We start from the raw sequence: 1,153,433 nt of genomic DNA on the forward strand, positions 1-1,153,433 counted from the left end.
GATGATATCCTTCTATATCTCACCTCCCCGCGTAAATCACTGATCGTCCTAGTTGATGTCTTGCGCTCATTCGGTCGCAATTCAGGCCTCGTCATCAACTGGGCGAAATCCTGTGTATATGTGCTTGCCGGGGAGGCTCCGGTCCTACCACGGGACTGTCCGATCCAGATCGCCTCCCAGGGGTTTCGGTACCTGGGTATATATATTACTCTGGACCCGGAGGCCCGCTATGAGCGGAATTTGCTGCCCCCCCTCCAGCGCTTGAAGGAGGACGTGGTGCGTTGGCGGCGTCTGCCGCTTTCACAGCTTGGCCGAGCGGCCTTGTTTAAGATGATGTCGTTGCCGCGCTTTCTGTACGCTCTCCAGAACACCATGGACTTGGTCCCGGCGCGCTACTTCCGAGAGGTGGAGAGTTTGCAGCGTCGCCTGTTCTGGGACGGGAGGCCACGTATCGCCTTGGCTAAATTGACGCTCCCGTGGTACGATGGGGGGGTTGCCCTCCCGGATATTAAACGGTATTACTGGGCCTCCCAGCTAGCTGCGATTAACCATGGCCTTTACGGGCCTGCCCTGAACCCGGCATTTGAAATGGACAAGATGCTCCTGCCCGGTGGCGACTACAATCGGGCGCTCTACTCTGGCGCGCCGGACCCTCGCCTGACGGGACCGACGCGTGTCATGGTACGTGTATGGCACGCGGCTAACGCAGCTATGGGGTGGAAGGACCGTTTGACCCGGGCGTCACCGCTATATGCATCGGCGAGGTTGGGCTCCTTGTGGACCTCGAAGGGCTTCGAGAAATGGGACACGATCGGCATCAGCACAGTGGGAGATCTCTGGACGAGGGGGGGATTCAAAACCTTCGAGATGCTGCAGACGGAGTTTCAGTTGCAAGGCAGTGAGTACTTCCGGTACTTACAAGTCCGCCACGCGCTGGGCTCCGTCTTCCCGGATGTCGCGTCCATTCCGGAGTCTTCCCCCCTGGAGGACAGAGTGCTGGATGGCCATGTCCCAGACAGCACGATCTCCCTTATATATAAAAAACTGATTAACGACCGATCGGGCCTGCTGACTGGCCTCCGCGAGGCCTGGGTTGCTGATGGGCTGGAGTTGGACGACGAGGACTGGATGTCCGCGGTGGCCTCTCCGAAGGAGGTGGCCATCCCGGCTCGCCTTCGCTTCGTCCAGCTTAAGATCCTCCACCGGGTTTACGTGACGGGGCCAAGGCTTCTACGTATGGGCTTAGCTGAGGATGGACTGTGTAAGCGTGGCTGTGGTGCTTTGGCAACTTTCTTGCATATTCTGTGGGAATGCCCAAAGGTGGAGCGATTCTGGCGTGGTGTGCATGACGTCCTGCGAGTGGTTACGCGTGTCGTGCTGTTGCCTGAAGCGAGGAGATGCTTGCTGAATGTGTGGGAGCCAACTGACTACTCGGTTCCGCAGACGCGGTGGGTGACTCTGGGATACATGATCGCTAAGCGTGACATTGCTCAATTGTGGGGATCCCAGAGGCCTCCGGCGGTGTCGGCCTGGAAAGAACACATGGATTGGTGTATGTTTCGCGAAAAGGTGGTGTATGTTGCGAGGGGTAAGCCTGGGGCGTGGGTGAAAATCTGGGGCCCCTGGAACGCCTATCGCGGGGGTATTTGCGAGCCGCCGCTGCTGCCGGCTGCTTCACCAGCTCCGTCCCCCTAGCCGACCCCCTCCCCCAGCCATGGGCATGTGGTTCCCCAGTCCCTGATCTGTTCTCATTCCCCTCTTCAGAGTTTGGCGATTGGTTGGGGTCCCCCACTTAAGGAGCGCGTGCTGTCACTTGGGATTGCGGGTTGCCTTGCGGGTGTGGTTGTTTTTGTGTTGTTGTGTCTTGACAAAAGGAAACCGTATTGTTGGTTTGGAGTTATGTGGCCTGCACTACTGATATCTCCTGATTTACCCTTGTTGCACTGCCATGAGACTTTTCTGTATGTATGTCATATGCTATTGCTACTCTAGCGGCCGGCCAGACGGTTGTAGGCCCATACTTGTAACTATCTGAGATTGTAATAAACGGTTTCAAAAAAAAAAAAAAAACGGGGTGATATGCTAAAAGCCCTAACTATAATGGATAGGTGTACTTAGCATATGGTCAACTAGTTTCGAGCTTCCCCAGCTCTTCTTCAGGACTACACTGTGACCAGCCCAGTGCAAAAACCACTCCTAGTAGACCTAATTACGGTGAAACAAGTGAAAACGCTGCGACTAATAAGCATGCGTTACAAATAATATATACGGAAGTATACGTCTGGCAATGTCTGTAGGGTATAAAAACACATATATTAAAGGAACAAAAAGATAATATGCAATGTAAATAGAATCAATAGTGATCACACTAAACACCAGTGTTGGTACACTCTTTTTTCTATTGTGCCGCTATGTGGTTATCCAAGAGAATACATTCTTCATGCAGGCACTGTGCTACAAGGTGAGTAAAAAAGTCTATGAATGCACACAATGCACATAAAACAAACATGCGTCTGACACAACATAAAACACATATGAGACTGACATATGTATGAAATTACATACATCTTAGGAAGCAACACTGTGCCTCATGGTCAACGGAGGGGGTGTGGAGATCTCGTACACCTAAAGAGATGGTACAAGTAGTCGTTAATAGAGTGGAGCTCCGTATTCTTAGCAGACCTTAAGTGGGAAAGAAAACGGAAAAAAGTATGATCTCCGTGGTTAAGGAGGACGTGCTGGACTTCCCGAGGGGGCTACCCACTTACTTGTACGTTGAAAACCACACTCTGGTACACCTACTAGAGCCCAAGCCTCACGGACCGCATACTGTGTGGTTCCGGGCGAGGTGCTTGTTATCTACGAGCATTTCCACATGGAAAGCAAGAAAGGACTTCCCGGTGGAGGTCCTTTCCGTGGTGGCCATGTTGGGAAAGGGAAAAATTATGAGTTGGTAAAGTAACTAAATGTTCATTTGAACATTGATAGTTATAACGAATCGTTAATAGTTAAATAGATAACGGGAGGGCTGATGATAAAGAATAAAGTATAAAAGTTTGCCAAACATACTGGATGACAACATGTTGACTCAAAGAATGTGGCCATGATGGAAAGGACTGATGTTCCTGCTTACACTGGGAGTGTAAAATATCTAGGGAGATAATCATGAAATACGCCTCTCGTGTAGAAGTTGATAGGGAAAAAAAGAGTTAATGTATATACCATGATATTATTACAGGCCGGTTTGGTAAAATATTCCAGGGAGATGGACAAACAACCGAGAAAAAACCTTTCAATAAAGTTACATGATTCAGGGAATGAAAAAAAAGGCGGTGGCTGCAAAAAATGGTATACATTAAAATTTTGTATATATCAGCCCTAGTTTGAAGTAAAATGTCCCCATGGTATGTCATCGTTGAGACCATTGATGTCAGACCGTAGTTTGAAAACCCAATGTTGCTCTTTTTCATGCAGTTTTGTTTCAATGTTGGGGTGGTTGTCAACATGTTCAAGAATGACCCAGCTGAAGTCATTGGGTGTGTGTTGTTGTTCCAGGAAGTGCGTGGTCATTTTTGTGTTATTACGTTTACACCTAAAATTGCTTCGGTGTTCTGTCATTCTTGTGTTCACCTTTCTTGTGGTCATCCCCACATAATGGAGGTTGCACACGCAGGTGATAAGGTATATCACCCCTGTCGTATTGCAATTGGTGAACGATCGAAGGTTCCATGTTATGCCATTGTTATAGGTGACAGTTTTGGTTGCACTTGTTAGGTGACACACGCTACAGTTACCGCATGGGTAATGGCCTTCAGGTAATGGGTGTAGCAAGCGTACAGGTCCTACAGTCTTCGTAGGGTTAGGCCTGGTGTGTACCAGATAGTTTCTCAAGTTTTTTGCTTTTCTGTGACTGAACATAGGTTTTTGTAAATCCAGACCTCCACTATTCAGGATACGCCAATGTTTTTTTATTATTTTTGTTACTTGGTCTGATGCAATGTTGAAGGTAGTGATACAGATTTGTCTTTTCTGATTCTTTTCTGTATCCTCAGGTTTGTGTTCTCAGAGGGCTTCTCGGTTATTGTTGGAAGCTCTTTTTTGTGCCTTCGACACTAGATGTTGAGGGTATTGTCGTCGCACAAGTTTCTCTGATAGATCCTTTGCTTGGATGTTGTAATCATGTCGTGTGGTACAATTGCGTCTTAGGCGCAAAAATTGTCCGAAGGGGAGATTGTCTTTCAGACTTCTTGGATGGAAACTGTCATATACTAAGAGGCAGTTTCTTGCCGTAGGTTTGAAGTGTGTAGTGGTAATCAGATGACCTTCATGCGCTGTTATGTTGAGGTCAAGAAAAACCAGATTTGACCTACTCATGGTGAAGGTAAATTTCAAAAATGGGTCTTGTTGATTGAGCCAAAGTAGGAAAAACTCAAAACCAGCCTCGTCACCTTCCTAAATCAAAAACACATCATCGATGTATCTTTTCCATAATTTGATCTTGTCGATGTGCGGATTGTTATTGTGGAGGATCTTGTGTCGTTCTAGGTGATGTACATAGAGCCCAGCTACGCTCGGCGCAAAGGTGCTTCCCATGCTGGTACCGTGCGTTTGTTTATACAGAGAGTCGTTGAATTGGAAGAAATTTTCGGTCAGAGCTAGGCGACAGCATTCAAGGACCACATGTCTGGGCGTGAGGTATGCCCAATCGTTTTGAAAGAGTACTTCCTCCAAAATATCCAGCGTGTCCTTGTGTGGTAAACTCGTGTATAGGCTCTCCACAAACAGACTGATCAATATGCTGGTTGTGGGGTTGAATTCGAGATTCTGAATCAAACACAGAACAGCTTTAGTATCCTGTAAGTACGTGTCGGTGGCTTGGACCAATGGTCGTAAGAATGCGTCTGCGAATTTGGACAAAGGTTCCAAAATTGAACCTATCCCTGATACTATAGGTCTGCCGGGAGGCGTAACCATAGATTTATGTATTTTAGGGATGGTATCAAAATAAGGGATTAAGGGTTTCTTCTTTTCCAGAAAATCCGCTTCTTTCTTACTTATCCAATCATTAGTAAGAGATTCTTCAACCAGGCTTGCGATCTCTATCCGTAGACGTTCAGTGGGGTCATTTGGTATAGCCAAATAGTTTCTTGCATCAGCCAACATCCGAAGACACTCTGTCTGGTAATCAGGTGTGTTTTGTAAGACTATTGCTCCACCTTTATCAGCTGGTTTTATAGTGAGATTTTTATCACTTGAGAGTTGATGGATAGCCTCTTGTTCAATTTTACTTGTGTTATGAAATACCTTTATAGATTTTGGGTCCATTTCAGTGATTTCCTTCATTACTGCTTTTTCAAAAGCTAGTAATTCAATGGGAAGGGTATTAGGTGGAGGTGTAAAGTTGGATTTTTTGTGTAATCCAGTGTCCGTCTTGGTGGTAGTGTTTGGTTCTTTGTCTCTGAAATAGACTTCCAACTTGATCCTGCGAATAAACTCTTTCAATTCGCAGATCAATTTAAATTTGTCCAACGTTGCTGTTGGAACAAAACCTAGTCCTTTTTCCAATACACTTTTTTGGATAGGTGTCAGAGTGAGATTGGATAAATTGACTACAAGGCTTGGTTGCTGCTCGTTGAGGGCATGTTCGGTGGACCCATACTCCGTGTGTGGCTCCTCACTGTTTCCAGGGGCTGGGCCCATTGTACCTGTTGACCTCGTCTGTTTTTTCCTCTTAGGGGGGTCTTTCCTCTCCCTAAAAAAGACTGACTCTGTTCTTGGTTCTGAGACTCTTCCCAGTAAGGGTAGGGTTGTGGTGGGTATGGTAGATGGAATGGTGGTGGTCCATAGAAAAACTGTGGGGGAGGGACGTATGGTGGAATGTTTTGATATGGGGACCAGCCAAATCTTGATCCGCCCCTGTTTCTTGGACGTCCTCCTCTTGGTCGTCTGTTCCTGGTAGTAAGGTTGTAATTTCTACCTGGATCTGAAAAATCTGAGCCTGTGTCAGAGCCATCGCTATCCGTGTTATAGCCCGGATTGCGATTTGATGGGATATAATCCTCCCTGGTGTAAGGGTACATTTTTTCTTGTGAGAAATTTTTCTGATCTTTTTTTAGTTTTATGTATTTGGCGTCTTTTAAGCCAATCTCAAATTCAGCCATGGTTCTATTGAGTTCTTCCAGTCATTTTTTTAGCTCTGCTGTACTTTGGTAGGTTTTTAAACAAATTTCTAGATCATGGATGCCAATTTTCATTTCCTCTGATAGACGTGTAGCTGTTTTTATAATTAGCACCAACCAATCTCTGGTACAGTGCCAGGATATTAGTGACCAATCCTTCTTAAAAAGTTTATCATGTTGGAATATAAAGGGTTCATTTCTGACTATCAGACCACGTGGCTCTTACATACTCGGTCATCATAATTCCGTGTATCAATGTTTTTATTTGTTCACGTTTCAGTTCTGTTAATTCATCCCAGCATTGACTGGCTTCGTTGGTATCCCTGGTGCTGGTCCCAGCTAGGGGAAGCATGGATGCTATGATTCTATCTACCTCATCTTGTGAGTAGGTGAGACCTGTTACTTCAGTCATTGTTGTAATAGTGATGTCTAAAAAAATGTGTGGTGTGAAATGTCAGACGGAGATTATACAGTTAGGTTTCCCACAGCTGCGCGCTGTAAATAATGGTTGTCATAAAAAGGGGGGAAATAGAGGTTTAGAAGTTAGGTTCACCCTCCATCTTGTACATAGATCATAAACAACCTGAACGTTCAGGTAAAAAGAACCTAACCTGGGGGTGTCAGAAAAACAATTGGATTCCGAAATCACCCAAAACAAGGAAGAAAGGGGCAAAACTTTTCCTTTCTTGAGTCCCCTCACTCACCAGGGTTTCCCCACGGTGACATGCTTCATCATTGGGGTCCTCTCAGTCCTCTACGGGCTGAGGCGTGCTGCAACTTGCGGATTACGTAGGAGCACTCAAAACAAATTCTGTGTAGTGCAAGTGTAGTGATATGGAGTGGGACAAGATCAATTAAAATAATCAACTAGTGGGCCAAATATATTTTATTCTTGCTCTTAGCTAATTGGTTAAAAACGGGGTGATTTGCTAAAAGCCCTAACTATAATGGATAGGTGTACTTAGCATATGGTCAACTAGTTGCGAGCTTCCCCTGCTCTTCTTCAGGACTACACTGGGACCAGCCCAGTGCAAAAACCACTCCTAGTAGACCTAATTACGTTGAAACAAGTGAAAACGCTGCGACTAATAAGCATGCGTTACAAATAATACATACGTAAGTATACGTCTGGCAATGTCTGTAGGGTATAAAAACACATATATTAAAGGAACAAAAAGATAATATGCAATGTAAATAGCATCAATAGTGATCACACTATACACCAGTGTTGGTACACTCTTTTTTTTTTTTTCTTTTTTCTATTGTGCCGCTATGTGGTTATCCAAGAGAATACATTCTACATGCAAGCGCTGTGCTACAAGGTGAGTAAAAAAGTCTATGAATGCACACAATGCACATAAAACAAACATGCGTCTGACACAACATAAAACACATATGAGACTGACATATGTATGACATTACATACATCTTAGGAAGCAACACTGTGCCTCATGGTCAACGGAGGGGGTGTGGAGATCTCGTACACCTAAAGAGATGGTACAAGTAGTCGTTAACAGCCGCGGTGCGTCCATTGGGGCGTAGGGGCGTAGCCCCACCAGCCCTGCTGGACCCGCGGCTGCCAAAATAATTAAAATAAATCATGTCAAAATAAAAATAAATGTACGCCAAAATATGCGATATTTATCCGGGCATCACCCGACTGATTCGGGACTCGGGAGTGCGCAGGGGGGCGGTAGTTGTTTTCCTTCCCGGTTCCCGCATGTATGCTTCGGGCAGCAACTTGCCCGAGCATGCGCAATAAAGTCCCCAGGTCATAGCTAGTAGGGGGGGGGTGGTTATGCTGGCGGCACCCCGGCCTGGCAGCAAAAGGGCGACAGGGCGAGCAGTCGGTGTACCCTACAAGCCAATCCCGGCGCTGCATGCAGCGCCAGGATTGGCCGGTCACCGCGCAGCACAGCAGGGGCAATCCATATTGGATGCCGAGCGTGGGTGGTTCAGCCGCCCTGCACAATGGCCAATCACTGTCTCTGACTTAATGTAGTCATGCAGTGATTGGCCATTTGCGGCGCGCGGCGCTGTTAGGATCCGGTTCTGCCTGGTTACAGCCTGGTAACGGTCGGGTTCACTCCTCGCCTGAGTCGCCTCGTGGATTGAAGTCCTTCGATTCTGCCAGCAAGCGAAGGTAAGTAAGTCACTGCTGCGGTCGGTCTGTTTATGGGATGACGACGTGCCTGTCCGTTTCCAGAGTGGGGCGGGTGGGAGAGGAGTTTGAGAATACATATAAACTTGCAGGGTTGCGGGTCACCTCGAATTTATCAAACTGCCCCCTGCCTCGCACCACCAGTTCCCACTCTTTTACCGTTCTTTACTCATGGGCAATATTACGTCACCGTGGGGTAATATTGTGCAGAGCCAAAAGAATCCGCCAGCTAACGTACAACTCGTGTGCACGCCTTTTATTTGTAAATCGAGCAATTTGTAAGTATGGGTTAAACTTAGGCACATAAATGGTGATGTAAATGACGAATGAGGCCCCTTTGCTTCATGTTCTATGTTATAGATTTGGAAAAGAACGCGCTTCTTACGCGCACGGATTAGAATTCCTCGCGCCAGAGACTTTGCTAAAGTTACTTGGCCCCCTATGAGAGTGGACCGCTGTCATCGGGCATTTACAGGTGTGCCACAGGTGACAGAGCGCGTGGACATCCCCATTCGATGGACTGGCGGGAAGAGGGCTTTTGTCTGCAGTAGGAAACTAGAACTTTAAATACTTACATGTGATTGAAACAGGGTAGAAAAGATGGTTCCTCCCTTGCCATGGCATTGTTTTCAGTATTCCTGCAAATGCACGTTCACCTCTCAGGGACTGGTTCACGCACGCCGTTATACCAACAGTGCACACCGGCTCTAGCAGAATCAACGACTTTGTAAGATTCGAGACTGTAGTCCAGAAGTGTTCCCTAGTGAGGTACATACTTCATGTGTGTGAAACTTGCAATACTGTTTACGGGGCTGTTAAATGAGGTGTTTAAGGGCCTTATGTGGTGCGAACACGAGGAGAACCTGAAAATGGCAGAATACATGAAGCACACCTTCTATTACAAAAATGTGCACATATAGGGTTTCATAATGTTAATTTCAACATTCTTTGTTATATTATACAGTCCGTTTTACTCTCTGGGGTATAAAAAGCAGTGGTAATAAAGTGGCATGCCTGCATTTCCTTGCAAGATAAAGTATTCATCGCTGGTGACTAAGATTTTGTGAATGTGTATAGTTTCCTTTTTTAAGAAAACCGTGTCGTTTTACAGCAGTGTTCACTTTTCTATTAGTGCGTTAAATGTTACATTTCCAAATACCTAGACAATAATACAACAAAATGTGTTCCATGATGTGCCTTTAGTCGCATAATATGCCTCGTAGTTTCCTTCCTTTATAATATATTTTGTCACCCCTACCGTATGAGTTGGTATTTCGCTCTTGCAGGTTTCCCGCGGCCCTGCTTCTAACCATTGCCAGACACGGTGAGTTTTGATATAATGTGTGTTAAAGAGGTCGTCTATATCGAAGTGCACCCCGCGGACCGTTCAGCATCTAAAATGCACGTGTTCTTTAGACGTAAACCCCACGGGTCGTTGTTTTCTTCCTGACCCGACTCAAACACTGCACCTGAGACACCCACCATTTCCTGTGGGGACATACGTTAACTTCCAAAGAAATGATAACCCCCGATATTTTGAAAATACAACTACAAAATGGGCCATTTCGATTCTGCCAGCAAGCGAAGGTAAGTAAGTCACTGCTGCGGTCGGTCTGTTTAAGATGCGGTTTTGATATTTCTGGAAGCTCCCTGTAATCATGCTGCATTAGACTCGATTTATCTGCCGCCGTTCATTGTTGCTATTGATTGATTTTTAAATTAGATTAATGCAATCAGTAAATACCACCCAATCACGGCCTACAAACATACCGGAGATGAGACCATTTAGGGTAATCATTGATCCCTCATGATTTAAGGACGGTTTTGTTCATTTTCTCCGCGCTTTTCTCTCTTTATTTCGCCCGCTGCCTCTGTCCACGGGGTTTCATGGTCCAGGGGTCAGTTTTGGCTGTTGGCATATCAGTACTGCCCCTCCACTGTCCCCAGTTCACATTAATGTTCTTTTAGTGATGTAAAATATGTATCGAAGTGGGGGTTCCTCGCCTGTTTCTGACTTCAGCGAGGCCACCCATGTTCGACATTAGCTGCTGCCCCCTTAAATAGTAACCCCATCATGGGTGCAAGCATGAGAGCCAGCAGGGTGCTGGGGCCTGAGCCTTCCCCTAGCCACCAACGAGGGACATGCTGTGAAGTGCCCTGGGTGAGCACTGGTGCACCCCACTTTAAAGTGTAAAGTTTTTTAAAGAAAATACTGCTGCCTCCTGCAGGAACAGGGAACTGTCATGGCTGTGGGGGCCCCGGGGCTCCCCCCTCTGCCCTCCAAAAAGATCAGTGGTGTGGGGTGCTGCGCAAATTAAATAAAAATGCCAGCTCCTGCACTGCCCCAAAAGGTCATTGGCAGGGAGCTGATGGGGCCGCTGGGGCACTGGGTCTTCCCCTGTGGCTTCCTGTAAAACAATTATTATATGGCTTGAGTTATAGCTCCTTGAGATAACTATAGCTGTTGAAATTCAGTGGTTTTGAATGTTTAAAATTGCATTTTATAACTGACATTTCCAACTAACTATTACTTCACTTTAACCTTTGCTTTTTTCAGTGAATATATGTAGGTATTTATATTATGAATTATTTGTTTAGAAAACTTGAGGCTGCAAGGGGCAAAACTGTATTTAGGTGAAACCTTAAAACAAAACCTTTACTCAAGACCTCCATGTGAGTTACAGAAGAACTGGAGGGATAGTTTCAGGGTCAAATTAAAGTGAACTCTTGTCATCACCAGCAAACAGGATAAGGACATTTCTCCAAGGAGCTGATTGACTGCTGGCTTCGAATCCCACCCATGTTCGACATTAGCTGCTGCCCCCTTAAATAGTAACCCCAGAGCAAAGCCACGCAGCTGTGGGGGGCACAACCTCTCCACAAACAGGTGACATTTCCATGTATACCGCATTATGTTATTACCTGCCTCTGTATAGTAACACACCTGTAGAAAACCATTGGTACCCTTGAAGCATGGATGGACTAATACTTACGGAGCGCTTCCAGCGCTTTGATTTCAATTTGTAAGTGTCCAGCTTGAAGGAGATCACCGTTTGCCCAGGATCATAGAGGGTAAAGCGGGAGAGTAAGGTTCGAAATTGGGGTCTCCCTCTTTTACAACTGACCATTATATTTCCAAGTACATCCTTTCTATAGAGCACATTTTTTAATCTGCTTTATGGAAGCCTCCGTTCTCTAGGCTGAAAACATTTCCCATTAAAAAGTGAAGTCTTTGGGTGTTTTGGTGAGTACTCATTTTTAAAGATCATAAGTGGACAGTTGGACACTGTATGAACTTCTCTTTGTGAATATATGTTTCACCACCAGTGCAAGGGTATTCCGAGCCCCCCAAAAATAACCGTTTAGCATGCAGCACTCGCCTTCCACTTTCAGATCATTGATTGCATTCGTTTCTGTGGTGCTTTCGAACTGGCATTGCGAGGCCATGACGAATCAGAAACTTCCTCAAAACCTGGGATCTTCCGAGGCCTAGTGGATTTAATGTCAACCATAGACCAGGATTTGGAAAGACATTTAGCACATGCTACAGTCTTTAAGGGCACCTCTAATACAATACAAAATGAACTCCTTGACTGTATGCTTGAAATTATAAGAAGCCATATTGTGCAAGAGTTGCGAAACACAGACTTTGTGGCTATTCAGGCTGATCACACCACTGATGTGTCCACTCAAACACAGTCCGTGTTAGTGTTTCGGTACCTTGACAGTGACAGAAACATTGTGGAAAGATTTTATGGCTTCACGCATTTAAGTGACTCTAGTGCAGCAACCATCACTGAAGCAATACTGTGTCAACTGGACTTAATTTTCCCGGACCTGCCTCAAAAACAAAAGCTTATCGCACAAAGCTATGACGGTGCATCCGTAATGAGTGGGAGCCTTAGTGGAGTTCAGAAGAGAATTCGAGATGTGTACCCTAATGCTCATTTTGTGCACTGTTACGCCCACCAACTCAATCTTATTATGCAACAGGCGGTATCAAAGATCAGAGAGACACGAGTTTTCTTTCAGGATATCGGAGGCATAGCAGCATTCTTCACACGTTCCCCCAAAAGAACAGAAGCCCTTCATGAGATTGTGGACAAAAGCGTACCAAGGGGATCCTCAACTCGTTGGAACTTTCACATTCGTACAGTCAACTTAATCTTTGAACAGAGGGAGGGCCTTAAGAAATGTTTTGTCGCCATAGCATCCAGAGCAGACTTTGATCACACAAGTCAGAATGAAGCCCATGGCTTTATTAGAACACTACAAGACAAAGAGTTTCAGTTCTTACTGTTTTTATTTCATGACATAATGATTCCTGTTGATGTGTTATACGATCAGTTGCAAAGAAAAGACCTAGATACTGTCTCTGTGAAAGCCAATACATCTGCATTTGTACAACAGATTATGAAAGTGAGAGATGGGGTTGAAGATTTAGAGAGCAAACTGCCGCAGCATTCTATTTTTGCAAACCGCAGACAAAACATCACCTCTCTGGTTCGAATTGGAAAGGAGATATGTGACATTGTAATTGTGCAGGCGAAAGAACGTTTTTCGTTCACAAAACATTTGGTGAGTGCGACTTTATTGCAAAGTAAAGAGTTTGCACAATATGATGAATCCTTCCCTGAGCGTGCTCTGAATCAGGCTGTGGAAGCATATCCTATGCTCAAAAAAGAGCAGCTGAGAACTGAGTTAACTGTACTCTACGGAATGCCTGTGTACCGGAAGGTCACAAGCGCCTTGACTTTGCTGAGTTTAATTCATAAACTGCATATGGAAAACTCACTTACAGAGACAGTGACTTTACTAAAAATTGTGATTACGACTCCAATGACAACAGTAGAAGCTGAACGATGTTTTTCAGCCTTAAAGCGCATAAACACATTCCTCAAGAACACCATGCTAGAGGAAAGACTAAATGCTTTGGCGATGCTATCTGTAGAGAGCAAGCTAGTCCAAAAGATACCGGACTTCAACATGAAAGTAATTGACAAGTTTGCTACACTGAAAGACAGACGTGCGGATTTCATCTACAAAAAGTGAATGCTGCTACTTGTTTGAATACAAAAAATTCTGATTGAGGTAAGAAATGCATTGTTATCTCTGTTTTTAAAAGTTTTGTAGTGTTTGTTCTATTTGGAGACTACACAGATTTGCTCACCTTTGTTCACTGGCCGGACCTGTCTCCCGCAGGGTGAACGATTCGTTGCTTGTGTTGCCTATCAAACCTTTCCCCTTGGCAAATTGCGAAAACCTTTATACCATTTATATTTGGGGTACTTGCGTGGACCTATGTGAAGTGTGTGTACAAAGTTCAGCTCAACCAGAATCACGGTAACAGCGCATTGCGCTGCCTCTTTTATATTCAGTATATTGTAAGACTGTTTTTCTTCCCCCGCCTTTCCTTGTTTTGTTTCCCTGTTTTCCCCTTGCTTGCCATTCGTTACTCTAGAGTCTAATATTCAGTATGTTGTAAGACTGTTTTTCTTCCCCCGCCTTTCCTTGTTTTGTTTCCCTCTTTTCCCCTTGCTTGCCATTCGTTACTCTAGAGTCTAATATTCAGTATGTTGTAAGACTGTTTTTCTTCCCCCGCCTTTCCTTGTTTTGTTTCCCTGTTTTCCCCTTGCGTGCCATTCGTTACTCTAGAGTCTAATAGAGTCGGAAGGCCGTAGGGGAAGACTGTGGACTTTTCTTCAAGTTCCTGACCCTCCTGCGGAACGAGCCTGGCAACCATTACACTGCTGTGCAACTTCTTCTACTCTTAGAGCTGAGATTTCCATGAGTCTTATAGTCTGAATTCAGCACCTGAGCATACTAGGACAGAATGTATGAAGCTCTGTGGTAATACTGAATAAGCAGCTACCTATGTTATGCCATCTATTAATGTAATAACTGCACTTTCACAATTGCTTTATTAACCTTCCTGCTTTCTCAAATTTGCTTGAAAATGCACGATTTTTCTTCTTTTTTTTCAAAATTTTCTTGGGGGGGGTAACCCCCCCAAACCCCCGTTTTGGGGTTCGGGCTCACTCGCTGCGCTCGCTCGCTACGGTGCTGTATGCTAATTCGTTTGCGCCCCACCACTTTAAAATCTCACCCACCGCCCCTGGTCGTTAATAGAGTGGAGCTCCGTATTCTTAGCAGACCTTAAGCGGGAAAGAAAACGGAAAAAAAGTACGATCTACGTGGTTAAGGAGGACATGATGGACTTCCCCGAGGGGGCTACCCACTTACTTGTACGTTGAAAACCACACTCTGGTACACCTACTAGAGCCCAAGCCTCACGGACCGCATACTGTGTGGTTCCGGGCGAGGTGCTTGTTATCTACGAGCATTTCTGCATGGAAAGCAAGAAAGGACTTCCCGGTGGAGGTCCTTTCCGTGGTGGCCATGTTGGGAAAGGGAAAAATTATGAGTTGGTAAAGTAACTAAATGTTCATTTGAACATTGATAGTTATAACGAATCGTTAATAGTTAAATAGATAACGGGAGGGCTGATGATAAAGAATAAAGTATAAAAGTTTGCCAAACATACTGGATGACAACACGTTGACTCGAAGAATGTGGCCATGATGGAAAGGACTGATGTTCCTGCTTACACTGAGAGTGTAAAATATCTAGGGAGATAATCATGAAATACGCCTCTCGTGTAGAAGTTGATAGGGAAAAAAAGAGTTAATGTATATAACCATGATATTATTACAGGCCGGTTTGGTAAAATATTCCAGGGAGATGGACAAACAACCGAGAAAAAACCTTTCAATAAAGTTACATGATTCAGGGAATGAAAAAAAAGGCGGTGGCTGCAAAAAATGGTATACATTAAAATTTTGTATATATCAGCCCTAGTTTGAAGTAAAATGTCCCCATGGTATGTCATTGTTGAGACCATTGATGTCAGACCGTAGCTTGAAAACCCAACGTTGCTCTTTTTCATGCAGTTTTGTTTCAATGTTGGGGTGGTTGTCAACATGTTCAAGAATGACCCAGCTGAAGTCATTGGGTGTGTGTTGTTGTTCCAGGAAGTGCGTGGTCATTTTTGTGTTATAACGTTTACACCTAAAATTGCTTCGGTGTTCTGTCATTCTTGTGTTCACCTTTCTTGTGGTCATCTCCACATAATGGAGGTTGCACACGCAGGTGATAAGGTATATCACCCCTGTCGTATTGCAATTGGTGAACGATCGAAGGTTCCATGTTATGCCATTGTTATAGGTGACAGTTTTGGTTGCACTTGTTAGGTGACACACGCTACAGTTACCGCATGGCTAATGGCCTTCAGGTAATGGGTGTAGCAAGCGTACAGGTCCTACAGTCTTCGTAGGGTTAGGCCTGGTGTGTACCAGATAGTTTCTCAAGTTTTTTACTTTTCTGTGACTGAACATAGGTTTTTGTAAATCCAGACCTCCACTATTCAGGATACGCCAATGTTTTTTTATTATTTTTGTTACTTGGTCTGATGCAATGTTGAAGGTAGTGATACAGATTTGTCTTTTCTGATTCTTTTCCGTATCCTCAGGTTTGTGTTCTAAGAGGGCTTCTCGGTTATTGTTGGAAGCTCTTTTTTTTGCCTTAGACACTAGATGTTGAGGGTATTGTCGTCGCACAAGTTTCTCTGATAGATCCTTTGCTTGGATGTTGTAATCATGTCGTGTGGTACAATTGCGTCTTAGGCGCAAAAATTGTCCGAAGGGGAGATTGTCTTTCAGACTTCTTGGATGGAAACTGTCATATACTAAGAGGCAATTTCTTGCCGTAGGTTTGAAGTGTGTAGTGGTAATCAGATGACCTTCGTGCGCTGTTATGTTGAGGTCAAGAAAAACCAGATTTGACCTACTCATGGTGAAGGTAAATTTCAACAAGCATTTACAATGCAATGGTCTCGGCATTGGTAAAGTTAGAGCTATTGGCATTGCTCGTGACATTATTTTTGTTTTATGTTTTTGTTTTTAAAACATTTAAAGAAACGACATTGTGATGAGCAATGCCAATAGCTCTAACTTTAACAATGCCGAGACCGGAGGAGGAGCCTAGCGCGCGACCAAGATGGCCGCGTAGGTGCGAGGCTCCCGGGGACCTCCGCGACCTCCTACGACTATCCTGAATTAATCCTGTCTCGGATGAGGGGAATGTGATGGTGAGCCTGAGCTGAGGTGGCACCCGTTTCCCGTTGTCAAATCGGACCTCGGACACCGGAGTAAACACCGTTTGAAGTCTGCGGCCTTCTCCTCGCCAGACCCCGGATTTGCGCTGAGGGGGGACCCAGTGACAAAGTGATCAACAGCGGCGGGCCGGGCCTGGCGAGTCGCGTACCCCGCACTTTCGCTTTCGCACCCCCTTGCCGTCTCTGCAGGGTTGGGTCGCGGGGCTCTTTGTGCTGGTGTGGTCTCGCTGGGAGACTCGGCCTGCCTGCTGGCTGTGACCCATCCCGCTGATTTGGGGTGCCCCTCCCCGGAGCTTGTGGCCCTGATTGCTTGCCCTTCACGACGTGGCTGGTGCGACCGGGGGACTGGTGGCCATGGCCACGAAACAAGATGGAGATCGGGCGAAGACCAAATCGACCCGGCGTGGCACCACCCTTCAGGCCAATAGTATGGACCGCTACACCCTCCAGAAGGGATCTCCCGGCGGACCGCACAAATCCCCTGAGGGCCCTCCTGATGCCCCGGACCTCCCCACAGATCTGACTCTGCGGGATGTCATGGGCGCCATCGCCGAGATGAAGGCCTCGGTGGGCCAGCGGTTCGACACACTGGCACAGAAGATTGACTCGGTCCTCGTGGATGTTGGCCTGGTGAGGGCCGATCTTTCCAAGACCAATGACCGAGTTGATTCTTTGGCCCACACCGCATCGGGCCTTACCACTGAGGTGGCGGTACTACAGGCAGAGGTGCGCCGGCTTGGTCAGGCGACCGCGCTTATGGATCGGCGCCTGGAGGACTCCGAGAGTCGGGCCCGGAGGAACAACATCCGCATCATTGGGGTGCTTGAGGGACGGGAGGAAGCGGCGGCGGACCTGTTTGTGGAGGACCTGATCGCTACCCATCTCCAGCCACGGGGGCTGAGCAAATTCTTCGCTGTGGAGCAGGCCCACAGGGTTCCCGGGGGAAGGCCGAAGGTCGGAGCCCCTCCGCGGCCTCTCATTGCCCGGATCTTCAACTTTCGGGACAGAGACGCTATCCTGCAAGCATCCAGACTGCATGGGCCGGTTAAGCTGGACAATATGGAGGTGAATTTTTACCCCGATTTCACCCCAGCGGTCCAGAAGCAGAGACTGAGCTTCCAAGGCGTCAAGCGCCGTCTTCTGGACCTGAACCTTAAATACGCTATGCTCTGCCCGGCCAAGCTGCGAGTGGAGGTAGAGGGTCGCACGCACTTTTTTGACCGTCCCGAAGCGGCCGGAGACTGGCTGGACACGCTGTCTGGGGATCGTGATCCGGGGGGCGGGGGGGGGGTGGCGGGGGGAGACGGCACTCTGGATCGGGATTGAGGGGGTAATATTGGACTTCGCTCTGGACAAAACTGATGCCACTCTTGATTAAGCGTCTGTTTGTATAATTTCCCCTCCTATGGAGGTTGTGTGGGGTCTACTGGGGGTTCTCCTTCCTCCTCTAAGGGGTTTAGCTAGTCTTTACTATATATATGGGGCGACAGGCACACTGCACGTTGGGGGGGCTGTTCGGGCTTATGCAGGGGTGCAGGGAGGGGGGAGTTTTGTTGGGATGGGTGGGCAGGGATGGGGGGGTGTTGTTCGTTTTTACCACAAGGCAAAATTATCATTGTACTAGCTCAATAGTGCTCTCGGGGGGACAAATTGTGGCTTCTGTTTATGATGGGGGGTAGGGAATTCACTCTGTTGTCCTGGAACGTGAATGGACTGGGGGACAGGATAAAACGAGGGGTAGTCCTGCAGTTCTTGAAGCGAATTTCGCCCGATGTAGTTTTCCTGCAGGAGACACACCTCATTGGCAATTCCTTCTGCGCCATGAATCGGCGTGGCTATCGCTTGGTAGCCCATTCGGGCTTCACGTCTGGCTCAAGGGGTGTGGGCATCATGGTTAAGAACTCGCTCCCTTTGGAGATTGATGAGGTGCTCCATGACGACAGGGGACGTTACGCGGTCTTGGTGGGAAGGATGGAGGGCAAAGTGGTTGTATTTGTGTCAGTGTACGTCCCGCCGGGGCTGCAGTCGACTACCTTTGCGGACCTGGGGCGCCTCCTCCTTGGCCTTCCGGGGGGGATTCTGGTGGTGGGGGGGGATTTTAATGCGGTGGTTTCCGGGACTGTGGATCGTCACCCCCCTAGGGACCTCCCCCGGGCCCAAGCGTGGCTTCCTGGTCTATTGGACACTTTGGGGTTGGTGGACTGCTGGCGTTTAAAACATCCCACGCAACTACAGTATACCTTCCATTCGGGGGCCCATGGTAGTCTCTCACGACTAGATTATGTCCTGGTCCCGGCGGCCTATGTTGGGAGGGTGGGAGAGGTGCGCCATTTGGCACGGGGTATCTCGGACCATTCCCCGCTCCTGTTACACCTGGATCTTTTTCCGAGGGGTGAGGGTAGGGTGGTCCCGATCAACCCCTGGTACCTGCGCGACCCCACCATTCGCGCTGAATTGATTAAATCCCTCCAGCGCTATTTTGACGAGAATGTGGGGTCCGTGCCCTCGGCTGTCTCACTGTGGGAGGCATTCAAGACAGTACTACGAGGAGAGGCCCTGTCCCTTATTTCCCACACCCGGGGGCGCGAGCGGGAGGAGGTGACCCGGGTGGAAGCTGAGATAGCCGAGTTGGAGGGTAATCTAGAATGTGGGGTGACGGATGCCGTATTACATGTTCTCCAACTCAAGCAAGCGGCCTATAGGGCCCTCGTCACGGAGGCGGCCAGGGGCCTCAGTAGAGAGCAACAGGGGAGACTGTATGATGTGGGTGATAAGGCTGGTAAATTGATTGCGTGGCTGGACAAAAAGGAGAGAGCGAGTCGTGTAGTCCCGCTAATTGAGACGACGGACGGTGTGTGTGTGACTGAGCCGGAAGAAATTGTCTCCTGCTTCGCGGATTATTTCCGTGGGGTCTATTCCCCGGTGTCTTCCCGCTCTGAAGAGGACTCCCGTGCCTTGCTCAGGGATATCGCGCTGCCTTCCCTTTCGGAGGAGGACAGAGTGTCGTTGGACGCCCCTCCAACCTCCGACGAAATCGCCCTCGCCATACGCTCGGTCGCTTCCGGCAAGGCCATGGGTCCTAATGGTCTCCCCATCGAGTTGTACAAGTTGCGACCGGATACGCTAGCACCACATCTCCGATCGATGTTCCTGGAAGCTCACTCGGTGGGCTCCCTCCCGCTGGACCAGCGTCTGGCTACAATCGTGGTTATCCACAAGGAAGGGAGACCTCGGGACCGGGTTACATCCTATCGGCCCATTTCGCTACTGAACGCGGAGCCCAAAATTCTCGCCAAGGTCCTGGCCAATCGGCTGGTCGGCGTGGTGGGCGAACTGGTTCACCAGGATCAGTCCGGCTTTATTCCCCAGCGTAACACGGCCCTTAACTTGCGGCGTTTGCATGGGGTACTCGCACGTGTTCAGCACATACGTGAGCCGGCCATTTTGGCGTCCTTGGACGCCACTATGGCGTTTGACACGCTTGAGTGGCCATACATCTGGGCGATGCTTGCGAAGTTTGGCTTTGACGCAGGGTTCATCAGTTGGGTCAAATTGCTGTATTCGGGCCCATTGGCGCAGGTGGTGGTGAACGGTAGAGTATCGGCTCCGTTTGAGTTGGGCCGGGGCACACGACAGGGCTGCCCCTTATCGCCGCTCCTTTTTGCGCTTGCCTTGGAGCCCCTGGCGGAGTGGCTGCGGTGGGAGCCTTCCATCCGTGGTCTCCGTTGGACCCCCGAGTATGAGGACCGCGTATCCCTATACGCTGATGACATCCTTCTGTACCTAGCTTCCCCACGTAAATCACTGATAGTACTGGTTGATGTTTTACATTCATTTGGTCGTAACTCCGGTCTCGTCATCAACTGGGCTAAATCGTGCGTGTATGTTCTCTCTGGGGAGGCTCCTATTCTCCCGCGGGGCTGTCCGATCCAGATCGCCCCACAGGGATTTCGGTACCTGGGTGTCTTCATTACTCTGGACCCGGAGGCCCGGTATGAACGGAACTTGCTTCCCCCCCTCCAGCGCCTGAAGGTAGACGTCGCACGCTGGCGGCGCCTGCCGCTTTCGCCGCTCGGCCGGGCGGCATTGTTTAAGATGATGTCTCTGCCGCGTTTCCTGTACGCTTTGCAGAACACCATGGACCTCGTCCCAGCGCGCTACTTCCGTGAGGTGGAGAGTTTGCAGCGCCGCCTGTTCTGGGACGGGAGGCCGCGTATCGCCCTGGCAAAGCTGACGCTCCCATGGTATGACGGAGGGATCGCCCTCCCGGATATCAAACGGTACTATTGGGCCTCCCAGCTGGCTGCGATTAATCACGGCCTGTACGGACCCGCCTTAAACCCGGCATATGAAATGGACAAGATGCTACTCCCGGGTGGGGACTATAATCGAGCGCTCTACTCCGACGCGCGGCTGACCGGCCCCACGCGTGTCATGGTGCGTGTGTGGCACGCGGCCAATGCGGCGATGGGGTGGAAGGACCGTCTGACCCGGGCAACACCACTATACGCGTCCGAGCGGTTGGGCTCCCTGTGGACCTCGAAGGGCTTCGAGAAGTGGGACATGATAGGCATCAGTAAAGTGGGGGATCTCTGGACGAGGGGAGGATTCAAAACGTTCGAGACGCTGCAGACGGAATTCCAGTTGCATGATAGGGAGTACTTTCGGTATTTGCAGATCCGTCATGCACTGGGCTCCGTCTTCCCGGACGTTGCATCCATCCCGGAGTATTCCCCCCTGGAGGATAGAGTGCTGGATGGACATGTTCCGGACAGCACGATCTCACTGATCTACAAAAAACTGATCAATGACCGCTCAGGATTGCTGACTGCCCTTCGCGAGGCTTGGGTTGCCGATGGACTGGAGCTGGACGACGAGGACTGGACCTCTGCGGTGGCCTCCCCGAAAGAGGTGGCCATACCGGCCCGCCTTCGCTTCGTCCAGCTCAAGATACTCCACAGAGTCTACATGACGGGGCCAAGGCTCCTGCGTATGGGCTATGCTGTGGACGGGTTGTGTAAGCGTGGGTGTGGTGCTTTGGGGACCTTTCTGCATATACTGTGGGAATGCCCGGAGGTGGAGCGATTCTGGCGTGGTGTGCATGAGGTCCTGCGTGTGGTTACGCATGTGGTGCTGCTACCCGAAGCGAGGAGATGCCTGTTGAATGTGTGGGAACCTGCTGACTACTCGGCGCCACAGACGTGGTGGGTGACTCTGGGATATATGGTGGCCAAGCGTGATATTGCTCAACTGTGGGGATCCCAGAGGTCCCCGACTGTCTCGGCCTGGAAGGAACATATGGACTGGTGCATGTTTCGGGAAAAGGTGGTGTATGTGGCGAGAGGTAAGCCTGGGACATGGGTGAAAGTATGGGGCCCCTGGAACGCCTACCGCGGGGGGATTTGTGCTCCGCCGTTATTGCCCGATCCGTCGCCTGCCCCATCCCCTTAGCCGACCCATCTTCTTTGTTCCGGACATTGAGTTTACCCAGCCCTAGTCCTGATCTCTTCCCCTTCTTGATACTCCTATGGACTGGTAGGGTCCGCCTCTCAGGGGAGCACATGCTGCTATTTCGGATTGTGGATTGCCTTGTGGGTTTGATTTTCTGGTTGTTTTTTGAGTTTAAAATGAAACCGTACAGTGGGGTCCGGATGGGGTGGCTATCAACGCTGCTAACTCCTGTGCATCTTCCTCAGCCGCAACGCACGCTCTACAATGTGTATCATATGCTCCTTTTGTTTACTAGCGGCCGGCCGGAAGGTTGTAGGCCCATCTTTGTATATTTTTTGAGTTTTGTAATAAACGGTTTCAAAAAAAAAAAAAAAAAAAAAACAATGCCGAGACCGTTGCATTGTAAATGCTTGTTTTTAGAAAGGCAATGAGATGGTGAAAGTCTAATATGAGACGGAGGCCCCTCTCCATTGTTGGCACCAAGAGGTAGTGGTAGTAACAACCACAACAGACTTCTGGCACCAGGGCCCTGTTTAAGGCCTCTTTGGACAAATAAAATTGTACTTTCTGCTGTAAGAGGCACAGATGGTATTCCCTCAGCTGGCCTGACAATGGGGGACGGTGCAGCAGAGGTTTGAGAAATGGTAAGGCGTAACCTTGCTGACCAATTTGTGGGACTCACTTGCCCGAAGTTATCACCTATCACCCTGGCAGAAAATGTAAGTCTCAAAATAAAAGAGAGGGGTCCCGCTACTCCAAGAGACCGGATTCCAGGTACAATTTAATTGTCAACGATAAAAAATCGCTTGGAGGAATCATTTAATTCTATCCTAACTTTAGACCTCAACTGACCATAGCGTAGGGTCTTGCAATGCTTTGCCACAAAGAGCTTAGCTTCCCGGTCTCAAATTGCCTTGGGGTGCATCAAGGCAAAATCACTGCAGGCCTTAGAATAATTTAATATTTGCTCATTCCTAGGGTGACCAGACGGTCCCGGTTTTTCAACAGCTGCCCCGGCAGATTTCAGGACATTTGGCTCCTGTCCAGTTTTTAGAGAGGGTCGACTGAAAAGGGCACGAGGTGCTTTTTAATGTTTTACAAAGCAGAGATAGTTATCAGTTGTTTCAAGAAAACAATGTAATTAACAGGCAAGCTACTGGGTTTAAAAAATTGCTTTTTATGTATGTTCGAAACTGCCTGTTCTGTAATTCTCTGCTGAGGATCGCTGCCATTCTGTGCGCTCGCGTGAAGTTAAATTGTAGTCCTTCTTTTATTTCCTTGAAATGTCCCGGTTTTTGGCTTTAAAATTCTGGTCACCCTACTCATTCCGCATGCATCTTCATCATGGACCCAGAATCCTGGAGCCTGATTTTAAAGTCTCTCCTAGCCTGGGAAGAGCAAATCGGAGTGGCTACAAGGTTACACTTCAAGTCACTAGGTGACACGACGGATAGTTCTTGAGGTGAAAGCAAAGGTTCCCCTTAATCTTTTGGGGAAAGTCAGACTCCTGAGCAAGAAGTGTAAGGCTAGCCTGGAGACGTCTTGTGCCGGAGTAATGATGTACACAAATATAGCAAATACATTGATGCAAAGTAAGCGAAAGTGATCGATATCCGAACGCTTTGCTTTCTCGGTATGCGGCTCAGCAGATTAACTCCACTTTCTACCCAGATCGCGCACAGGTAACACTAATTTGTCGTAAAATAAACTCGCAACAATTCATCTTCCTGTCAAAAAACGTATGGTTGCGCACATTCATTATCGTCGAATGCATCGTTATTGATAACTTCTTAAATTGGCCCCAGGGGGCTAGCGGTAGGAACGCTGCGCCCGGGTTAGCTGGTTAATGACGGCCATAGGTGAGGAAGACATCCTATCAAGCTGCTGCTTACAAGGGCTGCAGCTGTGACGCGGCGCTGCATTGTCTGCGCACGTCCCTTCCCAGTGGGGTTGCACCCGCAGAGCGCCACTTCAGTCACGGCAATCTCGTGGGCAGCGCTGGGTGGCTGCACCGTTCGTTATCTTGGTTCCCCGCCTGGAGACAGTTTGATCTCAATAGCTCGCAATTGCAGTCGCTGAGACGCAGGAAGCAGGTCAGCTCGCCCTGCTGCAACGTCTCATAATAAACGTCCAGGTTCTGAGAGCCTATAAGATCTGTGCGCCGCTTCCTCACTGTTGTGATGAACTCGTTAAAATTGGACTCTCGCTCTTGCGACTGTCTTTTTCCATCTTTTGTAGACTTTGGCTAAAAATAAACCTGCGAGAAAACGTGCATTGTCTATTTAAATTAAATTAAATGAATTCCCCTCCTCCATCAAAATGCTCCAACGGAATAAAAAACGAGGTGAGGGCCAGGAACACCACAGCCTTTCTCCGAGGCAAAACAGAAATGCCTCGGAGAAAGGCAGCGTCGTTTTCGGATTCGGGGGCGTGTTTTGCTGTTATCTCCTCCTTGAGACTTCTTGCAAAAAACACGCCCCCCGATCCGAAAAGGACGGGGCCTAATCTGAATGACTGACCTCTTCTCCAATGGCTGGCCAGCATTCAAGAGGCCAGCCAATGGAGAACAGGGGAGGAGAGGGGCGGGTTCAAGCCCCTCATCTCCAAGTCATTAAATCTCGGAGCTAGACTGCGCAAGCGCAGCCTTCGCAGCCGAGACCTAAACATGGGTCTTGTTGATTGAGCCAAAGTAGGAAAAACTCAAAACCAGCCTCGTCACCTTCCCAAATCAAAAACACATCATTGATGTATCTTTTAAATAATTTGATCTTGTCGATGTGCGGATTGTTATTGTGGAGGATCTTGTGTCGTTCTAGGTGATGTACATAGAGCCCAGCTACGCTCGGCGCAAAGGTGCTTCCCATGCTGGTACCGTGCGTTTGTTTATACAGAGAGTCGTTGAATTGGAAGAAATTTTCGGTCAGAGCTAGGCGACAGCATTCAAGGACCACATGTCTGGGCGTGTGGTATGCCCAATCGTTTTGAAAGAGTACTTCCTCCAAAATATCCAGCGTGTCCTTGTGTGGTAAACTCGTGTATAGGCTCTCCACATCCAGACTGATCAATATGCTGGTTGTGGGGTTGAATTCGAGATTCTGAATCAAACACAGAACAGCTTTAGTATCCTGTAAGTACGTGTCGGTGGCTTGGACCAATGGTCGTAAGAATGCGTCTGCGAATTTGGACAAAGGTTCCAAAGTTGAACCTATCCCTGATACTATAGGTCTGCCGGGAGGCGTAACCATAGATTTATGTATTTTAGGGATGGTATAAAAATAAGGGATTACGGGTTTCTTGTTTTCCAGAAAATCCGCTTCTTTCTTACTTATCCAATCATTAGTAAGAGATTCTTCAACCAGGCTTGCGATCTCTATCTGTAGACGTTCAGTGGGGTCATTTGGTATAGCCAAATAGTTTCTTGCATCAGCCAACAGCCGAAGACACTCTGTCTGGTAATCAGGTGTGTTTTTAAAGACTATTGCTCCACCTTTATCAGCTGGTTTTATAGTGAGATTTTTATCACTTGAGAGTTGATGGATAGCCTCTTGTTCAATTTTACTTGTGTTATGAAATACCCTTATAGATTTTGGGTCCATTTCAGTGATTTCCTTCATTACTGCTTTTTCAAAAGCTAGTAATTCAATGGGAAGGGTATTAGGTGGAGGTGTAAAGTTGGATTTTTTGTGTAATCCAGTGTCCGTCTTGGTGGTAGTGTTTGGTTCTTTGTCTCTGAAATAGACTTCCAACTTGATCCTGCGAATAAACTCTTTCAATTCGCAGATCAAATTTGTCCAACGTTGCTGTTGGAACAAAACCTAGTCCTTTTTCCAATACACTTTTTTGAATAGGTGTCAGAGTGAGATTGGATAAATTGACTACAAGGCTTGGTTGCTGCTCGTTGAGGGCATGTTCGGTGGACCCATACTCCGTGTGTGGCTCCTCACTGTTTCCGTGGGGGCTGGGCCCATTGTACCTGTTGACCTTGTCTGTTTTTTCCTCTTAGGGGGGTCTTTCCTCTCCCTAAAAAAGACTGACTCTGTCCTTGGTTCTGAGACTCTTCCCAGTAAGGGTAGGGTTGTGGTGGGTATGGTTGATGTGTTGTAAATTGAAACCACGATGTGATTAAGCATTTACTAAAGACATGAATTCTCCTTCCTCAGAACATGTCTCTTTCGTTATGTTGACTAAAGTCTGGACTCCATTTTGTATTGTCATGTCTCCACGTGCTCAACACGAGAAGAGTCCTATCTTCGTGTTAGTTGCTCTTGTAATCTGCCTAGTAACAGTCTATAAATAGTTCCTCTGTCCGCCTGGCGCATGCCCAGGCTTGACCACATCTGTTATCAGTTAGTCCTTGCTTGACCATGTTTTCGCGGGCTCAAGGAGTATGTCAGCTCCGCCCACATATTGATCTTGTATCGAAAACGTCCATAAAAGGTAACATTCCTTGCCTCATGTTGTATCCACCCACTTATGAGCCCCTCTGTTGTGTATAAAAGGGGACCGTGTACGCAAGTTCTTTGTGCTACTCTATGCAATACTGAAGGGTGTTGTATGGATTGTAGGACCACCCTTAAGGGTTAATAAACTTTGTCTTTGTACTTTGCAGTTTCCGTGCCAACTTCCTTATAGATTCCATTGCAGGAGAGCGAACCCTTGTGTCCTGCGGGCCTAGCTGGGGCCTGTATTCATCAATTGGCGCCCGTCACGTGGGGCTCATCGGCGACTCGGATGCTCGAAGGATTGGTCGCGACGAAGGTGAGGAATTTGTCCGGGGATGTGATCACTGCCAGAGGCACTTTAGTCCTGGCATCCCGAGGTTCTTCTTCCTTCCCTTCCGACCTGACCATCTGGGTGGCGCCGGTCCTCGACTGAGACCTCTTCTGTCGGTTCTGCCGTGACAGCCGTTTGGGCGAATTTTGGAGCTTGGCAGTTGGAATCTGGACTCTTGATTGGTAAGAACCGTTGTACGGTACTTGCTCCGAGTTTTTGAAGCCTGGTTTGGCTATTTGAGTTTGATTTGTGATGACCGGTCATATCTTGTATTGATTATTGTGAGAATATATGCATTGCAACACATATAGGCAGGTAATGTGGAGATATTTCTCCGGAACTGTGTAACTTTGAACGGCACAACGTTTAAGTGCCATTTTTGATAATACTGCATATTTTGCATTATTTTTGAGCATGCCTGCTTTTAGCGCACTCCGTAAGTGGTGCTGCTGCTTTGGAAACCGGTTAAACCTCGAGGAATCTGCTCCAGCTCCCCCAGAGGGGACTCCTAATAGGGATATGTATGTGAAGCATGGTCTTTCTTCCATAATGTACAGCACAGTATGGAGGAAATATACCAGAAAGGATCCTGAGTTACGGTGGCCGTTGTATGGGTCGTTTGATATGCGTAAGATTGAGTATGTGGAACAGTGTATGTGTAAACGGCGTGCTCGTCAAGACATGTTTGAATGTGTGCGATTATGGGTGAAGGAAGTGCGTGAGCGAGAGAAACGTGAGAAAGCGCTGTTTGATAAAGAGCAACGAAAGAATGATCATGTGAGAGCGCAGGAAGCAAAGCGTCGGGAGGAAAGAGAACAGACGGAGAGGCAAGAGAAAGAGCGTAGGTTGCAAGTCTCGGGTCAATATGCTGTTCGTCAGTCACTCTATCCTGTCCTTAATAATCATGACGATGATTTCTATTTATTAGATCGTTCTCCGCCTCCTTATGTCGGCGCGTCTGCCCCGAGGCCACAAGATTCTGGATCGGGTTCGGGTAAGGTAGACACGCGGTCCATGTTATCGGCTGAGCGAATGGGTGAGCTTCGGCAAGTTTCCTATCGTGCACTTAAGGGCAAGTTATCCCTTGCTGAGTTGTTGGATTCTTGGGAGTTGTGGCAGGATACAGAAAGGTTGTATTTTCTGGGCCACTTTTCTGAGGAAGTGATTGCTGCTTTCCGGAAATATTCCAGTGTCTTTGAGCCTGACGATGTGGTATCAGATGCTAAAGCATTGCGTAATGGTGTTTTCTCTCCCTCTAAGGCGCCTGATGCGGTTCGGCGGCTGTTTGCGTTACGGGACGCGGTGAGGGACCTTAAAGAGAAAGCACGCCAACAAGCTGAGGAGGAGAAGCAGTCGGATTCGCGTACCGGAGATGGCCATTCATCCACCTCTCAGTCAGATAAGAGCGACCTAGTGCATGCTAAACCAATGCGAGAGGCGGCGCCTTTGTATGTTCCTCCTAAAGGAGCGGGGACTAGCTTGGATATTACCTCCGCCGATGCTAAGGGATATTTTGTGTATAATTGGGTTTATACTCCCTGGCACAGGGCTGACGTCATGGCGTTAAAGAATGCGTTGCCTGATCCCCGCAAGAATCCAGCGGCCTTTTACGAAGAAGTCGAGGGGGCCTTGAATTCTTGTACTATGACCTTAGCAGATATAGATTTGTTCTTTGGGCTTATTTTACCACCAGATATGTGGCGATCTGTGCGGAAGGTGGACGATGTTGCCGCTTTTAAGGCTCGGTGGTCTGAGCTTGAGGATGAGGATAGGGAGAGGAAGCCCGCGCAGAAACCACCTCAGCTTATCTTAGATCTCCCTGCTGCTATTCTGACTAAGTTGAAGACAATCATTCCCCCTAAAAAGATTGACTGGAATATGCTAGCCTCGTGTAAGCAGAAAGTTGATGAATCAGTTGCAGATTTCTTTACGCGCTTTGAGGAGACGTTTCATGATTTTAGTGGTCAGTCACTTACGGATGATACGGATCGACACCTCTTTGCTGATAAATATGTGGCGAATTTATTACCGGCGATCGCAGCCCGCCTAAAAGCGAGTGAAAGTTCTTGGTCCAGTGCGACCCCGACAGCCCTCCTGACTATAGCTCAGTACTATGAGCGCCAGGAGCAAGAAGCGAAGGGGCAGGAGGAGAAGAAATCGAAGGATTTAAAAACGAAGGTGATGTTAGCGCAAGTATATGGTCCGCCCCGCCGGGGTGTCAATAGAGGCAGGGGAGGATTTTATGGTCCTCCCTCGGGCCGATCTGATTTGAATAGGAATCAATGTGCGTATTGTAAGCAATCGGGACACTGGGCCAGAGATTGCCCGGCGTTGCATGCTTCACGTCAGGGACACAATCAGGGTGGCCCGAGAGGTAGAGGGGTTTTCTCGAATTTTAGAGGGAATTCTAACGATCACGCTCGTTTTGACCCTGCCGGGCAGCAACGAGATAGGCCTAATGTTTTCGATCGACAAAACCAGTATCAAGTGTCGGGGATTGACCGTTCTGGGTACCATGATTCTCAGCATGCATAGGAATGCGTTGGATGGGGGTTAGAATCAGTTGAGGTGCCGGTTGATCAGAAGGGTCCTTACGTATCAGCTGAGGTTTTGGGTTCTACTGATCAGTTCCTAGTGGATACAGGAGCGACTCGTAGTGCGCTGTCTAAACAATTGGTTCCGAGGGCTCCCCCATCTGGCTTAATGGTTACATCGGTAGGGTTTGATGGTACACTCTCCCGAAGCCCTCTTTCGCGGCCCCTCACATTTCAGGTTGATTCTTTTTCTGCACCCTGTCCGTTTCTGCTTGCCCCGAACACGCCGGACAACATTATGGGCCTTGATATGTTAAAGTACTTCAGAGCTACGATCCGCTGCTCCCCTGCTGGAGTGCGGGTGATATTAAATGATAATTACCCCCGGTCTGAACGGATGTGTGTGGTTGCAGAAGATGCTGTGTTAGCTACCCTCCCTTGTGCTTTGTGGGCCACTTCGGATACTGATGTGGGACAGATGGTGATTCCGCCTGTTCACATTAGTGTCCAGGAGGGGGCGGTGTTACCACGCCTTCCACAGTATCGCATTTCGCAGGAGGGGGAAGAGGCTCTTATACAGATTGTGCAGGATTTGATTAAGGTGGGAGTAGTGGAAGAAGTTCCCTATAACGTCTGTAATAGCCCGATTCTACCCATTTTGAAAAAGGATACGGATGCTAAAGTCTATCGGTTTATAATTGACTTGAGAGAAGTGAACAAGATCGTGATACCTCAGTACCCAGTGGTTTCTGATATCACGACGTTGCTTACTTTGGTCCCGCCTACGGCGACTACGTTTTCAGTTATTGATTTGAAAAATGCCTTCTTTTCAATTCTTATTCATCCTGATAGTCGATACCTTTTTGGTTTTACTCTAAATAATAGGTCTTACCGATTTTGTAGAATCCCTCAGGGCTACACGGAAAGCCCTAGCATTTACAGTCAAGCTTTGAAAAGACAATTGGACTCCTTTGTTCTGCCCGAGGGTGTCGCCCTCATTCAATATGTCGATGACATCTTGCTGGCGGCTGACACTCCGGAGTTGTGTGAAACGAGTACGTTGTCTTTGCTTGCCTTTTTGGCATCCCACAATCACAAAGTATCTCGGAAAAAGTTACAGTTCTGTAGACCAAAGGTGACTTATCTGGGTCACCTTTTGTCTAAGGAGGGGCGTGCACTCACACCAGATCGTGTCCAAGTAATTCTGGACACGCCGACGCCGTCCACGCAGAAGGACGTGCGTGCATTTTTGGGTCTTGTTTCGTTTTGTAGGCAATGGATACTAGGGTTTTCACACATAGCTAAGCCATTGTTAGCCCTTTTGACAAAAGACACACCTATTCCGCTTCCTTGGACGAATGAGTGTGACACTGCCTTCCAGAAATTGCGACAGGCCCTCTGTTCAGCACCAGTGTTAGGGACTCCTGATTATACTAAACCTTTTTCGCTGTATGTGCATGAGAAAGATGGATGTGCATTATCAGTTTTAGTGCAGATGCACGGCGACAAGCAGCGCCCTTGTGCATATTTTTCGGCTGTACTTGATCCTGTTGCCCGAGCATTGCCTGGTTGTTTTCGCTCGGTTGCGGCGACAGCTGTGTCAATACGCCAAAGCGAGGGAATTGTGTTATCTCATAAGCTGTTGGTATTAGTCCCCCATGCTGTTGATGCCCTGCTTAATCAGACAAAGACGCAGCATTTGACCAGTGCCCGTTTAACGGGATATGAGTTGACGCTTTTGGCTCCTCATATTACGTTAAAGAGGTGCGTGACGTTAAATCCGGCCACATTGTTGCCATACCCCGAGACTCAGTCTGAAGCACGGAAAGCACATGATTGTATTCTTGTGACTGAGGAACAAACAAAGGGTCGTATTGATCTCCAGGATACGCCCTTTCCAGATGTAGATGGAGAACTGTGGGTGGACGGGTCATGCCTGAAGCTACCAGATGGTACGACTTCAGCAGCGTATGCAATTACCACATTGCAAACAATAGTGGAGACAGCACGCATACCACAGAAATCAGCTCAAGCAGCGGAACTGATAGCATTAACACGAGCATGTGAGCTCAGTACAGGATTGTGTGTGAATGTTTATACAGATAGCCGGTATGCCTTCGGAGTAGCGCACGATTTTGGCCTGCTCTGGAAGGAGAGAGGGTTTTTTTTTTTTTTTTTTTTTTTTGAAAACCTTTATTGACAGTTCAATCAAGAACAGGTATGGGCCTACAACCCCCCGGGGCCGGCCGCTAAGCAATCAGAGCAAAAACAGGCAAATGTAAACACAGGCAGCACTTCGGGGAGGAGAATCGTAATGCTAATACTGTGAACAGCGAAGGTAGGGCACCAGGAGAAAAAGGTTTTCATTTTATAATAAAACAAGGCAGAAGGATCAGGTGCCAGACAATTTTCAAACAGCAATTACAGATATGCAGAGTAATAGACAGAAACGATTTACAACAATCTGTTAGGTCAATGGCGCAAACACAAGAACATCAGGATGGGGAAGAATATCGTAAGCAGTGGCGCCTGCAGTCCCCCGCCAGAACTCCCGGAGAGCACCCCGGATATTGTGGTACACATGGAGAGGCAGCGAGTCATAGCAAAAGAAGTGTAACACTCTGATCCCAGAAAAAGAAAAACAAAAAGAAACAGAGAAGAAAAAGGAGGCCATGGAAAAAGAGAGAAAAGACTAAAGAATCCCCTCCCCCAACCCCCCACCCTGCACCTCTGCAGATGAGTACGGCCCCCCCCCCAGCAGTGTGCCTGTCGCCCTGGAACCAGACCCGAAATATAGGAGAATAGGGAAAAAGAAGTAGGAAAAGAACCCCACCAGACGGGGGGGTAGAGAGAGTATTAATAAACTGGAGGAGGGCCTTCAAAACATACCCCCGGCTTCTCCCTCCCGCACGGTAAGTTTCCCCCAAGGTGAACAATAAACAGCACAAAATCGATCTTCTCAAAGAAAGATGGGGAGCATTATGCACCTATTATTCTGTTAGCTATGCCAGGAGAGCACGCAACCCCTGAGCCCGCCCGTCCACTAGATGACCACCCCTGAAGGATCAGCCTTATCCCTGACCACTCTTCGGAATTCTGCCCATGCCTACCCCTCGACCCAGCACCATATCCGATGTTCCAAGGTAGAGGATTGTCCAAAAACGTCCGAGAAGCGACGCATACAGGTGGAATGGAAGTCTCTGAGCATCAACACAGTCCGCAGCGTGGAGAAACAGGCTTCCCAGTGCTGCCCCAGGATATGCACTGCACTCAAGGTCCAGGAAGGCAGAAGCAGCCAAAGCAGACGAGAGAGGGTTTTTAACGTCACATGGAGTACAAATAATGCATGGGGAGTTAGTTCATAATCTTTTAACTGCATTGACATATCCGAAGAAAATTGCCATCGTTAAATGTAGCGCCCATAAGAAAGTAGTCGATAAAGTTGGAGAAGGGAATGCGTTAGCAGACCGGGTGGCACGGGAGACTGCGATGCAGCCCGGTGCTACTGCCATGTATGTAGTGAAGTCGCAAGTAGAAAGATGGCATGATGCGAAGGAAGAAGTGCGAGAAATACAGAGGACCGCTTCTGATAAAGAACGGGAGCAATGGTCCAGTGAGGGAGAATTGGATGATGAGGGTTGCTGGAGAAATAAGCAGATGGATAGATGGAAATTACCCACGGCTTTTGTACAACCTATGGTTCAGATGGCACATGGGCTAGCACATGTTGGAGCTTCCGCAATTGTAAAATTGCTTACCCAAGTCTGGGAGCATCCAGAGATTGCTAGCACGGCAAAGAGGGTGGTGCAGACCTGTATGATCTGCCTGAGGTACAACCCAGGAAAGGGTACTCGAACTCCAGCAGGAGGATTTGTAACACCTACTGCACCCTTTGAGGTTTTGCAGATGGATTACATCCAGCTTGAGCGCTGTAACAATTTGAAGTATGTTCTAGTAGTGGTTTGTGCCTTTAGCAAATGGGTTGAGGCATACCCTACGAAAGACAATACTGCAATGACTACCGCCAAGATGCTGTTGAAGGAGTTCTTCCCTCGATATGGCGTTTGTAGACTTCTGTGGAGTGATAACGGACCCCACTTTATAGCGGATGTTATAAAGTATGTTTTGAAGGGTCTGGGCATCACCCAGAAGTTCCACGCAGTGTTTCACCCTCAATCTGCAGGACTAGTCGAGAAGTATAATGGTACACTGAAGCTCAAGATCGCTAAAATCCAAGCTTCGACATCTTTGACTTGGCCAGATGCTTTACCGCTGGCGTTATTGTCAATCAGATCGGTACCGCACTCTCGAACCGGTCTTACACCGTACGAGATTGTTTTTGGACGCCCAATGAATATTTGGGGTCCACCAAAACCTAAGACTGTGTGTAATGTACCTTGTGTAATGATGAATGATTATCTGGCGCAGTTAACGGATAACTTGGTTTCTATTCATCAACAGGTCCGGGAGGCGCTCCCTGATCGGTCCATCGGTGAAGGACATAGTCTCCGGCCTGGCGACTATGTCATGATAAAAATCTTTGACAGGACGAACAGCTTGGAGCCGAGATGGGTGGGTCCTGAGCAGGTCCTACTTGCAACGAGGACGGCTGTGCGAGTTTCCAACAGAAAGAATTGGATCCATTCCCTGCACTGCCGCAAAGTACCGCCTGGATTGGTGGAGTCTGCTGTATTGACCGATCAACGAGAAATTCTGGCTGCAGAAAAAGGCAGTGCTGGGGAACCGAACGACACTGAGGAGCTCTTTCCGGACCACGCGACTCCGGGAGGAAAGCGATATCATCTCAGGCCAAGGAAGTGAATCCTTCAGTATCGGGACATGTTGTCAGAACGGCCCTTGGGTTAGTGAAACGGAGAGCCAATGGGGCAAGGGGGGGGGATCAGCCCTGCATTAGTGTAGCGACACCCGTCTTGGCCCGTTGGTGAAGAAATCGACCGCTGCCTAAGGGGAAGAGTTCTGACAAACCTTTTAGTTTCAGGAAGATATTGATTCTTTATTCTGACATGGAGAAAAAGAAGATCCTTTGTGCAACAGGTTTTATGCTCACAGTAGCTATTGTTGGGATAACCACATGGTTTGTGGAGGATGTGACTCCTGCTCGAGAGTTACTTGTGTTGACCACTCCAGTGCCTGAGGAGCACTACTTCTATACCCTTCCGTATCAAGAATTGAAGCATCGTCAGTCTTATTTGAATAACACTTTCATCCAGATGTTGCATCATACCCACGTTGCCACGAATGCTACGAACTGTTGGATATGTGGTATGATGCCAGCTCATCAGAAGAAAGGGGGAACGCCATTCATACCTCTTCCTTTCTCTCATAATGGCTCTTGTAGAGCATGGTACACTTTGCTTTTTGCCACCCGGAAACCCACAGTGGGACGATTACTCTTCAGACTCAATAAAGAATGTCATCAGGATAAAGATGGATATCCGCAAGCGAATGGGACAATTTGGGAATGGGAAGAGTATCGACCAGACAATTAATTGATTCCTTATATTTTCACGAACACCAGAGACACTGTGGGAAAAAACAGATTTGTGATTCAAGTGGCACAAGCTCAAGCGGACCTGTGTGTCCAGAGTGTGGGTTATATTCCTGTTGGTGTTAGTGATTGCATTACCATATTAAACATCGACGGGTTGAATAACAGTACTTTCTTAGCATCCCATAATACATACTTCGTATGCGGAAATAAAGGTTATTACCGTTTGCCAGCCGGTTGGTCTGGAGTATGTTATGTAGCATTTCTATTGCCTCCTGTATTTTTGGCACCCGCATCCTATCATAAGGATTTGAAGTTGTTAAATAATGTGACTGTAAATAGGTATAAGCGTACTCTATCAATTGATGATGTGGATCAGACTGATACCAGTCTGCAGCAGTATATTGATTTTAATTTAGGATTGTTTTTCTTCGTTGGAGCTGCCCTAAATAGTAGGAAAGTTCGAAGGTTAACAAGAGTGGTAGAGGCTGTGACAAACCAAACCGCTGCTGCTCTTGGGAATCTTACGGAAGAATTGCAGATTACTAGAATTGTTGCATTGCAGAATCGTATGGTGTTAGATGTTATGTTGGCTGACCGAGGTGGAGCTTGTAAAATTATCGGAAGTAGTTGCTGTGTGTTTATCCCTGACCACACGCCGTCAGTCTATAATGCTATCAACAGGTTGCATAAAATTGCAGCTGAAATCCATACAGAAAATGGCACTTGGTCCTTTTCTGGATGGTTTTGGGCATTGATCACTGCTTGGGGTTGGAAGGTTTTAACTGGTCTCTGTATAATTGTAGCAGTTCTGTTTTCTTGTTGCATCTGTGTCCAATGTGGTCCCTTGCTCTGTTCCTTATGTGTATCATTCTGTATTCCCGATAAGAAAGCTATTGCCAATGTCACTTATCAGAAACGTTTAGCTAAAGAAGTAGAAGAAATGATGACAATTGACATATACGATGATTATCCTAACAAACCGGATGTCTTCAGTAAATGCTGAAAGGGTCGTCTGTTGTAAATTGAAACCACGATGTGATTAAGCATTTACTAAAGACATGAATTCTCCTTCCTCAGAACATGTCTCTTTCGTTATGTTGACTAAAGTCTGGACTCCATTTTGTATTGTCATGTCTCCACGTGCTCAACACGAGAAGAGTCCTATCTTCGTGTTAGTTGCTCTTGTAATCTGCCTAGTAACAGTCTATAAATAGTTCCTCTGTCCGCCTGGCGCATGCCCAGGCTTGACCACATCTGTTATCAGTTAGTCCTTGCTTGACCATGTTTTCGCGGGCTCAAGGAGTATGTCAGCTCCGCCCACATATTGATCTTGTATCGAAAATGTCCATAAAAGGTAACATTCCTTGCCTCATGTTGTATCCACCCACTTATGAGCCCCTCTGTTGTGTATAAAAGGGGACCGTGTACGCAAGTTCTTTGTGCTACTCTATGCAATACTGAAGGGTGTTGTATGGATTGTAGGACCACCCTTAAGGGTTAATAAACTTTGTCTTTGTACTTTGCAGTTTCCGTGCCAACTTCCTTATAGATTCCATTGCAGGAGAGCGAACCCTTGTGTCCTGCGGGCCTAGCTGGGGCCTGTATTCATCAGATGGAATGGTGGTGGTCCATAGAAAAACTGTGGGGGAGGGACGTATGGTGGAATGTTTTGATATGGGGACCAGCCAAATCTTGATCCGCCCCTGTTTCTTGGACGTCCTCCTCTTGGTCATCTGTTCCTGGTAGTAAGGTTGTAATTTCTACCTGGATCTGAAAAATCTGAGCCTGTGTCAGAGCCATCGCTGTCCGTGTTATAGCCCGGATTGAGATTTGATGGGATATAATCCTCCCTGGTGTAAGGGTACATTTTTTTTGTGAGAAATTTTTCGGATCTTTTTTTAGTTTTATGTATTTGGCGTCTTTTAAGCCAATCTCAAATTCAGCCATGGTTTTATTGAGATCTTCCAGTCGTTTTTTTAGCTCTGCTGTACTTTGGTAGGTTTTTAAACGAATTTCTAGATCATGGATGCCAATTTTCATTTCCTCTGATAGAAGTGTAGCTGTTTTTATAATTAGCACCAACCAATCTCTGGTACAGTGCCAGGATATTAGTGACCAATCCTTCTTAAAAAGTTTATCATGTTGGAATATAAAGGGTTCATTTCTGACTATCAGACCACGTGGCGCGATGTTGGCTCTTACATACTCGGTCATCATAATTCCGTTTATCAATGTTTTTATTTGTTCACGTTTCAATTCTGTTAATTCATCCCAGCATTGACTGGCTTTGTTGGTATCCCTGGTGCTGGTCCCAGCTAGGGGAAGCATGGATGCTATGATTTTTTCCCTATCAACTTCTACACGAGAGGCGTATTTCATGATTATCTCCCTAGATATTTTACACTCCCAGTGTAAGCAGGAACATCAGTCCTTTCCATCATGGCCACATTCTTCGAGTCAACGTGTTGTCATCCAGTATGTTTGGCAAACTTTTATACTTTATTCTTTATCATCAGCCCTCCCGTTATCTATTTAACTATTAATGATTCGTTATAACTATTAATGTTCAAATGAACATTTAGTTACTTTACCAACTCATAATTTTGCCCTTTCCCAACATGGCCACCACGGAAAGGACCTCCACCGGGAAGTCCTTTCTTGCTTTCCATGCGGAAATGCTCGTAGATACAAGCACCTCGCCCGGAACCACACAGTATGCGGTCCGTGAGGCTTGGGCTCTAGTAGGTGTACCAGAGTGTAGTTTTCAACGTACAAGTAAGTGCGTAGCCCCCTCGGGGAAGTCCAGCACGTCCTCCTTAACCACGGAGATCGTACTTTTTTATGTTTTCTTTCCCGCTTAAGGTCTGCTAAGAATCCACTCTATTAACGACTACTTGTACCATCTCTTTAGGTGTACGAGATCTCCACACCCCCTCCGTTGATCATGAGGCACAGTGTTGCTTCCTAAGATGTATGTAATGTCATACATATGTCAGTCTCATATGTGTTTTATGTTGTGTCAGACGCATGTTTGTTTTATGTGCATTGTGTGCATTCATAGACTTTTTTACTCACCTTGTAGCACAGTGCCTGCATGAAGAATGTATTCTCTTGGATAACCACATAGCGGCACAATAGAAAAAAGAAAAAAAAAGAGTGTACCAACACTGGTGTATAGTGTGATCACTATTGATTCTATTTACATTGCATATTATCTTTTTGTTCCTTTAATATGTGTGTTTTTATACCCTACAGACATTGCCAGACGTATACTTACGTATGTATTATTTGTAACGCATGCTTATTAGTCGCAGCGTTTTCACTTGTTTCACCGTAATTAGGTCTACTAGGAGTGGTTTTTGCACTGGGCTGGTCCCAGTGTAGTCCTGAAGAAGAGCTGGGGAAGCTCGAAACTAGTTGACCATATGCTAAGTACACCTATCCATTATAGTTAGGGTTTTTAGCATATCACCCCGTTTTTAACCAATTAGCTAGGAGCAAGAATAAAATATATTTGGCCCACTAGTTGATTATTTTAATTTATCTTGTCCCACTCCATATCACTACACTTGCACTACACATAATTTGTTTTGAGTGCTCCTACGTAATCCGCAAGTTGCAGCACGCCTCAGCCCGTAGAGGACCCCAATGATGAAACATGTCACCGTGGGGAAACCCTGGTGAGTGAGGGGTCTCAAGAAAGGAAAAGTTTTGCCCCTTTCTTCCTTGTTTTGGGTGATTTCGGAATCCAATTGTTTTTCTGACACCCCCAGGTTAGGTTCTTTTTACCTGAACGTTCAGGTTGTTTATGATCTATGTACAAGATGGAGGGTGAACCTAACTTCTAAACCTCTATTTCCCCCCTTTTTTTGACAACCAGTTTTATGTAAACTCAGCAGCCATTTCTGATTGGGAAGCTTTGCTGTAAATAAAACTCGGAACTGAAAGCAAACATCAACAACCGTGAATATAAACAACATTACAAAGCTATTAATTTACATTTCGATTCATAGTACTTATAATTGAGCAACATTAGAACTTTGGAGAGCCCAAATGTTTGTAAAAGTACTGCTTAAAAATGTGGTAATTGATTACGTATGCTCTACTTTTTTTGCAAAAACGTTTTATTACATGTTGAAACATTTTTTGCTGCATAAAGGGAACGTATAACTATCGGAGACTGCTGTTGGAATTATATATGTTTTTTAGGTCTCGCCTGCGTGGGCTGCGCACATGTGCAGTCTCGCTGGCGAGATTTTATGATTTAGAGGGAATTCCGTAAAGGGCTTCAAGCCCCGTCCTTCTTTCCCATAAAGATAGGAAACCTTTTACTTCAGAAGGAAATCAGGCGAGGCCGTCCAATTGGGATTTGATTTGATTTGATTTGAATTGTTATTTGTAAAGCGCGCGAATGCCGTGGCGTCTTGGCGCTAGAATTGTGAAATCTAAGTAAATGCCATGTGAAGTGTGTCTTAGTTTTGCCCAAAAAGCCATGTTTTTAGATCCTTCCTAAATCGCATCCGGTTTGGTTGACAGCGCAGAAGGTTTGGCATCTGGTTCCATAGTTTTGCTGCACAGAAGGATAGAGTACGTCCTCCCCATCTAGCCTTCCGTGTTTTTGGAACACTGACAAATCCTTCTGAGGACGATCTAAGCAGTCTCGCGGGGAGATATCTTGTGAAGAGTTTCCTAAAATCCCTGGATATACCACCATAGAGGGCTTTATGTACCAAGCATAGAGCCTTGAAATTGGCCCTTTGACGGACTGGAAGCCAGTGAAGGGTTTTGACAGCCTCTGAGGTAGGATGACCCTTAGGAATATTCATAAGCAGTCTAGCTGCCATATTCTGCAGTGATTGAAGCTTCCTTTCCTGTGCTTTATCAATCCCTACAAAAAGAGCGTTGCAATAATCTAATTTTGATATAAATAGTGTGACTACTATTGTTTTTTGGAGTTCAATTGCTAGAAATGGGAATATTTTCCTCAGAGTTTTTAAGAGGAAAAAGCAGGAGGACGTTAGTTGATTAATATGGGCGGATAGTTTTAAGATGGCAGAAAAAGAGAAAAGAGAAAAGTCTACGTCATGTTTAACCTTCTCCGTTCGTATCCTACACATCAAGTCCCCTTTCAGCGATCGATTCGCTTCTAGGAGTTCAGTCGCCATTACATCCACCTCTTTGCATCTGAGGTATTCATTCAGCATTCGCAATATCGGATCCAGTCACCCTTCCACATGCTGCTTCGTATCAAAGGATCCAGTCCCCTTTTACTTGCTCCTTCGCATCATAGGATCCAGTCCGCCTGACACCTCATGCATCACATCATAGGATCCGGCCCCATTACACCTGCTCCATCGCATCATAGGATTCAGCCCCCCCTTACACCTTGTGCATCACATCATAGGATCCAGTCACCCTCCCACCTGCTGCTTTGCATCGTAAGATCCAGTCCCCCTTCCTTACATCTTCTTTGCATCGTCGCAATTCCCGTTTTATGCTTTCTGTCCCACTTACACTGGCCGCATCATATAATCCAGTCAGTGGAGTAACGAAACTTGAGGCCCCTCCCCTCTGCAAAGTACACAGAGGGGCCCACCACGCTCGGAACCCAGTGAGGAACTCTCAGTCCAGGGGCCCGCCGTCGGTGCACAGTGCAGGAGGGGGGACCCTGGAGCTCGCGCCCCACTCCGCCTCACCGCGGGGGCTGCAGAGGCTAATTTTAGACTGCTGAATGCAGTTCCTAATCTACCTCCATCACATTCTAGGTATTCAGTCTTCCTTGTACCGGAAGCCTCGCATCACATGATGCAGTCCCCTAGACACATTAGTGAGTCACAGTCTATGCATTCAGTCTTCCTTGTACCGGAAGCCTCGCATCATACGATTCCGTCCCTTCTAGACATTAGTGCATCACATCCTATGCATTCTGTCCCCCTTGTACTGGAAGCCTCGCATCACACGATTTAGTCCCCTTGAAACATGAGTGCGTCACATCCTCGGTATTCTGTCCCCCTTGCACTGCTGCTACGCATTACAGGATCCAGTCCCCCTGACACACTGGTGCATCATATCCTAGGTATTCAGTCCTCATAGAAGTACCACTAGGCTACCTAGAATTTCAGTCTTCATTCCTCCCACTGCTTCACATCCTAAGCACACTGCCTGCTTCACATGACAGGATCTAGTCTCTCTTACACCCCCTGCATCACATCCTAAGCACGCTCTTCCTTTTATACCCACTGAATTACATCCTATGCATTCTCTTCCTCTTACACCCGCTGCAACATATCCTATGCAATCGCTTCCTTTAACTTTCAGCACAGCGCCTGCTTTTAGATTAACAACACATGCGCCGTGCTTAATATATTAGCAGGCGTACGCTTTTATTATTCGCCACCCACACCAAACATGTCCAACCCATGTCTTACTGCCTTTTCGCTACAGCCTGTAGTTGTTTGCGCACCTCGTTCCTGACCTCACGGCTGGTGCTCTGCCAAAGCTGAGGGTGGGGGCAGAGTAGCTGTAACAGCAGCAGCTCCCCGGAGTCCCGAGCCTCGGCCGCGCGCAGCACCATAGCGGCCCATGTATCAGTCCTTGCTGCGCTCCAGTATATCATTCCCTTCAACATCTGCACACATCTTTTACCCCAACTGCAGAATGTTGGCTTCCCACACTTTCAATACCACAAATCGCTCCATTTTCAAGTTATGATTCTGCTCAGTTTATCTTCAGCATTTCTACACATCTAAACAGGGCTTTAGGTGGGATGAAATAACTGGGGGGGGTTTCTCAACGGGGCATGGCCAATGTAATTAAGGGCGTGGCTTACAAACAGGTACGCTAAAAATCTGTGTTTAGCATATGGTGGCGTCCAACTGGTATTTCGCTGTTTTGTCTTTGCACCCAAGCATTTGCAATGGAATAGGTCTCGCATTTTCGAAACTTTGACCTATTGGCATTATAAATGACAATGCTTTTTATTTACTTATAGTCGTTGCTTGCAGGTTTTCAAAACACATAAATAGATAGCATTGTCGTTTACAATGCCAATAGCAAAAAAAATCGCAAATGCGAGACCTATTGCATTGCAAATGCTTGTCTTCTCTTGCCCGTACCATTTCTCTCATGAGATGTCACTCTCAAGCGTGTTTCCGTTTTACGCATGCGGATTATGAAAAGTGTCTCTATTGCGCGCATGCTCATTTGCTTCCGATCTTCAGGTTGCTTCAAGGGATTTTGTGTTCTGTGCGCATGTTTGTGCGGGATAATGGCGGTGAGCCGAGTTTCTTCGTTTACCCAGTGTTAGTGATGGGACAGATCCAGGTTTAAAGCGGTGCGACCGCGATGGCAGCAGCAGTTGTGTGAGGATCTGTTGGTTAGTCTGGGCAACACAGCTTTTACTGCCAGAAACAGCACAGGAAAGACTACTAAAATCAGCGCAGAGCGGCCTGGCCTCCTAATTCACGAAACAGGGGGCTTGGACATCCCTAGGCAGGTCACACGGACCCCCATACATACGGCCTAGCCTCAAGAGTCAGCCCGGCTCCTTGAGTTTTATAAGGGGTGTTCTGTGTGCTCCTCTGCCCCCCACTCTCAAATTGGAATGGAGCATTAACCTCTACATAGCAATCGACCAGCACTGTACACTGATCAATGGTGCCGTCATCTTTGAATATCGCAAGGAGTCTTTTCTTGTTCCTAAAAAGGAACACTGGCTTTTAATTTAGAATCCGGTGTTTACTCACTTCTGTTTGTCAATCCTATTGCATTCTTTTGCCCTTTAGGCTAAAATGCATCCATTTAGGGCCCGGTGACCGTTTTACGTGACGTCTTGAGCATTTCATCATCATTTTGTGTTTCTTCTATATTCGTGTATCAAAACTTCTTACTTTGTATTGAAACTGGAGATATCTGTCCCTTGTTTCTGGACAATTCGCCTGTTTTATCTCTTCAGAAAACTGGGTATATAGCATATTGCACAGTGAACTGAACCCTTTGGAGGTTCTTTTCAACTAATCTCATCAACAGATTCGGAAATATAATCGAAGAGAAGAAAATGGCACAGCAGAATTCTGACAAGGTGAGTATGTGCTGGATGTCCACTATCGGACATTTGAATAACTAGATGTTAGTTATCGTTTTCCAAGTAAAGAGCAAGTCGTTGGTTTAGATGGGTTTTCAAAAACTGTATAGAAAGTTAAACACTTTATACCCCCTACCGATTGAGTCGCAAATATAATATTGGGAGTTTGCATAATGAAACAATAAAATCATTTTTTCAGCGACCTTGGAAATAAAATCATGCTTTAAAAATTTTTTTTCATTTCTTTGCACCGAAATTGATATAGAAATGTATTGAACCCAATTGTGCTTAATATATTTTTAGGCAAATTGACAAATTCCAGAATGCTCTTGCAAAAAGTTGCAAAAAGTATAATTCACATTGATTTAAAAAAAACATTTTTTTGTTGCATTTGCCTTCAGAAAAAAAGTATATTGTCTTTGAATAAATGTATTGTACATTAATCTTTTAAAACTATTGGAGTAATTGAGAAGTTGTCTTAAATATTAAACCTGAAGAATACTTGAACCGAAATGCATCCTTACTGCTAAGAATATTAAAAATACACATTTACACTTGTTTGTTAGTGTACATGAGAACAAGTTTAACTCATAAGCTCTATGCACTTACAAATAACTTTTAAGATAATTATCTCACATTTGTTTTAAAGGAATAATTCCCTGAAAGACCATCCGTTTTGAACAGTGATCTAAAATGTTTAAACCTAGTTGTATGTTCTGCTTAAAGACTGTAGTAAAAGCACATAAAAGTGCATTTCTTTTGCACGTGGTCTATAAGAGTAACGCTATTTATCTCATTAGTATAAAGGACTTAATGTGCTTTATAGTTTAAAAAGTGTCCATTGAAAATCATGCGGCTTTTTAAAAAGGAACACGTCCTGATATATACCCTTGAAAAATGAAAATATTTTACGGAAGTGAATCAAGTGCAGGATATTTCAAGATCTTCTCTTAGGTAGATATATAGGTTTTAAAAGCAAAAAAAAGCCATAAATGTAAAGCATCTGAGTAATAATACAGTTTGCACATATTTTACAAATGAAGTTTTGCTTTTACGGTAAAAGTTGCAAAATATGTTGTATGCTTTCTTTAAAGTAATCAAAGTGTTTTTTCCCCTTCTGTTTAAAAAAAAAAAAGGTATTGCTTTAATTGAATCTGTCTTTTTAATTTGAAAAGAAAATTGCAGGTGATCTCTAGTTGTTGAATAGTACCCTTAAGATGAAAACTTACTTGAATTAACATCTCATTGAAAACACTATTACCAATGCATACATGATATTATAGCTGAGATATTGAATATTGTTATGTTAAATACGTTGTGGCTTGTGATGTATTTCATGCAATTTGTGCCATAACAGTTTTTATACGTTTTTGTCCTGTTAATCTTTTACGTTTGCTGCTTCCAATTCTTTAGTGATTGCCACCATTCAGAAAACATATGTCTGGTTCATAAACTAAATATTGAATAATACACAGATTATTTTGAAATGTTGCTGTGTGAGTTTCCTCTTGATGGAGTGCTTTCTTCCAGCTGTCCTAGTAGCCTGTCTGTTTAAATATTATTCTTGGACTTGATGCCATACTTTTTGAATGGTGTTATTGGTATTATTTTCCCCCTTTTTTTTTGTCTTATATCTGTCATCTTTACTATGGTACTTTATTTTTGGTAGTTTGGGCTAAATGCGAATGAGACCACAGAACGTTGGAGCACCTCACATTTAAACATTTCTAATACAGTATGAACAGTAGATGCATATGATAGAAATGTTGCCACAATTGAGATATGTGAACCACTGAGTCAGTTTGTAGTGTCATTACATCAACAACTTCAGCTTTCTTCAAGAGGAGGACATGTAAGACAAAGTTGCAGTTTTATAAAAGCAGGTCATTAGTCTAACAGTATTTTCTTGGTGACTGCTATGGAGGAAGAAAACAGAAAATTCATAACATGATTAAAGATTTCAAGTATTAGGCGATTTCTAAAGAAAGTAAGATTTCAGGGAGAGCTTACACAGTCAGATCAATACTGATAATGTATCCCTTGTCTTTGGAGCATGGCCAAAGAAGGAACTGGTGGTTGAATGTTTTGTAAAGCATCTAGAGGTCAAGGCAGTGCTGGTTCTGACCACGCGAGACCCTCCAGAGATGGTGAGTTTACGGAAGAGATATTTGGGTGTTTTCAAGTAAGCACCTGGCAGATTAAAGGGGCTGTTTTGTAAATACATCTTGCTTTAATAGGGAACTGTAAGAGATGGTCATATTTGCGAAAATACGAAATAACCCAGGACGTCCTTTGGGGGGGGGGGACCATAGAGTAGAGCAATTTCATAGTCCAGCTGGAAAAGTACAAGGAATTGCACAGTAGTTTTAAGTCATTTGGCGGGAGGAAAGATTTGCACATATGGTTAAGGTTGAGTTGGAAAAAGAGCCCCTTTAGGCAGACTCTTGACATGGTCTGCAACTTGACCGTTCCTGTTAAATCATTTCAGATTAGAAGTCTGCAGATAGAATTGCATTTATCCAACTGTTGTTAAGCAGGAAGCCAGATTTTGAAGAGAATAGTAGAAATACCCTTAAAAAAAAATATTATTGAATTAATTTTGTTTTAGGGGATGACCATTTAGTCCTTTTTGAATACTTGATAGGAAGGAAAATAACTGTGTGAACTGCATGGGCAAAGATTTAAGGTGTAAATTGGTATCATCCGCTTACAGTTAAATATGGATCCTAGTTTGGTTAGTGGTGATTCAGCTGGTTCAGTATATATATATATATATTCAAAAGTAAGTGTGCTAGTACTGACCCCTGGGGTATGCCATAATGTCAGATTGGAGAAGGAAACCCTAGTGTTGTGTTCCAATGTAGAATTCAAACCAATCCAGTCTGAAGACATTTATACCAAACCTTTCTCTGAAAGTATAGAAAAGATGTATTTTATCAGAAGCTGAGTACCGGTCTAAAAGTACCAGAAAGCAACAGTCAGTCATTGGCCCTGAAAGTTTAGTCTATTGTCGGTCAGACTCACCCTTGATTGGATTTTGCAGTACTATGCCTGGTGCTGAAACTTAAATGGGCATTGCCAATAAGATTGTTTACCTTCAGGTTTCTCTTTAGCTGAGACACAACACAATTAATCTTTTCTGAGAAATTTTAGTCTTGTGATGGTGTGAGAATTTTCAAGAAAAGTAGACTTCATTTTTAAACAGAAGGTTATCACAACCAGTTTTTGTGTGTCAGCCACACAGGCATATAATAATGATGAATTTATAATTATCTTGTAAAGAACTTGCCAAACTGATTACATTTCTTCAACATGTTCTAATTTCGTTTTTAACATTATTAGTGTATTAGGTTGCAGATTTTTTTTCGCCTTGTTATTTTTCAGGGTAAGCGATTGCACCTTGTCAATCGAGGATGATGTCAGTTTTAGAGGCAGCAATTTTAAGCTGTTTTCTAATCATTGCTTTTAGGATGCGAGAGCTAAATCCTTGCAGATCTCTGACCCAGGTCAACTTTCTATTGGATTGGGATGAAAATTGACTGTACATATTTTAAAGCATGAAATGAATTGGAAGGTGATCTAACCAATTAACCATTAGACTATCACTGTGGGTCAGAGAGCCGGGTTTGGCAGTGAGAAGCTCAAGGGCACCTACTTTTATTATAGGATGATTTACTGTCATTCTGAGAACCCCAAACAAGGTTGAATCTCCGATAAGTCATAAACAATTTTTAGCCGGTCTTTGCTCTGTAATTTATTTCAGGTTTTTTTCATGAAATTTAATATATCACAAAATAATTTGCAGCCAAATATACTATAAAACAGTTACAACCGAGATCCAATAAATAGTTTTAAAAATGCGCTGTAAGAGTATTGTTCATGCATATAAACATAAAAAAATCCACAAATTCAAATCGCATGTAAAGTCACTCAGCCAGACAGTTTATTAAAACTTTACTTTAAAATGTGGGAACAATCAATAAAACAAAGTGGGTTAAGATATTGTTTGATTGCATATCTTAGCTGTTCTACACAAGCAATATATAGAATTTAATTCCTAAAATACAGGTTTCCAATTAGTTCCATAACTCATGTTTTTTTTTAAAAACAGACTTTATTCAGTTCTCCCTCCCCCCAAAAAAAATGACACTGTCCCCCCACCACCCTCCCCCCGTCAGACCGGAATACACACTCAAATTAATTACATATTTACATAAAGTATCAAACCCTGATTAAGTCTATTGTAGATCAGCAAAACAGTTACAATATCATCCTCTTAACAAATAATTCTATACATCCCTGCTTCCCTGGGGAAGATAATCTCCTTCAATCTACTCGCTACTTTGATATTTACTCCATTCAAGCAGGGGAGTCCATATCTTCGCCCCTCTTCTACGTAGTTTGCTGCCCTTTCGTCTACATATAGCCATTTCTAAATTGAAAATTGCCAACATCCTGGCTAGCCATTGCTGAAAGGTTGTGGCATTAGGGTCCAGCCAGGCGGAAGCGATATACATTCTTAATACAGCCATGGCAATAAAAATCAATTCATGTCCTGTTTTTGCATCATTAGGATCTGCAGCCCCTAATAAAATGGCATGATTAGTCAAAGTTATTTCTGTTTGCATCACTTCAGTAAAAAATTTCCCAAAATCTTTCACTTTTATTAACTCATCACAAGCAGCAAAAATATGGACACTATCTGCTTTAGACAGCGTGCATCTCGGGCAGAATGTTCGCTTACCCATTTAGCAATTTTATCAGGGGTGTAATACAGAAAACAAGCATTTGCAATGCAATAGGTCTCGCATTCGTGAGAGTTAGAGCTATTGATGTTCTAAATGGCAGTCTTTTACCTATTTTTTTTATTTGTTTGGAGTGGATGTATGTGGTGAGGAGTGGGATTATGTGGGTTGGATTGGGTTGACACCTCTTTAGGGATGGATGCACACAAACAGGTCCCAAGAAGGGTGGACACACCAGAGTCATAGTGGTTCTGCAACACACCAGAGCACCCTAGTTTTAATCGGAGAAGAGGCCCAGGTGAAAGAGCGCTACTTTATATGAAAAGGGAAGAAGCAACACTAAGGTGGGGGAAAATGAGTGACACCAGCAAACGAGAAGTGTTGAAAGTTCATAGCAGAAAGGGGATGTGGAAAACATTAGAAAGAAGCAGCACAAAAGAGACTTGATAAAAGCGTGCAGAGTAGGGGAACCGAAAGGCAAGAACTAACCCACCTTGTGAAACTAGACTGCAGGTCTGGGAAGGCGAGTTGTTCCACACCTGCAGCTGCGCGCCGAAAGGATATCATTAAATGTAAATGAAGTGCCAAAAGATGCTGAACAATTTGATTTGCTCCTATCTGGTCAAACGACCATTTAAAGAGGGCAAACGGAAGGGTTTAACGTCAAGGTAAACAACCAAATCCGCACAAACATCTCTGCAATTATTTAAAGCATATTTTATCTTCCCTTGCTACCCTGATTTTTAACATGCGGATCAGGCAGATCTTTCCAAAACCTTTACAATGCTCTCAGATTTCTTGGATGTGATGCTTTAAACAACGTTTGTCAACAACTTCGTTATCAAAGACAGAACATTTAAAAACTGAACGTCCGAATACAGAGGTCTACAGGGTGGGACCAAAAGAATAGGGTTTGCTAGTCACTTCCTCAGTTGGCTCTACTGCACTGTAACAAATGCTATTTTGCCGGTCTCTGCAAAGAAAAAATATATTCAAGGCAATATACATAGATCGGAAACCCCAAAAAGCTATAACGATCACAAGATACTGGTCAGTAGATGCATTCTTAGTAAAAAGCATTTTTCAAACTATTGTTTCTATGTTTGCAAAAGAAAGTCAGACCGTCCTTGCCTTGCATTCTTAGATATTTTACTTATTTAACAATTGAGTGTGCTTAATTAACAACGTGTACTTACTAAGTGAAGGCGTATTCGTGCCATGGCTGGGCTCCGAGGGAGGAGTCCGGGCAGAGCAGCAAATGCAGTGGAGAAGTGAGTATTGAAGAGGCGGTGTCACCTCATTAAGAGAAAGGTTGCGTTTGTGCAGAGTGGGGGGAGGGCTCTTAATCCGAAACGGGAAAGGGAAAGCAAATAGAGCTTTAAGGAGCACGCCACGGCGTGCAAAACTAAAGAAAGGCTGCGCCCCTTTTATGCCCAGGTAATACCGCCAAGCATAAGTCACACTCAAGAGCCATCTTTTTCACGGGCTTTGTTCCAATATGGAGAGAGGCACCGGAGGAAGGACGAAGGAAGTTGGGCTAGATACCGAAAGAGAAAAAAAAGCACCGCCGTTCTTGTTAATTAGGAGGCGGCTACAGTGTTTTATAAAAGCAGGCACCTTAAGACAGCGTCTGCTTCGCAGGCATTCATGCAGTGGGGGAGGGAGGGTGGAAGGAGCGTATTTACAAGTTATAGAGCGACGCCCATTAAGCAGGCGCACAAAAGTGAAAGCGCACCTTGTGCACGCTGTGACGAAAAGAGACGACTGCGGGACTGGGGAAAATGCAATGTCATTAAAGTGGAAGCGATGCGCGCATATCTCCTGTCCTCCGTTCGCGTGCACATCTCCTGTCCCCCTTCGCAATCAAAATCGACAACAGTAGATCTCGCCAAGCGCGCAGCGCATGTGCTGCACCGCTAGGCGAGACCTAAAAACATGTTTTAAAAAACTGTACTTGTAATTTCGAAGACAATAAAATAGTTTGTGACATCACATATGCATATTTAAATTCCTAATTTTGAAATACCTAGTTTCTCCTGCCACTTCTGTGAAAATGTATCCATATCATCTGGTAGTACAGCATTAATAAGTGCATATATTTCCCAGATAGTGCTTATTTTATCCTGAAGTAATTTCTCCACAATTCCGACTTTCTCAAATTGAACCTTCCCCCCCCACCCTCCGTGACAAAAAATCTCTAATTTGAAGATACTTAAAAAAAAATCCCACCAGTCTAAATGAAAAGGTTTTTTTAGTTCTTCAAAAGATTGTATCCCTGTGGGGGTGAACTGACAAACACAACAAGTAGAGTCTGCGGGTCTTAACCATTCTCTTATAAGAAAAGAAGCGACATGTCAGCACGTTCAAACGAACAAAGAAAGAAGTCCTCATAAAGAGGGCCAAGTCCCATCACCCACCGAAGTGGCATGCTTCATCATCTGGGACCTCCCATAACTACACCTGGTGTAGTTATAGAGCTACAACTCCTTCGATTACTGTAATAAGGAGGAGCTCAGGGATGTTTTAGTTCCTATGATTGGGAGGACGGATTATCTCAGCATGAGGAAGACTGTCCTAAGTGTGGAGAATCTAGATGCAGTGTGTGAAATAAGAAAGTGATTTAAAATTGATCATCATTGGAAAATAAATTTTATTCTGTATCCAATGACACCAAACTAAAAACAGCAGAAATTATGATGTAACTTAATCACCCGCAAAAAGTCAGGGATGCACCTACACTCCTGGTTACAACTCAGGGCGTGAGGCAACGCTCTGTCCGTCGTTACCCCGGACCTTCTACCTAGTTGTACCGAGCGTGCAACTAGGTTTTTGCGGGTGATTAAGTTACATCACTACGGTGCCACATATCCACGGATAAGTAGGTACTCTGTTAGGTTGTATCGTTCCTTTTTATCTTACTTACCACTTATTCACATTTTTTGCAGTAGTGTTACCTTTTGGTCCTGACGAAAGCCACAGTCATTGGGTAGACACAGGTTGGCTGAAACATGTTGACCCACGAGGGCGCGGCCCTATAACGTTTGTGGACGCGCTCCCCTCATAATTTCTGCTGTTTTTAGTTTGGTGTCATTGGATACAGAATAAAATTTATTTTCCAATGATGATCAATTTTAAATCACTTTCTTATTTCACACACTGCATCTAGATTCTCCACACTTAGGACAGTCTTCCTCATGCTGAGATAATCCGTCCCCCCAATCATAGGAACTAAAACATCCCTGAGCTCCTCCTTATTACAGTAATCGAAGGAGTTGTAGCTCTATAACTACACCAGGTGTAGTTATGGGAGGTCCCAGATGATGAAGCATGCCACTTCGGTGGGTGATGGGACTTGGCCCTCTTTATGAGGACTTCTTTCTTTGTTCGTTTGAACGTGCTGACATGTCGCTTCTTTTCTTATAAGAGAATGGTTCAGACCCGCAGACTCTACTTGTTGTGTTTGTTCAAGTGATTTGGGGATTTGTCTGCGCAGGTCTTTAAATTCCCTTAGACCCTGTGACCAGTTGTTTTGTATTGATAGGGGGTGAACTGACAGCCTAATTGGACAATTCCCGCGTTCTTCCATTTTTGTATACTAGCTCCTCTAAAAATCTCTGGAAGAATTTGGTTATCGGTTAAAGGGGTATAGAAAGAAATTCTGCTGATCCCAAGCATTCTTCTTGTTGCACTCCATGCCTTAAACCCACTATACAGAGTTTTGAGCCTTACTTTTTTATGATAACTATAATGCAGTTGACACCAAAGATAGCCTCTACTCCCACTGCCTAGCACAAGTTAAAAAATAAATGGTATGGCATCCAGCTGTGCATCCTCCCTTACATTCTGTAATAATTCCCTACTATAAAGCAATACAGAGGCTCAGTAAAAAGCTTTTAAATTCTGGAGTGCCAGCCCGCCCCTGCCTCTAGGTAGGGCAAGAAGTTTACAAGCACGCCGTGGTTGCGAATAAGTCCAAATTAATCTAGAAAACATTAGGTCAATTGTTTTAAACCACTGTGTCATAAATTCTAGACATATTGCCCTAAACAAGTATAAAACTTAGGAAAAAGCACCATCTTAATAACATTGGCTCTGCCTAAAATAGACAGATGCAAATTATCAAGGCGTTGAAGATCTTTTTGCATTGTATCCATTATTGGTTCTATTTTTCACTTAATGGGTATTCCCATTTCTAGTGAAATCTAGGAGAAGGTAATTTGCATGAAATGTTGGGTGTAACGCAATGTGAAGTCTTCAGCTTTTTCAATGAGTACATTAAGCTGTAATTACTGAAAAAGGGGGCACATGAATATTTAAGCATTTCAGAAAAGATTCGGTTATTGAGGTGACTCCACCACCATTTTCAACACTCTCAATCCTTATGAGCTCTCATCCTGCAGGCTATATCCACATGTGGTTCAGGTGAACTACTGCACCATGGTTTATAAATTAGCATACGGCCAACTGTGCTTTCTTTAATATAGTTAGCTATTTGGTGTTTTAGACAATAGCAGAGCTACAGTTATGGAGGGATCGTTGTAAATTTACTTGATCGTCCTTAGTTGTGTACCAATTGTGAGGCTTGTATTTGAAATATATTAGGAGTTTTTTTTTTTTCTGTTCCAGGGTTAAGGCTGTTTTGCATGGGTTATGGAGCAATTATGGGACTAATCATGACTAGTATAGTGTAACCTATCACAAATCCCATATCTAAGGTTTTACAGTGCTTGGTATACTAGATAGTGGGAGTGTTCAACTGCTGGTCACGGAACCAACGTTTAATGCAGTTTTAATGGTCATTTGCCCCAAATTGACAAGCAACACTGAGATAGACTATCAGTCATACCAGAGGTGGCTAACAAGCACCCTAAACATGATAGCCCCCCTAAAGCAGAAAACAGTAGTGCAGAAAAGGGAGGCCTGTTGCCGGTTTAACCAGATGCTTTGAGCCCTTAATTGAAGATGTCATCAATTAGAGATAGAATGATGCAACACATTTTATGGGACAAATAAAATAAGATCTCGTCATGCTATTAAATTGCATCATAAAGAGATTGTTAGCTAAAACCTTCTTTTATGCAAGAAATGTAGATGCCACAAAGCATTCTTCTAAATAATTGTTCTACCTATATAAATAAAGAACCCATCCTGTTTTCCTTGATCGGCAATGCTGATTCACTGGTTCCTTCGAACTTTAGGCCCATTTCCTTGCTACCAGCTCCTATAAAAATGCATATTAACCAACAATTTTCGGCTTACTTGTAGGCGAACAAGTTATTTGCCCAATATCAATTTGGCTTTCATGCTTCACATAGTGCTTCACATAGAATACTCAATTCTTTTATTAGCATCTGAGCATCTCTAGCTATCACCTGACAGAGGTGATACAGTGGTTCTTATTTTATTAGCTCTGCGGCCTTCCACATCATTTGACATTCCATCCTCATTTAGAGACTGCGGGAGATAGATTTCGCTGGTCTCGCATTAATTTGGATTACTGATTTTCTGGCTGACGGCTCAGACAGGAGTGGAGAGGTGTGGTGCAGCGGCCAGGGCAGCTGACTTTGGAGCACAGGGCTACCGGTTCGATCCTCAGCTCCGGTGGCAGCTCAGCTCAGCACCATGTGACTCTGGGCAATAGCTCACTTAATTTCCCCAGGGGCCCCCAGCGCCTTGAGACCCGTGAGGGTGAGTAGTTACAAATACGGATTTACATTTTACTGTGCGCCTTCCTCTGTCTTTTTTTTTTTATACTTCTCCATTAGATTGTGGGGTACCTCTAGGGATCTTCTGAGTCCTGCTCTTTTTAATATATATATGTCCTCTCTGGTTTCCCTGATCGCAGGTTTGGATATCAGGTACTATAGAATGCAGTGATCCCCAATTAGTTGTGTCATTATCGAGAAAGCAGTCTTCTGGGCAAGAAAGGTTTTGGCAATGTCTTTCTATTAGTTGCAACATGGATGAACAGAAACAATTTTAAACCTAATAATGACAAAACTGACATGCTGATGGAGAAAGAAAATATGGAATGACCCCCCTCCCTCGCCCAGCTAAGGTTGTAAAGAATCTAGATGTAAAATTTGACAGACTTCTTTCTTTTAAACAACAGATTTTGTCAGTTTCTCCTACCTGTTTCCGACTAGTCAAAGTCCTTCATGTTAGGTTTTCTTCCTCTCAAAGCCAGAAAGACTGTGAACCGTGCTCTAATAACATCTCGGCTGTATTAGTCTAATGCTTTATGTCTGGGCTGTACCATACAACATATATAATTCAGCAGGTACAAATTCAGGATCAAGGCTACTCTTTCCCCTTCCCAGATGGTATTTGATGTCTTCCATACTAAAATATGAGAAGTTGTTTAAATTCTGTTCTTCATAGATCTTGTATATCTTCTACTGCATTCTTAATCCTTCCCCCTAGATACCACTCTTAGCAACTGGGTGCAGGCTCCTCAACTGTTGCTGGAGCTAAACTGTGGAATTCACTTCCTGTACCTCTTTGTTCCCAATTAACAGAGCCAGGTTCACTAAGAACCTGAAAACATGGCTCTATTCCGAAAACTGATCCCTGTTATTCGCTTCATCCTAGTATTGAGTCCTTTTTTTGGCTTTCTCACAATTTCAGCGCCTTGAAGCTCTGGCTTGGGCATAATGCACTGTACAAATCATGTTTCAAATTCAAACTGCAGCGTAGGTGTAGATATTTGAAAAAACAAATGCATCAGACCAAGCCGTAAGATTTTATGACTTCAGCGAGTGGTGTCATATAAATGTTGAACAGTGAGGGATTATCCTTGAGGGACTGTGCAGATCAAGTCCTTGGGCTTTAATGTGTTGGGAGGGAATCAGACTTGCTGTGTTCTCCTGCGAGAAAGGAGCATTCCAGGGCTGAACCTTGAATAACTTTTTTTGTGTAGTCTTTTGATGAGCCTGGAGTCTGACACGGTTTCAAATGTAGCTGAGAAGTCCAGCAGTATGAGGGCGGCAGTTTTTCCTTAGTCCATTGGGGTGCGGATCTCCTCTGTTGTGGTGGGGAGTGCTGTCTCCGTACTGTGGTTGCTTAGTAAGCCAGATTGGGAGTGTTTGAGAAGATTGTGGAGTTTCAGGTGTTTGGTGAGTTGTTGGTTGATTATGATTATTATATATTGCTTACTGTCTAAGGTGTATCAGCTCATATCTCTTACTTGAGAAACAAGACTGTTCAATAAATCCTTTTATTGAAACGCCCGTCTTTCTATTTCTGTGTAACTCTGGAGAAACTAAGCATGCACGATTGACTGAGTGAAACTGTTGTCTATTGTTTCCACGACTCTGATTCGCGTTGCGATTCTAAGGGAAACAAAGTTGTCATATTCATGCGGTTGTCAGAAACGAATCCCTTCTTGTTCATTCGAGAAGTTTCTAGTGACCTCTGAGTTGAGTTAGCTGGCACACACAAGTAATTAAGTTTAATGTACTCGATAGGAGCATACTGACTTTAGTCCTATGCAAAAACTATAGTGTATATTATTCCAATGCGCAGAGCCTATAAGGGAAATGGGAACTACACTACAGGAGGAGGAAGTCTTTGGAGTCGATGGTAAGGGTGGTCGATGAAGTCTGAGATGAGGATGGCCACAGCAATGTCGGGAGATGAGATAGGATACATCCAGGTTTCTATTAGGAAGAGGAGGTCTGGTATGCTTCTGCTGAGGAGGTCCCACATTTTTAAAGTGTTTTTTTTGAGCGAGTGGGTGTTGAGGAGCATGATTGTGAGAGTTTGCTGATGGTCTGGCGAGGGTGTTTTTGAGAGGGTGATGTAGGTGACGTGGGAATGGGAGTATGGGGAGCATTTGATGGTGTTGCTGCAAGTAATGTGACAGTGGAATCAAGAGAAAAGCCCTACCATGTTGGGAGGCACAGTGAGGAGCCAGTGGGTGGATGGTCGTCCTGGGTCGAGTGACTGGAGGGTCGCTGCGGAGGTGCAGTGGAAGGTGATCCGATCAGTGGTTGTGCTACTGGGCATGATCCAGGCACTGTCTGGCACAGGTAGGCTTGCCATAAGTATGTCCCTACGGAGGCTCACAGGGAGGCGGTGGGCGGGGCAATGGAAAGGCTGGAAGAAGCAGAAGACACGATAGAGCAGGTAAGGAGCGGGGGAAGAGGACAAGCTTGGGGGTGAGGGAGCTATGGGGCAAAGATAGTAAAAGTCATTTAAGTATGAAAAGGTATGAAAAAGCATGAGTAAAAAGGCACAAAAGTAATGGCAAAGAGGCAAAAAAGTATTGGAGAATGAGAAAGGAGGCACAGAAGTATAAGAAAAAGAATGACCGAAAGGCACAAAGTGTGAGAAAAAGCCTGAGCAGTATGAGAAAAGAGAGGCACAAAAGTGCAAGAGTGCGTGAGTGTGATACAGTGAGCAAGAGAGTACGCAAGAGAGTAAGAGGAGGAGAGAGGCGGCTGCAGGGAGAGCAAAGCGGGCCTCTTGGCGTAAGGCTGGGTCTGAGAGTGCCTTAAACTGGTTGCAGGACCAGTTCCAAGTAAGTGCGGTGGGGAGCTGTTTAAGATGTTAATAGAAATACAGTGTTGTTGTTTAAATTGTTTTGGAATGTTGATTATGGTTTATTTACTTACAGGTTTTAGAGCACTGTTTGTCTCATTTCGGTACCAGTGTTGAAAAAACAGAAAGTACATTATGTGGGATTGTTAGTCTTATTAGTAAGGCAGTGTTACGTAATTTGTTTTGGCTCTCAAATTTAGGCCAGGTTGTTCCATATGATAGCTTGACTCCCATGAATCTTCCTCTGTGTGTTTTTTTTTTAAAAAAAGCAACTTTATTTTTCCTTTTGTATGCATCTAAGCAGTTCCGTAGCCATTTACATCAGTTTGACATTTTCCAACAGGAGTAAGCATCATAACATTAAAAAAAAAGCATACACAGCCACATTGAACAGCTTGGAAAGACACATTAGTAAAGTGCATTCAACAATTGCAGTTTGCTGTGCTAGGTAGGGCAGTTTAATTACCAGTGACTTGATAGATTCAATGCGGTACCTGTCTGCTCTATTCTATATGTTAATATTATTCTGTGTGTTGTTTCCTATATCCTGAGTGTCAATGAATTACGACCCTATCTAACCAATCCCCCCCCCCCGTTCTGGTGTGCTGCTCCGTTCCCTCTTCGTCTTCAGCTCTTCGGGTAAGATATACCTGGTATGGTCCCCAAATGTTCCTTGGTCTACAGTGTGCCGGCATAAGTGGGTTGTAATTATCTGATTGTGTGTTGCAATAGGACAGGCCAGTGCACCATTCTGAAAAAGTAGTTGAGGGGCCCTTCAAACCAGCACATAGCTATCTCCTTTTTGCCAGTAATATACCAAGCGCTATCAATCTGCCGGTTCTCTTGGGTAAGTCTTTGACGTATCCCAGGAGGGCTACTAATGGTGCGTCAGGCACGGGTGTCCCAGCCATGTCCTGCAGTGCCGTGAACTCCGCAGCCCAGTACCTGCGGATTCCAGGACATTCCCAAGCAAGATATGTGACGTTTGCCTCCGCAGCCCCTCATCTCGTACATTTATCATCTTCTCGCAGCCTGTATTTATACAATCGTGCCGGAGTATTATACACTCTGTGTAGGTATTTGAAGTATATTAGCCTGTGCCTTCCGTTCTGCAAGATAGATGTCATACCTGAGCAGCAATATGACCATTGCTCCTCAGTTATGTCTATACCTAGTTTGTCACACCACTCCTGTAATGCCTTTGTATGTGTAGAGTTTATTTCTGTCCTTGTGAGTGTATATAGTATTGAAATTGCGTGCTGTGAGGACTGGGCTTGCAGTAGGTATGTTAGTGATGTGTATTCTTGCGGTTCTATGATGCTGTCCCCTAGCACAGCACCCAGTGACTGTTTTTCTTCGTGACAATGATACCTTATGAACAGTGGTGTCTCTGGTGTTTGTGTCTGCAACTGATCTCGGGTTTTGACAACCCCCCCCCCCATGAAGTAGTCCTCCATGTTTCTTATATTTAGTGCGTGCATTTAATGCATAAACGCCTTCTCCTTTTGAAGCGCAAACCAATCGCACCACTCAACATGTAGTTTCAGGACGTAAAGGAATGTGATCTTTTGCAGGTCTGCCGCCTTTTGTAATTGATATATTGTATTCCCTATAGGGAGCGGGATATCGTCTCTGCGGCTTGCTCACAAGATATTGCGGTAGGGGTGGAAGCCTCAGTTTGTCTGTCTCTCTCTATGTTCAAGTGTGGTGTCTTGTGGGGACTGTGCAGCCAATGATATGCATGCGTTTGCTGTGTTGCACAGTAATATATTTTGAGGTCTGGAGCGTTGAGCCCGCATGCTGAATACGGGTTTGTCCATGTCTACTATTGTACATGCGGCTGCTTCCCAGGCCAGGCAAGTCTGATCATTAGAGAGCCAAGAGTGCGAAAGTGTGTTTTCGGTATTTGGATTGGTATATTCACAAAGTAGAATAGGAAGCGTGGGAGAACTATCATTTACATGAGTGCAATACGACTTAAAAGTGACAGTAGTAGACGGATACATTTCTCAATGGTTTCTGAGATTCTCTGTACTGCACTGCCATAGTTTTCCTGGATAACCACTTCAGGATCATATGTATTTGGACCCCTAGATAATGTGTTGGATCCATGATCAACGTTATAGGATAATCCATTTGATGAGGGGTGGTGTTAGCGGTGAGTGGAAATATGAGCGACTTACTCCAATTTATATGGAGTCCTGAGTGGTGACCTAACCTTTCCACCTTTTGTAACGTTGGTGTTAGATTCTGCGTTGGGTTGCGTATGTATAGTAGAGTATCGTCTGCATAACCACTCAAAAGGGGGACCCCTGGTGTATAATAGTGGCAGGTAGAGCAGGGGAAATAAGAAAAACCAATAAGGAAAACTACCTGCCCAAATAATTCAAGAAGGCCCTGTAAAGGGTCCGGGGATGGGTAACCACACACCGAGGCAGACCAGGACAAACTTCAAATAAACACTAATGTCTTTGAATCACACTCAACTTTATTGATTTTTTAGTGTGATCAAAATTATTTAATTTAATTAACAAAAATAACATTTCAAGATTCACGAGAGTATAATAACTCAGTCCCACACATCTCATTCGCAAACCACAATCGTACTGACATACATTCCACATTGACATCATAATTTTAACGACAACATATAATATACAAGTTTGGTTCACATAAATAAAAACACATTAGGATCGTAGGGCTGCCATAGGATGATTAAATAGCAATTTGGTAGTTGACATCCACAAGATGTGGGTAGTGACGTTTCAGCTACCCAGTGATCTAAAAAACGCCAACGCGCGTTTCGGTGTCAAGCCCCAGCCGGGGCTACACCTTCATCAGGGCGAAGATAAGCAGGTAGTGTGGGACAAACACACCTGTGATCAAAGACAAAAAAGGAGGATCAACATTTTTAGGGCACAAGGAGGATTTAAAGCAAAAAGAGCAATACGCTCCTCAAGGAAAGTTAACATCTTTTTGTATCATCATATTTTTGTCTATACATATACACATTTTCTTTAAAAATAGGAAAGTTAGTCACTTCAGGTGTGCCACGGTGGTGAAGCTCAATTAGGTGATAAAGATTTAAAATTTGGAATACAGTGCAAGGACAAGATGGGAACAAGAAAAAAGGGGTAAAGGAAATTAAACAGTACGGATATTATCCGTGTGTAAGAGATAAGGAATAGATGGTGCATAGATCCACGGACCAAAAAGACTCCTCAGAATAAACTGCGTCACCAAAGAATAAAAGGACTGAAAAAATATTAATCAAAAATAATGAAGAAAGATAAACCGATAAATAGTAAAAAAATAAAAATGAATAAAGAAATCGTACTGGATACCCAATGAAAGTGTTTAGAAAAAAAGGATTAGATCAGAGAGATATATGTGGCAACCTTATAGCCCGTGAAGGCGAGATATGTTAAAGGGACTTCTTCGAGGAAGTGCCGCAGGGTACCCAAGAGTCGTGTTCTTTTCAGAAGATCAAACTACAGCGGTTCCACAGTATATGTAGTATTCTTCAAGGACGGTCAAAGAGCCTGCAATATATCTGTCCAAGATAGTGATAAAAGAAAATAGAAAATATCATTGATAATCTATAGTGGGAGATCTGCTGGGGGGTAAAATTAACACAAATGAACAAAAAGTAGTAAAGGTAACCTACCAATATAAACTTAAGGAGGGGATAATCAATTTCCAGAATAAGGACTGCGTATATGAGTTCTCATCAGGAGATATGGTAAATGATAAACAATTTTTTCCCCCCGCCAATACACCGCAGTAGTCAGGATTGGTGCCTAAGAAAGCCCTAGGAAAATATAGAATCATTAGGGCAAGGCGAGTAAACTACATGACCAAAGCAAAAAGAGATAAGAGCAATACCTAAATAACGTAAAAATAAACTGAGAACGAAGAAGGAATGCCTCCTAGCTAGTAAAAAGAGTACAGTTAGCCAGCCTCTATTATAAAGGGAATGGCTATTCCAGTCATCGAATAGTTTCTAATAGGGAAGAAGTGCAACATATCATGTTATGGGGGGAAAGGGAGAGACATCCAGCCAAAAAGGAGGATTTTAAGAAACAAGGATACTAAAAATAAATACTTAGAGGAACCTCGCTACGATAACTAGGATGGGTCCATATTTGCAAAAACCAAAGTTCACCGGGTTATATAAGGCGGTAGTCATGGAACTCCATCTAATATGGAATCTCACAGAGACAAAAGACTAATCTGCAGACATGAAACAGGAGGATCAAAAAACAATTTTGCAGGTCAGATATTGACAGAAATGGGGAGATAGTATCCCATCGAATTTCCAAAGGGCGCTTACCGTGATGGTCAAAAGGATCGGCATTCAGCAAGAAATTTGTCTCGGGGTTAACGCGTAAATGAACTTCCTCCAATGGCAGGTAATGCGAGGAGGGACGTGAGGACGTAATAAGCCGTTTCCAATGATAGACTAGCCAATTGGCAGCTAGGATTCATCACGGGGATAAGAATAGAAAGAGGACTACGGGAAACACAGAAAAAAGCAAGGTGCCCATTTTGTAAAGGTAAATAAACTAAATTAAAAGAGACAAACAAGTAGTCTTATCAAAGGACAAGATCAAACGAAAAATAATAACAAAAAAATATTCAAAATGAATAAGAAAGAGAATGAATGAAAAACGGTCAAGGTAACTGAAAAATATCGCAATTTTCCAGGCTATTCACAGAATAGAGGATACAACGCATGTCGTGCCAGGAGAGGAGATAAGAATGTAAATATTTAAGACACGATATGTGTATATCCCCATGGTGTGTCACAGAAGTAGCCAGGGAGGAATCTGAAAAACAGAACACAAGAGATCAAAAAGTGGCTCAAGGATCAAAAATAGGCTTTGTGAAAATCCGGGAGTCAAAAACATAAAGAAACAAGGAGGGCTGAAGAGATAAAGAAGTAGGCCTGATAAACAGTAGGCGAAAAACCAAATCAAAAGGTTCAGCAAAAAAGGGGGGGGGGGAGATTAAAACAGGTCAAAGGGATCCTGTCGAACCCATCAAGTAAGGAGAAAGAAGTCTATACACCAAATGGTTATATTATCGCATTCTCCCAGGGGCAGTGTTCATTGAGGCCCTTGCTCACCGCATTAAGGAGGTAGATCCAAAACACCTCTCTTTTTTTGCGGATCAGAGTAGGGTCATTGCCAGGATAGGCCACGATTTTCTCCAAAATCGACCACTTAAGGTCTAGTTCGGAGTGGTTCTTCTCCAGCCAATGTGGAACTAAGGGAGTAGACAATTTCTTTGTCCGAATGTTAGATTTGTGTTCCCCAATTCTGATCCTGCACTCGCGTCCAGTTTCACCAACATAGATTAGATAACGTGGGCATATGATGACATAGATGACGATAGAGGTACGACTGTTCGTCATCCTTGATAGCTTGACCGAGCGTTCAGGGGTATCAATGGTGTCACCAATAAGAGCATTGGGGCAAGCATGACAATTGCCGCACCGGTGGTTGCCTGAAATAGGTCCAGAGCCAGTTATAGTTTTTTGGCGTTGGGCAGATGCCTCCTGCATTTTGCCTTTGACTAGATAGTTTTAAAGATTTTTATTTCTCTTGAACGCAAAAATCGGTTTGGGGAGTATGTCATCTTCATTGCCCATGTTTAGGAGATACCAACATGAATTGATTGTCTGTCTCAATTTATGATCAATGTTGGAGTGTTTCGTTACACAGACCAGTTTGTCCATCGTTTGGTTTTTCTTAGGTAGGAACATAGTGTCTCGGTTAAAGTATCTCGCCCTTTTGAAGGATTCTTTTATCAATTTGGGGGGATAACCTCGATGGATGAATTTCTCTTTAAGGACATCAGCTTGCTGAAGAAAATCCTTAATGTCTGAACAGTTTCTTCGAACTCGGAGAAACTGGCTGAACGGGATACTGTCCCTTTGGCAGCGAGGGTGGTAGCTACCATACTGCTGTAGCGTGTTTCTAGCAGTGGGCTTGGTAAATAACGATACATAGAGTACGTTTAGGTTATGCTTAATCCAGACATCAAGGAACTCCAGTTGGAGGTTGCTGGAGTGAGCCGTGAATTTAAGATTCCTATCGGCAGCGTTAATCCACAAAATGAAATCTTCGAAAGTAGTGTGGTCACCCTTCCAGATAAAGATGTCATCAATGAATCGGGCCCATGCTCGAACATTCTCATAAAAAGGGGCCATTTCGTTGTGTATGCTTTTATGTTCAAAGTGTCCCATATATAGACAAGCAATGCTAGGGGCACATGAAGCCCCCATACTGACTCCTTGTATTTGTTGGAAAAAACTGATTAAATTCAAAATAGTTTTCATAGAGAACTATCTTTAGACATTGAATGATAAAGGGAGCGTTGGTGATATCCGGTTCAACAGACAAGATCTCTTGCATGACCGTAAGGGCTCCTTCCTGGGGGATATTAGTATATAGGGACTCAAGGTCCAAAGTTACCAAGAGTTCCCTATCAGGATAGTAGGGGGTTCCCTCAATTTTGGAAATTAAGTGACCAGTGTCCTTAACAAAGGATTCCAATTTATTGACCAAAGGTTGTAAAAAGCGGTCAATATATTTGGAGAGGGGTTCCGTGGCTGATCCAATCGTGGATACAATAGGCCTCAGTGGAGGGTCAAGGACATTTTTGTGGGTCTTAGGGACCCCATAGATGATAGGCATACGAGTATGACTAGGGGTCTAAAATTCCGCTTCCTTGGGGCATATGTCTCCCCTGTCAACTGCATCCTTGACCATCAATAGAATACGTTGTTTCAGGGCGGGCTCAGGATTCTTTCCAATTTGTTTTTAGTGCCTATCGGCAGCCAGGAGGGTGTTCATTTTCTCAACATATGAGGGAGTATCGAAGATCACGATACCTCCACCCTTATCACAGGGCTTGATGGTAAGATTTTGATTCGTTTTTAAGGATAGAAGCGTATTATTTTCTACCCATGAGAGATTACATGGAGATTTGGGAACATATTTGATGATTTTATTGATCTTATTGGTCACAGCCTTCTCAAAAATCCCGATCTCCGGTCCAACTAAATCCAAGGTAGGGGTGAAGCTGGACAGAGGTTTCAAACCAGACACATTGTCATCAGTTCCAGGGGAGGATCTATTGATAAAAAACTTTTTAAATCTGATTTTACGAAAAAATAGATGCAAGTCTTTCAAAAATTCTAATTTATTGAAGCTACTCGTGGGGACAAAGGACAGGCCCCTGGATAAAAGATTCAAAGCTTCAGGATCAACATAGGTGGTGGAAGACAGGAATGCTTTTTACGTTTTCCAGTATTGTTGATGTCATGTCTGGATGTACATTTGCGGCTGGACCTGACCCTGATGGTAGTTCCTCTGTTGTTGGTTCCGAGTTCTGGGGCGGAAATTCCCCCTGCGGTTGCCTAAAAAATGATTTGGCATTGCCTGTCTTTCAAAGGCATCCTGTCTAGGCTGGTAATTGGGGTCATAATTGCTAGGGCCCTCGCCTTCGGAGTCAGTCGTGTCCGAAAAAGTGGTAACCCGTCTGTTGCCCCATCTGGGGGTGCCACTCCCGGACGCATGGTCTTCTGGGATGCTATAGAAATTAGTAGTCGGGTATGGATATGCGCGTTCTTGGGAGAATAGGCGGATATCCTTCCTGAGTTTGTCTGTTTTTCTCTTTAGGAGATAATCTGTAAAAGAATCCAGTTCTAAACAGATTTCCTCTAGTTTTTTCTTTCCCATTTCGAATGAGTTGTTTTTTTTTCAATTTCTCCTCCAGTTCCTCTATTTCTTTATTAAGGATAGCTATGGCTTCTCTTGCGGTCTCAACAATCAACATCATCCAATCTCTGGAACACCTGTTGTATATTAAAGCCCATTTTTCAAGAAATTGTCTGATCTCTATAAAGAGACCAGGTATGTTTCTGACCCTTAAACCAATAGGGATCGTTCCAGCTTTTAGGTATACCAGCATAAAGTTAGCATGGAATTCAGTACGCTTCGATTTTCTTTTCTTTAAAATCAGCTGTTTGGTCCACTCCTCCTCCAAACCTTTACTGAGGGAAAATTGTTTGTCGCTACCTGCCGATAAGCCAATCATTCTAGCAAAGTCTTCATCTGAAAACCCGAAGGTTTTAATGCTCTCCATGATGTGAGAATATTAGAGACCCAAATGAAGAAAAAGGTCCCAAGAGAGAAAATAATCAAGAATAATACTAAAAAAAGGGAAAAAAAGAGAGGAAAGATCAAGAAAAGAACATAGGTTGCACAGGTATTCCAAAAAGAACAGCAAAACAAAGCCCCCATAGCACTACGGCCGTGACTTAACAACCACTCGAAAGGGGGACCCCTGGTATATAATAGTGGCAGGTAGAGCAGGGGAAATAAGAAAAACCAATAAGGAAAACTACCTGCCCAAATAATTCAAGAAGGCCCTGTAAAGGGTCCGGGGATGGTTAACCACACACCGAGGCAGACCAGGACAAACTTCAAATAAACAGCAATGTCTTTGAATCACACTCAACTTTATTGATTTTTTAGTGTGATCAAAATTATTTAATTGAATTAATAAAATAACTTTTCAAGATTCACGAGAGTATAATAACTCAGTCCCACACATCTCATTCGCAAACCACAATCATACTGACATACATTCCACATTGACATCATCATTTTAACTACAACATATAATATACAAGTTTGGTTCACATAAATAAAAACACATTAGGAGCGTAGGGCTGCCATAGGATGATTAAATAGCAATTTGGTAGTTGACATCCACAAGATGTGGGTAGTGATGTTTTAGCTACCCAGTGATCTAAAAAATGCCAACGCGCGTTTCGGTGTCAAGCCCCAGCCGGGGCTACACCTTCATCAGGGCGAAGATAAGCAGGTAGTGTGGGACAAACACACCTGTGATCAAAGACAAAAAAGGAGGATCAACAATTTCAGGGCACAAGGAGGATTTAAATCAAAAAGAGCAATACGCTCCTCAAGGAAAGTTAACAACTTTTTGTATCATCATATTTTGGCTATACATATACACATTTTCTGTAAAAATAGGAAAGTTAGTCACTTCAGGTGTGCCGCGGTGGTAAAGCTCAATTAGGTGATAACAATTTAAAATTTGGAATAGAGTGCAAGGACAAGATGAGAACAAGAAACAAGCATTTACAATGCAATGGTCTCGGCATTGTTAAAGTTAGAGCTATTGGCATTGCCCATAACCCCCACCACAAATCTTCAACACAACACTCAACCAGCACTCTTAACCCCCTTTATTCTCCTGATGTAGGCAGCAGTAGAACGAAAACACCAGCTGGCAGAGTTATATATTTATATGGCGCGAACTCGCCCGGAAGTTATTGGAGCGCTTTACATAACCCCGTATTTACATTACACATTCAGGCACGGGGAGATTTGGAGCGCCCCGCTTGAGTGCCGGCTACGTTACACATTCAAGCACGGGGAAGGATGTGGACGCGACCCCGAGGGACGAACTCTGGCTTCCAGCACAAAAGTCGGCAGTCTAGCCGACGGGCAAAGTAATGATATAGCGTGAACTCGCCCAGAAGGTATTTGAGCGCTTTACATGGCCCCGTATTTACATTACACATTCAGGCACTGAGAGATTTGGAGCGCCTTACATGAGTGCCGGTTACGTTACACATTCGGGGAAGGATGTGGACGCGACCCTCAACACAACACTTAACCAGCACTCTTAACCCCCTTTATTCTCCCGATGTAGGCAGCAGTAGAACGAAAGCACCAGCTGGCAGAGTTATATATTTATATGGCGCGAACTCGCCCGGAAGGTATTGGAGCGCTTTACATAGCACCGTATTTACCTTACACATTTCGGCACGGGGAGATTTGTAGCGCTTTACATGAGCGCCGGTCACGTTATACATTCAGGCACGGGGAAGGATGTGGACGCTACCCCGAGGGACGAACTCCGGTCTCCAGCACAAAAGTCGGCAGTCTAGCCGACGGACAAAGCAATGATATAGCGTGAACTCGACCGGAAGGTGTTGGAGCGCGCCACATAGCACCGTTTTTTCACTACACATCTCGGCACGTGGAGATTAGTAGCGCCTTACATGAGCGCCGGTTACGTCACCCATTCAGGCACGGGGAAGGATGTGGACGCGACCCCGAGGGACGAACTCTGGATTCCAGCACATGGCGAGGCAGAAAACAGGCACACAGGCAGCATCTGAATACAGAGAGGCTTACTCCCAGAAGAAAACAAGCACACCACTGCCTTTCTCCGAGGTGAAAGCAGAAATGCCTCAGAGAAAGGCAGCGGCGTTTTCGGATTCGGGGGCGTGTTTTTCTCGAACAACACGCCCAGAGAAATATCGACAAAAAACACGCCCCCGACGGGGCTTGTTTGGAGAGACAAGCCTCTTCTCCAATGGCTGACCAGCATTTAAGAGGCCAGCCAATGGAGAAGAGGAGAGAAGAGGGGCGGGTTCAAGCCCCTCTTCTCCAAGTCATTAACTCTCGCAAGCGAGATTGCGCTAGCCGAGACCTAAAAAGGGGTAAAGGAAATTAAACAGTACGGATATTATCCGCGTGCAAGAGATAAGGAATAGATGGTGCATAGATCCACGGACCAAAAAGACTCCTCAGAATAAACTACGTCACCAAAGAATAAAAGGACTGAAAAAATATTAATAAAAAATCAAAAATAATGAAGTAACATTATTTTATTTTTATTTTTTTTGAAAATTTTTATTGAGCAGTAAAAAGGATACAAGCACGGGCCTACAACCGCCTGGGCCGGCCGCTAGAATCAAAAAAGGATCACACAGTGCTAAAGTCAATGACTGGCCCGTGGGGGCTCCGCACATTACAGAAGCTCCGACTGCACATAAGGGAATCAGGATACACACATTTAACATAAATAACAACTAAAAACAAAAGGCGAGGCGAGACGACATGAAATGGGCGTCGGACCACAGCAGGGGGACTCCACATCCGACCACCCGATAGCGGTCAAGAAGAAGGAGGACTAAGAGGTCAGGGGGGGGGTTCACGGGAGAGCCAGGTCTATACTCGGATATTCCAGATAGGCAAGGAACCTTCAAGGATCAGGGGGACAAGGCAACCTCAGACGTATCCTCCAGGGGGGGAGCACAGATATTCCCACGATACTCATTCCACTGCCCCCAGATTCTACTCCATGCCCCCGGTTTACCACGAGCCACATACACAGTCTTCTCCCTGAACATGCACCAGTCCATGTTCTCCTTCCATACAGACACGGTGGGAGGCCGCTGGGAACCCCAAAGCTGCGCTATATCTCTCTTTGCGATCATGTTCCCCAGGGCCGCCCACCGAGTCTGGGCCGCATTATAGTCATTGGGCTCCCACACATTCAGAACACAGCGACGCACCTCCGGCAACAGAGCAACCCCGGTGACTTGTCCCATAACCTCATGCACCCGGCGCCAATATTCCGCCACCTCGCAGCACTCCCATAGGATGTGGAGAAAGGTGGCACTAAGCCCACAGCCCCGCTTACAGAGCCCGTCCTCAGAAAACCCCATCGAGACCAAACGGGGACCCGTCACGTAAACACGGTGGAGAATCTTAAGCTGGACCAGACGGAGACCGGCCGGGATGGCCACCTCCTTAGGGGATGACAGTGCGGACTGCCAGTCCTCATCGTCCAACTCCACCCCATCTCCCGTCCATGCCTCCCGAAGACGCACCAAGAGGTCAGCCCTATTATTGATCAGTTTTTTATAAATCAGAGAGATAGTACTGTCGGGAACGTGACCATCAAGTATGCGGTCCTCGAGGGGCGAAGAAACCGGGACCTTGGTCCCTTCCCCAAAGACCGAGAGCAGGGCATGCCGAACCTGGGCATAACGGAAGAACTCCCTTTCAGTAAGCTCGTATTCGCTCTGGAGCGCCGCGAAGGTTTTAACCGCGCCCTTAACCCATAAGTCTCCCACTCTGCTAATACCGATCGTGTCCCAGTGCTCAAAGCCTTTCGTTGTCCAGAGGCTTCCCAAGCGGTCTGAGGCGAATAAAGGAGTAGCACACGTTAAACGCTCACTCCAGCCCATGGCTACATTCGCCGCCTTCCAGATCCTTACCGCAATCCTAGTAGGGCCCGTGAGGGTCCTTCCAGCCGATCGGGAGTAAAGCGCCCTGTTATAGTTACCGCCGGGAAGCAGGATTTTATCCATCTCATATGCCGGATTCAAGCCAGGCGCATACGTGGCATGGTTAATGGCCGATAGCTGGGAGGCCCAATAGTACCGTCTGATGTCAGGAAGCGCGATGCCCCCGTCGTACCAGGGGAGAGTAAGCTTTGCCAAAGCGATACGCGCCCGCCCGTCCCACACCAGTCTCCTCTGCAGGCTCTCCACCTCCCGAAAGTAGGCCACCGGAATGACGTCGAAGGAGTTCTGAAGTGCATAAAGAAATCTGGGAAGGGACATCATTTTAAACAGCGCTGCGCGACCAAGCGGGGACAAGGGCAGCTTACACCACCGAGCCGTATCCACCCTCAAACGCCGAAGTGGAAGCAGGAGGTTCTGCTCATAGCGAACCGCCGGATCCAACGAAACGTACACCCCCAGGTATTTAAAGCCGGACCGAGATATTTGGATCGGAAGCCGAGGCGGCAAGAGAGGAGGGCCACCAGAGATAGGATACACGCAAGATTTAGACCAGTTAATCGTCAGACCCGAATTTCTCCCAAAGGAAGTAAGGACATCAAAGAGAACATTAAGCGACTGCCGCGGCGAGGTGAGGTACAAGAGAATATCATCCGCGTACAACGAGACCCGGTCCTCGAAGCCCAGGGCCCACCGGATCCCTCTGATCGAGGGCTCCCAGCGGAGCCAGGCAGCGAGCGGTTCCAAGGCGAGAGCAAAGAGCAGAGGGGACAACGGGCACCCCTGCCTAGTACCCCTTCCGAGAGCGAAAGGCTGAGAAACCCACCCATTGACAACCACCTGAGCCATTGGTCCAGCATAAAGAAGCTTCACCCAGCCAAGAAATCCCTCCCCAAAGCCAAATTTAGCCAAGACAGCCCAGAGGAATGGCCACTCGATAGTATCAAAGGCCATCGTGGCATCTAAAGAAACCAATACGGCTGGTTCGGAGAGGTACTCCGCCCTAGCGAGGACGCCGTGGAGACGCCACAGGTTAAGAGCGGTATTACGATGAGAGATGAAGCCGCATTGATCCGGATGTATCAGATCACAGATAACGCTCAGCAAGCGAGTGGCGAGGACTTTAGCCAGTATCTTGGGCTCGGCGTTTAATAGGGAAATAGGCCTGTAGGAGGCACAGCGGTCTCGTGGCTTACCATCCTTGGGGATCACGACTATAGTAGCCAGACGCTGGTCGGCGGGAAGGGAACCCTTCTCGAGCGACTCCTGAAACATACGACGGAGGAAAGGCGCGATTTTATCCGGGCGTAATTTATACAGTTCAATAGGCAGGCCGTTGGGGCCCATAGCCTTGCCAGAGCGAAGGGAGCGAATCGCAGTGGCAATCTCTTCAACAGACAAGGGGGCGTCCATCTGCTCACGGTCCTCGACGGACAAGCCGGGCAGAGCAATATCCCGCAGCAGAAGGCGAGAGTCATCCTCATCCCTATCAGTCACCGGGGAGTACACCGCCCGGAGGTGATCAGCAAAACACTCCACAATCTCACCAGGCTCAGTCACACACGCTCCATCCGAAACCCGAAGCTCCGGGACCACACGATTCACTCTCTCCTTCTTATCCAGCCAAGCAATCAGTTTACCCGCCTTGTCCCCGGCATCATACAACCTACCCTGCTGCTCCCTATACATAGTCTTGGCAGCGTCAGTAACAAGAGACTTGTATTCAAACTGCTTCAAGCTGAGGGCATGGAGCCCATCCGGAGTGACACCCGCCTCCAAGGCCGCCTCCAGCCCCGATATGTCAGTCTCCAGCTTCACCACCGCCTCATTCTTAATCTTCTTAGCCACCACTATCTGGGAGAGGGCATGTCCGCGGAGTACTGTCTTAAAAGCTTCCCACAGGGACATTGAGGACGACACCGACCCCTCATTCTCAAGGAAATATTGGTCAATCGACTTGACCAGGCTATCGCGAGTCGTGGGGTCTCGCAGGTACCAAGGGTTAATAGGAGCGATCCGCCCTGCAGACCGCGTCCCGGTGTCAAAGAGCAGCCACAGTGGGGAATGATCAGAGATACCCCGAGCCAGGTGCTTAACCTCTCGAATCCGGGCAGTCTGGGCCGCGGGCATAAGAAAATAGTCCAATCTGGAAAGACTCCCATGTGCCCCAGAGTGAAAGGTGTACTGACATTGTGTCGGATGCATTAACCTCCAACAATCTACCAGACCAAAGGTCTCCAAGAGTCCGCCGAGCCATGCCTGGGCAGCGGGGAGGGCCCTGGGCGGGTGACGATCCCGGTCGCCCTAAACCACCAAATTGAAGTCCCCGCCCATAAGCAAAAGACTGTCCGGAAGCTCAAGCAGCATGCGACCCAAGTCTGAGAAGGTGGAGTTCTGGAGGCCCGGGGGAACATAAACAGAGACCAAGGAAAGGGACTGCCCCTCCCAGTCAAAGCCACATAGCGCCCTCTATCATCCGGGACTACCCTGGTGATCTCTAACGGAAGTGAAGATCGCAGGAGAATGCCCACCCCTCTAGAACCAGTGGTGAAACCAGAATGGGCCACGAGGCGGTATCCCCCCCCTGTTCATGGCATGACAAACATTACCAACCAGATGCGTCTCCTGTAAGAACACCACATCAGGAGTCAGACGACGCAAATACTGCAGCACAACACCCCGTTTGATACGGTCCCCCAATCCATTGACGTTCCATGACATCAATCTCAACCCTTCCCCCCCCCATCCCCTCCAGTAGATCAAAGGTCCCCCAGCAGATAGCGCAACACCCGAAACTGGACCAGAATCAGTACCTCGCCTTGAAAACAAAAAACACACATCAAAACAACCCCTCCCACCCCCCAACCCCCCCCCCCCCCCCAAATCCAACTCCCCCCACCCTGCACCCCTGCGGTCCAAAAAACCACCCCAACTTGCAGTGTGCCTGCCGTTCTACAAACCCCATTCTACGAAAAGACCCCGGAGGAGGAAAGGGACCCGTCCCCGCCCGCCCCCCGCACAGGTCATAGTGAAACAAAATGAACAAAAGAAGTAAAACCCAGCCGAACAGTACAAAGTGGCAAAGTCAAGGACCAAAAGTCACTCCGAAGGGGACCCGCCACCCTCGGTACCGGCAGACGGCCCAGGCCGGTCACCCCGGTCCGGCAGCGAGTCCAGCCAGTCACTCACAGTCGCGGGAGAGTCAAAAAAGGTAGTCCGATCCTCGTGTTCCACTCGGAGCTTTGCGGGAAAAAGCATAGAGTACTTAAGGCCCAGGTCACGGAGACGACGCTTCACCCCCTGGAAACCCATCCTCTGTTTCTGGACAAGTTGGGTGAAGTCCGGAAAAAAGTTAATAGACGAGTTCTCATGATGAACCGGGCCGTGGACCCGTGAGGCCTGCAGAATCGCATCTCGGTCTCTGTAGTGGAAAAGTTTGGCTACAAGAAGGTCTCGGGGGGGGGCCCCCGGTCGCGGCCGACCGCCCGGAACTCGATGGGCCCGCTCCACGGCAAAGAACTTACTCAGGCCAGCGGGGGCAAGCTGTTTGAGGATGAGCTCCTCGACCAGGATGTCAACCGGGCGGTTGTCGGAGGACTCCGGAACGCCTATGACACGGATGTTATTGCGTCGGGCCCGTCCCTCAAAGTCCTCCAGCCGCCGGGCCATCTGATCGTTGGCCAGCTTGAGGTCGCCAAGAGTGGTCCGCAGGTCCGACACATCCGCACCAAGGGTGGACGTCCGCACATCAAGCGCTTGAACCCTCTCGTTAGTTTTAGAGAGATCCGCCCGAATTAGTGTGACATCAATAGCCACCGTGTCGATTTTACGGGCCAAGGCCTCGTACTGCGTAGCGATGGTCTCCTTGATGCCGTTAATGGCGCCCATGATGTCCTGCAGGGACAGCTCCGGGGAGACGGATGTGCTACCACCGGCATCGTCTGGGGGGGCACCGGCCGCTCCAGGGGACCCTCTGCCATGAGTGTATCGGTCCATGTTGTTCGTCTGGACCGGTCCCCCACGGAGGGATGTCTTAGTCTTACGCCCCTCGGGGCCCCCCTTGCCTCCCATGAGGACCACGCTCGCCGAAGGGGACCGCCGATCAAGTGTCGAAGGGGCACCGGCACCGCAGACAGGCGCCGCACCAGAGTCCGCAATGTGGCGGTGCGAGGGGACCAAAGTCAATGGGCACACTTGTAGCAGGCGGAGACAAAGGCCTCAAGCAGAGGCCAAGTAAACACCCAGCCGCACCAAGCAATTCCGCCGTCCAGCCCCTCAGAAGTCCAAAAGTTAAACCGAAAGTGATGGAGCGGCCACTGGCACAGCGCTGCTGCCGCTGTTGTTCAATTACGCCCCGGCTCCACAGTTCACCCTCGCACCGGGCACAGTCATCGGTTGGGCCTCAAAAGTTCAAACCACCATAAATCAGGATTCCCAGGTCCGATTTGATTTCTGAAAGGAGGTCAGTGTTCAGCCAGCCGTCATCTTCCAGATTCCGTAAACCAAGTCAGGATAAAATCAGGATAAGTTCCGAGGAGCAGCGAGGGTCCGGGGAGCCCTGTGCTCACGTGACCATCTTGGATGCGCGCTAGGCTCCTCCCTCGTTACATTATTTTTTATTAATATTTGTGGTACTGCAACAAACCGGGCGCGGTGGGGTAGTGGGGCCTTTGTCAAGAGTCCCTGCGTCTCTGGACATGGCTGAAAGTCAGGGTAGATCCCTGGAGGTTCAACACCTGGCGGGTCATGTGAACGACTGGATGCACTAACTCAGTGGAAGATACCTTCGGATCACAAATGGCACCTCCACCCGGATTTGGTACAAGGTCTCCTTCCGAAGTGGGGAGATTTGTTCGCCACCACAGAGAATGCCGAATGTCGGCAGTTCTGCACGCTGGAGTTTTCAAGGCGTCTCTCTCTTGGAGATGCTCTTCGTCTCAAGTGGAGCATGGGGCATTTCCACCTATACCACACTTGCCCAGGATTCGTAGGAAGATCAGGGACAACCGGGCCCAAGTCATCCTTGTGGCTCCGGACTGGGCTCGTAGAGTTTGATATTCCGAGCTGTTGATCATGGCCAACAGTCCTCTGATCAGGCTGCTCCTTCTGCAGGATTTTGTGCCACAGCAGCAGGCGAGGGTTCCCACCTGGCTCTGCCTTCATGCGTGGAGATTAAGCGGTAATAGTGAACAGTTTTCAACCTTCTACCCAAAGTCTGCAATGTTATTTTGGCAGCCAGACATCCCTCCACCAAGACGTTATACGCCTGCTGCTGGCACAAGTTTGTGGCATGGTGTACCCTCCTTGCTGCTTCCCTTTCTCGGGTCCTTCGATTTATTCTTTCCTGGCAAGACTGTGCTTTGGACACTCTAAAGGGCTATCTTTCTGCCATCTCGGCCTTTCTGCAATTGCCATCCCTGTTCAAATCCCCTCTTGTAAATAGGTTTTTGAACGGTCTCCAACATGTTTCTACCTTTATCATATATCATGCCTCAATGAGACCTGAAACTCCACAACTATCCTCTTGATTCCTTACCATCAAGTAGGCCTATCTAGTGGCAATGACATCTTCCAGAGGGACAGTGAGCTCAAGGATTTGTCATCTAAGCCGCCATATCTAACCATCTTTCCAGACAAGCTGGTTCTTAGCACTAAAGCTTCCTTTCTGTCAAAAGTTGTCACTCCCTTTCATGTAGGTTAGTCCATCACCCTGCCTACCTTTAATGCTCCGCCGCATCCCTCTAAAGAAGATGAGCTACTCCATCCACAGGACCCAAAAAGTGCATTGAAGTTCTACCGTGAATGCACAAAAGAGTTCCTGGTGGCCAAACAACTCTTTGTGGGGTATATTGGAGCCCAGAATGGGAAGGCTGTGCAGAAATAGACCATCTCCTAACGGAGCAAGCTCTGCATTAAAATCTGCTACGTACTGCCTAAGAAGCAACCCCCTGAGAGTTTGCATGATCATTTCACCAGTGCTAAAGCTGCGACCACTGCGTTAGCACGTGGAGTCCTGATCGTGGACATCTGCCATGAAGTAACATTGGCTTCTCTACTCACGTTGACCAAGCCCTACTAACTGAGCAGTCTGGTCCATCGGGACGGGTAGTTTGCTTGTTTGGGCCTGCAGGAATTCTGCGGTTGCAGTAAAGAATCTGCGGCTAGAAGTCTTTATCAGATGAACAAGTTACTTACCTTCGGTAACATCTTCTATGGTAGAGATTCTGTCTAGCTGCAGATTCTTTACCAACCCACCTTTCCTCCCTGTTTTTCGAATGGATTTCTAGGGACAGGGTTTTTCTCATTTCATGGCCCTAGTTTTCCACACCAGTGATCAGTGTTTTTCATGGCTGCGCACTTCTGGTGTGGAAAGCATGAAAAGAAACTGACATCAGTTCACTGAGGTGGCGCCAAGATAGGCACTGCGCATTTTTACTACCAGCACGGGCAGCACTGATGGCGCCACATAGAGCCGAACGACACCTCTTACAGGCGAGTAGGGGTACTCAACTATGTGAAATCCTTGTGTCTAAGCTGAAAGTGATAAGAAAGAAAATGTATAGCAAAAATCACTGTTATGGAGTGTCTAATCAAATCAATACAGAACCATTGGCTAGTGCCCACAAATTTAATAGTGGGCAGATAGAGTAGGGGTACTCCTCACGAAAACTTTCCAGATCCAGTCCGGCACCTTGGGATAATTCTAAGGTAAGGAATCTGCGGCTAGAGTCTCTTCAAGTTAACTTGTTATCGAAGGTAAATAACTTATTCTTTAGGTTCAAACCTAAAATAGGATACTCTAGATCAAGGGTACTCATAGTACGGCCCGCGGGCCGCCAGCGGCCCGGCAAGCCTTTCTTGGTGGCCGGCGGACCTTGCAGACATCGTACCCAGACATGCCAACCCTCCCCATTCAGGCGGGAGACTACCGATTTCAAGGCTAGTCTCCCGCCTGCCGATTCCTGCAAGCAAAAACCCGATTCCTCGGGGGGTTTCAGGTGACAGGGCTTGTATTGTGTAGAGTGCTAATTCTTCCAGCAATAATCAGAGTGGCGATGCAGGGGCTTTAGAAAGGGTGAAAAAGCAAAACAAAGCCTCATCAACAAGCGAATGGTCTTTTAAAGTCCTGTGAAGTACTCGGGGGCGGCTGTGTGTGTACCTGGAAGCTGTTTCAGCCCGCCGGGCTGCCACACCGGGGGGGGGGGGGGGGGGTTGTATGCACTGCCAGCAACCTACCAGGCCAGTGCACAACACTTGCATCACCCTCTCTCTGCCTGCCACTGCGCTCAATGCTTCTGAAAGGTAAGGAAGAAAAACTTGCATTTTGCGTTTCAAATGTCGGATTCTGCAGCAGCACACCTCCAACGCCCATACATGACAGTAACCCGATTCAAGGCCCATTCTTCCGATTTTTTTTCAGAGAGGGAGGGAGAGAGAGGGAGGGGGGGAGAGAGAGAGGGAGGGGGGGAGAGAGAGAGGGAGGGAGGGAGAGAGAGAGGGAGGGAGGGAGGACGGAGGGAGAGGGAGGACGGAGGGAGAGGGAGGACGGAGGGAGAGGGAGGACGGAGGGAGAGGGAGGACGGAGGGAGAGGGAGAGGGAGGACGGAGGGAGAGGGAGAGGGAGGACGGAGGGAGAGGGAGAGGGAGGACGGAGGGAGAGGGAGGACGGAGGGAGAGGGAGGACGGAGGGAGAGGGAGAGGGAGGACGGAGGGAGAGGGAGGAGGGAGAGGGAGGACGGAGGGAGAGGGAGGACGGAGGGAGAGGGAGGACGGAGGGAGAGGGAGGACGGAGGGAGGACGGAGGGAGAGGGAGGACGGAGGGAGAGGACGGAGGGAGAGGGAGGACGGAGGGAGAGGGAGGACGGAGGGAGAGGGAGGACGGAGGGAGAGGGAGGACGGAGGGAGAGGGAGAGGAAGGACGGAGGGAGAGGGAGGGCGGAGGGAGAGGGAGGACAGAGGGAGAGGGAGGACAGAGGGAGAGGGAGGACGGAGGGAGAGGGAGGACGGAGGGAGAGGGAGGACAGAGGGAGAGGGAGGACAGAGGGAGAGGGAGGACAGAGGGAGAGGGAGGACAGAGGGAGAGGGAGGACAGAGGGAGAGGGAGGACGGAGGGAGAGGGAGGACGGAGGGAGAGGGAGGACGGAGGGAGAGGGAGGACGGAGGGAGAGGGAGGACGGAGGGAGAGGGAGGACGGAGGGAGAGGGAGGACGGAGGGAGAGGGAGGACGGAGGGAGAGGGAGAGGGAGGACAGAGGGAGAGGGAGGACAGAGGGAGAGGGAGGACAGAGGGAGAGGGAGGACAGAGGGAGAGGGAGACGGAGGAGGGAGGGAGACGGAGGAGGGAGGGAGACGGAGGAGGGAGGGAGACGGAGGAGGGAGGGAGACGGAGAGAGACGGAGGAGGGAGGGAGACGGAGAGAGACGGAGGACGGAGGGAGACGGAGAGAGACGGAGGACGAGGGAGACGGAGAGAGACGGAGGACGGAGGGAGACGGAGGGAGACGGAGGACGGAGGGAGACGGAGAGAGACGGAGGATGGAGGGAGACGGAGGAGGGAGGGAGACGGAGGAGGGAGGGAGACGGAGGAGGGAGGGAGACGGAAGAGGGAGGGAGACGGAAGAGGGAGGGAGACGGAAGAGGGAGGGAGACGGAAGAGGGAGGGAGACGGAAGAGGGAGGGAGACGGAAGAGGGAGGGAGACGGAGGAGGGAGGGAGACGGAAGAGGGAGGGAGACGGAGGAGGGAGGGAGACGGAGGAGGGAGGGAGACGGAGAGAGACGGAGGAGGGAGGGAGATGGAGAGAGACTGGGAGGGAGGGAGATGGAGAGAGACTGGGAGGGAGAGAGAGAGGGAGGGAGACGGAGGAGGGAGGGAGGGAGATGGAGGAGGGAGGGAGACGGAGGGAGACGGAGGACAGAGGGAGAGGGAGGGAGACGGAGAGAGTCGGAGAGGGAGAGAGGGAGGGAGAGAGGGGGAGGGAGGGCGAGAGGGAGGGAGACAGAGAGAGAGGGAGACAGATGTTTTGAAAGGTTTTTTTTTTAATTCTAGCTCCGCCCCCACTGATCCCGCCCCCACTGACTCCACCCCTACCAGTGCGGCCCTCTGTCACTAACCACACTGTAATTTTGGCCCCCAACAGAAAGTTTGTGAGTACCCCTGCTCTAGATCCATGGTTTCAGAAGTTTTCCGGAATGATAAATGGTCCTGAGTCAGTCGAATGTGTGTCGGTATCTATCCAGTTATAGCTTTACCTGCACGATATAAAAGCATGGATGTGCTGTGAGGCCCTTGACCTAAAAGCATATTTCTGGGAATAAACATTGCAGTCTAGTTTGTCTTCATTGTAACCATTGGTTGTAACGTATGCTGGGTCAGTGCAGTGCCTTTTTATATTGCATTTGTGTTCATCTTTCAAAATCGCACTGTGACATTGCGTGAATAACTGTTTTTTAAATACAACATTCCTCTGCTATCGTGTAGCAGCAGCTTTAACAAAAGCTGTTACCACTGTTGGCTCTCATAAATTAATTCACAGCTCCTCTGGCTAGGCTCTGTCAGATAAGCGCATGAGAGTCTGTCCAAACAGTGGTGGAAAGAGAGAACCACAGTTTCACGACTAGAGGCAAGAGAAGGCACAGAAAATAGTAGGGGTGGGTGGCAGGATGCTAGGTTTTTATTGGTTTGTTTACATTTAGCACAGGGAGGAAAGGATACTATGTGCAGCTCCCCCATTACCTTTCTGCCCCTATGCAGCAGGTAAAACCCGCAAAGGTATATTATTTTGGGGGGACACCGCAGGTTCTAAGTGACAACCTCGATAACTTGAGCTTCGCTCTCATTGTGCAATTGATGTCATTCAGAACCCCTCGGTGAAAATCATCCTCTTAATTTATTATTGCCCATACCCTTGGAACTTCTATATATTGCTTACTGCATAAGGTTGTTCAGTATAATGTGCATAGGCTCAGTTTTTTTGCTGAGTGCATCTAGGCTCCAATATTTTTGGGCAAAAGTGTACTTATCTTTGTCACACATCTGGAAACACAAACTACAGAGACAGCGGACATAAATGTAATGTTTTGTATCTTGTTATGAATTTAAACACCTAGGCAGTCTAAATACAAAACACTATAATATTCAATCAAAAGACATTAATATTGTTGAAGGAGACACAACATACATGATATTAAAAAAATATATATGAAATTTATTATATCCAAATTGCACAATGATGAAAGTAAATTGATAATGAAAGAATTTACAATTTAAGAATATGGTTCAGAAAAATGTCACTAAAATAGACAGTACATTACACAGCATGAAACAAATCACATATATAATCCATCAAATAACAAAATGCAAATACGAAAAAATGTAAAGAGGAGTGGCTAAGGCCGAGATGTTCTCAACGCGCGTTTCGACGCTAGTAAAGCGTCTTCATCAGGAGAGCCACAGTGTCTTTAATCCTATAAATATACAAAATATACAATGTAAAGCACAAAAAAAATTTTTAACAAAATATTTTTTCTTTTTGTTTTTCTTCTAAATACTTTTTTCTTAAAAACATAGTGCTCCTTCACCAAATGTTGTACTGATAACAAAAAAGTGCTGCCAAAAAACCAATCCATAGTGAGAATGCCAGATAAAGGAGAAAAATAAATCCAAATAATATATGTAGATGTGTGAAAAGAAAAGAAAAATAACAGAGGGAGACAGTGCTGTGATGAATATAGTTAAACCAGTGATAAGGAAAGTATAAAATAGACACAGACGTCGAAGTGTTTTGTATCTTGGCCATTTCATATTTTCCAAGCTGCTTTTTTTATGTGAAAGTTAACTTTCTTCATTCTATGCTTTGACAGGAACGTTGGATTTAAAATAGTTATTGACATTTATATGGCGTTTCTGTCATACCTATAGCTTCTCATCAAAACGTGGTTTAGCGAGGATGCCTCCCTGTTGCCAAAATAGCGTTGCTGAAAACTTCCGCTCACACCCAAGAAACCCAATAATAGACTCATAAAACAATTGTGAAGAATTTTCTGTTTATCTTTTAGTTAAATAGTTTTTTCGTTTTGTAAGAAGGCAATAATATTGAGAAGTATAGAATCCAACAGAAGGAGGTAATTTAAGTTGAGTGCTTGTGTTTTGCACCTGGGCTGTTTAAACTTGCTCTGCTTTCTGGAGGCCAGTACTATGCTATCCTCTTCACTGGTATCGCATCCTTGGCTACCAGTGGCGCATAGTTAACAAATGTGCATTGTTTTAGTGCCCATCTGCAGGTACCAAAGGAGCACTTAGACTGTCATATAATTACAGGTGTTGTGAATTGCAGTGGTCTTTGTTTTCAAAAAGTGTTTTTAATTCTGGCAGCTGATGCTTAGGTATTTAATTGAAATATACCTATTATGGTCTTACTTGGGCTTACGACCCATACATTGCTTACCATTGATTGGCTTTATTGTCACTAATTTGCTTGCTTTTTATTTAATGGCTGTTAGAAATTGGCTTCCTGGTTGACAGGTATAATCCCTGCTCAAGCGGTAAGCACATTCCTTGTCGGGTTAAGGTAAAAACAAACCCTAAACTAACCTGTGCTCCCCTATAGTATCTAGGAACAGAGCAGTCAGGCCTAACTTTATAGACAATGTGCAAAGTATTTGTGCAACAATTCAAACATAAAATATTGAAAACACCACACTAAGAGATTCCTCCCAGGCTTGAAAAATCGAGCTTAATCCAATAAATAAAACAAGACCAAAAACAACAAAATTCCAATAACTGGAACTTGAGTATTGAATTTTCAAAGAATAAACTGTAAAATAGTGCTTAGAAACAAGAAACGTCAACTGAAGGTATCTGGTCACGCTGTACCATGACAAAGTCAAAAGTTCAGGTCGACTGCGATGGAGTGTGGGCTCATTATAGGAAGTCAGTTAGGCATGCTGAACAAAAGTGCATTAATCCTAGTTGAGGTGCATAAGAGTGGATCCATATCGAAGATGCGTTGTGCAGCAGAGGCAACGTGTCGGTTTCGAGATGCACTGAAACTGTGGTGCGAGGTCCTGATGGGTCAATGTCGAGGATCCTTTTGATGGGGCCTGCGATGCAAAGACCGGTGTCTAGAATGTGAGGCGCAGATGAGACAATGCTTTGGTTCCAATGAGTGGTGAAGTTGTCATGTGCTGAGACAAGCGGTGCGCAGTGGCGGTTCCGAAGATGATGCGTCGGTCCCAAGATGCTCAAAGCTGTGCTCCTCAGCCGAGGAGTTGCGTTGGTTCTGCTCGGCGATGCATTGCTCAGCAGAGAATGCATCTGTTCTGCTGGAGGAATACCTTAGGTCCACTTCCAACGGTCCAGGAATGGAGTGGCACCGCTTGGCAGGACAGACACACAGATGGCAGAGTCTAGGTGCAGAAGAAGGTTGGTTGGAAGTCTTTTATGTTCCTGAGACTTCAGATTAGCAGGCCCGCCAGCTAGCCCTTGGGTGACTCTGAGTTCAAGTGATGCAGGTCCAGTCCCCTCACCTAGGCAAGATGACAGCAAGACAGCACAGTAACGCAGGAGTTCAGCAAAACAGCAGTCCAGATGAGTGGCAGTCCTTTCAGCAACAGAGCAGTCCTTCTTCCTGAAAAAGTCTTCACAGGTCCAGAAGTGTACTGAAGTGGTGGTGTTAGATTGTCCAGTACTTATACACAGTTTGGCCTTTGAAGTGGGGAGACTTCAACGACAGGCCTTTGAAATGTGCACCGAGGTTCTGCCCTTCATGCTCTGGCTCCAGACTCGCTACAGGGGGGGTATGCAGCCCTTTTTGTGGGGACAGAACTCAGCCTATTCAGGTGTAAGTGAGGCTGGGTCTAGTTTCCCCCTCCCATCCTACCATGATGGCCCATCTAGAGGGTAATACACAAAGCTTAGCTGCCACCCACCCTAGACGTGGTCAGAGACAGACCGCAGACACCAAATGGCTAAAGTAAGAAAATGCCAGCTTTCTAAATGTGCAAAAAGAACAATTGATGGACGGAGTGCTGAATAATTTCAAATATTCACCGCCCCAGTACAGAGATCTGGGCCTTAATCCATTGTTTTTTTGCACACCATGCAGTTTCACTTTAGACCCAGCCATATGCAAATCAGTCTTGACCCTGTGCCTCATGGGAACAGTCCAGCCTGAACTGCCAGGCCAGGGCCTCCATGGTCCGGAAACAAGCATCCTGTGACTGGTTTCGGGGTATCACTCCTCATCAGCAAGGCTAGCTTGACTCCAGTGGCATGTTGCACACTGGCCCCCCAAGCAAAAGAGACACAAATGATGACCAGAATGCAGTACAAATCAAACATTCCCCCCCCAGTCAAGAGATCTGGGTTAAATCCACCGTTCATCAATCCGGGTAGCATTCCAAAGTATTTTTTTTCTTTTGTCCATCTTAACACCTCAGGTTGGACCCAGCCATATGAAAATCTGTCTGGACCTGCCTCAACAGTAACAATCGAGCTGAACTTCTGGGCAAGGTCCGCCTTCTACTGGAACTCAAGCAACCCAAGTCCAGTTTTGCCTCGATTGAATATCTTCAGTTGTGAGCAGCTTCTTTCCAGTGCCACGGTGAGCATGAGACCCATGTTTGGCATACCCTTTGCCACTCAGGGCCTTACATCAAGCATACAGACGGTGATGGGAGGCGTTCTTGCGTTATGTCTAACCACTAGAAAATGCTCAGGGTAACATCCCACCCCATTGTTCATTTGACCCAGCCATACACAAATCAGTCTAGACTCTGCTTCAAGAGAAACGTCCAGCCTGAACTGCCAGGCCAGGTCCCCCCTGAACCCGAACACAAGCAACCCAAGTTTAGTTTTGCCCTGATTGAGGCTCTTCAGCTGGGTGTGGCTCGGTTCCAGTGGCAGGGTGAGCACTGCACCACAGTCCATGCATACACTTGGCAATTGAGAACATTGACACAGCTTGTGTAGGTGAGACCTATTCGCTTTTCAAATGCTTGTCCAGCAATCAGCTGGTGAAGTGTCTTTTGGTGGAACGTGCTCTGTCCAAGAGAACCTGAGCACTGGGAGAATACAGCTACAGGCAACACAAGTTATGGCTGTTCCACACTGGACTATTTAAGGCGGTCAGCATGCGCTGAGTACTGCTCTCTATTTATTACATTTCATTCCTCCTAGTTTGTATAATACCGTTCCCATGCATGTTTCAGTATTTTAGTTTTTCTATATTCTCATAGTTTTTGGTGTTTCATTGCAGAGGATTGAGAATATTGAAAGGTTTAGTAAGATTCTAGAAATTATCTTTGACCAAGGGCGGGCTGGGCCTGCTCTCTTGGTCCTGTAACTTGGGCTACTTGCAAGCGGTCTTGTTGTGTTATCCTTCATCTAGATCACAGAGAACCACATAAGGTAACGTTATTGTAAAAGCTCTTCAATGCCAGCTATTTAAAGGCGTTGGTCCAATACAACATGGGGAAGCGAAAGCCCACTCCGGCTCAGAAAACAACACATACCACTTTTGACGGCTTCCTGCAAAAGGCAGTGGGAGCTATTAATAAGGAGACGGAGCGCGCGGAATGTAGACTTTCCCTGGCGCCACCATCTCAACTTCTGCCTGTTAACCACCCATTATTACCAAACAACGACCCCCATACTGGTACAGTAGAAAGTATCTCGGAGGACAGGTCTCAAGTCCCTATTGTTCCCACTGTAATTGTTTTATCACAGGGTGAGACACGAGGGCCACGGGATGTTAAAGAAAGCCCTTGCATAACATCGACTGAGCCTGGCAAATTGTCCGCGATAGGAGGAAAGAGGAAGCTAACAGAGAGCGGGGACTGCCCACAAGATGAACAATCAGTCACCCAAAACGAAAAGATCCAAACAAACTCACACTGCAGGAAAAGTTGTTAAGTCCTCTACTGGAGGGATAACTAACGGTGGGCGGGACTTGATATTTTAACTGGAAAACTGAGCAACTTAGTCCAGGAGGCTCTGGCACCAATTTTGGCGAGACTAACCAACACTGATGAGCAGCTAACTATTGTTTGTAAAGCCTTAGTACCAGGAGAAGTAACTTCACCACATATCTCAACTGAGAGAGGCTTATCCGCAAGGGGTATAGCCGAAGAGTATGGAGGCAACCGGTCAGAGGTTATATCTGACGGGGTGGCCCCTAGGAGGCACCACTTATCCTTGTGTTATCCCCTCACAACGTGGCCGTATACAAGAGACCACAAACACTAGCACATTGGTAGAGCTAGCAGAAAATCCTGTTCCCCATACAAACTCCCTCCCGCAGAGCAAACACCCGGGTCAGGGGTCTTGTCCCCCAAAACTTCCAATGTAAGGGTTGGGGGACAAGACCCCTGACCCAGGTGTTGGCTCTGCCGGAGGGAGTTTGTATGGGGAACAGGATTTTCTGCTAGCTCTACCAATGTGCTAGTGTTTGTGGTCTCTTGTATACGGCCACGTTGTGAGGGGATAACACTAAGGATAAGTGGTGGCTTTATGTCTCTCTTTAGAGACATAAAGTCTCACAGTTGCTTACATGGTACCCCAGGCGGGAGTGGGATTGTAGACCGGTTACACCTGCCCCCAGAAAGTACCCCCATACCTTGATTTTAACGGGGGTTCCGAGGTTATCTCCCAATCAAAAACCCACCTCATTTTAATTGGTTTCTGTACATTATTATGGCTAGGCGTTTGTGCTAGATTGGTGGCACTAAGAAAAGCATTGGAAGGGACTGTGTCATGCTTAATTTTGCAACGAAAGTGTGTCTATGATACCCTAAACCAGTTGAAAGACTCACCTACTGGACAGATAAAGGCTCGACCTTTGGGTTTCTTTTACCCTCCTAGTCAGGTTTTGCCCCCCAGCATGCGGCCAACTCTGCCTAGACACATCATTGATGCCCCTATGCGCCCCTCTTCCTTTATACCTAATAGGTATGAGGTACTCTCAGACCTAACCGAGATTGACTAACTAGACAATCTGGTGTGTACATAGATAATGATATAAAAGGCCTCCTATATGGTGATGTAGGGGGAGCTGGGACCAAGGAGGAAAATGGCAACACAAAGCCCTACAAAGACCATATTATAAATTCTGCTGGTCCCTCGGGAAAGGAGAACATGTATAACTTGACTTGTTGCACAGCGGCTGTAAATATAACCCCTGAAAATAGGTGTCTGGGGTAGGGGTACCTACAGACACCAGTGGCCAGTCCACTGGTCTCTCAGTAGTCATATCACCGGCCACGGATCTGGCCCACTCTATACCCCCAGTTAAGCTAATCTCCTAGAATATTGCAGGTAATCGCTCGAAATTAACAGATGAGGTTTGGTTGGAATACATCAGGGGTTTAGATGTCATCTGTCTACAGGAGACAGGAGACGTGGGCTAAAGAAAGTATAGAGATGGATGGTTTTCAGGCCTTTGATGTGCCTGCCACAGCATCATCGTCGGGGAGGGCAAAAGGAGGGTTGGTAACCTTATTCTCAGTTAGATTTGGTTCCATAAAAGTTTTTTGTGTAGGATCCTCTCAGTGGTTTCAATTGATTATGATTGTTATCATGCTCCAGGTGAGAGTCCTTCTTGTAATCTGGTACTATAATATTGTTGACCCAAAGAACTGTTATGTTATAGAAGCCTTGCAAATGAAAATGGTTAATGTTTCTGGGAAATGGCAACCTGTATGTGTTTTATGGGTGGGGGATTTTAATTGCACATCCTGTGAATACAGTAGTGAAAGAGTTTGTGGTCTCTTGGACACAGATGATCAGCCTTTGGCACATTTTATTTACACCCTGCAGGGAGAGGCACTGAATACCATTATCTTTGAGAGCAATTTGGACAGTCTGACTAATAGTTTTTCAGTCCAGTGCCCTACTTTTGTTGGCCGTGGTAGGGCAAGTTCTATTGATTTTATTTTTAGTTCTGGGGAGTGCCTCTCACTGGTGTGCGTTTTTCACGTGGATCTGGAAATAGCGAATGACCACAACCCACTAATTGTTTCACTTAAAGTAATAGCCAGAACCACAGGGGGGATGGTCGCTTGACTGATTCTATGCGCAATAAAGGTGTAAGAGTAAACTGGGGGAAAATAAATCCAACACTTTTTGAGGAGGAAATAGTTAGATCTAACTTCGACCTGATCATGGATTGTTTGCAGCAGGACTCTTCCTCATCCACGATTGTACAGAACTTCGAACGGCTATGCGTTAATGTAGCCAATTGATTAACATGCCCAACAAGACCCAAGCAGCACCGCGAGAGCCGCTGGTTTAATGCAGAATGCTCTAGAGCCCACAAGATCTTAAAAAACTGCCCTCCAGACACCCCACGTAACCGAGAACAAATAAAATGTGCGAGACGCTTATATAAAACCACCATAGCTTGGGATGATCTGGAGAGAGCTAGTGATCTCAGAGATAGTAAAAGCTTTTGTGGCATCATCAATCGACCCCAATTCACAGTGGAAGCGGGAAAAATGGAGTCCTTGATTTTGGGTGATACCTGGGAACTACATTTTGCGCCTATCTTTAATCCAAATGGTAGGAAGCTGTCAATTCTTAATGAGGAGCTCCCGGCCGAAATGGCACAGGCAGTAGAGCTTAGTGCCTCACTTATGGTGTCTGAGGTGGAGGATGCACTCGCAAAGGGTATTAATAGGAAAGATCCAGTCCCGGATGGAGTTCCACTAGATCTTTTTAAGTTCAATAAAAATCTTTGGGCACCCCTGCTAACTCAAGTTTTTGAATCGACGGTGACTGGTTCAATTCCAGTATCCTGGAGAGCAGCCATAGTTGTACCCGTGTTTAAAAAAGGGAATATAAATGATCCTGCCTGTTATAGGCCTATTTCCCTTATTGACTCTACTGCTAAAGTACTGGGTAGGGTAATCCTTGCCCGACTAGAGACCTGGGCAATTAGTAAGGGGATTTTCTCAAAAACGCTGTATAGCTTCTGGAGGGGAATGGGAACAACCGAGCAGTGCCTACATTTGTCTCTGATCATGAGCAAGTACAGGAAGGCAAAGAATGGCTCTTTCCACCTTGCCTTCGTGGACTTGTCCTGCGCATTTGATACTGTGAACAGGGGGAAATTGTGGGCACTAATGACAGAAATGGGCTTTGAAAGTGCACTAATCCTGCTCCTAAAAATGCTACATAGTAACACATATGTTTTCATAAGATTCGGTGTTTGGGGGGTTGGAGTAGCACTCCTTTATCACAAATTAAGCCTGTAATGAAAAATGGTGCTACAGCTCTCCACTTGCTGTCAATCCATGTGTGAGCAAATCAAAAGACTGTTACAAGTTCATCAACTTGATAGTGCCATGCACTGTTCACTAGGTACTAATACCCAAGTCTCATATGAGACAAATAATCAAAACATTAAACACATTAAGCCATTATTTTAACTCTGCTTCCAATTTATATGTCCATCATTATTTCATGATAAAACATCACAATCCAACATGCGATATGTAAATTTTACAACAGATGTGTGTGAATATATACACCATTGTAGACTTGATCGTATGACTGTACATATTTACGTACATTAACACAAAGTAAACATTTGTTCATGTAAGCCCGATGCATTTCGGGAAGAAGTCGTCCCTTCGTCAGGGGCCAATCTATAACAAAAAACATACTGTTACTCATGTCAACATTGCTGTGCTATATACCTTTTTACATTTTATACATCGAAAGCGACATTACCCAACTCGCCTCAATATTGTAGTGCATATTGGCCTCATGCAGATTGTAAATACCCTGTATAAGTTCGAGTGCAACTGCACGAATTTGTTGTCTGTTAAATTTGTCCAACCAAGTGTCCCAAGAGAAACGAAAAAACACAAAAGATAGAAAGTGCATGTACACCATTGTCAGTGCATAAATGATAAAACGGTGAATGGAATGAAGAAAAATTGTTGTAATACCACCCATAGTATGACTCCTAATGAGTGCTATACTCCGTAAACCATGCTCCCACAGATGGTGATATGGCAATGTGGTGAGAAAACCAAAATAGTGATATTTTATACATTGCCACTACGTGACTATAAGTGATCCTCTCTCACCTAGAAAGAGTTTGTGTGAACCAACTCGGTGAGAACTGCTGCAATATGAGAGAATATCAAAAAGATAAGTATCATGAATGCCCTGACCCTAAATGGTGGTTACTACGAAACATTGGAGTGGCTTGCCCCGATCGTTACAATAGATTATTAATAATGATGCGTAGCCGGACGCTGCCGGTCCTGTTAAAATAAAAATATGTCAAATGACTAGAAACTGATGAAACATTATCAAATGGGACCGTCCTGGTGAACGACTCCTGTGAGACGAAAGCTAAGTGAAAACGAAAATATGTGAGGAAAAAGAACGTGCATTGAGTAAATCCCTTCACCATTTTTGAACACCTTAATCCCCCTTCCCTTTGTGTTGTATGCATGTCAATAAACAGTTCATTGGTTAGTGCTTGACTGGCCTGTAAGTTCTGCCCATATTGGTGTATGTCGATGGTGAGTGAGTTATAAGAAGCAATTCATGTCCAGACGGTCATTGAGACCTGATGGTATCATCGTTTCTAGACTCTTGATCCAGAATACTTCTCTGCAAAGTAACTTTTAAGTAATATCCATTCCTTGGCGTGGTGTTACCCTTTCCACAATTTGGAATCTAAGCTGGGATATATTGTGCTTGGTCTCATCCCAATGTAGAGCTAAACTGGGTGTTGTACTTTTTGTTTGTTTTTTGCTCTTATGTTCAGTTATGCGGACTTTTAGTTTACGTTCATTCTTGCCAATGTAAGCTTTGCCACATGGTCATTTGATACAGTAGATCGTATTATTGGCGCTGCAGTCGCTGGTATGATACAACTGTATTTTCTTGCCTGTTAATGGATGGGTCATTATGTTGCCAGTAATTACATTGCTACAATGGATGCAGTTATTACACTTGATAGTTCCCCGAAAAATAGACTAATTCGTTTGAGATTTGGGGGATGCCATTATGGTTCTTACATTTTTACCCCTGGTGTAAGCAAACATGGGTTTGTGTTTGAAGATGTTGTTGAAGTCTTTCTCCTGTTCCAATAATTCCCATCGTTGATTGATAATCTTTTTAACCAATGTTGATATCGTTGAATATTTCGAAATGAATACTACTCTGTTTTGCTGAGGTTTGGCTGATGGCATTAGTAACTCCTCACGTTTATGTGCTTGGGCTCGATTGAGACAATCTTGTAAAGCATCTTCTGGATACCCTCGGTTATGATATCTCTCCTTCTACTCCAACAATTTTTGGTTGCTCACATCAGTGTTTGAAAATATGCATCTGATCCTGATGAATTGTGAGTATGGCAAATTTCTAATGAGATTCGGACCACACTGGGAAAGGACGAAGACTATTGCCTCAACCGAAGGAGTTCGACAGGGTTGCATTTTAGCTCATTTTTTTAATCTATACGAATGGCCTGGAAGCATTTTTATTAGGCAAGAAAATCGATTTCCCTCGCATTAAAGGTCAGCCAGTTCCGCTGCTTTCGTATGCGGACGATACTGTATTTATGGCCTTGACGGCCAATAGCCTCCAAACCTCCCTGGATGCCTTTACAAATTTTATGGCTTCATTAGACTTGAGGGTTATTTTCTCAAAGTCTTACACAATGGTATGCGGCCTAAAAAAGGTTAAAACCAGAAGTATGTAAGGGGTAAGTCCATTGAAAGGGTGGATCAGTTTACATACCTGGAGAACGTGTTTAGCAAGGATATGAAATGGGATACCCTGATCATGGCTAGGGCACAGCAGACAAGTAGAGTAGAGGAGGGGCTCTTTAGGTTTTCCTGTAAGTTAGGCCACAAGCCAGTGCCCAAGCTTGTGACCTTATACAATGCAAAATGCATGTCGGTTGCATCGTATGGGGTGGACGTATGGGGCTATCAAAGAAGTCGCTCGCTACAAGTAGTGGAGAATATGTTTATAAAATGTCTGCTGATGATTCCAAGCAGCACTGCCACCTCATTTTCTCATCGAGAAGTGCAGATGGAATACATAGAAGATCGCATCAGCGTTGCCTCCTTGCTCCTGTGGGCCAAAATTTGGGTCTCAGAAGAGTTAGTTTTCCAGGGAGATCATTAAAGACTGTATGAATTTGGATAAGTCTGTGAAGATCCCCTGGCTTTGGTTTGTGAGGGGTAGGTTATCCGAGATTGGGTTGGGTGAGTACTTAGACATTCCTTTGAGTAGTCCCACAAAGGTGGAGGGTATAATTAACGAGGAGTATAGTGTCTGGGCAAATTTGCATCATTCACGACAGGAGGTACCCGGCCCTAGCTGCCCTTTCATGCCCAAACAGCAATATTACCTATCCTTTACAACAAACAGCCAGATGCATTTTCTTTTAACAAGATCCCGCCTCAGCACTTTGCACTTTTTGGTAGCGTTCCCCAAACAATCTGGGTGGGTGGACAACCTTATTTCTTGCCCAATGTGACAATAGAACTCCCCAGAGCACCTTGCACTTTACTCTTTTTTGTGCACTTTATAAAGTACCAAGGAGTAGATTTTGGTATCCTTACTAATGAATATTGGCCCATGTACATATCTTGAGGGGTACAGATATTTGCAATCAGTGATCAATCCTGTTATTTGCATTGCTGTGTTAAATTTTATTAAAACAGCAATGGCCATTAGGAAACACTATGAAGTGCAATAATTGGGTGGGGAGATTAAATGATTTGTATTCTTTTTTTTTTTTTTAATTTATTTTTGTCAAATTGGTTCGAAATTCTATGGCCATTATTACACCTATGTAGAAGTATGATTTTAGCTTGCAAAGGTACTTTTATCTTTTTTAATGTGTTTTAGAAAACAATTTATTTTAAATTTGTATTGCTCGTTTATCGAAACTTTTGTGGCCGTGTGCCGAATAAAGTTAATTTGACTGACTGACCTACATTTTCTAATAAGAATATCTGACGCCAATGTTGACAATGGTCGCCCCAGTGTAACGAAAGAAATGGTGAAGTTGTTTGGAGCACACACCTCTATTCTATTCCATATAGGTACCCCAATATAGGCCCGGGTAACACACAACCTTTCACCTATATTGGTCCCGACGTTACATACACAACCGGCTGCTAGGACTTACCCTTTGCCTAGTTACAGTACTGCTTACAAAACGTTGGGCTTTCCCTGAACAATAGCCTCATACATTATGCATGAGGATCCTTTGATTTTTGGAAACTCAGCAGGACTACCATCTCCTGCATTCTAACTATGGACAAGGTTAATTCCTGACGTCATCTTAAGTCTGAAAATGGAACAGCAAGGTAGAACCTCTGGGGATACCTTTGGGTATATAAACATCAGATCTTGCTGAGATAGAGGAGATCACGACTTCCATGCCAACACACTGACTCGAATGCTGAGGTTCCTGCATGCAGATACCCCAGCTCGCAGTGGTCTGACATCCCTTGCAGGGTGTCCGGCTTGAGACCAAGACTGGGTCCCACACACACTCACTTCAGGTAATGGGGTTTACTTTATCCTAGAGGGATTCTTGGCTTAACACATACACACATGCTAGGTACATTTAGGTACATCTAGTTAGGGTAGCATCGTAGCAGTACACATTTTATTGTCCTATATTTTATATACTTGCCTTTATTCATGGGTATAGCAACATGGTAGAAAACTACCATCCTTTTACCTTTTTAGTGCTGTTTCTGTCTAGTGGTTGTTTCAACACACCTATTTTACACTAGAATAAAGAATGTTCAATAATTTACTTATGTTCAATAATTTACTTATTGAAAAACATCCATATAGTTTATTCTGTGCATCTCTCTGAGACTATATGAGCACGAGTGACTGAGCGAAAATTATTGCACTGTTTCCACGGTTCTGAGGGGTCAGGGTTGTCATGTTTGATAGTTGCCAAGAACTATTCTCTTCTTGGTAAGAGGAGTTTCTAGTGGCACTGTGAGCTAGCTAGTATACAGACTGGAATCAGTCCGGACACCAAGCCCACAGTGTATTTTGTCCAAAGTCGCAGCTCCTGTATAAGTTTTATATAAACTACACGACATGGCGCTTAACATGGGGTTTTCAATTGCGCTGTTTATAGCCATAAACAACGTCCCCACTTTGCACTCCGGAGGGTTGACAAACCCTTTCACTTATTCTTTCAAATCAACTTTAGAATTTTTCTTTAAGAGTCCACTTTTTATTGTATTCGGTATCACAGTGTTGCATTACACTTGTAAATTATGTTCAATCATTCCTCTTCAAGAGGGTCTTTTTTCATCTGTCACTTTTCATATAAACATGCTCAATTAATTTGAAATACATTACCGATGCATTTCGGGACAAAGCCCTTCTTCAGGGTTAACATTATTTCTTTGGGGATAAATCAGTTTTTATTGTTTTGCAGAGTTTACATCTTGTAGACAGGCAACAGTCATCAATAAACATCGACCATACCGTAAAGTATTAGGCAATAACGGATGAGCATGACCGTGGACCAGGAACCCCCCCCCCCCCCCCCCCAACATACTTCAGGGTAATCATTATGTAGCAATAGCAAAGATCATGCTCAGTGATTCAAGTGGTCTCAGTCCTCTTTTAGAGTTAAAAAGGATTGCTAGTCTATAACCAATATTATTGAGTGCTCTACGAAGAACACAAGCTAGAAACCTAAAAGTGAAGAGTGCATAGTAATTATTTTATCTGTGATTCCGTGCCGCTAAATAAATTGTGCTCTGCGTCTCATAAAGTTAATTCATGGAGCATTCCTAGTTTGTGAAGTCTAGGAATTCTTGCTGAGTGGAAGTGAAAGGCGTGCGTCCAAATTATAACATGCTATTGTGATCGGTCCCCCTTAAATCATCCTCATAAATAGTGCAAAAAACGTACTGAAGTAACAAGAATGGCATACTCCGGTATCGATAAACATGGAATCTTTTTTCACCATTATGCAAGTCTGCGTGAAGTAAAACCAAAAAGAATCAGTGCGTCTGTCTGCTTAATCGTTAGTCCGCGGACTGTGCCCGCTCAAGTGCGTGTATCTTACCTTTCGCAGTCAGTGTGGTTAGTACGATGATATTCCCATTGTCTTTGTAGTTACATGTAAAGAGACCCAGCGTGTCCAGAAGTGGTAAAGAAACCGGCAAGTCCGGAAGTTTAAAAAGAAATTAAAACTGGTCGCCATCTTAAAGCAAGCAAGAAGCTCAAGGTGCAAACGGTGGCCATCTTAAAATATGTACACGTGTAAAGTGCACTCACTACATGCAATAGAAAAAACATCAACGTTGTTCAAGTGTAGTCTTACTCTGCAATCTATCTAACTTCATAAAGGTTGTTACTGTGTGTGTAAAAATTAAATTTGTAAAAAAAAATGCACAAAATGAAGTAAAGTCCAAAACGTTAACCCCTGATGACGATTCTCGATCATGTCCCAGTAATAAAAGTACTCCAGCGTTCAATTGTCTAGTTTTTCTAACTCCTGATCAGACAATGTCATTGTGATGATTAACATCAACTGTAATACTGCACAATGAAATGATTTAACGTTTAGCAGATTCAATAACTGTGTCCTGTGTTACACTTGATCTATGGAATATAGATCTAATATCACCTTCTATTACATATAAGTATTCAAAGGGAGGAACTGTGCTCAATCCGTTCAGTCAGTACCTTTGGGTGGTATGCATCCAGTTTTTTTATCCAAAAAAAGCTTATGTTGCAAAAACCTCTTGTTGTCTATTCCTTCAAGTAAAGGAACCACTTCTAATGCCAAAAATCCTAATAGACTAACATTGTGTTTGTTGATGGTAAAATGCATCTCTACAGGTGATTTCTCAAGGTGATGTCTTATATTACTTTTGTTATGTTAGTCGAACTTTAATTTTATGTTCAGTTTTGCCCACATATGAGTCCACACGGGCACTTCAAGAGGTATACCAAGTTCGTAGAATCACATGTAGCTGTGGTGTATAGTCTGATGGGTGTGCCTTTTGTTGGATGTGTCATACTGTTTCCTTTGATTATATTACTGCAATGTCCACAGTTTAAGCACAGGGTAGTTAGTTCCTTTGTGAATGGTGACCGTGTGTTGAGGTGATTTGTACAGCCATTCTTTCAAATTCTTAGTGCGTTGGTAGGCAAAAATTGGAAGATGGTCAAATATTCCTTTAAAGTCTGTCTCCTTTCGTATCATAGGCCAGTATTTTAACATGATCTTTTTTATTTGAAAAACTCCTTGTCGAGTATTTAGATACGAACACTGATCTATTGCTTGTATTATCACTTTTCTGACTTACCAAGAGTTGGTCTCTGTCAAATTTCTCAGCTCTTTCGATTGCGTTTTTAATTACGTTTAATGGATATTTCCTTTATTTAAATTTGTTAATCATCTTGCTTTTGTTAGTTTCATAGTCCTCAGTTCTCGGCGAGATTCTTTTAATTCATTATAACTGTGAATAAGGTAAGTGTTTTTTAAGAGCAATTTGGTGGCAGCTATTGAAATAAAGTGTATTATTCCCTTTATATGCTTTTGGTAAAAACATCCTTTTCGAACCTGCTTCCGGGTCTTATGATTGATACATCCAAAAATGTAACTTTTTTTCTGTGCTCATGGTGTGGGTGAATTTGATATGGTCATCAATGTTGTTCAATTCGTTCAAAACCAATAGTAAGTCAGATGTTTGACCTTTCTATATCAAAAATATATCGCCATTGTACCGCCAGTACACTAGTAAATTGCGAGACCAATTGGGATTCGATAAGGTGTTGTCAATTTCAAATCTGTGCATAAAAAGGTTTGCGTAGCATGGTGCTTTGCAATTGCCCATTGATGTTCCCGACAGTTGCATATAGTATTCATCATTCCAGCGGAAATAGCTGTGGAGGAGAGTAAAATGAAGTAATTCCAATAGAAATACTTTTAAATCCTCGTCAGCCGTGTGATTAATGAGAAACGATTCAACCGCATCAATTCTCTCGTTGTGTGGGATGGAAGTATAGAGAGAACATACATCAATAGTACATAACGTTAGTACACTGTCTTCCTCAAATTCAATGATGTTGTTTTTATTTAAATCTGTGGTATCCCGTAAATATGTAGACATACTCTGCACTATTGTTTGTAAATGTCTATTGAGGTATCTTCCTGTTGGTTCATGGATAGAATTGTTGGTAGACACGATAGGTCAAAATGGAGGTTTCTGTAAATTCTTGTGCACCTTGGGTAGCATATAGAGGTGTGGACTTTTAGGGTGATCTTGTATAAGATATTTTCTGTCATTTTCAGTGATGGTACCCATGTTGCATGCTTTCTCTATAATAATCTTCAAAATTTTAAGTAACTTCCGTTGTTATTTTTGCAATTTCATATGTGTTGTTTCATCATATACATTTTCATTAACGCTTTGTTTGTAGAAGGTAAGTATCAAGATTAACCTGCGCCCTTGTCTGCCTTACAACATGTAATGTCAGAATTGTTGGCTACTTGAATGATTGCTTGTCTCTCTTTTGTGGTTAAGTTAGAAACTTTGGGATTGGGTTTCTTGTAAACTTCTTTTAGTTCTTTGAGTACTACAGCCTCATTAGAGTCAAGAACTTTGTGACTGATAGGTTTAAAGTTAAAAAGCACGTTTATAGCACCTATCTGAGTTCCTTCTTCCTTAGGTGATTGAGTGTTAACCACATTGTTGAAAAAATGTTTCAGATGTAAATTTCTCATAAATTTAAACACCCAGATTACAGTTTCCAGTTGATTAGAATGGTGTGTGGGTACAAAAGATGTTTCTTAACGTGGGGTTCCATGTCAGCCAACATTGGTTGGATACTTATTAAATGGTCAAATCTGAGTAGTTCAGTCGTACTATTCTCAGAGACCCCTGCTTCCATATCCCCAAACACGTCTGGAGCGGGAGGGAACAAAAATCCGCCGCAGCTGAGTAGGCAATAAACCTATTTATTGGCTGTTGGTTTAATCAAGCTTGAAGAACACATTGTTCCTATTGTACATAACACCTTATCTCAGTTCCCTTGAAAACCTTTCCTACTAAAATCAATGACTGAGCAGGGATACATTGTGCTTGAACTGCATTTAACAGAGGAAGAAGAAGATACAGATGCAATACATCTTTCAGAAAACGTTCTAAATGCCATCACCCTAAAACTAGCATCATATGGTTTAACAGCTAGGGGTGGGTCAGTAATATCCATGATTGAGGCACACGAATCATACAGAGCAAAACATTTCATTACTATGTCGAAGATGACCTACCGAATGAATATTGTCCGTATGAGGACATTGAAGTGCCGCTCACTTACCAAGAGCACGAATACTGGTTTAAAGCACCCTCCCCGTACAAGAAATGAAGTAAGACTCGGTCCGCTCGGAAGAGATGGAGCAACATGGCTTGTACTTGCGGCCTACACACCACACCCTGACATTGAAACTATGCCAGCAGGAGACTTACTTACACTTCACAAAGAGCTAATAAGACTTTACAGAAACATGACACAGTTAGTGATGAGAACACTCACACTCCAGCCAACCACAAATATACCAACAGGTTCGATTCAAGGATCAACAACCAAAATTACACCGCAAACATTACACACAGTGATGGGTAGAATGCCCACCAAACGTGAACAAATGCCATTTTGGATCGCTCAAAAAAAAGCACAGCCGGAGGCAGTATTTCCACACACTGTTCCACATGAAAAGCATAGAATGCTAGCAATATCCTTGCCAATGGGGATAGCTCCCCTGATAAAGGATTATACTTCTTGGGGTACAGTCTTTGCTGCAATATGTACCAGCACTCATGGTATCTCTTCATAAGCAGTATTACCAGATGTATTGAGACAAATACAGAACAAGTATGGATCAGAACCTGGGCTCAACTTGGGGATGAAGTTACTAAATAACTTTGCCCAGGTATCAGCTATAATATTAGCAAACATTAAAAGGGAAGCACCATCGGTGGCAATACGCCAACGCCTGAGGGATTTCACTCCTTTACAACAGGAGACAGAATTACCAAAAAGTATTGAAACTGCTTATGCAGAATTAGGTAGAGATAGTTTGAGAGCTAGACCAGTAAAACCTCAACTAATGGGAAGTCCAGAAAAAGAACAGGCAAAGCCAACACCAGTTTCTTCAAAGAAGAAATGGGATAATAAAGAACAAAAGAATAGATCTCAATCCAGAGGAAGGTCTCCTCAGCAGGAGCCCTCCGAAAGGAGTTATAACCTTAGGAAAAGAGATAATATAAAAAAACCAGACCGGTATCAGGACACTGATAAACGTTCCTCTTGTTCCTTTCAGGGTTTATCAAAAAACTCAGAGGTGAAAGGACTGTCAGAACACAGACAAGAACAGCATACAAAGTCCAGAGAGACACAACGCACTTTGGACTACGCTTCCAAAGAAGAAGAAAAGCCAAAAGCAAAACCTAATTTCGAAAAGAAGAAAGTAGCAGGTCTCAAAGTTAGACATGCCCAGAATTCTGAGGACTCAACTACTGAACAGGGAATGGGCTCTGACGATGCTAGACAGCGCAGCAGAAGTAACAATAGCTCGCCAGAAACTGATGGAATTTCTCCAGCGACTATCACGCTGGAAACGCATGATTACTAGGGTGAGCGTCCCACATAGGTTACATGAAATAATACTCCAAATGGAAGAGGACAAGCCCAGAAAAATGAAAGGTCCTTTTGCGAGAACCTGACCTTTGGCTACGACATTCTTTTAGCTGAAAGAGATTGGCCGTCTACTATTGTTATGGATTGCCCAAAGGGAGGAACGGTAATTATGTCAGCCTTTTCCCACCTCGTTCCCAAATACCTCAAACACACATACGCGTGGGAGTGGGCGGTAGCCGTTGCTCCTGCACTATATCACAACTATGTTGGGTGGGAGGAAGAGTCAGCTCACCACGTGATACCACTAAAATCTACTGCAACCCCACAGAGACAGTATCCAATAAAACCGGAAGTGAAAAAACAGGTCAAGGAGATCTAGGATCAACTTGAATACCAAGGCGTGATTGAAACTTGTATCTCTTCAATGAATAATCCTTTGTTTCCAGTTATGAAACCCGACAATTCATATCGTCTAGTTCTAGATTACAGACATCTGAACTCTTGCACAAAAACATTTGCAGTACAAAATGCACATAGAACCGCATTAATGAATAACATTGTGCGGAAAAAAATACAAAACAACTCTAGATATCTTGAATAAATGTTTCTGCCAAAATAGAGTGCCCCAGAGGTATAAGAACAGCCCAGGGTTATTTTCCGCCAGCGTAACTGAGTTTCTTCAGAATCTGGAGGAGGAGGCATTGCCCTACATAGATGATATTTATCTGACGGATGATGGCCTGGAGGAACACTTGATCAGGGCGATGAAGAACCAGAACCTTTTGGGCCTGGCGGCGCAGGGTACGCCTTAATCTCCTGGGTTCTCCTGCTCAGCTACACAGAGACACGGGACACTCTGTTAGGCGTTAGAAGATCAGATGTATTAGCTGCAGCTAGTACAGTTATCCCAGAAGTACACAAGGTAGGTTCTCAGGAGACTGCCACTTCACTCCGTGGCGCACAATCTTTTATACCACATAGGTGACATATACATTAACCAAATACACACCCAGAACATATAAGAAAGAGCCAATAAGAAAAGTTGGAAAACAGGACAGAACCAATAGAAAAGGTTTGAAAACAAAGTGTCAGATGACTCGAAGAAACCTCTCCTCCAACCGTGTTTGTCACCCCTCCCTCAAACTAATTCATTAACAGATTTATAACTAACTTGCAGGTGGCGAGGTACGTTTGTGTGTGTTGGAGGACAGTTGTGAAACGAGAGAATGCTTGCAGAGGACAGTGAAGGCCAGACGATAAGATAAAGTCAGACAAGAATAGTGTGAACCAACAGATAGTTGAGACAGGGATTAGAAAAACCAGACAGGGATTAGTGTACTCGGCCAGTCCTAACACCAGCTTTGCAAATAGAGGCGGAAGGGTTATTTCGACACGAAGCTGCAGAAAAAGCAGAATAGACTTTGTTCGCCGTGCTGCCTGAGTGAGGGCAACATAAAATGGCGGCGGAGCACAAAATGGCGGGTCGATTCGATCACGATCGGAAATAGAGTTCTCTCAGACCCTCCTTTTGCCAGAACTCAGGCAAGATAGACTCATGTTAATCTGAGTCTACGTCGATGGCCAGGAGGTCATCGAGCTGTTGCTGTAACATCATTCTTATGTTCTCTGCTCTTTGTGATTTGGGTTTAGGGAATGCACATAGTAGCACAAAGGTCACGGATGGCGGGACCACAGTGCATACAAAGGCAACAAGAGAAAATAATGGTCAAAACTATTCCAAGGAATGTCAATGCTTTCCAACCCCATTTGGACAGTAGTCCCCAAAACCACTCTGAAAATGACCAATCTCCTTCGTCCTGATGAATCGACTCAGAGATTATATGCAACTTAGAGATAGCTTGGTATACTGTCGTCGGAGCGTCATTAGGTATGAAAATACAGCAACTTGACCCGATCAATTTACATACTCCACCACGATCTGCAAGAACAAAATCTAAGGCAACTCGATTTTGTAAGGTCATAAGACGGTCCGCCTGTAGTTCTGCCGTGATATTACTTAAGGCTCCTACAGTGATGTCTATTGTGGTTTCTACGACACGAACCAGTTGTCTTATATTTCTGCTGTTGGTCATTGGACCCCAAAATGGAAGAAATCCTTTGAGGAAATCTCCTCCCTCTTGTCCTGCTGTGGCTTTTGAATCAATAATCCCTCTGCCATATCTGTTTCGATGATAGTTTGCAGAAGCGGTGTATGTAGGGGGAAGAAGGAAAGCTATATAGCAGGTACCAGAAAAACCAGTTGGTAACCACGTGTAAGCCCTATTGTGGCAGATAAAATACGTGCCCTGAGATGGCACTAGAGGAGGCGAGTTCTGAGAGGAGTAGACGTATGTGTGGGAACAGTTGTTTCTTTGTATGGTGTTAGAAGACCGATCATTTATTTGCAGACAGAAATTTCCCTGATGAGGAATAGTCCAAATTGGTGGAGATCTTCTTTGTATGACCTTATCACTAAGGCTAGTGACATAATGGTTGACGTTCCAGTTTGTATACGCTTTCCTTTCGTCAATGGAAATCTTACTATTTTCCATGATTTTAGCCATAGCTACCATTCCCTTGATCAATGAGCTATGACTAAAATCTGGACCACCAATATATGAATTAACGGGTCGTTTGAATTTGCTTTGGTAGGCATTGGAGAAGATGACAAAATAAGCCCAAGCAGAACCCTCATAAGAAAACGGGAGAACTAAATATGGCATTCCTTTTTCTGTGGTATGTGGCATAAGTCCACACACCCAACAGTCAGTTGTATTGACCACTAACTGGTGTTGATGTAATAACTGGATAAAGGAATTGTTATAATATTCAGTTCTTCTAATGAGTTCATGTTGAGGAAGGGTATGAAATAGATGTGGAGAGACAGTAGAAGAAGACGAAGAGGAAGACGAAGACGAAGAGACAACTTTTTGCTGCAGAGCATAAATAATCCAACTTATAAACGCCAAAAGAATACACAATAATATAATAATACGTAAGGTTATATTGAAACGACTATACATTAATTTACAGGATTCTTTCTTCATTGCATCCTTTCTCTCTCTTTTGCCTAGTGTAGTTTCCATCTTTCTAATGGATGCTCACGGCAATCTTCCTCGATCACTCGATTATGATTATCTGCCGTCCTATGACACTGCAAGTCCTGCAGGCTATTGCCACTACTCAGGTCACAATCAAGACTCCTACCGTGACCCTGCAACCGGGATAGAATACTACACAGAAGAGAGAAAAATCTTAAGTGTTCTTTGGTCTAGGTCTCAAATTATAATGTTCTTTATCAGGTATCGTCTGGTCTCGGAACAATGTTCGTGGATTTGTCGTATCCAAGCGACAACGTGGTGTTATCGCTTCCTGCAGAATGTCGTCGTCCTCTTTCTCAGACAGTGTTCCATTCAGGCGTGCATCGCTAAAGGGTACAAATCGTGGAACCTTCTCACTCTCAGAGTCACCAATGCCCCTACGCACCCATTGATCGAAATGTAAAGGCCAAGGCACTTTCTTACAATGCACGCCGTGAATCCAATTTTTCTTTCCTTCGACTGCTGTTCTCGTTGTCAAAAGCACTAAACGATGCTCCTTCCACCTGGGCTCCAAATTTTTTGTTCTTTGGAAATTCTTCGTATAGACCCAGTCACCTGGTCGGATGGAATGACTTGGATCTGTGGAAGCCTCCGGTAAAGCACTCTGAACCTGTTGATGGAGAACACGCAATTTAGTTGTAAGTTCATGCAAGTAGTCAATCAACATTGGATATGGCAAGTCTGAGTATTTCCTAGGGCGAGGGACTCCCCATACATTAGCTGGACGCCCAAAGACCACTTCGTAAGGGCTAAGTCCCAAACTAGAGTGCACAGCAGTTCTGGTGGACAGGAGAGCCAGTGGTAAAGCATCGGGCCAATTAAGTCCTGTACTAGCCTGTACTTTTGCCAGTTTAAGCTTCAAAGTTCCGTTATAACATTCTACTAAACCTGCTGACTGTGGATGGTTTGCCGCATGGAACTTTTGCTTGATACTAATACCCGCACAAACTTTTTGCATTACTTGGCCAACAAATTCGCTCCCATTGTCACTCCAGACAATGCGCGGCAAACCAAACCTAGGGAAAAATTCTTTCAGTAGAATTTTGGCTGTGGATAAGGCTGTATTGTCTTTTAGAGGGTATGCTTCTATCCACCTAGAGAAGGCGCATACTACCACCAGAACATATTTGAGATTTGTTGCATCGTTCCATGTGTATGTAATCGATCTGCAACACCTCAAATGGATATGTCGGAGGAGCAAAGTGACCCCCTGGAGTTGGGGTTCCCTTTCCCGGATTGTACATTAAACAAACCATACAATGTTTCACTACATTGTCTGCGCATTTTGGGATTCCTTCATTTTGCCACACTGGAGCCAAAAGCTTGCATATACCTTTCGCACTTAAGTGGGCTGGACCATGTGCCATAGTAACCACTGGGAGTACATAGGCATCTGGTAACAGCCAACGTTGGTGTTCAGATAATTCCACCCAACAACCCATCTCATCTAACATTCCCGTACTTTCTTTCCACTTACTTAATTCCTTCTCTGTTGCCTCTTTCTGAATCGATTTTACACTTTCTACTGTATTCTCATACATTCCTCTCTCTCTGACCCAATTCACAGGACCCGCCACTTACATTCGACTTGTAGCGTCTCTTGCTGTCTTTTTCGCTACTTCATCTCCAAACGCATTTCCTCGGCCAACATCATCTGTAATCTTTTTGTGCGCACTACACTTCACGATTGCTATTTGGGTGGGTAAGGCAAGTGACTCAAGAAGATCAGTCACCAACTGACCATGTTGTATTTTAGTGCCATGTGAAGTGAGGAATCCCCTTTCCTTCCAAAGACGCCCAAAATTGAACGCTACACCAAAGGTGTATTGACTGTCGGTGTACACGTTCACTCTTTTCCCTTTTGACAACACACATGCTCTTGTTAATGCTATCAGTTCTGCTGCTTGAGCTGAATTGTATCCGATATGTGCTGTTTCCACAATTGTATGTAGAGTAGTTACAGCATAGGCTGAAACTTTGTCTCCATTAGGCATTTTAAAACAAGAACCATCTACCCATAGAGTTCCATCCGGATTCTCTAGCGGCGTGTCTTTCAAGTCCATTCTTCCTTTTGTCTCTTCTTCAGTACGGAAGAAACAATCATGTTGTTCCTCAACACATTTCTCAACTGGAAGGGGCAACAGAGTAGCTGGATTTAGGGTATTACATCGTTTGATATGTACGTGACTAGCCAAAAGCGTCAGCTCGTATCCAGTTAGACGAGCACTCGTAAGGTGCTGCGTTTTCGTTCTGTTTAGTAAGGTATCCACTGCATGTGGTACCATGACAATGAGAGTGTTATCCAACACCACTCCAGCAGACTGTTGAATAGAAACTGCTGCTACTGCTTTGAGACAACTAGGCAATGCTTTAGCTACGGGAGCTAGTGTAGCCGAAAAATAGGCACATGGCCGCTGTTTGTCTCCAAATTGCTGTGTTAAAACGGACAACGCACAACCCTCTTTCTCATGAACATAGAGCGTAAAAGGCTTACTGTAATCAGGAGTACCTAGTACAGGAGCAGAACACAGAGCAGTACGTAAGTCAGTAAAACTCCTTTGGCACTCATCAGTCCAAGGAAGGGGCTGAGGCGTATCTTTCAAAGTGAGTGCCAACAAAGGCTTGGCCAACAGAGAGAAGTTAGGGATCCACTGCCTACAGTAGGAAGTAATACCTAGAAAGGCACGTACCTCCCTTTGTGTGGATGGCACAGACATTTGCGTAATCGCCTGAATTCGTTCTGGTGTTAATCGTCGTCCCTCCTTTGATAGGAGATGACCCAAATAGGTAACCTCTCGACAGACATATTGCAGTTTGGAAGGTGAAACCTTATGATTCAGACTAAACAAATGGCGTAACAATGCAACAGTCACTTTTTTGCAAATATCTTTTGAATCAGCAGCGATCAACAAATCATCCATGTACTGTATAAGAGCAGCACCAGACGGCAAATAAGAAGTATCAAGATGACATTTTAAAGCTTGGCTGTAAATGGAGGGACTTTCACAATAGCCCTGAGGTGCGCGCTTAAACCGGAAGCTTCGGCCTCCAAGAGAGAAGCCAAAAATGTCCCTACTCTCTTCTGCAATGGGAATACTAAAGAAGGCATTCTTTAGATCGATAACAGAAAACCAAGTCGCTGTGGAAGGTATCATTGTCAACAGAGCAGTGATACCTGGAACGACAGGAAATTGTGGTACAACAATTTTGTTTACTTCCCGAAGATCAATTACGAAACGATATACAGGTGGCTGAGAAGGATCAGTGCGTTTAGGAACAGGAAGAATAGGACTGTTACATGTGTTTCCTCTCGTTTCTTCAACCACATCCTTCTGAATCAAATCATGAATGATTTCCAAAAGCGCTTTTTCACCTTCAGTGGAAATTCTATACTGCGGAATACGCGGCAATTCAACATTATGCTTGAGAGTGACAACGTAAGGCGGAATTTCAAGACAACCCACATCGTTCGGACCCGTGGCCCAAAGCGTTGCCGGAAGAGAAAGCAATTCAGGTGGAAACTGATCTTTGGACAAGTACATTGGAGAAATCAGTTCCTGTCCTAAAGTAAGATGTACACCAGAAGAAGAACAATATATCGTAGCATGCATTCTTTTCATTAGGTCCAAACCCAACAGATTCTCACCGCAACCATTCGTCAACAGAAGTGGAGCTTCCAAATCATAAGGGCCAATTGAGATAGGCAGAGGGCAAGAAACCGGATTGCGAACAGGGGCGCCAGAAAATCCTACAGATACGTTCGTTAAGCCAGACAAAGGTGCCCCAGGGAGTTTAGAATGAATGATAGAACTTCTCATCGCCCCAGTATCTAGAAGAAATGGCTCTAAAACACCCATTGTAGTGACGTTAACATAAGGTCCATTCTGATCTACTGGAACCGACACAACTCCCTTACTTTGTCCATGGCTGTCCTAGTTAGCATGAAGTCTTTCATTCTCGCTTTCAATATAATGGTCTTCATTGTAGTACTGTGTAGACCTAACATTTTGCTGATCAAAGTAGTTCATGGAATTGGGAGAAGGAAGGGCACGCTGTTCTTGAGTCAACACACCTCGACCTCTACCTCTGTTTGCCGACAGGAGGCCAGCACGACCTCGTGGAGCAGACAATGCTCCATTGCGCTGTAATAAAACTGGACAACTATTCTTAAAATGACCTTCTTCTCTACAATAGGCACATTGATTAGGTCCTAGCAAAGGTCGCGGAATGTATGGCTCAGGTTTTTGATACAACCTCTGAAACTGCGGAGGCTGTTGAAACTGAGGCTGAGCATGACGAGGAGGATCAGCTTGTTGCAAGAGAACCTTCGTTTTTAATTCTTTCGTCTTTTTCTCTTGCATTTCTTTTTCTTCTTTATCTCTGTTTTCATAATATTGTGCAGTAGCCAATATCTGGGCAGAAGAAGAGACAGCCCATGAACTTTCAGAATCTTTCAATTTGTGTGACAGCTCAGGAAGCAAATTAAATACAAATTTGTCCACAAATAATCGCTGTCCACCCTCTGTAGCCATATCTTGACCACTGTGATCAATAAATGTCTCCTTGAAACGAGTAAAGAAATCAGAGACACTTTCATCTTTCTTTTGTTTGCATGCCGCTAATTTATCCCAATTAACTCTTAATGCAGGCATCATCGTTTTCATTAATGTAATAATCCTACCAGGGAGCTCTGAAATCAAAGCATCAGGCTTCGCACCACCCACTTGGTTTCTATCTGTGGCAGTTATAACATCCCAATTGGCACCTAATTCCTGTTCGTGATTCTCCTTACGAATCCTAGCCCATATTGTCTGTGGGACTACATTTCCCATCAAGATATCGATATCAGCTAGGTTCATGATGCAAGCGTCAACCGTCTGTGATAATTCTTTATAATAACCCGCAGGGTTTTTACGAGGATCCGGTAGAGTCTGTGTAAGGGCCAAAACTTCAGATCTCTTCCAGGGGACATGTACCCATATACGCTGAAAATGAGCGGGAATAGCTGGATTAGCACCTACTGCTGCAACCTCTTCCTTCCATACTGGAGGAACCTCTCTCATGGGATAATTTTTCAGTGTCAGTTTAACCGACGGATCAGAATCAAGGAAAGTCTGAGAGGATAATAAGTTTCTAAAGGAAATAAGTGTCCTTACAGCGTTCTCAACTTTGGAACCCACAATAAGTCCTTTATCAAAGTTAGCCTGAACATCTAATAGACCCTGTGGAACCGAATTTAAATTCATATCCTCCCATTCTTTAATGAGAGTATCACACATTACATCGAAAACATATCTTTGCGTGGGTGCATTCCATTGTGAGAAGGTAGGCATGATATCGAGTACACTGTATTGGGGACCCTTTTTGATCCATCTATGTGCGAGAGATTCCAATCTCTCTCGTTCTTCAGAATCTGGGAACTGACTACAAGATTGTCTTCGAGCAAAAGCCGGAGACACATTTAAAGCTTCAAAGAAAGGAGATAGAATACCAGTGACAGTGTCCGTGAGTCGCTTACGCGTAGACGGAGAATTGGACATGAGAATAGGAGACAAAGTATTAGGCGAGCTAACGGAAGGAGAACCGATAATTTCAGGAGGTGCAGAAGGCAAAGGAGACCGAAGATCAGGAGGTGAGGGCAAAGAAGTCGAAGTTAATGGTAAAACTGGCAGAGGCGGTAATACTGGAGGAGGCAAATGCGGAAGAGCCGGAACAGGCGGAGGTACCGCTGGCGGCTGAACAGGCTGTAACAACTGGGGTGCATTGGCACCTTGTGCATAGGGCGGAGGCAATCTCAATAAGTGAGACATTAGGGGATCTTCTTCTAAATCTCTCTTGTTTACGCAAGGGGAAACAGGCAACACCGGATAGCATTTATCTATCGCCATACGATGCTGTCTCTCTGAGATTTCCGTCGCATTATCAATTTCATCGTCTTTAAATCATTGGGCAGCCTGTATAATTGTCATACCCTGTGCTTTTCTATCTCGTTTTGCTTGCTTAATTTCTTTCTGTTTGGCTTCCTTACGCCAAAGGCGGAAAGAGTCAAACATTGCCGGCCGGGCGTTCCTTTTGAATAAGACTGCTTCTAAATTGTCTAACACATCAGGCTCAAAGCTACCATTTTCTGGCCATTTTAGAACACCATCTTTCTTTGTGTATCGGGTCCATGCCTCGTTAAAGGCAATGGGGCCAATACCATGTTTTGAATAGAGCTCATATGTGGGAGTTCCAACCGAAGGAATCGGACAAGAGTCCTCAAGCCGGGAATCCCTATTACAACCAAAGCAACAAAGTTTTCCAAACTTAGTCAGACTAGGCATCTCGTGATTTCACCGGACTGGTCACAAACTTCAAGGGGGTAAAACTCAGTTTACGCAGCACAAATGCACTTACCCCTCGGCTTCGGCTATTGCAATAGTCGAATCTAAGAATCAACGGATCAAAGCAACCAAGAAACAAAATTGTGGGAGCGACCCACCAAATACTTAACTAAGGACGTCTTCTCACGCCAACAGAGGCCCGTCTATCGTCTCGCCTTACCATACATCACCAAAGGAAGGGCCAAGGCAGGGCGGCCGTCAGGGCAGCAGTAGTCAGTAGCCGTCAGGAAGGAGTAACCACGCTGCAAAAGACCTTCGGACCACTTTCGACATACAGGGGTCGCCTGACGTGGCTCGCGAATCCTCCGGAATTTTCTTGCGGGGTTCCTCACGACCTTCAGGCAGAACCGGTACCACTGAAGCCGCCCCACGTTGGGCGCCAGTTGAAGAACCAGAACCTTTTGGGCCTGGCGGCGCAGGGTACGCCTTAATCTCCTGGGTTCTCCTGCTCAGCTACACAGAGACACGGGACACTCTGTTAGGCGTTAGAAGATCAGATGTATTAGCTGCAGCTAGTACAGTTATCCCAGAAGTACACAAGGTAGGTTCTCAGGAGACTGCCACTTCACTCCGTGGCGCACAATCTTTTATACCACATAGGTGACATATACATTAACCAAATACACACCCAGAACATATAAGAAAGAGCCAATAAGAAAAGTTGGAAAACAGGACAGAACCAATAGAAAAGGTTTGAAAACAAAGTGTCAGATGACTCGAAGAAACCTCTCCTCCAACCGTGTTTGTCACCCCTCCCTCAAACTAATTCATTAACAGATTTGTAACTAACTTGCAGGTGGCGAGATACGTTTGTGTGTGTTGGAGGACAGTTGTGAAACGAGAGAATGCTGGCAGAGGACAGTGAAGGCCAGACGATAAGATAAAGTCAGAAAAGAATAGTGTGAACCAACAGATAGTTGAGACGGGGATTAGAAAAACCAGACAGGGATTAGTGTACTCGTTCAGTCCTAACACCAGCTTTGCAAATAGAGGCAGAAGGGTTATTTCGACACGAAGCTGCAGAAAAAGCAGAATAGACGTTGTTCGCCGTGCTGCCTGAGTGAGGGCAACATAAAATGGCGGCGGAGCACAAAATGGCGGGTCGATTCGATCACGATCGGAAATCGAGTTTTCTCAGCGAGCACCATCATTTTGGGATTTGCCTCTGAGTGCTACAAGTTTAACTTTAAAAAAATCAAAAATAGCCCACCTCAATGTCCTATTCTTGTGATATGAGCTTTCAAGTGAAGGGAAAAGCTTGGCAGCTAAGGTTTTTGAAAAATTTGCGCTGCTCCTACCTCCAAAATCATTGAAAAATTTGCAATCCATCCTGGGATTACTGAATTTCGGCAGAACATACATTTTGGACTGTGCAGAAGGGATTAAACCTTTCTACGACTTGATTTTTCAGTTAGGCAGTGAACACAGAAACACACAGATCTCCTTTGTTCCCCACAAGCAGACGTGATAGCATCCAAACACTTACAGATGAGCGTGAATGTCCGCAATCAAGTAATTCTTATAGATGCGGGTGAATCTGGGTACACCTACTTAACATACAATGAAGGTGAAACAGTACCAATAGCATACAAATCACACCTGTACACAAACGTTGAGATGCGTTTTGCATTTACGGAAAAGATTCTGACAGCCGTACAGACTGCTGTATGGAGAGAAAGAGCACTAGCTCAGGGGAAACGCATTATTGTAGTGACTCCGGTACCGGCCTTAGAGGCTGCTACAAAGACAAGCGCTCCAAATGCTAAATCCTTGCATCCGAGATGGATACAATGGGCTAATTCTCTCACTGCATCGCATGTAGAATACAGATACGACCCAAGTCTGTAAACACAAGCATTCCTGCAGTACGAACAAGAATTTCCTCTCGTCAATGAAATAATGCCTCTAGATCAGTAATAATGCATAATTTACACTGACGGATCTGGTCAGCTGGCCATTGGAAGTAAACAACAATACAGCGCCGCGTGTGCGATTGTAAAATGTCGTATGCTAGATGGTAAGTTCCATCCAAGCTGCACAAAAACTCAGTCTCTAGGAGACTGTATAGCTTAGCTAGCAGAACTAAAAGCTCTTTTCATGGCACTGATAATACGGATCGAGAATTCCCCACACTAATTGTGTGCAATTCCTTTTACTGTGTCCACTCATACAATAAATATCTTCACTACTAGGGACAAAATGGGTTCAAAGACTCAAAAGGTGGCACAATTAAGCACAAAATGCTATGGAAACAGGTAGCGGAGTTGAAAAACAAACTACCAAGAGCTCATGTGATACACACGCTGAGCCATCAACATGATGGCGTTCACGTTGAAGGGAATTAATTGGCTGATGAAGCAGTGAAGGGGGCAGTACGAACTGCATCCGTAGCTGCATTCACTCGTTCAAAAACGAAAATAGACGGACAGATAATGGTAGCTGACATTGCATCACGCAAAGACAATAAGGCATTGCCAAAAGGTTTTCTACTCAAATAATCCTACAAGTTAGATGCAAACAATGTTCCATTTGCTCAGATCCCAGGAGTGCGTGATAAAATAATACCAAACATGGATCGGTGGTTAGGCTTCATTTTAGCTGGACACGAGTGTCTTGGATCTGCACACGCAGGAGTTAAAGTGACGGTTTCTTTACAGGAAGACTATGTCTGAAAGTGTGACATCTGTCAACAGATGAAGGGCTCAACCATAACACGTCCAGCGCAGACACCATTATTGATATCAGGCGGACCTCTCGTGTGGGTCTATTTGGACCACTACGGCCCCTTACAATTAGATGGGACTTACAAAGTACATAATGGTTGAGGTGGATTCCTGCTCGAGATACCTATGTGTATGGCCTCAGCGCTCAACTGACGCTTGAACTGTTATCAAAGATTTGCGAGTCTTTATAGGGACATACGCAGCTGGCACATTTCATTCTGACCGTGGCCCCTACGTTTAGCTCTAGGGCTTACAAAGAAGCCATAGGAAGTTTGTGTATAGCACTGCAGTCCTCCTCTCCGTACCATCCCGAGGGAAATTCGGTTGTGGAGAGGAAAAACCGGGACTTAAATCAATCAACAGCAAGAGTATTAGGCGCGGTTGGTAGTTGGGTCAATCACTTATATGGGGCTACAGAAGGCCTTAAACAACAGGCCAAGAAGTTCTCTAGGGGGTGTCACTCCTTATGAGGTCCTATTTGGGACGAGAATGTGGGTACCTGATCTTGATTGTGAATTCACAGTGGCGGATGAAAAACCTTTTGACATCAATACACGTTTGGCTGTTTTACAGGATCTGAATGAATCCAGAGCACTACAGAGCAATGTTCAAGTAAAAAGGTCCATCAATGGGGAAGTCAAGTCAGTCACGGCAAGACCTGTCTGGATTCCTAAAGTCGAGGTTCTGGTCAGAGAAAAGATAATAGACAAAAAAGAATTTGGACCATCATACTGAAAACCTGTACTTGTCCTGGCAGTTAAAGGAACAAGAACTGTACTTCTACCGCCTCTTGCCGGAGAAAGGAGAAAAGATTAGTCTCCATTGATCTGATAAAACCACACTATGTGGCTGATACTGAATAGTAGGTCTTGTGGGCTCCTGCGTAGCCAACGTGATTCCTCTCGCTACCATACAGGGAGTTCATACGGAAAGGCTCATCACGTTTCAAGAGTCTCCTATACGGAATGATGGACTATGCAACAATGCCATGGAGCTAGTTACTCTTGAAACAGGATTTCAAAATCCGAATGAAAGACAAATTTCAATTCGACCAAACACTGATGTCTACATAAACATGTCTCAACAAGAGCCATCTACAAGTTCAACAAATCCTGCTTAGCTACCAAAAATAGATCAAACTGCATCTGGATATTTCATCAGCTTTGATACCTTTTCTTTGGCTCCAAGTGAACCTGAAACCAAGCCAGCCCCAAAAAGACTTCTTCATCTTTCTTAAAAAGACTTACCTAGTGACACCTTGGATAGAACTTTGGATAATCACTAGGATACTTTTCTTTCTTTTCTGGATAGGCTTAGTAACGGTCTTCTGCTTCCTTGTTAATGGAACTTATCTTTTTTCCGAAGCTCTGCATCAAAAGTGAACTTGCTCCTGAAACCTCATGTTTCATCACATCGTGAACAAAGACTTCACATCAGTGAACATTACAGCAGTTCCTATAGCTGATGGTATAATATGGGATAAGGTTAATTACGATATATTTGGCCCGACCGAACTTTTAAAAATACCATATTTATTAACAATTTCCTTAAATGATATCATTACCTCCAGTACATTTTCCGATGATTGAGATTTTGAAACTGTAAACAATATGTTTTCTGACTTAGAACAATCTGCCGCATTTTCTAGCAATGAAATGATGATGGACACATCAGATTTTAACACTATGTATTGTTATCAACATTATGGTCAAAATTTGCTGCAAAAATCCAGTAACCCTCTCAATATTTTCACATATCAATGGGAACATTGTCCTACACGACTGAAAAGTAGTTTGAAAACTTTTGAACAGAAACTTTCGTATTTTTCAGGGTTTAACATTTCAGACTGGACCTCATTCTATTATAAGGTTGCCCCTACATACGCACAGAAAAATATACTGACTAATACCAAACAGATTTACTCTGCTTCCTTTATTGCCCAACTGTATGAACAGGGTTCGACTTATGGAAAGACACTATAGACTTCAAATCAGTCTGGGGTTCTAGAGACTGGCAAGTCCAGGGAGCATGCCTCATTCCTCAGCAAATGATATTTCTAAATGACACTGTGCAACAGACTTCTGTCTTGGGACAGCCAAAAACAAGGACTTGAGCACACCTCAGATTACAACACCATCACATACAGAGGAACATTTTATATCAGAAGAAGGGTCTACAAGAGATGACATTCTACAATACAATAGACCAGACCCCAATTGGAAGGGATGGTTGGTTTGGCCCACAGACACTAACAGATGTCAGGAAAGTTTCAGGGGCACCACCGAAGGGTTCAGTATCCATAGGCCAGACCCACGCTATGTACAAAGAGAACATCTGGGAGTGGTGACAGCATACAGTGTTGGGAAATTATGCCTCGACTGGCTAACTACCTCAACAATACCACAGGTGAAACAACACTTATCCTTACTTTACAGAGGATGTGGACCTCCTGTATTTTTTATTGGGTCCCAGAAGGCTACGTCAGGAAAGTTTTTTTTTTATGCTCTCTATAATGAAATCTGGAAAATCTCCCGACAAGAAGCAGCAGAGAGACTACGAGAAATAGATACGATTAACTTAGAAAAGGCGTTAGCTGTTGTTGACAATGGTATGACTACGTAAACATCCAGGATTCATTTCACTGTACAACATTGTATCTTCTGCTATTGATGTACTAGTACAAGACTTGTCCATACTACAGCACGGGCAATCACAATTACGTTCTATTATGTTATCAAGCTGGACGCTGCAATCATGGCCGGCAGGTTAAGTGGCTTGGTGTTTTATCAGCTGTACGTCTCTGGTTTCTGCATACAATCTAACTGAAAAACAGATGAAAATGGCACAGAGGGGAGCAAAATATACAATGCTGCGTATTGAAAAACTGGACAGATTACCTTTAACTGTGTCAGAATCACCATCCACAGAGTGGTTAACCCACGGCCATATAACTTTACCGGTCACAACTTTCCAGTTTCAGTATTGCCTAGAACAACAGGCAGGCAGGCAGGTATGAAGAGATGGGTAGGGAATTCATCAAGGAATCTTGGAAAATACTGTATAGATTTTGATGCAGGAGTGGCGATCTAGAAGTGTTTCTAAGAGGTACAAACTGTGAGAACACTTTAAGTGGATCTCTCGTATGCCAGGATATTATGCTGCACGGGGCCTGCAATGGTTCAATAGCTAACCTATCTGGTCACTTGAGGGGTATCCCGGCAGCCGTGATTACCCCAGTTTTGAAGCTACTTTCAAATGGGAGTTCCTTGATGCTGAACGATAAAGGTTGTTGTAGGATGCTTCCGGGCATTGCATATCTAGTCACCGTGAGCTCCAGGTTTACTTGCTGTATGCAAGTATTGTTTCCACCGACCCATACAGTCAAGTAGGCGCCGCTATGGGCTTCATTGAATGTTTCATTTATACGGTTTGATACTTTAAGCAGAATGAGAGCCATGTTTCTACAGAAAACCGTGCCCTTCAACTCCTTCCGAGAGACTTTTGATCTCCAAATAGCAAGGTCCTCGGCAGAGATAAAGGCACTCATACTTACGAACTGCCCCTTCCATTTTGCAGAAATGGTAAATTGTATCTTTAACATGTGTAATACGACGGGTATGGTACACCTATTTAAGACCATAGGTTTGGGACTGTTAAGCACCTTTCAGACGGTCCTCTGATTTATACCAAACTTTATACACTCCGTATTTGGAAACATTTTTGGAGGACTTCCACTGATCTTGTTTTCTAATAGCAGGTATCCTGATTGTAATTTTTAGGCTATGCAATGGACGTCCGAATCTCCAAGGAGATGGAAAAAGCACTCCTGGAGCACACATACCGTGATCGCATGGTACAACATCTGTGCACACCTCACCTATGGGGACTAAGTACATCTTGGTTCCTGTCATTTAGACCAGTCTGGATGGACTGCATCTTACCTGTTCTCCAATGCCTGTTCTGTGGAGAAGAATGCATGTTGGATCTCTGCCTGACACTTCCATCAGTTGCGCAACTGGACGTTGATGCATTACTGGACCCAATAATGGCCCATGTCCTGCAGTGTCCCCAGCGTATTCCTATGTTGATGGCGGCATTCTTAGAGTCACCACAGGAGGTCTTTGCTCCTGTTCGAATGGACATCAGCTCCTACACTAACACCCAGGCTTTGGATGGCGCACAGCATCTGCTGCAGGCAGTACAGAAGACCATCTGTGTTCAACTGAAGCAACCTGCGAGGTGTTACAGGGATCGTCGTATGCGAAGGCTGGCAACAGCGATGTAGCTTATACCAGCCAGGACAGATTACATTTGGCTTGTCGTGTGAATTTTTTTAAAACCAACTCAAAATTGGAACTCCAAAACAATTGACACTTTTTATGACCTGCATAGATGCATGGCTCTCCAATGCTTGTAGTCGTTCGAACTAGATAACGGCCGAGAATTTTGATAGTACAGTCATTCTAGGCGTTAAAATCTCCTTTAGAACCTCTTGCATTCTTCTAACATAACATATACGGACATATTAGAGCTATTCTTATGTTTTAGCACTTTTAGAGTCTTTTGACATATTTGTTTTGCAGAACTATGGTTTTTACTACATATGTTTGCGTAGCAGTACCTGGACAGGTAGTACGTTAGAATTAGATTATGTCGTCCAGTCGGATGAGGAGTGGGTGTTATATTCCATATAGGTACCCCAATATAGGCCCGGCTAACATCGCAACCTTTCACCTATATTCGTCCCTACATTACATACATAACGGCCTGCTAGGACTGACCCTTTACCTAGTTACAGTAGTGCTTACAGAAAGTGGGGCTTTCCCTGAACAATAGCCTCATACATTATGCATGAGGATCCTTGGATTCTTGGAAACTTAGCAGGGCTACCATTTCCTGCATAATAACTATGCACAAGGTTAATTCCCGACATCATCCTGTGGCCAACAATGGCACAGCAAGGTAGAACCCCTGGGGATACCTTTGGGTATATAAACATCACATCTTGTTTAGATAGAGAGAGAGAAGATCACGACTTCCATGCCGACACACTGACGCGAGATGCTGAGGTCCCTGCATGCAGATACTCCAGCTCGCAGTGGTCTGACATCCTTTGCGGGGTGTCCAGCTAGAGACCAAGACGGGGTCCCTCACTTCAGGTAATGGGGTTAACTTTATGCTAGAGAGATTATTGACTTAACCCTACACATATGCGAGGTACATTTAGGTGCATCTAGTTAAGGTAGCATCGTAGGAGTACACATTTTATTGTCATATATTTTATATACTTGCCTGTATTCATGGTTATAGTAAAATTTGTATAAACCTACCATCCTTTTAGCTTTTTAGTGCTTCTAATCATTTATCTTTTTCTGCCTATTAGTTTTTTCAGCACACCTTTTTTACACTAGAATGACGAATGTCCAATAAATACTGATTGAAAAACGTCCATTTTGTTTATGCTATGTATCTCTCTGAGGCTTAATAATCATGAATGACTGAGCGAAAAGTATTGCACCATTTCCACGATTCTGAGGGATCAAGGTTGTCATGTTTGATAGTTGCCAAGAACTATTCTCTCCTTGGTAAGAGGAGTTTCTAGTGGCACTGTGAGCTAGCTGGTGTACAGGCCAACATATCCGGTGGGGGTGTCTGGAATCGGTCCGGACACCAAGCCTGTAGTGTATGTTGTCCAAAAGTGCAGATCCTGTATACTTTTATAGGAACTACACGACACCTCCATGGACATATTGGACATCATACACCTATGGCATTATCCAATATATACCCTATACCGGCCCCTAGCCAGTACAAAGAATTAAAAATTGGTACTTCTGATGCACTTTGATATAATTGAACTCAAGAGATACAGTCTACTTAGACTCCTGTCAACGAGAATTCCAGATAGATAAAAGTTGTCATACTTTGAAAGTGCTATGGAAGCATTCAAATAGTCAAAGGGGGTTATATACAATAATGGTAGAATAACATGACCTACTTATCTAGATCCTGAACAACCTTGAATATGTGAGTGATACCATGGTTCTCATATCAAAATTAATGGGAACAAAGTTAAAGAAAGTATTTCAAAACATTCAGCTTAGCTTTTGAGGCATTTATCTTAACCCAGTGTTAAATGGGGTGTGGCTTTAACAAGTTTCCAGTGCACCGCAGACATGATTTAACATAGTATGGCTGCCTGCTTGAGTTCCTATCCTCACAAATAGTTGGGTTTCTAGAAAATGGGTGTAGTAAACAAAGTCAAAGAATGAACCTGAGCAGTGAAAGAGAAATTACGAGCCTGAGGAATGCAACATGTTATGGAGGGATGGTATGAGGCGAAGTGTACTTGTTTTGCCTCTTTCCATTAGCATGATTACATTTGTTTCCCAAGTTCTTCGATTACATTCATTACTGGCATACTAGGGTATTAATTTGAACTATAAAATATATTGTCTTAACCTTGATATTGTCCAATACTGTCTGTACTGGCCATTCTGTATTCAATGTAAATAATGGAGCAACAGTGTGTAAGTAATTATGAAGCCTTTTATAACTCCACTTTAATGTAGCACTTGCTCTGTGTGGATTGTAGGGCATTTTAACCCAATTCCGTACCTGTAAATTTAACATATTTGGTGTTCATTTGGGCCCCTTAGCAATTCAGTTCATTTAACTTTATTCGATTTGTTTGATAAAATCATAAAAGTGTACATGCATCTCATTTAGCAGCAGCAATATATCATAAAATGGTAGATCTCATTGGGCAGCAGCAATATATCACAATAACATACCTTAGTTAAAAAAATACATTAAGTAAAATGTAAAGAAAAACTTAAATGTACATTAAAACAATTGATTAAAAATAAATACTGAAGTTGCCATCAATATCCTATAAGAGCTAGATCCTAAAATTCCAGTAATAATACCTTACAGATTGGACACCAGGAAGAAAACTAGAAACAAAAAAAACTGTTTGGGTGTCGCGAGCAGCTATAAAAAGAGATATGAGGGTCTAAGTTGTCTAAAAAGTTCAGGAATCCGAAGAGTCCTGTGAAACCTGTGTCGAAGATTAGAAAATTTCAGACACACAAGTACTACATGCATAGTGTCACAAATCAAAATGTTGTCACAACTATAAACAGGTAAGTTGGATGGTTTGTTCCAAACCCCCTTCGGAAACAAAAGCTGGTGAAAAATGTCCAACTCCAACGGTGTCAAATTGTGACTTTGCCTAATGGACATGTTCAGAAGAAGATCGGGCTCTATCCCACTAACAGATTTGACCAGGACATACCTGCACATGGTCTGCTGTCTCCCATTCCGTATCAACCCTTTGGGAGAAAGCTTGTTCAAGATCGCTTTTTACTATATCCCTGGGGTTGGTAAATAAGCTTGGTCGCCCTAGTTCCTGTAAATATTTTTTGATACATCGTAGCCGTGGAATTTGGGCTGCAATATCTAGAAGCAAACAATCCTGGAGTATGAGCCTATTAAAGTGTAAATTATTGTTACGCCATACAGAGCACCACAATAAAAGCGGGTGAACACTAATAAAATCTGCAATATGACATGCCCAATTCTTTATGAATAATTTCGGTGGGAGTTCCCTGACAAACAGCCAGTAGGTTTCTCAAGAACTTGTTTTCTATCACCAGGACACACTCAATATTGGCATCCCCCCAGATTTCACAACCAAAGGTTGCCATTGGGACACGTTTGACCTTGTATACATCTAATAAACGTTTAGAGGGCCTGTGCCCAATGCCCCTGGCAAAATCGTATAACCCCGAGATGGCTCTTAGTAGGATTCTTTTGTTTTTTAAAGTAGAGGTTTCCAACTAAGCCTGAATTGAGTAACAAACCCAGACAAAATTAATTTTCCACTCTGGATGAAACCTGACCATGTACCAGGAAATGGCAACATTGTGTTCTTGGGGCCTACCACAATGAAATGTGAATTCTTAAAATTTGTCCAAACTATTCATAAAACCAATTAATACATTTAAAAGTTGCTGGAGGTTCCTTCCTGTGTGAGCAAATAAAACCACATCATCTGCATATAATAGTCCTGAAATAGCTCTTCTGCCAACTTTGAGGACATCAGACCCAATGTCGAGGAGCACATTCTTTAACCGATTTATGTACATGATGGAAAAAGAGGCAAGAATACTGCCCTTGGGGACTCCTCTTTTAAGTTCAAAGGGCTTGGAGCATTTCCCATTGGGTCTATATCTAACCACCCATGTTAGGCCTCTGTGTAAGTCTCTCATAAAGAAAACACATGCCTGGTGCTCCCCCAAGGACCCCAGCTTAGTCAAGACCTTATCACTATTAACATAGTCAAAGGCTGAGCTGAGGTCCATAAAAGCCAGCTGGACGGAACCCCCCTTGGCCCTTGTGTATTTGTGGCTCAAGAGGTGCAAATTTAAGTTTGCATGACTATGCCTTGCCCGGATCTGAACCCATATTGCCGGTCAGAGAGGATCCCCTTCTGATTAGCCCAGGTGAGGTAAGTCTGTCCAAAATCACTTTCCCTAAGATCTTCACTTCAAGATCGATTAGGGACACTTCATAACAAGCACTAGGATTCTTTGCCACTTTTGAGCTCAACTTTTCTGAGCTTTGAATCCCTTAATAATGACCCGCTTACACTTCTATTAAAAGCATGATCATTTTAAACTAAAAATGTGAAGAAAGGAGTCCCCTTCAAAATCCTCACCCACGCCTACATATGCCTACACAACAACGGACTCAAATACCTCAACGACAGAGTCAACTTCCACGTGCCCAAAAGAAACCTCTGATCCTCCAACCTTGCACTGGCTGAAATCTCATGCATCCACAGAGCCAGAGCAGGCAGAAGATCCTTTTCTCACATTGCAGCCAAGACCTGGAACGAGCTACCGGCAGACATCAGGCGCGCCCCCTCCCTGCACACCTTCAGGAGGGGACCCTCGGGGCGGAGCTTGGCTCGCGACAAGAATGGCTGCCTGAGCCTGGGGCTCCGACTCGCAGCCCGACAATCCTCTCATTATCCTGCCCTTTGCCGCCTGCATCCAAAGCCCCTTGAATGATTTGAGCGTCGGAACGCTGGCGCGATCTCATGCAGTGGTTCCGGGCCCGAGGGGTGCTGCTGCGGCGGAGAAATCGCGGGGTGAAAGCTCCGAAACGCTGGGCCTTGGATCCCCGGCGGTCACATTGGCTGCGGCCGGCCCTACATCAGTATACGTGCGGCTTGCGGCGGTAGGAAGAGCTGGCCTTGCGGGCCGCTGTTGCGACTCGGGCAGCGGCGTGAGTGGGGAGAGAGTCCTTCTGCTTCGGTGGTAGCGGCGTGACTGCAGCGGCACAGACGTCTCCCTCGGGGACGGCCTTAATTTGAGCCCGGAGGGGCTGCGGAGAGCGGCACCGACGCTGGTCCCGCTGAGGGAAGAGCTACGGGCGCTGCCAGTAGGATTGAGCGCCTGAAGCAATGCGAGGCGGCCCTGGGGGACCACAACGAGCTCGGCACTAGCAACCCGGACAGCGGGCGGAAGAGCGCCAGAGTGAGTAGGACGGCGGCGACTGACAAGGCGAGTGGGTGCGGAGTGCTGGGGTCCGCGGCCTGGCGGCGCCGCGAGGTGGGCCCGGAAAGTACGGTGCTTCATGACTGGATTGGCCGAGTCCGGCCGGCGGCAGAGTGAGAGCAGTGGCAGCGAGGCACAAGGTGCGGGACTGGATGCCCCATAGCCCGCGGATAGTGGTGTTGAGCTCAGCGGACGGTGCAGGCCTGAGGAGACGTGCAGGCACTGGCTGGCGCAGGCTTGCAGGGCTGGCGCCGGACCGGCCCTGAGGTTAGACCCTTGGAGCGGGTGTGCAGGAGCCGCAAAGGGCGCAGCACCGACACTTTGGGCGGCTGATGGTGACCGGGGACTGTTGAGACGAGTGCTGCGGAGTGCGTGCATCGCCCCGGGCTCCCTGGGGGCGCCGTTGGTCCCGAGCTGCACTGCAGGCAGGAAAACAGCACATGGGCGTCCGCCATCATGGGCAAGACAGATAAGTCCCAGCCGAAGCTGTCGTACGAGCAGAAACATGCCAAGTCTCAGGCGCCGGCGACGGACGAGGCGAGCGGGGCTTCGGCCCCGCCAACGGAGGAACAGGACTTGCGTGGGCTACTGCTATCCATGGAGAGGGGATTGCAGACGGGCATTACTTCACTGGGCGCCAAGATTGATGCGCTATCCTATAGAATGGACTGCATGGGGGAACGGCTAGATAAACATGCGGAGAGACTGGACCAGTCGGAACAGCGCCTGGTGGAGGTTGAAGAGGCGCAATCCTCACTTGACTCGGAACATAAGCAACTTGGCCGTCTCATGCAGGTGCTGCAGGACAAGACAGAGGATTTGGAGGCGCGCGCACACGGCGCTCCAATCTGCGCATAACGGGCCTTCCGGAGTCGACCGCAACGGGACGGATAGAGTGTTTTATCGAGACATTGCTGATTGCGCTTCTTGGCCGTGAGGTGTTCTCTGGAATGTTTGTGGTAGAGAGAGCACACAGGTCGCTTGGGCCGAGGCCCCCTCCGGGCGCACCGCCGCGGCCAATTATAGCAAAATTATTGAACAACCGCGACAGAGATGCGGCCCTGCGGCTGGCGCGCGAAAAAAAGACACTCGTGTACGAAGGGTCGAACATCTCGCTCTACCCGGACTTTACTGCTAAGGTGCAAGAGGCGAGACGACAGTTTGTCCCTGCTAAAAAACAGCTCCGTGAACTGGGCCTGGACTACGCGATGCTGTACCCATCTAAGCTTCGAGTTAACCGACAGGGGAAATCACATATAGTCATGGACCCCAAAGCACTGCACAGAGCGTTGAAGGACTGGCAGAGGGAAGGCCGAGGCAGTCCGGAGGAGCAACGGCGGAGTGAGGAGCCGGAGAGCACGCTGGAGCTGCAGGACTTAAGTTGAAGTGCTCGCCTACATTACATCTGATTGTTCGGCCCTGCGGCAGGACTGTATAGTGGGCCCTATGGGAAGGTACTAGGGGTGCTGAGGAGGCTCAGCGGAACCGGGAGGACAGATTGAGGTAATAATGTGGTATGATCAATGCAGGGGTCTCCTAGCTCCAGCCTGTTGGGTAGCTGAGTGCGCTGGGGTGTCCAGGCGACTCTTGCTATGGGTGTTCTCTTCTTTTTCACCTTGTTGTCTGTATGGAAGAGGGGAGTGACTGTCATGCGGGCTGCAGTGAGTTCCGGGCGGCACCGAACGGAAAGTTGCGAATGGGGATATATGGGGCGGTAGGGCTAAGATGGGTTGCTGCGAGGGGACGCCGAGCGGGCGGTTATAGCAATAGTCGATATATATTACGAACTGAGCGATCTCCGCTTGGAGTGCATTCCACCTTTTGCCTGGGGTTTAGTTGTTTGGAGATTGGGGGATGGTAAGCCTATGATTGGGCGCGGCAAGGCCAAGTTGGTGGGGGGGTCTGCTATGGGAGGAGGGGGGAGATGGGGTTGCATTTTGGTATTCTTTTGCTCCAGGAGTTGAACTGTCGGCTTGCTTGGCACGGGTCACATCCACATGACAGTCACATGCTGCTCACATTTGCAGACGACGATTCCCGAGACGGGAATAGACAGGGCTAGTAACGCTACGGGGAACACGCCTCTCTGAGATTGGTGACCTGGAATGTTAGGGGTCTTAATGACCACCGGAAGCTGCGCAAGGTGTTGCATTACCTCACTCGCCATAAAGTAGACCTTGCTCTCCTCCAGGAGTCGCATCTCCCCTGTCGTAGTCAGATGCTGCGTGCGAAAGGGCTGCTGGGTAACTCGCATGCGGCCGGCTTTACGACCCATGCCAGAGGGGTGTTAACTTGGTTTAACCCTAAGCTGGGAGGCAAGGCTCAACTGATTTCTGTGGATGGTGGGGGTCGGTTTGTACTGTCGTGATTTCAGGGGAAGGGACTTGATTTATTGCTGGTTATTGTGTACGGCCCCAACTATGACTGTCCGGACTTTTACTCGGAACTTGCAAATAGAGCCAAAGACTTTGGTTCAACCTCCATGCTGTGTGGAGGGGATTTTAACATGGTTATGAATCCCGGTCTGGATAGATCAGGTGGCCCGACTAGACCGCAGACGGCTGCCGCTAAGACAATTAGGCGGGAGATGCTTTGCATGGACCTCTCAGACGTATGGAGGACAATAAACCCCGTAGAGGGGGGTTTCACGCACTATTCTGCTTTTCATAATCTACATACCCGTATAGATTACTGGCTGGCGTCTTCCAGACTCATGGCGCAGGTCCGCGCGTGCCAAGTGCTACCGCGCACCCTCTCAGATCACTCTCCACTGTTGCTCACGCTGGCTACGCCTAGTAAGACCATGCCACCTTTTGGGTGGCGGTTTCCCCAGTACTCCCTACTTGATCCCTTGTTTTAAGAGGAGCTAGCAGAGGAGATCACAACATTCTTTGATAATAATCTAGGTTCCGTGGACAGCTTCCAAACGGTGTGGGAAACATTTAAAGTTTATATCAGAGGGGTGGCAATTGCTAAGCATTCTGGAGTGCTGCGTTCTATTCGGCAGAGGCTAGCATCGTTGGAAAGCAGGCTACAGGACGCGGAGGCGGCGCAGCGGTCCGAGGCATCGGACGAAATTACGGAGCAGCTGAAGACGCTGCTTGCAGAATACCATGAAGCTGCCGATACGTTAGTACTGCATTTAGGGAAGTACGCCACTGCGAGAGTATATGGGGAAGGTGAGAGGCCTAGCTCAGTGCTGGCCAATATATTAAAAGCGCGCAGATGCAAGGCGGCGGTCACTAAAATCAGATCTGAAGGGGGGTGTTACTGACTGAGGAGGCGGATATTGCTGCGCGTTTTCAGTCTTATTACACTAACCTATATGCAGCTAAACAGGACAATATGGATGACAGCATACAGGACTATTTGGATCATATCCAGATGCCCTTCCTTTCTAATGAGCACAGGGAGTTTTTGGCCCTACCTATTGAGAAGGACGAAATTCTTGAGGCACTGGCTGGTATGAAGGCTAATAGTGCCCCGGGCGCGGACGGCCTGACGGTGGCCTTCTACCGCTCCGTTATTGATCTACTGCTCCCGCACCCCCCTACGCTTTGACGACCTGTGCGTAACCGGCCGCATGCCTCCCTCTATGAGGGAAGCAATTCTGGTAGCCATCCCCAAGCCCGGTAAAGATCCGGAGGAGTGCAGTTCGTATCGACCACTATCGCTGCTGAACGTCGATACTAAACTATTTGCGAAGGTGTTAGCCACGCGGCTTGCGCTACTCACGGCAGAGTTGGTAGCCCCGGAGCAGGCTGGGTTTGTGCAGGGCAGAAACCTCACGTACAATCTGCGGACGGTGTTTGGCGTAATGCAGCACGTTGGACGCGACTCGAAGGCTCTTGCAGTTTTCCTTGATATGGAGAAAGCCTTCGACTCGGTGGAGTGGCCCTCTATGCGACTGGTCCTGACCAAAATGGGATTGGGCCCGGTCTTTCTGCAAATGATTTGAGTGCTATATACGGGCCCCTCCGCGCGGATTAGGTTGGGAGATCTGGTTACGGAAGTTATACCGATTTCCAGAGGGACGCGCCAAGGATGCCCCCTTTCCCCCTTACTTTACGCCACTGGCGCGGGCCCTGCGGGAGTATCACAGCCTGAGAGGCGTTAGCTTTCCAACGTATCGTATAGTGGTCTCCACGTATGCCGATGACACTCTGCTCTATATCAGGGAGCCGGAGAGTAACTTGGCGCCGGTGTTGCGGGAGGTGGTGCAGTTCGGGGCGCTGTCCGGGTTGAAAGTCAACTGGAACAAGTCCATAGCATTCCCGTTGACGTCGTACACCTCCCCGTTTGAAATGGAGTATCCACTGCAGTGGTCGGACGACTCCGTCAGATACCTTGGGATACAACTGCACAGGGACTCAGAAGTGGTCTTCACTGAGAACTATGGGAGGGCCATTAATAAACTGGAGGAAGATGTGGAGACATGGATTGGCCTACCCTCTCGCTTGTGGGTCGCATCTCCATCGCCAAAATGGTGGTGCTGCCTCGTTTTTTATTTTTGTTTTCCAACATCCCAATAGTTCTCCCACGTACCTTCTTTGCCCTCCCACGTACCTTCTTTGCCAGGTTGAATTGGTCTCTGTTGCGGTTAGTATGGGCAGGGAAGCACGCCCGGGTGAGCTGGAGCGTCCTAACGTTACCATACCACATGGGGGGCCTTGGGGCGCCTGACATGGAATTATACTACAGGATTGCACAAGGAGCACAAGCGCATGCCTGGGTACATGGCGATGACACGATCCCATACCTAAAGTTTGAGCGATTGTTCGCGGCGCCTCTTCCGTTGCCCACGGTCATGTTTGAATCGGCCGACCGCAGAACTGGCTTCTTAGATTCACTGAACGCTACTCGGCATGCTTGGAATTGGCTGCTTCGGCAAACAGCGGGGGCATTGTTATACTCCCCGGCCATGCCCCTCGAATGGGCGGTGTGGCTGCCCCCGTGCAGAGACGGAAGTGTAGTGAGGTCCATGCGGGGATTAGGTATATACTTGATGGGAGACTTGTTTAAGGACAGAGTCGCCAAACTATGGGACGATGTAGCGTCACCATCGGGGGAACTATACCCTGCTACAACGATTCCAATTTCACAGGGTCAGAGGCGCATGGCGTCAGCACCTAGGCAAGGATATGGCTGAACCTCCTGAGGTTCTGGAATTATCGTATGTACTTAAGCATAAAAGCCCTCGTGGACTGATGTCTAGGCTATATAGCATAGCCATGTCGCAGAGATCCCAGAGCTATATTAAAGCTCGTTTGGCCTGGCAACGGGACCTGGACAAGGTGATAGATGATGCCATGTGGTCGTACTGCTGTGCCGGTATACGTCTGATATCATTGCATGGCAAGCATAGACTTGTACACTTTAAATTCATAAATAGAACGTACTATACGCCATAAAGGCTGCATCGCTATGGCCTGCGTGAGGGGTCGACATGTGAGAGGTGTGCGCACCCAGCAGCAGACTTCATACACTTGGCATGGTACTGCCCAGGCGTGGGCAAATTTTGGGAGGCGTTATTTCATCAGATCGGAGCGATAGCTAGCTTGGAACTAACCCTGGACCCTGCAGTGGCATTGTTGGGACACTCGAGGGGGCTCCTTGCGCAGGGTAGCTATATGCTGGATGCGGGCCCCTTGCCTACGCTGGCGCAGTGGAAAAGGGACGTACTCTATTGCTGTATGCAGTCGGAGACGTACAGTGAACTGCTGCCTCTGAGAAGCAGACCAAAGAATTTTTGGGGATTGTATGTTGAATACCTCAGGAGGGATGGTGCGGGGGAGAAATCTGGGGCTGGGGAGGAAGAAAGGCCGCCCCTGAGAGCAGATGGCGATGGTGCGAACTGAGTCGCGCACTAGCGCAGCTAGAGTGCGCAGCCCAATTGCGGTATAGGTGGGTGGGGCGCTCCAAGGAACAACTGGAGAACTTGTGCACATAAGAGCCCATCCGGCAAAATTCAACTGTGAGCGTACTGGGTGGGCGCAGTGGGTTGGTCAGAGAGCTGGACATGTATTGGCATTGACTGTGTGGGTGGGACATTGGGAGCGGATGACGTGACTATTTGACAGGAAAGATTGAGGGGGGGGCTTCTGTTTCCTTTTTCTTTCTTTTGGGGTTTTTTCTATTATTATGGTTGTTTAGTTGTTCTTCATGCTTTAATCAGAAACCTTTGCAGTTTCTAAATGGGACCAGAATATAAAGGTCTGGCGAGATGGGCTACACTGCTTGATAGAGCTGCCAACTTACTTCAGGTTACGACAGTGATGCCCAGCCCCCGGGATGTAGGATAAGCTGCGTTGTGAAGTGCTTATTGGAAATGAAACAGCCGGCCTCCGGGTTGTAGGCGAGCAATGGTGTATGCCTGTGTTTTCTCTTTTTCATCTAAAATAAATAAATAAAAACTATATAAAAAAGGAGGGGACCCTCAAAACCTGGCTTTTCGGCTAAACAGACCTGCGGACCCCCCCCCCCCCCTCCAGCACTTTGAGACCCTCACAGGTGAGTAGCGCGCTTATAATTCCCCTGATTGATTGATTGATTGATTGAAAAAGAGGAATGGCCCCAAATTAGGTTCACTTGACAGCTATGCAATTCTTCTGATTAGTTCTTTTTTAATACGCTCCTGTAAAATCTCTGGAGCTTGATGGAGAAGGCGATGTAGAGAGGTGCCCAGGTACGTTCCAGCATTGACCTACAGTGGTGATTTTGCAACGTTTTAGAGGCCCTGTGAAGTTAGATGGCAGCTTAGCTCAAGACACCATGGCCATATACCGTTAAGCCGGTTTATTTTCTTTGAGACATCCATTCTGGCTGGAACACTCACTTTATGAGTTGAGACTTTATCTTGAGCTGAAAACAATGGCCTGTCACAAAAGAACATTTGAGGACCTGATCGGAAGCTGCATGTTTAAACTTGCTATAACGAGCTATGCAAGAAGGCGTTCTCTGATGAGGAGTAACGTAGGATGTGTGATATGAAATGAAATTTGTCATTCTTTACTGGGACCTTGGAGACCTCTAAGCAGAATTTGTACCTCAGGGGTTGAAGGTTTACTGCAAAATTGTGAGAAAGGCAGTGTGCAGATGATAAATCGTTTTTTCAGCAGCGAATGTTTGACTGGAGCACTCACCACATTCAAATTGTGTGGTGATAAGAAAGAACTGCTGAAGCTAATCCTGAAATGCTGAAGTAAACCCTTGCATGCTGGGCATCTATGATAAATCTTAGGTCAGTGCTACTGTGTAAAGTGGTTTAATTAGAACACGCATGTGGAAGTTGAATTTTAATGTCCGTATTTGAGTAATGACTTCTCATTCATGATACAGGAAATCCGGCTCAAGTCACCACTAATGCATATATCCGAATGTTGCTGCAGGGATGACGTAGAACCCACCAGCCTTCTTCCTTGTCGACAGTTCTCCAACCAAGACTGTGCTGGACACTGACAGTGAGGAGGGAAAAGTAGCAAAAGCATATGAAAGAAGCGACACAAGGGACATAGTCCGTTTTTATTCACTCAGCGCATCTTGCCTAATTGAGTTCCCTTGGATTAGTCTCACACGAGACATTGTTTTTTTTTTTATATCTGAAACCAAACATGAGAATACTATTACTCTAATTGTACATCAACTTGAATTTCACACATTTTTCAGTTTTTTTCTAACCTTTTATTTACATTTTTTGGAGCATTGCAATCAAAAAGCAGCAAACAGTATTGCACATGATGAGAGAAATAGCGAATAGAACTCTAAATGACATTACGACACACTATGCTGCACACACTGGGCAAGCAACCTCTCCAAGGGAACAACCGTATACACCCTATATGTATGCCAAATACAGATTCCCCAGCTTAACGAAAATGGGATCCCTGACAACGTGTCACACCCATCTTCGTCCGTTCTGTCACTATCCATTGCCACTTCCGAATTTGAATCTAAGAGAGTGCCACACAGGGTCCTCCCGTCAGATAAGTCATCATTTACTTTATTGTGTCGTTGGTTGACTTTCATGTGGGTCTCATCCGCCAGTGTCCATTCCAACACATCTTTGTGCCAGTGTGTAAACTTGGGTGCCCTTTGTCCCATCCATGTGATATCCACCCTACGTCTTGCTTAGACCAATACCAACTGTGAACATTTATAGGGCATCTTTTGACCCTTTGGCTGCTTAATGTTACCTAGGAGACAACAGTGAGGAGAAAGGACCATGTTCAAATGTGTGTTCCTTGTTCTGTCTACGAGCATGTCCCTCCAGAATTCCTATACCACTAGAGTGCCGTAGAGGATTTGCCTATGCCTCCTACATTTACCGTGTCTATGCCGGGTGGCTTCCGACAGTTTCCAGGCCTACGGGTATGTTCTTCATCTCATGGAGCCGTTTCTGCCCCGGGCCCCTCACCAGCCTCCAAGGGGGGAGTCTCTTGCAGCGTCAGCCTGTCCTCCCTCGTTCCCTCTTTCCCGCCTGAGATGAGAGTCTCAGGGCACAGGGATATAGAGGCTTGGGACAAGGAGGCAGGGAGCGCTAGCCATTACTGCCGTCTGGACTCGCCTGGAGCAGGGGCTTCTGAGGTAGAAGAAGTAAGGCGGTGCGGGTTAAAAGGATACAGGGGGTAGAAGCCAGAGGGGGGTCACTGCCACCTCCTCAGCCAGCTAGTTTTTAGCCCTAGCTTAAGCCATAGCTATTGCCCCAGCCTATAGCCCTAGCTCCTTCTGCTTAAGCCATCCGCTCTTCTTTTCCCTGGTAGAGAAGAAATGGCCATATTCAGCTAAAATGGGATCCTGTGAGTGCAGCAGCAGCCGCTACTCAGCGGCTGTAGAGAGTAGCACCAGGAGGGCGGTGAAGGTGGCTCGATACTAGTTCAACTGTAGCCTGCGGTACACCTGGAGGCTCCACTCACTATTGCCCCTTCTACAGCTTGATTCCTTGCTTGTTACATGCAATCTAAATGTTCACCTGAGGAGCCTATATTTAGAAAGGGTATGCAGTTCCTTAAGAGGATGATTTGTTAGTGGGGTCAATTCTCAAATCCGTCAATATTGATTGGACTCAAGGAACCTATAGGTAGGGAAGGGGAGTTCCCATATTCAGAACTAATGCCCTCACACACCCAGCAAGCTAGGTGTCATGCTTCATCATCTGGGCCTACTGCTCGTCGGGCCGGCGGTGCAATGCCTGACGGGCACCCGTGAAGGGGCTCTTTAGCGGAGATCTTTTGTTCCTTGCCGTTGAGTGCGTGGGTGTGAGGGGCCTGAAGGAGTGTACATGAGTAGAGTGAGTTAAAAAAGGTTGGATAGTCTGTTGAATGTGTTCATTTAGGACAGCTGTCCACCTCATTAAAAAGTTAGAGAAAGATGGACAGTTAGTGTGACTTGTATTTGTCTCTAACTGTCTCCTACTCTAGTGGTCGACATGTTTCATGCCCTCATTGCATTTCGTCAGGACCTGTGTGTGTTTCTATCTACAGTGTACAGAGGGTGATACTATCACTATCCGGGTCTGGCACCACTAAGGTGTGCCAATCGTCGCAGTGGAGCAACCTGCGGAGAAGGGAATATCAAAATTCACATCAAAATCACATTTGCTTATGTTCAAGGTTGCAACCGTGCATACCTCAAGCCAACCAAACCATCGTGAGGCATATGACATCAGTCTAGTGCTGTGCCCGTTATTGTTTGTCAGAGTGCAGGTGAACACCTGAGTGGGTGATCAAGACTAGGGGTGGTGATAGTCATTCATTAGACCCTTAAGTGGTAGACATCTCATAACCAATTTAATTAATCGCATAGGAGAATAAGTAGCAAATGATTTTGTTAAGGTGAAACTCACCTAGAGCGACAGGTATTAGTGCTTCAATCAGGTCTTGGCGGTATCACAGGCTAGCCCATTAGCTGTCTGTGAAGTGAAATAAACATAAATCCACGTGTTAAATGGCAAAGGATTTGGCTATTCAGGTATAGGATGCTGTTCCTAACATGGAATATCTTGTAGTGTGAGGTTGTGTATGGAACAAGGAGTACTAGGCATCCAAACGTTCTCTTAGTAAAGAAGAAATTAAAAAGCGGTTGTTATAGCTTTAAGATGCCTTGTCTGAGCTATACTACGGTACAGTGGTTGCATGTCCCAAGGTAGCCTGATTGGTAATGCCAAGTGTTATAGTCATGTATTAGGGTATCGCCAAGTATTGTGGCCATTGCTAGTGGCTGAGCGGAGGCACAACTAGCGTGAATTAGCACATAGCGAGTAAAACAGACCGCTTAAGAATCTTGTTACATTGGATAATCGGGAGCCCTATTTTATCGAGTCCTTATTTAGACCTCATTTGGAAATCTGGAGTACGTCCGTGTGTCAGCAATTCGATAAACTTATTGTGAAAACACCTCTCTCTAGAATCATTATTCAACCCCACAGAAATATATGTTAGATAAATCTAGTGTTAGATGGTCTCTAGTACCATTAATTAACCCATAAACATATATGAATCTAATGTTAGATTGTTATATTCAGTATCGCAGCGTCGTCGCTTGCAGCCAATTGATACTCAGTTTCATGTCGCCTGAGGTGGTTCGTAACCTACCCGTCACCGCCAGTGCTGGAAACAACCCGAGTGTCTTTCAACTTCCTTTATGTAGTAAAGGACTCTGATCCGGATTGGTCTGGAATTCATGACCATGTGATCGGGTTAGAACTCCAAGTTGTCAATTACGGTGGGCGCCATTTTGTAGTGGGTTTTCTTAAGTACGAATGACTATCTATGTCAGGTGTTGGAGTCTTATGATGGTGATAATGTGGGATATATATCAGCGTTTATAGTTGTATTATGAACAAATTAGGTAGGGAGTTGAAAAAGGGTCAGTGGGTGTATATCGACCACTGTTGCCAGGGATACTCATGGACTATGTAAGTCCGGTTAGAACCCCAAATTGTCAGTTACGGTGGGCGCCATTTTGTAGTGGGTTTACTTAAGTACGAATGACTATCTATGTCAGGTGTTGGAGTCTTATGATGGTGATAATGTGGGATATATATCAGCGTTTATAGTTGTATTATGAACAAATTAGGTAGGGAGTTGAAAAAGGGTCAGTGGGTGTATATCGACCACTGTTGCCAAGGATACTCATGGACTATGTAAGACCCCTTAAAAATTCATAAGTTGCTTCTGAGTGTATGGGGGTCCAAATATCTTAAGGTATTCGTGTGAAATTTACCTTAAGCTCACCCACGGGATGTCATCATTAAGCCCAAGGGAGTCAGAGGACAGACGGTGTATCCATCTCTGTTCAATTCTGAACAGGGCTCGTTGTGTGATGTTAGGGTGAGTTTCAAGGACCAACCACCTCAATGATTCTGGGGTGTGTTCCTTATAGTGTGTATACAGCCTGGTTGTCGTTTTCATGCACCGTATGTTACTTTTGTGCTCTGTTATTCGTATCCTGACTGCCCTCTGAGTCATACCTACGTATTCAAGGCCACAAGGGCATGTCACAAGGTAGATGCAATTTGTGGTGTTGCAGTTTGTGTGTCGTCTAAGTTCCCAGGTGAAATTGTCTCTCAAGGTCACTTCTTTGGTATTTGTTGTCTGTCCACAAGTGGTACAATTACCACAAGGGAAGTGGCCTTTGACTGGTGGGAGGCCCCATAATGTACTTTGTGTTACCCTGGCCTCCTTCACTAGTCTGGTGTGTATCAGTATGTCTTTTAGATTCTGAGTTCTTTTAAATGCAAATCTAGGCCTAGGTATGGTTAAATCTCCGGTATTTAATATACCCCAGTATTTGTTGATCACTTTCTTAAGGGAAGATGATGGTGGTTTGTATGAAGTAACACACGTCAGAGTGTCTGTCTGTTCTTTAGTCACTACCTGGAGTAGTGTTTCCCGAGGATTATTCCTAGCCCTCTTAATTGACTTTTTGATCTCTTTTGAGGGGTAACCACTTGTTCTAGGTTATCAGCCAATGTGTGCGCCTCTTTTTTGAAGACTTCCAGTGTACTACAATTTCTCCTGATCCTCAGGAATTGACCTACTGGTAAGTTGTTCTTTAGGGTGCCAGGATGATGGCTACTGTACAGGAGCAAGCTGTTCCTATCCGTAGGTTTCCTAAACAGTGTCGTGCTCAGCTCCGAGTTGTCCAGTCTTACCATCAGATCTAAAAATGGTAATTCAGTCGCTGACACTGTATGTGTAAATTTCAGATATGGGATCTTGGTGTTAATCCATGAGCAAAATGCTTCACATAAGGATCTCTCTCCCTTCCAGAGGATGAAAATGTCATCGATTAACCTCCTCCATAGTATGAGGTGTTCTCTGAAGGGGTTTTCTGGGCTCATGATGACCTCTGACTCAAAAGAGGCCATGGAGAGGCAGGCCACACTCGGAGCGAAGGTACTTCCCATGGAAGTACCCTGGGATTGATGGTATAGTTTCTTCTGGTACTCAAAGTAATTTTCAGTGAGTGCGAGAGATGCGTATTCCATGATAAAGGACACTGGTGTTGGTGATGTTCACTCCTCTCTTAACAGGGCCGTCTCCATGACTGTTAGGGTCGCTTGTTGAGGTATATTTGTATATAAAGCCTCCACATCTAGAGTGACCAAGAGGTTTATCTCTTCGGTGGTTTCTGTCTCATCTAAAATGCGGAGGATGTCAGTCGTATCTCTAACATATGAGGGTATTTGTTTAACTAAGGGTTGTAAAAAGTGATCACAAAACCTCGAAAGTGGCTCAAGGATTGAGCCGATCCCGGATACGATGGGCCTACCCGGGGTTGGTGTAGTTCCATTGTGAATTTTGGGCAGCGTATAAAAGTATGGTGTCCTTGGATTTTTTGTGGACAGGAACTCTGCCTCATTCCTTGTGATCCAGCCGTTGTTCTCGGCCTCGACCACCATAGTGGTGATGGTGGTCCTTAGTCTGTCAGTAGGGTCCAATGTGATCGGGGTGTAATATCTCCGGTCAGCCAATTGTCTCTGACATTCCTTGTCATAGTCCACAGTGGATTGTATAACAGTTGCACCTCCCTTATCTGCCTGTTTAATAGTTATACTATTGTCTGTCACAAGGGCCCTTGCTGCAGATCATACTCCCATTGAGAGGGAGGACTCTGGGTTACGCAATCCATCTACCTTCACTCCAACGAATAACATGGTCCCCCCAGAAGTATTGACTTTTGAAAAGGCAGTCCAGAAAGAAATGGTTACAATACGTCCCACTGACACATTGCATAACCTCTCCAATGCTGAGAAGTCTGCAGCAAGGGCCCTTGCGACAGACAATAGTATAACTATTAAACAGACAGATAAGGGAGGTGCAACTGTCATACAATCCACTGTGGACTATGACAAGGAATGTCAGAGACAATTGGCTGACCGGAGATATTACACCCCGATCACATTGGACCCTACTGACAGACTAAGGACCACCATCACCACTATGGTGGTCGAAGCCGAGAACAACGGCTGGATCACAAGGAATGAGGCAGAGTTCCTGTCCACAAAAAATCCAAGGACACCGTACTTTTATACGCTGCCCAAAATTCACAAAGGAACTACACCAACCCCGGGTAGGCCCATCGTATCCGGGATCGGCTCAATCCTTGAGCGACTTTCGAGGTTTTGTGATCACTTTTTACAACCCTTAGTGAAACAAATACCCTCATATGTTAGAGATACGACTGACATCCTCCGCATTTTAGAAGAGACAGAAATCACCGAAGAGATAAACCTCTTGGTCACTCTAGATGTGGAGACTTTATATACAAATATACCTCAACAAGCGACCCTAACAGTCATGGAGACAGCCCTGTTAAGAGAGGAGTGGACATCACCAACACCAGTGTCCTTTATCATGGAATGCGCATCTCTCGCACTCACTGAAAATTACATTGAGTACCAGAAGAAACTATACCATCAATCCCAGGGTACTTCCATGGGAAATACCTTCGCTCCGAGTGTGGCCTGCCTCTACATGGCCTCATTTGAGTCAGAGGTCATCATGAGCCCAGAAAACCCCTTCAGAGAACACCTCATACTATGGAGGAGGTTCATCGATGACATTTTCATCCTCTGGAAGGGAGAGAGATCCTTATGCATTTTGCTCATGGATTAACACCAAGAACCCATATCTGAAATTTACACATACAGTGTCAGCGACTGAATTACCATTTTTAGATCTGATGGTAAGACTGGACAACTCGGAGCTGAGCACGACACTGTTTAGGAAACCTACGGATAGGAACAGCTTGCTCCTGTACAGTAGCCATCACCCTGGCACCCTAAAGAACAACTTACCAGTAGGTCAATTACTGAGGATCAGGAGAAATTGTAGTACACTGGAAGACTTAAAAAAAGAGGCGCAAACATTGGCTGATAACCTAGAACAACGTGGTTACCCCTCAAAAGAGATCAAAAAGTCAATGAAGAGGACTAGGAATAATCCTCTGGAAACACTACTCCAGGTAGTGACTAAAGAACAGACAGACACTCCGACGTGTGTTACTTCATACACACCAACATCATCTTCCCTTAAGAAAGTGATCAACAAACACTGGGGTATATTAAATACAGGAGATTTAACCATACCTGGGCCTAGATTTGCATTTAAAAGAACTCCGAATCTAAAAGACAAACTTATACACACCAGACCAGTGAAGGAGGCCTGGGTAACACAAAGTACATTATGGGGCCTCCCACCAGTCAAAGGTCACTTCCCTTGTGGTAATAGTACCACTTGTGGACAGACAACAAATACCAAAGAAGTGACCTTGAGGGACAATTTCACCTGGGAACTTAGACGACACACAAACTGCAACACCACAAATTGCATCTACCTTGTGACATGCCCTTGTGGCCTTGAATACGTAGGTATGACTCAGAGGGCAGTCAGGATACGAATAACAGAGCACAAAAGTAACATACGGTGCATGAAAACGACAACCAGGCTGTATACACACTATATGGAACACAAACACACCCCAGAATCATTGAGGTGGTTGGTCCTTGAAACTCACCCTAACATCACACAACGAACCCTGTTCAGAATTGAACAGAGATGGATACACCGTCTGTCCTCTGACTCCCTTGGGCTTAATGATGACATCCCGTGGGTGAGCTTAAGGTAAATTTTACACGAATACCTTAAGATATTTGGACCCCCATACACACAGGAGCAACTTATGAATTTTTAAGGGGTCTTACATAGTCCATGAGTATCCCTGGCAACGGTCAATATACACTTACTGACCCTTTCTCAACCCCCTACCTAATTTGTTCATAATACAACTATTAACGTTGATATATATCCCACATTATCACCTTCATAAGACTTCAACACCTGACATAGATAGTCATTCTTACTTAAGTAAACCCACTACAAAATGGCACCCACCGTAACTCTGACAACTTGGAGTTCTAACCGGACTTGCGTAGTCCATGAGTATCCCTGGCAACAGTGGTCGATATACACCCACTGACCCTTTTTCAACCCCCTACCTAATTTCTTCATAATACAACTATAAACGTTGATATATATCCCACATTATCACCATCATAAGACTCCAACACCTGACATAGAAAGTCATTCTTACTTAAGAAAACCCACTACAAAATGGCGCCCACCGTAACTCTGACAACTTGGAGTTCTAACCCGATCACATGGTCATGAATTCCAGACCAATCCGGATCAGAGTCCTTTACTACATAAAGGAAGTTGAAAGACACTCGGGTTGTTTCCAGCACTGGCGGTGACGGGTAGGTTACGAACCACCTCAGGCAACATGAAACTGAGTATCAATTGGCTGCAAGCGACGACGCTGCAATACTGAATATAACAATCTAACATTAGATTCATATATGTTTATGGGTTAATTAATGGTACTAGAGACCATCTAACACTAGATTTATCTAACATATTTCTGTGGGGTTGAATAATGATTCTAGAGAGAGGTGTTTTCACAATAAGTTTATCGAATTGCTGACACACGAACGTACCCAGATTTCCAAATGAGGTATACATAAGGACTCGATAAAATAGAGCTCCCGATTATCCAATGTAACAAGATTCTTAAGCGGTCTGTTTGACTCGCTATGTGCTAATGCGCGCTAGTTGTGCCTCCGCTCAGCCACTAGCAATGGCCACAATACTTGGCGATACCTTAATACATGATTATAACACTTGGCATTACCAATCAGGCTACCTTAGGACATGCAACCACTGCACCGTAGTATAGCTCAGACACTGCATCTTAAAGCTATAACAACCGCTTTTTAATTTCTTCTTTACTAACTAAGAGAGCGTTTGGATGCCTAGTACTCCTTGTTCCATCCACAACCTCCCACTACAACAAGATATTCCATGTTAGGAACAACATCCTATACCTGAATAGCCAAATCCTTTGCCATTTAACACGTGGATTTACGTTTATTTCACTTCACAGATAGCTAATGGGCTAGCCTGTGATACCGCCAAGAGCTGATTGAAGCACTAATACCTGTCGCTCTAGGTGAGTTTCACCTTAACAAAATCATTTGCTACTTATTCTCCTATGCGATGAATTAAATTGGTTATGCGATGTCTACCACTTAAGGGTCTAATGAATGACTATCACCACCCCTAGTCTTGATCACCCACTCAGGTGTTCACCTGCACTCTGACATAAACAATAACGGGCACAGCACTAGACTGATGTCATATGCCTCACGATGGTTTGGTTGGCTTGAGGTATGCACGGTTGCAGCCTTGAACATAAGCAAATATGATTCTGATGTGAATTTTGATATTCCCTTCTCCGCAGGTTGCTCCACTGCGACGATTGGCACATCTTAGTGGTGCCAGACCCGGATAGTGATAGTATCACCCTCTGTACACTGTAGATAGAAACACACACAGGTCCTGACGAAATGCCATGAGGGCATGAAACATGTCGACCACTAGAGTAGGAGACAGTTAGAGACAAATACAAGTCACACTAACTGTCCATCTTTCTCTAACTTTTTAATGAGGTGGACAGCTGTCCTAAATAAACACATTCAACAGACTATCCAACCTTTTTTAAACTCACTCTACTCATCTACACTCCTTCAGGCCCCTCGCACCCACGCACTCAACGGCAAGAAACAAAGATCTCCGCTAAAGAGCCCCTTCACGGGTGCCCGTCGGGCATTGCACCGCCGGCCCGACGAGGAGCAGGCCCAGATGATGTAGCATGACACCTTGCTTGCTGGGTGTGTGAGGGCATTAGTTCCGAATATGGGAACTCCCCTTCCCTACCTATAGGTTCCTTGAGTCCAATCAATATCGACGGATTTGAGAATTGACCCCACTAACAAATCATCCTCTTAAGGAACTGCATACCCTTTCTAAATATAGTCTATCCGGGGCATGTATGCTGGACCTCATGTAAAAGCCCTTCTGTCCTCCCCTTCTGTTAATAGACACCTGAGGAGCCTGCCAGCCCTGTCAGCCGCCTGGGTGAGTGCAACCATCAATAGCAGGCAGTTGCGGAGAGTGTGCCACCGGGTGCTTGCGGAAGCAGCCCAGCTTGGTTTGAGTGCGGCTTTCGAGCTTGCCTGGAAGGCACCACTCACCTGGGGATCCAGTTGGAAACGGCTGGGGACTGGGGGTGCCAAGGATTCGTGGCCTAGTCTAAAGACTGCAAATTCTGCAGTTTAAACCATGAGATCAAGGAAGATCAGGGTTGAATTAGCACCGTCAGTAAAAAGAAGTCGTCAGCCACCGAAAGAAAAGCTACGGGCACTCAGGCGAAGGGTAAGGAAGTCAAAGTCACAAAACATCAAGGAAAATCAAACCCCGCAACCTAATGAAGAACCATTAATTGATCTTTCAAAGCAAGTGGACACAACCAGAAGGCAGGGATCAAAGGGACATTTTTCGTACTCTAGGCATGCAACTTGCTTGAATCAACCTAAAATCCACACAAAATTTGCTTTCCTAAAAGATGCGGGAGCAGTGGTGTTCTCAACTAGTAACAAACTCATGGGCCTACAAACACCACTACTGTCCACTACTCCAACCAAGCGTGAAAAGTATCCTTTTACATTGGTCTCATCCTCAAATTCTCTTACAAAGGGGGATAGAGCCTCAGCAACCAGGCCGTGCGGACTTAAACGAGGGCATCTCCTGCTCCCAGGCAAGTAGCGGTATGCAGGGCATCTTTTCACAAAATAAACAGTCTGTGAAAAGTTCCATAACCTCCAGCAGCATAGGGATTCCTATTAGCACGCCAAAATCCAGCCACCAGCAAAAGAACACTTTGCCATCAGTCTCTTCAAAGATCCAAGAAGAAAAAGATAGCGAGCCACTCTCGTATTTAAAAACCCCGGAATGGGACGAGCGGTAATTGAGAATTTGACAGGAGGGTAACAAATCCAACTGAAGCAAAAGAAACGCCCACCTTTCTTGCTTGGCAATCCCTCCTGAGTATGGTCCAGCTATCAGCCGACGCATTACAACTGCAGTCTAACAAGATAGATATCCAACTCTCGGTTATTGAACACTATGGCAGTGTACGTAGCAGGGATTGATGGCCAGCTTGGAGAGCTAAATTCCCTTATAATAAGGGTGCAGGATAATACCTCTTTCACTCAAATTGAGTGCTCTTGCTCTAAAATCGTCGACAAACTGGCATTGGTCCCTTCAATGTTAAATGATCTATTAACAGAGGTGAAACAAAGCACACAACCTGGGAAACCTGCCAATCGTATAACAAAATTAGAAGGCTCTTCTATTCTCAACCTCATGGTGGATGACTCCATTTGTTCTAGAGATCAAATGGCCAACTTTAGCATGCAACCAGTATCCAACACAAACCTCCCAAAGGAACTCGACACCAAAAAAGGGCAGCCAACTTCTGGATCCCCCCAACGTGGGGGAAGGTGGACCAGAATCAAAAAAAGGAAACGCTAATAACAGACGCGCGCAAAAAAGAAAGGGACAGAATAAAAAAGCTACCGGACAGGTGCAACTCTATCCTCTATTTGAGTCCTTACCACGCCCGGACATCAAAGTGACGCAAAAAGTAACTGAGACCAAATGGGTGGACGAGGAAAAAGGAGCAGCGTACCATTTAGATCCGACTTGTGCAAGGCCAGGTAAACAACCTACTGTGACCACTCAAATTCTAACAGTAGCAAGTATCCCTAAGGAACCCCACAATATACTACCAGTACAGCAAGCAACCACCTCAAAGTTTACGACCAGTCAAACAGAGGTATCAGTCAACCAAAAAATGCTACCCCAAACAGCCTTGTCTTAAGGGATAGAAATAACTTTCAGAATGAGCTACCTGTCGTGAAAATCGGGAACAACGTCTCTACGCAGACTAAAAAATTATCAATTACAAAGCTGATTGTGGACCCAGTTTCGACATCTTCCATCAGCGTTCAACCCATTACATCCCTCGCAGGACTCTGCGAACGTTACAGTGCTGAGCTTTAGCCCGCACGATAACATTCCCAAGGTACTAGACCATGCTAAAACAAGTTCCAACTTGGAAAGCCTTTGGACTGAAGCAAAAACTGATCCAATTAACACCTCAGTTTTCATCCTGATCCTGAAATATGTATCTAGAGGCAGATATGGTGTCCTAAACAGGGGAATTATTCTTAGACTGTTGGCAACTATTCCAAATCTATGCTATATTACAACAAAAGACCTGGCCGCAATACAATTTGAGAACTCGGAGGCAGCACCTGGAGGTGAAGTAACTAGGGCCACGTGTTATTCAAGTGATATTGCAGAAAGAATCTTTGCAGAAGGTCCTGCATTTCAAAAAATGGTGAATAACGGTTATCCCCGTTCACACGATAGGATACCCCCTGCCCCTGCTACCACAAAGACAAAAAGGGCTAACAGATATGCGGAAGGATGAAACCACCACGGTACTAAAGGGAGCAAAGAGCTACACAGGCACAGTGTGTTCTCAAGTAAATTCCACTAAGTCTTAGAACAGGCTGCCCGTGAAAAACCACAAAAAGTCATTAAAGATATAGTAATACTTACTCCAATTTCACCATGACAAAATCCAGCTCGAATGAACCAAAAAGGGCCGAACACCAGAACGCTGCGTATGTGCTCTTGGAACATAAATGGCCTAAACTCCAAATTAGCTGATCCAGAGTTGCATACCTATTTAGCGTCCTTGGATATAATTTTCCTCCAGGAAACGTGGCAAGTGGAACCTGTCTATATACAAGGATACATAGGCTTCTTCACACCAGCTATAAAACAAGCAAAGCATGGGGATCCGTCAGGTGGGCTGGCAACATCTATTTCGTAGGCTTGTGGAGCCTCAGGAACAGCTCTAGACTTCAAAGCCACAGGAATGAATGCTACCATATGTACTATAAACATCAAAGATGTTGAGACAGAAGTTATTTTGATCAATACTTACATTCACCCCAAAAACAGACTTAGTGGTAGTAAAAAGTTAGTGCACAAACTAACGAGATTGTTGGAGACTGAGTGTACGACCCACTTTATAATATCTGGGTATTTCAATCTATACTTGATGGGCTCTTCGGCGAGTGATCTATTAACCTCCCAATCTGCACTTTGGGAAATACCGGACCAGTGCAGCAGCAACACTAGGGAAATGGACGAAAACTGGTTGCCAACTCCTGGATGATCTTGAACATCTATCTCCTTAGGGCCTTAAATGGTAGGTTTCAAACAGATAACCCACCTAATGCTATATTTCATTCAAATAATACTAGTTCGTGTTTGAACTATGCATTTGTCTCCCTGACTATATTTCAGCACATTTGCTCATTTCAAATTAAGGATAGATCCGGCAGTGACCATTTTCCACAAGAAGTTAAATTTTCTCCATATATTGCCCGTTCAATTCACATAAGGGAGATAACAGATAAAACCGATCTAATAAATTGTATTATTAAGAGCACTACGGTTGGGCTTGCCCAATTGCACGAAGCTGTAATGGATACGCTCCAGGAAATTTCAAGCAGTGAAAGTACAGCAGTAAACATGTGGGAAAGACTCTGGAATACATCATTAAAAGCATTCTAAACCAATAAAATCCAAAGGTGACAGCAAAATATATAAAGAAGCCTCCACTGTAAAACATGATATCAGATTTTGGGAATATAAACTTGAATTAACAATGCACTTACGACACTTAGGAGAAAGCTGGTAGACTAAATAGCCTTTGCAGCACTGAAGTCAAACAAAAAACTAACCAAAAAGAAAGCTAAAATGGAGAATTTAAGGAGACAAAGACATGATCTATGGGCCAAACTATACTGCAATATAAAATGTAAAGATGGCACTAGATTCTGGACCCCAGTAAACCAACTCCTGAACCCAGACAATAGAGGAGTAAATATACATATCAGAGGCTTCGTGGGTCCGCTACTAAATAACCTACTTTAATGAACCATCAGAAGAATATTCAGAGACGAACCTTCAGGTAATTCCATCAAACAGGCGGTATAAGGGCTTGTCTAACTCAAATACAGAAACCAATAACAAACAGATAATGAAAGGACGGAAAAAGGGAGCTCTGGGCCCAAATTGTGTACCCCCTGCAGTCTTCAAATATAAGCTAGACTTTTCGGCCGAAACTCTGGCACCAGTATTCACTGAAGTTAGGAGCACACAAATTATTCCTGCGTCCTGGAAGAGGGCGATCATATCTCCCATATTTAAAGGAGGGAATAGATCCGCCCGTCAAACTATCGGCTTATAACATTTGGCAGTATTTGGCATCAACATGGATGTTGATGCCAAATACTTCGCTGGAACTGTCTTTGGAGAGTTGACATCATGGTCTTCTAATAATAACATAATTCCATACAACCAGACAGAGTTCATAAAATCCACTGGCACAATCACAAACATCTTGGCAATTTCTTTACTTATGGACTCTGCCCAGGCATCCAAATCTCTAATATACTTCTGTTATACTGACTTTAAATCAGCCTTCGACTGTGTAGACCAAGGGAAACTGTGGCAGAAGTTAGCAAGTTGTGGGTGTATCACAGAATCTCTTACACATGTTAATAATGCTACATATTCAACAAATGGGTTCATATCAAAATAGGAGCAGGCTCACATCTTTCTTGGAAAATTCAAACCACCCGAGGCCTAAAACAAGGCTGTGTTTTGGCATCAACCCTATTTAATCTTTTCTTGGCGCACATGCCGGAAGCATTGCAATCATGCAACCCTCATGCCCCAAAATTAGGGGCATAACTGATTTCAATCTTCTTGTATGCCGATGACGTAGTATTGGTGAGCCGCACTCTGGTGGGTCTCCAACGACGCCTTGACACAATGACGACTTATTCGCAAACCAACGGTTTGCAGATCCACTTTGGCTAAACTAAAACCATGTGCTATGACGTCAAGAAAACACAAACACAGGCTTGGTTCATGGGTAATGAGCAGCTGAAAATGCAGTTGAATACAAATACCATGAAGTAATTATTGACAATAAATTGAATTTTATTGCGCAGAAGGAGGCAATCAAAAAGAAAGGCTTGGTTCTAGTTGCAGCATTTAAAAACTTGAAGAAAAATGTAGCTGGACCTGTTTTGACCCCACTACTGGAAGTTGTAAGAGCAAAACTCCTCCCAACAATTTCATATGGAAGTGAGGCTTTAAGAGGGCAGGTTGCAATTACTCTGGTTAATGACGTCTGCCAAGCTTATATAATTATATTCTCCTTGCCAAGTTGCATCTCCCCGGCTCAGATAAGCCTAGAATTTGGACAGGTCAAGCAATCACTAGCCAGACGCTGCACATGCATAATATGCTTGAACAAAATCAGGAAAGCTGAATCATATCCATTGAATCATATGTTGTGGGACAAACTACAGCATCGTCCTAAATCACCAGGTAGAGTCTTATAGGTTTTTGACCAGCTTTGGGAAATGTCAATTGACCTACAGGCCTTTAAGCGTTTGGTAAAGAAGTCTCTTAAAATGTATTCAGCTACAGAAGATAAAGCCTCATTTGCACAGAGGGCACATGGGTGGATGACATTAAACAATTACAAGTCTATCGCACCACAAGTTACCCAGTTTTTATTGAGCAGCAGTTTTTAAGATACCGGCTGGGGTTATTTGCAATCAACTAACACATGGCACCTTGGCTGCGCGGTAATCTACCTGTCACTTGTCGCCTTTATGGGAGTTGCAAGGAGGACATTTTCCATTTGGTTTGCTCCTGTAATACTGTAACGGCAGAAAGGAAACAACCGTTAACTAAGGCTTTTAACCAAAGAGGAATACGAACAAGAAGACAGGCAATCTTAGCCTGTTTTGACCCAGGGGACCTGCAGTTAAATTGTCGTTTTGTCACATTTCTGCTAAAAGTGGAGCAAAGACTAAAGAACACGTAAATTGTTAAGCACAGTTGATATAAGAAACAATTCAATGGTTATATCCTCTAGGAACAATAAAGAGTTCCTCAATACACTATTAGGGGCAGACCCATTGACTTTTACTGAATAACCCTAAGGCTGATTAATGAACGGAAGTACTTTCCTTGAGTGTTCTCTTAACCTTAAAATTTTGACCTCCACTTGCCTCTTACTATTAGAAATATTTTATATTGACACTAAAGATTTTACCATTTGAATTTAACTGTGTTTCACCATGAATTTGTTTTATCATGCAAATGTAGAAGTTACTATCGAATGGTTATATTAACTTTTAGGCAGTTGGGGGTGGATTGGTTGTTCGTTGGCAAACATGCAAATTGAAATGTTCTTGTGCACTAGCATCCCTAACTTTAAAGTTGCGACTATCTGATTTCTTTTTAGCTGTTAAATTTAAAAAAATTGAATTGAAAGATTTGATCAATTAATTTTTTTAACTTACTATGTAAACATGTATTAACTTGTATATTTATTGCAATGGTTTTAAGTAACCACGCAATTGTCTAAATAAACTTAAACGTAAACTGTACAAGACGGCACTCCCAAGCTGAATGTAGAAAGTTAGCCCCACTGGCGATACAGCGAGGGTAATAATCTAGATGAGTAAAGGGTCATGGTATGCATGTCTCTGGGAGTAAGCGAAGTCCTGTGGAGGAAGTTGTAGTGCACAGCTTAAAGCGGGCACTACAAGAGATTGTGTGGGTTAGTTAGTTAACTCTTGTCCAGTCCCCATCATCCAACAGGATGTCCAAGTCCAGGTCCCAGGCTGTGGGCACCAGTTAGTGTCGCCGCCGCGTTCACTTGCATAGGCCTGTACAACAGTGCAATCATGTGACCCGAGCCACAGGTAATTTGGATCCCAAGCGTAGGCGAAGGACTTGGTACTGCAGGGTAAGTTGGCCACGCCCTTCTGGTTATATCGCCTAGGCCGGCATGATGTAAAAAACTACTAGGTCCGAGCGCGAACTCTTGGCTAGCCTCCTCGATGGAGATGTAGGTCTCCCTATTGTATAAGTCACCAAGATAGACACACCCTCTGTCCTGCCACGTCTGAAAGGACAAATTTCCATTATCTTTCTAGCTGATTTCACTGTCCAGACCAGGAGTTCTCTGTGGAATGGGACCTATTTCAGAACAACCTCACAAAACGATGTCACATTAGGGCCGTTTGTCAGGCTATGTATGGGAGGTCCTTAGAGACCCCCTCTGCCCTCCATCAGCAGTTCTCGTAGACGCTTCACCCCTACTCTATCAACCAGGAGGCGTTTCTCCCAGGTCTTGGACAGTTCAAGCAAACAAGCTGTCAATTAAGGAGAGCAGTACTGTATTCCAAAAGGCCACCGATGACCTCAGTGCTTTCAGCACCCTGTCCACATTGAGGCGTAATTATAGTGTTCGGAAGTGCGCAACTAGAATACCTAGATATCTAAATTGTGTTAATTCCCATCTTATGCCCAGAACCGGTAACCGGTTCACGGCCGTGCCAACTAGTGAGGCCAGCGGGAATAGCAGGGACTTGTTGAGATTAAGCTGGAGGCCAGACAGGTTACCAAAGTCATTCAGCAGCTATAACAGTCTTGGCAAAGCAGCACAGCTGAGGAGAGGTAAAATAAGGCATCATTAGCGTAAAGCGAGATGACATGTCTGACAACCCCAAGGTTTATGCCCCAGTCCTTCATCTCTCTGTATGAATATATTGTCTAGGGCAAGGGCAAACGAGAGCGGTGACAACAGATATCCCTACCGCGTACCTAGACCCAGCATGCATGCCTGCCTCCGAACATCTCTGCCCTACCCACTCACTTGCACTTGGTTCTGCATAGAGGAGACGGATCCACTCACAGAACCGCAGGCCAATGCCCATAAAACCCAACACCTGGATCAAGTAGCCCCAGTCCACTGTGTTGAACGCTTTTTCCAGAATTACTGCAACCCGCGCCATCTTCTCATAGTGTTGTACCTAGTGAAGAATATGAGACAGTCGCCAAAGATTTATGCCAGCACTTCTTCCCGGAAAGAAATTACATTGGCCTTTGTGGACTAGGTGCGCCATATGGGGCATCAGTCAGTTGGTCAGTAACTTGCAAAGGACCTTCACGTCCGAATTTGTCATCGTGAGGGGCATGTACACTGCGAGGTTGTCTACCTCCCCTCCTGGTTTAAGGAGCATGCATATCTCGCCTTCCCACATAGGGCCTGAAATTAGTGCAATTTCACAGCATCCTGTATGCCAGCCACAAGTGTGGCCCATGTCTCCTGCAACCAGGTACACTGCTGCGGTGTGCCTTAGATTGGGTTCCACCGAGATGCTCACTAGGCAGGATCGGCCAGAGGCCGTAAGAGACAGACGAGGCTCGCAGCGCTGGAGGCCCAAGTAACCCTGCAGGCCAACACTGAGCCGAGTTTTGATGGCAAGCAGCAAAGCCCTAACCGGAAGGTTGGTCCCTGCTGCAGGTTAGCCAGCACTGTGGGCTGTTTACCCCCTGGGACTGCAGGCGGGTCGTGCCATCAAGAGGATAATTGCTCACACACCACTGCGACAAAGTGGGGCTGTATGAGCGGGCTCTCTGATGTTGGGCCTGGCGGTCTAGGGCTTCTTCTTCGGGCTCTATGCTCTGCATAAGCTGGGGGGGGGGGGGTGTCCCTCCTCCCCACTGATCCTGCCGTCCTCACCTGCTACCCATGTAATGCCAAAGGTGCCTCTCTAGCAGCAACAAACACAAGAAAAATTGTCGGTCTGAAAATATGATGATTAACTCTAACAAGTGGTTAAACTGAGTAGATTAGGGGAATCCTTGTAAAAAGGATAGAATCCCATCACCCACCAAAGTGACATGCGTCATCATTTGGGATTCCACTGGGTTACAAACCCTAGTGCATCTGAACGTTGCAACCTTCTCAAAAATTTAAGGGAGCTAACAGATGTTGAAGGGAGTCGCATGAGATGGAAACTGCAATAGTCCCTAGATGAGTTGCCTCAAATTCTTGTTTTGGGGTGATGATTGCAGTGCATGTGTATAAAAAAAAAGTGTTTTTAAAATTGGCTACCAAGATACTCAAAAATTTTAATAGGCGCTATCCTAGTGTCAAACCTAAAAACAGTGCGTATACAGTTTTAAACAAATAACTGTAAAAAAGTCCACAAGGATGGCAGGCCTACATGTTTCAGCCTGAGGATACTATGATCCTGGCTTTCATCAGGACCTTTAGAAGGAAATCGCTACTGCAAATGGTGTGCTATGTGTACAAAATAAGTAAGATCACAAACATCAAACGATTGTTTCAATACCACCTGTACCCTCCTGTGCGTGTAAAGTAGTGTTGACTGTCACAGGAGTTTAGGACGCAATCCTGAAAGAGAAGATATTAAAACCTCCTAAAAAAACGTTCAATATACTATTGTTAGAGAAACTCAGTGTAGGTGATGCCTTACTGGTGTCTCATACTACTTTAATGTATCATTTTCCCATTGGTGTAAATTATCAACCACATTTCTAAAACAAGTTATTGCACTTACACAGCTTTATGCGGGTGTGCTCCTCACCTGGCATCTGCTCCGGAAGTGAGGCACCGCTCTGTGTTAAGGTGCAAACATAAAAACCATATTAAAAGTCAAAAATTACTCTGAAAACTGGCTACCTTATTACATTAAAAAATTCTTGCCATACAATATGAGAGCCAGAGCCAAAGCCAAATCACAGGGAGCACCTTGGTGCAATGTCAAATCTTTTGGATCCCAATATGGGGCTCCGAAAATACCGTTCTTAATTTACACTAAGAGATGCATGAGAACGTCTTCGTGCTGCCCGGGATGTGTTTTTAGATAAAAGATATACACCCGGTATCCTCTCAACAGGTGCATTTAACTGTCATGGTTAATCTCCTAAAACCATTTGTTGTAATAATGCATTCATTTCTTTTTAGTTTTAAAGTTTTTTAGCCAAACAGATGCACTCAGCCGAGTGTATATGGTCATGTAAAAGCCAAACTCCTATGTTTTCATGCATATAACCGGAGTATGCCTCGATATACATTTTAACCCTCATTCAAGAGATCAACAAATAGAGTTCCAACCGACTCCTACTTATGAAAGTTATGAATGCACCGAAGTCTACAAACTCAGGCGCTAACGCTCTGATAAATAATGAAAGAAAAGGAAAGAAAGGAGCTCGGCTCAGCAATACTTAAAAAGAGTCTGCTCTTGAAATCAGATGCCATACCTGTCCGTCGGTACCCCTGGCGTGACTAGAGCTTGAAGAGGAGGTGCCCGACGGACGGTCTTTGCGATTTAAATAAGGACGGCCTCTCACCATTTTCGTTGTTTACCATCACGTAGCTACATGCACACCTCTTCTGCGTGTGCGTGCAGCGCCGACACAGCGTGTAATCAAGCTTGCCATCGCGCACGAATGACTGATGGGAATTGTAGTACTTTTTAGTCCCCGATGACGTTAACAAACCCGTACCGGCTGTTCATGGCCGATAGTGTATATTATTCCTGTTATTGTGAATTCCCGCAATAATGTAATGTATTTAAACCCGTGAGTCTAGCAACCTCCTAGTGTTGCTGCTGATGTACTTGGTTGTGAAAAAAACGCGAGAGACGGTGGACTATGACATAAGTGAACAGCAGAACTATTCTGTAAAGCGTATACATGAATAATAACATATATAAATAATAAATAATTCATTAGGGTAGTAATGTAATGTCATGATGTTTACAGCAACAAAAATGTTGACATTTAGAGATAAAGGTAAAACATCATTGTCTCATTTTAGATGATCAGTCAGTCAGTCAGTCAAAGGCTTTATTTCGATAAAATTTATCATAAAAGCATTACAATTAAAAAAAGAATTTGATTACAATTTCCCCTAAAAACATACTTTTTCAGTAAAAAATTATACATCATAAATATTTAAGAAACAGATTAAACATTTCCTTTTAGCCTTTTGCTTCTAATGGACCAAGCCCATGATAAAAAAATTTGAGAGAACACAGGCATACAAAGGTCGAGAATCAGACATTAAAATACGTAGCGCTTCAGTGTGGTGCCTGGTTCCCAGCGAGCGACACAATTGCTTTAGCCATCTACTTCTTGGGTGAGCATACTCCTTGCATTCAAACAAAAAGTGTGCTACAGACTCTTCTCTAAGTGTGCAAAAAGGACAAAATTCTGAAGTCTGTACTTGAGTTTTCCACCGAGAAGTAAAAGCACGAAGTGGAAGAGACCCGGTTCTGAATTTAAAATAGAGGGTCCTGTCGAAAGGTCTTTCAATAATATCCAAATAAGGTTCCCGGAGTGGCAAGTCCTTGAATTTCAAGAAGTCCTCCGTAAGTCTGCCCAAGGCACAGTTGGAATTCCGTTGGGTCGCGATCCAATTCCAGTATAAGTTCTTGAGTGTTGCTTTAGGAGGGGAAGACCTATTTTCCCAGGCTTCGCTTAGACCCAGATTACATAGGAGGGCTTTCATATCACTCAGCCATTTTATCTTGTACCACCCGGGAAGTGACATTACTTCGGAGAGACCCTTGGCATAATTTGCTAGCTCCGGCACTCTCCACAACCTAGCCCATAAGAGAAGGGGGCGAAGCTTTGCTAGGTCACTGATGGGGCGACAGCCTAAGTCCAGCAATAGTGGGATCATTGGAGTACCTTGGGGGAGTGACATGATCGCTCTATAGAACTTCCTCTCAGATCTTGTTAGGTCACTTTTGTTGTATGAGCCCCACAGTTCGGCCCCATAAAGAGCAGAACTGACTCCCCTGGCAGCATAGATTTCAATAACAGGGGCAATAGGTCTAAATGCACAGGAGCGCTGCTCCTTCAAAAGGGCCCCTGTTACCCTCTTGTGGGCTAACAGCATTTTGCTTAGATGGGGAGCCCACTGCATATTATGTGACAGACGGATGCCTAAATAGTCGAATGCGTCCACCCTCCCCAGGGGTGCGGCATTCAACTTTAGGGAGCGCACAGATTTTTTTGGGGGGGTTCATCACAAGGTACTTGGTTTTCTCGGTGTTAATTACCAGGCCCCTTTCTGCACAAAAGTGCTGGAAGTTGTTGAGCAGTTTTTGGAGGCCCATCGGGGATTTGGACAATAAGAGCGTATCATCCGCAAAGAGGAGGGTGGGAATACGCTCCCCCGCCAGGGATGGTTCATCTGAAGGATCTTTCAGCAGATGCTTTGATAGAGATCAGGGTGTGTATAATATTCCCACTACCACGGATAGAGTAATCTCACAGTTACACGCACATGCATACATCATACGCTAGGGCCCATTTCACTACACTAACATACGCTCAAATACTCTACCAGCAATAAACCTGTGGAAAGAAAACTCCTAATCACCCTGCATCTATATCGAGGTCGATAAGACCTGGTTTTTGTGACTGTCCTTAAACATAATCTATACAACATATACAGCAATGATCAAAAATGTAAACCCAATAATTGACAAAGAATATCCAACACCATGTTTAAAATTATATTGCTTTATCTAAATTAGTCAAAGGAAATCAATCAGAGTAAATCATTTTCTCATAGTTACCTATTCTAGCTAAATGTCAGAACGAGTCAGGACAAGTCTCTCGGTAAATGTCTCTCAAGACGAAGTCCCTTCAGCATCGATCCTCAGCAACGCAGATTCGGTAAGCGGCAAAGGCAAATGGCAAGTGGCAAAAAACCCTCTCTAGGCTAACATTTCTTATAGTGTCTAAAACAATGGAAAGATACATTGGAAACATAGAAAAAGTTGTAATGTCCGCCGGACCTGCTGAGCAGAGCGAGAAGGAAAGGATGTAACATCGCTACATTTGAAAATCTCCGCTCAGGAAAAGTTCACAAAATAAAGACTACGGAACAGGAACCAAGAAATAAAATGTATCTGGTTAGTTCTACTTCTCCTCAGCAATCGAGCCACAGTTCACAGTCTTCCTCTAAGGCTCCTTTGTTTCCCAAGGCTGCCAAGGACATTTTCATTTCACTTGGAGATCTCCCAAAACTGCTGCTGTCCTCATGGAAAGTTTTCAAACAAGCAAGCAAGGACCATGGTCAGTTAGCTTCAGGACCATTTCCAGCAGGGGTCTCCCTCGTCACAGTTTTCATATTATAAATCACAGCCAGGCTTACAAATCGGCCATCTTTTCTAGGCCACCATAGGCCTCAATAGACCATCTTAATTAAAGAGACAAAAACAATCGTTACTACAGCATAGTGATTAAACAGTGTTAACCCCACTAATACCCTTATGTGTATGTATTTATCTAGCTCTTGCAACATAGAAAAGCATTAATTCGGAAAGCGTTTTGTGCTCAAAAATAAACAGCACATAGCAACGTTTAAACACGAAAACACGCACATTATAATTAATCAGCACGTTTATGCGTACCCTCGTGTAACTCTCTCTCTTGTTAAGACAAATGGATTGATTTATATAAACACACTTGCACAAGACAAATAATTAATTATTAATTATTAATAAATTAGTACAACGAATAGACATGCCAGAGCTTCAAAAGACACTGAATTTTCAAACTGAAAACTCCGCTCCAGCAATCCCCCCTTTGGTGATTTTATCACCAAATAAACCCAAAAAAAAAATTAGTGAAAATTTAGTCCCATTTTAGGAGAAATCGGAAATGTCTTTTTCTCCTTGTACAACATTACACACCAGTCACTCTTTCATCATCCCTCTTTGTCTCTAAATAAACACTCTCCCTCAATTCCTCCAATTCAATTTCTTGCGGCTCTTTTCAACCTCTTGTTTTTCTTTTCTTTATTCAACTTCTTTTCCCCTCCCCTGTTTTTACAACACACACACACCAATCTCAATATCAATAAAGCAACAATCATACAAGTTAAAGGAAACAATATTCTACCTATAATAGTACTACCTATTTTTGCAATAAAATCCTTAACAGCTATCATTTTATTAGCTATTTTAGTCCATAAACTCTCAGCTTCAAGTGGTACTAATTCTTCATGCAAATCAGTAATATTTTTGATATAGACCTTCAGGTCTTTACTTTCGTCTGGAATGTAAGTGCAACAATGTTGAACTTTCAGCATTCCACAGACTCCACCCTCCTTGGCCAATAGAATATCAAGGGCAAGTCGATTTTGCATAGACATGGCACGTACGGCACTTAATTCTGTATTCACCAAAAGAAACCCTCCTGCGGTATTTGTCGATAAGCGATCAACCACTGTGGACAGTTTCCGAATTCCATAAGCATTTAAAGAAATTCCCACTGCTGGAATCAAAACCCCAAAAATGTCACCTACAATTTCAGACCAAGTTTCTCTCTTAAAACGCATTAGTAAGTTAATATCTTCTACCTTTCTTATCTTATCTATATGAACAATTTTCGGAAAAACCAGGCCCACATAACACGTGCCATACCAATGGTCAGGCAACTTGTAATAAGCCTTGTTCCCACAAACATAGTACACTCCTGGAAAAATTGTATCTTCTCCACCTCTGAAACCCCAACCTGTTGCAATGAAGTATGTATCATGGCACTCCCTAGTCCCAACAAAATATGTATCATATTGGGATTTCCTTCTCGTAATGCAAAGTTTACCCTTCTGCGATGCATCTAGAGCTAAAGTTGGACTAGCCCCATTTTTCAACTCTTCTCCCATCTCAATGTCCCAAATTGTCTCACTCACTTTATATTTTCCCGCTTTCTCATGCATGTTCAATCTCCTTTCCTCTACCATATCCAGGAAAGCTTTCTCTTCTCCTTTCAGACTGCAAGTTAAATTATTCTTAAAAATGTAATCTAATGTTAATCCTTTTTTCTTCAATAAAAATCTCACCAAAAGTGTTAGCTTCTTTAGCTGGATTCAGCTCTTTGTTCATTGGCAAATGTCCAAAAATACTATCTCTGTTAGACATCTTATAATCTACTTTCCCTAACAAATAAAAAACACTACTTAAAATACTACAAGAAATACCATATGTAGCTGGTAAATGGTGATAAGTAACACCCTCTGAAACGGATGCAGGTAATTGCATACAAACGTAGCAATCCCTCACTTCCATTGTTTTCACATATTCATATAACAATTTTGAAAAAACATTACTAGAAAAATTATTAATTGACCTATCTTTGTGTATGTAAGTATTACTTATTCTAATCAGAACTACTTTTTGTGAATTCTTCTCTATATTTGTCGCATTTTCTGTATGCATCTCAAATTCAACTTTAAAAGTAACTAACAACATTAAAACACCCCATAGAAGCATTAATAATCCAGTACAGCAGCAGCACATCCTACACCACCTCTTAAAGAAGGCACATCTATTCTGATTATTCTCTATGTTAGCCATTTTACTATTTTGCTTTAACCTCTACTACTCCACTACTGAAATTGGAACTTTCAAATTCTTCAACGATTGTTTCAAACTTTTCTTCTCCAGTTTCTCCAAAAGATCTTTTCGTTCACTCAATCCAAGTGAATCCTTCTTTTATTCAGTTTGGATACTTGTCATTCTTTACTTCAATTTCTTCAACATCAAATTGTATTAGATCTCCAACATCAAAATCCTCAGTATCTGACTCTTCTCCAATGTCAGTCAAGAGTACTTTCAGGATTTCACCAGTATCTTCCTCAACCACTTCTCTCAAGATCTCTTCCGGATTATCTCGAGTCACTGTTTCTTCTTTTCCTTCTTCAGACAGTGCCACATAAGACCATTCCGGTGATCTGTACTTTTGGTTGGGTCTTCTTACTCTTTTTATTTCTACTGGTTCTTTTGATTCCTTTGATTCTTCTCCTTCAGCTTTTGAACTTTGACTCGATACTTTATTCACTTGTTCAGCTTTCGATGTGTTTGCTCTTATTATTCTGTATCTCAGCCTCTTAACTCTGTTGTTAGGCCATCGATCTCCTTTCACAACCTTTTTCGGCTTTACTTCTTTATCACTCCTTTCTCCAATCCAAGTTCTCTTTCTCAGAACTCGACCCTCTGTTTGTTCATTCTCATCATCCAATTCTGTTTCAAGTGCCTTCTGTTTTCGTTTTATAGCAGTTTTCTTTTTCTCCACAGATTTTTTCACCACTATTTGAGACTTCCCTACTCCTGTCCCTCCTCGGGTCTCCGACACGCAATCTTCTTGCTGTCTACTTGTCCCTTCACCTAGCTCGTCATGAATGTTCCCTACACCTCCTCGGGGGTCTTCCGCAATCTGTCCCTCTCTATCTTCTCCTGACCCTGCTTCTTCAAGTATAATCTCAAGTGGTTCTTCAATCTCCTCCTCTTCTGATTCAGGAGTAGTCTCTGTGTGATTTCTCTTTTCTTTTCTTTTTCCTTCACTGCTGTTTGAAACTTCAGGCTCTCTTACAGAATCTGATCTTCTCTCTGATACTCGCAGTGGTTCACTTGAAGCTCTTTCTACTTCTTTTCTCACTGATTCTGTATCTTCATCATCACTGGAATCTGACTCTTCAAAATACTCTTTACCAGTCCCTTCTTTTGGGTTTGGAACTCTCAGAGTATGACTTGCATGTACCCAGTGCTTCACTCCAGCACACTTTACTGCAGTCGTCGTAGTCAGAATAACTTGTCTCGGCCTTCCCCACCTTGGAATCAAGCAATTTCTTCTTCTGTGTACCTTAATCCTCACCCAGTCTCCTGGACTCAGATCATGGGCTTGCTTCTTCTCAAGTGTGGTAGCTTCTTCTCCAACCTGGTGAAACACAGAATGAACTGCGTCAGCCAGGCCTTTACAGTAATCCAAAATCATGTCATCAGTTATTGTCACCAATTTATTGACAGGCACGAATGCATGGCGCATTGCACGTCCCATGATTATTTCGTGCGGACTCAAACCAGTAGTTCTATCTGGAGTAGATCTCATAGTCATCAGAACTAGAGGTAAAACGTCTGGCCATTTCATGCCAGTGGCTAAGCACATTTTTCCAATCCTATTCTTGATTGTGCCATTAATCTGCTCAACCACACCAGAAGCCTCTGGTCGGTATGCACAATGTAGCTTCTGCTGTATTTTCAATGCTTCACAAATTAAACCCATAAGCTCATTTTGAAAGTGTCCACCTCTATCAGACTCAACTGTTACTGGAAACCCGTACCTAGGAATCAACTCCCTTAACAGTAACTTTGCCACTGTTAATCCATCATTGCTTCTAGTCGGGTAAGCTTCCACCCACCTTGAAAACAAACAGACTACCACCAAAACATACCTCAGTCTGTTTACTTGGGGCATTTCAATGAAATCAATTTGCATTCTTGTAAAAGGACCTCCTTCTCTGCCTATTGTCCCCAGACTCACCACTGTCTTTTTTCCAGTGTTAAATTGCTGACAAACTAAACACCTTTGACAGATGCTTTCTGCAATTGTCCTGAACTTTGCATTGTACCAGGTCTGCTTGAACGACCTAACCATCGCATCCCTCCCCAAATGTCCCTGGCCATGATACATCCTTGCCATTGACGACAAGATGGAGTTGGGCATTACTGGTCTGCCATCTCTGTAGACCCAAACATTGTCTGTTTCTCTTGGAGCACATCCTGCCTTAATCCAATCTTTTTTCTCTTCCTCTCCTGCCTCATCTTGCAACTGTTTCACTTCATCCCATGTCTCTAAGACATTAGTAAACATCACAGAGAGTAAAGACATTTCCCCCTCTCGGTCCCGATTGATGGACTGATTTGTCTTGGCACAGTATTGAGCAACATCGTTGGCATAACGGTTTCCGACCGTTATAAAATCCTCTCCTTGTCCATGGGCAGCACATTTTACAACTGCTAACTCCTTAGGCAGCTGTATCGCCTCAAGCAATTTACCAATCATTTCAGCATTCTTTATCGGAGTTCAACCCGATGTCAAGAAACCTCTTTGTAGCCAAAGCTGGCCAAAGTCATGCACCACTCCAAATCCATACTGACTATCAGTCATTACAGTTGTCCTCAAATCTTTCCCAATTTCGCAAGCTTTTGTCAATGCCACCAATTCAGCAACTTGCGCAGATTTCACTCCTTTCAATGGTGAGGCTTCCATGACCTCTGAAACTTTGCATACCGCATATGCTGCACATAGCACACCATTATCATTTCTCAGGCATGATCCATCCACAAACAACACATGATCACTCTCATCCAAGGGTAGATCCTTTATGTCTGGTCTCGGTTTTGTACAGTAATCCAACACATCCAAACAATCATGATCATCTTCCATCTTCACACCTACATTTTCAATATCTGGCAAAAGTGTCGCTGGATTCACATTTACACATCTCTCAAGAGTCACATTTGATGCTCCCAGAATCACTTTTTCATATTTAGTCAACCGACTATGTGACATGTACTGAGTTCTGCTTCTTGTCAAAAGAATTGCCACATTGTGAGGTACGAATACCCTTACAGGATATCCCATTATGATTCCCTCACTCTGTTCCAGGCTTCTGCATGTTGCTGCCACAGATTTCAGACAACCTGGTAAACCCACAGCTACAGGGTCAAGTGTCGATGAGAAGTACGCAATAGGCCTTCTCAGTAATCCATGCTTCTGAATTAACACTGAAAGTGCACATCCATTCCTCTCACTGCAGTACAACTCAAATTCTTTCTCATAGTCAGGCATACCCAAAGCTGGAGCCTCACACATTCTATTTTTGAGCTCTTCAAATGCTGCCATTTGTTCTGCATCTAGATTCAATGGATCTGTCATTTCACTTTTTGTCAGTTTAATCAATGGCTTTGCTATCAGCGAAAAATTAACTATCCACTGACGACAATAACCCACCATACCCAGGAACATTCTCACTTCTCTCTGGGTTTTTGGAGCTTTCATTTCTCTGATTATTCTGATCCTGTCATCAGTCACTTTTCTCAGACCCTTTTCAATATTGTGTCCAAGATAATGCACCTCTTTCCTGCAAAATTGCAATTTGGCTGGAGATACCTTTAACCCTCCATCTGCCAGATGATTCAGTAAAGCTATGGTATCTACTTCACAAGCTTCACGTGTCTTTGATGCCACTAGTAGGTCATCAATATACTGCACTAGCACTGAACTCTCGGGCATGATCAAACTTTCCAACGATTTCTTCAATAACTGATTGAATATCGAAGGACTCTCCGTATACCCCTGTGGGATACGACACCATGCTAAAATACGCTGGCCAAACCTAAATGCAAAAATCGGCTGGCTATCATGATGCAATGGAATTGAAAAAAACGCATGACACAAATCAATCACTGTATACCACTCAGCATCATGTGGAATTTGATACAGGATCACTGATGGATTTGGCACAATAGGACAACATGCCACCACAATTTGATTAACTTTTCTCAAATCCTGTACGATCCTAAATTTCCCATTAGGCTTTTTTAGTCCCATTATCGGTGAATTACACGGACTACTCAGTAGTTCTCTCAGGACTCCTTGCTGAATCATTTTCTCAATTATAGGAGTTATTCCTTCAATTATTTCTGGTGTCATTTTGTACTGAGGAATGTTAGGATATGTGATTCCCTCTTTCACTGCAATTTTCACTGGATCTACATTATTCATCAATCCCACATCCTCTCCAGTAAAATCCCAAACTGCCCTTTTCACTGTGTCTCTTAGTTCTCGAGGCAAATCCTCCGGATCAAACACAGCAAATGCACCAATTAACTCACTTTCTCTATTCTCTAGAGTCACTCGGTACAAAACATCCTCATCTGGTGTCTCAAAAGCTATTCCATCCGGTGTACAAAAAATTGTACAGTTCATTTTGCATAACAAGTCCCTACCTAACAAGTTCACTGGACTCGTGTCACAGACAATAAATCTGTGCATGTCTGAAAATTTCCCTATCTGTACACTCACTGGTTCAGTAAGACGTGTTCTGATTTGTGTATTGGCTACACCAACTACTTGGATTGCTTCATCCGAGAGAGGAAGATTTCTAACATCTGTTGACCTGACAGTTGATCTTGTCGCACCTGTGTCTACCAAAAAAGTAACACTCTCCTCATTTATTTTCCCATCCACAAATGGTCCTGCCTGGTCTATTTCTAGAGTTGCACCAAGTATGCACTCTTCCTCCTCTCTTCGGCACCGTCAATAATCACCCTCAGACTCACTCCCTTCACTCTTTAACAAGTACTGTTGTACTTTGTTAGAACGTCTTGGTTTGTTTACCTGCTCATCATTGTAGAATCCTGAATCCTGATTATACTTTTGTAACCCTCTATTCTGCGGCAAGGGCGGTTTTGGCTCTTGACTCTGCTGTCTCACAACTTTCTGTTGTTGCTGCTGTTGATTATTTCCTTCGTTCTGCACCTGTTGATTTAAGGGTTTATTTTCATTACTTGCTAATGGTGGATTAGGACATTCCGATCTCCAATGCCCCAATTGGCCACAGTTGTGACAAGGAAACTTTTTTTTCGCTTCCTCAAGACTTCCCTTTCCTTTCCCTGCATATCTAGGTCTATTCCCTGCATTGTTTCCTGGATTATTCGCTTGTTCCACTAACTGTGCTTCCTGTCTTTCCGCAACTTTCACTTGTGCCCACATTGCTTTCTCTTTCAGCTTTCTTTGTTTTGCTTCAATTTCATCACTGAAGTATTTTGCATGCCTCAGGATCTCATCTACTTTCTTACTCTGCCAATCCACTGTGTGCTCACGAATTCTCTCACCAATTTCAGGTCTAAGGCCATATACAAATCTGTATACAAAATGACTCAAATCTTTGTCACCCAGGTGTTCATCTCCACTGAATTGTTTAAATGCCAGTATCAGCCTCTCGTAAAAAGCATGAACTGATTCTTTCGCTTCCTGTTGTGTTCGATCTATTTTAACCCAGTCTGTCTCTTTTGCAGGTACTTTACTCTTCAGGTATACCATCACCTGATCATATTTTCTCATTACCTCTGGATCTGGTGCCCCTGTTCTTGGATCTCTTGGATATTCCTCAGTAGGCCAACTCACAACTATTTTACACTCAGTCCACAAGTCTGCTGGAACAATTATATCAAACAGACTATTCAGGTCAACCCACAGCACTTTTGACAATTTCACAAACCTATCTACCTGCCTATACCACTCGACGGGCTTTTCTCTCAATCGAGGGAAATCATTCGTAAATGATAAAATATCCTGTCTAGTCCATGGAACATGCACATATCCTCCTCCAGGTATTTCTCTCATAGGATAATTATCCACTTGTTTCTCTTTTTCTCTCACTGGAAATTCTGAATAAGTTGTTCTATCTTCAGATTCCTCTCTTTTCTTATACCACCTATCCTTCCACTTTTCTACATCACCCCATCTTCGCAATAATGCTACCATTTCCTTAATCTGTCCTGTTCTACCAGTAGCATTCAAATTTTCTATATCCTTCTCCGTAAAATCCATCCTGTAGGTTTTTTGTAAAGCCTTCACTTTATCAATGTCAACTCCCTGTTCATTTGCTATCGCTCTTAGCCTGTCATGTGTATTCCTTGCTCTCCAGGTAATGTTTTTACACATGAACATTAGCTCACCATCATGATGACTCTTCAGAATTTCTGTTGGAACTGTTCCTGTAACAAGCTCTTCTAATTCTACCCGTAACTTAACCACATCAATTGCTTGTGAATCTTTATCCTTTTTCTGAAGAACCTTCATCCAATCATTCAAATCATCAACTGTTATTTCAGCAGTTTTCCTCACTGGAACCACTCTCTTTTGCGGTTCTAAAATCGGCATCCCTGAACAACTAGGTTCACTAGCATCTAGTATTTCACTACATATGTCATGTCTGGATCGTCTCAGGTCACTTCTTTCTGTTCTTTTACTTGAATCTCCTGAAGGACCAACTGAATTTGTCAAATTATTCCCAACATATGGAACCACCAGTCCATTTTCACCTGTCCTCTGCTTATCAAACACAGGAATAACCGGACCTATAGTTACAGGCACTGTAACAGCTTCCAGATTCTTCGTTAACTCCCTAATTTTCTCAGTCAGCTCTGTTGTGGTTCTGGCTAATTGTCTGGTATTTTCATCACTACCTCGATTCTCTCTCTCCCTGAAAGAATTACTACCTCTAGATTCAGGTGTCACTTTTTCTGTCTCAATAATACAAACTGTATCTCTTATCGGAGAAACAACTGGTGTACTCTCATCTGGTTCTGGTCTATATGGAGGTGGTCTCTTGTAAATCATGTCATTCAAGACCTCATCCTCATATTCTCCATATCTTCTCATTTCTGACTCAGGAACTCTTTCTGCTCCTCCTTCAACTGTCCTCATCGGATATAATCCCTCTGACATACTAGCATCTCGCCACCTTTTCATTCGATCATGATGAGTCTCACGATCATGTCTCCTCCCAAACATATACCTATAGTACCCTCCAGACCTCTGTTTTTCTCGCTCATGAACTTCTTCTTCCCATTCCACTAAAGCCTCAAACTGTGTAGGTCTTGGTTTCGGGTCTAGACATAACATCTTTTCCCGTAAATGGCCAGATTAAATGAACCATGTTCTGGAAATGCTAGAACACCATCTTCTTTAGTGTACCTAACCCAATTCTCCAACCATATACAGGTATGAAACCCATATCTTGCAGCCATGAAGGATGCAGGTGTTTTCGTTGGAGGTAGCAACTCACCCTCTCTTGTCTTAACATCTTTATCCTCGTTAAACCACTTTTTAATTTTTCCAAAGAACGTTTTCTTCTTTTTCTCTTCTTGGTAATACATTTTAGCGCTTACCAAAACTCTCTACTCTTTCTCGTATTATAAATATACAATACGAATTTTCAACCAATAACAGCGCGACTCACACTAACGCACCAATCCTGGAGCGTCTACGTCACTAAATAGCTCTTCCAATCCTTGCGCGACTCACACTAACGCACCAATCCTAGCGCGAACCCTATTCTGATCCACTATCCAATCAGAGCGCGGTCTTTCTGACGTCAACAGTCGCTGCAGTCGCTTGTCTCCTGTCTTCTGTCACTCGTCTACCCCTCCTTTACAAAATCTCTCAGTAGACTTCGTGTCAAAATTTCTACAAAATCTATTAGTTACAACATAAAAACATCTCCATTGTCTGCTTCGCTAACCACAGAACAGTAAAGAGTGTCTATTTCTCAAGAGTCAACAAACTTTCATACATCTCCTAACTGTTTCCTCTAGGACTTGTCCAAAGAGTCTGACAGTCAATAGAATAATGTATATACATCCACGCACATTCATACAAGAAAAATATAGTACATGCACACAGAATCCTGCTTCCCGAGAACAGCGCACAATCTGTCCCACTACAGAATTATAACATACATCAACTAAGCAAGCTTTCTTTGCCCAGTTCTTCAAACAAGCTCCGAGAATACCTATTACTCCTCCCGCGATAAGCTTTAACGGAAATCCTTACGGATCCCTAGGACTTAAGACCAGAGTTTCACAGATAACCTTCACTATCATACACACTCCTTATATACCAGAAATATATTCTAATAGTAACATACGACAATGTCACTGATTCCGAACCCAGACAATGTGACGCGCAACTTCAATTGTCACACGTTATTCCTCACAATTCCGTCTTTCCCGAGAGCAGCATATACTTCCCTCTGCCCTACTACGAAACTGCTACCAGCTTCCAAGTTCCAGAAGCACTACATATAACTCAACATTACGACTCCAACATATAGTATTAGTACATATACCAACATCAACCAATAATCAATAATCAATAAGCTAATGTACAAGCAATCTTATCAGATCAAGACAATCATCAAAAACCATCCTCTGCTACCAGGAAATTGATAGAGATCAGGGTGTGTATAATATTCCCACTACCACGGATAGAGTAATCTCACAGTTACACGCACATGCATACATCATACGCTAGGGCCCATTTCACTACACTAACATACGCTCAAATACTCTACCAGCAATAAACCTGTGGAAAGAAAACTCCTAATCACCCTGCATCTATATCGAGGTCGATAAGACCTGGTTTTTGTGACTGTCCTTAAACATAATCTATACAACATATACAGCAATGATCAAAAATGTAAACCCAATAATTGACAAGAAAGAATATCCAACACCATGTTTAAAATTATATTGCTTTATCTAAATTAGTCAAAGGAAATCAATCAGAGTAAATCATTTTCTCATAGTTACCTATTCTAGCTAAATGTCAGAACGAGTCAGGACAAGTCTCTCGGTAAATGTCTCTCAAGACGAAGTCCCTTCAGCATCGGTCCTCAGCAACGCAGATTCGGTACGCGGCAAAGGCAAATGGCAAGTGGCAAAAAACCCTCTCTAGGCTAACATTTCTTATAGTGTCTAAAACAATGGAAGGATACATTGGAAACATAGAAAAAGTTGTAATGTCCGCCGGACCTGCTGAGCAGAGCGAGAAGGAAAGGATGTAACATCGCTACATTTGAAAATCTCCGCTCAGGAAAAGTTCACAAAATAAAGACTACGGAACAGGAACCAAGAAATAAAATGCATCTGGTTAGTTCTACTTCTCCTCGGCAATCGAGCCACAGTTCACAGTCTTCCTCTAAGGCTCCTTTGTTTCCCAAGGCTGCCAAGGACATTTTCATTTCACTTGGAGATCTCCCAAAACTGCTGCTGTCCTCATGGAAAGTTTTCAAACAAGCAAGCAAGGACCATGGTCAGTTAGCTTCAGGACCATTTCCAGCAGGGGTCTCCCTCGTCACAGTTTTCATATTATAAATCACAGCCAGGCTTACAAATCGGCCATCTTTTCTAGGCCACCATAGGCCTCAATAGACCATCATAATTAAAGAGACAAAAACAATCGTTACTACAGCATAGTGATTAAACAGTGTTAACCCCACTAATACCCTTATGTGTATGTATTTATCTAGCTCTTGCAACATAGAAAAGCATTAATTCGGAAAGCGTTTTGTGCTCAAAAATAAACAGCACATAGCAACGTTTAAACATGAAAACACGCACATTATAATTAATCAGCACGTTTATGCGTACCCTCGTGTAACTCTCTCTCTTGTTAAGACAAATGGATTGATTTATATAAACACACTTGCACAAGACAAATAATTAATTATTAATTATTAATAAATTAGTACAACGAATAGACATGCCAGAGCTTCAAAAGCCACTGAATTTTCAAACTGAAAACTCCGCTCCAGCAGCTTAACCACACCGTTGATATATAATGAAAAGAGGGTGGGAGCTAGAACACATCCCTGGCGGACCCCTCTTTCAACCGGGATTCTGCTGGTCTTCTCGCCATCTGTACCCCATCTAATCTGAGCAAAGGTGTTTTCGTGGAGCCTCACAATTAGCAGCAAAATGTAATGGGGTAACCCCATATCAGCAAGAACTCTCCAAAGGGTATCCCTGGGAACAAGGTCAAAGGCAGTCTTTAGATCAATAAACGCAAGGTAAAGACTGCCTTTGCCTATGATCACCACCTTCCAGTATACTAGCAATAGTCTGAAGACTTGCTCTATTGTGCCAGTGCCTGCTCTGAACCCTGCCTGGTAGTCGGAAAGGATGTTGTTATCGCTAATCCATTGTGATATTCTGACCAACAACACCTTACCGACCACCTTTTGGGTTATATCCAGCAGGCTTATAGGTCTGTAGTTTGCTGGGTCGTCCCTAGCCCCTTTTTTAAAGATGGGTACAACCTCCGCCCCTTTCCAAGATGAAGGAATCGGAGCACCCCTACAGATTGCAACAAGCAAACAATGGATAAGTTTAGCCCATTTCGGTATATCAGAGCGTAACAAGTCCCCGGGGATGCCATCTGGGCCAGCCGCCTTTTGGGGCGTAGTGGTACTGGTGGCATACTCTATTTCTATTCCAGAGAAGTCGGGATCTGCTAAATTAACCTCCCAGTCCTTTTTTTAGCACAATAGTAGCAGTTGTGCCAGTATCGTGCTCTACACTTCTCATAGTGAGGTCGTGGTTTGCTGGGATCGCCTCCCTTTCCTGTTCGTCCATGGGGATATCAGTAGTGGTATTACCAGACGGGCGAGTGTACAATTTAGCAAAATGGTTAACCCACACTTGACTGGTGATGTTGCAAGTTATAAGGTCGCTATCTGGTCTTTTTTTGGCTCTAATTGTGTCCCAGAAGCGCCTTGAGTCTTTCCCATGGCTTGCCTCTTTTAAGGAACGCCAAAAGTCCTCTTCCCATTCCTTTCTTGCGTTTGACAGTGAATGTTTATAGTTATTCCTGGCTCCCTGTATGGCTACTTGGGATTTACTTTTTATAACCCCGATCAGGAGGGTTTTTGCATGCCTGCAAGCCGATGTATACCATTCGTTTTTGCCCCTTGGTTTCCGAGTTACCATATTCTTTCCTGTGCACTCCTTTTTCAGAAATACATTCCCAATTGCCATGAGTGTTCCTTCAAAGATAGATGTAACCTTTCCAGAAGTCGACAGAACCAAGTCAATACTATCCAACTTCATCTGTGAGGCTGTAAGGACAGCATTGATAGTATTAAGTTTAGTTTCATCGACTGAGACTATACTCCACTTCAAGCGCCTCCCACATGAGGAGACGGAAATGTTTTGGGTTAGCTTGGAGGGAGCTTTAATCGATTTATTATTCCAAGGATTATTGAGGGATAGGGAAAGCGAATTATGGTCACTTTCGACAGTAGGTAAAACAACCATATCCTGTACCAGACCCCAAAGTGTGAGATCTAGCAAAATATAGTCGATCCTTGAAGTGTGATTGGCTCTGTTAAATTTAACGGCACCCATGGAGTCTGAGCTTGTACGGCCATTTGTGGCTCTTAGGCCAAACTCCAACGAAAGAGCATTGAGCTGGATCGCACATTGGGACCATTTTTTAATCGGGGGTATAGTTAAGGCTGGGATCTCCCATCTGGCATCTTCCTCGCCCAGATCTGAGATGTCGTCAGTCAATAGCGGCTCATAGGTGCAATTAAAGTCACCCGCAACCAGGACTTGGGCACCAGCTAAATTTTCTCTAAGCTCTGTTTCTAGAATTGACACTATCGGAGACATAGACCCATATTTAGTGCCTCTAACATATATGTTGTACAAGTCAAGGATTAAACCTCTGCAAGGACCTCTTAAAGAGATTCCTAGAATGTCAGGGCTATTAATTTGCTTAAGTTTTATATTGCAATTTAACTCAATGCTTACCGAAATGAGAAGGCCTCCCGAAGGACGACCCTTCCTATTTCTGGGGGGTACTGCTGGAACAAAATGTGTAGCATACCCAACTCGATGTATGGGTTCCAGACTCCAAGTCTCTTGGAACAAACAGATCTTGTGCATCTCCACTAAGGCATTCCACTCTGGTATGCACAGCTTCCTGTGGATACCTGCTAGATTCCAACTTAAGATCTTCAAGGTGCCCGCAGGATCAAAGGCAATACTATTATGAGGACCCGAGTAATCAGTAGAGGGCGGGAGTGCAACAGGAGGAATAAGGTCGGTGGAAGGGATAGGCTGGGCAACAATAAGCCCTGGTTCGAAAGTAGGGCGAGGGCATGAAGCTATGGTTTGTAGAGTTTCTTGGTAGATTGTCTCCAAAACCGGAGATATATAGCAAGTATCAGTATTTTATTTGGTCATTGGGCTAGCAAGGGCTTGGGAGAATTTGGGATTGTAATATTCAATGCCCTCAGGTCCATAACCTGATCGCAATGGAAGTCAATCCACTGCTTCCAAGCAACTGAACCTGTTAGCAACTGGTACGCCTCTCCAGCCTACAGAGGGAGCTATATCTCTAACTTCGTGGACAGACCAATCATCCCACTCCCTTCTTCTGCCGCGGGTTCTTATTTGTGACCAACTACTAACCGGATTGTCAATGTATCGATTTGTGGGGGGGTAGAAGAAAGAAAGCCTTTTCGTTTCTATTCCATCAATCCTATCCCACATGCCCCTGCGGCAGATATAATCAGCAGTACGGGGATCGTCAAAATTTACTATGACACAATCCCCCCGAGTCGATTTCCTCTCGTTGCCTAGCCAGGGCACCCTACGCACCATTAGAATCTTACTACCACAATGAACTGGGAGCGGTCTGTTGGTAGCAAGCCAATGTAGTACCTTATTTTTTAGGAACCATGTCGGTTCCTCTGTATTCGGATTTAACACGGGAACCCCGGTCATAACTACAACATATGGGCCTGCTTCCGGTGGTAGATGAATAGTGTGCCCGCTCGCACCCGTATTCTTGTCATTGGGAGGCAGTGAGCCTACTAGTTTAGGTAGCGCAGCTTCCATATTGTGAAAGGGAACAGGGGATTCAGGTAGCTCTATACCCTTCTTCAGTGCGGCTGGGGGTGGCATTATACTTGTGTTTGGGCCATTCGAAGCTGCATTTGTCGCTTCCAGCGCCCCCATTGGGTTTGAGTTGTTTGTTTTAGACTGCCATGATTTGGCCAACCCAGGACCCGACTGGATCTTAAGAGATGCATTCAAAGAAACTATCTGTTTTTCAGTGACGGAAAGAGATAATTCTAAGGGCTGCAAATGAATTTTGATAAGTTCTCCCAGTCTATGTAGTAGTTCGTTATGTGCCTCACAAACTTTGCAGCCTTCACCTAGACTATCAGACCCACTAGGATAAGTTGGGCTCAAAGAAGGAGGTATCGTAACCGCTACTGAATTGGTAGAGGCGCTCTGAGGGAGTGCACTCTTACTTGGCATCTGGATAATGAGGGTTTTTTTAGGATATTTACATTTATTTGCTGCCTTGGGCTTCTTCCGTTTAGGGACAGCACCCTCCCTCTTCCCCCTTGGATGCTCGATAATGTGGGCCTCCTGTCTCGGCTCCCAACGAGTTGCGGAGTCTTCACGGGCATCTCGCTTAATTGCGTGTCCGAAAGTGCCAAAGATACTGAAAGATCGACCATGTTTGGCACGGCGTGTAATTCCACTGGAACTTCAATTAGGGGTCTAATCTCCCCTTGGTTAGTAGGTGTCTTAGCTAATGCCAAGGGGCCAATAGAAGATCGCCTAGCTAAGGCTAAATCCTGGGACACCCTACGTTCCAAAAGAGAGATGCCTTGATTTATCGCCTCATTGGCCCTGGTGATGAATTGATCGATTGGGCCAGTTGCATGCACAACCCCTTGAGCAGTTTTACTCTTGCTGCCTCTAGTCATCATACCATTACTAATCTAATGAAATCTACCGGACAATGAATTACAGTTGTATCAATTAAACAGCACTAGCACAATGTAGGTCATAGAGTAACACGGCAGTCCATAAAGCAAAATCAAGAGGGGGAGCCCAGTCCAGTCTTACCCGGTCTTTAACGGGCTTAAACGGGCCCGCCCTTGGCCCGGGCTTAGCCCGGCGCCGCCTGCGCGCGTCCCGCGACGCGGAGGAAGCTTCAGCGTTTTAAGCGCCTCCGGGCGCGAATGCGGCAGGAAGTTGGCCGCTAAGCAGCCTGGGAGCTGTAGTCTCCCCCGTCACAACCGCGATGCCAGGAAGCGGCATCGGGGGAGACCCGCAGCGTCAGGGACCCAGGAGCGGCAAGAGCACCAACAAAGAAGCCAGTGGGACCGCAGGTAAGTGCAAACTCCTCAATCCTCAAGGTTCACCCGCTCCTCCGAGGGAGCTTCAGCGTTTTAAGCGCCTCCGGGCGCGAATGCGGCAGGAAGTTGGCCGCTATGCAGCCTGGGAGCTGTAGTCTCCCCCCGTCACAACCGCGATGCCAGGAAGCGGCGTCGGGGGAGACCCGCAGCGTCAGGGACCCAGGAGCGGCAAGAGCACCAACAAAGAAGCCAGCGGGACCGCAGGTAAGTGCAAACTCCTCAATCCTCAAGGTACACCCGCTCCTCCGAGGGAGCTTCAGCGTTTTAAGCGCCTCCGGGCGCGAATGCGGCAGGAAGTTGGCCGCTATGCAGCCTGGGAGCTATAGTCTCCCCCCCCGTCACAACCGCGATGCCAGGAAGCAGCGTCGGGGGAGACCCGCAGCGTCAGGGACCCAGGAGCGGCAAGAGCACCAACAAAGAAGCCAGCGGGACCGCAGGTAAGTGCAAACTCCTCAATCCTCAAGGTTTAGATGATCATGATGTCAGAAGCATCGAAATTATCTCTCTCCCATAATGTTCTCTATCGCACTTTATAGAGTCACCCATGGTATTTCATCGTTCAACCCCTGGCTGTCGCTCTTAAGTTTAAAAATACATTTTTGTTCCTTAACAAATAGAAACCTGGTGATGTCACTCACATCCATCTCAAGTCCTCTGCCTTGTGTTTTTGTGTCAGGAAATGATTTGTTAGTCTTGTAGCCTGCTTGTTACACCTTATGGTATGTGCAGTTTGACCTTGCGTGTCGTCATTCCTACATACTGAAGCGAGCACGGGCACGTGATCAAATAAATGACTCTTTCTGAGTTGCAATTAGTGTGCTTTTTTAGAACCCAAGGTCTTCTGGTCTCAATATTAATAGTTTTAGTTTGTTGTGTTTGAGGGCAGGCAGTACAGGAACCACAAGGAAAATGCCCTTGCACTGCGGGCATGTCCCATAGGGTGCTCATAGGCATAAAGATGTATGTCTAGGCCTTGTGTGGACTAAGCTATCCCGGAGACTGGGTCCTCTCTTGAATGAAAAAAGTGGAGCTGGAATCCTTTCATTCCCTACATTGAGGAGCCGCCAGTGTCTGTGTACACTTCTTTGTACTCTATTTGAGAGAGTACTAAACGTATTGACGAAAGTAAGTCTCTCTAGCAGCACCTGACCACACCCTGGGATGGTCCAAAGCTCCCCGGTTGTTCCTAGTAGGAGGCACTAGGCTGGACGGGACTCGGGCACAGTAGGGCCTCCCAGGCAGGATGCATAGGTCTGCCGTCGCTCCAGGCAAGCACCTCCCCAGCAGCTCTCCTCTCAGGGCACCGGACTCCCGTACCACGGGCACTCCTTCAAACTATACCACGTCCTATCCACTGGGGTCTTTTCTGCGGGACCGGGAAGTCAGGGCGCCATAGTCCTCCTGTGCTGCAGCGCTTCACTCAGTGCCTTATGCTTTGGGCGTGTGCACCCCTAGAGTGAGGCTGCAGCAGCCACACGGGTCACTTCCCAACTGCATCTCAGGGCGTCTGAGTCTGGATTGGCTATGTGTGTTGGGCCGCCGCAGGCTGCTGCACCTGCACAGCACTCTTAGGAGACTGCGCTGCAGCGGTAAAGCTCCAACCACCTTGAGCCTGCAGTAGTCAGCAACCCTGGGAATGGGGTCGATTCAGACAGGATCCGCCACGCCCTTACGATTCGGTAGCCTCCAGTGCTGTGGGCCGTTTATGTCCGACTGAGTGGCCCACAACAGGCCGATGTATGCATTAGGCCCAGTCTGGTCGGCTGTGACTCTGCACCCTCAGCTCCAACTTCCCCAACCTGGAGAGGCTGCAATTTTTGTTCCATGGTACCAGGCCACGCCCATCCACATTTTTTCTGTTACATGAATTTCGCATGAACAGCAAGATTCTACAGGAAATGAGACCTACATAAAATGTACTTGCGTAACTGATCCACTATGGTTTACATTTAACATATCCATTTCACAAAACCTTCATCTTGTTAGAGCCAAAAGAATCCTCATGAGTCTGGTCTTGCTCCGATGTCCTTTACAAGTTGTTAATGCTTCATAACTTGAGACACCGATCGGAAACCAAGGTTCACACAGGATCTGCATGTACCACCGTGGAGGACCAAGAGACAGTTGTTACAGTACAAAATTGGGGATATGACAGAATCCCAGGACAAAGATGCAGGGACAAAGTACAGAAGCTCAGAAATAATCCCACAACCCAAGTAAGTTAACATCTAGCAATCCCTAGCCTTATGCCTCTAAATAATTCAGTGGAAAAGGTTGAATAATTCCAAGGGTGCAAGGAAAGACTTTGAGATGAAGCTGCAGAAGGAATTTTAGGAAGCAAGGCAAATCGAACACTCCTGAGAAGATGTTATTGACATCTGGCTTGAAGATAATCTCACCTCAAGAGTCCCATGCACAGTTAAAGAGCTGAGCCCAAGTAGAGTACGCAGGTGAAGAGAAGACCACAAGCAGATGGTTTTTAACATCAACAGAAAGGAAAGACTAGCACTGGCTGCACTCTTGGTGTGTGGTTTTTGTTGATAGCTGGATTCTCGAGTCCTGCAGTATATCTATGAATCCTGCAGTTGTCCATCAGTCAAATGTGGCATTTGGTCATGGCATTTGGGGTGCATGCATGGGCACATGATTGGCTGTGCTGGTGATGGCGATGGGCGGGGGGTTACAGGAAAGATACAACTCAGCTGTACACGTGACAGTCCGAGTCCCAGACATTATGAATCCTGTCACGTGGTGTGGGTGATATCCTTAGTGGTAATGTCCTAAGCAAAGGGTCAGAATTGGTTGCTAATAACACCTAGCACCAAATATGTATGGGATTGGAAGTGAGCACCATTGCGGACTGCCATATAACCTACTTGGCATACATATGATCAAAGGCTAATGTTTTCTTTGATTTAATAACACAGTCATGATATTTCTTGATTAAAATGAAGTGAAATAGTGTGTCGGCAACTATAAACGCTTTTAGTAAGGAAACTCTGTCCCTTTCTTAATGCAATACGATCTGCTGTTACTCATCACTAAAGAGTAATTAGGCCCTTGGACACTACTAGACATAGCAATAAGAAAGATATTCAACACATCAATAGAAGAACAAAACTAGAGCCCCAGATCCAGACTCTCCCATGAAATAGAAATCTGAATCTCAAACAAATTTGGGCATGATTAAGAAACGTTCCTCTTAACAAGACCTAACACAAAGTATGAAGACAAACACTGGTACTATGCATGAAGATCTCAAAGGGCATCAGGCAGCACTTGAAAAAAGTGGTTGGTCTAGTTGAGCAAGTAGAAGATAAAAGAAAAAGTACACTGGAAGATAAGGATGTTCTAATGCCTAAATCTTCAGCATCTACACCAGTAAGAATTTTGGAGCTGCAAACGGATTTTATAGACTTAGAAGACTACATTAGGAAGGGCAGTCTAAGAATTGTTGGTTTTTTGAAGAAAGCAGAGCAAGAGCAAACATCTGCGCAGCATTCCGGGAAGCCTAGATACCCAAACTATTCTTTACCAAAGAATTCAAGTTTCAACGTTGCGAAGAATCCCATTTTACCTACTTACAAATTTAAAATTTCACAGAACAATAATTTTCAGATCCCTGAAGTACCAAATACAGAACATGTGGAGCATCATTACTATTTTCAATGATCAGTGTTTTGAAACGCAGCATAGTCACAGTCACTGTACAGGTATATTAACCGCTTGTCGTTGTGTAATAGAGAGTACGGTGTTTCACATCACGGTGACATAGCTTTTGAAGAGCATGCTGCATGCGTCCCTACCGCATTTATACTGGTATCAGCCTTCGAGAGACATGATTCGCCGTCTACTCTACTGCAGCATTTTCACATTTCGACCTCACTCTGCATGTATTGGAGACATTTCCGTTCTTATTTTTACTTGTTTTTTTTCGGTTGCATTGAGCTTTCTCTTGTTCGTAATTACACGTGCACTTAGTTGCATGAATGTTACTTCACGCTTGATACAGAGTATCTGTACCAATATCGCCTCATTCTCTGAATATAGAGCTTTTTCATACAGTGTGGGTAACCCAGCCCCTTTCGTGCTTCATCCACACAGATATTAAACATTCCCCTGATGAAGAACCCCTAGAGCCCAAAATGCATTGGGACTGATTAATTGGAACACTGACATTTTTGCCATCCTATGATAATTCTCCCTCCGTGAAATTAACATGGTTTGTTTACAACAAACTCAAACAAGCATTGGCATAGCCAATAGGTCTCACTTGTGGGACCTTTATAAGTGTTTAGCCATGCAACAGTTGCATAACTAAATACTTATAAGGTGCCAAAAGCGAGACCTATTGGCTATGCCAATGCTTGTTTCTGTTTAGTACTGCTCTGTAGTAATGGCGGCCGCACGGGTGCCACCATTACTACATAGAAGTAATAAACAGGAAAAAAACCACTGGCTCAAAGTGATAGCGATCAAACATCAAAGCGGCCGTGCACATGCCTGTAGCTCTAGGCTACAGTGGTAGCACTTTTTTGAGCCCTCACAAAAAGTCTCGCCAGACCAGCGCATGCGCTGAGTCAGGCAAGACCTAAAAAGGAATTTATGAGGAATAACGAATTCAGTTGATGAAATCCACACTTTTGAAAGCGTTTTTATTGGAATCCCTCCACTAATCCAGAGATATTGCTTGGGGACGCGTTTCGAGAATACATTTTTCCACAGAATTTAATCTGTGCGTGTTGCTATTGTTAGGTCTCGGCTGTCGAAAGCAGCTCTTACTGGGTTTGCACTGGTTTTCACCTCTGTTTAAACATTATGCAATATGGCGGCTGCCCTGTTTGGTCAGTTTCGATGTAGGAGTGCACGCCCACTTCTTAATGAACCCTGGCGCAGGGGCTGTGCCTCCTTAGAGCTCACAGTTTACAATAGTTCAGAAACATCTGCGGATCTGGCACACAGATTCCAGACACAAATCTCAAACGTGAAGAAACTCCCATGAGGCAAACAAACACAAATGAAATGCTAGTCACACAGATGCATAACGTGTTCAAACGATTTTATACCAATGCTTCCTTGACAGATTCTTTTTTAAATTTTACTCAAACAGTATTTTTAGAGGAAACGACTGGCCGTCAGTCCTAATAAGCCTGCTCGCTTCTCGCTGTTCCCAAGTCTCGAGCGCAACTGAAAAGGGCAGTTATCCTGAAAAAAAACGAATACATTTACAGTTTTGTATACTTAGTTCAATTGTAAAAGTCTGGTTCAATAAAGTTTAAAATGCCACTATAGAGCAATAACACAGACGGCATAAACCCAGTCCAGGGAAAGCTCCTCAGTAAGAAATTGTTCCCCTTCCTGCAAGAGCAATAAAGTTTTATAGGTTTGAACTGATAGTAAAAAGGTTTGAATGTTGCCAGCTGGGGAATGATTTGTCTTCTCTATCGTTATTATCATATTCCCCACAAGACCCCTTGGTCTATGTCAATCCTTCTTGTATATGACACCTTTATACTGTCAGCGAATCCAGAATGCGGCCTTTTTTCCATTTCATCTATAGGCTAGGCCTGGGCAAAGCACTACGCTAGCGTAGTTTGCGAAGTTCGCGCTACTTAGCACTACGCGAATTGCACGTAGCACAGTGCAAACACGCGTAGCGTAGTGTTGCGTAGTGCTGCGGTCGTGTTTTGCTTGCCCGCGGTCCTCAACGTCAAGTTGGCGACCGCGAGCAAGCAAAATGACATCCCGGCGAGACTTTTTCCTTGTTCACGATCAGCAACATCAAGTTGGCGATCGCGAGCATGGAAAATAAACCTCCCGGCGAGATTCCCAACGAGAGGAGGTCAGGTTTCTCATTGCGAGTGGTCGCGTATGCTCGCGACCACTCGCGATGAGAAACTACCAGTTCGCGTTGAGAAAGCTGCCGCTCGAGTAAAAATCTACTCGAGCAGCAGAAAACTACAGCTCGCACTGTGCAAGATGATGTTTTCAATGATTGCACAGTGCCGGTTGCTTGTCCGCACTGTGCAATCATTGAAAACGACATCTTGCACAGTGCGAACAAGGTTCTACTTCGCGAACTACGCCCAGGGTTACTATAGGCTTGTATCTGTTTTCCTTCAGATTACAAGAAAGGAGAATAAATTACTTGTGACAATCATTGAGAGCAGCATTTTACCATATAAAGCCTGCTCCAGGACTCCTTATGCCGGAAACCATTTGTTCATGTCGTGGATTCAGATCCAATCCAGTGAGGGGATAAAAAACACTGTCAAATAAAAAAATAAAAAAAGGCACAGAATTAGGTTGCCAGAGAGAGATAGCAGAGCAGAACTTGTAGTTTCAGAGTGCACACATGTCCCACATCACCACAACAGCCACCAAGCACATGCACAGAGATTTTGTAATGAATTCATTTGGGGGAGAATAGGCCATCTATATGTCAAGATGAATTTTGATTGTGGTTGGAGCTGCATTCTGGTCGGTAACACCAACAGAAGACTACAAAGTTTTTAAATCTTTGATCTAATTTCAGACAGAATTACTGTAAGATGTGTTTCTAAATTTCTGTGATGAGCTTTTCATCGAGGTGCTGTTGTGGTCAGGTGGAAAAACCTTTAACGCGCAAAATAACAGCCTGGCTGCCTGCTGCTTCTTGGGGCGTGAGCTCTACGCTGAAAGCGTAAATATTAATAACACCCCAGCAGCATGCTGCTTTTTGAGACAGGAGTTCTGCGCGGAAAGCGGAAATAATATTAACGACCCGACTGTCGCATGAGCTCTACGTTAACAGCGTCAATAACTAGCATTGAAAATGCAATACATCTCGCCTTTCATTAAGTTAAAGCCATTTGCTTTGCTATACAATACCATTAGCAAAGCAAATGGCTTTAACTTAATCAAAGGCGAGACCTATTGCATTTTCAAAGCTTGTTTTTTTTAGTCTCTGCTATCTGCCTCGGAGACAAGGTGTCTACTATCAGCAATGTGGTGAAGCATGAAATGTCCTCACTATGTTTTATTGAACAAGGTGTACAATTTAAAGGAGCACCTTTTTAAAATGAAGTAATTTCCCTGTGACCTAAAACCAACATACCATTTTAAAGATTTTGATGTAGCTAACCCCTTAGAGGAAAATCTGATCACCCCTTTGATGGTCCTAGACAACCTTAAATAGCTTTCTAAGTGGTAGCTGTGGAGAGCAGCCTTCAGGCTTAGTCCAGAAGGAGTGTAAAGCAGCTTGTTTTACCAGAATGTAATCTTATTGGTATAGATAAAGTGATAAAGAACAGCACAGTGGATTTATAAAAATATATATTTCTTATAAGACACTCACTAATTAATACAAAGATCTCCTATCCGGAGATATACACAATGCACACAATACTTTGCAAATGAAACGGGTAAGTAGCACGAATGCACAGTGGTCGCCAGGGGGAGACCAAACCATATATAAAACAAGCATTGGCATAGCCAATAGGTCTCGCCTTTGGGACCTTATAAGTGTTTAGCCATGCAACAGTTGATGTTGTTGCACCAAGTATATTATGTTGGATAACTAAACACTTATAAGGTCCCAAAGGCGGGACCTATTGGCTATGCCTATGCTTGTTTCATGTTTCACAGTCTTGTATTTGGCTATGTTCAGAAATCAAAATTGTATTTTATCAAATTAAAGCATTTTCTATAAATATATTTTTTTTAAAGAAATTTGCACACAAAGATTTTAGGATAATGCTTGAAGGGTAAGGTTAATAAAAATTAAAAAAATAGCTTTAATAACAAGGCTGTAGCGCAGTCATGAGAGTTTTGCATTCTTAAAGTGCTAGTGAAAGCTTGCTTGAGTTAATTTTGTTTTTACTCTTTTCTTTTAAAATGGAAATATGTATTTAATGAATGTGTTCTTTCAGTGTGTATTGCTTTTTAATGCCCATTTTGAAATGGTTGTGTTAATAAAACTGTACATTGTGTCGACGTGCGAAGCATGACCTGCAGAGTCAGCCATCATTCGATGTAAAGTTCACCTGCAGGTTAGAGCACGCAGCCTACTGAGCCGTCTTGGCAGCCAGTTTAAGATAAGATGGTATCAAAGGCAGCCTATTAATCTAGAACAAGGAATGCTCTTTACTCTAAACAGAAAAATTATTATAAAGGAACGGAAATCCACTAACCACACGTTCAACATGTTTTTCAAGCTCCTGACCTTGTCTAAATGAGGGTGTCTGTGTTTATCTATACAATGGATCCAAAAACCATCTCCTCTGGCAAAACTACAGGGAATTCTGTCCACACCAGTTGTGTTCAATAGGAGGGAAAAAACACTAATTGTGTCAAAAGGGAGAAAAAAGAAACAAACATTTTTAAGTGTTTCTTATTCGACCGGACCTGCTAAGTTCTCCAGTTCAAAATATCTGTTGTTTAACTCAACAAGATATCTTGCCTCTTTTATCAGTGATTTCCTGTAATATCTCCTCACACTGCTGTACCCAATGTCAGAGAAAAACAAGCTAATGATATTGCATAAGGTATGTGGAATTGAGGATTTCTGGCTGACATCCTAGTAGGTCATTCAAGATACACAAATGGTTGTAGCTCACATATTAACTTCCATAAAACAAGTGACCTCCTCTAATCATGCCCATGGCGTGAATCTACAGTAAGATTCATGCCATGGAGTCTAACCTAGATGCTGGTCTGTGCTACCTGAAGGTCAGCGAAGTGCACCAGCACTTCAAGGAGGCCTTAAGTGAACCTTTATTTGTGAACATCATACTAGGGGTGCAGCCTCAGCTGATCTAAAGTGCCTTACCCCTCTAGGCTCTATCTATGCGTGGTCTGCTTGAAACTTCTTCACAATCGCGATAAGGGGACAGTGAGAGAGGTGAGGAAAGAGGGAGCCAAATGAAAGAGGGGGTTCAGTGAGATTGATATAGAAGGATACACCCGGTCCTCTATGCCCTTTAAGAGCATGATGTGAATGCCCCCCGAGGTGCCTGTGTACCTGCACTGCTGGGGCAGCATCTTCACATTTAGAAGACATAGATAGCCCTGTCCCCTGGGGTAAGCCCCCCATACAGCAGGGCAGAGCGGTGGGATTGTAAGGAGAAGATGCCAGATCTAGGGTGAACTGAATAGAGCTTGAATTAGTGCAAAAGTCGGTGGCTGTGCATGCAAGGGAGCGCTTGCATCGGAGAGCTCCCTCCTGAACACATGGTGAACCTTCCCTCGAGTTATCTACAGGGGAACTTTGCTTTTGGACTAAATAACTGAAGCAACAACAGGACAAAGAGGTCATCTGCATGAAAGCACCCTACTCACCACAGAGAAACTCTCCAGTCCATTCACAGACGCTGTGAGCTTGTTCGAAGGATGTGAGAAGTCACAGCAGTCATGCACATCAGTCATGCTTCCAGACATGCAGACCCATGACCCGGGTGTGCATGGGTGCCCTGCCTACGCACTGCCCTCCTCCGCATGGGCACCCTGCCGCGCATCACCCTCCTGTGCATGCACTCGGTGTAGCGTCCGTTGAGTGATGCATGAAGACTCCTAGAGTCTAGAGTGTGCTGCTATGGAACTGTTCACCAGAAGCTAAACCACAGGGTGCCTGACCCATGCCAGGATCTCATAATGGGAATATCCACAAACTGATGCCATGCTGTCACCAGCCGCCTTGCCAATGCCCCTTTTATCCCAGCATGCCACGTGCAGGTCACTCCAGCACATCCTCTATGTCCAAATAAAACAAATTATGGTCATGGAAGCGGGAAAAAGACACAGAGATGAAGATGGAGTAGAGAGCTGGAGAAAGCGAAATAAATAAATAGTGGTAGAGCGAAAGAAAAAAAAAATGAAGACGGAAGAGAGGGATGGAGAGAGAGAGAGAGCGGGAGAGAGATGATGGCAGGAGAAGTAGGCGGGAGAGAGCGCAGTAGACGGAGTTAGGTGAATACGGAAAGAAGGAAGACAGAGTCGGGGTGAGAAACAGAACGGCAAAAAGGCATGAGCGAGAGGCGTGTGGGGAGAGACCGAGGAAGAGGGTGGACAGTAAGAGTAAGAGCTTCGGAGGGCAGATTTAGAGAGAGAGGCCAAGAGGTGATGGGGTCAGAAATGGAGAGGGGAAGTGAAACTATGGGAAGAGAACAAGTTTTGTTTGAGAGGAGAGAGAACGTGGAGACAGGGCCTGAGGGATGGGACAATTGCGTTAATGGAGAGGCAAAAAGGAGACGGAGAGGGCGGAGCGAGCGAGTGCTCGAGGAGAGAGGCACATGCATGTGTTTGCTGGCCCGGGAGTGGTGCGTCTGTGTGTGTGTGTGTGTGTGTGTGTGTGTGTGTGTGTGTGTGTGTGTGTGTGTGTGTGTGTGTGTGTGTGTGTGTGTGTGTGTGTGCGCGCGCACACGCAGTCTGGTCTTTTTCGAAGCACATACTTGTGCTTGTGGCACGTCCCTGCGCGCTCCCGCAAGGTGTACGCCGCCACAAGCACGAGTATGTGCTTAGAAAAAGAGCTGAACGACTGCTAAAGATATATGCAGCGCATGCGTGCTGCGTAGGCGAGACCTAAATAGTGGGATGCGAACCACGACTTAAGACAATACTATATCCAGTAGATGTAGAAGTGATGAGGACCCAAGGAACCAACCAAGCTAAGTAGTTAGGAGCCCCACGGAGGCCATGTGCAGTGTGGGAACACGACCACGTGCTCCGTTCAAGTCAGTGGGGGAGAGGAGTTGGCCGAACGGCTAGGCGGTCGACCTCAAATCTGGGGAACCGGGTTTGAGTCTCTGCAAGGACGCGCAACATCCTGGGCAAATCACTTAATCTCCCCGTGCCTAACAAAAATGAATGTGTTCTCTTGTAACGCAACTGGTGCTCGTGTAAAGTGCTCTGATAGCCGATACCTTGGGGTCAAGTTTGCGCTATATAAAACTCTGTAATTTTTTTTTTTTTTAGATAGTCGCAGTTGCAATTTTAAAGAAGGACCCTTCCCAGTGGACGCTGAAGAAACCCCGTGGAAGACAGAAGGTTGGAGAGGTACCCCACCCGTGAATACTCCAGGAACCAGGATATGTACACCAGGATATCTACACCAGGGAAGCCATGTGCATAGGTGCTTAGTGGCGTTGGAAACCGCCGTAGAACCCAATGGAGGACTTCAGGAAGATGCCGCTGGCGAAGAAGGTGAAAGTGTGTGGTGGAACCCAAAGGTGGATTCAAGATGAGAAGTACCTGCAAACAGAGGGAACAGAGTCTATGTCACTCAGAAGTGACCAGGAGGCACGGAAGACGAATGCCCACCAATGTCCGGTGTTGCAGGAGAGTTGATGGTGACCTTGGAGCATCAGCTGTGTGAACGAGGCGAGGCTGTGGATGACCAGGAGCTGTTCACAAGCTGTCCCACGTCTGATGTCTAGAGATGAGGGGTTGGTGTCCATATGATGCACCAACAATCCTTGGCAACGGCAAACAACATGGCAAGCAAACAAAATGCAGTGTCTTGACCAGCAAGGTCCAAGTGACTCGCCACACGTAGGGGAGTCAGATTAGGCCCCGAGCAATCAAGGGAGTTCACTGGAATAAAAGAAGACCCTTTTAAGGAACCCACAGGCTGGAGGCACTGGGGTCGCAAGAGGACCTCAAGCAACTCACCAAAGATGCAGGTCCAGGGTGCAAGAGATGTGGTGAGGACGAAGATCTTCATCACAGGAGATGCTTGAGGTGGGGGCTACTTGGAGCCCAAAAATCTCTAAGGAAGAGAGTCAACAAGCCTTTGCAACAACAAGTCGATGCGGTGCACAGGGGTTAAGTTCCTGTGGTTCCGACAAGGGATACTGGCCTCAAACTGAGCAAGAAGACAGTGCCAGCCTCAAGGGAGTTGAAGAACCACCACCTGTGTTGTGGAGACCTTCGGAGTCCGTGGGAGCCCTGGATCAGATGACCGGTCAGCTTTGTTGCGGTGCTGGCAGGGAAGTGACTCTTTCACTTCAAGGGAGATTTCTTCTGGTCTTCACTTCAAGGGAGATTCCTTCTGGTGTCTTGGGTGTCCACAGGCCTTGGAAGGATCCTGTATGGAGCACAGGCACAGACGATACAGCAGATTTGCAGGAATGTGAGACCAGGAGCAGCAGGAGTCTTCCCAGTTGAAGTCTCTGTGCCCAGAGCATAGTCCAGCGAAATCCAGAGTGCCTAGATGGTCGAAGATGAAGTGGTGTTTTGATATGAATATTGTCCCAAAACGAATCTAGGGACCCACCCACATCTAAGCCCTCAAGGGGTGGGACGATTCAGGGGTACCTCCCAAGGGAGAGGTCGGACGGTGGCGAGGATACTCCCATGTCCTTTGTCCATTTTCGTGCCAGAGCAGAAGCCAACGGCTATGCAAGGTGTGCACCAAATGTGCCCTTCAAGCAGACTGAGTGGTGCTGGCAAGAACCCCCACCCTGTCCTAATACACTATGTCCTGTCTGGGAGGTGGTCACACCTCCCTGTGACAAGATACCTATTGTCCTGCCTTCCTCTGCTGAAGCTTGGCTCAGAGCGGCAGGAGGTCAGAATCATGCTTCTGGTCTGCAGTAGCCATAGTTTTCTGTCTGAGCCTAGAAGACTGCTACAGAGAGCACAAAGTGCCTCTCGTAGGAGCTTTACAGTGCATGGAATCATACCTCTCACACAGTTTGTGGTGTGGGGGTATGATTCCAACATGTTTGATACCAAACACAACAGGATTCCTTCTAGCCAGTTTAGAGATGGTCATCGCATAATGACACATGACCACTTTATACTTTGCAATGACTGATGCACTTACAACCCGGAAGAATGGACTCCGAAGGTAGTAGGGGTGTCCTGCTCATGCGGGGCACCCTCAAACTTAGGATCGAGCACTCTGCCTTCAGGATTGAAAGGTCTGTCTTAGGGGTGACACAGGTTTTAAGTGCAGTGACCTCAGATATACGGAAACCTATATCTGTCGTAAGTGAGGATAGCACCAGCTTACACAGGCTGCAGTGGCAGGCCTGTAGGCACAGTTTGAGTGGTCCCACATGGGTGTCATAATACATGCTTCGGCCCATGGGGGACCCCTGGTGTACCTATACACTGGGTATCTCAGTACCATATACTAGGGACTTATAAAGGTACACCAGTAGCAAATCTGGAATGTACCCAAGTACTGACTATAATCAATTTTGGAGAGAAAATACAGAGACTCTGGTCCTGATTACCAGGATTCCAGTCAAACTAGTCAGAAACAGCATAAAAAGTGGGGGTAACCATAAAAGCAGATCCTACTTTCCTACACACCAGTACTGTGGATGCAGGGGATGCTGTGAGCCTGACTTCACCTGTCGCTTCCACACAGGACTAACAGGAAGCCCTTAGCACAGAGATGTGTCTAGCCTAGCAAAAAAGACCAGACAGTAGTTATAGCAGAGGCCCTTTGCCTTTGACAATGTGAGTGGGTCTATTTTGACCCACAACTTCAGATACTAACAATTTGAAGAGTAACACTAGGTAACTTGGGGCTTTGAAATAAACAGCGTGGCAGCAAATGAGGGGGCACATGTATTTTTCAACTTATTCTCGGTGGGTGACTCTCACGCATTTTTAATTTTGTTTGTCTTCAACTCTATTGACTAACAAAGCAAAGCTTAACACCAGAAATCCAGGTCTTCAAAATCAATAGCAATGGCATTGAAAGTTTTTTTACAATAAAATTCAAAGCAAGAAACAGACCGTTATAATCCAATTAATTTTTAACCCATTTGACTACAGGAAAGTGCCTACCCCTCTGAACCGGTAAAATAAGATGTATATGCTTGAGTTGTGCAAGTTAGATAACTCGCACGATTGTAACCACTTGCTATACAATATGTTGTGAAATTTGTGTATGCATGGTGGTGTATGTGTAATTCTACAGTGTGCAGGGTAAACAAGGCAGTATTGCTGTAGAAGTCTCATTAAAGCGTTCTTGTAAATGTGCCTATTTGCAGTGATCACTAATGGGTGAGCGACCGTGTAATTGAATAAATCAATAATTTCATAATATAGCCTATCTCCTTCGCAGGTGTATTTAAACAATTTGACTGGTTTGAGAGCCATATGCCCCTACTTCCATTTGCATGCCTGACCCGGTTAACTATCCCCTGATTGAGGCAAAGGAATTACTGGCAGCTCAAGTTGGAAAATTAAGTTGTTTTGATTATAAGGAATATTTGGCTAGTGCTCATGCTGAACGTGATAATGCAGGATCCCTTTTGAAATGGCATATTAATCCCCAAAACATAGAAATCTTTGATTCTAGAACTTGACTTTGCTGCAGGTGTAGGATTATATAATCAATGCTCATTTCTGTGAATATTGATCTTATCTATATACTCCAGTGCCTAGAACACCACCTCTGGCATTGAGGATTTTTTTTTATCAATAAGCCGACTGCGGGTCCTCTTGCGTGAGGATGCAGATGATTTGGGAGGGGAGATCTAATTATGCAAGAAATTGGAACTGCCATAAAAAATATGGTGCATGGTAAGCTTCCTGGAGAAGATGGTTTAACTATAGAATTCTTAGCTGCACACAAGAATAAATTGGCTCCTAGATTGGTGGAAATTTATTCTACATCTTGGAAAACTGGACACCTGCTGATGTGAGGCGCTGTTCATTCCTCTTTTGAAACCTGGTTGCTCTTAAATGGAAGTTAGATCCTATTGTCTATGCTCAATGTAGATTATAAAATTCTAAGTCGTGTTCTGGCGAGCAGACTGTTAGCACATATGCCCTTTTTAATTCATACTCATCAAGCTGGCTTTATTCTTGGGCATAATACGGCATATAATATTCAGGGGTTTGTGTCTCTCTTGAATGATTTTGTGGATAAGGAGAGACCAGCTGTCATGGCGATAGACATTGAGAAGGCCTTTGACAGTTTAAGATGGGAGTTCTTATTTTCTGTGATGGCCCTCGAATGGGTTTGGGTGCAAGATTTATTAGCTGGATGAAACTTCTCTATGCAGGTCTTAAGGCGCGGGTGCTTACTGGTGGTATATCTGAAACCTATGAATGTGGGATGCGGGACTAGACAAGGGTGTCCAATGTCCCTCCTATTATTTGCTATTGCAATGTAGCCTCTGATCAGTTGTGCCACCACCGGGAATTTTAATCCTGGGTTGGAGGTCCGTGGGCAAACCCATTTTGCAGCATTATATTCTGATGTTATGCTGCTGTTTCTCTGAGAAGTTGGGATGGATTTGCCTGGTTGTATAGACTTATTAAACTGCTTTGGTATGGTATCTGGGCTACATATTAATTGGCAAAAATCTCACTTGTTTTCACTCTGCCGAGATGCCGCTCAGCCCCTGAATTCACATGGGTTCAATTAGAGCTCTACCTTCATTAAATATTTAGGTGTGAAAATATATCATAGCCAGCAAGATTTATTAGATGGGAATATTGGAGCAGCTGTTGGAACACTTAGAACTAGTATTCGTTTTTTTACAGGCTTACGACTATCTGTGGCTGACAGAATTGCGGTAGCTAAGATGGTTGCGCTAGCAGGGTTGCTCTATTTGTTTAACATGTTGCCATTGGTGGTGACTCGTCCATTTAGGGAATTGGAATCGCTACTTCTGGAATTGTTTTGGGAAACAGGTAGGCGTAGAGTAGCAGTAACAAAACTACAACGCCCTGTAACAGAGGGAGGGTTGGCTGCTCCTGGTCTTGAATTTTATTATCTGGCGGCTCAACTGCAATGTTTAAATACGTGGGTTTACTGTCAAATGAACCATGTGGAGGGTGTTATCGCTCACTGTTTGATTTGTAGGACTTATTGAAAGTCCCCTTGCTTCCTCGGCGGAGACTGCATGCAATTTCCCAAGACCTGCTAGAGATACAGCAGTGCTGGCGACATTTCCTACAGCAAACCCGAGTCCAGGTAGCCTATTCGCCTGATATGCCATTGAAATGGTTGAAAATAGTGGCCCAGGTAGGAGCGTTGGCAGGGATTGAAAGAGGGACTATCTTTGGGGTTAACTGTGTTGGGGACCTATATAGGGATGGAGTATTGCTTAGGTTTTAAGACTTAGCTGAGGAATTAAATGTACCTCGAGGACCAATTTTAGCACATCGGGCATTGGTTGTAACAATAAGCAATTTTGGGAGAAATTGATAAGCTGAACCTGCTGTGTGTTAACAGTTCTGTACAATAACAGGATGTATAAGAGCGGTCTTGTATCTATATTGTGCAATTCATGCAAATATTATCTCTCTCACGGAGTTGAAAATAAAATGGGAGAGAGACTTAGAGTGCAAAATTAATGATATGGACTGGGATAGGATTGTAGGGCATATACCAGCTGTTTCGAGAAATACTAAGTTTAAATTAATTAATTTCTATATCCTGCATCGAGCTTATCTTACACATGGCAGGGTCAACAAGTTCTGTGTGACTGCTGCTACAAAATTCCCTAGATGTGGGGAGTTGGGGGCAGAAATGTTCCACATGATATGGTCCTGCCCTTCATTAGCAGGGTTCTGGAAGGAAGTAATAGAATATATTAATAGAATTACCTTGAAGGATATCCCTTGTACACCCTTGGTCTGCCTCCTAGGGAGATAACCTCATCCTAAAAATAAGAAAACTACTACTTGATTTAATGACTTGGAGTTGATTTTTGCAAAGCGAGAATTGCCTGTGTACTGGAAATCGGAGCATGGTCCTCAAATTACTAGATGGCATAAAGAAATGGTTAAATGGGCAAGTTTGGAGAGTCCTGTGTTTCATGAGATAAAGAGGATGGGGTAATATTGAAAGGGTTAAAGCATGGGAAAACGTGGTGGATAATTTGTTGGTCCCGGAAGCAGACACAGATTTGTCGAATAGCTCCCCGAGTCCTTGTGGATGAAAGAATGGAAATCTAGTTTAATACTGATGAATTGGGTGATAATGGGTACTGCTGTGATATACTTATCCATTAGGAATATTTTGCCACTTTATTTATGACTGCTTTTCTTGATTAGGGGTAACGTTTTTTTTGGGGGGGGTGATGATTTTATAGTTTTATTGTACTCCTTTTAGTGGACCTAAGATATGTATGAAATGTACAATAGTTGGATTATGCTTGAATGCTTTTGAATGCATGTCATATGAGATTATATTATAGTAATCAGGATATTTCCCCTTTTTATTCTACATTTTAATCAATTCTAATTATCTGTGTACCTTTTTAGAGCAAATTACTGCATATTTAGTACACAGAATTTATGATCTGTATTATATGCCTGTCACTATTGCACCAAGGTCTATTTAATGAAATGAATAAAAATGATTTGAACTCTGACAACGGCAGGTAATATAGAAAGCCCTGAAAAATGCCAGAGACCGCTTTGTAACTTGACAGAAATGTAATCGAGAATTATTGGTGAATGGGATGCATGCACCGTTAAGTGTTGTAACACATCCTCACAAGATATTTTAACCATGGCTTGGGCACCCCGGAAATAAAGAGAGCTCTTTAAACTGGATTTTTGCTTTTTTCCAGATCTGACAATTTATATAGAACGCTCAAACCATGGTTGGAAGAACATACATTTTCACCCTAGACATGTAGATTAAGGTTTACATAGTAGGAGTACGCTAAATTATTATACTGCTACATATGCTTGCATATATACATTGTCGCAGCTAGCTGGTGGAACTCGTCTTCGTGTTTAACGTTTTGACACATATTATAACTTTCGTCTGTTTCTGTTTATTGATCATTGCAGCACATGTTTGCTATACAATAATCACTTTGGTTCAATAAAATTGAAATCGTCCCTTTGTATATTTTTTGTATATCACTCTGAGCAAACGAGTGTCTTAGCAAAGGGTTCTAGGTCTGTCACCAAGGTTCTGTTGGAACAGTGTTGTCATGTTCAGTGGTTGCCAGAACTGTTCGCTCCTGGTCTAGGTTTGGAGGGTTTATGGTGGCACAGTAAACTAGCTAGTCTAAGAGACAACAAATCCTGCAGGGGTAAGTGGAATCAGTCTGGTACCATTTTAAGTTTGTTGTCCACAAATGCACATTTTCTACTAATTAGTGGAAACCACACGACATGGCGCCAACCACATTGGTTAGTTTCTTATTTTGTATGGATCAACTGAGTAGTTCAGTCATTCCTTCTCAGAGTTTACTTACACACCTTTTTACCGGAGACATCAGAGTCGGTAGGGAATATCCTCCTCAGCTGAGTAGGTATATATTATGTATTGATTGTTGGTGATTTCCAGCTCTAAAGGATCTAAATCCCACTGTGTTAGCAGAACTCACCCCTGTCTCCTCTCTTGCCTTGGGTATCGTGGACTTCTACACAGACTAAGGAGCCACGAAGGGTGTTCCATCACGCCATCCACTGTCCCGCTCGCACCACCCTTCCTGGCAATCTCCCCCGGTTCCCTCCTGGAACTGGCTAGTGTATTTAGTCCTTCCAGTAACAGAAGGGTTCAGGTAGGGGTTGCTCCTGTCGTCCCTGTGGGATCCCTCCACAAACACGAGGTAAGAATTGTGGGGGTCTGACAGAATCCGAAGCCCAAGTTTATCATCCTACCCGGACAACATGGAGGGCCCCGACGTTACGTTACAGGACATAGCAGCAATGTTAACGAACATCCAGGCTGAGAATCGGAGCTTACGAAACGATGTCACTGCATTACAAGGACAGTTGGGTGCAGGACATACAGGAGCCTGGGGCGCACCCCAGGGACAACAAACCCGACCAGCCGGAATAGTGAGACCTCCTTTGTTTAACCCATGGGGTCAGGCACCTACCGTCTCGTCAAATCCTCCCCCTGTTCAGGTATTAGCCCAACCCATGGCACAATTGGCCGCACCAGAACGTTATTACGGCGATAGTACAAAGTACAGCATATTCCTCAACCAGTGCCACCTGCACTTCATGGCCAGAACAACTGCCTTTCCGGATGATGCCTCGAAGGTCGCCTTTGTTCTATCCTATTTAGGGGGTGACGCCGCTCAGTGGTCCATTCCCCTGGTAGAGCACGACGAACCTCTACTATATAACTTTCCAGTTTTCAAGGAGACCATGAGACGCATGTTTGCCCGCCATACATTCGTCCAAGCCGCGGACAACGAATTGCTCAAATTAAAACAGGGCAACACTGACTTGTTGCACTACATCACAACGTTCAAACGATTGGTGGTGGAGGCTCACTGGCCAGAAGATAAACAAGTATCAGTGTTCTACAGAGGTCTTCGGGAAGAATTGAAGGATCTCATCTCACAGCTGACGGAACCTCCTGAGGACATAAACCAGTTTATTGATATGGTAGTGAAGCAAAACTATCGCCTGCAAGAGCGGAGAACCGAAAGGTTCAAAGGAAGTGAGACCAGACTCCCGGTGTACAGGGAAACTCCAAAACCCCGTGAAACACCCGAGCCTATGCAGATCGGAGGCGTCCGGGCTCCCTTGACGAAAGAAGAAAAAGAAAAGAGGCGGAAACAGAACCTATGCCTGTACTGTGGCAAAAATGGGCATTTCGTGCGGGATTGCCCTGCAAAGCCACGCCAGCCCAAGGAGAGGAACCCTTCGGCTCTATCGATCACCAGAGAAGAAAGGACGGGAAACGAGACCTCCCAGTAGATAATGGGGTCTGTCTACTGGGACTACACACCGAGAAGACGCCGACCTCGAACACCTGCGCCTGCCACCACCATATGGGTATACCCGTACTCCTTCAGTCGTCTACAGGGTCCTCCTGGCGTGTCATAGCCTTAATCGACTCTGGAGCAACCGGGAATTACATCGATGCACAGTACATGAGGGGGTTGGGCATGCTGACACAAGCCAAGAAGACACCCGAGATAGTCAAGGCCGTCGACGGTACGGACCTAACCTCAGGATTGGTCAGATACCAAACAGAAGATCTGCGAATGGTGTTGGAAAATCAGCATACCGAGACCATCGCCTTCGATGTCATTGATGCCCCTCAGTTCAGGCTGATATTAGGCCTTCCCTGGCTGGTCCAGCACAACCCCTTGATCGATTGGGTTACTGGCAAAACAACAGTGGACTGTTTATTGCGCCCAATCCTGCTACCCCTCCGCGGGGAAAAAGGCGACCCGAGAGGTCCTAGCCTGTATCCTACCTAGAGACGGCATGGGCTTGGTCACACAGGAGTCTATACCCCAGGAATACAGGGATCTGGCCCGAGTGTTTGACGAACAAGGAGCTAATACTCTGCCTCCACATCGACACTTTGACTGTAGAATCGATCTGATTCCGGGATCCACGCTCCCTTGTATTCGAGTTTACTCCCTCACAGAAAAAGAAAACAACCATCTCCGCAACTACCTCACTCAATACCTTCAAAACGGGTTCATCCGTCACTCCAAATCTCCGGTCTCCTCCCCTCTCTTCTTTGTGGCAAAGAAGGCGGGGGATCTACGCACGTGCATTGACTTTCGGGCAATGAATGCCATAACCGTTAAGAACAGGTATCCTCTCCCCTTAATTCCTGACTTACTGGACCAAGTGAAAGATGCGGCCATATATACAAAGTTGGACTTGCGTGGGGCCTACCATCTAGTCAGAGTCCGAGAGGGTGATGAATGGAAAACCGCCTTCCGGACGCGGTACGGGTTATTCGAGTACCGCGTCATGCCCTTCGGACTCTGCAATGCCCCGGCCGCATTTCAGTACTTCATCCACGAGGTTTTACGGGAGTTCCTTGACCGTTTCTGCATAGTATATATCGATAATATACTGATCTACTCTGCGAACACGGAGGAACATCGCCAACACGTACGAGCCGTTCTCCAACAATTGCAACAGCACGGGCTGTACGTGAAATTGGAAAAAAGTGTGTTTCATACCACAACCGTGGAATTCCTGGGACACGTTCTGACACCAGGAGGTGTTCAGATGGATTCCAAAAAAGTCGATGCCATTTTGAGGTGGCCAGCCCCGTCCTCCGTGAAACAAGTCCAGAGATTCCTAGGGTTTGCGAATTACTATCGCCGCTTCATTGATGGTTTTTCCCGGATTGTCGCCCCCATTACCGGTCTTCTGCGCAAAGGGGTGCTGTTCGCATGGAAAGCCAAAGCAGAACAGGCATTCCGCGACTTGAAAGACCAATTCACCTCGGCTCCAATCCTGAAACATCCTGACCCTACACGCCCCTTTATCGTGGAGGCCGATGCCTCGCAAAAAGCCCTCGGGGGAGAATTATCACAGAAAGACGACAAGACGAACATGCTTCACCCAGTAGCATACTACTCCAGAAAGTTGCAGCCCGCTGAATGCAATTACTCCATTGGGGATAAGGAACTCCTGGCCATCAAAGCAGCGTTTGAGGAATGGCGACACTACCTCAAGGACGCCAAACATACGGTGACCATCTTCACCGACCATAGGAATCTACTGTTCCTCCGTTCAGCCAGAGCATTAACGGCAAGACAGCTACGCTGGACCCTCTTTTTTAACGAATTTGATTTCCAAATCACTTACAGACCCGGAAGGGAGAACGCCAAAGCCGACGCCTTGTCACGAATCGAGGAAAACGGAGACCAGAAACCCTCCACAGAACCAGTACCCGTTATTCCCCTCCGCTGCTTTCAGGGTGCAGTTACGTCTTCCAACTTCTTGACACAACTCCACCAAGAGTTACAACAGAAAACCAGGGACGACTGGGCCGGAGACGTCCAAGGGCTCACAGAAAACAACGGATTCCTGTTCAAAGACGGGCGATACTATTTACCGTTGCTCACTCAACAACAAGCAATGGTCCTGTGCCACAACCACCCCCTAGCTGACCATCCAGGGTATCAAAAAACCAAGGAATTACTGCAGAGACACTTCTGGTGGCCAACCCTTAACCGCGACACACAAGCCTATATCGCCCGCTGTGCCATCTGTACTCAAGGAAAAACGCTCTCACAACCCACAGTAGGGTTGTTACACCCCATTCCGGTTCCGCACACTGTCTCGATGGACTTTGTGGTAGAGCTCCCTAAGACCTCCACAGGACACACTACCATTCTTACAATTGTTGACCACTTGACAAAAATGGCGCATTTCATACCTCTAACGCATCTACCTTCAGCGGCAGAACTGGCAGTCCTGTTCATGCAGAACGTGGTACGGTTACATGGCATCCCATTGGTTTTGATAACGGACAGAGGTACTCAATTCGTATCCAGATTCTGGACAGAAGTCTGTTCGCTTTTACAAATGGAAGCCTGTTTATCGTCCTCCTACCATCCCCAAACTGATGGCCAGGCCGAGCGAACAAATCGCACTATGGAACAATACCTCCGTTGCCTGCTATTGTCCATGGAAACCGAATGGTCCAAAGTTGTGTGGATCGTAGAGTACGCCTAAAATAACAGCAAACATGTGGCAAAAGGGGTTCTCCGTTCTATTGTCTACAGGGATATCATCCCAGAACGACTCCCTGGGTGGAGGCTCAGACGTGTGGAGTACCTACTGTTCAGGAACACCATGCTTCCCTCCGCACCATATGGCAACAAGCTCGTTTTGAACTCGCAAAGGCCAAAGAATACTACAAACACAACGCCAATAAACACCGACAACCCGAACCAGCCTATGTAGTGGGAGACAAGGTGTGGTTATCCATCCAGAACCTCAACACGCATGGACCCAAGAAACTGTTGCCCCGATACGTAGGTCCCTATCCCATAACCCAGATCATCAACCCAGTGTCCATGAAACTTTCACTACCGTCTCACATGAAAATACACCGTGTCTTTCATGTTTCCCTCTTACGCCCTGCACATCCAGACAGCTCATTGGCTGAACCCCCTCCTCCTGTTCCCGTGGAAGACCACGTGGAATACGAGGTTCGGGCCATTCTTGATTCCCGCAGAACTAGGGGAAAACTGTTTTACCTAGTGGACTGGAAAGGTTACGGCCCGGAAGAACGCTCCTGGGAACCCCTGTCACACGTCCGTAATGCTCCTTCCTTAGTCAGAGCCTTTCATGCCCGACATCCCCAGAAACCTCGCCCTGTTACCCCTCTTTGACCGGATGGGTTGGTCTGTTTTCAGGGTGGGTGCTGTCATGTTCCCTTGCGCCCCTCACCAGCGAACCGGAAGCAGGGCACTCATTACTCGACACTGGACTCCTCCCCCTGGTTGTTCCCGGCAGGTTGCTGTCTAGTCTTTCGGCGTCGCGTAGTGGACGCCGCCGGCCGGCCGTCACTTCCGGTCACCTGGGCATATCACAACTGAAAACGGCAGGCTCGGCGCTTCGGATTCCTTCACTGAGCTTCGTATGCACGCAGGAGCGTAGCGAAGGCTCTTCCAGCAACCGGACAGTCGGTCCGGACCGCGCAAGGGCGCCCAAAGATCCCGCCTATTTTCACTCGTACTTGGCACGGAGCCGCCATATTCCTTGTTACCTCCCCAGAGCGCAGTGGCGCTTTCCTTTGCTGAGACGACTCATGCGACGGCACGAAGTCGCCATAACTGCTTTGTTCACCCCAGAGCGCAGGGGCGCTTTTCCTTTGCCGAGACGACTCGTGCGACAGCACGAAGTCGCCATAACTGCCTTGTTCACCCCAGAGCGCAGTGGCGCTTTTCCTTTGTTGAGACGACTCGTGCGACGGCACGAAGTCGCCATAACTGCCTATTTTCTCCCCCAGAGCGCAGTGGCGCTTTCCTTTGCTTTGACGACTCGTGCGACGGCACGAAGTCGCCACAACTGTCGTTTCTCCCTCTAGCGCAGTGGCGCTTTCCTGGATCTTTTCTACTAGCGCAGGAGCGCTCGTACCCTGGCCTACCTTCTGGGTCTTTTCCTTTGGTGATCTTCACAATCCGCAAGGACCTCGTTGATGTCATCGCCTGTACTTCCTCAGCGTAAGAACACCTCGCTCACAGGTAACCAAGAAGAGAGTCCTGCTCCACATAGTATTGTGTCTCCCCCAAACGCTCGGGGGATGTGCATGTTCTGGCTAACCCCAGCGCTGTAGTCACCCCTGTCTCCTCTCTTGCCTTAGGTATCGTGGACTTCTACACAGACTAAGGAGCCACGAAGGGTGTCCCATCACGCCATCCACTGTCCCGCTCGCACCACCCTTCCTGGCAATCTCCCCCGGTTCCCTCCTGGAACTGGCTAGTGTATTTAGTCCTTCCAGTAACAGAAGGGTTCAGGTAGGGGTTGCTCCTGTCGTCCCTGTGGAATCCCTCCACAAACACGAGGTAAGAATTGTGGGGGTCTGACACAAACATTGAATGCAGTCGTGGGTAATGTTCCCTCTAAGAGGGAAGACATTCAGTTTTGGATTACACAAAAAACAAACCAGCTTGAAGCACCATTTCCCCATACGGGTTCGCAGGAAAAACACAGGATACTAACCATTTACTTGCCAATGGGGCTGGCTCCCCCGGTAGAGGACTGTGCCACTTTGGGTGCAGTCTTCGCTGCAATATATGTAAATGTAAATGTATATACCAGAACACATGGTACCTCTTCTTTGGCAGTTGTATCTGAAGTATTAAAACGGGTCCAGAATGAGCACGGGGCAGCCACTGCCTGAAATTAGGGATGAAATTGATGGGCAATTTTGTCTCAGTATCAGCAATAATGTTGATCAGCATTACAATGGAAGCAGCAGCGTTAGCAATACGCCAGTGCCTAAGTGAGTTGCCTCCTGGGCAGCAGGAGCGTAAATTACCTAAAATTATTGAAAAAACCTTTGCTATGTTGGGTAGGGATAATTTGGGAGCCAGACCAGGGAAACCACAATTAAAAAGTAATTCTGAAAAGGATCACTCTAAGCAAGTACCTGACTCTTCAACGAAAAAAAAGTGGGATAATTAGAAAAACAAGGCGAAAACAAGATCACAGGGTGGGTCTCTTACACAGGAATCTAAAATTGTAAAAAAAAATTGTAAATTGATACTTGTGTAGCGCACTACTCACCCACAAGGGTCTCAAGGCACTTGTACGAATACCCCTGTGGAACCCATCCTGGCTTTCCCTGTGAGGCGTCCACTCCTGGGCACCCCCAAGGTGGAGGCCAGGCATCCTTAGCGTTGTGGGGGCCGTTGTGGAGATTAAGCAAGCTATTGCCCAGAGTTGCAGAGTGGGACTCCATGATTGGAATAGGCACCGAGGCGAGAATTATCAGGTCCGTGGAATTTTTGAGGCCAAGACCCGCCGAGGCGGGGAATTGAACCCTGGTCCTGGGCTAGACCTCTGCATCAGGGTCTGCCGCTCTAATCATTGAGCCACACTTCTCCACTGGAAATGTTACAACTTACGCAACCGTGAAAATGTTAAGCCGCCTGATAGGTGTCAGGATACTGATGCACGTACCCCTCGTTCCTTCCAGGATTTATCCGGTAATCGTTTGGAGAGAGGAAGACAATCAGAGCGCAGATTAGAAGAGCACGTGAAATAAAGGAAGGACTCTCAACACTTGTCTGACTATATTATAAAACCGGAAGACTAAACTTAAAACATCTAAACCTCAATTTAAAAAGAAGCTTGCCAGACTTGAGATCAGGCACGCCCCGGATATTAAGGACTATGCTTCTGAATGGGGAATGGGCATTGAACATGGGCGGTCTTTAAAGAAGACTGCTTTAGAATGTTCATGAAGGTCGGATTCTAATTGTAACAAGGAACAGGTGCAGATAATTATCTTGATGAGGCTGCCTTCTAAAAGGTGCTTTAGAATGTTCACAAATGTCACGTTCTAATTGCTTATTGCAAGGAACAGGTGCAGGGGATTAATTTGATGAGGGCTGTGTTCCGGAAGGTTCACATTGAGGTTATTTATGCCAGTTGCTTGATGCTTATTCTGGTGCACTTTCTGGATGTTCCCGTAGCACCTGAAACCTGCCTTTGCATATGCAAGGTAAAACATTTGTAAAAGCTATTAAGTGTTTCAAAAACCAGGTTGTACCAGCTGTAGCTAGCTATTAACAACAGCATATAATATGGTCAAAAGTCAGGGTTCAAGACGTTTGTTCATTCAAAAGTGTTGGGTGCAATGATGAGAGTCATGCAGATATATTGTGATAGTCGCGAGAAGTGAGCTTTGGCAGGAATCCTAACACTGGCTACCTGATTTCGTAATACATTGCCTAAAGGTGGAAACAGTTATTTTACCTGCCTTTTCCAACCTCGTTCCAGAATCAATTAAACACTCATACTCCAGGGAGTGGGCCTTTAGTACTAGCTTTTGTATTTTACCGCAACCATGTGGAATGGAATGACGGTTCACCTTTTGACATTCCATTGAGGGTAACCCCACCACCTCAAAGACAATATCCAATAAAAAACAAAGCAAAACCACAAGTTAGGGAAATTCTACAGCAACTTGAATACCAAGGTGTAATAGAAAGTTGCAACTTCTCAATGAATAATCCTCTGTTTCTTGTAATGAAACCAAATCAATCATATCGTCTAGTATTGGATTACAGACATTTAAACTCTGCTACTTGCACATTTATAGTATAAAACGCATAAAGTGCTGCACTAATGAATAACATTGTGCGCAAAAAATATTAAACACTAGATATTTCAAATTGATTTTTCTGCTAAAATTAGCACCTGTAAGCAGATATTTGACAGCCTTCACCGAGCTAGGTTCTGAAAAGCAATTTTGCCGTTTACCACAGGGGTATAAGAATAGCCCTGGGCCGTTTTCAGCCAAAGTTAGAGAATTTCCTGAAAATGTTGATGATCATGCATTATCATATGTAAGGGTGGGCGTAGTTCGCGAAGTAGCACTTCGCGAAGCTACGCAAAGTGAAGTTCGCACTACGCGAGCTACGCGTAGCACTTCGCGAACTGCGAAGTAACATGTTCGCACTGTGCAAGATGTTGTTTTCAATGATTGCACAGTGCGGACAAGCAACCGGCACTGTGCAATCATTGAAAATGGCATCTTGCACAGTGCGAGCTGTAGTTTTCTGCTGCTCGAGTAGATTTTTACTCGAGCTGCAGCTTTCTCAACGCGAACTGGTAGTTTCTCATCGCGAGCGGTCGCGAGCATACGCGACCCCTCGCAATGAGAAACCTGACCTCCTCGCGTTGGGAATCTCGCCGGGAGGTTTATTTTCCATGCTCGCGATCGCGAACAAGGAAAAAGTCTCGCCAGGATGTCATTTTGCTTGCTCGCGGTCGCCAACTTGACGTTGAGGACCGCGAGCAAGCAAAAAATGACCGCAGCACTACGCAACACTACGCTACGCGTGTTCGCACTGTGCTACGTGCAGTTCGCGTAGTGCGAAGTAGCGCGAACTTCGCAAACTACGCGAGCGTAGCGTAGTGCTTCGCCCAGGCCTAATCATATGTTGAGGACATATAGTTAACGGACTATGACCTGATGGAACACTTGACTGCAGTTGACAGCTTAGTCTTGGGTTTTGCTCACACTAGCTATAGATTTAATTTAAAAAACTCGAAGATCGCTCACCTCAGTATCCTATTTTTGGGATACAAGTTGTCAAGTGAAAGCAAAAGCCTGGCAACACATTTTTTTTTAGAAAAATCTGTGTTGCTCCAACCTCCATTGACTCTGAAAATACTACAATCCATATTTGGGGTCCTAAATTTCAGCAAAACATATATTCCAGATGACGCAGCATGGGTGAAACTGTTCTGCGACTTAATCCTTCTAGACTTTTAAAGCGCAGACATTGGACACAAGAACACACAGAAACTTTTACATGATAGCTTTCAGACACTTATACACACTTGAAAACACAACAAACTTGTTGATCCGTGTAATTGCGGGTACATAAGGCTACACATACGTCACATTCAATGGAGGTGACACTGTACCAATTGCTTATAAATCGCACTTATATACTAATGTTGAAATGCATTTTGCACCTACTGGAAAAAATCCTGACAGCATTACAGACAGCTGTAGGGAGAAACTGTGCCCTGGCTCAAGGGAAACAAATTATTGTCGTGACCCAAGTGCCAACCTTTGAGGTGGTTACCAGAACAAGCTTTCCGAATGCTAAGGCTCCACATCCACGATGGCTACAATGGTCAAACTCCCTCCCTGCAACAGATGTAGACTACAGATTTGATCCTACATTACAAAACAAGCATTTTTGAAGTATGAACAAGAATATCGTATGCCTAAATAAATTATGCCTCTAAATTGCTAGGACTACATCATTTAAACTGATGGTTCTGCTCAGCCTTCTGTAGGGACCAAACACAAATATTCAGCCGCATGCGCAGTTGTTAAAGGGCGTATGCAAGATGGAGTTTTCCATCCTGAAAAAACGTACACACAGTCACAAGGCGATTGCACGGCTGGTAGAACTAAAGGCTCTAGTACTAGCACTACAGAACACGAAGCTGGATTCCCCACACTTATTGTGTGTGTTGTATTATTGTGTACAATCATATAATGAGTACCTTCATTATTGGAGCCAGACTGGATTCAGGGACTTGAAAGGCTGCACAGTCAAGCACAAGTTGCTTTGTAGCAGGAGGTACAGCTAAAAGAATGCTTGCCATGGGCTCATGTCATTCATACATTGAGTCATCCACGTGTTTGTGTTCTCCTTGCATTCAATTCACTGGCTGATGAAGCTGCAAAGGCAACAGTTCGAATCGCTCACACTACATTTATAATATACATGTACCATACATCAGACCAGTGTTGTTAATAATGTATTGATTTTTTAATATAAACATTTTCCTTTTTTTGGGTTTTCATTTTTTTTGGTTGAAAAAACATATATAATTATAATAGCTAACAATGATAAACACATGAACAATCTGTGAGCTCCACATGTACAAAAGATCACAAATGAACCAAATCGTCACAGTGAAAACAATGACAACAGTAAGTTTACTACATCACAAGTTTAGACAAGACAATCCCATACATTCATATTGAGAAACCGTATATATATATCAAGACATGAAATACACATACATAATGGAATCTTTGAAGATAAAAAAATATATATATATGGCGACATGGTGGTGAGCTAATAAACATCACTATCGACGAATCTGGGTCTGCTCTTGCTTTCCGGCAACACGAAGGAGTTAAGGCAAGGATCATTGATATATATTTAGTTCTGTGGCAGTTGCCATCCAATCTGCACTCATTGAGAAAGCATGTATATGGGGCTCGTGTAGTATAGGGCCAAAGTGAAAAAAGAAAAAAGAAAAAACGAAAAACAAGCTGTGACCAGCGCTTTGAATTGTGCATACTAGAATCCCTCTTCACTGTTTACCAACGAAGTGTATTTAAACTCCAAGTCACTTGTTCCCCACAGCTGCATATGATTAAGACACCATTGTGTTGAAACGCGTTATGCTTTTACTTTCACGCTGCCTGCTCAATAAAATCTATTTGACTGACCTCTCGACTGGATGGGCTTGTATTTCATGCTGGATGGTAGCGTGATTTTTCATGTGGAATATTTGGGCGGTGACGACGCCAGCAAGCCCCGACCCGCTAGGAAGGGCGTCCAATTCGTCAAAGCTTCATGTGGAGATATATATATATATATATATATATATATATATTTAGTTCTGTGGCAGTTGCCATCCAATCTGCACTCATTGAGAAAGCATGTATATGGGGCTCGTGTAGTATAGGGATAGTTTGCGGAAGACATTGTGACGTGAAGGGTTAATTAGATTGAACAGTGTAGATGAGCGGTAATTCATGCAGAGAACCTGAACACTACAGAAGATTCACGCTGTTGCGTCTAAGCTTATTTTTCAGCATTCCACAGACGTGACTGTATGCAGCTGGTATGCTATTTACAGTTCACTAAGAACCTGCGGGAATTGTGGCAGAGTTGCAGGTGAAGGTTAATTTGACCCTGAGAAAGAGTTCAGGTTAAAGCGAAGAGCGTCAGGGCAGCCAAAGGATATGTTCTGATAAAGCTAGATATTGCGAGAAAGGGACAGAATATGAAACAAGCCAAGCTTCAGGATATTTAAAGACAGAGGCACGTGTAGGAGACTGAAGCTCGCAGATGGAGTTGTGTAAACTCCTATCACCCATGTAGCTGCCTCCTTGGCCATGCTATTCCTTGGCTGTGATGCTCGAAAGAGAAAGGGACTCTAGAGAAAGGAGAGGGCTTCCCAGCACTGTGAATGAGTTAAGTTCCACCTAGGAATGAAGGGCCTTTATTTCACTGCTTTATTCTATTGATTAAAGTGTCAGTGTCGTGTCTGTGATCAAATGTATTATGCTTGATTCTGACTCTTATACTTACGGGATTGCTTTGGATATTCCAAGGTAATGCAGTAGCTATTGTGCATTTCATAGCCAGCCAATTAATGTTGTTTTGCAAATCAAGAGCAATGGAACGCTAATTCAATTGTTGCATAGTTGTCATTTGGGTATTAGTAGGCTTTGCTGTTTTCTGTTTCTATTTCTGGTAAATTTCGGTGTTTTTTTTTTCAGTGTTTTCAAGTGATTTCAATACCTTAAAAAAACAGTCGTTATCAGTGGTTTCACATTTTCGCGCCACTTAAAACAACAGGAAAAGTGTTTTTTTCTGTTTTTATGGAATGTTTTGCTTTTAATATTGCTTGATTTCTGCACTGATGGAACATGGTATATAGACGGTGCACGTTTAGTGTACATGAGGTCCAAATAGATTTTTGCAAATTAAACTTATTGTAGTACACCATACAATACTTCTTCAGTGAGTCTTTGGTCATGTGTGCTCGCTCATTCCTTCCCATTTAACCTTCTGTGAAAAGGCCCTTTGAACATTGGCACTTGAGAAGGGCAATGCCAAAACAGCCAGTACACAATTTGGTAACTATGGCGACTGACATAGCTCTCCATGCCAATACTGGTGAACTTGAAGATTGCTATTCGCAAGGCAGGTTCTACAACATTTGCATTGAGCTGGGCGCTTATGCATTCAGAGTTATTGAAGCAGTCAAAAATGAAGCAGCACTTTTGAAACTACGGAGGAAATTCCCCTTTACTGAAGGGATCTAGAACTTGCACAGAGTACCACAGTGAGGTTTCATTGACTATGAATGCCATTGGTGGTGAAGGGACATTTCTATGCATCATTGCAAGCCATTTCTCATACATTGTAAAATAAATGTTCCTGAATTGCTCAACATTGCTTTGCTTGCCAAGTGGCAAGCACTCTAAAATGCAACATGTTGCAGTGCCAAAGTCACTAAAGGTGTCACCCAGCCTACTCTCAAGGAGATGTTTCACATCTACTCCAATTATGCTGAACACTTGGCAGATAAGGGTTTTTTCAGACTCTAGTTTTTTTATGATGTCCACTACAGCAGTTATGTTTTCCTGTAAAAATCTAATAATGCAATAGAGTGAAATCTTTTCACATCACTATCAATATGCCACCAAAGATCCTCACATTTCTTGCCTTTGGCATCATCACTTGCCAAAAATTCTGCAAACGGTTGCCACATGGATATTATAGCATTCCTAGCCCCTTCGACTGAGAACCATCAGCTAAAGGACACAGTTGGGGTGACTCTTTCTTTGATGCCACACAAAGCACGAAATGATAAATATTTGCGTTTTAGTTCCTGCACATAAGAAAACAGTGCACCAGAATAGATTAAAAAGTCAATAGCGTCCCCCATTAACTCTGAAGATTATAAAGATGCTTTCAGCATACCATCTAACAAGTGGCAAGGATCTCCTTCAGGGAATCACTTCAGCGCGGGGCTCAATTTTGACAGGTCATCCCACTCCTTTTTCATATACATAGCTGAATCACTGCAAAATACAAACAATATCACTCCAATCTTTGTTGAACTCGGAAAGAACCTTTTTTGCAGAGCATTCCAAGTGACACTGCGTTCCAAATTTTCCAAAAGTCTGGTGTCATGTTTTCACCACTATCCCAGATGCTTGGTGATAGCTCTCTTTATACATATACTTGTCACTATACCTTGCATTGAATGTTTAAAGCCTGAGGTGTTGGAAATTCACCTACTATCAATACTGACCCACTAGAAACTGTGGGCTGATGTATTAAGGGTTTTTACATATTCACTGTGGGTAAATGTGATGACACATATTAGGAAAGATTCTTATGAAACCAGCCATTTTATCAGTAAAAGAATCAAACGCAGTCAAAATATCAAATATGATTTTGATATTTCCTGATTCTATAAGTTAATGAAATAATTAAACAAGACCTAAACATGCTTCTGAACCCTGCATCTTTGGACCAAAGACCACAAAAATGAAATAAGCAAAAGGAAGAAGAAACAATATTTTAGTGGCATCCCTAAACAACAAAACTCAAGCAGAATAATGTTAGCCGAGTCTTATTTACTGCTAGCTTGTATAACAAAGTTGCATTGTATTGGCCCCTTCTGGAAAAAGAAAAATGACTCTTTCACTCTATTTTTCCTTTCTTTGAATGGCATTTAGTTTGGGGTTGTGCAGGGTTTTTTCAATGTTTATATGTTTTCACTGGTGAGGGCTATTTCTCTTTCAGTGGGGTTTTATCAGTTATTATAGGTTTAAAACTAAAACCCCACAGCCTAGATATTAGTTACTGAGCAGCCGAGCTTTTTAAATGCTATTTTAGTGAACTTCATACTTGTGTATACAATCGTAGTATATTTAGTGAATCTGATCTTTTGATTATTTTAATTCATTATAACATGATGTGCGTAATTTCCATGTTTTTGTGCTAATACATATATTTACTTACTGTTTCATTAAAGCTGATTTGTGCACACTATTTGTGTATTGCTCCTCATTGAGTGTCCTTAGTGACTTATATCAGATTGTTTGGATTTGGTGTCAGCTGCCTGTCCACTTCAGGGCTCACAACATTCTTCAGTTACTGGTAAAGGGCCCACGAATCAGCAGAACGTCAGTTTGACTGACTTTCTGCTGATTCGTGGGTCCTATATCAAAAGTGCCCATCTATGTCTGGCTCTGTATTTGGATCCCCTTCAGCCCAGACATCCTGTTATTGTGGATTTCCTCTTTTACACAAGAGAGTGAGAGAGAAGCAGGTCAGTTTCAAACTCCCAAATACAGTCTTAGCCCCGATCTTTTCACGTTTTTATTCATACCCCAGGTACCCTCTGAATAAAACATATTGTTTGGGTATACCTGGAGGTATTTTTACCATCACTCATCTGGTTCCCTGCATAACCAGCACTTGCTTTATACTACGTCCCTGCCCTATTCCACAGTGTGTCATTCGCAGCTATCATATGATTGGATCTTCATAGCTACTATGTTAAGTGTGTTACCATTATCACTCGTGACCCTCGTGGGCATGTGAACTGTTAAAAAAGAAACCAAACCCTTCCCACGCCATGCCGTACCCAACTAGGCATATGTGGCCTGCTTCCCTCCCACTAGCAATTACTAGAACATATAGAAGGAAAACAACAGTTGTGCAATAATGAGCACTAATTAACTTGTGATAAGTAAGCGTGAACGCATTGGGGCGGATGTTGCTTGCCAACACTTCTGTGTGCCACTGTGCCGCACCGCCACTAGCTAATCGCAACGAGACTACCACTGAAGGGAAAAGATCTCCTGGGGAGCCTCACAAACAGTTCCTGAAACATAGTGTCTCTCGCACTAGAAGGCACCGATGACTATCACCACGGGTCCCGCTTATGCAGATAAGAACCAGCAGATTAGTTCATCTTTTCACGGATTGGCGGTAGGAACAGATATTTATGATCCACAGTAGTGGAGACCCCATTGGAGATCCAAGTTCGAAACCCCTCAGACCCCTTCAGATTGTCGTCACGTGAGGGAGTTCTCTTGTCTTCCTCAGCGGCGCCTCCCTGTCTCTATAGTTCAGCAGCTTCGCTATGACAGGCCTTGGAGGGGCACCCGGGGAGGCTTAGGCCCCAGCGTTCGGTGCGCGCGCTCCACGACGAACATGGGGGAAAAGGTGGCGGCACCCAGCAGAGTAGTTAGCAGTTTTTCTGTGAAGACCTCCATGTTACCTATTGCAGTGGACTCAGGCAGGCCTATAATGCACAGGTTACTGCGCCTCGATCTGGCCTCCAAATCCTCAGCTCTGTCCTGCAAAGTGACCAGAATCTTCTCCATCTGTTTCTGTGCACTATTAGAGTCAATTTCAGCCTCCTCCGTTTCGGTCATCCTTCATTCGGCCATATCGAGACGTTCCGTATGCTCGTCCACCCTCTCGGACATGCGATCCATTCTATAGGACAGGGTGTCTATTTTCGCATCAATCGCCGACAGACCCTTTTTGATGTCACCAGTGGGGTCTTCTGTTACTGCGTCAGATTCCGGCGTGGCAGATTTCGTGGCATCTTCTCTATGCCTTGTCTTTCGCTTCTCAAAGCTCAGCTTAGGCTGTGTCTTCTCCAGTTTTCCCATTCTGGCACCGTTCAGTATCGGTGCAGGTTGAGTGAAGTCTTAGTTTTCTACAACTTCAGCTACTTTGTCAACAAGAGTGAGCTCCCACTTATGCTGGTCGCGGGTCTCGCAAATTAAGTCAGAGAGGGCCTACCAGCGTGTAGTACAGCAACTCACTCCGGGGGCAGGTGTCTAGCTTAACTGTCACCACTATTGAGGTGACCCCCTTATTTCTCTCATCTAGGGAGCCAGCACTGTCACACGCGCAGCTCTTAGGTGTCCAGGGCCCAGTGCAGGAGCAGAGCAGCGCCGAGGATGGGGCCTCACTCACCCAGCAATTAGTGTGGCAGCGTCAAGCTCGCTTAAGGTCCAGACAATCCTGCACGCCCCCACAGTCATATAAATGGGCTCCGCACACGCAGCGCCTTACCAACCAGGCCCGCACCGAAATGCAGCTCGCCAGGCTGCACACAAGGGTTCCTCGCTGTGCCTCAGCACAGGCCACCACAGCGTCACAGCCCCCACCACCTTCAGAGGTGACAGCAAGTCGTCAGCTGTCACCTCCAGGAGGAGCACCGCCGTTCAGGAAGTCCACTCACCTCTTCAGGCCGAAACACGGGAAGGCCGGGTGATGGTGTAGTTGCGACCCAGCGGAAAGCACCGCCCTTGTCCGCCACGGCATCGCTCAGCACGGGAGAGTGGCGTTCAGTCCGATATCTGCGGACTGGCTGGGTCAATCGTCTCCGTTCCTTCAGCATTTAGGGCACCGTCTGTAAGGCTTTGTGTGCTCAGACCCTCGAGTGAGATGCACAATCAATATCAGCCGATACTTGACGGATAGATGTGGCGGCTTGCAGAGCTCACTTAATTAGCGGCCATCTTTAGTCCAGGCAAGCTCCTCCCCCCAACAAAAGGTAATTAATATGTTTTGATCAAGGGCAGAATACAAGTGGATGTAAAAGAACTGGGACAAACTGACAGTCCGCATTTATTGTTTGAGCCCGCCGTTGATAGAGGGAGGGTACTTTTATTTAGTAGATTTCACCAGTGCACCACACAAATCTATATTATTAAGATTCTGTATGAACATGATACCGCTGATGTTAGGTTATCCAGAAAAAACATATAACCACTCAGATTTGATTTTGTAACCCTGTGGCAAACTCTCCCCACAAACTAAGTTACACCTAGTAATGTTTTACGGGCTCTATGAGAAAGAAAGGGTTGACTACCTCGTCCCGATTTTAAAGCCTCAAAATTTTACACAATGTCGGGTTGCACTTTATTTTTTTAAATCACTGTCTGACCCTTTATGCTGTTTCTCGGTAGTTAAGTTTTTATGGGCTTGCAAGAAAAAGAGGAAGGGGGGGGGGTGCAAATAGTACAGGGTTCATTATGTGGCACATTTGCACAACACATATTGGCGTCACTTAGAAAAAAATATTCCTATAACATTCGAAAGGTAAATTGGAATTTTATATTATTTTATCTGATTTTTATCTGTGCTTTTGTGATCTTATCTTTGGATCGAATAAAGAATTATTGATTGATTGCACTTCCTTCAAAAACTTCCTAGAACAGATGTTACTCTCGAGACCATAATTACCCATCAATAGTACTTCAGAAAATGAAATAACTTAACATCCTTTCCCTAGTCTTCACACACATGAACTCTCCACTGCATGAGCCTTTAAGCCCTCCAATTTTCTACAAAATAACTTCCACCTACAGATCAAGAATATAGCCTTAGACCCCACCGTAGCGGACTCTACCAGCCATTAAAGGCCCGCTCTAGCATTAAATATTTAACAAGGGAGCGGGCCTTTAATGGCCAGTTTAGCCCGCTACGGAGGGCTCTAAGACTATTAGGGGATTTCGCTCCTAGAGGGCAGAATGTTCTAATTTATGAAACATAGTCCTCATGGAGCCCAAGGGGTTTGAAATCCCCACTCACGGTCTCCAACTGGTCAATAGCGAGCTACCGGTAGCTCGCCGACCCTCTGGGAGTAGCTCGCGCTGCTTTCCAATTATAGAGACGTCATTTAAGCATTTTATTTTTTATCCCTTCATTGTCTTTGTCAGCTATCAGCCCTTGCCCGCCCTCACACAAACCAGCTGCTCTGATTAGCTGAAGTGAGCTTAGCTGGTGCGGGTCGGTCCAAAGAACGTGATGTTCTTCCTGAAGTCAAGCTCCACCTGCCTTTTCCAGGCAGGCACGCACTTCATAATTGCCGACTCATCATCCTGGGAAGGACTGGTAAGTATGCCCCTGGAATAATAATTTTTAATCCTCCTCTTTTATCTTTAGATTTCTTCCTTTACGGGGAATCAGCGGAGGCCCAGCCCCGTTTCTGACCCTGGTACAAGTAATTTTGAGCACGGCTCCGCCTAGGCTGTCTTTGGACGACTTTAGGATCTAACTACAGAGGATTGATCTCTCTGTGGCAGAGTAAGTTTTTTGCCAATCAGGTGTACTGGATTGATCTCTCAGTTTTGGGAGACTGTTATTTAATGATTACCCTAATTTCTTTAGGTGGCCATCACTCTCTCCGACCCGTACCGTGAGGAGGCCTTACCCCTTTATCTCTGACGATATTCTGAGTCTCAGAACCCTGCCCTTCGGCAGATACGGTAATCTTTGGGATTTTAAGATTTAACTTTCTTCCCCCGATAACATGCGAATAATCAGCCTTGCACTCGCTTTATTTGGTTTTTTTTTTAGGTGCCCTCTTTCTTTCCAAACGCACCCCAGTCCTGAGGAAGACCCCACTTTGTAAGGTCTTATTGAACACCTACACTAACCAAGGGGTCGAAACGTCGACATAACATTATTGCCAGTATTATCACTAGTACATGATGCACTGTGATCCTCTTTATACATGGCTTTTTTCTAAATTGTATTGCACTTTATGATTGGATCTATGCATAACGTGTTGGCAGCAATGTATCAATGCCGATCAATTTGATTGTTGTATAGTGGATTTACCTATGTGTTCACTTTTCCCTAAATTCCACACTCAATCACTGAACCCCCTCCCTCCCCTTTTCCCTCTACCCGGGGCACTTTTATTATTCATTGTAAAGATTTTGCCTATTTAGCTTAATTTAGTATATGCTTACTTTAGTTCAGTGTGATTAAGCAACACTTGAACCCTTTTCAGTTGTTTTTGTCTAAATGTTTATTGATGTTCATTTTGATTTGTAATTTGTGCTGGGACCAGTTTATCTATACTGTTCTATACCAGGTCCCAGTGATTTTGGGTTTACCCTTTCTCTAACTCCTGGATTAATAGTAGCATAGTTCTTAAAACCGGCTAAGTGTATTGTAAGGCCTTTGATTTTAACATCAGCTGCCACCGCGCTTTACATCTGCCTTCAGTAACAAAGCGCAGTGGCAGCCGATATTAAAATCCAAGGTCTTTGCAGGCATTGAGCTGCTACCACGGTCGCAGCCGATGTAAAAATCCAAAGTCCTTGCCTGTACGAACTGCTTTCACTGACTACAGCACCTTTAAATTTGCCTTTGCGTTGTAGTCAATGAAAGCTGCTCAGTGAATGCAAGGCCCTTTGATCTTAACGTCGGCTGCCTCCGCGCTTTACATCTGCCTTCAATAATACAGTCCGGTGGCAGCCGACCTTAAAATCCAAGGTCCTTGCAGGCACTGAGATGCTACCACGGTGGAGGCCAATGTTAAAATCAAAAGTCCTTTCCTTCCCTGAACTGCTTTCACTGACATCAACACGCTTTAAATTTTCCTTCGTCTTGAAGTCAGTGTAAGCGGCTTAGTGCATGCAAGGCCCTTTGAGTTTAACATTGGCTGCCACCGTGCTTTATATCGGACTTCAGGAACATAGCTCGGTGGCATCCGATGTTAAGATCCAAAGTCCTTGCAAGGCACTGGGCAGCAACTGCGGTGGCAGGCAATGTTAAAATCCAAGATTCTTGCCTGCACGAACTGCATTCACTTACTACTACAGCAGGCTTTAAATTTGCCTTTGCATGGTAGTCAGTGAAAGCTGCTCAGTGCATGCAAGGCCCTTTGATTTTAACATCGGCTGCCACCGTGCTTTATATTTGCCTTCGGTAATAAAGTGCGGTGGCAGCCGACCTTAAAATCCAAGGTCCTTGCAGGCACTGAGCAGCTACCGCGTGACAGGCAATGTTAAAGTCAAAGATTCTTGCCTGCACTAAACTGCTTTCACTGACTACAGCACGCTTTAAATTTGCCTTCGTGTTGTAATCAGTGAAAGCAGCTCCGTGCATGCAAGGCCCTCTGATTTTACCATCGGCTGCCACTGTGCTTTATTATATCTTCTTTCAGTTTTAAAGCGCAGTGGCAGCTGATGTTGGAATCAAAGCGCTTTACATGTACTGACCCGATCCTCCCAAAACAGGCCCATTGCTTCTCTGTCCTGTCACTCCCAGTCTCTCGGTCTCCCACACTCTTCCTTTGTGCCAAGGCAGCTCTGCTTGTGTGACACGGAGCTGTGTTTTGCTGCACCACAGCTACGCCAAACAAATTGATTTGTTAAGTACTTTTACTGGTATGTGTTTAATACAGGCAGTTTACAATTTTAGTGGCTGAGATGATGCAATTTCTTTTTGCATGAGATTTTTCTGTACAAGGTTCAGTAGTCCTTACCTGATTTTACCCATGCACTTTGATCCCATTGATTTTCTGTCTATATATAGATTGGTCCTATGCAGGAGGAAAGCAGGCTGGTGAGTGCAGTAGTGATCTGGAGTGTGTGCGTGCACGAGGTGTGATCGGATTTGACATTTTGTTTTTAAGGAACAAATTCATGGTTACTTGTTTGGAGCGTTTTCAGTATTTCATGATGTGTAAGAGTTTGAATAAATTAAATCTGTATATTACATTTGTTAATGTATAAGTATACTTTATTTCTATTATTTCAATAATATGCAAGTTAAAACGAGGGGCCTTATGCTTCAATAATGACATTTTCAATTAAAGCAAATAGGAGCTATGATGCAGCCCTCTTTATGCATAGTCAGAAATGTCTGTGAAATATCAGTTTACCCTACGGTCTGGCCGGGAGAAGAGAGCCCATTTGAAATACCATGAGAATATAGCGTTCTACCAGGGTGCTATTTATTTTTCATAATTATTTCAAGGAAGTTATGTTTTATATAAAAATAATCCATCTATCTGTTTTTGCTTGTGTTAGACTAGATGAATGTATTGTATTCCTTTTTTAATGGATTACAAAGGGACGTTCCTGGCTAGAACCTGTTATTGATCTGACTATGGAGATTTCTGTTTATTGAGGAATGCGCTGAGGGACATTGCCCAATGTTTCATGCTACTATATTATTACTGGAAGTAGGAGAGGACTGTGCATCGAGTGCAAGGCTTAGCAGACAGTCTGTTGCTGAACATTGCAGAACTATGCATTTTCTGAAAATGGACTTTGTATAGTTAAAGCATGTGTTAGAGAAGTGAGTGAAGCGCTTTATAATTAAATTAAGGTTGCCACCTTTGCAAATATTGGCCATTTGTTCCAATATTCTGCAAAGGCCCGGACATGAAAGAAAATCATATGTATTCATTTGTAACATAAGTTTTCTCCCTTTGTTTTACTTTTTTTGATAATGAAGAAAGGGGAAGCCTTCTGTTACAGCATTTTTATAGCGCTTACCAATGTGTGGCACTGAAGCACTTACCTACATGGCTAGCAAGCAATGGAATGTGTAGGATGGGTAGTTCGAAGTGTTTTCTTTGTTTTTTGATCCTATGTGGGAAGTGTTTCCTTCTCTTGCCTGATGAACTCCAAGGTGCAGTTATCGTTATCATGTTATGGGATGCAGCACGTAGCTGTGTGGTGAATCAGGTGTGAGACAGATATACAGTTTATTATGTTATGATTTTCAGTCTGCTGACAGCTTTGAACAGCTCTATAGGTCTATCTATGGGTATTTTGTTCAAACCACAGTATGGGCCACTAACAAATTAGGCTTAGAGACCATGAAGGAGGACGTGGGAGGTGTCTCCGAAAAATGCGCCAGTCGCTTGGCCTTTAGTAACTCACGACGATTTTCACTGATCAGAAGTAACTCTCACTACAGAAAAGGTTGGAGACGCATAGATCATCCAAACAAATATCAAAGGCCTTACCTTCTTGGTAGATTAATTTCTTTAAAAAAACACTGGGTTCAACCATAGACCACCTTAATGAATAACCATTTATACGTAACAGTTCTGTGCTTTCTACAGACATAGTGGAGTGACTAACCCCTTGTTTTGTTAAACAGCCAAAGTGCAGCATAAAACTCTGAGGGAGATGGTCACTCATTACTGAGTCGTGAACTTTAAAATCAGTAACTAATACCGAATAGCGGTGGGAGAACAGGATAAAATCAATGACACTTTTACCCATAACACCATCGTAGGTACATGGTACCATAACGGGTCTAATCCCAATTTTATTACTAAAACCCAGATCATATTTAAAGATGAGTTCATTAAGTTTATCACTGTATTCTGAGTGTAAAAATTGCGCAAGGTCCTCATTTGTTGGAGCGGTAAGGCCACAAACTTTGATCGATAGCAGTGTACACAATTTGATGTTAAAGTCCCCCACCCACATCAACATTTTGTCCCCATTCCCCTTGTTGAGTAGAGCTTCAAGATCTGCATTAAGTTGTTCCAGGGTTATCAATATGTCGGAGTCACTGGCATTATTGTAAAAGCTGATTAGAGTCAGAGGTATAGAGCCTGGAAGTTCAATAGAAACAATTTGATAGAAATTGTTAGGATGTTTTCCAATGACAGTAGAGGAAATTAGGTAATTTGACACATAAATGCATATACCCCCCTTAGCTCTGCCATGTCGCGATGGAACTGCAATTAAATTAAATGTTTTGTATCCATTTATGTGGATTGGTTCCTTGACCCAAGTTTCCTGTATGCAAAAATATTAAAACTAGTTCTAGCCATTCGGGTAAATTAATCTTATTTCAAAGCCCTGCAACATTCCAGCTTAGGACACTAATCATATTTGAGAACGGAGTTACACAGATCAAATTACTCTCGCCACACCGCATAGACTGCACCGTAGATCGTTGAACCTCCAATAAATCCCCCTCTATCGGTGAGCTGTTAACAGGCATTAGGGAATAAGGAACAACCTTGGATACAGATTCACCTATTGCCACTTCGGTCTGTAGTCTGTCTACCCCAGTGAGCCTAGAGAGACAGTCGTATCTAGTGGATGTTGGAATGGAATAAAACCACTGAGATGGATTATTGGAATTCAAGCTTAATGGTTGAAGGCCTGGTTGTTGTAAGGATGTTTGCTGCCTCTCAAAAGGTAGCTGGTTAGACAAATGTAGAGGAGGCCTATTCAAAATCCAAGTGGTAAGACTGAAATCTGGTTTGAAGGTGTAAACTTTGTGTTTGTATTTTCCAATATCACTCTAACTTATGCTGGTGACTTAAAGGAAAGCACAACACAATCGCCGTGGAACACCTTAGGCCCCTGCCAACCCACTGTACCAATTTCACCATCTTAATTTCGTCAGAGGGCTCCCCCAATCCTGACCCTGGAATTTAACCAATTAAGAGACTTGTTTCTCAATGAATCCCACGCTTCAATACGAGGGGTGCCTAAGATCGGAACATTAACAAGTATAATTACATACGGGGTAGCGACAGGGGGAAGATCTAATCTATCATTCGCATATCCGGGATTATTATAATGGATAGGGTGGGCAGTGGAATGCCCCTTCAAGGGGATGCTGGGCAAGGGAGTTATTAATGCCTCTTCATTTTTATGTATATCTACATCATTCCCTTGCACTATATAGGGCTGCCGAGGCATATTTAACATTTGTCGAGTAAGAGGCTCAGAGTGCTTTATAGCAGATTGTTGTAGCGGGAAAGTTGTGTGGAGTTTAGCGGTGCTACCCGTAGTATTATCCCTGGCAGAATCAGTTGGACAAATATGGGTATTTGATACACCTATTCGCTCGATGCAAGATAGCATAGCACATTCAATAGCTTTCAATCTGTGTGTAAGACCATAGTCCGCGGTTTTAATAATGTCAGTCAAGACTTGGACAGATGTCACCAGTGAAGAGCAGTCCTGTGGTGCAGCGGATATTAGTCTTTTAGCGGCTCTCGGGGGTTTTGAGATCTCCACCATCTTCTGCACTAGAATCCTCTTCTTAGCTTTAGTTGACCCACCGGATAGAGCCACTGTGAGATCTTTTAACGTTTGGAAGAGGGGTGGTTATTCGAAATGTTAGAAGTACCCAGTGAGGATGGGTTGAGTACAAGCTCATCGGTAACTTTGGATGGAGTACCGAGACCCCCAGTCAAAGATTCAGGCGCATGCCCTATAGTGATGGTGGTAAAACAGGGATTTGCTGGTTCGGGGACATTCTTGGAACAGCGAGTTATAGTTTCCTCTACACTTAGGATTTGCTTTTCTATTGCCCCTGTTATATAGTTCAGGATAGACTGTCTTGACTTAGGCAGAACTCGGATGTTTTCTTTTCCCCATTTCGGGATTATATTTATGCCTCGGGATCAAACCAGGTTAGATCGTTAAACAGAAAGTCATAAAAGCATTGATATGTATAAAGACACTTGGTAAGCAAGGGGTTTTCTATACCATGGATTCGTTCCTCATTAGAGACAGGGTGGCTGGTCGGTGCGTTGATCTTCCTGGAGTGCAGAACCAAGAGGGTGGGCCCAGCCCAGCCTCTTCCTGGATATGACGGCATGAAATGCACCTCCTGGCGCTTTGATGGTGTCACAGCCATGGGCTGATCCACAGTGCCCGATGGGGTATGGAGTCCCCCCTCTACTCGGCTCCAATAAAGTGCAGCGTGCAAATAGACAAGATTTGGTCTCCCACGCTGTGGAAGAGACTGCGGCCTGAAATGCGCCTCCTGGCACGTTGATGGCGTCACAGCCGTGTTCGGATTCGATGGGGTATGGAGTCCCCCTCTACTCAGTTCCAGTAAATCGCGGCATGCAAACAGGCAAGATTCGGTCTCCCTTTTTCAGACGATTTGAAGAAATTCGACAAAGTAAGAAAATGAGAATTACAAAGTGGCAGCGAAAAAGATTAAGGAGGTAAATGGGCAAGGGTAATGAAAAGTAGAAGAGAGAGAGACTCTTAGGAGTCAAACGTAAAAGGTGTATTTGGGGATGAAAGTACTAGGGTATAAGTATTTGCAGAAATGTTAGAATATAGACTGAAGCCCTCCGGTATAGATTGGGGAAGAACTACTAGGTTATATGTAAGGGTGCAGGTTTTATGTCGGAGTTTATTTACTCAGGTATAGGGGCCAGGATATAGCTAGATTTAAGGATATTACAATCTAATCAAAATTGAGGTACGAGGTATTAGTTATTGGGTATACATAAACTAGAGTATGTATAGGGAAGGGGTTAGAAACTAGTGAATAAACAGTGGTTGAGGTGGTAAGGTATTGCAAGGGAAAGAGTTGCACAAGTGTAAGTTAGGGTTAACATGTAAGGGGTTAGTAGTGATAGATTGAAGTTAGAGGTAAGGGTATTTGGGATATAGGCAGGGGTAGAAGTGCTAGTGTTTTGATTGGGTTTTAGGCCCAAAAATAAGTAGCGATTCTAGTTTATAGAAAGTGATGGCGATAAAAGGATATAGTTAAGGGGTTTAATACTATGGAATAAGTAAGGTTAGACATGCAAAGATATAGGTATTGGTAGAGACAATATGGTATAGGCAGGAGTAGAAGACGGATAAAGAAAAAAAGCATCTGCAATACAGTAGGTATTGCATTTTTTAGAGTTAGAGCTATTGGCGTTGTAAATGACAATATCTTCTACCTATGTATTTTGGTTTGGGGTGCAGTGGATGCATGAACAGAAAAGCAGCATCGTCTAGAGGACTTAGAATCTAGAATTACCACTGGGACCAGAGAAGCAGCTGTAGCACTGCCTAGAGGACTAAGAATGGAGGGTTAGCACTGGGTACAGACGGCACTGTCTAGATGACTTAGAATGAGGAATTACTGATTGGACCAGAGAAGTGCCTGCAACACTGTTTAGAGGACTAGGAATGAGGCATTACCACCGGGAAGAGAGACTCAGCTGCAGCACTGCCTAGAGGACTTGGAATGAGGAATTACAGATAGGACCAGAGAAGCAGCTGTAAGTATACATATAATCTAGAAGTATTTAGCCGTGCAGCACTTTTTTTTCTTCAAATTAAGCACCTTTACACTTGATATAAAACCAAAATGTCTCCAGCGCGAGTCCCACTGTGCCCGTTAAAAGTCAATGATCCAAACATAACACAATAGGCAATAAGGGAAGCCAACCACAAGGGAGCGCAACACCCTGATCTGGCCAATGAGCACATGAAGTAAGGAATTCACTTAATTTTAATACGGGGTCCTGTACTACCTGGAAAGGGCTGTCCGATGAGAGAACAGACTGATCGAAGAGCATAGAGGGGTTGTTTCAGTCTTGTCTTAATTACCTCTGCTGGTCTGTGTCCTGTCTCCTCAATTGATTTGTCCCTATTGGATCCTTTAACAGTCAGTCATGTTATAGCTGGTAATCGGTGGCAATCGAGGAGGGGCTTCTGAGATCAGAGAGAGAAAGTGAATAAATCCATTGCAGACTGCATGTTTATTTAAATGTGTTTGTTATTTCACTGTTTGCTTTGCGCCAGTGTTTTAAATTGGCTGATACTCACCGGTACTGAGTACCGGCACTTCTACGTTTTCGGCGCTTAAGTACCGGAACTTCTCTTTGTCCTAAGAGAGTACCGGTATTCATGGGGATATGAGCCAAGCTCAGTGTAATTGGCAATTTCAAAAAGAAGTGCAACACAGCTGACAAGGAGTGGATCTGTTTACATGAAACACTCTTATCGAGTGCTAATCCCGCTTTACAATGTGCTAATGTCGCTGCCTTCAGAAGGCATTCATTCAGAGCTGGCAGGAAGTTTGGGAGGGGGCCGACTCACACTGTATCAGATGCGCACCTAGAGCCAAATCTGGGGGGGGGGAGCGGGGGTCGGCTAAGTCTCCCAGCAATAGTCAGAGTGGAGATGCAGGGGCTCTGAGAAGGGGTTAAAAAGAACAAAGCCTCATTAGCAAGCAAATGGTCTTCTAAAGACATGTGAAGTACTCCGGTGCGGCTGTGTGTGTGCCCAGGAGCTGTCTCAGTCCGGGCTCGAAAACTAGAACTTTCTGAGTCTGCATGTTTTTTGGTGAATGAAGTAAAGGGATGAAGTCTGGGGGAAGAAAAGCAATGAATACCTTAGCGCCTACCGCCGCTGACGTGTTTCATTGTGCTGTAAACAGGAGATCGCCAGGGACTGAAAGCTGTGCACACACGAGCAGCGGGCGCTTAACTCGTTGAGCTGCTGTCACAGTGAGCCAGTCCTCAGGTAGAGGACGGAAGCGGTGAGCGGATTGAGGGAGAGGGCAGGGAATAGCAGGTGGAGAGAGAGGGAGAGACGGGTGAGCGCGAGGAGGAGCCGCCAGGCTTGCATTCATCAGGGATACACAGTGCTTAATTTGTAAAGCAATACATGCCAGGGCCCTGTTCAGGAGGCTACTGCAGCATGCCCTACCCATTGCCCCTGCATGTGCTGCCAAGGACAGCACCAACACAACTAACCATCACACTCCTACAAGTGTGACATTTCAGACTATTCCAGGTCTCGAAACCTACAAGAATGGCTTTGGTGGCAGGCAAGAGTAATTTTCTATGTATTTTGAATTAATAAACAACTGTAGTTGTGCTCATCTCTAAATCAGAAAAACAGTGCCAACCTGTGGCAGACTCCCATAAGACCTGGTGCTGACAGTTAAGTGCTGGTGCCAAGCACTGGAAACCACCAACACAAATTAAGCACTGGGGATACATGGCATGCTCTGTCTAGCCGGTGAATGACAGATCTACAGTTTTTAATTCATTCTGCCTGAGGGTGTGCCCGGGAAGCTGTCTTAGCCCGGGCTGCCACACACGAGGGGGGTTTGGGGGGCTGAAGCCCTTTGAGCTCAATGAGCGTTGGACGCCTGCACAGTGTCCACTAAGGCTCTGTGGAGTGCATAGAACTGTATGTGTGTGAGCAGGGCCTGCTAACAGACATACTTAGTTACTCTGGGGAAATCGAAGAGAAGGCTTCCAACTGACATAGCAGAGTACAGCAGCACTTGTTTGCAACCAGACAGAGGAGGAAGGTGGCGATAGTAATGCTGTAGCAGAGAAGGTGGGAATCAAGGTTTATTAATGTGGGCAGCAGCGAATGTAAGCGTTTCTAAAATACATGTACTGAATGCCCGGTCTGCGTGCATCTATGCTTAAATGGGCCCTTGGCCGGATCCCTTTGTGCTGCCCATAGCTCCGCCCCCTGGCCCCACCTCAAGCCCCGCCCCCTAGTCCACATCTCGTTTTGGAGAGTACCTGCACTTATTTTTTTTCCATTTAAAGCACTGCTTTGCGCTTTAAATCAGCGGTAAGGCTGTTTTGGCAGTTTTGTGAACTGAGGCTCAAGCGACTGCTCAGTATTGTATAATGTGTTCAAGTGGAGAAGCAGGGAATGCCGCCTACAGTCCTGCATCCATACTGTAAAAATGTAGCCACCAGAAAATATCTTGCTGTTGCTGAGAGATAATTGCGCTCCGTATAGGCAGATCTGGAGTACTTCCAGCATTTGTTGAAGATTTCATGTTGTGCACTCATGTCCTGTTAGGTTTCTTATCCCAGGTTGCATCAGTCAGCGTAAAAATGAAGGCAAGCTACCAGACTTACTCCTTTACATTCTGGTTATGTTTGTGCTCTCTACTTCTCTTTTAAAGTTCATACAAAGTGCAATCTTTGTTATCTTCTACCTTAACTCTGCAATTCGGATTGAAAATACTAAACAATAAACTAGGCTCTTACAAAACAGTAACTCTCTTAAGCCTGGGAGCCCTGCGACCGATGTTGTTATCCAGGCCCGGGGCTACTTTTACTGACCTCATAAAGAAGAATCTTTTTTCTAGCTGGCGATTTGATATCGTCGCACTATTTGCCCCATGACTCCAGGTCATAGGGCGCTCAATTGAGTGGGGGGGGGGGGGGAGAGAAAGGGTAGGCAGCTATGGTGTAGAGATGCATTTACACTGAGAACAAAGAATCAACTGCGGACTCCAATTGCCGCACTTTCCTCAGTGTGATCCCCGAATAATAGGTTATTTATATTATGGTAATCGGTGTGTACACTCCGCTCCTGCACCCACCGTTGAGGGATGCCACCTGCCAGGCAGGAATACAGAAATATGAGAACAATGGAGCGGTGCACTCCCAAGTCCATATTGCGTCACTAAGGAAGCTTGATCAGTGTCTTCGTTGCGAAGACACTGATCAAGCTTCCTTAGTGACGTAATATTGACTTGGGAGTGCACCGCTCCATTGTTCTCATATTTATGCATTTACACTGGACTAAATGCCATGCAAAGTTTTAACAGTCCGGTCGGCATCAGGTCTATAATATGGGTCTTTCTCTTGATCACAAGTACAACTAACATGCAGTTTAATAATAAAGACCTCACTTTAGAGGTGTGATCATAGATGGACTCACTACTCCTCCATGAAAGGGAAGGATTCAGAGGGCTGTGAGAACATTGCAAGGGATGCAATATAGCCGTACTGGGTTCATTGACCAGGTAGATTTACAAGACTGTAGGAGAGTGGAATCTGACTAATGGTTGCCCCCAACTTTTTGCCTGGTATTTAAGTGGTTTTTGACTAGTCTGGCTGGGATCCTGCTATCCAGGACCCCAGCCTATCTGCTTTCTCCCTAAAACTGTTCTGAGTACTCTAGGTACAAACATAATTGGATGCTGGGCATGCCCTACCAGTCCCTTGTAGATGGTACCCTAGGTACCCAGGGCATGGGTCCCCCAGTAGGCCTACCAGGGTTGCAGCACTTATTGTGCCACCCTGGGACAGCCACCCAAACTGACACCACCAGGCCACTACTGTAGCCTGAGTAAGGTGGTGCTAGCACCCCTTACAGGGATGTAGGTACCCTATGTCCCATACCATACAACACATATACTCTCATAGGTACCCCTATGGCAGGCCCTGGTAATCCTACAGGGCTGGGTGCTGAGGTATGTGTGAGGGGGGACCCCTACGTGAGTAGGACCTCTCTGCAACCTTCGTAAAATCGTTACTGGGTTGTTTGTAGTGTAGCCATACCATATACTCTTAACCGCATTATAAGTTATTGCGTCATCGCTGTAACTTAGGAATGGCTACACAGAACCATATCGTGTTTGGTGTCAAACATGAAGGAATCATACCCCCAGTCCAGCCATGGGCATGGGGGCACGATTCCCCCTTGCTAGGAGGGTGATATGGGAAAAGCGGTAGAATTTGGACACCAATTTAAAAGTGCACATGTACCACAAAATGGCTACTGTTCGCCACCTACACGACTCTGGCTGGCTGTTGCTGGGGAAAACCCCAGCCTCGCCATCTGGACAATAGGGCTCCTGTGGCAGGGAGGTGCCAGCACCTCCCCAGACAGGATATGTGGATTGGAACAGGGTGGGTGCACCAAATGTCCTTTCAGAGTTGCACGTAGGCAGCTGCAGAGCCCCAATTCTGCATACACCGCCTGGAACCGGTTCAGGGGCGTCCTGCCCCTCGCCCAGGCGGGAAACACACAAAGGGGAGTGGGTGTAGCCACCCTTTCCCGCCTCTACTCTGATTGGTAGGCTCTCTTTTGGACCATCCCCTAATCTTGGGGATATATGGGAATAACTTTGCCCTAGAGCCTTAGATTCGTACAGGACTTCACAGAACTGACCTTCGACGAGCTGCTGCCCAGCTGACTGAAGAAATCTCCCTTGGGATAAAGGAGTTATCCCCCTGCTTGGCAGGCACCTAAAAGACTACAAGATACCCGGTTGGAACTTCGTTGCTCTCACGACCTTCGACGCCTTCCAGCAACCTCGAGGTGGGTCTCCAGTGCATCCCAGCGTCCTGTGAGCGTGCCCAGCAAGTCTGAGCACCCTGGACCACGTGGGTGTCGAGATCCCCGCATACCCCGAGACACCGGCCACCTCTTGTCCAGCACACGACCCCGACCAGTGGGGAAGTTGTGCTTTGGCCCATTCTTGAGCCAACCATCAAGCAGCATTTGTGCCGACTCTCAGCTCCCTGGCCCGCTCCGGTGGCCCGTGGGAGCCCTTTTACGCACTCCATTTTGCTGCCTTCCGTGGTCCCTTGTCTCTCGACTTGTGGGCCCTGACGGAGGACAATCTTCTTTTCCAAGAGTTCCCCTGGTTGCTCCAGGCCTGCTCTACGCTCCCTGCAAAGGAGAGCACCCTCAGACCTCGTGGGTCTGCACCAGCAGCTGCTTTGTTCATCTTGCGTGGGTTGCGGTTGCCAATGCTTAGTGGATCCAATCGGGACACTAACACCGCAGCGACCCTCAGCCGACGTGGGACAGTCGCCCTCCAGAAGCTGGCCTTCCTTGAAGCCTCCCGGAGCCCGTGACTGCAGAGCCCAGCTGTACCTTCCACACCTGAAGCACCCGACATCCACGAGTTCCTTCCTGTGAGCTCCCTGGTCACTGTGCTGTGACCCAGACTCTGTCCCCTCTGCTTTCAGGTTCATCTTTGTCTTCTCTTCAACTTTAATCTTCACGACTTCAACGACACTTTCAGCTAGCAGCAGTTTGGACTCCTTTTCCATAGAAAATCAGCCCGCGACCCGACACCAGAATCGACCTATGCACCCGGCTTCCCTGGGGCAGGTAACAGTGGTACTTCGGTACTTCCGTGGTGGTGGGCTCTCCAAAGCCTTAAGTCTCAAGTCTTAACTTTGTACTGTTGTTAGAAGTGTCCTTAAACCTTAATTATTCAACCGCGACATTCTCCATAGGCTAACATTGCGATCCCGATAGCAACTTCTCGCACTGCACACGCCTCCCGTGGGTCCCCTTCTTCTTAACTGTGGGTGGATTCTAAAGGGGCCAGCGATCCTGAATGCCCTAGGCATTGCCTGTAGAATTGTCGTGGTTCTTATACCACTATTTTAGTATATGGTTTGGTCCCCCCCTGGGGCCCATTGATTTCTGTGCTATTTATTGTGTTTATAAATGCTTGTTTGAATTGTAACTTTGCCACTAGCCACATAAAGTGACTGTGGGATTCTGTCTAGAATAAATACATATATTTTATATATATACCTGTGTGGGCTACTCTTTCATTTGGTTATTCAAGAGGTTATTATGGTAAAACAATAAGCTTAACACTCCTTCAAGACTTAGCCTGAAGGCTGCTCTCCACAGCTACCACTAGGATAGCTTTCTTTAAAGGTTGTCTTAAACCTATCATCAATAGGAGTCGAATTGGACTGGTGCAAGGTGTCCCTATAACTAGGAACAGCATATGCCAGGCCAACTTCTCACAAAGACCATCCTCCATCTGAAAAAATAATGATTTCGGATTCCTTTGAAATCTAAGGACAAGGATAATGAGACCCCTGATCAATGTACATGCACTGAGCGTTCCTCTGAAGAAGAATCACATTGACACGAAGGGTAACCTCTAACTGAGCGCTGACTCCCTGGCACTGAGCGCCCTGTTATGGGACGGCGCACTGTGTAATTGGTTTCATGTTAGGTGCAGTTGCGCAAATGCATGCGTGCGCGTTATGCATTTGCAAGCAGAGAGGTTATGTGAAATACCCACAGTCACACAGTTTCTTGATAAAGTCACAAAGCAGCTAGAATTTGGGGACATTATTCCGAATCTCCCAGTCTGAAAGTCCACAACCCGCACTAGATGAAAAGCGTTGAATACTCCCTAGAAAAAGCAGCGAAGATCGCTCTAATGTTAATACATTAAGTTCTAAAACTTGTATTATTATAATTTTGTATACTGCAGGAGTACCAGCACTTTTCAAGAGTGAAGTGATACTTTTAATTGGAGAGTACCAGCACTTCTCTAAAACAAACAGGTACTCTGGTAAAGAGTACCTGCACTTGTATTTTTCCATTTCAACCACTGCATATTGTTCTTAATCGCTTTCAGATGTCTAAAAGCAAAAGAATAAATGAAGGGCATGGAGATTCAAGGAATTTACGGCAGAGCCGGAGGGCTGTGAGCGCGAGCCCCCTTTCTTCGCCTCAGGTTGTGGCATCTGGGGACCCGGCTGCGCAGTCTCCAGGCCTGCTTTATCGACGAGCGGCCATGTCTGACCCTCTCCCCATTTGTCTTTATCTGACTGAAAAAACAGGACACAGTCAAATGACTCAACGCCGCTGAGTCAGCCTGTGAAGATCTGTGCTTTAAAATGGCACTGTTGCATAGTTACTCTAGAAACACAGGGGTTCTATATAACTGCGAAATATAGTTTCGGAGGTCGATGTCATAAAGAGATGTTAGTTTTGGCTGTGAATTCAGACAGTGGTGTAGTTGGCAATGTTTGTATTGAGGGCAGGGCACGCGGTACGCCTACTGTAGCTGGAAGTGGATGAAAAATATTTTATTTTAACTAAATTAACAGCACAAAGTATTTGATTAAAACAAAATTCCAACTTCCTCCTCACACCATTAACTGAGGAGGAGGCAGCTGCAGCCCATGAGAGGGAGTGAAGAGCAGCTGCGAGGGATGGGAGGTGTTGTTCTAGGAGACACAGGAGATTAAGTGAACTAGGACCAGCAGCAAGGACAGAGGGAAAGACAACGTAGTGCACTGAAGGAAAACACATGGCTTGTAGTGAAGGATTCATGTAGCAGGGCCAGTCTACAGGCGGGACAACAGGAGAGACTTCTAAGAGTATTCACCAATAAAAAGCCAGCATTTCTAAAGGACAGTAAGAAGAGCCAATGAAAAAGTTGGGCATTTGTTATAAGCTCATATCTATACTGCATGTCTCTTCTAGGCGGCGCATATGTTGCTAGGCGCAACCTAAAAACTAATGGAAGGAAAGGGGCCGGCAGGGGCATAGAACGAGTGATGACCAAAGAGAGAGGAGACAAGAAGTGGTAGATAATGCATCTCCGCTCTCCCTCAAGAGAAACTGGGGAAACTACTGGTGTCTTTATTCCACAATTCAGTGCGTTCACCAGAATAGATAGCATTTGGCGTTTGCATCAGTTTTTTAGGTCTCCCCTGAGCCAGCGCTTTAGCGCTGCTCTGGCGAGAGCTATAGAAAGTGGGATTTGGAAGTGCAACCTAGTGCTTTTCAGGCCTCCAGCTACAGTGCATGTGCGCCGGGCGCGCGCACCATTTGGCAACCTGCTGATCACTTTCGTGGCCGCTTTGATGTTCTCAGTGAGCCGCGCGGCCACTGAGAACATCAAAGCGGCCGCGAAAGTGATCACCATATGCCAGCCTTCCCTGTGTTGCTTTAGCACTCACCCCCCCACCCTTCCATGTTACCCGTGTGACTCACTTTCTCTTTCATGGCCGCACGGCGTTAATTTCACGGCCGCACGGCCAATGCTTGTTGAAGTAGATATCTGAGTAAAGCCCTGCTCTTCGAGGTCACTCGCCCTGCGTGCTCTGCTCTCTTAATCCGCTCCGAAAGGATGCCCAGCGCCTCTCTGCCTAGTGCGCCTTTTCACCTGCCTGCGGCCCAAACGCAATAACACAATTCGGATTTACAACTGTAATTACGACATCGAGAAGGTGATATTTGCGCCAGTACCGGCTGGTGGCAACCTTTTGTTGCTCCTTGCCGGGGAGACGTTTACAGCATATTTTAATCCACGGAATCAGGTTAACTCTAAATGCGAGGTTTAATATTCAAATGTCCAGTTCCTAAAGTGACCCTGTGTTCAGGAGTCAGCTGCTCGCGAGCCTGTCCTCGTGCCAAGAACTCACGCATCCAGCGTATGCAGAGCGGGGGATTTACTTCCCTCTACCGATTACGCGAAGAGTTACCCAATCTGGCCCTCAAATTAGGTGTTATGCATCGAAGAACTGCCCCCCAACCCCCAGCCCCACCTCCGCACCTCAAGCAGGGCTCAGTTATCACATCCTCAGCGTTTAAGCTTCCTACTTTTTGCAAAATATAAATTTTTTTTGTTTAAATCTATACCGCGACTTCTCTCTCCAAAAAATGATTTTCCGGTAATGATGCCCAAAGCGGCTGGTGAAGAGTTCCAGATTTTTCATCGAAAAAAACATTTCTCAGAAATCTGCATATCGCGTCGAAAACAAACCGAGGGAACCTGCCAAGTGGGTCGGCCATGTATGTCTTTTGTTGTATGATTTCCATGGAGCGGATGTCTTACTGGTAAACATCTCTCCCTTCGCCAGGCCTGCCCCCTCCTCAAAACCCACTCTTACGTCTGGTCTCCAGGGAGATTTTTCTAGCCCAGGGAGGTTTAGAAGCCGATGTAAAGCGCTCATAAAAGCCATAGTTAATGCTTTTAATGCGGAATGCATTTTTAGCTCACGGCCGCGTAGTCTGTGCGCCAGTAGCGATGCCCTTCAAGCCACGAACCCCATTTTAAGGGGACGCGGAGGCACCTGGGTACATGGGTTTCGGAGGGGCGAGCCTTGAATTGACTTTGTATCCGGGGGTAGTAACACGGGCTGGGCCCACGGGACCAATCCTCGACCACACTCAAAATTTCCAGATTGTATTTTGGTTCCATGGGCTTCGGAGAAGAAGACGGGCAAAGGGTAGTGATTACGCTGGCATAAAAACGGTGCCAAAGCAGCAGACTGGGGGATGGAGGGAAGAGCGCTATGGTGGCAAAGCAGGCGGTAGAGCAGGAAAGGGAGTGTTGAAACGCTGCAACTCTCCGCGGCCTCTTATCCATGGTGCTGTGTTCGAAGAGGAACCTAATGTGGCCTAACGGCCAGAGCTGCCGGCTTGGGAGCAGGGAAACCGGGTTCAAGTCACGTAGTCTGCTCAACATCCTGTGATTCTGGGCAAATCATGTAATTTCCCCGTGCCTACCAAAAACAAGCATTGGCATAGCCAATAGGTCTCGCCTTTGGGACCTTGTAAGTGTTTACCCATGCAACAGTTGTTGTTGCACCAAAGAAATTGTGCTGCATAAATAAATACTTATAAGGTCCCAAAAGCGAGACCTATTGGCTATGCCAATGCTTGTTTAAATCTCCGAGCAAGCTGTTTGGAAAGAAAGTTTCTTCTGAACAAGTTTCCTTAAATACATTTTCTCCAGATATAAAAACATGACAAATGCTTGTTAATAAAGCATATTAACACTTTGTGCCTTATCTGTACTGACTTTTCAGCTGCACGTTTTACAATTTAATTCAGTGACTTATGAGAGCAGAGGTGGTTGGTCAGAAGAGGTAGAATCAACCTTGGGTTACCGCATGTATCATAAACTTGAACCTTGTTAATGAGGCTGTCAACACACCAGAGAATGAAAGGTCTGCACCACTAGCTCTTAATATTCTGTCTGATATGCTGTGTAAGCCAGTCCAACTAGGTTGCACTTTTCACTACACTCTTTTAGCAGATTTTGCAATATGGTGAGGAGGGACACTTTGTGAACCATTGAAAAGAAGCCGCAGCCTTGGCTGTGCAGATTAAAATGGGTGAGCTATGGGATGTTTCTAACCATGCCCTTGTGTGATAATCCACACAGACAGACTTGTGTGAGAACTATATTTTGGACTAGATCCGAAAAAAGTTAAGGTTAAACATTACTGTAGCATTCACAACATTCTGAATCAACGTTTTTCATTAGATAATTGATTGTATTAGTTACATGGAGCAAGGAACCACTCAAAACCGCATGTAGCTAAACTCCACGGAAGTTCTCTTTGCTGCAAAACCATATTCATTCATGGCTTTTTTGGCTTTACTTTATACTGCCACCATGCTCTTCGTCCCTTCGTTATATAAAGAGAATAGTTGGGTGGAAGTAAGTCATTAAGTATCCTCCTTAACTCCTTATGGCTGAATCATTGTAATACTATCACAACCTCCTATAACAAACCAAATTTGCATCTCTTCCATTAAATCACAACTTATGATAATAATTATCCAAAGTCTCCCATCCTCTCTCATTGTTAAGCGGCATCTTTCGTTATACAAGCCTGGTTCTTTCTTTTTACCATCTTCACGTCTACGCCCCGTTAACCCCATTGAAAAAACACATCCAGATTTGCCAAATTACTTTAATGCATAATTATCAAGACTGGTCTTTTTTTCGGTTCTCAAAATCTTGGGGAAGAAGCAAAGGACTGGGGGCTCTTACTAGGGCCAGATTTTAGCCGCCTTTTGCCCATATATAGGGGTTTTAGGCTATTTAGTGATTTGTTTTCCAGGTTCAAGTTGTTCCAGACACGCATGTGTTGTGTTAAAAGGGCATATTTTCTCTGCCTTGATAAATGTGGAAGCAAAAGAGACACAATTGATGGACGGAATTCAGAACAAGTCCAATCATTCACCCCCAATCAAGAGATCTGGGTTAAATCCATCATTCTTTTGCTCACAATGCAACCCCAGTTTAGACCTGGCCATATGCAAATCAGTCTTGACCCTGTGCCTAATGGGAACAGTCCAGCCCGAACTGCCAAGCCAGGTCCTTCCTGTACCGGAAACAAGCATCCTAGGGCCGGTTTCTGGGTTTCACCCCATATTAGCCATGATAACTTGAATCCAGTGGCACAGTGAGCCCGGGACCCACGTCAAGGCATACCCTGCGCACTTAGGGCAAGAAAGCAAAATACACACAATTGATGGATGGAATGCAGAACAAATCAAAACATTAACCCCCAGTCAAGAGATCTGGGTTAAATCCATCATTCTTATTCTCACCATGCCACCCCAGTTTAGACCTGGCCATATGCAAATCAGTCTTGACCCTTTGCCTCATGGGAACAGTCCAGCACGAACTGCCAAGCCAGGTCCTCCCTGGACCGGAAACAAGCATCCTAGGATTGGTTTCAGGGTTTCACCCCTCATCAGCCAGGATAGCTTGAATCCAGTGGCACAGTGAGCTCAGGACCCACGTCTGGGCATAACCGGCACACTTGCATGGTTAAGGTCCTTCCTGACAGACTGTTCCTTCCAGGTCTTTTCAGATAAGTGTCCAGGTCCACCCTGGAGCGGAAACAAGCATCCTAGGACCGGCCTGGCAGTTACCATGGATCCCAGGATGCTTGTTTCTGGTCCAGGGAGGACCTGGCCTGGCAGTTCAGTCTGGACTGTTTCCATGGGGCACAGGGTCAAGACTGATTTGCATATGACTGGGTCCAAACTGGGGTGGCGTAGTGGACAAAAGAACGATGGATTTAACCCAGATCTTTTGACTGGGGGAGAATGTTTTCATTGTCAGCATTCCGTCCATCATTTGTTTGCTGTAACACATTGATAAATGTGAAGGCAGGCATGTTCTCATGGAAAACAGTGGACAAGGAATGAACCTTATTCAGTCCTGTGTGGCTTTGACCCGAAGGTAAACCATCAATGTGCCATGTATCAGCCGCCCTTGGGCAGTGCTCGAAATATACATGACTGCCCTAGATATTTTGAGACTTTGCCTTTCTGCATATGCTCAAACTGCAATAGTAAACCAGTCGAAAGAACATGACCTAGCTCTGAGGCAGCAAAGGCACTTTGAATGGGTATGGCAATACTTGAGTGGCACAGCTGTGGCTCTGTGATTTTGTGTGTGTGTTTGAGGGTGGTTGGGAGGAGCCCTTCTGCTGTGTGTTTTACCATGTAGTTCGTTACATAAAAGCCACTAATCTCCTTTTACATTGCTGTATCCCTTCAGGGCCCAGTCACTTTCAGTGATGTTGCTGCCTATTTCTCGGAGGCAGAGTGGAAACTTCTAGATAAATGCCAGAAGGAGTTTTATCAAAATGTGATGAAGGAGATCCACCAAGCTTTGATTTTACTGGGTAAGAGGACTTTTTTCTGACTATTTATTTCTCTAGTTCGAAGGCAGATTTTCAAACACAGTGGACCTGACATCCCCTGACTGTGCCTAACTGTCAACTAACCAATCTAGCAAAATCAAGTAAACTATAAATTGACAATACTGAGTAATTCTTTGGAGATGAAGGTTACACACTGAATCACACCAGAGACCCTCCTACTACCCAAGGGACTCCACATAGTAATTGTGTTATATTCGGTTTGAAGTATACTCTTCTTTCATGGCACATAGCATTTGGGGGCTATGAAAATTATTATAGTGAGTGGTGCAGAGATCTTGACTCCGAAAAGCTGAAGTGGGATGAGGGATGCAGGAGAACATATAAATTCTGTAAGGAGCAGTAGTTTGTGTACTACTTACTAACCAGCTGCAGAAGCAAACAGAGCTGCCACAAATTAATGGTCAATAGAGGACTCTAACATAGCACCCCCTGCAGGTCCCAAATAGTCACATATTCTGAGCACTGACATAATGACAACAAGCATTTGCAATGCAATAGGTCTCACATTTACGCGACTTTAAGCTATTGCCTTTGTAAATGACGATGTCTTTTATTTATGTTTTAAAAACAAAAATCAAAATACAAGGCATAGCCATTTACAATGCCAATAGCTCAAACTCGCGTAACTGCGAGACCTATTGCATTATAAATGCTTGTTCTTATTGGCATCCATTTGGGAAAAAGGGGGTGGTGATGGACAGAGTTTCTGAATGATGCAGAATACTCTTACCAAGTCAAGAGATCATGGTTTAAATCCATCACCGTTTTTTAGCTCACTGCACCATCCCAGCTCAGAACCTGGCTACATGCAAATTAGTCTGTACCTGTCCCAGTGCATGATGGGAACAGGGCAAACCAAACTACCAAGCCAATTCTTATACTGGAAAGGAAACAAGCTTCCGGGGACCGGTTTCTGGCATCACAGCCTTCGTCGGCCCGGCTTGCCTGAGTCCTGATGGTGCAATGAGCAAGGGACTCACGTCTGAGCATACCCTCCCACACTGAGTGTGGATAAAATCGATTTGGGAAAAAGGGGGTGGTGATGGACAGAGTTTCTGAATGATGCAGAATACTCTTACCAAGTCAAGAGATCATGGTTTAAATCCATCACCATTTTTTAGCTCACTGCACCATCCCAGCTCAGAACCTGGCTACATGCAAATTAGTCTGTACCTGTCCCAGTGCATGATGGGAACAGGGCAAACCAAACTACCAAGCCAATTCTTATACTGGGAAGGAAACAAGCTTCCGGGGACCGGTTTCTGGCATCACAGCCTTCGTCGGCCCGGCTTGCCTGAGTCCTGATGGTGCAATGAGCAAGGGACTCACGTCTGAGCATACCCTCCCACACTGAGTGTGGATAAAATCGATTTGGGAAAAAGGGGGTGGTGATGGACAGAGTTTCTGAATGATGCAGAATACTCTTACCAAGTCAAGAGATCATGGTTTAAATCCATCACCGTTTTTTAGCTCACTGCACCATCCCAGCTCAGAACCTGGCTACATGCAAATTAGTCTGTACCTGTCCCAGTGCATGATGGGAACAGGGCAAACCAAACTACCAAGCCAATTCTTATACTGGGAAGGAAACAAGCTTCCGGGGACCGGTTTCTGGCATCACAGCCTTCGTCGGCCCGGCTTGCCTGAGTCCTGATGGTGCAATGAGCAAGGGACTCACGTCTGAGCATACCCTCCCACACTGAGTGTGGATAAAATCGATTTGGGAAAAAGGGGGTGGTGATGGACAGAGTTTCTGAATGATGCAGAATACTCTTACCAAGTCAAGAGATCATGGTTTAAATCCATCACCGTTTTTTAGCTTATTGGCATCCATTACAGCCTCATGGTTCAATGCTTTGATAACATTTTTCCTTAGTTTCAGAGAATTCTTAAAATGGGCCCTAAAGCTCTTTAATCTCGTCATGTCCTGTCCCTGGGATTAGCCCACAGTGCTAATCTTAGATTGCAATTAGCCAAATAACAAGCTGAATCAGACCACCATTTTGGGGAGTGGAAGGCAATCAATGAAAGCCCTATAAGTTTCCTTTATTGCTTTTTCTAAGAAGCTGCCTGGGTGTGATCATTTCCAGACCAGGCACAGGTTACTATTCTTGGTTCCTAATTGCAAGTTAGTGTTCGTGTCGGAGACACAAAGAGTAACCAGGAGATCGAGGGACACAGTAAGGGAGTTATGATCTCCAATTCACAAATCAACATTCTCACAGTTCTTAACACGACTTACTAGGGAATGGCAAAAAATATATAATCTATAACACAGCTGCGTCTACGGCCAAAATAAAGTAGGGACAACCGGCTTTTGTGGATTATATAGATCTTGGGAACATATTAAGTCCATCTCACAAATAAGGTTGCTGAGCTTGGTGCGCAAGGTGGAATTGTCCTGTTCTAGTGTATAGACAGTTAGAATTGCATTTAAACTAAAATCTCCACTGACTATTGCATTTACACAATTCAGGCCTTCACTGTGTTGCTTGATGTGGCCTTATCCATTACTGAAAACAGATTTTTTAAATGATCCATGTTTGAATATGAAAAATGATTATTATAAAAGTTAAATACACACTATTAAAAATTGCTATTGCATTTAATAATTAAAGGTTGAATACTCTTATTTTCCACAGGGACAGCTGTGGTGACACAATTCTGAGAAAGCTTAGTCTGTATTGAACACCCCCTTAAACTCTTTCTAATCTGGATGGTTGGGCAGCTTTAGAATAGCTGTTGTATCCATCATGGTGGATCTCCAGCTTTTCTCAAGTCTCTTGTTGCAATACAATAAATCCTCAAATAAAAGTATACCAAAACTACAATCTGCCTTCGTGGCATATCCAGCAATATTCTTGCTTACTGCCTTTATTATGCCAGTGCTACCCATGTATGGAGCTCCACAAATAAAATAATCTACCCTGAGATTCGTTCCAATTGCAGCGGGGGGGGGGGGGTCTCAATCATTAATCAATATCTGTAGCATCCTGGTGTGGCATAAAGCGGTTCTGTCATGAGACATTAAAGCCTGGCACTGAAGGTAATAAGTGACTAAACTTTTGAGACCTAGTAGTGGTGGGAAAAACAGGTTTATAATAAAAACCAAACGTGAGAGTCAAAATGTCACTAGAGATGCTAAAGAGATTACAAACTCGAGAAAGCAAGTGCTTCACAATGTGTGGATCCTTAAAATTGATGACAACGGGGGGCGTGGCTTGGTGAGCCAAGATGGCGGACGCGCCTTAAGCCGGCTTCTGCCCGCCCGTATCAATTATCCGCCGTAAATATCCTTGCCCCCGGGGCTGAGGTGCCCTGCCAGTGGGCAGTCACGGACGACGAGTAGCGGCGGCGCTTGGAGCGCTCCCGACGGCCTGGGCCCTCCGTGAGCCGCGGGGTGGCCGAGTGGCGGTTGCGGCCTGGAGCGGCGCTGGAAGCCGCGGCCTCGCGTGTGCGAAGAGGCGGGGCTAGATCTGCCCGAAAGAGGCTGCGGCGGAGAGGCGCCCTGTATAGGTGGCGGCCAGACGGCGACTCTGTGGGGCTGGAGGTGGAGCGGCGCCTTGGGGACGACGACTTGGCCCAGATTGAAGAGGTCCGGTGGAGGCATCCTGGGGCGTTCCGGCCTGGAGGGGCCCACGCGATAGCGAGGTGTGGTGAGTGTCCCGGCCCTGAGGTGGGGTGGCGCCCCGGTCCCCGGTGTGCTGTGACTGCTTCCCCCCCCCCCCCCCCCCCCTCTCCCCCCCGGATGAGCCAGTGATTGTTGGGGGTGCGGCGGCCGGTTCGGGTCGCGGTGGGGCGAGGTGTCTGGTGGGGAGCGACGGAGGCTGCCGGGCGGCCGCCCGGCCCAGTTGGTGAGGGCTGCGGCCTGTTGGATCCTGGAGACGACGGGACACAATTGATTTGGCCGGCTGGGTTGTGGTGGACGTCGCGTTTGCCCCGGGACATTATTGGAGCGGCAGCGCCTGGCCCCCCCTTTTTTGGCAGAGACTGGGCCTGGTCTGACGCGGGCTGAGTGCCAGAGGACCGGCTGGGCCTTGACCCCTGTGGTTTCCCATGATGACTGGGGCGGAGGACTGGTGACAGGGGCACTATCCTGGAGGTAGCCACGCAAGGGGGGGAGAAGATCCACAGTCGGGCCCGGGGGATTTTGCACGGCCGTGGCCTTGGAGCATCGGTCTGCGACAATGACCAGAGACAAACCTGGTGGAGGGGAGGCGAAGCAGGGGCCCATCGATAAATACACGGGCCCGGGCCTGGCGGGGATGGTGGCCGGGGGCCCTTCGGTGGTAGCGCCGGACCATGCAGCCCTCCTAGCAGCCATAACGCAATCCCGGGACATGCTGGATGCCAAGATTGGGGCAGTTGGTTCGGACGTGATGCTTCTGCGTCAAGATCTGCGAAACGCGGTGGCCCGCATTACAGAGACTGAAACCAGGGTGTCGAGCGTGGAGGATGAGGTTGCGACACTGAGGAAGCAGGTTGCGGCCCTGTAGTCGACCCAGCGGGGCCTGGCGGGCAGGGTCGAGGATGCCGAAGGGCGGGCCCGCAGGAATAACTTGCGCTTTGTGGGTTTTCCGGAGGGCTGCGAGGGGAACAACATGGAGCGCTTCCTCTCCCAGTGGCTAGAGGGCTGGCTCCCGGCTGAATCGCTGTCCCGCTGCTTCGTGGTGGAGCGGGCGCATCGGGTGCTGGTCCAGAGGCCGCCAGTGGGGGCCCGTCCTCGCCCGATCATCGCCAAACTCCTGAACTATCACGACAGGGATGTCATCCTCCGCCAGGCCAGGAAGAGGGAGCCTCTGCAGTTCGAAAATTCCTGCATACTTATATTCCCAGACTATACACGTATGGTCCAACAGCAGCGGCAGTCTTTCCTAGCGGCCAAGGCCAGGTTGCGAGAGCTTCATTTATCCCATGCTCTTCTCTATCCAGCGCGCCTGAGGGTCGTATATGAGTCCCGAACATTGTTCTTCGAGTCTCCAGAGGACGTATTTAAATGGACAGATGAGACAGTAAAGCTGCGTCCTCATACACCCCCCGGTAGAGAATCCGACTCATCCCAGATTGAGGCGGCGGGGACTACCTCTAAGAGGCAGCGGCGTTCCAGATCCCGTCGTCGTCAAAAGTCCGGGGGGGCCCGGCGTGGGGCTGGCCCGGAGGCAGGCCATCTGCCGGCTGGATCCTGAGGGCCCGGGAGTTCCTTGGGAGCAGGTCTTCTGGGTCTCCACGTCATGGACATGCCGCCGGCTGCTTCATTCTCCTTAATGCAGGGGGTTGCCTTGGCCCGGGGGACTGATGTGAAGGGCGACCACCGTAGCAAGTTGCGGGTGGGGTCTTTGGGACTTGGTTGCGGAGGGCACGTTGGGGATCCATTGGTTGAGAACTACTGAGGTTCATGGTTTGGGCCTGGGGAAGTTTCTCACCGCAAGAGGTACTTCCATGTTTGTGAGGTATGGGGTGGGGGGAGCGGGGTTGGGGGGACTGTTGGGTAGTTGGGGTTTTAGATTAGGGGTTGACCGCACCTTAGTACAGAGCTGGGCGTGGACGGGGCGGACGCCGGAGTCCCTGAGTGGCCATTATGTCTTGGGTATGTTTCCTATGGCGGCAGATTCCCGGGGGATTACTGGGCGATTAGCCACAATCAAAGTGCTGAGCTGGAATGTTCGGGGTGCCCTAGATAAGATCAAGAGGGGGGCGATCCTGCAGTACGCAAAGAGGGCCTCGGCGGACGTGTTAATCCTACAGGAGACACACCTGTTTGGGACGAGGGTGCTCTGCCTTCAACGCTACGGCTACACACAAGTGTTTCATGCGGGGTTTGTTTAGGGTTCCAGGGGTGTGGGTATCTTGGTTCACAAGCGGGTCTCTTTTGTGCATTCTCAGACATGGGCAGACACATATGGGAGGTACGTTTTTGTTCTGGGCCGGATTGGATCGGAGCGGGTGGTGTTCGGTAGTGTGTACGCCCCCCCCCCCCCTTGTCCTGGACATTCGCGGAACAACTCATGGCGCGCTGGGCAGACATCCCAGAGGTCCCGGGGATCATAGGAGGGGACTGGAATGATGTGATGGATCTTTCTAGGGACCGACTGTCAGGGGGCCGGGGGAGAGGGGGGGGTGGACAGACGAAACTTCACGCGCTGGTGGGTGGCCTGGCGTGGGTGGATGTCTGGAGGCGGTGCCATTGTACTGCTTGTGCTTACACATATTTGTCGGCGGTGCACGGCTCCTTCTCCCGGCTAGACTACATTTTCCTATCGGGGCTGCGGAGTCCCGGTTGGATGCGGCGGAGATCCTACCGCGAGGGCTCTCGGACCACTCCCCGGTGTCTGCGGTCCTGCGGCACCTGCAACAAAACGACTATAGGGTGCATATGACGGAGGCGGTAGATCGGTATCTGTCACGGAATGTGGGCTCCGTGTCCGGGGCGGACATGTTGTGGAAGGCGCTGAAGCCGACACTCCGCGGAGCGGATATCTCCTTCTGTGCGGCGGCCCGCCGTGAGCGCCGAGCGGGGCTAGTTTGGGCGGAGGCTGAGGTTCTGGAGTTGGAGCGTAGGGGCCGGGGGGATGGGAGTGAGGCGTATTGTCGGCAGTTACTTTATGCGCAGCAGACATATGGCTCCCTGCTGCTTGACGAGGCACGTCAGGTGTGGCTAGCCACTAGGAGTCGAGTGTACCAATGGGGAGACAAGTCGGGTGCAATGCTGCACAGGCTGTGCCTTGGGATGTATCATGCTCAGGACCTCCCAGGGATAGTGGACCCCGGGGGCATTCCCATAGTGGACCCGGGGGCGCTAGCCAATAGCTTTGCTACCTACTATGCAGGTCTATATAGTCCCTGTGAAAGCCTCACAGCAACGGCCGTGGAGCGATTCCTGAGTGATCAACCTGTCACGGCGTTATCAGAAACGGCACGGACGTCATTGGATCTTCCGCTAACAGTGGAAGAATTGGGGGAGGCGCTGGGTGGCCTGAACCCGGGCAAGGCCCCGGGCCCGAATGGGTTCCCGAGTGAGTTTTTTAAGAAGTATTTTCTCCAATTAGGTCCACATTATACGGCGGTGGTGGAGGAGGCCCGAGAGTGTGGGTTGTTGCCCCGGGACTGGAGGCATGCTGAGATTGTAGTGTTCCATAAGCCGGGCAGGCCCCCGGAGGAGCACGCCTCTTATCGTCCGATCTCCCTCCTCAATGTGGAGGCTAAAATTCTGGCGAAAGCCTTGGCCAATCGACTCCTGCCATACATTGCCTCGCTGGTCCATCCGGACCAGGCGGGGTTCATGCCCTCCCGTGCCACGCGACATAACATCCGGCGGGCTCATGTGGCGATCGCTGAAGTGCAGCGGCTGGGGATCCCGGCAGCCCTATTGTTGGCGGATATGGATAGGGCGTTTGATTCCCTTAGCTGGCGTTATTAGTTCCTGCTGCTGCAGCGTTTGTACTTCGGGCCACGGTTCCTGTCCTATGTGGGGCTTCTCTATACGGAGATTACGGCTTCGGTCAGGGTGGCGGGGGTGTCCTCATTGCCGTTCCCCGTACGGCGTGGAACACGCCAGGGGTGCCCCCTGTCCCCGTATCTGTTTGCCCTGGCCATGGAACCGTTGGCGGTGTGGGTGCGAATGGACGCGCAGATCTCCGGATTGGAGTGGTAAACTGGCCTGGCCGATCGTATAGCCCTCTACGCGGACGATGTCCTTTTTTTCCTGACGGACCTCGACCGAACGGGGCCCAGGCTGCTCCGTATCATGCAGATATTTGGTGAAACGTCGGGTCTTTTCATGAATTCCCAGAAGTCCACATTATGTGTTCTGGGGGGTTCGACTCCGCTGCAGGAGTGGGCGTCCTCGGTGCGGATGGCGGAGGGGGGGCTTCAGTATTTAGGGGTATTCTTATCACCTACTCCTGCGATTTCTTGGGGGCGAAACGTGGTGCCCGTGTGGGAGCGGGTTTGCCGGGACATTAAATTGTGGACTCGCATGCCGCTCACTATCTTTGGCCGGTCTGCGATTTTCAAAATGGTGGCTCTTCCTCGCCTTCTGTACCAGCTGCAGAATCACCCTTATGTGATCCCACCGGAATGGTTCCGTCGGGTGAACTCGACCCTGGGTCAGTTTCTGTGGGAGGGTGGGGTGGCGCGAGTGGCCCTACAGACGTGCTTCCTCTCAACATATGCTGGGGGTCTGGCAACGTCGGATCTGCTCTCATATTATCATGCCTCCCACCTGCTGGTTCTGAACGAGTGGTGGTATGGGAAGGGGGGGACCCGGCGTACGCTGTGGAGCGGCGGCTCATGGCCCCACACACACTTCATACCCTGCTTTACTCCGCCGTGCATCGGGCGCGTTTGCCACCGGTGACGCAGGTAGTTTTTCAAATTTGGCGCCAGGCGCTGACGCGCATTGGGTGGTGGGGCGTGCTCACGCGGGAGACCCCTTTGTGGCACAATGGGAGACTACCACAGATGACGGCTCTGTCAGGGTTTGAGGGGTGGGATCGGATAGGAATCTCCACCATAGGTGATGTGGTGCGGGGGTGCGTTCTGAAGTCCTTCCAGGAACTTCAACAGGAATTCAGCATGCCACGGACGCAGTTCCATAGATATCTACAGTTTCGCCACGCACTCTCCCCCAGCCTGGCGGGGTTAGACTCCATAGCTGACTTTAGCCCAGTGGAAGCGAAGCTTTTTATGGGAGACCTTCAAGAAAAGAAATCTCCAAGATATATCGAACGCTCGTTATCCTCAGCGCCCCTTCGCTCCAGCAGCTCAAAGGGAAATGGGAGGACGATGTTGGGCCCCTCGACGAGACGGACTGGACAGATGCACTGGCCTCGCCTCGGGGGGCGGCCATAGCTATCCAACTCCGTCTTATACAATTTAAATATCTGCATAGGGCTTATTTTACCCGGCGGAGGCTGTGGCGGGCGGGCCTGATTGTCTCTCCGGAGTGTCTCCGCTGTGGACCGGAGGAGGGCTCCTTCTTCCACACGGTGTGGCTTTGTGGGTCATTGTCTCGGTTTTGGAGAGGGGTGTTGGCTTGCTTATCTGAGGTACTGGGCTGGGATCTTCCTGCAGTCCCCAAGCTGACACTCCTGCACATTATGGAGGATATTGGTGGCAACATATACAAGAGACACTTATTGCTGCTGGGTCTCACGCTGGCCAAGAGGGATATCGCCCGGGCATGGAAGGCTCCGGCTGTCCCCTCGCTGAATGTGTGGAAGAGGGGTTTGGACTTTAATATGGGCCTGGAGCTCCCCATTTTTGCAGCTAGGGGGTGCCCCCATAAACATTACAAGATATGGAAGCGGTGGGCAGACTATAGGGGTCTCCCCCTGGAGCCAGTTCCAGAGGAGCGGGAGGAGGGGTCCATCTAGTTCCCCCCGGGAGGGGGGGGGGCGCACGCAGGGACTGGGGTTGGATCTGTCCGGCTTATGCTCATTCAAGCTGTCGTTTGTTGGATACAGTACGATGCGGTCGGGGGGAGGGATCCGGGAGGCGGGAGGGGGGAGAGTTGGGGGGTTGGTTTTCATCTGAAATGCATTCCAAGTATCCTATTATGATAAAAATGTCAATGTCATGATCAGTGCGCTGCTTGGGCCGATACCTCTGGGGTTTCAGGGGCCGGCAATATATGTGTTTATTGACGAATAAAAACTATTTAAAAAAAAAAAAAATTGATGACAACTGTATCTCCATCAGCTGTTCCTTTAGGTGACCCAATCCCAAAAATATGCCTTGCAAATACAATTTGGACTGAAAGTGCTGGACTATAATCAAGATATTTTGCGAGAGAATGCACAACCTTAATCTTTAGTTGTAAATGATATTCTGAGGCCTCTTCTTTCAGAGGAAGTATGTTGGCTAAAGTAAGGACATATGGGCAAGCATCTTGGGGGAGATTAATTACATAATATAGCCTTATAGCCCGCCGTAGTGGGCTATACCGGCTATTACAGGCCCGCTGCATCGTCAGCGAGGGACTTTAACAAAGCAGCGGGACTTTATAGCCGGTATAGCCCAGCTACGAAGGGCTATAAGGCTATTAGAACATTCTGCCACTAGATGGCAGAATGTTCTAACAAATAAAAGAAAAGCTTCAGGGAGCTGAGGGGATTGAAATCCCCTCAGGCCCCCGAAGCCTTTGTTCAGCCAGAGCTGTGAACAAAGAAGCATTGGAATGTTGGAGCTCTCGGCTTATACCAGCCATTATAAGCCCGGAGCACTCCATTGTTTTCAATGGAGCTTCCAGCATTCCAATGTTCTAATTCAGTTTACAAAGTAAATCTCTACCCAACAGGTTCACAGGGCTTGTTTCCCTAACCATAAATTCAAGCTCCTTTGTAACTGAACCTGTTGTCACTGGAAGAGAAGCTGAAATTTGATGAACCACTTATTTATTTGAAAAGGTTAGAGCTTAGACTTCTTTTCCTTAGAGGGATAGGTTAGGAACCTACACCACTTTAAATGTGGATTTTGAGTAGACCATTAACTATGCCTTCAGTGTCTACATCCAGATCTGCACCAAGAATGCATCCTCGCTTTTTTTTCCCCTCTGTGTCCCTGAGCAGCTGCTTGTGTATCCATCCCTTGCTGACCCTCAACATGTACACCTGCGCCAAGTTTGTGTCCGACCCCTCCTTGGTGAAAAAAGGCTCCAGGCTGCTTTGTCGACCACTCTCTGCATCCATGCTGAACTGTTCTGAAGCCAGCACAGAGCAGAGTCTCTCCGTGCTGCCAGTCCAGAATGTATTGACCCAAGTCGCTTGCAGAGGGTTTCAGACCAGTGCTGTTTCCAGAGATAGCAACACTGCAGCCAAGTTCATCTGCGCTGGTGCTGCCACCGTAGAGTGGCTGGATCTGGTGCCGGCATTGGTACAGTGTTTGGGAGTCTCATCATTGGCTATGCCAGAAACCCATCCCTAAAACAACAGCTTTTTACTTATGCCATTCTGGGCTTTGCTCTCGCCGAAGCCATGGGTCTCTTCTGTTTGATGGTCGCCTTTCTCATCTTGTTTGCTATGTGAGGGGTGTTGACAGCCCTGGCTTATTTTTACATTTATGTTCAGGTATCTGTGACTTCAATCGTTCCTTCCATTACCCCGTGGGCACTTGTAATTCCGGACTATTTGCTCTCCATTTCAGCTGCTGTGTTCAGGGCCTTGGCTGGCCCCCTATTACTCCGAGGGAAGGTGAATAAAAACTGTAGTTATCGAAAATAAAAATGCAGTCCTCCTCCCCCCCCCCCCCCCCCCCCCTCCCGCCTCTCAGGCACAGTCCTTGTGTCTCACTAGTTCCTTGTAGCTAGGATAGCTGCAAATTGTGGAAGTTGATTACTAATCTGATTGTCTTGCAAACTGTGTGCCAAATTCACTTGTACCTGTGTATTCTGTCGAACTTGTACTTCATTTTGTAGCTGTAGCAGTAAACATTGTCAAGAAGTCATATCTCTGTAGAGCTGTTGTGTGTTCTGCACGTGTCTGTTGGGCCAAGATCTGTGAGACCATCACCTCATTCTGTGAAATGAATTCTTACAGGTACCATCTGGGTCTCATTGACATATTCGATCTGTATCCTCTATGCTAAAGACCCTCTTTTCAAAATCTGTCACACTCCAGGCTTCCTTTTCCCATTGTTACCATTATAATTGAAGATGTTACCTCTACCTTGACTCTTGCCTCCACCTTGCTTTCCAGCATTTCACACTGTTGAAGTTGTGTTCTCAGCTGTAGTTCCATTCCCAGCACAAAAGCAGACGTGAAATTCGACACACCTTCTTTAGTAGGAGCCTCCATCCCACTCTATGTTGGTACACCTGCATCAGTCTCAAATAATAGTCACGTATTGACTCTTCTGTGTCCTTAAATTTGTATTCATAACATTTCTGCATTCTTTCATTATCTACTTTCACATCAATGTCATTAGCTAGTTTCTCAAATGCAAGACACACTCATTTACCTGCTTCTAGAATCGGAAACCGCAACTAATTGAATGGTAATGTCAGAAGTGTATTACTTAAATAGCATGAGTGCAAAAATGTTGCAGATTCAACTTACATGCTGAACCTCTGCTTTCACAAGAACTCGCTTCAGCGATTTCACAATCACTGAAAAGGCAGATCTTTCTGCAATCTATGCTTTCCGTCCTCATTTTAGGGTGAACGTCTTGCACCCAACAGCTCATCAACCTCTTTATTTTCCTGATCTGAATCATTCTGATTTGATTCTTTAGATTTTTCCTTCAACTGATCTCTGGCCAGCCAAACCACTTACAGAAGCAAATACTTCCACAGTGTCTAACACTTCTATACGCCGGTTTTCACTGCAGTCTAAAATCCATCCAAACCTTAATAACTTTGCCAACCCTAGCCCCTTTTATGTGTCTCTGATTTGCTTTTTCACTTGCTCGTTTTTCTCACTTGTTTAATGCTTCAAGATACACAGACGTTGGCTGAGGTTTCATATCCTACAAACATCGCCTCCGAAAAGATTATTTTTTTCTAAATCAGATGTACTGTTCTCAGTAACTAACTTTGTGTCACTCTCTGTGACCGTGTTCCATTGTTTCAATAACAGACGTATGCATTAAACCTTAATAAGCATTTCATGGGCTAGGCTTCCCAGCTGCGGAGACAGTTATGCCTCTTCCAGCAATTTTTCAGGCTTAACCATACTTTGTACCCATTGTTAAAATCACAAATTGAAACAAAATTCAAATGAATGCAAAACAAATGCACACTAAATGAATGCAAAACCGAGTGTTACAAATACAATATACACTGAAACAAATGAAACAAAATCAATTGGCAACTGTATATGTGATCACCAGGAAGCAGGAAAGGAATTCATACTAACCACAAGTACACTATCAAGTAGAAGCACTATGCAATCACACCAAAAACTAAGCCTCGATCAACGACACCGTCCTCGAAATAGTTTTACCTTTTTCACAAATAAAGTAGTACCACTGCTTCATTCCAAATTAGTACACACAAACACCTTGGCTATTGAAAAAAACATAAATCCGAAGCCTGAGAAACTGGCATGCCACACTTGAATCCTCCATCAACACTATACTTGAATCGTAAGTCCACCAAAAGTCAACACTTTGAATACATTAAGTGTCAACACACAATCAACAATAGTGGCATCAATAAAAAACACCAACACTGCCCTAAATTCACACTTCTTCCTTCCGCATCAAAAGTGCCTTCTACTTACCAGTGAAAAACCGAATCACCTCTCCCCGGGACAGTCCTCCTGTCTGAGAATTCTCAAATTGGAGGTTAAAATTAATTTAATGCCCACCACAATTCTCAGTCAAAAACGGTTAATGCTTCTGTTCTACTAAGAAGGGTCTATATTGCAGGGTTATTGTGAAGCAAACTAGATTCTGAACCACGCCAAGACGAATTTCACCAAAGACACTCATTCTTTTCAAAGTATTAGATGTATTCAGTAAATATACTTAGCATTACACTAGCAATATGAGTATCAAATGCAGCACCATTATCAGTAAAACAGCATGCTCACAGGACATGGATTGGAAAAAAATATGCATGCCAAATTGAACGAGCATAATCAAATACACCAATCATTAGACTGTACAACAGAGTGGTCTGCACAAGAATACCAACCTGAGCTCAAATGTGCTCATAAAGTTGCTTGTAGAATGAGCTTGTGAAATGAGCTACTTGCCCAATACATTTGTGTGACTTAAAAGGTTTTGAACAAAACAAACCATTCATGTATCTAAAACTAAAACTAATTTGTGACACCTTTAATACAGAACATTTTGTCAGGGATAGGAACCAAAATGTTACATGATAAAAGAAATGTGCTCTTGCTTTACGTCCAGACACTTGTATCTTTAAAATGCAAATACATTATGATTTTCTGTGCAGGCGTTCATTACATTTATGTACATTCCGCCAGATGGGAAAAAAAACAACTTCAGAATATATTTCATTAAATCATTTCTTTGCACAACATGTCTTGCATGTACTTCATGGTGGATGGAAGAACCATAAAATATAACAGTATGAGAACATTTGCTGTTCTGCCAAAACGCACCTCAGTCCGCGCGACCTTGTAATGTTACATCAGTTAGTCGTGGAAAGATACCACAGACCAGCAACCCATGAAGTTAAACAAATGCTTAGTATTTTTCTATATTGTAGAGAAAGAAATGTATGCACATTTATTTGTTCTGCACGTTTAAGGCCTACTTTGTTTATTAGTAATGTATATGACAGAATTATTTAGTTGTTAATTAGCTTTCTCAATGGCTCCCTCTGGTAATTGAAGATTATCACGTCATCACAACCTCACAACTTCATTGTCATCATATCTGATCCTTTAGACTCGAAGAATTTCAGAGTTTTCAATGTATCATATTCTTTAACTTCTTTTTTGTTCATTAATTTCCTTTTCTTTCAGCCTTTGGACTTGGTTTGTTAATTAGCCTTCTCAGCAGTAGCAAATGCCTAGAGGTCATGTCTGCTGGTAAAGGCTGTTAATTAGCCTTCTCAGCAGTAGCAAATGCCTAGAGGTCATGTCTGCTGGTAAAGAATTATGGGCTATATTTAGAATTTAACAAGGCGGTCCATTCGCTAAAAAGTGGGAGATGTTTAATCCTGCATAATTAGATTGTTTTTAACATCAATGCACTCTTGGTAAGATGGGCGGCGGGCCTGCTAGTTTTGACGGGTGTCATGGGATCTGCCCAACTTTATATAATGCCTGATGACTCTATGTAGTAGTGCATGTTTGTGACTTTTTGCAGAATTCACCTCATTTCAAAACTAAAGCAGATTTTCATTATTTCCTGAAAGGCTATAAAATTGTGAATCGGGACATTCTGCTGAGGGTGTCAAATGGAGAGGAAGTGCAGCTGCGGGGGCATATTAATCGAGAGAAAAATGAAGGCATTACAGACCCTCCTGTAGGTGAGTGCTACTGGTGTACCAACGGGAAGGACCTACTTGCATACCTACTTTTGTATACAACATGCAAAAGAAACCCTTGAAACCTGCACTTTTTTTAAGCTGCCCATCACCTGAGCAGCCCTGTTGACAGTAGTCGTCAGGTTTTTGGTTCAAATTGTGCATCATGGGTGTGAAATTTGTATGGCGATTTGATCTGCTTTGTGAAAAGTTTTCTGAAAATGTTTTGGGTGGGGTAATATCTTTTTAGGTCTCGCCTGAGACAGCGCATACTGTCTCTTCAAGACATTTAGTAAGTGGCTTTTAAAAGTGCCACCATAGGCTTTTGGTGGCCTAAAGCTTGAGTGCATGTGAGCCTGCACCCCCGCAGCCGTCATCTGCCTTTCTGTCATGGCTCATTAAGCCTCCTCCCCCCCCTTGCTGTCTGCTCTCACTACCCCCCTCCCTTCTCCCCCTCCCTCCTCGTTAGCTTGTTATTCTCAACTTCGCAACCCTGCCGTCATAGTGCTTTCCCCATAACTTTTAGCTGTGTTGCATGGCTGAAAGGTATGATGAAATAGCGCTGAGGTGCATTTGAGCGCTATGAAAATAGCGCTATAACATGTTAGTTGGAATGAATGGAGCCACAACAAACACATCTTTGGCTGCACCAGGCTGGGCCTGAGCACAGAGCTCATTAGTGCTATAAGGTATGTTTTCAGTATATCAAGCACAAGATACTCCAGATTGTAGCCCAGCTGAGGAGCCTTAGAAAACATTTCTTGGTTTCAATGTATCAATAGTAGTACACTATACTGCTAGGTGAAATGATCCGCATTCACGGATGACTGTTTGTGGAGGGGGTTGGTCTGAAAGGGAATAGATGATGATTTATGGACCGGACTGCCGGTGCGGCAGTCCGGTCCGAACTTGGAAGCGGGAGAGCCCTGGTAAGAGGAGATCTTGACCTCTACCTCTCTGTTGGCTACCTTTAATGTATTGAGCTGTTTCTCCCCCTCTCCATGTGCCACAACTCACTGCCGACCATAGGTTGAAAGGTTGGGTGAGACCCCTCACTTGGGACTCACCGTTGGCACATTTACGCACCCCCCCCAACTCGGGAGGTGGAGCTCATTCGACGTATTTCAATCTGATTCGTCACACTTAGGTCCTGAAGAAGTGTCGCTCGATTTGGGAGCCCTTATGACACGAAACATGTCGACCTGATACCAAGTAGCCACCAAGGTACCTTAAGCCCGACAGGTGGTTCCACTGCTTTTATTAAGACCCAGATCAAAGAGTGAATAAAGAAACTACGATAGACCTGGAGCCTTTTTTAATAATCACTTTTTCACATTACAAAACACATAGCACTGACTGCCCACATACATACCTCACATACGGCGTCTCTACAGATCAAAAGAACTCCGCCAAAGTTGCCACCAGGCCCGTCGGCCATTGCAGCGCCGGTCCGACGAGGAGCGCCCTATGATGAAGCATGACACCCCTAAAAAGGTGTGTGAGGGCAACATGATCTGAAATTCAGATCCCCCAGTGACTTGAATCCCGTGGCACGCAGTGACAGTGTCCTTGCCCTTGCCACATATGCTATATAAAAGGAACTGATTACCCTTTACTTGTATTGCACATCCATCCATTCACCCATCCTTTCTTTCTTCCATTCTCAACTCATCCAGCCACCCAACTCCCTTCCATGCACTCTTCCATCTTTCCACCCTTCCATTCATCCTTTTGTTCCAGCAGTCTTCCAGTCCTTTTTTCATTCATCTATCCTTTCACTCGTCCTTTCATCTTTCCAAACCTCCTTTCACCCTTCTTTGTTTTGCTCTTTTCCTCCCACCCCCTTTCCTTCTGTCCCTATTTTAATTCTAACTTCAACACTTCCTTCTTTGTACCCTTCTTTTGTTTCAAACTTCCTTCCACTCTTCCCTTCACATTTCTTTGTTTTAACCTTCCATTCATACTTGTATCCTTCCTCGTTCCTTCCTTTTTTCCCTTCCTCATTTCACCATTTATATTTAGCAATCTATTTCTTTTCTTCCCTCTTTGATTTTTTTTACTTTATTATCTTTCTATGTACCTCTATCTGTTTGATGCCTCTACTTTTCTGGTTTTCCACATTTTATTCATTCAATCCTCTGTCTCCTTCACGCACTTGGCTCAGTTGTCAGCCGTAGGCCTACACACCTCAGCTCTTTCTGTTCTGCAAACCTGAAGACAGACGAAGCCCTCAAAGAGTCAACATTTTAGTGCCTTCTCAGCCAAGTGGCTCATGTCAACACCCACCACACCTCTAGCTGCTATAGTAGAGGGTTTAGGCATAGCCAGTAGGTCTCGCCTTTGGAACCTTAAGTGTTTAGTTATCCAGCACAATATCTTTGGTGCAACAACATAAACTGTTGCATGGCTAAACACTTATAAGGTCCCAAAGGCGAGATCTATTGGCTGTGCCAATGCTTGTTTAGTATGGGATAATATCCTTAACTCTGCAACCACGTGAGGGAGTCCTAAATGGAAATTTTGTAAAATCCTCAAGATTTGTTTAAGCACTATTAATTTTGAGAAAAAAGCCTCATTTTGGTTTGTAAAGAAGATACAGACATTTTATTCTCCATTATACAGGGGAGCCTTTCTGTAGGTGGCTTTTGACCCATCACCTGGTTCACCCACAGTTTTATGATGCAGTATCTGCTGCCAGTGGTTTTTGACTAGCCCTTGATTTTTTTTTTGTAGCCATCCAGCCTGATATTTTATTGAGGATCAAACAGGAAGTTCAAGAGCCAGGTGATTGGGATCCGATTAGCTCAGAGGATACAGATGATACAGATGTTGATATGCCTGGGGCAGGTGAGTCTGCTGTTCTCTTTACAGTTTTGGATGTTTCAGAGCTGTGTTACTCTGGGCGAATGTACTGATTTCAGTGCATACCTTTTAGTTCTATTCTCAAGAGACTTTATGGGAAGTACCCGGACTACTAAAGGTTTCTGAGGTAGATGTCAACACAGAATTCTAATCATGTTGCAGGCGGTTTCTGTTGTGGTAATAGGCTTTCCAGCATGTATATTGGATCTCTGCATTATACTGAATGTCTTAAGAAATTGCCAGCATGCATCTGTCATCTGAGAGATTCAAAGTATTCATTATGGAGCAACAGGTCTCTGAGGAGTCCTTGGCTCGCATTATATAGATTATTTTCGCGGATGCAGGTGAGTAATCATTAGAATGGAAAGTATTGCATCATTTACAATGTCAGTAGCATGGAGCTTCATGTCTGAGCTGTTTGAAAGGGGCTTGTAATTACCACAACATTGATCTAGCCTGAGTGATTGGATTAGGAAAAGAGATCTCTAGAGTTGATGAGTTCTTGTGCATAGAGCAGTACTTGTCTATGAGAGTTATTAAAATCCTCCGTGTTATTCAGCATCTTTCAAGTGCAAGTCAATTTTTCAGCATTGAATCTAAATGTCTTAAATGAATTGGAAAATCTTTTTCACAGAAACGTTGATCTTAGATGCCATGGAAGCCTTCTGTGTGTATTCTTGAGGCCGGTCCTTCCTGGGATTTTCATAATTTATAACAGCACAGATAATTTTATAAACCGTTTTAAAAATATTTGTAGGTAAATGTTTTGAAATTGAAAAAATAAAATAATTTTCTCCTTTTTTTATTTTTTTTAAAGAAGACAGTGATGTGATTAAAATTGGATGCTTCCTTTCAGTAGCCATAATGTTCTTCACCAGCTTCATTGTGCTCTATCTGCTGGATAGAGAAATGTCCCATACCATTTCAGGATTTTGTTGGGACTTGCCTTGGCTACATGTTTTTTCACTCAGGAGTTTTCTGCAGTTCATCTTAATCTTTTTTAAAGGGGCCATCTCCTTTTGCGTCTGTTTAAAAAGTGAAGCCTTTGTGGTTGAAAAGCCAGGAGAAATCGATACACCAGATAGATTTCTTCTCTCACTGAAAGAAAACAGTGATGCATCCAGTTGTGAGCATTACAAGGAGATACATTTGTAGATTAATAAAATCATTTAATTAACATTGACCTCATTAGGGCTGGCCATGAAGTGTTGTCAGACTTCTGTTCAGCTTAAGCTTTAACCCTAAGTTAGCAAAGTCAGTGTCTATCCCTGATGGAAATAGTCTATGCTGCTGTACCTTTTCTACTCCTAATTATGTTCCTAGTTGGCTTCCTCACAAATAGCAGTTGCAAAAGTGTTGGGCAACCAAGTCTTCATTAAGACCATCAACCATACCATACCGGACCTTGTTATCCAAATCAAATCCTGACTGCCTCGAATTCCACAGCTGCAGTCAATCAGTCAATATTCTTTTTATTCGATTATTAGAAATAACCATAAAAGAACAGACAAGTATCCCATGAAATATGCTATCAAATTACAATAAGTAGGTTAAAACTGAGGCATAAGTAAATAACTCATTAAAAAATCCACAGTTACGCCAACATATTGCGTTTTTAAGAAAAGCTCCCGCCGCAAGACAAACTGTATCATTTGCTGCCATGCGAAGAAAATATAAGGCTGGCCTGCACTGTAGAAACCCCTGCCTTTTTAAAATAGGTAACATAAATCTTCGCCTAAAGGGTTCATAACATTTACAGGACAATTTAAAATGCATCAGTGTCTGAGGGGAGATATCATCAAAAAGGCACACAGAAATACATTTTGGATAGCATTGCCCCAACGGAAAACACAGATCACACCTAATGGAGCCCATATGAAATCTAGTTATGAATGACCTCCCTGTGTTTATTAATCTGTGAAAGGTAGGGCTTAATCCATGGCATGTCTTAACGATAACAAAGTCGCTCACAGACAGTTTTCCTAGTTCCTTTTGATTCCCTAGCAAACACAGCCAATTTCTGGAATAACTTGGTCGACCCAGACTAATGGCAATGTTTCTGATATAATTCAGCTAGGAAATGTTCCGGCCTAGATCACAAGACAGACATTTAGAGATATTTTACCTATTGAGGACTGCATGCTTGTTCCCCCCATATCAAAATCCAGAGAAGCAGGGGGGCAAACTTTATACTACATAATCTAAGCTCAGTTCCTCATGTTGTGCAAAACATGGGGTGTTGGGCCCAACTCCAAGCAGATGCCTACAAAACAGATTCAATTCTTGCTACATAGTGTGGCTGTTCTGATACCCCTCAATGGGAGTCCCAAAGGTTAAAACTGGTAGGCATTTTAGTTTGTACTCCTCCAACAGAGGCAAAATGAGCTTATTGCCAACTTTATATGAATGTTCAAAAACAGCTTCCACTGGGACGTTAAACGAGCGCACCACTTAGTAATGCATGGTAACTAATTTCACCTGGCATCAAAGGTTACTCCCAGATAGAAGAACTCATGAACATAACAAATTATGTGTCCTTTAATAACCACTGGTCCTGGTTTGCTCTGGGGGTTTACTACACACCATATAATGGGTTTTAGATATATTAACCTCTAAGTCCAGGTCATCCATATATCTGACAAAGGCGTCAACAGCTCCCAGTAAGCCATTCACAGTTTAAAAAAGTAAAATTATATCCTCAGCATACAGCAGAGCTTGCATGCCTTGGCCAGTTACAACTGGAATGTCTTTACACTGGTAGACTAAAAAGGAGTGCAGACCATTAATATATAAAAGAAACAAAATGGGACCTAAAACACATCCCTGACGAACACCCCTAAAAAGACTAAAAGATTCAGTGCACTCTCCCTCTGTGGCTAACCTGACTGAAGCTCTAACTCCGTCATGGGGCACCTGTAAAAATTCCACAATCAATCAATAAAAAACTTTATTTCGTTTTTTTACAACCATAAAAGTATACACTAAGCAGCATATAAGACAATAAAGTAAGCAATTAGAACCATAAAATACACAATACATTTCTTAAACTTATAGTTAACATATCCTTAAAATAAGAGATAAATATCTTTAAAAATTATTTTTTAAAACAAGCTGTCCTTTCTTGGGTCTCATCGACATTCAAGTATGTCTTACACCATACGTCTAAACATATATACCTCATACTCCCTATCACTTAAAAGATCTATATTTCATCAATACTCTTTACCTTTAAGGAACTCTTTAAAATTATTTAGATATTTACCAATGGCACAGGCTATATCTAAATTCATCATTCCCACTAAAAGATTTACAGCTTGCATACTATTTTTAATATCATATTTTAAAAAAATCGGACCTAAAATCTCTTTGTATATCTAACGTCCTCCAGCAATCTACCAATATGTGTAATATATCACACGTAGTACCTAAAGAGCAAGTGCATTTTCCATTGCTGTTTATCATACGTTTTTTTACCCCTTTGTTCATGTAACAAGGGTTTATCCCAATTCTCAATCGTAGCACTTCACGCCTTAGCTGGCAACTAGGTAGCCTGTCGATATAAGGATAATGTAGATAATTTTTCCATGCTGAGGCCATATGGGAAACTGAACTTTTCTGTGATGGGTGCTCTTGATCAAGGATTCGAGACGCTTCTAATCCCAGATTCCTAAGATCTTTCTTATCTAACTTCAGTTCAAGGGATTGAGGGCCCCACTTTAGGTTTAAAACACCATACGCTTCATTAATTGAGGCGCTCGTCTCTTTTGCCCATGTCAGTTCACTGTTGGCAATTTCATTTTTGCACCACTGTGAGATTTTTTGGTCCTCACCCGAACCTAGCCGCTGCCAGAAACGTAATAAAGACATGCAGGCTATGATGCTCCATGCAGTGGTTCCCAATTCTAATCTTACCGCTTGTACCATAGACTAACTTGGCAGCGCAAACAAACGTTTGAGGATATTTCCCTCCTCTTTATCCCATCTATTTTTGCCACTTAAATAGAGTACCTCTGCGCCATACAAAAATTGTGGAGGGACCATTGCTTGATAGGCCTTTAACATCGGACTATCAGACCTTTCACCGTATACACTATTAAATCTTTTTAATCCCTTCACTGAAGTAGAAGCCCTCATTTTTAATGCATCCAGATGGGTACACTCTACTACTCACTCTACTACTCACTCTCTACTACTCACTCTCTACTACTCCCTCTCTACTACTCACTCTACTACTCACTCTCTACTACTCACTCTCTACTACTCACTCTCTACTCACTCTCTACTCACTCTCTACTCACTCTCTTCTCACTCTGTTCTCACTCTCTACTCTCTGTACTACTCTCTGTACTACTCTCTGTACTACTCTCTGTACTACTCTCTGTACTACTCTCTGTACTACTCTCTACTACTCACTCTCTACTACTTTCTCTCTACTACTTTCTCTCTACTACTCACTCTCTACTACTCTTCACTACTCACTCTCTACTACTCAACTACTCTCTACTACTCAAGTACTCTCTACTACACTCTACTACTCACTCTACTACTCTCTCTACTACTCACTCTCTACTACTCACTCTCTACTACTCACTCTCTACTACTCACTCTCTACTACTCACTCTACTACTCACTCTACTACTCACTCTACTACTCACTCTACTACTCTCTACTCACTCTCTTCTCACTCTCTTCTCACTCTCTGTACTACTCTCTGTACTACTCTCTGTACTACTCTCTGTACTACTCACTCTGTATTACTCTCTCTCTACTACTCTCTACTACTCACTCTCTACTACTCTCTACTACTCTCTACTACTCACTCTCTACAACTCTCTACTACTCACTCTACTACTCACTACTCACTCTCTACTACTCAACTACTCTCTACTACTCAACTACTCTCTACTACACTCTACTACTCACTCTACTACTCTCTCTACTACTCACTCTCTACTACTCTCTACTACTCACTCTCTACTACTCTCTCTACTACTCACTCTCTTCTCACTCTCTTCTCACTCTCTGTACTACTCTCTGTACTACTCTCTGTACTACGCTCTGTACTACTCTCTGTACTACTCACTCTGTACTACTCTCTCTCTACTACTCTCTACTACTCACTCTCTACTACTCTCTACTACTCTCTGCTACTCTCTACTACTCTACTACTCACTCTCTACTACTCTCTACTACTCACTCTACTACTCACTACTCACTCTCTACTACTCACTCTACTACTCTCTCTACTACTCACTCTCTACTACTCTCTACTACTCACTCTCTACTCACTCTCTTCTCACTCTCTGTACTACTCTCTGTACTACTCTCTGTACTACTCTCTGTACTACTCACTCTGTACTACTCTCTCTCTACTACTCTCTACTACTCACTCTCTACTACTCTCTACTACTCTCTACTACTCACTCTCTACTACTCTCTACTACTCACTCTACTACTCACTACTCACTCTACTACTCACTCTCTGCTACTCTCTACTACTCACTCTCTACTCTCTATTACTCATTCTCTAACTCTCTCTACCTCTCTCTCTATTACTCTCTACCTCTCTCTCTACCTCCCTCCACCTCTCTACACACACACACACATATGCACATATATATATGCATATGCATTTATATATGTATGTGTGTATATATATATATATATATATCTGCATATCTATATAAATATAAATGCATGCATACATATACATATACATATATTCATACATATGCATGTTATGTACATGAAAGTTTGAAAAACACTAATACAACCAAAGCTAAAAAGCCACCTAATTACAAACAGAATTGCTTTAACTTTAACGAGGGCGAGACCTATTGCATTTTCAATGCTTGTTTACTTTTTTACTTTGGTTCCATCAAGAAGGCATTCAGATGTGTCACACATTTGCCATAAATTCTGAATGGTAGCACTCTAGTTGCTCATTAGATCACTGTAGTAAAGCTACTGCTCACCAGGGAAGTCTGCTGCTGGTATTCAAAGTGCATGTTTCAGTTTGCATGTCAGAATTTTTTAATGAAATAGAAGAGGATTTGAGAAGTCAAAATGTGCCCTAATTTTTCTTTCTGCAGCACTAATCATAATTTTTATAACAAAATGAACCCCCTCATTTTGTTCCTTTGCAAATTAAATGTTTTAAGTGTTACCACTTTATTCCAATCAAGATGGCTTCAGGTGTTCCATACTTTTGTAATAAGTAAGACTATTAACGCTCTAGTTGTTCTTTAGAACACTCTGGGACATTCTGTCATTGGGCTATACTTGGGCTACATCTGGGTGATATTTGTGCTACATTTGGGCTCTTTTGTCTCTGGTGGCCATCTTGGGAGACTTATTTGTTATGAAGTTTCCTCATTTACTACAGTCTCCTCAGTAGGAATACTTTCAGTTTTTTACTTTGATTCCATCAAGAAGGCATTCAGATGTGTCACACATTTGCCATACATTCAGAATGTTAGCTCTCTAGTTGCTCATTAGATCACTGTAGTAAAGCTACTGCTCACCAGGGAAGTCTGCTGCTGGTATTGAAAGTGCATGTTTCAGTCTGCATGTCAGAATTTTTTTAATGAAATAGAAGAGGATTTGAGAAGTCACTCAAAATGTGCCCTAATTTTTCTTTCTGCAGCACTAATCATACATTCTATGGCAAAATGAACCAGCTCATTTGGTTCCTTTGCAAATTAAATGTTTTAAGTGTTACCTCTTTATTCCAATCAAGATGGCTTCAGGTGTGCCATACATTTATCATAAGGAGAACTGTTAGCGCTCTAGTTGTTCTTTGGAGCACTCTGGGCAGCTGCAGTAGAACACAAAGGAATCAACTGACAGTCTCTGCCCTTGTTGGTTGTACATGTTTTACTGAGAATGTCAGACTTCATTCTCACATGACTGAGAAAGATAATGTGAATTTACAGAAAATATGCTCTCAGTTTAGCTTATAGATCACCTTCCCAACCTCTGTGGGAAAAGCATGAGGAAATAGTTTTCTCTCAAACATGATTCATGATATCCCAGTAGAAGGCTTTTTCACATGGTAAAATCACCTTAGAACATACTACAATTCCTAAAATGAGTATAGTACCTTCAACAAATGATTTATAATGTAACTAAAGTCTTAAAACCTTCTATTAACTGCAATGCTTTTTAATGAGATGCTATCATGTATATTGGGCCCAAGATGGCTGCCAACACTTCTTGGATGAATTGCTGACAGCCAATCAGATCTCACAATAAGATGTGTGGTTAGGCTCCGCCCAGATATATATGTGATTTTACTTTTGATTTTCTCAGGAACTACTGAACGGATTTACACCATTTAAGCAAAAGACACGACTCTGAACCAAGGTCTACCTTTCTGCCAAATTTGGTGTAATTCCGTTCAGCAGTTCGGGCTGTAGCTGCGACTAAAGGTCCCTATGGAAAATTGCATGAGATAAACACGTTTTGGGACCCCCTTTTTTCCCGGGCCCCCGCTTGACGAATCACCCCAAGACTTTCAGGATAGGAGCGGACCGGAGCGGGCCACGAGTTTTGAAAATTTCGCTAAGATTCGTCAACTGACGCCAAAGTTATTCTAAATAGAATGTTGCAGATTTCCTATGGATAATAGGTCCTAACTATAACTACCTACTGGCGACCGCCAGTAGGTAATATGTGTATATATATATATATATATATATATATGTGTATGTATATATTTATTTAATGGATAAAGGTATTAGCGTAACAGTGTTTTAGGAATAACTTAACATGAAAGAACTGTAAAAAGACAAAAGTCTAAGCCAAAGTTTGTCTTAAGTGATAGAGGGTATACTTATCTTGGTGGAAGCAGCTAATAAAAGAGGTAGATGACTATGTTCACCAGATACTTGTACACTGTTAGGAACATTCTTATCTTTATGATGTGTTAAATGTTCTTTAAATGGGCTGCAGTTGGAAGCGGCAATAAAAGCCTTTGCATAATGGTAGCCTTCGGTCTTGTAATGAAATTATGGCATTTTGCATCGCTGTAGTGCCTCATGTAAGACTGAACATGTGCCCTCTACAAGAATGTTGAGCACAACAGTGAAGTCAGTCACAGGGTCGACTGGATGATCTAGTGTTGATAGACAGCTGCACCTATCACTCTTTGCAGTGGTGGAACACAAAAACCTGTTATAAGGGCAGCCGTTCATCGACCCTGTTCCATAGATGCATCCCTCACAGGGTGGGCTGCTCACTTCCAAAATCTAACAGTTCAGGGTGCCTGAGACACCAAACACCACATTCTCCATATTAACTGCTTCAAGCTTGAAGATGTTCACCTACCTCTCAAAGCTTTTCTACTTCACCTCATAGACAAGGTTGTACTTATCCGGGCCGACAATGTGGCAGCCATGTACTATGCTCCAAAAAAAGCGGGGGGGGGGGGGACACGCATGCTCGCTACAGCTATCACGCCTCTCTCCGACCATTTGACATTGGGCAATACATAAGAAAATCCATCTGTTAGCGGAACATTTTCCGGGCACGGATAGCAATTTTGCCGACCTCCTCAGCAGGATGCGGCAACAAGTCTGTGAGTGGGAACTCTACCCCCAAGTACTTCTTCCATAGATGAGGGTTTCCTCAAATAGACCTCTTTGCAAACTCACAGAACACAAAAAGCCGAAACTTTTCCTCTGGTTTCCCACACCCCTTATCCAAAGGCAATGCACTATGGATAAGTTGGTCAGGCACATTTGCCTAGGCTTTTCCACGGTTGTATGTTGGAACGAGTTCCACTACCACAACTTCCCTATCAACGAGGTCGTAACCACGACCTCTGCTTAACCACGACTTTTTTTACCACGCATTCCTTTACCACGTTTTTTCGTGGTTAAGGAATGCTGGTAAAAAAAAAAATGATTTCCATCTAGTACCCCGATCCCCCCCACCCCTTAAAAACGAATTACACCCACCCTAAAAATACCACAGATATTAAAATACATACATCATGATAAATCGTATGCCCTGTTGGGCATTGTACCCTGTGTACAGTGACCGCGTAATGGAGAGATGAAAATAAAACCAGTCCGATCTGAGGTCACACCTGTCGCCTCCAGATTACTTGACACAAAACCTCCATGTCTGGTCCCCAAACGGTGCTACCTTTTCTATTTTTAAATAACAGCAGCGTCAAGTGCATTTCACAACCTTTCACGCGAACCCCCCACTTTGTCAGTCTAAACCTTATAACTTTCAACCTCTCACCCCGCCCTCACCACCAGAATCTGAAGTCATGCAATGTCCATGCACTGTCCATCTAATTTGATAGAATCAGGAAAAAAAAACGGGTTCACATAATTAGTGCACAGATCCACTTGCACACAAAAAAACACAGCTAGTCAAAGCAGGGGATGAATGCTTTTATGCGTGTGACACATTACCATTATGGTGATTTAAAGAATAATAAACCCTTAATGGAATATATCTTAAGGTTTTCAAAAGTCACCTCTGGGTTCTGTGCCTAGATCGAGCATCTCCCAGTGTCTGATGCTGTCAAACAGCACCCCAGAGATGCGTAAACAATCATGTAATAGAGGTTTAGGGATACCCTTGTTTTTTGGCAGTTTTTCGTTATATAGTGCGAACTCGACCCGAAGATATTAGAGCGCTTTTACATGAACACCATTTACATTACACGAGGACACATTCATTTTTAGTAGGCACAAGGAGATTAAGTGATTTGTCCAGAATCGCAGGATGTTGAACCGACGCTGAGACTGGAACCTTACGCTGCACCCCCCCCCCCTTCCCCTTCTCTCCATATATTATACTAAAATATTAGTATCCCGGGGACCAGTATTAGGTAAAAAGTAACATGTTAATGAAAACAATAGAAATTTCAGCATTAACAGCAATTACCATATGGAACAAGGTGTAGAGGTAAACGTGTTTCTGTTGCTATCACACCTATCTGGTTGAGAACAAAAACAAATTATTACTAATATTACTACTGATTCTACAAACACAACAGTCTTCGCCTTGCTGCACTTTGCATCGATGTCGTGGCCTTCAACTTATTTTCAAAATGTATTCAATAAAAAACACTAATGCCGTACTCTAGAAATGTTTTTTAAATACAATTACATTAACGCAGGAGACCATGTTTTATGTCGGGGTCTTACTTCAAATCACTCAGCTTTAACCACGCACATGCGTGGTTAAGGCTGAGTCGTTGTTCGGGCAAGTCGTTGCTCGGCTTTCGTGACTCCGGAACTCATTGTTCAGGAGTCCTTGTTCAGGATGTTTGCCCTTTTCTGCCGCTCCCTCTAATTCTGTTTCTGATTTGGAGGCTCAGGCAAACGTCTCTCAACCTCATTCTTGCAGTTGCCACTTGGGCTCATCAGCCTTGGTTCACCACACTACTCAAACTCCCCGTAGTTCCACACGAGAAGCTTCACCTTAACCCAGATCTTCACTCTCCGAACAATCGCGAAATTAGTCATTCAAACCCAAAGGAGCTAAACCTTGCGATTTGGCTCCTGAAGTCATAGAACGTATGATTATTCTTAAGGAAGTGTGTAAACCTACCACTAGAGCTTGTTATGCAGCCAAGTGGAAAAGATTTGTTTTTTACAGCCGTAACCAAAATATTGACGCATTAAATGCTTCTGTAACAAAACATTATTTGTTACCTTCTGCATTCAGGGGGCTCTGGCTTTGTCTATACTTCCATATGTTTACATCTTTCAGCAGTGGCTGCCTGTCTACAAAAAAGGCATCACTTATACTTCTTCAAAGTGCCAGTTATTAAGGCTTTCATGGAAGACCATAAAAGAGTAATTCCAACCCGAGTCCCTCCTGCTCCTGCATCAGTCGGTCCACCCATTGAACCATTACACAATTGCTCCCTCCAATTTCTATCTTAGAAGGTAGCTTTCTTAATTGCCATCACTTCACTAAGGCTTGTCGGTGAGCTTCAGGCACTAACTTTAAGAGGACCTTTTTTCAAACTTCATAGGGATAGGGTGACTCTCCATACCAATTACAAAAGTCCTTCCAAAGAAAGCGTCTTCTTTCTACCTTAACCAATCGCTTAATGTATTATATTCACAGAAGCAAAGACTTTTGCAGAACTAAACAACTCTTTGTTGCTTTTACACCCACTCATAAAGGAAAGCCCATTTCTAAATCGGGTAGTTCTAGATGGATCATTAAATGTATTCAGACATGCTATGTCATAGCTAAACAAACATTGTCTGTACCCCTAGAGCACACTCTACTTGCAAAATAGGGCATCTGTGGATTTCTTGGGAAACATCCCTATAGCTGACATTTGTAAAGCAGCTACATGGTTTACAACACACTTTCACTTAGCACTATTGTCTTGATGTTCTAGCATGCTCACAAGCTAATGTAAGACAGGGGGTGCTACATACACTTTTTCAAACAACTGCTATGCCCACTGTTTAGCCACCTCTATTGGGGGTGCTGTGCTTAGCAATAACCTACGATTTAAAAACACCTGCAGCAGAGTTCCTTGTGAGTTCAGTTTTCAGACCACATTAAAAATGTCAAGATAACTCTTGTGATTTATGTTCCTTCTAGAGAGAGATATCTGTCTAGTTGCAGTTTTGACTCCCCATAAAGTTGCTCAGACAGTTAACATGCCTGCTGCAAAGAACATGCACAGTGCAGATTACAGATCTGTATTTTATGTGAATAGCTGAGTGGATTACTGCTTCTGTCAAAGTGATTCTTTTGTTACTGCAGTTCATATGATACAACCCTAATATAGAACAGTGACTGTTACAAACTGTCCTCAAAGAGCTGCATGCAAACTGCATAAAATAGGTTAGGATGTTCTGTTTTTCCCCCCTAGTCTTTCATCATCTACTCCTAATGTTGCTGAAAATGGTTTGTTTGTTAAATATACCGTATTATTAGTAAAGCCAGCCTTTACCAATGTTTTAAAACAAATAAAATGAATGTGAGAGAGGAGCTATGGAGAGATAATGGGCACTTTTACCTGTGGTCGTGAGGGAATTTGAGGAGGTGGTCATGGGGGCGGGGAGGGGCGGGGCAGCGGTGATTGGCGCCAACAGTTCTAAGGCTGATCCTGCTCCCACCCGCCTCCCCGGACACCTATGGTCGTTGCAGTTCTTATCTATACTTTCACATGCATGGACATCTCTTCACTTATACTTAACTTACAGTCCATTCTTACACGCCTGCGGGAAAACAATCTTTAACTGTGGAGTTGTTGCCTAGGTGCATTATCACCAAGAGGAGGAGTCCCCTTACCTCGTGACTCGAAATACTTCTTCGAAGAAAAACAGCTTTCACACATCCGGACCCAACATTAGATGGCAGGAGTATGCAAAGCATGTGAATCTTCAGCACTACATGCCAAGAACAGATGCTTCAAGGGTAAGCGACATAATCCATACATGGTAAATATATATCTAAAATTCGACCAGGGACTACGGAAAATAGTGAGTTGGTAACCAATAAAGTCACCCATTGAATTAGGCATGTGAGACAGTGGCGTTCAATTATTACATCTGATATTGCCGCAGTGAAACAACGCCACTATGATGATGAATTGGGTTATATCACCCTTGAACTAGCCAATGTAGACCTTGGAGTCAGTCTAGTGAACTTGAACCAATGTACCTTACCCCCCACTGGATCCAAGATGCAGTTCAAGTTTAATCTTCTACCAGGGAGGGATAAGCATAACATTAGGAGCAATAGGCTTATGTGCAGCCAAGCCGAAAATGCCCAAGGAAGTTCCACAAAGCAGAATTCCAGTGGGGAGGCAGTAGGGCATGACAGGGTGGGGGTGGTCTTCCCTGATTCGAAAAGTCTAGCATGGTGGATGTATGTCCTATATATGTGAATCAGAAGGGGTGGAACTGTAGACTAATCTTAGTAAATATATTGATGAGGGGGGCAGTCCCTAGCTCCCATGCTGCAAAAAACCCCAGTGACCATTAAAAATGTGAAGATATTGTCTTGGATTAAAGCAGGCCTGAAGTTCAAACTTAATCTCGAGGAATGGGGGAATTTCATTGATCATTTTGATATACGTCTCCTTCAGGAGACCTGGTCCACTGAGGGAGGACGTCTTGAATTTTAGTATTGAATCATCTCCCTCACAATCAGGCCACACAGCAGGCGGTCTCATCATTTGGGCCAAAACACAACTAAGTTGTTCTATTAAACAACTGAACATTAGATCCAAAGATTTATTGGCTCTGAGATTTAAAATTACCAAGGGGGACTGGTCTATTCTCCTGGTAAACATTTACAATAGATTGACATCATAGAATCTGGTTTCTCCCACTTTTATAGTCCTTGATGATTTTATGGAATGGGTCGAGTTCAATAGCTAATTGTTAATCGCATGGCACCTGAACACTACCTATGAACCCTTAGAGGTAATGTCAAATCTCACTGAGGAGGAAGATGTGGAAAGGGGGATTCCTAAACTGAAGCAAAAAGAACAATTGATGGACAGAATGCAGAACAATGTCATACATTCACCCCAGTACAGAGATCTGTGCCTAAATCCATTGTGTTTTTGCTCAAATCAGTCTTGGCCCTGCGCCCAATGGGAACAGTCCAGCCCGAACTGCCAGGCTAGGTCCTCCCTGGACTGGAAACAAGCCCAAGTTTTCATGAGGCACAGGGTCAAGACTGATTTGCATATAGCTGGTTCTGAACTGAGGTGGCGAAGTGAGCTAAAGAACTATGATGGCTTCAACCCAGATCTGTGACTGGGAGCGAGTGTTTGAAAAGTTTCAGCACTCCGTCCATTATCTCTTTGTGTTTGATTTGTTCGCCCTATGTTGGCAGGGTATGCCCAGACGTGGGTGCCTTGCTCACTTTGCCACTGGATTCACGCTAGCCTGGCTGAAGAGGGGTGTTACCCGAAACCGGTCCCAGGATGCTTGTTTCTGGTTCAGGGAAGACCTGGTTAGGCAGTTCGGGCTGGACTGTTCCCATGAGGCACAGGGTCAAGACTGGTTTGCATATTGCTCGGTCTGAACTGAGGTGGCGAAATGAGCTAAAGAACGATGATGGCTTCAACCCAGATCTGTGACTGGGGGTGAGTGTTTGAAATGTTTTAGCACTCCGCCTATTATCTCTTTGTGTTTGCTTTGGATTCCTAAACTGAGCCACATTGAATATGTCAAAACCATAAAAGTAGCATTCCTAGTACAGCCTTCAAACGTATTGTGGGCGTGCAATTTCTGACAAACCCACTAGACACATCTTCCAAAGGGATAATTGTAGAACCATTACAGAATATTTTTTTTATTGGCTATGCTACTTTGGCACCATCTGATTGATATGAGGGTAACCGAAAGGTTTGACAGCAATAAGAATGCCCTCATATTAGAATTGGAGATGGCAGCAGTCACCTCAAAAATCACCATCAAGATCGGTTTGAAATAGGGGTGTGTCTTAACCCCGAGTTTGTCCAATTTATATCTAGCCGATCTAAATAGCCACATGACACAAGTAGACAGCCATCCACCAATTTTGGCAAACGAGAAAATTGTATGTTTGCAGTATGCAGACGACATTGTCGTTTAGAGTCAAACACCGGTTGGCTTGCAAAGATCTATCAATGCCCTAGTACATTACATTGAACAACAAGGGCTAGAACTGAATTTGCGCAAAACCAAAGTCATGGTTATCCTAGTGGATACCAATTATAAGTCTTACAAGTGGTACAGCAAAGGAGAGTAGGAGGAGTCAGCTCGCCCATATAAGTATTTGGGCTTTAATCTGGGGTGCCAAATGTCTTCCAACCAACACATTGCAGCAGTTCAAGCTAAAGCGCAGTCTTTAATTTTTGCTTTTAAACTATTGAAAAGGAAGCGGAGTTGCCCTTACCACAGCCATCTCTTGGCTGTAATGGCAGCACAATTCATACCTTCATTGACATATGGTCTGAAAATTTTGTGTGGTAAGGAGATAGATGTTCTAAACCAATTACAAACAAATACCTATCAAGTGGTGTTTAACCTGCCGAAAACAACCTCTCCATCTCAGGTACCTCTGGAATTTGGCCTTACAAATTAGACAGTTCAAAGCATGAACACCTTCGTGAAACTGTGCTCGAGACTTGGTACCTCAGAGAGCGGATCCCTGAACAACTTATACTGGCTTGAGATCGAGACGCAGATTGGGGAAAAAACAAGTAAACTCATGGGTAGATTACCTAGGGGAAGGATTAGCACAATTAGACATACAGGAAGCATGGGAAAGCAGGATGGAACAAAAAGCTTTTTGCTGGACAACCAACTTATCATCAAAAAAGTTGTCTTGTTTGCATGATAAAAATACTTTTGCAAGGCAGCGGCATGCTTAGGCAGTGATAAATTCTTACTATAACCTCAGGCCATATGCATGCGTCGCGATACATTTCCTCCTTGATTTAAAACGAAGTTTCATGCGTTATCTTTTTTGGCACTTTCCTTCCAAATACTTGCTATCGACATGGAAGGCCAGGCCGCCACCCTCAAATTGTCGTTTATACAGTTACAAACTGAAGTCCATATGTCATCTTGTGTACGTGCCCTACAGTTATGGTCCAAAGGAAGATATTGCTCAAACCAATTTTTTTTAAACTGAATATCCGCACTCACAGGCAAGCACTAATCTGCTGGTTGGGTGGTGCCTCGATTCCTTTGTCAAACCAAGGAGTAACATTTTCAAATCCGGGTAACAAACAACTCTGAAGCGTTGATAAAGAAATCAGTTAGGGATTTATAGCCATTTCTCCCTTTAAGGAACTAGTTTGTGAAAATTGACCTGCATGTAATGTACAGGTTATTTTAAAACAAGGACAGACCGGTCGTGGGCACTGAAGAAAACCTAGGATCTGCGGAGCTGCACTACGTTTTTGGAGTACCAGAAAGTCGGTTTACCCTCTTAAACTCTCACTGCACTTTCAAAGGAGGGTGGAGAGTCCCAGGACCTTAGGAACTGTCCTATGGGTAGGCATTTTAGAATGTGCAATTGACTCATGAGTTTGGTAGAGTAACCTCAAACTAAATATTATCACGAGTCATATGCTGCTATTTTGTGTTAAGCTGAATTGTTTTAACAAATTTTGTGATTTAATAACTGTGATTTTATAAATGTATACTGTGTTTTAATGAATCATTTTATTCGAGTCATGTACTTTATGGTTAGGACTAACCAAATAAAGTCTTTCTTCCTCCAGATATAAGAATTGGATCCTTTGACCTTCTCCTGCCAGGCCCATCATGAGGGAAGGTTATCAAACCGAATTGTACTTAGTAACAATAGAAGAAGAGTTAAGTGGCCCTCGATCGAGAGGAACGAATAGATCCTAGCACAGATGTACCCTGTTATTTTGCAGTCGCTACATTACTTTAATAAGTATGAAGACACAACACTATTAACTTTAGAGGTATTCAGGAGAGTACTTGGGAAACTTAAACGTTTTCCACAAAGAGGGCAAGTGCTCGATGATATGTAACAAAGTAGAATGGTTTGATGAGCGCTGTAGGGTGACAAGGGAAGAACTGATAGAGGCCATTAAAACTGGCGGTAGGAGCACTGTGGCAAAAAAAACCCCAAAAAATATATAAAGCGCTCCAAAACCAGGCCAAAAGGAAATGGGAAGAGGGGCTTTGGAGAGACCTACCTATGGTGGCAAAATCTAAGGACAGTAAGCCGTTTTGGCACATAATTAGCGAAAGAGACGAAGAGTCAAATCAAAGAAGAAGATTATTACATTCAGCCACAGGCTTGGGTAACCCGTTTTAGCTCACTATTTGAGAAGCTAGCGGATACTGGGATGGGATACTGGGATGGAGACAATGGAGACATTGATACAAGTAGATAGTTGCAGGACGCAGACCTGACTGTCTTTAGTTTTGAGGAAACCGGGACAGCCCTTACCTCATTACAAAAGGACAAAGTACTGGGCCTTGATAAAATCCCAGGCAACCTCTTTCTCTCAGAACCAGCAGTATCGATTGTTATTCTGAATCAAAGTTTTCAACTGCTGACCCTCTAGTCAAGAGTTTGAGGACCTCCTCCACCGGCAGGCTCCCGCCTGCATCTCATCCCTGGTGGTCTAATGGTAGAATGTTACTGCTGCTGGGCTGCCCTTATGTCTCTTGTTTTCTGCTTTTTCTGCCTCTTTTTACCTTTTTTCAGTTTTTTGCCTTTTTTAATGCTCTTTGCCTGTCCCTTTTTGCACTTTCATTTGCTTTGCCGCTCTTGCTGCTGCGATCCCCAGCAGCTCCACCCCCTTCCAGTTACTCTTTCCCGCCCCCTACGCTTCCCACCTCCCAGCTGTCCAGCCCCCCTCGCACACTACATAATGGTGCCCGCTGCACGCGTGCCTAAGGCAAGCCCATCTGTGCCCGCCTGAACCTGGACTGCGCCCAGCAGCACGGACCCTACTCATCCTCAACACAGGATGCCACGCTGCCTGCCACCTCGTGTCACAGAAGGGCACCTAAGGAACTTTCTCCTGCCGAAACTGCAGCGACGCCCTCTCTCAGCTCCACATGCCAGCTTCTCTCACTGCCCAGCCAACCAACAGCTCACCCGACCGGCTCAGCTGCATCCTCCTCAGCACGCGCTCCCTCCACAAACACGCCACAGAAATCTAGAAATCTGGCTCCTCCTCAAAGCTGCCTCACTCGACATCTACTTCCTCACGGAAACCTGGACTAGTCCCAGCTCTGGCCAGGACATCACTACCTCCATCTCCGACTGCTACAAAATCACCCTCAAGGACCGTGCCGACCGATGAGATAGCATTAGGGTGTACCCCCAGAAGATAATTGGCTCCCTCGGTATGATCTCTAGCTTTTGCTGAAAATAATGGAACTTGGTGCGGTGTGGTGTGAGCTTATGCTTTGACTGGAAAGCGCTGAACACCCTAAAGGGTGATTCAGCTCGATTGCTGATTATAATGGGTTTCCAACAATGAGGCAAAGAGGTCTTGGACATAACTCTTCGGTTTAGAGTCCGGTATCCTTTCTGAAATTCCCCTAATCCCAAAATTATTTCTCCTGGGCCGATTTTGTCCATCCTCCACTTTATCTGTTAACGATTGACATTACTGCATCAGTTCAGCCACCCTCATGTCAATCATAACTCTTTCATGTGCGCCCTCTGCCGTCGCCACCTCCAGCAGATCGACCTGAATATCTAGTCTTTGCACAACATAACCCATATCGCTCATCGAGTTAAAACAGTTCTGTCTCAGGAGGCTAATTTCCTTCGTAAAGGCCGCCATCATCGTTTGAATATCATCACGGGTGGCTGGAGAGTCCATGTTCCACTCCATATCGCCATGAAGTGGTACATCACCAGATGGCGGTGGCAGGGACTTTGTGGCCTGTCAGGCACCCCCTAGGAGATCCTTAATTGAGCATCCTTTCTGCTCTTTAGCACTAGCACCTGCCATTGCTGGTCCGGGTCAAAGCACATGGACAACATGTACGAGAATCGAGCTAGGTATTACTAGTGCTGTCTGGGTCCCACACAAAGCCCTGAGTGCGATGTTTAGCCAGACCACCATTGCTAATGCAAAAACAATGATGGACAGAATGCAGAACAATGTCATACATTCACCCCAGTAAAGAGATCTGGGCCTAAATCCATTGTTTTTTTGCTCACCATGCCATTCCAGTTTGAACCCATCCATATGCAAATCAGTCTTGACCCTGTGCCTCATGGGAACAGTCCAGCCCGAACTGCCAAGCCAGGTCCTCACTGGACTGGAAACGAGCACCCTAGGACCGGTTTAGGGGTTTCACCCCTCTTCAGCCAGGATAGCTTGATTACAGTGGCATGGAGAGCACGGGACCCACGTCTGGGCATACCCGTCCCACTCGGGGTGACAAATGCAAAAATAACAGTTGATGGACAGAATGCAGAACAATGTGATACATTCACCCCCGTACAGAGATCTGGGCCTAAAGCGATCGTTTTTTGCTCACCATGCCATTCCAGTTTGAACCCAGCCATATGTAAATCATTCTTGACCCTGTGCCTCATGGGAACAGTCCAGCCCGAACTGCCAAGCCAGGACCTCACTGGTCGCTGGTTCTGTGCCGTCCCTTTCCCTCAGAGGGTCTCCTTCAGGCTCCCAGGGGGTATTGCCACTGCGATGATCTCCTTAGGCCTCCTGTCATCGAGGCAGTTGCTGCTATAACTCTCCACTCCCACCTCCCCACCCAAGCGAAGAAGCTTTGGATGAATACTGGGGAAGGGCGCCCTCCCACATCGGAATGAACCCGTTGTCCAATTTCAGCAGCCCCTTATGTGAGCAGTTAACTGCATGCACGGCTCTCAACTCTTCTCTGTGGCCTATTAGCATGCAGGGATCGTGGTGCACCGGCAAGCCACACTCGCAATCTTTGTCTGGGTGAGTGCGCCCATCGGGCCACCTCTAGTTGTCACCACCGCATTAGCTGGGGGTGCCACCCCAAACTTAGCAAGCAGCCATCAGCGCCAGGTTCCAGGGCTGGAAACCCCACCTGCTCGTGTCTTGTCAATCCAACTGCGCGACGCATCTTGGACATGGATTCCCGCAACGCTCCGCAACCAGGATTTAAGGTAATCTGTTCAGGAGGCCAAACTGCACGCCTTCCATCACGGTCGGGCTGAACTTGTGACTTTGTCACGGTCCAGCGCGACCAGATGTCCCCAATAGCACTGTGCTTTTTGGTGCTATTTCCACTATAAACTTAAAAATTCCATATCTCCGGTTCTACGATTGGATTTTTGTTGTTTTGGTTTACCTTTATTTATTAAATTCAGATCTCTTTTTCTGACCTAGTATGGGATCTTTTTGTGTAGTGTTTTCACTGTTTAAAGTGTTACACAAATACTTCACACATTGCCCCTAAGTTAAGCCTGACTGCTCTGTGTCAAACTACTAGAGTGCGAGCACAGGTTTGCTTAAGACTTATCCTGACTAGGACTGTGGTTGCTGCTTGACCAGGGATCACACCCCAGTCAATCAGTACTCCAATTTTTAACAATATCCATCTCGAATTTTTAATGCACAATGACTAAACATGAAACAGTTAAGACATCCAGGCTGGACTAAACACCATGGCCATAGGCAATTACTTTTCTTCACTCTGCATCTTCTTCTGTGATCATCACATTGCGGACCACCTTGAAATAATTCAGTTTGGAATGCACCCTGTACGAAAATCTGTCATCTGTGGTTTCATTGACCATAATGTTGCTCAGTTTATAAAAATTAGCTCCTAAACTGGAGAAACAAGTGACATGACTTGCCTCTTCAGTCATTAAAAAAAATTAAAAAATTGTAACTGCAGAAAGCGTGTGATTCACTAGTCTAATAAAGGCCAATCAGTGCAGTGATCTTATCTAAGGTGCTAAATTGAAACAATCCAAAATACACTTTCCTAAAGTAAACGTTTGTACCTCAGCTATATAAAACAAGCATTTGTAATGCAATCGGTCTCGCCTTTGGGACCTTATATGTATTTAGCCATACAGCACATTATCCTGGGTTCTAAAACATCTACTGTTCTTTAACATGGAATGTATGTAAGCACCAAACTGCATGACAAGCCAGGTATGGGAACACATGGAGAGACATATTGCCTTTCAGAGGGAAATGGAATAGTCCAAAGCTCTGTTTTTAATATGAAATCAGGGCCTTAGTGGTAATATCACTGAAAATACAAGATTTGAAAAAAATATTGTCTACGGGTGCTCGTGGAAGACAATTTCTATGGGCTGGAATTTAGAGTATGTAAAGTGATTCTGGTGTTTTGCTGACCTCTGCTGGCCGTTTTCTATCAAGAAAGTTGAATAGAGGCAGTTGCCAGAAAAATTAGAAAGAGAAAGTTCCTCAGCAGAAAGCAATTCTGGTATTTTACTGACCTCTACTGGTCGTTTTCTATCAAGACCGTTAAATAGAGGCAGTAGAACAGAAATAAGTCCCTATGCGGAAGCAGATAAGTCCTAGGGCTTATCTCCAGAGCCCACAAAGTACATACACATATAAGTATATACGAAAGTATATGCAAGAGGTCATGAATGCTCAACCTAAAAAAGGGGAGGGGGGCAGTCAGCAACACTTGCAACAGGGCAGGAATTCCAGGTTAGCTACAGCTGTTCTCTTCAGCCTCCATGTTGCTGCTTTTCCAGACCGGATGTAACACAGATGGGGCAGCGGAGAATTATGGAGCTCGACTGTCACAGCCTCACCACCGCTACCCTATTGGTGCTGGTAGCAGAGCAGGAGATGCCGTTAGTGTTAGGCTCATGGTTTGCGGTCTTAAAGCCTATGCAATCTACCTTCCCACATGAATCAGGGACTGTTTAACAAGATTTGATGTGAGATACCTATACTCCAGGGGAAGAGGCATGGCCCCACAGGGGCAATATCCGAGCACCAAAGCCTGTTGATGAAAAAGAGAAGCAGGGTCCATTTCTCATCCCTCCTGTTCCTAATCCTGTGTTAAGGGCACACCAGTAAAACATTTTTAGATTACACACACACAATTTTAATATGGGTTTGACAGTTTAGCAAAGGGAGAATATAAATGTTGACATAAGGGACATAATCTCCCAAACTAGGGAACCCACAACTATAAGACTGTAACACTAGTGTACAGTAGTATCTCTTGAATGCTTCCCACTGCAAGATATGGAATTCACTGATGAAGCATACCACACTAGGTAGATGATAGTTCATCGACCTATATGAGTACCGAGTCCTGTATGAATGTACCGCCGATACTGCTATTATTACTTTGTGCAAAACTCTGAAGGCTGTTGTTAGGGGAGAGCTAATAGCAATCTCTGCTGCAGAAAATAAGCCACGCAAGACCCTACAGGAACACCTGTCCCAACAGGTTATAGAACTGGAGCGTAACCATAAGTGAAGGGGCACACTCTAGATATGGCGACAGCTCGAAGCTACCCGTACCCAACTGGTGGGCATTGATCTAGACCAAGCCTAGTAAACAGAGCTCTGTCTTCACCATATTTATTATATTGGGGCTGACCGGTGTGCACGTCTTTTAGCTAATAGATTACTGGTATTACGTCAGAAGAGAGGGTTTTAGACAGTGTTTGACTTTCACAGGCAGGTTGAGACTTTCTGAGATTTTTACAAAGACCTTTACACGACTCAACAACTCTCTGCAAACGCACCTATCACATACCTGCAAGGTGCCCATACTCCAAAATTATCAGCAGACCAAGCCACTGATCTTGGCCATCCTATTCGTATTGAGGAGGTCAACTTGATCATAGTTCGCTAAAAAATACTTAAATCCCCAGGCCCAGATAGCTTCTCTGCACTTTTGTACCAAAGTGCACCAAATGCATCTATATTAACAGATGCACAGGTCATGTGGATGAACATGTGGAACCTACACTGGCACCCCCCCTTTGCACCACAGATGCAGGAAATCCATAGAACTGGCACACAAGTGATGGGTTTGAGGCAAACACCCCGTGCTACTCACGGAGTGGCTGCTATTCACCATTGAGCCTCTAATGGGGATGTCCCACACTATGTCAACCCGGTGCATCCCGTATGTTTCCGAGGGCTGTGTTACACACATTGATGCCTTCATCCCAATCCACAATCACATTACAGATGACTGTCACCAAGTGTGACTATCAATTCAGGTGAATACAGCTCCATGTCATGTGCCCCATGGTGATTCTACATGTATGCAAAGTAACCAAACATGAACAGGAGCAGTGCACCCACATTCCAAACAAATAGCACACCCAAAAAGGCGTGCTGCATCCCTTACCCTACGGAGAATTTTCGACATGTCCGTGCATGTTACGCTGATTCAGCACACGTTGCTGTATTCATGAGGAATAGCAGGATCACAACAATGCCACCAGCAGACAGCATGCGCAAATACCTGGGGATGAGAGACACACAAGAAGTGAGCCAAAAGAAGCACATCCGCATGCATGGGCATGTACTCGACACGTATAAGGTTGTCAACATGCTAGGTGAAAATAGTGTCTCAGGAAAGATATTATTTTATTACACCATCACTCGAGTGACACATCCAAACACACCTCTGACTCACTTGCCATACATGCAGATGGACCCACACATTTCAACACATGCCACACAAGGCTCAATGCGTGCAGACACTGCAACTCACCACTAAGCAAGAAGTTGCGTATGAGCCGACTCCAGATGTCATCTTCCTCCTCCTCCTCAACATCACTTGCCTCGTCACCAAGCCCCTCATCCTCCACGGGTGGATGTTCCTGCTCATCCGGATCCAGGATGAGTGGCACAGCTTTCTCCACTGCCATGTTGTGCAGCATGCAGCACACGAGGAAGATTTTGCAGACCTTCACCGGTGCATGTGGGAGTGCGCCGCCGGTCTTGTGGAGGCACCGGAATCGGCTCTTCAGGAGGCCAAAGGTCTTCTCTATCACTCGCCTGGTCTGCCAATGGGCGTTGTTGTACCGGTGATCGCCAGCCGTTCTGGGGTTGCGGAGAGGCGTGATCAGCCATGGCATGTTGGGATAGCCAGAGTCCCCTACATGGAAACATCATGGACAGAAGTGGGTCAGGAGAAGCAGTAAGACAGAAAGATGACGCTAAATACAGGAGTAACAGAGTATACCCACCAACAAGACATGCTTGTTCGTTGCGCAGCTGCAGCATCATTTCAGGCACCCTGCTACGCCTCATGATGTAGGCATCCTGTGCTGATCCTGGAAAACGAGCACAGACATGGGAAATCACCATGTTAGCAAGACACACCACAAGGGCATTGATGGAGTGGTAGTGTTTACGGTTGCGAAAGGCTACCTCCTGTGCCTGTGGTGGTACCAAAGCCACATGTGTCCCATCAATAGACCCAATGACATGGGGCATCCCTCCCAGGGCATAGAAGTCACCCTTGACACCTGTCAACTGCTCAGGAGTTGGGAAATGAATAAACTCATCCAGGTGAACCAACATGGCCTCTAAAAAATCATGCAGGACACGGCTGAACATGGTCTGGGACATGCCACCAACATGAGCTATGGTATCCTGAAACGTACCCGTGGCAAAGAAATGTAGGGCTGCCATAACCTTCATCATGGGTGTCAGTGCAGTAGGATACCTGTGTAGCGGTTGGAGGTGTGGTGCTAGCCTTGCTGTCAAGTTCACAATCAACCGTTGGGTGAAGCGGTAGTGGCGTATACAGTCCCGTTCCCTCAGGGCAGCCAAGTCTGGCATTGGTCGGGGGAGAGGCGGAGCCCTGCAGTAATTTGGAAGGGACAACGAAGAGTGAGTACAGTACAACAACAATGTCAATGTACTGAGCACATGTTAAACAGCCAATACACATATGCTACATGCAGAGTCAGGTCTGTGCAATATATCCTGGACACGTATGCCAGGCAGGTGACACTCCTACCAAGAGCCAGCTACAAACGTGGATTCACAAGCTCAACATGACATGGCATGAAACTAGCTGTGGGCCAGTGTAAGTGAACAGGCAGACGCATTACAGGAGTGACAGACATCCACATGTGTGCAGAAGAAGGATGTTTATCATACAGACAGGTTGCGGAACACTAGAGGCACAGGTCACATGTCCCTGAAAAAAGGACAGACCACGCACCTTGCCATGAAGGGGTACATGTCAAGACTGATCACACATACATTGATACTACGCAGATATGTCCTTGTCTCGCAAGTCCATGTTCGATGCCTACGTACACACGTTACGTCTGATTCCACATGTGTCCTGGTGTGCATAATAGTGTGCCATGCCCATCCACACACATGCACATGGTGGATGCAGCAACTGCAGATGCATTTGACGGAACACCAACAGCAAGCTTATGGGAACACATGACACACACATGACATACTCACATCGTGCAACGCCGGTAGTCACATGTCAGGTGTAATTATTTGTGTACCTGGCATCAGGGGACAGTTGCGGGTGTTGGCGACTGTGCCATGCCAGTGACGCATTGCTCAACAAGTCTGTACTACATGCACACATGGAAAAGGTGTGAAGGGGAATGTGTGGCACATAGTGCACCATCACACATGACATGTGTACACAGCTCATCACGCATCTATTGGGTTCAAACATGAGGAGATTTGTGCCACATCACAGCCTGACACACCTAGGCCCGAGACATGTAGGACTGCACTGACAATGACTTGATGTCCAGCCTTGGCCAAGTATGACAGCTCAATTCCTTTGTGTGTGCCGCCTGTCACCAGTGTAAGGTGTGAAACGCACCGTACACACGCTCTGAGGGCGTGTGTAGGGTCCGTGTGACTATGGCAGTGTAGCCGTACGTGTACGCCACCGTGATACGGTCCGTATCACTATGGTAGTGTAGCCATACGTGTAAGCCACCGTGTACGGACCGTACACGCGTGTGTAGGGTCCATATCACTATGGTTGTGTTGCCGTAGGCGTACGCCATAGGGATACGGTCCGTACACGCGTGTGTAGGGTCCGTATCACTATGGTTGTGTTGCCGTAGGCGTACGTCATAGGGATACGGTCCGTACACGCGTGTGTAGGGTCCTTATCACTATGGTTGTGTTGCCGTAGGCGTACGCCATAGGGATACGGACCCTACACAAGCGTGTGTAGGGTCCGTATCACTATAGTTGTGTTGCTGTAGGCGTACGCCATAGGGATACAGACCCTACACACGCGTGTACGGTCCATATCCCTATGGCGTATGCCTACGACAACACAACCATAGTGATACGGACCCTACACATGCGTGTACGGACTGTATCACTGGAGTAGTGGTGCCCTAGGGGCGTGGAACGCACCGTACCTGTGTGTGTGTATAGTGAAATTACATATGGGACACATGAGGGACAATTATAAGGGCCTAAATGCATGCTGGTTGTCATGGAGACCGAGTTTCAAGTTCAAATATTTTCATCAGGTGGCCAGCAAGAGTCGGTTGGAGACAATATACTATGTTGCAAAGTGGTTGTTGACTTGACATCGTGCTCAATTTTTAAACCATGCAAATCCCCTCACTGGGGTAGGTTTAAAGGGATTGGAGGAAACGTAGGATGCAAATGAGATTGACCAATCACTCTGTACTCCTGTAAATGAAACAGGCCAGCAAGGCAAATATAAGGCAGCCAGGCCCCATGAGAGAGCACTTGCCTGCACAACCTTTCATTCCACACCACTGCTGCTGCTTGTGATTCCTCTGGCACCATGTCCAGGTCTGTGGAGAGGGCCCAGCCATTCACCCTGGAGGAGAATGTGGCATTGCTGGATGTCATCCTCCCACAGTACCCCAGCCTGTATGGGAGACCAGGGGAGCAGGTGAGTGCTGACTCCACTAGCTTAGACTGTGCCCCTTTTATGTGACTGTCACTTCTGGCATTGTGTCCAGGTGTGACAGACATGCAATGTTGTTTAGAGTGGGTCCCAGGGGGGGGGGAATGCCTCATGTTTCCCATGCAGAGCATGCTGTAGTGCATGTCTGCACTCCTCACTTGCATAGTGCTTACTGTGACAATCACTGCATGGTGCATGCCACATTCAGCCTGGCTAATCCTCTTGGGAATGTTGTTTCTACAGCCCTGATGTGATTCTGTGTTCCCCCCAGTGTGACAGGTGACTGTACCCACAGATGTGTGTGAGTTGAGTGTACCTGTGGTGAGAGTGTCAAAATGATGTGTTCGTCCCCTGGACATTGGTGTGTGTGTAAGTCCCCTGTCATGTGGGTGAGTGTCTATGTGGAGTGTTGCAGCCCAGATGCATGAGGGATGCATATACCCTACCCATCTGATGTGAGCAGGGAGCAGTGCTGTGTGTCTGACGTGCTGGGCTAGCCCAACACCTGTGACACCCCCCAGTCTAGTGGACCATGTGCAGAGTGAGGTTTGTACCCGCAGTTGCCATTGGCAGGTGATTGTCCTGTGCCTGTGTGTGTCTGTGTACTCTGCTGAGGTTTCGTCAGTGGCCGGGGGCATGTGACTGCTGTGAGGTGCTGTACATGATCCTGGTGTAGCTTGTGATGCACAGTGTGAGCCATGATCATTGATTGTGTCGCACCCCTCATTCCACCGGTGTACTTTCAATGCCACGTAGTGCATTTTGCCTTCCCCAGAGGATAATGGCCCTATGACAAAGGTGCAATGAGTTGGCTGCATACTATGCCCTGTTCACACCAGCAAAATTGTTAAAATGTGTGTCTCTGTGACATGTAGCAGGTGTATTGATGTTGTCTCACTTTGTCATCCTCACAGGTAGGCGCCTATGCCAAGTGGGAGATCTGGCAGGAGGCCGTCCGGGCCGTGAGGTCGGTGGAGGGTCGGAAGCGGCGCCTGGCCCAGGTGAGGAAACGCTGGCAGGATATCCGGTGCTGGACCAGGAGGATCGCCCGGGTCCTGCTGGGGGACTCACCAGAAGGGAAGAAGAACCGTGGGCGCCGGCGCCTGACCCACATAATGAAGCGTGTGCTGGCGGTGGTCTTCCCTGACTTGGATAGGCGCTTACTGGAGAAGCAGCAGCAGGAAAGGGGGTAGGTACATGTGTGTTTGTTGTGTGTCACCAGCTTTTGGAAGTGCGCAGTCGCATGGATACACTGCCAGGGTTTATATGTGCAGTGCATATCCTGTTCCACAAAGTCAACCCGTGCTGTTCTTCCTCCCTTCCCCTCCTTGACATGTGTTCCCGGGTCAGTGGGTAGTCACTCTTGCACAAGGTTATCTAAGCTGGCAGTTAATCCAAGTGCCCAATGCTTGCAACATCATGTGTGGGGGTGGCGTGTTACATGTGTTGTGAGCTTGCCTGTGCCCTGGCCAGTTCAGTCATTGTGGGGTCCATGTTAGTTGGCACTGTAGGAGTGTGTCTTAAAAGTGTACTGCCTTACAGCATGCATGACCAATGTTGTGCCCTCAGACATGATGTGCATCAGTGTGAGATATGCATAGTGCAGGGACGGTTGCTTCAGTGGCAGTCATATCCATACAGGACCATGGAGGAGTGTGGCCACTACAGTCCCTTGGGGCACCTTTTCCTAGGTATCATGTGTGTCATCCAACAATGTGGACATTCTTTGTGTCTTCAGCATAGGTTGGGCTCTGTGGCATTGTACCCTGGCCTACTTTGTAATTACGTAAAGTGTGCTACATGTGTCCACTGTACAGGGTGACCCAATTTGGCTTGTGCATACTCACAGTGGCCAGTGCCTGTGTGTCTTGGTACAACTATCTGATGATGGTTGTTTGTCAATTATATGTGTGGACAGGCGCACAAGGGGTACTTTGTGTACACTCAGGATTTATTGAAGGGCATGTTTGTAATCCCCGAGTAGGAGGTGTAAGTACTTCCTCTGTCTCAATCACATTGTCTCAGGTGTGGGGGGGGGGGTTTGTGCAGGAAAGGCCTACATGTCCAAACCTTATGTCTCCTTGCCTGGTCTGGCCTGTGTGTGATGATTGTCTGAACATACACTCAACATGCTGTGACCCAGTCATTTTGGGCATGGTTTAATGTATTTGCTAAGCAGCATGTGCCAAAAGTTAGGAGACATGGTTCCTGCTCATCCCTTTTTTGGCAACGGTGTGTGGTCCAGATGCTGTGCTCGACTGTCCCCAGAGACTGGCTCCTCTGTCTAATTTGATATCAAGTTATTTGCTGTTGTGTCATGCTCTCCATTGTTTCCCAGTGGCATGGTGGGTCAACCAACTGTGTGGTGCAGGGCCTACATATGTGCGTAGTATTGTAGATGTTACTCATGTTGTTTTTCATGCTATGCACTGTGACCTATGTAGTTTTGAATCATGTGTCATATGTATACAGGTGTCTGATTATTCCTGTCTCTTCACCTTGCCCACAGCATCGTCGGGGAAACCGAGGGAGACACTGGCACGGACCTTGAGGAGGGATCCAGCACCGGTGCCACCAGTGCTGGCGAGTCTGGCGCAGCGAGTGGCACGGAGGCCGAGGGGAGTGAGGCGGAGGACCTGTCCAGTCCCACCACCGACTATGAAGCTGACGGGTCCGAGGCTGAGCTCAAAGAGGGGGCGGAGGCTGCTCCCAGAGCTGAAAGCAGCACTCCATCTCTCGCCGCCCCCTCCATTCCCATCACCGGCCTCCCACTTGCTCGGGTCCCTTCCGTTCGTGCTAGGCGCCAACATGTCTCCTTCCTGCCAGGCACCGCACCCCCTGCCCCTGTCTCCCCTGCTGCCGTCAATGCCGAGTCTGTGGACATTCTGCGGCAGTTGCAGGTTGGTCAGACATCGCAGCTTAATGTCCTCCATGGCCACACCAGACTGCTGACACAGATGGTGTCGTACATGGAGGGCATGTCAGCAGCGATGTCTGACCAATGGAGTTTGCTGAGGTCCATAGACTCGTCACTGACTGCAGCAGTGGGTCTCCTGCAGTGCTTCGTCCCCCCCCTACCCCTGCACCATCCACACTTCCCACTCCCATGCCTGTCCCAAGCACACCCAGACGTCCCCATGCACGCACCCCACCAGACACAGGCAGCACACCACCAGGGAAGGGCAAGTGCACACCTCCTGTCACGCGCACACACGGGTAAGTAGGCAAACCCACTGGGTCGGGGGGCAAACGGCAGACACGCAGCCACAGTGGGAGTCCGCAGTCCTCACGACCCACTTCCTCCAAAACCACTCCCCTTAGCTCTCCTGCCCAACAGTCGGACAAAGAGTCATTGACTGCCAGTGTGTCCCTCAGCCCCAGTGTGGCACCACCCCGCAAGCGGTGGAGGCAGTGCCCGGCCAGGGTAGTTGAGTCCCCCCCCCCCCTGTCCACATCCTCCCCCAGTAGCGCTGCAACCCATCCCTCCGACCCCCCCCCCCCCCCCCCTCCTTGGGGCCTGTGGTTCATTCGGGTGCAGGGGAGACGCTGGAAGAGCTTGCAACCGTGTGCAGCGCCCTGCTAACCACCACCTTTGGCGCTGCCCCACCCCCTGTGGTGGAGTCGTCCGTCCCTGCACCCACAACACCTACCCTTGCCCCTCCTGTCCCTGCGGTGCCTGGTCCTTCCCCCCCACATGATGCCCCCCCTTCTGTGGATGATATGGAAGAGTGCACTGTGCAGGCAAGCTTGGGGAGACGCGTCCCAAAGTGTCCCCCACCAGGACTTTGCACATGGCCTGGCCTATGGGCCCTGTATATAGTGGACATTTCTTTTGATATAATTTTTTATGCTGAATAAAGCATTTTGGTTTTCATTTGCACATGAATGCTTTTCTGGTCTTGCTATTGGTGGTGCTGCTCCATGATTTGGGGTGGTGATAATGTGTTCGGTGTCTGGGAAATGTTGTAGTGTGCTGCTCATGGGGTGGACCCTGGTATCTGTGTGCCATCACAAGGTATCTGCAAATAATCTTTGGTCATGTAAGCTCTTACTGTATGGTGACATTGTCCCAAGGTGTGTTCCTTCCTCTGTGGACCCTGACATCTTCCCTGCAGGGTGTTTCCCAATTGTTGTGCTGAGCTCTGTCTATATTTCCTGGGTGTGTGACGGATCCCTTCAACTTTGGCCATGCATGCTTAGCAATGTCTCCACCTGCATCATTTGTGGCATCCTTGGTGGTCACTGTACTTGTGTATGGAGTATATTGACATGACTTCATGTGGACGTGTTCCCTTTTCCGCACTATGCATGTGTGTACTCCCAGCCTCGCACACATGTGTTACGTGTTCTGCAGGGTCTTTGGGCACCTGTCTGACAATTGTGGGCATTGTATCTGTGTGTACTCCACCCTTTTCCTTCCATGGGAGGCACCAACTTGTTGGCTGCCCCAGCACCTGTACATTCCTATCAGTCCTGGAATGTGCGTGACAGTGTATGTTCCCTTTGGGTCTCTTAGTTTAGTAGGGTGGCACATGAATATACAGTCTTGTTGCATGCTCTCAGTGTGTGTATTGTGCTGCCAGCGCCAGGGGTGGGTAAGCATGTGTCATTTGTCATCACACCCACATGTGGTGTGTCATTCAGTGGGGGATGGACATCCACCCTCATGGGAGTAGGACACTGCTGTCAGTGATGTGTTGGCATGCCACTCTCAATATAGTCGCACTTTGTGTATGCCTTCATGCACCCATGGAGTTTTGCTACTTGTAGGATGGTGTACACACCACCATGTCTCTGTCCACTGCTGGGAGGACTCAGCACCCACCCCTCCTGTGTCTGGGCACTGCTGGGAGTGATAGGCACCCACCCCTCCTATGTCTGGGCACTGCTGGGAGGACTCTGCACCCACCCCTCCTGTGTCTGGGCACTGCTGGGAGGACTCTGCACCCACCCCTCCTATGTCTGGGCACTGCTGGGAGGACTCTGCACCCACCCCTCCTATGTCTGGGCACTGCTGGGAGGACTCTGCACCCACCCCTCCTGTGTCTGGGCACTGCTGGGAGGACTCTGCACCCACCCCTCCTGTGTCTGGGCACTTCTGGGAGTGAGAGGCACCCACCCCTCCTATGTCTGGGCACTGCTGGGAGGACTCTGCACCCACCCCTCCTGTGTCTGGGCACTGCTGGGAGGACAATGCACCCACCCCTCCTGTGTCTGGGCACTGCTGGGAGTGATAGGCACCCACCCCTCCTATGTCTGAGCACTGCTGGGAGGACTCTGCACCCACCCCTCCTGTGTCTGGGCACTGCTGGGAGGACTCTGCACCCACCCCTCCTATGTCAGGGCACTGCTGGGAGGACTCTGCACCCACCCCTCATATGTCTGGGCACTGCTGGGGCTGATGGCCACACACCCCTATGTGTCTGTCCACTGGCGTGGTACGACCCGTACCCACGCTCTTAAGGCGTGGGTACGGGCCGTACCCCTACGGCACCCCAACAATGGCGGTACGGCCCGTACCCACGTCCCACAGGCATGGGTACGGGCCGTACCGCCATTGTTGGGGTGACGTAGGGGTGGGCGTGGTACGACCCGTACCCATGCCTTTGGGACGTGGGTACGGGCCGTACCGCCATTGTTGGGGTGACGTAGGGGTGGGCGTGGTACGACCCGTACCCACGCTCTTAAGGCGTGGGTACGGTGCATACCACAATTGTTGTGTTGCCGGTTCGCGTCCATGTCGAATTCCGTTGTGGCGGACGCAGGCCTTGGTGGAGACGCCCCTGCCCCCCGAAGTGACCATGCCCTGGGGGTCAGGTATGTACAGGGCATGTATGATTTTTAACTTGGGTGGGGGTTATGTTTCCTGCCCCTGTCCCCCCCTTTGCCCCTGGGTGTTGTTCTGACCTTCTGCGGCGTCTGCGTCGGTTCCTGTACACCAGGTGGACTGCTATGAGGGCCGGGATGACACGTAGGTTGGGGTCCATGGCTGTCCGATGTGTTCAGGTGCTCCTTCTGCGCGTCGTCCTGATTTCCCGGCAGTTTTTGGCTGCCGTAAAATATAATCCGTGCGGAATGACGTGGGCACGGATCGTACTTGCTGGTTCATGAAACGCTGCCTGACTCCGTCCGGACGTCACGTCCGCGGTGTCCCGGATCCGATTTGTATGGTTTTTTTTGCCGGTCGGTGTTTTTTACGATTCGTACGGAAATGGTGTTTCTGTACGAATCGTACTTGTGGGTTTGTAAGGTGTTTTTCCCGGGTACGGGTCGGACGGAGAAAACGCTCCGTCCGACGATTAGTACCCGGTTTTTCCAGGATCGGAATAGACACCTTAATTGAATAAAATGGAACTATCTGCACTTGTGAGTGCAACTCTTATGTCACATGCAGTAACATTGTTCAGGTGAATTATAACTGTGTGGTCTCACCATTTCAGTCGCACCCCCTGCTCAAAGGAGTGCCCAAACCACCCAGCACTTTGTGCACCACATTGGTGACTCCGTTTTGGGTGAGCCTCGTCTCTTGAATATCAGGGCTAGCTACCCTAGTCCAGGAAGCAGTCTTTCTTCCATTGTGTATCCTAGTAGTAACAACATTTCCCATCAAGCGTAAGAACAATATCTAAAGTGTACTCTGTTAGAACTCAATTTGACTCGCTACATTATTGTGAGATTAGAGGGGGATCGTCAATATTTTCTTCTAAATGAGCACTAAGAGTCTTAGTTGGCTTTAAAAGTAACAGAAATAAAAACCCTGCCAAGTAGTGGTGGAATGCTTACTAATATCAATACCTATGGAACCGAAGACTGATTTGCACCTGCTACTATTTTGCTGACTGAGGCAGTATCTTTATTTTGAATTCTTTCTTGTAGCACCTTTCATATATTTTACTCACCTTCCTTTTTTCTTTCTGTGATTTTTGTCTTTTATAGACAACATGTTTATCTATGACTGTTTCTCTGCCTTGGTTATTTTTTAAAACAAGTGAAGATCAACCTTAGCCGATCTGCAAGATTTATCAATGCAAGTCCTAAGTTAGAAGATTCTAACTGGTTCGGCATGGTACGTGTAAAACTGCCAATATCTCACTGAGTGGCTCGAAAACTGCTATCCTAGTTATTAACAAGGTGGAGAAGCAAATCATATTTTGTTCTAGTGATGAATTCTCAATGAAAGTAGTGCAGGGTTCCAGTTCAGTGTCCTTAGATTGACAGTTTTCTTGATTGTCAGTTGGGAAATCCATCACATGAACTGAGTGGAACATTGGTTGATCTGACTTTTGCCTTCTTGAATTTTTCAGTCTCTGAACTGAATCTCATTTGGATCACAGTCTCCACCTTCCTAAGACACTGCATATCGAACAGATGAAATGTCCTATGGCAAAACTGCATTTGTATGAGCCTTAAAACTCATAAATTGATAATGCTTTAAAAATATTGAATAGAATAGGTTCCTAACAACTGAGTTTTCTCTCGGTTGTATTCAAGCCTGAGTTCCCAAGAACGACATACTGAGGCAAAAACAGGAAACAAACTGGGGAGGACTCAAAGAAGACTAAATAAAATATTGCTGTTTTCTGATTAGGTTTGGTATTGCGGAGTTAGATTTCTCCAAGTGCCTGTCACAGGATAAACTTGAGGGTGTTTGAGTGTTAGCTATGAACTAAAGGCAGTACTGTGTTAATTGGGTCTTTCTTGAGCATATGCAAACCTATATTTGATCATCACATTGAAGGCTTTTGTTGCCCTATTCCATCTTGTAGAATCCAACATCTAGTTGCTGTGGTTGCTGATTTATTCATTTTAAACCGGGACGCATTTTGGGAATGCACTGTGGATGGGGCATATGGTAGGGCATATGGGCCTCCAGGGCCAGCTGTAAGCAAATGGTTAAAAAAAGCCATTTTTGTTATCTTTTCCAGAATTGCCACTGGTCAGTCCTGACATTCTGTCGAGGATGGATCCAGAATCCGAAGTCTGCTCCATTGATGCTGAAGGCTCAGAAATAGGCGAGAGCTGCAAAAGCCCCTCCACGGGTAAAATGAACATGATTTGGAGTAAAATTGTAAAGATTAACATACCTCCAAAGAAGAGACTGGTAGGGTGGTCGATCAGTTGCCTTCTTTAGATTTTCCTCCTTTTTACTTCTCATAGGTTTGCTTGGGGTTTGTTTACTACAGTTGTACTGAGCCTTCTGCTTAGGCCATGACTATTGATGCAGAGAGCCTTCTCCTGATTTCACAAATCTATCAGCATGAAACCTCTGATCTACGTTTGTTCCTTAATTTGTTTTTCAGTAAATTAGATGACATACTACAATGCTGTCTTTTCTTAAATTTCTCTACTGGGCAACATTTCTTGAACTCTAGCTGTACAGAGATGACAATATTCCCACTCAACTGTTCAATAATACTTCTCTAAAGCATCCAAATCTAGAGACACCTATCTTTCCCCAGAGCTGGTCTCCACTGATTGTGCGTAGCCACTCACCCTGCAAGGAACCGTATTTCAACTGCCCTCTTAGTTGCACAGTCTTCTCCAGTACCTTTTATTTCTAGCTGCAGTGTCTTCTCCCCTGCTTATGAAGAGAACAGTTAATCTGCTCAAGCTGCAAAGCCTTAAAAGCCCCCCCACCCTCCTGCAGCAAAAAGCGTTCTTTTGGGGCCACTCTAAGTTTTCTAGGTTCTCTGGCACCTGTTAAAACCACTTTTAATTTGTTTAGCCCTTGAGGCATGCTTCCTGTTTTGTTTTCTACTTTTTGTTGGTGGACAAGATAAAGACACATTCTTGAGCTGTAAAGTAGATGTGAATTTAAACCTTCCGTAACATGTGGATGGTCTTCCAGGAACAGAATGGATGCTGGGAACTTCTCAAGCTTCACTGTGTATTAAAGAGGAGGAAGAGTTTGTTCCTATCGATCAGCGAGATTCAGAGGAGAGGAAGATCTTGAATAGCCTTGCTGGTGAGTACACAGGATATCCTTCCTATCTTAATAATGCCTTTGTTTGAAATATGAAATAAGGTTGGCGTTATATACCAACCTCTTGTAAGAATACACAATACTTGCACCTGTGTCCGGTGTCCCTATTTCTAGCCTTCTGTACTGCAGACCAGAAACTGTATGAGAATGTTTGTTTTCACTATAAATACTTTTTTAATTGCAGCTACTCCGCCAACCCTGCACCAAGCACCTGATTGCTTCCCTACCTTTCCCTTTTTTTTATAGTAGATTGAAATGAGGTCTCCGATCAGTAGCCATGTGCCGTCACACACTTGTGCGCCTTCATGATTTCACTGAAATGGATTGTCTGTCTTTTTCAAATATCAAATATTCTTTATTCGATGAAAATTCATCATAAAAGAGCAATTAACAACACAATACAATGTAAAATTTCCAAACAGACGGTTAATAAAACACAATTAAGCACTAGACCACTTAAGGGTAAGCACAGTCACATATCAACATGATGAAAATCCTAGCCAACTACTCTTGACTAATAAGTGGGTCAGAATGGGTTTTACAGCGCCTCATGCGGGATCGCCAAGCATTGCCCAAAAATTTTGCGACTCCACAGACCATGGCAATCGAAGAGGTATCCGTGCTAAGTATCCGCAAGGCCGATACGTGGCATCTAACGCCCAAATTCTTACATAACGGCTTTAACCAGATCCTCCTAGCAACCCTGTAAGCTGGGCAAGCAAAAAAGAAGTGTGCCACTGACTCTGTAGGGGCTGCACAGCCTGGGCATGATCTCATTTTGCCGACATTCTTTTTCCACCCCGAGATATAATCGTTTACTGGGAGGATCCCAAGCCTAACCTTCAAGTAAAGAGATCTATCTAAAGGCTGCTCAATGTAATCCAAAAAAGGTTCAAAGCTCCTTGACCACTTAAAGGACAAGAAGCGCTCAGTAAGTGAGCCCACAGAACTACTAGAAAGTGTCTCCTGCTGTACTAGGTTCCAGTAGAGCTTTTTAATTACCATCTTGGGCGGAGGTGATTGGTTTGCCCATGAGTCGCTCAAACCCAAGAGCACCACCAACCGCTTCAAGTTGCTCAGCCACTTAATCCTATTATTGGTATTTAGCTGGATTAATTCATCTAGGGCAGCAGCGTAATCCTGGAGCTCCCTTGTCCTGCGCAGACGAACCCAGAAGAGTAACGGGCGTAAGCGCACTAAATCCTTAAGGGGGCGCCTGCCCATATCAGCCCTTAAAGGGAATAGGGGAGTGGAGACTGGGAGGGCTACTGCATCTCTCAAAAACTTGTTTTCAGCTCTGTCCAGCTCTGCAGTATTTTCAAACCCCCATAATTCTGAGCCATATAGAGCGGACGGGAGAACTTGGCCTTCGTAAATAGTTAGGAGCGGTGAAAGGGGCTTGCTTTTAGATTTACGATATTCACTCATAACCGCCCCAGAAGTTCTTTTATAATTTAACATCATTTTAGCCAAGTGATCCTTCCAGCTCATGCGACTATTGACCCTAATGCCCAAATAGTCATAAGAGTCTACCAGCTCCAAGGGCTCTCCATTAAGTAAAAGATTATTTCTAAATCTGGGTGAAGGTGCTAGAACCATGAGCTTAGTTTTTAGAGTGTTGATAGTGAGACCTCTATCAGAGCAAAATGCACTAAATCGGTTCAAAAGCTTTTGTAAGCCAGACGGCGACTTAGAAATTAAAATAGTGTCGTCGGCGAAGAGGAGTGTGGGGATTTTAACACCTGCCAGGGATGGAGCATCAGCTGATTCTTCTCTTAAGTAATCCACCACTCCATTCACAAAAAGAGAGAACAGCGTAGGAGCCATGACACATCCCTGGCGTACACCCCTCTTCACGGGGATCTTTTCAGTTAGTTCCCCTTGGGTGCCCCACCTGATCCTGGCATAATTCCCCTCATGGAGGTGCACGATTAAACTCAAGAGGGGACCAGGAAACCCCATATTCTCCAAAACCTCCCACAGTCTCTCACGTGGTACCAGGTCAAAAGCCATCCTAAGATCTATGAAAGCCAAGTATGAGCTACCTTTGTTGATAGTAACCGACTTCCAGTAGATCGCGGAAAAGCGGAAGACCTGGTCCATCGTGCCCACCTTTTGTCGGAACCCAGCTTGGAGATGAGACAACACATGCATTTCTTCCATCCAGGTGCCGACCCTAGATATGATTACCCTGCCAACCACCTTCTGTAACACATCAATCAAACTGATTGGTCTATAGTTGGCAGGGTCGTCTCTGGCACCCTTCTTAAAGACAGTGATTACCTCCGCACCCTTCCACGAAACTGGGACAGGGTAACCATGGGAGATGAGATTCATTATTTTTGCAATGAGATTGGCCCATAACTCTGGGGCCTCCATAAGGAGATCTCCAGGTATCCCATCTGGGCCTGCTGCTTTCTTAGGAGTAAGATGACTAATAGCTAGCAGCACCTCAGATGGCAAAAATGGTTCACTGACTGGGAGCGTGGGGTGGGCGCTGGAGGCATAAACAGAAGGGGCAAGGGGAGTTTCTGACCCACCATAAATTGATGAAAAATGGGAATGCCATTGCTGACCTGTTATGTGGCTATCTAAAGGGCGAGAGCTATTCAACCTGGCTTTGTTGATCAGATCCCAAAACAGCGAAGAATTCTTTCCTTTGGAAGCTGTCTTGAGATCTTGCCAGCGTTGTTCTTCCCATACACGTTTTGCTTGCTCCAAGGCCCTAGCGTATTCTTTCCTGGCTACACTAACCCGGAATTGGTTCTTTTGACGCAAGGTAATTCTAATCTCATTTCTTGTAGCTTTACAATGCGCCGTGTACCAGGGACTGTTCGATATAGCTTTGTTGTTAACCCTGCCACCACTCTTGACCTTATTATTACCTTTTAAGAGGAAAAATTCCCCAACTTTCTCTGTTAAACTATTGTACGCCTGGACAAAAAGCGTGCCCTGTAGAGGCGCTAGGTCCGGATCAAACACCCCCATTTCTGTACTCAGGTCTTCAACATACGCCCTGATTTTTGTCAAATTGTGGGCCTGCGACTGGACCTTCTCCCATTTCAGTCTTCGATTTCCCTGAAAAGGTATCACCTCCTTAGTAGATCTCGGGTGCGATCTCCTCTCAGTGGTGTTCCGCCTTCCCCATCTTATCGACATGCCTAAGGGATTGTGGTCACTGTCCTGTGAAGGAGTCGCCACCATATCTATTAAATCGCACCATAGTTTCACGTCTAATAAGATGTAATCAATTCTTGACGGGCTGCTTAACCTATTAAAGGTCATAGCCCCATCAAGGTCAGAAGGAGTCCTACCATTGAGAGCCCTGAGGTTATGTTCTACGGTAAGGGAATTGATCTGTATAACCCTAAGAGACCATTTCTTGATTGTGGGCAAAGACGGGGTCGGGATACCCCATCTAGAGTCCACTTCCTCTATACCCAAGGGATCGTCACCTTCTAGTGGTTCAAAGGTACAATTAAAATCCCCTCCCACTATAATTTTAGAGGAGGGGGGGCAAGTAGCCAATACCTGGTCTAAAATAGATATGGTACTTGAATTTAAGTCCCCTGTGGTACCTCTTGCATAGACATTAAATAGGTCAATCCTACTAATTCCCCCCTCAAAAGAGATGTGTTGGATGTCACAACATCCGGAGTCGTAAGTAGTTACTTTAAGATTAAGGGCGATCTTGATCCATACATGCAGACCCCCAGCTGGTCTACCCCTGCCCTTACTCAGGGCTGGTATGAAAAAAGTGGTGTATCCCGATTTATATAATGGAGAAACACTCCATGTTTCCTGAAATATACATACATCGAATTGATCGATGAAGACGTTCCATTCAGGCAAGACCAACTTTCTTTGCAGACCCGCCACATTCCAAGAAACTAGATGTAAGGCTTCATTATCTCTCAAATGCAAATCTGAGGGGGTAACTGCAGGCCTGTCCAAGTCCAACATGGTTTGAATACCTATAGGTTCTGGTTGGACTGGGTGGTCTATCGTCCAGGGGATTACAACACTATTATCCGAGGGGGTAGAAAGAGGGGTGGATACATTCCCGCCACTAGCAGATCCACTTATAGTTGGTAGTCCTGTGATAGCCGGAGCAGCTCCGTGTGCTTCCATACTCCTCTCACAACCGGTGTTCTTGGGGCTAAATAAACCTGTTGGCCCCCCACAGCCCCGATGGGACTTTAACCTTCAATCGCAATCAGCCAGGCTAGAAAGGGCTTCAAACCTGTTCGTTAACACTAAAGGATTAGAAGGCTTCACATTAACACCTCCTCTATTAAAAATCCTATTAAAACTGGGAGTGATATAATGCCACCTCAAAGGGTCCATAACTTGTCGGGTGTGTGTGGGGCCCGAAAAGTAATTCGGCCTATATGTGCCTGATGGAGTGGGCAATAGGGAGGCTTGCTTAGATAGATCAGAAAGGGGAAACACCGATGATCTAGGGTAAAAATAGGTTAGCGCACGGGGAACAATGCCATTACTACCTATTTCGGGAGGCCACTCCAAAATGTACTTAACTACACGTGGGTCTCTAAAATTTACTACCACGATGTCTCCCGCAATGTTTTTCGTCGTACCACCCATCCAAGGGAGACGTCTCACATGTAAAATCTCACCATTACATTTCTCCTCGATAGGTCTATAACTATTGAGCCAGAACATGGTTTTGTTTTTTAACTCGCTAAACCCTTCTCTTTTATCAACTGGTAAAGGCGGAACCCCCGTCAAAACAACCACCAAGGGTACAGCTTCGGGGGGCAGATCAACTTGTGGCACGTACTTAGATGCAAGCAGACCATTACTAGGGATTTCCCTATTTTCCCGCAAAGTAGTTGGGACAAGGTTAAACCCCCCACCCTCTTTATCGTCTCGTATGTACACACTCTGAGAACCCCCACTTGACGACGTCACAGGCACACACTGAGACACCGCCAACAAATTAGACGGCTCTCCCGTATCCTGAGGAAGAGTGGAGAGGTGAGGGTGGCAAATAGGTACCACCGCTGTAACATCGGTACCACTACCAACACCCGCCTTCCCCTGCCCTGTTATTGGATTGGTTTTCTTACTTATTATGGCTTCCAGGTCCGCGAGTTTTTTTTCCACTCTTAATAAGCCTTCAATTAGTGGTGAGATAAGGGACTTAATCACCTGGCCCAGGGCATCCTGGCAAACAACCGAAGGGGAAGGAGATGACAAAGGGGCGACAGGGGTAAAGCCTGATGTTACGGAGGGCAATTCAGGTTCCAAAGCAACAGATGTCAATGGAGGAGCAGGGTTAGGAGTGTTTGTTGGTTCGACTCCTGACCCTTTAGATAAATTTAAACCTTTCAGATCGTGCTTCCCAAACTCAGAATAATTATGCTTAGGTTTAACTATAACTCCCCCTTTCTTGCATCTTCTTTTAATGGGGGGTGGCCCATATGTCTTAGTCGCTTTGATTGGCTTAGTGAACTTCTTAACCTGTTTACCAAGTACTTGCACACTTCTAGTTATATCTATAGGAGGGTCAGGATGAACGCTAACAAGTATCTCTTGAATGGGCAGCTCTGAGGGTAAGGGAGTTAAGATAAGAGCAGATTCCCTTTGCAAGCGGGGATCACACAGTGGTACAAGAGGGTCAACTACGGCGCCACCACTATCGACTGGCCGGGGAGCAACCTGTGAAATCAAGTTGTCAGAAGACCTAAGCTTCAAGCTTTCTATTGAGCGACGACGCTCAGATCTCCTTTTGTCCATACTATTATCCGTTTCATCCACTCTTAGCGCCTTTTTAAAATAAATGTCCAGAGGGCCAGCTGACATAACTTTCGTCTTCTCCTCTACGATGCTAATGGGGGTATTAGCCATATTAGCCATTTAGGTTATTACACATTAAGCGCACACAAATACAAGCGCTACCACAACCAACTGATCAATAGCCGAGCCCAGCCCGGCCTCACTCGGCCTCTGAGGGCCTAGGAGGGCTCACCCTTTGCCCAGGCTTAGCCCCGGGCTATGTCCCGCGCGCGTCCCGCTTGCGCGTGGAACGGGTTGGCAGCTTTATGGGCGGAGAATGTTAAGGTGGAGGGGCCGGGAAGAGGAGACAGCTGATGACGCCGCCAAGCAGCCTGGTCCTCGCAGTCCCGGGCTGGAAAGTGCACAGATTAAAATTGCGCCCCACTCAGCACAGCGTCCACAATGTCCGTGATGTCCTCGGTGATTCACAGCAGAGCCCAGGTAGGATGAAGTTAGTGGCGAGCCTACGAGCGGCTCCCGCGAAGCGGGGGCCGCGAGGCGTTATGTACCTGCGGGGGGAGGGGCCAGGAAGAGGAGACAGCTGATGACGCCGCCAAGCAGCCTGGTCCTCGCAGTCCCGGGCTGGAAAGTGCACAGATTAAAATTGCGCCCCACTCAGCACAGCGTCCACAATGTCAGTGATGTCCTCGGTGATTCACAGCAGAGCCCAGGTAGGATGAAGTTAGTGGCGAGCCTACGAGCGGCTCCCGCGAAGCGGGGGCCGCGAGGCGTTATGTACCTGCGGGGGGAGGGGCCGGGAAGAGGAGACAGCTGATGACGCCGCCAAGCAGCCTGGTCCTCGCAGTCCCGGGCTGGAAAGTGCACAGATTAAAATTGCGCCCCACTCAGCACAGCGTCCACAATGTCCGTGATGTCCTCGGTGATTCACAGCAGAGCCCAGGTAGGATGAAGTTAGTGGCGAGCCTACGAGCGGCTCCCGCGAAGCGGGGGCCGCGAGGCGTTATGTACCTGCGGGGGGAGGGGCCGGGAAGAGGAGACAGCTGATGACGCCGCCAAGCAGCCTGGTCCTCGCAGTCCCGGGCTGGAAAGTGCACAGATTAAAATTGCGCCACACTCAGCACAGCGTCCACAATGTCCGTGATGTCCTCGGTGATTCACAGCAGAGCCCAGGTAGGATGAAGTTACTGTCTTTTTACTAGCCTTTCACTGCAACCTGTGTGGTTAATAAGGCATACATGCTATTATTTGGAAACTTTAAAGAGGGAGATTTCGAAACAAAAAATGTTGTGAATTTATTTTTACGTTACCTTTTTAACTTAAAAATGCGATTGTTTCCCAAATTAATCAGGTGCATTGACATGTTTGTTATGGGCTTGTATTGTTGAAGTACTGTGACTCTCCAGGCATCTCCAGTGGTGTTCTTCCACCCAAAATTAATGTTTGTGTGTGGCAATGGTGCTTAAGACGTGAATAATCCATCTTCCTTTTATACCAGTTGTAATAATACCAGTTAACAGTTAGAGAGGCAATGATGCGGGTCTAGTTTTTACTTCAAGTGTTCCCATAAGACCCTCTTCACACTGTGTGCTCACTCTTCAAAGCTGTGTAAACTTTGAACCGGAAAAACATGGTCGCCCCTTCTTTTCGCAAGTTTTCAGTCAGTCATTGGTCTGCTGATTGACACCTCCGGAATTGGTGGAGGCCTCCAGTGCTCCTCTGCAAGGGTCTCTCAGCCCCAGATGTGCATGCGGAGCGGCGTTTGAGGACTGATCTGCTGTCACCAAAAAGAAAGAGGTGAAAGACAGCTGACTAAAACAACATTCAACATTGAGAGGAGCATTGAGGGGGTACAGATATTACTTAGGAAGTGTAACTTGGAGGCCTTTGTGGTCCCCAATATCTGCTTTGCTCTCTTGTTTTGAAAGTGCTGAATGGAGCAAAAAGGGGACAGCAGCCATTGATTGTTTACTTATACAATGGATAAACTAAAGGAGGACTACAGACTGGTGACCTTGGGAGAGGGAGTTATCTACATGAGTATGCATCTACAGCAGTGAAGAAGGACCAATCACCCTGTTGGACTCTATGGCTTGTTGTTGAAGCTACCAAACCCAAGCAGGAAAGCCCAGAGACAGAAGGAGAAAGCCAATTTCTTAAAGCAGAACAGCCATTTTGACCAGAGAGAGGTGATGGTAAAACTAAGAATTGTGGTTATCCCTGTTGATGAACTGGTAGACCACTCAAAGCGGTTCTCAGCAGCATGAGTCTTTGAAAATCTTGAGGTCAATAGAATTTGCAGGTGCTTTAGGCTGAAACCACTGGAGCTTGTCTATTTGAAGGGGGCAGCAGGCTAATTAATAACACTACACCGAAAAACAGAGGAGATGAAAAATGCGATATTTGAAGTAGCGCAAAAAAGTTGTCAAAAACAACTTCTTCTTTTTCTCTGACTCCTTGGCCCTACATAAAAGACTGGAACCACTGAGAAGTTGGTTAGCATTGAGAAGGCAAAACTGGAAATTCAGCTGAGGCAAGGTGCATGTATTATGAAGCCAAGAATTCGCTTAAAGGCCATTGAATTCTTTGAATTATAGGGGGAACTAGGATAACCAACTTTGAGAGCTTGCCTTATATTGAGACACCTCTAGTACACAACTCCAGACAAGTATAAGTGGCGTGGGCAATGAGGTTTATCAATCAATCAAGGAAGTCTGTCACTCACTCACATGCTAATTCTTCTACCTGCTGGCCCCTTTCTTCTTCCCACACAACCTTTCCCGCCATCCAAATAGTCTATATCTCTCCGCCACATGCAGGTACACAACCCGCATTCCACCCCACCCCCCGCGCTTCCATAGTCACTGCTATCTGTGGGCCTTATTGATTTTCTCACCCTCTTCTTCGATCCTACTTAGCTAAGTATCCTACTACTCAGTGGACAGGACCCTAGTAGCATGCTGTCATAGAGCAGCAGAAGCCATTCATTTTTTGAGTGGCGCGGAGACCCCGGTGTTAAGTTAACTGGAATTGAACCAGACTCCATCCGTTGCTAGTAGATTCTATTGACTCTGACCTGCTGAAAAGAATAGAAACTGGTGACTGTTCTTTTAAACCCCATATTTTATAAACGAACCCAAATTGAGGAAAGTTATCTTCCATGGAGGCCTTTTGCTCACTGAACCAAGCCCCCCCAAAAACTACTAAGCGCCCTTTGTGGTAACTGGTAACATGTCCCTCAACAAGTAATACGGTTGTCCACTCACTCGAAGGGTTCTGATTGAGAACCAGCTAAAATGATGAGATCTAATGTACATAATAATCACCATCAGAATCTGACCCAAACCACCTTAGGTTCACCCACTCATACCCATGGTTGCACCCGGTCACATGGTGAGCCTCGAGGATCTAATGGCACTGCGAACACTCACCTTCCTTCATTTCATCCCTTAGGTTTACTCCCCCCAGCTCTCCCGGCAACTGATATTCTCTGTGCCCAACCCTCTACAAACTCTGCTCTTTTAGAGGGTGGAGCTCTAGCTCCTTGTTCTGAAAGGGGGATTTCTCAGCACTTAACAGAGGCTGTGAATCCTAAAGGAAGGTTAGATCTCCCACCAGCAGCCTGCCCGTATGTCATAGTCCTAGCAAATGTACAAGAACCGAAAGTGAATCAACTAGAGTCTATGGAGCAGTTAATCCATTAAGCTCAGCATTGGCTTTCTAAGTGCACAGGGGATAATTTTATATAAACATATTATTATGGCTAGGAGGGTTAACTGGGTAGGAAGAGCTCCCAAAACTATCAAAGGTGATTTGTATTAATTTAAATTTTGACAACCATCACATACTGGGCGACCTCTTAACTATGCTACCAAGCACCCCATCATTTTATTCTGAAATCTGTGCACTTCCTCTGGGTTTCTTTTATAAACCTGATACCTTACATCAGACCCCATTTTAACTCCCGGGAGCCATTTCGTCTTCCACCTAACCAGTCTCTTCTCCCCTCTGTTTTACCCTTAGCTCTCAGTAATAGATTTGCTGTACTGGAAGGCATACCTGTATGTGATTGACTGGATGAGCAGAGCCTAACAGCTAACTGTGCTGATGATATAGTAATGCAAAATGGGTCTTCTATGGTCTCTGTTCCCTCTGTAATTTCTCAACCACAACAAAGTACGCAGATAGGCAGTCCGAATTTGCCCCAGACATTGACACATCTAGTGAATATCTCAGGATCTTTTGCAGTAATTTCTTGGAATATGGCTGGGTACAATATATAAAAAAGTCTAATGTGGAATGGTTGTCTTTGTTAACAACTAAAGACATAATGTGCTTACAAGAGACATGGACCTGATATACCTGAATGGGTATTGTTCATTTCATACTCCTGCTGAACTCTCATCAGCTGGTCATGCAAAGCGTGGTTTATTGACCCTACTTTCCAATACTGTCCCTTTAAAAGTGAAGTCCTTTTTAAATACATCACCATATTATCATATTATTGTTTGAGTATTGTATTGACCAATACTGGTTGCTTGTTAATTTTACAATAACAGTTTTGGTAGCAATCATGCAGCGGTGTTGGCTCCTTTGGAAAGAGATATTGTTAACTTGGAGAAAGCATGTACTAAATCCTGTGATATAGTCTGGCTTGGAGATTTTAATGCTCACCCTTGTGATAAGACTAATATATCAGTCTGTGGACTGGTGGACGACGATGGGGAGTGTGTCCCCCATTTTAGCCACACTGATTATGGTAACGGCCTGAATGGACTATTAATTATAAATAATCTTGTGTTTCTAAATACCTCTGAAATTTTAACTGGTCACCTAGGAATCACTTTTTTTAGTCATTCCTTCTCTTCTACGCTTGATTATGTCCTGGTCTCTGATCCCATAAGGAAGCTTTTTTCCCAATTTGAGATGAATTTTCTTATCCCCTCTTTAATGAAAAGGGAATCCTCTCTTAAACTTCATATCAATCCAGTAATTGCAATGGAGAATGGGATTGTTTTGAAGTGGGAGGAAATTGATGCTGGGAAGTTTCTGGGCAACATAGTTTCGAATCGAGTAGCAGAGATAATGGTATGCCTAGACCGTTTAATTGACGATGGCATGGTCACAGCATTCGAGCTTGTTTTACTGGAAGTTAAAAACAACTTAATTTGTTTTGTACGCCATGGGCATCGTAAGAAATCGAACTGGTTTGATGATGATTGTGAAAAATCACTTAAATCTACACATGGCCTTAAAGTCTAAACCTCGCAACTTACCTTTGGTCAAGTCATTGTGACAGGCTTATAAAAAAGCAAGGATATCAAGGCTGAAAGCCCTAAAAGAAGATTGGTGGGAAAATCAGCAAAAGGCTGCATTATTTAAGAAGCTAACAGGAATTTTGGTCTGTGATTAATGTACCTTTCCTAAGGGATGAGCAGTGCATGTCTATAGATACCCATGTTGAACAGGATGAATGGGATACACATTTTGAAGGTCTATTTGGATCTAATGAGAAGGCAATTACTCAGTCTACCTCCACAAGTCTAGTTTGGTGTAGGAGGTCGTGCCCGGTTCACACTGGAAGAAATAAAATATGCTTTGCATCTGTGTAAACGTGCGAAGGTCCCGGGACCTGATGGTGTCCCAATTGATCTTTTTTTTAGATAATAAAGATCTCTGGGCCCTGCTTTTAACAAATATTTTTAATAAAATTACCCAAATAGGTGTTCCTCCTTTGTGGAGGACGACTGTAATTGTCCCTATCTATAAAAAGGGGGATAGGACAATTCCGAAACATTATAGGCCTATATCTTTGATAGACTCCACCGCAAAATTAAGGGGCCAGTTGTTTTTAAATAGACTTGAGGAATGGGCTCTGGAGAAGAATATTATAATCCCATGTCAGCTTGGTTTTAGAAAAGGAAAAGGCACTGTGGATCAGTGTCTGAACCTGAACCTAATAATTGCAGAATATACGGCAGCTAAAAATGGCCACTTATATCTTGCCTTCATGCATCTGTCGGCAGCCTTTGACTGCGTGGCACAGCCTAGGCTGTGGCAGATCATGGAGGCAATGGGGATCGACATACTGATTATTACCATAATTTGTGACTTGTATTCAGAAGCCTCAGTTTGTGTTCGCTTTGGAAAGGGAGGTGAGTGTACCAGGCACTTTAAAATCGCTAGAGGTGTGAGGCAGGGGTGCGTCCTCATGCCCTTTCTATTTGCACTTCACACCAATGACGTTGAATCTGCTTTGATGGGATCTACTCCAGATGTTCCTTATATCAAGTCTTTAAAAAGTACCGATACTCCTATACGCCGACGACGTTGTGATTTTAGCCCGTACTAGCAATGCGCTGCGCCTACTAGTAATGGAGTATACAAAATTTATGAACAAGCTGGACATGAAAATTAACTATTCAAAGTCTTTTGTTTTATTGGCAGCTTCAAAGCAGCGGAAACAACCACAAATTCATATTGACGGGAGTAAGCTCGGAGTTTTGGATTCTTTTAATTATTTTGGGATTTTGTTTGATTGACAGAATAACTGGCAAAGTATGGTCATAAATAGGGGGCTGCAGATGGAAAAGAACATTAGGGCTCTCTTTAAATTTATTTGAAAAGTTGGTTCTAAACCCTTTGAAGCAATAAAGAAAGTTTATGAAGCCAAAATGCTATCTGCTGCCACTTATGGAGCAGCTGTTTGGAGCACCATTGATTGCTCAAAACTGCACCGTATAGAAGACATCTTTCCGAAAAATCTAGTTTCTTTGCCAAAGTCATGCTCTAACTTCAATTGTAATTTGGAGCTGAGAGTTCCTTATATTACTGACAACATTTGTATGGCGCCCATAATGTGCCACTCGGTCTGGCGGAGGGAAACTCTCTCACTGACGAGGGATATCATAAAGGACGTTTTGAAGTTAGATGGTGTGAGTGATATCAGCTGGTTACACTATGTTGAATCCACCCTTAAAGCAGCGGGGTTGCATCATCTTTTTGTAGATCCTACAACCTGTTGGTCTATTTCCAAGAAAGATTTGAAAAATCATTTATTATCTAGATTACAGGCAAGGAGGGAGGATTCTAACCTCATGCTGTCGACAGTTAGAGCATTCCTGACGTTCCCAAGCATAATGCAAATGGATGTGAACTCAACTTATCTATCGTTCATCACTAATTTACAACATAGATATATTTTAGTGAGATTTAGCCTAAACTATATCCCCTTGATGTTGGGTCTTCCTCGTAATATCTATGTAATTTCTTAACTGCCATTATGCACATGTGATGACCGATCCATTCAGAATGATTTGCACTTCTTGTGTTTTTTTTAATTTTATTGTGAAGAAAGGAAAGGGTTTATTATCCCCCCCCCCCCATTCGTTAAATGAATTTTAGACAGTGTTGTGTGGCTCTTTATTACCTGTAGTTATTACCTGCACCTTTTACATGTCTTTCAATGGCGTCCTTCTTTTTATCTGCTCTAAAAAAGAGTAGATCAATTCGCCAATCCGATATATAACTGGGGAACTAAATTACTGAATTTTGTAAATAACTGTGTGTATATATTATTTTTTCTTTTGTACTTCTATAATAGGAATAATGTTTTTAACGTGTTTTTATTCCTTGGTAATTTTTTTTAACCTTTGTAATTCAAGTCTATTGTAATAATGACATTTTTTGTACTTTTTATGCCATCATTGTGTTGGCGAAATAAAGTTATTCCTGAACCGAACTGGACTTGTCTGTTTTTAGTGGTTTAAGAAATACATGTTCACATTCAGTTTTGCTGTTTTTATCCATTTGTTTATGCCTCAATGTCATTAATGGAAGGGTAACCACGTCAGGTTTGACTTAAACATACTGAAAGTAGTAAAGGAAGTTTATTAATGAAAGAAAATATCTAAGTACTGGTGAAAATAAAGCCACTAAGTCAGAAACTTTCTCTAGGAAAGTAAATTAAGACGTTCACATAGCACACCAACATTCAAGTTCAGCACTTTCCTAAATGTTCTAACACAATTAAAATACGAATATTGTAAGTTATTTCCAGACAGGGTGCAGTTTTAGATTAACCACGGTACCACTAAACCGTTTTCCTACTGAAATGGGGATACTCAAAAGAAACCACATCAAAAAGAAACTATGGAAGATTCTAATTAAGGACTTTGATATAGTGAAACTTTGAAAAGCTTTTATGCAAACATTTACACACGCTTAAAAGAACCTTGCTCCCGAAGAGATTCAAAAGTTCCTAGAAAAATGTATCTATTAAAACCAGACAAAAAAAGTCAAAACAATCAAAGCAAGCAATTTTTAAAAATGATTAAAAAAAGCCATTAAAAATCTACAACTATAGAAAGCCCGGCAGCTAGAATGATTTCCATTTGCGGCACCAAATGCAAAATTTGTGGAAATGTTTTCTGCAATAGACTCTTTCACCATTCCAAATTACTGAATAAACCCTTGTCAGATGGAGTTTATGAAGGGAAGGCTGTCCAATGACAATATCAGACTCTTGTCTGACATAATTTTGTCTGAAAACGCCCAAAAAGCAGAAAACCTTTTTATAAGGAGTCATGGACATTCATGAAGGCTGTGATGCATGAACGGAAGTTAGAACCATTCTTGAGCAATATTGACGGTGCTTATCCTCTGCGATTGCCCGACATGTTCTTCAAAGACACTCACCTCACTCCAGCAAATTCACGTGCAACAAATACTAGATTACTATGTAAAAATAAAAGTTGGGAAGAGCAAAGGCTAGCTAATTAATAAATCCACAAACCCCCATCACTGGCCAATTGTTGTATGTAAATGTAAATGTAGTGCATTTATATAGCGCTCCGCACACCCCCGAAGGGGTCTCTCAGGCGCTGTGCACATACCGCTGTGGAACCCTTCCTGGCCTTTCCCTGTGAAGTGCCCACTCCTGGGCACCCCCAAGGTGAAGCCAGGCATCCTAACGCTGTTGGGGCCGTTGTGGAGATTAAGCAAGCTATTGCCCAGAGTTGCAGAGTGGGACCCATGATTAGAATAGGCACCTGAGGCTAGAATTATCAAGTCCGGGGAAATTGAGCCCAAGACCCGCCGAGGCGGGAATTGAACACTGGTCCGGGCCAGACCTCTGCATCAGGGTCTGCCGCTCTAACCATTGAGCCACACTTCTCCACTGTTTTTAGTATTAGTATTAATTTAGTATTAATTTGTTACCAAAACAAAATTTGAAAGTGGCTTCCTTTTGCTGCTATTGATTCTTTGGGGGTGCTTTTAAATATGTTTTAAATATATTTGGAACGTCATATTTAATTTTTTTGGGGGTGGAACTGTGTTTAATGTGCTACATTTGCACGCTTTTCTTGCACTAAATCTGGTCACCTGTGTGGCATGATGTGGAGTCTTGTCAGAGCTCGCGCTGCTTCATTTTTAGGTCGAGCTAGACAGCACAGCTGTCTCTTCGAGACATGTTGTAATCGGTCTGTGGGCCTCAAGTGCACCCCCTTTCTAGACATTGCTTTTCATTTGTATGTGTCCTTCACAAATCCTGCTTGCTAGTGGTCAGTCCTGCCTCTTTGTCCCTCCTTTCTCTTTTCTGTTCCTCCCACAGAGCAGGGACTTTGTACTGTCTCATTCCACTATGGTTCTTTATCTGTTCTTTGAGGGACTCTTTTTTTTTTTTGCTTGGATTCCTGCTCAGTTACTGTCTGTGTTCACCTTCAGCTCCTTCTCTGCTTACGTTTAAATATAGTGTTCTTACTCCCATCCCCTCATAATGCCACATTTACGTTAGTGCTGCCTCTCCTGCTGTGTTGCTTGTATTTTATTTAGGTTTATTTACGTGTTTTGCACTTTTAGATGTTCGTCCACGTGGTAGGATAGTTTAGTTTGGGCTTCATTTTAAGGTGGGATTGGGCTTGGTTTATTTTTCCTGCCTGTCTCTGCTCACTTCTCATTTGCCTGTCCACTTAATTATTCCTTAGCTGTTCACCCGACCCCTCCCACTAGAGTGCTTGTGTGGGACCCTACCACCCCTCCAGTATCGATTGATGCCTTTTATTTTTTGTGTGCATTTTAGGGCAATCATTCACAGGATGTTTAACTGACACCGAGGCTCGAACACGGATCCCCAGCTCCAAAGTCCGCAGCTCTGACTGCTGAGCCAGGTTCTCACGCTCTGGGGATCCCTGCTGGAGTCACTCTTTGTTACCCTCAAGCCACGCATAAGCAGCAGCTTGGGCTCGGGCTTTTTGTTCCATTTTCGTTGTGCTTTCCACAAGCACCAGTTACATTACACAATTAGTTTACTATTTTTTGTAGACAGAGACTAATGGGCAGCTCAGGACATTACTTAAATGTCTTTAACAGAGCTCCCAATTAATCTCCCCATGGCTAAAAAAAATAAATATAAATGTCATTATGTAATGTTACTGGTGCTTGTGTAAAGCGCTTGCCCGTCACCATTTCAAACAGGCAGCATCAGTCAGTAACAGCAAAGCCTTCACTTTCTTAGTGCTTTCTATGAGCACCAGTTACATTACACAATTACGGTTTAATATTTTCTGTAGACATTCGGAGATTATTCGGCAGCTCAGGACATTACTTAAATGTATTTAACATAACTGCCGATTAATCTCCCTGTGTCTGCAAAAAATACGAATGTCATTGTGTGGCACAATACAACACAACCATCGAATTTCCGCACTAGCAATAACAAAAGGTTTAAACATACGTTTCTACTTTAATTTGCGGGAAGTAGTGGTTTAGGTTTTCTAGAAGGGATACAGCCCGGGGCATGTACTTTATGAATCTGGTAGACATTTGAGGGGTGGTCTCCTTTGAGGTAGAAAATTTCTAATTTAATTTCTAATTTAAAACATTTATAAAGCGCAACGTGCACCGAACGGTTTCTTGGCGCTAGTGGAGGGTATTGGCTACAGAGGCAAAGGTGAGAACCGGTGGTAGAGCCGGGAAGGGAGGATTACACAGGGAATGCCTGTTTAAAAAGAAACGTTTTTAGTTCCTTGCGGAAGGATACATAATGGGTGGCCGCACGTAGATGGTCCGGGAGGGAGTTCCAGAACGTAGGGGCCAGGGTGGAAAAATTGGACCCACCCCACTTTTTACGCCTGAAACGTGGAATTTGAAGGAGGGATTTGGTGGAGGAACGGAGTGCTCTGGAGGGAACGTATTCATTTATTAATGAGGAAATGAAGGCGGGGGCGGTGCCTTGACGAGCCTGGAAAACCATGCAGGCGGTTTTGAACAGAGAGCGTTCCTTAACGGGGAGCCAATGGAGCTCCCTGAGGAGTGGTGTGGAGTGATGATAGCGTGGGAGCCCAAAAACCAGCCGGGCAGCTTGGTTTTGGACCAATTGTAGCCTCCTTAGACTGTATGCTGGTATGCCATTGTAGAGAGCATTGGCATAATCCAGTCGTGATATCACTAGAGCGGCCATAATCATTTTGAGTGCCTGGGGGGAGAAGAAACGAGCGACAGTGCGGATAGTTCGGAGGGTGAGGAAGCAGGAGGAAACCACCGAGCTGATTTGAGAGTGAAGGGTGAGCTGGTTATTCATTTTAACCCCCAGTGTTTTGACTGTGATAGAAGGAGTGGGGGCGGGACCAAGAGTAGGGGGCCAGAAGAGAGAGTTCCAGGGACTGGAAGAACCTCCGGTAAGAACCAACTCGGTTTTGTCCGGGTTTAACTTGAGATGGTTGTGATTCATCCAGTCCCTGATGAATGTAATGGTGTGGTGGAAGCTGGAGACAGAAAGAGGAGAGGAGGATAGATCAAATATGAGCTGGAGGTCATCTGCGTAATTATACACGGTGACCTCCAGCTGCTGGAGAGCGAAGATGAGGGGAAAGATATAAAGATTAAATAGTAGGGGGGGACAAAGAAGAACCCTGGGGGACACCACAGGTGACGGGGAGTGGGATGGTTGTGAAATCTCCTAGCCGGACCGCCTGGGTGCGGTCCCTCAGGAAGGAGGAAAGCCACACCAGGGCTGATCCCTCAATTCCGGCCGCCTTGACACGGGACAGTAAGTTACAGAATGGACAAGTACGTGTTAAAATGAAGTATTGTGGAATCAAGCAATGATGCCTAAATTAAGATTAATATGTCAGTGCCACCATTAAGTGGCGCCATATTACAAGTAAAGGGCCGAAGACTACCTTTTTATTAGTGCTGTAGCGAGCACCAGCTTAATTATTATGCTTGGCCTGAACGCTGAACGTCCTGGCATCCGATTCGGTGGAGAAGTGGTTTCCCCGATCCGGAGGTGTTTACTTGCCCGTTTCGAAAATAATTTAATTCAAATTCCTTGCTTGGCGTATAAAATCCGACTGGGCCTTTGTGGTGATGTGACTCAATCAAGAGAACTGATAACATTCTGTGATGTCATTTGGAACATTATGGTAAGATTCTTTGAATGTGAAGAAGTGACAGTTATCATCTATGCCTTGGAGGTGCCTGGCACGGCTCGCTTCATCTCCCAATAAATCCTCCTGTTAATCTCCTCTACAATCGTGTCTGTGCCCTATTACTTCACTGGCGACAGAAGACGGGATGCGAGTGTACACGGAGCCTAAAACCTTCTATGAGGCGAGACTTTGTATTTCTATTGATTTTCTCTCGCCTCTTGCCATTTGTGTTCAGAATAGAAGCCTCCTCGAGTCTGTGTTCTTCAGACTATACGTGAGTAACCTTCATGTTTTATTTCTAAGGCATATCCTTATACTTTGGGCTAGACGAGAGAGCCGTGCCCGCGCCCGTGGTTCCTTCAGAGAGACTGTTTTTTTCTCATTGTCGGAGCAACTGTGTAATTTATAGCGGTGAACTTTAGAAAAATAATAACAAGTCGCATTTGAATTTGGACAGCGTGCGCTCCTCACCGAGACTCAGCGCGAGGGAATCTCTTACCTCATCAGCTCTGCATTCCATTTCTCGAGAGTCCGCTGAACCGCAACGCTTTGCACGCTGCGCTGACGTGCACAGCATTCGTGCGTCACTACATTCTTCTAAATCTACTCAGTCCCCTGAAACTTAACATATTACGCACTGTGCTGACACGCACTGCATTTGCGCGTCACGTCGAGATTGCTTTGGTGGTTGTCATAACAACATAGCAAACAGACTACGGCGAAGCAAGGTTCGGGTTTCGCGTTGACATACACAGCTGCCGTGTGTCAGTCAAACAAATAACGCACCGATCTTTCTCTACGCTGATACACACAGCCATTGTGTGTCAGTCAGAAAATCATAAAATGTAACTCTCTTTTTCCTGACTTACACTGATACACACAGCCGATCAAATCTTATTGAAATCATTTTATTTTTTTTTAAACGCAGTAAATGCAAAGGTGCACAATCTTCAATCCAACCGACATATCCAGCTCTGCGTATAAATCTCACATAAATATCAGCACTATTTATTCAATAATTCATTTTTTTTCTCTCTCATTTTGGTTTTATACTTTGAAATCAAACACATATGTGCACAACTTCAAGCAATTCAAAGCAACACTGCCATCTTGTGGATTATTCATTGTGGTTTCTTCATTAACTTTCATCAGTTATCCACAGCTTGTTTGTTTCTTTTTGTTTTGCCTATCCTCATTTCTTCAGTACTGCTCACCTATATTTTTAAACATGCAGAGTGTCACACCACCAGCACCTTTTCTACAAGAACCTGGGGAACCACAACTTGAATGGAAGTTATGGATCAGGTCATTCAAAGCATATTTAGGTGCATTTGACGGTCAAAGATATAGACCAGAAAGAAAGAAAAATCTGATGTATTATCTGGGAGTAGAAGGACAAAATGTTTTTGATCATCTTCCTCCTTTTGAGCCACCCGATGGTCAAGATCCCGATGAATTTGAAACAGCTGTGTTTCAATTAGATAAGTACTTCACTAAAACTAAAAACATTGTGGTACCTAGGTACAATTTTTTTACAAGGACACAAAAAGCCAACGAAAGTATAAACACGTTCATCACTGCGTTAAAGGTTCTCGCTGCAAAATGCGAATTTGAGAACTTTACATCTCAACTTGTTAGGGATCAACTTGTTGCACGATGTTATTGCAAAAAGTACAACAAAGATTACATACCTGTAAAGATCCAACTTTAGATGAAGCTGTTGAAATCGCAAAAAGTATCGAAGGTTCAATGGACGATGCTAAACAACTTGAGTCTGCTCTATCTAATACTACCATTTCTGGTGCGGTTTCTACTTAAACCCTTTCTTTCTACTCCCTCTCTCCCTAACTTTACTAGAGGATTTTCTACTACACCGAGGGGGGGAAGAAATTTCAGAACTTACAGAGGTGGAAAAACATTCACACCTAATAGACAGTACAACCAAAGAGTAAATTGTTACAGATGTGAATCTAACATGCATGTGTCCGCTTTCAAAAACTATCCAACTTTGAATCAACAATGTGGTCACTGTGGCAAGATTGGCCATTTTGCAAAGGTTTGCATGAGTGGAAATAGAAAGAATGTGAGTTGTGTTCTCGATGATCATGTTGATCAATCTGTAGAGCGAAATACTGACGAGGTCACCAACCAGGAGTATGTGGTTGTAGTTAGAAGTGGTTCGGAGAAAACAATACTACATATTCTCGACCCTGAAGTTGATGTAACCATTGATAGCAACCATATACAACTGCTTGTCGACACTGGAGCACGTATCACGATTGTCGCTCATGATAAGTACATGAAATTCTGGTCTACCAAAAAGTTACTTCCACCTGACATACTCACTGTAGCTTTTGAAGGCAGTAAGATAGATTTACTTGGATATTTCTGGGCTAACATAAGTGTGTTTGGGAAAGACATTAATGGAAAAGTATATGTAGCCAGACGTGGGATTAACGTTCTTGGTCTTGTACACCAAGCTGAGTTTGGACTCACTATTAAACCTGGTTTATCCAATCCAGTTTTCATTGATCAGCAATTTAACATCAATTATCCTAGCTCCAATAACAGTATTAATTCCCTATCAGCAGAATCTCAGCACATTTCTCACTGGGAACAAAAATACAGTAAAATCTTTGAAGACCGTCTTGGGAAAATTACAAACGTCCAACATTTTATTAAAATAAAGGAAAACGTTACTCCCATTAAACATAAGCTAAGGAATGTTCCTTTGTCCATTAGAGGTGATCTTTCCAAACATCTGGAATCATTATGTAACCAAGGCATAATTGAGAAACTTGAGTCCACTCTTTGGCTTTCTCCCATTGTTTTAGCCAAGAAGAGGTCTGGGGACTTGAGGATGTGTGTGGACTTGAGGAGTCTTAACAAAGCCATATGGGTTGACGGGTTTCCCCTACCGCGCATTGAAGACCTTATTGCCAAAGTGGGTGCCTCTTCATGGTACACCAAACTTGACCTTAAAGCAGCTTATCACCAAGTCGAACTTCACCCTCAGTCCCGACACCTCACAGCTTTTGTCACTTCTGATGGAGTATTTCAATGTTGTCGTCTATCTTTCGGTCTTGCCTCCGCTGCTGCCATATTTCAAAGACTAATGACCGAAATGTTCCACCACAATCCCAATGTCATTGTTTTTCAGGACGATATTTTAATCTTTACTCGTAGCGAGGCTGAGCATGATCTTGTTCTTGATTAAGTATTTAATGTCCTAGCAAATAGAGGAGTAGCCTTGCAAAAAAACAAGTGCACTTTTAAAGTCAAAGAAATTGAATATCTTGGTCATGTAATCTCTGAGAATGGTATCAGACCCAGACCAGGCCTTATAAAGAGCATAATTGACGCCCCTCCTCCACTAAACAAAGAACAGCTAATGTCCTTTCTTGGGCTATGCGAATTCTATTCTAAATTCATGAAGGACTTCACAAAGACAACAGAGTGCTTCAGGGCGGTATTAAAGAAAGGTTCAACCTTTGTATGGTCTCAGGAATGCAAAAAAGGATTCCAATCCATCAAGGATCATATAATTCAAGCTCCTGCGTTACAAACTTTTGTTGAAGGAAAGCAAACCATTGTCATTGTAGATGCTTCCGAGTACGGTTTGGGTGCTGTTCTTTCACAATGCTCAAATGGAAAAGAAAATACTGTTGGATTTGCATCCTGGACGCTCCGTCCTGTTGAAAGGAAATATTCCGTAATCGAAAAAGAACTCCTAGCTTGCATTTGGAGTATTGAAAAATTTAAACAATATGTCTGGAGTAGATCTTTCATCCTCAAAACGGATCATCGGCCCTTGGTGGACATCCTTTCAGGAAAAAAAATCAAGCGCGCCACAGCCCGCATAGCACGCCTATCTACAAAACTATTGGAATATAGCTTCAATGTAGAATATATTCCAGGTGGAAAGAACTGCAGAGCAGATTGTCTATCTAGACTTCCCATTCCGGACACAGATGAACAAGATTTGGAAAGTGAAGTAGAGGAATGTTTTATTGCTGTCATTAATCAAGAGAATTTATCGTTTTCAGAACATGACTGGATCACACAGAGTGACAAAGATCCTATTCTCAAAGAGGTATCTTCTTTGATTAAGAAAGGTTGTCCAAGGGAGAAATGCCTTTCACATGATCTTCAGATGTACTGGAAGGTTAACGATGAGCTTTCAGTAGAAGACGGAAAGGTTTTCAGAGGCGACAAACTCATTCCTCCATCTTATCGTGAGAAGATCATTCTTGCTGCACATTCAGGCCATCTTGGTGCAACCATTACAAAGAGGAAGGTCAGGAATGACTTTTGGTGGCCCAGAATGGACACACAAGTTGATGAATTTGTAAAGCAATGCTCACGATGTAACACCAGTGACAAAGTCCTTACACTTGAAGGTACAGTTGATTCTCCTATACCTTCTCCTAACAGAGCCTGGCAAAAACTTGGCATGGACTTTCTTGGACCTTTTCATGTTCTCCCTTCTAATTCGAAGTGTTTCTTAGTTATCATTGACCATTTATCCAGGTGGGTAGAGGTTGAACCTATTTCAACACCCGATTCGAAGAGTGTCATCAGTTGTTTAGATGCTATTTTCCGTAGAGAAGGCTATCCAAAGGAAATCCTCACCGACAACGGTGTTCAATTAGTTTCTCATGAAATGACTTCATTTTTGGATTCTTGCAATATCAAACATACAAGGACTCCACTCTATCATCCACAAAGTAATGGAAAAGCAGAAAGATTTAACAGGGTAGTCGTAGAATGTGTGCAAGCAGCTTTTAGATCTAGGTCCTGTGTTTTTCAAGCTGTAAAAGATCTTGTGTGGTCATATCGCACTTCACCTCATGTGGCTAACAACTTTTCACCCTTTGAAATGATGAGAGGTAGAAAAGCTCCATCTCAAGTCTATCCCTTTTGAATGGTCAATTCATTTCATATCGGTTGTGACATGAGGTGTATGTGGGAATCTGCTAAGAAAACCTCGAATGAAGCTTCCTCGATGTCTCAAAAATTTTCCAGTACGAAAGGCACACATAAACTCTGTATAGGAGACTGGGTCAGAATCAAAAATCCAGTTCAAGTCAAAAAGGGCTTTTAAAAGTTTCTCGATCCACAACAGATCATTGACATGCGTAAAAATGCTGTTAAATTGTCCAATGGGAATTGGTGGAGCACCTCTCGTGTTGCAAAAGATCCCTTTCCTCCTCCCATTTTGCATGAAGCTATCAAAATCAATCCGAAAACTTCAAGGGAGGATGGTGTTAGGAAAAGTACTAGAATTTGTGCTAGACCACATAGATTACGAGATTATATCTGAGTTTATTGTGCTTATGTCTGAGTTTATTATGTTTACGTTTTCGTAAAATTCTCTTTCTATCTTTTCTCTACTCTCTCTCTTTTCTTTCTTTACTATTTCATCTTTTTCTTGATTTGACTTTATCTTATTTTATCAAAAGGGGAAGGTGTGGTGATGTGACTCAATCAAGAGAACTGTTAACATTCTGTGATGTCATTTGGAACATTATGTTAACCCCTTCAGTGCCCGCCCCTTTCCCCGCCCTGTGCCGGCCGTTGTATTAGTGGGCGGGGTTTATGACGAGCTGGTCTCGTCATGGGCACAGCGCAACCGCGGCCCATGACGAGACCAGCTCGTCATGGGCATTGAAGAGGTTAAGATTCTTTGAATGTGAAGAAGTGACAGTTATCATCTATGCCTTGGAGGTGCCTGGCACGGCTCTCTTCATCTCCCAATAAATCCTCCTGTTAATCTACTCTACAATCGCGTCTGTGCCCTATTACTTCAGCCTTAGTCCGAAAATCCATAAGAGCATGCTTTTTAACCATTCCCAATTTCTACTTAGACTGGATGAAACCATGCAGAGTCTAGAGAGGAAGTTGTCCTTCAAGACAGTGCAGCTGTCGGGTTTTCTGTCATTTTGGGGGCATTCGGAAAGCATCCCTGGGAATGCATTCTTCCCGTTGCTTATCATTGGCTTTTAGTTTGTAACTCGCGTTTGCTTGGTTTATATATTTGCTGGCTTTGTTTGATTTCGGCTGTCCAGCTTCGTTCGCACCTCTCATACAGCATTGTTAGGTCGAGCCTGGGCATGTGAGAAAGGAAGGTTGTAATCTTACCATGTCAAATATCGAGGGATGAGAATACAATTAAAGAACGGAACCTTTGTTTACATGTACATTCGTGTAAGATTGACGACATATATATCTTTCCTGTTGCAACCTACAAATGTTTCTAGAAAATTCAGTTGATATTCTCGCACATACTGTTGTGTGAATTGGTGTTCTACTTCGTCTTTTTCTTTAAATAAATAACCTACAACCTTATTTCAGTGAGTTTCACTTCAGCAACGAAAACATAATTTAATTCATAGAAGAATAATGAATAAAAGAGTACAGAGCGCATATCTCACAGCATTCGAAATCTGCATGCTTTGGTGGTTGTGTGCTCCGGGGCTCGTGCATCTCTGTGCCGTGTTTTGTACAGGAATGCTAATGCTACATGCTTTTGTGGTAGTGTGTTTGGAAGATGGTGCATCTCTCAGCCACCTCAGTACAGGATACTATTTCTGCATTCTTTGGTGGTATGTGTTCTGGGGCCTGTGCAGCTCTTTTCCCTGATCTATACAGGTGTGTTGATGAGTATGCACCTCTGTCCCATGTTATGTACAGTATGCCACATAAGTATGTTTTGGTGGCTTTGTGTTCATTGTGTTGTGATACTAGGTCACAGGCGCGCAACACCCATTGGGCTCACCGGGCTTCAGCGAATCCATATCATCCCCCCCTATGTGTGTCAGCCCAGGCTGAGGCAGCTTTGCGGGCTGGCGACCGTCTAATTGCAGCCGCACCCGAGTACTTCACAGGTCTTTAAAAGACCATTAACTTGTTAATGAGGCTTTTGTTGTGTTTTCACCCCTTCTTAGAGCCACTCTGTCTATGGCTGGAAGAATTAGCCCCCCTTCCCCCCCGAAATCTTTTTCAGCCCCCGCTCCGAAATTTGGCTCTAGTTGCCCGCCTGCTAGGTCCTGCTGTGCACAGAATGCTAATGCTGCATGTTATGGTGGGCATGTTGAGGGGCGGACACGTCTGTGTCATGCTATCTACAAGTTGGTAACTCTACATGTTTTGTTTGTGGGGGGATGAGAGGGCGTGGTGAGATAAAGGGTGAGTGTACCTCGATGCCATGCTCTGCACTGGAGTCTACTGATGTGTGTTTTGGAATTGGTGTTGCCTAGGTGCTGAAAACCACTGTGTCACGCCCCAATAGTATTCTAATGGGTGTGACCATCTGTGTCATGCGTGCTACAGTATGCTAAGGACCCTGTTTTGGAGGTGAGTTTTTAGGCCGCCCATCTGTGTAAGATGATGTTATTGCGTGCTGTGTGGGGTGCTTGTGTGTTCTGGGGGCTTTGCAGCTTTTATGTCATGCTCTGAAAAGGATGCTAATGCTATACATATTGATGGTATGTTCTGGGCAGCTCTGGTCCATGCTCTACACATTACACTAATGGTGCAGTTTTGGTGTCTGCGTGTTAATCTGGGGTCTGTGCAGCTCTTTGCCTGATGCCAGTGATGTGACTTTTTGGTATGGGTGTGATGTGGGTGTTGTGCAGCTTTCCATTATGCAGTGTTCCACAGTACTTGATTTGTGTCTGTGGTTGCAGATGGTGTGTACCAACACTATTTTTTTGGGACTGGGACTTAGTTTTCATCGTTAGGCTTTGACCCAGAACAACATAGGAAAAGGCAGAACAAAATGGAAAGGGAGAGGAGGAGAAAGACCCAAATCCGTGACAAAGAGGAATGGCAAGGGCCACAAAGAACCTGAAACCGAGATAAAGAGGCAGGGAGTGCGAGGAGGTGGAAGTAAGACATGAGAAGGAATCAAGACTACACATTCTCGCATTATAATTATTATTACTACAAATTAGGCGCTGCTGTACGGAACGACATTGAGGTGTGTTGGTTCGTTATTTGAGGTCGTGCAGCTGTGTGCCGTGTTCTGATGAAAACACAACAATGGGGGAGGGTCCAAGGGAGAAAAGTTTATAGACCTGCAAGATAGTAATACCCCAATCAAGTTTACTACAAAACACAAAGAACTATCTTGGGTCTAAGAGTGAACAATGATCACAAGTGACAGAGGTTAGTTACGGTAAACGCCCACTAGGAAAAATCCCTTTATAGGACTGGAACCCTCACTCACCCTAGGTGACATGCTTCATCATTGAGTTCTTTCTCCCGATGGAAAAACCTAGTTCCACCGAGGGCTACAACCCCCTCACTGTGAGGGAGGAGTCCAGGGATGTTATATGTAACGATGAGGCTGTATACAAAGGAGATCTTTTTTAGTCCCTTATACGGTGAATGGAGTGAGAAAACAGCGCAAACAATAAGCTAATTTAGGAAAAAGTGTGGTGAAGTTAAAACTGAGTGGTGAGAACCAAAATATTTTTATTTTGTAGGTTTCACCATCGGGGTTAAAAAGCAGTGCAGATAGAGCAGTATAGAGCTTTAAACTGCTCGATGTAAAAGGTCAACATGTTTCAGCCCTATTGATCTGTAGAGAAGTATCCGGGCTTTCTTCAGGACCGCTGCTGCTATTTGGTGCTCAAACAAACAGTACATTTTGATACTACACCAGTAATCAGTTAATATATCTTCGGTATTACTGGGTATATCTAAAAGAATAACGTAAACAAAATCTCTGTCATGAAAATGTCAAAAGTTCATACAACACTATTGTAGTATATATTTACTACTAATAAACCAATTAAAAGTAATTGGAAGCCCGTGCTGTGGGCAAGGCACTTACCCAAATAGTTGGATATCCACCCTCACCTCAACCTGGTAACAACTCAGGGAAGGGGGGCCCCGCTCTAAGAAGAATAAAAAATCCCTCTGTCAGACCGTGGAGAAACCTACTTGCTGACAAATTGGTATATTCCTCAAAATATTCTTAAGTGTCACAGAGAGACACATCAGCAAACAAACCAACTTTAAGACTATGTATGAATATTAGGTAGACTGACCTTCAGTCAAAAAAGGAATAAATGATGGAGTTTAAGTAAGGTTGTCTGGTGACATAAAACTATTGAGCAAAAAAAGGGGGTTTGGGAATGCCAATCAGACAGTATGTGAAAATATATCTGATGGAGCTCATTCTCCCAACACACTCTCTTTGTAATGCTAGTTTCAAAATCAAAGAGAATCAGAGGGTAACAAAATAACAGCGAAAAAGAGTAGGGGACATAATCTAAACAGTTTCTGAACCAAAGTTCCTATTCTACTCATGTAAGCCCTTACCTCTCCGTCGGTACCCCGGACGGCCGTTGAGCTGGAACCGGAGGTACCGACTGGAGGCTAACCCACTCTGTTAAATAGTGCCTGTGATCAAGGTTGACTGCCGGCAGCTGTGGTGGACCCAGAAGATGCCTCCGAGTGTGCCTGATTGGAAAAACGGTAGTTCCACGTACTGAGCATGTTCAAAGAGGCAGCTACTAACCTAATGCAGTGTCCCATGAACCGAGCATGCCCAGTAGAGAGACGGTGGTTCTACATACTGAGCATGCTCAAAGGGGCATTCGCTAACATAATGTAGTGTCCGATCAATCGAGCATGCGCAATTGAAAGGGAACACATACAAAGAATTTATTGGAATATTCCACAGTGTTTAACCCCTTGAGTGCCCCGCCCTTTCCACGCCCTGTGCCGGGCGTTTCATTAGCGGGCGGGGCTCATGACGAGATAGTCTCGTCATGGGCACAGCGCAACCGCGGCCCATGACGAGACCATCTCGTCATGGGCACTCAAGGGGTTAAATGAAACTCTATGTACGAAATGTTGATTTAAATGAATGTTTTTAACAAAAGAATGAATACGGTAGGTTATTTGTAAACTTGATGAACTGTTTAAGCATAACACCCAATATTAGAGAAGCAAAATATTATCCGTGTTTATGACACACGTGCAGGAAGTGCAACATGTAAAAGGTTCATCAAATTTATTTAACAAAGTAAACACCCAAATAGTACCATCAAGAGTCCTAGCTGGTGACTAGGTCAAGAAGGATGCCAGTACCGATGGTATTTACCTAACTAAGAAAGCTTATGAGAAACTCGCATTAAAGGAAGCAATACATGATGAGAAGGGCCATTAATGTGAACAGGGCAATATGTCACAATCATGACTACTGATCTTTACTCATGGCTAGTTCTAAAGCGATAGCCATGGTATATCATCGTTTAACCCCATGGTGTCAGTATGCAATTTGTGCACCCAACGCTGTTCTCGAATGAAGAGAAACTTCTGAATATCTGTCACATGTGGGGGAATAAAGGGTTGCTCCAACACTACCCATTTAATATCCCGCCCTGTATGATCATAATTAATGAAATGGTTAGTCATTTTAGTAGAACTCTTTTTACACCTGACAGTGCTTTTGTTTTCAAAGATTCGTGTCTTTATTTTCCTTGTAGTCATCCCAACATATCGCATATTGCAGGGGCACGTGATCATATAGATCAGTTTCTCACTATTCCAGTTAGTGTGTTTAGAGAGACACCATGGTCTATCCGTGCCTATATCAATCTCAGTAGTGTACAGACCGCACACGAGCTGCACGGAAAGTGTCCCTTAACGGGGGGGGCAAACCCCAAAGGGATACTTGGTTGAGTAGTTTTTAGGTCTCGCTGAGCCCCAGCGCTTGCGCTGGCTCGAAGAGACATTTTGTAAGTGGGATTTTCAAAGTGCTGCTGGCTGGCCTAACGCTTGCGTTCACGCGATCGTGCACGCGCGCAGCCGGCCGCCAGCAGCACTTTGAAAACTCGTGTGCGTCATCGCGATCACTTTCGCTTTCACAGCGATCGCGATGACGCACGCGCACACACAACTCCCGCTTCTCCCCCCTCCCCCCTCCCCCACCACATTTTGCATCTCCAGCCGCTCGCGCGCGGCCTACGCTTGTTCCTTCTTGCTTTCAATTGGCAAACGTCATCAAGGTTTCATCATCGATATATGTTAGCTTAGCTGTAATGGATTATTTTGTTTGGAGCAATGTTTCAGGTGCAGCGTTTTCAGTGCGAGATATACTGGCTCGAACCTCAGGGTTGCTGTATTTTGAAAGTAATAATCCTTATTGCTTCTGACACCCATTACTGAAATTTTTTTTCCAATTAGCTCAGTCTAACCCTACTCTTGAATCACTCCAAGGATGCGTATGTTCTATTTCAGCCATACCATAAGGTGCACTTACGTATGTCAAAATGTTTTTAAGTGCACTGCATATCCACGGATGTCTTTTTAATTGTCTAATGTCTTTGTTGGTTTTAGAAGCCGCACTCACTGCCCTGGCATTTTAAAAGCTTCCCACCACTACAAGATGAAAAGGCTTACCGTGCCCAGGATACTAATTCACTCCATAGATTTTATGAAGGACATACATTTCATACAAGTTTATATTCGCTGTTCATTCTAGCGTATCCAGACAGCAGAGACGATGCTGATGGAAACATTTTGTCCTGGCATTTATTGCAGTGAACGACTCTTTCAATTCCATTTTACAGTGTACCAGCAGCAAAAAAGATTGTGCATTTTTTAAAGCAACACTTTTTGTAAATATCCTCTGTCTAGGTTATTTGAGTTAAAGAAGTGAAGGATACTTTGGTGCCACCTCGTACCACAGTTAATACCGAAAACAATAAAGGACCTCATGGAGGGTTTAGTTGTACAAGAGAAGCGCCACATATCGGCACTGGGGTTAACTGCACCATCAAACGTGCAGTTTATTTAGAGTTGACAGTGGAGCCTTAGCAAGGCATGTAGCCTCAGTCACAGATAAAACAAGAATTGGCATAGGCAATAGGTCTCGCCTTTGGGACCTTATAAGTATTTAGTTATGGAGCATAATATCCTTGGTGCGACAACATCAGCTGTTGCATGGCTAAACACTTATACGGTCCCAAAGGCGAGACCTATTGGCTGTGCCAATGCTTGTTTGGAGTGAGGGCGAGTGTGCACCAACATGTCTTTTATATTGCTGTTACGCTTAAAAGCAAACGGGAGATGGTAGAGATGTGGCTCTAACATTGAGAATACACCAATGTTTCAGAATGGTATTCTTGATTTTATTAGAATAACCAGTGAACGTGTTAACACAGGTAAGTCTCTTTAATGCTTCTTTGGCTGATGCTTTTTCAATGAGGGCTTCACAATAGTTATTTGAAGCCCTCTTTCTGCACCTACGAATGATGTTAACAGGATATCGCTTTTCTTTAAGCTGTACAGAAAGGGATCTAGCATGTTCTGTATATTTCTCCATACTGGAACAGTTCCGACGGAGACGTAGAAATTGCCCAAATGGAAGATTGTCCCGCAGGGCTTTTGGGTGGAAGCTATTGAAGGATAACAACGAATTGCGTGCCATCGGCTTGCGATAGAGTTCAGTTGCAAGCAAACCGTTCTCCGGATAGATCCTGACATCAAGAAAAGGAAGGCTGGATTGAGAGAGTTAATCTGTGAATCGTAGGTACTCATTTCTTGTGTTGAGCTAGCTGTGGAAGGCTCTGACTGATGCCGGTGTCCCTTTCCAGATCACAAAGATGTCATCTATGTACCTCTTCCAGGTCAGTATGTTATGTCTGAAGGGATTGGATTGCTGGAGAACCTCAGTCTGTTTAAAAGTATGCACGTAGAGATTTGCCAGGCTGGGGGCAAAAACACTGCCCATGGAAGTCCCCGATGTCTGTAGGAAGAGTTCTTCCTCAAACTTGAAAAAGTTTTCTTTCATCGCCAAGGTGGCACAGGCCATGATGAAACTCAAAGGAGTGATAGAGTCAAGGTCTTCTTCCTCCAACTGAGATTGAATAGTGACGAGAGTCTTGTCCTGAGGGATACATGTGTATAGTGACTCTACGTCGAACAAGACAAAGAGGTCTTCTTCTTGGTCAAAAGTTAAGTCTTGTAACAGACGTAACAGGTCTTTAATATCCTGTATATATGTTGGCATCTTTGCTACAATGGGTTTCAAGAAAAAATCCAAAAAGGTCGACAGGGGCTCGAGCAGGGACCCTATCCCCGAAATGATGGGTCTGCCCGGAGGTGGTATCTTTCCTTTGTGGATCTTCGGTAACACGCAGAAGTATGGTGTTACAGGATGTTGGGATCTTCGTGGGGTCCATTTTCAGGGATCGGTAGTATCTCCTGTCTTCCAGTTGACGTCTACATTCAGTTCTGTAAACTTCTGTATCAAGGATGACAGTGGCACCCCCCTTGTCTGCTGGCTTTATGACGATGGATTCATCCTTCGCCAAAAGTTGTAAAGCCAGTCGTTCGGCTTTCGGAAGATTCTGATATTGATTGGTATCCGTGTTGATGATGATTTCCACATCGTAGAGAACCGCTTTTTCAAAGGCGAGATTGTCGCCTTTGAAAAAGCGGTTCTCTACGATACTACCGATCCCTGAAAATGGACCCCACGAAGAGGTTAACCAATACCATCAAAGACCTTGTGGATGAGGCCAAAAGTGAAGGATGGATAACTGACAATGAGGTGAATTTCTTGACCACCCAACATCCTTTAACACCATACTTCTACGTGTTACCGAAGATCCACAAAGGAAAGATACCACCTCCGGGCAGACCCATCATTTCGGGGATAGGGTCCCTGCTCGAGCCCCTGTCGACCTTTGTGGATTTCTTCTTGAAACCCATTGTAGCGAAGATGCCAACATATATACAGGATACTAAAGACCTGTTACGCCTGTTACAAGACTTAACTTTTGACCAAGAAGAAGACTTCTTGGTCTCGTTCGACGTAGAGTCACTATACACATGTATCCCTCAGGACGAGACTCTCGTCACTATTCAATCTCTGTTGGAGGAATAAGACCTTGACTCTATCACTCCTTTGAGTTTCATCATGGCCTGTGCCACCTTGGCGATGAAAGAAAACTTTTTCAAGTTTGAGGAAGAACTCTTCCTACAGACATCGGGGACTTCCATGGGCAGTGTTTTTGCCCCCAGCCTGGCAAATCTCTACGTGCATACTTTTGAACAGACTGAGGTTCTCCAGCAATCCAATCCCTTCAGACATCACATACTGACCTGGAAGAGGTACATAGATGACATCTTTGTATCTGGAAAGGGACACCGGCATAAGTCATAGCCTTCCACAGCTGGCTCAACACAAGAAATGAGTACCTACGATTCACATATGAACTCTCTCAATCCAGCCTTCCTTTTCTTGATGTCAGGATCTATCCGGAGAACGGTTTGCTTGCAGCTGAACTCGATCGCAAGCCGATGGCACGCAATTCGTTGTTATCCTACAATGGCTTCCAGCCAAAAGCCCTGCGGGACAATCTTCCATTTGGGCAATTTCTACGTCTCCGTCGGAACTGTTCCAGTATGGAGAAATACACAGAACATGCTAGATCCCTTTCTGTACAGCTTAAAGAAAGGCGATATCCTGTTAACATCATTCGTAGGTGCAGAAAGAGGGCTTCAAATAACCATCGTGAAGCCCTCATTGAAAAAGCATTAGCCAAAGAAGCATTAAAGAGACTCACCTGTGTTAACACGTTCTGTGGTTATTCTAATAAAATCAAGAATACCATTCCGAAACATTGGCGTATTCTCAATGTTGGAGCCACATCTCTATCATCTCCCCTGTTTGCTTTTAAGCGTAGCAGCAATATAAAAGACATTTTGGTGCACACTCGCCCTCACTCCAAAAAACCACTCAACCAAGTATCCCTTTGGGGTTTGCCCCCCGTTAAGGGACACTTTCCGTGCGGCTCGTGTGCGGTCTGTCCAGAAACTACACACACTACTGAGATTGATATAGGCACGGATAGACCATGGTGTCTCTCTAAACACACTAACTGCAATAGTGAGAAACTGATCTATATGATCACGTGCCCCTGCAATATGCGATATGTTGGGATGACTACAAGGAAAATAAAGACACGAATCCTTGAACACAAAAGCACTGTCAGGTGTAAAAAGAGTTCCACTAAAATGACTAACCATTTAATTAATTATGATCATACAGAGCGGGATATTAAATGGGTAGTGTTGGAGCAACCCTTTATTCCCCCACACGTGACAGATATTCAGAAGTGTCTCTTCATTCGAGAACAGCGTTGGGTGCACAAATTGCATACTGACACCATGGGGTTAAACAACGATATACCATGGCTATCGCTTTAGAACTAGCCATGAGTAAAGATCAGTAGTCTGCTTTCCTGATACAAGTTCATGATTGTGACATATTGCCCTGTTCACATTAATGGCCCTTCTCATCATGTATTGCATCCTTTAATGCAAGTTTCTCATAAGCTTTCTTAGTTAGGTAAATACCATCGGTACTGGCATCCTTCTTGACCTAGTCACCAGCTAGGACTCTTGATGGTACTATTTGGGTGTGTACTTTGTTAAACAAATTTGATGAACCTTTTACATGTTGCACTTCCTGCGCATGTGTCATAAACACGGATAATATTTTGCTTCTCTAATATTGGGTGTTATGCTTAAACAGTTCATCAAGTTTACAAATAACCTACCGTATTCATTCTTTTGTTTAAAAACATTCTTTTAATCAACATTTCGTACATAGAGTTTCATTTAAACACTGTGGAATATTCTAATAAATTCTTTGTATTTGTTCCCTTTCAATTGCGCATGCTCGATTGATGGGACACTACATTATGTTAGCGGCTTCCCCTTTGAGCATGCTTAGTATGTAGAACCACCGTCTCTCTACTGGGCATGCTCGGTTCATGAGACACTGCATTAGGTTAGTAGCTGCCTCTTTGAACATGCTCAGTACGTGGAACTACTGTTTTTTCAATCAGGCACACTCGGAGGCACCTTCTGGGTCCACCACAGCTGCCGGCAGTCAACCTTGATCACAGGCACTATTTAACAGAGTGGGTTAGCCTCCAGTCGGTACCTCTGGTTCCAGCTCAACGACCGTCCGGGGTACCGACGGAGAGGTAAGGGCTTGCATGAGTAGAATAGAAACTTTGGTTCAGAAACTGTTTAGATTATGTCCCCTACTCTTTTTCGCTGTAATTTTGTTACCCTCTGATTCTCTTTGATTTTGAAACTAGCATTACAAAGAGAGTGTATTGGGAGAATGAGCTCCATCAGATATATTTTCACATACTGTCTGATTGGCATTCCCAAACCCCCTTTTTTTGCTCAATAGTTGTATTTCACCAGACATCCTTACTTAAACTCCATCATTTATTCCTTTTTTGACTGAAGGTCAGTCTACCTAATATTCATACATAGTCTTAAAGTTGGTTTGTTTGCTGATGTGTCTCTCTGTGACACTTAAGTATATTTTGAGGAATATACCAATTTGTCAGCAAGTAGGTTTCTCCACGGTCTGACAGAGGGATTTTTTATTCTTCTTAGAGCGGGCACCCCTTCCCTGAGTTGTTAGCAGGTTGAGGTGAGGGTGGATATCCAACTATTTGGGTAAGTGCCTTGCCCACAGCACGGGCTTCCAATTACTTCTAATTGGTTTATTAGTAGTAAATATATACTACAATAGTGTTGTATGAACTTTTGACACTTTCCTGACAGAGATTTTGTTTACGTAATTCTTTTAGATATACCCAGTAATACCAAAGACATATTAACTGATTACTGGTGTAGTATCAAAATTTACTGTTTGTTTGAGCACCAAATAGCAGCAGCTTATTGTTTACACACGGTCCTGAAGAAAGCCCGGATACTTCTCTACAGATCAATAGGGCTGAAACATGTTGACCTTTTACATCGAGCAGTTTAAAGCTCTATACTGCTCTATCTGCACTGCTTTTTAACCCTGATGGTGAAACCTACAAAATAAAAATATTTTGGTTCTCACCACTCAGTTTTAACTTCACCACACTCTTTTTCCTAAATTAGCTTATTGTTTGTGCTGCTGTTTTCTCACTCCACTCACCGTATAAGGGACTAAAAAGGATCTCTTTTGTATACAGCCTCATCGTTACATGTAACATCCCTGGACTCCTCCCTCACAGTGAGGGGGGTTGTAGCCCTCGGTGGAACTAGGTTTTTCCATCGGGAGAAAGAATTCAATGATGAAGCATGTCACCTAGGGTGAGTGAGGGTTCCAGTCCTATAAAGGGATTTTTCCTAGTGGGCGTTTACAGTAACTAACCTCTGCCACTTGTGATCATTGTTCACTCTTAGACCCAAGATAGTTCTTTGCCGTGTTCTGATGCCAGTTGTGGGTTTTGTGGTAGTCTTGTGTTCTGGGTGTTGTGCAGCTGAGCGCTATGCTATGAACAGGTTGGTAATATATAATGTTGGTGTGTTTCGAGTCCTGTACAGCATAGTGCTGTGCTCTCTAAAGGATGATATGCAGTATATTTTGTCAGGCTTACTTTGTTGGTAGAGGGGGTGTCTCAGTGAATGGACTAAGCAGGTGAAGGATGCAGAAGATTGCACGTCTGCTTGCCCATGCTGTATGCTTTCTGGTAGGTGTGCCCCCTCTTTGGCCATGATCATTACTGACACTTGTGTGGTGAGGTGTGCCCCCCCTGTGCGCACTAACCCCGATTCCTACTGACAATGGTGTGGTGACGAATGCACTCTGTGTCCATGCTCTATACACACGCTGGTGTGTTTAGGTGTGACCCTCTGCGCCTCGATGGCACTGGCCCTTAAATATCGTGCAGTGTCCTGGTTCAGGGGGTCTCAGCAAGCGTGGACACCACCGGAAAACAAGCTGCGCCGTCCTACCACTGGATAGAAAAAACGGGCTATGGCATGCAAAGAACAGCATAAGTCTTCTGTGCGCTGGTTCTTTGTTTATTTTTGTGGTGCAATTCAAGGGAGATAATGCCACATTAGATTGCAAATACTAGTTCCGGTTCAGGGGGCTGAACACGGATGAGTTAAGAACATAAACAAGCATTTGCAATGCAGTAGGTCTCGCATTTGCGAGAGTTTGAGTTATTGGCATTGTAAAGACCAATGCCTTTTATTTGTGTTTTGAAAACCTGCAAGTGGTGCGTAAATATGCACTTTAAACTTATCTTCCTTGCTTATGAGTAAAAGAGGGGCAGTTACTGCCAGCCTTGCTTCTCTTAAGCAGCGTCTATAAGTAAAAAGTGCATGTTTATACACCGCTTGCAGGTTTTCAAAACACATAAATAAAAGGCATTGTCATTTACAATGCCAATAGTTCAAATTCTCGCAAATGCGAGACCTATTGCATTGCAAATGGTGGTTTCCTCTTGTGGTGGTGGATCGTGTGAATACCTCCCCTGACGGCCATATTAGGAATGTTGCGGTAAGGAGCAAGTCAGCGTTCTAGTGCAGACCTGCTAATGTGCCCTATTGCCTCTAAAAATAGGGCTGATTGCAGATGCTCTGGCTGTAGGCATCGCATTCCTGGGAGTGCTTGAAACTCTTCTTTTTTGTGCCGCACTTTAATTTTAAAGTGGCTTTATTTTTGCTATTGATTCTTGGAGGGGCTTTTACAAATGTTTTAAACATATTTGGAATGTTTTTTAAAGATGTTTAAAGTGGGATTGTGCTTAATTTTGTGCATTTTGTACGCTTTTCTGGCACTTTATCTGGCCACCCATGGATCATGACGTGGAGCATGCTAGAGCTTGCGCTGCTTCATTTTTTCCTCTTGTGGTGGGGGATCGTGTGATTGACACCTCTGACGGCCATATTTGGATGATCATGGTGACGAGCAAGTCAGTGTTCTAGTGCTGACCTGATAATGTGCACTATTGCCTACAAAAATAGGGCCGATGCATGGACGTGCCAAAGGCAAGCCAGTCTGCGCTGGTCCGCACCTGGATGGTGTCCGGGACCAGGATTGCTACTCATTTGGACATTTCTTGTAAGGAGGTAAGTGCATTTGTTATTGACGCTCTGACTTATTGAACTGGGGTTGTGGAATTAGAAGGGAGGGCTGTGCTACTCTTAATCTTGCCAAAAAGGAACTATTGATGGACAGAATGCAGAACAGTGTCATACATTCACCCCAGTACAGAGATCTGGGCCAAAATCCATCGTTTTTTTGCTCACCATGCCATTCCAGTTTGGACCCAGCCATATGCAAATCAGTCTTGACCCTGTGCCCAATGGGAACAGTACAGCCAGAACTGCCAGGCCAGGTCTTCCTAGGGCCAGAAACAAGCATCCTGGGACCGGTTTCAGGTTATGTCACCCTTCTTCAGCCAGGCTAGCTTGAATCCAGTGGCGCAGTGAGCAAGGGACCCACGTCTGGGCATACCCATCCCTCTTAGGGCGAAAAGTGTTACAGCAAACAAATGATGGACGGAATGCTGATAATGCAAACATTCTCCCCCAGTCAGTTCGGGCTGGACTGTTCCCATGAGGCACAGGGTCAAGACTGATTTGCACATGGCTGGGTTCAAACTGGAATGGCATGGTGAGCAAAACACAGATTTAGGCCCAGATCTCTGTACTGGGGTGAATGTATGACATTGTTCTGCATTCTGTCCATCAACTGTTGTTTTTGCATTTGCCACTCCCAAAGGAGGCATTGTCTAGTCTTTCCCATACTTCTCAGGGCAGAGAAGAGCTTAAGAGCGGATATGTTCTATTACTTACAATTCCATTGTTTGGCAAGCAAAAATGCCAGTTAAGAAGTTCAACTTTATGGTGTAACTAAGTAGATGTTTACCCTTTCGAAGATTGTTGGACAGTCACCTAAATGTATCTTTAGGTTAATATAAGACTGAATTATTCTTTACTGGTAATATGCATATGTGCAGCACTGAGTGGCAATTCTCTACACACTGTCTTAGAGTATGCATGGACATTGTAATAAACTGTTCTCAAGCCTGTATGTGTATTGCAGAAGTGGGCAAGCAAGCTTGAGAGTGACAGTGTCAATGCAGAACAACCCTGCACTTGTATTATATACACACATAAGAGAATCTCATAAGCTGTTTTTAATGCACATTTGAGAAAACGGTTCCTCAGAGCATCCCTCTTTCGTGTAGTCTAAGATTTTTCAAAGGGAACGGTGGGGTGCAGGTCGAATTGGCCACCACATCAAACTTAAGGTTATCCTTAGTTATGGATTTTTTCCATCTACTCAGTGGAGTGACAGTATTAACTTGCCCAACAGCAATTCACACACTGTGCAAGAGAGAGCTGTCTTTGGGAGTGGAGGGAGGAACACCAGAGGAAAATTGTCCGCTAATACTCTTTTATTATCACCACCTTTACACGGAACAGCCAAGTGTGGTAACCATCCCTATATGGGGAGTTAAAATAAGTTGCTACACAGAAGTCAAAAGCATCTGTACCGTAAGGTAATCCATCTACCTCTTAGGCAACTGAGGAGGGGCCCATCGTTCTTCTCTGCATGCATCAGATCATAGAAAACCTGAGCTCATCCATCTTCATGCAGTGTGCACTCTGTAATTTCTGTTCTTAGGCAGTGTCTGTTGTTGCATATGCTGTCATCAATTATTTAATTGTAATAAAAACCTCTACATAAAGCCTCATCCCCTTAGTCCTCAAAGCAGCCTTTCCTGTTATATAGTATCAAATCAAATACATCTTTATTCGGATTAAAAATATCCATAAAAGAGTCACACAGATAAAATGTACAAGGAACTTGATAAAAACATTCATACTAAAATTCATAGAATATGGGCTCATGACATGAACAAGTTTAATAAACTCAAAACACCAAGATACAAAGCAGGGCATCAACTTAATAGCCAACGGGTTAAAAACCTTATTAGAAGCATAAGCTACAGAATAATTAATTGACATATTAGCACTGTTAAGGGTATGGTATCCTTAGCTATTCATTTTCATAACTTAAAGTGTCTAGCTTTAGCAGCTGTTTCCTTTGTTAAATGGCATATGAAACATAGAGTGAAACTCGATAAAATAAATTCACATCAAGGTTACAGATAAAGTTAAAAGCATCTTTATAATAAATCATTTTTCCTTTTAAAAACAATTGCCGCAATATTTGTTTCCTCAGATCCGTATAAAAGTTACAAAAGAGTAAAAAATGCAGTGTGGACTGTTTGAACTTACAGTCACATGGGCATTAGCGCCAAGAAACCATACGGTGTACGTGCGCTCAATAAATATTTTTAATATAACATTTAAGTAGCTCTTGTGAACAAAAGTCCATCTCGGGAAAAGCAACTAAAAAGTGATGATCATTTTTATATACTTGTCCCCCATGTACATGGTGAAACCATCAATCAAGAGTTGGAGGCCACTACCAGATCTAGAAATCAAGACAGTGTCATCTATTTGTAGGAGTACTGGTGCTGGACGTTGGCTGACTTTTGGGCCATATGCTTTAATTTTTTGCATAAACTCATCAACCCCATTTATTTATATAACAAAAATAAGAAGGGGGCAATGACACAGCCTTGCTGAATTACTCAAGTAATTTTAAAACATGGTGTGACTTCTCCCCTTAACTGTTCTTATAGGTGTGGCAAAAAGTTAACAATCTCAGTGGGGGCTCCAATCTTAACCAGTGACTGCCACAGCTTGGCGTGATTAACCAGATCACAAACACCCTGCTCGAATCAGCAAAACATAAATGTTTGTGACCCTTTTTCACCAGGATTTAATTGCTGATGAACAGGTGAAGATCGATATATTTTTCCGAAGTGCCCACATACCTTTTAAAACCATATTGGGCATCTGTTGGGATCTGATTATCTGTCACCCAGGATTCCAACCTTCCTAGTAGGACTCTTCCCATTAGATTTGCAGAGGTATACAGGAGGGATGTTGGGCAGTAACACCTTGCATTCCCCTGTCCCCCTTTTTTAAAAATCAGGATTATAATATTTTCTGTTCAAGATGAGAGCAGATATCCTTTGCTTTCTGCGTTGCATACCTGCATCAGTATAGGACCCATCTATTAATGCGTGATTTAAGTGTCAATTGGTACCCCATGAGGGCTGGGTTGCACTCGCAGCAGCAAACATTTGGAAGGTGGTAGTAACCTCTTCTAAACTAATGGGTTTTAGATATAATGGTCCTACATAGCATATTGCTCCAGGGGTAACGTCCAAGCCATGATTTTCTGGGTTTGAAATTACTCCATGGTGGCTCAGCCAGTCGTCATGTTGGAATAGAGTCTCAACCCGGGGAGCTGCTGGATCTGGTTTATTGTTTTCCAGAAAAAAGTAACAACCCTTGTTTCAGTTGTCTGTTGCAAATTTGCCCACGCTTCCTCCTGTAGGTCCGTCCTTCTTTTCCTTATTGCTTGCTTATAAGCGAGTCTCGGGGTTAAAATGTCATACCTATTTATTTCTGGGGTAGGTTTGGAGGGCTTTCTTTAGGTTTCGGTTTGCACTCGCCCTAAGTGGGAAGGTTATTCCCAGACGTGGGTCCTGTGCTCACTGTGCCACTTGATTGAACTAGCCTGGCTGATGAAGGGTGTTGCTCCGAAACCGGTCCCAGGATGCTTATTTCTGGTCGAGGGAGGACCTGGCTTTGCAGTTCGGGCTGGACTGTTGCCTCAGAGGACCAGGGTCAAAACTAATTTCCATATGGCTGGGTCCAAACTGGGGTGGTGTGGTGGGAAAAAAAAGGATTAAATCCAGATCTTTGTGACTGGGGGTGAATGTTTGTATTGTTCAGCATTCCACCCATCATTTGTTCCTTTTGCTTCTAGTTTGCACTCGAGCAGTCCCGATTAAGCCACCAAATAGATTTATTATCAGACATTTTTATACTAGATCTCAAGTTACCCGCAATAGCTGTTAATATTTTGCTGAAATAATCCATAATTTGGTGGGGCAAAGAATTTTACTTACTGTAGGTGGAAAATTCACTGGGGTAGTCCTTAAACACTCTAGTAGGGCAGCTCCATTGACATTTGTTCATTTGAGGCTAATGCCATTTGTGCCATGTTCCACCAGTTGTGGTCCCTTAGTCCACTGTGTTTCCATAGTGAGCGATATCTTTTTGTTTGAAGATGAATATAGTACCTTTATAGACTCGCGCCGGGATACTCCTGAGTAACTGTGCGCGTAATAAATGCATATAACATAACATAACATCAGCAATGGGTGATGATCACTAATATTGCTTGGAACGATTTTGAAAGAGTCCACCCATCCAAGTCTGGCTGCAGAGACTAGGATGTGGTCAATAGTGGAACCAGAACAGTTCCCCTGGAAGGAGGATATCAATTTGCTCACTCTTCGGTGTATAATCCATGAACTCCAAATTACTTCTGTAGATCAGTTCATTAAGGTCTTCACCATATGGGTTGTGTGGAAAATGTGTTTGGTTAGCCCCATGGATGTTTGTGTATCCACACATCTTGCTAGAGGGCTTATTGCAGATTTCAGTATTGAAATCCCCAATCCATATGTAAATGCAGTTATCAAACACGTGTCTCAAAAGATTCCAGTTCTCTCCCCAGGTAATTAATAACCCTATTTCTCATGTTGTCAAAAACATTATAGTAAAAAACTAATCAGAATAAAGTTGGCTTTCTCAATGGTCTGGAGATAAAATATCTGGAAAAGAGTGAATTGAAGAGACCCTTTTTTACTGTTGTTGGGGCGGTAGTGGAAATGAATAAAGCTAAGCCCCTCTTTGGCTGAAGGGCATGTCTGGGGTGCTAAATGTATTCTACCCATCTAGATGGAAGTCCCCCGTATGACAGGTTTCCTGTAAGCAGATCAATTGGGATGACCAAATTCTTGTTCTCTAATTTGTTTTAAAAACCTGAAATATTCCAAGTCCTGGTTTCTACTTTGATACCCACACTATACAGATTTGGTGGTCCCTACCCAACCACATTCGTTGGTTTAGTCAAAGTCCCTCCGGTTATAGCCAGACCGACGGTGGTGGTGGTGTTATAGTTAGACGGCTCCCCAAAAAATTCAGAAGCGGCCATCTGGACTTTGGGATGTTTAGGATCTTTCCTGATTGGTTCAAGGTAAACACCCTGGTACTGTGCTTTTGAAACAATTGTGTTCCTTCCCCTTTCCCTTTTTAGATCATCCCAACCTTTCAGTCAATAACACTAATCTAGGAAAGTCAGAGGGGCATACCTATTAAAGAGGTCCAAATCCCTCTGGCCGAGACTGGGTGCCTAGGTTAATGCCAATGACTTAGTTGGGGGACCTGTACCATAGGGAGAACTCTGTAAAAGAAGCCTAGCGGTGGAGCCCGAATGGAGTGGGGAGATTGGTTAACATCTGGGTGCCTATGTAAATCAAGGATTCTTTCACCACTGATGCCCTATTACAATTTATAATATCAGAATCTCTATCCAGGGATTGGGCTTCTCTGCCTATCCAGTTTACTCTTTGTACCATATTAATTCAACCTTCAAATTGAACACCCATTATAGAATTAGAATCTAACCATTGCATAGCTTTGGTTTTCAGTTGGCTAAAACTTTCAATAGTGCCAGCCTTTAGATGAGGGACATTTCCCATCGCCATAACATAAGGGGTAGCTTCCGGTGGCAGGTTAGGTATCATAGTGTTTGACAAATGAAAACTTGCCGCCCGCCTAACAAGCAAAATGGTTTGGGCCTCTTCGAATGAAACTCTCCGGGTGATGTATGACTGACTTATCATCCCCCCCCACTGCTCACTCCTACCCTGTTTAAGATGCCCTGTGGTTGGTGTCGCTCCTGAGTCATGTATGACCCTCTCATTAGGGGGTTATTAGGAACCTTTCGCGTGTGGGGTATACTTGGCGAATTGTTGACTGTTCTCATGGTATCTAAATAGATCTCCCCTCTAACTGATTGCAAACAACCTGTGAGGTATTGTGTTTAGGGGGTGTAGTGGGGTTGGACTTGACCCTTGTATACCTGTGGTGGCAGCCAACTCATTATGGCTTGTTAGTGCTAACTCTATTGCAACGTAAAAAGTGCAATTTGGTTCCAATTTATCATCTAAAACACCCATAAATCTAGCAAACAATGAGTCCATTGAAGTCTCTAAACTGTCCTTTTCCCTAGGCATGATACCGCTGGGTGATGTGGCAGCTGCGAGATGAGTGGTATTTATCCTGGTATTTGCCTTGGTCCGTTTGGGTTTCTATTGGTGCCCATCACTAGTCTCTTCCTTTTTCCTGCTTACCCTTGGTCCTTAATTGTACCCACAATTACTTTCGGCGTCAGGGAGATGGGCACCTTCGGGGGCCTGGGCGGAGAGAGGTTCCTCCATGGATGCGACATGTAGAGAGGATGAATGTCCCTCCATGCCCTCTACTGTTAAGGGGAGTGACACCTCCCTAGACCCCCGGGACTGGGTGGTAAAAGTCCCCAACTGCCGCAAAATGGAAGATGAGAGGGATAAGCGACGTTCAGCCAAGTCAATCTCCTTGTTGATGACACCCACGGCACATTGCAGCAATGCGTTTATAGTGGTGTTGGCATGGGATGCAGGAGCACCAGCCTGTAACTTATTTTTCCCCATTGCTGTCTTTTCCATATAATATGAGAGGCCAATTAGAGAGTGCTATAGGACGTAGAACCATGAAATAGGGCTATGGTGGAATCCATTTTCAATACCTCCCCTCCCAAAAACAGAAAGTATTGGTAGAGGTACTAGTACTGGAAGTTGTGTAATAGTGTATGATGATGGGAGATCCTCCCTCCAACGTCTGACCTATCCTGTCCTGAAACACGAAGGATCTAATGCGCTGGTGCTTCAAAAGGACAATGGCCGAGGTAGTCACATAGTAGCAACAGTAAAGCCAATCTATAGGCTGAAAAGGGGATTAAGCCATATAGCCCGTATAGTGCAGCAGATAGCAAACAGCAGTCCAAGGAATCCACTTACCACCTCCCCCTCCCCCCCCCCCCCCCCCCCCCCAGTCTTGTGGGCAGCTGCCTCCACACACCCAGGCTTGTGTCTACTAAACAACCTGCTGCCTCCTGCTGTGTCTGCTTCAGGCTCAGGAGCTTTGAGTTTGAAACTGGGGTTGAGGGGAGGGGCAGCGGAGTGAGGCTGAGGACTACTCAGCTCTACTGTCAGCAGATGCTCCAGCACCCCTATCCCCCTACAGACAGGGCTCCCCCAGCAATAAACACATAGGAAGCTGTGGTGAGCTCAAGAAGCTTGACGCTTCTATCTCACCCTTAAGCACTAAGATATCCACCTTTCCAAACTACCCAATTCCCCTGCAAGCACTCTCTTCTTCAAACTCCAGAGGCACACACAATCTGTCATCTGTAGACATCGCTAACTTACTGGCTAGTTACAAGTCTTCTAACGTCATCCCCCTTCCACTCTCCTCTCCAAGTAAGTCTACACTGTGCACTATTCCAACTATCTCTTCTGCCAGAACTAAACATCAGCCTTATTCTACCCTGGCACCCTCATACAAGAACATTATCCCGATCTCTCCTAAAAGCCCAAAACGCCCCCTTCACCAAAACAATTTCGTCAGAGTTGCGCTGTTTGCTCCACAACTGCAGATCTGCAATTAAACACAAACTGGAAATTTCTGACATCATCATTCTCTACAATCTTGACATTCTTTTCCTCACTAAGACCCGGTTCAGCGACACCTCTCATACTATTTTTGATCTTCTGTTACCCATTGACTATTCCATCTTTAGAAATGACAGAAGAGATCAAGTAGCTGGAGGTTTTGCAATCATCTTCAGAAACTCCCTTCAGTTCAAGGCTTTTCCTAACCGCTCCTTCCATACATTTGAATGCCTGTCTCTGGAACTTCAAGTACAACACTGCTCCCCCTTCAGATTTCATGCCATTTATCACCCACCTGGTGGCTGCTCCTCTTTCTTGGAGGAACTCACCAACTTCGTCTGCGACCAATACTCTCAAAGTGACACACAGATTCTCCTGGAAGACTTTAATCTTCACTGGGGCTCTTTGGAAGACTCAGCTGCCAATAGGCTTACCACTTTTCTCTCAGTAAATGATCTTATCCAACACTGCACGGAACCAACACACTTTAAGGGCTCAATTCTTGATATTGTTATATCCAAAGCAGATATGCTAACTATTGCTCTCCCTATTCAAGTAGACTGGTTCAACCACTTCCTCATCCCCTTCTCTCTTCGCCCATCTCACTCTATAACTCTTGGCCAACCCAAAATTATTACTACCTGGTTCCGTAACACCAGAAACTTAGATCTTGACATTCTTTGTGATTCTGCTATGCTATCACTTCCAATTTTAGACCCTAATTTGGATGTCAACGATCTTACCTCCCAACGCCTCTCAGTCAAAATTGATAATGTTGCTCCACTTCAAAGCAAAAGGCCTATTCTTTCAGCACCATGGTTCAATAAATCCCTTTAAAAAGAAAGGAAGAACCTGAAATTCCTGGAGAAACAATGGAGAAAATCTCCATCCACCACTAATCTTTCTATTCTACGTTCAGCAAGATCAATATACCACAAACGGATCTTCCATGAAAAAGCGTCACACTTCAGAACCCTCCTTGACTCAGCCAAAATCAGACCCAAAAACCTATTTGACCTCATCAAAAATCCAAACTTCTCTCCCTCAACCATTAAGCCTGCCGATCCTCCAAAGAAAGCAGCAGAATTCGCTATATTCTTTGATGAAAAAATTAAGTCACTGGTGGATCAGATAATTCACCCTGCCCCCCCTCCCCCAACCCCCCCCCCCCCCCCACAGAAGAGCACAAATCCTTGGTCATTTGCCAGGACTTTGACATCATCTCTGAAGTTGCCCACCTCAAATGCATCCTCGAATCAAAACCCTCTACCCACTCTTTCGACCCCATCCCGAGTGAGATTGCCATAGACTTCTACACCCATACTCTTTTCTACTGGACCAGTCTGGTTAACCTCTTCCTCAGCCAAGGCTCCCTTCCTGTTGCCCTTAAAACAGGACAGTTTACCCCACTTCTTAAAAAGCCCTCTGCTGATGCGAATGACCTCAACAACTTCCGCCCCATCACCAACCTCCCTTTTCTTGCGAAAATCACAGAAAGATGTGTAGCAAAACAACTTTCCCTACATATTAAGGATAATAATCTTCTTGAGGAAATCCAGTCTGGTTTCTTGCAAGACTGCAGCCCTGCTGCAAGTGATCAATGCGCTGCGTGCACTTGATTTGATTTGGGGGAGTCTTTTCTTCTGATTCTTCTAGAACTTTCTGCAGCTGTTAATCACAACACTCTCCTAAACACTTTACAACAGAGAATGGGCTGGAAGGCACAGTGCTTAATTGGTTTGCCTCATTCCTCTTGGACAGATCTTATGTGATTAAAATAGCGAACAGCCTTTCGTCTTCAATGGCGGTTGGTCAAGGCGTCCCTCAAGGATCGATCCTCGCACCCACTTTGTTCAATCTTTATTTGGAACCATTGGGAAATCTCCTAAGTAAATCTGGGATCCTTCATCTTCTCTATGCAGATGACACCCAAATCTGCCTTAAGGTGTCTTCCGCACACGACATCTCAATCCTCAACACTACTCTCAACTCTATTCAAAACTGGATGTTGGCTCATGAACTCACTCTGAATCCTACCAAAACTGAATTCCTCCTCCTCTCTACCTCACGCTCTCCTCCTCCTGTTCAATCTTGGATGGATAAGCTGAATTTACTCAACAATAAACCTATTGTTGTCGACAGTGCTAAATCCCTTGGTGGCATACTCGGCAAAAGGCTCAATGTACTCTCCCATATCATTTCCATTGCAAAGAATGCACGTTACCCACTGCGCCTTATCTGGGGAATTCGACGTTTCTTCCAGGAACAAGACCTAAAACCCTTGGTCCAATCTCTGGTTCTCTCTAGATTGAACTACTGCAATTCTCTTCTTGCTGGCCTCCCCAAATCCCTCCTTTCCCCCTTCAATCCGTTCTTCATTCAGCGGCTCGTTTTGTCTTTGGGGCCAAAATACGTGACCACATCACACCCATTTTGTCTTCTCTTCGCTGGCTTCCCATCGAAACAAGGTCAATCTACAAGACTGCCTGGATCACCCACAAAGCCTTGCACACTTCCTCCCCTCGATACCAAGCGAATAAACTTAAAATCTCTGGAGGCTCTAGACCTTCTCGTAATGCGGAAAATTTACTGCATGAGCCCCCCACCATCAAAAGGGAAAGATCGATGGCTCAATCCTTCTCAGGCAATGCTGTTAGAATCTGGAACTCGCTTCCTCCACTACTCCGTACCACCACCTCTACCCGGACCTTCAAAACTGACCTCAAATCTCTTCTCTTCCAAAGACACTACCAGAATGAATAATCCCTTTTCATGTCCCTCAAGGAAGTTCTTACATTGTTGCACATATGTAATCTCTGCCTGTACGATCCTCATCCTAATGCATTTGTTTTTTGTGTGACAGCCACCTATTGTTTTATTTTACTATTTCTTCTATCTCATCTGTATCTGTATCTGTAATGTGTCAATATGAAAAATGTATCCTCATGTAACGTACTTGACACCTTTGGGTAAAGTCCACGCTATATAAAAATGCATTAAATAAATAAAATACATAAGAGTACTGGGCACCACACCACAACACACTCGGACACCATGCTACCGCTACCACACCGCTGACCCCTAGACCCACCCTGCAGTACACCCGTGCCTGTCCGCCTCAGCGTACTGTGATGGCAGTGAGGGTAAAAGCAATGGCGGCGTTACCAGCATTACCATATGGTGGTCCCACTCACGGCTATGGCCTTAGAACCCAGTTCAGGGAGTTCACGTGTAAGCCGAAGCCAGAAACATGCCCCTCGCAGCGAACCACCGACCTGTCTCCGTACAACAGTGTGTGGCGGGCACGGACACGACGTCGGAGCTTGCAGTTTCAGGGAGCGTCACATATCAAAGTAAAGCAGGAGACTCTTCTTCTTGGTCCATATTCAGGCAGATGAAAATCTTCCCACCTACCTATGCAAGATCACCTTCTATCTCATTAAAGTCCGGTCTGTTCCATGCCTACATAAAGCTTTACAATAGCTTTTAAAGTTTGAACTCTGCTGTGATTTATGAAATTTCCTAAACTAATCTACCTATTTTTTCCATGTATTTACCTCTGTCCTTTATTAAACTAGTGTGCTTGTTCTTCGGGATTGTGGTCGGGCTGCCGTGGGCAGGGGAGTTAATCTTTGTTGCCTGCAAGCACAGGGCAGCGGGTCTCCGTGGATCGGGATCAATGTATCACCATTGTTTCGTCCTGATGTCGACCTCTACAACCAGAACTCCTTCATGGAAATTAATTAATTTGAATTTTTGTATAATGATGTTGTCAATGCGATGTAATTTTTAATGTCACAAACACCCCGCACTTCACGCACTTTCACTGTATGTGTGAGCACAAGAACTATTATTAAAAATTATACTATGATAATCCATATATGGTGTTAATAAATGCGATGTCATACCATACCTCGTGTCCCAGCATACATTGCATAACTGATCCCATCTGGACTACATTACATTTGCTCCTCCTGACTAAAAGGCTGTTTAAAATAGTACAGTAGTCTAGGCTACATGAGGACCCAAGAGGCCTCCCTCTGACCATTGTTTTTCTATACATATCTCTACCCCTGGTCGTACTACTGGGGTTCCCTTGTTTTTCAAAATATATACCTTTCACACACACAGCATTGCCATGAACATCTCGCACCCTTTATGGACCAGACCATTTCGAGTCACCCCTCCTGACTCAAAATCTAATTTGCACTCTAACCGAATCGCCCTTTTAAACTTCTTACTTTTCAACCTTATGTTATGTCTATGAAAATATTTATCTCGACATTGTCCCACCCTATCTTTCACAACTTATTTTTCCAGGTTAACCATGTTCGCTCTATTTATCCATGCTGACACTTCCACCATGCACGAAACTCTTCCTTTCAACAAATAACAAGCATTGGCATAGCGAATCGGTCTCGCCTTTGGGACCTTATAAGTGTTTAGTTATCCAGCACAATATCCTTGATGCAACAACATCAAGTGTTGCATGGCTAAACACTTATAAGGTCCCAAAGGCGCGAGACCTATTGGCTATGCCAGTGCTTGTTTTGAGTGAATGGCTCGTGCAGGTATGCCACTGTGTGAGGTAGAGAAGCTGCGAGTGCTTTTACAGGAGCCCCTGTGACATTGCGCTTCTTAAAAATGTATCTTGGGTCTGGTGTAATACTTCTAGCCCCTATTCCCATCTTCTCACACCCAATGCATCCTTAAATGTCCTATGTACAGCCGTGGTTGACACTCCTATTACCTCTGCCCTCCAGTGACACTTTACCTGTCACGGGTGGTGGTGGTGGATGTGGTGGTGGTGGTGGTGGTGGTGGTGGTGGTGCTGGTGGTGCACATGGTGCTGGTGGTGGATGTGGTGCTGGTGGTGGACGTGGTGCTGGTGGTGGACGTGGTGCTGGTGGTGGACGTGGTGCTGGTGGTGGATGTGGTGGTGGTGGATGTGGTGGTGGTGGACATGGTGGTGGTGGACATGGTGGTGGTGTACATGGTGGTGGTGGTGGACGGGGTTGTGGTGGATGTGGTGGACGTGGTTGTGGTGGACGTGGTGGACGTGGTTGTGGTGGACGTGGTTGTGGTGGACATGGTTGTGGTGGACGTGGTGGTGACGTGGTTGTGGTGGACATGGTTGTGGTGGACGTGGTGGTGGTGGTGTAAATAGTGGTGGTGGACGTGGACATAGTGGTGGTGGTGGTGGTGGTGGACGACATAGTGGTGGTGATGGACCTGATGGTGGTGGACATGGTGGTGGTGGTGGACGTGGTGGTGGTGGACGTGGTGGTGGTGGTGGACGTGGTGGTGGACGTGGTGGTGGACGTGGTGGTGGTGGATGTGGTGGTGGTGGTGGTGGTGGTGGTGGTGGTGGACGTGGACGTGTTGATGGTGGACGTGGTGGTGGTGGATGACGCGTTGATGGTGGACGTGGTGGTGGTGGTGGTGGACGTGGTGGTGGTGGTGGACGTGGTGGTAGTGGACGACGTCGTGGTGGACGTCGTGGTGGACGTGGTGTGGTGGTGGTGGACGTGATGGTGGTGGACATGGTGGACGTGGTGGTTGTGGACGTGTTGGTGGTGGATGTAGGGGTGGTGGATATGGTAACGTGGTGGTGGTGCTGGTGGTTGATGTGCTGGTGGATGTGGTGACGGTGGAGGTGGTCGTGTTGGTGGTGTGGTGGACGTGTTGGTGGTGGACGTGTTGGTGGTGGTGGACGTGGTGGTGGTGGTGGACGTGGACGAGCCCTGGTAATTTCTCTGGTTGGCTCTATGGTATCTTTCCTCCATAAATTGAAGCAAATGTTGATTATTTTGAAATCATAGCAGATAAAGTACTGCCACTGCTTGAGTTATTCAAGCATTTTAGGCCCCGCAGCTGGTAGTAGGAAAATGACATGCAAACATAATGCAATGCAGAAAAATGGAATGTGATGGGACACTGGAGAGAGAGACGTGCACAAGGGAAAACTTATAATGTGATATTTTATGGCTCAGTAGTGTCTGCTTTATATTGAGGCTATTGTTAATTGTCGTTACAAAGAACATTGTAAGACGAATTGCTGTCTCTGTGCGACCTGCGACAATGTGACCCGATGTTTGATACCACTATTTCTGGACATCCATCTCTCTTAAAAAGGTCCTAACAAAATGCTATGATATAGTGAGAATTGATGTCCTTGGCAAATGCTACCTTCGGTCATTTCGAGTAATAGTCTTCTAGAACTACTGCAAACATGCTCGCGGGTCCCAAACACTCAAAGGATTCACAAATGCTAAACACAACTCTTTCCTTGGTCTCTCAGGAGACATTCACCTCCGTAATGGATGTTCCCAACACCTTGCAAATTTTTTCGGTGCCTACACATGGTTCACTGTTTTGCACACTCCCTCCATGTACCCTTGGCGCAACCACTTCCTTCATGACTCTGACATTCTACTTTCTTAGAACCCCCTCAACCTCTGGGGAAATTTAAAATGGTTCATGGTGTACGATCTTCCGTTTTCCTACCATCAGTTGTGTAGTCCGCAATAACTGACTTGGATTGTTGGGATCCAGTACAATTCCCAAAGCCTGCTATTATCTCCATCCCAATCATCTGGTCCCTAATTATTTCTTCTTGCAAGTCTTTGACTGTGCAAGAAATAGACGTCCTTAACACCGTCACACAGTTGTTTCACTTGGTTGTTGAGCACGTGAAAAAAATCATGTTCCACTACTCTGCTCAACTTTTTCACATAATGTTCCTCTAATGCCCTCATGCCCATTGTATGTACATCTTTGGGACCTTCCTCTGCATCTGACCCATCACCATTATCATGCTCCTCACCTTGCGGTATAGGTAAAGTTTTAAGAACTTTTCTTCCCTCAACACCTAGCCACATACACATCCCCACTTATTTCCTCTAAATATGTCTCAAATGCCTCCTTCCAATCCTCCAACGCCATTACAGGGGACCTTCCTGCAATAACTTGTCAGGGTCTTTTACTGAATACGCTGCCATGTTGGAGAACTATCAACTTCACGTATAAACAATGCTACCATTTTAAAATTGTGTGTATTGTGTATATATATATATATATATATGTATATATATATATATATATATATATATATATATATATATATATATATATATATATATATATATTCACTTAAAAAACCATAGGTTTCACACATGTTATAGTTAGCTGGACATTTCACTCGTAAAAAAACAATGAAATTCCCCCGTTATAGTTAGTGCAGGCAACTATAAATCACGCGACCGCAATCCTCTGCTGATGACGTCCGATATTACATCACTGTATTTAGACACTTATTTACCCTGTCTTCTTCCATTAATCTTCAGCTATACATATATTACAAATATTTATCTTTCAGAAAGACACATATGTCATCAGTGATGTAATATCGGACGTCATCAGCAGAGGATTGCGGTCGCGTGAATTATAGTTGCCTGCACTAACTATAACGGGGGAATTTCATTGGTTTTTTACGAGTGAAATGTCCAGCTAACTATAACATGTGTGAAACCTATGGTTTTTTAAGTGAATTTGCAAGGTTTTTTTAATGTTAATTCGTAACTATAACGTGTGCGAAACCTATGGTTTTTTCAGTGAATTTCAAAGGTTTTTTAAATGCTAATTTATGTATGTATTTTTTATTTTTTTTAATGGGATTTTTAGCGTGCGTGCACGGTGCGCGAATCTCGCTTAATTTTCCGTTAAAAATTTTGTAAATTTTTTTTACGTGTGTTTTTTCAGCGTGCGCGCACAGTGCGCGCACTCCGCGATTTTTCGAAAAAAAATAATTCTTTTTGTTGCCCTTGGGGGTCCTTCTGGGACCCCCTGACAAAGGCTAGGGGGTCAGGAACTGTCCACCCTGCCCCCTTTTCACGTTCTCCACCTTTGTTTTTCACCCCCTCAGACTGCGAGAGACAAAATGGCGGCCGACACTTCCTGGTTTCTACCGATTCGAATGTTTACCGACATCTAACAACCAATCAGAATTGCGCTCGCGCACGGCAGGGTGCGCGCACGGTGCGCGCGTATAGATATTTATATGCTTTTAAATGCTATTTTCTCAGGAAATACTGAACAGATTTACACGAGACCTTCAAAAGGCACTTCCTTGACCTTATGGCTACCTCTCTGCCAAATTTCACGTAATTCTGTTCAGCCGTTCGGGCTGTACCTTCGACTAAAGGTCCTATGGAAAAATGCATGGGGAAAACGCATTTTGGGACCCCCCCTTTTTCTCGGCCCCCGCTTGACGAATCACCCCGAGACTTTCAGGGTAGGAGCTGAACGGAGCGCCCCATTTGTTTTGCAAATTTCGCGAGAATTCGTCAACCGGCGCCAAAGTTATTCAAAATAGAATTTTGAGACTTCCTATGGAAACTAGGTTGTAACTATAACTATCTACTGGCGACCGCTAGTAGATAATATATATTTATATATGTGTATATATATATATATATATATATATTACCTACTGGCGGTCGCCAGTAGGTAGTTATAGTTAGGACCACGTTTCCATAGGAAATCCGCAACATTCTATTTTGGATAACTTTGGCGCCGGTCGACGAATCCTCGCGTATTTTTCAAAATAGGTGGGGCGCTACGCTCCGCTCCTACCCTGAAAGTCTCGGGTGGATTCGTCAAGCGGGGGCTGAGATAAAAGGGGGGTCCCAAAACGCGTTTTTCCCATGCATTTTTCCATAGGACCTTTAGACAGGGCTACAGCCCGAACGGCTGAACAGAATTACTTGAAATTTGGCAGAGAGGTAGTCCCTAGGTCAAGGAAGTGCCTTTTGTAGGTTTGGTGTAAATCTGTTCAGTAGAATCTGAGAAAATAGCCTTTTAATCAATATATATATCTGTGGCAGCTTACCGTGCGCTTACGGTGCGCTTACCGTACGCGTACGGTGGCGTGCGCGAGCACGATTCTGGTTGGCTGTTAGATCTTAGTAAACATTCGAATCGGTCGAAACCAGGAAGCGGCGGCCGCTATTTCGTGTGTTTCACTCAGAAAAAAAAGAGTGATATCTTGAAAAGGGGGCAAGGTGGAGAGTTACAGACCCCCTAACATTTGTAAGGGGGTCAAAGAAGGACAGAAAAGTTCAAAGAAAACATTTATTATTTTTTTTAAAAAATCGCGGGGTACGCGTACGGTAAGCTTACGGTAAGCTTACCGTACGCGTACGGTAGAAAAAAAAAAAAAAATAGAAATAAAATTCAGATTTAAGTGTTTAGATATTAGGGGGCTCTAAAAAGAGCCGTTGTGTTTATGAAGTGATTTTTTAGTGGTACCTACAAGTAAGTACCGATGCAGAGTCTAAGGTTCAAGAGGAAGACTCTGTTCCCTTCATCATTGAAGTGCACACCATCTCCTCTATAAATGTCTTGCATGTCGTAACGCAAGTTGTTGTGGTAAATGGAACCCATACCATAGTCACAGAGGAAAGCAGAAACCGATTTGTTGACGTGCTTTCTTGCTTTGTCAATCTGCGGACAGAAATGATTGGACCAGTTCCATTTTTGCCTTTGGCATATGTTAGAAAACACAAAGGCAGTTTTAGGGAAAAGTGAAAACAGTTGTGCAAAGGTGTCCTTCATAAGCATTTCCAGACCTACCCCAGTCAAAGTGCCTAGGTCATTGCCACCACAGTGCACTATTATGAGGTCAGGGTGTTGGATTTGCATGAAGGATTTCACCAATGGCATCAATTGGTGCCACTTTAACCCTCTCTGACCAATCCATTTAATGTCTACATTTGGCAAAGCAAGGTCTCTCACCATACCTGTTTTCTCTGCAAACTTTTCACTCCAGAAAACATAGCTGTGCCCTACAATCCACACTGTGAACATCTTCCAAGGAGATCTGGATGCACTCAGGAGGTGTAATTCAGTAGAATGGGAAAATGAAATGAAAGACAGTTTGGAAATGGAGGAATACATATTTTTTTCATAAAAAAAAGAACTGATTGGCTGTTTCATACCATTCTAGAATAAAAACTAGGCTGCATGTGTAAATTAATAGAAGCATGTTTTGTATTGGTACAGAAAAATGTGTTACCAAAGAACAGTACTTTGGATTTGCTGTTAGGTTTGAAAAGTCAAGCACTCTTGCTCTGTGGAATTGAAACATTGTTTGGCGAACTTCTGACCTAACTCCACACAGCAGTGTTCCATGAGCTGTTGCTATGGTAGCAGGCAGAAGTCAAGTTGGGGGAAGGGTACAGGGCAGAAGTCAAGTTGGGGGAAGGGTACTTTTGGAAAAGGGTTGGTTTTCAACCAATAGAAAGAGAATAGGAGAGAGGTGTAAAGAAAAGAGATCCTGGCTCTGATAATCTGCTGTTTGAGTGCCACATTTCTTTCACAGCTAACTAATTTTAAAGGTGAGTTTAGAGTTTGAGAGGGGATGTATATGGTAAATTAAGAAATGAATAATAGAAATGGAATTCCTTTTGTTGAAGTTGTGTTTATCATTTTCTGTTTTGGGAGAAATTTAAATGTGAGGAACATGTAAAATAATATGGACTATGTTTTCACGATAAATTAAGGTGTACTGGTATAAAAAAAGAATAGTTTAAGGGTTTGAGGTTGGACTCAGTAATGCAAATACATTCAGCATCACTAAGGCTGGTTGCCCTTGCTGGAATGTAGGCAGTCACCCAGGTTACACATGGTGGTGGTCTGAAAAAGCAGTTTGGACATGTGCTTTTAAAAAAATCTGAAAAGTGGATTCATAATGTGTCAGTCTGTAAAAGTGATTATCACTTGTCAAAAAAAAGAGCAGTAAGTGTGCTTTCAAATTGGCAAAGAAATTTCGTTTTGTGACTAATGTGAAAACATGACTCTGTGTGCAAAGAGGAATTATAGGCAGAGATTTATTGCGTGTTGCTCTGGTGATTTCACAGTTGCATTAGATGGAAAGGGGGAGCCATTTTTTGGTGCAGAAGCAGACTCTTAGCACACACCCAGCTGCTTACCATGTGGAATCATGCACAGTATTTACAAGCGAGTGGGGTTTGAGGTTTCAGTCAGTAATGCAAATACATTCAGCATCACTAAGGCTGGTTGCCCTTGCTGGAATGTAGGCAGTCACCCAGGTTACACATGGTGGTGGTCTGAAAAAGCAGTTTGGACATGTGCTTTTAAAAAAATCTGAAAAGTGGATTCATAATGTGTCAGTCTGTAAAAGTGATTATCACTTGTCAAAAAAAAGAGCAGTAAGTGTGCTTTCAAATTGGCAAAGAAATTTCGTTTTGTGACTAATGTGAAAACATGACTCTGTGTGCAAAGAGGAATTATAGGCAGAGATTTATTGCGTATTGCTCTGGTGATTTCACAGTTGCATTAGATGGAAAGGGGGAGCCATTTTTTGGTGCAGAAGCAGACTCTTAGCACACACCCAGCTGCTTACCATGTGGAATCATGCACAGTATTTACAAGCGAGTGGGGTTTGAGGTTTCAGTCAGTAATGCAAATACATTCAGCATCACTAAGGCTGGTTGCCCTTGCTGGAATGTAGGCAGTCACCCAGGTTACACATGGTGGTGGTCTGAAAAAGCAGTTTGGACATGTGCTTTTAAAAAAATCTGAAAAGTGGATTCATAATGTTTCAGTCTGTAAAAGTGATACAATTACATTTTAATTATAAATTAAATTGTTGGGTGGGACAGGTAAGTGAGAAATTAGAAGGTCTCTTTCTTCCACTTTATCTCAAAAAGATTTTTAAAAATTAGTTATTAATTTCTCAAGGATCTTGAGATGTGGTAATTGATTTTTAGTGTTTTTTAAAAAAAAAAAAATAATAATACGCTTACCGTGCGCGTATGGTAAAAAAAAAAAAAAAAAAGTTTCAAAGAAAAAATAAAAAAAAGTTGAGAGGTAAGGTTGGCTCTTATAAGAGCCGTTGGGTTCATACAGGGATGGAGGAAAGAAAGAATGGGAGTATTATGAGCGTCTACAAACATGCTGGTCTATCTTATCGTTAATAAGGGTAAGACTGATCTCCCCAAAAACAATAAGACCACCACATCTTGTACACCTCATTTCAACCCTCCCAAATCGAGGGTTGATGTCCACAGGAAAAGAAGAAGGTGATGCTCCAACATCAGGAAGGGCTCAGCTGAGCTGCCGATGATGTACTCGGCTGAGCATCTGAGGCTGGGCTCTGGTGACTTACTGAAGAGTTTTCTCCAGTATGTCGAGCAAAGGTCCTTGGGTGTCTGTCCTGGAGGTGTCTCTTCATAGAGTGATTTCCAAAGGAATATTTCTTCCTTGGAATTCCTCTTGATAAAACACGACCACAAAGTATGCAAGTGACCAATTGAGCATTCACCTTTTTCTCCCCCTCTGGAAAAGTGAAATACTCCCATACAAAAGAAGTCTTTTGTTTCCTCCTTCTCTGGATCATGGTGGTGCTGCTAGCCTCACTCTCAGAAGAGGTCTGCTGTTCTGCCATTGTATCCCAATGTCAATCCAGCTCCTGCTCCTAGAGAATCACAAGCAGAAATGAGGGGAATGGGTGTGGTGTGGGAAGAATCTGGAACTGAAAGTAGTTTCAACCAATGAAAAGTGTTCTTTCAAGCAGTAATGAGGGGAATGGGTGTGGTGTGGGAAGTTTCTGGAAGTGAAAGTAATTTCAACCAATAAAAACTGTTCTTTGTAAGTCACATGACCTGCCGTGCGCGCACGTGACGCTTACGGTGCGCTTACGAAGCGCGTACGTCACACTCGCGCATGCGCATTACACGCCCCTTGCGTAACCGCGACGTTGCTTCCGGGTGTACGCGTACGTCACGCACGTATTGCGTATCGCGCATGCGCATTACACGCCCCTGCGTAACCGCGACGTTGCTTCCGGGTGTACGCGTACGTCACGCACGTATTGCGTATCGCGCATGCGCATTACACGCCCCTGCGTACCCGCGACGTTGCTTCCGGGTGTACGCGTACGTCACGCACGTATCACGTACGCGCACCGTACTTCTGACGTACGAAGCGCGTACCGTCAGCTTACCGTACGCGCACGGAAAAAAATGCATAAAAAAAAAAAAAAACCTTTCCATAATGCAGGATATAGTACATATATTATTTTATACAAAGGCTTACAAAAAATGACAAAAAAAAATTTGCATTTAAAAATCCGTACAAATTCACTGAAAAAAACATGGGTTTCACACACGTTATAGTTAGAAATTAGCATTTTAAAAACCTTGCAAATTCACTGAAAAAACAATAGGTTTCAAACATGTTATAGTTAGGGATTAGCATTTAAAAAACCTTACAAATTCACTGAAAAAACCATAGGTTTCACACACGTTATAGTTAGGAATTAGCATTTAAAAAACCTTAGAAATTCAATGAAAAAACCAAAGGTTTCACACATGTTATAGTTAGCTGGACATTTCACTCGTAAAAAACCAATGAAATTTCCCCGTTATAGTTAGTTCAGCTAACTATAACTCGCGCGCCCGCAATGCACTACTGATGACGTCACATATTACATCACTCATGACATGGTCACTGACATCACTCATGACATCACTGATGACATCTCAAATGACATCACTGATGACATCACTGATGACATCATCCTTGTGAAAGAGTAGCAGACCTCTTCTTCCCCTAATATAACCTTTAATACACACATTCAAAAATAGAAACTAAAATGTACAAAATAATGAACATATCAATATCAGTTACAACAACCTATTCAGTAATTTGAAGAACCACATACACATCCACTCATTCACCAACAGTCCTCTACAGTCACTCATACATGTACTCACTCATCATATGTATTCATACACCTATACATCCTGTTACACAACGCCACTCATCCATAGCGTTACTCACACACATAGTTACTCATGCTAATAAAGAATCAAACATCCATTTACTTGCATATACAGTTATACACACACCACCACACCTACTTCTACAGAAACTTACACATACTTAGTCTTTTAAACAATCACTTATAGAAACACATACTTATTCATACAGGAACTCTTTCAATCTCTCACTCTCACATATACTCACTTATATACACCAATAGTCACATATACTAGTTAAAAACATATGTAGTTACTCATGGAGACACTATTGAGACAGTCATTCACTCACTAACACACCCATGCACACACTCATCCACCCATACAGTCCTGCACACATGCTGTCTTCAACACATACAAACAGTGAGTTACTCATTCATGCACCTATGCACTACGTAATACCCCCCACCGAACCATACAGACACTCAGACACTCATACTGACAAAAAACCAACTAATAACCTATATAGACACTCATGTACCTACTCACCAACCCATGCAACCACTTATACACAAAGTAAGAAACTGATACAGATATTTTCATATTTAAAGATTACTCAGTAAGCCATCTATTCACTATGATACACTTAATCAGTCAGTTACACTAAAAATACCAATTTATTCTTCCATTGACCTTGAGATATACATAAATATAAAACATAGTTAATTTTCAGAAAAACACACAATCACAAGGATGATGTCATCAGTGATGTCATCAGTGATGTCATTTGAGATGTCATCAGTGATGTCATGAGTGATGTCAGTGACCATGTCATGAGTGATGTAATATGTGACGTCATCAGTAGTGCATTGCGGGCGCGCGAGTTATAGTTAGCTGAACTAACTATAACGGGGAAATTTCATTGGTTTTTTACGAGTGAAATGTCCAGCTAACTATAACATGTGTGAAACCTTTGGTTTTTTCATTGAATTTCTAAGGTTTTTTAAATGCTAATTCCTAACTATAACGTGTGTGAAACCTATGGTTTTTTCAGTGAATATATATATATATATATATATATATATATATATATATAGATTCACTGAAAAAACCATAGGTTTCACACATGTTACACACAGGCAACTATAACTCACGCGACCGCAATCCTCTGCTGATGCTAATAGTGTATTTAGACACTTATTTGCCCATGTCTTCTTCCATACATTTTTAGCTATACATATATTACAAATATTTTTTTTTCATAAAGACACATATGTCATCAGCAGAAGATTGCGGTCGCGTGAGTTATAGTTGCCTGCACTAACTATAACGGGGAAATTTCATTGGTTTTTTATCAGTAAAATTTTCGCTAACTATAACATGTGTGAAACCTATGGTTTTTTCAGTGAATTTGCAAGGTTTTTTAAATGCTAATTCCTAACTATAACGTGTGTGAAACCTATGGTTTTTTCAGTGAATTTGTACGGTTTTTTAAATGCTAAGTTACTTTACGCCATTCGTGGCGTGCGCGCCCACTTAACGCAGTTCGTTCCGTGCGCGCACGGTGCGCTTCGTGCACCGCGCGCCCACTTTACGCAGTTAGTGCCGTGCACGCACGGTGGGCACGCGGGGTGGGGAGAGTGTGGATAATTCTTTTTTTTTTTTAATAATTTTTTACCGTACGCGTACGGTAAGCGTAATCGGCGAAAAAATAAAAATTCCATTTTTGGCCTTGGGGGATCTTTGGGGACTCCCTCAACATTGCTATGTGTGTGGGAGCTGTCTAAACAGCCCCTTTACATGTTTTTGTGCTTTATATTTTAAACATCACTCTCAGTGCGAGAGAGAAAATGGCGGCCGCCGCTTCCTGGTTTCGGCCGATTCGAATGTTTACTAAGATCTAAGAGCCAATCAGAATCGCGCTCGCGCACGCCACCGTACGCGTACGGTAAGCGTACCGTAAGCGCACCGTAAGCTGGCTCAGATATATATATTGATTTAAAGGCTATTTTCTCAGAATCTACTGAACAGATTTACACCAAACCTACAAAAGGCACTTCCTTGACCTGAGGACTACCTCTCTGCCAAATTTCTAGTAATTCTGTTCAGCCGTTCGGGCTGTAGCCCTGTCTAAAGGTCCTATGGAAAAATGCATGGGAAAAACGCGTTTTGGGACCCCCCTTTTATCTCAGCCCCCGCTTGACGAATCCCCCCGAGACTTTCAGGGTAGGAGCGGAGTGTAGCGCAGCGCCCCACCTATTTTGAAAAATTTGCGAGGATTCGTCGACCGGCGCCAAAGTTATTCAAAATAGAATGTTGCGGATTTCCTATGGAAACGGGGTCCTAACTATAACTACCTACTGGCGACCGCCAGTAGGTAATGTGTGTGTGTATATATATATATATATATATATATGTGTATATATTTATATGCGTGTATATATTTATATGTGTGTATATATATATGTGTGTGTATATATATATGTGTATATATATACACACACACACACACACACCATTGTCCTCACCCTCTTCCATGCGCACTTAGCATCTGTACAAGAAAAAAAGCTGTCCCCTTTCCTTGATGGTAGAACAAAGTCCCCTTGCTGAGACACTGGATTATTCCTCTGGTTGCAGTTCCTCCGTCATTCTTTGTTTGTAGCTATACTAAAGTTGCTTCCGCAGTAACCTCTTTCTATGACCATGGACTATCCCTTTTTTCATAGTCCTTCATCCTTATTTGCAGCTATACTTGTAGTCCCTCCTCGCTGTTCCTGACCCCTCGCACACTTCTCCTTCAAATTACAAACAGCTGGAAATGTTCAGCATGCGTGCCCAGCTAAGTATTCCGTCTATCTTTATTCAAATTAATTGCCTATGTAGCATGTTCCTCCAAAGGCTCCCTGCACAAAACTGCACCCGGCGCCTTTCGCTCGCCGCACACTCAGCAGCAGGCTTGCCTCTGTAATGGTCTTTTCCAACAGCACACTCTGAGCTGAAATGTTCCCTGCTGTTTTCAGCCCTACGCAATTGACTTGCCAAAACTCCAGGGATGCCTCGGTAAAATACCACTGTAACTCTTCTGTTTCTGACCCCTAACAGTTCGCACAGACGGCTCTCCTCTGTGACTTCCAGTGCAATAACTCACCCCACCACCTCCTCAATTTGCCTTATTCACAGCCGCTGATTTCTTTAAAAATCCACCATACAAGACAGCCCACACAACTTCTCTGGGATGGCGGTCCACCTCCATTCACTGCGCAGGGAGCAGCTGGTTTCAATTAAGTTTTGCAGCGTGACTCTTTCTGGATTCACTATGCTGTGTATTATTTCGCCATCTAGTGGTTGGGTCCGGTATTGTTGTATTTCTTCTCTTTTTTTTGCCGTGGCCCAGGTGGTTGTCGACACGACATACCACCATTTGGTGTACTTTGTGACGTCAACGCGCTTCCTCCGGAAACTCACACCTTTAGTCGCCATCTTCATATTCTTTGTTCCGCCGTTGGGTCTGGATCATCAGTGGAGGAGCTCCATAGCTTTGGAGAAGAATCCACGGAAAACAACAGAAAAATCACCATAAAAACATACTGGATTACGAGTCACATAACGGGGGCGATGAAAGAGGAGAAAAACGAGAACTTCGATATTTCTACGGAGAATGCGCACACAGGGGCTCCCTGGGCACGGTGATGGACAAAACTCCCTTTAAATTCTGCACCAACTGCCACCACAAGTACACGCTAAAGGACCAACACCCAGTTTGCAATCTCTGCCTGCCGCTCGACCATCGAAGCGAGGACTGCAACGCCTGCACGGCATTCACTCCGAAGACCCTCAGAGTAAGAGAGCGGCAAAAAAGAGCAAACTACAGCATGCAGGGGCAGGGGACACCTCTATCGCTCCGAGATTTGGGACTCTCTAGTGGAGAAGACTACATTGCCGAAGGACCAGAAGACGCCATAGTCGTCGAGGTCGAAAAGAAAATGCCAAAGGAGGTAAGAGTCGTCCAACCCCAGGCACCCCACTGATACTCGAAAGAGTGAGTCAAAGTCCTCGAAAGGAGCATTGCCGTCGAAACACTGGACGTCCGCAACTGCATTCAAGAACAAACAGCACGTCGGTTCCTTCAAAAAGGACTCCCAGACGGCGAAAACCCAAGATAAGGCAAAGGCGTTGAAGAGCTGGCACGAAAGGGACGCTTCGACGTTGAAAAATGAAGGGTTGAATGTGGCTACGACTTCGACAACCGTGAAGAGAAAGGCCGAAACTCTCAACGTGGAACACGTGGCCAGGATGGAGATGAAAAAGAAAAGGCTCGAGGCGGAAATGGCAAGCATCTTTCAACGCAAGAGGGACTTCGACGAGAAGATGAAACAGTTCACTATTCCACCGAAGCCCAAGGCCAAAAAGTGGATCGAGGAAATTCAACCACCGATCATACCAGAACCTGTCGAGGAACAGGAAGAGGAAGAGCTGTATTACCGCGATGCTGAAGGTGAGGAAGATGAACAAACTTACCAGGGCTCGACATCCTCGGAGGCGCAGGACTTGCATTGGCAGAATCTCGATGCCGAATCCCCGGAAGAGGGAGTAGAATCCTATCCTTTGAGGCCTTTGCCGCCGGACGACATAGGAATCTATAACCAAGTCATCAAAAGGGCTGCTGACACATATGGAGTGCAGCTAGAGGAGAAACCCCAATCTTGCTTCCTGTTGGAGACATTGTTGCCTTCACAGACAAGAAGCCAGTTCCTACCCATGCTCCCAAGTTTGCTGGACCAGGGGAAGGAAGCCTTCAAGGAACCTGCTATGTGTAAAGCAGTAACCCCAAGGACAGATGAAAAGTACAAACACTCTTGTAAGGACCCTATGTATATTAAGGGATCTGTACCAGTGGATTCAATCATAACATCCACAGCTAGGAAGAGGGCAAATATACCCATAAATACAGGACCACCTCCAGACAAAGAGAGCAGGAGAATGGACTTAATGGGGAGGAAAATGGAAAGGAGTGCGGCGATCCAATGGCGCATTGCCAATTCCAGTGCGCTTTTCAACAGGCACGCATACCAGCACTGGGAAGAAGTAGGCGAACTCCTAAGACACCTACCAGAGCAATGCCAGAGAAGGGTGAGCCACCTGGTAGAGGAAGGAAAGAACATGGTCAATACATGTCTGAAGTCTGCCCTGGATGCAGTGGAGACATCAAGCAGGCAGATGATTCTGGGAGTAACAGACTGAAGGCATGCCTGGCTAAGGATTTCAGGCTTCAAGACTAAAGTACACACCCTTCAACTGGGAACAGCTTTTCGGTGCTCCAGTTGACGAGAAACTGAATCAGCTCAGGAAGGCCAATGAGACAGCTAGGTCCATGGGGGCACTACAATTCAGAGGAATAAGAAGAGGAATGTCTTCAAGAAGACCCGCGGGTAGGGGGAACCACCAACCTGTGGCACCACACCAAACCTTCCAACAAGGAGCTAACCAGGGCCAACAGCAGGGACATCAGCAGCAAAACTGGCAGTACCAGCCCCGAGGACAATCCTTTCGCGGGCGCTCGAAGCGGAGGAAACGGACAGAGAGGGGGTCAACAACCCACATCCAAGTGACTCTGCTGTAGGACCAACGCACACCCAGTCAACATCTCTAGGGGTGCAGCAAAAGATAACACAAAAATCAGAACTAACTCAAGACCAACAACAGTTCCTCCAGCAAATAACACCAGTAGGAGGCATGATAAAACGCTTCTTGCAGGAGTGGAGGAAGATCACATCAGACAAATGGATACTAGACCTCATACAATATGGTTACTGTATAGAGCTAGAAAAACCACCTCCAAACAAGAGACCAAAAAGCAGAGTACACTCCGCAAAGGAGCGTTCTCATTTACTGCAAGAAGCACATCAACTTCTAAAGGAAAGGGCCATAGAAATCGTACCGTACAAGAAACGGAACAAGGGTGTCTACTCCACCTACTTCCTCATACCAAAGGTGGACGAAACCTTACGACCAATTCTGGATCTAAGGTTCTTAACCAAGTTCATAAAAACTCAAAGATTTAAAATGACATCTCTCCAAGAAGTAATACCCCAGTTACAGGAAGGGGATTACATGGCAATCATCGACTTAAAGGATGCTTACATACACATCCCCATCAACAGCAAACACAAACATTTACTAAGGTTTATGATGAACAAGACTCACTACCAGTTCACTGTGCTGGCATTCGGACTCAAATCCGCACCAAGGGTTTTCACAAAATGCCTGGCAGCAGTACCAGCACACTTAAGGAGGCAAGGAATACATGCATTCCCGTACCTCGATGACTGGCTGGTAAAAGCAAGCTCATACAGCCAATGCAAGCAACACATGCAAGAGGTCATACAAACACTAGTCCAATTAGGGTTTTTAATCCATTGGGGAAAATCATCAAAAGAATCAGAACAAGTGAAGATATTCTTAGGGGCGTAGATCAGCACCATACAGGGCAAGGTGTTTCCGAGCACAAAGAGAACCTTGTCAATATTGAAGGGGACACATCTTTACCACAAGGGTCAAGCTCTGACAGTGAGGACAATGGGCAAACTGATGGGAATGATGGCGTCATGCATACATATGGTCCCAAATAAACGCCTCCAGATGAGGCCATTCCAGGAATGGATCCAACAACAATGGACATAGCCTACAGGGAGTTGGGAAGATCTAGTGGTTGTGCGGAGGTGAAACTAGTCGGACACTGGCCGCGTACTGTGGGAGGAGTGTCAGCGTGACCGGTGCTGAGCGTCGTGCGTCAGTCAGCTGACTGAGACCGTAGGCCGAGGTGAGCGGAGGGAGTGAGCTGAGCTGAGCGTCGCATGCGAGTGAGGCACTGAGAGGTCCGTAAGAGGTCCGTGAGAGCCCGCAGAGGCCTGCCGAGACCCGGTGATATCCGTGGTGTCTCCGTGGTGTCTTCGATCCTGCGGGCGTGACCAGCAGCGGCGGCAGCAGTGGCGGAGAGCGGGGGTAGAGGCCAGTCAGCCTCGTGGAAAGGCTCGGTGGCGGAGGGGGCGAAGAGGGTTTAAAACTACCACCAAGTAAGTCGACCTGGGGGCTTGGGGGCGTGTGGCTGTTAACCCTGTGCACCAAGCTCCTCCACACGTCGCATTGCGTCCCCGCCCTCACATTCCTCCCCCCCTCTGCCTGTGGTATCTTAGGCCTTGGGCCCCTCTCTCCTGTCTGCCCCTGGCTCCCCACATTACCTCATTGTAGCTCTGGGCTCCTAGTTCGCTTATCGCTTGGCTCTGTCTGCACCCCACCTCTGCTTCGGTCAGCCCTTTGGGCAGTCAGTCAGCCGTTCTGGTCGCTGTCACCTCGCCGGTTACTGAGCTCTCCGCCCACAGTTCTGCTCCCCCCGCGCCCCTCAACCGCCCTAGCCCGTCTCTATCAGCGCCCAGCGCTGTTCCCACGGCCCAGGGGGGGTTTGACCCACTACGCTGGCCCGGTCCCCTTTCTCCCCCTCGCGTTGCGGCTTTACCGGTTTTGAACTGGGCAGTGCCTGACCAGCCGTGAAGGCTTGGGGGGGTAGGGTACTGGGAGCTAGGCAGGGTGACTAGTCATTAGGGTCAGCCCCCTAAGAGCTGTTGGGTGCACCTGTTGGGAGGCTGCGACCAAGGTCAAGGGATTAGCAAGTGGTTGGGCGGGGTCTAAGAAGCGGGGGGGTGCCCTTGTCCAAGCTGTCAAAATCAGCTGAGTCCGTTCCGCGGCCGAGCTCGGACAATCCTAGTAAGCCTGGCCTGTCCGGGGAGTCAACCCGGTCCCCTACGCCTCCTTGTATTCCAGCAAAACACACTTCATTTTGGTTGGCCTCCCGGCAATCAAGGATTTTGTTTAAGTGTTGTATAACCCAGTCTATTAACTCACAGACTTAACAAGCTCTCCATAACTACGGAAGAGATGAGATCCGGGAATACGAGAAAAGCCCCTCCAGCCTTAAAACGGAAGAAATTAAAACGGCTAGTCGCAGCATCGGACTCTGCTCTTGTCATTCCGGAGATCGTTCCAGAGCCCACGGATCCACCGAGGTCGCCCATCTCTAAGAGTCGGCAATATATTAACAAAAGCGACATGCAATCACCTCTTATATCCCCTGCGCGCTCCCTAAAGTCATACTCGCTACTGGACTACTTTAAAAAAGCCCCGGGCGCAACCAAACCTAGTAACTCAACTCAAGCCTCTGAGCCTAATTTTCTCCCCAAAGTATCCACCATTCCGGCCCATGATCCGGATGTTTTCATTTTTGGGTCAGCCTCTGTCTTTCGGAAAACCGTTTCAGAATGTCCTTTGACTACTTCTCAATCATCGGGTTCAAGCTGTCATCAACCCTTACCAAGTCAGCCTCCCCTCTCTCTTGTATCTGTTAATCAAGAGCTTTGCCACAATCAGCTACAGTTTGTGAGTCCAACCTACAATCTAAGTCCTTCAGCTCCATATGCTTCGCAATTGGAGAACGTTTTCGTTATAACTCCACACAATCCTCAGGTGCTTGAGACGGCTCCCACTGTGCCCCATACTCATCAAATTCCTCCACAAATTCATGGGCATAATGACTTGATCTCCATTTCTGACATGCTCAGCTCAGGTTCACCGCAGGTCCTAAACTTCCTGGAGGGGAGCCCTGACCAAGCTAAACCGCAAAAGCGTTCACTCTCACCCCAAGCTGTCACCCCAACCTCTTCTAAGGCTTTTCTAAAGTCAGAATTAAAAGATCAACGGCTAGTAGATCTGTCCTTTTCTTTCTCGAATACCTTCTCTTCACCTAACAACTCTCCCCACCCAAAATCAATAAAGGAGCCCCACCATGATCCTGTCACAACCCCGACCGTTTGGCCCCAATTACTTCAGACTTTTCAATCTACAGTCACTGCCCTAAACTACCATTCGGACAAATTGGACACTCAGGTGGACCTACTGAACACTTTAGCTCTGTTCACTGCAGGGATCGACAGCAAGCTGGATAAACTCAACAATCTAATAATGAGTGCGCAAGCATCGTCAAAATTGGCCCAGTCAATCTGCTGCTGTTCACCCATTATTGATTCCCTCTCCTCGCTTCCAGACTTTTTAACCAGTGTCCTTAATGAAGTAAAACTGCTGAAGGGTGGCGCCGTTCTGTCTCGGCTTGATCAACTCCCTCGATCTCTCTCAACTCGCGATTCAGATAAGGCGACTACCCCAACACCAACAGTTTCTGGGGTCCAGACGAGAGAAGAACAAAAAAGCTCTACAACGCAGTCGGACCTTCAAGACGACACTCACCCAGCCCATGGCTCTTCACGTCTGACAGCACCTTTTGTTCAAGCTGCTATAAGCCCTCAGACAAGAATTGGGCTTCCTAATGGCATTGTTAGTATTAAGGCAGGGTCAAGTTTCATTTCAGCGGTCGTGGCTCCCCCCATCCCCGATACGCTCCACCCCCCTATCCCACCATGTAGCAAGAGAGAGCGCAAGCGTCAACGAAAACAACGGAATAAATCAAGACTTAACATCAAAGCTGACCCTCCTAAACTATTTCCATTGTTTTCAATCACCACCAATAAAAATATTCCCACCACTTCACTACCTGCAGCAATACCAGTAAGTCCGCCTCGAAGCCCGCACAAGGCCGAGATAATTACAACCACTAACCAACAGATTCCTCTGAGTAGTCTTGAGCTAAGTCCTGCACCACCGGGAAATGGGCCTTTAGAATCTCAGCCGGCCACAAATGAACCAAGAGGTAGCCCCACTGAGATAACCACAATGTGGCCATTAACTACATTATTTCAACCTCAAGTGGCGTCGTTGTCAACTCCATCTCGACGTATTCCGACAATCCACAAAACAATCTCCAATAATTTATCAACTTTACTAAAAGATTCTCGGTCATCTGGGCAAGGCACACAGGCCCTCCACCGACCTCATCAGAGTCCACACCCAGTCACTCCAAATACCATTCTCCTACAGCCTAATTTATCCCGGCCTTCAGATTCTGATATTAGAGATACACATTCTCTAAAAATTCTTCTTGCCCCCGAATACAAATCAAAAGGTCGGCAGGATATTCTCAACAGATCCAATATAATTAAATTAGCTAATAGTGTTCCGGGCTTTGAGGCCTTGTCTTCGGTCGATATCGAGTCAATCGAATTTCTCCCCCCAAGGGGTTCTCAACCCTCTGAGGTAACCGTGGTGTCCCTTAAGTCTACCACTTGGGTACAACTATTCTTAGACCAAAAGCCCCTATTTCGGAAATGGGGCATCAAAATCTACCCCTATTCCATGCCTGGATACCCCACAATGTTAACTCAACATCTCCCCACTTTGCTAAGTGGGGAGAAAAAAAGGCCTTATTCAATCCTTAAAAATGCCTTAGGATCTCTTCAATCGACCGAAGACGCACGGTCCAATCCCCTGAATTTTGATAAATCTTCTGACTGGGGCTGGCTTCCAGCCACTTTGTCTCGTAATATACCAGATTGACCACGTGATGACCTTCTTGTAGCCCAGGCTCAGCCAGGATCCCCTTTACATCCCCCCTCAATCACTCTGTTCCCCCAGCCACAGTCTTTGCTCTCCCTATGTTCCTGGAATATTAGTGGTCTTTCCCAGAAACTCATTAACTCAGAGATCCATTCTTTCATCTTCGATCATGACCTAATTGCACTCCAAGAAACCTGGGCTTCTCAATCTAGCCCAGTTATTGGCTTCATCGAATTCTGGAAACCGGCAATTAGATCTTGTCTCTACGGCCACCCTAAAGGCGGTCTGTCGATTTACGTTTCAAATAACCTAAAAGGCCCGATTGAGACACTGACCTTTGACGTAGACTGGTTACTTGGTGTTAAAATTAGTGCATGGAATAATCAGCGTTCCCTTCTTCTTCTTAATGTTTATATTAACCCTAACACCCGCTCAAAGAAGGCCCACTTATCGCGTCTAATGAAAATCGTGTGCGACCTGGTGGCGGATTATCCCAACTCGGACTACCTAATTACTGGAGATTTTAACACTAATCTTTTCCAGGGTAATCCCACCGATTACGAAGGGCTTTTTCCATTAACTACCCCGGAATTCAAGGCCCAGTCTAAACCCCTACACCAAGCCTATTGCGGCCTCGGTGAGCTCTGCGTGCTGCAATTTTCAAGCATTGGTTTCCTGGTAATGAATGGCAGATCTACGAAGGATACTCCCCCTAACTGGTCCTGGTCAAATGGCCGCAAATGCTCCTACTTAGATTACACCATCTGCAATTCAGCGCTGTTCCATCATTTGACCAACTATAGTATTCTCCCTCGTTCAGGAAGTGATCACCGTCCCCAAGTCGTTATCCTTAACATTCAGCCAGACTTTCATAAATCTGCCTCAATGACATGCCCAGGCATCTACACAGAAAACCTAAAACGGCTAAAATGGAACGATGATATCAGCCCTAACATCATGGAAGCCTGTTCGGTATTTATTTCAGGAAGTATCGCCGCAGCGGTCTTTTCCATGGGTGCGTGGTCATCTTTCTGCTCCCAATTAACAAGCTGCTTTCCCTCCAGCCAACACGCGCATAAGGCTTTTGTTAGCCACCAGTTCCAAATTTCCAGTTATACTAGGGCACTGAAAAAATCTAGAGACAAAGCTCTGCGCTCTCTCAAGTCATCCCCAGGAAATACTGAGCTTGCGAATGAGTATAAAACAATCCAAAAACTATTTAGGGTCGCAATACAATCTGACAAACGTTGCCATCTAGCCCAATTCTGGTGCAAACTTCTATGGGAGAGTAAAAGCTGCAACCCCAAAAGATTCTGGGCCCTAATCAACCGCCAAAGCGGTAGCTCCTCCGGATCCGGATCAGCAAATATCGCAGAAGCGACCTGGTCTGCCTATTTGACTGACCACTTTAAGGCCTCTGATGTCTCTGTGTCTACAATCTTACCCGGTTCTAAACAATTGTCACTCCATCCACAACTGAACAGTAGCAGCTCGATGGTCCGTTTTGATCCACGAGGTGAAGATCTGCGAGTCACTCAAGAAACGGTCACCAAAGTCCTTGCAAAAGCAAGATCCGACGGCGCTCCCGGTCCAAACGGCCTACCACAGTCCCTGTTCAAAACAAATATTGATTTATGGTCGCGATATTTATCCAATCTCTTCAATTGTGCACTGACCAGTTCAACCATCCCGGATTCCTGGCGAGGGGCAATAATTCACCCGATTTACAAGTCTGGCTCTCATGCATCCCCAAACAATTATAGACTAATAGCTTTGTTAGACATCGAAGCCAAGCTCTTTGCAGGAACATTATTGGGGGAACTGAGCCATTGGGTAGAGCAGAACAATCTGATTCCATTGAACCAAACTGGCTTCACTGCCTCCTCGGGCACCATGACCAACTTACTATCACTGTCTATCATTGTTAACAAAGCATTAGTCACATCTAGCATGGTTTTTTGCTGTTTTATAGATTTTAAAGCTGCATTTGATCGGGTACCAAGGGCCGCACTATGGGAGAAGCTAAAAAAATGGGGGATCCCAGATAAGCTCCTGGACGCGATCATCCAACTTCATTCGGGCACGTGGGTACAAGTGAAGTTGGGGACCGGCACACATCTCTCTCGGAAAATTATGACAACTAGAGGAGTCAAACAGGGATGTGTGCTGGCCCCCCTCCTTTTTAATCTGTTCATAGCTGATCTGTCATCCTCCCTTGAGGAAACAAACAGTCATCCGCCCAAGATGGGAGGTGTCCCGATAAGCAATCTCTTATATGCCGATGACTTGGTCCTCTTTAGTTTGACACGGGTAGGGCTGCAGAGGCTATTAAACAGACTGGAAGCCTATACAACCATGAATGGGTTGGAGGTCAACTTAAAGAAAACCCAAGTCGTCACTTTTGGTAGAAAGCTATACCGTGGGGGTGGTTGGCAGTTTAACAACTCTAGCCTTAGAATAGGAAATACCTACAAATATCTTGGGGTCACTTTTGACTCTAGGGGTAACTTTAACCAACAGCGTAAGGTTATCTCAGTAAAAGCCATGAACCTACAGGTAAGCTTCTGCAAGCTCTCAAGAAATTTGTCTGGCCCAAGCCTGTCCCCATTATTGGAAGTCATGAGAGCAAAAATTGGGCCCACTTTGACCTACGGTGCTGAGATTTTTAGGGGGAAATTAAACTCCTCTTTTAACCATCACGTGACGAAACTTTACAAAAAAATCCTCCACCTGCCCAAATCAGCTTCTGCTGCTCAGATCAGACTAGAATTCGGTTTGTTAAATTATGAAATTTCAGTCACTGGTCTGTATCTAAACCTGTGCCACAAACTGAGACAGGCAAAGCCAGGATCATTGGAGTCCCTAATTTGGTTGGATATTTCCCAGACAAATCATCGCGGCTTATACAGCCACCTTTTTAGGGATTCGATCCGAGAAATGTCTGCCGGTGCATTATGGGACCTCAATCCTAGTAAAGCAGCATTCAAAACTAGTATAAAGAACTGCATTCGAATGAGGTCCTTGATCATCGATAAAGCCCAATTTGCCAAACGCAGACACGCCTGGGCAACAATGTCTTCATATGGTCGGTTAGCCCCCGCATCTTATTTATCCTGCACTTACTCCTTGCACCTAAAAATCAGTTTTATGGCCGCCAGACTGGGTGAATGGCAATTTCTAAAAGATCTTCCCGTCTGGCGTCGTCTGTCAGAGGACGTAATCTGCAGGGGGTGTGGCATGTCTCCCGAAACCATGGAGCATATAGTCTGCCTCTGTCCATCTTTCTTGTCACAACGCAGACGTAAACTGAAAACTGAGTGGAACAGGCTGGGAATCCGATCCTGCAGACAAGCAATCATTGCAGCATTAATGCCAGAAAACACAGTTCTAAACATCGCTTTTACAATTTTCTTACGAAATGCTTACCGCTCTTTTAAGTAGTTATGGGCTGGTTCGTTTTTATGCTTGTTTAAGAGCTATTCCATTTTTATCCTGTGACTTCTTAACTGCTGCTTACATTTTTTTATTGAATTGTTGACTTGCACAATTGGCTGTCATTTTACGGTCCATGGTTTGCACTTATGGTCCTTGTCAAAGACCTGAATCTAAATGCATTTTAAATGTTAAACTGGTCATTGTACTTCGCACACTAAGTCCTTTTCCATTGATAGATTGGAGAAGTTTTTTATTGTACTATGAAGTTTCCATTAACTACTGTTTTTATGTTAAGGTTTTGTTTTAAAATGTTTTGCTGCGTAATTTTGAGGTGACCTTTTAAAGATATTTTTATATCTAAATAAAGTATACCTACCAGGCTAGTGGTTGTCACGAAAACAATACAGCACGAAATAGCGTGGTTGAACATAAAGAACATAACACAAGGGAAACCATTCACACAGCCAACTCCAACTGTGACCATCACAACAGATGCCTCCCAGATGGGGTGGGGAGTGCAAACAAACACCCTCAAGGTACGGGGATTGTGGTCACAACAGGATGCGATTAAGCACATCAACTACCTAGAACTGAAGACAGTGTCAAAGCCTTAAAAGCCTTTCAGAAACAACTGTACGGACACAGGGTACTAATCCAAACAGACAATACAACCACCATGTTCTACATCAACAAACAAGGAGGAACACAGTCAGTGACACTATCAGTGCTCCCACAGGAAATATGGAAATGAGCACTTCCAAGACAAATAGACTTGATAGCAATACATCTACCAGGAAAGGACAATGTGGAAGCAGACAGACTCAGCAGACAGACGTCAGCATCCCACAAATGGGAGATCAATCACCAAGAAATCCAGAAGATGTTCCACAAATGGGGAACTCCGCAAATAGACTTATTTGCAACACGCCAAAATGCAAAATGCCAAAACTTTGCATCCAGACAACCGTGCAAACAGTCCCTAGGGAATGCGCTATGGATAAGCTGGTCAAGGACATTTGCCTACGCTTTTCCTCCGATACCACTGCTACACAGGGCACTAAACAAATGCAGATTCAGCAACATGACGCTATTACTGATAGCACCTCAGTGGGCCAGACAAACCTGGTTCTCACAGATTATGGAGATGGCACAAGGGCCTGCACACAGGTTCCCCACAAGAAAGGACCTGTTAACAATGCAAAACGGAAGGGTGCTACACCCAGAGCCAGAGAGCCTCAGCCTGGCAGCATGGCTCCTGAAGACAGAGTTTGCACACCTCAAACTATCAGCAAGTACAATGGCGGTGCTAAGAGAGGTAAGGAGGCATACCACAAGGAAGTGCTACTTAGCAAAGTGGAAAAGATTCTCCGAATGGTGCATTAGGGAGAAACTACAAAGAAGAATTACCAAGGAATCAACAGTACTAAAATACTTCACACATCTACTACAGAATAAACTAAGCTACACATTTCTATGGGTGGACTTAGTGGCAATAGTGGCTTACACACGAGGAGAAACAGGGAAGAGTTTCTTAACTTCCCAAGTAGTAAAAAGATTTCTAAAGAGGGCAAAGAGAATCGCACCACCAAACAGGATGCTACCTCCAGCATGGAACCTCAACTTAGTACTAACTCAATTGATGAAGGCACCATTTGAGCCTATTCATAAAGCAACACTGCATATGTTCACGCTAAAGACAGCCTTCTTAGTAGCTATCACATCGCTGCGAAGAGTTAGTGAATTACAAGCGCTAACACTACAAGAGCCCTACCTACAAATATACAATGGCAGGATCATGATGAGAATGGACCCACATTTCATACCAAAGGCGGTGTCAAGGTTCAACATAAACCAAACAATACAAATACCAAATTTTTTCCAAAAACCAACCACAAGCACAGAAAGGGCGTTGCACACACTGGACGCCAGGAGAGCAATAATGCACTATATAGAAAGGACAAAAGAATGCAGGAAAACAAAGCAATTCTTTGTGTCTTTTGCCAGCAGTTTTTTGGGACGACCAGTTACCAAAAATACCATTGCACAATGGATTGCTCAAACCATATAATTCTGCCACAAACAAGTGGGGCAAGAATTACTAGGAGCAACGCATGCTCACTCAACAAGGAAAAAAGTAGCAACAATTGAGTTTTTAGCAAATACACCTATTCAAGACATTTGCCAAGCAGCAACATGGTCCTCAGTGCACATGTTCACTAAGCACTACTGCGTAGATATTCAGATGAACTAGGGAGCGCAAGTGGGACAGAAGGTCTTTCAACACATATTCAGTAACCAGCGCTCATCCTCCACCCAACCACCACAAACCTAGCAAACCGCTACAAAGTCTATGCACAGCATAGTGAATCCACAAAGATTCACGCTGCAAAACGTATAGTTTCTTACCTGTCGGTGTAGTTTTGCAGCTTGAAGACTTTCTGGATTCATTAGCGATCCCACCCTCCTCCGCCAGAAAGATGAGAAAGGAGGAAAACTATTAAAACAGGGAAAGACTATTAAAAGAGAAGAGAGAGAAAAAAAAGAAAAAAGAATCCGAAGATGGCAACCAAAGGTCACGAAGGACACCAAATGGTGGTATGTCGACGCCCACCTGGGCCACAACAAAAAAAAAAAAGAGAGAAGAAATACAACAATTCTGGACCCAACCACTAGATGGCAAATAATGCACAGCATAGGGAATCCAGAAAGTCTTCAAGCTTTAAAACTACACTGACAGGTAAGAAATTATACATTATCCGCGTGCAGTGGCAACTAGCATGGCATATATACCTACCTCCCTGCCCACTAGTGTGCCGAATATGAGGTAATGGGTAGTGCCGGACCCCCGGTGCATCCAAACACTATCCTGTCGGGTTGTGCTCTCATGTGGCACTAAGGTGGCCGCCCTCCTATGGGGGCCCCCTGCTTGGACCGCGGGCAGCCTCACAAGACCCACAAGGAATGCCTGACGCGTGGTGAAGTACAAGCGAATCTCGCGGCCTCAAGATTTGAATGCCACTAGGCCTGCACGAGCCTCTGTCTCTTCGAGCTATGATCGCGAGCTATAGAGTTAAGCCAAATAATAAGAAATTGGTAAAAAGTCTCAGAAGTTATTACCTCCGCACTGCCGCATTAGCACACCAAGTATTCAGTTTTCCACAGCAATGGGGTATTCTCCAGAGTTCAGCAAAGCGCCTGCCCGTGCCAACTGCACCATTACTCGCACACAAGTAACTCTGTGGGGCTAGGGTGACCAACTGTCCTTATATTTCACGGGCTGCCCGTAATTTGGGCCTCTTCTCTGTTGTCCGTGAGGATTTCTTCCACGGATGCCTTTTGTCTGTAATTTCAGACATTGGAGGGAGCTGTGCCCTGCATGTAGCCTGAGAGTTCTGTAACTCTCACTGCAGGGGCCAGCCCGTGCTTCTGCTGTGATCTTAAGGGCCTGCAGCAGCCTCTCCGGGACCTGGCACAGACTGCTATCTGCCCATTATCATTCTGTATGTCGCCCTAATTATCACATACATAATGATATTTGCCTCTCTGTGGAGTGACAGCATTTGCTGGGCCTCCTGCTAGAGCCTAGGCAGGGTTTACGGTGGGGTTGGTTAGATGATGTTGGGTGTTTATCCAGATAATTTTACATCAGTAGTTTCTTTATTTACCTTTAGAAACTGAAAGGGGCCATAACTTGGGCAACAGGAAAGGGTTCAGTGACTTAATATCGAGAGACAAAATATCGACTACACAAAATATCGACGCCAAAATATTAAAGGACAGAATATCGACTCCCTATCTACAAACAGGTAAGTACTAAAATATCGATTCCAAAATATAGAATGTTAAGATATAGTTAGCTAAAATATCGAATTTTTTAAATGTACTAAAAATAATATAAAAGTAATTAAATATTAAAAACAATTGAATAAAACATACATAATATAATATAAAAAAGCTTAAAATGTAAACATAATAAAAGTAATGTAAAAAAAGTAGAGCTTTTGTTGGATAGTGAGAGCGTACAAATTACTATTCCCACTCCAGTGAGTGCAACAGTAGGGAAAGCGTTGGATAGCGTAGGGGTAAAAATTACTATTCCCACTCCAGTAGGTGCAACAGTAGGGAAAACGTTGGATAGCGTAGGGGTAAAAATTGCTATTCCCACTCCAAAGAGTGCAACAGTAGGGAAAGCATTGGATAGCGGGAAGGGAAAAATTACTATTCCCACTCCAGAGAGTGCAACAGTAGGGAAAGCATTGGATAGCGTAGGGGTAAACATTACTATTCCCACTCCAGAGAATGCAACAGTACAGAAAGCATTGGATAGCAGGAAGAGAAAAAATACTATTCCCACTCCAATGAGTGCAACTGTAGGGAAAGCGTTGGATAGCGTAGATAGCGGGACGATACAATTTACCATTCCCAGTCCACAGAGTGCAACAGTAGGGAAAGCGTTGGATAGCGGGAGGATAAAATTTACCATTCCCACTGCACAGAATGCAACAGTAGGGAAAGCGTTGGATAGCGGGAATCGAAAAATTACTATTCTCACTCCAGTAAGTGCAACAGTAGGGAAAGCGTTGGATAGCGTAGGGGTACAAATTACTATTCCCACTCCAGTGAATGCAACAGTAGGGAAAGCATTGGATAGCAGGAGGGTAAAAATTACTATTCCCACTCCTGAGAGTGCAAAAGTAGGGACAGTAATGATTTAAATTTAAAATAAGATTACATTAATTATCAATACCAATAAAAAGTTAATTAAAATAATTACCAATGAATAACAATTAATTACCATTGAAAAATATTAATTAGCAATTAATACAAATTATTTACCAATTAAAACAAATTAATTACCAATTAATAATTATCAATTCTCAATACACATAAATAACAAAAATAATATTTACTTTATTACAATTAATTTACTTCCAAGACAATTCCCCTATAAACCCACAACCCACTCCCAATAATAAAAAATGCAATTAACATTATTATCAATTAATCAATTAATAAAAATAATTTTGCAATTAATAAAAATTAATTAGCAATTCATACAAATGATTAACCCATTAATACAAATTAATTACCAATTAATAATTATCAATTAATTATCAATACACATAAATAAATAAAAAAATATTTACTTTATTACAATTAAATTACTTCCCACCCAATTCCCCTACAAACCCACAACCCGCTCCGAATAATAAAAAATACAATTAACATAATTATCAATTAATATAAATTACCAATTAATAAAAATTAATTACCAATTAATCATTATCAATCAATTAATTATCAAACCATATAAATATAATTAATATTTAATTAAATTACTTCCCACCCTATTCCCCTATAAACCCACAACCCGCTACGGAATTAAATTACGCAAAAATTAAATTACATAACATTCATTAGTTTAAATAAAGTAAACATACATTACAAAAATAATACATCATTTTAACACATATACTACCATACATAACACTAAAAAAAATTCGATATTATAGATATCTATATTTTTACATTCGATATTATGGTAATCTATATTTTAAAATTCGATATTATGAAATTCGATATTTTTAAATTCTATATTATGGAATTCGATATTTCGTACCCCAATTTCGATATTCTGACCTATCTATATTTTGATAATTCGATATTCTGTCCACTCTATATTTTAACTTCGATATTCTGGGCAGTCGATATTTTGGAATCGATATTTAGGGTGTTCACCACAGGAAATGTGGAGAGTTCCTAAAAGGTTAATGCTAGCAAAGGTGCTGGTAGGGCACGAACTTAGTCATTGGCATAGCAAAATTTGCTTGACCTATTGCCGACTCTGGCCTGTTATAGGGTGAAATAAATTGTCGGTTTGCTTTTTTGAGGCCTTTTTTTTCCTCTGGAATGTTTCAACATATCGACTTCAGAATTAACTTTGAAGCAGACGGCGGGAGAAATACATTCTAAGATGACTGGTATTACATTTTGCTGAGGCTTTGTAATGGGGTTGGGAGTGTGGGGAGGGGGGTATTAGGGAGACAAGCACTTTCTGAGCGGGAAACATTGCACAGAGGACAAGCACTGGCAAACCTAACGGGTCTAAGCTTAATGTGCTAACACATGCAGCATCAGCACATTAGTACAAGGTATGCAGGCGGACGACAGCAGAAGTAGAAAGAGATGGCTATAAATGTAAATTAGTCCTGCACGCAGTTCAATTAAGTACTTGAGTTGAGGTGGAAGGATACACCGATGCCATTAAGTAAGATAAATGCACCACAGGGCTTAGCAAAGATGTGTTCAACTACATCTCAAGCCAATGGCTGACAGACTCTAGTCAATGCAAGCCAATGTTCGAAAGAGGCAAATCCAAAACCGACTCTATATATTGTGAGCAATAGGCGTGTTGGACAAATGCAGTGTCAACACACAACCCTGTGGCTAAAACAAAAGTTGCTGCATTGATAGAGGGAGCACTAGTTGTTCTCTGCAGGCAGAAAAGTCCACAAATGGGGAGTATAAACATATAGTTGCCTTGCTTTGAGCTTCTGAAGCTTTGGCTACAGCAAGACAGCCATTACTTTAGGGAGAGTGTAGGCAGAAGCCTTGGGAGCCTAGAAGAGGATACTAGATTGCAACAAAAGCCATAAATAAAGGCCATGTTGCTAATGGTGAGGGAGTGCACAAATTGCAAAATGCCATTCTGTGTGGTCCTCCAAAAAGTCTTCCACCAGAGATGAATGAGGGACACAACCACATGGTCCAATCAATTTGTACAAGACAGAAGTAGGAGTCCTGGAGAAGGGCATTAACAATTGTATAGCGTGAAATGGATCGTTTAGACTAACAAACCTCTTTAAAGAGAGAAAGGAGTGGTTTAAAAAATAAGGATACTAGATACACAATTACATGAAGCCAGATAACAAGTGCACATTCTTCTTTTGTTCAGGGGCTGGTGATAATTGACGGTGTTCAAAGGTATTAATGTAAAACATCTAATATTTGTTAGAAGATACTTTTACTATGTCACGCCAGTAGGTACAAGGGTCCAAAAATATTGTAACATTTTTTTTTAACGTTTATTTATTATTTCAAAAACATAGTCAATATTCATATGCAAACATATATCCCACAGGTAACACAGTAGATTCAATGTTTCAGTACAGAAGTAGGGATATTTTTGTTTTAAGTTCTCCCTGCGGAGATTCATTTCTCATCGTAAGTCTATTGACTAACAACTTGTCAACCGTTAAAACTCCCCCCCCCCAGCCCCCCTCCCCCCCCCCCGGGTCTTGCCAGATCGATATCCAAAATGTACCTCTAAGTTGGTCTTTGGGTGTCCCCTTGTCCTGTTTCTTGACTGTTCGTAACAATTCTAGTGTGATGTTCCTCGTCCTGCGATTCACTCTGGGAAAGCGGGGAATGCTCCATTTACCCCCCCCCCCCATGCCATCAACTCCTCCAGGAGCATATCATCCTTTCTAGTATTGCTCATATGTGCCTCCTCAGTCAGTGCCCATTCTTTTAAATCGGTTTTCCAATTGTCCATCTGCGGCCCCTGGTGGGCCAACCAATGGATCGCTATGCTCCTCTTAGCTATTGTAAGCCCCAGAATCAGGAATCGCCTGCTTGTCTTGCGTTTAGGGTTCCTGGGGATCAGGCCGAGGAGACGGGTTCTTATCTCCAGGGCTATCTTCCATCCCGTTACCCTGCTCAATTGCTCCAGGACGGCAGTCCAATAAGTTTGTATTATTTGGCAAGTCTGCACCATATGTACAAAATCTGCTTGTCTATATTGGAATCAGGGGCATTTTGGATCCCTAGATCTGTTAATGGCATCCTGGGTGAAGGATAGGGCGTGTACTATATCATATTCTATTTGTTTGAATCCATTACATACCGACACCTTACGGACGCCTTCATGAATTCTTTCCCAATCTCTTATCATCTCATGTGGACTAACCACTTGCCATTTCTCCTCTACTTTCAGGGAAAAATATACAAATTTAAAAAATGAATCCAAATTGCTATAACATATCCTCTATTTGTGAACAGTGTGGCAAATTCAACAAATTCATACGCCAGGGTCAGTTCACCCAAACTGATTTAAGTATTCCTGAGCGTCTGGCATGATGCTGGTGTCTCATCTCCCGCAACAGTGACAGGACTCCTCTTTGTTCATAACAAGCCCTGCAGCCTGCAATGCCTTTATTCGGAGCTTGTGGACGAGTGTTCTCAAGCAAATGTAAAAAACGTATAATCTGAGGTCAGTTTTTCTTTGTTCTCCATAGTTCTTTCCCGATACCGCAAAAGCTCAGCATTTTCCAAAGTCTGTGTCTTCATTTTATTAGGGACTTTTGCTGAACTGTACACCACACCCAGTGCGGGGGGAGGTGCTTTTTTTTTTTTTTTTGACTGGGTGGGCTTTCTATGCTCTTCTGCCACAGTAAAATGCTGACTCGACAAATATAGGAGTCATTAAGAAAGGCTTTACGGATCCAACCATTAGCCCAACCGGCAGGGTTGAGTAAATTATGCAGCAAGAAAAGGTGAATTATTTAGCGTAATGCAACACATTTTGTAATAGTATTACGTAAATATTTTGACATTTTTCAACTTGTTAACACTGTCTGGGCATAGGTTGCACCTCATTAGTACCAGTTTGACATCTAAATATAGCAATGAGCAACATTTAATGGAAAACAAAGAGCACAAATCGAAATGCCTACATAACACATGAACGTGCTCTAATCCCAGAATCCTCTGTGCCACACTGTAACCTGCCAGACAACTGCTGTGGGCTGGAACCATGGATACATTCTCCCCCCCCCCCCCCCTATTCTTTGAAAAATAGCATTTTCTTAACAAACAGTGATTTTCTACATGCCTGTCTGTATGTATATGTCATTTCTGTATCAGGAGCTCCAATCTTACTGTTCTGGCCCACACTAATACCATAACACTCAGCAGTCTGCAGCAAATTATAGCTCATGCAGGCTGGTTAATAACTCCCTTTCCTGCTTAATGCTCTTATCCTGACACAAGACCTGTTCAATATGGATCTTATCCATCACTCAGTAATGTACCCGCCCCTAAATCCAGGATTTATAAAGCGCTGCAGATCACATGTGAGTGTTTCAAGGCGCTGATTGGTAGGTACAGGGAGAAAGTTATTTGCCCAGAATCACAGGCTATTGAGCCTTATGACAAGACTCAAACCTGTATCCCACCAGCTTCAAAGTCAGAAGCTCATTGTTATGTCACAACCAGTCATTACCAGCTGAACAGACATGGAATACCTGAAGTGATCTGACACATAAAGGTAGTCACTCTAGACTAGCACTGCTGGTCCCAAGTAGCTACATTCTATGCGTGCTGCCTCACACCTCACAATGGCACTCAGATATGAGATGCTAGTAACAAAGTCCATGCGAGCAGATCTCCCCAACCATTTCTCTCACCAACCATTTCTCTCACCAAACATGCCTGCTCAGGACCATGAACTTTAAATAAAATATCAGACTGGACAACCCAGTGCAGTAACCAAATAAATCGATTATGAAATACCACAAAAAGACCTGCACAATTGCTCAAAGCTGCACACATACCAAATAAATGTGAAGTGTACGATTGTCTCAACCTAATATAAACTTATTTTGACTTCTACTTATGTTGGTTGTCTATTTACTTATATATTGTAGTGTGACCTCCTATGATATGTCTGTAAAACTTAACTTTTGTCCTGAATTTTGACCTTCTGTCCTGAATTTTTGTCCTGTATTTTGTACCTTTGTCCTAATTTTCACACTTGCCTTACTGAATTTGCCCACATGTCAGTTGGTCACCCTATGTGACGCTAGTACCTCTACAATCTTCATATACGGATCTTATACTCGTTGCCAGTTTTAAAACCACACAAATGTTTTTCTTAGTTCAGAAGTACACAACGCTTAAAATCACTCAGTTATTACTAAGCACTGTTGCTCATGTTAACTTTTTGAAATGTAAGTAAGGGCATAGTTTACGTTTAGATTCAGGCACACTCCGAGAGGGTGGGGTATAGTGTACAATCACAATTTTTGGTTATGTTGAAAGCACACACTGCTGGTCATATTATGTGCTGTTTCCAAAGTTAGATGGCGCGAAGAGGCTCAGTTGGAGAGAACAAAGGTTGGAGTAGGAGCAAATGGCCTTACTTGCTCTGGGAATGGTTGAGAAATGTACACACATTCATTCACGTGTTACTTGGTAGTGAAAAGCATTTGGGCACTGACAGGACTGCAGCTCGGGGGTTTAGATTAACTGTGTTGGGAAAATGTCTTATTTGGTGGTTTTCGTTCAGGAAATATTAATCTGAAGGGAGCTGCTCTTAGAGTCTTGATATTCCTGTATTGTGTCTTTGTACGTTTTTTTTATGACCGTAATTAGGTAGGATTATCCGGCACCTGTATCTATACTGTGCCGGTGTAGGCAGAAAAGAGGAGCAATGTCCTTGGTGGTTTTTCCTGGATGATTCATTTGTGGCTACAGGAAAAACCTCTGAGTTGTTTCTGGTGCAAGTGTTCCGACAGAAGCTTCTAAGTAAAGGAGAAAGACTGAAACTTGAGTTTTGACCTACTGTGAATCTAAAAACTTCAAATTAGTTAAAAGGGAGAACATAAGAATTTCTGCGCTAAATCGGATATATCCTCATTTACAGGATGGGCACTATAGGCTCTTGGCATGTGTATTTCCAGATGCAGTTCAATGTAAAGCACAGCGATTTTTGATGTAGCATATAACAAGAAAACAATACCATAACACAGTCCTTCCTTTCGGTCTGAAATCTGCTCCACATGTGTTTTTGACAATGGGCTTAACATCCATGCCTGCCTGTTTTCATCACAGAGGGATTTTCGCTAGAAAGTACTGACAAATCTACAAATCACTGGAGACCGTCTCCAACTTCTGGATCTCCATTTTAATGTGGCACCCCTCACCCATTGTAGATTATTCAGTATTTGGTGGGAACAGTTTTTGGCACAATATTTGCAGAAATGTTTCCTTCTGACAATAAACATTGTTCTATATGGAACATGTGACTGTTCGGAATGACCTCTCACTCATTGGAAAGAGATCTCCTCTTACATGGGCTTTGTATCCTCCTCATAAAGAATGCGAGCTTGACATAAGGCCTCTACGGAAAATGCCAGGAAGGTTAATGGTATCGGAATTCAGGAGACCTGAGACAAGATCTTGTTGAATATTACCACTCCAGACCGTCACATGGTGGTGCCATGATAAATATCTGCTGCTCTGTGTTCCATTTCCAGAATGGCCACACTGGTCAGACCATGATGAGAGACTCCTTGCTAAAATGATAGGAAACTGCTGTGGCCAATCTGCTGCCTTGGGGGAAGTGGTCTCTCAGGGAACAGGAATACAACACCATTTTCCTGAAACTAAGAGCATCCCACCTGGCTCTCATATCCGTATGCTTTTCCACAATCTTGACCGGTTTGATTATATTCTGATCTGACTAGAACAGCTTCATGTATTAATAACAAGAAAATACCTATCTTGCTTTTTGCTGATGACTCGCTCCTTATATCAAAATCACCAATCGGTTTCCAAATTTTAATTAATACGTTATTACATTTTTGTAATTCAAGAGGTTTAGAATTCAATATACATAAAACCAGGTTATAGTGTTTGAAAAGACAAAGAAGGGAAGTCGTAGTATCCATGTAGGGAAATAGCCTTTACAACGAAAGCTGAACAACGAGATGCTTTACAACGAAGGCAGAACAACGACAACTTATTTACCACAAATGTTTTTGAAACAATTTTTTTACGAGTATGCCTTAACAAGTGAGTGGATTGTGCCCCGAGTAAATACCAATGATTGAAACTAACTAAGCAAACGACCCACAAATATCTATGCACTCATTCATTAGTTATTTTATTTTTTTCCACCCACGAATGCCTTAACAACGAATTTCGTTGTAAATGCATGAAAGGTAAAGGCATACTCGTAGTAAAAAAAAATTACATTTGAATGTAAGTATTTTGGTAAGTAACAAAGGTAAGTATTACGTGTTCTATATATATATAGGTGGCAAGTGTATTTATTTATTTTTTTTAAATCTTTTTTATTGTATATAAAGTTTGGCACAAGCATTGCAAACAGTACTCAAGGACAGTATATCTATACATCTTTGTGTTTCCATGCAGCGGCACAGGGGCTATACAGGCATCACAACTGTGAACAACTTCCCAATCCTCAAATTCCAGCCTCTCCATCACTCCCATCTTCCAAATCCCCCTCCACCCGCATCCCAGAAGGCTCACAGATGAATCCCCTGAATTTGTTCCATGCCCCCCAAACTCTGCTCCATTTCTTCGGCCTTCCACGATGAATGAAGACTGCCTTCTCAGCCACCATAGCAGTGTCCATATTTCCACACCATGCAGTGAGCGTTGGTGAATCTATCGCGCCCCATTTCTGTGCGATGTTGCGCTTCGCTACTAATATCCCCAGCGTGGCCCAGTCCTGCAGTGGGCGCGTGAGGTAGTTTGGTTCCCACACATTTAGCAAGCACCTCCTGGGTTCTGGCGTCAACGACACCTCCACCGCCTGCGATATGGTCCTCATTACTTTTATCCAGTAGTCCCTGATCTTAGCACACTCCCACACCGTATGAAAGAATGTGCCCACCTCCCCACAGCACCTCAAACAGTATGGGTGCGGTGCCGACCCTATTGTGTGAAGAGTTTGTCTCGTGTAGTAGGTCCTGTGTAGGATTTTAAGTTGTACTAATTTAAGTGTGGAGGGTATTCCCACCTCCCGCGGCGATGCCAACGCCTCCCGCCATTCGAATTCATCAGTCTCCCAGATCCCGGGACCACCGCTCCCTGAGCGCTACATGTGGATCGGGTAGATTGTTTATTAATTTACGGTAGGTTAAGGAGGTCGCCCGCTTCGGCATGAATTCTGTCAGCAGCCTATCCTCCAGGGGGGTGGTCTCCGGAACCTCAGTACCGGATGGCAAGACCGCTTGCAATGCATGTTTGATTTGCAGGTATCGAAAAATCACTGATGGTACTAAGTCATACTGCGTCCGCAGGCGCTCAAAGGGTATCACCTCCCCCTTGTGCCATAAATCCCCCACCGTGGATATACCAATGTCGTCCCATTTGTCATTTCCTTTGCACTGTTTTAGGCCACCCAGACGTTGTGTTTCCCATAAAGGGGTTAATTGGGTTATCTTTCCTTTCTAGCCCAGCTTGGCATGTGCCTCGTACCACAGGTCGACCGTCTGTTTGGTAGGTCCCATCACCGTCGGTGATCGCCTTTTATTATATAGTGCAGACATCATGCCCTCATTCCCTAGCCCATGCCTGTCCGCCTTGAAAGCGGGATCTGCCAGCGGGGCGTGTATCCATTGGTTGATTACTTTCAATTGGGCCGCCCAATAATATAGTTTTATGTCGAGGAGTGCAATACCACCATCGTACCACCCTTTAGTTAATTTGCGCTGCGTTATTCGCGCCGGTTTGTTCCCCATAACAGTCCTGAGACCTGGGCCTCTATCTTTTTGAAGTAATCAGCTGGCACGGGGTAAGGTGTATTCTCCAGGGCGTACAGGAACCGAGGCAGCACCATCATTTTAAACAGCGCCTCCTTCCCCAGCAGCGTCAATGGCAATGTCCCCTAGTTAGTTGCATCCCTCTTTAAGCGCTCCAGGGGGGGCAATAGATTTCTTTTTAAAAAATCATCCGGATCAGCCGTGACATATATTCCCAGATACTTAAAAGCGTCACCAGTGACTTACAGCGGACAGTCCCTTGGGAGTTGTGGTGGTGGGCCCCGAAGCACCCAGAGCACCGACTTGGACCAGTTTATTGTATATCCAGATGCTCGAACGAAATGGTTACATATATTCAGTAGCACTAGAATGGATCGCCTGGGTGAAGTCAAATACAGTAGGACATCATCCGCGTACAATGAGATACAGTCTTCCCAGCTGTTCGTCCACCTAAGACCCCGGATCATTGGCTCCCATCTGACCCAGGGCAAATAATAGCGGTGACAAGGGGCAGCCCTGATGCGTGCCCCTGGACAGCGGGAAGTCTCGGGATATGTGACCGTTCGCAGTCACATGCGCCAGTGGTTTCGTGTACAAGAGATGCACCCATGCGCAGAACTTTGGGCCAAAACCCAAGTGTTTAAGGACCGCGAACATGAAAGGCCACTCCACCATATCAAACGCCATACGGGCGTCCAGCGACAGAAGAACGGCTTGCTCTTGAAGATATGGTATGCGGGCCAACACTCCGTGCAGGCACCTCAGGTTCAGTGCCGTATTTCTATTGGGCATAAAGCCGGACTGGTCTGGGTGAATCAAGGTGGTGAGGTGCGGGGTCAGCCTAATCGCGAGGAGCTTTGCAAGAATTTTAGCCTCCGCGTTTATTAGGGAAATGGGGCGATCAGAATTGCAGTCCTCCGGGGGCTTCCCGGGCTTCGGGATCACCACCAACGTGGCCAAACGCTCATCCAGCTCACCCATCTGCAAGCAATCACGGTACATATTGAGCATATGCGGGGCCACCGTCCCCGCCAGTCTTTTATAAAGCTCTACGGGTATGCCATTTGGCCCTAACGCTTTTCCAGATTGCAGGTTACCATTTGCCACCTGCAGCTCATCAGTGGTAAGGTCCGCCTCTAGGGCAAGGGCCGCCTCTGGTGTTAGCTTGGGCATTGCTATATCTTTTATATAGGTCAACGCCTCTTCCACAGACATCTCGGAGAGTGATGTGTAAACCTGTCGAAAGTGCTGCGCTAACATTTGTACTATAGCGCATGGATCAGTTACTGTTAGATTATCCCTTGTGTTAAGCTGTGCTATCCACTTTCGGTCGCGCTCCCGTTTATCGAGCCATACCAGGAGCTTCCCGGCTTTATCGCCGGTCTCATATACCTTGTGTCTCGTGGCCATGAGCCGGAGACTGGTCCTTTCTGTGAGGTATTCCTTATGCCGCGTTTGTTGTAGCTGCAAGTGCCGGGCTGTGGCCGGAGTTTGGTTGTGCGAGTGCTGGGTGTCACCTGTCTGTAATTCTAATTCAATGGTAGTGAGTTCTTGCTCACGTTCACGCCTATGGCCTGCCCCCTCAGCACGGTCTTGTATGCTTCCCACAGGTGGGTCGGGGATTGGACCGATGCAACATGGCAAGTGTATTTTTAAGGGTTTAGGGCGAGTATGGATTTTTGGGGGGGGCAAGGGTATTTTTAGGGTTTAGGGTGGATGTGGGTTTTTGGGTGGCAAGGGTAATTTTAGGTTTTATCGTGGGAATGGATTTTTGAGTGGTAAGGGTATTTTTACAGTTTTGGGTGGGTATGGGCCTTTGGTTGGCAAGGGTACTTTTAGGGTGAGTATTGGTTTTTGGGTGGCAATGGTAATTTTAGGGTGGGTATGTGTTTTTGTGTGGCAAGGATTATAGGATTTAGGGTGGGTATGGGTTTTTGGGATTGCAAGGGTATTTTTAGGGTTTTGGATGGGTCTGGGTTTTTCGGTGGCAAGGGTAATTTTAGGGTGGGTATGAATTTTTGGGTGGCAAGTGTATTTTTAGTGTTAAGGGTGGGGATGGGTTTTTGGGTGGAAAGGGAATTCTTACGGTTTTGGGTGGGTGTGGGTTTTTGGGTGGCAAGGGTAAGTAACTTTAGGGTAAGTGGGTGTGGGATTTTGGTTGAAAGGGAATATTTAGGTTGGGTGAAGGTTTGTTTTTTGGTGGAGAAGGAATTTATAACATTAAAAGTGAGTATAGGGGTGTGTGTGTGTATATAGATATTCACTGAAAAAAACATAGGTTTCAGGGGCGTTATAGTTAGGAATTGGCATTTAAAAAACCTTCGAAATTCACTGAAAAAACCATAGGTTTCATGGGCGTTATAGTTAGCTGCACATTTCCCTCGTACAAAACCCTAGAAATTCCCCCGTTATAGTTAGTTCAGCTAACTATAACTTGCGCCCCCACAATGCACTGCTGATGACGTCACATATTACATCACTCATGACATGGTCAGTGACATCACTGATGACATCACTGATGACATCACTGATGACGTCATCTATGTGATAAATTAGTGCATCTTCTCACACCCTAATATAACCTTTGATACACCGACTCAAAATTTCAGACGCCCATTTTGAAAACCATAGATACTCCAATACCAATAACTACATACCCACTCATTGACTCTTAGGTCTACATACATCTCCACTCACTCACCTGTACAGTCACTCATACTTACAGTCACTCCGTACAGGACTATCATATGCATTTATACACCTATATAGACACTCACACACCGCCAATCATCCATTGAGGTACTGACACACCTAGTCAGTCATGCAAATAATTAATCACAGTCCAATGTACTCACTTAAACAGTTAAACACACTCAAGTTCATTTACTCATAAAAATACTAACAAATTCTGACGCTCTTATACAATTACTGATACAAGCACACACTCATCGATACAGCCACTCCCGCAATCACACACTCTCACATATAGATTGTAATATACTCTTACACACATATACACTGCGTTTCACATATGTAGTTACTGACACATGTACAGCTGAGATATACATTCAATCACTAACACACCCATACATACACTCACCCAACCATACAGTCCATCACAGTTGCACTCTTAAAACCATGCACCCATAGAAACACCCACTCACACATCTATGCACAGAGTCACACACACCCTACCCTCACAAACACTCAGGCACCCATACAGATACTCAGACAACCAATCAATAACCCATATAGACACTCATATAGCTGTTCATAAAACCATGCAGCCACTTATACACCAACACACAGACACATACAGACATTCACACAGTTTAGTCACTAGTCTGCAGTAAGATGCATTTAATGACTCACCTATAGAGTCAGTTACGCACCTAGAAAATTATCCATTCACACACTTGTACACCCACTCATTCTTCAACAGGCCTTTCCCTATATATATTAAACATATTAAAACTTTACAGAAACACAGACTCACTGGATGACGTCATTAGTGATGTCATTTGAGATGTCATCAGTGATGTCACTGACCATGTCATGAGTAATGTAATATGTGACGTCATCAGCAGTGCATTGCGGGGGCGCGAGTTATAGTTAGCTGAACTAACTATAACGGGGGAATTTCTAGGGTTTTGTACGAGGGAAATGTCCAGCTAACTATAACGCCCCTGAAACCTATGTTTTTTTCAGTGAATTTCTAAGGTTTTTTAAATGCTAATTCCTAACTATATCAGGCCTGAAACCTATGGTTTTTTCAGTGAATTTCAAAGGTTTTATAAATGACAATTTTTAATGTATTAATTGTTATACTGATTTTTTTTATACTGATTTACTACATTTTTAAAACTATTTAATTTTAGATATATTTTTTTAAATACATTATAATTACATTATACATTGAAATACAAAATATACTTCCTCAGAATGAATTACTTTATTTTAAATACTTGGCAAATAGGCAACAGACTTTTAAGTACAGTAGTTACAGTTGTTGCAATGGGCAACACAATTTCAAACACAAAGCAACATGGAGCTCAATGTGAATTTCTAATTAAATGCAATTAGTTACTTGTTCATTGTGGCAAGTCGTTTGTAATGCCGCATAGAAATTAAATGTTGCGAACCAAACCACATTAACTGGATGATGTCATCAGTGATGTCATTTGAGATGTCATCAGTGATGTCACAGACCATGTCATGAATTATGTAATATGTGACATCATCAGCAGTGGATTGCGGGCGCGCGAGATGTAGTTAGTACAACTAACTATATCGGAGGAATTTCAATGGTTTTGTTCGAGTGAAATGTCCAGCTTACTAGAACACCCCTAAAACCTATTGTTTTGTCAGTGAATTTCTAAGGTTTTTTAAATGCTAATTCCTAACTATATCAGGCCTGAAACCTATGGTTTTTTCAGTGAATTTCAAAGGTTTTTTAAATGCTAATTCCTAACTATATCAGGCCTGAAACCTATGGTTTTTTCAGTGAATTTCAAAGGTTTTTTAAATGCTAATTCCTAACTATATCAGGCCTGAAACCTATGGTTTTTTCAGTGAATTTCAAAGGTTTTGTAAATGACAATTTTAATGTATTAATTGTTACACTGATTTTTTTTATACTGATTTACTACATTTTTTAAACTGTTTATTTTTAGATATTTTATTTTTTTACTTACATTATACATTACAATACAAAATATACTTTCTCAGAATGAATGACTTTAGTTTAAATACTTTGCAAATAGGCAATAGATTTTAAAGTACAGTAGTTACAGTTGTTGCAATGGGCAACACAATTTCAAACACAAAGCAACATTGAGCTCCATGTGAATTTCTAGTCCAATGCAATTAGTTACTTTATGGATTACGTTTCTAACCACAGGACTGGATCTAGATTCAGTCCTTGGACATCTCCTGTAAACAGTTGAGTAAAAGCGCTTTGGTTACAGTAGTAATTTTTAAGGAATATTATTGTACTTTAAAAGTTGACACTTAAACTTTTTCCCATAGAATCACCAATGTTATCCTAAGGCAGAAAATTCACTTAGCACGTAAGTAGTGTTAACGTTACTTTTTCTTACTCAGTGGTGGATCCTGGATCCAGCACTGGCCAACCTCCTGTAAACAGTTGAAAGAATGTGTTTAAGTCATACAGACGATTTTGTAGGAATATTTTTAGTTTGTGAAAATAGACACTTAGAAAATTTTCTGGTGAAAACCACACAATGGATTCCTATGGAAGGAAATACAAGTTACTGGTAAGTACGCTTAGAATAACTTTTCAGGGTCAGTGCTGGGCTAAAAGATGCAGCCCTGGGTTCTCTCCTGATTACAGGTGAGTAAATCGGAATTTGTAGTTCGGCTGATTTTAGAGGAATATTTGTACGTTTCAAAACTTGCAATGAGCTACTTGTGACTGCAAAACATAAAAGCAGAGGGTTCTTGCTGTTATACACTGAGTGCCAAAACAGAATCTCACATAATCCATATTCTTCCAATCGTACATATAAAATCACATGAGTTGTCATTACCCGTTGTCAGCCAAGGTTTTTCATACCAGCTCGACAGCGTGTCAGACAGGTACTGTAAATTTTGCAGTGATCCTGTATATCGCAAGCCCTCTTATACTTTGGGCATTCTGTAAAAAGATTTTTAACAAAACCTTAGATCAGAAACCAATCTTTTAACCAATGTGTTCCAGAGAACATCTAGCACATCACCTATATTCATCAGTTATAGAGACTTAAGGATATTAAAACTAATCTCAACTTTATATCCCTTCTCTACCTAGGGATGTGATCATACTGGTTCTGCTATCTAGCGTCATCCAAAAGCATCTTATTAAACAATGTAGCCCATGACAGAGTTCTGCACAGGACCGGAGCCCATGGCTCCCCCATAGGTTTACACTCACCATGTCCAAAAAATGTAAATGTACTCATGCCTGTATCGCTCCCTCACTCATACATCTCACCGCACAATAATCACGTCCCGAGCTTCGTCTCAGCCGCATCGAGATCTTTGCGCGGCCATCTAATAAACACACCGATTACCCCGTGACTTCCGCTGATTTCAAAAAAGTCACGTGATACATCAAGTATATCGGGACGCCATCTTGGAATGAGCAAAATATTCACTTTCTTCTCTTGGAAAACTGAGTATAAGGGGTTCTTAATCCCAGAATGTATACCGTACATACACTCCAGCCAGGCAATCTCGATGTATGTACTAATATACACCCGACCTTGTTCGAATGAAAACACATCAATTACCCCGTGACTTCCGCGGATTTAAAAAAAGTCACGTGATACTTCAAGTTTATCGGGGCGCCCTCTTGGTATGAGCAAATATTCACTTTCTTCTCTTAGAAAACTGAATATAAGGAGTTCTTAATCCCAGAATGTATACCGTACATACACTCCAGCCAGGCGATCTCCATGTATATACTAATATACACCCGACCTTGTTCGAATGATAACCATGATTGCCCCACACTCAAACATTGCACACACGCGATCATGTCTATGGACCAGACATAATAAAATGAAATGGACAGCAAAAGATGCCATATTTCTAAAACACAGTGAGATGGTATCTTTATAGCTCCCAACAACTAGCAACCCAATCATTCGGGGAATTCTCCAAATATACCCAATTAGTAGTGTAAGCACGATTTCTCGTTAAACATGCTTTTGCTAATAAAGTTTTTCTCCTCATGTAACCCCAGGTTTTCAATTCATAGAGGGGATTTAAAAAAAAACAGAAATGCCCAAACTCCCAATAAAACTTGGAGACTATAACTTCAGCCCTGGGACAATATTCGCTGGACACAACCAGGCTCGTTTGGACTCTTTCAGCTTCTTTATTGATTAATAGTGTATCCATATTCGAAGCATCACCCCTGATTTTCTCTAAAACTGTCCAAGTTAATGATCCAGAATCATGTTTCTCAGTGACACAATGCTGCACAAATTTAGTGGTCAATTTCCCTATTCTGATGGTGCTTAGATGTTCCTGAATTTTTATCTTGACCTTCCTTGAAGTCAAACCAATGTAATGCAAACCCCACCTACATGTGATTGCTCATTCCAAGAGGGCGCCCCGATATACTTGATGTATCACGTGACTTTTTTGAAACCAGCGGAAGTCACGGGGTAATTGGTGTGTTTTCATTCGAACAAGGTCGGGTGTATATTAGTACATACATCGAGATCGCCTGGCTAGAGTGTATGTACGGTATGCATTCTGGGATTAAGAACCCCTTATACTCAGTTTTCCAAGAGAAGAAAGTGAATATTTTGCTCATTCCAAGATGGCGCCCCGATATACTTGATGTATCACGTGACTTTTTTTAACTCAGCGGAAGTCACGGGGTAATCGGTGTGTTTATTAGATGGCCGCGCAAAGATCTCGATGCGGCTGGGACGAAGCTCGGGACGTGATTATTGTGCGGTGAGATTTATGAGTGAGGGAGCGATACAGGCATGAGTACATTTACATTTTTTGGACATGGTGAGTGTAAACCTATGGGGGAGCCATGGGCTCCGGTCCTGTGCAGAACTCTGTAATGGGCTACATTGTTTAATAAGATGCTTTTGGATGACGCTACATAGCGGAACCAGTATGATCACATCCCTAGGTAAAGAAGGGATATAAAGTTGAGATTAGTTTTAATATCCTTAAGTCTCTATAACTGATGAATATAGGTGATGTGCTAGATGTTCTCTGGAACACATAGGTTGAAATATTGGTTTCTGATCTAAGGTTTTGTTAAAAACCTTTTTACAGAATGCCCAAAGTATAAGAGGGCTTGCGATATACAGGATCACTGAAAAATTTACAGTACCTGTCTGACACGCTGTCGAGCTGGTATGAAAAACCTTGGCTGCCAACGGGTAATGACAACTCATGTGATTTTATATGTACGATTGGAAGAATATGGATTATGTGAGATTCTGTTTTGGCACTCAGTGTATAACGGCAAGAACCCTCTGCTTTTATGTTTTGCAGTCACAAGTAGCTCATTGCAAGTGTGCTGATAAGGTGAATGAAGTCCTGTTGCCCTGAAGAAATTGCCGTAAAAGTAAGGCAATGAAACATGTCGGCTTACTGACTTCCTGTCTGTTAAAATACAGCACTTTTTATCTTTGAATTGACCCATGAGCAAAGAATAAAATTATGGTGGCCATGGCTCTTTATCAATTTTAACTCAGGACTATGGTGTGTGATGTTCACATATTTTCACCTTTTTTGATTTTCTTGATTTTTTTTCCGGTTTAGTTATCCAGTTTTCTTTGAGCAAGGTGGCAACCTATGATGAGAAACGTGGCAGTACTGGTGATGATTTAACCAGTGTCAGCCCGCTAAGGTGTTGCACACGTGAGGTGCTACCTTGTACTGCACATATGTTTCTTCACTGATATTCACGGTGTGGGGTGTTACATCCCTGTGATTGAATTGTTCTCTTCACACATCTATACATTTTTTTTAACAGAGTGACTGCCGTATTGGTCTAGGGTTCTTGCAAAACTTTTTTATAAATTAGTACAGACACTGGTAAATTGGGAAACCACCTCACAAATTGAGACAATTGGGGGTGTTTCTGAAGAGGCTAATCTGATACCTCTCGATTCCTTCTGTTACACAGTGTTCAAATTATTTCTGTACTTAATAAGACTGGGTCTGTTTTGTTGGAAAACTGTTTTGAGTGGGGGATGACCCAGTCTTGTACTTTTCCCCTTTAGCTCCTTGTTGTTATGTCATACTACCTTTTTGAGGCCAGTTACCCCTCCCCAGGAGAAGTTCACAACTGCCAGGCTATGGTTGGTCCTGACATTGCTTGCATTGGTCACCTGGTACATTTCACCCAGGATGATCTGTGCAGGGTCCACTAGATCCTCTGCCACCATGGTGACACTAGCACCTGTGTCCCTGAATGCCAAAGCCTGTTTGCCATTTATGATAGGCTGCTGTTTGTACTTGCCCAGATTACTGGGGCTCACTAGGAAGGACATATCAAGGTCTCCCTCACAAACTAGCAATGCCTGTGTTGGTACTCTGACTAGGCCAGAGTCCACATCAGAACCCAGGGTCAACCCTACTACACCCTTATTCTGGTTACTACCTCCACCAATGACTGCACTAGGGGGAACAGTTGCCTTAGGGGCTGGAGTGGTGGTGGTTTGGTCTTTGGACTTGGTACAATCAGAAGTCCAGTGCCCTTTCTGTTTACAGAATGTGCACCAGGGCTTCTTTTGGCCTTTTCCCTTTGTAGACTGTGAATCCCCACCAGATGCAGATTTTTGGGGCCCTTGTGAAGACTTCTGGTCTTTTGACTTAGCCCCACCTTTATCTGAGCCTTTAGGATCTTGCTTCTTAGTGTCACCCCCTTGGTTCTGGGTTTTCTGCCTCACCCTGGTTCTGACCCATTTGTCTGCCTTCTTTCCCAATTCTTGGGGAGAGGTCAGATCAGAGTCCACCAGATACTGATGCAACAACTGTTTTTGGCAATTATTAAGGATCTGTTCTCTCATTATAAGATTATACAATCCCTTAAAATCAGTTACTCTACTACCAACCAGCCAACCTTCTAGAGCCTTGGTTGCCCAATCAACAAAGTCAGTCCAATGCTGAGTCTGTGCTTTCTGGGTATCTCTGAACTTCAACCTGTACTGTTCAGTGGTTAAGCCAACGCCATCTATTAATGCACTCTTCAGGGCTTCATAGTCATTAGCAACCTCTTCTCTAACAGTGAGGAGCTTGTCTCTACCTTTATCAGAAAAGGAGAGCCACAAGATTGCTGCCCACTGTTTCTGGGGGACCTGTTGAACTTTACAGGCCCTCTCCATAGCAGTTATCCACTTGTGGATATCATCCCCACTCTGGTACGGAGGAACAACCTTGGACAGGTTCCTATGGTCTGGAATGTAATCTCTGCCTCTAGGGGCACTGTTGCTGCCACCAGGCGTATCTAACCCCCTCGTTCTTAGAAGCTCTCTGGAGCTCAAAGGCTTCTCTATCTAAGGCCAATTGCCTGGTTCTGAGGGCAAGCCTAGCTTCCTCATACTGGAGCATCTTGTACCTTCTTTCAGAGGAGGTCTCTTTGGGAAAGTATGAGTTCCTCTAAATGGACAGATTCTCTTCCAGAGTGATATGAATGGTTAGATTCCCTTGAAGGGGACCTAGGCCTTTCTTCCTCTCTGTCAGCTCTCTTAGGGAGAATTCCTCAGTCCTGTTCAGATCCTTTTGGATCTGGCCCTTCAACCACAGAGTCCTGGTCATCCTGAATTTCATCATCAGACCCAGACACTGTAATTGACCCATCCCCTGGTTCAGACCTGTCAGCTCCTAGAGGTGACCTAAGGTCATCTGCTATTATCAGATCTATCAGGTGTAGGGCTGAGGGACTCCGTCCTAGCTTCAGGTGTCTTTCAAAACACATGGCCTTCAAGTCAGTGTAGGCCATGTCCTTGTACTGAGGCTGGGTGGAGCCATTGGCTTCACCTTTTAAGGAAATTCTAGTGTTGTGCAGTGTTGTACTACCTACACTAGTTTGTGGCCTACTGAACCTAGCTTGAGCTGTAGCAAGGGTGTGCTATTCTGTCACAAACAGCTCTAAGTTCAGTAGAACTTTTTGATACTAAGCTTGACTTTATATGTACCTTGAGTACCTATAGTGGTTTTCAGTTAGTAATTCAAATAGAGATTTTCTGGTAAAAAACAATGGCAAGCTGGAATCCCACACGCTGCCCACCAATGTGAGAAGTTGGCCTGGCATATGCTGGTCACTAGTTATAGTGGCCACCTTGCACCAGTCCAATTCGACTCTTATGGTAGATAGGTTTAAGACAACCTTTTAAAGAAAGCTATCCTAGTGATAGCTGCGGAGAGCAGCCTTCAGTCTAAGTCTCAGAGGAATGTAAAGCAGCTTGTTTTACCTTATAATCTCTTGAATTACCAAATGAAAGGACACCACACAGGTATATATATCAAATAAAAATGTATTTATTACTAGACACTCTACTAATCTCTTTATGAGATTAGAAGCCAGATACACATTCAAATGTCAAAGTTTCACAATAAATTAAGCACAAATATGGCTGGAGCCCTAGGGGCATACCAGACCATATACTAAAAAAATGGTATAAGAATGTCAACTTGCAAAATAACAAGGCCTAGGGCCTAGGGAATCGCTGGGGCTTCACTACTGCAGTGTTAGCAGGTAAGTAACAGGCCCACAGGAGACGCGTGGAGTGTGTGAACACAGCCGCGGGTTCCATATTGATTACAATGGAGCAAGTCGCGGTTTGATTTTGAAGTTTTTAGGGTACTTCGAGGAAGTCTACAAGCAAGCCACTTACAAGGTAAGTATTTCGAGGGCCAACACACACTAGGGCACCGGAGTGCACGACTTACCTCACCCAGGGAAGCCGGGTACATAGGTGTCTTTTGGTGTCGGGTCGCGTCGCTGTTTTCTATGGAGACCAAAGAAGACTTGCTGCTTGCGTCGACTGAAGAAGTGTCCGGTGGAATCCAAGGGTGGATTCACGATGCAGAAGACCTGAAAATTGAAGGGACAGTGTTCAAAGTCACTTGCCAGTGACCGGTGGCCAGGAAGATGAATGACCACAGATGTCGGGTGATTTCAGGTCGTCGATGGTGTTTTGACTCTTCCCTCACGAGGTCCAGGAAGGATCGACGATGACCAGCAGCTGGATTCGGAGTGTCCCACGACGTCTGCAGCTGACTGCGGTGTCGGCAACCGGATTGCAGTCAACAAGCCTTGGCAACTGCAAGTCTCGTGTAGACTGAAGAAAGTCGATGGTGCAGACCAGCAAAGTCTGAGGAACTCACCCACTGAGGGTGAGTGAGGGCAGGCCTGGAGCAACCCTGGCATCCCTTTTAGTCGATAAAGTATTCGGGGGACCCACTAGCCAACGGCCAAGTGATCGCGAAGATGCCTCTTCAGGAAATGCTTCACAGGAGCCCACGGTCACTCGGGACGGGGTAGGCCTCTGATTTTCGCTGCAAAACCTGCTGGAGGCTTTGGCCACAAATGGTCCAAAGCACAAGTTCGTTGAACGTCGTGAAGGGATTGCACTCGACAATAGTGCAAGGTCCCCGGGTATTGCTGTTCCTTGTCACTCGTGGTGTCCACTCGCCACAGCTTTGCTGGGGACTCACAATGGCCGTCGAGAAGTCAGGAAATCCACTTCCGGGGCAGCAGGGACTTCGAACTCCGCCGGGAGCGGGAAAGTTTGATTAAGGTTTTTGGTGCCTGCCAAGCAGGGGAGTCACTCCTTGACTCCAAGGGAGATTATTCTGTCTTCGAAAGGTAGTGGAACATCGAAGGGCCAGGATTCTTCTTTGTAGAGCGTCGTCCAGGGTTATCTGATTTGCAATGGCAAAGTTTGCTATCTTATACTGAAGATAGGGTAGGGACTAGCTCTATGACCACTCTAAGAGGGTCAGGGTAGGGGGTGGTTACACCCACTTCCCTTTGTCCAGTTTTGTGCCAGAGCAGGGACAGGTAGCCCCTGAACCGGTTTGAGCTGGCATATGCACAGAGGAGCCTACTGCTCCCCCAGTGCAGGACTTCAAAGCACTCTAGGAGTCCACCCACCCAGCTCCAATACACTAAATCCTGTCTGGAAGGTGGTGACACCTCCCTGTGACAGGATGCCTTTTGTTGGGCCTCCTCCACTGCGAGTTTCAGTCAGCAGCAGGAGGGCAGCCCAGTGTCTGTGCTGGTGGCATCCATTTTGTGATGCCAGGGCTCTTTCAGATTTCTGTTGTTTTAGTACAGTGGGTACATGTCGTCCCCTCTAGAAGGGTGGGATCATACTCCCACACCAGTTGCTGGTGTGGGGTTATGATTCCAAGTTGTTTGACACCAAACACGACATGTTTTGATGCAGTCATTCCAAAGTTAGCATTTACCGTTGGGCTATAATGCACTTAAGAGTATATGGTTTAACCGCATCCACAAACAGCCACAGAGAATAGACTCTGCCAGCTGCAGAGGGATCCTGCTCATGCAGAGGCACCCCCTCACATAGTAAACCAAGCGCCCTGCCCTCAGGATTGATAGGGCCTGCCATAGGGGTGGCTGATAGGTTTATATGTGTGTGTATGGTGAGATATAGGAACCTATACCTCAGTGAGCAGTGCTAACACTACCTCACACAGCCTGCAGTAGCAGGCCTGTGGAGTCAGATTGAGTCTGCTTCCCAGGGGTGGCATACTACATGCTTCAGCCCCTGGTAGGCCTGTGAAGTGCCTATGCCCTAGGTACCTAAGGTACCATATACTAGGGGCTCATAAGGTACCACAGTATCCAATCACTAGTGCATCTAATATTCACACCAAGTCGTTTAGAGAGAACAGAGACTGGGGCCCTGATTAGCAGGGACCCAGCCAGACTATAGCCAGAAACCAGTGTATACATCATAAAAAAAGTGGGGGCAACATAAGTGCAGATCCTACTACTCTCCTACAACAGCACTCATCAGACTACATCATTAAAAAAGAAGACAAACCAAAGAATACTAAATCTCAGTTCAAAAAGAGTAGCTGGGATTAAAATAAGTCATGCCCAGGCTACTGAGGACTCTGCTTCTGAATGGGGAATGGACAGTGACGATGCTGAACAGTGCGGCAGAAGTCACAAAAGCTTGCCCGAACCGGATGGATTATCTAGCGGCAGTAACAATGAGTGAGCATATCACAGTGGAAACACCTGATACTAAGTTAAGTGTTCCCCATCATTTATACAAAATAACACTCCAATTGGGGAGCGACATACCCAGGAAAATCCAGGCTCTCTTTTGGGAGAACCTGACATATGGTTATGATATTCTTTTGGCTGAAAAGGACTGAGTTCGTAATGTAATGCCCAAAAGTATAATTGGTATTTTTACTTGCTTTCTCTGACCTCGTTCCGGAATCTATTAAACATTCTTACACCAAGTAGTGGGTGTTAGCGCTAGCTCATGCACTATATAGCAATCGTGTTGGATCGGATGATGAGTCACCTCATCAGGAGATCCCATTAAAATCAATTCCTCAACCCCAGAGACAATACCCAATAAATCATGAAGCTAATAAACAAGTTAAGGAAATTCTAGATCTTGAATATCAAGGTTTGATAGAAAATTGCACCTTATCAATGAATAATACTTTGTTTCCTGTAATGAAACCAGACCATTCATACCATTTAATTTTAGACTACCGGCATTTAAATACATCTACTCGCACAATCACAGTACAAAATGCACACAGTGCCGCACTAATGAATAACATTCTGCGGAAGAAATGCAAAACACAGATATCTCAAATGGATTTTTCTGCTAAAATATTGTGCCTGAAAGCAGATATTTGACAGCATTTTCAGCACTAGGCTCACAGAGGCAATTTTGCTGTTTTACCTCAAGGGTATAAGAATAGCCTTGGTCTGTTTTCAGCCAGAATGACGAGTTACTTCAACATTTTGATGAGGAGACATTGTCCTACGTAGATGATATATACCTGACAGACTATGCAATAATGGATCACTTGGACAGAGAAGATCACTTGGACAGAGTAGACTGTATAAATCTAGGGTTCGCTCACCTGCGCTACAAATTTAATTTCGAAAAATCAAAAATTGCCCATCTCTATGTCCTATTTTACGGTATGAGCTGTCAAGTGAAGGCAAAAGCCTGGCGCACATTTTTTTAGGAAAATGTGTGTTGCTCCAATGACTGTGAAAAGACTACAATCCATTTTATCAGAAAATTCATTTAGATTAATGCAGAATGGATAAAACCATTCTACGATTTAATTATACCGGACTTTTCAATAAAACATTGGACGTAGGACCATACAAACATTTTACGTTCTGAACAAGCTGACATGATAGCTTCCAAACATTTGCACACACGTGTGAACACGACCAACGTGGTGGAAGAAGAAGAAGAAGACGACTGCTGCTCCTCCTCCTCCGGGAAAACGCGTAATTATGGTTACCCAGGTACCGACCTTAGAGGCCGTTCCCAAGCGAGCGTTCCAAATGCCAGAGCATTGCATCCACGATGGATTCAATGGGCTAACTCCCTCACTGCAACAGATGTAGACTACAGATTTGATTCTACATTACAAACACAAGCGTTTTTGCACTATGAACAAGAATATCCTCTGCCGAATGAAATAATGCCTGTAGATTAATATGATTACATAACCTACACTGATGGGTCTGCTTAGCCTGCCATAGGGTGAAGACACCAGTATTCCATGGCATGTGCAATTGTTAAAGGGCGCATGCATGATGGCAAGTTCTGTCCTGAAGAAACACACAACGTCATATAATGAATACCTTTACTACTGGGGCCAGAATGGATTTCAACATTCCAAGGGTTGCACAATCAAGCACAAGCTTCTTTGGGAACAGGTGGCAAAGCTGAAAGAATGCTTGACACGGGCTCATGTTATTCACACATTGAGTCAGTAATGTGTTGCTGTTCACGTTGTAGGGAATTCCATTGCTGATGAAGCCGCTAAAGCAACAGTTTGCACTGCTGCTGTTGCTGTAATCACTCGTTCTAGTACGAGATTAGACAGACATCATGGTGGCCGTCAGTGCTGCTCCAACAACACACACCTGCCGAAAGGCTTTTCACTTGTGCTCCTACAAGTGAGATGCACAAAACATTCCATACACTCAGATTCCAGGAGTAGGAGAAAGAGGTATACCAAACACTGATCATAGATTAGGGTTGATACTAGCTGCACATGAGGGTCTGGATTCAGCACATACAGGCATTGCTGCTACAGTTTCATTACTGAAGCAGCACTGTTGGTGGCTAGGTCATACGAAACAGACCAAGGACTTTGTCCTCAAATGTGATATCTGCCAACAGATGAAGGGCTTCATCGTAGCACGTCCACCACATACCTCTCTTTTGATTTCTAAGAATCCTTTGGCTTGTCTCTATTTGGATCTTACAATCTGATGAGGCTTACAAGTACATTTTGGTGGGAGTAGATTTATGCTCTAGATTCCTGTGGATATGGCTACATCGGTGGACTGACACCCAAACTGTTATCAAGGATTTACGAGTCTTTATCGGGACTAAGCAATTGACACACTACATTTCGACCAGGGTCGGCCTTTAGATCTCGGGCTTACAAAGAAGCCATGAGAAGTTTGGGTGTGACCTTGCGGTACTCCACCCCCTATCAACCCAAGGGAAATTTGGTAGTTGAGAGGAAAAACGTGACTTTCATTAATACTCAACAGTGAGGGTACTAGGTTCAGTTTGCAGTTGGGTCCCTCACCTATATGGGGTCCATAGGACAATCAACAACATTGATAAGACCATCCCTGAGTGGTCGTACTCTATATTAAATACTGTTTGGAGTAAGGATGTGGGTCTCAGACCTCGATAATGTCAATTCAGTTTTGGTTGTTTTACCGAAACTAAATCAATTCCAGAACACACAAAGTATCATCCCAGTAAAACGCACCACCACTGGAGAAGTGAAGGTTGGACTGGCAAGATGCAGCTGGGTCCCGAAAATTGTACCTGGTCAAGGAACGAATTGTGGACAAAAAATTATTCAGGCCATCTTACAGAGTGCCTGTACCTGTACTGGCTGTCGAAGGTACCAGAACTGTACTACTTCTTCCCATTGCCAGTCGACGAGACAAAAGCATTGTCTCAATTGATCTGATCAAACTACACTATGTGGCCAATTCCCAACAGTGAGCTCCTGGGTAGTGACCGCACTCCTCTCGCTACCGTTCAGGAAGTTCAGATGGAAGCTTTATTAACTAAAGAAGATTCCCCTCTCCAACAGGAAACAGTAAACAACCAAAAAGTATTTCTCCTTCCTGTTGAAACAACTACTACTGTACAGTCAACTAGTACAGAGAAACAAATTTAAATTCGAAAAACTGACGACATCTACGGGAATATGCCACAGAGTGAGTCAACGTCTAGTTCTTCAAAACCTGCTGAGCTGCCAAAAATAGATCGAACAGTGTCAGGCTACTTGGTGAACTATGACGACTTCTCTTCAGATTCAACGGAACCTGAGATGCATTCACCGCCACCTATCCCTTTCAAGCTTCAAGTGCGTGCTCTCTGTCTTTGGCTAAAAAAGACATAAATTGTAACTCCTTGGTTACACTTCTGGATTACAATCATATTACTATTTCTGATCATCTGGATTGGTTTGGTGAATGTCTTTTTCCTGCTTTGGAATGGAAATTATCTCCCAGAACGCTCTGCAGACAACTTGTGAACTTGATACTGAAACCACATGCATCATCGCACTGTGAACAAAGGGGCCTGTCCCTGGTAAACATTACAGCAGTTTCAGTTCTTGACGGAAAAGTGTGGGACAGAGTATCTTATGATGTGTATGGTCCTACTGAAATTTTACAAATATCATATTTGTTTAAAATTTCCTTAAATGATGTAATCACTTCTAGACTTTCTCTGATGTTTGGGACATTCATACAGTACATAATATGCTAGAAGATCTAGAGCAGTCAACTGTGTTTTCTTCTGATGAATTGTATGATGGTACATCTAATCATGGTGTTTTTTTCTGTTATCAACATTATGGTCACCATTTTTTACACAAAGCAATTATCCCACATGCTGTTTGATACATTAGACCCGCCCTCTTATTATAGCCTTGCACCTACCACCTGCAAAGAAAAATTTGCTAACAAACACCAAGCTGATATACTCTACTTCTTTTCTTCCCCTGCTGTCTGTACAGGGTTTCGACTTTTGGAAAGACACAATAGATACAAAATCTGTTTGGGAGACAAAAAATTGGCAGGTTCATGGACTTGAGGCCATGTTTATAGCATGCCTAAAATAACATCAAATAATTTTCCTGAATAACAAAGTGCAACAAACTTCCCGTCTTGGAATAGTCAAGATGAAGGATATGAACACACCTTGTATTCCCACGTTCTCACGTTTTGAGAACAGGCAGCATTTCACAAATCGCTGTGAGGATACACTAGGTTCTATCTATCAATCAATCAATCAATCAAATAATTTGTAAAGCGTAATACTTACCCGCAAGGGTTTCAAGGTGCTGAGGGTGGGGAGTCGGGGGGGGGGGGGGTGCTGTTGCTACTGGTCGAACAGCCAGGTCTTGAGTCGTCTCCTGAAGGTTAGAAAGTCTTCGGTTTGTCGTGGGTTGAGGGGGTGGGTGTTCCAGGTCTTGGCGGCGCGGTGGGAGAAGGATCTGCCTCCGGTTGTGGTTCTACGGATGCATGGGACGGTAGCCAGGGAGAGGTCTGCGGAGCGGAGTTTCCTGTAGGGTACGTAGAAGGAGAGTCGACTGTTGAGATAGGCTGGGCCGGTCTTCTGGAGTGCCTTGTGTGCGTGGATCAGGAGCTTGAAGGACATTCTTTTGTCGACGGGGAGCCAGTGCAGGTTCGTCAGGTGGGGGGTGATGTGGTCGCGGCGCGGGACATCGAGGATCAGGCGTGCAGAGGCATTCTGGATTCTTTGCAGTCTGTTGATGAGCTTGGTCGGGGCTCCGGCATAGAGGGTGTTTCCGTAGTAGAGTCTGCTGCTGACTAGGGCCTGGGTGACTGTTTTTCTTGTGTCTGTCGGGATCCATCTGTAGATCTTGCGGAGCATACGGATGGTGTTGAAGGTAGGTGGAGGAGACAGCATTGACTTGTTTGGTCATTGTGAGTTTCGAGTCGAGGATGACTCCCAGGTTGCGTGCGTGGTTGGTAGGTGCGGTGGGTGTCCTCAGCGATGCGGGCCACCAGGAGTCGTTCCATGCTGAGGGGTTGGGCCCGAGGATGAGGAGCTCCATCTTGTCTGTGTTCAGCTTAAGGCGGCTATCCTCCATCCAGTCAGCGACGGCCTTCATTCCCTGGTGGAGGTTGGATTTGGAGGTGAGGGGGTCCTTGGTGAGGGAGAGGATCAGTTGCATGTCGTCGGCGTAGGAGATTATGTTGAGGTCATGATGTCGGCCGATGCGTGCGAGAGGCGCCATGTAGACGTTGAACAGCGTCGGGCTGAGGGAGGATCCCTGCGGGATGCCGCAGATTATCTCGGAGGCTTCGGATCGGAACGGGGGAGGCGGACTCTCTGGGTTCTGCCGAAGAGGAAGGAGGAGGTCCAGTCCAGGGCCTTGTCTCGGATCCTTGCGTCGTGGAGTCGTGTGCGTAGTGTGCGGTGGCAGACGGTGTCGAAGGCGGCGAAGAGGTCCAGAAGGATGAGGGCCGCCGTCTCGCCATTGTCCAGTAGGATTCTGATCGGTGCTGTGGTTGCTGCAGAATCCTGACTGCGAGGGGTCCAGGATGCTGTTGTCTTCGAGGTAGCGGGTGAGCTGGATGTTGACTATCTTCTCGATGACCTTGGCTGGGAACGGAAGCAGGGAGATGGGCTGGAAGTTTTTGAGTTCGCTCGGGTCCACCTTGGGTTTCTTCAGTAGGGCGTTGATCTCGGCGTGTTTCCAGCTCTCAGGGAAGGTCGCGGTCTCGAAGGAGAGGTTAATGATGTTGCGCAAGTGTGGTGCGATGGAGCTGCCGGCTTTGTTGAAGATGTGGTGTGGAAAAGGGTTAGACGGCAAGCCGGAGTGGATTGTGCCCATGGTCTTGATTGTGTCTTCGATGCTTACGTTGGCCCAGGTTGTCAGGGGGTCGTGGTCGGTGGGGTGTCGTGGGTCCGGCGTGTTGGGGTGTGTTAGGGTCGTCCGGGGGTTGAAGCTGTCGTGGATGTCGGCGATCTTGCGGTGGAAGAAGGTGGCGAGGGAGTCGCACAGGGCTTGCGACGGCGGGATGTCGTTGGGGTTGGAGAGTTCCTTCACGACGTTGAAGAGCTCCTTGCTGTTGTGTGCTAGATGTCGAGGCGGTCTTTGAAGGAGGTCCTCTTGGTGTTCCTGATGAGGTGGTGGTGGTTGCGGTTGACGTCTTTGTGGGCTGCGCGGCTGCCCGGCAACTTCTCATTGTGCCATATGTTCTCCAACTTCCGGCAGGTGCGCTTTGACGCTAGGAGTTCCGGGGTGAACCAATTGGCTCTCTTGCTGGTGTCTCTGAGGGTTTGTTGTTTCAGTGGGGCTAAGGTGTTGGCGCAGTCGTCCATCCATCGTCTGAGGGTGCGCGCACCATCGTCGGGGTTGGAGTGGTTGGTTGGTTGGTGGGTTGAGTGCGAGGTTTGTCTGTAGTTGTACTTCGGTGATTTTGCCCCAGCAGCGATGGGGGATCTGTAGGGTGCGGTGATGTGCGACGGGTTTCCGGAAGTGGATACAGTGGTGGTCGGTCCAGGTGGGTTCAGAGATGTGGCTGAAGGAGACGTGGGGGCTTGAGGAGAAGATGGCGTTGAGCATGTGTCCGGCGATGTCGGTCGGCGTCGTGACGAGCTGTTCCAGTCTGAGGTTGGCGAGGTTGTCTATCAGGGTGGAGGAGTTGCTGTCGTTGTTGTTCTCCAGATGGAAGTTCAGGTCTCCGAGGAGGATGTAGTCGGTGGAGGTCAGTGCGTGCGTGCTGATGAAGTCGGCGATTGCGTCGCAGAATTGTGGTCAGGGTCCGGGTGGTCTGTAGACGAGGGTGCCTGTTAGGGTGGTCTTGGGGTCCGTGTGGATCTGGAACTGCATGTGTTCGGTGGTCTTGAGTGTGTCGTCGGTGTTTGTTGAGACCCTGATGGTCTTTTTGTGGACAAATTCGATTCCTCCTCCGATTCCGTTGGTGCGGTCTCTGCGGGCGATCTTGTATCCATCGAGGATGGCTATGGCGATGTCTGGAGAGGAGGCTTCGTTCATCCAGGTCTCGGTCAGGAAGGCGACGTCTGGGGATGCGGTGTCGAGTAGGTCCCAGAGCTCGACGGCGTGTTTGCGTGCGGATCAGGATGCATCGGAGCTGGTTGTGTTCTGTCGTGGCGGGTGTCTCGGTGTCTTCGATGCAGGAGAAGCTGCAGTTCCGGCAGGCGAATGGACCGTGGGTGCGCTTCGGGGCGGCCCTGCAGCAGGTGAGGGTCCATCCTGGGTTGAGAGCGATGAGGGTGCTGGTGTCATATCGGAGGCGGTCTTCATGGCTGGTGCGGGGGCCAGGGGTTCTGGCGCTGGGCGCGGTCCAGGCGGGCTTGCATTAGGTGCGCCCATGCAGCGGCCGCAATTTAAGGGGAGGTGGGAGGGCGGAGCATCTGGGAGGCGGGTGGCAGGGGGCAGCGAATGGGCACAGAGGGGGACGGGGCCGCAGGGAATGCAGCGGCGGGATCGGAAGCGGCGAGGGGGGGCGAGCAGGCACAACAGGTGGCACGGGGTATAGAAGGCAAAAATGGGCAGCGGGGCACAGAAGGAACAAAAGGGCACACAAGAGCACGGGGAACAGAAGGCAAAAATGGGCAGCGGGGCACAGAAGGAACAAAAAGGGCGCACAAGAGCACGGGTAACAGAAGGCAAATATGGGCAGCGGGGCACAGATGGAGCAAAGGGCACACAGAGCAGAAGAAAACAACAACGGGGCAACAAGGGCACTCAGAGAATCAGGTGGAGCTGCAGCGGGGGGGAGCGACCTACCTGGCAAGGTCAAGGGTCGCTCCCCATACACAATGGCTCTTACAATTCTTCAGACCCCAATTGGAAGGGATGGTTGGTTTGGCCTGTGAACACTAATGGGTGTCAGTCTAGATTCCTGGGCTATGTCGAAGGGTTTCAAATAAATAGGCCTGACCAGCGATATGTACAATCCGAATACTCAGGGTGGTAACATCATATAGTGTTGGGATGTTTTGTGCCTTGATTGACTAAAAACCTCAACACTTTCTCATGACATGATCTCAGGGATTTCTTATTAGGTCCCCGGAACCCACGTCAAAAGCACTTGTATGCAATATACAACAAGCTGTGGAAAGTTTCACAGCCGAAAGCTGCTGAGAGGCTACGCCAAATTGATAGGGTTAATTTAGAAAAGGCTTTGGCTGAGGTTGACAATAGTATGACCAGTTTATCCCCCAGGATATATTCACTTGACAACATAGTATCTTCTGCAAATTGATATAATACAACATGAGATGTCTATTTTACAGCATGAACGATTACAACTACGGTCCATTGTGTTATTAAACTGGACGCCACAAAGACTAGGTTCTGGCCACGTTCCGTGGCATTATATTTACAGCACTAATCTGTTTTCTGCATATAACCAAACTGAAAGACAGTTATTGATGGCACGAAGTGATTGCAAAGTATACCATGTTGCACATTTAAAAATTAGATCAATTACCTTTCACCGTGGTTGAGACACCATCCACAGACTTGATAATCCATGGTTACACTACCCTACCGATCACAACTTACCAATTCCAATATTGTCTAAAATACCACCAAGTAGGAAGATCTGAAGCACTAGGAGAAGGTTATGTGCATGAATACTAGGAATTACCATTCAGGTTTAGATGCAGGAATGGGGACACGGAAGTCTTTCTTAGCAGTTCAGACTGAGCGAATACTTGAGCGGGTCCTTAGTATGCAAGGACATTTCACTTCAGGCTGCTGTCTAATGGGAGTTACTTGACGCTGAACGATCAAGGCTGCTGTGGAATGGAACCAGGCATTGCTTATCCTTTGACGCTTAATTCCATAGTTAGTTGTTGCACACATTTACTGTTTCCACCTGCTCGCACAGTTACGGAGGCAACGCTATGGGCTTTGATAAATGTTTCCAACATACGATTTGATTCTCTGAGCAAACTGAAAGCCATGCTTTTTCAAAAGGATGTGACCATATCATCCACCAGAGAGACGTTGGATCTCCAGGTTGCGAGATCCTCATCCGAGATACACTACTTCATACTAACGTCCCTCTGCCTTTTGGGGGCTGGTCCACCGTAATATGTCTGATATGAAGGGACTAGTGCACTTTTTTCAAATGTATTGGCTGTGGAATGATAAGCACCTTTCACACAGTTTTATACTATCCTTTATACACTCCATATTTGGAAGCGCTTTTGGAGGTCTTCCGCTTGTCCTGCTACTTGTGGCAGGAATTCTGATTTTAATTCTCTTACTCTGCAATGAACGTCCCTGTTCAAAATGGAATGGAGACAGCACTGGCTGCGCTGTGATGCTGTGAGCGCATTATGCACTGCTTCGGCACACTTCTGCTTCTAGAACTGAATGAGCCTGGGTTCTTGTCGTTCAGGCATGTGTGGCTTCATTGCTTACAGCCTGTATTCCGCTGCCTGCTTTGCAGCCATGAATGCGTATTGGATTTATATTTCGGATCACAATTGGGTGCACCATTGGACATTAAGGTATGGATTGACCCCCTGAAGGCCATGAGTATTGTTGTCCCCAGCATTGCTGATGAATGCATTCTTCGAGCTACCCTGGGATGCTTTGTCTCCTAGTGAAATAGATGCAGGCTCTACAGAACACTTACAGGATGTACTCCCTCCCTTGGTGGCTACCGTGGGAAATGGATAGAACCACCTTTGCTCCATCAACATGGTTCGAGGTGTACCTCTGGGAATGTTGTCTGCGGTTGCCAACAGCAGCAATGTTGCATCTACTACTCAAAACACATAAACAATTGGCTTGTCTATGTGGTAGGAACTATTTGGCCTATTTTTAAACAAAAAGATTCAAAACAATATTTTTCTGCTTTTTTTCTTGGCACCATGGCTTTGAGTGCTTTAGATTTCAAATAGTATAATGACTTTTAATGGCTTTTATTAATATTTTAAAGTGAAGCTTGCTTTTAGATGATTTTAAAAGTGGGTTTAGACTTTTTTAGTTTGAATTTCATTATGGCCTGCTGCTTTTTTAGGTAGCTTTTATATTGACGCTTTTATATCGGCCATTAGTATGAGGAGTGGGTGTTATGTGCCCAGGTCAGGTCCATGTAAAATAAGCTACACATTTACTTAAATTGTACTCTTTCTGCACAATAACATTACTTCTGTGACCTTTTGCACATATTCACGAGTGTGACAATATCTGATTAGTTTCTCCGAAACTACTTCTATTTATTTATCTGGCTTCGCATAACATTATCACGATGCCTCAGACACCAAGTACAAGGGCTTTACGCACGCTGTACAAATGCCGTTCTATCTTCATCCACAGTCCGACAGGGCTATCTACATATCATTGAGAAAGCCTTCTATTACATGCTGTCTAGTTCAGCAGGGTACGTTAGTATATGCGCCATCATTCTAGTTGTGCATATATTATTCAGGCCTTGTCATCACTAAATATCACAAAACGTGACCAAGACTAGATTAAGTCCTCATGAAATAAAACATGCGTCCACACCTGTTTCAGGAATGAGGTTGCCAGTGTCGATCCTGCAGCCTTGGCTCGTTCTCCACAGTATATGAAATAGAGGTTGCTGCTTCTGTAGCGGTAAGACTTTCAGTGATCGTCAACCGAAAGCTAACAAAAGAAATGGGTATTCCTGTGGTGGTCTGACTATAAACAACATGCACATTGTATGTTGCCATCTGGTTCAGGTGGGTAAGTAGCTTCTTCTATCAAGTGAGAGTTTTACGACTTGCATTGTATGGCTGAAGAACCTGGTCATTCTTATCAACTCCGTCCATGTACTTGTTGTAATCAAATATACAGCTGGGCTTGTGAATTTCAGCCATCTGACCCCAAACCGTGATGGGGAAGTGCTCTCATCATGAATTGTGGTGAGCACGTACAAATAACGCCGATCAGAGAACTTGACTACAAACAGTTTTTTGAGACTTAACGCAATGCTCTGGAATTTTGGGAGCATCTTCAAAACAAGCTTCTGAAGGAATCCTGCGGGGCAACAACGAACTGTACTGTATGCCACAGGTCCCGCTTTGTACAGCTCACTGAACAGCTCTACTCCCATATAGATGTTGTCCACATAAAGGTTATAACCTTTATGAAGGATGACTGTACAAGCTCCCATACAATCTTTACTGTAGCTCCTAGCATGGGACGGCAACCTAAAAGTTTTAGAGTGTATTCCTTACCTGTATACACTCTCATGATGTACACATTGCCAGGTGTGCTCTCACAGAGCATGTACAACTTTTGCTCTGAATGTACTGCCTGAATAGCAGCCGGCCATTGTACAAGATCAAGGGCTCTTCAATGGCTATATTCTTTCCAGAAGTTTAAATCTTTGGCAGCCAAATGTTCCACAGCAGGCAAATTCTTTAACAACCTGTAATGGTTTGGATAGCCCCCAGGCAATGCAGCAGAATGTTATTGAAATGGAGCATATGTTGCAATAGTAAAAACCCATCTCTGCTGATGCACAGTGCGAAGATTGATGTCTCATAAACCATGCCAGTAGACGAGTAGGACTCTGTAGGACGCTGGCTCTGTATATACTATACCAATGTGAGGTATAGTGTGCACAGAGTCCAGTGGAACCCCAAAGGTAGGCAGAGGTAAAATTAGATGAAACCTTACTATTTGTGGTAGTGTGGTCGAGCAGTAAGGCAGTATCAGAGGACAGTGTTAAGCATTTGTTGTACACACTCAGTCAGCAAATGAATTCACACACTCAAAGACTGAACTTCAGACCAATTGTTTTTGTATAAAAATATTCTTTTAGTTTTTTTATTTCTAGAACCAAGCAAGCCTGGCACAGGTGTAAGCAATACATACTATACAGTAGTAAATGCTGATTGTAAAACAGTTCAATTGCAATTGTAAATGTACTATGGTTTGACTTACAGTATTGTTTCAGAGAAATGTAATCACTTGTAAATGCAGTACATAGACTAGAATGGGATTTTCAGTAAAATAGCAGGTAAGTTACTTTTGGATTACTTTTCTTACTCAGTGCTGTATGCCTAGGTGCAGCACTGGGACATTTCCTGTAAACAGGTGAGTAAAAGCATTTTTGTTTAATAGTACAATTTTAAAGAATTTCTTTAGGTTTCAAAACTCCACACTTGAAAACTTTTTCAGGAAAAAGTGTCAATGTTATCCTATGGAGGAAAATGGTTATCGATTTTTAGGTAGGTAAGCGGTAGTGGGAGTTGAGGTTCTGGGGGGTAGACTCAGGGGTCCCCCAGGGTCAGTGATGCACTTGTGTTACACCCTCAGCGGCACTAGGGCGGCTGGGTGCAGAGTGTTGAGGCCCAATGTTATCCGATAGGGGATAGGGGGCCCCCGGTTGGTGGCTGCTGGTAAGCAGGCCACTGGGTTATGGGAGCAAATCTTCTGGACTTTTGCTCAGGGCAAATGAGGAAACAAATTCGCACCCAAGGTGCACCCTCAGCGGCACTAGGGTGGCCGGGTGCAGGGTGCTGTTTCGAGATCGGCTGCTCTGTTTCCAATGGAGAACCTCCGGTTTGCAAAAGCACTGCAGGCAGGGAGACGAAGGACTTCTGGGTGCGGCCACCACTTCGAGAGGTAAGTTGGGAAGTTAGGTGTTGGTTAGGCTCCGTCGGTTTTGGCACACAAGGCCGTGGGGCGTCGGGTGCAGGGGTGCCTTTTGGGGTCGGATCTTCTTACCAGCTCCGGGTCGCGCTTACAGGGGCCTTCTGGAATTAGGCTACAGGCGTCGGCTGGAGGCTTGAGGCAGGTCAGGGGTCGCCGGATCTAGGTTCAGGATCGCCGGGGGTGACTACCTCGTGATGTTTGCCCACTCGAGCTCGGGCGGTGAACGGCCGGTGCAGAGTGGGGCGGAGTCGCGGTCTCCAGCTGCTGCCAGAGGTTGCAGTTGAACAAATCCGGTGTTCACAGGAGAAGCAGTCTTTGGAAGTGCAGGCAGGCAGGTCCTCCTGGGTTTTTGAGGTTGCTGGCTGCAGGACACACTGGGATTTCGCAGGAGCAGGTTCGAGGGGGAGACAGGCAGGTAGGGCTGGGGCCAAGTCAGTGGGCGTCTTCCTCTTGTTAGCTGCCGCACGGCTGTTTGGTCCTTCATCTTTTCTTCTTGTTTCTTGTCTGGATCTGAGGAAACAAGGTTCAGGGGTTCCCCTAAATACTAGATTTAGGGGTGTTAAAGGTAGGTAAAAGGCAGGAACCAAGAGGTCCCATCCCTGGGGTGGGTACACCCCCTATTATGCCAAACACCAGTCGGAGGGGGGCATGTGCCTGTACCTGGTTGGTTGAGTCCCCCCAACTTCAAGATGGCGTGGACTGAGAGTTGAGCTTCACCTCGCCTCCCCCACCTGAGGGGTGGAATTGGCATAGGTGGGCACACTTCTCTTCCTCACTTGTTTTTCCCACTGGTTCTCCCGCCCAAAGCCAAAGTGAGGGTCAAAACCGGTGGGGACCAGTTGCTGAAAGCAGCAAGTGGCTTTGGGAAGCTCACAAAGGCGGCAAGCCTTTGAAGCTTCCCTTTTGTGAACCCTGCCCATCCTGGGGGAGGAGGCTTGGCACCTCGTCCCAGGATGTGCATTGTTTCAGGCAGCCCAGGAGTCCAGAAACATGTCTGGTGGTGGCAGCTGAAAGCAGCCACTCAGCTTGGACACTAAAGGTGGGTTCGTTTTAGGGGGAATCTCTGAGATGCCCTCTGTGTGCATTTTTCATTAAATGCCACACTGGCATCTGTGTGGGTTTAATGTGCTGAGAAGTTTGATACCAAACTTCTCAGTTTTCAGTGTAGCCATTATGGTGCTGTGGAGTTCGTAATGACAAACTCCCAGCACCATATACTCTTAATGGCAGCACTGCACTTACAATGTCTAAGAATGGACTTAAACAGTGTAGGGGTACAGGGCTCATGTACCTGTACCCTCACCACTGGTATAGAGCACCCAGCTAGAAGGGTGGCTGACCTATGCCAGGGCAGTTGGTTGTAGGCATGGCACATAGATGTGTGCCATGTCGACTCTTCACTTTGTTCTGCACCAAAACACGCAGCCTGCAAAGGCAGTGTGAGAGTGTAGTAGTACAGGACCTCTAAGGGTGGCACAATAAGTGCTGCAGCCCTTAGAGGCCTTCTCTGGTCACAGTGCCCTGGGTACCTGTGTTACCATTTCCCAGGGGCTGACCTGTTGCCAGAGATGACAATTGGGTGTAGGCTTCAATGCAGTTTTAGGGAAAGAACTTAGGCCCTGGGTACCTGATTAGCAGGAGCCCAGGGCACACTCAGTCAAAGTAAATCAGCAATTCAGGAAAAAGTGGGGGCAACCATGCAGAAAGAGGGCACTTTCACACAGACTGCAAGCTTGGTTTGTGCACTAACCCCATTCAGAGTGTAAGGCCTAAAAATGTCCTCTACTCCTCAAGTGAAGTGGAAGTCCACTGGTGTGCCCTAGAATGAGACCATAGAGTGCCTTCATGCTTCTCTGAGATTGTTCTCCACTCAGATTTGCTTGCTGCACAATTTCCTCAAAGAAGTCAATATCCAAAAACAAATGGACGTAGTTGATACAGCAAAAAATATTTCTCTATCGAGTACCCATCTGTTGTCACCAGTGAACTGGAGAATTTGAAGCTGTACTAAATTGGGGGGCTGCCAAAAACACTCCTTCTATGCTTGCTGCTCTATATACCTGTTCTCGGGTTTGGTGTAACCTGCTGCGGTCGCTCCACTGCACAGACTGCTTGCGGAGAGATATCATGACTGCCATTATTATGTCTCTCGGACTCGCTGGAGGTTGAGTCGTCGAATAGAACTCAGCCAACTGAAAAATAATTTCCAGATTTTGCTGAATTTTTCTCTCTCTCAGATGCTGACTCACTATCTGATCATGTTTCAGAGCTGTCCTCCATAACTAGAGTTAGGGCCTAGTGGCAGTTATCAACCGAGTTGTCATCTCTGCCCACCAGCTAAAACCTTCCTTCTAAAACATTGTAGAAGGGGGGTGTGCAGCGGTGAGATGTGTGCAACAGTAAGTAAAAAAAAAAAAGACTTAATTTTTTGCTGAAGCTGCAGGCACTCCAAAAACATTAAAAAAGGCAATAAATACACTGTATTACTTCAACTTGCCACATTGCCAATTTGACAGCATACTTTTGTCATGACTTAGGCAAAACTTTACTGTTGGGAGATATGGACCATTGCCAGTATGATATTCTAGGCCATTGCCAGTATGAAACGAATTTCCTGAAGCCACACATCTACCTTTGATCTCAAGAAGCACACATTCATATAGTGCCCCTGCAACATTATGTCCAGGTATTCTCCTTGTAAAAACGCACAGTGTCTTTTGCCAGGGTTACTTGAATTATGCAGTGGGAGAGCACTAAATTGTGTGATAGGGTTGTCTAATTAATGAGGCAAGAAAAGGCACATTTTGTGGCACAGTGTTGCACTCACAGTATTACTTCATTATTTTGTGATCTGAAAACATTATAATTCTGCTTGGGCAAGGATTTCACCTCAATAGCGCCAGTGTAGCAGCCAAATACAGAAAAAGCAACTGAATGATGATCAGTCAACCTTTGCGCAGCGCCTTCGGCTGCGTGCGAACACCTCACCACATTTTCAGTCACTTTTGATCCGCTTAAGCTGCAAATATTTTTTCTTAAAAAGAAATCTGCAAATTATGCAGGGATGATAGATTATGTGGCATATTTTTTTTAATGTGTGTTTTCCCCTGGGTGCACAATGGCTCTCTCAGGGGAGAAACACCATCAGAGGATTATATTGGGTCCCGCCTGGCCATATTTTGGCTAAACGTTTGGTAAAATCCAGCAGCCACATTAACAAAAGAAATTATAGCCGATTGCCTCAAATGCGATAAGAGCGGGGATATACCCTGGCTGGTGGCCGTTAGGGATAGCTTGACTAGTGTAAATTTCGACCATATCTTTTTAAACCCAATTAACACGGAGGGTTTTAACAAAAAGACTGTCCAGGTGCCCCTATATGAACAATATGGTGATGTGAGACATGCACAAGAGCACAAATCCTCAGTTGCACGGTATATGTCCATGGTGGACGCTGATGGTCCCTCCCTCACATTTGCCAGCTAGTTACCTCCTAAAAGATATTAACCGCTGGGAGAGATGCTTGCTCTTTCGCCTTAGGGCTGTCACTTTAAAATACCTATTATGCTTCCCTTTGGGCTTCAACATTAATCTTGAGCAAACGCCCTGTCCCTGTGGTAACCGTGGCAAGCAATCTTTTATATTTTTTATTCTTATCTAACGTTTACCAAAAATACAGTAAACAATTGTTGATCCCTTTTTTTAAGGCACTGGCCATTATTGACGTCAAAGTAGCCTACAGGGATATTCTTTTTTTTTTTGTTAAACTTTTTATTAGAAACCGTTGATACACAATAAAATACAGACAAGGGCCTACAACCACCAGGGCCGGCCGCTATAGAGCCCGAGGCCCGCAGTGCAACGCCACACATTCAAATGATCCAGAGGCAAAGCTCCCGGAAGTTCGTGAGCACATGTAACAGGCCGTGGCCATAGGCCAGGAGCATTCGGAATAAACAGTTTCATTTTTTATTAAATATAAAACACACTCAAGGCAATGAGCGTCTGAAATAGCAGCGTGCTCTTCCCAGGAGGGGGGATAACGTACAGTGTCCAAAGCAGGTCTTGTCTGGAAGCGGTAGAGGGGGGCAACGGGAGAACAAAGCATGGAACACATCTCACACCATCCCGCGGAATGCGTGGCTAGGGGGACAAAGCAATATCGATCTCTAATGACAGAGGCGGGGTGCAGATACGTCCTCGATATAAATTCCATGGACCCCATACCTTAGCCCACTTCCCTGGCTTGCCTCTCGCCACATACACCGTCTTTTCCCTAAACATACACCAGTCCATATTCTCCTTCCATACCTCGATCGTGGGCGGCCTCGGGGAGCCCCACAGCTGTGCAATGTTACGCTTAGCCACCATGTACCCCAAGGTCACCCACTGCGTCTGTGCCGCATTACAATCATTCGGTTCCCAGACATTCAACAAGCACCTCCTAGCCTCTGGCAACAGAGCAACGTGCGTGACCTCCTCCATTACGGTGTGGATACCGTTCCAAAATCGCACAACCTCCGAACATTCCCATAAGATATGGAGAAAGGTACCCGACAGGCCACATCCACGCTTACACTGTCCATCCATCGAGTAACCCATACGCAGCAAACCGGGCCCCGTGACATGCACTCTATGAAGGATCTTCAGCTGTACGAATCGTAAGCGGGCCGGGATCGCCACCTCTTTCGGGGAGGCCACCGCTGATACCCAGTCCTCGTGGTCCAATGCCAAGCCATCGCCTGTCCAAGCGTCCCACAGACGGAGCAGCAAGTCCGCGCGATCATTAATGAGTTTCTTATAAATCAGAGAAATAGTGCTGTCGGGCACGTAGCCATCCAACACTCTATCCTCCAGTGGGGAGTACTCGGGGATAGCAGCAACGTCTGGAAAAACCGAACACAGCGCATGGTAGACTTGAGCATACCGGAAGTACTCTCTATCGTTTAATTTATATTCAGTTTTAAGCATTTCAAACGTTTTGAAAGACCCCTTCGCCCAAAGATCACCCACCTTACATATATCAATCATATCCCATTTCTCAAAGCCTTTTGATCTCCACAAACAGCCCAACCGCTCAGAGGCATACAACGGCGTCGCCCGAGTCAAGCGATCCCTCCACCCCATCGCAGCATTCGCCGCGTGCCACACACGTACCGCAACCTGCGTGGGTCCTGTCAACCGCGTGCCCGGAGTCACCGAGTACAGCGCCCTATTATAGTCCCCACCCGGGAGCAGAAATGTATCCATCTCGAAGGCCGTATTCAAGGCAGGACCGTATATCCCGTGGTTCACCGCCGCCAACTGAGACGCCCAATAGTATCGTTTAATATCGGGGAGGGCGACCCCCCCATCGTACCAAGGGAGCGTCAACTTGGCGAGAGCAATCCGCGGTCGCCCGTCCCAAAACAGTTGGCGCTGAAGACCCTCCACCTCCCGGAAATAACGGGCTGGCACGACATCTAGAGTATTTTGCAAAGCATACAAGAAGCGAGGTAGTGACATCATTTTAAACAATGCCGCCCGTCCAAGTGGCGAGAGCGGAAGCCGACGCCACCTCGCGACGTCGGCCTTCAATCACTGGAGGGGAGGGAGAAGGTTTCGCTCATAGCGGACCGCGGGATCCAGTGAGATAAAGATTCCCAAATATTTGAACCCCAGGGTAGCAATCTGGATAGGGCAATCCCGTGGCAGGAGGGGGGCCTCACCCGAGAGGACGTAAACACACGACTTGGCCCAGTTGATGACCAGGCCGGAGTTGCGACCAAAGGAATTCAGTACGTCCACCAATACAATCAGCGACTGTCGGGGAGAGGTGAGATACAGAAGGATGTCATCCGCGTAAAGGGAGACACGGTCTTCAAACTCCGGCGTCCATCTAATGCCTCGCAACGACGGCTCCCAACGCAACCAGGCGGCGAGAGGCTCCAAAGAAAGTGCAAAGAGAAGGGGTGATAATGGACATCCCTGCCGCGTACCTCTCCCCAGTGCGAAGGGAGCCGACACCCTACCATTCACCACCACCTGAGCCAGAGGGTCAGCATATAGTAATTTTACCCAACCAATAAATTCAGGGCCGAATCCAAATTTCGCCAACACGGCCCAAATATATGGCCACTCCAAAGTGTCGAACGCCATAGTAGCATCTAAAGATGCCAAGATGGCAGGCTCCCATATAAATTCCGCTCTAGCCAGCACGCCGTGCAACCGCCTCAAATTTAGAGCGGTGTTCCGATGAGGTATGAAACCGGACTGATCCTGATGAATCAAGTCGCCCACGACCCGAGCCAGTCGATTAGCCAATACCTTAGCCAGAATTTTGGGTTCGGCGTTCAGTAGCGAAATGGGCCTATAAGAGGCGCAGCGATCTCGCGGCTTCCCCTCTTTGTGTATCACAACTATGTTGGCGAGGCGTTGGTCAGGGGGGAGGAAGCCCGCCGCACGTGCCGCGAAAAACATGTCCCGAAGATGCGGCTCTATCTTATCGGGACGCAACTTATATAGTTCGATGGGAAGACCATTAGGACCCACCGCCTTACCCGATGCGATCAAGCGAGTGGCCAGAGCGATCTCATCTGACGACAACTTCGCCTCCATCAATACTGCATCAGCCTCCGATAGGGTTGGCAATGCAATGTCTCTAAGCAACAGATGAGAATCCTCCTCCGAACGCACAGATACCGGAGAGTATACCCCGCGGAAATGAGCCGCGAAGCAGTCAACGATCTCCACCGGGTCAGTCACACGCACTCCATCCATTCTCTCCACAACGGGCACCACCCTGCTCGCTCTCTCCTTCTTAGCCAACCAAGCAATCAACTTTCCGGCCTTGTCCCCCACATCATACAGTCGTCCTTGCTGCTCTCTACTCATCCCTTTGGCGGCTTCCGTGACTAGCGCTCTATAATCTGATTGTTTGAGGCTGAGAACATGCACTTTCTCATCAGTAACTCCCCGCTCCAAGTCCTCCTCCATTTCAGCTATTTCAGTTTCCAGGCGAACCACCTCCGCTCTCACACCTCTTAGCATGGGAGATAAGGGACAGGGCCTGCCCCCTGATCACCACTTTATAAGCCTCCCATAGGGAGACGGCCGACGGCACCGACCCCACATTATCATTGAAGTAGTGATCAGTGGACTTGACCAGGGACAACCTTCAGTTGCAACCATATAGGGGAATGATCAGAAATACCTCGGGCTAAATGACGCACCTCCCCAATCATCCCAGCCTGGATCGCTGGCATAAGCATGTGATCAAGTCTCGAGAGACTCCCATGGGCCCCCGAGTGAAAGGTATACTGCGCCTGACCCGGGTGCATCAATCTCCAGCAATCTACAAGTCCCAAAGTGTCCAAAAAGCCACCCAACCAGGCCTGAGCCCTAGGGAGATCCCTGGGGGGGTGACGGTCCTCCAACCCGGAGACAACGGCATTAAAGTCACCCCCCAACACCAAAACCCCCCCAGGGAGTCCCAGGACCAAACGCCCCAAATCAGCAAATGTAGCCGTCTGCAACCCCGGAGGCACATACACAGCGACGAGCGAGATAGTCCTACCCTCCCATCTCCCCACCAGTGCCACATAGCGCCCCCTATCATCGTGAAGCACCTCATCAACTTCCAATGGGAGAGAGGCCCTAACCAAAATGCCCACTCCCCTAGAGCCAGAAGTGAAACCAGAGTGAGCGGCAAGGCGGTAGCCTCTCCTATTTAGGGCATGGAAGGAGTTCCCAATCAAATGTGTCTCCTGCAGGAAAACAATGTCGGGCGAAATCCGCTTCAAGAACTGCAACACCACCCCGCGCTTGATCCTGTCCCCAAGTCCATTCACATTCCACGAAAGGATTCTCAATCCCCTACCCCCCATCCCACTCCCGTGCATGATACCCACATCCCGGAAAGCACAACCCGGATAAGTCAGCAGAGAACTTCACATTGCCTTGCGAAACAAACAATCCCCAACAACCCCCCTCCCCCACAACCCCCAAACCACAACTCCCCCCTCCCTGCACCCCTGCTTGAGCCCAAACAGCCCCCCCAACTCGCAGTGTGCCTGTCGCCACAACACATACCACAAAAAGAACCCCAGAAGGAGGAAAGGACCCCAATAAGCTCCCCACAACCCCCGGGCATTTGGAGGGCATATTGTGCCAATTTAGGGTCCAGTTGAGCCAAGGTACAAAACGTCACCAGTTCAGTCCATCACCAGGAACCAAGTTCTAATCCTGCTCCACCAAATCCCGTCCGCTCTCCGCCATCCGACTGTCTCGATCCTGTCCCCGAGGCAGGGCATCCAACCAGTCTCCAACCGCCTCCGGCCGGTCGAAAAAGTGGGAACGACCCTTGAACTCAACCCGCAGCTTTGCCGGGAATAACATCGCATATTTCAGCTCCATGTCCCTCAAGCGCCGTTTGACACCCAAAAAACCCAGCCGTTGTTTCTGGACCGCTTGCGTGAAGTCCGGGTAAAAGCTGACATTGGAGTTCTCAAACTTCAGCGGCCCGGCAACCCTCGACGCCTGTAGGATAGCATCCCTATCCCGAAAGTTAAAGAGTCGGGCGATTATAGGCCGCGGGGGAGCACCCACCTTGGGTGCACCACCCGGAATCCTGTGGGCCCGCTCCACCGCAAAGAACTTGCTCAGTCCCTTAGGCGCGAGACGATTGGTCACCAGGTCCTCAACGAAGAGATCCGCAGCAGATTCCTCCGATCTTTCCGGCACTCCAATGATACGAACATTGTTCCGTCTAGCCCTGCTTTCAGAGTCCTCAAGTCGACGGTCCGTCAGATCACTGGCTAGCCGCAACCTACGGACCTCCGTCTGCAGGGCGGCCACGTCCACAGTTAGACTCGACGCCGCTTGACTCAAGGAGTCGACCCGCTCGTTAGTTTTGGACAGGTCTGCCCTGACCAAATTCACATCGATCAGGACCGCGTCCAGTTTATGAGCCAGGGTATCAAACTGCTGACCCACAGCGGTCTTCATCTCCTCAATGGCGTCCATGACGTCAAGCAGGGTCAACTCCGACGATGTTCGGAAACCTCCTTATACCTCTCAGGCGATTTATGCGAGCCACCAGGGGATCCCTTTGCCTGCGCATATCGATCCATGTTATTGACCTGGGTATAGGCACCCCTCCGGGTTGACTTGGGTTTCGACTTGTCGCCGTCTAGTCTCGCCGCCATCGTCCGGAGGCCACCAAGGCCGGCACCCGCCCGCACCAGGGAAAAAAGGGGGACCAGGTAGCTAATTCAATTGAGCACAGCCGTCGCCGACAGTCAGCCCATGTAGAATCCGAGAGTCAGGCCAGACACTTCGCCGTCCGCGCCCCTCTGAAACACCAGAGTCTCTCGGCCGATATCAGAGAGCAAGCTTGAAAACGAAAGTGAAAGTGCAGGGTCCGTGGCAGGGCAAGCCCAGCCAGCCGCTGTTGTTCACTTCGTACCCGGGCACTTCACCAGCTCGAGATCGGGACCAAGGCAAGAGCAGGCCGCAAACTTCGGAGTGCAACCATTCTGGGTCCCGGCGTCCGATCTGAATTCGGAAAACGGGCGACACCTCAGCGCAAGTTCATCTGCAAAAGCCCGTCAAATAAACCAGGATTAATTCAGGATAGACGTGGGAGGTTGCGGAGGCCCTCGGGAGCCGTAAGCCTACGCGGCCATCTTGGTTGCGCGCTAGGCTCCTCCCCCCTACAGGGATATTCTTAAGCTTAATGGGGAAGACCTAATTCTCTGTGTTAGCACTTTTCTGAAAATGGCTATTCCTTCATGTGCCTCTATGTCCACTTTTTAAGTAGATTTTATTGTACCTTTTTTGATAGGGAACATGATTTTTATTTTTGACCAGTGCCCTGAAAAGTGTTGGTATTTATTTTATGGTCTAAATCTTCCAGTCTAACTTGACTGCACTTTAAAGTATTATGCTGCTAGTCGTTTACACTGGATTGTACCCAGACCTATTTTAGCTGCTAAATACTAAACCTTTTTTGCACTTAATAAAATTATGCTGCTACATGTTACGAAAAATCCTTTTATCGCTCTTAAGCTTATTATAAGTTTATGAAGAATTTGTTGCGTCGCTTTGCACAAATTTACAGGTCTCTGTTTGTCCATTGTTTTAAATTGGGTGTTTATAGTTTTAACCTATTTAAAGTTTTTAAAATGTACAATTTTGCTGCTATTTTGCTCTGTGCTTTTATGGATATTTTATATCTGAATAACGATTATGGAATGAATGTATATGTGTATATATATATATATATATATATATATATATATATATATATATATATATATATATATATATATATATATATATATATATATATATATATATATATATATATATTATTCACCAATTTCCCTCGGGAATTTTACAACGCACTCCTCGGACTTCAAGTACTTCAATTCGTTTTATTTTTAATTCGCAGGCAGCCCGGTTTCGGCAAACACGCCTTTATCAATGCCTTTACGTGTGTGAGTCACAATGTCCCCGTTTAAATTGAGAATGTGCACCTTCCCATTGGTTCAGAAGGTCATGGCAAGTGTTGACGGACAAAATCATTAAACAAGGTGGTTACCATGTCCGCCATGTCAGCATGCACTATTCTTCAGTCTCTAAGTGAGTATAGACGCTTGTTTGTATTGTCCTTTACAGTAATGAAAAAGTCCCTTAGTAGAGACAAACAAGCAGTTTAACATGCTTTGATCCACTTGCCATGCGGGGGCTGATTGAAGTCGATTCCTCGCCCTGCCGTGTAACACTCCACAAACGGGTGAATCCACAGGTTCCCGTTTTGTAACTGGAATCCTCCTTTTTTGTAGTAAAAGGCAACTCAGTGTTGAAGACATCACTTCGCTTGTGAGTGGTGGCGGTTCTGGGAAGTTATACAAACATACTCCACCAATTGCCACCCACTTCCTGAACATCTCACGGGCGGGTGCCGTTGTCGTGACAGTGGCAAGTCACGAATAAATAGTATTCACCAATTTCGCTCGGGAATTTACAACGCACTCCTCGGACTTCAAGTACTTCAATTCGTTTTATTTTTAATTCGCAGGCAGACCGGTTTCGGCAAACACGCCTTTATCAATGCCTTTACGTGTGTGAGTCACAATGTCCCCGTTTAAATTGAGAATGTGCACCCACTCACTGACTACATTTCATTTTTTATATTAGGAAATGTGTGGTTTCCTCTGGGAGCGATGATGCTCCCCCCCCCCCCTTGAAAAACTGCCTAAAAACATTGGGGCCTACAGGGGGTCGACCCTTATGCCAGGAGGGTTGACTCCCCCTGATAAATAATTTCTTCTTATTTTTCTTTTCTTTTCAAATTCCCTGGGGGATGCGATCATGCCCCAGCGAAAAAATTTTTGCCTCCCAGGGGTGCCTGCCCGTTCGTCACGAGGGCCGACCTCCTCAAACACTGGAACCTGGTGGCCTAGTGGTTTTCATGACTGTGGATTGTGGCGTATCTGTGATCCACAGCCTGGAAATCATTTCAGGAAAGCTTTGTTGGAAAGGGGAGCATCTCCCCTTCCCAAAGAGGCCTCCCTGAAACTTCAGGAAGCATTGCAGACCCCCAAAAACCCCTGGGACGGCAGAGCAAGAACTTACCACTTGTCTCCTCTGCTGCCTGTGGGCAATCTGTGACATCAGCGCAACCTGCGGCGCTCTAATGTCACAGGTGGGCGGGGGTTGACGTGGAAGCGACTCCGTGTCACCCCCACCTTTAGCCATAAAATAAGAATCCTATGGTGCAAGCACCGCAGTATCCTTTTATGCAAAAACAACAATTGTTGGACAAAAAGCAGAACACTTACATACAGCACTCCAGCACAGAGATCTGGGCCTAAATCCATTGTATTTTTTTGCTCCCCATGCGATTCCAGTTTGAACCCAGCCATATGCAAATCAGTCTTGACCCTGCTCCCTATGGGAACAGTCCAACCCGAACTGCCCGGCCAGGTCCTCCCTGGACTGGAAACAGGCAACCTAGACCTGTTTCGGGGTTTCACCGCTTATCAGCCATGCCATCCTCCGTGTCGGCCGAGGGCCGACAGGCGGGTGTTGGTCATTGGCCAACATCCATCCGTGCCAAAGGGGTTAAAGGATGTTCTCTTAATGTCAATAAGTGGTTTCCTCTATCACTGGGTTAAAGATCATATTGATAAATGTATGATTTACTTTTTGTTTTTTTTTTAATCAAAATTTACTATTAAAGTAAAAGGTTTAAAATCTTTTTGGAAAGAAAATGCTGCAGGTATTTCCCATAGGTAAATATCGCTTAACAACAAACTGCCTCCGAGTAAACAGAGACTGGCAAATTGATATAAGAGAAGCAACTTTTATGTTTAGCCTTTTTTCTCAGTTCTAAAGAAGATTACAAGACAACATGCTGTGTTAATGTTGGCAACAAAAACTGGTAGTTTAATAGAACTTGTAGGCTTTGCTGCGATAACCTTCAGACCTGTAGAGCTTCCATGGTGTAGCCCAACCCAATCAAAAACTTCCCAAGATTACTTAAAGACCAGCAGTAAAGAGAGATCAGAATGCTTTTTAGCTGACTTTTAAATGCAGAAAGTGAGTGAAAGGAATTCCAAGATTGGTTCTGGACAGGAGTCGACTAAAGTGTGCAACCATGGATTGTGTTTGAGCTGAAGAAAATAAGGGAATAAGGCAATTGGTTCTTAGTAAGTAAAGATGGAGCACAGGATGAAGGAGTCACCGATTTGGAAAGACGAAGGCTGAACTATTTGTTCCTGGCAAGACAAATCTACATAATGGGTCAGGAGTGCCTTTCCGCAGCTGTGGACTGTAAATTGTTGTGGGTACAGGAACACCATCTTTTCTTCATCATATTGGCTTCCTTACTCTATCAAGACTATTACATTGTTGACATTATTGAAACTGGTAGCTCTGGCTACAATGTGAATCTCATTTTGGCTTCGCTGGCTACTCCAGTGTTACTTAAGATGATTTTTCAGTGAAGTTGTCTGATTGTAGGCTATTGTTTTTAGGTGATCCCATCATTACATCTGTGTATTCACTGAGTGTGAAAGAAGAGGAGGAAGCTGAGCCCAATGATGTGCCCTTGCTTCAGAAAAGAGTGACAAGTGAGTAGAAATATTGATCTTCAAGTAGAATGTGCTGGATGAAATGTTAACATAATACAAAAATAGGGAGATAAACTGATCAGTTTCATGCAAGAGGTCAGAACTGCTTCACACTGTCGCCCACAATATAGCAATAGAATAGTGGTGTTTTTTCTCAAGGAAGCTGCTGTAATGCCGTACGCGAGGAACTGACTAATTTAGTGTTTATTATCACTTGTAAATAGATTAAGTGTCATATCCCACACCTTATATTTAATGTAATGGCTGTTACTACTGTCTTGATCTTAGTTTTTTACCTTTGCAGAAACAAGTCCTACTTTGTTCTGAGGTTTGAAACGAGATTTTGGTATTTACTACACCTTCTCCCTCATCATGCAGAGGTGCAGGGCAAACATGAGAAAGTGGCATCGTCTTCGGATTATTAGAATGGAATAGGAAAAAAAAATTATTGGTAAGGAAAGTAGTTGGAGTAAGTCAAGGTGCAAGCACCAAGTAATGTTCTGCATTTATCGAGGGAAGTGTGTAAGTAGTATGTTGCAGATGTAATTTCGCCTTGGATTGTTGGGTTCGGTGAGTGTGGGTGTCTGCATCAATAATGGTTTTTCATCAGGATCTCATGAGAGGAGGGAGGGGACCTTGTGCCTACATGCCATACTGTATATATGATGGTAGGAATTTGGAGAGTATGTGTATGAAATACTACAAGCAATGAACAGAGTGCAACAGATGGGTAACTTTTTGCAGTAATATGTCTAAAGGTTCCGACAGGTTACCTTTCATATGTATAAATAATTTCAAAAGGCAGCCTACACTCCAGTTTTTACATGAAATTTTCAAAGAATACTATAAGCGATGTTTGTCTAGTTTTTTTTTTTAACATCAAAAAAGTTTTATTAAGTAATAATCAACTTAGACTTCAATACAATTCACAATGGGAGAATCTAACCTGAGTATTCCAAAACCCTGCACCTAGTTCTTGTCGCAACAAGATAACAAATAAAACACCCCAACATTATCTCCCCCCCCCCTCCATTCCAGCCGTACCAGTTTCAATTAATATTTTCATACTTGTAGGATCAAGGTGTGACCCGATCCCTGTCACACCCTCCCCCCAATAAGCCCCCGCCCGCCGTCTATCCTGGGTTCTTTGTTTGGTTTCATGTTTTCTGTACTTAAACTAATGCTTCTTTGTCTGTTAATTGTATATGCAATAAAGTTCCTGTACACTCCATTAGGCGTACTGGTTTCCATTTAGTCTGCAGCACACGCCTTAATGCTGCTTGCTCTTTGCTTGTCTTTTTAAATAAACTAAAGGCACTCGGGTAGAATTTTTTTTTTTCTTTTTAGTGTGAAGCTTATTATTTTGATAAACGATTTCTCCAGGTTAATACAGATGCTCTACTCTGTGCGCTTTTTTTCCTAACTTGCTCAACATCCTGTCTGCAAACTGTATCTGAACTTTTTGACTTAACAAGTCAATTTAAAATGGTAGTCTACTAAGCATAAGCTTTCGCCTTCCTGTGCAGCTTGTGGTTTCCCATGCTTCGGTCCGGTTTCATCTCTCAGTGATGTCAGTTTACGTGTGCAGCACGTGTTTTTTTCTATCTATAGTCTTCTGCATAACAGCAGCTTCAGGATGCAGTACGTGACTCCTGTTCATACGGTATGCATATGGCTTTACTGTTGAAATGTGTTGTTTTTTTAACAAAATAATTTTTATTGCATTTGAAGTATCAGTAACAACATGGGAGAGTACAGATTTATCATTGCAGTGGTTGTTTATTACAGCATGGGAGTTCCCATGATATAACATGGTTTCAAAGTGCTAAGTATAAAGAACACTGTTTATGTGTTTACAAAGTTAGAATCCCAACTATTCCATCCCACCCTTCATTCCTTTCCACTCCCCCCCCCTAGAAAGAATCACAGTATACAGACCCAGAATTGAAATCACAATGTTTGGATCATCTTGGCCAAAAGTATTGTCAGTAAACAAGGTTTCCACGGGGAGGGGCTCTTAGTTAATTGTCTTTCCTATGTACTACCTATAACATATGTTAGACAGTACTCGCTCCTAGCAAGACAAGATATAGTGCTTTACGTCTTGGCTGGTAGGCCGGCACAGGGGATCCCTCAGATCATTAGTTGACCAGTGGTTCATTTTGGGCATCACTGTCTTTAGGATTGTCAGACATGTTGCATGAAACTATTTCCATTGCCATGATTTGCCAAAGATGTGCATGTCATTGGGTGACATCAGGTAGATACTTATTTTTCCACATGGCTGCTATAGTCGTTTTTGTTGCTCCCAAGCAGTTTCACGCCTGGAACTTGCCTGTTCTAGATTGATGCTGTAGTTCTGGTGGGATAAACCCAAATAGAGCATTTGACAGATTCCCTGGGGTAATATAGACCAAATGCTGTTCAATGCGTCTGTTTAAAGGGGCTGTATCTTTGGACATTACAACCATATGTGGAGTTAATCTGCCCCCATTCCCACTATGTCCTACACCTATAGCTGACTGTTGGGTATGATTAATGCAATTTAGCTGGTTGGATATATCGGTCATACAATAGTTTGTAATGACTCTTTTGCTAAAACACCTATGGGCCTTGTTCTCAAATTACACTTTGTAGTACATTTTGTGATACTGCAAAATGCAATTCACAAAATATGTGGGGAGTTTTACAACTCTGCACTCCCTATTCTTATGTGTGCCGAGTTCTCCGCCCCCTACTGGGGAGTCTCCAGGGCAGAGAACTTTGTATACACATATATAGAAAGTGCAGAGTCGTAAAACTCCACATGTAGTTTGTGAATAAGGAAAATGTGGAAACTTACTAAAACTTTACCTTTGAGAACCCAGCCCTAAGTGACTTTTTTTGCAAATCTCATCACACGTGAACCCATTGGCACATTGTGAGTTCCCTGCCTATAAGCATGTGCCATTTGTCCTTATAAGGATGTGTATGTAATAATGTCTGTTATAAGTAGTTGGTACTGGTATTACCCCTTTTATGCTCGTGCGTGTCTGATATAGTGATCCATTGGGGTTGGGTCTCGTGCTATAGCATCCTTAATTGTCGGGTGTGACACCAAGTGTCTCAGTTGAGTGTACTGCTCATGCTCAGTGAATAACTTTCCTTTGGAGAAACAATTTAATAATCATTTTGGAATACCTATCGCACACCATTAGGCAGTTGCCTTGATGCCAGATATAAAAGGGCTTTGGGACTAGGACTGGGTTAAAAGCAGAGTTAAAGTGAATAGGTGTATAAGGTAAAAGGGTATGTGGTCAACTTAAATGTATCGTTTATGAAATCCCAATTTAATAGGGTTGTACTGTTAGGGGTACTTAAGTATACTTTTGGAGATCAGTCCCCTTTGGGCTTTCATGTCAAATCCCATACTGATGAGCTAGCTATTGTTATCCGTTTTTCTGATTGGCGCGCACTCCATTCTCCTAGTATCCACAGTTGGAATGCTACATAGTAAATATGTAGATCAGGAAGAGGAGGGCTAACCCTCCCTTCTCTTGAGAATTTGGATGCCACTCCGGCTCTTCCCAAATGTGAAATGCTCTTATCAGTGTAGTGCTAAAAATAATAAGAACCAGTATAAGCAAGGCTTATAACATATAATGAAGTCTTGGCAGGACATTAATTTTTATTGCATTAATTCAGCCCAACCACGACATTGGGGTACTTTATACAGGTCTGATGTTTGCATGTATTTTGACTCATTGATCTGTCAACCAATTGAAAGGGAGTGGCGTTTTGAATCTCTGTAATAGTGTATTGTGGGAGTGCCTGTTTAAGAATCTGACATTTGTCTGTAGTTATCTTAATACCTGACAAACTTTAGAAAGATTCCAAATATTTTTGGAGCCTTGGGAGAGATTTCTCTGGCTCAGTATGGGCCAGTAGGATGTCTTCCACAAACAACATGAGCGTATGCTCTTCCTTCCTGAAGGAGAGAACCATCATATTCGTATCCTCCCTAATATGTAATGTAAAGGGTTCTATACTGAGAGCAAAACGTAGGCGTCTGCCCAAGCTCAGTTGAAGCAGTGCAGATGTATTATTATTCAATAAAGTGCTAAATGTTGGTGTCTGACAGCTCACTACTGCCATGGTTCTAAAGTGGGGTCCAATTCCACTCTTTCTAGTGTTTGTGTCAGAAAGTTCCAGTCTACCCAGTTGAAAGCTTTGTCTGCATTTAGAGAAACGAAAATCGGAGGTATCACTGCTACGTTAAACTACCTATCGGATATTATCATGTGTTTGGCTATGGGTAATAACGTGTGAGGCCAACTGTATTAAGGGTCTGCACAGGAACATCTAGTCAATTCTTGAGAATGTTCTGTGTACATAAGAGAAAAAGGTATAATCTTTGTCATCAGTGTGGTGATCTCACCAAATATTGTGTATGCCGAACACTTAAAATACATTTTTAAGGGTCTTTGCGAAGCCCCCTGAATGAGGGGTCCCACACCCAGTCCCATTTATTTGATTCTGTCAAGCATTGAAGTCCTCCAGCAGGATGTTATCTCCCTCTGCAAAGCCTGCTAGGGTGTCTAACGTTTTGTGGACAAAGTTGTCTTGCCCTGTGGTATAAATCACTGCTAGAGTGAGGAATCTTCCCTCTTGGGTGCCATTGATTTAAAAAACAAAACAAAAAAAAAAGAAGATAATTGCCCTCCCAATCTTTCTTACGGTCGATTTTGATAACGTTTGGAGAAAGAGGGCCACTCCATTGTGTTTGGACAGCCTCGATGTACAGTAGGCCAGGAGGTGTTATTTATCTTTGAATTTTTCTTCAGAGCATTTCAATTGGGTTTCTTTTAAAGGAATAATATCGTAGGACCCTCCTTGTTGAGAACTGTCAGCTCTTACTGTGCTTATTGGGAGCTCAAAGTCCTTTTACATTCAAAGATACAATCTTAACCATAAGCGGTAATGTGGAAGAATGTATTCTTGTCCTGGTTACTCTTGATACTTGTCCCAGAACAACCTCCTCAACTACCTGGAGAACATAATAAGGTGACTCATTACATTTTAACAATCATCAGCACAGCTTGCCTTGTCCTCTGCCTCCCCTCCCAACTCCCCACAACAAGAAGTAAATAAAACATTTGCAGAACAGAAATAAAACAGTCTTATGGTGCATTGGAGGTCTCTGTCCAAGTTTCAGGATCTCCTCCCCTACTCCAAAGGTGTAAACCGTATGGTAGCCTTAATAGTCCAATAAGTAGTGGAATCTCTTTAGGCTTTAATTGATCGTGTAGCTGTAACAATTGATGGGTTGTAACACTGTATTTTCGAGGTCATCGTTATTGGGTTGTCAAGGTCAATGATTGTTCCAGGTTGCCTCCATCTCACCTGCAAAAGCCTATGTAGGTTGTCTGGTCCTCTGTGGGCCTCACCGCCTCTGTGCTTGAGACCGTTGCCTAGCGGATGTCCACTGAGACGGTTCTGCAGCTCACATTTGTGGGGAGTCTCTCTGACTTCACTATGATTCTTCGAGCCTTATGCCAAGTGCTTTGGCTTCAGTTTCCAGATCTCTGAATTGTTGAAGTCTATTTCCCAACTCAAAGATGATGCAAAACAGATATTGAGACTCTACTTACAATCTGCACACTAGTGATTGACATTTCCCTGGCGGGAAGTTTCTTATTACTCTACCACACTGCGCATAATCGGTCTGCCGAAACGCGATTGTTCATAAAGGTCTGTAGCACTATATATATGTTAGAAACAACAAATGGTTATCTGACTGCATGGTTGTTGTGACACCTTAAAATGTACCAAGCGCTTGAGAGCCTTACATACCTTCTGTGGTGATCTAGCGTGAATCAGTCGTACTGTGACTACATGCATGAGTGCAGCTGCTGGGCGATCGGTCCACTGGACGGGGATATCGACACTTGAACGCCTGAATGCTTTTACAATTGCTTAATGTAAGATCTATACGCTTATATAGAGCCCCAGTTTTCTTTTGGGTGGTGGGTTGATCCTGAAAGGTGTTCATATAGATATCTGTAACCATGGTGCTAATCCAGAACTGTATACACTCCCGTTTGACAGGGTGCAGATTGATTCATTGATTGATTGATGTAAATGCTGGAATTTCTTTAGCCTTGGAAAACATATCGAGTGGCCTGGACGTTGGTTATGAAATAAGTGACAAGATATTAATGTAAATATGTTTTACTTCTGGGTGCAAGTGGCCATTTTTATCTAGTAAGGTATACATTTTGTGTGTGCAAGAGGCCATTTTTATCTAGCAAGGTATACATTTTGTGTTTGCCAGGTTGTATATAGATGTAAATATCGTAGTACCTTTTAAAATTTTCATCCTTTTGAAAAACATCAACAAGGTGCCTTGACGATGGTGATCAATTAATTACCAAGTTTATTTCCTGCCTGGACTGATACTACCTATAAGGATGATGCATCTGGCATAAAGAATATGAGATACCGGTATATAACCAACATAACTGCTATTCTCAACCCATGAGGATAATAATGTTATAAATGGGTTTGTGGTTTTTTTCTTTTAAATATTTATTTCATTATTTTTCCATTTCTCTTAATCCATGAACCATACAAATCCATGTTGTTGATCTGTCACATTTTATTTAGCATATATTTCTTTACGTACACCTTTGTAAAAATGTTCACTAAAGTTATTGATAGTGAGAAATTGGATCTTTTTGACCGGGTACAGCGCTCACCCCTGATAGAGCGCACTAGATGGCAAATCATGTCCATGGCATAAACTGAGTGATATACACCCAATATGGCTGCTGCGTCGGAATGCGCAAGCATAGCAATGTTTTTTACAGAGAATTCGCCCTGGGATAATATTTTGCTCCCTCCAATTCAGTTAATAACAGCTAGCAGAACAGTAATCTAGTTTTCTCTAGAAGAACAGTTTCTACGTGCATAGAGCACCACGAGGAGACACCCAACACCAATATGGCCATCGCCAACACATCCCCTGGCACAGTTGGAAGCTATTGTGCATCGTAATCATGTGACAAGGTTAGAAATTCAAATCATCGGTTCACAATTGTGAAAGCTTTCCGGTGTTCGAGCAGACTTTTCCCTTCCGATGGACAATTCACCCAGCAGCTGCACTCATGCTTGTAGTCATAGCACCACTGATATACGCTAGATCACCCCAAAAGGTATCTAAGGCCCTCAAACACATGGTAGAAATTAAGGTGTCACTGCAACTATGCAGGCAGGTAGCTGTCTGTTGTTTCTAACATATATAGTGCGACGACCTCTATGAACAATCACGTTTCGGCAGACTGACTGTGCGTGGTGTTGAAGAATAATAATACATTTCCACCCACAGTGAGCTGAATCACTGGCGTGCAGATTGTTAGTAGGGTCGAAATAAGTACGATTCTTTGAGTAAGACGTTTTCACTGCGGTCTCACCCTGGCCCTCTCCACCTTAGGTACAAAGCTGTCCTTGGGTTTTGCTCAATAGACTTCTGCCAGTTTTGGACAAATAGCAGAATTTAGAACATTGCAACAAATTAGAGGTAGGCTCCTTTGTCACTGTGGAAGTGCAGGAATTTCGGCCACCATCCTCTGTTCACTCTAGTTAAAAAGCATGCTAACCCAGTACTGGTCAAAGGATTGATACATATATAAGGTGATTGAGTTGATATGTGGGGACATGAGGTGCACAGAGTTGGTCCAATAGTAAGATTCATTACACCGGAAAGTGGAAGAATGACATATCCTGGTTTAAAGGATTCCAGCTAAGACGCACAGGCATGCCACACATTCCATTGCACAAAGCGCACTAAGCACTTTTTAGCAGTCTGCCTTACTGTTCTTGGGTGTTAACTTTCTGCCCACATGTCTTACCTTCCCTATCTCACATTTTGCCCAATTTTTGGGACTAACAGAATAATGTAAATTGGATTTTTTATTGTAGTACGTTTGCTTGACTTACGTGGTCCTGAAGAGGCCTGGAGAGACTATATGCTAAAGTGCAACAACACATTTGATGAAGGAGTCCATGAACTAGAACTAGATGAAAACATATCCTGGAGAATGAGTAGGCTTTGGGCCTCGTCTCCATGGTTAGGATAAGGACTTCCGTCGAGTGGATTGTGTATTAAAAAGTTTAGGGATAATCACCTCACCTTTGAAAAATATAGAAAGCCATAAGAAAACATTTGTATATATACTTAATTTCATGTAAATTGTGTTGTGTTTGTTTGTCGTGTTTATGATCTATGTGACTAGTGTGAGACTACAAACTGTATAGAATATGTTTGTAAATAAGACAAAAGTGATTAAAAAACGATATCCAGTGACAGTTGATGGTGCCATTGTTGATAAATGCAAAACACCATCCATTCTCTCTGGTTCCATTGTGTTTGGTTGTTGTTGCGACGCCCAGGTACCAAGGGGTTATGTGGGCCAACCCTATTTATATGTTGAGTTAATTTCCAGCCTTTCTCAGTATGGGAAAAGAATATGGAGAAAAGCTGGTGAAAACCCCTAAACCATACAAGTTAACAGGTTTGCACAGACTCAAAAGGGCATTTCAACCCTGGAAGTATTGCTTACCGCTACCTCCAGCCCTAGTTTGTAGATCTGCAGAAGGGTGAAAAAATAAGGGAATTGCTAGTATTCAAACCCTACTGTAGTGTGAGCCCTGGCATAATCAGAAAGGGTAGTATCAGAGCTCTTATATAATTAGATTGCTGCCATAAGTTGTTGCCACACTGCATGGCACCAAAGGGGCAAGTAGATTTTTCTGTAAAAGGACACTTGGATTGATAAAGAAAACTGTTCCATGGTCAAGTAGATATTTTATTAAATTCCACACCCCCGACAAGGTTCTCAATTTTCCTTGCCATGGCATCGTTCTGCGCATGTAAGGACTTTTCGATAAGAGTGAAACTTTGGTGGTGTTAGTCTGTGATTTGGTTCTATCCCTCAACCACGCAAACCACCCAAGTCTACATCCTCTTTAAGCATTGCAATCTTCTCTCCTAAATCTGACTTCAAAGCCGAAAGTTCTCTGGAGATATCTGCTTTAAGTTAGTCGCACTATTCACCTTTGAAATGTTGTAGGCTTACTAATGGATCTGCCTTTGTGAGTATTACAGTTGTTTTTCCTCAGTCCCTTTGTCCTTCAGACATACTGTGGAATTATTCTCCCGTGCAGATAGTGAAATTTCAAAGAAAACTCTAACTTCGATCTGGGATTGTTGCTTGGAACGCATAAGCAGTAAGTGAGAACGTTGGAACCAGGAAGTCTAGTCTATTGGTATCTCACCAGGCCTAGGCCTGTATGCGGTTTTAGGTCTCGCCTCGGCAGTGCTTGCGCTTTCTCTTTGAGATATGGTTTATTCAGGTATGGACTTTGAGCTCCGATTTTCCGCCCTTCTTTTCAATTGGCTCCTGTTACTATCCTTTGTAAATGGGGGATTTTGATTCGTGAATAGGCTTAGCAGCTACTCCTTAGTACCTCCTTTTCTCCTGTTGTACCCTCACATGAGAACTGCCCCTTTTACATGTGTTGTCACTCGGTACGTTTTATTTACAGTTTGTGAGTACAATTATTTTTAATTACTTTATCCTACCTGCTATTGTAGGCAGGACCTGCTCTCCCGCAACTTCTATTTTTTTTTGTTTTAAGCAGCTCAGCACTCCACGCTTTATCTTACGTTCTCCTCCTACCTGCTGTTGCAGGCAGGACATGCTCTCCCGCAATCACTTGTTTTTTTAACCAGCGTGCCACGCTGACCTCTCAGGACACACTCTCCCGCAACTGCTGGTTTTTCTTAAGCAGCAAGACACTCTGCAGCTTTATCTTATGTTTTCCTACCTGCTGATGCAGGCAGAATACTCTCTCCCGCAACAGCTTGTTTTTTTATCAGTAAGCAGTACGGCACGCCGCACTTTAATATATGTTTTTGCTTCAACTTCAATAATTCCTTTCTTTTCTTATGGGCGTCTTGCCCAACTCGATCTTGAGACTGCACACAACCTAATAATTTTTTTTTAAAGCGGCATGACACGCCACTCTTTATCTTATGTTTTTTTTAACCGCGCATAATCTAATGTTTTATTTTCAGCAGCGCGGCATGCCGCGTTTCAGTTTCAACAGTGGTGGATGTGCCTTTCTTCTGGGCTGCTTGCCCAACTTGCTATAAAATATATCATATTAACATACTTTACAAAAATCAAAAAAAAATATTATAAATGCATTATATCACGGATAAATTTGCGAACTAAGTGAACAGTCTGTTCTTTAAAAGGGAAACTGTTACATTAAAACATGGCTACTCTGTTTGCATTTTGATAAGAACGCCTGAAAATAAAATCAATTTACCCTTTTCAGTGTCTGTAGCTGGGGGCGTGTCTTCCAACCGGAGCTAGGGCGATTAGCGTCCCTGCTGTTTGAGGCTTCGGCTTGTGTTTCCCCTTCCTGCTCCAGTGCTCACGTTGCCTACTTGACTTGCCTGCATCTGACAGGAGCCCGAGCAGGTCACTCTTTCTTTCTCTACAGCTCTCCTCGCTTGTCCCCATCGTGATGTCTCCCAATATTGGCAGCAAGCAGCAGTCCAAGGAGCATCTGCTCCTGCAGCACTTCAGCTGCAACCCCTCAGGTATAGACTTAAAGTTCTGCCCATTTTCACAGGTAAGGTGAATCTATAACTTGTATTCACAATTGTGCAGCAATGCAACACTTACTGCAGCGGCCAGTGCCCTCAATTTATGTTTCCACAAATAAACATGAGTTAGACATTTTTCCTGCACCTGGTGTTTTAGCAGCCCAATAAATATGAGTGGTGCAGATTGGTTAACATTGAGGGTAAATAAATAGTGAGACTTCTTGGTCGGTGGATTGTGTAGGGTAATGGTGCTCCTGGGAAATACACAGTGAGTATATACTAGTGTACAATTATGATTGCGGTGCATAAGGGTGGGGGAGAGCCACCCTCTTCCCCAATGTGTGGATGACCACTGATAAACCAAAACAACAGTCCCTTGCACACGCCGACAGCATATATTATGTATCATTGACAATAATAAACCAGCATTGGCATAGAAAATAGGTCTCGCTTTTGGGACCTTTTAAGTATTTAGTTATGCAGCACAATATCCTTGGTGCAACAACATCAACTGTTGCATGGCTAAACACTTATAAGGTCCCAAAGGCGAGACCTATTGGCTATGACAATGCTTGTTGTTGAAGGTGCTGCTGTGCACAAAGCTAATATGTAAAGAGGGCTTTGGGTCAGCATATTACTTGTGATTTGTTGACTTTGTTTATCTGCCACTTAATGATGCACGCCGCACTCATGTAGTGATGCATGCACAAACATATGTCAGCATGCTGGAGTCAAAGCCAGAATGGCCTCCACGTCATGACCTATACATGTGCATGTTTGGTGTTGCATGTGTACATCATCATGCTAGGATCAAATTTATTTTGTCTCTTGCTATTTAGCATCTGCAACAAGCACTAGTAATGCCAAAAGCTCTGTAACTCCTTTAAAAACCGAGACCTATTGGCTTTGCCAATGCTTGTTTTTCTTATTTTATGCCTTTTTAAGTAAGCTCAGTGTGGATTGGACAATGTTAAAATATTATAGGTTATTTTAGGTCACATTGGGGCTTACTTTGGTTGTTTGGTTATTTCAGTTCTGGCTAGGTTAATGTACCAGGTTAGGTTATTGGCAGGGCCAATGGAATTATGCGCAGGGGAGGACCAAATTATGTGGCAGGGTCGACTACATTATGCAGCAAGACAAGCAAGTTATGCAACCTATTGTGGAACATTTTGTGATAGTATTGCTTCATAATGTTGTCATTTTTTTCATGTTAACACAATCTGGTCAAATGTTTCACCTCAGTAGTACCAGTTTAACACCTAAAAACAGTAATAGGCAATAGGAACATGACCAGTCAACCTTTGCATAGGGCAGTCCACTGTGTGGTAACATGGGTCGCTGCGTTTTTAGAATCTTTTGGGCTATTTGAGATAAAAACATTTTTGTGTTAAAATCTGGAGATAATGCATCAGATGGTGGATTGTGTGGTTAATGCGGCAAATATATTATTGTGCATACAACACTGCAGCCGCAGAATCGCATAATTCCAGTGGCTTTGATTATTGGATATTTATTGAGCTCACTATTTCCCAGCTTTAAGGCGCTATGGAAAATGTATCAAGTAGCAGCTAGAATATCTGTTCTGCCGAACTTTAGGGTGAATGATGATTGTACGCATAATGCAGTAATGTAAATCATGATTATATAAAGCGCTCAAATACCTTCGGGCCGAGCTCGCGCTATATGAATCTTTAAAAAAAAGTTGATGCTTCTCGCACAACTCCTTACACACGTTTATGTTTTTCAGCAATCAGTGGGTTTTGATTAAATAAAAGCGTGTAGAATCAGTGTTCTTCTCTCCGTGCCTTTGTCATGTGGTTGCTTGAGTGTGGATAACATGAAGCAGAAGCCGGAGACGGTGTTCGTCAAACTTTTGACGTGGAGGAGCTGGGACCAGCTGTGCACTCTGGACGAGGCGCTGAACCCCGCCTGCGAGGCCGAGCTGACGGTGAGTGGGGGCAGCTGGGGCAGCATCCTACTTTACTTCTCTGTGGTGCACAATGCGGCGCTTTTTAATATGTTCCATTTATTACTTTTTTTTTTACTTGTTCCATACTTTGAACGGGTTACTACCTGTGTCCAGAAATCTAAGGCTCTTCATGCGTCAGGATAAAACCAGACTTTGATATCTAGTAATATTTAACCAAATATTTTATTTTACTTTCTTTTGACCAGCGTAGTAGTCGTAGTACTTGTTGAAACGGTAAAGAGCAGGACATGCAAAACAGCGCTCTGTTTAATTCTTTTGTGACATGAAACCCCCTAATGACGCTGCTCAATCGCTGTATACACTAACATTATTCCCGTGCTCTCTGTGAATTCTCTAAACGTTTGGCTTCTGCTAATTCTCAGGAAGCATGAAAAGGTTATAAACTGCAGTCGAACTAGGAGGTCCGAGGGCCAATCTCAGTTTACTTAGTCGCATTGTGTGATCCTGGGCTCAGTGGTTATCTCCCTCTACATCAGTTAGCTTGAGGGGCTCCTAGAGGCTATAACGTTGGCGGTAGCGCTCTCCAGCACATCTCACTCGTAAAAAATGTATGAGCGTGGCCCTATTGCATTAAGGCTACCACGATGAGGCCACGCTAGCACGGACACGGGGGTCCTGCCCCAGTTTTGCTTTTACAAAGCTTTTTCAGCCGCTTTAGTCGGAATGAGAGCTGTAAATGGTGGCCCTGATAACAAGGAACCACCCGGAAGCCTTAAACTGCCAGTGAAGGGTTGTGCAACTCCAGATGTGTGGTGGATTCACATGCTCCCCCCTTGGGACTAAAGGCTTTCACAGGAGGAGGCATGAAGGTCAACACGTTTCATGCGCAAAATGATGACTGAGCTGGGAGTGACAGATGAACAGAAAGGGTCGGAGGCTGCACATAGCGTAAGGTGCAGCGCCTAGACGGGTACCAGCAATTTACGGTGCGCCCTTGCTTCAGACGTTTTCATTGGTTGCATCAGTGACGACACTGACAGCGGTCACGTGTGCAGCCATGCATGTCACTGCATGCAGGGTGTCACAGCAGATGCCTCTTGTATTAGGTGAGTGGGGTCTTTGTCAGCAAGGCAATCGTGGCCACCCCATTGTAAAGCTCTTGCACCGCCCCCCACCCCCCTATCCCCGTCAGTAAGTAAATGATACAACAATGTGCCTGTCATTACATATGTTGCGTTTATTTACGTCCAGTGCGAGTCTCATCCATACGTGCACGCGCCTCTTCAGTGATTGTCCTAGTATCACAAAGTGCCCATCTGTCAGACACATCGTCTTTTTTTAGCATTCTTGTTCGGCAGTGAAGGAACAGTCATTTATTCCATCACCAGTTTGCCCGCTGCTAGATTTGCAGTACGGACATTAAGCAAGAGTGAGAAGCCCTCTTTGGGTCTGCAGCATCTGAGCGCTTTTAGGTGTTGTATTTACTGGGGTTTTACACAGCTGTGGCAGCCTCTGCTTCAGAGGAAAGATGCTGGCCTTTTCCAGAAGCGGACAGTTAAAGATCCAGATCTGTGTGTATTAATGGGGCTGTGTCACAGACTCCATCCACCCTGGGAGCTGACCTCTGGCTTTGTTATGTATTTACTTAAGAGCCCGATTTCTGAGCTCATTGAAAAGCGCATCGTCTTTGTCAATTGATTGAATTCCTATCTCCTACACACATCTGAGGGGCCCTTGTGTGCAGTTTTCTAGGCTGCATCTCGGTGCTACCCTTTGTAGCCTGAAGATTGTATCTTAAAATGGTGTGCTCTGTGACCCGATGATTGACACTTCCAGCCCTTCACTCCTCAGATAGAGATAACCTGCCCTGTTTCCTGGGGCGGTAGAAAATAACAACAAACTCTGTGCCTGAGAACAACAAGATGTCACCAGGGTGTGTGCGTGTTCGTTCCAGAATGGGAAAGTGCGTGGGAGACCAGCGCAGGCACGCTAATTAAAAACAGATGGCCGCTGCTGGCTCCCGAGAGCAAAATGCTCTGGGAGTAAACATTTCACAAGAAGCTGGGACCTCCACACACCTTTGTCCAATTGTGTACTAAAGCCAAACGCAAAGGCCAATCGCGAGTGAGGACCACAGGCACAAGCTTCTACTGAAGCTGAAGTGATTCCAAGAGGTCAATTTCCTATACAGCGCATGCGCGCTGCCATAGGCTCGACCTAAAAACACTCTTGTTCCTCCGTTAAAACAGTCACTTCAGTTTAATCGTGAGATCCTTAGCCAACACGTGTTTTGTTGCACTTAATTGTTGTGCACAGCGACTTCTCCAGGGCAAAGAAACAAACAAGTGTATAGAAGTTGGGAGTAAAAGATATCCATTACTAACATCAGATGTCCGTTACCCTTTGTGACAGTATGTTTATCGCAAAGAACGGCTCAAGTATAATCCTCGAGCCTGCGGAAACCCATGCTGTTTTACTAAAACATATCACCATTGCTGTCTCTAGACAGACTTGTGCAGTTAAAAGATGATCGCTATTCCAAATAAAAATTGTCAACAAACAAAAATATGCCCGTGTCTGGTGACTTATTTAGTGACATCCAATCTCCGAACATTTAGCAGTGACTCTTATAAAGTGATTTAAGAAACATGGCACTCCCTCTATGTTGCCTCAGATCAAGAAAAAATGTATTTATAATCTAAGAAGTACCTCTAATCTCTTTGAATGGATCCTATATGGAGAAAAGGTACAAGGGAAGAAAATAATGCGGTATTAAAATAACGAGTCCACTAGGACTGGTGAATAGTGATAATTGTGGAAAGATATTGTAGAGAAACCAACCTCAGTTCCGGTTGTATTTCCGACCCAGAATGAGTTCTAGTACTCCAGTGATATTTGCACAGTAAAGGGCAACAGTGATTACTGTGTCCAAGATTTAGTGTATTCCAGAATTCTTTTCTGGGTATAAATGAGCAAGACACACAGAAAAGTCCCACTTAAGTAAGGGCTTGTTATCGCCCCATTCGTATCTGACAACAGGAAGTTCCACGTACCTTAAGTGTGGATCTTGTGTCTATAAGTCATAAATCCATCATGAAGAGTGACGACGTGGTATAGTAAAACCACTCTTTGGGGGCTAAGCGAGTCCCTCTTGCCAGCAACCAAGTCTTTGCTTGCGTTAAGGCAAACCCTAAACACAATAAAGGGAAGATGGGGATTTTGTTACAATCACTATATATGTCCTCCCCATGTAATACTATTAAGGAACATACCCCAAGTTAAAGGCGCGCTTCTCAGGAGTGTAAAGTATGCCACCGCTGAGTGCTACTGGGTATCCTAACACGGGCGCTTACCTCTGTTCAATAGCAGGGCTGCCTCCGGTGTGCCTGCAGAAGAGTTTGGCCTGCTGAGATTCCCGCCTAAATACTGGAGAGACCGCGGACATAGTCATAGGACCGCACCTGCTTACTCAAATCAAAGAAATGGCGCCGGCCTTCTTGAAATGGAGTAAAGTTAATGTTTGAAAGTACCGCTGCCTCCAAAAAGCTAAGTGGATGGTGCAGTCCTGAACCAAAAGTTTATCAAGGATCATATACCAACGTACTGGGGTATCAGCATGGTCACAAATATATTGCGAGGGGCCGTTCTGTTATAAGTTATTAAATAGATGCATAATAGTATGAAGAAAACTGTCGGCCATCTTGGAGCAGTGAAGCTCCACAATCTAAGTTAAATTGTGAAATTGTGTCCAAAACGCTCTAGGACAAGACGTGCAATCAGTAGTAATCATAGGATGGTATTAGACACTCACAGAACCTACAGACGCAGTTCTGTGAATTCACAGAGCGTTTTGGACACAATTTCGTGACATTTGGAATGTATTCCCGCAACTCTGCTTCAATGTTGCCATAGTTTAGCACAGTTTTCGACCTCAAAATAACTTTTTATAACTCATTCACTCAATACTACATAGGATTTAACTTAGATTGTGGAGCGTCACTGCTTCACAGTCTTGTGTATCGAGAAGCCCAAAGTTCGAAGTGAGGCCATTTAGCCAGGCATGTCTCCCCTGAGTACATTTTGGAGGATTCCGATCTCCCTCTTCTTCTTTTACACTCTGTGGATTTCCCATAATACCCACTATCTTGGCAAAATTAAGTAGCAAGCCAGCAAGGACAACTCCGACAGGGCAACCTTCAAGACCTCCCTCATCCTCTACCCATGCCTGCTGATGGCAGCAAAAGAGACAGCCCTATCCGCACGCATCGAAACCAGCGGCAACAACACCAAGGAACATTTCAACATCGTTAAGGAATACTCCAACCCAGCTGCCAGTGAAAACATCACACACTCACAGGAGCTGTGCGACAACCTCACCAACTTCTTCCACAACAAGTTTGAAACTTATACAGTATCTTCGAACCCCAACCAACACCTTTGAACTTCCTCAACAGATACACCGCCAACGCATATATGACCCCGCTGGCCAACATCGTCAGATCCAGCGGTCTCAACATAATTTCCTAGGCAGACGACACCCAACTCATCCTCTTGCTCACCGACGACCCCACCAGAACCGATTGTATGAAGAACTGCCTGCACCTTAACACAGACAAGATGATCTTCGACAAGAGCAGCAACACATGAAACCACTCCAGGTGGCCATCAGACTTAGGACCCGCATCCACTCCCTCTGGCCACTCCAGAAACCTCGGAATCATCATGGACAACAATATCACCATGAAATCATAGATCAGTGCCGTTTCCTCCAACTGCTTCCTCGCTATGCGCATGCTATGTAAAATCTTCAAATGGTTACCCCCTACACATGAGATGCACCAAGACTTAGCCCCTCATCACCAGCCAACTGGACTATGGCAATGCTCTCTACATAGGAATTGACGCACATCTCCTACATAGACTTTAGACCATACAGAACACCGCAGTCAGGCTCATCCTCTGCATTCACTGACTAACCCACATCAGACCCCACTTCAGGCAACTCCACTGGCTCCCCGTACAGAAGAGCTGTCAAATCTGATAGAGACATCTAGCCGCAGATTCCTTAACTTAGAATATCCCCAGGCGTCAGACTGGATCCGGAAAATGTTTTGCAGCAGCACTTCTGCGCGCCGGGGGACGGTGCTACATGACCCCACCCTAACATCGTACACGTATGTGACGTCAGCGAGGTCATATAAGTCCCTCCCGGCACGCTGACATCAGTTTCCTTCTTTTCCGCTCACAACGCATATCCGGAGTGAGTGGTTCCTCTAGCCTGTTTTCAGGCCCTTTATCGACACTTCGCGTCTGGAACAGAGTGCGATGCCCTCAGGCTTTAAATCCTGTACTTTCTGTTCGCAGCAAATGTCTGCGACGGACCCGCATCTTATTTATATGTGGTGTCTCGGCGAGCACCACGACTCCACGGACTGCGACGCCTGCCAACAACTCAAGCCAAAGTCCCAGTGGGAGCGCTGGATGAACCTTCTTTCGGCACGGCTGTCCCGGTCGGAGTTGTATCGTCTCCCATCCTCTTCAAAGCAGTTCCGCCGTTGTTCGCCCTCTGGGGCCCAAGACCGTCGTTCACCACTTCTTGGTAAGTTGCGACGTATGTCGCCGAGGTCCTCAACCTCCACCTCCTCTATGGTCAGGGGCACTGGTTCCCGGAACATTCCAACAGTCGCCCTCACCCTATCCACCCTATCCGGGTGCGAGGGCGACTCGGGCCCAATTGGAGGCCTATGCCACAGCCTTGCTGGCCTCACTTGGGTCCTCTCCCGTTCCTTGGGCATCCTCGGGCCCTCCTCTATCTTTGGGGTCCCCGACGGACTCGCCGGGGGGTTCGCCCCCGGTGGGTTCGCCCCCGGTGTCAAATGAGCCCTTGCCCTCCAGGGACGTCGGAGATGTGGTATCATCAGGGCGCGGCTCGGCTGGGTCCCCCTCTACGATCTCGAGGGCGTTGTCAGGGTGCGGCCCGGCTGGGGTCCCCCTCTGCGACCCCTTGAACCCCTGCTGCGCCGCATAGTCTCGTGGTGGCATCGCAGGCTGTTGCTAGTGCTCGAAGCCTCGCTTTGTGCACTCCTCGGCCTTCCGGACAGGCGGACACCAGTCCGGTGCCGGGGTCGGCGCCGTAGACTCGCCTCCCCGGCTCTGCCTCCACTTCTTAATCCGGAGTCAGGGCCTTCTGTGGTCGAGACAGAGTTGGCGCCGGTGCGGCGCCGGAGGCTTGCCTCCCTGGATCCAGCTCCTTCCTCTTCTTCGGAATGGGAGCTGGTCGTAGATTTGACGCCGGACGGAGCCAAAGCGTCGCCGGATGGGGCCGGGTCGGCGCCGGACGTGGGGCAGTCGGTGCCGGCTGCAGTTGTTTTGGCGCCACATCGACGCATGGTTATTGATGAGTCTTCTCCGGAAGCGTTTGAAGAAAGTGTGGCTAATGACTCACCCTCGTCAACGCCGGTGGTATTCTTGTCTGTGCCTCTTTTAGAATATGTGGAGCCGGTGGGATCCACACCTCCTCAGGAGGATCCACAACCGACGGACTCCTCGCCACATCCGGAGCCTCGTCAGGACCCCCATTCCTCAATGGGGCTCCCCTCAGTGGAGCATTGGTCGCACCCTCACTGTCTTGGGAGGGTTAGCTTACAGCCCTTACCTAATGATGAGCTACTGTCTCCTCCTCGGAGGACTACCGAGGCTGGTGCAGCTTTTCTGCGAGTGGTCTCTTTGGCCACTCGGATTCTGAGCATGCAACCCCCTTCTGTGCCCCTCTCTGTGGACCCTTTACTTGATGTCCTTCGCCGTAGGTCAGGGAATGTGGAGCCGCTTCTGCCCTTTGAAGCCTCTCTTTATGATGCCCTTTTGGGTACCTGGGTTCGGCCAGCTTCTGGTGACCCGGTGGCTCGTTCATTCTTGCACCGCCACCGTCCTGCTCCACATGATCCGGTCTGCTTATTTGTGCAGCCGGACGTGCAAGTGTTTGTTGTGCCAACTGCCTTCCCTGCCACGGCTGATATTTCCTCCCTCCTGGCAGTCCAGATGGCTTGAGTCATGGGGTCAGAACATCTTTGCCTCCACTAGTGCCGCACTACGGTCACTAAATATGGTGTGTGTCCTAGCTCGGGCTACTTCTGCCCTCTGGGACTCGGCAGAGTCTTTGCTCTCCGCCAGAACTAAAGGCTCTCATGTTGACCTCCTTCACCTTCTCCGGGACGGCCGTGACCTTGCTGAGTCTACCATTTTCTCCTCCTTGGATACTGTAGATTCCTTAGGCCGGGCTATGGCTGCTTCAGTCGCCTTGCGGCGCCATGCTTAGTTGCGGGATAGTGTCTTTCCCGAAAATATCTGAGAAAGACTTGTTGATTTGCCCTTTGATGGGGTTTTATTGTTTGATGCACACGCCAACTTGGCTGTTCGGCGTCTTCTTGCGGGCTTTCGCCCCCCCCACCTTAGACCTGTGTTTCTCAGGCATTTGTCCTGGAGTGGTACCCTTTCGTTCAGCATCCAATTGATGCGTTATGTGTTTTTGTCTGATGGTAAGCCTCAGGTCTTTCTTTTGTATGGTCAGGGGTAATTACCCCTTCCTTGGCTTCCTTTGGGTGCATTATGCGTTTTAAACTGGCAATTAGCCAACTGTGGCAGTGTTCCACAGATTATTCCTCGGACTGTGGCTTGTCCTGGTGGGTGTTCCCCGTTGTTGGGGTGTGCATACTCCGTGTGGGGTACTTGTTTGCTATTATATAGCTCAGTTTGGGTCAACTTAGGAGATTCCTTGGCCTCTATGCCTCTTTTAGGAGTGTTTTCACGCTTGACAGCAGCTTCTGTCTGCCATTCATGTACCGGATGTGTTCCTCTACAACTATGTTCCATGGTTGTGCATAGTTTATTTCTGTATACATGCAATTTCCATAAGTACTCTTGTTCCTACCTCTTCCCCTCTCTTCGAGGCGGCGACGTAGGATCCAAAGTCTCCTTGTTTCAGGGAGCTATTCAGTCATGCATATGGCATTTCTGACAAAGCACTCATTTGTGTTCCACTTACTGGAGTTGTTTCCAGTTCCTGGACAATCTATTTTCTGGACAGAGATTACTTTCCTTCCATTCGGAGGGTGTGGTCTGCAATTCTGCATCTCTACGCCTTAGTACTTTGGTGACTATGCTGCTCCTTCCTTCGGAGGTGCCTCCTCCTTGCAGTTCACCCTATTTGATATCAGCTGGGCATACAGGACAACACTTCTACTGTCAGTCGTCCTAGGTCTACGCCCTGCGTATCTGTATTTCATGTGCTGGCTATCGTTTTGGCCTTCCAGCTGCCTGGTCGAGCTGCCTTGTGCTTATTTTAGATATGCCACCTTCTGGTCTCTGTGGCTGTTTGCTCTGTGCATGTTTCTATGGTGGCCTGCATCTGCGTGCTTCACATTGTCACTGTTCACCCCTGTTTTTTTCCCCTTTTTGCGGCTGGGTGTGCAATTAACGAGGTTCTTGTCCCCGCCTGCATTTCTAGAAACATTGCTGGTTTCTACCTATTAGCTTTTGGTCCTTGGCCGTAGCCTCTCCGGCCTTCCTTCTGTGGACTAGCCTGGTAGGCTCTGGTTGCCTCTCTTCATGTTTCTTCTCGACATTTGGTCGGTGTTCACATGGTGCGCCATTCCACTAAGACGGGTCCTTCCTCCTCTCTCTCTTTCTTTTGTTCTGGTATATGTCTGGTTTCGTTTCTATCTTTCATGCTTATACTGGTATGGTGTAGCACCATTCTGGCACTTTTGGGATGTCTTGCATTCCGTTATCTTTTGCTCTTATGAGCTATTTGGGTTGCTGTCTGGCTGTTCCGCCACGGCCTTCCCCATTGTCCGTGACTCTGTTGCCGGCTCACGTGCTTGGCGCTTCTGTTGTTCTGTCGCAGACCCACCTCCCCTTTGGGGTATGGCTGTGGTATCTTTTCTAAGTTAAGGAATCTGCGGCTAGATTTCTCTATCAGATGTACGAGTTACTTACCTTCGGTAACGATATATCTGGTAGAGACGTTGTCTAGCCGCAGATTCCTTAACGCCCACCCAGCCTCCCCGTTCTGCAAACAACTTGCCAAATGGGGTTTTCTGCTGTACTGTGAACAACTTGCCAAATGGATTTTTCCACTGGCCTCTTCAGTTGCCTTTGGTTTTCTCTAACGGGTACTCACATTGTTGCGTCCCTTAGGAGTTGCCATAATAAGGTTGACTCCCTCTTGGAGGTTTTCTACATTCAACGTGATCCCCTTTGCTTATCTTTCAGCAGGAGAATCTTCTTCATTTTCTTTTCTTCTCCTGCTACCTTCCTTCCCTCCCGCCCTCTCTATTGGCTCAGGGTTCTGGTCTCCTCTACAGTCGTCTTCTTTGGGGATCTGTTACCCTCTGTCTCAGATCTCCACTATTGTAGGGGTAGTGCCAGTCTTTTCATTTTCATTCCTTCCTGCGGTGGGTGGACTGTTGTTCTCTTTGTGCTCCGTTCTTGCTAAGTGACACAGTTCTACATGGTGATGACAGTCTATTTCTGTCTGGTGTTCTACATGGTAATGTCAGACTATTCTAACTGTTGAGAGGTTCTTCCCTTGTTGCTCTCGGGAAGGGTCTTCGCTTTGCTTGCGGTGTTCTATCTCACAGCTTATGTGTGCGCAGTGCCTAATTCTGTCTTCTCGATGGTGTCTTGCAACATCCTCCTTCTTTATTCATGGGCTTTTATCCCTCGCACACTGTTTCCATACTTTCACAGTTTTTTTTGTTGGTGGCTCCACGTTGTACCGTGGAAAAGTTTCTCCGAAGAAAACTGATGTCAGCGCGCCGGGAGGGACTTCTATGATCTCGCTGACGTCACGTACGTGGACGACGTCAGGGCGGGGTCGTGTGGCGCCGTCCCCCGGTGTGCAGAGGTGCTGCTGCAAAAACAATTCCGGATCCAGGCCGATGCCTGGGGATATTCTAAGTTAAGGAATCTGCGGCTAGACAACGCCTCTACCGGATACATAGTTACCGAAGGTAAGTAACTCGTATTTCAAGCTGGTGACCCACGCACTCAAGACTCTACACAACCAAGGACCTGTCTACATTAACCACCGCTTGAATTTAGACCAACTGTTGAGAAGACTGCACTCCACCTCCCTCTCACTTGCCCATACTCCCTTCTTCTACCGAAGGAGAAGTAGAGCACGCTCCTTCTCCTACATCACAGCAAAGACCTGGAACAATCTTCCCACACATCTTCATACCACCACCTCACTTCCGGAATTCCGAATAACACTCAAGACCAGGCTGTTCAAATAAGCCTCTGGGACCTGCAAACACCTGGATACCCTTTTGAATAAGCTGCTCTTTATAAATCCTGATTGATTGATTACTCTTCCAAATGTGGGCGCTGAGCCGTAGGGCTCAGATTTCTCCACTACGCTCACTTTTTTAGTGGGCTTATGGAGGTCCAAACACCCTAGTTAGATGTTTCGGCTGTCTTGGTTCGTAGTCCTCATGAGCTATGAGATCCCCTTTTGAAGTTTGATGTGTTCGACTTAAATGCCTCTTATCTTAAGCATTGTTCCTCTTGTGCTTTATTGTCACTACGCCCATTCCCTTTCCAGGGGCAACGGCTCCCTCCGCCCTGTGGGGATCTGCTTTGTCCATGGTGTCCTCTAATTAATAATTATTTTTTTAATGACGGGCCTTCTTTTTGTCCACCTAATTTCCCTATTTACAGCAGTGCGGTGATTGATAAGGCCTGAGGGGGCGAGGGGCAGCTCCTGATACCTTGCATGTATGTGCAGCCGGACACACCCGCTTGTCTTCCACTATTCTTCCATTGTGCCCGAAATCGACGAGAGGGCTGCACTTCTCTTGTCTCACCAGCATGGCGCCACTGATGAGTCCTTCTCAGGTGCGGCATATGTGCATTCCTGCTGCGAGGACGGCGCCATCTTTGGAGTCACTCGGCCCGACTACAGCCACATTTGCAGGTTAGATCCTACATCCACGGAATGAGCTGTTCGTCACATTCATATCCTGGCTTAAAGCAGTGCCTATCCCTTATTCCAGATTTCTCATTACGGCTGTCAGGGAGGCTATTTCTTTTCTCCTTCCAGGTCCCAGGTGAGAAGCTCCGTTAAGGTGCTACATCCAATATGTGCGTTTTGTACCTATTACAAGCACACCTCTAGCTTGATTTTATATTTAGTAATTTTTGTGTCATTGATGCGGACACATATGTACAATGCATATAACCACTGATACATGTGAGATCTAGTGCACGTTTGTTTCATAAAAAAAATCTGTGAGAAATGTTTATTTTACACATTTTAAGATTCTCATAGTTGGATTCATGAACACACAGTATAAGCATCCCATATTAAAGGATATCCCTTATTTGCAGACCGTCATTGAGCTAATTATGATGCTATCTGACTCTGTAGATTGAGCTTCTTGTCCTATGGATATCGTTATATACCTTTCTTTATCACTAATACATGAAAACACATTGTGGCAGAGTGAGGAGCTAAGATGGCAGCTTAGTGAATCTCGTGTGCCTTTATAAGTCCGTTAGAGCTCTGACTGCTGGCGGGTGTCGAAGACACTCTCAATTACATGCAAGGGTGGGGTGGTGACCTGACCCAATGGCAGTGTCTGGCTCATTCCAGAGACATGGAGCTGCTAGATATTTTTTGTAAGGTGTGGTATGCTGAGCCAAGATGGGCTGAATTTTAAGATGGCACTTGCGGCCTAGACGGTACCGTAGCTGGAGTAGCAGTGAAAGGCCCTGGCAAAGGAGGAAGGCTGGAGGTGTACCTTCATTGGGGGGGTAGTCTTGGGGCACCTGGAACGTGGCGGCACGGAGATGCTCTGGGTCCCTGAGTCTCAGATTGATTCTGTAATGAAAGTGCTGACTAGTCCGCGTGGAATTGGTCTGCCTGCCAGTTCCAGACGGTGCTCTAGCTGTGGGACAGGAGGACAAAGAGAACTCACTGGGTTGGCTGAGAGGCTGATTGAGATGCACATGTAAATGTGACTGCATGCCTGATTGTTAGGTACATCACATGCCTGTATATTAAAATCTCCTGCCCATAGCAAAAAATAATCGGTGCAAATTCGGCTAAGAATGTTTCGAGGGCACAGTCAAGAGTTGTTACCACATTGGTTTGTATGGAATCAGAAACGTTATAACAATTTACAACTATCAGATCTTTCCTTCCTTTTTTGCTGAGCCGCAATATCTGTGCGTAGGGTCCCACTGATGTAACTTTTTTGACCCTGGTAGAAATTTTATTAGAGAAAAGTATCTGTAGTCCCCCTTTTGCCAGCCCTGTCTGTGACCCAATAGCTGCTAGAAAGTGTAAGGAGTATCCTTCTACATGTACAGGATTTATACACCAGGTTTCTTGTAGGCATATTATGTCGTAGCTAGATATAATATCATCCCAGTCAATGTTCCCAACCTGGTTTGGTAGCTCATTCACGTTCCAGGTTACAAACTCATACCTTTCCATAGGGGATTGTCCAAAAGGCTCAGTATCTATTACGTTTGTGGGTATAATATTAACTTGAGGAGAGTCTTTCAAGATGCCTCAACAACCCCAGCTTCAGCTAGCCCACCAATAGTGGGTGCCTCCGTGGTGTATGAGCAGTCACCTGGCGATAACTGACTTATCTGGCTGACTATGTAAGACATTGTGGAGACCACTCTGATAACTTCTGGGGTCCCCAAAATGACCTTGTTCAGAGCTAAGTCAGTCATGATCATTTAATCTGCTCAGTTTTCTCATATCTATTGGACATTGCAAAATCCAGATCATGTTGCGAGAGCAAGCTTGTGGTATCCCTCTGTCTCTGTGGATTTGGTAGGCCCCTTGAGCATTGCTCCAAGCCCTTCTGGTGACGGTAAAAAAAACCTAGTGGAAGTATACCCATGGCTTGTCTGTCTATGGTTGGTACCCCTATGATTTTATGAATACCACTGGCAGTTCTTGGCTTCTGAAATGTATTATAACAGACCCCACCCAGATGTTTTTCCAGTGGCCCAATCTACCCCACTCTTCTTGTAAACAAGATTTCCTGCGCTCTACTCGGGGAGAATAGATGTCTGGAGCTAAGCCAGTGGACCACCTTATTTTTCAGACATTCCGTGGTTTCCTTTACTTTAGTGGGGGGACATTAATACTGCCACATATGGGCAGCTGGCAGGTGGCAAATTGATGGTAACTCTTTACAGGCACATTGGTGTTAGGAATGTGTGTATTTAAGCTTCCTTGATTTTGGTTTGGAGCATATATCCTGGTAGATTTACTAATAGACTCATGTTTATTTCTGCTCAACATCCCCTCTTGGCTCGTGTAACTCAGAGACTCTTCGTGAGGAGGTATACAACCTATGTTGCTACTCATACCAGTGGCTACTATTCGGGGCCCTTGGTCCAATGGTATTTTACCCAGATCAGTAGCCATTTTCAAACCCTTGTCCAGTCTTTCTTTGAGAGGGCTTAATAAGGTACTAATGGCAGATGTTAGTTTATCCCAGAATGATGCCCATGTCTGATTGTCCATGGAGTTCAGTTCATCTGGAGATCTTAAAGCAGCAGCTATTTTGTTCTGTGAATTCCTTTTCCGTTTGGCTGCAGGTTGACGGGCTGTGTTTGATATATTAGCTGCTCGTAAAATTACTGATCCTGGGGCAGCGGGAGTAGGGGCCTGGTCTGGGGCAGTCAGTGTCAATGTTTGACCCAGAGTTTCACTTGAACATCCTACGCTGAGTATCATTCACAGCCTGTACTAGGTATCCCATTGGTAGATGGTACACATTGGGCCTCTCCCATTTGGCCAGACGTAGTGAGAGACATACGCCGTTCTGCCAAGTCAATTTCTTTGGATAAGGTCTCAACCGCGCGAGCCAAAAAGGGGTCTATAGCAGTCTGTTTGGGGGTGCTGATTTGCTCGGTCGACGACTTCACACCCTCCTCTTTTCGTTTGCCCATATTGCTGTTTGGACTGTTTAAATTTGGAGTAGTCAAATACAAAAAGAAGGAGGAAGAAAACAAACTTACTCCGCTCTCGTCCTTAATAGTTCTCAATGGTTATCAGATGACCGCCTTTGCCGGTGATGTGGAGAGTATTCCATTCCGCAAAATGAAACCAAGGGACGGGGCCCAGCCTAGCCTCTTCCGGCCGCTGACTTGCGCAGACCGGCCCGCCCTTGGCGTGGCCCCAGCACGCGTCCCACGCTGCACGAGGCCTTGGCCCTCTTTATGCACCTTCAGGTGCGGACAGACAGCGTGTTGGCGGCTTGCTGGCTGCAAAGAATGCCGGGAATTTAAGTTCCCCGGTACCGGTCTCAGCAAACGCTCTTCCGCGCTGCGGGAGGCCTTGGCCCTTTTTATGCGTCTCCAGGCGCAGACAAACAGCGCGTTGGCGCCTTTCCAGCCGCAAAGATTACCGGGAATTGAAGTCCCTTGGTGCCGGTGTCAGTAAATGCTTTCCTGCGCTACGGGAGGCCTTGGCCCTCTTTATGCGCCTCCAGGTGCGGACAAACAGCGCGTTGGCGGTTCGCCGGGCGCAAAAAATGCTGTGAATTGAATTCCCCCGGTGCCAGTAAACGCTCTCCCGCGCTGTAGGAGTCCTTGGCCCTCTTTATGTGCCTCCAAGCGTGGAGAAACAGCGCGTTGGTGGCTCTCCAGCTGCAAAGAATGCCGGGAATTGAAGGCCCCCGGTGCCGGTGTCATTAAACGCTCATCATTCTCTACATGGAACCCTTGAAGAGGAGGAAAGCAACATACTTCAGTTCACTGATCATATTTAACTTGTTCTGAAGATTTTCTGCACATCATATTTAACAAAATCAAGGAGTTCCTTGGTGAACCATAAGTCTGATTGAGATCCTTCTTCATAAAACTACGCTCTGCAAAAATAGTGTTAATCTCCTCCACTGGGAAAAGCATAGCTTCAACAACACTTGTCTCTAGGTTTTTACTGCATTAATCCCATCAGCGAAATGAACACTTGGGTTAATGATTGCTCTTAAAATAAGTAGGTTAGCACACATATCCAAACTTGCCAAAGCCACCTCAAGAAACACAAACCTTCTGATTTCCAAGCAATGGTTTGAATGCCTGTATTTCACTCGCCTCAACAGCAGCTGTTCTCCTTTAGCATGGTCTCCCTAAAGCCTTTCTGTCACTTCTCAAGTTCATTTTGCATGCAGCAGACCACAAAATCAGAGCACATCACTCCTACCCTCAGATCTTTACCAGCTTCTACTCAAGGGCAGAATAAACTTAAAAATGGCCTGCCTCACACACAAAGCCCTTCAAGTAGTGCTTCCAAACTACTTGGGCAACAAACTGCACCTCAAGGGAGGCTAGAAAAATACCAGAGGAAAATCCAGCTCATTCTGGAAATCCACAAAACCAGAAAATAAAAACTTTGAACCCAGCTGTCTAATGCCAGTTTTGCAGAATCCTGAATCTCCTAGAACAACTCTCTTCACTTTGAATTCTCTAGCTTTCAAATAGGCTTAAAGTGTACCCTTCAAACCACACCTTAATTTTGTAATATGCTGCAGAGTATTTTGCCTTTATCCCTCAATTCCTTTCCCTCCCTCTCTTGTCCTTCCTTTTATGTTTGTGAGAGTGCGAAGCCGCTTGCTATGGTTCTAGAATGTCTTGGTTTTATGGGGAGTGCGGGGAGAGTTAACAGTCATTCATAACTGGGTTTGTGAAAATGAGACATGAAATTTACCTCATCAATACACAAGGTTAAATCTGGCAAAGAGCATGGGATCTCGCATCGCTGTTGTATTAGGTAGCCTCCTCTCGTGGCATTGTAGCATGAGGACGCCTTGTTATGTTTTGTCTTGGGTTTCACAACCAGGAGTGTCCGGCAACTGTGAGGCACACCAGGCAACCTCCTAACGTTGCAGTGGATCCCAAAGGCACCGTTCGACTCCCAAGAGTGGAACCTCGCCACACCGTTCTGGTTTCACTGACATGACTAAAGCATAGCATATTGCCTAGCTGCCTCTCTTCCTTTCCTGCAGCACCTAGGTAACCATAACATTAAGTGGCGTCAATAGGTAAGGATGTTTGAAAAATATCTGGTTGCCAAAAATAAGCTGCACTTAATGGCTATGCCTATACATCGGTGTTAATTGGTTTGTCAAACTGTAAACAACTACATAAGAGATGAGGTTCGATTTGAAAATACAAGCCGACTGAAGTGTTCAATAACATATGAATCTAGAAAAAAAAAAATCTTATTTTTAGAAAAAAACAACAGTCTAATGAACCCGGGCCTTCACCCCCTCCAAACAACCATATGTATGTAATCAGTCAGGAGGACACATGATTTAACAAGGCAAAGCATCAATTCTAAGTCCTGGAATATATTGGATGGGGCAAGGCAGCATGCCTAGTGAGTGCCATGTGGCTGAAGGGTCCCTTGTTCCACTACTGCTCCATCTCCTTCTCCAGTGAACTAACTGAAGCATTGTTGGCGTGTTTTATGGCAGTCTGAAGATTGATCATGATACTTTCCCAATTTTCTGCTATTAGAAATTTGCGTAGCCCCAGATTGTCTTCCTTATGCAGGGCGACACTCTCTGCTTGAGACCACGTTGTAATGGATTGTGTCCAGGCTACAAGGGCTGGGGGCTTGTGCGACTTCCATCTCTGAGTAATGAGACATTTGGCTAACAGTAAACCCAGGAAGTGGGAGATGGCCCTATGTTTTTTATCCCTGTGGTTAAGACCAAGGGCCGTGTTACATGTGCAGTGCAGGGCACCCTGTGTAGTTGAATAAGTGCAGCGTAACCCGTTGCCAGTACTTATGGACAGGCCCACAGCATATGGAGTAAATCGGCCTCAACCAAATGACATTGAGGGGATCCGTAAATAACGGTTAATTTTGGCAAGGGTAAGGTAGGCTCTGTGTATAATGTAAAATTGAATACGTCTGAAACTATCATTACAGGGAATTTGGACTAGGCTTAAGTCAGACCATTCTTTGTCTTTACAGGGGCGGGTCAAGTCATCATCCCAGTGACGGCGTAGGGGTGTGTGGTGTGGTGTGAGTTTGCAGCTGTTCGGAAAACTAGTGTTAAGTGTCTGTCTGTTTCCATCATATGAAGATATTACATAGTAAGGTGTGTTTGGTGCTCTTGTGCTATTTTGCCCCATCTGTTCCTCAGTGTCCCAATCTGGGAATTTTATAAAAGGGAAATGGCCAGGGGGCAGCTCCTTAACTTCCATCAGGGACTCATATGATAGGAGAGCTCCTTGACAGTAGAGGCTCCCCAGTGTATGAAGTCCCACCTCGTTCCAAGTGGTTAGTTCCCCCAAGGAGGTGACGCTGTGTCCCCTGGGTGTACCAAGCAAGGCCATCGCTGGGGCATATGGAATCATCGACTTGGTGATGTAAAGACATCAGCAGAAGCAGCGATGCACCACTCGCATGAGTATAGGATTGTCACCATCGCCCTGGAGCAAGACTGAAACGAGTGAAGGGTGTTGTAAAGGCTCCAGGCAGGTAACGTTGTGGCAGTGGCAGCTAGCTGCAGGCCCACAAGCCATTTAGCCACCCACTGAAGTTGATATGCAAGATAGTAATGTTTGAGGTACGGTACCACAAGACCACCCGATCAGTAGGTACACATAGGTTCGAGAGTCCCACTCTGCACTGGGAGCTGTTCCAAATACATTTCTGCATAAATTTCTCGAAGGAGCGAAAAAAGGGTGTTGGGACTTAAAGGGGGAGATTGGCAAAATAATATAAAAGTCGGAGAAGCAAGACCATCTCGAGGAGGGCTATATGCCCGCCACTGTGGTAGCGACCGCCAGAAGGCCATTCGAGTCTTCGGGGATGTGGTAGCGCGTGAGGTTGCAATCAAATAGGTCCGTGGGTGAGTGATACACCCGAATACCCAAATACCCTAACGCAGTGTGCTGCCAAGATATCTGGACCCCGTTGAGGGTACATCCTGTGTTTGGTTGTGTGGGTGTGAATGGAAACAGGCAAGACTTAGCCCAGTTGACCTTCAGGCCAGAAAGGTCAGGAAAGCGGTTGAGCGTTATGGTGACTGTTGCGGGAAATTAGTCCACATCCCTGAGGTAGAGGAGCAGGTCATCTGCATAGAGATGGAATGAATTCCATTGCCCAGGGGTATGCCCCAGTTGCAGCTCTGCTCACGAAGGGCAAGAGTTAATGACTCTATTGCCAGGGAAAAGAGCAGAGGGGAAAGCAGGCAACCCTGGTAAGTGCCTTTATGGATCTGGATTGCTAGTTGCAGGCTCCTGTTTCTGCTACCAGCACACCTCCCACCAGGCATCCTGCCTCTAGGCCATTCTCCCTGTGCCCTCCTCTTCCCGCCTCATGCATGCCCTTTTCCCACTCTGCCCCGCTCCCGCCTCCCCAGCACCTGTTCCTCCTCCCTGACATCAATTTAATGAAGGCCGCAAAGCAGGCGCACCAAAGGCAAGCCCGTCTGCGCCCATATGTGCCTGGACCACGGCCAGAGCCAGGACATCTGGTCCGCTCACCATCCACCGCTGCTCCACAGACAAGCTCCTGGACCTCATCACCGGACGCCAGGACACCCACTGGTGCACGTCCTCCCCACACTCCACCTAAGGACCTTTCGCCAGCTCCCTCTACAAACACGACACGGAAGTCTGGGACAGCATCACCACCCTCAACCCAGACGTCGCCTTCTTCACCGAAACATGGCTCAAACTTGAGTCCAGCCTCGACATCTCCATTGCCAGCCTCAAAAGAGACAAGATAATACACTGGGACCACCCCAACAAGCACTGCAGAGGAATCGCCATAATATTCAAGGAAACCGTCCAATGCTCTGCTGCGGATGACCCAAAGCCTTTAATGGAGCGTCTCAACTTCCTACTACACTTCAATGCCAAGTCAACCATTAGAGGCACCCTTGCATACAGACCACTAGAACTATGGCCAGCATTCTGCAACGCCATCAGCAACGTCATGCCTCCCTCGTCATAAGCGCCCTCCACTACATCCTTGTAGGCTACCTCAACTGCCACATCGAGAAACCCCAGGACGCCAACTCGACATCTAACAGGGAGCAAATTACTGGACGCCCAAAAATTCGCCTCAGATTAAGAGAGCTATTGTGGGCCAGAACAAACCCATTTTGGCCCGGATGTACCAGTGCCGGGACCAAGGGCACCGGCCAATCCACTAGAATTTTAGCCAGCACTTTATAATTATATTTGAGCAGCGCCAAAGGTCTATGTGAACCAGATTTATTGGCTGCGGCATGGGTCTTGGCAGAGGAGGGCCTGTGTCCCACGTAAACTGTAACTATTGGGAATTATAATCGGAAAGGGTGCGGCCTAAATAATCGATGTGCGTGAAGGAGGTAATCAGGTTAGATATGCTGACCAACTGGTTGATCCTCCCTGACATGTTGGATTTGGATGAGGAGAAAAAGGAATACACCCTGGTGCTGGCGTTACGCAGGCAACAAATGTCAGCTAGTTGCCTGTGTTGAAGCCAATCTTGTTGTGCTAGGCATTGGAGATCCCAGTTCAGTTGTGCGAGACAATGGAGGGGATGAACGATCTAAATTAGTGTTCAATACGTTGTTGAAGTCGCCCCCTATTAGTCACGTATACCCCTACAGCAGGAGAGCAACCCGGACAGTCTGTGCAGGAACTATACTTCATCTGTGTTGGGGTCATATATATTGCCTACAAGGCTTAATGGCTGTCTAATTGGGCCTTAATGAATACATATTGACCCTCTGGGTCTGTGGCAACATCTTCTACCGTGAAGGGGACCCCATGTTTATCCCAAGTCAGTATGACCCGGACATCGGAGAAATTGGTGCCAAACGCCTGGCTGCGCCACCACCTTTGTAGGTTTGTTGCTTCAGTGAGTGTGAAATGTGATTCTTGCAATAACACAATGGGGTTGGAGCAGCATTTGAGATAAGAGCAAACAGCGGAACGGCACAAGGGGGTTTGCATTCCCCACACTTTACAGGTGATAGCATTAGTATGGGTCATTTTATTTCAACATATTTTTATTGATTTTTTTACACATATATTCGTCAACGCTTTGTCATTACAGGGTGGCAGCCCAAACTGGCTATGTTGTTGATAATACAGTTACACAGTATGTATGTTTGGCTGCCCCCCTAGCCACTGTCCCACTAAGAGAATAGGAATGAGTCAAAGGGGAAAGGCTAGAGAGTTGTTTCTCCCAGTATGTGTTTATTTTGTCATTAATTTTGGTGGAGCTGTGACGTAGTAGCTTGTAGAGATGTGATACCTGATGGCCTATTCTGTTGAGATTCGTCATGTATTGGATGATTGAAGGCTTGTGCTTTGTTAGTTTGGCTTTAGTCAGGGCTGTTCTGATTTTAAGGAAGTTGTACAGTTCTATGTCTGGTAGATTATGCTTTGTTTTTAGCATGGTGAAGGTGGAGGGGCTTCCCCCCTCTTCCAGCTGCGCTGGGTAGGAGATTCCTAGTCTTTTCCATGTATCTAAGGAGAGAGGTTTCCCCCTGTATTTAATCTTTGTGTTTGCCCACAGCGATTCCCACATTGAATTTTTTACGCTGTACTTTTGGTCTATTTTAAGCAGGGCATTTTTGGTGTTTTTGAGTATTGGGTTTGCAGCCTGTGTCTGTTTGCTGGCTGTGAGGAGTGGTATTGGCTCAAGGTTATTTAGGATGGTTCTCTCAATTGTAAGCCATACCGGCGTGTACTCCTGGCTAGGCAAGAGCCAGTAGGCCCCCTGTTTCGCTAGAAAGGCAGTTTGGTATGCTTTGAAGTCTGCTACATTTAGTCCTCCCAGTTTTTTGTTACGCCATAAGAATTTATTTATCATCTTGTCGATCTTGTGGTGGAAGTCGTCGGTGAGTAGAAGAGGGAGCATACCCGACAGGTAGTTGATCATCGGTGTGATCATCATCTTTACTGTTTCTATCCTCCCCCACCATGTTATAAATTTGGGCGACCAGGACTCCAATAGCTTCCTTGGGGCATATGTATGAACATCCCGTTATGCGAATCTCAAATGGCGATAGTTTGCGATTTGCAGTTTGAGATTTGCAAATCGGGATGTATTTAAAAAATCGCTAATGATTAGCGATTACCTAAAATTCGCAAAAAATTCTCAGAAACATGGTTTGCGATTCCTTAATTGCGAAATTCGCAAATTAAGAAATCACAAAAGCGGGAATCTGCTATACAGGTGCAGCCTGATGACATCACAACCACGACGTGGGAGTGATATGTTGCACCTGATTGCCTGAGCCACAGTCAGAGGCTTTTTGGAGAGTGTGAGGAGTCATCACAGCAGAGAAAAAACCCCAATGGAGTCCCAGAAGCAACATGAGGGCAAGGAGGGTGAAAAGAGGAAGAGAAAACACAAATTGTCTGACAAGGAGCAGGAGGTCCTCTTAGAGGAGATGGTATGCGGCCATGAGCTCCTCTTTGGGCAAAAGGCACTGAGAGTCCCTGAATCAAGGAAAAAAAAGATTTGGCTGGACATTCAAGAGAAAGTCAATGCTGTGGGTGTTACTCATCGCACTGTCGAAGAATTGCGCAAGCGATGGTATGACATGCGGCAAAGGTCGAAGGAGAGGGTGGCAGCCAGACTCAAGGAGGCCAACAAGACCGGGGGAGGATCATCCACATCAGCAGAGCCAACACCCCATGAGGAGCTTGTGGAGTCCACCCTCCTGCCTGAGAGTGTCAGTGGTGTGGCTGGCATTGACAGCTCCGACCCTGCATCCAGCAGCCAAGGTAAGATGCATGCCAAATATATCTGCCCAGATCCCCATCCCATGCACACTTTCACGAATGCGCAAAATATACACAACTTATGTCACTCCGGTCCACTTCTTACAGCACACCCAGCAATGCATCATGGGAGTTGTAGTAAGATGTATGATAGTGTATCCATGACACATGGGAAATCAAATGCAACATGTGGTTCAGTGATAAGGGAATAAGACAGTGTCAGAAGCTAGCCAAGACAAACTGTAGAAACTTTGAGTGCAAAATGCAGACAATGACACAAACTCATGTATTCCCTTTTACATCCACAGCACAATCCAGGGCACTTGATGACAGTGCAGAGGGAGATGACCTTGCAAATCCTGAGGACCAGTATGATGATGGGGACTCAAATGAGGAGACAGAGCACACAACAATCATGAGCAGGAAGCGCACACATGTGCCCCCACTGCCTCCATTGGAGGATGACATAGAGGCCACAGGGTAGGAGAGTGATCAAAGAGAGGCAAGGCAGGGTGTGTCACACATGCGGAGGCAGGAAACCCCACGAATAAGTGTGGCAGCAATGGAAACACGCAGGTCAAGGCCCAGGAGCAGCACTGCCACTGATGAGGAGCACACAGTATTTGCAGGTCTTGAAAACAGCATGCTGCAGGTACAGCGCATGCAACATAAATCATTGCGCTCCATTAATGAGCAGCTCAGCACACTCAACAGGAATCGGCGCTACATGGGGGAGGGCATCATGGCCATGGCAGGTGCCATACGTGACCTCTGTGACACCCTGAAGCAAAACCAAGATGCCAGTGACAGGGCTGCCCAACGTGCCAACGCACGGCTGCATAACTTTACAAAGGCGGTGAACCGCCTCTGCACCACCACCAGCAATTTGACACGTCGCAGCATTACCATGCAGTTGGCAATGTCACACTGCTGTCAGGACATTGCAAGAGGGCTGGAACAGGTCATCAGTGCAGTTGAGCAAATGCAGACGGCCAACTCAGGTGGCACCGCACTCATGGTCTCTGGGGAGAGCGAGGAGACATCAAGTAAGAGTAGCATCACACCCACATTGCCTGAAGCAAGAAGGCGCAGTGCCAGACAGGGTGCAGTACCTAGGAACCCCATGGAGAGTACTCAGCCTGGATCCCAAACAGCACCAATCCGTCACCGGAGGAGGTGAACTGTACAGTGAAACATTTGCGTCAATGGGTGATGCAACCCAGCAATGCATATTGAACACTTTCTTGTGAACTACCTGCACTGTGTGCATAACATGTGCTGGGTACAGCAACAGTGAAGGCTTTTGAAGTATGAATAAACACAGCACAGATTTCAATCATTATTTTGGCTCATGTCATCATTACTCACCTAGAAATAGTTTTGCGTGATCTCCGTCCAGCAGCTGCCCCGACTCCTGATGCTTGTCTGCCAGGGGAGCAGGGCAATTGTCATCTGATGTGTCTGTATCGGTCACATCAGTTGAAGTGCCTTTCCTCATAGCCATGTTATAGAGCATTGCACAGCTTGCCACGATTTTACAGCAGGTCTCAGGGCTGTATTGCAGTGCACCTCCACTTTTATGCAGGCACCGGAACCGGCTCTTTAGGATTCCAAACGTACGCTCTATAACGCTGCGTGTAGTTCTGTGTGCCCTGTTGTATCTCCTCTCACTTGCATTGGCTGGATCCAGGTACGGGGTCAGGATGAAGTCCCGCACTGCATAGGCATTGTCACCTGCAGGGATAGACACAATAGGTAAGTCAATGTCTCCTCCTCTCAGGAGATGTAGTGGATGTATGGATGTGTGCCATGTATTTACCTAGCAGGTATCCCTCGCCAAACTCTCCAGCACTCAGACGTCTGTGTATCCCACTATTTCTAAAGATGAGAGTTGTGTGTACTGCCAGGGTATTTGGGTACAATGTCATTGATGATATACTTTGCATTGCACACAATCTGTATATTCAGGGAATGGTAGCATTTACGGTTTCTATAGACCTATTCAGTTGCCAATACGGGTGTGATGGCCACATGGGTCCCATCAATGCAGCCAATGTCGTGGGGGAAACGTGCAATCTGGTAGAAGTCAAGTTTTGTTTGCTGTAATGCCTGTTGGGTGCTGGGGAAGTATATGTGATGTGATAGCCTCTGTAGCATTGCATCTAGAAAGGCATGGAAAAAGCACGACAGGGCACTCTGTGACACCCCGCCAACCTCCGCTATGGCCCCTTGAAAACTCCCTGAGGCCTGGAGGTGCAGGGAGCACAGGACCTGCACATGGGTGGGAATTGTTTGTGTCCTGCGTGTTGGGTGTTCCAAATAGGGTTTGAGCTCCTCAATCCGGTTCCAAGATGGTCTGTGGGTGCAGCCTGTACTTGTCATGGATGTCCTCTTCAGTCTGCTGGAACAGAGTGATGCGCAGCCTGAAGATATGTTCCTGTCTCATTCTCCTCTGTGCAAGAGCCCGAATACGCAGCCTCCTGGCTATCACAAACAGTGCTGCCATTGTGGAAGGATCTGTTGCATTGTGGGCTGGTTTAAGTACCTTGCGCCTGGTTACCACCTGCATGCACTTGGTGTTAATTGCGATTTCTTAATTTGCGAATTTATCAATTTCGCAAATTGCAAATTTTTCATACATGTCCTTGCGATTTCTTAGATTGCGATACCCTGTTTGCAAATTTCGCAAACTGAGAAATTCGCTATTTAGGAATTCGCAAGGATATTCGCAGAATTTTGGTTTCGCAGTATTAGAAATCACAATTTTTGCGATTGCTTAGTTTGCACTGCGAATGTGTCATACATCTCATATAGCGATTTCTTTATTTGCAAACGCTGTTTTTTGCGATTCGCAGCGTTTGCGAATAAACATTTGTTTCATACATATGCCCCCTTGTCTTTTCTAACAGTAGCTTTTCATTTTGGTCAAGTGTGGTTTTGAGGTCTTTGCCGAAATGTATCCCTAGGTATTTGATGAAACCCGTTTGCCATGCTAGGCCCAAGTTCACCAATATCTCTCTAGTGGTGTGGATGTTAAGCGGTTTGCATTCTGACTTATCCTTGTTAAGCTTGTAACCTGAGTGGTTTGAATATGTTCCTATGGTCTCCATGAGGGCCGTGATGGAGGTTCTGGGTCGCTCTGTAACTATGAGTATGTCGTCCACGTACGCGGCTAGTTTGACTGTGACCTCATTGATGGTGATCCCCCTCACCTCCTCATTGGCCCTGACATCCCTGATCAAGGGTTCCATTGCCAGCAGAAACAACGAGGGAGACAAGGGGCACCCCTGTCTTGTCCCGCGTTGTAGGGCGAAGGGCTCAGAGACCGCTCCATTAACTACTATTCGAGCTCTGGGGTCTCCGTACAGTGCCATTACCTTCCGTGTGTACGATTCCCCCAAATTGTATGTCCGCATGCATTGTTCTAGGAAGTGCCAGGATACTCTGTCGAATGCTTTCTCGGCATCTAGTGTGATAGTCACCGCTGGTTCGTCATTCTTGTAGGCGCGTTCCAGTATGTGGCATAGGAGTCTGGTGTTATCATGTGACATGCGGGTCTTTAGGAATCCTACCTGTGAGTTGCTTATTAATTTTGGGAGTACTGTGTTTAGTCTTGAGGCCAGGATTTTGGCGTACACCTTGCAGTCTACATTGATTAGCGATATGGGCCTGTAATTTTGGGGCAGCTATGCGTCCGTGCCTTCCTTCGGGATAACTATATGTTTGCCTCTGACATGGATTGGGAAACCACTCCGTCGCAGTGGTTGAACACTTTTTTCATGGTTGGGTGCAGGTGCGTTAGGAACGTTTTATAGAAAGTGGCCGTGTACCCATCTGGTCCCGGTGCCTTGTTGTCTTTGAGAGACTTAACCGCCATCTCTATTTCTGCCAAGCTTATTTCCCGTCCCAGTGTCTGTGCTTCTTCAGTTGTTATCTTTGGGAGGTTTAGTCTGTCCAGGTATCCTGCACAGCCTTCTTGGTCTAAGGATTGGTCTTTTCTGTAGAGTTCTTGATAGAACTCTTTGAATGTTCTTAGGATTTCCTTATGTTTTGTGTGTGTGTGTTGTTTTGGGAGTCTGTGATTGATGAGATGGTGTGCTGTCTTTGCTTGTGTTTCAGGTAAGAGGCTAGGAGCTTCCCTGCTTTGTTAGCCTCGCAGAGGTTAATGGCCTTGTATTTGTTCACCCACAGCCCGGCCCTCTCGCTCAAGATTTTGTTGTATTCGTATTTTTTCTTTGTGAGCTCTATTAGGGGGTTGCTGTTCTTTGTGTCTGTGATGTGGATTGTCTCTAGCCTTTTGATGTCCTTTTCTAGTTGGCTCAGATGCTGGTTAGAATTTTTGTTCATTTGGACCTTGATTTCTATTATTGTGCCTCTGACTGTTGCCTTGAGTGCGTCCCATATGGTCTTGGGGTCAGTGTCCTGTGTGTCGTTAGGCCTTACGTATTCTTTAATGGCTTCTTCTATTTTGTTTTTGTTAGCCTGATCTTCCAGGACGTCGTTATTAAACCTCCCCATCTACGTGGAAGGTCCTCGTTATGGCGTCCGCACAACTGTAGGCTGATGCACGAGTGATCAGGGAGGGTTCTAGTCGCAATGTCAGTGTGTTCTATTAAGTGAGTGTGTGTGCCTGTGATTAATATGTAATCTATCCTACTGTATGAGTTGTGCGGGTTGGAGTAGAAGGTGTAGTCTCTAGTGTCAGGGTGTTGTAGTCGGCTTGGGTCTTTGAGGTTGAATCTGGTGCATATGTTCTTTAGTATGTTGTGTGCATTTGGGGGTAGGGTGTGGCACTGCGATTGTCTGTCAAGTGTGTTGTCTAGTGCTATATTAAAGTCACCTGCCATCACTGTTAGGTCATTCTGGGGAATTGCTTCCAGCTTTTTGGAGAGCAGGCTACCTGACCTATCCATCTCGCTCTCACACGCTTGGCGTCTTCGAGAAATAACTTGGTTTCCTGCAGTAGGATCACGTCTCCTTTGGTCTTTGTAGTCTAGGATTTTTTTCCTCTTGACTGGGTGGTTGAGGCCTTTGACATTGAGGGAGACTATCTTTAGGTTAGATGCCAAGGAGGTCAAGCTATTTTGTGACATTGGCTATAGTGTGTACCTATGTCTCCCCCTGTTGGGTCTGTTGTTCTTCCCACCAGATCTTGGTTTCATGTTACTTCTTGTATGTGGGTATGTAGATATAAGGATGAAGATAGGATAGAAGACAGTGGATATAATCAGAGTATATAGCCAAGACAGACAAAACAGACAATCCCTACCCCCCTACCCTCCCCCTGTTTCAAACCCTCGTACTTTGGTCATGCGACGGCAAGATCCCCAATCCGTCCCCCCTGGGAGCCTTTAACTTAGTATGCTAGTTTTGATAATACTGTTCCCCCTCCCCTCATTTCTGCTTCCCTTTCAGCTGGCCCTACATAGCATATGTGCGTTTTGCTTTTTTTGTTGTTGTCTTTTTGTCCCTTTGCGTATTGATACCCCCTGTTCCTTCTCCCCCTAAGCAACCCTCCAGATGTCCGCTTCTATATAAACAAAAAGGATTTAAAGTTATTAAAGTCTCTCTTTTCTCCTGTCGCGTGGCGTACAGCTCGCCCTTGTCTCTGTTCTCCTCTCTGCATCATGAGGTAGATAATGTTTTAGTCTATTTGATAAAAAGTCATTGGTCTGAGGTAGTTACTCCAAGTCATTTTGTTTAGTCCTGAGGTAGTCTTGTATGTTCTGAGGTAGATACGGTTTTTGCTCCTGTGTGCGCCTTTTGGCTCTTTTGTTCCACCTGATCACTCCAATCTCTGGCCCAGCGATGCTCTCCTCTTGCTTGTTCCTGCTTGTGAGGTTTCCATTTCCTGTTGCGACGGCCCTTATAGATATCTGCTCAGCTCTGTTGGATCTTCGAAGACGTGCGTTCTTCCTTTGTCACTAATTCTGAATCTTGTGGGGCCCACAAATGAGAATATGATGTTCTCCTTCCTTAGTTTGTCTCTCAGGGCCAGGAACCCTTTTCTTATGTCCACTGTGGGCTTAGAGTAGTCCTGTGTAAGGATTATTCTATGTCCGTTCCAGTGCATATTTTGTTTTTTCCTTGCTACCCCAGATATATTCCCTGTATGTTGTGACTGTAGTGGCTTGCATGTTATTGGGCGAGGGCCCGCCCTATTCGTAGCTTTGAAGGCTGGTACTCTGTATGCTTTGTCTAGCTCGAACGGGTGGTTGAATTTGATGTTCGTAATTTTGGGGATCATTTCTTCAAAAGGGCCATGCAGGACCCCATTTTATCTTCCTCGCCCTCCCGGACGCCTAGGATTCGTATGTTCCCCCTTATGTTTCGGTCATCCAGTTCCACTGTCTGCATTGGAGTATTGCTGTGGTTTTAGTTAAGGCCATAAGAGCTTTACTTGTTTGTTGGTCTCTGTCTTCAATGTCGCTAACTCTCTGTTCCACCACCGTCAGTCTGTTGTTTGCCGCATGAATGTCCGCTCTGACCGCTGCTAGTTCTAGTTGGATTGCATCCATAGATTGTTTTGTTGTTTTAGCTAGGTCATGGACCTCCGCCAGTTTTTCAGAATCATGTCGAGTGTACTGCTGATATCTGGTCTTTGCTTGATGGGTGAGTCTGTTAGTGTGTCTCCCTTGTTCTTTTTCGCCTGCTGCATGATTGTCCAACCTCTCTTCGCTTGTTGGATCGCAAATCTTCTTCCCACTTTCTGAGCTATGGGTAGGTATCTCTGCACTAGTGAGAGCTTGTTTTGTGCCCTTTTCGCTTTCACTTTCAGCGCCGCTTGTTGTATGGCTTTGCCAAGTTGCTTTGTGGGGTTCTCTTGCGCCCCTCTCTCTTGGGTTGTTTCCGGTGTAGTGAGACCCTTATCTTGTTTGGGTTGTCTTCGCGATGATCTTGTTGACGCCAACCCTCCTGTTTGCGGTGTCTGACCGCCGACCCTCTGCCTATGTATCCTGACCTTCGTTGGGGGTGCCTGCACCTTTCGGCCAGTTGTGTGATCCCGGTATGCTCTTTGTCTGTTGCGGTGCAGTTGCCTGTTGCGGTGAGTGCACAGCAACTCTGCTGCCGTGGCACATTCACGTGCCCCTCCTCACCACCCCGCGGCGGTTAGTGGGGTCTGTTCTTTCTGTTCGTTCGTGCTCTGGTGCAATGGCGCACCACTCCTTCTGTATCAGCGGAGGAAGTGGCTGTGGCAGCTACAGTGACACACGCGTTGGGTCCCTCACTGTTTATATTGGGGCGATTGCTGTTGCTAGTTCAGTCCCTTCCACCCTCTCTTTGATGGTGCTGGTACTATGGACACCCGTTCTATTGCTGTTTCCGTGCAGGGTAGCCTAGGAGTGTGGCGCCTGCATTTGCCGCCTGTTTCTCCTCTCTTCCCTCTGTTCGATCCCTCTGACCTTTGTGTGCAGTGGACCCCTCCTTTAGAGTATCACCTCACCTGTGTCTCGGTGAGCTGCCCCCCCCCCGCTTGGTGTATCTCAGCTGTGTTGGACACTGTTCTTTGGTGCCACTTCCAGCCTGTAGCTCTGTAGCTTCTGTGGCACGATTCTTGATTCATAAGAGGCGGGCATACGTATACCTTTGATATATCTTGATCTAAATTTCCTCACTTCTGCTCTCCCTCAGCTGTTATCAGTAAAAGTTGGGCACGTCTTTTTCCTGTCGCTTTTCCAAGATGCTGTTGATCTTGAGCTCTTCCCTAAATTCCCCTTTCCCTGATCAAACGTCGCTAGGGGGGTCACAATCTTGCTGGCCTTGTTTGTCCTTCGCCTGGACTCTCGCGTTTCTGCAGACGCTCCCCTTGTCCACTCTGTGCTCACCAGGTCTTATTTACGGTTAGTGACTCGGGGTGGCTTTGTTTTCCGCTCCCCTGAATGTTCGGCGTGGCCACTGTGCCCGCTAGGGGATCCGCGGTCCAGCTGTCTCCCCCCACCGCTCACTTGCAGTTGTTTCCCTCGAGCTTCTGGGCCGTTTCTGCGTTTTCTCGGGCACCCGTTAGACACCTCCTTGGAGTCGGGTGTTCGGCTGTGCCTTGTTCCGTCCCTTTAAGATGGTGCCCTTTGCTCTTTGTGCCTTCCTTTAAATGCATTTTTTCTGTGGCGCTCACTTTCTCTCTGAGTCTCCTGCCCATTGTTCCTCCCTGTCTGTCGCTTGTTTTTTTTTATGGGACCCGATCTGCTCCTCTTCAAGCTCTGTTCTGTTTGCCTTTGTTCTCCTAAGTTTGCGCTGCCTTCCTTGCGCGTCCTCTTTCCGCTATTAAGATGGCGGCCCCCACCGTTCAATTTCAGTTTCTTTTGCCCGGGGGTAGGGATGGGTTTTCCTCTCCTACACGCTCCGGGGGTGTCGCAGGGGGGTCGCAGGCGGGAGGCTTCAGCACTGACCTTGGATGTTCTATGTGCTGAGTGATCTGGGCGTTCCTCTGTCCCTCGGAAGTTTCTTGGGGTTTTCTCGCTTTAACCTCACTGCAGGATTTCGCCTCACGGTCTCCCGTCTTCTCGAGCCTTTCCGATGTTCATGGGGGTCATTCTTTCTTTCATTCGTGTGGTGGTTGTTTATTTATTCCTTCGGCTGCTCCCAGGGTGTAACGGAGCGGCAGATTCAGGCAACTTTCCTCATTGCCGTCCAAGCCACGCCCCCAGTATGGGTCATTTTGCTGATGGAGGAGGGTATGAGGGTCAGCTACTCCGTTTAGAGCAGGAGGACAATGTGGTTGCAGTGCTAGTGTTATGCGGTGTTGAGCGTTGGGGTTGGCTCTCATAGAACAGAGAAATGCACCTAAAAATAGAACCAAGATAGAACAGTGAATAGAACCAAAGCAGAGTGACATGTATCCACCCAGACTGCTTAACGACGTGTGCCAAAACCAGCAAATTAAATAAAAAAGGGAAGGGTGGGTGAGGGTGCAGCAACCAAAGATAAGGTGAACCCATGCGGTGAAGAAGTGTGAACTCCAGCCTGTATTGGTCGACTAACCACCGGCAGCACAGCGGTGAGGTCCAGGCCCGACACATCGAGCCAGCAAGGCTTGACAAAGAAGTGTAGGAACGTGTATAGGACATGTCTGCTGCAAAGAAAGACCAGCTATAAGAAATACAGGTTAAACAGCACTAGGCAATAGACAGTGCAAACTTATCAAATGACCTAGAGAGGAATTACTGATTATAGTTCAAATAATGTCATCAGCCATTTATGGAGTTACTTCAGGGGGTACTGTCGAGTCCATCCCGAGTCCATCCCGGGGGCCTAAGTAGAAGACGTGGAGTCATCGTTAAGGTCTGAGTTCTGGGTATCTTCACAACTCGTGGCAGCTATTTGGAAAGCAGGAAGGCCAACAATGCAGACATTGCACCTGCAGTGGAGAAGTGTGGCTCAATGGTTAGAGCGGCAGACCCTGATGCAGAGGTCTGGCCCGGACCAGGGTTCAATTCCCGCCTCGGCGGGTCTTGGGCTCAATTTCCCCGGACCCGATAATGCTCGCCTCGGTGCTTATTCTAATCATGAGTCCCACTCTGCAACTCTGGGCAATAGCTTGCTTAATCTCCACAACGGCCCCAACAGCGCTAGGATGCCTGGCTTCACCTTGGGGGTGCCCAGGAGTGGGAACTTCACAGGGAAAAGCCAGGAATGGTTCCACAGCGGTATGTGCACAGCGCCTGAGAGACCCTTTCGGGGGTGTGCGGAGCGCTATATAAATGCACTACATTTACATTTACCTTCTGGAGCAACCGTCTGCGTCCTCTGCTCTGCATTCCAGTGCGTGGATCCGATGCGCAAGTGTTTGCAGGGAGCATTCCATTTTCTGGGACCTTGGCTGTTGTTTAGCAAGAGTTTGCTGCGCAGTGCGGACCTTTTTACCAATTTGCAGTGGCCTGCATGGAGTAGCGTAACCTCTGCAGCCACATTATCGATTTAATTTAAAGAGGAGATCCGGGTTTTCTCAATGGCTTCCAGTACGACATCCAATTTGTCTCCGAGAGACGGGGATGCCCATGGTGGTCCAGGAGATCAGGGTTATTAGCCACATCACCGGCTGTAGCAGAGGCATGCAAAGGTGCGTTCTGGGTGCCCGAGCGTAGGTGCCCCATGATTCTCTGAATAGGAGACCAAGATGAACATTTCAGGCCACTATAGTAGACGGCCCGCTTGTGGGTGTCTGTTGACCACCACAGAACAAGCAGTCCAGTTGGTGGCGCAGCACAGTGGGGGCATCAGTATGGTCAACAAGGAGGAGAACAAGAGCCAGAACCTAGTAATGTCAGGAGAGGTCTGCATCAATGGGGGGTGACCAGGCAGGGTGTGATGACCCCATGGAGGAAGGGCCAATAAAGGTGCGGCAGAATACAGGCACAGCTCCTGTGGAAATGTGCCTTTTAATGAGCACACCGGTGTAGGGGTCACCCTTATCTTGTCCACGGGTCCTTAGACCAACAAAATAGAGATTGTCTGAAGCTGGAATTCAAATAACAAGTTTATTAATCACTCATGAGTGGGACTATGTCCAGAAAGCAGTCTCAAGTGCTGCCTGAGGTAGTACACTGAATACACAGACCATGGTGCTTATATACAGAGTTTGTTGCAGAGTAAGCATGTAGTTACAAATAGAAGGTACAAGCATACACAGGAATAACTTCAGACAAACATGGGCAGATGGGAGATCACTTAGTCAGCAAAGTGGGAGGGGAAACAACTGCATACAGCAACAGAAAGCAGTTGACAGGTATATCTTTAACCAGGTGCATTCAAGCAGCTACAGGCCTTTTCTTAGCACATACATTGCTTGGCTCAGTACAGAAGGAGTTAACTAAAGCTAATGACTCAAGCAGAATAGAAGAGCAATCAACAGTGAAGACGGAAGAATTATATAGCTAAAAAAAATGGATGCCACAAGCAAGAGGGCTTCAGCTTATGATAATGGAAATTATTTCCGAGTTCCACAGACGACCCTTTTAGCATATGCTGAAGACATCTTCTTATACTTTTGAAGTAATACAAAAAATATCACTGACATCGATCTTCATCATTTCATGAATTTCTTGATCACTTGCTAGTCGGGCATTTACATTCTTAACATTCTGCTTAGTCGGTGTACACGAGGTGCAAGTAGAAACACATAGGGAACAAAGCATTGGGCCACATTGAAAACATAGGCATCAAGTGAAAAGAATAGCAACAAATATACATAGAGCTGACAGTAATTTCCATCCCCGTACAGTAAACATGTTTCATAGCAATCCAGTCAAAGTCCAAGTTCCAGAATCCTGATGGATTTCAGTGGCTATTTTGTTCATCTTGGAAATTGCATCAAAAACAAAAGGGGCGTAGTCAGGGATGTAAATGCAGCAGTTGCACCCGATGTGACATGCTCCACTACGGTCAGCCAGAATGACATCAAGGACCATCCTATTTTGGAGCTTTACAATTCTCGCAATTTGTAATTCTTCTGTGATATTCCCAAGCGCCATTGCTGTCTGATTGGTTACAGCCTCTACAACACGTGTCAAGCGCCTGATCTTTCTGCTGTTTAAGGTCGCACCAACAAAGAAGAATAGTCCGAGATTAAAGTCAATATACTGCTGTAGTGCAGTATCAGTTTGATCCACCTCATCATTGTTTAGTGTCCTCTTGAATCGGCTCTTAGAAATGCCATTATATAGGTTATAGTCTTTATGGTAGGGTGCAGGTGCCAAAAACACAGGTGGAAGCAAAAAGGACACGTAGCAGCTACAAGACCAACCAATAGGTAGATGATCATAACCTTTGTTTCCGCAAATGAAGTAGGTGTTGTGTGAGGACAAAAAGCTGCTATTGTTCATTCCAGTAATATTTAACACTTTAGTACAGTCGCTTTTTCCCACAGGGATACTGCCAATACTGCTCACACAGAGATCAGCTCGAGCCCTAGTAACAGTGACAACAGGAGGCCCATTTCCCTTGGTTGTTCGAGTGTTAGGGAAAATATAGTGCGCAGAGGAATTTCCTTGACGATACTCCCCCATTTCCCATACAGTTCATTAAGCTTGTGGATCTCCTTCCTCATCAGGGTAACAAACTTTATTCAACTGAGCATTTAGTCTCCTACATCAGAATAAGTAATATTAGCAACTTCAGAGGCCCACAACAATGCAAACTAGGCTCTGCAGGAGCCATTATGTGAAAACGGCAAGGGAATGAAAGGCGTTCCTCCCTTTTTCTGATGAGCTGGCATCATTTCACATACCCAGCAGTTGGTAATGTTCGTGGCATTGTGTGTATGGTGCAACATCTGAATGAAAGTGTTAATGAGGTAGAACATTCTATGTTTCTGCTCATGATAAGGAAGAGTAAAGTAGTGGTGTTCAATGGGGACAGGAGTAGTAGTAGTCAGTAGATTTCGGACAGGGGTACTTCCTCTACAACCAATGTTATTATAGCAACAACAACAACAGTCAAAGTGAGTCCAGTAGTAATTTTTGTTCTTTTGCTATAAACTTGCAGCAGTTGGTTTCTTCTCCTTAGGCATATTCATTTTGTCAACAAATAACAAAACAGATGGTGCCCTAAGGTCCTGGGCGGCGTTGATTTCTTCACTAACATTGAGGCTACCCCCCTTTGAAGTCAGTCTTAAACCACCCAGGACAGTGGCTCAAACAGTCTTTTCAGCAACGAAGTGTCTTTCTTCCTAGGTCGTAGCTGATATCGAGATGTGCCAGGAATCGTGTGGTCCGGGAAGACTTCCTCAGATCCTTCAGGAGAAATAGCTTGTCCTTTCTCGGTGACCAGGATATCACAGTGATCTGTCAATGCAGCTGGGCTCACTAAGACTTGCAACACTTTTTGACAGTGTGTCGCATGGACACAGTTATTCCATTTCGTCACTCGAACTGCAGTCCTGGTAGCCAGTAGTACTTGCTCCGGTCCTCGCCACCTTGGTGCTAGGGAACGGGTCCTCCTGGAAGGATTTGATTACTACATAATCGCCAGGGCGCAAGCAGTGGCCCTCACCTTGTGACCTGTCTGGAAGAGTCTCCCGAACCTGTTGATAAATAGAATACAAACTGTCAGTCAACTGATTCAAATAGTCATTCATCAATACATAGGGTACATCATGTATAGGGCGTGGCTTAGGAATCCCCCAAATATTCATTGGCCTTCCAAAAATCACCTCATGTGGTGTGAGGCCAGATCGTGTATGTGGTATCGATCTAATGGATAGCAATGCTAAAGGGACTGCATCAGGCCATTTCAAAGATGTGGAAGCCTGTATTTTAGCCAATTTCAGTTTTATAGTAGAATTGTAACGTTCCACTAGTCCTGCTGATTGTGGGTGAAAAGCAGCATGAAACTTCTGCTAAATTCCCAACCCCTTCATGAGATACTCAAAAACTTTCCCAATAAAATTGGGTCCGTTGTCACTCCACAAAACTCGACAAATGCCGAATCGGGGAAAGAACCCCTTTAGGTGCACCTTTGCTGTTGTAAGAGCTGTATTATCTTTCGTAGTGTTTGCCTCAACCCATTTACTAAAGGCACAAACCCCTACCAAGACATACTTCAGGTTGTTACAGCGCTCAAGCTGGATGTAATCCATTTGCAGGACCTCGCAAGGTGCAGTAGGTATTGCAAACCCTCCTGTTGGAGTTCGTGTCCCCTTTCCAGGATTATACTGGAGACAGATCAGAGAGGACTGGACTAGTTTCTTAGCCGTACCGACAATATCTGGATGAGCACAAATTTGCATAAGTTGCTTTGCTATTGAAGATGCTCCAACATGTGCCGGCCCATGTGCAATGTGAATTATAGGATTTAAATAGACTGCGGGTAACTTCCATTTTGTCATTTCTTTATTCCTCCAACATCCCTCATCATCCAATGCTCCCTCCTTTGACCTTTGGTCTGATTCAGCAACAGAGGCAGATTGTTGCATGTCCCGCACCATGCCAAGTTCAGCCTGCGATTTAACTACATACATAGATGTGGTACTTCGCTGCATTGCGGTCTCCCGAGCAGTGTAATCCGCAAAGGCATTGCCTGCTCCTATTTTATCGGTTACTTTCTTGTGTGCGCTACATTTAACAATTGCCACTTTCTTAGGATAGGTCAAGGCAGTAAGGAGATTATGTACTACTTCCCCATGCACTATTTGTGTCCCATATGAAGTAAGAAAGCCTCTTTCTTTCCAAAGCTGCCCGAAATCTTGAGCCACGCCAAAGGCGTATTGGCTATCAGTGTAAATGTTAACAAGCAACTCTGTACTAAGCTCACATGCTCTTGTCAGTGCTATCAACTCAGCTGCTTGAGCTGACTTCTGTGGGATATGAACTACTGTCTGAAGTGTTGTAATTGCATAAGCAGCAGATGTAGTGCCATCAGAGTTCCTAACACTGGTGCAGAACAAAGAGCTTGACGTAGCTGTTGGAAAGCATTCTGGCATTCAGTAGTCCATAGGAGAGGCATCGGAGTGTCTTTAGTCAAAAGGGCCAATAAGGGTTTAATAATGTACGAGAAGCTAGGGATCCACTGTCTACAAAAAGAAGTAAGGCCAATCAATGCACGGACGTCCTTCTGAGTGCGGGGCATAGGAGTATCTAAAATGGTCTGAATGCGGTCTGGTGTAAGTGCACGTCCCTCCTTAGACAGGAGGTGACCTAAATAGGTAACCTGCTGTCTACAAAATTACAACTTCTTCTGAGAGACTTATTGATGATGAGAGGCAAGGAATGATAATAAGGACAGTGTTCCTTCTTTATATTGTTCAGGGATATCAGCAGCCAACAAGATGTCATTGACATATTGAATAAGAGCCACCCCTTTCGGCACTGGAAAGGAATCAAGCTGCCTTTTCAATGCCTGACTGTAAATGCTAGGACTCTCTGTATACCCCTGTGGAGCTCTACAGAGTGAAGCCAAACAAATAATGGCTGTAAGGATGAATAGGTATTGAGAAAAATGCGTTTATCAAATCTGTGACACTAAATGTAGTGATAGTATGAGGAACCATAGTAAGAAGTGTCGTAATGTCAGAGACTACTGGGTATTGGGGCACTACAATTTTGTTGACCTCTCGTAAATCAATAATGAATCTGTAAATTTTAGTATCAGTGTCTCTTTTCAAAATAGGAAAGATAGGGCTATTACAAATGTTATAAGGGACTTCTTCCACAACCCCCACCTTGATCAAATCCTGAAAAATGTGCATCATTGCTTCTGTAGTAGGGGATCTCTGTGTATAGTCATAATCTATGAATAATCCCCGCCCATGTGCGGGGACCCCGGAGCAATCAAAAATATCTCTTAAGCTGTCCCGCATTTGCAAACCTGCAAAGACACTTAAGAGACAGACAAAATAATACAGCCTAATCACAACAAGGCTGCACTGGCCAGCACTTCCTCTGAAGTGAACACAAAAGCCAAAATAAAGTTTAAATGTCATTTTTATTCACATCTGACATCCTCCTTTATTACCACACACTCCCTTCACCAAAATCCCTTTAAACAATAGAGAGGAAGGGGTGGACAGACAAGCCCTATAGGCTGTCATTATGTGTCTGCTAAAGGGATACCGTGCCTTTAAGAAACTCTCCAGAGACCCCCGGTATCCCAGGATGCACAGCCAACACAAGTTACTTTCAGTTCTTTTTTCCGGCTCCTGCTAGCAGGACCCTGGAGCTTGAGCTCTACCCTTTTGGGTGGTTTATTTGATTAAAATTTGATTTTTTGGATAAATAGTGTTTTCATTCGACGTCTAGAGCCTTTGTCAACTACTGCCTGCAATCTGGAGCAGTTTTTTTTTTTTTTTTTTTTTAAAGTTTTTATTGTACAATAATTCGATTACACGCACGGGCCTACAACCACCAGGGCCGGCCGCTAAATACAGAATGAAATATACATTTATCAAAGCTTCAGTCGGGTCCCGGGGCTCGGCCCCGTAATGACTCCGGATAGGTCAAAGGAAACAGGAGACTTAAATCCAACAAACACAAAAAACTAAAAGAAAAACAAAAGGCGAGGCATAAAGACAAACAGCGCAGACCAGGCGTCCTCCGGGGAACCCCAGTTCAGACCATTAAGCAGCACGCAAAAGGAAGGAGTATCGGGAAGCTGGGGACGGGGGGGGGGGCCAAGGGAAACGAACGTCCATATGTAGTCATTACAAAAGGTGCCCGGAACCGTCAAGGGTCAGGGGGACATGGCGATATCAATCTGGAGCAGTTTTGGCCCACTCTTAGCATGGCTTTGTTCGATAACTGCCCTGAGTGTGGGAGGAAAAAGGCCAAGACGGACCCACATGATGTTTGTATCCTCTGCTTGTCGTCCTCACATGTCCCAGCTACATGTGCCATCTGTAAAACCTTTTCAAAGAGGACCCTGAGGGACAGGGAGAAGATACGTCTTCAGGGACAGGAGCAGCAGAGGACCGGTGGGACTTCGGGGCATGGAGGGTCTCATTCTCCCTCCTCCGCCCATGCTTCAGCCCCTGGAGGGACCTCCGGGCAGAGCAGGGAGCAGTAACGGCGCCTACCGGCTGGTAGGTCGCGTTCGACGTCGAAGGCGACGACGTCGACGGCGAGGGAGAAGGCACCGGTATGTTCGCCGTCGATCCAGGGCTCTGGGTCGCGGCAGCCTCGGCGTTCGACGTCGAGAGAGGGGCCGGCGAGACCCGGGACCGGGTCGCCGTCGCAGGTGTCGCAGTCGACGCCGACACCCCATCGACGTCGTACCGAGCCCCATGGAAGACTTCACTCGCCACCTTCGCCGTCGACCCACGGCTCGACGCTGACGGAGTCGACGCCGAGATCCCGGCGCCCGCCGTCCAGGCGGAGAAGATCGCCGTCGAGGCACAGGTCGCCGTCGAGGCACAGGTCGCCGTCGAGGCACAGGTCTCCGTCGAGGCACCGGACGTCGACGTCGAGACACCGGACGTCGACGTCGAGACACCAGCGTTCGACGTCGAAGCACCAGAAGGCGACGTCGAGGCAGAAGTTGACGCCGCGGCGACGGAGGTCTAGGCATCGGTCGACGTCGAGGAGGCATGGTTCGACGTCGAGGAGGCATGGTTCGACGTCGAGAGGACGCTCGACGTCGAGGGCGAAGAGACGCCGGACGAGGTCGACGTACAGTTCGACGTCACGGACATCGGGGACCACGTCCTCAGTGATTACGATCTCCAGTCGGGGATCGGGGAGACGCGGACGTTCCCCGTCGGTGGCTTCCACGCGGGACAGGCCCGCCAAGAAGAGGAGAGTGGCCGCGAGCCCGGACAGTTCTGGTGCGGGCTCTCCTGCAAGGAGTGATGGGGCTTCGGAACATCTGTCCCCGCTGCGTCCTCAGCAGCCGCCTCTGCCTCCTGCGCCCGATCTTCCACCGGCTCCTCCACCGGTGCCTGATCTTCCTCCTCCTCCTCCTCCGCTACCTCTGCCCGTGCCTCAGCGGCCTGCATCTCCACTGCAGCCACCACCTCCGCCCCCGAGGGCTCCTCACAGGCAGAGATCTCGCTCTCGCCCTCGCAGGCGATCACGGAGTAGGCGCAGATCGTCCACTCGCTCTGGGCATGGACGACGGAGGTATCGGTCTTGTTCCAGAGGCTCGAGGGGCATGAACTCTTCTGGGACTGGACGGTTTTCTCCCTCGCTGTCGGAGACGCCTCCTACCCGCGTCTCGCCGGTGGATGACATTGCCACGTTCCAGGAGGTGCTGATGAGAGGGGCGGCGAAGTTGGGGATATCAGTCACTACCCCTATTCCCACTACTTCTGTGATCTTTGAAACTTTGCATAAGGCTCATCTGTCGCGCCCCCTCCTCCCATTGGTTCCGGGGTTGGAGGAACCTGCAATGGAGGTGTTCTTGACGCCGGCCGTGGTGAAACCGGCGCCCTCGAGACTGCTGAAAAAGTACAGGGCTCCTGACTCGGACCCGGCGTTCCTCAGGGTGGATCCTCCACCGGACTCTGTTATCGTGGCGGCGGCTCGTAAACAACACTCTACGACGCCTTCGTCCACGGCTCCTCCGGATAAGGAGAGTCGCAAAATGGACACCTTGGGGAGGAGGATGTGCTCCACGTCGGCCACTACGATGAAGGCCGCTAGCGCCTCCGCTCTGTTGGGTCGCTATGACAGGTCCCTTTGGGACTCCCTGCAACAGTTCGCTGCCTCCCTGCCTAGAGACAAGAGGGAGGACTTTCAGGAGGTGCTGAACGAGGGCATGATGGTCTCTAATCAGATCATCAGTGCGGCGGGGGATGTGTCGCTGCTGGCGGCCCATGGGTACTGCCACGGCATACACATGAGGAGGCATTCCTGGCTGCGGCTGACACCGCTCAAGCCTGAAGCGCAGCAGAAGATCGCCAATTTACCGTTCTCTGGCACGACGCTGTTCGGGTCGCATGCGGATGACGAGATGGCCCGCATGAAGGCTGAGGCGGAAACCCTGAAGGCGGTGGGGCTGGAGAGGCCCAAGGAGCAGAGGAGGTCCTTCCGATCCTCGGGCAGGCGCTACGCCAAGCAGAGAGGTCAAGGGCGTCAGTCGGGCCACCAACAACAGCCCCAGCAACAACAGCAGTTCCCGAGGCAGTCCTTTCAGAAGCGCCAGAGGGGCAGAGGACAGCATCAGTCCTCGTCGGGGAACAAAGACCGGCCGGGTCGAAGCCCTGAAAAGTTACTTCCCCCTCATACGTTACCCGCTCCGGTGGGGGGAAGTATTCAACACTACCTGGCAGAGTGGAGGACAATAACGCAGGACAAGTGGGTGCTGAATATTGTTTGCAATGGTTACTGTCTTCGTTTCACCAGCCCGCCTCCATAGAGTCCACCAGTGCGCTCCTCCTACATGGTGAGGGAGCTCCAGCGGGAGGCGGACGTTCTGTTAAACAAGAGGGCGATAGAAGCGGTTCCTTTGAAGCAAAAAGGAAGAGGTCTCTACTCACGGTTCTTTCTCGTAAGAAAAAAGGACAAGAACGAGTTCAGGCCTATTCTGGATCTGCGTCAAGCAAACAAGTGGATCCGCAGAGAAAAGTTCCGTATGTTGTCCCTGCATCAGATTTACCCTCAGTTGCATCGAGGAGACTGGCTGTGCGCCATAGATCTGCAGGACGCTTACTTTCCTGTGCCGATCGCACCAAAGCATCGCAAGTTCCTGAGGTTTCTGGTAGGCAACAACCATTACCAGTATTCAGTACTCCCGTTTGGCCTGAAGTCTGCACCACGGACGTTCTCCAAGTGCATGGCAGTGGTCGCGGCACACCTGCGGAAGACCAAGGTGTTTGTGTATCCATACCTGGACGTTTGGTTGATCAAAGCGTCCACTTACCAGGAAGCCCAGTGCCATTTCAACAGGACGGCGGCTTTGCTTCATCGACTGGGGCTGCACATCAACATGACGAAGTCAGTGCCGGTCCCTGTGCAGTGTCTCCAGTACTTGGGGGCTTCGGTCAATACTTTGACCGCAAGCGTGTGTCCTTCGGAGGAGAGACGCTTATCGATCCGTGGGAAGGCTCGGCATCTCATCTCAGCCCGCTCTCCTACGGTGAGGACGGTGTCTTCCTTACTGGGGTCGATGGCTTCTTGCATCTTTCTCACCCCCAATGCACGTCTGCATATGAGGCCCCTACAGGAATGTCTGGAGGATCAATGGGACCAGAGGCGGGGGCGTTGGGAGGACAAGATCCAGTTGTCTCAACACGCTCGGCAGTCTCTGAAATGGTGGTGTGCCCCAGGGAATGTCTGCAAGGGGACTCCTTTTCACAAGGATATTCCGGTCCAGACCATAGTGACCGATGCGTCTCTCCAGGGCTGGGGAGCGCATTCGGGCCCTCTTCAGATTCAGGGGATATGGTCGCAGATGGAGACGACTTACCATATCAACTTTTTGGAACTCAGAGCGGTACACTTGGCCTTGAAGGCGTTCCATCCCTCCTTCAGGACGAACTCCCTGCTGGTTCAGACGGACAATACTACGACCATGTATTACCTCAACAAGCAGGGGGGCTCACGTTCACGCACCCTGTCTCGGGAGGCACAGGCGATCTGGAACTGGCTGGTGGCCAGGAACCTGACGATCACCGCGACCCATCTGCCGGGGGTGCAGAATGCCCAAGCAGACGCGCTCAGCAGGCTCGTTCAAGAAAACCATGAGTGGGTGCTAAACGACGACGTGCTAAGAGACGTCTTCGCAGAGTGGGGCACTCCGGATATATATCTGTTCGCTACGGCAGAAAACAGCAAATGCCGCGACTTCGCGTCCAGGTACTACCAACCAGGGACGCTGGGGAATGCCCTATGGATCAGCTGGTCCAACAGCTTTCTCTACGCCTTTCCACCCATTCCCCTGATCCCGGCGGTGCTGATCAAGCTGTCGCAATCCAGAGCCAGAATGATCCTGATTGCTCCGGAGTGGCCGAGGCAATGGTGGTTCACCGACCTTCTTCACCGGTCTGTTCTGCCACACAGACGCCTGCCGTGTCGGCCGGACCTTCTCACGAAGTTCGGAGGACAGATGGTTCACCCCAATCTCTCGTCCTTGAGTTTGGCAGCATGGCTCCTGAGCTAGTACAGTATGGACACTTGAACCTACCTCAGGACTGTATGGAGATCTTGAAAGAGGCGAAGAGACCGTCTACGAGGACTTCCTACGCCTATAAGTGGAAGAGATTCTGCTTATGGTGCAAGGCAAAGGACTTTGACCCTACATCCTGTAAAGAAGATGTTATTTTGCCTTATCTGCTGCAGTTAGCTCAATCTGGGCTTAATTTTCAGTCTATTAAGGTTCATCTCGCAGCTCTGACTGCGTATAGGAAAGGCCCTTCTCAAACCTCATTTTTTCAAATCCCTGTGATTAAGGATTTTTTGGAGGGTTTGCGTAAGGTGTTTCCCCCTGTTAGAAGACCTTCTCCACCATGGGAATTGAATGTGGTGTTATCTAGATTGATGAGGGAGCCTTTTGAGCCTATCCATAAGGCTTCGTTGCAGCATTTGTCTTGGAAGGCTGCCTTCCTTGTGGCCATTACATCGGCCAGGAGGGTGAGTGAGATTCAGGCTCTGTGTTGTCAAGAGCCGTATACTGTTTTCCATGCTTCTAAAGTAGTGATGCGTACCCATCCTAAATTTTTGCCTAAGGTGATATCAGATTTCCATGTAAATCAAATGATAACTTGCCTACGTTTTTTCAGCATCCTTCCTCTCCGGCGGAGAGGTCTCTGCATTCACTTGATGTACGTAGGGTACTGAAATTCTACCTGGATAAGACAAAAGATATCCGCAGGTCGGATCAACTGTTTGTTAATTATGGTTCGGTAAGAACTGGTTTAGCTACCTCAAAACAGTCCATTTCCAGATGGATTGTTTCCTGTATTCAGCTTTGTTACCAAAAAGCTAATAAGACATTGGGGGGTAAGCCTACAGCACATTCGACTAGAGGCAAGGCTGCTACTACAGCTTTGCTTAGGAATGTTCCCATTGCTGACATTTGTAAGGCTGCTACCTGGAAGTCGGTCCATACATTTACGAAGCATTACTGCCTGGATTCTGATGCTAGAGCAGATGCGCAGGTTGGACAGGCTTCGCTGAGGAATTTGTTTGCACAGTGATTTGTTGGTGGTTGGGCTTACTCCACCGCTGCTTGTTGGTTGGGATGGGCTTGCCATTCTATTCATAGATTATGACTATACACAGAGATCCCCTACTACAGAAGGAATAGTTTCTTACCTGTAACTCCAGTTCTGTAGTAGGGGTATCTCTGTTATAGTCATAAGCGACCCGCCCTCCTCCCCGGTGGAGTAACCTGATAGTATCAGGCCTGTTGTTATACACCTTCAAAAAGAACTGAAAGTAACTTGTGTTGGCTGTGCATCCTGGGATACCGGGGGTCTCTGGAGAGTTTCTTAAAGGCACGGTATCCCTTTAGCAGACACATAATGACAGCCTATAGGGCTTGTCTGTCCACCCCTTCCTCTCTATTGTTTAAAGGGATTTTGGTGAAGGGAGTGTGTGGTAATAAAGGAGGATGTCAGATGTGAATAAAAATGACATTTAAACTTTATTTTGGCTTTTGTGTTCACTTCAGAGGAAGTGCTGGCCAGTGCAGCCTTGTTGTGATTAGGCTGTATTATTTTGTCTGTCTCTTAAGTGTCTTGGCAGGTTTGCAAATGCGGGACAGCTTAAGAGATATTTTTGATTGCTCCGGGGTCCCCGCACAGGGCGGGGATTATTCATAGATTATGACTATAACAGAGATACCCCTACTACAGAACTGGAGTTACAGGTAAGAAACTACTCCTTCTTTGCCTTCCCGAGATATTTTTTATTGGAGCAATCGAGGCAATGAAGCACCTTCCTTCACTTGAATATGCACTGGTGGAATAACCATTTGTCTCACATCTGTATCCGATGTAGCCTACAAAGTACTAGGTAATGATGCTAAAGCGATATCCTCTTTAATGAGACAAGGCCTCTCAACCATTGGATAGTTATCATTTAAAATAACACGCACACCTTCTGGGGAACAACGTATTGTAGCATGAAAATGTTAAGCATATCAATGCCCACAATGTTATCCGGCGTGGTAGGGAAGAGCAAAAATGGACATGCTGCAGTGAATTTATCAAGACTAAATGCAAGTGGCTGTGACAGTGGGCTAGATGTAGGTATCCCATCGAAACCTATAGATGTTACCATTGCGCCAGACAGGGGAGCCCTAGGAACCAATTTTTTAAACAGAGCACTATGAGTAGCTCCTGTATCAACCAGAAACCAATCAGTAGAGCCCAAAACATTTGCATCAACATATTGCCTTTCTGATCTACTGGGACCTCAACCGGTTCCTTACCCCATCCTAGGCATTCCTATGCATAATCAGAATCTGCAAGACCAGTGGCCGAATAATCAGACATTTGGTATTTTTGATTTTGTCTATCAAAGGTATTAGAATATTTTGGTCTGTGTTCAACTCCCTCAAACCTGGGACGATTTCTTATTCCTCCTCTATGTCCTGAATTTGCTGGGCGTCCCCTCATACTTCCTCTACCCCGTTGATATTGCTGACCTCGCAAAAGGGGCACTCAGAACGCCAGTGTCCAATCTCTTTACAATAAGCACACTGATCAGAAGACAAAGTTGATTGAGAGAAAGGGGATACACCAGGTGCATATAATGCACGTCCGCCTCTACCACTACCTCTGAATGGTGGACCATATACTTGAGCCAACATAACTTTTGTTTTCAACTCCTTTACCTTCTTATCCTCCTTGCCTTTTGCTTCCAATTCCTGACGCTCATAATACTGGACCATAGTCAAAAGGGAGACTGTTGAAGGCGTAGTCCATGAACTCTCGCTGGCCTTTAGGCGACTAGCTATTTCTGGCAACATGTTAGCGACAGATTTGTCGACAACAGATGCTTGCCCATGTCATCTGTCAATGCCTGCCCACTAAACTCATGGAATGTCTCTTCAAACCGTGTAAACAAATCAGAAACTGACTCATCCACTTTCTGTTTACAAGACGCTAACGTCGTCCAATCTATTTATAAGAGTTTTCAACTTAGTCACAATAGCTTTGGTAAGATCTAATATCTCCTGTTGTGGTTTCTGCGCAGGCTCCCTGGCCGCATCTATTTCTTCTAAATGCACCCAAGTATCATCATATGCTACATTATCATTTATTTTCCGAATTGTTCTCCACATATCAGGGGGCATAATAAGTCCAAAAAACATATTGATATCTGGGAAAGTCATAGTGCAGGAGCTAATGACTCCTTCCACTTCTTCATTGGAAGCGGCAGGATTTTTCTGCGGATCGGGCAAAGCACCTTTAAGAGCCATAACATCTGCTTTACTCCAAGGAGTATAGACCCAATTATAAACAAAATATCCATTTGCATCATCTGAATCTTTATCAGCACTTGTTCCCGCACCCTTCGGAGGAACATACAGAGGCGCAGCTTCACGCATCGGTTTCACAGTAACCACAGTATCACTAGGGTCCTTGGCTGTTTCCAAAACTACTTCTTTTTGCACTGGGGGCTGAACTGTTTGTGCAGTTTTAACTTTACTAGCTGATTTTTTTCTTCGCTTTTAAACATAGTGTATCATGTCTTAATTTAACCACTCGCCTAATTAGATCAGGTATATTTGACAAAAGGAAAGTTCCATCATTTAATTGTTTAAAATCGGAATTTATATAATTGGACTCAAATTTTTTTGAAATATTTCTAAAACCAAGTATTACTTCTGAAGTGAACTTTTCTGCAAAATGTAACTGCTCTAAATCCTGCCACTGCTGAACCATCGTAACAAGGTCTGAAGCAGAAGTAGTTCCATGAGCTTCTTTGCGAGCAGTGGATCTGATAGTTGCTTTTTTGTCAACAGTCAAAGTAGAACGAGTCTGCCCCCCATCTTGCTGATCTGAGTCTTTATCGTCTGAAGATAAATGTTCTTCTTCAGAAAGATCATTCTCAGGGCAGAGGGAAATTCATACAGGGGCGGAGGTCGATCTAACACAGGGGTCTTCAAACTGTGGGGCGCGACCCCCAGGGGGGCCGTGGAGTGATGCAAAGGGGGTCGCGCCTTCCCAGTCACACTTCTGCCCAGGCCCAAGGGCTTCTGGCCCCCCCCCCCCCCCCCCGTTCTGTGTCTCAGCCCGGGCTGCTGCAGTGTAACTTGAGCTGCTGGGGGCTCAGCTGGGCAGTGTCTGGATTCCTATCTCCGGCACCCCCGTGTTTTTTCACAGGTCTTTAAAGACCATTTGCATTTTAACATGCCTTTGTAAACTGGTTACAGAGGCTTAGGTTTTTTTTGCTGGTTCCAGTACCCCCTGGGTCCCCACTGTGCCTATTCCTTACATTTGGATTTTACATTCACTGCCGTGGTGTGAGAATGCATTTCATGGAAAGGAATACAAAGTTGGCTTCCTGGGGGCCCGTGTGTGAAAGTTTATTGTGCTTTTGAAGCACCTGCTGCAGCGTTTCTTTCCCCGCAATTACCAGGCCTCCCACATAAATGTCAAGATAACTTGTGTGATTAATTATCTTCCTGGAGAGAGATCAGAATTTTGTATAGTTGAGGTTTTGACTTAGGTGAAGTTAGTGCAGAGGGTTAATATGCCTGCTGCAAAGAACGTGTACCAAGTAGATTACAGAGTGTGTATGATGTGAAGAGATCAGCAGGTTACTGCTTTCAAAAGAGACATCCTTTTGTTACTTGCAATTTATAACTTAAAGTCCTAATATAGAATAGTGAGCTATTAACTTTCATCTTAGAACAGCATGCACACTACAAAGAATACATTATTAGACCATTGATTAATGTTGCAAAAAGGGTTAATTTGGCTAGAAATCAATTCTTATTATTAAAGGAAACTCCCAACTATGCTGTTTTTTTTTCGACTCTGAGTTTGTGCTTCTCCACACCAAGCACTCTTGAACTATACTGCCTACCAGTATGGATGACATGTGACTCCTATACTTTTAGTCCTTTGGCTTATGTAACATTTCCTATACACTGATTTACACACTTATGATTGATTGTCTCTGTGTAATGTGTGTGTGTGATGCAAAGTGCTCGGACACCCTACACTGGTATGAGTGGCACTATATAACTAATTCAATGCATCTGAGAGTGTGGGGTTATGGAGACTTGGTCACTGTTAAAGGGTGCTAGTGAGAGAATCCGTGGTGGGGGTGGTCATTGGGGGGGCACCAACAAACATTGTCGCACAGGGCACCACCAGCACTAAAGCCGGCCCTGGGAAGTATGCACAGATAAGCGCTGAAAATACCGCTTTAGGTGACTGCTTTTTTTTGTACCGACTGTGCCATCAAAATAATCTGCTGGTAACCCTAACCGTAGGACTGGAAGTTTGTTGCAGGATCAGCACATTATTTATTTCCTTCACCCTCGATCCCCGATTAATGCCGCAATAGTTTAACTTAGATCTTAAAGTCTACGCCCCCGTCAATAACATGCTGAGTTACTTCATGGGTCTGGGAATGCACCCTGCATTCAGACAACTCATTCCTCATTCTCGCCCTTTATTGTCACGCTCACCTTGCACTCACAGTGATCACAATGCACTCACACTGATCACCATTCACCCGCTCACCTTGCACTCACAGTGATCACTCTGCACTCAAAATGCACTTGTCCTGCTCACACTATACCTCAACCTGCAGTCACACGAGTACACTACTCATCCTGCACTCATGTGACACTTCACTCACCTGTCCCCCTCACTACTCAATATGCAACTCACTCAAACAAGCCAATCAGTAATCATACATTCATTCATCCCATTCTGAACTTGCATCCGCACCCAAAATGAGAGAGGACAGTAAGGGAGTGAGAGAATTTGATTGAAGAGGTCAGGGATGAGGAGAAATGTGAATTGCCGAAGAGAAGTGTGGACACGCAAGAAGTGAGTGTGATCCAAAGGTGAGGGCTTCTGTTAGAACAAAGGGGAGATGTGAAAGAGGAATGGGGGGACTGGAGAGGTGTAAGATACAAATAGACAAAAATTTGAATGAAGAGACGAGGTGAATGAGAAGTGCTGAGGGGCACGGGAGGTGACAGGGCCAGAGAGGCCATGAGATAAATGTGAGAGACTGTTAGAGATGAGGGCAGTGAAAGGACAGAATGGCAAGAGGTGATTAAAGGTGAAGTGAGAGGTTGAATGGGGAGAGTTCAGAAGTTGTAAAAAGGGGTGAAAGAAAATGACCTGCAAAGTGAGAGAGGGATCCGGGGTTAGGAGAGGAGAGAGGGATGGAAGGGAGGGGGTGAGAGGAAAGCTGCATGGGTAAACGGCTTAACTCTACACAAAACCGCCAGGGTTTTAAGGGACCCCTGCTTCTTCCGGTCAGGGCCAGGTGAGCTTCTAATGTGGCAGCACGTATTGCTGCAGAGTGGAAGGCCCTTCACAAAGGTTGACTTGAAATCTTTCTGATGATAATTGCTGTATTTTGGTTATAAATGGGTACTGATTGGGTGAAATCTTTCCTCAGCGTTACTGTGTGTAACAAATATCAAAATAATGAAGCAATGCTATCCCAAAATACGCGGCATCACATAACCTCATTTACATTTTCATCCCACGCAATTTAGTCAACAGGTTTAGACATTTTTGTCAGGAGGGGGTCCTTACGCCTCAAAATGTTGACAAGGGGGTCTCGGCATCCAAAAGTTTGAAGACCTCTGATCTAACAAGATGAAATCATCTTGAGGTTTATTAAGTATGGGATAAATGGGGTGCCTAATAGGGTACTGGCCAATTACCGCTAAACCACGCTCCTTTTCCTCTTTTTCTTTTATTTCCTTCATCTCTTTATTTTTTAATTCCAACGCCTTTTGATGTATATCGTTTTACGTTGTTCTTTTTCTGCTATAGCTTCTTCTTTCCTCACTCTCTTTTGCACTTCTCTCACCCACATTCGTACACAATCAAACATATCTTGTCGACCTTGTTTTCTTGAAAACACACTGCTCTAGATATTGAATATTTTTAAAGTCAAATGACCCATTCACAGGCCATTGGAGATCAGGATCCTTTTTCGTATATTTGTTCCACATACATTATGGAAGAAATCCCGTATTTAATATACATGTGTGTATTAGGGGTTCCATCTAAGGGAGCCGGCTGACTTCTTTCTAAATCCATTTTGGTACCACCAAGCAGCAACACAGCCTACGGAGTGTGCTGGAAACAGGCATGCTACTAAGTTTTTGTAAAATATTACTTTTCCAAAATATTCAAAAGTAGAGAAAAATCTCCACATTACCTGCCTTTATCTTTTGCAAAAACGAAATCAAACTAACAAAACCAGAATCTTGGCCAAGCAAACGAGAGTGCCGCTTCAGTGACCTTACCAAACAAGAGTGTCCAACCTCCAACTGCCAATCTCTTGGTCGACCTAATGGTCACTGCAAAAATAACGCCAAAGGATACCTCAGTCAGGACCGGCCATCACCTGGAGGGTCAAATCGAGAAAACCGGAAAAATCACTTCGGCTGTAAAGACAAGGGTCTCCTCATGCAGGACGTCTCCTCAGTAAGATTCCACTCTTCCGTCAAAACCACTCATTTGGACGGCCGCGTCTCCGATGAGGCCCCACGTGCGGGCACCAACTGTGGAAATGTGCCTTTTAATGAGCACACTGGTGCAGGGGTCACCTTTATTTTGTCCACGGGTCAATAGATCAACAAAATAGAGATTGTCATTGAAGCTGGAATTCAAATAACAAGTTTATTAATCACTCATGAGTGGGACTACGTCTACACAGCACTCTCAAGTGCTTCCTGAGGTAGTACACTGAATACACAGACCAAGGTGCTTATATACAGAGTTTGTTGCAGAGTAAGCATGTAGTTACAAATAGAAGGCACACGCATACACAGAAATAACTACCGACAAACATGGGCAGATGGGAGATCACTTAGTCACTAAAGTGGGAGGGGGAACAGAACTGCTTACAGCAACAGAAAGCAGTTGACAGTTATATCTTTAACCAGGAGCATGCTAGCAGCTACAGGCCTTTTCTTAGCACATACATTGCTTTGGCTCAGTACAGAAGGAGTTAACTAAAGCTGATTACACAAGCAGAATAGAAGAGCAAGCAGCAGTGAAGACCGAAGAATTACATAGCTAACAAAATGGATGCCACAAACAAGATGGCTTCATGTTATGCTAATAGAAATTATTTCCGATTTTCACACTCCAACAGTCCGCAGCGCCTCCAGCTATGCTCGTCAGGCCCCCGTCCCCCAGGTGCACAATCCCCTCCAGTCACACAGGATCCATAAGTAACGGCAAAGCAGCCGGAGGCCCAAACGGCCTCTGATCGTGTGCACTGCGAAGGAGCATGATGCAGCAATTAATGGCCATACTGTTCTTGGGTGATGTCTCTCCCAGGTTCCGACCCCTTGCTGCAAGAGCCACCGGACTCAATTGTGCCCCCAAGGTTTCACTGCAGCACCCTACTGCAATGCAGGAAAGGAGGTGGGGGCGGGAGAGCGAAGAAGGAGGGTCACTCACCCTCAAGTCCCTCAGCGAGGAGTCAACACGTATATCGGGACTAAAACGGCAACACACAGGCCCCCACACTGGTAACAGTTAAACGTGTTTGGCAGCGGGCCCAGTAAAGTGGGACAGACCGACAGTTTCCGCAATATGGGTGACACAGGGTTCGGCAGCATCATGGGTGGTCTCCAAGTGGAACGCGGTAGTATTGGGATGTGGGCAAACACCGATACGCTAGGTGTGGTCCCCGGCCTTCATCAGAGGATTCAACACGGCCTCCCAGGCACAGGTCTAGACCTTTCAAGTGCAGGTCACTGGAAGGCCAGCTGGATTGACACAGCGGCAGGGCCCACCAGCGTCCCAGTTACATTTATACTTGTGCACCCCCTTAAAAGTCAGATAACTTGCGCACGTCAGTACACAGGCTTCTCACCTCACTTGCCAGGCTACCTTAACTATAACTCGCCCCTTCGCTCATGCTCTACCTATACCCTTGCATATTAAAATACATGATTTGCCTGAAAACACTGCATGATACAGTGATGAGTTACAGTTAATGTAGTGTGGCAAGTGAAATGAGACAACTGTACTGAGGGGCGCGAGATAACTACATTTTAAGGTGGTACGCAAGTATAAATGTGAGTTATAGGATATAACTAGAACTGTAGAATTTCTAAGGTTTATGTAGTTTGAGTTGGGTTTCTATACCAAACATAAAGAAAGTTCTCCTAGCTAGAACTTATCTTTAACCTTTGTTTATTTTTGTGTACGTATATATATATATATATATATATATATATATATATATATATATATATATATTGGGTGTTCTAGTTAGCTGGACATTTCACTCGTACAAAACCATTGAAATTCCTCCATTATAGTTAGTTCTACTAACTATAACTCGCGCGCAATCTACTGCTGATGTCACATATTACATCATTCATGACATGGTCAGTGACATCACTGATGGCATCACTGATGACACAATATAAAAAGCCCCGGGGATGGTGGTCCCTGTGGCTTGGGGGGGCCTTTGAGCCCCCGCCCATTTATTTTGTAGCCCCGGGGGCTCTCGGCCCCCCATCAAATTTTATGTTTTTTCCCCCTCGCTTTTTTTTTTTACGGCAGGATCCGCGCACCTAGCGCGCATTTTGCCGTTTTAAAAAATATATATATATATTTTTGGGCCCGGAGGTCCTTGTGAGACCCCCTAAGCAGGTCTAGAGGGTCAGGGTATTTCTATCCTGCCCCCTTTATACGTTTTGCACACTTCATCCACTGATTTCATAAGCCTCGCTTCTAGCGAGGCACAAAATGGCTGCAAACACTTCTTGGTTTGGAGTGTTTACAGCCAGTTGACAGCCAATTAGCATGCAGCTCGTGATCGGGAGGGTGCGCGCTGGTTGCGCGGATGAAATTAAATGAAAATAGAGCGCCTGGTTACCCGAAGGCATCCCCGCGCTAACAGACACTCTGCAGAGAAGTAACAGGATCACTGAAAAAGAAAAGTTTTCACCAGTTTTCTGAACGTAAGATAGTCTGGTTCAGAGCGTAAATGCACAGGAATACTGTTCCATAGTTTGGCCCCATTATATGAAAACCTTCGGCCACCCGTGCGAATACGTTTGATTTTAGATATAACAACTAGGCCTTTACTCCCTGACCTCAAACTGCGATTAGGGGCATATCGCTGATTCCAAGCACGGATCAGGGGGGGACCTTTTCCTGCCAAGGATTTATGGATAATGCAAAGTGCCTTAAACTGTACTCTTTGCTGAACAGGAAGCCAGAAAATCAAAAGTAAAATCATAGATATATCTATGGCCTCGGGATCCCCCGAGGCCATAGATATATCTATGATTTTACTTTTGAGTACATGTATGAGTGACTGTATAGGACTGTTGGTGAATGAGTGGATGTGTATGTGGATCTTAGAATTACTGAATAGGTTGTTGTAACTGGTATTGGTATGTCCATTGTTTTGAAAATTGTAGTTTCTATTTTTGAATGTGTGTATCAAAAGTTATATTAGGGTGAGAGGAGGTCTGCCACTATCACAAGGATGATGTCATCAGTGATGTCACTGACCATGTCATGAGTGATGTAATATGTGACGTCATCAGCAGTGCATTGCGGGTGCGCGAGTTGTAGTTAGCTGAACTAACTATAACGGGGGAATTTCAATGGTTTTGTACGAGTGAAAAGTCCAGCTAACTATAACACCCCTGAAACCTATGGTTTTTCCAGTGAATTTCAAAGGTTTTTTAAATGCTAATTTCTAACTATGCCTACAGAGATAGGACATGTGAAGAAAGAAGAAAAAACGCACAGAAAGAAAAAAAAGAAATGCAGAAAGAAGCAACAGAAGTCCTCAAAGACAAAGAAAAGTGCAGGAAGAAGGATAACGTTCAGAAAGCACAAACAGAAGAGCAGAAAGAAGCCTTGTTGCAAAATCTTCCTGTACCCTCAACTTTTTCAGAAGGATACTGGTGGTAACTGAGTCTGACTAACCAGTCCTAGAGCCAGTACTATGTTAAAAGACACTCAGAATACAGTGAAAACACCTACATACACTAGGGAACACTATGCGTTGGGGTCCCCCTGTGATTAGCATGACCTCCTCTGTAAGCCTCTAGTATATAATAGGGCAGGGGGATTAAAACTACCTCTTAAAACGTGCCACAGGGATGTTTGCACACGTTAACTCAGGCCCTGTCCCCTCCCTTCACCACTGTGTAAACAGGCCCTGTGGCCGTTTTTAGTTGGGAGATTAAGTTCATTTGAATCCTGAGGGTCCCTAGGGTCCAACTAGCCCACTAGGTACCTCCAGTAAGTGCCACAGAGCTGCATTGCAGAGAGGTGTAAAAAGTGCCACGGCCGGGACCACCTCTCTGCAACGCAGCTCAGTGGCGCTTACTGGAAGCACCTGGTGAGCTAGTTGGCCCCCAGGGTCCCTCAGGATTGAAAGGGAATTATTTCCCCAACTTAAAACGCGCCACAGGACGTGTTTGCACACGTCACCTCAGGCCCCGTCACCTCCCTTCACCACTGTGTAAACGCGCCCTATGGCCATTCTGAGTTGAGACATTAAGTCCCCTTGAATCCTAAGGGTCCCTAGGGTCAAACTAGCCCACTAGGTACCTCCAGTTAGCGCCACAGAGCTGCGTTGCAGAGAGGTGTAAAAAGGGGCGTGGCCTCAGAACACCTCTCTGCAACGCAGCTCCCTGGCGCATATCTGGAGATACCTGTTGGTCTAGTTGGCCCTCAGAGACCCTCAGTATTGAAGGGGAATTAATTCCCCAACTTACAACTCGCCAGGGGGCGCGTTTGCAGCGTGCTGCAAGGAGGGGGGTGGCCTCCGGTGCGATGCCGGTCTTTTATTTATTTTATGTTTTTAAGAAGGGGGGGCTGTGTGGCCCTCCTTCTTTTACTAATTTATTGGCCTTGGGGACCCCATCCCCCTGGGCCTGCCCCTAATTTTATTTTTTTGAAAAAAAATAATTTGGAAGGGGGCCGCGTGGCCCCCCTCCCAAGGCCTTAATCGGCCCCGGGGACCCCAACCCTCGGGGCATGGTCTTTTTAAAAAAAAATTCTTTAGGAGGGGGGCTGCGTTGTTTTTTAATATTTAAAAAAAATATATATTTATAGAAACACCTAGGACATGCTGGACAAATCGTATGTACCTATCACCATGACGATTTGCGTGATATTCATTAAAAGGCGACTATGCATACAATGAATCCACGTGGAATGTATTTACACCGCTAGTGAAGCTCTGATGTGTCTGACGCCCTACCGTGCCTAATCCCGGCGCACCCGCCGGTGGGTACTCTCCAAGTAGACACCCTCGTCGTTTATTTATACCAACATGGGTAGTTATTGACGGGCACATTTAATACACACGCACACCAAGCCATTCAAAGGGGATTCGACAAAAAGTCGACAAACTATGCAAGAAACCCCCCTCACGGTTAATGAAACACACATCCACCGCCGGATGTGTAAGACTTTTTATGTTACTCTCTGGAAAGGACACAAACCTCACTTGAGTCACAGCGCGCTCCTGGCTGAGTCCAATGCTGTGTTACACCCACCAGTGCCCGCCGAGTGCCACACACCTCTGTGTTGTATTCCACCAGCTAGTGCGTATGCTATGACACTCTCTAGCCCATGTGCACTGTAACACCACCCCGTGAATATGTCATGCCACACTTGCCTTCGCACGGGTTATATTGCCCCATCTAACGTGCCTTCCTCGATGCCTTCGATGCCTATGTTATAACGCACAGTGCTATGCCATACATATTACAATCTGGGATCCATATCTTTGTCACAGTGCATATGCAACGTTACACTCCCCAGCACATATTGTATATTACAACTTTAGAAACTAGTTAGGTTACACAACACTGCCCTGTGCATATTACACTCCAAGGCGCATATCGCATAGCACGCGCTAGTGCCTGTGCTATCTCGCGCTCTCCAATGAAGGAATTGTGTTTTCTAAGCTGAACGCTGTAGCTGCTCGTAGATCTATTTTAACAAGTTTCCGGCTCCCTCCCCTCTCCTAATACGTAGGGAAGGTGCTTGCCGGTGCATCTGTTTGTGTGCTGTGTACTTTATGCGGAGTTCACTATTTTGTTTTAAAAATTGTATTTTATCTTCTTGTTCACTCTCTCTTACCCGCACACTAAAATTGGATCCATTTCTCGCTACTTTGCGAGTTTCTCGGGGCTACCTGAGGGACTGGGACATTATAGGGCGCCATTTTGGTCAGCGCTCTTGCGTTTACATCGCAGGGGCTTTAAGAGCAGACCCATGCTAGCGCGTGCGAGCAGCGGGCGCGCCGATGGCGCGCCAGAGTCAAGCCCGTCTGCGCCAGGACGCCGCCAGCCGCCAGACACCCTGATAGTTTGCAGCCATTATTAAGATCTGTGTATAACCCAGCGTGGACATATTCACGTGAGCATTTGCTATCTTTAAATAGGATGTGTTGTAAAGCTTTGCGCAATAGCCTTCTTGAGGGTCCCTTCTCATGCTCGACCTGCAAGTTTCAAAGTATGCATTGCTACTGTCCCACTTTGCTTACTACATCATCACCTGATTGTTTATGTCTACCTGACTCTCTTCGGTTGGAGCCTCTTAGTTATTCGCCTCCCATTGTGCAGCATCAAGTATGGAACTGTATCCTAGCTAATGTTAGATCTTTGGTTAGGCACTCCACGGATATATGGGATGTTTTAACAGATCAGAAGCCAGATATAGGTTTCATTACTGAGACCTGGCTTAAACCCTCCTCCACCCCGGCTATTGCTCTAGCTATACCTGAGGGCTATCGGATTCTCAGGCGGGAAAGAATAGGTAAAATGGGTGGGGGTATAGCTTTAATTTACAAAGAGGAACTGACTGTTACCATCCTTGACCAGATGGGGACGGAAGCATTTGAATGTATTGTTTTTAGATTGGACCTCTCTGTATGTTGTATTTGGAAAGGCGCTCTAGTTTATAGACCGCCTGGGTCAATTTTAAATTTCACCAGCCAACTGCTCGAATTTATTTTTCCCTACTTAAATCGCTACACGTAAATTTTTCCTGCTTGGGGATTTTAACATTCACAGTGAAGATGCCTCCAATCAAGATGCTAGATTATGTTTAGAAGATCTAGCTGCTGGAGGTTTAGAGATCATTAATACCACTCCCACCGACATCGCGGGTCACACTTTGGATCTCATCCTTGCCAACTCTTTGGACATTAAATGTGGTGAAACTCTCCCGCTTACATGGTCTGACCACTCTATGATAAAATTCCAATTGCTGGGTCCTATTGACCATCCTCTTGTGATAAATAATAATTCTGTTACCCGTCAGTACAGACCCTGGCACAAATTAACGGCCAACCACCTTTCCCTACTGTTTGCTGAGTGGGATTGGAACAGTATGCAAGGGGATGTAGATCAGCAGCTTGATCTTTTTGACTCGAGAGTTAGTAATTTACTCGATAAAGTAATTCCTCTCAAGCCTCTTAGATATTCACCCAAAAGGTCTGCTACTGGCTGGTATACGTCTGGCTTACGCGTGGAGAAAAGTGCCTGTAAAAAACTGGAGCGGATTTGGCGACACTCACATAATGAGCAAGCTAAAACTATATATAAAGCAGCTATGGCAACCTATCATAAAAATGTTAAACTGGCCCGTAGAACCCACATTGCAGAGATTTTGGAGCAGGCAGGTAATAATGCCAGAATGCTCTTTCAAATTGTACATGATTTTACGAACCCCAAATCTTGTCATACCAGGGATAGTTCTTCTCAGACACTATGTGACAATATCTCTTCCTTTTTTGTACAAAAAATTGAGAAGATTTATCAAAATATCATCCTCTCTAATACTTTTTCTCCTATTCCTGTGGAGATCATATTACACCCCATTAGTGTAGGACCTCGTCTGACTACATTTCCTGCTATTACCATCACAGAAGTGCAAACACTCCTGGAATGCACCAGATCTGGATCCCCCCTGAACACTATCCCTGCTAAAATCTCCTCTAGATTTGCGGCTCAGCTGGCGCCCCCACTTTGCTCTATAATTAATACTTCTTTAAAATCTGCTAGTCTTCCTCAAAGGTGGAAACACGCCCAAATCATTCCCATCCGCAAAAACTCTAACATCTCCCCTGAGGAATTGTCATACTATCGCCCGATTTCTTTGCTCCCGCTACAGAGCAAGATCACGGAGAAACATATCAATAAGCACTTATCTGCTTTTCTTGAGTCTTCTAGTGCTCTGGATGTTTCTCAGTCAGGCTTTGCGACCAAGGCACTGAGACTGCCTTGGTGGAGGTAATGGATAATATCAGAATGGCTTTCAGCAGCATTTGATACCATTTCCCACCAAGTTCTCTTGCATAGATTACTAGAGCTTGGCATCAACGGATCTGCATTGAGCTGGTTGTCAGATTTCTTGTCCAACCGTACTCAGGCAGTGTCAATGGGTCCTTTTACATCTGCTCGCACACAGGTTACCAGAGGCGTCCCGCAGGGCTCATGTTTGAGCCCTACTTTATTTAACATCTATGTGACGCCCCTGGCTAAACTGATGAGGGACCTGGGGTTTAACCCCATCTCTTACGCAGATGATACCCAACTCCTCCTCACCTTCGACAAAAGGAGATCAGAGATCAGACATACAAACCATCTTCTCTCAGGGTATGATGGCTATTGCCTCCTGGATGAAAACTAACTATCTCCAATTAAACTCTGAGAAATCTGAGATTCTGCTGTTCGAAGGTGCTGACATCTGTTGGTCACCTAGTTGGTGGCCGGAGGAGCTGGGTAAAGCCCCTGCCCCTAAAGAGGTAGTTAAAAATCTGGGCATTAAACTTGATAAGAAACTTACATTGCAGACCCATGTTAATACAATTGCTGGTTCTTGCGATCACATCTTAAGTTTACTTAGAAGAGTTTTTCCGTTGCTTCCACTTTCTACCAGGAAGACTCTAATTCAGGCTTTGCTCATGAGCAAGATCGATTATTGTATTGCTCTTCTTCTCTCGGCTCATGTTGCCTCATTGGACAAATTGCAGGTTATTCAAAATACAGCTGCTCGTCTGGTAACTGATTCTCCTGCCAGGACCCCCTCTCTGCCTTTACTGTATGAACTACATTGGTTGCCAATCAGAAAAAGAGTACAATTTAAAACAGGCTGTATGATTTTCAAGGCTCTAAACGAGCTTAGCCCTCGTTATCTTACTAGGAAACTGAAAGTGTGTAACCCTATATCCTCACTTAGATCAGGATCAAAAAAACTTCTCTCTGTTCCTAGAATAAATAAAGCCCGTTCTGGTGGCAGGGCCTTTTCGTATCTGGCTCCTATCTTTTGGAACAGCCTTCCCCAATACCTTCGCACGGAAAGGCCCCCCGTTTCAGAAAGCTGATGAAAACATATCTTTTCTAGTTCAAGATGTCCGCTGTTGCAAGCGCAGAGCTACCCTTCGGGGTGATTCAGCGCTATATAAAATTATCAAATCAAATCAAAATCAAATCAATGAATCTGTCATTGCGCACAATGTATTGCATATTATATTTCACGCCCCGGTTCATCTTATATCACACTTTTTGGTGCATAGTTTATACCATACACTATATCTAGTTTTCATTTTCAATCGTGCTTTCAGGACTATGTTCTATATAACACTGCGTTCACCTACCCTTTTCACGGGCATTACATTTTGCGATGGGGTGGAGGGTCAGGGGGTGTTTCTGCCAAGTGAGACCGGAGTCAGTCACAAACGTCCTCTTCTTCCTGAATAAAAGTGAGATTATGCTGCATACTTGTTCATATTTTAAGTAGTTCGCACAGACACACATTTTAAAAACAATAAAGTTCCTAATACCCACCTTCTCTGAACAGTTAGCTTGCTGCCCCATCCACCTCCTCCCTATCCTCTGTTGTCTGAATCCATGGACTAGCCTCATGCCATGCATGGTCTGATGAGCTGCAACTGCCCTCCGATTAGCATGATGTACCAGTCCACTCCTCCTGCCCTCCATTGCCCAATTCTATGGCCCATCATTGACCTCCTGCTTAGCCTCTGTGCTTAGCTTGCTGCCCCTATTCTTCCCCCTGCCCTCCGATGTCTATGTGCATGCCCCTGCTCCATCCTTTTTGCCCACCATGTTCCATGGACCTGACACTCCTATCTACTCTGAGTGTTCTGTTGAGCTGCCACTCCCCTCCCACCTGCCTAGCATTGTCAGATGACTGTAACCTGTCCCTGCCACCTCCACCCTGCCTGTCCACATGCCATGCCCCTATCCCCTTCCTCCTGTCCTCCGTGGTCCATTTTACTGCCACACCCTTCTGCCCTCCCTTGTCTGTTGTGCTGCAACTGCTCCTCCTGCCTGCCCCGCGTGGTCTGTTGTGAGTCCCCTTCCCCTGAAGTCTTGTGCCCAGGTCCTGACCCTCTCTTCTATCCTCCATGGTCCTTTGCGCATGCCCCTGCACCCTCCTTCTTGCCCATCATAGCCATTGTGCTGCCACTAACCCTCCCGCTTGCCATGCATGGTCTTCTGTGCTGCCATGGCCCCTCCCACCTTCCCTGTGTTGTCAACTAGCTGCCCCTGACCCCCTCCCACCTTCCCTCCATGGTCTGTGTATATGCCGTCATAGTCTCACTTTTGCTCTCCATGGTGTGTCTTGTTTCTAGTGCCCATCTTGCCTGACCTCCATGGTCATCTTGCTGCTCCTGCCCGGCCCCCTTGCCCCCATCCCTCTGTTTCCAAGTGCAGACCCCTATTCCCTCCCTCCTGGCTTGTCTGTTCCATTGTAATCCCCCTGATCCGTCCCTCCTGCCCTTTATGGTCTGTTATGCTGCAGCTTACTCTCCTGTCTGTCCATTATGGTCAGCTAGCTACCATTGCCCCTTTCCCCTCTGTTCTCTGTTGTCCATGTGCGTGGCCCTGTCCCCTCCCTATTGCTTTCTATGGATTGTTGTGCTGCACTCCCGTCCCGCATGCCCTGTGTGGTGTATTGTGCTGCTGCAAACCACGATGCCTGCCCTGTAGGGTCAGTTTGGTGCACCTCTCCATGTCCCTCCTGTCCTCTGTTATCCGAGTCAATGTCCCTACCCCAATTCCTCCTGCCTACCATGATCCAATGTACCATACTTGCGAACATTTTGAACTTGGTAAGAGGGAGCTTTTGAAAAAAAACTGGGGTATTGATTTTCCCCTTTGAGTTGCATTGAAAAAGAGGAGATTGTAGACAGGAGACAGATCAAATAAAGCCCCTTTGAGCTTAATAACATTGGACGTTTCCTGGCTGAAACGGGTCTTTTGGCATGTATGGTTGTACTACCTCTTCCTTCTGCCCACAATGGTCTAATATATTGCCACAGCCTCTCTTGCCAGTCCTGTATTGTTGGTTTGTTGCCCCTGCCCCCCTTTCCACTGCCCTCCATAGTCTGTTGTGCTGCCACTGCCCTTCCTGCCTGCCCAGTGTGGTCAAATTGTTGCCTCTGCACTCTCCTACCTACCTTCAATTTTCAGAGTCCGTGCCCCTGGCCTCTGCCTCTCAACAGTATCCCAATGAACAACTAGATTGCTAACATTCTATATTTATTACAAAAGTGTGGAACGCCTGACGTCATCTTGATGTAATCACAACTGTAATACCTAGAGCATTTCCTTTAGAAATTACATATATGAGAGGGTCTTATTTGCATCAAAATTATGGTTAGTGCTCTAAAAAACTAAAATGAGGACATATTTTCTGAGTTTTCAAATAGCGACAAAGAACTTTTAAATTATTTGTAATCTTTATGTTTTTTTATCCAGTTGACCACTTGATTAAATGTTGCACCTAGGGGAGAGGATGTGTTGTTACTTCCAGAGCTGCAGACTTTGCAACTGGAGAACCAGGTTGGAGTTTCTGCTTCAGCTCAACATTCTGTGATTCTGGTCAAATCACTTAATCTCCCCGTGTCTACAACCAAAATGAATTTGATCTTGTATGATGTAACCAATGCTCGTGTAAAGCACTCCAATACCTGACAAGTCTGCACTATATAAAACTGCAAATACACAAAAAAAATAAGTGTTTTGCACACTTCTGTCATTGGGCTACATCTGGGTGATATTTGTACTGCATTTGGGCTCTTTTGTCTCTGGTGGCCATCTTGGGAGATTTATTTGTTATGAAGTTTCCTAATTTCCTCATTTACTGCAGTCTCCTCAGTAGGAAATGCTTTCAGTTTTTTACTTTGATTCCATCAAGCAGGTATTCAGATATGTCACACATTTGCCATAAATTCTGAATGTTAGCACTCTAGTTGCTCATTAGATCACTGTAGTAAAGCTACTGCTCACCACAGAAGTCTGCTGCTGGTATTAAAAGTGCACTTTTCAGTCTGCATATCAGAATATTTTAATGAAATAGAAGAGGATTTGAGAAGTCCCTCAAAATGTGCCCTAATTTTTCTTTCTTCAGCACTAATCATGATTTCTATGGCAAAATGAACCCCCTCATTGTGTTTTTTAAATTAAATGTTTTAAGTCTTACCAGTTTATTCCAATCAAGATGGCTTCAGATGTGCCATACTTTTGTCATAAGTAAGACTGTTAGCGCTCTAGTTGTTCTTTAGAACACTCTGGGAAGCTGCAGTAGAACACAAAGGAATCAACTGACTGTCTCTGCCCTTGTTGGATGTACATGTTTTACTGAGAATGTCAGACTTCATTCTCACATGACTGAGAAAGATAATGTGAATTTACAGAAAATATGCTCTCAGTTTAGCTTATAGATCACCTTCCAAACCTCTGTGGGAAAATCATGTGAAAATAGTTTTCTCTCAAACATGATTCATGATATCACAGCAGAAGGCTTTTTCACATGGTAAAATCACCTTAGAACACACCACAATTCCTAAAATGAGTATGGTACCATCAACAAATGATTTATAATGTAACTAAAGTCTTAAAACCTTCTATTAACTGCAATGCTTTTTAATGAGGTGCTATCATGTATATTGGTCCAAAGATGGCTGCCAACACTTCTTGGATGAAGTGCTGACAGCCAATCAGATCTCACGATGAGATGTGTGGTTAGGCTCCGCCCAGATATATCTATCTTTTTAACTCTAATTTTCTCAGGAACTACTGAACGGATTTACACCATTTAAGCAAAAGGCACGAGTCTGAATGAGGACTATATTTGGTGTAATTCCGTTCAGCAGTTCGGGCTGTAGCTGCGTCAACCGGTCCTATGGGAAAATGCATGCGGAAAACGCGTTTTGGGACCCCCATTTTCCTCGGCCCCCCGCTTGACGAATCACCGTGAAATTTTCACGATAGGAGTGGACAAGAGCCAAAAGTTTGGAAAATTTCACGAAGATTCGTCAATCGGCGCCAACGTTATTCCAAATAGAATGTTGTGGATTTCCTATGGAAAATAGATCCTAACTATAACTACCTACTGGCAACTGCCAGTAGGTTATATATATATATATATATATATATATATATATATATATATATATATATATATATATATCGGATTCACCAAAGAAACCAAAGGATATTAGAGTATATTATAGTTAGGCTTCGATTATACACTCACAAGACCATAGCTTCATGTTTAGTACTAAGTATTTCCTACAATTTATTTTGCATTTTAAGTTAGCAATATTGTTTTTTTTATTTTTTTAATATATAGTTTTATATCGGTTTTAAAAGGTAAAAGAACAAATCTGTACCTAATGTAAAATATTTATATATTTTTTCTAAATGTACTTGAGCAAGTTTTATTTTTTTGTTTAAATATTTTTTGGTTAGTGCGGTCTCAGAACCATCCTTTTTCCCAAACACTAGTTAATTTTCTTTTTAAATTCCTTTTTTTAACTTATTATTATAATTCCCGGATCCGTCACAAATCCACAAACCAAAGGCACACATTAAATACACAGCAGCAAATTTCGGATACGCAACTCTGTGCATTACTCAATGGCTGTGTGAGCAGGTGTATGAGTGGGTTTGTGGCTGTCTGAGTGGATGTGTGAGTGGATGTTTGAATGTCTGAGTAGGTCTTAACATGAAAGCATGAGTTTTTGAGTGGGTCTGTGAGTGGGAGCGTGACATTGTGAGTGGGTCTGTTAGTGTCTGTGAGTGGATGTGTCAGTGGCTCTGTGTCTGTGTGTGAGTTGGTCTGTCAGTGGATGTGTGTGTGAAATTGGTTCTGTCAGTGCGTATGTGAGTGTCTCATTGGGTCTGTGAGTGGGTGTGTGAGTGAATGCATGAGTGTCTGACTGCGTCTGTGAGTGGGTGCATGAGTGTCTAATTCTGTGACTGGGTGTGTGAGTGTGAGTGTCTGTGTGGGTCTGCAAGTGGGTGTAGGAGTATCTGAGTGGGTGATATATAAAACATACTTACAGACCATAAAAACAAAGGTTAAAGGAACATTATATATAGGCTCAAAACCAGTGAAATTCAGACGTTATAGTTACTTGAGCTCATTATAACTTATGTTCCCCACCCCACAATGCACTGCCTATGACCTCACATATTACATCACTCATGACATGGTCAGTGACATCACAGATGATATATCTAATGACATCACTCATTACATCATCCAGTAAGTGTGTTTCGTAAACATTTCTGAGACTTGAAGATTTATGCTAAGCTACAGCAGAATTTGAATTAGTAGTTTTTTATACTAATAATGAATGATACTGTCTCTAACATGTCATCTGAGTGGCTTTGTGACTGTATCAGTGGGTGAGTGGCTGTCTGGATGGCTGTATGATTGTGTGAGTGGCTGTATAAGTCTATCAGTAGGTATGTGAGTCGCTGTATGGGTCTGTGAAGGAGTTTGAGTGCTTTTGTAGGTGTGTGATTTGATGTGTAAGTGGTTTTATGGGTGTGCAAGGGGTTGTATGGGTACGTAAGGGGTTATATAGTTGTGTGAGGGGTTGAATTGGTGTGTGGGTATGTGAGGGGCTTGTGTGGTAATGTGAGTGGTTGTGCAGGTGTGTGAGTGGTTTGGGTATTTAAGTGAGTGTGTGCTTGCTTGTAATGGTCTGTGAGTGGGTGTGTAACCGGGTGTAAGAGTGGTTGTGTGGGTCTGTGAGTGTGTGATGGGTTGTATGTGTGTGAGGGGTTGTATGGGTATGAGTGGTTGTATGGGTGTGTGAGTGGTTGTGTGAGTTGGTGTTGGTTCTGTGGATGATGTCATCAGTGATATCACTGACCATGTCATGAGTGATGTAATATGTGAGGCCATAAGCAGTGTATTGTTGGAGCATAAGTTATAGTTACCGCACGTAAATATATATGCAGAATTTCACTGATTTTGAAAGAGTGAAATCTGAGCCTTACTATAATGTCCCTGTAACCTTTGTTGTTTTTCAGTGAATTTCTAAGGTTTTTTATATTCTATTTCCTAACTATAATGTCCCTGTTACGATTGGTTTTGGTCTTTGAATTTCTAAGCTTTTTTTGTTTTATTTACTAACTATAACCATCCTGTAACCTTTAATTTTTTTTGTGTGTATATCTGCAGTTTTATTATGTTATTTCCTTGCTATAAAGTGCCTGTAACCTTTAGTGAATTTCAAAGTTTTTTAAAATTTTATTTCTTAACTGGAACCTATAACCTTTGTAAGTGGGTGTGTGATTGGCTGTATGGCTCATAACGTGCTCACACAGCCTGACAGCAGGCAGGAAAACAGATGAAAAGTCCACTCTCTGGGAACGGGAGCAGTTTTCCTGCTCCCGCCCGCTGGGAGCTGACTTGCAGTTTGCTGTCACTTGGAGGAAGCTGTCAAATCTCCCACCAAGGGAGAGCAAACAGCTATGTCCTGAGGATGGGCACTCCATGACATAAGGAGCTGGCCCTGTGGGAGTGGTGCTCCCCAGGGCCATTAACTTTAATGGCTCCAGGAGATCCAGGGCCTGCCCCGGTGAGGTGGTTGCCCCCCGTGCAGAAGACGGCCTGGCAGGGGGGCGTGCGGTTCCCCTCCCACATTAAATTAACACATGCCACGGGGGAGTGGTGGTACCTGGGGCCAAATTTGGCCTGGGAGGGGGGCGGATCGCCCCCCCCCCACCCTAGTTACTTGTTTTATGCACTTATGAGGTGGCGGTCCCTGGTGCAATTTTTAACGCTGTGCCCCCTCCTTCCTTTTATGTAAACATTCCCCGAGGTGGTGTTGGTTCTGTGACCAATAAAGGCCAAAGGAGGGTTGCCATGCAGCCTCCCTCCTATTATTTGTTATAATAAACCCCTGGTAGATTGTGGTCCACGAGCCTTACACTGCCCTTTGAGGGGGAGAGCAGGTTTTAATCCCCCCATTTTTGCTGTTAACAAACCAATTCTTCATAATTTTTGCCACAACAATTTAAAAACGAAAAAGTGTTTTTTGTGCCTTGGCAGGGTCCCTGGGGGCCCCCAGCATCAGGGTATTTCTATTCTACCCCTTCTCTCTTTTTTTAATTAATTTTTGTAGTTTTTTGTTTGGGACTCGGCGGAGACTGAGTCCCAAAATAGCTGCCAGCACTACCTGGTTGAGGTGTTGGCAGCCAATCAGATCTCTGCACGAGGCTGGTAAGATTTGCAGATGGTTGTGTCTCCAGTTATAAAAATTTGCTTTTCTTTTAATAACTTCAAAATTACTGAACAGATTTACACCAAATAACATAAAGGTTGCTTTCTGGACCAAGAGCTACCTTTCTGCCAAACTTGGTGTAATTCCGCCCAGCAGTTCTGGCTGTAGTCGTGGAAAATTGCATGGGGAAAACGACACAGGGAAATTGCACAGGAAAAAAGCATTTTGGGACCCCCTTTTTCTTCGGCAACCACTTGACGAATCGCCTCAAAGATTTTTCAAACAGTGCAAAGTTATTGGCAAAAAATCAAACACTTTTCTTATAGATACTAACCCTTAACTATAACTACCTACTGGCGATGGTAGCCACTATGTAGTTGTAGTTGGGGGCTCCAGATTTGGGGGATTCTTGTCCCTTAATAACTTTGCACCCGTTCAATTAATTTCTGCAAAATTTTACAGACCAGTTGCACCCGTTTCATTGTCGAAGGACTGAAAGTTTTGCTGTGTTTGGTCAAGGTGGTGCAAAGAAAAAGGGGGGTTCTCAAAATGGGCAAGAAATCCCGTGCATTTTACATAGACTTTTTTATTTTGCATAGCATAAAAGCGGCCAGTTGGATTTTGTTGTAATTTGGCAGCATTCGAAATTAGGATGCTCAGTTGATTCTTCTGGGAAATGTAGGTAAGTAGAGTACGTATTTTTTAAGTTGTAAGGTTTTTCAACTTGGTGATATTGTGTAGCACAATACTAGTAAAAGTAGCAAGGAAGCCCAAAACCTTAACTAGACTACATATTTAAAGTTTCAGATTTACTACATGACCAACTAAAAGACCCATTTATGATCACATGCTATTGGAAACCTATAAACAGTTACATAACGAATAAAATATATCTTAATCTGCATAAGTTTTCTTTGCATGCTCTCTGGCTTACTAAATAAAACTGTCCCAACAAGCCAAATACAAACCATCTTTCTTATGCATTCCTCTGCAACAATATGAAACAGTGCCCTAGCAGTGAGCCACACAAACTACTATTTGGAGGACATGATAATTGGCCACTAGGAAAATGAGCATTTGCAATGCAATCAGTCTCGCCTTTGGGACCTTATATGTATTTAGCTATGCAGCACATTAGCCTGGGTGCCTAAACATCTACTGTTCTTTAATATGGAGGAAACGTAAGCACCAAACTGCGTGTCACGCCTGGTATGGGAACACATTGAGAGAAATATTGCCTTTCAGTGGGAAGTGTTATAGTCCAAAGCTCTGTTTTTAATATAAAATCAGGGCTTTCGGTGGTCATATCACTGAAAATACAAGATTTGAAAAAAATATCATTGTCTACGGGTGCTCGTGGAAGACAATTCTATGGACTGGAATCTAGAGAATGCTAGTGATTCTGGTATTTTACTGACCTCTGCTGGTTGTTTTCTATCAAGAAAGTTAAGTAGAGGCAGTTGCCAGTAAAATAAAATAAAGAAAGTCCCTCAGCAGAAACAGTTCTGGTATTTTACTGACCTCTACTGGTTGTTTTCCATTTAGACAGTTAAATAAAGGCAGTTGAACAGAAAAAAAAAAGTCCCTAAGCGCAAGCAGGCAAGTCCTAGGGCTAATCTCCAGAGCCCACAAAGTACATACATATATAACTATATACTAAAGTATATACAAGAGGTCTCGAATGCTCGACCTAAAAATTATAATCTCGTGTTTTATAACAGCAATGGCTTTCATTCGCTTTGGGCTTCATATGTAGCACATTCCTACTAAATGTACCAAGGAAGGCCAAAAACTAAACTAAATTGCATATGTGAAGTTTCATAATTACTACATGAACAACTAAACAACACATTTATGGTAACATGTTAATGTAAAACAACAAACAAATACAATAGATAAAAAGAAAGAAATCACATTAAATCAGAGTGCCACTCTATAGTTATAGTTTGTATTCCCAAAGATAGGAATTCCTCGAATATTCGATGCCTAATAACTTCCCCCCCTTTTGACAAATCACCATAAAACATTCCAGACCTTTAGCATTTTCTACATTTCAAGATGATGTAATTTTTTGGTGGTGAATAATTAAGGGGGTGCAAAGATAAAAGGGGGTCCCAGTACGTGTTTTTCCACTAATGCATTTTCCACAGACTATTGTATTTTGACGTAGCACGAACACAGCTGAATGGATTTACATGACATTTGGCAGGATTAAACATGGCGCAGAGATTATGCTTTTTGGGTACTGTAGTTAAGTAAATTAAGTAGTGTTTCATTTATAAGGCATTTAAATGTAGTGATATCTATTACTGCAGTTCTTTTGAGGAATTTCACAAAAAATTGTGAAATTACCGCAGTGAATGGCCGTATGCTTATTTCAAATTATATAAAAAATTATATTAAAAAATGTCCTACCTATTACCACTTTAATTAAGATAGGGACCTACTACTTACTTATAGCTAAGGCTCAAGCACTGAACACAGCCAAAGTGTGTTAAAAACCAATCAATACACAAGGTAGTGGTGGATAGTGAGTCGCACAATCACATAAACAATTTAGATCAGATAATGGGACAGTTCGATACAATATGTATAGTCGACTATGAGACACATGTAAAGAAGGTGCCGAATCGAGGTCAGATATCCCACTACCAAGGATATCAGTTAAACAGGTCAAACATGGCCCATAATATAGACATACAAAAAGACCCCGGCACTCTTCATTAAATTGAGAACAATCACATTTGTTTGAAATTAATCATATAGGCTGCAAGCACCATGTAACACAGAGAAGAAACCAATTGACATAAAGAATGTCATACGACAAACAAATGTGTACTGTGAGTTCAGTTTCAATGATCATCAGACACAAAGCATTTTATCTAGCGTGTAACGTCATATGTCAGATAAGACATCAAACAAAGAAGATTTTTTCGTCGGTATATACATCTCAATCTTTACAGTTCTTGTAAATATAAGGGTTGACACGTAGAGCGTTCTATCTGAAACAGCCAACGCGCGTTTCGTTACCACCGTGACTTCCTCAAGGCTTCAATTCAGATGGTTATAACCTCCACAGTCCTGGAAAGTAGTGGAGTCCAGTAAGCAGAAAATAGTCTGGTGTGATTTGGCAAAAAACAAGGCACGTTACAGTCTAGGGACACAGGGTCTTGCATCCAGAAGTAATGGATAACCCTGTCATTCTATCCGAATAAGTAAAAATGAGATCGCCAGCAAGCTTTATATACTCTGCTTATTCGTCAAGTATCACGTGTCTCTAAGGCACCATAATAAGGTCCTTCAGTCTACAAGTTGTTGCGTCCTAAAAGTCCTCCCGTCCGTAGTCTTCCCACATCCATGTGGAGGTTGTAAACGATCCTAATATAGGATAACTCCTTCTTCCACACTAAAGAAGCCAAATAAGCTTCGTTATATTTTCAATCTAATGAGATAGTGAATATCCGGATTCCTCAAGATATCTCTAGGGATTTCGGAGCAACCTAGGGGCTTGGGCCTACTATAGCCATCGCCAACTATCTTATAACCATCTGAATTGAAGCCTTGAGGAAGTCACGGTGGTGACGAAACGCGCGTTGGCTGTTTCAGATAGAACACTCTACGTGTCAACCCTTATATTTACAAGAACTGTAAAGATTGAGATGTATATACCGACGAAAAAATCTTCTTTGTTTGATGTCTTATCTGACATATGACGTTACACGCTAGATAAAATGCTTTGTGTCTGATGATCATTAAAACTGAACTCACAGTACACATTTGTTTGTCGTATGACATTCTTTATGCCAATTGGTTTCTTCTCTGTGTTACATGGTGCTTGCAGCCTATATGATTAATTTCAAACAAATGTGATTGTTCTCAATTTAATGAAGAGTGCCGGGGTCTTTTTGTATGTCTGTGTTAACAATATGGCTGCCTTTTCATTCTCTAAAAACAAACATTACCCAATTATATGTTGCCATGTCATCACTATGTACCATGGTATACTGCAACGTTATCACGTTACACCATAGCCTAAAATATAACTAAGGCCTAGCTGTATTATTTGATTGCAGTACACTTGCGTCACCCATGGTATTGCATGGGCAATGCAATATTTAAGTCAGATTTACAATGGAACGCATTGCTGCCATGGATGGCCCTGCATTGATAGGCAAATTTTGAGAAACGCCGTTTTGCGTTACTCCACACACCATAATCTACATTTCTGATAAATTTCACATACGTCGGAATGCCACACCACTATAGCCATTCTACTCTGATATTCCGCTCTGCATCACTCACTCCACTCAATGCCTTTTGCCTGTACGAAACTCCACTCTACGCCACTGCTCTCTACACTATACACTTTACACAACGACACTGTCCTCCACTCCACTGGACGCTACTCTACTATGCGCAATTCCATTCTATGCAATTTGGCTGTACACCACTTCACTGTCACTCCACTTCTCAACACTCCACTGAACTATTTCACTATATGCCACTCTACGCCACTCCAGTGTATGGTACTCCACTCTGTTCTATACTCTTCGGTTGTACCCCACTCCATTGTACACCAATCCACTGTATGCTATGACATTCTGCCCACGCCACTGTATGCTAGCCACTCCAGTCTACACCATTCCATTATTTGCCACTCTAGTGTAAGCTGCTCCGCTATTCACTATTACACTCTACTCCAGTCCACTGTACGCCACTCCAGTCTACATCACTCCATTATATGCCACTCCACTGCACGTTACTCCACTATACACTATTGCACTCTACCTCACTCCACTGTATAACACTCTGCTCTACGCCACTCCACTCTATGCTATTACACTGTACACAACGCCACTCTACACCAGTGTGCTCTACGCTGTTAGTGTATGCAACTCCACCCTGTACCTCTTAGGTGTACCCCACTCCACTGTATGCTATTACACTTTACCCCATTCCAGTGTACGCCACTCCAGTCTACAACACTTCCACTGTGCACACTGCACTGTATGCTACTCCACTATATCCTATTCCAGTCTATATGACACTTCTGTACACCACTCCACTCTAAGCCATTCCACTTTATGCCTCTCCACTATACGCTATACCACTCCACTCTATGCCACACCATTCTATGCTAGTCTGTTGGATGCCACGCCATGCGACACTACCCTACTCCACTAAAAGCTATCTGTCTCGACGCCACTCCACTGTATACTACTCCATTCTACTCCACTCCACTTAAGGTTATTCCACTTTACGCTCTTCTACTCTACGCCACTCCACTGTACTCCACTCTATGCTTTTCAACTGTACACCACTCCATTCTAATCTATTACACTGTATGCAACTTCAATCTTTAACCCTTTTCTGTATGGTATTCCACTCCACCCCGCTCCAGTATATGCCGCTCCACTGTATTGTATTAGACTGTACCCCATCCCACAGTAACCCACGCCAGTCTAAACTTCACTGTATGGCGCGCCACTCAACCTTACTACATTATATGCTAACATGTCGCATTGCCACACCGCAAGGCACCGCATGTTCTATCCTGCTTCTGGAGTAACCTGCTCACTGGTGTTTCCACGGCAGTAGGCTGGATGATAAAAGCTGTTCGGCTCTCCCACAGCAATGAAAGGCAATCGTGCCGCATCGCCGCACCGCAAGGCACTACAGGTTCCAGCCTGCTTCTGGGGCAACCCGCCCACAGCTGTTTCTGTGCCAGTAGGCGTGAGGATAAAATCTGCTCGTGCTCAAGCAGCGAGCGAATGCTATTGCACCGCATCGACACACCGCAAGGACCCACGGGTTCCAGCCTGCTTCTGGGGCAACTTGCCTACTGCTGTCTCTGTGCCAAGAGGCAGAAGGATAAAATATGCTCAGCAGTCCCGCAGCGCCACGTCCGTGACCAGTCGAGGCTGAGCTGGGCCACCCCTTTAACTTTTTGAGTTGTAGGTAAGCTTTGTTAGTGCTCAGAGTGTCATTTTCAAGGATTGACACACAGTTGAAATAGTGTGGGCAATGGCTCTCCATTCATTGTGCTGTGGCAGTTGTACAGGATGGGGGAACGTGAAAGGGAGACAATCCAAACACGGTGGGCAAGAGGCCAAGGAAACAGACACTATATTGACATATCTAAACAATGCGGTAGGGGCACTGTATGATGAAACATTTCAGTGGCGGATGAAAGTTAGGGTGCCCTGTGGTTGACTTAACTCACACTGTCACGGATCACAGGAAAGGGTGGCTCACTGGCTTAAGCTGTACCCTGTATTGAGGTTCCTGTGGCCGTAGACTTTCCACCTCCGGATGCTGTGGCATTTGTTGATCCTGAAGGTTCAGTGAAATCTAATTCTGGAAAACGGGGGACCTCTACTCATTCCTCTAAACCTAAGCCAGCAGCAGGCAAGGCGAAAAAGTCCGTGGCTTGGGAAGCAGCAGCTTCAGTTGTTGAGACCCAGCAGGGAGATAGTTCAGCCATCCCCCCACAGACTCTATGACCTCAACCTTTTTTGTACGAGCATCTAGTATAGAACATAGTCTGTAGACAGTAGAAAAAGGATTGATTGATGCTATTAAGCTGGTAAAGAGCAGATTCGATTAAATGTAAGAGGGGATAAATAAGTTAATGTATGCTTTACAGAAGGTTGATAAGAGGGTGGGGGGTGGCTCAGCCCCGCCAGAGAAGGAATCGTGTAGCGGGTCAGTCAGTGCTAATGCCATGGCGTTAGAACACTCCTGCCCTTTAGTCAGTAGAGATAGTGGACCCCCAATTGACCTTACTGTGGGGGAGAGCAATAAGACTATCCCACAAATCGGAGGACCACTTCACAGAATTATTGTCCTATTGCTAAGGCCTGTGCGTCCTTTCTCTTCCTCTGTGCAGGAGCACTCTTGGTGGGGAGGCCTTTAGATCTCTATGGCATCCCCCTTTCCAGGCTTATCCTCTAATGCGCTATCTATCAATGGGGTACCCTTAGCCAAAACGATCATGCTGGACTCACCTTAGGTTTGTGTTTTAGTAAAACTGCCCAGTCAGAAAAATGGTGTTGAGGAGTGTTAGATTTGGGGGTCTCTAGTTGGCATGGGTAGGTACCTGTGACAAATAGGGACCCTTGCGTCTAGTCAGGGTAAGGGGCTACACTGCTAAAATAACCCCTGCTCACCCCTTTGGTAGCTTGGCACGAGCAGGCAGGCTTATCTCAGAGGCAGTGTATAAAGCATTTGTGAACACATACAGTAATACAGTGACAACACTACAAATGGACCCCACACAGGTTGTATTATAAAAATAAGTATTTTTATATAGACTTGGCACAAGACCAAACGACAAAAATCCACAATACTGTACTCAAAAATAGTCTCTCAAATGTTATAAAATAGCTTGATTCTCTCAAGTTGTAAATGCGACACTTTACTCTCAATGTACCTTAGATGCGTAACGCAAAGAAAACAAAAGGGTTGCAGGGAAGGTGATGCGTTGGTTCCTTACTGCTGCGCAGGGAAGTTGATGCTAGCTTCCTTACTGTGTGGGGAGTTGATGTATTGGTTTCTCACGGTGGCTCGCTTCCTCGGCGATGCGATTACAACGGCTGCGGCGGCGACACGCTTCTCGTTGTAGCGTTGCGATTCCAGCTCCCAGCGACACGCAGTCTCTCAGAAGGCCCAGCACAACAGCAGGCACTTCAATACCCAGCAAGGGAATTCAGGGGGAGCTGGTAGCTGAAATCTTGTATCCCTGAGACTTCAGGCAGGAGGCAAGCTCTAGTTCAAGCCCTTGGAGATTCTTCCTCAACTTGATAGAAAGCGCACTCAGTCCTTTTCTCCTCTCTTTGGTAATGAAGCAACCACTGCAGGTCAACCCCCAAACACATAGCACAGGGGTAGTCTCCTCCTTCAGCTTCCTGGTACTGCTCCTCAGTAAAGGTTTGTCTTGATTCCCAGAAGTGATCTAATGTTCTTGGGTCTGGGTCCCAATATGTATACTACTTTTCTCTTTGTTCTCTGAAGGCAGAGAGGCCTTTGTCTAGTCCAAACCAGTTCTGGTCAGTCCTGGCGCACTTTTTTTGATAAATCTGTTTTTATTGTTTTGCAGAATTTACACCTTGTAGACAGGCAACAGACATCAAATAACGACCATACCATAAAGTATTAGGCAATAACGGATGAGCATGGCCATGGACCAGTAAACCACCCCCCCCCCCAAACATACAACAATGTCACTGTTGGCTTAGGGGCAATTTGAACCATGATACAATAAACGGCTTCATGCTTTGGAGCTATAGGTCCAGTGGTATGGTGTACAGAGTCTACGCAGAGTCTTTGGGATACATGCATGTACATTTTTTAGGAAAGAACATTAAAAAGGGGGGCAAAACTCAAGAGACCCCCAAGAACAGCAGCATAGTCCGACATTTAAGTGTGTATCCCGCATTGTTTCCCCCACCCCCAGCACCCCACAGGTGGGCACCACCACACAGGGAGCCCAGCACTAGCCATCCTAAGCGTCAGATAGTACACAGGCATCTACGTGGCGAGCACCTGATCCCTGGTGGCCTATTCAGCAATCCCCAGGAAAGCGCCTCCTCCATGTACAGGATGTCCTTCCGCGGTGTCCCCCCGATCCGCGTCAAGGACTGTAAAAGACCCTCCCATTGTGACGCAATAGGCGTCTTCCGGAGTCCCAGTGTTTCCTCCCTCAGGAGAGCTATTCCCTCCGCTTTGGCCCACGCCTGGAGCGAATACCGCCACGCCTGTATGTGTGGTGGGTCTGGCGCCTTCCAATGTTTAGTGTGTAGTCGTTTAGCCACCACCAACCCCAAGTCGAGGAAGCGGGAGGTGACTTTCGTGAATGGCGTTGTGCGAAAGAGGTGCAGCAGGTAAACGGGCCATTCAAATGGTATGGTACGGCCCGTGCACATATGCAGCGCCTAGTCAATTGCCTCCCAGTAGGGGTGCAGCTTGTGGCAGCTCCACAGCATGTGTACTAGCCCCGCTCCCACCTCCGCGCAGCGAGGGCAGACCGTGTCTGTGCGGTGAAAGTACCTGTTGATCGTTTCGGGTGTAAGGTATACCCTGTGAAGTATAAACAGCTGTATTTGGCGGAACCGCATATTTCTGGGTATGCGCGTTGGACTCTGTAGTAACTTCCCCCATTCCTTGTCTTCTAGTGGCCGCGCTAGGTCTGTTTCCCATTTGGGGCGGAGTGGTTCCAGGCTGATCGCTGCGTGTGTGCATAGGGATGATGCAAACCACCAAATTAAGTGTCTACCACGCCCCATAACATGGAGAGACTGCATGGTGAGGTGTTGGCTCGGTTCCACCCTCATGTCCCCCCAGCTAGCGGTCAGTGTCTCAATCAGGGAACGGTGTCTGAGGAATTGCCCAGGTGGTAGCCCCGCTTCGTCAACCAGGGTCTCATACGCTATGAGGTTGAGGTCAGGATAGAGGTCTCCCAGGGTCTGTATGTCCGCTTCGTGCCACTCCACAAGCTCAGAAGATGTAAGCGCCCCCAGCCCGCTGGGAGAGCCCTCCAGTGGTATGACCAGAGCATAGGGGACCAGAGATCTAGTAAGGTATAGACTGCGGCGGTAACATTTGTAGGCCACCACCATGAGGAGTGGTGTCGGCGTTGGGGCTTTCGTGGCAGGGTGAAAGAGCTTGGTAATGTCAGTTAGAGAAAGGGGAGATGCTGTGGTCGCGGCCTCTAATTGCTAGCCAGCGGGCTATCCATTGTAGTTGCGCCGCCAGATAATGTTCAAAGCATGGCGCAGCCAGGCCTCCCTGGTCGGTGGGTAAGTGCAACTTGGGCAACGCTACCCCGTGATGCGCATTACCCCAAAGGAAATCCCGGAGCGACTGAACGAGTGCGGTGAAGAAGGCCGCCGGTACATATACTGGTAGGTTGGCAAAATAGTACAGAAGGCGGGGAAGAATCACCATCTTAGATAAGGCTACCCTGCCAGTGACTGTTAGTGGAAGCGTGTTCCAGAATCGTATTTGGGACTTAATTGCTGTTACAGCCCTGCCCAGGTTGCCCTCAAGGAGTACCCCCAGTTGGTGATATATCGAAACCCCTGAATATCGGAAAGTGTCCGCTTTCCACTGTACATGCGTGCCGTCCAGGATGTAGCCCGGGTCCTGGATATCTCCACTGAACGCATAAAGGCAGGACTTGGTGGCGTTCACCCTAAGGCCCGAGAGAGCGGCGAAGTCGAGCAATATGCACTCCAGCTGGGCCGGGATGTTACTCACATCTCTTATGAAGACCAAGAGGTCGTCCGCGTACAGTGACACCTGATGTGTCGCGTCCCCTAATGGGATACCGTCTCCGAGTGTCGTGCGCAGTGCCGCAGCTAGGGGCTTAATTGCCAGCGCAAACCGGAAGGGCGAGAGCGGGCACCCCTGCCTGGTACCCCTGCAAATTGGCACTGCGTCAGAAATGTAGGGCCCAGTTTTCACCCTCACTGTGGGATTCTTGTACAGGAGTGCGACCATCTGGAGAAACCCCATGCGCATCAGCACTGCCGCAAAATAGCTCCATTCCAGACAATCAAAGGCTTTTTCGAGGTCCAGCACAAGACAACCCGCCATAGGCCACCCCTGCACGCTGTCCGACGCCCCCCTGAAGAACCGCCGCAAGTTCAGTGAGGTACTGCGTTTAGGTACAAAGCCATTCTGGTCGCTGTGTATTAACACAGATACTACCGGCGCCAGGCGCTCCGCCAACACCTTGGCGAATATTTTATAATCCGCGTTAAGCAGAGCCAGGGGTCGGTATGATCCCAAATTCTCGGAGTCCCTGTTTGGTTTGAGCAGGGACACCAGGTAGGCCTCGCGCATTGAAGAGGGCAGGGTGTGCTCCTCAAGAGCTGTGGAGTAGAGGGCGTGCAATTTCGGCACCAGGGACTCCCTTATAGTATTCGGCGGGTAGGCCATCTGGCCCCGGCGCCTTCCCAGAGGCCATGGAACCGATCGCCTCCCTGATTTCCTCCAATGTGAGGGGACCATTGAGCGACTCTTGGTGGTCTTCGGGAACCGTGGGCAGGCGGACAGTCTCCAGGAATCTGTCCAGCTCGGACCCAGAGCAGCGCCCTACGGATCGGTACAATTGCGCGTAATGGTCAGACATCATCATGTGTATCTCGCTCTGCGTGTATACCAGTGACCCCTCAGGCGTGCGTATGGTCCCAATGGGGGCGTGGGTGCTCTCCTGCTTGAGCAGCCAAGCCAACAAGCGGCCCGCCCTGTCAGCTTTGGCATGAGTGCGGGACGTGTGGGCTGTATAATTATGGCATCGCAGGCGCTCCGTGAGGTCTGCGTGTTGCGCCCGAAGGCGCGCCAGATGGACTGCGTGACGACCTCCCCTCTCGCCTTCCCATTCGTATTTGAGTAATTGCGATTCGAGGCGAGTAAGTGACAACGCCAGGTGTTTGCGGATGTTCCACGTTGCACCAAGGCAGTGGCCCATGATAGTCGTTTTATGGGCATTCCACTCCACCAATGCGCTACTCGCCGTCCCATCATTGAGTTAAAAATACTCCAGGACAGCCGTCCCCAGGGATGCACGGAATTCCGGATCCTCCAGTGCAGCAGGTTGGAGATGCCAGGTGGGGACAGGGGGGCGACCGGGGTCCCAGTTCAGCCGCAACCTCAGGGGATTGTGGTCAGAATGCGTCCGCCCCAAATATTCAGCGTCCTCAATCAACGGGGTTAGTGTTTGGGAGCTCACTACCCTGTCTAAGCGTACGTGGAGGTCGTTTACTGCGGAGTAATAAGAATAGATACGGTCATCGGTATGTAGGCTACGCCACACATCCAGTTGCGCCCAGTGCAATATCCAGTCTGTGAGGGCCTGCGCATTTGAAACAGCTGTTGTGGTTTGAAGGGGTGTAAAGGACCTATCTAGATGTATGTCCAGTACCAAATTGAAATCCCCGCCTAACAGCCAGGAAAGCCCAGCATAGGGGGCTAACGAAGTGGACAATTGCGCCAAGTACGAGGATTGGTCAGTGTTCGGAGCGTAAATGGAGCCCAACAACATTTGTTGGCCGTTAAGCGTACCACGAGCCAGAGTGTGCCTGCCTTCAGGGTCTATCACTGTATCAGTACAAATGAATGGGGTACCCGCACGCACCCAGATTAGTGTGCCCCGCGCGTGTGCGGATTATGTGGTGCCATATAGTTGGTCTCTCCAACGTTTGCGCAACCTGTCTAACTCCGGCTGCGTCATATGTGTTTCTGTAGGAGCGCAATAGCAGCGGAGTGTTTTTGAAGACATGCGAAGATGGTGTAGCGACACGTGGGTGTGTACATGCCGCGTATGTTCCACATGATTGTCAGTGCGCACCATCCCAGGTGAGGCAATGCAATGAAGGCGCTGGAGCCAGGGCAGGCCCAGGCGACGTGCGGAACAGGGACAGGCAGTGTCATGTCGGTGTGCCTGCCTCAGAAAACATAACTGATGAACAAAGAACGGTTTAACATCTGGGGCAGACATTGCGCGGTGTCCATCCAAACCTCTGACTACGAAGTAGCGTGAACTAGGTCAGTGGTGTGCCTATAGGGGTGCGCATGCGCTAGCTGTGTCGTGCTGTAGCCATCCCCCTTGCTCCTGCACGTGTTGGGTGTCCTCCGTGAGAGCACCGGTGTCGCTATTTGGGACCAACAGACTGTGAGTCGGGCCGGCGGACCAGGCAATTGTGCTTCCCCGCACGTTCACCCCGTCCCCATGGGGTGGTATATGAAGCTTTACCGGTGACGGGCGGGCCACTGCTGCGCCGCCACCGCGGAGACCGGGCAGTGCCGACAATTCAGTAGACCCATCCCTACACCCAACTATGGCTAAGACACAAAGTGAACAGACAATGATCTACTGTCCATGTTGATGACTAACACAATAAAGTCAGTTCAGATAATATCATTGGCAGTTTGCGGAGTCACCACTGGCACGCCGAGATCTTCTGAAACGATTGTGGAGGGCGAGGAGGAGCCGCTGGGTACCATGGTGGTGTGCACGTGGGAGTCCAGACGTTCTTGGACGTGTGGGGAGCCGAGGGTGGTGACCGCTTCTAGACCTTCCATTCTCTCCCTGTGCATGTTTTCCAGGCTCAGGGCATTTGTCCCGGGTTGGGCAGTCTTCATAGCCCCACGCCGCCGGCGACGTCTGGTTCTCCTGCCTGCCTAGGCGTCCCTCTCTGAATTCGGAGGCCTCACGCCCGACCACTGTCCCGACTCTTCGAGCCAGTCCCACACCTCTTCTGGGGAGTCAAAGAAGTGGGTCCTCTCCTTAGTTCCAACCCACAGTCGGGCTGGAAACAGCAATGAGTAAGGCAGCTCTAGGGCGTGGGGTTGTCGTTTCACCGCTGTGTAGTTGCTCCTACGCTTCTGTACTCGAGCTGTGTAGTCGGGAAATAACATAACTGGGTTGCCGCCCACTTTAAGATCGTAGGCCCACATCACGGTCGCTATAGTTGAGTAGCTTGAAGATGAACGGCTGTAGTCTAGTTCCCGGCAGGGGTTTCGGTGCCGGGATGCTGTGGGCTCTCTTGACCGCAAACTGCTGTGACAGTGTTCCCTGAGGCAGGAGATTGCGTAGCCAACGTTCCGTGAATTGCTCCGGGTGTCTATCCTCTTCGCCTTCCGGCAGGCCCACCACACAAACGTTATTGCGGCAGGAGCGGCCCTCTGCATCATCCGCTCTGTCCTCCTGTTCGTGGACACGATCCAGTAGGTCTTGCAGCGCAGCAGCATGGCTTTGCGTGGTAGGCTGGAGCTCCTTAATCGTGTGGCCTTGCGCGGTGACCTTTTCGGCCAGCTTACGCTGATCAGCATGTAGGAGGGTGTAGTCTGAGGTGACCTTGTCTATCCTGGTTTCCAGGAAGGTTCTGGTGTGTTCCAGCACGTCACCTATCCTTTCCACTGCTGCAAGGACAGAGTCCATTTTGGCTGCTAGGGCCGTGGACGTGGGTTCCGGTGCCCCGCCAGTGCTCAGATTCAGGGGATCCAGAGCGTTCCCGCGCAAGGGCCCCTGCTGCATCTTGGTTCTCATTCAGCCCATCACAAGCTGCTGTGCTGCTGTGCTGTTGGCATCCGCAGGTGTCCACCAGCCGAGGCGGAATGCCAGCAAGAGGGTTACTGACGGGAGAGGCCGCCCCGTGGCAGCAGCACGCGGATATGGTCCGGCGAGGCAAAGCGTACCGGCTGCACCCTGTTATCTATAGCCAGGGCTCGGATGCTGACCCGTAGAGGCCGCAAATGGACTCCTGCTCAAGTTGGCCAGCAATGGAGTGGCGCCGGATCACATCGGTTGTTTAGCCGGGGTGTGGGGCCGTCAGTTTTATGTCAGTACAGGTGGTTTGTAGGTCCCCGGGGGTGGATGTCTGCGCAGGTGGTTGCCTCTCTAGTATCGGAGCCTCAGGCGCGCAAACCGCTGGGGGGTTTGCCTTCGTCTGCGTTCATCTAGGACGTCCTCCGTTCACTTCGAGGGGACTCCGCGGAGGTCGCCACTGCGCCAGCAGCAATCGCCGATCAGCGTCCTCCTGTGTGTGGTGTACATCCAGTGCCTCCGCCCTTGCCAATCGTCCAGGCACCGATCGGTGCGGGTGTGGCCACTGTGGGTGATAGGTGCCGGATCACAGCAGGGTGGTCCCAGTGGGGGCCCCCCCAGTTAATGCTCCATGAACATGGTTCCCCCCTGCTCCCGCCTAGGGACGCCACCGCTGGCGCTACAGTCTGGCATGGGGTGGCCTACCTCTGCTCATGCCTCTCCAGGATCCCTGCTGGTTGCGCCAGCATCCATTTTGTGCTGTCCGGGTCGAGAAGGCTGGCACGAGTAAGACCAGTGACCCCACGACCCTTGCTTCAGAAGGGTGGAATCATACCTCCCACACCAGTTATTGGTGTGGAGGTATGATTCCAAGGTGTTTGATACCAAACTCTATATGTTTCTATGCAGCCGTTATCGAGATAGCATTTACTGCGAAGTTATAGTGCACCTCTACCTATATGTCCAGAAGAGTCACAGACAACCCGATAAGCTGGTCTCTGAAGGCTGCAGAGAGGCTCTGCTCATGCAGGGGCACCCTCTCACATAAAACCCAGCACCCTGCTTTCAGAATTGTTAAGGCCTGCTGTAGGGATGACTTAAAAGTTTTGAGTGTAGTGACAATTAGATATAGTGAACCTATATCTAATGTAAGTGGTGCCAGTACCATCTTACACAGGCTGCAGTAGCAGACCTCGAGGTCCACTTTGAATGGCCTCTCATGGGTGGCATAATACATGCTTCAGCCCATGGGAGGCATCTGGGGTACCTATGCCCTAGGTACATGGTATACCATATACTAGGCACTTATAAGGGTACCCCCAGTATCAAATCTGGAGTGTACCAAAGTACATGCATGACAATTTAAGGGAGAAAGCAGATAGACTGGGGTCCTGATTAGCAGGATCCCAGTCAGACTAGTCAAAAACAGTGAGACATCAAACAAAAAGTGGGGGTAAACATAAGAAGCAGATACTACTTTCCTACAGACATGACATAATAAGGTGGGACTAACAAGCCTCGTAATCAGAAGACAGAATTTACGAAGGACAAACACAAAAGCCAATGAAAAATATGGGCGAAGAGTGAGGGCAGCTTGTCTCCCATACTCTACTACTGCATGTCTCGCAGAGCAAGCAGCGCATACTCGCTGCCGCTAAAGCTCAACCTAAAAATACTATAAGTTGCACACCTCTGAGCACATTTTTGTCACCTCACTCGCTGCACTATATTAACTTGAACCCATGCCTTTTCAACGCACTGTTATACCCTTTCATACTACATCACTTATAGCATGCAAAATTATAACATTCATAGCAACACATACATTCTAAAATAACATTATTTGTCACAATACAGTGCATGGAAGAGTGGCAAGTTATTGTTAATGTTTTCTGATTAGCAAGCTGAAAAGAGTGCGTAATGAGATCAGCTACTTATAATAATTTCAAGGTGATGGATAAATTAAGTGAAAGTCATAACTATAACTTTAAAATATTGTAGTTTGAACTTGGTTTGTTTGGTGGAAATAGGTTTTCCTAACTATAACTAAGCTTTAGCCTTTGTGTTTTTTTCATGTATATTTATATTCACTGAAAAAAACAAATGCTGCAGGGATGTTATAGTTGAGCTCAGATTTCACTTGAACAAAACCAGTGAAATTCAGCAGTTATAGTTACTTGAGCTAACTATAACTTACGGCCCCGCAATGCACCGCTTGTGACCTCACATATTACATCACTCATGACCTGGTCAGTGAAATCACTGATGACATCTCAAATGACATCCCTAATGCCATCATCCCGTGAGTGTGTTTTGTAAATGTTTCTGAGATTTACAGATATATGCAAAGCTGCAGCATAAGTTAAATTACTTTTCTTTCGGTACTAGTAATTAGCCATACTTTTTCTAACATATCTCATTTGAGTGGCCGTGTGACTGCCTTTATCAGTGTGTGAGTGGGTGTGCGAGTGGCTGTATGGGTGAGTAAGTAGCTGGGTTGATTGGCTGCATTGGTGTATGGATGGGTGTGTGAGGAGCTGTATGGATGAGGGAGTAGGGATGAAGGTGGATGTAAGGTGGATAGCTGTGAGAGTGGCTGTGTGGGTGAGGAAGTGGGTGTGTGAGTGGCTGTATGGGTGAGTGAGCAGCTCTTTCAGTGTGTGTATAGGTAAGTGAGTTGGTGTGAGTGACTGCATTGGAAAGTGAAACAGGGCTCAGAAAATCATTAAAATGTTACTAGACCCGTAGTTCTAGTCAGTTGAATACACTAATCGACCTAACTCTAATGTACTTGACCCGTCAGCTGGTCTCATCCTGATTGTCGCACCGTTCACTGTACAAAATCCTCTAACTTCAGTCACAGAAAGAAAAGTAAATGTTGGAAGACAAACTGACTTTTGACCTCTGTCTCTGAAAGCAGAGAAATGTGACAAGATAACAAGATTTAAAGCATCTTTATTACTCATTTACTTTGTGAGCATGAAGGACTGTTGGCAGCTAGCCAGAACGGGCAAGTAGGCCCTAAAAATAGCTTGTCTTGGATAAATCTGGCTCACTGTTGCAAGTGGACTTTTCGAGCCCTGTGAATGTTTGTGCAAGTGGCTGTAAGGGTGAGTTAGTGGGTGTGTATGTGGTTGTATGTAAGTAGTTCTTCGGGGGTGTGTGTGTATTTGTATATATGAGTGGCTGTCTGAGTTTCTGTATGAGTGATTGAGTGATTGTAAGGGTGTGTGAGTGGGTGTGTACGTGTTTGTATGACTGGATCTGTGAGTGGATGTGTTGGTGTGTGAACGGGCACATGAGTGGCTCTATAGGTGAATTAGTGGGTGGCAGTATGAGTGAGTGGGTGTGAGGAATTGTATGGGAGTGGGTGTATGAGAGGTTCTATGAGGATGTAAGTGGTTGTGTGGATGATGTCATTTGAGATGTCATTAGTGATGTCAGCGACCATGTCATGAGTGATGTAATATGTGAGGTCATAAGCAGTGCATTGTGGGGGCGTAAGTTATAGTTAGCTCAGGTAACCATAACTGCTGAATTTAACTCGTTTTGCATGGGTGAAATCTGAGCCTAACTTTGAAGTCCCAGTAACCTTTGGTTTTTTCATTGAATTGCTATGGTTTCAGAAAAATTATATTTCCTAACTAAAACAGCACTTATACCGTAGTTTTTTTCTAATGAATTTCTAAGGTATTTTAATTCTGTTTCCTAACTATAATGAACAACTCTATAACCTTTGATTTTAGTGAATTTCTATGTTAAATTTTTTTTAAATTTGCTAACTGTCACCTATGATCTTTGAGTGTAGGTGCGTGAGTAGCTGTATAGATCAATTACTGGACGTATATGCGGCTGTATTGCTCTCTGAGTGGGTGTGTGAGTAGTAGTATGGGTCTGTAAGTAGGTGTTTAAGTGATTTTTCGGTTGTGTGAGTGGTATATGGATCAGTCAGTGGATTTTAGTCGCTGTATGGATCTATTAGTGGATGTGAGAGTGATAGAGTGCTATGTGAGTGGGTGTGTAAGTATGTGTTGAAGTGTCAGTAGCTGTGTGACTGCACCAGAACTGAACCCCACCTGGCCCTTTTATCCTACAAGAGAACTCAGTCTTCAACAAAATGTCTACCTAAGTGCAGTACTTTCTTCTGGTTAATTACTAGGAACTACCTCATTGGTAATATGTCCAGTGTGCATTCTACATTACATCTGCATAATGGACCATGAACAAATGTCTCCAGTGACCTTGTGTGCGTTTCAGCAATGAACTTGTTCCTTGTGCATCTTTAGCCATAAATCTGTAATAATATAACTTCTCCTATAGAGAAGACTACAAACAAGGATATATTCTCTTAACTATGTGATGCAAGTGCTTCTTTTGTTAAGATGTCCTCATCTCCCACAGCATCAAGAATGCACGCCGCAAGTACCTTGTTGGTTTTTTCCTGCTGTTTCTCTTTTATCGAACTCGCCCCCCCCACCCCCAAGCTGCCCGCGTGAGTGCCTCTCTCAGGCCACTTGCAGACCTGCACTATTGTGGGGACAGAGGGTATTGTGGAGGGACATGAAGAAGGTTTCCATATCTCAACAGGGTATGGGAGATGGGGTGCACTTAGTCTGCACCATTTCTTATCCCACCTCTACCAGGAACAGCCTCCCACGGGAAGGAACATGGTCAGTAAATTGAGGTGACCCTGAGATTAACTGGCATATGTGGCATCCCTTTTCCACCTTACATCGGTACCCCCTGCCTGTCCTCCACTGAGCTTCCCAGATCAAAAGGGTACCTAGAAGTAACTGGTGTAAACAAATATCAGCTAAAGCTTACATTTTCCATTAAATCCTCCTAAATTTGTGACTTCCTCTTCGGATTAGCTGGGGATAGCAGATGCAATTTTAATGCTTAGGATGATGACCCCGCCGCCTTGGGCTCTGTTCAGTAGTTACGCCTCCTGGCGCATATTCTGGTGGGAAATGGGGTCCCCAAGAACAGGTGAGTTCAACAGGGGCTAGTGACCCCAAGTCCAGGTAGTATATTGTCCTGCAGGGTGGGATAGCAGAGGTGCTTTTAGCGAAGGGGTGATGGTCCGCCCCCTTGTGCTTCATTCAGCAGTTGAGCCTACTGGTGCGTATGCTGGTGGGAATACGTCCCCGGGCATAGGTGAGGTCAAAAGGGGCTAGTGACCCCAAGTCCAGGTGATGTATTGTCCCATATGGCGGCATATCAGAGGCACATTTAGCGATGGGATGATGACCCCGCCCGCTTGGGCTCCGTTCTGCAGTCACGCGTATTCTGGTGGGCAATGGGGTCCTCAAGCACAGGTGAGGTCAAAAAGGGTTAATGACCCCAAGTCCAGGTAGTATATTGTCCTGTACGGCAGGATAGCAGAGGCACTTTTAGCACTGAGGTGATGGCTCCACCCCCTTGTGCTAAGTTTTGGAAGCAGCTTCAAATTGAGTTGCGATAATTGTCAGGCTCTTTTTGGAGTCTTCTTTTAAAAATCGTACACATAAGTAGTCAGGTTATCATCTGGCGGTGCAGGCACACCCGCTGGACCTTGCCCACCAAGGGCTCCATTCAAAACAAATATGAAAGCCTGTCAATTCTTTTTTATTTTTGCTGCAAATTTGTGGCAAATTTAAAATAAAATGCATTTGTGCCCTGCTGGGGACCCTTTGCGACCTCGACCAAGAAATGGTGGTCAGGGTAATCCTACCCTGCCCTCTTATATTTTAAAAATGTTTTTGTGTGGACTCGGCTGAAGCAGAGTCCCAAAATGCCTGCCAAGACTTCCTGGTTGAAGTTTTGGCAGCCAATCAGAGCTCTACATTTCCCTGCACGATCTCGTTATTATTTGAGAGTTAGCCACGACTACAGATATACAAATTTTGATTTCCCTAAATTTCTCAACAACTACTGAACGGATTTACACCGGATAACTGAAAGCGTGATTTGCAAACAAAAATCTACCTTTATGCCAATTTTTTTTTAATTCTGTACAGTGGTTCAGGCTGTAGTAGTGTATATAGCCATTATGGGAATTAACATGCGAAAAACACATTCCCCCCCCCCCCCCCTTTTTTTCTCTGCTCCCCTTGACGGATCATTATGATACTTTTTTTGTAAACGTTCATGAAGATTTGTTAAACAACGACCCCAGAGATATAGGCAAGTTCTATGGAAACGTAGCCCTAACTAGAACTACCTACTAGCGACCGCCAGTAGGTAATATATATAGCCCAGTTCTGGAACCATATTGTCTTTATTACAAGTGCAAAAAGCAGCATGCTCTCGAGTCTTTTCCCTTGAGCGCTTCAGCTCCAAATGAGCCTTGATCACAGGTGAGGCTGCTTGCCTGTAAGGTGACTATGTGCTGATTTGTATATAGCCAGGCTGTCACGGGACTCTCATAATGCTAAAGAATACATGTCCCAAGATGCACTGTTCCTTTACAACTGCAACATTTTTTTAAATCAAACATTCACGTAATGCCTTTCTGTGCATCTAAAATAGAAAGAACCACATGCAGTTTTAAAACAGTCTGACACAGCAAGTCGTAGTATTTTCCAAGCCTTGCCATAATAATGCTGTCTTGTGTAATGCAAAGTGTCCAGAAAAGTCGAGAGGAAAGGAATTCCCTTCCTCGCGTATCCCTTTTTCACCTCCACACTCCGGTGTCAGGGAAAATCCTCTTTCTGGCGCAGAAGTGAGCGGGTCATTCTCCCACCTTTAAATCCACAAGACTCCTCCGAGAAGGGGAGCATCCAACCCTGCTTTTTGCACTCGTAATAAAGGCAATGTGGTTTCGGAATTTCTGTTTAATTGACAGGCTGCTCTGTGCCCGAGGCCGCCCTGCAGGGTTGGAATGAATAAGAATATATATATATATCACCCCCGACCCAAATATATATTTCAAATGATACAGTGAGACATAAAGAAATAAAATATCCAAAAAAGAAGTGACTCAAACAGATAAATTCGCCTTGCTATTGTACATCGCTATTATAGCATCCTTCCTTTCCACATACACATTCATAATGGGCCTTGTTTTGTAATTATTAACAAAAGATGCCCTCCTATTGCCTCAAGTGGACTAAATTCCATGTAGGGCTGAGTGGCAGTGCTTGTACTGGAAAAGAAGCAGGTACTGTAACTGCAACAATGCCAATAAAGCACATGTGGGTGAGTGTTCTGGATGCAATGGAAAGCCAACACTGCCACTCAGCCCTAAATGAACCCTTGGTGGTGCATCCCTATAACTCCCTAGTATGTTTCCAGGGCTATGTAGGATTCCTTCTACGAATATTTGAGTCAAGAAAGCGGTGGTACCTAAAAGTAATGGGAGCCTTGATGTTAAAATGTGTGTGTGTGTGTGTATATATATATATATATGTGTGTGGGTTTAATCGCTTGGTCAGCGAGTTAATTCAACTACATTTAAGCACATGTTTAAAATGTTTATGGTGTATGTTTGACAATGGAAGGTTAAACGTTTATGCAATCAGTATCACTTGTATATACACTTGTTTGTTTGAAAAAATACTCGTTATAGAATAAGTGACTCTTTCTATGTTCATGAATAACCGCCATAGGTTAACAAGCCAAAGGTGTATTTAAGCACTGCAAATATGTCTTACCTGTGTTCAGTGACCAAGGCGGCAAGTCCGTCGAAACGCGTTTGGCTTTGGTGTGAATAAATAAATACTTTTTTTGATGGATTTCCCACGGTGTCAGCGCCTCTTCAGTACCGCTTGAATTGGATTGTTCAATATGTGTGTGTATATATATATATATGTGTGTGTATATATATATATATATGTGTGTGTATATATATATATATATGTGTGTGTGTGAGAAGTTGGCCTGGCATATGCTGGTCACTAGTTAAAGTGGCAACCTTGCACCAGTCCAATTCGACTCTTATGGTAGATAGGTTTAAGACAACCTTTTAAAGAAAGCTATCCTAGTGGTAGCTGTGGAGAGCAGCCTTCAGGCTAAGTCTCTGAGGAATGTAAAGCAGCTTGTTTTACCTTATAATCTCTTAAATTACCAAATGAAAGGACACCACACAGGTGTATATATATAAAATATATGTATTTATTACTAGACACACTCTACTAATCTCTTTATGAGATTAGAAGTCAGGAACATATGCAAACATCAACGTTTCACAACAAATTAAGCACAAATATGGCTGGGGCCCCAGGGGCATACCAGACCATATACTAAAAAAGAGGTTTAGGAATATCGACTTACAAGGGGACAAGGCCTAGGGCCTTCAGAATCGCTGGGGCCTCACTAATCCACCCAAGGCAGGTAAGTAAAGGACCCACGGGAGACGCGTGCAGTGTGAGAACACAGCCGCATGTTCCCTATTGACTTCAATTGAGCAAGTCGCGGTTGGAATTTTAAAGTTCTAGGGTACTTCGGGCGAGTCTACAAGCAAGTCACTTACAAGGTAAGTAGTTCGAGGGCCAACACACACAGGAGCACCGGAGTGCACGAGTTACCTCACCCAGGGAAGCCGGGTGCATAGGTGTCTTTTGGTGTCGGGTCACAGCGTCGTTTTCAATGGGAGCCAAAGAAGACTTGCTGCTTGTGAAGACTGGAGAAGTGTCCGGTGGAATGCAAGGATGGATTCAGAAGAAAGAAGACCTGAAAGCAGAGGAGACAGTGACTCGGGCCCAGGAAGATGGATACCCACAGTCGTCGGGTGATTTCAGGTGATCACGGGTGTTTTGACTCTTCAGCCACGAGGTCCAGGAGGCGTTGACGACCAGGAGCTGGATTCGGAGTGTCCCACGATGTCTGCAGCTTACTGAGGTGTCGGCAACCGGATTGGAGCCAACCAGCCTTGGCAACAGCAAATCTCGTGGAAAGTGAAGAAAGTCAGTGGTGCAGACCAGCAAGGTCTGAGGGACTCACCCAGCAAGGGTAAGTCAGGGCAGGCCTGGAGCAACCAGGGGCGCCCTTTGGTTCGATGAGAAAGTCTTCAGGGGACCCACAAGCCAACGAGCAAGGGATCGTGAAGACGCCTCGTGAGGATTCACTTTACAGGAGCCCACGGTCACTCGGGACGAGGTAGGCCACTGCTCTTTGGTGGAAATCCCGCTGGAGGCTTGGACCACACGTGGTCCAATGCACAAGTTCATAGAACATCGTGAAGGGGTTGCACTTGACAATAGTGCACGGTACCCGGGTATTGCTGTTCCTCGTCACTCGTGAGGTTCACTCGGCTCAGCTTTGCTGGGGACTCACAATTGCCGTCGAGAAGTCAGGAAATCCACTTCCGGGGCTGCAGGGACTTCGGACTCCGGCAGGAGCGGGAAAGTTTGCAACCGTTGATTCAAAGTTTTGGTGCCTGCCAAGCAGGGGAGTCACTCCTTGACTCCAAGGGAGATTCTTCATTCTTCCAAAGGTAGTGGAACGTCGAAGGTCCAGGATTCTTCTTGTAGAGCGTCGTCCAAGGATATCTAGTTTGCAAGGGTTCCCTATCTTATACTAAAGGAAAGGGAGGGACTAGCTCTATGACCACTCCTATGGGAGGGTCAGGGGAGTGGGTGGTTACACCCACTTCCCTTTGTCCAGTTTCGCGCCAGAGCAGGGGCAGGTAGCCCCTGAACCGGTTTGAGCTGGCATATGCACAGAGGAGCCTACTGCTCCCCCAGTGCAGCACTTCAAAGCACTCTAGGAGTGCACCCACCCAGCCCCAATACACTAAATCCTGTCTGGAAGGTGGTGACACCTCCCTGTGACAGGATGCCTATTGTTGGGCCTCCTCCACTGCGAGTTTTGGTCAGCAGCAGGAGGGCAGCCCAGTGTCTGTGCTGGTGGCATCCATTTTGTGATGCCAGGCTCTTTCAGATTTCTACCGTGTTTCCACAGTAGGTACATTTCTACCCCTCTAGAAGGGTGGGATCATACTCCCACACCAGTTACTGGTGTGGGGGTATGATTCCAAGGCATTTGACACCAACCACGACATGTTTTGATGCAGCCATCCCAAAGTTAGCATTTACCGCTGGGTTATAATGCATTTAAGAGTATATGGTTTAACCGCATCCACAAACAGCCACAGAGAATAGACTCTGCCAGCTACAGAGGGGCCCTGCTCATGCAGAGGCACCCCCTCACATGTAAACCAAGCACCCTGCCTTCAGGATTGATGGGGCCTGCCTTAGGGGTGACTGATAGGCTTATATGTGTGTGTGTAAGGTGAGATATAGGGAACCTATATCTCAGTGAGGAATGTTAACACTACCTCACCCAGGCTGCAGTAGCATGCCTGTGGTGTCAGATTTAGTCTGCTTCACAGGGGTGGCATAATACATGCTTCAGCCCCTGGTAGGCCTGTGAAGTACCTATGCCCTTGGTACCTAAGGTACCATATACTAGGGGCTCATAAGGTACCACAGTATCCAATCACTAGTGTATCTAATATGCACTCCAAGTTGTTTAGAGAGAGCAGAGAGACTGGGGCCCTGATTAGCAGGGACCCAGCCAGACTATAGCCAGAAAACAGTGTTAACATCAGAAAAAAAGTGGGGGCAACATAAGTGCAGATCCTACTCTCCTACAGTGTGTACATATGTGTGTGTGTATATATATATATATTTTGTGTGTTTATATATGTGTGTATATATATATATGTGTGTATATATATATATGTGTGTGTGTGTTTATATATGTGTGTGTGTGTTTATATATGTGTGTATATATATATTCAGTGAAAAAACCATAGGTTTCACACACGTTATAGTTAGGAATTAGCATTTAAAAAACCTTAGAAATTCAGTGAAAAAACCATAGGTTTCACACATGTTATAGTTAGCTGGACATTTTACTCGTAAAAAACCAATGAAATTGCCCCGTTATAGTTAGTTCAGCTAACTATAACTCGCGCGCCCGCAATGCACTGCTGATGACGTCACATATTACATCACTCATGACATGGTCAGTGACATCACTCATGACATCACTGATGACATCTCAAATGATATCACTGATGACATCACTGATGACATCATCCAGTGAATGTGGGTTTTTCTGAAAATTAAATATGTTTTATATATGTATATCTCAAGGTCGATGGAAGAATAAATGGGTATATAAGTGTCTAAATGGATGATTTGTTTTTGAAAAATTGATTGTGTAACTGACTGATTAAGTGTATCATAGTGAATACATGGCTTAGTGAGTAATGTTTAAATATGTAAATATCTGTATCAGTCTCTCACTTTGTGTATAAGTGGCTGCATGGGTTGGTGAGTAGCTACATGGGTGTCTATATAGGTTATTAGTTGGTTTTTTGAGTATCAGTCTGAGTGTCTGCATGGTTCGGTGGGGGTATTACGTAGTGCATAGGTGCATGAATGAGTGACTCACTGTTTGTATGTGTTGAACACAGTATGTGTGCAGGACTGTATGGGTGGATGAGTGTGTGTATGGGTGTGTTAGTGAGTGAATGACTGTCTCCATAGTGTCTTTATGAGTAACTACATATGTTTTAAACTAGTATATGTGACTATTGGTGTATATATGTGAGTATATGTGAGAGTGAGAGATTGAAAGAGTTCTTGTATGAATAAGTATGTGTTTCTATAAGTGATTGTTTAAAAGACTAAGTATGTGTAAGTTTCCGTAGAAGTAAGTGTGGTGGTGTGTGTATAACTGTATATGCAAGTAAATGTATGTTTGATTCTTTGTTAGCATGAGTGACTATGTGTGTGAGTAACTCTATGGATGAGTGGCATTGTGTAACAGGATGTATAGGTGTATGAGTACATATGATGAGTGAGTACATGTATGAGTGACTGAATTGGACTGTTGGTGAATGAGTGGATGTGTATGTGGATCTTAGAATTACTGAAAAGGTTGTTTTAACTGGTATTGGTATGTCCATTGTTTTGAACATTGTAGTTTCTATTTTTGAATGTGTGTGTCAAAGGTTATATTAGGGGAAGAGGAGGTCTGCCACTCTATCACAAGGATGATGTCATCAGTGATGTCATTTGAGATGTCATCAGTGATGTCATGAGTGATGTCACTGACCATGTCATGAGTGATGTAATATGTGACGTCATCAGCAGTGCATTGCGGGCGCGCGAGTTATAGTTAGCTGAACTAACTATAACGGGGCAATTTCATTGGTTTTTTACGAGTAAAATGTCCAGCTAACTATAACATGTGTGAAACCTATGGTTTTTTCACTGAATTTCTAAGGTTTTTTAAATGCTAATTCCTAACTATAACGTGTGTGAAACCTATGGTTTTTTTCACTGAATTTCAAAGGTTTTTTAAATGCTAATTCCTAACTATAACGTGTGTGAAACCCATGGTTTTTTCAGTGAATTTGCAAGGTTTTTTAAATGCTAATTTTTTTTTTATTCTTCAATTTTTTCAAACATATTTTTAATTTAATTTTCTTACCTTTTATAAAGACTATGCTTTAATTTTTAAAATCCTTAAATATTTTTTTTTAATATATTTTTTAAAATAAACATGTAAAATTTATTTCCAGTTCTTTTTTTTTTTTTTATTTTTTTTTAGTACGCGTACCGTAAGCTCACGGTAAGCGTACGGTTTACGCAACGTCCGTAATCTATCTACGCTGCTTGCGTATAGTTACGCACTTTGCGTAGCCGCGCGTACTGCGCGTGGGACGCGTGCGCGCTTACGCCACACGCGCACGTTACGCGGAAGTGCCGGGGAGTGACTGTTATGCGCATGCGCGCAAGCGCGTGTCTTTTTTACGCGCACGCGTACTTTTTGCCGTAAGCGTACCGTAAGCGTACCGTAAGCGTACGGTAGGTCATGTGATCTTGAAACACAACTTTTGATTGGTTGAAACTACTTTCAGTTCTAGAACTCTCCTACACCACACCCATTCCCCTCATTTCTGCTTGTGATCCCTTGGGAGAAGGAGCTGGTTTGTCTTTGGGATACGATGGCAGAACAGCAGAGCTCTTCTGAGAGTGAGGCTAGCACTAGCAGCACTGTCTTGAGGCAGAGATCGAGGAAACAAAAGCCTTCTTATGTTTGGGATTATTTTACTTTTCCAGAAGGCCAGCAAAAGGTGAATGCACCCTTAGTTACTTGCAGGCTGTGTAAGCGTGTACTTTCTAGAGGTAATCCTGACAGGAAGTATTCCTTTGGGAATCACACCATGAAGAGACACCTCCAGGATGTACACAGAAGGACACATGGTCATCTTTTTGGAGGTAACTCTTCAGAAAGACGAGCCAGTACATCCACAGCAGCTCAGCCTGGACCATCACCTGCAGGGCTTACTCCTTCTTCTGCAGGTCAGGTGAGCCCTTCATCTGTGGGGGGAGAATCTCCTTTTGCTGGCCCTCTGGAAATGAACCCTCGATTTCGGAAGGTTGATATTCATTGCACATTTTGTAAAGATCTAATTTGCCACAGGGAGACCAGTGTTTCCCTAGTGAACAACAAAATAGATCAGCACATTTGTCGCTTTGAATAATTTTCCCATGCTTCCTTTCCTCTGTCCCTGCATGAACACAACGGTTCTTTTAAGAGCCAACCTTATCTTTCATCTTTTTTTTACATATGTTTTTAAAAACTTTTTTTTATTTTTTTTTTACCGTACGCGTACGGTGCGCGTACTTTTTTTTTATTTTAAAAAAAAAACACTAAAAATCATTTATCACATTACATTGTCCTTGAAAGACTACAATTATTATTATTGACTTACCATACTCACTGAAAAAATATTTATTCATTTCTTTTTTTTAAAAATAGTTTTAAAAATGTTTGTAGTTTTCGAAAATTTTCTATATCTATCTGGAAAAAAAGAAAAAAGTATTAATATTTTTTAAACATTTTATAATACAGTACACATATTTACATTTTTTACCAAAAAATCTTTTTGCCTTATTTTTGCTGTTTTCAGAATATATTGCATTTCACTATAAATTGTGAAAGCAATTGCATTCATCATTTTACAGCGGGCAAAAAAAAATACCAATCACAAAGATTGTATTAAAAAAGCCCTGATTCTTTTTTTAATTAAACTTAACATTATAGAAATGCATAATATTGTAAAAAAATATCATCTAATACCAATACTTATTTCTTTAAAATACCGTCTGATATGTTTGTTTCAGAACTATAATCACAATATTATATCTCAAATAACTCCAAAATACATCTGATTTCATTTCCTTTAGGCCAAATAGTAATTTAAATTTTTTTTTGGGAATAAATTTCCAACGGAAATCCAATAAAATTCTAAAGTTTAATTTGTCCAGATCTCACCGATTCTCTGTAACATTTTGGTTCACGAAAATTTTTTGAATAATTTATTTAGTCCACAATAGAATTGGTTACTTTTCCACATGGCCAAATAGTAATTTTTTAAATCATTTTTGAAAAAATTTCTAATGGCAGTCCAATAACATTCCAAAATTTAAAATGTGCAGAAGTTACCGATAATCTCTAAATTATTGGTTTTTCAAAATTGCATTAAAAATTAAAAAAGTCCACATTACAATTGGTTATCTTTCCATTAGGCCAAATGATAATTTTAAAAATCTTTTTTTTACAAAATTGCAATGGTAATCCAGTAAAATGGTAAAATTATTTTGTCCAGATCTTGCCAAGTCTCTCTAAAATTTAGGTTTCAGGAAGATTAGATAGGAATTTGCTAAATCAAAAGGCAAACGTTGTTTGAAAATCAATTGGGAATCATTACACAGTGTCCAGCCTTTTTCACATTTTAGATAAACTGTGTAATGTCCAGAAGTAACAGTAGGTCCATCATGGAAAATTATTGCAACAGTTACAAAAGTTTTTCCTGAAATTGATAATTGCTGTCCTGTAAACTTCTTTATTAAAGTATCCAATTTTGAACCATCAGCTCTACATCGTTGCATCATTAAAATTACATACTGTCCGTATTCCTTTAAAATTAATGTTGAAAACATGTCAGAATTACACTCACCACATTTCATGCTATGATTAGCATCTTTAACTAATTTTGCAAAAGTGACTGTTTTACTCTCTGGCAATGTCAAATAAATAAACCTTTCATTATCAACAATAGAGCCACATATATTATAACAATTATCACAACTATGTTCCCATTTATAAGAGAGACCAAAAAAAATGTCAATGGGAACTCCTTCTTCTTCCACTACCTGAAGAAAATACATCAAAAATTCATGTGCATCTTGCTGTTCATTTTGAGAAAACTGTGTTCGTCCTGAACATACATCTAAAAGTTTTCTAATGTCAGTAGCACTTTCTATTTGAGTTTTATCTTTACTCAACTTTTGAAAAAGGAGACTCAGCTCTGAACAGAATCTTTTTCCCTGATTTACTATTATCTGCTCTTGCAAACTTTCCAGATAAAATGCAACATTCAGCACTACATTTGCGTAGCAGTTGACACCAGAGCTATTTTCAAAATGACATCCTACAACCTGTTCTTCATTTTCCTTTTTCTTTTTGCTTGCAATTACATCACTCCTCTTTTTTTTCCTCTTCTCTACATCTTCACTACAGATATTCTCATTTTTTCTTTTACGAGAAACTACACGTTTCTCCAACACAGGATACTGACCTAAATGAGGAGCATAGCTTCTTCTTAATCTATTATACTCCTTTACACAATTTGTATCAGCACTAACTTTTGATTCTTCAAAGTCTATCATGAATAAACCTGATAATGTTTTGACTCGTGACAAAGCAACATATGCCATACCTTCTTTGAACACAGTTGAACCAATGTTCACAAATGCACAATCTACAGTCAATCCTTGAGACTTGTGAATAGTTACAGCATATGCTAGAGAAAACGGAAACTGCTTCCTACGTACATATAAGTCTTTCACAAGCATAAAACGAACTGTACAACGACAAATATCTTTAACTTCATCTATCTGATCAAATTTTATTTTTAAACATTCAATTCCTTCTTTTTTCTGATAATTAATAAAACCCACAACTCTTCCCATCGCTCCATTAACTAAACCTTTCTCAACATCCAAATTTCTCCTTAAAAACACTCTACAGTTCATGCAAACATATAGATTTTTTTCTAATCCAGCTGTTTTGGAGATGTTCTTCTCTAGTGAGTCCAATTTATTTTTCAGTTTGCCTGTTACTGTGACAGTAATTCTTCCATCCTCAATTTTGTCCACTGCTTCCAATTTCCTGATCTCTTCCTTTTCCAATTTCAAAAGCTCCTCATTGAATATTGAGCATTCACGTAGAGTAGGCATTAAGCAGATGACACTTTTGTTTTCTGCAATGTTCTTGTATATCTTCTCTGCAACTATTTCTTCCTTTGGAAATAAATTATGTAGCAGCCGAGTCTGTAATGCTTTTTTGCCAGCTTCTGTGAGTAGTCCAATCCTGATATCTTTCAGAATACTTCCATATTCTTCATCGTTTGCTTGCCTCATATTAGTTGTAAGTTCCTTGTACTCAAAGAAGGACCAAATATTTGTATTACCGATGCTTCCCAATGACTTCTTCGTGTCTTCATGTGTCACAGTATTAAACACTGGTTGTCCTTTAACTGGAGTAAGTTGCAAAAGATCTCCAAAAACTATGACGTGTTTTCCACCAAATAACACGTCATAGTCTGTCTTCAAAATTTGCTGCATTCTTAAATGCACAAAGGCAAGCATTAAGTTTGATACCATGCTCACCTCATCAATAATGAGAACTTGCATCTTCTTCAATACTCGTGAAACTTCCAAGGATGCTTCTCCAGTTAGCTTGTTGAATTGTATTTTGTTCTCGTGCTCCACTGGTAACATTAGCAAACGATGTAAGGTGATTCCTTTTATGTTATATGCTGCTAACCCAGTTGGAACAGTAACCACACAAGACAACGTAGAATCCGTTTTTTGCTTTAGGTAGCTTCTGATGACTTTAATTAGGAAACTTTTTCCAGTGCCAGCTTGTCCGCTTACATACATCCTGATTGGATGAAATGATGTGCATGAGCACTCTTTTTTTACATGTAGAAATCCGTGATCAATTTTGTTTTTGATCTCTTCATAAATTTGTTGCTGCTCTTGATTCAGTTGTCTTTCCAAATTTTCTAAGTCTATAAATTCTTCTTGAGCTTGATTCATAGCTGTTTCCACTTCATTCATGGCTATTGATGCTTCATTTTCAACGATTGGTTGTCCTAGGGGATCTTGACTGTGTGTTCCTGAACTTTGGCTGTCCTGAGAACTGTCTCTAGCTATTTCTGCTGCAATTGTAGTTTCCTGTTCAATTTCTTCATTTAACATTTGCAGATAAGTTGTGAATGTATTGCATTGTATGCTGTCTTTGCAAGCATTAAATGAATCCTCATAGCTTTGAAATTCTCCCAGTAGTTCATCCTCTGTACGCCATGGTTTAAACAACTGTAAAAGAGCCAAGTAGTAAAATTCTTTCTTGTCGGTAGTGTCGCAACTCAGCTTCCGGTGATTTATCAAACTTCCTTTGGTTTGCTTCACCAAACATCCTTCTTCACCAACAACTTTATATTTTCCATTATTAATGTCTTCTGCAGCTTTCCGTGAATAAATGTAGTTCTGCAACACTTCATAGAGACACATGTTCTCCAGATGATGACTTCTCTTGGGATAATATGTGTCCAACATGTTTGTTTTCAATATATCTGTACTTTCTGGGTCATTCTCGGCCAAATATTCAATTTCTCCAACAGATTTCAGTACCCGATTTCTCATTGCTGCAAGGCCTAAACTTGCCCAAATTATTCTTCTTGACTTTGAGTAGAGACTTGCAGAAGATAACCTATCTGAACATTCGTAGGATCCAATTTCTCGATGCGATAACATCTTCAAACTGAAACTGTACAGCTTCTTACTAACAGTCTTCTCGTGAGAAATCTCTTCCCACATTTCCTTCAATTCTGTTTTTTCTGATTTCGTAATGTAAGACGTTACATATCGTGCAACAGCAATGGAATTGTCAGCTACATACTGTATATCCATGTTAGCGTTCCACATGGATAAAATGACTGGGTTGTAGTCATTTATATTTTTTGATTCTTCTTTTCTTTTAAGGTTGTAGGTATTCTTAGGTGATTTTCTTGTGATAGTATGTCTCACAGCTGACATAAAACTGTTTACTCTTCCATTTGAAAGAACAGGTCTAGGAAATCCAAATCGACATTTAGTGTAGTATTTTTCTTTGCTCTTGTATTTCCGTCGACAGTATTTTCCACACCGATGACTTTGGAAACGTAAAACTTGCTCCTTTAACTTGTTCTCTTCTGTGCTTTTTGGTATACCACATGTTGCATATTCTTCAATGTAAGATAACACTGCTTCATCAGTATCTGTTCCAAACTTTGGGGCATCCTTGATCCACAACAGCATATGAATATGAGGAGCACCTCTTGCCTGGTACTCTTTTCTCCAAAAGAAATCCACTACTTCTCCAAGGGGTGGATTTTTTTTATTGCAGATGAAGGACATCATAGCCTCAAATCTATGATTGAAATATCTGCAAACATTAACCGGATCCAATGAGCACAGTTCTCCTGCTGTCTTGTATTCGATGTTTTTAATGTTTGAATTGGCCTCTCGTAGAAAATCCAGTAAATCATCCCAAGCGTACTCGGCACAGCTTAGGGTAAGGAACCATGTTGGTGTTCCTAAATTGCGTAACATGCATTTTAGTTCACCATGGCGTCGGTACCAATATTCATTTGTCCCACGCTGACAAGCCATCAGATTGATCAGTTGTGTTTCCAAATGATCATCTCGGTGCTGCACTTTCTCCATAAAATCCTTAGCAGACACATTTTGTAAATGTACTCCACTTTTTAAAATGTGATTTACTGCATAAGACAGTGCAGACAAGTCGCTTTCAAATAAAAGATGGAACAAATAAGGAATACTTTGTCGAAATCTGGGATCTTCAGCATATAGTCTTGTAGTCCGATACTCTGAAGCTGGAATCTGTTCTGGACGTTCATCGTATCGTCCTCCTTTTCCCGTAGGAAACAGCTGGGGAAAACATCGAGCTTCCAAGCTCTCCTCCCATACACTCACGGGAGTTCCTTTTGCTTTCTTCATCTGAAAGAGATCAATATTGTCTCCCATAACTTCTTTCGAATGAAGAGGATGTATGCTAAAATGTTCATAAATTTCTTCTTCCTTTGTCTTGTCCACTTTTTCAATTTGTCCAGTTGGTGTTTCTGTGTCTTCTTGAAAATCTTCGTCTTCTTCTTCTTCTTCTATATAAATTGATTCATACCATTTGTTATTTTTTTTCAAATACAAATTTGCTCTTTGTACTTTCCGCACATCTACCAGCTCCTGCCAAATCTTCTTATTCTTTGTAGGTACACCATTAACCAGAATAATTAATGGTTCAGTTTCCAAAGTATCCGCATCAATAGTTTCCATATTTTTTTTCAAATCCAAGGGCAAATACACCACTCTACCTTTTAAACCTCTCAGTAAATCTGAAGGAGGTAATTTACCAGTTTTGGGCTCCATACGTACTATGGTCTGGAACGGATGAACACATTGAATGAGTATAGACTCATATGTATTTAATTCAGAAAGTTCAGCAGGAATAGCATCCAATTCTAAATTATTATGTACAGCTCTGGTCGGCATTCTATTTTCCTCTAACTTGTTGTAACAGTATTTACAAATACGCTGATCTTCACCCAATTCAAAACAATTTTCAAGAAATATATATGTGGCAAAATCCATCCACTTATAATTATCTTCATTTTCACTCTTTCTGTAGAGATCAACATTCCTAGTTTGTTTTCTATAATGAGTTCTGCGGCAACAAATACAAGTAACATTTGGTCTTTCATTAGAGACTATTGCAAATTTTGTTATGTGATCATTAAATGTCTTACTTACAGAAGGTTCTACATTCTCTTCCACTTCTTCCTCATTTACTGTGTCCTTCTCTGCACTGTTTTGTTCAGGACCAAAGTAACAAAACTGAATTTCATCAACAACCTTCTCTACATCTGATACCGTTCCTCGGAACAGAGCCCTATTCAATTCATTTAACTTTATTGCTGGACTTTTGGCAAAATACAACCGTCTCACAAACTTTCTCATTTCAGTATGATGAACAGCCAGCATCCTAAAATGATGGAAAACACTATTGCACACTTTTCTAGATAGACAAGCCAGAGAATGACCCTGCAAACCAGTATTCTCTCTCACTCTGCATGGATCCAGACTTTGAAGCACCTTAATCTTCTGTTTTACACTTTTTTTACTATATTCTCTTAGAAACTCTCGAAATCTGTCAATAGATTCCTGACGCACAGTGCAAATACTACTACAATTCCAAGTGTACACTGGGGCTTTAGGACGTCTCCCCATTGCCTCATCTGCCATCACTTGTACCTCATCTCTTGGAACCATTATCTCCTTCTCCATTATGCAACCATTTTTTACTTCGTATGAACGACCTCTGGTGTCAACTGCATGCAGCAAACTATTACTTTGAAAATAGCTCTCTTCATTAAAAAAAGGTTCACTACTTGAACTATGCATCCACTTTCCTAAAAACACTTTACAAAAGTTTGTTCTGTTCACTACTCTTTTGCTTTTGCTTTGTGATTTCAGTACATTAACCATTTTATCTAATGTACGCATCCTATTCAAAATTAATATGAATAGTTTCCTTTTTAATTCTAATGCTTTTGCTGCAATGGCTTCAATTTCTTTTTTTCTCTTGTAATATTTTGCCTTTTGCTTATATTTCTTCACATCCTTTATCAAATTGGACATAACTCTTCTCTGAAACATTTTTCTACGTATCTCTTTAAACGCTGTTTTTCTGTTTATGTAAAACTTTTCAGTTGCAGAAGGTATATTTGCATTAACTAAATTCTCAATTTTTTGCTGTTCTCTTCGTTTTGTTACATTCTTCCCAGGACAGACATTTTGTACATTTTTCTTTGTTTTGAATATTTTTTTAAGAAATTGTTTTTTCTGCTTACCAGAAGATTTTTTCTTTTTCCCAACATGAGCATCTTCTACTAACTTTGGTCCTCCAGTTGTCTTCAAATATAGTTTTTTTTTTAGCGTTTTTTGAACTCGAGATTTTGTAGGCATCTTAAATTTTGTTCACTGTTCTTCAGCAATACCTGAAAAAAACTAAAAAAAAATCCTTTATTGTATTTAAATATATTACTACATTTCTTTTCACAATAGTCACAAAACAAAATTTCTTTGCCAATTTGAATGCACACAAACTGCTCTTTTTTTTGGGCAAGTGAAAATCTCTTTTACAAACTGTCACATTATGAAACCACTTTTCAGATTTTTTAAAAAGCCCATGTCCAGAGTGCTACACTCCAGCAAGGGCAACCAGCCTTAGTGAAGCTCAATGTATTTGCATTACAGACTGAAACCTGAAAACCCCACTCGCTTCTAAATACTGTGCATGACTATACACGGCAAGCACATGGGTGTGTGCTAAGACTCTGCTTCTTCCCCCAAAAATTCACTCCCCCTTTCCATCTAATGCAACTGTGAAATCACCAGAGCAAGACGCAATAAATCTCTGCCTATAATTCCTCTATGCACACAGAGTCATGTTTTCACATTAGTCCCAAAACGAAATTTCTTTGCCATTTTTAAAGCACACTTTCTGCTCTTTTTTTTTTCGGGGCAAGTGAAAATCACTTTTACAGACTGACACATTATGAAACCTTTTTTTTAAATTTATTTAATTGCACTTGTCCAAGCTGTTTTTTTCAGACCACCACCATGTGTATTCGCGGTGACTGCCTACACTCCAGCAAGGGCAACCAGCCTTAGTGATGCTGAATGTATTTGCATTACAGACTTAAACCTGAAAACCCCACTCGCTTGTAAATACTGTGCATGACTATACATGGCAAGCACATGGGTGTGTGCTAAGACTCTGCTTCTTCCCCCAAAAATTCGCTCCCCCTTTCCATCTAATGCAACTGTGAAATCACCAGAGCAAGACGCAATAAATCTCTGCCTATAATTCCTCTATGCACACAGAGTCATTTTTTCACATTAGTCCCAAAACGAAATTTCTTTGCCATTTTGAAAGCACACTTACTGCTCTTTTTTTTTCGGGCCAAGTGAAAATCACTTTTTACAATTGGAAATCACTTTTACAGACTGACACATTATAAAACCACTTTTTTTGATTTATTTAAATGCACATGTCCAAGCTGTTTTTTCAGACCACCACCATGTGTATTCTCTGTGACTGCCTACACTCCAGCAAGGGCAACCAGCCTTAGTGATGCTGAATGTATTTGCATTACAGACTTAAACCTGAAAACCCCACTCGCTTCTAAATACTGTGCATGACTATACATGGCAAGCACATAGGTGTGTGCTAAGACTCTGCTTCTTCCCCCAAAAATTCGCTCCCCCTTTCCATCTAATGCAACTGTGAAATCACCAGAGCAAGACGCAATAAATCTCTGCCTATAATTCCTCTATGCACACAGAGTCATGTTTTCACATTAGTCCCAAAACGAAATTTCTTTGCCATTTTTAAAGCACACTTACTGCTCTTTTTTTTTCGGGCCAAGTGAAAATCACTTTTTACAATTGGAAATCACTTTTACAGACTGACACATTATGAAACCACTTTTTTTGATTTATTTAAATGCACATGTCCAAGCTGTTTTTTCAGACCACCACCATGTGTATTCTCTGTGACTGCCTACACTCCAGCAAGGGCAACCAGCCTTAGTGATGCTGAATGTATTTGCATTACAGACTTAAACCTGAAAACCCCACTCGCTTCTAAATACTGTGCATGACTATACATGGCAAGCACATGGGTGTGTGCTAAGACTCTGCTTCTTCCCCCAAAAATTCGCTCCCCCTTTCCATCTAATGCAACTGTGAAATCACCAGAGCAAGACGCAATAAATCTCTGCCTATAATTCCTCTATGCACACAGAGTCATGTTTTCACATTAGTCCCAAAACGAAATTTCTTTGCCTTTTTTAAAGCACACTTACTGCTCTTTTTTTTTTCGGGGCAAGTGAAAATCACTTTTACAGACTGACACATTATGAAACCTTTTTTTTTAAATTTATTTAATTGCACATGTCCAAGCTGTTTTTTCAGACCACCACCATGTGTATTCTCTGTGACTGCCTACACTCCAGCAAGGGCAACCAGCCTTAGTGATGCTGAATGTATTTGCATTACAGACTTAAACCTGAAAACCCCACTCGCTTCTAAATACTGTGCATGACTATACATGGCAAGCACATGGGTGTGTGCTAAGACTCTGCTTCTTCCCCCAAAAATTCGCCCCCCTTTCCATCTAATGCAACTGTGAAATCACCAGAGCAAGACGCAATAAATCTCTGCCTATAATTCCTCTATGCACACAGAGTCATGTTTTCACATTAGTCCCAAAACGAAATTTCTTTGCCATTTTGAAAGCACACTTACTGCTCTTTTTTTTTCGGGCCAAGTGAAAATCACTTTTTACAATTGGAAATCACTTTTACAGACTGACACATTATGAAACCACTTTTTTTGATTTATTTAAATGCACATGTCCAAGCTGTTTTTTCAGACCACCACCATGTGTATTCTCTGTGACTGCCTACACTCCAGCAAGGGCAACCAGCCTTAGTGATGCTGAATGTATTTGCATTACAGACTTAAACCTGAAAACCCCACTCGCTTCTAAATACTGTGCATGACTATACACGGCAAGCACATGGGTGTGTGCTAAGACTCTGCTTCTTCCCCCAAAAATTCACTCCCCCTTTCCATCTAATGCAACTGTGAAATCACCAGAGCAAGACGCAATAAATCTCTGCCTATAATTCCTCTATGCACACAGAGTCATGTTTTCACATTAGTCCCAAAACGAAATTTCTTTGCCATTTTTAAAGCACACTTACTGCTCTTTTTTTTTTCGGGGCAAGTGAAAATCACTTTTACAGACTGACACATTATGAAACCTTTTTTTTTAATTTATTTAATTGCACATGTCCAAGCTGTTTTTTCAGACCACCACCATGTGTATTCTCTGTGACTGCCTACACTCCAGCAAGGGCAACCAGCCTTAGTGGTGCTGAATGTATTTGCATTACAGACTTAAACCTGAAAACCCCACTCGCTTCTAAATACTGTGCATGACTATACATGGCAAGCACATGGGTGTGTGCTAAGACTCTGCTTCTTCCCCCAAAAATTCGCCCCCCTTTCCATCTAATGCAACTGTGAAATCACCAGAGCAAGACGCAATAAATCTCTGCCTATAATTCCTCTATGCACACAGAGTCATTTCACAGTCATTTTTTCACATTAGTCCCAAAACGAAATTTCTTTGCCATTTTGAAAGCACACTTACTGCTCTTTTTTTTTCGGGCCAAGTGAAAATCACTTTTTACAATTGGAAATCACTTTTACAGACTGACACATTATAAAACCACTTTTTTTGATTTATTTAAATGCACATGTCCAAGCTGTTTTTTCAGACCACCACCATGTGTATTCTCTGTGACTGCCTACACTCCAGCAAGGGCAACCAGCCTTAGTGATGCTGAATGTATTTGCATTACAGACTTAAACCTGAAAACCCCACTCGCTTCTAAATACTGTGCATGACTATACATGGCAAGCACATAGGTGTGTGCTAAGACTCTGCTTCTTCCCCCAAAAATTCGCTCCCCCTTTCCATCTAATGCAACTGTGAAATCACCAGAGCAAGACGCAATAAATCTCTGCCTATAATTCCTCTATGCACACAGAGTCATGTTTTCACATTAGTCCCAAAACGAAATTTCTTTGCCATTTTTAAAGCACACTTACTGCTCTTTTTTTTTCGGGCCAAGTGAAAATCACTTTTTACAATTGGAAATCACTTTTACAGACTGACACATTATGAAACCACTTTTTTTGATTTATTTAAATGCACATGTCCAAGCTGTTTTTTCAGACCACCACCATGTGTATTCTCTGTGACTGCCTACACTCCAGCAAGGGCAACCAGCCTTAGTGATGCTGAATGTATTTGCATTACAGACTTAAACCTGAAAACCCCACTCGCTTCTAAATACTGTGCATGACTATACATGGCAAGCACATGGGTGTGTGCTAAGACTCTGCTTCTTCCCCCAAAAATTCGCTCCCCCTTTCCATCTAATGCAACTGTGAAATCACCAGAGCAAGACGCAATAAATCTCTGCCTATAATTCCTCTATGCACACAGAGTCATGTTTTCACATTAGTCCCAAAACGAAATTTCTTTGCCATTTTTAAAGCACACTTACTGCTCTTTTTTTTTTCGGGGCAAGTGAAAATCACTTTTACAGACTGACACATTATGAAACCTTTTTTTTTAATTTATTTAATTGCACATGTCCAAGCTGTTTTTTCAGACCACCACCATGTGTATTCTCTGTGACTGCCTACACTCCAGCAAGGGCAACCAGCCTTAGTGATGCTGAATGTATTTGCATTACAGACTTAAACCTGAAAACCCCACTCGCTTCTAAATACTGTGCATGACTATACATGGCAAGCACATGGGTGTGTGCTAAGACTCTGCTTCTTCCCCCAAAAATTCGCTCCCCCTTTCCATCTAATGCAACTGTGAAATCACCAGAGCAAGACGCAATAAATCTCTGCCTATAATTCTTCTATGCACACAGAGTCATGTTTTCACATTAGTCCCAAAACGAAATTTCTTTGCCAATTTGAAAGCACACTTACTGCTCTTTTTTTTTTCGGGGCAAGTGTAAATCACTTTTACAGACTGACACATTATGAAACCACCATGTGTAACTACAACAAAAACAATTCCCATTTCTATTATTCATTTCTTAAGTTACCACATACATCCCCTCTCAAACTGTAAACTCACCTTTAAAATTAGTTAGTTGTGAAAGAAATGTGACACTCAAACAGCAGATTATCAGAGCCAGGATCTCTGTTGTGTTCACCTCTCTCCTCTCAGCAGAACCAGATAATGGCAAACTTTCCCTCTATTTTTCCACACATATACATGTAAGTTTCAAATCTCAGTGCTTCCCCCTTTTTTTCAAATGTAATCACACATTTCTATTGGTTGAAAACCAACCCTTTTCCGAAAGTACCCTTCCCCCAACTTGACTTCTGCCTAGTACCCTTCCCCCAACTTGACTTCTGCCTGCTACCATAGCAACAGCTCATGGAACACTGCTGTGTAGAGTTAGGTCAGAAGTTCGACACACAATGTTTCAATTCCACAGAGCAAGAGTGCTTGACTTTTCAAACCTTACAGCAAATCCATAGTACTGTTCTTTGGTTACACATTTTTTTGTACCAATACAAAACATGCTTCTATTAATTTACACATACAGCCTAGTTTTTATTCTAGAATGGTATGAAACAGCCAATCAGTTCTTTTTGTTTTGAAAAAAATATGTATGCCTCCATTTCCAAACTGTCTTTCTTTTCATATTGCCATTCTACTGAAAGACACCTCCTGAGTGCATCCAGTTCTCCTTTGAAGATGTTCACAGTGTGGATTGTAGGGCACAGCTATGTCTTCTGGAGTGAAAAGTTTGCAGAGAAAACAGGTATGGTGAGAGACCTTGCTTTGCCAAATGTAGACATTAAATGGATTGGTCAGAGAGGGTTAAAGTGGCACCAATTGATGCCATTGGTGAAATCCTTCATTCAAATCCAACACCCTGACCTCATAATAGTGCACTGTGGTGGTAATGACCTAGGCACTTTGACTGGGGTAGGTCTGGAAATGCTTATGAAGGACACCTTTGCACAACTGTTTACACTTTTCCCTAAAACTGCCTTTGTGTTTTCCAACATATGCCAAAGGCAAAAATGGAACTGGTCCAATCATTTCTGTCCGCAGATTGACAAAGCAAGAAAGCACGTCAACAAATCTGTTTCTGCTTTCCTCCGTGACTATGGTATGGGTGCCATTTACCACAACAACTTGCGTTATGACATGCAAGACATTTATAGAGGAGATGGTGTGCACTTCAATGATGAAGGGAACAGAGTCTTCCTCTTGAACCTTAGACTCTGCATCGGTACTTACTTGTAGGTACCACTAAAAAAATGACTTCATAAACACAACAGCTCTTTTTAGAGCTCCCTAATTTCTAAACTCTTAAATCTGCTTTTCATTTTTTTTTTTTTATTTTTTTACCGTACGCTTACCGTAAGCTTACGGTACGCGTACCCCGTGATTTTTTTTAAAATCAATAAATGTTTTTTTTGTACTTTTCTGTCCTTCTTTGACCCCCTTACAAATGTTAGGGGGTCTGTAACTCTCCTCATTGCCCCCTTTCCTTGTTTTCTCTGTTTTTTTTCCTGAGTGAAACACACAAAATGGCGGCCGCCGCTTCCTGGTTTCGGCCGATTCGAATGTTTACTAAGATCTATGGGCCAATCAGAATCTCCTTCGCGCACGCCATGTTTCTTCCGTACGCTTACCGTAAGCTTACCGTACGCGTACCCCGTGATTTTTTTTAAAAATCAATAAATGTTTTTTTTGTACTTTACAGTCCTTCTTTGACCCCCTCACAAATGTAAGGGGGTCTGTAACTCTCCTCATTGCCCCCTTTTCTTGTTTTCACTCTTTTTTTTTCAGAGTGAAACACAGAAAATGGCGGCCGCCGCTTCCTGGTTTCGGCCGATTCGAATGTTTACTAAGATCTAAGAGCCAATCAGAATCGCGCTCGCGCACGCCACCGTACGCTTACCGTAAGCGTACGGTAAGCGTACCGTAAGCGGGCTCAGATATATATATTGATTTAAAGGCTATTTTCTCAGAATCTACTGAACAGATTTACACCAAACCTACAAAAGGCACTTCCTTGACCTAGGGACTACCTCTCTGCCAAATTTTGAGTAATTCTGTTCAGCCGTTCGGGCTGTAGCTCGTTCTAAAGGTCCTATGGAAAAATGCATGGGAAAAACGCGTTTTGGGACCCCCCTTTATCTCAGCCCCCGCTTGACGGATCCCCCCGAGACTTTCAGGGAAGGAGCGGAGCGTAGCGCCCCACCTATTTTGAGAAATTCGCGAGGATTCGTCGACCGGCGCCAAAGTTATTCAAAATAGAATGTTGAGGTTTTCCTATGGAAACGTGGTCCTAACTATAACTACCTACTGGCGACCGCCAGTAGGTAATATATATATGTGTGTGTGTGTGTGTTTATATATGTGTGTATATATATATATATGTGTGTGTGTGTGTAAATATATGTATGTGTGAATGTGTGTGTGTGTATATAAATGTGTGTGTGTATGTATATATATATGTGTGTATATAGATGTGTGTATATATGTGTGTATATAGATGTGTGTGTGTGTATATATGTGTGTGTATATATGTGTGTGTATGTATGTGTATATATATATATATATATATCGTATTCCAATCTCCAATAAAACGCACACTCGAAGAAATATGCTTATGAAGAAGCTAATTTATTGCTCGTTACGCGTTTCGACAACTTAATGTCTTGATCACACGAACGTAAGCATATTTCTTCGAGTGTGCGTTTTATTGGAGATTGGAATACGAGGAATAATACCGGTGAGGGCATACCGGCTAACGCACCACCTGACATCGGGCTCAATCCCGGAAGGACCCGCTTTGACAAGGAATATATATATATATATATACGAATCCAAGGAAAAGTATAATGCACACTCAGGAGAGATAATTTCACCAGGTTTTTATTCCTTCGAAGGAATAAAAACCTGGTGAAATTATCTCTCCTGAGTGCGCATTATACTTTTCCTTGGACTCGCATACTAATTTTCCGGCTTCAGGGTATCTGCCGGCAATGCGCCACCCGACTATGGGATTGACCCCGGAAGGACCCTCAACGTATATGTATATATATATGTGTGTGTGTGTGTGTGTATATATATATGTATGATGGAAAGAAATGTTATGATTAATGAGGAATCAACTCAGACTACTATGGAAAAAATGGATATTAACATCAACATAGCACCAACAACCAATTTTAGAACAAAATCAAAGTTTGTGCCAATAATGACCAGGGATTCCATTGATACCTTCAGTGAAATAATAACATCTGAAGTCCGGAAATTGCATTTAAAAAAACAGAAAAGAAAATACAACAACAAGTTGCATAAATATCACCAATTAATAAAAACATTACGTGAGAACGAGTCCATAATCATAAGCAACTCCGACAAGGGGGGCAATATAGTCATCTGGCCCAAGGAGCAATACATGGAGGAGGCTTTAAAACAACTAGGCGATCGCAACTGCTACAATTTGAGTTCCAAACTTGTCATGAATGCAAAACAAGATGAATTATTTGGAAAATTAGTGGCATGGAAAAATAAAGGTTTAACCAACCAGGAAGAACTTAAATTTAAAAATAATGAACATGCAAGAACTCCAGCAATTAATTTTATTCCAAAGATTCATAAGGACAAATTAAGGTCTCCCGGTAGACCTATTATATCTGCTAAAGACAGTCTATTGGAAAATGTGTCAATTTACATCGATTCATTCTTGCAAGAACACGTGAGGGCCTTGCCATCATATATCCAGGACACTACGGATTTTTTAAAACAACTGCATGAATTCAAATGGGAAGATGAATATGTGCTCATATCAATGGACGTTTCTAATTTGTATACCTCAATCCAACATAGGGATGGTTTGAGAGCTTTAGAGAATTTCTTGGGCATGAGACCCATAGAATATCATGCACACAATAGATTATTGATGGATCTTAACACTTTTTGTCTAAACAACAACTACTTTATCTTTCATTAGCAGATATACCACCAGGAGAGAGGCGTAGCTATGGGCGCAAGTTTTTCGCCCAGCTACGCCTGTCTCCATATGGGCTGGTGGGAAGAGAAAGTTTTGAAGATCAAACATTCTGATTGTTGGACCAACAATGTGGTAAAGTGGATTTGATTCATAGATGACCTGTTTATAATATGGCAAGGTAATAGAATCAGTGCAGAACAGTTCATTAGGGATTTAAATGTAAATGATATGAATTTACAATTTACATCAGAGATTAGCACAAGCAGCATATGTTTCCTAGATGTAGAAGTATACATACAAAACAACAGTATACAAACACGATTACATCGAAAACTTACATCAGGGAACATTATCTTGCATAGTAGCAGCTTCTACCCAAGACATACAATCGAAAGTATTCCATATGGGGAGATGCTGCGTATACGCAGGATTTGCAGTAATGACAACGACCTAGACATAGCACAACAGGAGTGTAAATCTAGATTTCTGGCTAGAGGCTATGGACATAAGGTGTTGGATCAGGCTATTGCTCGTACTAAAATAACAACTAGAAATGATCTACTGTTCAAACCCTCACGTAACAAAATGAAGAAACAATTGAATGACAGTAAGAATGTTACAAATAGCCCCAGACTAATTCTAACATACAACAACCAAAAAAACAGCATCAGGAATATAATTAAAAATAATTGGCATCTGGTCCTGAGTGATCCAGTTATTGGTGATAAAATGCCTGCCTCTCCTACTATCACCTTCAGAAAGGCATGTAGTACGAGTGATCACTTAGTCAGCAGTAGTCCCGAAGTTCCCACCAATTCCAACTGGTTGACTAAACGCAAAGGTTTTGTAAGGTGTGTAACATGCAAGGCATGTAAATATGGGGAAAGCAAAACCGTGTACCTCTCACCTTTTAATGACAAACCCATCCCTATTAGTAAATTCCTAACGTGCAAGTCTGAATTTGCAGTTTACATATTGGAGTGCTCTTGCGGACTAAGATATATTGGTAGCACACGTCTCCAGGTCCACAAGAGGATACTTCAACACTTACGGGCTATCACTAACAATGATAGTTCATATCCGGTAGCCCATCACTTCAATGAATCACACAATAAAGATTTGAATCAGTTGAAGTATTATGTAATCGACAATGTCCCCCCATTGAGACGAGGTGGTAATAGGGAAGCAATTCTCAGACGTCTAGAAACTAAATGCATTTTAGAACTAGACAGTAAGAATCCACACGGATTAAATACCACTGAAGACTTGTACACCTGGCTTTAAACTTAAGACTTTAAAACTTAGAAATAAAAATAATATTAATAATGTTGTGAATATATTGAGATTTTTTAATCTGCCCCTCTGTCTTGTTATAATATCTGATGTTTTTATTAGTAGTACCATGGGCTCATGGTATATAATAAAACTTTAGATAAAAATCTTTTGCACTATAAAATGGTGTCACTTTTGATAAATAAGCACTTCAGCACTTTTTGTAGCGTACTTTGCACATGTCATGTACTGTATTAAGAACTTCAAAACAACCATACTAGTGGGTTCTAACATTAATGACTGAAATGGGCAGATACGGATTAGCCAGCAACAACAGAATAATGACACCAAAGGTTAAAGGGATGACCCGATTGTAATAACACATTTTTCCATATGTCATGTTGTATATTTCTGTATAAAGAAAATAAGTATTTGTACGAAGTATATTCATCAGGAAATCAGCAGCGGTGAACAATATGTATATACAACAACACACGCATTTATGCGGATATGTAGGCAAGAGAGGGACACTGATAAAATTGTGGTTCTGTGCAATCAATGGTGGGCTTTTAATGAACAAGTATGCGTTTTAAAAGTCAAAATTCTAATTGGTGTCATTCATAAATATTCAGTTTCAGTTTGGATTATGTATAGATGGTTGTGTAAATAAGTATATATTTATTTATGTATTTTACACAAATATTTTGATGGTTTCTTTTAAATATTTTAAAATATTTATTAAGACGAATGACGAATGCAACAGTACAACAAACAGAGAACAAGAGGATTAGTCTGTTTTTTATATTTATGAACACTATTAGGCACTGTGTCACTTTAAAAACCGGGGAAAAAGTAAGCATGTCATGTGATCAAGGGCTCTGGGAGGCCCGAAACGCGCAATCGCGGCATAAGCAGAAATAAAACTTTGAATGCACCAAATAACAGGAGTCCGTTTCGTTCTTTTGTTGGAAGGAAACACAAGAGGAAGTACCACAATATATATATGTATATATATGTGTATGTATATATATATGTGTGTGTGTATATATATATATATATTCACTGAAAAAAACATAGGTTTCACACACGTTATAGTTAGCTGGACTTTTCACTCGTACAAAACCATTGACATTCCCCCGTTATAGTTAGTTCAGCTAACTATAACTCGCGCGCCCGCAATCCACTGCTGATGACGTCACATATTACATCACTCATGACTTGGTCAGTGACATCACTGATGACATCACTGATGACATCTCAAATGACATCACTGATGAAGTCATCCATTGAGTATATGTTTCCGAACAGTTTTAATATGTTTAATATATATCGGGAAATGCCTGTTGAAGAATGAGTGGGTGTACAAGTGTGTGAATGGATGATTTTCTAGGTGCTTAACTGACTCTATAAGAGAGTCATTAAATGTATCTTACTGCAGACTAGTGACTAAACTGTGTGAATGTCTGTATGTGTCTGTGTGTTGGTGTATAAGTGGCTGCACGGTTTTGTGAATACCTATATGAGTGTCTATATGGGTTATTGATTGGTTGTCTGAGTATCTGTATGGGTGCCTGAGTGTATTAGTGGGTGAGATGTGTGTGACTCTGTGCATAGATGTGCGTGTGAGTGAATCTATGGGTGCATGGATTTAAGAGGGGAACTGTGATAGACTGTATGGCTGGGTGAGTGTATGTAATTGTGTGTTAGTGATTGAATGTATATCTCAGTTGTACATGTGACAGTAACTACATATGTGAAACACTGTGTATATGTGTATAAGAGTATATAACTATATGTGAGAGTGTGTGATTGCGGGACTGGCTGTATGGATGAAAGTGTGCTTGTACTAGAAATTGAGTAAGAGTGTCAAAATGTTTTAGTATTTTTATGAGTAAGTGAACTTGAGTGTATTTAACTGTATAGGTGAGTCAATTGGAATGTGTTTATTTATTAGCACAACTGACTAGGTGTGTCAGTACCTCAATGGATGATTGGAAGTGTGTGAGTGTCTATATATGTGTATAAATGCATATGATAGTCTTGTACGGAGTGACTGTAAGAAAGAGTGACTGTACAGGTGAGTGAGTGGAGGTGCACATAGATCTAAGAGTCAATGAGTGGGTATGTAGTTATTAGTATTGGAGTTTCTATGGTTTTCAAAATGGCCGTCTGAATTTTTGAGTTGGTGTATCAAAATTTATATTAGGGTGGGAGAAGGTGTACTAATTTATCACATTGGTGACGTCATCAGTAATGTCATCAGTGATGTCATTTGAGATGTCATCAGTGATGTCACTGACCAAGTCATGAGTGATGGAATATGTGACGTCATCAGCAGTGGATTGCGGACGCGCGAGTTATAGTTAGCTGAACTAACTATAACGGGGGAATTGCAATGGTTTTGTACGAGTGAAAAGTCCAGCTAACTATAACATGTGTGAAACCTATGTTTTTTTTAGTGAATTTCAAAGGTTTTTTAAATGCTAATTCCTAACTATAACGTGCCTGAAACCTATGGTTTTTAAGTGAATTTGCAAGGTTTTTTAAATGCTAATTTATGAATGTATTATTATAGTTTTTAAATATTTATTTTATAGTAAGCTACCTATGTATATAGGTATAGATTGATTGTAACCTGTAATATGGAATGGCTCTTCTCTTTTTTTTTTGGGGGGGATATAGTTGAACAGCATAGTTAATTTCTTCTATAAACTTTTATTGATTATTTTTTTTTAATGGGTTTTTGACCGTGCACGCACCGTTCGCATACCGTGCTTGCACCGTCATCGCGCGCGCACGGAGTACGCATGCGTACGTGCTCCGTGTGCGCATGCATGCGTACGTCGTGCATGCTCCGTGCGCGAATGCTCCGCACGCTATGTACGCGCATGCGCGCGTGCTACGTACGCGTGTGCTCCGTGTGCGCATGCGTACGTGCTCCACGTATGCATGCGTACGTCGTGCGTGCTCCGCGCGCGAATGCTACGTACGCACATGCGCGCGTGCTACGTACGCGCGTGTTCTGTACGCACATGCGCGCGTAATCCGTTCGCGCATGCGCGTTTGCACCGTACGTGCGTGCTTCGAACGCGCAAGCGCGCGTGCTACGTACGCGCAGGCGTGCGTGCTCCGTGCACGCTCCGTGCACGCTCGGTGCGCGCACGGTAAGTCATGTGATTGAGAAACAACACTTCATTTGTTCTTAGTAGTCTCAGATTCTTCCAACACCACACCAACTCCCCTCATGGCAAGTCATGTGATCAAGAAACAACACTTTTAATTGGTTCAAAGTAGTTTCAGTTCCAGATTCTTCCAACACCACACCCACTCCCCTCATTATTACTTCTGATTCCCTGGTAGAAGGAGCTGACCTGTTTTTGTGATAAAATGGCAGAGCAGCAGCCAACTTCTATGAGTGAGCAGGAGGACACTCTTGTGAGACAGAGGAAGTAGAAAGACTCTTTCATATGGCAGTTTTTCACTTTTCCTGAGAGGGAGAAGAAGGTAAATGCTGCCAAAGTCACCTGTCTTCTTTGTGGTAGAACCTTATCTCGTGGGAATCCTACAAAGAAATACTCTTTTAGCATTCACACTATGTTAAGGCTCTGTGAAGCTGTACATTCTGTGGCTTTTGCTCGAGCTGCTAGTGAAAACCCTCCAGCAGCTCAGCCGAGCACATCCGCAGCAGCTCAGCCGAGCACTTCTTCTGCGGCTGCAGCTTCACCTTCTACTGTTCCTCTGGATATACGCTCTTCTTTTCAGAGGGTGTATATACGGTGCACTGAGTGCCATGCTCTTATTTCTCTTGGTGAAACCAGTATTGATCTCATTCAGAGGAAGATAGACCAGCACTCATGCGGAGCCTCCTGCCATAGTTTTTTACATGTTTGCGTTTTTCTGTTCCTCTGTCCCTCCATTAACACAAGGGCTCTTTTTAGAAGCACCTAATGTCTAAACACTAAAACTTGTTTTTTAAATCTGCTTTTTTTGACGTGCGCGCACGAACGCGCACGTTTTTTTTTTTTTTTTTTTTTTTTAACAATTAATCGTTTTTTTCTACCTTCGTGATCCTTCAGGGATCCCCTGACAAAGGCTAAGGGGTCAGGAACTCTCTACCCTGCCCCCTTTCCACGTTCTCCAGCTTTTTTTTAAAAATGGAAACACATTTGTATTACTTGCAAATTTCAACCCTTTCCAAATGATCCCTACCCCCACCATGACTTCTGCCTGCTACCATAGCAACAGGTCATGGAACACTGGTGTGAGCAGAGAGGTCAGAAGTTCAGCACACAATGTTTCAAATCCAAACAGCAAGAGTGCTCGACTTTTCAAACCTAACAGCAAATCCAAACTAATATTCTGTGGGAACACATTTTTCAGAACCAATACAAAACATGCTTTTATAAATGTGAACATACAGCCTAGTTTTTAGTGTAGAATGGTATGAAACAGCCAATGAGTTCTTTTTATTTAAAAAAAAGTATGTAAGCTTCCATTTTACACCTATCTTTCATTTCATATTGCCATTCTACTGAAAGACACCTTCTGAGTGCATCCAGATCTCCTTGGAAGATGTTCACAGTGTGGATTATAGGTCATAGCTATGTCTTCTGGAGTGAAAAGTTTGCAGAAAAAATAGGTATTGTGAAAGACCTTGCTTTGCCAAATGTAGACATTAAATGGATTGGTCAGAGAGGGTTAAAGTGGCACCAATTAATGCCTTTGGTGAAATCCTTCCTACATCTCCCACAGCCTAACCTTATAATTGTGCACTGTGGTGGAAATTACCTAGGCACTTTAACTGGGGTAGGTCTGGAAATGCTTGTTAAGGACACCTTTGTGCAATTGATGTCACTTTTTCCACAAACTGCCTTTGTATATTCTAATATATGCCAAAGGCAAAAGTGGAAGTGGTCCAACCAACATTGTCCGCAGATTGACAAAGCAAGAAAGCACGTCAATAAGTCTGTTTTTGCTTTCCTCAGAGACTATGGTATGGGTTCTATATAGCACAACAACTTGCGTTACAACATGAAAGACATTTATAGAGGAGACAGTGTACATTTCAATGATGAAGGGAACAGAGTCTTCCTCTTGAACTTTAGACTCTGCATCGGTACTTACTCGTAGGTACAAAAAAACCACTCAATGAACACAACGGCTCTTTTTAGAGCCACCTAATATCTAAACACTTAAACTTGATTATTAAATCTATTTTTTTTAAAGATTTTTTTTACGGTGCATGCACCCCGCGTTTAAAAAAAAAAAAAAAATTAAATCTTTTTTTGGACATTCGGGGTCCTACTGTGACCCCCTGAAAAAGGCTAGGGGGTCAGGGACTCTTCCCTGCCCCCTGTTCACGTTCTCCACCTTTCCTTTTCAGTGTGACAGACAAAATGGCGGCCGACACTTCCTGATTTCGACCGATTCGAATGTTGACTGACATCTAACAACCAATCAGAATTACGCTCGCGCACGGCACCGTGCGCGCACAGTGCACGCACGGTGCACGTGTATAGATATTTATATGCTTTTAAATGCTATTTTCTCAGGAAATACTGAACAGATTGACACCAGACCTGCAAAAGGCACTTCCCTGACCGGAGGACTACCTCTCTGCCAAATTTCAAGTAATTCTGTTCAGCCGTTCGGGCTGTACCTTCGACTAAAGGTCCTATGGAAAAATGCATGGGGAAAACGCTTTGTGGGACCCCCCTTTTTTCTCGGCCCCCGCTTGACGAATCCCCCCGAGACTTTCAGGGTAGGAGCTGAGCGGAGCGCTCCATTATTTATTTTATTTTTATTTAAGAAGGTTTTTATAGCGCTGGCCAGACCCTAGGGTATCGGAGCGCTTTACAGCGGGAAACATTGCATAGATTCAACAACACAAAACAGTAGAGTGTCAGAATAACAGTGCAAGACAGACTGAGTCTTTGTAGTCCTTCGGGGCCTTGGCGTTGGAGCAGAGCGCAGTGTCGGCTCGCTGCTCCGATTGATCCTATCCATTCCCTAGGGAACGGTTGAGAAACAAGATTTTGAGTTGGCTTTTGAATTTTGCAAAGGAGGGGATGATTCTGATGTGAGGTGGAATAGAGTTCCAGATTTTTGGAGCGCTACCGGCGAAGGACCGATCTGCAGTTTTTTGTTTTCGAGTTTTTGGTGGGTTTGAGCTTCTGAGATTCCTAGCCTGACCGGCTTTTTTGAGTTTTTTTGCCAGATATTCGGGTTTGCCGATGTGTAAAGCTTTATGAGTGAGGCAGGCTGTTCTGAAGCTAATCCGCATTTCGACCGGAAGCCACTTAAGTTCCCTGAGTGCAGGAGAAATATGGTCAAATTTCTAGATACCGGTGATCATTCTGACTGCCGCATGCAACGTCGTTTTGAGGGGAGCCAGGTGCGATTTTGGAATTCCAGATAGGACTGCGTTCCCATAGTCCAGTCTTGACAGTACCAGAGTTTGGGTGGCCTGTTTGAGATCGGAGGGAGGAATGAGGGGTTTTATTTTGTTCAGTAGTCGGAGGTTAAGGAAAGCACTCTTGGCCGAATTTTTGATATGTCTGGTCATGTTCAGTTTCGGGTCTAGAGTGATGCCTAGTGATTTGACAGAATCTGCAAGAGTGAGATTTCCTTTGAGCGCATCGACAGCCTTTAGCCATTCGGCAATTTGGGGGTTTTCTTCCTTATTCGAGATGAGGAGTGTCTCAGTTTTGTCCGGGTTTAGTTTAAGGTGGTTGCAAGATAGCCAGTGTTGAACATCGCTCAGTACGTCATTGAGTCTTTGAATGTCTTTGAGGGAGGTGGTTTCCAAATATATCTGAGTATCATCAGCGTAGAGATGGAAGCGGACGTTGGCTTTTTTGAGTAGTTTAGCGAGAGGCTCAATGTAGATGTTGAAGAGTTGTGGGGATAGCACTGAGCCTTGCGGGACACCCTTGTTGACTTGGTGGAGGTCGGAAGTGAAGTTTTTGATTTTAATTTTTTGCGTGCGGTTGTGCAGGAAGGAGGAGAACCATTGGAGGACCACTTCGCCAAGGCCGGCTCTTTCTTGGAGAGCCCTAAGGAGCAGATTGTGATCTACCGTGTCAAATGCTGCCGAGAGGTCAAGGAGTATGAGGAGGCAGCATTGGTCAGAGTCGAGTGATCTGTGGATATCGTCAATGATGTTGAGGATCGCGGTTTCTGTGCTACAGCCTTTTCTGAAGCCTGATTGGTGGGAGTCCAGTAGGTTGATGTTGTTTAGGTGTTGGGTTAGTTGTTGGAGCACGCATCTTTCTAGGGTTTTGGACAGAAGAGGGAGTTTCGAAACGGGTCTGAAGTTATTCAGTTCCGTAGTGTCAAGGCTGGGTTTTTTCAGCAGAGGTGTGACTTGTCCCATTTTAAGGCAGTCTGGAACGACTCCATTTTTTAAGGAACTGTTTATGATTGTGCACCAAAGAGGGGCTAGGGTGTGCTTCAGTTTTTTGGTCAATAGGGGAGGAATGGGGTCTAGGTCATGTGCTGATGGTTTGGAGGAGGAGATCAGCGTGACAATCTCGGATTCTTGTATGAGGCGGAAGCTGAGCCAGGAATTGGCGGGGGTATCGGGAGAGAAGTCGAGCGACCCGGACGTGATGCTTCTTGAAGGGTGTGTATTGGGGGTGTCGAGTGTAAGTTCGATCTTATTGATTTTATCCCTGAAGAAGTTGGCGAAGTTGTTGCAGAGTTCTTTGGACGCCTGTATAGAGGAGTTCACGGGATTGGAGGTTTGTTTCCTGATGATGCTATAGAGCTCTTTAGGTCTATTTTTTGCGCTGTCGAGCGCTGAGCGGAAAAAGCTGGATTTCTTGTTTTTTATGTGGTTGTTGTACTTCCTGCGGGCTGTTTTGAGTTGTTCGCGGAGGATGGAGGTAGGGTTATTCCTCCAGCTTCTTTCTTTGGCTCTTAGTTTTCTCCTTTCAGAATTCAGGTCAGAGTTGAACCATGACCTGGATGGGATTGCTCTGCTTTTTTTCAGTTTTAGGGGAGCAAGCTGATCAAGCATGGTCACTAGCTTTGCGTTGTAACGATCGGTGAGTTCAGCTGTGGAGAGGAGGTCATTGGTTTGGGGAAGAAGCGAGTTTATCCTGTCTTCAAGGATTTCCATGGGAATCTGAGAGAAGTTTCTAATCCATTTGGAAGGGGCTTGCCTAGGCGGTTGGGAGACAGTTTGTTGGTTGATGTGGAATAGGATCAAGTGGTGGTCCGACCAGTCCACGGGGAGTATGTGGTTGATTGTAATTGCGTTTCGTTGAGCAATGATGGTGTCCAGGATGGCTCCTTTGTAGTGTGTCTCCTCCGCGCAGTGTTGGATTAAATTGTTGTCATGGAGGAGATTGGATAGCGTTTGAATTAGCGGGTTGGTAGTTTCATTCCACCGCAGGTTAAGGTCACCAAGGATTAGGTAGTTGGCATCTCCTAGTGCACATTGAGCTATCAGGTCAGATAGATGCTCACCGAATACGGAGGTATTGCCTGGTGGATGGTAAAGAAGGTGGCAGAGCAGAGTACCATTATCTTTGGTCTTTATGTTGGTTGAGAGACATTCAAATGTGTTGTATTTGCAGGATTCTATTACCGAGATGACCATGTTTTCTTTATGAATGATAGCTACCCCGCCCCCTCGTTGGTCTTTTCTGTCTTTGTTGATAATGGAAAAGCCTGGTGGTACAAGCATGTCTAAGCATGGTGAGGAGAGCTCGTTGAGCCAGGTCTCCGTGATGAATGCAATGTCGATGTCCTGTGAGAGGATGGCTTCTGCTAGTTCCGTAGCATGCATGGACGCCGACCTGCAATTAATGAGCAAGCAGTTGGTGGAAGGCTCTTCATGGCTAGGGATCATTGCTATGGGGGCCCTGGGTAGGGTGGAAAGGCAGGGCAGTCTGGGGATTTTTATGCACGGCAGGTCTTTTCGGAAACCCGTGATCACTGGGATTTTGGATATTGGGGAGTTGGTGTGAGGTGTGTGGGGTGTGCCATATGAGGAGGCTAGATCAGCTGCTTCTTTGTCCGTCATAGCAGCTTCTGTCCTAGTGGGTCTTGAAGTCAGAGGCACGGTATTTGAATATGAGCGTCTCTGAGCCCTAGTGGAGGGGGCTGAGTTTCTCAGGGAATTTTGTGACCAGGTTTCCGCGACCGGTCTTGGTAACCTCTGCAATCGTGACCCGGTGATTGCTGAGGGGCAGGTAGGGCACTTGTGGTGGTTGGTGTTAGATGTAGAGGGTACCCAGGGCGGGGATTGGATGGACCTGCGTTCCTTGTCTAGGTTGGTGATAATTTCGGCTAAGCCCCGGGCGATAGTCTATCTGGCTTTCTAGTGACGTGAGCCGCTGTCTCGTGGAGTTGTGTGCGAGGGTGGGGACGTCTTGGGGGGGTTTGTCCTGTGTGTTGTAGTTCTTGTTGGTGGAATGTTGCCTATCCTTCATTGTGTAGGACAAGGTGTCGCTTTTTGGGATCAAGCGAGGGGGGTGAGTTGGCTCAATGTGTGGGTTCAGCTTTCTGACATCTGTGCGAGCGCTAGTGTGGTTAAGGGTCACTGTCGGCAGAGCTTGTTCACAGGGTTGAGGTGGATGGGTCCGGTTAGGAAGAGGGTTAGTACTTTCTTTGGAAAGTTGGAGAGCATGCTTTGTAGAGTCGCCGTAGAGGGGGGTGCCTCGGGGGAGGTGGGCAGCGGGGGCGCAGGAAGGGGAGGCGATAGTATGAGTAACCCTTGGGAGCTGGGCTAGGGCGGGTCGAGGCAGGTGGGGGAGAGCGGAACGGAGTGTGGGAAAGAGGGAGTCGAAACCCTCCAGGTTCTCGTTATTTGCCTGAATGAGAACAGTGCCGTTAGTGTAGATGGTCACGGACGTGATCCCACTTCTTGATGAGCGATTAGGAAGCAAAGATGATAGTTTGCAGCTGTGTGGGGTGGTTGTGGTTTTGGAGATGTAGAGTTGTGCTCTGAGAGTGATGTTCCATTCTTCTGGTCTCTCCGTGTGGAAGATTAGGTCGATCTTAATCAGTCCTTTAGAGGAGCAGTGGTATATGTCTGAAAATAGGGTTTCCCTGTGCTGTCTAATCAGTTTCTGCTTGAAATTTCGTCGTGCTCTAGCAGACAGGTTGGGTGGGAAGTTAATAGTGTATGCGTTCGCGTTATTAGGTTTCGGGTGGGTCGGTAGGGGTTGGTAGGGGTGCGTTAGCGTGTCCAGGGCCATAGTAAGTTTGCTACAGGGCGGGGGCTCGAGCCTCTGAGAGGGGGTTTAGGCGGGTTGGTGAAATACGGTTGTCGCCGAAGACTTGGTTGAGGACATGCGAATGTAACTGACGGTGATGAGGGTGATCCTGTGGTACTGACTACAGGCGGTCAACTTTATTCAGGCCTCCAGATCAGTTGCCTCTAGCAAGACGGTATGTCGGGTGGCTGGGTTGAGGGCCTTTTGATATTTTCTTAGGGGGGGTGAACACTGTGTTGGTGGAGGTGACCAGCTTGACACAGGTGAGGAAGTTGCAAGCTGGGGAAAGAGGTCAGCGTAGCGGCGTGCAAAATATAAGCTTATGGGTGATTAGACTCGGAACTCGATGGTCGGGGGCTTGTCCTCTAGAGGCCAGGCAGGTTCTTAGAGGGAGAGTCTTTCCAAGGTGTACTAATGCGCTCTTTTCCCAGTCCTCTTTTGTTGGGGGTAGCGCCCCTGTTATTACCTTGTATACAGCTCTTGTATCTATTGTTAGGCTTAGCGAACTCCTCGGATGATTGGGTGTGTGACATTGGGCTCTATGGAGCTGCCATCCCGAGGCCAGGCGGACTCAACTGAAGGCGTGGGGCTTCTTGAGGGACTAGCGTGGTCCTGTAAAGTTTCCTTCTTGGATGGGGCAGAGGGGGGGTCTGCAAATGTAGAGTCGCGTGTCGCAGAGAGTGTTCGGAGTCGAACCTTTGGGGACAAAGCAGGTCGACTGGGGTTAGGGATCCGCCATCTTGGAGTCAGGTGGAGCCAATTACCGAAACTGAGCTACTTGCGGGGCTTGCTCGCGCTGATGCCGGGTAACTTTGTGCAGATAGAGAGGGCGGGGGCCTCTGTTTTTTTTTTTAATTGGGGGCCTCGGCGCTCGGCAAGTCCTATTTCTTGAGGTTGGTGGCTCGCGTGGCGGCCATATTGGGGCCAGTCGTCCTACCTTGATGACGGTGCTCCGAGGTAGAACGGAGTAATCTGCTTCGTGATCAGCACTCCTTGTGCAGGAACGGGCACTCGTCTGTTAGGTGGGGCCCTTTTTTGGAGATCGACGCGGATCCGGGGAGGGCTTGCGGGTTTCCTTCGTGGAGTCGTGTCGGGGCTGCCAGGAATCGGCGCGGGACGTATGCGGCAGTTCTGCGCTCTTCGTCGCTGTCGTCTCCTGGTTTCTACGGCTGCTGTAAGTCCCGCTTTGGTGGTTTGCGGCGGGTAGTGGGTCGGGAGGGGATTTAGAGGGCATTTACTGCTGCCGTGATCCCGAGCTAGGAGCCTGGTTTCGGAGCTCCCTCACTCGCGGCCATCTTTTGAAAATTTCGCGAGGATTCGTCAACCGGCGCCAAAGTTATTCAAAATAGAATTTTCAGATTTCCTATGGAAACACGGTCCTAACTATACCCATCTACTGCCGACCGCCAGTAGATAATGTGTGTGTGTGTGTGTATATATATGTGTGTGTATATATATGTGTGTGTGTATATAGATGTGTGTGTATATATATATATATGTGTGTGTGTGTGTGTATATATATACACACACACACATAGATAAAAATATATATAGCCACCCGCACAATATTATTTTGTCTTGTTGTAAAACCATTGGAGGTGAATACAAAGAACCGATCGTGTTACAGGATGGGAATTTATTATTGTTGTTGTACCGTTCTTTAAAGTTCTCTATTTTGTGTATTGTTAAATGGGCCCATCTAAGATAGGAGAGTCATATTTAATTAATTGGGTTGGATTATATACAGGCATACGAAAAGCAGAAAGTCAACATATTACGGATCCATATACAATGTATTATAGTAAGGGACCCTCCCCTAGTGTCCGGCACCTCATTCACAGCTATGCAAACGACTTGCACATAATAGCACTATGTGCCTCTAGCAGATAAGGGAATGTGAGCAGTTGCTCAAAATCAGTTTGAAAAATGGATGCTCCAAAATGCAAGGGCAATGATTAATCCATTAAAAGAAATATATAATATAGAGGTGAGTAAGTATACAGCCTCACATGGCGAATGAAAGTGGCGGACAAGCCGCCAAACATATCACCCAACTCTGTAGAAAACCTACCCAAAAAGGTTCATCATTTATATAAAAAAAAAAAATCCTACATCGACTAATAACAGCGTACCTGTCTGGCAGACCGGTCGGACGAATTTACAATGCAACGAAGGGACTCGTCTACCGTGGCCCTGTCCATAAGACTCCATGTGAACGTGCGTGATGTGCTTCTGCGTCAGGTACATCTCGGTAGTTAAAGGCAAATTGCACCAAAAATAACTAAAGTATATATGAAACCTATTCATAGAGCGTGATTGTATTGCATAATAGCACAAAGAGTTTCTTAGTAATAGGTTAATTTTACTTTGCTATGCCGTGCAGGCAAGAGATTAAGTAAGAAAGTTAAAGATACATGCTTTTAACTAATGGCATCATTTATCTAATAGCGTTATTTATCTTAATTCAGAAAAAGTACCAGTCTTGTCAAATAATAACAGAATATGTAGGAGCTGCTTATACTAGCAGAAAGGGCATATTGCAGTAGCCATGAGGATAAACTTCATTAGCAGTGTCTGCCTAATGTATGGAAATTTTAAAAGCACATTCTAGTACAAAATGTCTACCCCTATGATAAGTATCGTACAGTAACTTAATGCGTTTGAAAGAATGCAATTAAAAGGTTACAGGGAAAGACTACATAAGGGAACATTGCCTCGTGTGTAGATTCAGCATTGAAAAAAGTGGAGGAATAGGCTGGCACTATAGGAAATAATGGAGTTTGTTATCTGTGTTCTGCCCCATAGAAATACACTGTAAACGGCAAATCCAGCCAGCTTCGTTCTGTCACAGCACCAATTCTCTCTATCACCCTCCTTACTCTGGGCAGAATGTGATCAATCCCATGAAACTAGTTCTCAGGTGTGTCAGCATGTTCTGTCATGTGCGAGGTCATAGGATACCTGGTTTTTAATGGCTCTTACGTGCTCCTGAATTTTGATTTTTAGAGGTCTTACCGTACTCCCCACATAAATAATATTACAGCTACATCCAATCACATAAGTCACAAAAGGTGTTTTGCAGCTAATAGTATGACGAATAGTGAAAGTATGCTATATGTTTTATCGAAACTGCTTAGTTTTGTTCTTACCATATTTATAGATATTGCAATCCTTGCAGGTGAAAAATCCATGTATTGGTCTTGGCAGCCAGTTTCTATCCTCCGTATCTGATGTTACATAGCTAGGGTACAGCATGTCTCTGATGCTCCTACCCCGTCGGTATGTTACCTTTTGGTTTATGTGATATGACATCCTTGACGCCCGGGATTTCTCAAAATAGGGACCAATGTTTCAATGAGATCTTATATACCTCAATTGCTGTGTTTATTACATTTGGTGACAAAGTGAAGTTGGTTCTGGTTGTTATTTAGCATGTGATCAAGACCATTTTTTGTCAATGTGTCTTTTTTTTGTTGTTGTTTTTTTTAGTTTTTCAAAACCTTTATTTAGCATATGATGTCCGTACACCGCATAATGCCTACAACCACCCTTGGCCGGCAGCGTGTTATAGTAAGAAAAAAGCAGAGGTGTACACAGCGTATCGCCTACAACCCAAAAGGGCCAACCGCGTCAAAAATATATGTAGGTTTTGCTATTTAATGGAACAAGGGATCACGAACCCTAATAGCCTTAAATAACAACAGACTAAGAACACAACCAACTAGCCTCACGGTGAGAGAGGTTAAAAAAATTAAAATAGCGTATCGGCTCAGAGAGCGCCAGGAACAACAGAGTACAGTCTTAAGTGCGTGAGCACTGCAGTGGATGTCTCAACATCATGACCAACCTCTCATGCCCCAACGTCAAGCACACCCAGTAGGCTGTGCAACCTCCCCCGAATCCCACAGTTCCCAATCAGCCTCCACAGGTGTCCGACCACCGCGAGGCGTCGGAAGCTGCTATTTGCATACCCATCAGCGGTCCGCACCCCAGGTACTCCCACCTCCGCCGCGTGTAGCCTAGTCGTCTAGCTGGATGGGGAGGAAGGGGCAGCCGCGCCAGGTACCAGTGGGGTTAACAATAAGTAATTCTTCAGAGGACCCCATATGTCTCGGGGTCGGGAAGCTGACGGAAGGAGGTCAGAGTACAGGGCAAGCTGATCCTGCCAAAATATCATCGTTTCTAGCCAGTCCTTGAACTTAGGTGCCCTCCCTCTGCCCCATTTACAGGCCACCCTCCACTTAGCAAGAAGGAAGCAAACAGAGGCGAATTTCCTATGTATCACAGGGAGCCGTTCCGTATAGCCCAGTATGCCCATCAGCAGAGACGGTGGTAGCGGAGTATCCAACATTTTCCCAACTGCTTCAAATATCTGTTCCCAATATTCCTGAAGGGCCGGGCAGCTCCATGCCAGGTGCAGCATATCAGCGCCATCAGCTCGACATCTGTCGCATCTGGCGTCCTCTCGCAGTCCAAACCGGTACAGGCGAGCGGGTGTATAATAGTATCTTTGCAAGTATTTGAAGTGCGTAATACGCATCCTGTTGCTAACAGACACCTTTCTACGTATATGGACCTATAGAGGATGGACACCAAGTGAGACGCAGTTTTCGCCCCCAGCAGTGCGTTCACCTGGGGAAGCACCGGCGGTTCCTGTGGATATTCCGGGGTACAGGCCCGTATTCCCTCTCCAAGACGGGCATAAAGGAATGTTTCCATACCATTTGGTGGAGGATCGTCACACAACTGCTGTAGTGTAGCAAATTTCCATTTTTGAGGTATATCTCCCCATGTATGGATTCCCCGTTGTCGTTTGAATTTTTTGAAGATACCCTCCTGCAGGAGGGTCAGTAGGGGATGAAACGTCAGCGGCAACCGGGGGGAGTAGATCATTAGGTCTTGCATTTTGTGTGCAATCCACCGCCATGCACGCACAGTGCAGTCTACAGTTGTAGGGACCCGTTCGCGCTGTGATGTCTGTTGCAAGAATGCTCCCTCTATCGGGACGGGGTCAGCCAGCCAATGCTCCGTGGCCAAATGAGCGGTATATTTCGGGCCATTAAACCAGTAATGCGCATAGTGCGCCTGCGCGCACATATAGTATAATTCAAAGTTGGGCAGCTCAAGCCCTCCCACCGCGTATGGACTGGCCAGCGTCTCCCACTTAATTCGGGGCTGCTTACCGCCCAAACCAGACGCAAAAGTTCTGTCCTCAAGGTAGTGAAGAAGGGGCGTCCCGGGTGGTAGGGGATGTTCAGGAAGTAGTAAAGGAACTTAGGTAGCACTATCATCTTGACCAGAGAAATCCGGTCAGCGATGGATAGTGGCATGGCTATCCACCTTGTTATTGTGTCACGTAGCGTGTCGATAGCACGCCCATAATTGTCGCAGATCAGCTCCTCCCGATCTATGGTGACATTCACACCTAAGTATCGAACAGTAGTGTCACACCACTCCAGCGGGAAGTCAACCACAAAGGGGGTGACAGCCGGAGTAAGAGGAAGGATTTGAGATTTCGACCAATTAATCTGTATTCCAGAGAGTCCCCCAAATCACACGAATTCCCGCAGGAGCGGATTGAGGTTGTGCCTCGGGTCCTTAACATATAGGGTGACATCGTCCGCGTACAGTGAAATCAGGATGGGGCACAGCAGGCATCTTAGAGCCTTCTCCTGATGGTATTGGCGCACCTTAGCCACTAGTGGCTCCATCGCCAGGGCAAATAGCAGCGGCGACAGCGGGCACCCTTGCCTAGTGCCCCGAGACAGGGGTATTGCCTTAGACGTGTGGCCATTAATTTGCACACGGGCCACCGGAGCATTATAGATCAATTTAATCCAAGCAGAAAATCCTACCGGGAACCCCATGCAACTAAGTACTGCGTGTAAATATTCCCACTCTACCGAGTCGAACGCCTTGGTGGCATCCAAAAATATAGCCGTCAGCGGCAATTGCGGGGCCACCTGTTGGATAATCGAAAAGAGGGTGCGGAGATTATGGGAAGTGGATCTCCCGGGAATAAAGCCCGCCTGATCTGGTAAAACTAACTCATCCATCAGGAGGTTCAGTCGATTAGCTATCATTTTTGTGATGATTTTACTATCCACATTGATGAGGGACAAGGGCCGGTATGAGTCACACTTGTTAGCCGGTTTCCCTGGCTTCAGAATGGACATAATAAGGACCTCTCTCGTTGTGGGCGGCAGTGCCTGCGTCTCCAGTGCCTCTGCGTACACCTCCTGCAGAACGGGGGCGAGATGATCCAGGTATAGTTTATAGAAGTCGCTCGGAAGTCCGTCCGGCCCCGGCACCTTCCCAGACCGCAACTGAAGGACCGCCTCTCAATTCATCACTCGAGAATGGCGCACATAAAAACTCTCTCTGATTGTCCTCCAGAAACCCCAGCGTGATGTCCCCAAAAAAGCGTGGGAAGTCCGCTGCGTTGGTCCCTTTAGAGCTGTAAAGCTCCGCGTAAAAGTCAGTAAAGGTCTGCAGTATCCGGGCACTGTCCTTTTGGCAATTACCCTCCCCATCCTCCACCTCAAGTATATAGTTAGCATACCGGGGCAGTCTGATATCCTGAGCTAAGGCTTTCCCAGGTCTGCCTCCTTCCCCATAGCGTCGTGCCTGGGCATATTTCCCTCTAAACTTCGCCTCTCTTTCTGCCGTTTCCGTGTAATCGGTCAGTAGCTCCCTCATCTTAGCCCTTCCTTCCCCGGAACTAGTCCGCCAGACATCCGCCTCCTGGTCTTTAAGTTCCCCCTCCAGCCGTCGAAGCCGTCGTCTGATGTCCCTCAATACCCCAAAGCTTTTGGACATACAAATCCCTCGCATGGTCACTTTAAATGCCTCCCACACTGTCCCTACTTGCTCGACCGATCCCTTATTCCGCTCGAAGAATTCAGCTATAGCCTCTCCTAGTTCTGTCTTGAATACCTCATCAAGCAGCGCCTCAGGGGCAAGTCTCCAGCACCTGGGGCTGGCGTTCAAGTTGGGGATGCCCAGTGTGAGGCATGGTCGGACAGTGTACAAGCTAGGTGATCAACATCACGCACCCAAGGGCAGATCCCCCGAGACCCAAGCCAGTAATCAAGCCTCGACCAGGACGCGTGTATTGACGAGTGAAAGGTCCCCTCTCGTCTCTCTGAATGTCTGTATCTCCACAAATCAACTAAGCCGCCGTCACCCAGCAATCCCTTTAATGTTCCCTGGCTGCGCGTGTAGTGATGAGGCAAGTGTGAAGACCGATCTTTTGCAGGGTCACAGACCGTATTAAAGTCTCCCGCCCAGAGTACATGAGTGGCCCCTATGTCCAGTATCTGTCCCAACAGTGCATTCAAAATGTTAGGGCTATCGGTGTTGGGACCATAATAGCTAATGATAACCACCAAATGTGCACCGAGGGTGCCCCACATCATGCAGAATCTGCCCCCTCCGTCACTTTGCATCCCTCCACATCTGAAAGGGGTCCCTCTCTTGACCAGAATGGCCGTGTCTCGTGCATACGTGGAGTAAGCTGAAAATACCCTACTGGAAGCCCATCTGCTGCCAAAGGTCGGGGAGCATCTAGGGTCAGTGTGTGTCTCCTGTAGTGCCGCTATGCTAATGTCATGTCGGTCAAGGTAAGAGAGGATTTGTCTCTTCTTCCTGGGATCTCGTAGCCCCCGTACATTCCATGACAGGAATTTCACCGTGTCCTGTCGTGTCCATTCCATGTTCGTAAACCAGTGTCAGGGGTGGACGTTCGTGCAAGCGTGGCGCATGATGCAATATCCCACTGTGGCGTGTGGTGTAATGCAGTTTCTACTGTCGTCGTGCAGTGCTGTAAAGTTCCAAAAGCGCATCGGAATCTAATCATACAGTGACCAACTCCCAGTCTCCCGTGAGGCTCTCCCGTAACTGTCCCTCCCACTCTTCCCTCCCACATCAGCACCCCAAATGCGCCGGCATCCCAGAACCCTCCCCCGCTCCCCCCCAGCAATAATACAAACAAATAGCTAAACGATAACATCAAGCAAGAAAAAAGCAGTCTAGTTTCAGAGTCTTTCAAAGCTATCTATCTGTAGGTATTGGGGACCACCCTTAGTGGGGCGCTGGTGTTCCTCTTAAACCCTCGTGTCCCACCGGTCAGCGGAACTCTCTGAACCCTCCCCAGTGGAGCTGGGGTGGAGGAGGGTCAGGGTGGAGGGTGCCCGACCCTTATTCGAAAGACCCCTTCAAGCCCAATCTATTTGAACATTTCGGTCAGACCTATGTAAATTGGAACATCATGAGCCTCTCTGTGTAGTATACTCTCCCAGTCAGTGATTTAACAAAACAGTTCAGCCCCGGGCCCAGGTACTCATCTGTCAGTGATTGTGCAGTCTCAGAACAACTTCGTTTCTGGTGACTCCTGCGTGGCTCCGTCTATGCGGCCTCTGCCATCCAGTCCGCTAAGTGTCGTCCCTGTCCCAGAATATTTCGAGGGTTTCTCCTCCCTCAACGCCACAATAGTGCGAAACCCTTACACAGTGGTTCTTGACTTAGCCATCTATGGTTACGGTGCTTCACATTTAGTCGTCTTCCACGGGTGATTGGGATCCTGGGCGCCCGGCATTGCCGTCGTGTGCAGGGGAGGATCGTCGTAATGACTTGAGGAACTCCTCCGCCTGCTGCAGGTTGGTGTAAATGATCGTGCGGTCTCGATAGCGTATCCGCAGTTTGGCTGGGTACCACAGGGCGTACTCGACATTTGCCCTGCGCAGTTTCTGCTTCACCTGGACATATTTCCGTCTCGTTTCCTGGACAGCCAGCGTAAAATCCGGGTAAATGGAGAACAAATTCCCTTCGTACTGAAGCCCCGGAAGGTCCCGTGCTCTCCGTAAGGCGACATTGCGGTCCCGATAGTTAATCAGTCTTGCCACTATGGGTCTCGGTGGTGCTCCAGCCGGAGGTCGTGGGCCCAATGATCTGTGCGCATGCTCAACTATCAAATGCGCTGAGAAGGAGTCCGCCCCCAGTGTGGAGGTAAGTAGCTGTTCCACATAGTCCTCCATTCGCCCCAAGGCTGTGGTCTCAGGAATTCCTATCAGGTGAATGTTATTTCTTCGGCTACGTGCTTCAAGATCCTCGTTTTTGGCCGCTATCACAATCAGCAGCTTGTCCATTTGTGACATTTGCTTGGCCATGGTAGTGGTGTTGTCCTCTGTGTCAGAGATCCTCCTCTCCGCTTCCTTAAGCTGTTCTTCATGTTTGTCCACTTTCAACACCAAGAAATCGAGACGGGTGTTCATGGTGTCCATTTTCCCTGAGAGGGCATTCAAACTTTGCTGCATTGCTATGAGCATGGTCTTTAGTTCCTCACTAGGGGAGGCTTCCGGAGGATTTGGCAGCGTCGGGGCAGGTTCGCCCGCATCTTCAGTAGTGGAGCGTGTGGTCGCTTTTTTCTGCTCGAAAGGCAGTCTGGATTGGCGTGCGTCCGCTTTCCCCATGATGCTAGCCTCGCAAGTGCCTGTGCGATAGGGCGCCCCCACAGCCTTCACAGCAGTGATGCGCCTCCCCAGGCGCAGCAGTGCTCCATACCCAGCACTATCAGCACTCTCCGCCGTTCAGTTCATATGCTATTTTCTGTACCTGGGATTCTCCCTCTTGTGGTTATTCCCCGTCTCTGCTTTGTTGAATTGTTGGGATCTCCCCACACCAAGCGGCACCTCAGCCTTCTATGTGATATCTTATGTCACCTCTCAGGTAGTGCCCATCCTATATGCAGGCCAGTTAGCGCCTCGCGCCTGTCGCATGTGCCCTATCTCAGCTGCCGAAGCGTGGCCCGGTCGATGTGTCACTTTTCACAGGCCCCGCATCGAGGCGGCAAGGCAGGCCCCTGCCACGCAGCCGGCCCGTCCAGGCTCAGCCCCGTGTATACCGGCGTCTGCAGCTCCGCTCCGGCGACAGGGGCGATTCGTCCCGCGCCGCTCCAGCGATCCCTCAGTGCCCAGGCTCCTGCCGCAGCCGCGCAGCGGGAGCCCCCCAGGTACCTCACCTGCGGGGCCGCAGGCTCCCGGTCCTCGCGCCAGGCCCAGCAATCTCCGCCACTTCTCACAGGGGGACTGCAGCAGCACTTGTGCCCAGGGGGGCCGCCAGCATCACGGCGCAGGTCGCGGTCAGCTCGCGCTGCTCTCCGCTTTCGAGCGGTCCGCTCAGAGGAGCCGCAACGTATTCACTGCGGTCTCAGGCCCAGCACCGCATGGCCGCACCGGCGTTAGCGTAACGGCAGCAGCCGCCGGGTGCCTCCAGCAGAAGCGGGCGTCACTTCCCCGGGCCGCAACCAAGCTGGATAACTTCAGGGCAAAATCGCGTAGCGGCTTCAAACTTGCAGCGAGTCTTCAGCATCGCGCTGGGGTCATTTTCGCGGCTGTGGGCAAGGGGTCCTTCAGCGAATAATTAAAGCATCATCGGGTCAGGCAGCCAGAGCCTCACATAAGCGCGGCCATCTTGGTCCGGCGCCACCTAGCGCCCCCTTGTCAATGTGTCTTTTTTGGGTATTAGGCGTATTCTATTTTCAGCATGCTGTTACACCTTTCTCTTATAACCTTGTTTGATAAAACGATCCTTGACCTCTTCCTAATTAGTTGCGAAAGTGTCTGCCTCACTACTATTTCTCCTCACCCTTACAATCTCTCCATACAGAATGTTATTGATGGTACATCTCTGGTGGCCACTGGTTGCATGTAGTGTGCTGTTACAGGTAGTGGGTTTACGATACAGGGTACTGTGTATGCGATCTTCCTTGGCAAAAAATTTAATATCAAGGAAGTCTATTTTATTGCTATGGTATTTCATGGTCAGATTCACAGTATACGGATTATCATTATAAAGTGTAGGATATTCAGTAAGTTGGTTCACAGTACCATTCTAGATTACAATAACATCGTCAATGTACCTCCCCCAGAAGATGATATTCTCTAACCAGGGGGAGGCATATTGTCCCCAGGCATGCTCGTTCTCCCACATCCCATAAAGAGACCCACCTACGAGGCAGCACATTTTGAACCCATTGTGCTCCCCTGGTTTTGATGGTACCAACGTCCCCCGTGTAAAAAAATAATTCTTAGACAAGATCAAATTAGTCATGTCCTTTAGCATCTCATTGTGCTCGCGCCAATCCACCATTTTAGTTTTGAGGAAACAACCTTTAGCCCACAATCCAAACTGTTTTTTTTATGCAAGTATAGAGACTGGTGACATCAAATGTGACAAACGGGCCTTCAGACATCCTCACATTTATTTAAGATGTCTTTGCTATCCTGAATGTATGCCAGGAGATTAGATAGCAGTGGTTGCAAAAAAGTGTCCATGTTCTGCTAATATACCTGCGCTCTAGTCCTTCACTTTTTGACTTTGCAGCATATTTAAACCTACCAGATATGTCATCAGTGATGTCACTGACCATGTCATGAGTGATGTAATATGTGATGTCATCAGCAGTGCATTGCAGGGCTGCGAGTTATAGTTAGCTCAGCTAGCAATAACGGCAGAATTTCTCTGGTTTTGTATGAGTGAAATGTCAGCCAAACTATAACGTCCCTGAAACCTCCGTTTTTTTCAGTGAATTTCTAGGGTTTTTTAAATGCCAATTTCTAACTATGCCTCCATAGGTAGGACATGTGCAGCGAGAGGAAGAAAGGCGCAGAAAGAAGCAAGTGAAGTGCAGAAAGAGGCAAGAAAGGTACAGAAACAGAAAGAAAGGTACAGAGAGACAGAAGCAAGAGAAATATAGAAAGAGGCAACAGAAGTCAAGCAAGAGGAAGAAAGGTGCAGAAAAAAGAAAGAGAAGTGCAGAAAGACCCAGCAGAGGTGCAGAAAGAGCCCTACTTTGAATGTACCTTACAACAGACTCATACAAAGTAGCCTAATCACTAATCCTTCTCCCTAGATGTCTTAACCCTCACTTTTCTCTTGAAGGTTCACTATTACTCGACTGCTCAGAATGTTAGGCCTACCAAATATAAAACAGCAATCTTAAGCATATCAGTGTTGTAAGTCTGACTAAGTTTGTGAAGGTATGTATGCGTGTCTGCTTTTACCTAGTGACATGTTACATAAAAGAAAATATACAAATACTTGAATACCTGTATTTCAACCAGCATACTCTGTAAATTTGTGTACAAAAAGGTGTATGGATTTCTCCCTGATCACAATACAGGGCACATGCGTATTAAATAGTATATTTGAGGGGCTCTATAACACATATATATACAAGACATGTCTGCCTGTGGAACCGAATGACAGAGCAGAACTGAAAAGATTTGGCCACCTTTAGGAAAATGTACCTGCTTTTTAAGCTACCATCTTCAGATGCATAACACATGTAAGAATACATGTACAAGTAGACATATACCTCAGCTGCGAGAGCACGCAGACCTTTAAACTTGACAGCTTGCACTTCCAATTTGAGTTCAGAAAGGGGCGAGAAAAATTCAGAAAGAGGCAAGAGAGTCGCAGAAACAGGCAAAAGAGGTGCAGAAAGAAGCAAGAGCAGTGCAGAAAGAACCAACAGAGGTGCAGAAAGAGGCAAGAGGGATGCAGAAAGAGGCAAGAGAGTGCAGAAAGAAGCAAAAGGGGTGCAGAAAGAGGCAGGAGGGGTGCAGAAAGACACAAGGGGGTGCCAAAATTTGCAAGAGAGCTGCAGAAAGAAGCAAGAGAGGTGCAGAAAGAAGCAACAGGTGCAGAAAGAAGGAAGAGGGGTGCAGAAATTTGCAAGAGAGGTACAGAAGGAAGCAAGAAGAGTGCAGAACGAAGAAACCGGTGCAGAAAGAGGCAAGAGAAATGCAGAAAGAAGCTAAAGAGGTGCAGAAAGGAGCAAAAGAGGTGCAGAAAGAAGCAAGAGAAGTGCAGAAAGGAGCAACAGATGCACAAAGTGGTGAGAGTGGTGTATAAAGAGGCAAGAGAAGTGCAGAACGAAGCAAGAGAAGTGCAAAAAGAAGCAACAGAGGTGCAGAAAGAAGAAAGAGTTGTAGAAACAGGCAAAAGAGGGATGCAGAAAGGGGCAAGAGGGATGCAGAAAGGGGCAAGAGGGATGCAGAAAGGGGCAAGAGGGATGCAGAAAGAGGTGAGAGGTGCACATTGAGGCAAGAGAGCTTCACAAAGAGGGAAGAAGGGTGCAGAAAGATTCAAGGGGTGGAGAAAGCAAGAGAGGCGCCGAAAGAAACAATTGACGTGCAGAAACAAGCAAAAGAGTTAAAGAGGCAAGAGGGGTGCAGAAAGGGGGAAGGGAAGTGCAGAAAGAAGCCACAGAGGTACAGAAAGAGGCGAGAGAAGTGTATAAAGCGGCAAGAGAGTTGCAGAAACAGTTAACAGGGATGCAGACATAGGCAAGAGAGGTGCAGAAAGGGGGAAGAGGGGTACAAAAAGAGGCAAGAGGGGTACAGAAATTTGCAAGAGAGGTGAAGAAAGAACCAACAGAGTTGCAGGAGGCGGCAAGAGGGGTGCAGAAATTTGCACAAGAGTTGCAGAAAGAAGCAAGAGCAGTGCAGAAAGAACAAACAGAGGTGCAGAAACATACAAGAGGGGTGCAGAAAGAGGCAAGAGAACTGCAGGAAGAGGCAAGAGAGGTGCAGAAAAAGGTAACGGGTACAGAAAGAGGCAAGAAAGGTGCAGAAAAAGGATAGAGGGGTGCAGAAAGAGGCATGAATGGTACAGAAAAGCAAGAGAAGTACAGAAAGAAGCTAAAAAGTTGCAGAAAGAAGCAACAGTGGTGCAGAATGAGGCAAGAGGGGTGCAGAAACAGGCAAGAGGGGCATACACATTTGCAAGAGAGGTGCAGAAAAACAGAGGAGCAGGAGTAGGCAAGATGCGTACAAAAAGAGGCAAAAAAGTGCAGAAACAAGCAAAAGAGGTGCAGAAAGAGGCAATAGAGGTGCACACAGAGGGAAGAAGGCTGCAGAAAGAAGCAACAGAGGTGCAGAAAGAAACAATGGATGTGCAAAAAGAAGCACGAGGGGTGCAGAAAGAGGCTAGAAGGGTGCAGAAAGAGGCAAGAGAAGTGCAGAAGGAAGCAACAGAGGTGCAGAAAGAGGCAAGAAAAGTACAGAAAGAGACAAGAGAGTTGCAGAAACAGGCAAAAGAGGTGCAGAAAGAGGGAACCGGGGTGCAGACAGGCAAGAGAGGTGCAGAAAGAAGCAAAAGAGGCACAGAAAGGAGCAAAAGAGGTGCAGAAAGAGGCAAGAGGGGTGCAGAAATAAATAAGCAACAGAGGCGCAGAAATAAGCTTGAGAAGTGCAGAAAAGAAGCAACAGATGTGCATAAAAAGGCAAGAGAAGTGCAGAAAGAGGCAAGAGAAGTGCAGAAAGAGGCAAGAGGGGTGCAGAAAGAGGCAGGAGGGGTGCAGACAGGCAAGAGAGGTGCAGAAAGGGGCAAGAGAAGTGCAGAAAGAAGCAACAGAGGTGCAGAACGAGGCAAGAGAATTCAAGAAAGAGGCAAGAGAGTTGAAGAAAGAGGGAAGAGAGGTGTAGAAACAGGCAAGAGGTGTGCAGGAAGAGGGTAGGGGGGTGCAGAACAAGGCAAGAGAGGTGTAGAAAGATGGAAAAGGGTGCAGAAGGAGGGACGAGGGGTACAGAAAGAGGCAAGAGGGGTACAGACAGAAGCAACAGAGATGTAGAAAAAGGCAATAGAGCTGCAAAAAGACGCAAGTGAGGTGCAGAAGCAGACAAGGGGTGCAGAAGGAGGTAAGAGAACTGCAAAAAGAGGCAAGAGAAGTGCAGACAGCAAAAGAGGTGCAGGAAGAGGGGTGCAGACAGAGGCAATAGAGGTGCAGAAATAAGCAAGCACAGTGCACAAAGAGGCAAGAGAGAGGTGCAGAAAGTGGCAAGAGGTGTTGAAAGAGGCAAGAGTTGCAGGAAGAAGCAACAGAGGTATAAAAAGTGGCAAGAGCGTTGCATAAACAAGGGAGGAGCACAAACTGGAAGAGATGTGCAGAAAGAGGCAGAGGAGTGCAGAAAAGCAAGAGAGGCAGAGAAACAAGGAGAAGTGGTTTGCACACCATTAGTACCAATCTAACACCCACATTTAGTAGTATGTAAGAGGTGACCATTCTAGGTTTGCAAAGGGCCTTCCACCTACACTTCTCGCCACATTTTTGGTAAAGTTTGCACATGATGCATTACGTGGCAAATGCGGAAAATGTATAATAGTGCGAAAGTTAGTGCAGCCAAACAGTCGCATAATTCCAGTGGGCCTGCTCATACCTCTAACTAGGTCCAGAAGTGCTCTTCAGTGGTTCCTTCTTTTTTTTTTTATCTCATTGAGTTTATAGTTTAGCTTTTATGGCAACGAGGAAGACTAAAACTTGAGGTTACCACTCCACAACACAGTCTACCATACCAGATAATTACACTCCATACCACATAATCCAACTCTACATAATTCCTATACACTAAATACCACATACTTTTTATCCACATAATTTCACTTTTCACAACATACATCCACTCCACTCCAAAAAACATTAGTAAAAAACTTTTACATTTACAACGCCAATAGCTCTAACTCTCGCAAATTCGAGACCTATTACATTTCAAATACTACTTTAACTAGTAGTCGCATTTGCAGAGTGGTTGAGAAAGGTGGCTGGGCCTCTGAGCAGTGCTGAGGAATTCTGCTGCATAAGACTTACAGGAGGTCCCAGGAGAGCTTCTTGGCCCCCAAAGTCCCTCAGGAGTAAAGTGGGCTTAATCTCCGAACCAGTAGTGTGCCAGGAGGGGCATTTTCAGAGTGTTAAAGAAAGGGGTCAGAGCCCACGCCCCATTTTTACACCACTCTACAAACTCGTCTCCTGGTGCACTGCTGCTTGGGGGATGTAGTCCACTTTAGTCCTGAGGTCCTTAGGACACAAGGGGACCTCATCACCCCAGCAGCAGTGCGCCAAGAGGCGCGTTTGCAGAGTGTTGTAATAAGGGGTGTGGCCTCAGACTACCTTTCAGCAATTTCTGTTTGGTGCTTACTGGAGGTACCTGGTGGGCGAGTTGGACCCTAAAGACCCTCATCACCAAAGGGGGGGGCGGGGCCTCCGGCGAGTTGCCGGTTTCTTTATATTTATTTTTTATTTTAGGAAGGGGGCCTGTGTGGCCCCTCTTCCCTTGAAACTTTTGGGCCACAGGGACCCCATCTCCTGGTGCTAGAGCCATTTAAAAATTGAAACAGGAGGGGGCGCGCGGCCTCCCTCCTGAGGCAGATTACGGCCCCATCCCCCAGGGCTAGGCCTTTGATTATTTGTTTCTAATGGGGAGGGGGTCTGCGGCGGCCCCCCTTCCCAAGGCTGATTTCGGCCCCGGAGACCCCACCACCCTGGGTCCGGCCAAAGCTTTTTTTATGGAAGGGGGGCGCATGGCCTGCCTTCCCTAGGCCTCTTTTGGCCCTAGGGACCCCATCCCCAGGGGCCTGCTCAGCCTAGTGTTTTACAAAAAAATTTGGGAGGGGTGCCACTTGGCAGTAGCCACCCCCCCCCCCCCCACGCATTACATAAATAAAGCCCCGGGGAGGTGGCTGTCCTCTGGGCTGAGGGGGGCCGTGTGCCCCCGCATTTGCATGAGTATAGACTCTGGGAGGGGTCGGTCCCCAGGACAGGGCCGATACCCATTTATACATTGCCCCCGGGACCTGGCCCACCTGAGGGCTTAAAACAAATGAAGCACAGGAGACTGCACCTCGCTTTTTAAAACAATTTTGTCCAGATTCCTGGACTCAATGCGAATCCCAACGCAAATTTAAAAAAATGCTTTTTTGGGCCCTCGAGTTCCCTGTGGGACCCCTGAGCAGGTCTAGGGGGTCAAGGTGCTTCTACCCTGCCCCCTTTTCTTGTTTTTTAACCTTTTTTCTTCAAGATGGCCAGTTAATCACAAATCAGCTCATGATCGGGAGGGTTGGTGAATCCACTGCGGTCACCAGATAGTAATATTTATTTATGTATGAATTTCTTACGAACCACTGAAAGGATTTACACCATTTGAAAAAAGCTCGGTTTCTGAACCAAGACCTACTTTTTTGCCAAATTTAGTGTAATTCCGTTCAGCAGTTCGGGCTGTAGCCTTGTCAAAAGTTTCCTATGGAAATTAACATGGAGAAAACGTGTTTTGGGACCCCCCTTTTTTCTCCCCCCGCCTCCCCCTTAAGGAATCACCCGATACTTTCAAGACCGGAACTGACCTGAGCAGGCCATTAGTTTTGAAACTTTACCTAAGATTTGTCAAATGACGCCAAAGATATTGGCAAAAGGAAAAACGTTTTTTGAATAGAAACAAGGTCCTAACTATAACTACCTATCGGCGACCGCCTGTAGATTTTATATATATATATTTATTACACCTTTAAAGAGCATTATTATTTCAAACGTTCATAATTTTGTGTTGTAATGTCTTTTCTAGTATTGCATTCCTAATCATAATTGTGGTTATCTTTTTCATAACATAATGAAGAAAATAATGCTCATATATCTCATGCAATTCGAAGGACTTAACGGATATATCCAAATGGCAAAATTATTTTTTAACGCTTATGGCCATAAATGGACAGGTCTATGATTGATGGGATGATTAATATTCACATGTAAAATTATAGTTTCTATTGTATTTCAAAAGACCTTATCGCATTTGACTGGTTTAATATATATAAATGAATCTTGCATCCTAAGATTCCTATATTTTTAAATGGGGCAGGTAACTTGCCAAAGTGTTACAAGTTAAACAAACCAGAAGTGCGCAAGTGAGTATATAATAGTAAAGATTAAAATCAACTGGTCATACCACTTTATCAATAGCATGCTATTCATATTCAATTCTTACAAATACAAAATAGAGAGGGCCACTGGGGGAAACAAATACTCAGGCAGGATGTCAGGGGAATAAAGAACATTAAAAAAAAGAGTTCTCATGTCTGCAAAATACTTAAAATAACTGAGAAAAACTTGTCTCTTGAGTGCTCGGACGAGTCACCTTTAGAGATACCATCCTCAATTAAACATGAATGGTCTTCTTGTGACAGTTATATTTAAAGTTTGAATAGTCTCAGTGTCTTACATTAATATCCAAAATAGACAACAATTACTGACAGTGAAACTGTTTGATCACAGTAGGTGTAATAGAAGAGGTAAAGATCTAACTGACAGTATAAAATCATAGCTGCATAGAGCAGCTTATACAGAATTTCTGTTTTAGGTGGTCTCCTCTGAGTGCGCCGACACACTTTTGGGTATTTGACCTAACTAATAGGCTGCACCTTCTTCAGGGCTCTAAAAACATAGAGGGATCAGAGTGTTTTGGTGTCAGACAGAGATCAAAGTCTTGCCACGAATCTACATCCGGTAATGTACGTCCTATAAAAATGACCAAAATAAATAAACTGGCTGCCCAGCAAACCAGGGTCCTTAGGGAAATCCCTTGCGTAACGTAACGGTCCAGTTGAATGGCCAGTAGGGAGCCATGTTCACACAAAGAACACAGATGAACACCGGGATTTACACGAGGGAAAGGAACGTATTAAAGGGTGTCCGCCATCCCTCGCATTCAATGGACTTCAATAAAAATGTAGAAATAACGGCAAACGTCTGTGCCTGAGGTAATGGCACAGCTTCTGTCGCTCTTCGGCTAGGGGCTAGTGGTAACTCAGTATCTTTATTGATAGTAAGCTTTGGGAGGAGAACTCCCGTTTGGCGCATGTTTGTGACTCGTCCGAGCACTCCAGAGAGACGAGTTTTTCTTCGTTATCTAAAGTATTTTGTAGTCAGTATTTCTACTTCCTATTTTTGTTATTTCACCAATATTGAAATGGCATTCCCAATGTATGTGAATTGAGACCACACTGTACAGGTGATGGGCACCTGTTTCACCCCCATCTTTGCGAATGTATTCCTTGGCTGGTGGGAGGAACATATGATTGGATGGAAGAAAACAATTATACACCCAACACATATCATTATGGGGTTGTTACATTGACGATTTGTTCCTAGTTTCGGCTGGGGACACTTCACTGCCTGTGGAGTTCATTACCAAATTGGGGCAGAATAATTTGATTAATCGCAGATGCACGTGCCATCGGGAATGCTGTGATTGGCTGGACACAACCTGATCAATCAATCAAGGGTTTGTAAAGTGCTAGCTACTCACCCATAGCGGTTCTCAAGGCCCTGGGGGGGGGGGGGGGGGTAGAGAGGGGGTAGGGTCCTCAGATCTAGGAGGTTCACGGAGTTCAATTGAAGAGCCAGGTCTGGAGATCCTTTAGGAACTTGGGAAGGGAAGCCGTCTGTCGGAGGTGTAGAGGAAGGGAGTTCCAAGCCTTGGCCACGAGGAGGGAGAAGAGGCGCCCTCCTATTCTGCTTTTCTTAATCCGAGGTACCGCTGCGAGGAAGAGCTGGGCCGAGCGCTGAGGAGTGTGGAACACGAGGCGGTGGTTCTGGTTGGCAGGTCCGGTGTTGTGGAGGGCCTTGTGTGTGTGTGTGGGTGAGGAGCTTGAAGGTGATTCTCTTCTCGACGGGGAGCCAATGTAGGGTCCTTAGGTGCTGGCTGATGTGGCAGTGATGCAGTAGGTTGAGGACTACTCTGGCAGCTACGTTATGGACATTTTGGAGTTTGCGGGTGAGGTTTTTGCTAATCCCGGTGTAGAGTGCATTGCCATAGTCGAGTCTGCTACTGATGAGTGTGTGTGTGTGACGGTTTTCCTGTGTTCGGGAGGATCAACTTGAAGGTCAAACACAGAAGGCGTAGGGTGTGGTAGCAGGAGGAGGTAATGCCGTTGACTTGACGGTCCATTTTGAGTTTGGAGTCTAAAATGATTCTGAAGTTGCGCGTGTGGTCCTTGGGGGCAGGGGAATCGCCGAGGGTGGGGGGCCACCAGGTGTCATTCCAGGCATCGGGGTGTGGACCCATGATTAGTATCTCTGTTTTGTCCGTGTTGAGTTTGAGGCTGTTCTTCATCCAACTGGCGACGGCTTCCATTCCGTCTTGAAAGCTGCGTTTGGAAGTGTTGGGTTCGTTGTATAGGGAGAGGATGAGCTGGGTGTAGTCTGCGTACGATGTGATGCTGAGTCCGTGTGCTCTGACGATGGAAGCGAGCGGGCCATGTAGATGTTGAATAGGGTCGGGTTGATGGAGGATCCTTGTGGGACTCTGCAGGTGGTCGTGGTTGGTTCTGAGAGAAATGGGGGAGTCTGACTCGTTGCGCTCTGCCGGAGAGGAAAGAGAAGATCCAGTCTAGGGCCTTGTTCCGGATTCCTGTCTCGTGGAGTCTACGGGCTAGTGTGCTGTGAGAGACCATGTCGGATGCCGCAGAGGGGTTGAGGAGGATGAGGGCCACAGTCTCTCCTCTGTTGAGGAGGGCGCAGATGTCCTCTGTTACTGCGAGGAGTGTGGTTTTGGTGAGGTGGTTTTTCCTGAATCCAGATTGTTATGGGTCTAGGATGTTGTTCTCTTCGATGAAGGCGTCTAGTTGGCTGTTGACAGCTTTTTCCGTGAATTTGTCCGGATAGGGGAGGAGGGAGATCGGTCTGAAATCCTTGAGGTCGGTGGGTCCGCTGAAGGTTTCTTTAGGAGAGGGTTGATCTCTGTGTGTTTCCAGTTGTCGGGGAAGGAGGTGGTCTCGAAGGAGCGGTTTATGATCCGTTGGAGTTCGGGGGCCATGATGTCTGTGGTAGATGTGGTGGGGCAGGGGTCCGTGGGGGGCCCCGAGTGGATGGTCTTTATTATCCTCAGAGTGTCTTCGATGCTGAGGGCGGTCCAGCAGTCAAGTGTTAGTTGTGTGATGCTGTGGACCGTGGGGGGGGATCTGCCTAGGGGTCGTAGAAGTTGTTGTAGATGGTCTTGATTTTGTGATGGAAGAAAGCGTTGAGTCTGTCGCCGCAGAGGTCTTGGGAGGGAGTGATATCTGTGGACTCGCTGTTGGGTTGGGCGAAATCTTTGATGATGCTGAAGAGGTCTTTGCTGCTGTGAGCGTTGGTGGATATTCTGTCATGTGGAACTTTTTTCCTGGAGAGTCTGATGAGCTTGTGGCGGGCCATGGTAGCTGTTTTGAAGTTGTCGAGGTCAGTCTGGCTTTTGGATCTTTTCCAGTTTTTCGAATCATCTGCAGGTGCGTCTGGAGTCTCGCAGTTCAGTGGAGAACCAGTTGGCTTTCTTGGCGTGGGGTTTGGTGGCTCTATTGAGGGGGGCAATGATGTTGGCGCAGTTGGTGATCAAGTTGTGTAGGGTGCGGGTGGCAGAGGTGGGGGTCATTGTTTGTGGCGGTGGGAGCGGAGCTGCTGAGGGTGGCTGTGAGCTGGTCATCGGGGATTTTGTTCCAGTTCCTTCGTTGGAGTTGATGTGGGGTTGTTGGATTTGAAGGTGAAGTGGGTGCAGCAGTGGTTCGTTGGGAGTTCAGAGGTGTGGCTGAAGGTAATGGAGTTTCCTGCTGTGAAGACTGGATCGAGGGTGTGCCCCGCAGAGTGTGTTGGTTCGGGTACGATCTGATTGAATCTGATGGTGTGGAGGTTGTTCAGAAGGGTGGCGGAGTTGGGGTCCCGGCGGTTGTCGAGGTGGAAGTTGAGGTCTTCCAGCAGCGTGAAATCGGTGGAGGTGATGGCATGTAGCATGATGATGTCGGTGATTGAGTCAGCGAAGGGAGCACGGGGTCCGGGGGTCTGTAGATGAGGGTGGAGGACGGGCTGGTCTGAATCTTGAAGTGGAGGTGTTCCATCAGGTCTGTATGCCCAGCGGAGTAGGTGCTCTGTCTCCGGGGCGGTTGGGGACGATCTTTCCGGGAAAACTTGTATCCTTCAGGGATGGCAATCGCGATGTCTGTGATTTCAGGTTATGTTGTGCTAGTTCAGGTTTTGGTGAGGAAGGCGATGTCCGGGGCGTTGCTGTCGAGGAGGTCCCAGATTTCCGTAGCGTGTCTGTGGAGGGAGCGGACGATGAGGAGGATGCATCTTAGGGCTTGGGGTGCAATGTCATTGTTGCTGGAGGGCGGTGGGGGGGTCCTGGTTCTTGGCGAAGGTGAGGAAGTGGTGGCAGTGATGGCAGGTGAAGGGTCCGTGGGTGTCGAGGGGTGAGGAGAGCTTGCAGTTGAAGTTCTTACCTGTGTTGAGTTTGTGAAGGGCCGAGGAGCTGTAGTGCTGGCGGACCAGGGGTGCTGGCGCTGGTCACGGTTCGGTCGCGGATGGGCACAGACGGGCTTGCATTTAGCGCGGCACCCTCGCGTCCGCCATTAAATCAGGGAGGAGTGAGGGAGACACAGCTGGGAGGCGGGGAAACAGCCTGAACAACGAATGCTTAACAACGAGTGAATTGAATAACGAATCCTTAACCACGACCTTTACCAGAACCACGACCTCATTAACCACTACTGTACACAAACAACAACCACCTGAACCACGACTTACTAAACCAGAGGAAAGTGTCAAAATGTAAATAATCTTAAATGCAAGTGCAGTTATACACGACTTACTAAACCAGAGGAGAGTGTCAAAATGTAAATAATTCATCTTAAATGCAAGTGCAATTATAATGAGATAATTTGGAATGGGATGCTGATTTTTAGGTCTCGCCTGGCGTGGGCTGCGCACATGCGCAGTCTCGCTGGCGAGATTTAACGTTTTGTGTTATTTTCTGTAAAGGGCTTTAAGCCCCGCCCCTCTTTTCCATTGCCCGGCGTCACTGTTTATGCTAAACGGTGGCCAGCCATTGGAAAAGAGCTGTTCATGACGTTTTAGTTCGGCTTTTTGAGCCGTCCCATTTGGACAGGCTCGTCTGGCTTCCGTGCGTCGCAAAAGCTTTCTTATCTTTATGTGGCCATGTGTTTAAACACATGGCCCCATAAAGACAAGAAAGCTTTCACAACGCACGAAAGTGAAAGCGGACCTTTCTTGTTATCCGTTTGTTAAAAGGACCCTGTTTACCGGACTAGTGAGAGCAGCATCAGTTAGCCGTGCCTACAGACATAGAGAAAGGACAAATAAATTGCCACTCCCTCCTGTCGAACCAATGCTTGGGGTGTGCATGATTTAGGTGGCAGGATTTACAGTGTCATAGAGATGCGCCGTGCGTTGAACAAATGCCTCACATTCTACTTATGCTGCCCGGGGAGGGCACCCCTGGATGGCTTGGTGTTACGGGGTGTTTCTAAAATATTTTGGTAATTGCTGCTTATGTTATCGCACATATACCAGGGATGGTATACTTAGATGTTTTGCGGCAGTATCTATCCGGCAGGGCAGTGACGTCACAGTCGATCGCTTCGTAGGAGGACATCAGTGAGCTTCCGTCTAAGAAACGGATGTGCAGAGAGCTGCCAAGCCACGTATAAGTAAAATGACCACTCAGACTAGAGCCAGTGTCTGAGCCAGTGTTTCAAGATCCAGAAGGGGGCTAAAGAGATCCTGTGCTGCACACGTGAATGATCACAGGAAATCATTCAGAGAAGAAGCATGCTGTGCGCGAGCAGCTGAGGCCGCCCGCACCTGACATAAGCAGGCAGCGCTTCACAGCACCTGCCATCCACGGAGACAGACAGGCCAAAATCCACCGATACCCGTGGTTAATATTCAAAAAGTACACTCAGCGTGAATTTAAATGAGGATTGTTGCCTATTCTTAAATTGAATCAAACCCACGTCTGATTGGCACGTCTCAAGGACGTGTCTAGGCCTACTGTGAGATATGCAAATTATATGATAATGAGCTGCTCTTTCTGCTGTTCAGATCTTACTGAGCTCAGTGGTAATCCACGTGTAGGCTGTGTACTCTCCATCCGCTGGTGTCTGTAAAGGTGAAGTATATAGTACCTATGAAACTGTACATATTGTTTCACTCGTGTGCAAAAGTGTCGCAACACACGTTTTAGTTCGAGGCATGTGGGCTGCTGAATTCATATCTGTGCATAGATCGCCGCCTAGTGTTGGGTCCGGATGTTTGCACCTTGTTGTCCTGGAAGAGTCTTCGAAGTATCCTGAGATAGGTGACTCCTCCCCTGGACCACAGTGCGCACATCCTCTCCATCCTCAGATTGTTTTTTTCCGCCATTGGGTTCGGATGTGCTTATCTTGACTCAAGTTAGGAAAATTTAGTTTTAGGCCAAAAGGCCTTTAGTTTTCGACGGTACTGTTCCCGATCGGTATCGACAGTTTACAGGCTAGTTTCTCACGGCTTCAACAACTTTTCGGATCCATTCAATCCGACCATCGACCGAACTTCGACGATGGAATCGAGGACCCCATTCAAGCGGTGTCCTGTTTGCCACGCCAAATATCCCCATATCGACGTCCACCCGGTGTGCAACAAATGCCTCTCACCGGATCATGACGAATCGAAATGCATGGCCTGTGCCCGATTCAGATCCAAGAAGACTCTCCGGAATCGACGCGCCGCGCGACTGGAAGCGCAGCAAGCGGCACCGGCCCCGGCCAACATCTTCAGCACCGAGGACGAAGATGTGGAAAGAGTGGAAAATATACCCTCCAGCCCCACTTCCGAACACGGTTCCCGATCGGAAGATGTCGATGAAGAGCTTTTTCACAGGGAGGAAGCCGACGACGAGGTAGGAGACTACGATGAGGCCTTAGGGGCCGAAGAAGGTAGCTCCGGTGAGGAGCAAGGCCTACCCGTACAAATTGAGGCTAACCCAGCGTGTCAGTCGACGGCTCCGGTCGAGGGATCGCCTTCGGGCCTTACCCAAGACCAATCTCGCAGTTCTTCGGCCCCGCCCTCCGGCCCGGCCACGTACATACAGCAAGAGCCATTGTTAACTAAAAAGACTGGTTTCCCTACCACGAAACCGAAACCAATCATCGCACCGGTTAAACAGAAACCGAAAGTGAAACTGACACTGGTCGGCTCGAGGACCACCACACCTTCGACGCCAGCCAAACCCGTCGGCTCCGACCGCACCAAAAGGGACTTCGGTGCCGAACTCGCTGCAGCCGATGTCGGCGCCGACCCAAAAAGAAAAGCCGTCGGTACCGTCAAAGCGCCTCGGCCCCCGGCGCCGAAGCAATCGGCACCGACCACCAAGGTGAAAATAGCCACTGCATCGATATCCACCTCGAAGGCAGCGACTACGGTACACATCGATGCCGTCGACGGCTCCTACCCCTCCTCGACTCGATGACCCGATCACTTCGAAAAAGTCCACACCTGCCTCTACGGGACCACTCGGCGCCAAAGAACCGTCGGAGTTCCAGGTGCGACAAGTGGCAGCGTCCTTGCAACGCATCAGGGAAAAGGCAGCCCTCCAGACCTCGTCGGGCTCCGAACCGACACGGGCACAAAAGGCACCTTCGGCACCAGCCAACATCACCTTTGGTTTGCCGCCATCCACGGCGCCGAAAATGTTCGAAATCAGAACCCGCGTTACCCAGACAAGGTCCCCATCTACCGAACACTCGACTACTGGGACATCGCCGTCCCACTTCATCGACGCCGACACAGGCAGGCTCATGCTCCTGAAGCGGAAGATCACTTCAGGGCAAGCTTTGGACTCTTACAGGATCCCGCTAAAACAAAAAATGCAGGCGGAATCGGAACCAGTTCTTTATGAACGCATCCACACCTCTTACACAGATCCATCATTCTCTCCAACGCACTCCGACACGGATGCAGTGGAGGACTACATGGGTGACGACACCACCTACCCCGAGGACATAGACCCTGAGGGGCAGCAAGACCCTGATCAAGTCTGGGATGACCCTGTAGACCCAGGTGCCGCTCTGGATACACAGGACACGCAACTTTATGGCGCAAAAACGTCCCCCACAGAGGACACTGCTGCATTCAACGCCCTCATTGAACATGCCGCAGCCAATCATGGAGTGCAACTCCATTCAGACACTATCGAGGATGATTTCTTGGTGGACACTTTCGCATCCTCCGAGGACTGTAAAGACTCTGCCCATGTTAAAAGGTGTCCTCAAGCCAGCAAAGGACATTTTCAAGGAAACCACCAGGGCACGGGTAATAAACCCCAGGATCGAGAAAAAGTACAAGCCCGCACCTGGGGACCCCACGTACATTAGAAGCCAGTTGCCTCTGGACTCCATTGTAGTTGCCAATGCTCGCAAACGGGCACACTCTCAGACAACTGGTGATGCTCCTCCCCCGGACAAAGAGTCCAAGGTTCTAGAGACCTCCGGCAAACGGATTGCAGCCCAGGCAGCAAACATATGGCGCATCGCCAATACACAGGCCCTCCTAGCTCGCTACGACCGCTCACACTATGACACGTTAGAGACCCTACTCCAACACCTGCCAGACGAGTACAAAGAGGCAGCGGAGCTCCTCATCAGGGAGGGACAACTGCTCACAAATGCATCCATCAAGTGTGCACTGGATGCCGCAGACACTGCTGCAAGGGCAATAAACACCAGCGTCATGCTACGACGACACGCCTGGTTACGAATCTCCGGATTCAAACCTGAGGTCCAAAATAACATCCTCAATCAACCGGTCAACCCCGACTACTTATTTGGACCGGAGGTTGACACCACCTTAGAAAAGATAAAGAAAGACACGGACACTGCGAAGTCAATGGGGGCTCTGCAAACGCAGACATTTCGTAGTGGCTCCTTTCGTCACCCGGAAATAGAGGTGCAGGTAGAGGACAGGGGGCACAGCAAACCTACAATAAAGGGAGCACACAGAGTTCCTACGATAAAAACACCCGAGGTGGATATCGTGGCTGTTGGACCCGGCCTCGTAACATGGCTCTACTGTTCCCCACACCACCTAACCTGGTGCCGGCGGCCCCAATCCCCCGGCCTCACCAAGCCTTTCCACCAGAACACACGCACTCAACCCGGACACCCTCGTCCATGGCCTCTCTCCTTTCGGCCACCCCGGGCCCGCGTGCCCACTTCATGCACCAAGATGGCCGCCCGGCCCCAGCGCGACCCGGGCCTAGAGGCGCCACTCCGGCTGGAGGACATCACGCTTCCAGAGGTTGAGAGAGGGAGGAGCAGTTTCTATCGCACCTCTGAACTCCCCTGGGACGATGGGTTTCGATCGGCCCTCCGGCCTCCCTGAAGGCTGGCTCCACGCCTGCTGGGTGTCTGGGACTCCTCCCGACCCGGCCCTGAAAGGATCAAAAGACAATGGCAGGAAACCCCCGACAAGCGACCCCCAGGTGACAAGACCCCTGCCTGCACAGACTCCGGACATCAAAGAGGGGTCGACCTATAACCAGGGGTGCTCTGGGACTGTCCGGCAGATTCGACGCTGGAACAACGAGAGCCTGCTGACGCGGTCGCGGCTCCTGGAACTTAGAACTACCTGAGCCCTGCTGAGTGACTCGCGGCTCCCCGAAGATCGTAAGACGTCCGAACTTGTACCTGAGCCCTGCTGAGTGACTCGCGGCTCCCTGAAGATCGTAAGACCTCCGAACTTCTACCTGAGCCCTGCTGAGTGACTCGCGGCTCCCTGAAGATCGTAAGACCTCCGAACTTGTACCTGAGCCCTGCTGAGTGACTCGCGGCTCCCCGAAGATCGTAAGACCTCCGAACTTGTACCTGAGCCCTGCTGAGTGACTCGCGGCTCCCCGAAGATCGTAAGACCTCCGAACTTGTACCTGAGCCCGCTGAGTGACTCGCGGCTTCCACAAACTCCACTGGTCCCGCCGGACCCCACGACAACCAGCCTACCCCCCAGCTCGAGGATTGTGAGCTGTGCGCCGGGTACATCCTTACCTTGAACTTTTGTGCCAAAGACTGTCCCGCTACCCCCTATCCCTTCCGAGACTCATTGAGCCCGCGCTCTCCTTGTACATATTTGCAGTGCTAACCTATTTGATAAAGATTGGTTCCTGAGAACGCACGGTGTGTTGTTTCTGTGTCGTGTGGTGCCCGAAGTACGATCCTCGATACGAGACTTCTCCTCCTGAGGAGTCTCCCGCCAGTGCCCGGCTACGATACTTGAGGGTGGGTCTCAGGGTAGTCAGGACTCCCTTCCCGGGCTCCTCTGAGGTCGCCGTCTAACATTGGTGGCAAGCGACGGGATTCGGGCCCATCACCGAGAGATCGTACTGTGAACGACGGCCGCACTACCAACAAAGATGGCAGAAGGAAACACCGTGATCCCCGCAGAAATCAACGCCAACAGGGTGTTCCAGGTGGAACAACTAGAAGAATACACACACAAAGAACTAAAGCAATTCTGCAAAGAACTTAAAATCGCTACCACCGGCCTCAACACCAAGGAAGATTTGCAGAAAGCACTGAAAGCCTGGGTGGATACCCGGGCCTCCCGCCCGGAAAACACGGGGGAGCGCCCCGACGAGGCCGAACCTCCCCAAGGCGAAAGCAGCAACAATCAGGTGCGAAACATCGTACCAGAAGGGGGCCTATCCCCGGAGGAACTCGCGGACAGAGAGAGAAGCCGCAATCACGAACTCGAGTTAGCTAAGCTCAAAATCGAAGGCGAATTAAAGTTAGCAGAGAAAAAGCTAGCAGTAGAGCAAATGCGCGTGCAAGGCGAGCTAGAAGAGAAGAAGCTCCAACGGGAACACGAAGGAAGGAAGCTCCAACTGGAGCACGAACGCAGCTTGAAGGAAATCGAACTCAAGGCCAGAAGTGAGGAAGGGAGGCCCCCGGGAAACCGAGAGGCGACCTCCCCAGCGGAGCAGAAGGTCCACATCCCCAAAGATGTGGTCAAGGAATATTATAAAAACGATGACATTCAGCAATGGTTCAGGGCCTACGAGGTCGCCATGACCTCCCATCGGGTCCCGCAGAAGGACTGGGGGGCAGGGTTGTGGGGACGATTTCTGAGCGATGGAAGAGACACCCTGCTCGACCTACCCCTCTCTCTGCAGACCTCCTACAGCCACATGAAAGAGGCTCTACTCACAAGGTACGGTCTCACCCCCGAGATGTACCGTCAACGATTCCGGGACTGCAGGAAAATCCCGGGCACCACCTGGGTAGAATATGTAAACTTTTTTAGTCGGGCCTTCGATGGGTGGGTCAAGGGCAGCAAAGTCACCACTCTTGAGGAACTCACCGACCTCCTATTGTGGGAACACCTGGCTGTGAACTGCTTTGTGGAACTACGCCAGCATCTGCTCGACAGCAAACTCACCGATCCCAGGAAGCTGGCGGTGGAAGCAGACCGCTGGACCAACACCCGGGTCACCCGGGGCATGGTAGGAGAATACCCCCGAGCCAGTCAGGGACCACCCCGCCAGAGAGGAGGGGGGAACCAGGGAGGCCAGAGAGAGTCCCAGCCTAGTCCTCCAAAGACCCAATCTCCACCTTTCCCAGCGCCCCCCCCACCAGTAACCGGACCCCCCGGGAGACGGGGACACAGGGTAACCGTCACTTGTTTCCGTTGCCAGAAGCCCGGGCACTACGCCAATGACCCAGAGTGCCCCATGGCCACCCAAAACACCCCTGCAAGACAGATAGCCAACGTAGCTCTGGGGGAGGAGGTTGAGGAAGCCGGGGAATGGGAACCCGCAGCCATGGCCCTAGTATCCCTGGGAGATAGGGAGATGGTCCCTGGTAGCCTCCTGCCCTCCAACACGAAGAAATACGGGCAGCTCGTTAAGATCAATGGCCACCAAATAGAGGCCCTGCGGGACACCGGGGCCAGCATCACCGGTGTCCTCAGGCACTTAGTCCCCGAGGAGCAGATCCTCCCCAACGTCTTTTGCCCAGTCATTTCCGCCGATAATAGAGAGAGTATGTGTCAGGTAGCTCTGGTGCCGTTTGAGTGGGGTGGAGTAATAGGTAAACTGAGGGTGGCCGTAAGAACCTCCCAGCCGGTCGACTGCCTCCTAGGGAACGACCTGGAGAGTTCGCCCTGGAAGCACGTCGAACGCAAGGCCCACCTAGGGATGATGGGGCTCCCCGAGTGGGTGTGCGCCACCACCCGATCTATGACAGCCCGACTCACCCCCCTGGGAGAAGTCGAAGACGCCCCGACCGAAGAAGTCAGAGCAGTAACCCCCGAGGGTCCTCCCGTCCCCCCATCGGAGGGGCCCGTCGCCAGCGACGAGCCCTCCCTGTCCGACACCGCCCCGGTCCCTGAGTTAGGCGATCTACCCGAGTTGGCCCAATGGCGCCACGAGGGTGGACCCACCCGGGAGGAGTTTTGCCGGGAGCAAGCCACCTGTCCTTCCCTGGTCGGACTGCGGCGCCAGGCCGAGGGCCAAGCCGCAGGCGACCAAACTGGCACGCACCGAATTTATTGGGAAAATAGCATTTTGTATAGTGAGCAGAAGTCGGTGGAGCTGGGATCCGGACGGGTGCTGGTGGTACCCCTCCGCTTCCGAGACTTCCTCCTGGGCTTAGCCCACGACGTCCCCCTTGCCGGCCACCTGGGTCAAGACAAGACCTACAGCCGTCTCGTGACCCATTTTCACTGGCCTAAGATGAGAGCAGCCGTAGAAGCCCACTGCAAGTCCTGTCCCACGTGCCAAGCTAGCGGGAAGAGTGGGGGGAAGCGCAAGGCTCCCCTCCAACCCTTCCCGGTCGTCAGTACCCCCTTTGAACGAGTCGGGATCGACATCGTGGGGCCCCTGGACCCCCCCACCTCCCAAGGTCACCGTTTCATCCTGGTCCTGGTGGATCACGCCACCCGATACCCTGAGGCGAACCCCCTACGCACCGTCACGGCCCCCGTAGTGGGCCGGGCCCTGATGGGGATCTTTTCCCGGGTAGGGTTCCCCCGCGAGGTCGTGAGCGATCGCGGCACTAATTTTATCTCGAGGTACATGACGTCCCTGTGGCAACAATGTGGAGTGTCCTACAAATTCACTACCCCGTACCATCCCCAGGGGAACGGCCTAGTAGAGAGGTTTAACCGGACTCTGAAAGGGATGATCACCGGCCTAGAAGAGCCCCTCCGGCGTAAGTGGGACGTCCTGCTCCCCTGCCTCTTGTTCGCTTAGCGAGAGGTCCCCCAGAAGTCCCTAGGGTTCAGCCCGTTTGAGTTGCTCTATGGACACCCCGTCCGGGGTCCCCTCAGCTTGGTTAAGGAAGGGTGGGAGGCGGCACCCCAGACCACCCCCCGAGATGTGTTCCACTATGTTCTGACCCTCCGGAACCAGACCAGGAAGTTCCGAGCACTGGCCGAGGCCAACCTAGAGACAAGCCAAGAAGAGATGAAGCGCTGGTACGACCAGAATGCCACTCTGGTCGAGTTCCAGCCGGGCCAACAAGTATGGGTCATGGCTCCCGTGAAGCCAGGCGCCCTCCAGGACAGGTGGACCGGGCCCTACAAAGTGATTGAGCAGAAGAGCCCAGTCACATACTTGGTGGACGTCCAGTCGCCTCGGGATCCCCTCCGGGTCCTTCACGTGAACCGCCTCAAGCCTCACTTCGTGCGGACAGAACTAAGCCTCCTGCTGGCCACCGATGACGGGGCCGAAGATGAGTCCGATCCCCTCCCGGACCTCCTGTGTGTCAAGGAGCAGGATGGCTCCGTGGAGGGAGTGAATCTCTCCCCAGCTCTCACTGCCCAGCAACAAGAGGACTGCCGCCAGCTACTAGGACAATTTGCCGACCTCTTCTCCCTGATCCCCCGAGTCACCGACTGGTGTGTCCATGACGTGGACACCGGGGACAGCCTGCCGGTGAGACACCGAGCCTACCGGGTCCCCGACCGGGTCCGGTCCTGCATTCAAGCTGAAGTCTCAAAGATGTTGACCATGGGAGTGATCGAGCCATCTGACAGCCCCTGGGCCAGCCCCGTGGTCCTGGTCCCGAAGGCAGCGGCCCCCGGTGTCGCCCCCGAGCTCCGGTTCTGTGTGGACTACCGGGGGCTCAATGACGTCACCCGAGCCGATGCCCACCCCATTCCACGAGCCGACGAGCTCATTGACCGACTCGGGGCAGCACGGTTCCTCAGCACCTTCGACCTCACCTGCGGATACTGGCAGATTGCGCTCACCGAGGGGGCCAAGGAGCGGTCTGCCTTCTCCACCCCAGATGGGCATTACCGCTTCCGTGTAATGCCCGTCGGAATGAAAAATGCCCCGGCCACCTTCCAGCGACTGGTAAATAGAGTCCTGGCCGGGCTAGAACAGTTCAGCGCGGCATATCTGGACGACATCGCCGTTTTCAGTTCCGGATGGAGTGAGCACCTCCAGCACCTCCGGAGGGTGCTAACCGCCCTGCACCAGGCAGGCCTGACAGTAAAAGCCAGCAAGTGCCAAATTGGACAAGGATCAGTAGTCTACCTGGGGCACCAGGTCGGGAGTGGCCAGGTCGCCCCTCTACAACCAAAAATCAACGCCATCGTGGCCTGGGAACCCCCCACCACCCAAACGGAGGTCCGAGCCTTTCTGGGCCTCACTGGCTACTACCGCAGATTCATCAAGGGGTATGGCAGCCTTGTCGGCCCCCTCACAGAACTCACATCCAAAAAACAGCCAAAAAAGGTTCAGTGGACAACCGCCTGCCAGGAGGCGTTCGATGCCCTAAAGAAGGCCATGTGCACGGCCCCCGTCCTCCAGGCTCCCGACTACTCCAAGGAGTTTGTAGTCCAGACCGATGCCTCCGAGCATGGCATTGGGGCCGTCCTGTCCCAGATGAATGACCAAGGCCTGGACCAGCCCGTCGCCTTCCTCAGTCGGCGGCTGTTACCCAGAGAACAGCGATGGAGTACCATTGAGCGCGAAGCCTTTGCCGTGGTCTGGGCACTCAAGAAACTACGCCCTTACCTGTTCGGCACCCATTTCAAAGTCCAAACCGATCATCGGCCCTTGCGATGGCTTATGCAGATGCGGGGAGAAAACCCCAAGCTACTGCGGTGGTCAATCTCCCTTCAGGGGATGGATTTCACCGTGGAACACCGTCCTGGGACGGACCACGCCAACGCCGATGGCCTCTCCCGGTTCTTCCGCCTCAGCGAAGAGAACCCCCCAAGATGATGGGCAGTTCTCTCCGGCTTTCAGCTGGGGGGGACGCGTGTTGGACCCGGCCTCGTAACATGGCTCTACTGGTCCCCACACCACCTAACCTGGTGCCGGCGGCCCCAATCCCCCGGCCTCACCAAGCCTTTCCACCAGAACACACGCACTCAACCCGGACACCCTCGTCCATGGCCTCTCTCCTTTCGGCCACCCCGGGCCCGCGTGCCCACTTCATGCACCAAGATGGCCGCCCGGCCCCAGCGCGACCCGGGCCTAGAGGCGCCACTCCGGCTGGAGGACATCACGCTTCCAGGGGTTGAGAGAGGGAGGAGCAGTTTCTATCGCACCTCTGAACTCCCCTGGGACGATGGGTTTCGATCGGCCCTCCGGCCTCCCTGAAGGCTGGCTCCACGCCTGCTGGGTGTCTGGGACTCCTCCCGACCCGGCCCTGAAAGGATCAAAAGACAATGGCAGGAAACCCCCGACAACCGACCCCCAGGTGACAAGACCCCTGCCTGCACAGACTCCGGACATCAAAGAGGAGTCGACCTATAACCAGGGGTGCTCTGGGACTGTCCGGCAGATTCGACGCTGGAACAACGAGAGCCTGCTGACGCGGTCGCGGCTCCTGGAACTTAGAACTACCTGAGCCCTGCTGAGTGACTCGCGGCTCCCCGAAGATCGTAAGACCTCCGAACTTGTACCTGAGCCCTGCTGAGTGACTCGCGGCTCCCTGAAGATCGTAAGACCTCCGAACTTGTACCTGAGCCCTGCTGAGTGACTCGCGGCTCCCTGAAGATCGTAAGACCTCCGAACTTGTACCTGAGCCCTGCTGAGTGACTCGCGGCTCCCCGAAGATCGTAAGACCTCCGAACTTGTACCTGAGCCCTGCTGAGTGACTCGCGGCTCCCCGAAGATCGTAAGACCTCCGAACTTGTACCTGAGCCCGCTGAGTGACTCGCGGCTTCCACAGACTCCACTGGTCCCGCCGGACCCCACGACAACCAGCCTACCCCCCAGCTCGAGGATTGTGAGCTGTGCGCCGGGTACATCCTTACCTTGAACTTTTGTGCCAAAGACTGTCCCGCTACCCCCTATCCCTTCCGAGACTCATTGAGCCCGCGCTCTCCTTGTACATATTTGCAGTGCTAACCTATTTGATAAAGATTGGTTCCTGAGAACGCACGGTGTGTTGTTTCTGTGTCGTGTGGTGCCCGAAGTACGATCCTCGATACGAGACTTCTCCTCCTGAGGAGTCTCCCGCCAGTGCCCGGCTACGATACTTGAGGGTGGGTCTCAGGGTAGTCAGGACTCCCTTCCCGGGCTCCTCTGAGGTCGCCGTCTAACAGTGGCTCCAGCACCAAGGGCAGAGGACGTGGTTACTGCAATACCAGGTCCTCCCCCAAGAACAAACAGTGACGCCCTCTCCCTTCCCCCCGACCACATAACACCTGTCGGGGGAAGGCTCCAGCGGTTCCTGTCCACGTGGGATTCCATCACCACGGACAGGTGGGTCAAAGATGTTATCCAACACGGTTACTGTCTCGAATTAACCTCCACTCCACCCACCATACCGCCAAGGCACCGTCCTATGTCCTCAGAGCACTTAGCGTTATTACAGCAGGAGGTGCTAAGTATGCTGCAAAAAGGCGCAATAGAGGTCGTGCCCATACACCAGCAGGGAACAGGGGTGTACTCTCTGTACTTCTTAATACCAAAAATGGACGGGTCACTCAGACCTATCCTAGACCTGAGACCCCTCAACCACTACATTCTCTCAGAGCATTTTCACATGCTCACCCTACAGCAGGTTCTCCCGCTCCTCCGACAGGGAGATTTCCTAGCCACGCTAGACCTCAAAGATGCGTATTTCCACATACCCATACACCCGTCACACAGAAAATATCTCCGGTTCACCATTCAGGGGCAGCACTATCAATTCAAAGTCCTCCCCTTCGGAGTGACAACAGCACCCAGAGTTTTCACAAAGTGCCTAGCTACCGTGGCTGCACATCTAGGAAGGCAACACATTCACGTCTACCCTTACCTGGACGACTGGCTTGTTCAGGCAAAGTCAGCCCAGCAATGTGCCAGCCACATGCCCCGCACCATTCACCTTCTTCACAGTCTGGGATTCTCACTAAATTACCCGAAATCACATCTCCAACCTGCACACGTACAACAGTACCTAGGTGCGACCATAGACACTCTGGCAGCCACAGCTCAGCCAAATTTAGTGAGGATCAACAGCATGCAAATGCTGATTTCCAAGTTCAAACCCCAACACTCCCTTCCTGCGCGAGTGTTCATGCAGTTGATAGGCATGATGGCCTCCTGCATTTTCATAGTCCCACACGCGAGACTACATATGCGCCCGCTTCAGGAGTGCTTAGCACGTCAATGGAATCAGGCTCACGGGCAATTAAAAGACCTAGTGTTGGTGAGCGGTCGGGCATACAACTCTCTGCATTGGTGGAATCCACAAAACCTTTGCAAGGGCCGACCGTTCCAAGAGCCTGTTCCACAAATAATACTGACAGCGGACGCGTCTCTCCAGGGATGGGGAGCCCATGTACTCAATTACACAGTGCAGGGACTATGGACTACACAACAAAAGAAGATGCACATCAACCTTCTCGAACTGATGGCAATCTTCCTGGCTATGAAAGCATTCAAAGTACACCTGTGCAACAAGGTCGTGTTGATCCGGACGGACAACATGACTGCCATGTACTACATACAGAAGCAGGGAGGAACACACTCTCCACAGTTGTCTCATCTGGCTCAGAGCATGTGGAAGTGGGCCATTCAGAGGAACATATTCCTCATGGCGGAACACCTCCCCGGCAAGGACAACCAGATGGCGGATCTGCTCAGCAGACACAGCCACCAGATGCACGAGTGGGAGTTACATCCGTCAGTACTCCAACCATACTTCCAGCAGTGGGGTCATCCAGAGATAGACCTATTCGCCACAAGGGAAAACGCAAAATGCCAAAGCTTTGCCGCCAGGTTCCCACATCCACAGTCGCAGGGCAATGCGATATGGATGAACTGGTCCGGCAGATTTGCGTACGCTTTTCCCCCAGCGCCATTGATACCGCTAGTGGCACGCAAACTGTGACAGCACTCACTGATACTCATCCTGGTTGCTCCAACATGGGCATGCCAGCCATGGTACATCACCTTTCTGGAACTTTCCGTGGTGCCGCATCAAAGGCTGCGGATCAAACCCTCGTTTTTAACGCAGAACCATGGAGAAATTCAGCACCCAGATCCGCAACAGCTGAACCTGGCAATCTGGCTCCTGAAGTCCTAGAGTTTGGCTACCTAAACCTGCCACCTGACTGTATGGAGATCATTAAGGAAGCTAGGAGACCCACTACCAGAGCTTGCTATGCAGCCAAATGGAAGAGGTTTGTCATTTATTGTAATAACAATGACATTAACCCGCTAGACGCATCCACTCAAAACATAATCTGTTACCTCCTACACCTATACCGATGCAATCTGGCATACACCTCAATACGTATCCATTTAACCGCAATAGCAGCCTATCTCCAAAACAGGCAGCACCTCTCTTTATTCAAAGTGCCTGCCATCAAAGCCTTCTTGGAGGGACCTAAACGAGTAATTCCCCCAAGACACCCACCAGCACCAGTGTGGAACCTCAACTTGGTCCTCACCCGACTGATGGGTCCACCCTTCGAACCTCTCCACTCATGTGAGATTCAATTCCTCACCTGGAAGGTAGCTTTCCTAGTAGCAATCACTTCGTTGAGAAGAGTTAGTGAACTCCAGGCACTAACCATTCAAGAGCCATTCATACAGGTTCACGCAAACAGGGTCGTACTACGTACCAACCCCAAATTCATGCCTAAAGTAATATCGCAGTTCCACATGAATCAAACCATTGAACTGCCTGTTTTCTTACAGAATCCACAAAATGTCGCTGAAAGAATGCTCCATACACTAGACGTCAAAAGAGCCCTCATGTACTACATAGACAGAACTAAAAACTTTAGGAAAACGAAACAACTTTTCGTCGCCTTTTCCCCACAACACAAAGGCAACGCAATCTCCAAAGCAGGTATAGCCAGATGGATCGTTAAATGTATTCAAATTTGCTATCAAAAGGCTAAACGCACATTAACGATTCCCCCATGGGCCCACTCAACACGTAAGTTAGGGGCCTCCATGGCTTTCCTGGGAAACATTCCTTTACATGATATATGTAGAGCAGCCACATGGTCCACTATACATACATTTACCAAACACTATTGTGTAGATGTACACTCAAAACAGCAGGCAGCTGTAGGACAGGCTGTTCTCAAAACTCTTTTTCAGACCGCTGCAGCTGGCACTGGTGGCCGCCGCTAATGGGAGGTACTGCTATATATTCTATGCACAGATATGAATTCAGCAGCCCACATGCCTCGAACTGAATATGCTACTTACCAGTATGCATCTGTTCTTGGCATGTAGGGCTGCTGACATTCATATCGCCCGCCCTTCTCCCCGGCGCCTGTAGCAGCTGCAGCTCTCAGAATTACTGCATAGCATGGTCATCACTTTCTATATCTACTCCATCACTGCCACAATGGCGAAAAACAATCTGAGGATGGAGAGGATGCCCATGCGCACTGTGGTCCAGGGGAGGAGTCACCTATCTCAGGATACTTCGAAGACTCTTCCAGGACAACAACGTGCAAACATCTGGACCCAACACTAGGCGGCGATCTATGCACAGATATGAATGTCAGCAGCCCTACAGGCCAAGAACAGATGCATACTGGTAAGTAGCATATTCAATTAGTTCCCTGGAGCAGTGCTTTAAATGGAAAAAAATAAGTGCCAGTACTCCAGGCTTTAAGTGGGATAAAAAAACTGCGGGGTCTCTCAAAGGGGCGTGGCCAATGTATTTAAGGGCGTGGCTTAAAACACTAGCTAAAAATCTGTGTTTAGCATAGTGTGCCGCCCAACTTGTATTTTGCTGTTTCTGTCATTGCATCCGGATTCCGGATATATTATACAAAAAGTAACATCATACCTACAAGTCCGGACTAGTGCCTTTGTCAATGGTTGTTATAGTTGCATAAGATATATAAGCAGCACCTTTGGCTTGTTGTATTTAATATTGAAAAGGCTTCCACTTAAAACCCTGATGACACCACGACAATGTTGCTGCTCCTGAGTTTCAAAAAGAGAAAGGAAATCCAGAGAGAAATGACTCTTTAAAGGATTTCCCTTCCCCTACAAAGTCTCACCTGGTCATGAAGTCATGCCTTGCTGTAACTTCTCTACTACTGAGAAGTGAGCAGTGTAAGCAGCGCACAACGATGTGCCCGCTGTCAATGCTGTCGGGAAACAAACAGGCCACCTGTGCCAGGGCTCAAAACAGAGCCCGATAGAGACCCGTTTCAAGTCCCCCTTTAAAAAACTGCCGGTGCTCAGACCCGGTGAGACCCGGCCCAATTAAAGCCCTGCCAGTACTCACCAAAAGGATCAGCGAGCGTGTTTGGGGTGGGCATAAGGGCGGGACAAGGAACAGGACTAGGTTTTTGACCTGTCTAAGCTTTGTATGCAAGAAATCTGCATGCCTATAAGAACGTCTGATCTATCCGTCCATGAGTTAGTACACTAATACCCATTTATATTACACGTACTAATATAAGTCTTTATTCTTAACCAAAGTAATCCTTTTTTTAGCAGCCTTGGAATTACAAGCTATTGAAAACAGCAAGGTTCTAAACGTATGTGTTGTAGTTAACATAAGCCACTAAACTATGTGACATGGATTTGAACTTGTAACCAGCAGGTAAAACAAGAATCTCTGCAACAAAATCAACAGCAAACTGAGCTATCTACGTAAACAATTCTGTGATCTGCATGTTTCATGCTGTGCTTTACAGAGCACAAATTGACCCTCCATGAAATTTAATGCGGAGTCTAAACTGATTAGAATGCACACAGAAGTTTCCAGCAAGTACATTAACCACCGAGTTATTAAAGTGGCACTGTACCCTGTATTAAGTGATATATGAAAAGCAACCTGTTGTGATCCGTTAAGCAAGCCCGTATAGAGTTATCATATTCGTTTTATTATCAATGTTTTTCTAGTAAAACATTTTTAAAAACAAACGTATTTCTTTGAGGAAATTGGTGGAGGGAGCTGGTATTTTGAATTGCTGCTGGGTGATGATTTTCAGGCATTTAAAACAATGGGCTGTCACTGAGGGACGACAGGGGAGCAGTCTTTGCAAACGGCAGACACTGCTGTGTTTGTGCCAGCCGACCTTTGGAGTTGACAGTGGTTGTCTAATTGGCAAAGCTCTCGGATATTGTGTGTTCTCGTTGGATTTCTTCTGTAAAGCTTAGTAAATTATTCTGTGGCGCTTTCCCCAGTCAATAATGGGGTATTACGGTCATCCGAGACAGATTTCTTTGACCGAGAGGATGAAAGGCGTGCTGTGCACCTGGGCTTCCCTGGGCTGGTCCAGAAACTGGTCCACGCCTGCATCCGCGCGTGCGGCTTGGATGACGGATGCAGGCAGCATCCTCGCTGCATCAGCGTCGTCAACCGGGGGTTCCCAAACAAAGTCCCCTCGTCTGCTCTGAAGGAGTCCAGGGGTGGGTGGTCTTAGGCACTTCTACCACCCCCTTAGCCACACGGCCGCAGCCCCCCCTCCCACCCACTCCACTCTCACCCTCTGCCATCAGCTGTAAGAGCTCGCCCAGAGACAGCTTATGAAATATTCAAAACACATGACAAGCTTAGGGGGAAGACGGATTGCCCTCGGGAAGGCAGGTTTCAGGATGAAAGTTACAATTGGGAACTGAAGGCAGATCACGTAATAATTACTCGGCCAATAAGTGGGCCAAAAACTTTAGAGTAAGTGCAGCCGGAAATATAATCTGGTCTTTGCTGGACTGTAATCGCCCATCTCTATGGAACCATCACCTGTCCTGGCTTACCTGCTGCTCAAGATATTGAGAATGAGTTATTCCTGGCGAGGTCTGTGAAGTTACGTGCCCCACCTCTGTATACTTCTAGGCTGATTTCTTGACAATTATTGTGACTTTAAAGGTATTGCCTTCCTTGCGATTCATTTATAACTGGGCAAGCAGCCATTAATACTACCAGCATGCCCCTGCTCTGGGATTCGAGGGAGTGGCCTCTGTAAACTGAACTTCCCAAACCTGTGGATTTCCGTTTCTCCACTCTACCTTACTTTCTCCCCCGTCTTGTCACGAAAGCTTGTAGGGCATCTCCAAGCCTGTGATTCCTTCCGAGAACCATCACAGGAGGGTCTACAAGGGTGAGCCACCGCCTCTTGTTCATCGGTTTCATCTGTATGTGTCAAAGACCATGATGAGCCTAAGCCTGTGCATGTTTGATCCCAGAGAGACACAGTGGGGCCATATTCCAAAGACACTTCTGTGTCCATGCACTGTGGAGGCCCACACACTGGTTACCAATTGTTTGGGGCAAAATCGGAGACTGGTGGGCGCCTGGTAATGCTGCCTGCTCCACGATTGAATACTGTAGATAATAGGTGAGTGAGTGGAGCATTGGTCCAACTGAACAATTGGGGTGACAGTTGAGAGAGATTCCAGGGACCTCCATGAGCGAGCTCATTCCCTTCGCCCCCTTTCTTGAATTCAGTGAATGCAGATGGCGGGTCTTGTCTGCCGCTACATTTTAAATGTAACGGTCTGTGCCTCTCTGTCGCTTTCTATCTCTCTCTATGTCAATGTCTGTTTAACAGCGTCTAACTGTCTGTATTATTAGATCCCTCTATCTACATTGAAAAAAACAGGGTTAAACATTTGCTGTGGTTCTGACAACATAAACCTGAAAAACCCCTGAAATATGTGAGGTATGGCATATTATGCACAATGTACTCCATAACTCACACCCTGCCAAGTTTTGCTTTTGTTCAAGTTGGTACACAGCATTTATTTTCCTGTGTCATCAGCAGAGTGGTGTACTGGGCATGACAGAAGGTAATGGTTACTTAGGGTACTACTTCCTCTGCTTTGTGCCTAGAAAGCAACAAGCATTTGCAATGCAATAGGTCTCGCATTTGCGAGAGTTTAAGCTATTGGCATTGTAAATGGCAATCCTTTTATTTATGTTTCAAAAACCAACACGTAAATAAAAGGCATTGCCATTTCCAATGCCAACAGCTCAAACTCTTGCAAATGCGAGACCTATTGCATTGCAAATGCGTGTTGGATATATGTAATAATTTAGGAATGTGTAATGTTATTTTAAAAATGTATTTGTACATTTCCTGATTTTAATGACGATGTAGAAATATTAGAGTTTATTTTAATTTGACGTGTTAGGCCAGTAGATGGCAGTGTTGGTTTGTTTTGATGTGATTAAGATCAGTGATCGATGCGACTGTTAACTCTGGTTGTCCAAGTTTAATTTACGTGAATTATTTTTACAAATAAAAAATATGTTCTGCAATCCATTTAAAAAAAAAAAAAAAGTATTTTCTGTGAGAACATTTTGTGGAATGGCTGTTGGAGTTATTAAAATATTGTTGCTGCTAACAATACATGTTTACTGTTGCTCCGAACAATACAGGAGTTTAGAATTGTTTCTTTATTAATTATGATTATATAGCGTCCCCTGGATCTGATGCTTAAAGACTTAAACCAGTTTATAAACGCTCCTGACGTAACATAACTGGGTGCGAGTCTCTTGGCCGCATGACTAATAATCGTTAATGCTCTTTTTGAAGGAGACGTTTGTAGTATGCTTTGCAGCGCCTGACTACCCTTTAGAACAATCCCTTGGTCTGGGCACGCATGCCCGAACAGCACTTGTAATAAACAATTAATAGATTGATAATTTAAAGATTATTGAAATAAAAATGTTTAATTTAAAAGTAATGCTTAATTTAATTACATTTATTTTCCGTGTTTCAAGCATGCGATTTTTTTTAAACGTAGTGGTAGACTCCGGTAATATGAAAAATTATTAATTTTCGTGGATTAGTAATTCGGTGTACAGAATGTAGTGTGTTGTGCCGAGAATAACAGGGAGGACGCTGGTGTAGGTGTGATAACAGCGTGTAGATTTATTGATGATAACATCCACATATAAGTTATATTTCAGGGCCCACGAGGAGCGGCGATGTCAACTCGCCGCCAACGCTCTCCTTCGAATGTCTCGTCCCCCTCCGCGTCACGGAGCCGCCCGTCCTGATAGGACGGGGCGTCACGTGACACAGACGGCAACGAGACACTCGTCTCTATGACTCAGGAACACTAGAACGTACAACATCTCCCTTTCAACAATATAAACAGCAAAACATTATTCATGTCATGACAAAATCTTCAAAACGCTTGGGCGCCCTAACAAATCTGGTAGGCCTCCTCGGAGTCACAAACCGAGGTTGCCCCTCGGCGCATGGAGTGCTACTATATCTGGTACAGTCCTGGACACCCTGGTTGCCTTCGCACTCTCGCACAGACTACGTTCCACCCTGCCCACCGGCACCACATGTCTCAAATCGCACCTCTTCACGACATGCTGATTCGCCTTTGCTAGCTCTATCAATAGGCGAGGTGTGCAACCATCCATTATCCGCCCTTTCACTCCTGTCCACAACCTCATACTCTTGCCACTCAGGTACACTATCGTCATTCCTGGACCCACTCGCACGGCCTCCATTCATGATGATGTTTTCCTGGCCTGCTTTGAGCTTGACGATGTCATCTTTGCTTCTCCATCCTCCACTTTCCAAACACACTGCCCCTTTCCTAACCTCCTGCACACGTACAGGAGTTTGGAAGGCTGACTCCTCCTTCATCACCTTATGCGGCTTCTTTACTAGCACCCAATCTCCCTGTTCCACGTCCTTTGCTTTGGCTCTATTCACAGTATCAGCGTATCGTTTGGCACACTCTTGCTTGGCAATGATACGCTCCCTGACTCTCAGCGTCTTCTCTTGCACACCCTCCGTGTCTTCTCGTACATCATACCACTCGTTGTATTTGGGAGTAAGCTCACTGGTGCACCTTCTCCCCCTCATCAAATAGAAAGGTGTGTGGCCTGTAATAGCATTTGGGGTGTTATGGTAAGTGTGCACCTTGTCCGCAAGAAACATCTTGACATCCAAATTGGACGCAATGGCTAGCTGAATTCCTTCTTTGAGGAACCTGTTCATTCTTTCCACCTGCCCATTGCTCTTCGGGCTGTACAATGGGGTCTTCTCCTGCTTGATCCCTAAGTGGGTGAGAAAAACCGTCATCTTCCTGGATACAAGCTGTGTGCCGTTATCAGACCTTCGGTTGCCCTTCCTGAGCGAAAATTTTTCGTAGAACTTGAATCACCCGGTCCGTGGTAACTTCTCGGACAAACTTGTACTGTATCCACTTGGAGTAGTAGTCGGTGATCACGATGAGAAATCTGCAATCCTCCGGCAGCAACGAGAACGGACCCGTGAAGTCGATGGCAACCTTGCTCCATGGGCCAGCCGGAATCTCTACCCTCTGCAGTTCCCCTCTGCTGGTCTTCCAATGCTTGTCCGCCTTCAGACACTGCTCGCATCTGTCTATGAAGTCGCAGATATCGCTGATCATCCCCGGCCACCAGTAGTACATTTTCAATAGATTCTTGGTCGCGGTATCGCCAGGGTGACCCTTGTGGGCAATCCTTATCAGCTTGCTCCTGAGGCCTTCCGGAGGAACGAACAGCTCGTGCCGTTTCAAGAAACCATTCTCGAGAGTGAGTTCCGCACTCACCTGCTGGAAGCTTCGGAGCGAACCGTGTAAGTTCCGAACAGGAGGCCAATGGGATGTCATGTGACCCATCACGGTGCGGAGAACCACGTCCTTCTCCTGAGAAGCGAGCCACTCCTCCTCTGATATGGAACCTTCGCACATCGTCGTGGCATCCACCAGAGCCACCACACACTCCGCATCATCGAGGGACACATCATCGTCCCCTGTCACGGGCAAGCGGGACAGGCAATCCGCTCTGCAATTGAGGCCACCCTTGATGTGCCGGATCGTGAAGTGGTATTCCTGCAGCTTGGACAGTAGGCGCAGCAGCCGCGAACTGGCCTTCCCATTACCACGGCCCTCGCCGGCCATCATGTAGATCAGGGGTTTGTGATCCGTGACGATTTCGAACACCTTACCCCACAAGTAGTTCTTCAGTTTCTCCACCGCCCAGACACAGGCGAGCGTCTCGCGCTCGATGGTGCTGTAGTGCTTCTCGGCGTCGCTCAAAGAGCGGGATATGAAGGCGATGGTGTTTTCTTTCTGCCCGTGGAACTGGCAGAAAACCGCCCCAATGCCCTTTGCACTGGCATCGACAGTGACCACATTCCGCAAGTCCTTGTTGTAAGGCTGCAGCACCGGAGCCTCTGCGATACCCCTCTTGACGGCCTCGAACGCCGCGTCCTGCTCCGCTGCCCATACGTACTTGACATTCTTCCTCAGCAAGGCCCTCAGTGGCTCCACCGTGGTCGCGTACCCCTGCAGGAACTTCGAATAGTACTCACTGAGCCCCAGGAAGGACCGCAGGGCGTCCTTGTCGCCAGGGCACGGAGCTTCTCTGATCGCCTTCACCAGGTCTTCCTTGGGAGCAATTCCGTCCGGGGTCAAGACATGCCCCAAGTATTCGATCTTGGTCTCCATAAATTTACATTTGTCTTTGGAGACTGTCATCCCCTTCTCACGCAAGACCTCCAACACCTTGCCCAACACCACCAGGTGCTCCGCTTCGTCCTTGGTGTGAATCAAGATATCGTCCTAGAACGCTTCGACCCCCTCCATGTCACAGAACAACAGATCCATCAACTTTTGGAACACCCCCGAAGCAGAGGCGAGTCCGAAAGGCAGCCGGACATACCTGTATGCCCCAAACGGAGTGACAAACGTGGTCAGCTTCTTGGAGCCGTCGGTGAGGCAGACCTGGTGGTACGCAGACTTCAGATCAATCAGGGTAAAGAATCGGGACCCGGACGTCGACGCCAAAATGTCCTGAATGTTGGGCAGAGGGTGACAATTGACCAGGATATTGTTATTGAGGGAACGCAGGTCCACGCATAGACGGATGTCTCCAGACCTTTTCTTCTTCGATACGACAATCGCGGACACCCATTCCGAAGCACCGGCACCTTCAATCACACCTTCATTCTCCAACTTGTCCAGCACAGCCTTGAGTTCCGCCCTGACAGATAGAGGCACAGTCCTGACCTTGTGCTTGATCGGCATAGCCCCCTCCTTCAGCAGTATGTCGTGCACAAAGCCTTTCACACACCCTACTTCATTTGCGAAGACCGAACTAAATTTTGCAAGGACTCCGGACAATCCACCCAGCTCATCGTCTGCCTGAATAGAATTGACCCAGTCAGCTCTGAGGACTATGGGATCCGCTGCCCCTGGGATTAGCATCACTCCCAACTTCGCCAGATCCTTCCATCCCACAAGGCTTCTCCCTTTCTCGGCCACGTAAATCTTGGTAGTGATGGCCCTCCCTTTGAAAGTGAGGGTATCGGAAAAATACCCTTTCATCACTATGTCCTGCTCCCCAAACGCTTTCGGGTTCACATCCGTCACACGCAATTGCACATCTTGCCACTTCGCATCAAACGTAGTGTCGGAAATCAGGGTAATAGGGGAACCTGAATCAGCAGTAAACGGAAGCTCAACAGAGCCGATCATAACGGAGCCTATGGGCCCCTTCACTCGCCCATCCTCCGCATCAATAGAGAGTACTATATCCCCAAGCGCCTCGAGATCACTTTCGCTCACAGAACTCACTTTCACACTGCTAGCTGACTTCCTGGTCTTGCATACAGCAGCAAAGTGGCCCACCCTCTTGCACTTAGTACACTTCCTGCCAAGCGCAGGGCAGGCCTTACTGTCCGCCAAGTGATCCAGCGCTCCGCACCTGAAGCAAGCGAGCGGCTTCCTACCTGCCCCCTTATCATTCGCCCCTCTGTCAGGAGGCCTCTGGGCGGATTTGCTTCTGTCCTGCACATAAAACACATTGGCAGCGTGGCTAGTTTTAGCAAGTTCCTCTGCGGACACCAGTGATCTCTCGATGGCCTTCGCAATCGCCACCACCTCCTGCAGCGTAGGATCACGGCATGTCAGTAATCGTTCCTGCACTTTCTTGGAGTGGCAGTAGAACACCACCTGGTCCCTGAAGTAAGTGTCCGTCATGCCCGCAAATTCACAGTCTTGGGCCAGAACGCGCAAGCAGGCAATATATTCCTCTATAGTCTCCCCTTCATCCTGCTTCCGAAGAGCAAATTTGTGGCGCCCCACCATGATGTTAGTCTCTTCAGCATACTGCAGCTCCAACCTCTTCACCGCCTCCTGGAACACATTGAGCTGAGTGGTAACACCAGGCGGATTCACGTACACGGGCAAACTGTCGAAGACCTCTTGCCCCGCCTTCCCCAGCAGTCCGAACAACAGCGCCTTCTTCCGCTCCGCCGCGTACCCTGCGCCATCAATGGAGACAATATAGTTCTCGAAAGCCCTCAACCAGCTCTTCCACTTCATGCACGGCTTGCCGGGAACCTCCAAGAAGAGAGGCGGGACACAGATGTTGCCACCGTGCGCCATCGTGAGCGACGCACACTCCCCACAGACGTGGCGCGGATGGCAGGCACCCCCACGAGCGGCAGCACCCCAGGCCTGGCAGAACGTGAGTGTTAGAAATGGGGGTCTCTAGTTGGCAATGGCTGGCCACTGTCCAAGTAGGGACCCTTCTTCCTAAGTCAGAGTAAGCAGCCTACACCCTTTGACAACCCCTGCTCAACCCTGTGGTAACGTAGCACGAGCAGCTAGGCTTATCTCAGAGGCAGTGTGTGAAGCATTTATGACCATACACAGTAATATAATGAGGAACACTACAAATGGACACCACTCAAGTAGTTATGAAAAATAGGTATTTTTATATAGACTTAATCACAAGACCAATAACAGTAAAAATCCACAATACTATAAAAATAGAATTACTTTAGAAATGCTGCAAGGAAAAATAGTTCAGGATGCACAAAATGATGTTTAGTTCAAGGCAGGGGTCTCTGCGACCCTTTTACTCACAAAGTATCTGGTTCCTGGAGCAAAGCAACAAAAATGTCGCTAAGGAGTTGTTGCGATAGATTTCCTCACGCTAGCCAGCGATGCGTTGAATCCTTACCGCAAGGGAGGATGATGCGCTGAGTTGCGGGCAGGACAAAGCGACAAACTTCTTCACGCTGATCCGGTGATGCGATAAAATCCTTGCCGCAAAGGGAGGATGATGCACCGGGCCTGTTGCGTGTGCGATCTTGCTGCGTTGACCAAGATGGCGCTCCGCGAGGGAGCGACGATCCGGATTCGATGCGGGGAAAATGGCTAACGCTCGGCGTCCGCGCTGCGATGATCCTGTTGCGATGATTTCAGATAGCGGGCGTTTTCAGACCCGCAGACAGGTGCTGCGACGATCTTCGGATAGCGGGCGTTTTCAGGCCCGCAGACAGGTGCTGCGACGATCTTCGGGGTTAGCGAGCGCTCGGCAACAGCGGAGCGGCGATTTTTCTCACGCTCACCAGCTGCAGCGGCTCGCTAACGGAGGTTAGCGACGATTTTCAGCGCTCTCTTCTCAACAGTAGAAATAGAGGTCCTGGAACACACAGGAGCCTCACCTGCAGATAGTAATCCTCGCTGGGAGGAAACGGGAGGCTGATGGTGGAGTCTGATGTGCCTGAGACTCCAGCAGGAGGCTAGCTCTCTCCTAGCCCTTGGGTAGTTGCTGTAGCAAAAGAAATAAAAGTCCAATCAAAGTTCCTTTCCTCTTCTTGAGGTCCAGTAGTAACAGCTGCAGGCCAGTCCCAGAAACAGCACACAAGGCACAAGGACAGTCCTTCTCTTGCAGATTCCTGTAGCCACACGGACAGAGGTTCTTCTTGTTATCCAGGAGCAATACAACTTGTAGGGGTTTGTGCACAAATATTTATACCCCCAAAGTCTTTGTTCTTAGGGGTCCCAAGTCTCTGAACCCAGCCAGAACCAGTTCTGCCCAGCCCTGGAGCACTTTGTTGATCAGGCTGCATCCTTCCTTTCAGAAAGAGGGGGTCTGCCTCAGACGCACAGTGGGAGGTGGAGCCAGCTTTCACCTTGCCAGGCACAGCCCTATTCAAGTGCAGGAGCTACCCCTCCCCTCACACCTAGGCAGGTCGCTCTATTCAACCCAGGTCTGACTCAGCCTGCCCTGTCCCTCCAAAACCAGACAGCCAATACACATAATAGCAGAGCAACTGGAAGGCTTAGGCAAGAAAGTACCTATACTTTAAAAGTGGTAGTTTCAAACACAGAATATAAAAATAACCTTCACTAAAAGATGTATTTTAATATTCTGAGCTCAGGCATACTAGATTCGTTTTTCTACCATGTTCTGTGGGTCAGTTAGGACTATAGGATGTAATAGCCCAGACCTCCCATTCTGGCCTATGGAGAACAGGTAGCCTTACAGTAGTGAAAAACGAAATTGGGTGTAATTCACTACTAGGACATGCTACGTACAACAGGGCATGTCCTACCTTACACATACAATGCGCCCTATCATAAGGGGGGCTTACATGATGCCAAGGGAAGGTTTTAGGGGCTGGGAAGCGGGGGCACTTCACAGCCAAGATGGCAGTTCTGGACTGCACGCAGACACTGCAGTGGCAGGTCTGAGACACACTTTACAAGCTGCTTCTGTGGGTGGCACAAACCAGTGCTGCAGGCCCACCAGCAGCATTCGGTTTACCAGCCCTGGGCACACACCGGCCACGCTACTAGGGACTAACAGGTAAACTGAATAAGCCAATCATGGATGTAACAATTCATATGTCATCTTTACAAAGGGAGCATTCGCGCTGTGGCACTGAATGGCAGCGGCACAGCGCCCAGAGCATCTATAACCAGCAAAAACAGAGGAGACACAGCGAAAAAATGGAAGGGAGACTTACGCCAATGGTGCCAGGTCTAACAGTGAGCACAAAGGAGGAGCACCAAGCAGGGCGCAAGCACCGCTAGGCGAGACCCCGCAGCAACAGAAAGTACCTGGCACTCAGGGCCGGAGACAGCAGCCTGCAGGAAGGCCAGAGGGGGGAGGAGCGCCAGCACAGAAACGTCCCGGGAACAGCACCAGCAGGCAGGAGCACGTGGCCAGAAGACGGTCGAGGCAGGCAGCAAAGCGGGAACTAAAGGCTGCAGGGAGGGGCTTCAGCAGCAGACACCCACGTGGGAGGGCTCCGCTTCAACCGGCAAGGACAGCAGGGCATGGAGAGACACTCGTGGGCCCAGCTTCCAGAACCCTCGTCGCCATTTGTTGTGCCGAGAATAACAGGGAGGACGCTGGTGTAGGTGTGATAACAGCGTGTAGATTTATTGATGATAACATCCACATATAAGTTATATTTCAGGGCCCACGAGGAGCGGCGATGTCAACTCGCCGCCAACGCTCTCCTTCGAATGTCTCGTCCCCCTCCGCGTCACGGAGCCACCCGTCCTGATAGGACGGGGCGTCACGTGACACAGACGGCAACGAGACACTCGTCTCTATGACTCAGGAACACTAGAACGTACAACATAGTGGTTTGGCTTTGGTGGTCGTTTAGCCTTCATGGTTTAGGAATTCATTGTTTAAGTGGTCGTTGTTTAGTCATACAACTGGGAGGCGGGAGTGGGAACCGGTGGGGGGGGAGGGGCCTCAGGGGCAGCATTGGGGGGAAGGCAGACAAAGAGGGCGGTGACCCCTGGCAAGGGCAAAGGGAAAGCCTAACAATAGAACATAAGCAAAAATGAGGAAGCTGCCATATAAGGCAAAAGGAAATCCAAGCAGAGGGATTAAAAAAGAAAGCAGGAATTACCAGGAAGGAGCGGCAGAGATGCAATGCAGGGCGGGGGCCGGCCTTGAGCCGGGGTCGGCTTTAAGCGGGAGGCAGAGGCACTCGGGTGGAGCTACGCACCTGTGAGAGCTTTGTCCTGTCCAAGGTCAGGGGACTTGCTTCGAAAGTTGCGGCTGCCATTTTATCGTACAGAAACGGTTCTCAGGGCTGAAAATTTGTGTCAAAGCTAACATAAGGGGTCAGGGTAGAGATACTCTGACCCCATGTCTGCGAAATGGGTGTGTTAGTGACACAAGTTATGTGTCCAAAATTGATTTTTTTCATCACACTCGATAGTCGCTACAACATGTCTTGCAGCAACCCTCCCCCCACGTAACGTTGAGGGGATGCCGTGAGTATCGCAACGACACAGCAAATTTTGGGGGAAATATAAAAAAAAATCAGTAAATCATGAACACACATTGTATTATAATGAGATTCTGATAAACATTTTTATAGAATTATTTAGATAGTGATTTATCTAGTGTGATGGTTCGAAATAATTATATACTTAGAATTTTTTTATGTGGTGGTGGCTATTGAATTCGTGCTTTTGCTTTCGCGCTGTATCCGCAGGGATCGCGATGACTGACGTCATTGAGATCTCCGCCTCACAGCGAAAACAAGCCTTTGTGTTGATTGTATGTATATGACAGCTACACATAAGACCAATGCAGAGTTTCAAGTTACTTAGAAACACCCTGTTGCCTTTGTAAAGTGCAGGCCATCATTTCTATAAATTCCATGCATGTCAAAACGTGGTTTGTTGTGATAGATACAGCCCATGCAATGGTCTCTGAGGAATGCAGAAACATTTTTTTTTACATGTTTACTGGCTTTGTCACGCTGTGGACAGAATTAATTTGACCACTTCAATTTCTGTCTTTGGCATATTTAGAGTACACCAAGACAGTGTGAGGAAAAAGCGACATCAGTTCTGCAAAGGTATCTTTCATTAGGATTTCCGGCCCTACCCCTGTCAATGTCCCTAGGTCATTGCCACCACAGTGCACAATCATGAGGCGAGGAGCTCGGCAATCCACAGTGGATTTAACCAAAGCCAGACACTGATAAAACTTTAACCCCTCTTTGGCCAAACCAAGTAATCTTTATGTTTGGCAAACCCAAGTCCCTTTCAATACCTCTGTTTTATCAGCCTTTTAGCTAAATAGACATTGCTGTGGCCCACAATCCACACTCTAAGCATTTTGAAGTGAAGGAGTGATAGCTGTCAGGAGAAGGCTGGAGCTGAATGAGGTAGTTTTCCAAATGATAAAACAGTTAACATGGAGGTGTTTTAAAAATATTTCATGGGATGCTGTCAGCATGAAAGTGAATAAAATTGGGTAGTGTGTTGGATGCCTTAGCAAGCAGTCCTATTATTGGCTGTTTTAAAATAAGAGATGTAATATAGACATGAATATGCTTTTGAATCTTGAATCTGTGGAGTAAACCATACCTGCTGTATCTCATTTGGAAGTAGCATATTCCTACTAGAATGTGCTGTGAACTTGTTACCTACTGGTTTTACTGGGTTGCTAGGTAAACTGAGCTAAGAGTGTACTGGGGGGAGGGGTGTTGGAGCCAAAAAAATTGGAGCGTTATGGCACAGTTCAAGTAATGGCAAACTTTAATTTCCATCTCAGGACTATGCAATAAACTGTTGTGTGGTATGTAAATTTACAAAAACTGAAGCTAAATATCGGTTTAGACTCCAGTTTTTTTCGCCATTACTCCGCTATGATCGTGAAAACATCGCGCACACGCGAGACAGGAACCTCGTTTTGAAAGTGAGGGAAAGGGTTAACAGATGCTAACCATTCACAAGTGAAGATGCAGTAGTCTAAAATGAAAGAAATTATTTTATTTTTTGCTGCGTTTCTCATGATCCTAGAGTTGAAAGTTGAAGAGGTTGCCATTTTATAGCTGCTTTCTATAAGAGTGATGTACCCTTCATGTGCTTAGTTTTTACAAATCTTAAGAGTGTCAAAACTATACAGAAAGAGCTAAAACAATATAATCTACAAACTCAATTCACTGGTATGTATATCACTTTTTTATTATTTAAAAAATGTACTTAAATGAAGATGCGGAAGGGAGTTTGATTAAAAATAATTTCACAGTTATGTAAAAAAAATATCAGATTAACTGTATCTGGCAGCAGGTATGTGTTTGATATGTTAGTTATGTCGGAAAATAGCATGAGCAATGCCTTAAAAAATGTCAGTGTTTTAAATGACTAAGCATTATGTTCAAAAGAGATACATCTATATTATATGCATTCTGGGAGTTGTGATAGTTTAAGTCACATTATAAAACAGTGTAGTCAGAAATAAAAGATAAGAACATGTGCTGCGTCTGTATATGAATTATAAAGTAGTAATACTTGTTAGGTATGTATTAGGAAGTGTTTGTCAATGTGGTTTTTAATTTATATGACCGGTTTGCATATACTTAGATGGTGAGATATGATTTTTGTGGTTGCAGATAGTTAGATGTACAATGAGAGTCTTGAGTTCACTTAAAGATGCAGGTAAACTATATTTTTTTGGAAAGATGGCCTGAAGGTGTATATCTATTATGAAATCCCATATATGTTTACATCTATTCTTTAAGGATGTTGAAAATGTCATGTATATAGTGTGGGTGGTGCATTTCTTTGAACATGCTATGTTTAAAATTGATACAACAAACAAATGATGGACGGAATGCTAACAATGCAGACATTCTCCCCCAGTCAAGAGATCTGGGTTAAATCCATCGTTCTTTTGCCCACTACACCACCCCAGTTTAGACATGGCCATATGCAAATCAGTCTTGACCCTGTGCCTCATGGGAACAGTCCAGCCCGAACTTCCAAGCCATGTCTTCCCTGGACCGGGTTCGGTCCTAGGATGCTTGATTCCGGTCCAGGGAAGACATGGCTTGGCAGTTCGGGCTGGACTGTTCCCATGAGGCACAGGGTCAAGACTGATTTGCATATGGCCATGTCTAAACTGGGGTGGTGTAGTGGGCAAAAGAACGGTGGATTTAACCCAGATCTCTTGACTGGGGGAGAATGTCTGCATTGTCAGAATTCCGTCCATCATTTGTTTGTTGTAACGCTTTTCGCCCTAAGTGGGATGGGTATTCCCAGACGTGGAACCCGTGCTCACTACGCCACTGGAGTCAAGCTATCCTGGCTGATGACGGCTGATAGCCAGAAACCGGTCCTAGGATGCTTGATTCCGGTCCAGGGAAGACATGGCTTGGCAGTTCGGGCTGGACTGTTCCCATGAGGCACAGGGTCAAGACTGATTTGCATATGGCCATGTCTAAACTGGGGTGGTGTAGTGGGCAAAAGAACGATGGATTTAACCCAGATCTCCTGACTGGGGGAGAATGTCTGCATTGTCAGCATTCCGTCCATCATTTGTTTGTTGTAACGCTTTTCGCCCTAAGTGGGATGGGTATTCCCAGACGTGGGACCCGTGCTCACTACGCCACTGGAGTCAAGCTATCCTGGCTGATGACGGCAGATAGCCAGAAACCGGTCCTAGGATGCTTGATTCCGGTCCAGGGAAGACATGGCTTGGCAGTTCGGGCTGGACTGTTCCCATGAGGCACAGGGTCAAGACTGATTTGCATATGGCCATGTCTAAACTGGGGTGGTGTAGTGGGCAAAAGAACGATGGATTTAACCCAGATCTCTTGACTGGGGGAGAATGTCTGCATTGTCAGCATTCCGTCCATCATTTGAATGAAGTCTCTTGCCAAAATGGTGTTGTGCATGAGGAGACACAACCAGAAAAAAAATTAGTGAATAGAATAACTTTTGAACAGTTTTTAGTGCAGAATGCATACATATGTCTAGTACAGACCCTTTCTTTAATGAAGAAAGCTATCTCCACAATAATAGATTAGTTTATGCTATTGATTACAGAGGATGATGTTATGAAATGAAGAATGGCACTACTTTAGTGAAAGAGGTGATGGTACCTACAAATGTAGAACAAGTTATTGGAGAAGAGGTACAAGGTAGGTGGAGTCAGACACTTGTATACAAATAGAAGCAATCCATTATTATCTTAAGGAAATGCCTATATATCTTTCCAAGACGAAGTTTAAAACACAAAATAACTACTTTACATGGACTAGATCCTTGCAAGATTAGAAAGCATAAACATTTGCAGGGAAACACACTAGCTTGTTTATCAAACAAAGTATGCCAAATCACCTTTCATCATTTCAGGATGTTAGCTGTACACCACTCAACGATGCGAACTTTAGTTAGGGGGCTATACTATGTGAAAACTCCTGCTTTATGTTTAGGAGAAATGAATAGAGCACTTTTGCATGGTACTGTGGCAGACGTAGAAAAGGTTTGTGGTGATGTGCAGTTTCGTTTCTTTGGTCCTGAGCAGGATTCTAGGGAAAATGAAGAGGAGTTAAGAGGAGGAGTTGCAGAACAGGAGACATAAAATACAGTTGATAGTTTTGAAGAAGAGATTACAAAATATAACACAGTGTGGTTTGTATATGTTGTTGATGCACTCACTAGAAAATTTAAACACAGACTGTTGAATTATATTTAAAAAGTGAAAAAGTAAATAATGATATCTGGCAAAAGTTAGCTGTGTATTTATTTGTGGAGGAACACTTTGACTTGTCCAGGCGGCAAGTTATATGTGAGTAGTGTTAAAATAAATTAGAAGATAATAAAATGAACAACTCATAGATATTAGATACCCATTTTAAAAGATGATAATAAAATGCCTGCTAATGTAAATAAAACTATGAAGGGCTAAAAATTAAAATAAATCAACATTTATGATTCTTTGCAGCATTGCAAAGGGCCGTTATGCACTGCTCTCCAGCACTCACTACAAATCCACAATCGATGCAGTATGCTGCCATACGGGAAAACTGTGGAGCCAAATCTTGAAGCTGAGATTGGACCTCTGAAGGGACTCTCTGCCCTGGTGTTGTTGTGCCTGCTATTGAGGTTGAGGGTCCTTCAGCCTTGCATTGCTCTCTTGTTCCTTTTACACTATTGCTTTGATATGTTTTAGATGGTAAAGCATGGACTTAGTCCTGCAAGAATATTTTTGTTTGTGCCCCTTGACAAAGTCTTGTGCATTGCGCAAATCTTCTCACTATGAACTCCTCTTAAAGATGGATAAATGGGTGTGATGTTCCTATTGTTTTAGTTGAAAAGTGTATTATCCAATGACATTCCTTTATTTCCCGGTGACATGATTTTCTGTTTGTTTTTTTTGGTTTGTTTTTTGTGGTTTGTAAAGTTATTTAAAAAAAATGTTTTTTATGGTAACAAAAACGGCAAATAGGACATGAGGAATTCCAAAAGTGTACACTGAAAAATGTGCAAAAAATATAAACGGGCAAATAAAATCAGCATGTTTGATTTTTTTACAGCTTTTTGAATAGCTGTAACACACTGCTCACCAGCATGCATAACACTACAATCCATGCAATATGTGTCCATTCTTGAAAGCTCTGGAGCCATATCTGTAGTAGTAGTCTGCACCTCTGAAGGAACTTTCTGGGCGGGAATTTTTATTGCTGCCACTGATGTAGATGGTCCTCCATCTTCTCTCTGCTTGATTGCTAGTTGGAGACATTTTCTATGTTCGGTTTTAAGATAATAGAACATAGACGTCATCCCACATGTATATTTTTTGGTTGTCCCTCTAGAAAGGGTCTTGTCACAGATTGTGCATTTCACTAGTTTTGCGCATTTTTTGATTCCCCATGAGTTTGGGTAACAATGGGTAGTTTGATGGGTGTTTAGTAGTTATGTTCTATTTGCGAGTTCAGATGTTGAAAGTTATTTTTTGAAATTGTTGTTTTTGTCAAATGTGTTGTTAAAATAAAGTTAAACTATTATGTTATTAAACAGCTAGACTCAAACGTTGTGTAAAATATGTTTATATATCTGTTTTACACTGTCATTTGTATTCGTGACTACTGATGTCATTGCGACCACCGGTGTTGCTGTGAAGAAGGAAATGCATTTTTGATGTCGTTTTTTCAACAAACTAATACAAAGGGGAAAGTTCAATTGGTATCTTGCTAAATAGCTACACTGAAACTTTATTTAAAATATATCTATATATGTGTTTTACATTTTGTCAAAAACATCCGGTATTTGCAGTGTGTCCTTGGCAATTGCACTCATAAAATCACACATGCACTACCTGTGCAATCATCAAGGACATCATATCTGATAGAGACATTTAACCACAGATTCCTTAACTTTTGAATTCTCCCCAGGCGCCAATCTGAATCAGGAAATGTTTCAGCAGTAACTCTGCGTGCCGGGGGACGGCACTGTATGGCTCCTAAGGTAATTTTTCCTGACCTTCAACACCTAGTGTTGGAGGAACAGTGTGCCCTTGTCTGATGTCAACCGGTTTCAAACCTTGTGGGTCATGTAACTGACATATGTCGATGACGAACCCAAGTACAATTTTTATGTGAACACCACGACACCGAGGATTGTGGTTCCTGCCAGAAGTTAGAACCGAAGTTGTTAAAGGAGCGGCGTTTAAAATTGATGGCGGCGTGTCTATCGCGATCTTCGGAGGCTTCCCAGCCTCTGTCATCCCAGGAAGAGCATGTGTGAGGTCGATATAGCAGACGAAGCCGGTCTAAAGGACGTCGTTCTCCAGGGTAGTCGAAAGGTAGGGGGGGGTTAAAGTCACAGTAGACTCGTACTTCACCGCGTGGAAAATTCACCTGCCATGGCTCCTCCCGTTTTACTGTTGAGGAAGCGTACCATGTCTCCCCGTATTTCCAGGAGCTGGGACATCGATGGCTCAGATGAGGGAATATTATGATTGCTTACACCTCATCTTTGTGACCCCATCTCCCTCTGGAGCGCCTCCAGGCCCCCAAGGAGATGAGTGGAACGCTATCAGAGGAATTGTTCTCTGTGACGGTTAAACCATCTGAGTCCAGGGACCGGCATCAGTCGACAACAGCTGACGTCGATTTAGCACAGGTTCACAGTCCTTTGGGATCAATCCTGTCAACGCCGTTCTTTGAGCCACTGACTCCGACATTGACGGTGGCGCCGGTCGAGTCGCATGTCTAAGGGGATTACACAGTTTGTGGCCCCTTTTCAGGAAGAGGCGTTTGGAGATCCACCTGTGTCGACTGGGGGGGGGACTTTTTCAGCCCATTTCAGACACCACTGTGTTTCAGGTGGAGGAGAGCTGACTTACAGGTCTTGGCAAGACTAGTGGACTGGATTCTTCACCAGCCTCTGGGTTGCTGTCTCCCCCTAGTCTTGCCATGGAGGCAAGTTCCTCCTGTGCAGATATGCTGAAGCCAGAGTCGGTGGTCTCAGTGAACCGTGATGTTGTGCATAGACATTTTCCTGCACCTGAGGACCCAGTTTGCTTGCATAGGCATCCTTCCAAGGAAGACAGAGAACTACAGAGTCGTAGTCCTGCATTTCTGTCACTGTATTCTTTTCTTGCCCTTGGGATGTATGTTTTTGTTGGGCAAGGTGTAGCCTTATTAGGACTTTTTATATGTCCAATTTCGGTTATCAGTACTAACACGTGTACTCCGGTGAGGAGGGTAGTTATGACCTCATTGTCATTTCTTTTTGATTGGTAATGATTTCAATGTCTGAAGGAGATTCCCTTTGTTTCCTGGCCTCTGAGGATGAGCTTTCCGCTCAAGAGGCTATCATTAAGAGGAGTGACTTCTTGTATTGAAGCAAATCTGTTGCATGCTTCTTAGAAGCAGTTCAGTATGCAAGTTATATGGCGTCTGTTCATTTAGAGGCATATGGTTATGCCAGTTGTAGGCTGGTGTATAGTGACTCTTTGGTTCTACTCTTAGAGTACTCGGTGCTTCAGCAAGTTGAAGCATAGCTCTGGCTCAGAGTATACGCTTTCATTATTTCAATGCTCTTTTCTTAGGAATTCTTCCTTTATGGCAAAGGAACAGTGTCTTGTGAAGACTTAAATATTACCTCAACCGCATGCAATTCCTATTACTGCTCCATATAGTGGTGCTGTAAATTGGCAGGCAAAGGTTTATGATGCATGGGTTAGGCCAACTTGTCCCAAGACCATCTAAATTTGATGGCTTGTTGTACTTGACCTCAGACAATAAGTTCTAGCGTGTCGGGCCGTTTTGGTCTCCAACCAGGCCGCCAATCATCTAGAGGGAGACACTTTTATAATAGAAGGATTTTTTGACTTTATAGTAAGTTTTTCTTCTTCCTATGATATTCTTGATATACTTGGTTTTGCCTGATTGGTACTACCTGTCTTGTGAAAGGGAATGTATCTATTATTTTCTGCATTCCTCAATTCAGTCCTTGTGGTGTCAGTTATTTAGGATACCATTTGATAGGCAGCTTTTTCTTACGGCAAGTCACTGGCGGTGTTGTGTTGATGGCAGAGTACGCCCTTATTTCTCTCTGGGTTGTGTATTTTTTACCAAACCACTTATTTCAGTGTTTTTTTAGTAGACGGTGTCAGTCAGTCAAAAGTCTTTAGACGGTGTATACATGATAGAATGTGCTGCTATGTTTCATAAATTGTCTTGTATCACGGGAAACACCCATTATAACGACTCTGTATTCACGCGCTGCCATCGCAACGCGGCTTTTACATCGCGGGAGGCTTGACACCGCAGGTTTTTAGATCGCGTGCACATTTACTTCGCTAACGTTTACAACGCAAGCAAGTGCATCGTCCAAGCAAGTGCATCATCAGCAATTACGCAAAAGGTACATAGGCACCAGGGCCTTATGAGCGCTGATTATTGCTTTAAAACCGAATGCAAAATGTTCCTTGCTATAAACCCGCATTGGCAGATGGTGCTACACATGGCATGAGGCTCTGGGCTGACAAAATGTAACTTTATTTCACAGCATGCAAATTAAAAGAAGGCGGAGATAAAGTGTCTTGAAAACATACCTTGGTGGGGGCCGGGCGGTGTTTTGTGAGCAATACTCGACGAGGGAGCGGGTCACTGCCCATTAATCACTGCAAATCGTGATTTTCAAGCTGGAGGAAAACTATATTTATAGATTTTCCCAAGTGTCATAGTTTGAAATCTTTTAGGAATGTAAAATCGAAAGCCTTGTAGTTCATAGCTATGGAATTTTGTATATTCAAGAATACAATGACGTGCATGCCAAGGTGAACTGTTTATGTATCGCCTGCCACGACATCTTTAAAAACGCCTTTGGTGCACAAAACACGCCAGCGCTTCTTAACTTTTATTTACACTTGTAACAAACATCTATTTTATTTATTGCTTTGCAGTTTTACGTAGCGCTTTATTTATTGCTTTGCACTTTTATGTAGAACTTTGAAATCTGCATGGTATTTCTGTCTTTCTAATAGGTTGTGCAAAATCTAAAAAACTTTAATAAACTTTAATAAAAAGAGAAGACTTTAATAAATACATAAAAAAACGAACACCACCAGGCTCCAGTATCCAAAAAGTGCACAATGTCTAGACAACGTGTGGCTGAAAAGATAAGGTTGAGACAGAGGCAGAGCGAAGTGAAGTGGAAAGAGATACAAACAGAGAGGTGGGACAAAGAGAGGTGAGTTTGAGAGTGAGGTGAGGCAGATGGAGAGAGATACTGCGAGCTGTAATGGAAACTGCAGAGGTTGAATTACAGAGAACTGTTACAGGGGTAGGAAGAAGCCTAGAAAGTGGTAAAGAGACAGGTGGAAGACTGATAAAGATGCAAAAGACAAGTAGACAGAGGTGGTACTGATAAGTGTTTTGTGAGCAGTGAGGTAGACAGAGGTGAATTAAGCAGGGCTAGTTTTGTAGGAGAGATACATAGAGATGTAGAGAGAGGGTAAACGAGAGGTAAAGAGGAGTGAGGTAGAAGAGATGAGGTGAAATAAGGAGAGATGGGATAGAAAGATATCTGAGTGAGACCGAGTGAAACAGGCAGGAGGTAGTAGAGAGGTGAGACAGAGATAGAGAGAAAGGGAAACGGAGAAGCGAGGTAAAGAGATGAGCATGAATTTTGTGATTGGTGAGGTAGAGAGAAAATATACATGAAGACAGATTGGGAGGTACGGGCATGAATAAAGATTGTGGGAATGACTGCAGGGGGTGCACTAATGGGGCGTTAAGGATGGGAGAGGAAAATCCTAGGAACAGAGGAGTAAGTGAGAGAGGGAAGGCATGAAAGATTAGGAATTGTGAAAGAAGAAGAGAAGGGAAGAGAACATGGATAAAAATGATGGACAGATTTGAATCTGAGCGACGTCATAATATTGGAGAAAGCTAAAGAAGTGAGGGATGGGAAACATAAGGAGAGGGCAGGAACGACGATCTGGGAAAAGAGGACCCGTTTTATTAAGAATACATAATTCAGAAAAAAGCTGACCTGTATTTGGCAATTTATCTGCTGCTGTGCTTCAGCTCACAAGCGGCCCGTGCAGCTGGTGTCTGTCCACGAGAAGCCCTTACAGGCAGGAGCTCTTTGTGCACAAGCGGCCGTCACAGCAGTGTATTGTGTACACGACGCTTCGTATGCAGTCCGATGTTGAGCTTGAAATATTTCCAAATATGAAGAGGAGTTAGGCTTCCCAGCCTTTCCTGGCTGCATTTTACCGGTTTCTGATATCTCTTCCCTCCAGAGTGTGCCTCACTGATTAACGACATTTTAATAACATATAGTGAATGTGTAATACAATTAAGGTACTCAATGCTGATGAAAAAAAAGAGTTGTAATGGTACGCAATGTTTTGGTATGCTTTGTCATGCCTTGTTGCATAAGGGAACGTACATTGACGTTGCAACGGCACGCGATGGGAAAACTTGCGAAGTAACAGTCTTTGCGATGTAAAATCAGTGTGGTTACAGTATGCGATGTAACGGTTGGCGTTGTAGCATCATACATCCTGTATCACAGGTGTATAAGGATTTATTTTGAGTGGTTGAGTAACTGCACTTTTAGGTGCTTTACCCTTTTTCAATATTATTGAAAGAGCGCTTTTGGAATTGGGTTCCAGGTTCTAGTTAGTTCTTAGGTATACAGAATATACATGACTGTATTATATGTGTAACACATAATTGTAGAAAATTAGAAAATAAAGAAACGGAAGAAAGAAAACGATTTTAATCAAAGTTGTGGTTGAATCTCTTCTTTTTTTAGCTTTTCTTGGTATTTGAGCTCATTCAGAGCTCGAAATTGTGTTTAGTCTGTTGGACTATATCACTGAAGACTGTACAGAGACGAGCGTTCTACGTTCTTGCGTACTGCCAGTAGTTATTGGGCAGTGAACTCATGTGAATTGCGAGTCAATCGGAGGATCTGATGACACATTTATGTATATATATGTGCCAACATCCCTTTCACTGGCTGATGAAGTTGATTTTTTTAGTGGAAGAGCGCAGGCAAACCCTGCGCCCAAGACCACAGTACAACAAAGCACAAGAAGAACAATCAAACGCCGGGAAAGAAAACATCAACAGCAAAATACAACAAAGGAGGCAACAAAAGAAAAATTGGCGACGTTAGACAATAACTCAAGCAATACCACCTCAACGGTGGTAAACCTTACAGAAATCGCACTTAATAAAGCAGAACAGCAACTTCTCTCATTGGGCCTCTCCTTCTACCCTGTCAGTTCTTTTAACCATGCTACCACGCGACTTGATGTGTACAAAAGCATTAGAAAGTTGAAAGTAAAAAAACATTTTCAACAAGCTAAGTTGCAGCAAAATAAGTCGAGTTATGACACAACGGATATGCAACTGGTGCACACCGATCAAGCAATGACTCCAAATCCCCTTACTCAATCTGATAGGGGTTTTCTAACTGAGATGGAAGAACTATTGGAGGAAAAGGTATTTAAATTTCTAGCTCCAATATGCCAACAAGCCAAGAAGGCGAAGACAGGAACACTCAATTGAAGCCTAAAACACCTTTTAAACCTCGTTCTACATTCCATCCATTGATGATTAAAGATTAAATTGACAATTTTCATGATAATGTCACAATCGGATTGAAAGATTTAAATCCCAAAATTCAAAAAAACCATAAAATCAAAAACGAATAAACAGGAAATCCAATTCTACGCTCTAATGGCTAAATTGAAAATGAACTCTGACATTGTCATACGTAATGCAGATAAAGGCGGAAACGTTGTTCTTTGGAAAAAAAGTGATTACATTGCGGAAGCCATGAAACAACTTGGACAACGCGTGTTATCGACGCAATGGCTATCCAACTTTACACAACATAACCAATGATTTCAAGATGAATTTGATTGGATGGAAAAATATGGGACTTCTGACAGCAGATGAATTCAAATTCTTGAAAAATGATCAACCAGTAGTCCCGATTTTATACTTTATCCCAAAGATCCACAAAAACGCACAACAACCACCTGGTAGACCTATTATTTCAGCTCGTAATAGTCTATTAGAAAATACCTCGAAATATGTAGATTATTTTCTGCAGGAACATGTTCAGAGCTTAGCTTCATACATTAGAGATACTAGTGATTTTTTGGCAAAACTTTTGAATTGTCCATGGCAAGATGAATATTTATTGATGACACTAGATGTGACATCTCTATACACGTCAATCAATCATAGAGATGGATTAAAGGCTCTCGAATTCTTTTTGGCCAAAAGAGGACCACAATATGCCCAACACAATGCTATGATTTTAAATATGGCAGAATTTTGTTTAAAAAACAACTATTTCCTGTTCCAAAACACCCTCTATCAACAATTGCGAGGAGTAGCAATGGGGGCCAGCTTCTCCCCCAGCTATGCTTGTCTCCACATGGGCTGGTGGGACGAGCTGGTCCTACCTAATGATTACACGATGTATGTAACTAAAAAAATCAAAGCTTGATGGAGATACATAGATGACCTTTTTATAATCTGGGAGGGGTCAAAGATAGAAGCAGAAGAGTTTCTTAGTCAGCTAAACAATAATTCTCTGAATCTTGAGTTTACAGCATCCATCAGCAAGACATGTGTAAACTTTTTAGATGTTGAAGTTTATATACAAGATGGCAAAATAGAGACCAGATTACATAGAAAGCCGACGGCAGGTAACACTACACTACATGTGGGCAGCTCACATCCCAGGCATCTCATCAACAGTATACCATATGGTGAGATGCTTAGACTGAGACGTATTTGTAGTAGTGATAATGACCTCATCATTGAACAAGAAAACAGCAAAAAAAGATTTCAGGAAAGGGGTTACACTACCAAATGTCTGGAAACTGCTATCCTAAAAGTAGAACCAAGACCAGGGAAGTTTTACTTAACACAAATCTACATTCCAACCACAGGGTAAACGATCAGGAAGATACGTTCAGATTTATTTTTCAATTCAGCAAACAGGAAAAAGAAATCAAAAAATTGATTACAAAAAACTGGCCGCTGGTTCCAAGTGACCCTATTATAGGTCAAACTTTGGCGAAAAAACCAGCAATTACATACAGTAGGGCCATGTCTATGAAGGACATTTTAGTCCAAAATGATCCATCTAGCCACAACAAAAACACATGGCTAGCTCAAAGAAAGGTGTTTTCTAAATGTAAGGTGTGTAAAGCATGTAAACATGGTATAAATCATACATCTTACAAAACCCCTTTCAACGACGATGAAAAGTCCATCACCAAAGCCCTTAACTGCAAATCTGACCATGTGATATATGTGTTGGAGTGCCCATGTAGGCTCAGATATGTGGGCAGTACCATCTTACAAGCACATAAGAGGGTACTCCAACACATTAGAGCCATTAAGAATAAAGACCAAGGATATCCAGTAGCCAGACATTTTAATGAGGCACACAATGCAGATCCTACTGACCTAACTTACTTTCTAATAGACTCAATTCCGTCCAACAAGAGAGGAGGTGACAGGCAAAAAGCATTAAGACTTATGGAAACAAAATATATTTTGAACTTAGACACCAAACATCCTAAAGGCCTGAACGCTACTGAAGAACTCTATACATGCCTATAAAGGCCGCAGATTCAGAATTTTCAGATTATCAGACAACTATGTATAGAGTACTAGAAGCATTCTACATAAACTATTACGAACAGCAATTATATGCTATACATCTATCTGACATGTCCGCCGCTAAACCGTTATCTTAATTTACTAGTGTATTATTCTTGCACATAGGGTGGGTTGAATGAGTTTTTATAGGTTTTTATAAGCATCAATTTTAGAGCATTTTACTTGGGGATTTTACTGAGTAGAAGGCATTTGCACTTTATATAAGCACAATTTACAGGAAATCAACCAATTAAATCAAAATTCAAAAACATACCTGCCGAAAATTGTAACTTGAAAACGTATAGACAGGATTGTATAGTTGAAAGTTTGCAGTTTTTAGATTGTGGTATTTAAACCATTAATTAACCTTTTTAACATCATATGGTTGTTAGCAACTTGTTTTGCATATATGCATATGATACTACGACAAACAAAAAAAGATGCTATTGACAATGATATTAATCATGATTTCAAAGCTGCTCTGAAATGCAAGTTTGTTCAACATAAAGTTATTCAAACAGGTTACAACTAACATTTTATGAATATTTATTCAATTTCCTAATTGTAATTATTCAAATTCGGAAGGTTTTTAATATTTATTCAGATACAAAATGTTTTACCTGTATTTAATAGCTATTTATTTATGCACTGTCACTTTAAAGCACTGGTTAAAGCATTGTTTAAACAAAATCAAGAAAAAAACATGAGCGAAAAAAAGGTATAAAAAAACTACCCACCTGCGTGTCATGTGATCAAGGCCCTTCCGGGCTGAAACGCGTCATGGCTTTAGAGGTGTTTTGGGATTAAAAGAAAAATTGTTTGCTGCATTACCTTGTGGTCTGTGCTTCGTTGATCTGAGAAGTTTGCGCAAGCCGACGAAGTTCGTGTGTGTATATATATATATATTCACTTAAAAAACCATAGGTTTCACACATGTTATAGTTAGCTGGGCATTTCACTCGTGAAAAACCAATGAAATTCCCCCGTTATAGTTAGTGCAGGCAACTATAACTCACGCGACCGCAATCCTCTGCTGATGACGTAAGATATTACATCACTGATGACATATGTGTTTTTCTGAAAAAAAAATATTTGTAATATATGTATAGCTAAAAATTAATGGAAGAAGACATGGGTAAATAAGTGTCTAAATACAGTGATGTAATATCTTACGTCATCAGCAGAGGATTGCGGTCGCGTGAGTTATAGTTGCCTGCACTAACTATAACGGGGGAATTTCATTGGTTTTCCGCACGTAAGCGCACGGTAAGCACACGGTAAGCGCACCGTAAGCTGCCACAGATATATATATTGATTTAAATGCTATTTTCTCAGGAACTACTGAACAGATTTACACCAGACCTACAAAAGGCACTTCCTTGACCTGTAGACTACCTCTCTGCCAAATTTCAAGTAACTCTGTTCAGCCGTTCGGGCTGTAGCTGTGTCTAAAGGTCCTATGGAAAAATGCATGGGAAAAACGCGTTTTGGGACCCCCCTTTTTTCTCAGCCCCCGCTTGACGAATCCCCCCGAGACTTTCAGGGTAGGAGCGGAGCGTAGCGCCCCATTAGTTTTGAAAATTTCGCGAGGATTCGTCGACCGGCGCCAAAGTTATTCTAAATACAATGTTGCGGTTTTCCTATGGAAACAGGGTCCTAACTATAACTATCTACTGGCGACCGCAAGTAGATAATATATATATATATATATATATTTGTCTATATAAAAATATATTTGTCTATATAAAAATCTTTGTGGCAAAATGTTATATAATTGGTGCATAGAATGAATATGATTTTCATTTTATCCAGACTAAATGATTTATACCAAGGAGGTGTTGTAGTTAATTTTTTCCGTTGGTGGAAATTAGTTCTGAAAGTCCAGTTTTGGGATTTTATCAGGATTGTACATTTTCTGATTCCTTATTGTCATGAACAAAGCAGACTATATGACTTTAATCATGCATTGACTCTTTTTGGTCATCGAGTCTTCTTACCCCTTTAGGGGACAGGGGTTGATGTTTATCATCCGATGGATGATTCTTCAGGCCCCCCCCTTTTTTTTTTCCCTTCTAGGGCCGATTCTTTCAGACCTGTACGGTTGTCTTTTGTTTATTTGTTTTGTGACAGTGATCATGGATTCTGTTAAAAGTCTTGCTCTTGTTCTGCTATTCCTACATACAGTTGGCCGGATGTTAGTTTTAATCAGTTACTTCACTATGAGATCTTTTGTAGGATTAGTTTGCAGACCCTCCTTCTGTGAGGTATAGCTGTGGTATTAATTCAAAAGTTAAGGAATCTGTGGCTAGATGTCTCTATCAGATGTAAAGGTTACTTACCTTTGGTAACGTCATATCTGGTAGAGACACAGTCTAGCCCAACATTCATTAACTCCTGGCCCACCCTCCCCACTCTGCGAATCACCTATGAGATAAGGGTTATGCCGTTTTTTAAGCACTGTTTTTATATACCCGTATCACATTCTCAACTTAAGTTGGGACTCAACAGATCACTTGGCCTAGCTACATAGCTTTTGTTAAGATGCTGCCATGCTGTCCATTCCCAAATGTGGGTGGTCGGTAGGGTGTCTGGGTGCTTTCCATATCACACTAGATTAGACACCAGTGGGCAGTATTGATTTATTTGTTCTTTTTCTTTGAAAGTTATTGTTTGGGATCATTATAACTTGGATTGGCACTATCAATATGTCACTGTGTGTTTCAACAGTTGGTTTTGTTTCTGTAGTTTTTGTTTTGATAGTGTCATGCCATTCATTACTATTGATGGATGGTCTAGAGAGCTTGATATTGCCATGCCATTCATTACTATTGATGAATGGTCTATAGAGTTTATGGTGTTCTTTCCTTACATAGGGGTCATTCACCAGGGCCCAGGGTTCCATGTAGCTGTGTGTTTTATTGATTTTCGGGGGGGGGGGGGGGGTTACTATATGATCCCTGTCTGGTATTGATGTGCCATTTGATGTTTCTTCTTTGTTAACGTTTCAAAGATTTTTGATCTTTTGTCACACACTGTTACCACAACCAGTTTCTGTAGTGGCTATATATATATATATATATATATATTCAATGAAAAAACCATAGGTTTCAGGGACGTTCTAGTTAGAAATTAGCATTTAAAAAACCTTAGAAATTCACTGAAAAAAACACAGGTTTCAGGGACGTTATAGTTGGACATTTCACTCGTATAAAACCAGAGAAATTCTTCCGTTATAGTTAGTAGAGATAACTATAACTCGCGCCCCCGCAATGCACTGCTGATGACGTCACATATTACATCACTCATGACATCTCAAATGACATCACTGATATCATCCAGTGAATGTGTGTTTCTTTAAAGTTTAAATATGTTATATATATATATATACACCAAGGTGTATTGAAGAATGAGTGGGTGTATAAGTGTCTGGATGGATGATTTAGTAGGTGCGTGACTGATTGTAGAAGTGGCTGATTAAGCGTATCTTACTGAATGCATGGGTTAGTGAATAAACTGTGTAAATGTTTGTATCAGTCTGTCGGTGTATAAGTGGCTGCATGGTGTCATGGTTCGCCTATTCCCGCCCCTACCGTCTCCCCTGGTTGCCTGTGTGCGTCTGTGTTTCTCATGCGGGACGATTATCCTCACTTCCGGTAACGGCCACTAGCGGTCTAGCCTTTCACCGGAACCGCCATGGCGTCATCAGCGCTTCGGGGGAATCCGCTTAGCAGCGGCTATTCCCCCAGTCCGGCGCTTCGGATTATCGCTTTCTGCTGCCGATGCCTTCGAATGCCACAAGACGCTGCCCCTGCCCAGGTACTTGCTCACAACGCGGCCCCGCTTGCTTTGTTGTTCGTAACTGCCACGCCACGCTGGAGCGCTTATCTGTGTGTTGCCTGAGACTGCCTATGCCACGCTGGAGCGCATATTTGATTAAGTCCCGAGACTGCATACGCCGCGCTTGAACGCATAACTGTATAGCTTGCCCGAGACTGCATACGCCGTGCTGGAGCACATAATTGTGTAGCTTGCCCGAGACTGCCCAAGCCACGCTGGAGCGCTTATCAGTTTGTTTGCCAGAAGGCTTTGTACGCCGTGCAGGAGCGCATGTAATATTTGTCCCGTGACTCCTTGCTGTGCGCTGGGGCGTCTTGTGTTTTACATCTGCTTTTGGTACCGTGTGGTGCACTGATCTGCCCCCTGGTGCATTGTTTGCTGGCACTGAAGCTCTAGCTCCATACCTGCCTCATAGCTCGGGTGCACTTGTACTCGGATTGTGTGCTTTGACTTTCCCCTATTTCCGCTTGGCGCCAGTACTCCCTGTCTTCCCGGCAGTGCTGGTGTGCTTGCTTGTTCCTCTGTATCACATCTTGCCTCAAAGCGGAGGAACACCTTTTCCTTTGGGTTACAGCGCAGGAGCGCTTCTTTTTTGTTTTACCTTACATAGCGCAGGTGCGCTAATCTTGGCAAGACTTTCAGTTACTTCAATGGTAGCAGACCTTCTGGACTCCCCTCAAGAGGTAATCGTTGTGTCCCACATGAGTGCATGTTGTGAATGAGCACTGGTTTGCTGTGTTAATGGTAACCGGTGTGCCCTTGTCTTCCTGTTCAGCTGGTGTCCACGGTCCATCCACAGAGAGGGACGTTCGCCACTCCATCCTGACATCGCCCTGGTCCTTTTTTAGCTACCATCCCTACTCCCATCTTCATCCTAGTTTGTTGTCCATCCAGAGTTGGGAAAGGTGGGCGTGGGGGCGATAGCTCCTGTCGTCTCTGCGAGAACTCTCCACAAGAAACAGGTAACTTGTGGGGAACCTGACACATGGGTTGGTGAGTAGCTACATGACTGTCTATATGGGTTATTGATTGGTTGTCTGAGTGGCTGGGGGGTGGGTTACTGTGCATGGATGTGTGAGTGGGTGATTCACAGAGTGTATGGGTTCAAGGGTGCATCTGTGAAGGGCTGTATGGGTGGGTGAGTGTGTGTATTGGCGAGTGAATGGATATCTCAGTGGTATATGTGTGAGTAACTACATATGTGAAAGGCAGTATATGTGAGTGTTGGAGAATCTAAATGTCTATACATGAGTGAGTGATTGTGAGAGTGGCTGTAGGGTGGATGAGTGTGTGCTTGTATCACTGATTGTATAAGAGAGTAAGTAGGTGTTAGTATTTGTATAAATAAGTGAGGTGGTCTGTGTATAACTGTATAGGTGAGTAAATGGGTGTGATTGATTCTTTGCATGACTGAGTAGGTGTGTGTGTGTGTAAGTCTGTGGATGAGTGGCGGTGTGTGAGTGTATGTATAGGTGTATGAGTGCATATGATAGTGCTGTATTGCTGAGTGACTGCATGTATGAGTTACTGTATGGGTGAATGAGTGGATGTGTGTATGTGTGTGTAGACCTAACAATCACTGAGCGGGTATTTACTAACTGTTATTAGTCTGTTTATGGTTTCGATATTGGTAGTCTGTATTTTAAAGTGGGTGTATTAAAGGTTTCATTAGGGTGTGAGGAGGTGCATCAGATTATCACATGGATGATGGCATGAGTGATGTCATTTGAGATGTCATGAGTGATGTCATCAGTGATGTCACTGACCATGTCATGAGTGATGTAATATGTGACATCATCAGCAGTGCATTGCAGGGGCGCGAGTTATAGTTATCCCTACTAACTATAATGGACTAATTTCTCTGGTTTTGTACGAGAGAAATGTCCAACTAACTATAACGTCCCTGAAACCTGTGTTTTTTTCAGTGATTTTCTTAGGTTTTTTAAATGCTAATTTCTAACAATAACTTCCCTGAAACCTATGTTTTTTCCAGTGAATTTCAAAGGTTTTTTAAAGGCTAATTACTAACTATAACATAGCAGTCACGTTTGCAGAGTGGTAGAGAAAGGTGAGTGTGGCCTCCGAACACCTCTTAGCAATCCCACTGTGTGAGATCTACTGGAGGTAACAGGAGGGGTAGTTAGCCCCCAACGTCAACCTTGGGGGCCAGCTACCCCTCCTAGTACCTCCAGTAAGTCCCACACAGCAGGATTGCTAACTTGTTATATCGGGCCTACCCCCGCCCTGCACCACTGTGCAAACGCGCCCCCTGGTGTGTTGTAAGTTGGGGGATGAAGTCCCCTTGAATCCTGAGGGTCCCTGGGGGCCAACTAGCCCACCAGGTACCTCTAGTAAGCGCCACAGAGCTGCGTTGCAGAGAGGTTTTCCGAGGCCATTCCCATTAGGGAATCAGATTCATGGCTCATGGTATCCCATTTCCCTAGAATTATGAATAGGGAGCTGACTTCTGCTTATTTTGTCAAGGAAGAGGGGGGGCATTCCAGTGCAAACAAGCTGAAGCTGTGGATTGGGGGAGGGAGAATCTTTATTGATAGTTTACAGCGCGCTTTCAATCAGTCTAACGTGTCTCTGGGGTCTGACATTACTTTAGTAAGTTTATCCAAAAACGGAGTCAATAATTCAGTCATTAGTTTGGTAGTTTTTTGCTTTAAGGGGTCCCAGAACTCCTCTATGTCCGTTAAGTCGATTTTTAGGAATTCTTCTCCTCTGTATCGTGTCTCATCCCTCTTTTTGGCTCTCTATTTCCTCTTGGGTGCTGGTGAAGCCCCAGAGTCCGCGTCTTGTATGGAAACTGGAATTGCCCTAATACTGGAGGGGAAATGCTGGGGTTAGAGACCTCTGAAACGGCCATTGCAGCCCCAGCAACAGGTTCCTGTGGACTTGGGTCTGCCATGTGTAAAGCTTCGTCTGGTAATGGTAGAGAGGGGCCACCAAATCCCATAGAGAGCCACCTCTCTGCCCTGTCTATTTCCTTTGAGATGGCCCCCACCGCTTTTACTAGGAAGAAATCGATAGTCGTCCGCTTAGTGCCAACAGGAGTAACAACATGGGCTGACTTCTCTTCCCCCATTATGCCCAGATGCAGGGGGCCCTCCATAAACAAAACGCAGAGCAAAATTCAAGCGCACACTATAAACGGGCTACTCACTGTGATGACTTCTGTTGATAACTATGGCTGGGATGGCATCCAGTGTCGGTTTCTGAGTGCATCAACAAATTTAGAGTAGCGCAATGCTGCCCAACCGTCAACAGGTGAAAACCAAGAGAGTAGGCCCAGCCAAGGCACCTCCGGCTGCTGACGGGCGCAGACAGGCCTCTTATCCCGGTTTTCGCCTGGGCATGTGCCTGGCACGTCTCGCGCTGCGGGAGCCCACAGGGCAATTTGTAGCATGCCTTCGGGCGCGGTTGTGACGGCAACAGTATGCCGCTCCTGCCGCGTTGCTCCTTGGCATGAGTAGCCTGCTCCATACATAGTTACCCCAAACACCGCTTCACACAGGTCTTAATACAATATACATACTGTACTGAAAGATTACTAAAGATTATTATTAAAGATTACCATTCAGTAAAAACTGACCACATGAAAAAGATTTTGGTATACTTGATTAGAATGAAATGTATAATTCTACAATCTCATGAGCCACCCACGAGAGCGGTCACACGCCTGAAACATGGATGTACATAACGAAAACACAGTTTATAGTAAAGGAAAAGCTGATTGGTGTCTTTTTGAAATATAAAAATGAAGTTTATGTAAAGCTATATACATAGACTATGAAAACCATGCTGGGAATATTTGTGCATATGTGAACAGCAAATACTAAGAAGTTGAACATTATCAGTGCAAACATTGTTGGAGTAGTTAATTTCTATGTATTTCTAAATATATTTTTTATTTTAAAAAAAAAAACCTTAAATTCACTGAAAAAACAATGGTTAAAGTAACGTTATAGTAAGGTATTATAAAAATCTGTTTTTGAACAAAAAACCTTTAGAAGCAAAATGTTTTGAGGTTGGGCCCCCCTTTAAAACTTTATGGCAAGGATCGGGGGAGCAGAAGGGACATGGCTGCATTTCAGGGGTGCGACTTATGAGATGATTTTAGGAGTACTTTTTCTATAGCTTATAAACCACACTAAATATGAGACTTCTAAAACAGCAAATGCATCAAACAAAAACATGTATTATCCCAAACATACTTATCCCCATAATTGGGGTGTTGTGAGCCCCTCACACTCTTGGACCCCAATACAACTACACCGGCTGCACTAATCATAACTGTAGTCCTGAGTAGCAGGCTATCTTGTCGGCATCTTTTACCTCTTCCCCACCATCACAGACCATCACCTCGGTCCTAATGCTAGAAAGGAATATAAGCTACCATGCCCCTTTTTAAAAGGTAGACAGTCGTTCGCAGTCCTGCTTCAACTGCTTCCTTAATGATAACCTGTTGTGGCCACTTACACACCTGGCAGCAGTACCAGCTTCACTGATGAATGTCCCCTTCTTTGGGGTATCTCTCAGAAAAAGCTGTCTCTGGCCATTTTTAAACATAAAAATGAGCCCCAATACGGTGCTCCCAATTCTGGGCCTTCTCTTTGATAATATCTATGAATCTCAATCCTTTCCTCTGTCTCCTAGACCATTACTGTGAGGCCCCAGGGGTCGAGAGGATTAGGACCCTGCATCTGATCGCACCCTGCTGGCCTTCTACCTGCCACCCCATGGACTGCAGCATAATGTGGTCCTCTCCTGCTGAATTATTCCAGTGGCCCTGCTTAAAGCTTCATGGTGGCAAAGATTTATTCTTTTTGAGATAAAATGTAGGGGTATTATCAGCTGAGCTTTGGAATAGTGGGGACACTTACAATTTTTTTTGCATTAGATACAGTTTGAGTACTTATTACTACAAAGTATATTTTGTAAGAACTTGTTTTATCTCAATCACTGCATCATTTTGCAGCAGCAGCCTAACTTAGACTATGTAAATACTATTCTAAAATAATGCCTTACATATTCACAATGTTTTCTACCACAGTCTGGGACCTCATAGCACTATAAACAGGGCCACTGGAATTAAGCGGCAGGAGATGGCCAAATTATGCAGCAGGTTGACTAAATTATGCAGCAAGCAAAGGCAAGCTATGCTGCATAATGCTGCCTATTTTGTGATAGCATTACTTTGCCATTTTTTCGCTTGTTAACACTGTCCTGCCATATATTTCCCCTCATAAGTACCACTTTAACACCCACATATAGCAATAAGCAACAGAAAGGTGACCAGTCAACCATTAGAGAGGGGCTTCAGCTGCAAGGTAACGTGTTTGTTCAAATCTGCAAATTATGCAGCAGATGATGGATTATGTAGCAAAAGTGGAAAATCATACCTATGTGCAAAATGCCAAAACCGCACAATTGCATAACTTGAGTGTCCCCATTTATAAATACAAAGGTCACTATTCCTCTGCACCAACTAGGGTTCAATTATGTGTCACTCAGCTTTAAAACACACACACACCTGCAGTGATGGTAGTTGCTGAGGTTTCATAACCTAAAAGAATGCATTTATCACCAGTTAGTTTAACTTGCATTTTTTTTTTCAATTAAGCTGTTATTGCATTATTTTATACTCATATAAATGACTGTGAAAATACAAAATACTTTGGGCTTTTTAATAGGTCTCGACTGTGCTTGCGCAGTCTCGCCGGTGAGATCTTATGTTTCTTAGTGTGGGCCTTGAACCCGCCCCTCTTCTCCATTGGCTGGCTTTGGCTTCCTAAACGGAGGCCAGCCATTGGAGGAGAGGTTAGTATATAGAGTGGATAACCCAATAAACCCTTGAGGGCTTGGGTAAATTCAAATAATCTGGTAACAGAGTGCCTTCAAGGGATTTTTTTGAGAAGCAACTTAGTTGTGTAATCTACAATTATTCAATCTAAATTCAAAATATAATCGTAGATAAGATTATTTTCAAATTATTCGTGTCCAAAGTTTATACACAACGAATTTATCATATGTATAAATGTTCAATCATCATAACTGAAAAGAGTGAATACATGAAGAAATCAGTTCCTCAAAATAAACTCAATATCAAAGTAATCAAATGAAGCAAAGGTGTGTAAAAGAGAAATGAATTTTATATCAATAAATGGAATTCAGGGTACTTAAAATAACAGCAGTTGTACATGTAATGGAAGGAAATAATACATTCAATGGTTCCTTCACTTTAACAATAAATCAAACACTTTTTCATCACAGTATTCAATCGTTGTGGAAAAAAGTGAATCAGTCGACGTTTCGGTCTTCTATTGTCATTTCATAAGACCATCTTCAGGACTACAAAGTTTTAAAAGATGACCCCTTATCATAACAAGTCAGATAGATGTATCAAGCCGTTCTGAAAGCGAGTTCTGAATTCATCCACCCACAGTCAGGATTTCTCGGTTAATGATTTAATTACTTATTTTTGTTCACCATAAAGTACGAACTGGCAGATAGCTCAAAGTTCGAAAAGTGAAGTTCCAAGAGAGTTAAGTCTCACGCTATTTGTCTCTTCTTCCAGACAGTTACTGGCATTTATGCGGTGTCGTCCGGGCAGGAAGATTGCCCGTGTTTACTTCCTGCCCGGACGACGCCGCATAAATGCCAGTAACTGTCTGGAAGAAGAGACAAATAGCGTGACTGTGGGTGGATGAATTCAGAACTCGCTTTCAGAACGGCTTGATACATCTATCTGACTTGTTATGATAAGGGGTCATCTTTTAAAACTTTGTAGTCCTGAAGATGGTCTTATGAAATGACAATAGAAGACCGAAACGTCGACTGATTCACTTTTTTCCACAACGATTGAATACTGTGATGAAAAAGTGTTTGATTTATTGTTAAAGTGAAGGAACCATTGAATGTATTATTTCCTTCCATTACATGTACAACTGCTGTTATTTTAAGTACCCTGAATTCCATTTATTGATATAAAATTCATTTCTCTTTTACACACCTTTGCTTCATTTGATTACTTTGATATTGAGTTTATTTTGAGGAACTGATTTCTTCATGTATTCACTCTTTTCAGTTATGATGATTGAACATTTATACATATGATAAATTCGTTGTGTATAAACTTTGGACACGAATAATTTGAAAATAATCTTATCTACGATTATATTTTGAATTTAGATTGAATAATTGTAGATTACACAACTAAGTTGCTTCTCAAAAAAATCCCTTGAAGGCACTCTGTTACCAGATTATTGGAGGAGAGGGGCGTCTGTCCATTTAAGCCCCGTCTTTTTCGGATTCGGGGGTGTGTTTTTTAGTTTCTTTCTGTCCTCTGGAATGTAAACATTCCAGCCAATGGGAAGAGGAGAGAAAGAAAAACACGCCCCGAATCCAAAAATGACGCTGCGTTTCTCCGAGGAATTTCTGCTTGACCTCGGAGAAAGATGGTTACAAAGTCGGCGAGCTCCTGCGGGGTCCTGGAGTGGGTGTCAGCCATGCCGCTGTCGGTGTCTGCGCTGTCTGAGGACTGCCTTGCCTTCCTTCATCGACAAGGATTCCTTTAGTCTCCCACCTTCCTTGGACTTCCCGCCTCTCCACGCTGTCTTCCCGGGGAAAAGAGGTCAACTGGCGGCTACCATCTGCGCCTCCCGCAAACAAACAAGCACTCGGCAAACAGGACACAAAGGCGAGAGCAACTGTCCAGGGAACGACTAGGAGACCGACTCCATCCCCACCCAACCCGACACACTCACAGGGATGCACCTGAGAAGAAATGTAGACGAACAGGACCATCCTGTTCGTCGGCGTCGAGAACAAAGAAACGAGGGAAGCTACGAAACTAAAGAGGTCACCCACCCAGGAAACATAGCATCTTGGCAGGAATAAAATGGTGACGCATGTAGAAAAAAGCAAATACCGTTGGTTGACACAAATAGCTTCAAACTATACAATGCCTTTTGGCACATAATATGCTGAACCGTGGTCGTGTTAATGTTGGCACTTACATCATCATCCTTGGTATCCGAGAGGGTTAAGTGCTTCTTGTTGGAACTCTAATCCATACGACCTCCACAGATCCTGAAAGCAACGGGTGCGGACTAAACCCATTGAGTCCTGCATGACCCTTGCCTCTGGCGGTGAGTACTGTACCCCATGTTTACTGTGTACCTTGTATGTAGGACTGCGTGTGCACAGCGTGTACTGTAATGTATGTTCCCTGCATGCCCCGGGGCACGCTCTTGCGGTGAGTACTGTACCTACCCCATGTCTACTGTAACGTACCTTGTATGCAGCACCGCGTGTGCACAGCGAGTACTGTACCCCGTGTCTACTGTAGCGTACCTTGTATGCAGCACCGCGTGTGCACAGCGAGTACTGCACCCCATGTCTACTGTAACGTACCGTGTATGCAGCACCGCGTGTGCACAGCGCTGAGCTCTGCATGACCCTTACAACCTCTGGCTGTGAGTACTGTACCCCATGTCTACAGTAACGTACATTGCATGCAGAAACACATATGCACATTGCTGGGCTCTGCACACCCCATGCAAGCTCTGGCGGTGAGTACTGCACCATAATGTTGACTGTACCTCAATGTTTACTGTAACGTACTGTGTATGCAGCCCCGTATGTGCACAGCTATGGCGGTGAGTACTGTAGCCCATGCCTACTGTGACGTACCTGGTATGCAGCCCCGTGTGTGCACAGCGCTGAGCTCTGCAAGCCCCATGCAAGCAATGGCAGTGAGTACTGTGCCCCATGTCTACTGTGTGTACCTGGTATGCAGTACAACGTGTGCACAGCGCCGAGCTCTGCAAGACCCTGCGTAAGCTCTGGCGGTGAGTACTGTACCCCATGTTTGTGTATTCACTGTGTATGCACCACCGTGAGCAGTGTGAGCGCCCAGCACCACGCATGCACAGTGCCGAGCAAACTCCGTCTTACTACTGCACTTCAGTGTTTACTGCACGTACCGTATATGCAGCACCCTGTGAGCATCGAGCACCACGTGTGCAGAGCGCCGAGCCCAGCAAGCCCCTTGCACGTTCTGTGCTGTACTGACTCCCCAGTGTCTACTGTACGTTTCTTGCATTGATCACCCGTGAGCACCTACCACCACACGTACACAGCGCCCAGCTCAGCGTGAGTACGGTGTCAAAACCTGGCGGCGAGTACTGTGCACTGACCCCAAGTGTTTACTGTATGTAGTACCCTGAGCACACCCAGCACCACCTGTGCACCTGGTATGCACCACCATGTGCACGCCTAGTACTCACTTCACGTGCACAGTGCCAAGTTCTTTGAACCCATTGTAACCTCTGGCGGGGAGTACTGTGCTGTACTGTACCCCAGTCTTTACTTCATGCACCGTGTGTGCACTTAGCACTGTGAGTACGGTGCTGAACCCGATGTTTCCTTTGTGTGTATCTTCAATGTGCCACCCCATGAGCACCTAGCGCTACATGACTGGGCCAAGAGAGCCCAGCACTGTACCCCGATGCTTGCTGTATTTACCTCCACCGCCGTACTTTGCCCAGCTACTGATACCACATGTTTTTAGTTGTGAGCTCCGCAAGGCCCCGGGCCGCCTCTGGCGGTGAGTACTCTGCGCTATCCCTTACAGTACTCACGATACAGGCCAAGCTCAGCGCTCTCCCATAATGTCGATGTTTAAATATATTACTAATTAGGGTGCCACACTATCGACCCCCTAGGTGTATAGGCGCACCTCCTTGTGTATGCACACCACACTCTGTGTGTGTGTGTGTGTGTGTGTGTGTGTGTGTAGGTGGCTCTGTGGGTGGCTCTATTTGTGTGTGGGTTGCTCTATGTGAGTGGCTCTGTGTGTGTGTGGGTGGCTTTGTGTGTGTGGCTGTGTGTGTGGGTGCAAATGCAATAGGTCTCGCATTTGAGAGTGATTAAGCTATTGACATTGTAAATAACAATGCCGTTTCTTTAAATGTTTTAAAAACAAAAACATAAACAAAAATGTCATGAGCAATGCCAATAGCTCTAACTTTAACAATGCCGAGACCATTTGTTTTTTTTAGCAACCTCTTTGACCCTGCCAGCACCTTCACTGCCCCCTGCCCCCACGGCACTACGATAACAGTTCTCACTTTCACTTTAACTGCTCGGAGTAAATGGAGACAGCCTGGAAATGCAGCAAATAAACATCACCGCACTTCCAGGCCATCTTCACATATATATATTTGCAAAGGCATTTGCTCCCCCTAGGAACCCACCCATGTCGCCCCCCCCCCACCGGGGGCGCGCCCCACAGTTTGAAGCCCTCTGTGTTAAAGTAACGTTATAGTATGGTGAATTTCTCAGTGACAATGTTAATGTTTTGAACAAAAATAGAACAGAAAACAATCGCCACTTATAGTTAGCAACTAGGACCTCAGAGGAACCTTGCTCCTTGCCGCACCAAGCACACTTGTACTTTTCCCCGTTCCCTGACTGAGAGGAGGGGCGGGCGCAGGAGCGCCAGAGTGCCATAAAGCACACAGAGACATCCCGCAGCGCGGGACCCCTACAGGAACCTTGCTCCCTGCAGCACCAAGCCCACTTGCACTTTTCCCCATCCCATGACTGAGAGGAGGGGCAGGGCCACGCCGGAGAACAGGCGCAGGAGCGCTGGAGTGCCATAAAGCACACAGGGGAGTCCCACAGCGCAGGACCCCCAGAGGAACCTTGCTCCTTGTCGCACCAAGCACACTTGCCCTTTTCCCTGTCCCCTGACTGGGAGGAGGGGCGGGCCACACCAGAGAACGGGCGCCATAAAGCACAAAGAGGCCACCCGCAGCATCATTTCCACCAAACTCACTCATTAAACTGTTAAGGTCTACAGCAGGCAACAATTACAACAGAGAACTTTGACTCCAGTTAGTAAAGCACGTTTAGTGGTTCAAAGTTGTCTTTGTTTTCCTTTTTTCACTTCCCTTTTTAACCATTTAGAGTGTTGGTGGGTTAGTCCCTAGAGGGTGTCCGCATTGTACTACCATCCAAGCAACAATATAAGCAATAACAATGGGGAAACTGACCTGCTCTGAAAACCACAAGCTCTGCCTTAGGCCCTTCCTTCCTCCATACCACCAACCTCAATTGACAGGCTGTTGCAGAGGACCATAGGTGTGGTAGCCAACGAGATATAGCTTACAGAAAGATGCTTGTCACTAACCCCAGATCTTTGCTGCTCTTTGACTCACTTCCCTCCCCAAACTGCACCAGTTACTCCAGTCACCCCGTCAGGGAAACCGCCCCCTGCTATCCACACAAGCAGTAAGCAACCATGAAGGAGCTACAGCTAAAGTAGCTACGCCGTAGGGGGGGGGGGTGACAACCAGCACACCCAAGAGCGGAAAGCACAAACGAACGATCAGGGTGGGGACAAAAAGAAAGAAATTCAACGATGGATCTTCAAAAAGTTCAGAGAATTCAGACGATCTGGGTTTTAACTTTGTTGGCACTGCTAGTACATGAATGGCCCTGGACTACCCAGCTTGAGTAGCAAACCTGATGATGGACCTATTGAGCCAGTTTAGAACTATTGTGTGTGAAGAGCTTGTTCCCCAGGTTGAACTTATAGATAAACTGCCGATATTGTGGGAAGACAGGGTTAGAAACAATAGTGAAAGGCACACCCTAGCCACAGGGAGGGAAAATTATATTAGTTGCCAGACAGACAAAACTAGCATGATACCCATAGAAAGGACAGCACCATCGTATGTTCAAGACCGCACCACCACTTCCCACAGAGGATTAAATAAAAATGGCTTGCACACATATGGGCCTAAGTTGAGCAGAGAAGGGGTTGGGGGTGTGGGAGGCACAGAGGGTAGAGACGAAAGGGACAGTCTTCCCATCTTAAACTCACCTCCTGCCTAATCTCCGTTTGTTAATATATTGACAGGTGTACCCGAAAACAAAAGTGGCCAGAGTGAAACCCAACTTGATTTGAGGAACAAATGTTTGTTTTGGTTGGCGAGATACAGACAGCTTGCCTATGACGGGGCTGGGGAAATCCTCATGGTTCGCAGAGTTAGTTGAGTGGGCAACAGACAAAAAGACAAGCAAGGGGACTGTGTAGTTATCAACTTAAAAAAACCCTTGACTGTTTACCGACTTAAGTAAGAATTATTGTAGTCAGGCCCCAGTTACAGTGATCATGCCTTTTGCATTGGGTTACTTTTATACACCTGGTCAAATGCCTCCTAGGGCTCTTAACAGCTCTGAGTTGGACATGACATGTAGACTCGTAATCAATGGTACCCGGGTCAATGGCATCAACCTCCCAGACCCTTGCTATTTAATATACCTGTAGCCAATAAATTAGGGGTTCTGGAAGAAGTAGATTGACAAACAATGATACAAAAGCTAGTTCACACGACTAACAGCCGGGGGGGGGGGAGGGGGGGTCTCAGTGAGTTAGTAGAGCTTAGTGGTGGCCAGTGTCGACAGATCACTGACTATGGGTTAGGGGTTGAAGCAGCAAAGAAGCAACCTGAAGTAAAACAGACAGCCAGGGAAGGTGCATTGGAGGAACCCTTGGTCACACATTTGGCACCAACGGGTAATGCATCGGACCTGTTTATATGCTCCCCTGCAATTGGGGCCTTGACTAGTGTATTGGGAACATCAGCAGACCCAAGACCTGTTCCCCAAAGCAATACTACTCTGTGTGGAGGAGCCCCACCAAGGCCTGTAGTTAAGCACTCTTATGCCCACTTGAGGGAAAACCAACCCCCTAATACCCACACCTATGTAGTCAATCAAGAAAAACAAAAGGAACTAAAAAAGTTGAGGGTCCTATCTTGGAAGGTTGCTGGCCTGAAAAGCAAGTGAAACTGCCCCAACTAGGGGGTCTTTCTGGATCAATATGATGGATGGATGTGCCAGGAATCATGGGTACGGGAAGATGTATTGCAGATGGGGTTTGTGTCATTTAATGTACCTGCCATCTCCAGGGGAAGGGGCAGACCATCTGCAGGTCTTTACATATGGGTGGGTACACACTTTGGATGCACGGTTGAGCAGATGTAGTCTCCTTACGATGACATCCAGTGCATACAACTCACCTTCTCTCCAAAGATCAGAATTGCACTCATTAATGTCCACTCTCGGCCTGTAAGTCTTTGCTAACAATCCCCACACATTGACCAATTGGCACTTTTTATTCCTACAACCACCACAAGCATGCGGTTGATTATAGGCAGGGATTTAAATTGCCAATTTGAGCTCCTTATTGATCCTAATGATGTAACCTTTTGCGAAGAAGACCTGTGCTGGGCTATCCCTGATCCACAAATTACACCGATCAGGGCTTGGTCCCCGCTGGCACTCCAGATAAATTCACTCACACTAAACCACTCTCTAAGAGCCTGTAATGGCCGCACAAAATCTTACACACCAGGGAAGTTAACATTTAACAGAGTTGGCCAATCCTCCTTGTTAGACTACATTCTAGTGGAAACCAGGATGTGGCATAGGGTTGTCGATTTTGCTGTCTAGCCTCGACATGACAGCGATCAGAACGCCCTGATCATGGAATTAGAGCTTCCGGACACGAAGAATCACTTGGTTTTTAGCACTCCACCAGATAATAGACTAACACTCTCCAATAACAGAAGAAGAATACGCTGGTCGGTAATCCAACATTCCCCTGATATGCTGGCCTCCCTATACTCAACTATCATTCCAAACCTAACGGAAATGGGAAACATCAACATTTTAGATGGCATCCTATCACCTCTAGAAATAGTTGCAGAGCTCCATATAGCATTGAGATCTAATCTGGTCAAAATTTTCTTTCTGAAAGGATCCTCTAGGGGGGAAAAAAGGTCTAATCAATCTTGGTTTGATGGTAGTTGTCGGGTGGCCAAGCGGGCTTTGATAGATGCCATCAAATCCAAGGATAGGTGCCTAATTAAACAAAAGAGGGTACTATACAGAGATAGCATCTGTCAAGCAAAAAAGAAACAGGAACTGGATAAATGGGATGCATTAAAAACTGCCCTATCAAACAATAATTGGAAGGCATTTCGGAGTATTGTCAGTAGAGGCTGTAGCGAAGGGAAGCCAGCCATAGAGCCTAATATAGCGGCTGACAAATGGAAGAGACATTTCCAGCCTTATACATTACTATGGAAGCAGAGGGTCCCAGTGTAGAACCAGTAATAACACCCCTGCAGATTACCTACAATGAGGCCCCCGAGATAACCCTGATTTAAATAGTTAATGCCATAAGCAAGATACCCCCGGGCAAAGCTTCGGGGCTCGATAACATACCAGGGGACCTTTTTTGAGCTGAACCGAAAATATGGGGACCCTATTTATGGGTAGTATTTAATGCTATCCTGCAGGGTATGGCGATCCCCGCAACCTGGGCGGGAGCAAAAATCCTCCCAGTATTCAAAAAGGTTTCCCCACTTTTGCCACCAATTACAGACCCATCAGTCTGTTTGATTTAACCCAGAAAGTATTTGCACAGGTGTTACTCCAGGTATGGATGGATGACCATGAAATCCTGAGTCCTTACCAGGCCGGCTTCAGGAAAAACATTTCCACCGTTGACCAAATATATAGGCTTCAACTTTTATATTAGAAAACGGTGACCTTGAAGGGTGGCAGTCTCTATCTAATATTTGTGGACCTAAAAACTTATTTTGACCTGGCACCCAGGAACAAATTATGAGTTGTACTTAGTGTCCTGGGGGTCCCATCATGTCTTTGGCATTTGCTTATAAGATTGCACGAAGGCAACTATGCGCAAATCAGGTTTGGTAAATATGGTGATGTTACCTCTCCACTTACAGTTAATAGAGGAGTAAGAAAGGGGTGTGTGTTTGCACCTACCCAGTTTCGTTTACATATTAATGCACTGGTCGATCAACTAATTAAGCTGAAGGATAATGAAGCCTGAAGCTAGCACACAGTAAGGTGCCAGCAATGATGTTCGCTGACAACACTCTTTTGCTTTCCAAGTTGCCCATGGACATCCAGAAGATCCTAAATAGTTTTGTTATCTTCTGTAAAAACAGGGGGCTAGAGATTAACACTCAGAAGACTAAATTCATGGTATTCAATACAGCTAGTACAACACGATCTAATCCCTGTTTGAATGGCACCATGCTTCAGAATGTATCAGTATTTGATTATCTAGGTGTTACCCTAATGGAAAATCTGGAATGGGGGGCGCTAATGGCCAAAACAAGTCTTAAATTAGCATAGATCACAGGGAGGTTGGCAACGCTATATAGGAACTCTTTTCACAAACCTGCTGGGCCAATAGTAAAGATTTACAAAGTGCAAGCTAGGGGGGCACTGCTTTTGAAGAAACATTTCTAAGAGAGAGAACAACTTTATGAGGCAGCTATTTAGTCTTCCCCTCAGCACTCCACTCACTCCCTTGCGCATGGATTTGGGGATCAGACCAATCTCTGATGAGATTGGTTTTAGACCTCAAATTTTTTGGTGCCGTTTGTGGGTAGCTCCTGTGGCTGCATATAGGTTAGACCTAAAGGAGGTACCGAGACTTCCGGGCACAGGAAAAATAGCATGGTTTGTTTAGGTCAAGGATACATTCCGTATGATGGGCAGAATGACCTTATAGAGCAACCCTGAGGAAGCACGTTCTGTAATCTCAAGATCTGAATTGTTAAAGTGCTATAGGGCAGGCAAACTTGCTTAACTACAGGAGAGCTCAGCAACCGGATCCTTAACTGCCAATTTTATGCAAATCAAGGACCAGTATATATCAGAGTCTTTCCTGCATGACATCTAACCAGCTCTTGCCAGGAAATATATTCAATTTAGACACGGGACTCTACCGCTGAGCGCATTTTCCTACAAATGGTCTGGCGCAATCCCCTCAGGGTGCCCCGCCTGCAATTGTGAGGCAGAGACAGAACTACTCGTCTTGTTTTTCCGCCCGGGATACAAAATAGCCAGGCAGCGCTGGCTAATCCAATTGTGCAGAAATCTGGGGTCCAATCACTGTGAAGAGGTATTTAGGATACTGAAAAATAACATTCACATGCCCACTGTTTATGCAGTGTGGCGTTTTTTAATCTCTATGTGGTGTGCGCATAGGTTGTCCTTGAAGTCCACCCCATGGTCCTAGGCTGACGCACCTTTTTTTCTTACATGGTTTTAAACTACATTCTTTTCATACTTTTTAAAGCCAAATTATTTTTTAAATGTTTTTAGATGGTACTAGTATTACGTGTTGTAGGAAGCTGGCTCTGTATGTACTATACCGAAGTGAGGTAAAGTGTGCACAGAGTCCAGTGGAACCCCAAAGATAGGCAGAGGTAAAGTTAGATAGCACCTTACTCTCTATTTGTGGTAGTGTGGTCAAGCAGTAAGGCTTTATCAGAGGACAGTGTTAAGCATTTGTTGTACACAGTCAGCAAATGAATTCACACACTCAAAGACTGAACTTAAGACCAATTGTTTTTGTAAAAAAAATATTCTTTTAATTATTTTATTTCCTAGAACCACGCAAGGCTGGTACAGGTAAGTGATAAGTACATTGCAGTAAATATACAGATGTAATACAGTTTGAATTGTAATTGAATATGTACTTTGTTTTGCCTTACAGTATTGTTACCGAGAAATGAAATGCTTTGTAAATGCAGCACATATACTTTGAATGGGCTTTTTTAGTAAAATTACAGGTAAGTTACTTTTGTGATTACTCTTCTTATACAGTGCAGTACACCTGGATACTGCACTGGGACATTTCCTGTAAACGGGTAAGTAAAAGTGTTTTTGTTAACTAGTACAATTTTATAGAATTTCTTTAGGTTTTCAAACTCCACACTTCAAAACTTTTCCAAGAAAAACAGTCAATGTTATCCTATGGATGAAAATAGTGTTACCGATTTCAGGGTAAGTATTCGGTAGTGGGAGTTGAGGTTCTGGGGTTAGACTCAGGGGTCCCCCAGGGTCAGGGATGTACTCTTGTTACATCCCTGACCTTGCTTGCTGTATTTACCTCCACCGCCGTACTTTGCCCAGCTACTGATACCACATGTTTTTAGTTGTGAGCTCCGCAAGGCCCCGGGCCGCCTCTGGCGGTGAGTACTCTGCGCTATCCCTTACAGTACTCACGATACAGGCCAAGCTCAGCGCTCTCCCATAATGTTGATGTTTAAATATGTTACTAATTAGGGTGCCACACCATCGACCCCCTAGGTGTATAGGCGCACCTCCTTGTGTATGCACACAACACTCTGTGTGTGTGTGTGGGTGTGTGTGTGTGTGTGTAGGTGGCTCTGTGGGTGGCTCTATTTGTGTGTGGGTTGCTCTATGTGAGTGGCTCTGTGTGTGTGTGGGTGGCTTTGTGTGTGTGGCTGTGTGTGTGGGTGCAAATGCAATAGGTCTCGCATTTGAGAGTGATTAAGCTATTGACATTGTAAATAACAATGCCGTTTCTTTAAATGTTTTAAAAACAAAAACATAAACAAAAATGTCATGAGCAATGCCAATAGCTCTAACTTTAACAATGCCGAGACCATTTGTTTTTTTTAGCAACCTCTTTGACCCTGCCAGCACCTTCACTGCCCCCTGCCCCCACGGCACTACGATAACAGTTCTCACTTTCACTTTAACTGCTCGGAGTAAATGGAGACAGCCTGGAAATGCAGCAAATAAACATCACCGCACTTCCAGGCCATCTTCACATACATATATTTGCAAAGGCATTTGCTCCCCCTAGGAACCCACCCATGTCGCCCCCCCCCCGCCCCCCCACGGGGGCGCGCCCCACAGTTTGAAGCCCTCTGTGTTAAAGTAACGTTATAGTATGGTGAATTTCTCAGTGACAATGTTAATGTTTTGAACAAAAATAGAACAGAAAACAATCGCCACTTATAGTTAGCAAGTAGGACCTCAGAGGAACCTTGCTCCTTGCCGCACCAAGCACACTTGTACTTTTCCCCGTTCCCTGACTGAGAGGAGGGGCGGGCGCAGGAGCGCCAGAGTGCCATAAAGCCAAATGTGTGACCAAGGGTTCCTCCAATGCACCTTCCCTGGCTGTCTGTTTTACTTCAGGTTGCTTCTTTGCTGCTTCAACCCCTAACCCATAGTCAGTGATCTGTCGACACTGGCCACCACTAAGCTCTACTAACTCACTGAGACCCCCCCCTCCCCCCCCCCCCCCCGGCTATTAGTCGTGTGAACTAGCTTTTGTATCATTGTTTGTCAATCTACTTCTTCCAGAACCCCTAATTTATTGGCTACAGGTATATTAAATAGCAAGGGTCTGGGAGGTTGATGCCATTGACCCGGGTACCATTGATTACGAGTCTACATGTCATGTCCAACTCAGAGCTGTTAAGAGCCCTAGGAGGCATTTGACCAGGTGTATAAAAGTAACCCAATGCAAAAGGCATGATCACTGTAACTGGGGCCTGACTACAATAATTCTTACTTAAGTCGGTAAACAGTCAAGGGGTTTTTTAAGTTGATAACTACACAGTCCCCTTTCTTGTCTTTTTGTCTGTTGCCCACTCAACTAACTCTGCGAACCATGAGGATTTCCCCAGCCCCGTCATAGGCAAGCTGTCTGTATCTCGCCAACCAAAACAAACATTTGTTCCTCAAATCAAGTTGGGTTTCACTCTGGCCACTTTTGTTTTCGGGTACACCTGTCAATATATTAACAAACGGAGATTAGGCAGGAGGTAAGTTTAAGATGGGAAGACTATCCCTTTCGTCTCTACTCTCTGTGCCTCCCACACCCCCAACCCCTTCTCTGCTCAACTTAGGCCCATATGTGTGCAAGCCATTTTTATTTAATCCCCTGTGGGAAGTGGTGGTGCGGTCTTGAACATACGATGGTGCTGTCCTTTCTATGGGTATCATGCTAGTTTTGTCTGTCTGGCAACTAATATAATTTTCCCTCCCTGTGGCTAGGGTGTGCCTTTCACTATTGTTTCTAACCCTGTCTTCCCACAATATCGGCAGTTTATCTATAAGTTCAACCTGGGGAACAAGCTCTTCACACACAATAGTTCTAAACTGGCTCAATAGGTCCATCATCAGGTTTGCTACTCAAGCTGGGTAGTCCAGGGCCATTCATGTACTAGCAGTGCCAACAAAGTTAAAACCCAGATCGTCTGAATTCTCTGAACTTTTTGAAGATCCATCGTTGAATTTCTTTCTTTTTGTCCCCACCCTGATCGTTCGTTTGTGCTTTCCGCTCTTGGGTGTGCTGGTTGTCACCCCCCCCCCCCCTACGGTGTAGCTACTTTAGCTGTAGCTCCTTCATGGTTGCTTACTGCTTGTGTGGATAGCAGGGGGCGGTTTCCCTGACGGGGTGACTGGAGTAACTGGTGCAGTTTGGGGAGGACATCCCGCAGCGCGGGACCCCTACAGGAACCTTGCTCCCTGCAGCACCAAGCCCACTTGCACTTTTCCCCATCCCATGACTGAGAGGAGGGGCAGGGCCACGCCGGAGAACAGGCGCAGGAGCGCTGGAGTGCCATAAAGCACACAGGGGAGTCCCACAGCGCAGGACCCCCAGAGGAACCTTGCTCCTTGTCGCACCAAGCACACTTGCCCTTTTCCCTGTCCCCTGACTGGGAGGAGGGGCGGGCCACACCAGAGAACGGGCGCCATAAAGCACAAAGAGGCCACCCGCAGCATCATTTCCACCAAACTCACTCATTAAACTGTTAAGGTCTACAGCAGGCAACAATTACAACAGAGAACTTTGACTCCAGTTAGTAAAGCACGTTTAGTGGTTCAAAGTTGTCTTTGTTTTCCTTTTTTCACTTCCCTTTTTAACCATTTAGAGTGTTGGTGGGTTAGTCCCTAGAGGGTGTCCGCATTGTACTACCATCCAAGCAACAATATAAGCAATAACAATGGGGAAACTGACCTGCTCTGAAAACCACAAGCTCTGCCTTAGGCCCTTCCTTCCTCCATACCACCAACCTCAATTGACAGGCTGTTGCAGAGGACCATAGGTGTGGTAGCCAACGAGATATAGCTTACAGAAAGATGCTTGTCACTAACCCCAGATCTTTGCTGCTCTTTGACTCACTTCCCTCCCCAAACTGCACCAGTTACTCCAGTCACCCCGTCAGGGAAACCGCCCCCTGCTATCCACACAAGCAGTAAGCAACCATGAAGGAGCTACAGCTAAAGTAGCTACGCCGTAGGGGGTGACAACCAGCACACCCAAGAGCGGAAAGCACAAACGAACGATCAGGGTGGGGACAAAAAGAAAGAAATTCAACGATGGATCTTCAAAAAGTTCAGAGAATTCAGACGATCTGGGTTTTAACTTTGTTGGCACTGCTAGTACATGAATGGCCCTGGACTACCCAGCTTGAGTAGCAAACCTGATGATGGACCTATTGAGCCAGTTTAGAACTATTGTGTGTGAAGAGCTTGTTCCCCAGGTTGAACTTATAGATAAACTGCCGATATTGTGGGAAGACAGGGTTAGAAACAATAGTGAAAGGCACACCCTAGCCACAGGGAGGGAAAATTATATTAGTTGCCAGACAGACAAAACTAGCATGATACCCATAGAAAGGACAGCACCATCGTATGTTCAAGACCGCACCACCACTTCCCACAGAGGATTAAATAAAAATGGCTTGCACACATATGGGCCTAAGTTGAGCAGAGAAGGGGTTGGGGGTGTGGGTGTGGGAGGCACAGAGGGTAGAGACGAAAGGGATAGTCTTCCCATCTTAAACTTACCTCCTGCCTAATCTCCGTTTGTTAATATATTGACAGGTGTACCCGAAAACAAAAGTGGCCAGAGTGAAACCCAACTTGATTTGAGGAACAAATGTTTGTTTTGGTTGGCGAGATACAGACAGCTTGCCTATGACGGGGCTGGGGAAATCCTCATGGTTCGCAGAGTTAGTTGAGTGGGCAACAGACAAAAAGACAAGCAAGGGGACTGTGTAGTTATCAACTTAAAAAACCCCTTGACTGTTTACCGACTTAAGTAAGAATTATTGTAGTCAGGCCCCAGTTACAGTGATCATGCCTTTTGCATTGGGTTACTTTTATACACCTGGTCAAATGCCTCCTAGGGCTCTTAACAGCTCTGAGTTGGACATGACATGTAGACTCGTAATCAATGGTACCCGGGTCAATGGCATCAACCTCCCAGACCCTTGCTATTTAATATACCTGTAGCCAATAAATTAGGGGTTCTGGAAGAAGTAGATTGACAAACAATGATACAAAAGCTAGTTCACACGACTAACAGCCGGGGGGGGGGGGAGGGGGGGTCTCAGTGAGTTAGTAGAGCTTAGTGGTGGCCAGTGTCGACAGATCACTGACTATGGGTTAGGGGTTGAAGCAGCAAAGAAGCAACCTGAAGTAAAACAGACAGCCAGGGAAGGTGCATTGGAGGAACCCTTGGTTACACATTTGGCACTAACGGGTAATGCATCGGACCTGTTTATATGCTCCCCTGCAATTGGGGCCTTGACTAGTGTATTGGGAACATCAGCAGACCCAAGACCTGTTCCCCAAAGCAATACTACTCTGTGTGGAGGAGCCCCACCAAGGCCTGTAGTTAAGCACTCTTATGCCCACTTGAGGGAAAACCAACCCCCTAATACCCACACCTATGTAGTCAATCAAGAAAAACGAAAGGAACTAAAAAAGTTGAGGGTCCTATCTTGGAAGGTTGCTGGCCTGAAAAGGAAGTGAAACTGCCCCAACTAGGGGGGTCTTTCTGGATCAATATGATGGATGGATGTGCCAGGAATCATGGGTACGGGAAGATGTATTGCAGATGGGGTTTGTGTCATTTAATGTACCTGCCATCTCCAGGGGAAGGGGCAGACCATCTGCAGGTCTTTACATATGGGTGGGTACACACTTTGGATGCACGGTTGAGCAGATGTAGTCTCCTTACGATGACATCCAGTGCATACAACTCACCTTCTCTCCAAAGATCAGAATTGCACTCATTAATGTCCACTCTCGGCCTGTAAGTCTTTGCTAACAATCCCCACACATTGACCAATTGGCACTTTTTATTCCTACAACCACCACAAGCATGCGGTTGATTATAGGCAGGGATTTAAATTGCCAATTTGAGCTCCTTATTGATCCTAATGATGTAACCTTTTGCGAAGAAGACCTGTGCTGGGCTATCCCTGATCCACAAATTACACCGATCAGGGCTTGGTCCCCGCTGGCACTCCAGATAAATTCACTCACACTAAACCACTCTCTAAGAGCCTGTAATGGCCGCACAAAATCTTACACACCAGGGAAGTTAACATTTAACAGAGTTGGCCAATCCTCCTTGTTAGACTACATTCTAGTGGAAACCAGGATGTGGCATAGGGTTGTCGATTTTGCTGTCTAGCCTCGACATGACAGCGATCAGAACGCCCTGATCATGGAATTAGAGCTTCCGGACACGAAGAATCACTTGGTTTTTAGCACTCCACCAGATAATAGACTAACACTCTCCAATAACAGAAGAAGAATACGCTGGTCGGTAATCCAACATTCCCCTGATATGCCGGCCTCCCTATACTCAACTATCATTCCAAACCTAACGGAAATGGGAAACATCAACATTTTAGATGGCATCCTATCACCTCTAGAAATAGTTGCAGAGCTCCATATAGCATTGAGATCTAATCTGGTCAAAATTTTCTTTCTGAAAGGATCCTCTAGGGGGGAAAAAAGGTCTAATCAATCTTGGTTTGATGGTAGTTGTCGGGTGGCCAAGCGGGCTTTGATAGATGTCCTCAAATCCAAGGATAGGTGCCTAATTAAACAAAAGAGGGTACTATACAGAGATAGCATCTGTCAAGCAAAAAAGAAACAGGAACTGGATAAATGGGATGCATTAAAAACTGCCCTATCAAACAATAATTGGAAGGCATTTCGGAGTATTGTCAGTAGAGGCTGTAGCGAAGGGAAGCCAGCCATAGAGCCTAATATAGCGGCTGACAAATGGAAGAGACATTTCCAGCCTTATACATTACTATGGAAGCAGAGGGTCCCAGTGTAGAACCAGTAATAACACCCCTGCAGATTACCTACAATGAGGCCCCCGAGATAACCCTGATTTAAATAGTTAATGCCATAAGCAAGATACCCCCGGGCAAAGCTTCGGGGCTCGATAACATACCAGGGGACCTTTTTTGAGCTGAACCGAAAATATGGGGACCCTATTTATGGGTAGTATTTAATGCTATCCTGCAGGGTATGGCGATCCCCGCAACCTGGGCGGGAGCAAAAATCCTCCCAGTATTCAAAAATGTTTCCCCACTTTTGCCACCAATTACAGACCCATCAGTCTGTTTGATTTAACCCAGAAAGTATTTGCACAGGTGTTACTCCAGGTATGGATGGATGACCATGAAATCCTGAGTCCTTACCAGGCCGGCTTCAGGAAAAACATTTCCACCGTTGACCAAATATATAGGCTTCAACTTTTATATTAGAAAACGGTGACCTTGAAGGGTGGCAGTCTCTATCTAATATTTGTGGACCTAAAAACTTATTTTGACCTGGCACCCAGGAACAAATTATGAGTTGTACTTAGTGTCCTGGGGGTCCCATCATGTCTTTGGCATTTGCTTATAAGATTGCACGAAGGCAACTATGCGCAAATCAGGTTTGGTAAATATGGTGATGTTACCTCTCCACTTACAGTTAATAGAGGAGTAAGAAAGGGGTGTGTGTTTGCACCTACCCAGTTTTGTTTACATATTAATGCACTGGTCGATCAACTAATTAAGCTGAAGGATAATGAAGCCTGAAGCTAGCACACAGTAAGGTGCCAGCAATGATGTTCGCTGACAACACTCTTTTGCTTTCCAAGTTGCCCATGGGCATCCAGAAGATCCTAAATAGTTTTGTTATCTTCTGTAAAAACAGGGGGCTAGAGATTAACACTCAGAAGACTATATTCATGGTATTCAATACAGCTAGTACAACACGATCTAATCCCTGTTTGAATGGCACCATGCTTCAGAGAGTATCAGTATTTGATTATCTAGGTGTTACCCTAATGGAAAATCTGGAATGGGGGGCGCTAATGGCCAAAACAAGTCTTAAATTAGCATAGATCACAGGGAGGTTGGCAACGCTATATAGGAACTCTTTTCACAAACCTGCTGGGCCAATAGTAAAGATTTACAAAGTGCAAGCTAGGGGGGCACTGCTTTTGAAGAAACATTTCTAAGAGAGAGAACAACTTTATGAGGCAGCTATTTAGTCTTCCCCTCAGCACTCCACTCACTCCCTTGCGCATGGATTTGGGGATCAGACCAATCGCTGATGAGATTGGTTTTAGACCTCAAATTTTTTGGTGCCGTTTGTGGGTAGCTCCTGTGGCTGCATATAGGTTAGACCTAAAGGAGGTACCGAGACTTCCGGGCACAGGAAAAATAGCATGGTTTGTTTAGGTCAAGGATACATTCCGTATGATGGGCAGAATGACCTTATAGAGCAACCCTGAGGAAGCACGTTCTGTAATCTCAAGATCTGAATTGTTAAAGTGCTATAGGGCAGGCAAACTTGCTTAACTACAGGAGAGCTCAGCAACCGGATCCTTAACTGCCAATTTTATGCAAATCAAGGACCAGTATATATCAGAGTCTTTCCTGCATGACATCTAACCAGCTCTTGCCAGGAAATATATTCAATTTAGACACGGGACTCTACCGCTGAGCGCATTTTCCTACAAATGGTCTGGCGCAATCCCCTCAGGGTGCCCCGCCTGCAATTGTGAGGTAGAGACAGAACTACTCGTCTTGTTTTTCTGCCCGGGATACAAAATAGCCAGGCAGCGCTGGCTAATCCAATTGTGCAGAAATCTGGGGTCCAATCACTGTGAAGAGGTATTTAGGATACTGAAAAATAACATTCACATGCCCACTGTTTATGCAGTGTGGCGTTTTTTAATCTCTATGTGGTGTGCGCATAGGTTGTCCTTGAAGTCCACCCCATGGTCCTAGGCTGACGCACCTTTTTTTCTTACATGGTTTTAAACTACATTCTTTTCATACTTTTTAAAGCCAAATTATTTTTTAAATGTTTTTAGATGGTACTAGTATTACGTGTTGTAGGAAGCTGGCTCTGTATGTACTATACCGAAGTGAGGTAAAGTGTGCACAGAGTCCAGTGGAACCCCAAAGATAGGCAGAGGTAAAGTTAGATAGCACCTTACTCTCTATTTGTGGTAGTGTGGTCAAGCAGTAAGGCTTTATCAGAGGACAGTGTTAAGCATTTGTTGTACACAGTCAGCAAATGAATTCACACACTCAAAGACTGAACTTAAGACCAATTGTTTTTGTAAAAAAAATATTCTTTTAATTATTTTATTTCCTAGAACCACGCAAGGCTGGTACAGGTAAGTGATAAGTACATTGCAGTAAATATACAGATGTAATACAGTTTGAATTGTAATTGAATATGTACTTTGTTTTGCCTTACAGTATTGTTACCGAGAAATGAAATGCTTTGTAAATGCAGCACATATACTTTGAATGGGCTTTTTTAGTAAAATTACAGGTAAGTTACTTTTGTGATTACTCTTCTTATACAGTGCAGTACACCTGGATACTGCACTGGGACATTTCCTGTAAACAGGTAAGTAAAAGTGTTTTTGTTAACTAGTACAATTTTATAGAATTTCTTTAGGTTTTCAAACTCCACACTTCAAAACTTTTCCAAGAAAAACAGTCAATGTTATCCTATGGAGGAAAATAGTGTTACCGATTTTAGGGTAAGTATTCGGTAGTGGGAGTTGAGGTTCTGGGGTTAGACTCAGGGGTCCCCCAGGGTCAGGGATGTACTCTTGTTACACCCTCCGCGGCCCTAGGGCGGCCGGGTGCAGAGTGCTGAGGCCCAATGTTATCCAATTAGGGATAGGGGGCCTCCAGTTGGTGACTGCTGATGAGCAGGCCACTTGGTCGTGGGAGCACAGCTCCTGGACTTTAGCTCAGGGCAAATGGGGAAACCAAGTAGCACCACAAGTTCACCCTCAGCGGCACTTGGGCGGCCGGGTGCAGGGTGCTGTTTCGAAGTTGGGCGCCCTGTTTGCAATAGGGAACCTCCGGTTGCAAAGGCACTGCAGGCTCAGGGACGAAGGTCTGCGGGGTGCCACCAGCACTTCCAGAGGTAAGTTGGGATGCTGGGGGTTGGTTAGGCACCGTCGGTTGGGCCACCCAAGGCTGTGGGGTGTCGGGTGCAGTGGTGCCTTTTAAGGTCAGATCTTCTCACCAGCTCCTGGTTGCAGTTGGGGGGCCCTTCTGGATCTAGGCTGCAGGCGTTGACTGGAGGTTTGAGGCAGGTCAGGGGTCGCCGGATCTCGGGTCAGGATCGCCGGTGTTTGCTCGCTCGGGCCGTGGACAGCGGATACAGAGTGGTGCGGATTCGCGGTATCCGGCCGGAGCCAGTGGTTAGAGATGAACAAACCTGGTGTTCACGGGAGACAGTCTTTGTGGTTGAATGCAGGCAGGTCCTCCCGGGTTTTCGATGTTGCTGGCTGCAGGACACACCAGGGTTTTGCAGGAGAAGGTTCGGGGTGGAGTCAGGCCGGTAGGGCTGGGGCCAAGTCAGTGGGCGTCTTCCTCTTGTCAGCTTTGGCACGGCTGTTCGGTCCTTCTTCTTTTCTTGTTGTTTCTTCTGGTCTGAGGAAGTATGCTTCAGGGGTGCCCCTAAATACTAGATTTAGGGGCGATACAGGTAGGTAAAAGGTTGGGACCAATGGGTCCCTTCCTTGGGGTGGGTGCCGCCCTCCATTGGGAGGGGGGCAAAAGCCTTTCCCTGATTGCCTGAGTCCCTCCATCTGCAAGATTGCGGGGACAGAGTTGTGCTTCACTTCACCTTACCCACCCAAGGGGTGGAGTTGGCAGAGGTGGGCACACCTCTCTTCCTCACTTGTTTTTACCGCCGGTTCTCCCGCCCAAAGTGGCAGTCAGAACCAGTGGGGACCAGTTGCTGAAAGCAGCAAGTGGCCTAGGGAGGCTCACAAAGGTTGCACGCCTTTGAAGCTTCCCCTTCAACCTGCCCATCCTGGGGGAGGAGGCTTGCCACCTCGTCCCAGGATGTGCATGGTTTCAGGCCCCTGAGAGCAGCAGACTCTCGACCCAGGGTTCCAGAAACGTGTCTGGTGGTGGCAGCTCAAAGCAGCCACTCAGCCTGGACACTAGTGGTAAGTCATTTTTCAGGTGGCATCTCTAAGATTCCCCCTTTGTGTATTTTGCATTAAATCCCACACTGGCATCAGTGTGGGTTTAATGTGCTGAGAAGTTGGATACCAAACTTCTCAATTTTTAGTGTAGCCATTATGGTGCTGTGAAGTTCGTAATGACAAACTCCCAGCACCATATACTCTTAAGGCAGAACTGCACTTACAATCTCTAAGAATTGCCTTAGACACTGTAGGGGTACAGGGTTCATGCACCTGTACCCTCACCACTGGTATAGTGCACCCAGCTAGAAGGGTGACCGATCTATGGTAGGGCAGTGGGTTGTAGGCATGGTACACAGGGATGTGTGCCATGTCGACTCTTCACTTTGTTCTGCACCAAAACACGCAGCCTGCAAAGGCAATGTGTGAGTGTAGTGGTACAGGGCCTCTAAGGGTGGCACAATAAGTGCTGCAGCCGTTGCTGGTCTTCTGGAGTACCATTTACCAGGGACTGACCTGTGGCCAGAGATGCCAATTGGGTTTAGGCTTCAATGCAGTTTTTAGGGGAAGAACATAGGCCCTGGGTACCCGATTGGCAGGAGCCCAGGGCACACTCAGTCAAAGCACATCAGCAATTCAGCAAAAAGTGAGGCAACCATGCAGAAAGAGGGCACTTTCTCACACGTGTGTAGTGATCTTTGTCACAATTGTTTTTAACAATAGGGCGAATATTTCCTTAGCGGGTGCTGGTGGGAAGCAAGAGGCTGGAGATGTTGTTGTAGGCAGGCATTAATGATGTAACCAGCTATGGATTGCTCGGGGTTATTGTATTGTGAACCTTACGATTTGTTTTTAACTCTGTACACTTACTAATTGGATTGTACATTTTATTAGACTTGTTTCAATGTTTGTATGCCTGTTGCACATGCACTTTTATGGCCTATTCAACCAAAATAAAGTATACAAAGAAGAAGTTAGCAGCACTATAAGTATAACTTGCGCCCCCGCCATGCACTGCTTATGACTCTGCATATGACATCACTCATGACATCATTTATGACATCACTGATGACATCTCAAACTACATTGTTGATGACATCAAACAAGCTTTTTTTCTGCATATTGCTGTTTAAATTGTTATGGTTTTAGAAGTAGGATAGTTAAAATTAACAATCTCTGTTTAAATTGTTATGGTTTTACACGTAGGATCCCTCAAATTACCAATCAAACACAGATATATGAGAAACTCTTATTGAGTACAGTTGTCAATATGTATACAACTTCATAGAAAGCCAATGTAGTGAACCCCAATTCCAAAAACCAATGCCCTACTACGGACAGTTTTTTATATGTACCAAACCCCTTACACACACCGAACCTACATATAGAAATTAAGTTGAGAAATTGAGTACTGTAAACAGTGTTTACTCAATGAAGAGAGATCATTCTATACCACACTGTGTGCAAGCAGTGAAACTATCATGAGAAATACACCACAAAGGATTCAATAGAATCTACTAAGAACAGTGTACATTCGATGCAACAGTTGTTACATTTTTTAAAAACTATTCGCTGACAAATAACCAAGATTTTCAAGTGCTAAAGATCATACTACCAGCACCCTTTATACTTTTTTAGAGGTAGCCCTTCTTCATGCACAATAGGCACACATACATAGGTTAGTACCTGGTGCACACACATTTTCATGTTAATTATCAATTATCATGCTGACACAGTTCTCTAACTTAAGGCTGCTTACAAAAGTTAGTATCTACTATGTAGAATCTTTCTACTGCTGGAAACTTTTTCTGAAGAACCAAAAAGTTGTGTGGAGCATAATGAATGCAAGTCAACTATCCCTTGTACATAGATTTATTCTTGAACGCAAATATTTATAATGTGTTCAATACCTCTACACAGCTATGGTGCATCAAAAGCACACACGTTTTGTAAACACTTGCACCCATTAGCTGTACCCAAGTTGTACAAAAGTACGTAGTTTTCTTTTTTTTATTTCTTTTTATTGATGACAGGTTCACACATCTTATACATTATACAAACAGTAGCAATCAAGAGTGTACACATTGCTGACTTTTCAACAAAAAAAAACGCAGAGCCTGACTTCGTCTTCGGATAATACAATTTAACAATTATAATTCGATTGTACTATAGATTCTTTGAATCTAAGTATCTCTATACCTTGGTCGGTAGGTATATTAACATCACAGGAGCACCCGGAATATTTGTTCTTTATTATATAAGTCAGGAACTAACAATTCGAATGTATGTGCAGGTCAACTAGCATACCCATGTTTCTTTTGTAATGAATAGATAATACAATTTAACAAGTTGACTCTCTGGTCTACAATGTAATAGCCCCATTTCTCTGCCTCGGGGGCTGGCAAATTTCTCCCCTGTAATTATTCCACTTCTCCCAGATCTGCGACCACTTATTGGGGCACCCCCTAGATTCATACACCATTCTCTCTGTCAACATACACCATTCCAGGTCGTTTTTTCACACTGTGAGGGCCGGTAGACCCTTGCTTCCCCCACAATCTTGCGATGTTACGTTTTGCAAATGCCATACCAAGAGTCACCCATATTCTCTCTTTGGTGTTGAGATCAGTGAGGCCCCATATATTCAGAAGCCACAGCTTTATATTATAGTCAATCTCACAACCCATCACGTCTGCCATACATTTCGTAATCTTGGGCCAGTACACCTGTTTATATTTACATTCCCAGGGTGTATGGATGGGACGCAAGTGCCTCAAGCCTCTCTTCGTCTTCTAACCCCGCCACATCGTTTTCCCATTTGGACCGGAGGCGGAGAAGGGATTCAGACATGCTAATAATTCGCTTCTTGTAAGTCAAAGTAATGGCTTTTTCTGGCATGTATCCCTCTACGATTCTATCTTCTAGTGGGCACGATTCAGGTAACGTCTCTCTCGCGACTATTGTAGTCTGTAATGCGTGTTTAATCTGTATGTATCTAAAATATTAAGTGCTGGCCAAGTCGTATTTCTTCTGTAGTTGGGGAAAAAGTGACCAAGTCTCCCGCTTTCCAAAGATCTCCAACCGTAGAGATGCCGATTAGATCCCATCGGTCAAAACCCTTAGTTTTCCTGAGGTTACCAAAAGCCTCTGCATCCTAGAGAGGGGTGGCACATGTTATTTTCCCTTCCCAAGCCAAGCTTTTCGTAGCTGCCCGCCAGATCTGTACAAAAGTACGTGGAATTAATATGGTGGTTACTCGCCACTATGTAAACATTAAAACAAACTTGCACACTCATTGGATGATGTCACAAGTGATGTCATTTGAGATGTCATAAATGTTGTCACAGACCATGTAACAAGAGATGTCATAAGCAGTGCATGGCAGCGTCAAAAGTCATAGTTAGTGCTGCTAACTATAACTGGTTAATTTCTGTGTTTTTTCAATTTAAAAAAGTTAAGGTTATCACTGAGAAATTCACACACACACTTTTTTGGGGGGGGGCCTTTTTAGGTCCGGTGTTACTGAGACCTTTTTTATTTTGTTTATTGAGGTTTTAACTAAACACAAGTTACATTCTGAGGGCAAACTGTACAATATAGATCTTGATAAGTCAAAGCATATGTAAGTTACAATTGCACATCTAAGTGTTTTATCACTGTCCCGACTCATCTTCATGTAGAGCGCCCAGAAGAACCAAAAGGAAACCTACAAAAACAAAAAAGAAAAGAAACATCAAACAAGTACAAAACCGTGCAAAAATCATACCTTAGGTCCTTGATACCAACCATTTTTTTTCATCCTATTGTGTTACTGCATGCAATCTAGTGATACATTCATAGAAAACAAGCATTGAAAAGGCAATAGGTCTCGCCTTTGATTAAGTTGAAGTCATTTGCTTTGCTAATGGTATTGTATAGCAAAGCAAATGGCTTTAACTTTATGAAAGGCGAGAGCTATTGCATTTTAATGCTTGTTCTACGAAATAAGTGCATTTCACAGTGACCTGCGGTACACATGGCTCCCCCAGCATTCTTACCTTCACACTGCAAGTTGAACAACACAAGCAGGAAGGGAAGTAAGGAGAGAATTCTGTTGGCGCAGGCGCTGGGAGACACCATACTGCTGTCGTCTGCAGTCACCAACCCCGATCTTCCTTCCTTTCAAAGTACAACCAACCAGCACACAACATACAGAAACAGGAGCTGCACCGACAATGTGCGCCTCTGCAAGTGGCAGGGACAACAACTACACACACACACACCCATACACCCCAACGGGTCACACCCACAACACAGGGCTGCCAGCTACCAAACAACGCGTGGCAGGGACAAGAACCAGTCCGCCTCGCCCCCTGCATCCCTCCCCTGCAGCCCTTTAATAAAGTGAAAGCGCGGTGTGTGCAAACATTAACTCTTACTTTTCAACAGAGCAAACGTCACGGCAGTGAAAGCATGGTGTGTGCACTGTTGAAAAGTAAAGAATTAATGTTTGCAAACGTCACAGCAGTGAAAGCGCGATGTGTGCGCTGTTGATAAGTAAGAATTAATGTTTGAAAAAGGCACAGCATGAGGAGGAAAGGGCGGGTCTTTCACTGCCGTGACGTTTGCAAACATTAATTCTTACTTTTTTAACAGAGCAAACGTCACGGCAGTGAAAGCGCGGTGTGCACGCTGCTTTTGAGACTGCAGCCATGAGGAGTTTAGTGTGACCGCTCCTCGGCTTGACGAAGGTCTGCAGCTGCAAGTAGAGCTGACACCCCACTGCTGCCTCATCACGATCCCATGGGAGTGATGCTGACCTGACCTGACCTTCAGGATACGCGAGCCTCTCCATGATGCACAATTCTTTCCACGGAATGATAGTCCACCCTGCACAAGGGCCTGTGAGCATCTGTGCTGCTGCCGATTCAACGTCTCCACTCTCTTTGATGGCATCTCAACTGAAACCAAACGAGCAGGTAGGGTGCGTGCATGGCTACTCGGTCTGAACCCAGTGCTGCCTTTCCTAGGGGAGAGACTAAAGCCGTCAGGAGCTGAGGGCACTGCAGACCACATCCACGGTCTCCAGAGCCATCGTGAAGAGACAGACACCATGGCATAGCACCAACCAATGGTGCAAGCACTGTGCGTTTTCCATGTGCACTCCACTGTCCAATCATGTGCAAGCTAGACGCATACGAAACACTACGATTCTGTGCAACTTCAGGTTGTGGGGGCAATCTGACTGGAGCTACACTTGCATTTTGAACCATTGTCTTTGTCACGAACGTAAACAGGAAATGTGAGATTACATATGGAGGTACAGATTTTAGGCAGCCCAGAGGCAGAAGATTTATTAATTCCATAAAACCGCCAGAAGGTATTTTTACTTAACGTGAATAAAGTTTAATTTGTTTTTAGGAAAGAATAACACAGATTAGACATTATATTTATTGTGAGTTATACACGCACTAATTCAAAGAGGTGTTCTAACTCTTGCCATCCTCAAAGACTAAGCCATGACTCTTTGGCCCCTCTACCCTTTGAAAATGAAAGAGAACCAGTCCGCCTTGCCCCCTGCATCCCTCCACTGCAGCCCTTTAATAAAGTGAAAGTGCAGTGTGTATAAACATTAATTCTTACTTTTCAACAGCGCAAACGTCACGGCAGTGAAAGTGGTGTGTGTGCGCTGTTGAAAAGTAAGAATTAATGTTTGAAAAAGGCACTGCATGAGGAGGAAAGGACGGGTCTTAAACAAAGACGTTTGCAAACATTTCACTGCCGTGGCGTTTGCAAACATTAATTCTTACTTTTCAACAGCGCAAATGTCACAGCAGTGAAAGAGCGGTGTGTGCGCTGCTGAAAAATAAGAATTAATGTTTGCAGACGTTTACGGCAGTGCAAGCGCGGTGTGTAGATCACTGCGTCACGGTTACTAAATGAAAATAAAACGCACCCCATGAGGAGTTAGGTGAATAATGATAACCCAAAAAAGTGCTTACCCACTCATTCGGGTGCCGCGCTCCGAATGGAAGCAAAAAATTTAATAAATAAATGAAGCGCGGTGTCAACATACAACTTAAAGCATCGCGCTTCATAGCTGGAATGACCCAAAAAAAATTCTCTCCCACTAATTAAGGAGAGAGTATCACGCCGCAATCCATGTGGGCTTGGCCTAAAGTGGACAGGATGGCAACCAGGAGGGGACAAAGACAGTATGGTGCAATCAGCAAACTGGGTTTAACATAAACAGTGATGAGAAACGATGTTCGCCAATCAAAAGTACAGGCGGAGCAGAGACACGAGACCCAAATCCGTATTGATTCCAAGAGGCCTCCGCATGGCGAGCGCAGCGCATGCACACTTCTAACGCCAGGCGAGACCTAAAAAGGGGGTCAATTACACTCAAGGGTTCTGTAGCATAAACCACGTGAACGGGGCCCAAAAGTCTTTAGGCCGAGAGGCCTCTGGGAGTTCTTCTGCATTTATGGCTAATTGTTCTTTACAGTAAGTAATCTCTTTCAGCCATTGCAACACTTTTGGTGCAAGCTTTCCACACCAGCTCCAGTAGGCAAATCTCAGGCGTGCAAGCCACCATTTCACCTACAATCGCAGTGAGTTACATCTACCCAGAATCCATGCACCGGGTTGCATGTCCAAGCCAAATGCACAAAGTCAGCACCATCCAACCCACATCTCTACAGCGGGCATCCTCGTGCAAGCCATATCTCCACAGCCTCGACGGCGTATAACACATTTGGTGCAGAAACTTAAACTAAATCATGCAGAGATTACAATTGGCCATCAGGCGGCCCGCTAGTGCACAGCTTTCCACCAAATCCTCCCAGGGTAGCGGTATGCCCAGTTGCTCATTCCATTTATCCAAAATATGAGAGCCATTCGTCTCCACTTCCCTTTGCAAAGCCATGTACAGCTTAGCGATGAGGCCCTTTGACTCCCCTGTAGAAATCGCTACCTGCAATGCTTTCAACGTTCTCGGCTCCTGTGGAAAACATGGATCGAGCGTTTTAACAGCCATGCGCAGCCTGCTATAAACAAATCTCTACATTACAGACTGCCGAGTCCCTGACATAAAACTGTCAAAGGTGACATAGCTGTCAGTGGGGTTGGGTGCGCAGCATCTGCCTCTGCTGCTAGGTATGTGAGATAGCGCTGAGGGTAGTACCAGTAATGTACAAAATGTGATTGCGCACAAAGGTAGTATAGACGCATGTCCGGGGCTTCAAAGCCCCCCCCGTCAAATGGCAACACCAGCGTTTCCCAGCTGCATCTTGATGTTTTCCCAGCCCACACCATCCATAACAAACAAGACTGTATGGGCTGAAAAGTGGCCCAGTTAAGCCTTAAAAGGATGTTTACAAACCTATATAATAATTTAAGGAGGATAGTCATTTCAGTTACAGCTATTCTATCAGCCATCGACAAGGGAGCCGGGTCCAGCAGGCTACCTGCTTGTTTAGTTTGGTAATCACCCGGCCATAATCCATGATCACGGTATCAGGGTGCCAGTGTACCCAAGCTCCCAAGTATCGCACTGGATCATGTGACCAGCTGAGCGGGAACTCCAGCTCCACTTGCTTAGTACAGTCTGTGAGGGGGAACACTGTGGACTTACTCCAATTAATGCCAAGACCAGGGAATCCTTCAAAGCGCACATATTCTCTCAAAAGGGGTGCCAAGTTTAGTGCAGGATCTTTGAGGTATAGCATCATGTCATCCGCATATAAGGAAAATGCTAGGGGCCTCTGTCGGAAACCCAGTGCCGGATCTTGCAAGCTAGGGGCTACAGAGCCAATGAAAATAACAATGGGGACAGCGGGCATCCCTGCCTGGTGCCCCTGTGAATTGCTATGGGATCTGAAACCACCCCATTTACTTGTATCCTAGCCATCGGTCCATTATATAGAAGCTGCATCCATTTTAGGAAAATTTGTGGGATACCCATCCGCTGTAGTACCACAAACATGTAATCCCACTGTAGGGAATCGAACGCCTTGGCCGCGTCTAATAGCACAGCCGCCGCTGAAAACTCTGAGTTCAACTGGTCTAGAACAGCAAAAATAATGCATAGATTGTGTGGTGGAACGTTGAGGTACCAACCCAGATTGATCCGGCAATACCAGCTTGGGGACCAGAGGCAGTAACCTATTGGCAATTATTTTAGCAAAAATTTTGATATCTATGTTAATCATAAAAAGGGGTTGGTATGACTCGTATATTGGCTGCTTTGTCAGGCTTTAAGGGTGTGACAATTAGGGCGTCCTGAAGGGAGGGAGGGCGGATACCTGTCTCATACGCTTCAGAATATACCTCCAACAGTCGAGGGGCTAATAAGTCCACATATGCCTCATAGAACTCCCCCGGTAAGCCATCTAATCCAGCCGCTTTACCATTGGGAAGTGTCATTATAGCCTCCCTAACATCCTCCACTGTGACAGGCTACATGAGATATTCACGCTGGCCATGCGATAGCCATCCCAACGCAATATCTTCAAGTTAGTGTATCAGATCTTGTTCCTCCAACGGTAATACAGGCCCATACAGTTCAGGTAAAAACTGCTGGAACTCCTCACTGATGCCCGAAGTGCTATACTGTGCAATGGAGTCTTTATCTAACATTTCTACTATGTGCTCTTGGCTGGTGGACGTACGATGTTTACCAGCTAGTACTCGGCCAGGTCTGCCCCCTTCGCCATTTTGCCTAGCTATCCTCCTCCTGGATCTATGCTGCGCCTCTTGTTCGGCAGTCTCATTGTAATCGGAGACTAAATCCCTGGTCTGGGCCAGTCGCGCAGCATTTACCAAGCGTGCATACTCACATTCCAGCTCACGTATTCTACCCTCTAGCATACTCAGTCTGGATCTTAGCGACTTTAAGACGCTAGCTTGGGCCCTAATGCATTCCCCACGGATTGTATAATGAAGACCTCCCACAGTATACCAAACCCTTCGACAGTGCCCTCGTTCTCAGAGAAATAACTTGAGATAGCCTCCCCAATTTTAACGCAGAACACTTGATCTAGCAGTTCAGTAGGTAGGACCACGAGCCGCTCAACAGTGGACACAAATGTACCCTCCCTGGTCGTCGGATGGCGGCTACGCCAGACATCCACCAGCCCCTAAGTGTCCATTATCTCACTAATCATTTGTGCTGCATGTTTGCCATGCCATGCAGTGTTCGCAGACCTATCTATATGCGGGTCCAAATATACATTGAGATCCCCACCCCAGATCACTGCTGCAGGGGGCACTGCAGCAATACGCCTCCAAATATCATTATAAAACGGGATCATCCACATTTGGCCCGTATACATTTACAAATAGCAGACATGTGCCACCCAAACAGCCCTGTAGGAGAAGCGCCCTCCCCTGATCATCCATCCCAGAGCTCATCAACACAAATGGAGTACCCCGCTTAATCAATATCGTTACCCCCCTCGAGTATGTTGAATATGACGATGCAACCCTGATCACATCCCTCGTGAGCCCACCTTCTGCTCTGAGTTCTTAGTGAGGTGTGTCTTCCTGCAAAAAGGCAACTTGAATATCATTCCGATTTAAATATGCTAGAACCATGTGAATCTTTTTGGGATTATTAAGACCCCACACATTCCATGTCAACAACTTAATGGACGTACCAAGATCATGCTAATGTTATCCATAACCAGCTATTCCAAAATTGACCCACCATCATTACCTTCTAACACAGTGAATCAGTCGGCTCATGTATTATGCACTGCAACTACATTAGACCATAAACAGTGTACCCACCCCCCTCCAGCACCCACAACTTGCCAAAGCCATCCCAGAAACCAAAAATTTAAACCCATTTAAAGAACATAGAGCAAATATAGGTTTGGGTACCCCAATGTGGCGGCACTGGAGTGCAATCAGCCTCCCAGATGTGAAGGGAGGCGGGCAAACGACATAGCGATTATGCTCATCAACAAAATACAGACATACACAGTAGAGCAATAATCTGCCCAGTAGGTGTTGCTGCAATGTACTAAACACGTGTAATCCTGTATCAATAGTAGTGAGGAATCAAACAAAGTGGACCATGTTTGTCACTCAAACATAAGCGCCCCGGAGCTCACATAGGATGCAATTTGTGAGAGACACCTTCAGTGACTGACAGGAGGAGCAGCAAGTTCAAACTTAGGTTGCGGACTGCGCACCATCAGTCCTCCTCGTCTGGAGAACCCAACGTCCCTCATCTGTTCCGTTTTAGAGATTTGGCGTAGTTCAAAGCTAATTTGGGGGTAGTGAATATTTTGTCTTTTCCTGCATTGCCAATGTGCAGGCGAGCGGGATGCAGCATGGAATACGGAACATTCTCGGCCATTAACAATTTCTTGACGGGTTGGAATTCCCTCCTGGACGCTTGGACCATTGCATTGAAATCTGGGTAAAAAGCCAAATTATTGCCCTGATAAGTGATGGCTCCTTCCTCACGGGACAACCTCAATGCTGAATCTCGGTCCCTTGTAATTGAGGAGTCTGGCCAGGATTAGCCTCGGTGGTGGAGGGGGGGGGGGGGGGGGAACCAAGGGGAGGTCGGGTCACCAGGGTTCTATATGCTCGCTTGAGAGGTTCTCTGGGCCAAATATCACTTTAAGCATGTCCTCAACGTAGGACTCCAAGCGCCCAGTATTGGTAGTTTCCGGCAGGCCAGCAATTGGTAGGTTGTGGGCACCGAGACCTGGCCTCCAGGTGTTCATCTTTCGCTTGAATCACTGCAAGCACTTTTTCCATGTTTAGGGTTTTTTTTTGTCACACTTTGTATATTGTCCTCTGCATCAGATATGCACTTCTCCGCTTTCCCCAGTCTAGCCCCTTGCTTGTCCAGTTTGGCAGACATATGGTCCAGTCTAAGATTCAGGGCATCAATTTTGCAATCTATGGATTACAAGCTCCCATGCATAGCGAGAAGTGTAGCCTCCAATGTCGAGGGGCTCTCTGAGGGAGCATCAAGCTCAGAGTTCGAAGTGGCCCTCTGATGGGTCTTGCCTAACTTCCGTGCCTCAAAAGTGAGACGGGGCTGGTTTAGTCAGTTTTACCCATTATGTGGCATGGGGCACACCACCGCCGATTCTAACAATGCGTGCTTCAGTCACGGGCTCCGGCACACAGTCCCACAGGTAAGTGGGTCCGGGAGCTCCGCTAGCCAGCACACGCCATCAAGCACTTGTGGTATATTGTGGGTTTGTGCTCCTCTTTTCTCCCACGCTCGATCCCAACCTGGCCACGGTGTCTCGGAGTAGCTGCAGTATTCCCAAGGGTGGGGGTGGGGGTGGGGGGGGGGGGGGGGCGGCGGCGGTGCAACTGTCCCAACCGATGCCGCGCGTGAATAGGAGCCCATCTCCCATGAAGGTGGCAGTCGTGGCCTACTCAGCCAGACTCAGGCTGCAGATTCAGCTAATGCCATGCGGGCCTCGCCAGTATCCAGCATACTATGCCCCCTGATAATCAGTGAGGTGTGAGTTCAATCCCCTGAAGCGGATCGTTGCAGAATGGGAAGCAGTGCTCTTCTGCCCGCGTTGTCGCCAGGGCCTCTCGCAACACCGCGCAAGGCAATATTCAATACTTTAGGGCCCCAGCCGTTGATGAGAGGCACCGGTCTTGCAGCGGGGTCCGCGGTCCATCCAGCCGCTCGCAGCACGTCAGGCCCGCTCAGTTACACCACCCAGCCGCACTCACTTATCTGGGGCTCCTCCGAGGTCCATCAGTTATTTCGCCGTCTGCCACATCCTTTAGCCGCCAGCGAAGAGGATCGCCACTGCCGATGCGTAGACGTGTGCCGCCCACTCCACCGTGATAGTCCCGCAGCCTCCGCCGATGACAGTTCACGCTCACTTCAGTCGCCAGGTCACGGGGCTGACCTCCTGGGCACCACCGCAAAGTCACCAGCTCAGGTCACAGCAATGTCCATATGAGAAACACTCGAGCCGGGTCTCCGGTACCTTAGCGCGCCGCCATGTTCTCATTTAGGCCGCAGCAGGAGCAAGTGTAAATCGCGGCTTTCCAAACAGATTCACGGCTCAACGGCTCTGCCTTGACTCTCTCCATGTCGTGTTATCGTCCCCCACCATTATAGGCGAGGGATGGCAGGATTAGAGCACGATTGTGGGCGGAAAATGCATTTGGCAGGCGGAACTGCACTAAAGCATAGTGCCAATATCGGCAACAGTTATCACAACACACATAAGTACATAAATAAAAACACACGACACTGAATGTAAGTGGAGAAATATTGCTGCAGGTTTATTAGCATAAGCAATATGCAAACATGGTGGGTTATCTTACGGGCGATCCCAGGGCAGGCCAGCCCCTATGCCGCCTGCCCGTCTGATAAGCCTAGAGTCACCATGGCAACGCCAATTGGTGTATACCTAATGTTGGGAGGGACCCCCCCTTCCACCTGTGGACCACCAGTCCACTTGCTACACACGCCCCCCCCGTGATGGGTGGGCGGAGCATACATGGCAGCCCCCGGTTGCTCAGACCCACAACCGCCTGTCGGATAGCGGGGCGCCGTCGGTCTTCCAGTGGACACGCTAAACATCCCTGGGTATCCTGGCTTAGCACCACACGGTGCTGCTGCATGCTATACCCCTTGGTATGTGCAGACCCTGGATCGCCCTGTAACTCCTCCTGCAACACAAAGTGAGAATTGTTAGAAAACCTGGCCCCCCATTGTCCCTCCGGACGCCGGGTAAACGGATGGGCGGGCAAGGCGAACGAGCGGACAAGAGGGCGAGGAGGGGGCGGAGACAGAATATGTACCCCCCTGGCTCCTCCCCGCCGGAAGCAGCTAGCTGCTGGGGTCTCCCTTGGTCCATCCCAGGGACACGACCTCCCACCCCTGTGCCTTCCTGTGGCACTAAGGCGGCCGCCCTCAAAGGGGCGGGCCGCTGCGCAACCCCCCCCCGGGCAGCCTTACATAGTGCCAATATCGGCAACAGTTATCACAACACACATAAGTACATAAATAAAAACACACGACACTGAATGTAAGTGGAGAAATATTGCTGCAGGTTTATTAGCATAAGCAATATGCAAACATGGTGGGTTATCTTACGGGCGATCCCAGGGCAGGCCAGCCCCTATGCCGCCTGCCCGTCTGATAAGCCTAGAGTCACCATGGCAACGCCAATTGGTGTATACCTAATGTTGGGAGGGTCCCCCCCTCCCACCTGTGGACCACCAGTCCACTTGCTACACACGCCCCCCCGTGATGGGTGGGCGGAGCATACATGGCAGCCCCCGGTTGCTCAGACCCACAACCGCCTGTCGGATAGCGGGGCGCCGTCGGTCTTCCAGTGGACACGCTAAACATCCCTGGGTATCCTGGCTTAGCACCACACGGTGCTGCTGCATGCTATACCCCTTGGTATGTGCAGACCCTGGATCGCCCTGTAACTCCTCCACAGCCTTGGGAGTGGCCACCGTCACTACCAGGGCCCCCCACCAAGGTAGACCTATTTCCTTACAACCTGCTGCAGCCAAAGCTTCCCCTAGGTCCAGTAGGAAAAGAACCGTGCCTAAACTAGAGAGGTGCACCCCATCTCCCTCCCGGCACCCTGTGGACTTTGCGTGTATAAGACCATGCCTGATGAAGCCCAAACCACTTTGCTCTGCGCAACTGCGCATGGCTCCAGGTAGACCTTTTTACCTACAGCAACTGATACCGGGCTTCTCCCAGGTCCAGCCAAGACAATCTACGCCCAACCGAACCGGCGGGCGGCATGCCCCTCAGGACAGGTGCCCTCATCCTTTCTAACTCCCCCGTGGATTTTGACTGAAATGACCGTAAACCTATAACTAGGCGTTGGTCCAATGTAGCCTTTGAATGGCTGAAGAACAATCCCCTTGACAAGACACTCCTGCCTGGCAGTGCCAATGCGGGAGGGGTAAGAGTTGACAAGCCCGCCTTACCTCCTCCTTCACTCAGTTGGAGTATGTCCATCGCATTCCATCAGTCACCACCAAATGAGAAGCCTTGCCCTCCCAAACTTTTGCTAGTATACCAGGGAGAGACAGGACTGAGTGACCACAAAGGAGGACCAACGTGTAAAATTCTTCACTATCTTGGATACTGGGTAAGCCAGTTGTTCTCCTGCTAATTGGTAGCCCAAAAGCATTACCCCGGGGTTTCCCTCAATCATGTGGACCATATCGCCCCCGAGGAAGGCCACTTCCACAACCTGCATAGCTGCCAGCCAGTGCTGAAGGGCAGGATACGTTACCCGGTACCGATACTCGCATCCATGGTACCTGTTTCGTCGAACTCAAGGACGGGCTACTAAGTGAGCAACCAGGCTCCGCCCACTCCTGCCTGGCAGTGCCCATGCGGGAGGAGGTGAGGGTTGACCAGCCTGCCTTCCTTCCTCTTTCACTCCGTTGGAGTACGCCCATCGTATTCCATCAGTCACCGCCAAATGTGAAGCCTTGCCCTCCCAAAATTCTGCTATTATACCAGGGAGAGACAGGACAGAGTGACCACAGAGGAGAACAACGTGTAACATGCTTCTCTATTTGAATACTGGGAAAGCCAAATTGTTCTCCTGCAGATTTGTAGCCCAAAGTGTTACCCCGGTGCTTCCCTTAATCATATGGACCATGGCCCTGTTGGAAGGCCACCTGCATAGCTGCCAGCCAGTGCTGGAGGTCGGGAGAAGTTACCCGGTACTGATGCTCGCATCAAAGGTACCTGTTTCGTCTAACTCAAGGGCGTGCTACTAAGTGAGCAACCAGGCTCCGCCCTAGTACCCCGAGGCCAAACCCAAGCCCCTCCAAGTTCTGCTGCTTCACCTGCCTGTTAACACGAATCCCAGGGCAGACCACCGGCCTATAACCCATGCTTGCCCATGCCTGAGCTAAAATACCTCTGAACAGCCTGACAACAAGCTAACCACCAGCAAAGAGTTCTGAATGTTTCTGACGCTGCCAAGAAACATGCCCATAACTAAAGCAACTGGCACCATGCCATAAAAGTGACAATTCAACCTTCTATGAAACAAACGTGCCCTTGTGGCGATCCGAGTAGTGCTCCCTCCAAGCCAGCAGCCCTACTCAGGCAACCCGCACCCTCTTGGCACTGGCACACCCCCGCCACAGCTGCCCTCGAGTGCCTGGTCGTGTGTAGCCACCCTAGGTTTCATCACTGCGTCATACCGGGGTATGATGACCCATCTAACTCGACTGCTGAGTGCCTATTGCACCATCGCAAGTATGCCTTTGCCTGCTCAGAGTCTGGCTGTAAAGTTGGAAGGCATTGACCCCCCAGCCCAGGGTGAAGATGGCAGCATTACAGTACCTGGTGCTATAGACGGTCCCCGTACCCTGATGGGACAGAATGCAAATCCCTTGCTCCTGTACAATTTACGCGAAGGAGTGCAGGCGTGTAGGAATCAGAACATAACAGTGACTGTGCATAGGAACTAGTATTCAACTGCGACCTATAGAAATGCATGGTGCTATGCAGCACAGCTTGGCCCATCTGATCCACTTTACAAACCTTGGAAGCAAGCCTTTGCTGGTTACCCTCAGATCCTAGCCGTGCACACCCAAACCAGGGGGTTCCCTTTAATAACGAAGCATTAGTCCTAATGCTAGCAAGCTTACCGCTCAGTGTCCCAGGACATGAAATGCTAAATCTACCACATAATCTACATTCTCCGACCGCAAGTGAAAGGATGTGTTCACCCAACCAATGTAAACTAAAATTACCACAGGGGAGCACACAGTTACTGTGAAAATGGGTACTCCTACCTTCAACCGGATCCAACAAAAGACCGTCATGCTAGCCCTAGTGGTATAGGTTCCACTGCCTCACTCATGAAATAACCAGGCACCCAAAGTGAACGGCTAACATAAAGACACCAACGGGCAGAGGGAGCCCTGCGCAGGGTTCAAGGAACGTGTAACAGTTGACTAATCTGCAGGGCTGCACAGCACCGCACCTTTACTAGGTGTTCCGCGCACTGAAAGGTATGACTGATCACTATTCATGGCGTTCTCACGCGCAGTGAGAATACGTCTCAATAGACAAATGGGAATGATGTTACGTGCGATACTGAGCACATGTCATGCATCCCTATATTAACTACAAAAAAGGCACTCCCTACAACAAGCCCATCTATTGGCTAACCAGCTGAACCAACAGAAGCGGAATTAAACAGGGTCGCACGTGCCGTGGGCCCACTGGAATGCAACAGCCATATGACGCCTGACTGGGATGTACACTCCTTGCGCTGGCGGTGAAGCCAACCACCTTCTAGCCGGCTGCCGCTCAGGGCCCCCCTCATTTCCTACGAGGCCCTGAACCACAGACCTTCCTTACACTTTCACGGTCTTGGGGCGCTGGCCGTTACCGCACAGCTGGAAAGTGCGCAACACGGTGGCTTTGTTGACAAGGTTGAACGGTTAACAGCCCCTCCCCCTGCAGTCTTCCATATCTTAAGACAGGCAGCCGAAGGAGGCTGGAAATGGGCAAAGGAACCTGGGCGACGCGACAACTTGATTATGCCTGAATGTTTCCGTAGCGCGGACACGTTGCTCCAAGCTCATTACGAACAGTAAACCCTTTGAACGGCGAGTCCAATCTTAGCTGACACATTAATGTCAAAAAATTCCCCCCAAGGCGGGTGCTGATCCAAGCAGATTAAACTTCTCGCCTCATCTCTGAGGACTGCACAGCCAGTCTAATACCACTGTGCTGCCCAAAGGACATGGTTGACGATCTCAGCACTGGCACCCTACCCTGCCCAATATGGTAAACACACCCCATCGCATTAATTTGGGATTGGCAACCAAAAGACAGGAATATCCTCAACTCCCTAAATTATAATCGAGTTAACCACAGCTGGGGAGAGAAATGCATCCAGTGATGACCAGTGTTCCCCCAGTGGGTAACTGTGCCGAAAGCACCCAGCCTCCCCTAGGAAAGCTGGTCCTCTTACCAGGAAACATGCCTTGCTTTGCAGGCCGAGACACCTCATGTGTGCTTGCACACCGTGACCACCATGAGTGACGCACCTGGAGTCCCTCTTGTGTCGCTGCAACCATAAAACCTTGTGTACACCTGCCCCTGGTGACACCCCCTGAGTACTTACACCCCGGGTCCCCCTGTGGTTGCACCCCAGGTCAACCCTGTGGTCCCCGGTCAGGGTTGTTGGCTTTTGTCAATGGTTGTTAGTTGCATAAGGTAAACAGCAACTGAGCTTGAAAATAATATTTCTAAGTTTCACTTGGGCGCGCTGACAGACGAGATTGCTTATGATGCAGCATGTACCTCATACCTGCCATGAACATTGTTTTTTGCCGTTACATTGTAAGCTGCAATGCTGCATTTGCCTTTGGCTACTGGGGGGGGGGGGGGAGCACCGCCTTCCCGATATAATTGTTGGCTGCTGTTGCTGCTGGACCAGCACTGTGCAGCACTCCCCTGTCCAGTAGTGCTGCCCGGAAAGACAACACCAAATTTAAATAACAATACGTACTTTCTCTCATATGTATGTTAAAACATTCCTTACAATGTGAGCTAAATGTAGAACATTCCTGACTTGTGTATAGTTGAATGTGGGAGTAGGAATAACGGGAACACACCACTCCTACCCTAAGAAAACTAGCAGCATTGTAAAATTATTATCCCATTCCCAGAAATAACCATCGTTTGTTGTTCCCAAAACGTGGCCCACAAGCCAGCTGCTAGTGCAGTTCGAAGTCCGCATCAGTCTACCACGTCTGTGTGGAAACGAAAAAACCTCGTGCAATTCACAATGGAAAAACTCTGGCCCTGATATCTCAATTGCAAGACCGGCCCGAGTTAACCTATCAGCCACGCGCCAGGGTCGATGTAGAGCGCATGGAAGTAGCACGGAGGTACAGGTGTGCTACTCAAGGATATGAGGTTAATTTATTATGGCTGATAAGACGATAATTAATATGTCGAGCAAGCTTTGCTGGGGCACATATCCAGAAGACATGACAAATGTTGCACGCTGAACAGCAAGCGATGCGGTACCCACCCCCTAAACGGCTGCTCAAATGAAACTTTTTTTTTTTTTTTTTTTTTTAAACGTTTTTCGGGCGCTTCACATCTGACTTCGACAATGATTTGCTGACCCCTGTCTCTATTCCAATTGGTTGGTAGTTTGACCAGTCAGTTACTCAAGCCAATGCTGACCAGGGAAGAGTGATATAAAACCTCTGTATACTAAAGCGCCTACTTCTTGCGCAAATCTTGTTCTCTCAGTTTACAACAAGGGGGTCGAACTCCAAGGAGCCTGCCTGTACGAACTGCTGTACATTGAAACCGGTAGCAACCCCAGCTAGTAAACCATGGTAAAATCCGCCACTCAAAAGACCCGTGACGCCAAATGCCGAGCCGCCATGTCTGGTGCTCCAAACACCCAAATTCGGACGAGCCACGGCCACTCTGCCTCAGTAGCCAATGGGACATTGCAAACTAAGGCGCCAAAACCGGCTCCAGTCCCCCGCTGCACCACCAAATACCGCCGATCGACCTCTCTACAATGAGGCACGGCAACACCATGAGTCAGGGCTGCAGATTCACTAGTCCCGCGGGAGCCACCGCAGCCGCATCCAACACAGTAAAATACCCCTTCGATGACCGCGGCACTGCTGTTTACATCATGTTATGTAGGTATATATAAGCGTAAAGAGCCCCGGAAAGAATCACTGTCGATCCCCAAGGGTAATTTATATATTTATACCCTGAAGTCTTCTTATGAATAGGGCCGAGACCTGCCTCTGGAGTCCCGATGAGGCATGTAACGCGTGTTGAAGCGTGTAAACCAACGACCGGATGACCAGCAAGTGGGCCGGGCCCAGTACTACTGCAAATGCCACCCCAAAAACACCCATAGAGACCCAGGAAATAAATGCAAACCTCCGGGACAAGAGTCGAAGACCTGGCACCCTAGACCACGGTGACTCATGCGAGACATTGCTGAAACCGCCCTCCCATGTCCCGCAGACCCGGCGCTAACCTAACGAATCTGACGGCCAGGAGGGAGAGCCAGCGACCTCCCTAGTGAGAAATTACCTTTGCATACTCCGATGTATCCCCGGCATCTCCACCACTATTAGCCGAAGGGTGTACAGAATGTATGGCCCAACTGGGAGGCACAGCAATCTGCACTTCTATATCTGGCAATTTGCGTTGCACCAATCTGGCAAAAACGGCAGGGGTGCGATGACCATGTTCAGAGGCAAAGAGGAGCACGAGGTCCGCCAAAAGGCCAGCCAAGCGCATTTAAATTTTTTTTTTTTTTTTTTTTTTTTAAACACAAACGATCTGACAAGCACCAAATTGAGGCAGGTTTCCAACCTAACAAAATTCCACTTTGGCCCTTGCCTTGATTGAGCTGGAAAACGTGAAGTCCTCCATGGGCGCACAGGGAAACATGTCAAGGTGCCTGGGATCACGCAGCACCTCTGAACTGCATGAAACCCATACAATTCTAACGACAGAAACTCTGGCCTGTATGGAGCCGTAAATGAGGAACAATGCCCCCCCCTGTCATAAAGATCTTACTGCACCCACGGTAAATACATGGACAAGCAATCGGTGTAGTGCCCCTTCTATACTATCAGTACAATGATTTTGAACATCCATCCTGCAAGCGGACAAACCTCCTATTTACAAGGCAAAGGGTCATTACCCAAAATTAAAGTGGCGACACGACTGATGCTCAGAGATCACCGTTCCCTCTGCTCAAATGACCCCAATGCTCCGCTCGCCGTATCAGAGTCCACAAGACAATAAAACTATTTGCGAAAAAACCGTACGCGTTTAAAGTGCCCCCTGCAACACCAAACCGAAGTAGCCTGCCTCTCCTCCTCTCGCCGCATGAAGCAGAGTTAAGGGCAGCAGTTCCGCAACCGCGGCATGGGAAACCTCAAAAAAGGGGGGGGGGGGAGCACGGGCTAAGAGCACACGACCTAGACTGCCTGCGCTCCCCTGCTACAAAGATGCGGACCCTGGAGCCCTCAGTACAATAGCGGGCCAACGCAAGCGACCTCACATGCCCCCGATCATTACTGAGGCCGTACACCGGAGTACCTCCCGGGGTGCAAGGCAGGGGCATAACGCACGCGGCCCACGGCTCGGCCTCAGCACTCCCAATGCCCCCTCGTCTAAATACCAAAGCCCACACAACTTCTGAAACCCGCGAGCGAACCCGGGGCCTCCTGTATGCTAAGCATGTGCTCTCCACTGAGCTACCTCCTTGCCATGAGACGCCCGACGTAATGAACCAAAAGCACCGCAAAGGGCCCTCCCGGCCAGCAACAACACCAGGCGCCCTGAGCACATCACCCCGCCGCTCCACAAACTCTCGCTCTCATCCCACAAAGCACTCACCGGGGTACCCGGAACCACGAAAAACAACCCGACGTCAGACCAGGAGGAACGAAACGGCATCAAGGCGAACGAGCGGACAAGAGGACGAGGAGGGGGCGGAGACAGAATATGTACCCCCCTGGCTCCTCCCCGCCGGAAGCAGCTATCTGCTGGGGTCTCCCTTGGTCCATCCCAGGGACACGACCTCCCACCCCTGTGCCTTCCTGTGGCACTAAGGCGGCCGCCCTCAAAGGGGCGGGCCGCTGCGCAACCCCCCCCCGGGCAGCCTTACACAGCCATCTTGCCGTACGCTCTCTAGCACCCTCACACACACTTTCGGTGAGTCATTTGTCTAAGTGTCATTCCCTTTTTGCTTCTGCCTCCACAGCATATAGCATGGGGCAAGGGTCAGCAACAGTGGCGGCTGGTGGATTTTGAGACTGGTGAGGCGAATGCATAATGAAGCTAAATATGCGAGCGCGTGAGCTCTGCGGCAATAAGGAGGGTTCGGGGGGGTTGTCCCCCGTGAAGAATTTATTTTTAAATTGGCATCTTTTTGGTACGATTTTCAGCACTATTTCTGTGATAAATGGACCAAAACTTCAGTTCTTCTAGGCATTCATAAGAGAAAACTCAACAGATGGAGGGTGCAGGGATAGAATATACATTGAAGAAGAATGCATTGGTAGAGGATGCACAGATGGAGGCTGCAGGATTAGAGAATACCCAGAAGGAAGGTGAAGACAGGATTCATGGACGAAGGATGCGGTCGCAGAGGATCACAGGGTGCGAGGAGGGGGTGCAGTTGCAGGAAACATGCTGACAGCGGATGCACGAAGTGGGATGGCGAGGCTAGCTGGCTGGAGGTGCTCAATGCTTTGCTCTTGTTCACTGGTAGGTATCAGCCCTCGTCCCTTACCCCCGCAGCACCCAGAGGCACCTGACTGCTCCTGACAGATGTTACTCATTCATTCCTCGCAGCCTGTGCGATTCTGCTGGCCACCAGCTTGGAACACGGCCTAGGAGCAGGGTGAAGAGGCGCTAAAAGTCAATCCATGTTTTTGGCATCAGTGTTTTAACTAGCGCATGGTCTGAGGCTGTACAGCTGCCTTTGAGGTGTTCCATTCGCAAAAACAGCACTGGTGGCGTGAGTGGCAGCTAGGATCAAAGACCCCCAGCATGGAACGGGATGACCCCTGTTGTTCATATTCATGCCACACACAGAGCTTCGCTGCTTCATTATCTAGGGCTGTGATCTGCTGCCCTGACATTGCATTCCTCTGAGCATTAGCCCTCCCCTCCTTAACCCTGGAGCAGCTGAACAGCGAGTGGCTGCCTCTGGGAGGGTGGAGGGGGAGAGTGCCATCGGACCAGCCCACGCTACGAGCCTGCTGGCACCCAGTGCTTCGACTAATCACTTCTAACACCAGTTCACACTAACACCGTAGACTAATCACTTCTAACACCAGTTCACACTAACACCGTACACACTTCAATGCTGCTCATTGCCTGGCAGCGAGAGGATGAAATGCTGCATCAGCCCTGCATCAATCGGACCAGCCCATGCTACGAGCCTGCTGTCACCCAGCGCTTTGACTAATCACTTCCAACATAGGTACACAGTGACCTCAGAACATCCTGGAAACACCTAGAGATTTACACATTTTGGCAAACGTACGCCTAGTGTTCTGCTTACTGTTTCTAATTTCTTGCAAGCTTCTCCCCTTTCCGTGCACCGTCCCGTGGCTGCCATAGCAATTGGTAAAAACAAATTACATTTAAAAAAAATGTCACTCCTATGCTGCTCCCGTTTGCTCTGGCAGTAGCTTTAAAAATCACATCACTCAGCACAGCTACCTCCATCTAAGAGAGGCATTAAATTGTGCCCAAGGAACGCCTCGACAAAACCGGGCCTGGGTTATGCAAGTGAAAGTACCATAAAAGATAAGAAAACATAAAATATGTAAAAAGTACAGAGTCAGGCAAGGCTGGAGAGGCCTCCACCCTGCAAAGGAAAGTACAGGAGAGACCATGGCTCAGCCTGTTTCACCATACGGAAGCTCTCGCGCTTTCAGCAAATGCGTGATTTACTACATTAATGGATTCAATCAATCTTCTCAGGTCAAGAAGACAAAAAGGAGACCAGAAGCAATTCGAGCGTAAAACGGATTTTCAAAGGTGCACATACAAAATGCGCTTTAAAGCGGGTATAAGACGCGGCACCATAATTAATTAAATTAATCAAATAAACTTACCAGACATCCCCTCTGCCGGTCCCGCGTCGTGGAACTAACTTCTCCCCGCTCTTTTGGTTGACTGGCAAGTGGCAAATATGAAGACTGGATACAACTGGGGGTGACGTCTCGGCTGTATCCTGGCATTTGACAGGGCATAGGGCAACTGTACGTCACCGCCCGAGCAGGATCCTATCTTCAGGCTCCTGAACTACACTAGGCATGCGCAGCATACCTAATGTAATGTTAATGGAGTGGGATGGTAAAATAAAAAGCGCTCTACTCGCAGTTGCGCAGTTGGAGTCTAGACTCCTGCTGCTCTCTCGCCTGCCTGCGCTGTGCGTTTGTTGACTCATGCGCACTTGAGGCTGTGAAGCAGCTGCCAGCACAGGCTGGAAATGTAAACAGACGAATTGTCAAAGCTATCAATTCGTCTGCTTACATTTCTTGCTGCCTGATTAGTGAGCCGTTTTTCTTGTTGATTGCCTTGTGGGGCGCTGCCCCCGCGCCCCCTATGGACCAGCCGCCACTGGTCAGCAATCTTCACTTATTGGCCATCTTGCTCAATGAAGTATGGAATTGTCCCAGATTAAATATGCACACCCACCTGAAAGCAGTGCCCTTGAGTTCCAAGCTTGGTGTATTTTAAGCAGCTGGGCCACATCATTTTGACACCTTTTTCACCTAATGAATGTGATGGTATAAAAAAAAAATAGTAATCAAGGCCAGGCCTTTTGGCTTTGACAATGCTTATCAATCAACTGGGGTAGTTTTAAGTATGATGCCTTTAGATCAGTTTCACCAAAAATATGCTCTTAACATTGGTTGGTAGTTTCCTGTCATAGTTGAATACACACCATAATTTGAAGAGGGTTTGTCTAGCAATCCAGTTCAAAAATTCCTTTTCAAGTGACCCATTGGTAATAGAACTGACTGTCATAGCTGTCAGAGTCCAGAAAAAGAGGTCTTTAAAGAAAACCAATTACTTACCTTTGGTAAGGATGTTTCTGATGATTGCGCTGTGTTATATGTAGATTCCTCTTCCCAATCATCCTCCCAGGTGCCAGACTGGAACCAAAAACCTGAAACAGCTCTCCTGCGCCATTAAGCGGCAATGTGTTGACTCTGGCTCCCAAGATGGTCATGATGTATCAAGCACCATTCTGGCCGCTGACATCAACTCCAGTCCTTTTTGCCACACCTTGGAGACAGAGGTGGGACTGATAAAAGAAGCAACAATGCAGCACAGAAATCCATCAGAAAGATTGTTACCAAATATATGAAACAGTTCCTTCTGATGGAGAGTTCTACCTACAGACTCTGTACCTCATAATCAATACTAAATCAGTACCTTGTTGACATGGGTCTGAGAAGCAGTGAAGATAATTCATTATTCCATATGGCAGGCTTAAGCACCACTGGAAGGTATAGAATGCCCAAAGATGCAAATGACAAACCAGAGTCTTGATACATTGGAACGGCAACCATAACCAAAGGGCAAGTACAAATGGCAAGGGCAGTACTACCTCGGCCCCAGGATGCAAAATCTAGCATACCACTAGAGTACTAGATCACAGTACTAGCAGAAACTACTGTCAATAATGCCATCATGCCCTGTAGAAAAAATTCTTCGACAGTAGTACCAAGAGGTTCCCAAATGTCTTTAACAGGCAAGAGGCTCAGGGAGCAGGGGTATCATCATATGCACCTACAGACAATACAGGTAAAACAAGTCATGACAGGACCCAAGAGTTAGATAGTACAGCCGCTAAAGGTGAGCAAAACCAGAAAGGTGAAAAGCAATAAACCTAACAGCATCAAAAGAAGAGGATTCCACTAGTTGCCAGGCGAAAATAGTACAAGCGCGGGACTACATCTAGAAACAAAAGAGACACAATTGATGGATGGAATGCAGAACAAATCAAAACATTCACCCCCAGTCAAGAGATCTGGGTTAAATCCATCATTCGTTTGCTCACCATGCCGCCCCAGTTTAGACCTCGTCACATGCAAATCAGTCTTGACCCTGTGCCTAATGGGAACAGTCCAGCCCGAACTGCCAAGCCAGGTCCTCCCTGTACCGGAAACAAGCATTCTAGGACCGGTTTCTGGGTTTCACCCCATATCAGCCAGGATAACTTGAATCCAGTGGCACAGTGAGCCCGGGACCCACGTCTGGGCATACCCTGCGCACTTAGGGCAAGAAAGCAAAAGACACACAATTGATGGATGGAATGCAGAACAAATCAAAACATTCACCCCCAGTCAAGAGATCTGGGTTAAATCCATCATTCTTATGCTCACCATGCCACCCCAGTTTAGACCTGGCCATATGCAAATCAGTCTTGACCCTTTGCCTCATGGGAACAGTCCAGCACGAGCTGCCAAGCCAGGTCCTCCATGGACCGGAAACAAGCATCCTAGGATTGGTTTCAGGGTTTCACCCCTCATCAGCCAGGATAGCTTCAATCTAGTGGCACAGTGAGCTCAGGACCCACGTCTGGGCATAACCGGCACACTTGCATGGTTAAGGTCCTTCCTGACAGACTGTTCCTTCCAGGTCTTTTCAGATAAGTGTCCAGCCCTCTTGCTCTTACCTCAGAGGTCCCGCAGGGGTCAGCCCTCAGCCCCATGTTATTCAAGATATATGTCCACCCTTTAGCAGCCCTGGTTGAAAGCTCCTGGCCGCACCCTGTTTTCAGACACAAATGACAATCAAATGATATTCTTTCTGTTGTATGAGCAGGGACACAACTCTGGAGATCTATATTCCTGCCCTTGTCTTCTCTCCTCCTGGATGAGCACCAGCTGTAAAACTAAATGGTGACAAGACCAAGGTAATGGTACTGGGCAAGAATCCCCAGCTCCTGGGACCTCAACAGTGGCCTACTACTCTAGGGACACTCCCAGAACCTGCCAAAAGAGTGAAAAACCTATGCTTCTGATTAGACTCCACCGTGTCCATTTAGCTGCAGGTGACCAAATGAGCCTTGACATGCTTCAGCTTCATGACATGGTTAAAAAAATCTTGTGGATTTTACCTATTTCGGCCCAAAGGAAAGTAATTTAGGCCATGAGCTTATCAAGGTTGGATCCTTTATCTTGAGACTGACAAGACCGCAATAAGACATCTTCAAGTGGTCCAGAACTCTTCCGCCAGGCTTCTGTTTTGAATACCCAAACATGCTGCAGTGTCTGGCTTACTTTGTGACCTTCACTGGCTCACAATGGACAAGCAAACCCATTTAAAGGCACTTTTCTTTATGCATAATATGTATTCTTGGTCTGGACCACTGTATCTCCAAAAACTGGTGGTTCCCTACCACCCATCCCACTCGTTGCACTCAAGCAATCAGTCCCTCTACACAGTCAACAGAATCAAATGGACTAGGAAGGGTGGCCTCTTCTTTTCTGTCCCAAGCCAAGAAACACTCTCCCTGAGAAGCTGCACTTCTCTAACCACTTTCCGCAAGGACCTGAAAACTTGGTGATTTTCAAGCTATACGTGTCTAGGCTGCCCTTCCTACTACCAAAGCGCTGGGAAACCCTCTGGGGTTGCTAAGCACTATATAAAATGTAATGATGATAATCATCTGACAGAAGCCTTTTCGCTGCAGATTCCATACCTTTGAAGAGATACCCAAGCAATACCTCCCCGGAGGTGGGTCTGCGAAACAAATTCTAGACTAAAACTTACTGCAGGACAGAACGGGCAAAAAGCCCATCTCTATGGACCTAACGGTAGTAGTGTGTGATAAACGTGTGCAGCGATGCCCAAGTTGCTGCCTGGCCGATGTCCAAGACCGGAATTCCGTGTGCTAGTGCAGTGGTTGCAGCTTTAGCTGTGGTGGAATGAGCATGCAAACCCTCAGGGGGTTACTTTTTGGCCAATGCGCAGCAGATTTTTTTTTGGTCAAAATTGTGTTTATTAGCATCAAAAAAGGAGACAAAAGAAACAGACCATGACTATTGCAATACAACTGAGTGGACCAGCAAGCGAAGATTAGGAAAGAAAGGAGTCCCAACCCAAAACCGGACATGAAAGAGGCAAGCTTCACCAGTAATAACATATGCTAATGAAGGGGTACAGTAATGCGAAAAATAAGGCGAAGCAAGCCCTGAAACTATGCCCTAGAGGACCCCAGTGGGCCGTGTCTTAAATCTAATAGTCTGGCGCCGGTAGTCTATGCAGAAAGGTAATGTCCATTCAACCCGCAGCCTCTGTGCCATGGAACAGCAAACTCGTTTTGTAATCAACCCAACTCCCCAAAATCCCACCCTCCCCACCCCACATACCCCATAGAGAAGAAGAGAGAGAAAAAACAGAAAGAAAAGCAAAAGCAATAGAGAGAGAGAGTAGAGACTCAAGGAGGGAGCCCAGAGACCCAGGGCCGGAGACGGACCTATCAGGGGCGGGGTCAGGGCAATGCCTCATCCAGGCGGCCCTGTAACTGCGAAGTGGACTACCAGGGGGATCGACCCGTGGGAGCCGCAACGGGCTACAACTGGAACAACCGCAACCCCCTGGCCTGGGGCGGGCAAACAGCCGCCGGCAGACCTTGAGAGAGGAATGCCACCAGCGGTCCACATTTGAGCTTGAATGCGGCATAGTCATCCCTGAAGATATCCGCCATTCTCTCTAAACTGGAAGCCTCCAAAGGCGGGAGTGCCACATCGAGGCCGTAGGGGCCGCTTGTTTCTTCCAGTTAGCGGCAATAGCCACCTTCGCCGCCCCCAAGCAAAGCCACATTATGGCCTTATCCGCTCTGGTTTGGTAGCGCAGGGAGGGGTCCCGAAGGCCCAACAGTGCCGCCTCAATGGAGGTGGGGATCGGGTAGCCCAGCATAGTCATAATTTGCGCCAGTATCTCTTCCCAGAAGGGGCGGATAGTCGGACAGGTCCACCAGATGTGCTGAAAGTCCCCCAGCAACCAACAGCCCCTCCAATAGCGATCAGAAGTGCCCGGAAAAATGCGCCGCAGTTTAGCTGGGTATAAGTACCAATCCACCATCACTTTCGTGTGAGCTTCTCTTAATTCTATCGAGTGGTTGTGTTTTGTGATATCGGACCATAGTGCCTCCCATTCCCGCTCCTCAATCGGCCTAAGCACCACCTCTTCCCATTTAGCCTTGAATCGCGGGGACGGTGAAACCACAGGGGCCAGAAGGTGGCCGTTTAAAAAAGAAATTGCCCCCTTCATGGTAGTGGTAGATCGAATGAATTTTTCAAACGGGGTCTGGGGCCTGTTGATCGCCACCTGCATCTCAGATGACTGGAGCCAGTGCCGTAATTGGAGATATCTGTAGTGTTCAGTCTGCGGAAGGCTAAAGTAATTTCTACATTCTGAGAACGTCAGTAACCTAGAACCTCTAAGCAAATGTCCGATCATTAAGCAACCTCCCCCTCCCAAGCGGCGAATGGCCCTCTGGTGAACGCCGGCGGGAAGGCCGCATGCCCGTGGATGGGGGTGTGAGAGGAAGGGAAAGTGGTCCACCGGTCGTCCTGGGAAAGAATATCCCAGACCCGCAACGTCGTTCTGGTGGGTGTACTAATGTACGTGTTATCCGGCCTATCTCGTTTAGCGTGCCATGCCAAGTCCCAGATAGTCCTTCCCGCCACGACCTGTCCATATGTAACCAATGTTTGTCCGACTCTCTTTTAGACCACTCAATCAACACACGCAGTTGCGCCGCCTTATAGTAGAGGAGGAAGTCGGGAAGGCCCGCTCCGCCCGCAGAGCGGGGCCTTCGTAACAGGGAATACGATAGGCGGGCTCTCCCTCACTGCCAGATATAACGGGAACAAAGAGAGCGCATGGTCGAGAAGAAGGAGAGGGGGACTTCAATGGGGAGGGCCTGAAATAAGTGGAGCAGTTTCGGCAACACCGTCATTATAAGTGAGTGAATGCGCCCCAGCCAGGATATGAACAGTGGTTTCCAGCGCGCTAGATCCGCCTTAATTTGAGCGAGAAGGGGGGGAAATTGGCCTTATACAAATCTTCCAAACACGGAGTAAGCCGAACTCCTAAGTATTGGAGCGATTTAGTCGCCCATCGGAAAGTCGTGCTCTGCTGGAGCCTCGGGAGCTCCTCCCTGGGTATCGTAAGGTTGAGAATGTAGGACTTGTCTAGGTTAATCTTGAACCCCGCCACCTGTTCGAAGCGCCGTAACTCTGCATGCAGAGTCGGGAGCGACGTGGAAGGGTGAGTGAGGGAGAGGAGAACGTTGTCTGCAAAAAGGGATATCTTGTGGTCCTCTCCCGCAAACGGAATACCCGATATCTGTGGGTTGTGTCGTATGGCCATCGCCAGGGGTTCAATGCTCAAGGCGAATACCAGGGGGGAAAGGTGGCAACCCTGTCTCGTGCCTCTAGAAAGGGTAAAAGGAGCCGAACAGGTCCCATTGACTTGGACGCGCGATGTGGGAATCCGATAGTTGGCCTGAATCATTGCGATGAATGCGTCTGCAAAACCCATCCGTCGCATAGTGGAGAATAGGAATCCCCAATCCACCCGGTCGAACGCTTTTTCAGCATCCAGACCGAGGGCCGGCATGCATCTTTTAGAGGCTTTTTCTATCCGATGCACAATACGTCGAGTGTTATCATGAGTTTGCCTCCCCGGAATAAAACCCGATTGATGGGGTGTATCAGCGCTGCCATAAGGGGATTGAGCCTGGCGGCCAGGATAGAGGAGTACAATTTAGCATCCAAGTTCAACAACGCGATAGGGCGGTAAGAGGAACATTGATCCTTGCGTTTCCACGGTTTTGGGATGACCGTGATGACAGCCTCCGCCATGGACGGGGAAACCACCCCCTGAGCGATGATAGCATTAAAAAGAGACTGCAAGCGCGGGGCCAGGTCTGGCGCGAAAGTACGGTAAAATAGGGCCGTGAGGCCAACGGGCCAGGGTGCTTTATTGAGTTTAAGCGCCATAATGGCTTTGGTAACCTCTGCTAATGAGATGGGGGCGCAAAGGTCCTCATTGATAGAGGCGGAGACCTGGGGGAGCGACAGCCCCTGCAGATAGGCCTCCTGCACTGGGGCCTCAAGAGAATCAGAGGTATACAGCTTGCTGTAGAAGGAGCGAAAACAGTCCGCCTTCCCCTTGTCGGAGTGTACGACCGCATCCGCAGCATCTCATATCCCCTCTATATATTCCTTGTCCCGTTTAACTCGGAGTTGTCGTGCTAGATGTCTCCCAATTTTATTCCCCTGTGTGTATGAGGTGTGGCGCAGGCGTAAGAGGGTAAGTTCGGCCCTGTTGGCGTAGATCGACTTCAGTTTGTCCCGCAATGCCGTAAGGGGCCGCAAAGTAATGCGAGAGGGCTTGGCCTTATGGGCCTGCTCCGCAGCCACCAGCTCCGCTTCCAGCCGCTCCTGCTCCGCTGCTCTCTGCCGGTTGAGCGCAGATTTAAGTGCGATGCACTTAACCCTAAGCACCGCCTTAAAGGCGTCCCACCGTATCAGCGCAGAGGTCTCCTCCGTGTCATTAAGGGCAAAGAATTCATCTATGGTCTCGCGTAGGGATTTGCGCAGCACAATGTCCCTAGTAAGGGAGGCGGGGAAGTACCACTTGAGCTGGCGGTCCCGTCGGCCAGCCCAATGGAGGGTGATCATGACCAGACTATGGTCAGAAACGGAGAGGGGGAGGATCTGCGCGTCTCTTAAAGACCCCGACAAAAACCGATTAATGAAAATATAATCCAGACGGGAATAAGATTGATGGACATGTGAAAAGTGGGTATAATCTTTTGTGGAGGGGTGTAGTGTACGCCATGCATCGCAGAGGCCCAGGTCCGAAAAGCGCTGTTTGGAAGCTAGGGAGAAGGAACCCGAATCCGCCCTCTGTGAGTGAGAACTGTCAAGGTCCGTCTGCCATACCAGTATAAAGTCCCCCATCAAGATGACCGAGCCTTCCGCAAACTGCTCCAATTTTGTGCAAAAGGTGGACAAGAACCCCGCCTGACCTGTATTAGGCTCGTATATCGTGATAAAAGTGCTTTTCTGACCCCTGAGAATCCCCTTCACCATCACCCATCTCACCTCCAAGGGTTGGAACTTTACCCCGCTGAGTAACATCAACACCACCCCCGGTGCTTGGTGGCGGCTGAGGAACTGTATGTGAGTGGGTATGACCTGTGTCGTAACCTATGTTCATCCCCCTTACGAAGATGTGTTTCTTGAAGTGCAACCACATATAGGTGTCGATCAGATATGTATTTCAGCACCCTCTGGCGTTTCTGGGGGGAATTAAGCCCTTGCACATTCCATGAACCTATGGATAAAGCCATCGTGGGTCTGGTAGTAGTCTTCTGGCAGAAGCAATTCTCAAGGCCCGCCCCTCCCCTCTCCCATCCCTCTCCACCCCTCGTGAAGATCCCCCCACTCTCCAAGGCAAAAAACAAGAAAAATAGATAGAAGAGAAAGAAAAGAGAAAAAAGAATAGCCGAAGAACCCCAAGCTCACAAGCCATCTAAGAGCAGAGGTCTCGTAGGGCCATGACAACCCGCCCACCCCCACCCCGGTTGCATAAATCTCAACAAGAACATGAAAGATGAAAAACATCTACAAATGCTGAACCCAAGTCCCAGACACGCCGGATCCTGTAATCCGCTGCCCAGTGCGACCCTTCCTCCAATACTGGTAGTAAGCACCGGTGAGGCATCGTCCAAGCGGAGCCCTGTGGGTCTGCAGCAGTCACTCGGGATCCCCTGCTATGGCAAAGTCGTCCTCAAGGTGGCTTCCCCAGTGGAATCATCGGGGAGGAGTGCGACCCACCGTGGCCCACTCCCCGGCCGTCGCCCCGGATCCGCTGGCCGCCGAGACTCCCGCATCCCCCTGCTCGTCTCCTGAGGGGGAAAGTCCCAGTATGGCCCGGCCGGCCGCAAGATCCACCACAGTCCGCTGCTTGTTTTGGTATTCAAAGGATAGGCCAAAGGGGAAGGTCCATCTGTATCGGATGCGCTCCGCTCTCAACTTAGTCGTCAGTGGCCTAAAGGATTGTCGCCTCGCTAGTGTAGCCGGGGACAGGTCTTGAAACAGCGAGCACGTAAAGCCCTGAAACGACACCTCCGAAGACGCCCTGGCCGCCGCCAGGACAGCCTCCTTGACTTTGTAGGAGTGAAATTTAGCCAGTATGTCTCTCGGCCGCCGTCTGTTCCCTGGCGCCAGGGAGCCCACCCTATGTGCCCGGTCGAGTTTGGTTTTGAGAGTTTGTGGCTTCACCACCTCCGCAAAAAGGCCCTCCAAGAATACCTCAAGATCGGGGCCCTCCGCCCGTTCCTCCAGGTGGCGCACGCGGATGTTATTGCGCCGGGAGCGGTTTTCCAGGTCCTCAGCCTTGAGCTGCGTCTGTGTCAATTGTTCCTGGAGGGCCTGGATCCGTCGTGAGTGGTCAGAGGACCTGCTGCCCAAGTCTTGGTGCCGGGCCTCCAGCTCCACCACCTGCGTGCCCACCGCGTCGACATCTTGCCGGAGGCCGGAAAGCTGGTCCCGAAGGTCCGAGCGTAATTGGTCGATTGAGCGTTGGACATCCCGGCCTATCTCCTCCCGTAGTTCGGCTTTAAAGTCTCTTAGCGAGGCCAGGAGGTCCTCCTTTGTCAGCGCCATTGCCCCCGATGGGTCGGCCGGAGCCCCGGAAGATCCCCTATCTGCTGGGCCAAATAAGGCGGTCACCGAGGCGCTGCGTTTGGCCGGTCCCTTAGCAGGCATAGAGCCTCCCCCGGTCGGCCCTGTGCTCGCCCAGTGAGCGAAGGGGCCCCCCGGCAGGCGCGGAGCTATCGCGCGGTGTCGCACTGAACGGCTCCGACGGGCGCAGAGGCCGGAAGGCTGTCACCTCTGAGGACAGGTCGATCGTCGTTGGGCCCCCAGCAGCACCCGGGCTCCCAGACCACTCTGTAGCTGTGCAGCGGCCGCTGATGGCCCCCCATGCCGAAGCCGCGGTCACCACCTCTCGATCCTTGAAGTCATAGCGGGCGTCACAGGTGTAGGGCTCGGCCTCTGCCCCCACCGCTGGACCAGGTCTCCTCCGTCACCCCCGACCTGGAATTGCGCGTCCCCCGCCGAAGTCCTTCACCAACCCCTCGGGGGAAGGCGCGTAGCGCAAGGAAGCCGTGCCTGCCCAGACGATGTCTCTCATCGGCTCCACGAGGGAACGCCGCACTCACCGGTGCTCCAGGACTGCTCCTCTAGCGGGCCTGCTGTGCAGGGTCTCGTACATCGGCCCGCGGAAAGCTCTGCCTCGACAGTCACCTCAGCGCCTCCAGCACCCAGCCGCCAGATCCCTCCGCCGTGCAGCTCCCGATCGCGCTCCAACCAGTCTCTAGCACCCTGTACTCTTTTGTGTGGTCAAGGTAGAACAACAATGCTTTTTTCAGTCCAGACAGTGAAGTCACGTCTCCTTGGAGGGATGTGGTGGAGCATAAAAGGTAGACAAAGTGATGGATTGGCCCACATGAAAAAAGGTGATAACTTTTCATAGAAAAGAGGCCCTGGTATGTAGAACCAGCTTGTCTGGATAGATGCTCAGATATTTTTAGGCTTCGTGGTAAGGCCTGAAGCTCAATGACCCTTCGGGCTGATATTGCCACGAGGAAGGCCGCCTTGATGGTAAGAAGCCTGAGGGGACAATTGGGTATCTCAATACTGATTTTATTTATACACAGCCGGATCTCGTATGTATATATATATATATATATATATATATATATATATATATATATATTCACTGAAAAAACCATAGGTTTCAGGGGCGTTATAGTTAGCTGGACTTTTCACTCGTACAAAACCATAGAAATTCCCCCGTTAGTTAGTTCAGCTAACTAGAACTCGCGCGCCCGCAATGCACTGCTGATGACGTCACATATTACATCACTCATGACATGGTCAGTGACATCACTCATTACATCACTGATGACATCTCAAATGACATCACTGATGACATCATCCAGTGAATGTGTGTTTTTCTGAAAATTACATATGTTTTTATATATCCACGCTTCACGTCTCTCCTTCTTTTAGAAAGGACACAGCACTCACGGGGTAGAGTCAAGGATTTATTTACGACTCACAGCGCTAAAAACCAGACGCGTTTCGGGTAGGCCTGTCTCAATGGTTTACAGGCACCACGGAAGCCGCCATATTTATGTCACATTGCCACATCACACGTGCAACAACAGCAACAAGGGACTAACATGTCCCGTAATCACTAGCGCCATCTTGTAATGGGTTATACATAATGTAGCATTTGTGTACCACAGGTGATTAAAGTTAACAGCGACTTGGTTTAGACAAATATAATTATAGACAAACCATATTGTTATCACGCCCAAGATGGGCTATCATTCAGTGTCTATAAATTCCTGTGTTACCCAATTTATCTATGGCAACATAATAAAAGGACCAATTTGCATCAGTTATTATCCCATGCCATATTAAAGAGTGTCTATACACCCCCATCAGCTAGTGTATATCAACGGACATTCTAGCGGGTTTAAACACCAGTGTTGTCATTTATGCTTACATATATTCTGAGAAACAATTCCAAATTAATTCCGCCCTGAATGGGCCAAGTCCTCCAAGTCATCAGCGTTCACATTATGGATCAAAATCATACACATGATGAGAGAAGAAATTAAAGGAAAGAAACTCTAGACCATCAAATGCTAAAAATATGTTGTACAATATATCCCTATTCCCTCAATTCATTAAAACAATTCATTAGAACAGTGCAGTTTATATTTATTGTAACTCTGTCAGTGGAATGAAGAGAGTAAGGAGCCCCTTACCCTAGATGTACGGTAAGTTCCTCATTAGTGTTGAGCCCACCAGGGGTCTTTGTACCCAGATCTATAATATATCTCGACTCTAGCCTCCTTAATCTTGTGATTCTGTCCCCTCCTCTTATGTTAGCCGACACTTGATCTATTGCAAAAAACGTTAATAAGTCACTATTGCAGTTATGATATGTTTGAAAATGTCTAGCTACGGGATATGCTTTTTATATATGTATATCTTAAGGTCGATGGAAGAATAAATGGGTATATAAGTGTCTAAATGGATGATTTGTTTTTGAAAAATTGATTGTATAACTGACTGATTAAGTGTATCTTGGTGAATACATGCTTAGTGAGTAATGTTTAAATATGTAAATATCTGTATCAGTCTCTCACTTTGTGTATAAGTGGCTACATGGGTTGGTGAGTAGCTACATGAGTGTCTATATAGGTTATTAGTTGTTTTTTTGAGTATCAGTATAAGTGTCTGATGTCTGTATGGTTCGGTGGGGGGTATTACGTAGTGCATAGGTGCATGAATGAGTGACTCACTGTATGTGTTGAAGACAGCATGTGTGCAGGACTGTATGGGTGTATGGGTGGATGAGTGTGTGCATGGGTGTGTTAGTGAGTGAATGACTGTCTCAATAGTGTCTCTATGAGTAACTACATATGTTTTAAACTAGTATATGTGACTATTAGTGTATATAAGTGAGTATATGTGAGAGTGAGAGATTGAAAGAGTTCCTGTATGAATAAGTATGTGTTTCTATAAGTGATTGTTAAAAAGACTAAGTATGTGTAAGTTTCTGTAGAAGTAAGTGTGGTGGTGTGTGTATAACTGTATATGCAGGTAAACTGATGTTTGATTCTTTATTAGCATGAGTGACTGTGTGTGAGTAACTTTATGGATGAGTGGCGTTGTGTAACAGGATGTATAGGTATATGAGTACATATGATGAGTGAGTACATGTATGAGTGACTGTATAGGACTGTTGGTGAATGAGTGGATGTGGATCTTACAATTACTGAATAGGTTGTTGTAACTGGTATTGGTATGTCCATTGTTTTGAAAATGTTAATTTCTATTTTTGAATATGTGTATCAAAGGTTATATTAGGGGGAGAGGAGGTCTGCCACTCTATCACAAGGATGATGTCATCAGTGATGTCACTGACCATGTCATGAGTGATGTAATATGTGATGTCATCAGCAGTGCATTGCGGGCGCGCAAGTTATAGTTAGCTGAACTAACTATAACGGGGGAATTTCTATGGTTTTGTACGAGTGAAAAGTCCAGCTAACTATAACGCCCCTAAAACCTATGGTTTTTTCAGTGAATTTCAAAGGTTTTTTAAATGCTAATTTCTAGCTATAGGACATGTGAAGAAAGAAGTAAAAACGCACAGAAAGAAAAAAAAGAAATGCAGAAAGAAGCAACAGAAGTCCTCAAAGATAAAGAAAAGTGCAGGAAGAAGTATAACGTGCAGAAAGAACAAACAGAAGAGCAGAAACAAGCCTTGTTGCAAAATCATCCTGTACCCTCAACTTTTTCAGACGGATACTGGTGGTAACTGAGTCTGACTAACCAGTCCTAGAGCCAGTGCTATGTTAAAAGACACTCAGAATACAGTGAAAACACCTACATACACTAGGGCACACTGTGTGTTGGGGTCCCCCTGTGATTAGCATGACCTCCTCTGTAAGCCCCTAGTATATAATAGGGCAGGGGATTAAAACTACCTCTTAAAACGCACCACAGGGCGTGTTTGAACACGTCACCTCATGCCCCGTCCCCTCCCTTCCCCACTGTGTAAACACGCCCTGTAGCCGTTTTAAGTTGGGAGATTAAGTCCCCTTGAATCCTGAGGGTCCCTAGGGTCCAACTAGACCACTAGGTACCTCCAGTAAGCTCCACAGAGCTGCGTTGCAGAGAGGTGTAAAAAGTGGCACGGCCTGCACCACCTCTCTGCAACGCAGAGCAGTGGTGCTTACTGGAAGCACCTGGTGGGCTAGTTGGACCCCAGGGTCCCTCAGGATTGAAAGGGAATTATTTCCCCAACTTAAAAATGCGCCACAGGGCCTGTGGGCGTTCTGAGTTGAGAGATTAAGTCCCCTTGAATCCTAAGGGTCCCTAGGGTCAAACTAGCCCACTAGGTACCTCCAGTAAGCGCCACAGAGCTGCGTTGCATGGAGGTGTAAAAAGGGGCATGGCCTCAGAACACCTGTCTGCAAGCAGCTCCCTGGCGCATACTGGAGATACCTGTTGGGCTAGTTGGCCCTCAGGGACCCTCAGTATTGAAGGGGAATTAATTCCTCAACTTACAACTGGCCAGGGGGCGCGTTTGCAGAGTGCTGCAAGGAGGGGGCGTGGCCTCCGGCGCGATGCCGGTCTTTTATTTATTTATTTTTAAGCAGGAGGGCTGTGTGGCCCCCTTTCTTTTTCTAATTTATTAGCCCTCGGGACCCCATCCCCCAGGGCCTGCACCCTAATTTTTTGTTGTTGAAAAAAATTAATTTGGCCCTCCCAAGGCCTTAGTCGGCCCCGGGGACCCCAACCCCCAGGTCATGGCCTTTTTTTTAATTTTTGTATTCTTTAGGAGGGGGGCTGTGTTGCCCCCCTCCTCAGGCAACTTATGGGCCCGGGGACCCCATCCCCCGGGGCCGGCCTTTGTTTTTTATTTAAAAAAAAAATATATATATTTATAGAAACACCTAGGACATGCTGGACAAACCGTATGTACCTATCACCATGACGATTTGCGTGATATTCATTAAAAGGCGACTATGCATACAATGAATCCACGTAGAATGTATTCACACCGCTAGTGAAGCTCTGACATGTCTGACACCCTACCGTGCCTAATCCCGGCTCCCCCGCTAGTGGGTACTCTCCAAGTAGACACCCTTGTTGTTTATTTATACAAACATGGGTAGCTATTGACGGGCACATTTAATACATATGCACACCAAGCCATTCATGGGGATTCGACAAAAATTCGACCAAACTATGCAAGAAACCCCCTCACGGTTAATAAAACACACATCCACCGCCGGATGTGTAATACTTTTTATTTTACTCTCTGGAAAGGAGACAAACCTCACTTGAGAGTCACAGCGTGCTCCTGGCTGAGCCCAATGCTGTGTTACACCCACCAGTGCCCGCCGAGTGCCACACACCTCTGTGTTGTATTCCACCAGCTAGTGCGTATGCTATGACACTCTCTAGCCCATGTGCACTGTAACACCACCCCGTGAATATGTCATGCCACACTTGCCTTCGCACGGGTTATATTGCCCCATCTAACGTGCCTTCCTCGATGCCTATGTTATAAAGCACAGCGCTATGCCATACATATTACAATCTGGGATCCATATCTTTGTCACAGTGCATATGCAATGTTACACACCCAGCACATATTTTATATTACAACTTTAGAGACTACTTAGGTTACACAACACTGCCCTGTGCATATTACACCCCAAAGGCGCATATCACATAGCAAGCGCTAGTGCCTGTGCTATCTCGCGCTCTCCAATGAATCTGTCATTGCGCACAATGTATTGCATATTATATTTCACGCCCCGGTTCATCTTATATCACACTTTTTGGTGCATAGTTTATACCATATACTATATCTAGTTTTCATTTTCAATCGTGCTCTCAGGACTATGTTCTATATAACACTGCGTCCACCTACCCTTTTCACGGGCATTACATTTTGCGATGGGGGGTGGAGGGTCAGGGGATGTTTCTGCCAAGTGAGCCCAGAGTCACAGTCCCAAACGTCCTCTTCTTCCTGAATAAAAGTGAGATTATGCTGCATACTTGTTCATATTTTAAGTAGTTCGCACAGACACACATTTTAAAAACAATAAAGTTCCTAATACCCACCTTCTATGAACAGTTAGCTTGCTGCCCCATCCACCTCCTCCCTATCCTCTGTTGTCTGAATCCATGGACTAGCCTCCTCCCTCCTGCCATGCATGGTCTGATGTGCTGCCACTGCCCTGCATTTAGCATGATGTACCAGTCCACTCATCCTGCCCTCCATTGCCCAATTCTATGGCCCATCATTGACCTCCTGCTTAGCCTCGGTGCTTTGCTTGCTGCCCCTTTTCTCCTTCCCCCTGCCCTCCGATGTCTTTGTGCATGCCCCTGCTCCATCCTTTTTGACCACCATTTTCCATGGACCTGCCACTCCTATCTACTCTGAGTGTTCTGTTGAGCTGCCACTCCCCTACCACCTGCCTAGCATTGTCAGATGACTGTAACCTGTCCCTGCCACCTCCACCCTGCCTGTCCACATGCCATGCCCCTATCCCTTCCTCCTGTCCTCCATGGTCCATTTTACTGCCACACCCTTCTGCCCTCCCTGGTCTGTTGTGCTGCAACTGCTCCTCCTGCCTGCCCCGCGCGGTCTGTTGTGAGGCCCCTTTCCCTGAACTCTCTTGTCTATGCCCAGGTCCTGACCCTCCCTTCTATCCTCCATGGTCCTTTGTGCATGCCCCTGCACCCTCCTTCTTGCCCATCATAGCCATTGTGCAGCCACTAACCCTCCCGCTTGCCATGCATGGTCTTCTGTGCTGCCATGGCCCCTCCCACCTTCCCTGTGTGGTCAGCTAGCTGCTCCTGACCCCCTCCCACCTTCCCTCCATGGTCTGTGTGTATGCCATCATAGTCTCACTGTTGCTCTCCATGGTGTGTCTTGTTTCTAGTGCCCATCCTGCCTGACCTCCATGGTCATCTTGCTGCTCCTGCCCTGCCCCCTTGCCCCCAGCCCTCTGTTTCCATGTGTAGACCCCTATTCCCTCCCTCCTGGCTTGTCGGTTCCATTGTAATGCCCCTGATCCGTCCCTCCTGCCCTTTATGGTCTGTTATGCTGCAGCTTTCTCTCCTGTCTGTCCATTATGGTCAGCTAGCTACCATTGCCTCTTTCCCCTCTGTTGTCTGTTGTCCATGTGCATGGTCCTGTCCCCTCCCTATTGCTTTTTATGGATTGTTGTGCTGCACTCCCGTCCCGCATGCCCTGTGTGGTGTATTGTGCTGCTGCAAACCCTGATGCCTGCCCTGTAGGGTTAGTTTGGTGGACCTCTCCATGTCCCTCCTGTGCTCTGTTATCCGAGTCCATGTCCCTTCCCCAATTCCTCCTGCCTTCCATGATCCAATGTACCATACTTGCGAACATTTTGAACTTGGTAAGAGGGAGATTTTGAAATAAAACTGGGGTATTGATTTTCCCCTTTGAGTTACATTGAAAAAGAGAAGATTGTAGACCGGAAACAGATCAAGTAAAGCCCATTTGAGCTTAAAAACATTGGACGTTTCCTGGCTGAAACGGGTCTGTTGGCATGTATGGTTGTATGACCACTGCCTCTTCCTTCTGCCCACAATGGTCTATTATATTGCCACAGCCTCTCTTGCCAGTCCTGTATTGTTGGTTTGTTGCCCCTGCCCCCCTTTCCACTGCCCTCCATAGTCTGTTGTGCTGCCACTGCCCTTCCTGCTTGCCTAGTGTGGTCAAATTGTTGCCTCTGCACTCTCCTACCTGCCTTCAATTTTCAGAGTCCGTGCCCCTGGCCTCTGCCTCTCAACAGTATCCCAATGAACAACTAGATTGCTAACATTCTATATTTATTACAAAAATGTGGAATGCCTGACGTCATCTTGATGTAATCAAAACTGTAATGCCTAGAGCGTTTCCTTTAGAAATTACATATATGAGAGGGTCTTATTTGCATCAAAATTATGGTTAGTGCTCTAAAAACTAAAATGAGGACATATTTTCTTAGTTTTCAAATAGCGACAAAGAACTTTTAAATTATTTGTAATCTTAGTTTTTTTATCCAGTGGACCACTTGAATAAATGTTGCATCCAAGGGGAGAGGGTGTGGTGTAACTTCCAGAGCTGCCGACTTTGCAACTGGGGAACCAGGTTGGAGTTTCTGCTTCAGCTCAACATTCTGTGATTCTGGTCAAATCACTTAATCTCCCCATGTCTACAACCAAAATGAATTTGATCTTGTGTGATGTAACCAATGTTCATGTAAAGCACTCCAATACCTGACAAGTCTGCACTATATAAAACTGCAAATACACAAAAAATAAGTGTTTTGCACACTTCTGTCATTGGGCTACATTTGGGCTACATCTGGGTGTTATTTGGGCTCTTTTGTCTCTGGTGGCCATTTTAGGAGATGTATTTGTTATGAAGTTTCCTAATTTCCTCATTTACTGCAGTCTCCTCAGTAGGAAATGCTTTCAGTTTTTTACTTTGATTCCATCAAGAAGGTATTCAGATATGTTACACATTTGCCATAAATTCTGAATGTTAGCACTCTATTTGATCATTAGATCACTGTAGTAAAGCTACTGCTCACCACAAAAGTCTGCTGCTGGTATTAAAAGTGCATGTTTCAGTCTGCATGTCAGAATGTTTTTATGAAATAAAAGAGGATTTCAGAAGTCAAAATGTGCCCTAGTTTTTCTTTCTGCAGCACTAATCATAATTTATATGGCAAAATGAACCCCCTCATTGTGTTCCTTTGTAAATCAAATGTTTTAAGTGTTACCACTTTATTCCAATCAAGATGGCTTCAGGTGTGCCATACTTGTGTCATAAGTAAGACTGTTAGCGCTCTAGTTGTTCTTAAGAACACTCTGGAACATTCTGTCATTGGGCTACATCTGGGTGATATTTGGGCTACATTTGGGCTCTTTTGTCTCTGGTGGCCATCTTGGGAGATTTATTTGTTATGAAGTTTCCTAATATCCTCATTTACTGCAGTCTCTTCAGTAGGAAATACTTTCAGTTTTTTACTTTGATTCCATCAAGAAGGCATTCAGATGTGTCACACATTTTCCATAAATTCTGAATGTTAGCACTCTAGTTGCTCATTAGATCACTGTAGTAAAGCTACTGCTCACCAGGCAAGTCTGCTGCTGGTATTCAAAGTGCATGTTTCAGTCTGTATGTCAGAATGTTTTTATGAAATAAAAGAGGATTTCAGAAGTCAAAATGTGCCCTAGTTTTTCTTTCTGCAGCACTAATCATAATTTATATGGCAAAATGAACCCCCTCATTTTGTTCCTTTGTAAATTAAATGATTTAAGTGTTACCACTTTAGTCAAATCAAGATGGCTTCAGGTGTGCCATACTTTTGTCATAAGTAAGACTGTTAGCGCTCTAGTTGTTCTTTAGAGCACTCTGGGAAGCTGCAGTAGAACAGAAAGGAATCAACTGACAGTCTCTGCCCTTGTTGGATGTTCATGTTTTACTGAGAATGTCAGACTTCATTCTTACATGACTGAGAAAGATGATGTGAATTTATAGAAAATATGCTCTCAGTTTAGCTTATAGATCACCTTCCAAACCTCTGTGGGAAAAGTATGAGAAAATAGTTTTCTCTCAAACATGGTTCGTGATATCACAGCAGAAGGCTTTTTCACATGGTAAAATCACCTTAGAACACACCACAATTCCTAAAATGAGTATGGTACCATCAACAAATGATTTATAATGTAACTAAAGTCTTAAAACCTTCTATTAACTGCAATGCTTTTTAATGAGGTGCTATCATGTATATTGGTCCCAAGATGGCTGCCAACACTTCTTGGCTGAAGTACTGACAGCCAATCAGATCTCACGATGAGATGTGTGGTTAGGCTCCGCCCAGATATGTATGTGATTTGACTTTTGATTCTCTCAGGAACTACTGAACAGATTGACACCATATATGCAAAAGGCACATGCCTGACCTGAGGACTACCTCTTTGCCAAATTTCAAGTAATTCTGTTCAGCCGTTCGGGCTGTACCTTGGACTAAAGGTCCCTATGGAAAATTGCATGGGGAAAACGCGTTTTGGAACCCCCCCTTTTTTCTCAGCCCCCGCTTGACGAATCCCCCCGAGACTTTCGGGGTAGGAGCGGAGCGGAGCGCCCCACCTATTTTGAAAATTTCGCGAGGATTCGTCAACCGGCGCCAAAGTTATTCCAAATAGAATGTTGCGGATTTCCTATGGAAACACAGTCCTAACTATAACTATCTACTGGCGACCGCCAGTAGATAATATACACATAAATATATTGCTTCCATTTGTCTACCAATATGACAGAAAGACTAGGTATTGGTTATAGAGAGGAAATGGCCATGGCTATTTTAGCTGCACCATCTTTATTACATGATACTAACATCATATAGTGTTTAAACCAATCCCAAAATTGAGATGAATTTAAAAGAACTCAAAAGAACACAGATGAAAATGTTATTGCATGGAGCTCTCATGACAGAATACCTGCGGGGCAATCCGGCTCCCGCAGAATTATTAGTCATCAATGAGCCGTGGATTTTCCTAGATGCTGCAGTTTTCAAGAGGGAGTGGTCCTTGATCGCGTGGAAATGCATGCGCAAATGGTTGAGTCTCGTCATAAACACAGCTAAATGACTCTCTGAAGCACTAGTAATAAAGATCAAGACTAGTGAAGATCTCCTTAACACCCAAATCAAGATCTGTGTTTAAAAAGAAATTAGAGGAAGTCAACAAGGAGATAAAGGAACATAAAGACTTTCTTATGTAAAGTAAGATCTCATATTACAAAACGATTTGAAGAAATTTTCGCATGAGCGAGTCTACCCCTATATTAGGGAAGATTACAAAGGACCGCAAGACTCATGCACAGACTCCTCTAACAGAAGTGACTCTATGTCCTCCCCTCTGATACAGACAAATGGGGGATTGATAGTTGAACCAACAAATGGAGGGAAAAACAAAGGAGACAGAGAGGGAGAGATTTTACCCCAAACTACCAACATCACCACCCCCAAATGTTTGGATGGCCAGGTCCCTATGGCCCCCAACAATATCTGGGACCACCCCCTTTCCAGAATATATAATTATTCCATCCCAATCAAAACCAACAAAAAATGTTAGGTCGAGGCAGACGGGGCAGACGCCATAACAAACAAGTCCAGTGGAGCGATCCACCTGCACAGACAGGACCAACACGAGGAGTCAAACGAAGGAACCAATGCCAGGGTCCAGCACAATGTAGACCTGTTTATGAATTTAACTAAAGAAACCTTCAATGAGGACGAACTGGCTATTCTGAATAAAGGGTTAGGGTTCGTTCCTACTGCTCACCAGCGTGGTGTAGAGGTAGCGTCTGTCACCAACTCACAAACGCTGTCACCACGCTGCAAACGCTGATAAATCTGAACTCGTGTGAATTGGGGGAGTTCTTTCGAAAGATTAGAGTCAAAATATTCTTTGAAGGAAAACCCGACATGGAGGGAGACCAGGGCTACACCTCATTACGGAACAAATCTAATTTTTATCCGGCTGCTGGATGTATGCCACCCGAAGTTCTGGCCTTTGAGGAGGCAGTGTCCAAAGAAAGAGAGAAACTTGAACTCAACACCACCGCCTTCAATAACCTTAGTAAACGTGAGCGTGAAGCTCTTAAGAACCTGGAAGTAAGAACAGATCTTGTTATAAAGCCAAAGAATAAAGGATGTGCCACGGTTATTCAATACCGAGAAGAATACAGAGAAACCTGCCTGAGTCTTTTACGGGATGAACAACATTATGAAAAGCTAGGTCGGGATCCCACATCACGCCTACAGAAAACAATCTTTGATCTTACCAAAGGAGCATTTGAGAACGGCTGGATCAAGAAAAAAGAAATGGAGTTCCTATGGACCATTAAACCTAGGACTCCATTGTTCTATACCCTACCCAAAATACACAAAGGGCGAAACCCTCCACCAGGAAGACCGATAGTGACGGGGATAGGCTCTATATTAGAGCCACTGTCTCAATATACAGACAGTTTTTTATGCCCTCTGGTTACTGATATAAAGTCCTATGTGAAGGATACTAAACATCTGCTTAATATTTTTACGGATATGGATTATGATCCCACACAAGAAAGACTGGTGTGTTTTGACATAGAAGCTTTGTACACAAGCATCCCCCGGGGGTAGAGCCTACTAGTCATCGAGAATGTTCTACGGGCCCAGAATTGGACATGAGAGGCACCAATTGAGTGGGTCCTGACCCTTATAAATTTGGCCCAAACAGAAAATTTCTTTAGGTAAGAGGACCAGCTGTACCTACAGAAGTATGGGACGTCAATGGGCAGTACTTTCGCCCCGAGTATCGCATGCCTGTATGTGAGGCACTGGGAGGAAGAACACATCTGAACCAGACATCACTTTTCGGAAAATATTGATACTTGGCTTCGATATATCGATGACATCCTTGTGGTATGGCATGGCGATCTGGAAAGTGTGAATAATTTTGTGGAGTGGATAAACCATCTGAATCCATATCTCCGATTCACAATGACCACTGACAATCAGAGTGTGTCATTTTGAGATGTAAACATCTTTGGAAAGGGTGGGAGATTGGAGAGCTCCTTATACAAGAAACCTATGGATAGGAATAGCCTCTTGAGTTTTAAGAGTGCCCATCCACGAGCCCTCGGGGAAAACCTCCCTGTGGGGCAGTTCCTGAGGATCCGTAGGAAGTGTTCGGATTTGGAGACCTACAAAACCGAGGCTGCAATCCTTTAAGAAAAACTAGAGGAAAGACATTATCCTAGAAGGATAATCAAACGGGTCCAGAAGAGATCGCGAAATACACCTAGGACCGCTTTATTGGAAGATCATCAAAGACAGGGGACAGAGGCTTTGATATGTGTCACCACCTTTAATTCATCCTCGAATCAAATCATAAACCAAAAGTGGAATATCTTAACATCTAATCAGCTGACTTTCACGAAACCTATGTTTTCCTTTAAGAAGAATAAGAACCTAAGGGATTCTCTGGTACATATGGAGATGCACCAACAGAGACCGGAGAATCTGATGACATTATGGAACACACCTCGCGTAAAGGGCCCTTTTCCATGTGGAATGTGTACGGTCTGTAGATTTACGAGCCATACTTCCCATATTGATTTAGGTCTACCACGACCTTGGGAACAGCGTGATCACTCAAATTGTACCACAGAGAATTGTATCTACATGATCACCTACCCCTGTGGATAGAAATATATCGGAATGACTACAAGGAAAGTCAAGATTCCGCCGGAGCAAAGATGGTGTCAGCGTGAGCGCGAACCAACCCCGCTCAGCCGCGCACGATCGACCATTATAGATAATGGGGTAACCCAAAAGTCGTCACCGGACCTGGGCACAATGCGGGAATGAAAAGAACGATCTGTGACTCTTTCAAAGAGATGCAAATTCAAAACTATATATTCTGTGTTGTGTAAAGACCCCAACACTGGTATATAATCCCATGTGGATAACAATACGTTTATGCAGTCTGAATTAAGGAAAAACAATTAACAACACTAGAGCGCCAGAGAAACGTGATTCATCTTGCATGAATTTATTATCAAAGTTAGACTCAAATCTTGATTTCGTACCTTGAATGCAAAATGGGGAAAGGGTTGGGATGTGCTCTTGTGGGGTTGGAGAAGGTGAGGATCACAATTTTTTTTAGGCAAAACAATGCAAATGTTTTAACACACAACTGGTAGTGACGACCAGTATTTGGAGACCTGTCCATACATGAACATAATAGTTACAATAAATCATATAATTCAATCATGCATCAATGCATCTTCAGAGTGTAGGACGGGGAGAAAGGTTTAGGCTTCTAGTGGTCAGAGGGCATCGATGTTTCGACTCGACTAATGCAAAGAGGGGACATTTTTGGACCTCCGCTGCGAGTCTTCTTCAGGACAAGATGGGGCAGGGCAACCTGGGGGTGAGAAATGTTGGTTACTATGGCGCTGCGGTGCTCTAAGTGCTTAAAAGAAAGGACGTGGTGAGGCCTATGACCTAATCCTGGTGCCAGCCAGGCATCACAGGTATGACGAATTTCAGATGGGCCGGTGTTCACAGTCACACGGCGATGGAGTAAACTGATGGTGGGGGCAGTGCCAACAATCGACCACTGCACAGGAGCCAAAGCTTCCAAACCCCTTAGATGCGGTCCAATCCAAATATTTCCAGGATGTGGGCCACAATGTTCGCCCAGAATCTCTACTCTGAAGATAATGTTTGGCAAGTGAATGTGAGAGAGGAAGAAAGTTTGATATATCTCGACCAGATCACTCTAGCAGAACTCAATACAGAAGATCATAATCAATTAGAGAATCCTCCAACATGGGATGAGATAGCCAAAGCCCTAGCAAGTTTACCTGATGGGAAAGCGACCGGTAATGATTGCATCCCGGTTGAGTTCTACAAAATATTCGCCCCTCTGTTAAAAACCCTTTTTACATCACTCGTAGTCTCTATTTTTAATGGGGCATCTCCACCTGCTTCCTGGTCTAACGCTAGAATTGTAATATTCCCTAAGAAGGACAAGCCACCACTTGAAATGGGATCCTAGAGACCAAATACTTTGATAAATTGAGATTCAAAAATTTATGCCAACATTTTTGCAATGAGATTGTCCCTAAGAATAGAGCCTTTGGTCTCGCAGTGGTAACATGGGTTCAGCCCCCAAAAAAGCACGACAGAACACATCCGTAGGGCTATTGCCTTATTGGACGCAGCTCAAGTTTCAGGGGACCCGATGTCGTTAATTCTCTTCAAGACTGAAAAAGCGTTCGACCGGGTCTCCTGGTCATTCCTCTGGGTTGTTATGAGAAAGATGGGCTTTGGGCCTAAGGCAATTCGAGCCATACAAGCCCTCAATCCCACTGCTAGTATTTCTATCAATGGGAAGCCGACGGACCAGATCACAATCGGGACTCGTCAAGGCTGTCCGTGCTCACCTCTACTTTTCGCTCTTTATATAGATCCCCTCATAAAAGCAATAGAAAACAATCAACATATTTGTGCGGTGAGCAGATTCGGACTAGATATTAAAATCTTGGCCTTTGCTGACGATCTGGGAATGGTGACCCCTGACCCTCTAAATGCAGTTAGGGCATTAGAACAAGAGTCAGAAAAGTTTGGAATAATCTCGGTCTATGCCCTCAATCAAGGCAAGGCCCAGATTATTATAAACAGCGAAGTTAATTGGATAGACAGCCGGGTGGTTCAGAAAGCAAAATACCTAGGTGTCAATCTAACAGCAAGCATCGACCACATAGTAGAAGAAAACTTAATTCCGCTGGCGACAGAAACCGAACGGGCGCTTAAACGGATAAATAATTTACATCTAACCATTGTGGGGCAATGTAATGTCATTTAAATGACCTATTTCTCCAAACTATTATACATTTTTAGGGCTATTACCCTAGAGATTAGCAGAGCAATGTTCCAGAGATTCGAGCAGATTTTTTCCCAATTTATTTGGGCATATTCTAGACCCAGACGAGCTTTCAAGCAACTTTCTTTTCTTCGGGAAAGAGGCGTCTGGGCGCTCCCAAAACTAAGATTTTATTACTGGGCCTTAGTCCTACAGTATAGTGGGGAGTTATTTCAGGATCAACCATACACTCAAACCGTAGGTCTCCCATCTCTCTTCCAACTATTGCTAGGGGAGGAGACTTGGGGGTGTCTCTGGCGACAAATCTCAGTCGGATATTACAAATGGGTAAGATTCAAGACCTTGATGAATACTTTCAAGGACTTTTGTAATGTCCGTAAGACCTTGGGGCTCGGCAGACTGAACTACTATTCCCCTATCAAAAATAACTCTAATCTGCCAGAGATTTTTGGGGCCTATTATCGTTAGGATTGGTTTAGAATGGGGATTTTAAAAATGGGTGATTTGATCACCATTGAAGGTATTAAAACATTCTCGACACTCAGAGCTGAATATCATCTGAGGGAATAAGAGACCTTCAAGTATATCGCTATTAGAGACTTTTTGACCCGAAAGACTGGGGAGCCTGCGGGATTTTTAAAGGTTTATCTTATTGACAAATTTAAAAATCCCACCATACCTCAGATTGGATACATTTGTGCCACATTAATTAGCTTATTGCCCGACGACATGCCTACTATAGCTAACAAATGGCAGGCTAAATTAAACATGTCTTGTAACATCTTTCATCAGGCTGTGCAGTATTCCAAGAGCGACTTATTGTCTGCTAAACTGCAAGCGCAATTTTATAAGACCGCCTTTTTCTTATATATTACACCCAGTAGAGTTGCCAAATGGGGGACGGGGACTGGAACACTCTGTCCCAGATGTCAAGAGTTTAGTGCAGACTCAATACACATGTTTTCAACATGTCCCCAATTGGCACCCCTACTTGGACAGGTGCAAGACTTCTTTATTATAAGTATTTGCTCAAGATATCCAGCTAACCCCTTTGACTGTTCTGCTAGGAATGCAAGATAAAATCAATAGAAGGAATGGAGGAGCACTCATATTTGTAGCTATGACTGTACTACGTATCTGTATAGCCTCATCTTGGAAAGATCCGAATCCCCCTTTATTTTCTCAATGACTAGCCCGATTGATATCGACCTGTCATATGGAAAAGGCCATATTCTCTAGGAAGGGTAACCGGGGGAAAAAGAAGGGCCTCGAAATCTGGGAACCCTTAGCCATATGGCTTGGACAGACATAAAGCATGGGACTCCTAAATAGTAGGCACTGACCTATGTGTTTTTATACTTTCTAATACTTAGCGATCCCTTGCGCACTGGATCAGACCTATTGATTTTTTGGATCCTGCACATATGTGCTAGCTAAAGATATCCGGGGATAGGAAAGTCTGTTGTTATTAGACCATTGGGAACTACTCTATAGGAGAATTGTTCTGGTAATAGCTCTAGGCCGGGTATTACTTAAATGTATTAAAAAGGAATTTGACTGTTGTGTTTACAAACTTTTTAATTGGTACTATATAGTTCTCATATGTTTATCCTTTTATCGCTGTTGATATAGGTAATAATTGGAAAGTGTCTGTACCAACCTGAACATTTCATCACCACAATTTATTTTTGCTGTTGTTGCAACGTGGGGAGACGGGGACGGGGGAAGGGGTTTTAACTCTGTCGTTTTCTACTCTGTATTAGTTTTTGTACTTTCAATTAAAAAAAAGGGAAAGTCAAGATTCCAATTGGGGAACATCAGAGCACAATCCGCAGGGGTATTAATGCAACAAGATTGACTGCACATTATCTTGAAAAACAGCATAAAGACCATGATCTACATTGGACGGTCATCAAAAGGCTGAACCTTCAAAGAAGATTACTGCTAAAATAACAAAAATGGATATATTCACTTAAAACATATGAAAATGGCCTGAATGATTCCATCCTGTGGGGCCTGTTGTGAAGGTTATAATGTTGCCCTTACAACACTCGAATAGAGGACAGTTACATTCCCTACAAGTAATTAGTCTGGGCCGTAGAAATGATGGAGGAGTTCTGTCTACCTCAATAAGTTGGGTATGACGAGGACATCATCCTGGGTTAATGTCCTCGTGCTATCATTCATGATGTACTCTCCCGTTTTCCCTGGGATATATCAATCAATAGAATGGCACTGGAAAATGAAATAAACTGATGACTTCCCCCTGGAAAAACACACTATATGTGTGGGAACAATGAATATAACAAAAACACCGTGTATTAGATGAGATTTCAATTTAAAATCAGTAAGCGGTCCACATACATAAAAATAAGTTAAATAGGAGATATAAGTATTTTCTCTCATTAGGGATTTGGCAGGGAGTGTGAATATATATAACATCTGAAAAATGTCATTACAAGACCGGAGGCTAACATTATACATAACATCTTTTATTGCCACTCCTGCAGCACCTTTAAAGAATCCACAATAGAACAAAACACTAGAACTGGAACACACAAGTCCTTAAATACTCCTACATCCCAACATTCTTCCTCTTTTAATTGCTGCTCCTGAAGCAGATAAGTATACATTTTTAATGCTCTAATTTAATATGAGTTAATTTAATTATATTGAAATTTTGGAATGTATGACCAGTATAATGAACTAGCTTCAAATTTTTGGAAGTAAGTTCAAATTAGATTATAGTTTTGAGTAAGGTTTTAAAATAACTATTTGTTTAGAAAAGTATTTTGAGGTTTAGCTTATATGTAATGTAGTTTACTGTACTTTTTATCAAGAGATAGCGTATATTACATGCGATCTTTGGAAGGAAAATTAATGAGGAAATGTTTACCGTTTTAAGATTGTTGTTGTACGCAAGGTTTATTTTTAAATGATCCACACGTGAGGAGAGCGAGGATTTTTACCGTTCAAGAATCGCGTGCTGGGATTCACAAAATGTACGCGGTTGGAGCTAGAGAAGAACGAATGATTTGCTTAGAGGAAAGCTATTAGAGTACGTGTTAAACACGAGATGGACGTTTTTTACGTTCTCTCGCGGGATTTTTGTCGGCCATTTTGGATTGGGCAAAATTCAAGCATAACTAATGGTTTAACGTCGGCGTGTTAGACTGTTAAGATTGTTTAACATTGCGCAGATTGATTTAAAGGTTAACAGGTGTTGTTGAGGTGGTCGGAAGGAGAAATAAGAGAAATTTAAAAGATTTGGAGTATTGTTGACAAGGAAGGCTTGTTGATTTAAGGAGGTAAATAATTCTATATTAAAAGTATTTTAACATGGAAAAGGAAATGAGTAATGGAATTGAGATTACAAATAATAGAATAAATGAAGAAGTGGTTAAAAAGTTGATTGAATATGAGATGAAAAAGCAAGTAAAGAGTCAATGGAGGAATATATTAAAAATAGGAAGAGAAAAGAGATAGGTTCAGGAGAGGAATATTATTCATTATCAGAAGGTGAAGGAATGAGGACTGATGTGGGAAAAAAGAGAAGTAAAAAAACAGACATATAGAAGAGTTGGAAATAACTCAGAAGGGAAAGGTTGGTGACAAAATAACGGAAATGAAAGGTGTCCCTGGCAGCACAAAAAGAATGGGTGTCCTTTGCGGCACACAAAGAGAGGATGCCCTTGGCGGCACACAGGAGGATGAGGATTATGATTACCAAAATATAATGTCTGGAAAAGAAAATGAAAATATGGATGAATGCGTATTGGATTTACAGGATGATGGCAATTATGAGGATTTAGAGGAGATGGAAGTTGAAGCATCTAGTGAGAGCATAAAAGATCCATTTGGAGGTGAAATGTTTAGTCCACTAAATATCAAACACCCGCGAAGCGGGGAGTGGTGGCCAATGGATCATGTGGCTAAGTTTATTAAGACATGGATTAAGAAACCACTTGATAGAGAAATGCGAAGGATGTTGAGAGCAGAATGTTCAAGACCAAGAAGAGAAGGTTTGTGTGACACCTAACTTAGATCCAGATCAGTTAATTATTTAAACTTAGAAGAGATCCAAGAAAAGGATTGGAGAGACCGATAAAGATCTACCAAGATAAGTTATTGGATGTGTTGGGACCGCTAGGAAGAATTTTAGATATGGCAGAGGATGCTTACGCAAATGAAGAACAAGTCTATGTGGATTTGCTGAGAGGATGGAGCCAAAGGGCATTAGTTTTACTTGGAAATGCTTATGCGGGTTTATTACAAGAAAGGAGGAAGGCGATATTGATGAAAATAAATCTTAAATTAGGAGATATGGCACAAAAGGGGATAAGGAAGATACAAAAGGATTGTTGTTCGGAGATGGTCTGGTGAAAGGAATAAGAAAGTATGTTGGAACTTTCACTGCGTTGGATAAAGCGCAGCTAAATATGAGGAGAGTGTTTGGTGTTTTTGGAAGGGCCAGTAGGCGGGGACCCTTTACTGGCCGGGGTATGCAGAGGTCCCAGTATGGTTCACAATTCAATTCACAAAATGGTTGGCAAAATAGGGGTAGAGGATACCAGTATGGTGCAGGATTCTATCAGAGTAGATCAAGGACAGGAAGAAACAGAAGATATTCAAGAGGACGTGGATCTTACAATAATGGAGGACAAGGTGAGCATGGGGATTTCAATTGGTTCTACCCAAATAGAAGTAGGAGGAAGATTGAAGTTATTCAAGATAGAATGGGAGAAGTTAACAAGAGATCCATGAGTATTGGAAACTGTAAATGGTTTTATAATAGAATTTGCAGATCTTCCTTTTCAGGAAAAAGAACAAGTAGAAATCAAAATGTCATTGGAACAAGAAAAAATTGTGGAATTAGAGATAGTTGCATTGATTACAAAGAAAGCAATAATAGTAATAGAGGAAAAGGAAAAATGTTTTGTAAGCAATTTGTTTCTGGTGGAGAAAAAAAGACAAAGGGTGGCGTCCGGTGATAAATCTGAAAGATCTAAACAGGTTTTTAGTATATTGACATTTCAAAATGGAGGGGATACATTGTCTAAGGGACTTGTTGAAAGAGAAGGATTATATGATAAAGTTAGATCTCAAGGACGCTTATTTTACGATTCCTGTGGCGAAGGAGAGTCAGAAGTATTTACAATTCAAATGCAAAGGGAAGCTGTATCAATTCCGATGTTTACCTTTTGGTCTATCTTCAGCACCGGGGTGTTTCACGAAGGTGATGAGAGTAGTGGTTGCTTACTTTCGGGAGAGAGGGATAAGGATGATAATATATTTAGACGATATCCTAATTTTATCGCAAAGCAAGGAAGAGTTGGAGAAAACGAAGCAAGAAATGGTGAAGAAAATAGAAGATTTAGGATTTATTGTGAACAGGGAAAAGTCTTGTATGGAACCTACACAGGAGATAGAGTTTTTAGGTTTTCAAGTGAATACAATGACTTGTCATTTATGTTTACCAGGGAAGAAATTGAAAATGATAAAGAAAGAAATCCAAAAGAGTTTAAAGAAGGAATCAGTTTCATTAACCCCTTCGGTGCTCATGACGGAATGGTTCCGTCATGACCCACGGTTGAGCTGTGCTCATGACGGAACCATTCCGTCATGACCACGCCCGCGCAAGATTCCGCCAGCACAGCGGCGGAATCTGCGCAGCATCGAAGGGGTTAAGAGAGTTGGCAAGGATAATAGGTCTAGTGTCATCTTCAGTGCTGGCAATTTTTCCAGGACTGCTGCATTATCGTGCACTTCAGAGATTGAAAGGAAATGCTTTGAGGAAAGGTTTATGGTATGGGGACAGAATAGCTTGGGATACGGAAGCAAAGAAGGAGCTTTTATTGTGGCTGGACAATATAGAGGCTTGGAATGGGAGAGCGATTTTTGGAATGACACCAGACTTTGTGATGGAATCAGATGCGAGCTCGACAGGTTGGGGAGCCGTTTAGGAGAATTGGAGACGGGTGGTATATGGTCGAGGGAAGAGAAATTCAGTCGTATAAATCGTTTAGAATTAACAGCTGGTTTATATGCTTTACAGAGTGTGGTGATGTCATGGCATTAGGTCATATGTGGAACTTTGTTAGGTCATTTAGAGTGTTGGTAGATTCTGTGTTTCAATGTTCTTTACTGTCAGTTGGTTTCCTGGTCTGGTGATGCAAGGGACGGCTCTCTGTGTCTGAGAATAAATCTACATTACAATCATCGTGTTCAAGTCATCATTTCATTGGCGACGAGGATGGGATTTCGCTCCACAAGCCATCATCATACAACGAGGTGCCAATTCTGACTCTCTTGTGCTTGAATACAGTGTGTCCTCATCTCGTGAGATTGAACTTCTACTGTGAGTAAGTTCGTTTTGTCTTAATCCTATTCTCACGACACGTCTTCATTATTCCGGACTTTTAAATGGAATGAGAGCAGAGCTTTTAAACGTAATGAAAGCAGAGAGCCGTGCCCTTTTGAACTTTGCTCCGAGTTTGTCCTTTCTGCTTATTTAACTAAACTCACTTTGTGCACACTGCTTAAAAGCCTGTAATATTTAAAGATACAGTCGGATCGGCAGTAACATTTTCTACTACTTTATTTAATTGTCGCGCTTGTATTGCTCGAGCTCGAGCATAGTTCGAAAACGCTCACGCGACTCACCTTCGTCAACGCTCTGTCATCCTTCGTCTACCGAACTCCTGCTGCTCTGAATTCTTCCGTAAGAACGCACAGAACGTCTTGACGTAATAGCACTGTGGAACGCATCGTGATTGTCTTCAACAAGGAAGCTTCACATTCACGCTGATGCGCACAGCGTATGCGCGTCAGTTTCACTGCCCTACAGCTCAACAACGAGCGTCAGTTTCGGTTTTTTTTTGTTTTATTTGTTAACGCTGATACGCAAAGCAGGAGCGTGTCAAACTCAAAGAGGATCACAAGTTGCATATCGCGCTGATGTGCACAGCAAGCACGTTTTGGCTCCAATCAATCAAAATAATTTATTTTGCATCGCGCTGATGCGCACAGCTTTGTCTGATATTATTAAGAACTTCACATTATAGTGTTCAAGTGTTTGCGCTCTGTCTCGTCAAACAAATTACTCATACATTATAAATAAAGTATTGCCATCTTGTGGTAATGTCTACTGCTACACCTTACTATTAGACAGAACAATTGCAGTTCCAATATTGCATTTTTTTTTTCTTTTCTTCTCATATTCTCTTATATTTGTTTTTTTTTTACACTTTGCAGCATGCAGAGTGTTACTCCTCCGGCACCATTTTTACAAGAACCAGGTGATCCTCCACTTGAATGGAAACTATGGATTAGATCTTTTAAGGCTTATCTTGGTGCAATTGATGGTCAGAGGTACCGACCAGAAAAGAAGAAAAATCTAATGTACTATCACTTGGGTGTAGAAGGTCAAAATGTGTTTGATCATCTCCCTGACTTTGAGGCACCTGAAGGGGAAGATCCTGATGATTTTGATATTGCAGTTATGCAATTGGATAAGTACTTTGCAAAAACAAAAAACATAGTAGTTTATAGATACAATTTTTTCACTAGAGCGCAAAAACCTAACGAAAGTTTGAACACTTTTATAACTGCTTTGAAAGTTTTTGCTGCAAAATGTGAGTTTGACAATTTTACTTCGCAGTTGATAAGGGATCAACTTGTGGCTAGGTGTTATTGTAAAAAAGTCCAACAGAAATTACTCACTTGTAAAGATCCCACTTTAGATGAAGCAGTAGATATCGCTAAAAGCATCGAAAGGTCAATGGACGATGCGAAACAACTTGAGTCTGCATTATCGAATTCAACTATTTCTGGAGCAATCAACTCTAAGCCTTCATCTTTTAGTTCATCGTCTGGTTCTTCATGGAATGCTCCAAGAAGACCCATTACATTTAGAGGTGGAAGAGGTTTTACACCTAACAGGGCTGGAAGAATGTTCACACCTAATAGACAAAATAATTATAACATAAGCTGTTATAGATGTGGGTCATCCATGCATGTGTCATCTTTTAAGAATTGTCCTGCACTCAACCGTCAATGTACTAAGTGTGGGAAAATGGGACATTTTGCAAATGTTTGCATGGGAGGTAGAGGAGGCAATGTGAGATGTGTAGTCAATGATTCTGTAGGGGTATCTAATGATTTTGACAGTCAATTCAGTGACGAAGTCACTAATCAAGAATATCTTGTGGTTGTTAAAAATTGTACGAACAATTGTGTTACACTAGATATTCCTGATCCAGAGGTTGATGTTATCATTGACAGCAATCACATTCAACTTCTTGTCGACACTGGTGCTCGCATCACCATAGTGTCACAAGACAAATACCTTGTGTATTGGTCCAACAAGAATCTATTACCTCCCGACATATTCACGGTTGCCTTTGAGGGCAGTAAAATTGACCTCCTGGGTTATTTTTGGGCAAGTATTAGTGTTTTCGACTCAACTATCAATGGTAAGGTTTATGTAGCCAAACGAGGCATCGATGTCCTTGGTCTTTTACATCAAGCAGAATTTGGTCTCACTATTAAACCTGGTCTACCAAATCCAGTTTTCATTGACAAGCAAAGTCACTCTAATCTTAGTACTAGTATTGGCTCTACTGTTGTCCCTCAATTAAGTACTTCTTGGGAAAAGAAATATGCAAAGATTTTTGAGGATTGGTTAGGCAAAATTACAAATTTCCAACATTTTATCAAAGTTAAGGATGGTTCGTTACCAATTAAACATAAACTTCGCAATGTTCCTTTAAGCATTAGAAGTGATCTCTCAAAACATTTGCAATCTTTGTGTGAGCAAGGCATAATAGAGAAGGTTGAGTCCACACTTTGGCTTTCTCCCATAGTTTTGGCTAAAAAGAGATCTGGGGATCTGAGGATGTGTGTTGACTTGAGGAGTCTCAACGAAGCTATTTGGGTTGATAGTTTTCCTCTTCCGCGTATTGAAGATCTTATCGCCAAAATAGGGAAGTCTTCTTGGTTCACCAAACTTGATCTCAAAGCTGCTTATCACCAAGTTGAGTTGCATCCTCAGTCCCGACATCTGACAGCGTTTGTTACTCCTGATGGGGTTTTTCAATTTTGTCGTCTTCCTTTTGGTCTTGCCTCAGCTGCAGCAATATTTCAGAGATTAATGACAGAAATGTTTAGTGATGACCCCAATGTAGTGGTTTTTCAAGATGATATCCTTATTTTTTCGGAAAATGAAGTTGCTGTGATTGACAGAGTGTTCAATGTTTTGTCGAATAGAGGTGTTACTTTGCAAAAGAGTAAATGCATTTTCAAAGTAAGGGAAATTGAGTACTTAGGACATGTCATCTCAGAGCAAGGAATCAGACCCAGACCAGGCCTTATTAAAAGTATAATTGAGACTCCCTCCCCACAGAACAAAGAACAACTAATGTCATTTCTAGGCCTCTGTGAATTCTACTCCAAATTTATGAAAGATTTTGCTAAAACCACTGAATGTTTTAGGGCATTACTTAAGAAAGGTGCAGATTTTATATGGTCTGAAGAGTGCAAAAAAGGTTTTCAAGCTATTAAAACTCATATTGTCAAGGCACCTGCTTTGCAGGCATTCAAAGAAGGAAATCAAACTGTCATCACGGTTGATGCTTCTGATTATGGTTTAGGAGCGATTCTCTCACAGTATGCTTGTGGGAAAGAATATACAGTTGGTTTTGCTTCCAGGACTCTCCGTCCGGTTGAACGGAAGTACTCTGTGATTGAAAAGGAGCTTCTAGCCTGTGTGTGGAGTGTGGAAAAATGTAAGCAATATGTTTGGGGTAGAGCTTTTATTTTAAAAACTGACCATAGACCCCTTGTAGATATTCTCTCTGGTAAAAATGTCAAACGTACCACTGCACGCATAGCACGCCTGTCAACAAAACTCATTGAATACACCTTCAGTGTAGAATACATTCCTGGAGGAAAAAATTGTAGAGCTGACAGTCTGTCGAGACTTCCTATTTCAGACCCGGATGATCAAGATTGGGAAAGTGAAGTTGAGGAATGTTTTGTAGCTCTTATTAGTCAGGAGAATTTATACTTTGCAGACGAAGATTGGATTATACAAATTGACAAAGATCCGGTTTTAAAAGAGGTTGCATCTTTAATAAGAAAAGGGTGGCCGAAAGAGAAGTGTTTATCACCTGAACTTCAAATGTTCTGGAAAGTCAGTAGTGAACTTTCTGTAGAAGATGGTAAAATAATTAGGGGTGACAAACTCATTCCTCCCAGTATTTATCGTGAGAAAATTGTTTTGGCCGCGCATTCTGGTCATCTTGGGTCAACTATCACTAAAAGAAAAGTCAGGAATGATTTCTGGTGGCCCAGGATGGATATTCAAATAGACACATTGGTTAGAAATTGTTCACGTTGCAATACCAGCGACAAAGTGTTAGTACTTGAGGGTACTGTTGAGTCTCCTGTGGTTCCTCCAAGTAGAGCGTGGCAAAAAATTGGAATGGATTTTCTTGGTCCGTTTCATGTTCTTCCCTCTACTTCAAGGTATTTTTTAGTTATTATTAATCATCTCTCCAGGTGGGTTGAAGTTGAGCCCATTTCTGCACCAAATTCTAAAAGTGTTATTAATTATTTGAACAACATTTTTGCTAGAGAAGGCTGTCCTGAAGAAATTCTTACGGGCAATGGGGTGCAATTTGTGTCACATGAAATGACCACTTTCTTAAATTCCTGTGGCATAAAACATACTAGAACTCCCTTATATCATCCACAGAGTAATGGTAAAACAGAAAGATTTAATAGAGTTGTGGTAGAATGTGTACAGGCAGCGTTCAGATCTAGATCTTGTGTTTTTCAAGCTGTTAAAGATCTTGTGTGGTCGTATCGCACATCACCTCATGTTACTACAAACTTCTCACCGTTTGAACTTATGCGAGGAAGAAAAGCATCTAGCCAAGTATATCCTTTCTGGATGGTCAAATCGTATCATCAGGGTTGTGATTTGAAATGTTTATGGGAATCTGCATGGAAAACTTCGAGTGACGTTTCTTCTAGATTTTGTCATTCTTCTAGTAAAAAGGCGCCACATAGATTATCAATTGGAGATTGGGTTAGAGTCAAAAACCCAGTTTCGGTAAGAAAAGGATTCACTAAATTTCTAGAGTCACAACAAATTATAGATGTACGTAAGAATGCTGTGAAATTGTCAAATGGTAATTGGTGGAGTACTTCTCGCATAGCGAAAGATACATCTTTCTCTTCTAACATTAGCAAATGTAATCAAAATGTTTCAGGAGGGGGTGGTGTTAGGAAAAGCACTAGAATTTGTTCTAGACCTCGTAATTTGCAGGATTATGTATAATTGTCAGTAATTGTTTTTTTTTGTTGTTGTCTGAAGAAAAAGTTGTTTTATTTAAGGGGGGATGTGTGGTGATGTCATGGCATTAGGTCATATGTGGAACTTTGTTAGGTCATTTAGAGTGTTGGTAGATTCTGTGTTTCAATGTTCTTTACTGTCAGTTGGTTTCCTGGTCTGGTGATGCAAGGGACGGCTCTCTGTGTCTGAGAATAAATCTACATTACAATCATCGTGTTCAAGTCATCATTTCACAGAGTTTCAAGAAGATTAGGGGACATACAGTTCTGATGAGGATGGACAACATGTCTGCAGTGTCTTGTATAGACAAATTGGGGGGGACAAAGTCCTGAAATTTAGCAGACTTAGCGAAAGATTTTTGGAATTTTTGCCTAGAACACAAGATAGGGATAAAAGCAGAATATTTACCAGGAGATCTGAATGTGTGTGCAGATTGGAATTCAAGAAATATGAGGGATTTCAGCGACTGGAAATTGGACAGGAGTTATTTTTGCAGAATAAACAATGTGTGGGGTCCTTTGGAAGTGGATCTTTTTGCATGTCGATTGACTTTTCAGTTGAAGGATTATTTCAGTTGGAGAGCGAATCCAAAAGCAATTTTATGGATGCATTCCAACAGGTATGGAAAGGGAGAAAGGGTTATGCTTTTCCATCTTTCACAATGATTCAGAGAGTTTTGTTGAAGTTGAAACAGGAGAGGAGTCAGATAGTCCTTGTGACACCTTTTTGGGTATCTCAAGTTTGGTTCCCATCAGTAATGGAGCTAGCTTGTGCGGAACCGTTTTTGATGCCTGCCAGAGAGGGACTTCTCAAGAATGCAGAAGAAGAAGAACATCCTTTGGTTTTGTACAGGGTTTTGAATCTTCTTGTTTGGAAAGTGTCCGGAGATCTAGCGGAATCAAAGGTCTTTCGAAAGAGGCTGCAGAATTGTTGGAAGAGTCATGGGCCCCGGGTACAAGGAGTAGATACAAAGGCGTTTGGAGAATATGGAGTAGTTGGCGCATGGAAAGAAGTCTGGATCCTGTGGAGGCTCCTATAGTGGAAGTTGTGAATTTTTTAACAAAAAAGTTTCATGAAGGGTTGGAATATAGAACCATTAATTGATAAGATCTGCGATTTCGGCAGGGCATTCTTTTATTAATGGGAAATCGGTAGGTAGAAATGTGATGGTATGTAGGATCATGAAGAGGATGAGATTAAGGAGACCAGCTAAGATTTGTTATGTTTTATGGGATGTTAATACTGTCTTTATTTTTGTAATGGCCATCTAATAAATATTTAGAGGTAAAGTCTTACTGAGAAGTTGACGTGTTTGTTATGCTTGGTATCATGTAAGAGGGTTTCCGATGTTAAAGCTTTGGAGATAGATAAAAAAAAGTGGTAGGTCCAGATGGTGCATATTTTGAGATTATTAAAAGAACTAAGACAATATCAACTTCTGTATTTTATCCAGAATTTAAGGAGGAAAAAGTTGTGTGTTGTGAGTTGTTTACATGAGTCAGAAAGTAGGGTCTTAGAGAATGGGAGAGATGGAGATAATCAAGTCTTGATTTCTTATGTGAAGCCTTATCGTCCTGTTAGTTCTGCTACTATTTCAAGATGGGTGAAAAATTTTATGAAAGAGTGTGGATTAGATGTAGGTTTATTCAAATCACATTCCTTACGTGGTGCAATGGCAAGTAAAATGTATTTGTCAGGTGGAAGATTAGAGGAAATCTTGAAGGCTGGAGATTGGTCGAATGCTGTGACTTTTGCAAAACATTACTTCAGACCAATTGAGCATGTTTCAAATGTTATGAGAGGCTTTGAACATGCATAATGTTAGCCTCCGGTCTTTTAATGAAATGCGATTCTCCAAGCAGAGTGAAATGAGAATCAAAATTTCATTAAAGACGTGGAGGCTAACATTATCCCACCCTCCTCGACCTTTTGGGTTATTATGGAGGAAGTATTGGGATTAAAATGTTTAAATATTATGTGTTAAGTTTTTAATGTTTTTAAAAAAAAAAAGTGTGGACTAAGAGTTAGGATTTATTTTATACAGAATAATGGAATATTTATTAAGAAGAAGATGGACGATTTCAACAAGAAGAATTTATTTGGAGAAGTTACAGTTAACTGCATTGAAAGAGAAAGCATGTTGGGATGTAGGAGTATTTAAGGACTTGTGTGTTCTAGTTCTAGTGTTCTGTTCTGTTGTGGATTCTTTAAAGGTGCTACAGGAGTGGCAATAAAAGATGTTATGCATAATGTTAGCCTCCGCGTCATTAATGAAATTTTGATTCTCAATTCACTATGCTTGGAGAATCGCCGTTTCCGATAATGTCAAATAAAAAAACATTGAGATGCCTAGTTTCCCAGATATACATCAAATTGAAGTGGTAACTAAATGCCTGGTATTTTTCAAGATGGCGCTATATTTCTCTGGCCGTCTCATCAGCTGGGATGACACTAATGTCAGCAGGCCCAATCAGATCACTTTCAGACAGGAAAATACGATTCCCAGCATACAGAGTCGTTTCCGCCAAGTCAGGGCGTGATGACATTGTGGTGTGCGGGCTAGTGGCGATGACACGCACCTGAGAGGAATTGTCTCCTCTGATTCCTTTAAAACCCGCTGCCTTCCGCTATCCCATCACTCACACCGTGGGGATGGAACCAAGTAGGTGAAGAAGCGAGTTCGGATCTTTGATGAAGAGAGGGCCGGGGCGGCTGGGGGCATGTCTTTACGAGTGAGAAGGTGGATCTATTGATCTCCTTTACTTCATGCCCCGCCGTCGCATGGATATGCTCTTTTCTAAACTTAATTTGTTAACTTGCATTGTAGTGAGTGACTACAAGATCGGCCCCGCCTTGCCAGTCCGACTCACATATGAGAGCTACATATATATATATATATATATATATATATATATATATATATATATATATATATATATATATATATTATCTACTAGCGGTCGCCAGTAGATAGTTATAGTTACAACCTAGTTTCCATAGGAAATCTCAAAATTCTATTTTGAATAACTTTGGCGCCAGTTGACGAATCCTCGCGAAATTTTCAAAACTAATGGGGCGCTCCGTTCAGCTCCTACCCTGAAAGTCTCGGGGTGATTCTTCAAGCGGGGGCCGAGAAAAAAGGGGGGTCCCAAAACTCGTTTTCCCCATGCATTTTTCCATAGGACCTTTAGACACAGCTACAGCCAGAACGGCTGAACAGAATTACTTGAAATTTGGCAAAGAGGTAGTCCTCAGGTCAGGCATGTGCCTTTTGCATATATGGTGTAAATCCGTTCAGTAGTTCCTGAGAAAATCAAAAGTAAAATCATATACATATCTTAGCGGAGCCTAACCACACATCTCATTGTGAGATCTGATTGGCTGTCAGCACTTCATCCAAGAAGTGTTGGCAGCCATCTTGGGACCAATATACATGATAGCACCTCATTAAAAAGCATTGCAGTTAATTGAAGGTTTTAAGACTTTAGTTACATTATAAATCATTTGTTGATGGGACCATACTCATTTTAGGAATTATAGTATGTTCTAAGGTGATTTTACCATGTGAAAAAGCCTTCTGCTGGGATATCATGAATCATGTTTGAGAGAAAACTATTTTCACATGCTTTTCCCACAGAGGTTTGGAAGGTGATCTATAAGCTAAACTGAGAGCATATTTTCTGTAAATTCACATTATCTTTCTCAGTCGTGAGAATGAAGTCTGACATTCTCAGTAAAACATGTACATCCAACAATGGCAGGGACTGTCAGTTGATTCCTTTGTGTTCTACTGCAGCTTCCCAGAGTGTTCCAAAGAACAACTAAAGCGCTAACAGTCTTACTTATGACAAAGGTATGGCACACCTGAAGCCATCTTGATTGGAATAAAGTGGTAACATTTAAAACATTTAATTTAAAAAGGAACAAAATGAGAGGGTTCATTTTGCCATAGAATGTATGATTAGTGCTGCAGAAAGAAAAATTAGGGCACATTTTGAGTGACTTCTCAAATCCTCTTCTATTTCATTAAAGAATTCTGACATGCAGACTGAAACATGCACTTTCAATACCAGCAGCAGACTTCCCTGGTGAGCAGTAGCTTTACTACAGAGATCTAATGAGCAACTCGAGTGCTAACATTCTGAATTTATGGCAAATGTGTGACACATCTGAATGCCTTCTTCATTGAATCAAAGTAAAAAACTGACAGTATGCCTACTGAGGAGACTGCAGTAAATGAGGAAATTAGGAAACTTCATAACAAGTCTCCCAAGATGGCCACCAGAGACAAAAGAGCCCAAATGTAGCACAAATATCACCGAGATGTAGCCCAAGTATAGCCCAATGACAGAAATCCCAGAGTGTTTTAAAGAACAACTAGAGCGCTAACAGTCTTACTTATGACAAAGGTATGGCACACCTGCAGCCATCTTGATTGGAATAAAGTGGTAACATTTAAAAGATTTAATTTGCAAAGGAACAAAATGAGGGGGTTCATTTTGCCATAGAAATTATGACTAGTGCTGCAGAAAGAAAACTTAGGGCACATTTTGACTTCTCAAATCCTCTTCTATTTCATTAAAAAGTTCTGACATGCAGACTGAAACATGCACTTTGAATACCAGCAGCAGACTTCCCTGGTGAGCAGTAGCTTTACTACAGTGATCTAATGAGGAACTAGAGTGCTACCATTCAGAATTTATGGCAAATGTGTCACATCTGAATGCCTTCTTGATGGAACCAAAGTAAACAAGCATTGAAAATGCAATAGGTCTCACCCTCGTTTAAGTTAAAGCAATTCTGTTTGTAATTAGATGGCTTTTTAGCTTTGCTTTTATTAGTGTTTTTCAAAATTTCATGTAAATAACATGCATATCTGTATATGTATGCATGCATTTATATTTGTATTTATATAGATATGCAGATTATATATATGTTTATATATGTATGTATATACATATATATATACACATACATATATATAAATGCATATATGTGCATATGTGTGCGTGTAGAGAGAGGTAGAGAGGTAGAGATGTAGAGGTAGAGACGTAGAGGTAGAGAGTAGTAGAGAGAGAGGTAGAGAGAGGTAGAGAGTAGAGGATGAGTAGTAGAGAGTAGAGAGTAGAGAGAGAGTAGTAGAGAGTAATAGAGAGAGTAGCAGAGAGTGAGTAGGAGAGAGTAGTAGTGAGTAGTAGAGAGTGAGTAGTAGAGAGTAGTAGCGAGTGAGAAGTAGAGTAGTAGAGAGTGAGTAGTAGAGAGTGAGTAGTAGAGAGTGAGTAGTAGAGAGTGAGTAGTAGAGAGTGAGTAGTAGAGAGTGAGTAGTAGAGGGTAGTAGAGAGTGAGTAGTGGAGACTGAGTAGCAGAGAGTGAGTAGTAGAGAATGAGTAGTAGAGAATGAGTAGTAGAGAATGAGTAGTAGAGAATGAGTAGTAGAGAGTGAGTAGTAGAGAGTGAGTAGTAGAGAGTGAGTAGTAGAGAGAGTGAGTAGTAGAGAGAGTGAGTAGTAGAGAGAGTGAGTAGTAGAGAGAGTGAGTAGTAGAAAGTAGAGAGAGTAGTACAGAGTAGTACAGAGTGAGTAGTAGAGAGTGATTAGTAGAGAGTAGTGGAGAAGTAGAGTGAGTAGTAGAGAGTGAGTAGTAGAGAGTGAGTAGTAGAGAGTGAGTAGTAGAGAGTGAGTAGTAGGGAGTAGTAGGGAGTAGTAGAGTGAGTAGTAGAGTGAGTAGTAGAGTGAGTAGTAGGGAGTAGTAGAGTGAGTAGTAGTGAGTAGTAGAGTGAGTAGTAGAGTGAGTAGTAGAGTGAGTAGTAGAGTGAGTAGTAGAGAGTGAGTAGTAGAGAGTGAGTAGTAGAGAATGAGTAGTAGAGGATGAGTAGTAGAGAATGAGTAGTAGAGTGAGTAGTAGAGAGTGAGTAAGTAGAGAGTGAGTAGTAGAGAGTGAGTAGTAGAGAGTGAGTGGTAGAGAGTGAGTGGTAGAGAGTGAGTGGTAGAGAGTGAGTGGTAGAGAGTGAGTGGTAGAGAGTGAGTGGTAGAGAGTAGTAGAGAGAGAGAGTAGTAGAGAGAGAGAGTGGTAGAGAGTGAGTGGTAGAGAGTGAGTGGTAGAGAGAGAGAGTAGTAGAGAGTGAGTGGTAGAGAGTAGTAGAGTGAGTAGTAGAGTGAGTAGTAGAGTGAGTAGTAGAGTGAGTAGTAGAGTGAGTAGTAGAGTGAGTAGTAGAGTGAGTAGTAGAGAGTGAGTAGTAGAGAGTGGTAGAGAGTGAGTAGTAGAGAGAGAGAGTAGTAGAGAGAGAGTAGTAGAGAGTGAGTGGTAGAGAGTAGTAGAGAGTGAGTAGTAGAGAGTGAGTAGTAGAAAGTAGTAGCGAGTGAGTAGTAAGGATGTGAGTAGTTTAATTTAAATGGAACACAATGAGGAGGTTCATTTTGCCATAGAAATTATGATTAGTGAGGAAAAAAGAAAAATTAGGGCACATTTTGAGTGACTTATCAAATCCTCTTCTATTTCATTAAAAAATTCTGACATGCAGACTGAAACATGCACTTTCAATACCAGCAGCAGACTTCCCTGATGAGCAGTAGCTTTACTACAGTGATCTAATGAGCAACTAGAGTGCTACCATTCAGAATTTATGGAAAATGTGGGACACATCTGAATGCCTTCTTGATGGAATCAAAGTAAACAAGCATTTAAAATGCAATAGGTCTTGCCCTCGTTTAAGTTAAAGCAATTCTGTTTGTAATTAGGTGGCTTTTTAGCTTCGCTTGTATTAGAGTTTTTCAAACGTTCATGTACATACCATGCATATGTATGCATATATGTATATGTTTGCATGAATTTATATAGATATGCAGATTATATTTATATGTTTATATATTCACTGAAAAAACCATAGGTTTCACACACGTTATAGTTACGAATTAGCATTTAAAAAAACCTTGCAAATTCACTTAAAAAACCATAGGTTTCACACATGTTATAGTTAGCTGGACATTTCACTCATAAAAAACCAATGAAATTCCCCCGTTATAGTTAGTGCAGGCAACTATAACTCACGCGACCGCAATCCTCTGCTGATGACGTCAGATATTACATCACTGTATTTAGACACTTATTTACCCATGTCTTCTTCCATTAATCTTTAGCTATACATATATTACAAATATTTATTTTTCATAAAGACACATATGTCATCAGTGATGTAATATCTGACGTCATCAGCAGAGGATTGCGGTCGCGTGAGTTATAGTTGCCTGCACTAACTATAACGGGGGAATTTCATTGGTTTTTTACGAGTGAAATGTCCAGCTAACTATAACATGTGTGAAACCTATGGTTTTTTAAGTGAATATATATATATATATATATATATATATATATATATATATATATATATATATATATATATCCATGCTCGTGCTTGGTTGGTCGTTAAATTGAAAAGCACTCGAAAAACACCAAGATGTTCCAAGCAAGACACCTTTATTAAGCGGAAAAGGAAAACGTCTCTCTGCGCTTAGCTGTTCCCACCACGTACGCCGACGCGTTTCGAGGCAATCCTCTCTTCAGGGCTGGTAGTGGAAAATTGCACCTCCGACAGTCCCTGCTAAAAGCACCTTGTGACATACCACATGATCGTTTGCCACCTGTGCAAAAAGCAAAGTGTTATGGGAATTGTAGTGTCGGCTTTGAATAAGAGTGTCATTTCAGCTGAACGGAGCCCCCAATGAGCCCCGGCAGATCGACGTGATCCCTCAATTCCTTGATGCTGATCCCCTATATATATATATATATATATATATATATATATATATATATATATATATATATATATATATATATATATATATATATATATATATATATATATATATATATACACATACACACACACACACACACTTTCTGGCACATTGATTGAGAGTGTGGGGTTACGAGTCCAGACAGGTGTATGTTTTTATTTGTGTATTGAGCTATATATATCCAGCATAAAATGAATGCACGTATACTTCTATGTAGTTAACATGATTATGATTCCCATATTTACACCTAGAGAGTGGGTGAGATATTTACAAAGAGAGTAAACCAAGTCCAGAGAACGCAAAACTTAGGATAAGTATATCCAATAGTTGTTCTCGTGATAATTTGAATATTTTTCGGATTATTGTTTTTACACTGTAGGGAGGGACATCTGATTCACCTTTGCCCTGATGAAAGTCATGGACCCATAGGGCCCTAGAGTGGCTGAAACATGTTGGCATACATAGGGTCATAGGACCGTTGAATCCTACAGAAACCTGTGTTCTTTTTTTCAATAACCACTTCCCCTCCATATTAAAGGCATACCTGGAGGTGATAGTGGTTTTTTAATCTTTAAGACCCCCCTGCCTTTTTCTTTTAAGAGCTCCCTGAAAAACGGTTGAGCCCACCCTGGCTTTTAGGAGCCAGGGTGCCCCTATGATGAAGCATGACACTATTAGGGTGTGTGAGGGGAATTTAACAAAGCGGTTGTGCTCCCATTTATAGTAGTAGCAAACCACTGATTTCAGAAGATATTAGGCCACTACCTTAGGATCAACATTTTTCTGACATTGTTTGCTTGGGTTGGATACTCACTTTGGTTATCATGTGTTATTCAAGTCAGATTTACGCGTGCAGTAGATTTGAAAATATGGTAGTGGGTGCACGATAACTACACAGTTTGTGTTATTTACACCTGCAACATGTTTAGAATTGTTTGAAAACGCACAAAGCACTGCGGGCTGTGGGTGCAAGAAGCACAAATGTCCCGTTAGAACAGCGAGTTTTTCCTGCCAGTTGCTTGTGTGCCATTTACTCCCTGAGCAAGAAGAAAACTAACCACACACCCTGACCTTTTTTTAGGACCTGTGACAACCATTGTCTACTACTGTGAACCCCCCACCCCCCCAGAAGAACTTTAAACTACCCAGAGTCCAACGAGGACATGCGGCAAGCATTGTTCAGGAAATGCGATGCACCTAGAAGCCATGCTGAAGTATGTTTACATTGCGGAGTAACATGACGTCGCCATAGACCCAGTTAATTTAACTTTCCCCGGGTGGTGGAGACATTAAGATACAACCATTTGCAGTGCAATAGGTCTCGCATTTGCGATCGTTTAGGCTACTAGTATTGTAAATGACCATGCCTTTTATTTTTGTGTTTTAAAAGCAACGCATATATAAAGGCATTATTTTTTATAATGCCAAGAGCTCAAACCCTCGCAAATGCTAGACCACTTTAATGGTGGCCGGGCCCCTTTCTTTAGACGCTGCTCTCCGTATTAAGTTTACAGTGAGCAGGGTCTAAAGAAAGGGGCACGGGCAACTTTAAAGTGAAAGCGTGTATGGTGTGCTTTCACTCAAAGTGGAAAAAAAATGATTAATTTTAAATGGTTGTGTAGTGCTCCTGCTAAAGTGAAAGCGGCCTCCGCCGTATATTAAATAATTAAAAGTTAAAGCGGACCGCGCTGTAATTTGAATAAATACATTACTATTAAATAAGCCGGCGGGTGCTGCGATGTCATGGGTGGAATAGGGGAAGATCATTAAAGAAAATAGTGCTCACCAACTTATAAAGCAGACCGTATAACACCACCAGTAAACGGTACCAAGGAGGGACTAACAGGCCTGTTCACAAATGAAAGCAACATTTAGCAAGGACAGTAACAGGAGCCAATTAAAACTCATGGGCAGGGAAATGGGCGGAGCTTGTATGCCATAACTCAATACAGCATGCCGCAGAGTAGCGCATGTGCTGTCCAGGCTCGACCTAAAAAATACAAAAACTCATAAGGGACCTGCAGAGAAACTCATATCATTCAGCTAATGTAAAATGTGCATATTCTCTTTCTCGCGCACTCTCATTCGTGTTCTGCCACCAATCTAAGCGCTGCAACCCAGAATAAGAGCACCAATCTGCCGTCTGGTTACTCGCACATGCCACCAAATGCTTCCCTCATAGGCCACATTGTAAATACAGCATCCTTCCGACCAAGAACTCTCTCCTGGTAGCATACTACTTGTCCAACAATTTGCTCTGGCTCCTCACAAGGGGTATGAAATTCTATACAAATGCAATTACAGTTAGGTGTTGGTACGTGGCTTCTGCATAGGTAAGTCATTTTCCTTTAGGTGTCAACTCTGGGGTGGATGTGTTTTGAATATTTGGAGGGAGAAACTGGCACACAGTACGATGCCATGGTCACTGAAGAGTAAGACCCCCAGGTACTCAATCAAGCCTGTGAAAAATGATAAAGGAGAGAATATAGCCATTCAGACAGCATCTAATATTTGTTCAGACAATATGTGTGGCAAATCTATTTGCACAATGTGCATTCTGATGACTTGGGAAGGTACTTCAGGAAGTTAGATATTCTCTGAGTAAGGTGGATCATGCACGCTCTGAATTGTCACTGACCAAGGCCTTAGATAAATAAAATAAATACAGGGGAGACACCTAGAACGGATGGTATTCCCATCGAATGTTATCATACCCCTACCGAATTATTGGTGGCTCCTTGAAGGATATAGGGATACATTTGACAGGTGGATGCTCCAGGCTTCAACTATGGTGGTGCTGATCATGATTCTCCAGGAACAGGTAAGGACCCTAAGGATTGTAGGTCTTATCAACTCTCGATCTTTGTTTAATATATAGCTTAAAATATTGAGTTTTAATGTTGCAGTTAGTGTGGCGGAGGTAACTCAATATTTTGTTTACCTGGAAGTCTGGTTTAGTCCCCAGCAGACTCACAATGTGAAGCCTCAGAAGGTTGGTACACATTCAGCAGTCTGGGGGAGTGCGGAGGATAATTGTGACGGCGTCTCTAATTGCTTAGAGAAGGCATTTCACACAGTCAGATGGCAGAGCCTGTCTGCTATGCTGGGAAGGTAATATTTTGGCCCAATTTTAATAAGTTTGGTTCAACCAAAATTATGACGGGCATTAAAATCAAAGCTAGTTGTTAGAGGGGTCCTAGGTAAGAATGTCGGCTTTCCCCGGACAGCTGGTTATTTGAGAGGGGTACTTGGATAGGATATCAGCTGTCAGCACTTTTGTTTGCCCCAGTGATTGAGGCTGTGGTGGCGATCTTCTAGAGCATGGCAGTAAATTGAGACATCCCTGTGGGGCACCACGCACAGGGTCTAGTTCGGGGCTGACAAACTCTGGTTTATATGAGAGATCCTGGGAGGGCTAACCCCCTCTATTCCTTCCTGTGAAGCAATTTGCAGCCAATCACTGGTTTGGTAAGAACTAGCAGACACCTAGACTTTTTATTGGGCATGTGGGCACATTGGGATCCAGGAAAACTGACTTGGGGCAGACGGATGAGGTTATGTACCTGGAAATATAGTAATTGCATACTCCCCATAACATGTTAAATCTCGATATTGGGTGTAAGTAATTCACAGAAATCCTGGTTGACGCTCCTTCTTTCCTAGATGGGTCAACTGCACTGGTTAATATGGGAATCCAGCACAGATGCCTTTGTTCGGCCAGGCATGATGTGCTTATTCCCAAAAAGTATTTTCAAAGAATCGACAGTATTGTTCGATCAGAACTATTCTGGGACAAATTGGAGAGTTAACCTAACGATCCTGAAGTGCCATTTTGAACCGGGGTTGTTGCTCCCAACTGACCTAAAGCTGTATTATCTAGCCTAATCGTCGCACTACATGACTAAAGGCACGAGGCAAGGACCAAATATGTAAAATAATATATTGGCTTGGCATATACTTGTGAGTTTTGTTTTCTGTTTATGATGGGTAGGACATTGTAATTCGTTAGACCATATTTGATTGAGATAATGGTAAGAATTTGGGCAGGGCACAGATGCATGCCTGAGGAAAAGGCCCCTGTGTTATCACGCTGCGCAATCATGTAGACTTACACTCTTTCATAAAGTCAAACCTAAGATAGCTGTCACCACAAGGTGGTTGGATTGATATGTGACGTTTTTCATGAGGGTGAGTTGGCGAAACATTTTAAGGCCAAACCCAAATTTGGGCTACAGTAGGTCCTGTTTTTACTTAATACTAGACTAAGGTTAGGTTGGCTGGCGTGGGAAGGATTTCTGGTTCAGCCATGAATCCTGGTTATTGGGAACGGTGTTGGATCATTCATTGGACAGTCGTGCAGTATCGATCATGCACAGGGCATTACAGGGCAAATGTCTCGGGGAACAAATTGCACGGAAGGGTAAATGGGATTAAGACCGTGGTATCCAGCTGAGGAATTGTAAGCAATGTGTATGTTTTCCGGAAATGCTAGATTCAAACTGACGTATTACAGGTTTGTACACAGAATGTACCTGCTATATATGATTTACTTAGAACATTGGCTATCTGAAATATAAAGCTTTATTTCGACATGTAGTGTCATAAAAGCACAAAATACATACAAACAATTGCAAATTCATTTTAAAAACATGTCGTAAGAAAATCCAATTGGATACTATACAATAAATATCTAAGAACTTATTACATTTTACAGCTTTGGAAGTTAAAAAAGGGTAAAAAGGTTCATTGGAATTAATAGATCGCTGTCTCAATAACCATGCCCAACCGAGAAATTTGGCCACCCCACAGACTATAGTAGTGTTGGAAGAGGTCTTAAGGATTCTCATTGCTTCAGAGTGAACCCTTGTTCCTAGTAATAAACAAACAGGCCTAAGCCATTTCATTCTAGGTAATAAATACGCTGGGCAGGCGAAGAAAAGATGGGAAGTATTTTCCAAAGTGCCAGTACAGAAGGGGCAATCGGGAAGGGTCTTGTGAGGGGGATTCCACCTGCTAGTACGGTCACGTAATGGGAGTGTCCCAAATCTAAACTGAATAAAAAGAGATCTATCCTTGGGCTTGGTGATAAAATCAAGATAAGGTTCACAGAGAGGAGTGAGTTTATGTTGGTGAAAAGCCTCTGTCAGCCTTCCAATATTAGGGTCCCTTGATTCCGAGGCATCCACCCAAGCCCAATATGCTCGTTTGGCCTCCTCCTTTGATATTGGCGCCCCCAAAGGCCGGTCAGAAGTAAGGCCACTTGCAGCCAAGATTTTCTTAATATTTGTGAGCCACTCGATTTTATGTGCTCCTTGCATATTCATGACCTCCCTGAGCCCATCTGCATAGTTTGAGAGCTCAGGGGTGCGCCACAGCCGCGCCCAGTATAACAAAGGGCGAAGGATGGCTAAATCTCTAATTGAGCGCCTACCAAAGTTGCTCAGGAGAGGTTTGGTTGGGGTACCCCTAGGGAGAGTTACAAGTTCTCTAAAGAACTTGTTTTCATTAGTCACAAGAGAGTCTACACAACTGAAGCCCCATAATTCCGCGCCATAAAGAGCACTGCCCACCGCCTTTGCGGCATAGATGTTTAATACAGGAGCAATGGGTTTGGAGATAGAAGCACGGAATTCCTTCCCCAGAGCACCTGTTACCCGTTTGTGATTAAGTGCCATTTTATCTATGTGGGGCTGCCATTTGAGTCTGTCCGAGATTCTGATTCCCAAGTAATCAAACTCCCTGACACGCTCCAATGGTTTCCCATCTAGGGTCAGAGTGGAGCTGGAGGATCTGGAGGGATTAAAATAGAGGAGTTTAGTTTTGGTGGTGTTGATGACAAGGCCTCTCTGCTCGCAGAACAAGGAGAAGCGCTGTAACAGCTTCTGTAGTCCTGACGGCGTTTTTGAAATTAAAAGCGTGTCGTCCGCAAAAAGGAGGGCGGGGACTTTGTCACCCGCCAAAGCGGGGACATCCGCGTCAACTTCGAGCAGAAAGGAGACCACACCATTCACAAATAATGTGAAAAGTGTTGGCGCCAGGACACATCCTTGGCGAACCCCTCTATTCACTGGTATTTTGTTGGTTTTCTGACCCTGGGCTCCCCATCGAATACAAGCGAAGTTCTCTTCGTGCATTCGAATGAGAAGTTTCAAAATGTAAGAGGGAATACCCAGCTCCTCCAAGATCAACCACAGACGATCACGAGGGACCAGGTCAAAGGCGGTCTTGAGGTCAATGAACGCAAGGTATAAGGCGCCCTTGCCGATGGTTACCGTCTTCCAGTGAAGAAGCATTAGTCTAAATGCCTGATCAATAGTGCTAGTGCAGGCCCTAAAGCCTGCCTGGAACTTTGATAGGATCCCTTTTTCATCCACCCATGAATGTATCCTCTCAAGGAGAACCCTGCCAACCAATTTCTGGCCAGAGTCAATAAGGCTGATTGGGCGATAATTTGCCGGGTCACCCCTAGAGCCCTTCTTAAAGATGGGAATTACTTCCGCACCTTTCCAGGACTCTGGCACTGGTGATCCGTTCAATAAACTGTTAATAAAAATTGTAAAGAACGAGGCCCAACCCTCGGTATTGGCTTTGAAGAGGTCTCCCGGAATGCCATCTGGTCCTGGAGCCTTTGCGGATACAATCCTGCCAATAGCATTTTGGACCTCTTTCTCCTCAATCCTTGGGAAAGGGGAAGGCTCGGGAAGTTCAGCTGTGGACCTTGGGCAGGTAGGGGGTTCGTCCGCAGCCTCCGCCCCTGCATACAAGTTCCTAAAGTGATTGAACCAATCCCTATCCGTAATATGGTTAGGGAGTTGGGCCTGAGCATTATTAGCAGATCTTCTCAGGATAGACCAAAATAGCTCGCCATTTTTAGCGTGGCTCGCTGATTTTAGTGAAACCCAGCGCTGCTCATCCCAATCTTTTTTAGCAGAAGCGAGTGCATGCTTATAAAGCAGCCTCGCTTGCCTAACCTCACCTCGATTGTTAGATTTAATTGCAGAGATTAAGCTATTTTTCTTGAGTCTGCAATCTTGGTTAAACCACTCATTTTCCGACTTAGCTCTGGGGTTAAGTTTTTTTCTGTGGTCAAGGAATAAAGCGCCAATTGCATTCATTGTTTCCTCATAGACTGAGGTTTGGCTGGAATTGTCCTTAGGGACTAGAGAAAGCCTAGAGGTGTTGTCAACACAGATGGACTCCAACGTGGCAAGTTTTGTGTCACAAAGGACAATTTTAGACCATTTGAGGAATCTGCCACAATTGGAGGGGTAAAGTGTCTTAGACATCATATGCAAACCTGAGTGAGAGGTTGTGCCCTGTCTGTGCCAAATCTCCCGCAAGCTAAGGGACAAAGGGTTGTGGTCACTGTTGATTGATGGTGTTATAATCATGTCAACAACAAATTTCCATCCTTTCCTATCGATCAAAATATAATCGATTCTGCTTTGGCTGCCAACCCTGTTAAAGGTGTTGGCGCCCACTAGATCCGAAGGTGTGCACCCATTTGTAGCTCTTAAGCCAAATTCTAATGCTAGGGCATTCATTTGAATCACAGCCGGGGACCATCTTTTAACAGGGTTGAGAGAAAGAGAGGGGATGCTCCATCTAGTATCCTCATCTTGCATGCCCAAGATATCTTCAGTGGCAAGCGGTTCAAAAGAACAGTTGAAATCGCCAGCGACAAGAAGGTAAGAGTTAGAAGGGCATGTAGAAAGTATTTCCGAGAGGGCTATGATGGTGGATGACTTGGCTCCCCCTTGGGTACCACGAGAATAAACATTAAAAAGTTCCCAGGTGGTGCAACTCTGGGTACCTTTAATAATAAGTCTCATAATGTCTGGCGAGGAACAGCTATCTATGGTGACCTTCAGGTTAAGATCTGCCCTGATCCAAACCATAAGGCCGCCAGAAGGGCGGCCGCGGCCTGATGCGATGGCTGGTGTAAAGAAACAACAGAACCCTGGCTTATACAGTGGTTCAACGCTCCAGGTTTCCTGGAAAAAACATATGTCATGTTTCTCTATAAATTCATTCCAGTCAGGGAGATCAAGCTTGCTACGTAGACCAGCTACATTCCAGGAGACAATTTTAAGGAGACAAGGAGAGGTCACCCTATGAGTAGGTATGCTTGGGGAATGAATTTGGAAGGGCTCGGAACTAATGGTAGACCTCTTAGATGTTGGCGAAGGAATGGATATAATCAAGTCCGAGTGGTCGGGAGGTGTGATAGACTCTAGTAAGGAGCAGCCTAAAGAAGGCAGAAGAGTGGCTGGAGTAGGCTCACTTTCCTCCAGTCAATCGACGGCCTCAAGGCAGCTATAACGATTTTCCGTGGGGAAAATGTCTAGGGGCAATGGGGGTGTGGACCAGCTCCCCAATGGAGGACACCTCCCTTTGTTGTGTACTACCGTCCATGGCTCCGTAAAATGCCCAGGAGGGTAAAAGTAAGATAAAGGAAGAGCTGAAATGCATGAACTTGAGGTGAAATGACTCCAATTGCAAATGTGCTCAACAGTTTTAGTGTCTTTAAAATTAATTAAAATACAATTCCCCCCTGATGTTCTTAGCTAGATGGCCTACCCATGGTGCCCTTCTTACCATGAGAATTTTAGAGCTAATGTGTGAAGGTAGTGGTCTATTCCTGTTGAGCCAATGGACAACCCTATTCCTTAGGGTTGTAGGGGGCTCAACTACATTGTTGGCCAGTTCGGGGACTCCTGCTAAAATGACAATGTAGGGAGCAGTTTCAGGTGGTAGATTGGGGATATTAGCCCTGATGGGGGACCCAAGTGGCAATGACCTAACAACATCTTGTGATTGGGTTGTGCTGGGCGGGATGAATTTACTGGAGTTATGGGCTAGTTTAGATGTTTTGGTTACTATTGTAGGTTGACTATCGGAGTCGGCTGAGGGCAAAGCTTTGGGGGCTGAGGGAACAGCTTTGAGGGCCAGCGGGGCTTTCTTTGCTCTAGGATTAGCCAATGTACTTGGGGCCTCTGGAAGATGAGTGGTGTTGTTTAACACAGTGGACAGGCCCCCCGGGCTATGTTCAATCCTGGCTACATACTGTTCGATTTTAAATAATCTGTCCTCCACGGGACGAAGGGAGGACCTAATAACGTTCCGTATGTCAAGTGTACATGTTGGTTCTAAGGTCCCCCCCTGACCCACTTCACTGTGCCCCGCTCCCTCATCCTGGCTCATTATCCTAATTGGTGATGGTGGGTTGGCTTGGGGCACAGGATTATCCGAAAAAGTCGCCTGCAAAGAGTGCTCAGGAACATCCAGGGTTTGATTCAAATTCCCAGATTGATTTAATGTTTTTTGTTTGCTTTTGGTGTTTTTGCCCTTTCTGCCAGTATTCGGTGGACGCCTTTGCTTGGTTTTAGGAATGGCCCCAGGATTACGCTCTCTAAGCTGTCTGGTGGTACACTCCGGGGCTATACTGGAGGCAACTGGCAGTGGGCAAGGGGATAATAGCAAAGAATCAAAGGCCAAAGACTGGTCCTCCCCCGGAACAGCAGCAACCGTTCCACTTGCTGGCAAGTCCCGAGCCAATGAGTCCAGATCAGAGCCAGTGGCGCTTGTGGAGGATAAAGGTGGTCGTGCTGGGGATCGTGCATTGACAAGATATCCCAAAGAGGACCTCCTGGCTACTGCGAGGTCCTGAGAAACACGTCGCTCCAGAAGCAGTATTTCTTGGTCAATAACACTGTTAACCTTCGTGACAAATTGGTCCATTGTCCCTGAAAAGTGTGCATTGGTCGCCCTAGCTTTACTATCCTTAGGTGGCATAGTAATAACTAAAAGAAATAAGAGCTGAGGGCTAGCCTAGCACAACAAAAGCGATAACAATGATTATAAAAAGAGCAGCTACATAAAGCGCTACTATGTGCGATTGAACCGATATTACAATAGAGCGACAGTACCTTGGGTTATATGGCGTGTAGAATGCGTTGGAGGGGTTGCCCAGTCCAGTCCGTTCCTGGCAGTGACGGGCAAGGACGGGCCCGCCCTTGGCCCGGGCGCGGCCCGCGCGCGTCCCGCGCTGCGGTGGTGCTGGGGGCCTGAAGTAGGGCCCGGGCGCTGCAAGATGACGTGTGCAGTGCGCGCCGGGCGCTAAGGCCGCTGGGTAGTGTAGTCTTAGCCCGAGCCGTTCCCCTCACGGCGTGGATACAGACAATGACCGGGGCGGGGGTATCAGGGCTTAGTAACCCCCACAGAAGAGCCGTTCCCCTCACGGCTGGCTCGGATGGAGCAGACAGGAACAACCAGGTAAGCGCGCGTCCCGCGCTGCGGTGGTGCTGGGGGCCTGAAGTAGGGCCCGGGCGCTGCAAGATGACGTGTGCAGTGCGCGCCGGGCGCTAAGGCCGCTGGGTAGTGTAGTCTTAGCCCGAGCCGTTCCCCTCACGGCGTGGATACAGGCAATGACCGGGGCGGGGGTATCAGGGCTTAGTAACCCCCACAGAAGAGCCGTTCCCCTCACGGCTGGCTCGGATGGAGCAGACAGGAACAACCAGGTAAACGCGTGTCCCGCGCTGCGGTGGTGCTGGGGGCCTGAAGTAGGGCCCGGGCGCTGCAAGATGACATGTGCAGTGCGCGCCGGGCGCTAAGGCCGCTGGGTAGTGTAGTCTTAGCCCGAGCCGTTCCCCCTCACGGCGTGGATACAGGCAATGACCGGGGCGGGGGTATCAGGGCTTAGTAACCCCCACAGAAGAGCCGTTCCCCTCACGGCTGGCTCAGATGGAGCAGACAGGAACAACCAGGTAAGCGCGCCCTAGATGTTGGTAAGACTGGTCAGAATACGTACATTTGACATGGTAGTGTCACGAGAATACAACATACTTAGGAGGAGTGAAGGGAACGTGAGCACTGCAGTGGTGCAGAGTAATGTGAAACAAACTAGGCATTGAAAGTGAACACTGTATAGTTCCCCCCAGCGCCTTGAGACGCTCACGGGTGAGTAGGCGCGCTTTACAAGTCCCTGATTGATAGCTGGCTTGCTCCCAGCGCCACACACAGGTGTAATAAGACATAAATATCTTGCGCTGTTCCACCTGCTGGGCTGCCGAAGGATTGCTTTACACAGTTTGCTGGCAGCTGCCGCTCCGCTGAATATTTGGTGTACCAATAAGCTTGAATTAGCTGTGACTGAAGAGTTACACATGCTCAGGTCCAGAACTGATATTTGAATTATAAGTTATTGATCCCTGCATTGGTCCACTATGCAGATGCGCACATCTTTACACGTGTATAGGTTCTGTTACACGCCCGCCCTCATTTCTTGGCAAACGGTTTCTCTAGTCTAGAGGAAGATGTCATGAGATGTCACTGCTGTATAGAATCTGACAAAGATGGCTGAGCGGTGCCGCAAGAGAGGAAGGTGGGGAAATAGCTCTACTTAATTGAGAACAAGACCCTTAATTTATGGTATAGGCGCAGGGCGAACTTCGCTGAAAGGTAGTGGTGTTGTAGAGTTTGGCTTTCAAAAAGTGGTTAGAATATGTACATATTAACTCATTTTACAAAGCTTCTGTGAATATTCAACTATATTGTGGAACTATAAAGGACCAAATGTAGAATGTTATTTCCCATTTGTATCTCCCCTTGTTTGAATATTTCTTACACGTGTAGTTATCTATGCAGAAAATGTATACTCTTATGTTTTAAAGTGACATGAACATCTGCCACTAAAAGTGAAATTATTATCCAAAAGCTAGTGACATTTTAGCGTTTTTCTCTGTACGCGTCTGTTCTGTAACTGGATCCTCTGTTTGCTTATCCCAGGTGAGAGCTCGCACAGCCGGAAAAAAGCAGACCTGTTTCCATTGAGAGGACCTGGAAAGCCGGTGGTCTACGAAGCTTCTCCCGGCAAACTGCAGATCCACGTGCTCCAGGGCCCCACCCGACCAGTGATTGACTCCAGGTCGTTCAGAGCCTTCAACCCTCCTGGAAAAGCACTCAAGCAGGAACGAGATTGTGATGCACGTTTCCAAGTGGGTTTAATGAGACCGGCACATCCCCATTTTCTCCAGGGCATGATTCTGCCTGACGGCTCGTACTGTGCCAGTACACGGGAGCTCTATCAGAGGAATGCCCAGTTACTTGCCTACCGACCGAACGCAGACCGCAACTGGATGCCATACGCGTGTACTAAATGCCAGCAGAGCTTTATTCGCAAGGGGGAGCTTATCCGGCATGAGAAAACGCATACGGTACAAAAACCTCTTGTCGGCCCCGAAGCCAGCCAAAGCACTGCACCCAACAAGCCACCTATTCTATGGAAAGAACATCCGAGGTGTGCCGAATGTGGCAAGTGTTTTTCCACAGATAAAGCTCTCGCAGTGCACAGGATGATACATTTTGAAAATGCGCCTTTTAAGTGTACACAGTGTGCAAAATGCTTCTCTAACAACAAAGCCCTGACACTGCACAGTAGAGTACACAGAGGAGAGACTTTTTTTAAATGCACTGAGTGTAACCAGAGCTTCGGTAGCTTAAAGGCACTGATTATCCATAAAACAAAACACAAATACAAGCGAGCCTATAAATGTACAGAATGTGACCAGTCGTTTATCCGTAAGGTAGATCTAATCTCGCACCAGAGCGCCCACACAGGTCACAAACCCTACACATGCCCTGTCTGCAGCCAGGCTTTCACGTACAAAAAGTCATTTGAGGTACACCAAATGAAGCACACCGTAGATCGCCCACATAAGTGCACCGATTGTTGGAGATGTTTTGTCAGCCATAAAGCTCTCAGTTTGCACAGACGTGTGCACACCGAGGAGGCGTTGTACAAGTGTTCAGAGTGTGGGAAAGGTTTTAACAGTCCCAGGGATCTGATTTTGCACAAGAGGGCACATTTGGCCAATGAATTGGGTAAAAGTGGTGGTTGCAGTAGCAGTGGCAGCGGCGCTAGCAGTTTGGCTGGTGACGAGTCCTTGCCTCCCCTGAAGAGCACCCCCCCCATAGAAGAGAAACCTTACAAGTGCAAGGAATGTGACAAGATATTTCTGCACAGCGCGGATCTGACCAAACATGTAATCATGCATGCACGGCAGAAGCCCTATGTAATGTGCAATCGAATTGACCTCACCGCGCGACACTTTCGCTGGACCGGGTCCGGGACCGAGACAGTCAAGCTTCAAGATGCAAAGCCTGTGGGTGACAAACCCTTCAGGTGTGGAGAGTGTGGAAAATGCTTCTCCCGTCAAGCCCACCTTACATTGCACCAGAGGACTCATTTAGTGGAAAGGCCTTTCCAGTGCGACATATGCAAGCGAAGTTTCACTCAGAAATGGCACCTAACCTTACACAGGAGGGCTCACTCTCCACGACTGGAAGACCTCTATGACTGTGGTGTTTGTGACAAAAGCTTCAGCCGGCTGGCTGATCTTGTTCTGCACCAAAAGAAACATAAGAAGAAGAGACCAATCAAGTCGGAGAAGAGCGAAGAAAGTCTTCCACCGACATCCCCGGCCCTAACTCTTCAGCCCTTAACCTCCTCTCCCACCCTTCTTCCACCGCTAGTTCCCCTCGCCACTGAACAGGAGTCTGACGTGAGTGAAAACCTGTTCAAGTGCGGAGATTGTAAGGCGAGCTTCTCCAGGCTTGCGCACCTTGTTCTACACAGAAAGAAGCACGCAAAGGACAAAGTGTTTGCGTGTGCGGTGTGTGACAAGACCTTTCACCAGCAGGCCAGTCTCACCATGCATGCGAGAACACATCTTGTTGACCGACCATTTAAGTGTGACGTCTGCAAGCGCAGCTTCACTCAAATGGCGCATCTCACTTTGCACCGTAGGGCGCATTGGCCTCCTCCGGACGAACCATTTAAATGTGATCTCTGCGCCAAAAGCTTCCTGAAACTTGCCCACCTTGTTCTGCACAGGCGGCGGCACAAAGGAGAAAACACACCGATCAAGACTGAGCGTGAGTCTGAGCGTGACTTTCCAGCTGTGGGACTTGTAGAACCGCAGTGTCAGCAGCCCAACACTCTGTTGACATGTGGGCAGTGCGGACGGATGTTTACTCGACAGGCACATCTAACGTTGCATATGAGGAGGCATAAGGAGAAGCTGATCAAGTTGGAGGAGCAGTCTGATGAAAGCATCCCACGCCGTGTACATTTGAATGCACAACAGAAGAATCCGCCCAGTGGTGGTTTGTTCACGTGCAGGGAATGTGGCGACACATTTAGCCGCCAGTGGCACCTGACCGTGCACCGGAAGGAGCACCGAAGTGGGAAGCCATTTAAATGCAGAGAGTGCGGTGACAGTTTCACTCGGATGTGGCACCTCACGGTGCACCGTCGAAAGCACTCCGTTGACAAAGTGTTTCAGTGCGGCGAATGTGGCAAGATCTTCCCTCGGCTAGGCAACTTGAATTTTCACCGGCGAACGCACCTGTTAAAGGAACACTTACAAAGCAGCCAGAGCAACAGAAGTGAATCTCATCAACCAGATCTCGCGAGCCAGACAGATAAGCAGTTTAAATGTGGTGTTTGTGAGAAAAGCTTCCCCAGGCTCGCACACCTAGTTCTCCATCAGAGGCGGCACAACCGAGAGAAAAGTAAAGCAAGCCCTCGTGACAAGAGCAACACATGGAAACAGCCCTTACTTGCCCAAGAAGGGATGCACTCAAGCAGCCCTTTGTTCACATGCGGGGAATGTGGGCAGGTTTTCCCTCGGAAGGCGCATTTCACCTTGCACCTCATGAAGCATGCACGAGAGAAGAGTAGAGGAAAGCAGGGATTGACTCAAGAGCACTGTCAGCTGACGTCTCCCACAGGAGCAACGCTGTACAAATGTGGGAAATGCAATAAGAGCTTTCCCCGCCGGGCTCACCTTGGTTTGCACCAGAGAGCACACATCACGACAAAACAGTTCCAATGTGCTGATTGTGATAAACGGTTCACCCATATCGCCTACCTCACCATGCATCGTAAAATACACAAGCGGGACAAACCTTTCACATGTGAGCAGTGTCAAAAAAGCTTCCCTCTGCTAATTCATCTCACGCTGCACCAGCGTATGCATAAAGATGAGAATGTCCAACCTGAAGACGAAGCGGCCGTTCCACAGGAATCGTCCCCGCCACAGGAAGCGGGCGCTGCCCATACCTCTCCTGAAGATGCATTGCAGCAGAAGTGTAATGCAGATCAGATATTTCAGTGCGAAAAGTGTGACAAAAGCTTCGCACGCCAGGGTCGTCTCATTATTCACTACCGAATGCACACAGGAGAGACCCTGTTCAAATGCAATATCTGTGGGAAAGGCTTCCGTGGGAAGGCCAAGCTGGCAATGCACCAGCAGATACACTCCAGTGGGAATACATATAAGTGTGGCGAGTGTGTAAGTACCTTCTTTCAGCTTGCAGATCTCATTAAACACCAAAGAAAACACAGACCAAAACCATTTAAGTGCACCGAATGTGACAAAACCTTCCATCAGAAAGCCAACTTAGCTCTACATGAGAAGACACATGCAGGGGAGAAACCGTTTAAGTGTCTTGCTTGCGACAAGAGTTTCCAGCGCCAAACGTGCCTCGATTTGCACAGGAGAACACATTCGGACCAGAAAACGTACACGTGCAGTAAATGTTTAAAGACATTCCACCTCAGACAGTCACTGATTGCACACGAAAGAATACACACAGGGGAGAAGCCATATAAATGTGGGTACTGTAAAAAAAGATTTCATCAGCAGGCACATCTAACTATACACAAGAGAATACACACAGGAGAGAAACCTTACCAGTGTGGAGAGTGCGGGAAACGGTTTCCTCAGCAATCCCATCTAACAGTTCACCTGCGAATTCATACAGGAGAGAAGCCGTTTCAGTGTCACCACTGTGATAAAACGTTCAGCATCAGCAATAATCTGACAGTGCATCTGAGAACGCATTCTAGAGAATTGCCATTTCAATGTAACCAGTGTGAGCAAAGCTTCGCTCGCAGTAAAGCACGGAAGAATCACCAGGGAAAACATGTAAATGGAACAATTTAAGTTTTATTTGTTTAAAGCACCCATTCCAATAATCCTCTGGTTGCACACCGAGAGTTTAAACAGTAGATACATAATCCACGGTGAACGCTGTTACTGGCCCTGCTGTTGCAGCCAAAGAGGAAAGTGTGCAAGCTATGACCTTCCTGAAGAAAGCCTATGGGGATGGAGATAATTCAGCCAGGAACCTAAGGTTAGAAGGCATTGGCGTTCTGTTTTTAGATGTGCAGAACTCAGTCCTCACACATTCCAAGAAATCACAAGTGAAACGTCTTTTCTTTGGGAAACATTAACCTTAAATGTTTTTGGGAGCCATTAACCTTGAATGCAGATTGGTATGAGGCGTGTAGGAAGAACAGTGCTAGTCAGTTTGAAGAGCTGGCACTCGAGGGTGCTGTATGTACCTTGTAATCTACAGTTGCGTTTCAATAATGCCAACCCTAAATTGAAACATAAACTGATATAAATATAAAAGACACGCAGAATAGGCCAACAATAGACTGAGAAGTTGAATGAGAAGATATTATGTAACCTGCATTGGTTCATGCCGAATATTAAGACTATAAGTAAATCTAGAAAAATAGGAGATAAGTACGCATGATCTTAGCCATAACACTGAGACAGGATATCAAGTAATGACTGTTGAGGGGTTTGGCACTTCATTCCAATGCTTCATGGTATGGCCCAAAAAACTAAATTGCCCCATAAGTAGGTTTTTTGGGAATGGTTGAAGAAAGTCTCACACATTGTTTCCAGAGGTATTGTACTCTCTGTAGGGCTGTACATAGAGCGATATAGCCAAGTAACTGGATTCGTAAGTTCACGGCTTTATGTAAAAACAAGGTAAACCTCTGCTTTTTAGACTTTGTGACAGTATTCAGGAAAGTAGAATGCAAAAGGTTGAAGCTGGTTCTACCATTTAATATATTCCATTCACAATGAAAGGGTGCTTCCAGCTAGAAAAACTAAGCATGACCGTAATATCATAATTCCATACCAGTACTCAAAAGTATTGGTCTTGGTGGCTACACAGATGATTGTCAACTTTCAGGATGTAAAGATTCAATACACTTGAAGACCATAGAATTCCAAATGATGGTGCTGGTAAATATTACAGCTTTTGGTCCAAATAGAGGCACTACTCACCTTTGCAGCACTGTTCCAGTTCCAGCAAGAGCATAACCTCCATGCTGTACAGGCAGCGTGGAAAATAGGTGCAGTACAGTTCAGATCCAGCATGGGATGAACTTGTCCTAACTGACACTGATTTGCTACTGCCATTTACAGGTAAGCATCCGCTTGTTGACTTTGACCCCAAGATTATAAACCCAACAAAACATGCAAGGAGCATGAACCCTAGTCTAAAACAGCAGTTTCCCCCTTTGCTAAAGGGCTGTCGTTAGAGACATTGACTGATCAAATCCAGGTCACCTCTGAATGGACAACACTATTTTAACTAATGCAAGAGCAAAAAAAATTTTTTTTTTTATTCATAGCAGACTTGATTCTAATGTCTCTATTGATTACTGTCACCCTGCTGACCGACATTTTAAGTTTTTTTTACTTTCCAAAAGCATCTTTATTTGTGGACTACCCTAACATGGAGCAAACCATGCTCCTACAATTTTATGCCATAAAGGAAGGGTGTTATTATGCACACTGCTTTGAGAATGACACTCCCTTCTTTCCAACATATTACACCCCTCTCGCATTCCTACATTTAGATCACCAATGTACACTTTTTTTTTTACCTTAAATTAGTTTTCAATTTATTTACACCTATCTTCTGAGTAGCACCAACAGTCCACAATTGATGGGTCATTCTTTGACATTTTTGAGTTCAGATCCCCTCACAAATTATTACCAAGTGCATCAACACATCCCACCCCTCACACAATTCTTTCTCCACCAGGTAGACTCTGCAAGTACATTTTAAGTGCTTTATTTGGTAAATATTTATTTTTCATTGGCATTTGGCTCGATCACAGCTTGAAATATCCTCTAGCAAGATGTTGTTGATTTCAAGCAGCAGTTCTCATTGATGATTTGCTTACATTTGTTGTAATAGTGATGCGAACATTGACATTTGGTGCATGTTTTCAATACTATTAGCTATATATTAAATTGTCATTCACAGTTGGAATGCAAGAAGACATGTCACATCACGGAAAGAAGCTAAAAACCATTACACTACAAACAACTGTTTCCAAACTTGACTGCAGACTCCCTGGAAATGGATTTTTCCTCAACCACTCAAATGAAACTCAAACGAAACTGGTGCTCATGTAAAGGCTCAGATACCGGATTTCTCGGGTCTAGTTCGCGCTTTATAAAACTCTTTAAAAAAAATAAAATAAAACATGGGGATATCATTAATATAGTAACTGTACAATGTCCACAGTGTTTCATTTCCTAAGATTCCAATTTCCACATTATCTACTGTTAACATTGCCAATGTATTGTCCAGATGCCTGGTCTGGATGACAAACAGGAGAGTGATGGGAAAGGCAAAATTTGAAATTGAAATGTGAGAAGGTTGAGGTACTTTTGTGAAGCCAAGCAGTGTGGATGACAACGTTAGAGTTGCTCCTCTCTTGTGACCTATATTGAGATTTATAATTGATAAACGCATTTCCTGGTCTTATTGATTTATTAGGGTGGAATTCTGCATGTTACTCTACATTCCACTGCATTCTTATGTATGATCTCCTTACACTTTGACTGGAACGCATGCCAACCTTGAGCGCTTGGCTCTTCGTTTCTTTATTCAAAGTGTATTTACTTCGAAGTATAACATTGAGTCGTGCGATATTCAACCTCACCATTTGCAAAATAAGCCCAGATTGTTTTATTCTAAATAAAATGTTCAGTATGTAAAATAAATCATCATGGTATTTTCATGACTCTCTTGACCAACATTATGGTTTTAAGTGTGAAAAATAGGTGATGGGATGGATGTGAAAGACTGAAGCAAGGTTGTTTAGTGAAAAAATCCAATCATGAATCATTGAATCATGTCTTTCGTGTACTGTAATATATACATACCCCTGTCTTAATGGGACACAACATGGTCTCTACCTGCTCTTGTTCTCTATTTCTGTCTTTATACACATTTGCAGAGAGGTCCTCGACTTTCGGCCTGAGTCTTGGTTCTGTTATAACAATCTTGCCTCTTGCTGTCAACAATTGGACCTTCATTGCCCTTTTCTAATGATTGATTCCCAGGACGCACAGGGAATTTTCCAGATGAAGCTGAAGACTGTCTTTTTGATATACGGTTGAGAATCGGTCCATCCAGCCGAGATGTTGATAGTAAACATATTACCTCTGTGCCCCTCTTTCTAGTTTTAGTTATTACATCAGGAATATGCTCATAATTCTGGCCACACATCTCCCCCCCCCCCCTTACTAAGACGCAATAAAAGGGCATGCATTCCCAGCACCCTTTTGTTTTTAGGTCTCGCCTAGCTATTGCGTTTACGCAATCGCTATGTGAGACTCTAGTAAGAGGGGCATTTCAAAGTGCTCCCAAAAGTGGATTGCATGGCGAGCACACGCACAATCATGTGCATCTTGCCGCCGTGCAATCCGTTTGGGGAAGCGCTTCAGCCTACTGGCGCGTGCACGTGTAGCCTCGGCATCATACTTCAAAGGGTCCGCTCCCCCGCCTGGAATGCGCTTCCCCGCCCCCGCCACAGCATGCAAAGAGATTGTTTCCTCATGGCGCCTCTCACAACTGTCCCTCCCCCACCACAGGGCTAGTCTCACGGACGCATTGCCATCCATCGATTTCACTTTCATGCCCGTGTTCTCTTTGCCTTTCAGCACACAGCCCGCCCTCCCCCTCCGTGTTTTCTTGCAGCTTTGCCCAGATCTGAGTCTCAAACAACCAAAATAATAGGTTTGCCCTGCACACTTTCTGCGCTTACAAAGTTAACATATGCCGCGCTCATTCCCTTTTCATCCTTCTAAGGTCGATAACATTAGCTCCATTCATTCTGCGTCTAAGGATTTAAATAACCATATGTTTTCTTGCAACTTTAGGCACTTCACACACACAGCCCCACTGCTCACACACACAGGCACTGATCACACGCACCCCTGCGTCTCAAACAACCCAAAAAAAAATAGTTTACCCTGCACGCTTTCTGCGTTTACAAACTTAACATAGGCCGCGCTCATTCCCTTTTCATCCTTCTAAGGTCGATAACATGAGCTCCATTAATTCTGCGTCTAAGGATTTAAGTTACCATGGGCCATATGTAGGTAGCCTAACATTTACCGATTCATAAATACCGAATTTTACCGATTCGGTATTTATGAATCGGTAAATGATATGTAGGTAATCTATTGGTAATATTTACCGATTCGGAATGGGTCGGTAATTTAGAATTGGTATTTACCGATTCGGTAATGATGCATACCTTCCCATTGATTCCTATGGGCCAGGAGGCCCATAGGAATCAATGGGAGGCCAGTTACCATTACCGAATCGGTAAATACCGAATCGGTAATGGGGGAGCACAATCAAGGGTGGCAGGGTGTCACAGTGACACCCTGTTGCACCCCTGATTCCTGCATGTGTGCACATGTGACGCACATACATGCCCTAAGGGCATGTATGTCTGCCACATGGCACTGTTAGTCCAGCAAAATATTGCTTTTTGCAATGTATTCGGTATTTAGCACCAACATATATTTGGTGCTAAATACCGAATTATTTTCCCTACACATCACTCATTTGAGTGTCACCTACATATCATTTCAGGATTCGGTATTTACCGAATCGGTAAATTTACCGAATCCTGAAATGTGCCCCCTACATAGCAAAAGCCTAAATACCGGTCGGTAACGGGATATTTACCGAAAATCGGCCGTTACCGACCGGTATTAGGCTTCCTACATATGGCCCCATATGTTTTTTTGCAGCTTTGCCCAGATCTATATGTCACGCGCCCCAACAGTGTTTGCCACACACACATGCCTCTCGCCTATCTCTCAGCCGCCCTCCCCCCGCCGTGGTTACTTGCAGCTTTGCCCAGATCTGAGTCTCAAACAACCAAAATAATAAGTTTACCCTGCACGCTTTCTGCGCTTACAAGCTTAACGATTGCCATTATAATTTACATTAACTTTTATTTAAGTGTTAATTATTTGCAAAAATTAAAAGCCATTGTTATTTGTAATATCAATACATCTAAGTCACGTAAATGCAACACATATTGCATTACAAATGCTATAGGTGTCACATTTGCAACAGTTAAAACTATTGACATTGTACATGAGAAAGCTAGTAATTTCAATATTTTCAATACCAACACATAAATAAAAAATTAGCCAATTTACAATACAAAAAGCTCAAACTTTCCTAATGCGACACCTATTGCATTGCAAATGCTTGTTCTGTTTTCCTATTTTTCACTGAGAAGAGGAGCTTCAGGATTTATGGGTGGTCCCTGCTGGGCTTATTCCTCCAACTCTAGTGATTGATGTTGTCTCTGTGATGGGCTTTGCAGAACCAGTCATTCCCTCATGAGATCACCTACCGTTTGTAGTCTAGAGAAGTGATTCCTGCATTGGGGCGCACATCGATCTTCGGCCTTACATTAAGAGCTTTTTTGTCATTTTCATTGTCTGCATTCCTTGGATGTTTTCACCTTGTCTTTGGATTACACTAGTCTAATTTGTGCTGTTATCTGCTGAGTGGGGGTAGGTTCCACATTGCTATACCCTGAGTTATGATAGTCACAGTGGTGATTCTTCCAGGGCGTTTTTCTCCATAGAAACAGAATGTGAACTTTCTCTGAGGTTGTACACATGTTATTTAGGCTGGAGTTGGTGGGCTGTAGGTGCGAGTAAGTGAGCTTTTGCCGATCATTAACGTTCTTCTCTCCTCCATGGTGCAGATCAGCAGTGATGCAGCGCAGAGGACAAAGTTTACATATTCTCCTTATGTCACAGATTCTTATTCACAACAGCTCATTCATACACTCATTCATTGGTGGAGCCCATAACACCAACACACTCGTCATTCAGCCAAACTCACTCAAATCTGTACGCAGGAGAATAAGGCGCTGGACATGTGGGGTACCTTATTACCTATCAGGATTAAATTGCATTTACATTATATACACATTCTATATACATCTCCAGAATCCTGACCTTAACATCAAGGCACTCCACTACTTGGTCAATGGACCACTTAGTTGGACTGGTTGATGGTGAATTGGAACCAGCTAAGACACAATTAAAGTCTAGAAATCATTTAATTTCATCATACATTTTAAAGAATCACAAACTCATTCTTAATATTTCAATTGTTGTTTATCTAATTAATAACATTTCTTACGTTTATATTTATCAAATACAGCTCATAATATAATCTTTTAGTTTTATTAAAGAGAAATCAAACATTTAGAAATTAGACATGAATATGAAATTTCCAGTTACCAATCAGCAAGCGACGATGGCCTCAGATCAAATAGAGAGTTCTCCGCATTCTCAGGTACAACTCCCTGGACAGGCTGTCTGACCCACAGCGAAGGATCAAACCGTCAGGCAGAAATATCGGATGCACAGCAAAACTCTTCTCCCAAACACCAAATAAACCCAAAGCAAACCAACGAATAAATACCAGCTCAGTGCAACCCAACGCCACAAACGATCAACCCAATTGACACCCAATAACTGACGAGGGCCCAATTTTATACCCTTTTTCCCCTTACATCATGTAAAATATGGCGAGTTTTAGGGGCAAGGAAAATGTTCTGATTGAACAGTTGGGGGTTATCATCAGTTCGTTTCAATTTTTTCCCAGTGAAAACTGGTTCTTCATGGTAACTTGGCATACGAAGGCACAAATTGTAAATGTTTCTCAGGCGAGAACAGCGAATGTAACATTTCAAGGTGAAAAAGTCATATTACATGGGTTCTTTATTGTCCTTTCCGCTGTTCCCACATAGTCATCTATTGGCTGGCGATCAAATCCCAATCCTTGACCGGGAACACGATGTCAGAAGTTCAGGTCACTTGGTGATCTCCAGAGCCATCTGGGCATGCGCAGAAATCATCGTGCTCACATGGTGGCATCTGCTTCAGAGAACGCCATCTTGGGTACTGCGGCCTAGTAGGTCCGAATGCCAACTTAAGCAAAAATAGACATAATAGTAATTAAAATATAGAAATGAAGATGCTAATGTTTAAACCCACACTAATCCCAATATATAGTAGTATTTTCCTAACTATGGCAACAATTAAAGCAATGATACTTACCATTTAATGATTTTAAAGCACAAAGAATCACAAAGCAACATAAATCATGCAGTTTTACTATTTTACCACAATTTAATGTTAGTTTTGCGTACCATAGTTAATTAATTAAATGTTCTGCCATGCAATTGGCATTTTAGTCCCACGTGTATTTCATGTTTATCAAGATGCAAAGGTTGATTAGTAAATTTTCACTGCAAACATGTTATTTTAAATTAATTTTAGAATGATTACGTAATTAATTTCATGCAAATTTGAGGAGGTATACATTTACATGCTCCATCAGCAGCTTTGGTTGTTCTGGGTGTGTAGCATATTTGTTTGCTATGGGGAAATCTCACATAATGGGGATGCATCTTTTGCTATGTATAATTCTTCACTTTTTCGGGGTAGCAGCTGTGGTGAAATGATAGAGCAGTTTGCCACTTGTTCCTTCACCTATGACCTCTTGCAGCGACGACCAAACTCAGTGACGTGCTTTTTTCTGCTTGGGGTGTGACTAGCTGTGGTTTGGCAGCCAGGATGCCGTGGGTCCTGGTCCCCTCCTAACGCCTGGATGGAATAGGGCTAGCTTAATTTGTTTTCTCCTGTTTTCATACGGAAGGTTATTGGATGGCACCACTGTCATTATGGTCGTGTCTGCATAAAGGTCTTTTGAACCACAGTGTATTTCAAGGAGATCTCTGATAACCATAATCAGCTCTTTACCGCGCTTGTTGAACTCTGGTTATGATCGTTTTCACAATTTTTTCCCTTGACAAATGAAGACTATACTTGTTGTGTCTGCTTCTCGGTTGAGGCTGTTGGTGATCCTATGTAGTGATCTGTTTTGCTATTATTGTTTAATACGTGCCCTGACTCCTGCTTGGCACTGTAAGCTGTGTCCTTGGAGGTAACAGTGGCACTTATTCCCTTCAAAATTTGTGATACTATTTCCAGCTGTGACATTTGATACTGTTGTTTCTGTCATGGTGGTATGTGCCAACGCTTGGTGTCTTCTGAGATTCCTTCTGATTTAGACTCATTTTCACCTTGGAGTAGTTGAATGGAGACGTGCCACAATGTGTTTGTGGTTTGGCTGTCTGGTTTTATTTACGTTGTTTTAGGTTTCAAGAGATGTCACTTATGCATATTTATTTCTGGAGCACCTTCATATCAGGATGTATTATACTGAGTCTCCAGAAACTATGATTTTCCATCTTCAACAGCTTGCCTTGTTCCATTGACATTGGCAGCCTGAGTTCTGGCTATTTCTTTATGCTTCAGACTCTGGCATCTTGCTTGTGTTCCAATCCCGACCGTCTTGTTCAGCTCGATAGCTCTTTCTGTTAATGGACGGCACTACTTCTGACATCTGTGTCCTCTGAGTGGTTGCGTGTTTAGTGGGCCTAATTTCTGTTTCTTGCTTGATACCCCTTATTCTGCAGTTGGCCCTGTGTTGTCGGTTTGAGAAGGGCTTGATATCTGGCCTTGCAGGTATTATTTGCATGGTAACTAACTTTGCTTTGCCTAAGAGAGAGAGAGAAACATGGTACGTGCCTTGCTCTTTATGGGGAAGAAGAGCCCATAGGACTTAAAGTTTCCATCTTAAAACAGGGTAATTGCTACAGTACAACACTTGCATTAGATTGTAATGTACAGTACTACTCTCATTGTGTGTGGTCTAGGGTTTTCTTGATGCTCTTCGACCTAGTAGCCTCTCTTTTTCTATTTTAAAGCAGTTAATGCTAGTTTTTGCCTCTCTTGAACTCAATGGTTTTTGTTTTCTTTTCGTAGTTTACATTTTTTTTTAATTATTATTCATTTTGTCAATACATCCAAGAATCATACATTCTTATTCAATGTAGTCCCATCCCTCAACAATACAACTTGATTAACAACTTACAGTGCATATTTGTTCATATCACTCAATACAATCAATGCAATGTGCATCTCACGACCATCCCCTGGCGGGCCAACAGTGCCTTTATCCGGTCTATCAAATCTTATCATTCCCCCAGATAGCATTTCTAGACCTAGTCCGCAACTTATCAAAAAACATCAGGGTTCCCCAAAAAGTAAATTGTTACAGGGATCCAAATATTTTTTGGCCTGGATGCAATTGGAAGCTCCTCCGTATAAATGTCCAACTGCTCTTTAAGGTATACAAGGTCCTTGAGCCATGCCTTCACTGTTGGCACCATCTTCCCATCCCAGTTTCTGGCCACTAGTCTCTTGGCCAGTAATATTACAATAGCTACAAGTTTATGATAGCTCTGTTGAATTGCTTTCAGCAGTCCCAATAAACATACCTGCGGCGTGCATACTACCCTTTCCATAGTCATCTTCAAGATGATTTGCGTCACTTTACTCCAATGTAATGCTACATTCTTACAGCTCCATGCTAAATTCATAAAGTCATCATTTTCCACCCCACAGCGTAAACAGCAGGAGTCGTCACACAACCCAAATTGATGCAGGCATACTGGTGTATAATACATCTGCTGGAAATACTTAAAATATTATATCTGTAAGTTGCAATTTGCCGTGAGGCACCCAGTCAGTGCACAGCACGTAACCCAATCTTCCTATGACATCTGCACGTCCAACAAAGCATTTCATTTTTCAAACGCACCAGACTTAACCATTGGGTTCTCAACCAGGGAGGCGTTATACAGCCTGGTTATTCGGCATTTCCTTTCCTCTGTGGACATCAGCACCTGAAGTTCATTCAGAGGCTTCGGCTCATCCAGGTACTCCGGGTAGACCATATGAATAGCAGCCCGCGATCTGGCATACGCAAAGCCCAACATAGCCATGTACTGTTTGTTTGTAGTGAGGACTGCCAGCGTTATAAATTTCCCACTTGGGTATAGATCGCCCAATGTAAGGACTCCCACCATCTTTAGAGTGTCCAGTGGACCACGCGCCTGAGCAACAGATATGCCAGGGTGCACATCTAGCAACCATGCCGGCGCATAGAGATAATCCCTTCCCGCCTTCACCCGCAGCTCTTTCCCTACACGGTTAGTGCAAGTCACCGTATTAATGTGCATCTCAGACTTAAGGGGTCGTTCGTAGAGCACCACCGCAGAGAGTGGAGTTGGATGGACATCGTCCAACTCCACAGCCAAATGCGGCAAACATCTTTGTGGGAAGCGCCAATAATGCGCAAAATGTGCTTGCGCACAGAGATAGTAGAGGCGCATATCTGGTGCTCCAAATCCACCCCGCTCAAATGGCTAGAGCTGTATTTCCAACTGGATCCCGAGTTCTTATTCGCCTATACCAATGTCGATAGACCTGCCGAAAGTGACTTGAAAAAAAGCTTTAGTCAACACTTTTGGAATGATTGTGAACAAATAAAAAAATCTGGGTAGAATCATCATTTTTATTACAGTGATGCGGTCTGCTAGAGACAGCGGGAGATGCATCCACGGGATACCTGGTCTGTCAGTGTTCCGATCGCCTACCCGTAGTTCATCTGCACCACTACCCCCAGATCCCTATGCAACCAAATCCCAAGATACTTGATAGCTTCCGTGGCCCACTTCAGCGGGTACTCCAATTCACACGGCATTGTACACTGTGTGAAAGGTAACATTATTGACTTATCCCAATTTATATTGCGGCCAGAATACCCGCCAAACTTTACATACTCTTGGAGCAGTAGGTCTAGATTCAGCTCTGGCTTCCGCATGTACAGCAGCATATCATCCACATACAGGGATATGGCTAGTAGCTGCTGCCAGAACCTAAGCTCCGCCTGCTTGTGCAGCTGTCTAACTTTACATGCCAGAGGTTCGAGCACTAAAGAAAAGAGCATGGGCGACAGCAGACAGCCCTGCCTCGTCGCTCTGCATATTCTAATGGGATCCGACACAAACTTGTTGACCCTAATCCTTTCCGTTGGTGCATCATATAGCAGACGTATCCATTGCACACATGGAGGAGGGAGCCCCATACAACACAGTACAGCAAACATATAGCCCCACTGTATGGAATCGAAAGCCTTGGCGGCGTCGAGCAACACCGCCACAGCCTTCCTCTCAGGGTCTGGCTGATGTAATGTTGCGAACAAAGTCCTCAGATTATGTGCCATGGACCGCTCCTGCACAAAGCCTGGCTGATCTGGTAGCACCAATGCGGGCACCAGTGACTGTAATCTCAGTGCTATGATTTTGGTGAGTATTTTCACATCAGTATTCATTAGAGAGAGTGGCCGTATGATTCGCAGTGCTTAGAGACCTTATCTGGTTTCAATAGCATAACTATTAGGGGCTTCCGCAACGTATGCGGTAGGTACTGGAACTCCCTCCCATTGGCATTAAAATCTGAGACCAACTTACTCCGCTTCCGTAAGGCTTTGAAGACCCTGCTCTTTACTAAGCGTGACCAATAGTCGGCAGAGGCCTTAAGTCAAGGTGACATTCTCTTTTCTTCTACAGTCTATCCCTGGCGCCGGGAAACCCATTGTGGGTAGCTGTGCGCGGTACAAGCTTAAATAAATAAATAAATAAATAAAATCCCACTCTCATATGCTTCCGCATACACTTCAGCAAGCTGCGGGACAGCAGATCAGCATACATCTTGTAAAATTTACCAGGAAGACCATCTGTGCCCGCAGCTTACCATTTGCCAGTTTTTGTATGGCTTCTTTGACATCATCTACTGTTAGTGATTGGAGAAGATACTCACCTTGTCCTGAGGACAGCCAGTCCAGTGCCACATCCTTGAGATAATCAGCTACCTCCCGTTCTGTAGCCCTGTTTCAGTGTGCGTGTAAGCCACCATAGTACTCAGTGAAGACTGATAATATTACCTAAGTCATGTATCTCAGCTCCGAGTTTGTGTCCAGTATCTCAACTATGTGAGCCTGCTCTTTATGTTCAGACAGCTATGCAGTAAGTGTCCGTTTTGCCCTGTCGCCCTCCCCATATGCTCTAGCGTAGAGCATCTAGACATATAGTGCACCTCTTGCTCTACAGTTTCTGCATGTTTCTTGGTTAACTCCCTCATTTGTGCGAAAGCATCAGGCATCGGTTACAGCTCATATTGCCGTTCAAGATTTTGGAGCTTGCTCTCTATGTCTAGTAGCAAAAAGACAATGTCTCAACTGGTAAATCATGTAAGGGAACCGTTCAGCATGAGAATTAATCATATAGCACAAAAGTGACAAGGGAGACCAAGAGGAGGGTGAAAGGTTGTTATTTGTAGATAGAAGCACGAAAATACAACTAAATTCAGTAACGATAACAACCATATGTGCACTGGGGGTGTCGTGGTGAGTGAACGGCGCAGTGACACAAGTGTATAGGCAACACCGTGGAACGGCAATTAAACAATGGGGGTCAAACAAAAGTATTTACAAGGAATTTACAGTCACAAACATAATTTCATTATTTGTGAATGACCCTTTTCAATGCCGCAATTGGCGTTGTGGAGTCGACGGCGTTTCGACCTCTTTAGCTTGAGGTCATCATCAGGACTATGGTTACACGATTCATGAGGTACTTCTATAAGGACAGGAGGAAAAGGAAAGAAATTGGTCGTGGGACCCGAGGAAGCAAATTGAGGCAGAGAAGACCTTGGAAAGGTGGGTAGAAGGATACCTGGTGTCAAGGGACGGCGAAGGTCCAAGGAAAGTAATTCAGGGGGTGCGCTGTAACGTCAGAGTAACAGTAGTAGGGTAACTGTGGTGTGTATCTGGGCGGGGAAAGAAGAGAACAGGACGAATTACATATTTAAAATGAGGCCGTGGAGAAAAACCAAACAATGGAAGAGCGGCGTCATGATCTTACCAGTTAGTGATAGTAGTGAAGAGCTAGAGCGTGCGTTGTACTTGGCAGCGCTCTAAAAGGAGAAAGAACGGACTACGTTATCCCTTGGTGGGGCGGGGGTATTGGTGATTCAGTGGGGGTAGAGCAGTCAAACTGCGGCGAACGGGACAACGAAGAGTTGGGAGCTTACCCGGAGCATAGGTTTAAGGGATCAAATGGAGTCCGGCTGGGGAAATTTCACGGCAGTCCAGGACGCAGAACCGGATCAGTCTGGAAGAGAGGGGTCGTTGGACGAATGAAGCGTCTCAGGCGTTCTGCGCGGCGTAACCAGATGAAGTTGGTGCCGGCAGTATCACGTGACCGTGTTTGGGCGGGTCCAGTACGTGCAATAGAAAGGGACTAGAGCGTGAAGTGGCGGTGCTAGTGCCCCGGGGGTACAAGAGAAGTAAAAGCGGCACTTAGAAAGATGGCCGAAGGCAAACACCGAGATCGGTATAAAGAATTATACACTTGTAAAAGTATAGGATATGAATCAAGCTGTAAAGTGACATTTCATGAAAAAAACATGAGAAGGGCATGAACAACGTGAATAATGTAAATTGCAATGAATCAACCTGTACAACTGGACAATCACGGTCAAATTGAAAACAAGAAAAAACATTAAGGATCGTTCCAAGCATTGTATACATTTCTTGCAAGGCAAGTCTAAAATTACAATGAATCAAGCTGTAGTTAGACATTCACGAAAAAAACATGAGAAGGGCATGAAAAACGTGAATTTGCAATGAATCTGTACAACTGGACAATCACGGGCAAATTGAAGACAAGAAAAAACAGATCAAGTATTGTTTCAAGCATTGTATACATCACTTGCAAAGTAAGGGAAAATAACAATAACTAAGGGTTCTTAGTACAGGTATGTTAAAGGTTAACAAAGATTGAGGACCATAAGCATATAGCTGTACAACAGGTGTAATACGGTTGCTAAGGAAATGATAAAGTAACCACTAGGGTATACGGGTGGAGAGCCGCAGTGGCCAAGGCGGCTGGTAATTAAGGTCTGGCATCCTATTGCGCAACAATCTCAAAACGCCCGCCTGCACTCCCATGCATTCACCCCGTCACTTTAAAGGCTTCCCAAAGTGTTCCCGCCTTCTCTACCGACTCCTTATTATCCTGGAAAAAAATGCTAGTGGCCGTCCCTATTGTAGTGCAAAACACCGGGTCTGAAAAGGACACCGGCTGTAATCGCCACTAAAATGGGGGCCTTGTGAACGTCGGAACTGCTAGTTCCAATAAGACTGGGGCATGGTCGGATAGCGTTCTAGCCAAATGTTCCACTCTCACCGCCCAGGCACTCATCTCCTTAGACAACAGCCAATAGTCCAATAGGGACCAGGAGCCATGCACGAAGGAGATAAACAAACCCTCTTTCAAACCCGGATATCGTACCCTCCATGCATCCACCAGCCCTTCTGCATGCATAATCTCCTGTACCATACGCGCCACTTGTTTCCCGTGCCAATCCGTGGTAGCAGACCTGTCCATTCCCGGATCGAAGTATACATTAAAGTCACCACCCAAAATAACCAGGGTAGAGGGGAGTAGGCCCAGTCGCCTCCAAACCTCCCTGTAAAAGGCTGGGTTATCATCATACAGCCCATAGGTATTAATCACCACCACCCTCGACCCTCCCAGGATACACTGTACCAACAAAAATCTGCCCTGGTCGTCCAGTTCAGTACTAAGGAGCGTAAATGGAGTACCCTTTTTCACTAGAAGCATGACCCCTCTCCAATACTTAGAATATGACCAGGCCACGCTGACAACTGACCAGTTCTTCCCTACATTTTGCTCAGTTTACTTGGTCAGGTGAGTTTCTTGCAGCAGGGCCATTTGCACCTCATGCCTAGCTAAGTATGCTAACACCCCCCTGATTTTTTTGGGGATTGTTCAGACCCGAACGTTCATTGTCAGCATTTTAATCATTCCTTTCAGAGGTGCCATTTATATTCTTAGGTCTCATGTTCAGTCGTGATGTCACCCCCAGCATGTATCCTGCACTATAATTACAACAAAAACAGACCCAGCACATACCACCCCACTCCCACCCACTTCAGCCAACCCAACTCGCTAAAGACATTCTTTTCCCACAGAACTTTGTGCACGCAAATATCGTACACCATTAAAAACATATGGGGTGCCCCCATCCAGGGACCGCTAGTGCCTGTACGTCCCCTCCCGATTACAAGGGAGGTGGCTGAGTGTTTTTATTAACTCAGTGACCAGTGTGCCTGTTTACCATTTTACAGCAAACCGCCCCATCATCCGATGCCATGCATGGCAGCCCAATTAATGGGATATATAGAGAAGCAATCAGTCCTCTCTCCAACCCAGCCCCTTCATCATGTCAGCGACTCCAATGTCATACACATATAAGAAACAATAATCCAGCATTCCCTACTCCCTCACTCATCGTCAGACTGAGAGTTCACTGGACTTTTCCTGTTACGCTGAAATGTTTTGACATACTCCATTGCACTCTTGCAGGTCATAAAAATTGTTGGACTTGGCCCTTCTGGCAGGTTCACCCCTAAACTTTTTGCTTTTACTGGTGACCAGGTGGTAGTGATTTTTGGTTTCTGCGCACTTCCCCTGTGTCCCAGAGTAAAGTGCGTGCGCACTCTGAGTGCATGTGGTGAGATAGGCCTGCCCTCCCATAGGATGCATGGGGAATGTATGTGTCCCTGGTAGTTCCTGATGCGTGGGGTGTGCAGGGTCGAGTCTGGTATGTGCGGACTCGTGTGATTGAATGCTGCGCAATGATGTATGCAGCGTGTATGTGTCTAGTGTGGAAGTGCCACTTCTAGACATGGCTGTGCGTGTGCTGTAAAGGTGCTGACACGTGATTGGCTGGAGCTGGCTGGTGAGCCTGGCTCCAGGAGTCTGGATGGGTCTGCCCCGGTGGTGAGTGTTGAGATTACCATGTGTGATGTGAGGGAGTGGTGCACCTGGGTCCTGTGAATAGGGCTGGGATTTCACCACACAATGCTGGCTCCGCCCCCTGTGGTGCGACTGATGACCATAGCCCTGCCAGTGAATAGAGTGAGGGGCTGAGCACATCAAGGGTGCTCCCCAACCAGCTGCGACTGGTTTTCCCCCTCACCCTGAACCAAGAACAAAGGGAAAAGGTGTATAAAAATGGGGCTGTGTCCCCACAGAAGGGTGTGTTTTCTCTTCCAGGATTCTGCCTGAGGGGGCTGCTGCTGTTGCTGGGCTAGAGGACCGCCACTTGGACTACCTCCCTGCCTGGAGGCCCAGTGAGCTGGCTCTGGGCCCAGCCTTGCCCCCCCTGCCTTGCTGCATACAGAGGAGAACTCTGCCGGACCTCTTTTATTTTACTTATAGCGCTAGGAGCGCTTTATTTCTGAAAGCCGGTGCCCACGCGGCATTTGCCCCGTTCTTGGCCGATTCTGAAGTCCCCTGGCAGGTGCCCACCCTGCCAGGGACATTGCCGCCCAAATCGAGTGCCCACCTCGATTTATTGTATTTTAGAAGAGCCGGTGCCCACCCGGCATTTGCCCGCAAATCGCCCCTCCGGCGCCCGACCAGGAAGTCAGGCAGGCCGAGGGCGGGCCTCCGGGAAAACCGGAAGTAGGAGGGCGGGAGCCTACCCCGCCTCCCACCGAAGACTTGCGGCTGGTTTAAGCACCGGAGCAGGCAGGAGCCTACCCTGCGCCCCGGTGCACTCGCCCGGAGAGGCTCCAGGGCCCCCACAGTTGTTTTCAGAGCCTGCGAGGCTCAGGGGGCCATTTCCACGATCTCGAGTTCCCAGAGGAGGGGGGACTCCAACGACGAGTGCTGCCGGTGAGTAAGGGCTTCCCTTCTCCCTTACTAAGCGGTCCCGCATTGTGTATTTTGTAGAGTCCAGAGGGACTCCCAAGGGGGCATTGGTTTCTCAGAGCCCAGCGAGGCTCCAACGGGGCACATTGTTTTGTAGATCCTAAAAGGCTCCCAACGTCTGGGGGCATTATTTCTCGAGTCCCTGAGAGGGACTCCAACGAAGGGGTAGCCTTTCACTTTGCTGAGTCCAGAAGGACTCCAACGACGGGGGCAGTATTTAGCAGAGCCCAGAGAGGCTCCAACGTTGGCCCCATCATTTGTGTAGAGCCCACGAGGCTCCCCCATTATCGTGGGGCATCCCAGAGCCCAGAGAAGGCTCCAAGGGCACCGTGGTGCCCAAGCCCTTTCCCAGCTGCCCAGCACTTAGTGGGCAGCTGCAACGTTTCGGTGGGGCCCTGTGCTTACGCTTTGGCTTGCGCAGTCTGCGCAGTCTTGCCCTGACTCTGCGGGACAAAGGGCGTTTGAGCCCCTGAAAGGCCAGGTTGGTCTGGGGACAGTTTTGCTGTGTTGTGCCCTCCCCTAGGGTACCTGGTGAGTTTTATATAGGTACTTTTGCGCCTGCGCAATGCCTTTATGCTGTGTTTAGTTCTAGCTGCACCTATGCGTAGGAGAGGGTTTTTCCTAGTATAGGTTATGCTGATGTGTTCATGATTCCCTGCGTAATATTTGCCTAAGGTGGTTAGGGTTGCGTAGGTGGTACTTACCTGTTACCAGTGGTTACTGGTTGTGCGCTACATTCATTATTTGTTCTACATTTTCTAATTGGTGCTACAGTGATTGTATGTGCTAGTTTTAAAAGTGCTCATTCTTGACAGTGGTCCATGAGGCCCTGTCCCATGTAGATAATTCCCCTGTAAATTCTGCCCGTGCCAGTGGCACATTGTAAAGTGTGTATTTATTATCTAATGTTTTTGGTATAATACAAAGGCTATTTTTATATAATACCTTGTGTGGAGTTTCTTTTGTGGTGGGCCTTGGGTGTTGTTGCAAACGCTTTACACATTGCCTCCGGGATAAGCCTGACTGCTCGTGCCAAGCTACCAAGGGGGTGAGCAGGGGTTATCTTTGGCGTGTAACTCCCCAGCCCTGACTAGAGTGGTGGTTTCTGCCTGGCTTTGGCTTTGGCGCAAGCCCTAGCCAACCGGAAATCCCATTTCTAACAAAAATCTTCTGTTCTCTTAAGTGTTTAGCCATATATTCTCTGTATCTGGTTATTATCTTCACCTTGCTAGTGTTTTGTAGTTGGGTCTTTCATCTTGTTGGGGTGGTTACTTCCTACACAGCAGATTGCCTGTTTTCCTTGTCTGGTCCGGAAATGGGAGAGTTGGAGAATCTTCGAGTTTGTTTTTTCTTGGCATGCCTTCCTACTTCATTCTCTTGAATGCCTGCTGGTTTGAATGTTATTCTTGTCTCATGTTTTGCACTGCTGGGCTTATCCATGATGGCAATATTGTTTGATTTTATTTTTTCCTTTAGACCTGTGGCATTTCACTGAGATTTTGAACTCTTAGACCTTATTCCATTGGTGATCTTTGGGTTTGCATCATTCATGCTTTGAGTTCAGGACTCCTGGGTTATTAAGACCTTGTTTTTCATTTCAGTTTACATCCTCACATTCTTAGTAGGTTGGGTCCTATTCCTTACATTTTGGTCTTGAACTTTAGGATTTCTATCTTTATGATGTCTAGAAAACCCTTCTCGCTGCCATTTTTATCGGAGTGAGCTTGAACTTTGGTCTTCCCAGTGATGGAGCCAGGATATATGTTTTTTGTACTCTAGTACTGTGCCTTGCATGCTTCGTCCGGCATGATGGTCTAATTCTAGGTCGTGGGCCTGGGTGCTATGACTCTTTTTGATCAGTAACTCCATCTTTTTCCTTAACTACTTTTTAGGTCGAGCCTGGGCAGCGTATGCACTGCTCTGCGAGGCATGCTGTATTGAGGTAGGGACTTGAAGCTCCGCCCACATTTTTCATTGGTTTGTGTCATTATCCACTGTAAACTGTGGCTGTTCATTGGTCAAAAAGCTTTGTAGTCCCTCCTTAGTACCTCCTTGTCTCATTTTGTAACCTCCCATGGCGACACCCCCTGTTAACTTGTATTGTTGCTCGGTAGGCTTTAATTACAGCCTCCAAGCACAATTTTCTCAAATAGCTTAGTGCTCTCCCCTAACGCTTTTTAAAAATTTTGTAGCACGCATTTGCAATGCAATAGGTCCCACATCTGTGAGGGTTTAAGCTATTGGCATTGTATATGACAATGCCTTTTATTTATCGGTTTTAAAAAAACCACTTAAAAAAGGCATTGTAATTTACAGTGCCAATAGCTAAAACTCTCATAAATGTGAGACCTATTAATTTGCAAATGCTTGTTTGTCATAGCTGGCAATCTTCAGGAGGTCATCTGATTCTTAGGTTGTTTTTGAATCTCTGCATCTTAGTATGGTACATAGCTCCTTTCTTGCCTGAGTTTTTGGTTTTGGGGTGATTGGAGGAAGTAGTGTTTTGACGGTTTGTGCCTTGATCTTCTACTTTGTGTTTAGTTGATAGAGCATGGATAGGGTCTTCCTACTCCCTCATGGGCTGTCTTTAATGAATTCTGAGATTTCTGTCCTTGTTGGTTTTGATGTCTGTATTTTCCCTCCCTCTCTGTTTTTTCTGGGTGCTCTTCTGTCCAGAGCAATTGCCCATTGGCAACGTGAAGCACTGCTTAGAACTCCATTAGCTACCCACTGGTGGTTCTAGCAGTTACGTTTCCTTAGTGTTTCTTCATAACTAGGAAGGATTGTCCGGTCTGGTGCATGATGTGTTCTTTTTAAGCGCAGTTCTAGGGAAGGAGCTGCCTGGCGTCTGCCGATCTGACTGTTCTGGCCACTGTAAAAAGCACCGGCATTGAAATTAGACCCCAGGGAGGGGTTTTGTTTTGCATCTGGTCATCTGCTGCATTCAACCGCATCAGAGGATTAGGTCATAACAAGATGCAACCGCCAGGGAGCACAAGTCCCACAATTCTCTGCTTCACCACCAGCTGAAAATGGTCTACTCTATATAAACGTGTAGATGCCTGTGGTGCAGGAAGCGCCCGGGCAAAGCCTGGGCCAAGGGCGGGCCCGTCCTGCGTCTGTCATCGCATGGAGGAGCCTGAGAAACCCCCCATGGTTTTTGGACATGAGTAGGTACCAACAATGGGTAAGCACAAATTGGGCCAGGACAAGGAAAAGGGTAAAGACATGGTTATCCCTACTCAACCTCATACCGTGAATACTTTGAATACCTTTTTGGCAAGTTTTGTGCGTAAGATCTCCAAAGAAATAGTCCTACCTGAGCGCTGTTTAAGTTTGGGCGAGGGAGACAGTCATTCTCCTGTAAAGGCTATGCAGCCCAACTGTATTCAAAGCAATAACTGTGTGTCCATAGCGGTGCCAATATTTTCCCCATGTGCATTCAATGCAGATTACATGGCGAATAGCAGGGTAAAACCCCTAAATGGTAGTGACTGTGTACCTGCCGATAAAAGGACATACAAAAGCAAGCAACCAGTAGCTGGGAAACCAAGCATGCAAAATGCTAGGAAAAAGGAAATGTCTAAGGATACTGATAAAGAACCTGCTAGGTATTTAGCCCTTATTAACTAGGGCCTAGAAGAGTCAAAAGTTAAACAACTAATTGACAGTTGTATAGCTTCTTTGTATGATAAATTGTACAATCTACAACTGATGCTTTATGCATTGTCTATCCAAGAATTTCTAGTGCTGAGGTAAATCATTGCCTGAACACTAACTCAAAGTCTTTTGCACAAAACATAGGGGCAAGTGATGCTCAAAGCTCCGCTCTGCGCAGTAGTGAATCCGCACTAGTGGGGATGAGCGTAGGTGGAGAATCAAGGAACAGAAGTGGGGAAGGGGAGGCCCTGGTGTTCATAACCAGAAGAGGGCTACCTTATCTTCATTAAAGTTAGCACCTCAATGTAGCCTGTATGTGGTAGTAATAACAGGGGTTCCTGAGCTACCCTTAATCTTTGAGGAATCTACTTCCCAGCTATGTAACCACGTCTGCATCTGCAACAGTCACAAACTGGACATTCAGCCCTTAAAATTTCTAGTTGGAATGTTGCAGGAGTTGCATCCACAGGGATTGATCCTGAATGGTTAAATCTGAATAAATAATATGATGTATTACTATTCCAAGAAAGCTGGGCTTATGAACCTTTTTCTGTGGATGAGTGTTTCCATTTACCTGTGAAAGCTGTTGTTGAGCAGATGGCCCAAGGAGGATTGGCTATCCTGATCTGTTTAAAACTACAGTTGTTCCTGTTTTATGGGGTGTGGTATCAGACAATTGTATTTCTTCTTGTTTAATTTCTATTTTTAAGTAATCAATATGGTTTGTCAAATTGCAGCATTTTTCAGGGTGTTGACTAGTTTGGAGACAAGGGCCCCTCGATCTGTTGCAGAATTTCAATATTGTAGTTGGTGTAGACTTAAATGCCAAGATTGGTCAGCCCTGCTTAGATGAGAACCCATTTGAGAGGGAAACATACCCTAACCACTGCTAAGAGGTTGATGTAAGAGGTCAAAGGTTTATAAGAGCCCTGTACCAGATGGATTTAATTGACTTAGGATCATTAGCAGGGCAAGGTCTTAGGTATAAACCCACCTTTATAGGATGGGGAAAGAGAACAACAATAGATTTTGTATTCCTCTCGAGGTCAATGGGAGCGCTGGTTCAATCAGGAAATGTTTTACACCCCTGTAATACTGGTCATAACCCCATAGTGTTCGATTTATTAATATCGCTGGGAGAAATAAGAGCAAGGATGGGTTTGAGTGCGAAAGATAAGAGGTTTAGAATTAGATGGCGCAACATTTAGATCTTTTTGTTATTTAAGTGTATAGTCAGCAATAATCTTAGCCAACTTATGGACCCGATGCTAATGGCTGATCCTTCTCCTCAGGAGGTCTTGGTGGCCTTTGGGTCTGTTAATCACTTAGTCAATCAGATCATTATGAGACTTTCTGCGAGGGCGTGGATAGCCAGCCAACATGGCCGACGCACGCTGCTAGAGCTCCGTCAGTAAACCCCACACTGCCGAAAAAGATACAGACTGCAGGAAAATCGTCTGCCCCGGGACATGGCAGCATCGCGAACACAGGCGGCGGAGCAGCGGAAACCACGAGCGCAGCCCAGAAGACATGGACTTGTGGTGCGAAGCTGCTCAGAGAAGGAGCGAGTCACACACCGGCAATCGCCACGGGGGCACCACCCCCTCATCTAGTCCCTGACGCGGTGGACGCCGCAGCAGGGTGGTACACGTCCACGGGCCCACGCCGTCAGGAGGCCGTGGCCCTTATTTTCCAGGCCCACGATGTGCTGCTGCCCACGGACGAAGGAGAATCCGTGAAGAAACACGTCTGCCCCGCTGAAGAGTAGGACACCTCATCTAATGCGAAGGCGAGCAGCATCTCCCCATCCCCTTCCCCCCCCTTCTGCCTGGCAGCTTGTGGGATCGGCCTGACAGGGGTGCGGAGGGCAGGGGAAGTTGCACACTCAGGCGGACAGGAGAGGTGCTGCAGCAAGGCGAGGAGGCGGTGTGGACCCATGCCGCACCGGGCTCGGGGGTCGGATTGGGCCCAGGCCGCGGTTGTGGGGTGCGAAGAGCACGATTCCCCCGCTTGCTTCGCACCGTGCATGATCTGCCTGACTGGGGCGTGGAGGCTCGAGGAAACAAAACACGCAGGCAATCTGAAATAGTGCTTAGGGAAAGCAGAGAGGCGACGCAGGCCCACCCCACGTGGGGCTCGGGAGTCGGATTGGGCCCAGGCTGCGGTAGCGGAGGGTGGAGAAAACAGCCAGAGGTGCAGCGAACACACTCATAGGGCGCGGCCAAACTTGTGGGTCCTAGCGCAGCAGACTACTCTTGGTCCTGGGAAGCATTGGCTCTGGGGGTCTAATCTGGCCCAAACTGCAGTCACACAACGAAGGACACAAATTCCAGAACGCCGTGGGCACAAAACAAAAAATGGGCCCTCAAGCCAAGAGTCGAAGCACTAGTACAGAGGCAAGAGGCACCCCTTCATCCCTTTTCCCCCTCTCACAAACAGGCGGCAAGAGCTCCACAGTGAAGCGGCAAAACAGTGCAGGCCCACCACGCACCAGACTCGTGGGTCAGAACGGGCCCAGTCTGCGGCTGTCAGAAGCAGGGAACGAGGCCGCACACACCGCGGGAGCGCACAAACAGCGCAGCCCCCCCTGCAGACTTAAACTTGATGCACCCACTCACATGTAACACCCGGTCTACAGTGCCCTAGAGAACATCGGGTCTGGGGTCTGAACGGGCCTAGGCCAAGGACACGAGATGCAGTCGACAGAATCTTGGAGCATCACAGCAGTGCACAGTGGACACAGCTTCCCCAAGACAGACCCGGGCGTTGTGCGCCCCACCCTACAAATGACACCCAAGCTACTCATTCCCTGGAGGAAAAGGTAGACCTCGCTGAGAAGCTCAACTGACTCCGCACCCCCGCCGGTGGGCCCATCCATACCACGACCATACAGTAAAGATCACCAGTGACTGCAAACCCGCTGATAAGCGCGGTGAGACGGTGACAAGCGAAGTATCACTGCAAACCCTATCGGAACTGCGCACCCTGCGGCAAGGAACCAGCAACTGAAGATAAGTAAGTGGTGCTTGCGCCTGTATACGCTGTTAACCACCTACCACCGCCGGCGTGCAGCAATCCCCCAGATCGGTGCGGCTGCAACCAAGACACCGCACCGCACCCCAAGTGGTCTGCACGGCTGCCACATTTCACCAACGTATGCCGACAGCACAACAACTAGTAATGGCCCGCCTACGCACAAACACCAACAACCCAATACGCAAAATGGCAACTCGGAGCTGGCACCTGCAGAAGGTGGGAACACAGCAGAGGCACCGCACACAGCACTCACTGCCACGCTGGACTCAGTGCTGGCAGTGCTGTAGAAGATCAGATCTACCCTGGACCAAACCCGCTCCTCTCTGTAGTCCAAGATCGACTAAGTCACCTCCAACTTCACCCTACTACGCGCCCATCATCACAAATTAGGGGAAAAGGTGCACCTGCAAGAGCAATCACTCGTGGAGCTTAACCCCTTCGTGCAGTCACATTGCGGCCCAGCAGGACCTCATAGACCACGTGCATGCACTAGAGGACAAAGTGGAGGATGCAGAAGGATGCTCACGCCGAAACAATATCCGCGTGGTGGGCCTTCTGGAGGGGGAAGAAGGATGCAACCCGGAGTACACTGAGCGCTGGCTCAGAGAACTGCTACCCACTGGCGTGCTATCGCCCCAATTCGTGGTCGAGAGAGCCAACCGTGTGCCAGCACAGAAACCCCCACCGGCAGCCCGCCCGCGCCCATTTCTATTCAAAGTCCTCAACTACAGGGACAGGGATGTGATCCTGCGAGAAATCCGCAAGCTGACGGTTATCAAAAGATGCAACAGCCAGATCATGGTATTCCCTGACTACACAGCACAATTATAGCGGCGCAGAGGCACATACGCCGCAGTAAAACGGCAACTCAGCGACCTCGACCTCAGTTACTCTCTATTATTCCCCGCCAGGCTAAGAGTGGTCATAAAAGGTGTGGTGGGCTGCTTTGTCTCGCCCCCAAAGTCTGGGACTGGCTGGAGGACTCGGGACTATGGACAGGGCCGAGACCGCACATGGAAACTTGGCAGAAGACGACGCTCATGCGGCGGGTGCAGAAGGTTCCATGTAGACACGGCCACAACTTCCACGACTCCCAACCCTGAACCGAGAATGGAGAGGCAGGAGGCTATACAAGTAGCTGCAACACTCGGAACTACAACACACCACTCTGACCAGAACCCAAGCCCTGCCAGATTCTCGACTACCAGTGAATCCATGCCCTCCAGGCTTGATGACCCCGAAGATTACCAAATGTCACGCCACAGACGGCAGATGGCATCATATGACTCTGTGAACTGCTGAACTATATATAGAAGCCAGTAGATGCAGGTAACGGCCAGTCACGCCACAGACGGTGGATGTCATCATATGACTCTCTGTGAACTGCTGTACTATATAGAAGCCAGTACACGCAGGTAACTGCCAACCTGGCAAGCTGTCTTACCATAACTAATCAATTGTTTGCATACCTGCCTACGCACTGCCGTGAGCAGCGCTTACATGATACCGCGATTCAAGGCACATGCAGCACGCGCCTCACACGATGGATTGGCTGGGAAGACATACAGTCGAATCGGAGCAACAAGGAACTGAAAAACCCCATCTAATCACACGCGACACACACCCATACTAAATGTCGCACTGACACAGTATTTGCCATAGTTGGGCACCCCAGTTTGGATGAGCATCCTATTGGAACTGCACGGTTTTGTTCACACTTGTGCCTTGTTCTTAACGTTATCTTGGAGCACACCCACGTATGCCATGAGAAACCATGCCTCACCCACCCTAAATCGCCTGGCCAACACTACGACTAGACATGGCACAAGTTAACACAGTTACGTGGAACGTGCGCGGTATGCACACCCTGCACGCAGATAGTCAATCTACGCTTACCTACAACGCAGGTCCACAGGCATTGTGCTACTCCAGGAAACACACATGACCCGAAGAGAAGTAGTGCCACGCAAATGCCACTGGAGTGCTCTCCATGCCACTGAAGTCAAGCTATCCTGGCTTATGAGGGGTGAAACCCCGAAACCGGTCGTAGGACGCTTGTTTCCAGTCCAGGGAGATCTTGGCCTGACAGTTCGGGCTGGACTGTTCCCATTGGGCACAGGGTCAAGCCTGATTTGCATATGTCTGGGTACAAACTGGAATTTGGTGAGCAAAACAACGATGGATTTAGGCCCAGATCGCTGTACTGGGGTGAATGTATGACATTGTTCTGCATTCTGTCCATCAATTGTTTTTGCATCCGAATCGAACTGGAGCGCCTGCGTAGGAGATGGAGAGGACAAGTCTATGGCATGAGCTACTCGCCTCACGCACGGGGTGTCCTTATCTGGGTGAGAGCTGGTATCCCATTTATAAGTAGAGGTACTGATTGATCCTGAAGGCAGATACACATTAGTTAGAGGGCGACTCAATGGCCAAATGATACTGATCAGTTCCATCTATGCCCCAAACGTAAATCAGTCCTCCTTCTTGAATAACCTAACCGGGGTATTAGCTAAATGGAACGGAACTCCATGGCTCCATGGGGGGGGGGGGACTTCAAATCAGTGCTTAGCATAGACTTAGACAGGTCGTTCCCACCCCTGACTTAAACCACAGTAGCATCCAACGTGCAGGCTCTCGCGGACTGGCTCACTCACTCGGCACTGCTAGACATATGGCTCACCCTCATCCCCGACACCCGGGTCTACTCATACTACCCCACGGTACATGGGATCGATGTGCGCTTGGACCAAATAGTGGGATCACCCGCTCTACTTCCCCTAGTTTGACAGACCGAATACCTTGGCCGGACACACTTCGACCATAACCCCTAAATGCTGAAACTCACTTGGGAGACTGAGCGTCCCCCAAGACCCAGCGTTTCGTTTATCTCTAGGAACGGCGATGCTCGAATATTTCGAGATCAACGAAGGCACAGTAGGAGACACACAAATGTAATTGGAAGCATTTAAGGTAGCAATAAGGGGACACTGTTTGGGAGCCACCTGGAACATACGCAGACAACTGTCCACTGCCCTTAGCAAAATAGAAATGCAGTTCCTGCAACACAAAACAGACGGGGAGGGCGAGGGGAAAAGTGCACATCGCCTAGAGATGATGCGCACAGAACACGGCGAACTGATAGAGCGCCTCTGCTGCCACAATTACACTGCTCTCACGGCCCGTACACACGCCACCGCTGATCGGGCAGGCCGACTGCTGGCCTGGCTAATTCAACAGGAGCACGCCCGCAATTCGATAGGCACACTGTGCACCAATACAGGACTCCTGATATACACACAACACAACATTCACGCAGCCATGAGACAGCACTACACCCGGCTGTAATAATCCCAGGAGCTGAGATACACAATGCCTCACAGCTTTCCTAGACCGTATGCAGCTACCTGAGACGACACCGGCATATAGGAAGTTGCTAAACGAGCCGATTTTGCTAGAGGAGATCAAAGAGGCAATATTGTCCCTGGCCACGGGGAAGACTCAAGGCCTGACGGACTTCCAGTGGAGTACTACAAGGTGTACCAAGTGTTGCTAACACAACGGTTCCACGCCCTCTATGAAGCCGCCGTACAAGCGAAACAGCTCCCTCCTTCCCGGCGCGAGGCACACTTGGTATCTCTACTCAAGCCTGACAGGGACATCATGGACATGGGCTCCTACTGGCCCCTCGCCCTGCTCAATGCCGACTACAAACTATTAGCGAAAGTTCTGGCAGACAGATGCGCAGGTGGTCCCCACTCTGGTCCATGTAGACCAGAATGGCTTTGTACCATCCCGTAGCACCTCACTCAACCTGCGCTGCTTCTTTCGGGTTGCAGCCTATTCCACATGCGCATGGCCAATGGCAGGCTGCCTCACCCTCGATCTCGATAAGGCCTTCGACTCCCTGAAGTGGGACTATATGTTCACAACTCTCGGAAAATAAAAACTAGGCCCCACTTTCCTAAAGATGACCAGTCTACTCTACATAGAACCGGTTGTAAGAGTAAAGATGGGGCCATTCGTATCGGACACAGTCCCAGTACGAAGAGGGATGCAGCAGGGCTACCCACTATCCCCCCTCCTCTTCGCGTTGGCGATAGAGCCTCTTGCAGAGACGATAAGGACGCAATTAAATGATGGCATCCTTCTAGGCGATGACACACACAAGGTGTCATTGTACGCAGACGACCACCTGGTCTCCCTGAGGGACATAAATGACGTGCCTTGACAACTGGCCCAGATCCTACGGGTCTTTGCAGCCATATCAAGGCTAAAGGTAAATGTTGGCAAATCTAAACTATATGCCTTCAGAGAAGGAAACCACGATCTGGACCTTGTGCTTAACGGGGGAAGGGTGCAGTGGAGCACAGAAACATTCCAATACCTAGGCATATGAATATATTGTCAACCGCCAGACCTATTCGATGGCAACCTAGGTAGGGCGCTAACAACCACCAGGTCCCAGATGCAATTCTGGAACAAACTCCCACTTGCCTTGACAGGCGAAGTAGCACTCGTAAAAATGGTGCCTCTGCCGAGATTCCTTTATTATTTTGCTACCCTGCCCATATACGTTCCTCCTCCCTTCTTTGCCACTCTAGAGGGGATGGCCAGAGACTTTATAAGGGGTTCCGGCCGGCATAGAGTGGCAGTGAAGAAACTAAATTTACCCATGGACCAGGTAGGCCTAGCGGCCTGTGCATCGAACTCTACTACTACGCAGCCCAACTACAGTGGATAGCCAGATGGAAGGCAGACCGACAATGAGACGACAGTGACCGTGCACCCGCCGCACACACTACCCCAGCTCCTCGGGCTTTTCCATCCCGGTGCAAAAGCAAGACCTCCAGAATCCCTGATGCTCAACGTGGCATACAAATGCTACCACAGGAGCCTCTACATAACCTGACACAAAACACCCTATGCCCCGCACTCCCTTTAGAAGACGACCCTAGAGGTCAATCTACAGTTACAGCCACCGAGTTACAGAACTGGCACGAAAGCGGCATACAGTCCCTTGGAGACCTATATCGCGACGGTTCACTCTTTCCGTATGCGACACTGATAGAAGATGAGGGGCTCCCCCCAGGTCAATTCCATCTACACCGTTCTATAGTGGCTGCACTAACGGTAAAATGGGGCGATCTCGCTACTGAGCCACAAACACCTTACTATGCACTGTATACATGTCATGGGACAGGGCAGACACCTCACGCGGTGGTTCACCGCCTCACTCAGGCAACATACAGCGATCGGCCTAGACCCCCTCCTGCAAAGTGGAAGCACAATCTGGGCCGTCAACACTCAGACGCAGAATGGGCGCAGGTGTTGGCCAGTCCAGTGAGCATTCCCAGAAACATGAGATTGAGGCAAATACAATATTAGATCACTAAGAGATCATATTTCAAGCCTGCCAAAATCAACAGATATTTCAACCACGCCGACTCTGCCTGCCCCCGGTGTGCCACCCTTGATGCTAATCTCATACACATGCTCTGGAGCTGCGCCATCCTCAGCGCATATTGGAGGGAAGTAGCGGATACACGCCACACCTGCACTAAGCGCGTTATACCCTTCGACTGGCCGACATACTGTAAAACCAAGGTAACCTCCAGCTCCTAGACCTAGGCATAGTGGCAGCCAAGTGATTAATCACCACAAGATGGAAGGCACCCCACACCCCACGATACAGGCGTGGAGTCACTCTGCGCTCGCATGGGCAAGAGCGGAAAGCATAGCGATCCGGCGCAAAGAAGTCATGGGCCTAAGAGAAGTCCTGATCCCTGCAAACTGGGACGCAATTCTGACGGCGCTGCAGCAGGGCGTAGACACACCAGTCCTGACCCTACAGGTGACTAATTTGGCAGACTTACATTGCGCACACAAGCCGTATTTCCACACTAACCCAAGGCACTCAGCCTTAGCCCATGAAATACACTGCCACATTCAAACACTTGATTTCGGTAAGGGCCACACAACAGGGCAGCAGGCGTGGTTAGAACAGGCGAGACCCACACACGAAGTTTGATGGGATTCTCCAACTCAGCTCCTAGTTTTATGTTCTTTTTGCCAAGTTGTCAGCTGCACTACCCATCAGTGTCACTTGAGCACTACCAACTGCTACATATTGCTCATCACACATAACAGCACATGGTAGTCCAGTTGTTTCTTATGCATGCTCAAACAGAAATGGCGAGTTACATTATGTTCAGCTCCTGAGTGCCACCGCTCAGTAACACCCACTGTATAAGTAACTGTGACACTGTAATTACTAAAAAACACATATGATGTAACAATATTGATGCTACTGAATACTAAGGTACGATGTACCAATTGCTGTTTTTATAGTTGGAAAAATCAATAAAATATATTTAAACAAAAAGATTATGGGCCTTTCTGCATCAGGGAGACTGGAAACTTGGTTGGTTTGACCACGACTGTAGGATAGCAAATAAGCAACTTAGACAGGCTCTTAATGCCAGGCAAAAATCTAAACAGATGCTATATGGGCTAGAGCAAACTATAGACTGGTCCTAAAGCTTAGGCCGCAACACGTAAAGGAAGAGGCATTGGACAAACTGATGAATGCCAGTGCAAAGGGTGATTCCAGGGGCTTCTGGGAGATAGTCAAGGGCAAGAACTTGCTGCTAGAAGTCCCAGAGGATATAGGTATAGATATTTCACCTGAGCAATGGTTAACTAATGTCTATGCTATCTAATCAGTGGATCTGAGTAGGCCCATCGAAACTGGTGTGGATACACTTAAGTTCCCCCTTGCTATCAGCTTCGGGATGGAGGAGGTTGGGGAGGCTATCAGAATCAGTGCCGCTAACAAGTCTTCTGGCCGATGAGGTCCCCATTGACCTATATAAATCTAAAATCTTATTCTGGGCCCGCTACTCACCAACACCCGAAACGCAGCTGCAGCTAGCGGTATCCCTAAGGAGTGAAAATCTGCTACAATGGTACCTGTCCTTAAAAAACTGGACCATCAGTACCCTAGCTGCTGTAGGCCAAACTCCCTGTTAAATTCAATTAGAAAGGTGGCAGGTAGAATTATTTTTGGGCGGATTTTAGAGTCGGCCTAGGCCAATAACATCCTGAGTCCTGTGCAGTATGGTTTTAGGGAGGGCAATGGAACAGTGTCTCAACCTGAACTTGTTGTTTGGGAAGTATGTGGCTGCCAAGAATAGCACTATTCATTTAGCGTTTTTAGATTTAAGTAGTGCTTTTCACCGAGTTAATAGGTCAAAGATGTGGTCTTTATTGGCTGACCTGGGATTGCCTAAAACCTTGCTGGACTTTTTATGTGCTATGCACTCTGATGTAGCTGTCACTGTTGGGTGTGGTCAGGGGAGTGAGTGTACAGATCCCCTTAATCTCCAGAGAGGTGCATCTTGGCACCCCTCCTATTTTTATTGTGCATTAACGGACTGAATCCGTTCTTGATCTCCAATGGAAAAGATATATCCATGGGTAATTCCGTTTTTGTCCCGTCCCTGCTGTAGGCAGATGACGCTGTTTTGGCATCTTATACAGCAAATGGCCCTAAGGGACTGGTGGATTTGTTTGTACATTTCATGAATGAAATTGATCTGGACTCCAATAGCTCTAAAACCCATCTAACCGTTTGTGGGAAGTTGTCCTCTAAAATTAGACCTTTAACTATCAAGGGCAGAATTATTTCACAAGTTAGCTCTTTCCCATACTTAGGTGTTACTTTTGATCAACATTGTAATTGAAGTCCCTGTCTAGCTGGCTGATGTCAGCGGTTTAATCAAGCATGTGGTGGCCTTTTTAAGCTCTCTGCATCTATTGGAAATAAGCCTATTGTCCCTCTGCTGCAAATATACAGGATGAAATGTCTGCCGGTAATCACTTATGGTGCAGCCATCTGGGGCTACCAGAATTGTACAAAAGTACAGAAGGAAGAGAATCCGTTTTGTCAAAATTGCTCGGGATTGGCCCAGCTAGCCCAATCACTTTTATCCATGATGAACTGGGTTTGGGGTTCGTTGAAGATCTCATAAAACTAGCCCCACTTCTCTTATGGATCTCTATTTGGTGCGGGGACCATACAGCTTTTAACTTTGTGATTTGGGGTATAAAATCCAGTGGCTGGTTTACATTAGAGATTTGGGATTTAAGCTGGAGCATCCTGAATTGTATTATGCCCCTCAGTCTATTGAGAAAGCAGACGGGAAAAGGATGAAAGAGAAGTTTTTTAAGCTAGTCAAGGAAGCAAGAGAATCCAGGGAGAAACCGATAATGAGAGCATGTAAGATAAAATCTAATCTTAGTTTTGAGCCTTCTTTTACTCTAGTTCAAAATCAGTGGGAGAGATCATTGCTCACAAGGTTTCGGTTGGGCTTGATACGGTGCAGATTGTTTTCCTCCTGGAAAAGTTGACTGTAATTCTATTTTATCCTGTCCATGTGATTGCACCGCACTAGAAACCTTGGATCATCTTGTGTTATTTTGTCCGATGTACCATTACCCGCATAAGAGCTACTTGCTCGCCATTTTGAAATCTAGGGGTTTCTATCAGATTAGGCCTCCTTTTCTCCATCTACAGATGCTGGCCGATCCAACTATTATCAATCAATCAATCAATCAAAAGACCTTTATTCGAATTACTTGAATTCATAAAAGTACAGACATAAAAACAATTCATTGATACAATATACAAAATACAATATTTTTAAAAAATTTAAAAAGGGAACTAAGACAGCAATCTTTCAGGGGTTTTCCATTATATTGCGTACACGAATTATTAATCTTAAAAAGGTACTAGTACGAAAAGTCAGTTCCTCTGTATCCAGGGAGAGTAACATCAAGCGGGACTCCTCCAAGGAGAGGGGTCTTCGTTTTCTAAAATAAGGTGTTAAGAACCAGTTAATATATTTTAGATAAAATTTACAGAAAAATAAAAAGTGCAGATCATTCTGTTTGCTGGTACCATCACAGGGGCAGGGGTTACGTTCTGTAGTGTGATTATAACCCAAAGGAAAGCCCAACAAAAATTGTATGGAGCCTGCCCTTAATCGAAATAACAGAGACCTCTCCCAACTGGACATAGGAAGAGTAAGATAAAGTGGGAGGGGTTGCCTGGGCAGGTCATCCTCCATGTATCTGACAACAGTTGATTTGGATATTTCCCTTTCCATCCTTTCAGTTTCAAAGAGTGCATATAGTGCTTGTTTAATCTCTACCTTATCTTGACATCCGATTCTGGAGGGATCTGAGAAGAGATCTCCTTTGTTCACGGCACTTAATAATTTTAGGACTCCAGCAAGCCATGGAATTAAGAGACCGTGGTCACATTTAAGACAATCTTTAATTATATCTTGTGTTAAGGAGGCTGCGTTATTCCTCCAGATCAGGGGTCTCCAACCTTTTCTGTAGTGAGAGCTAATTCTGCTCTAGGAAAGTCCTGCCGAGCTACTAGCATATTTTATCACTGTAAAATGCTGATGATATGTATTAACATTACACTATGACCACCCTAAGCACAATTATCAGTAGTAACCACCCAAACATTCCAGGTGAAATTATCAGCAGAATGCTAGGAAAACGTTTATCAATATTAAATGCTTGCAATCAAGTACAATTTGAATCATCAAATGCTGTATGCCACAATGGGTATTACCACAGCAGTAAGTCTTCCCAACTGAAATTGAATTATCATTCAGCTAACAACTTTGAATGTGTTTTAGAATTGCAATATTTTGTCTTCATTAGCATATTAGTTTTTGAAAATACACATATTTTTCTATCAAAACCACTTTCCACTTTGAGCAACCAAATCAATTTTCTGAAAAAGCATATTTATTCCTTTAAAAATCAAATCAGTTTGCATTGTTAGAAAATACACAGTCCCTAAACATCAGCTTTTCGTTTTCATTGAGTACCGCCATGTAAAAATGCCTCTCATGAACAAATTCAGGCCAGTCATGCTCTTAATATGTCAGTGATGGCAGCAAGAATGTAATTACTAGACTTGTATGCCCAAAATAGTCAAGGAGGAAAATATTATTGCTATGGCACAATTATACCATGAACTGGCACAATTGCGTCAGAGATAATACTCTTATGATGGGGACCAGCATACATATTTGGCAGTCCTTGACACTAGGAGTAGCTTTAAGGAATCAACACTGTTTATTAGGGAAGGACACAATGTCACACACCCACACAAAAATGAATGTGATGCTTCTAATTTTATTTACCCTGGATGCATACTCTCTTCCCTCAGCTCTTTGGTTGATCATTCACCCAACTAACACATTTTCACTCTAGTTCTTACAGTCACACACTTTGGTGGGTCAGCCCTGGTTACTGCTCCCACTATTCTTTGATGTCACACACGGTGTGACTGATAGAGCAGGGTGTATAACATGGCCAATCTCCGTCTTAGGTAGATTTAAAGTGGAGATAGATGGTTCATGTTGCAGACCCATTGGCCAAAGCTGTTGCCTCCACATGCTTCAACACCCTCCACATACTCCGCAAGTCCTTCAAAGGGATCCCCCCCGGAATCTATCACCCATGCACTCCTCACCAGCAGACTGGACTATGGAAATGCCCTCTACGCCAGAATCAACCAATCTCTGCTCCACAAACTCCAGACCGTCCGAAACGCCGCAGCCAGACTCGTCCTCCGCATCTTATTTATTTGTAAAGCACCTGAATCACCCTCGAAGGGGTATCTCTTCACTATGGAGGTGCATGAGTAGGCCATTAAGGGTGGCATGTTAAAATAATGCAGTTTTGAGGAGCCTTCAGAATTCAAGGTGATTAGGGCATTGCGCCGCAGATGAATAGGAAGCTGGTGAGAGAGAGGCTAGGTGAAAGAAAGCTTTCCCTCCCAGTCGCGATGTTTTGAACCGTGGTACAAGAAGCAGAGATTTAGTTCCCGATCAGAGAGACCAAATGGGTATGTAGTGGTTAAATTTCCTTGCAAGATAGCTGTGTCCTTTGCCGTTCAAGGCCTTGTGTACAATACAACAGATTTTAAATTTGGTTAGTTTACGTACCGGTAGCCAGTGGAGTTGTTGTAGGAGAGGAAGAGAGGCAGTTCTAGAGATAGCATTCGAGACAAGGCGCTCCGCGGTGTTTTGGACCACCTGTAATCTGCTCAGCGAAGACTCATTAGCTGAGACCAAAAGGGCGTTACAGTAATCTAAGCAGCTTAGTACCAGTGCCTGGATGAGAGTTTTCCATGTGGACAAGGTAAGGAAGGGGAAGATTCGCCGTAATAAACCAAGTACATGGAAACAGCGGTGATAGCAGCGTGCTCTTTAATGGTCAGTGCCTGGTCTAGGCGTATGCTGAGGTTCTTGACTACGGTCTTAGGCTCCGGGGGATCACCTAGATCCCCTGGCCACCAATCTTTTGACCACAGCAATGGTGCGTCCCCCTCAGCAATTCTAGCATCCCACTGCAAGACTACATCACCCAGCAACTACGAGAACTCCACTGGCTCCCCGTCAAAAAAAGAGTGACCTTCAAGCTGCTCACACACACCTACAAAGCCCTCCACAACACTAGACCCCAATACCTCAACAAAATAATCTCCTTCTACGTCCCCAAGAGAAACCTCCGCTCCCCTGACCAGGTCTTGGCCGAAATCCCCCGCATCCACAGAGCCAGAACAGGAGGCAGATCCTTCTCCTACATCGCGACCAAGACCTAGAACAAACTCCCCCTCAGCATCAGAAGAAGCCCCACACTGCAAGCATTCAGGAAGAGCCTCAAGACCTGGCTTCTCGAATGACTGGAGCTGCCCAAATGCATCCCCCCAGCGCCTTGAAACCCTCAGTAGTGCACTCTATAAATCCCCGATTGATTGATTGATAGGCCAACACAGTGTGTGTTTGAGTGTTATCAAGAGGCCCTGCCATTGGATTGGATGTCTGTAACTCTTACGGGTAATGAAACGAGCAGTGCTGCCTTCTTTAATATACACAGAATCTCTGAGATCAGCTTGGTTTGGCTTCACCTCTGAGAGCTACTTTGAGGGTGCTGGTGAGCTACCAGTAGCTCCCGAGCTACTGGTTGGAGACCCCTGCTCCAGATTCTCAGCCAGAATAGGGCTGGTCTACATCTGATGAAGTCGCTGATATAAGGAAGGTTCAACTCTTTGTGACAAATAAATTCGGAGGACGAAATTGGGCCACCCAATACTTTCCTACAGAAACGTGTCTCTTCTCGTTGGATACCGGGATTTTTAGCAGGGCCCCAAACTTCAGCCCCGTAAGTGGCAACAGGAATACACTGCAATCTAAAAAAATTTAAAATAGCACTGGTTGCACCTAATTTTTTAGGGCGTGGGAGACTCAATATTGAGTTGATGGCCTTCGAGAACTTACTCATGGTGTGGGCAAAGTGCCCACTCCATGAGTTGTTCGCAGCGAAGGCCACCCCAAGGTATATAAAAGAATTTACATAATCAAGTTTATCAGACCCGATATGGATGGTATTAAGTTTCCGTTTTCCAGGTCCGCATGACATAACAAAAGATTTTTTTAAATTCACACGCAGGTCTAATCCCTCCATATGATGTACAAAATTTTCCACAAGCAAACGGAGGGCATTAGCGGTGCGGGCCATATGGACCGCATCATCTGCGTATAACAGAACTGGCAAAGGATGCCCCTGGACAATTGGGACATCTCTAGTTACTTGTTTTAAAACCTTTGCTATGCCATTGATGTAAATAATAAACAACTATTATAGCTGCAGTTGTGTCCTTCGTAAAAAGTGCTTTATATTTGAATGCAGCTTTTAACACATAAATATCTAGTTATATGCACCACAAATACGTTGTTTTTTCTATCCCGGTTCTTGGACTTTATTTTATGATATTTATTATTTATTGTACATTGTTTATGGCTTCCTGATTATATGATGTGTGCTATATTGCATGTGTTTTAAATTGTACTTTTATGATTATTAATGAATAATCTAATAAATATTTTTAAATCAATCAAGCACAGTTCAGCTGATTGTGGCACTGTATTCACTATGTTCTGTGGCCTGTTGTTGGGATGGAAAAGTCCTCTGCATGGTAAAAGACCTTGTACCCCTGCCCTGAGTGCCCAACTGGACTGTTGTCTGGATTCCTAATGCTGATTTGTGTTGTCATAGGCAAACACGCGAGTGCACCATGACATAGGCCTGTCTCATGGATTGTGGTCTTGTTGGACCCCAATAGTAGAGGAAGGGCTCTGCCTTCACCGAGATTTAAGCAGCACGAGCGCAATGGTAGCAGCATACCGTGTAGTTAGCAGTAGGAGTGAACCTGTCCTTTTTACCCTTTGTCACTGGTGTGAGTATGTTATGGTCAGTGCATGTATTGAATGTATGCCTGCGAGGAATGCATTGCATGAGAGATGTAGTGTGCAGTGCGTGCGCAGGGAGAGCATGTGCTGAGTGTATGTGTGCTTTCTGCTAGAAGTTCCATACATGAAGGGTGAAGTGTTGTGCATCATGCACATGGTGAGTGAGTGTGTGTGCTAGCAGAATGTGTTTGCGGATAGCACACCATGGCACAATACAGAAAGGATACAGTACTGTGCAGTGCTCATTGAGTGATTGTGTGTAGTGGATGTGTGTGCGCCTGTGGTGGCACAAAACATGGAGGTGGTTGTACTAGATAGTGTTTGTGCTGTGTTGTACACTGAGTGCAAGTATGCCTGTAGTGGTATATTACATGGAGGACAGTGTTTTGGGAAGCTCAAGCCTGCCTGGTGAAGATATGAAGAGAAGAGGAATCCCCCATACAGATTTCTGTAGTGCTGCATTCTTGTGAGCTGGGTGGGGCAATGGAGGACGGGATAGAGAGACTCCTCCTTGACTCTTGAAAAGGATGCTCTTTGATTCAGTGATAGATCACAAGGAAGGGGTCTGGACACATCTCAGTAAGGAGATGAGGCTGATAAAAGGAATCATAAAGAGTGGGGCTGGAAGCCCAGGATTAACCTTTGATGGCCGACATCCATGTGTAAACTCTAGTCACTCCCATGGCCTGTGGTGTGAGTCTATCAACTTAGGAGTCTTTTTATGCTGTAACAGGCAGCCTTTCAAGAGAAAAGAAGTGGGAGAAGTGTTAACTTCAAAAGAGTTCCAACACTAATGACTCGGACCCTAAATCACATTTGGTGTCTGGAAATGGACTATAAGGAGGGGAGGTTGAGACACCACAATTTGTCATCTGCCAAGTAGCCAAAAGTGCTGTGAGAGAAGATGAAGCTACTCAAGATTTTTATCTGTGACCAGTAGTGGGGGCCAAGGCCTGCTAGTCTCCCTGCTGGGTGAGGGGACCTCTCCCAGGGAAACCAAGACTACTTGCCCTGGAGCCTACTGCTTGCCAAAACCAGTGTTCCCTGTGAGGAAGAGGAGAGCATTAGAGGGAGCGAGGTCCAGTTGGAAGACTTACCTAGAGGACTCCCTGTACAAGGTGTGATGATACAGCTGTTCACCCATCTGGCTGTTGCCTATGTGCAAGATTGATTCTGCAACCCCTGTATGCCAGTAGAGTGCCGAAATTGACTGAACCCAGAGTAGGCCACCATTGAAATGATTGCGCTGACAAGTGTGCCAAGACTCGTGTATGCCTTAGTGCGACCCCATGTGTCAGGAAGGGATGCTGTGGTGAGGGTGAGTGCACCAGAGGAGTTTTCGCTTTGTGCACAAGTACCTCAGGAACCCTGTATACCAGAAGGAGCTGCCGGTACTGTGTTTGCCAAAAGTTCAGACCATTGGCCAGGAAGAATACGAGCTGTGACCGGTGAGTCAAGACTGCACATCAAGATCTACCCTTGACCAACCCAGACCACTTTGGACGAATGCAGAGGATGGCATCGCTCCTTCACTGGGCTCCAGTCGAGAGCTGAAGATCAAGTCTTCCTCCCTCAATGTGGGTAAGGCAGACTTACAGCATCTACTAAGGCTGGGAGCATCTACGATCACTGGAGAAAGCAAACAGCACTGCTCAGGAGAGAACTTTCGCCTGCCTGGTACTGACCCGTAGCTCGACTTCTCCAAACAAAGCCAGAATTTGCAGGTATCTGCAGTCCGGGCAGCCACTGAGACGCTGAACGCATCCGTGCTGCAGGAGCTTGTAAGACTTGAATTGGGCCTGTGGGGCCCCAGGGACTCGCTGCAGAACCATAGACACTATTGACAAATTCCTAGGAGTCAGAGGGGAGCTCTTCAGGAAGGCCTACTCATAAGCATTCTCTGGAGGTACGCACCGTTGAGTAGGGAATAAGCCCAACCACATTGTAGGGATGAGGGTGGGGCAGGCCAGAGAAACACTAGAGCACTAACCTCGAGAGGATTGTGTTGTTGCTTACAAATGATGTTAATTCTTGGAATGAGTATTTAGAAATAAAATACTTTTTTTCATATAGAAATAAGTATTTAACTGCATGTTGATTTATAGACATTGCTGAGTGCACTTTGAGTTGTAAGTCATGTTCACTATTCTGTATCTAGACTGCACTTCTCACCTGACTGTTCGTCCAGATCTACCACGGAGAATCAAGTGCAGAATGGGTCCTTATACCAGGAGGTTAGTCCCTTTAAAAGGGGTTTTGACACCTGGCCTGTTAGAAATGGGGGTCTGTAGTTGACAATGGTTTTCACCTTTGTCCAAATGGGGACCCTTCCTTCTAGTCAGGATGAGGGGAATACACTACTGAAATAACCCCTGCTCACCCTCTTGGTAACTTGGCACGAGCAGTCAGACTTATCTCAGGGGCAGTGTGTAAAGCATTTGCTCATAACCAACATTAATGCAATGAAAACACTACAAAAGGACCCCACATCAGTTTTAGAAAAATATCCAATATTTATCTATGCAAACATACAACATACAGTAATCAAAAATAGGAACTTGGCAGAAATAACTTTAAAATGCAGTTCCTTGAAGCCGGTAGCTCTATCTGGAGCTACCGTGGTGCTGAACACAGCAGAATCCAGCAGTTCCGGCTCACCACGTCAGTACGGACCGGCTTTAGTGTCACCATACTCGTAAACGGGACCTTTGGTTCTGGCCGACTGCGTCGGTGCGGGCTGGTCGTGGCAACCATCGCAGTTGCGAGGTGAAGCGGTGAGGCGTGTGGTGCTGAAGTACTGGGTATTTTAAGCCCAGCGGTGCAGGGGAACACACCCTATGACTTCGGGGTTCTTCCTGTTTCAGACCTACAGAAACACAGAGTCTTCTGGGTGAAGTCAAAGATCAGTTTATTGGCTGCAGACCAATTACAGGTATCCTAGAAGTACAACAGCGTGTATGTTCTCAGGAGACTGCTGAAAATCACAGAAACGGGCTTCTCCTTAAATACAAAATATCCTGCTTCAGGCATACATTCCTAGGTTTACGATATGGCCATATAAAGTATACATTACAAACAAAAAGGCAGAGTCATGATGACCATCCCACATTCCAGTTAAGCCATCCCGCAATTATTTACCCAGCAAGGCTCAGATCCCACATCAGATATCGATAGGCCCCAATAAACATGAGCATCTCCTGTTTGGAAAACAAGCCATAAAGCAGGAACAGTCAGGTGAGAAAGAGATTAGCTGGAGGCTTGTGTAGGATGAAAAGACTTTATGGTGTGTCAAGCCCTGATGCTAATCACAGGTGGCCAGGGGACGGGGAACTCGTGAGACCGGACTGACCTGGGGCAGCGGAGCCAAGCTGCCCAGGTCACAGAAAAGTCAAAGAAAGGCACATGTGCTCTAAAAGGCTCGTATTTGCTCCATGCTATGTAGCCTATGTGAGGGCAACCATAAGATGGCCACCGCTCTAAAATGGAACCCACGTAGTGATGTATAATAGCGTATACATAGTGCATTCATAGCTAAAACGTTACACAAAGCACTTGTACATACCGCATTAACCATTCGCGGTTCACTAATACCGGGATAGACAGGGGTGGGGCCCTGCCTCCTACGCGGTCCCAAATTCTAAAGTACGACAGACCCTCCTTTTGCCCTTACATAGGCAATAACTATACTCATTTCAATCCGAGTCTAGGTCAATATTCACGAAGTCATGGAGATGTTGCTAGAGCATCATCCTATTACTTAGCTCGTCCCTCGATACAGGTTTCCTTACACATAATGTAGCACAGAGGCCACATATCGCAGGAGCACACTGAATGCACAGACCGAACAGGAAAAGGATGGCTAAGATCATTCCAATGACCATCAGAACTTTCCAACCCCAGGCAGATATCAGTTCCCAGAACCACCCCACCAGTGACCAATCTCCTTTATCCACGTGTATGGACTCAGATATTTTATGTAGTTTGGAGATGGCTTGATAAACTGTTGGAGCGTTGTCTGGTATGAAAATGCAACAACTAGATTGGATAACCTTACATACCCCACCGCGGTCTGCAAGTATGACGTCTAGAACCATGCCGTTCTGCAAAGTCATGAGGCGATCCGCTTGGAGCTCAGCTGTCAAATTACCAAGGGCACCAGCCGTAACATTAACAGTGGATTCAACCACACGAGTCAGTTGTCTCAAGTTCCTACTATTGACCATAGGTCCCCAAAACGGCAAGAAACCCAAAAAGAAGTCTCCCGCTTCCTGACCGGCAGTATCCTCCTTACTAATCACGCCTCTCAACTCTGGTCTTGTGATAGTCAGAGGCGGCAGTAAATGTTGGCGGTAGCAGATTTGCAATATAACATGTGCCCGACAAATCAGGGGGCAACCATGTATATGCTCGGTCATTGCAGACAAAATATGTACCCTTGGCAGCCAAAAACGCAGGGGAAAACTGTGACGGAAAAGTGTACGTTTCAGTACAGTCACTTCCCAGTTGAGCTCTAGGATTCTGACCATTACCTTGCAAACAGAACCGACCTATGTGGGGTACGACCCAGATTGGGGATGAGATTTTTCGCTGTCTTTCACCCAGACTAATACTATACCCCGTCGCGTTCCACCCTACATAAGCTCTCAATTCTTCCTTGGGTATAGATGAGTATGCATCGATATCTCTGCTCATATCGGCAACTCCTTTCATTAAGGCTTTATTATTGGTGCTAGGTCTGATGGAACGCGGTTGTCGCGGGGAGTACGCATCTAGAGCATAGAGAAACATGGTCTGGAATGCCCATGACGATCCATTGTAACTAAATGGCAGCGCTAGATAAGGAATACCCTTGTTAATGGTATGTGGCATTAAACCACACACCCAACAATTGGTTGTATTCATGACTAGTTGGTGCTGGTGCAGGAGCTGAATAAACGAGTTGTTTACAAACTCTGATCGTCTGGCTTGTTCATGTTCAGGCAGAGGGTGAAAAGAGTGTGAAGAGACAGTAGAAGGAGGTATAGGCTGTACAGTGGGCGTAATGGGCTCTTGAGAGGAGAAGAATACAAATCCTACAGTAAACACTACCATACTACATAGTATAAACAGGCATAAAAACACAAAACGTTTGTTTTTTATTATTTTACATATTCTTGCTTTAAAGTTCATTTCCTCAGCGGGTCTCTCCATCTTAAAAAACTCCATCCTCTAATCGTGCCGCTCGCGGCGGGTGAGTTTCTTCTGCTAGGGAGTACGCCTGTCAGTCCAGGGGACGCCCTAGACCAACCAGAACCGTTGACCTAACGTCTTCGGCCTGTACCCCAAAGTCTTGGCACCGCGACCCTGCGGCTGAACCCGGATGGTGGTTCGAAATACAAAAATCAAGAAAGTCCTTCAGATGGGAGAGCTCTGGTTATCAAAAAAATAAAAAGGTAAAAGAAAAAGAATATTTATTTGTCCATGGGCCTTGGTCTTAGATTATAATAAAAACGGCCAGGTACTGTTTGATCTTGAAACAAGAGTTCAGGCTCTGTGGTGTCCAATCGAATTGACGGTGGCACAGCTTCTTGCAAAATATCGTCACTTTCCTGTGCTGAAGTTGTGCCTTTTATGCGTGCATCACTGAACGGCACAAAATGAGGTACAGTGTCTGTTTCAGAGTCTGCGATACCCTCCTGGACCCACTGGTCATACGGCAGAGGCAAAGGGATCCTCTTCACGTGGGCGCCGTGGATCCAGTTCTTCTTCCCCTTTACTCGAACAGCTGATCTTGTAGACAGTAGTACGAGGTGAGGGCCAATCCAGCGGGGCTCATCGTTGCTTTTCCGCTGGAAGTTTTTGATGAGCACCCACGTGCCAGGGTCAATGAGGTGTCCTGGAGCCTCAGAGGCCGGGGGGAGAGTATCATGCACCTGTTGGTGTAAAACACGCAGTTTAACCGTCAAATCATACAAGTAATCAAGCAGTACTGGATGCTCGATTTCACTGAATTTCGTAGGTCTTGGCACACCCCATACATTGGCCGGGCGGCCAAAAACAACCTCATAAGGACTAAGTCCCACTCGTGAGTGCACGGTCATTCTTGTGGATAGGAGTGCTAAAGGCAGAGCGTCAGGCCATTTAAGACCAGTGCTCGCCTGGATTTTGGCCAATTTAAGTTTTAGAGCGCCGTTGTAGCGCTCTACTAATCCAGCTGATTGGGGGTGATTTGCAGCGTGGAACTTTTGCTTTATACCTAGTCCCTCACACACATTCTTCATCACTTTACCCACAAACTCACTTCCATTATCACTCCACACCATTCTTGGCATTCCAAACCTGGGGAGAAATTCCTTCACAAGGGCTTTGGCTGTGGATAAAGCAGTATTATCTTTTAGGGGATAGGCCTCTATCCGTTTTGAAAAAGCACAGACAACCACCAATACATATTTCAGGTTGTTGCACCTTTCCATGTGGATAAAATCTAGCTGCAAAACTTCAAATGGATATGATGGAGGCGCAAAATGACCAGCTGGAGTTGGGGTTCCCCTACCAGGGTTGTACTTCAAGCATACCATACAATTCTTGACCACATTCTCTGCACACTTAGGAATTCCAGCATTCTGCCATACTGGAGCCAACAACTTACAGATTCCTTTCGTACTGATATGTGCCATTCCATGTGCCATAGTAACCACTGGAAGCACATATGCATCAGGTAACAACCATCGCCTATGTTCTGACAAATCAATCCAACAACCATTCTCATCCAACTTACCCATACTTTCTCTCCACTTGCTCAACTCTTTCTCTGTGGCTTCAGCTTGAAGGGACTTTACACTTTCTATTGTGTTTTCACACATTCCAACATCACTAACCCATCTTGCAGGGCCTGCAACATACATTCGAGTCTTCACATCTTTTGCTGTTTCCTTCGCGATTTAATCAGCAAACTCATTACCACGACCAACATCATCAGTGATTTTCTTGTGCGCACTGCATTTCATAATCGCAACTTGCAACGGTAGGGTCAGTGACTCAAGGAGATCATTCACCAACTTGCCATTCTGAATCTTAGCTCCATGCGAAGTCAGGAACCCACGTTCCTTCCATAATCGCCCAAAACTATGAGCCACGCCAAAGGCGTACTGGCTATCCGTATACATGTTCACTTTCATTCCTTCAGACAACACGCATGCTCTCGTAAGGGCAATCAATTCTGCTGCTTGAGCCGAATTTTGTGGCACACGTGCAGTTTCCACAATCGTGTGCAAAGTAGTGATAGCATATGCAGCAGTCGTATCACCATTCGGAAGCTTGAAACACGAACCATCCACCCATAAAGTACCATCACACTCAGTCAGGGGAGTATCTTTAAGATCTACTCTCCCTTTCGTCTCTTCTTCTGTTCTGAACAGACAATCATGTTGCTCAATCTCATCTAGATCTGCTGGAATTGGCAATAATGTAGCTGGATTCAACGTGTTGCATCTCTTTATGTGTATGTGATTTGCTAACAGTGTCAGCTCATATCCAGATAATCGCGCACTAGTTAAGTGCTGCGTCTTGGTCCTGTTTAACAATGTGTCCACAGCATGTGGAACCATAACAATCAATGTATTATCCATTACTAGGCCAGCAGACTGTCGAATAGACATAGCTGCGGCAGCTGTGGCTCTCAGACAACTTGGCAATGCCCTCGCTACAGGGTCCAAGGTTGATGAAAAATATGCGCATGGACGCGGTCTGTCGCCAAAAGGCTGTGTTAACACTGATAATGCGCAACCATCTTTCTCGTGAACATACAATGTAAAAGGCTTGCTGTAGTCAGGGGTACCCAACACAGGAGCTGAACACAATGCATTACGCAATTCCCCAAAACTTTTTTGACACTCTTCAGACCATGGGATAGGATTCGGTGTGTCTTTGCATGTTAATGCTAACAAAGGTTTTGCCAACAAGGAAAAATTAGGAATCCAATGCCTACAGTATGAAGTAATGCCCAAGAAAGCACGCACTTCTCTCTGTGTTCTTGGCACACTCAACTGTGCAATGGCTTGAATTCTTTCTGGGGTCAGTTTCCTTCCCTCCTTCGATAAGAGATGACCTAAGTAGGTCACTTCTTGTCGACAGTATTGCAGCTTTGAGAGAGACACTTTGTGATGAAAGGCAGACAAATGACGCAACACTGACAAGGTAGCGTTTTTGCAAATCTTTTCAGTATCCGCGGCGATTAGTAAATCGTCAACATACTGAATAAGGATAGCGCCACTCGGTAAAACAAGTGCATCAAGCTGCGCTTTCAAAGCTTGGCTGTATACTGATGGGCTTTCACAGTAGCCCTGGGGAGCGCGTTTAAAGCGGAAGCTTCGACCTCCTAAACTGAAGCCAAAAATGTCTCTGCTCTCCTTTGCAATTGGGATGCTAAAGAAGGCATTCTTTAAATCGATCACTGAGAACCATGCAGCGGAGGCTGGAATCATAGTTAAGGCAGTTATATCAGGGACAACTGGAAACTGTGGCACAACAATCTTATTAACCTCTCTAAGATCAATCACAAAGCTGTAAACAGGTGGCTGTGAAGGGTCCGTTCGTTTTAAGACAGGTAAAACAGGACTATTGCAAACGTTGCCTCTTGTCTCTTCAATTACACCCTTTTTAATCAAATCGCTGACAATTTCTAACAACGCTTTCTGACCTGCATTGGAGATCTTATACTGGGGAATACGTGGCAATCTGACATTGGCCTTTAAAGTTACCACATATGGCGGTATTTCCAAGAGACCCACATCATTGGGACCAGTAGCCCAAAGGACATCCGGAAGGGATGACAATTCAGGTGGCATTGCATTTTTAGACAAATACATTGGGGAAATCACTTTCTTACCTAATGTAAGTTGTACTCCTGAGGGAGAACAATACAGCGTGGCATGCAACCTTTTTAGCAAATCTAATCCTAACAAATTCTCACCACAACCTGTTAGGATGAGAGGTGCTTTTAGCTCGCAAGGTCCAACAGAAAGAGACATAGGACTAGAAATCGGGTTCCTAACTGGGGCGCCAGAAAAACCTACTGAAACATTCATTTCGCCAAACAAAGGCACGCCAGGGAGTTTTGAATGCATAATTGAACTCTTTGCAGCACCAGTGTCTAGCAGAAAGGGCTCCGTTACATTTGCTGTAGTTACTTTAACATAAGGTCCGCTCTGATCTACTGGCACTGAAACAACTCCCTCTCTCTGTCTACGGCTGTCCTAGTAATCATTATCTTCTACATTGTCGTCTTCTGCATAATAATCATTATTGTAGTACTGAGCTGTATTACCAGTCGCGTTGGCTTGCTGATCAAAGCTATTTACGGTATTTTGAGGCGGAAGAGGACGCGCGTTCTGGGGAACATTTCCACGCCCCCTACCTCTAGGAGCTTGCTGACCACCTCTACCTCTTGCGCCATACGCATTACTGTTACGCTGCATTAATTTAGGACAACTATACTTGAAATGACCTTCCTCTTTGCAATATGAACATTGATTGGGACCTATAGGGATACGTGGTTGATAATACCCATTCATTTGCTGATTATTCTGAAACTGTTGGGGCTGGTGATAGACACCTTGTGTTTGCCTATAATTATTCTGTCCTCCACGTGGCGGATAGGCCTGCTGCAAGAGGACCTTTGTTTTTAGTTCTTTCATTTTCTTATCTGTTCTATCCTTCTCATCTTTGTCTCTATTTTCATAATACTGTGCAGTAGCCAGTATTTGCGCTGAAGAGGAAACAGCCCAAGAACTTTCTGAGTCCTTTAATTTTTTACACAACTCGGGAAGTAGATTCTGCACAAATTGATCAACAAATAACCGTTGGCCACCTTCCGTGCTCATGTCTTGACCACTGTGGTCGATAAACGTTTCTTCAAACCTGATGAAGAAATCGGACACGGTCTCATCTTTCTTCTGCTTGCATGCAGATAGTTTGTCCCAATTTACGCGCATCGCGGGCATTATGGTCTTCATGTATGTAATAATTCGACCAGGGAGTTCTGCCACTAAAGGGTCAGGCTTTGCGCCACCAACTTGTCTAGCGTCTGCAGCAACGATATTAGCCCATGTACCCCCTAGTTCTGCAGCATGATCCGTATTACGGATGGATCCCCATAAAGGCTGTGGAACAACATTCCCAAATAACATATCTATGTCAGCCAGATTCATGACGCACGATTCTGCAGTTTGGGATAACTCCTTATAATACCCTGTATGGTTTTTACGGGGGTCAGGCAATGTGTGCTTAAGCGCTAACACCTCAGATCGCTTCCATGGGACATGCACCCAAACACGCTGAAAATGTGCTAAGACAGGTGGATTAGCATTCGGATCAGCAGGTCTCCAAACTGGGGGAACCTCACGCATCGGATATTTGCGCGCTTTTACCTTCTTCCCCACAGGGAAATCCTGCTCAAACAACGACTGCTGGCAATCATCATTTCTCAAAGATAATAAGGTCGCAACTGCTTTATTCACATCGGGGCCCACAATCGTGCCTTTTCCAAAATCGAATCTCACTCGACATAACTCCTGCGGGTTTGGATCTCTACCATGATCATCCAATTCCTCACAGAGGATTTCACACATTTTCTCGAACACATACCTCTGTTACGGGGCATCCCATTGGTGAAAAACGTCAACAACTGGCTCCACCTCATAGAGTGAAGAAAAAATAATCCACCTACGCGCCATATGATCTAATACCTTTTTCTCTTCAGGATCAGGTAGCTGACTGCGCAATTGCTTACGTTGTAAACCAGGGGTCGCACTAGATGACCCAAAGAGAGGCGACATCAAAGTAGTCACTACATTAGCTAGTCGTTGTCGTGCTGAAGGAGAAGTTGAAGCGACAACGGGGGGATAGACAGAGGGAAGAAAAACAGATTCAGATACAGGTACCTGGGTAGTGTAAGAAGGAGCGCCATGGGAAGCCGCTGGCGTGCTAGGCAAAGTCGCAGGAAGCGCGGGGGTAACAGGTAACAAAACTGGCGGCCCTTGAGAGGGCTGCACTGCAGGGGTAGGAGCCAGCTGAGGAGGAGCTGGCGGTTGTGGGAAGGCTTGCGGCATATTTACTGGAGGCTGCGCATTTACAAGCTGTGGAGGCGCGGTAGCATTTTGCGCATACGGGGGTGGCGAACTTAGCAAATGGGACATTAGGGAATCTTTCTCTTTCTCTTTTGTCTCATCTTGCACAAGGGGTGACAAAACAGGGTAACATTTATCAATCCCTAGTTTGCGCCGTCTATGTAATTGCTCATTCATTTGTTCCTCCTCATTATCTTTAAATTGCACAGCTGCTTGCATCACTGACATACCTCTTTCTTTCTTTCTTATTCTTTTTTGCTAGCTTAATTTCCTTCTGTTTGGCTTCCTTTCGCCATAGGCGGAAAGAATCAAACATCGCCGGCCGGGCTTTCTTTTTGAACAATTTAACTTCCAAATTATCTAAGATATCTGTATCGAAACTACCATTTTGGGGCCATTTTAAAACACCGTCCTTTCTGGTGTATCGGATCCATACTTCATTATATGCAATGGGGCCCACGCCATGTTTTACATAAAGCTCATAAGTTGGAGTTCCAATTGGAGGAACCGGACATGAATCCTCTAACTGGAAATCCCTTCCACAACCCAAACAAAACAATCTACAAAATACACTAGAACCAGGCATCTAAGCTCACTAGTCTAGTTTCAAACGTCAAAGGATTATCGAATACGATAGTCTCGTGAATACACGAGTCCTCTGGCTTTGGGACTTGCAAGCACCAAATCAAAATGATCCCGAAGGATACCAAATTCAAACTAGGAGACGCTCCACTTAAACTTAACTGAATATTGATGATCGATGGCGTCACCAGAAGACTCTCTCGATTGTTTCGCTCTACCAAAAAATCGTCAAGGGTCCAAAACAGGGCGATTAATCAGGGCAGCAGTCCTTCGTAGCCGTCGGGACGCGGAGAACCTCGCAGAAAAGACTTTTGGACCACGTCGACATGCAGGGGTCGATCCTCAAGTCACGGTGCAGGCAATGGCTCGGTGGTGGTCGTCCAGCGGTGTCAGTGAGACCAGGGCTTGCGGTGCGGAGTGAAGCGGTGTTTGTTACGATGCTGACAGGTCATGGAGGAGGACAACAGAGCTGGTTGCTGGGAGCTGGCGTTGGTCGGCCCAGACCACGGTGTGGGTGAGGTGTATCGTGTAGCTTGTGTGGTGCCCCCAAACCACGGTGCGGTCAGCTGGCAGTGACGTCAGTGAGACCAGGGCGGCAGAGTGAAGTGAGGCAGCGGTGGTCCTCGTCGTCGGTGAGACCAGGGTTGCTGTGCAAAGTGCCCTCTGCTGTGCCTTCAGGACACAGAGCCAGTAGCGGTGTCGGTGACTGTGTCACCTGCTTTCCTCCTCTGTGGCAGCTGAAACCCGCAGTTCCAGAGGCAGTACCCAGAGGTAAGTGAAGTCTTTGTCCCTGAGACTTTGAGAACAGGAAGCAAGCTATATTTCAAGCCATTGGAGATACTCAGCACAAGTAAAGAAAGTTCAGTCCAGTCCTTTCACTGCCCAAGGCAGAAGCAGCAACTGCAAGCCAACCCAACAAAGCAACAACACAGCAGCTGGGCAGTACTCCTCCTTGCAGTTCTTCTAGCTCTTATTCTTGGCAGGTTCCTTGATTCTGGCGAGTTCTTAAGTTTTGGGGTCCGGGCCCCCAACTGCATTTCTCTTTGTTGTCTTGGGTAGAGAGAGTCTGTGCTTAGACCAAACCAGTTTGGTCCTCTCTGGCCCAGCTTCCTGGCAGGAGCCGGAGACAGCATTGTCCATGGCCGACCAGGCCCATTCAGGTGCAAGGAAATCTCCTCCCACTATTCTAAATGCTGCCCAGGTCTATTCAGCCCAGCCCCGACTCATCCCGGAAAGGCAGGACACACCTCGACCCCGCAGTGGCTGTCTGAAGAGAATACACATCCCCAGCCCCTGTTACTACAAAGACAGACAGTCAATTCACAACCCAGCAGAGGCACACAGGATGGCTAAGCAAGAAAATACCTATGTTCGTGGCATATGAGCTGTAGATCATACGTGTTAGCATAGATCGCCATCTGGTGTTGGGCCCGGATGTTTGCACTTTGTTTTTCTTCGAAGAAGTCTTTGTAGTCACGAGGTAGGTGACTCCTCTTTTTGGTAATAGTGCGCATGGGCATCGACTCAATGCTTAGATAGTTTTTTTCCGCCATCGGGTTTGAATGTGTATTGCTGCGCTCCAGTTCAGTATCGTTTTCGAACCCCTTCAACGCGCAATCCTCTACCGTCGACAGTATTGTCTTTCGATCGCAGTTTCCCACTCGACGCGCATCGTAGAATTTGTAAAACCTTTAATCGGGAACTTCGAGGTGGGCCGTAGGGCCTACCTGTGTCGACCACACCAGCAGTCGATAGGACGGACTCCATTTAAACTATGTCCCGGGTGTCATGCTAAGTTCCCACGCACCGACCTGCACCAGGTCTGCAACCTGTGCTTATCCCAGGAACACGACGAGAAAGACTGGGAATCGTGTCGAACTTTCTGATCGAAAAAGACTCTTCGTGACTGTCTGGCTCGACGCCAGGAAATGCAAAGAGACAGCGGTTCCGTACCGGGCATCATTGGCATAGATTCAGAGGTACCCCGTATAGACGTAGAGGCCAAAGAAGAAGAACCGGTCTCCGAAGCCGACTCCGACATGGAGGAAGACCTGAACGTCCCTCCGGGTCAACATACCGTGAGTACAAATCCCCATGTGACCACACACCCCAAAAAACCTAAGGCTCCGGTATCACCCCCGCTCTTGCGCTCGAGTTGACACCGACAAAGTTTCTAATGCCCTACCCTCCTGCCCGGCTACAAAACATAAGGACAAGCCTTCCGGCTCGGGCCGCCCCCATTCCGGTACCGAAACACCACCTTCGGCACCGAAACATAAGCCGCCTCATGTGCCACTCCCTACACCGCCAGCACATAAGACACCTTTTGCACCGAAGGCCTCGGAGCCGAAAAAAGCTTTGGAGCCAAAATTGTCCACGCCGAAATCCTCGGCACCTAAAAGCTCTGAGCCGTCAACCTCCGCACCAAAACACTCGGACCTGAAATATCCCACTCCAAAAGATTCAGGTTCTAAACACACCAAAATTAAGCATTCGGATTCGGAACCTTCGGCTCACAAGGACCCTCGTAAATCTACCACGCCGAAACCCATTCCGAAGGAGAAAGACACTCATTCCAAGGAACTTCCACCAGAAGATATAGTTTTGGACCCAAAACAGAAAAGACTCCGTGTCGATCCCAATATTGGACACCTTACAGCCACTCTTCCAAAGAAACGGAAGCTAAATCTCTCAGAGGACTGTCCTAGCCCTCTGAAAAAGAAGGACATGCGTACTAACCCTTCTCCCCCTTACATACCTCCTTCTCCTCCACCTATTCCACATCTACTAATCACACCAACAAATTCACCACCACCACCCCCATTTTCACCTGAACCACAGGATGAGGATAATAGGGACGGGGACGGGACGAGGATCAGGACATACCACATGACACTGATCCATGGGAAGATTACAATAAGGACCCAGATCACAATAATGACCCTGACCTGTTTACCTCCAGACTCTCCCCACCTGATGACAATATAGGCTTTGCACAGCTTATTAACAGGTCTGCTCAATACCACGCGGTGGAGCTACACTCAGACCCTCTAGAGGAGGATTTTCTTGTGGAGACATTCACAGAAGTCAACTAATACTTTGCCCATGCTCAAGGGCATGATAAAACATGTAGACAAGGTTTTTAAGGACCCAGTCAGAGCAAGAATACTGACCCCTAGAGTGGATAAAAAATACAAGACCGCTCCTACAGACCCTGCATAAATTAGGGGACAGTTGCCCTTAGACTCTGTTGTCGTATCTAACGCCCGCAAAAGAGCTAATTTTTAAACTACAGGCGACGCCCCTCCTCCTGATAAGGAGTCTAAATTAATAGATGCATCAGGCAAACGAGTGGCCTCACAGGCTGCTAACCATTGGTGAATCGCCAATGCTCCGGCCCTGTTAGCACGCTACGACAGAGCTCACTATGATGAGTTAGAAAAACTCATCCAACACTTGCCTGATGAGTACAAGACAAAGGCTAACAACCTCATTCAAGAAGGGAAGCTTATCACCAATACTTCCATCAAATGTGCACTGAATGCATCAGTAACAGCATCTCGTGCCATCAACACCAGCATACTACCACGCAGGCACGCTTGGCTTCGAATCTCTGGATTCTAGCAGGAGTTCCAATCCTCTATGCTCAATCAGTCCTTTGATAAAGAGCATCTTTTTGGGCCAACAGTCGACACTTCACTTGAAAAGATGATAAAGGACACTGAAACTGCGAAGTCCATGGGGGCCTTACAATTACCCTCCAGCAGGGGTTCCTTTTGCCGCTCCTTTTTTAGAGGTGGCTCAAAAACAGTATTGTCAGAGACTCACTCCTCCTCCTTATAAAAACATCCAATCCACCTCCTCCAGAGGGTATTTTCGAGGAGGCTACAGGGGAAATAATAATAAGGGACGAGGCAGAGGTAATCCCACCCGCACTTTCCCCGTCACTAAGCAATGACTTCCCTCCACTACCCCCCTGTCGGGGCACGTCTATCACAGTTCCTACCTGTCTGGAATTCAATCACCACAGGCAAGTGGGTATTACAAATTATCCAGTATGGTTATTGCTTGGAACTTACATGTACCCCCCAACTCTCCTTCCTAAAGAGCGTGCAATATCACCAGAACACCTCACACTCTTAAAACAAGAGGTTCTCTATCTGTTACAAAAACATGTAATATAACCAGTCCCATTACATCATCGGGGTCGGGGGTGTACTCCCTATACTTTTTAATTCCCAAAAACGACGTCTCTCTCAGGCCTATATTAGACCTCAGACAGCTAAACCTTTATATTCAGTCAGATCATTTCCACATGGTCACTACAACAGGTGCTCCCACTGCTTCAGCAAGCCGACTTCCTTTCCACTCTAGATTTAAAGGACGCCTACTTTCATATTCCCATTCACCCGGCTCACAGGAAATATCTCAAGTGTGTGGTGGACAGACAACACTCCCGTTCGGGGTAACTACAGCACCCAGAGTGTTCACCAAGTGTTTGCAGTAGTCGTAGCTCACTTGAGAGGACAACACTCACGTCTTCCCTTACTTGGACGACTGGCTAATAAAAGCCAAGTCACAACACAGCTGCATACAACACACTTACAAAACAGTTCATTTGCTTCACAACTTGGGATTCACTGTAAACCTCACCAAGTCTCATCTCCAACCCTCCAACACGCAAGCATACCTGGGAGCCACAATAGATACTTGCAAGGCTCTAGCATACTCCAACCCTGTCAGAATACGCAACATACAAACTCTGATATCTCAATTTGAGCCTCAACACTCATTACCAGCTCAAGTGTTCATGAAACTCATCGGAATGATGGCATCTTGCATTCTAATCGTTCCTTACGCAAGACTCCAAATGCGTCCCTCACAGGAATACTTAGCACGTCAGTGGAACCAGGCTCAAGGTCAGTTAACTGATCTGGTGTTGGTAGACGGCCACACCCATCGCTCTCTGCAGTGGTGGAACACACAAAACCTTTCCAAAGGGCGGCCATTCGTCAACCCGGTTCCACAGATGGTGCTAACAGCAGACGCATCATTTACTGGTTATGGCGCGCATCTTCAAAAACATACCATTCAGGGCATGTGGACCCCACAACAAACAAAGCTCCATATAAATCATCTGGAGCTCCTAGCAATCTTTCTTGCTTTGAAAGCTTTTCAACTACATCTACTAGGCAAAGCTGTCTTAGTTAGTACAGACAACATGACAGCGATGTACTATATACAAAAGCAGGGAGAGAGACACTCTCCACAGCTTTCACGCCTAGCTCAAAACATCTGGAGATGGGCAATACCTCAGAACATATACCTCCTTGCAGAACATTTCCCAGGAGTAAACAACCACAATCTGCTCAGTCGTCAAAAACAACAGATCCACAAATGGGAATTACATCCTCAAGTTCTTCCGCATGTGGGGCTACCCAGAAATAGATCTGTTCGCCACACACCTGAATGCAAAATGCCCAAACTTCACATCCAGATATCCGCACCCATTGCCCAAAGGCAATGTGCTATGGATGAATTGGTCAGGGATATTTGTTTACGCTTTTCCACCTCTACCGTTAATTCCATTAGTGGTTCCGACGCTCAAGCAACATTCCCTGACAATGATCCTAGCTGCTCCTACAGGGGTTCGACAACCATGGTTCACAACCCTCCTAGAACCATCAGTAGTTCCTCACCAAAAGTTACACCTCTCCCCCAAGCTTATTACTCAGAAACATGGAGATAAGGAATCCTGATCCCAATCAACTCAACCTTGCGATCTAGCACCTGAAATCATAGAGTTTGGCTACCTTAATCTCCCGCCAGACTGCATGAACGTCGTTAAAGAGGCTAGATGCCCTACCACAAGAGCATGCAAATCAGCCAAATGTAAATGGTTTGTCATTTATTGTACTAACATTAAAATCAATCCACTAGATGCTTCCACTCAAAACATCATATTCTAACTTAGCATACACATCTATACGGTTACAGTCAGTCAAAATATCTTTATTTTGCTGACTTTCAGCCATAAAAGAATGCATCAAAAGTCATTTACAACCGATTAAAAAAGGAAATGCATGCAATAAATAGTATAGTTCAGAACGATAACAATTTCAATGTCAAACTATCAGGGTCATAGTAGTTGATTTCCACAAGGTGACAACATGAATTAGGGGCGGGGTGTATATAAAATTCATAACATTCCCCTGTCCCAATAAACAATAAAACCCGTAAATGATCCTTTCAAAGCAAGTTAAAATAGATCTTTTTCCATCAATGTTGCGCAATCGAACAGCAGAGTAAATATATTTATAAATCATTAAACAAGTGAATTCATCTTTTAAAAGCTGGAGGTAGTATGATGCTGCCCGGCACTTCCTAATATTTAAAAAAATTTAAAGTGAAAAAATAAAATCGCGCCTTGGTTTAATATAAAGTTTACAAAAAAACATGAAATATAATGTGCACTGGACAGACTTGGAGTCACAAGGACACGGATCCAGTTTGGCATCGCAATAAACCTTACGGGGATAGGAGACCAAAAAATGCGAAATGCCAAACCTGAATATTATAAGGTAAACCAATTTGGCATGGCTAAGATAAAAGGAAAGATAGGGCTCAACACCTGTGGAGCAAACTATAAGAAAGTGTTCTAAGGCACTCTTTTTTACCTTCTCTAAGTTACCTCTTATTGAATATAGGCAAGTTAAAAAGTCCTTTTTCAATTCCATTTTTGGAATCTTAGCGATGCTGCCTGGATTGCAGAAGCAGTTCGCCAGACCCATGATCTCCAGCTGTTTTTTTATGTAGCTAAGCCAGTGTATCTTCATCATGTTATCCAATTTAAGACAGTCTAAAATAATTGCACGATTTAGGGCTGGTTCTTCCTTTGCCCAGATGGAATGCCACAGTAAAATCGGTGCTGACTGTATACGAAAAGACAGGGGAATCAAGCCAAGTTTGCTGTGACAAACGGTAGCAGGGAGACTATTAGGATCTGTTAACTTATGTCTCATAAAGATGTTCTCAGCTCTTGGGGGCAGAGCTAGCTCGCGACCAAGATGGCCGCTTGAGCCGAGAGCTCCGATAGCCCGCCAAACTATCCGCCTATAATCCTGCTGCTGTGGCATATTTTCATCGTGTAATGGTGACTTCCAGCCCCCTGGGGACCTGTGGAGCGGAGCGTGCTAGGAACAACTCGCCTACCTGCCCCTAAACGAAGTTTCAGCCTGGCGCTGATCCTGGACTGGCTGTGCCCCGGGCGCTGGCGGCAATCGGGACCGGCGGGGGCGCGGTGATCTCAATCTCCCAACCTGGGATACCGCTCGCCCCCCCTTGGGTCGCTCACACTGTGCCGGTTGTGAGGTGCAGCTGCTGGTCTGGCGGTGCGGCGGACTGGGTGCCCCTACCCGAGTCTTTGGCTCTGCAGCGATTGAAGGAGGCGGGGCCAGCCTCCTGAGCAGCCTGGCGACTACCGCGAGACTGGCGTCTGGAGGGAGGTGGAGGCCGCAATCTCGAGGTCTCCCTCGGATCTTCTACGAGCCGCTGCGGCGGATGTCGGCTGACCCAAGGGCCTGCTGGGTAACTCAGCCGCAGTGACTTGAGGCGGCCCGTAGGATGCAGTATCCCTCGGAGTCGCGCTTCACGGTGGGATCGGCCCAACGCTGCTGCGCGCTACTTGCCCCTTCCTGCGCACGTCTGCCGCCACTGTACCTGGGGATTGGCAGTGGCAGCATGGACTGCTGGTTAACTGCTGCCGGTCTTGGAGCTCGCCTGTGGTCCGAGGCATGGGGATGTGAGGGGGACGCGCTGTTTGCACAGACTACGGATCGCCTGCAGCGCCTCTGGTCAGTGAATTTTTGTGAACACCGGTACTCGCTGGGTGGACCTGCCGCTTCTTCCTGCGGTGCTCTGGTGCGAGTGGTGCCTCCCACCTTTGCTGCTGCTGCAGGTTGCTGTTGCCCCACTGCCACTGTGTGCGGGTCTGTGCACTATCTGCCCGGCTGACCCCTGAATCTGGCCTGTTGTTGTATTTGCAGGGGGTGCATCCTTCCTCGGCCCCCCGTTGACGATGACGAGCTGGTTCTGGATTGCCCATGCGGGTGAGGACTGTCGCCGTTGGTGATCCCTATCATAGGGCTGCTTCCCTGGAGTGCGACGTTCACCCCACTGTTTCCCAGAAGCTGTGATTGACGATCGGATGGAGGGTGTTGAATGATCTCAGTGCCTGATGCGCATGGTTGATCCCTTTGTGGCGGCCCTTCTCTCCTCTTCTTGAACGGACAGTTGATCTTTACTGGAGGTGGTTGGCGGCACACATACTGCAGGACTTGCGGAGTGTTGCCATCTGGTGATAGCTGCTTAATCATTGCGGTGGTGTGGCCCATGCACATGGCGCGACACCGGGGGCCTGCGGGCGTCGGCCGGGGGCCTTGCAGTTCCTTCCGTGGTGACATCGGTTGTGAAGGGACATACTTCTTGCTGCCAACATACCGTTAAAGCTGATACTTACTAGAGTGGTGAGCCACCCACGAAGATACGATGGGACGAACGGATAAAACTCGACCTGATTTGTTGTTTGACCCTAAGTGGCCCAAATCTGGTGGGCCCGCTGTTGAGGAGGGTGTTGGAGAGCAAGTCCAGAGCTCGGACGAAAAACACCAGGATATTCGCGGCCTCCTGCTAGCAATGGAAAAGAACCTCCAAGGTGGGATATCCTCTTTAGGCGCCAAGATGGACGCACTAACTTACAGAATGGACTGCATGGTCGAAAGATTGGACAAACATGCGGAGCGGCTGGACAGCTAGAGCGCAGACTGACGGAGGCAGAAGAGGCACAAACCGCCCTCGATACTAAACACAAACAGCTGGGCAGGGTGCTCCAGGTTCTTCAGGATAAAACAGACGACTTGGAAGCCCGTTCCCGACGCTGCAATCTCCGCATTACGGGCCTGCCGGAATCGACGCCTACAGGGAACATGGAGCTCTTCATTGAAAAGCTCCTGAAGTCATTATTGGGTGACTCCTCTTTTTCAAGTATGTTCGTGGTTGAGAGGGCGCATCGCTCTCTTGGCCCAAGACCAGCGCCGGGCGCTCCCCCCAGGCCAATCGTCGCTAAACTACTAAACTATAGGGATCGGGATGTCGTACTTAAACTTGCTCGCGAGAAACAACCGCTACGATTCGAGGGGTCGACGATCTCTCTGTTCCCAGACTTTATTGTTAAAGTTCAGAAGGCGAGGCGCTTGTGTGCTCCCATGAATAGACAACTCCGCGAGCTTGGGGCGGACTACGCCATTCTATACCCTGCAAAACTGAGAGTGAACCGGCAGGGCCACTCACATATATTTACTGATCCGAAGGCCTTGCAAAAAGTGTTGAAGGAATGGATGAAGGAGAAACGATCACCTCCGGAACGACTGCTCCTGGACGAGGCGTCGGGGGACCTTGGATGAGCAGGACTGACTTACCCATGGCGACAAGAACTGTTGACATTCACTGCTGAGTTTTGCTTGTTTTTTGGGTGAGGGGGATCAATTTGTCTGCTTTGTGTTTGTGGGGCGACGCATGGACACGCTTGAGTTGGCCTATCTGCTGCCTCGCATACTGATTGGTCGTTTTGCTTCCTTGGCGGGGGGTCGGCATCCTTGCGACATGGGGAATGCACTGCAGATTCTCCCACACACTAATTTGTTTTAGTCTTCCTGTGTCATGAAAAGGGGGGTTATGACTGATCTGCTCTATTTTTATTGCTGTGTGCTTTCTCTGGATTGGCGTTGAGTGGAGTTACACGACATGCTTACGTCCCCCCTTTTGGGGTTCGGGGGAGCTACGCTCTTCTACATTAATTCACAGCTGCAAGTTTTCTTTATGGCGGGGTGCGAAGCGTTGCTCTTACTAATCACACACACCTTATTTTTGGGCGAGCTACATCCCCCCCTGCATGAATTACACCTGGGATGTGTTTTGTTGTTTGGATTTGGGTGGGTTTTTTTTTCTTTGGGAGGGTGGAAAGGAACCGCGGCCTAGTTGGGGTTGGGCAGGCGTGGGAGGGGGGTGGGGAGGGTTTGACTCGTACATTGCTGCGATGTTCACTCCTGCGGATTGTGGGCATGGGCTACACCATTGTAGGATGGCTGATGCTAAGTTCTGGATGCTTTGTTTGTGACTGGACACGAATGGGTGGAGGGTTCACGATGGGAATGTTTATGGTTGTATTTTTTATGGCATTAGTACTGGCTTTGCTGCCTAGGCGAGACATGGTCCGGATTGGAATTTCCTTGTTTTCTTATCATTGCATTATCATACATGACTGACACACCGAAGTTTCATTCTGATAGCACTCTAGACTCGCTGGTCCTGCTTACTTGGAACGTGCGCGGCCTTAATGACTATCGTAAGGTTCGCAAAATACTAAGCTACCTTTATAGGCACAGCGTTGATGTGGCCCTCCTGCACCAGACCCACCTTCACCCAGATAGCCCCATTCTACGCACCAGGGGATTGATGGGTATTGTCCATGCTGCGGGCTTCACTTCGCATGCTAGGGGGGTCATGACGTGGGTGAACCCGAGGACGGCGATTGCTTTGACGCCCTTGGAGACGAACAGAGAGGGTAGATTCGTTCTGTCTAAGTGTTGCGGGAAGGGGCTAGAACTTTTCATTTTAAATGTCTATGGTCCTAACTATGACCATCCTGACTTTTATACTAACTTAACGGGTCTGTCTCAACCACACGCTTTAGACAATATCTTGTGGGGTGGGGACTTTAATTTTACCAGACACCCTGCTCTGGATAGGTCCGATGGCCCAGATAGACGCCCTTCGGCCTCTGCCAAGATGGTAGAGACGTCCCTGATGTAGTTGGACATGTGTGATGTATGGCGCCACAGACACACTCGACAGGGTGGATACATGCACTACTCTGCACCTCACAACATACACACGAGAATAGACTACTGGTTTGCTTCACAGCAATTGCTTCAGCAGATTCGAGCATGTACGATCCTCCCCCGCACTTACTCCGATCATTCGCCATTACTTCTTACGCTTGCTTCCCCTAAGAGACGTATCCCTCCATTTTTATGGTGCTTTCCCCCATACTCCCTCCTTGATTCTGTTTTCAAGGAGGAGCTTGCCACATCCATTGAGACATTTTTCGAGACAAACATCGGATCGGTGGACTCCTTTCTGACTGTCTGGGAAGCTTATAAAGCATATATTAGGGGGTGACCATATCCAAGCATGCGGGTGTTCTAAAGTCAATACACAATAGACTGACTGCTCTGGAGCGCAAATTGAAGGACCTCGAGTCCTCTCGTGAGAGGGAACAGAGTGACGAATCCACCCAGGAACTAGCGCAGACTCTCCGAGAATATCACGAGGAAGCTGACGCAGAGATAAAACACCTCGGGAAATATGCCACGGCCCGAAACTGGAGAGGGAGAGCGGCCAGGAAAGGTTCGGGCACAGATACTTCGGCAGCGCAGGGATAGAACCACGATCCCAGATATTAGGTTACAACAAGGTGAGCCCCCGGTCATGGAGGATCAGGTAGCGGAACAATTTCGGAAATACTATGCTGAACTCTACTCTTTCCACGGTCACTGCTTCGACGAGCGCATATTGGACTACATGACACATATTAAACTCCCATGGCTATCCAACTGGCACCGCGAGTTCCTGATGCGGCCAATCGAGCGTGAAGAAGTGATACTTCCCCTCTCGAAGTTGAGAGCCGGTAGCGCACCGGGAAGTGATGGTCTCAGCGTGGCCCACTATAAGGCATTCCAGGACCTCCTAGTCCCCCACTTACTCACACAGTTTGAGGATATATGCACCTCTGGAAGTATGCCTCCGACATTCCGAGAGGCGATACTGGTAGCCATACTTAAACCTGGGAAGCGGCCGGAGGAGTGTGCTCTGTTGTCCCTTATGAACGTAAATGCTAAGATCTTTGCGAAGATACTTGCCAACCGCCTCAGCCCACTGGACAGCACTTTGGTGGCACCTGAACAGGCTGGCTTCGTACCTAGCCGGAACTTAACCTATAATCTGCGCACTGTTTTAGCTGCTTTACAACATACCCGTTCGGAAGTTCCAGCTGTTGCGGTATTTTTAGACATGGAAAAGGCCTTCGACTCTGTTGAGTGGCCTTTTATGCACCATGTCCTGGGCCGTGTGAGAGTGGGGCCGGTTTTCCTGCAACTACTTGCAACACTATACTCCTCCCCCACGGCACGCATCCAGATCGGATCCCTGGTCACTGATCCCATACATATTTATAGGGACATGAGGCATGGATGCCCTCTCTCGCCAATATTGTATGCCCTGACGGCAGAACCCCTAGCTTGTGCACTACGTGAATACCAAGGCACAATGGCATACGATTCCCTAATTACCGTCTAATTGTATCAATGTATGCGGACGACACACTTCTCTACGTCAGAGAGCCTGAGACCCACCTTTCTTCGGTTTTACGGGAGGTGGTTCTCTTCGGTTCACTTTCAGGCATAAAGGTCAACTGGAACAAGACCACCATGTTCCCCCTCACTCCGGCCACAGTTCGATTTGAGCCGGAATATCCCCTAAAATGGACCACAGAGGCGATACGATACTTGGGTATTCGGCTACATACCGACTCGGAGGTCGTCCTGAGGGAAAATTATGGAGTGGCTATCTCCAAGCTGGAGGATGATATTAACAGATGGATCGGCCTCCCGCTCCCTTTGAGTGTCACTCATGGAAATGATAGTTCTACCACGTTTTCTCTTCCTATTTATGAATATTCCCATGGTCTTGTCCAAAATATTCTTTAGACCGTGCGTTGCCTGGAAGATATTGACGCTGCCATGTGCGATGGGGGGCCTTAGTGCTCCGGACTTGAAACTATACTTTCGAGCCGCTCAATGCACACATGCATAGCACTGGATACACGGACCCTCTGACATACCACACTTATTGATTGAGACCATATTCGCTGATCCCAGACCTTTGCCCGCCTTGCTGTTCTCGCCTGGGGACAGGCGAACTGGCATAATGGACTCCCTTAACTTGATCACGCACGCTTGGCATTATATACTGGCCGCTCATGCTGGTAATATTTTGTATGCCCCATTAACCCGATTGGACTGGTGTAGTTGGCTTGCACCGTGCAGGGACAGAGTTGTCATAGTTGCATTGCAGACGCTTAATATACATATAGGTGACCTCTTCGTGGGCGGCACCGCACGATCCTGGGAGGATATAGTTGAGGGAGACACTGCTCGAACTCCCCTTGGGCAATTCCAATTTCATAGAGTCCGACATACTCTCAGGGAGTTACTGGGAGAGGACATGACGGAACCCCCGAGATCCCGATTCTGATTGCTATTATTAAAGCACAGTCACCTGCTAAATTAGTATCTAGAATTTACCGCTCCACGTTATCGGTCAGAGACGGTGCATACATGAAACCACGTCTGGCATGGCAGCGGGACCTACAGATAGACCTGACGGATGATAAGTGGCTATACTGCTGCTTGAGTACCAAGCGAATCTCGCTCAACGGCCGCCATAGATTAGTCCACTTTAAATTCCTTAATAGGGTTTATCATACCCCAGAGCGGTTACACCGCTATGGTCTACGTGACGAACCCCAGTGTGAAAGATGCGGAGAGCCTATAGCTGATTTTCTTCATGTGGCCTGGGCCTGCCTGGGGATTGCCCACTTCTGGGGTGAGGTATTCTTGGAAATTAACCGCATTACGGATATGTCTATGTCTCCTGACCCGGTCCTTACCCTACTGGGCTATTCCCAACCACTTCCCAAGAAACACAGACGTCTTGTGGACATGGCATTTCTTCTAGCGAAGAGATGTGTGGCTGTCTGCTGGCTCCGAGGTCCGACACCCACCCTGTCACAGTGGTCTAGAGATCTGCTTTACTGCTGCACTCAAACTGAAAACTACAGTGAGTTATTAGCACCCCGCAACAGACCTAAAAATATCTGCGCCCTATACCTGACCAGGAAACCCTCTCTTACGACCCCTGATCATGGGAGCGTTGCTTCTCCGTCAGGACCCTACTGCGCAGCGCTAACCTTATTTATAAAGCTGCTCATTCTATATCACACTCACCTCCTCTCTTCGGCAGAGATATGCTGGATAAGGAGCTGCGGCTCGTTTTGTTAGTGGGACCAATCTTCTGTCTGAATTCCGGGCCGCCTTCTCCTTTCCTTGTTTATTTTTTTATTTTTTTTATAGTATGTGTCTATTATGTATGCATATGACCTGCTGCAGGCGGTTGTCAATATTTGGACCGTGTCAATGCCGCTTTATCATTGTTTGTATTATTTGTCTTGTTCTTTTAACCCCTTCAGTGCCCATGACGAGCTGGACTCGTCATGGGCTGCGGTGGCGCTGTGCCCATGACGAGTCCAGCTCGTCATGAACTCCGCCCGCAAATGCAAAGCGCGGCACTGGGCGGGGAAAGGGGCGGGCATGCAAGGGGTTAAAATTCAAATAAACATTAAAAAACAAAAATGTTCTCGGCTCTTTGTAGGCCCCCTGAGTTGCAGAAACCCCATACACCAGTGCCTTACAAGGTGGCAGAGCAAGAGCGTGCCCTGTATATATTAATGATTGCATCAATTGGTCTGGAGCCCAAAAATTTCGTGAATCTAAAAAACGCCTATACGGTTACATCTTGCCGCAATAGCGGCTTACCTACAAAACACTTTATTTCGTGTGCCCGCTATCAAAGCCTTTATGGAAGGACTCAAAATAATTATTCCTCCTACACCTTCTCCTATATGGAATTTTAATATAGTTCTGACAAGACTCATGGGACCACCATTCGAGCCGTTGCATAAATGCGAAATACACTTCCTCACTTGGAAGGTAGCCTTCCTTATAGCCATCACATCTCTTAGAGTTGGTGAGCTCCAGGTACTAACCATACAAGAACCATTTCTACAAATTCACCAAAATAAAGTGGTTCATAGGACTAACCCTAAGTTCTTAACTAAAGCCGTCTCTGCTTTTCATCTCTACCAGTCGGTTGAGTTGCTAGTCTTTTTTCCTCAACCAGACTCCGTAGCAGAGCGTGCTCTTCACACTTTAGATGTGAAAAGAGCATTACTTTATTACATTGAAAGAACCAAATCTTTCAGGAAAACTAAACAACTCTTTGTTACTTTTTCACTACTACATAAAGGCAATCCCATTTCAAAAGCAGGTACCGCACGTTGGATAGTCAATTGCAACCAAATATGCTATCTTAAAGCTAAACGCACCTTAACAGTTCCCCCTAGAGCGCATTCTACACGGAAACTAGAGGCTTCTATGGCATTCTTAGGGAACATACTCTTAGGTGATATCTGCAAAGCTGCAACATGATCTACACCACACACATTCACAAAGCACTATTGTGTAGATGTGTTAGCGAAACAACAAGCTAGTGTGGGCCAGGCAGTTTTTAGAACACTATTTCAGACCACTGCAACAGATACAGGTTAACCACCGCTTGAGGAATAACTGCTGTGTAGTCTATGCTAACGCATATGATCTACAGCTCATATGCCTCGAACGGAAAATGCTACTTACCCAGTATGCATCTGTTCTTAGCATATAGAGGTATAGATTCATATGCACCCACCCGCCTCCCCAGGTACCTTTATCTGTTGCAGTAATATCTTACTTAGATACATTTTACATGGACATCTCTTTACTACTCTTACTAACTCCATCATCACCTGTTATGGCAAAACAATCCAAGGATGGAGTCGATGCCCATGCGCACGATCACCAAAAAGAGAAGTCATCTACCTCGTGACTACAAAGACTTCTTCGAAGAAAAACAAAGTGCAAACATCCGGGCCCAACACCAGATGGCAATCTATGCTAGCGCATATAAATCTACAGCTCTATATGCCAAGAACCGATGCATTCTGGGTAAGTAGCATTTTCCTTTCTAAAAGTGGTATTTTCAAACACAGAACATACAAATAATCTTTACCATAAGATGCATTTCTACATTCTGAGTTCAGGCATACTAAACTCTATTTCTCTATCTTGTCCCAATGGGAAGATATGCTAGTAAAATGTTAGAGTATGTCCCATTCTATCCTATGGGACAGATTGCCTTACAACTGTGAAAAAGAAATTACACTGCAGTTCACTATCCGGACATGTCGCACACACCAGTACATGTCCTACCTTTCAAATTAACTTCACCCTGCCCATGGGGTACCTTGGGCTTACCTTAGGGGTGACTCACGTGTACCAAAAGGAAAGATTAGGGCTTGGCTAGTGGATGCACTTGCCAAGTTGACATGGCAGTAAAAACTGAGCGCAGACACTGCAGTGGCAGGTCTGAGAACCCTCTTTGGAAGGCTGCTTGTGTGGGTGGCACAGTCAGTGCTGCAGGCTCACTAGCAGCATTTGATTTACAGGCCCTGGCACTCTCAGTGCACTTTACTAGGGACTTACCAGTAAAACAAATATGCCAATCATGGAAACACCAATCCATAATATAATTTACAATACGAGCTCTTTCACTTTAACAATGAACAGCAGTGAGAAAGTGCGCAGAGATACTAAACCAGCAAAAACATAGTCAAAACCAGTAGGTTAGAAAGTAAAAAGACAGGGGAAACATGCCAAAAGATTCGAGGTCTAAAACATGTCCCCTCCAGCTGAAAGTAGGGAGAACTACCCAACATCCTTGGAGTTCTCTTCGCTAAGCCAGAAGAACCTGGACAGACCATCAGCATTGGTGTGCCTTGTGCCAGGGCTGTGTTCCACCGTAAAGTCCATTCCCTGTAGGGAGATGGACCACCTCAGCAGTTTTGGGTTCTCACCTCTCATTTGCATCAACCATCTGAGGGACCTGTGGTCTGTCTAAACTCGGAAGCGAGTCCCAAACAGGTAGGGTCTTAGCTTCTTCAGTACCCAGACCACAGCAAAAGCTTCTCTTTCTATGGCACTCCACCTATGTTCCCTGGGTAGTAGTCTCATGCTAAGGAAGACTCCAGGCTGGTCTAGGCCCTCTTCGTTAAGTTGTGAGAGCACCTCTCCCACACCATGCTCTGAAGCGTCAGTCTGCACTACGAATCCCTTAGAGAAGTCGGGTGCCTTGAATATGGGCGCTGTGCACATGGCTGCCTTCAGGGCATTAAAAGCTTTCTGGCGGGTGTCAGTCCAAATTACCTTCCTGGGCTGCTTCCTGGAAGTCAGCTCTGTCAAGGGGGCAACTATGGTGCCATAGCCCTTGACACCGGTGAGAGCTAAAAAGGCTCTCACCTCGGTCTGACTCTTGGGTGGGGTGGGGGGGGGGCTCCCAAGCCGGAATGGTGTCAATCTTAGGCTGTAGGGGCACCACCTGACTGCTTCCTACCTGGTGCCCTAAGTACACCAAAGAGCCCTGCCTGGTCTGGCACTTACTGGCCTTGACCGTGAAACCTGCCCTATGCAGAGCCTTCAACACTTCCCAGAGGTGCTGCAAGTGTTTTCCCCAGCTGGAACTGAACACTGCAATGTTGTCCAGGTAAGCACCACTGAAATCCTCCAGCTCAGCCAACACCAGGTTGACCAACCTCTGAAAGGTGGCAGAGGCATTCTTCAACCCAAAGGGCATCACCCAAAACTGGTGGTGCCCCTCTGGGGTTGAAAATGCTGACCTCTCCTTGGCTAAGGCAATACCCAGAAGTCAAGTCAAACGTGATGAGGAACTTGGCAGCTCCTAACCGATCAATGAGCTCATCAGCTCTTGGTATGGGGTGTGTGTCAGTCCTGGTGGCGTCATTGAGCCCACGGTAGTCCACACAGAACCGCAGTTCAGGAGTGGCACCGGCTATAGCATCCTTTGGGACCAAGACCACTGGGCTTGAGGTGGTTCACATGTAGAACCCTCAAAGTGTTCCTGGGAGTCTGCAAAATTATTGGAAAAACAAGGAGAGGGCAAGGGATAGAACAGGGGGTACGTCCTGGTCCCCTACAAGGCAAGCTAGACTTAAACAATATGGTCTTTTAAGAACACGTAATGGGTCCATGTTCCTACCACACATAGTGATTGCAATCCATACACTTAGTGGGTCCGTCCATATTGTTTAAGTCTAGTCTGCAAAATTAACCAGGTAGGTGACATTGCTTTTGCGCTCCACCACCTCAAAAGGCCCAGTCCACTTGTCCTGCAAAGCACAAGGTTCAACTGGGGCCATGACCCACACTTTCTTGTCAGGCTGGAACTCTACCAGAGTGGCATTCTGGTCGTACCAGCATTTCATCTCCTCCTTGCTTACTTCCAGGTTCACCTGAGCAAGTTTTCTGAAGTGGAAAGTTTGGTTCCTGAAGGCTAGCATGTAGCTAAATACATCCTGGGGAGCTGTCTCCCAGCCTTCCTTGACCAAACTGACAGGTCCTCTCACAGGGTGCCCTTACAGAAACTCAAAGGGACTGAACCCTAAAGACGTCTGTGGTACCTCTTTGTATGCAAAGAGAAGGCATGGTAAGAGGATGTCCCACTTACGCCTTATGGGTTCTGTTAGACCCTTAATCATGCCCTTCAAGGTTTGGTTGAATCTCTCCACCAAATCATTACCTTGTTGGTGGTAAGAAGTGGTGAACTTGTAGGTTACACCGCACTCCTCCCACAGGAATGTCATATACTTAGATATGAAATTGGTCCCACGGTCAGAAACCACATATAATGGGGAAAAGATCCCCATTAACGTCAGGCCCACCACTGGTGCCGTCGTTGTCCTGAGAGGGATAGCCTCTGGGTACCGGGTGTCATGGTCCACCAAGACCAGGATGTACTTGTTGCCCACAATGTCCATCCCAACCCTTTCAAAAGGGGTTCCTACCACTGGAAAAGGTTGGAGAAGAGCCTCACACTTCCTCCCACTCTTATCATTGACCTGGCAAGACCTAAAATGCGCATCGGACTGCCTTCGCATTTGGGGCCAAAAGAAGTGGGTGACAATCCTGTCAAAGGTCTTGTCCTGTCCAAATGTTCTTCCAAAGGCTCATCATGAGCCAGAACCAGTAGGCAGGTCCTGAAGCGCTGGGGTGTCACCAGCACACAGGCTGACACAGGCTCAGCAACCTTAAGAATGTTTAGGAAGCCATTCTCCCAGTATATCCAGTGTGATCCAGACTGATCTCCAGCTGCCTAGTTTGCACCCTGCTGCTGCATACCCTCTAGAGAAGGGCATTCCTTTGGCTCCCTGCAGAAGTCTTCCCACGTGGGACCACCTTCTTACTGCCAATGGGTCAGCTCAGATAAGTCCCTCAGTTCAGCTACCTGCTTCCCTGTAGGTACCAGGACATCCCCCTCAAGGTCAGCCTCCTCCCGGACCGTGGGAATCTCAGGGGTGGGGTTCCCACGACCCTGCCATTTCTCCTGGCAGGATCCTGGCCATAGGTTTGGACTCCAGGTCCTTCTGATCACCCTTACTGGCTTCCATTGACTGAGTGGTCACACGTGCTCTCTCTGGCAACCCAAACATCTCCAAGTGAGACCTGAGCTCAATATCCTTCCACAAGGACTGCACCTGGTGGTTTCCTAGCAGACAATCTACAGGCATGGTAGTGCTCACAACCACCCTCAAGGGACCTGAGGACCCCCCCCCATTCAAAGGGAACCTTTGCCACCTTACACTGGCACTCCAAGTTATCCGAAGCAACTACTTGGTGGAATGCCCTGGGGGCTACTTGCTCCTCAGAGACTAGCAGACACCGGACTGAGGTCACTCTGGCTCCAGTATCTCTGAGAGCCTCTACCCTTCTCCCATTGAGGGTCACCCAGGCGCTGTATTTTTTAGTATAAGCTGGTTTGCTGGGTCCATCTCAATTTCCCCTAATGAGACATGGGTAATTTCTGCAGGATCCCCACCCTCCTGTTGGCACCCCTCCTCCCCAAGCGCTTCACTAGCCAACTGCCCACTGGTGGGTGGCTGTACCCTCTTGGGACACTTGGGGACCCCCCTTCAAGGGACCCACCTACTCACAGATATAGCACTTGCGAGGGCTGATCTTTGCAGGTGTTTTTGAAGAGACCCCTTGCTTATCTCCTGGGGGATGGGAACCCTTACCCTGGGTATTAGTTTGGGGAGCTTTAGAGAACTCCTGTGCTTTACCCTTATCCCTCCTTCTGCTGGGGACCCTGTCAACTATTGGCTGAGTCTCCCCATACACCTTCTTTTAAACCTTGGTACTCACCCAGCGGTGGACCTCCATAGCAAGCTTCCTGGGGTCAGTCCGATTACTATAAGTTAGGTGCTGGCGCAGCTCTGCAAAATATAGACTAGACAAGTGCTCCCACACAATCAAATTGTACAGCCTCTGAAAATCTGTTATACTGCTGCCCTTCACCCAACCATCCAGTGCCCTGCAGAAAGAATCCACACATTCCAGCCATTACTAGACCTAAACTGATCCCAGTATTTATCAGGAGTGAAACCATACCTAGTGAGAAGAGCCTCCTTTCATGTCAGTGTAGGTGAGGTTGTACCCCTTACCCAAAGCCAACAAAGTGTCCCTCCCCTCTTCTGAGAAATGAGGCCACAATCCTGCCCCCAATGCTTTTCAGGGACCCCATTCATGTGTATTGCTGCCTCATAGCCCAGAAACCACCTTTGTACGTCATCACCCTTTTTATATTTCCTTGCCTACATTCCTGTCTGAGTGCACTGTGGAATTGCTGCCACCATACGTGATGGATTTACTCTAGCTCCTTGAGGCCACGATCATGGTTCCCAACCTTTCCTCCTCAAAGGCCACTTCTAGGGATGCAATTGATGATGCTGCTGTACCAGGCATAATGCAGTAGGAAGTTTAAGTTCAAAAAGATGGAAAGACAAAAATAGACCCAACAAAACAGTATGTTATACATGATGGTCTGCAATATGGTAGTAGTGCACACCAATTACTGTAGGTCAAGTGCAAACGCAAGTCCTATCCCACCGCTAACACCAATGTTAGAAATAGGGGTCTCTAGTTTGCAATAGTTTGCACCTTGGTGACACAGGCCCTCGTCAGCAGCAGGCTGGACTACGGCAACGCACTCTACGCCGGAATCCCAGCCATACACCTACGACGACTACAGCGCATCCAAAACGCCTCCGCCCAACTGATAGTCAACGTCCCCCGCCGCAGCCACATCACCCCCCACCTGACCAACCTACACTGGCTCCCCGTGGACAAGAGGATCACCTTCAAACTCCTCACCCACGCACACAAAGCACTCCACGACACCGGACCAGCCTACCTGAACAGCAGACTCAGCTTCCACACCCCCACCCGCCCGCTCCGCCAACCTTGCACTCGCCACCGTCCCCCGCATCCAACGAACAACCTCCGGCGGCAGATCCTTCTCCTACCTCGCCGCCAAGACCTGGAACACCCTACCCACCCAGATACGGCAGACCAAAGACTTACTCACCTTCAGGAGACTCCTCAAGACCTGGCTCTTCGAGCAGTAGCGCAACCCCCCTCTCCCCCTCTCAGCACCTTGAGACCCTCACGGGTAAGTAGCGCGTTTTACAAATACCATGATTGATTGATTGATGAAATAGGGACCCTTCTTTCTAGTCAGGATAAAGGGGATACACTACTAAAATAACACTGCTCACCCCCTTGGTAGCTTGGCATGAGCAGTCACGCTTATCTTAGAGGCAGTGTGTTAAGCATTTGAACATAACCAACAGTAATTCAATGTAAACACTACAAAAGAACACCACACCAGCTCTAGAAAAATAACCAATATTTATCTGTGCAAACAAGACCAAATCGATAAAAGACCAACGTACAGTAATCAAAAATAGGCACTTAGCAGAAATAACTTTAAAATGCAGATCCTTGAAGCCAGTTGCTCCGCCGAGAGCTACCACGGTCCTGAAAACAATAGAATCCAACAGTTCTGGCCGACTGCATTGGTGCGGACTGGCTTTAGTGTCAGCGGACTCGTAAACAGTACCTTTGGTTGCTGCCGACCCAGTCAGTACAGGCTGGTCATGGCAACCGTTGCAGTTGCTATGTGAAGCATAGCGGTGCCCTCAAGTCGCATTACAGGCAACGGCTCGGTGGCGGTCGGCCAGCGATGTCTGTGAGACCAGGTCTTGCGGTACGGAGTGAGGCTGAGCTCGTTGAGGTGCTGACCGGTCACGGTGCAGGCGACAGGGCCAGTTGCTGGGAGGTGGCGTTGGTTGGCCCCGACTGCCGTGTGGGACGGGGCGGTGTGTCATGTAACTTACGAGAAGTTCCCGAAACTGTGGTGCTGTCCCGGGTGTTGTGGTCAGCGGGCTGTGACGACATCAGTGAGACCAGGACAGCAGAGTGAAGCGAGGGAGTGCGGTGCCCACAGGTTGCAGTACAAGCAGCGGCTCGGTGGCAGCGGCGGTCGTTGTCAGTGAGATCAGGGTTGCGTTCTGAAGTGTTTTGGTGCCCTCTGTGGTGCCTTCAGGAGACGGAGTCAGCAGTGGTGAAGGTGACGGTGTCAGCTGCCTTCCCCCTCTGTGGCAACGGAAACCCGCGGTTCCAGAGGCGGCACCCAGAGGTAAGTGAAGTCTTCCCTGTATCTGAGACTTCGAGAACAGGAGGCAAGCTCTATTTTAAGCCCTCAGAGATACTCTGTGCAAGTAAAGAAAGTCAGAAGCAGAAACTGCAGGCCAACCCAACAAAGCAACATCACAGCAACGGGGCAGTACTCCTAGCAGTTCCTCCAGTTTTTATTCTTGGCAGGTTCCTTCATTCCATGAGTTCTAAAGTTCTGGGGTCTGGACCCCAATTTTTATACTGCATTTCTATTTGTGCGTAGTCCAAACCCGTTTGGTTCTCTCTGGCCCAGCTTCCTGGCAGAAGGTGGAGACAGCATTGTACAAGGCAGACCAGGCCCATTCAGGTGCAAGGAAATCTCCTCCCACTACTCTAAATGCGGCCCAGGTCTATTCAGCCCAGCCCTGACATCCTGGAAAGGCAGGACATACCTCGACTCCCCCCCCCCCCCCCCCCTCCAGTGGCTGTCTGAAGAGAATGCACATCCCCAGCCCCTGTCACTCCAAAGCCAGACAGTCAATCCACAACCCAGCAGAGGCACACAGGATGACTAAGCAAGAGAATACCTACTTTCTGAAAGTGGTATTTTCAAACATAAAAATCATCTTTACCAAAAGATGCATTTCTACATTCTGAGTACAGGTATACTAAATTATTTTCCTCTATCTTGTCCCAATTGGAAGATCTACTCATAAAATGTTTCCCCATTCTATCCTATGGGACAGATAGCCTTTCAACAGTGAAAAACGAATTGCACTTTAGTTCGCTATCAGAACATGTCACACACACCAGTATATGTCCTACCTTTCAAATACACTACACCCTGCCCATAGGGCTACCTTGGGCCTATCTTAGGGGTGACTCAAATGTACCAAAAGGGAAGGTTCGGGCTTGTCAAGTGGGTGCACTTGCCAAGTCGACATGGCAGTAAAAACTGCTCGCAGACACTGCAGTGATAGGTCTGAGAACCCTTTGAAAGGCTGCTCATGTGTCTGGCACAATCAGTGCTGCAGGCCCACTAGCAGCATTTGATCTACAGGCCCTGGCACTCAGTGCAGTTTACTAGGGACTTAAATCAAATATGCCAATCATACGGCGGGCGAGCCAATCATGGATCCACGGGCCCTGGAGGAGAGTTTCGCTACGTATTATGCGGACCTCTACGCCCCTAAAGAATGTTTGTCTGCCGTCGCGATTGATACTTTTTAGCTGACCTTCCGCCAAGTGCTCTATCAGATAAGGTGAGAGAAGATCTGGAACTCCCACTAACTGACGAGGAGCTGGGAGCTACATTAGGGGAACTCAACTCCGTGAAGGCGCCAGGGCCTAACGGGGTTCCTAGCGAATTCTTTAAGTGGTATTTTCTGCAGCTGGGACCTCATTACCGTGCAGTGGTGGAGGTGGCGCGGGACCACGGCTCTCTCCCCTCGGACTGGAGACATGCAGAGGTGGTGGTCTTCCATAAGCCCGGTAGGCCTCCAGATCAACATGCATCCTACAGACCCATCTCTCTCTTGAATTTGGAGGCCTAAATCTTGGCAAAGGCCCTGGCGAATCGCCTGCTGCCTCATGTAGCCACTCTGGTGCACCCCGATCAGGCTGGTTTTATGCCTCAGCGGGCGACTAGACAACATTAGACGGGTGCATGTAGCGGTGGTGGCCGTCCACCGCTTGGGTACACCGGCGGCATTATTAGCAGACATGGATAGGGCGTTTGATTCTCTGAGCTGGCTCTACCTTTTTTGCATTATTACACAGGTTGAACTTCGGTCCGAGGTTTATCTCTTATCCGACTCTTCTATACACAGACCTCACGGCGTCGGTGCGGATGGCCGGCACGGCCTCCTCTGTGTTCTCTATTGGGCAGGGAACGAGACCAGGATGCCCCCTATCCCCATATTTATTTGCCCTCGCAAAGGAGCCACTGGCCGCGTGGGTGCGGATGGACGCACAGGTCCAGGGCTTTGAATGGGCTCAGGTGTTATCAGACAGGATTGCATTGTATGCAGATGATGCCCTCTTCTTCCTTATAAACGTGGACAGCACAGGGCCACGGCTCCTGCGCATAATGCAGATCTTTGAGGAGACCTCTGGACTGAATATGAATCCCCGCAAATCTACTCTGTGGAGGCTAGGAGGTTGAGAAGAATTAGGTGCTTGGTCATCGTCAATCCAGCAGGTGACGGAAGGACTGAAATATTTGGGGGGTATTCATAATGCATATGCCCGCAGTCTCTTGGGAGCGCAATCTGGCTCCGGTGTGGGAGCGAGTACGTGAAGATATTAAGACCTGGTCCTGTATGCCACTGATGATCTATGGCAGATCAGCCATCTTTAAGATGGTCGCACTTCCCCCGCCTTCTTTATCAGTTACAGAACCATCCATATCCGATTCCCCCCCGCTGGTTCAGGCAGGTAAATGCGGCACTAGGGCAGTTCTTGTGGGAGGGGGGCAAGGTCCGGTTGGCCCTACGGACGTGCTTTATATCCACCTAATGTGGGGGACTGGCATCGTCAGACATCCTGTCATATTACCAGGCATCTCATTTGCTTGTATTGAACGACTGGTGGTATGGCGATCGGGAGGACCCGGCATACACAGTAGAAAGGCGGCTCCTGGGAGACCACTCGCTACATAAGGTATTGTACTCGGCATGATTGCGGGATTATTACCCTCTGCAATGAAGGTTGTGTTCCAGATCTGGAGGCAGGCGTTGTGGGATGGGGTGGTTGAACACGCTAATGCGGAGACTCCCCTCTAGGATAATGGACGGTTGCCACAACTAGCTGCCCTGCAGGGATTTCGGGGCTGGGGTCATATAGGGATATCGGTCTTGGGGGATGTCATGAGGGGTCCAGTACTGAAATCCTTCCAGGACCTTCGGGCGGAATTCCATATGCCAAAGTCCCAGTTCTTCAAGTATCTACAATTTCGACACGCTCTGTTACCTAGTCTGGCGGGATTGGAGTCTTTGGCTGAGTTTAGCCCCCTGGAGGCCAAAGTTTTTATGGGAGAACTTCAGGACCGTAAGATTTCCAGGATATACCAAACCCTGGTTATGCACTGCTCATCCACACTACAGAAGCTCCGGGAGGATTGGGAGAGGGATTTAGGTCCCCTAGAGGAAGAGGATTGGGTGGAGGCCCTGGCTGCCCCACGAGGAGCAGCCATAGCGGTGTGGCTGCTATGTCAAGGTCAACATTATATGTTCTGATTGTGCAGACGTTCCTGGGGTACAGGGCCCTGCAGTATATGTGCCACTTAACAAATAAAATTTGTTTAAAAAATATGTATATATGCCAATCATAGAAACACAAATCCATAATATAATTTACAATACGAGCCCTGGCACTTCAACAATGAACAGCAGTGAGAAAGAATACAGAGACACTAAACCAACAATAACAGAGTCAAACAAGGAGGTCAGAAAGCAAAAAAGACGGGAAACATGCCAAAAGATGCCAGGTCTAACATGGTCTTTTGGTTTTCAATCTCTTAACAAAAAGAACAGATGAAGGACGGAATGCTGAACAAATCAAACAGTCACAGATCTAGGTAAAATTCATAGTTTTTTTGCACACCATGCCATTCCAGTGTAGACCCAGCCATATGCAAATCAGCCTTGACCCTTCTCCCCATTGGAAAAGTCCAGCCTGAACTGCCAGGCCAAGTCCTCTCTGGACCAGAAACAAGGATCCTGGGACCATTTTCGGGGTATTAGCCCTCATCAGCCAGGCCACCTTAAATCTGTTGACGTAGCAAGCACGGGACACACGTCTGGGCATACCCTGCCAACTTAGGTTGACAAATGCAAAAAGAACAGATGATGGTCTGAATGCTGAACAAATCAAATATTCACTCCCCCAGTCAGCACTTCAATCTCCGGACAGCAGCTTTAAACTTAACTGTAGCTTGGTTGCTTGTTCTTGCAATATCCAATGCTTCATTTTCCTAAACTTACTGCATGTTCCCCATTGTGGCCTACTCTAGCTGTATATGAGCCTTGTTTGTCACTGTCAAGTTGTCCTGTATATGTGTGTCTGCAAACATTCTTGGTTTCCCTCCTGATAAAGTGGTTTATGGGACAACCTTTTTCATCCTGTTGGGTAGTTTTTATTTACTAGTGACTTGCTCTTAGTTGAGATATTTTAATTATTGAAATACTGACTTAAAAACTTTTTAACCTTTTTTACCTTACTTGCTGCGGTTAGCAAGGACTGTTTGTTGTTCTGTGCACTCTGCTCACGTGCTTTTGGCGGTGCTCGTATGTAACAGTGGGTCCGCCATTTTTGTTAGCGCTCTAGTTGTTTTGGTGATTAACTGATAAATGCACACGCTGATGTGACCTTGCAGCTTATGCTTTGTTAAGCAGAGGACAGTCTTGCTGTTCGTCAAGATATTTCAATTCTTGAAATACTAAATTGCTTAAAAAATTTTTTTCACCTTTTAACCTTACCTGCTGCCATAAGCAGGGACTGTTTTTTGTTCTCTTTGCTCTGCTCACGTTCTGCTTTTGGCGGTTTCCGTATGCAAGAGTGGGTCCCCCATTTTTGTTAGTGCTCTAGCTGTTTTGTTGATTAACTGATAAATGCACACACTGATGCGACCGGGCAGCGGATGCACCTCAGGCGCGCCGAAAGTGCACCAAAGGCAACCCCATCTGCTCCTGTCCCCGGCCTGAATGCACAGTGTGCCAAGACCCCGGGTCTTGTTATATTCCATATAGGTAGTATGATATAGGCCGCGGTAAACTTGTTACCCTTCACCTATATTCTCTCCCTACATTACACTTGTCACGGTTTACTTTTACCTAGATAATACTCTGCATTCAGAACGCGGGTTTTTCCCAGTACGATATCTCATACATTATGCATGAGAGTTCTTGGAGGACTTCCATCTCCTGTATAAAATCTATGTACAAAGTTCATGCCCGACGTCATCCTTAGGCTGACACAGTAATACAGCAAGGTAGAACCCCTGGGTAGACCTATGGGTATATATACATCACATCTTGCTAAGATAGTTAGAGGAGATCAAGACTTCCCGGCCGACACACTGACCAAAGACGCTGAGGTTCCTGCATGCAGACACTCTAGCTCGCAGTGGTGTAACATCCCTCGCGGGGTGTCCAACTCGAGACCAGGACGGGCTCCCACAGTCTCACTTAAGGTAATGGGGTTGACTAGATCCTAGAGGAATTCTTGGCTTATCACCTACACCCATGCTAGGTACACTTGGGTACATCTGGTTAGGGAGGCATCGTAGGAGTACGCACCTTTTATCATGTCTTTTATATACTTGAATGTGTTTATGATTTTAGTAAGATGGTAGAACTATACCATCCTTTTACTTTCATAGTTCTGTTAATCATTTATATCCTATACTAACGGTTGTTGCAGCACATCTATTCTACACCAGAATAACAACTGTTCAATAAATGATTATTGAAAACGCCCAGCTTGTTTATTCTGTGTATCTCTTTGAGACAGATAAAGTAAGCGCGAGTGACTGAGCGAAAAGTAGCATATTGTTTCCACGATCCTGAGGGATCAGGGTTGTCATGTTGAATGGTTGCCAAGAACTATTCTCTCCTTGGTAAGAGGAGATTCTAGTGGCACTGTGAGCTAGTCGGTATAAAAGGGCAAGCACACCCGATGGGGGTGATCATAATTCGTCTGATACCAATCCTACAGTGCATGTTGTCTAAACGCGCAGATCATGTACATTTTCTACAGGAACTACACAACATGGTGCCCAACGTTGGTTGGGTACTTATTTAACAGTAGATTCTCAGTAGTTAGGTTGTGCTAGTCTCAGAAATCCCTTTTCACAAAACACCAGAGATGTCTGGAGTGGGTAAGTTAAACTCTGCCACAGCTGAGTAGGCAAACATCCTATTTATTGGCTGTTGGTTAATCAGGCTTGAAGGACACACAGTTCCTAACATTGTGCAAAACACTTTATCTTAGTTTCCTTGAGAAGTTATTTCGTGTTCTATACACAATGACTAACGAGGAAATAGATGCACTACAGCAAACACTGCCCCTCTCAGAAGATCAGGAAAATGCAAATGCAATACAGATTGCTGCAAATTTTAGAAATACCATCATCCTGAAACTGCTTGTGCATGGTCTAACACCTAGTGGTGGCATAGTAGCTTTCGTGATTGAGGCACATGAATCATACAGAACATAAGTATTTTATTCATGGGTTGCATTCCCAGCAGCAAATTCAAGAACAAAAACATTACACACCTACACGGAAGGTGATGCGCCAGCGGAATATTGTCCATTTGAGGACATTGAAGTTACACTTGCATACAAGGAACACTTCTACTGGCTTAAAAACACTCAACCCCATATAAGAAGAAGAGTAAGACTTGGTCCGCTCGGAAGAGAAGGAGCGACATGGCCAATATTAGCAATCTATACACCACATCTTGACTTTGAAATTATGCCAGGACCAGATTTACTCATATTCTACAAAGAATTAATAAAGTTTTACAGAAACATGACGCAATACGTCATGATGACATTTACAGTCCAGCCAGCAATGGTAGCAACAAATACAGCTCAAGTTCAAAACACGACAAGTAAAGTTACACCAAAAACATTACACGCAGTGCTGGGTAAGATGCCCGCAAAACGTGAGCAAATGCCATTCTGGATAGCTCAGAAAATAACACAGCTAGAAGCAGTATTCCCAAATACTAGCCCTTATGAAAAACTAAGAATGCTAACAATCTGCCTGCCCAAGGGGATCACACCACAACCATAGGATTGTACCTTGTGGGGTACAGTTTTTGCTGCCATATATACCAAAGCACATGGTATCCTGTCATTAGCAGTAATACCAGACGTATTAAGGCAAACAAAAATGAGTACGGAGCAGAGCCGGCTCTAAATTTAGGGATGAAGTTACTAGGTAACTATGCCCAGGTATCAGCTATAATACTGGCAGATTTTAAAGGGGAAGCAGCATCAGTGGCCGTCTGCCAACGTCTAAGGGGGTTCAGTCCTTTACAACAGGAGCAGGAACTACCCAAAATAATATAAACTGTGTATGCAGAATTAGGCAGGGACAGTTTGGGTGGAAAAGCATTAAAACCACAACCAATGGGTAGTCCTGAGAAGGGGACTTTCAAGCAGACACCTACTTCTAAAAAGAAGTGGGACAATAACAAAAAACAAAACATTAAAGAAAATAAATCTCAATCCAGAGGTAGATCTCCTCCACAGGAGGCCTCCGGAAGGAGGTATAACCTTAGGAATAGGGATAATATTAGGAAACCTGACGGGTATCAGGATACTGATACACGCCCCTCTCGTTCCTTTCAGGGTTCATTTAAAAAACTCAGAGAGGGAAGGATGGTCAGACAGACAAGAAGAGCGTACAAAGACCAGAGACCAGCAGCATCCTCAAGATTACACTTCTAAAAAAGAAGAGAAACCAAAGCAAAAGCCACAGTTCAAAAAGAAGAAGGTTGCAGGTCTAAAGATCAGACATGCCCAGAGTTCTGAGGACTCGACTACTGAACGGGGAATGGGCTCTGACGATGCTAGACAGAGCAGCAGAAGTAACAATAGCTCGCCAGAACCTGATGTAATTTCTGGTGACAGTGGACTTGAGTGATTATATCATGGTGGAAAAACCTGATACTAGGGTTAGTGTCCCACATAAATTGTATGAAATAACACTCCAGATGGAGGGGAACAAATGAAGGACAGTTGGAGGTCTCTTTGGGAGAACCTGACGGTTGGCTATGACATTTTGTTAGCTGAACAAGATTGTCTGCCAGCATTTGTCATGTATAGCCCTAGGGGAGAATCAGTAATTTTAACAGCATTTCCTGACCAAGTTCCAAAACATTTAAAATGTACATATGCGCAGGAGTGGGCGGCAGCCGAAGCTCCAGCATTATACAAAAACCATGTTGGATGGGATGAGGATTCAACCCACCACATTATTCCACTAAAACACACTCCAACTGCACAAAGGCAGTATCCTATAAAGCAAGAAGCTAAAAAACAGGTCAGGAAGATTTTAGATCAACTTGAATATCAAGGGGTGATTTAAACTTGCACCTCTCAAATGAATAACCCTTTGTTTCCGGTATCAAAACCAGAGAGTTCATATTGTTTAGTTTTAGATTACAGACATATAAACACCTGCACTAAGACGTTTGCAGTTCAAAATGCACACAGTGCTGAATTAATGAGTAACATTGTGCGGAAAAAATACAAAACAACAATAGATATCTCAAATGGATTATTTTGCCAAAGCATAGTTCCTGAGAGCAGATACTTGACAGCATTCTCAGTGCTAGGGTCCAGGCGGCAATTTTGTTGACTCCCCCAGGGGTATTAGAACAGCCCGGGTTTATTTTCAGCCAGAGTAACTGAATTACTTCAAAATCTGGATGAGGAGGCATTGTCCTATGTGGATGATATTTATCTAATGGACGATGACCTGGAGGAACACTTGAACAGAGTGAATACCATAATTTTGGGATTCGCCTCTGAGGGTTACAAATTCAATTTGAAAAAAATCGAAATATGTCCACCTTAATGTCCTATTTCTAGGATATGAGCTTTCAAGTGAAGGAAAAGGCCTGGCAGCTAACTTTTTAGAAAATGTGCGCTGCTCCAACCTCCTAAATCATTAAAAAACGTACAATCAATGCTAGGATTCTTGAATTTTAACAGAACATACATTTTGGATTACGCAGAAAGAGTAAAACTTTTTGGAGACTGCACGGCACAGCTGGCAGAACTAAAAGCACTAATACTGGCACTAGTAAATACGGAACGTGAATTCTCCACTCTAATCGTGTGCGATTCCTTTCACTGTGTACAGTCATATAATGAATATTTACATCACTGGGGGCAGAATGGGTTTAAAGATGCAAAAGGTGGCACAATTAAGCATAAAATGCCATGGGAACAGGTAGTGGAGTTGAAAAACAACCTACCAAGGGCTCACGTGATACACACACTGAGTCATCAACGTGATGGCGTTCCCGTTGAAGGGGATTTATTGGCTGAAGAAGCCGCAAAGGGGGCTATACGCACGTCTTCCGTAGCTGCAATCACTCGTTCAAAAACGAGGATAGACAGTGAAATAATGGTTGCAATTATTGCTACACGCAAAAACTGCTCAGCAGTACCAAAGAAGTTTCCTCTTCAGTACTCCTACAAGTTCGATGCAAACACTATTCCATTTACTCATATTCCATTTACTGAAATTCCTGTAGTGGGAGATAGAGTAATACCAAATATGGATTAAAGGTTAGGATTAATTCTAGGTTCTGCACATGCAGGAGTTTTTGCTACAGTTTCTCTATTGAAATAATACTACTTTTGGCCAGGAGTAAGAAGGCAGACTAAAGACTACGTCTTGAAATACGTCAACTGTCAGCAGATGAAAGGCTCCACCGTAACACGTCCAGCACAGACACCATACAAACCACTTGCTTGTGTTTATTTGGAGCACTGCGGCCCCTTACAATCTGATGGGGCTTACAAATATATCATGGTTGCAGTGAATTCCTGCTCTAGGTTCCTATGGGTGTGGCCCAAACGCTTGGCTGACACTCTAACTGTTACAAAAGATTTGCGAGTCTTTATAGGGACATAAGCAATCGGCACACTTCATTCTGACCGAGGCCCCACGTTTAGCCCTAGGGCTTACAAGGAAGGTATGGGAAATCTAGGTGTAGCATCGTGCTACTCCTCTCCGTACCATCCCGAGGGAAATTCGGTTGTGGAAAGGAAAAACCAGTAATTAAAGCAATCTTTAACAGCTAGATTATTAGGCTAGGGTGGCAATTGAGTAAAACATCTGTATGGAGTACAAAGGGCATTAAATAATTAGCCAAGAAGCACTCCATTTGGGACGAGAATGTGGGTACCTGATCTTGATTGTGAAGGCACAGTGGCGGATAAAAAACCTTTTGACATCCATGAATATTTGGCTATTTTACAGGACCTGAAAGAAACCAGGGCACAACAGAGTAATGTCAATACAAAGAAGAATGCCATTGGGGAAGTAAAAAGTGTGACGGCAAGACCTGTCTGGATCCCTAAAGTCGGGGATCTGGTCAGAGAACAAATAGTGGACAAAAAAGAATTTGGGCTATCATACAGAAAGCCTGTACCTGTCTTGGCAGTTGAAGGAACAAGAACTGTACTTCTGCCACCTCTTGCCGGTAAAAAGGAAAAAAGATTTGTCTCAATTGACCTAATCAAACCAAACTATGTGGCCGATACTGAGTAGTAGGCCAGGTGGACTCCGAAGTAACAGACACCCTCCTCTCACAACCATACAAGAAATTCAAACAGAAAGATTCATCATGTTTGAAGGGTCACCTGTACGGAATGATGGAATAAGCAACAATGCAATGGGACTCCGTCCTCTTGATAATGAAGCTCAAAATGAGAACTCAACTGAAAGACCGATTTCAATTCGACCAAACACGGATATCTACTTCAACATGCCCCAACAAGAGCAAGCTACAGTTTCCACAAAACCTGTGGAACTACAGAAAATTGATCGAACTGCATCTGGCTATTTCATTGACTTTGACACCTTTTCATTGGATCCAAGCTAACCTGAAACACCGCCAGCCCAAAAAAACAGTCTACAGCGATTTAAAGATTTTCTGATCTTTCTTAAAAAGACTTCCCTGGTATCACCTTGGGTGGAACTCTGGGTATCTACAGGAATACTTTTTTTTCTTTTCTGGATAGGCTTAGTAATTGTTTTTAGTATGCTTATTTATGAAACTTAACTTCGAGAAAGCTCAGCGGCACAAAAAGTGAATGTGATCCTGAAACCGCACCTATCATCACATCGTGAAAGAAGAGACCTGTCATCAGTGAACATAACAGCAGTTCCTATACCTGATGGTATAGTATGGGACAAGGTTGATTTCAATATATTTGGCCCAACTGAACTTTTAAAAATACCACATTTATTTAAAATATCATTGAGCGATATCATTACCTCAAGTGTATTTTTTGATGATTGGGATTATGAAACTGTAAATAATATGTTGTCTGATTTAGAGAAATCTGCTTTTTCTAATAATGAAATGTTGAAAGACACATCAGAATTTGAGAAAATGTATTGCTATCAACATTATGGTCATCACTTTCTGTATAAATCTGCTAACCCTAGGAATGTTTTCACATATCACCAATGGGAACATTGCCCTACACCGCCGAAAAGCAGTTAAAAATAATTTGTACAAAAAAGTATTAATAGACCAGATCCACGTTATGTGCAAATACAACACCCAGGAGTAGTGACATTGTACAGTGTTGGGAAGTTATGCCTTGATTGGCTACAAACCTCAACACTCACACAGGTGAAACAACATTTATCCTTACAGGGGATGTGGAGCTGCGGGATTTTTTATTAGGTCCTAGGAACCACGTCAAAATGTTTCTTATATGCTGTCTGATTAAATCTGGAAAATCTCTCAACAAGAGGCCGCGGAAAGATTACGAGGAATATATTGTATTGATCTAGAGAAAGCTCTAGCAGTGGTTGATAATGGATTAACAACATCAACATTCAGGATATATTCACTGGGCAACATTGTATCTTCTGCTATCGATGTACCAGAACAAGATTTGTCTATATTACAACACCGGCAATCACATTACATTCTATTATGATATTAAGCTGCACGCTGCAATCGTTGCGTGCAGGCTATGTGCCATGGTGTTTCATAAACAACACATCTCTGTTTTCCTCATGCAATCTGACGTAAAAACAGATAGAAATGGCACATAGAGGCTGCGCATTGAAAAACTGGACAGATTAAAATTTTCAGTGGCAGAAACACCTTCCACAGAATGGTTAATCCATGGCCACATAACTCTCCCGGTCACAACTTTTCAATTCCATTATTGCCTAGAACAAATGCAGGCAGGCAGATATGAAGAAATGGGTAAGGAATTCATCAAGGAATCTTGGAAATTGCCGTACAGATTTCGATGCCGGAGTGGGGGAAAAGAAGTGCTTCTTAGCGGTACTAACTGCGAGAATACCTTAAGAGGAACACTTATATGCCAGCATATAATGCTTCATGGGGCCTGTAATGGTTCAGTAGCTAACTTGTCCTGTCACTTAGAAGGTGCCCCAGCTGCCGTGATCACTCCAGTATTACTTTCAAATGGGAGTTACTTGATGCTGAACGGTCAAGGTTGCTGTGGAATACTCCCTGGCATTGCATATCTGGTAACTAAGTTCTAGGGTTACTTGCAAGTATTGTTTCCCCCAACGCATACAGTCGGGGAGGTGCCTCTATGGCCTTCATTAAATATTTCACTTATATGGTTTGATACTTTGAGTAGAATGAAAGCCATGTTTACACAGAAATCCGTGCCCTTAACCTCTGCTCAAGAGACTTTTGATCTCCGAATAGCAAGGTTTTCAGCAGAGATACGGGCACTTATACGTACAAACTGCCCTTTCCATTTCACAGAAATGGTAAACCGTATCTTTAACATGTTTGATATGACAGGCATTGTCCAGCTATTTAAGAATTTTGGTTCTGGACCATTAAGCACCTTTCAGACGGTCGGAGAGGTGCATTCAGACTCCGATCCTGTTTCTAATAGCAGGTATCTTGATTATCGTGTTTCTGCTACGTAATGGACATCCCAGTCACCAAGGAGATGGAAATAGTACTCCTGGAGAGAAAATACAGTGATTTCATGGTACAACTTCTAGGCTCACCTCGCCTAAGGGAACTAAGTGCTTCTTCGTTCGTGTCATTTAGACCAGTCTGGATGGACTGCATCATACCTGTCCTCCGATACCTGTTTTGCGGAAAAGAATGCGTGTTGGATCTCTGTCCGACACTCCCATCATGTGCACGACCGGACGTTGACGCTTTACTGGTCCCAATAACGGCCCATGTTTTGCAGTGTCCCCAGCGTATTCCCATGTTGATGTCGGCATTCTTAGAGCCACCGCAAGTAACATCAGCACCTGTTGGTACAGACACCAGCTACTCCTCTGACACCCAGGCCTTGGATGGCGCACAGGCTGCCCCAGCACCGGCTGTGGACAGTACGGAAAATCATCTGTGCTCAATAGACTTAATCTGCAAGATGTTACAGGGACTGCCAACTGCAGAAGCAAGCCAAGAGAATGTTGTGTCTACCAGCCAGGACACATAAACATTTGACTCATTTGGCCCATTGTGTGCTGGGAAGAAATTTGGCTTTATAGAAACAAAACAGAAAACTGAAACTATATCAAAATTGACATTTCTTTCTCGTATGTATGGCTTTCAAAATGCTTGTAGTAGTTCGGACTATATCTGCGAACATGTTTGAGTAGTAGCCTATCTGTCAATTTCTTATACCTTTTTTAACAATTATTTTTTAGATTTTTTTAGGAAAACTTTTTTAAACAAATGTTTTTAACACAATAAGAAACAAATGTTTTGTATATTGGCGTACAAGTATCTAGAACACCTAGTAGTACGTGTAGAATTTAAAACTTTGTCGTCCATTCGTAAGAGGAGTGGGTGTTATAGTCCATATAGGTACCATAATATAGGCCTTGGTAAACTCGTTACCCTTCACCTATATTCTCTCCCTACATTACACTTGTCACGGTTTACAGGGACTGACCTTTTACCTAGATTTTACACTGCATTCAGAACGCGGGGTTTTCCCCAGTTCGAAATCTCATACATTATGCATGAGGGTTCTTGAAAGCACAGCAGGACTTCCACCTCCTGTATAAAATATATGTACAAAGTGCATCGAGACTTCCCGGCCGACACACTGACCAGAGACGCTGAGGTTCCTGCATGCAGACACTCCAGCCCGCAGTAGTCTAACATCCCTCGCGGGGTGTCCAACTCGAGACCAGGACGGGCTCCCCCAGTCTCACTTAAGTTAATGGGGTTGACTAGATCCTAGAGGAATTCTTGGCTTCACACCTACACCCATGCTAGGTACACTCAGGTACATCTAGGTAGGGAGGTATCGTAGGAGAATGCACCTTTTATCATGTGTTGTATATACTCAAATGTATTCATGATTTTAGTAAGATGGTAGAACTATACCATCCTTTTACTTTCTTAGTATTGTTAATCATTTATATCCTATACTGTCTAACGGTTGTTGCAGCACACCTATTTTAAACCAGAATAACAACTGTTCAATAAGTGATTATTGAAAATGCCCAGCTTATTTATTCTGTGTATCTCTCTGAGACAGACTAAGTAAGCACAAGTGACTGAGCGAAAAGTAGTATATTGTTTTCACCATCCTGAGGGATCAGGGTTGTCATGTTCGATGGTTGCCAAGAACTATTCTCTCCTTGGTAAGAGGAGATTCTAGTGGCACTGTGACCTAGTTGGTATAAAAGGGCCAGCATACCCGGTGGCGGTGATCAGAGTTCATCTGACACCAATCCTACAGTGTATGTTGTCTAAACGCGCAGATCCTGTACATTTTCTTTAGGAACTACACAACAGTCTTTTTTTCCCCCATTTCTATTCTAGGGACCAGCTGCTATCATTTAATAAAGGTGAGCAATGTAGTTTTCCCCCTTTTGCTTGCAATGCGGATAATAAGTAATTTCTTTGACTGGAAATGCAACTTCGTTCCTAAGCTTCATTTCACTGAGGCCGCATTCCTTGAATCCTCAGTGGCGGCTAACACTCTTTTGAAAACTACACACCAGGCCATAACCGGTGTTTTATTGAACAACAGATCCCTGATCAAACATAAATAAGAATTAGCGCATTTTATGCAGACATATAACCCTGATCTGGTATTCCTAATGGAAACCTGGTCCAACAAGCCATCCGATCCATTTCGGATTGTAGCTGTTCCGTCTGGATATGAGATATCCACAGTTGACAGAGCGGGGAAATGTGGGAGCGGCATAGCGACTATATATCGCAGTCACATCAAAGCCGCCCTCTCCCCTATTTTTGCACTTATAAGGAGAAGCCCTGTCGTACACTTTTAAATTCAGCAACTGCAGCACCTTCTCGGGGTCGTTAATATACGCCCACCAGTCCCCAATGATCGATTCATACAATCTATTCAAACTTTTCTGGAGTCATGTGTGGACTCCCTCTCATTAAATTGCCAGGTGATTTTAATTTTCACCTTGACCGCTTGGACAATAATGAAAATAATCACCTGGTGGACTGTCTGGGCTGTTTTGCATTAAAACAGATCATAACAAAACCTACTCATAAGGCCAGCCATACGTTAGATGGGATTTTTACTAATGATACTAACATTACATCGGCTAAAGTACTTCCAATTACAGGGACAGATCATACCACAATTTCTTTTTAAACTAGCCCTTCCAGTTGAAGAAGCATCTTCTTTTAACAATTGCTCTAATGTAAAAACTCGTCCTTGGCGTACAATTAATGAAATGGAGCTAGAGCCCGTTTTACATAGACACTGCCCCATGTTAGACCCCGATAATAATAATGCTGCGTCGAACTTCAATAATTGGATTTGTTCTGTGGTGATGCACTTGGCCCCTGAGAAAACCACCAAACTCCACAGGAAAAATCCCTCAGGCCCCTGGTATGCAGCTGTACTTAGAACAATCAAGTCAAAATGTAGAATGCAAGGACATATTTGGAGACTAGATTCCCACACAGTGGGAACATACAAATATAGGTTAGCCCTAGAAGAATACAATGAGGCTATCAGGGCCGCAAAAACACTTATTTTCAATGAAAATTGGGTCAGCAAAAAACTTGACTAGAGAACTTTTAAAAACAGTCACAACTCTTTCTAAGTTTCAGTATGAAAAGCAGTTTTCACCAGACCAAGCCGTCTGTGATAAAGCAGCTAACTTTTTCCAGTCTAAAGTTCAATCAGCATTCAAAGAGCTTTTGGGGAATACACTCATCTCAGCCCCAGGCTCGCCGCCACTGAGTGTTGGTCATCACAATTACACTAAGAATGAATTGGCTAATTTTTCCCCTTTATCTCATAATAGAGTTGGCAATATACTCCTAACTACCAAGTCCTGTTCTTCCACAGATCCATGCCAACCTTTCATTCTGCATATGGTATCAGACTCAGTCACTACATACCAAGTCCCTCTTCTAAATAAGGTACTTATCTCAGGGAACTTCCCAACATCATGGAATAAAAGCATGTATTCGTCCTATATTAAATAAACCTTCTTTAGATCCTACTGAGGTCAAGAATTACCAACCTATATCTTGTTTACCACTTCCAACTAAGATACTGGAAAGGGCTATTAATGAAGACTTGGTGACCTATTTAGAATCTAATGATCTCCTTGACCCATCTCAACATGGTTTTCGACCCAATCATTCCAAAGAATCGGCTTTGGTTATGACCAATGAGGAAATTCGTATGCAGATGGATAGTGGTGGGGAAGCTACTCTTATCCTACTTGTTCTCTTGGCTGATTTTGACACCGTCATCCATCAGCTGTTAACTAAGCGGCTCGAGACAGTAGGAATTAAAGGGGTAGCCCTAACCCTGCTCACCTCTTTTCTCTCCTGCAGAGAGCAGAAGGTGACTTGGGGAGATTTCACCGCTGAATAATACGCAGTTAGATCTATCCATTGCATCTGACATAAACTCTGTGGCAAGTAAGTTCCATAACTGTCTGGCGCATATCATCAGACGTGTGCATGAAAATTACCTAAAGCTAAAGACAGATAAAATGGGGGGTGATATTGTTAGGGAACGGCCCTTCTTTCTGGAATGAATATTACTGGCCTGCCAACGCTGGTCCTCTTCCGGATCCTGTAAACAAAGCAAGGATCTTGGAGTACTGTTCGATGATCAACTCTGTTTTTCTGAACAGATCAACCACATTACATCCTCTTGCTTTTTTCTTCTAAAAATACTGAGAAAAATGTTCACGTTTATTTCATAGGAGTTGCAAAAAACTGTGATAGTCGCCCTGATTTTATCCAGGATAGACTACTGTAATGCTCTTTATCTGGTAATTGATAACGTTTGCTGTCAAAATTACAGTCTCTGCAGAACGCTGCAGCCCGAATGATGCTAAAAATGCCCAAATTCAGTCCCATATAACAGTACAATGACCTCCACTGGCTGCCTGTCCAAGAGAGGATTACATTTAAAGCTCTTTGTTTGGTGCACATGGCTTTGTATGGTGTTGGGCCATGTGGCCTCTGAAAATATCTTGTCTGGTATGTGCCACAACTGGACTTAAGCACTGCTAATGCTGGTCTTCTCCCCATCCCCAAGATCAGAAAGGCTACGTGGGGTGGTAGGAGCCTATGCTACCGGGGCGGTTAAACTTTGGAATGCGCTGCCCGCCCCCATTAGACTTCAATCTAACAGTTGCTCTTTTAGGAAGCTGCTCAAAACCTGGCTCTTCTCCCCAAGCCCAAGTAATTTTTCTCCCAGCCTAGATGAAGTATTGCTTTTCAGCACCAAGACACCTCGGCATACGTTGCGCCTTAGAAATGTTTTACTTACATACTTTAGTGTGCTTTTCTTTTTTTTTTTTTTGTTTTTTTTTTTTGAAACCGTTTATTGCAATCTCAAATAGTTACAGGTATGGGCCTACAACCGTCTGGCCGGCCGCTAGAGTGGCAGAAGCATATGACATATATACAGAAAAATCTTTTGGCGGTGCAAAAAGGTAAATCAGGAGATATCAGTAGTGCAGGCCACATAACTCCAAACCCACAATACGGTTTCCTTTTGTCGAAACACAACAACACAAAAAACCACACCCGCAAGGCAACCCGCAATCCCAAGTGACAGCACGCGCTCCTTAAGTGGGGGACCCCAACCAATCGCCAAACTCTGAAGAGGGGAATGAGAACAGATCAGGGACTGGGGAACCACGTGCCCGTGGCTGGGGGAGGGGGTCGGCTAGGGGGACGGAGCTGGTGAAGCAGCCGGCAGCAGTGGCGGCTCGCAAATACCCCCGCGATAGGCGTTCCAGGGGCCCCAGATTTTCACCCACGCCCCAGGCTTACCCCTCGCAACATACACCACCTTTTCACGAAACATACACCAATCCATGTGTTCTTTCCAGGCCGACACCGCCGGGGGCCTCTGGGATCCCCACAATTGAGCAATGTCACGCTTAGCTATCATGTATCCCAGAGTCACCCACCGCGTCTGCGGAACCGAGTAGTCAGTTGGCTCCCACACATTCAGCAAGCATCTCCTCGCTTCAGGCAACAGCGCGACACGCGTAACCACTCGCAGGACCTCGTGCACACCACGCCAGAATCGCTCCACCTTTGGGCATTCCCACAGAATATGCAAGAAAGTTGCCAAAGCACCACAGCCACGCTTACACAGTCCATCCTCAGCAAAGCCCATACGTAGAAGCCTTGGCCCCGTCACGTAAACCCGGTGGAGGATCTTAAGCTGGACGAAGCGAAGGCGAGCCGGGATGGCCACCTCCTTCGGAGAGGCCACCGCGGAAATCCAGTCCTCGTCGTCCAATTCCAGCCCATCGGCAACCCAGGCCTCGCGGAGGCCAGTCAGCAGGCCCGATCGGTCGTTGATCAGTTTTTTATATATAAGGGAGATCGTGCTGTCTGGGACATGGCCATCCAGCACTCTGTCCTCCAGGGGGGAAGACTCCGGAATGGACGCGACATCCGGGAAGACGGAGCCCAGCGCGTGGCGGACTTGTAAGTACCGAAAGTACTCACTGCCTTGCAACTGAAACTCCGTCTGCAGCGTCTCGAAAGTTTTGAATCCCCCCCTCGTCCAGAGATCTCCCACTGTGCTGATGCCGATCGTGTCCCACTTCTCGAAGCCCTTCGAGGTCCACAGGGAGCCCAACCTCGCAGACGCATATAGCGGTGACGCCCGGGTCAAACGGTCCTTCCACCCCATAGCTGCGTTAGCCGCGTGCCATACACGCACCATGACACGCGTCGGTCCCGTCAGGTGAGGGTCCGGCGCGCCAGAGTAGAGCGCTCGATTGTAGTCGCCACCGGGCAGGAGCATCTTGTCCATTTCAAATGCCGGGTTCAGGGCGGGCCCGTAAAGGCCATGATTAATCGCAGCTAGCTGGGAGGCCCAGTAATACCGTTTAATATCCGGGAGGGCAACCCCCCCATCGTACCACGGGAGCGTCAATTTAGCCAAGGCAATACGTGGCCTCCCGTCCCAGAACAGGCGACGCTGCAAACTCTCCACCTCACGGAAGTAGCGCGCCGGGACCAAGTCCATAGTGTTCTGGAGAGCGTACAGAAAGCGCGGCAACGACATCATCTTAAACAAGGCCGCTCGGCCGAGCGGCGAAAGCGGCAAACGCCGCCAACGCACCACGTCCTCCTTCAAGCGCTGGAGGGGGGGCAGCAAATTCCGCTCGTAGCGGGCCTCCGGGTCCAGAGTAATATATATACCCAGGTACCGAAACCCCTGGGAGGCAATCTGGATCGGACAGTCCCGTGGTAGGACCGGAGCCTCCCCGGCAAGCACATATACACAGGATTTCGCCCAGTTGATGACGAGGCCTGAGTTGCGACCGAATGAGCGCAAAACATCAACTAGGACGATCAGTGATTTACGCGGGGAGGCGAGATATAGAAGGATATCATCAGCGTAGAGGGACACACGGTCCTCATGCTCGGGGGTCCAGCGGAGACCACGGATGGAAGGGTGCCACCGCAGCCACTCCGCCAGGGGCTCCAGGGCCAGTGCAAACAGGAGAGGCGACAGGGGGCAACCCTGTCGCGTGCCCCGTCCCAGTGCGAATGGGGCCGAAACTCGTCCATTCACCACCACCTGCGCCAATGGGCCGGAATACAACAACTTGACCCAGCTGATGAAGCCCGGTCCGAAGCCAAACTTCGCCAGCATCGCCCAAATGTATGGCCACTCGAGCGTATCAAACGCCATGGTGGCGTCCAAGGACGCCAAGATGGCCGGTTCCCGCACGAACGGGACACGCGCGAGCACCCCGTGCAAGCGTCGCAGATTAAGGGCCGTGTTGCGATGGGGTATGAAGCCGGACTGGTCTTGGTGGACCAAATCGCCCACCACGCCGACCAGCCGGTTGGCCAGCACCTTGGCGAGGATTTTGGGCTCCGCGTTCAAGAGCGAGATAGGCCTATAGGATGCGACCCGCTCACGGGGTCTCCCCCCTTGTGGATCACCACGATCGTGGCCAGACGCTGGTCCGGCGGAAGGGAACCCCGCGAACGGGCCGCCAGGAACATCGCGCGCAGGTGGGGCGCCAGTACATCCGGTCGCAGCTTATACAGCTCGATAGGGATGCCATTGGGGCCCATGGCCTTGCCAGATGCGACCGAGCGGATAGCAAGGGCAATTTCGTCCGAGGTGGGAGGAGCGTCCAGCGAATCCCTGTCCTCCACCGAAAGGGAGGGCAGCGCGATGTCCCGAAGCAGGGCATGGGAATCCTCCTCCGAGCAGGGAGAAACCGGGGAATACACCTCGCGGAAATAATCCGCGAAGCAGGAGACAATGGCGTCCGGCTTGGTGACACACACACCATCCATCCTCTCGATCAACGGAACCACACGACTCGCTCTCTCCTTTTTGTCCAACCACGCAATCAATTTACCAGCCTTATCACCCACATCATACAGTCGCCCCTGTTGCTCTCTACTGAGGCCCCTGGCCGCCTCCGTGACGAGGGCCCTATAGGCCGCCTGCTTGAGGTGTAGAACATGCAATGTGGCATCCGTCACCCCGCTCCCCAGGTCACCCTCTAGTTCAGTAATTTCGGCCTCCACCCGGGTTACCTCCTCCCGCTCGCGCCTCCGGGCATGGGAGATAAAGGAGAGGGCCTCCCCTCTGAGAACTACCTTAAAAGCCTCCCACAGGGAGATAGCCGAAGGGACAGACCCCACATTCTCCTCAAAGTACCGCTGCAAGGATTTGATCAATTCGGCTCGAATAGTGGGGTCGCGCAGGTACCAGGCATTGATTGGGGCTACCCTGCCCTCCCCCCTCGGGAAGACATCAAAGTGCAACAGTAGTGGGGAGTGATCTGAAATACCCCGCGCCAAATGGCGCACCTCTCCCACTCTCCCAGCATAGGCCGCAGGGACAAGGACATAATCAAGCCGCGAGAGGCTACCATGGGCACCCGAGTGGAAGGTGTATTGCAGCTGCGCGGGATGCTTTAGTCGCCAGCAATCCACCAATCCTAGTGTATCTAAAAGGCCGGACAGCCACGCCTGTGCCCGGGGGAGGTCCCTGGGGGGATGACGATCCATAGACCCAGAAGCCACCGCATTGAAGTCCCCCCCAACTACCAGAAGCCCACCCGGGAGGTCAAGGAGGAGGCGCCCCAGGTCCGCAAACGTGGTAGATTGCAACCCCGGCGGAACGTACACTGATACAAAAACGACCACTCTGCCCTCCATTCTACCCACCAAGACAGTGTAACGTCCCCTCTCATCATGGCGCACCTCATCAATCTCCAATGGGAGCGAGTTCTTAATCATGATGCCCACCCCCCGCGAGCCCGAAGTGAAGCCCGAATGGGCCACCAAGCGATAGCCTCGCCGATTCATGGCATGAAATTCGTTTCAGATACTGCAGGACCACACCACGCTTAATCCTATCCCCCAGTCCGTTAACGTTCCATGATAACACAGTCAAATCCCTACCCCCCATCATACCTGGAAGCCATCAGTCGTCCCCCAAAGAGCATCTCGAAAACAACAATACAGTAAAGGGTTGGCCTTGCGGTGCAAACAAACAACACTCCACCCCCGCCCACCCATCCCAACAGAACTCCCCCCTCCCTGCACCCCTGCATGAGCCCAGACAGCCCCCCCAAAGTGCAGTGTGCCTGTCGCCCCATAGACGAAAAACTAACTAGTCCCCCAGAGGAGGAGGGAAAGCCCCCAATGGACCCCGTACGACCTCCATAGGAGGGGAACATACACGATCAGTGAATGGAACCGGAATGTTGTCCAGAGCAAGGCCTACTATTCACCCCTCAGTTCTGATCCGGCGAGCCCTCCCCGCCAACCGCACCCCCCCCCCACCCCCCCGGCCCCGATCCCCAGGCAGAGTATCCAACCAGTCCCCAGCCGCCTCGGGACGGTCAAAAAAGTGCGTGCGACCATCCACCTCCACCCTCAGCTTAGCTGGAAAAAGCATTGAGTACTTAAGGTTCAGGTCCCGTAGGCGACGTTTAACTCCGAGAAAACTCAGTCTCTGCTTTTGGACCGTCGGAGTAAAGTCAGGGTAGAAATTCACGTCCATATTATCGAGCTTGACCGGTCCCTGTAGCCTGGAAGTCTGCAGGATAGCGTCTCTGTCCCGAAAGTTAAAAATCCGGGCAATGAGAGGCCGCGGCGGGGCTCCGGCCTTAGGTCTTCCTCCGGGGACCCTGTGAGCACGTTCCACCGCAAAAAGTTTACTCAGCCCCCGGGGCTGGAGACGGGTGAGGATCAGGTCTTCCACAAACAAATCTGCCGCCTCCTCCTCCCGTCCCTCCGGCACCCCGACAATGCGAACGTTGTTCCTCCGTGCCCGACCCTCGGAGTCCTCCAATCGACGGTCCATCAGGGCGCTCGCCTGGCCAAGCCGGTGCACCTCCTTTTGAAGGGCCGCCACGTCTGTAGTGAGACTCGAGGTAGTGTGGGCCAGGGAATCGACCCGGTAATTTGTTTTAGACAAGTCGGCTCTCACCAGGCCCACATCCACCAGGGCCGAGTCTATCTTCTGCGCCAGAGTATCAAAGCGCTGGTCCACCGAGGCCTTCATCTCGGCAATGGCGCCCATGACGTCCCGGAGGGTCAGATCCGCGGGCTGAGCAGACGCCTCAGTCGGGCCCGCGGGGGATGTACGCGGTGCCTCTGGAGATCCCTTCTGGAGGGTGTAGCGGTCCATGCTGTTAGACTGATGTGCCGGGCCACGGCGGGTCGATTTCACCTTTGCCCGGTCGCCATCTTGCTTTGTGGACATGTCGCACTCCCAAAGTCGTGCCAATCTCCTCGAAAGGGCCGATAAACCAGTTCACGGGTTCCGGGGGGGGGTGACCCTGGACCGCAGGACAACTCACAGCCGGCGGGTCAGCCGGGCACCGGGACAAGGCCACACCACCGCACCCCGCTCCGCAACCCTACCTCGCTTGAGGGCAAGGAGGGCGCAAAAGCGAAAGTGAAAGCGCGGGGTACGCGAGTCGCCCAGCCCTGCCCGCCGCTGTTGTTCGCTTTGTCCCCGGATCGCCCCACAACTCCAATCCGGGGGGCCGGCGCGGAGAAGGCCGCAATCTTCGATCGGTGCTCCCACCGGTGTCCGGGGTCCGATTCGAAAAAGGAAAACGGGTGCCGCCTCAGCTCGGGTACACAGACACAGTCCCCTCATCAAAGACAGGATATAATCAGGATTAATTCAGGAGGTCGCGGAGGTCCTCGGGAGCTTCGCACCTACGCGGCCATCTTGGTTGCGCGCTAGGCTCCTCCCCCCTAGTGTGCTTTTCTGGTTTTCGTATCTCAAGGTTGTTTAAGTGGAAATTGTCTGCCTTTTGAATAGCTGAAGGGGTTTAGGAATAACTGGGGGCTCTCTGTGTAGTTCTAACATACAAAAGCCATTGGATTTTCAAACCATTATCACAGTTCAAACAATCTGTTTAATAAGGCGCAAGGTTTATTTCAGATGGAGATCCTAAGGATTAAGGACGACTGTCTGACAGTGTCTTTGACATATGAGAGCCCCAACTCCTCATGGCAGAAATATTGAGGAGCACTAGGCGGGAGAGAGAGGAGATTCTGACAGAAGTGATTTTTCTTAATCTGCAGATACTTAACGCTGGTATACCTCAGATCCCTGCACCATTTGAAGGAATCGGAAGCCACTGCCTTTTAAAGATCTTCGATAAAGGAACTGTAGGTCTACTGCCAACCTTATCAGAAACATTAAACAAAGCACCTGCTGACTGAGAATTTTAGGTGTCTAACTGTGAGAAAATGGGGTGTATTATATGGCGTGGTGGTGCAACCTCACAGTATAACTTCAGTTACCAATTCTTTTAGGACCTGTAGGTTTTGCCTGTAGAATCCTCGGCTCAATCCGAGGTAGGTATGGCAATGAGCAGCAAGGCTTACACAGAGGAACTAGTGTAAAGTATTTAAACAGCACCAAAACATTTGAAGAAATCAACGCAACACTCAAGAAACCGTAACACCAATTTATAAAACTAGACTGTATTTTTATAATAATTTAGACACTAGAACGAAAAAGATCCACTGGAGTGTTCCGGAGATATAGATTTTGCAAGAATGAATAAATTAAAGCAATTTCACTCGACCGTGAACATGCCTTGGCAAATTCAACAAATGTGACCCTTGAAAACTATTTTAAAGAAAACTTGAGTAAGTGTCATTCTGGTCAGGTAGAACTGCTTAGGGCAACCTACCCTGACAGGGAGGTAATCAGGGGAACCAGAAAAGTCCATAGAAATAGTTAACTCCACAGAAGAAGCAGTTTTCAAGCAGTTCCAGGCACTTTATCCGCATTGCAATGGATTCCTATGGAGTGATCCTGATGCATGGGATGAAGGATGATAAAGATACTCCTAGGATGCTGTGGATGTGACGCAGTCAACTGGGGTCTTCCTGTAGGTGCTCCATGGTTCCCAAAGATGGTGCAGGACTCCTGGTGTCAGGGCCGACATCCCACGAGGTCCTCTTTGGTCTGGCTGAAATCCAGTAGCCACTGAACTACCAGCCGATCAATATCGCGGTCAGAGGCCAATTCTTTCTGGGTCAATAATTCATCTTCCAAGGGTCCCAGCAGCGCTTCAATGGCACTCCCAGGTTTAGCGAACGTTGGTGCAACTCTGTGCAATGGGTCTCAGTTCATGGTGCTACTGTCAAGAATTCCTGTCATACGAGGGGAGGAAAACGGTAACCAGCGAAAACGGACTACATCTCCCAGGATGCTTAGCGGTTGAGAGGTTATGTAAACAGGAGAGCTGTTACATAACTCAAGGGAAACACGCCCTTATGTAAACAGGAGAGCTGTTACATAACTCAAGGGAAACACGCCCTTATGTAAACAGGAGAGCTGTTACATAACTCAAGGGAAACACGCCCTATAAAGGGAGGAACCGGGAGGTACAAGGCTGTCGGATATTGTGTTTACACCGACGTACCTGCTTCGTGAAGAGCAGTGTTCCGGAGTGGTGCTCCAGTAAGGCAAGAACGGAGGTAGGTCGAGTCGTTACTCCCTGGGCCGTGTCTTGCCGCATCGTCACCTGTGAAGGACCCGGAAGCTCTACCGGTCAACCATTGAGCTTCGCTTTTTGACTCGGCTGAGTCCAAGCGCAGTGGCGCTTTTTCTGGTTGGAGTCGTAACTCCCAGCCCGACCAGAGACACAGGGACTGCCAGCTGTAACGCACACCAGGAGGTGTTTGCCGCGTTACAGACTCGGAAGTCCACAGGATCGATCGAGCGGCTGCTCTCGGTTCAGTCTTCTTGCTTGGTATTGGGGTATCGGTGACGCATCACCAGGAGGTGACTCCGCGTCCCGGTGCAGTCTGAGGAAGAGGTTGAGCGGCTGCTCCCTTCAGGTAGAGACCCCGGCTGGGTGTTTCCCTGACTCCTCGATTCTCCCCAACACTCTTCGTGCCCCTCACAGCCTACCGATTGGCATTGTCGGCCATTTCATTTCTGCCCTCTGTTGGCATACGCCGGGATCGGCGTATATGCAGAGGACGGTTAGGACCATCCGTGCTGTGGGCTGGTAACGTACTTAGCCTGGAGGATTCCAGTGACTATAACTTTTGTTTGTTCTTTGTATTTTATTTGCCTTCATTAAAAGAACTAACCCTTCACAAGTGGTTGCGTCCTCATTGTCGTGTCTGTTAAACGATCCTGAGACGTTCAGGGCATTACAAAATATCCGACCTTAATAACACTAACTGTCTCCCGGTCGATAACAGACATGGCAACACTTGATGATGTGCTGGCTGCTTTAGCGGCCATGCAAGTTGAAGTGGCTGCCTCTAGGCAAGAAACAGCCGATGTAAAAGCCAGACTGGATGCTATCCAATTGGACCCGCTCACGCCCAGCACCTCCCTCACGAACCAGACCCCTGCGGTAGTAGTGGAAATGCCGGTAGCCATCCCCTTGGCAACACCAGAGAGGTACAGTGGGGATCCTAACACAGTGCAGGTATTCCTCACACAAGTGGCGCTACATTTATCGTGCAAACCAAAGGCGTTCCCCACGAGTCAGGCTCGTGTGGCTTTCCTTATATCCTATTTGGCTGGAAACGCGGCACAATGGGCCGTACCTCTGGTGAGCAGGGACGACCCCCTCTTATGTGATTGGGGTGCTTTTCGCGAGGAATTCCTGAAGGTATTCGACAGAAGGGCTGACTCGTACACGGCGGACCGTGAAATGCTTGAGTTGAGACAGGGATCCAACGACCTGGTGCAGTATCTCAACGCGTTCCGAAGGCTGGTTGCGGAAACCAAGTGGCCTGTTGCTAAACAGACGGCGCTCTTCCATCAAGGGCTGTGCGATGAGCTCAAGGACGCCGTGGCTCATATTGACCCTCAACCCAAGACATGTGAGGGCCTTATCAACCTGGTATTACGGCTGGAACATAGGCTAAGTGAAAGAAAGGGGGATCATGGGAGAAAAGGAAAATCCCTTCCATCCTATGTGACGGTGGGAAGTCCTGAAACTTCCACCGCATCCAAGGGAGAACCCATGGACATCAGCGCAATACGAGCGAGCCTCACAGCCACGGAGAAAGAGTCACGCCGTAAACAAGGATTGTGCCTATATTGTGGCAAAAAAGGCCACTACGTACGTGAATGCCCTGCCAAACCGAAGACGTCACGTTATCGGGCCAACCGGTCGGTAACAGCCGTGGTGGACATACCGGCGGAAAACTAGAGGACTCCAAGACCAGAGAAGGGGCATCTCGGAGTCACTCATCCATCCCTTCACTTTCCAACTCGGTCACTAAGGGACAACGACACCTGTTTATCACGGTGCACATGGGAGTGCATGACCAGTGGATACCCGTTGTGGCCATGGTGGATTCAGGGGCCACTGGCATGTTTATGGACCACAACGAGGCATGCAGGCTAGGGCTAGTGCTTCTTCCCAAAGCAGTACCCGAAGACGTCTATGCGGTAGACGGAAGGCGATTGGTGACGGGGCCCATCGGACAGCACACGGGGGTCCTTCCGATGAGATATGGGAGGAACCATTTGGAACAAATCGATTTTAACATCATCCGAGCGCCCCAATATGGCGTCATATTGGGATTGCCGTGGCTACAGAAACACAACCCCTTTGTGGATTGGCCAACACATCGCATCGAAATGACGTCACCGTATTGCATCCTGCATTGTGGAATAAGAACGGAATCCCTTGACGCAGATGAGAGCGGGAGTCAGACGGTGGCTACAGCGGCAGAAAAAGATGTGGCTCTCCCCCAGGCTTATCACAGTTTTGAGGATGTATTTGATGAGGTGAAGGCGGAAGTGCTACCACCACATAGACAGTTTGACTGCCAGATCGACCTGGTGCCAGGGGCCAGCGTTCCCAGCGGCAGGCTGTATGCCCTGACGGAGCCTGAAAACGTGCATCTCCGGGGGTACCTGGATAAACTCCTCAAGCTAGGATTCATCCGCCCGTCCAAGTCTCCGGCCGCCTCGCCACTCTTCTTCATCCCGAAGGCTAATGGGGAGCTGAGAGCCTGTGTGGACTTTAGGGCATTGAATGCGATAACCATAAAAAATCGGTACCCCTTGCCTCTCATCAGTGTACTTCTGGAACAGGTCAAGAAAGCTCGTATCTACACCAAGTTGGATTTGAAAGGGGCATACCATCTGGTGCGCATGAGGGACGGAGACGAGTGGAAGACCGCCTTTAAGACCAGGTTCGGCCTTTTTGAGTACCTCGTCATGCCGTTCGGTCTGTGCAACGCCCCGGCAGCCTTTCAGTACTTTTTGAATGAGGTATTCAGAGAGGAGTTGGATATCTACGTGGTCGTATATATCGACGACATCCTCATCTATTCGTCCAGTGTGGAGGAGCACGTACACCACGTCAAGGCTGTGCTCCAAAAGCTGAGGGAAAACTTGCTGTTTTGTAAACTCAGCAAGTGTGACTTCCACGTCACATCCGTGGAATTCCTCGGAGTGATGCTGAGTCCAGAGGGACAGGAGATGGCAGAACGAAAGATCAAGGCGGTGAAAGAATGGCCGGTGCCCCAAAGCGTGAAGGACGTCCAAAGTTTCATTGGCTTCGCCAACTTTTACAGGCGGTTTATAGATGGATTTTCAGGATTGGTGGCCCCAATCACACAGCTACTGAGGAAGTCCAAGGAGTTTGTCTGGTCCCCTGAAGCGAACACAGCCTTTGAGGCCCTGAAAAGCGCCTTTGGTAAGGCGCCGGTGTTGGCTCACCCCGATCCGGATCTCCCCTACGTGGTGGAAGCGGACGCGTCGGATGTGGCGCTGGGGGCTATCTTGTCCCAACGCAACCACGACACAGGGGTGCTTCATCCCGTTGCGTACATGTCCCGCAAACTCAACGACGCCGAACGCAACTACCATATTGCGGAGAAGGAGCTTCTCGCAATCAAGGACGCCTTCACCGAATGGAGGCATTGGTTGATGGGGGCAAGACATGTGGTATCGGTGTACACGGACCATCGGAACCTACAGTTCATGACGGCCACTAGACACCTTTCTCCCAGGCAGCTGCGGTGGATGATCTTCTTTGCGGGGTTCAACTTCCGCATCACATATCGGCCGGGGACGGAAAACCGGAAGGCGGACGCCCTGTCCCGTCAATCTGCAGTTAAGGAACCATTGCCTGCAACCGAGCGTTCCATCATTTCCCCGAGGATGGTATTGGGGGTTATCCAACCGGATACTTTCCTGAGGGGAATAAAGAGAGGGATCAGGTCATTCGCATGGCGGAGGTGGCTCCTCAGTCACAGAGAATGGCAGCTGGAGGACGGGATACCCCTGAAGGGCAGGTGCCTATTGATACCCACGCCTAGGCTAAGGAAACAAGCATTCATCTGGTGCCATGACTCTCCATGCGCAAGTCATTTGGGCTTTGAAAAAACGGTGGCTAGCATGGGACGGCATTTCTGGTGGCCAACCATGAGAGTGGATGTCAGGAGGTGGGGACAGGAGTGTCCTACGTGTGCTACCATGAAGGCCGACCATGGCCGAACCCAAGGGCTCTTACATCCACTTCCGACCCCGGATAGACCATGGGATAGCATATCACTGGACTTCGTGGTGGGCCTACCGGTAGACCAGGGGATGACGGCAATACTGGTGGTGGTGGATTACTTGACGAAAATGGGGCACTTCATCCCCTGCAAGAGAGTCCCTACGGCCGGGGAATTGGCGTCACTACTCCTAAAGAATGTGGTACGACTGCATGGATTACCTGGGGTGATCGTGTCGGACCGGGGGCCGCAGTTTACTGCGCAATTCTGGAAGACTTGGTGCACTGCGCTGCATGTTAAGACCGCCCTGTCCACCAGCTACCACCCTCAAACGGACGGCCAAACTGAGCGCCTGAACCAAACGCTCAAACAGTATCTGCGATGTTTTGTGGACCAGGGCAGGGAAGAATGGGTCGACTTGCTATGGGTTGCAGAGATAGCCTATAACAATGCCACTCACAGCTCCACACAGTCATCTCCGTTCTATAGCAACTATGGCAAACATCCCAGGTTCTTGCCATTTCTACATCCGTTCAGAGAGGACAGGATTCCCGCCACAGCGGACAGGGTGGCACACATAAAAGACACGTTGATGCGCTCAAGGGCTGTCCTAATAGAGGCCAAGAGAAGATACAAGGCTGCGGCAGATAGGAAGAGAAGGCCCGGGCCACTGTACCGCACTGGAGACTACGTCTGGATATCCACAAGAAACATGAGGTTTCGAAAGAACAGTGTGTTCCATCCCAAGTACATGGGCCCCTATCGAATTACCAAGTGTATGGGTCCCGTGAACGTGAAGGTGTGCTTGCCCCAGTCATTGCGGATACACCCTGTCTTTCATGTATCATTGCTCAAACCAGCACCCTCCAAGCCGTCTGGGACACCTAGGCCGGTATGCGTGGAGTCGGAGGTGGAGTATGAAGTGTCGGGCATACGGGCGTCCAAATGGCGCAGGGGGAAGCTGTGGTACCTGGTTGCGTGGAAAGGCTATGGCCCGGAGGAGCATTCATGGGAACCGGCTGAAGGGGTTCATGCTCCGCGCTTGGTCTCCTTGTTCCATCGGCGTTTTCCTGCCAGCGCTGGACGCGTGGGGAGCCGCTGAGAGGGAGGATGTACTGTCAAGAATTCCTGTCATACGAGGGGAGGAAAACGGTAACCAGCGAAAACGGACTACATCTCCCAGGATGCTTAGCGGTTGAGAGGTTATGTAAACAGGAGAGCTGTTACATAACTCAAGGGAAACACGCCCTTATGTAAACAGGAGAGCTGTTACATAACTCAAGGGAAACACGCCCTTATGTAAACAGGAGAGCTGTTACATAACTCAAGGGAAACACGCCCTTATGTAAACAGGAGAGCTGTTACATAACTCAAGGGAAACACGCCCTTATGTAAACAGGAGAGCTGTTACATAACTCAAGGAAAACACGCCCTATAAAGGGAGGAACCGGGAGGTACAAGGCTGTCGGATATTGTGTTTACACCGACGTACCTGCTTCGTGAAGAGCAGTGTTCCGGAGTGGTGCTCCAGTAAGGCAAGAACGGAGGTAGGTCGAGTCGTTACTCCCTGGGCCGTGTCTTGCCCCATCGTCACCTGTGAAGGACCCGGAAGCTCTACCGGTCAACCATTGAGCTTCGCTTTTTGACTCGGCTGAGTCCAAGCGCAGTGGCGCTTTTTCTGGTTGGAGTCGTAACTCCCAGCCCGACCAGAGACACAGGGACTGCCAGCTGTAACGCACACCAGGAGGTGTTTGCCGCGTTACAGACTCGGAAGTCCACAGGATCGATCGAGCGGCTGCTCTCGGTTCAGTCTTCTTGCTTGGTATTGGGGTATCGGTGACGCATCACCAGGAGGTGACTCCGCGTCCCGGTGCAGTCTGAGGAAGAGGTTGAGCGGCTGCTCCCTTCAGGTAGAGACCCCGGCTGGGTGTTTCCCTGACTCCTCGATTCTCCCCAACACTCTTCGTGCCCCTCACAGCCTACCGATTGGCATTGTCGGCCATTTCATTTCTGCCCTCTGTTGGCATACGCCGGGATCGGCGTATATGCAGAGGACGGTTAGGACCATCCGTGCTGTGGGCTGGTAACGTACTTAGCCTGGAGGATTCCAGTGACTATAACTTTTGTTTGTTCTTTGTATTTTATTTGCCTTCATTAAAAGAACTAACCCTTCACAAGTGGTTGCGTCCTCATTGTCGTGTCTGTTAAACGATCCTGAGACGTTCAGGGCGGTACAGCTACACAGCTGCTGTGGTAGCGGTTTGACGACTTTGGAGAGCCTCAGCTGGCTTCTTAAGCTGTTGTACCCATGTGCTGGGAACAAGAGGCCAGTCAGCTGGCCCCTGAAGTCTCTTGGCTTTGCTGGAGCCTGGAGATGGCTTCCCCTTTGAGCAGGACACACAGTCCCTTCCTACGCTAGAAACGAGGTGTAGCAGGTGCAGACTGTCTTTACTGGTCCCTTGGTGCTGCAGGGCAGTCCACCTTTGGTACTTTTTCCAGTCAGTAAGGGTCTGGGTGCCAGGGGTACCCTCTTCATGCTCAGAAAATGCCCTCGGGGTAGGACGCGGTTGCTAACCAATGGGCTACCAGGTTCCCTCCTACCTGGTGACCATTTCCTGTGGAGTGTGGCATCTGGATATCCCAGTATGCACCATTTTGGCAACTCCCAAGATGGCGAGACCGCTCTCTCGGTGTTCAGGCTTACCTAGCCCACGCCTGGGGTGTGGCAGCTCAGGGCTACATGCCCCTGTAAAAACTGGTTTGGCAACTGTTTTCCCTCTGCTCCTAATGCCAGCCTGTCTGCCTAAACAGTGAGGCAACCTCCTCCCTAGTGAGACATATCTGCCCTTCAAAGGCGGCTTCTCCTTTGAAGCTTGTTTTTGGGGCTAACACCTAAGTGGCTTCCTGCAGGAGAGAGCGAACACCTCCCTTGCCTGCAATCCCTCATTTTTCGCCTTCCTGAGAGTCGTTGGCGCGTCACTCCAGGAGCTCAGAACGCTGTCTTGTGGAACAGGCTCCATATCTGTTGGTGGAGGCACATGAGTTTCAAGGGCAACAAGGTGGCAGCTTTGCAAAAGCTGCACATTACAAGTTATATAAATTTCGACTTTAGATAAGACGTTTGCCTTCATGTGACGAGTTGGTTGATACCTTGGAGGTCTCTTTCTGGTTGCAGAGTTAGCGGAGCTGAGGGGTCGTCATGTAATCCTACACTCGCCAATTGGGCTACCAGGTCTTTCCACAGTAAAGACAGTATTGTCATGTGTTTACTGTCAAGACATGTAAACTACATGTCCTGCATGTGCCTTATGTTGCATGCTGCCATAAGACTCGGTAGGCTTTTCCCAGAGGGGTGACTTGCACAGATGTGCAGGGGAGGCTATGGATTTGCCATTGCTTTCAATGGCAAAGTCTAGCAGTGCACGACTGCTCCACCAGTCTGCAGTGGCATACTGTGGGACTCATTGAACTTGAGGGACCTCCAGGGTGGCACAACCATTGGCACATGCCCTGGGGTACCCCTCTAACTTTCATGCCCTAAGTACCAAGGTACCATATACTAGGGACTTACAAGTATGTTAGCCATTTGCATTTGGGTATAGCTAATTCAATATACACTTTAGGGCCAGGGCACTGACACTGATGTCTGATTAGCACAGTTAGAGCTATTTCTTTGGAGATGACATTTGCCGCCCTTACTAGAAAGGAGTCTAAAGGGGTTACTGTGTCCCCTCCAGACATGCCCGCATTTATCTTCCTCTTGCCCATCATAGTATACAATAAAAATGTGACCACCGGTGCAGATAGTTAAAATGAAGTTTGGAAATGGCGGCTGAGCTGTAGTTCCTCATGGCTACTGCGTCTGGGTGCCGAATGTCCAGAGGCTGTTCTTTCACAAACCACCAGGAGGGGGGAAGTAACTGCACAGAGCACCTTCAGGACACCACCACAACAGACAGTACACGACCAGTATGAGGGGAGTATGGAATGCCAAACAGTACCTTACAGTGACTTTTGCCCAATGAGATCTCAAAAACCAAGAGCCATGCGGACGGGTGCAGACGGGAGCCCCAGCCGGATGAAGTAGGCGCCTCAGAGCGCGTCAAGACAGCTTGGGCACACCTGCCGCAAAGCACCCAGGAGCTGTGGTCCTCTGCCCCTCTCAGCCATGAAAAACAGCGCTCCAAACACACCGTGGGAGCCCCAGCCGGCTGAAGGAAGCGCCTCCGGACGCGTCAAAGCAGCGTGGGCGGCACCTGATGCAAAGCACTTTAGGGCTGTGGTCCTCTGCCCCTCTCAGCCCTGCAAAATGGTGTCCCGTGCAGCAGGAACCCCAGCTGGATAAAGTAGGCGCCTCTGCGCTCGTGAAGGCAGCGTGGGCGTCCCCTGCCGCAAAGCACTTGGGGGCTATGGTCATCTGCCCCTCTCAGCCCCGAAAAACGGCATCCCCAATGGTAGAGTGTTAATGCGATTATTCAGCAGATTCCAATTGGTATTCCACCTACTGTATAAAATTAACTGACTGGCTAAATTCGGGTTCCAGCAGTTGATAACTACATAGTCCCCCTTTAATTGTTTGGTTAGGGGTTCAATCCCGTCTACTCTCCTAACAAAAAAGACATCCTTTTACTCTGAAATATTTAAATAAGAGTTTCTGGTTAGCCAATGACACATCTTATTTATAAGTCCTAACTGAGTGCAGGGGTGAAACATTAGTCAAAACATCCACATAAGGGCAGTGTTCAGGAGCGAAATGGAGGTGTGGGGGTTATATTAACATCATCTTGCAAGGACGTTCCTCTTTATGTTCAGGTGCAAACTTCTTAATCTTTGCAATCTGTTGCTTACATTCCCAACTCACAAACTGTAATTCCCAACTCCCCACAATAATTGGGGTACCACCTGTCAGAATGGGGTGCAGAGTAGTTATTTTGATGGTTATGGGCCCCTGAATCTGCACAACTACAAGGTCTGCCATTACAACAGCAGTGTTCGTTACCTCCACAGTCTCTGCCCTAGTGCACATGAAGAGTCATTATGGTAATTAGTTGGATTTAGTATTGCATCTTCTAGGCTTGTTATTTTCTCCACCAAGGGAGTGACACAAATATCAATCAGGGGGTTTATCTTACCAAGAAAAAGTTCCCAATTTAGATTGTTAGTTTCTTCCCTTGGCCAGGGCCAAGTACAAGTTCAGTTCAGGTCAAACTTATTTATTTGGTTTATACAATAAATAAACCACAAAAGAGCAAGCTAGAAAAATAATAGATATACAATGTCACTAAAAATAGAGTAAAAATCCTGCCGTAATACAACCTAAAAACATTCAATGCGAGACACGCAAAGATTCGTATTTCAGATTTTCCAGGTGGGTTAAACATTTCTTTTCTCGAAGGGTCTGTAAAACATAACTTACTACCGCGATAAACACCGTTAAATCATCCAAGCTTCTGATATAAAAATGCTATTTTGTACCTGGTAATATTCCTTTTTACAAATAGTGGTTTTTAAAAATGCATATTAGATTGTATTTATATGCCATCACATGGACAAGGGAACCTTTCCTTGTTCCAGTTGCCAAATTTGAGTGAATTCCACCATATGGTGTGCTAATCCTAGACAGAAATGTGTGGGAGTGTGTGTGGTGTGAATTCTTAACATTAAGAAGATATGGTTGAGTACAGTCAGGGTGCTGAACAGGTAAATAATGTTTAAGTGATGAATAGCGGACTCCATGGATGCTCTCACATCCTCCCTATTATTAATGAGCAGTGCCTTAAGTTCCTTTTTTTCATCTAGCCTTCTAGTCAGCTTTAGCAGGTTATTCTGGCCATTAAAGGTCCTCTCCAGTGTTAAAGGCCCGTGCCAAAGGCAAGGTCCTTTAACAAGGGAGTGGGCTTTAATGGCCGGTATAGCCTAGCTACGGTGGGCTTTAAATTTAAAGCTATTAGAACATACAGCTCCTAGAGGGCAGAATGTCCTAATTATAAAAACAAAGGCATTGGAGATCTTGGGGGATAAAATCCCCAAAGCCATAGTTTTACTGCTGTTGCTGTGATAGTTCAACAGCTGGGCCACGGCTGTTACCTGTTGAACATCCACAGCAGGAGCTGTGAAATGGAGCTGAAGTCTGACCCTAGTTCTCCCCAGCTTGGCTAAACTGTTTTTTTTCATTCAGCTGAGCTAGGGAGACAAAGGAGCTGAACATAATTACCCTCCCTCCGTCCGAGGTTACAGTGATTCTGAGCTAGGGAAGAGGGGGACAAGACTCCGGTGTGCCCTGCAACACAGCCTCTGCCTTTTGCTTTTCCTTGCCCACTTTATTTATTTTGGAAAGGCAGGGGAAAGAGAAAGGCAGAGGCTCTTTATTAGTACATTGAAATGTTTGGAGCAGAAGGCCTATACAAGTTTATATAGGCCGCTGCTGCTCCATTGTCTTTAATGAAGCTATCAACATGCCAATGTTCTAATATGGCTTTAGACCCTGACGTAGCGGGCTCTACTGGCCATTAAAGGCCCGCTCCAGTGTTAAAGACTGCTACGGAGGGCTCTAAGGCTATTCGAACATTCTGCCCTTAGTGGGAAGTATTTTCTAATTTGTAAAACAAAGGCCTCATGGAGTTCGAGGGGGCTGAAATCTGTTGATGCTCTGGGATTCTCCCAGCCATTATAAGCCCGGAGCACTCCATTGTCTTCAATGGAGTTCTTAACATTCCAATGTTCTAACATTGATTCATTGCCATGAGAGTTTGTAAAAGGTATGGATTGTCCAATTCAAGAGCTCTTTAATATTGTGAATCTTATGTCTCTTAAAGGTGTAACCAAAGGCAAGATAATCTTTTCAATTGGTAGACTAAGTCTCCATTCTGACCACACCTCATGTTGAAGAGAAGGTTATATCTATATATCTATATATATATAGATCTTTATATATCTATATATATATATATATATATTCACAGAAAAAAACATAGGTTTCAGGGGTGTTATAGTTAGCTGGAAATTTCACTCGTACAAAGCCATAGAACTCCCTCCGTTACAGTTAGCTCTGCTAACTATAACTCACGCGCCCGCAATGCACTGCTGATTATGTCACATATTACATCATTCATGACATGGTGAGTGACATCACTGATGACCTCACTGATGGCATCTCAAATGACATGGTCAGTGAATGTGGTTTAGTTTGAAATTTAAATATGTATTATATATATACCAATCTGTATTGAAGATTGAGTGCATATAGAACTGTCTGGATGGAGGATTTAGTAGCTGTCTGACAGTCTGTTTAAGTGAGTAATTAAAAGTGTCTCACTTAATACATGGATTAGTAACTAAACTATCTGAATGTGTGCATCACTGTCTCTGTTGTTGTATAACATGCAGCATCAGTTGGTCACTAACTACATGACTGTATGTATTAGTTATTGATTAGTTGGGTGAGTATTTGTATGGGACACTGAGTTTGTGTGTGGTTGGATGGGGTGTGTGTAACTATGCATAAATGTGTGAATGGTTGATTGACTAGGTGTATAGGTTTAAGAGTGCATGTGGAAACAGTTGTTTGGGTGACTGAGTGTATTTATTTGTGTGTTGGTGAGCGAATATATGTTTTAGTTGTGCATCTTCAACAAAGTAAAAAAATAAAAGGCATTGTATGTGAGAGTTGGTGTATATAAATAAGTATATAGAAGAGTCAGTGATTGTGCGAGTAGCTATATGAATGAGTGTATAATTGTAATGGTGATTTTTTAACACATTAACTATGAGTTACTATGTGTTTGAATAAATGAGGTGTTGTGTGTATAATTGTGTAAGTGAGTAAATGTAAGTGTGATTAATTTTTTTCATGAGTGAGTAGGATGACTGCATAACCGACTAATATGACTGCTGATCTGTAAATGTCTATATATGTGTATGTGCATTTGATAGTGTTCTATTAATTAGTGACTGCATGTAGAAGTGATTATGTTGTTGAATGGGTAGTTGTGTGTGTAGACTTAGGAATCAGTAAGTGGGTACGTAATAACTGGTATTGGTGTGTCAATGGTTTCAAATATGGTACTCTGTATTTTACAGTGAGTGATGAAAGGTTGTACTAGTGTATGATTAGGTGTATCAGATTGTCACGTGGATGATGTCATCAGTAATGTAATTTGAGATGTCATCAGTGATGTCACTGACCATGTCATGAATGATGTAATATGTGACATCATCAGCAGTGCATTGCGGGCGCGTGAGTTATAGTTAGCAAAACTAACTATATCGGAGGAATTTCTATGGTTTTGTACAAGTGAAATGTCCAGTTAACTATAACACCCCTGAAACCTATGTTTTTTTCAGTGAATTTCAAAGGTTTTTTAAATGCTAATTTCTAACTATAACATCTCTAAAACCTATGGTTTTTTCAGTGAATTTCAAAGGTTTTTTAAATGCTAATTTTTAAGTGTAATAGTAGTTATACCTATTTTTGTACTGATTTTCTACAGTTTTTTTAACTGTTTATTTATAAATATTTTATTCATTAAATAACATTATATATTTTTCTGAAAATTGCAAAAAAAAAAAAAATGTAATTACATCTGAAATATTGTTTAATTTTTTTGTTTAATTTTTTTATTTTAATATATTTATATTATTTTTTTTTATTTTTTTTTTCCACGCACCCAAAGCGTACACATCACGGTGGGTGCGTGAATTCTAGCCGCCATTTTAGAAACTTCGTGAAGGATCCGCATACAGTGTGCGACGGCTGCGTGTTTTTCAGTTACATCATATACATTTAAAATTACGTGATGTGCGCGATTGGTATGCGACGAGTCTGCTGTACTAGTATTGGTGTGTCTATGGTTTCAAGAACGGTAGTCTGTATTTTAGGGTGTGAGGAGGTGCATCAGATGATCACGTAGATGATGTCATCAGTGATGTCATCAGTGATGTCACTGACCATGTCATGAGTGATGTAATATGTGATGTAATCAGCAGTGCATTACTTTACTCCAAAAAGCTGGTGGCCATATTGGCCTGGTCACGATGTGAAAATTCAGGAATTGATACAATAAAGAAAAGAAAACAAGTGTTAATATGCACACAATGTCATTTCAGCATCTCTTGCCCCGAGACCGCCATACCTGTATGCTCGTCAACGTGACTTATTCATAATAAACATACTTAGAATTGCAAACATCAAAATAAACAATGAACTACACATCACTTTAAAGTGAAAGGCTATCGGCCATATTAATCTGGGCACGTTGCGTATTATAATGGTTCTTACACGAAAGAAAAGGAAAAAAAGGGGTGTTAATTTACACACACTATCCCTAAATAAAGTGCTAGCGATTATAGTTCCATTCCATTCACCGCTCATTAGAGATGTCATGAGTGATGTAACTGACCATGTCATGAATGATGTAATGTCTGTGGTCATTAGCAGTACATTGCAGAGGCGTAAGTTATCGTTAGCTCAGGTAACTATCACTTCTAAATTTCACTGGTTGTGTATGAGCGAAATCTGAGTCTAACTATACCGTCCCTGTAATCTTTGTTTTTTTCAGCAAATTTCTAGTGTTTTTTTTTAACGTTTAGTAAGATGCATATCACAATGGATGGTGGGGGGTTGGAAGCAGGGCCTGGCATTGTGCTGCCCCCACCCAAGCTTGCTGCTTCTGCCTTCCCCCCTCCTAGCCATCCATTGTCCAAGTCCATGTCCCTGCTCCCTTATTACAGCCCTGTGTGGCCGTTGTTCTGCCACTGGCCTTCCCGCCTTCTCTGAACAGTTACCTTGCTGCCCCATCTACCTCCTCCCTATCCTCTGTTGTCTGAACCCATGGACTAGCCTCCTCCCTCCTGCCATGCATGGTCTGATGTGCTGCCTCTGCCCTCCATTTAGCATGATGCACCAGTCCACTCCTCCTGCCCTCCAGTGCCCAATTCTATACCCCATCATTGACCTCCTGCTTAGCCTCTGTGCTTAGCTTGCTACCCCTATTCTCCTTCCCCCTGCCCTCCGATGTCTTTGTGCATGCCCCTGCTCCATCCTTTTTGCCCATCATGTTCCATGGACCTGCCACTCCTATCTACTCTGAGTGTTCTGTTGAGCTGCCACTCCCCTCCCACCTGCCTAGCATTGTCAGATGACTGTAACCAGTCCCTGTCACCTCCACCCTGCCTGTCCACATTCCATGCCCCTATCCCCTACCTCCTGTCCTCCATGGTCCATTTTACTGCCACACCCTTCTGCCCTCCCTGGTCTGTTGTGCTGCAACTACTCCTTCTACCTGCCCCGCGTGGTCTGTTGTGAGGCCCCTTCCCCTGAACTCTCTTGTCTGTGCCCAGGTCCTGACCCTCTCTTCTATCCTCCATGGTCCTTTGTGCATGCCCCTGCACCCTCCTTCTCGCCCATCAAAGCCATTGTGCTGCCACTAACCCTCCCGCTTGCCTTGCATGGTCTTCTGTGCTGCCACAGCCCCTCCCACCTTCCCTGTGTGGTCAGCTAGCTGCACCTGACCACCTCCCACCTTCCCTCCATGGTCTGTGTGTATGCCATCATAGTTTCACTGATGCTCTCCATGGTCATCTTGCTGCTCCTCCCCTGCCCCCTTACCCCCAGCCCTCTGTTTCCATGTGCAGACCCCTATTCCCTCCCTCCTGACTTGCCTGTTCCATTGTAATGCCCCTGATCCGTCTCTCCTGCCCTTTATGGTCTGTTATGCTGCAGATTACTCTCCTGTCTGTCCATTATGGTCAGCTAGCTACCATTGCCTTCTTCCCCTCTGTTCTCTGTTGTCCATGTGCATGGTCCTGTTCCCTCCCTATTGCTTTCTACAGATTGTTGTGCTGCACTCCCGTCCTGCATGCCCTGTGTGGTGTATTGTGCTGCTGCAAACCCTGATGCCTGCCCTGTAGGGTTAGTTTGGTGCACCTCTCCATGTCCCTCCTGTGCTCTGTTATCCGAGTCCATGTCCCTTCCCCAATTCCTCCTGCCTTCCATGATCCAATGTACCATACTTGCGAACATTTTGAACTTGGTAAGAGGGAGAATTTGAAAAAAAAACTGGGGTATTGATTTTCCCCTTTGAGTTACATTGAAAAAGAGGAGATTGTAGACAGGACACAGATCAAGTAAAGCCCATTTGAGCTTAAAAACATTGGACGTTTCCTGGCTGAATCGGGTCTGTTGGCATGTATGGTTGTACTATCACTGCCTCTTCCTTGTGCCCACAGTGGTCTATTATATTGCCACAGCCTCTCTTGCCAGTCCTGTATTGTTGGATTGTTTCCCCTGCCCCCCTTTCCACTGCCCTCCATAGTCTGTTGTGCTGCCACATCCCTTCCTGCCTGCCCAGTGTGGTCAAATTGTTGCCTCTGCACCCTCCTACCTGCCTTCAATTTTCAGAGTCCGTGCTCCTGGCCTCTGCCTCTCAACAGTATCCTAATGAACAACTAGATTGCTAACATTCTATATTTATTACAAAAGTGTGGAACGCCTGACGTCATCTTGATGTAATCAAAACCTGTCTTATTTGCATCAAAATTATGGTTAGTGCTCTAAGAAACTAAAATCAGGACATATTTTCTGAGTTTTCAAATAGCGACAAAGCACTTTTAAATTATTTGTTATCTTTGGTTTTTTTTTATCCAGTTGACCACTTGATTAAATGTTGCACTTAGGGGAGAGGATGTGGTGTTACTTCCAGAGCTGCAGACTTTGCAACTGGGGAACCAGCGTGGAGTTTCTACTTCAGCTCGACATTCTGTGATTCTGGTCAAATCACTTAATCTCCCCATGTCTACAACCAAAATGAATTTGTTCTTGTGTGATGTAACCAATGCTCATGTAAAGCACTCCAATACCTGACAAATCTGCACTATATAAAACTGCAAAAACACAAAAAATAAAAAGTGTTTTGCACACTTCTGTCATTGGGCTACATATGGGAAACATCTGGGTGAAATTTGTACTGCATTTGGGCTCTTTTGTCTCTGGTGGCCATCTTGGGAGACCTATTTGTTATGAAGTTTCCTCATTGACTGCAGTCTCCTCAGTAGGAAATACTTTGTTTTTTACTTTGGTTCCATCAAGACGGCATTCAGATGTGTCACACATTTGCCATCAATTCTGAATGTTAGCCCTCTAGTTGCTCATTAGATCACTGTAGTAAAGCTACTGCTCACCAGGGAAGTCTGCTGCTGGTATTCAAAGTGCATGTTTCAGTCTGCATGTCAGAATGTTTTAATGAAATAGAAGAGGATTTGAGAAGTCAAAATGTGCCCTAATTTTTCTTTCTGCAGCACTAATCATAATTTGTATGGCAAAATGAACCCCCTCATTTTGTTCCTTTGCAAATTAAATGTTACCACTTTATTCCAATCAAGATGGCTTCAGGTGTGCCATACTTTTGTCATAAGTAAGACTGTTAGCGCTCTAGTTGTTCTTTAGAACACTCTGGGACATTCTGGCATTGGGCTATACTTGGGCTACATCTGGGTGATATTTGTGCTACATTTGGACTCTTTTGTCTCTGGTGGCCATCTTGAGAGACTTATTTGTTATGATGTTTCCTAATTTCCTCATTTACTACAGTCTCCTCAGTAGGAAATACTTTCAGTTTTTTACTTTGATTCCAAAGGCATTCAGATGTGTCACACATTTGCCATAAATTCAGAATGTTAGCACTCTAGTTGCTCATTAGATCACTAGTAAAGCTACTGCTCACCAGGGAAGTCTGCTGCTGGTATTGAAAGTGCATGTTTCAGTCTACATGTCAGAATTTTTTAATGAAATAGATGAGGATTTGAGAAGTCACTCAAAATGTGCCCTAATTTTTCTTTCTGCAGCACTAATCATATTTTCTATGGCAAAATGAACCCCCTTATTTCGTTCCTTTTTAAATTAATTGTTTTAAGAGTTACTACTTTATTCCAATCAAGATGGCTTCAGGTGTGCAATACGTTTGTCATAAGTAGGACTGTTAGCGCTCCGGTTGTTCTTTAGAACACTCTGGGAAGCTGCAGTAGAACACAAAGGAATCAACTGACAGTCTCTGCCCTTGTTGGATGTACATGTTTTACTGAGATTGTCAGACTTCATTCTCACATGACTGAGAAAGATAATGTGAATTTACAGACAATATGCTCTCAGTTTAGCTCATAGATCACCTTCCAAACCTCTGTGGGAAAAGCATGAGAACATTGTTTTCTCTCAAACATGATTCATAATATCCCAGCAGAAGGCTTTTTCACATGGTAGAATCACCTTAGAACACACCACAATTCCTAAAATGAGTATGGTACCATCAAAGAGAATACCTACACTCCTGAGGCGGAAGCCGGGAGAATCGCTGCCACTGCTTTTTAACCTGTTATTGTGATACTTTGTGTTTTAAACTCACTATTCCCCCCGGCACTTGATTCGGTGACAGGGCACCTTGTGGGCTTCCCGTGCAGCGTATTTCAGCGCTGACGCGGGGCTCATTTCTTTTTGCCGCCATCTCCCCGGGCCATGCCCAAGCCACGCCCACTATCGCTAGGCCTCGCCCCTTACTCTGACGTATATAAGTCGCGCTGACTGCGAGCACGCTCAGAGAATACCTACACTCCTGAGGCGGAAGCAGGGAGAATCGCTGCCACTGCTTTTTAACCTGTTATTGTGATACTTTGTGTTTTAAACTCACTATTCCCCCCGGCACTTGATCCGGTGACAGGGCACCTTGTGGGCTTCCCGTGCAGCGTATTTCAGCGCTGACGCGGGGCTCATTTCTTTTTGCCGCCATCTCCCCGGGCCACGCCCAAGCCACGCCCACTATCGCTAGGCCTCGCCCCTTACTCTGACGTATATAAGTCGCGCTGACTGCGAGCACGCTCAGAGAATACCTACACTCCTGAGGCGGAAGCAGGGAGAATCGCTGCCACTGCTTTTTAACCTGTTATTGTGATACTTTGTGTTTTAAACTCACTATTCCCCCCGGCACTTGATCCGGTGACAGGGCACCTTGTGGGCTTCCCGTGCAGCGGATTTCAGCGCTGACGCGGGGCTCATTTCTTTTTGCCGCCATCTCCCCGGGCCACGCCCAAGCCACGCCCACTATCGCTAGGCCACGTCCCCCTGCCCCCTTATAATCATGTGCCTTTCAAGGACGCGCAGCGGACGAGCGCAGCGGGCGCGCCTAAGGCAAGCTTGTCTGCGCCTGTCCGCGCCTGGCCGGGCCTAGGGACTAGGCAGAATGGAGAAAACTATAGTTACACCTCCCTTGAACTCCGTTCTCTGCAACACTCTGGCACCCCCTACCTCGATCCCGCCTCATGCACCTGCCTAAAGGCTAATAACATCTATCCTCTCCACCTAATGCAGGAGACCTCTTCTACCACGCCTCAAGGTTCTAACCCCACTAGTTCTACTCCAAGTCCTAATGCCTTGACACTTCGCTGCCTATACCTTAACACCAGATCTCTTGTAAAACACCAACTTGACATCTTCTTACTGCTTAACTCGGATAGACCAGACATGCTATTCGTCTCTGAAACCTGGCTCACTGCGGACTCCCTACCGGATATCCTTACAGCTCTACCGGCAGACTATTACATATTGTTAGCAAACAGAGAACCAGGAAAGCCTGGGGGTGGCGTCGCCGCCATTATCCATAAAGATCACACGTTCACCACCTTACCTTCCTTGGACCTACCAGACACTGAAAACCTTGTAATCAAATTCGATACAGACAAGGGAATTATGGTGCTGGTATTGATCTATCGTCCACCTAAAACTATGCTTACATTCCCAGTTTCTCTGAACGAGCAAATGGCTAGCCTAGTCATTAATTATGATAAGGTTATGCTGATTGGGGACTTGAATTATTGGTACAATGACCCGGAAGCAGGACCCCAGGCCAGAGAACTTTTTGAGCTTCTCTCCCATCTGAACTTCTCTCAATCAGTCCTGACCCCCACCCATGAAAAGGGACACATCTTGGACCAGATTTGGTCACACAATGTCCCACTATCCACCCCGACGACAATGCCTTGCATATGGTCCGATCATCACCTACTGCAATTCTCTATCACCTTTTACGGCCATTCAAAGGCCCCCATCTCTGCGGGGGGGCTAGTAAGGAAATGGGGTTCATTAAATAACCTAGACTTTCTGTCCACCTTGGCTAATTCCATCCCAGCATCTTCCCCAGACATTAACATTATGGATAAAGATCTCACGGAATGGCTCTTGGCTGCCTGCAACGAGCATGTTCCACTAACCAAGTTCTCACGTGCTCGCCGCATGGACGCCCATAGGTGGTTTACCGCAGACTTAAAAAAACAAAAACTAGAATTGCGCCAATTGGAGAGAAAATGGAGACACGGGTACTCTGACGAAGATAGATCATCATATACATCTGCCCGTAGGAAGTATAAGAACTCCACCTATCTGCTAAGGCAGTTTTCTTCTCCGAAAAAATCTCCAATGCTCAAAACAAATCCAGAGAAATCTTTAGGGTCGTAAATGACCTATGTAATGAAGTTAGAACCTCCCCCTCTCAACCCCCCACTCAAATGATGTGCAATCAGCTTAATGACTTTTTTAAGGATAAGATCGCCATTATAAAAGAAAGTATCCAGATCAGCTCTACCACGGCGGACAGAGTTGATATCTGCAGAAACCCCTACGAACTTGAGGCTATCCCTCTCATAGACCAATCCAGGCTAGCTGAGTTGATGAATCGCGTAAAATCCGGGTCTCCCAACGACCCCTGTCCCCCGCATGTACTAAAGGAAGTTAACTCTACACTCCCCCAAAGAATACTCCCCCTCCTGAACGAGTCCCTATTGCAGGGTATAGTCCCCAACTCGTTTAAAAATGCTACGCTGGTCCCATTAATTAAAAAACCAGGTGCCGATTCATCTAATCTATCGAACTACCGGCCCATATCCCTCCTCTCTTTTGGTGCAAAGATTCTAGAAGCCCATGTGGCCAGTTGTATCTCTAATTTTATAGAGACATCCGACTACCTGGAGCCTAACCAAGCCGGCTTTCGCCAGGCGCACTCTACCGAGGCGGTGATCCTCGCTGTCCTGGACACAATGAGGTCTAATGCCGATAAGGGCATACATCAGGCCTTGGTGCTCCTGGACCTGTCGGCAGCGTTCGACACGGTGGATCATACCATCTTATTACACCGTGTCGAACAAGCCGGCCTACGAGACGCGGCCCTCGGCTGGGTCAAGTCCTTTCTGAAGGACCGATTCCAGGCAGTCAAGCTTGAGAACTTCATGGCGCCCAAACTTTCCACCACCTGCGACGTTCCGCAGGGCTCATCATTGTCCCCCCTCCTGTTTAATCTATACCTCAAACCCCTATTGCACTCTCTAAAAAACAGGAAGGTTACAATATATAATTATGCGGACGACCTGCAGCTTATATTCCCACTAAACTCAACTGACTCCGTCGAGGAATTTCAGGCCACTATGCTGCACATTCAAGGGTGGATGGAGGTGAACCACCTAAAACTCAACCCTGGAAAGACCGAGCTGGTACTCCCGGGTATAAGTGCAACCAGCTGGGGCCCTCACTTCTGGCCGTCATCAATGGGATCTCCTCCGTCTCCCTCTATTTCGGTGAAAAGCCTCGGGATCACCCTCAACTCCAATCTCTCACTGAAAAGTCAGGTGGGAACGGTGATCTCATCTAGTTTTTTCCAGCTACGGAAGATTAAGAAAATTGCTCATCTGCTCACGCACTCTGCCCTCATTCAGGTGGTAATCGCCTTGGTCCTCTCCCGCTTAGATTTTTCCAATTCCATTTATTTAGGTCTCCCCCTGACTCTAAACGCCTGCAAATCGTGCAAAATCAGGCGGCCAGACTAATCTTTAAAAGCAACGGCAGGAGCTCGGCTAAACCACTGCTGGCCACTCTTCATTGGCTACCTATAGCCCAACGGGTAACTTTTAAAGTAGGCTGTTTGGCCTTTAAGGCTCTCCATGGAAAAAGCCCTAAGTTTATTAACCATCTCATAAACAAACATGAACCAACTCGTAATCTTCGCTCTGCCCACCTGTCCCTCTTCACCTTGCCCTCCTTTAAAAAGAAACGTCTTGGCGGATGCCGATTTGCTTATTTGGCCCCAAAGATCTGGAACTCTTTTCCCTTGTCACTCCGGAGATGCACTAATCTGACGGAATTCAGGGGCGCACTGAAGACCTGGTTATTCAAGCAAGCGCACGGTTAGGTTATTGTTTACCATCTTTTCTCACCATCAGCGCCATGAAACCTCTGGGTGCCCGTGCGCTTAACAAATCTCGAATAACATAACATAACATAACAAATGATTTATAATGTAACTACAGTCTTAAAACCTTCTATTAACTGCAATGCTTTCTAATGTGGTGCTATCATGTATATTGGTCCCAAGATGGCTACCAACACTTCTTGGAGGAAGTGCTGACAGCCAATCAGATCTCACGATGAGATGTGTGGTTAGGCTGCGCCCAGATATATATGTGATATATATGTGATTTTACTTTTGATTTTCTCAGCAACTACTGAATGGATTTACACCATTTAACCAAAAGGCACGAGTGTGAACCAAGGGCTACCTCTTTGCCAAATTTGTTGTAATTCCGTTCAGCAGTTCGGGCTGTAGCTGCGATTAAAGGTTCCTCTGGAAAATTGCATGGGGAAAACACGTTTTGGGACCCCCCTTTTTTCTCGGCCCCTGCTTGACGAATCACCCCGAGACTTTCAGGATAGGAGCGGACCGGAGCGCCCCACCAGTTTTGAAAAATTCACGAAGTTTCGTTAACCGGCGCCAAAGTTATTTCAAATAGAATGTTGCGGATTTCCTATGGATACTAGGTCCTAACTATAACTACCTACTGGCAACCGCCAGTAGGTAATATATATATATTACCTACTGGCTGTCGCCAGTAGGTAGTTATAGTTAGGACCAAGTTGCCATAGGAAGAGCATGTTTTTGTTTTGCTTATAACATTGGCGTCGTTTGATGAATCTTCATGAAATTTTCCAAACTAATTCTTTGTTCATATCACATCCTATGTGGAAAGTTTGGGGGTGATTCGTCAAGGGGGGGCCAAGAAAAAGGGGGGTCCCAAAACATGTTTTCTCCATGCAATTTCCATAGGACACTTTAGACAAGGCTACAGGTCGAACGGGTGAATGGAATTAGCCCAAATTTAGCAGGGAGAAGGGTCTTGGTCTAGAAAGCACACTTTTGTTTATTTGGTGTAAATCTGTTCAGTAGTTTTGGAGAAATATCGAAATTTACAGATATCGATATTTGGGAATTCTGCCATCTGATTGGCTGAGGCGTTACGAGCACGGGCTTGCTGCTTATTGGCTGCGAGCGGTTGCAACTAGGAAGTGGTGGCAGCCATTTTGTGATTCTGTCGAAGCGAGTAAGGGGAAAAAAGGGCAAAAAAGTAGGAAAGAGGAGGGTAGGAGCACTGTAAGCTCTGTGGGGTGTTTAGGGTGTGCTATACAGGGGGTGCGAAGCAAACTACTCATTCCTACTGGGTTGAAAGTGCTGGGCTACGGAAATTAAGTGAGGTATTGCTTAGAGTCTGATGCTGCTAAGGTGAGCTGCTGCGAGACTTTGGGATTAAGGCGTGAGCCCAAACTGTGTGTCTTATGTTTTGAAGTCATGTGGCCTCTCCGTTGCACCACACCTGTTGAAGTGGTGTCAGCATGTGTTTATACCTACTAGGGAGAACTACTGACCCCTACTGGTCTGAAAGTGCGGGGTACGGAAATTAAGTGAGGTATTGCCTAGAGTGTCATGCTGCTAAATTGAGCTGCTGCTGGACTCGGGGATGAAACTGTGAGCCCAAACTGTGTGTCCTATGCTGTGAAGTTATGTGCTCTGGGCGCTGTGCCACACCTGTGCAAGTAGTGTCAGCAATATTTTATACGTAGTAGGAGTAAGTTGTGTTTGGAACACGGTAACTTGTATATGGTGCTTAGGTGGTGTTATACAGGGAGTACGAAGGTAAATCAATACGGTATTTGTAAAGCGCAAACTACTCATCCCTATGGGTCTGAAGGCCCTGGAGGCCGGCGTGGAAATTATGTGAGCTATTGCTCAGAGTCACATAGTGCTGAGCTGCTGCCGGAGCAGGGGATTAAAAAGTGAGCCCTGTGCTCTGATCTCATGTTTTCGGGCCACTGCGGCACACCTGTCCAAGTAGTGTCAGCATGTGTGCATACGTACTAGGAGGAACTTTTGTTTTAAACAGTGTGACGTCTGTAGGGTGATTGGGGGTGCTACAGAGGGAGTGTGAAGTTCAATTGTGCCGTTTTGATTCAATCCGGTATTTGTAAAGTGCAAACTACTCACTCGTACAGGTCTGCAGGCGCTTGGGGCTGGCATGGAAATTAAGTGAGCTATTGCTCAGAGTCACATGGTGCTATCCTGAGCTGTCTTTAGAGCCGGTGATCAAAGCGAGAGCTCTGTGCTCCAAAGTCAGATGGTCTGGCCGCTGCGCCACAGCTGTGTGGAGAATAAACTTTGGCGAGGGTCCGGGAGTTGCCGTTACCTGGCCCTAAAATAGCGGGGCTAAGTTGTCAATTATAAAGCAGCTCTAAAAAGAGCCCTTGTGTTTATTAGTTGGAGCTACATATAAGTGCGGATGCACAGCTTCAGGTTATTCAGAAAAACTCAAATTCCCTGATCTGTGAAGTGTACTACATCACTTCTGTAGATATCAGCCATATCAAAATGTTTGTTGTTGTGGTAGATCGACCCCATTCTATAGTCTCTGAGGTATGCAGACAGAGCTTTGTTGACATTCTTCCTAGATTTTTTAATCTGAGGACAAAATTGGTTTGACCATTTCCACTTCTGTCTTTGGCATAAATTGGAATATACAAAGACAGTTTGAGGCAAAAGCAACACCAGTTGTTGAAAGGTGTCCTTCATTAGCATTTCCAAACCTACCCCAGTCAATGTGCCTAGGTCGTTTCCACCACAATGCACAATCATGAGGTCAGGGTGTTGAAGATGCAAACAAGTTTTAACCAATGGCAACAATTGGTGCCACTTCAATCCTTTCTGTGCAAACCATTTAATGTCCACATTTTGTAAACCTAGGTCTAAGTAAATACCTCTCTGTTCTGCATACCTCTTGCACCAGAAAACATAGCTATGTCCTACGATCCACACTAGCATTTTGAAGGTATGGCTGGAAGGTATGGAAAGATGTCTGTAGCTCATGCAGTTCCTTCGTAGAGTAAGAGATATGTTTAAAGATGGGGAAAAATCTTTTTTTTTTCACAGAAATCGATAATTGATTGGAAGATAAGAAGCATTGGCTACTAAAAACTAGGGTTCATATCAGTTGCGTGAAAAAGCATGTTTGTCATTGGTTAATAAGGAGCAGTCTAAACGTGGAGTACATACGATAGGATGAAATGTGCTCAGCTCAACCAGACGTGCTACTGCATTTGGAAGATACATTTGCAACTTAAAACAATGGTGAACTTTTAACCCGCAGGTGCTGTTAAATGTTCGAGAATATGCTGGAAAGTTATGTTTAAAAAAATCATGAACTTTTAACCTGCAGGTGTCGTAGAATGTTCCAGAAAGTGTGGTGATAAAATAGGTTGATCTTCTGACCTGTATGTGGCGCGGAATATTAAGTAGCTTTTCATATGGAAAATTCAAAATAACCAATGGAGATAAGTTTTGGAATGTCGATGAAGGAATTAAGTATTCTGAATTGTTCTTTACATGTATTTAAATGTGGAGCGACAGAGAAATTGTGCCATTACTGGTTCCATTCTTGATGAAAGCGGTGCATTACATGTACTGTGTGACAAAGAAAGAATTGCATGCGTGTGTGACATTTTAAATCTGCATACCAACTACAAAGGTGAGGTAGAAATTAGCAAGGTGTATTATGTGTTCTGTAGTAGTGATTAAGTATTTGAGGTGATATTTTTAAGTTGGAAAGTATTTTTTATTTCACAATAATATACTGTTTCATATTGGTTATAAAATATGCATAAAGTGTGACCTGTTGATAAATAAGTACTTTATATATGTTTAGGAATTTTTCACAAAGAAGAAGTGTAGTTTGTCATCTTTTAAGTAAAGGAGGTTTTGAAAATGAGGTACAGCGTTAATTTGGGTTTGCTAATGTATTCAGGCGAGATAAACAAAATGTCCCACGTTTGCAAATTATACTTTTTGTGGAAATAGTGGGGAAGGGGGGGAACGGTAGAAGATGTACGTGGTATTAAGTTAAAAGCGATAAAACCAAAGCCAGAAATGTTATGTGGACAGGTTGTGGTCTCATTTTTGACACTGAGAGGTAGATTTGAATATAAGTCGAGGTAGGTTGTTGTACTGTGAGGCCGTCTACGGTGTTTTGAGATTACATGGAGAGGAGATGGAGATAGTAAAAGTGATACGTTCCTTTTATATGTACGCATGGTTTGAATCATTTGATCATAGTTTGAGCTATAATATGAACATGGTTTCTGGTTTGCATTTGTGTATAGTTAATAGTTTTAGTAGTTTCTGACTAGTGAATAATAAAAAGGTAGATATACTAAAATATATGGCAGTAAACGTATTTATGATTGTCTGTTCTTATGAAATAGAAGTGGTTGGGGAGTGTTTCTTTAGAAGAGATGTTTTATAAATGTGTGAGAGAGAAAAAAGAAATGAAAATGTTCGGTATATTTTCTGTATGACTTTCTTGACATTAGTAAACTACATGTGATTATAAGTGATACTAATTGTCAGGCTGTGTCCCTGTGGTGAATATACGTAGGTGTTTAAGTGGTCCGGGTTTTACCGGTGCTCAACTTCACTATCCCTTTTGAGACACTCGTCAATTTTTTCATTCCATTTAATGTCCTTAATATACATACAGTAAAGGGACGGTATATCAAAAGATTGGGAATTAGAAATTTGTTTACTCTCCCCATCCTCTGCTATACACTCTACAGAGTGTTAAAACGACTTTAGTAACATACAGGTGTCTAGATAGTAAAGGCAGTGCAGTGCCACTGGGCCCATTTATAAACCGTGCTATGGGATGGTTTATGTTTTACCCGCCAATTTGCATGTTTTAATACTTTTTGCTGATAAGCGTTCCGGCAGACACCTGTTAAAATTAACCCTGTGTATGGGTATAGTGGCGCTACTAGGAATGGTGGGGCTTTCTGTTTGATTTCGTACGGTTAAGCAAGGGCAGGGGTGGGGGTGGGAAGGTGGGTATGTTGGTGATTAAAGCACAGACTTTAGTAACGTGCAGATGTCTAGCTACTAAAGGTGATGTAGTACCACTGAGACCATTTATAAAGCGCCCTATGGCATGGTATAAGTTTTACAAGCAAATTTGCATGTTTTAATATGTTTTGCGGATGAACGTTTCGAGAGACATCTGTTGAAATTAAGCCTCTGTATGCCTATAGTGGCGCTTCCTGGTTTGCTGGGGCTCTTTGATTTATTGCGTAAAGTTAAGCAAGGGCGGGTGTGGAGGTGGTGTAGTGGTACTGGGACTATTTATAAACTGCCTTATGGTATGGTGTATGTTTTACTTGCAAAATTGTAGGTTTCAGTACCTTTAGCTGATGAGCGTTCCGGCAGACACCTGTTGAAATTAAGTCTATGTAAATGTAAATGTAAATGTAAATGTATGTGTCTTGTAAAGCGCACAGCTGCCCTGAGGCGTCCTGGCGCTGTAGACCGCTGGGGAACCCGTCCTGGCTATCCCTGTGAGATGGTCCCTCCAGGGTATCTCCAAGGTGAAACCAGGCATCCCCAGCGAATGTGGGGGGCCGTTGTGGAGATGAGGCAAGCTAATGCCCAGAGTTGCCGAGTGTGTTCCTGGTTAGAGTAGGTACCGAGGCGAGAATTATCAAGTCCGTTTTGACCCTGGTCCATGACCCTGCCGCGTCGGGAATTGAACCCTGGTCCCTGGCCGATTCTCTGCTTACGGATCTGCCGCCTCTAACCAGTGAGCCACACCTCTCCACTGTATGGCTATAGTGGCGCTAACGGGAGTGCTGGGGCTCGTTGTTTGATTTCGTAAGGTTAAGCAAGGGCAGGGGTGGGGGTGGGAGAGGTGGATATGTTGCTGATTATAACACAGACATTTGTAACGTGCACATGTGTAGCTAGTAGAGGTGATGTAGTGCCACTGGGTCCATTTATAAAGCGCTCTATGGCATGGTATATGTTTTATCCAGAAATGTGCATGTTTTAATACCTTTTGTTGCTGAGCGTTCCGGCAGATACTTGTTGAAATTAAGTCCCTTTTTTGCTATATTGGCTCTACCAGGTTTGCTGGGGCTCTTTCTTTGATTTCGTAAGGTTAAGCAAGGATGGGGATGAGGGTGGTGTAGTGGCACTGGGCCCATTTATGAACCGCTTTATGGTATGGTATATGTCTTACTCGCAAATTTGCATGTTTTAATACCTTTTGGTGATGAGTGTTCTAGCAGACAGCTACACAAATCACACAACATTTCTGTGGATAACAAATCTTCGTGCTGATAGACACTCTTGCACTGTGGTAGAAGGCTGCCAGAGTTGATGGCAAATTATGAAACTTGGTGCCATTGTAGATTTAAATGGAAGCTTGGACCATTTCTTTGTTACTATGGTGCAGTCAAGGCTTTGAGTGGGAAAAAAAACTCGGGGCAAACCTCCTAAAGGGGTGTGTACTATCCAAGTAGGGGCGTGGTCTAAATCAAGATAACTAGCATTGTGTGCTTAAGAAAATCCCCTCCAATTATCCTACCTTCGGAAAACACACTCTTTAAAGGATTTCCCTTCCTCCTACAACGTGGCTCACCTAGCATGATGTCTCCACTTCTCAGTAGTGAGCAAAATGATCATGCGCACATCAATGTACATGCTCTCACTGCAGTCCCAAAAAAAAAAAGAAAACTGACTACCTTTGCGAGGGCCGAAAATAGAGCCCGATAGAGACCCGTTTGGAGGCCTCCTGAAAATAACTGCCGGTGCTCAGACCCAGTCCACTTAAAGCCCTGCATCCATGCATCCTAAGCACTGTGCCATCCAACCATCTTTCAATTCATTCATACATTCCTACCTACATACATACATCTGTCCCTGCACTTATCCTAACCATCTATCAGCCCACTCGCCTATGGTAAGCACTGTGCCATCCATCCAGCCATATGCCCATATATCCATACATGCATCTGTCCCAGAACCAATCCTAAGCATCTATCAGCCCACCCGTCTATCCTAAGTACTGGTCCATGCATCCATTCATCCTTCCATCCATTCTTCCATCCATACATCCATCCATGTAGCTATCCATTCATCCATCTGGCTATCTATGCACTTGCACTTTATTCAACTATCCGTCCTTATTTCCGTGCACCCTCCGCCCCTGATCCTAAATACTGCGTATTATACTCATCCACCCAGCCTCTTAAGGGGCCGAAAAGGCTGGCGATAAGCATTGACAGGCAGATGTTTCTGATAAAGAACAAGAAAGCTTTGAGTTGCTCTTTGTGGACCATAGTTCACCACCCTTCTCTGGTGGTGTTTTAAGCAAAGGTTGATCCAGCGAAAGAAATGTAAAGCAGCTTTTCAGTGTAAGACGTTAATTTAGAAATATAACGTTTTGTCCATTTCTATATAGAAACACTGCTTTAAACTGGCCGTGACTGACAGATACTGAATACCTGTAGTTCTTACATTTGAGAGAGTATACCAGACAGCTAATTTGGGGGTGGTGAGAACCTGCACTTTCAATATTTCCATGTGAAGCACAGTATAGGAATATAAAGGTAATTCCAAAGCTACTATCTTCATATTAAAGAGGGGGTGTGAGAATTAAGTGAGCCAGGCAAAGTGTGTGTTTTCGTAGCACTAAAACAAGACACTGTGAAAGGTCAGAGCAGGGTCGTGCTGGAGTTGCCTGCCTGTGGTCGTCTCCAGAGGCACAACCAGAGCGAAATTTTGGGGGAGGCTAATTCTTTCAGCAATAGGCAGAGTGGGGATGTAGGGGCTCTAAAAAGGGGGGAAAAAGAACAGAGCGTCATTTACAAGCAAATGGTCTTTTGAAGACCTGTGAAGTACTCGGGTGCGGCTCTGTGCGTGCGCCGGGGCAATGGGCGTTGCGCGCCTGGTGGTCTCTCTGCTAATCATGCCACGATTATATTGCTTCTGCGCTGCAAAAAGAGAAGGGAAATCCTGAGAGAAAATGGCTCTTTAAAGGATTTCCCTTCTCCTACAACGCGACTCACCTGGCATGATGTCTCCACTTCTCAGTAGTGAGCAATGTGCATGCTCTCACTGTCTCACTGCAGTCCAATAAAAAAAAGAAAAACAACGGACTACCTTTGTGAGGCCCGAAAATAGAGCCCTATAGATCCCCGTTTCGAGGCCCCCAAAAATAAACTGCCAGTGCTCAGACCCCCCCCCCCCACTTAAAACTTTGGGTGCACTGTTATGTTTGCGAAGTTGTAGATGAAATTGTTAGGCTAATAATGGTAATTTTTGTGTGTGCCATTTGGTCGATAATAACATCCTAAGTACATAGATTAAAATTTTTAAATATACTATCTATAAAGTTTTCAGTGGTGGGTTGCAGAGGGAGTACTGTGGGGTGGTGGGGTGCGGTGGAGAGGTGAAAAGTACGAGGTAGTGCAGTTACATATAAATTATAAAGGTGTATGTAAATGATTAAATAAATACTTGCTGTATGCTCTATGGAACTACCCGTCATTTTACTGCTCCCCTGCCCTGCTCCATCACGTTGCAGCACTGTCTCTGGAAGCCGTCAGTAGAACTTATGTAATTGTATGTTATTATTTTAACATATTGAACAGATGTAAAAAAATAATTGAATCTATTTTTTCTTTTTCAGAAAATTATTTTGTTTGGATTAAAATTTGAAAATGCCTTGAAGAACTGAAAAAGAAGAAAAGAGGAAAAAATATATATATTTGAACAAAAGGAAAGATTTTCAATTAGAAAAAAATGAGAGTACTACACAAACAGTTTTTTCTGGTAAAAACACTAGACAATTTCTGAAAAAAAATATTACTGAAATATTACTTAATGAAAATAACATCGCAAAAAGAACAATTTTTCAAGTAAGGAGAAGCAGACTTCAATTTCAAATACCAGGAAAAGAAAACATGATAAAGAAACAGTATCTGTTACCCGGAGACAAAAACAATTTAAAAAAATTCGTCAGAGACTTTTCGAGCTAGAGTGATTCAGAATTTAATGAAAACATGCTGCAAATATAAAAAAGTTCAGCAATTCAAACAGAAGCAGCGTATTGAAAGTATAGTGGATACTGCTTCATTGTGATTTTGAAGAGGATCAAAGTGTTGGATAAAATAATCAAAGTGTTGGAAGAGAAAAGTAGAAGAAAAAGACTTGTGAACAGAACCAACTTTTGCAAAATCTTTAGTGGACATTGGAAACATACTTCTACTAGTGAGCCTATTTTTAATGAAGAAAGGTACTTCCAGGAAAATAGTTTACCGTTTGCAGTTGATACTGGAGGTCGTTGCTACGAAGTTCAGGATGGTTGTCCCCTTCCAAAAGAGGAAATGGTTGGTAAAAGTGCAGAAGAGTTAATAGGTGAAGAAGTGCAAGGGAAACGTACACAAGCTCTTGTGTATAAGTGGGGTTGTAGCAGTATTTGTAGTATTCGACAGGAATCTATTGATATAATGTGAAATTTGCTACGAGAATATACACAGAAAAGTATTAAACATAAGATTAAGTTGTTACAAGGACTAGATCCCTGTAATGTAAGAAAATATACTGGGAAGCATGGGCATTTTCTGGCTTGTCTTTCAAGAAAAGTATGTAAAAGTGTTTTTCATCACTTGAGGATGTTAGCAGTACACCATTCAGAAATGCGGAGGTTTGTAAGGAAACTGTACTATGTAAAAAGTCCTGCATTGTGTTTAAGTGAACTGAATACAGGTCTTTTACATGGTTCTTTATCAGATGTTCAAAAAAAGTGTGATGATATTGAAATGCGATATTTTGGTTCAGAAGAGCAGTCCATAGAAAGTGAAAGTTTGACAATTACAGATGTTGAAGGAGATAGGAAAGTGATTAGCACTGATCAGTTTGAAGAAGAAATTGGAAAGTGTATTCTAGTGTGCTCTGAAATACCAAACTATGTTGTTATAAAAGTCAAACTAGGTATGTTGATTTGTATTTGAAAAGTGAAAAGGAGAACAATGGTAAGTGGGAAGAATTTGTAACTTACTTGTTGGTGGAAGGTCAATTTGAGTTAGGTAGTGATCAACGTATATGTAAATATTGTTACAACAAATTAGAAGAGAACAAAATGCCTGCTAGAGCAGTACAAAATAACTTAGAATTAGTAGCTATTCCGGAGGAACTGGCAAAATTGAATACATATGAGTCAGTTCTAATTCAATCTGTTCATCCTTTTCAAACTATAATTCGGATGGAGCCTAAAACAGGTAAACTGCCACCAACCGACTTGCAAAGAGGGCTGAAAGGAAGAGTGGTGTACTTACCTTTGGATGTTAAGAAAAATATTGAAACGTTTGCTGGAAAGAAAGAGGAAAATGAGGCAGTAGTCATTCTAGTAAATGGTGTACCAACAAAGAGTAGGAACATATGGCAAGAATTTGTGGATGTTAATAAAGTTGAAAAGGCTACCTTATATCTTATAGGGAACAATATTTATTACAAAACTGTGAATGTGGATGAACAGGTAATAAGTTTACAAGATGAATCTGAAATTTCAAGTGGTCAAATAGAGAAAGTGGACAAGTCAAGGACCGAAGAGATTTATGAACATTACACAATATGTCCTTTGCATTCAAAAGAAGTAATAGGAAGCAGCATTGAGTTATTTCAAATGAAAAAAGCACAGGGAACTCCAATGAGTGTATGGGAGAAAAGCTTGGAAGCTCGTTTTCCACAGCTGTTTCCAACTGGAGAAGGTGGATGATATGATGACCGACCTGTACGGATTCCAGCTACAGAATATAGGTCAACAAGATTATATTCTGAAGATCCTAGATTTCGACCGTGCATTCCATACATATTTCACCTTTTGTTTGAAAGTGATCTGTCTTCTCTGTCGTATGCAGTGAACCACATACTTAAAACTGGAGTTCATCAATCACTTCTTTCTGCAAAAGAATTTATGGAGAAAGTTCAAGAAACAATGAAAATTTAGAAGCACAGTTAATCAATGTGATGGCATATCAACGTGGAACAAATGAGTATTGGTATCGTCGTCATGGAGAACTCAAGTGTATGTTACGGAACTTAGGTACACCAACATGGTTTGTCACACTTAGCTGTGCAGAGTATGCATGGGAAGATTTGCTTGAGTTTCTAAGAGAAGCAAATTCCAATATAAATAATGTTGAAATAAAGACTCCTGATGAACTGTGTTCATTGGATCCTGTTAATGTGTGCAGATATTTTAATCATAGGTTTCAAGCTATGATGTCTTTTATCTGCAATAAAAAGAATCCACCTCTTAGAGAAGTTACCTATTTCGTTTGGAGAAAGGAGTACCAAGCAAGAGGTGCACCTCATATACATATGCTACTATGGATCAAGGATGCACCTAAATTTGATACTGATTCTGATGAATCAGTATCAATTGTCTTTTAATCGAACAGTAGGTGATATGCGAGATTCCAAGAGAAGAAGGAGATAGAAGTTTGAGAAAGCAAGTTTTACATTTCCAAGCTCACCGTTGTGGAAAGTACTGCAGAAGAAAATACAAGTCTAAAGGAAAATTTTACACCAAATGTCGGTTTGGTTTTCCACATCCAGTCATTTGTAAAGGAAGAGTACATTATTTTTATTCTTCTGTAAGGCACACAATAACTCGAAAATCTCCAAAGAATACCTACAACTTAAAAAGAACAGAAGTGTCAAAGTATATCAATGACTACAATCCAGTCATTTTAAAAATGTGGAATGTGAATATGGACGTCTAGTATGTTGCAGATAACTCAATTGCTGTTGCACGTTATGTTGCATCGTACATAACAAAATCAGAAAAAACAGAGATGAAACAAATGTGGGAAGAAATTGCACAAGAGAAAAGCCTTAGTAAAAAATTGTACAGCTTTACTTTGAAAATGCTTTCCCACCGAGAAATTAGATCCTATTAATGTTCAGAACGCTTGTGCTCTTCAAGTTTATATTCAAAGTCACGAGGAATCATTTGGGTACGTTTAGGTCTTGCCTACTCGCGGAATAGAGTGTTGAAATCATTAGAAGAAATTGAATACTTAGCAGCAAATGAACCAGACAGTACAGACATTCTTAAAACTAATATGTTTGACACATACTATCCAAAAACGGAGTTGACATCTGGAACATCTATGTCTGTATGAAGTACTTCAACATTACAGCTTCAAAAGAAATGTTAAACAGAATTTAAAAGAAGGAAAATATGCAGTAGTTGGATGTCATGGTTGTTTAGTAAAACATGCAAAGAGTAATCTTATAAACCACAAGAAACTCAGTTGTGAAACTCCAGATAAGCGAGAATTTTACTATTTAGCACTTCTCCAACTCTTTAAACCATGGCGTAGCGAAAGTGAATTACTTGGAGACTTTGACTGCTACGAAGATTCTTTTAATGCATGTAAAGATAGCATTGCAAGTACAATTTTCCCTACATATTTAAAATGTTGAATGATGAAGTTGAACAGAAAAAGACTATTACAGCTGAAATAGCTAATGAAAGTTCTCAAGATAGTCAAAGTAGTGGTCCATGTAGTCAAGATCCTCTTGGACAACTAATACTGGAAAATGAAGCAGCGATTGCTATGCATGAAGTCGAAATTGCAATGCAACAAGCACACGAGGAGAATATTACATTGGAAAACTTAGAAGAACAACTAAATGTTGAACAGAAAGAAATATATGTACAAGTGAGAGAACAGATAGAACATGTTTTTTTGCATGATAAAAAGAATGTGTGTGTTCATCTTTTAAACCTCTTCTGATGTACATCAGTGGTCAAGCTGGGACAGGTAAAAGTTTTTTAAGTAAAGTTTTGACCAGTTATCTTAAAAAAACTACTGGTTCACATTTATGTTGTGTGGTAACCGCTCCAACTGGATTAGATGCACACAATGTTAAAGGAGTTACTTTGCATGGATACTGATGTTACCAGTTGAGCATGATAATAAATTACAATATCAGAAATTGTCTGGAGAAGCTTCTCATGAAGTGTCGAGAGTGCTGAAGAAAATGAAACTATTATTGATGAGGTGAGCATGGTCTCAAACTTAATGCTTGCTTTGTACACGTAAGAATGCAATAGGTATTAAAAACAGATTACGACGTTCTCTTTGGAGGAAAACATTTTAATTGTATTTGGAGATCTGCTACAACTAACCCCTGTAAAAGGAGAACCAGTGTTTAAAACTCTTCTACATGAAGACACAAAAATCTTTGGGAAGTATTGGAAATGTGAATCTGTGGTTACATTTTCAATATAAAGAACTCACTCAGAATTTGCGACAAGATTATGCAAATATTCTAAAAGATGTAAGAATTGGTGTTCTAAGCAAACATGGTAAACAAGCTTTTCAAAGCCGTCTACTAAAGAACTTGTTTACAAATGAAAACACACCAGCAGAAGTCATATACAAGAAAATGAAAGAAAAAAAGTCTATAGTTTGCTTAATGCCTACAGTGGAAGAGTGTTATACATTTAATAGAGAGCTTATGAAATTGGAAAATCAAGAAATAGTTCACATTGAAGCTATTGATCAAATCGAGCATCAAGGAATAACGATTCTTTCAGAAAAACTACAGACTAAATTGGATTCTTTGGAAAAGTCTATCAAAAACTGCTTGCTTATAAAAAAATATAGATGTATGTTTAAACTGTCGGGTCATTTTGAGGCGTAATCTGAATATAGAAGAAGGTTTAGTGAATGGAGCAATGAGGAAAGTTGTTGATTTTGTGAAATATCAAAATAGAAATGTAATTGAATTATTGAAAGTTAAATTTGATCAGATTACAGAGGTAAGACAGATTGCGCGTTGTGCTGTACGTTTTTTGCTTGTAAAAGACCTGTATGTTCGTAGAAAACAGTTTCCCTTCTGTTTAGCATATGCAATAACTATTCATAAATCTCAAGGTTTAAGTGTGGATAATGCTTTGGTAAGTGTAGGTAGAACTGTGTTTAAAGAGGGAATGATATATGTTGCATTATCTCGAGTTAGAACGTTGTCTGGTTTGTATTTAATTGATTTTGATGAGGCCAAGGTTAGTGCAGATGTTAATTGTGTAAGAGAATATAATCGTTTGAGAAGTCTTTATGCTCTAAGTTTAGGTGAATATCCTATTTATGAGAAATGTGTTGTATGTTCAAAACGCAAACATGTTGAAGAATCAACTATGACTGAAAAGCAGAAACAAAATCAAGAGAAAAGAAAATATGTAAAGAAGCAGAAAATACAAACAAGTGATGATGATGTTGTGTGGAAATGTGGATTTTCCTGATCAGTTATGTCCCCTATCTTGGACCCCAACGGTTCTATATGCATGTTACAAATACATGTATGTTCCCTCCAGTTCCAGTTTCTAAGAACGCAAATATATGTGTGTCTACCGTCGACATGTTCTCTGTCAGATCCGCCATCAATGGGCTGGATATTCGATTCCTAAGTATGAAAGGCCACCGACTTTATATGGCTAAGTTACTCCATTTTTACAGTTCAGGCAAGTAGGCCCGATTCTGTCCTCAAAGCTTTTCCCTGCTCTCTGTCTCTGACAGCTTCAGCTTGAGCTCGCATCTGTATCCATGAACTTTGTCCTACTCCCTGTGCAGCTAACGGTGCCTGCCTCGGCCAGTTTTCGCCTGCCTGCCAAGAAGCTGTATTTCACCTTCGAATTATCTATCTTGCTCTTCAGCCGATGCATTCCTGTCTAGTGATTTAGGTAAACATTTCCTTTAGCTCACAAGCAAAGGACTCAGCCTTTCCGTCCTCCTGCAAGTGATTCATAGCCCTGCTGCCATGGAAAGTTTTCTGCCTCTCGCATCTCATATAGACACTTAGGCGTTTGTGCACGCACACAGTCAGTATAGACTAGATTCTGTCCGAGAGTCCTTCCTTGTGGATAACATAGTTCTTTAAACATAGGATGTTAGATATGATTTGGGATTAGGTTGACTTGACCCCCCAGACTTCTCGTCTCCACATGTAGAGCTAAATGTCAAGTCCCTTCACCCCCTAGTTGCACGTCACTCACACGTCATGCTGCTGCGCGCGCATCTATGCCAAGTATTATCTTATAGATCCACCTATGTCTGATAATCCTAACCAATCATGTTTCTTTTATTCCTTATTACGCCTAGTTTCGATTACGTACCTGTTATGTCACTTTTCTTATCAAATGTTACGCCTTCTACATTCGTTTCATTGTAATGTACTTATTATAAAAATGCATGTCTGTCAATAAAGTATTGTACTTCACTTCCTGAACCCTCGTGGTGACGGAACCTGAAGGCCGCGACTCGAGTCGGCCATTTTGAGTGGAATAAAGCCCATTTAGAAAACCTCTTATACCACGGATTCTGCCTCTTGTTATTTTGAGCTATTTTACTTTATTTTAAGATTCCGTATGAAATTCAGTCCGGTAAAGAAGATTTTATTTACCACATAATGGCGCCCGAACAGGGACACTTTCTCATCTCACGCGCCGGCGGTGCGTTGCAGGCCCGGTCTCCTGCCACAGCTGGACGGACCATAAACGCGTACCAGCAGGATTTCCTGTAAGCTCCCTCCGGTCAAGCGGGGGCGACTGAGGCTGCGATCAACCCAGACGAGGCGGTGAGAAGTGCGAAGTATCCCGACCAGAGCCTAGCTGAGAGAGCAAGATCCGAGGTATACAGAGGCCCACCAGATATTTCGAAATCCCGATGTCCAGAGGGTCCGCTGTCCGCAGTCATCGAGTCCTGTCCATTCTCTGAGGCCTTCCGTTTCAAGGAGCTACTCGGTGAGTACCATCGCCGGGGAGGCGTGTTGACGCGCACATAGGTTGTGCCGGTCAAGACGGATTTGGGTACACAAATCCGGTCTGCACTGTTTAGCAGTGTATATGTACTGTTTAGCAGTATATCAAGTATTCCGAAGTATGCAGTTATTGTCAAGAATTCAGCGTGGTGATTAGTTAGGCAGACTGTCATCATTGTCGGTCATTGTTAAATGTTTAATGTTTAATGTTTTCAGAAATGTCTTGCATATTGTGGTATGAATGATTGTTCATTGTACACTGTTCATTATTGGGGTTTTTTCGTATTAAGTAAGTTCAAGAGTAAGTATCAGATCAGTTGTCAATATGCCGCTCTTCTCGAAGTTAAGACAGATTACTACCAGAAAAGGGGTGCTTGAAGAAGCAGTTCCTATTCCTCCTAGGGACACTCCAGGGCATTTTATGTACCATAAGCATGGCTTAGATGCCATATTGTTTCTTGATCTATGGGTAGATTATACCAAGGGATTGCCGGAAAGTCAAAGGTGGCCCGTAGCGGGAACCTGGGATGCAGAATGCATCATGAAAGTGGAGGAAGAGTTATGGAAAAGAAAGGTCAGACAATCACAGAAAGACGCTGTTGAGTTATGGCGTAAAGAATCTCATAGACGAACAGAAAAAGCACGTAGACAAGAAGAGAGGAGTAAAGAAAGTTCAAATAAAGTTCAAGAAAATCTATTAATTAAGGAAGGTATCCGAGTGAAATCAGAACAAGTAAATAGACAAAGAAATGCTCTTATGAATGGTATGTATCCCCTTCTAGCCGAAGGACTACCTAAGGCTGCTCCAGAGATGCCAAAAGACTTGCCACCCCCATTATTTCCAATTAAGGTACATCCAAAAGGGCATCCCAGAACCGCAGAAGATGTTTTTCTTTCCTCATATCTAGACGACGCAGCTCCCGAGTATGCTAACGCCGCACCACATAGACCGTCTGGTGTAGGGGTTCAACGTCAGGATCAGGTATCTGTCCCCGTGCAACAGCAAGTCCCGACACAAGCTTCGGCAAGCACATCTGTTTCCGCATCTGTCTCCGCAGTCGACTCTACAGAGGTATCGACACCCATAGTTGCTGTGTCACGTTCAACGAACCCATTCACACCCGACGCCCCAGATGGGGCCACGGGAGGTGCTAGCATTACCTTTACACCACCTAGAATAAATAAACTTGTCTTTCAAGAGTCAGCACATTCACGTACACCTAAATTCGTAAGTGAACGTACGCTTAAGGAACTCCTTGTAAATTGTAGATATGACCCGGTGGTTGGTAAAGAGGACGAAATGGTCCTGGCATCATTACGTATCAGGCGAGCCGCAGAGTATTTAGCAAGGTTACCAGGAATGACTACGCATCTAGATAACATATATCATTTTGTTCAAACAGGACGAGATCCAGGATGTATTAACAGAGCTATGGAATTCCAGAAAGTAGAAATACAGGGGGAACTGTTACGTTTCCTCATAAACTGTGTGATCAGAAATCAAGACCGCCCGGGGGTAGACCCGAATGCAATGCTTATTCTTACAAGATGGAGTCAGAATATATCAGAAGGGAGACACGATAAGCAAAATTGTATAATAGCCATGTGCCGAAAAATCCGTAAAGAAATAGAGCGTATTCATGAAGAAAGATTGGGAACAGACGAGTTTGAGCAAGATGAAGTGTCCGAATCAGGGAATTCCGCAAGACAGTCAGAGACCATAGCCTATGTAGGCAGAGGAGGATCCTGTGATAATGCTAGATGTTTTTCTGATCCCATACACTCAGTATGCCCAAATAATAGCAGAACGTATCCGACGCCTATAATAAATCTGAAGTCTCCTGAACATTCGTTTCAAGCCGCAGATAAAATACTACGAGAACGAAGGGGTTACCACCTCCTCGATTCCATGGATGAGCAAGAATTAGCCAGATCAGCCGTTCACTGGATTGACAGTCCTGAAAAATACGGTGATGAGACCGTAGCACACACGTTTTTTAATCTCAGTACAGATGAACAACGTTTAGCTGGAATCTATATGATTCAGCAACTCCTCATATTATATAAGAGCCAACATGCTGACCCTGGTCCTTTACCTGATATATTAACGGAACTACTCACGAACAGATGGAGAGGTTCTAGTAACAAGCTAATTAAAGAGATATTAGTGTCACGTAAGCAGTATGTCCTTTTTGTAAGTCCGGATTCTCTCTCGCTGCCCCGCAGAGAAAGAGCGCCGTACTATATGGATAGACAAAATCCCCTACGAGAAGTGCACCCAATAAAAGGCGAAGACAATGAGTTTCACCGTGTATTTGTTTACACACCCATATCAAAAATGGAATTATTAGAAATGAAAAAAGTAGTACCTAGTCATGACAAAGACCCAGCGGGTTTCCACCGAGAAATTAAAGACATGTTACTGATGGGAGAGTACACCTTTCCTGATATTATGACGATATTAAAGGTGCTTTTGCCTGCTGGCATTTATGAAAAACTGAAAGAAAAAGAGTGGGAAGTGGGTGACCAAAAGATAGACTGGACAGCATTAGCAGAGGAAGAAAGGGGCCGAACTGCAGGTTCAGGGCTCGGGGATAAAGTTAAACTGTTACCAGGTTTACTAGTACAGGTACTGCCACGTTTATTAACTACAAAAAAGGAAGATTGGGGTGCAATCACAGCCTGCAAACAAAAGCAAGATGAAGACACAAGCGATTATTATGCTCGATTTGAAAAATGTTTTGGTATAAATAGTGGTATAAAAGCAAGTAGTGACTCATATCCACATTTATTTGTGACAAAATTAGTGGAAAATGCATTGCCTCCAGTAAAGAATAGAATATTGAAATTCGAGAGTACCTGGCAAAGTAACACTCCGTCGCAAATGCTACAAATGTTACAGTATCATCACAATAGAATTAGGGATGAACAAGAACACGAGCATAGACGCATGAAGGATACAAAAATGAAAATGCTAGTTTCTCAGACAGTACCAGCAGATGGTCACAAAAAGGGTGTGACACATTCTGGTGATTCTGCAGTTCCTGTAAAGGGAACCTGCAATTACTGTAAACAACTGGGCCATTATGTACACGATTGTCCAGTCCTGAAACGTAATATAGCTACAGGTATTGCAAAGGAGAGACCACGATTAGTTAGACAAGATCAGAATGAACAAGGAGCTATGCAGCATGGACAGTCCATGCCAGTTCAACAACAGTCCATGCCAGCCTCACAGCAACCCATACAGTTTGTGCCAGCTGCACCACCGTTGCCTGCTACTGCCACACAAACCACAACACGACAAATGTATCAGACTGCACAGTATGAATACCCTGAGTATCAGCGTTACGCATGAACCAGCCTAGAGAGGGAAGTTGACTTACCGCTTATCGAGATTCCTGTAGATCAAGAAGGACCTTATGTACATAGTGAATTATTAGGTCAAGATAGAAAATTCTTACTCGATACAGGGGCAAGTCGAACAACCATAAAACGTAGTGAAGTTCCAGGGGCACCCCTCTCAGGCTCTCAAAATGTTTCCCTTGGTTTTTCAGGAAAACCTATTGTTAATGAAGTATCACAGCCTCTACCACTTACGATAGGACCTTTGACACGAACTACAGATTTATTGCTTACTAAATCATGCCCAGAAAATCTGTTAGGAATTAAAACTCTGAAAGCACTAGGAGCCATAATATGTTGTTCTCCGGAAGGAGTAAGGTTGTTTTTACGTGATTTTAAAGGTCACTATGTGTCTAGAGACATGGATCCCCGACTACAGACTTTACCAGTACATCTATGGGCACAAGGCCCTACGGATGTTGGCTGCATGAACATTACACCCTATCGAGTCACACTGAAAGCAGGAGTGGTACTACCACGAATGCGACAATACAAGTTACCGCATGATGCTGTAGTGGCTTTGCTGAAAATCATTGATGAGCTGATTGCCCAGGGAGTAGTTGTAGAAACAGACTCCAATGTATGTAATTCACCGATAATTCCGATTCTTAAACGAACTGATCTTACTGCCCCACCAGTGTACCGATTGGTTATTGATTTGCGTGAACTAAACAAGTGCATTGTACCACAATTCCCTGTGGTCCCTGATATATCATCATTGTTGACAGCAATTGATTCCGAAGCAACATTCTTTACTGTAATCGATCTCAAGAATGCCTTTTTCAGCGTCCCAATAGATCCGGAAAGCCAATACTTGTTCGGATTCAGTTTAAATGGGCGCAGCTTTAAATTCTCACGCGCTCCCCAAGGATTCACAGAAAGCCCCAGCATCTACAGCCAAGCACTGAAACGAGAACTTGACAGTATCCACATGCCAGTCAATACTGCACTGCTTCAATATGTCGATGATCTGCTGATCACAGCGAGAAGCGAGCCAGAATGTGAAAAAGCTTCTCTGACAGTTTTACATTTCCTAGCCGACAAGGGGCACAAGGTGTCTCCTTCTAAGCTGCAATTCTGTGTCCAGCGAGTTATTTATCTTGGTCACTCGCTGTCCAAGGAGGGAAGGCAGCTTACACCAGATCGCATCCAGTTAATTGCTAACATGTCAATACCCCAGACACAAAAGGAGGTGCGGGCTTTCATAGGCCTCACTTCATATTGTAGGCAGTGGATCCCTCAGTACGCATTTCTAGCAAAACCACTCATTCAGTTAACCACACAGGAGGCAGCCACATCGACTGTTCTCCCTTGGACTCAGGAACATACACAAGCTTTTGAAAGCCTAAAGGAAGCTTTATGTCAAGCACCTGTTTTAGCAACACCATGTTATAGCAAACATTTTACACTCTTTGTTACAGAACGCGAAGGTACTGCCTTGTCAGTACTCACTCAGGATCAAGCAGGATCACGCAAGCCATGTGCTTATTTTTCCAGTACATTAGATCCCGTAGCTCAGGCTTTGCCTGCATGCCTGAAATCAGTGGCAGCGACAGCTTTAGCAATCAGACAAAGCGATGCCATAGTATTAGGACACCCATTGACAGTACAAGTACCACATGCAGTAGAGGTTCTTGTGAACCGAACACAAACACAACAGTTGACCATAGCAAGACTTACCGGTTATGAACTGACATTGTTTCAACCACACATAGAGATCCGACGGTGTAATACATTGAATCCTGCTACACTATTACCTGTAATTGGAACAGACCCACTAGCTCATGATTGTGTTGAAATCATTGAAATAAAGACGAAACCTAGACAAGACTTGACAGACGTTCCATTGTTAGATCCAGACCTGACGTTGTATGTAGACGGATCGTGCATGAGAACAAATACAGGAGATTTAGTGACCGCGTATGCAGTCACAACAGACACTGAAGTTATTGAGACAAATTGTATAGATACTTTGTCAGCCCAAGCAGCAGAACTTATTGCTCTAACACAAGCCTGTATTCAAGCCACAAATAAGAAAGTTAATGTATACACTGACTCACGTTATGCATTCGGAGTTGTACACGACTTCGGCGTGCTGTGGCGAGAGAGAGGTTATTTAACCTCCCATGGTGCCCACATTCAGCACGGACCCCTCATTCATGCTTTGTTAGACGCAATACATCTACCCACTGCTATATCGATTATGAAATGTAAAGCACACACGAAGGTTACTGATACCATTTCTCAAGGCAATGATTTAGCTGACAGAACAGCTAAACAGACTGCTCAGAATCGCACATTAGACATGACAAAGCCAATAGTTCAGACACCAACACAGTGTATGACAATTAAGGATCCCGCACTTGACGTAATTGACATACAGACACATGCCACAGCAGAAGAAATAAAGAAGTGGACTGAACTAGGAGGGATCCAGACAGATCAAGGATGGATGACGAAGGAGAAATCTGTATGGTTTCTCCCTGATTCCATGGTTCAAGCCATTATAGCTACAGTTCACAGTCCAGCACATTTAGGAGAGAAGGCTATGCTAGACAGCATTCAGCACATTTGGTTCAACAAACATTTACGAGCAGCAGCTAAACAAAAAGTTCGTACCTGTATGATATGTTGTCAGTTTAATCCAGGAAAGAGTGTTCCCGTAGAGCAGGGTGGATTTCAGCCTCCTGACCATCCTTTTGAAGTCCTCCAGATGGATTATATTCAGATGGAACGTTGTCGAGGATTCAAATATGTTCTCGTAGTTGTCTGCGCTCTCTCCCGTTGGACAGAGGCGTATCCCGTATCAGATTACACTGCCCCGACTACTGCCAAGCAGCTAGTTCGAGAATTCTTCCCACGGTACGGTTTACCACGTGTTGTATATTCAGATAACGGCCAGCCTTTCTCATCCGAATTAATGAAACATGTCTCGCTTTTGTTGGGATATCAGTGGAAATTCCACTGTGTCCGACACCCCGAGGCAGCAGGTCTCGTGGAACGACATAATCAACTTTTAAAAATCAGACTGTCTAAAATATGTCAGGAAAAAGGTGTGGACTGGATAGTAGCTTTACCAGTTGCGCTATTTTACATGAGGATGGTAGCACACTCTCGAACAGGGCTATCACCTTATGAGGTGATCTTTGGTAGACCACCGAATATGTGGGGGACGCCTATACCCCGTAAAATAACTGATGTTGACTGTAATATGCTGACAGATTACCTGGCTTCCTTGATGTCTGCACTACAATCTTGTCGTTCACAGGTAGTCGCAGCTTTTCCCGACAACACCGAGGTGAAACCTCATGATGTAATTCCCGGCGATTATGTTCTCGTCAGGAATTTTGATCGGAAAACCCAACTGGAGCCAAGGTGGAGGCTTCCTGAGTTGGTCCTGCTGACAACCAGAACAGCTGTGAAGATCGAAGGGAGAAAAGGCTGGGTGCATTCCAGCCATATAAAGAAATTTCATGGACTTCCTCCTGACACAAACAGTACTCCTCGTGTGTCTTCCCCCATTGACTCAAAGCTACCTTTGGCTGAAGCCAGTAGCACCGAACTCTATAAGCAGAAACTCAGGTCCAGATCCAAACTGTCGGACGATTTGATTGTTTAAGTCCTCTCCAAGGTGAAGCGGTTGAATCTGTCCCGACATGTATCCCTTAGGTCTGAATGATGTAGAGTCCAGAATCATAATAAAACGACATGCTTATTGTAAATTACTGCGTAGCCACTGTATTGTGACTTTATTAATTTTGTTTTCCTTGAGTTTTTTAATAGTTACTGCAAGCATATTGTTGCATATGTATTATCCTGTTTCTAAACGTGCTTTCAATATAACTGATGAACATTCTTTTAGTGAATTACCCCCACATGAGTTGTCCTATAGACTTGCGCTGCGCAACAACACCTTCATTAGTATGTTACATCATTCCCATCAGACTAGTAATGCCACCAATTGTTGGGTGTGTGGCCGACTCCCTCCCTATCAGAATAACAAAGGAGTTCTGCCTTTCTTTCCACATCCGTTCACACACAATGGCTCCTGTGGAGCATGGTTTAGTTTATTAAATTCCATAGACCCAGACACAGCAGTTTATCAACAACATTGGATATGGGGAAATCTGAATCTAGTTTTATTCAAAGTCTGTCACCCTAATAAGGAGGGTCACCCCAGTAGAACAGGAACTGATTTAGAAAATGAAGTGTATAAATTAGGTAATTTTACGCCTAATCTTATGATTTTGAATGTCAAAACCGAAGTTGAACTAATTCTGCCCACTATGTCAGTATTTCCAGTTAAGGGTGAATTATGTGTAAGAAAAGTTGGTTCCATACACATGGGCCATAGCCAATGCGTTACTACAGTAGAATATAGTGATCAAGGTAAATCTTCATTTAGAGCTTCTCGCCATTCTTACTTTATATGTGGTCAGACTGCATATATGCGTCTGCCTCTAGATTGGGATGGTACCTGTTACATAGCATTCCTTTTGCCACCTGTTTTTCTAGCTCCCCCTGATTATTATCGAAATGTTCATTTAGTACACAATAGAGAGCGAAGAGATCTCCCAGTTGTCGATTATACTGAGACGGCATGGGACAAGTATGTAGATTTCAATAAAGGTATCTTTCCCTATATAGGTACAATATCAAATAGTAAGCTGATACGCAGACTAACCAAGACTCTTGAAGCTGTAGTAAACGAGACTATAGCCGCCCTAGGCAATCTGACGGAAGAACAATCAGTGATGAGAATTGTTGTTCTCCAGAATCGTCTTGTCCTTGACGTCATCCTGGCCGATAGGGGCGGAGCTTGCAGGGTCATCGGATCCAGCTGCTGCATATTTATACCAGAAAATTCGCCATCTGTATATAAAGCTATAACACGCCTTCATAAGATTGTGAGCCAGATACACGAGAATCCAGGCACTTGGACGTGGTCCGGGTGGTTTTGGAGTGTGATATCAGCCTGGGGATGGAGAGTTCTATCCTTCCTAGGTATTGGCCTTCTTATGCTTTTCAGTTGTTGTTTATGCCTGCAATGTGGACCAGCGATTTGTGGTCTGTGTGCCACATCATGCATTCCATATCACAGTTCTCGTTCAAAACACCGGAAGAAGAAGGAAGAAGAAATGATGCTCCATGAGCAAATCGATGGAATGATGAAGATTGATATCTCTTAAAGGGCAAGTAGGGGACAAGGAGGGAATGTGGAAATGTGGATTTTCCTGATCAGTTATGTCCCCTATCTTGGACCCCAACGGTTCTATATGCATGTTACAAATACATGTATGTTCCCTCCAGTTCCAGTTTCTAAGAACGCAAATATATGTGTGTCTACCGTCGACATGTTCTCTGTCAGATCCGCCATCAATGGGCTGGATATTCGATTCCTAAGTATGAAAGGCCACCGACTTTATATGGCTAAGTTACTCCATTTTTACAGTTCAGGCAAGTAGGCCCGATTCTGTCCTCAAAGCTTTTCCCTGCTCTCTGTCTCTGACAGCTTCAGCTTGAGCTCGCATCTGTATCCATGAACTTTGTCCTACTCCCTGTGCAGCTAACGGTGCCTGCCTCGGCCAGTTTTCGCCTGCCTGCCAAGAAGCTGTATTTCACCTTCGAATTATCTATCTTGCTCTTCAGCCGATGCATTCCTGTCTAGTGATTTAGGTAAACATTTCCTTTAGCTCACAAGCAAAGGACTCAGCCTTTCCGTCCTCCTGCAAGTGATTCATAGCCCTGCTGCCATGGAAAGTTTTCTGCCTCTCGCATCTCATATAGACACTTAGGCGTTTGTGCACGCACACAGTCAGTATAGACTAGATTCTGTCCGAGAGTCCTTCCTTGTGGATAACATAGTTCTTTAAACATAGGATGTTAGATATGATTTGGGATTAGGTTGACTTGACCCCCCAGACTTCTCGTCTCCACATGTAGAGCTAAATCTCAAGTCCCTTCACCCCCTAGTTGCACGTCACTCACACGTCATGCTGCTGCGCGCGCATCTATGCCAAGTATTATCTTATAGATCCACCTATGTCTGATAATCCTAACCAATCATGTTTCTTTTATTCCTTATTACGCCTAGTTTCGATTACGTACCTGTTATGTCACTTTTCTTATCAAATGTTACGCCTTCTACATTCGTTTCATTGTAATGTACTTATTATAAAAATGCATGTCTGTCAATAAAGTATTGTACTTCACTTCCTGAACCCTCGTGGTGACGGAACCTGAAGGCCGCGACTCGAGTCGGCCATTTTGAGTGGAATAAAGCCCATTTAGAAAACCTCTTATACCACGGATTCTGCCTCTTGTTATTTTGAGCTATTTTACTTTATTTTAAGATTCCGTATGAAATTCAGTCCGGTAAAGAAGATTTTATTTACCACAGTTGGATACCAATTAGAAAATGCTTCTGGTGTCAACTGCTATGGTAATGTTATTCTAAACGTTGTATTTTATCTTGAAGATGTTTATGGTGAAATTATGAAAAGTCAGGAAAAAAGATTGTTCGGCACTTTATAATTTATTTCAAGAAGTGAGAACTTCGAGGAAAAGTGTTCTTCTGATCGGCATAATTTGTACCGAGACTCCATTGTTTTTTCATTGCCATCTCGTGTCACAACACTTCCACACGACCCACCTGGTCGTTTCTGCCGATGCCTGGGAAAATTCTAACTGACATGACAAGAACCATCTTGCAGCCTGCATTTCTGCCCAGGAACTGTCGCACACCTAACCCCCCTGTTCTTTGCAGTTCAACAGAAAGCCATGAGACACTCAAGCCCTGGGTAAATGATTTGTTTTCCATCTCCTGCTCCCAGCCTGGTAAACATCCTTGACACCGTGATCAGGTTATCTGGACAATGGTCTGTCTGCCGGGCTTTGATCAAGCTGAGTGAACAATGACCTGCAAGACCAGCTTTGATCACACTGAACAATGATTTGTGTACCAAGACTTGACCAGGTCACCACCTACAAACATAGTCTGGATCTGGTTATCAACTGCAAACACTGCCCTGATTGAACAATGGACTAACAGCCAAAAGACTGCAATGAAAAAGTATAAAAGGCTTGTATGCTGCGGAGTAAAGCAGCAGCCTCCTGGGTTTTGTCTCTGACTAGCTTGGGACTCTGTTCCATAGCCCGGGCTATTTGAATAAATCTGGGTTCCTCCTGCAGATGAAGGCTCCTGTGTCTCCTTTTACTACGTATGCAGGGTATGGAAGACTTGGGCGGTTCCCCCGCCGCCGAGACCCAGTAAGTGGGTTATTCCGGTTCTTCAAATGGCACCCGAACAGGGACTCCACGAGCACGAAGGTCAGGCCCAGTGGATGTGAGAAGGTGCACGGAGAGACTCCGACGGAGGCGCCCTACCCGAGGAATTCTTGCAATCTGGTAAAGCCGAACGACTCGCCCCGCTGTTCTTCCCCACCCGGTCTGGGCCACATGACCGCGTTCTCGCTGGAGTCCCCTAGCAAATAATTTCTGGAGCAGGACACAGCCCTACGTCTGCAGAAGAGAACTACCCATGTAGGGTAAGGGTGGACTGATCACCCACCAAGTCTGTATGATTCTGTTATTGACTTTTGTAAAAGCCAAGCTGTTATTGACTTTTGCAAAAGCCAAGCAAGCGAGGTGAAGGTGTCTGTTCTGTATGATTTTGCTGTTATTGACTTTTGCAAAAGCCAAGCAAGCGAGGTGAGTTTTTTAAAACCCGCTGGTGTCTGTTATCTGTTTACAAGCATGCCAGTCAGTAGTAAGTTCAAGAAATTATGTTGTTGTATGTGTACGCAGGGCTCCCAGCTGGAGGCGGCTTGTCCGCTTCCTCCAGAAGGGACCCCTGGCCATACAATGTATGTTAAACATGGTCCTTCTGCCATAATGTTTTCCTCATTCTGGGTAAAATATACGAAACAAAGTAACGCGGAATTACAGTGGCCACTTTATGGCTCCTTTAATTCCCAAGTTCTCGCCAACTTAGAGGAACAATTAATGAAAAGAAAAACGCGCCCGTCTATGTTTGACTCTCTCCGATTTTGGAGGAAAGAGATAGAGCAGAGAGCTAGAAAGCAGAAGGCTCAAGAAAGAAAACAGGAACGTATGTCAATGACCGACCACGCCAGAGAAAATTTACAAAATCAAATGACAAAATCGGTAGAAATAGCCGATAGGGAGCATGGGGCCCGGGTACAAAAATGTTATCCAGCTCGTAAGGAGAAAGGAAATGGCCATATGGAAGGGGGAGAAGAAGGTGATTCCTTACTTGATACCATGCTAGAAAGTACGCCTGCATATGCCCCAATGTACCCTGCCCTGACGCCTCACACCCCGCATGTCCCCCCGCCACAGCCCACTCCTGCCTCCACTGCCTCTCCTACTGTTCTCCCTGTCACACCGACCCTCCCTATTTTTCCTATGACACCGACCACGCACGCTAACCCTGTCCTCGCTGCAGGAATGACAATAAGTTCCCATCCGCCCAACCCCTGCGGCTTTACCCCTACCCACCCTTTCCCTACTTCCCCGTGGTCTACAGTTAAGCAGGATCTATATAAATTGTTGAATTCCCCCCGACTGGCCTCCTTGCGCTCTGCAGTCAGCTTTTCATCCCTTCGAGAAAATGACCTGCAGAAGCAACAGTGTGAATGTTGGATAAATAACGGGAATATTTATACCTTTAAAGAAATATGGTCCACCTTTTCCCAGTGGACGATTATGGAACAGACCACCTGGGCTGAATACTTGTGTACCCTGGTCATGCAGAGATTTGAGAATGCGCTTATGTAGATACCAATGAGAGAGGCGGCACCTGTCTTTGTTAACGCACTTACCGATGCCCAAAATAATGGCCGAGGGGCTGTTGAGGCACACTGGCGCAGGCTTTGGGTTCATGTTCCTTGGAAAAGGTCAGAAGTAATACAGTTAAAAGGACAATTACCAGATCCCCGGAAGAATCCGGCTGCCTTTTACAGAGAATTAGGTCAGATTATATCTGCAGGTACTCTCATTCTTGAGGATATAGATTTACTTTTTGGTACGGTTGTCCCCACTGAAATTTGGGACAAGATTCGACATACTGACCATGAAGTGGCATTGGGAGGTAAATGGGCTGACCTAGAGGCTATGGAAGAAGCAAGGGTAGGAGGGACTAAACCAGAAGCTGCTATCCTGACTTTGCCCGGTAAAATAATGACATTTATGAAAACACTTTTGCCGGAAACTGTCATTAACTGGGATAAAATAAACGCCCGTAGGCAGCGAAAAGATGAGAATGTGGCTGACTTCTTTACCCTTTTCGAGACAGAATACAAGGGACATAGTGGTTTGGCCCAGTGTCGATAAGTTTGTCAGCAACTTGCTTCCTGAGATCTCCGCCAGGCTTAAGAAGGTTGAAAGTACGTGGTCTGCCCAAACTATGACTGGTATCTTGGCTATGGCACAATATCACGAGAATAGGGAGAACGAAGATAGAGACAAGGAAAGTAAGAAGGTTAGGGATCTTAAGACTAAGGCACTTCTGCAGCAGGCTTACCCTCCCCGAGGTCCTGATGCCCGCGGGAATTTCAGACCCCAACCCCAACTCCCTCCGAGGGCTCGCCAGTCTACCCCCTCCAGCCCTCAACGTACGGGAGCCCTCCAAACAGATCAGTTTGCTTATTGAAAGGGGTACAGCCATTGGATAGATGAGTGTCCCGTGTTAGCTGAAAACATCCGAACAGGGAAGACTCGGCCTCGCGCTCCGAGGGAGGGGAGGCCGACTATGGGCCATGGCCCGCCCCATCCACAGGATAAAGAACGCAAGCCCAGGGATGATGCTCCCGTCCGGCAGCGCCCGGCCAATAGGTTTGATGGGTACGAAGCCACACGCACTTATTACAATGATGATTATGACGAAGTTGATGAGACAGGGTCCTACCCAGGATAGGACTGCCAGGAAAGGGGTATTACCAGAGTGCAAATTCCAGTGGATCAAAGGGGCCAGTATGTTCAAATGTCAGTTGTGGGGAACGATCAGAATTTTCTTTTGGATACTGGGGCCACCAAGTCTTCTATTGCACGTCTGTCAGTCCCGGAGGCACCCCTTTCTGGCAATATGAATGTCTCCGTGGGTTTTGCAGGAACACCTGTGACCAGCCCTGTCTCTGAACCCCTCCCTCTCGATATTGGCCCTGCACATGTTGACGCTCCCTTGGTCCTTACTACAGGTTGCAGTGAAAACTTGTTAGGCATGGATTTACTGAAAGCTCTGTATGCGACCATATCATGTAGTCCCCAAGGTGTATCCCTAACAATTTCTCCCACCGCAGCTTCCTATATGTACCTGTCCGGTCCACTCCCGCCAGAGTTGCAGCTTTTACCTTCCTCCCTCTGGGCATCATCAGACACTGATGTAGGGTGTCTCAACATATCCCCTCATGTGGTACGCATCCAGCCAGGTGCACTTCTCCCCCGCCTCCGGCAGTATCGACTACCCGCGGAAGGAGAAATGGCCCTTTTGACAATAATATCTGAATTGATGGACAAGGGCGTAGTGGAGGAAACACGTGGCAATATCTGTAACAGTCCCATTATTCCTGTTCTTAAAAAGACCAATGGAGATGCTCTCTCCCCTAAAATATACAGATTCTTAATTGACCTAAGAGCCCTTAACAAAATAACAATCTCCCAATATCCTGTTGTCCCCGATATTACAGCCCTCTTAACGATGGTCCCTTCTGACGCCACGCACTTTTCTGTCATAGACCTGAAGAATGCTTTTTTCAGCATTCCTATACATCCTGACAGCAGACATTTTTTTGGTTTCTCCCTTGGTGGGCGGAGATTTAGATTCTGCCGCGCCCCTCAAGGTTTTCCCGAAAGCCCCAGTATCTATAGTCAAGCCCTAAAAAGGCAACTAGATTCCTTGGAACTCCCTGATATTTCCACACTATTACAATATGTAGATGACCTCCTCATTGCTGCAAATTCTGCCCCAGCATGTAAAGAAGCTACTCTCTGTTTGTTACGCCACCTTGCCCTCCATAATCACAAAGTCTCTTTGAAAAAGCTTCAGTTTTGTCAAGAGAAGGTGACCTATTTAGGTCATCTCCTCTCGAAGGAGGGAAGGCAGCTCACCGCTAACCGTATAGCCATCATCAATGCTATGACGGCCCCACGAACACAAAAGCAGGTGCGAGCCTTCATAGGCCTAACCTCATACTGTAGACAGTGGATTTCCAACTTTTCAGCCATGGTCAAATCTCTTCTTGCCCTCACCACTAAAGACATATCAGACAGTTCCTTTCCATGGACTAGAGAGCATGCGCAGGCCTTCCAAGATTTAAAGAGGGCTCTGTGTACTGCTCCAGTCCTCGGTACTCCTGATTATAGCAAACAATTTTTTTTTTTTGTACATGAGACAGACGGCTGTGCATGCGCTGTCTTGACCCAGATGTTCGGTGGTCACCATCGGCCATGTGCCTATTTTTCAGCCACCTTAGATCCTGTTGCAAGGGCTCTCCCAGGAGGCCTACGGGCGACCTCTGCGTCCACCCTCATGGTCCGTCAGAGTGCAGGGATCATCATGAACTCCCCCCTGACTCTGATGGTCCCCCATTCTGTAGATACCCTCCTTAATAACACCAAGACACAGTACCTCACTAGCGCACGTCTCACAGGATATGAACTGACACTCTTTGCCAGCCATCAAAACATTTAACATCAAAAGATGCACTGTACTATACCCCGCCACATTACTCCCACTGGATACTCAGGATGCCCACTTAGACCCACATGACTGCATATTAAGGACAGAGGAGGAGACGAAGGGACGGGTTGACTTACAGGATACCCCAATAGCAGAACCAGAAGGTACACTGTATGTGGACGGATCATGTCTCAGAGGGCCAGATGGTAACACCTCAGCCGCCTACGCCCTCACGACATTAGGGCAAGTAGTAGAAACAGCTCAGATTCCGCAGTGCTCTGCTCAAGCAGCAGAATTAGTGGCCCTCACTAGAGCCTGTGAGTTAAGCAAAGGGATGACGGTGAATATTTACACTGACAGCCAATATTCCTTCGGGGTGGCCCACAACTTCGGGAGGTTATGGAAAGAAAGGAATTTCCTTACTTCCCATGGGACCAAGATTCAACATGGCCCCCTAATTCACCGATTGTTAGACTCCCTGACACTCCCCAGAAAGGTAGCCATTATAAAATGTAAAGCCCTTAAGAAAGTGACAGATGATGTTGGGAAAGGCAATGCCCTGGCTGACCAGACGGCCAGACAAACAGCTCTTAGAAAAAGGGAAGGAATGTATGTAGGAGGTCCCGCTAGGTGGGTGACAGACGAGCATGGTTGAAAACACAGTACAGAGTGTGATTGATATTCAGTCCCATACTACTCCTGAGGAACTAAGGGTGTGGAAGGAGCAATTAGCAAAGGAGGGAATTGATGGTTGCTGGGTTCGTACGACTATGGAAAGACAATGGATGTTACCTGACAGTCATGTGCTACCAGTAGTTACGATGGCCCATGGTCCTGCTCACATTAGTGCAAAAGGGATATGTAAACTGTTGGAACCTACATGGTACAACTCTAAGATACCAGCATATGCTGAAAAGCTGGTTAAAACATGCATGATTTGGCTAATTTATAACCCAGGAAAAGGCACAGTTACCCCTAAGGGAGGATTCTCTCCTCCAACCTTCCCTTTTGAAGTCCTCCAAATGGATTACATCCAGATGGACAGATGTAACAATGTGAAATATGTCCTGGTGGTGGTCTGTACCTTCAGCCGATGGGTGGAGGCCTACCCCGTCAAAGACTGCACCGCTATCCCTACCGCCAAATTGCTATTAAAAGAGTACCTCCCACGATTCGGTTTGCCCCACTTGGTCTGGAGTGACAATGGGACACACTTTACGGCTCAGATTATGGAATATATCTGTACAGCATTGGGTATAAAACAAAAATTTCATGCAGCTAACCACCCCCAGTCAGCAGGTCTAGTGGAGGTGTACAATGGCATCCTAAAAACTAAAATGGCCAAAATAATAGCTGAGACGGGTGTCTCTTGGGTTGATGTTCTTCCCTTGGCCCTACTGTCTACCAGAACAACGGCCCACACCAGGATAGGGCTATCCCCCCATGAGATTGTGTTTGGGAGGCCTGCCTAAGAAACTGTCTGATGTTGAATACCCTGTATTAACTGATTATCTGTACAGTCTAACTAATACCTTTCGTACTCTTTATCACCAGGTGCATGAGGCCATACCTGACAAAAGCGAGGGCCCAGGACACGTCATCCAACCTGGTGATTGGGTCTTATTGAGAAATTTTCAACGGACCAAGAGCCTCGAGCCCCGCTGGACACTGCCCCTTCAGGTGTTGCTGGCCACCCGCACCGCCGTGAAAGTAGAAGGTCGGAAGAATTGGGTGCATTCGTCTCACTGCAGGCGTGTGCCTCTGCCCCTCCCCTATGATCAGTGGGTGAGGGAAGGACAAGGAGACTCAGAAACAGAAACAGTCCCGACGTTTGTCCCATTCAGCGATGGCAGACTGCATTCTACATCTACGAAAGCAGAGAGTGACAGCATACTAAAAGGAAGGGTGGAACCCTCCCTTAACTCTGCTCAACACCAAGAACAATTGTTTCCCGACCATATTGTCCCTACTTCCGACCGCTATAACTTGCGCCCCCGAGGGAAGGCTTGCCCTTGACTTCGCCAAGTGCCTATAGGCTGTAGGGCTGTGATCTTCCCCGGCTGAGAGTAGTGCTGGTGTGTCAGACTAAGGTACGCCATAGGGCCCTTGGCACCTGCACCCAGTGAAGCAACCACCAATCACAGACAGTCACTAGAGGTCCCTGGCTTATCACAATGGCTGCCGTCCAAAACACCCGAATCCAGAAACAATATGTCAGTCTCCGACATAGTAAATGCTTCATGGCCACCGTGGTGACGCTGTTTGTCTCCCTCATCCTGTCTATCCTTCGTTGGCTGTTACTAATCTACCATTCTGTTACCTCACCAACCTACACCGACTCCTGCAGAGCACCAGTATTACACGCTACCAGCCCACGAATTACCCCGCCGTGCAGAATTCTTCAATAACACCATCCAAATGTTGCATCACCATCAGCTGATCATGAACACTTCCAACTGCTGGGTTTGTGGACTGATGCCGCATTCCATGATACACCCTGTCCCATTCTTTACCTACCCCTTTTCCATTTCTGGGTCTTGTCTTGCATGGTGGATGTTGATGCAGGAGGCCTACACAGTCAATGGTACTGCCAATTCTGTCCTTGGGACATTTCGGGATGACTCCTGGCGGAACAGATCTGGCAATGCCAATGCTCCTTTTTGCCCGACCAACCTCATCCACATTGCTACTACCACCAGATGAACCTGGTGAGATGGTAGTATTCAACTCAACCACTCGACGAACATTTTCTAGATTCCGCACCAGAAGGATACTGCCTGAGGAACGAAACACTCTGAATGTCATAAAAGTGCAGGGCCGTGTCTGTATCCATGGCCTAGGAACTAAGAAAGTTGGTACTAGTACTTGTGATGTCACTAAAACTTTAAACTCTACATCTCCTCCAAAGCTGGTGGCATCCCCCAACACCTATTTCATCTGTGGCACAGCCGCCTACACTTGGCTCCCCCGTAACTGGTCTGGTACCTGCTATTTGGCCTTCCTCCTTCCACCAACATATTCTACCCATGGAGGTTACCACCTGTTGATGAAGGGCGCTCTGCGCGGCTCACGTAGGGGCGTCATATCAGCCGAGGATACAGCAAGCCAGGAAGCCGGGGACTTCTTTAAAGGTTTCCTTCCATTCTGGGGCCGCATGGCGAACAGTCGGGCTATACGAGGACTGACCAGGGTCCTTGAGGCCACCATCACAGTAACAGCTGATGCCCTCTCCAACATCACTGCAGAGCTACAGGCGGACCGCCTTATAACGCTCCAAAACCGCATGGTCCTTGACGTCATCCTTGCTGATCGTGGTGGTGTGTGTAAATTGATCCACTCCAGCTGCTGTGTGTACATTCCAGACAACGCACCTGCAGTATACGATGCCATCCAACGTCTGCATCGCCTCTCTTCTGAAATTCATCTGGATGAAGACAACTGGTCCCTCACAGGCTGGATCTGGGGCCTCCTTTCCCAGTGGGGGTGGAGGGTCCTCATCTTCCTTACCTTGGGAGTAGCTGTCCTGGTCTCCTGCTGTTTGTGCTTTCAGTGCTTGCCAGTGCTCTGTACAATGTGTATCCAGACCATCAAACCTCCACCCTCCATTCACAACACCAATATGATGATGATGCTCCAACAAGAAACAGATGGCCTTATGAACATTGACATTTCTTAAAGTATTTGCCACTCAATGGCAAAAGGAGGGTCTGAGGAAATGTGTTCTTCTGATCGGCATAATTTGTACCGAGACTCCATTGTTTTTTCATTGCCATCTCGTGTCAAAACACTTCCACACGACTCACCTGGTCGTTTCTGCTGATGCCTGGGAAAATTCTAACTGAGATGACAAAAACCATCTTGCAGCCTGCATTTCTGCCCAGAAACTGTCGCACACCCAACCCCCCTGTTCTTTGCAGTTCAACAGAAAGCCATGAGACACTCAAGCCCTGGGTAAATGATTTGTTTTGCATCTCCTGCTCCTAGCCTGGTAAACATCCTTGACACCGTGATCAGGTTATCTGGACAATGGTCTGTCTGCCGGGCTTTGATCAAGCTGAGTGAACAATGACCTGCAAGACCAGCTTTGATCACACTGAGTGAACAATGATTTGTGTACCAAGCCTTGACCAGGTCACCACCTACAAACATCGTCTGGATCTGGTTATCAACTGCAAACACTGCCCTGATTGAACAATGAACTAACAGCCAAAAGACTGCAATGAAAAAGTATAAAAGGCTTGTAAGCTGCGGAGTAAAGCAGCAGCCTCCTGGGTTTTGTCTTTGACTAGCTTGGGACTCTGTTCCATAGCCCGGGCTATTTGAATAAATCTGGGTTCCTCCTGCAGACGAAGGCTCCTGTGTCTCCTTTTACTACGTATGGAGGGTATGGAAGACTTGGGTGGTTACCCCGCCGCCGAGACCCAGTAAGTGGGTTATTCCGGTTCTTCAACTGATAGAAGTAAGATTCATTCTGCTTCTGGTATTCGCCAACTGTTGGATACATGTACTGGATCTTTAACGTTCAGTGCTGATATACAAGATGCACAAGTATTTCTGATGGTTAGGCTTGGAGTACTAGAAGATGAAGTAAATCAGATTGAGAGTATATTTGGACTCAGTTAAAAATGGGAACATAAATGTGAACAGTGTTCATTAACTTCAAGCACTATAGGTGACAGAGAACGATTTCTATATTTAACAATACCTGACTGCAAATCTGTACCATTTTCCAAATTAGTAAAAGAAGCTGATCACAAAATGATCTGTTCTCATTATAAATCAACAATGCAATCTACATTATGCCTACAAAGATATGGAAAATATTTGATTATAATGCTGCAACGCTGTAGACCAAATGGAAGAAAAGTGGAAACCAAAATTAAAAATGTTGTTGCTAGTCAAGTATCTATTTCTGGAAGAACCTTTGCAACAGTTGCTATTGTTTTCCATGCTGGAAGTACTACCACAAGTGGACATTATACAGTTTATTTAAAGTGTAATAATGGTTGGAGTCACTGCAACGATACACAATTGGAAATGAAACTGAGATTGCCTTATCAATTACCCAACTCATACTTGATATTTCTGAAACAAAGATTTTAGATACATCATTCGGCCTAGTGGGAAGGTGTAAAGATACTTTAAGGAATTCATACTGGATGATTTCAAAGCGAAATATTTGATACATTATTTGGCGTATTGGGAAAAGGTGAACAGAAACTACAAAGTAAAAGTAAGATTTGAAGATTGGAAATAGTATTTGATATGTTATTTGTGTTGATTTTGTATTCTATTTGCAAGAATTAGGGATTTTTTTTTTAACAATCTAGTTGATTGTTTTTCCCCCCTGCTGTTTATGAATCTACACTGACATCACTGTGAATATTGAAGTTAAGTAGAAGCTGATGACAGTAAAAAAAGGAGAAAAATTGTTTTCTGAATGATAAATTATTTTGTATTATTTAAAAACTCACTGAGTTTTGTGAAATATATTATATTACATAGCTGTTTTGCAGTTTATTTTATGTAGTTGAAAAGTTAGAAAAAACAGTACTAATGACAAATAGCAGAGTAGTAGTTCAATATTTAAAAAACCTTTGAAATTCACTGAAAAAAACATAGGTTTTACAGACGTTATAGTTAGAAATTTGCATTTAAAAAACCTTAGAAATTCACTGAAATAACCATAGGTTTCAGGGACGTTATAGTTAGAACTCAGCATTTAAAAAACCTTAGAAATTCAATGAAAAAAACATAGGTTTCAGGGACGTTATAGTTAGAAATTAGCATTTAAAAACCTTAGAAATTCACTGAAAAAACCAAAGGAGACGCAATCGTCCTGTGTTGAGGAGCCCCAAGGTGACTGGAAATAAAGAATAGGAGACACATAAGGGGGTAGCCCAACAGCGGTATCCTCATCCTCATGTCCTCGGGTAAGTTCAGCGTGACAAGGCGTTAATAAGGTGCTGGAGACCATTCCCAGTTTGTAACTGCAAACAGCATGATCTATGTATAATACTATGGGAATCTTCAGGGAGCTCACGCTTGGAGAATGTGAGAAAAGGGCCTGAAGTTCTGTGTCCACCCCATTAATGTAAAGGCAAAAAAGAAAGGGCACCAGTACACATCCCTGACTTACACGTCTCTCTTTATCTCAAAAGGCAATGTGCACTCCCCTCCAGAGCAAAGAATAATAACAGACAAGCCCTTCTTGAGACTATAGTAAAAGAAACAAGCAATACTCTTACCTGCGTTACCACTTTTACACCTCTGTCCAACAAACTCAAGAACATCGTCAGACAGAATTGGAAGATACTCAATACAGACTCATTGAGCATGGAACAACCAGGCTTTGCATTTAAAAGAACAGCAAACCTACAGGATACTCTGATCAACACACGTCCCCGGGACAAGAGGAAGAACTCCCAGAATGCAACGCTCTGGAATCTACCACCTGTAACATGGCACTACCCATGTGGTAGTTGTAACGCCTGCTCCACCACCGCCCAGACCAAAACGCTGAATCTGGGCAACTTCATCTGGGAACAACAAGGGCACTCTAATTGTAATACCAAGAGCTGCATTTACCTCATTACGTGCCCATGCGAGTAAAGGTATGTCGGCATGACCACACGCCCATTGAAGACACGAATAAACGAGCACAAGAGCACCATACGACGGGGAAGGACAGCCACAAAACTGACCAACCACTATTTGGAGGTGGGTCATAACTGCGAACAATTGTCTTGGACAGTCCTTGAGTTCAGACCTACATGGAATACACAGGCCCTCCTACGTCAAGAACAGCGTCTGTACACTCAGACCGACGGACTTAATGATGAAATACCCTGGGTAGAATTATAACCCTAATGAATACTGAAACTTACAAACCACACCACACCCGCCCATTGTATACACATCCTGTCTATAATGTCCAGACTGGTTTGGTCTGCCTCAGATTCATTCGCAAGGCCCAGATAACACCAGTTCCCCTCCCCGATGTTAACACTGAGGGAGGCACATCGTGACATATACCTACAGCGTGTCACATATTGCACCTGCTATACAATATCAAGGAGTGCTAATTTTGCCCCCATAAAGGATGTTTTTTACAGGTTAGACATTACTGTTAAGGGAACCCGGGGCACTTTTTCAAATACACGCATGCGTAGGAAAATACCCCCCCCCCGAGACACTGCTCTACCAAGCAAGTGCATTAAGACATAACACGGACCAGGTTCCACACGTACACCAAACAGGAAGTAGAGTACGCCCTCTACAACCAGTCCGGCAGCCATGTAAACTCAACGGAGGCGCCGCACACTGTGATTGCAGGCAGCCGCTAGGAGAAGGTAGGTGCTCACCAGACAGCACCCGACGCAAACCCAATAGGGTGCAGACATCTAGCGGAAATTAGCCTAGGGAGATGGCTCCCTCTGACGTGAGAGTATTGCAATCTCTTTAACAAATCTACTTGACAAGATTTTCTTTCCACACATTAGGATAATATCCCTGTGGTTCATTCCCAAGCTACCTTTCACTTTTGTGGGTTACCATCTCTCCATTGGAACCCCTTTTTTAGTGCACATTTATGACATCGATTAGGTCCTGAAGAAACGCCATTGATCTCTCTGCAAATATTCAAGAAAAATAAAAAGGAGAAGGGGAAGGAAAAAGCTATTAAATTATTGCGTTAACTATAAATAAAGCTACTATAGCATAGATAGTGTAACTGAATATCAATAAAATAAAAATTAGTTATAAATATATAACTAAGAAGATAAATATACATCAACAGGTTTCCAAAAAGAGTGATAAGAATTAGAATTATGATTCATTTCAGTCATGGACCACTGAGCTCCTCTTCTTGTAAAAATAACCCACGACCACCAAGCATTAACTGATAATAGCGAAATATTTTTCCAACAGAATGTAATAGATTTTAAAGCAGCTGAAATTAGGAAATTAAAAAGGTTACCTTCTAAGTCATTTAAATTTTGTGTAAGAACAGCTGATTTGCATATTAACATTTTGAATGAAATACCATCATGAATATTTAATATCTTTTTCATAATGTCCCACACTTCAGTCCAAAATTTAAAAACTAAAGGACAATCAGAAAGCATATGTTGTAACGTACCAGGATGTAATTTACAATGCCAACAAGTTGCAGACTGAAGAAGTTTAGCTTGAAATAAACGGGATGGAGTCCATAAACAATTAAATAATATATACGAATTAGTTTGATAAAGCGAAACAGGTAACCAACCAGAAATACTACTAAGCCAAATATCTTTCCATGCATCCATAGACAGGGAAACTGAAAGTTCATTATTCCAAAATACAGAAATCATATTTATGTTGGTTCCTAGAGTATTAGATAATTTTTTATATAAAATAGTAACACCATGAGATGATGTGGAGACAGTTTGAATATAGATTGATAAATCAGCTTTAACATTAGAAGGAATAACAGTAGGAAAGGAATCTAAAATCGAATTACACAAATATTCATATTTGGTAAGGTCACACTAAGGTAAACTAAATGTTGTTTGTAAAGCCTCAAATTATATGAAAGCATTGTTGGAATATACATCTTTAAGATACAAAATACCAGAATTAATCCATGAATACCAGAAATGTATATTTCTATTCAATTTAATGACATTGCTATGCCATTATTATTATTATTATTATTAGCATTTGTAGAGCGCAACAGCTACCTCCAACAGAGGTGTCCCGGTGCTAGCATCCATCCAATGAGGGGGTCTGAGCGAGGATGAAACTAGGGGAGGCCAAACAGCCACGTTTTAAGGGCCTTCCGCCCTTATCTGCCGCAGGTCATTGGGCATTGTATTCCACAAGATTGCAGTTCTCACGGAAAAAGCACGCCCTCCCGTCCTTGCTTTTCTGAAGTGCGGGATAACCAAGAGGTTAAGATTGTTGGATCTTAGGGTTCTGGTGTTTCTGGAGCCTACGCTTCAAATAGAGCGGGCCCACCTCTCTTAGAGCTTTGTGGGCTAGAACCAGAACCTTGAACATAACTCTTTTCCTCACAGGCAGCCAGTGCAAGCTTTGCAGATGAGGGGTGATGTGATAACGTAGGGGCACATTTCTGATGAGCCTGGCTGCTGCATTTTGGATCCTCTGAAGTCTCCTCATGAGATAGTCCGGGAGACCAATGAAGAGGCTGTTAGCGTAATCAAGCTGAGAGGTAATGAGAGCATAGACCACCATCTTCCTACAGTTCATAGGAAGGAAGTGAAGACATCTGCGCAGTGCCTTCAGTTTCCAAAAGCACTGAGAGGAGATGTGAGATATTTGGGCATTGCCTGTCAGTTGGGTGTCAAACCTAAAGCCTAAATTCCTAGCAGAATTGACCGGAATAGGCGGCGGGTTTAGTTCTACTGGCCACCAAAGCTCGGATTGAGGTGGGAGAGGCTGGTTGAAGAATAAGATCTCAGTCTTGTCAGTATTAAGTTTCAGGCAGTTATCTGTCATCCACGATGAAATATTTAGAAGACACTGCCTGAAATTCGTGAAGGCATTCATGCTTTGTTCTTTGAAGGAAAAAATAAGTTGGGTGTCGTCTGCATACGAAACGACAAGGACACCCGACTTTTCCACAATAGATGCCAGAGGGGCCAGATATACATTGAAAAGTGACGGGCTGAGAGCGGAGCCCTGTGGGACCCCTTGTAACATTGCCCTAGAGCTGGAGACATGAGGATGGAGAAAAACCTGTTGTGATCTGTCTTCCAGAAACGACTGAAACCAGCGTAACATGGTCCCCGTTACTCCTGGTAGGTTAAGCCTATTCAGAAGGATCTTATGAGAGACCGTGTCAAATGCCGCCGAGAGATCTAGCAGCACGAGCATAGCACAGTTTCCTGCATCCATCGTTTCACGTATGGACTCTGCCACCTCTAGCAGAGCCGTCTCAGTGCTGTACCCTGCCCTAAAACCTGACTGAGAGTCATGAAGGTGGTAATTGGATTCAAGAAAGTCCGAGAGCTGCCTTTGGACCTCTTTTTCCAAGATTTTTGCTGGGGCCGGAAGCAGAGAAATAGGTCTGAAGTTTTTCAGCTCTGTTGGGTCTGCATCCTCTTTTTTGAGGTTAGGACGAACAAAGGCTTTCTTTCAGTCAGCTGGAAAGATTCCAGTAACCAGAGAGGTGTTCCAGATGGTGTTTAAGGTGTTATTGACTAAAGGGGCTAGCAGTTTAAGAACTCTTGCCGGGCAAGGATCAGACGGGCAACCGGACTTGACTTTCCTTAGTTCCATCAAGGATGCTTCCTTCTCAAACTGGCGAAAGTCTGACCATTTAACTGAAGTGCCATTTGACGCCACATCCAGCTTATCCGTAATAGGGAAGGTTGAGTAAATGGTCATAATCTTGTTGTGGAAGAACGAGGCCAGTTCCTCACACAAAATGAGAGACGGAGGAACCGTACTTTTTAGAGGCTGTGGTTTCATGAAACTCTCCACTATCCTAAAGATTTCCCTTGGAGAGTTTTCTGCCTCCACAATTTGTTTTGCCATAAAGTCTCTCATGGTCCTACGTTTTAAATTATGAAATTTCCTCAGTGCCGCCTTGTAAATCTCTTTAGCTGGAGCTTCATAGTCCTTTCTCCAGATTCGCTCCAGCCTCTTGCAATGGCTTTTTTCCATCCAAAGTTCGGTGGTAAACCAAGGTGCTGAGGGCCTACTCCTAGGGACTTTACAAGGTCTAATCGGGGCTATCTTATCAAGAGCTGCTGTTATCCAAGAGTTAAAAAGGGAAGCATCATGTGTAGGATTTCCGGAGGGAGCCGGAGAGGTATTGACTAATTCATTGCTCATTGAGGCAAGAGTAACCTTTCTCCAATTTCTTCTATTTTCTACAGTGGGCCTACTGTGATTAACAGAGCGTTTCAGTCCCATCATGAACGTGATCAGCATGTGGTCAGACCAAGTTACCGGTATAGGCTCTTCCACTATGATGGCCCTATTATTAGTAATGATAAGGTCCAAAGTATGGCCAGCAGCATGAGTGGGGGATTGAACTTTTTGTACCAGGTTTAGACTTTTTAGAGCATCACCTAATAAGGTGGCTAGGGGACAATTCAACATATCCATATATACATTGAACTCTCCTAGCACGGTTAGATGAGAGTATCGTAAGGAAAGATTAGCTTTGATTTTTAGTAAGGAAAAGAAAAAAAGAAATAGTCTCTGCGATTTGGATCACCCCCTGGAACCTAAGAAAGCTAGATAGCATGTAACCTGCTCAACAATTGCCAATAAGTAATAAAGAGAGAAAACAAGACCTTGAAGGATTCCACTAAATTGTATCAAGGAATTCTTTAGCCAATATTTCCGACAGAAAAAACCTTGTCTGACCCTTAAAGATGACTTTCAGTTTTGCCAGAAAGAGCAAAAATACCTGGGCCCCCTTCACCTGGAACATAGAAATTAGCTGGCGTAAGTGCCAGCGACGGTCAACTGTCTCTGCACAGAGGTCCGGACGGACAAAGAATTGGCAGCCCTTGGCAGACCGCTTTTTATTAGGTCTGGCTAGATCGAATATGGATTCTCGGGCAAGAAAGTTATTGAAACAAACCAGAATCGCTCTAGGATATTAATTATTAGTACTAGAAGAGGATTGTTTTTTCCTGGTAAATGGGAATCGATGTGCTCGTTGTATCTGAAGATTCCAGTCCCATTGGGTGAGCTCTGGGAAAGCATCTGTAAAAAGTTCGACTATGAATTTTCGAGTGTCATTGCCCTCCTTATTCTCCTCGATCCTCAAAACGCGTAGGTTATTCCTTCTTGCTCGATTCTCAAGGTCAGAGAGTTTCCATAAAATATCCTGACGTTGTTCTTTGACCTCCGTAACTAAGTCTTTCTGTGTTGTAACAGCGTCTTCTAGGGCTGAGATTCGTTCTTCGGCTTCTGTGACCCTTGCGACAGTTTCAACGGAGGACTTGATGACACGGCGCAGAGAATTTTGCATTTTGCGACAAACCCCTTGAGTACGGATATTTTCTTGTCTAGTGGCTTCTCTATGAATCATTATGGTACGATAGATTGTTACCAATGAAATTTCTTCGGGGATATCAAAGGAATCCCCTCCAGTGCTACCTGGGGTTTCGCAGAGGTCGGGCTGTAACTGGTCCTCTCGACAGTCACTCTGTGGGATTTTTGCTGTGTGCTGGAGAGGTATATTAGGGCCGAAAGCTTTACGTACTGTGTCCACCGTCTTGTCTCTTGGAGCCTTACTGGGTCGCCAGTCAGCCGCGTCGCTATCGTTATCTGACTACTGAAAGTCAGGGTCATCCTCCTCCCCGGACCCAGAGTGATCAGAGACGGAGTAGAACTTATCTGTGGACTTGCTGACCTCAGACCCCCTGGCATTATTAGATCGTTCAGCGGGTAGCTCCAAAATAGCAGTCTTAGATATATTAGAGGACTGGACTACATTACCCAGAGTGCCATGTGTCGGGGTAGATACAGCTTTAGAGAGGCCGGGGGTCCGAAATACTTCCTCATGAGTAGGATTTGATATCAATGTACCAGTTAAATCTTGCAAGGTTAAACTAGTATGAGGAAGCGCAGAATCACTAAGTATTTGCAGACTCCCCCCCTCCTTACCAGCCGAGTCGTTAGAGACCAAGGTGATGGCCCTCGAAGTGACAGGAAGGATATTGGCAGCTTCATTCAAAATCGGAGCTCTCTCTTTCGTGCCAAGTTTACTGAAGAATTCTGGGAGCGTCTGACCCTTAGCAGACATTGCAGAAATAGATACAGTAGCATTCGGAGGGGGGACTTATTGTTTTGTATTCGAGTTTTCGAACACAAAGTCCCGGAGCCTTTCAAATCGGCATCGCGAGCGGAGCCGCGAGACTTCAAAGCGGCAGCCGCGGCTTTGGAGAGGGCTTTCGGCGGCATCCTCCGGGTCGGAAAAAAAACAATGAGAGGAAGCTCCGAGCTTCCAAGCCCAGAAGAAGAGAGCCCAGTTGAGACGCCTTTCAAGCGCCGATCAGGATAAACAAGAAATCGGGCAAGTGTTGATGAGCCTTGGTTCAGGATTCGTTAGGGTCCAGCGGAGCGGAGCAGAACGCTGTCTCACTCGGCCGAGATCACGGCCGCCATCTTGCCCCCCTTCAGTGATAGGATCATCCCCCTCTTCTTTTTTCTTTTTTGCAAGAAGAAATTGTTGGTCCAGCGGAGTGTGGGGTGACGTTTACTCAACCATCATAAGGACCTTGGTCCTGTGCTCCGCATGGTGGGAGAGGGATGTGGGGGGGCAACGGGTGGGGGGGGGTCCTTCACGGGGGGTGTTGGGTTGTAGGGTGGGTTCACTGAGTGGTGTTGTGGTGGTGGGTGGAAGAGGTGACCAAAATTGTTGTAACAAATTTCAGCAGGATCATTTCAAAAGCATTCAAGTTGCTGTCTATTTGGTTATTTTTCAAGGTCAATAGCAGGAATATATTTTCTAAAATTCTTAAATTGTTTGTCTATTTTCATTACAATCAATGGCTGGTCCCAGACTGACGTGCGCAACCTGGAATATCTGCGGTCTGAATGACCCTAAGAAGCGCAGGATTTTTCATAAGATGCTACAGTTGATGCAATTGGACTTAATTTGTCTGCAGGAAACCCATATCCCTTGGGGTAGCCGCTCCCATCTTAGATTCTCGGGCTATGATCTAGTGTCTTCCACCCGACAAACCTCTACTATCAGGGGTGTTGCTATTATTTTAAAGGTCGGGATTGGGCGGGTTAAAAGGATAAAACAGGATAATTCAGGAAGATGGCTAATTGTAGAATTGTTGGTTAACAACTCTCCGCTTTCTGTATGCTCGATATACGCATCTAATTTAGATGACCCGCAGGTCCTGATGGATTTAAACTTAGAATTAGCTACATGGCCGCACCCACTGATCTTTTGGGGGGATTTTAATATCCATATTCCTAGTCAGCTAGATATTAAAAAGCATAGTGCTTATATCAGGCGGAAGCCCCAAGTCTATAAGGCGCTTCGTACTTTACTTTCTGAACATGGGCTCGTAGATCTATGGCATGTCAATCATCCAACACATGATGGGTTTACTTTTTATTCAATACCTCACCAAAAGTTGGTCCGTATCGATTTTGTTTTCATGTCCCCTGAAGTTCTTGGTTCTATTAAGATCCAAACCAATCCTCGGACCATATCTGATCACAATCCTATTATTTTTAGTTTCTCATGGGATCACTCTGTTAATCAAATTAGATCATGGACTTTTGATAGGAAGCTTCTGTTGGACAAACTATATCAAGAACGGATGTCGCTTTGGATCCCAGAGTTCTTTGAAATCAATAGCCCCACTTCACCAGTTAGCATAGTCTGGGATACCTTTAAAGCCGCCTTACGCGGCGAAACTAAAAGAATTGCATCCTATCGCTGGGTAACTGAGCAACAGTCCCTTAAAAAAAGAGTAGTAGCACTTCAACAGGCTGAGTTGGATTTAAGTACCAATATTCGTAGGGGTGAGGATGTAACAATTAGTCAGAAAGCGGTTGCCTTAGCTAAAGCTAACCTTCTGGATCCTCTATATGCGGACATAGCAGCCAAATATTTTCAATTCCGATCCTCAATGTATGAGGTGGGGGAAGCTGCCGGAAGGGTCTTAGCTAAACGTCTGCAACAAAGGGCCATTACTAGTCAAATTCTTAGGGTTAACGACCACTTTGGTATAACTCAGGATTCACCTAGAGCTGTCCTAAATGTTTTTGCCTATTTTTATTCGAACTTATATACCGAGGAGTTAAACATAGTTGAGCAGCAACAAACCTTTTTACTGCAATTTTTTGAATCCCTCGATACCCAGAAGGTTACTGCCGATCAGAACCTAACTCTCGCAGAACCCATTAGCTGGGAGGAAGTTGCGGCTGCTATAAAATCTCTTTCCAATGGTAAAGCAGCAGGCCCTGATCTTATTCACCTTGAATTTTATAAGATGTTCTCATATCTATTTAAGCGCCAGCTACTAGAAGTTTTTCAACTTGCCCAGATGGGGGTCATCCCCGATTCCTGGCGACAATCTACAATAGTATTATTCAAGAAAAAGGGTAAGGATGAACTAAACCCCGCATCATATCGCCCCATAGCACTCATAAATACAGATAGCAAAATCTACTCGAGGATTTTAGCTTCCCGGTTAGCACAAATAATTTCTCCTTTAGTCTCTATCCGCCAGCACGGGTTCATTTCTGGTAGGGACACGACCGATCATATCAGGCGGGTTATTGCCCTTCTAGATTGGGCCAAAGTGTCAAACTCCCCCCACGGGTTGATCCTGTTGGACGCCGAGAAGGCGTTCGACAGGGTCTCCTGGGGGTATTTATGGGCTGTCCTACACTGGAAGGGTATGTCGCCGGAATTTATTAAGGCTTTACAAACCTTATACATCTCCCCAATTGCCAAAATACGTATCTCAGGAAATGAGTCAGGTTTTTTTTCTATCAGTAAGGGCACCAGACAAGGATGCCCCTGCTCTCCTCTACTTTTTGCCCTGTTCATTGATCCCTTTCTGTCTCTGATAGAAAAATCACAAAATATTTCTCAGATTTCAGCTCACGGTATTGAATATAAGGCATTGGCATATGCCGACGACATAGTAATATTAACAGATAATGTTGCTGGTTCCTTCCCGGCAGTGGAGACTCTAGCACTTCAATTTGGCTCAATTTCGGGCTATAAGCTAAATATTGCGGAAACACAAATCGTCCAAACATCGGCCATGCCTACTTCCCAGGTTCCTATTAGCTCACAGGCAACATATCTGGGCGTTCAGATTTCGGCTGAAGTTGAACTGATTCCGGATCTGAATTACTCTCCTGTTATTGATTTGCTTCATAACAAGTTAGAAAGGCTGAATCATCTCCACCTCTCCTTATTTGGGCGCTGCAATGTCCTTAAAATGTTTGTCCTTCCTAAATTTTTATATCTATTTAGATCTATCCCATTATTAATTTCTAACTCCACCTTAATAAAAGCTCAAAGGGTTTGTCAAAGGTTTTTATGGGCATATCGTAAGCCAAGAAGGGCCACCAAATGGACTTCCCTCCCGCAAGATCGTGGGGGGTGGTCAGTCCCGAACTTAGTTTATTACTATTGGGCAGCCATGATTCAGCAATTCGCTTTTCCATTATTAGGGGAGACTGCCGAGACACCGCCCCATCTGGCACCATCAGTATACGCAATCGCATTAGGTGATGCTACAAAAGCAATACTAACACGTATCCTTGAGCCAAGCTATTTAAAAAAAAAAAAAAGATTCAAGGTAGTGTGGGCTTTATTTACGATTTGGCAAAAGGTGAGACGTCATTTTTCGATTACCAAGCTCAATTATTATACCCCATTTAACGCTTCTGGACTACTCCCAGCAATATTTCAAGAGGGTGTAGTTTTCACCTGGGCCTCTCTGGGTCTCAGGGACATTGGAGATCTTGCGGATTCCGGCTTGATGGCCTCTTTTCTGTTTTTGAAGCACAAGTTTAAGTTACAGTCCAACCATTTCTTCAAATATTTACAAATCAGAAGCTTTCTTGATAAAAAATTTCTCTCAAACCCAAATTTGTTTGACGAAATTTTAATAATTCAATTAGTTCAAAGAAAAGCTAAAATCGGGATTCTATATCAATCTTTTCTTTCTCAACTCCCAGATGACTTATCTGATCATAATAGAAATTGGGCGACTAAATTCGGAGTACCTTGTATCGACCTAAAAATCCCATTGATGTTAGCTAAGACTGTTCTGGTTTCTGGTACTCTTCGCACCCAAAGTTATATGGCCATGTTTAATCTCTATTACACGCCTGCAAAATTGGTCAGATGGGGAATCGTTACCGGCGGTAAAAGTTAATCTTGTGCAAGATGTAAATTCCAGTCTGCAGATTCCCTCCATATGTTTTTTGACTGTCCCGAGCTGTCGCTCTTTATCAATCAAATCGAAACTTTTCTTACACAGATTACCCAGTCCCCAATTAAAATTTCGGCAGAAATGGTAATTATTGGTTATCAATACTCTATGGCTCCGGAGAGATCAAGATATCTGCAGGCCTTTCTGTTTATTTCAATGGCAATGATCAGACTCTGTATTACTTCTCTTTGGATAAATTCTGAGCCGCCTACGTTTTGTCATTGGCAGGCTAGGATGTTGGCCTGGTTTAAATTAGAAACTGCTGTACAAAAGTTCAGAGGAAAGACACGACGTTTAATCACTTCTAAGAATTGGGCTCCTTTTCAAGAATGGTTGGCAAATTAACAATGTACTCTAGCTTATGTATTATTTTTTATGCATATATTTTTGTATGATCTTGCCTCTTGTTTTCAACCAAATTTATCTTTGTTGTATAACTTTTTATGGATATTTGTTTGTACAATTAAGGTTTCACTTATTTCCTTCCCACCACCACGTGGGGAACATATTCAAAAACCAAAATAAAAAATAAAAAAAAAAGGAAGATTAGCGATGCAGTCAAACAGTAGTGGCCAGTATGAGGCCGCAGTGTTTGGGGGTCTGTATATCACAAGCCCTGCCATCGAATGACTTTTAGAGAATTTAATATGGAAGGACATGGCCTCTATCGGTCCCAGATCTTCAATTTTCTTATGGGAAATTTCCCAGTCCTCCCTTAGAATTATGGCAAGGCCTCACCCAAGCCTATTATCTGCTCTGTTAGCAGTAACCATTCTGTAGCCCATGGGAACGGCTAGACTGATATCCGGGTTTGAGCTTTCTCTCAACCAAGTTTCTGTCAAAAATAGCAGATCCCACTCATAGGTTTTTATGAGTCTTCTGTAATAAACATGGGTGTCAAGAATTCCTGTCATGCGAGGGAAGGAAAACGGTAACCAGCGAAAACGGACTACATCTCCCAGGATGCTTAGCGGTTGAGAGGTTATGTAAACAGGAGAGCTGTTACATAACTCAAGGAAAACACGCCCTTATGTAAACAGGAGAGCTGTTACATAACTCAAGGAAAACACGCCCTTATGTAAACAGGAGAGCTGTTACATAACTCAAGGAAAACACGCCCTTATGTAAACAGGAGAGCTGTTACATAACTCAAGGAAAACACGCCCTATAAAGGGAGGAACCGGGAGGTACAACGCTGTCGGATATTGTGTTTACACCGACGTACCTGCTTAGTGAAGAGCAGTGTTCCGGAGTGGTGCTCCAGTAAGGCAAGAACGGAGGTAGGTCGAGTCATTACTCCCTGGGCCGTGTCTTGCCCCATCGTCACCTGTGAAGGACCCGGAAGCTCTACCGGATAACCATTGAGCTTCGCTTTTTGACTCGGCTGAGTCAAAGCGCAGTGGCGCTTTTGTTGGTTGGAGTCGTAATTCCCAGCCCGACCAGAGATACAGGGACTGCCAGCTGTAACGCACACCAGGAGGTGTTTGCCGCGTTACAGACTCGGAAGTCCACAGGATCGATCGAGCGGCTGCTCTCGGTTCAGTCTTCTTTGCTTGTGATTGGGGTATCGGTGACGCATCACCAGGAGGTGACTCCGCGTCCCGGTGCAGTCTGAGGAAGAGGTTGAGCGGCTGCTCCCTTCAGGTAGAGACCCCGGCTGGGTGTTTCCCTGACTCCTCGATTCTCCCCAACACTCTTCGTGCCCCTCACAGCCTACCGATTGGCATTGTCGGCCATTTTATTTCTGCCCTCTGTTGGCATACGCCGGGATCGGCGTATATGCAGAGGACGGTTAGGACCATCCGTGCTGTGGGCTGGTAACGTACTTAGCCTGGAGGATTCCAGTGACTATAACCTTTGTTTATTCCTTGTATTATTTTTGCCTTCATTAAAATAACTAAACCTTCACAAGTGGTTGCGTTCTCATTATCGTGTCTGTTAAACGATCCTGAGACGTTCAGGGCGTTACAAAATATCCGACCTTAATAACACTAACTGTCTCCCGGTCGATAACAGACATGGCAACACTTGATGATGTGCTGGCTGCTTTAGCGACCGTGCAAATTGAATTGGCTGCCTCCAGGCAAGAAACAGCCGATGTAAAAGCCAGACTGGATGCTATCCAATTGGACCCGCTCACGCCCAGCACCTCCCTCACGAACCAGACCCCTGCGGTAGTAGTGGAAATGCCGGTAGCCGTCCCCTTGGCAACACCAGAGAGGTACAGTGGGGATCCTAACACAGTGCAGGTATTCCTCACACAAGTGGCACTACATTTATCGTGCAAACCAAGGGCGTTCCCCACGAGTCAGGCTCGTGTGGCTTTCCTTATATCCTATTTGGCTGGAAACGCGGCACAATGGGCCGTACCTCTGGTGAGCAGGGACGACCCCATCTTATGTGATTGGGGTGCTTTTCGCGAGGAATTCCTGAAGGTCTTCGACAGAAGGGCTGACTCGTACACGGCGGACCGTGAAATGCTTGAGTTGAGACAGGGATCCAACGACCTGGTGCAGTATCTCAACGCGTTCCGAAGGCTGGTTGCGGAAACCAAGTGGCCTGTTGCTAAACAGACGGCGCTCTTCCATCACGGGCTGTGCGATGAGCTCAAGGACGCCGTGGCTCATATTGACCCACAACCCAAGACATGTGAGGGCCTTATCAACCTGGTATTACGGCTGGAACATAGGCTAAGTGAAAGAAAGGGGGATCATGGGAGAAAAGGAAAATCCCTTCCATCCTATGTGACAGTGGGAAGTCCTGAAACTTCCACCGCATCCAAGGGAGAACCCATGGACATCGGCGCAATACGAGCGAGCCTCACAGCCACGGAGAAAGAGTCACGCCGTAAACAAGGATTGTGCCTATATTGTGGCAAAAAAGGCCACCACGTACGTGAATGCCCTGCCAAACCGAAGACGTCACGTTATTGGGCCAACCGGTCGGTAACAGCCGTGGTGGACGTACCGGCGGAAAACTAGAGGACTCCCAGACCAAAGAAGGGGCATCTCGGAGTCACTCATCCATCCCTTCACTTTCCAACTCGGTCACTAAGGGACAACGACACCTGTTTCTCACGGTGCACGTGGGAGTGCATGACCAGTGGATACCCGTTGTGGCCATGGTGGATTCAGGGGCCACTGGCATGTTTATGGACCACAACGAGGCATGCAGGCTAGGGCTAGTGCTTCTTCCCAAAGCTGTACCCGAAGACGTCTATGCTGTAGACGGAAGGCGATTGGTGACGGGGCCCATCGGGCAGCACACGGGGGTCCTTCCGATGAGATGTGCGAGGAACCATTTGGAACAAATCGATTTTAACATCATCCGAGCGCCCCAATATGGCGTCATATTGGGATTGCCGTGGCTACAGAAACACAACCCCTCTGTGGATTGGCCAACACACCGCATCGAACTGACGTCACCGTATTGCATCCTGCATTGTGGAATAAGAACGGAATCCCTTGACGCAGATGAGAGCGGGAGTCAGACGGTGGCTACAGCGGCAGAAAAAGATGTGGCTCTCCCCCAGGCTTATCACAGTTTTGAGGATGTATTTGATGAGGTGAAGGCAGAAGTGCTACCACCACATAGACAGTTTGACTGCCAGATCGACCTGGTGCCAGGGGCCAGCGTTCCCAGCGGCAGGCTGTATGCCCTGACAGAGCCTGAAAACGTGCATCTCCGGGGGTACCTGGATAAACTCCTCAAGCTAGGATTCATCCGCCCGTCCAAGTCTCCGGCCGCCTCGCCACTCTTCTTCATCCCGAAGGCTAATGGGGAGCTGAGAGCCTGTGTGGACTTTAGGGCATTGAATGCGATAACCGTAAAGAATCGGTACCCCTTGCCTCTCATCAGTGTACTTCTGGAACAGGTCAAGAAAGCTCGTATCTACACCAAGTTGGATTTGAAAGGGGCATATCATCTGGTGTGCATGAGGGACGGAGACGAGTGGAAGACCGCCTTTAAGACCAGGTTCGGCCTTTATGAGTACCTCGTCATGCCATTCGGTCTGTGCAACGCCCCGGCAGCCTTTCCGTACTTTTTGAATGAGGTATTCAGAGAGGAGTTGGATATCTACGTGGTCGTATATATCGACGACATCCTCATCTATTCGTCCAGTGTGGAGGAGCACGTACACCACGTCAAAGCTGTGCTCCAAAAGCTGAGGGAAAACATGCTGTTTTGTAAACTCAGCAAGTGTGACTTCCACGTCACATCCGTGGAATTCCTCGGAGTGATGCTGAGTCCAGAGGGACAGGAGATGGCAGAACGAAAGATCAAGGCGGTGAAAGAATGGCCGGTGCCCCAAAGCGTGAAGGACGTCCAAAGTTTCATTGGCTTCGCCAACTTTTACAGGCGGTTTATAGATGGATTTTCAGGATTGGTGGCCCCAATCACACAGCTACTGAGGAAGTCCAAGGAGTTTGTCTGGTCCCCTGAAGCGAACAAAGCCTTTGAGGCCCTGAAAAGCGCCTTTGGTAAGGCGCCGGTGTTGGCTCACCCCGATCCGGATCTCCCCTACGTGGTGGAAGCGGACGCATCGGATGTGGCGCTGGGGTCTATCTTGTCCCAACGCAACCACGACACAGGGGTGCTTCATCCCGTTGCGTACATGTCCCGCAAACTCAATGACGCCGAACGCAACTACCATATTGCGGAGAAGGAGCTTCTCGCAATCAAGGACGCCTTCACCGAATGGAGGCATTGGTTGATGGGGGCAAGACATGTGGTATCGGTGTACACGGACCATCGGAACCTACAGTTCATGACGGCCACAAGACACCTTTCTCCCAGACAGCTGCGGTGGATGATCTTCTTTGCGGGATTCAACTTCCGTATCACATATCGGCCGGGGACGGAAAACCGGAAGGCGGACGTCCTGTCCCGTCAATCTGCAGTTAAGGAACCATTGCCTGCGACCGAGCATTCCATCATTTCCCCGAGGATGGTATTGGGGGTTATCCAACCGGATACTTTCCTGAGGGGAATAAAGAGAGGGATCAGGTCATTCGCATGGCGGAGGTGGCTCCTCAGTCACAGAGAATGGCAGCTGAAGGACGGGATACCCCTGAAGGGCAGGTGCCTATTGATACCCACGCCTAGGCTAAGGAAACAAGCATTCATCTGGTGCCATGACTCTCCATGCGCAGGTCATTTGGGCTTTGAAAAAATGGTGGCTAGCATGGGACGGCATTTCTGGTGGCCAACCATGAGAGTGGATGTCAGGAGGTGGGGACAGGAGTGTCCTACGTGTGCTACCATGAAGGCCGACCATGGCCGAACCCAAGGGCTCTTACATCCACTTCCGACCCCGGATAGACCATGGGATAGCATATCACTGGACTTCGTGGTGGGCCTACCGGTAGACATGGGGATGACGGCAATACTGGTGGTGGTGGATTACTTGACGAAAATGGGGCACTTCATCCCCTGCAAGAGAGTCCCTACGGCCGGGGAATTGGCGTCACTACTCCTAAAGAATGTGGTACGACTGCATGGATTACCTGGGGTGATCGTGTCGGACCGGGGGTCGCAGTTTACTGCGCAATTCTGGAAGACTTGGTGCACTGCGCTGCATGTTAAGACCGCCCTGTCCACCAGCTACCACCCTCAAACGGACGGCCAAACCGAGCGCCTGAACCAAACGCTCAAACAGTATCTGCGATGTTTTGTGGACCAGGGCAGGGAAGAATGGGTCGACTTGCTATGGGTTGCAGAGATAGCCTATAACAACGCCACTCACAGCTCCACACAGTCATCTCCGTTCTATAGCAACTATGGCCAACATCCCAGGTTCTTGCCATTTCTACATCCGTTCAGAGAGGACAGGATTCCCGCCACAGCGGACAGGGTGGCACACATAAAAGACACGTTGATGCGCTCAAGGGCTGTCCTAATAGAGGCCAAGAGAAGATACAAGGCTGCGGCAGACAGGAAGAGAAGGCCCGGGCCACTGTACCGCACTGGAGACTACGTCTGGATATCCACAATAAACATGAGGTTTCGAAAGAACAGTGTGTTCCATCCCAAGTACATGGGCCCCTATCGAATTACCAAGTGTATGGGTCCCGTGAACGTGAAGGTGTGCTTGCCCCAGTCATTGCGGATACACCCTGTCTTTCATGTATCATTGCTCAAACCAGCACCCTCCAAGCCGTCTGGGACACCTAGGCCGGTATGCGTGGAGTCGGAGGTGGAGTATGAAGTGTCGGGCATACGGGCGTCCAAATGGCGCAGGGGGAAGCTGTGGTACCTGGTTGCGTGGAAAGGCTATGGCCCGGAGGAGCAGTCATGGGAACCGGTTGAAGGGGTTCATGCTCCGCGCTTGGTCTCCTTGTTCCATCGGCGTTTTCCTGCCAGCGCTGGACCCGTGGGGAGCCGCTGAGAGGGAGGATGTACTGTCAAGAATTCCTGTCATGCGAGGGAAGGAAAACGGTAACCAGCGAAAACGGACTTCATCTCCCAGGATGCTTAGCGGTTGAGAGGTTATGTAAACAGGAGAGCTGTTACATAACTCAAGGAAAACACGCCCTTATGTAAACAGGAGAGCTGTTACATAACTCAAGGAAAACACGCCCTTATGTAAACAGGAGAGCTGTTACATAACTCAAGGAAAACACGCCCTATAAAGGGAGGAAACGGGAGGTACAACGCTGTCGGATATTGTGTTTACACCGACGTACCTGCTTAGTGAAGACCAGTGTTCCGGAGTGGTGCTCCAGTAAGGCAAGAACGGAGGTAGGTCGAGTCGTTACTCCCTGGGCCGTGTCTTGCCCCATCGTCACCTGTGAAGGACCCGGAAGCTCTACCGGATAACCATTGAGCTTCGCTTTTTGACTCGGCTGAGTCAAAGCGCAGTGGCGCTTTTGCTGGTTGGAGTCGTAACTCCCAGCCCGACCAGAGATACAGGGACTGCCAGCTGTAACGCACACCAGGAGGTGTTTGCCGCGTTACAGACTCGGAAGTCCACAGGATCGATCGAGCGGCTGCTCTCGGTTCAGTCTTCTTTGCTTGTGATTGGGGTATCGGTGACGCATCACCAGGAGGTGACTCCGCGTCCCGGTGCAGTCTGAGGAAGAGGTTGAGCGGCTGCTCCCTTCAGGTAGAGACCCCGGCTGGGTGTTTCCCTGACTCCTCGATTCTCCCCAACACTCTTCGTGCCCCTCACAGCCTACCGATTGGCACTGTCGGCCATTTCATTTCTGCCCTCTGTTGGCATACGCCGGGATCGGCATATATACAGAGGACGGTTCGGACCATCCGTGCTGTGGGCTGGTAACGTACTTAGCCTGGAAGATTCCAGTGACTATAACCTTTGTTTATTCCTTGTATTATTTTTGCCTTCATTAAAATAACTAAACCTTCACAAGTGGTTGCGTTCTCATTATCGTGTCTGTTAAACGATCCTGAGACGTTCAGGGCGTTACAATGGGAGATGAAAAAAATGAAATCTAAATCATTAAAAACCATTTTAGTGGATTTAAGAATAACTGATTTATGGAAAAATGATGATTTATTAGACATGGTTAACAAAGTGGGTAGTGGAAATGGATTTACTATTGACTTTTCAATAAGAAGCCAAATAGGTGGATTATTTATTAAGGAATGGTTAAACCATATGGAACTTTGTTTCAAAATAAAAGCTTTATGATAAAGAAAAAAGTCAGGTAATCCAAAACCAGCATTACATTTGGACATTTTTAATTTTTTATAACTAATACGAGGCGGCTTGTTATTCCAAAGAAATTTGGAGATAAGTTTAACAACATCTTTATAAAACTTTAATGAAAATTGAGTAGGAATCATAGCAAGGGTGTAGAAGATGGTCATTTTAATAGAATCCATTCTTCCCCACCATGAAAGATGTAGTGAAGACCATTTGGATGTTTTATCTTTAATATCATTTAATATAAAGTTACATTTTAAATGTATTGTTGATTTTATGGATGAAGAGAATAAAATACCAAGAAATTTCAATTTATCCGTTTGCCAAATAATTTCTTTCATAGGTATCATATCAGTAGTACAATATATGCTTAAGGGAAAAAAATCAGTTTTGTTAGTATTTAATTTATATCCAGAAACTGCGGAATACTTTTGAAATAATCTCTAATAGGAAAGGGAATGAGGATAAAGAATCACTAATAAATAAAAGTACATCATCAGCATAAGCTAAGGTTTTAATAATAACGTCATTAATATTGACTGCTTTAAATTATCACATTTTCTTATAGAAGTAAGGAAAGGCTCAATACCAATAAGAAACAAAAGTGGAGAAAGGGGGCAACCTTGTCTTATACCTCTAAAAAGGGAAAATTGATCCAAAACTTGGCCATTGATAAATAAAGGAGCAGTAGGAACAAAATATAGAGCAGAAATCATACGGATAAATGTGTCACCAAAATTAAATGATAATAAGGTATGAAATGGAAATTGCCAATACATTTTGTCAAATGCTTTCTCAGCGTCTAATGCGAGAACTCCTGAAGGTCTAGTTAAAGTAGAACCTTGTTCAATAACATGTAATAAAGTTCTTGTATTGTTTGCAGAATATCTATTCTTCATAAAACCAGATCGATCTGGGCGTATGATAGAATCTAACACAGGGGAAAATCTAGAAGCAAGTATTTTAGCATATAATTTACAATCTTGATTAATTAAAGATATAGGACGATAATTTGACACAAGAGTGGGATCCTTATCCGGTTTGGGAAGTACAATAATTAAAGCCTCAGTAAAAGAACCAGAGGTAATTTCTGAAGAGCCAAAAAAGGTAAAAAGTTGAAATAAAAAGGCAAAAGTTGTAACTGAAATTCTTTGTAAAACTCAGCCGGAATACCATTGGGACCAAGAGACTTACTTTTTTAAAGAGATTTTATGGCTGATAAAATTTCATCTGCAGTAATGGGCAAATCAAGCCTATTTTTATCTGATTGTGAAATCTTGGTCAATCCACATGTAGTTAAAAAAGAATCAATTAAGGAGACATCATGAAAATTGGGCTTGTTATATAGATTAGAGTAGAAATCCAAAAATTCATTAACAATATCATTGTTAGATAAAGCAATTTTACCATTAGGGCCATGAATTGAATTTATTTGAGTTTTATCTTTTTTTATACGTAAATAATTAGTTAAAAATTTTCCAGATCTGTTGGCATTAAAATGGAATTTGGCTTTAGAATTAGAAATCTGAATGCCAGCTCTCTTGCTAAGGATTGTGTTAAACTCATATCAAAGTTTTTGTAGTTTAACTCTATACTGAGGATCATTGGACGTAATAAAAAGTCTCTCAAATTTTGCAATTTGTTTTTCTAAATTTTTAATATTTGCATTAAAGGATTTATTTTCATAGACCATAATAGAAATAGTTACACATCTAATATAAGGTTTAAAAGCATCCCACCTATTAACCATAGAAGTAGATCCTTCAGGCTTGAATAGGAAATAATCTTGAATGGCATTTAAGAGCTTAGGTTTATTATGTTCATTAAGAGTAATGCCAGTATTCATTCGCCATCTCGATTGCTTTGTAAAAGTTGAGTTTAAATTCAAAACAGAAGAAATCAAAGCATGATCTGAAATGTCAATGTTACCAATCTTGGGCATAATCACAGAGTTAATTAGAGGCTTGGAAACTAATAAATAATCAATCCTAGAAGGAGAATTATGTGGGTTTGAAAAAAATGTAAAACTTTTTTCTGTAGGGCAGTGGATTCGCCAAATATCAACTAACTTAGTGGTTTGAATAAATTATTTAAAAGTATAAAAAACCTTAGGAGGATGAAATTTAGTAAGAGATAATCTATCTAATAAAGGATCAGATATAACATTAAAATCACCTCCCACAATTAAAGGAACTTTACCCAACTTTAGAACCTCAGTGGTAAGATTAGACCAAAAAACAGGGTCATCCGCAGTAGGACCATAAACATTTAGTAAAAATATGACTGAATCATGAACTTTAAATTTAACTATTATAAATCTTCCATCAGCATCTGAAGTTTTACTCAAAATTTGGCAATGTAAATTTTTTTGCAAAAAGAATAGCCATCCAATTTTTTTTTACCATTTACAGGAAAGGAGACAATTGTATCAACCCACTTTTTCTTCATATAATCTAAGATTTTGTCGTCTATATGAGTCTCCTGTATAAAACAAATATCTGCTTTACAACTGTCAGATAATGAGTTTTAGGTAAAGGATACAAAACCTCAGGAGGGAAGAAACTTCTCCCCACTCCCCTCAGAGCCGGACCCGCCTTGACAAAAGTCAAGGACCGAGCACTGGCCCCAACAGGAGGGAGGAGACAATGAAGGACCACCAAGCTTCCAGATGATATGAAGTCTCAACTCCCCGGGAACGGGTAAAGGGGCGGTCAGGAAAGAGACGGTGTCTAAGGAAAAGAAAAGAAAACAACAGGTGAGTGGAGTGAAAGGGCAGGGATTCCCTATCTAGCGAATACCCCCTAAAACCCCCCCTCTGATTGATTAAGTCCTTTAGCAACTGCTTCCTCACCCCTCCCCCCGGGATTGTGTGCTCTCTCAGACTCACCGTGATGCCATAGATGTAGATGCCACGTCCAACATAGCAGGAGCCTGGTAGCAGTCAACAGGTGAAGATAATCCACAGCGGAAGGAGACACGAGATACCGCCAAGGGAGTGGGGGAAGCGGGCCGAAGACAGCCGCGTAACCTGCGACGAGACGCCGCAGTGCAGGATACAACTCCGGTCCTACTTGAAGACGCCCGCCTGATGCGTGAGGAAAGAGTCCGACGAACCAACAGGGGAGGAGGAAAGGAAGTTCGTCTCCAAGGCGAGGGTGAGCGTACTTCTGCCAGGAGTCAGGGGAATCCAAATGAGGTTAGGAAAGGATGCAGGAAGACCGTGAGGAGAACTCCGAGGGAATGAGCGCCCACACAGTCAGGCAAACGGGAAGCGCGAAAGCCAACAGCAATCAGCAATCCACAGAACAGCTGCGGGAGGCGTGGTCCAACACAGGGAAGGATTGTCAAGCACTGCCATGCGCATCGAGTCGGTATTTAACCGCCCTGTCCATCAGGTGATCACTGTGAGCGCACACAACTCCCTCCCTCGCCCTACTGCTTTCTGGGAAATGTAGTGTGTTGTATATTAAAGATCGAGAACGGTTTTAATAGAGGGTTTAAGGACCATAACTAAGACTTGTGTGTGACTAGTGTGTAACAGTACCCCGCCGTAAAGATCCTCTCACTGGTCGGGGTTTGTCAGGGTTTTGAGCATGAAATCGCCTGATCAGAGTAGGAGCATGCACATGTGCCGCGGGTTCCCAGGTTCTATCATCAGGACCATAACCTACCCAATCAATTAAGTATTGTAGCTTACCCTGCACCCTTCTAGAGTCTACAATACGTCTGACTTCGTACTCTTCTTCGCCATTAATGATAAGCGGCGGAGGAGGGGGTTCTGTACAGGAGGGTGGTAAATAAGGTTTAAGCAAGGAAGTGTGGAATACAGGATGAATCTTCATGTCCTCTGGGAGGTCTAACTTGATCGCTACAGGATTTATGATTCGTTGTACCTTAAAAGGACCCGTATATCGAGGTTGCAATTTGCGAGGGCCCACCATTCTCAAATTCTTTGTAGCTAACCAAACCAGGTCCCCTTCCTGATACTCAGGGGCTGGTTTCCTGTGTGTATCGGCCTGTGTCTTCATCCTGTCTTTGGCTTTTGCGAGCTCCTGAGTGGCTTGCTCCCATATTTGTGTTAGTACCTCATGATGTTCGGTTACTGCCGGGACCTTGGTAACATTAGGGGGAAGAGCCAGGGGCAGGAATCGGGGATGATACCCATATGCAAAGAAAAAGGGTGAGATTTTAGATGCAGAGTGGTTTGAGTTGTTGTAGGCGAATTCTGCCAAGGGAAGTGCCTGTACCCAATTCTCGGTAACCGTACCCATCAGACACCTGAGGTACTGTTCTAAAGTCTGGTTTGTACGTTCCGTTTGCCCGTCCGTTTGCGGGTGGTACGCTGAAGACAACCTGTGATCTATCTGCAAAGCTGTACATACCCCCTGCCAGAACTTGGAAACAAATTGGGGTCCTCTGTCGGATACAATAACAGAAGGCAATCCATGCAACCGTATGACATGCTTGATAAACGTCTCTATTAACTCTTTGGATGACGGGAGTTTCTTCAGTGGTATAAAATGCGCCATCTTTGTTAGCATATCCACCACTACTAGTATCGTGGTAAAACCTTGAGAGGTGGGTAAGTCAGTGATGAAATCCATACTGATGGATAACCAGGGACGTGAGGGTATAGGTAAGGGATAGAGCAACCCTGAGGGAACGCTATGGAGGGATTTCTGTCGAGCACAAACAGGACAGGCTTTCACAAAGTCCTGAATGCTCTGCGACATGTTAGGCCACCAAAACCACCCTTTACACGATAAGAAGGTCTTCTCACCCCCGGGATGCCCTGCCAAGGGAAGAGCATGACACCACTGGATTATTATCTTTTGTAATGGTGGTGCAGGAATATATAATAATCCCTCATGGAAATACAGGGAATCCTGGATTTTATTCAAAGGGTCTAGTAACCATTCCTCTGTGTTCAAGTCTTGATAAGCCAAAACCAATTGCTCCAAAAAAGGAGTGTCTGTGGCTTCCGATCTTTCACCCACGGCTAAAATCTTAGTGGGGGGTATCAATGGCACAGGTTCTTCAGGAGTTAGTGGGGTGTCTTTACCCAACCTAGACAAGGCGTCCGCTCTCCCGTGTCTTGCGCCAGGTCTGAAATTGATGACAAAGTCGTACTCACAAAAAAAAGACACCCATCTCATCTGGCGTGGTGTGAGTGCCTTTGCGGATTTAAAAAACTGCAAGTTCTTGTGGTCTGAGTAGATGGTAATAACATGAGGCGAACCCAGTAAGTAGTGCCTCCACTCTTGAAATGCCAGTTTTATCGCTAGAAGTTCTCTTTCCCCAATAGTATAATTTTGTTCGGCTGGAGCAAGAGTTTTTGAAAAATAAGCCACCGGATGCAGGGTGCCTGTCAACTGATCTCTCTGTAATAGTACCCCCCCTACTGCATATTGGGAAGCGTCGGCTTCCACGAAGTAGGGTTGGGTTTCGTCTGCATGTCTCAGTATAGGGGCTGACACAAATTTCTCCTTTAAGGATAGAAACGAGTGTTCCGCCTTATCATCCCACTTGAAAACTACTCCCTTTTTAAGGAGTCTGGTGATGGGGTTGATGAGATCCGAGAAATGGTCTATAAAACGCCTATAAAAATTGGCGAAACCAAGGAAGGATTGCACCTCCTTGACAGATGACGGACTAGCCCATTGTGTGATAGCGGAGATTTTTGCGGGATCCATATATATGCCCTCAGGGGAAATCACAAATCCTAGAAAGTTTACTTTCTCCACGTGAAATAGACACTTCTCCAATTTAGCGAATAGATGATTGTCTTGGAGTATCTGGAGGATTTTCTTTACGTGAGAAACGTGTTCTTGGAGATTCTGGGAATAGACTAAATTGTCATCGATATATACGATAACACATACATCCAAATACTCCCGCAAGATTTCGTTGATGAAAAATTGAAATGCTGCAGGAGCATTACAGAGGCCAAACGGCATTACACAGTACTCATAGAGTCCGAATTTTGTGCGGAATGCCGTCTTCCATTCGTCTCCCTCTTCTACGCGAATGAGATGATAGGCACCTCTCAAATCCAATTTCGTGAAGATCTTGGCTTTTCTGACTTGATCTAACAGCCCCGGGATCAATGGGAGAGGGTACTTATTTTTTACAGTCACCTTGTTAAGTGCTCTATAATCTAGGCACGCTCTCAAACCCCCTTCTCGTTTGGGTATAAAAAAAAGAGGGGAAGATACGGGTGAGGTGGAATGGCGAATGAACCCCTTCTTGACCATGTCATCCAAATATTCTTGTAAATATTTGCTTTCGGGTTCTGTCAGTGCATAAACACGACTCACCGGTAAGTCAGCTCCTGGTATTAAATCGATGCGACAATCAAAAGGTCTGTGTGGTGGCAGAGCCACTGCCTTGACTTCATCAAATACTGTAGCATACTCTTGATATTCTACCGGTAGGGTGGTGGTCAGAACCTCGGTTAGAGCACAGGTAACAGAGGTGGTGGATGGAGGGGTATCCTGGTAACACTGTTGTAAGCAATAGGGAGACCTTAACGTAACCCTTCGTGTTATCCAGTCGATATGAGGGTTGTGAGTCTGAAGCCAAGGCACTCCTACTATAGCACCGAAGTTCGGAGCTGCAATTAAATCAAACTGGATCTGTTCAGTGTGTCCGTTTTCACACACCATCACCATCAGAGGGGTTTGGTATGCGATCTTGCCTGAAGATAACTCGGTGCCGTCCACTGCTCGGACTATTTCAGGATGTGGTTTAGGTAGGAATTCTATCCCTAATCTATGGGCTAACGTGATGTCTAGAAAATTTCCGGTAGCCCCAGAATCCAACATGAGTGCCAGCGGGGTTTTATCGGTAGAGGACAAAAACAAGATGACCGATAACGTCAAATGCTTGGGCGTAGAAGAAGTGGTATTGGCTAAAAAACTGGAGACCCAAGGGTGGAGCGGACTTGAAGAACTGGTCTCCTTATTCTCCAAGTCAACTAGTTTTCCGACTGCAGCGGGAATCCTAGTTTACCCGTTCCTGTTCTGGTGCTAGTCTTGGGTTTAACCGAACACTCCTTAGCGTAATGTCCTCCTTTCCCACAGTATAAGCACAGATCTAATTTCCTGCGCTTCTCCTTTTCTTCTTTACTCAAGGGGCCCCGGATGCCACCGATTTGCATTGGTTCTACTCCATCTTTATTTTCCTTTCTCTGTCTAGTGACCAGTAAGCGAGGGAAATCACCCTTTGTGCGTTCTCCCTTCCTCTCGCTAAGTCTATGGTCCAGCTTGACTACCAGATCTATGAAAGAAGGACAATCTTGCGGTGGATCAACAATCTGGGAGAGTATGTCCTTCAACTCATCTCTGAGTCCTCTATAAAATAAAGATGTTCGTTTGTCTTCGGGCCATTGAGTCTCGGCCACTAGCCGATTGAACGTAGTGATATATGTCACTAAATCTTTGGAACCTTGTTTGAGTCCTAACAATTCGTTATCGCTCGCTTGCATGTAGGCGTGCCGAGCGAAAAGATTTTTCATACTCTCTTTGAAGCGATTTAAATCATACAATACAGGGTCGTCATTTTCGATTAGTGGAACCGCCCATAAGGCCGCATTGCCTGATAGGTAAGATATAATGAACGCCACTTTAGACGCATCATCTGGAAAGGATGCCGCCCGACATAGAAACTGCAAGTGGCATTGGTTCATAAAAACGGCATATTTAGTGCTTTCTCCTGAGAATCTTTCGGGCATCGCAAGAGGAGTCTGAGGTGGAGTCAATACAGTGACGTTTACTGGCGTAGGGTTAACTCCTAGGGTGGGATCTACCACCGGATCAGGCATACGAAACCGGGCAGGCTGGATATACGTTCTCTTAGGCCTGACTACCTCCTCTGGGTCCCTAACATGTGGCATGGAGGGACTCTTCACCGAGGCTAATTCCAGGTGGAGACGCGTATTTTCATTCTTGACTAGTTGGAGCTCTTGTCGTAAAGAAGTGACTAGAATGACTAACTCTGAGATATCACTCTCATGACTAGGGTCAGGCATGGCCCCCGTCATAGCTAACATGTCCTTATCCATCTTCGCTCGGGGGTTTTGAAAAACCGTGGGCTTGACAATCTGTCAGATAATGAGTTTTAGGTAAAGGATACAAAACCTCAGGAGCGAAGAAACTTCTCCCCACTCCCCTCAGAGCCGGACCCGCCTTGACAAAAGTCAAGGACCGAGCACTGGCCCCAACAGGAGGGAGGAGACAATGAAGGACCACCAAGCTTCCAGATGATATGAAGTCTCAACTCCCCGGGAACGGGTAAAGGGGCGGTCAGGAAAGAGACGGTGTCTAAGGAAAAGAAAAGAAAACAACAGGTGAGTGGAGTGAAAGGGCAGGGATTCCCTATCTAGCGAATACCCCCTAAAACCCCCCCTCTGATTGATTAAGTCCTTTAGCAACTGCTTCCTCACCCCTCCCCCCGGGATTGTGTGCTCTCTCAGACTCACCGTGATGCCATAGATGTAGATGCCACGTCCAACATAGCAGGAGCCTGGTAGCAGTCAACAGGTGAAGATAATCCACAGTGGAAGGAGACACGAGATACCGCCAAGGGAGTGGGGGAAGCGGGCCGAAGACAGCCGCGTAACCTGCGACGAGACGCCGCAGTGCAGGATACAACTCCGGTCCTACTTGAAGACGCCCGCCTGATGCGTGAGGAAAGAGTCCGACGAACCAACAGGGGAGGAGGAAAGGAAGTTCGTCTCCAAGGCGAGGGTGAGCGTACTTCTGCCAGGAGTCAGGGGAATCCAAATTAGGTTAGGAAAGGATGCAGGAAGACCGTGAGGAGAACTCCGAGGGAATGAGCACCCACACAGTCAGGCAAACGGGAAGCGCGAAAGCCAACAGCAATCAGCAATCCACAGAACAGCTGCGGGAGGCGTGGTCCAACACAGGGAAGGATTGTCAAGCACTGCCATGCGCATCGAGTCGGTATTTAACCGCCCTGTCCATCAGGTGATCACTGTGAGCGCACACAACTCCCTCCCTCGCCCTACTGCTTTCTGGGAAATGTAGTGTGTTGTATATTAAAGATCGAGAACGGTTTTAATAGAGGGTTTAAGGACCATAACTAAGACTTGTGTGTAACAACAACTACTTAAATAATCTAAAAGAATAGCCATCCAATTTTTTTTTTACCATTTACAGGAAAGGAGACAATTGTATCAACCCACTTTTTCTTCATATAATCTAAGATTTTGTCGTCTATATGAGTCTCCTGTATAAAACAAATAATCTAAAATTTTTGTACGTTTAACTGGATGACGTAAACCTTTAACATTTAATGACACTACTTTAATGTTATGAACATTAGCCATAATGGAAGAGAAAGAGAGAAAAAAAAAGGTCAAAAAGAGGAAAGCAATAAATAAGAAAAGAGTGTGAAAAAATAGTAGCTCCAGAACAATCAGAAAGGAGGGAGGAAATAAAACACGGAAAAACAACAAACATAATACATTAATATCAAGAATGAAACGCACACATGAAGAACCAGAACCTTTTGGGTCTGGCGGCGCAGGGTACGCCCAAGTCTCCGGAGTTCTGCTCAGCTACACAGAGACACGGGACACTCTGTCGGCGTTAGAAGATCAGATTTATTTAGCTGCAGCTAGTACAGTTATCCTAGAAGTACACAAAGTAGGTTCTCAGGAGACTGCCACTTCACTCTGTGGCGCACAGCTTTATATACTATATTTGAACATATACATTAACCAAATACAAACTCAGAGTATACAAGAAAGAGCCAATAAGGAAAGTTGGAAAACAGGATAGAACCAATAGGAGAGTTTGGAAAACAAAAGTATCATTAACAGACTCATAACTAACTTGCAGGTGGCGAGATACGTTTGTGTGTGTTGGAGGATTTTTGTGAAACGAGAGAATGCTAGCAGGAGACAGTGAAGGCCAGACGATAAGATAAGGTCAGGAAAGAATAGTGTGAACCAACAGATAGTTGAGACGGGGATTAGGAAAGCCAGACCGGGATTAGTGTCCTCGGCTAGTTCTAACACCAGCTTTGTAAATAGAGGCAGAAAACGTATTTCGACACTGGTTTGCAGAAAAAGCAGAATAGACTTTGCTCGCCGTGCTGCCTGAGTGATGGCAACATAAAATGGCGGCGGAGCACAAAATGGCGGGTCGATTCGATTGCGATCAGAAATCGAAGTTCCTCAGACCCTCCTTTTGCCAGAACTCAGGCAAGATAGACTCATGCTAATCTGAGTCAATGTCGATAGTCATGAGGTCATCGAGTTGTTGCTGTAACATCATTCTTATGTTTTCTGTTACTTTGGGTTTTGGGATGCATATAGTAGCACAAAGGTCACAAATAGCGGGACCACAGTGCATACAAAGGCAACAGGAGTAAATAATGGTCAGAATTATACCAAGAAACGTTAATGCTTTCCAACCCCATTTGGACAGTAGACCCCAAAACCATTCTGTAAAAGACCAATCTCCTTCGTCCTGGTGAATAGACTCAGAGATTATGCGCACCTTGGAGATAGCTTGGTATACTGTCGGAGCGTCATTAGGTATGAAAATACAGCAACTTGACCCGATCAATTTGCATACTCCACCACGATCTGCGAGAACAAAATCTAAGGCAACTCGATTCTGTAATGTCATAAGACGGTCCGCCTGTAGTTCTGCCGTGATGTTACTTAAGGCTCCTACAGTGATGTCTATTGTAGTTTCTACGACACAAACTAGTTGCCTTATATTTCTGCTGTTGGCCATTGGACCCCAAAAAGGAAGAAATCCTTTGAGGAAATCTCCTCCCTCTTGTCCTGCTGTGTCCTTCGAATCAATAATCCCTCTGCTGTGTCTGGTTCGATGATAGTTTGCGGAAGCGGTGTAAGTAGGGGGAAGAAGAAAGGCTATATAACAAGTACCGGAGAAACCCGTTGGTAACCATGTATAAGCTCTATTATAGCAAATGAAATATGTGCCCTGAGACGGCACTAGAGGAGGAGAGTTCTCAGAGGAATAAACATACGTGTGAGAACAGTTATTTCTTTGTATGGTATCAGAGGAGCGATCATTAATTTGCAGACAGAAATTTCCCTGATGAGGAATCGTCCAGATTGGCGGAGATTTTCTTTGTTTGACTTTATCATTAAGACTAGATATATATTTGGTGACATTCCAGTTAGTATACGCTTTTCTTTCGTCAATGGAGATTTTACTATTTTCCATGATTTTAGCCATAGCTACCATTCCCTTAATCAAAGAACTATGACTAAAATCCGGATCACTAACATGTGAACTAACGGATCGTCTGAATTTGCTTTGATAAGCATTGGAGAAGATGACAAAGTAAGCCCAAGCAGAACCCTCATAAGAGAACGGGAGAACTAGATATGGCATTCCTTTCTCTGTGGTATGTGGCATAAGACTACACACCCAACAGTCAGTTGTATTGACCACTAACTGATGCTGATGTAATAACTGGACAAAGGAATTGTTATAATATTCAGTTCTTCTAATGAGTTCATGTGGAGGAAGAGTATGAAAGAGATGTGGAGCGACAGTAGAAGAGAACAAAGAGGAAGAAGGGGAGACAACTTTTGGCTGCAAAGCATAAATAATCCAACCGATAAATGCCAAAGCAATACACAATGATATAATGACACACAAAGTTATGCTGAAACGACTGTACATTATTTTACAGGATGTTTTCTTCATTTCATCTTTTCTCTCTCTAGTACCTAGTGTAGTTTCCATCGTTTTAATGGATGCTCACGGCAATCTTCCTCAATCGTTCAATCACGATTGTTTACCGTCCTATGACACTGTGAGTCCTGCAGTTCTATTGCCACTACTCAGGTCGTGATTCAGACTCCTACCGTGACCCTGCAACCGGGACAGAATACTACACAAGAGAGAAAATTCTTAAGTGTTCTTTGGTCTAGGTCTTAAATTGTATCGTTCCTTCCCCGGAACACTCTGGTCTTGGAACAATGTTCGTGGATTAGTCGTATCCAAGCGACAATGTGATGGAATTGCTTCTTGCAAAATGTCGTCGTCCTCTTTCTCAGACAGTGTCCCATTCAGGTGTGCATCGCTGAAGGGTACGAATCGTGGAACTTTTTCACTTTCACAGTCACCAATACCCCTGCGTACCCATTGATCGTAGGGCAAAGGCACTTTCTTACAATGCACACCGTGAATCCAATTTTTCTTTCCTTTGACTTTAACTGCTGTTCTCGTGGTGAGCAAGACCATTCGGGGCTCTCGCCATCTGGGTTCCAAATTTCTTGTCCTCTGGAAATTATTTACGCAAATCCAGTCACCTGGTCGGATGGAGTGACCAGGGTCTGTGGAAGCCTTTGGCAGAGCACTGAACCTGTTGATGGAGATCACGCAATTTAGTCGTGAGATCATGCAAATAGTCAATCAGCATTGGATATGGCAAGTCTGAGTATTTCTTAGGGCGAGGGACTCCCCATACGTTAGCCGGACGACCAAAAACCACTTCGTAAGGGCTAAGTCCCAAACGAGAGTGTACTGCAGTTCTGGTGGATAGCAGAGCTAACGGTAAAGCATCGGGCCAATTGAGTCCTGTACTCGCTTGAACCTTTGCTAATTTTAACTTCAAGGTTCCGTTGTAACACTCTACTAAACCCGCTGACTGGGGATGATTTGCCGCATGGAACTTTTGCTTGATACCAAGACCTGCACAAACTTTCTGCATAACTTGGCCAACAAATTCGCTCCCATTGTCACTCCAGACAATGCGCGGCAAACCAAACCTGGGGAAGAATTCTTTTAGTAGAACTTTAGCTGTGGATAAGGCTGTGTTGTCTTTTAAAGGATATGCTTCAATCCATCTTGAAAAGGCGCATTCTACCACCAGAACATATTTGAGGTTGTTGCATCGTTCCATATGAATAAAATCGATCTGCAACACCTCAAATGTATATGTCGGAGGAGCAAAATGACCTGCTGGAGTTGGGGTTCCCTTTCCCGGATTGTACATCAGACAAACAATACAATGTTTCACTACATTGTCTGCGCATTTTGGTATTTTGTCATTTTGCCACACTGGAGCCAGAAGCTTTCATATACCTCTTGCACTTAAGTGGGCTGGACCATGTGCCATAGTAACCACTGGGAGTACATAGGCATCCGGTAACAGCCAACGTTGATGTTCAGATAGTTCTATCCAACAACCCATCTCATCTAACATTCCTGTACTTTCTTTCCACTTGCTCAACTCCCTCTCTGAAGCCTCTTTCTGAATCGTTTTTACACTTTCTACTGTATTCTCATACATTCCTCTCTCTCTGACCCAATTCGCAGGACCTGCCACATACATTTGACTTGTAGAATCTCTTTCTGTCTTTTTCGCTATTTCGTCTACAAACGCATTTCCTCGACCAACATCATCCGTAATCTTTTTGTGTGCACTACACTTCACGATTGCTATTTGGGTGGGTAAGGCAAGTGATTCAAGAAGATCAGTCCCTAACTGACCATGTTGAATTTTGGTACCATGTGAGGTGAGAAAACCCCTTTCCTTCCAGAGACGCCCAAAGTTGAACGCTACACCAAAAGCATATTGGCTGTCAGTGTACACGTTCACTCTTTTCCCTTTCGACAATACACAGGCTCTTGTTAAAGCTATCAATTCTGCTGCTTGAGCTGAATTATGCCTAATACATGCAGCTTCCACTACTGTGTGCAAAGTAGTCCCAGCATAGGCTGAAACTGTATCTCCATTAGGCATTTTAAAACAAGAACCATCTACCCATAGAGTTCCATCCGGATTCTCTAGCGGTGTGTCTTTCAGGTCAATTCTTCCTTTCGTCTCTTCTTCAGTACGAAAGAAACAATCATGTTGCTCCTCAACACTTTTCTCATCTGGAAGGGGCAACAGAGTAGCAGGATTTAGGGTATTACATCGTTTGATGTGCACGTGACTAGACAAAAGCGTCAGCTCGTATCCAGTTAGACGAGCACTCGTAAGATGCTGCGTTTTCGTTCTGTTTAGTAAGGTATCCACTGCATGTGGCACCATGACAATGAGAGTGTTATCCAACACCACTCCAGCAGACTGTCGAATAGAAATTGCTGCTGCTGCTGTCGCTTTGAGACAACTGGGCAATGCTTTAGCTACAGGATCTAACGTAGCCAAAAAATAGGCACATGGCCGCTGTTTGTCTCCAAATCGTTGCGTTAAAACTGACAATGCACAACCTTCTCTCTCGTGAGCATAGAGCGTAAAAGGCTTAGTGTAATCAGGGGTGTCTAGTACAGGAGCAGAACACAGAGGAATACGTAAATCAGTGAAACTCTTTTGGCACTCATCAGTCCAAGGAAGGGGCTGAGGCGTATCTTTTAAAGTGAGTGCCAACAAAGGTTTGGCTATTAGAGAGAAGTTAGGGATCCACTGTCTACAATAAGAAGTAATACCTAGAAAGGCACGTACCTCCCTTTGTGTGGATGGCACAGACATTTGCGTTATCGCCTGAATTCGTTCTGGTGTTAGTCGCCGTCCCTCCTTTGATAGGAGATGACCCAAGTAGGTAACCTCTCGACAAACATATTGTAATTTGGAATGTGAAACCTTATGATTTAGATTAAACAAATGGCGTAATAATGCAACAGTGACATCTTTGCAGATATCGTCTGAATCAGCAGCTACTAACAAGTCATCCATATACTGGATAAGAGCAGCACCAGACGGCAAATGAAAAGTATCTAGATGACATTTTAAAGCTTGGCTGTAAATAGAGGGACTTTCACAATAGCCTTGAGGTGCGCACTTAAACCGGAAGCTTCGGCCTCCAAGAGAGAAGCCAAAAATGTCCCTACTCTCTTCTGCAATGGGGATACTAAAGACGGCATTCTTTAGATCGATAACAGAGAACCAAGTCGCTGTGGAAGGTATCATTGTCAACAGAGCAGTGATATCTGGAACAACAGGAAATTGTGGGACAACAATTTTGTTTACCTCCCGCAGATCAATTACGAAACGATATACAGGTGGTTGAGTAGGATCAGTGCGTTTGAGAACAGGAAGAATAGGACTATTGCATGCGTTACCTCTTGTTTCTTCAACCACACACTTCTGAATCAAGTCATGAATAATTTCCAAAAGCGCTTTTTCACCTTCAGTGGAAATTTTATACTGCGGGATGCGAGGTAATTCAACATTAGGCTTGAGAGTGACAACATAAGGCGGAATCTCAAGACAACCCACATCGTTCGGACCCATGGCCCAAAGTGTTGCTGGAAGAGAAAGTAATTCAGGTGGAAACTGATCTTTGGACAAATACATTGGAGAAGTCAGTTTCTGACCTAAAGTAAGATGTACACCAGAAGGCGAACAATATATCGTAGCATGCATTCTTTTCAATAGATCTAGACCCAACAGATTCTCACCGCAACCATTCGTCAACAGAAGTGGAGCTTCCAAATCATAAGGGCCAACTGAAATAGACAAAGGGCAAGAAACTGGGTTGCGAACAGGGGCGCCAGAAAATCCTACAGAAACATTTGTTAAGCCAGACAAAGGTGCCCCAAGGAATTTAGAATGGATGATAGAACTTCTCATCGCCCCAGTATCTAGAAGAACTGGCTCTGAAACACCCATCGTAGTGACGTTCACATAAGGTCCATTCTGATCTACTGGAATCGACACAACTCCCTTACTTTGTCCATGGCTGTCCTAGTTGGCATGAAGACTCTCATTTCCGTTTTCAACATAATAGTCTTCATTATAATATTGTGTAGACCTAACATTTTGCTGATCAAAACAGTTCACAGAATTGGGAGAAGGAAGGGTATGCTGTTCTTGAGTCAACACACTTCGACCTCTACCTCTGTTTGCTGACTGAAGACCAGCACGACCTCGTGGAGCAGATAATGCTCCATTGCGTTGCAATAAAACCGGACAATTATTCTTAAAATGACCTTCCTCTCTACAATAGGCACATTGATTAGGTCCTAACAAAGGTCGTGGAATATATGATTCAGGTTTTTGATACAACCTCTGAAACTGTGGAGGCTGTTGAAACTGAGGCTGAACATAGCGAGGAGGATAAGCTTGTTGCAAGAGAACCTTCGTTTTTAATTCTTTCGTCTTTTTCTCTTGCTTTTCCTTCTCTTCTTTATCTCGGTTTTCATAATATTGTGCAGTAGCCAGTATCTGGGCAGAAGAAAAAACAGCCCATGAACTTTCAGAGTCTTTCAATTTGTGTGACACCTCGGGAAGCAAATTGAATACGAATTTGTCCACAAATAATCGCTGTCCACCCTCTGTAGCCATATCTTGACCACTGTGATCAATAAAAGTCTCTTCGAAACGAGTGAAGACGTCGGAGACACTCTCATCTTTCTTTTGTTTGCATGCTGCTAATTTATCCCAATTAACTCTCAAGGCAGGCATCATCGTTTTCATTAATGTAATGATCCTACTAGGGAGTTCCGAAATCAAAGCTTCGGGTTTTGCACCACCCACTTGATCCCTATCTGTGGTAGTTATAACGTCCCAAGTGGCACCTAATTCCTGCTCGAATCTTAGCCCATATTGTCTGTGGGACTACATTTCCCATTAGCATATCAATATCTGCTAAGTTCATGATGCAAGCATCAACTGTCTGCGATAATTCTTTGTAATAACCTGCAGGGTTCTTACGAGGATCCGGTAGAGTCTGTTTAAGGGCCAAGACTTCAGATCGTTTCCATGGAACATGTACCCATATACGCTGAAAATGAGCAGGAATAGCTGCATTAGCACCTACTGCTGCAACCTCTTCCTTCCATACTGGAGGAACCTCTCTCATGGGATAGTTTTTCAGTGTCAACCTAACCGACGGATCAGGATCAAGAAAAGCCTGAGAGAACAATAAGGATCTATAAGAAATAAGTGTCCCTATAGCTTTCTCAACCTTAGAACCCACAATAAGTCCTTTATCAAAATCAGCCTGAACATTTAACAGGTCTTGTGAAATTGGACTCGAACTCACATCTTCCCATTCTTTAATGAGAGTGTTGCACATTACATTAAAAACATATCTTTGCGTAGGCGCATTCCATTGCGAGAAGGTAGGCATAATATCAAGGACACTGTATTGTGGACCCTTCTTGATCCATCTTCGTGCGAGAGAGTCCAACTTCTCTCGTTCTTCAAAATCTGGGAACTGACTACGAGATTGTCTTCGAGCAAAAGCCGCAGACATATTTAAAGCTCCAAAGAAAGGAGATAGAATACCAGTAACAGTGTCTGTGAGACGCTTACGCACAGACGGAGAATTAGACATGAGAATTGGAGACAAAGTATTAGGAGAACTAACAGGAGGAGAATCGATAATTACAGAAGGAGCAGAAGGCAAAGGAGATCTAAGATCAGGAGATAAGGGCAAAGAAGTTGAGGCTAACGGTAAAACCGGCAAGGGCGGTAATACTGGACGAGTCAAATGCGGAAGAGCCGGAACAGGCGGAGGTACCGCTGGCGGCTGGACAGGCTGTAAAGGCTGTAAAGGCTGAGGTGCATTAGCACTTTGTACATAGGGCGGAGGCAACCTCAATAAATGGGACATTAGGGGATCTTCCTCTATATCTTTCTTATTATCAGAAGGAGAAACAGGCAACACCGGATAGCATTTATCTATTGCCATACGATGCTGTCTCTCTGAGATTTCAGTTACTTTATCAATTTCATCATCTTTAAACTGTTGAGCAGCCTGTATAATCGTCATACCCTGTGCTTTTCTATCTCGTTTTGCTTGTTTAATTTCTTTCTGTTTGGCTTCCTTACGCCAAAGGCAGAAAGAGTCAAACATTGCCGGCCGGGCTTTTCTTTTGAATAAAACTGCTTCCAAATTATCTAATACATCAAGATCAAAGCTACCATTTTCTGGCCATTTTAGAACACCATCTTTCTTTGTGTATCGGGTCCATGTCTCGTTAAAGGCAATGGGGCCAATACCATGTTTTGAATAGAGCTCATATGTGGGAGTTCCAACTGAAGGAATCGGACAAGAGTCCTCAAGTCGGGAATCCCTATACAACCAAGACAACAAATTCTTCCAAACTTAGTCAGACCAGGCATCTCGCGATTTTCCCTGTCTGTTCACAAACTTCAAGGGAGTAAAACTCAGTTTACGCAGCACAAATGCACTTACCCTCTGCTTTGTTTATCGCAATAGACAAATCTAAGAACCAAAGAAAAACAAAGAACCAAAATTGTGGGCGTGACCCACGAAAATACTTAACTAAGGACGTCTTCTCCCACCAACAGAGGCCCGTCTATCATCTCGCCTTACCATACATCATCAAAGGAAGGGCCAAAGCAGGGCGGCAGTCAGGGCAGCGGTCGTCAGTAGCCGTCAGGAAGGAGTAACCGCGCTGCAAAAGACCTTCGGACCACTTTCGACATACAGGGGTCGCTTAATGTGGCTCGCGAACCCTCCGGAATTTTCTTGCGGGGTTCCTCACGACCTTCAGGCAGAACCGGTACCACTGAAGCCGCCCCACGTTGGGCGCCAGTTGAAGAACCAGAACCTTTTGGGTCTGGCGGCACAGGGTACGCCCAAGTCTCCGGAGTTCTCCTGCTCAGCTACACAGAGACACGGGACACTCTGTCGGCGTTAGAAGATCAGATTTATTTAGCTGCAGCTAGTACAGTTATCCTAGAAGTACACAAAGTAGGTTCTCAGGAGACTGCCACTTCACTCTGTGGCGCACAGCTTTATATACTATATAGAAACATATACATTAACCAAATACAAACTCAGAGTATACAAGAAAGAGCCAATAAGGAAAGTTGGAAAACAGGATAGAACCAATAGGAGAGTTTGGAAAACAAAAGTATCAGATGACTCGAAGAGACCTCTCCTCCAACTATGTTTGTCACCCCTCCCTCATGCTAATTCATTAACAGACTCATAACTAACTTGCAGGTGGCGAGATACGTTTGTGTGTGTTGGAGGATTGTTGTGAAACGAGAGAATGCTAGCAGGAGACAGTAAAGGCCAGACGATAAGATATGGTCAGGAAAGAATAGTGTGAACCAACAGATAGTTGAGACGGGGATTAGGAAAGCCAGACAGGGATTAGTGTACTCGGCTAGTTCTAACACCAGCTATGTAAATAGAGGCAGAAAAAGTATTTTGACACCGGTTTGCAGAAAAAGCAGAATAGACTTTGCTCGCCGTGCTGCCTGAGTGACGGCAACATAAAATGGCGGCGGAGCACAAAATGGCGGGTCGATTTGATCGCGATCAGAAATCGAAGTTCCTCACACACACACTACAAGCATGACCGGAACCGTTGGAGCCCAATGCGAGAATAAATAATCAATTTGTCAGAAAATACATGACTGGCTGTATTCAAGTAGCAGAGTCATGAGTATCCATTAAGTGCTGAGACTGATGCTCCAAAAACTGTCTTAATTCTTCAGGACGGTGAAAGGATTTTGAGAAATTATCTTTCCAAATATGCATTGTGGAAGGATCAAAAAGACCATATTTGAAACCAAGATTTCTTTGTTGAGGACGAAGAGCAGTGAATTCCTTGCGTATAGAGACAGTCTCCTTGGCAAAATCTTGATGTATAAATATTTTATTCCCATTGACCATCAAGGAAGGAATTTATCGTGCTGCTTTCCTGATCAAAACCAAATGGTGATGACGAAGAACTTTAAAGATCATTTGTCGAGGTTTTGTGTGCTGAGGGTTGTAATGGGAAGGAATCCTGTGTGCCTTATCAATTTCACATTTTTCTGGAAATTTGATTTTTAAGAGGCCAGGAATCAGATTTGCCAAATATAATCTGCAGTTAGCACCTTCAACATCTTCTGGTAAATTGAAAATGCGTAGGTTATTGTAGCGGGTCGGAGAGAACCAAGGGGACACGTGTTGATTTCAAAGAATGTTTTATTGATTTCAATAAACAACGGGGTTTCGGATTACTCCTGTAGTATGGAAGCGGTGTTTCGTGGGATCTCTTGTCCGGGCTGGCGCGGCTTCGTCTCTCCGTGCTGTTCCTGCTCCGCTCCAGCTTGTCCGGCTTGCAGGGGTGCCTCGGGTACCGGGAGGGGCCCAGGGGAGAAAGAATACAGCGTGGTATCAGTCATTTGGACAGTAGGCGTGCACAACAGGGGGAAGGGAGTGAGGAGTCACACGGTGCTCGTTATATTCTACCCAGCTGGTGGTACGGTGTGTCGGTGGTGCTCAGGGCCTGGGGAAACGGGCGGTGCTCTACAGGGTTTGTACGGTCGGGAGCTTCCTGGGAGGTTTTGAACCCTTCCTTCCCACCCACGCTGTGACACGACTCCGTACCTGCTGCAGCCACACTTCCCTTGAAGTGTGGCACGGGGATTCGCCGGTTCTTTGACCTCCTGGCTCTGCAGCGACGGCGTCCTCTACGTCCTCGTCTCCTCTTCGCTTCGTCCACTCTCTCGCGGTCTTCGGGTTCTCCTTTCCTGCGTCCTCCGTCTCCTCGCCTCCAGGTGTATAACACACCTCCTCACGGTCCTTCCGGGGTATTTCTCGCTGCGGACAGCCGACGTCACTGAAGGGGGCGGGGCCTGGATCAAACTCGGCCCAGTTAAAGAAACAGTCCTCGTTTCTTGCCTCCGGCACGTGTATAGAGTACCTGTTGGTTGCCTGGTCCATGTGTGGCTGTGTGGGGAGAGAAGAAATCGGTGATCGTCTGTTGTTGGGTACTCGGACCCGCCTCGCCTCGTCACAGTTATATTGTCTGTTGCGATTTTCCAAATCCAAGAGTTGAGTAGACATAGGTGATATTTTCGCAACCAGTGGGTTAAAAGCGTCAATTCTAACCTTATTAACTTGTATTTTAATTGAATTATCAGAGATCTTCATTGATAAACTGGCCATTTCTTTGCGTACGCTCTTAATCTCTGACGCAATTGTATCTGTATTAGCACGAAGTGCCTGAATTTCATCCAGATAAGGAAGGTTCAGTTGACTCTACCACCTTAGATTTAATTGGCGGAGGTGAAACCTGCTGCCTCCTTTTGTTATGAAGATAATTTTTATTATCCATTTTCTTGTATAAAGAATTAAATTTGTAAAGAAATATAAAGTTAATGAGAGAGTGTTATTTGAAAAAATAGCCTTAAAATGACTGGTGCAGCAGCTAAAATGCTGTGTGGGAGTGGCTAGGCCCAAGCCAGGCCCTTTCTTGAGTGTTCCCTCCGCCCCCTTGACAGACAAGCCTTGCAGTACCTGAAGACCGAGCAGGGTGCAGGAGCCTGACGACAAGACACACTGCGTCCGCTGTCCAGAAATGTGGGAAACAGCTCCTCAGCACAGGTACAGGTTTCAAATACACAGCGACTTCATTGTAGGCAAAAATCTGGCAAAATGTTGTCGTTTTTATGTAATAAACGGGCGAAAACACGCTGGAGCTCACCGGGAGGCAGCCATTTTGTATCGCGTGCTCGCGCGTCTCCCCCCCTAGGTATTTTTAACCACTCACTGATACACGCACTTTAACACCACTTTCACTGGATCCACACCACACACCCGCACTCACCAGCCGGCTTTTTCTCTTAAAAGATCTCCGTTAAAGCGACCCTTCGGGGGACCGTCGGGCAATGCAGCGCCGGCCCGACGAGGAGCATTAAAAGCCCAATGATGAAGTAGGAGATCCCTTGGGGTGTGTGAGGGCCATTAAGAGGCAAGACTTGGCCCTCCCGTTCGGGATTGGATCCTTGATACTGGGGATGTACCTCTGCCTCTCTCTTTCCTCGCTTCTGACTCTTTACCCTATCCTTCTTCTTTGCCTACACTGACTGGGTGATATTACGCACCCAAGACTTGGAACAGTGTCACTTTTGATTTAAATTGTCATTTGTGGAGCACGGACACTGGACCTTTATAGGCTCCTGGTCCCCCCCTCTTTTCTTGTTGTTGACCCTCTCCCCTCCAGAGCCATATCATACCCTTGCAGTTATGTTTGCATACATCCTAGCTAATAGTATGACTAGTTCCTCGGAAGCTCCTTATGTTCTCAATGAATTCCACAGCTTATTGTGGTTGACCAAGTCAAAAGCACTGTTCAGGTCCATGAAACAAAGGAAGACATCCATCTTTCACCCGTATGTATTTCCCCACTAAAAGATCAAGGTTTTGGGCTTGTTCAGCTGTTCCCAAACCCTTTCTGAGCTCATTCTGGCTTTTTGTCAACATAGAATGTTCTCCTGCCTCTCCGAAATAACCCTAACCATTAACTTGGCCTATGGGCTATTGGATGATAGCATGTTGGGTCACCGTTATTACCCTTTTTAAAGATTGGAACAATGATTGTCTCCAACCAAATAGACGAAAGGAAACCAGCTCCTGCCTGGGACCCAGAGGTTAATAATAGTTTTATATACATCCCTGAGACAAGATCCAGACCTGCAGCGTTTTCTTTACAACTTTTATTCAAGGCTGTGGTAACTTCCTTCAATTTGAAGACAACCGTACCATCTGCGATTAACAAGATGTTGATAAGTAAACAACTTCCTTCAAGGGATTAAATACTGACATAAAATGATTAATCCAGTCTTGGGTAGAGGTCAAAGAATCTAATGAGGGGAATGTTTGATGTCTTGCAGGCCCATTTATAGTTTTTGAAAACAGAGTAGTATTAGTTTCAGCTTCTTGCAGTAACTTTGAACAAGCTGCTTGCAGTAATAGTTTTTTTCCTGGAAGCTAAAGCTTAATTATAGCTCAATCTTAGATTTTTAATTTCAGCTTTAGCTCATGCTTTTGTGTGAAGGGCAGATTTCAGCTTCCAATAATCAGATGTACAAGCCTTATCAAACCATTCTTTTCCGGTTCTTTTGTTATTTTGTCCTGGTGTTATTAAAAAAGAGCCAATTACGTTTGAGATATGTGTGCTTGTTTAATAGAAGCATAGTCTAGGGCTTTGGCCAAACTTTTTATGATGTTCTGCTAACACAGTCTAAAAATTGAAGTAGTAAAACTGTCAGGGTCTACTCCCGACAATTTCATTCTGATCCCATGAGGTTCAATATTCTAGACTCTCGTAGTGATAGGCTATTGCCATGTTGAAACCTGTATTGTTAAAATTGGGATTATGGTCGTTCACACAATTTTTTGCGACTTCAAAATTAGAAATTATTACTAATGGATTAGCTTAACTTATAATATGATCAATTATTGTCAAGGCAGCGCTCCCAATATATGTTGGCTGAGGAGTTGATGAACAATTACAACTTTGCTCGATCAAATCCACAATATGCTTAGTTAGCATAATGTTTATAATTTCTCCAGATTGATTGTTTAAAAGTTAACTTGCCCTTCACCCTCACCATCAATTACACCACATACTTCGTTGGCGGTAATGGGACAAGTTGTGATGTTAAATTCCCGAACCCAGATTATAAAAGGATGCTTTGATTTGGAATATATAACATAAAATCTAAATCATTTTCCCTAGTTAGGACCACCTCAGATCGGGTACGATTAAATATATATTATAAAAGTTTCAAATTTGTAGGTCAGGATTACACTTCAAGGTAATAAAAACAAATTGATATAAGGGAGAAGCTGTAAACCACCTAGAAATTGTCACTGGAAATGAAGTTGATACTAAACCTGCAAAGCCACCCTTTGCGATACCCACCACTGAAGGGGTAACAGATTAACCACCGAGAAAAAGCCCTCTATAGAAATCAGTCAAAGACCATGTTTCCTGAATACATATCAACTGTGCTGGTTCTATATAAGTCTGCATTCTGTCAAGGTTGTTTTCCCTGTAATCCTTGCCACACTCCATGAAACTATTCTAACATTCTTAATTATCATATCCGGTATAGTGCTTACTCCCAGAATTACACACATCATATTACTAGTATCTTGGTCTCTTCAGTTATTTATTTGGAAAACTACATGGAGGGTATGCTCTTTTACTGCCGTCATTAGATGTCAGTCTATATCATGAAGGGATTGTAAAGGAGAAATCTATTAGTACTCACACCCTCAATTGACATCATTTGGCTCACTTTTGGCTCACTTTTCCCTTAAAAAGCTGTTTCTCTCGTTACTCAGCAAATTTTTCTGGCTTATTACAAGAAAAAGGGCACCATTTCTATTTTTTCAATCAGAAAATTATTGTGAAATTGGAAAACAACAGGTTAACAAGTCACGGAGAGCGGAAGTTGACAACAATATAGTCGTCTTGTGTGGTTTTCTATGATTTACCTACCCTACCTACCCTACCTCACAAGTTCATTATATAAAGCATGTGTTTCTTGGATGATTCAATGTTAGTTTTACCCTCCTGTGCTATATTCTCCCATGTTAAAATTGTTTCAGCAGACCCTTGTTATAAATATTAATCATGTACAATGGAATTAGTCGATATGTTCTTAGCAAGCTCCAGCACATTTTTTAACATGGACTCAAAGACCTTCAGTTTGCTCTTTATGACATCTAGTGTTGATTTCACATAGTGCTCCAACTAATTAAATTTGTCAGTCACAACCTTTGCAAGTAAATCAGTATCAGTGGTTTGATCTCAGTTAAATTTGATACGTCATTCTTATCCTTGGATCCAAAACAGTACTTTGTTGGTCCCGGACCAGACAGAGATGTTTTTGACCGTGTAGCACTGCCATGGGGTCTCTTCTTTGTGGCAGGAGGGTAGCTTTCAGCAATATTAGGGGAAGCAGTAATGGTACTTAAAGAGGAATTTAATGCACAGGGATTAACCGTTGGTAACTTGGTCTCTAAATCTTAGCAAGCACCAGTCACCATTATACTAGGGGTGGTTAGTAAACTCCACTCTGCCAGCAGTGTTTGCAAAGTTATGCCTACTATGTGCTCAATTTGGAGCATGGAGATAGGCAGAAACTCTTCCAGCCGCTGCATGGCTCGCCAGCGATTAGTTGGCAAGCAAGACTAAACGAGCAATACACCGCCTCCTGGCGAGATTTCTCAATGTAGGTGGTCGCAGCAGGTTGCTACTGCTCACATTGAGAAAATTGCCGCTCGGGTTGCAAAAGCTGCCGCTTAAGTAGAAAATCTAGTAGAAAGCAGTGCGTTCTGGTGCACAGCCTGGTGCCGTGCGTGCTCTCTGCACTAAAAATCAGTGCGAGCAGCACAACGGACCAAAAATCAGCTGAATTCGCAGTGTTCGGTAACTCCACAGAATCCCCCAGAGTAAAACTCTGCCAGTTTTGTCCACCCCTGCATTATACCCCGGCCTGCTAAGTCTTCTGGGATGGGCTTAAACAAGACCTTATTTACTGCCCGGTGGGTAGCAGCAAGCCTTTCCTCCTCATTTACTATTTTATTGTCAGACCAATAGCTTCGGAAAGATAGTTGGTAATGAAATTAGAAGTTAAAATAGCCTTACCAGAAGTCCTCTGGGCAAATTTCCTTTTGCCCATGGTAAAATGTTTTGAAACCTGTAACTTGTTGTAGGACCCAATTTTCTGCAGAGTGGTCCAGCCAAGCCTTCGTCGGCCTCAGATGGGCTCAGACAAGCTTGTCTTGGTACAGTCTTTTCCCAGTAGCACCCCTGCCCACGCCCGGTGCAGCAGGAGAGTGCAAGGATTTTATAGCTCCTCCACAAACAACCCCTTACGACTCTGGGCTTTTGAGTTCGGTGTAAGAATGGTGGCCAAACCTTGCAGCAGTAGTTTGTCCCGTGCAGCGGGAAAACCAAATAGATTTAATAGCGTCTCCCCCTCCTCCACACACAAGCCCTTAAGACTCTGAGCTTTGGAGTCCTAAGAAGCCATGGCAGCGAAACAGGTCAGTTTCCAGCAGCAGTGCGTCCCAAGCAGCAGGAGAGTGTGATGGATTTTATAGAGTATCCCCCAACACCCCCACACACAAACATTTAGCACTCTGGACCTTGAAGTCCTGTGTAGTGATGGCAGCCAAACAGGTCAGTTTCCCGCAGCAGGGTGTCCTGCGCAATGGATTTTATAGCGCCCCCCCCCCGCCCCCCTCCTCCCCCCTCCTCCACATCCAAACCTTTATGACCCTTGGCTTTGGAATCCCGTTTATCAATGGCTGCCAAACAGGTCAGTTTCCAGCAGCAACGCGTCCAGAGCAGCAGGAGAGCACAATGGATTTTCGAGCTCCTCCCCCTCCTCCACATACAAGACCTTAGGACTTTGCACCTTGGAGTCCCAGGTACCGATGGTAGTCAAACAGATCTGTTTTCTGCAGCAGCGTGTCCCACACAGCAGAAGAGCGCACTGGATTTTATCGCGCATCCTCCTCCTTAGGACTCCTGGATTCAGAGTACCGTGTAGTTATGGCAGCCAAACAGGTCAGTTTCTAGCAGAAGCATTTCCTGGGCAGCAGGAGAGTGTGATGGATTTTATAGAGCCTCCCCGACACACCAGCCAAACAGGTCAGCTTCCAGCAGCAACAAATCATTTGTAGGCAGGGAGGTTCTTATTACATTTTCAGGGACCCTGACATTATTGCTACAAGTGTGCAAAATCTGTCGCTTCCTTTTAGCAGAAGGGCCACTTTCAATAATATGGGAGGAGTGAGATTGATTGTATTCCATGTAGAGGTCGTTGTGCTCCTAGCAGAATCTTCCTCTGCCAGTTCTTTATAAGTAGATACAACATCGGGAGATGTCAAGCGCTTAAGAGTGATGCGTACCCTGCCTTCCGGCAATCAGTCAAACTTTTGGGCTAGCAGAATAAGCTCTTGGCTCAGTGTGTTGCATTCTAGATTGCAGCGGATGCGGAACATACGTTGGAAATGAAGGTAGAACAGTGACGTTCAATAAAGTGGACACCTAATCGCTACCTGGATTCAGAGGTGTAAATACAGATATATTGATAGGGACAGGTTGCAAAATTGCGGTACTTAAAACTTTGTGTAGGCATTCCCTAATGTTTTTAAGGAGCTGAACAAGGGATATGAGAATTATTTTCTCCATCATACCCAAGTTCAGATGAAAGTCCTTTTTAGGTCGAGCCTAGGCGGAGCACACCTGCGCTCTCTCTCTCGAGACATGCAGTATTTACTCATTGGACTTACAGCCCACCCATTGCCTTTTTATTCCTCACTTCGATTGTCCTTCAAAAAGGCTTCCTCGCTAGTGGTTAATCCTTCTTCTTTGGCCCGCCTTGTTTTCATTTGTATCCTCCAATGGAGCTGCGACTAACTTTCCCTATCTTTACACATTTGTCTTTGGTTTGCTTTTCAAGAACTCTTTTTTTAATTTGTGTTGCTCCGTTTCGAGCTCCTTTGGCCCGCAGCATTCGTCTCTCCCACCTCCTCCCATGTCTCTGGAAGCATGTCCCCACCCGCTGTTTTCTAAATTTCTTTATTTCTTTGTTTAAGTAAAAGTTATTATTCCGGTATGCATTACCCTTTCGGGGTAGAACAGTTAGTATGTGCCGCCCACACTACGTCCAGCTGCCTGCACACCGCTTGTTGCCGTGTTTACAGTGGTGGAAGGGGCAGTGGCGCAAGCCAAGGAGCTACATAGGAGCAGCAGCGGCATTGGCTCCTGCAGGTACTCCTTTGTTCATTTCAGTGCTATGTGACGCAGCCCCAGGCTTTGCAGATGGCCCATTTTCCGAACTGTGGTCTCTGTGAGGGCTCTGAATTGCTTCAGAACCATCAGTTCTCCGTACTACGCACACACGTGGTGTGCTTTCTTTACTGTTGTGTGTTTGCGAGAATGTGTTGTTTAATGTGTATGAGAAGGCCAATGGAGAAGAGCAGTTAAACAATGCTCATTTTTTCATATTTTATATATGTTTATTGCATGGAAGCTTACTCTCCAACACATAATCACCCCTCCTTCTGTGGAATAAATGTAGAAATAATGAACACTGGAAAAAAACCCAGCTCCAGTGCACCACCCTTATTGGATTGCACTGCCAATGGCACACTCCATCTAATGCATTGCAACCCACTTTCCCCCAGGCATAGCCCTGCACACTAGCCCCTCCGTTTTGGCACTGCATACCAACCCTCTCCCAGAAACATTTCTCCACCCGTGTCTAAGTTTGCTATGCCCAGGAGCAGTGCAGGGTGCGGTTCACCCCCTCTTCGTTCACCAAACTGTTAATTTTGTCTTATTTATGGGGGCAGCAGGGCACAAGTCCTATAAAAAGAAGTGGTTGCTGCTGGAAATGGAAAGCAGACAATGTGCATGCGCTGCTGAACCTGTCCCGGTTTCTTACACTGGGACAATTTCAACATATTTCCGTGGGGCCCAACTTCCTGGCAGGGGGGACCACCTTGTGAAAATAGTGGGTGACACCGTGAACCTGCGTGTACCACCAACTCATGCCCTGGGGGGCAGTGAGCCTGTTAGTGTTCCAGAGATGTACACCAAAAAGATGAAAATGCTTGCATTTTAAAGTCCTATATGTGTTTAAATAACCTAACAGTGTGCCTACAAATCTGTGTGATACGTGAGTTGAGGTCATGAATTATTTGATGGCTGATCACAATAGCCAGCCTGGAGTCGGCGCCATCACTTAATTGTTTCCAGAACATTATAGTCTCTGGGCCTTCTTGGGTCCGTTGCCCGTAGCTGCTTGCATTTTCCCCCAGAGGAGGACTGAGCGAACAAATTATAAAATGGTGGGTTTCTAGGTGGTCTGCTTGCTTCATAGACCCTCCTACGTGCCCTGCTCCCGTCTGATAGGTCTTATTTAGAACCACATCGGAGAGGCCTGGAAGCTTGATTCGAGCATGCTATACACATTACCACAAATTCCCGAGAGCACTGCTGCCTCTTTCGGCTCTGGACAGTGGTGGCTCCCCCATTGGGGTGTGGGGGCGTCGCCCCACTGCTTTCTCGCAGTGCAAGAAGGCAAAACATACATTTTTAAAACTACCATGCGAGAAAGCAGAAGTGCCTGGTTGGGGGAGGGCAGGGGGGTGGTCCAGCTTGAGGGCAGGGGTGTGTGGCTTGCCCACTGTTGTCAGCCTGGGGGGCCGACCAAACAGTCAGTACCCACAACAGTGTGCAAGCCACTCCTCCTGCCCTCGAGCAGGACCGCCCACTCTCCCTTTTTCTCTATGCAGGCTGCTGCATGCAGCCTACATAGATAAAATGGCCCAGCTGGGGTGCTCACGGCTGCGCCTCACCAATCACAACGCTGCCATTGCAGCGTTGTGATTGGCTTAGGGAGCAGGAGGAGGGAGGCTGCCTGCGAGCCAGGATCACCAGGAGCTGAGGCGGCGCATGATGCGGTTGCAGTGAAAGGTGAATTTTTTTTATTGTATATAGAGATTACCGTGATCGTCCCACCAACCCACCCACCAAGCCATTTTTCCGGCTGCGACTGAGTCTGCATCCTGTTTAGATATTGAAGTTCAATGTATATTGGATGGGCCTTTAAAAGAAAATTAAGTTTTGAGAGGACAACTATTTTGACTGCATTACTAATAACCATTAAATGCTAAGGGTTTCATTTGTTTTAAATAAAGTCTTAATATTATCAAGGGCTTGGTCTGGAAGCAAGAACAGACAGGACGTGAACCACATAGTTCCCGGCCAGCCTAGCTGCTAAATCCTACTTAATCCTGAATAATCCTGCTTACGATGCCTTTTCTAACCTCTTTGTGTCTTCACGACTCGATTACTGTAGCGGTTTGATGCACTTTTGTAACTTTTGCCTCGCTGGGACTGAGAAGTACACACGGTTGGGTCACCGCCTGTCTGGCCTTGTGCAAATTTGGCAGCTCTCTTCTTAGGGGTGACTGACCGTGTTTGTGGCCTGCCTGGAGGTGTTACGTAAAACGGAAAAGAACCAGGGCTTAAAAGTGAAGAAGCTAGGAATAAGTCGCGTGAGGGATATACAGAAAATCTGATTTGCGGTGAGAAGATGAAGAGGTAAGTATATATAGTAACTTCAGCCAGGCCTTGTTTCTTGATAGAATTCCGTATACAGCTTTGCTTAAGATTTCATTCAAATGAACTGCAAGTCCCGTAATGCAGTGTATTGTTAGTTGAAAAGTCTCTGCTGTCTGTAGGTGGCACTCGCCAGCTAGGAGTCTCTTGGGTCACTGCAATGAAATACTTATGCGAGTGCTCAGTCTTTTCACAATTGAGTCTTGGGTTTGTCCTACATTTTGAAGAAAATCTTCCAGTTTTGCAGACATTGAAACTCTGCTGCCAGGTTCCAAGTACCTTGTGTCTTCTGGTACCAGGTGTGTTTATTCAACGTCCACAATGGATGTCAGTTTGTGCTTCAGGAATATTTATTGCGAGATGGCACTGCAGAGGCAGTCTTTTCTAAGTCGAGCTCTGTAGGCAATGCTAAGTCCCCGGTTCGTCAGTACAAACAAAACTTTCTGTAGCCTGTAGAAACTTCCAATACTTAGCGTCACATGAAGAATTTGTGCATATGAGGAATCGTAAGAATGCTTTTTTGTAGGTTTGCTTTTTTTTAATATAACTATAAAATGATATCTCCAAATTCATTGCCTGAAAGAGTTGCAAATAGGATCTACAGGTTTGATTGCATGTGCACATATTTTTTGTCGGTGGTTTAAATTAGCATTATTTTGGGCTGTTGTGGCCAAGGTTTTATGATAGTTTTTGTGTGAACTATTCTTCACTTTAATCGTAGCTGCTTACTGAAGGTTTCTTAACTCCCACAACTCTAAACAGTAGTATTGACTGAGCTGTTCTTCACACCTTCTGGTTAGCTTGAAAATGCACCATTTGCCCACTCTTTTTTCAAAATTTTCTCGGGGGGAGAACCCCCCACCCCCCCATAGGAGGTTCAGGCTTGCTCGCTCACCGCAGTGAAATACGACAATTGTATCACGCCTCACCACTTTCAAATGTCACCAGCAGCCACTGGTTTTGGAGATGAGGGGCAGTAAATGTTGGCACCCCAAGAGTCTTGCCCTCGTTTCATTGTGGCTGGATAAAAGAAAATCTGTAGAAATTGTACTACCCCTCAACCTCCTTCCATCACGGAGACAGATACCAGCCCCATCAAACTTAAAACCTCGCCCACTTTTAGTTAACAACATATTTTTTTTTTTACTTTGTAATTATTGGACACCTTCCCTACTACCAACTTGGAAGGAAGTATTCCGTGCCATCTGCTAGCAAGTAAGCAGCTTGGGGTGTTAAATCTTCCTCTTCTAACCACAAAGCAGCAGTGACTTAATCCTGCCTCTTCCGGCTGACTTGACCTGCAAGTGCTTTCCAGCAGTGACTGTCTCTCAGTGCAGGGTTGAACCCAGCTGACTTCCCTGACACTCCCCACACCCGTCACCACACCAACCCCCACACAGATTCAACTCCTTGCCTATCATCGTCGCAGCCATTTTAGTAACTTTTTATCCGTTTGTACAATTAAAATCTATAGATCGCAAGATGGATTATGTGGCAAATCGATAATTATACAGAAAACACTACAGCCGCATAATTCCAGTGGCCCTGCATAAGACTTTGGCACATGGCTGATCTTGATTTTCGTTTAATTATTATGTGCTTTGTATGTCTTCCTTGGCTTTTGTTTTTCTTCCAGTTGCTCCGCTTTGAGATCCATTGCGGTATGTGTTGGTTCCCAAGCGCCACATTGTCTCTAATGAGAGTTTTTGTATTTTATTTTAAAATGCGTATCAAACACACGCATTTTATTGTCCTGGAGATTTATTCACAATTTCTTTTAGTTGCTCCACTTTGATCTCTGTTGTGGTATGTTATTTTGCCCCTGCGTGGCATTGTCAGCAATCAGAGTTTGTTTTAAAATGAATTGCAAATAAAAAAAAAAATATTGTGCTTAAGATAAATACATAAAAGTTAAGCACAATGCAGTCTTAATGTGCACACAACTTAATTATTAATTGAAAACAAACGTTTTTTAAAACGCTTCGGGAAGAGTGGGTGCGCTTTAGAAAAATAAATAAATACGTTTCTAAAGCACGCACATGCTTCCCAAAGTGTTTTAACGACGTTTTTTTTTTAGTTCTTATGTAGTGTGTACATGTTTAAAATGTTTTTATTTAATTTAGCTGTTAAAATAGGCATTGTATGACTTTTCTTTTCCCTATGTATCTTAACCACGACAACAAGCACACACGCTCCCTTCTCCATATGAAAGAAAGCTTTTCAAAATACTTTGAAAATACACGTTTGTAATTAAAGGCTTCCTTCTCCTTTATCCTCTGTAATTTTCGCCCGGCCCTGGCTTGGTGAGTCTGCTCTTCGTGGCTTTTCTTTGCAGAGTAACTTTTCAGTGGCGGCCGGTACCTTTTTGGAATGTAGGAGGCGGACGGGGCGCACTCTCACGCACACATACACAAAACACTCAAAGCAATGCATTCACACACACACACGCACGCTCACAAACATATCCATTTACAACACTCTTCACCAATCATTCGTACATACACGCACACAAACCCATCCATTCACAAGACTCTTCACCCAACATTCAGGCACGCAGACAACAAATAGTTTAAAAGAAAAACAAACGCGTACCTGCAGCCAGCTCTGCCTCGGAGGTTGAACTGAAAAGACACCTGCAAAGCGCATGGCTACCAAAGTCCTCCCAGCGCTAGAGACAAAGCCATCAAACAATCAGGAGATCAGACAGTTACCGAGAACAGGAACGTCTTCAGCTGTTTGCAGAAAGAAAGATGATTGGCCTCGAAACGGATATGATCTGGGAGCTGATTCCAGCATTTGGCCGCGATAAGGGAGGAAAGACGTCCCCCACTCCGAGCTCGGTATACTCTAAGAACTGTTGCTAGATGTCTTTTTTCAGAGCGTAGAGATCTTTTAGGGAGATAAGGGGAGATAATGAGTTGAACAATCGGCGGGCCTTAGCTGAGAGTGCCTTATGAGCAATACACAAAGCCTTAAACTGAATTATCTCAGCCACCGGCAGCCAATGCAGGGACATGATGTATGGTTTAGCTGATTCATGCTTGTGAACCTGCAACAGAAGTCGCGCTGCACAGTTTTGAACCGTTTGCAATTTTTTAATGGTTGCGGGTGGGGATCCCAGGTAAAGCACATTGGCATAATCAAGCCTCGAAAGGATCAAGGCTTGCACCAAAAGCTTCCTGGCAGAAAACGGCAAAAGAGGAAGAACCCTCCTGATCATTTTTAGAATACCATAGCAGGTACCTGCCACCTTAAAATTCAGGCTATGGTCAAGCCACACTCCAAGACTTTTTATTTGAGTTTTGGGGGTAGGCATCACCCCAAAACATTAAGGCCAGAGGACCCTGATGTCCATATTAGTAGTCCTACCCAGGATCATCAGCTCGGTCTTGGCTGCATTCAGTTTTAGGAAGGAGTCATCCATCCATGCGGCGACCCCTTCCAAGCAGCTGGCCAAATTACTCTTAACCTTGTCCAGACTGTTAAGGGACACAATCATCTGAGTATTATCAGCCTAAGAGATTATGTTAACCCCAAAGGGTTTGACCACCTCAGCCAAAGGGCACAGATAACATTAAAAAGTGTGGGGCTAGGGAGGAGCTCTGTGGCACCTAACATCGTAGTGGCATTCTTTCGGAGCTAACGTTGCCCTCAAAGACCTGGAATGACCTGTCTACCAGGAAAGACTCAAGCCATTTGAGTAAAGTTCCTGACACCCCAATCTCTCTAAGTCTTGTAATCAAAAGTTGGTGATTGACAGTGTCAAAGGCCGCACTGAGGTCGAGCAATGTAATCGCTGCGGACCCGCCACTGTCTAGGATTTTCCTAGCTTCTTCGACCACCGCTAACACGGCTGTCTCCGTGCCTTGTTAGGGTCTAAAGCCCGTTTGGGAGGGGTGAAGATGTTCATTCACCTCCAGAAATGTGGAGAGAACGGAATTAACATATTTTTCACTGATCTTTGCAATCCCAGGTAGGAGAGAAATCGGCCGGTAGTTAGCAAAGACTTCAGGGTCAAGAGATGGTTTCTTGAGTAGAGCTCTGACCATCGCTCGCTTCCATGAGGACGGAACACTCCCTGAAGACAGCGAAGTGTTAATAAGATTCAGAATAGTTGGGGCAACAGAGTCAAAGACCCGATTGAGAGTCAAGGGGGAAGGAACATCACTTGGGGAGCCAGATTTCAGCCGCTCCATGTAAGTTTTTAAAGACTTCATATCCATAAGAGGGATAATTTCAATGTGGGGCTCTAGTGTTCGGAGCTTTGCTTCTACGAGGTAGTAGCAGAAGCTGACAAGGGGGGAAAGGTGGAATAGATTTAATCAATTTTCTTATGGAAGAAATGAGCCAGCTTCGTGCAGCGTCCTAAGATGTCCTCCGACGGCAATGGGGGTGCAGGGGGTTTCAAAAGGGATTTCACGATTTAAAATTTTTTTAACAGGGGGAGTTCGAAGCGGAGGTAATCTTTTCCCCATAATACTCCGCTTGGGCAGTTCTAATTGCTGCCTTATAGGCTTTAATGGCCTCTCTGTATTTAATTTTCTCCGCACTCAAGAAGTCCCTTCTCCAACTTCTCTCCAGGCGTTTACATAATTGTTTCTGTTCCGACACCATGTTTTCCCTTTATCCCGTGGCTGACTAACCTCCTGGCAGGTCCAAACAAAGGGGACCATATAGTGGTCTGACCAAGGCAAGGTGGTATGAGTTCCCACCACAAGACTTTCGATGTTAGAAAAGAGCGGGTCAAGGAGGTGGCCTTTCTGGTGGGTGGGGGCAGACACTTTCAACTTAAGAGTTAGAGCACTCAGATTGTCTATCACAGCCTCGGCATCCGCGGAGGAAGATAGATCGAAATGAATATTAAGGTCCCCCAGAGCACAAAAATTCGAAAAGGAGCTAACCGATTTAGCCAAGAAATCCGGGAGCTCCCTGATGAAGAGGCCCATTGGGCCTCATGGGCGATTAACAAGGACCCCCGAAAACGTGCATGTAGGGGAAAAACCGAGTGCAAAGAGACCGCTTTCACAGTCCGGGATCAGGCTGGGTGTATTCCGACAGTTAAACTTATCTTTAAAGATAATAGCCAGCCCCCCGCCTCTACTTCCCTTCCCAGTCCTGTCTCTGAATCACATATCCAGGGGGCAAAGCTTGTACTACCGCTGGGTCAGATACGCTTGAAAGCCAAGTTTCAGTGAGAAACAAGGCGTCTAGATCATGTTCCTTGAGAAGCAAGCAAAGTTCATTCGTGTGCTTAGGTAATGACCGGTAATTTAAAAGAGCCATCTTAAAGGCCCTTAACAATGGCGCGCATTTAGCCGCCATGGGCATGATCCAAGTACCTATATCAAAACAACATAGAGGACATTTGTTACAGTTCTTGCTTAACTTGTGTGAGCATTTGAAAGGTAGCGTGTCTCTAAGATGATATAGCTGATCAAAAGTATAGGAGATCCTACCTCCTATTAAAGGGTCAGGGGTCCTGGCCCCTGGGCCCGGTTAGGCACGGACGGGCCCAGACGGGCTTGCCTTAGGCACGCCAGCAGAGTACCCACTGCGCGGCCGCGTCATCCGCCTCTTTTGAGGACAGATGAATGTAAGGGCCGGCGCAGCTAGAGTGCTACCCTTGTTTGTCAGTAACAGCCTGCTAGTCCCCCCGGAGCATTGAAAACAGCTCCTTCCCGCCTCCTTCCTACCTCCCGTGCAAATGAGCAAAGCAAAGTAAAATCCAAATTATTAAAAGCACCTAAGCAGATTATTTCACGATTTCAAACAGATTCAGGTTCAGTATTAAAATCCAGCACAATGACGTAATTTAAAACATACAGATTACCCGCCCGAGCAGCAAATGCAAATGACCTACACCAATCCACTAATGATCGGAGAAGGCTTTCCAGGAGGTTCCAGGAGGCTTGGGACTGCTGCCTTCCCTTATTGGCTCGTCGTATAGTTCCTATATTACCTATACAGGATCTGGGCATTTGGATAACATAAACTGTGGGATTGGTGGCAGACTGATTCTGTGCACCCCCACCCGCATACGTTAGCCTGTTTGCATTAGCTAGCTCACATTGCCACTAGAATCTCCTCTTATCGGGGGGAGAATAGTTTCTGAAAACCTCAGAATATGACAACCCTGATCCCTCAGGATCGTGGAAACAGTATACTAATTTTGGCTCAGTCACTCGTGCTCACTTAGCTTGTCTCAGAGATACACAGAATAAACAGTCTGGGCATTTCCATAAGGATTTATTGAGCAGTTGTTATTCTAGTGTAAAATAGATGAGCTGCAACAACCATTAGACAGTAGCAGAGATATATGATTAGCAATACTAAAAAAGTAAAGGGATGGTATAGTTCTACCATCTTGCAGAAATCATGAATATATACATGAACATAAAACACATGATAAAAAGTGCGTACTCCTACGATGCCTCCCTAACTGGATGTACCTAGCATCTATGTAGGTGTTATGCAAAGAATCCCTCTAGGATGTAGTCAAACCAATACTTGAGAAAGGAGAGAATATGGGACCCCATCCTTGTCTCGAGTTGGACACCCCGAGAGGGATGTTAGACCACTGCGATCTGGAGTGTCTGCATGCAGGAACCTCAGCGTCTCTGGTCAGTGTGTCAGCTGAGAAGTCACAGTCTCCTCTGTCTCTCTTAGCAAGACATGATGTATATATACCCATAGGTCTCCCCAGGGGTCCTACCTTGCTGTGTTATGGTGTCGGCCTAAAGGATGACGTTGGCCCTGAACTTTAAACAGAGATATTATACAGGAGATGTCAGTCCTGCTGTTAGTCCTGCTGTGCTTCCAAGAAGCCTCATGCATAATGTATGAGATTCGATCTAGAAAAAAAACTGCATTCTGAATGCAGTTTCATATCTAGGTAGAAGGTCAGTGCCTAAGAACCGTTATGTATGTAATGTAGTGAAGAATATAGGTGAAAGGTGTTTGTTACCTGCCTGCGACTATATAGGGTACCTATATGGAATATAACAGGCTGACCTAAGGTCAGCCAATGAGAGAAGGCAGCAGTCACAATGTCGTCCATGGTCACATTGGGATCACAATTTGGCCCGGGTAATCCTAAAAAACTGGCCCACATTCCTGAATCACACCCGTTCACGAAATAGCATTTGGCTTTTCTCATCAGGCTCATTTTTAGAGAAATGTTTGATAAATTATGTATTTTAAAGCTCATAGAGCCAGAAACATTGTTGAAAACTAGAAGCCCTACATTTTGGCAGGGCGTGCGAAGTGAAATAAAGTGGCCCAAAGGCCACATCTCCTGATATGGCTATGTTTCCCTCCTGGCCATTTTTTTAACAAGCATTACCAGTATTTTAATGCCCTTGCCAGTACGAAAATGAAGAAAAATACCTAAAACTGGTATTTTCTCCCCTGATCGATATGTACTTTAAAGTTTGAACGGTAAACCTAAGGTGAAATCAGTTTAAAATGTGGTCTAAAGCTTCTTTAATGATCCGTGACTGATAGTTAAAACTAAACAAAGGAAGTAGAGCCATGTTAAGAAGGAAATTGGTGTTTTTATATTATTGAATAAAGAATCCTCTCTCATTATTAAGTTCCAGCCTTTGCAGATTCTTGAAAAATGAGCAAACAGAATGTTATGTTTTTTATTGTAGTTTTATATAGAGTAAACTTGGCCAAATAAGTCATTTGCCCAGAATCACAGGATGTTGAGGTGAGGCTGGGACTCGAACCTATTGCCATAGTTCCATATTCGGCAACTCTGACCCTAACATTACATTATCTAAATTTTCCGCTCTGGGCAAGGTGCTTCACAGTGAGGTTTATGCAAACATACACCCCTCCCCCCACCAAGGCCTAAAAGGCACTGTAGCTTAGGTGCCAATGACAGGCCCTCAGCAAGGCTATTCACCTACTCCCCCCCCCCCCCCCCCCCAGCCAAGCCAACTGTAGCCTCTGGGTGATGGCCTGGCAGGGGTGGGGTGAAGAAAAGCAGAGAGCGGCTGCTTCTCCAGGGGAGCTGAGGTGATAATGGCCCACAGCTGGGGAGTGGGACATTGCTTTTGGGCATCTGCACCGGCCCCACGGGAGGCCAAGATAAAGTCTGCAGTGGACTGAACAATATTGGCCTAGGGACACTGCTGTAAGCAACCCCCTCAGAGGCTCCTTGCTCATGATGCTGCCCCCCCCCTTACAGTGACCTGGTGGGGAAGACAATAAGGCTCCGTAGGCCAGTTGACAAAAAACGGCCCACTGGTAACTCTTAGGCATCGGCCAATGCCCGACTGCCCGCCTTCCCAATCCGATGCTGATGTCATCACAGAGTGGGATGGGGTCAGTGAGGCTGCTGACCCCACCCCACTCTGTGATGAAGTGTCCCTGACTGACACTCGACCCTGGGCGCTTCAGGGCTTAAGACTGAAGCGCCCAGATGCGAGGCAATCAGTGACAATATCCTTCATCACTGTGGGGAGGGCCTCAGGGACCTCTGCTGAGCTGAGGACGTCACGCCCACAGGTGCTGTGACTTCCTCAGCCCAGCAAAGGTCAGCTCAGCCAGCCAAGAGCCTGCGCTAAATGCGCATGTCTGGCTCCTGGCTGCCTGACCTGAAAGTCAATCAATCAGGAAATTGTGAAGTGCCCTACTCACCTGTGAGGGTCTCAAGATGCCGGGGGGGGGGGGTGAACAGTGTCTGTCAGGCTGACCTTTGTTCAGCCTGACAGTCACTGTTCATGAGGGGCAAAAGGTTGAGGGGCATGGCCCCTCAGCCCCAATGGACCGGCCACTCCTGTGACTTTTACCTCCAAAGCCAGTCGAACCTCTGTACACTGTCCTTTCTTATCACCACTTGAGGTTGGGCGGGTGGCGGTCTTGGATCCTCTACTAAGGCTTGGTGCCAGCCACGCATCTTCAGAATGGAAGCAAAATTATTACGCTGCACATCACTGGTGCCCAAGAACGCTGCACGCTACACTACATGGTTTTCAAGACACATCGCATATTGCTAAGAATACACATTTATTCAACATATTAATTTCTTAATATAGCGCAGTATACCCAAGTGCAGCTCCATCGGGGTGACCAGGCTTCCTGGATTTTTGCCAATTCAGAATGGGATGTTGCCAGGTTCATAATGCATTTTCATATAAAACACATCATGCCCCACTTATGCCTTTTCTAGGTACTGTAATTAACAGCACTGTATAGTTCTATCCATGAACCTCTTGTGACGGCCTGTGGTAGTGCACCATATAACGCACAGTCCTGTATATTTATTTATATATATATATTTATAGAGCGCAACATTCAACTGAAAGGATATCACGGCGCTGGAAGAGCGAGATCCATGGTAAGGTTGAGGTGATGATTGATGCCACTGTATTCGTAACTACGCCTTAGGGAACAAATTGGTTTTCAGCTTTTTTCTAAATGACATATAGTCATCAGTAAGACGTAACTCTAGTGGTAGTACATTCCACTGAGTTGCAGCCAGGTGGAAGAAGGCGTGACCCTCTGCCCTGGCTTTCTTGATACGTTTTGTCTTGGCCCGCGCCTTGCTGCATGACCTTAAAATCCGTGTAGGGGCATAGAATTGAAGTTCGTCTTGTAGAATTCTGGGACCGCAATGATGTAGGTCTTTGTGTGCATGGCTCAGGAGCTTGAATCTGGCTCTTTGACACACGGGCAGCCAATGGAGCTGTCTCATGCATTCTTACGCCGAGCTATACCTACTTTTGTTGCTCACCAGTTTGGAAGCTGCATTCTGGATTACCTGCAGACGTGTGAAAAGATAATCCACCATGCTTACAAACAACGAATTCCTGTAATCCAGTTAGCTTATAAATAGGGCCTGTGTGATGGTTCTCCTACATTTCAAAGGGATCCATGGGAAAAGCCTTTTCAGGAGTTTTAAAGTAGTGTAGCTTCTCCTGCACAGAGCCCGGACATGGTCCTGCATGGTTAGAGTATTGTCAATAAGGATGCTCAGGTTTTTTGCAACCTGCTTGGGTGCAGGGGCGGATCCCAATGATTGGGGCCACCAAGATGCATCCCAGATTAGGTGGGCTCCCCCAAAGAGTAGAATCTCTGATTTCTCAGCATTCAATTTCAGACAATGGTCTGACATCCAGATCGCCATTTTTGAGAGGCAGTTGTTCAGTTTGTGCCTGGTGTCCTCATGCCTTTCTTCGAGGGCTATCAATTGGTTGTGTCTCATCCGCATAGGAGCAGATACTGAATCCCCATTTTTCACTGATTTTAGCCAAAGATGATACATAGGCGTTAAAGAGCGTGGAGCTCAGGGAGGCTCCCTGCGGGACACCATAACAAATGGATTTTGGGCTTGAAGAAAAAGAACCCATTTGTACTGTTTGCGTTCTGTTGCTCAAAACTGAGCTGAACCACTGAAGAGCTTTGGCATGTATACCCTTTTCGTGTAGGGTGCTCAACAGTAGTCCATGTGAGACAGTGTCGAAAGCCGCCGACACATCCAACAGGATCAAGGCAGCGGCTCTCCCCTGATCGATTAGGGATCTGATATTGTCCAGGACAGCCAAGAGGGTAGCCTCAGTAGTGTTAGTGGCTCTGAAGCCAATCTGAGATGGGTCCAGGAGTTTGTTGGTTTCGGTATAGTTGGATACTTGTTTATCAACCAACTTCTCCAAAACTTTAGGTAGGTAATGTCCAGAGATTGGTTTAATAGGTGGGTTACATGAGGACCTAGTGCCAGTATGATCAGAGAGAGTATGACGTGCGGGCATGGTTCAAGTGGGGACCCTGATTTAACTTCCCCCAGTGCTTTTGCTACTTGTTTCTTTGTAAAAGGGATACAACTGCCAAAACAGGATTGAGCATCAGGGTGAGGATCCAAGGATTCCCATTTGGTCTTGGCTGTGGAGGCTTGATTACTGAATGAAGAATATATCTTTCTGGTTTTGTCAGAGAAGAATGTGCTTATCTTCTCGCAGCATTCTTCTGGAGGAGGCAAGGTTTGGGACATACTTGCTGGTTTGCATAGTTATTTTACTATTTTATAAAGCTCTTTAGGCGAGTTGCTGTTATCGTTTATTTGCTTCGCAAAATAGATTTTTTTAGCATTCTTAATGGCATTGTTTTAGGTTTTCATCTCTACCTTATATAACAATCTATCCTTATCCTGTTTTGACTATCTCCATTTGTGTTCTAGCATTTTGCACTTTCTTTTTAGTGTCCTGAGTTCAGACAGATACCATTTCTCAGATGGTGTTTTCCTTTTGGGTTTGTGTTTTAATCTAGGTGCGCATTGGTCCAGTATATTTGAGATCTCAGTTTGAAAGTTTACTGCTCCCATATTAACGGGGAGTGCAACTAGGGCATTTGGATCATTAAAGGAGTGGAATTGAAATGAGTCAGGAGCAACCAGCCTCCAGGCTCTGTTTACCACTGATGGTGGCATAGGAGGGCTTGCTGGAGTAGCCAGCAGGCTGAGGGAGAAAGAAATTAGCGAATGATCTGTCCAGGAGAGAGGCCTGACCTCTTGGATATGGGTGGATTCTATACTAGAAAACAGAAGATCAAGGGTATGTCCTGCAATGTGCGCGGTTCCTTTAACCCTTTGTTTTAGTTGCAGAATCTGCATGTCATTTTTCAGGTGTTTGACCTCAGGGTTTTTGATTTTTTTCAAAATGAATATTGAAGTCTCCTATTACTACAAAGTGTTTATGTTTCAAGCATGAGGGGAATAGTTGGGTGAGCAGTTGTGCACTGAAATCTGATTGATATCCAGGTGGGTTATAGATTACTGCTCCACCAAGCACTCAAACTCAAAATTGACTTTATTTCGGATATATTGCAATCCATAAAAGTACACAACATTAAACAATTCATATTAAAAAACATCACAATAATTACAAAGTCAATCTAAGTTACATACAACACATATATTTCTTAAAAGAGTGCATAGACGAAATCAGTACAAGGAAAGTGCAAATAGTGCCCACATACAGAAAAAGTGCATTAGTGCATTGGGCTGCAGATGATTCACAGTTACTCATCTAAACATTTTCTTAGTCTCATGGTTAGTTTTAAAAATTCTAGCACCTGGAGGACACTATCAGAGTGCAGCAGCTGTAAGTACATAAGGGCGGGTCTAATTTGTTTAAAATTTAATTTCTTTAAAAGAGTAACAAGATACCGCCTACGGGGATATTCATAAAATGTACATAAAAATATAAAATGCAGCATATCCTGTGGAGACTTCCCGTCGCAGCCACAGGGAGCTGCAGGTTTCTTAAAAATGTCCGACTTGGGTCTAATTAAAAGATGATGAAAGATGTTAAATCTAAATCGGGTCAGCAAAAATTTCTCATGGGAGGTAAAGGAGCATGTTAGGTACATTTCCATAGAAACACAAGTTCTCAACATGATATACTTTCTAACATTGGGGTTCGAAAGCTCAACTTCATCTCTTAGGGCATTACAATCCAAGAAAAAAGCTCTCTTAATTGCTGCAACATCCCCCATAACTATATCCCTCGGGTTATCAAACAAGTTCAGGCGGCCAAGCTTCAAAAATTGGGACTTCAAATATTTAAGCCAAGGTACACACATTGCATGATCGAGTGATGCAAGATCTTCCACTATCTGGTGTGTTAAAGGAATTACATCACTTAACCATAATTTTACCCAGCATAACAGTGGTTTCAATCCAACAATGTCGGATAAATGCAGGCAACCAAGTTCTTCATGTACAGCTAAGTTCGGTGTGCTACCTGGGACACATAACAGACGCTTTAAGAAATTGTTTTCAACTATTTGTAGTTGTTCGCCATTTATGTAGCCCCATATCTCGCTTCCGTATACTGCGGTGGCTATGGATTTAGTGTTGTATAATTTCATCATAGCCACATTTGGCTTTTTCCCCAATTTAGAGGCAAAGTTGAAGATGGAGGCATTTACTCTAGTCATTTCCCCCTTCTTCTTGGCCAAATGTGGGGCCCAACTAAGATTCGTATCAAATAAAACACCCAAATATGAGAACGTCTGGGTGATGGGGATCAGAACATCATTCAGTTTAAAATTGAACTTCTTTTTAGGTTGACGGCCAACATGCATTATGTAAGATTTAGAATTGTTGACCAAAAGGTCCCTGTCAGACATGAAATTATTAAAAGCATTCAAAAGTGCCTGGAGACCTAATTCTGTTCGTGAAATTAAAACCGCGTCGTCGGCATATAAAAGTAAAGGAATACCCCTCGCACCAGCTCTAGGACAATCTGATTTTACCTCGTGTAGTTCAGCCTCTAAATCATTTATATAAAAATTAAAAAGAAAAGGGGCCAGGATACACCCCTGACGTACTCCTTTATTAATACTAAAACTTCCTGTGGTTTCCCCGGTCGATGAGAACCTCACGTTGGCTCTTGTGTCATTGTGCAGATCCGCTAGGAACTCCACGATCCCCCTATCAATACCTTTATCCTTCATGGTCTGCCACAGCCTCCCTCTGTTAACACAGTCGAAGGCTGAGGACAGATCCATGAAGGCAAGGTGAATTACTCCTTTCTGTACAACAGTATATTTATTCAGAATAAGAAACAGGTTGAGACACTGAGTTATGGTAGAGCGCCCTTCACAAAAGTCATATTGAGAAATCGACATGGTGTTATTTTCATCCGACCAGCTTGTTAGACGTTGAAGTATAACTCTCCCCATGATCTTAACCATTGAATCGATTAGGGATATTGGTCGGTAACAAAGAGCACTTCCCCTATCTCCCTTCTTGAAGACAGGAACTATAGTTGACAGACACCATGTTCCCGGACAACCTACTATGGCCGCAGCATTAAATACAGCAACCAGAATGGGAGCCCAGAAAACTGGATCAGATTTGTAAAGATCCGGTGGTATTCCGTCAGGACCTGGCGCTTTATTTGCAGTGAGACCCATTATGGCAGCCAAGACCTCACTTTTGTCAAAAATAATGGTGCGGTCCCTATCATGGGGGGCAGCAGCCATGGGTCCAGAACCCTCAGAATAATACAGACTTTTAAAATGACTTTCCCATTCCTCTTTGGTTATGCAACAGACAAGTCCATCTCCAGGGTCCTCGGTCAAAAAAGGTTTTTTAACCAGGGCCCAGAATTTGGTGCTGCTATTCAGGGTGGAGGGATCAAGCAATTCCTCCCAGGCCTCTTTCCTCAGAAACTCCTTGCGGGCAACAGTAATAGCCTTATATTCCTTTCTACAGAGTTTTACGACCTCCCGATTCCTAGGGGAGGCTGACAGTGCAAGCCTCAGTTTTCGAGCAGCTATAGTGCAGTCGTGGCTAAACCATCTCGGGCCTATATTAACCTGAGTTTTATTTGGGACCGATAGAAATGCTGACACCTTCTCCGAAATATTTTGATAAGCCTCTAGAACCAGCCTAGGTTCACCCCCCCATTGGTACAGACTTTAATATCCTCTGCACACCCTACAGAGATGTTCTTATAGAGGATATCCGCAGAGACCATAGACCATTTTAACCGCCTCCTCCCATCTGTTGTGCCCAATCTACCTTGATTGATGATCCTATTACCTTTTTTTAACCAGGGACATTTTAAACAGATTGTTAGAGGGTTATGGTCGCTGAATTCGCTAGGAACAATGCAAAAAGAATCTGAAAAAGTTTGCATCGTCCGCGAAACAAGTATGTGGTCTATAAAGGTACCCCTTCCATGCCCCTTAAAGGTAGGGGTATCAAAGCAATATAGCGGGTCCTTTAATGACATAGCCAGAGAGAGGTCATAGTCATTCAGTAGGTCATTGCACATTTCCCCCTCCTTAGTGTGCTCCATATGGAGACAGTCCGCACGTTCACAAGTCATTTCTGGTAAGCACTTGTGCAATGGGTCTGTACAAGGATGCAAATTAAAATCCCCCATAATCATGAGGTTATGGCCCACATTTTTCATAAAATTAGAGACAAAAGAATTCAATATATGAATGTGATTCCTGCCTGCACTATCATAAGCAGCATTGTAAAAATTCACCAGGCCCACAAGGACATTACCTCCAGTTAAAGTTAAGCCCATTACACCTGTATGTTGTGCTTCAATTCTTCGTACTTCACAGGGTATTAATATGGAAACAAAAATTACAAGACCCCCCTTGGGCCTACCCCGCAAAGATGGCAAGGCTGGCACAAAGAAGGCCTTATACCCTTCTAAGAAGAGGTTACAGCCCAACTCCCAGGTCTCTTGTAAACAGACAATCAAAAATTGCTTAATGTAAGTCACCCAATATGCATCAGACATTTTGGCCGCAAGACCAGCAATATTCCAAGAGACAGCAAGACATCTTGGCATTTTGCCCACCGGGTTATCTGAGATTATAGATTCACCTGTAGCCCTAGTATCCTGAGCCGCAGGTGCCCCCCGTCAATCACACAGCTCAAGACCGGATAACACTTCATACCTGTTCTGTGTGTTTAAGTTCGACCCATATTGATAGTGTCCAGCACTGGGGCTCCTATTATAAGATCCAATGGGTCCACCTGACCCACAAGGATTAGTGATGTTGTAAGGGAATTGAGTCTCTTGCACAGGAGTATAAGGTTCAAGCCCCCGCCTGGTTAGACTCTGTTGTGATGGCGGTTTGCACAAATGCGTATAAAAGTAACCCAGGGGGCGTACACAGATACTGTTCATATTATATACCAGTGCAGAAGCTCTCAAAAGAACAGTTGCCACATGCTGGGGGTGTTTGAAATTTACAACTATACAATCCCCAGACCCAGACTTTTTAGACGGCCCCACCCAGTTTACACGCCTTACTGTCATTATCTGGTCAAAATATGAGTTGGGAAAACCACAGTTTTTGTTGAGCCATGACACTGTCTTATTTTTCAAAGAGGTTTGGGATTCATCAAAAGGAGATGCGGGATGGGTGCCACAGGGGGGCACATTAGTCAGTACTGCCACAAACGGAGCACAGTCTGGTGGTAAATTAAGATAGCGATTGTACCTCGGGGGTCTGGGAGCTCTACTGCTTTGGGGTTTTGTAGATGGTTGTTGCTGCGAGGCAGTTGCAGTTGCCACAGGGATATCCGGTCGAATTGGTGTTACAGATCCTGAGGCCACTGCAACAACAATATCCCCCCTCCCCTTATTTCGTGTATCATTAACTTCAGCAATTTCTCTCCCTTTCCCCCCAGAGTGGACATTTCCACTAGATGTTACAATCTTCTGTGTCAATAACAGACCACCCAGCCTTGTCACTTCCTTGACTAGGTTATCTATCTTAATGGTTAATGGTTTAATAAGCTCCTCCATTTTTGCTGTTAAAGAGACTTCTAAGTTTTTCATAAGTGAAGCAAGCAAATCAGGATTTAAATTTACTCCATTACCATTACCATTACCATTAGTGCCCGTAAATACAAAAGGGGTTGTTATAGCAGGACTGATAATTGCCTTACCATCCTTTTTTTTAGATTTAGAATTGTTATGTTTCCCATTCTCCGTTTGAGACAGTGTTCAACAGGTTCTCAGATGCCTGATTTCAGGTTGAATCTCATTCAGCACACCAATGTCTGGACTTGACAACGCCCGTGAGTCAGGATGAATCTCCACATTCACTAAAATGGGCGCTGGAGGGTCAGTAGAGATGACATCACTCGTGTTAATTTCACAGTCTTGGGTCAGACTAATAGGGAAATTTTCAGATAGTGTTTCCCCTATCACAGTGCCTTTCCCCAGAGATACACGTCTATCATTATTAATCTGATTTACTTTCCTAACCAGGAAATTGTCTAGGGTAGCAGGGCCCACCATCACTTTGTCAGTTTTGGATTTAGACATTATGAGCAGTAATGATGTTAAACTTCCACGCAAGTACCCTTCAGTCTAAACACTCACAAAAAAAACAAACGAAAATAACATAATAATAATGTGTAAAATGTCTTACATGCTCATAGCACGTTAGAGGTCCAAAAAGAGGCAATATAAAGTTCCTGGCCCAGTCCAGTCTCCTCAGGCCTCTGAGGGCCACAGAGGGCCCGCCCTTGTCCCGGGCTTCTCCCGGTGCCGCCTGCGCGCGTCCCGCGACGCGGAGGGAGGCTCTCGCTTTTTAGCGCCTCCTGGCGCGACGGCGGGCAGAAGTGCCCCAGTGGCGCTCGGGAGCCTGGGGAATGTAGTCCGATGGTGCGGTGTCGTGAATGGCAGAACGCGGCTGCGGGATTACCAGCGCGTGTGAAGGCGGTGTCTGCCTGCGGGCCCCAAGGTACGTGCTCTCTCCTCCTTGCTCCTTGCTCAACAAACAATGTCCCCCCTGGCTATTTAATAGTGGAAAGTATGAGGTGTTTACTTAGCACCAAAGGCCCGGAAACAAGGTGACGGCGAGAGACCTTTGACTTTGTCTTGGATTTATTCAAGGAAGGCGACCTTGATCATTACGTGGACCTGGAACAGGCACAGGCCCGGGATTTTGAACATGACTTTGGGACTTTGACACACTTCCTGATAGCGTTGGGGGGCACTCTCTTTTCTTTTGTCAGCCGCCTTCTTCTCCAGCCTGCCCAGTCAAAAAGTCCGGACCGGGTCATACTTGGCTATTATGCAGTTGATTTGTCTCTTATAGTTTATCCCTGATATAATGTATTAATCTCTTCCTCGCCCCCTCGCATCTGGGCAGCAATACTCCACGTCCACCTCCAAAATCAATCAATTCAGAATCTGGAACGCCTTTCACCTCTGTTTTGCCGGTTTCACAGTTTCACAGTTCTTCCGCGGTTTTCACTGCGAATCGGCCCTTATTCCAGCCAGGAGTCTTCCTCCCGGTTCCTTCTGTTTCTACTGCCGCATAATATCCTTAAGCGGCGATCTGCTTCACCGCTCTAGAGAACGCCGAAACTCCTGTGCTGTGCTGCGCCGCCATTGCCGGTGAGGGGGTGTGGTCACCTACGGCTGGGATAGCGAGTGAGCGCTGTTGAACCATTCCACCAAGCATTTTATAACCACCTCTTGAGACTTGAAATGATAGGATCTCATGTTCCCCTAACTGTGCCACTGTTCCAGGGAGGCAGGTAAAGCAGTCCGTAAACAAAATGGCAAGTCCTCCTCCCTTCTGTCTCTCTCTATCTTGTTTTAATAGTTTATACTCGATGGGCAAAGCATTGGCGATATCAGGGGAGTTGTCGTTAAGCCAGGTTTCTGTGATGAAATCTAGTTCGGGATTTGTCTCATTTGTAATGTCCCAGATCTTGAGGGAGTGTTTGGGTAAAGACCTAGCATTTAAGTAAATGAAGTTCAATCGGGACTGGTCGTCAGTTCCTCAGTGGGACCAATCAGCCTGTGCTTGGCTGCACCATTTGCAGCTGAGACATGAAAACGGGCCCTTCATAGTCCCTGGATAGGCTTTCATACAGGGTGCCTTGTTACATGGTATGTGCTCAGATAATGCAAGGAGTCTTTCCCTAGAGTAGCAATGCTATCCGCTGTGATCTGATTTAGGAGCAGGGGTCCTGGTCGCGGTCGGGCGCAGACGGACCTGCCTTAGGCGCGCATCCGCTTGCACATCGGGCTGAATAGGGGAGACCAGCGGCAAAAATAAACCACCACCCCCCTGCGTCACCTGGAAATGGAATGGAATTGGCCCAGAAACTGCCACGCCCTCCACACAAACGGCAATCAGCTGCGGTAGACCAGAGTGGGAGGCAGGTAAGAACAGCGTAATTTTATCTAAACTAAAGTTTCCCAAATTAAAGGTTAAAATATATACAGTTTTTAAAAAGTGCTCACACGCATCCAAATTCACCGGTAATAATTTGATTAATAAAGCGGCAGCAGCCTCACCATGATTTCCGGAAACCTCTAGTAATGGCCTGTGGTAATGCACCATAGATCAAACTGCGCTGACACTGGCTCTACAGGAACCTCTAACCATCTGCACCTTTGAGCTATTCCCCATTTTTTCTTATTTTTGATCTTTATTAGACACATTTCAGGCCAATTCCTCAAATATGTTACTTTTGTGATTGATGTGTACCTTTTCCCCTCTTGTTTTACTTGTGTGCATCCTTTCTTTAACTGCCTGCCCGCCTTGTCATTCTCCGTTTACTTTTCCAGTGGCTAGTTTTTCTATGCCTTTTCTATGCCTTCCTGTGTCTCTTGGTCGCGTGGCACATGCCCATCTGAATATTCGTTCATCCTTTTGCTTTTTCTATCTGTCTGCCTCCACTTTAGCTATTGCTCACAGTAACTGTCTCCCTGCTGTAATTTTCATTTTTTTATCTGCATATCTTGTTACCTCAGCTTTTTGTCTGTCTTTTCTCATTTACTATATATCTTAATCTTGTCTGTCTACCTTTTGAGGCACTTGAGCACTCTTTTCTTTTACCGTTCTGCCCATCTTTCTGCATTTTCTATGTGTGCGCCTTCTTTCTTTTCTACTTTACTTTACTTTTTTCTAACACACCAACTGTCCGCCTCCTCACACCTTCCTACCTTTTGAATACATTCCTGGTTTTTTTCTCATTATATATTTATTTTTGTGCCCTCTTGTTTTTGTACCTTTCTCTATACATTTGTGAAGCTATGCCGCCTTGTTCCCGAGCACTTTGGGACAATGTACGTAGATGCTTAGCAAGGGACAGTACAGCAGATAGGCTTCTCTATTTGTTTGCAAGGCTCACGTCATGAGTCAGAGGGACCTGAAGACTGACCGGCATTTCAGGTGCAATATGTGCCTACACAGTAAACATCTCCACTCCCTGCAGCAAGGAGGCTACAGAGCCAGCACTCTGGTGATGGATCCCTCAGATTCTAGAGAGGTAAGTGGTACTGATTGGATCAATATGTCATAAGCACCTTCTCCTCCCAACATCTTATGTATATAGTGCACACAATATTGTATGGACCACACGAGCCCAAGAAGCAGGTGTAATAATTCGAAATAGCACATGGATGTGAAATAGAGGTAGTACGCGGTGTGACGTGCAACAAAAGTGTTGTATTGGCTCTCATTTTCCTAATGATGTATATATTGAAAGACACACACTGTTACAATTTGCAGCCTTTGTTATCCATCCATTCACCCACTCAACTAGCCACCCACCCTCTGTCCTTCCAACACCCAGCTCCGCCCTCTCATTTTCCTTCCAACAAACCCCTCTGTCCGTCTGTCCATCCACCCTCCCTCTGTCCTTCAAGCACCCAACTCCCTCCATTGGTCCACTAACTCACTGTCCTTCCAACAACCATCTACATTCGTCTATCCATTTACCAACCCACTGTCTTTCTAACAACCACTTCTGTCCTTCCATCTATTTCCCTTCCCATGCAGGTGTATATTATGCAAATATAAACATGTACCTAATGGGGTTTAAAGGGAGGTGACATGCCACCACTAAATATCTCGGGATTCACCTCCACAGAGATAAAGGACAGGTCATACGATTGAACTACGGGCCTGCAGTTGAGCAGCTTACGTCATAGGTAGAGAGGTGGATACAGATACCCCTATCAATGGCAGGCCGCATAGCGCTAATTAAAATGAAAGTACTGCCCCGTTTCCTCTACCTGTTACGCACTATACCCATTCCACTTACAAACACATTTTTTAGTCAACTGCTGGGATTGCTTATCAGACTAGTATGGGCCGGCCGTAGGCCGAGAGTCTCCTGGGATACTCGAGTGCTCCCGTATAACCGAGGTGGGTTCGCCGTCCCAGATCTCAACTTTATTTTTTGGTAGCGCAGGCCCAATATGCACATCACTGGTTCCATCCAGATGCCAGAATACTCTACACGAAACCCAACCAGAATCTAGCAGCCCCTACACCATTGCAAACTATACTTCCGAAGGGCATGCCACTTGACCCGCAGGACATCCAACCCCTGTCCACCACCTGCTGGGCCTGGTGCAAACTCAATATCCTGTTGGGTGATGGCCCCTTTTACTCGCCTGCCATTCCCCTACCAAATAATCCGTTCCTCCCGCTCACCTCCGAAAAAGTGGTACAAAATACCCTCTCTAATCTAGATTTGGATACTTTTGACTCTCTCTTTCCCAAAATGCCCGGCACGCAGCTTATCGGACTTCGCTGAAATCCCAGGGATGGGGCGTAGTCTGGCCACGAAGAAAGATGGCCGCCTGAATGTGAGGCTCCACTGCGAGACGGACCCTTGACGGAGGCGGCACACTTTACACTTCAGCTAGGATCACCCCTGTGACAGCTATGCCCTCCTACAGCAGCGCTTTTACTTGTGGCTGAATTTCAGAGTCGAACAACCCTTTTTAGGGTTAATTCTGACTGAAATACTTTCTGCTCCGGCAAGCACGTTCTAGGCCTCAGAAGCCTCGGCTCTTGCGTAACCGGAGAGCCTCTCTGGCTGCATTCCTGAGAGGGTTTTATTACCGGGCATAGTGGAAAAAGGCTCTCTTCGTTCAGTGCTTCAATATTTCTCATCCGGTAAGAAGTATCTTTGCCTTCTGCCTCTGTGATTAATTCCTGCAATGACATGACCCTTCTCAAGGTTATCTCTGACTGGAACAATTATTCTTTCACCAAATACTTTTGAAGTATCGGAACTCAGCTGTTCTATTGAAACTTCACACACAACCTTTTGTGCTTCGATTAATGTGTGAAATGTTAAAGTTCTTCACTGTTTTTTCTTTTTTTTATATTCTCCAACCTTCGTCTGCCAGCACATGCAGAGAGTAAAATTCAAGAATGGAGTTCACAGGTCAACTAATACTTTTTTCTCTCCTGTGACATATTCATTTCCAACATGCTTTCAGATAGACTGTTACTCTTCATTTCAAAGCGCCCTTTCATGTTGGTAATGCGCAATATCTTCACTTAATACCACCTCACTGTCCAATGGAAATATCTTTCCGCCTATGAAGTATTATTTATGAGGAATTTCTATGGCATATTATGCGTTTTTTCGCTCCATGATCTGAACACACTGTCAGCTTTATATTGCATGTTATGAACGTCCAAGGATTTTATACACAATGCAGTAGACAATTGAGCTCTTTTTTCTTATTATTTGTATCTTACTAGTTTCTTATGCTGATGTTGTTTTTAAGTGACAAACGCTAAATATTTTATGTCATAGGATGCCATACATTGTCATTAGTGACTGATTATTTTTGTCATTATTATCGGTAATAGACTAAAATATTTATTTACGTGAGCCTACAGGATTAAGTGTGATAAGTTTACTCTTTCACCCTCATATTAACCCCTACGTGCTCTAATTGTTTGCATCTGATTGTTAATCGCTTCATTTGTGTTTTACAGGTGTCTAATCACAAAAATTACAACAAAAATTCTAAATTGTCTCCTCCTGTAGACACACATAAGCAACTGCGCACTATGCCTACTAAAGGTTCACCCCCATTACCACCTACTTCATCTTTGGTCAACTCAACCGCTGAGTCAGCAGCAACTATGAATCGTATTTTGCAGGAAATTTCAACTATTAGTTGCCGTCTGACAGAAATGGATAATAACATTTCCTCCCTCACGACAGAAACCAAATCCATTAGAGCGGATATTGCACAATTTCATTAAAAAACTGATGGGCTGGATCGACGATTAACTGTAGTGGAAAACAGGCTTGACTCAGTACAAAACAGGGACCAGGATCTTCTACTTCTTCGCAGTAAGCTTGTTGACTTGGAAGATCGCAATAGAAGAGACAATGTTCGCTTCTTTGGATTTCCGTAGAAAATTGAAGGCCAAAATGCTCGGTTATTTCTATGTAAATTTCTTCCCAAATTACTTGGTACTACTTTTGACCCACCATTGGAAATCCAACGTGCTCATCGTATTGGCCCTCCACGACCAAACCTGGATTCTCGACCACGGCCTCTAATGGCTTGTTTTCTGAGACATGAGCAAGTCAGACAGATACTAATATCAGCTCGCACGCAAAGATCTTACATCTATGATGGTCATTAAATACATATTGCAGCTGACTTCTCGAGAGAAACCAACGAAAGAAGGAAACTATTCTTAGCTATGCGACCACAACTGCGGAAGTTGGATATCAAGTATGGCCTGTTTGACCCAGCTCGCTTCCGCCTTACTAAAAATGATGAATCACAAGACTTTTACAACCCTGAAGACTTACAGCATTTTCTAGACAGTTTAACAGTTCAGGATATGGATGTACAACATATTTCTCATGAGCAGTCTGGTCAAAGTTCTACACAGCCTCAACAGTCGACAGATAAAAGTCGTCGCGACCTTGGGGATGTGTGTCCTCGAGGTAGAGAAACAGAGCGACCTTTTCGTACACACGAGGATCAAGCGTCCGCCTTGCAGTCTGTAATTACTACCACACAAGATCAACGTAGAGATAAGTCCAGATCTTCCTTAAAATCTGCTCCAGATGGAGAATGAGTTGAATCCCTATTTATTATCCTCATAGTTACGGTCTTAGTTAATATGGTTTTATCAACTTACCTGACTCTTTAAGTTCAGTTAATGCTTACTCCTTGTGTTTACTTACATCTTACTCTTCAGCCAGAAAGATGAATAAGTTCTACTTTTATTTATTATAGATGATTATAATATATTACTGAGTGTTTTTCCTTATGGATATACTTACTATGTATTTTAATATGTATCTTATTTCAGTCCCTTTATCAAAATAATTTTATTCTAAACATTATTTATAATTTTATTTCACATTGGTCATATGTTATACGCTATGATATGTGCTTTTAATGTATTACTATCTCACTTTTTAAGAACAGGCTCTTTATCCATCTTTACAATACTGGAATTCTTTCTTAAATAATACCAACGTTTTTTCTTATAGTTATTTATGAATTTAAGTTATCAAATGTTGTTTATTATGTAAATATTATGAGAATTGTATTTATGAATGATAATTTTAATAGTTTACTTTAACTTCTGGTATTCATTCTCATTCATTTATTGCTTTTAGACTCGTTTAATGCTTATCTATGTTTCTTAATGAAATGTGCTTATCCTCCTAACGCATACTATTATATGTATTTGGGTCACAGGAGTTTTCACTCTCTTTACAGCTTTTCTAATTTATTGTCCTGGCTGATATTCATTTTAATTGTCCACCCTCCTTAAGGTGTCTGTACTCGTAGTGGTGCTCCAGTGAGCCCAGACCCGCAGCTAAAAGTTGTAGGTAACGAATGTATATCAATTTTTTTGATTCTCTTTTATATTTTAACAGCCAGAAATATACTGATTACATAGAACATTTTGACCCCTCTAATATATATCAATAAGAACCTTCTTTTACATTTTCTTATATCTTTCTCTATTGTTCTATATAATACTTTATTATATTCTTTATTTGCTTCTTTATCATGTTTGTCTTCCATAAGTCTTTTTCTTTTCTTATCTTTTTCTTTTACTTTTCATATACTAAACTTTCTTAACCTGTAAAACTCTTATTTTCTTACACTTTTCTATTTCTTATCAATCGGAGTACTCTCCCTTCCCATACAGCCCTATTCCTTCCCATTGTATTCATACCTCTTATTTTTCCCATTTTTGACTAATATATTGATTCCCAATCCCTTTTGATTGTATCCCATCATGGCTAATATTCATCCTTTATCTACCATTACTTGGAATGTCCATGGCCTCACTCATTACATTAAACGGAAGAAGGTACTTTTTTATTTACAGTCCAAACATGAAGACATAGCTTTATTACAAGAAACGCACCTCGATGAGATTGAATCTGACAAACTTTGCAGAGATTGGGTGGGGAAGGTCATTCACAGCACCATTCACAAAAATGACCCCACAGACCCCTGTCCGCAAATGTGGAGTTGCAATTCTTATCCGCAGATCACTTCCAGTCACGATCTCCAAGACTTGGTCAGATCCTGATGGTCAATATGTATTTGCCAAATTACGTATCGGGAATTCTTACATCTGTCTTGGGTCTATTTATGCTCCGATTGGCACTAAAAAGTCTTTTTTCCTTCAATTGAATCGCCTCCTCACAGAGATTGATGACTCACAATACCTCATTGGTGGGGATTGGAATTTGGTACAAGATCCTATTTTAGATAAAACTGGTTTGTTTGATAAGGCCAATGCGCCGGATAGAGCGGTATTAAATGACATATTTTCGGATAACGGTTTGGTTGATCATTGGCGTCTTAGTCATCCACAAGACAAAGAATATATGTTCTTCTCATCCTCACATGGTACATTTTCCCGCTTAGACTATTTTATGATATCGCACAAAGCGGTTCAATTAGTCACGGAATCAGGTATCCTAGAAGCAGCCTTGTCTGATCATTCTCCTGTCCTTTTATCTTTAGATTTAGGTCTATCCCGGCCAGGGAGTAAACCATGGTGTATGAGCATTCAAAGACACAGGACGCCCAAGGGTAAACTTCAGTTACAATCCCATCTACAGGATTATCTTTCTATTAACCAGGGTTCTGTCACCTCCAGCAGAACTGTTTGGGCGGCGGCTAAAGCCACTATTAGAGGGCAACTAATGCGCGATGCAGCACTTGCCAATAAGAATAATATTGCAAAGCAGACAGAATTAGAACGAGATATTCAACTCTATTCCCGTTTATATACGTCGGATCCTACCTTACATAATCGCAAGTTATTGGAACAAGCACGTATGTCTCTTAATAGTCTCTTTACATCCAAAGCTGAATTTGCTTTACAAAGGATGAAAGGAAGACATTACAAGCAAGGGGAGAAGGCCGGGAGGTTGTTAGCTGCACAATTATGTCAAAGGGAAGCAGCAATGGCTATTCCAGCTATTCGATCGACTCAAGGTGACATACTTACAAGGCCCCAAGAGATAGTTAATGAATTTACCTCCTTTTATCAATCCTTATATACTCCAGGTAGTCAAATATACCTAGGTAAGATGTCCTCTTTTTTAGAGAAGGTGAGTCTTCCATGTCTTTCGGATGATGGTAGAGCTCTGCTTGATGGTGAAATCACAAGAGATGATATCTCTAAAGCTATTAATGCTCTGCCTTATCATAAAGCTCCTGGGGAAGATGGCTTCCCTGCTGAATTTTATAGATGGGCAGGTCATAGTATGATTTATATGTTACATGCTGCATTTCTTGAGGCTGATAAAGAATCATCATTAGGCCCTCTCTCTAATAAAGCAGTTATAGCTGTACTACCTAAACCTGGCAAAGACCCTCTTTTGTGCGGTAGCTATCATCCCATTTCTTTATTAAATTGTGATATTAAAATCTTGGCTAGCATCTTGGCGTCTCGACTCTGCAAAGTACTGCCTTCTTTAATACATTTCACTCAAGTAGGTTTTGTACTAGGGCGTTCTTCTCGGAACCATCTCTGCACCCTGGCCCACACCTTGTGGTCTGCTAAACATCTTTCAGAAGATACCTTGGCTCTTTCGCTTGATGCAGAAAAAGCGTTTGACCGCATTGAGTGGTAATACCTTTTTACTATTATGCATAGATTTGGTTTGGGTGATCAATTCATCAATAAAGTGCATTTATTATATGAAAAACCCTCAGCTCAGGTTAATTGCGGTGGTTTTTTGTCTAATGCATTTCCAATACGGAGGGGAACACGTCAGGGTTGCCCGTTGTCCCCCCTTCTTTTTCTTTTAGCTATGGAACCACTTGCTGCTGCTATCCGTCAATCTGATGATATTATAGGTGTGCCTCTCCCAATTGGACATTGTAAAATCTATTTATATGCAGATGATATTCTTCTAACCCTTACTAATCTTCCTCGATCTCTTTCATCCCTTCTTCAAATTATTAATGATTTCTCCTCCTTTTCGGGTTATAAAATAAATTGGGACAAAAGTGAAGCGTTACCCATTTCTAATGGCACTACAAGGGCAGTGATTCATGGATTCCCTTTTCATTGGCAGTCTTCACATCTTAAATATCTAGGAATTTTGGTCAACAAAGGTTTGGAAGATATGGTTGCAGATAACTTAGCTCCTTTACTTTCTCAAATGCAGAGGGATTTTGATAAGTGGAAAGCTCTGGGTTTATCTCTTTGGGGTAGAGTACAGCTATCAAAATGGTCACCCTTCCTCGTTTCATCCATGTTTTAGGTATGCTTCCCCTCCAGATTCCTTTAGCTACCCTTAGATTAATAGATTCTAAGATTAAGATTTTTATATGGGGCTCAGCTAAACCACGTCTTGCTATAGCAGAATTAAAGGCCCATCAGTTATGTGAAGGTATGGGTCTTCCATCCATTGAACACTATTCCCTTGCTCTACACATCTCCCAATTTTCTTATTTTTTGCCAGGAACTAAAGATGCCCCACAATGGGTTTCCATCGAGCGTCATCTTTTATCCAAGAATTCAGATCTTTCTCTTTTATATGGTAGTGGCACTAGTTCTTCTGATCCCAAGAATCCGATCTTATCAGTCATGCACAAATCTTGGCAAAGGGGGCATCGTATACTAGGCTCAAACACGCGTAATCATGTTAAGGCTCCTCTTTGGAACAATTCAGCTATCCGTATCAATGGTTGCACTTTATCCTGGCCTTTATGGCAAGCAGCTGGTATTTACTCCCAGATCAAGTTCTTCATGATGGAAATTTTAAATCATTTTCTCAATTATGTGAGGAATTTAATCTTCCTATACAACACTCCTCTAGATACTCTCAACTTCAACAATGTCTGAGGAAACACTTGGGATCTCCCCCTTGGGTGTTGCAGGTGTCCCCAATACTATCTTACCTAAATCTGTGGTGAAAGTTTAGAGGGTCTTTAAAAAACCTTTATGTCTCCTTTATTTTCACAATCTCTCTCGTATGCTCTTCAAAATATATGGCAATCTCGTTTATCTATTTCATATACGGCTTCTGAATGGGACAAGATACTGGAGGGATTACATAAAGGCGTTCGTGAAGCAAGGCTTAAATTTTGTATATTTAAAATCCTTTATGAATGGCACTGGTCACCAACTAAGTTACATAAAGCTGGATTGCTTTCACACACTAATTGCTGAAGATGTTCCACCTCTGGTTGTGACATAGTTCATATCATTTGCGATTGCCCAGCAACAAGGTCCTTTTGGTCCTTTCTTGGCAAGACTTTACATTCCACAATGCCATTATCCTTACCATTTACACCTGCCACAATCCTTCCACATGATTTTCGACACTTTCCAAAACTTTCTAAATCACAAATACGTCTTCTACACACTGCATTGGCTACAGCTAAAATCTGTATTTTGCGTCATTGGAAGTCTCCTTCGCCACCCTCTCAGGTAGAATGGCTGGTGGCAATGATGCAAACGGCCCTATATGAGCGCACAATTTATAACCTTCAAGATCAAGTTGATGTATTTCTCCAGAAATAACACGGATGCCAACTCCACTCTCTCTCCTAATGCAAACACTTGAATTAACTAATTCATTATTTTATATTTTGTGTATTTCTTTTCTTTTTCCTTTTCCTTTATCCTTCATCAATTTATTTCCCCCACTCCCGTCCTCCTTCTCCTCCCTCCCTTCGGCTCTATTATCTCTCACTGTTCTCTTATTCTCTTCTTTACAGTTTCTCTCTTTTCTCTTCTTTTCTTCTTTCTTCCACTTTTCATATCAATTTTCTCTTTTTTTAAAAAAAATTTGTGCTCTGATCTAATTATTTTAATTATCTTGTACAAAGTCATTCTCTTTTATATTTATTCATATTTTATATATTATAATATGTACAATATCCAGTTCTTATTCATGTTCTTTATACCATATATCTATAATATGATTTCTTATTTATTTGTTCATATTTATCATCAACATATGTATTTAATATTATCAATAATTCATTGTTTTATTATTTCTGTGTTACTCTGTATTTCATGATAAAATTCAATAAAAAATTTCAACACAAAAAAGAAATCCCGGGGATGACATACATAGATAATTCCGTAGTCGCTAGACTATTGGGGACACTTTGCACTAACATTACTACCTTTCCTTCCCCATATGTAGACTTTACCCCACTCACTTTGCTTATTACAGATAAAGAAGGGGCACACATGGTCACTAAACTATACAAAGCTTGTATGTCACTCAAAAAGGTATGGGACAGAGGGGCCCGACAGCTCTGGGAGGAGGATCTAGGGGATTCTTTGACAGATAAATGGACGTTCTGTCTTGACCAAATTCAAAAAATATCTCCGAATCATAGACATAAGCTCCTTCACTTTCGGGGGGCGCTAGGTGGCGCACAAGCAGTATGGCCGCACTGTAGTGTGGCTCCTGCAGCCCGTAGCATTAATCCGCCTAAATATCCTGCCCTGATGTTTCCAACTGCTTAAAAACTACAGCGCAGCGGAGATCAAGTACTCATCGGTGCACCACGTAAGTTTGGTGTATGTGAGGAGCCCCGGACCATCGCTGCGACGACGGATCGTGAGCACCGCCGCTGCTGCTGCCACGCAAATACCGAGGTGCCCACGTGGAGACAAGGCCTCGCGGTGGTGAGCGTTTTTCGGCCCGTTCTATCGGATAACACGGAGTGAGTAACATCATTTGCTCCCACCCCTTGCCGTGCTGTGGCCCGCTAACCTTGGGAGAAGCTTACGGGTTTCTATCACCTCGCTGATACCGTCGCCAGCCCTGCTGCTATTGCGGAAGTTGCGCTCCCATTGCCGTCTGGGCCGGACTGAGGCTGCTTTCGAGAGAGAGGCCTCAACTTGCGGCCCGGCGAGAGATTGTCGCTGCTCCATGCAAGTTTGGTACACATGAGGCGCCCCTGATCACTGCTGTGACGACGCTTCGTGCACACTGCCACTGCTGCCTGTGAGCCATGAACTGCCGCTGGGCTGCACCTGCCATGCGGGTCCCGCGGCGCACACGTGGGGACCAGGTCTCGCGGGTGTGTACGACTATGGCCCATACTACTGCACTACCAGGAGTTAGTACCATCATCCGCTCCCCCCCCCCGTTAAGCAGTACCACGCTGAAGCCTGTTAACTTATGGAGTAGCTTACCGACTCGTACCACCTAGATGATACCGATGCCAGCCCTGCCACTATTGAGGAAGCTGCGCCACGATTGCCGGCTGGGGCAGGTTGAGGCTGCGTTGGGCGAGAGGCCTCTTCATACACGGCCCGGGGAGTACTAAGCACTGCAAGTACCACCCCTCCATCCTGCAAAGGCCCCTTGAAGCAGGGAGAGGATATGAGTGGGCTGCCACGGAGCGCCTAGAGACCCCGTCCGAAGCCCCCCCGCCGTCTTAACGGACCTCGGCCTTCCCAACATTGAGTGCACGTCGCGGGGTGGGTGGAGCACAGATCGGCGACCTCTCCACATAGCATAGAGACATATGCCCCTGCTCCCTGGGACTTGACGTGCACTTCGCAGTGCAAGAGTATATCCACAGTACAGCGTGCGGGGTACTTCTGGACCTGCTATAGACATTGCTGCGGCTCTCGTTAGGCACAACCCGACTGGCTGATGACCACAACAAGGCCGCGTGCCCGCAAACACTGACAGGTACAACTAGAGGCCGCACGAAGAGACAGCTAAGCCCGCAAGTCACACCACCTTTATTGACCAGACCTCACAAGCTGTATAAAACAAAATGGGGAAGGTAGACCCGAAACATCCAAGACTTATGTTTGAAGCCAGAAAGGGAGGGCGCACACAGCACGAAGACGCCACTCCGGTCAATGATGCACCTGCATCGGGATCGACCCTTCCGCCGCAGGACGACATGAAAGCCTTGCTCCTAGAAGTAAGTCAGGGCATAGCTGCAATTGCTGACAAAATGGACTCTATGTCTAATCGCATGGATGCCATAGTGCATAAATTAGAGGGCCACAAAGACCATATTAAAAAGGCGGAACGGCGCCTTTCAGACAATGAAGATACCACACTCCTCTCCAGATCAAAGTGACCAACATGGACAAATTGCTGAAGGTTATTGCTGCGAAGAATGAGGATTTGGAGGCGCGCAGTTGAAGAAATAATATACGTGTGCTTGGGATACCGGAAAGTACCAATATGGGGAAGATGGAGGACTACATTGAACGACTCCTACGGGATACAATCGGCTCTGACTCCTTCGCCTCCTAATTTCTTGTCGAAAGGGCACACCGGTCTCTGGGTACCAGACCCCCACCCTGGGTAGCACACCACGTCCTTTCATCGCCCGGATGTTGAATTATCGCAACCGGGACACTGCCCTCAAGGCAGCCCGGGAAAAGCGCCAATTGACTTTTGAGGACAACCACTTCACAATATATCCGGATTTTACAGCTACCGTGCAGGAAGAACGGCGCAAATTTATACCTGTTAAAAATAAACTACGAGATGCCCAAATCGACTATGCTCTCCTCTACCCGGGGCGCCTGAGAGTTACCCATCAAGGGAAGCAATCATTCTTTACCAAACAACAGCAAGTGGACGAATTTTGGAATCGTCTTCGGCATTACAATAACTCCACCGGCTCACCAACCTCGTCACCACGATCCGAATCACTGACAGCGGAGCAATGAAGTCTGGAAACTTGGAAGGGACACACCTGCAAATGCAGGGGGACGCATGCAGCACCAGTGGTCCCCCTATAGTGAGAACCATATACTTGGGGTACAAATATTGGACCATGGAACCTGACTCCTGCACGTGGCGAACTGCCTGGAGGCCAACACCAGATAAGTGACATTCGGGATCATGGGACACAGTGTACTCTGGGAACCCTTGCCCTCTCAGAGCTGAGCCACTCCAACGTTCTGTCTCTCTAAGGGCGGGGAGAGTATGTGCCATCCCCTGGAAGTTCCCACCCGAGGGCGCTTCCCCTTTGTTCTGTGCTGGGACTATGTCAGCATTTGTTTTTGAATGTGTTGAGAAAATAGGGAGGGGGTGGGGTACTTATTTCTGGTATAGTTGGGATGCTTCAGTGGGAGGGGGAGAGTATAGGGTTGTTATTCCAGTTCATTCACAACACGCAATACACTTGTGATGTCCAGAAGTATTGTTTTTTTTCCTTCACTCTGCCTCACACGCGTAAAGTATACATCATGATGCTCGGCTTACCTCACAAGCACACATGACTAATCTAATGTCCTCTCCAACAGTGCAGATCCTCACCTGGAATGTTAGGGGTCTGGGGGACCCGAGAAAGTGTCACCAAGTTTTGGCATATTTAGATAGACACCAGATACACATAGCCATGCTCCAAGAGACACACATTTATCCCAGACACAATAATACCTTTGCTAGTAAATGGGCGGATCGCAGAATTTTTTCCTCATACTCATCCTACTCCAGAGGTACGGCTATACTTTTTAAAAAAAACTCTCCGTTCAATCTGGCCGGATCTGCTCAAGACCAGCATGGTCGCTATTGCTTGACCTGTGGTCAGATTCCGTTACCCTGGCTTGCTGCTATGGCCCCAATATAGACTCACCCGAGTTCTTCACTACACTATGGAGAAATATTGTGGAGATAGGTTCCACTCACCTCATCTGGGGGGGCGATTTCAACGTTGCTCTAGACCCAACATTGGACAGATCTAACCCTGCCCCACACCATTATAAAGGCTCACACAATGCGCTGCGTAACATAATGGAAGCTAGTGGTATATTAGATGCCTGGCATCACCTCAATCCACATGTAACTGAAGGCACGCACCGCGCAACTCAATTTGCGTCATGGGTCCGCCTAGACTACCTCCTAGTTACACGAGGTCTGAGTCATATGATTGCCAGTGCCACACAACTAGCTAGAACATACTCCGACCAGGCTCCTGTAAGACTAGCACTTACTTCCCCTGGTTATAACGCCCAACAAAGAACCTGGCGGCTCCAGCCATTAGCGCTGCTGGATGCGGTGTGCCAGGAAGAATTGGGCCAAGAAATACAGAGAAACAAGGGTTCACTTGATAGCGTAGAGACTGTTTTGGAGGCCTTCAAGGTCACGATTAGGGGCTTCTGTATATTCAAAAGCTCGGGTGTACTACGGGACATACAGGGATTTTTGAAAAAATTAGAAAATGAGATTAAACACCTTGAGACACAGCTCATCACCAGCACTGACGGGCAGGCAAATTGGGAACTTCGAGCTAAACTCACTGAATACACTGACACTGCCAACAGGGAAGCGAAATTTAGAGGCAAACATTGGGTTGCGAGACGTTATGGGGAAGGGGAACGCCCCAGGAAAGTGTTAGCAGACACGATACAAAGGCCACGCTTCACAAATAACACATTGGAAATTACGGGTCCCTGGGATGTCACCTACAGAGACACTTCGGACATACGGCGTATCTTCTCCACACACTACGTCTCATTGTACACATCGCAGAGACATGATGAACTAGATCTTAGCGCCTATCTAGAGAATGTAGCATTGGTATGGCTAGGTGATACCCAACGGGAGATCCTCAGCGCTCCCTTTGAATTGGACGAAATAAGCGAAGCCATAATGCACATGAAATCAGGGAAGGCACCGGGATCAGACGGGCTCCCTATTGAATTCTACAAAACATACATAGATCTGTTGGCCCCCATCCTTCAAGAAGTGCTCGAATACGCACTAGATAATGGCAAACTCCCCCCCTCTATGTGTGAGGCACACATCATTTCCCTGCTGAAACCAGGGAAATATACCCTCCTCTGTGACTCTTAGAGACCACTCTCACTCATCAATTGTGACACTAAAATCCTGGCGAAGGTCATAGCAAACAGACTGAACTTGCTCATGAACAAACTAGCCCTTCCGGTTCAGGCAGGCTTCATTCCCGGCAGAGCGACTACACATAATCTCTGCACGTTTTTTGCAATCCTACATAATGTGGACCCCGATTTGCCATTAGCGGCGGTTTTCCTAGATGCCACCAAGGCGTTCGATTCAGTTGAGTGGGATTATTTATTGTGAGTCCTGCAGCGAATGGGCTTTCCCCCAATATTTCTCTTGTGGATCAAGCTGCTTTATCACCTTCCTGTGGCTAAGGTCCGCTTAAATGGTCACTTATCGCCTGCCTTTTCCATCACTAGGGGCACTCGACAGGGGTGCCAACTCTCTCCCCTATTGTTCACTTTGGCAATAGAACCCCTGGCGGCCAATTTGCGCCAACACCACCAAGGCAAAGCGCTACGTTGCAATCTGCGCCAAATTTTACTATCGCTATACGCAGATGACATTAACCTTTATGTTCATGGTCCACAAAATAACCTTAACCCACTTCTCCGCGAATTCATAGTTTTTGGGAAAATGTCGGGGATCCATATAAATTGGGGAAAATCGCAGACCTGCCCCTCACCCATGCAGCCGCTCGGTTCCCCCTAGATTACCCCTTAGAGTGGTGTCACTCAGACATACGCTACCTAGGGACCCGTATCACTGAGCTAATGCGTTTAAATTATGGCAGAGCCCTGGATCATATCACAGATAATGTCACTCACTGGATCTCCCTGCCCCTCACGATGGCGGGTTCAGCCTCATTGATCAAGATGGTGTTTCTCTCGCAGGTGTTATATTAGTTTCTCAATATTCCTTATAATCCCGGCTGGGCTTTTTTTACGATGTTACGAACGGAAATTATTAGACTTGTATGGGGGGGGGCACACAGCCCCAATTACAGTGGAATATACTCACCAGACCCTATTCACTAGAGGGCTTTGATGTCCCAGATTTTGAGCTCGATTACACATGCGCCCAAGCTCACTATGCCTATTATTGGTTCCATCCTTCCCGTTACATGCCACAGGTTGCAGCAGAACATTAGCTGGCGGATCCTATACCTTTAGATGGTATTTTATTCCCATCACGGTGGGACACAGCACCCACCACACTCACTTGCACGCTTAATGCCTGGCATCTCATATTGAAGCTATTACAATGCCCCATGCTCTACTCTCCACTGCTCCGACTGACCTATCACCCCTAAATGCAACTCCTACTGGAAAAGGGTTTCCAAAAGCTCCTAGAACGGACCAACATCACCACATGGGGCGATCTATACCACAATGGATTGTTTCGGACGCTAACCCACATATTTAAAGAGGCCCAACCATCCCCCTTAGATGTCTTCCTCTATGTACGACTGCAGCAAGGCCCCCGCTCTGTCACACCAGAGTTCCCACACAAGCCCCCCACATTGGCCCCTCTGCAGTGGGTTCTGCGAGCTGTCTCCCGGGGGCATATGGTTTCCACACTCTACCACATTGTGCATACGACACAAGAGAGGACCTCATGCCCTTCCAGAGTGCACTGGGACACGGAACTGGGCTAGGCACTCACCGATGACCAATGGACATACTGCTGTGAATACACAGAGCAAATCGCTGCCAGCCATAGGCTGCGTATTACACATTACAAATTTCTGCATCGTTTATATTACACCCGGTGAAATTGCATAAATATAAGTTGTCTGACTCTGACCACTGCGCGCGCTGTAATGCCCCTAAGGCTGACTTTCTACACTTAGCCTGGGAATGTCACGAAGTGCGCACATACTGGGAAAACGTGTTTGATGCCCTAGACCAGATGACCATGCAATCCCTGGAACGCACTTCCCTGATCGCCCTACTCGGCTATACAAAGCATATTGCCAAACCCTATCGCAAATATCTCGCCATTGCTTTACTCATGGCAAAGCGCCGAGTTGCATGTCGATGGGGCAGAGGACACGCACCGAAACTCAAGGATTGGCTCACTGATTTGATATATTGTCAGGAGCAATTCACTAATTATGCAGACTTACTTCCCAGAGCTTCCCATCCCAGGGATATATGGGACGCCCAGACAGCATATCTTCTCACACATTCTACACACCCCCCTATTATCCATGGACTCCTATGCACCCCATCCCCTACCCCCTCATTCCCTGCCTCTTCCTCCTCCCACATTCCTTCTTGATAGCTATAAGGGAGGGCAAGCGTGACTACCGTACTGATGTAGTTTAATTATGAAATGTTCCATATGCTCATGTCAAGGAATGCAAATGTAAATGGAGTTCGAAATGTCTGGCATGGCGGATGAGGGCGAAGCACATTACTGCACTGGGAGATGGACTTTAACAACAATGCGTGCTGAGACGCCAAATGTACTTATTGTGAAACACCCCTGTGAGGACAGAATTGATTATATAAAGTTTATTAATCACATGTATATCAGTATCTATCTGCAACTGAATTTCTTTTTGTGACTCAAATATGACAAAACTAATAAAAACAGTTTGAAAAAAAAGAAGCTCCTTCACTTTAAATTTATTCATAGGATCTACATCACTCTCCGACAACTAGCCAGGTTTGACCCTTCCAAGTCATCTAGCTGCCCCAAATGCAACCTGCAAGACGCCGACTTTGCTCATATGGCCTAGTCTTGCCCTCAAATACAATCGTATTGGACGGAAACTTTTCAAACAATATTGAAAAATATTGATGCCCCTCTTATCCATTCTCTGCGATTGGGACTGCTGGGATTGGTAAATCGTATTAAGCTCTGTTACCGGAGGTTCGTAGGTATTGCCCTAATGCTCGCAAAGAGAGAGATAGCTGTACACTGGGGGGCAAAAACTAGATGCACCAAAACGGCATGGGCAGACAGTATGGCCTACTACAGTCGGCAAACAGAGATCTATGCCACACTCCATCTTCTAACCTCGAGATATATGGTGCGTATATCAAACATACCTACAACAAACGCTTGACGCTCCCCAGGCCCACCCAACCAACCCGCAGGCAACCCCCAAGAGTGCTGAGCTCGGACGGACTCATAACACTGGCTGAACTTCTGGTGTAGTGCTCCCCCTTCCACTACTAAACATAGCACTACGGCAAATAACCGAGTGAACACACTCTTAATGTGTCATGTCAGTTAGAACAATGTGCAGTGAACCTGAAGCAAGGAACCCTCCCCCTCCTTCCCCCCCTTTTTGTCCCCGAAATTCTTTATATGACTATTGTGCTTTTTGTGTACGTTTAATGGATGATTGATTTAATATTTTTTGTCTTGTCAATAGTATTCTTATGATTGTATTCTCTATTGTTATGTCTTTACCTTTCAATAAAACTTTAATATAAATAAATACAAAAAAACAAAGCTATGTGACATGCATGCACTAGCACTACCCCCTTTTTTAGGTCTCGCCTGACCCAGCGCATGCGCTGGTCTGGCGAGACTTTTTGTGAGGGCTCAAAAAAGGGCTACCATTGTAGCCTAGAGCTACAGTGCATGTGCGCGGGTGCGCGCGCCTCACTTTCGTGGCCGCACAGCCGCTTTGATGATTGATCGCGATTGCGATCACTTTCACTTTCGCGGTCGCTTTGATGTTCTCCGTGAGCCAGGTTTTTTTGCGCCTGTTTATTACTTCTATGTAGTAATGGTGGCACCCGTGCGCCGCCATTACTACAGAGCAGTAATAAACAGGAACAAGCATTGGCATAGCCAATAGGTCTCACTTTTGGGACCTTATTAGTATTTAGTTATGGAACTGTTGCATGGCTAAACACTTATAAGGTCCCAAAAGTGAGACCTGTTGGCTATGCCAATGCTTGTTTAGTCTTTGACATTAGCATATTCTGATGTTGGTGTATGCTGAAGTCAGCATATCTTGGTGACAGAGTATCTTGTCGTCAGCATATCTTGACATCAGTATATATTGTTGTATACACATCTTGATATGGGCTATCTATTCTGTACAGCTCTCACCCCTATCTATCCACCATAACACATAATTCCGCTACACAAACCCCCTCCACACCACACAATTCTTCAACTTACAATTCCAATCCAACCCACATAATTCTACTCCACACCACATACATCCACTCCACACCAAAACGCATAGGTAAAAGACATTGTCAGGCCAAAGCCAATAGCTCTAATTCTCGCAAATGCAAGACCTATTGGCATTGTCAATGCTTGTTGATAGACTTTTGTGGAGAAGGATCAGCAGCATAACCAGGGATATGTTAACACGTTTATCATATTTTTTTTTAATAGAAATGGCTGTTTTCCTTTTAAGTTTGAAACTGGGCCAAGCTGTGTGGGGGACTAGTAAAGGTAGAGGCAGAAAAAGTCCACAATTGTCCCATGAGTAAACACTGTGTTTAATAGAAAGGTGATATTCTGCCAAATCAGTCTCCTTAGATCTCACCCCCACAGTCCTTTCCAATAAACAGTTGATGGTAGAGCCATTGGCTTGAATAGTAGAGTTAGAGGTAGGATTGCCAGTGGTCTTATGTGCAACCATCCTGTCGTACTTTAAAGAAGAGTAGCCGGGTTCAGTCTCTTCTGGGCGCAGATGGGCCCACTGCAGGAAAACTTGTTGTGTTATGGGCTTGCTGGCTCCTCCTCCTGGACACTAAAGGTGATGGGCTCTGCGGTCCAACCTTTGGCAGTAGCACGAATATTCACTGCAGAATAAATGTGTAAAAAGAGATTGAGCGATTTGGTGATGGGCACCAACCTTAATTTTTTTGTGACTCAGTTCAAAGTAAGTTCAGAGTAATTCATATTGTGAGGCAATGCAAGCTCTGTTGGGTTGCACTCTTACTCTTCTGGTGCCAGTGGCCACGCGCACCAGACGTATGTATGGAATGTTGTGGGGCAGAGGATTTGGGATGAACAGGAGAACAGAGGTTGGCAGTTGATCTCCGTGAGAGGAGAAGGCGTTTTCTTCTCCTGCTGACTACCAATAAAACTAACTTTCTAACAGCGTGTCAGCTTCCTTATACTGGCATCGAGTTGCCAGTCAGCAGAACACATCATATGTGTTTTCTTCATCATGCCCAGCCATGTGAAGAATCCTGGTCAGACCATAACGAACTTCTTCATGGCAACCTTTCTTCTGGTCAGTCTTCCAACATTAGAGGTGCTCTCTGGTTCCCGAAGCACACCTCAGAGGTACTACAAATTTAATTCATTATATGGGAAGAGGCCCAGCTCTGCTGCGCTGGTGACTGCCTGACTTTCTCCCCGTTCACCACTGCACATCCTGTACGCCTGGCGGCCATTATGGATCTGGCATGCGGGTGACTGTCTGAATCCCTCACTGCTCGTTTCAGCCATGCATGTCCGGCGGCCATTATGGATCAGGTTGGTTCAGGCCTGCATTGCTCAACTCTTCGTCTACACTACATTTGCTCAACGCCACTCCTTCGCCCAGCGGGCACTTTAGATCAGGTTACTCTCTTTGGTACCGGTCTGTACTTTGAGCAATCTATGCAATCTTTAGTGATTTGCAGACCAACTTCAGTTTGTGTTAAATGTTAAATTGCGGTGATGCGCACACCGGATCACCTGGATACTCTATGATGCAAGCCCATTGGACACAATTGCCAGGTGTGTGTCCATTTTTGGTGACAAGCACAGCATTTCATTGCCTGTACAGTCCAGCAATTAAGGGCACAGTTTATTAAGTTTTTGCAAGTGTTCTTCGATAGCACACTTACACACGCACTTATTTGAGTGCAGTGCGTCCTACCTGTTGTGTGTCATTCACGGTGACACTTTTGCAAGTGTCCTCAACGTGCATGCCCACTCAAATTAGACTTTCTGTATAGTGTTTTTGTCTGGTAGCGGCGCCATGCAACAGGCAATTGTGCCACCAGCGACATTTCTTCACAAACCTGCTTCGTCTGATTCAGATTGGGAGAGATGGAAGGAAGGATTTGAGGCATACTTGGATGCCCTTAAAGGGGAGTCTTTTACACATAAGAAAAAGGTTGCAGTTTTTAGGCATTGTTTAGCTTCTGAAGGCCACAATATTTTGAAACACATTCCTAAGGTGGTGTTACTTGCAACCAAAGGTGAAGGAGATGAGGTAGAAGATGAGTACGCCAAAGCCATCAAATCCCTAGAGTCACGATTCAAGACATGCAAAAATGTAACATTAGAAAGACCCACATTTCACAAAAGGGTACAGTTACCAGGGCAATCTGCATCCAGCTTTGCAGGCGCATTGCACATTCTGAAAGTGTGATGTGAGGACAAGTCATTTGAGGAGTAGAAGATAAGGGACCAATTGATTGAGAAAACAAGTAATAAAAAGGTACATGAGGCTCTGCTGTCGAAACCTGATTTGACATTACAGAAGGCCTTGGAGATAGTGACTAGGATTAAAAGCACAACGTCCTATATGGAACAGATGTCATTGTCTACTTCTAAAGGACCGTCTTAAGTGTACTGACAGTCAAGAACAAGAAGATCAAAGAGAGGATGAATCAAAGTTCAACAGGAATGATAAGAGTGGGGGAAAAGTCAACTTACATGCAGTTAGAGTGCTATAGATGTGGTAGTTCATCTCATCTGTGATTGTTTCCAGCCATAGATAAGACATATGCCAAGTGTTTGAAAAAGGGTCACTTTGCAGGGTTTTGCAGATCTGGTAAAGAGTTGTTTTCCAAGAACTCTTCCAGAAAGGTCCATAATGTAAAACAATCCACTGAGGGAGAATCATCATCCATCGAGGAGGATCAAATCTTCACCATCACAGATGGAAAGCATTTGTAAGACATATGTGGTAAAATTTCGCAAGGATCCAGAAGACATGTATGTTTGGTGAATATCAAAGAGGTAGACGTAAAGGTTTTGGCAGATTCTGGATCCCCATTTACCCTTATGAGTGCGAAAGTTTGAAAGGAACTGTTCCAAGGCCAGAGTATTGTTTTAGGAGGTTCTTCAATACGGCCTGTAGGCTATGGTGTAAAAGTAATTGATGTAGTGGGTGAATTTAATTCTGATTTGTGTTTCAGGGACAGTAAATCACGAGGAGTGGTATGTCTAGTGGGGTGACCAACCAGGGAAATTTGTGTATCATACAGGATCCTAACAATACCCATCCGGTTATTCTGAAGAAGGATTATACTCCCGTTCATGCAGACAAGGAGAAAAAATAGAAATCCACGTATCCTGAAGTTGTCAGGAGCACATTGGAGTTATTCAAAGGCTTTAAACATAAAATAAGGTTGATTGAAGAGGTTCAAGCAGTAGTGCATAAGGCCCATAGAGTCCCTTTGTCCTTGTGGGCCGAGTTGAAACAGGAATTAGACAAATTATTTACCAATGAAGTAATAGAACCCATTGAGTCGCCGGACTGGGTGGCTCCTGTGGTTCTGGCCAAAAAGGGTAATGGTACTCTACACATGTGCGTTGATTTACGCGATCTCAACAAACACATATGGGTAGATAATTACCCAACATTATGTAGATTACTTCTACACTAAAAGGGGCAAAGTGGTTTAGCATGTTAGATATGACATCAGCATATCACCAGATTGACTTGCACCTCTATTCTAGTCTTTACATGGCATTCCTTACCCCGGAGGGGATGTTACAATTCAAAACCATGCCATTTGGACTTTCTTCTGGCTCCATGGTTTTCCAGAGGATTGTGGAAAGCATGTTCACAGGGATGTCCGAGGTAATGGTCTTTCAGGATGACATGCTTGTGTATGGTGCTGATCAGGAGCAGCACAATGGGAGACTACACCAAGTGTTATCTTTTTAAAGGGTAAAGGAGTCACTCTTAGCCTTGACAAATGCAGATTGAATCTGCCCGCAGTGGAATATTTGGGGTACAAATTGTCCTCGGAGTGCTCGGAACCCATGGACTGCTTGGGAAAAGCCATAGAGGATTTTGTACTCAGTTTAGTTCAGCAAGCTTTATTCGGTATGTACAACAACCATAAAAGCACAAATAAAAGCAGATAAATCTGAATAGTAACATGATTAATTATACAGAAAACATACGGTTAATTCGTTACATTAAAATCAGTTAGAAATGATAATACTTTTTCTCACATAAATTGACTTTAAGATAAATGACGCAACATAGAAACATATCCCAGGATCTTTCAGTACAATTGATAAATTCATAGCCTCACTAGTTGTTCTTACGTTGTGTATTTTTAAACAGTGGCTTTAGGTAAAAACGTCTAAAATACGAATAAAAATCACAAAAGAGTAGAAAGTGCATTGTGCTCTGTTTAGAATGCTTATTACATGGGCATAGTGTTGTGGTTCGCATTTTAATTTCGTGAAAAGCCACTAAGTGATGTGCTATTCCTAATCTCAGTCTCGTTAATACAAAACAGTGTGTGGCTTTGTTAACAATAGACAAATAGTCTTGAAAGTCATCACCATCTACAATTGTTTTATAAAATAAATATGTGGTTTACTCGCCAACTGTTCACAAGCTGATCTTATTTTTATGGGTCAAAAATACATTTTTTAGTTCCTGCTTTAGGAGACCTACTATATATTCAACATTTTCATTGATATTAATCTTAAATAATTCATCATGGAGATCTATGATATATTTTATCCATGGGATGTGATGACTATAATCCAATCTTAAACAATCCAAAATAATTGCTTGGGTTAATTTTGTCTCGTCCTTTACCCAAATAGATCTCCAGAGCATTAGTGGTCGCAGAGCAATAAAGTCTGATAGATATCTTATTTCCTCTTCTCGGTGTACTATCTCTGTGGATGCAGAGGGGGGCAGACATAAAAGATGTTTTAAAAAATAATTTTCGTCTTGATGTAAGACTGACTGACCCAACACACCTGCGCCATATAATTCAGTGGAGGCACATCTAGCTTTATATATGTCTATCATATCCTTGATACTGCGATCGCCCAATTTGGATGCAAATCGAAAGACCCCATATACGCTATTCGTCATCTTCGAACGGATGTTGGCTAGTTCAAGTGACCATTTACCCTTTTCTGAGAAAGTTATTTCTAGGTATCAAAAGTTGTTAACAGTTTCCACTCTAGTGCTATCAATGAAAAAGGCTTTAGCTTTTTTGGGTTTGCGTCCACATACCATAACAAAAGTGTTTTCTTTATTGATTAATAACTTTCTTCTAGTGATAAAGACACTAAACTTGTCTATAAGGCGCTGTAGGCCAACCTGGGTTCTAGACAGAAGCACCGCATCGTCTGCATAAAGCAGAATCGATATAAATTTATCTACAATTTGGGGTGCATCCGCCTGTACCAACTTAAGGGCTGTGTCAACCTCATTTATAAATAATGTAAAAAGCAGCGGTGCTAAGACACAGCCTTGGCGGATGCCACATGTAACCTCAAAATTAGGGGTGCACTCACCTCGGTGGCCATACCGTACTCTCGCTGATAACTTCTCATACAACTGCGTGAGGAAAAAAATAGGTTCGGGGGCCCCTAGCTTAAGCAGAACTGGCCAGAGGATAGTATGGTCAACAAGGTCAAAGGCACTACTGAGGTCTGCAAAACATAAATAAAGGCTCCCCTGTTTAGTACGTGTATATTTGCCTATTAAAAGCTCCAAATTAATACATTGCTCAATCGTACCTAGCCCTCTTCTAAAACCATATTATGCCGGTGATAAAATCTGATTATCGGTAACCCACTCCTCCAATCTTGCTAATAACACCCGGCTCATCACTTTGACCGATGAATCTAAGAGTGAAAACAGGCGATAAGTTTTAGCTGCCGAGTTATTCCCTTTTTTATAAATGGGAATAATTACCGATTGACCCCAGTTGGATGGTGCGCCCTCTAGCACAGCTGCATTAAATACTTTGGTAAGGACGGGTCCCCACAGATCAGGTAGTGTTTTGTAAACGTCTATTGGGACTCCGTCAGGACCCGGAGCTTTCCCTCTTCTACTTCTATTTAGTCCTGCCATAACCTCGTCGAGTGTAATATTAAGCGGTATAGCTGACCCCTTCTGGTGTGTTGAGCTGTGGGGTCTGGAAGCTTGTCGTCAGGTGATTTAAAAATACCAGAAAAATGCAACACCCATTCTTCGCAACTAACATGACATAATAATTCTGGGAATGAGTCGTTTTTTTAGGAAAGGTGAATTAACAGTTTCCCAAAAGAGCTTATTATTAGACTTGTCCACTGCCATTGATAATTTCTCCCATGCTTGCTCTGGTAGCTCTCTTTTCCTTATTTTAAGAGCAGATTCATAACTGAATCTTAAGTTTTTTTTATCAGTTCCAAATTCCTTGGGCTAATATTAAGGGCCTATTTCAATAGTTTGGAAGCAAGGGTGCATGTATGGTTAAGACATCCCCTGTTTTGTGTAGAATTAGCCCTAATGGGGGCAGTCAGAATCCCATCGATAACCAACTTTTGCAAAATCAGTAGCATTATCATCACAGTATGACTAGCATCTTCTTTGAGGCAGTGGGAGATCTCTGCACCGCATTTTACAACAATATCGTTGGATACTTTGATCGGGCCTACCCCCTTCCATTTTATTCACGTTCCATTTGATCTAATCTGGGCAATGTTGTCGATAACCACTTGTTGGATACACTTTTGTTGCCTCATACCAATATTTGCATTACAATACAGTCATTTTGTTTAATTCTGTTTTATTGACTTTTAAAGTTTACATATTTCCGGAAAGGCAGTATGTTTTCGTGAGCCAGCTATACATTGGGGCTCTTACCAACATTTGAAACATACTACTGTTACGTAAAGTTGAAGCATTCCATGTATACATGTAGCATCCATGCTCAGGAGCAAGTGTGGCTCTAGTGTTCTGTCCATTTCACGACTGATGGAGGTTACAGTTCAATAACACCATGGTTCCAATAGTCCACCATATAAAGTCCTTTCAGGTCAGACAATATGGTCTACAAACAGATGTTATGTGTTAAGAACAATCAAAACCAGTAACCACAACATTAACCAGTATTAACATGAGTATCTCCCACATTGCCCCCCGTTTCCACACCTTGCCGCGTATCAACAATCTGACAGTTGCCCCCCCTCGGCCACGCCCGCCCCCAGTGTCAGATCTTATATATACATACATGGAACATTACGGCTGTCCATTGACGGGGCACACCGCACACACTATGAGTTTGTTTCCCTCCCCCCTCGGGTTGTTCCCCGGGATCCACCATCTCTGTTTGCCGTAGGGCTTGGAGTAGTCCCTCCCACTGGGTGGCTATGGGCTCCTTCCGCATTCCCAGAGTATCTTCCCACCGGAGGGCAATCCCCTCTGCTGTGGCCCATGCAGAGAGCGAGAACCTCCATGCTTTCACGTGAGGTGGCTCCTGTGCTTTCCACTGCTTAGTTAGTAGTCTCTTGGTGACCATTAGTCCAAGATCAAGGAACCAGGATGTTACTTTTGTGGTCGGAGTTCAGCAGAAGTTGTGCAGTAGGTAGACGGTCAACTCGAAGGGTATGTCACGACCTGTGCATGTGTGTAATAACTCACCGATTGCGTGCCAATACATGTGCAGTCTGTGGCAGCTCCACAGCATGTGTATCAGCCCAAACCCTAGTTGGGCACATCTAGGACATACTGCGTCCGTATGGTGGAAGTATCTGTTGATCGTCTCGGGCGTGAGGTATGCCCTGTGGACAATGAACAGTTGAATTGTCTGATTCTCAGGTTTCTGGGTATACGTACTGGGCTCTTCAATATCTTTACCCACTCTCTGTCCTCCAGTGGCCGCCCTAGGTCCAGCTCCCATTTGTGGCGAAGGGGGTCCAGACTTACCGCTGCATGCGTATGAAACGACCCTGCAAACCAAATGTCTACCTCACCCCATGACGTGGAGGTACTGTATGGTGAGATGTTGGCTTGGTTCTGTGTTCATGTCCCCCCATGCATTACAATACAGTTGTGATCACTAAGTAACAGCTGTTCGATCCTTGGGGTAGAACATAGTGGTACAATACTCATGGAAATCAACACATGATCAATCACAGAGGTAGCGTTCCTTCCGATATCAGTTGGAATCAAACCACCGTTAGTATCAAATGCACATTGCAACAAATCAAGGTCATACTTTGCCATCATAGTATTTAATGCACCTCCATAATTATTGTGTGGGAAGTGTATGAGGTCGTCCACTTCATCATTCTTATATCCACAAGCTTTAGACGGAGACAAGGGGCATATTTGCGTATTAAAATCCCCAACCCAAATAATTACAAAATTGGTTTTCAATGGTCTAATCAAGTTGTCAAGCCCTTTTTCCAATTCAAATACTGCGTTACAGCAAGTTGAGTCAAAAACATTATTATAAAAGTTGACTAGGAGCACATCCCTGCCATCTTTACAATATAACCACAGAATCTGTGAGTGTTCACCTATTGTGATTGACTTTTTAACAACTACTGGAAGTTTGTTTGAAGTGAGGATTAAATGCCCTCCCTTGGATCTACCTGCAGGGCAGGGTAATGCCAATAAGCCATATGATGTGAACCCTGCTATGTGGACCTATTGGTGCTCCAGGTTTCTTGCATACAGATTATGTCCTGATTATTAACAAAGTCTAGCCATCCCAATGAATCCTTCTTACTTGTCAAACCAGCTATATTCCACGTGACAATCAAATAGCCGCTGGCTATCATTTCCCTTGTTTTATCATCAGAATGTTCACATAATCCTGCTTGTGTGTGGTAACTCTCCCAGATGACCAAGGACATTTTGGGGGGTATTTGGGGTAGCTGTTATTAGGTTGCCATCTTTTGGTGGGCCCGCACCCATTGTTTCTTCTCCAATGGGGTCAGGCTCCGTGTTGGGTAAACAGGCAGCATTGAGTCAATCATTATCTTGGAGAGAACTCAGGGCATGAAATCTGTTAGACACTGGGAGTGCATATTGTGGGTGGATTGACACTATGGGGTTCACGCTGGGGTGAAACCAATCAGCTCCCCTATTGGGTACAGGCCTTAGGTGCCTATCAAAAAAAAAAAAAGGGATTGTAGTGACACATTCTTTCCAGTGTATTCCTTGCCCAACTTGAACGTCTAAAATTGATAATAATACAATCTCCTGTGACACTCTTAGCGGCAGGACCAATCCAGCTTGATCTTCTTGTTAAAAGTATCTGGCTAGCGCAGCCCACTGGGAATCCACAATTCTTGTCTATTCAATGGACCACCTTAATTTTTAGGGTATCATCCGATTCCCTTTGGCCCAGCTGTAGCTGGGATACATTGACCAGGACTGCCACATACGGGCAACATTCTGCTGGTAAATGTGTAGGAACCACGGATCTACTCGCAGTGGCCCCACTATCCCCTAAAATGGAAGAATTAGGAGTTAGCTGTCTCTGGTCATGTCTGTCCCCTCTGGGTTGGTTTGGGCAATCATTTGGGTTCTGTTGGCTCGGTTGGGGTATGTTATATTCTCGTTTTTACCTTTTTTTACTCCTTTATGATCTCCTTAACACAGGGCCCCTGGCTTCCATTACTACTTATTGTCATGCTGAGTGCCTTGCTATAGGCAGCTTTCTCCTGAGTGGGCTGTACACTAAGGCCCCCCCTTTGCTATATTCATCTTTTCCCTGGTGCCAACGCTGGTGTTCTTTAACACACCGGTGATCTTAACTAATTCTTCATTCAATTTGTCCAGTTTGTTATAGAGTGGTTTGAGCAGTTCTTAACATTGTGTTGCTATAAAGGCTTCAATTTCAGTAGCTAGAGAATTTGTTGGGGGCCCTTGGACTAAGGTCTCTTCACTGGCCTGGACTGACGCATTCTGTGGTGGTCCTTTCTTCCTTTTGTTATACCCTGTCTTTACCTGGTTCTTCTTGCAACCTATTTTTCTTTTTGGGGAGGGTGAACCGTTAGGCGAGTTTAATCGTAGTGTGTCAGTCTGCATAGATGGATCAATACCAGGGCCCCCTATAGTTTCTACTGGCCTAGGGATACCTTGTAGCTCATTTTGGGAAAGTTCCCTAAGGTTTTGGATTTCTCCGTTATCCACACCACCGTGCCTAGGCCTAATGATAGGCGGCGTTCAGCTCTATCGATTTCAACATTGATTGCGCTAACTGTGAGCACTAGGTAGGAATCAATGGTGGGGCATGGAGGATCAGCGACTATTTTTTGTAATTTGCGCTTTGCCATTATGGATCCCCCGTAAAATTACAGAGTGCAATGCACAATACAAAGTGCAAAGATGTTAAGTGCCAAGTGCAATAACTTAGGGGCTAGTAGATAGCAAAGTGCCAAGTGCAAATACAGAGAGCTAGAAGTCTTTGGGAATCACGCAAATTAAAATAAGTTGAGAGGATTAAAAAACATGCAAGAGAGAGCACTACAGGTCACTGGCAATACTCAACAGTATCAATAGGAACTATAAGTGCAAAGTACAAGGTATAAAGTGTCAAATGCAGTGTATTCAAACCTAAATGTTATGCTAAAACCAAAAAGTAAAAATTTTAAAACCTCTTAAAAGACTGCTAAAAAAGAGACACTATTTGTCTATAAATATTCCCAACAGATTCTTCTGGAACTCCTGGGATATGGACAGTACAAGATAAAAATCTTTAAGTCAGAGAATTGGGCTGAACCGTATAAAAAATAGAAATCTAAAAAGCCAATGTCTTATAAATGTAGAGGACCTCCCTTCCGCCGAGCAATAAAAGAGCTCTGCCGGGTGTAGTTATGCGGACAGGCACAGAGTAATTGATCAGTTGTGGAGTCTCACCGCTTTTCAGTAATTAAAGGTGCTGCCTTGTTTAAATTCCACCATGGACACTCTTTGTCACAGACAAGTAATCAGAGCCACAACTCCAGGGACAAGAGGGCTGGCCCTGCCTTGTCCGGCCACGAATGCCGCGGGAAGCCCTGGCCGGTTTTGTAGCGCCTCCTGGCGCGAACACAGTGTGCCCGCTGCATCCCTGCCACAAGGCGCTTTAGGGCCTGTAGTATGCTGCCTCTCCGGCAACAGTGGTGTCTGCGTTGGCGGTAAGAGCCCCGAGCACACGGGCTCCACGGACTACCTGGCACTGCTGCGGTCAAAAGATGGACTCCCATAGTACTTCAGTAGTTTCGTGTCAGATGCCAGATGATACTTCCGTCACTGCTCAGAACCAGTGTCACCAAGGTTGTTTTCTTGTACTCCTAGTGCTTAGGATCAATTGAGGTCTTTTATGGGACTCATTGACGTTTACGCTAGGATTGTCCCTCATTGTGCTGCGAAAACCTTCGATATGCTAGGTCTCCTCAAAAAGAACACCAAATTTAAATGGGATACTGAATGTGCTGAAGAATTCGATCTAATCAAAATAGCAACTGCCCAGGCCATTCCCCTCAAGCACTTTGACACCAAGGATCAGACCATAATCATGACTGATGCTAGTCAAAGAGGGTTGGGAGCTGTATTCATGCAATGGAGAGGGGGCAAAGTGAAGTAATAGCATTCACCTCCAGAAGTTTGAGAGGAGTTGAAGTGACATAGTCAGTCATTGAGTTGGAGGCTCTGGCATGCTGGTGCGGCATTCTCCATTTCAAGCGTTATTTATGGGGTTCGAGGTTCATTGTACAGGTGGATCACAAGCCTTTGGTCCAGCTCTACACCACTAGGGGGAGAGAACACCACACCCAGTATTGCTGAATGGCAATATAAACTTTTGGAGCACAGCTTTAGTGTTGAGTATGTGCCTTGCACAATGAACTTGTTAGCTGACTGTTTGTCTAGACTGCCCAGTAGTGAAGATAATGGTGGTGATGAAGATGGAAGAAACTGTGATTCTGAAAAACATTTTTTAAGTCAGGGAGGTCATTATGGACATAAGTAAAGGCTGGTCAAGTGTGAATTCTAAGCATAGTCCGGTTAGCAAATATAAACATGTTTTTTATGAACTGTCTGCAGTCAATGGGTTCCTATACCGTGCCTCCTTCTTGGTAGTTCTCAAAGCCATGAGAATCAAAGTACTCGCTCCAGCCCATTAAGGCCACATAAGCATGCAGACTATGAAAAATAGAGTTAGGGAGAATGTCTGCTCTAGATAATACTTTGTGATAGACTGCATGTGTTGCGCCATAAGCGACAAGTCGCAAATAACTGTTCCCAGCCCTATGGAGGCAGTTGAAGTTCCCAGCACTGCGTGGGCTAAAATGGCTATAGATATATTAGGCCCTATGTCATTAACCAGTGGAGTCCTGGAGTATGGGATTGTCCTCATGGATTTCTATAGCCTTTGGCCAGATGTCAAATTTGTGAAAGTTCCCAACTCAGCATGTGTGATTGAATTTCTTGAGTATTTATTTGCCAGAGAACGGGTGCCTGATGAAGTACTTTTCGACAGCGGATGTCAGTTTCTCCAGTATTGAATCTTATATAGATTCACATGCTTGAATCTTCCCCATCATCATGGTGGGAGTCCCACAGTAACATAAGAAATAGCCGTAATAAAACATCACCATAGACCTCCATAGAACAGAAAACTCACTTAAGTAACTTTTCAGCCTCATTTTAAAACATCCAAACTTGAGCCAATCACAGCTGAGACCTAAGAGTTCCCTTCCCCACACAGCCACCATACCTCAGATTTCTTACAGCATGTCGCGTGATAAGGAGTCTCTGCTCAACTACAGTATTTCTTCTCAACCTCTGACCTCCAGTCTCAGCTTTAGCTATTCTCAAGGTATTTCTCTGACTTTATACTTTTGAGCTTCCTGCTTTTTTAGATGCCAGTGCTTAAAAAAGGGCTGTTTATGCCCTGTAAGACCTGTGGGAGGTGTAGGCTGTTCTCTGAAGACCCCCACAAACAGTGCCTATATTGCCTGTACACTGACCACAAACCCAGGGAATGCAAGTATTGCCGCACTTTTTCAGCTAAAGCCCTCAACGATAGGGCGGGTAGGCTATTACTCTGGCTATAGAAGAGAAAGTCTGCTTCAGATTCGGACTCTGAACCTGAGAAAAACCCGACGACGGTCAAGACGTTGACAGCAGCCATGGTGGTGGGAGCTTCAACGACAGTAACAACTTCGTCGTCGATGAGGACTTCACTGTCGACGAGAATTTTACCGCCGACCACAGGTCCGTCGACGATGCCAGTGTTCACGTCCCCACAGACGAAGGCTGTCCACGCACTGTCAACGATACAACAGATGATCACATCGGAGGTTGCACCGTCGAAGGGACCGTCGACAGAGGGAAAAATCATTCGCCTTCATTTCAGTCAGATTTAGGATTTCTCCAAAACATCTCCTTTACCTCCTGCTCACCTTTCTGACTTCCAAGAGCCAGAGGATGGAGGTATGTTTGGCCCTGCATACAGTCCATCACAGTCAAGGGTGAAGTGCCAAGATTTAGATGATGAGGACACTGATGGCAATGATCCATCTTCTTACCTGGCAGGGGAATTTTCTTTTGCGGAAAGAGACACGTCTGTCATGCAGAGGCAGGATTCCTTCAAGGAACGTTATCCTTATGCTGACAGAGAGGAGGAGCATCATCAGTTTAGGGAACAATCAATGAACGTTCCAGTGTCTCTGGTGTCTGATCTCCGTCACATGCTTAACGACTATTTCAGGCGTTTTCCGGACACAAATGCTCCTCAGAGGCCTTTACCTCCCCAAGAGGTACCCACTATTCTTCCCGACCAAAGTACTCCCAAGTCCACAAGGAAGAAGACCCTACCTCCTCCTATCCTCATCACGGAGGATACTCCGGATGCTCAGACAGAAGAAAGGGAAATAGAAACATACTTAGATGCTCATGATGAATGGGATGACTACATAGCCCCTATGCCACCATCTCCTAACCCTCCGGCGGATATTGGGGGATTTCATGATCTTCTAGAGCGTGCCTCCAAACTTTTTGATTTGCCAATGCCAACTAAACAAACTGAATGTTTTCTATATGATTTTATACCAGGCACTCAACGTTCAGTGAGGGCAATTCCTATAGTTGACTTTCAATGGCAAGAAGGGCTAAAGTTAATGAAAACCGGACAAGGAGGGCCGTCGCTTCGACAATATTGGTAAGAGGTTCTCCGCTCTGGTGGCTATCTCCATTAGCGCCTCTAATGCCGTGGCCATTTTCGGGAGATATGACCAGCAGATGTGGTTGGACATCTCTACTCTGTTGGAGTATCTCCCGGAAGATAAAAAGAAAGAGTCAAAAGATATTCTTTTGGAGGGAGATAGAGCATCTTCAGAGCTCATTGAGATAGCCATGGATGTTTCATCCACTGCATTTTCACAAATGGCAGGAGCGGAGGTTCTGCATCGCCAGGGATAGCTAAAAGCAACCACCTTTTGTCCAGAGGTCCAAGCCAAGGTTTTAGACATGCCTTTGATGGAGAGTGCTTGTTTGGTATGCACATAGATGAGGAGCCACAATCTATAAAGAAAGACACGGATACAGTCAAAGCCTTAGGCAATCTCCAGCAGCGCCGCTTTTGGTCCTTTCGGACTAGAGGTCATGGCAATTCTTTTCTCGTCCACAATTTCAGCAGCGCTTCCAGCCATATCCGCTGAGTACCTACCAGCCATACAACTTGTCTTTCCAGTCCAACACTGCACAGACTTCTTCAAGATCAGCAGGACACAAGAAGCAGCAATCTCCAATAAGAGACAATGAAGTTCATCAGGCCCCTGCTACCATAGTCCCGCACCATGATCAAGTCTTTTCCGCATCCTTTAAGAAATGGAATTCCATTTCTTCATAAAAATGGGTTTTTGATATCTTCCAGCATGGCCACACACTAGAATTCATTCAGCATCCTCCAAATGTTCCGCCATGGAAATTTCTGCTCTGTCACCTTCCAGGTCTCAAAAAGGAGATAAATTCACTTCTTGTCAAGCAGGCCATAGAGGAAGTACCCCTCAACCACAAAATTGCGGGTTTTATTCCCACTTCTTCCTTATCAAAAAGAAAAATGGAAAATGGAGGCAGGCCCTGGACCTCAGAATGCCAAACAAGTTCATCAAAAGTCAATCTATCTGAAAGAGACTATTAGTTATAGATCCCTTACCTTAGAATTACCCCCAGGCGGCAAACTGGATCCGGAACAATCTTTTAGTAGCAGTACCCCTGCGCGTCGATAGGTGGCGTCAGTCAACTCCACATTCGTCGACGGCGTCATGGTCACCGGGATGACGTTGCGGTGTCTACTTAGAAGCTGCCCTCGCGCGCTGTCAGTTCTTTCTTTTTCCACGCCAGCCAGAGAGACGTACCTCGAGTCACTTTTTGACTCCATATTTGTGACTTTTGTCGACACCTTTTTTGAGCCGATCGACTCCTGGTGCACGGAGGGATGTCACATCAGATCGGCTTCAAGGCTTCTGACTCCTGTCACAAATTGATGTGGTTCACCAACCCACACCTTGTTTGCCTTTGGTGCCTGGAGCCCGACCACGACCCCAACTCGTGCTCTGACTGCTGGGCCATGAACCCGAAATCATTGCGGGAGTGGTCCCAAAAGCTTCTCGAGGCCCGGCAGTCCGCTTCGCGCTGTTTGAGGTCCCATCGAGAGGGAGGTCGCGGGACAACCACCACCACTCATCATCGAAGTCTTTGTCTTTGGGTAAGTCGAAGCACAAGAAGAAGGCAAAGAAACACCGTCGCTCTTTGCGTTCTCCCCATCCGTCGGGCGACACGACACGGGAAGCAGAAGGTAGTCCGGCTCCGCCTGCGGAGCCTGTTGGGCCAACTCCGGCCTTCCCTCCCTTTCCGGGAGCCAGAGCAACCCCTGCCCAGCTTCGAAGCTTTTACAAAGCCTTGCACTCCATCTTCGGGCAGCCCGACTCTGCTAGTGTGCCCTCTGGCCCCGCGGACTCGGTTGGGGGCTCTAGGCCTTCGATGCCGGCGGCTTCGGTGCCGCAGGGCCCCCAAGGATCCAGGCCTGGATCTGGATCGGCGCTGGTCGACCTCATGACACCTCCTCCTGCGTGAAATTCAGTGACGACACCTCCGTCGCCTCCGACACCGGTTGTGACCCCCAGCCAGCATCGCCCCCGGCCTCCCCCTCATCGAAGACATGGGGCTGAACCAACGTTGTCCGATGTCTGGACCGGCACAGACCGGTACTTTTGTATTCCTGTTCTCCCCTGATATTTCTTACATCCCTGAGTAGCTACCAGGAGAGGGTGAGGAGGACTGGGAGGGGTCTGTACACCCTCTTGCAGACCAGTTAGAGGAACCAGACCGGAGAGAAGAGTTGGGTGAAGCTAGTGGTCTGGATACCTCCCTAGACCTTGGCATGCTTTCTCCCCCTACTGTGGCTATGGAGGAGGGTGTGTCTTACGCAGTGGTGTTGCATAGGGCAGCCGAGGCCCACAAACCTCGAGCTTTCTCCAGTGGCAGTCAGGACTAACCTTCTGACTGAGGTGCTTCAGCCGGCAGCAGCCTCTTCGGAGCCCCTGATGCCGTTCAATGAGGCCCTTACAAACATCCTTTTGAGCACTTGGTCCAGGCCCAACACAGGGGCTCCTTAGGACAGGGTGATTGCCCAACGCCACTGCCCTGCCGCGGGTGACCCTATTTTCCTCTCGTCCCATCCTACCCCAGAGAGCTTGGTACTCCAAGCCACCACGTCCAAAGGCGCATTCCCTAACGCCCCACCTGATAGGGAATCCAAGAAGGTGGACCACCTTGGGAAAAAGATGTTCTCTTCCTCCAGCTTGGGACTGCGGTTGGTGAACACCGCATGCCTTTTGGGCCGTTACTCCCACTCAGTGTGAGACACAGTTGCGCAGGTTCTGCCGCAGTGCCCGGAGGAGACCCAGACCATGCTCTCCCGCTGCCAAAGCTGCCCACTTCTCCGATAGAATCCTTTCTATAGTCAATGATCTTTGCAATGCAGAGAGAATACAACCTAAACAGACACCCACCCAAGAATTATGTAATTCTTTGAACAACTACTTTATGGAAAAAATCTCAAACATCAAAGCTAGCATCCCAACACCCAGCCCCATGGAGTCCCCCCGCACCATGATAACGAATCAGTCCACCTTAGATCACTTTCCTGCTATCAGCACTCAGTCCCTCCTGGACTTGATGTCCAGATGTAAATCAGGCTCCCCTAGGGATTGCTGTCCACCTTACATTCTAAAAGACACCCTCTCTGCCCTGCCGCACATCATAATGCCTCTTTTGAACGAGTCCCTCTCGCAGGGTAAGGTCCCTAGCGCATTTAAGGATGCCATAGTGGTCCCCCTCCTAAAGAAACCGGGAGCCGACCCCCTTAATTTATCTCATTTTTGCCCCATTTCCTTGCTTCCCTACTTGGCCAAGATTCTGGAGGCACACGTAGCAAAGTGCCTATCCAACTTCATAGAACACTCTGAATACCTAGACCCCCCACCAAGCAGGCTTCCGCCCCGCCCATTCCATGGAGACAGTGATTCTCGCAGTATTGGACGCCTTACGTGCCAACGCTGATAAGGGCATCCCTCAGGCCCTGGTGCTCCTAGATCTGTCGGCCGCGTTTGACACGTTTGATCATAAAATCCTGATGGACCGTGTCAGACGGGCCGGCATTCACGGCTCAGCTTTCGATTAGATGGGCTCATTTCTCGAGGGCCGTACCCAAGCAGTACGACTTGCCCCATTCACCGCCCCTAAAATCACGACTACGTGTGGGGTCCTGCAGGGATCGTCACTATCCCCCCACCTGTTCAATTTATACCTCCTGCCCCTGATCCAGTCCTTGAAGGACAAGAGGGTAACCACATTTAATTATGCTGACGACCTTCAGCTAATTTCTACCATCGATAATTCCCCTAACTCAATTCAGGAATTCCAGGCCACCATGCTTCATATTCAGAATTGGATGGACCTAAACCATTTAAAACTTAATACATGCAAGACCAAACTAGTTCTGACCGGGAACAGTCAGATCTTCTGGGGCCCACGCTACTGGCCGACGGAACTTGTATCCCCACCCGCCCATCCCCCTCTGTCCTAAGCCTAGGGGTTATTATAAATAACGATCTCTCACTAAAATCTCAAGTAGGGGCAGTGGTCTCAACCTGCTTTTTCCAGCTGCGCAAAATCAGGAAGATCAGCCATCTCACCCACGCAGCACTGATACAGGTAGTGATTGCCTTGGTACTCTCACACCTATACTTTGCCAATTCAATCTTCCTCTGGAAACGTCTCCAGTTGGTCCAGAACCAAGCTGCGAGACTGATCCACAACCAACCAAGATGGCAATCTGCCAGACCCCTACTACATAAAGTCCACTGGCTCCCCACTTCCCAACGCGCGGCATTTAAAACAGGTTGCTTAATTTTTAAGTCTCTATACTGCCGGAGCACTAAATTCATCAACTACCTGTTATCTAGGTATACCCCTTCCCGCAACCTGCGCTCAGCCCACCTTCAGCTGTTAAACACCCCTACCTTCAAGTTAAAACGCCAGGGAGGATGCAGGTTTGCCTCCTTGGCCCCCAAATTGTGGAACTCCTTTCCACTGGAGATCCGGTCTTGTAACAACCTTCTGAGCTTCAGGAAAATGCTCAAGACATGGCTGTTTGGGAGGCACATGAGTAAACTCGCCCTTGGTTCGACACACTATAGAGCTAGCACCATGAAACCATTCGGTGTACGTGCGCTGTAGAAATTCTTTTTAACATAACATAACGTGCTGTTGCCGAAGGGAGAGATGCAGTGAAGTACGCCATCCGGTTGTGGACTGGACACCGCCGACTTACTGGGTACGACGATTTCCACGTCAGTAGCATTGAGATGCTACGCCTGGTTGAGGTCCACTGGCTTCTCGGGTGATGTAAAAGCAACGCTTTTGGAAATGCCCTTGATGGCCGTCGCCATGGCGACAAGGCAGACAACGCGCTCGAGCGCTTTTAGGATTCTAGGACTATGGGCAGATCTTTAGGCCTCGCTTCCACCTCCTGCCCAGTGCAGTCTGCTTTTTGCCCCTTTCGTGGCTACAGAAGGGGTGCCCCGCCATGTTCTGCCCAGAGCCACATGCCTGCGCAAGCTGTCCAGCCTTTGCACGGCTGGGGACGTGGATCCCACCGCCGTGGGTCAAGGTGCCAGTGGGCAGGCCAGTCCACCAGCGCCCCCTCTGCAGCAGCCTCCAAACTCTCCTAGTCCGGCCTTTCAGACCCATCAATCGCCAGTGGGCGGCAGGATTCACCATCACCTCCTCCACTGGCAAAACATCACATCAGGCAGGTGGGTTTTGCAGATAGTCCGAAGGGGCTACTCCCTCCCGTTCAAGACTACCCCTCCATCCATGCCACCTCAATTCCATCGCATGTCGGAGGATCACCTGGTCCTTCTCCAACAGGAAGTTACGGCTCTCTTGGCTAAGGGAGCCATCAAGCACATCCCTGTCCCAGAAGTAGGTCGTGGTTGTTATTCCCACTACTTTCTGGTGCCCAAGAAGGACAAGGGCCTGCGTCCTATCTTGGATCTCAGGAACGTGAACTGCTTCCTCCGGAAGGAGAAGTTCAAGATGTTGACTCTGGCTCAGGTCCTGTCTGCTCTCGACCCTGGAGACTGGATGGTAGCGTTGGACTTGCAAGACGCCTATTTCCACATCCCCGTCCTGCCAGCCCACAGGCATTAACTACGGATCACGGTAGGCCACAAGCATTTTAATTTCAATGTGCTCCCCTTTGGCCTTAACAGCGCCCCTCGGGTGTTCACGAAAGTGATGGCGGTGGTCGCAGCTTATCTGCACAGATCAGGGGTTCCAGTCTTCCCCTATCTCGATGACTGGCTGTTGAAGGCGGGCTCGCCCCAGGCTGTCGGCTCCCACCTCCAGACTACGGCAGACCTCCTGCATTCGCTGGGGTTCCCTATCAACGTGCTGAAGTCACACCTGAGTCCCTCTCAGAAGCTCCTGTTCATCAGAACGGTTCGGGACAGGACGCAGTTTCGGGCCTATCCTTCTGAGCAGGGAGTCCGGTATATTCGGGCTATGATTCTGATCTTTCAGCCTCTCTCCCAGGTTTCGGTCAGAATGATCCTGAGGCTACTGGGCCTCATGGCCTCCTGCTGGCAGATCATGCCAGGTGGCATATGCGGGCTCTGCAGCGGGACCTGAAGTTCCAGTGGGCACAGCATCAGGGGAATCTTTCCGATTGCATCCAGATCTCGGAGGGCACTGCACACCAAATGCAGTTGTGGCTAACGAACCAGGATTGGGTCGACGGCAGATCCCTTTCCCTTCCCCAACCAGAGTTCAAAGTGGTGACCGATGCATCACTTCTGAGATGGGGCGGCCACATGGGAGAGGTGGAGATCAGAGGTCTCTGGCCTCCGGCGGAGTCCGGGCTCCACATCAACCTTCTGGAGCTCCGGGCGATTAGTCTTGCACTGAAGGCATTCCTTCCCTCTGTCCGAGGAAGAGTAGTGCAGGTGTTCACGGACAACACCACCATGTGGTGCTGCAACAAACAGGATGGGTGGGGTCATGGATCGTATGTCAAGAGGCCCTTCGCCTCTGGACATAGCTGGAACATCAGGGCATATTCCTGGTGGTTCAATACCTGGCAGGTTCATTGAACACCAGGGCGGACAAACTCAGCCACAGGTGAATGATGGATCACGAATGGCGTCTTCACTCAGAGGTGGTGCAAGGTCTCTTTCAGCAGTGGGGAGAGCTCTGGTTAGATCTATTCGCCACCAAAGAGAACTCGCAATTTCAGCAGTTATGCACATTGGAATTTCCAAGGCGGCACTCGCCCGGGTCGCTTTTCATTGCGAGTGGCGTTTCGGTCTTCTATATGCCTTTCCGCCTATACCCCTTTTGCCCAGAGTACTGAAGAAGATCAAGCGTGACTGGACCCAAGTCATTCTTGTTTGCTTCGGATTGGGCACGAAGAGTCTGGTATACTGAGCTGTTACATCTGGCCATCGATCCTCCGATCCAACTGCCTCTTCGGGAGGATCTTCTGTCACAGCAGCAGGGGACGGTCCTCCACCCAACCCTGTCTAGCCTCCACCTCCTTGTGTGGAGATTGAGCGGCGACAATTGACGGCTTTTGACCTTCCTCCCGAAGTCTGTAATGTTATCTTGCCACCCAGGCTTCCCTTCACTAAGATGGTATCTGTGGCTGTGGATTCCATATCTGCCCCTCTTTCTGAAGTTCTTTTGTTCCTCTTTTCTTTGGCCCAGCAGGGCTCTGCTCTGGGCACACTTAAGGGCTATCTTTCAGCCATCTCAGCCTTTTTTCGGCTGCCTGACCAGCCTTCTCTTTTCAAGTCCCCCATTGTAAATATATTCCTTAAGGGCATTACTCTTTCCTCCTACTCCTTTCGTAATCCCTCAGTGGGACTTGAACTTAGTTCTGACATACCTTATATGCACTCCTTTCGAGCCACTACATAACTGTCCTCTCAGACTTTTAACTTTAAAGACTGCTTTCCTAATAGGCATCACCTCTGCTCACAGGGTGAGTGAGCTTCAGGCTCTGTCCTCTAAGCCTCCTTTTCTTGCTGTTCATCCGTACAAGGTTGTCCTAAGAACCAGACCATCTGTTCTTCCCAAAGTTGTTACTCCTTTCCACATTGGTCAAACCATCACTTTGCCCACCTTCTTTCCACCTCCACATCCTTCAAAAGAGGAAGAGAGGCTCTACCGCCTAGATCCAAAATGTGCGCTATCGTTCTATCTGGATAGCACAAGACAATTCCGAGTGGATGAGCAACTCTTTGTTGGCTATGTGGGTGCCAAAAAAGGTTGTGCCGTGAAAAAACGGACCATCTCTCAGTGGGTCGTTCTTTGCATTAAAATTTGTTACTCTTTGGCATTGAAGGAGCCTCCAGTATGATTGTGCGCCCATTCCACCAGGACGACGGCAGCCACTACTGCTTTGTGACGTGGAGTTCCCCTTCATGATATCTGCCAGGCAGCTGCGTGGGCATCTCTGCACACGTTCACCAAACTCTACTGCCTGGACTCTCAAATCTGGAGAGACAGCTTCTTTGGCCGTTCTGTTCTCCAGGACTTCCTGGTGTGAACTTGGTTCGCACACCCACCTCCGGGGTTGGTATTGCTGGTATATCTATTCTAAGGTAAGGAATCTATAACGAATACTCTCTTTCAGATGAACAAGTTACTTACCTTTGGTAACGATATATATCTGTAAGAGATATATATTAGTTATAGATTCCTTGCCGCCCCACCCATCCTCCCCGTTCTGCAAACTGACCTCTAGGGTTAAGAACTTCCTTTCAGGGCCATTAGTTTTCTGCATCAGTGGTCAGTGTCTTGCATGGTTCTGCGTTTCTGACGTGGAATGTCGTGTAAAGAACTGACGTCAGCACGCAAAGGCGGCGTCTAAGTAGATACCACTACGTCATCCTGGCAACCACGATGCCGACGATTGAACGCGGAGTCGACCGACGCCACCTATCGACGCGGAGGGGTACTACTACGAAAACATTTCTCCGGATCCATCTGACGCCTGGGGATAATTCTAAGGTAAGGTATCTATTACTAGTATATGTCTCTTACAGATACATCGTTACAGAAGGTAAGTAACTTGTTCTCCAGCATGCTCTCTCTTGAGGAGATTCTTCTTCTCATGGAAAAGGGGGATTATCTGGCTTCTCTCGATCTCCTCGAAGCCTATTTTCATATTCCCATCCACCCTCAACATCGAAAATTCCACAGGTTCAAAGTGGCAGGGCACCATTACCAATTCAAAGTGCTTCCATTAGGTTTGAACAGATGTTCACAAAGTGCATGGCACCGATTGCGGCCTCCTAAGATGCTCAGGTCACCAGGTGTTCCCGTACCTGGGCGATTGGCTCATAAAGGCTCCATCTTTTCAAGCGGCAGAAAATTCAACTAGAGCCTGTCAGGTTCTCTTCCAGTCTTTAGGTCTTCACATCATTCTGGAAAAATCCTCCATTATCATGGAGTAATCCTTGGTCTTTCTGGGGGCATGTCTCGACACAGAGCTGGGGAACCCCTTTCCCACTCAAGAAGAAATAATGCGGATTCTGGGTATTGCAAAGCTTCTTTCAACAAAAAGGTTTGTTTCAGTGAGGCAGTACAGGTCCATGTTGGGGATGATGTCCTCTTGCATCCCACTGATTCCCAATTGCCGACTTTGCATGTGACTGTTGCAGGAGCAGCTCAAAGCTCAGTGGGTTCAGTCTCAAGGCACATTCAGTGACAAGGTTTGCATTTCAGCATCAATGACAGTCCTCTATGGCCTGGTGGATGGTCAAGGACAACCTGTCGCAAACACTCTTTTATTCACTCTGTGCCACAGCTGGTGATGATCTCGGATGCTTCGATTGACGGATGAGGGGGCTCACCTTCAAGAATTACAGGTTCACTGCAAGTGGTCCAAACAGGAATCGGAGTGCCATATAAATATTCTGGAGCTCAAAGCAGTGTTTCTAGGTCTGAAAGCCTGCATCAGTGCTCGTCAGGACAGACAACACTACGTCAATTTTTTACCTCTGAAAGCAGGGTGGGACAAGATCTCGAGCGCTTTCCCTTCTTGCTCAACAGATATGGGAATGGCTCCTTGTCTCCTTGCGAATGGAGCAAATGCTAGGGATTTCCAACAAGAAGGCCGACTCTCTCAGCAGGGCCTCCAAACAGTGCCACGAATGGGATTTTATCGATGCGTTCCTTGAAGGAGGTCCTTTTGGCCGACCGGATGAGTTGGTAGTGTCTTCGGTTGGCGTCTTTGAGGGCTGCATGGTTGTCCGGGGTTTGCTTGTGGCACCATTTCTTCTCTAGTCTCCGGCGGCTCTGCTTGGATGTCTGAAGGTCGGCAGTGAACCAGACGGCTCTTCTGTCAGTGTACCTGTTGGTGGGTTTCTTGATCATGGCGAGCATGTTGGCGCAGTCGTCAATCCATTGCCTGAGGTTGCGGATGTCTGTGTCGGTGGGGTCGGCCGGTGGGTCTAGGGCGAGGGCGGTGATCAGCTGGCCTTCGGTGACATTGTTCCAGCTGCGATGGGGGATTCCTTGCTGGTGGTTGTGTGCGGTGGCTTCCTTGAAGGAGAAGTGGATTCAGCGGTGGTCGCTCCAGTGGAGTTCTGTGGTGTGGGTGGTGGTGACGTGGCTGCTGGAGGAAAAAATGGGGTCGAGCGTGTGTCTGGCGGAGTGGGTGGGTGTTGTGATGAGCTGTTTGAGGCCGAGGTTGGCAAGGTAGTCGAGCAAGGTGGCCGAGTTGCTGTTATTGGCGTTCTCGAGGTGGAAGTTCAGGTCTCCGAGGAGGATGTAGTCGGTGGAGGCCAGGGCGTGCGTGGTGACGGCGTCTGTGATGGAGTCGATGAACTGTGGACAGGGTCCGGTGGGTCTGTACACGACTGTTCCTCTGAGGGTAGTTTTGGGGTCAATGTGGATCTGAAAGTGCAGGTGTTCAGCGGTGGTGAAGGTATCTTCAGTATTGGTCGTGATTCTGAGGGTATTTCTGTGAACGATGGCGATTCCTCCTCCCGGCCTGTTGGTGCGGCCCCTGCGGGTGATCTTGTAGCCGTCCGGGATGGCTATGGCGACGTCGGGTGCCGAAGAGGAGTTCATCCAAGTCTCCATCAGGAAGGCGACGTCAGGGGATGAGGAGTCGAGTATGTCCCAGAGTTTGACGGCATGCCTGTGGACGGAGTAGGTGTTGAGCAGTATGCATCTTAGGTGGTTTTGGTTTACTTTGGTGTGGTGAGTGGGACGTGCAGGTGTGTGCACGCACAATCATTGAAAGTCATTGTTGGTAACTCGCCTGCAACCATGGAAAATCTTAGCTACTGTCTGTTTCTGTTGTGTTATCAAGAACCTCAACACAGGCCACTACCGGGCTGTGTCAGAGTCATACATTTTACGAAAAGATTTGTGTTGTTCACAAGGATTTGCTTGGGGTATTGTGCAATCAAACAAACCCGAGCAACTCACATTACGGATCAGGAATAGACTGTTAAGGTTTCCTGGTACAAAATCACTCTTTCTCGTTTTGTTTGTTGTTCATTCTCATATCATATCTATCTCAGGCGAGAGGTATCTGAGAGGGGGTACCAAAGTCACGGTCTGGCAAATGTAGTCTACACTACATGTGTCCTTGGAAGGTGTTGCTAGATGACTAATTGAACGCATAGTGAGGTGTCAGGGGTTGTAGGAAGTCTACCCTCATATGTTCTCCCTTATTTTGTATCTCTCAATAGGTTCATGTCGTGAATTTGCCACAACCCTCTGCTCTCTTCTGATACCTACCATTCACCTTTTTATTGTTTCAGGTAGGGAGAGACATACAAAAGGGATATTCATTTAGTGTTATTTCTTGTGAGAGAACTGTCAAATAAATAGCATCACACTCACGTTGTATTATTGTATCCTTAACAGATCTCCCTCCACGCAGTTCCTACCCTTTCCTTCCCCCGCTCAACTACCTCAACAGTCTGTGTGTATTAATAATCCGGACTTCGGGTTGTTCAGAGGTGGGCCCCCTTTGAGCATCAGCACGATCCCGAGGATTTGGAACGGAGGAGCCTGACAGAATTATCGGCCCAAGAATTCAATTTCCTCCTGGTTGTGCTGAGATTAGGGATGGCCACCTTAGAGGATGTCATGGCGGCCAGGTACAGGCAGAGCTGGGTGCCTCACGGCAGGAGACAGCGGCCTTGCACTCTAGAGTAAACAAACTACAGAAAAACCTGTTAGATGCAGGGGGAACCCAACATCAGCAGTAGTAGAGATGCCTGTCTTTATGACCCAAGTGCTACTCCACTTCACCTGTAAGCCGAAGATGTTTGCAACTAACCAAGCCCGAGTGGCTTTCCTAATCTCCTACCTGGGTGGTGAGGGAGCACAGTGGGCAGTCCCCATTGTACAGAGAGACGACCCTCTACTCTACGACTGGGACGACTTCAAGGAGGGTTTTGAGGAAACTTTTGATCGTCGGGCCGTAACCTTCTCCGTGGATAGGGATCTGCTGGAGCTAAGACAACGTACCTCGGATTTAGTTAGTTACCTAAATAACTATCGGAGACTAGTGGCAGAAACGGACTGGCCGGAAGCCAAACAGTCGACCAGTTTCTATCAGGGGCTCACGGATGAGCTGAAGGATGTTCTGGCCCAAATTGACCACCAGCCCCGCACCTGTGCGGCTCTCATAGAACTCACCCTCCGATTGGACCGCAGTCTCCGGGAGCGAAAAGGAGAACACAAACTGAAAGAGAAATACGATCAAACCTTTTTCACAGAAAAAACATCTACGAAGCCCGAGCCAATGGAAATCGGGACGGTGAGACCATCGCCGCAAACAAGGCTTATGCCTGTACTGCGGGAAAAAAGGACATTTCCTTCGGGAATATCCCATTAAACCAAAATACGGCTGAACTAGGTCAGGGCAACTGGCCACGGTAACAGCCGAAAAGGGGGAGGAAAACTACAATGCTTGAGGACACAGGAAGGGATGCCCTCAAGCAGCTGTACTTTCCCTTCAGTGAATCTATTTGCCTTCATGGAAGTGGAACATTTCTTTATTTCCTTAGTTATAAAAATCAATCAAGAGAAAAAACAAATACGAGCCATGGTGGACTCAGGAGCCACCGGATGCTTTATGGACAGGGAGGAGGCGCTGCGTTTGGGAGTACAACTTATCCGCAAGCCAACCCCAGAACAGGTGTATGCCGTCGATGGCAAGGAACTGGAGTCAGGACCAATCAGGCATAGCACCCCGGATTATGAGCTCACCTATGACGGATATCATCAGGAGTGGTTATCTTTCAACATCATACACGCCCCGCAGTTCGGGGTGATACTAGGTCTTCCCTGGTTACAGAGACACAAGCCTACCATTCGATGGGCCACTAAGTCCTTACAACTGCAATCCACCTACTGCCAGAACCACTGCAATCAAGTGCTCATCTGGCCATCGAGAATTTTGGCTGCCAGACATCACATCGCAATGGCGGCGGAAAAGAATGTGGTCTTGCCTGCGTGTTATGCGGCATACAAAGACATCTTCAGCGATACCAAGGCGGAAGAACTCCCACCACACAAAGACTATGATTGTCGGATAGACTTGGTCCCCGGGTCAGTGGTCCCTTGTGGGCGGATATATGTCCTCACAGTACCCGAGAACTTGTATCTACGAAAGTATTTGAATAAACATCTGGATTTGGGATTCATCTGTCCATCCAGATCTCCGGCAGCCTCTCCCCTCTTTTTTATCCCGAAAGCTAACGGGGATTTAAGATGCTGCATAGATTACAGGGCGTTAAATGCCATTACCATAAAGAACCAGTACCCGCTTCCCTTGATCCCTGTTCTACTAGAGCAGGTGTGAGCAGTGGGCATAAACACAAAATTGTATTTGAGAGGGGTATATCACTTGGTCCGGATGCATAAAGGCGATGAATGGCAGACCGCCTTTAAAACGCGGTATGGGCTTTTTGAATACCTCGTTATGCCCTTTGGGCTATGTAACACCCCTGCGGCTTTTTCAGTTTTTTCTCAATGAGGTCCTCAGGGAGTACTTGGATCTCTTCGTTGTTGTCTATATTAATGACATCCTCATATATTCCACAACAGAGGAGGAACATGTCATTCATGTGCGCCGCGTACTGCAAGCACTGTGCAAGCACCGGTTGTTTTGAAAAATCACGAAAAGTGAATTCCACGTGACCACCGTGGAATTCCTAGGGGTCATGCTCGCCCCCTCCGGTTAAGTCATGGCAGAGAGGAAAGTTAAGGCCATCATTGACTGGCCATGTCCTCGCAATGTAAAGGAGATCCAGAGTCTACTGGGGTTTGCGAATTTCTACAGGAGGTTTATACAACAGTTTTCGGACCTGGTTGCACCCCTGACCAAATTGACAAGGAAAAAGACACCATTTCTTTGGACTGAAGAAACCCAGAAGGCATTCGATCTCCTAAAACGGGCCTCTACATCAGCCCTGGTTCTCATGCATGCCAGCCCGGATCTACCGTTCATCGTTGAGGCCGACGCATCCGAAGTAGCGGTAGGAGCGGCACTTTCGCAGCGGCATGAGACGACAGGTTACCTTCACCCCATTGCATTCATGTCCAGGAAACTGAACACCGTGGAGCGGAACTACATGATAGCAGAGAAGGAACTCCTGGCCATCACGGACGCCTTTTTGGAGTGGAGACATTGGTTGATGGGGGCGGTACATCAGGTGACGGTTTACTCGGACCATTGCAACCTTCAGTTTATGTGCGCCGCTCGTCACCTCACTCCACGTCAACTCCGGTGGATGCTGTTTTTTGCCGAGTATCATTTTAATGTTACCTTCCGACCCGGCGTCGACAACAAGAAGCCTGACGCCCTTACCAGGGAAAATAATCCCACGCTTCAATCTGTCACTCCAGAAAGTTCTATCATAGAACCTAGTTAGGTACTATGTGCAATACAAACTGATGATTTCCTGCAGAAAACCAGACAGGGGATACAGTCCTTTACCTGGAAAAGCTGGCTCAAATGTCATCCGGCTTGGCAGATGTGACAATGCCTCCCCATGAAAGGCCAACAAGTGCCCTACTAGCAACCTACGTAGAACCGTGTTTTCTTGGTGTCATGATCTCCCATGCGCAGGACACCTAGGAGGTGTAAAAACATTGGAGAAAGTGCTGCGACAATTCTGGTGGCCAACCGTCTGCCCGGACGTTCTATCATGGGTGAGAGAATGCTCCACGTGTTCCCAAATGAAAACCGACCATCGACAAGCTCAGGGACTTCTACAGATCATGCCCACACCCGAGACCCTGTGGGAACGGATCTCGGTGGATTTCATAGTGGGTTTACCCAAGGATCAGGGAAATACAGCCATCATAGTGGTCATCGACTATTTGTCCAAGATGGGTCATTTCATCGCATGCAAACAAGCACCCACGGCAAGCCAATTGGCTGGACTATTGTTGATTAACATTGTCCGGCTCCATGGCCTTCGCAAAGTTATTGTATTGGACAGAGGGGCCCAATTCACAGCTAGCTTCTGGAAAACCTGGTGCTCCGAACTGCAGATCACTTCTTCTCTTTCTACAAACTTCCACCCACAAACTGATGACCAAACTGAGAGGCTTAATCAGACCCTCAAACAATTCCTTAGGTGTTATGTCGATACTAATACTGATGCATGGGTGGACTGGTTGTTGGTAGCGGAGATAGCGTATAACAGCGCCAAACACTCTTCCACACTACACACTCCTTTTTTTCAGTACTTATGGGTTTCACCCTCGGTTCACTCCCTTGATCATTCCCGGGACAAATGCCAAACTTCCTGATTTATGCAAAAGACTAACGCTTATGCGCAAAACACTACTGACTACACGTAACAACCTGCTCAAGGCCATAGAAAGGTGCAAAACCCAGGCTGATAAGCATCGTAGACCTGGTCCTTCGAACAAGAGTTGGGAATGGGTTTGGCTGTCAACTAAACACATAAGTTTAAAAAAATACAGCGTGTTTAATCCCAAGTTTATTGGCCCGTACCGTGTGATCAAACACAAAAATCCAGTGGCGGTGAAACTGATGCTGCTAGCTCATTTCCGGATACATCCGGTGTTCCATGTGTCACTCCTGAAACTATCTTGCTGCCCGGTAAGGAAAATCCCCGCTCCCATATTGGTTCAGAAGGAACAAGAGTATGAGGTTCGGGGTATTCAGGATGCAAAAAGGGTGTGGGGGAAACTTTGGTACTTGGTAGCTTAGAAGGGCTATGGTCCGGAAGAAAACTCTTGGGAACCTGTCGAGGCGGTGCACGCGCCTAGATTGGTGGCCAAGTTCCATCTTGTACACCCTGAGAGTGGGTGGCAGTGGGTGACGTCTGGCAGTTAGTGTTATCCGGGAGGGGGATGTTCTGTCATGATCTTGGTTGCCGGTTATGCACTAACTGCCCTCCTCGCGCGAACCTGGCAACAGAGAACACATCTTTGAACTGCACCTCCCGGTGTGCAACGCGAGTAAAGCACCACGTGACTCGGACGCGCCCCAGATGCAGAGATAAGGGCGGCCGAAACCAGCAAACGCCGCCTATAATTAGACCGGATTTGCCCGTAGCAGACTTCTCCTATGGTCAACGTATCTTCTGGGCGGTAAGAGTGCGAAAGCACAAGCTTCCGAACCGCCGTTACTGCAAGAGGTAAAGGTGACGTGTTCACCTTTTCTCCATGATTCCTCTGTTGGCTGAGACTCGCAATCTGGTGGTCTTTTGCAGAGGAGTGTAGGCACCTTCTGAGGCGCTTAGGCTTTGCTTTCTCCCTGTTGGAGAGACCGAAGGACATTTCCGGTTTCATGCAGGGAGATGTAAAGCACCCACGATCATTGTTGGTAACTCGCCTGCAATCATTGAAAATCTTAGCTACTGTCTGTTTCTGTTGTGTTATCAAGAACCTCAACACAGGCCACTACCGGGCTGTGTCAGAGTCATACATTTTACGAAAAGATTTGTGGTGTTCACAAGGATTTGCTGGGGGTATTGTGCTATCAAACAAACCCAAGTAACTCACATTACGGATCAGGAATAGACTGTTAAGGTTTCCTGGCACAAAAGCACTCTTTCACGTTTTGGTTGTTCTTCATTCTCATTTCATATCTCAGGAGAGAGGTATCTGAGAGGGGGTACCAAAGTCACGGTCTGGCAAATGCAGTCTACACTACATGTATCCTTGGTAGGTTTTGCGAGATGACTAATTGAATGCATAGTGAGGTGTCAGGGGTTGTAGGAAGTCTACCCTCCTATGTTCTCCCTTATTTAGTATTTCTCAATAGTTTCATGTTGTGAAATCCTTCACAGATCTCCCTCCACGAAGTTCCTACCCTTTCCTTCCCCCGCTCAACTACCCCTACAGTCTGTGTGTATTAATAATCCGGACTTGGGGTTGTTCAGAGGTGGGCCCTCTTTGAGCATCAGCACGATCCCAAGGATTTGGAACGGAGGAGCCTGACAGGGACCAACACTTGCTGGCCAAGGATGGATATTCCTTTTTTGATCTGCCATTCCAGGTGGCTTTTTAAACAAGTTCTCCATGTAAACGTTTGGATTCCTCGAGCTACCTGGTTCAAAAAGGGGTCACAATGAATAGTACAGAGCACTCGCTGAGGATCAATAATGGCTGTTTCGGGCATCACTTCAGTTTCTTTTATAGTGTCTTGCCTTGTGAGGGCATCCGCCTTTTTACTCTCACTGCCAGGTCTGTAGGTAATTACAAAATTATATCCTGTGAAGAATAGCATCCATCTTAGTTGTCGTGGGGTAAGCTGTCAGGCAGCCCGCATGAATTGTAGGTTGCGATGGTTGGTGAATACCATGACTTCATGTCTGGCCCCCATCAGCCAGTGCCTCCACTCCACAAAAGCATCTTTGATCACCAATAACTCCTTGTTGCCGATCGAGTAATTCCTCTCTGCTACATTCAGCTTTCGGGACATATAAGCCACGGGATGCATCTGTCCTGTGGTCACTTCCCATTGCAACAGCACTGCTCTCACAGCTACTTCAGGAGCATCCGCTTCCACAATGAAGGGTTTTTCAGGATCGGCATGAGTTAAGACAGGGGCAGATAAACGCTTGTTTCAGTTCATCAAATGCCTTTTGTGCCTCTTCAGTCCAGTGTCTTCTTATGTAATAGCTTAGTTATAGGGGTTACCAAATGAGAGAACTGATTGATGAACCGCCTATAAAAATTGGCGGATCCCAAGAAACATTGGACGTTGCAAACTGTTTGCGGACATGGCCACTCCTTCACCGCCAACACATTCTTTTCCCCATCTCCTGTCCATGAGGCAAAAGCATCACCCCCAAAAATTCTACAGATGATACATGGAATTCACACTTCGTTAGCTTGCAAAACAGAAGATGCTTGCGGAGTGAACATAAAACAACACTCACATGTTGTACATGGCTTTCATCACTGTTGGAGTAGATGAGAATGTCATCGATGTATACTACCACATTTCTGTCCAGGAACTCACGTAATATGTCATTGAGGAAGAACTGGAACGCAGCGGGAGCGTTGCACAGCCCGAACGGCATCACCAAATACTTGAATACTCCATAACGAGTTTTGAATGCAGTCTTCCATTCGTCTCCCTCTCTCATGCGCACTACATGGTAAGCCCCTTTTAGATCCAATTTGGTGTCCACCACCGCTTTCTTCACTTGTTCCAGAAGAACTGGGATTAAAGGAAGAGGATACTGATTTCTCACAGTGATGGCATTCTGTGCACGAAAGTCAATGCAAGTTCTTAACTCTCCATTGGTTTTCGGTATAAAGAACAACCGAGAGGCTGTTGGAGACTTTGAATGGCGTATATAGCCTAAGTTCAAGTATTTGTCGAGATAACGACGCAGGTGTTCGTTCTCTGGTTCCGTCAGAGCGTAGATCCGTCCACAAGGCACAACAGCTCCTAGTATGAGATCGATATGGCATTCATACTGCCTATGTGGGGGTTGGACTTTCAACATTTCATCACTGAAGGCATCTGCGAGTTCCTGATATTGTGAAGGCAGAGTAATCTCTTTATCAGCCGTTGTAGCATTGTAATAAATGTTACCAAGGGCTCTGGCAAGTTGTTCTGACTGCATCATTCAATGGGTTTGACAATAGCTGGAATGACATTTCAAACAGTTTTCTGTCCAGTTGATCCCCGGGTTGTGTTTCCAAAGCAGGGCAATCCTAAAATAATCCCATATTGTGGGGCTTGAATAATGCTAAAGGACAGGGTTTCAGTATGCATGGATTCAAAGACAATAGACAACTCCTTGGTACTATGACAGATAGGTCCAAATTCCAATAGCTTGCCATCCACAGCAAAAACCTGTTTGGGTATTTTCTTCTCCAAAAGACTAATCCCAAATATTGTGGCCTCATTGTGATCCCTAAAACATCGAGTGGCTCCTGAGTCAATCATGGCACGTACCAAACACCACTCCTTCAAAATATGCATCCGGACGTCAATATACAAATGATCGTGGAATGACCTGGCAGGTTGAGTTATAGAAGGGATGCTAAGTTGGCTCGAGGGTAACCCTTTACTTCGTCTCGAGCTCCTTAGTTTTCCGTCGTCTTTATACCAGTGACTGTCTTGGCTTGTCCATCTCCGGTTTGAGGGCCTCTGGGTCTAGATAAAAAGTCTAGAATGAAATGCCCTTTCTTTCCAGAGTATACGTATAGCCCTTTCTTACGTCTCTTCTTTTTCCTCCGAAGTCAGAGACACTCTCACCGTCCCTATTACCATGAGTAGATGAGGCGTGATTGGGTGTGATTCTGTAGATCTCTGCCGTTCAAACCGGAAATACGTCCTTTCCTTCCTCTTACTGTCCCCCTTTCTTTCACTAAGACGGTGATATAGACATAAGGTTAGATCTATCAAGTCTTCACATGATACTGATTATGGATCTATTTGTGCGATAACATCTTTTAACTCTTCTTTTAGCCCTTGGCAGAAACCCGCTGCTTCTTTTGATGGGGGCCAATTGGTTTCAGCCACAAGCCTCCGAAAGGCGTTTCGATAACCCACTAGATATTTATTGCCTTGTGGTAGTTCAAGCAATTCCTTATCTGCTGAAAGAGATGCTGATCTCTTATTGAAGACTTTCCCAAAATCCGTTTAAAAGCCTCCCAATAATATAAGAGGGGATCATCTCTCCGTACCAAGGGAACCGCCCACTGTGCTGCTTCTCCCGCTAAATATGAGATTAAGAATGCCACCCTGGCTTGACTGGATGTAAAGTGTAACTTAATCTGAGTAAGAAACACCTGTACTTTGCTAGGGTCTCCGTAAAACCTCTCTGGTGGGGCTAGGGGTATAGGTGTTGGTACCTCTACCATTAATGGATTTGAGTGAGTTTGGGATCCACCCCCTACCTAAAACAGATTCCGCTGCATTTGTTCTACTTTTGCCTGAAGAGCAGCGGTCTCATTACGAAATGCTGTAACCGCCATCTGTACGGCAGCAAGAGCTTCTATGACATTCTCTAAGGTGGCCATCCTAGCTCAAACCAACCAGGAGAACAAAAATCTGTTGTCCGATTATTCTGTCAAACTCTGCATGTCCTCTGGGTTGGTTTGATGCTAGAATGGGTCCACCTCTCAATAGCTTCAAGTCTGACAGTTATTACAGCACAGACTATTGAAGTGATTAAGTGGGGGAAGGTAAGGTAGGGATCAGCAGGGAGGGAGATCTGCAAACAAATGACACACAATTACTGTGATTATAACAACAGAAGTTATTCTCTTAACCTCTCAGTATTTCTCCCCCCCCCCCCACCACTCTATTTCTCAATAGTAATACCTGTAAACAAAAATGACTGTAAAGATTGTACCGTATTTGAGGGCTGTCTTCTCAATTTTGTGAGCTAGGTTGTTTAGAAGTAATGAGGTAATAGGTACAACTAGAATAAGGAGAAAAGAACGTAGGTTACACTGTTTTCTCAATGGTGTTCTGTTAAATTTTATGCTATATCTACATACCCCTTTATCTGTCATGTGTTGATTCACAAGGGAGGTGTGAGCTATTCATTCAGCATTCCTACACTATTCCCCTGTTGTAAGCATAACAGATAGCTTGCTGAACCTCTTTGTTCTTTCTTGCTATTTCCTTCAATAGCGTCCTAATATAGATAAAGCTCCACTGTATGAATAAAGTCTTCAAATCAAGTAGGTAGAATCACAATGCAAAAGCTGGCACCACTTAGGTACCCAGGGGTAATGTCCTGACTCTCAGACACCACAATAAACAAGTCTGGCTCCCAACAGATGGAGTTCGCCTCACTCCAAAGTATAAGTTTGATGTCCTGTACAAAATACTCAAATACCAGAAGGCGTGTTTATCGAGCCATGTTCCCTTTCTCTCCACATGAGTTTTACTGTCAAACTTGCCAACGGAGAGAACAACGTAAATACCAGTAGGTATATCAGAATTCACTTTCTCCCCCTCTGCAAGGGCCTCGGCCGAGACCGGCCAACAAAGGACAAAACGTTCTGTAAGCGGACAACAAAGCACGTATTATGCACCTCGCTCGTCCTGCAAATCACCCGCCGCACAGGCACAAAGAAAGTAACTCAGAGTTGGTGCGAAAGACACCCTTACCGGACTGGTTTGCCGAGACTCTGTCTGTCAGCATGCAAAGAATAATCTGTAACGCTAAATTCCTCGGAAGTTGTTTATGGAGGCACTGTCGGTCAACGTGATGATGCTTGCGCGTCTCCGGCCGCATAGCCTCATGGGAAATGGCCTCCTTACGGCTCCCGATGTCAGTGTTCAGATACGTTTGCTTGTGGCTCCCTGGTGGGATCTGACACGGAGCAGGTGCCGACTTATCTCTTGCACTTCGCAAAATCAGGACTTTCTCACTCTTCTATAAGAGTTCACCTTGCTTCAATTTCTGGGTATAGAAGGTGCTCAAATCAAACTTCTCTATGGTCTAACCGACTTGTCAAAGAATTTATGAAGGGACATTTTATAGCTTTTCCGCCTGTTAAGCCTCCTACAGTTTTGTGGCAATTAAACACCGTTCTCTCACAACTGATACGTCTTCCCTTAGAGCCAATACACACATGCGAATTGAAGTTTCTTTCCTGGAAAGTGGCTTTCATCTTGGCCATTATGTCAGCCAGACGCATCAGTGAAATCAAAGCTCTCACTATAAATACCTTATCTGCAGTTTTTGCCGGACAGGGTTATCCTACGCACTAAGCCTTCTTTTATACCTGAGGTGCCTTCAACTTACCACCTCAATGAAGCGATTGTTTTACCAACGTACTTTCCTAATCCACCCTCAGCAGCGGTAAGGGCGTTGCATTCTCTGGACATTAAACATTGTTTAAAGTTTTTTCTGCAAAGAACGGAGACCTTTCTTAAATCATCTCAGTTACTGATCTCTTTCTCAGCACCTAGGAAAGGACAAGCCTTGACACCAGCCAGCATTGCTTGTTGGGTCACCTCCACGATTTCCTTCTGTCATGAGAAAGCTGGCCATCTGCTTCTTGCGAAAGCACAAGCTCACTGTACTAGGAAAGTGGCGACTTTTTCGACCCTGTTTGCGGGAGCGTCAAACCCTGACATATGCAGGATGGCAACGTGGGCAAAAGCTCACACATTCACGAAGCATTACTTCCTTGATGGTTGGAAAAAGGCAGATACCGCTGTTGGACAAGTTACACTTTCGACGTCTCCTTGCCTAAGGTAGGCGGCTTTTAGCCTTCTATGATCTTTTCATGCTGTTTGCAAATTTGTATGCTTATGATTCTCTTCTTGGCTTCTGATGCTACAAGTTTACGTCATGGTGGGATGGTTCGCCTGCCCACCACCTTTCTTTTTCTCTTATTGTGTTTTTACTGTTTACTATTCGGATTCAAGCATGTGGATCTATAAATGATTCAATACTGGAGAAAAAACAAGTTACTTACCTGTACACTGTGGTTCTCCAGTATTGATATCTTTTATAGATTCACATACGACCCTCCCTCCTCCCCGATTAGGCTCACCCATTACCTCAAAATCTGAGGTATGGTGGCTCTGTGGGAAAGGGAACTTTGAGGTCTCAGCTGTGATTAGCTGAAGTTTGGATGTTTTAAAATGAGGCAGAAAAGTTACTTAAGTAAGTTTTCTGTTCTATGGCGGTTTATGGTGATGTTTTATTACTGCTATTTCTTATGTTACTGTGGTACTTCCACCATGATGACGGGGAAGATTCAAGCATGTGAATCTATAAAAGATATCAATACTGGAGAACCACAGTGTACAGGTAAGTAACTTGTTTTGTACATCTACACAATTTGAGGGGTTGTTTAGGTAATTGGGCATAAAATACACTAAAACTTTTCATCCTAGGAATAACTGTCTCATTGAGAGAGTTAATAGAGTTATCAAAGAAAATGTGCAATTGTCTAAGGGCAACGGGTTGAACTGCAAACTAGTACTAAAAAAACTGTCAATGGGTGAGTTTGGGTTACTTGAAAAGAAAATAAGGGAGAAAATAAGGGACTCAGGAAGGAAGTGAGTTGCATCACAAAACAAATATGATCAGACTTATTTAAAGCAGGGAGCCAAAGAACTGAGAGTAAATGTAGGAGATCTTGTGAGGGTAAAATGTTCCAGGATTTTACCCAAGGGAGAGTCAAGATTCTCTGATCTCAAGGAAGTTGTGAACGTCCACAAGAGTGCTGTGAAACTGGAGGATGGCAAATGGTGGAACAAGGGTAAGATTGCTGTGTCTCGGTTGCTCCAAGGTAATGGTTCTCAGGAGCATGTGCCAGAAAAACGTCATGGAGGTGACAATCTAAAATAGTCTATACACTTATAAACTTGGCTCATGTGAATTTGGACATGAGAAGAGATTTAACTTCTTTTTTGAAAGATGCAGTAGAGGGGTTCCGTCTAGTTTCTGGGGGTAGTGCATTCCAAATCCTTGGTGCCATCCCTGAGAATGCTCAATAGTATGTTTTCTTCTTGTTGAATCTTTGTGGTTATGACTAGTGCTTAAACTGCCAGTTTGAAGTCCTTTGCGGGCAGGAAGGGTTTACGTTTTCTCAAGGTGTTCATCTGGAAGTTTGCTCCTTTTGTTGCTGTGCTGATGTGTTTCTGCATCTTTAGGTTTCTGTCCAGAGTTACTCCCAGCGATTTCGCTGAGTCGATAATAACAGGTTGGCAGTTGAGTGCAGTTAGATGTTTCAGCCAGTCCTGGATTAAGGTTGCTTGGGGGGAGGGACGATTAAGAGGAATTTGGCTTGGAGGGTATTTAGTTTTAGATGGTTTTCGGCCAGCCAGGTCTGAGTTTTATCTAGGGTTGAGTTGAGAGATTTGATGTCTTCTAGTGAGTGGATCTTTAAATATAGTTGTATGTCATCTGCGTACATATGATACTGTACATTAGAGGAGTTGAGAATTTTAGTGAGTGGTTCCCTGATTAAATTGAAAAGTGTAGGGGAGAGGGATGATCCCTGTGGGACTCCTAAACTGACTGGGACAGGTTTGGACAGGGATTGATTAACCTAGCATCGTTGCAATAGGTTTTGCAGGAACGAGGTGAACCAATTTAGAACAGATCCAGATAATCCCATTCTGTGTTTCAGTAGCTCAAGCAGGTTGTTGTGTTTTACGGTGTCAAAGGCCGTAGAGAGGTCAAGCAAGGTTAGCATACAGACTTCGTTTTGGTCAAGGATTTGTAGTGCATCATCAATTATGTGCGTCATGGCTGATTCAGTACCTTGCCCTGACCGGAAGCTGGATTGGTATTGGTTGAGCAGGTTGAAATGATCTATGTGTTTGCCAAGCTGAATGTGTACACATTTTTCTAAGAGTTTGGCCAGGGTAGGGATGTTGGATATTGGACGGTAATTATTTAGGTCCGTGGAGTCCACCGTTGGCTTCTTTAGGATTGGGGATACCTGCCCCGATTTAAGACTTTCAGGGATGGTTCCCAGAAGGAGAGAGGTATTTATAATTCTGGTCGATAGAGGCAGTAGCAATGGAATTAAATCTTTATTGCAGTTTGCGGGAAGGTCAGTGAAGTGATTGGCGGGATTCAAAGCGATGAGTATTTTGAGTATAGCGTCTTCGTTGTAAGTATTGAAGGAGGACCAGACGGTATTGTTTTTGAGGTCGAACATTGGTGAACCTCTGGGTGGCACTCCTGGAAGGGATGATGAAGTGTACATGTGTGTATCGGTATGCGATATTAAATCGTTGAGTAGGTCCTTCTTTATGATGTCGGTCTTCATAGTGATGAAGGGGGCAAACGCTTCGCAATTGGGTAGTGAGCCTGTGTTGTCATGGGGGGGGGGGGGTGATGTGCACTATTAGATTGTGTTTTGATTAGATCGAATAGTTTTTTGGGCCAATTCTTGACTTGGTCTAGTTGATTGCGGAAAAATTCTGCTTTAGATCGTCTGATCTTTCTGTAATAGGAGTTTCTCTTCGATTTTAGCAGCTCGAGGTGGTTAGTGGATGGTGCGGATCTCCACCTTTGTTCAGTTAACCTTAGGGATCGTCTGTCCTCATTGAGTATTCCATCGTACCAGGGTTTTGAATCTTTAGTGGAGACTCTCTTCAGTTGGAGGGGGGCGACCTTGTCTAATACCACGTTCATGGAGTAGAAGTAGTGGTTGGTGAGATCATGAACATCAGATGATCCTACTGGAGGAAGAAGGATGTTGGAACTGGAGGATGCGATTAAGTCAACATCAATATTTTTCAGATTCCTCTAGTTTTTCTTTTTCGTTGATGAAGAAAGTTATGATGTGATGGTCAGACCAATCACATGGTAGGATCGTATCGAACTGAATGGATTCTGCTTTAGAGATGACTAAGTCAAGGATTGAGCCTTTATAATGAGTGTCGCTATTACAGATTTAGGTGAGGTCAAGGTCCGAGAGGGAGGCTTTGAGGCTATTGACCGCTGAGTCATTAGGGTCATTCCAGTAGAGATTTAGGTCTCCGAGAAATATTTGGGTGTTTTGTTGGTCGTCAATAGTAGAGACAATGTTCATGAGATGTTCGATGAAGGTGAGGTTATCGCCTGGTGGATGATAGAGTGTGTGCAAAGAACAGACTGGTTTGTTATTACTAGTGATGTCTAAGCATAGGTATTCACAATAGGGGAATACCGGAGATTGGTATCGGTTCACTGAGAGATTATTCTGATGTATGCAGGCAATACCACCCCCTGGCTTATCGATTCTGTCTAGTCTGATGATATCATGGTTTGGAGGTACCAGAATGTCGAATATGGGCATAGAAGATTAATTTAACCAGGTTTCAGTCAGAATTAGTAGGTCCGGTTCATGTGATAGTATGAGGTCCGGTAAATCAGCTGTGTGTTTTGAGGCAGATCTACAGTTTAGAAGTATGAAGTTAAGACGGGGATTGATGAGGGTTGAGTTGGGTTTTTGTGTGAGAACTTGCCAAAGGTTGTTTTCAACTATACCTCAGGGATTATGTTTTGTAAGTCTCTGGGAATTGGAAGAGATAGTTTGTATTAGGGAATATATATGCAAGTTGTCTGAGAGTGCTGTGTTAATGGTGGGATGCGGGTGATCATAGGAGCGTAGTAGGGAGAGCAAGTCTTTATCCGATAAAGGATTTGTCCTTCGGATTGGATGGGTTGAGGTATTGCTGTAAGGGACTGATCTCCACCTTGGGGGCTGCTGTTTCGGGGGGTGCGTGGTTAGTGTGGAAGATTGTCCTGGTTTCTTGTTCCGATCTTTTGGTCAAGGGTTGGTGAAGGATCAGTTCATGTGGAACTTGGAGGTCATCTTTGACTTGTAAAGAGAGTAAAATCTCATCCAGTTTTGGGTCTGGTGTGTGTGATAACGTGCTTACTGCTTGGATTGTGGGTAAGGGAGTTGTGCTTGTGTTGAGAGAGTTGAGTGAGGGGAAAACATAGTCTTGTGTTTCATCCTGCCTGGTTGATTATCCGGAGCGTGGGGAGGTGGGTTGGTGGGATGTGTATATTTATGAATGGTAGGGATGTGAGGTGTGGTTGGAACAATGGGGGTGTAGATGTTACAAGGGGAAGAATTGGAATTGGGGGGATGAAAGACATTTCCAGGGGTAGCTGGTAAGTCAGGGAAGGGTGTATAAGGTGGTTGTGTCATAATGGGGAAGCTTCTAGCAAGAGAGTCGGGAGCGGAGTAGAGAGTAACACTGGGATTGGGTGTATATGCTGATGGTGTCAACTGAGAAGATTGTCTAGAAGGGGAATCAGGAGGGGAGTTAGGAAGTGTGCTGGGGGTTGAAGCCACTAGGGAAGGGGGGATAGGGTTTTACCACTTTTTCCTTGATGCGAGGAAAGATGTTTTCCAGCAGGTTTAAGCTGCGGTCAGATGACTGCATGAGGATGATCCTGTTGTGATAAATGGTGATAGTAGCTGCGGCTTTGAAGTTTAGGGAGGGGGAGATGTAAATTGTGAAACCATGCGCTGTTTTTCTGGTGGAGGAGATCGCGAACAGGGCGAGAAAGGCTTTCCTCCGTTGTGCTCTTCTTTTGGTGTAAAAGAAAATGTTAGTGGTAATGTGTCCATTGTTGAGAAGTAGGGGTCTGAGATAGGGGTTTCGGGGTGTGATTTTAACAAATTGTGTTTAAAGCATTTGGCAGCTTTTTTCGAGAGTTGGGGGGGGTAATTAATGGTATAAGTATGTAGGCCTGTGCGCTCCATAGTGGGGTTGGTGCTTGTTAGTGGGGGTAGAGTACTATGGAGCGGTATGCATGGTTGTGGGATTGGGACAGTTACGGGGGGCAAGTGTTGTAAAGGGGGGCTGGGCTTGGATGGATTGAAGGTGAGGTGTGAGGTGAAATGGGGATGTTGGAGCAAAGGGGGTAAGCGTGTGTCATGTTAAGAGGTAAGGCGAGGGGGGGTTGCATAGGGCTTGCTCAAATCTGTGAGGCTAATGGCAAGATAAAAGCATGTAGTAAATGTGTGGCTAGGTCAGCAGAAGAATTCTCACCTGTCTACTTGTGGAGCGGTAAATAGATGAGTGTTGTCTAGCACGTCTAGGGGCTAGTCCATTGCAAGGGAGTCATTCCAAGATGGCCACACTATTTGTATCAGATTATCATGACCTGAAAAGGTAGTCCTATACCACTTTCAATCAGATGGGTTACCAGAGGAGTTGTCCTATTTCAGTTTCTATACACTATGTAATTGATTTGTCCTTTTTCCCTTTTACACTTCCTCTGTGTTATACTTCTGGGGAAGATCCATGTCTTTTCCTGTTTAGTAACAGGCTGAAAGCAGACCACTGATCATAGGTGTAGATATGGCAGCCATTTTTGCCGAGCATCGGGTAACTGCCACCTCGTTCCGAGAGGAGATCCCAAAGTGAGATCCCCACCATGTGAACGCAAGTCTCCCGATGATGCACACAGTCAACATATGTTAGTGGACAGGCATCAGGACCAGTCGAGTGAGAAACCCCCATGTCCAGGAGATCTCTCCGCCTAATCCAGTGGGATTGCCCCAGCGGAAAAGGGAAAATTTACATTTCCTCCCTACGTCACAGAACCATCATCACACTTATTCATACACACACGCATTCATTGGTGGGGCCCATAACACCAACACTCACACGTCTCACTCTAGTCTGCACACAGTAGGCAAAGAAGCACTGGACATGTGGGGGTACCTTGTTACCTTTCGGGAATAATTCCTTTATTTTATATATATTATATACATCGGAACCTATAGAATCCTAATTTTAGCATCAAGGCACTCCACCACTTGGTCGATGGACCAAATAATTGACTGGTTGATGGTGATTTAGAACCAGCTAAAACACATTAAAGCTTTGGAACCTTTCTGTTAACTCTCAATGCCTAATAAAGAAATCACAAACTCATTTTTTATTAATCAAAGTTTAGTTTATCTAAATTAGTTCACTCTGTGTTGGCATATTCAGGATTACAGTTCAAATCTTGTTTCTATAGAGCGATTTCCAATCTTTGATCTTGAACATAAATTGACATAACACTTATATTTACCTAAATTTGAATATTGGTGACCAACTCCAGAAGAACCCGTCAACCCACAGCAATAGTCAAAATCCCTTCAGATGAAATTGTCCTCTTATAATCAAAGAAAACCCAGGTAAGTCCAGGAAATCTCCTTCAGTACGACGCAGTCCATTCGATTTAGCCAAGGGACCAGGCGATCGCACCAATGAACCAATAATCCTGCAAATCGACTCTCCACACCAACAGCCTCCAACAGCGAGAATGATAATACCACCCCCTCTTCCAAATCCCTCTCTTTTTATACCTTTTTCCTCCTTACTTTTAGGATAATGCGCAACAATTTAGGGGTAGAAAAGTGTTCTGATTGGCTAAACTCTCAGAAAATTCCAAGTCTCTTCAATATTCCCATGTTTGCCTGTTTCCCATGAGACCAGGCATGACATTTCTCAATTGTATTCTTTTTGGTAGTTTCACAGGCAATAGTTCCGAAGTAACAACATGTAAGCTTTCTTGTACAGGTCTCTCATTATCCATCGGTCATTCACACTAGTTCTTATCTTGGCAGTCCTCCATGTGCCTATCCTTGACAAGGAACATCTTGGTTCTTGTCGGAGGTTGCTTGGAGATCTTCAGAGCCATCCGAGTCTGCGCAGTCGACATCACGCTCACATGATGGTGGCCACTTCCAAACCTTATTTTAAGTACTGCGGCCTAGTAGGCCCGAATGCCAACTTAAGCAAAAACAAACATAAAAGTAGTTAATATATAGGAATGAAGATTCTAATGTTAAACTCGCACTAATCCCAATATATATTAGTATTTTCCTAGCTTGTAGCAACATTCAAAGCAATAATACTCACCATTCTGCAGCACTAGAAGCACAAACCATCACAAAAGCAACATGAATCATGCAATTTCTCTATTTCAACACATCCTAAAGTTAGTTTGTGTACCACAGTTAATCATTGAATTAGTTGCCATGCAATTAGCATTTTAGTCCCACGTGTATCTCGTGTTTTTTAAGGTGCACTTGTTGATTAATTATACCACTCCACACATTTAGTACAAGTTAATATTGAGAGTGATTACGTAATTAATATTTCATGCAAAATAGAGGAGGTATACAAAATTTTGCTTTACCTGCTCCATCAATCCCCCCTTTGGTGATTTTTAACATCACCACAAATCCCAATAAATGTTTAAAAAAAATTGCGGAAATGATTACTCAGTTCCCTTACATTTTGTTACGTTACATCATAGTTTCTCCCATCTCATCTTCTCTTGTTTTCTTGTACATGTTCTCTTTCCATTCTTCTAGTTCTATATCTCCTACTTCTCTTTCTCTTATTTCCTTCTCCTTTATTTTCACAATTTCTCTTTTTATTTTATTTTGTAATTTTCTTCTTTTTATCCATACACACCCTAATCTTAAGATCAGTATCAGTATTACCACACAAGTCACTGGTATTAGTATTTTACCTACAAATGAACTACCTAATTTTGATGATAAACCCTTGATTGTAGAAAAACCTTTACCAAGCTTCTCCCAAACACTTTCAACCTCCAATGGAACAATTTTCTCATGCAAATCAGTTATATTCTTAATGTATTACTTTAAATTTTGGCTCTCGTCAGGAATATAAGTACATCAATGTTGTACCTTCAGCATTCCACAGACTCCTCCCTCTTTGGATAATATAATATCAAGGGCAAGTCGATTTTGCATAATCATGGCTCTCATGGCAACCATTTCGGTATTTTCCATCAAGAACCCTCCAGCTGTGCTTGTCGATAAGCGATCCACAACTGTAGACAATTTTCTAATTTTATGAGCATTCGGAGATATTCCAACGGCTGGTATCAGTGCTCCACAAATATCCCTTACAATTTCTGACCAACTTTCCCTCCTTAGTTGTCTATTTATTTTGTGCAAACCGTCCTCTCCCCTTCCCACATGAAATATTTTCGGGAAGACCAGGCCTAGGTAGCATGTGCCATACCAATGATCCGGTAACCTATAATAAGCCCTGTTCCCACAGATATAATATATTCCAGGGAATACCGGATCATTTCCTCCTTTGAATCCCCATCCTCCCATGATTTTATATACATCATGCCATTCACTTGCACCTACAAAATAATTATCATAAACAGTGTTATCTCTACTGATGCACAATTTCCCTCTCTGAGGCCAATCCAAAGCCATTGCAGGATTTGGTTCTCCCTTCAAATGGTTTTCCTTTTCAGCATCCCAAAATGTTGTTTCCATTCTTTCCCCAGATACCTTTCTTTGCATCTTAATCCTCCTTTCTTCTACCGTATTCAAAAAGTTTTTTCTTCTTTTCTCAAACTACAAGTAAGACTATTCTTAAACACTTCTTCTAACGTTAATTCTCTAGTTTCTAAGAAAAATTCACCTAAAATACAACCAGGAATCACCCTATTTAGTTCAGGGACTACAGGTATCTGTGAGAAAACATTATCTACATCAGTATAATAATACTCTAATTTCCCTGTTCTATAAAACAAGCTTGCTAATACACTACAAGTTATCCCATATGTCAAAGGAAGGTGATGATAGGTGACACCTTCTGACACCGATGCAGGTAACTGCATACAAACATAGCAATCTCTAACTTCCATAGTCTTTACATATTCGTACAGCAACTTTGAAAAAACATTATTAGAAAAATCATTTATAGACCTATCCTTGTGGAAATCTGTTCTATCTATCAGTTTAGCAACATGAGTATCATAAACCTCTTCTCTATTAGTCCTGTTCTCGGTGTGGTTTTCTACCCTTTCAAACATCACCTTAAATGAAATTGTTATTGCTAACATAATCCATAGAAGCATTAATATTCCTGTACAACAACAACACACTTTGCACCATCTTTGGAGAAACCCACGTGTAGGTTTTCTACCTTCTGTGTTTGCCATTTCGGAAATGATCAGTGTCTTTTGACTTAGCCTCTTTTCATTCACAACTTAATTTTGTCTAAACCTAAGGCTTTGGGGCCTACTTGGTTCTTTCAGTTACTTGTCTTGTCCAGTGTTTTAAATTCTCTGAGTCTTTCTTTGTCACTTCAATCCGTGCATGAATCGTCTTTGCCTCCGTTTTCACAATCTTGGTTCAGAACTTCCTGATCATCCGTCTCTTCTCTGATATCAGATAAGATAACTCTCAGGATTTCCGAATCTTCTTCTTCAACCACTTCCGGTACAGTCACTCCTAGAATTCCTTGGCTGTCTGCTTCCTCTTGTATATCAGGAAGTGCCACATACGTCCACTCTGGTGACTTGTACTTCTGGTTGGGTTTCTTTATTCTCTTCTCTCTTTTCAAGTGTGCCTGATCAGTGTCTTCTGATTTTTCTTGACTAGACACTTCATTCACTTGTTCAGCGTTTATGAGATCTTACTCTCATTAGTGGGTATCTTAATCTTTTAATTATATTATGCCAAATTTCCTCTTTTGATGGTCTTTTCAACCTGTTCCCCTTCTAACCTCGCTCTGTTTTCCAAGCTCTTTTCCTCAAAATTCATCCTCCTTGGCCTTCTCCTTCACTTTCTTCAGATTCTGTATCGGTTTGACTTCAGGTTCACTATCTACGTTCTTCCCTCCTCGTGTTTCTTCCATGCAATCTTCCTGCTGACTAACTGTCCCTTCTTCTACCTGGATGTGTGTTGTCCCTACACCTCCTCAGGGGTCTTCCGCAATAATCTTACCCTCACTCTCTGTATCTATTTTCTCACCTTCTATTTCTATGATTTCAGGCGGAATTTCTCTTGTGCTTGCACTCGGTGCTTCTTTATCAAGAATTTCTTGCTCAGTTTCTTCAATATTCTCTTTTATCCTTTCTTGTATTCCCACCTGTTCAGTTTCTAATTCGGAGCTAGTGTCAGAAATTTCCAGTCGTCTCCTCAGTGATATGTTTTCTGGCTCCGCAACTTGGCTCAACTCCGCTTCTCCCATTCTTGGAGTTTGTCTTGCTCTTGCTTCCTCTGATTCTGACTCAGAACTGGTATCAGACTCTTCCAAATTCTCTTCCTCAGATTGATTTATAGGACCAGGGTTTCGAAGAGTATGACTAGCATGAATCCAATTCTTTACCTTGGCACACTTCACAGCAATCGTGGTTGTCCGAATCACTTGACGTGGTTTCCCCCAGCGTGGGACCAGACAATTTCTCCTTCTATGCACTTTGATTCGCACCCAGTCTCCAGGACTCAAATCATGAGCTGGCTTCTTTTCAAGGGTGGTTGCATCCGGTCCAACCTGATGAAACACAGAACAAACGGAATCAGCCAACTCCTTGCAATAATCCAAAACGAAGTCAACAGATATAGGCAGTAGTTTGTTGACAGGAATGAAAACATGTCTCATCGCTCTGCCCATAATAATTTCATGGGGCTCAGGCCAGTCTTCCTATCAGGAATCGACCTAATAGTCTTGAGAACCAGAGGCAAGACATCTGGCCATTTTAGACCTGTGGCCAAACACATTTTTCCCAATCTGTTTTTAATGGTGCCATTCATTTGTTCCACTACTGCAGAAGCCTCTGGACGATAGGCACAATGTAGTTTCTGTTGTACATTCAAGGCTTCACAAATCAATTTTATAATCTCGTTCTGAAAATGCTTTCCTCTATCTGATTCAATCGTTACTGGGAAACCAAATCTAGGAATGAACTCTCTCAATAGGAGTTTCGCTACAGTTACTCCATCGCTCCTTCTAGTCAGATAAGCTTCCACCCAACATGAAAACAAGCAGACAACTACTAGAACATATCTTAGCCGATTACATGGGGGCATTTCAATGAAATCAATCTGTATTCTGGTGTAAGGACCTCCCTCCTCTCCTATAGTTCCCAAATTCACCACTGGTTTCCTTCCTGGATTATATTGCTGACATATAAGGCATCTCTGACAAAGGCTCTCAGCTACAAGCCGGAACTTGGCGTTATACCAGGTCTGTTTGAAAAGTCTAATCATGGCATCCCTACCCATATGTGCTTGTCCATGGTACATCCGTGCCATGGTAGAAATCATGCTGTCAGGCATTACTGGTCTTCCATCACTATAAACCCAAACCTTGTCTACCTCTCGTGGTGTACATCCTGACTTCATCCACTGTTTCTTTTCTTCCTCTCCTGCCTCTTCCTGTAGCTGCCTCACCTTGTGCCAGGTACTCACAATGTTAGTAAAAAGTAAGGGACATGAGTTCATTTCCTTTTCCCGATTCCGATTCAAGGAGTTTTGGTTTCGCTCACAATACTTCGCTATGTCTTTCGCAAATTCGTTGCCCTCAGACACATCGTCTGTTCCCTTTGAGTGGGCTGATCGGAGTTCCACTCGACGTCAAGAACCCTCTTTGAGACCAAATCTTTCCAAAATCATGTACCACTCCAAACCCATACTAACTATCAGTAACCACAGTGACTCGCAGATTCTTTCCCAACTTGCATGCTCGGGTCAGTGCAAACAATTCAGCAACCTGAGCTGATTTTACTCCTTTCAGGCAAGACGCTTCCAACAAAGCGGCTACAGTACATATTGCATATGCAGCACTCAAAATTCCCTCTTCAGTTCTCAGACATGACCCATCCACAAACATCACATAGTCACTTTCTTTCAGAGGCACATCTTTTATGTCCGGACGCTGCTTAATGCAAAAATCAAGCACTTCCAAACAATCATGATCCACGTCATCCTTCACTTCCACATTTTCAGCATCAGGTAGCAATATTGATGGATTTACATTAAGACACCTTACCAGGCTCACATTTGTAGCACCCAGAATGACCTTCTCATATTTAGTTAGACGACTATGCATCATAAATTGTGTGTGGCTTCTTGTCAAAAGGATTGCAACATCATGGGGAACAAACACTCTCACAGGATATCCCATCACAATTCCTTCACTCTGCTCCAGACTCTTGCAGGTAGCAGCCGCTGCTTTCAAACAACCAGGCAAAGCTACAGCTACAGGATCTAGTACAGCTGAAAAGTATGCAACCGGTCATCTTAATTTTCCATGCCTCTGTACTAACACAGAGAGTGCACATCCATCTCTCTCAGTGCAATAAAGCTCAAATTCCTTTTTGTAATCAGGCATTCTGAGAGCTGGTACTTCACACACGCTGTCTCTCAGTTGTCTAAAAGCTTTTATCTCCTCTTTATTCAGCTCAAGTGGGTCTTTCACATCGCTTTTTGTCAAGCGTACTACAGGTTTCTCAATCGGTGAAAAGTTGCTAATCTACTGGCGACAATATCCCACCATTCCAAGAAACATTCTCACTTCTCTCTGAGTCATTGGTGCTCTCATTCTTTTTATTATCCTGATCCTTTCTGCAGTCACTTTTCTCAGGCCTTTCTCAATCTTATGACCTAAGTATTGTACTTCCTTCTTACAAAACTGTAATTTTGATGGGGATACCTAAAGTCATCCATCCGCCAAATGATTCAACAATGCAACTGTGTCCACTACGCATGCCTCTCGCGTCTTCGATGCCACCAATAGGTCATCGATGTATTGCATGAGTACTGCACTTTCAGGCATTTTCAAATCTTCCAATGACTTCTTTAGAATCTGATTAAATATCGATGGACTTTCTGATACCCCTGTGAGATACGGCACCATGCCAAAGTACGTTCGCCGAACCGGAACGCAAACATTTGTTGGCTATCGGGGTGCAATGGGATAGAAAAGAAAGCATGACACAGGTCGATGACTGTGTACCATTCCGCATCATGGGGAATCTGATACAGGATTACCGAAGGGTTCGGTACAATGGAACAGCAGGATACAACAATTTTATTCACTTTTCTCAAATCTTATACTATCCTGAAAGTTCCGTTAGGCTTCTTTAAACCCATGATCGGAGAATTACATGGATTACTCATTATTTCTCTCAAAATTCCCTGTTCAATGATCTTGTCTATTACTAACCCTGGGCGTAGTTCGCGAAGTAGCACTTCGCGAAGCTACGCAAAGTGCAGTTCGCACTACGCGAGCTACGCGTAGCACTTCGCGAACTGAGTAGTACCTTGTTCGCACTGTGCCAGATGTCGTTTTCAATGATTGCACAGTGCGGACAAGCAACCAGCACTGTGCAATCATTGAAAATGGCATCTTGCACAGTGCGAGCTGTAGTTTTCTGCTGCTCAAGTAGATTTTTACTCGAGCGGCAGCTTACTCAACGCGAACTGGTAGTTTCTCATCGCGAGCGGTCGCGAGCATACGCGACCACTCGCAATGAGAAACCTGACCTCCTCGCGTTGGGAATCTCGCCGGGATGTCATTTTGCTTGCTCGCGGTCGCCAACTTGACGTAGAGGACCGCGAGCAAGCAAAAAATTACCGCAGCACTACGCAACACTACGCTACGCGTGTTCGCACTATGCTATGTGCAATTCGCGTAGTGCGAAGTAGCGCGAACTTCGCAAACTACGCGAGCGTAGCGTAGTGCTTTGCCCAGGCTTATCTATTACAGGCATCACTCCTGCAATTATTTCTGGTGTCAATTTATACTGGGGAATATTCGGGTAGCTTACTCCTTCTTTTACAATTATTTTCACAGGATCTACTCTTTTCATCAATCCCATAGCTTCTCCCGTGAAATCCCATACCTCGGGTTTCACTGTCTTCTTCAATTCCTGAGGCAATTCCTCCAAATAGAATACAACAAATGCCTCAGTAGTTTCAGGTTCCGAATTTGCCACTGTCATTCTATACAGTACATCTTCATCAGGAGTTTCAAAAGCTATGCCATAAGGGGTACAGAAGATAGTGCAATTCATTTTGCACAACAAATCTCTCCCTAACAAATTCACGGGGCTAGTGTCACACACGAAAAATCTATGCATATCGGTGATTTTCCCTATTTTAACTTTAACAGGATCAGAAAGATAAGTCTTTATCTGTCTATTTGAGACTCCTACTACTTGGATTGTGTCACCAGAGAGAGGAAGATTTTTAACTTCAGCTGATCTAACAGTTGAACGGGTAGCACCAGTATCCACTAGGAAAGTAATATTTTCATCATTTACATTTCCATCCGCAAAGGGTCCTGTCTGGTCTACCTCTAGAGTTGTGCCAAGTACGCACTCCTCTTCCTGTCCTAGGCACCGTCAATAACTCTCTTCTGACTCACTCTCATCGCGCTGCAGCCAAAACTGCGAAACAGCACTAGCGCGCGGTAGCTTTACCTGTTCCTCTGTGTAGAATCCTGTCTCATTACTGTAGTTCTGAGGATTTACGCTCTGTGGAAAACGTGGCTTTGGCACCTGACACTGTTGGGTAACAACCTGCTGCTGTCGCGGCGGTTGACAACTCTCCTCATTCTGCACCCATGGATTCAATGATGCATTATCATGATTAGCACTCGGGGGCAATTTACACTCGGGTTTCCAATGCCCTAATTTTCCGCAATTATGACATGGCCATTTCTTTTTTGCTTCCTCTAAGCTGATCTGTCCCTTTCCAATATTAGGTTCTTGTCTAACTTGGCCCTTGCCATTAGCCTGTTCAATCAGTTGGGCTTCTTGTCTCTCCGCTACCTTAACTTGTGCCCACATTGCCTTCTCTTTCAATTTGCGTTGTTTGGCTTCGAATTCATCACTAAAATATTTTGCATGTCGTAACACTTCTTCTATCTTTTTATTCTGCCAATCCACTGTATGCTGTTTAATCATTTCGCTTACCTCAGGTCTTAAACCATAAACAAATCGATATACAAAATGACTTAAATGCTTCTCGCTCAATTTCTCATCACCGCTGTATTGCTTAAAAGCTAACAGCAACCTTTCATAATAGGCGTGAACAGATTCTTTAAACTCTTGGTGAGTTCTATCAATTTTTACCCAATCGGTTTCCTTTGGCAGCACTTTGTTTTTCAAAAAAGTAATTACCTGTTCATATTTCCTCATTAATTCCGGATCAGGGGTTCACGTCTTAGGATCCCTAGAGTACTCTTGAGTTGGCCAACTTATTGTAATTTCATATTCTGCCCATAAATCTGCAGGTACGATTATATCAAAAAGACCATTCAGATCTATCCACAACACTTTAGATAATTTATCAAACCTTTCCACCTGTCGGTACCATTCAACTGTTTTTTCTCTTAACCTCGGGAAATCATTGGTAAATGACAAAATATCCTGCCTAGTCCAGGGGACATGTACATAACCCCCTCCTGGGATCTCCCTCATGGGACATTTAGTTACTACTGACTCCTTTTCTCTTACCGGAAATGCAGAAAAAGTCTTATCTGTTGTATCCTCTCTCTTTCGAAACCACCTACTTTTCCATCTATCTACATCACCCCATTTCCTTAATAAGGCAATCATTTCTTTAATTTGAGTCAATCTCCCTGCAGCATTCAGATTTTCAATATCTTTCTCATAAAAATCTACTCAATATGGTTTCTGTAATTACCTTATTTTCTCAAAGTCAATACCCATTTCACTCGCTGTCTCTTCTAGTTTCTCATGCAAACTCCTCGCTCTCCAAGTTATACTTTTGCAGAGAAACGTTAGCTCCTCGTCCTGATATGCTTTTAATTTTTCAGTTGGAGTAGTCTCTACTGTTAATTCTTCCAAGGTTACTTTTAATTTTCCCACATCTAAAGGTTGAGGTTCTGCATATTTCCGCTGTAAACTCCTTAAACAATCACCTAATTCTTCAGAAGTGGGACCTACAGGGATTGTTTCACTTCTTATTCTCTCCTTATTTCTCTCTGGGGTTTCGGGTGCTGATTCTGTTTCCTCTAGCGCTTCATCCTCCGATTCATTCACACCATGCTTATAACCTTCTGACCCTGTATTGTTTCTCTTTTCTGTACACTTTCTGCCACTTGTCTCTTCAGTATTTCTCAACGGAAACATACCATCAGTCTTGTTTGCGTTCCGCCATCTTTTCATTCGATCCTAATGACTTTCCTGACCACAATGTCTACCAAACATGTAATTATACCTTCTTCCACTCAGATGTCGTTCCCTTTCATACATCTCTTCTTCTCACTCCGTCAAAGCCTCAAACTGAGTAGGTCTAGGTCTCGGTTTTAACATCATCATTCTTTCTCTTAAGTTTCTTAATACAGCTAAACTAAACGAGCTACTTTCTGGAAACGCTAGAACTCCATCTTCTTTTGTGTACTTTGCCCAATTCTCTAGCCAAATACATGTATGGTACCCATATTTCGCTACCATAAAAGATGCAGGCGATTTCCGTGGAGGAAGTATCTGTCCTTCCCTAGTCACAATCGGCTTATCCTTTTTAAATAGACTTTTAATTTTTCCCAACCATGATTTTTTCTCTTTCTCAGGTGGATCGTAGTACATAATTTTGTCTTTCCTAGTTCTGTATCACTAGACTTTTCAAATCACTTCCCTTGCGACAATTCCGTATGTTCTGCATTCCCAGCGCGACTCACACTAATGTACCAATCCTGTGCGTCTACGTCACACTGATATATTCTCCACTCCTAGCGCGGCTCACACCAACGCACCAATCCTGTGAAAGCTTTGTCTCTCTATGGCTGGCCAATCCGAGCGCGGTCTTTCTGACGTCAGCGTTTCTTGCTACTCCTGCTTCTGCTGACCCCTCCTTTACAAATGTTATCGGCAAACTTTTCTTACGTTTCTTTTAATCAAACATGTTAGTAACAACATAAAAACACCACCATTGCCTGTTCCGCTAAACCAAAGAGATAGTTTTGTACATTTACACAAGAATTCTGTATTTCCAGTAGGCAGCGCTTACCTCTACCCTACCACAGAATTACTCCGTTTTGCAGATAAAGTAGCACTTCCCTCTACCTTACCCTTCTAACAAGCAAAAAGGCTAACCGTTTCTCTGGGGATAAAACACATGTGGAGACTACACTGCTCCTGAGAATTAAGGCCAGAGATTCACGAGAGAACCTGTTGCTATTTCACTCACGCACATTCACACAGAAATGTCCCTACCGATAACACACGACGATGTCACCAACTCAAAGCCAGACAATGCGTTGTGCGACTTCACTTGCCACACGTTTCCCCGTGTACATGCAGGGCAACCAGACAATACCCGTGCAACTTCACTTGTCACATGTTTCCCCGTTTACATACAGGGCAACCAACTTCCTACTTCCCGGAAGTCTTCAAACCAATTGACAACATAAAACACAACACGACTCAACATAGAATGTTAGAACATAAATCAATAATCACCAAACCAATGCAATAAAACCATAACTCTGCTACCAGAAAACTGCTCCAACGGAAAAGGGCAAATTTACATATCCTCCCTGTGTCACAGACCCATCATCACACTTATTCATAACACCAACACTCACACGTCTCACTCTAGTCTGCACACAGGAGGAAAAGAAGCGCTGGACATGTGGGGGTACCTTGTTACCTATCGGGAATAATTCCTTTATTTTATATACATTATATACATCGGCACCTATAGAATCCTAACTTTAGCATCAAGGCACTCCACCACTTGGTCGATGGGCCAATTAGTTGGACTGGTTGATGGTGATACAGAACCAGCTAAAACACATTAAAGCTTCCGAACCTTTCTGTTAACTCTCAATGCCTAATAAAGAAATCACAAACTCATTTCTTATCAAAGTTTAGTTTATCTAAATTAGTTCACTCTGTGTTGGCATATTCAGGATTACAGTTCAAATCTTGTTTCTATAGAGCGATATCCAATCTTTGATCTTGAACATAAGTTAACATAACACTTATATTTACCTAAATTTGAATATTGGCGACCACCTCCAGAAGAACCCGTCAACCTACAGCAATAATCAAAATCCCTTCAGATGAAATCGCCCTCTTATAATCAAAGAAAACCCAGGTAAGTCCAGGAAATCTCCTTCAGTACGAAGCAGTCCCCACGATTTAGCCAAGGGACCGGGCGATCGCACCAACGAACCAATATCACCCCCTCTTCCAAATCCCTCTCTTTTTATACCCTTTTCCTCCTTACTTTTAGGATAATGCGCAACAATTTAGGGGTAGAAAAGTGTTCTGATTGGCTAAACCCTCTGAAAATTGCAAGTCTCTTCCATATTCCCATGTTTGCCTGTTTCCCATGAGACCGGGCATGACCTTTCTCAATTGTTTTCTTTTTGGTAGTTTCACAGGCAAAAGTTCAGAAGTAACAACATGTAATCTTTCTTGTACAGGTCTCTCATTGTCCATCGGTCATTCACACTAGTTCTTACCTTGGCAGTCCTCCATGTTCCTATCCTTGACAAGGAACATCTTGGTTCTCGTCGGAGTACGCTTGGAGATCTTCAGAGCCATCCGAGTATGCGCAGTCGACATCGCGCTCACATGATGGTGGCCACTTCCAAACTCCATTTTAAGTACTGCGGCCTAGTAGGCCCGAATGCCAACTTAAGCAAAAACAAACATAACAGTAATTAATATATAGAAATGAAGATTCTAATGTTAAACCCGCACTAATCCCAATATATATTAGTATTTTCCTAGCTTGTAGCAACATTCAAAGCAATAATACTCACCATTCTGCAGCACTGGAAGCACAAACCATCACAAAAGCAACACGAATCATGCAATTCTCTATTTCAACACATCCTAAAGTTAGTTTGCGTACCACAGTTAATCATTTAATTAGTTGCCATGCAATTAGCATTTTAGTCCCACGTGTATCTCGTGTTTATTAAGGTGCACTTGTTGATTAATTATACCACTCCACACAATTAGTACAAGTTAATGATTACGTAATTAATATTTCATGCAAAATACAGGAGGTATACAAAATGTTGCTTTACCTGCTCCATCAGGATCAAAAACACAATCCAGAATAAAACGCAAACAGAACATAAGCAGAAGCGCTCACGGTCCCGAATGAGCAGCTGCTTCAGTCGAGACTATCTCAGTTCAGCGACCCGTGGGGAGTGCGGTCATGCCTCAGGACGCCATGCAGCGAGACCTACGATCTTGCCATTTGCCCCAATAGAGTTAGGCATTTCCCAGGCAAAAGACAAATCCTAGTAGCTCCTGGTCTCGGCCAAGCGGTTGCTTCATCACCGGTCCATTCCTGCTTAAGGACCCTTGGGGGGCGGAGCCCTCAGCGCAATGGGGGCTTCAATCCAAGCACTTTTTCACAGTATATGTCTCCATGGGGTGATCTCCGAGGGGACGAGATCAGCCTCTTCAACCTTCCCGGACTTACACACAGGAGAGAAACCTCAATGAACCGGTCCTCCTTGTGGCTGAGAAAGGTCCAGGGCGGTAGGAGCACTTCTCCTGTCTCCAACCCCTCCTACCTTGGAGCGGCTGTCCTGCGATTGGGAGACGGGCCCGAGGCATTGTATTCCCGTTGGGGACAAAATTGCCTTCGTTGACCAAGATCAGCGACAAGCTGGGTTCGATCGAGATTTGCTCTGTCCTCCCGGGCCGTGGAGGAATGGGGAACCCGGCACCACTATCTGATCTCAGTCTACCAACGCGTTAATGAGTGGAGCAGAGTGAGGTGAAAGACAGGTAGCCTCCGTCTTTTATATATATATATATATATATATATATATATATATATATATATATGATGCTCAGGTGGAATTGTCCAACAGTTCAGGCAGCACTCGGACGCAAAGAGCTTTACCCCATAAGCTTTATTCAGTACAGCAGTCACGTAGAGCCAGTAATTAGAAGCAGCAGTCCGCACCCTAATGCATTTCGAATTTCTTCTTCTTCAGAGGGTGATTGCAGGACAAAGCGCAATTCATCACATCTTCCCATGCATTTAAATACTATCGTGAGTCCTGATTGGACACCTTGAATAAGTGTTCACGTTGGCTGCTGGGAGGTGAAGTTCCTAATTCTATCCTCCGATAGTTGCGCTGACATTGTTATGCAATTAAGACTCTGTATGAGCCCCAGCAAATGTGGCTGCTTAAATCCATCCTTTACGTCCCACATACAAAGCCCCTCATAATTAGGAGCCTCGTGGCCCCCGTTTCTTCAGAGTGGTGCTCACCCTGCGGCAGGACGGCCGCAAATATAAGATGCTCAGTGGGGATTGTCCAACAGTTCAGGCAGCACTCGGACGCAAAGAGCTTTACCCCATAAGCTTTATTCAGTACAGCAGTCACGTAGAGCCAGTAATTAGAAGCAGCAGTCCACACCCTAATGAATTTCGAATTTCTTCTTCTTCAGAGGGTGATTGCAGGAGAAAGCGCAATTCATCACATCTTCCCATGCATTTAAATACTATCGTGAGTCCTGATTGGACGCCTTGAATAAGTGTTCACGTTGGCTGCTGGGAGGTGAGGTTCCTAATTCTATCCTCTGATGGTTGCGCTGACATTATTATGCGATTAAGACTCTGTATGAGCCCCGGCAAATGTGGCTGCTTAAATCCATCCTTTACGTCCCACATACAAAGCCCCTCATAAATAGGAGCCTCGTGGCCCCCGTTTCTTCGGAGTGGTGCTCACCCTGCGGCAGGACGGCCGCAAATATAAGATGCTCAGTGGGGATTGTCCAACAGTTCAGGCAGCACTCAGACGATGAGTGCTGCCTGAACTGTTGGACAATCCCCACTGAGCATCATATATATATATATATCGATATTGTTTCTTGTCTTGCTGACTACCAATACAACCTAACTTCTAACAGCCTGTCAGCTTCTTTATAAGCTCCTGATAGTTCAATGTGTGGATACTCTGTAAATAGGCGTCATATATCATCTTAGAAACTGCTGGCATACAAGTCTAACAATTCAGTCAACTCCAGTAAATTTTGAACCATTTAACTACTCTCTGGGATACACCCAAGGGCCACCGCCCCTCCATAAAGGTTTCTGAAGAACTGTTGGTGAAAAGCCACTGAGGTCTTTTGATTTTCCGCACACATCCAGGCAACGAAAGGCTCCAAAAGCATCAAGGTCTGACTGGCTTATAGAGTGATCACAGTGCCTGGAGGGCTTGTCTGACAGGTCAGTGTGTGAACTGTTTTTAGGCTGTTGGTGTGCCTTTTAGATGGACTTGTGGGATTTTTTTTGTTGATTTGTCTCATATTGCCCCCAACACTACTAGCAGCAAGCTCTAATCCATGTGATTTTTCATACCTTTCAAAACACTTCTACAGCAGCTTCAAAAGTTTGAAGCTGCCCTAATTTACAAACATCAGCAACTTTCTTAGCTATCTAATTCACTATTGGAGGCCACTTTTAATTTGGTGCCAAGGCCTATTTTCTGTTCCAGTCTTACCCTGTCAAGCAGCCCCAGAACCAAACGGTGGGAAGACACCTCCATGGCTCTGCGCCATAATCTACCTCCCTCTGCTCACTGAGAGAGGTGAGTTCAGTAGTGGCAGGGTTGCCCACAGCAATGTTGGAACAGAGGAGGCTAGGCCAGGTGTGCCTAACGTACGGCTTCCAGCAGCAACAGTGTCCAACTGAAAGGACAGAACAGCAGAGAAAAGCAATGAAACATCAAGCGGAGGGAGACCACCAACCAAGGTTGGCCTCGCAGTAATAGAGTGATGCAACACCCAAAGAGTCCAGGTTCAAGGTCTCTTAGGGTTTGGTGCCAAGAGGGTACCCAGGGGAAGAGCAGGACCCTAGTCAGCTTCCCCCTGGGTGGCTTGCTGCAAATGGCACAGGCCACGTTGCTTGGGGACAGTGATAGATTGGGGACAATGGGGGAGGGGCGAGGATATAGGTCATGGGTATGGAGGCATAGGAGAGGGGGTTAGTCAGCCTCTGGCAGCATCCATTTTGTGGAGCGTTGTTGGATGGAGGGTGGTAACAGTTTTGTCAGGCAGTTCTTTTCTAAAACTTATTAAACTTGTTTGTGGGGACGGGTGAATTATTGATAATATGGCTCCTGAAGCTATTAATTCAGCAAGGGAAGCCTTGCATTTGCTTTGCGCATCAGCCAGAGAGATTCTTATGGGTCTGGGAATTTGGGGCAAGCTTGGGTTGGGATGTTAAGGCTTAAACGGGAGGCAATGGGGAGTGTAGCAGCAACAGTTGCTGCATGCTCTTTGTCACGGGAGACACGTAGCATGAAAGAACTTAGAGAGTTCGTAGGTGCGAATGGTATTGGGGGCCTCCCTTGGTGTCTAATTTCTTAGAAAACAACCATGTGCCATCCACTCTGCGTTGCCAGGTTATTGAAATGATCAAAAAACTGTCAAGGAGTGGCAGCATTGCGAGCATATTGAATAAAACGGAGTGCCTCTGGATCCTCCAATGTGATTGTATAAATAAAGGTCTGAACACTCTCGAGGAATGTTTTTTTTTCCTTTTTTTTTAATTAAAGCTTGGTAAACAGAAAACATATGATGGCAACATAGTAATCATGGCAAAGAAGAAACATTCCAAAAGCCAATATGCAAAGGTACTTATGTAGGATCAAAAAGCAATATACGTAAAGAAACATAGCTAGAAGGCACATTAAATCCAGATAAAAACCATCAACAAATAACAAAACCCAGATGGCGTCTATTCACTAAGCCACTCCACCACTGGAGCCCAAATCTTCTGACCCCATTCCCGCTTCTTTCTTCCCCACCTCCACCAAACTGCTGCCTCCAGATTGTAAAGAGCCAGGATCCTTTCTCTCCAGTTAATAAAGGTCGGCGCATCTGGGCTGATCCATTGTGATGTAATTCAGAGGCGGACTAAGGACATCGCAATAAGCAGGAGGGCTGATGCATGTCGGGATCTCCCAGGCAGTCCATTACTTTCTAACCCACAGACAACCATCTCGGGTGAAAGAATAACTGATATCATAAGCCTAGAGTTGATAAACCGCTCTACCTCCAAAAGAAAGGACCCCAATTTAAGACAAGTGAAAAACATATGTATATCGTTTGCAGCTAGGAGTCCACATCTTGGGCCTAAGTGTCCCCCGCTACCCCCCCATTTAAAAATCTTAGCCGGGGTATAATATAAATCAAATAGGGCCATAAAGCATTGAGAGCGTAAGCTTCCAGAAATTATACCTTACTGGACAGTTCAAGTGCCTGAGTAATATCCACACCTGACACCCCTAGCTTAGCCTCCAATTTAGCATTCTGCAGCAGGATATCGTCCGGAAGGCCGGATAATAGTTGTTGATTGACAGCACCAATTATAGACCTCCTTAAAACTAATTCAAACAAGATAATCCTATCAAATATAGTGGTTGTTTGGACCTTCGTTCTATCAACAAAACTTCGAATCTGCAAATATTTGATAAAATCATGTATATTAAGATTAAACTTATCCTTTAAAAAAGAAAAAGGGGCCATGATCCTATCCAGAGCTAAATCCCCTAAAGCTGCCAGCCCAAAAGACGCCCATCTAAAGGTAGTCTGATCTTGAAAGATTAAGGGTAGGAGTCTAACAGCTGTGAAAGGTGTTTAGAAATTAATATTAGGAATAGACTATTTACGTCGGATCTTGCGCCAAACGGAAAACATTGTCCCAATAACCTTGAACCTGGTCTTCTTATAGTAACTGGGCTCAAGAATTCGCAACAAAATCCCCTTGGCTTCCTCTCGTAGTCCTGTTTCATAAATTGAGGGTCTACAAGACAGTGAAACCACCGCCCTGTCCCCAAACAGTGGTACGCCAAAATGTTGGATCAGTGAAGACCAGAAATAAAGCAGCAGATTAGGTACTGACCAGTTACCTCGTTCTCTAGGAAGGCACATCCACTTTGCTGCCCAGCAAGGGCGATGATATCCCCAGAGAAATCTGTTACAGGTCCTCTCTGCCCTAGCCATACTAGATTGAGAAAACTCAAGGGGAATGGTTCTAAAGAGGTATAAAAACTTTGGAAGAACCAGCATCTTTAAAACATTGTACCTACCAAACAGAGAGAGGTGTAAATTATTAAATCTTACCAAGGTAGAATTAACTGACTCAATCACTGGTCCGATGTTCAAATCTGGAATGTCACTTACTAGAGCAGTAATTTTAACTCCTAGGTATGTTGCAGATTGGATCACAGGAGCTTGAGAAGGGCCCATAGCGGAAGATTGAATAACTTGGGTTTTGGTAACATTGAGTTTATATCCGGAAAGCTGACTGTATTGTTCTGCTAGGGTCTGTAAAGCAGGGAAGGCCGATGCAACATCATTGGTCAGTACAGGGATGTCGTCTGCATAGGCCAGAGCTTTATAATCTGTAGAATTTACCCTAACCGGCACAATATCTAATGAGTGTTCAATTTTGTTTAAAAAGGGATCAATATATATAGGGCAAATAGCAGAGGCGAGCAGGGACACCCCTGCGAGTACCCCTGCTAATACTAAATGGATTTGATACTAGCCCAGCTATAGTTAGGTAGCTACTGGAGCAATATACCGTGATTGAATCGCACAAATAAATTCAGAGCTAAAACCCTTCCATCGAAGAACTGCCCATAAGAATCCCCAGGCGACCCTGTTGAATGCCTTCTCGGTGTCCAACAGGATCAGACCGATGGGAGAGCCAGTGACCTGTGCCCAGTCCAGTAATGCAATAGCTCGGCGGATATGATCGGCCGTATCCCTACCCGGGATAAACCCATGCTGACGCAGTGATACCAGAGGAGTAATGACCGAAGCTAACCTAGTGGATAAGATTTTAGCATAAATTTTGCTATCAGTGTTTATAAGTGATATGGGACAGTATGAGGAACACTACGTGAGAACACTAAGTATGAAGTTCCTAACATAAAACAAAAATTGCCATGTAATAACTGTAAGGTTGAACCTAATGAAACACAGGAGAGCAATCTCCTTGTTGGAAAAAGACCCTCACACACCTGACAAGTAGGTGTCTTGCTTCATAATCGGGTCTGCTACTACTCGGGCCGGCGCTGCAATGCCCGATCAGGCGCCCGTGATGGGGCCTACTTCACGGAGATCTTTATTCCAGAGCCGACAAATGAAGTGCGAGTGAGGGTCCTAGTGTAGGTGAATGTGAAGTGTAAAGTGATGTTAAAATAGAGAAAAATAGTCCAATCAAAAAATATTTTAATAAGGTTGGCTACTTCTCTAATTAAAATGAAAAAATCGCGTATCGTCACCTAATGTTGTGCTTTGATACGCTTAAAAAGAGGTCGACATGTTTCTTGCCTTGTTATCAAACTTGATGGCAATTCCTCAGGACCTAGTTTAGTACTACCTACACATTTTTTGGTGATGGTCACCCAACACAGCCAGTGGAAAGCGGCCACCTTTACAGCACCCTAAAAAATGTAGGGGTACCTTGGTATCAACAAAGATTAGCAAGTATTAACCCTCGTTGAGTCCGTGCCGGGCCATAATGGTACCGGTCGCTGTCGACAATGAGATCTAGTGTCAGTTTATCGGTGGAACCAAAAAGTTGACCCTACCCCAGCGGATCGACCGGTCCATGTAGTCTGGTATGAGGAAGGGTCAAGCTCCGGCTTATTTTTTTTCTTAAAAAGAATTATATTATTGTGGCGCCAGGTGTCCGGGTTAGAGCCGTGCTGCGCATCTCTGAGAACCGACAGAAAATCCTGCCGAACCTCTGCACGAAACAGCTTATAAAATTCCAGAGGAATTGCGTCTGGACCGGCAGCCTTTCCATTGGCTAAAGAGTTAATCGCAAGCTCGGCCTCTTCCCATTCTATGGGAGCAGAAAGAACTTCATTTTGTTGGGATGTGAGATGGAGGGTATTAATATCCAGAAAAAAGGTCCCTGCTTCCACCTCTATATCTATGCCAACATTATCCTCAGTGTATAATGCATGATAACAATTTTGAAAAACTCCCATAACCCCCTCTGGTGTATCCTGAACCCGGCCTAAATGATCTTGTATCTTGGTAATACGATTAGCCAAATTCCTCTGCTGGAGTAGTTTGGCCAGAACCCTGCCAGATTTTTCACCCAACTCAAACATCTCAGTATGAAACTGCAAAAATTTGGCAGCAAGGTCCTGGCCAAAGAACTCCAGCACACTAGCCCTAGTCCTGGCAACCAATGCCTGGCTTTCAGCTATATCCTGTCCATCCTTAATAGCATCTATTAACTGGACTTCTGCTAATCTGAGCTCTTCCATGCGACTAGTGGTTTGTTCTTGAATCATCTTACGCCGAAAAGCAGAAAAGCTCTTTGTCTCTCCGCGAACAGCAGCCTTAAATGTGTCCCAAACAGTTGTGCCAGAAGCTGTCCCCCCTATTAATATTAAAAAGCTCAGATATCCATATCCTCATATGATCAAATAGGACTGCTCCATTAAAAGCTTCCTTTCAAATGTCCAGATCCTTGGGGAACCAAGGATTTGGGAAAACGGGCATTCAACAATCAGGCGATTGTGGTCTGATAAAATTCTTGGAGGGGCTGAAATGGAGGAATCATCAGCTAACTGATCCGTCATAAAAAAATATTCCAGCTGGACCATTTTGTTATGGGGGGCCGAGTAATACGTGAAGCCGTCTTGATTCTTGTTATGGTAGGACCAAAAGTCAGTCAGGCAATACTCTTGAGTCAGGGCTTGAAGTGCACTAAAAACCCTGGGCTTCTTACCCCCATATCGTAGATCGCACGATATATTAAAGTCCGTGGGCAAATTAATATTCATGTCACCACACAGGCAAATCGGATGAGGGTATAATGCCAGCTCTACATTCAAGTGGTGGATAACTTCGGGGTCATCTAAATTTGAGCCATACACCGTGCATACTGTTAAGGGTCTGCCATTGATTATCAACTCTGTAATAGCCCACCTCCCGGAATTATCTTGGCAGGTTTTCCTGCATACACCAATCCCCCTTCTCATTAGAATTGCAACTCCTCTAATCTTAGATGTCTGATGGGAACACCCAACTAAATCAAACCCTGGAATTCTGAGAAGGTCCCGATCATTCCAAGGGAGATGAGTCTCTTGCAGACAGAGTAAGTCGATGTGCAAAACCGGGACAATTTTTGAGAGCAGTGCCCTTTTTTTGCCGTCATTGAGCCCACATATATTCCAGGATGCTAAGCAAATCTTACCCTGTGCCATCTATTTCCCATATAGAACCAAACCCGCCAGGTACATACAAAACAGCTTTAAACCACCCTTCTAGCCTTAGGCATGCCATATTAATGCAAAAGCCTACAGAAATGCCACGATTGTAATATACATTCAAGCAATTTTTTAATTTTAGAACCAACCCCCCCACCCCGGAGCCCCACCCCCAAGCCACCCTCCCCGATCCCACCCACCTGAGGCCCCCCAAGCCACCACCCCCTGCGTGAGGCAGCAGGACCTAGGTCCTTGTGATGGAGGAGATGAATTGAACACAAAATCCCCCGGTATCCTCATCAGGCTGCTAATAGCAATAAGGGGTATAGTCCTGGAGAGAGAAAAAGAGCCACAAAAAAGAAAAAAACAACATTCATACTCCTCTCTACTCAAGAACAACACCCCCTACACATTACATATTAAAGATCCAAAGAAAACGAAAAAATTACAAAGCAATAAAGCAACATTACCCCCCTAAAGTGAGTTCAAAAAGTCTTGAGCCTGAATTTCAGAGACAAAGAATCTGGTTTGGCCCTGATAGATCATTTTCAATTTGCCCGGGAAGAGCAAAAAAGCTTGAGCTCCCTTAGACTGAAACGGTGTTATTAGCTGGCGGAGCTGCCACCTCTGCTCAACCGTAGCCGGACCCAAATCGGGTCTAACGAAAAACTCACACCCCTTGCCCCTCCGCTTCCTATCGGGCCGAGCCAAATCATAGATCTTCTCCCTGGCCAAAAAATTATTTAAACTAATGAGAATGGCGCGAGGTTTGTCTTCTATTTGGCCAGTGCGCTTGTTTTGCTTAAATGGAAAGCGGTGAGCCCGCTGAATTTCAGTTTGCCAGTCCCATTGTTTGACCTCGGGGAATGCTTCACTAAACAGTTCGACCACAAACTGCCTAATGTCCGACCCTTCAATCCCTTCCTGGACTCCCAAGATTCTTAGGTTATTCCTCCGAGCTCTGTTTTCAACGTCTGTGAGCTTCCAAACAATATCTTCTCTTTGGTTCTTTATGAGGTCTGTAATTCCTCTCTGGGTAGCCATGCCATCTTCAAGAGTAGAAATCCTTGCTTCCGCTTCCCCAATTCTAGAGGCAATATCTGAGCATGTCTTTGCTACTCTGCGGATAGAATTTTGTACCCTGCGACATGCACCCTGAGTGCGCGCGCTTTCTTGCCGAGTTTCTTTGCGGTGGGCCATGATGGTCTGATAACCACCAGTGTCATCTCGCCGGGATGTACATGGGAAAGATTGGCTCCATTCGAGTTCCCTACCTCAGTGGCATCACCCTCCATACCAGGCTGCATGGAGTAAGAATAATCCCAGGCTAATGATCCTGCGTCAGGACAGGATGTTGGGGCCCCCAGTTCTCTGGCTACTTTACGAACTGTACTAGGCCCAGATAGTGAGTTCAGTGCTTCGCTGGTTCGCCAGTCCCCCAGCTCACTGTCATCATCTGTCCAGTACTTGTCCTCCCCAAAATCTTCCTCAGATGAGCCTGTATGATCAGAAAGAGAATAGAATTTATCACCGCCTTCAGGGTCCCCATTTGAGCTTGAACCTACCGCCTGCTGAGTTGATTGCGACCTCCCGCCTGGCGTAGTTTTATTTAGCTGTAGCAATAATGGCTGGCCCTCCCCTAACTCAGCGGAATTTGCTATAGTTCCAGTAGCCAGAGCTGGAACTACAGCTCCCAGAGTTCCACTGGTTTGTAGCATATGGACTGCATTTTCAATAATAGCTCCAGGCTCAGCGTTAATGTCCTTCCCTCCTTCAATCGACATTGCAGCATTATTTGCAGATCCCGCCTTGCTACTGGGAAAACCAGCAGACATTAATGAGCTCCGGGTAGGAGGAGAAAGGCCAGCATCCATTTTATCTAAAACTAACTTTGCTGGGAGTTTTGAAGATACAGTTGCGGCAGGAGTTACAATAGCAGACTGACCTTTTTTAGCCTTAATAGGTGGCTGTGGCGTCTTGTTCTTAACTGCCGATTTTTTGAACATAGTAAGAACTGTGTGCTTTGACTTTGCTGTGACTGGAACCAGCGTCTCTACAGAAACTTGCCGGGTATGCAATGTTTCCTCAAGGGTGGTTGCTCCCGAAATCGGCGGTGTCACAGCACGTTCCTCCTCGGTATTTACCTTCAAGGAGCTGCCCCCCCGGACGAGAGAAGCGCGTCCAGTGATGCCGGGAGCCGTAACAGTGCTCTTCCCCTTTGGCGGCATATCCTCGCTCTGAGAGACAAAGAGTCGCAGCGGAAAGACGCCGCTACCAGAGCTGCCGGAAAAACGCGCAGAGGATCCTGCCCGCCAGGAGAAAATCCAGCAGGTAAGTTGGTTCCTTGAGACGAGGAAGCGCCAGAGCATTCCGTTGTGCTGAAAATCTTTTTCCGAACACGGAGGTAATGTTGCAAAATTCTCAAATCTGAGTCCCGCTATTCCAAAAGCCTCAGGATCCATTGCAAAAGCAGACTGGCGAGTCAGCCGGGAGAGAGTGTCGCTAGCCAGCTCGCCCGGCTGATAGTCCGGCCGCCATCTTGCCCCATCCGACGCCAGCCCACTCTCGAGGAATGTAATGCAATAATATCGGGCTGAACCTTTTTATTCTCCAATGTGTTTTCCCTGACATTATCTTTATTTTTGTGTGCTTGGTTCTGAATGTTTTAAAATTTGACCTGCATTATAATATTCTGTATGACCTTATCTTTTTTAGAAGATGTTACATCTGTGTTGGATTCTTACTCACAGCGTAATTATTTAACATCTTGTACAGTGAATTCCTTAACATTGTTTGGTGACCTTAATTGTTGATATTATGTATTTGACTGATTTAGTCTTTGAAGTTATGGTGCATAACTATGGAAAAAGGGTTTCATGCGAAAAAATGTCTTTATATGGCTGCAACACTATTTCTATTGGATGGTTGTGCACAGTAATAAGTATGATTTTCATTGCAATTTTTACAATCCTTCTACTCTCTTTTTATTTCCCTTATTTCTCTTAAAGCTTATTTCTTCACACTTTTTTTTAGGTTTTCTTAGGTCTCCAGTTGGTAGTTAGATTTATCACATGAAGCTGGATTGCATTTCAATTCCTTAGTGGATTGCACACTGGAATACCTCAGCTATTTCTTCTCTTTCTAGATTTATAAATGTTTTTTTAATTTGTATGACTTTGAAAATTCTTCTTAAGATAACCTTCTTTGGTTAAATGATTGTTTTTCATTATACCGACAGTTTTTTCTGTTGTATGTTAATTTGTAATTTATTTTGACTGTCTATTATTTTTGTTGGTATCTTGAGTGATTTTTTTTGTTTCTTAGTGATTATTCATTTTTGACTTATGATTTTGAGTGACTGTTAACTCTGTATTGACTGTTATAGTTCTTTTTACCTTAGCTGCAGCTTGTCTCACAGAGGGACGGCTGTTTAAATTCTACTTTTTTGCTCACTCTGCCATGATCATTATAGTTCTTTTGTAACATGCCCTTTTGATTTTGGTTGCCGGTTCTGTCGTGGCTGTTGCAGTCTTCACCTATTACATCAGGGCTGCCACAGTTCGTTGGGAGGTCTTAGTCCTTTTTCTATGCCTCTTTTTATGACGTTACGCTGTGTGCACCTGCGGGACACTATTTATTTTCTGGGTCATGGGCAGGAAAATCCTTTGGGACTGCTCCGGGACTGAATAATTTTTTGAATTACCCAGTTATGAACAACTATAAAAAGACCCTCTTTGGTCACTGGGCCCTACTGTGTTTTTTTCGTAAATTTTTGTAAAGTCTTCTAATGGAGTTTGCGACGCTAGCAACAAGGGGTGCAATTGTAGTTTACACCACATTGGGGTCCCAAGGGGATCGGTGCATGAGCAGCTGTCCCCTTGGGAAATATCGCACGGTGGAACAGTCCACACAGTGCGTGAGGGCTCTAGGCAGGCAGGGGGCGGGGCTTAGCAGCACGAGCAGAGCAGGCAGCAGTTAGGGAAAACTGTATTTTTTTCTGTGAGGAGATTGGGAGGCTGTTGTTTTTGTGACACAAGCCTTGCCAATTTTTCCTCATTTTCTGCTAATTTTGGTGTGTTTGTCTTCAGGCTTTGCTTCAGGATGGCAGAGTCAGAGGCTGTGAAGGAGGCATTGCGCATTATTTATGACGCAGGTTGTGAGGACCTATTGCAGCCTGGTGTCTCAACAGTTTTAGCGGTGGTGGGGAGACGCCCGAAGAGGATGGCAGCTCAAGGAGTTTCGGAAGCAGTGGCAGCTTGTTTACCTGCGAAGAGCCGGTCGCAGAGGGCTGTGGGTCGTGCTGAGGTGGAAACATCGACGCTGCAACATAGAGGTCGTGTGGCGCGTCGCAGCGGAGCCAGCAGGCCACAGGCTACCAGATGTCACTCGCTTCCTGACAAGTCTTCAGGTCAGTTGAGGGCGGTATCTTCTCTCTGCATGGGGCGTGCTAGGAGGAGAGTACAGGGCAGGGGTGGTACTACCTCCAGAAGACTTACTACACCAAGTTCCCTGTCAAGCAGGGGGAGGGGGGGTTATTATGACATTGGGGTAAAGGAAAATTTGGTTTTGCCGGCGCCTACTTCAGCTTTTAAGAGAGCGCACGTCGTTGGCAAGGTGCTCACAAACATTGCTAATTTTCAAGGAATGTCTTCCATTAATATTGCGCCTCCTGTGTCTTTTGAGGGACGCTCTGCTGTTTTGGTGGATTATTCTAGTGACAGTGGTGATGACGGTGAGGGGGTGCAAATTTTGGCAGCGGGAAAGCACAATAGTACGAACGATGATTTTGCTACGGTGCAGGTTACTGCAGGGGAGGGAGCCGTTCCTGAGGTGCTTTTGGCCCCGGTACCTAGGGGCCCGCCTGGAGAGTATGTCAACTCATATTTACAAGACAATATCAACACTTTAGCTGTTGATTTAACAGACTCAGCGTTTGAGGAGGTTCAGGAATTGGATGGTGCTGACTCACTGTCTCACAATGGATGTATGACGTAACAACGCGAGTCATTACAACGCGTGCAGTTACATCGCGGTCGTTACAACGACTTCGATGTTACTACGCTATGCCATTACAACGCAAGTCTTTACATCGACTTGCGCTAGATGGCGTGCTAACATTAGAAAAGCGTAATTTACTATTCCAACTCCAGTCCTTTTAACAGTAGGGAAGGTGTTGGGATAGTAAACTACACTATTTGTAATGTTAGCACGCCATCTAGCGCAAGTCGATGTAAAGACTTGCGTTGTAATGGCATCACGTGGTTACATCGTGTTCGTTGTAATGACCGCGATGTAACAGCATCGCGGTGTACTGACTGCGATGTTAACGATGTTTCCCTCTCACAATATATACCCTACGTCACGTTCTGAACCACCTGGTTATTCTTCAGGAATTGAATCTATTTTCCGGAATCTCGTTCTCCTCCTTTTTTCTCACAGTTTTCTTTTGACTCTGCATTAGGGCCAAGTCGAGGGCAATGGGTCTGGGTGGATCATGCCACTCCATCTTCGGCAACGGGAAGTGCCACGCCGTTTCTGGATGGTGGTAAGTTGGTAGCGGCGTCTGGCACGAGCGGCTCGAAGTCTTCATCCTACAAGGTCCCGCAGATGGCTGCGGGCGTGTCCAAGTACAAGAAGGCGAAGCATGGCGCGGCTGTTGGTAAGGGTGTGGTGTCACAGAGCGGATCAAAGGCGGATTTTGCTGTGACTAATTGGGATTGTTATGATGGCGGGGTGGGAGACGGAGAAATGCCGAGTGGGAGTAATAATGATTTGGTCATACCTGATGAATATGCTGGTCAAGGTTTGGTGGACGAAAATATACATGAAGGTTTTCTATTTGATTAAGGGAATTTTGATGCAAGAGCTATGCGTCAAGAGCAAGTAGCGGTTACAAAGGGGTCGGGGTCAACTGTTGTTGCTAGTATTTTTCAGAGGTCACGAGCGGGCAAGACAGCGGAGCAGGAACGGCTTCGGGGGCAACAACGGCGAGAGGATCCTCAGGAGTTCCAGAAGCGGGCTACTCAATTGACATCAGGTAGGCCTCAGTGGTGGTCTTCGTGGCCGCAACCTTTGACAGACAAACCTAGTGTATGTTCAGTGGGGATGGGTAATGACTCAGTGAAGGAAGGTTCGGGTTGCGGGGCGGGGGAGGCGTTTGGTAAATCTGCAGAACAGGTGGGAGTGGTTTCAGGTGCTGTGGGATCCAATAAGGCGACAAGCATTGATAAACAGGTTAGCACTGATAAACAGGTCTTGGATGGGTCTGAATCCTCATCTGGGCAAGTTTCAGGTGCCGTTCACCCCATGCTTAAAAAATTACCTTACATGGGTTTGTCCATGCCCCTGGGTACGCATTTGGCTGAGAAAACTAAGAAGAGGATTTGGGACCACGAATTTGTAGACGTATTCAAGCTCCTTCATAGGGATATTCAAGCAAAGGAGGGGTCCAAGGAAGAAGAGTGGGAGCTTTCGAGGTGTCCTAGGGTCCCAAAAAATATCAAAAATTGGACGGCAGCATTTTTAATTTATGCAAGCGTCTATTGTGAAAAACATCAGGACAGGGCTGTTGCAATGTTTAAGTATATAGATATCATACGCAAAGCACATTTACAGTCCGGGGAGTTCGCATGGCTCAACTATGATGAGGAGTTTAGGGCTAGAGTAAGTCTTTTCCATGATAAGCCTTGGGGAGGATGTGGATCAGGAACTGTGGCTTCAGTGGATGTCCTCGTCTCAGACACCTGCGACAACGCATACTGCAAGCGGGCTCCCAATTACTTATGGGCCCTTTCTGCCTCGCCCCGCCCAATTTGGGGCGGGTGTTGTGGGAAGAGGACAACTACCAGTTACGGGATCCTGTTGGAACTTTAATCGAGGTTCCTGCATCAGGCAATTTTGCAGGTTTAAGCACGAATGTTCTCAGTGTGGTGGGAAACATGCCATCATTCAGTGTTTTGCCAACCAAAGGTTTGGGGATCAGGGAAAATCACCAAGAGGTAGGGGAGCTTTTCCGCAGTTTATCTCAATTAAGTTATCGGTCATGACACAGTGGTTGGAAAGGTATCCTGATACGGAATCAGCTTCAAAACTCTATTGGGGTTTCAAGGAGGGTTTTAAGATAGGTTATCAGGGTCTCCGTTATAATAGATGGTCTGACAATTTAAAATCGGCGAAGGAGTTGCCTCAAGTGGTGCAGAAGAAATTGGATTTGGAGATACAGGAGGGCAGGATAGCAGGTCCATGTAAGCACTGTCCTTTGAAGAATTTGATGATATCTCCATTGGGTTTGGTTCCTGTTAGACCTGGCACCTTGGCGTGAGTTTCCCTTCCACTTTTTGATGGTGTGCCTCGATTGTTTTTCTGGTGTTGTCCGCTCAGGGCGCTGCGCCACGGCTAATCCGTGCCGCAGCGCAAGTGCTCCCTAAGATAAAGTGTTCATCATTGGTATACATGATTGGTTTATTGGATTCACTGTCAGTCCCCAGTAAAGTGCACCCGGAGTGCCAGGGCTTGTGAATGCCAATGCCGCTAGTGGGCTGCAGCGCTGGTTGCGCCACCCACACCAGCGGCCATGTAAAATGTGTCCTGGGTCTGCCACTGCCGACCCCGCGTGCAGTCCCGTACTGTCACGCTAGCTGGGCAAGTGCACACACTTGCCAGCCCCCAGAACCTTCCCTTAGCCTCATGTCAGTCACCCCTATGGTAGGCCCGCGGGCAGGGTGCGTTGTAGGTGTAAGGTAGGACAGGCCCTGGTTGTGAGGCCTGTCCTAATAGTGAATCACCACCATCTTCGTGGTTCACTATTGCAAGGCTACCTGTTCCCCTTAGGCCAGATGAGCTGCTGGAATTATTACATGCTATAATCCCAGCAGGCTCAGGGAACATGGTAGAGAGATATGTTTAGTATGCCTGAACTCGGAATGATAAAATACTTCTTGTAGTCAAGTTTATTTTACTATCCTGGGTTTGTAAATACGACTTTTTAGAAAGTCCGTATTTACTCGCTTAACCATCTGAGCCCGCCTCTGCTGTGCGTGTATCTGACTGTCTGGGCTATGTGAGTGACAGGGCTGGGGGGATGACAGGTAGCGAATGGCAGGAGAGCACCTTGGTGGGAGGTGGGGGTGCCCCTTGGACTCTGAATAGGGCAGTGCTCCACCACCACAAAGCTGGCTCCGCCCCCTGGGGAGCGACTGATGACTCAGCCTGCACCTGGCCCCGGACGGGCGAAGCGCTGTCCACAAGGTGATCCTGAAAGTACTTGTCCCCTGAATGCCGGCTCCACCTCCTGTGGAGCGGCTGATGTGCCTGCCCCTCACACTGAAAGCAGAAGTCAGAGTACCCCCAACAAAGTGCTCAGGACTGAGATCGACTATGCGAAGGCCCCCCTGGCCTGAAAGAACAAAAGAAATGTGGTATAAAAGTAGGAGCCCTGCTCCTTACAAATCAGAATCCTGTTTACCACAAAGGACCTCTGCCCGACTTGAAGGAGAAGAAGACGCTGGAAGGACTGGCCTGCAGCTTGCCTTGCTGAGAAAGGAGAGGAAAAAGACTTGCTGAAAAGACTTTGCTACTTTGTGCTTGAACATTCTCCAAGGGCTTGATCTGAGCTTGCCCCCTGAACTGAACCACAGGACTAGTGGGTTCTCTGTGCTTTTGCTCGTCCTCCAAGTCGAGCCGTGTGTGCATCCCGCTGGAAAGAGACTGCGCCCCTCATCGCCCCCTCCGAGGGCCGTTACACTCAGGAGCTTGCCTGCCTTTTACCCCGTGAGAGCCCCGCTCCATCCGGAGCCGCTCTCTGTCCCCGGGCTAGGTTGCCTGCACCCCTGTCATCGCCTGCCACTGGAGTGCGCTGAACGCGCTGTCACCCCTCCCGCCGGAATCCGTCCGACGACTGTGATCTACGCCGGGTCAACCAGCTGCACTGACCGTGCCCTGTGACCCCGCTTTGCTATCCCCGGACATCTCAGGCCGCGCCGCCCCCGCTGTGGAGACCCCCCTGCACCGCCGTGCTAAGGGTCGCTGGCCGCGCCTGCCTGCTGCATTCACCCGCTGATTGAGGATCCAAAGACACTACCCCGAAGCCGAGAGTCGCTCCGATCTGGGTAACTCTCCCCTTGCAACAGTGCTACAGGAATTCCAGTATCGGGCTCGGGGCCCGCACCGCCTTACTTCCCCGTTAAGCCTCACCCCACGCCCGTCTCACCGCCGCTGCCCGGGAGCCACCGGGAGGAGCTGTGCACGGCGCGCGCGCGTCCACGACCGATGTGTGAGCCGCGGTAGGCCGGAACGTAAGTCAAAGACTGGAATCTCCCAAGTGACATTGAAAAGAGACTAAAGAAGCATCCGCTTAAAGAACCGTTTACCTGCTTGATAATCTGGTGGCATAGAAACAACGTTACTGGTCTTGTGATAAATCTGCATAACTATTTTTATATAAAGAACCGTATTTTCACATACCTAAACCTGGTGTCCGTTTCTGGGGGGATTAATGTATTTACTGTGTGTGTGATTATAATTGCTTAACCAACAACGCCTGGAGAATCGCCTTGGCTGCTCACGCCACGCACCTAGAGGGTGAGCAAGGGTCATTCCCAAGGGGTTATCCTTTGCCCTGACGTGGAGGAGAGGGTCACTGCTTGACACAAGGACATCCTTGCGCCAACCAGAGATCCCCGTCTCTAACATTGTTGGCAGCGGCTGGGATTTCGGATTTACATTTGTAATTTGCATACAGTGAATTATTAATCACCAGATAGTGAGAGCAGACCAAGTAACGCAGCCACAGGTTTTTTTCATTTGTGAACCGTTGAGACATCTGCCATTACTGCAGCCATGCCTGGCTCACTTCCTGCTGGAAGAGCACTCTCTGTGATTTCTGGAATGGATGAGGTGGATTGGGAGAAACTGGAGGACTGTACCGTGGAGCAATTGAAAGGCTACAGTGTGAAATTCAGAGTTCCCCATACTGGATTCAGGAAGAAGAACCAGTACCTCAAGGCGTTGAGAGCCTGGAAAGAGTCAAGAGACCCACAGAATGCGGGGGACATCGTTCCGCCCGACCACTTTGTGGAGCCCACCAGAGGCCTGTCCCCAGAAGAGCTGGCGGACAGGGCAGCAGACAGGGCGCATGCAATGGAGATGGCAAAGTTGGCAGGACAAATGGAAATGGAGAAGCAGAAGTTGGCCTTGGAGGCACAACAACGCCAAATGGATCATGATCTGAAAGTGAAGGAGTTGGAGCTGAAGGCGAAAAGTTTGGAAACCACTCCTTCTGGTGGCAGCACTCCACCGGTGCAGGTAGAGTCCAAGGTGTACATCCCCAAAGGTGTAGTTAAGGAGTATTTTAGGAAGGATGACATAGGGCAGTGGTTTAGGGCCTACGAGGTAGCCATGTCTTCACACCGGGTCCCTGAGAAAGACTGGGGAGCGGGGTTGTGGGGAAGGTTCCTTGCTGAAGGGCGTGACACACTGTTAGATTTGCCCTTAGAAGTCCAGACCTCATACCCCCATATGAAGGAAGCTTTAATGACCAGGTATGGGTTAACTCCTGAGCTATATAGACAGAGGTTCAGGGAGACTAAGAAGATCCCTGAGAGTACGTATGTGGAGTATGTAACTTTTTTCTGCCGAGCACTGGATGGTTGGGTGAAGGGTAGCAAGGTGAATGATTATCAAGGGCTGCTTGATTTAATTGCATGGGAGCACTTGTCCAGTCAATTTTTTCCTGAGCTACGCCAGCACCTGATTGATAGCAAGCTGTCCAACCCGAGGAATCTCGCTGAGGAGGCGGACCGCTGGCTCAGCACCAGGGTCCACAAGGGTCAAGTGGGAGACTCCGCCAAAGGTGGGCAGGGTCCCCAGCAGAAGAGTGGGGGGGACAAGGGTAAACAAAAGGGGTTCCAAAAAGGCCCCCAAAGTAATCCCCAAGGGAACCAGCAGAAGGGTTCTCAGCCTCCCCCACCCCCGCAGCAGAACGGGGCCCCGGCAGGTAGGCCTGTTCCAAAGGGGCCCTTCAATTGTTATAAATGTGGTGAACCGGGTCACATTGCCTCTGATCCTAAGTGTCGCCTGTTTGGTAAGACAGCACCCACTGGTGCTCCCCCCCGGCAAGTAGCTAATGTTAATTTTGGGGAGGAGGTAGCAGTCCAGGGGGGTGGGGGTCCTGCGCATATGACCTTAGTCTCGCTAGGAGACAGTGAGATGGTCCCTGAAACCTACTTACCCTCTAACACTAAGAAATATGGGCAAGTAGTGACCATCAATGGAAAGAAGGTTGAGGCTCTTAGAGATACAGGAGCCAGCGTGACCTCGGTGAGGCAACACCTGGTGTCTCAAGAGCAGATTGTACCCAATGCCTACTGTAGGGTTGTCAATGCTGACAACATGGAGAGTCGTTGTCCAATGGCTCAAGTTCCCTTTGAGTGGGGGGAGGTCTCTGGTACTCTACAAGTCGCTGTGAGAACTGACATGCCTGTAGATTGTCTGCTAGGGAACGACCTGGAGAGCTCCCCTTGGGAAGAGGTGGAGAAGACCACGCATCTGAGGATGGTGGGTCTACCCGACTGGGCGTGCGTGACCACCTGGTCCATGGCAGCCAGTAGGGGTGTTGAGAGGGTCCTGTAGCCTGAGGGAGAGGTCCAGGAACCGGCCTTAGGGAGAAGGCGCAGGAGGCGCGGGAAACCGGCCCCCGAAGTTCCCACGGCCCAGGAGGAAGCAGACCCTGAGGGGGATGCCCTGGAGCCTACCGGGGAACAGATTGCCGAACTGGGAGACCTGCCTGAGCTGACCCATTGGCAGCAAGAAGGAGGTCCCTCCAGGGAGGAATTCTGCAGAGAGCAGAAAGAATGCCCTTGTCTCGTGGGTATGCGGCAGCAGGCTGCCGACCAGGCCAATGGTGTTCAGGCCAAGACACACTACGTGTACTGGGAGAGTGACCTCCTGTATTCAGAGCCTAAGGCTGCTGAACCTGGGTCAGCCCGTGTGCTGGTGGTACCCCAGAAGTTCAGAACCTTCCTACTGGGGCTGGCTCATGATGTGCCTTTAGCAGGACATTTGGGGATGGACAAGACCTATGACAGGCTTGTCACCCACTTTTACTGGCCCCAAATGCACAAGAATTCAGATTCCTACTGCCGAACCTGTCAGACTTGCCAGGCAAGTGGTAAGAGCGGAGGGAAGCACAAGGCTCCTCTGCAGCCCTTCCCCGTGGTCGGTACGCCATTCCAGCGAGTGGGTATTGATATTGTGGGGCCTCTGGACCCCAAGACAGCCCTGGGCAACAGGTTCATCCTGGTCTTGGTGGACCATGCCACCCGGTACCCTGAAGCCATCCCTCTGAGGACAGTGACGGCCCCCGTGGTGGGACGAGCACTGATGGGAATTTTCTCCCGAGTGGGATTCCCTCTAGAGGTGGTGAGCGACAGGGGGACCAATTTCATATCCACATATATGAAATCCCTGTGGAAGGAGTGTGGGGTAACTTACAAGTTCACCACTCCTTACCACCCCCAAGGAAATGGGTTGGTTGAGAGATTCAACCGAACCCCCAAAGGTATGATCATGGGCCCAGACGGTCCAATGAGGCGTAAGTGGCACGTCCTCTTGCCATGCCTGCTCTTCGCTTACCGAGAGGTGCCACAGAAGTCTCTAGGGTTCAGCCCCTTTGAGCTTCTGTATGGTCACCCGGTAAGAGGACCTCTGAGTTTGGTAAAGGAAGGCTGGGAGCAATCTCCCAGGAAACCTCCCCAGAATGTATACAGTTACATGCTGGCCTTCCGAAACCAGACTAGGCGTTTCAGGCAACTTGCTGAGGCAAATCTGGAAGCCAGCCAGGAGGAGATGAAGCGGTGGTACGACCGGAATGCCACTCTGGTAGAGCTTCAACCTGGACAAAAGGTGTGGGTCTTGGCCCCAGTGGAGCCTTGTGCACTTCAGGATAAGTGGACAGGTCCATTTGAGGTTGTGGAGCGCAAAAGTCCTATCACCTACTTGGTGGACATGCAGTCTCCCAGGAACCCTTTGAGGGTCCTACATGTTAACCGCCTTAAGCCCCACTTAGAGAGGACCGAAGTGGGCATGCTGCTGGCCACTGATGATGGAATGGAAGAGGAGACCGAGCCTCTTCCTGACCTCTTAGTAGCCTCCGAGAAAGATGGGTCAGTGGATGGAGTTAACCTCTCACCCACCCTGAAGCCCGAACAACAGGAAGATTGCCGCCACCTGCTGGGGCAGTTTCCCGATAGGTTCTCCCTGGTTCCTGGTGTCACAGATTGGTGCGTCCATGATGTGGACACAGGTGACAGCTTACCTGTGAAGCACAAGGCTTACAGGGTAACTGACAGGGTCAGAGCTTGCATCAAGGAGGAGGTCTCCAAAATGCTTGCGCTAGGGGTGGTTGAGTCCTCCAGCAGTCCTTGGTCCAGCCCCGTGGTCTTGGTCCCCAAAGCTGCTGCGCCGGGAGCCACACCTGAACTCCGGTTCTGTGTGGACTACAGAGGACTCAATTCAGTAACTAAGACTGACGCGCACCCCATCCCCAGAGCTGATGAGCTCATTGATCGGCTAGGGGCTGCCCAGTTCCTCAGCACGTTTGATTTAACGTCTGGGTACTGGCAGATCGCCTTGACCGATGGGACCAAAGAGAGGTCAGCATTCTCTACACCAGATGGGCACTTCCAGTTCCGGGTCATGCCATTTGGGATGAAGAATGCCCCTGCCACCTTTCAGAGGTTGGTCAACCAGGTACTGGTTGGGCTGGATGCGTTCAGTGCCGCCTACCTGGATGACATCGCAGTGTTCAGTGCCACCTGGCCTGAACACCTGCGCCACCTCTGGGAAGTGTTGATGGCTCTGCGCCGAGCAGGCCTCACGATCAAAGCAAGCAAGTGCCAGATCGGGCAGGGTTCCATGGTGTACTTGGGACACCAAGTGGGGAGTGGCAAGGTGGCACCCTTGCAACCCAAAATTGAGACCATCCTGGCTTGGGAGCCCCCCAAGACGCAGACCGCAGTGAGGGCCTTCCTGGGGCTCACTGGGTACTACAGGAGGTTTGTCAAGGGCTATGGAACAATTGTTGCCCCCTTGACAGAGCTGACTTCCAAGAAGCAGCCCAGGAACGTGATCTGGACTGACACCTGTCAGAAAGCTTTCGACACCCTGAAGACTGCCATGTGCACGGCGCCCGTGCTCTTGGCCCCTGATTTCTCAAAGGAATTCCTAGTCCAGACAGACGCTTCAGAGCATGGTGTAGGGGCTGTTCTCTCACAGATGACTGAGGAGGGCTGGGACCAACCCGTAGCCTTCATCAGTAGGAGGTTACTTCCACGGGAAAGTAGGTGGAGTGCAATTGAGCGAGAAGCATTTGCTGTGGTCTGGGCGCTGAAGAAGCTAAGACCCTACTTGTTTGGGTCTCACTTCCGAGTTCAGACAGACCACAGGCCCCTCAGATGGTTGATGCAAATGAGGGGTGAGAACCCGAAACTGTTGAGGTGGTCCATCTCCCTACAGGGTATGGACTTTATGGTGGAACACCGTCCTGGCACAGATCACGCCAACGCTGACGGTCTGTCCAGGTATTTCCGCCTTAGTGACGAGGAACCCCCTGGGCAAGGGTAGTTCTCCCCACCTTTCAGCTGGAGGGGACACGTGTTAGACCTGGCACCTTGGCGTGAGTTTCCCTTCCACTTTTTGATGGTGTGCCTCGATTGTTTTTCTGGTGTTGTCCGCTCAGGGCGCTGCGCCACGGCTAATCCGTGCCGCAGCGCAAGTGCTCCCTAAGATAAAGTGTTCATCATTGGTATACATGATTGGTTTATTGGATTCACTGTCAGTCCCCAGTAAAGTGCACCCGGAGTGCCAGGGCTTGTGAATGCCAATGCCGCTAGTGGGCTGCAGCGCTGGTTGCGCCACCCACACCAGCGGCCATGTAAAATGTGTCCTGGGTCTGCCACTGCCGACCCCGCGTGCAGTCCCGTACTGTCACGCTAGCTGGGCAAGTGCACACACTTGCCAGCCCCCAGAACCTTCCCTTAGCCTCATGTCAGTCACCCCTATGGTAGGCCCGCGGGCAGGGTGCGTTGTAGGTGTAAGGTAGGACAGGCCCTGGTTGTGAGGCCTGTCCTAATAGTGAATCACCACCATCTTCGTGGTTCACTATTGCAAGGCTACCTGTTCCCCTTAGGCCAGATGAGCTGCTGGAATTATTACATCCTATAATCCCAGCAGGCTCAGGGAACATGGTAGAGAGATATGTTTAGTATGCCTGAACTCGGAATGATAAAATACTTCTTGTAGTCAAGTTTATTTTACTATCCTGGGTTTGTAAATACGACGTTTTAGAAAGTCCGTATTTACTCGCTTAACCATCTCAGCCCGCCTCTGCTGTGCGTGTATCTGACTGTCTGGGCTATGTGAGTGACAGGGCTGGGGGGATGACAGGTAGCGAATGGCAGGAGAGCACCTTGGTGGGAGGTGGGGGTGCCCCTTGGACTCTGAATAGGGCAGTGCTCCACCACCACAAAGCTGGCTCCGCCCCCTGGGGAGCGACTGATGACTCAGCCTGCACCTGGCCCCGGACGGGCGAAGCGCTGTCCACAAGGTGATCCTGAAAGTACTTGTCCCCTGAATGCCGGCTCCACCTCCTGTGGAGCGGCTGATGTGCCTGCCCCTCACACTGAAAGCAGAAGTCAGAGTACCCCCAACAAAGTGCTCAGGACTGAGATCGACTATGCGAAGGCCCCCCTGGCCTGAAAGAACAAAAGAAATGTGGTATAAAAGTAGGAGCCCTGCTCCTTGCAAATCAGAATCCTGTTTACCACAAAGGACCTCTGCCCGACTAGAAGGAGAAGAAGACGCTGGAAGGACTGGCCTGCAGCTTGCCTTGCTGAGAAAGGAGAGGAAAAAGACTTGCTGAAAAGACTTTGCTACTTTGTGCTTGAACATTCTCCAAGGGCTTGATCTGAGCTTGCCCCCTGAACTGAACCCCAGGACTAGTGGGTTCTCTGTGCTTTTGCTCGTCCTCCAAGTCGAGCCGTGTGTGCATCCCGCTGGAAAGAGACTGCGCCCCTCATCGCCCCCTCCTAGGGCCGTGACACTCAGGAGCTTGCCTGCCTTTTACCCCGTGAGAGCCCCGCTCCGTCCGGAGCCGCTCTCTGTCCCCGGGCTAGGTTGCCTGCACCCCTGTCATCGCCTGCCACTGGAGTGCGCTGAACGCGCTGTCACCCCTCCCGCCGGAATCCGTCCGACGACTGTGATCTACGCCAGGTCAACCAGCTGCACTGACTGTGCCCTGTGACCCCACTTCGCTATCCCCGGACATCTCAGGCCGCGCCGCCCCCGCTGTGGAGACCCCCCTGCACCGCCGTGCTAAGGGTCGCTGGCCGCGCCTGCCTGCTGCATTCACCCGCTGATTGAGGATCCAAAGACACTACCCCGAAGCCGAGAGTCGCTCCGGTCTGGGTAACTCTCCCCTTGCAACAGTGCTACAGGAATTCCAGTATCGGGCTCGGGGCCCGCACCGCCTTACTTCCCCGTTAAGCCTCACCGCACGCCCGTCTCACCGCCGCTGCCCGGGAGCCACCAGGAGGAGCTGTGCACGGCGCGCGCGCGCCCACGACCGATGTGTGAGCCGCGGTAGGCCGGAACGTAAGTCAAAGACTGGAATCTCCCAAGTGACATTGAAAAGAGACTAAAGAAGCATCCGCTTAAAGAACCGTTTACCTGCTTGATAATCTGGTGGCATAGAAACAACGTTACTGGTCTTGTGATAAATCTGCATAACTATTTTTATATTAAGAACCGTATTTTCACATACCTAAACCTGGTGTCCGTTTCTGGGGGGATTAATGTATTTACTGTGTGTGTGATTATAATTGCTTAACCAACAACGCCTGGAGAATCGCCTTGGCTGCTCACGCCACGCACCTAGAGGGTGAGCAAGGGTCATTCCCAAGGGGTTATCCTTTGCCCTGACGTGGAGGAGAGGGTCACTGCTTGACACAAGGACATCCTTGCGCCAACCAGAGATCCCCGTCTCTAACAGTTCCCAAAAAATTGGCAGGTGAATTTAGACTAATCCATCACTTATCGTGGCAGGAGGGCCAGTCTATTAATGATTTAATTTCCCTGTCAGACTCCAATGTGTTTTATACATCTGTTGATGATGCCCTGAGGATGGTACGCACAGCTGGGAGTGGTGCGGAACTGGCTAAATGTGATATCCAGTCAGCGTTTCGTTTACTGCCCATTCACCCATCAGATTTTGAGCTATTGGGCATGTTTTTCAATGATTCTTTTTACATAGACAGAGTCCTCCCAATGGGTTGTTCGGTGTCATGTGCACTCTTCGAAATGTTCAGTACTTTTCTCCAGTGGTGTTTTTCGGGAAAAAGTGGTCACAAACAGGTATGTCACTATTTAGATGATTTCTTGTTTATTGGCAAAGCTCAGTCACATCAGTGCCACAGATGCCTGAACATTTTCCAACAATTGGCTGAGGAGTTAGGCGTTCCTTTGGCTCGGGAAAAAACTGAGGGTCCAGGTACCAAACTTACATTCTTAGGTATTGAAATTGACACAGAACTTATGATGGCTAGGTTGCCGGCGGCTAAAGTGACTGAGATTAGGTCATTTTTATTGGAGATCATTGACAAGAAAAAAGTTCAGCTCAGGCAGGTTCAGCGTCTTTTGGGCTATTTGAATTTCGCTTGCCGCGTGGTGCGTGCTGGCAGGACCTTCTGTAGACGCTTGGGGATGGCGATGTCTGGGGCATTTCTTCCTCATCACAGGATTAGGCTCACCAAGCAGATTAAGGAGGATTTACTAATTTGGCTGCAATTTTTGAAGGATTTTAATGGAGTCTCTCTATATTTTGTGGAGGATGACACCATCTGGCATTTTCAGATTTTTTCAGAAGCTTCTGGAGCGCATGGCTTCGGCATTTTTTCGGAGGGTTGTTGGTGTGCGGAAAAATGGCCTCCACATTGGCTACAACAGGGTCGAAGCATAGCCTTTCTTGAATTGTTCCCTCTCATAGTGGCTGTTTTAGTTTGGGGGGAGGAGTTTAAGGATAGGAATGTTCTTTTTCATACTGACAATATGGCTGTTGTGGAGCTAATTAACAAGCAAAAGGCAAAAGATGTGCGTGTATTACACCTGTTGCGTGTTTTTATGCTGCAAAGTCTCAGATTAAACATTGTGTTTCGAGCGAGACACATTCCAGGTGTTAATAACTCAATTGCGGATGCTTTGTCTCGATTCAATTGGCAGAAATTTCGCAGTTTGGCGCCGGGGGCGGATGGCTGCAAAACCTCGATCCCGAAAGACATCTGGGCGTTGGGGGAATGAGAATCGTTGATCTGGTGGAAAAGTCTATAGCCCCTTCTACTAGACGCAGTTATCATCAGGCCTGGTTGGAGTTTACAAGTTATGTTAAGTTTCACAAAATGGTTCTTTCTATAGAGGGTATCAGAGAGGTTATGTTACGGTTTGTTTTGCATTTGGTCAATTTGGGGTTATCTCATATAACAATCTCAGGAAAATTGCCCGGCATTTCGCTTTATAGTCAGTTGTGGTGGGGACAGGAGTTTACGGGGAATGTTTTATTAAGGCGTATGTTGAAGGGTCTGGGGAGGGAACGTTCTTCTTCTTCGGAGTTACGCGAGCCAATCACTTTTCACATTTTGCAACAAATTTTAAAGCAGTTAACAGTGTGCTGTTATGATTTGTGGGAGGTTTCGCGTTTTAGACTTTGTATGATATGGCTGTTGTTTGGCGCTTTTAGAGTTTCCGAGTTGTTAGGTCTGTGGGATCAGAAGGGCATGCAGGTAGAGGATATTCAAGTGCGAGGTGGGAAGGTTAGGATTCTTTTGAGGATGTCAAAAACTAATCAGCTGGGTAGAGGCGCTTGTATCTTTTTAAAGGGTAGCGGGGAGCAGGATTGTTGTCCAGTGAAGGAATGGGAGTCATTTTTTGTTTCCTTAGGCCTACAACGTGGGGACATATTCATTCACAAGAATGGGAGTAAAATTACTAGTGGACAACTATTGGCAGTTTTACGTAAAACATTGTCATTGTTGGGAAAAAACCCTGCACTTTTTGGGACTCACTCTTTTCGTATAGGAGCAGCGACTGAAGCCTACAGATTGGGTTGGGATTTGGATGACATTAAAAAGATTGGGAGATGGAAATCTGATTGCTGCACACGTTATGTAAGGAAAGGACATGTTATTTACTATGTGGACTAATTTAGGTTTTTTCCCGCTAGGTCGTGTTAAATGTTCATTATCATCAAAGAGGCGGACATGGATAGTGGGCCATTCGTTTGTAAAGTGGTCAGCCAGCTTCGCCCAACAGCAGATTTATGGCCAAGCTCTTGGTTTGCCTAGCAAGGGACATGAAGTTGTATGGCGGGGGAAAGGGGTGATGAAGTGGGATGATTTATTTCCTATGCTCTCTGAGCTGTCTTCTGCTAGAGGTTTCCCTGATTTATTAATAATCCATTTGGAGTAAAATGATCTTGTGGCACTGTCCGGTTTATCCCTTTCGAAGAAAATGAAAGTGGACTTGGCGGTGCTCAAGAATAACTGGGTAGGTACAACTCTGGCTTGGACTGAATTTATTTACAGGCACCATTGGAGGGGAGCTCGCAACCACATGGCGATGGAAAGGGCTCGCTGGAAACTCAATCGGGAAATGAACATTTTTTGTTCTGCAATGGGGATAAAGTTTTTAGCTCATGATCATATCACACGTGTGGAATATCATCTTTTCAGGGAAGACGGGGTGCAATTGTCACAAATGGGCTAGGTATACTATTTAATGGAGTTGAGAGATCTATTGGCGGATTTTTGGGGTGAGAATCTTTGGTGTTCTTTTAATATCCACTAAGGTTGTGGCAGCAAACATCATTTTTGTTTAAAGGGGGGGGGGGGGGGGAACCAGGAAAACTCTCTGGTTTTCCTGGGTGGCGTTTTTTCTTGGGGGTTGGATGGTCTGGAGCGGGCTTATCCTTCCCTCTGGTGTGGGGGAGGGGCGTTGGAAAGGTTCATTGGGATTGTGCATTTCATGGGGTATTTTTGATGAGAAGTCTTGTGGGGAATATTTGTTGGATAAGCAAAAAGTTTCAAGAGTAATGACAATGGGGTTTTTGTTCCAAGAATGTTTATTGTAGCAAGATTCTAATTTATGTTGCCTGGCCTAATAAAGTGACCTTTTATGCTAAGTGCAAATATTTGGTGTGGTTGTTCTTATTGCGCGATGGGGTCCCAAGGGGATCGGTACACGAGCAGCTATCCCCTTGGGAAATTTCACGCGGTGGAACAGTCCACACAGCACGTGAGGGCTCTAGGCAAGCAGGGGGCGGGGCTTAGCAGCACAAGCAGAGCAGGCAGCAGTTAGGGTAAACAGTTTTTTTTCTGTGAGGAGGTTGGGAGGCTGTTGTTTTTGTGACCCACCCGCCCTCCCTATAAGAATACAATACAAAAAAAAAAAATATATATATATATATATATATATATATATATATATATATATATATATAAAGTCACGTTAGGTCAGGTAGCATTTTCCTGGTTCGCTGATTTTCCTTTGGGGGCGTTTTTTCTTGGGGGTTGGATGGTCTGGAGCGGGCTTATCCTTCCCTCTGGGGTGGGGGAGGGGCGTTGGAAAGGTTGATTGGGATTGTGCATTTCATGGGGTATTTTTGATGAGAAGTCTTGTGGGGAATATTTGGTTGGATAGCAAAAAGATTCAAGAGTAATGACAATGGGGTTTTTGTTCCAAGAATGTTTATTGTAGCAAGATTCTAATTTATGTTGCCTGGCTAATAAAGTGACCTTTTATGCTAAGTGCAAATATTTGGTGTGGTGGTTCTTATTGCGCGATGAATTTTGTGTGTGTGTATACATCTATATACTAGCTGTTTGCCATTAGTTTGGCTGTAAGTATACAATGAGCGGTATTTTCACACATTTTATTAAATGTATTGTCTGATAAGTAACACGTCGTAAGGCCACTTGCTCTCGATACTGCTTGCATCTTTTTTAACTTTGCACATTTTTAAAGGTCATATTGTTTTTATGTTTTTAGTTGCTTAGACTATACTAGCACTACCACCTAATTTTGCACAGCTCCTAATAAGAATTTTCCCCTTTCCTCGTCTGGCTTCCCTGGTCCACTGCAACTTCACGCCGATTGTTGCGGAGAGAAGTCCTTGTTTTTTTTTTTTAAACCACTTCCGGGCATACTCTTCCGGCAAGGGTCAGCGCTCTAGTTTCCAGCAGCACCTATTTAGGTGGATGCCGGAACGGACATGAACGCATGCAGCGGGCACGCCAAAGGCGCACCAAAAAGAAGCCAGTCTGCGCCCATCCATGCCTGGACCGAGCCAAGGGCCAGAGATTCTGGTTCTTTCTTAAGAGAAAAAAACCTGAGTTCATTATTCCTGTGAGACTCTGCGTGCTCTAGGTTCCCCTGTACTTCACACATGCAATAAACTCAATATCAAAGATTTACCAACTTTAAAAAACACTCAATGTACATGTTGCAAGGGTATATTACCTCTGGTCCCAATCAAGATGCCAGATGACACCATAAGGCCCTCTGAGTCCTTTAGAACTCATAGTGAGCTCAAATTTGCCCTCATAAATGCAAGATCATTAGTCAAACACAAATATGAAATAGCAGATTTTATTCTTGATAATAAGTTGTAAACAAAACTTGGGGTGGAGATGCAACCCATCCCGATTTTAATATAGCAGTTCCCCAAGGATATGAAGTCTTCAGACTGGATAGACCACTAAAAAGAGGCGGCGGTCTGGCGTTAATTCACCAGAGTGAATTAAGTACACACTGCCCAGTGATTCCCTCCACAGAACGTGAAGCCTTTCTATTCAAAGTCACATCTCTTAAGCAAGAGATGTTTAGAGGATTATTTATTTATCATCCACCCGATCCTAAAAATACATTTCTGACTAGCTTTCATTCGTTATTAGAACTAGGTCTCCAATCTAACTATTTTACCATTTTAGGAGATGTGAACTTTCATCTAGAATCAATGACAGACAAAGACACATCAGACATTCTTGAAATTACATCAGAATTGAGACTCAAACAACTGTCAGTCAGTCAAACCACTTTTATTCAATTATTTAAAATATAAATATAAAATATAAAACATTATGCGCGAAATAAAATCAACAATTTTTAAGTAAATATTTCATTAAAATTAAAACCAGTCAGGTACATATCAAATTCATTCTATAAAAAAATAGATGATTTCAAACAGGATTTATCAAAGATAATCTTTTTTTTTTAAGTTGTACATCTGCAACCAAAAAGCTAGCGATGTTAAAAATGTCCCAGGTATTACTAAGCATTTGCAGATAAAGAAGAGCTGGCTTGACCTGTAAGAAACCCTTGTCCCTCAAAAGAGGGACTAAAAACCTCCTTCGTATTTCTGTATAAAAATCGCAAAACATCATAAAGTGCAATGTGTCCTGTGGTGAAAAATTATCCAACTGAAATGGATCTATATTCTCTGGTTTAGACCAGCCCGAGATAATACCCAGGGAGAAATGAATTAAGTTCAAACGGAATCTGGTCAGGAGCCACCGATGGAAGGGCTTGGTCACTATTCTCAAGTAGGGCTCAATTGATGAAGAGGATATTATCAGATAATGGGCCCTCACAAGAGATTTCTGTAGCTCCCGCTCCTCACGTTCCATCATAAATATATTCAATAGTTGTGCTTTAGTCCATTTCACATCTTCCTTTCTGATGCCTTCCAGGAGGTCAAAAAGATCAGAGCGTCCTAATTTAAAAAACATATGCTTAACATAAGCCAACCACAGGTGTTTTGTCCTGGGGGCGCGTCGGGACCCAGGATTACAGGGTGAGCGGGACTAGGGAGTAGGCCGCAAATATAGAAACTGAGCCACAGGTGTTGGTGTTAGTGGTCTTGCCGTCGTAGCCCTAGTGGTGTACGTACGCGCGCGACTCTTTTTATTAATGGGAGGTCACATGACACTTACGTTACGCACCTGTTGCGTCACAGGCGCAACACTACATTCCTCCCCAACAAACATCAAAAATCACAATACTGTAAACTTCTCCAAGTTGACTGCCAACTCTGGGTGAAACCATAATAAAATGCTCAGCAGTAATAAAATGAAACAGTCTTACGTGAGGTAGTCTTTCAAATGGCTAGAAGGCTCAGGATTACCCCTCAGATTATGCTGGGACACGCCACGGCCTTGGGAGCCCTCACTTCCGCCATCCAGTGGCTCTGCTGGGGCCAAAGTTTCTTGGGGATGGTTGTCACTGTCCACCGCTGTACCCACCGGTCTTCGTCGCGGAATTGACCCAGGGCTCTCAGGCTCTCCAGCCTCCTCCATGACCGGCCCCGCTTCTTCTCCCCTGAGCCCGGTACTTTCCATTGACCTAGCATTAAGGCTATCTTCCCCTCGCGTGAGCGACCGCCATGGCCTTTCCGGGTGGTATCTCTTGAAATACGACACGTTCCGTGTTATTCTTTCTCTCCCTCTTGTGGAGACAACGCACGTTCCCCTGACCGACACCACTGTCCATGGTTCTATTTCGAAAGCTAGACGAAATTTGCCACTGGTGACTCGGTTCTTGAGCAGCACGGCATCCCCACTTTGAAAATGTGGCACCATGGCTCTCCGCCGGAGGCTGCCGTGAGCATGTGACTTCCGGCGCCACGCATCAATCAGGCTGTCTTTAAGGGTTTCCGGCTGCCACTGCGGGTGATGCGGAATTGAGTCAGTGATTACTCGCCCCATTAGAAGGTGAGCCGGAGCTATGCCGGTGGTGGTGAGTGGCGTTTGGCGGTAGCTCCTGAGGAAAGTAAATATAGCTAGCTCGAGGGACTGGGCTTTATCATGCGCAATCCGGATTACTTTGAGTGTCCGCATGAATCTTTCTGCCTCCCCATTCGCCTGGGGCCACCGAGGAGTAATTCTGCGATGGTGAATTCCTAGAGCCCGCAAGTACCCAGCGAATTCTTGGCTTTGAAATGGGGAGCCATTATCCATTCTCAGTTCTTGCATGAGTCCATGAGCTGCCATGATTTTCTCAAGTTTTGGTATGACCTCTGCGGCGCTGGGTACAGAAATTATTTCAACTTAGGGGTACTTGGAGTAGTCATCAATGGCCACGAGGGTGTGGCGACCGTCCGGAAGACTGCCAAAGTCTAGGCTCACCCGTGACCAGGGGGCACGCGGTCTGGGCTCCACGATGATGGGAGTGGGTCGGGGTGTTTCCCCAGTTACTTGGTAGGCTGCACAGGCCCGGACCGTGGCCTCCACGAGTTCGTCCATCAGCGGGAACCAAACCTTTGTGCGAAGCAGCGACTTTGTTTTGACCATTCCTTGATGCCCGATGTGTGCAAGGTCAGCTACTCGTTGGGTCAGTGCCGTCGGAATCACCAGCCGATGTCCTCTCAGCAAACATCCTGTGTCATCTTCGGTAATCTCATCGCGGACGTGATGCAGACTGTCCATAATCCGTTGCGCGGTGACCGTCAGACCTCTCCATTCTTCCCTGGCCTTGTGCCAGTTGCCATTCCGTAGGGCGAGCTAGGCCCGTTGCAGACAGTCATCTTGGCTCGTTGCTTGACGTAGGCTTTCCATGGAGATGGGTATGGGGCAAGAGTGAGCAGTTACGCACCGGACGTACTCTTCTGTGTCAGCCACGTCTTCCATCTCCTGCTCCGTGGCGGGCCGGGGATGTTGTGATAGGTAGTCCGCCGGGTTCCGCGAGCCTGGTTGGTACTCTAGTTTGCAATTATAGTTTTGGAGCTGTAGCATCCACTTCTCAATCCGGGGAGGTGGTTTGGTCGCGGTTTCTGAGAAGAGAGCTACTAGCGGCTTGTGGTCCGTCGCTTCCACAAATGGCTTCCCGTAGACAAACAGGTGGAAATGGTGGCATCCCCAGTGAATGGCGATGGCTTCCTTTTCGATTAAGGTAATATCTTTGCTCCGTTTCGGTAAGGGATCTGCTGGCAAACGCTACGGGAGCCCATTCCTCATTCGAGTTCCTTCTCTGCAACAGCACCGCCCCTAATCCTACCGGGCCAGCATCCACCGCGACTAGTGTCAGTTTCGTGGGGTCGAAAAAGGCAAGCGTGGTGGTCTCCGAAAGAGCCTCATTGATTTTCTCAAATGCCTGGGCTTGGTCAGGGCCCCACTTCCAGGCGGTGGATTCTTTGGTGAGTTCCCTCAAGGGTATGGTTAGGTTGGCGATGTCCCGAATGAACCTCCCGCAGTAATTTACCATACTGAGGAAGCTGCGGACCTCGGTGACGTTGGTGGGGGCGACGGCCTCTTTTATATCCCGAACTTTGTCTGGGTCTGGGTTGACCCCCTCTGTGGAGAATGTGTAGCCGAAAAATTGTAACTTCTGGCGTAAGAATTCACACTTTTCTCGATGAAGGGTGAGGCCAGCATCCCGCAGGCGGCGTAATACTTGAAGGAGGCGTTCGTTGTGTTCTTGGATGGTCCTGGCGTGTATCATAATGTCATCACTGACATTGATGACCCCGGGGATGTCCGCATTCAGCTCCTGAATGATGTTCTGAAAGACGTCCGCCGCGCTGGACACCCCAAAATTCAACCGGGTGTACCTCTGGAGCTCCAGGTGCGTTGAGAATGTTGTGATGTTGCGGGACGCCTCATCCAACACCATCTGATGGTATCCAGACCTCAGATCCAACTTAGAGAACCATCCGGCTCCGGCCATCTCTCCAATTAAATTGTCTATCGTGGGGGTGATGTGACGTTCCCGCTTGATCGCGACGTTGGGCAGCCGCATGTCAACACAGATCCTCACCGCGCCCGGCTGTTTGGGCTTCCGCGTGATGACGATCGGGGACACCCACGGGGTGGGGCCGGACACCTTCTCGATTATCCCAGCAGCCTCCAGTTTCTTGAGCTCCTCTTCGACCAGGGGCCGCAGGTGGAACGCTATGCGCCTGTGACGTAAGGTGACTGGCTGGACAGTGGGGTCAATGTGGAGGTGGATCTCTTTTCCTCTGAATCTTCCGATCCCCTGAAATACTTCCGCAAATTCATCCAGCAGGTGTTGAATGGATTCCTGGTGCACCCCGAAGGCAAATGTCACCATCCCCAGGTCTTCGGCTGCTTGGCACCCCAAGAGCATCCCTTGGCCATCTTCGGTGACATAGACATTGGTGGTGATGGAACGTGCACCGTGGGATACCGTAGTACGGAAACGGCCTCGTATCTTCAGAGGAGAGTCTTGGCCATATGCAAAGACGGTTATAGTCGAGGGGTGGAGAATTGGCCTTGGATTCATGGTGCTGTGTAGCGTCGATGCCATGATGTTGATTGTGGCACCTGTGTCCACAACTGCAGTGACATCCTGGGATCCCACGTGAATGCTGCATTGGGGTAGGCGCCTCGCTTTTCGAGTTGTGGTGCCAGTCATGTGAACCTTGTGCACCACCCTCTCCTCCTCCTCGTCATCGTCCATGTCGCTGGGCACTCGTTCCTCTTCTGTGAGGGTGTTCGCCACTTGGCGGGGCTTGCGATATTTCTTGGACCGGCACACTTTTTCAAAGTGGTTGAACCGTCCGCACCCCCAGCACCTCTTGCCTTTTGCGGGGCACTCTACCGCCGGATGTGGTGCTCCTCCGCAGTATCCACACGACTTGGATTGTCCCGAGGACGACGTTCCTGATCCTTTCTTACCCCATCTCTGTGGGGATTGGTCGTTACCGCGTTTACTGGTTCGGTCTCAACTGGTGCTTGGAGGGCCGCCTCCATGTGCGCCGCTCGCGCTTTTGACAGTTCTTTGGTCCGTCCCATTGTTAGTATTTCCCCTAGGGATTTTCCAGACTCTTCTAATATGCGTTCCTGGAGCTTGGCCGACGCACAGCCTTGGATTATTTGCCCTCGAATTTCCTCGGTTTCGTCGCGAAACCCACACGTGGACGCTAGGTTTTTCAGTCGGGCGTGATACGTGTCTAGCGATTCTTCAGTGAGCTGTCGCGCTTGTCGGAAAATGAACCTTTCGTAGTCTTGATTGGCCATCGGTTCGAAATGTTCATTGAGGGCATTTATCAGTGTGTGGTGGCTCTTGGGGTTGGCCTCTACCAGTGTTTTGACAATGTTGTGAATGTCTTTGCCTCCCAAGTGTATCAGCATTGCTTGTTTCTGGTCCTTGTGGACCTTGGTGGCCTCGAAGAAGATGCGCAGGCGATCCACCCAGTCCTTCCATTTGGCTGCCAGCAAGGAGGGCGACCCCTCCACTATGAACAGCTCTATGGGTGGTATGGTGGCCATCTCCGCTGCCCAGCCTTATGTTCGGGTCCTTCCTAGCCTCCCAGTCTCTTTAGGACGTCTGTGGTGCTCCAGCACGTGTGGGCTTTCCCCCTCTCTGGGGCTCTCACTGCTTAGGGCGTTACGCTGCTCCCCCTTCAGGCCCGGGATAGTTGTCACGGGGTGTTGCAGGTGGGCTCTCCCTCTCACTAGGCCCCACTCCGGTGCACTGTCACTCAGGGCTCCGCTCAGTGCTATGGGCCTGCTCTTCCTCAATAGGCCCCTCTTCGGTGCAATGTCACTCAGGGCCCCACTCAGCGCTATGGGCCTGCTCTTCCCCCCTCTTGCACACAGCCAGGGAAGGAGGGGTACTCACAGGGTGTGCAGGAGCAGTTCCTGCCCTGATGGTGATTCCGGCATTTGAAGGCAGGGGCCAGCACGTGGGCATGGGCAGCAGGGCCCAGTTACTGGGGGCGCTTCAGCCGGCAACAGTGAGGCCCGGACCACGTGACCGGCGGGTCAATGCACGTTGCGTCTCTTGCCCCACTCGGCAGCGCTCCAGCCGGGCAGCACCTCCGCACTGCTCCTCGGGCGCTCCACGCGGTGCACGATGAAGACAGGCACTGCGCGCCATGCGCTGGGGCACGAGCGCCGCAAGCCAAGGACAGCGCTCGAGGCCGCCACACCAGCGCTCCGCACGTCTGCGAGGGCACGCCCACCCTAGTTGCCAATTTTTTATGTCCTGGGGGCGCGTCGGGACCCAGGATTACAGGGTGAGCGGGACTAGGGAGTAGGCCGCAAATATAGAAACAGAGCCACAGGTGTTGGTGTTAGTGGTCTTGCCGTCGTAGCCCTAGTGGCGTACGTACGCGCGCAACTCTTTTTATTAATGAGAGGTCACATAACACTTACGCTACGCGCCTGTTGCGTCACAGGCGCAACACTACAACGGGATACTACTGGCTTTATCCAGGGAGACACAATCCCGCAGGATACAATGATTGAGGGTAAACAACTGATACAAGACCCTACACACTCAGCCGGTCATACTCTGGATGGCCTTTTTACTAACAATCCTGCCATCTCTAATCCTTCCATATTTCCTCTAGTGTGGTCGGATCATCACATATTACTATTAAGCTATAAACTATCTCCATCTAAAACTGCGACCACACCAGACACAAAGGTACTCAGTAGACCCTGACATAAAATGGATCCCTCAATATTGGCAACTCAGTTGACACAAAGTCAACCTAACCTTGAAATGGAGGTCGATTCCTCAACCATAAATTACACCACATGGCTTGAATATAATTTTGTAAAGCTAGCGCCCATCACTACGGAAAATAAATACAGAGGAACAACATCGGCTCCCTGGTTTTCTGGCCCTGAGATTGGAAAAACAAGCCTGCAGGAGGCAAGAAACTGGCACAAAAACTACAACGAACTTGAAAAACATTGTTATAAAGCCATCCTTACAGACTATTAAAAAAAAAAGCTCATTAATAAGAAAAGTCAGTATTATACGCAACAAATTGAAAATGCTGGCAACTCTAGTAAAGAATTGTTTCAGGTCATAGAGAAACTCAACATAGCTATAAAAAATAATTCCTCTAGTCATAACCAAGATTTCTGTAACTTGCTTGCCCGGACATTCAAAAGTAAAGTTGATCAAATTTTGGATCTTTTTGACAAAACTAAGGTCAATACCAATCATTAAGATCAGGAAACAACTAATGAGACGCTGCTTCTAAAATTGATTCCAACATCCATAACCCAAATAGTTACACTTCTCTCTGCTGCTAAATCTGGATCCCTAGATGACCCTTGTCCCCCTAGGATTTTACAACTTGTAAATCAGTATATCACCCCCCACTTGTCACAAATATTTAATCAAATGTATATGCAAGGATCATTTCCTAGCATTTGGAAACAGGCCTCTATTCTACCCCTTATTAAAAAGCCAAATCTGGACACTAGTGATCCTGCTAACTACCGTCCTATAGCGAGACCCCGCTACTGGCAAAAATCATAGAGAAAATAATCAATGTTGAACTCTCCAATTTTATTTTATAAAATCAGCTCTTAGACCACGGTCAGTTTGGATTCAGAGCAAATCATAGCACTAAGACTGCTTTGATAAAAACCATGGAAGAAATATGCATGACATTAGATAGCGGAGGGTCAGCGGCCCTTATTCTGCTGGACCTGTCCGCAGCGTTTGATACTGTGGACCATGGTCTTTTAGTCCACCGCCTAAACGCCATAGAGATTGGAGGAAAGGCCCTCTCTCTTTTACCATCTTTTTTATCTGGGAGATCCCAAACGGTACATTTAGATCAGTTTAAATCCTTACCATTTATCCTGCCTTGTGGGGTACCTCAGGGCTCATTGTTGAGCCTGACGCTTTTTAACATTTACGTCTCTGAACTCGCCCCACTGATTAGAAGTTTCAACCTGAATCCCACATCCTAAGCTGACGACACCCAGTTGGTGAATTCAGTGGTGGATAAGGATGTTAATCATTCTCTTAAATTACATGGCTGCATGATTGCCCTGAGTAGCTGGACGAGCAAGAATTGCCTGAAACTGAATTCAAGCAAAACAGAGGTGGTACTGTTTGGTAACCTCTTTCCACCTTGGTCTCCTGCTAGGTAGCCAGATAACCTTGGCCCTCCTCCTATTCTAGTAGCAAAAGCCAAGAATCTTGGCTTTATTATGGACGAGAAACCTAACTTCGAGACCCAGGTATCTAAGGTTGTGTCCTCCTCTTTGTTCACCATTAAAATATTCAGAAAAATTATTCCCTTTATTCCCAGAAACACCAGAAAAACTGTTGTGTCCGCGTTTGTCTTGTCCAAACTGGACTATTGTAATGGCCTATATATGAATCTTCATGCCAGATTACTTAGGAACCTGCAGGCGGTACAGAAAGGTGCCACCAGACTAATCCTGTACGTTCCCAAATATCAGTCAATAGCAACAGACATCCAGGATCTTCATTGGCTCCCAGTATGCCAGCGAGTCAAATTTGAAGCACTCTGCATTGCTCACAAGGCTGTGCACAGAGAAGGTCCAAAATTTCTTAGAAATATATTTAGTTGGTACTCTTCAATTAGATTTCTTCGATCGGCCAATGCCAGCTTGGTGACCACTGCTAGGATTAGAAAGGTGAGCTGTGGTGGTAGGCGTTTCAGTCACATAACAACCAGGCTGTGGAACTCTGTTCCACTATATCCCAGGTATATACTACTCTCCTCGCCTTTAGAAAACAACTTAAGACGTGGCTTTTCAGAAATTAGCTAGACCTCAGTGCAGCCTGTTTGATCCTGAAAGCGCCAAGACACCAACGGGTATATGCGCACTATATACGTTTCAATAACATAACATATCCATTCTAGTTAAGTGACTGTATGTAAACATCCTCTTATTGGTCACTCATTTTATGCACATCTTTTTCCAGTTGCCTCTAACCTCTGAAGGAGCAAGCTGGTCAATTCTTTCATCCTTGCATAATATGCCATTGGATACTTTGCATTTTATTCTGGATGTGAGTATTGCTTAGGGCCTTTTTGTCATGTTGTCCATCTGCCCAGGCATATAGGCTTCTTAATTCAATTGTTTATCTGACGAACAATATTCGATTCCTGTGTCTTCCATATTATGGATTCCATACGTTTGTTAACTTTCGGTTGGATCTACTATGAGATTAGGTGATTTATGGTTTACATTTTTCTGCTAAAGTGCCAGTCACTGATTCTTCTTTTTCTTTATGCACTGATATTCATTTCTCTTTATGCACTGATATCCACTCTAACTTTTACTTTGGATTTCAGTATGGTTTGAGGGTCTAGTCATGATGGCACTCACTATTCCATTTTCTTCACTCTTTAAGTACTTAATATAAGATTCTTCTTATACTGTGACATAACCTCAAAGAATTCTAATCTTTTCATACCCATGTCCTTATTTCTCTTGTTTTTAGATGTTCTAATGAATTATTTTGGATGCTCCTATAATTATTGCCCTGTCCGAATGATGACCATTTAATTATATCATGGTTGAAAAGCCTTAGACGCATACATGTCGCCCAAACTGAAGAGGACGCATTTTTTGCCTTGTGTTGTTTTTTGTCTTGTACTGAACTCCCTGTTGTGTATAATTATTTCCTCTGCCATTTTTGAATTCCACTCTGTGTTGTTTATCCTGTTTGTGTATCGTGTTGAGCGCCAATGTTTGTTTTATATTTTTGGATCGAATTATTTATCTATTGTTAATACATGTTCTACAAATTGAATTTATACATGGGTACTTTCATATTTGTGTCTTATATCTGTATGTTTTTCTCTTTTAATGATTCTTTCTCTTTTGAAGAGGATAAATATTTTTGGGATGTATGTTCTGTGTATGTAAGTGTCAAACTTGAAACTCTGATAGGATTCCACTATTGTTTGCCCCTGGTTCATGTCTCAGAGCTGCCCCTGTTGTTTATAATTATAGTTATTTAGAGAGCAGGATGGGGGGCCATTTCAAGGGTTGAACTAGCGACCCCATTACAGTTGTTTAAATATGTAGAGGCAAGACAGGCTAAGGATGTCTATGAGGGTAGTGTTTCACAGAGGCTATTGAGAAGTTTGGGGGTGACCGATATGTTGAACAGCAAGGAAGAGAGAGGCAGTCCATGTAGATTTCTAGCTAGGATATTGGTGAGATAGGTACTAGAGCGTCAGAAGGAAAAACGCCTTTAGGTTGGATCAAGCTGATCGGGGCCGCAAGAGCATCTCTAACCCAATGGACTGTCAGTAGCATGCAGATTCTAAAAGAGTGCAATACGGCTCTTGGGCGTTGGCCTGAAGGCATGGGAGGGGAAACAGCATCTCTTCGTGCAGAGAGGGATCTTGTTGCATAATTACTACCTTTCACTGCAGGAGAATGGAAGCATTATGATGGTGGTGTCGGTGATGGTATGTGTCCGGGTGTTAGAGGTGTGAGTCTAACAAACGAAGCTGCTGTGTTGGTACTGGATTACAGTGATGAGAATGAGGAATTGTCAGAGGGATGATTGTGGGACAATTATTTGATATTGGTAACAATGGTGGGAATTTTGCTGGTGAACAAGATCAGGTGGGGTTAGCAAACGTAAAGGAGGAAATTATTTGGTGCATTCCAGAGGTCACACGCGGATAAAAGAAACCCCATCAGATGTGCTGGACAACCACAGATAATCTGGTCTGCGGGCAGGGGATTTCCTTCTGGTATAAGACATAGATTAGAAAAAGTTACACAGCAGTTGTGGCCTGTTTGGGATATGCAGGGAAATGCTGGGACTAATAAGAGTACTAAATCTGTGGGAGTTGGGGACAGTTTGATTTCAGAAGGTTATGGCGAGCATTGAGAAAAAGCTATCAAGGGTAGGAGACAAATTTAAATGGATCAATGGGAGAAGTACAATAATGTATGACAAAGAAATAAAATGTGAAGACAAAAAAGATAAGGATAACAAAAGCTACTAAAGATCAGGAAGGATCAGCTGACACGGCACAGAAAGAAATTGCCATACATGGATATAGCATTGTCTTTGGGATCACACTTATCAGAGTAAACAATATATAGAAACACGTGTATATTTGCAAGTTTTTAGATTACTTCATTGAGACAATCCAAAGAAGGGGCTAAGGAGGAGGAATGGAAGCTAAAAGACGATCAAGACTGCTTGTAACTATGGACAACAGGACATCTGTATTTTTTAAATATAGTCTAGCATACACTATGAGAAGTATGGTGAGAAGGCAACTGTGCTATTTAAATACAGGGATATAATTTGTAAGCTACAAATGCCTTTCCGCGGTGACGACAAGGAATTCATGGCTAGACTGAGCCTGAACACTGACAAACCATGGGGGTATGTTGATTTTGAGTTATGGCTGAAATGGATGTCCTTCACTCAGCCACTGCTGCAACCTACACAGCAAGCGGGCTTCCAATTATATATCAGGCCTTTCAACCTGGGGTGTTTACAGGAGGTAGAGGACAGAGTCCTAATGCAGAGACATGCTAGGGATTTAACAAGGATCGCAATGTTTTGCCATGGTTAACCCCGGGGAACAGTGAAGGTCAGCTAGAGGCAAAGGACAGCAGTGTTAATATTGTGAATTTGATCTTGTGGCTCCAGTTCTATCCTGATTGGGAAGCAGCCACAAAGCTGGAATAGTGTTTCAAGGGGTGGGCGGGGGCCTTCATTTGTCGAGGGTTCAAAAATGTGCTGACAATCAGAAATCTGCCAGGGTGTTACCACAAATTGTACATAAACAGTTATCTAAAGAATGGAAGGAGGGATGGATTGTGGGACCATTTTGGAACTGGTCTCTTCCTGATCTTATGATTTCACCTTTGAGTATTGTCCCCTCAAAAGTTCAGGGAGAGTACCATTTGATACACCATCTATCATGGCCAGATGGGCTTCAATCGACGATTACATTGTGGAAGCAGATGTGACAGTGATCTATGCACCTGTGGGGGATGCCATTAGACTGGTGAAGCATGGAGGGAGTGGGAGGAGTTGGCAAAAAGTTACATTCAATCAGCCTTTTGTCTATTGCCTATAAATCCTGATGATTTTTTCTTGTTTATGCAATTTGAAAGAGCAATTTTCATTGACAGGGTATTGGCCATGGGATCTGCACATGGGATTTCATGCTCCCTATTTGTGGTGTTCAGCATTTTCTTCCAATGGGTCTTCACGAGGAGCAGTGGATATTGACTGGTGTGCTATTACTCAGATGATTATTTTCTTTGTGTGAAGGAATAGAACAGGAGAATGTGGCAGGGCTTTGAGGTTCATGGAGCAAATGTCACTTGATGTGGGTGTGCTATTAGTGCCCGTGAAAACTGAAGGACCAGTTACCTCATTGGCATTCTTCATGATTGAACTTAATACAGTGAATATGATTGCCAAGCTGTCTCAATACATAGTATGTGAGATTGAGTTTTTGGATGAGGTTATGAGTGAGAGGAATGTGTTTTTGAGGGCACTTCAGAAAGTGCTGGGTTATGAAAACTTTGCCTGCAGCGTTATCAGGGCGTATAGGATGTTTAAAGGCGGCTAGGTTCTGCGATGTCTGGGGCAACTTTGTCACACGACACGGCACACATTACCATGGCAGTGTGAACTGGCTTGCTTATTTTGATATATTTTTTCTTTCGCTGCGGCCGGTGCAAAATGTTTTGGGATTTTCTGGAATGGCAGATGGTGTATTGAGTGTAGGCCTGGGCGGTGAACTTCGCTCCGTTCGCGGGGTTTTCTGCACTCCGCACTCTGTGGAGCTCACGGAGTACAAAAAACTCCGCTTCACGATGTGCAGCTGAGTTTTTTCCCTGCTCGGGAATGATAAGTTGGAATGCGCGAGATGCCGCTCTGGTAGAATTTATTTACACAAGAGCAGCAGGAATACCAGCACAAACTGCAGTTCACACTGCACACCGCCACTCGCGGACCTTCGCGGAGTTTTGTTTTTTTTACTTCACGGAGTTCCGTGTAGCAATGCTCCCCGAACTATGCTCAGGCCTGATTGAGTGGTGGCCAGAACATTGTCTGGTTTAAGGGAGAAGCATTGCATTTCTGGAGTTATTTCCATTGTTGATTGCGTTGCTGATTTGGCGAGTCGAATTGTAGAACAGTACAGACTTATTCAATTTGGGTAATATGAGTTTGGTTGAACGTGTAAACAGGCAAAGGATATGAGGGTGTTACGACTGTTTAGGTATTTTGTGTTGAGATGCTTACAGCTGAACATTGTGTTTAAAACTAAGCATTTAGCAGTAATGATCAATAAGATTTCAGATGCTTTGTCTCGTTCACAGTAACAGAGGTTTCTCTTGTTACAAGAAAACATTTCGACATGAGGGAAAATGAGAATAGTGGATTTGGTGGAAAAGACAGTCTCAACATCTACTAAAAGGACTTACTACAATGCATGGCAGGATTTCTTGCAATTTGAGCGCTCTAGTGCTTCTATGTTGGGAAAACCATGTGAAGGGAGAGGAGGAGATTTGATTGCATTTTTGTTGAGCCTTATAGATAGCGGTTTGTCCCATGCTACTGTTGCTGGTAAACTGGCAGGGATATCTTTCTATGGAAAACTGTGGTGGGGATATGATTTAAAGGATAATATTTTCCAATTACAGGTTTGGGTGGAAAAGAAACACCAGCAAGACAAACTGCGGTCTATGTGAGAATTGGGAGTCTCCCGAAAAGAGAATAGACTGTTTTGATAGTGCCCGTTCTTGAGTACATCATTGGAATTGAAATCCTACAAGGCATAACTTAGTATTTAGAGGATTGATGTCATCAGTTTGCATCAAAAAGGTTCCACCACGAGAGTGGGTCATTTACAGATTCCTCCAGTGAAGGTGCCCCAAGCTACAAAGATAATTCATATGAAACAGTACAGAATTCCAGGAGAGCCTGAGATCAGTGAGACCATACGAGACTTGATAGAGGCAGGGGTGATGATTCCAATCACTGCCGCCTGTATTAACCTAGTGTGGCTCGTGTGCAAAAGTAATATTAGTTGGCGCATGACAGTTGATTATCGAGAACTGAAAAAAACCATACTCCTCCTCTGACTGCCGTTGTCCCAGATACGATTACCTTAATAGAGAAAATACAGGAACACACTGGTATGTGGTATGCAACTATTTACATTGAAAAAGCTTTTTTTCTATACGGTTAGCCCCCGAGAACTAAGAACAATTTGCTTTCACCTGGAACAGTAGGCAATTTACCTTTCAAAGACTCCCTCAGGGGTATTTGTAAAGTCCTACCATCTGTCGCTGGCTGGTGGTGAAGCACTTGGATGAGTTATCAGTCATTCCCAGGCCGCAACTTGGTCGTTACGTTGATGATGTGATGATACAGGTAGAGACGCAAGAACAAGTGCAGATCCAACTGGACAGGATTGTGGAACACTTGCAGAGTAAAGAGTGGGAGATAAATTGCACAAAATTACAGGGACCCTCTCAAAATGTGAACATTTTGGGTATCCAATGGCTTCAGGGACACAGAGCAGTGGTGCCGCAAGTGAGACAAAAGATTAAAGAATTTGCTGTGTCACAAAATAGTAAGGAACCCCAAAGATTTATTGGATTGCTTAGTTTTTGGAGACTGTGTATCCCTCACTTGAGTCAGATTTTGGCCCCTTTGTATACAAGGTTAGGCGAAAGAACCATGAGTTTGAGTGGGGAGAGCAGTATCAGAATGCATTTGAATCAGCAAAGGAGGCTATACAGCGTGCCTTAGACTTGAGGCAAGTACGAGAGGGGGTTGTTGAGCTGAATGTGACAGCCCAGGGGCAGTATGCCAATTGGAGTTAGTGGCAGAAACAAGGAAAGAAGAGGGTGCCTTTAGGATTTTGGGCAAAGAAGTTACTAGATGCTGGAGAGCGGCACACTCCATTTTAAAAGCATTTTGGCCCTGGTGGATGCTGAGCAGTTGACCCTGGGGCACAATGTGATTTTCAGACCCGAAATTCCTATAATACAATGGGTGATGAGCTCCCCCAAGAATGTGGCATGCACAGGAAGACACAGTGCTTAATTTGTAGAACGATAAGAGCAGGGGCTCTCATCAGAGGCCAATGCAGCTCGGACATACATTGCCCCAGCCAGCTGTCAATGACATCACAAACATAGCTACTAAGCATCATACTCTTACAAGTGTGACAATTCATTATATTCCAGACCCCCAAAGGGATACAAATGGCTTGTGAGGCAGGTATTATTCATTGTAAATGTAAATTCAATTAATAAACAGCCGCTGTTGTGCTCATACCTAAATTAGCCAGACAGCACCACCATGTGGCAGACTTTCATAAGTGCAGGTGCTGGAAATTAGGTGCCAGTGCCGAGCATCAGAAACCACTGGCTCAAATTAAGCACTGGGAAACCAGCAGAATCAAGTGGAAGTGGTACATACAAGACCGGGCCCGAATAGGCCTAAAAGGTACATGCATCAGCATGTGGTGCAGACCCCAGTGGAAGATACGGAGGTGTTACAGGATGGGCCTGAGATACAGGAGTCATCTGTGAAGTGGGGTGAGCCGTTTGCAGCATTGTCTTCAGAAGACAAGAGACATGTATGGTTTACTGATAGCTCAGCCAGGTATGTGGGGGCTAAGAGACATTGGAAAGCGGTGTACTACCGAGAGGGAAAGAGTAGCCAGTGTGCAGAACTGTATGCTACTGTAGTGCTATAGGCACTCCTGTGTATTGAGACTGCATGATGACCTTTGACTACCATTGTTTTAATTGAGTTTGTGTTTTAATTAACTACGACATCTTTTGCTGTGCACTTGCATTTTGCCTGGTGATTTCATTTTGTGTCTCCTTGTAGCTTGAGAGTAGGAGTGTTTCACAGAGTAGAACAGCCTTAATGTTACCAGAAACGGAACGTGTGAGATGTGCATTTGAGAGCATGAGAGAGAGAAATGTGTGGAATGTACTTCTCCGTCTCAGAGTATAGTGCTGTAGGCAGTGGTGCGTAAATGTGCATTATGTTGTACATTTTGCTATGGAGGTTTACCTATGGGCTTTAACATGCCCTCAACTACATCTTGAATTCTGACTGTCTGGCTTGAGCTCTGCACGTACACGCAGGCCCCCAGGGTACTCACGGTTATTTAGGTTATTCACGTTCAAGATTGTTTTCTGTACTTTTGGAGATGTTTTCTACTTTTGCAAGCTTCACTAAGATAAGGGGCTGAACATGTGGGGGAGTGCAGGAGAAGACCTGAGGACTCCTTTGCTTTAGAATGCTTGCATGGAGCCTGGCCAGCACCAGTAAGTTACCTTGCTGTAGAGGATGGCTTCTCATGCATTGAGAATTTTATAAAACTGGGGTTTCTTGACTTGCAAGTTGGATTTCTCCTGAGAGATGCTCAGTGCTGCATTTACTGGCTTGGGGAGTCTCTTGACCCCAGGACTGTGATTTGGAATCTCCCAGTCTTGTGTGGGTTAAGATGAAGATAATGTAGCCATTCATGTATTTTCTCTAATGACTGGTATTGAGATATGTGTTTTTGTCTGTGTGCTGAGTAAACAGCCTGTGGTCAGGAATGTATGCCAAAACCTTTGCCTCAACTGATGCACAGACACAAGTAATTTGAAGTTCACCACATCCTAGATGGGCAGAGGAGAGGCTATACGCTGTGGCATCTCATCTCGTGGAAGGGCTGCGGCTCAGAGAATGACTCCTGAAGAACCAGCTGAGAATGTTGGAGCGCCACGGTTGGTAGCCCGCTTCCATGTGCTCCATCTCTGCAAGCCTGGCCCTAGAGCCCGCTTTGCAGGGGGAAATACTATCATGATCGCCAGCCACCTCTCTAGAGCCTCATGGCTGGCACATAATTTCCTTGTAGCTCGAGGGTGGCACTGACTATTCAACAAGATGCACAACCTAGGCACTTGTTGATAACGGCTGGCTGAGATGCTTTCGAAGGAACTGTTGTTTGCATTGTAATACTTTTGCCTGAGAATAGGAATTGTTGTGTGCAATGTAGGAGCTGTTGACCATTATAGGACTTCCTCTGTGCGATGTACATACTATTACCAAGTACAGTGACATTCTCCTCTGACATGTTACGCTTTCCAAAATTATATCCTTCTTGTATGTTCCCCAGAAACCTAATGTTGTGACTAGAAGGTTTGTATTTGTCTATACATTGCCACTGGATTCAATCTAGCCTGGCTGATGAAGGGTGTTACCCAGAAACCGGTCCCAGAATGCTTGTTTCCGGTTCAGAGAAGTCCTGGCTTGGTAGTTCGGGCTGGACTGTTTCGATGAGGCACAGGGCCAAGACTTATTTGCATATAGCTGGGTCGGAACTGAGGTGGCGAAGTGAGCTAAAGAATGATGATGGATCCAACCCAGATCTGTGACTGGGGTAAGTGTCTGAAAAGTTTCAGCGCTCCGTCCATCATTTCCTTGTGTTTGTCCGATCTCAGCGGTAAGCGTGCAGCAGCTACAGCGCCGTTGACCATGTTTGTTGGTGATTTGCTTTATCCTGCAAAGCTGGTCCCGCGAGTTGGCGGGCTCTCTCCTTCTTCACTGCACTGATGCCAAGTTTTGAGATATGTTGTAAAAGCACTATTGATGAGTTCTAACAATTTATGAAAACTGAAAGAAAAAACTTGACTTATTCCATCCAGTGAGTTCAGGTCAGAACCACTGTGAGTATTATAACATGTGAACTGTAAAGTTTTTTTTAACTATGTTTATTCAGTTTTCTGTCAATAGAAAAACAAATAACAGTGCAGCTCAAGACAATTGGATACAAACATTCTTATTTAGTAATGTTTAATAGGTGTCAAGACGGGTAAGGGGTTCTCAGGGTACAGCATGGATGGGGAGGGGATAGATCTCTCAGTCATACTTACATACAGACTTTCATGTGTGTTAAACGGAATGGGACTCAGCTATAAACGTGGGGCCAACGTCAACTCAGAGGCTAAATCATCAGACCCAATCAGGGCTGGTGCTCGTTCAATGTTTGGTGATACGTGTGCATCCACAGTAGCCCCCAGCTCCTGTTCCCCATCTTAAGCAGTGTCTCCCTCCCCCTCGCTGCCATTTTGGTTCTCTCCATCTCCCCGCTTCCCACTACATTTCCTGAGTGCGTCTAACATACTTGACCATACTTCAAGAACCCTTTCCGCTTGCTCATCTGTACACACTCTCCAAAGCCTACATTCCTCTTCCACCGCCCATTCCAACCAATCCACCCTCAATTTAATGAGTTCTGGGGGGGACTGGGCTGGCCTAGTGCACCGCTAAAAGGCATTTTGCCAGTAGTAGGCCCAGTTTGGCAAACTTATGACATTTTTTACCCCTTCTTGGGATGGGGCAGCAGTCCTAGCAAACAGTGATGGATTGAAAATTCCATGGCTACCCTTTTGTCACCCTATTTATTTTCCCATGCACTTCATGCCAGTATACGATAATTTGCCAGCAAGTCCATGCTATGAGGCAAAAATCGCCAGGTGTTGTCCCGCATCTGGTACATTCCGCTGTTCTCGCTGGGTATGCCCTAATAATGGCACTTCTAATTCCCTGCTCCAGGCCTCCCGCTTCGGGGCAACGTTCGTCTTTCTATCAGATTTCAAGGCTACATTTAGCTGCAAGATAATGCCCTTAAAGGAACCTTACCCGGAGTACCTGGGACTGCTCCGGATCCTCTGGGAATGTGGGCAATATTTCATGGACAGTACGTGAAATACTCACATATTGCAAAAACTGTTGATTATCGACTCCATAGTGCACTTCCTCCTCCTCCATGGTAAAAAAGTTACCATTCGAATACAAGTCTTCTGCTGTCGACAGCCCCGTCTATCCAGCCCTCAATATTCATAGATTCACTAACATGCAAGAAAGGGCACAACCACCAGAGCGGGAGAAGCGCGGTGCACGGTGCCTTCTTGATAACTTCCTTAACAGACAAATCCCATGCCTGTGCCAACGTAGCAACAAAAAAAGGGGTCTCCGGTGTTAGTCCCCTTCCACACATCAGCAAATGAGGGAGCTGAACAGTGCCAGTAGGCCACAACATCAAACTCTTTTCCTAGTTGGGATCAGCTTCACACAACATAGTCGCATACTGCAAGAGACCTGCCAGGTAGTACAGATGTAAATCAGGAAGTCCCTGATTTAGAGCCAAAACCTTTGCGAGCAATTTTACATCCACATTCAACATAGAGAGTGGCCTGTATGACCCCGGTTCCTACAGGGTCCTTGCCCGACTTTGGGAGCATGAGAACAGCTGCTTCTCTCATATGTGGCAGAAGTTTGTGCACTTGAAAGAGGGTTTCCAAACGTGCCAGGAGCAAGGTGGCAGAATGTCCCTGATATTACTCAACTGGCAGGCATTCGAAGCCCAGACATTTCCCCCTCGCCATGCCTCGGAGTGCCGCCTTCAATTCCTCCAGGGTTCTGACCACGCTCAGCCCCTCTGCCGGAGCCAGCGTTAATCGAGGGAGCGCAACCCGATCCAAGAATCTGTCAACTCCCGCATCCCCTGTCTGTGCCAGGACGGTATAAATCCTGGCAATGTGGTTTCATACCACCTGATAAGACACTTTCACAATATCAAGAACTCCCTCAGTAGCGAAGAGGAATCTATCCCATCTGCTGTGGGTCTCATGGGTTGGGAAATAACAAGAATACTCTTGTGTTGTGGGGGAAGCTCCCGCCACACATCGACAAACTGTAGCTGTATCATAACCGCCCACAATCTATCCACCTTGCGGGGCTTCGTGCCCAATTTCGGGGGATGCCTTTCCAAGTGTCCTTCTGGAACACAATTAAAATCTCCCACCAAAACAATTGGAGTTCCCACGTACGGGAGCAGCTTGGTTTCAAGGATACCAAAGAAGTCTCAATCGTCAATGTTAGGTTAATAGGAATTCAGCAGACATAACTCATAACCATCCAATATACCGTGCAACAATATATAAAGCCCCTCCGCTTCAGCTGTCTGTCCTCTAAATTGAATGGGAACTCTCGGGGTCACCAATATCGACACCTCCCTGGCTAGGAAGAATAAGTGGAGGAGTACAACTGCCCTCACCATTTTTCACCAGGTTTTTGATCTTCTGGCTCCATGAGATGCGTTTCCTTAACAAAAGCGATGTGTACTCCCAACCGTCTAAGGTAGGTGTGGGTCCTGTATCTCTTCACAAAAGATTTGAGCCTCCTCATGTTCTAAGACGACATCAGAAGTACAACAGCCATTGTGCAGCCACTCCACTCACTGTGGTAAATAAAATATTACGCTCTCAGAATTTCAGTATATAAATAAGATCATGCATAAAGCAAGAGGCTGAGTCTGTGGTATCAGGTTCAAAAAGGGCTTTATTCCAATAACTCGAGTCAAAGGGAGAATATTACTACAAGGGATCTGGAAGGGACTCAAAAGTATTCTCAAAACATTATTCACAGAGTACAGTATATATACATCGGAAACAAAAAGAGCAAAAGAGAATGAGATAAGAGCATGTGGGCGTGTAAGTAGGTGTGAAGGTGGGCGTCCATGTGGGCGTCCACTTGATGATAATGGGTAATTTGTCATAGGTGGGTGGATACCTGGAGGGGGTTGCGTGATCTGCTGGAATTGTACTGGAACTTTGCCTTACTGATGCTCAACTCGAGCATGACGTGTACCTGACGTGGGGAGAGGTTGCTATGCAACCGGAAAGTCTGGAAGTGAGGCCTTCAGTGAGTGAGGCCTTCAGTGTCAGGACGACCAGCACATCTTGTTTTATCTGATATCTGATGTCTGGAGCAGGGACTGATTTGTGACATAGGTTGCTCATCACCAAGAGCCGATGTGGCATCTATTTCTTCATTTACTTCATTTATTGCAGAGGCCTTGCATGGGGGCTATGGGCTTTTTACTGACGTGAGCTTTGCAATCTCACAAACAGAGACAGTAAGGCTGGGCTCCCTCCTTGCAGATGGGTCGCGTACATTTCTCCTTCACCAGGCAGGAATGCGGCTCGGTAGGAGTAAGCAGATAACCGTGCTTAATACTGTCTAGGCACCTTGTGACAGGGCCCCTTTGGCTGAGGCCCAAGTGTGTAAGGCCAAGGATACGCAGCTGCAGCTTTCTGAACGTCTGAGGCCTGAAACCTCTGTTCGGGTCTAGCTGAGCCACAAACACGGGTTTTTATGTGGTGCAGGAAAACATGATGCAAAACGTGTAGGCCTCAATACGGATTTGTCGTTTCTCTCATGGGGGACTGAATGATGGCAGGCCACGTTATAGCATACGTTATAGCATAAGTCAGGATAGGAAAGGCCATGGAGGGGAAATGCATAGGTTACATGCATGTGCACATAAGCGTTGGGGGGGGGCACATGGGGACATATAGGCCTCATAGATTTTTATTTTCCTCATTCCCTCCTTGTACCCTAGTGAACCCCCTATGTAACGTCTATTTTCATGAGACAGTCGATCTGTTCTTGCAGCATTATTTTTCCATTTTCAATTCTCTGTAAATGGGGATGTGAAACACATGCAGTAGCACACAGGCCGCAAATGGCCGGGCCACACTGCAGACATAGGCAACAACTGAATATCATTAATAGTATCAACCCACAGACGGTCAACACTTTCCATCCCCAAGCCGATATCAATCCCCAGAGCCAACCGGACCATGTCCACGTGCCTGGGTCTTGATGTATGCTTTGGGCAATCTTGTGGAGCCTTGTTATTGCTTTGTATACAGACGGTGCGTTATTAGGTATGAAAACGCAACAGCTAGAACCGATGACCCTACAAGCCCCGCCCCTATCCGCCAGGATGACGTCAAGAACAAGACGATTCTGAAGAACAACCAGTCTCATAGCATACTGTTCCTGGGTCAGATTCCCCAGGGCTGATGCAGTCACATTAGCAACTGTTTCTAGTATCCTTGTTAGCCTTCGGATAAGTTTACTATTCTGGACGGGACCTATGAAGAAAAAAAATCCTTTATTGAAATCTGTATATTGCTCCCAAGCTGTCTCAGTCTGGTCAATGCCAGAGGCATCGAGCCCTCGTCTGTGTCTGACAAGTGTGAGCTGAAGATCTTGGTGATGGCTCGATGGGGCCAAGAAAACGGGTGGTAGGAGAAATGATATGTAACACGTCCCACCCCAGTCCAAGGGCAGCTGCACATAGGCTGTCTGGCCACAAATAAAGTAGGTGTGTCGTGATGCTCTGAAATAGGACTTTCCTTTGTGTTTGAATACTATTATGGTATTACACTCGCTGTGCCCCAAATGTACTGAGCCTTCTTTTCTGACACACAAGTTCTCTTTCACTGGCAGAACAGTAATTGAAGGCGGACCTGACATGTGTTGGGGCTTTACGTTCAATACTATGAAATCGAGGGTCGCATTTCCTTGCAGATACTCTTCATTTTCTAGATCTGTACCTTTCATTTGGGGAAGACCCTCTTCATCTGGGAAACATACTTCGTTCATGACTTTATTCAAGTTACCCCATACCCACTCGCCCCTACAATCTTCCTCTTGACATTCTTTGGCATCACCGTTGATGGATGTCATTAAGGCAAACCATGCTCCGCAAGAACCATTATGGGAAAAAGGAAAAGGGAAAAGAGGCAACACTCCCTTTACCTTCTGATATGGGGGAAGTCGGCCACAGACCCAGCAGTCTGTAGCATTGCTAGCCTGATGTGAATGGTGCAGCATCTGAATAAAGGTATTGTTGCGTAAGGCAAGTCGATACGATAATTCATGGGATGGCAGATCACTAAATGTGTGTTTTGTGGTATCATTAGTGGAGGAGTGTAAAAGTGAGGCAATAGGAGGAAAAATAGCATGTAGTATTAAGCTGATACTTATTATCGTGATACATAGAAGAGATAGAACAATCAAAGTAACTATACATCTACCACGTAATAATTTACAGTATTTGCTTTTCATCCTGCTCTTTCTCTCGTTCGCTTTGTTCAAGATCTCATGCAAGCCAGAATACATGTTCAACCGCTTCACCACCTAGTGGACTTAATCGATCAAACGGGTTCTGATTTATGGGATCTGAGTTTCGCTTTATATTTCTGCTGCGGAGTCTCCTCTAGCAAAGGGGGCTCAAAGTCCGAGCAGTCAGTGTTCTTTTTAAAAGTACAGTCGTTCCCGAAGTAGCGTTTGCAGTGGTGAAGGTGTATCCAACCTTTCCGTCCCTCGACTTTCACGGCGGTCCTTGTTGTTAGCAACACCAGTTTCGGCGTTTTCCACCTCGGTTCAAGAGGACTTGATCTATCAAAGTTCCGGATTAGGACATAGTCGCCAGGAGCGATTGAGTATTCTTTGACCTGGGTGTTGTCAGGGAAAGCGGCGGCAACCTGCGAATGACAAGAGAGTAGTGCAGACATCAAGGAAGCCAGGTAATCTGTCAGCATGTTACTATCAACATCAGTAATCTTTTTAGGCATTGGAGTGCCCCACATATTCGGTGGTCTACCGAAGACCACTTCATAGGGAGATAAGCCTGTTCTAGAATGAGCTACCATTCGCATGTAAAAGAGGGCAACTGGTAGGGCTACCATCCAATCCACGCCTTTGTCTGCGCAAATCTTTGCCAGTTTTATTTTTAAAGTCTGATTATGTCTTTCTACAAGGCCTGCTGCTTCAGGATGTCGCACACAATGGAACTTCCAGGTATACCCTAACAGAAGGGACACTTGTTTCATGAGTTCAGAGGAGAAAGGCTGACCGTTGTCGGAATATACGACACGCGGTAATCCATAACGTGGGAAAAACTCTCGTACCAATTGTCTGGCGGTAGTTACAGCAGTGTAATCAGGGACTGGATAGGCTTCGGTCCACCTGGATAATGAACATACTACTACCAGGACATATTTGTAACCTCTACATCTATCCATTTGTATATAATCCATTTGGAGGACCTCAAAAGGATGGTCAGGTGGATGGAATCCACCTTGTTCCATTGGAATGCCTTTACCTGGATTGAATTGGCAACAGATCATACATGTTCTAACCTTTTGTTTCGCTGCTGCACGCAGGTGCTTGTTGAACCATATATTCTGTAAGCTGTCTAGCATTGCTTTCTCTCCTAAGTGTGCAGGACTATGTGCGGTATCTATGATTACTTGTACCATTGAATCAGGTAGAAACCATGTGGAGTGGCCCTTAGTCATCCAACCCTGATCAGTCAGTACCCCTCCTTGTTCTGACCATTTCTTTAATTCATCTATAGTAGCATGTGTCTGTATGTCTTGTACATCCTTGGAAGGATCCCTGACTGTCATGGCTTTGGACACTGATGGTACCTGTGACTTTGTCATGTCTAGTGGGGTCTGAGCTGTCTGTTTAGCAGTTCGGTCTGCCAGATCATTGCCTTGGGAAATGGTATCTGTGGCTCTAGTATGTGCTTTACATTTTAGGATAGCTATGGCTGTTGGTAAATGTATCGCTTCCAGAAGGGCTTGAATAAGGGGGCCATGCTGTATCTTGGCCCCATGAGAGGTCAAGAAACCTCTTTCTCGCCAGAGCACCCCGAAATCATGAACCACCCCATATGCATATTGGGAGTCGGTGTAAATGTTTACTTTCAGGTGCTCAGCTCTTATGCATGCTTGTGTTAGGGCGATGAGTTCTGCTGCTTGTGCTGACAATATGTCTATTCTTTTAGTCTCTATTATTTAAGTATCAGTAGTTACTGCATATGCTGCCACTAATTCTCCCGCCCCTGTCCTCATGCATGAGCCGTCAACATATAGTGTTAGGTCGGGGTCTGGGAGTGCAACGTCTGTCAAGTCTTGTCTGGGCTTAGTCACGGTATGTATTACTTCAACACAGTCGTGTAGTGAATGGCTTTCTGTATTGGAGGGCAATAGGGTAGCGGGATTTAGTATGTTGCATCGTCTGATCTCTATGTGTGGTTGAAATAACGTCAGCTCATAGCCTGTTAGTCTAGCTATAGTCAGGTGTTGGGTTTGTGTCCGGTTCAAGAGAACCTCTACTGCATGCGGTACTTGTACTGTCAGAGGGTGGCCCAGCACTATCGAGTCACTTTGTCTTATGGCTAAAGCCGTTGCTGCAACAGATTTTAGGCACGCAGGCAAAGCCTGTGCTACTGGGTCCAATGTACTAGAAAAATAAGCACAGGGCTTGTGTTTTCCTGCATGATCTTGTGTGAGGACAGATAGTGCTGTTCCATCCCTCTCTGTCACAAAAAGCATAAACGATTTGTTGTAATCAGGGATTGCTAAAACTGGTGCTTGACATAAAGCTCTCTTTAATTCTTCAAATGCCACAGTATGTTCTTGTGTCCAGGGGAGGACTTTAGTAGAAGCTACCTCCTGTGTCGTCAACTGTATTAGGGGCTTGGCTATGTAAGCATACTGGGGAATCCACTGCCTGCAATATGAAGTGAGGCCAATGAATGCCCGTACCTCCTTTTGTGTTGTGGGCTGTGAAAGACCTGAAATTAATTGTATGCGCTCAGGTGTTAGTCGCCTACCCTCCTTGGATAGCAAGTGCCCAAGGTACGCCACTTGCTGTTCACAGAATTGCAACTTCGAAGGGGACACTTTGTGCCCCTTGTCAGCCAGGAAATGTAAAACCATCAGGGAAGCATCTTCACAATCATGATCCGACCGTGCAGTGATGAGAATGTCATCGACATACTGTATCAGTGCTGTAGAGCTAGGCATATGAATACTATCAAGTTGTCTTTTCAGAGCCTGACTATAAATGCTAGGACTTTCCGTGAAGCCCTGTGGTGCTCTTGTGAATCTGAAGCTGCGACCTTTTAAACTGAAACCGAAAAGATATTGGCTGTCCGGATGTATCGGAATACTGAAAAATGCGTTCTTCAGATCTATTACTGTAAAGAACGTAGCATTCGCATCAATGGCAGTCAATATCGAAGAGATGTCCGGGACCACAGGGTACTGTGGTACCACACATTTGTTTAATGCTCGCAGGTCCACAACTAATCTATATACAGGTGGTATATTGGGGTCAGTTCTTTTAAGAATAGGAAGGATCGGTGAATTACATATGTTTGAATCAGTCTCAATCACCACCCCTTGTGCAATCAGGTCATCTATTATTTTTAGTAAACCTACTTCAGCCTCAGGTGGTATTTTGTATTGTCTGATCCGTGGTAGCACTACACCTTCCTTGAGGGTGACCTGGTGTGGCGTAATGTTCATGTAACCTACGTCAGTTGGGCCTTGTGCCCATAGGTGCTGTGGTACATCTCGGAGCCTGGTGTCAATTTCTTTCATTACAAAATGTCCTTTGAAATCACGTAAATACAGTCGCACTCCTTCTGGTGAGCAACAGATTACTGCTCCTAGTTCTTTCAATGTCTTTATACCGAGCAAGTTTTCCGGACATGATTTAGTAAGTAGTAAGTCCGTAGTATGTATCAGTGGACCAACTCCTAAGGAGACTGGTTCTGAAACCTCATTAACGATAGGTCTACCCGAAAATCCCAGGGATACACTCTTTGAGCCCGAGAGGGGTGCCCCGGGCACCTCGGAATGACTAATGGTAGTTCTACTGGCCCCAGTGTCAATCAAAAACCTTTTATTTTGTCCCAGTAACCGTGCATTTACATAAGGACCCGCTTGGTCCACAGGAACTGGAATGAGGGGCAGGTCGAATTCCCTCTCTGGGCAGCTTCATGAATATGCCTGGTATTCTGGATAGTTATTTTGAGCGTGCTCATACATTTGTGTTGTGGCTCGGGTTGGTGCAGGTGCATGGACAGGCGGTGGCGGCGGTGGAAACGTGTCTGATGTCTGGTGTGTGTTACTGTCCTTGGGATGATATTGACGAGGCTTTGTTTTACCAAGCGCTATATTGTTTTTCAGCACTGCACACTCATGTACGAAGTGGCCTGGCTTCTTGCAATAATTACAAGTGCCACCATTTTGTTTTGTGCTATTCTTGTTCGTGTTGGTATTTGTGTTTGCCGGTGTCGATTGGGCAACCAGCATCTTCATCTTTGTGTCTTTCATGCGTCTCTTTTCTTGGTCATGTTCCTCTCTAATTCTGTTCTGGTGGTACTGTAACATCTGTAACATTTGGGAAGGGCTGTTTGCTTGCCAAGTACTCTCAACCTTCAGTACTCTATATTTTACCTCAGGTAAGGAATTTTCCACTAATTTGCTCACAAACAGATGGGGATATGAATCACTACCGGGCTTAAGGCCACTGTTGATAGTAAAACATTTCTCAAACCTAGAATAAAAGTCGCTAGTGTCCTCGTCTGGCTTCTGTTTACAAGCCGAAATGGCATCCCAGTCTTCTTTTTTGGTAATTAATAATCTTGGCAGAACTTGTACAAGGAGTTCAGGTAATTCTTTAGCTCGGGGACCCAGACCAACCCCCAGGCCTCTTGCATTTTCTTCTGTTTGTAACACATCCCAGCTAATCTTGCTCTCTCCCACCTCCCAGTCTTTTTCTTTAAGTTTCTTGTAAATACCAGCAGGCAATAGTACTTTTAATAACTTTAGAACGTCCGCATATGTATATTCCCCTAAGCGGAGAATGTCTTTTAATTCCCTATGAAAACCCCCCGGGTCTTTGTCATGAGAGGGCAACATTTTTTTCATTTCCAGGATCTCTAATTTTGACAGAGGGGTGTAGACATACACCCGTTGTAGTTCATTGTTTGCATCCTTTACGGGATGTACCTCTCGTAGGGGGTTCAGTTTGTCGTAGGTCTGTCCTTTAACCTGCGGTGGAACGGGAAGCAGGGATCTAGTTACATATACTATATATTTGTGTCGCTGGTCCAAGATGACATTAATCAGTTCAGTACCCAAGTTCATCCATCTGTCTAGTATTATGTCGTCCAGCAACCTATACAATATACCAGGACCAGAGTACTGACTTTCATATAACGTTATTAAATGTTGGACCATGTAAACACCAGCTAAGCGCTGTTCATTCGGTGAATTTCAAAAACGTCTGTGCAACGACATAATTATTATATAAATCGTATTGGGATACCCACAGAGTGGCTGATCGTGCTAATTCGAGTTCGGTCGGGGTTAAGGGCTGCTCATTACCTAACCATTCGTTCACCGCTTTGTCGGTGATTTGGAACAAATTTTCAAGAGAAAATCTCTTTTTTATAGCCGTACCCTGTTTACGGTAATTCAGGCCTTTGGGTTTCTCGAATCGTCGGGCATGGCCCACGTATTGTATTTTATCTTGGTCCCCTGCTTCATCATCAGACGATAAAGCAGCTTTATCGTGCGGTCCTGCTTCGTGTGATGCTATTATTGCTTTTCGGATTTTGGTCAACATGTGGTCTGTCTGTCCTGATTTATCATGCTGACCGGCATCTATGCGATCACTCCAACCAGTATAACGATGGTCTACATCCCCGTTTCCTTCGTCTTTTTCTCTGATCAGACAATTAATTAGGAAGCGAAGGATGTAATTTTTAACAACCACTTTTCTATTTTGTATAGCATCTGCTATGCTCTCAGGACCTTCCCCTGTTCTTATGAATGTGTACATTTTCTTTAGATGTTTATCCATATCTGGTAGTTTTTCCAGATCTGTGACTGCTCTTCTAAGCCGTAGTGAAAACACAAGCATCCTACCCTTTCCTGGGTCTGGATCATATACATTCGGGGATGTCTACTTTTACTGTCGACACCCCTCCTGACGCTGTCCCGGATCCCCCCTCCTCGCCGTCATCGAGCTCCTGGAGCTGTTCTGGCGTTGGTGGTGCAGGGAAAGATCCGTCCACGTAGGCTGGTGGGGATTCCTCTAGATAGGTGTCAATAAACCTGTCGGATGCTGTTTTTAATTTGCGGGGTACTGGCGGAGGCACTCTGATGGGTCTTTCTACTGGAGTCACTTTTGCTAGTTCCTCTGAAAGGACGGGGTAAATACCAGCAACGACAGTATTCATTGTTCTTTCAGTCTGCTCTCTTTTTACTCGTTCCCCTTCCTCTCTTAAGTTCTGTTCTTTGGCTTTTTCTGATTCTTGCTTACTTCTCTCTATTTTGTGGAACTCTTTTTCTGTTCTTCTATGTGACTCCTTGCGCCACAACTCAATGGCATCTTTCTGAGCAGGTCTAGATTTTCTCTTCCATATCTCTTCCTCTACTTTCATAATGCTTTCCGCATTCCCACGTTCCCGTGATAGGCCATCTATATTTTGTCTCTAAATCCTTCGTGTAATCTACCCATAGTTCCAAGAACAACACGGCATCTAAACCATGCTTACAGTACATGAAATGTCCAGGGGTGTCCCTAGGAGGAATGTTAACTGGTTCCTCTAGTACACCTTTTCTGGTACATATTTTACGTAGTTTCGAAAATAACGGCATGTTGGAATGTAGCCAAAATCAAAAATCACAATAGCGCTGTAAAAACAAAAACTATAATAAAACAAACTTACATAAAACCTGACACATTCAAACCTAACTGAACCTGGCTATGACAATAACATTCATACAGATATACCGGTGCACCCTGAACATTTTGAGATCTCTATTTCCTATAACTCGTAAAGCATGCACTTGAACATACAGGTCTCACAAGTGAGAACCCATCTTGATTGCAACCCCCATGAGAAAACTCACCGGGAAGCGGAACTTGAACTTGAAAACTTGAAAACTTGAAAACTTGAACTTGAAGTCGAAGGCCTCCGAAACTTGACGCTGCGCGGGGAATGGCGTAACCTAGGTGGATCTCCAGAAACCTCGGACACAGCTCTCTCGCAGGTGGGCTCTGGGTAGGACAATCTGCGTTCCTCACCGCCTCGTGTGGATGCCTGGTCGCAGTCCGTCTCCTTCGCTGGCCTGAGGGAGTTGGCGGGAAAACCCGCGACGTGCGCACTTGAAGTCCGTCACGGCTGTGGAAGGGGGCAAAACTGGACCCTCATCTCCGGCGTGTGGGGAAAGAGAATAGTCCCTAATCGGGCGCCATTATGTGGTAAATAAAATATTACGCTCTCAGAATTTCAGTATATAAATAAGATCATGCATAAAGCAAGAGGCTGAGTCTGTGGTATCAGGTTCAAAAAGGGCTTTATTCCAATAACTCGAGTCAAAGGGAGAATATTACCATCACCACAAGGGATCTGGAAGGGACTCAAAAGTATTCTCAAAACATTATTCACAGAGTACAGTATATATACATCGGAAACAAAAAGAGCAAAAGAGAATGAGATAAGAGCATGTGGGCGTGTAAGTAGGTGTGAAGGTGGGCGTCCATGTGGGCGTCCACTTGATGATAATGGGTAATTTGTCATAGGTGGGTGGATACCTGGAGGGGGTTGCGTGATCTGCTGGAATTGTACTGGAACTTTGCCTTACTGATGCTCAACCCGAGCATGACGTGTACCTGACGTGGGGAGAGGTTGCTATGCAACCGGAAAGTCTGGAAGTGAGGCCTTCAGTGAGTGAGGCCTTCAGTGTCAGGACGACCAGCACATCTTGTTTTATCTGATATCTGATGTCTGGAGCAGGGACTGATTTGTGACATAGGTTGCTCATCACCAAGAGCCGATGTGGCATCTATTTCTTCATTTACTTCATTTATTGCAGAGGCCTTGCATGGGGGCTATGGGCTTTTTACTGACGTGAGCTTTGCAATCTCACAAACAGAGACAGTAAGGCTGGGCTCCCTCCTTGCAGATGGGTCGCGTACATTTCTCCTTCACCAGGCAGGAATGCGGCTCGGTAGGAGTAAGCAGATAACCGTGCTTAATACTGTCTAGGCACCTTGTGACAGGGCCCCTTTGGCTGAGGCCCAAGTGTGTAAGGCCAAGGATACGCAGCTGCAGCTTTCTGAACGTCTGAGGCCTGAAACCTCTGTTCGGGTCTAGCTGAGCCACAAACACGGGTTTTTATGTGGTGCAGGAAAACATGATGCAAAACGTGTAGGCCTCAATACGGATTTGTCGTTTCTCTCATGGGGGACTGAATGGTGGCAGGCCACGTTATAGCATACGTTATAGCATAAGTCAGGATAGGAAAGGCCATGGAGGGGAAATGCATAGGTTACATGCATGTGCACATAAGCGTTGGGGGGGGCACATGGGGACATATAGGCCTCATAGATTTTTATTTTCCTCATCCACCACCCCCTTCCATCCCCTCCACCCCACACTGTGTAAAGTACACTACTGCTGCATATAACATAAGAATCTGTGCCTCAACTTCCAAACAACATTTTCCCCAGGTAAACATCCCTTTTCAACACTGCTATGCAAATTAAATATTGGAGTGTGTTGGGAATGTCAATGGATGTCTAACTCATTAAAATCACTAAGGAGAAGGACGGATGAATCAAGATATTTGTGTGTGTAACCCAGTCATTGCCCTGTGCCTATGTGTTCTAATGGTCCCACTACTCCTACTGCTGTGTGTGTGTGTGCACAACGGTTATACAGACCTAACAAAGTAATCAAATAGTCTACCACAATCAAACAAAGACAAACATTTAGATTAAAACAATACTAAGAAGAGGGGGGAGAGAGAATATGTTGAGATACAGCGTGTCCTTGCCCCTATTTAAATAGCTGCCCCGTACATATACCCAAATGTTGGGTAGTGCGTGAACAACAACCCAGCATATCTGTTTAAGAGGCATTACAACGTGATAGTTCAGGTGCACAGTCTCACAACACTAGGATGCGTACCCCCATTATTAACCTTAAATCACTATCCGTGTACTTTTTCAGTTCATGGTGGGCTTTATCTCTTACCATCTGGTGGTGGCGTGGACCCATACCTCCATTCCTCAATCGCCACTTTTCCACTCTTTTTAGATTGTGGCTTTGTCCGTTGACCAGTGCTTTAAATTGGCCGGTACTCACCGGTACTGAGTACCGGCACTTCTTAAATGTATCGCTCTGAGTACCGGCACTTCTCTACTGCCCTAGAGAGTACCGGTACTCATGAAGAGGTAGGCTCATTAGCTGTCCTGGTGAGCAGGAGTGGGACGTGTCTCCGGCAGGCAAGGCACCGCTTCTGTAGCCCAGATCTGAGCCCCCGCTGAGCTATTCAGCAGGGCTCCTTTGAATAATCTCTGGTGCTCACTATCACGCTGTGCTTGACAGAGCAGGGTCGAGATTCATTTTACCTGCTGGTGTGTGCGTGTGATTTTCAAAGTGCAGCACTTCAGGTAGGGTAAAGTCCGTGCAGGATAATACTTTAAACACAGAAATGTTATCAGGGGCAAGGGCGGCGGATTCTCACGCTTCCCATACTTTCTCTCGATCGGAGGGTTAATGGCCAGACAATGTCATCGAAGAGGCCCCTGGAGCGCTTATGTTTCTGATCTGAGGCACCTCCTTTCCTGACTCTCTGAAGAAGAGACAGGCTAGCGATTCCGGCGGTGCCGCGCCAGCAGCTCTTCTTGGTGGATCGTTCTGACAGCTATAAAGAGATTCAGGTCAATCAGATATTAATTTAATAATCTCCTTCTGCTGACATTTAAAATGTTTGTTACGAAAATGATTAGGGGGCTCCAGCACGGTATATAGGGCCTTGCAAATAGGCACACTAGAGTTGTCTGTCTGAGCTGAAAATGCGCTACGTTTTGTCTAAACTAGCAGTGTTGCTGATTTATTAGTAGTGCAAAGTGTTTAACATCCCTGCTTGACAGTGACTCTACGAAGCAGCACACTTTATTTTCCCAGCACTGTTAGACTTGCCCAGTCAGAGATAAGTCATGTGATTATTGTTCTGTGAGTATGTACTGTATTGTATGTGCATAGCTCAGTGAGTTGCTATTTTTGTCACAGAGAACTTTGTTTCATGTGGTTCAGCCACACCTGAAGCTGAGGTTGTGGTGGAGGGCGCTGATGATTTTTAGAAATTAAATAATAGCTTCAAAAGCACCTGCTGCAGAGTTTGACTTCCTTGTTGCTCAAATGAGTGTGATTTCTGATATTTGGCTATTTCCATTGACTTCATTCCATGATTTTGGTCGCAACAAAATGCCACTCTAAATGTTACACATCTAGTTGTTGCCTGACTGTCGTAAATCCACTGAATCTATGAAAATGTCACACATAAGCAATCTGAAACCTTGGCAGCTATGGGGTCCTTTCAGGCCCTGTGCTGTCAACCACATTCACACTATCCTCTGCATTTGCGCAAACACAGGAATCATTGCAGTCCCCAGGCAGTGGCAATTAAAAAAGCCATGGTGAAGACTATAACATGGCTTTTAACATACCAGAGTCTTTTGTGTATCTGCTTAAGTTTGTGTGTTTGCCTATATTTGTATGCCTGTTTTTTGTAAGAAAAAAAGTGAGAGCGAGAGAGAGAGAGAATCAAGACACTCTCACGAGGTATTTTAAAGAAAATGGGTGGCACTTTGTGTGTACATAACTGCTCGGCGACCAAGGTTCATAAATAATGTAGTAGGGAGGGTTGGTGGGTGAGTGAGTGAGTGGATGGATGAGTGAGCAAGGGTGGATGTATAGATGGATGAATGGATGGATGGATGAGTGAATGGATGGATGGATGAATGGATGGATGAGTGAATGGATGGATGGGTGAAAGAGGGTGGATGATTGTATAAAAGGGCGGATGATGGGTGGATAAGTGAAAGATTGGATGGATGAATAAAAGGGAGGGAGGGAGAGAGGATGGATGAAAGGGTGGATGGTATAAAGGGGTGAAAGGGTAAAACTGAATGATGGATGAAAGACTGAATAGACAATAGAATGTAAAGGTTAAATAGGGGACATCAGCAGGTAAATGGTAGGATGAAAGGATGAATGGATAGATCGATGGAAGAGACAAGAGATATCTTCTGGGGAGGGTCGTGATGATTTGCTTCATTTGCTTTGTGCCATAAGAGCTTTGGTTTGAAGTGGGGGTATTTTCAGTTTCTTCCTACTCATGTGCTAAAAAATATATAGTCTTGTGCCAAACAACAGCAACTAACAGTATGGCATTAACAAAGTGCAACTATTGCAAAAAAAAGACATGTTAACATATTATCGCATTTCTCTTTCATTTTGTTTAATGAGTTAACCTGCTTTGTTTATATAAACACATTTATCATGTGTTTTGGCGTGTGCTGCCACTATAATAGAAGTCGTTAAGTATCATCATGCCTTGCTCTTAGCCCCGCCCCTAGCCCCGCCCACTCACCACACCTCTAGCTCATTTTTTTGAGTACCTGCACTTCATCATCATCAAAATATCTTTATTTGGATATTGAAACATCCAAGAAAAGAACAATACATTTACACATATCACAATACAATAGTATGGGCAACTAATTTTAAAATAATTAAAATAAATCATTTCTACATAGTCTGTCCAGGACCTTAATAACATGGTTACAATGGGACTTATGAAAGGCAGCGAGTTCATAGCATTTTTAAAGTGCAGAGTGCTAACAGCTAGAAGGGACGAGATACCAACACAGTAAAATTAATTAAAAAGCATGATCATAGCCAGTTTAAAACAATGCTTTGTAAAATATGCTGTGGCGTATTAAAAATACCATAAAACATCCCAGATACACTATACCATACAATTCATAGTTTACATACATCCTCGGTGAAGTCTACAGTTATATACAAGACATATACAACTTTAATCATATCACCCAACCATCGGTGCCCAGCAAACGAAGTTGCTTACACCTCCCGTCTAGACTTCCTTAATTTTGCAGCTAGTCTTAAAAAGTTCACGGTGCAAAACAAGGTAAGGGGTTCCGAGGAGAGTTTTAAGTATAAGAGTGCTACCCTAACTTGGGTAAATTTATTCGCTTTTAGGATGGTTTTTAAGAAAACAGCCCGCGGGTATTCATAAAATGGACAAAAGAATACAAAATGGAGGGTATCCTGCGGAGATCCCAGATCGCAGCCGCAAGGACCCTTTGATCCAATATCTCTTGTGAACCCCGCGGGAACAGCTAAAATGTGATGTAAAAGATCCAGTCTGAATCTGGTCATTAAAAATCTGTCATTTTTATTATATATCTGCGCAAGGTAAGGTTCTAAACCTACAACAGATTTCGTTAATATGTGTGATCGCACTGACCCTTTCAGTATTTCACTGTCTTCCCGGGCACAGGCTAGGCGCCTGAAATATTCTGCTTTTATAACTACTTTTAACTGGGGGGTCATAGATGTGGGTTCCTCAAAACAGTTTACAAAGCCCAACCACTTTAACGTATCCTTCACGTATTTTAGCCATGGTATCCTATATCCTTTGTCCCTATTGATACCAGTCTTTGATTATTTCTCTACTTAGGCTAGCCTCGGGGTTGGTCCAAATTTTAATCCAACACATTATTGGTTTGATGCTTAGTCTATCAGTAATGTAGGGGAGCCCTAGCTCCTCATGAAAAATATAGGCCGGAATACTTTGAGGGACTTGCAGAATCCTTCTAAGAAACTTATTTTCCTCTAATTGTATCATGGAAGTGTTTCTGAATCCCCAAACCTCACTCCCATACATGATTTTGGAGCAACAGATTGAGTTATATAAATTCAATATTTCATTCAGTGACCAACGGCCTAATCTCGTAGCTCGATTCATTATTGAGCCCATTATGCTCGACTGTTGATTACATTTTTCTGAGATTAGTGTATTAAAGTTGAGGCGTTTGTTGAAAACTATCCCTAAATAGTTAAAGACCTCGACCTTCTCTAGTTTATGACCCCCAATTTTAAAAATAAAATTCCTCGTTGGTCTTTTTCCTGCTTCCATGATGTATGATTTTGTTAAATTGGGAGATAAGTCTAGGTTTGCCATAAACCCACAGAAGCCATCAATAAGAGACTGCAGCCCCCTCCCTGTGCGTGACAGGAGAACTGCGTCGTCCGCATATAAAAGGACAGGTATGCTTCTATTGGCCACTCTAGGACAGTCTACCCCCAGTTCTCCCAGTGCTTTATCCAGGCCATTTATATATAGCGTGAATAAAAAGGGCGCTAAGATGCAACCCTGTCTCACACCCCTAGTGCATGCGAAGTGGTCAGTAAGATTCCCCTCATTACTGTATCTGACCTGGGCTGTTGTGTTCATATGTAAAGTTTTTAAAATGAAAATCAAACCTAAATCCACACCTAACAGTTCTAAAATCTCCCACAATTTTTCTCGGTTAACCCGATCAAAGGCTGCTGTCAGGTCCATGAAGGCTAGAAAGACTGTCCCCTCGCCAGCCACGGTGTACTTTGCCACCAAGTTGTATAAATTGAGGCATTGATCCGAGGTGGAACGGTCCATTCTAAATCCATACTGGGTGTCGGTGATGATTTCATTTTCCTCTGCCCAGTCCATTAGGCGGTTTAGGATTACCTTCCCTGAAACCTTTACTGACACGTCAATTAGTGAGATCGGGCGGTAGCATTGAGGGTCACACTTGTTGCCCTTTTTAAATAGGGGAACGATACTAGCAGTTGACCAAGACCTGGGCATTCCCATTTCAACTGCCGTATTAAAAACTCTCGTGAGTATGGGTGCCCACAGGTCAACCTGGGACAAAAATAAATCAGGAGGGATCCCATCCGGTCCCGGGGCCTTATTCCGAGTCAGAGCAAGTATTCCATCTTTAATTTCACCCACTGTGAACTGCAACCAAGAGCTTGGTAAAATGCCCACATCTGTAATTTGTCAGACAGTGAGGCTAGCATGGTTATACAGTTTTTTAAAATGAGAAACCCATGCTTCGGGCAAAACATTGCAAGCTACCTTCTCGTTATTCGGTGCCTGAAAATTGGGGTCATTAATCACCCTCCAAAAGCTCGACATATCTCTCTTCTCAGCTGCCTCCCTCAAATTCTCCCAGGCCTCGTAGTGGATAGTGTATTTCCTCTTTTTTATGGCCAGTTTGTATTGAGCCCTACATTCCATTATCCTACTCCTATCCTTAGGCACCATTTTGAGTGCCCGTTTCAACTCTTTTTGGGCTCTGGAGCATGCTTTGTCGAACCATTTTGGTGAGAAATTAGACATAGGTGGTGATTTGCCCCTCAGTAACCTGTCAATGTCCCTTACTGAATTTTCAAAAGCACTTATCAGTTCTTTACCTTCAACTTCCTGGTTTAGGCATTTCCATAGCCCACTTTCTGGGGATGCAAAAAGTTTTTTATAAAATGCTTCCCCATCTATATTGGTCCAGCGTATACGCCTGCCCTGATCAATTGCTTCTAATTTTCCCCTCTTCATCCTAACCCTTGACTGCGTCAAGAGTTCCAAATCCCTCAGGGACAACACCAAAGGGTTATGGTCACTAAAAATGCTAATTTCTATACTAAAATCTATGATCTTACATTTAAAACAATGTGAAACAAAAATAAAATCAATAATTGTATCCCTACCCCTGCCTTTAAAAGAAGGATTAATGATATTAGAGTTCCTGGGCTTGATTAAGTCCATCGTGGGGGCTAATTCATACATGCCCAGGATCTTACTTAGTTCGCGACCTTCCATTGTATGCTCTAGGTGCCAATCCTTTATAGATGGGCAAGAGTCCCATTTCCCCCCACCCCATTTCAGGTATGGGCATTGGTGACAGTTAAAGTCGCCCACCAAGATCACATTTGGGGGGCTAATTCCCCTGGTGTGCAAATCTGCCAATCTGTCCTTAAGCTCATTCAACCTCTGCATTGATTGGCCCGCATTATAGAAATTTATCAGGACAAATTTTAAGCCCTTCTTACAGTAACTGATGCCCTGAATATTATCCGAGCTCCAACCCAGAACCTCCCAAGTCCCTTGTAAGGAAAGAGACACATACGTTATTAAACCCCCTTTGGCTCTTCCCATTATAGATTTTCGGGCGGGAACAAAAAACATCTTATACCCCTCTAAATGCGAGGCACAGCTATCCGACTCCCACGTTTCTTGTAGGCAGATAATGTGAAATTTTTGACTGAAATCCAACCATTCCTTGTTTTTTAATTTGGTTGAGATCCCTGCGATATTCCACGATACCACCCTAAGTTCCTCAGCCTCGTGAATTATCTCGCTCCTAACTGGGATAGCCTGTGTTTGAGGAGAAAGTCCTACTAAACAACTTGTTACCAATACAGTACTCTTAACTGGTGGGTTAAGTGAAACCTCATTTGGGTGGATATCAAATGAAAGAATATTTCCCATGGGGCCCGCAGTCTCCCTTAACATTGGACTGACTGGAAGGGGGGGAGTATCCCTGGTCACACCCTGCGCCAGTCAATCTAGTTCATCCATCACTGCCGCGTCAAACAGTGGGATGAACCTGTTTGAAACTGGACCCGGTCTGTTGGTCCTTGTGTTGGGAATTTCCCCTCTTCTGCGTGTCACTTGGGCTGACTCTTTTAAGTAGTCCCTGTAAAAAAAGTTCAGGGGGAGCCTTTTTATGGTCGTCCCTCTGTCAAAAGCCCCGTAACTGGAAGTGAGCAATTCTTTTACCAGCTCTGGGTGTCTAAAATTAACAATAACGCAGTCACCTGCAAACTTTTTCTCAGAGGGTCCAACCCAAGCTACCCTCCTTGCCATAAGGATGTGACTGTTCTGTAGCTGAAACTCCTTCACATTTTTATACATCCAATGATTAACCTTGTTTATCAGGGAGCTTGTGGACTCTTCTCTATCCTGGTTATGAGCTGGGACCCCCGCTAAGACTATCGTATAAGGACAAGAAGCTGGGGGTAAATCAAGCGTCTGCAGCCCCGGCGTGCGTTGCGCCTGATCAACTAGGGGACTAAGGGCTGCTACAGGCCCTTTTTTACTATCCTGATGTTGTGGTCTATGGGGCACAATAATGGAAGGAATGCCTTTAATCTTACCGGAAGTAGGGTCAGCTCTCTGCTTATTTCCTGCCAACCTACTTCTATTTGTGCCAGGACTGACAGGGCAAGGTGCAATCCCCATCCCTTCATGACTTGGACTCGATGGGGGCACTGGGGGTTCACCACTATTCAGTTCTAGAAGCTTACTAACTGTCTCCTCTATTCTCTTTATGTGTTCCACTATGGGAGCCAAGTGTTTAAGAAGAAGGGCATCCAAATTGGCCTCTAGTGTTTTCATTATCTCCTGCGACCATTCCGTCCCATTTGCAGGAGAACAGGTTTCGCGGTGTTTGCCAGCTTGCTTGAATCTCCCATCCTCAACAACTTTGGGATTTTTTCTGGGGCCACCTTTTTTCGCTTTATTATCTAATCTATTTTTGTTTGTCCCGTTGCTATGAGAAATAACAGTGGACCTTATGTCATCTGAAGCGCCAGTTTCTGAAGGAGAGACTGACACCAATAATGCTTTTTTTGAGCGGGTAACCACTTCCCTATCCCTCCTTAATAGTGCATTGGATTTCCTCTCCCCTACAGTCATAATATCTTCCTGCTCTTGATCTCACTTTGCCCCAATGCCCGATGTTTCTGCCGCCAAATTTCCCTTCAAACTCATGGGGGCAAGTTCATGTTGATGAATAGTGTTTGCATCCCCCTCCAAATGCAGTGGCTCTTGTTCCTCACCTACTGGTGAATTAATGTGGACTTGTGTCGTGGTGACACACTGGGTTATGCATTCAGCAGGGGTGCCAACACCATCAGTTCATACCGCCTACCTCTGTGGGGGCTTAACAACGTACAGGCCCCACCTCCGGGGCGTGGGCCACCGCAACCGCACTTTGCCACCATACAACACACCTAGCTCCTCCACCACACTGGTGCCCTGCGAGAGCCCGGAGGTTCACGGGGCCAACCAGCCGTCTGATGTCACTTTGTCATAGCAGGCCAGGCAAGGGGGTATCGGACTCCAAGTTCTCCAAGTCTGTGTTTGCGGCCACTCCACACTGCGGTCGCTCGGACAGCTGCGCTGCATCGCCATGTAGGGACGCCTCCCCCAGTTCCATGCATGCAGTTGGCCTGGCATGCACCCGCGGCAGGGCACGGCTCCTGACTCGCCCGCATCTCCAGGCACTCAGGCAGTTCCACACCTTCACACAAAGAGGGGCGGTCGCCAGGCTTCCCCCCACCTAGCTCATCTCCCCGCCATGGTCTGAGGTATGCAAAACCACATGGGGCTACCCTCTGCCTCACCACAATGTTGGTAGCGATCGAAGGCCGTCCGCTCCCACTCCTCAGCTGCCACAAAGCATCCAGCACACCCCTACAGTCGAGGGCAATGATTCCGCTCACCCATGGGGGTCCCTCACCATCAGGTTTTGGACTGGCTTTGTTTGGGGACATGGGAGTGGCAGGATTGTGACGGATCCTGTTTTTGGGACCAGAGCGAGAGCTTAGCACTGCCTCTCGGCCATCTTGTTGGCCACGGCCCTTTGTGAACTGTGAAGTTAACAGGGTGATGTTTGCCTCTGTTACAGAACACCTGAAAACCGGCCCTCCATGGCTATAAAGGAATAGCTTTGTGGTATGCACTTCCGTTTACAATTGTCACAGCAAATCTATGTGAATAATTGCTGTTTTAGTGAACGCCCACAAAAAACTAAAACCTACTATCTGTTTATCACCCGAAAGCTCTTCCTCAGTATCTCAGGGTGGACCCCATTGCAAGGCCTATGAGGACCCTTCAACACAGATGATTCACAGTATTAACATGCAGTGGTGTTGCAGGTGGGGAACAGGGAAGATAGATCAAGTAAGAACCTTTGTCTACTTTCGTTTTCATATCTCCCTCCCAGTTGCTCCTTCCCCCACACCCTTTCCCTCCCTTGGCCACTCCATTAGTCTGTGCTATTACTGTTAAGAAAGGTCTTTATACGTTAAAACAACAGCAGACAACGAAGTTCAGCTGGAACGGAAGTTTATTCAACCTCTCAACATCCAGTACAACGATTCAATGCCTAACCTTTCCTCTAACGCTCTCCGCCACCCGAGTCACCCTGTTTAAACCACAACACTCCGCGTGGTCTCCACGAGCAAGATGCAAGGTTGCTTGTGGACACCACGCGCCATGAATAAATACATATGCAACACATCTCCCCCCCCTTTATTATTATTTTTTTTTCTTTTTTTTTATCATTTATTTATTTTTTATTTTTAACAATATTATTCATCAAACTAGACCATAATGTAATCTTTGAACCTTCCCGGACAATGGTGTTCACGTTTTCTTCTAGACAAATCCATTTCCCAATGAGAACAAACTGGTTGTTGGTCATATCTCATATCCTTGTACACATTCTCCAATCGTGTATTTTTTTTAACATCCCTACATGAAATGTCATTGTTTACATCATCCGAACACATATCATTGGATGCATTTCCAGATGGTTGAGTAGAACCCTTAAACACAGATACTCTGCTCAAGTTCCAAACACTTCCACCCTCTATTCTCACCGCATTGCTGAAAACTTGTACAACCTTCTTTGGATCTGACCAGCTTTGGGAACCCTTAAGAACATTCTCTTTCTTCTTTATGCGAACAAGATCACCCACTCCAATTTTTTGTGTGCTCATTGGACCTCTTTTTTGGTCCATAACTTCTTTCATTTTTTTTTTATACTCACTGACCCTTTGTCTAACTACATTGTAGTCAACAGCAACCAACTTCTTGTTATCCATACCCTTCTTTAACCACCACGGAACCAAGCAAGTGCTGGGTTTCCGTCCTCTTAAAAGTTCAAAAGGACTGATTAAAGTTACTGAATTGGGAGATGTCCTATATGCCAGTAGCATGGACTGTAAAGCATTGCTCCAATTGAGTCCACCCTTAACGGCAAGTTGAATCGCTTCCTTCACCACACGATTAAAGCGTTCCACCTGACCATTAGACTCTGGATGGAATACTGAAATTCTCCTATGAGTTATGCCACATTTTCCAAAAAATGACTCAATTTCTCTGCTAATAAACTGGGGACCATTGTCTGTGACAATCTCCTGAGGAATACCTTCCCTACAAAATATACCATCAAGAAATTCAATGACACTATGTGACGTAACTTCTTTAACCATCTTGATTTCAGGCCATTTGGAAAAATAATCAATTAAAACAATTCCAAAGCATTTATCCTTGGGCAAAACATGAAATGGACCAATAATGTCGAGCCCTAGTTTCCTCCATGGCCCAATAGGATATTCCACAGGACACGACTCAACTCTTAAAGGCACCGCAGATTTATCACTATTTGAACATTTATCACATTTGCGTACAAAATGTTCAACAGCAGAATCAATGCCAGGCCACCAAAATGCCTCCCTTATTCGCCTTCTAGTAAATGAGACTCCTAAATGTCCCTCATGGCCAATTTCCATAATGGTTTCCCTAAGAGGAAAAGGAGGAATTATTCTGTCCGTCCTCATAACCAACCCATTCTCAATGGCCAATTCATCATGGACTTTGGAATAGCTCATCATATCACCAGATAATTTTCTTTCTTCCGGCCATCCCTGCACAATGTAACTCTTAACCTTGCTCAATTCTCTGTCATTTCTCATTGCTTCCATCCAAACTTTTTCATCCAAACTCGCCTTATCCCCATGTAAAAGATTGATATCATGTGTTGTGAAAGCAACCTCACAATCATCCTCCTGATAATCCTTATCACTATCCAAAGGCAACCTGGACATGCAATCCGCATGCATATTCGCTTTCCCCTGGACATATTCAATGTGAAAGCGAAAAGATTGTAACCTTGATGACAGTCTAGCTAACCGTGCAGACATGGACCTACCACCACCAGGAGACATTAGGAAAACTAACGGTTTGTGATCAGTCTTTATTATGAAATCGGTCCCCCACAAGAAACTTCTGAAGTGTTCTGCTCCCCATACGCAAGCAAGTAACTCTCTTTCAATGACAGAGTAGTTCTTCTCTGCATCTCTCAACACCCTGGACGCATATGCCACAATCCATTCACTAGAGTTATCTTTCTGCATTAAAACACCACCCAGACCTAGATTACTCGCATCTACCATAACTATGCATTTTTTTCCTGGAACAAACGGTCTTAAACAGGGTGCATTGACTATGAATGTCTTCAATTTCCCAAACGCCTCAGTCATGTCATTTGTCCACACAAACTTTGCATTTTTTTTTAACAGACACCTGAACGGTTCAGTTTTCATGGAATAATTAGGAATAAATTTGGCATAAAATTCAATCAGTCCAAGAAAAGCAACCAACTGTTCCTTCGAGGACGGTAGAGGAGCGTTAGTAATACTCTCAATGTGCTTATGTTTCGGTTTAATCCCCTTCCCACTGATGGTGTGTCCTAAATAATCCACTTCCTTAGCTTTTATTTTGCATTTATCTAACCGAAGGGTGAGTCCTTTTTTTGCTAAAGCTGCAATAACGTTATGTAAATTCTTATCGTGCTCCTCATCATTCTTCCCAAAAACTAAGATGTCGTCTTGGAAAGCAATGGCTCCTGACAGCCCTTCCAGAGTTTCTTTCATCAACCTCTGGAAAACAGAAGCAGCACTAGCCAACCCAAACGGCATACGACGATACCTGAATAAACCTTCAGGTGTGATAAACGCCGTATAATTTTTTGAGCTGTCAGAAAGAACTACCTGGTGGTACGCGCTTGCTAAATCAATGCAGGAGAATACTTGCGCATCAGATAGAGTAGATACCATCTCATGCAAATTAGGAAGAGGATGTGCATCTACCCAAATAACTTGGTTCAAACTGCGCAAGTCCACACATAATCTAAGTTCCCCTGAAGATTTGACTGAAATTACGATGGGAGAAACCCACGGGGAAGATTCAATAGGTTCAATGATGCCATCATTACACAGTTTTTTTAACATACTCTTCAACTTATCCCTGTATGACAATGGAACATTTCTCACTTTTTGACGTACAGGAATGGCATTCTCGTGGAGTTTGATCTCATGTTCAAACCCTTCATATTTCCCAAGCTTACCACTGAAAACACTGGGGAATTCCTTAATGAGCTCACTCACAGTGACCGACCCATGGTGAACTCCATGGTCAACAACAAAAACTGGAGGATTGGCTCTAGGGTCAAGTTTGATGCTTAATTCATGTTGATGTGGCCACCCTAAAAGTGATTTCCCTGACCTTGCCACATAAATTTTGCTGTAAATTTGCCGTCCTGCGAATTTTATATTCGCATGAAAATAGCCAACCAAATCAATCTTGTGCCCTGTGTAACCGCCCGGAGAAACATCGGGGTCACTAAGTTCCCTTTTTGGCCAGTTATCCTCGAAAACCTTTAAAGAAATAATAGAGTACCAGGCGCAAGAATCAACCAAAAATCTCAAAAAAACACCATCCACACTGATGAGACAGGAAGGAAATTTCGAAACATTGTCATCACTACATACATTAATAACTGTGTTAATTTCATTTTCATCGTTGTCATAGGACGGTTCATAATCATCAGAAAACTGTATGTAATTTACTTTCTTTGTGGGTGTTTTGCAAAACCTACTGAAATGACCTTTCCTATTACATTTAGAGCAAACTTTCTCAATAGCAGGGCACCCTTTGAAATTCGCTAGATGGCTATTGCTTCCACACCTGTAACAAAGTAATGATGAATTATGTTTCTCAACTCTAGAATTTGGATACTTAGGCTTGTTCCCATTTTTCCCAAAATTCTCTGATCTTTGAGTAACAAATCTTTTTTGTTTGTCACTATCTTTTAACTCCTTGTTGACACTGAATACATCAGTTTTCTCATTTCCTCTAATTTCTTTCACGAACTCTTCAGAGTGTTCAATAGATTTTGCGATATCAATAGCTGCATTTAATGATAAGTCAGATGTTGACCATAATTTTTCTTGAACTTTCTTGCTGTTTGTGCGCATTAAAATTTGATCTCTCAGTACTGGTGGAGAGGTGTGGCTCACTGGTTAGGGGCGGCAGACCCGTAAGCAGAGAATCGGCCAGGGACCAGGGTTCAATTCCCGACGCGGCAGGGTTGTGGACCAGGGTCAAAACGGACTCGATAATTCTCGCCTCGGTACCTACTCTAACCAGGAACACACTCGGCAACTCTGGGCATTAAGCTTGCCTCATCTCTACAACGGCCCCCCACAGACGCCGGGGATGCCTGGTTTCACCTTGGAGATACCCAGAAAGGGACCATCTCACAGGGATAGCCAGGACGGGTTCCCCAGCGGTCTACAGCGCCGGGACGCCCCGTTGCCGGGGCAGCTGTGCGCTTTACAAGTCTACAACATTTACATTTACATTACATTTGTTCATATGATATATTCTCAAATTTGCAAGAAGCTGCCAACGATCTGAGTGCTGAGACATAGTCTTCAATGGATTCATCGCTGCGTTGTTTACGGGAATAAAAAATAAATCTTTCCATCACTACATTTTTTTTCTTTCCAAACGTATGTTAAGCTGTGTCGAAGCGTACTGGTAAACATTAATTCTCCCTGGATTAATTAACGCAGGTAACGTTTGAAATTCTTTTAAGCCAAATCCACCTAAGCAGTGTTTTAACAGTGACAATTTCCTCTCTGGTTCACAGTCCTCGCCTTCTAAAACCTCCACATATGCCAAAAATACTGGTTCCCATACTTCCCATGGCATGGGAGGATCACCTGATGATGATAGAAATGAAGGGGGAGGTACGATGCCAGACATATTGCACTATAAATGGTAAATAAACTTTAAATTTCACATACAATGGTTGTTATTCTGAATGTTAATGACTTATGGTACCAAAACTCTTATACGCCCCAACCTTACTTTAGTAACTCAAACTGGGTTTTCTTGCTCTGAATCTTGGTTCTTCGTGTTGACTCAAACAATCCTAAAACAAAATTATATTTACTTCCCTTCGCGATGACACAATGCGCCTCCTGTGACTGACACTCAATTTTGCACGTTTATTTCGTCTCGTTTACTTTTGTTGAATCTGGAAATCCATAAACAAAGTCACATTTACAGATTCGACGAAACAGATTACACGCTGATGCCGTGCGCGCATGCGCATGAAAACTGGGAAAATCCAAAAGAAACAAATCCAGAATTGCTCAGCAAAGGTGAGTAAATATCTCTTCTTCCTGTTTTAATTCAAGTTTTTCCTTATTACAATTCCGCGCTGTGTTCAAACTCTTAAACAGCATAGAACAGTATTTGTTGTAATACCTCAGCTGCAGCCAGCCTTTTGTAATCCACAAAGTACTTTAAATTGTTTGCGTCCTTTTTAAACCGCTCCTTCCGATGTCGATTTCATTTGGACAGAATAACTCCTTTAATAACTTCCTTCTTTCAGTATGTATAGGCGGTCCGTGCCCACTCGTCGCCAATGTTAAGAAAGGTCTTTATACGTTAAAACAACAGCAGACAACGAAGTTCAGCTGGAACGGAAGTTTATTCAACCTCTCAACATCCAGTACAACGATTCAATGCCTAACCTTTCCTCTAACGCTCTCCGCCACCCGAGCCACCCTGTTTAAACCACAACACTCCGCGTGGTCTCCACGAGCAAGATACAAGGTTGCTCGTGGACACCACGCGCCATGAATAAATACATATGCAACAATTACGGTACGTAGACTTGCTGGTGCTTGGAGGTGGAGACGGGGAGGAACACGCCTGTAAGAGAAAGGAAGAATAGATCAGCTCCATAAGCCCCCAGAGTGACCCTTTCACTAAGGGCCTATTTTAAGTTAAATCCACAGGTTAACTTACAGTTTAACATGGAGCTTCCTACTACTACAGAGGTACAGACGGAGGTTACAACACAGAACATTTCAACTTCAACTGTACAACCAGCTAGCATATCAGCCAGTATTTCAGCCATTTTGGTCTCAAACAGGTACTCACCCCTGAGTGATTCTAGCACCTCTCCTAATGTGTTATCTGGGAGCTCAATAATGTCAGAAAAGACTGACCAGGCTTTTGATATACTAGCTAAAGAGGGTGCTAAAGATATCTCAGGTTTAGAAGTCGTGAAAGACCTACTGAGCCAGCTCTCCTTAGTGATTAAACATCGTTTCGCTACCTCAGAGGCCAACCAGAAAAAAATCCAAGATACATGCAGTAGTTTGGAGGAGAATCTGTCAGTATTAATGAAACATACGGAGGACTTAGAAAATAAAGTCCTAGAACTAGGGCAAGATATACAAGATCACGCCCAGGAACTGGATAGGCTCATGTCAAAGGAAAAGGATGTATCGGACAGACTAGAAAGGATGGAAAATAATTAAATGCGGAACAATATCCGGATTGTTGACATAAAGGAGGGTGCAGAAGGGGAGAATATTAAAGCCTTTGTGGTAGAGATTCTGTATAAATCCTTTCCTCAAGTTGCCTCTGCCTCAGTTTGGGATGGGGAAATCCAGCGAGTGCACAGTGACCCTTTCAGGCTTAATTCTGGTCGTAAGAAGCCTAGGAAAATCCTGGTGTACATACAATCGTATTCCCTCAAAGAAAAGCTTTTAGGGGCAGCCTTAAAACTAACAACTATTCAGGTCCTGGATTTCTCGTTTAAAATAAGGTCTGATATATCTAGAGTCACTGAAGATAGAAGGTGGGAGCTGGGCAAGAGGATGGACGCCCTGAGACAACTGGGTGCACAAGTTCAGCTAAGGTTTCCAGCATACCTTAAAGTAATGAGGGCCAATAAAATGTACAATTTTCATTCCCCTGAGGAGGTAGATGAATTTTTCTTAGGCTTTAAGGCAAGCAGCTGAGCAAATTCATAAGAAATAGAACAGATTAAGATGACTAGATGCGGTGAGGTCAGTGTTTCCAATGTTTATAATGAAGGTGGGTGTTCATATGCAGCTCGAATTTGGCGTTAGCCAATAAGTAGGCAGGGAGGGTTCCCAGGGGAGGAGGGGGGTGGGGCGGGGGGCACTTGGATGATGGTGGGGAGCATGGTGGGGAGCATAGGAATAAAAAAGAAAAAAAATGGAAAAAGCGTCCTCTTTTGATATAACCAACATTACTGAAAGCAGAAGAATTAAAAAGACTGAAGATGGGGGATAGGAAAATGGCCATAGGAAGTGAGCGTTTGGGCATACTATGTTAGAATGTAAATGGATTGAGAGTTAAAAGGAGACAGAGATTGGTTTTAGAATATCTGAAAAATACCTCCACGGACGTTCTTATGCTCCAGGAGACTCATCTTTTGAAGTCTGAGTGTCTGGCACTATTTAATAAACAGAAATGGGTAAATAAGGTGATAGCTACAGACCAGCAATGCTGTTCTAAAGGAGTTGCAATAGTTATTAAAGAGAACTCCGGAATTGAACTGGGTAAAACACAGGTGGATACCAAAGGGCGTTGGGTGGTTGCAGAGATAAAAACCCTTGCTAACACCTATACGCTGGCTAGCTATTATGGTCCAAATGAGGACGAAGTTAGTTTCTTGAACAGTCTATGCTCCTCCTTGCTTGAGTTTTAGGCCCCATTGATAATCGGCGGGGATTTCAATTTATTAATGAATAATAAGCTGGATAGATCCTCTCCCCGCACTCAAATCAATGCGCCTCGAGTTAGAGTTTGTCTTTTTGTTATGCTAGATAATTTGAATTTATGTGATGTATGGCGAAAGAAAAAGGGAGATGTAAAGGACTATTCCTTTTTTAGAAAAAAGAACGGTCACTACTCTAGGATCGATTATATATTTATGGATCGTCTAGAAGTAGATAAGGTCAAGAAAATTGAGTATTTGCCCATTCATATATCAGATCATGGAGCAATAGAACTAAGTATGGAGTTTCCCTCCATTTCATCAGTTAAGAGGTGGACATTGAATAGAAGACTGCTCTCACAAACCGGAGTTATGGAGAAAATTAAACTAGATGCTGCTGCCTTTTTTAACCAAAACTTAGAGTCTGCACCCATTTATTTGGTTTGGGACTCTTTCAAAGCATGGCTGAGAGGGATGCTGAAGGGGGCGGCAGCAGGTTGGGTTAGATCAGAGAAGGAGAAGATAGCCTCATTGGAGGAGCGGTTGAGAAAGTCCGAAGCTAGTCTAAAGCTCGGTCAAGCCCAGGGGGAGGAAAAAGATAAACTGATGGGTAAAGTGGAGGATCTGCAACGTGAATACAGGCTGACATTGGAAGGAATGATGTTACAGAAGTGGGAAGCGAGCAGAATAAGAGAGTTTGGTCAGGGTGAGGAATGTGGAAAACTTTTAGCAATAAAAAGTAGAATGTATAGGTCTCAAAACTTCATTAGAAGGATCAGATTAGAAAATGGTGGCGAGCCTTCTGCTCAGTTTTCTGATAATAACGGTGGGATTGAGAGGGAGTTTTGTACATTTTTTCAGGACTTGTATAAGGAGGATCTAGAGATAGATAAACCAGCCATAGATCAATGGCTTGCTCAAAAACAGCTTCCTAAGTTGAGTCCTGATAGTTTAACATTACTTAACCAAGATATAACCGGGAGTGAAATTGTGGAAGCTCTTAAGAAAATCAAGAAAGGCAAAGCTGCAGGTCCAGATCTCATTCCCACTGAGATCTATTCGATACTAATGGATGAAGTTATCCCCATATGGTTAAAATTATTTAACAACATTTTGAGAGGACGCTCCCCACTACCAGATACTTGGAATGAGGCAGTTATCACCCTGATTTTAAAACCGGGTAAAGATCCCACACAATGTCAATCTTATTGCCCGATATCTTGGTTGAACTGCGATTATAAAACTTTTACCAGAATTATGAAAGCTCGGTTAAGTAAAATCGCAGGGGCAATAATACATGAAGATCAGAAGGGTTTTCTCCCTGGGCGTCAGATGAAGGATCTTGTCATCTTCTTAATTGGCGCAATAGATTTGGCAATGGTGGCTAGAGTTCCCTTAACAATTATAACATTGGATGCCTCAAAAGCCTTTGATCGTGTTCATTGGTGTTATCTTTCTAGTGTATTGGAGGCTTTTGGGTTTGACTGCACCTTTAGAGACTTGTTGGGAAAAATCTATAGCGAATCGCGAGCCAAAATATTAGTCAATGGGAACCTCTCGGCTCCGGTAGTAATAGGGTGTGGTACCAGACAGGGCTGTCCGTTGTCTCCTACTCTCTTTGATATATATTCAGAGCCGTTCGCTCAAAGTTTAAGGCTAAATAAAGAAATACATCCCTTTTTAATGAATGGTTTCTCAAGGAAACTAGCTCTGTATGCTGATGACTTGATACTCTTTACGTCTAACGTAAACCAAGCTCTACCAAGCTTATTCAGGGAAGTGCAGGTCTTTGGAAAAATGTCAGGCTATGAGATTAATAGCAGTAAGACTGAGATCATGTCATGGAATTCGGAAGTGCAGGGTTTTAAGGTTTCAAAGGAGTTAAGGTATTTGGGAATAACCATCACACAAGAGTTGACTGAACTCCCTAAAACAAATATAGCCCGAGTCTCTAAGGAGGTTGATACACTTTTGAAGAGATGGCAGAATCTCCCACTTACACAGTATGGCAGGGTAAACTTGGTCAAAATGTGTGTACTACCGAAGTTCGCTCATCTTTTTTGAAATATCCCCCTGACTTTTGAAAAAATTCTTCTAAATAAAATTCAGGGAAAGATCTCTACTTTTATTTGGGCTGGTAAAGGGATCCGACTATCATGGAAAAAGTTCGGCCGAAAATTGGCACACGGTGGCCTGAGCTTACCAGACCTACAATGATATTGTTGGGCATATGAACTGTGTTAGAAAAGGTAGACGGACCGGGAGGGTCGGCCGGGGTCAGGAGGAGAGGTCTCCGGGGAGAACCGTCTCCAGCGATCGTACAGACAAGTAACTTCTCCCCCACAGACAGATACCACACACGGATAAGGTTCAGTGTTCTTTATAAGCACTTCTTAAGGTACGGTTGAATGGTACAAGGAGGTCTGGACTCAGGGGTCCCCTCGATTCGAGTCTCGCAAGGTAGGAAAGGGGGTAGCGGGACAGTCTGTTTACCAGTCAGGTAGTTCGGATGAGATGATGAGCTCACAATCCTCGAGCTTGGTGGTTAGGTGGTACGGGCCGCGGCAGCGCCAGCAGGTCCTGGTGATGATGATCGTTACAACGGGCCGCGGCAGCGCCAGCAGGTCCCCGGAAGATGGTTGTTACAACGGGCCGCGGCAGCGCCAGCAGGTCCCAGGAAGATGGTCGATGTACGGTCCGCGGCAGCGCCAGCAGGTCCCGGTGAAGATGGTTGTTACAACGGGCCGCGGCAGCGCCAGCAGGTCCCAGGAAGATGGTCGATGTACGGTCCGCGGCAGCGCCAGCAGGTCCCGGTGAGGATGGAGGTTGCAGAAGGCCGCGGCAGCGCCAGCTGGCAGAACGATGGGTCACAAGAGCGGGCTACGGCAGCGCCAGTAGACCGTCAAGGCTGAGTTCACTCGGTGTCTCTCGACTCCAGGATACAACTGCCTTCCTGCTCCGGAGCTGCCCCAGTTATAGGGCTGGTGCCCTTTGATGTCCGGACCCTCGCACTTGGAGGTCGGAGGGTCCGGGATGAAGGTGTCCAGACACCCAGCAGGGGGTGGAGCCAGTGCCTGGGGGAGCTGGGGGCGATCGGCACCTGGCGGGGGAGAGCCTTTGACACCTCGTTCTCCCATTGACCTGCCAAGTGGTCCGCTCACCTCCTGGGTGGATGGTGGTGCCGGGATGTCGGGGCCGGCCAGGCCCGGGGTTGGGGTCGGGGTGAGGCCACGCGGCCGCGTGGTGCAGGGCCCAAGATGGAGGCTTGACCCGGCCGGGGAAGCCGGTGGGGCTGGACCCCGTGATGAGTAGTGGTCCGAGGGCAGAAGATCCGTCGGGAGACGGGGTACAGGTGCTTGTCGCGGGGGTATGCCTGGTGGGCCGGAGCTCGGGCCCTGTCGTGCGGGGAGGGAGCAAGCCCTCTGTGTGGCCTGTCCAACATGCGTCCCCCCCAGCTGAAGGCGGGGAGAGTCACCCATCTCCTTGGGGACTCTCTTCGTCGAGGCGGAAAAAGCGGGACAGGCCATCCGCGTTGGCGTGGTCTTGGCCTGGTCGGTGCTCCACGGTGAAGTCCATCCCCTGCAGGGAAATGGACCAGCGCAAGAGTTTTGGGTTCTCCCCCCGCATCTGCATCAGCCATTGCAGGGGTCGATGGTCGGTTTGTACCCGGAAGTGGGTACCGAAGAGATAGGGTCGGAGCTTTTTGAGGGCCCACACTACTGCAAATGCCTCCCTCTCGATGGTGCTCCAACGCTGTTCTCGGGCCAGGAGACGTCGACTGATGAAGGCCACCGGCTGGTCATGACCTTCGGGGTTCAACTGAGAGAGGACGGCCCCGATGCCGTGGTCGGAGGCGTCGGTCTGCACCACAAATTCCCGACTGTAATCGGGGGCCTGGAGCACAGGGGCGGTGCACAGGGCGGCCTTCAGCTTCTCGAAGGCCGCTTGACAATCAGGAGTCCAGTTAATCCGCTTCGGTTGGTTTTTGGACGTGAGACCCGTGAGGGGCCCCACGATGCTGCCGTAGTCCTTCACGAACCGCCGGTAGTAGCCGGTGAGCCCCAAGAAGGCTCGGACCTCGGTCTGGGTGACGGGGGGCTGCCAGGACTGGATGGCCGCAATCTTAGGTTGTAGGGGGGCCACCAGCCCGCTCCCCACTTGGTGCCCAAGGTAGGTCACAGACCCTTGGCCAATTTGGCACTTGCCGGCCTTAATGGTGAGGCCGGCCCGCTGGAGGGCTTGTAGGACCTCTTGGAGGTGACGGAGGTGGTCGGACCAGTGGCGGCTGTATACAGCGATATCGTCCAGGTAGGCAGCGCTGAACTCTTCGAGCCCCGCCAAGACCTGGTTCACAAGGCGTTGAAACGTGGCGGGGGCATTCTTCATGCCAAAGGGCATGACCTTGAATTGATAGTGGCCATCGGGGGTAGAGAAGGCTGACCGTTCCTGAGCCCTGGGTGTGAGGCCGATCTGCCAGTAGCCCGCTGTTAGGTCGAAGATACTAAGGTAGCGGGCGGCCCCCAGCCGGTCGACCAGCTCGTCTGCTCGGGGAATCGGATGAGCGTCGGTCCGGGTGACAGCGTTCAAGCCCCGGTAGTCGACGCAGAATCTCAGTTCAGGTGCGGTGCCGGGGGCAGCGGCTTTGGGAACCAATACAACCGGACTGGCCCAGGGACTGTCCGAGGGCTCGATGACCCCGATCGTGAGCATCTTGGCCACTTCCTCTTGTATGCAGGCCCGTACCCGATCTGGTACGCGGTAGGCCCTGTGTCGGACAGGGGGACTGTCCCCGGTGTCTACGTCGTGCAAACACCAAGGGGTGACCCCGGGGGTGAGGGAGAACAGGGCAGCGAACTGCAGCAGGAGGTTCCGGCAGTCCTGGCGTTGCTCCGAAGTGAGGGCGTCAGAGAGCCGGACCCCGTCCACGGAGCCGTCATTCTCCTGAGTCTTCAGAAGATCCGGGAGGGGTTCGGAGTCTTCCTCGGCCCCACTGTCCGTAGCCATCAGGAGGCTGAGTTCTGAGCGCACAAAGTGTGGTTTGAGTCGGTTGGTGTGGAGGACCCGAAGGGGGTTCCGGGAGGTCCCCATGTCGATGAGGTAAGTGACGGGACTTTTGCGCTCGACCACTTTGTAGGGCCCCGTCCACTTATCTTGCAAGGCACATGGTTCGGTGGGGGACATCACCCATACCTGCTGACCAGGCTCGAATTCAACGGAGGAGGCATTGTGATCATACCACCTCTTCATGTCCTCCTGGCTGGCCTCGAGGTTCGCCTTGGCCATCTCCCTGAAGCGCCGGGTCTGGTTTCGTAGGGCCAGGATGTATTTGAAGACGTCTGGAGGGGTTGTTAGGGGGGCCATCTCCCAACCTTCCTTGACTAGGCTGAGGGGCCCTCGCACAGGGTGCCCGTACAGGAGTTCGAAAGGGCTAAAACCGAGGGACTTCTGGGGAACTTCCCGGTAGGCGAAGAGGAGGCACGGGAGTAGTACATCCCACTGGCGACGGAGGGGCTCTTCCAATCCCCCAATCATCCCCTTGAGAGTGCGGTTAAAACGCTCCACTAGTCCGTTCCCTTGGGGGTGATAGGGGGTCGTGAATCTGTAGGTGACCCCGCATTGTTGCCAGAGGGACTTCATGTATTTGGATATGAAATTTGTGCCTCGGTCGCTGACGACTTCTCGGGGGAAGCCTACCCGGGAGAAGATCCCCATTAGGGCCCGGCCAACCACCGGAGCTGTCACGGTCCGTAGGGGCACCGCCTCGGGGTAGCGGGTGGCATGGTCCACTAGCACTAAGATGAACCTGTGTCCTTGTGCCGTGCGGGGGTCCAGAGGCCCCACAATGTCTATCCCCACCCTCTCGAACGGGGTGGTGACCACAGGGAAGGGTTGCAGAGGGGCTTTCAGCTTCCGACCACTCTTCCCGCTGGCTTGGCATGTGGGGCAAGATCGGCAGTGGTTCAGGACGTCATTCCTCATTTTTGGCCAGAAAAAGTGGGTCACTAGGCGACTGTACGTTTTGTCCTGGCCCAGGTGTCCAGCCAGGGGGACATCGTGGGCTAAGTTGAGCAGAAAGTCTCTGAAGCGGAGAGGTACCACCAGAACTCGACCGGCCCCCAGCTCGGCGATTCTTTGCTCGCTGTAGAGCAGGTCGTTATCCCAGTAGACCCAGTGAGTTCCGGTGGCGTCCCCTGCGTTTTGGGCGCTGGCTTGTTGGCGGAGTCCCTCGAGGGAGGGACAGGTCTTTTGTTCCTGGCGGAACTGTTCTTGGGTGGGCCCCCCTTCTTGACGCCACTGAGCCAGATCCGGAAGGTCCTGGGGTTGCGCGTCCTCTTCGGTCGTCGGGTCCGGGAGGCCGGCCTCGCCGTTGTCCTCTACTGGGGCGACCGGGGGCGGAGGTGCTGGCCATTCGGGTTCTTCTGATCGGGGGGCGGCACGGGCGGCCATGGACCGGGTGGTTATGCAGGCCCAGTCCGGGAGGCCCAGCATCCCCAGGTGCTCTCTTCTCTCGACGGTGGCCCACGGGGAACTCTCGAGATCATTCCCCAGGAGGCAGTCCACGGGGGCATCGTCCCGGACCGTCACTTTCAGCAGGCCGGAGACCCCTCCCCATTCGAATGGGACGCAGGCCATTTTACACATACTCTCAGAGTTATCTGCCGAGCGGACGGGGCAGAGAATGTTCGGCAGGATCTGCTCGGGCTTCACCAGGTGACAGCGGACGGCCGTCACACTGGCGCCGGTGTCACGCAGGGCCTCGGCCCTCTGTCCATTAATGGTCACCCACTGACCGTATTTCCTGGTGTTGGCGGGTAGGGGAGCCCGCGGGACCATGTCTCTTCCCCCTAAGCACGCCAGGACCATGGCGGCCGGTTCCCACCCTTGCTGGGCCGGCTCATACTCTTCGGGTTCCTCCGATAATCGCTCTTCCCCCAGGGCGGCGGCCGCTACCTGGCGGGGCTTGGGTGTTTGGTTTAGCGGGCAGCTCGGGTCATTGGTGTAGTGGCCTAGTCGCTGGCACCGGTGGCACGTGACGTTGGCTCGGAACCCGGGCCGCAACGGGGGGTTGCCCCGGCCGGCCGGAGGCGGGGTGCTGGCCACGGGTGTTGCTGGCAAGGCGTCTCTCCCTCGACCCTGGCCCCCTCCTCCTCCCCGAGGACGGTGCTGGCCTTGGCTGCTTCTGTTCTGGTCGTGTGGCCCCTTCCGGCCCACTCGGGTGCTTTCCCATTGGTCAGCTTCGGCGGCGAGCTGCCGGGGGTCAGTCAGCTTACTGTCGAGGAGGTGCTGCCTGAGCTCGACGAAACAGTTGTTTGACAGGTGCTCCCATACCATAAGGTTGAAGAGTTGTTCGTAGGTGGTGACCTGACTCCCCTTGATCCAACCCTCGAAGGCACGGCTGAAATAGTTCACGTATTCTACCCAAGTTGTACCTGGGATCCGGGTGCAATCTCTGAACCTCTGGCGGTACATCTCGGGTGTGAGGCCGTAGCGGGTGAGGAGGGCAGCCTTCATGTGGTCGTAGGACGACATTTGGTGATCTGGGAGCTGCAGTAGGGCATCGCGACCCTCGTTGATAAACCTCCCCCAAAGTCCGGCTCCCCAATCACTCCGGTCGATCCGGTGGGAGGTCATGGCGATCTCATAGGCTTTAAACCATTGCTGTATGTCGTCTTCTCGGACATACTCGCGGACAACATCCTTGGGGATATGGACTTTTTTCTCAATTGGCCCCGGGGTGTGTGGTCGCTCAGGCACCCCCAGTTCCTTATTCTGTTTTCGCAGTTCTATCTCCGCTAGTCGGCGCTCGTGCTCGAGCGTTATTTTTTTCTCTTCCAGCTCTCTCTGTCTCTGCTTTTCTTCTCGTTCCTCTCGAAGCCGCATATGCTCGAGGTTGAGTTTCTGTTCAGCTAACTTGAGTTCCCCATCCATCTTGAGTCGTGCCATCTCCAACTCGTGTAATCTGATTCTGTCTCTTTCTCGGATCTCCTCCTGTGAGAGGCCCGTTCCCCGCTCTTCGGGAGCCGTGGCGTTCCCCTCTGGTGTGATGCTGTTTTGGTCTGGTGTGACGCTGCTTTGGTCGGAGGGTCCTGCGACCCCAGTTTCTGTCCATGACTCAAGGGCGCGCTTTAGATCATCCTTGGTACTTAGGCCGGTGGTAGCAATGCCAAGTTCTATGCAAAATTGTCTGTTTGCGGTGGTTGTATTCTTCTAATTTCTCCATTTGGAATTTCTCGGTGGGGCTGCTATCTTTGGTCGACATCGTGTTTTTGTCGTGGGGTGAGCTACTCTCTGTACGATTACGCGTTGATTCGGATCGCGCCGCTGGCCACCAATGTTAGAAAAGGTAGACGGACCGGGAGGGTCGGCCGGGGTCAGGAGGAGAGGTCTCCGGGGAGAACCGTCTCCAGCGATCGTACAGACAAGTAACTTCTCCCCCACAGACAGATACCACACACGGATAAGGTTCAGTGTTCTTTATAGGTACTTATTTACGATACGGTAGAATGGTACAAGGAGGTCTGGACTCAGGGGTCCCCTCGATTCGAGTCTCGCAAGGTAGGAAAGGGGGTAGCGGGACAGTCTGTTTACCAGTCAGGTAGTTCGGATGAGATGATGAGCTCACAATCCTCGAGCTTGGTGGTTAGGTGGTACGGGCCGCGGCAGCGCCAGCAGGTCCCGGTGATGATGATCGTTACAACGGGCCGCGGCAGCGCCAGCAGGTCCCCGGAAGATGGTTGTTACAACGGGCCGCGGCAGCGCCAGCAGGTCCCAGGAAGATGGTCGATGTACGGTCCGCGGCAGCGCCAGCAGGTCCCGGTGAAGATGGTTGTTACAACGGGCCGCGGCAGGGCCAGCAGGTCCCAGGAAGATGGTCGATGTACGGTCCGCGGCAGCGCCAGCAGGTCCCGGTGAGGATGGAGGTTGCAGAAGGCCGCGGCAGCGCCAGCTGGCAGAACGATGGGTCACAAGAGCGGGCTACGGCAGCGCCAGTAGACCGTCAAGGCTGAGTTCACTCGGTGTCTCTCGACTCCAGGATACAACTGCCTTCCTGCTCCGGAGCTGCCCCAGTTATAGGGCTGGTGCCCTTTGATGTCCGGACCCTCGCACTTGGAGGTTGGAGGGTCCGGGATGAAGGTGTCCAGACACCCAGCAGGGGGTGGAGCCAGTGCCTGGGGGAGCTGGGGGCGATCGGCACCTGGCGGGGGAGAGCCTTTGACACCTCGTTCTCCCATTGACCTGCCAAGTGGTCCGCTCACCTCCTGGGTGGATGGTGGTGCCGGGATGTCGGGGCCGGCCAGGCCCGGGGTTGGGGTCGGGGTGAGGCCACGCGGCCGCGTGGTGCAGGGCCCAAGATGGAGGCTTGACCCGGCCGGGGAAGCCGGTGGGGCTGGACCCCGTGATGAGTAGTGGTCCGAGGGCAGAAGATCCGTCGGGAGACGGGGTACAGGTGCTTGTCGCGGGGGTATGCCTGGTGGGCCGGAGCTCGGGCCCTGTCGTGCGGGGAGGGAGCAAGCCCTCTGTGTGGCCTGTCCAACAAACTGAAAAACAGTAGGATGCTCCTATATAGGCCAGATGATCGCCTGACGGGTTACATGTATAAGGCCATGTTGCACGATAGTCCAGTTGAGGGTTTTATGTATAAGTTTGGCGCCCCTAAATGTTTTTAAAAAGTCCGCCTGAAGGTTTTACATGCTGCTGCCAAATTATGGTTCGACTGCAGTAGTACTTTAGGTATTATAGTAAGTGGGCCCCAGTGTGGGATTCCCCAGGCACTCCGGAATGCCTGAATGACGTTTTATCTCAACCTTTGAAAGAGGTGGGGTTGAAGAGATGGGGTGACGTAGTTGAAGGAAAGAGCTGTCTTTCCTGGGACACATGGAGGAATTTAACAAAGAACAGGCTCTCCAGATTTAAATACTATCAAATTTCGACCTGGTGTGAAAACCAACACTAGCAATTTCCAGGAGACTGTGCAATGGAGGATGATCTTCAAGATCCAAATCCAAGAAAGAAGGAGATTGCTCTCTGGTACAATTATTTACTTGAGGCAGCGGACAGGAAACTGGATCCCCCCCCCATATGGTCTGAGAGAAGTGCTTGCCAGACGAAGAGCTGCAAACCTTATGGCAAGTATCTTTAGATAAATTATATCCTTTGATTAAATCTGCTGCCTTAAGAAAGAATCACCTTTTTACCCTTTATAGGATATATTGGTCTCTGCTCAAGATATCCAAAATGAGGGGAGGAGGGGATGCCAGTTGTACAAGATGCCGCACCCAAGAGGCAGATGATAACCACATGTTTTCCACCTGTCCAGTGTTAAAGGATTACTGGGATATACTGGGTAACGATATAAAGGTAAGCCTCGTCTTCATTTTTTTGGTATAGTACAGCCTTCAGAGGGGGAGGTGGACATTGCTGCTGAACAGTGTAAACTGGTGTTTTATTTGATTCTCTTCGCAAGAAGAGAAATTTGCAAAAGATAGCGTCAGGCAGACCCTCCATCTTGGAGGGAATGGTGGAACTCAGTTGGATATTCTTAAAGATCTAAATCAAAAGGTTATTTCCATAGTAATAGAAGCGAGCTTGGCCTTTTTTTGAAATTACTAGATTAGGAGTAATTGGAATGACTGGTAGGAACTGTCCAATGATTACACCTCTCGGTCAGTCTACGATGTGCCATGTGGGCCTGGTTCCATAGAACATCAGCTGAGATCAAACCCTCTAAGATATAAGCATTTGGGCTGCTACCATCGAGAGGATGCTTATATAAAAGTATGGAGGTTATATGAGGACTAAAAAAAAAAAATACATACAAAATAATAATTAATTTATGATAATTAAATTACTGCCCACCCTATTCCCCTATAAACCCCACCACCTGCTCCTAAAAAAACATAACACAATTAACATGATAATTAATTAATAATAATTAACCAATTGATAAATAATAAATAATAAATTAATTCCCACAATTAACACTTTAAAATGTTAATAAATATTAATAAATAAAAATTATAATTTATTATGATTAAATTACTTCCCACCCAATTTCCCTATAAACCCACAACCCCCACAGAACTAAAAAACGCTAACTTTTATTAAAATAAAATTAATAACTACCACAAATGTAACACATATATTAAAAAACAAAAGAAATACCTATACAAAAAATGTGTTCACATACTTTTAAAATACATACGAAAATACATCACACTAAATAAAACATCGATATGTTACCTATATTTTTGAAAATTATATTAATGACTTCGATATTTTCAAAAAGGATATTTCTTACCTCCAAGTGGATATTCTTGCGCACGATACTATTGTTGTCGATATTTCTGCATCACAACATTTCCAACTCCATATTTGTGTATGTCGACGTTTAAACCTCGATATTCTGTCTGTGTACCGCCAGCGAGCTCCTGACCGGCAAGCCCCAGCCAGAGGGGCTAGAAGGGGCAAGGAGAACTGAGAGATAAAGAAGGACTAGCGCCTTAAAGTGCGCAGCCTGCCTACCGAATGCTGGGGGGACTGGATAGAGGGCCCTGACTGCGAGTGCGGTCCCCGGTGCAGGGACCTGGCCCGGGGAGCATGAGGATAGTGCAGGCATGGCTTGACTGGGCCTGCGAGACCCGCAGGGAGTGGCTACTGGAGCAACCGACCGAGTGACACTAATGGGTGACGCCAGGCCTCTGAGAATCCAGTACCCAGGAGCGACGACGCATGAGTGCAAGGCACACGAGGCACGGATCCGGAGGGAGCAATGGGGAAAGTACTGAAAAGAAAGACAGAGACCAGGCCCCAGCAGAGAAAGAGATGAAGGGGAAGGAAAAATCTCAACCTCAAACAGAACACCTGGCAGACCCGACGCTCCAAGACATACTACAGGCCATCATCTCCTCGAGTGAGTGGCTGGAAGCCAAAATAGATTCTCTGGGTACAGACCTGGGCATCCTTAGAGAAGACCACAAGCACTTAACGGAGCAAGTATCAGCACACAAACGCCAGCTGCCGGAGGCCACGCTGGACAAAGCGACAATGATAAAACAACTGGCAACCCTTGAAACAAAAGTGTGCACACTCAAATTTCGAGCAGAGGATGCTGAAAACAGATCGGGCAGGAATAACATCTGCATAGTAGGTCTGCTTGAAAAAGTAGAAGGCCCCAGTATGGTGGACTATCTCAAAGTGGCTACGTACTGAAGTGGCATCGGAGAGCCTGTCGGAGTTCAACGCGAAGGAGAGAGCCCACCGCATACCAGCCAGGCCGCCCATACAGGGAGATCTGCCGTGGGTTGTAATAGCAAATTTTTTCCACTACAAAGACAGGGACTCCATCTTAACCCAAGCACGTCAAAAGGGAGACATAAAGGTGAACAACACTACAGTACAAATATTTACCAAACTTCTCCAGAGAAGTACAGACGCAAAGGAGCTCCTTCCAGAGTGGGAAGCAAAAGCTACGCCAATTAAACTACAAATACACAATGCTATACCTGGCTCAGCTGAGGGTGACTACACCAGGTGGAATTGAATTCTTTCGGACCCCGGGAATGGATAGAGAGGCATGAGGGAGCAGAACCACCATGAGAGCCTGGGCAACAATGAGGGTGGGAGACATTCTCGCAACCAATGGGTCATACGAGAGGCCCTGGTCCCCACGCAAGAGGAAACGCAACTGGAACAACGGAACGCGATGAAGGTGGTGGCACTGATGAGCAGGAAGGAGAAGGACCTTGCGCTCCCTGAGGACAGCAATACGGCAGCAGAATCTGGCTCAGAGCAGGGGCCTAATGAGTCAGAAGCAGTGAGTGTGGTACTCCCAGATGAACACCACAGACGGTGGACACCATTATCTAGAACTCGATGGGAAGCACTAGCCTAAAAGGGACCCAGAGAGACACATGAAGCACCTGAACCAATGATAAGGTATTGGGGTTCCAGTGGGGAGGATCCTGTGGGGGTCTCCTGAGCTGGGTGGTGGCTGGGGGGGATCGGAGGCACGGAGGCACGGCGGACGACCCCTTTCCTCCTTTTTTCTTGACTGATCGAACTGCAAGCAGTCATTTGCAGACTCACTGTTTTAGTTTGGATGGGATGAGTTTACCTACTTGTCCTGGCGAGTGGGAGTTGGGGGATTTGTTTATTGTTCATAAGTAGGGGGACCTGGAGTTGCACTGTATGCAGACGGAGCCACTAATTGTTGGGAAGCACATGCCAGCAGCAGTGCTCTGGGTGAGGGAGGAGCTGGGAACACTAACACATGGCTGACACACAGAAGTACAAATGCATGACTTGGAATATCAGGGGAATGCACACAATGGCGAAGAGATGTAAAGTGCTCTTCTACCTTCGGCGGTGGGGGGTCCAGATAGCCCTACTGCAGGAGACACACCTCACACAAAAGTAGGGGACTGCATTGCAGACACGCTGGATGGGCCAAACCTATTACACCACATATTCGGCCCAAGCAAGGGGCGTGTTAATATGGATACAATCAGGGGTCACTGGTGGACCCGAAGGGCAACTATGTAGCAATTTGGGGACGATTAGAGGGTCGCAGGTTAAATACAGTGAATGTTCACGCCCCCAAAGCGGAGCAATCAACCTTCTTTGCCCAACTGAATCACTTCTTGGCCCCATACTTGACTGGCACTACCTTAATGAAGGGAGACTTTGATAGCATAGACGATACGCACATGGACATATCACACCCTCCACTGAGAGGCTCCCAGGCTGCGCCTGCCTCACAAGCATATGGTGTGTGGCGGCAAAGTTGGGGATTGCTGGACGCCTGGAGAACCTTACATCCCTGAGATAAGTACTACTCCTATTTTATGCACAAACTACATGCCGCAACTGGATGCCTTCCTATGCACCACAGATATACAGAGCCAAGTTCACAATGCGGAATACCTCCCATGCATAATATCAGATTATAACCCAGTGGTGCTATCACTGGAATGAACACACCCTATACCTGTGATTCCCACCTGGAGGCTTTGCCCCGATGTCCTGGAAGACCAGGTCTTCCGGAAAGAAATCAGGCAAAATCACACAATACTGCACCGACAATGCAGGAACCGCCTCCTTACCGCATGCAAGTGGGATGCCTTCAGGGTGGTGTTAGACTAGAGAAATTCATGTTTACGTAATACTTATTGTTCTATGGAAGTTAGCATTTGTGGTGACCATTTTCTATATAGGCGCCATTTTGAGTCATAATAGAAACTAGCTCTTCGTGGATTCAGAGAAAAGGCCTCTGTTAAATTTCCCTTCCCAAGGTTGGGTTTTGCTTCAATAATAAATAGTCTGTTCTTATTAGCGCATACTTTTCTAGCTAGATAGAGGCCTTCTCTGACTTGTCTAGTGGCAGGCACAGACAGAACGACCTTGAGTAGTAGATAGTGTGTGCCCGTCCTTAGAATCGAAACTTATCCTCTGTACTTCTTTGTTCAGCTGCATCTGTCTGGAAAATTCCATTGTGGGCATGCCTTCATTTGGTTTTGAATGTACATAAAGTATCTTTACGCTTCTTGAAGTCAGTCCCTCTGCAGCACTCCTAAGCAACTGGCAGACTGGGCTCCACTCTGAGTGTATCCAAATAAACAGATATTGGTTTGTATTCTTTACTATCTGTCCGACTCTTCATTTGGTATGGAAGGCTGAGAGGTGGTCGTGAGTGTCCCTAGTTAGGTCACTTCCTTCAGTTGGCGTCCGAATGGGGACTCCTTCGGGTGAGTGACCCATCCCCTTCCGCGGACGGCATGGAGGTCGAGGCTATTGTCTGGTCAGACTGACGGTTCAGGGATCCCTGTAGGAAGAACATTGATTGTTCGCAGCTGCCCCATCTGTCCTGCCGGAAGGTGTCTTGCCCAGTGGTCACCCCGACTGGAGTCCTAAACGGCGAAACCCTTGGACCTGACTGTTTGGTCCGAAGAGTCGGCAGTGGAGAGTTTGTTTTGGTTCTTTGTGGATAATGCACCATTTTGGTTTGCATTTGATATGGGCTGAGGACCGTCTTTGGGATATAAGCATTTGCAATTGCTTTGGCCGGCATAAATAGTGAACTTTTTTCTGTTGAGTATGCCTGGGATCAGAAAATTGTTTTCTTTGTGCTTTCGCTGTTGTTCTGCAGATGCTCGATTGGAAGAAGCACAGCCGGCGCCTCCAGAAGGCACTCCTAATTTTGATATATGTGAAGCATGGTCTTGGCCCTATTATGTTTAGTACATTATGGCACAAATATACGAGGGAAAATGCCAAGTTACAGTGGCCACTGACGGGCACTTTTGATGAACAAAAGATTGTTTTTTATAGGAACAGTTATTTAAGAGATGAAGTAGGCAGTTGATATTTGATTCTCTTAGAACGTAGCAGAAGGCAGCTAGACAGAGACAATTGAAAATGGGAAAAGATGCACGAAAAGGGAAGATGCAGCTGCTGACTCAAAAAGCTGTAGCATATGACAAAGAAAGGCAAGAAAAGGGAGTTCAATGTGAACATAGGAGATTTTGATTGCTTGTTGATATTTGGGGGAAACTGATACTTTTGTGGAGGACTTGTTAGACACCCAACCCCCGCCCCCATATGCCCCGCAAAGGATATATCCCACTGTCCCTGTGCCATCACAGCCAGATGTTACAGCTGTTCCCACTGTCCCTGCACCTACTGCTGTCACCTCGACGGCTGTGGCTTTGGCACCTCCTCCTCCTTCTTAGTGACTGGTAGTACATCAAGTACATCTATTGTTTCGGCATCCCTTTCTCCAGCTCTCTCTCTCCCGGCGCACCCGCCTGTAGCTATCTTACCCGGTGCTTCTGTTGTTTCTCCATCTTTGATGGTTTATTTCCCATCATTATTGAGTGCTGAGACACCAATATGTGGATTTGAGGATAGAGATTTGGCAAAATGTAATGAGCGTATGGGCCCTTTTGTACGGTCTGCGGTGGGAGATGAAGAAAAGAAGGCTCATTTCCTAGAACAGTGGGTTTATACTCTGTGGAAAAGAAGGGAGGTTTTGTCTCTTAAGACTCATTTGCCCGACCCTAGGAAAAACCCTACTGCTTATTATGAGGAGTTGACTGAAGCTGCCTCTTCAACGGTAACAACTCTTGCTGATATTAAAATGTTTTTTGGTCTTCTTGTCCCGGTTGATATTTGGAGGCAGGTCCATACTCAGGATCATGTAGTGGAGTTGGGTGGTACATGGGATTAAATAAAAGCATGGGATCGAGAAAGAAAACCAGGTGATAAGCTCTGAGCAGAGATACTTGCTTAGCCAGGCCGCATTATTACATATATGCATTCTCTTTTTCTGCCGAGATTGGGACAAGTTGACGGCTTGTTGACAAAAGAAAGATGGGAGTTTGTCTGATTTTTTCACTCGGTTCCAGGATATATTCTTCGATTACAGTGGGCAGGACCTGTCTATTGAGGGAGGTGTTTGGTTGTTTCTCAACATTCTTGGAATTAATGAAAAGTCTGATCTGTGCTACCATATATAATGATGCTTAAGTTAGCCTTTGCTGTGCCATTTCATATTTAGCCACCAATTTTAGGCCATGATCACAATTAATTGCTCCCTGGCTCTGCAGGTAGTAGCTGTGCTGAATTTTCTGTCTCTCAAAGTTGGGCCTTGCTGTACTAATAAATACATTGTTTTGTACTTCTGCATACTTTTCCCATGATATGGAAGCCTGCTTCCACTGGCTCAGCTGCAGGCACAGACAGAATGACCTTGCCAGAGAGAGAGTGTGTGTGCCCGGTCTCAGACTCTTAACTCATCTTTGTGTGCCCCATTTGTTTCTTGCTGCCTTCCGTGGAAAGTTACTAGGTGGGTGTGTCTTGTGCTCATGTTGAAATGTATAATTGTCACCTTTATGCTTGTGAAAGCCAGTCCCTCTGCCTTCCTCTCAGGAGACTGGTCAGACCGGGCTCCGCTGCAGCATAAGATTCAATAAATGCTTTGGTTTGTATTCTCCTCTGTCTGACCGACTCTTCACTTGTTTGGAAGGCTATGAGGTGGTCGTCAGTGACCCGGGTGGCCCCAATCGGGTCACTTCCTTCAGTTGGCACCCGAACAGGGACTCCTCCATCGGGTGTCCCATCCTCGCCCGTAATCGGGTGTAAGGAGGACGGGCTTACGTCTGGTTGGATGGGCGGGTCAGGGTACCCTGCAGGATAGAGCCTTATACTCGCAGCTGCCCCACCTGTCTGATCGGGCGGCTCCTCGTCTAGGACTGACTTGTGGTTTCCATTGTTTGACGCTGAGGATCGTTTTTGTAACAAGTGCTTGATTTTATTTATGAATATGGTGCACCATCAGTTTGTTTTTGGTACGGTCTGAGGACTGTCTTTTGGGAAAAAGTACTTGCAATTCCTTTGCCAGGCAAAATAATGAATTTGGCACCTTCTTGAAAATGTCTGGAATGAGCTTAATTTGGTCTCTTTTTGTCGTTGTTGCTCTGCAGATGCCCATTCGAAGGAGGTCAGCCGGCGCCTCCTGAAGACACTTTTAATTTTTGAAGCAAGTAAAAAATGGTTTGATCAGAAATACTAGTAATAGTATACATTTGTTTGGACATAGGAAAAGTGCAAAATAAGAAAAATGCATCCTGTAGTAGAAAAAAGGGGGCAGTGGGTTGGTGGCCCCCAGATTTCACTTAAAGCTCTTCAGCTTCAGACATGAACTGCATTTTGAAAATGGCACGCAGAAATTCAGTGCAATGCTCAAGTAGTTAACTTATGATTGATTTGAGTGAGTGTGTTTAATTTGGATTTGACCTCACAATAGAATGTGTATTTAATTTGGAAAAGGTGTTTCAAGCACTCCAGGCAGCATGTATTTATGCAGCCCCCTTCAGATAAGAAAGGAATTCCCAAGACGGGGTACATCGGGCAGGCAGACGCAGAGCAGCAGACAGCGAAGTGAGAAGCTGGGAAAGGCAGACGGATTTAGAAGGGAAAAAATATGAAAGTACAGAGAGGGTTTGCTCAGGAAAGTTGTTTGCAGGGAAGTTTTAAAGAAAATTGCAGCAACAATAGGTTCATTTGAGAAAGGTTACCAATTGGGTGTATGTGACTTAGGCCTGAAAGGAAAAGATCAGTTATTGCAAATAAAGTACAGATTACTGTACACCAGATGATGTTAAATATCAGATTCCTGATGAGTATGTACAGTTTAAAAGGGTCCAGCAGGAGACAACCGTAGCATTGATTTCAGAAATTAGTTTGCAAATATCCCTCTGATTTTATTACTTTAAATATTCAGCTGTTCTTTTATTTCTGCTGTTTCTACTCCTGCTAAGACGTTCAGGCTGTCGCACTTCTTGCTTTTCTTTGTCTCCCCCCATTATGACTGTTAGTACCCCTGGCACGCATAGTACCCCAGTGTCCTTTTCCGCTAGCGCTTATGCTTGCGCCACAGTCAACTGTGATGATAATGTCTGTTACTTCAGTTGCTACTCTCACTGGTTTTCATCCCCCGATATTAGTGAGCACTGGGACACAGGTATGTGGATTTGAGGACAGAGACTGGATGAAATTGGAGGAATGTGTGGGTTTGTACGTGTGATCTGAAGTGGGAAAAGAAGGAAAGAGGGTAATAGCTAATTTGTGTGGAAGGTGTGTGGAATGTGATAAAATAATGAGCCTTTTAGGCAAACACATTGTCTTTAGAAATATGATGGCTATATTGTTTGCTTTCTAGGAGCAGTGTTTCCAAACTGCAGTGCCGCAGATTTTGTGTGATCCCAACAGGGATTCTTATTTTGTTAGGCCGTATTGTCATGTATTTGGGTAAGGTAAGTTAACAGCTTGCCGCCAGGGGAAAGATGAGAGAGTGAAGGTGTTTCCAGATTTTAGTGGGCAGGATTTGTGTTTAAAAAGGGGGATTTGATTGTTTGTTTGCAGATTCGTTTTTTCTGTGTTTTTGTAATAGCTATTTGTTTGTAGACATTTGGAAGTATTTGGTCTACATTGCCTCTTTCTGTTACGTATTTAACATAGCACAGTGTTATGAGTGTTTTGGTGGGTGTTTCAGACGCATTAGTTGTATCACATGTTTTGTGCTCTCTTGCTCTGATTATTGGTCCTTTTTTCCATGGATTTTCCATTTCAGTTAATGTCTAATTGAGGTGAGCATGTGATGGGTTTGGCATCCTACTATTACTGCTCTCAGGCAGGTAAATGTCTGATGATGGGCCTTAATGTAAGTAGTGAATAGTGTTTGTTCCCCCCCCTGAGTTTTGCGGATGTGCCATCCACTTTGTGGGCAACAGGCGATGTAGAGCTGGGATTCCTACAGATTTCACGAGCCTTGTTGTGTATGATACAGGATTTGGTTGAGAAAGGTGTTGGTGAAGCGACGACTGGTAAATCGTAATAGTCCCAGTATTTTGATTGCATTTACAATTTTGTGAATGATTGATGTGATGTACATGAAAATGTGGTTTTCCTACATCCTGCTGTGCTAGCCATTGCTATGCTTCTGCTAATGGTTCTTTCTGCTACTCAATGTTTTTCTATTACTGATCTAAAATACATTCTTTGGCGGTACTATTTATTTGAATAATAGCTCTTTGTCCGGATTTCACATTGACTGGTAAGAGTCATAGGCTCCACTGCGCTTTTTAGGACTATGCAGAAAGACAGAGCATCTATAAAAATGTTTAAAAAAGGTAGTTATTTGCTCATAGTTTCAGACACATAGCAAAGTTGTAGGGACAGTACAGTTAAAGAGTGTTGGACTTGGCATCCTTTGCGTCGTTTTCCCTGACTTTTTGCCTCTACCTCCTATGTTTTTGATGCTGTGCTGGATTTTGTTTTTTTTGGCTTAGATGCTATGGGCATTTTGCCACTGCTGGTCAGTGTCACAGTGCTGATGCTCCCTGTGTAAATTGATATTGTGCTTGGTTCCCCTTGATTGGCATATTTGTTTTACCAGTAGATGCCTAGTGAAGTGCACTGAGTGTGCCAGGGCTGATAAATTAATTGCTACTGGTGGGCTTGCAGCGCTGCTTGTGCCACCCGCATGAGTAGCCCGGAAAAGATGCCTCAGGCCTGCCACGCGGTACAAAAGGGGGTGGTGATGGACGGAGCATCAGAACCAATGAAACACTCTCACCCAATCAACAGATCTGGGTTTGATCCATCACCGTTCTTTAGCCCACTCTGCCACCCCAGTTCAGACATGGCCATATGCAAATCAGTCTGACCCTGTGCCTCATGGGAACAGTCCAGCCCGAACTGGCAACCCATGCCTTCCCTGGACCGGAAACAAGCTTCCTAGGACCGGTTTCTGGCATTTCAGTCGTCTTCAGCCAGGCTTGCTTGAATCCAGTGGCAAAGTGAGCAAGGGACTCACGTCTGAGCATACCCTGCCAACTTATGGCGAACAAAGCGGTACAAAAGGGGGTGCCACAGCAGTGCCTGTACACAGTTTGTATATAGGACACACATATGGCCGGCCCAAGGTACCCCTTTAGGCAGGGTGCAGTGTATGTGAAATGTAGGATGTGTACTGGTGTGAGTAACATGTCCTCATAGTGAAATACTGCCAATTACCTTTTTATTACTATTGAAAGGCTATTTTGTCCATAGGACAGACTAGGAATGCTTTGTAACATTTAACAAGCATATCTTCCAATAGGGATCAGATAGAAAATTGGAATATGGTACCCTTGAACTCAGAATCTGATAACACATCTTATAGTAAGGATGGTTTTAAAAAAATGTGTATTTGAAAATAGCACTTTTAGAAAGTGCCTGTTTTCTTGTTCAACATTTCTGTGTGCCTCTGTCTGATTGTGGTTTGACTGTCTGGTTTCAGTGTGGCAGAGACCAAGGATGTGCATTTGGTGTGGTGTCCTTTTGTGGTGTTTTCATTGTGTTACTCTGATTGTTGGTGTAAATACTTTGCACATTGCCTTTGGGATAAGACTGTCTGCTCATGCCAAACTACCAAGGGGGTGAGCGGGGGGTTATCTAACAAGTGTATTCCCCTTGCCCTGACTTGACGGAAGGGTCCCCATTGGAACAAAGTTGCCTACCTCTGCCAACCAGAGAGCCCCATTTCTATCAAATTGTTCCCATTTAGCTTTGAATGGCCAGGGAGTGTGTTTTTCAAGGGGGTAAGTATTGTCGACAGGAGGTTTCCTACATAGGTCACCTACTGATGAAGGGGGATAGGAGATTAGCTCCTTGATGGACTAACATATTCAATGGGCTGCATGGAGTACATGAGTCTTTACCCTGAATGCCCGAAACAATCTCTTGGGCAACTAACAAACTGCGCTTTCTTTGGTTTCTGTGCTTGGTACATATATTGTTGCATGCTGTTTTGTGTTGTAAGTACACAAGACGGCTTGTTGTATGCTTTCTGTCTTTGACGCTACCACAAGACCCCTCCTTAGCTGTCTAGGAATGGTCATGACGGTGGCCATTTCCATAAAACAATTGGTTGGACTCGCTTTAGCCACTAATTTCACAAATATGGTACTCCATGCTGTGAACATGCCCTTGAATACACACCTCACCAGTACACGTTTAACCGGCTATAAAATAACACTGTTCGCAAAAATTGTCATGATTAAAAAAAAAAATGTGTCGCCTTGAAGCCAGCCATGTTACTGACCCTCCCTTCTGTAAATTGATGGATTTGGAATTGAAAAGGAGATAAAAGTACGGGTAGACTAGACTGATGTTACCTTATCTGACCCTGAAGGGGAACAATATGTCAATGGCTCTTGTTTAAATCCTGGGTGGCACCACCACTATTGCTCATGTTACCTTAACACTACATACAGTCGCAGAGACATCCCGAGTCCCTTATTAGTTAGCCTGAGTAACTGGGTTGTGAATTGCAAGTAAGTGTAGTGACTACCGAAAAATAACAGATGATCTGGGAAGGGATAATGTTTGCAGATCAGACAAGTAAGGAACATGATTAGACTGAAAATGAAAAGAATGTTTGTAATAGACCCTGCTGAATCGGTACCGGAAGTCATGATGTTTGAATAGAAAGTATAGCACAATTGAAAGGACAAGGGATGGTATATTGATAGGCCAAGGAAGGAAAACAAATGTTGCCAGATGCAAATGTATTTCCCGTGGTTATGAGTAGTCATTGTCCAACTCGTGTACTGTATGGTGCGCATGATGCTCAATACTAGGAAGGGTACCTGTATGCCCCCGGTAATTTCACACCACACATTTTCCCTTTCTGATGTTCTTCAGATGAATAATATAGGAATAGACGGATATAGTAATTCAAAGGATGTCCTGATTGTTCTTTAAGAGTTTAGCAAATGGATTGAGGCTTATCCCACTATTTAGTGTTGAGAAGCAACAAATTATTTTTTTCTGTAAAGTTTTATCCTTGCCAGTCGACTGAGGCAAAGCTGCAGAGTCAAGAGGTGCTGAACGAGGCAGTACCACCGAAAAAGAAAAGAAAGAGAGGCTATCCAGGAGCCCCAGCCTGTTGGTCCACCTGTGTTTGAGTCCCAGCCCATTGAGCCCAGCCTTTGGGCTTGCCTGTGATTGTTTCTCTGCCCTCTGGTCCTCTGGAGTCTGACACCCCCCCCCCCCCCCTTTTTCCTTGACCCCTCTGTGCCTGGAGGGACAAGGTACAATATACGCCCAAAGGACGAAAAGTGCACCAAGGGAAAGTCAGATTAGTAGGGATGGACTTCATGAATCAAGAATAAGGTGTGTAGATCATTAGTAGAGATGGACTTCATGGACAAGGAATAGGGTGCAGGTACCCTGCCTTAAGGTACCAGTGATAGAGTAGGGAAAGGGATATTGGTGCCTTTTTTGGACAGTCAACGGACGGAGCAAATGGAAAGAAAGAAATACCTTGCCCTGCAACGTGGGATCTGGATCTGAGCTAGACGAACAGCTCCACCGCCGGTGTTCAACAGCGCCTACGGCAGATGAACAATAGGAGCCTGCCAGTGATGGCTCTTTGAAAGACACTGGAAAGAAGAGTTTTGCCCATCCTCCTGTTCCCTGGTCACCAATTCCATTGTATTGCATTTCTCTCCCACCATGTATCCTTTTGGTCGTTCCATTTTTGAAGAACAGCTCTTTGCAGCCCTGCTGATGATTCAATTATTTTGATTGATGCACATTCAATTCCTTTTTTCTGTTCCAGATATGATATTTATTGATTTTTCGCACTTCAAATGAATATGTACATTAAGAAGATGTCTGTAACGGTGGTTGATATGACAGTTAGTTTTGTATCCAGGGGCGGGGGAGATTTAGGTGGGTTAGAGCACATATGACTTCACTTACAGACTGAACATGACAACAAGCCTGTCTTAGAACCTGCATCATAATGTTCATTTAGCCCGTGGATCACAAGTTCATACTTGGCCTCCGAGGGGATGGTTTGCATATGTTGCCTCTCATTTCTTTTATCCACTGTATTTGTTGCCCCATCTACATATCGCACATTTCATCAGTTACAATGTAAAAGTATGTTACAAGAAAAATAGGCCCTTGTATGCACTGTCTCCCAGCTTGTTGTGTCTGCTGCGTAAGTACATTAACTCCTAAGCAAAAGATATCCATGCAATACAAATGCTAAGATCATGCTTCAGAAAGAGATCGAAGGGTTGATGAGCGTTGATGAAGATTCTTTTTAGGTCAACATGTCTTTTATAGTTTCCCTGCTTAATGTAATGTAATGTAAAAGGAATTTATAAAGCACAACTAACATTTGACGGTTTCTTGGCGCTGGGAGCAGAGAGAAAGAAAACCAAACAGTCCAGGGGGCTAAGGAGGTTCTAATTATAGGCTATACGGAACAAATGAGTTTTTAGGAGAGGCCTAAAATGGGTTAAGGGGGAGGCCAGTCTCAAACTTAATGGGAGAGCGTTCCAAAGGGAGGGGGCAAGGAATGAGAACCTTAGTCCTCCATGTTTTTTACGTTTGAAAGTTGGGATTTGAAGTAAGGCCAGGTGGGAAGAACGGAGGTTGCGGGAAGGGACATATGGGTGCAGGAGTGAAGAAATAAACAAGGGTCCTGTACCAACAAGGGACTTAAAAATAATGCAGCCCAGTTTAAATTTGCACCGCTCAGTGACGGGGAGCCAGTGAAGAGATTTTAAAAGGGGGCGTACGTGCGGGTATTTGGGTTGGTGGTAAATGAGCCGTGCTGCCTGGTTCTGGACCAGTTGAAGCCTCTTTAATTGGTATACAGGTAGGCCGACATAGAGAGAGTTGGCATATGCTATCCTGGAGATGACAAGCGCCAGTAATACCAAGGTGAGGGCTTTAGTGGTCAGGAAGCGGGCAATCTTGCGGATTTTTCGCAGCTGAAAGCAGCTGGAAGACACCACTGCACTGATCTGCGATTTCATTGAGAGATCATTACTGATGGTAATCCCGAGGCTCTTCACTGAGCTGACAGGATTAGGGAGGGTGCCCAGCCTGGTGGGCCAAAAGGTGGAATTCCAGGGATTGACTATACCCCCGACAAGCAGGAGTTCAGTCTTGTCGGGGTTAAGTTTCAGATGGTTCGCCCCCATCCAATCACTGATATGACAAAGAATGGATTGGAAATTGTCGATGGACTGGGCCGTGGAATTAATGTTGAAGACCAGCTGGATGTCATCCGCATAATTAAACGCGGTGACACCACTGCCTTGTAACGAGCGGATAAGGGGAGTAAGATATAGATTGAAAAGAAGAAGGGATAAGGAGGATCCCTGCGGAACACCACAGGTTAGCTCAACCTCATCCGCAGAAAACTGAGAAAGCCGGACCACCTGATGGCGGTTGCTCAAGAAGGAGCGTATCCAGGCCAACGCAGGGCCCTGGATGCCGGCCTCCCCAACCCGGCCGACCAGAATATCATGGTCGACCGTGTCAAAGGCGGCCGACAAGTCCAGGAGCACCAGGACCTGGCTGATGTTAGAGTCCGCCCCTCTCCGCAGTTCCTCCATAACTGAAAGTATAACAGATTCTGTAGAGTGGTTAGGTCTGAATCCAGCCTGTTGATGGTCGAGGAACTGGGAGTCCTCGATGAAGGTAGTCAGAGTATAGGTCACATGGGCCTTCAGGACCTTGCTAAGGTAAGGGAGGAGGGAGATGGGACGAAAATTGCTCATAATTGTGGGGTCTGCTGTGGGTTTTTTAAGGATAGGCGTGACCTCGGCTCGTTTAAATGATCCGGGAACAGTGCCAGAGGAAAGAGAGTTATTCAGCAATGCCAAAGGGGGAGAAGGGCATGCTGTAAAGGCCTCGCGGAGGACTGAGGGGGGGCAGCAGTCAGTAGGGGATCCCGAAGCAACCTTCTTAAGAAGGGCTAAGAATTCTGTCTCGGAGATTGGGGGGATCTGGGTCAGCTGCCTGGGATTGAGAGAAGGCAAAGTGGATTCGGGCCCACGATGGTGGGAAAGGGCTGAGGATAGGATACTGTTCTTTTTTTTTTTTTTTTTTTTTTTTTTTTTAAAAACCTTTATTGATGTTTCAATCATTTACACGTATGGGCCTACAACCCCCCGGGGCCGGCCGCTAAATAATCAGGATAATAAAAGCAAATGTCAACACAGGCGGCACCTCGGAGAGCGAAGTCTTCAGTCCAATATAGTCCGGCCAATAAGCCGCGCAGGTAGGGCACCAGGAGAGAGAGGGTTTTTCATTTTATGATGAAACGAAAGAATAGGATCAGGTGCCAGACAATTTGCCAACAGCGAGAAGGGTCAGGATAAGAGACAAACAATAAGCAGCAATACAGTGAGGCGATGGCGCAGGCGCGAGAAAGTACGGATGGGGAGAAACATCAAAAATAGTTGCGCCTACTGGTCCCCGTACCTAAAGCCCAGCGAACCCCCCAGAGACTGTGGCACACATGAGGAGCAAACGATTCACAATCAGGGTGGTGTATCGCACTGATCCCAGAAAAAGAAAGCAAAAAGAAACAGTGGAGAAAAAGGAGGCCATAGAAAAGGAGATAAAGACGAAAGAGTCCCCTCCCCCATCCCCCCACCCTGCACCTCTGCGAATGAGTATGGCCCCACCCCCCAGCAGTGTGCCTGTCGCCCTGGAACTAGACCCGAAATATAGAAGAGACAGGGAAAAAGAAAGTGAGAAAGGGCCCCCCCAGACGGGTGGGCGGAGAGAATATAATAAATTGGAGGAGGGCCATCAAAACATACCCCCGGCTTCTCCCTCCCGCACGGTGAGGTCTCCCCCCAACAAACAATTAGCGGTACCAAGCCGATCATATCAACAAAAATAGGGGAGGGGGGGGGGGGAATGGGAAGCATAACACACCAAATGTTCGAATGACCCCAGGAGCGCACAACCATGAGTCCGCCTATCTATGAAGTGACCACCCTCGAAGGATCAGCCTCAGCCTTGACCGCTTTTTGCGATTCTACCCATACCTGCCCCTTGACCCAGCACCATGTCCAATGTCCCAAAGTACAGGAGTGTCCAAAAACAGTCGGGAAACGCCGCACACAGGTGGGGTGGAAGTCTCTGGGCATCCGCACAGACCGCTTCATGGAGGGGCGTCTTTTCCAGTGCTGCCCCAGGATCTGCACTGCCCACAAGGACCAGATAGGCTGGAGCAGCCAAATGAGATACACGTTGCTGGAAGTGTCCCCGGGCCGCCGGAGACCGCGCACGGGACAAGGCCACCATCTTCCGCGCAGGTCCAATACCTCCGGAACAGATTAAGTTCACAGTTGGCCGACCACACGGTAGCATATTGTCCGAGGTGTCCGGCTGTACACTAATCGCGGGGGGGGCCGCAACATCTTCCTCTTGTGTGCAGTGTGGAAAGCCACTGCGTACCTGTGGACCAGCATGCCGCCACTGCCCCAACGCTGTTACCACACCATCTAGCTTCCCCCCCAGGACCCCGGCGCCATGAGCAAAGGAGTAATGAAGGGCACCCAGGGCCTCCAGGAGGTCGCCATATCCCAGAGCGGCTCCCTCCGATCGCTCCGCCACACTCCCGAAAGTCACACACCCCCAGTCCCGCTGCGTCCCCGCGGACAGGATGGCTGGCTGCATAATGGCAAAATGGCCGCTCGGAGGGCCCGACTCGTATAGGGGCCAGGACCAGGGGAACAACGCCTCAAGGGCCACGTCGCTGAAGACAGGGATCCCGGGACAGGCACAGATCCAGCCGTTGCACGGTCACAGGCAACAGTCGTCTCCGCCACGGACCATCTCCCGCAAAAAGCCGGGAGCAGCCCGCAAGGATCAAGGCGGGCCAGGGACGGCGCCCAGGCAGCTCACCATCAAACGCAGGGGCAAACGCCACAGAATCCGGAAATCGTACACCCGGGCATGTCCTCAGTCCGCGGCGCTCAATAGGGGGGAGCGGCCACGGCAAAATGCAGGCCGATGGGGGCTCCACTCCGGTGGACCGGCTCCACCCAGTCACCACAGGCCGCTGTTGTTCAACTGCCACCCGGCCAAGGTGCCCACTCGAGGTCCCGGCTTCGGGACCGCACGGGCCGCAAAGTTCGATCGCTGATTTCTCCGGTTGTATGGCAGTCAGAAACCTCGGGGTCACACGATCGGTTGCCACTTTCGCTTACGAACACATTCTCGTGGTGCAGAATAAGGATCTCTTGCAGGATATCCGTGCGGGGTGCGGAGGCTCACAGAGCCGGGAATCTACGCTGCCGTCTCGGTCGCCATCTTGGCTCCTCCCCTAGGATACTGTTCTTAATGTTAGCTATCTTCTCGACAAAAAAGAGGTTTAGAGAGTCACAAAGTGCCCGGGATGGGAGGGGTTTAGGGATGATCCTGTCTGTGTTTGACAGCTCCTCGACAATAGAAAAGATGTCCTTGGTTTTAGTGGCAGGGCTGGCGATCTTATTTGAGAAGTAGGTGGATTTAGTTCGCAGGACTGCTAGTTTATAATCTTTGAGCAGGGTGGCGAAACGTAGTTTCATGTCAGGGGCATAGCCTCGTCGCCACTGGCGCTCAGCCTGCCTAAGGCCCAACTTCAAGGCTTTAAGATCGTCCGTAAACCATTTTTGGGCATCATGAGGGCGTCTGAGTTTTAATTGTCTAAGAGGGGCCACGATGTCGCTAGCTGACTCCAGCCAGTGTGTAAGGGCAGAGGCTTGGGTGTCCATAGATCCCAGACTGGAAGGAATAGAGGTTTTAAGTAGGGTGGCAAAGTCATTAAGATTAGCCCTGTTCCAATTCCGAGCTAAGAAATTTCCTTCCTTGGGTCTACTAAGGCTGGGAATAACCGTGATGGAGAAGGAAATTATAAAATGATCTGACCAGAGGCAGGGGGAAATGAGGGGGGTAGAAATGTCCAGGTTGGATGTCCAAACCTGATCCAAAATATGGCCCTTAATGTGGGTAGCTGCCTTTATGTGGGAAATACAATTCATACTAGACAAGAGCTCAGTAAATGATATGGAACAGGTGTTCTCCTTAGCATGAGAGGGCCAATAGTTAAAATCGCCCAGAACCAGGATTCTGGAATTGTTAATGATGAGTTGGGATAGCATATCGCCAAACAGCAGAGGAAAATTCTGCATAGGTTGAGGGGGGCGGTAGACTAACACACAGATAAGTGGGGTGGTGCAGTATTCCAGTCTAGCCGTAAGGAATTCAACTTAGGGGATGCCAATTAAGGTCAAGGCAGAGAACCGAATGGAGTTTTTAATAACCGCTGCTACCCCACCTCCCGGCCTTCCAGAGGCTCTGTTTACATGGAGGATCTAGTAACCAGTGGGGATTGCAGCAAGTAAATCAGGAGCAGAGTCGTCGTTCAGCCAAGTCTCTGTTAACAAAAGAATGTCCGGCTGCTCAGAGTCTAACAATGCAAACATTTCCAGCTGATGCTTTACCAGTGATCGTGTATTGAGGTAGATCACTGTCAGCTGAGTGGATGGAGTATGAGTATTGGATAGAAGAGTAGTGTTTGGGGGGGAAGTTGGGAGTGGGCCTGTTATCTCGGGGAAAATGTCTCTAGTGTGAAGAAATCCCAATGACTCGAAGTCCGACAGAGTAAGGGGGGGGAGGACCTGTATGGATAAAGTCGGGCCAATTCTAAGGAGGTGTATTTCCTCAAACCAGCAGGGGGACGTGCCCCGTGCCCCAGCCGGCCGCGGACGGGTGCAGACGGGCTTGCCTTAGGCGCGCCTTCGGCGCACAGACGGCGCGCCCGCTGCGCTCGTCCGCTGCGCGTCCGGCTCAGGCACATCCTTTAATGGCAATGAGGGGGGGTGTGGCCTCGCAGTGATGGGCGTGGCCTCGCTTCAGGCTATGGCGGCGAAGGGAAGGTTTTTCCTGCGACAGCGTTGATCAGCTGTGCGGTGGGATCCAGAGCGAGTGTTCCAGGGAGGGAGAGTGCCCAGGGGAGAATACAACAGTGAGTAATGCCACAAAGTAAAATACAATAATTTTTTTAAAAAGCGCTAAGCTATCTCCCGGCTTCCGCCTTAGGAGCAATTTGTTTTAATCTCAATGCTTCCGATGGATGTGTCGCGCGCCTAAAATGCTTTCCGGGGGGCGTGGCCTCGCAGTGATGGGCGTGGCCTCGCTTCAGGCTATGGCGGCGAAGGGAAGGTTTTTCCCGCGACAGCGTTGATCAGCTGTGCGGTGGGATCCAGAGCGAGTGTTCCAGGGAGGGAGAGTGCCCAGGGGAGAATACAACAGTGAGTAATGCCACAAAGTAAAATACAATAATTTTTTTTAAAAGCGCTAAGCTATCTCCCGGCTTCCGCCTCAGGAGCAATTTGTTTTAATCTCAATGCAGAGCATTTGAACATTTCTGAATATATTCATCATGTGACTAGAGATGCTTCCACTCCCTAGTATGAAATGGCTTAGCTAAGGCTAAAAGAACGGTCTGTTGGAATTAAATGAAAAGTCTGATTTGTGCTACTGTATATAATGATGCTTAAGTTAGCCTTTGCGGCGCCATTTCATATTTAGCCGCCAATTCTAGGCCATGATCCCGATTATTGCTCTCTGGCTCTGCAAGTGGTAGCCGTGCTGAATTTTCTGTCTCTCTCAAAGCTAGGCCTTGCTGCACTAATAAATACATTGTTTTGTACTTCTGCATACCTTTCCAATGAGATGGAAGCCTGCTCCCACTGGCCCACTGGCTCAGCTGCAGGCTCAGGCAGAATGACCTAACCAGAGAGATGGTGTGTGCCCGGTCTCAGACTCTTAGCTCATCTTTGTGTGCCCCCTTTGTTCCTTGCTACCTTTCGTGGAAAGTTACTAGTTGGGTGTGTCTTGTGCGCATGCTGAAATGTATAATTGACACCTTTATGCTTGTGAAAGCCAGTCCCTCTGCCGTCCTCTCAGGAGACTGGTCAGACCGGGCTCCACTGCAGCATAAGATTCAATAAATGCTTTGGTTTGTATTCTCCTCTGTATGACGGACTCTTCATTTGTTTGGAAGGCTATGAGGTGATCGTGAGTGACCCGGGTGGCCCTAATCAGGTCACTTCCTTCAACAGGTTTGTTTCTAATATACTTCCCAAAATTGCCACTCGTTTACAGGCTTCTGAAAGTACCTGGTCCACCTTTTCCCCTTCTGTTATTTTGAATATGGCTCAATATTATGAACATCGGGATAAAGAGGAGAAAGAGAGGACAGAGAAAAAGCATAAAGATTTAAAGACGAAGGTGTTGTAACAGGCATTTAGAGGGAAAGGTAGAGGATGTGGTGGTCCTGCCAGACAGCTTCCACATTGTAGTAGGCAGCCAAATATGACGCCTCTGGGGCCGAATCAGTGAGCGTATTGTAAGGTGGAGGGCCACTGGCATAGCGAGTATCCTGTGCTCTTGCAGAAGGTGGCGGTCCCTATAGAACGCGGTTCTCGTGGACGGGGTCGTGGAGCTGGTAGGGCTGATAGGGCTCAGAATGCTGTGACCTCACAGGGTCGTTCTGATAATAATTATTTTGATGACCCTCGTGAGGGGCAGTACTACCATGATGATTATGATATAGATGAAGCGACTGGGATGTCTTATAGCTAGGATTGCCAGGGACAGAGTGGGGGACCAGTTCTGATACCTGTAAACCAGCATGGACCTTATGTAACAGCGGAACTACACGGTTCGACTAAGGAATTTTTGTTGGACACAGGTGCCACCAAGAGTTCTGTTTCTCGAAACATGGCCATAAAAATGTTTTGGTAGGTGTTTCAGGTGTACCGCTTGTGAGCCCCATTTCAAGACCCCTTGCATTGACTATTGGTCCTTTTACTGTAGATTCAGCATTTTTGCTGCCCTCTAATTGTGGTGAAAACTTGATGGGTTCGGGCTTATTGAAGAAATTGAATGGTACTATTTATTGCTCTCCGGAAGGTGTTTATGTGATGATGTGCTCAAATGTGAGTGCTAGACAGTGCCTGTCTCTCCCTCTTCCCGCTGAATTTGCTGATATACCATCCACTTTATGGGCAATGGGTAATACGGATGTGGGATTGTTGCAAATACCTCCGGTTTCGATTCAGGTTAAAGATTATGCTGTTTTGTCTCGTATTCCTCAGTATAAAATATCTCAGGCGGTAGAACGGGCCCTGTTACAAATTATTCAGGATTTGATCAAGAAAGGAGTAGTGGAAGAGACATCTGCCAATATTTGTAATCGGCTCATTCTTCCAATTCTTAAACGATTGCCTTCAGGTTCTCCTGATGATCATGAAGATGTTTATCATTTTGTGATTGATTTGCGTGAAGTTAATAAAGTATTGGGTCCCCAGTTTCCAGTGGCTCCAGACATTACTACACTTTTGACAATGATTCCTTCCACTGCTAAATTATTTTCTGTCATTGATTTGAAAGAATGCGTTCTTCAATATTCCTATCCATCCAGATAGCAGATATCTGTTTGGGTTCACCCTGGCTGCTAGGGGCTTTAGGTTCTGTCGAGCTTCTCAGGGTTATACCGAGAGTCCAAGTATTTATAGCCAGGTTTTAAAAAGTCAGTTTGATTCCCTATCGCTTCCCGCAGGTAATGTATTGGTGCAGTATGTTGATGATCTCCTTATAGCTTCTGATACCGAACAAAGTTGCAAAGAGAGTACTGTTAAATTATTGTTGCATTTGGCTCATCACGGACAAAATGTTTCTCTTTCTAAATTTCAGTGTTGCCAACAGGAGGTCACCTATTTAGGTCACCTACTGTCAAAGGAGGGTAGGAGGTTGACCCCTGAGCGCATCAGTACCATTGTTAAAATGCCTATTCCCAAGACTCAAAAAGATGTGCGTGCTTTTATAGGTATCACTTCCTAATGTTGGCAGTAGATACCTAACTATTCCTTACTAATCAAACCCTTGCTTGCCCTAACAACGAAAGAAGTGCATGAGCCTTTGCCTTGGACGCCTCAATGTCAGCGGTCTTTTGAGCAATTCAAAACTCATCTTTGTTCAGCTCCAGTGCTTGGCACCCCTAATTTTAACAAACAGTTTGTTTTGGACGTCCATGAGATGACTGGTTGTGCACTTTCTGTCCCAACACAAAAATTTGGAGATAAGCAACGGCTGTGTGCTTATTTCTCTGCTGTTGAGCCAGTCCCGAGTTGTCTAAGAGTGTTTGCGGCCATGGCCACTTCAATCAGACAATTGACTGGACTTGTACCGGATACTGATCTCACAGTCATGGTACCTCATGCTGTGGATACACTTCTGAATAAGATGAAGACACAGCACCTCACAAGTGCACGTCTTACTGGCTATGAATTGACATTGTTTGCCAAACACATTACAATCAAGAGATATGCCACTCTGAATCCAGCCACATTACAACCCCTCCCTTCAGAGAGTGATGAAGTAGACAAACATGATTGTAACTTCCGGACGAAAGAATACACGAAAGGACGGGTAGGCTTGACTTATGTCCCCTCATCTGACCCACAAGGGGAACTGTATGTCGATGGCTCTTGTTTCAAATTACCAGATGGCACTACAACTGCGGCTTATGTTAGTACCACACTGCATAGAATAGTAGAGACATCACAAGTTTCTTATCAGTTGGCTCAAGCTGCTGAGCTTGTTGCCGTTATTCGAGCTTATGAATTGAGTGAGGGACTGGTTGTCAATATCTATACTGAAAGCCAGTATGCCTTTGGAGATGCTCATAATTTTGGGCGACTCTGGGCTGAGAGAGGATTCCTTACTTCCTATGTTACCAGAATCCAACATGGGCACCTTATCTTGAGACTTTTATTTACTTTGACCCTGCCTAAGAAGTTGGCTATAGTAAAGAGTAGTGCCCATAAGAAGGTTACCAACAATGTAGGTAGGGGAAATTCCTTTGCATATCAGACAGCTAAGGAGACAGCCCAGACAAAGATGAAAAGAATGTTTGTAGCAGGTCCGGCTAGGTGGGTGCCTGAGGTTGTTATGTTTGAGGATACATTTGAGAATGTAGAAGAGATACAAAGCAAAGCCACAATTGAAGAGTCAGTGGTGTGGCAGGAAAGTACAGCACAATTGAATGATGAGGAATGTTGGATTGATAACTTAGGGAAGCAGAGATGGATGTTGCCGTATGCATATGTTCTTCCTGTAGTCACGACGGCCCATGGTCCAGCTCACATCAGTGCTACGGGTATCTGTAAATTGTTAGACACTGTGTGGCAGAATGATAACATCTCCAAGACAGCCGCACACTAGGTGAAGTACTGTATGGTGGGCATGATGCACAATCCTGGAGAGGGTACCCAACACCGCCTGGTAATTTTGCACCCCCTACTTTCCATTTTGGAGTTCCTCAGATGGACTTTATAGCATTGGAAAGATGTAATAATTTGAAGTATGTTTTGGTGGTTGTATGTGCATTCAGTAAATGGGTTGAGGCTTATCCCACTAAAGATAATACAGCTATTACGACTGCGAAGTTACTCCTGGAGGAGTTCTTTCCTCGTTTTGGTTTGCCCTGATTGATTTGGAGTGGTAACAGAAGTCATTTTAAAGCAAAAGTGATTACATTAATTTGTGATGGTTTGCACATAAAGCAAAAGTTCCATGCTGCCAGTCATCCACAGTGTTAGAATAAAAATTATGCTTTCATATTGTTCTTAGTAAGTTAGTATTCGCTGTGCCATTTTTGTGTACCGGCGCCATTTTATATCATGAATTAAACTAATTCTCCACCATTTCTGAGAAACGGCCTTCTCTAGGTTATGTTTCTTTGGAGCGGAGTTCTGTCACACTCATAAATGCACTGTTCTTATTAGTGCATACCTTTCCTCTAGTTGGAAGCCCTCTCCCACTTGTCTAGTGGCGGGCACAGGCAGGAATGACCTTGACTGATAGATAATGTGTACCTGGCTTCAGAATTGAAACTGACTCCTTTGTAATTGTCATCGATTCTGAAATGTACATAATGTATTGTTATGCTTGCTGAAGTCAGACTCTCTCTGCAGCACTCTTAGCGACTGGGCAGACAGGGCTCAGCTGTGAGCGAAACTTGAATAAACTGCTATTGGTTTGTATTCTCTACTGTCTGACCGACTCTTCATTTCGTAGAAGGCAGAGGAGTGGTCATGAGTGAACCGGGTGACCCAAATTGGGCCATTTCCTTCAGTGGGCGCCCGAACATGGACTCTTCCTGATGAGTGGCCCTTCCCCTTCCGCGGACAGGAGGGAGGTCTAGGTTATCGTCGGGCCCGATGGACGGATCAGGGATCCCTGCACAAAGAGTTTCTGATGCTCCCAGCTGCCCTTTCTGTCTGGCCGGCGGTGCCTTGCCCAGTGGCCATCCTGACTGGAGTCCTGAACGGCGAAACCCTTGGATTTTACCATTTGGTCTGAAGAGCCGGCAGTGGAGAATAGATTCGTTTTAACCTGCATAAATCAGGTGAGTTTGTTTTGGTTCTTTGTGAATATGGTACCATTTTGGTTTGTATTTGCTATGGTCTAAGGACCGTCTTTGGGCCAAATGCAATTGCAATTGTTTTGCTGGGCATAGAATAGTGAACCTGTTTTCTTTTGAAAAAGCCTAGCTTCAGTAAACTGTTTGCTTTGTGCTGTCGTTGTTGCTCTACTGATGCTCGATTGGAAGAAAGTCAGCCGGCGCCTCCAGAAGGCACTCCAAATGTTGATATTATGTGAAACATGGTCTTCGCCCTATTATGATTGGTACTTTATGGCACAAATATATGAGGGACAATGCCGAATTGCAGTGGCCATTGACCGGCACTTTCGATGAACAGAAGATTGAGTATTTACAAGAACAGTTGTTTAAGAAAAGAAGTAGGCAGTCTATGTTTGATTCCCTCATAATCTGGCAAAAAGCAGCTAAGCACAGACGAATGAAAGCCCGGAAAGGGAGAATTCAGACGTTGACTCAGTAGGCTGTAGCATATGACAGGGAAAAGCAGGAGAAGGGTATTGAATGTGAAGATAGAAGGTTTTGGTTACATATTGACAAATCATATGTGACTCAGGAGGAAGATGATACTTTTGTGGTAGAATTTTTGGACACCCGATCCCCGCCTCCATATGCCCCGCTGAGAATATATCCTACTGTTCCGGTGCCCTCACAGTAGCATGTTACAGTTCGGTTTACAGTCTCTGTCCCTGTGTCTACTGTTGTTATGTCAATGGCTGTGGCTTCGGCTTCTCTTTTTTCTGTTTCTTTGCCATCTGTGGCAACTGTGACTGTTAGTACTCCTGCTGCACCTATTGTTTCAGCATCACTTTCACCAATTCTTTCCCCTGCGGCACAACCCCCAGCGACGATAGTGCCTGCTACTGCTGTTGAGTCCCCCACTGTGGTTTTTCATCCTCTGACATTAGTAGGTAGTGGGACCCCAGTCCGTGGATTTGAGGATCGGGATTGGACGAAGTTTAGGGAAAGCATGGGACCGTTAGTGAGGTCTGATGTGGGAGACGAAGAGAAACAGGTAATAGCCAATCAGGCTGCGCAGTGGGCCCGTAATCCTAATTATAGTGTGTAGGATGTTTGGGCGACTATGAGAGATTTTGAGCCTTTTATACAGCAGCATGCCCTTAAACACATGTCATTTACTTTGATTGGTCTTTGGCAGCAGTGCTTTGGAGCGGCGGCGCCCCAGATTTTATATGATATTAGAGACCAAGTGTGTATTAGTCAATTGCGGCCAGAACAAGTCTTTGCTAATGTTACGACAATCATAGCTTACAGGGGGAGCCTGCATGAGAAAAGCCCCAAGTCGGTATCCCAGTTTCCAATGAGAGAGGTCCATCCTATATATCACCCAGAGATACCAGAGTTAACAAATGGGCGAGGTAATGTGACTCGAGCAGCAGTTGCTGCCCGGTTTCATCATTAACAATGGGTTTATACACCATGGAAAAGAAGTGATGTTTTATCCCGTACAATTCATTTGACTGACCCTAGAAAGAATCCTACTGCTTATTAAAAAGAGTTGACTGAAGCCCCTTCTTCGACGGTAATGACTCTTGCTGACACTGAAATGTTTTTTGGCCTTCTTGTTCCGGTTGATATCTGGAGACAGGTCCATACTCAAGATCATGTTCCAGAGTTGGGTGGTGCTTGGGATCAAATTAAGGCATGGGACCAGGAAAGAAAGCCAGGTAATAAGCCTTCGGGCAGAGATACTTGCTTTGCCAGGTCGCATTATTACATACATGCATTCTCTTATTCCACCGGGAAAGGTGGACTGGGATAAATTGTCAGCTTGTCAGCAGAAGAAAGATAAGTGTGTCCCATTCTTTCAATCGATTTGAAGTTACATTTTCAGATTATAGTGGACAGGATTTGTCTATTGAGGAAAGTGTTCAGTTGATTGTTAATAGACTTGTTTCTAACTTGTTCCCTGAAATTGCGACTTGACTGCAAGCTTCTGAGAGTACCTGGCCCACCTCCTCTCCCTCTGTTATTTTGAATATGGCACAATATTATGAGCATTGGGATAAAGAGGAAAAGGAGAGGACAGAGATGAGGCATAAGGATTTAAAGACAAAGGTGATGTTACAGCAGGCTTTTAGAGGGAATGGGAAATGATGTGGTGGTCCTGCCCGACAGCTTTCACGCATTAGAGGCAGCCAACAACTATGCCTTTGGCCACTAGAGGACGAGGTTCTCGCGGTCGGGATTGTGGAGCTGGTGAGGCTGATAGGGTACAGAGTGCTGCAGTTTTGCAGGGTCGTTCTGATAATAATTATTTTGATGACCCTCGAGATTGACAGTACTATCATGATGATTATGACATGGCTGAAGTGACAGGAATGTCCTACAGCTAGGACAGCCAGGGACAGAGTGGGGGACCAGTTCCAATACCTGTAGACCAGCGTGGTCCTTATGTAACAGCAGGATTGCAAGGTTCAACTAAGGAGTTTTTGGTGGACACAGGTGCAACAAAAAGTTCTGTTTCTTGAAATATGGTCCCTGGGGCGACTCTGTCTGGCCATAATAATGCATCGGTTGCTTTCTCTGGTGTACTGGTTATCAGCCCCATTTCAAAACCTCTTGTATTGACTATTGGTCCTTTCCCTGTGGATTCACCATTCTTGTTGACATCTATCTGTGTTGAAAATTTGATGGGTTTGATTTTGTTAAAAAAAAGTTGCATGCCACAATTTATTGTTCTCCGGCAGATGTCTATATGGCAATGGGTCCAGATGTAGCACATGTTAAGCAGTGTTTGTCCAAAGATGCACCCCTTTCTGTTGAGTTTAAAGATGTGCCACCCACTTTGTAGGTGACAGATGATACAGATGTGGGATTGTTGCAGATATCGCTGGTTTCGATACAGGTTAGGGATGGTGCTATTTTGCCTCGTATCCCTCAGTATAAAATACCGCAGGCAGGCGAGCGAGCCTTATTGCAAATTATACAGGATTTGATTAGGATGGGAGTGGTTGAGGCGACCACTGCTCATATTTGCAATAGCCCTATTCTTCCAATTCTTAAAAGGGTGCCCTTAGGTTCTTCTGACGACCATGAAGATGTTTATCGTTTTGTGATTGATTTGCGCAAAGTTAATAAAATAGTGGTCCCTCACTTTCCAGTGGTTCCTGACATTACCACTCTTTTGACTATGATTCCTTCTACTGCTAAATTATTTTCTGTTATCGACTTGAAAAATCATTCTTTAGTATTCCTATTCATCCAAAAGCAGGTATTTGTTTGGTTTTACCCTGGTTGGCAGAAGCTTTAGATTCAGTCGAGCTCCTCAGTGCTCTACGGAAAGTCAGAGCATTTATAGTCAAGCATTAAAGAGTCCATTGGTTGTCGTTTCACTTCCCCCAGGTAACGTATTGGTGCAGTACGTTGATGACTTGCTCATCGTTTCTGACACAGAAAAAGGTTGCAAAGACAGTAGGGTTAAATTGTTGTTGCATTTTGCACAACGTGGCCATAAGGTGTCTCTTTCTAAATCTCAATATTTTTTGACAGGATGTCACCTATCTAGGCCACCTACTGTCGAAGGAGGGTAGGAGATTGACCCAGGAGCGCATCAGTACCATTGTTAAAATGCCCATTCCACAAACTCAGAAAAATGTGCATGCTTTTATAGGTATCACATCCTACTGTAGGCACGGGAAACCTTGCTACTCGCTATTAATCAAACCCCTGCTTGCTCAAACATTAAAAGATGTGGATGAGCCCCTGCCTTGGATGCCTGAATGTCAGCAGTCCTTTGAGCAATTGAAAACTGCGCTTTGTTCGGCTCCAGCACTTGGCATTCCAGACTACACTAAACCGTTTGTGTTGTACGTCCATGAGATGGCCGGTTGTGCCTTTTCTGTTTTAACACAAACATTTAGAGAGCAATGGCCGTGTGCTTATTTCTCTGCTGTTCTTGACCCTGTCGCAAGAGCCCTCCCGAGCTGTCTAAGAGCGGTCACTGCTGTGGCCGCCTCAATAAGACAATCGGCTTGACTCGTACTTGATATTGACCTCACAGTCATGGTACCCCAAGCTGTGGATACACTTTTGAATAAGACAAAGACACAGCACCTCACCAGTGCACGTCTGACAGGCTATGAATCAACATTGCTTGCATAACACATTCCGATTAAAAGATGTACCACTCTGAATCCAACCATGTTACTGCCCCTCCCTTCTGAGAATGATGAGGTTGATAAACATGACTGTATCTTCCGTACGGAAGAAGAGACAAAAGGATGGGTAGACTTGACTGATGTTCCCTTATCTGACCCACAAGGGAACTATATGTTGATGGCTCTTGTTTTAAATTACCAGATGGAACTACAACTGCTGCATATGCTGGTACTATGTTGCATACAGTAGTTGAGACATCACAAGTTTCCGATCAGTCGGCCCAAGCTGCCAAGCTTGTTGCCCAAATCCGAGTTTGTGAATTAAGTGAGGGATTGGTTGTCAATATTTATACTGACAGCCAATATGCCTTTGGAGTTGTGCATAATTTTGTGCGACTCTGGAGTGAGAAAGGGATTCTTACTTCCCATGGCACCAAAATTCAACATTGGCACCTTATATTGCAGCTTTTGTCTGCTTTTACGCTCCCTGAGAAGTTGACTATAGTGAAGTGTAGTGCCCACGGAAAGTTGCTGATGATGTAGTTAGGGGAAATGCTATTGCAGATCTGACAGCTAGGGAAACGGCCCGGACCAAAATGAAAAAAATGTTTGTGGCAGGTCCTGTTAGGTGGGTGCCTGAGGTTACTATGTTCGAAGACACACTTGAGAATGTGAAGGAGATTCAAAGCGAGGCCTCAACAGAAGAGTTAGCAGTGTGGCAAGAATGTATAGCACAATTGAACAATGAAGGATGTTGGATTGACAAGTCAGGGAAGCAGAGATGGATGTTGCCAATGCAATGTTATTCCAAAAAATGGAATGGAAGTAAGAAACAACAGCACAAGTAGCACCACTCAAAAAAATGTCCAAGTATAATATAAATCAATCCATATCCATAAGGTTTCTTTTCAGAGCAATCTTCTTTATTTCAATCGTTATGTACACATAAAAACAGCCAAAGCAGCCGACGCGTTTCGTCCAACTCGGGACTTTTTCAGGGCTGCAACAAATTTTACAAAAATATATATACAATAAATAACATGCATGAACAAACGGCACAAAACATTAAAAACATTACAATAGGTAATTTGATTAAAGTATCGGAATTCCAAGATACCAAGCTGAATGTGAAGATGGAACTATACATCATTTAATAAATATTAGCCAAAAACCAGACATTTGAGGATATAGAAAAAACCTTAATCAATCTCCCCATCAGTATCGACATACAAAAGTTATCACAAAGACAATATTCACATTATGGGTCATATAGTACAACAATTCGTAATTTTCTAAGGATCTAATCTAAGAAATGAATGGCGTACATCCTATCCTCACTAGAGCGTTTTGTGTTTGGAAGAGAATATAAAGATAGGAGAGAGAGAAAGGGGGATTAAAATTAGTGAAAAGGGGATCCAAAAGATCATAGGGAATGGGGTAGGTACCCACCAAGAGAATCGCTGTGTAGATATTATGGATAGTTGCTAATCTTCTATTACGTTATTTGTAGTCAGAATTTTGAAGCTTCTGGGAAGTAGGAAGTGGATATATGTAACAAGAGAAGTCACATGGAATTGTGCATTGTCTGATTTCAATTTGGTGATAACACAGGACTGTGTTATGTTAGGGAAATTCATGTGTGGATTGTGTTGAGTGAAATAGCAACAAGTTTTGTTTGTGAAACACTGGCCTTAATTCTCAGAAGCAGTATAGTCTCCACATGTGTTTTATCCCCATAGAAACAGGTTTACCTCTTTCTTGAGAGAAGGGTAAGGTAGAGAGAAGTGCTACACTTATCGAACGAAACCGTATTCTTGAATGTTTGAATAAACTATCTCTTTTCTTTAGAGAAACAGACAATGGTAATGTGTTTTATGTCATAATTAACCGATTTTGTCAAATCAACGCGTTATAAAACAGTGCCGATAATTTTGTAAAGGAGGGGTCAGCAGAAGCAGGAGTAGGGCTGACGTTAACAAGAACCGCGCTGGGATTGGTCAGTTGCGGAAGTACATAGAGCTTTTGATTGGTACGTTGGTGTGAGTCGCGCTGGGATTCGACAGTCGCGGAAGTACGAGGAGCTTTCTGATTGGTGCATTAGTGTGATTCGTGCTGGAATAGGTCAGTGTGAGAGTGACGTAAAGCTTTCCGATTGGTGTATTAGTATGATTCGCGCTGGGATAGGACAGAATAGTCAAGCAAATTAAAGGAGAGTTGTATGAATTCACTTAGGCAAATAATTGTAAAATATGGTTTATTACGATGGACGAAAGATAGAGAAACCTTCATGGTTTACGAAATTCAAGAACCTTTTTAAGAAAGATAAAGATTGTAACGAGAGAAGGAGAAGTGCTTCCTCCACCGAAAACACCAGCATCTTACATGATTACGAAATATCGTTATCATACTTGTATTTGGTTGGAAAATTGGGCAAAATATACTCAAAATGATGGAGTATTGGCGTTTCCAGAAACTGGTTTGTTTAGCACAGCTATACTACCAAATTTGAGAAACAAAATGATGAAACTTGAACCGAGACCTAGATTGACACAGTTTGAAACCCTAGGTGAATGGGAAGATGAGATGTATGAGAGAGAGAGAGACACAGAGGTATAAGGGATGATAGTTATGTTCATGGAAGAGTATGGGAATTGAGTCATGAAGACAGGATGAGACGATGGCGGTACTCTAATATGACGGATGGTTTCCTACTAGAACAGCAGAAGAAGTAGTAGGGAAAAAGAGTACAAAGAAAAAGAAGCATCTGGTATCAGAAAGGTGTGGGTATGGAGCCAGTGATAAAGATAATGAGTTGTTGGAGGACATATTAAATAAAAGACCCCCTCCATATCAACAGGTTTCTGCGGTGGTGACACAAAATGCACCGCCAATGGAAACTGTGATGAATCAAAACCCAGAACGATTTTCTGAAATAAATAGTCCATTTAATAGACAGAAAATACTGCAGACTGTAGAACCTGATATTCATAATGCATCTGAATTAGCAAGAACAACAAAAGAATTGGCTGAAAAGATAAAAGAATTGACAAGGAATGTAGAAACTGTAAATGTGCCAGTAACTATAGGTCCAGTGATACCACTATTTGAAAATCAAAAGATAGATGAACATTCCTTAACAATTTCCTTAAATTCCAGTATGTAAAAGTACGAGAAAAGGTTTATCCTGAAGTTAGGGAGATGAAAGATTCGGTCAGATTAACTCCACCTATGGATTTGACAATAAATTAGAGTCCAATAAATAAAATTCCTATGGGAGCTGAATCAGCAACTGAAACACCAGAGAAAAGTGTGAATAGAGTAGATTTAAATATGACCCCTGTGGGTCCAACTGCGGAAGAATTACATGAGTGGGTTAAGAATTTACAGAAGAGAGATACAGAACCACAACCTTTGGATGTTGTTAGATTAAAGATAGACATGGAAGAACTGATCCTAGGGACTATTGGTACAGATCGGTTAAAAACATATCAAGATGATGATTTAATGTTTATGTGTAAAAGTATTACTTGGAGAGCTAAGAATTTGCATGAAAAATTGGAAGAAACAGCAAATGAATTGGGAGTAGATTTTGCAAAAGTTAGAGGATTACAGAAACCTTACAGAGTAGATTTTAGTGAGAAAGATATAGAAAATCTGAACACTTCAGGACGTTTAACACAAATAAAAGAACTAATTGTGTTATTGAGAAAATGGGGAAATGTAGACAGATGGAGAAGTAGGTGGATAAGGAAAAAAGAAGGTACGGCTGATAAAGCAACATTAGCTTTCCCAGTAAAAGAAAAAGAACCAACAGTAGTAGAATGTCCGATGAGAGAAATTCCAGTAGGAGGTTATGTGCATGTCCCATGGTCCAGACAGAATATATTGTCATATACAAATGATTTTCCAAGCTTGAGAGAAAAGCCTGTAGAATGGTACAGACAAGTGGAAAGGTTTGTGCAGATTTCAAAGGTATTGTGGGAAGATTTGGATGGATTGTTTAAGATTGTTGTACCTGCTGATTTTTGGACAGAATGTAAAATCACAATTGATTGGCCAAAGGAGGAATATCCTACAGACGCAAAAACAGGAACCCCAGGCCCAGAAGTAATGAAAAAATATGAGCAGGCAATCACATTTTTGAAAAATAAGATTCCTCCGAAAGAAACAGATTGGGTAAAGATCGATAGAACAACTGAGGAACCTAAGGAGTCTGTGCACACTTATTATGAAAGGTTGCGTCTAGTTTTTAAGCAGTACAGTGGATATGAGAATCTGAGTGAAAACGAAATGTCACTTTGTATATAGATTTAATGTATGGTTTGAGACTGAGATAAGTGAAATGATTAAGCAGCATATGTTGTGTTGGCAGTCTGGTACAGTGGATGAGGTACTAAGGTATGCAAAATAGTGTAGTGATGACATTGATGCCAGACAACGTAAGCTCAAAGAAAAGGCAATGTGGGCACGGGTAAAGGTTGCAGAACAACAAGAAGCCCAGATAATGAACCAGATTAATGAAGCAGGTCAGACCAAAATGAAACCAAACATTGTTAAAGGAAAAGGTCGGATAAATATAGAAGAAGCCAAAAAGAAATGGCCATATCATAATTGCAGAAAATTAGGGCATTGGAAAAACGAGTCTAAATTACCTCCAAAAGTTAATACCGAGAATAAATCATTAAATCCACAGGTGCAGAATGAGGTGGGTTATCAACAACCGCCACAGCAACAGGTAGTTACTCAACAGAGTCAGGTGCTGCAGCCACCTCTCCCAAAGAGTGTAAATCTTCAAAGATACACTGCAGAGGCAGGATTCTACAGTAGAGAGCAGGTAACGAAATTGCCGCGTGCAGCTGCTGTTTCACAGTATTGGCTGCAGTCGGATGGAAATGAATCGAATGAAAGCTTATGATGGTACCTAGGAGAGGAGGAAGAGGAGTGCATGCTTGGCGCAACTCTAGAGGTAGATCAGTCAGGTCCATTTGTGGATGGAAAGGTGAATGGTATAAATGTTACTTTCCTTGTGGACACTGGTGCTACCCGTTCTACTGTAAGATCAGTTGAAATTCTAAACCTTCCTCTCTCAGGAGAATTCATCCAAGTCGTAGGTGTCTCTAACAGACAAATTAAAACCCCTCTTACAAAACCAGTAAAGGTGGAAATTGGTCCCTTTAAAGATATGCACTGTTTTGCAGTGTGCTTTTGCAGTCCCGTAAATTTACTTGGATGCAATATACTTTGTAAAATGAACTGCACCGTCTACTGTACCCCAGATGGTATTGCTTTTCAGACATCAGAGGAGGATGTTCTGTATAAAATGACTGTCAGCATTTGAATCAGAAAAATGTGATACATTTCCTGTGTTTGATGCAGAGAAAATCCCTACTGAATTGAAAGGAATAGTGAAGACTGATGTATGGGATTTTACGGGTGAAGATATAGGTCTAATGATAGGAATTGATCCTGTAAAAATTACTGTAAAAGCAGAAGCAATTTACCCAAATACTCCACAGTACAAATTAGCGCCAGAAATTATTGAATGAATAACATCAGTGATTGATAAGAAGAATGAGACGGCCAATAGCATATTTTTCAGCTGCTTTGGACCCAGTAGCAAAAGCATTGCCTGGATGTCTAAAAGCAGTAGCAGCTACTTGTGTGAGTCTGGAACAGAGTGAAGGCATTGTGATGGGATATCCTTTAAAGGTATATGTCACACATTCAGTTGAAATCCTTTTGACCAGAACAAAGACCCAATTCATGACACATAGCCGATTAACCAGATATGTTAAGTTGATTTTGGGTGCAGACAATGTAACGATTGTGAGATGCATAAGTGTGAATCCTTCCACTTTATTGCCTGATGCAGTAAATGCAAAGGTCAAAGATGACGTTGATTACAATTGCTTGGATGTACTTGAATTCTGCACAAAGTCCCACCCTGACATCAGAAATGAACCTCTAGAAGAGTCAGATTATGTGATGTTTGTGGATGGATCATGCTTGGAAACGAAAGAAGGAATTTCTGCGTATGCTGTATGTATGGTGGCAGACATAATGGAAGCATCTTGCTTGAGAGGAATACGTTCAGCCCAAGTTGCCGAGCTGATTGCTCTGATTCGAGCTTGTAAACTGGGAAGAAACTTCCGAATCACTGTGATCACGGATAGCCAGTATGGCTTCGGAGTGGTACATGATTATGGACAGATCTGGTCCCAGAGGGGATTCATGACTTCTTCAGGATCTCCAATTAGGAATGGTGAATTTGTGAAAATGTTGCTTGAAGCAATACAGCTGCCTAAACACTTTACAGTAGTAAAATGTGCTGCCCACAAGAATGGAGATGACTACATTACAGAGGGCAACAAATTTGCTGATGAAATAGCTCAATATTGTGCCAGACATATGATCTCAATGAATCGGAGGAAGGAAAAAGAACATGTTTCATGTTTCATGTCCTTTGATGTTTACTTACACAATTGAAACGTGGGAAGAGGTGAGAAAATTGCAGGAAGAAGCAAGTGATGAGGAAAAAGAGATATGGATAAAATCAGGCTGTAGACGAAGAGAGGAAGATGAAGTTTGGGTTTACAGGGATGAAAGACCAGTTATGCCTGATAGCATGATCTCTAACATGGCACAGATGTACCATGGACAGGCACACATAGGTAGAGATGCAACGATCAGACTTTTTAAACAGACTTGGTACAACCCAAAATGTAGGGCTATAGCTGAATGCCTTTGTCAAAGATGTCTTGTATGTCAACAGTTGAATCCTTGAAGGAAAACCGTAGTGAGTTTAGGAACGATAGGACGTGAAGGAGGTCCTTTTACCAGAATGCAACTAGATTTCATTGAAATGCCCCCAAGGAACAGACTGAGGTATGTCCTGGTTTTCTCGTTGGGTGGAAGCATATCCGACAAGAAGGAATGATGGAGTTACTGTAGCAAAACTCATACTGAGAGAATTCATTCCTAGATATGGTTTTCCAGTAACGATAGAAGCAGATAAAGGAAGTCATTTCCAAAATGAAGTTATCCAGCTGATATGTGAAGCATTAGACATTCAACAAAAGCTACATTGTGCCTACAGACCAGAGGCTTCTGGGGTGGTTGAGCAAGTAAATGGCACAATCAAGAATAGGCTAGGGAAAATGTGTCTAGCTACAGGACTCAAATGGCCAGATGCTCTACCACTTGTGCTCATGAGCATAAGGAGCGTACCAGACAGAAAAACAGGTTTGAGTCCTCATGAAATAATAATGGGATGAGTAATGAGACAAGCATTCATACCTGTCAACAAACTGCTGACTATAACTGATGATCTTATTCTGGACTATTGCTAAGGATTGGCTGATGTGGTGCATTCTGTGTTTCATCAGGTTGGACCGGATGCAATCACTCTTGAGAGAAACCCAGCTCATGATCTGAGTCCGGGAGACTGGGTTTGCATAAAAGTCCACAGAAGAAGAAACTTCCTGGTTCCTCGCTGGGATAAACCACGACAGGTGATCTTGGTGACTACCACAGCAGTAAAGTGTGCAGGTGTGAAAAATTGGATTCATGTCAGCCATACAATGAAAGTTCCAGATCCAGAAGATTGACCTGTAAATCGACATCTGGAAATATCAGACACCAGTTCGACATCTGAAGCAGAACAGTCTGAATCTGGTGAAAGACAAACTGAGGACATTGAAAAGCAAACAGAAGACTTTGAAAGACAGACAATTGATATTGAAACAGGAGAAACAGAAATAATTCACAGTGATGTTGAACAACCATGTACAAGTTTTGGGGCAATCCCTTCAGAGTAATTTAAACAACAGAAGAAAATCTAAAATCAAACGGCGAATCAGAGATCATAAAGTTCAAAGTTAAGGAAAGGTGAAGTAAGATCTGAAACCGAATCGGAATAAAGTGAAGAAGAAATAAGACGAAGGAGAGGACCTAGAAAGAGCGCTTGGAAAGTGGAACGAGAAGAAACTGAGACTGAACTAAAAAGGATAAGAAAAGGAGACAATTGGCCCTACGAGAGAAAAAGACTGAGATATAAAATAATAAATTTGAACAAAAACAAGGAAGAACAAGTGAATGAAATAACGAGTCAAAGAAATCAATTAAATCCAAATAAAGGGCAATTGCAAAGACCGAAAAGAGTAAAAAGACCTAATCTGAAATAGAAATCACCTGAATGGACTTACATAGCACTGCCTGACATCGAAGAGGGGGATAGCAGTCAAGAGTACCCAAACGAAAATTGGAAGCAGGAGGGTGAGAGTGAACTGTGCCCATCCTGAAGAGACTGAAGAAACCAGAATAAAGACAACCTGACAAAATGAAAGAAAAATTTGAAGTACCAAACAATGCGCTAAGGGCAGTTGGTTTAAAGGCCATATTTCCGAGCGTGGAGAGATACATTTTTCTGTACATATTTTAGATTATAGTTTACCATGGCAGAGAGTGAAAATAGAAAATATAGGTGTAGGTTTCCTCACAGATGGTGTAGAATGTGTTTTTACTGCACAGGTTAACTGACGCTTATTTGGTTCATTTTAGCAATAATTATTCCACTTAGATTAACTGCAGAAAATACGTCTGGGATGAACAATAAAACAAATAGTGATAAGGCACATAACACAAAGATACTGGAACACTGATAGATAATACTGAGTCACATAGAGACAGGTAAATAAATGATTTTTCTAAGAATGTTTTTACAAAGCTTTTATATGAATATGTAGAGACAATGGATGTTAAGGATTGTTATGTCTGTATGCAGTTACCTGCGTCTGTGACAGAGGGTGTAACATATCATCACCTTCCGTTGACGTATGGAATAACTTGCAGTGTGTTGGCTAGTTTATTTTAAAAGACAGGCAAATTAGAACATTATTATGCTGATATGGATGCTATTTTTGCTTAAGTTTCTGTAGTTTCTGAACTAAACAAGGTAAAGACCGGTAAAGTTCTTGGAGAATTTTTTTTTAGAAACAAAAGAATTAACATTAGACTACGCATTTAGACATAATCTTACTTGCAGTTTAAGGAAAGAAGAAAGGGTACTTTTAGACATGGTAGAGGATAGAAGAGTTAAGTTTCAAAGAAAAGTAACAGAGGAAAAGATGAAAACACGACCTTGGGGTTTTGAGGAAGGAAGTTATGATAAGAGTGAAACTAATGTAGTAATAGGTTTAGATTTACCACAACAAGGAAAATTGTGAATTCGTAGAGATAACACTATGTATGACAACTATTTTGTGGGTGCTAGTGAATGCCGAGATACATACTGAATTATAGGGGGATGGGATTTCAAAGGAGGAAAAGATCCAGTGTTCCCAGGGATCTATTTTATTTGTGGGAACAAAGCTTATTATAGGTTGCCGGACCATTGGTACATGTTATCTAGGCCTGGTCTTTCCAAAGATATTTCATGTAGATAGGGGAAGTGAAGGAACTCGCGAGATAGGTAAACCACTAACGTAGAAGAAGGGAGAGTTTCTCAGAGATAATAGGTGACATTTTTGGAGCATTGATACCAGCAGTGGGTATAGCTTTTAATGCATATAAGATTTGGAAATTGTCGACAATAGTAGATCATTTATCAACGGACACTGCTTGAGGGTTCTTAATGGTAAATACCGAGATGGTTGCCATGAGAGCTATGGTGATGCAAAATTGACTTGCCCTTGATATTCTTTTGGCAAAAGAGGGAGGAGTCTGTGGAATGCTGTAGGTACAACATTGTTGCACTTACATTCCTCATAAAAGTCAGAATATGCAAATATATATAAAGAATATTACTAAATTGCATAAAGAAATTATCCCACTGGAGGTTGATGGTGCTTTGGTGAAGCTTGGTAAGAGTTTTTCCTCAGTAAAGAAATGGTTTGCAGAAATAGGTAGTTCATTAGTTGGGAAAATACTAATACCAGTGACAATAGTAATATTAATGATATTTGTGTTGAGATTAGCATGTGTATGTATTAGGGAACAAAAAGTAGAAACTAAAGTAAAAAGACAAAATTAGAAAAATAAACAAAGAGAATGAGAAATGGGAGAGATTGAATTAGAAGAATTTAAAGAGAAAATGTACAACAGGTCTAAGAGACAGAATGTGAAGAATACAATAGTTTGCGCTAACAAATGAAAAAGGAAAAGAAACATGCTTTCTGATAAATTGGTAGAGATGTTTTTTGTGGGGATATTAAAAATCACCAAAGGGGGGAATTGATGGAACAGGGGAAATACAAAACATTTTTGTACCCCTTTCGAAATTAATGACCTCATAACTTTAAAAATACTAACAGTTTGAATGCATGTATTAATCAACAAAGGCATCTTTAATTAGACACTACACGCGGGAATCTAACCGGCATTGCAAAAATCTAATTTATTTAAAAATGTGAAATTAAATTAACAGGTTTGTGATTCGTGTAGAAAGTAGAAGTAAATTGCATGTATTTCGTTTGTAGTAAAATTATAGTGTGGCAAAGAATGCAGATGGTAAGTAAAATGGCTTTAAATGTCGCTTATGCTAGGTACCACCTAACACGGATCATTAGAATGGTGAGTGGTAAACAGAAGGGCTTATTTTCTATGTCTAATTTCTGCTATGTTGTTTTCATATTAGTTCCGTTCCGTCCTGCTAGACCTCGCCTGAAAATGGCAGCTGCAGAGAGACGTAGTTGCGTGCGCAGAATAAAAATGGCCCCTGCGCATGAGCAGAGTGGAAGTTTCAGTCACGAGTGTGTGGCCTATGCCCGAAGTGAGAGATGTCAAGGCCAGTCTGACCTAAAAGAATAGTTGTGCCAAGAGTTCAGCAGGAATGCATGGGAACGGATGGGAGACTCGAACTCCAGAAGATGAAGTAATTCATGACTGCCGAATAATGTTGCAAATATATTAACAAAGTCAAAGTACATTTGGACTTGATGAATCACGAGAACTGTTGAATGTATTGATTTTTGGCGGAACCGGTTCGAGCAAGGAGGACAATGAGTTGACCATCACCACCCCTCCAATGGACCAATCAGAATGAAAGTAGCCCCTAAAAAGGTTTCAATTTGGGTATAGCAAGTTAGTGTAAAGGGTATAAAAGAGTTTGTGCTTACAATGATGTGTTCGTGAGCGCTCATTCTACATCGATCTATTCAAAGCGACACGCTGTCTGTTGAGACGATTTTCCTTCTGATGCTTGTGAGAAGTTGGCCTGGTATATGCTGTCCACTAATTATAGTGGGCACCTTGTACCAGTCCAAACAACCCCTTATTGATGATAGGTTAAAGACAACCTTTATTGAAAGCTATCCTAGTGGTAGCTATGGAGGGCAGCCTTCAGGGTAAGTCTTGAAGGAATGTAAAGCAGCTTGTTTTACCAGTCTATAATCTCTTGAATGACCAAATGAAAGGCAACCACACCAGGTATATATATATAAAATATATGTATTTATTTCTAAACACACCCTACTAGTCTCTTTATGAGGCTAGAGATCCAATCACATAAGTTACACTTCAAATAGTACAGTAAAATAGCACAAATACACGTCAGGCCCTAGGGGCGAGCCAAACCATATACTAAAATAGTGGTATAAGAACCATGACTTAACTAGACACAAGGCCTACAGCCTGTAGAATCACTGGGACCCCAAGGAACCACCCAAGGTAGTGACACAGGAGACCCACGGGGGCCGTGTGCAGTGTGAGAACACAGCCGCGTGCTCCCATTAGCTTCTATGGGGGAAGTCGCGGTTAGATTTTTAAAGATTAGGGACACTTAGAAATGAGTCAGGACCAAACTCTTTGGGACTTAGGAAGTTCTAGGGTCAACATCCATGGGAGCATCGGAGTACTCGTGTTACCTCACCCAGGGAAGCCGGGTGCATAGGTGTCAAATGGTGTCGGGTTGCGTCGTCCATTTCAATGGGAGCTGGCAAAGAAGTGCTGCTGCCGGGAAGTTGCGAAGTGTCTGAAGAGATCCAAGCCTGGATCGAAGTCGAGAAGAACCTGAAAGCAGAGGGGACAGAGTCTGGGTCACTTGCCAGTGACCAGGAGCACGATAGGCGAATGCCCACCGATGTCGGGTGATTTCAGGTGAAGAAGGTGAAGCTTGACTCTTCAGCCACGAAGACCAGGAGGTGTCAAGGATGACCAGGAGCTGTATTCGAGCTGTCCCACGAAGGATGTCGAGTGCTGCAGTGTTGATGCCCAGATTGGACACATCAAGCCTTGGCAACAGCAACCCACGCATAAAGGAGAAAGATGCTTTGGTGCCGACCAGCAAGGTCTGAGGGACTCACCACTTGGTAGGGAGTTAGGGCATGTCTGGAGCAACCAGAAAAGCCCAAGGAAAATCAAAGTTGCCTTCACAGGGACCCACCAGTTGACGGACCAGGGATCGCAAAGGAGCCTTGAGAGGAAACACAAAAAGGCAGCCCACGGGTCACTCGGGGTGACTAGGCCAACAAGCTTCAGTGGATTCTCTGCTCGAGATGGGGGCTACAAGTAACCTCAAGCATGACTTCAAGAGACGTCGAGAAGTCAATGTACTTGCAAAAGTGCACGGTGACCAGGAGTTCCGGTTCCACGCTACTCACGAGGGCTGCGGGTCTCAGCTTTGCTGGGGACTTGGGTCGGCCTCTGAGATGTCTGGAAATCCTCTTCCTGGGCTGCAAATACTTCAGAGTCCGGCGGGAGCTTCGGAGATGCAGACCGGCAAAATGCTTTGTTGGTGCCTGCCAAGCAGGGGAGTCACTCCTGGACCCCAAGGGAGATGTCTTCAGTCCTCTAGTCTTTACTAGAGCGTCGAAGTTCCAGGATTCAGTTTCAGAGTTTCGTCCAGGAATATATAAAGTCCTGTTACCAGGGGTTCCTTACTTATACCTAAGGAAGGGGTTGGACTAACTCTAGGGATCCACCTATGGGAGGGTTTGGAAAGAGGGGTGGCTACACCCATTTCCTTTGTCCAGTTTTGCGCCAGAGCAGGGGCTGGAAGCCCCTGAACCGGTTTGAGCTGGACTATGCAGAGGGACAACAAATGTGCCCCCAGTGCAGGACTTCAAAGCACTCAGAGTGCTCCCACCCAGCCCCAATACACATCATCCTGTCTGGGAGGTGGTTACACCTCCCTGTAATAGGAAACCTATTTTCCAAGCCTCCCCTGCCGGAGTTTCGGTCAGCAGCAGGAGGCCAGACCCGTGTCTGTATCTGCAGCATCCATTTTGTGATGCCAGGGCTCTGTTAAGTTTCTACCGGGTATACCAGTACTGTCATGTCTCTCCCTCTAGAAGGGTGGGATCATATTCTCACATCAGGAATTGATGTGGGAGTATGATTCCAAGGTGTTTGACATAATGCACTTAAGAGTATATGGTTAGGATGCACTACTGACAACACCGGAGAAGAGATTCCGAAGGTTGCAGAGGGGCTCAGCTCATGCCTGGGCACCCTCTCACATATAACCAAGCACCCTGCCTTCAGGATTGATAAGGCCTACCATAGGGGTGACTGATAGGTTTCTATGTGCAGTGATAGGTGAGATATAGTGAACCTATATCTCAGTAAGGAGTGCATGCACCACCTTACCCAGGCTGCAGTAGCAGACCTGTGGTGTCATTTTGGAGGGCTTTCCAGGGGTGGCATAATACATGCTTCAGCCCCTGGTAGGCCACTGGGGTACCTATGCCTTAGGTACATAGTATACCATACACTAGGGACTTATAAGGGCACCTCAGAATCAAATCTGTGATGTACCTAGTGTGCATGGTATCAATTTAGAGAGGAAGCAGCTAGGCTGGGGTCCTGAATAGCAGGGCTCCAGCCGGACTAAAGTCGAAAAACTGTGAAACACCAGCAAAAAGTGGGGGTAACCATGTGACGCAGATCCTACTCTCCTACAATGCTGAAAAAGACTTTGTCACTTTTGGACTTCGAACGATGATGGAGAAAAGGAACAAGACTGTCGCGGGATTCAATCTCGGGAGGAAATATGTCTGAGGAGGTTTGAGGGACAGTCGGTCAGTATTGGGAACCTATCCTGTGATCTTCGGTTCATGTTCTGGTGAACCATTCTCGTCATCACCCTAAGGCCAAGGGTAATGAACATTTTCTGTTTCTATTTCAATCTTTACTTAAACGCTTATGTAATAATGTCTAGAATATTTGTCTTATAAAACTTTACTTATTCAATTTATTTAATGAATCTAGATAAAATTTCATGCTAACTCAAAACTGAGTTTGTGGTTATTAGAATTAAAGTTATGATCAATAATTGTTAAAAGGTTTTAAATTGTATTTGAGCTGGACTTAATCGCCATCAACTGATTCCTACTAGTTGGTCCATCGACCGAAATAGCGGAGTACCTTGATGTTTAGAACCTGTAGTGTAATTCCTATTTCCCTTCTAGGCTCTGCGCATTGGAATAATATACACTATAGTTCTGTGCATAGGACTGAGGTCAGTATGCTCCTATCGAATATATTATACTTAATTACTTGTGTGCCAGCTAACTCAGAGGTCACTAGAAACTTCTTGAATGAACAAGAAGAGATTAGTTTCTGACAACCTCATAAACATGACAACTTTGTTTCCTTTCAGAATCGGAACGTGTCTCAGAATCGTGGAAACAATAGATAAGTTTCACTCAGTCAATCGTGCATGCTTAGTTTCTTCAGAGTCACACAGAAAGTAGGAAGACGGGTGTTTTCAATAAAAAAGGATTTATTGAACAGTCTTAGTTCTCGTGTAAGAGATATGATCTGTCAGGATCATTAGACAGTAAGCAAGATATAATATGCACAGCGTCAGCAGTAAGAAGAAGTAAAACTGCAACAGCATTGTCTTTTAGCTATGACCTATATCTATATAAATACACAGGCTAAAAGTGAATACTCATCTTGTTCTTCTAAATAATTCTACCCCAGTGTACCTAACTTGAATGTAGTGGGAGGTAAGAAGTAGGTGCTGATTTAAGCTATAGTTCGTCTGAGCTTAAGTTAGTATCTTATATGAGATGCCAAGAATTTCCTTAGGTTCTAGTCCGCTCCATACCCTAGAATGAGAGAGGTGGGAATCTCTTTCCAGATCGCAAACTCTAACACCCCGCAAGGGGAGTTAGAACACTGGAAGCTGGAATCTCTGCGTGCAAGGAAGACAGCGTCTGTTCAATGTGTCAGGTGGGGACTCGAACTCCTTCAGGACTTGCCGTGGCGAGCCTTATAGCCGAGCTGTGCCGTGAATTGCTAGGGCAAGTGAAGGTATATTTATACCTGGAAGGTGTCCAGGAATGCTAGCATTGACGTAAAGTCGGGCAGAGGAAGACATCATGAATGAACCCCTAAGGAATAGTAGTTCATGCATAATAGACGAGTTCTTGGAGAAATCAATAATCCCAGCAGGGAAACTCCCAACGGTTAATGGGTTTGGTTTCTAAGAACTCGTTGTGAGGTGGGACGGATGGATGTAGGTGACCATGCCTGTATTTGGATCTGCATTGCTAATGCCTAAACAAGGACTGGAATATTATGCCTAAATAAGGACAAGTCGAATTGTGCCTATATAAGGACATGATTCAATAGACCTATATACGGGTATCTAAAGCGACACACAACACCCACTCCATTTTCGATAGAACGACATTACTAAATGCTAAACATAATAAATATATAAAATAGAGTATCACATGATTGATGAAGTGTTGTTTCATATCCTCTAGTGTAGATGTCTGCAGCCAGTCGAGGCATAATTTTCCGACACTGTATGTTGTTACTATCCCTGGATGCTGTCTTTGGACATAGCGTGGGTCTGGCCTACTGATTGTGAAACCCTGTATTCTGTTCAGGAATCTTTCTTGACAGTTGTTTTTGTGTCCAGTAACTTCCTGCTTTATGTTACTAAACTTGAGATAATAGCCAATGCCGCAAGCGACCATAACCCTCTAAAGCTTTCTTTATGTACCCCTAATAGTGGGAATCACCCGGTCTGGGATCAGCCTATAGAATATAATAAGAACCAGGGTGTTACCATAAAATGGGGTAAAATAGATGCTGTAGGTCTAGAGGAAAAGATCTTTAAAGAATGTAGGACTGAAATTGACTTATGTCAAATGTCCATATTAGACCCAGAAAAGGTTATTGGGAATTTCGAAAAATTATGTGGGCATGTGGCTGAGTATCTTACAAAACCAGCAGGGAAAAAGAATACTAAGTGTTTTAGATGGTTTGACTCTGCATGTTCCGCCTCACACAAATCCCTAAAAGCGGCCCTTATGCAAAAACCAAGGAATAAAGACCTGGTAAGATCATCTAGAAAGGCCTATAAAGAAGCTATTATAAAAAGGAAGCAGGAGCTAAAAAATTGTGCCTGGGATGATTTAGAAAAGGCATCTGAGCTAAAAGATAGTAGGCTCTTTTGGGATGTAGTAAATCGTCCTCTGTTTAAAAGTGATACCAAGGAAACCATAGCGATGCAGGTTACTGGTGAATCCTGGGAAGTTCACTTTGGTAAAATCTTTAATCCCAAGGCATTATCGCCCTCGGTTCTGTTGGATGACCCAGGAATTTTGGTAAAACCATTGACAGCTTCGCTTCTTAGCTCCTCGCTTACACTGGAGGAGGTTGAAGAAGCCCTGAGGAAAGGTACATCACTAAAAGCCCCGGGCCCTGATGCCGTTCCCTTGGACTTTTTTAAGCACAATATGGAAGTATAGGCCCCGTTGCTGTTAAATGTCTTTAGGGCTGTGGTTGTTGGTAGTATCCCTGTATCATGGAAGAAAGCAGTAGTGGTCCCGATCTTCAAGAAGGGTGATAGGTGTGACCCCCGATGCTATCGACCCATATCTTTGATTGATGCATCCTGTAAGTTATTAGGAAGGGTTATCTTGGCCAGACTGGAAACCTGGGCTGATTCTGTTGGTTTAATAGTGAACTCCCAGTATGGATTTAGAAGTGGGAAGGGGACGGTCGAACAGTGTTTAAATTTGGCACTGATTATGGGCAAGTACATGAAGGCAAGGAATTCTGCAATCTACCTTGCCTTCATGGACTTGTCCAGCGCGTTTGACACTGTCTGTAGAAATAAGCTATGGCAGATGATGGATAGCATGGGCTTTGAAGAACCGTTGGTTACGCTGCTCCGCAGATTGCATGCTGCAACATCCGTGGCTATAAGGTTTGGACCTGGGGGTGAAATGACAAAACCGATTCCCTCAACTGAGGGGGTCCGTCAAGGGTGCATCTTGGCACCGTTTCTATTCTTGGTGTATACAAATGGATTGGAGAAATATTTGCTGGACCACTGTTCTGATTTTCCAAAAGTAAATGCTAAGAGTATTCCCATTTTGTCATATGCAGATGACACTGTTCTAATGACCCTTACTGGAAATAGCATGCAGACATGCTTAGACGCTTTTAATACCTTCATGTTGGACCTTGACCTAAAGGTTAATTTCGCAAAATCTTTTGCGATGGTCTGTGGCCCAAAAGGGTCAAAATCTAGGAAACTTATGGTGAATGACTTTGCCATTGAAAAGGTGGATAATTTTAACTACCTGGGCAATCTCTTCAACAGTAAACTAAGTTGGGCACCATTAATGAAAACTCGAGTCCAGAGTACTACACGTGCTATAGAAGGTCTTTTCCGCTTTTGTGGCAAGTTGGGTCAAAAACCTGTTGCGCATCTCAAAACCCTATATACATCTAAATGTTTATCTGTTGCCACTTATGGGGCAGGAGTATGGGGGACTGAGAATCCCTCAGTCATACAGGTGATGGAAAACAAATTTTAAAAAAGGGTTTTATTGATTCCATCGGGTTCATCAAACATCTTTTGCCACAATGAAATGGGAATGACCAAAGTGACTGATATTATCCGTCTGTCGCCTTTATTACTTTGGTGCAAAATATGGCTATCGGACAACCTCCAACTCTCCAGAGAAATTCTTTTAGATTGCATGAGCCTGGACAAAGTAAAACAGATTCCCTGGTTGTCATATGTTAGTGACATGTTGCATAAGATAGGTTTGGGCCATGTTTATGAAAATCCTGAAAATATTCAGGGAAACACGAAAGCCCAAATTAAAGCATGTTACTGGAAATCCTTAGATATACCTAGCTTGGGAGGCTCAACAAGTTGTGTATCTAGGGTCCAGCATCAGTTTTATTTAACTTTTTCGACAAATGTCCAATGGCGGTTTTATCTTACAAGGTTTAGGCTAAATACACTCCACTTCCTCTTTGCCTTCCCCAAACAAGGGGGTTGGTGTGAGAGGCTACCCCCCTGTCCCTGCAACAATAGTGTTAGACAAAGTACTATACATGTTGTCCTTTTCTGTACTTTATACCAAGAACCCAGGATTAGATTTATTAAGCCTATCCTGAAGGGGCGACAACCATGTACTTATAATGAAGGCTATGATTATTTGCTGTCACTATCTTCTGTTGAAGTTTGTTGTGCTATGTTGAACTTCATACGCGTATCACTCCGGATTAGGAAGCGTTACGGATAACTTAGCCTGGACTTGTAATTTCCCATTGGTCTTTTTTGTACTTATGCTGTATGATGGTCTCTTAATCAAATTTTGTATTACAAATGGCTCATTTTAAATTATGTATTTTATGTTCACTTTGTGCTTTTATGATTCTTTTGTATGAATCGAATAAAGATATTGACTTGACTTGACAGTTGTTTGTGTCTATGGGTCAGAGCAACCATTTTTCCTATTCGGAATCTGTTCTGTTATTTCGTAGAATTTTATGTACGCCGACCTCCCCCTGTGCAGTGCTACCACTGGCAGGTTTAGGCATGTCTTTGATCTTGGCTAATCCAAGGCAAGACGTTTGTTGGACAGTGTCAGTCAAAAACATAATCTGATTTGGGATGATGCAGGCTCTAAACAAAGCTTCTATCCCCTGCACTTGCCAATCTTTTGTACCTCAGACATATTTTGTGTCAATAGTTTGTTTTCAAAAATTGAAACCCTGTCTAGACAGTTGGTCAATAAAGGATGCAGAAAAAATCTGTTTTTGTAGTTGTTAACATATTTTTCTTTCCTGTTTTATTGATACTTTTATAGTAAAACGTTTCTGGGATGGATGTATTGTATCCTGAAAAATATGGAAACTTCTTTTAAAATGTTTTTGAGCTACCCCTTGCTGGTGTAGGACAATGTTCCCATTGGTTATACAAAAATACATTTCTAGGAGTTGTAGTTTTATGCAAGAAATGATTACCTTAGTGGTTGTAACAAAAAAGCTGTTCATAGTCTGTTGAACCCTCTAAATATTCATGGTTATAAAATGCATCAGACCTTTCTAGATCAGACATCATGTTTTTAACAGTCTCAAAGTCCCAATCATCAGAATAGTTTCTAGAGGTAATAAAGTCACTTAATGATATTTTGAATAAGTGTGGAATCTTCACAAGTTCAGACGGACCGAATATATCATAATTCGTTTTGTCCCAAACTATACCATCTTGTATAGGAACGGCTGTGATGTTCACTGCTGACAAGTCTCTTGCTTCACGATGGGATGATTTGTGTGGTTTCAAAAGTAAGTTCACAGTTCTGCTTTCTGTGTCCAAGTAAATATATCTTCCCTCTGTCAACATGCTCAGAGTTATTACCAAAGCAAGCCAAAGTAGAAAGAAGAAAATCGCAGAAATAATCCATAGTTCAATCAATGGTGAAACCAGATAAGTCTTTTTTAAGTGATGAAAAGAGTCTTGTGCTTGTTCTTTCGAAGTCTTTTTTGCTGGCGTTGTTTCTGGTTCGCTGGGATCCTCAGAAAATATATCAAAGTTAATGAAATAGCCAGAGGCAGTTCTGTCAATGGTTGGAATTGCTTGAGGATTCGTTGAAATCGCTGGCACCAGCTGTTCACGTGTTACGTTGGTGTAGACAGGTGTATCAGGACGAACTGTTATTTGGGTATCAAGAGGAACGAGTTCCATAGCATTGTTGCTTAGTCCTTCATTTGTTACTGTTGCAGTCTCAAAGGTGATGAGTCTTTCAGTTTGAACCTCTTGGAAAGTAGCTAGAGGAGTGTGTCTGCTACTCGGTCAGAGTCCACTTGGCCTACTATTCAGTATTGGCCACATGATGTGGTTTGATGTGGTCGATGGATACAAATCTTTTCTCCCTTTTACCAGCAAGGGACGGCAGAAGTACTGTTCATGATCCGTGGATTTCTAGGACAGGTACTGGTTGTCTGTAAGAAGGCCCAAATTCCTTCTTATCCGCAATCTTTTCTCTGGCTAGATGCCCAGGCTTTGGGATCCAGGCAGGCCTTGCTGGGACGGCTGGTTTTTCCCCAGTGGTGGTTGGCTTCATGATGACGTTGCTTTGTTTCGTTCTTAATTCATTTAAGTCCTGTAAAACAGCCAAATGATCTTTCATATCAAAAGGTTTATTTTCCACCACTGTGCCTGCACATTTTAGATCTGGGACCCACATTCTTGTCCCAAATAGGACCTCATATGGAGTGATTCCCTCTAGAGAACTTCTTGGCAAATTGTTTAAAGAGCGTTGGACCTCATAAAGATGTTTGACCCACCCGTCACCCGTACCTAATACTCTAGCTGCTATATACCGCTTTATGTCCCTTTTTTTCTTTCCACAACCAAATTTCCCTCAGGATGGAATGGAGAAGAGTACCGCAATGCAACGCCCAATCTGGCCAGGGCTTCCTTGTAAGCTCGAGAGCTAAACGCAGGGCCCTGGTCAGAGTGTAGCATGCCAATTGCGTATGTGGCGATAAAGACTCGCAAATCTTTTATAGCAGTTCGAGCGTCAGTCGAGCGCTGAGGCCACATCCATAGGAACCTTGACTTAGTGTTTTTGGGATCGCATTTGTCCACATGGACGCCTGCACGTAGATAGTCTAATGCTGTCTAACAATGGTGTCTGTACTGGGCAGGCTACTTCGTAGTCTGGTGGCATTCTGTACTACGATCTCTATTGCAGTTTATGCAGTTATTGATGAAGATGTGAGTCAGTGTATTCATTCTAGGCCACCAGTACATCTCTTTTAATGCTAGTATTGTTTTAGAGATCCCCTGATGTGACAGACCCTCTCCCAGATGTGCTTCATAAATCAATGCTGCTCTGTGTTCCATGTTTGGAATTACCCTATCCCCCACTTCAGGGATTAGAGCAAACGGAACATTGTTTGCATGAATTATGTATGAGTATTTGAGTGGAATCTTTTTAGGTAACGCTGTGCCGCTGCCTTTGCTTGAAGCATTGACAGCCACTATCTCACTGTCTATTTTTGTTTTTGAACGAGTGATCGCAGCTTCGGAAGCCGTTTGCACAGCCCCCTTCGCGGCTTCGTCAGCCAATGAATTCCCTGCAACGTTAATGCCATCACATTGATGACTCAGCGTGAGTGTTTTGTAGTCCGTCTCTCAACTGAACTACTTGTTCCCAAAGCGTCTTATGCTTAATTGTGCCACCTCTTGCATCTTTGAAACCATTTTGAAGCCAATTCTGTAAATATTCACTATATGATTGTACACAGTAAAAGGAATCTCACAATATCAGTGGGGGAATTCGCGATACGTATATTCAAGTGCCAATTTGAATGCTTGTAGTTCAGCTCGCTGAGCTGTACGGTCTCCTAGAGACTGTTTTAGTGACCATCGGTCGGAATTTACCATTGCGCATACGACCTTTAAAGATCGCGCATGCTGCACTGAAAGCTTGCTTACTCCCGGTAGCGGGTTGTGCTGATCCGTCAATATAAATTATAAATTCGTACTGGTCAAGAGGGAGAATCTCAATAGGCAGAGGATATTCATGTTCATATTGCAGGAATGCTTGAGTTTTCAAATAAGGATCAAAAACATATTGAACATCTTTTGCAGCAAGAGAAATAACCCACTGTATCCATCTTGGATGTAAAGCTTTTGCATTCGGAATGCTCGCTTTTGTTACCGCCTCTAAGGCGGGTACCGGAGTCACGACAATAATGCGTTTCCCCTGAGCTAGAGCTATTTCTTTTGCTACAGCGGTTTGAACTGCTGACAGAATTTTTTTTGTTGAAGTAAAGCGCATTTCCGCTTGTGTGTACAAATGGGATTTGTATGCAATCGGTACTTTTTCACCTTCATTAATCTGTTATTCGGATCACTAAGTTACGTATATTCACGCGTGTTTGTATGTGGTTTGTTGCTAACATGTCAGCTTGTATTGAACGCAGGATATTTGTGTGTTCCTGTGTCCAATCTTTTTGTTTGAAATCTTGTTTGATTAATTCGTAGAGAGGTTTAACCCTTTCTGCGTAATTTAGAATATAAGTTCTTCCAAAATTCAGGAAACCTAGAATCGACTAAGTTTTTCAGCGTTTTTGGAGGTTGGAGCAGCGCACATTTCTCTAAAAAGTTTGCTGCCAGGCTTTTGCCTTCACTTGAAAGTTCATATCCTAGTAAAAGGATATTGAGATGGGCAATTCTTGATTTTTTGTTTATTGAATTTGTAGCCCTCAGAGGCAAATCCCAGTATTATGGTATTTACCCTGTTCAAGTGCCTATCCAGGTCATCGTCTGTTAAGTATATGTCATCGATATATGACAATGCCATAATAAATTTGTAGTAACTCAGTTACTCTTGCTGAGAATAACCCCGGGCTGTTCTTGAACTCTTGTGGGAGTCGGTAAAAGTGACGCTGGGTCCCCATTATTGAGAAAGCTGTCAAGTACCTACTTTCAGGTGCTATGTTCTGACAAAAGAAACCATTTGAAATATCCAATGTGGTTTTATATTTTTTACGCACAATGTTATTCATTAATACTGTATTGTGTGCATTTTGCACTGCAAATGTTTTAGAACAAGTGTTCAGGTGTCTGTAATCCAAAACTAGACGAAATGTGTTGTCTGGTTTTGCAACAGGAAACAAAGGAGTGTTCATTGATAAGGTGCATGTTTCAAGCACCCCTTGATATTCAAGTTGATCTAAGATCTCCCTGACCTGTTTTTTAGCTTCTTGCTTAATAGGGTACTGCCTTTGTGCTGTTGGTTGAGTTTTTAATTGGATTTTATGGTGAGGTGAATCCTCATCCCATCCGAAATGATTTTTTATATAATGCAGGAGCTTGGGCTACTGCCCATTTCCTGGCATAAGTATATTTTAGATGTACTGGAACATGCTTAGAGAAGGCAGGCATAATGATGTCTTCACCATGTTGGCACTCCCTGACAAATTGTGGTGGCTAGTGAGGAAATTCGATTTTCGATCACGATCGCATTGAGCCGCCATTTTGTGCTCTGCCGCCCTTTTGTGTTGCCCTCACTCAGGCAGCACGACGAACGAAGTCTTTTCTGCTTTTCCTGCAATATTGTGTCAAAATAGCCTTGTGCCTCTGTTTACGAAGCTGGTGTTAGAGACTGGCCGAGTACACTAATCCCTGTCTGGTTCCTCTAATCCCTGTCTTAACTACCTGTTGGTTCACACTATTCTCTCCTGACTTTATCTTATTTTCTGGCCTTCGCTGTCCTCCGCTCGTATTCTCTTGTTTCACAACTGGCCTCCAAAACACACAAACGTATCTCGCCTCCTGCAAACTAGTTACAAACATGTTAATACCTTAACCTGTGGGAGGGTTAGCAAACACTGTTGGAGGAGAGGCTTCTTCGAGTTACTCGATATCTTAGTTTTTCAACCTTTGTATTGGACATGTTCTGTCTTTAACCCTACCTTATTGGTCCTCCATGTATGTTTTAGGTGTGTTCTTTGTTAATGTCTATGTTATCTATGTACTATATAAGATTGTGCACCACAGAGTGAAGTGGCAGTCTCCTGAGAACATACCGTGTGTACTTCTAGGACAACTGTACTAGCTGCAGCTAATAAAATCTAATCTTTTACGCCGACAGAGTGTCCCCGTGTCTCTGTTAGCTGAAGCAGGAGAACCCAGGAGATTAAGGCGTACCCTGCGCCGCCAGGCCCAATTGGTTCTGGTTCTTCAACTGGCGCCCAACGTAGGGCGGCTTCAGAGGTAGTGGTTCTGCCTGAAGGTCGTGAGAAACCCCGCAAGAAAGTTCTGGAGGAATCGCGAGCCACGTCAAGCGACCCCTGTATGTCGAAAGTGGTCCGAAGGTCTTTTGCAGCGCGGTTACTCCTTCCTGGCGGCTACTAACGACTGCTGCCCTGACTGCCGCCCTGCCTTGGCCCTCTTTTTTCGATGATGTATGGTAAGGCGAAACGATAGACGGGGCCTCTGTTGGTGTAAGAAGACATCTTAGTTAAGTATTGGTGGGTCGCTCCCACATTTGGTTCTTTGGTCCTTTGGTCCTTTGGTTCTTTGGTTCTTTGGTTCTTTGGTTCTTTGGTTCTTTGGATCTTTGGTTCTTAGGTTCTTAGGTTCTTTGATTCGGGTATTGCAATAACCGAAGCCGAGGGGTAAGTACATTTGTTCTGGGTTAAGTATTTAACCCCCTTGATGTTTGTGAACAGTCCAGTGAAATAACGATGCCTGGTCTGACTAAGTTTGAGAAACTTTGTTGTTTTGGTTGTAATAGGGATTCCTGGCTGGAGGACTCTTGTCCGATTCCTTCGGTTGGAACTCCCACTTATGAGCTCTATTCTAAACATGGTGTTGGCCCCATTTCCTTTAACGAGGCATGGATCCGATACACGAAGAATGATGGTGTTTTAAAATGGCCAGAAAATGGTAGCTTTGAGCCTGACATTCTAGATAATTTGGAAGCTGTTTTATTTAAAAGAAAAGCCCGGCCGGCATTGTTTGACTCTTTCCGCCTTTGGCGTAAGGAAGCCAAACAGAGAAAAATTAAGCAAGAAAAACGAGATAAGAAAGCACAGGGTATGACAATTATACAGGCTGCTCAGCACTTTAAAGATGATGAAGTTGATAATGCGATGGAAATTTCAGAGAGACAGCATCGTATGGCAATAGATAAATGCTATCCGATGTTGCCAGCTTCCCCCTCTGATAAAAGAAAGGATTTAGAAGAGGATTCCTTAATGTCTCACCTATTGAGATTGCCTCCGCCTTATGTACAAGGCGCTAATGCACCCCCGTTGTTACAGCCTGTTCAGCCGCCAGTTGCGCCTCCGCCTGCTCCGGCTCTTCCACATTTGCCCATTCAAGTATTGCCGCCTCTGCCAGCTTTGCTTTCGACTCCTTTACCTTCATCTTCTTCGCCTTCCGCTCCTCCGGTAATTACTGATTCCTCTTCCGTTAGTTCGCCTAACACCTTGTCCCCTATTCTTATGTCCAATTCTCCGTCTATGCGTAAACGACTCACAGAAACGGTCTCTGGTCTTTTATCACCGTTCTTTGAGGCGTTAAATGTGTCTCCGGCTTTTTCTCGAAGACAGTCTCGTAGTCAGTTCCCAGCTTCCGAAGAACGAGAAAGGTTGGACTCTCTTGCTCGCAAATGGATTGAGAAGGGTCCTCGGTATAGTGTACCTGACATTATGCCTACCTTCTCACAGTGGAAAGCGCCTACGCAGAGATATGTTTTCAATGCTATGTGTGATACTCTTATTAAAGGTTGGGAGGATATGGACTTGGGTTCGGTTCCTCAGGGTCTGTTAGACATTCAGGCTGATTTTGATAAGGGACTCATTGTGGGTTCTAAGGTTGAGGACGCTGTGAAGACACTTGTTTCCTATAGAACCTTATTTTCCTCACAGACTTTTCTAGATTCCGATTCTTCAGTTAGGTCGACACTGAAAAATTATCCAAGGAGAGAGGTTCCTCCGGTATGGAGAGAAGAGGTTCCAGCAGCAGGTGGTAATCAAGCTATTAATGCTCACTTTCAGTGAATATGGGTACATGTCCCCTGGAAAAGATCCGAAGTTTTGGCCCTTAAACAGTCTTTACCAGATCCTCGTAAAAACCCTGCAGGTTATTATAAAGAATTGTCACAAACTGTTGAAGCCTGCATCATGAATTTAGCAGATATTGATATGTTGATGGGGAATGTAGTCCCACAAGCGTTATGGGCTAGGTTTGTAAAGAGAATCATGCCCAAGAATTAGATGGAAACTGGGATGCTATAATTGCCGCAGATAGAAACCAAGTGGGTGGTGCGAAGCCTGATGCTTTGATTTCAGAACTCCCTGGTAGGATTATTACATTAATGAAAACAATGATGCCTGCCTTGAGAGTTAACTGGGATAAACTAGCCGCGTGTAAACAGAAGAAAGATGAGAGTGTCTCCGATTTCTTTACTCGTTTTGAGGAGACATTCATTGATTATAGTGGTCAGGACATGACTACGGAGGGTGGACAGCGGTTATTTGTAGATAAGTTCGTATTTAATTTGCTACCCGAGCTGTCACATAAGTTGAAAGACTCCGAAAGTTCATGGGCTGTTTCTTCTTCAGCCCAGATATTGGCTACTGCTCAATATTATGAAAATAGAGATAAAGAAGAAAAAGATAAGCAAGAGAAAAGACTAAAGAATAGAAAACTAAGGTTCTCTTGCAACAGGCTTATCCACCTCGTTATGCTCAGCCCCAGTTCCAACAGCCTCCACAGTTTCAGAGGGTGTATCAAAAGCCTGAGCCATATATTCCGCGACCTTTGTTAGGTCCTAATCAATGTGCCTATTGTAGAGAGGAAGGTCATTTTAAGAATAGTTGTCCGGTTTTATTGCAGCGCAATGGGACACTATCTGCTCCACGAGGTCGTGCTGGCCTACAGTCAGCAAACAGAGGTAGAGGTCGAGGTATGTTGACCCAAGATCAGCGTTCCCTTCCTCCCTCTAGTTCCGTGAACTACTTTGATCAGCAAAACGCTCGGTCTACACAGTATTACAATGAGGATTGTTATGTTGAAGACGGGAATGAAAGTCTTCATGCTAACTAGGACAGCCATGGACAAAGTAAGGGAGTTGTGTCGATTCCAGTAGATCAGAATGGACCTTATGTTAATGTCACTGCAATGGGTGTTTCAGAGCCATTTCTTTTAGATACTGGTGCGATGAGAAGTTCTATCATTCATTCAAAACTCCCTGGGGCACCTTTGTCTGGCTTAACGAATGTATCTGTAGGTTTTTCTGGCGCCCCAGTTCGTAATCCGGTTTCTTGCCCATTGCCTATTTCAATTGGCCCTTATGATTTAGAAGTTCCGCTTCTCTTAATGAATGGTTGCGGCGAGAATCTATTGGGCTTGGATCTATTGAAAAGATTGCATGCAACAATATATTGTTCTAGTGTATATCTCACTTTAGGACAGAAACTGACTTCTCCAATGTACTTGTCTAAAGACCAATTTCCTCCTGAATTACTCTCTCTCCCTACAACGCTTTGGGTACGGGTCCAAATGATGTTGGTTGTCTTGAAATTCCACCATATGTTGTCACTCTCAAGCCCAATGCTGAATTGCCACGTGTTCCTCAATATAGAATTTCCACT

At 45.5% G+C, this 1,153,433-nt stretch overlaps 1 protein-coding gene, 2 long non-coding RNA genes and 1 pseudogene across 3 annotated transcripts; 2 read left to right on the top strand and 2 right to left on the bottom strand.

Annotated features, from left to right (window-relative positions):
• Window positions 1-42,011: 42,011 nt before the first annotated feature.
• On the top strand, window positions 42,012-715,843 carry LOC146798270 (uncharacterized). Its single transcript, XM_085625555.1, has 8 exons — window positions 42,012-42,863; window positions 222,793-222,919; window positions 237,789-237,902; window positions 240,633-240,746; window positions 275,047-275,160; window positions 275,970-276,086; window positions 401,518-401,613; window positions 708,724-715,843. Exons 1-8 carry the CDS (start codon window positions 42,840-42,842, stop codon window positions 712,944-712,946), a joined length of 4,929 nt encoding a protein of 1,642 aa, XP_085481681.1. The 5' UTR covers window positions 42,012-42,839; the 3' UTR covers window positions 712,947-715,843.
• On the bottom strand, window positions 84,965-146,508 carry LOC146798271 (uncharacterized). Its single transcript, XR_014969138.1, has 3 exons — window positions 146,386-146,508; window positions 145,683-145,740; window positions 84,965-86,935 (listed from the first exon to the last, which is right to left on the bottom strand). It is a non-coding gene; the product is annotated as an uncharacterized LOC146798271 (long non-coding RNA).
• On the top strand, window positions 233,515-233,982 carry LOC146798272 (ATP synthase F(0) complex subunit C2, mitochondrial pseudogene; annotated as a pseudogene).
• Window positions 715,844-719,229: 3,386 nt separating the features above from the next.
• Window positions 719,230-726,285, bottom strand: LOC146798273 (uncharacterized). The gene is made up of 4 exons (XR_014969139.1): window positions 726,162-726,285; window positions 725,993-726,044; window positions 725,804-725,897; window positions 719,230-720,086 (listed from the first exon to the last, which is right to left on the bottom strand). It is a non-coding gene; the product is annotated as an uncharacterized LOC146798273 (long non-coding RNA).
• Between the last annotated feature and the right edge of the window lie 427,148 nt (window positions 726,286-1,153,433).

The sequence above is a fragment of the Triturus cristatus genome, chromosome 9 (assembly GCF_964204655.1).
Source record: "Triturus cristatus chromosome 9, aTriCri1.1, whole genome shotgun sequence".
Lineage (NCBI taxonomy): Eukaryota > Metazoa > Chordata > Amphibia > Caudata > Salamandridae > Triturus > Triturus cristatus.

What these genes read in the sequence shown, in the direction of transcription:
- LOC146798270 (XM_085625555.1), top strand. Translation starts at nt 42,840, where the DNA reads ATGGCACAGCAGAATTCTGACAAG. An exon ending in CCAAGCTTTGATTTTACTGG is followed by an intron (nt 222,920 to 237,788) that starts GTAAGAGGACTT and finishes ATTTCCTGAAAG; the next exon opens with GCTATAAAATTGTGAATCGG. An exon ending in TGTTGATATGCCTGGGGCAG is followed by an intron (nt 240,747 to 275,046) that starts GTGAGTCTGCTG and finishes TATCTTTTCCAG; the next exon opens with AATTGCCACTGGTCAGTCCT.